General features: G+C 43.7%; 12 protein-coding genes and 7 long non-coding RNA genes across 38 annotated transcripts in view; 9 read left to right on the top strand and 10 right to left on the bottom strand.

Moving 5' to 3' along the window:
• Window positions 1–19557: 19557 nt before the first annotated feature.
• On the top strand, window positions 19558–24082 carry LOC143831087 (uncharacterized). Of its 2 annotated transcripts, none has more exons than XR_013228702.1 (3): window positions 19558–19711; window positions 22388–22456; window positions 23549–24082. It is a non-coding gene; the product is annotated as an uncharacterized LOC143831087 (long non-coding RNA). The 2 variants fall into 2 exon arrangements; XR_013228701.1 differs by having other exon boundaries at window positions 22284–22456.
• Window positions 24083–39077: 14995 nt separating this feature from the next.
• Window positions 39078–42100, bottom strand: LOC143831858 (uncharacterized). The gene is made up of 3 exons (XR_013228990.1): window positions 41984–42100; window positions 41313–41412; window positions 39078–39312 (listed from the first exon to the last, which is right to left on the bottom strand). It is a non-coding gene; the product is annotated as an uncharacterized LOC143831858 (long non-coding RNA).
• A 72-nt stretch (window positions 42101–42172) lies between these two features.
• Window positions 42173–62856, top strand: CFAP100 (cilia and flagella associated protein 100). Its single transcript, XM_077325362.1, has 16 exons — window positions 42173–42393; window positions 43634–43789; window positions 44361–44444; window positions 47687–47793; window positions 48918–49110; window positions 50065–50132; window positions 51398–51561; window positions 52245–52325; window positions 54847–55031; window positions 56391–56568; window positions 57322–57388; window positions 58530–58681; window positions 59559–59694; window positions 59921–60123; window positions 61478–61571; window positions 62314–62856. Exons 2-16 carry the CDS (start codon window positions 43723–43725, stop codon window positions 62425–62427), a joined length of 1893 nt encoding a protein of 630 aa, XP_077181477.1. The 5' UTR covers window positions 42173–42393; window positions 43634–43722; the 3' UTR covers window positions 62428–62856.
• A 44-nt stretch (window positions 62857–62900) lies between these two features.
• Window positions 62901–86488, bottom strand: ZXDC (ZXD family zinc finger C). 2 transcript variants are annotated; one of them, XM_077325359.1, is made up of 10 exons: window positions 84973–86488; window positions 81422–81574; window positions 80642–80720; window positions 80172–80302; window positions 78191–78361; window positions 74412–75097; window positions 73593–73677; window positions 69104–69255; window positions 66604–66705; window positions 62901–65758 (listed from the first exon to the last, which is right to left on the bottom strand). In XM_077325359.1, exons 1-10 carry the CDS (start codon window positions 86303–86305, stop codon window positions 65672–65674), a joined length of 2979 nt encoding a protein of 992 aa, XP_077181474.1. In that variant the 5' UTR covers window positions 86306–86488; the 3' UTR covers window positions 62901–65671. The 2 variants fall into 2 exon arrangements, 1 of the variants encoding a protein (XP_077181474.1); XR_013228989.1 differs by lacking the exons at window positions 62901–65758; window positions 66604–66705 and having other exon boundaries at window positions 69182–69255; window positions 74263–75097.
• Window positions 86489–91685: 5197 nt separating this feature from the next.
• On the bottom strand, window positions 91686–153793 carry UROC1 (urocanate hydratase 1). Its single transcript, XM_077325361.1, has 20 exons — window positions 153505–153793; window positions 144210–144340; window positions 142102–142195; window positions 141071–141130; window positions 136252–136380; window positions 133976–134037; window positions 133505–133571; window positions 131844–131987; window positions 129781–129869; window positions 127347–127409; window positions 126947–127126; window positions 121089–121186; window positions 119157–119229; window positions 118031–118152; window positions 112438–112508; window positions 110587–110685; window positions 107428–107527; window positions 105804–105885; window positions 92830–92929; window positions 91686–92042 (listed from the first exon to the last, which is right to left on the bottom strand). The coding sequence occupies exons 1-20, from the start codon at window positions 153628–153630 to the stop codon at window positions 91896–91898; spliced, it is 2037 nt and encodes a 678-aa protein (XP_077181476.1). The 5' UTR covers window positions 153631–153793; the 3' UTR covers window positions 91686–91895.
• A 599-nt stretch (window positions 153794–154392) lies between these two features.
• On the top strand, window positions 154393–224134 carry LOC143831851 (netrin-4-like). 3 transcript variants are annotated; one of them, XM_077325356.1, is made up of 10 exons: window positions 154393–154543; window positions 166154–166686; window positions 183000–183263; window positions 200721–200847; window positions 203672–203860; window positions 209560–209773; window positions 211563–211699; window positions 213876–213944; window positions 215325–215495; window positions 222228–224134. In XM_077325356.1, exons 2-10 carry the CDS (start codon window positions 166381–166383, stop codon window positions 222362–222364), a joined length of 1614 nt encoding a protein of 537 aa, XP_077181471.1. In that variant the 5' UTR covers window positions 154393–154543; window positions 166154–166380; the 3' UTR covers window positions 222365–224134. The 3 variants fall into 3 exon arrangements, 2 of the variants coding, with proteins under 2 accessions (XP_077181471.1, XP_077181470.1); XR_013228988.1 differs by lacking the exon at window positions 154393–154543 and adding an exon at window positions 156877–157121 and having other exon boundaries at window positions 213881–213944; window positions 222228–222367; XM_077325355.1 differs by lacking the exon at window positions 154393–154543 and adding an exon at window positions 156877–157121.
• Window positions 224135–228832: 4698 nt separating this feature from the next.
• On the bottom strand, window positions 228833–242540 carry CHCHD4 (coiled-coil-helix-coiled-coil-helix domain containing 4). Its single transcript, XM_077325358.1, has 3 exons — window positions 242369–242540; window positions 235656–235754; window positions 228833–229931 (listed from the first exon to the last, which is right to left on the bottom strand). Exons 1-3 carry the CDS (start codon window positions 242388–242390, stop codon window positions 229645–229647), a joined length of 408 nt encoding a protein of 135 aa, XP_077181473.1. The 5' UTR covers window positions 242391–242540; the 3' UTR covers window positions 228833–229644.
• Window positions 242541–242694: 154 nt separating this feature from the next.
• Window positions 242695–259431, top strand: TMEM43 (transmembrane protein 43). Its single transcript, XM_077325357.1, has 12 exons — window positions 242695–243085; window positions 245297–245446; window positions 247451–247585; window positions 248810–248904; window positions 249769–249818; window positions 251116–251185; window positions 251508–251578; window positions 251773–251894; window positions 252717–252791; window positions 252889–252990; window positions 255216–255333; window positions 257309–259431. Exons 1-12 carry the CDS (start codon window positions 243074–243076, stop codon window positions 257509–257511), a joined length of 1203 nt encoding a protein of 400 aa, XP_077181472.1. The 5' UTR covers window positions 242695–243073; the 3' UTR covers window positions 257512–259431.
• A 1632-nt stretch (window positions 259432–261063) lies between these two features.
• On the bottom strand, window positions 261064–284322 carry XPC (XPC complex subunit, DNA damage recognition and repair factor). The gene is made up of 16 exons (XM_077325354.1): window positions 283950–284322; window positions 279743–279917; window positions 278856–278971; window positions 277793–277910; window positions 276631–276715; window positions 275130–275287; window positions 274775–274892; window positions 273268–273357; window positions 271297–272235; window positions 269725–269885; window positions 269160–269241; window positions 267282–267416; window positions 266335–266504; window positions 264231–264324; window positions 263095–263184; window positions 261064–262496 (listed from the first exon to the last, which is right to left on the bottom strand). Exons 1-16 carry the CDS (start codon window positions 284065–284067, stop codon window positions 262284–262286), a joined length of 2862 nt encoding a protein of 953 aa, XP_077181469.1. The 5' UTR covers window positions 284068–284322; the 3' UTR covers window positions 261064–262283.
• A 1509-nt stretch (window positions 284323–285831) lies between these two features.
• On the top strand, window positions 285832–290596 carry LSM3 (LSM3 homolog, U6 small nuclear RNA and mRNA degradation associated). The gene is made up of 4 exons (XM_077325353.1): window positions 285832–285982; window positions 288415–288525; window positions 289805–289900; window positions 290233–290596. Exons 1-4 carry the CDS (start codon window positions 285962–285964, stop codon window positions 290311–290313), a joined length of 309 nt encoding a protein of 102 aa, XP_077181468.1. The 5' UTR covers window positions 285832–285961; the 3' UTR covers window positions 290314–290596.
• Window positions 290597–383953: 93357 nt separating this feature from the next.
• LOC143831848 (uncharacterized) lies at window positions 383954–395062 on the bottom strand. The gene is made up of 2 exons (XR_013228987.1): window positions 394872–395062; window positions 383954–384208 (listed from the first exon to the last, which is right to left on the bottom strand). It is a non-coding gene; the product is annotated as an uncharacterized LOC143831848 (long non-coding RNA).
• On the top strand, window positions 391527–394835 carry LOC143833777 (uncharacterized). The gene is made up of 5 exons (XM_077330008.1): window positions 391527–391536; window positions 393079–393301; window positions 393454–393575; window positions 394314–394433; window positions 394645–394835. Exons 1-5 carry the CDS (start codon window positions 391527–391529, stop codon window positions 394833–394835), a joined length of 666 nt encoding a protein of 221 aa, XP_077186123.1.
• A 108718-nt stretch (window positions 395063–503780) lies between the features above and the next one.
• On the bottom strand, window positions 503781–506564 carry LOC143831086 (uncharacterized). Its single transcript, XR_013228700.1, has 2 exons — window positions 506521–506564; window positions 503781–503979 (listed from the first exon to the last, which is right to left on the bottom strand). It is a non-coding gene; the product is annotated as an uncharacterized LOC143831086 (long non-coding RNA).
• Window positions 506565–532702: 26138 nt separating this feature from the next.
• SLC6A6 (solute carrier family 6 member 6) lies at window positions 532703–591284 on the top strand. Of its 7 annotated transcripts, XM_077325345.1 has the most exons (17): window positions 533484–533692; window positions 533874–533949; window positions 543359–543394; window positions 547633–547698; window positions 563422–563661; window positions 564104–564238; window positions 566364–566598; window positions 570062–570194; window positions 572854–572988; window positions 574264–574367; window positions 574482–574606; window positions 577960–578072; window positions 580920–581057; window positions 582275–582377; window positions 583212–583312; window positions 584302–584472; window positions 585697–591284. In XM_077325345.1, exons 1-17 carry the CDS (start codon window positions 533501–533503, stop codon window positions 585835–585837), a joined length of 2244 nt encoding a protein of 747 aa, XP_077181460.1. In that variant the 5' UTR covers window positions 533484–533500; the 3' UTR covers window positions 585838–591284. The 7 variants fall into 7 exon arrangements, with proteins under 7 accessions (XP_077181462.1, XP_077181466.1, XP_077181467.1 ...); XM_077325347.1 differs by lacking the exons at window positions 533484–533692; window positions 533874–533949 and adding an exon at window positions 532703–532881; XM_077325346.1 differs by lacking the exon at window positions 533874–533949 and having other exon boundaries at window positions 533539–533692.
• Window positions 591285–599479: 8195 nt separating this feature from the next.
• Window positions 599480–1095845, bottom strand: GRIP2 (glutamate receptor interacting protein 2). 9 transcript variants are annotated; one of them, XM_077325337.1, is made up of 24 exons: window positions 847083–847507; window positions 696902–696982; window positions 689190–689325; window positions 688193–688338; window positions 685716–685802; window positions 685386–685461; window positions 682877–683022; window positions 662387–662534; window positions 660748–660917; window positions 659125–659253; window positions 657825–657977; window positions 654199–654385; window positions 643401–643546; window positions 640384–640464; window positions 622199–622262; window positions 621058–621203; window positions 620549–620693; window positions 616557–616696; window positions 615469–615645; window positions 611574–611727; window positions 607481–607601; window positions 605774–606013; window positions 603970–604116; window positions 599480–601781 (listed from the first exon to the last, which is right to left on the bottom strand). In XM_077325337.1, the coding sequence occupies exons 1-24, from the start codon at window positions 847240–847242 to the stop codon at window positions 601584–601586; spliced, it is 3378 nt and encodes a 1125-aa protein (XP_077181452.1). In that variant the 5' UTR covers window positions 847243–847507; the 3' UTR covers window positions 599480–601583. The 9 variants fall into 9 exon arrangements, with proteins under 9 accessions (XP_077181452.1, XP_077181456.1, XP_077181458.1 ...); XM_077325341.1 differs by lacking the exon at window positions 847083–847507 and adding an exon at window positions 1095491–1095845 and having other exon boundaries at window positions 599481–601781; window positions 611574–611730; XM_077325343.1 differs by lacking the exon at window positions 847083–847507 and adding an exon at window positions 862744–862771 and having other exon boundaries at window positions 599481–601781; window positions 611574–611730.
• Window positions 896048–920757, bottom strand: LOC143831844 (uncharacterized). 2 transcript variants are annotated; one of them, XR_013228985.1, is made up of 3 exons: window positions 920631–920757; window positions 920446–920538; window positions 896048–896315 (listed from the first exon to the last, which is right to left on the bottom strand). It is a non-coding gene; the product is annotated as an uncharacterized LOC143831844 (long non-coding RNA). The 2 variants fall into 2 exon arrangements; XR_013228984.1 differs by having other exon boundaries at window positions 920446–920750.
• LOC143831846 (uncharacterized) lies at window positions 905753–921499 on the top strand. Its single transcript, XR_013228986.1, has 3 exons — window positions 905753–905918; window positions 917265–917395; window positions 921115–921499. It is a non-coding gene; the product is annotated as an uncharacterized LOC143831846 (long non-coding RNA).
• A 14579-nt stretch (window positions 1095846–1110424) lies between the features above and the next one.
• Window positions 1110425–1110612, bottom strand: LOC143831085 (putative ribosomal protein eL39-like 5). The gene is made up of 2 exons (XM_077324210.1): window positions 1110493–1110612; window positions 1110425–1110460 (listed from the first exon to the last, which is right to left on the bottom strand). Exons 1-2 carry the CDS (start codon window positions 1110610–1110612, stop codon window positions 1110425–1110427), a joined length of 156 nt encoding a protein of 51 aa, XP_077180325.1.
• Window positions 1110613–1115839: 5227 nt separating this feature from the next.
• Window positions 1115840–1125631, top strand: part of LOC143831842 (uncharacterized) — a 10547-nt gene continuing 755 nt past the window's right edge. The window contains exons 1-2 of the long non-coding RNA XR_013228983.1: window positions 1115840–1117235; window positions 1121924–1122090. This is a non-coding gene — a long non-coding RNA (uncharacterized LOC143831842). The remainder of the gene's footprint in view (window positions 1117236–1121923; window positions 1122091–1125631) is intronic.

Genomic DNA, 1125631 nt, shown 5'->3' with positions numbered 1-1125631 from the left:
CTTGCTGTGGCCCCTGTGAAAGGGTTGTTCGACCCCCAAAGGGGTCCGAACCCCCAGGCTGAGCACCACTGCACTCTCTCCTCTAAATTCCTAATTTCAGGGTATTTTCACGCCCACTAAACATCTTGCCTTCAATCCACTTTCAATGCAATTTGCAACTGGATTTCATTGTGTGAAATGGTCAATCCCACTTGCAAACATTCACTGAAGTGATTGAAACTGCATTGTTTTGCATGTGTGAAAGCTCCCCAAGTCTGCTCTTGCCCTTTGTGGAGATGTAAGGGGTACAACTAAGTTTTCACACAGCCACTGGGTCGGGATTAAGAAACTCTTCTTTGCTGTTTTTGCAGGGCTCCACTCCCGCCAACCTGCTGAACTCCTGGGTTGCAGGGAAATACTAAAGATGGGATTCAAATTATCGAAATGAAGAGGATAAAATGGAGGTGAGGGGAACTACCTAAAGTTACTTAAGTAGGTATTGAGTGGTGAGGTTGGGTGTAAATAAAGTAACTACACTGGCTCATTTTTGTTGCTTATTCAAGAGCAACTGGGCCGAGCATGCCCTGATACACTGCAGAGCGGGTGTCTCCCCCACCTCAGGCACTGCTGAACAATGCTTTGAAATGCTTCTGCTTGGAAATGATGCAAGAGGCACCCAAGGTTAACTCAGACTTTGTGATTCCAAGCAAACTGAGCTGCTGCCTGCCTGAAAGCATTCCACTGGCAAAGGAAGAATGCATGACCAAAAGGTAGAAATGTAGAACACAGTGTCTGCTTTTTGAATTAAAGGGAGGGGGGGGGGCTTGCAGACACATGGTGCAGAACTCATGAAGTCAGGCTTCATTTGTTGTTTTGTTATTTGTTTAGGCAGAGCTTTTTAGAGATTTGGGTCCCGATCAGCTAAAAGTAATCCTGACTTGCGGCTACTGTTTCTATGTACGCTTACCCTGGAATAGATCTCATTCAGCTCCATAGCATTTATTTTCAACTAAGGACACAAGGAATTGGGATGGCATGTCCCACGGAAAGCAGGTGTCTGAAGCAATTGGTGGCCATGTGGGGAGGCTGATTTACAGTTGCACCCCAACTTTCTTGTGCTTTACCAGCACACATTATCGCTTTGGTGATCGACTGGAGAGCCCTAATATAATTTTTTAAATGTTAAATTATATTTTTGTTTACATAAATACATTGTTTCTTTAAACAATATTTGTTCCACTTCCACCATATGAAGTGGCTTACCAATAGGGAAACCTGTCCCCAGATGGGACCTGGGGATCCCCTCAAATGACAGCTCATCGCCAGAGATAGATCAGCTCCCCTGGAGAAAATGGCTACTTCACGTGCTGTCCAGCCTCCAAATCCTGCAGAGCTGCTCCCAACAGCTTGTCTGTGACAAGGAACAGTAGGGGATGGCCCCAGCCCTCCCTTCCTCTTTTCTCATGCTCATCTGCTTGCCTGCATGCTTGGATCCCTATCACATGGGGTAGCTGTTTCAGTTTGGTGTCATGGTTAAGAGTGGTGGCCTGTAATCGGGAGAACTGGATTTGATTCCCCACTCCTCTTCCATGTGCAGCCAGATGGGTGTAGTCACAGTTGGGCTAGTCACAGTTCTCTCAGAGCTCTCTCAGCCCTATCTGCCTCACAAGGTGACTGTTGTAGGAAGAGGAAGTGAAGGCAATTGTTAGCTGCTTTGATACTCCTTCAGGTAGAAAAAAGCAGGATATAAAACCTAATTTTCTTCCTCCTGCCTGCCTTCCTGCCAGTCAGCAGTGGCTCTAGGACTGTCAAGTTCTGCCCCCTCCCCTTGCAGGGAATGGGGTTAGGGATGCCAGCCCCAGGTTGGGAAACCCTTGAAGATTTGTGGGATGAGCCTCGGAAGGACAGGGGCGTGAGCAGGACACAATGCCAGAGTCTACCCTCCAAAGCATTCCTTTTTTTGTAGTCTGGAGATTAGATTCCAGGGGATACCCAGGTTCCCCCTGGAGGCTGGCGTCCTTGAGCAATTCTGGTTCTCTCTCTTCCCCCCCCCCCCACCTACCAGCTTATGGGGCAGATCCTGTTTCTCTTTTGGTTGCCACTCTCTGCCAGAAGAGGGTCTGCTTTCCTGACATCCACAGGATATAGAAAGCAGGCTAGCCATCAAAGGTCCCCTCGCCCCCTGCCTTCTGTGAACTTGCTAAATGGCTACAAAGACAAACAGGACTGACAGAACTTGAAAACTTGAAGGTCTGAGCAGCTGAATAATGCCCCCAGAAGGACGATACTGGCCTCGCCAAGAAATGCCAGAGGGCCCGGCAGCCTGTGGGGCAAGGGCTTTGATGGCATAAACTCCACTTCTTCACCCCCTACCCCCAAGTTTATGCCCCAAGGCTTTTGACGATAGACAACAGCCTTGCTATGCTAAGGTTTATACTGAACCAGAGATAGTATATCAGGGCTCAGGATAAGATAGTATCAGAATCACACAGAGCTGGAAGAGATCACCAAGGGCCATCCAGTCCAGCCCTTCTCAGGGACTTAAAAATCACACATTCCTGACTTGCGCTCATTCAATCTCCTCCTAAAAACGTCCAACAAAGGAGATACCACCTCACTCTGAGGCAGCATATCTCATCTACAAACAGCCGTCAGCATCAGAAGATGCTTTCCAATATTTAAGTGGAAGCTCTTTTCCCATAATTTTAATCCATTGCTCCTAGTCTTTGTCTCTAAGGCAACTGTAAACAAGTTGGCCCCCTCTTCAACATGCTTACCTTTTGCATAAAGACAGCTATCCTATCACCCCTTGACCCCCTCTTCTCCAAGCGACACACCCCAAGATCTCTCAACCCTTCCTTGTAAGGCAGGGATTCCAACCCCTGAACCATCCTAGTTGCCATATAGTATAGTAAAGTACAGTATAGTATAACAGTGCTTAACAGGCACACAGGAATTCTTGGGGCCTTTTCGCACAGGGATCTTTGTTGCAAATTGTTTGCGGAATGAAAAATCGCCATTTAAAATAGTGGAATTCGTCGTTATGCATACCTGCCTTTGTAGTGGAATCAGTTGCGGTTTTTAGCGTTTCCCACTGGCTTCCGGTCTCGGCAGAAATCGCTAAAAAGGAAGCGCTATTGCCAAGCTCGTCCCGCCCCTGGCCGTCAAGCAGCCAATGGGCAGCCGTTAGCATGCTCCCAAACAGCCCCTTTCCCTTTAAGAAAGGTTTTTAAAAAAAAAAAACGACCCATAGCAATGAATCTAGGTAGATTCGTTGCTACGGAGAGACCCATCCAGCTGCCTAATGTGAGCTGTCGTTTGATTGTATGATCATTTGCACGCTGCCTCGAGTGATAAAAAAAAAATCCCCCCCCCTCTCACGGGCACGATTTTCGGCTGAATTTATTTGTAAAAAATAAAGGGACTTTATTTCAGCAAACGGGCTTTTCAGTTGTTTGTGCTTAGTGACTAAAGGTGAAGGACTGAAGCCAGGGAAGCCTCTAAACAGAAAGAGGCTCGCCGGTGCGTTTATCCCCGCTCGCTCGGAGAAAAAAAAATGGCGATCGCTTCGCCGGAAGTTTGGAGGAGAGAGCCAGGGGGAGGGACTTTGAAGAACCAGCAACAATGGTAACGCACAGATCTTTAGCGCTACTGTTGCAGATTGGTTGCAGGAGTGTATCGCTATCCGGAGGGTGAATCCACTTTTCTGGATTCCCCTGAAAGCGCCACAACGAAGCGCTTTTTGCTGATTGGTTTCAGGATTGTTGCAGATTGTCTACGACGTCGTGGGTTATGTCAAATTAGTAGCGTTTCCAAATAGCAACCATTCTGCTACTTTGAAGCCGTGCGAAATGGCCCTTGATATTTTATAACCATTATGTAAAAGAAACTCATGTATCACTTATGACAACAATAGACCATTATGGGAGTGTTTTCATATGTCATTGAGCTGAGAAGTTTGCACACTGAGTAGTTCTTCCATAGGTTCTGAAAGGAACAGATCATTTATGTGGTGTCCCTGAGCCTCACATATGTTGCAAAAAACGCAGCAGGTTGAGAAAGCAACATTTGCCACCTACAGGGCATATGCACCAGATCCAAGTGTCACATCTCCACTGCGTTAGGGGCAATGTTGAGTCACAGTCATCTTGCATCCCACCGTCCCTGTTTAGAGTCTGTCCAGAGATTCTTCTTCTTCTTGCTGCTAGAAATTCAAAATGTGAAGCAGCTTGCGGAGTCTGCATATCCAGCAAATTACATTTGCTGATTCACTTCTTATGAGTGACTCATACTGCAAAAGGACATAACCCCCAAGTCACAAGTTCAGCGGTGAGTGCGCGTGTGCGTGGCTTATTTGGCAAGGTCTTTTCTTTCGGCAAGCCCCATGTAATTTCCCATTTCCCCCTTCTCCCTCATGAATACTCATGATCACAACTTGCAGTTCTCTCCCGCCAGAATCAATCCTGTCTTCTTTTCACAAAGGCCCACTGCAGCTAGACCTGTCTCTGGTTTTAGATTTTCAGGCTAATGAGACAGCTATTTGCTTTTGATTCTGCCCACGCCTCATGGAGGCAAACTTCTCTTTGAACTGTGAAAATTCTAAGTTCCTAATGGGGGATCTAGTCTGGCCCTCAGCTCTTTCAGAGTCATATGTATTAAGTCAGTGGTCCTGAACCTTTTTGAGCCTGTGCACACATTTGAAATTTGAACATGACACGGTGGGCACAAGCAACAAAATGGCTGCCACAGGAGCACGGTTGCCCGGGCCCCCTTACCACTGGCCGGGTATGGACGGATAATGTTGACAGACCCAAGCTGGGAAATTCGTGGGGTACACTGGCACAGAGTACAAAAGTAGGCATTTCTTGGGGGGGGGGGACTGATCTCTGGAGATATGTAAAACCAGAGGATTGCCCAGGTCCCTTCTGAAGGCTCACATCCCTACACAGGAGGTAGAGCCAGCCATGTAATGGTTGCCACAGCTTAACTTCAGTAATGCAGTATAGATCCTTGTGCTGTGATGGCAGCTGCTGCCAAAGCAACAATTTAAAAAAATCTGCCCAGACAATCACATCTCCAGTACTCAGTCAGAAACCTTGCTGGGCAGAAGTCCTAGCAGGGCCCACCCATTTCCTGCAAATACTTGGTGGGCTCCAGAAAAGGTGTCAGTGGGTGCCACATCAGCCACATGCGCTGTGTTGGAAATGCCTCTATGACATTGGCAATTTAAGTGGCATATAAATAACAGGAGTTCGATGAAGTAAAGTTTTTCTAGAACATCTTGCTAGCCGTTGCGCAATCAACTGTTTAGCATTGGACTAACTCCAGAATCATATTTTTATTCCATCCTTTTTCTGTGAAATCTGTCTGGAGCAGGTCCTCTGGAGAGGCGACATAGAAGATGTCTAAGAAGCCTAAGAAACCCAGGAAAGGATCCATGATTGTCCAGTTCTCTAACAACAAACCTGTGAGGGAAGTTAGGCTAAGTGGCTGATTCAAGGCTAAGTGGCGGGCCATGTCTTCCAAGTCCTCTCCTAGCACTATGAACTGGCTGTCACAATGGGGCTTTTTGCACGGCTTCAAAATCGCACAATGGTTGCTAATTGGAAACGCTATTGATTTGCCTTAACGCACGACGTCGTAGACAATCTGCAACACTCCTGAAACCAATCAGCAAAAAGCGCTTCGTTGTAGCGCTTTCAGGGGAATCCCAAAAAGTGGATTCACCCTCCGGAAAGCGCTACACTCTTGCAAACAATCTGTAACACTAGCGATAAAGACCTGTGCGTTAACATTGTTGCGGTTTCTTCAAAGTCCCTCCTCCTGAGCCTGTCCTCCAAACTTCCGGTGAAGCGATCGCCATTTTTTTTTCTCCGAGCGAGCGGGGATAAACGCACCAGCGAGCCTCTTTCAGTTTAGAGGCTTCCCTGGCTTCAGTCCCTCCCCTTCAGTCACTAAGCACACACATTTAACACAGTCATTCAGCCGAAAATCGGCCCGTGAGAGGGGGGGAGGGGGGATTTTTTTTTTCCACTCCGAGGCAGCGTGGCCACGATCAAATGACAGCTCAAACAGAGGCTTCCCCGGCTTCAGTCCCTCCCCTTCAGTCACTAAGCACACACATTTAACACAGTCATTCAGCCGATAATCGGGCCCGTGAGAGGGGGGGAGTGGGAATTTTTTTCTTTTCACTCGAGGCAGCGTGGCCACGATCATACGATCAAACGACAGCTCAAACACATTAGGCAGCTGGATGGGTCTCTCCGTTGCAACGAATCTACACAGATTCGTTACAATGGGTGTTTTTTTTTTAAAAAAAAAACCTTTCTTAAAGGGAAAGGGGCTGTTTGGGAGCATGCTAACGGCTGCCCATTGGCTGCTTGACGGCCAGGGGCGGGACGAGCTCGGCAATAGCGCTTCCTTTCTAGCGATTTCTGCTGAGACCGGAAGCCTGTGGGAAACGCTACAAAACTTTTCCACTACAAAGGCAGGTATGCATAACGATGAATTCCACTATTTTAAATGGCGATTTTTCATTCAGTGACCAATTTGCAACAAAGATCCCGGTGCGTAAAGCCCCAATGTCTCCACCACATAATGCTTCATGTCCATGAAAAAGGCTGGGGTGGGTGGGTAAGAGGAGTTATTCCACAGCTAGGCCCACCCACCATTAGGACTGCCAATTTTAGATCCATAGTGGATCTTGTGGGTCAATGAACCTTCTGTGAAGATTCAAGGGGGTAGCAGGTTACAATGGATGAGTGATAGGGTTTTGAGTGTCCTGCATAGTGCAGGGTATTGGACTGGATGACCCAGGAGATACCTTCCAACTCTATTATTCCATGATGCTGGGAGATGCACGATTCTGCCTCTTCTAACTAGACCCTCAGCTCTCAAAACAATTGATTGGCCAATAAAAATCAAACCAATAGTAACTTAGTAGAACAATAATAGTAGAATAAAAGCAAGGGAATAAGGAGAGCTCATGGGTGAAGAGAAAACCCTTGTCCTTCTTTGTCTCCTGTCCCTCCCCCCCCCCCATTCACTTTGGCTCTCTCACCGTCTTGCTAGTTTCTACTTTCCCATCCCACCTCCTTCCAGCTCTCCTTTGTCTTATTTCATAGCCTCTCCTGCCTCGCCTTAACTCTTAGGCTTGTTTGTTTTTTTGCCTTTTGGAGAGGGAGATGTATTTTTTCCCCAGCAATGTCTCCACATGTTCAGATTTATTATTTTAACTTGACAATGGTTGCTGTGGGATTATTTATCAAGAATTTAGGGAACGCTCCTAAACTCTTCAGCAAGTGCAGAACAACCTGTCCAAATCATAAGGGGCGTAAGAGTGTTGCTGAGATGCTGAGATCTCACAATGTAGTTACATAAAATCTAATTTGGCATTCTTTCTGCTAAAGTTGCAATGCATGCACTTGTATAAGCAACATCCCTGTGTGTCTTTTAACCCACCACACCCTTGTTTGTTTGAGGGGGAACCTTCAGATATATTTATTGCAAGCCAGAAGTTCCTTTGGTATTGCAGAAACATCCTCCATTGAAGAGCAGTTCAATAGTGCAGATATTTTGTTTATCTGAGGCCACCATAAAAAAATTAGATGGATTACTCTATGAAGTGAAACACACAGATGAATCGTGTATTAGTGGTCTTCCACATTGGTTATCAGCCCCAAGTTCAATGCTTTGGGAATACCACCTCCTCCCCTTGCACTGATTCTTTTTAAAAAATTAATAAATTACCAATGCCATGTTGGCCCAGGGGAGGAGGAGATGGCCATTTCTGGGGGATTGGGACAGGAAATCTGTGGGGAAATCTGTCATGTGGGGGCCCACCACTGTGCAGCTGCACAAGCAACAGGGAAACTACAAAAATCCCATTGCTGTATGGAACACAACTTGCTTGGGAAATCACAGTCAGAATTGTGGCTAAAAACTGATCTGGAATGATAGTTCTTTATTAAAAGTATCAGTTCCGAGTGGTGTTTCACAAGGAAGACCTTGGGTAAGAAACTGATTTGGTAAGCAACTGCACCAGGGGCATGTCACTGCCCTTTTGAATGATTTATATGAGCACCTTCAACCGCTGCATAGGACAGCGGACCGCACGATCATTTTTATCTGTATAAAACTTGAAACAATTTATTAAACCAATGGAAAAAAAACATAAGAATAAAACAGATTGCTTGCATGAAATCCATAAAACAGAGTCCAAACAATCTATTTCTGGAAAGGAAATGGAGAAATGGAAGAAGGAGCACACACAAACATTACAGTCAGCCAAATGCCTAGGTTAAGAATTTGATTTTATTTATTGACCTCAACTGAGAACGGAAGGCACCCAGCCAGAAGCTGAGTGGAAGGTGTTTCAAAGATATGGGAGGGAGGGAGAGAGAGAGCCCTGTCTTTATTTATCTTCTACCTCATTTTGGAGGGATGGGAGCCAAGCTTCCAAAGGAGTGTCTTGGCAGATGATCTGAACTGACAGGAGGCCACATACAGGAGTTCAGAGGTAGTGTACCCTCTGAACATCAGCTTCTTGGGGGCAACAGAAAGGGAAGGCTTTGTCCTTTGTAGAATAATGGGCTCTTAGGGTATCTGGCTGGCTACTCTAAGAAACAACTTGTTGGTGGTGGTGGTTGTTGCCATCAAGTCACAGCTAACTTATGGCTACCTTGTTGAGTTCTCAAGGCAAGAGATATTCAAAGGTAGTTTGCCATTGCCTGCCTCTGCCTCAACATCCTGGTATTCCTTGTCTGTCTCCCATCCAAATGCTAGCCAGAAGCAACCCTAGGAGTCATTTATTTATTTGGGATATTTTTATGCCACCTCTCCAGAGAACTGAATCCAGGTGGCTTAGACATCACATGGGACAACATTACTTCTGCACCTGGACTGATCTGACACTGGTCAAGACAGCAAGAGGGTAAGCGGCTTTGGGACTTACCAAAACCTTCAAATATCTCCTTTTAGTTAAGCCACGAATTTGTAATTCGAGAGATACCGCCTTCCCATTCAACTCTGAAATAACAAAAATAATTTTCTCATTGGCTTTGATCATCTAAAGATTACCAAATCCTCTGCAAGCAAAGTCATTCTCCCCATATGAGACCTGATGATTGATTTGAAACTTCTACTGCCTGATCAGTTGCTGCAATGTCCTTCCAATCTGTGTACATAGACATCCATTTTTTGAATTAAAAAAGCTGGACCATAAGGAAGGCTGAGCGTCAAAGAATTGAGGCTTTTGAACTCTGGTGCTGGAGAAGACTCTAGCAAGTCCCTTGGACTGCGAGGCGAACAAACCGGTCAGTCCTAGAGGAGATCAGTCCTGACTGCTCCTTAGAAGGCCAGATCCTGAAGATGAAACTCAAATACTTTGGCCACCTCATGAGAAGGAAGGACTCCCTGGAGAAGAGCCTAATGCTGGGAGCGATTGAGGGCAAAAGAAGAAGGGGAAGACAGAGAATGAGGTGGCTGGATGGAGTCACTTGAAGCAGTTGGTGCGAGCTTAAATGGACTCCGGGGAATGGTAGAAGACAGGAAGGCCTGGAGGATCATTGTCCATGGGGTCACGATGGGTAGGACAAGACTTCACAACTAACAACAACAACAAAATATACTTTAATCAAGAAGGCTAGATACCATGGCTTCAACAGTTGCTAGAGAAAATGTTCTCTGTGCTCATGTCCCATATACAGCTGTGTGGTTCAAGGAGCTGTCTGACAACAGATGCATTTAGGGTGGTTCATACCCCAGCAAACATATTCTAGAATGGTAGAGGACAGGAAGGCCTGGAGGATCATTGTCCATGGGGTCACGATGGGTCAGACAAGACTTCACACCTAACAACAACAACTGCCCAAACAGTTGCTGCAATGTCCTTCCAATCTGTGTACATAGATATCCGTTTTTTGAATTAAAAAGAATGAAGGGAGGGAGGGCAGCATACCTCTTCATTTTCCACTTTTTTTTACAATTTATTTAGGATAAATGGCTTTGTTCAGCTTTATACTCCGTATGCCCAACTGGCTGCACAAAACCTCTGTTGACATGGCATAATCCTCCCCATTTACACCGTCACTGCCATTGTACAACATTTATCCAGCTGCCTCCTAGAATAAACTCTATGTGGCCCATTTTCATTTAGCATACTGACATAGATTTCCAGCCGAAGAGCATGGACAACCAATGAAAGCGTTTCTAGTTGGTTTCTGCGTAGGCAGCCAGGCTGTTTTGACCACATTACTTTGCAGTCCTTGAAACAGGAGCAGATAAGAACTCCAAGTCCTCTTAATGCTCCTGGACTATTGACACAAAGAATGTGTTTATCCTCCGCTGCTGAATCGCAGTACAACGTAGAAACATCGGCAGCAGTCCATGGGCCCATCATTCACTTGGCTTCCCAAGGTCACTAGAGTGACATGGCTATTCTGTTTTCACTTTATGCCCGTTGTGTAATTTGGCTATAAATTAATTAACAAAGTTTGGGAGGAGCATCGATCATTCCATGCTGGGAAAGAAACACATTCACTGACATTCCTTAAACTTACTAAAACATATGGCAAACTGATAGAGTATTTTCCAGTTAGCAGTATTTTACTCTCTGTGCTTGTTTAGTACTGGTCACAAAATCAAGACAATTTTTTTGTAATATAATTTGAGGAGAGGGCCACTGATTGTGATAAATCAGGGAGGTGGAGATAGCATGGGAATGGAATGCATAGGAATATAATTGATCATCCAGTTACCGTGAATGGGTCTTTCTCTAGGATTTGTTGGAAATAGTATGATGGGACTCAGGAACTTGACCAAAAGAAATCAGTGGTGTGCATCCTATCATAAGCTGGAAGAACAAGGAGATTCTACCAGCCATGCAAAGTCTTCCACATCACTGCCTACCTGTTTTGTTTTTTGTTTTTATCCAGAGATGCCAGGGACTGAATCAAGGAGCTTCTACAAAGCAGATATTCTACTACTTACTCTGAGAAAGCAAGGGCCGTCCAAAATAGCACAATGGTTACTAATTGAAATCACTACAGTTTTGCCGTTATGCACAACGTCGTTGACAATCTGCAACACTCCTGAAACCGATCCGCAAAAAGCGCTTCGTTGTAGCGCTTTCAGGGAAATCCCAAAAAGTGGATTCACCCTCCGGAAAGCGCTACACTCCTGCAACCAATCTGCAACACTAGCGGGAAAGTTTTGTGCATTACCATTGTTGCGGTTTCTGCAAAGTCCCTCCCCCTGGCTCTCTCCTCTGATCTTCCGGCGAAGCGATCGCCATTTTTTTTTCTCCGAGCGAGCAGAGATCAACGCACCGGCAAGCCTTCGTTTACCCAGTGAGGCTTCCCCGGCTGCAGTCCCTCTGTTTAAAGTCACTAAGCACAAGCAACACAGAAGCCCGTTTGCTGGTTTATTTTCCCTTTATTTTTCACACTGTTTTCGGCCGAAAATCGCGCCCGTGAGGGGAGGGGGGCGTTTCACTTGGGGGGAGCATGGCAACGATGAAACGGCAGCTCAAACACCACCTGCTAGCTGGATGGGTCTCTCCATTGCAACGAATCAACGCAGATACGTTGCAACGTGTGTGTGTTTTTTTTAACCTTCCTTAAAGGGAAAGGGACTGTTTGGGAGCATGATAACGGCCGCCCATTGGCTGCTTGACGGCCAGGGACAGGACGAGCTTGGCAATAGTGCTTCCTGGCTAGCGATTTTTGCCGAGACCGGAACCCTGTGGGAAACGATAGAAACGCAACTGGATTCCACTACAAAGGCAGGTATGCATAACGACGAATTCCACTATTTAAAATGGCGATTTTTCGTCCAGCAAACAATTTGCAACATGGATCCCGGTGTGGAATGGCCCCAAGAGTCATCCCAGGGTGCAAGGGAAGAAGCTGCTTCTGATATTGACTGACAGGATCGAATGGCTGGATCTAAGCTTGATAGCCTGTTTCTACTGCAGGGCGAAATTTTTACCCCATGGTTGCCGTGACTCAGAAGAAGAACAGCAGCCAAAGCAGAAGAGGCAAGAAGACCTTGAGGACTGGACACTTTGAAACAACATCTGCCCACCAGCTGTGTGTACGCTGCTCATTTGTGTTGAGTTGTTTTTAGAATGTTGTAAGTTGCTTTTGAAGACCATGTATGGTGGGGAAGCACTGTAAACAATCTTTTAAAATAATAAATACACATGCTTTGCCACTGAGTCATGGATTCTTCTGGAGTGCTGCATGGAAGGTAGAACATATGTAAAGACAAAGGACCAGGGAGAAGATGAAGGGGAAAAACAGGACCATGTGGAAAGAATGTCCCTCCAAACAAAAGAAGGCTCCCTTTGTAGGTAGCATTGCCCAGCTGCTGATGCATTGCTGAGCAAGAATTAAGAAGGGGGGATATTTAGAAAACATATTGCATGTGAGACCACTATACAGGACTAGATCACATTGGGTAGACTATTAGGTAAACCATACAGTCGTAATGCAAGGTTCTGCCCAGTTCTGCACCAGCATGGAATAGGAGGTTGGGCTGCCAGATCCAGGTTGGGAAGATTTGGGGATGGAGTCTCAGGAGGACAGGGACCTCAGTGGGGCACAGTGCCATAGAACCCACCCTCCAAATCATCTAGGTTTCCCAAGGGAACTGATCTCTGTAATCTGGAGATGAAATATAGTTCTGGGAGATCCTCACGTCCCACCTGGAAGCTGGCATCCCTAGTAGACCAGCAGTTCCCATAGTGTACTTTAAAGTTGCCATAAACTGCCATGGCATATACTCTGGCAAGGCTAGACCCCACCTCTTCTGCACATGCCATGACAATCTTTGAATGCTCAGCCCTACTCAAGAAACAGTGGTATCATTCTACTTGGGTCTGATTCCATGGAATTTGGGAGGCACCTACTAAATTATCTACTAAATTTACTGCGAAATTATCAAATTACAATTTCCAGGATTCTTTGGGAGTGGACATGACAGCTATACAACCTCATGTCGTAAGACGAATATGCTCCTCATTTATTGTTGTTGTTGTTGTTGTTATTTCGATTTATTTCCCGCTACTCCCAAATGGCTCATGGCGGGTTACAGTGTCATTCAAGAAAGATGGTGAACCACTGAAATTATGAAAGTTATAAAAATGATTTAAAAGGAAGGCTGTATATACAAAGGTGGGAGGTGGGAGTTCATTCGAACTAAACAAAAAGATTAACAGGGACACTTCTTGATTATGTTAAAAAAGTTTCAAAGAAGTGAGAGAATATTTGCCGCCCTAAAGATTGGGCATGTGTAGATTTAATTGGGAAGTACAGGATAAATGTTTTCTAGGTGTAAATCTGAAACAGCCACATGGTTCAGTACTAGGAAGCAAATGATGCAGCTCCAAGTTTGACAGCATCCCCTGGGCCAGTTGTTCAACCGTTCTTTTTCTTCTAGTACATTGTTGACCATTCTGCCAGGTGGCAGCTGCTGCTCACACCCCTTTATTGTGCCTGCACCAATATGACTAGGGAATCATGCCCATCAAGGCATACTAGCAATAGAGCTCTGGGTAGCCTCTTTGCCCCCTGCAAAGTGCTCTTCTCCCTCTGGAGTCCCAGTCCAGGGTTAGCCAGCATCTGTCACAATGTAGGGAGCAGTTTAGACTGGAAACACGAGGCTAGGCAAACTAGGCCTACTGCTGTACCAAGCCTCATTCCCTGTTTCTGCTCCAAGCAGCACTGAGAGTAAAATAAAATAAGAATGGTGGCAGTCTGGCAATCCTGTTGTACATAGAGTGTAATGTGTGAACTGGGCTATGGAGCATCCTGGTTTAGCCTCTTTATTTATAGGCAAGAGACAAACCACACTTCGTTAAACCACCCTATGGAGACATCGCACATGTCAGAACCAGACATTTTATGGTGAGGTGGTATGAGTACATGAGAGGAGGGGGCTATAGTTGCTAGGTCACCATCATTCTGCATCCTAAGACTCATTGGGTGGGGTCTGGTGATGTTATGGGTACAGGTCTAGTGATGGAACGGTGTGGGAACTGGTGATGTCAAACTGAGCTGCAGCAGGCATGTGCTCATGATATCTGTGTGTAGAAACCACCTTGTGGCTCTAGAGAGATGAGCTATTTCCATGCGTGTTAAGTGCCATCAATTCACTTCTGACTTACGACAACCCTATATGAATTAATGACCTCCAAAATGTCTCATTGTTAACAGCCTTTCCCAGATCTTGCACGCTGAGGGTTGTGACTTCCTTGACTGAGTCTTCTCATAATGTGATCAAAGTATAATAGCGTCATTAGTTTCTTGGGAGCGTTCAGGCTTGCTTTGATCTAGGACCCACTTCTCTGTCTTTTGGGTAGTCCACAAAATTCATAAAACTTTCCTCCAATACCACATTCTGAATTAATCAACTTTCATCCTGTCCTTCATTGTTTTACTTTCACAACCGTACATAGTAATGAGGAATCTGGCGTTAATTATCTTGATCTTGGGTGTCAGCAACACATCCCTATACTTAAGAATCTCTTTTTGCTTGCTGTCCTCCCCAGTTATGCACAATTCCCAGCTTGGGAGAATGGCTGTCAGCATGTGCCCAAAGGGTATATTCATAGGCTCCATCCCTGGCAGCCAATCTCAGTCATGAGAAGCAGTGAAGAGGGAATTTAACTGGAGGCAGACTGAGCTTGCATGGCCACAGAGAACCTTCTACTGATCCCGAAGCCCTAAGCACTATGGCTGCTAATTCTAGGCTAAGAAATTCCTGGAGATTTGGGATAGTGGAGCCTGACAACCCTACTAATCACTGGTTCCATTTTCATCAGAAAGCTCTTGTTGTGAGACTGTTCCTGGCTTTCTTTTGAATGAAATGCCCAGATGTTCTTTCAGGATGTCAACAGAGGCCCTCTGCTGGCTGAGAACGAGATGGTGAGACAAATGCACACAACCCTTAACTTGGGTTGTTTGACTCGTCTTCACTCTGGCTGTCACCAGCCAACAGTTTGGGTGACCATTAATGGACCATGAGAGGAGGGAAGAACCTCTTGGAACAATAGTGCTAGAGGTCCAGGCTTTCAGGTGTTCTTAGAAATGGTTGCTGGTGTATTTGATGACTGTCTCACCTTGCATCAGTGTCTTCTTCACAACACTACAGACAGCAAGAGAGAGGCAAACCCTGCGGAGAGGACTAACACTGTGGTGAGCTACCACACTTGAAATAATACAAATAATCTGTGGTACCTTAGGATACTTTAAGGACTGATACATATTTTAGTGTAGCTTAGCTTTCATGCATTAGCAGCAGGGACTAAGGAACTTAAAATGCAGGAAATAAAAGGGGAAAGGCAATTAAATAAAATCAAAATGTAATCAAGAAAAAGACTAGTCCCAATTGCAGTTATTGGCAGCCAACAAAATGGCCTCCCATTTATGAAAGCTGAAGCACTTGTCAGCCTTTCAGGTACCACAGGGCTTGTGTTGTTATGTTTGCTGCAACAGATTCACATGGCTGTTCCCTGTGGAATGAAATAGCTTAGCATGCCCCAGTCATTCCTGCTTGCCAAGGTCTTAGCCCTGCTACCTGTTACCAGGCTTCAACACAGCAACCTGTCCCTGGTAAAGCACCCCAACCTGCCCTTGTGTTGTCACGGTGTTGCGCTCAGGCAAGACATTGGCGTGCCTTGAATTTGGGGTTACCAGCTATGGCGTGAGGCATTCCTGGAGATTTGGGGGTAGAGCTAAGGAAGTGCAGGGTTTGGGGAGGGGAATGATCTCAAAGGGGTATAATGCCATGGGGTCCCTCCCAAAGTAGCCATTTTTCTCCAAGGGAACTGGTGTCGTTGCCTAGAGATCTGCAGGCCCTAATTGGATGTTGATTATCCTAGCTGAGTTGCCATTCTTCAGTCCACCCCCACTCAAGAACCTATTTAGTTGAAGCTGGACAAAGCATGAAAATATGAATTCAGTAATGGTAATGACTGTACATGATTTACTTCCTCCCCATTGCCACCTGTTCAGAAAGTATAGCGCTATTCTAATCAAAGGCTCAGTCTTCAAAATCTATTTAAATCAATAGGCTTAGAAGGATGTAGCTCTTCTGATGATTGCCCTGTAAATGTTACTGAAAGTACTTGAGGTTCAGCTATTTACTAATAGTTTAGGCACTCAGCTCCAGTGAGACTACATCGTGCATTAACCAGCCTTTGAAACTGGCTATTGATGGTTTCCTAGCATATGCCACCTCATAAGCTAATGTAGGAATGAATATTATAGATAGGGACATATAGCAGGAGGAAGGGAGGGTTTCTGCATGTGCCTTTCCCATAGTGATCCTGTAGATCCTACTAGTGACAAAGGTAGGATTGCTTTAGGATGCTTTAGGATGTTTAGGGCTGATCCTGCATTGAGCAGGGGGTTGGACTAGATGGCCTGTATGGCCCCTTCCAACTCTATGATTCTATGATTCTATGATTGCCAGCTTCCTGTCTGTGAGCATGGGATCACTTCTCTCAGCTTTCATAGCCCACTTCTACTCAGTTGGATGGCAGGAGGAAATGCCCAGTTAACATTCCTGGTGTGGATACATCACCTCTGGTACAACCAGAAGTGACATCATCACTCCAGGTGACACTCTTAACTTTCACCCCAAGTTCTATGGTTGAGCCACAGCATTTGGGACAAATGCTATTGCATCGCCCTTCACAATGCAATGACATCATTTTCTGGATGGTGCTGGAAGTGGGATCATGTGCTCCATGGATATCAGATGCCCATCCTACAGTGCAGAAGTTTCCACCTCTCCCATCTCCCATAGATGTTACTCGTACGCAAACGTCCCTGTTTACATCTGTGAAACTTCAGGCCTATTTTTGGAGCAGCTGGCACACAGGGCTCATTTCATGTAGGCCCCTCACATGGTAACTATTTGAAGGCCAGGCAGATTAGGGAAGACTCTCCTGCCCTACTCCTAGGTGCTAATAAAAGCCATTCAAATAGGTTGCAGAGAGTGAGAGACTGAATTCGAAGGACCTGAGAATGATAGGGGGTGGGATTTAATTGACCTGGAGTCTGGACAAGACAGTCAATTCCTTTGTATAACAAACTGTGTGCCAGGCATATTAATAAATGGCAAGCCAGGAGAACGGCCAGCGTGCCGCGAGAAACAGATGTTCAGTGATTAAGTGCTTCTGCATAGAGGCTGCCATCTGAGTCTCTGTGTGATCTGGCTTTGGCACCTGCTGATTGGCCTCCACCAGGAATTGCAAATGTTGCTATGTCTCTGCCATGTGTCCAGTAGGGCTGGATTATGCAGTTCCTCCTTGGCCTGAAAGAAGGCACCCCCGGAACATTGATTCCTGCACTCAGACTGGGGTAGTCCTCTGAGTGGTTGGCTCATCTTATTCACAAACATTTTAGAAGTAAACCTTTTGGCTGTAACAGTGAAATGTGCCTGCCACTTTCATTTAGAGAAAATGTGTGCCATGGGCCAGATTGACTGATATTTGGGAATTACTGGCATGCTGTAAATCCCCTTTGGTTTAGGCTCAGCTCAACAATATGGTACCACATTTATCCTAAAAACAACTAAACAAATACACCATTAATGTCAAAAGGATTGTTTTCAGTGCTACCCTATGTTGTGTAGATGAAACAATGTATTTATAGACATTGGCTGCAACAATTAAGCACTGCTGCCCACTAGCCAAAGCACTGTAATGGTTAGAGTGTCAGATTAGGATCTAGGGGCCCCAGGTTCAGAGCTCTACCCTGCTGTGGAAGCTTTGGACCAGTAACACACTCTTAACCAAACTTATTTCACAGGGTAGTTTTGAGGCTAAAATGGAGTAGAAAAGGACATTGAAAGCCATTCTAAGTCCTTGTTGATATGATAGGTATGTATCAGGGACCCCCAACTTGTTTTTAGCCTGTGGACACCTTTCAACTTCTGACACAGCATAGTGGTTGCTCCCGCAGCAGGTGAAACCAGCCATAAAATGACTGCCACAGATTACCTTCACTCACACAGTGAAGATACTTGTGCCATGGCAGCAGGCACTGCCAACGTAATAATTAAAAAGAAATCAATAGCCCATCAGAAGCTTTGCTAGACAAAAGCTTCACCTGTCTCTCCTTTCTAAAAACACTTGGTGTGCACCAGGAAAGGTGTCAGCAGACTCTATTAGGGATGGGAACCAAATCATGGTTTGTGAACCGAGGTTTCTGGCGGGTCAATAAGTATAAATGTTCCATGAACTTATAAGCTGTTGGTGAAGATTCTTGCAGGATGGTGAATTGACCCATTTCTATACAGACTGTCTTCCTTCAAACAAACTACAAAGGGATAGAATTCTCCAGCCTTGGAAACAGTGTTGTCCATTTCAAATTAGCTTGGATTTGTGACTCTGTGCTTTAAGATCAGTCCTTTTGCTTGCAATTAGTCAGCCTGCAATGCCAGTGGCACTGGGTTCTGCTGGGCACACTGTACATTGTACTGGTTCTGTTGGGATTGCAAAATTTCCCCTCTCCATGCTTTGATTGTGATTCAGCTGGCGTTACTAAAAATGGCACTGGGTCCTGCTGGGTACTAGTGTATTGCACTGGTTCTGCTGGGCTTCCAAGTCATCTTGCTTGGACTGTGATTCTGTGCTTGATACCAGTCCTGTTGAGCTGACATAGCTACATTGGCTCTGGTTTCTGCCAGCTGGGCACTCTTTGATCGCACTGGTACTAGTGGGTACTCTGTACATTGTACTGGTTCTGCTGGCCAGTCAACGTTGCCCCCATGCTTAGATCATGATTGAGCTGGCTTTGCCACATTGACACTGGGTTATCCTGGGCACTAGTTCATTAAACTGGCTCTATTGGGCTTGCAACAATTCCCCCGCCACTGCCCCTTCAGTGTCTGATGCAGAGATTCTCCAATTTGACCTTAGTCCTGTTGGGTTTGCACTGCCAGAATGAAACTGGTTCTTCTGGGCTTGCAAAAATGTCTCCCCTTCAGTTTCTACTACAAAGATTCTTTGTTCTGTTGAGCTTCTAAAACCCTTGCTTTTTCTTTTTCTTTTCTTTTTTTGCTCTTTTTTCTTCCATTGGAAGCAATAGAGAATGGGGAGCACCTTCTTTGGAGGTTGTAACTCTGACTGTGTAAATCCAGTTCTCAGTAAAGTTGGAGGGCAGGTAGAGAAAACTCAGCTAGAGATCCCCTGTGAGTTTGGTGTCTCTAGCATCCAGTGGGATTCGACTATATCACAAATCTCAAAACTGAACCAGTTCATCTAGTTCTTAAAAGTGTGTGGCTATTAATGGCTTGTGAACTGGGCAGACCATGAACTGAAATAAACTACATTTTCCGAGCTTGTGCCCATCCCTAGGCTCCTTCAGATAATTGGATACCTGCATCAGCCACAATAACATTCCCTTTGAAGTGATTTCCAGCTTGGTATTGACCGCAGGTTGTTTGACCTCTACTGCAGAACAAATCCACAAGGGGCAGCCAGTAGCAAAAGTTGATCTTCCTCTGGCAAAGCAATCTGAGCCGCATGTGTTGCCATGTAGTAAGCTATTAACCACGGTGCCTGAATCCAACTGTCGTTATATGATTTCTTTCATGACTCAGGCAGCTATCAGACCTTACCTCTGCCAGTGTTGAAACGATGTATGGGGAGGAGATTGCAGGCTTTGACGTCATTCCAGCAGAATGATACTCCGCTGTTTGTCCAGAATGGGACTTGCAGGTAGGTCTTTTGAAAAAGGAAGATGTTACACAACAGCCAAAGAATAGACTGACTGGAAAGACTATTGATCATACCCCCCCTTTCCCTCCCCTCTTTTTTAGCTCAAAAAGAGCTCTGTAGTTATGACTGCTTGCCTTTTTCCATGGGGTCTGCCTGCCAAAGAAATCTAAATGTCACTTCTTATTAAGGCTCAAAAGTATAATACTGTGCAACTGGAAGAAGAGAGGAAAGTCAATTAGCCTTGGCAATGCCTTGCACAAAGATGCAATCTTCCGTATTCAGTGTTTGTCTTGGAAGAGTGCATCATGCCAAATTTTGAAAGTCTTACGAGCAGAGAGCATAAGTGTGCAGAGATCTGAGGCATGGATGCTGAGTGCCTTTGATTCCTGTTGGAAGAATGATGCATACTCCCTCTGCAGAAAGGGACAGTGTCAGACGGGATGAGGTTGATTCATGATTTTTTTTTACAAACTGCTAAGAGATCCATGAGTTTCAGCAGAACTGTTGTTTGCCATCAGTGTCATATGTGACATGTTCCTTCCTGTAGGTGGTTTTGTGTATTGCACTGCTGCATTGTATGACTAGCATGAAGTAGATTTGGGTCCCACAAAATCTCCTTTCTTTGTAATCTGAACAATGTTACCACATGGAAGAGGCCAAAAAATGCAGTTCTAAATGGGCACAGGATTCCTTTTGATCTTCTTTGTCTGTAAAATGATTTTGTTTTGGAGGCAAGAGGCAGCTGGGCTTACATTCCGGATGCAAAATGGGGTGTGAACCATACCCTGTGGATTATATTGATATAACTCCGGTGCTCACATACAGCAAGCTGTGTGGTGTAATCCCACACATACAGAGGTGCACATATGAAGTTTCCCAGAATATACTGTCAAGGAGGTTAAGAGGGGACATGATGGCTGTCTTGTCACTTAGAGGAGGGCCGGGAGCACTTCCTCTTGGCAGCAGAGGACAGGACCTGCAGTAATGGCTTTAAACTACATGGAGAACTATATTAGCTAGATATCCGGGGATGGGAGAATTTACAGTCAGAGTAGTTCAGCAGTGGAATTGGCTGCCTAAGGAGGTGGTGAGTTGCCCCTCACTGGCTGTCTTCAAGCAGTGGCTGGACAGATACTTATCCTGGATGCTCTAGGCCAGGGGTAGTCAAACTGTGGTCCTCCAGATGTCCATGGACTACAATTCCCATGAGGAATAGTAGTCCATGAGGACCACAGGTTGACTACCCCTGCTCTAGGCTAGGAGTTTCCTAAGTGGGCAATATGCCCACCCTGGAGACACAGGAAGGATCCAGGAGAGTAGTTAGCAATTTTGTGGAAGTAGGGGGGCAGCAGTCTGACCTTTCCTCCTGCAGCTGCATTTTCCTAGCAAGAGATGTTCCAAGGTGTCTTGCCATTGCCTGCCTCTGGGTAGTGGTGACCCTGGACTTCCTTGCTGGTCTCCCATCCCAGTGCTGATCAGGGCCAACCTTGTTTACCTTCCTGAAGAAAATGACAGCTTCAGAAGGTGGGCTGGGTGGAATCATATTCCTGCTGAGCTCCTTTCCCTCTTCAGACTCTGTCCTTCCCAGGCTCCACCCCAGATTACCAGGGATTTCTTAACCCATGGTTGGCAACCCTTCCCAAAAGTCGGCATCTTTGGAAGGCTGGAAAAGCCTTCTCCTGCTTGCTCCTGGCCATAGGATTTCCCATGGCTTGCTTGCCTGCCTGACTGCCTGCCTGACTGCCTGCCTCTCCCTCTCCCTCTCCCTCCCTCTCTCCTCTCTCTCCATCTGCCTTTCTCCCTAATAAGGACCCAAAGTGGGTTTTACAAAGTACTTTTGCAAAGAACATATATTTTTCCAGACTAAATTATGGCCAATGCACAACCACCAAAAAAGAAGTGTAAGCAATACACTGGAGCCCATTCCGCACAAGTTAAATGTAGCAGGAGTGTAGCAAATTGCAAACGCTACTAATTTGCAGTTATGCACGACGTCGCACACAATCTCCCACACTCCTGAAACAGACCCGTGAAAAGCGCTTCGTTGTAGCGCTTCCAGGGAAATTGCCAAAAGTGGATTCACCCTCTGGAAAGCGCTACACTCTTGCAAACAATCTGCAACAGTATCAAAAAAGTTCTGTGCGTTACCATTGTTGCGGTTTCAGCAAAGTCCCTCCCCCTGGCTCTTTCCTCTGAACTTCCGGTGAAGCGATCGCCATTTTTTTTTCTCGGAGCAAGCGGGGAGCAACAAGCCGGCGAGCCTTCATTCACTCAGCGAGGCTTCTCCGGCTGCAGTCCCCCCACAGAGTTGCTTTAAAGCTCCCCTAAGTCCCCAAGCACAACACAGCCCCGTTTGCAAGTTCCCTTTATTTTCGGCCAAAAATCGTGCCGGTGCACGGGGGGGGATTTTTTTGGGGGGGAGCGTGGCAATGATGAATCAGCAGCTCACACGCCAGCTGCCAGCTAGATGGGTCTCTACGTTAGGAGGAAGCAAGGAATCAAGGAATCAAGGCATAATCGTTGCAACGTGTGTTTTTCTTTTTCTTTTTCTTTTTTTTAACTGTGCTTAAAGGGAAAGGGGCTTTTCGGGAGCATGATAACGGCCGCCCATTGGCTGCTCGTTTGATTGACGGCCAGGGGCAGGACAAAGCGTGGAAAAAATCGCTTCTTTTCTAGTGCTTTTTAGCGAGACCGGAAACCTGTGGGAAACGATTGAAACGCTACTGGATTCCACTACAAAGGCAGGTATGCATTACGCCGAATTCCTTCTATTTTAAATTCCGTTATTTTTTTTCTGGAAGCAATTTGCCACATTGATCCTTGTGCGGAATGGGCCTGTGTTTTGAATTTGCAATTGACCTAACACCAGGAAACAGGGGTGTGTTCATATATGTGTGGGAGGGGGCACTAGGGATGTGGCCTGGGAGCCAAGAGGGTGGCAGCTCAAAACAGTTTGGGAACCACCACTTTAGGCTGACCCTGCATTGAGCAGGGGGTTGGACTAGATGGCCAGGATGGCCCCTTCAAACTCTATGATTCTATAACATGCCAGATGGGATGGCCACATCAAACGGAGAGGTGAAAGTTTTATGCCACCCTAAGCTTATAGGAGGAAGAGTGATATTAAAAAGGCTCTGAATAAATAAATTTAGGCAAACTGGGCCATAAAAAAAAAGGAAAGCTGACCAAATTACAGGGCTGTAGACCTGGATTTCCTCTCTTCAAACTGTCTGCATCATCATTGCATGTGACATTTCAGAGAACTGGAGAAGCAAAACTAAAAACAAATGTATCTCATGTAGGGACTGTAAAATGTGTCACTACATTATTATCTTACCCTTGCTCAAGGGAGATCAGGGCAACATGTATGAGTCACTTTTTCTCCATTTTGTCTTCAGAAAATCCCTGTTAGGTAAGTAATCCATGAAAATATGGCTAGGCCAAGCTCCCCCAGTGAGCCTCCTGAGTGACCAGAGGAAAGAATGGCCTCTTCTGCTCATGCACCCTGAAGAAGAAGAAGAAGAAGAAGAGTTGGTTCTTATATGCTGCTTTTCTCTATCCGAAAGAGGCTCAAAGCGGCTTATAGTCACCTTCCCTTTCCCCACGATAGACACCCTGTGAGGTAGGTGAAGCTGAGAGAGTCCTGATATCACTGCTCAGTCAAAACAGCTTTTTCAATGCCTTGGCAAGCCCAAGGTCCTCTATCTGGCTGCATGTGGAGGAAGAGCAGGGAATCAAACCTAGCTCACCAGATTAAAGGTCAGTGCTCCTAACCACTACACCAAGCGTGCACTGCATTGTTTCTTGTGTTGATTTCCTGGCTTTCTGTTGTCATAGAATTCACATCAGAGTGTGCTATGGTTCCCAGGAAGACTCAAGACCTGGCAAGACCCAGATGGCTTCGCTTCAGCAAGGTTGCCATATCGTTTGTCCTTCATCTACACCAGATGCTTCTTAAGGTCTAGAGCACAACATTATCATCAGCTCATATGTAACCATCCACTTCAAGCTGTTGTTTAAACAGCACAGCTGCAAGAGCTTGTAAACAGACAATTCTTGGTTGAAGAAGATGGATATATAGGATTAGGCACCCAATGACATGACAAAAGGAAAGATAAAAATAAAGATGAAAGCATCTCGAGCTAAACACATATTGGTTAAGTACATAACTTATATAAATTGACCCAGCATCCTGTCTCACACTGTGGCCAATCAGTTGATCCCAACAACAGAGCAGAGAGGCCTGGTGTTTTCTCCTGACACTGGTACTCAGAGGTTTTCTGCCTTTGAATGGGGAGGATTTTGGGGTAACTGAGTATATATTCTCTAGTGAACAGTTTTGTCAGAAAATAATTTATGAATAAAGAGGAGGAGGAGCCTCTGTATGGCATCTTTTCTCCGTAGAACTTTCAATAAACCATTCTAGAGCCTTCCCCCCATCTTTGTTGAGCCTGTGGGCACTTTGGGACTTTTAAGAACAGACAGTGCATGCCACCACAAAATGGCTGCCAAGGGGGATGGAACCAAGGGCAAAATGGCTGCCATTGAGGCAGCTGTTTCAGAATGGCCTTAGGTGCAATCATGTTCCAATGCATGGAGAAATGTTCAGATTGGCTCTTTGCTTTAGGAAAGAAGCATGTTTACTAGAAGGCATTCGGAGGCACAACACTGGGCATCACTGAATCATTCACACACAAAGATGACACCACCCAGGTGTACTCTTCTTACTATATTGACATGGATTCGATACCAAGCCGTTAGACTAAGCTTTCATTTAAATGTCAGGAGAATATAAGGAACCTGGCCAGTGTTCAGTTGTGCAAGGGCAAACACAAACACTGTGGAGCTTCAAAAGTCAATAGACCAGACTCCCTTTTCCAAGGACTCATGTTCTGAGACTGTCCTGGGGAACCTATATATGATACTACCAGTGTTATCTTAAAGACATTTTCCTGGGATTAAGGAATTATTTATTTTAAAAATGGGGCTTACTTCTGAATATACTTGCTTAGGGATTGCACTGTTAATGGAGGGGGGAGTCATTACTTTCGTACTAGAAGCATTCTCTTGCAGCCCTGAGAAACACCTCGGTCTTTAAGGATGTTCTGGTTCCATCTACATAGCTCCGGGTCCACAGAAGGCACATCCTGTTCTGTTTACAGACCTAACATACTCCAGAGCATGGGAAAGAAAGCCCTTGGTGATGTCTTCTTTAATACAATACATTTGGGAAAGCACAGCATTTGGACTTCTGCCCAGAGTTTTTCACGAGTTTGAAAGAAGCTAAATTGACCACTTTACAAATAACATGGTGTGCAGAAGAACACTTGAAAAGGGTTTTCCTAGAGGTTTCTTTTGCCAGGCGCAAAGTGTATTGCAGATACTTTCCAGTGTGCTCACTCTCTGATGCATTCTGCTTAATATAGTCCCGCAGTGGTGGCAAAATGTTTTCTTCTCACACTTGATTCAACAGAAGCTGAGAGACAAAGAGCCCAAGAACTGTTTGGCTGTTGTTACAGCAGCTGGCACCTGTGCGGCTTTCCTTACCCTTAATCTTTGTCCAGCAAAGGAACTGAAGATATGCAAGCTTCTCCTTTTTCAGGTCTTTGGAGTAGATTTTCCTAAACAGCTTGTTTCCAAGTGCGTTCTAGTCCTTTCCCCAGTCCTGCTGAATCCAAATGTTAACAGGATCGGAAGTATTTATAAATTCATTATGTGGCTGACTCAGAGCCTTTTCCTTGATTCAGTCCCTGGCAGCCTTTTCTTACTGTGCCATTCGATTGTTCCCGTCTGCAGGTTAGCAGATTGGAAGGTATATTTTATTTCAACCGCAACCACTTTTACCTTTCTGAATAGTCATTTCACCTTGTTTGCCATTCCAACTTGAATCTCAGTGATATCCATAAGACAAAACAAGCAGAACCTCTCTTATACAAGGAAGTATTGGCAACGTACAAGGCCAAGATTAAAAACAAACAATTATCCAGATTAAAATGAAAACCCAGTCAACTGTTCTCTAAACTAATCATCTTTGCCTTATAAAGGAAAGTTTAAGTTTAAATTCCTGCAGGCACAAAATCCCTATACAACCACAGGATATGCTAATATGGGGGGGGGGGGAGGATGTGCAACCATAATGTATGGTAAGGGGCTTTAATTGTATTTTCTCCATCTAACCCTGATGTAAGAAATAAGGAGCATGGGGAAGGGATTACTTAAAATGAAAATTTTAATTAAAGTAAGACCAAGTTGAAGACATAATTGGGTTAAGATTGTCAGCAAGATATTTGGTCCAGAGAAATTAAGCAGCAGGAAATCATCTTGTTACAGGCAGAAGGAACCATGAAATCACAAAAAGGGAACCAGGCTGGAAAGCTAACAGTAGCAACCAGCTTGGGTAGCAATTATTCATCTTATCATTACCAAGGGCATTGACCTGCTGAACAAATTGTGGATAGGGAAACTCAGGCAGAGCAACCTCAAATGCAATATTGACACAAGAGGTCTTTCTGCTGAAAAACAATCTCCAGGATCTGCTGACATCCTGGTTCATGGAACTCGGTGCTTCCAGGCAGGTGTGGCCTTGGAGCACTCCAACGATTGGTTATGGCCTTGGATCCTTCCAACTGATTGCTGGCTGGCACCCGATCAACTACATCTGCGACTTGGAGGTCCTCTGCCAACGGGGCAAGACCCCTTTTCTTGGCCGCTGAAGTTGCCCAATGACCAGAACCCCATCTTCCTCAAAGAACAAACAAATCCAATTTGGTAGGCTCCCGAGTCTCTAATGGCAGCTTGGACTTCAGGAAAGAGTAGAGAAGTTTTCTTCTGCACTAAGCATGAAAATCAACTTGCAGCTAGAGCTGATTTTAAAAAGTTGGCATCCCTGAAGATTGCTCAGAGATAGATGATTCCTGAAAAAGGAACGTACATAATCTTAAAGGGGGGGAGCAGCTTGCGTCATCCCTGAAATGGCAAGAATCCATTTCCCAAAGGTGTGACAGAGCAGATGCCAATATTTCCCCAGCCTTCTGTTTTAATGCACAAACCTGTTGTCCCCGAGGTATGCTTACTCTAGATTTCCAAGTTTTGTAAATATGGTTCCAGAAGGATACCAGGAAAAAACAGAATGCCTGCACAGGCTAATGGGGAAATTACAGTGAATACTAAGCTTTCCTATGGTTCCACATACCTTCATATCACTTCATGTGTGTGTGTATGTGGAGGGGATAGAATTCCCTTGACTGGCACCAAGAGGAAACAACTTAAAGGACGCAGAAAGCAAAGCAAGATTTCTTCTTTAGTTCTACTAGTTCTGTAGGAGAATAGACTGACATCACTTGGGAAATTGTCCCCTAAAGCAGTGGTCCCCAACCTTTTTATCACTGGGGACTGGTCAACGCTTGACAATTTTACTGAGGCCCGGGGGGGGCAGTCTTTTGCCAAGGGCCGTCACCGCCGCCTGAGCCCCTGCTCTGCTTGTTTTCCTTCCGGCACCCCTGACTTCCCGCAGCCCACTGGAGGGCGCTGCCAGCAGCAGCTGTGCAGTGCCATGCCAAGGGGGAGCCCGAGCCATGGTGGCCGCTGGAAAGCACCAAAGGTGAGCAGCCGCCAAGGCAGCAGCTGAGGAGGAGGACGAGGAGCCATGGCCCGGTACCAACTGATCCACGGACCAGTCCCAGTCCCCGGGTTGGGGACAGCTGCCCTAAAGGAGCTTTTCAAATGATAAAGATGCCTGCTTCTCACTGCCTGACTCACACATGTTAGGCTGTGGGGCAAAATACTTATTTTCACATTTAAAGGCAGTTGAGGGTGTGTCCCCCCCCTTTTTTTAATTGGGACTCTGGTGTCAGAGGAGAGAGGCTTAATCCTCCCCTCCTACTCACACAGTCTTTTCCATAAAAACTGCTTGCCAGTATTGCTGCTAATCACAGTGGGGTGGGAAAGATGGGAACCATACAGGCTCTTGTCTACTTTTTTCCTCTAGTGCAGCTAATGAGTAAGGGAACTAGTGCAAGGAGAAGAGGTTAAGCTTCAGCTTTGTGGTTCTTGGAGTACATCTGGGTTTCCCTGGGCCCACTGCAGGTCAGGAAAACAGTGCAAGGTGGAAAGACTGGAGCTCCTTTCCCCTGTTTGCCATGGTCCCAGTCCAGCTCAGGCACCATGCATGCCAGAAAAGACATGACTTGACCATAGCTCAAGTCTGACTGGAAGACAGTATAGGTACCACTGGAAATTCTCAAATAAATCTTGTACCATGTACTATACATGTAGAATAACCGTATATGGACTTACAGAGGGCAGCAGAAATCATTGAGGGAAGAAATGGCCCCTTCTTGTTGCAGCAAGAAACAAGCTAATGAAAACAACTTCTGTGAGCCAAACTAGATGATATGGCATCCACAGGTATTCCCTCTGCCATTTTACTCCTAGAATTCCCCCCTTTACAAAGGCCACACAAGGGCTCTGTCTTCCTCAGGACTCTGGCCCAGGAAGGAGGGTCTCCTGTCTTTCCCCCTCCCAGCACCATTTTCAACAGTCAAGCATGGGGCATCTGAATTCCTGAAAATGGCATTGGAGCCCTTTCTCTCTCTGCACTATAGCCCTGAGCAGGATTGGAGCCCTGCAAAATTTGTAAAGTTTAACAAAAAACAGCGATAAAACAAGAGCATCATCTCCTGCATTCTGAACACCGCCTGTACGTCTAAGAAAGCCATCAGGAAAGTGATATAAATGGCTGCGGCCAGCTCACATTATCATCTGGCCAGCTCAGAGGATAAAGCTTTTCTACAGCTGCTGAATGACAACACTTTGACATTCTGTAGTCTCCGTGTTTGGCAAAAGTTTCCATCCCATATTCGCCTGGTTTGGTAGAATGAAAGTGCTCTAAGTATCCATCCAGCTAGGACAATCAAGCATTGCAGAGTCGTGCTGTTAAGGGGCACTCTCTTATTTCTCTTTACCCAGGGCCTTTCCGCACAAGGACCAATGTTGCCAATTGGTCCCACAAAGCGGAAACGCTATTTTTAAAAGTGCAATCCCGGCATTACACATACCTGCTTTTTTAGTGGAATACAGTAGCGTTTCATTAGTTTCCCACAGGTTTCCGGTCTCGCAAAAATCACTAGACAGGAAGCGATTTTTTCTGTGCTTTGTCCCGCCCCTGGCCGTCAATCAAATGAACAGCCAATGGGCAGTTGTCATCGTGCTCCAGGAAAGCCCCTTTCCCTTTAAGAAAAGTTAAAAAAAAAACACGTTGCAACAAATACGCGTTTATTCGTTGCAATGGAGGGACCCATCTAGCTGGCAGCTGGCGTATGAGCTGGCGATTCATCGTTACCACGCTCCCCCAAGTGAAAAGAAAAATCCCCCAGTTTCTCCTGGAAACATTCTGTTTCTTTCCCTCTTATTAGGAATTAGGACTCTGCTTTGACTCAATTCCATTTTGATCAAAGGAGACGTGCAAGGACAGGGAAGGAGACACTACAAAATTTCAAAGTTTTATTCTGGTGATGCTCAGAGGCGAGTAATGTCTTCCCAGACCTTCTTACTTCTCATGCTAGAGCACTCTATGATGGGTACCATTTAAAAAAAAAACCCTCTGCATGGACTAAACAGTGCGTAGAGGTGCAACAGAATTCTACAAAGAGAAACCAACAAGAAATTAATAAGAAATTCCTCTTTTGAAAGAGGAAAAAAGAGAATAAGAGGTATTAATTGCCATATCTTCAGAAAGTAGTTTGTGAAATCAGAATTTCCACTCCCCATAACAGCAGCATTGTAGATTTTTCAACCGAATTCTCACTTTAATTTCCAAGCAACATGGCTGAAAAAAGCAAACACCAGAGTGTTCTCTTGAACAGGTCTCTTAATTCACTCAAGGCATTGTCGCTCCTCATAAGCCGTCCCCTGAAGTTTTTGAGCCCATGGCTCTGCTACATTTCATCCCAATAAATACATTTATTGATATAAAATTATGGCCATGCCCATATACAGAATGTGCATTGACGATGACTCCTAGAAGACAGTCATGACAAAGAGTTTTGTCTCTGCTTATCACTGTGCTCATGTGGCTTATGATTCATTAGCTTGTCACAGCAAGGAAAAGCGAAAGCCAAAGAGGCAGAGAAACTTCCACTGCCATCACAAACCATGTTCCATCCTTGTAAGCCCACTGACTTCCAGGGACACAGAGGGGTGTTTAAGGATGGCACTGATAGGCTGACAGACATTAACAACCAACAAGAATAGGGTGGAATAGGGTTTAGAATGACAAACTTTTGCTTTTGCCCTCTCGGGTGGGGCTGGCAGATGGAATGAGGATAGGCAGAGTCAAGACACAGCTCAGGTGGGCTGGAACAGAGCCAGGTAGGACTGCCAACGGGCCTGAAGGGATTTCCCCCCCCCCTTTAACAGACACTATTTGCCAGGTGATGCTATTTACCACCATGCTGTTGCCTCATTAAGCCTTTATTAAGGAAATAGGACATTTTTCATCAGGACTCTTGGCAGCCCTAAAGCCTAGATGCAAGCTGGAGCCTTTCAGACCAAATGCTGAGTTACACAATCCTGCAAGTTGGACCCATAAATATTATCAGTGGATTTGTGGAGACTCAAATGGGTAGTGGTTAGAGTTTCAGGCTAGGATACGGGAGGCCCAGTTTCAAATCCCTACTCTGCCACTGTGCTCACTGGGAGACCTTGGGCCAGTCACCTACTCTCTGCCTCACCAGGGGTGTTGTGGGGATAAAGTGGAGGAACAGGAGAATGCTGGGAGTCGTTTTGAGTCTCCATTGAGGAGAAAGGTGGGATATAAAGGAGGTTACACTTATTTTCCCTACTGTGGTGCATGACAGTGGGGGATAAGTGGGGAAATTAAAACTGGAGAAGAAATCCCACTCTCTTCCAATGTCAGTCCCGATCCCCGACTAGAACTACTAATGGGGGTGGGGACAGTGGCTTCTCAGTTCTCCTGGATAAACTGGGGTTGCTGAAGGTGTATGAACTTAGGTCAAATCATAGTCAATTTATGGTGGCCCCTGGGTAGAATGTAGGGAGGGTTTATGCACCTTACCCCTTTCTGCCAAACGCAGCCGCGTATCGGCCCCTGTCTGGTTCTGGAATTTACAGTAAGTGAATTCTTCAAGGCGCCATGTTGCTCCACCCACCAGCATGGGGCTTTCAAGGCAAGTGAGAACCAGGTTTGCCCTTGACTTTCTCTTCAGCATGTGCCTTGGAAGTCTCCCTGATCCTGCTTTGCTTCCAAGATCTGAAGAGATGGAGCTGTATCATGCTGTCTTTCCTCCCTACAGATGTGTAACCCAGGTATGGAAAGAAGGGCAAGTTCAAGGCTTCCAGTGGAGGTGAACCTATGGCATGTGTGCCAGAGGTGGCACCCAGAGCTCTCTCTGTGGGCACATACAGTGTTGTCCCAGCACAGAGTTCACCGAGTCAGCCTGCACAAGGTCCCGCTTCCTGGTGCCCAGAGAATGGGAAGGATTCTTCCCACATGTTTCTTGGCCCAGGAAGCAATTTGCTAGTATGGGTCACTGAGCTGGGCTGGCATCTTCAAACATTGGCGGGATGAGGAAGGCTGCGCCAAATGGAGCTCAGGAAGAGCAGAGCCAGGCAAGACTCCACCAGAGACGTCACATAACACTGCCCGCCTGCATGCCCACCTGGCCTCACTGCCTCCCCTCAACAGAGTGAAGTGAAGAAGGAAGAGAGGGAAGGGAAAGGTGCGCTAAAAAGGGGGGGGGAACAAAACCTCAGTATTCAGGTTAAATTGCCGTGTTGGCACTTTGCAATAAATAAGTGGGTCTGGGGTTGCAGTTTGGGCACTTGGGCTCTAGAAGGTCTGCCATCAGTGGCTTAGGGCCTCCTTTCTTAAGGCCCCCCTCCCACTCACACACCTTGGCTTAAGCAAAGTGGTACTCCACACTCTCAAGCTTGTTTCCTTTCCAAAACTAAAGGTCCAGAAGTACTTTTTTTTTCCTTGTTGAAGCTGATTCAACTACAGTTCCTCAGAAGCAGGTCTCTAGTGGGAAGGCTGCAGGGCCTCCCTCCTCACCATCCGAGAGAGGAAAGCAGCTTCAGTTCAAAGACAGATTGTCTGGGGATGGACTTCCTCTAGAATGAGTGATTCCCATAAAGGGAAGAGCCTGCACCAGACAAAACTTCCTTAGCTGAGGCTAGGGTTGCCAGCTTTGGGTTAGGAAATACCTGGAGACTTTGTGGGTAGAGCTGGGAGTGGGCTGGGAGTGATTTGGGGCAGGGAGGAACTTCAGTGCAGTATAATGCTATGGAGCCCACCCTCCAAAACAGCCATTTTCTCCAGGGGAACTTATCTTTGTTACCTGGAGATGAGCTGTAAAACTGGGGGATCTTCAGGTCCCACCTGGAGACTGGCATCCTTACATACAGTCACCTAAGTAGCCATTTTTCCAAGATGAGCTGTAATTCCAGGGGATTCCCAGCTCCCACTGGAGGCTGACATTCCTAGTTGTGGCCTTTCACCAATCTAGCCCTTGGCGAAACAAAAGACTAGACCTCAAGCTCCACAGCCTACCCAGTTGTTTTTTCTTCCAGACACTCCTCTCAATGTACAAATTAAGCAGTTTCGTTGCTCCACCCAACAGCACATCTCCCCAGAGCTCTACAGATGGTCCTAAGAAACTGCTAACGGCCATGGCCAAATCTGAAGAGGGCAAGTGGAATATGCATTTATTGATTCTAACAGGAGAGCTCGTCCCCTGTTTGCTTCCTTCGTCAACTCCATAGCTCACTGACTTTGGAACATTATTCAGAGGGGCTCTGTCCTGCACAATCCGTGGGTTTGCCCGTGTTTGGCCTTATTTTTCTTTTCTCCTGTACTAATAAATATTTTCAAAAAACTTTTGACAACAAATAACTATTATTTCAAAGGAAACCGCTAGAACAGCTAAATTTAGGAACCCACGACATTGGGATTTTAATTAGTTTTGTTTAATAAACCAGTGAGTTGTACCCATATATGGTTCCTCGTGCAGCATTTTGCACACTATTCCAAATGTGTGATGATCTGATGGAGGCCTGTAACTCATCAACTTTCGTTCCTTGTGGAATAACAGGAAGTGTTTGTTGCAAGTCCCTAGCCATGACTCCTCCCATCATTATTTCTTGACAGATCCTGCCATATATGATCTAAAGCCCTTTGAGACTTGCTCCACTCGTCCCATATGTGCTTGTAAAACTGGAGCTTTTGATATTCCTTTACCAATATTCCAAGTCATCTGGTCAGTAATTTACATCAGGGGTAGTCAACCTGTGGTCCTCCAGATGTTCATGGACTACAATTCCCATGAGCCCCTGCCAGCAAATGCTGGCAGGGGCTCATGGGAATTGTAGTCCATGAACATCTGGAGGACCACAGGTTGACTACCCCTGATTTACATATTTGACAGTAGTTGCTGCTCTAGGAGAATGTGCCTCCTGTAGGCATTTCTTTTTTGATCACTTAAGCCATTCAAACAGCCCTTCATCTTCTCTGTCTGTGTAACTGTGGCTGAAGCTTCACTTCAAGTTGTAGGAAGACTTTTTCTGCAAAACCAGACACCTGAAAGATTAAGGAAGCACATGGTCGCAGAGGGAGGAGGGGTTTCTGAAGCACAGCTAAGAGGAGGAGTTTGTTTGTGGTTGTTGTTTGGGTTTTTTTGTATTTTGCAGGGAAGGGGGTATTCTTCACCTTCCCTATCTATGTTTCCTCCAACTTCCAGGAAGAAAATGATTACTTCCATTGCAAATAGCAGAGAGATGTTCTGGTGATAAACTGGGCCAGATGTTCCAACCCAACCCCCATTTTTGACACTACATCTTCTGTGATCACCCTGAAACTGTTGGCCAATTTTGAGATTTCTAGCTTGGTTTTTTTTAATGAGCTATGACGGACACAGGCAGACAGATCCTTTTAGGAGTATAATTTACTTTATTTGTACCCCACTCTTCCCTCTGATGGTGATCCAAAGTAGCTCACCACTTCTTCCTCTTCTCCACTTTATCTTCACAACAACCATCGGAAAAAGTGAAATAGGGTAGGTTGGAGAGAATGCATGGCTCCAAGTCACCCAGCAACTTTCCATGGCAGACCTGGGTTCCATGATCATCTGGAAGCTGGTGGCCAATTTTGAAGTTCCTAGCATGATTTTCTGATGAGTTATGTCTGCCACAGACAGATAACCTTTAATGCCTTTGCAAATAGCCTGGGGGATGTCCTGGGCCATTCCACACAAGGACCAATGTTCCCAATTGTTCACAGAATGCAGAAACGCTATATTAAATAGTGGAATTTTGTCATTCCGCATACCTTTATTTTTAGTGGAATATAGAAGTCCCAGTAGCGTTTCATTCATTCCCCACAGGTTTCCAGTCTTGCTGGAATTGCAACAAAGGAAGTTATTTTTTTCTGTGCTTCTTCCCACCCCGTCCGTCAATCAAATGGAACAGCCAATGGGCTGTTGTGTTCATGCTCCCGAAAAGCCCCTTTCCCTTTAAGAACTGGGGGTTTTTTAACCAAACACAACCGTTGCAATGAATATGCGTTCAATCGTTGCATCAGAAAGACCTTTTTGCTGGCATAGGAGCTGGCGATGAATCGTTTACACGCTCCTCAAGTAGAGAAAAAAAAATCCCCCCCATGAGTGCGATTTGTGGCCGAAATTACGGGCAGTGACGAACAGGGGGCTGTGTTGTGCTTGGGAGCTTAGGGAGCTTTGTTTTACTTTAAATCACTTCTGTGGAGGGACTTTAGCCAGTGAAGCCTCGCTCGTTCGTTGCTTTTGCAAGTCTAAGGGGAAAAAATGGCGATAGCTTCTTCGGAAGTTCGGGGGAAGAGTGGGGGAAGGACTTTCTTTCTACCGCTACATTGAGAACGCACATGTATTTCGCTGGTTTGTTGCACCTTGTGTGCAGAAGTGTAGTGGTTTTTTCAGGGGGAATCCACTTTTCCCGATTTCCCGAAAAGCGCTACAAAGCGATTTTTGCGGGAGTGTTGCAGGAGTGTTGCAGATTGTGTGCGACGTCATGCGGAACGTTGAATTTGTAGTGTTAACCAAAGGAAAGACTTCTGCTACATTTAAGTCATGCGGAATGGCCCCTAGAGTTAATCTGGGCCAAAATGCTCTGGATCCCTTTCATTTTTAACTCTGTAAATACCGTCATCTGAAGTAGATGGCCAATTCTGAGACTCCTGGCTTTGTTTTCTGATGGGTTATGCCAGTCACAGACACAGGTGGACACACAAGACAGACACATCCTTTTATTACAGATTAATTTCCCTCTAGGTTAGCTATACATTGTCAAAAAAAGTGCTGTTTTAAACATTCTAAGAGACATGGTTTGTCAGGGCCAGTCCTGGTTTAGGGGTACCTGTCCACAATAAACCATTGTTCAGATTTTGTCCCTTTTTTGGCCTTTTTAAAAATGTGTTCACGTGAGCTGTAAGCATTCACATTATTCTGGATTCATAAGTTAATTCTAAGGAGAAAGATACGTTGGCTGTTGTGAGTTTTCTAGGCTGTGATCTGGTAATTTTAATCCCTCACACGCACTCCACACTTTGGCATGGAGTGATTCCCAGCTCGCTGTGTCCTATCGCTGAAAATGGCAGCCATAGTTACTGGCGAAACATCAGGGACTAAAATTACCAGACCACTGCTCCAAAGGCTGGCCATGAAAGCCTTTGACAATTCCAAAATATGTTGCATTTGTACCTCATGTACATGAACAGTAAAATCCCCATTCAGTGTCGAGTTGCAACTGTTGAAGTATATTTTGAATTATAGAAACCCTATTATAGGACAAATTATGGCTTTTGAATGTATTTTGCAGCAAAAGAAAGCTTGTCCTTTAAATCACTGAAGGGCAGGGCATATCATAGTAAAGTACGGATGCCTATCGCCAGGCGGGATGTCTCCAGCTGACAGAGATCAGTTCCCCAGGAGAAAATAACTGCTTTGGAGGATGGACACCATAGCATTATACTCTGTTGAGGTCCCCAAATCCTGCCCACTCCCTGCTTCACCCCCAAAGTCTCCAGGTATTTCCCCACCCAGAACTGGCAACCCTACAGCAAAGAAATACAGGGGAAGAACCCAAGCTGACAACCTGTAATGGGAGAGCAGGCTCAGTGTGAGAACAGATGCATTAGAAATGCATTCCTCTTTTCATCTCCTGTATGCCAGTGGCTATGTCATCAAAGGCCAATCAAACAACAGAAATACAATACAAATGATATGACTGAGAAGGCTAAAAGTCACCTCCCCAAATCCCCCATCCCCCTGCTACTTAGACAACACAGAATTGCCTAGTTAGGAACGGAAGACCCCGATCGCACACACACAGAGCGGAATGGCCACATTGAGCAAAAACTCCCACCAAAATTTAACCGCAATGTTAGACGACCTCCTGTGGCAGATTTTGGCAGTGCAGCAGTACAGCAGATGAATTAGGCCTGTTCCCTGCATGACACTTCTCCTCCGATCTTTTCAGAACACGCAAGGAAGCCTCTGTAGCTACATTTCTCTTCCCAGCAATCCAGCTGCAGGCTGAGATAATGTCCTGGGCATAATTTCCTGAGATTCTGACCTCTAGGGGAATACTAAGAGGAATGATGGATGCTGAGCTTTTATGTGTGTCATTAATTCACTTACAGTGTTTTCCCTGCTTCTATATGGGCCATGATAAAGACTGGCTGACTGACACATAGATTGCTGTGTAATGGAGGGGAGGGGGAGATAATTGTTTTGTAAATATGGTGGATTACTTGTGTCACATTTTAATCAGGCAGTGATGTTTCTAAGGGTGTTTCCACACAGGGGTTTAGCCCTAGGTTCAGAAAGAGGGGGGATTCCTGCTTTACCACAGGATTATGGTGCATTGGTGCACCCCTTGAGTTTTCTCCTGCCTTTTCCCTAATCTCTTCCCAGCCTGCTATGTGGCAAAGTTTTCAGAAAGATTGCAGCAGGGCCTGGCTAGCTGCTGAGTGAGTGGGGAAGTGTGGATTTTTCCATCTACCATCCCTAAGCCATTTGATCCTGCCCTCAAATAAGGTTGCCAGCTCCAGGTTGGGAAATGCTTGAAGATTTGGGGGGTGGAGCTTGAGGGGGTGGAGTTTGGGAGGGGAGGGACAGGGTATAGCACCGTAGAGTCCACCTTCCAGTGACCCTTGTCTCCATCACCTGAAGATCAGTTGCAATAGTAGATCTCCAACTACCGCCTGGAAGCTGGCAATCCTATTCTCACAACAGTCACGTTTATTTCTCCTTGCTGAATCTGAGGGGGGAGGCTTTTTGGTTGGTTTGTTTTTTTAATTAGCCATTGAATATCATTATAGCAGTACAACAATCAGCATATCAGGATCCCTGAATCCTCAGCGTTCTTTTTTTCCATTCTCAGGATTAATTTTTATTTATTTTTTAAAGGTAAGCCTCCATTGTAAGGGGAGAGGCATATCTTTGCAACAAAAGAGGCTAGAAACTTACTTAAAACAATTAAAATAAGGGAATTGAGAGAACCTGCTATGGAGATGGTTGTGTTATTGCTTTTTTTCCTAACACTGGATAAACCCTTGTGGCCTGGGAGGGGGAGAGATGGACACTGCTAGAGGACAGGAGCACAGAAATAGTTGCAAAACCTGCTGTGTGGAAGCCCCATTGCCACTGCATTGTATCTGTAGCCGCAGCACACACAAGGAAACGACACAAGCCTGTTTCCATGTGGAAGAAACAATATAATCAGTTCACTTAGCTAGAGTTGCCAGCTAGTAGTTGGCACCTGGTAGGAAACTAGGGGGCAGGGACATGGGGGACCATCACTGCAGTGGCATGGCATCACTACTGGGGTAAAGCCAGAAGTGACATAATTGTGTGAATCCTAGAGCATCATGCCAACATAATTACATCACTTCCCCCCTGCCCCCAACCTTGCAGGTCTTTTGCTTCCAACTATATTCTGCAGATGTGTTTTCTGTTTTTAAAAGAAAGCCTTTTTTGGGGGGGGGAAGCAATGTGGGTTTCCCATGTGATTTGATTCTGTACTTAGAATTGCCAATAGCCTGAAGGGAAAAGTGTTTTGCTCTTTTAATAGAGGTGTAATGTGTGTAGTTTTCATGACATCAAAGTAAATGATGTCTCCTGATAAATAAAACCTCATGAGTTTCTATTAAGGAGGCAGGACATTCCACTCCCCCCCCTAAAATTGTTGATTACCCTGTACAAGTTCAATGTACAAATCTCAAGAACTACAGGAAAATATGTCTAACTATTCAATTGACCTGATTGAGAGCCATCATGGTGTAGAGATTAAGAGCAGCGGCCTCTAATCTGGAGAACTAGATTTCCCACTCTTCCACATGCAGCAGCTGGGTGACCTTGGGCTAGTCATAATCCTGACAGAGCTGTTCTCACAGATCAGTCCTGTCAGAACTATCTCCACCTTACCTACCTCACAGGGCGCCTGCTGTGGGGAAAGGAAAGGTATTTGTAAGGACACCTTTGGGTAGTGGAAAGCAGGGCATAAAGCAATCAGCTCTTCTTCTTCATGAAAGAGGCATGAGTACCTAGACAGTTTCATGTGGAACAGAGTGAAATAAAATGGAGCACCCAGAATGCTCCGAGAACAAACAATTGCTTGAGATGATGTCCTCATTCAACATTAACGTTCTCTTTTCCAAAGCAGGACGAATGTTTACAGCAGACATGAACAGGAGTGTTCACACACATGTGTCCATGACATGTGCTTTGGCTTTGCTGTGTGTGCCCTTGTGCATTTGTTGACTGGGAGATGAAGACAAGAACTGAGCAACATTGGATCTGAAGTGATTTGGAGTGTTAGATCTGCACCTTTCTCACCATGGGAAGACCAGGCCTAAGGAGCCTTCCTTTAAAAAAGCTACTTAGGTAGAAGAAAGCTGAAGGAGGCCTTTACCTTTGCTCAGGGGGACTGCAGGATTCAAGAGAATGCATTTTTAAATGTAACATGAACAGGATAAAATGTCCTATGAAAATGAACAGCAGCCTCAGAGAACTGCAAGAAAACTTTTTTTTTGGTACTGGAAAGTGATTGAAAGGCTCCCTATGACAAAGTGACGTGCTCTTGGATGCATCTATTTACTTCTCCACAATGAACACCATGGGATTTGTGTGCGGTCTATGCAGATGTGTGGGTTTTTTTTTTTAACGTTTCACAATCAGCCCCTTTTCTTTTTGTGTTTGTTTCATTCAATAATTTCACAGGGTGCTGGCTACAGCATCCAAATAATCTGCAATTACAGGAAAAAGATGTCTGTGCGACTACTAAATAGTATAGTGGTTAAAAAAACTCACACACACAATTTGTGTCACTTATAGCAAAAAGAGTTTCTTCAGAAAGCACAAAACAAAACCATCTGGATTGCAGTTGGCACAGGAAAGAAACATGTTGTTTTGAGAAACAAAGTTGACAGACTCCTCAACACAAAGATGGAAGACGGAGCTGAGAGTCAACAACTAGAAGGGGAGATGGGGATGACATAGCTGTTTCCTTGCAACTTGGAACTCTCCCTCCTTACGATCTCCTGCAAGCATTTACTGGAAGGACAAAACAGTTTGAATTATGGGGTCAGTCATGGACACTCCTAGTGCAATGTCTTGATTACAGTTGCCTAGGCTCAACGGGACTCCTATTCGAATTTCTGCTCAGTCATGAACTTCCCTGATGTTCAGCCACTCTCTCAGTCTAACCTACCTCTCAGGGTTTTTGTGTCTGCTCTTTTGCTTCATCTTCACACAACTCCAAACTTCTTAGAGGTAAGATAAATATATGTGTATGTGACAAATTTCTAGATTATGGGCACAAAGGCTATTTTGGACAACATCTACCAGGAATTTCTCTTGCACCATTGTTACGAAGGTGTTGTCATAACTTTCAGTTCTTCCCACATTGAGCAACTGATGCTGAAGTTGGTGATGGATCTGTTTCCTGCTTTGAAGTGTAACATCATAAGAACTTGTTAATAGTTTTGTAGGAGCAGGTCAACCTTCCGTTTTCAGCCAGACATCTTAGGGAGCTCCCAACCAGGTCATGGCTTCCCCTGTTATTTGTCCTCCAGCATCTACAGGCAGACGTCCACGAACTTCCAAACACAGATGGCTATCATGTTAAAACATGGAATGCATGAAGGTGTGTCTTTTTTATTAGGAATCTACAGCTACATTGGGTGACTTGGAGTTGTTCTGTTATGAAATATAGAGAAACACCTCCCAAATTTCACTTTTATTGTTGGGCTGCCCAAATGTTCAGCTTCCCAGATTAAAGTGAAGGGCTTTGGATCATCACTGGGTAGAGCTGCTTGCAAGGTTTACTCCTCTGAAAACTCATTGGTGGCACTAGGAAGCAAGCCTAAGCCTGTCCAGTCTGAAGTAAATCCAATTTTATTCTATAGGACCTACTCCCCAGGAAAATGTCTTCAGGGTTGCAGACACTGGGTTGAGCAAGGAGAGTATGGTTTGCTTTGCTTCTGGATGCTCTGCGATTAACTGAATGTAAAAATGGTATCTTTATCATTCATGGCATTGTACCCTCACAGGCTCCACTGCACATCCCCCTAATCTCCAGGAGTTTCTCATTCTGTGTCTCTATTCAGTGTGTGTGTGTGTGGGGGGGGTGTTCATTGTGAATTAACTGAAGTTCAGCCATCTTGCATAGTAAAAGATCTCTGTGCTCCGACACCTCCAACTGTCTTGCGATGCTCAGCCCCAATGAAATCCACTTGACCTGAACCAGGGCCAGAGCCTTCTCTGTCCTGGCCCCAACTAGGTGGAATGAGCTCCCAGAGGAACTAAAACAGTTCTGCTCCTCCACCAGGCATTTGGTTGAGGTCAACCAGAACTAAACAACGTCTAGTGGGCCCCTGAACCTCCCCTCCCTTGAACCCGTAAGACAGATATGATCAACCATGGGCCTGTTAGAATGTTATTTCTGTTTGTTGTTATTATTACTATCTTTCATTCATTCTAATCACTGAGTTTGATGATTTTTCTGTTTAGTTCTATGTGAACTGCCCTGAGCCTTAGGGGAGGGCAGTATAGAAATGTAATAAATAAATAAATAAATAAATATCCTCACCTTCTGACTACAAGGACTCAGAGATCCCCATTTCTATTGTATCTGATGAAGGATGTTTTGACTCAACCTATTAGAATCAGAACTTAGTTGAGACCATTAACAGGTATTTTTAGAATATTTGAAATTGATTATTTTATGGGGAATGATTTGTGAATATATATAATATTTACATACAATGAGATATTTAATTTTATATATTAAAAATAGTGGAATATCTCCTATACTTCTGCACTTCCTTTGATAAAGCCAATTGTGAAACATCAGGAAGGGGAGTTATACTTTGGAGTTGTATTCTGTGCCCAGGTCTCTTCAATGGCTGAATGAAACATAACAAAGAAAGATACAGTTTTGTACAAGATTGTCTGTAATGTGAAACAAAACTTTTTTGCTTGCAATACATAACAATTGTGCGTATTAATTGCTATCTGGCCTTGAAAAACAATGGTCCCCTTATGTATATTACCTTTTTTTTTTGCCTGTTGTTTTCCCATCCTTTGTGATGTTTGCAGAATCTCCAGAGTCTCAGGCAGAGGTCTTCTGCATCACCTATTTCTGGCCAGATCCTTTAAACGGAGACATCATTGTGACTTGAACCCAGGACCTTCTACACATCAAACATTATTTATCTATCATATGGCATGTGTATAGTCTAGCTGGGAGATCCTAGGACTGTCTGGCAGACAAGCAAGAGATATTTGGAGGTGGTTTGCCATTGCCTGCCTCCATGTCATGACCCCAGTGTTCCTTGGAGGTCTCCCATCCAAATGCTAGCCAGAGTTGACCCTGCTTAGCTGATGAAATCTGACCATATTGGGCTAGCCTGAGGTCAGGGCTCTACTAATCAGATGCTCTACCACTGAGCCACAGTCCCTCCCTAACTGTGCATCCTTTCCAAGGACTGCATTGCAAATTAACTGAGATACATTCTAAAAGCTCAACCTGAAAGCTTACTCAGGTAGTCATTATTATTTACTAATTCCAGATGGATACGCATCTTCTGCAGCAAAATAAAACCAAAGTCCTGTGGCACTTTTAAAGATCCACAAAATGCATTCCATCACAGGTGTTTATGGGCACATCTAGACTAAGGCGGGCTCTGTACTTCTAATTAGTTATGATTATCTCGATGCTTGCCCTTCCTGATGCCTGACATGCAGCTTATGGGAACCACATTTGCACCGGAGTCCCTTTTGCCACCACAGTCGTCCTGAAGGATTCACGCAGGCCTTCGGCCCTCTATGACGCCACCGTCGCCGGGCAACAGGAAAGAATGGTTTCCCGGGCAACGTACACAAGGGTGAAGATTAGAACAATGGACGAGGCGGAACTCCCAGACGCCAGAGAGGGTCTCCCGTCGCGAAGCACCGCGCGCCTTCATCGACCAAAGAGGCTCTCAAGCGAGGAGTGCTGCTTGCAGCTCCATGAGGCACTTCACTGGGGGGGAGGGGGGGCGTGAGAAGACGGCGCTAATAATGGTCATGATTGGACTTTGTTTTCCTTCTCTGAAACGACCCGGTTTTTTCAGTCGGAAGAGATAATTCAGGGTGAGCAATACACTTCGCTTGATCTTATGCAGGGGTCTGAGAGGCGCCTGTTGTTTGAAAGCAAAAAAAATCTACCAAGCCAATATTGTAGTGGGAAAGAAAGCCTGTGATAATGGGTAAAAAATATAGCCGGATGGATTTATTCCGTGGAAGCGTTCTGGCCTCCTCGCCTCCATCCAGCCACAAATATTTATTTGGGGGGGGGGGGTTGTTGAGCAGCCAGCTGTCAGTGGGCAAAGTTTCCCTTCCAAAATATTTACATCTACGGTAATTCAGCTGCCTCTCAAATTCCCGTCATGGGGTTTATAAATATTTTCAGTGCTTTCTCAGCCCAATGACTGTTTCCCCCCCTCTTTGACAGATGATTTATATATTTGTGCTTTTTAGGACAACGTCCTCATTCAAAGTGTTGATATCTGATATGCTTTCTCCCCTGTGTGATCTTCCTCCACTCTCACAGCTTTCTTGGCATTTAAGTAATTACGGATTAGCTGAAAAATCCTGTGCTGTGATGTGCACAAGTGGGTTTTACTTCAGGAAGAAAAGTGTCCCATAAATTCTGGCTTTGCTTACAGTTTGAGCATTAGGAATCTCAGCAGAACTAATCACCTATCTGAAGGCTGAGATTTCTGTGGTTGTATGAGGAAGTATGCAGGCTTTTGGATCATACAACAATCATCACCCTGTTTGGAAGAATTGATACATTTTTAATTTAAATTAGACATTTTATAGTTAGGATTGCACTGCTCATTCATAAGCAAAAGAGAAGAACTGTTCCAACAAATGAGCCCAGGTGCTCAGACATCTTAAAAAACAGCAGCTCCTTCCTTCCTTCCTTCCTTCCTTCCTTCCTTCCTTCCTTCCTTCCTTCCTTCCTTCCTTCCTTCCTTCCTTCCTTCCTTCCTTCCTTCCTTCCATTTTTTCACAACAACCCTGTAAGTTGGACAGCTAAGAGATGGTGACCCAAGGAAACCCAGTGAGCTTCATGACAGAGTGAGGATCTGAACCCAGGTCTCTCCAGTCCAAAACTAATCACTAAACCCCTCTCTCACTTGCTAAGAATTAGCTACACTTCTATCTACTAAATACTTTAAAATCAAAACATGTTTAACGAGTGATAACCACTGTACAGTGTCTCTTTACATTAGGGAAACTTTTTCTATCAAATATCTAAGTAGCTAAGCAGAGATCCATCTGTCTGTCCACTCAAAATAAAGTCTGCTTTCTGCATATTCCCTAGGAAGTGAAACAGCAGATACTGAAAACTACAGAAGCCAACGACCTGTGTAAACCTAACGCTGTCTTTTGGTAGGCCAAAACACTATCACCATGTCTGCAGTCTCTTTTGGACCGTCAGCTATGACTCTAGATCCAAATACCTCGGAGCAAGCTTCCAGTAAGGCTTTTTCTTCCCTAACATTTGAATAATGTGTTTGGCATTTTTTTGTTATAGAATTCACACCTGAATATGGGGTCAACTTCTGGACAGATCTGTCTGGCATGTGGCATCTGCAGGAGGTTTGTTGAACAAATGTTGCAGTCAAGCAGCCAGATCTGCTGACACTGGATTTCCCAAACAGTCTGTTTCTGAATCCCCGCAGGAAATCCGTGCAAAACTGCAAGATGGCCTCATCCATATTGCCTAAAGTTCATCACAAATTTTGGCCAGTTTGTGGTGGTTTCTCATGAACAGAAAGCAGAGGTCTACCCCTGCTTTCTGCTCTTCATATAAAACAGCTGAGCAGCAGGAAGCTCTCTACCACTCAGCTATTTGGTAAAATGTCTCAGAGCCATTTAAACCACTGCTTTCTGCTCCTCCATGGGGAACAGAAAGCAAAGGTTCACACTTTAAATGGCTCAAAACCAATAGAATCCCTACCCTCCCTACCCCCCCCCCCCCACACACAGAGTTCGCAACTGTAGATATATGGATGACTAAGACCTGCATTTGATCTTTATTTGACCAGGGGGAAGGTCTTCATCTCGGCAAATAGTAGATGTGTTTACGATTCCTTCCGCGAAGTCTGGGTCTGTAATGGACACAAAATCAGGTAAGACACACTTTCTATATTTTTATGGTTCTCTCAGGTCCATTCCGCACATCTGCCTATGTTGTTGGATGTCCACGGCAGCCCGAACCGCTACAATTTGTACTGGAATTTTGACATTTCACACAGTGTAAATTGTAGCGCAATATTCATGCACCCGTAGCACTTTTTTTGTAAAGTACATGTTTCCGGTCTTGCAGGAATTGCAAACAGGGTGCTCTAAATTTGTGACACTTCTGCCTGCCTCAGCCCATCAAACTGAAGAGACAATCAAACAGATTGTCCTCGTGGCTCCAAAATGCCATTTCCCCTTAAATTTCGTTTTTTAAAAATCCGAAAAAACACGGGCAATGAATATGTGTTAATTCATTGCTTCTTTGCTTCACACAGAACTGTATTTCTTTGTAATCTTGCCCTCCCCCCAAAAATGGCTTTCTACACAAGGCTAAACCAGGGGGAAGATATTCATTGGAGATGGAAAAAAGCATGTTGAGGGGGTTTTCACAGTTCCTCCATCCACGCTAATTAATACATCCTGCTGGTGGACATGCATGTAATTGTTGACACGCGCCTCCAAGAAAAAAAATAACATACAATGCATGTTAGTACAGGCAGGGCAATATTTGGGCACACGGTAAGCAAGGGACTCTGTGACATTATGATGCTCACTTTGAAAGTTTAAAACCTTGTCGAATGAAAAGCGTGCTCATTTGTTCGTTGCTTTATACGGTTTGTAGAGGAAAAACGGCTTTCCCGTCTCCTGGAAGCTTGGGGGTGGGAGCAAAGGAGGGACCTTCTTCCTAACGCTATTTTGAGAACACACGTGTCTTTTGCTGATGTGTTACAGGTTGTTCTCAGGAGTCAAGTGCTTTTTTTTAGGGGGAATCCATTTTTACGCTTCCCCCCCCAAAGTGCTATAAAAAAGAGAATGTTGCAGGAGTGTTGCTGGAGTGCTGCGGTTTGTGTATGATGTCATGCAGAATGTTAAAAATGTAGGGCCTTTTCACATGGGGATCTTTGTTGCAAATTGGTCACTGAAGGAAAAATCGCCATTTAAAATAGTGGAATTCGTCGTTATGCATACCTGGCTTTGTAGTGGAATCAGTTGCGTTTTTTAGCGTTTCCCACAGGCTTCCGGTCTCGGCAGAAATCGCTAGAAAGGAAGCGCTATTGCCAAGCTCGTCCCGCCCCTGGCCGTCAAGCAGCCAATGGGCAGCCGTTAGCATGCTCCCAAACAGCCCCTTTCCCTTTAAGAAAGCTTTAAAAAAAAAAAAAAAAACAGACCCATTGCAACGAATCTGTGTAGATTCGTTGCAACGGAGAGACCCATACAGCTGCCTGGTGTGTTTGAGCTGTCGTTTGATCGTTGCCACGCTCCCCCCGAGTGAAAAAAAAAATCCCCCCCCCTCTCACGGGCCCGATTTTCGGCTGAATTAATGTGTAAAAATTAATGGGAAAATACATCAGCAAACGGGCTTTTCTGTGGTTTGTGCTTAGTGACTAAAGGTGAAGGACTGAAGCCAGGGAAGCCTCTAAACAGAAAGAGGCTCGCTGGTGCGTTTATCCCCGCTCGCTCGGAGAAAAAAAAATGGCGATCGCTTCGCCGGAAGTTTGGAGGACAGGCTCAGGAGGAGGGACTTTGAAGAAACCGCAACAATGTTAACGCACAGGTCTTTTTCGCTAGTGTTGCAGATTGGTTGCAGGACTGTATCGCTTTCCGGAGGGTGAATCCACTTTTTGGGATTCCCCTGAAAGCGCTACAACGAAGCGCTTTTTGCGGGTCGGTTTCAGGAGTGTTGCAGATTGTCTACGACATCGTGCGTTATTCCAAATTAGTAGCGTTTTCAATTAGTAACCATTGTGCTATTTTGAAGCCGTGCGAAATGGCCCTCAGTATTTACAAAGTGTTACAATTCAGCTACATTTAAGTTGTGCAGAATGGACCACAGTCTCTTCCACAGATGCAACTTGCACCTAGTCTTTAATCCATTTCCCTGGTAGCTTCACGAGGAGCTATCTCAGGCACAGGAATCGTCTGGGGAGAGAAAATGGCCCTGGGACACACCCAACCAATTGGCCCTTGCAGTTCTACATGCCTGTTCTGCAGGGCTTCTCCACACAGCAGTCCCAGAAAAAGACATCATTGCTTCCTCCTTCACACTGTCAGCAGTAGAGGAGACTGTGGGTGAACTGATGCTGATAGCTGTTGCTATTTGAGCCAAGTGGCCTTGGAGGCATTGGTAGAGACGATGGGCCTTGGCTGTGTCTATGCTTGGCCAACAGTAGCCCTCTAAGTCAGCAGTCCACCAGGACATTTTCCTGTAAGTCTAATGTCCTGCCTGCCTCTGTCCAGGGTATTAATGCAACAGGGGGAGAAACAGCCCAGTTCTGTGGTTCAGATTCTATGCTATTTGAAATGGTTTGCTGTATATATATTCCTTGTCTTCACTCTGTCTTGGCCGTATAGCCCAGGGGTAGTCAACCTGTGGTCCTCCAGATGTCCATGCCAATTCGCTGGTGGTGGCTCATGGGAATTGTAGTCCATGGATATCTGGAGGACCACAGGTTGACTACCCCTGCTATAGCCTATAGTCAATTTAGCCATACAGAACTGCCGTTGACCTGGTCATCATCTGATTACTCCAAAGTAGCAAATCCCCTCCCCTTACATTATTCTGAAACAAACCTGCCCAAACAAGTGTATACCCAATTGGTCTACCTAAGTCAGTATTCTCTAATCTGTCTCATAAAAGTTCTCCAGGGCCTTCTCAGTTGAGGTCTCTCACATCACCTGATCTTTTTAAACTGGAGTGAACCTGAGACCTTCTGCATGCAAAGCAAGTGTTTCACCATTGCTTCATCACTTGATACTTTTGTAAGCAGTTGTAGTCTTAAAAACTACTTATTAAAACTCTCCTGCATGATTAACTGAGCTTGTATTTTCAGTCAGTCAAAAGGTTTTTAATGGATGGGGGAACTAACTCCCTAATCAACTGGCAGTGCAATCCTATGAAGAGTCATTCCAGTCTGAAATGAAGGTGTTCAAACTGGAGTGATGTCATCTATAATTAAAGCAGGATCTTTCAGGTGCTGGTAGGACATGGGTCTACTCTGACAAATAAGGGCATGTGAACTGAGACCAGAACATAGTCCGTTGTTGTAACTGTTCCTGTATCTTTGCAGTGGTTTTTTGTTTGGCTTTTTCTATAACGATATCCTGCTAATTACACTGTGTTGTTTTGCAGAAACACCAAGTGGTATAGAAATGGCGTTGGATAAAAACCCTTTCAAAATCCCTTCGGACGTAGATATCTTCTTATTGAGAGACAAACAGAAGGAAAAGGCGAGATTGGTATGAACAAATCATCATAAGAGACTTGCAAAAACAAAACAAACCCAAGGATGACAAGTCATTGGGATGACTGTGGGTTGGATCCCAAATCTGATTTACACATTTAAGTTCTAAAACTATTCCCTGGTGTCTGTGGGAAAACGATGGTATCCCAACTAATCTGCAATGTCTTTATTACTATGGTCATAGACCAGCACAAATCTTAACAAAATTCCACTCCACCACAATAAGTAAAAAAAATCCTTAAAGATTAACCCCATGCATAATTCAGTGGGAGGTACATATTCCAGGGGAGTCCATCTTGAATTAGACACTAGATATAAATAATAATAATTGTTAATTCTTTAATATCTGGATGTAAGATTTAAGCCACCTCTGTCTGGCAGATTTTGCAAGCAGCCACTCAGAACTTCACAGTATATGCTGATGCCAGTCTGTAAGTAACATAACAACATACCATAGTTTCGATTCCCCCTGATCCAAGGCCTGTCTGCCTTGGGAACCTTTTTATATCGCCTCTCCAAATCACTGCAGGAAGTGCTTGGCATCTAGCAAGAGAAAAAGCCTTCCTATGACTGGAAATCTCCAGTTTGGAGAGATAAGCAGCCGGGGAAGTGACATAACTTGAGTTTTCTGTGGACAGGAAAGCTGGTGTCCTCTCTAAATCTGCTTGCCTCTGAGTGTCCTTCACCCTTTGCAGTAGAGCTTGTTTTGCCTGCTTGTACCCCATGGGGAAGGCACTGGCAAACCACCCTGTATTGAGTCTGCCATGAGAACGCTAGAGGGCGTCACCCCAAGGGTCAGACATGACCCAGTGCTTGCACAAGGGATACCTTTACCTTTACCCCATTTCCAAGACTGTGCAGGGGAAAAGCCCAGGCAAGCCAACTTGGTCCTTTAGCCACATATATTAATAGCTGTCTCAGAGGACCAAGGGAGTTAAGCCTTGAGGATAGAGCTTTAGCAAGAGGTTAATGGAGGCTAGACACAACCTGGCCTCAATTTGAACCATGCCTGCCCCCAAATGTTGCTACTGGCTTTGTTCAAAAGTCACAAGAGACTTTGATCAAGACCCTCCAATGAGGTTGTATACATTTTGGCCTTTCCCACTGCATTGCCTCTAGGAACGAGAGAGAAGGAAAATGCTGAAAGTGCATGAGAAAATGACCTGCTCCACTATGATGGGTGCAAAACAATCTGGGTTCAAGAGACAAATCCAGAAGGAAGAGGAAGCCGAAGACAGAGAGTTCGCTGCAGAAGCTGAACGTCTGAAAGCCCTTCGGGAAAGCATCTCCTGGAAGATAGCTGTCACTAAAGGTAGAGATCTTTTTGCAAATCCCCAAATCAAGTCCCACAAAGAGGGACCAAAATTCAGGAGCTGAATACAGCCCTTGTGGGGAATAAGCTAATAGCTGCTGCGGGGGCGGGGGGTGGATTTTATTTGGCAAATAGTATGGGAGTAGAAAGGTTTAACAGGTTTAGCAATCCCAATCCACCATCATCTGCAAAAGGAGCTGATTTTAAATAAAATTGGAGATGTTGAGAGGGTTGGTGTTGCTGCTGACCTCTGATTTCTTGCCTGCTTTGGGGGCAAGACTGTCTCCCAGTATGCTAATGAATGCCAATACTCCTGGAAAGCAGCCCCTCCCATGGACCTGGCCACCCTTCATGCCTCCCAAGTCACACGTGAAAATTTTGGTCCTAAAAATAGCTCTCCAGACAAGTCAAGTGTCTTTATGTAGATACTTATGATAGCGTACCCATGATGGACACATCTCCAGCATGTATTCAGTTTGTACCTCGTTCCTGATGGCTGCCAGACTAGTGTATAACATGAGGTTCAGTTCTGATTGTGGGCTTCCTAGAGGCAGCTACTGGGCCACTGTGTGAACCGAATGCTGGATTAGATGGGCCTTTGGTCTAATCTAGCCTGGCTCTTTGTAAGATTTGTTTGTGGCGAATGGTATAAAATGAATCTTGCCATTGGCTGTCAGAAACCACTGAGAGTGGGGAAGAAGGAGCAGCCTAAAAGTCTGAATGGCCCCATAAGTTCCAAATGCCCTCCAGGATTTCACAGAAGGGCCTCTGTTAAGCATCTTACTCAGGTAGCCAGTTGAGTCCTAATTGCAGTTTCCTTTCATTATCTCAGTGAATCAAGGATGATTTATAAAAGCCCGTTGAACAAAATGCCTCTCCGCTTCTTATCACTGCTTTTTCTTGGTGATCCGTTCTGCTTCGTGCTTATAAAACTTTGCCTCTCTCTTAACCTAGACCAGGTGGTAGAAAGAGAAACCATGTACGACTACATCAACCAGAAACGGCAAATGTTCCTGCTGCAGGTATTTCACTTCCCTTTCAGGTGGCTTACCCTGGTGTTTGAGCTTCTTGGTTTTAAGAGAAATGGGTTGATTCCCGTGGCCAGTTTCAGTTAACAGTGGTACTGACAGTCTCATACCAGAGGATGCATCCTTGAGCTAGAGCAGCCTTTTTCGACCTTTTGGCCATGGAGGTACTGCAGAAATATTTGTCAGGCTTTGAGGTACCAGAAAGTGATGTAAGCTGGCCACCGCCACCCCCCACCCCCCCGGAAGTGAAAGAAGCCTCAGGTAGCAAAGGTTTAAATGGATGGATCCCCTCCCCTCCCCACCCCCTCCAGGCATATAATTGGCCACTTTGGGAGGGGGTGGGTCCACCTGCCCAAATAAGGGTAGAACTGTGTTTTTTTTTAATATTAAATTTTTTCTTTCACAAGGGGGGAGGGCTTTCCCCAGCCTCCATTTTGAAAGCACCACACTGTGGTACCATTGAGGGGCCTTTGCAGTGCTGTATGGTACCTCAGTACAATGGCTGGGAAAGTGCCACTGTTTGCAAGAGAGACCTGCAGAATACAACCCAGTGTGGCCTGTCCACTGATTCCAAAAGGCCAGTGAGATTATTATGGTGGATTGAAGTTTGGTATTGGACATGTTCCAGACCCAGAGTCCTGTTCAGCCATTACAGTCACTGAGTGACTGGGGAAAGTCACTTTGTTATGAGGAGGCATGAGGGAAACATCAAGCCCAGGTACCTAGAAGTGACATACAAAAGCTGGCAAATGACTCAACTAGCTGATCACCTGCATGGATATTTTGCCAAAGAAGGAGTATTTTTATGTGTGGCTCCCTGTTTGCATTCTGAGAGGCCTGTACATCATCATTTTCCTGAATATTTGAACCCTGCCTGTTAGTAACACACTGCCTTCAAGATTCTCAGACTGGTGTATGTATTTGCCCCCTTTCTATTTTATCATCACAGCAGTTCCATGAGGCAGACCAAGCTGATTGGCCAAGGTCGCCCACGTATCTTCATGGCTGAGCAGGGAAAGGAACTTTAGCAGGGAAAGGAACACATTTGAATGGAATGCTGAAGACTTGTAGGGATTTGTTCTGGTGTTGTCATACATGTCCTGTACAACTCTGAGCAAAAGAAATTGCAATATTCTTGCTTTCCATTTCTCTTCCTCCAAACATTAGAAGAGTTGTTTGATGTTTAGGATTCTCCATTTTGATTGCAAACCAAGATGGTTGTGTTAGTCAACAGACTTGTCCCCCGTCTTGAATTTCAGTATGCTGTAACTGTAAAGAAAGATGAAATTCAAAAGTTAGAGAAGCTGGCCGTGGAAGAGGAAGCCAAGTTGGAAAAGGCTGAAGAAGACCTAGAGAAGGATGCTGCCATATTTGACGAGTTCCTGAAGGAGAATGACAGAAATTCTGCACAAGCCCTGAAAATGTAACACTTCCAGTTGGCCACTGGACTTTGGCATTAGTGGAAATGTCGACTGGTGGGAAACAACAAACAAATCTATCTTGCCTTCTGATTCCTTAAGGGGTTTTGTTTACACAGCCCATGTTTATATATATATATATCCATTTTATGACTGTCGAGGAGATGGGATCAGGGAAGGGATCAGAAATGTGTGGGCCATAAAGATTGCTCATTATTATGGGAATAAGCAGGTTAGGGTAAGAGTATGCAACTGGCCCAAGGTCACAAACAAGCTTCCATGGCAGGGTGAGGACTCAGCCTTAGGTCTCCCAGATGCTAGACCATAACACCACACTGGTTCTGTGTCCCACCTATTGTCTACCAGTACCCAGTTTCAGTCCTTGACATCTTCTGTGAAAGGATATTGAGTAGTAAATGTTGGACAAAACCTTTCTCTGCCTTCAACCCTGGAGAGGCAGTGGGCTGAGTGTAAGTCAGTTTCACACATCCCTATATCCGAAAGCTGGGCAACAGGTGTGAAACAGCTTCAAGAACTAGATCACATTTGCCCTAGTATCTTTGTGGAAAGATCTCACTGAGAACCATGCCTCAGTCCCATAGCTCCTTCTCTCCCATGTCTGTACAACTGACATGCTCAATACTATTGCAGTAATTTTAGTTACCCATTCTTATGCTTTCTTCTGCAGTGCTGAGAAAGAAACAAAAGCCAAGTTGGAGAAAATACTTGAGATCCGAGAACTGACAGCCCAAATGATGAATATCCAAAGGTAGCAATTGCTTGGAAAATATTGCAGCTGGAGATAACGTTCATAACTTTAATGGTATTTAGTTTTATCCCTGCTTGTGTAAGGTAAAGGTATCCCCTGTGCAAGCACCGAGTCATGTCTGACCCTTGGGGTGACACCGTCTAGCGTTTTCATGGCAGACTCAATACGGGGTGGTTTGCCAGTGCCTTCCCCAGTCATTACCGTTTACCCCCCAGAAAGCTGGGTACTCATTTTACCGACCTCGGAAGGATGGAAGGCTGAGTCAACATTGAGCCGGCTGCTGGGATTGAACTCCCAGCCTCATGGGCAAAGCTTTCAGACGGCTGCCTTACCACTCTGCGCCACAAGAGGCTCTTCTCCCTGCTTGTGTACCCATGAGTATTTATTTATTTATTTATTTATTTTTGCATTTTTAGACCACCACTCCCAGAAACGCCAGCTCATGGTGGATTGCATGAATGTAAAATCCCATAAAACAATAAGATCCCAATAAAACCCAAGATGGCAGTAAAAGTACAACAGCAGGATGAAACTATTCATCTACATAGTGCATGATTCATTCATGTTTTTAGGATCCCACAGCAGAACTATAATGTTCTGCACATGAACTTTTCCTGGGTGGATTGCTGGGACTACATCACAAAAAAATTAACAGTTGCACCAGTCACAGAAGATAAAAAAAATAGGGCCAGGGCCGATGGTGCAAAACCAGGTACAAATATTTTATCACTCAGTTAAATTTAAAAAAAAAATTCTGGCCAGAATACAGTAAAGTTCTCCCAGTGATTCTCCTGATGAAACCTCTTGGTGAAACATGTAGGAAATTTTGGCAAAGTTAACTAATAAAATATTGTACCTGATTGCACCATTGACTGTGGCTGTATTTTTAATCTCCCAGGACTACAGCACATCAGTGTGCTGTATTGACTCCCTGTGATTCTCCTGGATTTGATTGTTACCTCTAAAGCTCCTAATGGGTTAATTGGACAAGAGGGGGCCTCCAATGGAATGTCTTGTGCTGGCCTGTGGTACCTTTTAATGGTTTTCCATCTGTATCATATCTGCAGAGGCATGGGAAGAAAAATAAAAGAGCTGGCAACCGGATTTCCAGCCATTATATAGAAATATCCCACATAATGGCTGTAGCGACAGCTGGCGAGTCTGGGCATCACCTGCTGCATTGCCTCCACTGCTGCCTCCTCCACCCATCTGTGTTCTCCTGAGGCCGAGGCTGGGCTTGGAGGGAAGGCAACGGTGGCGCGGTGAACGGGGCTGGGCTCGGGGGCTCGCAAGCCACTGCCACGTGCTCTTCCAGGCTGCCCCCGCTCTCCTGAGGGTGGGGGCAGCCTTGGAGGACAAGCAGTGGCAGCGGTTGGCAAAGCCCAGAGCCCAGCACCCTTTGCTGCTACTGCTTGTCCTCCGAGGCCACCACACTCTCCTGAGGGCGTGGGCAGTTTTGGAGGGCAGGCAGCAGCAGCACGGCAAACAGGGCTAGGCTTTGAGCCTTGTCAGCTGCCACTTGTTCTTCAAGGTTGCCCACACTCTCCTGAAGGCAGGAGTGGCCTTGGAGGACAAGCGGTGGCAGCGCGGCGAACTGGGCTCGGTTCTGAGTCTTGCCAGCTGCAGCTGCTGCCGCCGCTTGTTCTACAAGGCCGTCCGCTCTATCCATTTACTGGCGCAGTCCCTGGGGGTGGGCTATGGTCGTCATGTCCGTAGTTGCATCTGTTTGAGGGACTGCACCAGTAGATGTTTCCACATCAATTATATGGCTGATGTTTACCTGGAAGACTCCCTGACAACTCCAAGCCTCAATAGCATTGCAACGGTGGTCAAAATGCCTAGTGAGTGTTTGGGACCAAAGGAGGTGTCCTTTGTGGGGTCAAAACAGATACCAGCCCATGTTTAAATAATGGGCTCTCCATTAGAATCAGGACCGTGGTGTGATGAGGGGGCTGCATTTTTCCTCTGTAGAGTTTTTCTCCACTGGAGATGTCCCTTTGAGTTCCTGTTCAGCCAACTGGGGAAAACAGACTGTGGTGTCTTCAGAAGGCAGGAACACCCATTCCAGGGAAAGGAAGGATTCCAGGGGAAAGAGCTGAGTATTCTGCACTGTTGTGCTGATTCAAGAGCAGGCCTCAAGGGCTGACCTTTTGGAGTGTTTCAAAGAAACATACTGGACTTCCATTTAATGAGCTGGCAGAACTGGACCACAGCATTGCACTCCTTTGCTCTTTTGGCAGGGGCAAAACCAGAGAAGAGTGGTGCATTTCAGAAGCTGGCAGTTTGTCTGCACTGGGAGCACACTGGGACCTCACACTGTTGGGCTTGATAGTTGGGTGGGTCATCATACAAAATGTCCAGTGCGCTTCCAGTGCAGACAAACTGCCAGCTTCTGAAATGCACCACCCCTTTCTCTGGCTTTGCCCCTGCCAAAAGACCCAAATACAAAATTTAAACATTGACTGTGTTTATCATTAGTGGTCTCTGTGTCATGTATTTATCCAGTCCATTTACCTCCTAGTGAAATCGCTAGATTTGAAGACACTTTACAAGAATACATGATGTTCAAGGACTTCCTGTTCCAGCTGTCCCCAAAAGAGTGGCAAGACAGCTATGAAAGAAAGCGGCAGAAGGAAAAAATACTGAAAGTTATTCCGGATCCCAAAGAGGAAAAAGGCCTCCAGTCAGTACCCAGCATAAGCCGTGGTAAGAGGTCCAGCAAAAGACAGCCTACCCTATGGAACCCAGGAGTTGGTATTTAAAGCGATGCTGCCTCTAAACCTGAATGTCCCATTCAGCTCTCATGTGAGGGAGTGGTTAGAGATGTGAAGCATTCGGGGGGGGGGGGGAGAACGGGACACTTGGAGATAGGGACACTGTTTTTGTGCTTCCCCACCCCCCCTTGGGACTTTTTCATTTTTCAATGGAAACAAATAAAGAATTTGCAGGAACACAGGGGGGGAAAACCTGGATGAAATATTTTTTTCCCTTTTAGGATGAATAAAATGTTTCTTTAGGCAAAGTATATTACACTGAATGTGTACTGCGTGAAAAAGTCTGATGAGCTGTTTTTCTTTTTCCAACTGAACTATTGGGGAATTTGAAGGGGCCATGAAAAAATGACTCTCTTTTTACTATAGAGGTTTCCTGTACAATTTCAAGAATTGTGTTTTGTCTTAAAAGTAAATAATTTTATCAACAGGTAATGTGCTATAATGTATTAAATGATAATACATTATTAAAGAAGTCAGTGTTAAAAAGTTTAGCTTAATAACCAAGCAGCCGTACCTATTGTGACTCTATGAGGGTGTTTCCATCCAAATAAGACACTATCTTTTAACTACAGAATTTGATTTCTGACTTCAACATTTTTTTCCCTGCCTCTTGGCAAAATCTGAAGCTACATCTCAGATGCTGGCATATTATCAAGGATTAGGTAAACTTGAAAATTTCCTTATAGGAAATGAAGGTATTTGTACTCTTAAATTATATGAGTATGCCAAAAAGTGCAATGTCCTGACTAAATTATAAGTAATGTATTTTATGTTATTCAATCCATATTATTCAATCAATAAAAGAAGTTTAGGTTAGATAGACAAGTATTACATACATTTGAACACCCCCCCCCCCGAATCCACTTTTTCCCCAGAAAAAATGTTTTTTTCTCCATGGCTCCAACATTTCTAAACATTTATAGCTCTAACAGTTGATAACTTTATCAATCTGTGAATTTGTTGAAGCCCTTTTAAAGCTATTCCCACATCTCCGTATGTTGTCTAAGCCAGCAAACATTTTGCTATGTGAATTAGGTGTTGTGTGAAGAAATGCTGTTCTTTGTTTTAAACAGTTTAGGTGACCACCCCAAATTCTAGTGTTTTGCAAGAGGAAGGAAAAAAATAAACCCTATTTTCCCCACTCCATGCAAAACGCAGTAAACATCCCTCACATTCACTCTCTTCACTTTGGTTATCTTTTTTTCTGAATTAAAAAATCCCATGTATGTGTGTGTGTTTATATATATATAATTTATTTATTTATTTATCAAAAATTCTTTTTTGTGTCCAGGACGGGATCACCAAAGCAAAATCAAACAAAGAGCCCTACGTTCCAGTTTGGACATGAATCCACCACCAGACCAAAGCTGTTCTAGGAGTCCAAGTGTAACTATACCAAGAAAAGACTCGGTCAGACTAAGCCGGGCATTTTCTCGGCAAAACTTAAAATCCCAGCATAGCAGAAAAGTGTAAGTGTCAGGAGTGGGGGAGTCTGTCACTTTTACATAACCGTCTGTCAGACAAAGATTGACCTTATCTCAGCTTGTAAATGAAGGGCCACACTTTACCTTTCTCAGCTTTGAACAAATGAAATCAATCAAAGGGGGCAATCTGTAGCATGGCCACTGCAAACTAGCAGAGTGCCTTACCATGCATATGACTCCTGTGGAAGCCTTATCTACTAGGGTTACCAGCCTCTAGGTGGTAGCTGGAGATCTCCTGGGTTTAGAACTCATCTCACCTGGAGAATATCGATGCTTTGGGAGATGCACTGTATGGCATTGAAGACCCTCTCCTCCCCAAACCCTCAACTCCTCCGGCTCCACCGCCAATATCTCGAGGTATTTCTCAACCTGGAGCTAGCAGCCCTACTTAGTAGGAAGATGAAAGAGACAGAGAGAGAGCTGGCTTATGGTGACCCTGCAGGGTTTTCTAGCCCAGAGGTATTTTACCATTGCCTGACTCTCAGTAGCAACCCCTGGCACGTCTTGATAATCTCCCATCCAAATACCGACCAAGGCCAACCCCACTTAACTTCTAAGATCTAATGGGATGAAATTAGCCTGGGCTACTGTGTACAACCATGTACTAGCAGAGAATGCTGTTTGCCTCCAGCAAATCACTGGGCAACAAATAAAACAAAATAATGACCACATTGTCCAGTGCATAAATTATAAGCCATTGTTTTGTGTTAGAATTTAACCCGAGACTAATCTCTACAGGAGTACTCAAAATACTTCAGCAGAAGAAAAGGAAAATGTATCCCTGTCGGATGAGGAAGATGATGAGGTCAGTAACCTTGAATCAAATGTCTTCTGAATATTACTTTGGATTTGATACTGTCGCTTGAGCATCTCCATTTAATGAGGCTTGTGCAGAAGTGACTTGGGACCAGTGTTATTGATTCGGCACTCCAAGCAAGTCTAAACTAGTTAACTACATTTTTCTGTCCTTTCTGTACACATATTTTAGCTGGGATTAATTTTCTCCATAAGGGTACTGTGCAAGTCTCCCAAGGATTTACAGAGTAGGAAATGCTGATGTCTAGGAGATAATATGCTTGGTGAAACAGAACTGTTTGTACCTTTTAAAAATTAGGAATGAGCCAATATGTCCAATTTCATTTCTTATGTTTTTGTCAACTGTTTCCATTCTCTGCTTCCTGCAGTTGTTTTTGTAGATTCTTTGGAATTGTGCAATTTGTTGGAATTGTATGGCTCTTATACACAACTTGTATGTATGTCCAAGAGAGAATGCACAACAATCATATCAAAGATACTGCAGGTCTTTATGATAATAGCTCAGCTCTGTTATTTGCACCTTTCCACTGAATGTGATCTTGGAGCAACGGGTACTGACTGATCCAGGGGTGGAAGCCTGCTTTTTACCATCCAGTTCATACACGGAACTCTGTAAGACGGAGAATCCCTGCTATTGACAATAACATCCGTGTTCTGACTTTGCTACTCTTTTTGTGAAGTTTTTCCCAGGTTAAATGAAATCTTTTGAGACTATGCACAGTGTAAACACAAGACTGTTTCATCATAGAAACTGCACTTGATTCTATGTAACATTTGTCAGAGAATACAATACAACAGATGGGTTCATTGCATCAGCACTATTCTGCCTCATGTGTTTTTGGTGGTTGTTTTTGTGTGTTGTGTGTGTGAAGTATGTATGTTTGCTGGGCAGGGAGCAATTATGAGCAGTTGACCACGCTTCTAGTGCTAAGCAAGTATTGTGGCTGCAACCAGAGAAGTGAGTGTCTCTATGGCAGGCCAGTTTTCTGTCCAATTTTTCCCACTCCCTTGCCAGTTCAGTGCTCTGTCAGCCATCCACAAGCATAAGAACCCATCTTTCCTGCCCTGCATGTTCTCTGCTGAGGATAAGCAGAAAAATAACTCTTAGGTGTTGATATATTCTTTTGCAGCAACCTGAGATATATTTTACTGATCCACACCAGTTGTTACATCTTTTCACTGAGCTTGAGGAACAGAATTTGTCTCTAATTCAGAATTCACAAGAGACAGAGGAAACTCTAGATGAACTTCGGCATACTTTGGCTACCACTCGCAATAAAATGTAAGTGATTAACACTGCAGTGCTAAAGAGACCTACACACTTCTAAGCCCACTGACTTCGATGGACTTAAAACGCGGTCACTCTGCTAAGAACTATACAGTAAAGGATGCTGAATCACAACTTCTAAATATTATGGATTGCCAAAACAAACAGCCCCCATTGCTAGCACTACCGTGCATGGGAAGGAAGAATATTTTTAGTTCAATATGTAATGTAATTTATGGAGAGCCAGCATGGTATAGTGGTTAAGAGCAGTGGCTTCTAATCTGGCGAGCCAGGTTTGATTTCCTTCTCCTCCATACGCAGCCAAGTGGGTGCCCTTGGGCTTGTCACAACCTTGATAGAAGGTTGACAGAACCTTGTTCTGACCAAACAGTCCTGTCAGAGCCTCTCTTAGCCTCATCTACCTCACAGGGTGTCTGTTGTGGGGGAAGGAAAGGGAAGGAGATTGTAAGCCTCTTTGATACTACTCTGGGCAATTGTAAGCCTCTTTGAGACTTCCTCCTCTGGAGTATAAAAACCAACTATTATTATCATCATCAATAGAGAGGTTATGGTGCTGTTATTGTAAGAGTATTCCATTGTCATATTGATCATAGCAAACTGAAAAAATATTTGAACTTTTTTTTAACGTGTCACTGTGATGAGATCCATATAGCATTTTCACCTTGTGAACGGTCCGTCTTGCATTAGGCTTGCGATCTTGCACATGTTCTCCAAGTATACATGATCCTGTATGTCTTTGTCACAAAAAACTAAAGTAAGGGACCACCTGGATGAACTTGCATGTGAAACCTGACAGTGATAGCATAACATTCCTACATGGCGAGAAAAGCCTTCCCAACCCTTTTAAAAATTCCGATTTCTTGTTGAATAGGGACAAGGAGATTGAGCAGCTAAAGCAACTTGCGATCACGCTGCAAGCCAACATTGTTAAAGAGGAAGAGACAGCGGCAGACCTAGAACTCAAAGCACGAGTCTTTTCCTTTGGAGAATACAAAGCAGAGGTTCAGGTGCGCAAGTTGAAGCCATCATTGAAGAGGAAACACTGGCCAGGATAAGGCACCTGTGTGGCTTCCAGATAAATGTCTAGCAATTGCCACTAACACCAGTGTCACACTTTCCCAGGAAGTATCTTCTACATTTTGCAAAAATGGCTGTGAATACCAGCTAGATGCAAACATGAATTTCGGGACTTTTTGTCAGGGCTTGGGGATTAATGCTGTTTGTTGCCTACAGGACAAAATGCTGGTGAGCTTGCATCGAAAGGTGCTGGAAGTCTATCGACGCTGTATCGGAGAAAATGAGGCAAACCTTGGAACCCTACAGATGCTGACGGTTATAGAGCACCAACTGGATGACTTGCTAGAGTGTCTCGAAAGAATACCTCCAGCAAGAATAGAACAAGCTGAGAAAGCCAAAGAAAAAGAACGAAGGATCAGGTAAGACAGAAATCTTGTTCAGAATACCTGATGCTTTCCAGTTAAGAGTTGACACATCTTGTAAGTGTTGAAATGCCACCATTCCAACAGTATAGAGAAGGTTCCATGGTGGATTACTGCCTGCACAAAGGCCAATGCACAAAAGGCTGAAAGTTGTGAAGTTTCAATCCTGGTGGATGACCTGCATCAAAAAATGCATAAGGGAAGCGCAACTCTGTTAATTCTCCTGGACTTCTCAGCAGCTTTTGATACCATCAATCATGGTATCCTTTCTGGACTGTCTTTTTGAAATCTAGAAGGGACCATTTTGTGGTAGTTATGGTCCTGTCTCACATGCAGATATCAAAGTATAGTTCTGGGGGACTGCTTGGCTCATCCTCCGGCCCGTAGGGACCCTCAAGGCTCCATCTTGCCACCCCCATGCTTTTTAACATCTACAGCAGCCTTTTCCAACCTTCTGACCATGGAGGAGCCCGGGAAGTTATGTCAGCAGGCCACATCTTCCTGCCATGCTCCTGGAAGTGACATCACTACTCAGGTTAACAGGCAGGCTCAAGGAGGAAAGGGTGGGGAGAGACAGGTGGTTTAAGATGGGAATGGGCATGCAGACTCCACCACCACCACCACCCCGGAGCAGAAACCACAAGAGAACTTAATTATGCTTAGGAGGGGGGAGGGGAGCAATGGAAGTGGCCAATTCTCTAAATTGTAGCTGAGCCCACTAAGGTAGGAGGGAAAGGCCATAGATCCCTTGCAGTTTTCTCGTGGATCCCCAGGTTGGGAATCCCTGATCTACACACTGCAACTGATTTGTGCTCAGTTGCCACCAACATGTGGATGATGCTAAGTTCTATCTAGCACTTTCAGTGTGTCCCAAGAAGAGAGAAATTTGAGAACTGAGCAGTTGGAAGCAGTTTTGGGATGGATGAGGACTAGCAACCTGAAACTTAATCTCAACAAAATACGATGAAATAGGCAGCTGGTGGGGTGGTTTGATCCAGACACTGGGATGTCTCCTGCTCTGGAGAGGATTGTACCTTTCCTAAACGAGCAGAGCCATAGCTTACAGGTCCTGCTGGACCTCAGCCTCTTTTGGATAAACAGGTGACGGCAGGATCCAGGGACACATTTCACCAACATTCCCTTCCTAGGCAAAAATAATTCTTGTCACTGTGGTGCATGCCCTAGTAACATCTACCTGAAAGTACTACAATGTATTGCATTCACAGGGACTCTCTGGCTTCCCTCTTAGCGATCCCCTACAGGTACAAGAGGCCTCTCTGAACCCTTGCCATTGAACTCATAGATCTAGTTGACACACCTGTCTCTAAATGTACTGCTTGCATTTTGACAGGATGAGAGAAGAAAAGATCAGACAGCAGAGACAGCTGCAGGAGGAGAGGCTGCAACGAGCACTGGCAAGAGCACAAGCTGAAGTTAAGAGAAAGGTAAACCCAGTAACCGTTGGTGTTGCGCACGGGATTGCAGAACTTTTACTTAGTTTAAGTGAACAGCGGCTAGACAGAGAGAGAAAGGTTTGATTCCATGTATCGTTTAAATGTGTAAGATGTCTGTGCTTTGGGTTGTCACAACATGAGAATATTTTCCCACGAATAACATAAAAATCATGGAACGGTCTTATAAAAGAACAGCAGGAATGGTGGACGGAAGAGACAGTTCTACACAGGTGTGATCCGCAAATAATCAAGTGTGTGGCTGTGGTGAGCCAAAGTGGGCAGCTTTTGCAGCTGCTCGCAAATCTTTTCCGTTACAGCGGCCAAGGGCATATGCTGAGCAACTTCCCGTTTTGGTGAAGCAGCAGCAGCAGCATGTTAGGGTCATCCTCTCTTCCCTGCTATAGCAGCTCGCTCTTTGGAAAGCCCAAAAGTGACAGACATCTTACTACTCCAGTGAGCCTTCCCCTCAGCTTCAGGATCTTGCTTTCACCATCAGTGGCTCGTCCTGCAGTCAAAGAGCCAGTTAATTTAGAAGGAGGCTCCTGAGGCAAGGGACTCCTGCAGTTGCTGTCTCGACTTTCATAGCTATACTTCTGCATCCATTTCAAAAGATCAGCTTCTTTAAAAGAATAGTAGCTTCCAGTTTTTAAAAAATGGTTTCAGCTACCAGCATTTGCATATTACGCATCAAATATTATCAGATCTTGGGCCTACTTGTCCTGTGTCTTTTCAGACTGGCAGAAGATTGGTGTTCCGCTCTGAACCCCCAGCCTTCAAGGAGAAGGAAGATGAGGATCTAGGACTGATTGACAAGGAAAAGGAAGAACTGCTGTACTACTTTAGTTAGTGACTTGACAGACGACTCTGACGTTTTGCAGTGAGCAATGTAGCATGTAGGGATAGCATGGGCTGCTTAGGAGATCTGGGTTTGGGTTTTTTAGTCACTTACATTAAATCAATTTTTCAAGGTAACAAAATCTAATTTTCCTTTTGTTAGTCACCCAACTTATCCAACTCAAAACCAGAAGAGTCCCCATTTCAGCACTGCTTTAAGCTTCAACTTAAGCCCCTTTTCATAAACAAAATAATAAAAACAATATTAGGAAGTTCACAAGAAAAAACTTAGCTCCAAATCAGATGGTTTAGATCCAGCACTGAATTCTACAAGTGTTAAAACAAAAAGTGAGAAAGTATTTAGGGATTTAAGCACTTCATCAGAACTTTAAACTTCAAAACTTCCAAGTGTTTAAGAACTTCTTTTGTTGCCGTAAACATACTGCATAGAAATACAACATCAACAAAAACTCTGCTAAAATGGAGAACAGAATATCAGTTTTTATTATTTCTTTCAGCATTTTTAAGTGTCCACTGCCAGCAATGGACTTTGCTGGAATAAATTTGATGCTAGCTTACCCTCAAGCCATTAGAAATTTACAAAGCCAAGTAAAGAAACTTGTTAGAAGTACACCCTTACAAACCCCATAAAAACACTGACTTTAAAAAAAAGAAACAGGAGCACCACTTTAGATGGGTCCAGTTCATAATTTTACCCAGCCAATGATCCTCCCCTCATAGCAGAATGAGGATCTACCCCCAAGCATCAAGGGTAATATTGTTGGGTCTGTACTCCATGAGTACATCCAAAGAGAATCATTCTTCCCTCTCAAAATGGTGGGAGAACAGAATATTGTGTGGGTTAGGCCTAGGCACATACACAGGCCTCATCATGGTGTGCCAGCTTCACACTGAAGCTACCTCTGATACTTGTCAACAGTGCATCACCACCAAGACTGCTTACTGGCTGGGTAAGTATGTGAACCATTCCACCAAGTTAAGAGCCTGAGGTGACAGTTTCAGGGGATAACATGTCCCCAACTATTCTTTCAATGCTATAGTGTCTTTAAAAAAAGAAGATTCACACTGTTTTAGTTTCTCTTGAACATGAGTAATCTTTTTAAAAGGCTTTAGAGATTACCAGTATCTTCATCCTTCTGGCATTAAAAGTCTCAGAAACATGAAAAATAATTTATGCACAAATTGCATATTGAAATATAGGAACAGTTCCAGCCACTGGTCAAACAGCATACACCAGCAATGCAAAAGCCAGTTAATCAAGATTACATTTTTTAAAAAATACAGAAAATCAGAATCTGAAGTGAGTTAAATCTGTAAAATATTTTCAATCTGAAAGAACTGTGTTGTCCTGGAAATGGGCAAAAGGCACAGGAATTAATTGCCACATTTTTAAAACAAGTGATGGGTAAAACTTGCCCGGACCCCCAAATTTGTAACAGGTGCAAAGATCTATTCTCCAAAGCAATAAATATTAATACTTTTAAATTTCCTTCAAAGCCCATCCTGGCCTACTCATCTTCCCAACCAAGTGTTTGAGTCCAAGACTAGACCAAATCATCTCTCCTCCAGGTCGTAGGAATGATAGATTTCCTTCCAACTCTAGTAAGAGTTCCCTGCGGCCATCACTGTATTCTACAAACCTACGCGGAAGCCCTGTCATTAACCTCTTTTCGTTGTATCTGTCCGTAAGTAAATTTGGATGGAAGAAGTGAAGAGGCAGCAAACAGGGTAATCATATTCTGAACTGTGCCCAAACTTGGCAAGCATTTGAGCCAGTGCATAAGACAATGAAGCAGACGATCAGTCTTTGAAAGTTTTTTTCCCAGACTATCATCATTGCTTTTCCTTACACATTAGCAAATAATATATGACAATTTAGGATAATAAAGTAACCATCTGTAGGGCCTATCGCTTTGTATAAAATTGAGATATGCAGCCTCGGTGTGAATAAAAATCCATAGACACACCAAAATCCATGCTCTAATGACACTCTATATATAATTTTAGTCATCAGTGCACATCATGAATGTTATGTTCCAGTCTTAAATCTATGCTGTTGAATGATTACTTTACAGTCCTATGATTAAGTGGATTTGCTTAGTCTGCACTTTTTGTAAAAAGGAAGCTTCCCATTGTTAAAAACACTCTTCCCTGCTCAAACAAGAATCAATTTACCCACATATAACACACAGAAGACACTATCTGGAAGCTCTGCATGTCTCAGCAACTTTCTTAATGGTAAGCAAGTCAGGGTCCAAACATGCACTCTTACTCCCAAGGAAATTCCACTGAATTCAAGCAAAACTTCTGAATAAACCTGCATGGATTCAGGCTGTATGTAATTAAGAAGTGGCAGCTTCATATGTATTGGCAATACTGTTTTGTATGACTGTAAACGTAATTGAAAAGGTAAGAATTACCTTTAAAAAAGTCTCCTGCCCTCCTGCCTCAGGAATGCAGCTGCAAGGATGGTGGGCTTGAGGGAGCTGGCATGTTTCTTTGGGGGTGGGTCATGGGAGAAAGAGGAGTGTGAAGGCCCAGGAGGGAGCATGGCAACTGACGGGCTAAGAGAGCCAGCAGGTTTCTTTGGGAGTGGTTTGTGGAGGTGAAAGGAGGACGGAGACTCAGGACAGGCTCAAGAGTGCCAGAGGTTTCTTTGGGAGCAGGGGGTGGGCACAAGACTCCTGCCCCCACTTCCATAGTGCACTTCTGCTGCACAGGTTTACTGTGCATGTGTGGCTGAAGGTGTTTTTCACATCAAAAAGCAGCTTGTGGAAAGCAAGCAGTCTTCCTCCATTTTAGTTTTATATTCAGCTTGGGATATCAATCACCACTTGCTTGTATCAATACAGAGAAAAACAGCCAAGCGCAACTGTTCATTAGTATTTCAATATTACATTAATTATCTCTGAGTATATCCATTCTAGTATACCTCAATCCAAGGAGCTATTTCAAAACATTTACGGCATAACCCAAATAAGAGCTCACACACAGTTAAACACCTTTTTTCTGACCATTAGACAGAACATATCAAGATTTTCAAGAGCCTTATCAAATAAAATTTACTGAACAGGTTATGGCATTGTACTGTGACCATCAAGCAAACCACAAGGTGGTACTGATGATTGTGTGCTCCCTTTTTTCACTTTTCCTTTTAAAAGCAGGGACGTACTCTTCTGTTCTCAAGACCAACACTGCACTTTTTGAACAGCTCAATGTACCAGTCCCAGAGACTATCATTCCAGGTCTTGCAGATTAATTGTGCTTCCTGTAAACTGAGAATTATCTGAACCGGCATCCTCTTCATTGGAATTGTGGGGCTCCTGTTCAAAGCAAGCGAAAAACAATTAGCACAAGACTTTCACAGCAGATCTTTAACTTTGCACACAAAAAAATAAGTTCTCTGATAAGCACCTACCGGAAATTTCAACTGCCCCCAAAATATCCAAAATTATGAGGACTGAAAATGACATATATTTTAAAAAATCTAAATCAATCTGTAAAGCTCTCCCTTTGCCAGTTCTGTTGGCCAATCCTCAGCTGTCCTGCAGGGCCCCACTAGTAGGTTTCCCAAGACTTCAGAATGGGAAGAGGATTGATTCACCTGGCTCTTTCTCCATTCCAAGACAGCAGGTCTTCCGGAGCTGCGCCCTTCTTTCCTCCTCAACTTCTGACAGGAACCCATTTTAAAGAGGCTGCTTAGTTCCACCCATCCCCACCTGTGAATCCTCACCTCCACAACTACATCTGGTCTTATTCCTGGGAAGTAGCAATTACCTTCTCCTTCCTCTTTCCTAATGCAAAGCTGCCAGCCTTCCCCTTGTCCTCCAACCAACCCTCCCACTGACTGTTTCCTAGGTCTGGCTAAAATATGCCAGCAGCCTTTAGGGCCTGTCCCTGCTTTCCCCAGGTCTCAATATCTGGGCTGCTGCTGGGTCCAGGTGTCTCTATGTCTGCTGGTGCTGAGATCTTGTCAAGACTGCCTGAGGATTGGCATCAACTGGCACGAGCTGTGGAGGCAGCCTTATTTAGTGGCGGAGTCCAGCACTGCCCCTCGACACAATAAAAAAGACACCTTAAGGCAAACATGTATTAACTGACTAATTTTTAAAGCCAAACAACCAACATTTCTTTTGATGTCCAGCTTTGCAACATGAATGAGCTATACCTGAAGGATATGAACAGGCAAGTCCACTGTCAGCTGAGAATGGGAAGAGGAGGACTGAGAGCTTAGCTGGAATGGAAGATCTCCCTCTCCTGGGGAATCATCCTAAAGAGAAAAAAAATCAAGAGAATGTGGCTGAAGATGGTAATAAATATTTATTTTATTTATAGCCTGGCACTCCCAAGCAAGCTGACCTGTGATGGTTAACAGAGTAAAAATCCCCCACAATAAAACCCCAATAAAACAAGAAAATTATTCCTCCCTGGCAGCAAAATCTAACCTTCCTCCCCTGTACTCAGCAGGCTTCCCAATGCCCCATGCCTCAGGGAACAGATGGTAGGGGAGTGGGCTGATGATCCAGCCAATTCGGGGGGAGGGGAGTGGTAGATCTAACTGCCCTATCCTCAACCAAAGACCTGGTAGAAGAGCTCCATTTTGCAAGTCCTGCAGAACTGAAAAGACCCTTGTCCAGGTCCCACAAGCCAGGATTCACCCAATAAATTCTCATTCACAGCATGAAGGGCCCTTCAGGGGGCGTGGGGGGGACAGACAGGTATATGGGACCCAGACCGCATATAACCTTGATGGTAAATACCATAACCTTGACTTTGATCCAGGCCGAAACTGGTAACCAATGTAGTTGGCTGGATGTGGGCCCTCCAAGATGGCTTTGTGAGGACCTTAGCAGCTGCATTCTGCACCAGCTGCAATTTCCAGGTCAAGGACAAGGGAAAGCCCACAGAGAATGAGTTGCAGAAATCAATCCTGGGGGTGACCATTGCGTGAATTACCATGGCCTAGTGATCTGAGAACAGAAAGGGCGCTAGTAGCCATTCCTGACAAAGATGGAAAAATGGTAGGTGGGCTATTCTGGTGACTTGGGCCTCCATCAATAGGGAGATTTCCAGAATCATACCGAAATTCCAGGTTGTGGGAGAGATGTTAAAATGCATCCTGGTCAGAGTAGGCAGCCATGCTTGAGTATCAGGAGACTCTGTTCTAACCATGTAGCCACAGCTTCCAAACATTTGGCGAATGAATTGGAGTGGGGGAGTCTGGGTGGCCATCCATTAGGAGATAGAGCTGGGTGTCATCTGCATATTTGTGAACGCCCAGCCCAAAGCTCCAGAACAGCTGGGCCAGAGAGTGTATAAAGATGTTAAACAATGTGGGGGAGAGGACCACCCCCTGTGCAATTCCACAGGGGAGTTAAAAGGGAAGAGACAGCTCTTCCCCCACAGCAACCCTCTTGTGTTTGGTTCTGGAGAAAGGAGATCAGCCACTGAAGGACTCTCATGCATATCCCAGCCTTTGCGAGGTGGCAGCCTAACATCAAATGCAGCCGACAGATATAAAATCATGAGGATAAGCCCAGTCACCCCATCCTGCTGGCACCAGAGATCATCTGTCACAGCAGCCAGTACCATCTCCGTGCCATGGTCAGGACAGAAGCCCAACTGGTATGGATCAAGCACCAAAGCTTCCTCCAAGAATGCCAGGAGCTGGTCCTCAGCAGCCCTTTCAACCACCTTGCTCAGAAACTTAAGATATGAGACTGAGTGGTAGTTTGCCCGGTTGAAAAACATACAGGTAGATAGAAGTAATAATAGTTTTCAAATGGTTTACTCTGCTGTGGGCATTATCCTCTAGAATAGCGGTCCCCAACCTTTATAAGGTTGAGGACTGCCTCCAGGGGTGGCGAAGAGCCGGCGGCCCGGGCGCCGCGTGTGCACGTTAGCGCCCCCTGGTGGTGAAAACATGCATGTGTGGAGCTGCTGTGCATGTACATTTTCACCAACAGCCACGCCTGCCTCTCCCCCCCCCCCCCTCACAGCAGAAAACTAGCCGGGCCGCAAGTGAAGCGGCCCGTTGAGCTTCTCTCTGCTTGGGGGGGGGGCAGGCGTGGCGGCCTGAGGACCAGGGGTTGATGATCCCCGCTCTAGAAGATGCTACATAAAACTCCAAAAAGCATAATGAAAAGCTGATGAAAGGAACTCCGACACTTGCAAGTGTACAGCCTGAATCTCTTGTCAGTCTCTATGGCGCTAGTGTACAGCCTGAATCTCTTGTCAGTCTCTATGGCGCTAGTGTACAGCCTGAATCTCTTGTCAGTCTCTATGGCGCTACTGCACTCAAATCTAAGTAGAAAAAGCGACTGTCCTTAGGGGAAAAAAACACACAATTATGTGTAATGTAATTCTAATATCCTTCCATGCAGATCCTCTAATGGAATAGTATTTCCATATGCAGAAAAAGACCTGCTGCCACCCCCCACCCCTCACAAAACAAAACTTGGGGAACTTTGGTGGGCTGCATCAGGAAAGGAAAGCAAAAGGATCCTGCTGCATGAAGTCTGCAGATGATACACAGCACTGTTTCATGTCAGCAGAATGTGAGTTCAGCAGAACAGGTCCACACAGAATAACATACCATGATAAACAGTGAGTATCATCCATTTCTTTTTTAAAAAAGACTTTTTTCCTGTGAGATACTGAATTCTTACCTGAAGCAGCTGAATCTGACCATACTGTGAGCCAGCTGATGAATCTCTTACTGGCAGGCCACCATTTGGCAAAACACTGTTACATAACCGGGTCCCATGGCTTGAGCTGATTTTATCTCCTTTGCTTTTTCTTATGCCAGAGGTAGGGGATCCTGAAATACAATTGATGTATGTGTAGTACAAAGCCAAGTGGCTAAGAAAATGGTAGCTGGGTAGCTGTACTTCTAAATAATACAATGGAGAAGAGAAACACCTCTGAACAGGACAACAAATATTTCTATCTAAAAAACCACAAACGTGGTATATTTAAATCTATCATGAGGTGTGATCAAAGTGATGTCTCATGTTATAAAAATTCTGGAGCTGAATGGTCAAAAGCTCTATCCTTACTGATTTTGTAATCAGTCCGAGCACCCTGCCCTACACATCTTATAGAAGAGAGTGAATATACAATACCACATTATCAAGATTATTTAAGTCCCAAATTCAAACACTTAGCCATAATTCTATGAAATATTTGGGCATATATAAAAAGTGACAAGCGACAGCTGCTGAGTTTATGGACTACATCAATCAGTTACACTGAAATAAACCTCTAATTAGATTTAGAAAATTATTTAGAAATTACAAATTTTGAAGCAATTGATATTTAATATGGATGTAGGTGTAAGAAAATATAGTGGCGAAAAAACACATTTTCCTTAAAAATAAATAGCTTTTCAGCACGTCTCCTTCCTTTTCACAATTGAAGAAGAAGAAGAAGAGTTGGTTCTTATATGCCACTTTTCCCTACCCGAAGGAGACTCAAAGCAGCTTACAGTCGCCTTCCCATTCCTCTCCCCACAACAGACACCCTGTGGGGTAGGTGAGGCTGAGAGAGCCCTGATATTCCTGCTCAGTCAGAACAGTTTTATCAGTGCCGTGGAGAGCCCAAAGTCACCCAGCTGGTTGCATGTGGGGGAGTGCAGAATAAAACCCGGCATGCCAGACTAGATGTCCACACTCCTAACCACTACACCAAACTGGCTCTCTCTACACCAAACTGGCTCAATTACCTACCACTTAAGGAAAAAATGAATTACTCATGACGCAATACTTCCAAGATCTAAATGTACTTCACTGTTTTAACAACATATGTACGTTATATATAACTTAAGCACATGAAACGACATTATAATTTATATTTTATGGAAGTATAAAACAACACTGTCACATTTTATGGAACTATAGAAGATAGAAGATGGATGTTTGACTCTTATCCAAACTATTATAATAAATATACTGAATAATAATGATGGAGAAGCAAGCATCCTAATTTGAGTTTCTGACCAACAGGAACATTAAAAAAAATTAAGAGCTGAAAATAGGAACACCAATTTCATTGTAATGTTAAAGAATGTTTTATTAGCCATACTTAGAAACAGGTTCTTTCTCATAAAGTCAACATTACCCAGATAAAAACAAAAGAGAAAAACCCTGCAAAACGTGTTTATCACAGGCAACAATTCCTCTTTCAACACATTCCAATTCTTTTTTTAAAAGGAAAAATGACAGTGTTTGCATGTAGGCTAATAAATGACAGCACGTCTGTAAATCTGGTCATAAACTTATGAAGTTCACATACAGCCCTTCATTCATCACTTCATTATTGACAGTAAAGAAAAAAAACCTAGTAAAGGTCACATCAGCCTATTTAGTAAAATATCACTGCATCATCAAGTAAGAGCTGCTAAACAGCTTTCAATTCAGGTTTTTAAAAAATACAGAACTCAAAATGCATTTTCACTAAAGGGCACAGAAATGGAGCAGCTACTAAAGCATAGCAGCCAAAGGCTGAACTATGAACCAAGACACCTCTGCTACAGAATTCAGATCAGCCATGAGCCTGGCTTAAACAAACTACCACCCTCTACTAGTAGTCATACATTTTTTCTTAACTTCTAAAACTAAGGACTTTGAATGTAAAACTAAGTGAAGACAACTCATGATTCTGTCTCATCTACAATCAATTTTTCATGCACATACAGAAACCTATTCAAGCTCCCACTGTGGAGGCAAACTGTATGCTTTCCTACTAGTATACATACACACAAAAGATAGCTAAGATAAAGTAGAAATGTAAAGGAAACTTAGAATCGCAGTTCAATTTTGCCCTTTTCTCTCCTTCTGCACAGACATAAAATTATCAAATATTAATTTAAAAAATGTAGCTAGGCCTGGGTTGTAAGGTAAATTATAATTACTATTCTCTATATAAGCATATAGTTTAGAAGGAAAAGAATAGCAATCTCTGCCTAATTGATCTTGAAACTGTTCTGGAAATTCCAGAATGCAACAGCTCATGTTCTCACCAGGACTTGATGGAGAGTACATATAATACCTATGCTCTCCCAGCTGCACTGGCTCCAGATCAGAGACCAAATCAAGTTCAAGGTTTTAATTCTTACTTTCAAAGCCATAAATGGTCTGGGACCTTTGTATCTACAGGACTGCCTTTTCTCTTACGTAAACCGAACAGCACTGAGATCAAGTAATCAAAATCTGCTCAGGATCCCTGGCCCCAAAGAGGTGAAACCAGCCTCGACCAGGGCCAAGGACTTTTCAGGCCTGGCCCCAGCCTGGTGGAATGCTCTTCCTGCTGAAATCAGGGCCCACCGGGACTAAACAGGGTGTGTAAGACAGAGCTGTTCTACCAGCCCTACAGGTGAGCCTAGGAAATAATAAACAGTTGCTGGCCTCCCTGCCTGTGAACCAATCCAACCACCAACACTGACCAGCCCCCCTTAGTAAGCCTTTTAATCGGAAGAGAAGCTGGCTTTTTACTTAATTTTAAAACTTAAATTTAAATTTATTAATGATGTTATGTAATTTATTTTTCTGCTTATTGTTTTAAATTTGATGTTACCCACCCTGAGCCAACCAGGGAAGAGTGGAATCTGTAACATAAATAAAACGGGAAAGAGGTGGTGGGAGGAGCTGGGACTCATCATATACCTGATTGGCCATCCATCCAACGAACAGTCAATCAGGTAGGCTGTCCCACTCCTGACTGCATCCCCTTCTAGTGCCAGCCCACTCTATTCAACTGACTGATAAGTAAGGCAGCCAGCGAGCAGAAGCCAGGAGGGATGAGGGCCTGGGGCCATGCTCAGTGTCCTCCAGAAGGTTGCCCAGCTGGCAACCAGGGCCTGGGAGGGAAGGGAAGCCTCACTGGCATGTGGGGGGGGCAGGGAAGGCTGTGAATCCTGCCAGCTCTCCCCCCCCCCCGAAAAGGCCCCCTGCAGCTGCTCCAGGCCTTGGCGAGCCTGCCCAGGTTGGGGGAGAGAGAAGTCTAGCACCTGTTGTATTTTTTGTTTTTACAATGGGCTTTTCTGCTAGTATAAAAATAAGACAATTATATTATTACTAGCTTCAAAGCCCGTTCATAAGTTCATAAGAACAGGCTTTGAAAGGGTCCTCCCCGTGAGCTTCCTGACTGCTTCCCAGGCCACCGGGAAGCGCTGAGGGCGAGAGGGGGTGGGGGAAAGGGAGCGCCTCCTCTATGAGGCCCCAGGCGTGCTTGCCAGTCCCCTGGGAAGTGCTCCCTCTCCCGCATGCCCCCATGCGGCCGGATGACTTTCCAGCGGCCTGGCAAGCACACCCAGGATCTCTGCGAGGCCCCAGGCGTGCTTTCAAGGGCTTTGGGAAACGCTCCCTCACGGCCACATTGGTTCCTGGGGGCCTGTGCGAGCCCCTGGGTGTGCTTTCCAGGCCTTTGGGAAGCGCTCCCCCCCCCCTGGTGGCCGGGCCTCTCCTCTGGGGCCTTGCAAGTGGAGCCGTAGAGTCACAGACGTGCCTGGCTCTAACAGCCAGGCATGTCTGTGAGGCAAGGGGTGAGGGCTTGGTGAGGGAGGGCAGGAGCTGTAGGGGCAGGGCCAATCAGGATGCAGCTGGAGAGGCCAGACCGTTCGTCCCCCAAGGCTTTTTCACAATTATTAAGAGGCACCAAATGGATAAGATTAGCTTGAACACGATCCTTTATATTTCATCCAGTCATGGATACCAAAAAACATTTTTCTAAGCAGTAAGGAAAGGTTCCATTTGCCAAGAATATCCAAGAAAATCTATTGTACAGATTCTTCACCAATGTATATTTTCTTCTACAAGAAACATTCTTGAGTCTTCATACATTCTAACTACATACCTTGAACGTATGTGCTTGCATGTGTGCATGCGTATGTGCAGAGGGCTGCAGTGACACACTCTATCCCAACCACCAAGCATTAATCCGAAAGCGGACTGAATGCGAACTCTGAAAAGGAGGGCTCATAATAAGAGGCAGAATTTAAAGTTATGACATTCATGCTGCCTATGAACATGTGTAGGGAGTGGGCAGGTCTTGCTCCCCATGTGCATTCATTGCATTTGCTCAGAATGTGTGCATGTTCTCCTGATCTTCACACATCTTATATCACAGGGAAAACTGTTTCAGCAGAGATCATTTACTCACCTATATCGCTCCTGTTTCCTTTCTGTTTTCTCTTCTTGGCAAGCTGAATGGCTCTATAATCAGTTCTTGCAGACCCACCACTCTCCTAATGAGAGAAGAAGGTTTATGCGTGTCACCAGAACGAGGGAGACTATGTTTTAACATTAGGCTTCTATTCACAAAACATATGCTTTTCCAAACAACACTCTGCACTTTCCATCAAAATCCGCAGTCTAGAATTTAATAGACTATGTAAACTCAAGGCAACTGTTTTGGATTTAAAATACTGATATCCCACCTTTCAACTCAGGGAACTTGAGGCAAGGCAAGCGAAATACTTAATCCTATATTTCCAAATCCATCACACAACTGTTTCCTGCCACTCCCACTATTTAATCCTACTTTGGCTCAGAGGAACTCTATTTCAATGTTAACATCAAAGCCATTCAAACAATTGTGTGCGACATAAAATGAGAGTTCATTTGCCAGAGCATTTTCCTTCTTGTTCCACAGGCAGTGCATCTTTTTCCTCATTGGGCCCACGTAGTTACAGGTTCTTACAAGCTGAGGAGAGATGTACCTGAAGTAAACCCCAGCTGGGAAAATATTTGTACTCTCTCATTCAAATAAGGTGAACAGCGTTTAACTGGATTCAGTCATTTTACAGGCAACTGCAAATTATGCCACTTACATTGTACAAAACACACGGCGACTTCATTCAGGGCAGACATTCCATAAACCCATTTGATTTGGTAGAAAGGATGGCTCATACACGGCAACATAATATCCTCAAAGCTAAGATACTAATGAAAACTAGAGTTACTGAGAGTTACTGCATACCAGAAAAGAGCTGCCAGTCACCATGCTCAGATCAGTTTCTTTCTGCGCACTGTAACTTCCTGGAGGGTTGGAGAACACAAACTGAGTCACCACTTTACTGCCTTCTTGCTGTCCCACAACATCCAGGCTAGGAAGCAAAGTCTGTTCCGCTTTACTTGGAGACAGTAGTTCAGGGGCATTGTTTCCACCAAGGTTGCTGGAAGGGGTTAACGTGGCTGTGTCTACAGAGAGGTTATTGCTAGAGGTCAAGCCATGAAGATCCTGATTGGAACTCTTGTTGGACAAAGATGCCAGTGAGCCTAAGGCCTCTGCATTTACGGTCTGTACATCATCCAGATTTAAAGTGCTTTGCTGTAAAACGGTGGTATTGGTTCCCAAGAGAAGAGAGCTATCCAGGCCGTGTGGAATGTCACTGCTAGCCACCAAAATCAGCGGATCAACTGAATGACCAAGAGAATTGCCGCCAACAGAAAGGTTGCCTCCAAGGGTGGAGCCCACAGAAGCAACGTCTATAGTAAGAATTCCAGAGTTTATCAGAGCCATATCAGTCGAAATTCCAGAACTGTTCCCAGATACCCCAGAAAAGAGGGACACAAGATCTATATTGCTGAGGTCACTCTGTCCTGAATTGGTGAGTTCACTGCTAGGCGTCAGGGAACTGATAGTTTCCATTTGATTTAAGAGATCTGAAAGAAATATTTGGAATACTTTAAAACATGAACACCAGAGGACTTGAAGAAAAATGCCAACAATACATTTGTCCTGCAGGTTGATTAGTAATCCACTCCCCCAACAAAGTATAGTCAACCTCTTTCTTACTACCTCCCAAGTCACAGGTAATATTTTGCTATTGTTTCAGGGCATTTGCATTTCCTGACATTTCCTTGGTGAGAATAAACTTTTTTACATATCCCACCCTTCCTGTGCTCAGGACAGGTAACAATACAATAATATAACAGTAAAATCATAAATTCTAAGTGTCATTTCCATGTCCCCAAACAAATCTACAATCAGATGGAGGGAGGGGTCAAAGTTTCTGGAAGGATATTTCTCAGGTCCCATCAGCAGGACCAACACTTTTTGTTGGTCTTTCCGGGCCCTGACCATATGGCTGGTAGAACAGCTCTGTTTTACAGGCCCTGCAGAAATTATTTGTCCCGCAGGACCCTGATATCTTCTGGCAGAGTGTTCCAATAGACTGGGGACAAGGCCAAAAAGGCCCTGGCCCTGGTTGAGGCCAATTTCACTTCCTTTGGACCAGGGATCCTAAGCACATCTTGATCTGCAGATCTTAACATTCTTGGGGTGGGGGAGGTATAAGGAAACATATGGTTCTGTACATGTCATCCCAGATAATTTAGGGCTTTCAAGGTTAGCACCAACATCTTGAACCTGATCCTGTCTCCAATCTGGAGTCAAGGCAGCTTGGCAAGCACCGGTGTCATGTGTGCCCTCCACTGGGTCCCTGTGAGGACCCATGCTGCTGCATTTTGGACCATTTGGAGTTTCTGGAGCAGTCTCACGGAAAGCCCTGCATAGAGCAAGTTGTAGAAATCTAATCCAGAGATGCTTGTTGCGTGGCCTGAGGCTGAGATAGGTGGTCAGCTGTTTCGCTTGGTGTACATGGAAAAATGCCAAGCGAACAACATTTGTGATATGCACTTTCACCCAGTATCATGCTCAAGCCCTTGACAGAAGGCACCAGCATCAGCTGGGCTCCATCAATGCTTGGAGATGTATCACCTGTCTCTGCCTTGACTGGATTCAACTGCAGCCAACTCTGCTTAAGCCAATCCACCATGGCCTTCAGGAATTTGGCCAGATGGTCTGGGGGTGTTGATAGATGGCCATCCACTTAATAGCTGGATGTCATCAGCATACTTGTGACAATCCAGTCTGAAACTCCGGATCAACTGGGCAGGGGGGTGCATGTAGATGTTGGATAACACTGGGAAGAGTATCACTCCATGGGACCCCACAGTTGATGGCCCTTTGCTGGGAAACACCCCTATTGTCACCCACTGTTCCTGACCTTGGAGAAATGACTGCAGCCATGCCTTGAATCCCTACGCTGACTACAAGCTGGATCAAGATTTCATGACTGACCATATCAAATACTGCTGTTAGATCTATTAGGAATCAGCATCACCAGCCAGCCTAGATCCAGTTTTCTACAGAGACCGTCTATTAGGGCAACCAGAGCTGTCTACACCCCATTGCCAAACCGGAAACTGGACCAGAATGTGACAGCTACTGACATTTCTTCCAAGAGCCCCTGTAACTATGACCGCTCGTTCAATCACTTTACCAAGAACACTAAGAAACCAGGCAGTAACTGGCTAAGTCAGAAGGATATGGCCTTTGCTTTTTCAATGCTGGCCTATCCACCACCTCTTTTAGACTCTCCACGAACCTATCTGAGTCCAGGGATAGGTTGATAATATGCTGGAGAGGGATCCAAATTTCCTCACTGCTAGCTTTCACCAGCCATGAGGGACATGAATTTAGAGGACATGTAGTTGGTTGAACAGCTGCTAGGGCCTTGTCCACTTGAGATGGCCAAGGCCCACCTCCTATGCAATCCAGTGGTGTGCTGCTCAAAACTATTCTCTTATGTGAAATGTTTTGTTTCATACAGAATAGAAAATACATCAGACTGGTGTCACATCTCCCCAGGGCTGGAATGGGCACCAAATAAACCAGGAGCTCTCCTTGAAGACAACCCTCAAACTACTGTTGATTCAGAATGTGTCAGGCCACTGTCAGGGACTAGCTGCCACGAATATATGTTTCCCATTTTGAAACAACTACATTGGTTGCAAGTCTATTTCAGATTTCAACTCAAAGTACTGGTTATGATCTTTAGAGCCCTTCATAATCTGGGATTCATATATTTGAAGGATCACCTCTTTCTATATGTCCTGGTGCATCAGCTACAGATGTCAGGCAGTTAAAGTGGCCCATCTGGCATCGACCAAAGCCCAGGCCTTTTTTATCATGGCTCTGGCTCTGTTAAACAGGCTCCCTGAAAAGATGATGGGGACCCAGTCCTTGGAGATCATCAGGAGGCACTGCATGACCTGTCTGTTTGCCAGGGCTCTTGAGGGGCTTTCAATAACAAGCATCTTTAAGGGGGGTAAGGGAGAGAGATTTGGAGTTTGCTGTTTTATTTTTTATTTGACACTCAAAATATTTTAACTATTATTGTAAGCTTCCTTGAGCCACAAGGAAAGGTAGGATATATATGTTTTAATAAACAAATCTGACCTGACCCTATAGAATGGCAATTCAAATATTCCTGCAGCTACATGGAACTTTCAGTACAATGCACCTATATCAGGCCTAAAAGATACAGAGAGGTGTGAAGCCTAAGAACACTCAGATTATGTCTATAAATGCCTGAGTTAACGGTCAGATTGTCCTGTAAGTTAGAGAAAGAAGATTATATTGAATTTATTCTCTAAAAAGATACAAACTCCTCCCTAGAATGCATCAAGGATTTAGGAGAAAAAAGAGAAATGCAACTTCTAAGTAAAAAAAAAATGTCTTCTAAAACATGTTTTAGGATACAATGCTACGTACCCTTCACCACCAAGTATAATGCAATTTCCAAATTAAAAACACATAGGACTGAACAACACATTTCCATATCAGAAGACACTAATAGTTTTCAAAACACTGGGATTCAGATATTAGAACTTTCTTGCAATGATTCATTACACAGATAACAGATACATTTAAATAACTATAGATATATTTTAAAACTCCACAGATAATACCTGCACTGAAGTTGTGTTGTTTGACCATATGCGTTTTCATGCTATGTTTGGAAGTAAACAGTTTATTACAGCTAGATACAGGGCAGCGGGTCTTCAATGAGTCCACATCCTGAAGGTGCTTTTTGGAGTGAATGTACAGGCTACTGCGTGCCGAGAATTTTGCACAGCAACCTAAAATAAGAGATGTAAGTTTAGAGGCAACTGTTTTCTTAATTTATAGTCCATTACATTTTATTTGCAGCCATTGAAAATTACATCCTACTAAGTTCAACTGAGCCAGGATAGCTAGAGATCAGTGATGTGAGCGTTTCAGAAAAATGGAAAATTTACATTAGAATTAGAACGTTTTCCAGAATATTATACAATTCCCTCAAAAAAGTATGGACTGAGCACTATTCACTTTGACTCACATGCACTAAATACCAGAGTTGGGCACAAAGCAATACACGAGCCAAAATTCCATACAAACCTGACCCAGCTCACAGCCCTCATATCAATGTTCAGAGAAGGTGCCTTCCTTGAACATTTATCAGACTTTTGTTCAGTTTGGCTGTTAAGTAAACCTCACAGCTTTGAAGCAGAGGGCTGCCAGCCATGTCACTCTTCCTGGGCAATCCAGTTAAATTTGGGGCATTTCTGGTTCAGTTCAAAGGCCACCCCAAAGTGCAATGTTTAGGTTTGTGCCCATCCCTAGTTAATACATTTAAAACATATACCATTTTAATTTCATGCCCTAAAACCTGGTGGAAATTTCAATATGCTTAACATGGCCACTGAGGGGGGGGGAGTTCATCATGACCATATATATGGAAATAAAAGGTAAAGGTATCTCCTGTGCAAGCACCGGGTCATGTCTGACCCTTGGGGTGACGCCCTCTAGCGTTTTCATGGCAGACTCAATACTGGGTGGTTTTGCCAGTGCCTTCCCCAGTCATTACCGTTTACCCCCAGCAAGCTCGGTACTCATTTTACCGACCTCAGAAGGATGGAAGGCTAAGTCAACCTTGAGCCAGCTGCTGGGATTGAACTCCCAACCTCATGGACCAACAGCTTCAGACAGCATTTCTGCTGCCTTACCACTCTGTGCCACAAGAGGCTCTATATATGGAAATATCACCCAATAAATGTTTAACAAATTTAAAATATATAATAAAAAAAAATGAACTCCCACCCATTTGGGAAAGCCTTCCAGGGTTTTCACAAAACCCTGGTTGAAAAAGCCTGATCTAGTTGCTCCACTAAAGGCTATGTCCAGACACTCCTGATTTTATTTGTATTCAACCAAAGCAGTCATGATCATTGCTGGATCTTCTATTTAAACAAGGGACCACAAGGACAACTATCGGTGAATATCCAGTTTATGGTGGAGCTTGCCTTCCAAGAAAATAGTCTTTCAAAGCCTGAAAAGTAACCCTGAAAAACAGGCAACTAATCTTCAACAAACAAGTACCAATGGAGCATTGCTAGAAAGCTTCCTATTATGCCGGTTAAAATGGAATGAGGGAAGTGGGCACCCGCCTTCAGTGCATGTGACACATTGGGTGGGAATCCCACGCATGCGCCAGCTCCGAAAGAGGTAGCCCCCCCCCCCCCACCCTAGAGCTAGAAAGAAAATGTCTGCAGCCAACCTGTGCAGTGGGGCTGCACAAGAAGACAAATGCCCTGAACTTGCAGGCAGCTAAGGACCAAACTGGACCCGACAGCAATATAACTCAGACCAGGTTGCACCAAGTTTTTACAAGAGAAGGGTTGGGCAACTTCTAAACACATTATGAACTGAAAGGAAGCTAAATCCTTCAACTTTCACTTTACAGCAGAAAACAGCTTAAAAATATCTTTCCTTGGTGAGATCTACCCCGGTTACAGATCAAAAGATTTTCATTCCATCCACCTCCCCTTTCCCTGATCCTGATACATAGGTCTGCCACCATCACATCTACTTTGGTTCCCAAGATCATAGGATCATAAGTTCATGGAATACCTTCTACTGGACACTCAAATGGCTTTGTGCCAAGATGGGTGATGCTATGGCCTTTCAAGTGTTCTGCTCTCGTGAAGGACTTTCCACAGCCTTCTACAGAACATGTAAATCGCCTGTCATCTTCATGTTTCCTACAGAAGAAAATCAAATCAATTTTATATTAATATATCAAGCACCAACAGCACAATCTAGTGAAATTAAATGAATGGTACTGATAAACTGACATTATATGTACTCAATTTACCTCAAGGTATATTTACAAAAGCATCAGATAGTATTTAGAATCACTGTATTTCTTTTTTAACTGATAAGACGCTTGCCCATATATTAATTGCATTCACCCTTTCCTCCCCCCACTGTCAAAATTCAGACTGCAAAATCTATTTGTTCAGCCAGATACAATGTTCATGCTATAATTATTTATGATTGTTATGTGCAAAACATCAATAAAACTCAATCAAGAACTTTACCTTTTGTGTCTTAATAGCTTGGACATGCTGGTGAAAGACCAGCCACAACCTTCAAAATCACAAATGAAAGGCCTTTCTCCTATAACAAAAAAACCAACACCACAATAATTTACCATACTTTATCAAATGAAAAACGGAAAACATATGCTCTCACCAGTCTTCCAGAATAATTTAGGGTTTGTAGCCCTGATGTTTCAATTAGATGATAACTGCATTTCATGGCAATCATTGATAGTTTTATTAACCTGCTTTAAGACTCTCTTCTATAACAAGGAATCAACAAACTATGGAAGGCAAGCTGTCACACAGGATGTTTATCTATTACCCCTTCTGCCAGCATCACCTCTCTGAGAGTTAACACTAAATACAGCTTCCTTGGCTCATCTCTGACAAGACTGAAAACTACTTGGATCAGCTGAATTACAGACTGCAAGACTATTTAAAGAATATCACACAAATGAATTTACACATGATATTCCCAAATCTAGAGAGAGAAATTAATAAAACTGAACACAGAACTCTTTGTGGCATTCAACACCTAGCCTTCATTAATGCCATAATTTGTCCAAATTGTGAACAACTAGGGTAAATCAAGGACAATATGGACTCAATTTGAACAGGGGAATGGGCACTCAATGCAGCAAATTCTGTGTGCATGGATTTCAGCTGACATGATTTGGGTTTCCTTAAGTGTCTAATCATCAGATCCCCATTTAATTCAACAAAAATATTTTATAAAGCAATTACTTGCCAACAGTAACCAATGACCAAGCTTCACACCTGTGTGACTTCTCATGTGGATTTTCAGTCGGCAGGCTTTGTCATACTGCTTGCTACATCCTGGGAAGGAGCAAGAGAACAGTTCTTGTTCTCTAAAGTGGACTCGATTATGGGAAAATAATGCACTCACGGTTATGAAAGTCCTCTCACAACCTGGAGAAAGAGGGAACAAGCAAACTGGATCTTAGGGAACAGCAGAAGAAACAACACAACTGAGATTTCCACAACACTCTTGAAAAGCTACTCGTGATGATGACATTTTTAAGACAACCGAGAACTAATTGTTTCTGGATAATGTTTGGTCCCAATATTACAATATATACTGCTTTAAATCACTATCTGCTGTAGTAACCTGTACTACTACATAGCAATTTCCTTTTTTTCAAAGCATGTACACAGGCTTCCTGGACTGCAGGCTTCCTAATTAGCTTGCTAGTCTTTATTTTCTCACTGCAGTGATGGATACATTTATCTCATCAGGAATATTTAAATGAAGTGAAAAAAATCGGTGGCTGTAACCTTAAAATATGCCACAAAGGCATAATACATGTGTTTTTAAAAGTTTGGGGATATGACTATGGCATTAAATCTCCAATTCTACATGGTGAGGACAGATAGCAAAAGAAAAACAATTGTGCTCTGGCTTTTTGCTTCCTTCAGAAATCAGAGCAATCATTTGTGGGGGGGGGGGGGGAGTTTTATTAGACAGACCCAATGTGGATGCCTGGGAAAGTAGAAGGCTAAGAGTGCAATCCTGTGTTGAAATTAATGGCCTTCGACCACAGTTAATTGCTCAAGGTTCTGCACTGTAATGTAGAAGATCTACAGCATTATCTTATCCAATCTCTGAAGATAGAATATATAACATACTAGCTTAAAAGCGTCCCTGGCCCTTGGCCAGACTGATTAAGGTGGCTTTGGGCCGTAGCTCGCAGCTGGATCAAGTCAGGCAGGGTCTGGCCAGCTCGTTAGCAGGCCCTTCACCATGACCCTTTGCCCAGGGCCCTCTCCTCTTACTTGCTGCTGGCTCCAGGCACTGAGGTGCGTCGGAGAGCAAAGAGGCTAGAGTCCAGGGATGGAGGGCGGGAGCTGTAGGGGCAGGCCGGACACGTCCCCCCCCCCAAGCTGTTTCACAAATATATAGAGGAACCATGGATAAGGATGATATCTGAATGCTGTCAAGTCACAGTCAATTTATGGCAACCCCTCATGGGTTTTCAAGGCAAGAGATGAGCAGAGGTTGTTTTCCACTGCCTTCTTCTGAATACCAACCCTGATCTTTCTTGGTGATTTCCAGTCCAAATGGCCAACTCTATCTAACTCCCAAGCTCCCAAGCTCGAGAGAGGCTCATGCTACTTAGGGTTGCTACAAAATACCACATACATTTCCTTCAATAGTATAAAAATATTTTTATAACTATTACTACAGGTGTTAGTGTTGGGCTTAAATTTGAGAAGCTTAGATTCCATCCACAAAGCTCAACAGCCTTTGAATCTCTTCATTGTCACCGAAACCTTGCACCCTGAACTCAGAAGGAAAAAAAATGTATTTTCGTGAACAATACAGCGAGCTCTGGCATTTACTACACTAAAACACACTTAAAGGGGATCACATGCAATCATCCACATGTGGGTTTTCATGCAGTCTGTATTTTATCACTTCATTTAAATCATTTGTCTTTTTATACTTATAAACCTGCTTCCTACACAGATGTGCTTCCAAGTTAGGAAACAGTTACTTGACATGATCCTAAAAATAATGTTCATGAACATATTGCTTTTTGACACTCAGGAGTGACAGATGAAAAACCATTATTAAATTAAATGTATCTTCCAGTCTGCTTACTTCAGTGGAGTAAGAAAGATACAACTTGGCTTAGAAGTGCACTGTTAAGTTCTTTCAACTGATTAGCTCTTGTTAGCATTACTACTATAACAATATAAGTTTCTCGATCATATTACAGATAAAGGAAATTTTTAAAAAGTTTCTATGCCCACACACATTTTACAATGTAAAACAGGAAGCAGCCAGATATAATTATTGAATCTAGACCAGCTCTGCTGAGATTTGTTTGAGTTTTTTATTTATTATTTCATTTCTATTGTATCTTTCTCTCCAATGGGGATCCAGAGCTGGATCAGTCTAGGCTGGGTTTACTGGCCAAAGTCACCAACGGAACATGCATGATAAAGTGGAGATTCAAACCAAAGTCTTCCAGTAACCACTAGGACCCATTATGCACGGGGGTTTTAGCGCACATTCGGGGTGGAATGGCGGCGACTAAAATCACGGATAACGCACGGAGCCGGCTGCAACCGGCTGCAGCTTCGGTGCATGCCGCCGAAAAAGCCGCGTCAGTGAAACGCGGAAGAAAGCGCAGCTTCCAGGTGAGTGGGGCGCAACCAGAAGCGGCGCCCGGATCGGCGCGTGCATAATCGGTTACTCTGGGTTTTGCCGCCGTCGCACCCCGCCCCGTGTATAACCGGTATGCGTCGCGTCTTCCCCCTCCGCGTTTTCCATGTGACCCGAAATCGCCGTTTCGGCGGCCGTGCATAATGGGCCTAGTTCATTCCAAGCCAGCATCCTTCCCACAAATTCCCACCTTCCCTCCCTGCCTTCTGTGGCTGCATAATGTAGAACTAATATAATTACAACTGTCAGAGAAGCATTGGGGAGGCCCAGGCTTGAATCCCCCCCCCCCCCAGTCAAGGAGCCCATCAGGTGACCTCGAGTCATTCACCCTGAGGAATTGTTCACACAACCCACTCTTCCTACTCACTCAGCCTTCAGGATTTTTTGGGAAGTCGTGCCAAGCTCTTCACTGTACACCTGCTGCATTTTTCATGGTTTTAGAAATCTTAATGCGTATCTAAGCAACTGCTTCTCTATGCATCAAGCGCTGGGCACATACAAGACCCACTGCCAGTTGTCAAAAGGTATTTAAAGGAAATTGTACCCCCAGCTCTTTTGGATCCTCTGCCTTTGGCATCCCCCTGGGGTTTGCACTGGCCCTGTCCTGGAAAAGGAATTCACAACGGCCCAAGGAGTCATGGGAAGCAGAGAAAGAAGACCTGACAGGAGGGCTTTCAGCAACACTGCAGCCTTCAGGTCAGCACACCACCCCAGCTAGCAGATCAATGAGTGCTTATCCTCATGTTATGGTGGCCAATCTGGTCAATAACCTGAGGAGGACAGATCTCTGAAGACAGGGCTCCTGCAGCCACACTCCCAGCAAAAGCAGAACCTCCTCAAGAATGTGTATTGCAGTCACACAGTAAATGAAAAAGTTTCCATCGGCATATCTCATCTTTCAGGGAACACTGTTGTTACAGAGACCCACATCTATCCCTCAGAAGTTAATTAAAGCATTTCTGTATTTTGTAATGCTGCCGTACAACCTTATGAGGGCTAGCAATGCATACACTCCACAGCCCTGGTCTACTCTGGGGCAGAAGGCAGAGAGGCCTTATCACGCCTCCATTGCCAAGCCTGGCGAAGGCGGCCTGCGGGCCGAGCGGCAGGCCCTGAGGCGTCGCCTTGCGCCCCTTACCTGGATACTCGCACCGGTAAGGCCGGTCGGGCTCCACGTGGCTCCGCCGCTGATGCGCCCCGAGGCGGGCGGCGCTGGGGAAGCGCTGCCCGCAGACCTCGCACTTGTGCGCCGCCTCCTGCTCGTGGGCTCGGCCGTGCGCCCGCAGGTTGTAGATGGTGGTGAAGCGCTTGGCGCAGCCGGGCGCGGGGCAGGCGAAAGGCCGCAGCTTGTCGTGCGAGTGCAGGTGGCGCCGCAGCTTGTAGGCGGTGGCGAAGGCCCAAGCGCAGCCGGGCACCGGGCAGCAAAAGGGGCGCGCCGACCGGCCCGAGCCCGCAGACGCCTCCACTTCGCCCCCGCCGCCATTCTGGGCCGCCGCCGCTGCCGCCGCGCTGGTGCCGTGTGCCGACAGGCGGTGCAGCCGCAGCAGCTGCTTGCGGGAGAAGGTCTCTGCGCAGCGGGGCTCCGGGCACGAGTAGGCGGCGGCGGCGGCGGGGGAGCGAGAGTGGCCGCCCCCTGCGGCGGGAGGCGCGGAGGGCTCTGCGGCCGCGCTGGGGGGCTGGGCCGGCGCGGGGCCGCCGAGGCTGAGAAGGCCGTTCTCGAAGCGCACCAGCAGGCTCTGGTTGTTGAAGGTGAGCGTGCCCGAGAAGGACGAGCCGCCGCCGCCGCCGCCCGACTCCTCCTGCGGGGGCTTCTGCTGCCGCCCGCCCGCCTCCCGAGGGCCCGGCAAGGGCGCCTCGCTTCCCCCTCGGCCGCCGCCGCCGCCGCCGCCCGGGTCCCTCTCTGGCGGCTGCTGCTGCTGCGACGGCGGTGGCGGCGGGGGGTCCGGCGGGGGTCCGCCCGGGAGCCCCCCGGAGGCCCCGCCCCGCACCAGGTTGAGCACCAGCAGCAGAGCGTCGCTGTCCTGCGCCGCCGCCGCCGCCGGGCCTCCTGCTGCGCCGCCGGGCTGAAGGGCTGCGGAGGGCCGCGGGGGCGGCGGCGGCGCCCCTGGGGGCTGGGCAGCAGCAGGAGGCGGCGGCGGCAATGGCGGCTTCTCCCCCTCGAGCAGCAGCAGCACCGGGAATGTCACGTCCAGGCCTCCTCCTGCTGCTGCTGGTGCTGCTGCCGCCGCGGCCGAGTCCCGCCGCTGAGGAGACCGGCGAGCGGGCCCGGGGAGGGAAGAGGCCGAGGAGGGGGCGCCGGCGCTGACAACGACGCTGCCGCCATGTTGCTGGGTGCCAGGCTCGGGCCGGGCCGCCTCCACCGCGGCAAGCAGCCCCTGCGTTTCCATCTTGGGGGTCCCTGTAGCAGCGGCTGAAACCGGAGCCGCGGGGCGGAGTCGCCTGGGCAAAAGAGGAAACCCGGCGTGAATCATGAGGAGCCGGAGCTGCCAAGGCCCGCTGGAAAACCCGGCGGGAGGAAAGGCGAGAGACAGAGCGGGAGAAGGACGGTCGCTGAGAAGATGGCTTTCCAGGAGCGGAGTCCAGAAGAGGGAAATCCCGAAGGATTCCGGGAGGGTGCGGAGAAACAGGAGGCCTGGCCTCTTTAAAGAGCGAGTCAAAAGTCTCAGGCCCAGCGGAAACTTTAGTAGGCCACAACCTATGCGACGCAGGAAGTACACGCCGTGCGACTTTGACCCTCCTGATTCGAACGAGAGGGTGTAAAAGCCGGAACAGGAACAAAGAGCCCAGAAGGGTCATTGAATGTGAGGTGTTAAGGACACTCCAGAGGAGTATTTTAGAAATGGAAATAAATCTATCGGTAGATTGACCCACTCTATTTTAGCAGCAAGAGATTAGAAATAACACACGGAGACAGGAATCAAGAGCCAGGTGACCTGCCTTTGCCTTTAACGTGCACAGTAATGCGCAAAGAGTAGGATTGTATGCGGAATGGCTCCACCGCAAGCCCCTTAAGCCCCACCGCCAGTTGCATACGTTTCTAATTCACAGTGTGCGTGCTTAACATTAAATATTAAATGTTCCTTGTTGTTGATGTTGTTCTGGATATTGTTGATGCAGTTAATAAATTCACATGGCCTGTGTTTTATTGTTTTTCCTGATCCCTGTGGACTGCCTGGAGCCGCAAGGGAGGGCAGTATCAAAATGTAATAAACAGACTAACCTAAAAGTGAGCCCTATTGAGTTACTTCCAAAGAATTCCAGCATGTGGTACCTTAAAGGAAAGCAAATTTTCATTGTACCGTTTGTGGACTAGAGCCTACTCCTTCAGAAGTATATTCAGCTCTATGAAAACTTATACTGCAGTAATTTCTTTTTTAGTCTACAGTGCCACTTGGCTCTTGCTTATTTTTACTTCTCACAGTAATGTTCTAACATGCTGTTGTTTTGCCCTGTGAGGAAAGAAATGTTGTGAGGATAATGTCAGTCATGAAACCTTTTGGTGTATCCATAGGGGATAATATGTGGATATTAAAGTATTTCTGGCATTGTTTGGGAGTGCCTTCCCCTCACCACAGAATAACTACAGAAGTACATACTGGATTAAGGAGTGGGCTTCCTAGCAATCAGGAGTTTATGACCAAGCTACCCAAATCTGGTCTGGACCTCAACCTGCAGTATTAGCATTCTAAACGTGGCAGAAATTATTTGAACGTAGTCTCTGCCCTAAAAATAACTATCAGAATGCAGCAAATATGTGGAAACCTTCTAGAAAATGTTATTTTTCTCTCCAGTCTTTAGAACAACTAACTGGCTTTAGGCTTTACATTTAAAATCTTATAAAATGATCTGCTTTGATCTAGATGTATTAAAAGTAACTCTCTTTTTGTTGTATTATTCTATCCTACTAACAGGAGGAGGTGCTATACTACCTCACAAAACATTGTGAAGTAATATTACACTGTTGTATGACTTTTTGTTGAATTCTTCTATAATGTGATTGTTCAAAAAGGAACAAAGAGTTTGCCCTCCTTAAAATAATGCTGTATGATTACTTCAGTGTACAAAATTTTAGGTCTATCATCCTAAATACTACTACCATGCTATCTGATTTATCTCCACCCGCAAGTGATATCCTACCAAGCTGACTCCTCCACTAGATTCTATGTGCCCTCTCTCCCAGATCATTTTATATCACCCCTTAGGTAATTGGGACTACAAGGAGTCACAACCCTGCTCTTTTCTGTCAACAGCTTCTCTGAGGTTGCAGCCTACTTCTTGAGAAATGCAAGTTTGTGGACTGCTACAGACCTGTTACCCAAAATGCATGCTATTATTTCTATCCCCACCCTCTTCGCTCACACAGATATTTTACCTTCTCCCTTTTCTGTTTGGTATTATGGATGACCTTGGGCCAGTCACAGTTCTCTCAGAGCTCTCTCGGGCTCACCTATCTCACAGGGTGTCTGTTGTGGGAAGAGGAAGAGTAGGCAATTGCTTTAAGACTCCTAAGAACCAGCTCTTCTTCTTCATCTTCATCATCATCATGGCAGCAGCATTCCTTAGGCTCTCCCCGCTGTTTCACCTCCATGACCCTTCTTCTTCTTCAAAACAGTGGGAGAAACCAAAGGATTTTACAAGCCCTTTGGCTCAGGTTGAAGCCTCAGCTACTGCATTGAGGGTTGTGTGACTTGGCTGTTCTTTTTCCAGACAGAACAGTTCAGACTAACCACAGTGTGTACACAGTGGATTTTTTTCACATTATACAGACATTCTCAGTACAGTATTTAGATAGACGAAAGGACACATCTACAAATGTGAGAACCTACCATCAGTTGTCATGCTGTGATGGAAGAAGTTGGCATGCATCTGAGAAAGAGCTCATATCCTTGAACAGAAAGTTTCTCCATTACTTGAGACTCCCTTTTGTGGTGGTGGTGGGGTACCGTTCTGTCACTACAGCCTACTGTGTATTCTTTCTTACAGCCAGGATCTTCTCAGAGTTTTGCCATAGTGAACATGGTCTTCAAGCTGCTCATTAATTGTTCACCAGCCCAGTAGCATAATTATTGGTTAACTGTTAAGGGGAGGAGGGACAGGAATGTTGACCACAGTCCACAGATGTTTCACAATATTGTTTGGACTTGGATTACAATTGATGGGTTTGTCTCCTACGGACCTGCCACATCTGAGTGACGTCAGAGTCTATGATGAAGAGTGGAAAAATTTCTTAACTGAATGCTTTCTCAGTGGCAGTCAGTTTCTATGACCAGCCTTCTGATGGCCTGTAATGTTTTTGATCTCTCATTTGGAAGAACATCCATTGTTCCTCCTCTTTATATTTGTGAAACAGCCCTGGAGGTGGAGAGAGTCCGGCTGTCCAAGATGAAATAGGGCCAATCAGAGTGTGGCCAGCAAAGCTGGCCGCACTCTGATTGGCCCTCCCCCTCTAGCTAGCCTGCGAGCAGCGGTGGTGCCAAAGCCTCCATTCTTCCCCAGGAGGTTACAGCGTGCAGTCAGAACCTACGGAGACGACCCAGCTGGCTCCCTTCCTGGGCTTACCTACTGGCCTGCCAGACTCTGAAGGGTGGCAGTGGAGGTCGGGCATATGACATGAAGCGGTAGAGTGAATGCTGCAGCTCGGCTATTGTTGGGAGCCAGATAGAGCATGCATATTGCTCCCATTCTACAGTCACCTCACTGGCTGCCCATGAGTTACTGGACTCAATTGCCTATCACATACAAAGCGCTTAATGGCCTTGGGTTTAATTATTTGTGAGACCACCATTCCACTACACACCACTATGATGGCTTCATTCACCTGAGCAAGGTCTTCTACAGATGCAAACAGGCAGAATCAACAACTCATCATACTGTGGCCTCCAGTTTAAGGAATGGCCTGGCTGAGGAGATCAGGCTTCCATTCTCCTGGATTTCTGCAAACTATGCAAAAACTTAATTATTCAGGAGGGCAGGCAACACGGTTGAACTGTACTAAATGATTCACAAAGTTACTTAGAGGTGCTATACCGCTATGTTTAGTTTGCTGAAACCATGTAATTTTTGCATCATTTATTGTAATGTCAATGCATGCCTTGTTTTTCCTAACATGTAGCTTAGTAAATATCCCATCCTGCCTTTTGTATTGCATTGCATTGCATTATATAATCTATCTTCATTCTGGGAAAGGCTGAGTATAAATAATGTACTGAGTTTGTACAGCCAGAAAAAGTAGGAAAAACAGCATTCAATATCTACCTAGAGGAAAACTGATGGACGAGCCTCATTCCCCTGTGATTTCTTTTTAATTTCACGTGCCTCTATTTTACAACATGATAAACATACAAGTTGATTTATACCCTACTAAAACAGTGGATCTGTCATTATATAGTGCTGTTCAATTAAGGTAAATAGTTTCTTTCATATGTTCTGCACTCCATGGGTGATCTACCAATAAACTATTTTTACATACACACACCCCATATCATTTTCATGTACTTGTTGATCTTTCATACTGAATTACCCTATTTCTGAATTTAGCATACTATTTTATACAGTTGCCTTTGTTGATATTATTTTAATATTCCTGGTCATGTTAGCCATAAACATGTTTACTCAATAAGCTGTAAAATCTATATTTGATTTGGTTAAAAAATACCTGTTACTGAGAACAGGGAGTCCTCAGTCTTCATTGCAGAATTAGCTTTGACTAGCCAATGAGGTATGATTCATTGATAGCTTACTTTGAACTGCATTCCACTGGCACAAAACCATAATGGAACAAAAACCCTTGCAAAGAATTCAAGATTTGGCAGAAAGCAAGACTGAAAAAGAGCAGAATGTCATCTAGTTCAATCCCCTGTGCAGCAGAACAAATCCTCCACAACATTTCTTACTCACAGAGTAACTTCTTGGAATTAATTGGATAAAAATGTAGTTGTATGAGAAAGTTGTAATTCTAAAGAGTCAGCTGTGCTAGAATGCTAAAACAAAAATAAAGTGGAATCTTGTAGTACCTTGAGGGCTGACAAAATTTTATTCCAACAAAAGATTTTATAGACTGGAATATACTTTTTCTAATAGAATGCATAACCATCTGATAATCTACATAATTTTTCCTGTGGTAAATCCATAGGCTCCTATTTACCCAATATCTGCCAGAGACAAGGCCAAATTTCAAGCCTTATAATTTACCAGAGGCTAGTATTTTTACCTTTAGGTTAAAGCTGTTAGGCTGTTCCCCAGGCAGATCCCCAGGCCAAGAGCCACAGGCCAGTTTGTTGTAGTGGTTAGGAGTGCGGACTTCTAATCTGGCATGCCAGGTTCGATTCAGCACTCCCCCACATGCAACCAGCTGGGTGACCTTGGGCTCGGCAGGGCACTGATAAAGCTTTTCTGACCGGGCAGTGATATCAGCACTCTCTTAGCCTCACCCACCCCACAGGGTGTCTGTTGTGGGGAGAGGAATGGGAAGGCGACTGTAAGCTGCTTTGAGCCTCCTTCGGGTGGGGGAAAGTGGCATATAAGAACCAACTCTTCTTCTTCTTCTAAGTGCCCTTCAGCTCAGGTTTCTGGCAAGGAGGAGCCTTTGTGTTTTTAGGGTCACAGCCCAGCACTGGGTGGGGCTTGCAGTTCTTTTGCTGTATTCCACTCCCAGCATACTCTTCCTCAATCAGCCACAAACAAGCACTACATTGAAACAATTCTCAAGCAGGCTACAAAGCACCCGCTTACCCACAAATACTGTCCTCACACTCTTAAAGCTTTCTGAATTGGTAGACAAAAGTGTGAGCATGTTCAGCATTTTTGCTCTGCCACTCAAGCTCAATAAAATCATTTATTTTGCTCTGCCACTCAAGCTCAATAAAAGTATTTATTATCATGTTCTTGGAAAGACTAACATCAATGTTGAATACATTGTAGATAAATTTCCCTAATGAGAGAAAAAAAGAAAACAGATTCCTTTAAGGCAGTCTGAAATTATATCACCCCCCCCCCCAACTAATGCTTTTTGGCAGAAAGAGGGCAAAATTTAAAACATGGTGCAATGGCTAAATAAGAAATTTAATGAAAAATTAACAGGGCTTGTTTTAGGATGTCATCATCCACCACCTTATGTGGAAGGGTCACCTTCAATTTTTTGTCCTTCTCCATAGCTTGGCAGATGGTTTCATATGCATTGTCATTGCCTGACCAGCACCGTCTAGCAACCTGTCCATATGAGCAAAAAAAGAAGAAAGAAAAATGAGCAAATGTATATGTTTGCATTCCACCCCCCTCCCCCTTTCCCAGCTATATAACAATGATTTTAGGGAAACAAATCTAACTAAATGGATTGTTCTGTTCTCAGTATCTAGGCCTTCCATTTTAGAACTTTAAAAAAAATCAAACATTTTAAAGTGAAACAAGCAACCCAGAAAGAAATAACAGGTTACATGAACTTGTATGATTTCAAGATTAGGGGGTGCTTTGGAAGAAAATCACCTCTTCTGTGTTATAGAACTGGTAGTACAGAACACATACAATTATGGGATTTGTAGTCTGACAGGCATCCAGTAAATTCAATATTCAGAAATTCGGTTGACTGGGAATGCCATGGGCAAAAAATCCTATTAGTGTATATTCTGAATTGGCAAAACCTGGAGTTCTGGAGGTGGGTGGATTGAATGATACAATTATAGTTCCTATCAAGTGTGAGTGGAGAGGTATAAATGCAAGGTTTCCAATCCACCCCACATATACAATAAAAAGTCCCTTCCTCCTCCCCTTCAAAGCCCTGGGAATCAGTAGACCCTTAAGTACAGCATTATGTATGGCATGGGGTTAAGTGGGAACCTGTACTAGAAGGAAAGATCAGTTTTAAAAAATCCCCAATTTTCCAATGGCAGAATTGCCTTCCATACACAGAAAACATGGAATTTTACAATGCTTGCAATTGGGCATCCATCCATCCATCCAACAATATTTTAAGATAAGCAGAGAGAGTAGATTTGCTTACTCCATTGGAAACATCCCAGCTTAGCATCATTTTAGCACATTCTTCTGCCTGTGTTGAGCCATCCAGAACAAGGCCAAATCCTCCATTTATCACTTCTCCCCTTTAAAGTAAAACAAAAAAATTGCATTCCTAACTTTCACTTGAAATGAATCAGAGGCCATCACCGTCTCATCATATGCAAACTTGGGGAAAAGGAAGATATACATTTTAAAACTGTAGTAATTAGGTATGACTAATCCATAGTCACTTTATTTAAAAGACAGGCAATTAACAATTTATAATAAGTGTGTACAGATGGAATTTTACTAATTACAACCTGAACTGATCAACATCCCATGCAGAGATATAGTAACCTGACCTTAATCTGATCAAAGGTATTTCCAACATTTGGGAGCAATTGAAAGCCTCCTGATCTGACAGTTACAATGTAATTCTGAGCCATGCCATTGTGCAGGTAGGGTTAAGGCTTTGTCTGTACCCATTAGAAAATGGTTAGAGGGATAAAGACACATGCCACCATCTTTTCTTGATAAACAGACAACCTGTAGGCTTGCAAGGAAAATAATAGCTGTAATAGCTGGCAAGCAGATAGCAAAAGAAGGAAGCAGAAACTCAGTGATAGGAATCCAGCTGCCTTGCAAACAGCCAGGTGAGGCAGTGGCAGACACTAATGCTTGCCTCACCAGTGGAACACATTCCAACACGCTCTTCCTCACAATCTCTTACATTATGAAATGTAAGAGATTGTGAGGAAGAAAGAAAGATCAGATAATGTGTCAGATAATTTCTCGGAAAACTGCTGATTCAGAACTTGAGATTTCTTAATGTTTGCAATTTCACTGTGTGTGTATGGGGGGGGGGGGACAACAACACATAATTAGCCCTGGTGGGGCAAGTGTCAGGCATGTCCTCCTATTTATGTGTAAATAAAGAGAGGATGAGCTGAGGAAAATGACTCATGCAGAAATGTCAGGGTGTCTGTTGTGTGGAGAGGAAGGGAAAAGTGAAATGCGAAGTATAAACAAACAGCTCCTCTTCCTCCTCCTCCTCCTCCCCCTCCTCCTGCCAGCTCTCCAAAGGAGTTTCATTGCCTGTAGATCAGGAAAACCTTCCCCCATATGCCTGAAATTTGGGATGGAACCTTTTAGAATTGTAACCCGTTTGGATGGAGGGGCAGAAAGCTGCACCAAAAAAAAAAAAATCCATTTGAACCTCACGGAAGTGGCTAGTGAACTGGCAGCAAGGTTCAGTTCTGACATTGATGCAGCTTTTCAAAGAATTCAACTCGAAGTCCAACTAATTCTCTTTTACATATCCCATATTTATGCCAGAACCCTAGCGTGGGATAAGGAGCCACCCACTTTCACTTTCCCACACTGCCATGCCAGCAACCTCAGATCTCAGCCAAGGGCCGATGCCAGTGACTGAGCCTACTGTAATTCTCCTGAGTACAAGATGCTCCAGAAAGCACTTGCTTAAACAAATAATGTAAATGCCAGCATGCCTGATGATTAAGTGGCTCAAGTGACTGGGGCTCTTAAAGGTCAGGCTCTGGTTATTTAAGTTTATTACACGGCAGCTTGGAATTCGGTTGCATTGGAATCTTAATTGACACTCCAGATTATACATCACTGGATCAAGGGAGAGCATGATTAAAAAAAAAGAAAAAGACCACATATTTTCCATGGGACTGTTACTCTAAATATGTAGCTTGGGATTGGAAGGTTCTGTTTTCACACTGTCTTTTTGTCAAATCCCAGAGACATAGCCATGCTAAACTGTGCCTCCCTTCCCCATTTTATCTTTGGGGCAGGTTAAAATGAGAGAGAAGGAACTGTCAGAAGGGCACCCAGCAAGCTCTGTGGTAGAGTGGAGGACTGATTGGATGGTAGTCTGACACTCTTAAAGTCCACTTAGTCTCAGAAACAAGGCATGAAGATGATGGTCTACTTGTTGCCGAAGTGTAAATATGCAAAGGATCACAGTACTGGCCGCTTATTGAGAACTGAAACAACTTTAAAGAGAGTCCTAGCAGTCGAAATATTCTTCTTCATCTGAAGGCAAACAGGGAGGAAGTCTACTCAAAGGAAGTCTCTAACCGAGCCAATCAGCACCCAGGAGTAGATTATTTGAAAAATATCTGGAAGTTCCAGAGCCTGGTCTAAATATGCTAACTTCAGATCTCCTCCAATGCCCCCTGAGGATATTCTTCATATATGCTGTTGAATCATGTATACCTCAGATTTTGAATATTCCAACAGCACTAGAGTTGCCAGGTCCTCCCTGTGCACTGGTGGGGGGGGGGCAGATAAGGTGGCCGGATTCAGGCTTATAAATGCATGGAGATTTGTGTAAGAAGCCTGGGGAGGACCAGGACCTCAGTGGGTCTCTTGGAGCGGGTTGAAGACCAAACAGGAGGACCTTGAACTGGTAGTGAAGGTTCCCAAAGCTGAATCTGAGGAACCATCTGTGCTCAGGGAAAATGGGCATGTGCCTCAGTCAAGTCCAGAGAAGTTAGAAATTCTCCTGGGTGGAGGACCTCAACAACGGACCTCAGCATTTTCAACCAGAAACAATGACATTTTATGAGCCTGTTGACAAACTTCAGATCTAGGATTATCCTACGATCCCTGTTTCTTTTGGGCATGGTAAATGCCATGATCCTGTTCCTCTAATGGGACTGGTTCTATAACCTGTATGTATGTCAGATGATCTATGGCTTATAGTGTCCTTTGGAGTTTTGTCATACCTTTTGGCATCAGGTAGGTAATGATCTGGTGGAATATGCCAGAATCTTGTATCCTTGACAAGCCACTTCATGAGCCCAGGAGTCTACTTATGGGGTGCACCAGGTCTCCTTGAAGGTCAGTCATTCCTACTACCGGAATGTGTTGTGAGTTATATATTATGTTATATAATTATATAATAATTATGGCATTTTAAACCTGTCCTTCCATATTTCTCAGGGTGGGCAACAACACTATAAAAACATCATGCAATCCTCATAAAACATTAAAACTTTTTATTCAACTAATGCCCCTGATTAAAATTCCAGACAGGGAGTATTAAGCGTCAGGAGCTGGTTTTTCCAACACTTCCCTCCTCCCCAGCAATAAGGTCAACATCTTTGTTGGGTGTTATTTTGGGCCCCAACCATAAGCCTGGTAGAATAACTCCTTTTTACAAGCCCTGCAGAACTGGACAAGGTTCTGTAAGGCCCTGATCTTCCTTGGGAGCGCATTCCATCAGACTAGGTCCAGAGCCAAAAATCCCTGGCCTAAGCCAAAGCAAGTTTCACCTAGGGATCCTGAGCAGAATTTGATCTGAAGATCTTAATGCTCATGGGGGAATATAAAGGAAAAGATGGTTCCATAGGTACACCAGCCCCAGACCGTTTAGAGCAAAATCCCACTGACCTGACCAGTTATCACCCGGTTTCGCACTTAGCATTCCTGCTATGCTGAACTTCCTGGACTTGATTGTCGGGTGGGCTATGCAGTTTCTCAGATTACTAACTGGGGGACTTCAGGGTCCACACAGAGATAACTGACTCCTCACAGAGTTTGGACCTGGTGTCAGCCATGGCAGCACTAGGACTCTTCCAATTTGTTGCTGGTTCCAGTCTCAAGCAAGCTATATCCTGGATTTGATCTTTGGAATAAGGATGTCAGCCTGGTCCAATCAACTAGGGTGCCATGGTTGGACCACTACAACCAGAAGGCTTGGATTGAATCATAGATTATCAGAATCACGCAGAGCGAGAAAAGCCCAGAGTGGGCCAGCCAGCCCAGCTTCCACTCTATAAAAAACACCCTATGAAAAAGAGGAGGAGAGGACACGCAGTAATGGGTTTAAACTTCAAGTACAACGATATAGGCTAGATATCAGGAAAAAAAATTCACAGTCAGAGTAGTTCAGCAGTGGAATAGGCTGCCTAAGGAGGTGGTTACACACTTTTCTTGGATGTTTTAGGATGCTTAGGGCTGATCCTGCGTTGAGCAGGGGGTTGGACTAGATGGCCTGTATGGCCCCTTCCAACTCTATGATTCTATGATTCTATGATTGACATACCGCTCCCCTCCCTGTTTAGGCAGAGAGCAGATTTAATTTTCATACATCTAGACTTATGAACCCAATTGGATTCTGTAATGCTCTGGGACTTGAAACCCCCGGCAGATCAGTTGATGAACTGGTGGAGGATTTGCATGCCTGACTCTCAGAAGCCTTTGGTGAGATTACTCAAGAGTATGCCTTGGGGGTTTGATATCTCTGTCAGCTCCATCAGTACATGCTGGGGTAGATCTCTGGAATCTTGAGGTGAATCTGCCTCTCTAAACATTGACATATTCTGATACCAGGATCCTCTTCTAACCTCAGACCTAAATCTGGGAAGAAAGTGCTGTATATGAAAAGACTGTCCCCATTTTTCTGACCTGATAGGCCTACACAAGGCTTTTTTCTCATCCCTCTCAAGGTAATCCTCAAATAATGTATTGCCTTGAATGGGATATTTATTTATTTATTTATTGGCTTTATATACTGCAGATCCCAGCTGGGACCACGGCAGTTTACAAGGATAAAAGAATAAAATGCAATAAACCCCCAAAATTCCCCTTAATAATAAAAATTATTAATACCAAGGTAGCAGGTAAAAACAACTATCTATCTATTTCCCCTTGTTCAGTATAATATGCTGTAATAATGGTCTTCAAATGGTAGTCAGTCCTCCAGGCACACAACCAAACCAGGTGTCTGGCCACAGTAGTGGAGGCCAGGACCCTAGCCACAAAAATAATTGTCTCCAATGTGGCATCTGCCTTGTAGGAGGATGCCTTCATCAGCTTGTTGGTGCCCTCTACCCACCTATGATCATTTTCCAGAATTAATTGTAGCAATTTACAACACCAAGCTATAGCTGCCCTAGAAACCACCAGTGCTGTGGTTGAGGCTTGTATTGGCATGGTCAATGCCTCATGGGTGTTGTGCAGCTCAGACTCTGACTTTTTGTCCATAGTGTCTCTGCAAGTACCTTTGCCATCCTCTAACACAGTGGTCCCCAACCTTTTATCACCGGGGACCGGTCAACGCTTGACAATTCTACTGAGGCCAGGGGGGGTAGTCTTTTGCCAAGGGACGTCACTGCCACCGCCTGAGCCCCTGCTCCACTTGCTTTCCCACCGGCACCACTTTCCCGCTGCCCGCTGCCCGCTGGGGGGCACTGCCAGCAGCAGCTATGCAATGCCACACCGAGGGGGAGCCCTAGCCATGGCGGCCACTGGAGAGCACCAAAGGTGAGCTGGCAGCAGAGTAGCCGGGCAGCCCCTGAGGCAGCAGCCGGGAAGGAGGACGAGGAGGAGCCGCGACCCGGTACCGACTGATCAACGAACCGGTACCGGTCTCCGGACTGGGGGTTGGGGACCACTGCTCTAACACCAGACCTGATGACTATTGCACTCATGGGAGCATCAACTAGAGTAACCTGCAGCATAGGTTTTGCATAAAGTGTACATCTTTCTAATAAGGAAAAGAAATTGCTTGGTCAAAGAATTCTGGCATGGGAAAATTATGTTGTGCAAAGTCATTTTTTTTTAGGGGGGGGAATTCCCCATTCCCCTTGAAACAAAAATATTTATAAGGTTCCAAGTTGGTAGCTCCAAGCAGCTAAGACTATTGAGATCTAGGACGGCAACTGTCTTGCACAACAAAAATTGATAATCCTCATTATTAAAGAATCACTTTTCTGTGGAAGCTTCCATTTCTTCCTCTTCTGTAATAAATCCCCCTTCCTCCCTCTCCCTGTGATTCTCTTCCACATCAAAAGAATTCGACCTCCTTGGGCATTCCCTCTTTTGTGCAGCCTTTGTTGGTCAACAAAACTGAGAGGGTAGACAGGAATAAGTGCCCAAATCATCCTGTCTATGCAGGGAAGGAGAGAGGGGGTATTTACAAGACAATGTCTCAAAGGGAGAGTCTCCTTGTCTCCAAAGGGAAGAAACTTTCTCCTTTACAGCCTGACTCATATACATGAAAAATTCAGGAGATAAATTAGATGGACTGCTGTTTTCAGCTACATTCCTGCCACATGCCCCTGAGGCTTGATCCGATTGGAAGAAGAACATAGCTGATCTGGGATGGCATATTGCCAATCCCCAATATGGCCACTGCCCTCTTGAGAGCCCCCCACAAGCCCTCCTGGATCAGCTTGGGCTCCTTTTATGCCTTTTTCATGGGCACAGCCAAGAGGAGCTTTTGAGAACTCTTTTCACTCAGTGGCTGGGACAGCCCAGTTGGACTGCTATTGGCTGCTCTCACCATGTTTCTGAGCTCTCCTGGCTCCTCTGGGACTGAAGAGGCAAGTGTCTGCTCATCAGAGGAGAAAGCATCTTCACGCTGTTTATGGCCATAACCAATGCTTCAGCCAAAGCCAGAATTCCTAAAATGGCCATGGTGACAGAGCGAGAGCCAGTGATCATCGCTATGGTCTCTCCTGCTGCTCTTTGATCAAAGCGCAGACAGACAACCAGAAGGATGCAGTAGGGAAGAAGGTTCAGCAAAAGATAAGAATAAGAGTAGAAAAAAAGAAATGGCTGAAATATAAAGGTAAAACAGGAAGAAGACTGAAGACAGGTGCTTCCTACCATGGGAGGAAGGAAGTGAACAATTTGTCCTGCCTCCATTACCAAGGGCTGGGAAACACCCACCAGTATGTCCTGCTGGATCAGAGGAAGAACCAGGGGATCCCCAGGTCCCACCTGGAGGCTAGCAGCCCTAAACAGTACTTTGCTCTCAGCACCTATATCCAGAAATACTGCTGTTGAATATGAGGTTTTCATTATGTTACTGAATGGTGGACAGACCTAACTAATATTACCAGGAAAATATTTTTATGAATCATGTAAGTATTTTCAGCTGGGCCAGCTTGATAGTAATGAAAGTTAAGTCTTAGAAGAACCTTGTAACTAAATAAGACATTTGAAATTCATCCCTTTCATTTCTCAAGTTCCATCTCTTAATTCTACATGCCATTTGATTCTCAAACAGAATCAGTGACTGCATTTTTCATTCTAAAGTCAGATCTAGAGTTAGGACATATTTTGATAACTACACCAACAAATCCAAAGCCAGTGAGATCCAGTTTTGCCTTCCCCAAGACACCTAAAAGCAATCATAAATTAAATCTACAGTTAGTCAGGTTTGTTCAGTTGAACTTTCCAACAAGTCTTCTCACTTTTATAGGAAAGCGCACTGCCCTCATTAGCACTGGGTCATATATTCAGATAATTAAAGAAACATGTGGCATTTTGACCTTAGCTACCTCCTATAATTTCCAGATGTCTCCATGCAAGGTGATCAAAGAACTCCAGGCCCCTTTTGCAATCAAGACATCACACTGTTGACTGTGTACTTCACTCAGTAAATTGACTCTGTCTGTTTGTTGCTACAAGTCACTTTGGCCTCCTGCTAATAAACAGGACTTGAGAATGAAGTTGTAACAGTGGTCATCCCTAATGTTACTGTAACTCCAAATAACAGCAAAAGTGACACAAGTTCATACAAGCAAATAACTACATAGACAAGATCATTTCTTCGATCACTGGAAAGGTGAATTTTTCCCAAATCCTTAACAAAATAAAAGGTTTCTAGAGAAAATCTGAATGATAAAATCCAAGTAAACACATCACTGGTCATATAAGTAACAGTGCTATCATTTTCTGTATAGCACATGTGTGAACTTACAAATACCAGAAGTTCAACTGAGGGATGGGTATTAGTAAACAGAAAAACTGAAAGTTAAAAGCATGTTTGTTTGGGGACATTTTAGGGATTGGATGCGTCTGATCTCCATAAATCACGAACTCTAGCATACCCTTATCCCTTCTCATTTGCACTGCAGTCAGTCCAGATGGGAGACCTAGAAATGTAAGTAGTAATTTATGCACTTACAAGTTAGTAGAAAACAGCAATTAAAACATATGAGATATCCTATGTAATATGCCTCTAATTGAAGAGCCTCTTGTGGTGCAGGGTGGTAAGGCAGAGACATGCTGTCTGAAGCACTTACCATGAGGCTGGGGATTCGATCCCAGCAGCCAGCTCAAGGTTGACTTAGCCTTCCATCCTTCCGAGGTCAGTAAAATGAGTACCCAGCTTGGGGGGGGGGGGGGTAAAATGGTAATGACTGGGGAAGGCACTGGCAAACCATCCTGTATTGAGTCTGCCATGAAAATGCTAGAGGGCGTCACCCCAAGGGTTAGACATGACTCGGTGCTGGCACAGGGGATACCTTTACCTTTTATGCCTCTAATGACTTAGCTAAAACATTAAGAACTTCTCCCATGATCTAGTGTCTTTAGGCAGAACTAGGCATGTTGCAAACAAGCTCCACTGCAAACCAAACAATGCTTTGAACCATCTTTGTGGGAGCAATATCAGCTATGTACTTCCTTTGTAATTGAAGCATTTTTGCTTTGAGCCTCCAAAGCAAAGCTGGGTTCTTCTGTTTTCATTTCACTCCATCAGGAAGAGCAGCATACATGTAGGTACCCCATGATATCTTCACAACAACCATAAGAAACTAACTGGGCTTGCTGAAAATAGTTTGCAATGATCATTCTCAACCTGCACAACTAAATCAAGCGCAGCAGAGTGGCCTGAAGAATCCATTGCACAGTCAGGTACTGCAGTGATGAGACAAAATAAAAGAGGGCCTCTTCCTGAACTAAACGCTAGAAGGCTCTCATGCCCTAAGAATTGTTGGAGGTTTAGTGCCCAATTAAAAGAGATTTGTTTAATCAAGTTCCTATTTTGCTGCTTTAAAAAAATGCCAGAGCTAATTGGAGATGGTGGGGGTGGGGTGGGGGAAGGATGGCTGGCACTTGACCTGTTTTGCATCAGGAATCTGTTGCTGCATTTTAGTAGAAGAGCCCCTTATATTGGGGTCTGAAGGTCACAGTTTTTAAATGTAGCTTGAAGGGCATCTAAATACATTCCATCCACTGACATTCTGAGTGCATGCACAAACAACATGGTGCTGGGTGTAGGATATTTTTTTTAAATCTCATTTTACTCTTGTTTAGAAAACTGAGTCTTTCAAATCATGCTATGGTCACTTACCATAATACATTTGAGTCTTTAAAAGCATTTCGATATTAATGAAAGAGAATCATACAACATTGGATTTCAGTCAAGGAAATAATTTTACAAACTCCAGCAAAGCCCCTTTAAACCACACAATAAATTGTCTGAGTTTCCCAGAAGTAGCTAAGGCCAAAGAAAACCCCATGGGTCAGAAAGGCTTTTCTGAATTATCATTCTTTTATTTTTTGTGATTCATGTGTACCTACAACCCACACATCCGCATCAAGGCTGTGCTTCTGTTGCAAGAACATCAGCTTCCCTAAGCAATTTATTTCTCTTGTTTTGGGGTTTGATTAGAATCATAGAGTTGGAAATGACTGCCAGGGTCACCTAGACCAGTGGTCCGCAAGCTTTTGGCTGCTGCGGACCGCTGCTCTGTAGTGGGGGGAGAGGGCGGCCCGGGGGCCCGCACACGCACAGCAGCCCCAGCACAAACGCGCGTGTGCGGACTGCCGCGCACACGCGTTTGCGCCCAGCAGGGGCGCAAACGCGCGTGCACGGCAGTCCACGCATGCGTGTTTGTGCCACCGCCATGCCGGCGGCTGCGGCTCCCCCTCCTGGCCCCTCCGGGCCACCAGCAAATCGGCCGCTAAAGCAGCCAATTAGCTTGCGGCTCGGCAAGCTTCTCTTCCCTCCCCTCCCGAAACAAGAAGCTTGCCGGGCAGCGAGCTAATCGGCCGCTTCTCGCTTTGGGGGGGAGGGAAGAAGGAGCCGCGGCCCGGCGCCAAGGCCTTCACGGCCCGACACCGGGCCGCAGCCCGCAGGTTGGGGACCACTGACCTAGACCACCCCCTACAGAATGCAGGAAACTCACAACTACCTGCTCACCCACATTGACCCCAATTCCATGTCCAGATGATGGCCCCCACCCAAAAAAAAACACACCAGAATCCTTGGTCAGTCTGGCCTGGAGGAAATTCCCCTCCTGACTCCAAAGTGGCAATTGACATTTCCCTGGACATGCAAGAAAGGGCCACAAGATCCAATCACTGCTTGTACACCTACTATCATCATGATCATCATTATTATTAGATGATCATTAGATAATAATAATGATCATCATTATTATTACTATTATAATTTATTGCATTTATGGGCCACCCTTCCCTGATGGCTCAGGATATGGTTTTGTGATATAACTAGTGATAAGCAATACAACCCCCATTCTTCCATACTGAATTCTGAATCTGTTCTTTCAAAGGAAAATTCTTCAGTGGCTGAGTTTCCACATGTTCTACCAAACTACACAGCAGGCCAGGATCACTCATCTAGCAGTATTTTAAGTGGAAAATGCGAACAAGACTATCTCACACTTCCCACATTCCTCTGGAGTGTTCATACTGTGTTTTATTGTAATTATTAGGAGGGTATGGGCTCCCATTCTGTTGCACTAGAGGATCATCTAAGTAGATTGCTTGTGCTAAGTGAGCACAGTAGTGCTCCCTCATCAGTTTTACCATCCATCTCTTGGGGAACGTCACATGATTGTCATTGACAAGGATTTGCAGACATGTGTGTGTACACCTCGTCAGATACTATATGCATGCACATCAATGCTCATACCCAGAAGTAAAACTTTGTTGGTCTTAAAGTTACCAGTGAACTTGGACTTTGTTCTGCTGCTTCACACCAACACAGCTACCCACCTGATAGGATTTGCAGAGTTGCTGGACAAAGGCAATGTATGGTTCCTTTACTGTACAATTGGCAAGCAAGGAAAGGAAGGGAGAAGGAGAGTTGTTTTTTATACACCACTTTTCACTACCTGAAAGAATACCAAAGTGGCTCACAGCCCCCTTCCCTTCCTCTCCCAACAGCAGACACCCTCTGGGGTAGGTGGGCCTGAGAGAGCTCTGACAGGACTGACTGATCTGAATAGCTCTATCAGGATTGTGACTAGCCCAAGGCCACCCAGCTGGCAGCAAGTGAAGGAGGAGTAGGGAATCAAACCCGACTCTCCAAATTAGAAGATGCTGCTCTTAACCACAGCACCAAGCTAGTTCTGGTACCACGTGGGCCAGTTTTCCTGTGTGCCCATTGGTTTTCCCTGTGTAAAGACTGCAACATCTTTGTTGAGCCCAGGATCCCTCACATCACTCATCACTAATTACATCACAAGCTATATCCAACAGATGATTTACACCAATGGAATGTCATGGGGCTGTTAATAGGGCCCCGGGAGATCAGTCTGACAGGGACTTCCCAGTCTTTCAGTTTGGTAAAGTGGAACGTGACAGGAAATATTAGATGAGACTGGCCCTCAAAACTTCCACGCTAGACTTAGCATTCTCTCTTGGGGCAGGCAGCAATGCTCTGTCAATCCATCCATCGCACTCTCCCTCAGCAATTCAATGCTATTAGTAAGCCATGCGAAAGTGAGCAGTAGTGGAAAATCCATAAAAATACAGTCTGGCTGAAAATCATTAACATGAGGTATGACCATGAATATACATCCCTTGTTCTGAAAAACATTCAAGATTGTCCTGAATAGCTGTTGCTGTTTACATAGCAAGTCATCAGTTGTGCCCCTGCACCTTAGTAGTGAAAATAGGTGGAAATGAACCAGCAATAAGTTCCTCCATAGTCACCAGTGAATTTAGTTTGAGCCAGCAACACTTGTAGTCTGCTTTCAGTATGGCGTGCATCCTGGCACCACATGTGCACCTCTTCGCCCAATTCATTGAATATCCACATGAGCAATGAAGATGGGTCTTGAACTGGAAACAGGCACTGCAACCCTTACCTGATTATGGCACAAGGAAATTGGCCATTAATTCCAAGCACGTTTATGTGGGACAACACCCCCCACAGTGAGGAAAGTGTGAAACAAGCTCTGGAATTCCCCATGCAAACATACTTGTCAAGACTTTCTCTGGTACCCTACAATCATTGCCACTTAGCAGAGATGTTCCCAGTACTGAGTATTCCCAGGCATGACATGTAATTGTTTTCTAGCGTGTAACACCCAGTTATATGACAACTTGGAAAATGATCCCTGATAAACTCTTCTTAGGTCAGAATGCTTTAAAAGATTCTCTACGTGTATAATCAGCATTCAGCAGACTGTGCTTACTCTGACTGAATTGCTGGCTGAGGTGATGGGAAATTATGAGGACAACAGAGTATTTTGGTGGCAATTCCAAATCTGTGGAACCCCCCTGCCTTTATCTGTCTGCTTGGCATCCTCTCTGATGGCTTTTAACTACTTACTTAGCTTCTAACTGATGCTGTTGTATGGGCACTAGGTTTTATTTTGTTTTTTAAATGTGAATTTCAGAATTGTTTTCTTTCATGGTGATATTGTTTTAAACAAGAACTAAGGTCAAAAAGCCAATTGATGGTTTAATTTAAAAATTAGATGCTTTTGCCGTGCACGTGGAAAAGTTGTTTCATGTTAACAACTTAGTTTGAAACTCCTCTATTTTGATTGCTTCTTGCAAAAGATTTAAACAGTAGCTGTGGTTTTCAATCAGATTCCAGAGCTTAAAGCTCTCTTCTGTTCTCGTGTGCTTGGTAGGTGGGAAGAGTCAATTTCCAAACATAGCTCTAGTATTATGGGTGTGTACAAAGCAGATGAAACAAAGCAACTTCAACCAAGTTCTACTGCACTCAGATGTCAACCTTATACGTTGGGGGACAACCCTTCAAAGACAGCCTCTTTTCCTAGGTACTCATTGAAAAGGCTCAGAAATGCTAAGCTATGAAACAAGTTGAAGGAAGTTCATTTATCATGGTTCTGTGCTGCTGCATTACGCAACCTGGCTTTCTTCACCTCTTTTCCTCACCCGGTTTTCACCAGACAATATCCTATTATTTCAAAGTCAAGTTCTCCTTACCAGCCAACACCACCACCATTGTGTAAGGCAACCCAGGTAGCACCTCTCAATGCATCTCCTACAAAATTCTGAACAGCCATATCTGTAGGGGAGGAAAAGAAATAAACAGCTGATGAACATGAATTTTTAGGGTCTTTTAGAAAGAAAGAAAAAACCTTGGAAACTGTACCTTATTGAAAATCTGGTCAATTAAAGTTGAACTACCTGATTATTGCTCAACATTTTTGTTCTAGAAAATTAAGAATCCTCCAAATCCAGGTAGTGGCTGGGATTATAACTGGTCTCTAGGCAACAAAAATAAATTCACCTAGAGATAGCGGCTGCTTTGGAAGACTGACTCTATGGTATTATACCCCACTGAAGTCCCTCCCCTCTGCCTGCCCTCCTTATGCTCCACTTCCAAAATCGCATGGTATTTCTCAACCGAAAGCTGGCAACCCTATAGAACAGGGATTTCCAACCAGGGTGGGAACCAGTTTTTGGACTAGCTCTGGAAGATTAAATCTGGCTTAATGGGATGATTTCCACTAGGAACTGTTGAAAACATTGTTACTCATTTATTCCCCTAATGTGTGCAATTTGCATCTGTGATTTACTAGTGCTAGTATAATTCCCAAGTCTAGTGCTTTGCCTTTATCTGCTTTCTTTCCTTGCTTTCTTTCAGTATGTCTACATTCACATTAAAGATGCAATTTGCTCCCTGCTCTCTGTCTTTAACCTCTCCACAATTTCTCCCAGAATATTGTTTCCAAGATTGGGTGCAAGCACAGATGTTGATCCCTTGCCCTGGGGTTAAAAGATGTACATGTCAAGGCCATGGCCATATAGGCCCTTCTGTCACTTGGTAACAGGCATCATACACAGTAATTCTTTCCACTGTGGAAAAACTGCAGGATAAGAATGCCTTCTTATTCAATAAACTAGCTTCAAAGCCCATTCCTAAGAACGGGCCTTGAAAGGGTCCCCTGCCCTGGCTCCTGGCCAGGCAGCTTAAGGTGGCTTTGGGCTGCAGCTCACAGCCGGATCTAGTGGGGCATGTGGGGCAGGACAGCTTGTTAGCAGGCCCAGGACAGAGCTCCTTAGCAGACAGTCAGCAGGCCGGGAGGCCCTCATTAGCAGGCCCTCCACCACGATCCTTTGCCCAGGGTCCTCTCCCCTTACCTGCTGCTGGCTCCAGGCACTGAGGTGCATCTGAAAGCAAAGAGGCTAGAGTCCAGGGACAGAGGGCAGGAGTTGCAGGGGCAGGGGCAATCAGCAAAGCTGGCTGCACACTGATTGGCCCTATTCCAACTTGGACAGCCGGACACATTCCACTCCCCAGGCTGTTTCACAAATATATAGAGGAACCATGGATAAGGATGAATGCATACAATGTTTAGTTGAATATAGGGTTGCCATTCTCCAGGACACATCTGGAGAACCCATCAGTATCAGAGTTGATCTCCAAACAACTAAGATCAGTTCCCCTGGCTGCTTTGGAGGTGAACGCTGTGGTGTTGTACCCTCCTGAAGTCTCTTCCCTTCCCAAACCCTGCCCTCCTCAGACGCCATCCCCCAAATCTCCAGGTATTTCCTAATCCAGAGCTGACAACCCTAATTTAATATATTGAGCATATCAACTAACCTGCACAAAGTGCGGATCCGTCATAGATATTTGATGTCTCCCTGTATGGACTGTCTGTCCCACTTACATCATGGTGATCTCGACTAAGGACAACAGGCCCCTGTTTTGTTTAAAGGAGAAAAGATTGGAATTTTTCATGTGAAGAATATGCCAAATAATGGTAAAGTTTTCATTAACCACTTGAGTTTATATTAATTAAAATAAAATAAAATATTAAAATAATGATATGGTCCCTCAATAAAGGCAGGTCCATTTCTATGTAGTGTGGGATAAATTATGATGGGAAGTGCTGGCAGTGTGCATGATTGAGCAGAATATAAAGAGTGTCCTGCAGGGGGTGTCAGAAGCGATGCATATTTAGCATAGTTAGATCAAGAACTTCCTGATATCTTTCACATTATCTCCTCTAATGTCCTGGTCCAATAGGACTTTTCCTGCTTTTGAGCATACTTCCTCCCTACTTGTTTCCAGTGAAACCAACAGAAGAATGACTGCAGACAACAGAGCAGTTAGTTAGGTCTCTTCTCTCCTATTTTTATTTTCTGGTGATCTGCTCCTCATTCCCTTTTTAAAACTCTGCCAACAGGAAATAGATGCTGAAGTGCTAGTAAAGAGGGGGGGGGGGCTATATTCACAGACCTCCCAACCCATTATCACATATCATTTGCCCTTGAGCTGATAGGAGATAGAGTTTGATCCTGTTTTGTGCTTCTCGCAAAGCCTGCGGTCTATTTGTATCCACTACAAGGATGGCAGTGGCCAAAACAAGATTTGGATAACATTTTAAAAAGAGACACAGTATACACCACAGGGTATGGGAGTTTGACCTTGCACTTCAGAGCCCCAGAGAGTTTTCCTTTCTTAGGCTATGATTGTTTCATAAAACTATTTTATAATTACGGGCTCTTTGAGAGCTCCAAAAAAGATCAATGGCATTTAAAATACAACAGTAAACATTGTCAGAGTAACATAAACCAGACACAGGTCAGTCAAGGCTTCCTAGATTGAGTCTTTATGATTATTCTGCCACAGTACTGAAAGATGCCTGGCGTTGAATCTTTGTTTGGACTGAATATACTTAGGCCAATTGCTGACCTCATAGCCACTAATTCCAAGGTATATCATAGCTTTGGTAACAACTTGCACTGGAAAACCCATCTACTCCAAAGTCAGTATGGAGGGTGGCACTAGAGCATGCTCCAGGGCCACATTGGATACTTGGGTCACCATATGCTATTCTCCTTTCTGAAGGTGTAGAGCTGAAGCTTGAGCCCCTGGCTTTACTGTTTCCAGGCTCAAAGGCTGGAGCCTGAAATGCAGCAGGCAGGCATTATTAGCCTGTTGACCAAGCAATGCAGAAGGCCAGGCATTTATACCAGGACTAGCTTATGCAGAGGCTTTCCATTGCCTATCAGTCACAGGATGTTGAACACTCCTGTTCCTTTCTGTATCAAAATGGAGTTCAAAGGATTGCATTCAACCCAGACAAAGTGTTGCCCAGCCTGTAGGGTGGGACCCTAGATTTGTAGACCAGCCCTCCCTAAAGGCTGTCTGTGCCTTTTCCATTGCTCTCTTTAATTAATTAATTATTTTTTCTGTTTATGTGCTATCCTTTCCTTGGGGGCTCTGGGTTGCTCACATCATAATGATAACATTACATAATAAAAAAGTATATAAACCCCAATTTATTTAATTAAAATTAATAATTTAAAAACAACAGTTTCAAAAAGGGCCACCTTCTTCTCCTTAGAGCAGGCTTTCTCAACCAGGGTTTCATGATGGCCCTGGAAGGGTTTCCCCAATGGGTGGGAGTTAATTAATTTTTCATATCTTTTTAAATTTGTCAAACATTTATTGGGTCATGTTGTCCCCCCCCCCCAAATGGCCAGTGATGGGCCTGGAGAAAGTAGAAGAGAAGAGGCCCCGGGTGGGCATGTACACAGCTATGCTTCCCAACCATTTTCTGCACGATCGCACCACTTCTGGGGTTTCTCAACCCCTGAAGAATATTTCAGGGGTTTCTCAATGGTAAAAAAGTTGAGAAAGAAGGGTACATAGAGTGCCTTAGAAAGAAGGGTACATGGAGTGCAACTTTACTGGTCGATAGGTGGTGGTTTTTGGTGTCAACTATGGGGGCCAGACAGTTGATGATGTTTCTTTGTATTATGGAAACCAAGATCTGACCCTGGAAAAAAATTTCTTCAATACATTAGCTTGTGTCTCCCCCCCCCCCCCAATCCATTGCATATACAAGTTGGTCAAGTATAATGTGTTCTGATGGTTACTAGAGTGAGTTTCTTAGAATCTAAAGAGGGAGTAATGGAGAAAGAGAGGATGGTCAAAGGCTGGAATGTAACCTCCATATGCAAACACTGTGTATATTAGAATGCCACTTGCTTAGGGTTCTTAGTGGGGGAAGATGTATCTTTTGTGCAATCAATGTCTATTTGTTTCTCCAAAATGCATGTTCAGCCATTGTAGATGCCAAACCAGATGAATGCCAAGGTCATTTTTGACTATGGACCAGCCCTGGATGCGTCACCACACCAAATAAATTGGGACTTGTGGGTGACCATACAAAGAAAATAGGAAACAGTGGACCCAGACCATATCCACCCATTAGATGAAATGGTACAAGTTTCCTAATTCATGCCCAGGAATCTCCAATACAGGAAGCTGTTAACTACGATGGCTTCCCAGTGTTTGTGCCTAAAGCAGAAAAAGCACTTTTGTGACTCTCCTTGAGGATTACAAAGGAAGCATACCCATGAATGAAAATGTGTGAAAACACTACAATTCATGAGTCCAGATGGGAATAGGGAAAAAAACACAGTAGGGTTCAGGAATCTTATAAAATGCCACAACTACAAAGGCTCAGCACAATATGTAGTTATTGTCAAAGCTGAGCTCATTTTAAATTACTACGCTTGTTAATTTATTACAGATTTATTGACTTCAAACAATTTGTATTTTATATGAAAAGTTTTTGCCCCTTTTTCTCCACCTGAATTCTGGCAATATGATATTAATATTCCCAGTACGTGGCCAGACCCCACTGCTCTTTTTCTTCCAGACCAATCTGAAACAAAAAAGATTAGGTTACATTGAGTAAATATATATATATATTATATATATATATCAGAGAGAGAGAGACTGTACCTTAATCTTTCCTTCAGCAATGCCTTGGTTAATAGCTCTCGCAATAGCTACACGGCCATTTTGATCAGAATATAAAATCCTGGCTTGGGAACCTACAACCTAGAAAGTAGAAATATTGCCACAATAAAATATTTTGGCTTATCTCTATGGTCCAGACATGGCCAGAGCTAAATCTGTCTTCTTTAGCTAAAATAAGCAAGGATATCGAATTCATAGCTACCTACTGTCAGGACTAAAGCATTTTAGTTTCCGTTGGATTATTTTGCTATCTATACTTATACAATAAAACTAATGAATCTGTGATTAGCTGGCACAAGCCAGTGTACCAACAGCTTGAGACCCATGATCCAATACTAAGTTTCCTGGAAGTATTAATAGAAACTGGAAAGGAACTATGATTGCAAAGAATGCTAAATGTCCGTAATGCTTTTCTGTCCCTCTGTCCTCCGCTTCCTTCTCTCCTTCTAGGGTTGCCAATCTCCAAGTAGTACCTCGAGTTCCCCAGGAATCACAACACATCTCCCAGGTACAGGGATCAGTTCCCCTTAAGGCGCCATTTCCAGGTTGGGATATTCCTGGAGGGTTGGGGGGTGGATCCTTGGGGGCAGGGGGTTGAGGTGGGAATTTACATCAACAGGATATATTGCTGTAGAGTCGATCCTTCATTTTCTTACAGGTGAACTAATCTCTGTCATCTGGAGAGCAGTTGTAATCCTGGGTGATTTTCATCCCCCTCATGGAAGCTGGCAACAAGGGATGCCAGACCTCAGGTGGGACATGAAGATCCCCTAGAATTACATGTAATCTCCAGACTGAAGAGATCAGTTCCCCTGGGGGAAATGGCTGCTTTGGAGGGTAGTCTCCATAGCATTATACTCCAACTGAGGTCCTTCCCCGCACCAAATACCACCCACTCCTGGCTCCACCACCAAAGTCTCCAGGTAATTCCTAACCCAAAGCTTTCAACCTTATTGGCAACCCTAGTTCCCCTCGAGGAAATGATGCTTTAGAGCAGTGGTAGTCAACCTGTGGTCCTCCAGATGTTCATGGACTACAATTCCCATGAGCCCCTTCCAGCAAACGCTAGCAAAGGCTCTTGGGAATTGTAGTCTATGAACATCTGGAGAACCACAGGTTGATTATCCCTGCTTTAGAGGGTGCATCCCCCCCCCGGGGTCCCCCCTCCTCAAACCCCAAAATCTCCACCTCCCCTAAAGCTTCAGGAATTTCCTAAACTGGAGTTGGCAACCCTATCTCTTTCTCACCACCCCAAAGCCAAATGATCTGCTCCCTATCTTCAGCTGTCCCCCTTCCCCAGCAGCCTGTGCCTAGGAAAACTGGCACAGTAGTTTGGTGCTGACTTTTCTCTGGCTTCCATTGTTGGTATTATTTATCTGGCAGCAATGGCTTCTATGCACGGAAGGAAACAGTGTACTATTTGTAAAACTGTCTCTAGCCGCTAGATTAATGGATTGTTAAATAAAGATTTCCAATGTTACATTTTATTCAATGGAGGCTCTGTTTTTTTTAGAGTTTCAATTAAGGTCCATTAGAAAGGAATCAAAGTTATTTATGATCCACAATTACAGAAGTAATAACAGACAGCTTCTTAAAATTATACATTTTGGAGGAGCAGCTGTAGAGAACTGTTTATAACAACATGAAGTGACATAAAAAAAAATTAATTTGATAAGCAAGCTGTCATTACAAACCAGAGGCAAAATCAAATTTGGGGCCTGAAATTCTCATTGTTAAAGACAAACTAGGATTAAGGGACTCCGTAGTACCCATATCTAGATTTGGAAGGTATATTCTTTAGCTCAGAATCTCAAAGCTTCATTGTACACGTACCAAATTATGCCTCCTGGCTTCTTCAATCCAGCGGATGTTATCACGGTATTGCTGCTTCACAGAGTCATTCACTATGAAAGAAATGAAGCAAAGAAATAGCTCATAAAATTATTACAGCACACATTAGTTATGTAACAGCTCCATAGCCAGCATGCAAATCAGCTTGGAGACATTCATAAAAAGGAGATAGAGATGCACACCTCTAAGATGACCCCACTGGTGTTAAAGAGGTAGGAGAATATGTACTAGGGGCCAAGCCCATTGCATTCAGGAATACAACAGGTGCTAGATTAGGAGGGTGGAATGGAAGAACTCTGTGGATGGCCTCCCCCCTCACCCCAGGACCTGGAAAAGCTGCAGGCAGCTGTTAGGGAACTCACCGGCAGGGGCAGCTCTCACGCAGAAGGGATTTGCAGCCTCCAAGCCTCAGAGGGTAGTGGAAGGAGGAGGGGGTGGTCAGGGTTGGTGGATAGAAGGCGATTGGCTGACTACTGGACAGACAGGCAAGCCGGTTGGAGCAGGAGGCACTAAGGAGTGGGACAGCTGCCCTGAGTGGGTGTTAAGCATTGAGTGGCCATGAGACCCACTTCTCTTCCAGGGCCTTACCAGAAATATTAAGTGGAGCAGATATGATCTATTGCCTTGTTACCAGGCATATACATAAATAAAATCCCATGGGAAGAAGAAAGGATAGAGTGTTCATGACCAGGTATAACCTCCTTCTAAAAAGGCCTGTACAGTTTATGTAGGTGCCTGTGCTCAGTAAAGAGACATTACTTCGTGCCTTCTCAGCATGATACTTTTCAAAATAGGGTTTGACAGCAAGATGTTTTAAATTACACACTAACAAACTGTCAAGACTGAAACTTCTGCTTCCTTGGATAACTATCTTATATTACAAACTTTTGTAGAAATATCATCTGTAAGTATAGAAATAGACAGATCAAAAAGAAATTAAACAGGGGGGGTGTATAATGTAATAGAGGAAATGTCATAGAAAACAGCCAGGGAATCGTCAGACAAGAAATGGCCAAGGGAATTCCTGACTTGAACCTCTCTTCAACTTGGTGTCACTCCATAATCCCAAACATTTCTTACCAGTCACCTTCATCAGTCTATTGTGACTTGTTTATAAGCATGAATGGTATAGAACTGGAATGAAATCTCACCAGTTTTCTTCCTCTCCAAAACTTTGAAATTTGGGGAAATTTGCGCCAAATATGATACTTTGGTAATCATATTCTAAAATCAATCTGAGAGTACAATCCACAATTAACCTGTTTAGTCTGAATGATGATAGAATAAAACTAATTACCTTATTTTGCAAGTAAGTTAAGTGTGCATTGCTACTGTATATCCTATGACAACTATTGATTTCTACATACTGGATACTGTGAAATAATGGACCCTGTTGTAAAATCCACCACTTGTGCCATTGTATTCTAGAAGCTTGCAAGCAGCCCCCCCCCCCCAAATCTTGTGGCTTCTTCCTCCCAGGTAGAATTACTGCTGTTTGTTTTTGTTTTTTTTTCCTTTGGGGAGGTTGGGAAGCCCTTCTTGAATAACTAGATTTCATTTGTCTTTCTTTTACTTAAAAAATATGTTGTCACTTCACCCATGAAAATATTCCTTCTCTCAGGCAATGTTGGTGCCCTCAGCTATTTGCTGACTTTTAGCTAGCTTTTAGAAGATACTAACAGTACATTGTGATCTCACATTATCTCTGACAGCAAGGAAGTTGACTCCCTAGCAGTAAAGTTATTATTTTTATTTGCTATTGTATTTTTACATCATTTTGACAACATCTCCAAATTCAAGGAGAGAAGGGATCACATTCTTCACTTAGTTGACATTGTTTCATTCCCATTAAGCCCTAATCTAGTCAAGCAATCATTTTGCAGAACATACTCAGCTTCTTGAGGAGCAATCTCATGTCGCCTTAACAAACAAATGGTACAACTCTTCTTACTTCTTCCTAACATGGAGGGGCAGCGCTAAAGAAAACACCATCTAAGGGCCAGTTCATACACGTATATATGTATTTTGAACACATGAAGCTGCTTCATTGGTCTGTCAAGGCCAGTACTGTCTACACTAGTTGGCAGTAACCCTCCAAGGTCTCATGTAGAGATTGATCATGTCACTTGCTGCCTGTTCCTTTTAAAAAAAATTGGAGATGCTGAGGACTTAACCTGGACCCTTCTGCATGAAAAGTAGATGCTATACTATGGAGCCACAGCCCCTCCAGGAATCAATTAATTAAAAGCCAGTTTGGTGTAGTGGTTAGGAGTGTGGACTTCTAATCTGGCATGTCGGGTTCGATTCTGCGCTCCCCCACATGCAACCAGCTGGGTGACCTTGGGCTCGCCACGGCACTGATAAAACTGCTCTGACTGAGCAGTGATATCAGGGCTCTCTCAGCCTCACCCACCCCACAGGGTGTCTGTTGTGGGGAGAAGAATGGGAAGGCGACTGTAAGCTGCTTTGAGCCTCCTTTGGTTAGGGAAAAGTGGCATATAAGAACCAACTCTTCTTCTCCTTCATGATTTACCACTTGATGATTTCTAGCAGAATATGAGATCTGTCCAAACAGAAAAGACTTACATTTGAGATGGTGCAGAGAGGTATAAAATTGATGCATGTGGAAATTTATCCACACATGAGTCTCTCACTTGACAGTGTGGTCAGGTAATGAACGTACATGCCAAAGTTAGATATAGGCTTTAGCATTCATTTTCAAGCTCTGGTTATATAAAGCTTACCCTTTATTATCCTCAGAAATTATGGTGAGTGGTAGAACTGCATCATTGACAAATGCCCCAAATTCAAATAACTGAAATTTTGCTTTGGTCATTGTAGTAACTATACACACAAGCCCCCAAAACCTCCAGCAGCCCAACAAAAGAGCACCTGCAGCCCCATATCTCATGGCCAGCTCAATCCATGAGTCAGTACAGGTAAAACATATAAATCCAGTCCTGTGCCTTGATTATGAAAATCGCACAGCACATATTTAGAAGAAGAAGAGTTGGTTCTTATATGCCACTTTTCTCTACCTGAAGGAGTCTCAAAGCAGCTTACAATCGCCTTCCCATTCCTCTCCTCACAACAGAAACCCTGTGAGGCAGGTGAGGCTGAGAGAGCCCTGGTGAGCCCAAGGTCACCCAGCTGCTTGCATGTGGGGGAGCACAGAATCAAACCCAGCTCACCAGATTAGACATCCATGCTCCTAACCATTACATCAATCTTGACAATCTCTGGGAAGCTATTTTATGAAGATTTAAATATAGGATTGTGGCTCAAGCTCGCATAGCTGAACTACAAGCAGAACATTAAATAGCAAAGAGGTCAAAGAGGATTCCCTAAAAGGTTCGTTTTAATAGGCATCTTTCCCAGTTTTCATTTCTTTCTGAATTCCTCTCTCTAGAGTTCTGCCAAGCACAACAGCAAATCCAATAATAAGAGCTGCCACCAAATCTGCTTCAGTTGGCTGGATTTTAAAATGCCATTTTATTTATACATGCATACAATTCCTATGGCCATTTGCTTGTGAGACATATATCCTCCTAGCCTTACCATGCCTTAAAATATTGTGGCATGTATCCCTTTGAATGGTGGGAAACACAAGTTAATTATTTCTTGGGCTGGATGTCATACCCTCGGGGAGAATGAGGGGCTCCTACTCATCACAGTGTTTTTGCCGTGGACCACTGTGGTCTTCAGGCCAGATACAATCATTTTAGTGCCAAGCTGTTCCCCAACTGCGTAAATTGAAAGCAATCAGAAGCTTTCTGATGTTTAATACCGAAGGCAATAAAGTTTGGGGCGTCACTAATAATATGTTCATGCCTATGCTCTCAACAAAGCCAGAACTGGAAGTCTTGCCAGCCCCCCACAGAAGACCAGCATTCTTTTGCAATCAAGCCAATCAATAGATGTTCACATTCGATTTTTAACAAGCAGAAAAATGATAAAAGCTCGAGTGGAGAAACTGCTGTTCAGCCTTAAGCTATGACAGCATGAAGTCTATGAAGTGTATTTCCAGTATACATTTCAGAATATGATATTAACAGTGCAGTCTTAAGGACTTTTAGACCTTTTTAAATGCATTGAAGTCAATGGGCTTAGAAGGGTGTGATTCGGTTTAGGATTGCAATGTATATTATTCCACCCACTCTTCCAAGGAATGCAGGACAGTGTATATAGCTCTTTATACATATTATCCTTACAAGAATTCTGTGAGTTAGACCATACTTCATAGTTGATTTGGTATCTGAACACAGATCTCCCCACACCAAATCCATTACTCTATCCACCATACTTCATTGTTCTTTAATTGAACTAATCAAGCCCTTTCCAAGAAGCAGATGTTGCAGTTAGACATTCCAGGGATCTCACAGATACACAGGGCAGGTAGGTCTAGTGCAGGCTTTCTCAACCAAGGTTCAATGAAAGCCAGGGTTTCTTGACGGCCCTGGAAGGGATTCCCAAATGGGTGACACTTAATTTTTAAAATATATTTTTTTAAATTTGTTAGACGTTTAATGGGTGATATGATTATATATGGTCATATCAACCTCCACTCCTCCCAAAATGGCAAATGTTGGGCCTGAAGGGGATGCGAAGGGGAGGGGCCGGGCCCCTGGTGGACATGGACTCAGCTATGCTTCCCAATCGTATTCTGCAGGATTGCGCCATATCTGGGGTTTCCCGAAGCCTGACGAATGTTTCAGGCGTTTCTCAACACTAAAATGTTGAGAAAGGTTGGTCTAGTGAGTAGACATAATGCCAAGGATGTGAAATCTCAAAATAGAAGGCTGGAAAATTTACTTCATGCAGAGTCAGCCAGAATAAACAAGGATTTGATTATCAGTGTCTCATTTGTGAGACACAATGATCTGCAAGTATCTCAGAATTATCCATGACCAGGAGTACTGGCAACAGTTCATCCGGGGCTATCAACAGGGTGTGACCAAAAGATGCTCCACCCTGACCTGATTCACCTCATCTAACAATTGTTTTAAAGAGAGACTTTAAATTTATGACATGAAAACCTCTACTAAAAATAAAAAGGTTTTAAACAATAGATGACCTAAGGCCTGTCACATTCCCTCAGCCTAACTTACCTCAGAGTATTATTGTAAGGATAACATGGGGATAACTGTACACTGCCCTGAGCTCCCTGGAAGAAGAGATGGATGAACGGACTTACCAATATCATTTTTAGTATGTTTTTGTCCTGAAAATACAACCCTTCTTCACCTATGATGAGTGTAAATATGCCAGGGTATGAAGCAAGTATGATGTGAGTATTTAAACAAAATGTTCTTTAGAAATAGGCAGAAGCTTCTGGAAATTATTGGTTATATTCAGCTTCCAAGGTTCTGACTTTAATGATCTTTAAATACTAAAATGTACATAGACTCTTGAATTTGGCAGCAGGGCTACAGATGCTCCTTATGGGGGAATCCTGGGTTTTCCATCCTTTCCTTTAGAACCTCACTTGGAAATACAGCCACCCCACCCCTCCCCAGCAAGGAAGGTTAGCTTGTCCCTGTATTCACATAATGTTTGGATGTGAAACATGCCCCACCTTCTTGAAGCACTGCATCTTCAAGCACCGATTTGGCAACATCATCAGTGACTGCCAAATCTTCTGGATTGCCCGAGGTACAAACCCACCGAAATGGGCCAAATCCCAAAGAAAAAATGTCACTGGGAAGAGAATATGCTTAATGATTAGAAGATAGTTCAAATTCCTACCATATTTATCCTGGCAGTTAGCAATGCTTTTCTTTCATTAACTGAAGATGGAAGAATTTCAAACATTTCAAACAAACTAATCCAAACACAAGACTCTTTGGACCTTTGTTTTAGAATTTAAACAAGACTTTGCAAACAGGCATAAGCCATGGTGCATGTATAATCATAACCCACACCTGCCGTGAAAATGTCCTGAAAGAAAACCAAGAGTTTAATCAAAGCAGGGTATTTTCTGATTCAATTGCAGGCACCCACAGTTGGCATCTAGTTTTGGTCCCAGGCTGACTGGAAACAGACTGCCAATTCCACCCTGCTCTCCTTTGCCTTTAGGCAAATGGATCATGATCTCTCACTCACTACCTCTGCTCTCAAGAAGCAGACACAAGAGACAGGTGGGAGAAGCCAGGTGTGTGAATCTGGAATGCATTCCAGAGGGCTTTGCACCAAAACAAAAATTTCTGGGACAGATGCTTGCTTTATGTGCTATCCAGTGTTTGGAGTCTTGCCCAGGTGACTTTTGTGCCATTTCAGAAGACTCTTTGGGGATGTTAACATGATTGTCAGGTATTTTATGCCTAACTGGAATTCACTGGTCTATCTTCTTGGAAATGCCTCAAACAGTTGTGGAATAGCCCATATATACACAGTTGGCCCATTGTGTTTCACCTCTCATGGCCAATTCGCCTGCTACAGTGAAGAATCTACTACATAATGAACAGGCATTCACTTAAGCATCTTAAATGGAAGCCTGTTCATTATGTAGTCAATTCTCAGGAGAATCTGAGCACATGTGGAGAAATGGAAGTGACTTGAAAAAAGTCTCTTCAGATGTGGCTGCTCATTCAGTAGCTCCCTCTTTCCTCTTCCACTTCCCTTCCAAGGCGCAGATACATCAGTGTCTTATTTTTTACGGCAACAGTTGCTGTCCCATGCTCCATTTCCCCCTGCCTGCTTACCCCATAATGTGTTGAACATACGATGGATATCGGAATTCTCCTTTGTTGGCTCCTTCTTTCCCAACATCAGCGCCTTCAAAAGAACTCTGGTTATTTAGATAGAATTCAATCTATGTGCAATAAATTCATCTGGGAGAATAAATTAAATCTAGGATTCATAATCAGGTATCATAACAGACATGGGCCAATGATAAATTGGTTGCCATTAAGATTATGAGCCATTACTATGTCACAAGACGGATGGCACTCCCTGGTTGGTTTAGGAGACACCAAGCCAAAGTAGTCTGGGAACCTGAACAACATGGAATAAATTGCCCCCGAAATAATTGGATTTGGAAGAACAAATTGGGCTGATCCTAGAACCAATGTTAATACAGCAATGTTAACTATGTTGTGGGACTGTGGGGTTGCAGTCCTCCTCTTGTATATTGGTTTTACACCATACTGACTTCATAGATGCTTGTAGAATGAGTAACTTTAAGGTATGGATCAATTTGGAACCATAAAAACCCAACTTGAAACAGTTAGGAGCTTCAAAGGTTGAATATCTATATTATTGTTAAAATTATACTACTTTTATTGTGCACAATTAAAAAAAACAACTTTAGGAATTAAAAACATATATCTAGCCCTTAGGCTATTACAAACCAGTATGCTATGAGCTATGTATACCAATAGACAGATGCGTTCTGGCCCTTGTAGTGCCTTCTTCAAACACACACCAATTCTTAACACATATAAAATATGTACAGCAGCCAATAAAAGCTCCAAAGGAAGAGCTGTAAAGTATCAGAGTCACTTAATGAAAGATGATGTCTAGTTATCAGTCATTAGCTCTCTTCCAAAGGCTGCCCAAAATTTTCATGTATTGCAATGAGTTTTCCTTCATTATGCTGTTGTTATAGGCCACATGGGAGTTTTACTCAGGCCAATTCCGCACAAAGGGGAATGTCGCTAAGTCTGAGTGCTATTGAAAAGCGCTGCAGGCAAAAGCGGCAGGTCGCGGTAACGCACACAGCCCTTTCTATCAGAAAAAGGATCTCCCACTAGCGCTGTTCTCCTAACGCACAAGTTTCCGGTCTCACTGAAATCGCAACAGAGGAGGCGATATTTTTTCATGCTTCCTCCCACCCCTGGCCGTCAATCAATTAGAACAGCCAATTAACTGTTGTGTTCATGTTTACCTTTAAGAACTCTTTTTTAAAAACTCAAAAACACCAGTAGCAACGCATATTTGTTACTTCCATGTATCAGAGAGATCTTTTCTGCTGGCGTAGGAGCTGGCGCTTAATCGTTTGCAGGCTCTTAAAGGGAAAAAAAATCTCCCCCCCCCCCCGCTATTCCTGGCTGAAATTATGGGCAGTGTCGAAGGCGGGTGGAGGGGTGGGCTGTATTGTGCTTGGAAACTGTACAGACACTTGCTTGTGGAGTGATTTCAGCCAAAGAAGCAACGCTTATTCGTTGCTTTTGCTGGTTTAAGGGGGGGGGAATGGCTATTGCGCAGGTGCAAGAGATTAGGAAGCGCAGGTGCGAGAGATTAGGGAGGAACATTCTTTCTATCACTACATTGTGAAAGCACATGTATTTTCCGGATGTGTTGCAGGTTGTTCTCAAGAGTCTAGTGTTTTTTTTAGGGGGTTAAAAAGCGCTACAACGAAGCGATTTTTGTGGGAGTGTTGCAGGAGTGTTGCTGGTTGTGTACGACATCGTGAATAATGAGAAATATATAGCATTACATAATGGCAACACTTCGGCTACATTAACACTGTGTGGAATGGACCTCACTTCTTTCTTCCACAGAAAACAACCTACCTTCTGTATAGGAATTTTGTGAATATGAAGCATCCCTTGTACAGAAGTGGATTTTCTGTGGTTCCCAACCAAATGCAAATCTTGTCTTGTTTATGCCCCAGATCAAAGTTATCTACTCACCGGCTCTTTGAGCTTCTAGAAGAAAAGCATTGCCATAATCCCAAAAAAACATTCCTTGATCAGACAGTTTGTTGATAGCAGCCACTTGTCTTCTCAGACTAAAGACAAAAAGCCACATAATAAAATTCCAACACCACCTTGTCCATTTACATGCAGTAAAAAGTGATATGATCACTAACACATCCAGCATATCCTTAAATTTGAGATATTAGGATGATGTGAGAAGGAAGTAGTTTGAACACAGAAAGATCTTGGAGGGATGATTTCAAATTAGAGCTGAGACAAATTCTAAACTTTTTGGGTATTAAAAAGAGGCTTGGAGGGAAGATTCCCAAAAGATTCTCCAAAGCTTCTTTCCCTCATATTTGTTGATAGATTGGTTGTTTGCTACTTTGCCTGAAAGACAGAAAGCTAATTCAGAATGCCTTTCCTCTTTTCATAATAAGTTAAAAACCTATTGAATAAATATTGCCTTTACTCAGAATTAGCTTTCTGTCAGTGACACAATCATGTAGCCAACTATGCTTGGATATGTGGTAACATCACATCATCCCTGATTTGGATGGCCCAGGTTACTCTGTTCTCTTCAGATTTCAGAAGCTAAGCACTCCAGGGCTGCAACACAGAAGCAGCAAACAACCTTTGAATGTCTCTTGCTTTGAAGAGCCAATGGGGTCACCATAATTCAGCTGCGACTTTCTACTACCACCATGTTGCCTGCCCCAAGACCCATGTCTTTTTGAAATCTGAGATCTCCTGGCATTCCGAAGTGAGAGGCACCAATGAAATATATACAGTATTTGCTGGCGTATAAGACTACTTTCCCCCCCTGAAAAACATGCCTCCAAGTGGGGGGTCGTCCTATACGCCGGGTGCACTTCAGTTGGGATAAACATAGCTGCCCATAGTACTGTAATGTAATGTAACACTCTATATTTTGAGTGGAAATGTTGGGGGGTCATCTTATACGCCGGCAAATACAGTACATGTCGATATCAAGGCAAGGTCTCTCAGTTTAAACAGGCATTTCTCCACACACTTTCAAAAGGAAGTTGTTTGCCTGCATGCTGCAGTACAGCATTAATCAAGGGCCTTCTGTGTGACCTTCCAAAGGTCCTCACATCTATAGTCATGACCCAGGCTTGCATTATAATAACTGGTTCTCAGAATCTCCTTCACAATACAGACTCCCCTAGTAATTCAATCATGAACCTAGGAAAGCCATCCGCTCATCCCTGGCCATGGTCATTATGTTGGAGTCACACCTTCCTTCTTTGCCAAACAGACCCATATCCTGGTCCCCAGTGCATTATCATGGTATTTTTTGCTAAAGCACTCCTTTATAATAGAAGGTTTAGATTGTCCTATGATAGCTCAGATCTGGACTCTTACACCAATGAGATTTTAGTTCCTAAAATAGCACCAATCACAGTGCACCCCAAATTCATCCACTATATTCTTCACTATATTTCATTATGGTCCCACCCAGGGGAATCATAGTTATTGTTCCTTCTTTGGGAAACCTGCAGAATTTCACCCATGGTTTTATCTCAAGCCAGACAACTCTATCACATGCCTTCCAGTATCTTTAAGACACACATAATCACTTCAAGTATATTTTTTAGTGGCTACAGCACCTAACTTTAGCCTCAGGGCATAAATCTTGCTATGTATGTATGTATGTATGTATGTATGTATGTATGTATGTATGTATGTATGTATGTATGCATGTATGCATGTATGCATGTTCAAACTTTTATACCGCCCCTCACGACAAATTGTCTTGGAGCGGTTTACACATTAAAACTAATAAAATACAGCATTAAAACCCATAAAGCCCCAATTATACAAAAACTAAAAATAATATCAACAGGAAGATTTGAAGAAATAATGTTGGCATAAAAAGAAGCTCCCAATACAATTTCTGCCTTAATGCCAGATGCTGTGGAAGGGGGGGGGTGTACGTGAGGACGATTTAAATGTGTGTCAGAAACTGTCGCCTTCCTTCTGCACTTCCAACCACCAAATCAAAAATTCCCCCAAAGGGAAGTGGTCTTTGCAGGGGGAAACCCTGTTTCAGCTTAGCTTTGGTTCAAATCATTGTTCAGGATGTACTGAAACATTGCAGGATAGTCCTGATTTCTGCTGGCAGTGGCATCATGCATCTCTTCTTCATCCTCTTTCCTATGTAATATTTAGTAACACTAATAGAGGGAGGGAAGGTGGCATGATATAGATCAGTCTCATTGGATCAAAAGAAGCTAGGCAGCATTGGTACTAGGATGGGTACTAGGATCAAGAAAGAGTCTGCAGAGGAAGGCAATGGCAAACTACCTCGGCTTCTCACTTGCTTCAAAAGACCCTTGCTAGGGTTGCCAATGCCATGGAGTAACTGAGACTTGACAGCACTTTACAGACCTACACTCAGTGCATTATGTGACCCTCCCCATGGAATTGCGACTTCCCCATTCATAGCTCTTGCTTGCAGGGGTTGAAAAACTTGCAACACAGTGAGACCCTATGGTGCATTTTGTATTAATGAACATTACCAGGGTTGGGGAACAGCAGAGGAGATGCAGGGCTGCTGCCTTCACCGGAAGCTCTGTTTGTGCACTAATGTCTAGTTCAGGCTTCAGTAAGGAAACATTGTGGGGATGTCCTTGGGCTGTCCCTCAAGCTAACTCCTACATTGTTGTTGTGATGAGATGAACATATCATATACACTGTGTGGATGGGAAAGAAATATCATAAATAAGTGAGTATCTATTCTATTTCGCTTCCCAAGCCAAAGCCGCAAGTGACTCTCTGAAACTCGAAACGGCCATGAACCATTTATTTTTAAAACCCTCTCAGATAGCGTAGGGAGTATGAATTCACTTTTCAAAAGTGTGTGGGAAGGAGCTGAGACTTTGCCCTTCAGTGGCCTCCCTGCAGTCCAACACTAAATAAGCCTCATTTGCCCAGCTGGACTCTGATACCGGAACTGAACCAAGTTGAGTGAAGAATACCTGGACCTCCCTAGGAAAGTCCAGCTGCCCTCAGTCACCCTCACAGCCTTTTGTTCTTTAACCCAGACTCTTCCCCTACACGTTATACAAGATTGGGGGAGGCGGAAGTCTTACTGCTGCCATCACACTAGTCTGAGCATAGAGTACCAATTGTTAGGAGCAGACTCCCCGACCATTGTTTCTGAAACAGGGACCTAACAGGAACCAGCAGCAGGAAGAGAACTATTACCGCCAATCTATGCAGCCTAATTCTTTAATTCCTAGTTCCGGCGATTATGGAATGGAGAAGTGAACAACTGGCTATGGCTCAAAATCAATACAGCCGGGTCGCTTAACATTTGCAGTGTTCTGAGAAGTAAAGCCTCACAGCCATTTGCGGATTTGGTTTTAAAACAGAAACTGAAGAAATCTGTGACTTTTCTGTTCCATCCTTCAGCAAAGAGATATTTTTGCTTCCAACTGCAGGACTCCTTTTTTTTCTTTCCCTTTGTCCACAAAGGCTTGCATACAATTAAGAATGACTTCTATTTGCCTCCTACTTTTGGGATGAACTCCAGTTCTTTCTATCAAAACACCCAAACCACTCTGCAGTTTAACTACTTTGACCCCTTTCCAATTCGCTTGCCTTCACAAATATAATATGAGCATATAATTTTTAGGTAGAACGTTTTCTTGCAGTGACTCCTTAGCATCTGATCAATCTGCATTGGTGTTGTGGTTAAGTCACAGAATATTCTGTATTGACAAGTAGCTTAAGTGCATTTGCCAGATGTGTGAGTTAGGCTGACACTATCAAGACTCAAGGGCAGAGTCTGCACTTACTTTCTTTATTCCATTGTCAATCCTGTTGAATTCAGATCGCTTTGAACTCGATTCTTCCTCTCCCCCCCCTCCCCATTGAAACAGGAAAGACTTCTGCATGTGGTTAGGGTAGTTCAGAAGGGGGGGGGGGAGCCAAGCCTCTTTTTTTCTTTTCTTGAAGGGGGGAGAGGAGCCAAGCAGGGAGCCTTTTTCTTGGAGGGGTGGGGGAGAGGATCAAAAAAGGCAGAAGAGGGAGGAAAAATCCAGGACCGACAGAAATTGAGAGAAATTAGGGGCTTCTCCTTTAAGGCAAGCATGTCACATGACCAGGTGTGGCCTATCAGAGGTTCTCTACCACGGAGCTTTCTTTCCCAAATGGATATTGAGGATTAAAAGCAGTCTGAGATATCGCACAATAAAGGTAGGGTCACTCCGGATCAATCCTTCTTGCTGCAGAAGGAAAATTAAAATCGCCCAAAATCCAAACGGAAATCGCATTCTGTGTAGAGGGCAGGGACTGAATCAATCTGGGGTTGGAATAAAAGCTCCGCGCAGTTTACACCTAGGTTTTCAAATGCACATCATCATAACATATATTTGTTATATATCAGCCTAACAAATGACTTTTCTGTTTCTCACTGTCTGATGCATTCGAAACAGATAACCCACAGCCCATCATTGCTAATTTAGTCTAGTAAAGTTGTGGGTTGTCCTTTTGTTATGAAATGGGATTAGTGGGACTGGGGCAGATGGTACATACTGACATTGACTTTGATCATGATGTGGTATGTCCAGGACAGGCAGTACACCTACCATATGCTTGGACACTGCTGTTTTTCCACATTCTATGAGTCCCTGTTTCATCACCTTCCACCACTTGCTTTTCATCTACTAACTCAGTAATCCTTATTGCATGCTATTTTGGAAATAGCATTTGCATTTCTTTTGAAATACCACAACACTGTATTCTAAGGATTAAAGGCAAGAAACCAGGAAGAATGACACTGGAGAAGATGAAGAGTGCAGCCTTTGGGCTATTATGCTACAATTTATTTCTTTGCCAGCTAGTTGCAGCCGGTTTATGGTGGCCCTGCAGGATTTTCAAGACAAGAGATTTTCAGAGGTGGTTTGTCATTGCCTGCCTTTGAACAGTGATCTTGGACTCTCTTGATGGTCTCTCATACAAATGCTAAGCAGGGTCAAGCTCTGACAAGAACAGGCTAGCCTGGCGTATTCAGGTCAAGGCACATTTTTTTACTTAAGTAATATTATCAAACATCAGATTTGAGTGGAATGCATGCACATCAGAGTTTTCTTGCCACTCTATGTAGAGGCAGTGGCGCAGTGATGGAGATTGTGCTCTGCAATTGAAAGGGGCAGGCAGCAGGTGATACAAAAGACCTCTGCCTAAGAGATCCTGGAGAGCAACTGCTATAGAAGCCAATATTGATCTTGACAGACCAAAACTCTGACTCAGTATAAGGCAGATTTCATGTCTCTTTGTCAGGCTTTCTCAACCAGGGTTTTGTGAAACACTGGGGTTTCTTGATGGCCCTGGAAGGGTTTCCTGAATAGGTGGGAGTTCATTCATTCTGTATATATTTTTTACATTTGTTAAAAATTTACCAGGTGCTGTGATCATATATGGTCATGTCAACCTGCTCCCCCCTACCAATGGTCAATGATGGACTTGGAGGTGAGGGAAAGGGGAGGGGCCCTAGGTGGGCGTGTACTCAACTATGCTTCCCAACTATGTTCGGCATGATTGTACCACTTCTCAAAGCCTGAAGAATGTTTCACGGGTTTCTCAGCAGTAAAAAAGTTTAGAAAGGCTGGTCTATGTTGCAGAGATATTACTTCAGTCTGCATTCATCATAACATAGTGTAGGTGTTGATTTTATTAATCTCATTCCCAAATCCTAACCCTGCCTCGCTCTTCAATTTAAAAAAATTGCAGTAGACACCTGATTTCAATGAGGTCAACCAAAATGAAGTATCATTCAGCCAACAAATGTTTTGCAACAAAACAAATGAAAATTACTTTAGTACCTTTCTTGCACAAGGACTTTGAATTCCTCTGTATTGTTGGCCATGAGCTGGTTAGCTTCTTTAAAGTTCAGCTGTACTGGGTAGTAACCTCCCTTGAATGGATTGTGGCAAGATGTCTGGTCAGATCCCAAATCAACCAACAGATCTCCGGTCTTATTGAATTCAGCAACAAGTCTCTCCCTGCCCATAGGGAAACAGGAAGTAGACAACTATAGGTCAGTTACCTTGATTTTGATCTGGGAAAGGGTTATAAACAAGAGTAGATGAAGGAACATTAATTGAAGAACCCTTCAACCTTTGCTGATCAGATTGATAAGTCACAGGACAGTATCAGTGTTTTTTAAAAATAATAATTATCAAGAAGATCACAGTTATCAGTGACTTACCATCAATTACTTACCAAAGATCTACCACATTCCCATGATATCCCAAGCTAAGAGCCATTTTATTCTTCTTGGCTTTTCTGTGTAGAAGTAACAAGAAACTGGATTTAAAAAATTAGTAGTATTAGCTTGAGTCTCTTTTGGTACAGAGTGGTAAGGCAGCAGACATGCAGTCTGAAAGCTCTGCCCATGAGGCTGGGAGTTCGATCCCAGCAGCCGGCTCAAGGTTGACTCCGCCTTCCATCCTTCCAAGGTCAGTAAAATGAGTACCCAGCTTGCTGGGGGGTAAACGGTAATGACTGGGGAAGGCACTGGCAAACCACCCCGTATTGAGTCTGCCATGAAAACACTAGAGGGTGTCACCCCAAGGGTCAGACATGACTCAGTGCTTGCACAGGGGATACCTTTACCTTTACCTTTAGTATTAGCAGATGAGAAAATTTTTGCTTGGAGTATTGGTTTGATGAACTGTTTCAGCTGCTGATAATATCTATACATGACATCACTGTAACATCACAGCCCGCAAGCGATAAGCTTTGAACCTTTCCTGACAACTTCTAATCCTTTCCTCATTTTTTTAATGTTCAAGTCTTGTAATCTCCTCAACCTCTGACCTCTCAGCCTGCCTCTCTTGAGGTCATTGGCTGATCTTCTCTGACGCCATAGTAAAGTATTCAAGCATAAGTGCAGAGAGTGTCTCTGTTTCGGTTAACATTGATGCAGCAGTCTGCTTATACCCTTCACATCAGCATAGTCAAGGAACTCTTAAAATTCCAATTTAAAAAAATTAACAGCAATTTTATTTATTTATTTGATTTTGATATCACTCTCCCAGTGACCTGGCTCAAGGAGTTGTACAATATCATACACACATATATACACAGAGAGCAATAGAGTTAAAATATTTTAAATTAAATTTAAAAAATTAAAATTAAAACAGTTTAAAATGAATAACAGCATTCAAGTTTAAGAGGTCTACATCAGCAGCCCCATTTCCAGGACATCTTCTGGATTCATCCAAGCCAGACTATGTTTTAGATGGTGGATAGGCAGCTAGATGGCTACGTTAGGGCCCAATAGATGTTACATATCATGAACCCCAACCAAAAGCCTGGTGGAAGAGTGGTGCCTTGCAAGCCCTGCAGAATTGTGCTTGCTCTGGCAGAGCCCAGATGTATTCTCAGAACTCATTCCACCAGGTGGGAGCTAGGACAGAAAATGTTCTGGCCCTGGTTAAGGCCAAATGTATCTCCTTGGGGCCAGAGATCACCAGCAGTTTGGTGAAGCAGAGTGTAATGTTCTTCAGGGGATATAGATAGAGAGGCAGCCCATCAGATACACAGGATCCAGACCATGAATGGCCTTAAGGGTAAGACTCAAACTTGATCCAGAATTCAGCTGGGAGTCAATACAACTGCTAGAGCACAGATCAAATCTGCGTCCTCTGGGGTTAATAAACAAACCTCTCAAGATATCATGGGTTTTGGTATAAAATTACACAGACAGACAATTCTTGCTATCTATGTTATGTTTTTATTTAAAATGGTAGTAGATGTTTAGGCTGACCTGTGCTAAAATCTGAAGCCAAAGTATTCATTCACTTCTGTATAGACAAGTGCTGTACACTAGGGGGAAAGTAGCTGATAATGTGAGTCTTTGTTGCATAGATCCAAGTACTTTTCAAATATCACTGGAATACTATTCTAAAAGAATCATATCTGCCTAGGGTTGCCAGGTCCCCTCTGGAGGAGGGAGAGATAGGGTTGCCAGATCCAGTTGGGAAACTCCTGGGGATTTGGGCAAGTAGCCTGAGGAGGACAGGAACCTCAGTGGGGTACAATACCATACAGCCCCCCCCCCCGATTACAAAGCAGCCATTTTCTCTAGAAGAACTGATCTCTGTAGTCTGGTGATAAATTGTCATTCCAGGGGATCCCCACATTCCACTTGGAGGCTAGAAGTTATAGGCAGCCACAGGAATTGGTTACAACAACATCAGTGAAACAAAAGACACTGTGGCATGACTGGCAAAAGACAACACATAACGCAACAGACTGGATCCATACAATGCAGGCTGCCATACCGCTTGGAAGCTAACATTTTTATCTGTGCTGATGTAATATGCTGTGAAAAAGTAAATGTGAAACAAGGTATTTAAATACTGGAGCCTTGTCGTATACTGGAATAAAAGAAGACAATGTTTATATGCATCCTTAAAAAAAAAATTGGTTCGTTTCTGCCAGTCATGCCACAGTGTCTTTTGTTTCACTGATGTTGTTGTATCCACCTGAAGGCTGGCATCCCTCCTTATGAACTGGATGAACATGGTGTAAAATCTGATGCCTACATTTGGTTATAATCCTCCACATTGCAGAAAAGGCCCCCAAAGCAATTTTGTGGGCTTTGGAATTAATTAGTGAAAAACTGAAAAGTAGTTTTCTTGATTAGTACCTGAGACGAGCAATGCAGTGATCCAGGCTGTCAGTGATTTCCATCAGCCATCCTTGCTTGTAACGTTTTAAGAGTGCCGCTTCATCAACCTGAATGATTGCATAAAAAATTCAGCAACTGAAAAATGTTTTGCTCTTTCTAGAAATAGCTGGTTAGTGATGTGTCTGCAAACTGCTGTGTAGATCTTCTAGCTTGGAACAGGCCACTCACAGCTACTGATCTCAGCTTTAGCTTGTGTCATAGATGTTATATGTTTGTTTTTGACAGGAAGCAGAGAGTTGGTATCCTTTAAACCCCTGAAATAGTCTTCAGGCTTTGAGTAACCCTGGAAGTGATGCCAGCTGGCCACGCCTCCCCGCCATGCTTCTAGAAGTCACATTTACAGCGTGCATGGTGTCACTAATAAAATAAAATACTTGTTAAATAATAAGTCAGTTTCATTTTTGTGCGTACAGTACCTTGCCTGAGCAGCACAAGGAAGCATTTCCTCTCAGCTATCAAAAAGCCCATTATGCAAAGCAGCAATTCTCCTCAGTGGAAATGATCTGTCTGATTTGGAGATCACCTATAACTTTGGGCTGCTTTGGAGGGTAGACTCTGTGGCACTGGACACAGTCCTCTCCTGCTTGAATATCTTAATCCCTTTACTTGCAACAGCCTTCCTCCAACCATTTTCTGCCAGTGGGGCTCTAAGAAGAAATTCAGAGGAGGGGGGAAGAAATGGGAGGACCAATGGGGGGAGTGCAGCAGATTCAGCTCTTCCCTCCCCTTCCTTTTCCATTGTGTGTGAGTTCAACAAGGCTATTGCAGTTCAGACAGATGAGCAGAAAGCCACTCTGTTCTCCCAGGTTAGTTAATTATGCAGAAGTGAAAATATTTCATAGTGAAAATGTTTCATAGGAAGTATGCAGGTATTCCATCGATTCCTTACAGGTTTTGATGCAAGATCTCTGCACAGTAAAAACACATTGGTTACAGGATTGCGAGACCTCAGGTCCAATACTCCATTTATGCATCTCACGGTGCATAAATGCAGTATACCTCTGTCTCAGCTCCTAAGAAGAAATTTAAGGTACTATACAAATGTGATTAAATAAGTAACAAATATCACACATTTATACTAGTTATGACCAGAGCAATCCTCTTGAGGAAACCAGGTATCAGGTCTGTTGAATCTGCTCTGCATCTTTGTCATTCACTGAAGCCACTGGCTGTGAACTTGAAACTCTTTGGGCAATTCCGCACCAGTGGTGTCATTCCAGGCTGCCGCCGGTATAGTGCTGCAGAGCTGCATGCTCCGCAGCATATGGAGTCCCCACGGGAGACACATTTCAGTACCAAATCATCTCCGGCATAGAAATATGTCCTGCGGGGGACAATTTCAGTGGGACACCCAGTGTCTTGCTGAAAGAAGGCCCCCCAGGAAACACAGTAATGGCAAGTAGGTTCCATTATGCGGGGGTGGGGGGCACATGGATTAGTCCTGGTCCACATAGATGTCATCCCGGCCTTTACCGCTCATGTGGAATCGGCCTATCCTTGCAACACATCTATAATGTGATAATTTTACTGTAGCATCAAAGTTGAAGACATCTTATGCTAATTTTCAACTATGATAGAGAACACCTGATAAACCATTGAAAAACCAAGGTCCCCTACACTTATTTTTTGAGATATTCAGGTGCTCTTAGATACTACCAGCAATGCATAAAGCAGTTACAAGGACATGTTGCCAGAGGCTTTGATATTCCAGGACCGGAATTCAGAGAAGGAGAACCAATGGGGGAAAGGGATTGCTAATAAAGCCTGAATTCGCCCTAGAAGTTTAAAAAACTAAACAGAGGCTATCATCATACTTTGTTCATATCATGCTAGGAAAAAGTTGAAGGCAGTAGGGAAAGATACCTAGAATGAGGCGGATTGACTCAATGAGTCTTTTTGTAAGATCTGTTGTTGACAGACTGTCTTGGAGGTCATGAATTCATAGGGTTGCTGTAAGTTGGAAGTGACTTGGTAACACAACACACATACAAGCAAAGTAATACAACATAAGCAGTTTTTACCTCAGCGATAATTCCCACACAGCCAGCAATGACTGCAGCCTTTGCTTGAGCTCCACTCATTCCTCCAAGGCCTGATGTGACAAACACTTTCCCAGCCAGGTTCTCGACTCCTAAGTAGCGACGGCCTGCATTGAGCACTGTTAGCTAGAGCACACCGCACAAAAAGGTAGTTACCAATCCCTTTCCCATACTCTTCCAATAACAACACACTTGTAACATCTGCATTTGAAATGATTGCAGTGCAAAAGTCATCACATAATGCTTTTAGTGAGATTTCAAGGACCGCTGGGTTTCTGGATTTGTGGCCAATTAGGTGGCTTTTACAATCAGGGAGTTTCTGCAGCAGGGGTGCTCAGCCTTTTGAGCCCCTGGGCTGCTTTGGAATTTTTTTTGGAATTTTTTTGGAATTCTGACAGAGGGCAGTTGGTGCAATTACAAAATGGCCGCCTCAAGAAATGCAGCCAACCACCAAATGCCAGGGAATGAGGTCACACATAGTACGAATAGTAACCAACATTTCATGCAGAAGTTCTGCTTAACAGATACCCTTTAAAATGAAAACATTGTTTTCAAAGTATTTTCTTGCATTCACAGTTTGCTTTCAGTCACATAGTGTCAATCCTTGTTCTGTAGCGCTGGCGAAGTAGTTTTCTTGAGTCTACACAATGAAGCATATCTTCAGTGGCTTATTAGTAGTCCTGCTGGGCAAAAATCCTCACCTGCTCCCTTTCCTGTACCAGGAAAGGTGTTGGAGGACAGTAGGGTACCTAAGGTCAGCACACTGGGGATCCCTGTTCTACAGTACTTGTTTACCAGAACTCCTCCTTTTTTTATTCAACACACAGATTGTATATCAAAAAGCAACTTCAGAATCCCTGAAAGGAGTCTGGAAGTAGTTTTCCTAATGCACTCACCACCAGTTCTATATATATGGCTGAAATCTACCTTCTCCAAGGAAGATTCTGCCTTTTTGTGTTCCCCTTCCCCAGCTGTATTAAGCAGAGTCCATCAGCTGCTAGACCAAGCAGGGTATTTGGCCTTAATCTGGGAGTCCCATCCCTATATCTTGTTGTGAGGATGCAACTGAGAAGAGAAAGCTGTAAACTGCTTTTGGTCACCACTAGGGGGGAAAGACTGGGAGAGGGATATAAATGTGGTAAATAAAGAGAAGGTTGCCCATGCATGTTTCTGCATGGCCAGCGGGATCTCATTTAAAGGAAGCTTCAATATGTGCAAGGTCAGCACATCAAGGACCCACTGCACCATTGGACAGTGCAGTTGATGTTAGTGACACACAGATGTTAATAACATTTACAGATGACATTGGTCATTCCAATTACATCCACAGGATGGAGAAACACAGCAGAATTGCCTACCACAGGGAGGCTGCCTGAGACAAGGAAAGGAATCTAGTACATCATTCACAGACAGAAAACACTCTCCTGCGTGACTGTGGGATTTGGACTCATGGAAGCCTTTGATTATTTAATAAATCCCACTATAAAGGTAGCTCACTTGCAGGATACAGATTGGAAATTGCTGGTTTAGTGGGTCAGATCTGCAGCTTGAAAAGCATAGCTGAAAGCTGCATTTTTAATCAGAAATGGACAGAGGCTCCTTTTGTACAAACAATAGATGCTGCTGGAAGGTGCCGTACTCACCACAGTTCCATGGACTATTCCCTGCGGTCCAATGTAGCAGTAGCTCCCTGCAGTCATCTGTCCATACCTGTCAATGACAGCGGGTGCAACACACTTTTCTCAGGCAACTCTGTATAATACTGTATGAAAACACCAACTTTCTACTACATTAGCTTAGCAGTGCAAAATTCCCTATTTAATTGTATGCTTTGGCACATTTCTATAACCATATGTATATCTTTCTCACCACAGAGCCACTCCTACCCATACCCTGAGAAAGGTTTCCGCACTTACATAACCTGTCCAAAAATGTCAGACTTCTGAAGGCAAATCAATCCTTGCAAATTAATTTTAAAAGTAACTCAGCTTTGACAATGGGTATTTTCAGTTATACAAGTTGAGCTTTTCCAATTGCAAGGGACTGTTGGCTGAAATTCAGTCCATGTTCGCAGGCCTGAGAAGCTTACTGAAGAATTATCCAAGAAAACTTACATTGTAACCCCCATTGCAAACAGTTTCTCGTATTCATCTCTGGAGGAATAGTTAGGAATGACCTGCACAAAGAAAAAGTAAAATAAAAGCAGTGAGGAGATGCTGTAGAAAAAGAAAGGAGAAAGATCTGCTTTAGTATAGATTCCCTTTCCACACACACCATGAAGCTATATCTAGGCAACCTTGCTCGTATTTACATTGTGAGAGAGCCCAAGGGAAGAGTGAGTAAGATCAAGCACTATATGTATGAATTACATGAAACATAGTGTGGCCCTGTTTTATTCCTGATGCTCCAAGAATGCTAGACTCTAATGGCCAGATAATTGTAATAATATGTCTCTCTATTTTCTCAAGCAATAAGCAAATTATGACAGAAAGAAGATAAGGGTTTCTTTGGCTCAAGAACATGAAGAATGATGGGTGAAGTCATGATCAGTTACAACTAGGAAGTCAGCAGTATGACTCAGTGGCTAAAAGAGAATTATAGATGCACTGGGGAACCAATATGGCACTAAAATATCCAAAATAGACTTATATAGAGTCTTCTATCTTGAGTAATTCTTTATTCTTTATAATTTCACACAAGTCCCGACGCGTTTCGCCTTACAGCTTTTTCAAGGGACAATCTTTTTTATATTTAAGGACCAACTTCAACTTTATAAAGGAATCACTTGACAGAGTATAAGGTGTCTGGAGCGTCACAAGGTACGTTTAGCTATTGTTAGTATGACCTTATACTCTGTCCAGAGATTCCTTTATAACGTTGAAGTTGGCCCTTAAATATAAAAACCATTGTCCCTTGAAAAAGCTGTAAGGCGAAACACGTCAGGACTTGTGTGAAATTATAAAGAATTACTCAAGATTACTCAAGAATTACTCAAGGGCCGCAGTTTGATACCCCTGCTCTATATGTCCATTTTGGATATTTTATTCCATATTGGTTCCCAGTGTATCTATATTTCTCTATATTTGTTTCTTCACTGGGACCCACCCCTCCCATTACTTTATTTTTTTTTTTGGTGGCTAAAAGGTCAAATGGGATTTTGGGCTGTATCAAATGAGGATCGTGTCCAGATCACTGGAAGTGATGGTACTGCTGTACTCTGCTCTGGTTCGGCCTCACTTGGAGTACTGTGTTCAGTTTTGGGCACCCCAGTTGAAGAGGGATGTAGAAAAACTGGAGCATGTCCAGAAGAGGGCAACAAAGAAGGTGAGGGGTTTGGAGACCCAGGTTGGGGGAACTTGAAATGACATCACACCATATGCAACCCTGGATTTATTTATTTTTTTAATTCTTCAACCACTTGTCAGAGCAATAGGCCACAAGGGCGGGGCACCTCCCATCACTGCAGGAAGTCTGGCAACCCAAGTAGGATTATTTTTCCGCCGTATTGGGGGTTTTTTGGGTGTATTATTCTGTGTGGTTTTAATGGGGTTTTTTAGTGGGGTTATTATTGTGGTGCTTTTTGTATTGTAACCCACCACAAGCTGGTACGCCAAAAGTAGTGAGTAAGAAATATAATAATTATTAATAATAATAAGAAGAAGAAGTTACAACTCCAGATAATAGAGATCAGTTCCACTAAAAAAAATGGCTGATTTGGAGGGTAGACTGTATGGCACTGTACCCCACTGAGGCCTCTTCTCCTTCATGAACCCTGACCTCCCTAGGCTCTACTTTCAAATCTCCAGGAATGTCCCGACCCAGAGTTGGCAACCTAATGATCAATGTTTTTCTCTCATATCAAACGCTGATGCACATTAGTTCAACATGTTAGCAACTGCATCTATCCATTACAATGAGAATTCTGTAGGCAAATAAGAGTATCAGCCAAGTGTTACTACACCAAAACAGGGAACAACCCAAAGAAATCTGAAACAGGGACAGGACCAAGGGGGGACTGGGAGGCTAAGACAGCCCTGGAGGCAGCTGAGCCAAGTGACCTCTGCAATGATTGCTCTACCACCAAGCATGCTTGGCACCCTTTCTAACTGTTTCTACAACCCAGGCCTGGGCCAAGTAGCCCATACAATACAGGAGAAAGGAAACTGATATGGGAAATACCATACCGCTGTATAATTTTGAGGAGTGTGCGTGTGTGTGAGTGAGTAAGTGAGGACACTGTTTTCTGTGTATTTAATGACAAAGGATCACAGGAAAGGCAAAGAGCTATAAACAAGCCATATAAGATCTATGTGCCATGTATGCCAGTAAACCGTTACAGAAATGACAACTGATAACAAACAAAAGATGGAAAGACGATTGTGGCGTTTACCATGCCATTGGTGATGACTAATCGAGGAGCATTCTTATGGCTAGGGAAGAGTCCCAAGGGATGTCCACTGTACATGACTAATGTCTGCTCTTCCGTCATCTCAGATAAATAGTGCATCACCAACCAGAACTGAAGGAGAAAGAAGAGTTACTCAAAGGAGTCTCAAGGTGGCTTACATTCGCCTTCACTTTCCCCACAACAGGCACCCTGTGAGGTAGGTGAGGCTGAGAGAGCCCTGATATTCCTGCTCAGTCAGAACAGCTTCATCAGTACTGTGGCGAGTCCAAGGTGACCCAGCTGGCTGCTTGTAAGGGAGTGGAGAATCAAACCTGGCTCGCCAGATTAGAAGTCTGCACTCCTAACCACTACACCAAATTCAACTTGGCCATATTTATCATAGGTTTTTAAGGGGCAAATTAGAAATGAAGGCACTGGGCCTATATATAATGGAAACAGTCTGCAATAAAATTCTTGCATAAGAGGAGGAAGGAATTTAAAATAAAAAATTAAAATGCTTTCCCCTCAAAATGGCTACTGTTTGTCCTTTTGAATATTTTAAATGTTTTCCCTGAGCTGAAAAAACATAAGTGCAAATGCAAATTTAAATATGGGAAGCTTGAATTTGTTACATGAAAACATTTACATTCAGATATAGAGGGCAGCAGGACAAAAGAGTAATTATTGTTCACAATACTAATAAATAAATGATACTATAATTGGTGGTGGAAAGGTCATTTGGGAGTAGTGCTGTGTTAAATCCTGATGAAGTTTGAGTTCTGCTGCTTCAAAGCAAATTCTGACTCATCAAAGATTACATTTTGTGAACCTTTAAGTTGCTACTGGATTCTTGTTCAGTTTTTGTGCAACAGACTAACATGGGCACCCCTTTGGAATTATTGTCAAGTATCTGGTTTCACTGAAAGCTACCAGGGTCTGCATGGGCCCTCCACTCTGACATAATCTGCCTTCAGAACCCACCCAGCCAACCCGAAAGCGAGATGAATTATTCTCTTGAGCACTTCCATACAGTCTGATTATTTCTACATGTTTTCTCTTATTAGATTTATAAATTGTGCTTTAAAAAGCATGACTATATCCCAGCCTCCTTCGATGTTGATTTAGAAATTAAAGAACCCAGCTTACCTTCCTGTTTTCTGGAATCATTGGAATCCCTGGCTAATGTGTCTATATTTTTATGCTTTTAGTTATTTTATTTATTGACAAAATTTATCTCCCACTTTTCTGCTCTCACAAGGGCAACCACGGCAGCAAAGAATTTCAAATATGCACGATAAAATCATATTTTAAAACCCTTGAAATCACTCCTTCACCCAAAACACGCATCATTAAACATGAAAAGTTAAAATATTTACAAAGACATAAAGACAGAAATTAAAACATTAGTCAGGAAAGAAGGATTACCGAGGAAATGCCAAAGGAAACAAAAAAAAGCCTTCACTGGGGCCGTTTACGCACTGGAGGTTTCATGCCGGGCTGCAGGCTAGAGTTTTAGTCATGGCAGGTTGCCCCACCTCTTCCTGCACCCACATGGGGGAGCATTTGGCCTGGTGCTCCTTATCCGCCCCCGATTTGTGCTCCTGCACAGGAGCTGGGGCAGTGAAGTTCCCAGTGCATAAATGGTCTGGCTGGTAAAAAAAATGGCAACAGAAGGGAGGGACAGACAAATCTCTCTAAGTAGAGAGTTCCAAAGTTTTGGTGCCACAACCAAGAAGGTCCTTTCCCTGACTGCCACCCAACTCATCTCAGAAGGCAGGGGAACTTGAAGGAGGGTTCCTGAAGATGAACAGTGGTTCACCAGGTTCATAGGGAGAAGGTATATGGCTTGTGTTACCAGTAACAGTGTAGTAATGTGTATTTGAGAAATGTCTGGTTTCAGTTTGTGAATCAGTAACCCCAAATTGTGGAATTTTTAAAATCATGGCTAAAGGTAACCATTATGTCCCACCTACCCACCCACCCACCCCAAAAATAATGCATGCATACTTTGGCACTGCAAGCATGACATGCAGCTTGTTTCGCATAATTGGTAACACCCACTAATGTTGAGAACTATCAGGTTGTACCATAAAAAGAAATGCCATACAACAATCTATGTTTACTTCAGGGCTAATAAGCTTTTGGGCTTCTTATTAAGAAATGCCAATGAGATAGTATAAAGCACCACCGTTTTGTTGCTTTAAAGATGTTCTCAGCCTTTTGTAAAACTGGAAGGGAAATCTATCTGTCAGGACAAACACAAACCGATGCCCTTCAGTAACACTCTTGGAAGAAAGGAAGGATCAGTGCAGATAAGACACACCAGAAATAACATTTGGAGTCAGAACTCTGATACAACAAAACTGGTTTAAAAAAAAAATACAGTCTCTTTTTTTTTTCACGACACATAATGCCCAGAACAAACTGTCCTAGTCACAACCAAATGAAAATCATTCCTCTAGTTGCTATTCTTAAGTGTCCGGTGACAAAGAAGTATTGTTCGTTCTGCTGTGAAAATCCTAGTAGATACCAGAGTCATATCTAAACTGGACAAGACTCCTGGAGCAAAGGAACAGATAACATGTTTCCAAATGTTGTGTTGTGTGTTGCGGCACAATACATGCCCTGAAGAAAGCTAGGCGCTAGGTACAAAAAGCTCGTTCTTAACGTACTTTTCGGAAGTACAATGGCTAATTCAAAAAAGAAAGACGATAGGGCTCCATTCTAGCATGAAACTTGGGACTGCTGCCTCCTACGCTCAGATTAGTAGAGGGCAACTGTTTTTTTTTAAATAGTGAGCAAAGTGCACCTGCTGAGATACATACCTATATTCACTATGACCATCAGTCTATCTGTTCTAAAGATGAACTCGATCCACGCCCATAGCGGGTATTTGGCAGAGTTTAAATATGCAAGGATGTACAAAGCATCAAGCTACTTAAAAAAATAAAATAGTTTTATTTAGAAGAGAAACGTTTTTTGAAGAGAGGAGACAGAGGTATAACTGCCTAACTGTTCTGATTTGTATTCATTCTATCTGTTCTGAAGACAAGCTGGGGGTACGTGTGCTTGAAGGAGCAGGAAGTCTCCAGTTGAGCGAATCAGGACATAAGAAGAGATGATTTGAAAAATATAAGGAAGTTCCTAATCTAACTCTCTCTTCAGATGCTCCTATAAATCACGCACACTACAGACCTTGCATATTCCAACAGATGTAACCATAAAAGTGTGTGAGATATTTTAAAAAATCTGCCTTCAAAAACCAAAATAAGTGAAAGAATCCATGTGAAAAGTACTATACAACTTTGCTGCCACATGCACTCCAATAATACAATCACCCGACCTAACATCACCTACACCAGGGGTAGTCAAACTGCGGTCCTCCAGATGTCCATGGACTACAGTTCCCATGAGCCCCTGCCAGCAAACGATGACAGGGGCTCATGGGATTTGTAATCCATGGACATCTGGAGGCCGCAGTTTGACTACCCCTGACCTACACCATCAAAGGCTTATTCATTTGTTCGTCTTCTAACATTGTATTTGCCATTAAATGCCAACAATGCCCCTTTGTTCTCTACATATGACAAACAGGTCAAACTCTCTGCCAAAGAATTAATGGACACAAGTCTGACATCAAAAATCACAGGACTGAAAAACCTGTAGGGGAACACTTCAACCTTCCAGGACATTCAATATGGGACCTCAAAGTAGCTGTTTTATTGCAAAGGAACTTCAAGATCAGACTAGAAAGGGAGACTGCAGAAATGCAAGTTATTACAATACTCAAAACAATGGCATACCCCGGACTCAACAAGGACATAGGTTTTTTTTTATCTCACCGTACATGCTAACCTCATTCAACTCTTATATCCACATTCCTTACAATCCTCTCTTCTTTTTAATTTATTTTATTTGGGACTATAATGTGATCTTAGTAATATGTAATGTAATTTTGAATTTAACTCTCTGGTCTCAGAACAAGATAACTTGCTAGCACAGCTTGTCACTTGCAGCAATGCTTCCATGCTTGGGTGGAGACAGATGGAGACAGATGGGGCCAGCAACTAGTCTCTTTTAATCATTTCTTTTCACAACTGGGAAGTGTCTGCCATTAATTACTAGCACTGACAGTTTTATTTCTCCAGTGTTTTGTGAACTACAACTGAACTCAAAAGGACTAATTAGCTGTTTTAGCAAAGAATTATCATATTATGACATAGTTTACTAATTTGCCACAATTTACTTTTGCCTTATATCTCTACACTTATGATAGTTGTTCATTTAGCCTGAGGAACAGTGCATGCACTCAAAAGCTCACTCCTTGAATAAATCTTTGTTGGTCTTTAAAATGCTATTGGACTCTATTTCTGTTGTGCTACTTCAGACCAACATGGCTACCCACTTGAATTCTTACTGTCTTGTGGTTATTGACTCAATTATAACTGACAATCCAGACAGTGTTGGCTGGCTACAAAATGAAGAGGTGTTCTTAAGATTTCCTTCTCCTTCCCCAACAGAACATGAATGGATAAGCCATTCATAACTGCCTCAAGAGAATCTGCCAGCCAGCCACAGGATGTCAGGAAGTAGTTTAGATTGAAAATAAATAAGGCAAGAAAATTTTTATGGAGAAGTAGAAACTTTTGCTGAAGATGACACACTTCTGAGCAGCAAGATCCTCTGAGGAAGATAGGTTTTATGGTTAAAATAGTGCTATATTAAGTGCTCTGTGGAGTATTCCTTTTCATCTCACTGCAGAAACGTAAACCTTCAGTATCACAGACAGGACAATACTATGTAATTTGTATTAGCACCATACCTGTGCCCAGTTGCTGAAGACTTGTCCATTTCCTCCATAAGTTACAAGTTCTTGGGGAAACTGCAGAAAGCACATTTGTAATTATATTTAAAGTAGTGTCTGCCATTTCAGAACAGCACCCTAGTAGTTATCCCAATACATTTAATTAAATTCTAACAAATCCAGGATATAATTCGCCCCCCTCAAATGTAGCTATATGATTTTGGCCATCAAATTACAGCAACCCCATAGAATTGTCAAGGCAAAGGATGTTCAAAGGTGCCTCTAGTGGCCTCCTATCAACGTACTAACTAGGGCAGACCCTGCATAGGTTTCAACATCAGGTTAGCCAGCTATATATATTGTGTACTCTTGGAACTTCCACTCATGCAGTGCGGAATTCTGTGATTTTTCAGAATGCAGCCCCCTCCCACATTTATTATTTATTAATTTATTAATTTATTCTATTTATATACCGCCCTCCCCGAAGGCTCAGTTCTTAAAGGTCCCTTAACTATCAGCCGTGGTTATTTGGTGATACAGGGTACTATGGCAGACAGGGAGAGGCAGTAAATATCCCTTCTACGAGCAGAATAGATTTCATGGATGTTAGGATCCAATCCATAAGAGTATGCCTGGTGGTACTTCCTTCTACAAAGCTATGCTAGCATTAACACAACTAGTGGTACACATACTTACAAACTACAACAGGGTAGCTCTAAAGATATATATTTAAGTGATTGCTCTTAAGCAATATATGGAATTTTTGGTTTGGTTAAGGGGTGGCTAGAAGTCACAGACCCCTGATACCCTATTGTTTTCATCCCTATTGGCTCAGCCATCTATAGGCCCCAGTACTTATTTTGAAGTGACATACTAATATTTTGCCAATCCTTTGTCATTCAAATTAGTAGTCAAAATTTAGACCCTCTCTCCATTTCGGAATAATCAAAAAGAAACTGAAATATACTAACTCATAAAAATATATTAACTGCACTGACATCAAGATCAGGTTTCTTTCCAGAACTAAGTTTTCATTGAAGTTTCATTACCTGGGCCACTGCCGGATCAAGATTATTCATGATCATGTGCATTATTGCAGCAGCCTGCATCACTTTGCAAGGATATTCCTGGATGGGATAAGCTCTGAAATGTAAAAAGTAGGGAGGCATAGAACGAAATAAGAGTTATGGAGATTTTAAAAAGTTAGATCTGAATCACGAGATCAGAAATCAGTTTTCATCTGGTATTTTAAGTCATCTCGGAATTTGCAGTTTTTTAGGAATGTACACAAAGTGCTTTTGAAGCACTGCTGTCAGAATTCTTTGGGCTAGATCTGATGCTCCACTGCCAGCAGAGTTTCCATTGGCAGAAGAGAGCTCCCCTCCCCATTGTCGTTTCCCCACAACTGCCCAAAGCACCCTCCATGAGCTTTAAATGGTAAATTGTGCTGTAAAGTTACAACACACTCACGGTGACCCTCTGCCTCATGGGGCTTTCAAGGCAAGCAATGCGCAGAGGTGGTTTGCCACTGCCGTCTACATAACAACGCTGGCCTTCTGTGGTCGTTTCCCATAAAAGTTCCAGCTGTAGCTGAGCCTGCTTATCTTGCATGCTCTGATAAGATCGAAGCTAGGCTGGACTGAGCTATTAGGGCTAGGTTTTAGGGTCCCCCAAGAACAGGGCTGGGATCTGCAGTAGGAAGGAGAATCAGGGAAAACCACCTCCCTCTGCTGGCAGAAGTGAGCTTCTGCCAGCAGCAGCAATATACGATTGTTCCATTCCCACTGCATAAAACAATGAAATTCAAAATAATGTCTCTGTGGTCCAGCACTGGAAAATGTGTAGCATCAGCTGTATTTATCAATTTCATTGTTCCTCATTTGTGTGTGGGGGAGCCTCTTTGTTATAGATTATGAATGGCCATATGGAAACTCCACCATAAAACCAGGCCAGCCAGCAACAATACTCGGATATCTATTGACTAACTTTAGATTGTACAACTGAACTGTTAGTTGAATAGTTTAGTAGACGGTCTCTTCTCCGCTGACACAGATCCTTAACTACGCTCATTAGGATGAAAGAAAACGTGCAGTCTGCCAGGCTAGGAAGCCATTTTAATTTTTCTAACATACAAATATGCAATATTATTCCTGTTTAGGGATTCAACCATACAATTTTTAAAAAAATGTTCTATAGAGGCAACAGCACAAGCTAATAAAACACTTTTGGATGCTTTAAAATTATTTGGCAATTTTCTGAAGATTTAAGCATCCAACATACACCATCGTTTTTAAATGATTCTTAATAAGTTTTCTTGACAAGACTTCTTCATCAACCGATTTATCCAATAAGGATAGCATGGTTCATTGAAGTTCTTATATACAGTAAATAAAAATTAACAGGCTTCACATGCACAGTTATAATATCCTAAACAAAATATCAAATGACCAACTCAAGGGATACATTTCATTTTCAAAGGCCTTCCTCAGTGGTAGTATGTAACATTGTTTAAAAACACACATCCAGAAAATTACCAGTATAAGTAAATCCTGACCAGGTGACGTTATCTCATATTGTGTGGTTTGATGTTATCTCGTATTGTGTGGTTTGATGTTACCATGGATCCTTTCACATGGTAACTGAACTCATACATAATGCATCTATTGAGACTATGCTCTGCATACAATTTCAAATGTTTCTGGAAGTGTGTGCCATCAATCAGCAAATAAATTTCAATAGCCCTTTATGTATGCTGCTAAATTTATAAAACATATTTCATATGATACAAAAAAAATTATTAACTGTAACTGTAACTTGATCCCTGTAGCATTCTTGGTATATTTTGAGCTGTTCCCCCTTGTTTCTTTTCACTGAAGTTCTTACCAGAGGTGTGATGGTTTAATTATCTCACCAGGGGTGAACTGGCCATTAAGGCCACCAGAGATGGTCTGGGCTGATAGCCTAGGGGAGTACCTCCCCACTGTGCTTGCCTGGCTTTGTTTTCCCAGGCCTGCATGCCTGAATGATGGCACTTGTACTCTTCCTTGCTTAGTTTAGCTATAGCTGCATCTCCACAATCCTTGTTGAGATTTTGGTACACATCCTGAACCAAAGCGGAGTGAATTTCATTTTTCACTGGCACCTCTTGGGATCTCACCTCATCTCAATTTGGGGACAGAACCTGTACATGTAGATGTGTCCATAGTGCCTCAGCTCATCAGCAAATTCTGGCGCCAGCACAGGATGCAAGTCTGGTGGGAAGTAACGAAGGGAGTTCTTCAAAGCCAGCTGCCATGTTTCAGAAAAAAGGGATCAAGAGTAACTTAAAGGTGACTAAGTAGGTGGTTATCACAGAGAATTAAACACATGGGATTTATCAAATTCAGTGGGAAATGTGCCCAGATCCTAAAAATATATTCAAGGACATTGACTTTGGTTGCCATGAGATTCCAGCAAACAAGGTAGAATAGCATTTTGGATGATATCTCTTTAATCCTAATGTTTATGTAAACAAGAAAATACCCTGGCATAGCTTGTGCTGTGCCCATTCCTTTGAAGAGACAAAGCTAGCAAGCAGATTAGCAGTAGTTCACTGATCCGTAGACATATTCCGTCTTAATTCCATCATGTAGGGTTACCAGTCACACCCTCCCCCCTCCTCCCCCCCCCCCCACGGCTATCAGCAGGAGATGGGATTACCAGATCCAGGTTGGGAAACTTCTGGAGATTTGTAGATGGAACCAATTCTAAAATTGTATGATGTAGTAGTTAAAAGCAATGGACTTTAATCTAGTAAGGATGGAAACATCAGAGGGGTATAGTGCCATAGAGTCCACTCTCTGAAGCATCCATCTTCTCAGTGAGACTGTCCTCTGTGATCTAGAGGATCTGTAATTGCAGGGGGCCACCATCACACAAAGCTCAAAATATTACCCGGTTAGAAGAAATCCCCCAAACCAGGTTTATAGAAATGTTGCAAATTTGAATAGGTACAAAACATGCAGTGCATATTTGGTAGTCTTTGGGGGGCAATCATACAAAACACAGTGCAAAGGAAAACAGCATTCTATGCTCAAATATTTCAAATGAGCTACAATGTTTGAAACAGAATTTAGTAGGCCTGTACAATGTTTTTGCTTCTTGGATGGTCACCAGAAGTGAAGATTACAGTGCCCCACCCAAAAAACAACAACACATGAGCTGTTCTTGCGTAGGATGTGCTGTCAGAAATCTGTTTATTTAAGAATTGTCTGCTTCACTTTCTTGAAATAGCTGCTTTACAAGTGGATTTTTTTTTTGCCGAGGAAAAAGAAAAGTGGGTTTTTATACCCTGACTTTTTTACCCTAAGGAGTCTCAGAGCAGCTTACAATCACCTTCTCTTCCTCTCCCCACAGTAGGTACCTTGTGAAGTCGATGGGGCTGAAAGAGTTCTGAAAGAACTGTGACTGACCCAAGGCCATGCAGCAGGCTTCATGCGGAGGAGCAGGAAATAAAACCAGCTTCTCTAGATTAAAGTCCATTGCTTTTAACTACTACATCATACAATCATACAATCATAGAGTTGGCAGGGATTCCCCAGGGTCATCTAGTCCAACCCCCTGCACAATTCATGAAATTCACAACTACCTGCCCACCCACAGTGACCCACAATTCCATGCTCAGATGACACCCCTCCCCCAAACAAAAAAGAATCCATAGCCAGTCTGGCCTGGAGGAAATTTGCCTCTGACCCTAAAGTGGTGATAGGCATCTCCCTGGGCAAGAATGGCCACAAGGGCCAAGCTCAGACACAATCCCTTCTGCCCAGCCACTTACAATCTGCCTAAATTTACAGAATCAGCATTTCTGTTAGATGATTATCTAGCCTCTGCTTAAAATCTTCCAAGGAAGGAGAATTCTTTTGAATTAATGGTTCGACCCTCTGGAGCAACAGAAAACAGTTCTGCTACATCCTCTCCTCTATGTGGCAGCCCTTCAAGTACTTGAAGATGGTTATCATATCATCTTTTAGTCGTCTTCTCTCCAAGCTAAACAGATCAAGCTCTCTCAACCTTTCCTCATGCATCTTGGTGCCAAGGCCCTTACCATTTTTCCTGCTTTCCTCTGGATGCACTGCAGTTTGTCAACATCCTTCAATTGTGGTGTCCCAAACTGAACACAGTTTTTTTTGACTGAGATCTACCCAGAGCACACTAAAGCAGTACCATCACCTCCCGCCGTCTTGACACTATACTTCTTTTGATACAGCCCAAAACCTCATTTGCCTTAAGTTACCGAGTCACACTGCTGCCTCATATTCAGTGTATGGTCTACTAAGACCCTAGATCCTTTTCACACATATTAGACAGGTCTCCCCCATCCTATAATGATGGGAGAGTGTTCTTAATCAGTATGCCACACTGGCTTTCTAGCTATGGCACAGTTATAGTCTCTGGATTCTGTTAACTTCTTTTGTAAGGGTCTAATGTGTGTAGATGGTCTTTTTTAGTGGCAGGAGGCTTATAAACATATGCAACAGCTGCATGCCTTAGCTGGCAAGAGTTTACCACTGATACCTACCCTTTTGCCCCTTGGCCTGCTAGGCTTTACTACTGGGAATGTCATGCAGGATAGCTGAGCTTGTAGAATCCATAGTTGTGAGGGGATCACTAAACACTCCTGCTAGGTCCGCACAACCCCCCCCCCCACTTTTCATCTTTCAATGACCAGTGCAGCCTTCAGATGTTCTCTGAACCCTCCAAAGTTAGCAAAATCTTTAAAATCTCTTTCAAAAGAAATAGAATAACTACAGCGGGAAAATGACCATCTCAAATTCAAGGGCAGAGACCAACTTTTTATCAACTACCCACCTTCCCACAGTATTCTGCACATGTCAAAAGGTTGGAATGTTTTAAATAGCTAAGCTCACGACATCAGTGACAGTAAGATTACTCTGAGGGATGTTTTTTGGGTGGGTATTTATATTTCTTCAGCAGGCAGATCAGACTTTCCCTCCCATCCTCCTCAGTCAGCTCATGTAATTGCTATTAATTCTAAAAAAAGATATGGGATATGAAGCAAGGCAAAAGTAACCCTATACACTGCTGAGTTGTTCACTTCTCATGTTTGTTCCTTACTCCTCAAGCAATGCATGCTATGAGATGTGTGGGAGCAACCCACTCGGGTGGAGTGAAAATAGGACTCTACAGCAGAGCCTCCTCTCCTCAGACGTTGCTTCCTGGGCATTCTTGAGACCTGTCCCTAAAAATATCATTATGCCTCTGGTTTGACAGAGTGGGCCTTTTTGCACGGGGATCTTTGTTGCAAATTGGTCACTGAATGAAAAATCGCCATTTAAAATAGTGGAATTCGTCGTTATGCATACCTGCCTTTGTAGTGGAATCAGTTGCGTTTTTTAGCGTTTCCCACAGGCTTCCGGTCTCGGCAGAAATCGCTAGAAAGGAAGCGCTATTGCCAAGCTCGTCCCGCCCCTGGCCATCAAGCAGCCAATGGGCAGCTGTTAGCATGCTCCCAAACAGCCCCTTTCCCTTTAAGGAAGGTTTTTTTTTTAAAAAAAAAAAAACAGACCCATTGTAACGAATCTGGGTAGATTCGTCGCAACGGAGAGACCCATCCAGCTGCCTGGGGTGTTTGAGCTGTCGTTTGATCGTTTGATCGTTAACACGCTGCCTCAGAGTGAAAAAAAAAATCCCCCCCCCTCTCACGGGCCCGATTTTCGGCTTAATGGAATGTGTGAAATGTGTGTGCTTAGCCGAAACAGTGTGAAACAGCCGAAACAGTGTGAAAAATAAAGGGAAAATACATCAGCAAACGGGCTTCTGCGGGCTTCTTGTGCTTAGTGACTGTAAACAGCTCTGAGGAGGGACTGCAGCCTGGGAAGCCTCACTGGCTAAACGGAGGCTCGCCGGTGCGTTGATCTCCACTCGCTTGGGAAAAAAAAAATGGCGATCGCTTCGCCGGAAGTTTGGAGGACAGGCTCAGGAGGAGGGACTTTGAAGAAACCGCAACAATGGGAACGCACAGGTCTTTTTTGCTACTGTTGCAGATTGGTTGCAGGAGTGTATCGCTTTCCGGAGGGTGAATCCACTTTTTGGGATTCCCCTAAAAGCGCTACAACGAAGCGCTTTTTGCTGATTGGTTTCAGGAGTGTTGCAGATTGTCTACGACGTCGTGCGTTAAGGCAAATTAGTAGCGTTTTCAATTAGCAACCATTGTGCGATTTTGAAGCCGTGCAAAAAGCCCCTGGTATCCCTGGTGGCCTCTTCATGAAAGAAATACTAAACATGTCCCTACCAAAAAATGGCTTACATGATTTGCATTCCCAATAAGTATTTGGGAAAGGAAGTCACAAGTCACTTTGTGCAAAGAACTGAGAAATCACTTGTCCATTCAGGTAGTTTCACACCTTTTTGTGTTGCTCAGAAAATCCTTTTCCACATTTAGCACAAAGTGGAATTGAAATGGGGTGCCACATAGCATTTAGTAAACTGCTATATTATCCTCCAAAATCCACTCCCGACAGGCAGGTTGGTACTATAAGTCTTGCAGGAAAAGTCCTGCTTTCCCCTACAGCTTCTCTTTTGTTCCCCTTTGATCGATTATGCATGGGCAGGAAGGCCGGGCTGGCAGTGACAGAGCAGTGGGGCTAATCCCTGTATACACACGATGTCACTGCCATCCTGGCCCCCTTCTGGCCCTGGCCCAAATCAGGGCCTCAGACGGCCCAGGGTAAGGGAATGCAGATTCTTCCACATTCCCTGTCTTACAGTGGAGGCCAGTACAGGCCCAGCCAGGGCAGGCTTGTGCTTAAGAGAACACCACACTCACAGTGAGCCATTTAAATCAAACTGCTGATGAGCAGGGAGCTCCCTGCTCATCAGCTGTTTGGTTTAAAGGTGGGAAAGTATTTCACGCCCTGCTTTCTTCTCTGTGCCACGTTTCACCAGGAGCAGAACCATAAACCGCAAACCAAAATGCAAAAAAATGTGTTTCATGCCAATCCCTAGAGCTTAATATATTCATTTATTTTTTCGATATCCTACATTTCCTCCAAGGTGTTCAGAATGGCACAATCATATTTTTCCCCCTCATACCAACCCCATGTGGTAGAATTGGCTGAGAAAGATTAATTGTACCAAGATTAACCAGTAAGCTTCAAGGCATATGGGAATTCAAACCCATGCCTCCTGGCTCTTATTCTCACACTAACCAATATATACTGTTTCACAGCTAGAGATGATATATTTTAAAGGTTTTCCAGAAGATTCAGCAACAAGGCTTTTCTTAGCAATCAAGTGGCACAAGCATCATTTTAGTACTCTGTGTGCTATCATGTGGGGAGACATGCAACAAACACAGTTTGCTTCTACAAATATCCTTGCCTTTGTTTTTCACCAGCTAGAAGCAGAAACTGAAAGTCAATGGGTGGTGGCAAAATCACAGGGGAGAATAAGTGGGATTGGGATTAAACTGTCTGCTGATTTCTCACCTAGGAAGTCTTCTCTCATAAAACAGGATGGTACTCCAGAAGATAAAGTTTGGATACACATGTTTACCAAAGGTAATGTGTGATTCCACCCTTAGCATTAAAAATTAATTTTAAAAAAACATTTAAGAAGTTAAATTTGAAAACAGTTCACAAAGTGGCACAGGTAGTATTGAAGACTCTTATGAATACTGAGGCTTTTCTCCAAAAACAACAACATTCTCATCCATCTTTCTCCTAAAGGGGATATAGTGTTCAGAAAAATAATGTGTTGGAAAGGATGTGTCTGTGTATTTATAAAACATGTAACACTGGAGTTCCCTAATAATTAGAGTAGATTTGTTCAAACTATCTTCAAGAAAAGAAGCTTGTCTAGCTTCTTCATGGCTGCTCTACCCAGTGTTAATCTCTGTCTGATTTCTTGGGTGTAGTCTCCCTTTTGGTTTGATTATGGAGCTAAGGAACATACAATTCTAAACAATTTCAATTTCTTCATCATCAATCTTAAATTTATGGGATTAAACTCAACACATATGTTAAATTACTGGGGGCTTTCTGCAACTAACTAACCTAGCTACCGCTTTATAATATACCAATTTAGAGGGTGGGAGATGTCATATTTGGGTTAGATAGCAGATGAGCAAGATACTTTGGAAAAGGAGGAGAATGTTATTGTTTCATGCCTCCGAGCAACTAAAGCACTTGGATGCAAAATCCAGGAAATATAAGGAAAATGCCTTACAGCTATGATTTTTATCCAAGAAGATTAAGCAGGGAATGTAAGAAATAACTGTACAGCTCTTTAGAAGACCCCAGAGAACAAGGATGAATCTCTCATAAAGTATTTGCTTTATTGCCAGAAAACAGAGGCACATGAAAACAAGTCATGGGGATACTTTCAGCTTACTGCATATATAAATTCGAGAATGAGGTGCTGCAAATGTTAGTTTATGTAAACTGGTATTGTTCACTTAGCAAAAGGCAGGCTTAGTAACATATTACTATGATTATGATGATGCCTATAATAATAATAGTAAACACCCCCAAGGCTTGTCATAATAACTCATTACATTGAACAGGAGTATACAAGGAAAATATCTGGTATGTATGTTTCATTTGTAGGGTTGCCAACTGCCTTGAAGAAAAGGTCCTAGCCCTTTAAGGAAGGCTTCATGGAATGTTATTTCCCCTGTGCCATGAAAAGCTTCAACAGCCCATTTCCACATATTACAAGGACAGGACACTTTTTCTCCAGGCTTTTTGGCACCCCTGGTCCCTTAGCTTGAAATCAGGAAATCTTGTATGTGAATATTGGACTCCCTAGACAAAAATGCTATTATTATTTACATACACACCCTCCAAAAACAGGGAAGGTTCATCTTTAAAACGTGCTTTTGAAGATGAAACTAACTTTATTATCCAATAGCTTAATCCTAAAAGAATGCTACATCTCCAAATAAACATTTATAGTGGCATATATGAACCCTGGCAATTTCAGTAACTATTGACCATTCTCAAACGTTCTGTCCTTGAGAAAGGAGACTGAGTGGGTGATGGCTGGACAACTTCAAGCATTCCTGGTTGAAAGATTGTTTGGACCCTTTCTAATCTCATTTCAGACCTGGTAATGGAGCTGAAACAGCCTTGATCACCCTGGTGGGTGACCTGTACCAGATAATGTATCGAGGGAGTTCAACTTTGTTGATTCTCCTAGACTTTTCAGTTGCTGTTGATACCATCAGCCATGATATCTTTTGGGGCTGCTCTTCTGGACTGAGATTGGGTTCTACAGTGGTTCTAGTTCTACTTGGAGGGTCAGTTTCAGAAGGTGGTCCTGGGGGGACTTTTGCTCTGACCTTTGACCCGTAGTGTCCCACAACGTTCCATGTCAGTCTGTTGTGTTTTTTAATACCTACATGAAACTGCTGAATGAGGTCATGCAGAGATGGATGAAACTGGAAAGTGGTTGACATTCAGTTCTATCTCACACTTCTGGGTAATCTCAGGGAGGCTGCAGAAACCCTGACCTGGTTCTTGGAGGCAGTTGTAGAGTAGAAGTGGGCTAATAAACTAAAACTTGATTCCCACAAGATAGAAGTGCTACTGGTGAGTGGCATGTATTCTGACCCATTTTAGATGGGGTTGCCCTCTCTTAGAGGAACATGTATGTAGACTGGGCACACTCTTGGACGTAGGCCTACTGCTGGATAAGCACATGCCAGCTATGGTCAGGAATGCTTTTTTCCAACTTCAACTGGTTATACAGCTGCACCCTTATCTCATCAGAAAAAATCTGGCCACTGTGGTGCATGCCCTGATTACATCTAGATTGGATCACTGTAATGCTCTCTCCATGGGGCTGCCCTTGTGAAGTGTTTGGAAATTTCAACTGGTATAAAATGCTGTGTCCCTGGCATAGGTCATCAGGACCATATCACTCCAGTCTTGGCTCATCTACACTGGCTACCAATTTATTTCTGGGCACAATTCAAGGTGCCAGAAGAAAAGAATGCAATGTAAGCCAATCTGGGTCATTTGGGGGAAAAGCACAGTTTAAAGAAAGTGAATAAATAAATGAATGTAGAAGGTTTGGGGAGAAACTAGCTGGGTTAAGGGGTTTTAAATGTAGGAAGAGCCTTGACCCTGATGCTGCTGTTTGCTTTTTTCAAACCTTCTAAAGGTACATCTCACACACTCCAAATTAGGAAAAGAAATCTGCCACCCACACACAAAGCAAACTGCAAAAGGTTGAGGAGCAACCAGTCTAGACAGGCGGATAGCCCTATTGTTCTATAGTAGAAGGATAATATTTAAGACTTGTAGCACCATAGACACCCAACAAGATTTCCATTTGAACTTTGACTCTTGAAAGCTTGTACCCTGGAAATCTTGTTGATTGTTAATGTGCTACTGAACTTGAATATTGCTCTAAATAAATAACCTGTTCTTATCATAATCCATAAGAAAATAAACACATTTGGATGCTTTGACTTTGACTTCCAATAGTGGTCCTTTTATAAAATGATACTGTCGGGGTTTCTCCGACTTCGCCGCTCCTACCCGGGGACTCACCAACGAGAAGCGTATCACCTGGACCTTTATCCAACCCTGCAGAGCCGTGTCTAGGGGAGTCCTTGGCGGGGGGAATCCCCAACGAGGAGCAGTGTTTACACTTGGGGGACCGGAGAGGAGTGAGGAGCGGTCTTGGCCGGGCAAGGAGCTGCCCAAGATTGAAACGACGGATGCAAGACGCCGGAGCTTCTCCTTTGAGGGTTCGGTGGGCGGGGGATGCGAGGGAGGAGAGCTACTTAATGGGAGAGGTTGGCGTCAGTGAGGAGGTGGGGTTCGGGATAGTGCAAGAAACTATCACGAGCCTGGGAGTTTCAGCCCGGGTTTCCTGGTGGACTCCATTCTGAGACGTCGACTATCTGCCTCAAGTGCTATTCCGACCTGCCTTCCCGTCTGCCGACACCGTGGCGGAGCAAAGAAGAGGAGCGGACCCCTTGAACCCTGACAGATACGAATGCAACTATTCTTTTATAAAATATATATGCAAGAACAATAAACACACTCAGAAAGTTAGAATATAAAAAATGCACATAAATTCCTTCGGATTTGGGATTTTTCAAGGACCATGACCTGTCTGAGATGAACATATGAGGTTCTTATAAACCTAGAAATAGATCTCTAATAATAATCACGAGTTCATATTAATTACAAATTGCAAATTTGGTCATTACCAAGATATTCTTATCCTTTAATATTTAGACAAAGGATTATGCTATGGTTTTTGGAAATAAGGCTGTGAAGAATGATTGGCTAGATACAGGTTCAATGGTTTTTCATGTTGCAAAAATATGGTTTTATTTTCTATCATTTAGAAAGTGCTGTAGGGCACTGGAAGTTGACATTTTTCCTAGTTTTGATGGATAGGAGGCTGTGGAAAAGGGGTGTAAACTTTCTTACCTTTTCTTCATGCTCTGTGAGGTTGGGAGTCCTCACCGGAGCATGGGGAATTCCAATCTTTCGGCCTCTGTTCTTGGGGAGAGCATGCAGAGGAAGCCCACTGCAAATTTCTTTCAGGCTGGACATGTCTTGTGTGAAAAATTTAGTGCAGAAGGACCACTCTAAAGAGAATTCCTGCTTGCAACGATGAGAAGTAAGCAGAAAATGTAGATGGTCGCTGGAGAGTTCTAGAGGATCGACAATGACTGCAGTGCAGCCCAAACAAAGCTGTCTAGTTTTCGTACAGGTGCTTGTCATTCTCTTAGTTCCATCCAATTCCATTGGTTCTTCCAGCCTCCTCCTCCTAAACAATCATTCACAGGTCTGTTTACTCTCTGGTTGTTCTTTGCACATGCTGTTGCCCTATGACAGTGAAGCAAGCGTAGTCCATTCCTGTGCTTTGTGCATTACCACTACCACAAACAACTGTCTTATTTTAACCCAACACAAAACCTGGATACTTTAACAAGAATTTGAATTGAGACATTATAGTCTTTGATCCTTTTATGTTTGAGCCACCTACGCAAATATTCAGATGTGTTCATATGTGGAGCTACAATCAGCTTTGAGCCTCTCCATATTATTTATGGAACTGACACAAATTGGGGGAAAGAGGTATAACAGCAATTTGAGCTTCACTTGTGAAAACATCCTGACAGTTGTTGGTATGAAAGAGAGTTGTTTGTCATGTAAATAAGCATCCTGGCTTTTATTCCTGTCACAAATGGATTAAAGTAACTGGATAACCCTCAGTGTTTATCTGCATCCAATGCTTTTTTTGACATTCTTTGGACATGAATGATGCAATCAGCCTTTATGACTTTGTTGGGCTATGCATTCTGGAACTCTTCATAGCCTCTCTGGACATACCCACCACGGGCAAACATGCCATCTGACTAAGAGCACTGCAGAGATAGAAATTATTGCCCATCTCCAGTAGAGAGGGAGGAGTCCTGGTGCTCCTCAGCCTGGTTTCTGTAAAAGGGAAAGGAGGATTCAGGTAGGTAGCCACAGAACAAAGTTTGAGTCCAGTGGTACCTTTAAGACCAACTAAGTTTTATTCAAGGTATGAGCTTTTGGGTACATAGCACACCCTCCTCAGATACAATGAAATGGAAGTTACCAGTCCATACATAAAGGTAGAGGGTAAGTAGTAAACTAGCATACAGCAAAATGAAGATGTTTAACAGGTTTCAGAGATCAAAGAGGAATAACAAGCTTATGGTTACCATAGTTTGGATTTAACATATTTTGCGAACCGTCATGAGACGGTTAGACCAGAAGTGGCGGTCTATAAATCAAACAAACAAACAAATTCCAGGGGGAAACAGAATGAAGGAAATTGGAGGATGATGGGCAGATGTGTCCTTAAATGTGGAATGTTGACAGTAATTAACTGAAATCCTGCCATTACACTCTATCCATCTCCTCTCAGACATGGAGGTGACCTTACAGCCTCCTCTTTGAAGTGGTCTGATTGGCTGTGCAGCATTATCTCCCCTGTCCCCAGACCAGAGAAATACATACCAGTCTACCACTCCAGATTACATTACTTTCTACTATTCCTTACGGTACAATCTACTATTCTAATGTATTATTCCAAATAAGAAATGAAATAAAAGGGAATGCATGGTCCTTTTGGGACACTGGCGAGAATACACATGCAAGGCCTGAATGAGGTTAGCATATGTCATGAGATAAGAAACCAATATCTCAATTAAGTCCTGGGGATTCCATTGTTCTTAGTATTGTAATAACTTGCAATTCAGCACTTTTCCTTTCTAGCCTGTTCCTGAAATTCCTTTGCAATAAAGCAACTACTTTGAGGCCACCCAGGAAATGTTTAGGAAGTCTGAAGTGTTCTCCTAGGGGTTTCTCGGTCTTATGCTTCTTTATGTCAAATTCCAAATACCATTCCACTCCAAGGAATGGAAGAAGACAAGAAGGCCTGGAGGTCATGATGGGTCGGACATGACTTCGCATCTAAGAACAACGTCAAATTTGTGTCCGTTTATCCTTTGACATACAGTATGACCTGTTTGCTCTATGTAGAGAACTGAAGGCCATTGTCGGCATTCAACAGCATACACAAGGTTAGAAGAGGAGCCACTGAATAAGCCTGAGATGGTGTAGTAGTTGATGCTGTTGGTCCAGCATCCTCTGGGTGTATGTGGCAGCCAAGCTGCCATCTGGGTTTCTTGCAAGCTCTGGCCCCAAGCAACAACAAATCCAAGCCAGGGGGGTTGTGGAAATGGTGGAAAGTGGAACCCCTCCCTCTGCCCCGCCCCCGCAATATAAACAGTGGGAAGAAGACCACATGTTATCCCAATCCCTTCTGCGTCCAGACAGGGCCGGGAAGGAGGGTAGCAGGAAAGACGTGATGGGGGTAGGTCGCCGCGGAGCAATGCTGCGGGGCACAGAAGGCCCCTCCCGCCTCTAAGCCATCCCTTCGGGCTAAGGAACCGCTGGTGATTGGAAGGGATGGCGAGCACCCCAACGAGCCCGTGCTCGCCCCGAGCCGCTTCTCAACGCGACCCCCGCGACACCGATTCCCCGATAGGCGGCGGCCGCTTGGGCCGAAAGTGACAGCAGCGGGGGAAGGCGCGGGCTTGAACAGCAGCCGCCCTCCTCGGCGGGACGCTGTGAAGGAGGAGGAGGAGGAGGGGGGGCAGCACGCGGCAGCCGAGGCCCCCCGTCGTCCTTCTCCTGACCCCCGCCCTCCCCGTCCGAAAGGGAAGACGCGAGTGCGCTGGTGTGTGTGTGCATGTGTGTGCGGAGAGCCACAACAAAGGCGGCGTCGCACCCCTCCCCTCCCCTCCCCTCCCCTCCCCTCCGCCCCGTTTTGCCCTCCCGTCAGCAGCCTTCCGCCAGCAGCGACTGGCGAGTGGGGGCGAAGCGACGGGGGAAGCCAGTCCTCCCCCCCCCCTCCCCCGTGTCCCGGGCGGCGCAGGCAGGGCACTGGCAAGGTGGCCCTCTGCGGAGAGCGCCGCGCGGCTGCAGGCTGCCTCTGGCGAGGAAGAGGCGAGCGCGAGAGAGCGAGCGCGAGCGGGAGAGCAGCCGGACAGCGAGCCAGCCAGCCGGCCGGCGTTGCTTGGGCTTGGCTCGCCTTCCCTCGCCCGCTCCTCCCCGGCCGGCCGGCGGGGCCAGACATGTGAACTTCCCCTACTCTCCCGAGGGCCACGCGGGGCGACGGGGCTTCCACCTCCCGGCAGGCTCCGGGCTTCGGCCAGGCTCAGGCGCCTGCCACGCAGGGAAACGGGCGAGCGGCTCCGCGAAGGAAAGCGCTGAGAGAGAGAGGGAGGGAGGGAGGAGGGAGGGAGAGGGGGGGCGGCGGCGAAGGGTTGGAAAAGCGCAGCCTGAGACGGCCGCCGTCATCCCGGCGCTAGAAGGCAGCGCGACCATGTGGGCTCCGGCGCGGTAGGAGCAGGCGTCGTCTGCACTCTGCGGCCGCTCCGCGCGCGCGCTGGCTGCCCTACCTCGCGGGAAAGAAATGGATTTCCTCGCCGGAGTCGTGCCGCAGAAAAGCATTACGCTGATCGTCTTGCTGGAGTACGTCCTTTGGGGGCAGCCCGGAGCAGGTAAGCGGCATTTAAAAAATAAATACATAAAAATTATAATAAAATAAACCATATTGCTCGTCGATGTTGCCAAGACCTCGATGCAGCTTTTTAAAATCCCTTCATGGGTTCGGAGGAGGAGGAGGATTTTAACAAGTTTGTTTCGGCTTTCATTTCGGGTTCCAGCGACCCTGCTGCTGAGGCCAGAGACAGGGTCGTTACTGTAGGGCATCCCTCTTTCGTCGGGGCAGGACCCTTACTCCCGTTTTAAAGACAGCTGACGCCTGGGGCTGAACTGGGTTTTGAAGGGAGCAAACATGGGCGATTGCTTTGAGCCTTGGTGGATGAAAACATAGTCCTGCCATAGAGAGTTTCAAACCTCAGACTTGGCATGTGGGAAGGAAGCTCCTTTGGAAATGTGTCAGTGCTTGATAGCTGGGTTTCACATTCTCTGGACAGATGGTCATTCGGTGCATGCCCTGGTGTCACTCCTGAAAGCTTGTGCTCCATGCCTTGTACATTGTCAGGGCTAGATAAAGGGAAGGACCATAGGAGCAATCCAACAGAACCTTCAGCTCAGTAATTTGTAGACGAGTCCTTGTGGGGCAGTGGTTAGGGTGGCAGTCAAGGATTGGGGAGACCTGCTTTCAAATCCCCAAGTGTCATGAGACTGCTCTTCAAGTCAGGGGGCTTCACCTGCCCTCAGGGTTGTTGTGAGGGTCAATGAAGGGTAGGGGAAACTGTGAGCCCTGCCCCAAGCCCAGGATCAGAATGCACCAAGCAAGTCACTGTCCCCTGCCTTCCTTCAAGGAGCTCAGGGCAGCAGCATTCCTTGGGCTCTCCCCACTGTTTCAGCTCCATGACCCCTCTAAGAGGTAGATGAGGAGGAGAGCTGGCCAAAGGCTGCCCAGGAGGCTTCATGCTTTGGAGGGATTTAAACCCAAGTTTCCCGGGTCAGAGTCCAGCACTATAACCACACCGGTTTTCACACTGTGTGACCCAAGTGCAAAAATCTCTCTCCTCGTAAGTGGCTGTTTCTCAGGAAGAACCTTCCTATCCTCTGATGATCCGTTCCGTGGTACATCCTTCTAGAACTACTAGCTGCCCTGGACTGAGAAGGGTGCAGCTCTGCTTAGGATGTCCATGTGTCGTACAGAGAGCAGGATCTGTCTCTACCCCCCCCCCCCCCAGGGTGCTGCTGGCTCTAGTCTAAGCATTCCCTCAGGCGCCCTTCCAGAGCCAACAGGTGGCTGTGCTGCTGCCTTCCTGCACCTCCCCGACTAGCTTGTAGTGCCCGTATCAGCTAAATTAAGGCAGGATGCACATAGCGGTGGGTTGTTCAAAGTGATGCAAGAGATGCCATGCAGATAAAGTGAAGCCCCACTAATGAGATCATGGCCATTGTTCTTCTCGCTAGTGGGCACAAAAGCCGATGACATGGAATGGGCTGGTCATTATGCAATTAAGTCGTGAAATCCAAACTGCCAATTGGTTATCTAATGTTGGGAACAAAAATAGCAGCAGGAGCAGGAGAGGGGCTGTGGATTATTCGGCTTATGAATACTTTGCATTTTATGATCAGTTAAAAGCTGTACTGCCAATGAACCTGGCAGCATCTTTTTGAAAAGTTGTTTTTAATACAAATATTGACAAGATTGACAGAGGGCAGGCTCCATCGAAAGGTCTTTTCTTCCTGTCTCATGCAGGAAGGGAGCACCTCTTCCAAGGTGTCATCCTTTATGAGCATCCTCTGAAGGAATGCTTTATTCGTGTACGGATCGGGGCACTTTTGTTTATTTCATTGACTGATCAAATAAAATCCATCTAAATTAGCCTACGTCTCGGCCTGAATGTGCCATCAAGTAAGGTTGGAATAACAACGGCAGAGTTTGGACTTGGTAGAATGGGCAAACTAGGGTTGCCAACCTCCAGCTGGGGCCTGGAGGTCGCCTACAGCTACAACTGATCTTCAGACAACAGAGAACAGTTCTCCTAGAGAAAATGGCCACTGTGGAAGGCAGACTCTTATGGCATTATATTTGCTCTCTCATCCCCAAACCCTGCCCTTCTCCGGTTCCATCCCCAAATTTCCAGGCGTTTACAGACCTATTGCTGAGAACCCCAAGTGAATCATCAGTCTGCTTGTGGTTAGTGGGACTGGGAGCAATCCTGTGGAGGTCTACATAGAAGTCAATCTCATGTTTACAATGGGGATTCCTTAGGAGAGTGCTCCATCAGATTAAAAAAAAATCCCGGTTTCATATCAAAGAGAGAAGATGAAGCCCACCCTTGGTGTAGCGGTTAAGAGTGGTGGCTTCGAATCTGGTGCGCCAGTTTGATTTCCTGTTCCTCCACATGCAGCCAGATGGGTGACCTTGGGCTCATCACTGCTCTGATAGTGCTGTTCTCACAGAGCCATGACATCAGGGCTTTCTCAGCCCCACCTGCCTCACAGGGTGCCTGTTGTTGGGAGAGAAAGAGAAGGAGTTTGTAAGCCGCTCCTTCCGATAGTGAAAAGTGGGGTATAAAAACCAACTCTTCTTCTTCTTCTTCTTCTTCTTCTTCTTCTTCTTCTTCTTCTTCTTCTTCTTCTTCTTCTTCTTCTTCTTCTTCTTCTTCTTCTTCTTCTTCTTCTTCTTCTTCTTCTTCTTCTTCTTCTTCTTCTTCTTCTTCTTTTTTGCAGGGTATTGTTTTATGCAGGATGAATATTCCAAACTTGTAGAGTACTGGCCATTCTATCAAGGCTGCATGTGTGAAACAGACCTAATATTTCTATTTAACATTATTACAACCCTAATTCAATAGAAAAGAAAAAGATAGACCACTGCCCCAGAGAGCTGATATTTTTTTGGCAGTGAAAGACACAATAGGAACAGACAAGGACAGCCAGTGGTGAATGTGAGCAAGAGCAGTTGAGCATGTGAAACTGCATGTGCATCAACCCATTGGTCAGTATTGTCTGCTCTAACTGTTGTCAACTCTCCAGCATCTCAGGCAGAAGTCTCCCCCATCACCTACTACCTTTTAACTGGCAGATGTCTGGGATTGTCTGCTTGCCACGCAGATGCTCTTATCAATGAGCCATGGTCTCACCCCACCCAATAAGATTTTGCCATGATAGCAAAAAGCATTTAATCCCCAGAAAAAATTTTTAAAACATAACCCTGACCAAAATCTATGGCATTAATTTGCTTTGTTTATACTGTGACACTAATGACATATTACATTTCCCCCTTGTGATCGTGTATGCAAATTGTGAGTTCAATGATCACTTAATCCCAGGCATATGTTGGCCTGTTTTGGATTGGGACCACATAGGATAGCCAACTCTCGCTTGGAATATACCTGGAGATTTGGGGGCGGAGGCTGGGGTTTAGGGAAAGGAGAGACTATAGTGGGGTATAATGACATACATTCCACCCTACAAAGCAGCCATTTTCTCTAGGGATGTAGATGTAGATGAAGATTGGTAGCCATGCCTGTAGCTATAGAAAAGAGCAAGAATTTGTTAGTCATTTCTCATGTTCAGTTTTGAAGAAGAAGAGTTGGTTCTACATGCTGCTTTTCTCTACCTGAAGGCATCTCAAAGTGGCTTACACTTGCCTTCCCTTTCCTCTCCCCACAACAGACACCCTGTGAGAGAGCCCTGATATCACTCCTCGGTCAGAATAGCTTTATCAGTGCTGTGGTGAGCCCAAGGTCACCCAGCTGGCTGCATGTGGGGAAGCGCAGAATCAAACCTGGCTCTCTAGATTAGAAGTCCGCACTCCTAACCACTACACTAAGCTGGCTTTGTAGGACTGATGTTCTCATTTTTATCTTTTGTTCATGGAATGGAGACAGAAGTCACACCTCCTCTTTAAGGTAAGGTAGTCCCGATGGAGATGGTATCCCGAACAAAACAAAAAGTGAATCTAGTCATGTGATCTTTGTTGAAGAGCTGAACGGATAAAAATCCGCTAGTTTTGTATCCCTTGAAGAAGGAACATGCAGTATCTTCATCCTGTTTGTAGTACATAGTAATAGAAGCCTATCAACAGAATCTTATGCATGTGTACTCAGAAGTATGTTCAATGGGGTTTACTCCCAGGCAAGTGTGCATAGATCGCTGCAATGTCAGAGAAGGCTAAGGGGCAATAGCTCAATCTGCATATATTCTTTATGCATGATAATCTATTACACCTGAGAGCTGAAATGCTTGTCCAAAGTGAGCTCTGTAGTTTCGAACCTTATCCAAAAGATGGTGCTGTTACGGTATAGAGCAGGGGTGAGTGGAAGACTGAGAGTGATCCACCACTGGCTGGTTTCCGGTGGACCCCCAGCACTTTTTTTTTGTAAAAAAAAGTTGGATTCATTGGACCTCAGTCATGGCCAGCAAGGCACTTCTAATGTTAAGTACAAATTCATCCTTGAAATCATTTAACACAGATTCATTATGCTTATCCTGAGCATGCACTTTTGCTTTGTGAATGCATTGCATTTGGTGAGCCGTGAGGGTCCGAGTGAAAAAAGAACCAGACTATATAAAAATGCTAAACTGCCTGCACAGGCATGCAAGATCTTTCTCTCCATTTCCCAGTGATTCAGTTTTTCATTATGTTATCATGTAGTATGAAAGACACTTGGAAATAAAGACAAACTGTAAAACAAAACAAGTCACTTGGGAGCACAAAGAACAATGAAACACCCAGGACTTAACAGGGATATTGGTTTCTTATCTCACTACATATGCTAATCTTAGTCATTCCTTACATCTGTATTCTAATAAAGAAGGTTGATGCTTTCTCTTTTATTTTATTTCTTATTTGGAATAGTAGACTGGAATAGTGATTGTTATATAATGTAATGAATAGTAGAATGTCATGTAATTTGGAATGTATTTTTCTGGATTGGAGACAGAACAGGCATAAGCACTAAACAGCAAATCACCCCACCTTAAGGAAGAGGATGTTGTTAGTTACCTCCATGCCTGAGGGGAGATGGATGGAGTACAACCACAGGGTCTCAGTTAATCACTCTCACATTCCACAATTAAGAAGGGTACATTTACGCCTCACTCTCCAATTTTGATATATTTATTTCCTGTACTGTTTCCCCCTGGAATTAAACTCAAACAAACCGTGACCCTATAAACTAAGCTTATTTCAGTTTGGTTCTTGCATCTGTTAAACAACCTTTATTATGCTTAAACTAATTTCCTGTTCACCCTCTACCTAAATGTATGAAATGATAACTTACATTTCAGTGTATTTGAAGACGCATGTGTGCACATGAACGCTTATACCTTGAATAAAACTTTGTTGGTCTAAAAGGTGCCACTGGACTCAAATTTGGTTCTGTAGCTTTGGAGCACAGATGAGGACTAGATGGTCAGTGATGTGGAACATTTGATGGTTTGATTGTGAACCCACCTTTGGAGTTACAAAGAGCACTGTGCTCTCTGCCTAGCTCAACTCAGTAGTTTGGTGAACTCACTTGTCTGGTGTATGGCTCTAAAGAGCTTAACATAAAGAGCTTTTCATAAGACTGCGGTTAACATTCAGTGCCCACTTGAGATCATCTGACATTAGCTGCTACCCATCCGAGAGGCTGTCCAACTGTGCAGCTCACTCCAAATGGAATGGCTCCATCATCAGCTGCTCCAGCCATTTGCCAGCCTTCCTCTGACAAATGGCTGAGCAGCTCCCCTGGGATAGTTGGAGTAAATACATAAATAGTTAAATGGCATAGATGATTGGACCCCGCCATCCATCAAGAGAGCCAGCCCTAATCAACCTCAATGACATGCAGGCCCCTGGGGACAGGCAAGGGAGAGTGCACTCAAATCTTGATTGTTTGGCCTTGTATGAATTATTCAAAGAGCCCCTTTTGGCATTCAGGGTGAGTCCCTGGCTGCTGAACTGTTCTGTCCCTTGGAGGCCCACTGCTATAACCCCAACTGTTTCAAGGGATAACTGAGTGATGGATGGGCTGCCTTATCGGGAGACCAAGCAATCTTCAGAACATTGATTTCTTCCAACATGAAGCTCTTAATCAACGGCAGATCCTGATCTATCCCTTCCCTCCCCCTCTCCTCTGCTCATTTGCTCCACTTTGCTTTTCCTAATGACACAGCAGTTCAGACAGGAACTGTTTATTGATGTTGCTGCATTAGCAGGCACAGCAGATAACCCTCCTTGTCATCATTGAGTAGAAAGCCAACTGTGTTCTCCCCCTACTTTGGGTGTGCCACCAAATGCTGTTTAGGAAATTCAACAAAATGCTTTGGGAAGGATGGGAAGATCTGCCTTCATCTTCTGCCAGTCCTGCATCTAAGGATTCGTTGGGCTAGTTCAGCTAATTCACTAAAGTGACCTGTACAAAAGGTTTTCTAGAAGCTCTTGGGCTGGAGCCAAGGGTGCCCTTCTGCACGTGGAAAGTGTTTTCCACTCATGGCAGAGCACTGCCTGATAAAAGTGAAACTAAATCCAAGAGTGTTCTTCTGCTTGTACAAGCTGAAACAACTAACTTGGCGCAGGAATGGCCCTGCATGAACTTTCCTATAGCATAGATTCAAGTCGGTAGCCGTGTTGGTCTGAAGCAGCACAACAAAGCAAAATCAGAGTCCAGTGGCACCTTTAAGACCAACAAAGATTTATTCAAGGACTGAGCTTTCGAGTGCTTGCGCCCTGAATAAATCTTTGTTGGTCTTAAAGGTGCCACTGGACTCTGATTTTGTTTTGTTGTTTTCTCTAGCATGTGTAGAAGTGTTTGCAGAACAGAACCTTGTGACTTTTTAACTTCCTCTTGCAGCTTTTAAATATCCAAACCACTGACATTTTAGTGACATTTTAGATCCAAACCCTATGACAAGACAGTCCAAGACAGTTCAGAATTGATTGATGTGTCCTAAATTTTGACCCTTTCTGGAAAAAAAAACATAGAACCATAACACTAAGAGATGGGTTATCTAAGTGTAGCCATTTTCTCTGTAGAATGTTGTCCTGTACTGAAATATCCTGGACAAAGTCCTACCAAAACCTTGTGAGTAGCCATCAAAAGGGACATTCCACAATCTCCATCAGCAAACTGAGAAACTGCGTTCATACTTACACAGCTTTCCTGAATATTTAGCCTTAAATGTCTAGAATTTGTAAGATATATATTGAAAGAAGCCTGTACAGTAACTGAACAAAAGCAAGAAGAACATGGCCTATGTCTGAAGGACCTAAATGGCATGGCTTCCATCTTGCAGATCAAGTCTGAGGCTATAATCAACATCTAGGCAGAACACGGAGCAAGAGAGAAATATACTTAGGAATTGAAATATATCAGAAAATAAATCTAGAAACAAAAGGAAAGGTAGTTTTATGCTGCCACCTATTGTAACTGTTTATTGGGGATTTTATGAATTTTATTGTGATTTTATTGTTATATTGTGAACTGCCACGGGACAGCTATGCTGAGAGTGGTGGTATAAGATTTGAAGTATAAACAAACAAACAAATAGTTTAATTAAAACAATGCAAGAGTTGTCCAGATTCCGGAAACAGAAGTAAGAGGATAATGGAGCCGGTTGAATTAGATCACCCAGCTATTGACTTCCCCCTGCAGGGGCTGAACTGAACAAACATCCCAGCCAACTAGTTATAGTAATGAGAAAGCTTTGAGTTGTTATGAGCTTAATAGGTAACAAAGGCATGGAGGCTTTTACCTGTTTTCAGTATCATCATCAGGGCTTATTTTGGCTCTTTGCTGTTTCAGAATCCATTGCAAATATAGCAAGAATTTTCTGGTGTTAGAGAGTTTGCGATTCTCTGGGTTGCCATCCAGAGAATACAGATCAGTCTCCCCTGGAGAAGACTGCTGATATGGAGGGTGGAGTCTATGGCATTATAACTGGTTGAGCTCCATCCCCAAAATCTACCTTCTTCATGCTTCACTTCCAAAATACTCAAGAATTTCCCAAGTTGGCAACCCTACTCAGATTCTGGTTTTCTGTCAGGCTGAGTTCCAGAGTTCAGGTACCATTTAGCATATGAAACTCCACTAATCAAAGCTGATGCATACAACATGAAAGATGGCTTTAAGTTGTTCCTCTCCTTAGAAGCTGCTTCTTGTGCACCCAGTGACTTACCATACAGATCATACCAATATTATCCTCACTGTACCAAACCTTTTTTGTTTTATGGCCGCTATAAATGATGCTCAGTATGTAACTGGATTAGTATATTGATTTGGTATCATATATTCAGCTTCCAAGGTGACAAGTTCCATCCATCCATCCATCCTCCCCAAAGCAGCTCCCAAGACAAGAGCTATAAAATACAGAAGAAGGGAAGGGGAAAAACTTCTAAATTCAGCCTCCTCAACCCTTCTATCCCCAGAAGATCTCCTGCCAGCTCTAGGTCTACACCATCAGTTTTAGAGAATTTAACATTAGTTTTCAAGGGCCTCTTGTGGTGCAGAGTGGTAAGGCAGCCGTCTGACAGCTTTGCCCATGAGGCTGGGAGTTCGATCCCAGCAGCCTGCTCAAGGTTGACTCAGCCTTCCATCCTTCTGAGGTCGGTAAAATGAGTACCCAGCTTGCTGGGGGGTAAACGGTAATGACTGGGGAAGGCACGGGCAAACCACCCCGTATTGAGTCTGCCATGAAAACGCTAGAGGGCGTCACCCCAAGGGTCAGACATGACTCGGTGCTTGCACAGGGGATACCTTTACCTTTAACATTTGTTTTCAGTGGTCTGAGTAGCAAAAAGGAACTGAGCACAAGAATGGCATGAAGATTGTAGTTCAGTGTTTAGTAGGGATGCAGGTACATTTGCCAGCTTCAGGGAAGGGAATTGCTGGGGATTTGGGAAGTTGGAATTTTGGGAGGAGAGGGAGCTATCAGGAATGTGAGGTTATAGATTCCATCTTCCAAAGCTGGTGTTTTCTCAAAAGCAACTGATCTCTGTGGCTTGGAGATCAGTCTTATTGCCAGCCCCTACCCGGACACTAATTGGGGAGAGTGATACATAGCTCTGTAGGTCACTAATTCTGCATAATTTTATGTCCTTATGTTCTCATTGTAGATTCAGCCAGGCTCCGAGCTTTCCGTTGTGATGGACACTCCTGCAATCCTCCTGTGGGGAACCTAGCAACAGGCAGGACACCGGTCACACTAACCACCTGTGGGCAGAATAGCACCGAACTGTACTGTTTTTACCCAGACCACACCCTCCTCCAGCATGGATGCGGACAGCCCACATGCACCAAGTGTAACGCCAACCAGCCCGATAACTCTCACCGCCCTCGTGATATGACTGATGATTTCTTTCTCAACCCTGCCTCTTGGTGGCAGTCTGCACAAGGGGTACACAGGGAAGAAATCAGGCTGGATTTTGAAACTGAGTTCTACCTGACCCATGTCATAGTGGTATTCAAATCACCTCGCCCAGCAGCCATGGTGCTGGAGAGATCCCACGACTTTGGGAAAACATGGAGGCCTTACAAATATTTTTCTGTCAACTGTACAGCCACTTTTGGGCTCCCTGATGATACCACCGAGGAAGCTTCCATGTGTACGTCCAGGTACTCAGATGGGGTACCTTGCACCAGAGGAGAGGTAAGTGATGGAATATGTGGAATGTTTAAATAGCTGCCTAAAAATATGCAGAGCAAAGTCTGAGATGGCTTAAAGAGAGACAGAAGCTAATCCAGTTGCAGCTACGGGCAATGAGTCACCCATAACAACTGGTAGCCCTACATAAGCAGCTGTTTATTAAGACTGTGAACATGCAACAGATTTGTGGCAGCACACAGACATTATCTGGGGCTGGAAGAAATAGATGGGTTACATTTAAATTAGGGCTGTGCCCCCTTTTTATTCCAGTATGACATGCCCCTAGGGTTGCTAGGTCCTCCCTGGCTACCAGTGTGGGGTGGGGTAGCGTTGCCAGCTAGTGATGAATTTTGGGTAGTTTGTTGTTTGTGAAGTGATGCTCTGAAACTGAAGAACTTCTACCGATGTTCATGAATTTGATGCTGTTTGTGTTGCTTCACTTAAACCATTTGGAGCAGGAAGCAGAGGTTTTCAAACAGCTGTGCGGCAGGGAACACTGCTCAGCTGTCTGGTTAAAATGAGCCTGACCTGTTCCCTTCACCCAACGCCCCTATGAATAACGAGTGGGCAAAGTGGGGGTCCACAATAGGAGGAGGGTTTGGGTGAAAGTCTCCCCTCCCCGCTCCACTAGTGGAAGAAATGGTTAGGAGCTTAAAACATGGGTATTATTTTAAGTTACTCTCTTTTTAAATGGAGAATGAGAGATTCAAATACGTTGTGTTATAGAGTGAGTTTTGTTGGTGAAGACAATGCAGGGACCGATATTCATGATAGGTTTCAAAAGCTTGTTTTCTTTGCTACCAACAGAAGTTGTTCCAATAAAAGCCTTCCTCTGGTCTGCTTTATGAAGCAATTCAGTCACATAATGTGGTCTGGCCACCGTTTTACTTTGGCCTACATTGTTCCAATCCGATGCCAGATATGACAAGAAATGGTTGAAGTACATCCGTACTGAGCCTGAGGTCTCCAATTGGATAGAAACAGGGGTATTTAAAATTGTCTGCATGTGTGCTGAAGATTTTGTGAGATTAGAAGTATGGTTTTTAATAAAGCAGAGCATCCGGAAATGAAAACAGAAATCCCTCTTAGCAGAGGGGAAAGTTTAGATCAATAGAAAGTTGTAGGTTGAAACATTTCAAAGTAGCAGGGACTTCTGATCAGAATACTTTTATGGTGTTTATTTTACCTTTTTGTTAATTTCCCCTTTTTGAGTAGAGGCACAAGGTTAAACAATCAAAAACCCATTGTTTTATCTGTATGACAGATAACACCAACAAAGTGCTGGAGTGAGCCCATTACTAGAATTCACTGAGGGGAAGACGAATTGTGTAGGTGTGAAAAAAGTAACCTGTTGCTATGGTTATGAGTTAAATGTGCCTTGCTGGGGATCTATTATCCAACCCATCTTGAACCTGGAGGTGAAGGCACCATGTGCTTTTTTAAAAATGCACATATATGTAGATTTTCTTATGTTTTCCCTAAAAGCTTAATGCAGGCCAAATTCAAATCCAATTGAGCTCCAGGTGCCATGGATGTCACAGGCTTGATATACAGTCTGAATTTCTCTGGTGGCTCCATCTTTAAACCGCCCGCAGCGCCGTGGGCACCACGGACTAAATAAAAGGCTAAGGGGTTCGAGGGCGGGATGTGTCCGTGATGAGGAAGGGTCCGCAGTTGCTCCCTTAGGCGCTGGCCTGGCGCACCTCCGATGCGTCAGGCCACCCGCAAGGGAGCCCCTGGCAGCCGCGCGAAGCGTGGCTGCTGGGGGCTCCCTGCCTGGCGGCCTGACGCAGCGAGAGGCGCAAAGCGCCTCTCGCCGCATCAGACCACCGGGCCAGGGACTCCCTGCCCGGCCCGGTGGCCTGACGCGGCGAGAGGCGCGAAGCACCTCTCGCCGCGACAGGCCGCCGCCCCAACGAGCCCCCCGCAGTTGCGCGGAGCGTGGCTGCCAGGACCTCCCCACTACAAGCCTGCCCGATGGAGCGGCCTGCGCGCCTGGCCAACGGCCCGCCGGACCAACAGGTAAGCTGCCGCAGCCCTCCTCTCTCCTTTCCCCTTCCCCCTTATCACCTTTCAAGGCCCATTTTTAGAAATGGGCTTTGAAACTAGTCTACCATAAAAGCACACGGATGGGATCCTTTGGTAGCTGTCATTCCAGACAGTCCTGCAAGCAGGGGTCCTGCTTAATGTTAAATGTGTTTTGTGTGCATGCAATGCAACATACATAGCAAGACCTAGCCATGCAAATATCCTTCCCCAGCAAAGGGTCCTGGATGGAGGTGAGAAATTTGAACATGATTAGAATAGTCAGAACCTATATGTGGGAAGGCCATTGCTGTACTCTTTAGTAACTGCTCAATAAAAAGTTCAGAAGAAAATCCTCTTCCCATCACTGCAGCAAAACAGGTGAGCTTTCTTCAAGTCTAAGTGTGGTTGAACCCCGAGTCGAGTCTGCAAAATGATCACAGATAGACAATACAAAAAGAATGAGTGGGCAGATAGTTTGTAGGAAGATGGGACTGAATAGACTGTCCACCCACCACCTTTCTCCAAAAAAATCTGACAGCCTGAACTGAGGTACTAGCTATTGTTAAGAAAGAATATGATGGGTCTGGGGAACACATCAGGGAGCCAGCCACACATATAACTGTGTAACTCTGTCCTAGAAAAAATCTGGATTTAAGAGGGAAACCTAATATGAGAGGCAGAAGGAAAGAGACAGAGGCTTGAGCAGGGGGGTGGATTAGATGGCCTGTATGACCCTTTCCAAGAGCCTCTTGTGGCGCAGGGTGGTAAGGCAGCAGACATGCTGTCTGAAGCTCTGACCATGAGGCTGGGAGTTCAATCCCAGCAGCCGGCTCAAGGTTGACTCAGCCTTCCATCCTTCTGAGGTTGGTAAAATGAGTACCCAGCTTGCTGGGGGGTAAAACGGTAATAACTGGGAAAGGGAATTGCAAACCACCCTGTATTGAGTCTGCCAAGAAAACGCTAGAGGGCGTCACCCCAAGGATCAGGCATGACTCAGTGCTTGCACAGGGGATACCTTATGGCCCCTCCCAACCTTTCTGTGATTCTATGAGATGGGGAGGCTCAGATAATGCAGATCCATGTGGTTGCCATATCCATGTGGTGGTCCCTGAATATCTTCAGAGGTCACAACATGAAGCCTGAGCAGGACCCTTCACTAGGTGGGCCTAAGAGATCTCCCTGGAGATCGTTTCCCCTGGAGAAAATGACTCCCTTGGAAGGTGGACTGTATGGTATTGTTCTGTGCCAATGTTCCTTCCCTCCCTAAACCCAGTCCTCTTCAGGCTCTACCCCAAATCTTCAGATATTTCCCAACCCATACCTGGCAACCCTACAGGCAACATCAAGGGACAGGCATTGTCCAAAAGAGGGAATGAGCAGATAGGAAGAATGCAGAGATGCACTTTGTCTTTCAACTCATGGCCACAAAAAGACTGAGGCCAATGCTGGGGGAGCAGCTTCAGTCACGCCTCTGCTTGGAGAAAGTGTCTCAGTGGCAGAGCATCTGCTTTGCATGCAGAAGCTCCCAGGTTCAGTCCATAGTCGCTCCTCTTAAAAGAACAGCTGAATATTTTGTACCCTGCTTTTCACTACCGGGAAGAGTCTCAGAGCAGCCTACCCTTCCTCTCCCCACAACAGAGGCAGGGGAGGCTGAGAAGGCTCTGAGAAAACTGTGTCTGGGCCAAGGTCACCCAGCTGGCTTCATGTGGAGGAGGAGCGGGGAATCAAACCCAATTCTCCAGATTAGAGGATCAGTTGTGAAAGGTTGCTAAGTAAGATCCTGTAGCGCTGCCACCAGTCAGAGTAGATGGTATTTGTTAAACCAGCTGCCTTGCTCAGTGTAAGGCAGCTTCATGTATTCATGCACATGTGCCCTGCCTGGACTCTTCATGGATAACAGTCATTCACATTAATACAGTTATACGCCCCCCTCCCCCAGCTGTTCTGTTCATAATACTCATGACTTGGCATATTCCTGCTGTTTAAGACAGGGGAAGGAAAGGTGGCAACCTCATGGGCTCCTGTTGGCTGACAGGGCCCTGCAGTCTGCCAATCTGCTGGGGCGACCATTGCAAAAAGGGGAATTATCACAATCCTTTTGCTATTCCTACTTCCAGCTGGAAAAGATCGGCGAAGGGATTAGTCACTCCTAAAGGCAAGTGCCCAAGTGTTATGACTAGGGCTGTCTGTTCAGCATTTCACTGAACTTGAGCTGCAGAGGAGAGAAAACGCAGAGGCAAGCATGGGGGAAACCAATTAACCCCAGCAGAATAAACATGCAGACAGCGCGACCAGGTTCGGTTTCCCCAGAGGAAAGGCAAGGGGAACAGGGCTTTATGGCAGAGCAGGGAGAGTCGAATGGGAACTAGATCGAGAGGCTCTTTTCCCATCGCTACTATATAAAACAGTTCTGTTCGGAACAGCATTTAAATCAGCCGCGTCAGCGTGCTTGATTTTTTTTTTTTTTGGCAACTTGTAAACTAGCCAGGAATAGGCACTGTTTTTTTAAGCATTATTTCTGCACTTCCTGGCATCAGTTACTGAATAGATTTCTCATCCCTGCATCATTATATAAATGCTGGCAAAGCTCCTGATTTTGGTGTGTTTGTTTTTTTTCTGTCAAATCTAAATGATAAAGACAGTTCCTATCAGAGGTAGTGAATGTGCTGGGTGTGCTGCTTTTATTAAGAACTTGCAGCATGTGTTTGTTTACTTTTAAAATATTGTTTTTCCTTTAGAAAACTGACTATCTGAAAAGTAACTCCTCCAGTCAGGCCCAGAGACTGCTATTTTCAGTGCTGCCATGACATCAAACATCCCTACATCATTCAGTGGACACAGATGCACTCTGTGGCTTTTTAGCAGCCCCTCTTAGTATAAGGTGCAAAAGAGCACTGGTCGAATGGAAGTACCCAAAATAGAAAAATTTGACTGGCTGGCTACCAAAAAAGTAATTTGTTTTTGTTTTTAATTGTTCCAATTTATTGAAAAAATGTATAATTTCATTCAATAATTAATATTCAATAGATATTATTTTCATATCTGTGATGTTATAGGCATGGAAACATAAATCATGAAGGTCTCTTAACTGCTCTGTGGCTGTGAGGCTGGTTTTCACAGCCATAGAACAGTTAAGAGACCTCCATGAAATGCTGAGCCTGAAGGACTGTTTATATGAAATACCTGATGATATTGAGACACGACTCATATAAAAATAAAACCACTGAGGAAGAAGGAAACATTGAAAACGGGCTATGGAGAAAAAATAGTGTTTATCCGGAACCCGTCTTGGTTTGATATTGTGTTTATCTGGAACCCATCTTGGGTTGATATTTTTTTTAAATAAATTGGAATAATTATAACAAAAACAGATTACTTTTTTGATAGCCAACTGGTCGAATTTCTCTAAGTATAAGGGACTGATATGCTTTCCTCCTTTTTCATCAGAACTCATGCTAGGTAAATCTATCAGAGGCCATGAGTGCTCTTACTACTTCAAGGCTCTCCTCTGTGTGTGTGTGTGTGTGTGTGAAATCATCGTAATGGTTCAGAATCCCAGTAATCAGACTTCCATGCCCCATGAACACTTGAAACTGCCTTATACTGATTTGGTCCATAATAGTGAATATTGTCATCTCAGACTAGCAGCAGCTCTCCAAGGTCTCAGGCAGGTAGCCTGGCTTGAGACAGGTCGGGGCTGCTTGCAATGTTAGATCTCATGGTGGCATTCAACATAGTTTTTGGCTTGCCACCTTGCTGACATGGGGATGTGGGGGCAAACTTTTCAGTGGCTGGTCTCCTTTCGCCAAGATCACAAACAGAGTGTTGTGATGGGATAGAATCATCACTGTGAACTCCCTTGCGGAATGCCAGAGTGCAGTTCTTTCCCCAGCTTTATTTAACTTGTTTATGCACCCATTTGCACTGGGATGTCTTCAATATGTCGATGACACCCAGCTCTACCTCCTGATGAACGGCCAGCCAGATTCACCTCCAAAGTCATTCACCAGATGTCTGGATGCAGTAGCCAGATGGATCAATCAAAGATAGCTGTGTAGTAAAGGACCAGGTGAGGCAGTGCACATGGATGGTGCACAGCTTAAGGTTGTGTGCAAAGCCAGGAATATGGGTGTGATCTTTGCAGCCCTGCTTACAGTGGAGGTGAGGATCATGAGTAGCATGGCTGGCATTTTTCCATGCTTGTCAAGCCAAACGGCTAGCATCCTACCTGGCCCCAGAGCACCCAGTCACAATCATCCATGTCACCTCTAGTTTGGACTTCTGTAACTCACTCTACATGGGTCTGCCCTTATCTTTGATCCAGAAACTGTAACTTGCCCAGAATGCAGCTGCCAGGGTCCTCACAGGAACATCCTGGGTGAGCCCATATTTAGCCAGTGTTCCGGCAGCTGCACTGACTTATAAATGGAATAAACCTGGGGTCTGGCATCCCTAACTTCAGCCCACTAGTCATAGAATCATAGATTTGGAAGGGGCCATACAGACCATCTAGTCCAACCCCCTGCTCAACGCAGGATTAGCCCTAAGCATCCTAAAGCATCCAAGAAAAGTGTGTATCCAACCTTTGCTTGAAGACTGCCAGTGAGGGGGAGCTCACCACCTCCTTAAGCAGCCTATTCCACTGCTGAACTACTCTGACTGTGATATCTTTTCCTGATATCTAGCCTATATCATTGTACTTGAAGTTTAAACCCATTACTGCGTGTCCTCTCCTCTGCAGCCAACAGAAACAGCATCCTGCCCTCCTCCAAGTGACAACCTTTCAAATACTTAAAGAGGGCTATCATGTCCCCTCTCAACCTCCTTTTCTCCAGGCTGAACATTCCCAAGTCCCTCAACCTATCTTCATAGGGCTTGGTCCCTTGGCCCCAGATCATCTTCGTCGCTCTCCTCTGTACCCTTTCAATTTTATCTACGTCCTTCTTGAAGTGAGGCCTCCAGAACTGCACACAGTACTCCAAGTGTGGTCTGACCAGTGCCGTATACAATGGGACTATGACATTTTGTGATTTTGATGTGATGCCTCTGTTGATACAGCCCAAAATTGCATTTGCCTTTTTTACCGCTGCATCACACTGCCTGCTCATGTTTAGTTTACAATCCACAAGTACCCCAAGGTCTCGTTCACACACAGTGTTACCTAGAAGCGTATCCCCCATCCAGTAGGCATGCTTTTCATTTTTCTGACCCAGATGCAGAACTTTACACTTATCTTTATTAAATTGCATCTTGTTCTCATTTGCCTATTTTTCCATTGTGTTCAGATCTCGTTGAACTCTGTCTCTATCTTCCGGAGTATTTGCCAGTCCTCCCAATTTGGTGTCATCTGCAAACTTGATGAGTAGTCCCTCCACCCCCTCATCTAGATCATTAATAAATATGTTTAAAAGTACCGGGCCAAGCACCGAGCCATGAGGTACCCCGCTACTCACCTCTCTCCAGTCTGATGAAACACCATTGACAACAACTCTTTGAGTGCGGTTGCCTTCACATGCTCCCTTCCCTTCCAGCATTCTCGTCCATGGTATGACACTCATCATGTCTCTGAGTTTATTAAAGTTTGCCCTACGAAAATCCAACATCCGCGTCTGGCTACAAGCTTCCTTGGCTCCCCATCTCAAAAGGAATTCTATGAGGACATGGTCACTTCCCCCTAGGGTCCCCACCTCCTTCACCTCATCCACCAACTCTTGCTTGTTGGTCAGTATTAAGTCCAGTATGGCTGAACCTCTTGTGGGTTCATCTACCATTTGATAAATGAAATTGTCAGCCAGGCAGGTCAGAAAGTTGCATGACTAAGGATGCTTTGCAGAGTTTGTTTCCCAGCACACATCTGGGAAATTGAAGTCACCCATGATGACAAGGTCCTGCCGCTTGGATATTTTCTCAAGCTGCTCACAAAGTGCAGCATCCACATGCTCTCATTGGTCAGGCGGTCGGTAGCAGACACCAACCACCACACTGTTTGTTTTCCCCTCGTTTATTTTCACCCAGATGCTTTCCACTGTAGATATGCTCTCCTTCACTAGAATTTCCTGACAGGTAAGCCCTTTCCTCACATACAGTGCCACTCCTCCACCTCTTCGATCTATTCTGTTTTTTTCTGAACAGTTCATATCCATCCACCATTACATTCCAGTCATGAGAATCATTCCACCAAGTTTCTGTGATGCCTACTAGATCATACCTTTCCATCAGCATGAGAAGTTCCAGCTCTTCCTTTTTATTGCCCATGCTTCGGGTGTTAGTATAAAGACATCTGAATCCTTTTACTTTTGGTTCCCTATGAGCTGGCCTTGCCGGTTGGGCTGCCTTCGATCGTTTTCCTTCCATACACTCCCTATGTTGATCATCTCCTTCCCCTAGTGGCTTTAGTTTAAAGCTCTCCTGATGAATCTCCCCAGGTTCCTGCCAAACACATTCTTCCCCAGTTTCGATAAGTGCAGTCCATCAGATGCTAGTAGGCCTTCCTCAAGAAAGCCTATCCCATGGTCCCAGAAACCAAATCTCTCCTGCCGGCACCAACTACGCAGCCAGTGATTCACCTCCATTATCCTCCTCTCCCGACGCATTCCTCTTCCCTTGACAGGCAAGATTGAAGAGAATACCACTTGTGCCCCCATTTGCTTGAGCTTCCTCCCCAGATCTTGATAGTCTTTTTTAATAGGAGCGATGGTATTCAGGGACATGTCATCCAAGGACAAGGCTGAGAACTGCACTGCCTGTCTTTGTTTTAGGTCTGCATCCTCACCAGTCTGCTCACCTCCCTGCTGGTCTGGCAGCAGCAGGTACACGCAGGGGATAGCAAAGCCAAGCATCAAGTTGCCCACCTCTGCCCTGTGGAGGCATTTTTGCCAGAGTGCTCCAGTGAGGGGGCAGTGAGTATAGGCACTAGGTCCCCTGACTCTGCCCAGCAGCAGGGGTACAGGAGAGGCAGCTCCCCAGGGGAGGGCATGAACTCACTGGGATTTCTCACTGTGGCCTTCATGGCCAGTCCACTCCTGTTCCTCTCTTTGTTCTTATCATTTTTATTGACTTAATAGTACAATTTAATTTGTGGGATTTCTGTTTTGTTGGCTGCTTAGAACATGGTAAAGCTGGAGAGGTAACATATACATTTACTAAATAAATAAGGCAGAATACAAACAACTTGTCTAGCAGCCTCTCTCTACTTCTGCAGAATGTTTCCCCCTCCCCCCTCCCCATTTGTTTGATATGCCCGTCACATCTTAAGGACAGACTGCGGAAGACAGACTGTGTCTTCCGCACAAAGATATCCTGCCAAGGGAGGTCATGCATATGAAATGATCTGAATCCATGACTCACTTATCCTCCTTGAGTATGTGGGTTTGAATTCCTGATAACAGGAGCTGTTGTTGTGACTGCATCTTTTCACATCTACTCCAGACAGGTTATAACAATAGAATTATCTGTGTGATGGTGGTGAATCAAAACAGGAACCCATAAATGGCAGGAAATCAAAACTCTGAGACATGGTCTCTGCACTGAAGACAAGGCTGGAGATAAAATACTCATGAGCTGGAGCTGAAGAGAAAAACACCCCCTTCTTGATGGTTATCAGCATTAGTTTACCCACAGCTCTGAAACACTCCTAAGCCCCTTGTTATTACCAGGCAGGGCAGGCAGGGACCATAATGTTCTATGTAAATGTTCCAAAAATGTTTTATGTAAACCGCCCAGAGCCGTAGGGAAGGGCGGTATAAAAATATAAATAAATAAATAAATAATACTATATGTTATTATAATTTACAGCTGAATGGTTGCAACCATTAGCACTTAGGAGATAAGAATGGGATTCCTAACTAAATCATGGGCTTAGCATCATTTTGAATTATATGAGCCTGAGAGCTTCCGCATAGATTCGGAGGGTGTTTCCCATCTGTTACCCTGGGCTTGTAGGCAGTCAATCACACTGAGGTTTGACAGTGCAAGTCCTGAGAGAATAGAACCTGTGCTATGATTGCCAGATAGCATCCTTGAAATATTGCATTTCCTATCCTTATCCATGGCTCCTCTATATATTTGTGAAAAAGCCTGGGGGGGTACAATGTGTCCGGCTGCCCAAGTTGGTATAGGGCTGATCAGGAACACTGGCTGCACTCTAATTGGCCTAGCCCCTACAGTTCCTGCCCTCCCTCTCTCAGCCATGCCAGAGAGCGACACACAGAGCACTGCCAGACCGAACACAAGCCCTCATTCCCTCCTATACCTCCTGCTGGAAGGGAGGCAGAGAGAGACACAGAGAGAGCTGCCCCAACCTGCTGACCAGCCCGCTACCCTCCTAAGAAGGGGCCCTAATTACTTGGTATCGCATGTGCTGCCATGGAGAGAAAGACAGAGAGAGAGCTGCCCCAAACTGCACACCAGCCCTGCTTCCCTCCTAAGAACGAGCCCTAATTACCTGCTATGCCTCCTGCTGCGAGGCACTGGAAGAGACAGGCAGCAAGAGGGAGAGAGGGACACACACAGAGAGATCTACACCTCCCGGTGTCCCCTGGGTTCTAGTGCCCATTGCATTCCTGATTGCAATGGGCTTTCTTGCTTGTCTTTTATAATTTCCTTTGGCCATCCCTCCTGCCTTGTCTCCTAGGAAGCCAAAATGCAGGCTAAGATTCCATGCAGATTTTGTGTGGGTCCTATAGACTGCAACCTTCTTGCCTCCATCCTCAAACGCTGTCCAAGATGTTGCCCTTGGGGGGCAGAGAACTGTCTCCCTGGCTCTCTTAGGAGGTCAACATGACAAGCAGAAACACTAAATGAAGGCCACAGACACAAGACAAGGGAAGGCTTGAAAGCATTTATAATTAAAACAGCTGAGGCAGAACTCAGAGGCTCTCAGGGATGGAAAATGAGTCTGTTCTGTGCCCGAGAGAAACAGCAATGTGGGGAAGGCACCAATACCACTCAGGAGTCAGGCACAACTTGGCCTAGCTGCCATTGGCACATGGGCAATGCCTCCCAGATCCTTGCCACTGATAGCTTTGCCCATAAGGATTTCTGAGACGCTGACAAAACCTCTCGGGCTCGGCCTCTTGGATTCATGGTCCTGCTGGGCAGGTCCAAGAATGCCCTGAGAGGAGAGCATCAGCAGTGGGGTACAGCTTGTCCTCGTGGCATGAGGAAAAATGTGGGTTATGCCTCTAATTCTTCTGATAACCCCATTGGCATCAGTCCTAGTCAAACCCCAGCAGTGCTAGTGACACAGTTGAGGCTCTCCCTGGGAGGTGGTGATGGGAGGCCTTGTTAGAATAGCAAACTACCCTGAACCAGTCCTGGGTGGAAAGAGCAAAGATCAGCGAGATGTAATGTTTTTAGCAAGCAATGTTTATGTCTTCAATTTAGAATAGATTCTTGTGGTTGGTCATTGCAGCTTTGGTAGCAGCATCAGTCTTTTGCATTAAAAGAGACCTGGCATAATGGTTCCATCCAGTCTTGTCACCGAGCTTAAATCTCTTATGCAGAAATAAGCCATGAATAAATCATGGAAGCACATCTCTGTGTGAGAGGCAGTAGGTTCATAAAAGGATGACCCAAACCCTTTGGGACAGGGCCATGCCATTAGCTTGGTGGCTGATGGGCAGATTGCTGATGGCTCATGGGGACCTTTGAGATGTTAAGCAAATTGCTAAATATTTACAAAACAATAACCCTACTGGGAGGATTGGCAATTTCCTTAACTGTCTGAAAAGCCAGGCAGACTCCAGACCAGAATTGATCACTTTCAAGGTGTTCTTTCCATAGTAAAATGCTGTCTAGCTTGATTAGAAAGTGTCCACCTCTAACATGTCAATTAATTTACATGCTGCTAGTTATTTATATTGCTTTTACATTAAAATATCCAAATAGAACTCAAGAAAGGTATTTCCAAATAGTGTTTGAATTAATCCACATGAAAGCTACACTAGCTGGTGGTCAGAGTTTCAGCACTTGCCACATTTGCTTCAGTTTTTAGCACACCTAAACAACACATCTTTTTCTTGTAACCATTCTTACTTACACCACATATCTGGATAGGCATGAGATTAAAATCATTACATCCCTCAATATGTGCTTCAGGTTCAAAATACACAAGACTATGGGACAATGGTTTGCCACCTTTTTACTATTCAAGAGCCAAACAACATCAAAATTAAGAGGAACAGATCATCAATGAAACAGTCACAATAAGAAAGGCTATTTGCATAATGAAAATATAGGACTTTGCATTAGTGATTATCAGCATGTAGATTAATAACTCATAATGTTTCTGCAGGTTAAATATCTACTGTTGTTTATTGGGAAGTAGTGCAGGTGAGATCTCACAATAAGTAATGCACACAGGAATACCCTGTGTGATTGTTTTTGTGAACTGGCATAAATTTGCAAGTGTTTCTACATACATCACTTGGTCACCTCTATCATTTCCCTTTGTGTATAAAGCATCTCTAAGAAACCTTTTAGTCTTAGAGCAATATTTGTCTGCTATTCCCTCCATATATTGGTTATTCTAACATCCCAGTATCCCTTCCAAGTATACTTTAACTTAAATAAACCATTTTTTAAAGCCATATCTGTGTTGAGCCCCATTGTGCTATAAAGCCATAGGCTGAAGACTGGTTCTCCCTGGGTATGTGCTGTCAAGTCACTTCTGATTTATAACCATCCTATGAATTTATGACCTGTTCATAGTTTGCAAACAGAATGGTCTACAGTCACAAATTTCTGCAAACTTTTAAAGCAGTTCATGGTGGTTCTTGGATGAAGCAGAAAGCAGGGACTTAAAGATACTCGCAGTCCATTTTATGGGGAACAGAAAACCCCCTGTTTTCTGTTCCCCATAAAAATGGCAAAAATAGCAGCTTCAGACTGTTTTGAGCAATCCCTTTAAAGTTTAAAGAGACTGTACAAGACAGCCTGAAAAACAGTGGGGTGGTGCTCCTACCATTCAGCTGTTTTGGGCTATCTTGTGCAGTCTCTTTAAATTTTAAAGGACAGGAGAAGACAGATTAAAAAACAGCAGCTATTTTTCAGGCTGTTTTGGGCCTTTACATTTTTTAATTTTAATTTTAAAGGGTCTTTCCAAGACAGCACGGAACAGCTGAGTGGTGAGGAATAAGCTGCTTCCCCCTGCTCAGCATTTTTTAAAAATTTTCTGCAAACCATATTGAAAGGGTCCTTTTCAGTGGGGTTTGCAGGGCCATGGACCACCAGCTAGTTCAGTTCATGAACAAACTGCCTGATTCAGTTTGGTTTGTGGTTTGACTATGAATCACAAACTGAACCACATTTTCCCAGTTTGTGCCTGTCCCTAGCCTTCATCTACCCCCTTTTAGTTGCACATAGAGATCTTGTAAGTTTGTGGCAATCAAAACATTAAAGAAAAAAAGTGAAATTTGTGCACAAGTTCTCTGTGCTAAAATTAAAATATCAGCCTAGGGAAGAAAATTTGTAACTCTGGGGTTTTGTACTTTGGAATGAGAAATCTGGGTCTCAAATATTTTATTCCATTGGTTTTTGACTTGAGGTTTAATTTCAGTGTTTCTCTGCTAACAGTGGAATGGTGCTATCTGAGCTGCGTAAGCTGGCCCTTTAGCCTTTGTTGCCATTAACCAAGCTCAGGCAGGCACGTGGACTGAGTAAACTTGGTCACTGGCCTTTAATTCTGTCCATAGAAAGAATGCTGGGCACCTGTGCTACACAGAATGAGCTATTTGCACATGGTTCCATTCCTCAGGGGAATGCGGACAGCTGGCCGGAAAGGGCCTGTGTTGTTTTCTCATGCTTTCATTGATCAGGGAATGTGTAAAGCACCTGCACTGGTTACACAGACCGGGCAATGTGCCTGCTGCTCCCAGGAAGAAGGGATATCTCTGATTTGAACCTGGAGCCATGTGCAAGTCGTTGTCCCCCTAGGAAGATTGAGCGAAGCTGGAAAAAGAGCAAGCAGCAGCAGCAGAATGGCACGAAGAGCAAGCAGCAGCAGCAGAATGGCACGAAAGTCGCTGCTGGCTCTCATCAGCAGTCCTTTGTCAAGTACAGACGCTTTCATGGCTCCTGAGCCTGGCAGCTGATTTCCATTATTTTTATAGGCTTTATCTTGCATGTGCTGCTAGCGTCAAATAGAGTTAATGATCAGGTTCCCAAACCTCCACCAGCTCATTCCCAGTCCTTGTAAGAAATGGAGAAAACATCTATTTTTATTAGTTAAATGCATATGCTCACAAAAATAGTAAGAGGCCCACAAGCTAATTTTTTCCCTGAAATCCCCCTCCTTTTCATTTTTACTCATGTCATTTTAGAATGGGGCGGGGTGGTAAGAGAAATGTGCATAGAACCTTTTCCACAACGTCTAGCACCATGTTACGGTTTTATGTTTCAGAAGTTGCAAGGAAGAAAAAACACAATTGCTAAGCATAGCACTTCTTCCGCAAATAAGATCCTCCAATTCTTAGTGGGTTTGAGATCTCAGCTTAATAACAGGAATCCTAAGGGGAACTTGAGGTGAGCCATAAGTATTCCTTACAGCCAGTGGCTGAAGTAACAGATATCACCCCTCACCCCTCAGTGTAAAGGGAGAGGAGGAGAAAAGCACTAATGGGCTAAATTTTGATAATATTTGGTCAAACCGAAAAGTAAGGACACATCCTTAAAGGTAAAGGTATCCCCTGTGCAAGCACCGGGTCATGTCTGACCCTTGGGGTGACGCCCTCTAGCGTTTTCATGGCAGACTCAATACGGGGTGGTTTGCCAGTGCCTTCCCCAATCATTACTGTTTACCCCCCAGCAAGCTGGGTACTCTTTTTACTGACCTCGGAAGAATGGAAGGCTGAGTCAACCTTGAGCCGGCTGCTGGGATCGAACTCCCAGCCTCAAGAGCAGAACTTTCAGACTGCATGTCTGCTGCCTTACCACTTTGCGCCACAAGAGGATCTTCTAAGGACACATCCTTACTTTGGTCAAACAGAAAAGTAAGGACACATCCTTATAGGCCAATACTGAATGCAGAACAGACCTGAACTACTGCAATGATCCTTTGTCCTAGGTTTTCTCTGATTAATGTTTGTGAAGCCCAATCCTGGAGATTCAGCCTAATATTGCCTAGCCCAACTCATCTGAGTCCAATAGATACTATCCAGAATAGAGTTGAGAACTCTGGACTGGGAAATACCTGGAAATACGTTAGTGGAGCAGGGAGACTGACCTGAGGTCAGCTGACCATAAAGGAGGCCTGGTGATGAGAAAAGGTTGACTCAGGCTAGCAAGGTGAAGGAGCCTGGACTGTGGTCACCTGGTGGAGATACCAGGCTGGCAAGTTGCAGGGCTGATAGCCTTGGAAGAAAGGGCAGTCTCAGGTACGGTAACCATGGGACCTGCCAAGCTGTAACAAAACCAAAATCAAATCCTAGAATCATGGAGATGGAAGGTATCTCCAGGGTCATCTAAACCAACCCCCTGCACAGTGCAGGAAACTCACAATTACTTGCCCACCCACAGTGACCCCAACTCCATGATCAGATGATGCCCCCCTAAAAAAAAACAAAAAACGAATCCCTGGCTAGGTGTATGCTGCAGCAAGCAAGACTCCTCGGGTGGCGTATTATCGATAAAGATAACTTTTGTGGAACAACTCATAACATTAGACATTGTGTGAAGAAGACTTCAAAACGGAGACCCACTCTGGAAACTCTGTCTTTCATAAGATTTATCGGAATAAAAGGAAGAAGACATTTTACACAAGTTTCTCTTCAGGAACTTTATGTTGATGTTTAGAGCCAACACAGGTTCTTGTTCTGGTTGCTTGCTCCACTGTGTTCTCCAGTATCTTTTGCTACATACAAGTAGGGTTGCCGAGCATGACCTGCCGTCATGTGGCAGTTTCTTTCCCCAAGCAAGAGAAGGAACACAAACTTTGCAGCACTCTCTGAACAGGTGAACTTGGGAGAGGAAGGTGTGTTCTTGGCAGCTGTTATGTGATGAGAGCTGTCAACTGCTTCTTTGTTATTGTACATGAGCACTACATTATTAGAGATTTAAACTAGTTTAGCAGTCTTTCCTTTTCCACAAGCAAATCCTAGGAATTGTAGTTCTATGAGAGATCTGTTTTAGGAATTCACAGTATCCTTCTGAGTACAGTTTTCAGGATTCTCTGGGAAAACCCATGGCAGCTATAAATCCAACTGAACTTTTTGGCGTTGCTATTGGTCTTATATATGAGTGGTTGGGTCATGCTATGTGCATATATTTTCTTTTTTTCTCTTGGCTTTCAGGTGATCTTTCGTGCCTTAACTCCTGCTAACAAGATCGAAGACCCATACAGTCCTGAAGCGCAAGACCTACTGAAACTTACCAACTTGCGACTCCTCTTATTAAAGAGACAAGAGTGTCCATGCCAAGGCTCAGGACTGCAGGAGAAACCACACAGATTTGCCCACTATGCCATCTATGATCTAATTGTCCGGGGCAGCTGTTTTTGCAATGGCCATGCAGAAGAATGTCAACATGCCAATGGGACCAGGGCCATAGATAGCATGGTGAGTATTACTGCAATGCCTCCTTCTGCTACCCAGTGCTTTCCCAATAGTTTTCGTAACATTGCGGTTAAACTTATATAGTCCAGGAGCCCTTGAATGGCATCACAGTCAGTCCATTTAAGTGATAAAACAAAAACTGGTTGAGCCTTCTTTAATTATAACCGAGGCTTTGTTCATAGGATACCAGACTAATAGTGCTGTTGTAGAAAAACTGCTTTGGTTGAAACTCCATGTCATACCGGTGACACATGGAAATGGAAATCATATGGATTTGCCAGATAAAATAGTGAGTACCTTTCATTTCTCTCATCACCACTGCCTCTGGAACCACTACCACTGGTTGGGTATAAACATAAATTAGTGGGGTGACATTACATTCAAAAATGTTGGAGAGTTGGAAAAAGTCATATTTTCCGTACTTTTTGTGCCTTCCCAAAGAGTTTAAGATTGCAATCTACTTGGGATAATAATTTTACCTGTTTTAACCATTGTTTGTGTGTGTGTGTGAATTAGGGCCTGTGTTCCTGTGTGAGAATAGTTAGGAAATAGGTTGTCGTCTTCTTTCCCTGTGTATCAGTGTTTCTTTAAGGCTGAAAGCTTTGTGTTTAAAAATAGACAGCCACTTAAAATACTTGTTAAAATTGAAATGTCTGACCAGATTAATGCCTTTTGAGATTAGGCAGGTGGCAATCTGGGAAATGGCCTTTTCGTTCAGGAACTCTCTCCTTATGGAGATTTGTGTGTCCTCTTCTGTTTCCATCTTCTACCAGTAGACAGAGACTTTTTATGTCATTTGGCATTCCCTCAAAAATCTTTCCTTCCTATTCAACATTTTTATATTGGGCATGCATTTTAACTCAGCCTTGTAACTGTTTTAAAGATAGGTCTTTGGGATGGGGGCTGATTTTAGTGGTTTTAAAATATAATTTTATCATGTGTGCTTTAAATTGTTAGTTGCCTTGGTGGCCTTTGTAAGGAGAGCAAGGTGGGATTCAGATTTTATAACTAAATAATAATAATAGCAGTAGTAGTGATAATATTGACTGTGAGTTTAAAAAAATATATTTAGCATTTAATATCAACAATCTACTGGGTTGCAGGTCTAACGCAATTACTTTCTTTTAAAATGAAAGCAGGAGAGTTAAATCCTCGCCTGATTAACAGTTGCCCTCAGTTCTTCTAACCTTATTTTTGCTTCTAGAGAAATGCCAGATTTGTAAGGCGCCTGGGAATTAGTCATTTTTTCAGATAAGCCGGGAACAAGTTTTATAATTACATCTAAAACAAAATGACAGAATGAGGGCATATTGACAAAGGTCATGTGGATTTTGTGATTTACATTTGCCTACATGTACAAAGCCATAAGGATCATTGTGCTGGATCCAAACTAAATTAGCAAATCCCACAGGTTCCTACTTCCCACTGCAGTCTCCCCTTCTGCCACACTTTAGGCTCCCGTCTCCCACAGGAGCAGCGTTTTGTATAGACCAGTGGGCTGTAATAGGAAGGGGCAGCAGGAAAATCCTGTTCTGCCGATAGGGAGTTTAGTCTTGATCCAGTCCTGCTTTATAACGGGTCAGATTTAAGTCAGTACAGTTTGCTCTGACCAATAGCAGCTCTTCAGAATCACAGGTGGAGAAAGATGTTTTCTAACACTTGTTACCTTGAGTCTCTTAACTGCAGATATCCGAAACCAAAGCTGGGACCTTTTGCGGGTAAACTGTGTGTTCCGTCATGGCTTATCACCTATGTTTTTTGAAATGTGTGACTCTACTTTTCAAACTGAGAAGAGCATCTCTGGGAACTAAAGGCGGAGCTAGAGCACCCAAATCATTCCCTGAGGTTTTACATGCCTGGCAATGATATTAGAAGCCAGTTATCTGGGCCCTGGAAGATAAAAGTGAGACAAACCAAGAATGTATGACAAGGGTTTGTGCCAGAACCTTGGAGAGAGAATGGGAAAGAAAACCATACAATTCCTAATAAAGATAACATAGTGAAAGTAATGATAAACAAAGCTTGTTTTTCAGGGGTATTTAGAAAGGTGTGCTCCAAGTTCAGATTCCAAAGCAAAGTTCAAACTTTCTGTCCAGAAGCCGCAACTTCACTTAGCAGCTGAACTCAGCCAAGTTTCTTAAGGTTATTTGGCTCTTTAAAGAAATCTACAAGCCTAATCAGTTTGAAATGCTTTAAACTTGGCATCGCCTGGCATTAAAAAGTCAAGGACTCCTTTCACAACTAATTTTATGTCCCTCTAGATATTTGTAATGTTGGCTCTTTTTCTGCCAGAACGGGTATTTCTGTCTTCCATTTTTTATGTGTGTGGCTTACAGCACATTATTGTAAAATCTTAAAGTTTCGTAAGTAAAATTCCCCCCCCCCAGCTGTGGTATAAAGCAGAGCCCCAAATCTCCTAGCAACAAAAGATGTTGTTACACCCCACCCATTGCAAATATGGATCCACTTAAGGAATGAGTCGTAAGAGGAAAGCAAACTGCTAAATCTACTAGTGGTAAAGACTTATAAGATGAATAATGTGTTAAATTAATACAGCTGGTAGAAGAATAAACACTCTGCCCACCAAAAAGAAAAAAATATATTATGCCCCACACAGTTGGCTTGCTTTTTGTATACCATTACTGTATTTCTCTCTTTACATATTTTCCATTAATTGTAGTGAAAAAGGATTTGTTATGCCACAAAATGACCTCATGCAGCATAAGATTAAATAGTTTGTTTAACTAAAATTAACTAAATTCACAAATTGCTTACATCCTAGGAGACAATGGGAAGAATGCATCCCGGAATGTGTATCAACAAAAAATTATATTTCAATAAGAAAGAATGTAATGGAACTGCAGCCTCAGAGCAATTTACAGAGAAATATCATATAAATAATAAAAATCTTCACATTTAAACAATACAGAACACAAATCAGAAGCAATAATGTCAGCTGCCTCTAACTTTTTCACGTGTACAGCCAGCATCATAATATTATTACCGCCATGAATTGTAAACTGTATGGATTATGGTTTTAACAGGTTTTTAATGGGGATTGTATTTTATGTGGGCTTATTATGCAACCCGCCATGAGACAGCTTGCCATGGAAGGTGGGGTGTAAGTCAAATAATAATAATAATAATAATAATAATAATAATAATAATAATAGGTCAGATTCTGTATATATACAAATTGCATATAAGAAATTAAGAATAAAGTATGAATTTGGCAGCATTCACCTTAGTAGAAGGTTTCAAGAGGGCTAAGATGGTATAGATGAGGGAATCGCACATAAGCCTTTGATTTGTGAGTGGGTCACACCCATCTTGATTGCCTTCAGTAAATATTTAAATACCATCCTCACATTCATCATTTGTAGCAGGGGTAGCCAGCTGGTGATCTGCAAATCCATCTCCTAAGGGAATGTTAACTGGCAACTGAAACCCTACCAAAGTTTAATCAAGGAACTGTATGATTTTGTTGAAAAAGATTGTACTGTGTCTAGGATTGTCAGGCCTCCCACTATAGTGGAAGGATTCCTGCTGGCAGTCTACGTTTGGGAGAAAAAAATACCATTTCCACACTAGAGGCCAAGTTCCCAGTGCGGAACAGTCAGAGAGATCTATGTTGCTACATCACTTCCAGGGGAACCCCATATAGTCAAAGCTATTCCCAGAGTTACCCTACATCACTTGGAATCATAGAATCATATTTCCCCTGGAAGTGATATTGGCAATGTTGCGCAATACACATCCATTTCCTTGCCCCAGTAGTTCCCAGACTCAGCCTGGCAATCCTCCTGTAATCACAAGCAGACAAGACACTGTTTGCATTTGGAAGATACAGAACTCCCACTGCATGTGTAGTGAGTTCTCATGTTATTCCCAACTGACACAAATACTTTGTAATGTGTCGTCAGAGCTTAAATTGGAAGCTCTCTGACCATTATAACAAGAGACTTCCAGCATACAGTATATACTCGCAAATAAGCCGAGTTTTTCAGCCCTTTTTAAAGCTGAAAAAGTCCCCCTCGGCTTAAATGTGGCTATTAAAAAAAGGCTGCCAAACAAGACTGGAGGGCGGGGGTGGGAGACAAGTATACTTAACTGAAGAAGCAGATGCAGGAAGAAGCAGAGACGCAGCAAGCCCAGGAGGGACAGTGGGAGGGGAGGGAAGAGCAGTCTCCGCCTCCCCCCCTCACTGCCTTATGGAGGCTAGCACGAGGCTAGCAGGTGCTGCTGTTGCAGGAAGCTCTGAAGCCTCTGTCTCAGAGGGAGATCAGAGAGCAGAAGGAGAAAACGCCCCTAGAGGAAGGAATGGAAAGTGGAGGAAACAGAACACCTGGCTAAGAAGAAGGGAATTGGATAAGAAAAAGGATTGGATATAAAAAGGCAAGAGGGGTCAGAGGGAAAGAGGGAGGAGAAAGGGAAAGAAGGAGGAGGAGGATAGGAAGAAAAGGGAAAAAAAAGATCCTGCCCAAAAGGGAAGGGGAAAAGCCACTATCCAAATACCAGTCTCGGCTTATATGCAAGTCAATAAGGTTTTCCAGCATTTTGTGGTGAAATTAGGTGCCCCAACTTATATGCGGGTCGGCTTATATGTGAGTATATACGGTAATTGTTTTGGGATAGATTTCGAGTTGCAGGCCACTAAGGGTTGTTATGTACACATTACTGTAGATTGTCAGAGCAGTAAGCCACCATTTTGTTAGGCTTCCAGAGACTGCCAAAGTGGTTCCCTGCCCCAACTTTGTTCACTAAAGTATTTAAATAAAAAATGTTTTCAAATCTTTAGGCTTCCCAACCCAATCTCTCTCTCTCTCTCTCTCTCTCTCTCTCTCTCTCTCTCTCTCTCGATCTCATGTCAAATTTATTCTGTGCTTACATTTTGTTTGCATTTAGCCTCTCTGTCAATAAAACCATTTTCTTTCTTTCTTTCTTTCTTTCTTTCTTTCTTTCTTTCTTTCTTTCTTTCTTTCTTTCTTTCTTTCTTTCTTTCTTTCTTTCTTTCTTTCTTTTTGGCACTAGGGATACTGCCATTTGCCTCAACTCCAATACCCCTTTCAAGTCAATACTGGCAGGGAACTAAACTTCATGCAACTTCTTTAAAACTCCCCACACTACACATCATAATTTAATTTTTTATTGAAAAATCTGAGAGTAGTGATAGTTTCATGTCACTTGTCAAAAAACTTAAAATTTAAAATGCAAGGGAAATCAAGCTTCTACACTGATGGGGTGGAGTATGGTGGAAGATGGAAGATGCTGAGTGGGTAGAATGATCTTGATATGGGTGGGGGAATAACCTTTGAGGAGCAGCAAAAGGGCAGAGGAGAAATCCAAGGGAATATGATCGCTTTTAAATTACCTTCAGCTTGTAAGTGAAACAAGGGGGAAATTGGCACAAAAGTACTCTTAGAAAACCCAGGGAAATAGCAACTAGAAAGCAAACTGATAACTGAAAAGAAGGAAATCAATGCAAAATTACAAAGAAAACCCAATGGACATGTATAATGAAAGCAAGGAAGAACAACCATGCATAGTAGGGTAAATGTTTTATTATCTAATTTATACAACATCAAGTTTCAGAAAGTACAAGTCATTTCCCAATTGTAGCACACAGCTACATTAGACTCCTAAATTAGACACTCCTACATTAGACACAACTAAATTAGACTCCATTTGTTGCTACCTACATTATCCTTCTCCTCTGACATTTTAAAATATTGTGTTTCTGTATCTGTTAAGTGCTACCATATCACTGTTAAAACAGAGATGGAGAAACCTAAGGAAGTAGTGCTGAAAGATGATGCAAAGGATAAAGTGAAACACTGGCAAGGAATAAGAGCAACTAACAAGAGGCAGCTTTCCTGTTTTATGTTTTTTCCCATTAGATCAGTTTTCTATCCCCTTATGGTTAAAATTAGGATCAAGTCAATGCTAAATTGCCTCAGTTGGTATTTGTTTTTGCCAACTGTAAACATATTCATTTCACATGATCTTGTTTTATGCCATTTTTGTCATTGTCCTCTTCTCTTCCTTAGCTTAATTTGCTCATTTTGCCAAATTGTCTTTATCATTGCGACCCACATGATTTTGTGGATGATTTCATCACAGCACTCAAAAGGGTTAAATAAGTGAGATCAAGTAAGAACAAAAGCAAAGAAGGGGAAAAGAAGCAAAAGCAGCCTTGGGGAACAAGAAGACCATGAGCAGCATCTAAACACGGTGAATCTTAGGCAAAGCACTTTTTTGATAATTTGCTTGACTGTACCCCTTGTCAAACAAATATTCCAGTAGATTTTCAGTGCTACCCTGTTTAAAATACTATTGTTAGTTATCAGTTCCTTAAACAGATCTTAATCTGTATCCAAATTAGATCCCCTGTTCACATAAACTGAAGTTCACGTGTTAATATTGTGATGACTGCACCAGAGTCCTGCTGGGTTCAGCCAGTGGTGCAACTAGTCAAGCATTCTGTTTATGACAGTGTCTGACCAGATGTCCCTGTAAGACTTTACAAGCAAGGTTCAGAAAAAAAAGTCCCTCTGGTTGTTTTCTGCCTATCATCCGGTGTCCAGAGGTCCTCTGCCTCTGAACGTGTAAATTCTACATAGCCATCATGGCTAATAGCAGGTGCTGGGCTATGAATGTGTCTAGTTCTTTGTTAAAGCTATCTAAGCTAGAGGCCATCACTATGTCTTGCAGCAGTTAATTTCATATGTTAAATATACATTATCTGGAAAAGCAGTACTGAATATGGGTGACCTCCTCAGCTTCACCAATTCGCTCTGACTACATTCTCAGCACCATAAAATACTCCCACATATCCTCTGTTGTTCATATATTATAGGTTAGGCAGTAGTCATGTTGCAGGGATATATGCTTGGTTCTGTTCAACATTTTTTTTAAACAACCATACATGTGGCTGTGTACACTTAGGACTCTTCCATTGAAGTCAGTGGGCTTAGAAGAGTGTAGCTCTGTTTAGGATTGCAGTGGCAGCTATAGAATGCACATATTGTTCTGTTTAGCAGTTCGCAACACAGCTGTATCTTAGTCCAGGGATAAATTGGCATTTTAACTTACGGGATAATTTTCCATGGACTACCTCCCTAGAGAACAACTGCGGGCCAGGATCAAGCAGAGACAAGCCGTAGTCTCTCTGCCAATGATTCAGAAGTCACTAGGCTCAGACTCCTAGTCAGCAATGGCAGGAGGTATCAGTTCACATATTGCCCTTTCATGTACTGCTTCCAGCTGGGGGGAAGAAGCAGTGGGTGAGCCCAGCGTTGGCCCCATCTGAACTATGTAGTCCTGATGAGCTTGTTTGTAGCATAGCAGAAGCCACTCAGCTTGGCTTGCTCAGGGGCCGTTTTCACTCCCCTGTCTGTTCCTGGCTAAACCCTCTTCTGCTTGACATGTGAATTATTCTACTTATCCAGAAACGCTTTTTAAAAATTGCAAAACGTTGTGCAGGTTTGGGTGAGTTGTGTCCTAAGTGTGGCCCTTGGCTTGGCCTCAGCAGACAGCAACCACAGCCCCAGCAGACAGCAACCACAGCAGACAGCAAACCAGCGAACAGAGAGTATCTAAGGACATCGCCTCAGCATTCCTTCACCTCGTTTGTTTGAATAATTCCTATCTTGACCCTCAGCCTGAAAGTTCTGAGGACAGTTCACAGTGTAATAAAATATGGACACACGTTTATTAAAACTCTACTCAGATGCACATCAAATAAAATATTATACACGAATGGGAGAGCTAGAAATAATAAATTAAAATATGGGGAAACAATTCCCATAGTCCATATCAAAACTACAGATGCCAGCAAGTGGGACCTGAGGAACTCTCAAAATTACAGTTCATCTCCAGACTACACAGATCAATCTCCTTGGAGAAAATGAATGCTTTGGAGAGTGGGTCTTATGGCATTATAGCCCACTAAAGGCCCTGTCCTCCTCAGGCTCCATCCCCAAATCTCCAGAAGTTTCCTGTCCTGGAACTGGCAACCCTATACCTCCATCCCCTTTGGTGGCTGAGGGGACCTGGCAACCATAGTAAGAACACATACACTACATAGCTAAACTATACACTACATAGTTAAACAAGAAGAACTGGTAGGATACCACAGGGTAATTGAATAGGTTTGATTTGTAAAAACTAAGAGTGAGAAATATTAAGTAGGTCTACTCCTAATCCTCCTCAGTTCTATTCAGTAGAACTGACTCCCAGAAAATTGTTTTTAGGATGGCACTGTTAGCTGCCAAAACAGCAACAAATAAACTAAAAGAATTGATCATATTTCAGCATGTATGTAAAGATCAGATTTTCTTCTCATCCTGCTCAGTTCAGCTTCCCCCTCACTATCACCTTCCCCCGGGCCACCTGCTTCTTCTGTTCCATGCCTCTGCTTCCTTTTTCTTTTATATACCTCAACCTCCCCCCCCCCTCCGTCCCGCTTTTAAAAAAGACTCTTTTCAGTTGTCAAAATAAAGGGTGACTTTGACCCAGGACTTTTGCTGGTAGCTAGTCACTTGGAGAGTGCGCCCTCCCCCTCATATAGCATGTCAGTCTGTGGTGGAAGACAGAAACTGTTTTTCTCATCCCCAGTCGTCTTCTCAGTGCCTTGTCCTGATTCTGCAGCAGAATTTTATCTCTTTGAGAATGCATAGACAGACAAAGGCATTAGACGTGACATTTTCTAAGATGGAAATGTAAATAAATCAGCATATTGTTTTTGCTGGTTGCGGCTTCAGGTATCTTGTTCTCAAATGGTCATTTGTGGAAGCAGCAGAGGAAATTGAGGCTAGCTGTCATGTGGAAACTGGCCTGGGATCACTTTTCATTGTTTCATCTAGAAATACTTTCCTGCTGTTCCCTCTGATCATTTACCATCCAGCCGAGTTACTTTACACATTATCTGATCTAAGCTGAGCCAGTACTTCTTGTGACCTCCAAATACCATCAGAGGTACTTGTAATGAGCTATTCACAGAACGAGCTTTCTTGGGAGAAAAGTGAGGATATTTATGCCAGTTAGCTAACTAACGTCAGAAATATTCAATGGACGCTCACAGCAGCTCGGAGAACAACTTGGGCTAGTTTCTAGGGTTGGGAGAGGGAGGATGGAAGAGTTTTCCCTCACAAACCTTTGTCCAAGCTATATTACATACCTATAACACTGTCCAGGCAGACTTTATTGGGGGGAAGGGAGAGGAGAGAGAGAGGTGTGCCAGCCATTTTCCTTCTGCAGAGCATTCTGCTGTTTTCTTCCATGGGAACCCATATTCATGTATATTCTTGTAATCATGCATCTGGAATATATTGATAACAATAACCTGCTAGCCACATACTACACGGAAGAGAAGGAGTCGCTCCTATAGTTGTGGTTCCTAATCCACAGAGGACTTGCATTATATGAACAAGGATGGCAGGAGGTTCTGACTACTAAAGTTAGGTCAGTTACCAAGGGGCACCTGTGAAATTAACAGTGTGAAACGATGAGTTTGCTCATGAAGTGCCTATAGTCTAGTCATCAGAGAAGAATGCACTCCAGTCTGCTATCTTCTTCGTGTTGTGATTGCAAGGGTCCTTTCTCTTGGCACTTCTAAGGCATCCCCCCCCCCCCCCAAGTACATTCATAGCCCACAGGATCCTATCTAGAAGCTGCCCTCAGGCAGTACCCTGAAAAGAATGGCAACAGCGGGGTCAGGAAGGGTGAAACATCTAGAGGAAAACAAAATATCTACTGTGGTTCTCTGGTTAGGGGCCAGATGCCAAGCAGAATGCTCAGGACAGGGATACCAGCCAGTGGCCTGAGGCAAGGCATGTGAGGGGCGGCTGGAGGATTTATAGTGAACAAGAAGGCCAAGCTGAAAACCAGTTCTGAAGAAACTGAGTTATACACACCAACAATAAAACAAAATTTATTTTCCAGAGAAGATATATGCTTGGAAAGCCCTGGAATAATGGCTGTTTAAGGATTACTCTGCTTTAATCTGCAGAACTGACAATGGAGGATATGCAGGGCACTAAATATAACACTATATTCTTCCTAATGATCCAAAAATGTCTGTCCACACAGGCAATATTCTACTATATTTATTTATTTGGATTTTTATACCACCCATTCTTTACAGCTCTGGGCGGTAAAGAAAAATATGACTGCTCTTCAGCAAATGTTCCATTTCTCCCTGCAATTTCCTTTTTGTTCCTTTGTTTTACAGCCTAATGAATTACTTCCTGCCCTCTCCACAGCCTGCTGGCATTCATATATCAATTGTGAATCCTCAGTTAATCACTTTATTTTTTTATTTTGTAGACAAAGCCGCTGCTAATACTTTTAAATTATCATGTGCTTGTAAGGGCACTATAGGAGTCAGCGTGGTGTAGTGGTTAAGAGCAGCAGCTTCTAATCTGGTTTAATCTCCCACGCCTCCACATGCAGGCAGCTGGGTGACCCTGGACTAACAGTCCTGAGAGAGCTGTTCTCACAGAGCAGTTTCTCTCAGAGCTCTCTCAGTCCCGCCTACCTCACAGGTGTCTGATGCAAGGAGAGGAAAGGAAGGCAATTGTGAGCCGCTTTGAGACTCCTTCAGGCAGTGAAAAGCGGGGTATAAAAACCAGCACTTCTAATAATAATGATAATAAAAAGTAAGACTGGCTTTGCCTGGAAATTAAGTAGGAGCATGTAAAAGTAAGGAATACATAAGAATACAAGGGACATGTGGAAAGAGACTTATTTGGTGGTTTAACAGCTTGGCTACTGGGGTGTTTTTCTTTCCTTTGTTAATCACTCAGCTGTGCCTTTCTGCTACTTTCATCTCTTATGAAAAATCAGCACTAATCCTGCCAGCAGAGTTCTTTGATTGGAAACACTTGTAAAGGCATTTTAGGCTAGTAAAGTGGCTTAATTGGCCTGATCATTCCCTCAAAGGAACTTTTTGCTATTAAATACTTTTTAAAAACCCACTGATCAGCTTCATTTGAAGCAATCAAAGACTTTTTAAAAGATGAGAATTCTTTTAGTGTTGATCTGGTTTTCCTTCATCACCACTGGAGGACTTATATTCTAATAGCAAAATTGAGATACTTTTAGGTACTTAAATCCAGTGACTGGATCTGTGAATGGGCAAAACAGATCTTTCTACAACCCCCCCAAAAATGCCAGATTTGTAGAAAAATGTGGGGGGGGGGAAACATTAGATGGTTTAAACAAATGTGAAAATGATAAAAGTATTGCCTGTAGCTTTAAGCAATAGACTCCCTAAGTGACTGTCGCTAGGTAACCACCATATTCTAGGGGCCATTCTGCACAGCATTAATGTTGCTGAAGTGTTACCATTGTGTAACGCTATTTATTTTTCGTTATTCACGACGTCGTACACAATCTGCAACACTCCTGCAACATTCCCACAAAAATCGCTTTGTTGTAGCAATTTTCGGTGAATCCACAAAAGTGGATTGCCCCTAAAAAAGACCGCTAGACTCTTGAGAACAACCTGCAACACATCCGGAAAAGACATGTGTGTTCTCAGTATAGTGGTAGAAAGTATGTCCCTCCCTAATCTCTCGCACCTGAGCTTCTGGTGTTGCAATTGCCATTCCCCCCCCCCCTTAAACCGGCAAAAGCAACGAATAAGCGATATTTCTTTGGCTGAAATCCCTCCACAAGCAATTGTAAGGTTTCCAAGCACAATACAGCCCCCCGTTCAACACTGCCCGTAATTTCAGCCAGAAATTGCACTGGGGGGAGGGATTTTTTTTTTTACTTTCAGAGCATGTAAACGAATAAGCGCCAGCTCCTAAGCCAGCGAAAAAGGTCTTTCTGACACATCGAATGAACGAATATGCGTTGCTACTGGTGTTTTCATGTTTTTAAAAAACAGTTTTTAAAGGGAAGCATGGACACAACAGGTCATTGGCTGCTCTGTTTGATTGACGGCCAGGGGTGGGAGGAAGCACAGAAAAATATCGCCTCCTTTGTTGCGATTTCGGCAAGACCGGAAACTTGTGCGTTATGAGAACAGCGCTAGTGGAAGAGCCTTTTTTCGATAGAACCAGCTGTGTGCATTACCGAGATGCAAAAGTGGCAAACTTTTGCTTGCAGTGCTTTTCAATAGCGTTCAGATTTAGCAACATTGCCTGTTGTGTGGAATGGCCCTAGGTTTGACTCTATCTGTAAGGCAAGAGGAGGGGACAAAGTGTTTCCAAGGCCTATTTTGATCTTTGAGGGTGTAGTCATTGGAGCCAAGCATGGCTGTGATCTTTTCGCACCAAGAATCCGGTCTCGCACAGCATCCGGTCATGGGGCTAATTTACACTTTCGGACAACATTGGTACTGGTCCGGGGTGGTCCCAGGCTGGCGTTATGCAGGTCCTCGTATGCCCCGTGGATCTGTGTTCCCTTTCCGCAGGACAAATGAGAGCCTGTATCATGCCAGGCCTGGGACCACCCCAGACTGGCACTGACGTTGTCTGAAAGCGGAAATTAGCCCCATGACTGGATGAGCTTTGCTGTGCTGGACTCTCTGTGTGGAAACAGTCTTGGATTGCCTGCTCCAGCTGTGAAATTTGTGGAGTTGGAGGAGGTCATGGTTTGGGGAGTAGAGAGGCCTCGACCAAATATAAAGCCACAGAGTTCAATCTCCAAAGTAGCCATTTTCTCCAGGGAGACAGATCTCTGTTGTGTGGAGGTCAGTTGTAATTCCGGAGTCTTCCTGGTCCTACTTGGAGTTTGGCAACCTCACAATACCCACCAGTTGATACTACCTAACTTGGATGATTCCAGTAGGCCTGGCTGCTCTCTGGTGGACCTCATATTGTCAGACACCATGAGAGAGGAAATGTGTTTTGTCTCATCATAGACCTAAGCGGGAACCATTTAGAATGGAGTGTGATCTTCTCTGTTGTTGTTATTGTTGTTAGGTGCGAAGTCGTGTCCGACCCATCGCGACCTCATGGACAATGATCCTCCAGGCCTTCCTGTCCTCTACCTTCCTGTCCTCTACCATTCCCCGGAGTCCATTTAAGTTCACACCCACTGCTTCAGTGATTCCATCCAGCCACCTCATTCTCTGTCGTCCCCTTCTTCTTTTGCCCTCAAAGTAGATCTTCTCTACTTTGGGCTGTTCTATGTTATCAAAGCCTCCTCCTGGGTTTTGTCATTGTCATGCTACAGTATGGTGTTGGGCCAGTGAAATACATTGCTGGGACTGGCTTTTGTATAAAGTAATACTTAAAGTCCTGACTTGTCTGAGCTCAACATATCTTCAGGAGTGATCCCCCACATAACAATCAGCCAGGAGAGCCCTCTGAGACCTGTGAGTATTCAGAGTGCAGCTTTCTCAAGTGATGGTACTATAGCCATGACATAACTCCCATAACTCCCACATGTGTGACAGCTTGGTATAATTCCAGCATCTTTCCAAAACATTTTAGTCGACTTGGTCTTTTACAATGTTGTGGGTTCCCCCTCCCCCCCATTAGCCTTCTTTGGGGCTGTTTTAGCTGTCATCACTGGAATCCAGTGATTCGAAGAGCTACCCTATGTCGCTTCTGGGTTTTCTCCAGAAGTGACGTAGTGGCACATACAATGCCATGCCCCACCTTCCAGTCTCCTAACTCCTGAAGAGCACACCAGTTGCCAGGATCAGCCCTAGCTGCATGTATGCAGATTAGCCTGATTGGCTAACATGACAAAATTATCTGAGGATTCCTATGGAGTCTTTGAGGCATTATCAGAAAGAAATATAAGCTTCAAGTTTCAGTTTAAAATAGGAGGGGGGCAATTTTTGCCAGTTTCCCCTTCCTGCTGCAGGCTGTCACTTTGTCCACTGACCCACGGAAGCATGATCTCAGCGGGCACAAAGGCTGTGATGGGAGGGGAAAGGGAGGCAAAATCAAACATGATTCTGCTCACAGTGTTTAGGATACATTCCAATACATTCTAGCAAGGTATCCTCTGTATTGGATGACGTATGCTTGTAGTAGTCCATGCAGATTTTCTGATAGCCATCATAAATATTTTAAAATTGTAAATCCCATGTATCTGGTATGTTTGCCATCCTTCCCAATTTTTAAATCATCTATGAAGCTGCTGAATTTTGTTCTGGATTTCTACAGCCTATTTATTAATGAATGTAGTGCAATAGGTCTGTTTCCACGTACTTGTTACAGGAGAAACACAGTAATGTCGTTTATGTGGTTCTTATGTTTACTGTTCAAACTCATGCATTCAACCTCAAATGTTTTCCTTCGGAATTCACCAGAATGTTCCTAAAATTCCACAGGGTTCGGTATTCAGAGTTTATCCTTGTTATATGCTAATCCTCCCTCCCCCTTCTATTCCTGTTTTATCATATCCATTTTTCCCAACCTCTGTTGTTGATAATTTCTTTAGAGAGGTTTTTACACACTGAAATACAAAAGCCACAGCCAATCAGTTGTTCTTCTGTTTCTCCTCTTGATCCTCTTAAGTTCTGATCATATTTACGATTCTGAACACAGACAAGTTTCTTATATGATCCTCTAGACAACCTGTATAATGTGTTCTGTACCCTGTATTCCCCCAGAGGCTGCCAGAGCTGAGAGCAGAGAAGCAGCAAAAGAAATGCATACCCTGAAGTCTGTGCTCAGTCTTCCGTGAGGAGGCAGCCAACCGCTCTGGGCACAGCAAATCTGCCAGCTGGCTGCGGAGGAGCAATGGCATCAGCTACAGCCTGTCCCCATATCTGATCTGACAGGATTAGGAATGAGGGGAGAGAGGGACAAATTGCTGCAGTGAGCCAGTGACGGCTGAGGACAGGAGCGTGAAGAAACAAACTCTCGCTCCCCTTTTAAATTCACTTCTCAACAGCTCACCTTACCTGCGGTGATGTGTACAGGGACACAGTAGCATTGACTTGTCAGGAAGCATTGTGGAGAACTATCACTGGAATTAGTAGCAAGATTAAGGAGATTTAGGGTAGATCCATGTCCTAGTCAGAAACGGAATCTCAGGCTCCATTTTTGTATGGCATGCAGAGAGAAAGAAGGGCAGCCATACAACCGCAACACTTGGCCCGCACAAGACAGGAGGAAAGGCTCTTTTAGAGATGACAACTCTGGCTTAGGAAATGCCTGGAGATCTGGAGGCAGTGCCCGGGAAAATGCAGCATTTTGAGAGGGGGAGTGCAGCAGGGATGCAATACCACTGAGTCTACCCTCTGAGGCTGCCATGTCCTCCAGAGGAATTGATCTCTGTCGCGTGGAGATAAATTGTAATGCTGTGAGAATTCCAGTCAGCAAACTACTCGATGCTGCTTGTTCTGCTAATGCTCATCTGCTTATGCTTATCTGATCACTCTGGGCGGCAGAGCCAGAATTGATGAATGTGCTTCTTATAGCATTTGGTGAGAAAGACTCCGTTTAGAATTTTTATTTATTTTTATTCATTTTCTTTCAAATCTTGCAGCTACTCACTAATGACATTGCTAGAAAGAACAATATACACCAATTATTTTAAAATGGATCGTTGTAGGGATGCCAGCCGCCAGGTGGGACCTGGGGATCCCTTGGAATTACAGCTCATCTCCGGACTACAGAAAACTCTTCCCCTGGAGAATATGGATGCTTTGGAGGGTAGACTCTAAGGCTGAGATCTCTGTCCTCCCCCAGCTCCATCCACAAATCTCCAGGAGTTGATCTGGCAACCCTACTCCCCATCACTTGACTGTGCTCAGGGGGGACCTGACAATCCCAAATTATTGCTACTTCCTCCTGTACAGGCATATCCCTGGCCATGTGACCAAGCCAAAATACTGTGCAAATAACACAAGAGGACAGAGAGTTAGGTAATGGTCCAGGCCTTTTCTCCAAAGTAGCCCTCACTTTGTTTGTTTTAATGAGGAAACCCTTCAGAGGAATGAGATTTGGACCAGAAATGGCAGCTGCTAACCTAGGGCTCCCAAACCCACAGTGGGCTTGGGCAATCCCCAGTGACCGCTACCCACAGATCCTAGTGCCACTGCCACACCGAGAGAAGGAGGAGGGATTGAAGAATGGGGAAGAAAGCATCCTTGGGTACTTATGGGAATTTGATACAGGAAGTAAAAAGGGTAGTTTCATAAATTGATGCCTATTCTGTAGTTTTACCAGTGGTCCGCAACCTTTTTTGTGTTGCGGACCACTGCCAAGGGGTGGGGGGAGAGGGCAACCTGGGCCCCTGCGCATGCGTGGCAGCCCCGTGCAAATGCGCATGTGAGGACCTGCTGCGCATCCGTGTTTGTGCCCGGCAGGGCCGCAAACGTGCACACACAGCAGTTTTGCACATGCACAATGTGCCTGCCTGCTGCGCATGCGTGTTTGCGCGCCCAGCGGGGTCGCAAACACGCATGCACGGCAGTTCTGCGCATGTGCATCTGCACTGCCGGCGTACTGGCAGCTACGCTTCCCTTCCCCCCCTCCCCCCGCAGCAAGAAGCTTGCCGGGCCGCAAGCTTATCAGCCGTTTCGGCGGCTCATTTGCTCACGGCCTGGCGAGCTTTTTGCTGTGGGGGGGGGGCGGCGGGGAGAGCGAGCCTTTGGCCCAGGGGTTGGGGACGACTGGTTTTCCAGCGGAGTTTCCGGTGATTCATAGGGCTACCCATGCCACTTCCTGTATCAACTTCCAATGAGAACATGATGAGGCTTTAGATTTTTTCAAGACAAAAATTCTCCTGCAATACTGTGCTCCCTGTGCACCACCTACCCGCAGTTGCCAGGCATTGCTTAGCAACCTTGCGCTAACCCCTAGATGTAGGTGGACTTTGATTTGTCTGAGTATTAAAGTTGTGGCTATGGAATGCACAGGTAGTATAGCAGCTAGAATGCAGTGTGGTGGGGAGAGTGTTCAGTATATGCTCGTGGAAGCCTTTGCTTGTTATTAATCTCACCAAGTGACCTCACTTGTGCCTCACCTACCTCAGAGAGTTATTGTGAGGGAAAATGGAGGACTGTTTTAAACTCCTTGGAGAAAAGTATTACCTGTTACATTAAAAAATGAATCAATTGGTGCTCCTTTGTACTGCCATGCTACATTTATAAGTGCCTACAGGAAACTCTTGATAATGCTGTGTACACATATTGACCCTCTCCCCATGAGGGCAGGGAGTTCGTCAGCCTCAGCAGCATAATGAAGCCCTCAAAAGTCAACTGTTAACTTTCATTCTTGGCACACCCAAGACATTTTGTGACATGTATCCTCTTCAAATACAGCTATGATTTCACCAGACCACACGTTAATAACAGCCCAAGGTAGTCGTGGCACTTAAGCCACACTCATTTTGTGGTGAACAGTGGCCTGTGACTTTTCAAATGCCTTTGACATGTTGAAGGAATACCCTTGGAAAAAGCAGCCACAGGACTCCCTTCATTTGGAGTTCTCCCGTCCTTTTAGTGCTTCTAGTTGCTTGAATGTGTTTTCCTTGTCTTGGCAGGTCCATGGGAAGTGTGTGTGCAGACACAACACTGCAGGAAACCATTGTGAGAGGTGTGCGCCATTGTACAATGACCAGCCATGGGAGTCGGGAGATGGAAAAACGGGGGCATCGAATGAATGCAGAAGTATGTGGGTCTGGTGAAGGGGGGGTAGAGATGGTGGGTTGTAGAATAATCCATCATTCCTCATGTTGGCACAGTCTGCTTGCAGCCAATTCAATTTGTGATAGATTTACGATGCTGTAGCAGCAGATGGGGAGTGGATTAAGTCACTGTCTGTCTGTCTGTCTGCATAATATTTCAAATTCAACTGTCCTACTTGACTCGTTGCAAGGATTCACAAAGAGCAAAACAGGCCTTCAAAGAGATTTCCCCCTTTATTCCTGCCATTGTCCCCAAAAGCTTTAATATGCTGTAAAAGTGTGGGTGGGATGGGGGGCAATTCACGCAATGGGATTTTAAAAGTCTTCCAAGTCTTCAGCAGATGCTTGGGCTGCCAACTCTGGGCTCAGAAATAGCTATGGAGATTTGAGGGAGCAGCTGGGAAAGTGTGGTCTAGGGAGGAAAGGGACCTTGGTCGAGTATTATGCCGTGAAGTCTATCTTCCAAATGAGTCACTTGCTCTAGGAAAAGGGAAATAAATATTTTAAACGAATAAGTATATAGTCTGGAGATCAGTTGTAATCCTGGGAGCTCTCCAGCTTCCACCTGTTTGGTGTAGTGGTTAGGAGTGTGGACTTCTAATCTGGAAAGCCGCTCCCCCACATGCAGCCAGCTGGGTGACCTTGGGCCACCACAGCACTAATAAAGCTGTTCTGACTGAGCAGTGATATCAGGGCTCTCTCAGCCTCATCTACTTCACAGGGTGCCTGTTGTGGGGAGAGGAAAGGGAAGGCAAATGTAAGCTGCTTTGAGACTCCTTCGGGTAGAGAGAACCAACTTTCTTCTTCTGGAGGTTACAGAGAAAGCAACCTGTCAGTAGTTGCAACAAGGAAATAGGTAGAGAAACTGACAGACTGGCTTGGAAGAAGTGTGAAGAAGAAGCATCTTTAGCTCAATGATGCCAAAACGTTGGCCACCTAAAAGGCATGTTTTCAGAGCTTCCCTCAGTGGCTTAACTATAATTATGACATTTTGATATTCTAGTTAAGCCACTGAGGAAAGCGCTACATTTTGGCATTGTGAACTAACTTGAATTAAAAACGTTTCTTCTTCTCACTTCTTTGTAGCCAGTCTGTCCATTTCCCCTCCTGGAGGTTGGCAAACCTAGCAGACACCAGTCTTGATCATGTTTTCCTCTAATGTTTTGTATGTTTTGAAACCTCTTGGTAAGATTCATATGATTTCCTCTGTATTGGGGGAAAATATTAATTCAGACCATGTATGCTTGTGGATGTTAAACAGATATAATATTTGGTAAGAAGAAACTGGAGTAAAGCAAAAAGTTCAGCCTCAGGAACAGTGTCCTAATGACTTCTCTGTAGAGCTCTGTGATGTGCATAGTCCAAATTCTAACCCCGGGGATCCTTTTGTTTTAGAACTATGGAGCAATTAGTGACCTGGATGGAGATGTGCCTGTTGCTGCCCACTTTTATTTACAAAAGCATGGAGTCGCTATTCCAAAGAGGTTCCAGTTTAAACTAGTTGGTTAAAAAAAAGAAAAGAAAAAAGGATTGAACAACCCAGGACCCTTCAGGCCAAATGCAGCCCCAAAGGCATTTTTAACATCCTTGTTCTCTTCTTGGAAGGCAGGCAGGCAGGCAGGCAGGCAGGCAGGGAGGGAGGGAGGCAGGGGAAGGAAGGAAGGAAGGAAGGAAGGAAGGAAGGAAGGAAGGAAGGAAGGAAGGAAGGAAGGAAGGAAGGAAGGAAGGAAGGAAGGAAGGAAGGATCTATCATGCCTTTACTATGTTAAAAAACAACAACAACAGGAGACTTCTCTTATTAATCTGGAGTCACATTTTCTTAATTATCTGCACAAAGGAGGCAAGTGAAACTCCTACAATGCAATGAGTGTTTTTGCATTTCTTTTTTCAAATGTCATCATTTCTTGGGGTGCCAGATTTCTCACCATTAAATAGTTCCAGAATGTAATACACCCAAGACTAAACAAAGCAGGCTCACTTCTGGTGGCTTCTCCGTGCAAATTCAGGCAGTCTCTTTTGTGCAGATAAGTATGAAATGGTGGGTAGCAGTTATATTGCCATCAAGATCCCACCATTGTTGAATTGTTGGTCTGGATATTTACAGTGAATAAGCATTACTTGTTACTCATCTTTTCAGTGCTTCCTTTAAATGACTGAGAAATGAGAAAGAGCCAGAGTTCAGCAGCACCTTAAAGACAAACAACATTTGTGGCGGGGTATGAGCTTTTGTGAGTCATTGTTCGCTTCTTCATACCATGAATGAGTAAGCAGTGGCTCATGAAAGTTCATATCCTGCCCAAATGTGGTTAGTCTTTAAGGTACTACTGGGCTCTTGCTCTTTCCTGTTGCTTCAGACAGACGAACATAGCTACTCATCTCTATCTACTAAATGGGAGGATGCATTTATTTCAGTATTTATATATCACTTTTCTCCCCAAAGCAGCTTACAACAGAAACAACCCCCCCCCACACACACACACACATTAACAAGACCAGTACACAGCAAACACCCACACAAAAATGAACAGGTACATCTCAGACTGGTCCTGGACTCATTAGCTGGCTTGTCTGAATACACAGGCTGCTTGCTAGCCATGGGTAAGAGCCCGAAGGCCTAAAATAGGAAGGAGAACATCAGTCCTCAGCAGAGATGTTTCCCAGCTGGCAAAAACATTCCTCCATTTAATTATTTCCCTCCTTCCCTAAGGTTAAATAAATCCATGACAAAAAGAAATGTTAATAACACTTAAATCCGATTTGCCTGTACTGACATGTTCATTGTTCTTCTTCCTGCCTCGCCCCCACAGAGTGCCGATGCCACAATCATGCCAATAGCTGCCATTTTGACCAGAGGGTCTGGCTGGCATCAGGAAAGCAGAGTGGAGGTGTCTGTGACAACTGCAAACACAACACTGAGGGCGACCGATGTCAGAGGTGCAAGGCCGGTTACTACAGAGACAGAGGAAAGCCCATGTCTTCCCCAGAGGTCTGCAAGCGTAAGTTGTTTTTTTCCCACTGTAATACGTAATAAGGCAGTGGAGCATACACAGGAAATAAAATATATCCTTTCAAAGTTTCTTTATAAATATACTGGTTGCCTTTCACAACTTAAAATCAGCATTCCAGGCAACATCTTATCCTAGTAGGGATACCAACACCAGGCTGGGAAATTCCTGGAGGTTTCAGGGTGGACCCTGGGGAGGGAAGATTTCAGGATGGGAGGGACCTTGGGGGGGGGGTAAAATGGTATAAAGTCTACCCTCCAAAGTAGCAATTTTCTCCAGGGGAACTGGTCTCTGTAGTCTGGAGATCAGTTGTAATTGTGGAAGATCTCCAGGCCCCATCTGAAGGTTGGCAACCCTAAATCCAAGTTAATTGGTCCCTGTCTTCTACGTATTATGTTCTTCATAATGTACCTATTCTTCTCAAAGAGCAAGCTCTGAAGTCAGAAATCTTTTACTTCAAGGTTGCCACGACAGAAAGCAATATTCAGAGTTGATTAGTAAGGCCTGGATCCCCGTGATGTCATTAGTTCCTTGAAATTCCCAAATATGCTTTGTATTAATTTTTTTAAGACAAATTAATAAGGCAACAAATGAACAAGTCAGTGCATGAACGTTGCAAAACAATCCCCTTTTGTCAGGCCTTTGCCAATCACATTCTTAGATTTTATCAGAAGGGCAGTGGAAAAATTTTTAATGAGAAACTTATATTGGCTGTTTAATGTACTGTATTTGTATGATTTTACCTGTGGCACAGAGTGGTAAGGCAGCAGACATGCAGTCTGAAAGCTCTGCCCATGAGGCTGGGAGTTCGATCCCAGCAGCCGGCTCAAGGTTGACTCAGCCTTCCATCCTTCCGAGGTCGCTAAAATGAGTACCCAGCTTGCTGGGGGGTAAACGGTAATGACTGGGGAAGGCACTGGCAAACCACCCCATATTGAGTCTGCCATGAAAATGCTAGAGGGCGTCACCCCAAGGGTCAGACATGACCCGGTGTTTGCACAGGGGGATACCTTTACCTTTTGAATAAAGAGGGATACAATTTTTAACAGATTTATAACTGAAAATACATTCTGAAAATTAGGCTGCTCACCAGAATCATGGGGAAAGACTAGACTGGTAGTTTAGGATACATGTATGTCATTTCTGTTGTGAAGTAGTGTTCCGGGATTACCAGTTCTGGGTTGAAATTCCTGAGAGGAGGTCTTTGGGGGTGGTGGTGGTTAGGAATGAGGCCTGGGGAGGGATCTCAGTGACTATAATGCATTAGGGCCCATCTTCCAAAGGACTCATTTTCACCAGGGAAACTGTTCTTTGTAACCTTGAGTCCCGTTGTGATTCCAGGGTATCTCTAGCTACCACCTTGAGACTGGCAACCCTATAAATGTGCTCCTTTCCCTATTATATCTGTCTTCACCCTACTATTTCTTTATCTGGATAATTGTCCTTCTTCTAGTGTTGTGCTGCTGTTGCTTCGAGATGCCTGATCAAAATTCCTCTGAACTCAGGTTACACGTGCTTTTCTTGCTACCATAACTGAGCTCCTGACAGTTTAAACTGCCCGTTCACAGCCCTTCCTCTGCTTCTGTTCTTTTGTGTTTGCCTTTCCTGAATGCTAATGCTGGCTCAGCCCCCCTACCCCCCTGCTCACCAACTTTTAACCTTTCCCGAAAGCAGACTGAATGAGGAGCTGCCTTGCTAACCCATTGGGGTCCCCCACCATGTTGCATGACACCTAAGGATTTCTCTTGTGATTTTTCTTCTATTCCGAGAAGTCTTGGTGAAAGCGTAGCTTTGTAAAAGGCACTGTTCCAGAAGATTAAGTTTCAAGTAGAGTGGCTGAAAGGTTCTGTGCCCAAGTTCTGTAGTCTGACAGGAAAGCCAAGGTTCGGTAACCAACATGATGTATTATTAGACACTCACTGAAGGAGGAAACCTTAGAGAAGAACAAAGTGAAACTTTTTGAAAAATCAACCTGTGCAAATCGTAGGATAGTCTACTGGGGTGAAACTGGATCTCTGTTCTCTTCAGTGCTCACCTTCCTCTCAGTTCATTATGCCCAAGCATTCTCTTCAAACTTCACATGAATGAATGTTGAAGTGAGATTTTCGCAAGAATATTTGCTGAATATTTATCATCTGTTTTTTATATTTGGACAAGATTTTATTTTAATCTCCGATGGCCGATGTGTAGTGGTATTTCATTCCAGTGCAGGAACCTAATTATACATTTGTGGCAGAAAACATACAGGTATACAAAATGTGTGAACGGCATCAAAGAAGTGTTTGCTTCTTGTAGTAACAGAATATCTCTATATACATATCAGAACTTTTACTAATTCCTAGCATACTGATGTATTTTTGCTACTTCAAATTGTATTATATGATTCCATTAGCACAAAAGCAAAAATGCTCTTACCCTTTCTAGCTGATGGCCACATCTCATGATTGCACCGTAGGACAAAAAAAATGTGGCTTTGCCCTTTGAAAATGCAGAGTGAGGACCTTAGTGCTCTCTAAATGTCTCTGAAGCACAGTGCAGACAGAAGAAAGATAGTTCTCCTTCCCAACTCATCTTTTGTCTGATCTCATTGTCTAATAATCAGGCATTTTAGTTGACCACAAGGGTCAGCCAAGCATGTGAAACAGAATGCCGAACTTGACGCAGAACACCTCATAAAGTCTTACGGTGCTTCTTGTAATCAATTGTTTTACTTTCCAATATGCTACGAAGGGAGCAGATGTGTGCACTGACAGATTTAAAAGAGGGTAAATGGTAGCAAGTTGCTAGGCCCGTTTGAGCCCTGAGGATGGCTTCTGGTCCTACCCAATCTGACTCTGCAGGTTTGTTTGGCTTGTCCATAGCCTGCCCTAGATCATCCCAGATTCCTCCTCAGTATCTTAGGTCAATGGTGTGCTGAGCAAAGGAAGGAAGTGGAGGTCTGGATCCCAGTACAAAGAGTAACAGCAAATCTTTATATCTTTTCAGGACTGCTTCTTGCCAGACAGCTCCAGTCTTCTTTAGCTTTTTGTGCCCTGTTGAGACTTGCCATTTCCTTCTTTTTCCTTGGCATACACCTTCCTACACTGAACACAGTCTCTGTCAAATCAGATAGACAGGATTTGCATCCTAAGATACCCTTGACTGTTCCTTAATTGGCACCAAAGCACTAGCTCTTCAATTGTGCCCCCATCCTATCCTGCAGGTCGTGAGCTAAAGATCTGAGAATTGAGATGTGGCAGTAATTGATATACAGAGATTATTTGGCTAAGTAGACAGCCCTGTTAGTCTGTCTGTAGCAGTAGAAAAGAGCAAGAGTCCAGTAGCACCATAAAGACTACCAAAACTCGAGTTAGGGTATGAGCTTTCGTGTGTCACTGCTCACTTCTTCAGATACTTGACGAAGAAGCTTTGTGCTAAATATGCACTTGTTTTTGATGCTGGAAAATACCAAAGAGGAAAATAACAAATTTGTCACAGTGAATTGCACAGATGTTTGTGGAATGAGCAATTTGGTTCTCAGCTCTACTGTGAGAAGGAAAGAAGGAATTTTTTTTTTTTTGGAGGGGCGGGGGATCAAAAATTCTTCCTGTCTCTTCAGTGGGCACTAGGTTAGGGGAAAACAGCAAATGCAAAAGCTGAATGAAATATTTTATTAATCCCTAGAGAAAGCTTGCTTTAAGAGTGCTCTTCCATCCAGAGCAAAGTCTCTCTGTTAAGCTGCAACAGGCCCTCGGGCTCCCAAGAAGAAAAGAGAACTGGACGCTGCTCGGACTCAGAAGGAATCTCTCAGCATTAGTCATAATAATCGAGCACATTCCCTCTTAATCACCAGTCAGGGGGGAGGGAATGTGTTGTATAACAATTTGAAGCTAGCCAAGGTCCTCTTTGCCGACTTCCTGTGCACAGGCGTTCCTATAAAACATGAGAATTCTTACTAAGAAATGTAACGTGTAACTATGAGATGGCCTGCAATTTCTTATAATCTGTCAGATTGCTTATCTCTGGTCTTTTTTGCACTTGTTTGGTTCTAATGGCCTGAGGCTGAATGACAGCCAGACTGCACATGCATTTTTTTGGGGGTGGCTGCAGTCCAATGCACAGTTAGGTTGCTTAACTTCCACTGACTTCAGTGAGATTTAAGCAGCCTAACTGCAGGGTACAGTGGCAGCTGAGTACCTTCCAGTTCAGCCAATTCAGGTCATGTCACAGAACTGACATGGGAAAAAGAGGTAGAGTTGATTGTCAGGGAAAGGTCTCTAGAGGCCAGATCTACCCCTACTGAAAATAAAGGCCTTTGAACGTTTGAAGAGCAGATGTGCTCCTGAACAGCAGAGGGTGCTCTAAAACAATGGGCAGTAGACCCATTCTCCAAATTTGAAGGCCAGGTTTATCTCCTATTAAAACTAATGTCCCTTTAAAGTTTAAAGAGGGATTACGTTTAATGGCCAGGTGGCAGCCAGCCAAGCTACTCCCCCTTCCCCATTCCCAGCAGGCAGCAGGAGTGGAGAGAGAAAAAGTAGAGCTGCCCTGACCTTGGAAGTCTGCAGGACCATTAGTTTCAATGGGAGATAGACCTTGTCTCTGAATTTGGAGCCCAGGCCTACCACTCATTGAAAATCATTACTCTTTCAGTACACCTCGTGCTCACTTTGGATTTGCTGCATGCAAAGCAAGTGATTTACCATTGGACTATAGTGTCTTCCCCAAACTTACTGATACCTCTCTTGATCATTTGGGGCTGCTCTAGAAAACTGTCAAGGCAATCCTATGCAATCCTATGCAGCCAGATGAAACCCATTGAAATAAAGGGTTTAGATGAGAATAACTCTCTATAGAGTCTCTTGTGGCGCAGAGTGGTAAGGCAGCTGTCTGAAAACTTTGCCCATAAGGCTGGGAGTTCGATCCCAGCAGCCGGCTCAAGGTTGACTCAGCCTTCCATCCTTCCGAGGTCGGTAAAATGAGTACCCAGCTTGCTGGGGGGTAAACGGTAATGACTGGGGAAGGCACTGGCAAACCACCCCATATTGAGTCTGCCATGAAAACGCTGGAGGGCATCACCCCAAGGGTCAGACATGACTCGGTGCTTGCACAGGGGATACCTTTACCTTTACCTTTAACTCTCTATAGCAGGGGTAGCCAAACTGTAGAGCCAGCTTAAGAGCGGCAGTTTCTGTGCTGGTGAGCCAGGTTTGATAGCCCTATTCCTCCACTTGCAACCAGCTGGGTGACCTTGGGCTCGCCATGGCACTGATAAAGCTGTTCTGACTGAGCAGTAATATCAGGGCTCTCTCAGCCTCACCCACCTCACAGGGTGTCTGTTGTGGGGAGAGCAAAGGGAAGGCGATTGTAAGCTGCTTTGAGACTCCTTTGGGTAGAGAGAAGTGGCATATAAGAACCAACTCTTCTTCTCTCCAGATGTCCATGAACTACAATTCCCATAAGCCCCGGCCAGCATGGGAATGATAGTCCATGGACATCTGGAGAGCCACAGTTTGGCCACTCCTGCCTATAGGAATGGATAGCAGGCTTAATCGCTCCACTAAGAATCTTTTAAAAGGCTGGTTAGTATGTTTCATATTGCACATTATATATTCTGCATTTAAGAATTAATTGTTTGGCTGCAGAATTTCTGTTTATGTAGATGACCGTGGAATTACAATCTCGATTGCATCCTAAACCTTCTCATACAGCTTGCTCCTGCCAACCAGTGGGCTCAGTGAACACAGCCTTCAACCAGAGCTGGAGATGCCACCCAAAGACAGGCTTCTGCTTCTGCAAGCCAGGTGTTGCAGGGCCTAAATGTGACAGGTGTCTCATGGGATACTGGGGCTTTGGAAAAAATGGCTGCCAACCTTGCGACTGTGCCAGGGACTGTGACAAGAACACTGGAGAGTGTCTTGAGAGGTATGTAAATTCTCTTACTATAAAAAGGTTGGCTTTTAAATCTAATTGAAAGAAGAGTCAGGACTGATTCATATGATATTCATATCATATGCCTGGAATCCCATGCTGCAAACTCAGTTTTCATGAAGGCCTTATCAATGCACGGGTCACAAATGTGGCTTGCCAGGCATTTTGCCATCTGCAACAGACAAAGCTACTAGTGCCCTATCTGGCCTCAGAAGACCCAGCTATGGTGATTCACGTGATAGTCACTCCCAGAGTAGATTTCTGTAACACTCTACATGGGATTGCCCTTGGCCTTGATCCTGAGATTATAGCTGGCACAAAGTGTAGTGGCACAGGTCTTCACAAGGATCCCATGGGGGGCACATATTTAACCTGCCCTCCAACCACTGCATTGGTTGCCAGTAGAATTCCGGATCAGGTTCAAGGTTCTGACCTTTAAGGCCCTATGTGATCTGGACCCTGTGTATCTGAGGTACTGCCTCTGCCAATAAGTTCTCCAGAGGGCAAACACCAATATACTGGTGATCCCTAGTCTTTTCTGTCTGGACTCCAGCCTGGTGGAATGGGCTGCTGCTGAGATCTAGGCCTTGATGGAGCTGTCAAAGTACTGCAGCGTCTGTGAAACAGCCCTTTTTCATCAGGCCTACGGTTGAGGCCAGGGCTGTCTGAAGCTTTTTGGGCCTCCCTCCATTCTCCTCTCTCTTGGCTCCCCCTGTTTTTTCATTTTTTATCTAATGTCATTTCCAGTCTGGGATAGCTAGCAGAGGGTACGAAGCGGATGGGGGCGGAGATGGGGTCTTAAACTATATTTTATTGTAAGTTCGTTACTGTAATAGATTTTATTGGCTGTGTTCTTGTTGTGAGCCACCCCAAGCCCATATGGAGAGGGGCGGTATAGAAATGAAACATTCAGTTCCATTCTATTTAGATTGGGATGCATGGCACATTGGGAACTGTATAAACCTTTCCTCATGCCTTTTCCCTCAACCAGAAATGGCCCCAGGTGCCACTGCGTGCCCGGCTGAGGAAACTTTAGTGTAGCTCACTGGGCAAACAGCAGATCTCTGGTGCCATTTCAGGTCGGGAAAAGGTGGAGATGGAGGAGGAAGCAGCTTCATCTCCACGTGTGTCATGATACCAGTCAGAGCTGCGACAGTGCATACCCGGGAATTAAGTTCCCAATAAGGAACTCAGAGAACGTGTCTGTGGATCGTCCGCATGGAGGAAATATGGTGTTTGTACAAGGAATTTACCCTCATAGAATCATCAAGTTTATCATAAAATTCCTGCTAGGAACTTCATCCATGTTCTAGAATTGCTGCATAAACTGCTGTTGTGAATGACTGTTAAAGATATTTCTTGCCATGTTTCAGCGTTGTGAGGATCAAGAGGTAGACTTGTTTGTTACAGCAGATAAAGTAATAGGTGAAGTAGATTCAATATACACAATTGCACATCCCAAGGTTGCCAAAAAGTTTAGAATTGCTGCTGATTTATATGGTGCTTATCCTCAAACACTGTAAATGGATATAAGTTTTAAGAAAAGCTCCTTCCTCCTCTGGATAAAGACTCCATTGTCTTCAATTAGAGACAGCAAATGCTGCTGATGTTCTGGACAGGATGACCCTCTGGGTTTTTTCCAATCTATCGAATTGTGTATTTCTGTATAACAGTCAGTGAGCAAATGGCAATGACAAATGTTCAGTGTTTAGGCTGCCGCTGGTTATCATCACATCCTATAATCTACACATTGTTTCTGCTTTCTCCTTCCCCCTCTTCTCAGTTATGACAATCAGCATTTTTTTGACGTTCCCATTGGTGGGAGAATCCCTGACCTCATCCAAACCCAGATTAATGAAAGCGAGGACGAATGGCAATGGAATGACCACGTGCAGGGGTTTTCTGCATTAAGACATCCAGGTATGAAGTGGTGTTCTAGCTGGCAAGCGTCTTTTTTCACAGCTGATCTACACGTTTTAGAAATATGGTTTCCTGTGCTTGAGCGCTGAATATGCTTGCTATCATAACATCCTGGAAAATCTAGAATCCCAAGCAGTCAGACTTAAGAACTGAATGGACTAAGTGAGCTTGGTGTAGTGGTTAGGAGTGCAGACTTCTAATTAGGGTTGGGCATTCCAATGCCCGCGCCTCCCCTCCCTCCCCTGGCACGGCACTGGCTGCGTCGGAAGTGACCGGCTGCTTTGGGTGCCGAAGCACCCAACCCTACTTCTAATCTGGAGAGCCAGATTTGATTCTGCATTCCCCACATGCAACCAGCTGGGTGACCTTGGGCTCACCACGGCACTGATAAAGCTGTTCTGACCAAGCAGTGATATCAGGGCTCTCTCAGCCTCACCCACCCCACAGGGTGTCTGTTGTGGGGAGAGGAAAGGGAAGGTGACTGTAAGCTGCTTTGAGACTCCTTCGGCAAGAGAAAAGCAGCATATATGAACCAACTCTTCGTCTTAGTGTAGCAGAATGTCTACACATCATTACAGTTATGTGGCCCTTATGTCATACAGTAAATAGGGAAGTACAGTGCAGTACAATATACATTTTAAAAGATCCCATACTTTTGGCATATAATCTTTAAACAGCCCCGTGGCGCAGAGCGCCACGGACTGAATAAAGCAGTAAGGGCACTGTGGGAGGAGTTAGGGCGGGGCCCTGTCTGGGATAAAAACTCGGAGGGGCCAATCAGGATCCACGAAGCGGCTCCTGATTGGCCCCTCCGAGTGTCCATCCCGCCCCAAGCAGCCAATTCGCGGGGCTCAACATCGGCTGCTTCACCCGCCAAGACAGCCACGGGTAAGGGGTGAGCCGCGCCGCCTTCTCCCGGCCGGCGGAGCAGCCGGGAGAAGGCTCGGGAGAGCCTCGGGTGGGGGGTGGGCCTTGCAGCCTTCTCCCGGCCGGCGGAGCGCCCTCGCCGCGTCGCAGATGCGGTGAGGCCGCTCCGCCGGCCGGGAAAAGGCTTGGGAGAGCCTCGGGTGGGGGGTGGGGGGTGGGCCTGCTCTCAGGCCATCTAGGGCCCATTTCATTACAAAGTGAAATGGGCTTTAGATCTAGTGTCAACATAAGTTGTAGTAGCAAAACGCCCATTGCCAGAATCTTTTGTTCTTCAAACTATACCTCCACAGTGATGTATTTTGTTTCAACAAATTTCAAATCAACATTGACTTCAAGCTTAATTTTCAATTAATCACGTTTACATAGATCTTCAGGCGACAATTTCATTATGGTTGTAATACTGAGCTGATATTTGTCTCATTAATGTCTCTTCAACTCAGGAGTGTCATAAGGTATAAAAGAATAAAATATTCTTGCAACAGACCTCTTCTTACTACAATGTATTATGTTGATGTTATGTGCCAACAGGACAGAATTGTTTTTGATTTATATTGCCCTTTTGTTATAAGTCTGTGACCACTCAAGAATATATATGGATGGTAACTATTTCTTTCATGAACCCATTACCCAGCTCACAGGGAGACTAAGACAGCCCACCAGAAGAGGCATAGGAGATATTCTGAATCATTCAAAAAAGGCCTGTCTCTCTCTCTCACACACACACACACACACACACACACACACACACACACAAACGTAATAGTGTAGTGCATAGAAAATTGCCAGATTCTGCACATGGAAAGGAAATCAATCAAATTGTGGAGAGTGAATTTAATGTATTGTGATTTATTCTGTTACATGACTTGACCTTTTTAAAATCAAATTTGATATTTTGAAAGAACAGCAGGCATTCCTGGGTACAAGTTGACAGAGAATAGACGTATGCCCATAGTACAATGATGAGTTCTGCTAAGTTAAATTACAACCTTCATATGTTTAATTTACTCACATTTCTAAATAGTACCTAGCAAAATAATTGAGGTAAACATGCTTGGGACCAAATTGCTAGTTTTCCTAAGTGTAGAATCCCCTTAATGTTTTTTGGATTTATTTTATGACATTTTATTGTTTTATATCAAGCCATTTAGAACATTGATATGGAACAATTTTACATTAAAATAATTTGATTTCCCTCCGCTCTTCTCTTTCATAACTCCTTTGACATATTGGCTCACGATTCCCTGCCTAGAAAAGTGTGTATGCAAAGAAAGAATTCTAGGAAGTGTCACCAATTTCTGCCAGATGAAATATGCATATGGTGAGTGATGTGAGCTACCTTCTCTTATTTAGATGGGAGAGACTACGGAAGCACTAGAACCTCTTTCCTGTTGCTTTTGCCTTCCCCAAATCAAACTCTGAACCTCGGAAGTTCAAACTGCACACTCTGCCATCAGTCAAGATTGTGTGACATAAAGCCATATTGAAAGTTCTCCAGGCTTCTCTTGACCCACACATTCTCATACCTCCATCATGTGATAGTGACTCATCCACTGGCTAGCTATTTTATTGCTAAGGCTCCCAGGGCCATCAGCTGGCCCACACGGTTGATGGCTTTATTTTATGACCTCTATATATAATAATCAAGGCAATAATCCAGTCGGTGCTAACAGGTTAGGTACATTTTAAATTTAGTTCTTTGTTAACTTCCATATTTTGTATATGTGTTTTTATATGTCTATGTCAGGGTGAATTGTCCATCTCTTCGAAGCCATATAATTGTGATTACAATTATTGTTAATATTGCTCTTCCATATGACATCACCATATGCTGCTCCATGAGTGGGTACTGCAGCCCAAGCAACCCAATCTATTTTACATATCTCTCTATCTTCATCTAGCCTGCTCTGAGTAAGTTATATATTATTCTGAAGCAGTCTCCTGTGCAGGTAGCTTGCAGGCCCAGTCCTGCTTAGCTTCATCCTAAGACTTTGGACCATTCTGATTCCCTGGCTGGTAAAATCTAATCCATGTGGCTATGAGCCATGTAGCCACGACATAAAATATTCCAATAGAAATTGTGAAGCTTTGCTTATCTCACATTCATTCCAAATGTAAAGTTTTATTCCAAACAGTTAACTGTTGAAGACCTTTGAACATTTTAGCAAGAAGGATGATGGTCAGAACTAGATTTCATACTGACCACCACCACCCACAACAAAATGACTTGGGATGCCTTTAGCCACAGTGTGATGTGCAGAAATCAATGACTGAAGCTTTTCACAGGATTTAAGCAATGATCTCTGCAATATTAAGCTGCTGTTAATAGAACATGAACAAGAACTAGTAGAGAAGTTGCAACCCTCAATAAAACAAATGTGATATATGAAAAGAAATTATGATGTACAGGAGAACATGAATGAAAGCTAATAGGAAGGGGCCACACATATATATCAGTGCCCCACTCCTTTTTGGAAGTCTCCTCATTATCACGAGGGATAATAAGGCTGACTTTTTAAGAATTAAAAGCTAAAATGGCCAAAAATCCAAATTCTGTGATATGTGTCTTAAGACAAACATCCCTGCTAATATGATATCTCTTGTCCCTGATAGTGGTGCTTCTCTGGTCTGCCTGTTAACACAATAACTCAGTGGCTATTTGGGTGAAATTAACACTGTTTACATTTTTGCTTTCTGACAGTTATAAAAGCAAAGGTCCTCTCAGCTCATGACAAAGGAACTCACGCTGAAGTTATAGTAAAAGTGAAGAAGGTTCTCAAGTCAGACAAAGTGAAAATCACTCGGAGTAACAGGAGCATCTATCCAGAGTCTTGGACTAACAGGGGCTGCACATGCCCTATTCTTAATCCTGGTAAGGACTTTGAGTTTATGACATTGTCTGTGAGGAAGATTGGTGCTTCGGCAGAGTTCTTGCCAAAATCCTGAGATGAACAGGTTCATCCGGTGCTTTGCAACATACTGTCCCTGCATGAAAAATCCATGGGCCCAACCTGGTTTCTCCAGCACAAGAAGAATACCATGTGGAGGACCTCCTCATAGGACATAGTGTAATTGGGTCCTCCTCATCTCACACTGTTACAGTTGTAAGGTGTGATCAGAAGGCAGAGGATTCAGCAAACTAAGTACTCCAGCTTGGGTTTCCAGAAGCAAGGTAGGATATATATATACAATAAATAAGTACTATGGAGTGTGCTGCTTCTGTTCTGGACATGATAAATGTGCCCAGTCGGTTCTGGCAAGCTGAGGGCACTCCTGCACCTCACTAACATGCACCCCGTGGGTTCTTGTGCACAGACTGCTCCCAGACTGAAAGCCAGCAGAGTGTAACAGTTAGCATACTGGATTTAGATGAGGGAAATCCCGGTTCACATCACTGTCTCACAGCCTAAACAACCAGAAGGTACCATGTCCAGTCATTGGCAAATCCAGTTACACAGGTGACCAAACTGTGGCTCTCCAGATGTCCACGAGCCTCTGCTCATGGGAATTGTAGTCCATGGACATCTGGAGAGCCACAGTTTAGCCACCCCTGAGTTACAGAAGCACAGGTAAGAGCTGCTGGCAGTCGATGTTGGTAATATAAAGCTGGAGGGAACAGTACCTGAGCTGCAATAATCCAAAGCAGCTGTGACAGCACGTTTCAGAGGCTGAGAGCAACAGGCCGCTGATGCATATAAATGCAGCACAGGAAATCCCGGATCAAAGAACGGATTGAAAACTCCACCTCGGAAAGCGAGTCCTCCGGCTCACAAGGGCATCCGCATAGTGCACGAAATCAATGGATGGACTCTGTCCCACTGGGTCTGCAGGGTTGTCCATACAGTACATCTTTTAGTTAGTAACGGCTCTAGTTTGTTGTTTCAAGCGACAGGCTGGAGCCCTTCTGACAAGTGGATCTACTCATGATGAGCAAGCACTCCAAAGATGGCTGCTTCACACAATGCTTCCATTGTCTCTGGGGTGGTGTAAATTGCAAACTCACAGGAGGAGGGATAGCTTTCCCCTCTGTCTCACAGGGCAGGGGGGGGGAGGCTCTTAATGTTTGCGTGGGTCCCCCTGTCACAAGTGGGTTCACGTTTGTCCCATGTCAGGTCAGTGTGAGATAATGTTAGAAATAACTAGCCATGTTAAAACAATGTATGATTTGCTTCAGATGACTGGTTGGGCTCTGTAGCATAACCATCAGCACAGAGGCAGAGTATTTTTGCACTGTTTCTTCCAGTTGAACTGCTGTGCTTGGAAATTGGATGCACCATGTTCTTCAAACCAAAGCCTGGGAACATTCTTTGGACCGTGTCTTCTCTCTAAAGTCAAAGTAACCAGAGAATGCAATGGCTTACTTTTGTGGGCCATTAGGTTACAGTGAACGGGGTTACACCTCCAAAGTTAACACCTGTCCTGCCCCCCTTCCCTTGATCCATTACTACCAGGTAAATTGCCTTGTGGTTTTTAAATCCTGTGACTAAATTACTCATCCACACTGGCTGAGGGGGGAGCAGGGGCATGCATCATTATCAGGGGAAATGCTTCCTCTGATAATTCTGCCCTGTTATGTTCTTTGAAATTCCTGTTCTAAATTTTCCATTTGCACTGAGCCCCATTGAATAAGTCTGTCAGATTCCCACCGCCCCCACTCTCAGAGACTGAGAGTGGCACCCATGATCCCGCAGCCCCTGTATTTTATTCTCACAGTGACCTGTGTTAGGTGGCTCAGGCTGAGTGAGTAGCCCAGGGATGCCTAGTGAACTTCATGGCTGAATAGAATTCAATGCAGTCTCTAAAGGTATCTGTAGAAATAACGGGGTGGGGTGGAAAAGCTGAGGCCATTAATTGCAGCTGTAGATCTAGGACCTTCAAGGATGGGCTGTGGCTCAATGGAAAAGAAAGTCCCATGTTCAGACCTTGGCAACTCTGGTTAAAATCAGCAGTAGCTGATGTGAACGACTTCAACCTGAGACTTTGGACAGCTGCTGCCAGTCTGTGTAGACTGACTATGATGGACTTAGAGGTTTGAGTCAGTAAAGTCAGCTTCATGTATGTTTGAAATTAGAACAACCGTGTAGATGGGGAAGGCAGCATGAAAATGGGTGTGTGGTATAAAAATATAATAAATAAATACAATAGATGGTCATGCCTGGGTCGTCTTAGACTGACACTCTAACCCAGGAGTAGTCAAACTGCGGCCCTCCAGATGTCCATGGACTACAATTCCCATGAGCCCCTGCCAGCGTTGTGCCTGGGCTGACTGTGCATTTGCACCAACCACCTCACTTCTCTGTGTAGCTCTTCCCTGTGTTTCAGCAACACTGCACACCAGACTTTATTTTTATTATAATTTAGCACCACTCCCTAATTAGGCTCAGTACATAAAGCAATTTAAATCTCCATATAAGTATAAATTCAGATAAAACCATAAACAGTGAAAGCAATAAAACTGTAACCCTAAGCGCCCCATTAGTGCCTCCTAGGCCTTGTTCTTATCTCTTTCACATGTATACTCCCATCTATGGCAGTAAACACTGGGTGGAGGGAGGGGGTCCCATTTGATGTATTGGTTTTCTCTGGCCTCAACTATGTCTAGTGAAATAGTGCTGTTTTGCAGGCCCTGCAGAACTTTGGCAGTTCCCTCAGGGCCTGGATTTCCACTTGGGAGCATACTCCGTCAGGCTGGGGCCAGGACTGAAAAGGCCCTGGCTCTGGTCAAGGCCAGAGGCACTTCTTTTGGGGCAGAGACCAGCAACATATTAGTGTTCGATGATCTTAGTGTTCTCCTGGGGGTATTTAGGGATAGGTGGTGCTTCAGGTATGCAGGGTCCAGACCCCACAACGCTTTAAAGGTCAGAACCAGTACTTTGAATTTTATCTGGAATTCAACTGGTAGCCAGTGCAGCTACTGGAGGAAAGGTGGAACATTGGCCCTCCACAGTGTCCTAGCAAGGGCCTACACTGCTGCATTTTGCACCAGCTGTCACTTCTTGGCCAAGGCCAAGGGCAGGCCTACGTAGAGTTGGTCCTTGAGCATGGATCACAGTGACAAGGTTTTCTGGAGTCAGATAGGGTGCTAGCAGCTTTGCCTGGTGCTGATGGAGAAAAGCCTAATGGGCTATGCCTCCATGGTAAGGGAGATATCAAAGATCACCCCCAGGTTTTTGATGGATTTTGAAGTTATCAGTTGTACCCTGTCAAGGCAGGGGAGATGCGCTTCATCTTCCGGGCACATCCTTCTCACCCACAGGACCTCTGTCTTTTCAGAGTTTAATTTCAGGTAGCTCTGCTGGAGCCATTCCACTTCTGCCTCCAAACACCTGGCCAGTGAATCTGGGGGAGCAACTGTTCCTCCCTGCTGGCTACCCTCTGTCCTTGACTTTGGAGGAAAGAGACCAGCCACTGTAAGGCTGATCCCAGTATCCCCATGTCAATGAGGTGGCTAGCTAAGAGCTGATGGTTCATTACATCAAATACATCTATGAGATCTAGCAACATAACCAGCACTGACCTACTTCAGTCCAGCTGCCTCTGCAGGACATCTGCCAGAGGGACCAAGGCCGTCTCCATCCCATGGTCAGGTCGGAAGTCAGACTGGAATGGGTCCAGAACTGATATTTCCTCCCTGAATGCTTGCAGTATGTCCATGGCCACCCGTTCTTCATTCAGTCTGTCTTTCAGTAACTGTCTTCCTATTTACACAAAAGTACTGATCCCACAACTTTGTGGGCTGAACCCAAGTAAGATTTGATAGAGTGCTGGACTTGTATTGGCAAGTTGGTGCATGAGTTTGTGCCTCTAAATTCACATTATGCCATATTGCCTGTAGTACATATGCAGCCCCTCCGTGTATATTAAATGGGCAAATAGATGCTCCACAGATTCATTCTGGTTGGTAAAATGCTACCAAAGGCCACTTTCCATGTTTTCCCTTGTTCAGATCGAAATTCAGCCCGTAAGAGCCTGAGAACTGAGGATGGAACCACTGGACCTCAGTGTAACTTGTAATATTAAGCCCCTGTTATTAGCTTTACAGTTGAGCAGGAATTTGAACCCCAGTCTTTCAGGGTCGAGCCCAGCAGTATTCACTGCATCAACCTGACCTAGTGACATGGATCAGAGACCTGTGAGACACTGCAAAATTTAGCAACTCACATGACATGCTTCCCAAAGCATTAATCTAATTTGGGTACATACCCCATTCTCTCTCTTTCTGGCAGTCTGCAGAATAGTGCTTCCTGTCCCTTTGTGTTCAGCAAGAGGAAAGGTGTCTTTGGGAAAGGACAAGGAAATAATCCACACTCGCCTCTGCTAGTCCAGTCTGGCTCTGCAGTTGACAGTGCTTTCTGCTGTGCGCAGCAGTCTGGCTCCCGGCCCAACCGTCTCTGTGGCATTGTACTGTATGTTCTTCTCTGGCTGGTGACAGGAAGTTCATATCTAATCTCATGGCCTTACAGTTTAATCATAAAACTAAATTTATGGTGTGGTGCCATGGAATTACTACACGGATTTCTTTTTCTTTTTAAGGCTTGCCTGCTTTCTGTGCAAATAATAAAAAGACAGAAACGTAGAAATAAGCCAAAATAGCCTCCTACCTGCTAAGCCCTATGGGGGAAATAGGGCTGGAAAGACCATCAACTGACTGGACAAGAAACTCAAAGACTGTCTATTAGATTCACCAAGTTACAAGATTACCCTCTTGTCTTGCATTATTTACAGAATATCACACTACGATATGAAGCAAAACAGGAATATGCTTATGGGCAGGCAGGCATAGTTGCATTGGGGGTATCCATGCACTCATCCCTGGTTTACTTGGCTACACTAGAGCAATGTTCCTGAGCCCAGGGGCTTTCCCAGAGAGAATGAAAGAGGCTATGATCAGATTGGGAGTGGACCAATCCCACCATCCCAACTACTGCCCAGTCTCGCATCTGCTGTTTCTGGGCAAGGTGGTTGAATGGGTGGTTGCAGGCCAGTTACAGAGTTTCCTGGAAGAGAGCATGCCCCATTGCCTGGTATGTAGCTTGCTAGAATCCCCATATAGAACTGCACAGAAAATCAATGATGAAAACAAAGTTGCACTTACCTGTAACTGCTGTTCATCGAGTATCGTCTGTGCAGGCAAACATATCCTCCCTCCTTACTATGAGCATGTGATTCCTGGGCAGGAAAAAGTTTCCTGGCTTTGCCAATGATAGGTCTGCTCATGCGTAGTCCCTGTGTGTGCAACAGGTAAGTGCAGCTTTGTTTTACGAAGGCAGGTAGGAGGGAGTCTCTCTCCCACCCTCCAGATGAGCCCCATTTAAGGTGCCTCTTGCACCTGGAGGATAATTTTTCTAATCTGACAAGGACAGGGATTGCTTCTCCTGGGGCTGCCTGCACTTGAAATGATTCCTATTGTGCATGAGGGGTGGCATAATGTGCATTGTTATACCAGGAAGAATACAAGACTGGCGCATGTTAAAGTTAACAGTCATCTTTCCTCCTTTATGTAGCACACACAGATTAAGCTGGCCCTTTTAGGCAGTTCATTATCTAACTGGAATGCAAAATATTTGTGAAATAATTGTGCTTATTTTGATCTTTATCAAAAAATACTCTGGGAATACTTTAGGATTTGACAGATTTTTATATAATCTTGTATATATGAATATTTCATTTGGAAACTAACCCCCCCCCCAAATGAATCTTTGGTGTTTATATAGAATTCCTGTCTCCCTTTAAAATGGAAATATATAACAACAAATCAATCAGGCATTTACATGGTCTTAAACATAAGAGTGGCTAAATTAAATGTAGAACATTGAGGAAGAACAAGAAGCTATAGGTATTGGCACCTGCAATTTACTACCAGAATGAAAACTGCAAACTTGGGAGTGATGTAATAAAAAAACATCTTTTGGGGTGGGAGGCACATTTGTAAAATGCACAAGCATGGATCCAATGGAGATTTCCTATGGGAAGGAGAATTTCCACCACTAAATCACTTCCTCCCCTCTCCTCTGCTGCTGCAGGTGAAAATGCCCCCCCTCACCCCCGGGCCTGTGCTCTTGGGAGTTCTGTACCCCAGCAGCAGCATTCCAGGGAGCAATTTGGGCTGGAAGGAGGAAAGTCACATTTCACAGCCTGTGGATATGCTTCAGTAGCTCTAAGCTGGTACATTCCTCCCAGAGTGCCAAATTTTCAACCAGCCTCTGCAATACCTAGAGACCCAAGCAAGGGAAAACTGGGAAAACGTCCACTAGAAATCCAGTAAATCAATCAGACGCAACACGGCAGTGTCAACTGAAAAATATAAAGAGTATTTCTACATGTTTATTCAATAGAATGCTCTCCCAAGAAAGAGTTTTTAGGATTGCACTGATATCCCCATGTACCTTTAAGTTGCCCAACCATTCATTTGAATTCGCTCTTTTCTTAGAGCTTGTGTGCTCTATATACCTCTTCGCACTGCTGAAAGTTTTTGAATGCATAGCTTGTATTGTGAAAGATGGATGTTCTTTGTATTAAAGGTTGCAACGTAGGCTGTGGGGTTTTGAAGGATGAAGACTACTTAATATTTTCTTCTAACACTTGTGTTTTTTTTTTAAATCAGGTATAGACTACTTGATAGCCGGACAGGAGGACGCAAGGACAAACAAACTCCTAGTGAACATGAACAGCCTGGTGAAGCCCTGGAAAGCTCACTGGGGGAAGCTGGTGGCAGACATACTTCGGACTGGATGCAAATAGCCTCTCACTTCACAGTGAGAGTCACGAACTTCACACCTTAGTAACATTGCAGTGAACGGCCTAGTTAGTTCTCTTCTTGTCATTCAGTACATTCCTAGCTGTTGGCTTTCAAAGCAGACTCACCTTTCTCTCTCCCAATATGTTCAGGAAAGAACCTATCCCATAACTTAGGCCTTCTGTGACTCCAAGGACAGTTCCTCCCTCCCCTCCCTCAACACTTGTAGGGTTGTGGCTTGTCTCCCTAGATATCCAATACTCCATTATCCATGTCCAGAAACAAAAATCACAAGCCACGATATGTGTGGACATTTCAAAGAATCAACCTCACATTATTACATAGGATTGCTGCACTGAGCATTCATGTCTACAGGGTCATTTTCCAATGTGGCTGAAAAGGAGCAGTGACTTAGTAGAGCTTGCAACCTGCAGTGGACTAAAAGATTGCTCTGTCACAGGACTACTACTTAATGTGCGATCCCTTTCTATTTCATACTCAACAAGCAATGTATGGGTAGAGCAAGTGTTTGGGTTCCAGTATGTTTGTGCCCTCTTTACACCAGAGTTCTGATGCTGAAGTTTGTAATTTACAAGAGAAGCATCCTAAAGGGGAGACCAGGAGGGGCACCATGATGCATCTTCCAGGGCCACTGCTGGGTCAGGGTGTGAGCAGCATCTGATTCTGCAATAAGGAATCTCCATTGGCTTCTCCTTTCCTCCTCGTTAGCTGGATATGGAAAGGAGCTGACTAGGATCCCGGGGATCATGTACTTGTCAGCTAAAAGACAATTTTATGATAGAGATCCATTGGCTTGCCTCCTGTGGATTTCCATCCTCTCCAAGCTCATTCCTTCTGCCACTATATCTGATTTTAAGACTAAGTCCACCTACTGTCACCAAGCGCTTCCTGTGAGCTTGTTGTCCCTTTGATATCCAATATATTAAGCCATTTCCCACAAGACTGCCGTTGTTCAATTTTATGTGCTGATCCCTTTTGTTGTTAAGGCAGAACACAGCAGCAACTCAGCATTCTGCATACATACAGGAAAAAACCTGTTTATTTGCTTGGAACAATGTGGCAAACTGGATTGATGGAAACATTTGCTACCTTTAGGGATAGCCACAACGTGACCAGTCCTTTCGAAGTTCATACCTGATTCAGTTATCAGATTCTTCCATGCTCTTTTCCTGTAAAGATATTCATCACCACTTCTGTGGTTGCAGTAATTTGCTGCTGCGGCTTATACTTAAGGACTACTGTTGTCCAGGGTCCTGAAGATCCCAACAGTATTCACCTTGGAGAAGCACAACTTGTCCCTTTGCTTTCCCCCCCTCCTGCAGCGTTAACCAACGAGCAGGCATTCAACACCCACAAAGCTCCCCCAAGTACTGTACTTCCTGAGCAATCTGGATGAAGGAAAGCGAGAAGAGCTCCTTAGCACATCTGTGGTTAAACATATTTCTGTGGCCTGTGATGAAGAAAGCCTACAGCTGTATGAACAGGACATGGTCATTTACCAGAAGAGACTTGGGAGCTTCTCAGTACAATCCTAGTCAAGAATTCCTGCTGTTTCTTCCCCCCCCCCCGCCCACACACACACAAAATACTGCCAGCCTTGTTCTTCCCCTTGCCCAGTCTTCCTCTGCAAAACTGCCTGCCGTTTTCTTTTTTTAAATCAAGGTTATCTGTGTATATTTAATATATATGTGTAAGACCATCTTTTAAAAGCAAATGGGCATAAAATGATTAAAAACTGCTTTGAGCAGGAGAAAGTGGTTGTGACATCACAGCTATTCTAGCAAGTCAAGGCTTGTGCGTAGCCAAGTTCACGTACAAACACAAAATCCCTACCACCAAAATACAGATAAGGTGATTGATCTGTGCTAACGATGCATTTTTACAGTGACTTGAATGCAGCACTTGAATGGCACCACGAAGCAATAGAAATCTTCAGTCTTCCTTGAATGAGGATGGAAGCCTGCCCCTCGGTGCAAGACAAAGACTGGGATTCCAGAGCTTTGACCAAGTCACATTATAAACATTATCCAGACGCACTGTTAGATGGAAGTCTCCTATTTATAGGCACCACATTATTTGATCTAGAGCCTATGAAGGCTGCTTTGAATACCATTGAGTTGTAAAATAAATGAATTTACTCTCCTAAAATCATGGAAGAGAAGAAGGGGCTAGGCTTTGCCTTCAGAGTTATTAAAAACATGACTAACACTTCAGTGTGCAACAGGCCTAGTTCTGTGGTACACTATTGGCCTTTCCTTTCAGATGATCTGAGTAGGTGCTCATGAGTACTCATTGTTAGTCAAGTGGGATGCACTGTGATGATACGCTGTATTGTAAACTCTACAAGTATATTGTCTGAATGTAGCAAACTTGCTCCTCCTTTCTTCTGACCAGGAGTGTTCAGTCCCATAGAGAGCTACGTTAGCTAAACCTTGCTAAAGCCGAGGCTGGCCATTCATAAAAGCCATTATTGGAAGTTCCCCTTTTGTGGATTATACAGTCGACTGATGCTATATTTTGGATCACCAACAAGAGAAACGACAACACTTCCTATATAAGCAGGAATATTTGTGCTCTGTAGGTAACAACAGAAGAGTGGGGACTTGCTGGGTCAAACACTATCCACTTTTGTAAATCGCTCAAACATGCTAAAATACTATCAGCCATGTTTTTGTACTCTTATTTTAAAAGTAAACTAAGATATTGATAACTGTTGTTTCAGTTGCTTTTTGGATGCCATCTCACTCTCATAAGAGGAAATGATAGATATATAACACCTCTGCAAATATGAAATGTACAACTACGGGGTTACATATACTCAGGATACATCCCATCTAAATAAATGCCATTGATGGTTTAATACATGTTCAATACAAGGCAAATAACCCCAGCAACATACAAGAAGAAATATGAATCAATATAACACACATCCATTTGCTGAAGATTTTGTGCAACACCTAATGCTTTCCTTCCTGTCCCCAAAACTGGTTGTGAAAGATCTTGGGCAAATGGAAATGCAAATAGGGATATGTTTGACTTGGTACACATGGAAATTTTGTCCTAAGGTCCCACAGTACTGATGAAGCTTCTTCTTTCTATATCTGTCCCATCACTTCCTGGGCCTGCAGTCATAACCCCCGCCCAAATGGTAGGCTACAGGCCAGCCTAAGTAGAGTTATACCCTTCTGAGCCCATTGACTACAATTAGGATTGCATTCTCACACATTCAGATACACGGCTAACTGTAGCAGTATTTAATTTGCAGAACTCTTGGGTAATTGGATTTTGTGTTGGTTCATTATGTCATGGTGCTCTTATAACATTTAAAGGCTAGAAGAAGCATACTGGATAAACCCATACCACTGCTGTAACATATGAAGATGTCCATTAGAGCCCAGATTCTGCAAATATTGTCTGTTCCACTTAATATTTCTGGTAAGGCCTTGCAGGAGGAGCACATCTCAGGGCAGCTGTCCCGCCCGAGTGCCTCTTCCTCCAACTGGCTTGCCTGTCTGTCCAGAGGCCAGCCAATCACCTTCTGCTCCTACCCGACCACTCCCTCCTCCTTCCACTTTCCTCTGAGGCTCAGAGGCTGCTTATCCCTGCCGCATGAGAGCTGTCCCTGCCGGTGAGTTCACTAACAGCTGCCTGCAGCCTTTCTAGGTCCTGAGGGGAGGGGAGGCCATCTTCTACTCCAGCCCCCTAAGCTAGTACCCGTTGTATTCCTGAATGCAATGGGTTTGGCCCCTAGTATATAATATTATATGAATTATATAATCCTCACTATAATAGCAAGACAAAAAGAGGTGATTATCACACAAAGGAAAAAACCCAACAAAACAGTATCACACCACACAGGCAGCTGCCCTTTCAAGAGGTGCTTCATACAGTAAGTTGTCCTCAATAACCCTCAAATGGTGCTTGAGGTAAAATCCATTCTTAACAAGTAGTTTGTTTTTGATATGGTCAGTCAGGACTCCATGCACATGGCTCATCTGCTTAGGTGCCAATGCTTCATTACTTCATTACTTTAGACAGCTGTTTTGTTGACCATTGTCCACAGACTAGGAAGCCTTCTAAGAGTGTTTGGTAGGAATATGCTCAAAAAATGGCTGCCATCCATCCCAAGAGTGAACTGATAGCCAGATGGATAATGAAAAGCTAATGGAAGACGTCAGATGACTTGAAAAAAGATGGCCTGGAAGAAGGAAAACATGAGGCTTACCTACAACAGTACATTATAACTCCAAATCCCTGTGCAGCCAGCTGAAGAGTTGAGTGCTGACATTACTGACTGCTGAAGTTCATAAGTATCATTGTAAAAATACATTTATTTTAAGGGATACCAGTCAGCGCCAAGGTAAAGTGCTTATGTTTGATGTCAGAGACAATAGGTGTTAGTTCAGCTTGACTTCAGAGCATGCCAGTATCAAGGGTCAAATAGCAACAAAAGCAGAATGCCATTAATACATAAATCAACCCAAACTGAACATACCAGTTTTTAAATGTCATCTACCTCCCAGGACTGACTAACTTTCTAAAATGTCACCCTCCCCTTAAAAAAAACAAAAAACGTACAAGATATTAACCAAGTTCTCAAATTGGTATAAGTTTAAACCAGGCTTTCTCAACTAGGGTTTTGTGAAACCCTGTGGTTTCTTGATGGCCCTGGAAGGGTTTCTCAAATGGGTGGGAGTTAATTTTTATATATTTAAAAAAAATGTTAAACATTTATCAGGTAATATATGGTCATGTCAACTTACTCACTCCTCCCAAAATGGCAAATGATGGACCTGGAGGGGGCAGGAACGAAGAGGCCCTAAGTGGGCAAGTACATAGCCATGCTTCCCAAGTATATTCTGCACGATCACACCACTTCTGGGATTTCTCAAAGGTAAAAAAACTGACAAAGTCTGGTTTAGACACTTCTATGGGTTGTTACGTAGCTAGGAACAGAACAGGCTCCCGCGTTTATTTTCTATTATTCAGCAGGTAGGATTTCAACTTTGAAGTAGGGTTAACCTCCAACTATGAAGTGTTGTTGCATTTTGATTGGAGCTAAGGTTACGTGACAAAAAGCAACATGGGCCTGTAAGACTGGATTTTAATACCATGGGCCCTCTCTGGGGTGATCTTGAACCATGTCAATTTTGGCCATCCTTTCTGGTAAAACACGAACACATTTCACACATTGAACGTACTGATTAACACTGTAAACAGTGCAGGAGAGTTAGCAACTGTTTACTCTTTTTCTTAAAAGAACTCAAATAGCAACACTTGATTAACTCACAAGACACAGGTCAATAATGCAGTTTCTACAAACTGACCTAAGAGCACCTATAGTAAAAGTTTCCAAAAAGTTTCCAAAAAGTTTCCAAAAAGATGAATCAACTGTATCAAGGGTGGGATCATCTATAACACACAACTTAATAAAGTCTCTTTCCCAGATATCCATAGCCATCTGATCATTTGGGACATTTCGGGGATTTAGAACAATGCCTATCAGCCTTCTTTTAGCCTCTGATACTAGCTGTTGTCTGGAAAAAAATAGATATGTTTTCAGTAGAATGTAGCCAAGCCAAATTTACTTCGGCATATTTTAGATCGTACCTGTTTTCCAGTGTCATTTTGCTACAGATTTACATTCCCAAGATAGTTTAATTGTCAAGCCTGGAAAGAGAAACCTACATCAGAGCATCAGCACGAAAGCTAAATGTAAGAAAAGTCCCCCAAGCAGCAAGGAGAAATTTGTCATGGAATAGAATGCCCCCATATTTCTAGAATGGTTCAAGTCACACTGCAGATGTCGGCCCCATAGTTTCCTACAGGGCAAAAAGAAGTCTACAGAAACAAAAACAAGAAGACACATCTTGTTGCAGGGACTAGCTTCATGGACAGGAAGTAGTCCAGGGGATCTCAAATGTGGCCCTCGCCAACACCTTTTCTGGTGTTTTTAGGAAGTCAGTAGGGTCAGGTAAGGCTTTTGTCAAGCTAGGCTTCTGATTGGCTGTGCAGTTTTTAAAAATCATTGCTTTGCTGACAGCAGCCACCACCACAGCATGAGGGTCTACACATGATACTGAAATTAAGCTATGGCAATAACTTTGTGGCTGGCTCCGCCTACCACAGCAGTCATTTTGTTGCTACAGCCATCATGCCATGTGAGAATTCCAAGTGTTCCACGGGCTCAAAAAGGTCGAGGACTCCTGATGTATTCAATTATCTCACCCAATGCTCCATTTACACACATTAATCCAAGCACTACAGGTTTCTGAAGGGTAAACGCAGCTATTTTGTGATGAGCTGATCAGGGGGGACACCCATTTCTTCTCAAGACAATCAGCACATGCATGTGTGTGGGTGGGTATTTTTAACTGAAGAAGAAATTTAACTACAGTACCATCTCATACCATGCAGCACATCATCTATCATTAATAAGAGGACACAAGGACTTCTGTGCAAGGCTGAAAGAGTTTACTTTTTAATGTATACTCAGTCACAGTATTTACTTAAGAGGCTGTTACTCCAGGTAACATTATAGATTTCCTATCAGGCTGTTGGGAGATGGGATTCCAAGGAATCCTACAAGCCAGGAACACTAAAAGACACAGTGGTCAGCATTTTCTTGTCAATTTGGTTACATCAGGAGCTGATAGATAACACATTGTTAAAAAATCTGAATGCCTCCAAAAGTATATTAATTTTCTTTTACTAGGAATCAGTAGTTTATGCAAACTGCATTCGGCAATAAAGCATAGAGACTGCTTGACTGAAAACATCACTCATACTCAACAGCGTCTGCTTCTGGCGATCTTTTAAAAAAGCATTTAACCCCATTTTTAGTACAGAACACACCCCAAAGTGTAAATTACTGAAATTTAATGAAATCAAACATTGATCCTATATCCTTAGCAACAGATTCTCTTCCCCTTTTCCTCATTTATTGTAAGATGTCTCTACTGAGTTGCAAGAGGAGCATGAATGGAGTAGAAAGTAATGCTTGAATTAGTGGTTTGACTATGGGCAGGCACACTTAGCCTCTCTACAGCATTTACCCAGCGAGACCATTGGACTGACTTTGTTCTCTGCTTCCGTAAGTTATTTCACAATAAAAGGTGCAGAGCAGAGGTGAAGGGCATTCCTCAAAGAATCAGGAGGAAAGTGGGGTGAGAAAGGAAGAGTGGAGGGGAAGAGAAGGTGATTTGCATAAGTTCATGTCTCTTTTTGATTATGGAAGGGAGACCACAGCCCCCATACAGCTTCATTAGCTAGTTCCCTCCTCCACTTTGGCTATAGGAGTAGTTTCTAAATCTTTGTTCGTCTTTTCTCCTTCTTCCTCATCGTCTTCCTCTTGAGGATAGAGATCAGGATACCTCTGCATGCACTCCTGCATTGCACGAAACTGGTCCACACAATCCGACCCCTTTATGTCTTCCTTGCTATAATGGAAGCAGGAAAAAGCGGACTTGAATTGTTCCCCACAAGGGCCACTAGCCATTCCACCCAAACAAGGACAATTCCAGTTGATATCTCCATTGGGCAATATCAAACCTAAGGAGGGAAAAAGAGAAGCCGGTGAATTAACAGCAGATAGCGGGGATGTTAAAAGAGTTGTTAAATATGTTTAAATACATTTATCCCATCTGCATGACTGAGCTATCTTCCTGTAAATTTGACATTTACGTCAGCCTTTCTCAATCTTTTCGCTTTTGAGAAACCACTGAAACATTATTCAGGCTTTGAGAAAACCTGGAAGTGATGCCAGCAGGCCACCCCTCCCTGACACACACCCCAGAAGTCACATGTCACCAGAAGTGACATCACCCAGACACTCCCGCTGGATGTGACATCATGCTCGGTCACCCCCAGCCCCCTCCTCCGCCTACTCTGCTGGGCTGGGAAATGCCTCCACCACTCCGTCGTCCCACCCAATGCCAGGCTGCTGGCCTCCCTGGCCTTGGCATTTGCCTGCCTATCTCTCACTCAATCGGCAGAACCCTTCCAGGGCTGCCAAGAAACCCAGGTTTTCATGAAACCCCTGCTGATAAAATCCAACACAGACTGGAAGGTTTATTTTGATTTAAAAAAAAACACTGATGAAATTAAAAGGCTGCTGACACCACTTACACCAAGATTTCTTCATATGCTAGATATCTCAGAATTAAATCTGAAGACCAAGAGAAATCTAAGACATACGGTTATGATATGTTGGGTCAGGTGACCAGATCATGTTTAAATCTCTCCCATGTTTATGCAATTCAGATGCACACCTACTTGCAGGAAGGAAATGGCCACGCAAAAATTAACTATGCCTAAGAGCAAACTGGGGAAGGCACTGGCAAACCAGCCCGTATTGAGTCTGCCATGAAAACGCTAGAGCGCGTCACCCCAAGGGTCAGACATGACCCGGTGCTTGCACAGGGGGATACCTTTACCTTTAAGAGCAAACTACAAGCAGGCGTCTTGCAAAATGTGGCCTTTGACTGCTCACAGCTGGGGAAACTTTTGTAAACTGGAAGATTGCAGCTAATATACTATCGAGAAGAAGACATCAAGGTAGGAGTACAGGGATGATAAATTTTCTTGGCTTAGTTGCAAGAACGAAGAATACAGCAAAAGCTAAGAGGTGATCCTCCATATTATTTTTGGCTGTAACTTGGGCGTTTCAGAGGACCGTATGCTGCCTGCAAATTAAGGGCAGATTCAAGTGGGTAGCCCTGTTGGTCTGAAGCAGCAGAATGAATTTAGAGTACCTTTCTAAATTCTGGGTACCTTTCAGACCAACACAGTTTTATTCAAGGTGTGAGCTTTCATTTGCAAAATAAGGACTATTTTATAAACACCTGATACAGAACCCAGAAGAACAAGTTGGGATTGTTGGTTTCCACTGCCAGGCTCTCACGGTAACTGCCACTGATTAAATCCATTCTCAAAAGACCTATTTTTAAATGGGATCAGGTGCTGAAGGCAAGTGCAAACTTCAAATACAGCTGTCCAAGTGTGCAAATGCTGCCCCCTAGAGATGAAAGCCAAATGCAGTTTTCAGACTGATTTCGGACAAGCCACTGACCAAATTAAAACTACTAGTACAAACTACTTCAAATCAAACTACCTGGATGACAGCACAAAAACAATCTTACATAGAATACAGCAGTAGCTTCGAGTAGAAATTGCCTCTCTTGACATCTTCAGCTGATTTTAGCATTGCTGGAGGTCAATGACCTGGATGGCCTAGGCTAGTCTGATCTTGTCGGATATCAGAAGCTAAGGAATGCCAGGGTTGCTGTGCTGAGGCAGGCAATGGCAAAACGCCCCTGAAAGTTTCCTTCCTTGAAAACCATACGGGGTTGCCATACATCGGATGTGACTTGATGGCACTTCCCATACTCACCACCACCACCTCGTTTATCCTGGTCTTAATTTTAAGCATGCTTGTATATCTAGCACAAACTTTACAAATCAAATGCTCCATAGTGCTTGCAACACAAGCCTCCTCTGTAAATCAGCTGACACAGGCATCTGCAAAGGCAAGAGGATGGTCTCCTCTGTTAAGCAAGGCAGCCAAAAGTGTGGAAACAGAGTGGGGGGAAAAGAGGATACAGCCACATGCTTTCTCCCAGTTTCACCAAGGTACCCCTGAAGCCTCCTTTGGAGAGAGCTGGGAAGGGGCTGACATTTACAACTGCACACAAAGCTGCCTTGTATTATTGTTCCATCGAAACTAGCAGTGTTTCACCAAGCGGCAGGGGCTCATCAAGGCCTGAAGCATATGTCCCCCCAGGCCTACCTGCAATCCTTTTAACTGAGTTGAACCTGGTCCTTCTGCATCCACGGTGTCCTATGGTCCCCACTTTTGTCAGCTGGGTCTAGAAAGTGCTTAAGTTTTTGCCATGAATAAGGAGTCATGGGAAAGGGAGGCCGTAATACTGTGCCATAGCCAATGATGCATATGGGGCTGCAATAAAAGAATCATACTGCAACTACATAGAATCGCATAGTCAGAAGGGGCCTTACAGGCCATCTAGTCCAACCCCCAGCTCAAGGCAGGATCAGTCTAAGGCATCCAGGATAAGTAGCTGACCTGCCGCAGCTCAAAGACTGTCAGTGACGGGGAGCTCACCACCTCCTTAGGCAGTCGATTCCACTGCTAAACTATTTTGAGAATTTTTCCCCCTGATATCTAACTGATACCATTTTACATGTAGTTTAAACTCATTACTGCAGGTCCTATCCTCTGCCATCAATAGGAACCTCTCCTTGCCTAAGTAACAAACTTTCAAATACTTAAAGACAACAATCATGTCCCTTCTCGACCTCCTCTTCTCTAGGCTGAACATTTCCAAGACCCTCAGCATTTCCTCATAGGGCTTGGTCCCCAGGTCTCAGATTATCCTTGTTGCTCTCCTCTGAACTCTCTCAATTTTGTCCACATTATTTTTGAAGTGAGGCTTCCAGAGCTGCAAACAGTACTCCAGGTATACAGTGGGACTATGACATCTTGTGATTTCGGTGTGATGCCTCTGTTGATACAGCCCAAGATTTATTTACCACTGCATTACACTGTCTTCTCATACTTAGTTTACAGTCAACAAATACCCCAAGATCTCATTCTGCTACTCAAAAGTCAAGAATACAAACATTCTTAAAGAAATGTTCACATGGCAATACCTACTCATGCTCTTTAATCCAGTGGTCCTCAACCTTTTTATCACCGGGGACCGGTCAACGATTGTCAATTTTACTGAGGCCCGGGGGGGGGGGTAGTCTTTTGCCAAGAGACGTCGCTGCCACCTGAGTCCCTGCTACACTTGCTTTCCCGCCAGCACCCCTGACTTCCTGCCGCCTGCTGGGGGGTGCTGCCAGCAGCAGCTGCACAGTGCCACGCCGAGGGGGAGCCCCAGCCATGGCAGCCGCCGGAGAGCACCAAAGGTGAGCTGGCGGCAGAGTGGCAGGGCAGCCCACGAAGCAGCAGCCAGGGAGGAGGACAAGGAGGAGTTGCAGACCAGTACCAACTGATCCACGGACTGGTACCGGTTTCCAGACCAGTGGTTGGGGACCACTGCTTTAATCTGCACCACAGCAAGGGTACACAATGAATAGCAAAACATCAGCAGTATTGCCATTGCCTAGTCAGATGGGAATAGCCAAACCAATCCATTTTCTTAGTCCTAAGAACTTCCTCTCGCAACTAAACAGTTCCTTCTTGACAAACTAGCACTCTATAGTTTTAGAGCCAAAAGAGTTTGCAGCAATCTATGACTTTTTGCGCTCGGCCCAAAACTGCAGTTCAGATTGCTTATCTTGAATAGTTCTAATGAACTAAATGAAAATCTTTTAGAGCAGTAAAATTTAGAAGTCATAATTTTTTAAGGTTACTCTGCTCTGTTTTCTCTCACATGCACACAGAATATAGTTTAAGACCAACACAGTTTAATTCTGGGTATAAACTTCCTAAAGAAGTGTGAATGCACACAAAAGTTTATGGCTAAAATAAAACTTTGTTAAAGGTGAAACTGGACAAACTTGGTTCTGCTGCATCAGACAGACATGGCAACCCACCTGAATCTATGCATAAAGAATGTTCTGGGGGTCTGCCATCACCCAGCAACAAAATGTTAGGAGTCTTGGGGAAAGTGTCTGCAGAAAGAAGAACCAGTCCTGTTCCAGAAAGTCTGCAAATGGCCAGATACATCCTGCTATTCAGCTTGGTTTTAACATTGCCCAATGACTATTAAAGGCACGGTTACCTGTAATCATAATACTGGCACTCTTTTTTGTAACTGATGTTTGGAACTAGGAGAGACCACATCCTCACTAGATACAGGATGGTCCAGTTTATGCTCATAGTAAAGAGAACAGAAGGGTATGCATGATTAAGGCGCCATCTCTCCTCATTGTATTTAAGGGATACAGAAAGAGGGAGAAGTCATGTCCAAATACTCTCAGGGTCACTCACAAATGTTGTAATTTACAACAGTCAAAGTATTATGAATTACACAAAAGAATTTCCTAGAAAAACAAGTAAATTGGTGAGGCTGAAACTGGCATTCTGATTTCCAAGTATCAAAAACATGTAATGATTATTACTATTCTCAGCAAGTCCACCAAAAAAAAGGCATGTTCAACGTGACCCTAGACATTACCCAGGAGACCCATAGGTGGTGGGAGGCTCCTAACCCCATTTTTCCAAACAAACCTACTGCTACAAAATTCTCCTGGGCCACGGTAGAACAACCGGACCCCAGTCAGCCACTTTTCAGCTGCCATCACACACAAAAGCTGCAAGCTGATCTCCTAATGGAGGTCATAGAGCAACAGCTGTTCAGGGCCTAGTCTGCACACATAGGATAATGCACTTTCAATGTGCTTTGGCAGCTGGATTTTCTTGTGCAGAACAGGATAATCTACTTCTAAAGTGCATTATCTATTGTGTGCAGAATAGGCCCAGGAAGGGCTCGTGGGATAGTGAGAAAAACTCAGTTTTGGAATGTGAGTGTGCTTTTTCCCTCTTTTTAGAACAAAAAGGTAGTGGGATTTTAAATTAACAAAACCACTATTGACCATTGCTTAGCTCAAGTCTGACAGGGTGAGCATATTCCTCTGCCTAACGTGACAAAAAGACATCAACATTTCTAGCAGACTGACAATATTCACTGCTGCTACTTTCCTTATTTGCTCTACTTAGGCTAGAGTATAGCCTTCCTTAACACCAACACATATTAACCTTGTATGTATTAAAATCTGCATTCCTTGTGGGGGGGGGGGACTGTTTTCTGTGAACAGAATTTTGCAGTCAGTAAACACAACAAACAAGCTGTTAGAAATCACCTGTCACCCAATCACAGACTGATCATGGGGCCATCTGCTTTTTGAGTATTTTCAATGTAAGTAAGTCTTATTCAAACAACCAGACTGGTCAAATATGTGGCAAACAGACAAAAATGTCTGTGCCATTTGTGAGTTCTGAAGGTTGAACAAAGTCACCAGCTTCACCAGACTAATTTATGTTGATCAGGCCACAGGGGTATACAAGCAACGTACTAATACATACTGGCAGGGCAAGAGTAGTAGTATTTTAGTTTAAGATTTATTATTTTTACAGAATTGTTCCCTGAGCCTTTTTTGGAGAGGGGCAGACTAGAAATCCAAGGAATAAGTAAAAAAAAATATTTAAACAAAAACACATATGTAGCTTCCACCCCAAATCTTTTGACTTCAATGATGCAGGAAACCAAATGTGCATTGAGACATCTGTGAGTCTCAAAAATTACTGACCTTGATCCTCATAAGGGTCATTGGGATCATCTGCTACCAGTTCAGCATTACTTGGCGTCTCATGATCCTCTTTGGTCACAAATATAATTTTGTCCTTTCCTAAAGTGGAAAAAAAGAGAGAAAGTTCAGAGGCGTATTAGGTGCAGATAAAAGAGGCTGTTCAAAATCGTTGCCTAGCACAAGCCTTTGAACTTATTCAGGGCTTGAAAGGAATGCATCTGTTTTTGGATGGAGATGTTCAATCAAAGCCGTGTATTGGCCTGGGCATAATGTTTGGCTAATGTGAACCAGAAAGCCTTCCAGAAATTAAAGACCAATGTTCTCTTTTCCAAACCTTTGATCAAGAACTGCAAGGAAAGACAGAAAAGCAGCCTGTGTTTATTCCGAAGAAAGCGATGATTGAGGCGAGGCAGACTGTTGCCCACAGATGCATGAAAAGATGCTATGAAGGAGTCAAGAGATCAATTCCTCTCATTAGTCGACAAAAAGAGGGAAAAAATAGTAATGAGCTGAAGATGACAACAAGGCAATTGAACTTCTATTGTGAATCAATTTGCTTTGATTATGCAGGGAGGAATCCCAGCATGCCAAAGATGGTCACATGATACTGCTGCCCTGGGATGACCTTGCAAATGAGACTGTCCCAGAACAAATTCTACAATCTCTCCCCAGAACTTTGAAAAGATGCAGCAGCATTTTGAAGGAAAGTTTTCCCTGAAGTGCTGACTAACCCAAAATAATCCATATGGGACACAGGAAACTGAACCCTAAGCAGCCTCCATGTTTTCAACTCAACCACTTCAGAGCAGCTGTGCCATAACTGATTCACGCTATTTTGATCGCATCTACAAAAGAGAGCTGATTTCAGAGAAAGAAATGCCTAAAAGAAAAACAGGAGGGTGATACAACTTTCTCAACGTTAACCAGGCTTGTAAAGCCTTACACAGATAATATTCAGTTTAAAATTGTATCCATTAATTTATGATACCAACAAAGTTACGGTTCAGTCTATTCACTACTTCAGCATTAGCTCTTGCCCGCAATATAGGGATGATGCGACCTCATCTTATAGAGCAGGGGTAGTCAAACTGCGGCCCTCCAGATGTCCATGGACTACAATTCCCAGGAGCCCCCTGCCAGCGAACGCTGGCAGGGGGCTCCTGGGAATTGTAGTCCATGGACATCTGGAGGGCCGCAGTTTGACTACCCCTGTTATAGAGCCTTTTCTAAAGACTGAGATAGAAGAGTTGGTTTTTATGCCCTACTTTTCAGTGCCTGAAGGTGTCTCAAAGCGGCTTACAATGGCCTTCCCTCCCTCTCCCCACAGCAGACACTCTGTTAGGTAAATGGGGCTGAGAGAGCTCTGAAAGAATTGATCTGTGAGAACAGCTCTAACAGAGCTGTGGATAGCCCAAGGTCACCCATCAGGCTGCATGTATAGTAGCAGGGAATCAAACTCAACTTATCCAGATTAGAGGCCACCACTCTTAATCACTATACCAAGCCAGCTCTGAAGAATTTTGCTATATAAATGTGATTTATTGTAAGCATATGGAAAATGTAATCCACACGTGTTGTGAGACTGAAACATATGTGGTAAACGTTTCCAACTTCTGTAACATTTATAGAGTAAGCTGAAGAAGAGTACATTCTGTCTACCCATCTACATTTTTATCCTGCCTACCCTCCAAGTGATGTTCATAGTTTTTTCCCCAGACACATGTCACCCTCACAACAACCCTGTGAGGTAGGTTGGGCCAAGATAGGGAAGTTCACTGGCCCCAGGACAGCTGATCAGCTTCAGGGTGACTAGAAGCCAGGTCTCTCAGATTCAAGCCAGACACTCTACCCATTACACCACACTGACTCTCAGCCAGATATGATCCTGTTACTACTCATTGGTTCCCCTCATTGTTGGTTTATAGAACAGGCTTAGGAAACTAAAGGATATAACCTGTTTCAGGCCTAACCTGGATAGCCTAGTCTAACTTGATTTTGTCAGATCTTGGAAGCTAAGCAGGGTCAAATCTGGCTAGAATTTGGCTGGAAGACCTCCGAGGAATACCAGGGTCACGACACAGAGGCAGGCAATGAAAACCACTTCTGGACATTATTGCACTGAAAACACTACAGGGTAAGGTGACCAGATTTTAACATTGGTAAAGCGGGACACCATTGACCTGGCGGGGTTCTTGATTAAAAATTTGGTCTATATGGAGCAAACAAATATTTTCACAGATTACACAGAACGCAAAAATAATATTGTAATATATATTTTTTACTTTCAGCATAAGTACAATTTGCCAGGTGCCCCCAGATGTCCCTCCAAAAGTGGGACAATCTGGTTACCTTACTACAGTGTTGCCCTAAGTCAGTGGTCCCCAACCTTTTTATCACCGGGGACCGGTCAACACTTGACAATTTTACTGAGGCCCGGGGGGGGGGTAGTCTTTTGCCGAGGAACGTCGCCACTGCCTCCTGAGCTCCTGCTCCACTTGCTTTCCCACCAGCACCCCTGACTTTCCGCTGCCCACTGGGCGGTGCTACCAGCAGCAGCTGCGCAGTGCCATGCTGAGGGGGAGCCCCAGCCATGGTGGCCACTGGAGAGCACCAAAGGTAAGCCTGCAGCAGAGTGGCAGGGCAGCCCCCGAGGCAGCAGCTGGGGAGGAGGATGAGGAGGAGCTGCAGACTGGTACCGACTTATCTACGGACCGGTACCAGTCCCCGGACCGGGGGTTGGGGAATGCTGCCCTAAGCCAGCTGTGACTTGACTGGTATTTTCCACTACCAATCTGATTCAAACAGTATAGAAAGGGGCGCTATCTCTTCTACCTAAACTATTTTTGTTTGAGAGGATCTGTATAGATCAAAAGACCAAAGATTAAATTTCTGTTCTCTAAAGGAGTGGCCCCCAACCTTTTTCGGGCTGGGGACCAGTCCGTGGGGGGGGGGGAGGCCCGGGTGCTTGCAGGGGCAAACGCGGAGCTGCCGCGCAAAAGCGCCTGTGCGGAGCTGCCATGCCAGCGCGTTTGTGCTCCCCCCCCCCCGCAGCGTGGCACTCATTACGCTGGAGCGATCGGCCAATGGTCCGCTGCCCAGGGGTTGGCAACCCCTGCTCTAAAGCTTGCAATGTGTTTCTTTTGTCTTGTAAATAAAGATAGGACCAACTTTTAACAAACATGGATTAAAATTTGATAGAGCCTTCAGGAAACAGAAAGAGAACTGGGGCCAGCAAGATGTCCATCCCTGTTCCATGGCACTGTGAATACAACTCATCAAACTGTTATAGACTACATATGCTCACAGAAAGGAAACAAGTTCACTGTTAGTGTCAGGAATTCTCGGCTTTCAAATTCCTTGACCCATCAATTCTCCCTGAAAATATAAGCACCACTGAAGCAAAGTCAAGCAATTTTGGCCAAGGGTCCTATTAACAAATTTAGGAAATATGTAAAAGCAGGTGCATTTTGATGCAATAAAATAATAATTCATGAAAGCCAGCATGTTGTAGTGGTTAAGAGTGGTGGCCTCTAATTGGAGAATTGGGTTTGATTCCTCACTCCTCCTCCACTGCAGTCAGCTAGGTGACCTTGGAATAGACACAGTTTCTCTCAGAGCTCTCTCAGCCCCACCTACCTCAAAGGGTGTCTGTTGTGGGGAGAGGAAGGGAAAGGCGTTTGTAAGCTGCTTTGGGACTCCTTTTGGTAGTGAAAAAAGGGGTCGAAGAAGAGGAAGAAGAGTGGGTTCTTATATGCCGCTTTTCCCTACCCGAAGGAGGCTCAAAGCGGCTTACAGTCGCCTTCCCATTCTTCTCCCCACAACAGACACCCTATGGGGTGGGTGAGGCTGAGAGAGCCCTGATATCACTGCTCGGTCAGAACAGTTTTATCAGTGCTGTGGCGAGCCCAAGGTCACCCAGCTGGCTGCATGTGGGGGAGGGCAGAATCGAACCGGGTTCGCCAGATTAGAAGTCCGCATTCCTAACCACTAGAGCCTCTTGTGGCGCAGAGTGGTAAGGCAGCCGTCTGAAAGCTTTGCCCATGAGGCTGGGAGTTCGATCCCAGCAGCCAGCTCAAGGTTGACTCAGCCTTCCATCCTTCTGAGGTTGGTAAAATGAGTACCCAGCTTGCTGGGGGGTAAACGGTAATGACTGGGGAAGGCACTGGCAAACCACCCCGTATTGAGTCTGCCATGAAAACGCTGGAGGGCGTCACCCCAAGGGTCAGACATGACTCGGTGCTTGCACAGGGGATACCTTTACCTTTACCTTATTCCTAACCACTACACCAAACTGGCTCTCTAGGTATAGAGTATAGAGTATAAAAACAGTTTCTCTTCTTCTCTCATCTAACAGCAAAGTGTGCCATTCATCTACAAATATCTAAATCTATGGATCATGGCAACATCATCATGAAACAGATTTTCCTGTAAACCCCCCCCCCCCAGATTTGTAGAATTTGAAATCTTAAAAAAAATACATTGAGGGGTTTAAATTCCTCCCCCCACCCCAATCCCCCACGAGCGCAGAAAACACATATCTTTATTAGTCAGAGCTGGTGACAGCAGACTCTGGAAGCTGCTCTGGGCCTGGTGACAGTGGATGCTGGGAAGCATTCTGGACCCAACTCTCAGACACTACTGCCACTGCAGCAGAGTTAAAAATTGGTAGTGGGGCCTGGAAATGGTATTCCCATGTCTGGCAGCCCCCCTACTTGTTAAATCATATTTGTTAGTTTAAAAATAAATGCTCCTTTGCTTATAAAAGTTTATGTCTCAAACAGTCCCCTCCCCCCCGAAAACATTAGCTTAAGCCAGGGGTAGTCAAACTGCGGCCCTCCAGATGTCCATGGACTACAATTCCCAGGAGCCCCTGCCAGCGTTCGCTGGCAGGGGCTCCTGGGAATTGTAGTCCATGGACATCTGGAGGGCCGCAGTTTGAGAACCCCTGGCTTAAGCCTTTAATAGTGCAATTCTAAACAGAGCTGCAGTACACAGCCTTTGAAGAGGGTGATTCTGCTCAGGGCTGTATTTTAAGAAACTTAAATTGAACCTAACATTATAGTAAACAGCTTTCACTTAAAGCTTCTTTACAGAAAGCACTACCATTTTATTACTAAGACATAATCACTACTCATGTTTATCTAGTATTACAGACTTTGTTCTCAGTAGCACCTTAAGCATCCTCTATTAAATTACACACCTTGCAATTCATGCTTCCCCATAAAGGAGGATACCATTTGATCCATTAAGCATTACCCGGGGATCCGTTAAGGACTGCACAAACTTGATAACTAGTGCTAGTAAATGCTACCAGTTCATTCACTTTATTTTGCAAGGGTGGAGAAGAGGAAGGACTGAATTAGCCTCCTCTGTAGCAGGACAGCGACTGATAAAGACCGCAGCATCTTATTGCCCATAATACTACATTAGATAAACCAGAAAAATATGGTGTCTGCTGAGGTTCAAGCCTTCTTAGGAGGTGTTTTATGGAATGGTCTCAAGGGCAGGAGAAAGTCCCAATATTGCAAAAAGCTCTCTCAAGCCAAGCTTTTCATATATATTTGGGTCCACTCAAAAGAGAACATCACCATCATCACGTAGTATAATGGGTGATGCTTTCTTTTTTAAGATTCACACTTGTACTTCCGTGGTCTCAGATCTTAGCAGCCTTTAATGATATACTGGTGTTTTAATTAAATTACCCAAGGATATAAGACACCCAAGTTCAATCCTTTACTAACAATGAAGTCAGGCATAAAACTGCTTGCTCCATAAGTGCCATGTAGCATGTGAGGCCTTTGTAAGCCTAACCTACTTCTAGAGCAGAAATAAAATGTAGTAACAGTACAATATAACACACTACCCCATTCATGTCCTTAGAACAAATTTTTAGTATATGCTGGGCTGTAACAGATTGACCTTAAGGGAATCAGAAGCCAAGATCAAGAATTCACAAGCCCCAACTACCACTGGTAAATCATCTCCTCTTTGCCTGAGTTTTTGGTGTCTTCAGGAAATGCTGGAAGAATTTCTAAAATTCAAATTGTTTTTTGACAACCAAATGTGGGTCAATTTTTTAAAATACCCAATTCATTTAGCAAATTTGGGAGGGGTATATTTCAGAGCCAAAAGGGTGCACATTATATTACCTTCTTGAAAAAAAACAGAGGGAATTATGGCAGGGTCAGGTGCAGATGGGAAGCAGCTCTCCTGTTTTATTGACTTCATTCTAATATTTCCATTGCTCTAAAAAGGGGCATAACTGGGAAACGTGCTGTGCGAGATTCACAAATGACTTGTGACCTGGCCCACCTCTGGAATGGGACAAAAAGAAACGACGCGCCATTCTTTTTATCTCATCTAAAGGGCCAGTATGGATGGATCAAGCCGGGAGAGACGCTGTATTCGTATCCGTATTTTATTTCTATACAGCCACTGGCCCCGATATTCAAACTATAAAAACAAGTTTATGAGACGTATTTATTTTGACAGGGCCAAAAAAAGGGGCTAATGCAGGATGAAACCTTTCGCGCCCCCCCCCCCTTCCAGACCAGGCGGCCTCTCCGTTGCCCCGTCCTGCCCCCTCTCCTCAAGCCCCCCGAGGTTTAGCCGGCGGGGTCAGGCGCAGCAGCCTCCGCGTGCAGCAAGACCGAGGTCTGCGACTGGTCCGCCGCCGCCTCCTCCCCGCCCCCCTCTTGCGCGTGCCCCGGTACCTTCTTGCCTGCAGTAGGACATTGCGGGGCGACCACCGAGCGCCTTATTCCCTCCACGACGCCGCGTGGCCCGAGCAACGACCCGTCGCCTTTCCCCCACTCACGAGCCGCCGCCGAAAGCCCGCGCACGCGCTCGGCCTCCAGGTGCCCTCGCGGCGCCCTCTCACCCTCGCGGCGCGGGAAGGACCTCCAGGAAGCGGCCGCCCTCACACCGCCTGATGGCTCCGCCCCGCGTCCCGCCCCTACAGGCTCACGGGCACATGGCGCACAGCCACCCAGGCAGCCTTGAGCGCCCTTCCAGTCTTGTAACGGGGACTGACAAAAAAGCAACGGTAACCCGGAGCTCCTGAAGCCGCTATTCGTGAACGGACTACATATCCCATCGGGCGTTGCGTAGAGCAGCCTCCTTTCCCGACATGCTCTTGTTACAGGGTCGCCGCTGCTCCGCCTTTGACGCAAACCAATGATGCTCCCAGCAAGGCTTTGCGAGAGGCCGCGTTAGCCGCCCTGTTTGCAGACTACATCTCCCAGCATGCTCCGAAGAAGCTCTGCCCAGCCTTGTGCAGGGATTAACCCCTGCTGGGTGGGTGTGGTGGCAAAGCGTCTGCCTCCTCCCTGGGAGTTCTGTTGCAGCCGCCCTTCTCTTTCTGGGACTAGAAACCTCATCGAGGAACGCAGGCGAACTTGCGGGCTCAGAAAGTCGCAATGTCTCGAAACGTAAGTGCGCTTCTTTCCCCGTGGGTGGCGAGGAGCTCTGCGGTGCTGCCAAGTCCCTGTACTAGCGCGCGAAAGTTTATGCTAGAATGAAAGCTCCTTGGACCTCATGATGCCACAGGCAGCATCTTTTTGCAACGACAGACGAGCGCCGCTCCTGCTATGGAATTCGTTCCTAAGAGCGGCCTCTTTCCTCCCTCCCGCCTGTGGTCCCTTAAGCGGAAGAAGAAGACAATGACACTAGAGTAGAAGTTGCAGCTGCGGCATGCAAAGGCGATCGTCTTTATCTGTGCTGCTGGGGTGGTGTAGAAGTAGACAGTGGGCTAGGACCCGTGACACCTGGTGCAGATGTCCGGTCAGTTACAGAAATGCTTGCCAGGTCTGCCTGGTCTCTGGTGGGGGATGGGGGGGGGGGTTAGGGATGCCAGGTCTGGGTTGGAAAATTCCTAGACATTTGGCCACGGAGCCTGGACTGGACAAGGACCTTATTGCCATCTTTCTGTTTTCTGGAGATGAGCTATAATTCCAAGGGATCCCCAGGTCCCACCAGGAGGCTGGCATCCCTAGTTACAGGATTCAAAAAGTGACTACTGTGCAACATTGTTGTGAGAATTACAATGGAAGTGGCTACCATCTATGCTGCCCAGAGTTCCTTGGAGAAACAACCAGTTAAAATGTGATTAAAAGATGCATAGTAGTGTTCGGTTGTATGGGACTAGTTAGTTTCTAAGTAGAAACATCTTCTGAGGTTACTGCTGTCCCAGATATGTGTGAATAAACTGAGAAGATGGCACGCATCACTCTATTATTAGAGATGAATCCTGCCAAGTCAGTTCATTTTATATCTTTAGTAAACTGTTGCCTTGGAGAGGTTGTATACCACAAACTAATGCATGTGATTGTTTGCTTCTGCTCCCTTTGGAAAGAACATGTTTGTGTTTTGTTTCAGCACATTTTCATGTATGATGGGTAAAAGTAGGTTGCTTAAGCACAGTACAAATGTGTGGCCTGCCTGGGCTACAGTATGTATTCAGTTTGAAAGGAACTGGGCTTCCACTTTCTCTCCTGTAATAACACTTGTGTCAAAACAAAGGGTGTGAAAAGAAGCCTAATGGCAGTTCAGTGATGTGGGTGAAGATGCCTTTTCCAATGTGTTTTTTCTTTCCTTGAATGATTCTTATTGATTAATTATTTATATTTGCATACTGCCCTCCCTTTGGGCTCAGGGCGGTTTACATTATGACTCTCATAACAATACAGTACAGTGAAACATTCAAGTATAGCAACTTATTTAACAGTGAAAAACTTGTATCAACAGTGCAATAAACAATAGTACCCAATAAATAACAGTTTGGTCTGACTGCACAGTGACTGTTTTGTGCAGTTTATGGGGCTGATGGCTGGAGGCTTATTCAACTGTCTTGACAAAATGCCTGGTGAAAGAGCTCCTTTTTGCAGGCCCTGTGGAATTGTTTTAATTCCAACAGTACTACGATGACCATAGCTAACATCCCAAATAAGATCTTCTGGGAAAGCATAAGAAGTTTGGGGTGGAGACACCTCTGTCTACATATGTTTGGCAGAAAAAGGCAGACTGAATTGCCAGTAGTCTTAATTTAATGCATTCACAGTGCAATCCTAAACAGGACTGCTGTAGTTACAAGAGTATAATGGGGTTCAAGATTAGAATGTCAGTCCTGCTTAACCCAAACTGTAAATGTATTACTAGATTGGTGCCAAGATGTTCTCTTGTTACTTTTTTGGAGAAACTCTTGTCTATGGGTTTCTTAACATCAAGATCCTGCTTCCCCAGGGAAACGTATATATCAATGCAGTTGGCTCCACAGCCTGTTGCCATGGACAACTGTAGAAAATATTTTGAGTAGACACACCCTTTGGTGTGCTCAAATGTAGACACAGCGCATAGTGTCTGTGCCTTTTCTTAAGGTGGCTTTGTACATCTGTAATCTGTAACTGAATATATTTTGAGAAGTAGCTTCAGTGGATGGTGTGGGGGTGTCTTGCTGAATGTAAAATTGCCCATTCAGTACTTCTTACATTTAGCTTTTTTGAAATGGTGTTAAATTACTGTAAGTAGAAATTGATGTAAGCCTCCCTCAGCCCTCGGGGAAGGGTGGCATATACATTTGCTAAATAAATAATGAAAGAATGAAATCCATGACTATTCCATTTCTTCTTGTTTTTCTGTAACAGTTCTCTGACATGGGCAACAAGAAGGAACATGTTAAAATCACGAGTGAGCGGAAGCCGGGGTTTCTGGAACGCCTCAGTGAGACGTCTGGGGGGATGCTCATTGGGCTTGCCACTTTTGCAATGTCTTTCTACATTCTGTTTACCAATGAGGTAAGCATATGGGGATAGCTGTACAAGGATAGTCTGGTATTTTTTCATATGTACTGGGGGTATCAAAAAGAAGGCCTTGGGATCTTCTCAGGCCATTTGGCATTTCCATTACTGTTCACAGAATTCATATCCCATTCCATCCAGTGCACTCATTTTCAGGACCAAGAGGCCAGAAATGGCAGGCTGGCATTTTCCCTCCACTGTTGGAACAGCCCTACCTTGTTGTTTACTTGTCTTGCATGTTAAAAGGCAAGCTTGCGGCCAGTAAGTGATTGTCTAATTTGTGATGGATTTTGATTTTAATAGTATAACACAATTATTGAGCATCGAGGAGCAATAAAGGGAGATACTTCTTGTACAAAATATTTGTGCATGCTGTTTCCTGAATGGTTTGGTAATTCCCCTCCAAACGTTGGCATTGCAATACTAAGGAGAACTGAATGCTCCTGAGTCCGCCAGGCCTTGCGGTTCCATAAATAGTAACTGTCTTTAGGAGACTGCCAGCAAGACTAAGTAATATCCACCTATATGACTAAGTCTCCTGGGACATCTCTTGTGCCCTGAATCTCTAGTGCAGGGAATCTTGGTGCTAGAAAGCAGAACTGACTGTCCTTAGGTTAATAGAGTCCAAATTGTTTCCAGTCACTCTGTTCTGTTCAACGTCATGTAGTGGTTAAAGACCAGCATCAAAGAGAATTAGATTTGATTCCCCCCTCCTCCACATGCAGCCAGATGGGTGACCTTCAGACCATCACACATCTCTTATAGCTATTCTTGCAGAGCAGTCCTCTTACAACTGTTTCAGCCCCACCTACCTCACAGGGTGTTTGTTGTGGGGACTGATAGGGAAGGCAATTGTAAGCAGCTTTGTGATCCCTTCGGGTACTGAAAAGTAGAGCAGGGGTAGTCAACCTGTGGTCTTCCAGATGTTCACAGACTACAATTCTCATGAGCCCCTGCCAGCAAACGCTGGCAGGTGCTCATGGGAATTGTAGTCCGTGGACATCTGGAAGACCACAGGTTGAAGACCCCTGAAATAGAGTATAAAAAACAGATCTTCTTCCACTTCTACTAAAATAGGGGGGCTTATCTGTTGAGCAGATGAATCATCCTCAGGGTTATGCACTGATGCCTGCAGATAATTTAACCAACTTCTGCAAGCACAGTCTATAATTCATTCCTTAAAATACATTCAGCTGTGAGCCTATGAAAGCATGATAAGCATGACAGCCAGTGCCCTGGAGAAAGAAGAAAGAGTTGGTTCTTATACACCAATTTCACTACCCAAAGCAGCTTACAATCGCCCTTCCTTTCCCCACAACAGACACCTTGTGAAGTAGATGAGGCTGAGAGGGCTCTGACAGGACTGTTCTGTGAGAACAGCACTATCAGGGCTGTGACTAATGTCACTCAGCTGGCTGCATGTGGAGGAGTGGGGAATCAAACCCATCTTGCCAGATTAGAAGCCACCATTCCTAACCACTGCATTTTACAGCCCTCAGTGGTTGCTTCTGCTTGTGCTTGGCACTCACCTCTGGACTCTGAACTTAGCCCCGCCATGTTCTTAACTTACTTATGTCCAAGCAAAGATAGTGGTACTATTGGTCATTGAGCTGGAATACATAGGAGTTTAAAGAGGATGGGATTTGAGGATATAAATTCTGTCTGGCTGCAGTGAACAACCATGATCAAACCCAGACAAATGCCTGTATCCTCTGATTCGTTCCTCAAAAACATTTAATTGCAAAACTGCTCCCATGCACCAAATCATTATTTTGCAGAGCACCTGCTTTTACCAGCAAAATTAGACGATTTGTGACTGTGAGTCCAAGCAGAAGTAGATTTCACTGCAGTTAAAAGTCTTTCTCTGGTGGGAGCCTCTGTTGGTACAGCGAGATCCTGCTCATTCGTTTTCAGTGCAGTGTTTCATTGGGTTTGTGTTTTCTTACCCATGTACTCTTTTTCTTCTCCTTGCCCCATTTCTCCTCATTTAATGATCCGTAGGGCCGAGCTTTGAAGACGGCCACCTCTCTGGATGAGGGGCTTTCTCTGGTGGTCCCACTTGATGACATCCAGAGTGTCTTACAAGAGAATGACCACAAACTCGTGCACCTGTCAGGCACCCTTAGAACCTCAAAGGTAAACAACATGGCTTCATTAGAGAACATTTTGAAAATTACCATGACAGACAAAAAAAATGTTTTGATGCCGTGGTTCATGGTAGATGCAGACACCCCCCCCCCCCAAAGGCTTATGTTTTCTGATTTCATCCCAGCTGCTTATGCATGTTTGTGAATTTTCATCTGCAAGCTGCATCCAAAAGTTAACACACAGTTAACTTTTGGAATTGGCAGTTAACTACAGAGTTGTTTATCATGGCCTATTGCTGAATTCCCACAGCTACAGTATAGCATGGGGTCATTGAGTTGCACTTTGCAAATTTACAGTGCCTCTGTAAGATGCTTTATGATAGGAATCCAGAGGTTATTTGCACAAACTTAAGCCTCAGTTTTCTGGAAGTCATGCTGTTTGACTTAGAATCTTTCTCTTTTAATCTGACTGTAGCTATAGGTCGGTACATCTTTGGAGGTGCTCCTTATTACCGCTTCAGGTGGAGAGTCTTGGGCTGTCAGAGAAGTCAAGCCATGATTGAGCAGCATGAAAGTTCTTATCCAAAGGCCTTTCAAGTCCACAATGTCACGGTGTTATTCCAGCAAAATAATTGCCTTGATACCTGACCATACTGTTATGGCACCATCAGGATCCCTGATATTTCAGTAATAGAATCAGCCCCCTTGTTGTTAATCAGGATTTTGATTACTGGACAGACTAAGAAATGGTCTCAAGAGTTGCCTTTACAAGCAAGGGCGATGAGGAGTGAGAGCATGGCAGAGATGCTATACTTTTTGGTGTATTGTTACCCTGCTTTTGCCAGTGGTTCTTGGAAGGGATTGGATGGAACAAATTATGATAAGGGTGGTTGTGGCTGTTTACTTTGGATACCAGCCCTAGCTAGGACTCCAGCTGGCTTGCATTTCTAAGCACGGTCCTTTGTTCATGTGGTCCGTAACTGCTGGCCACCCAAACAGATTTCTGCACCAAAAGGATCTAGCTGTAGGTTGTCTATTGCTGATCTGATTGTGTTCAATCTTTATAATTTGGTATTATTGTTTTGTTGTTATGGGAAAATGTAAAAATAAATGGTGTACGTTAAAATATGTAGAGTAGTATCATTATGGCTGACATCTAACAAAGATGTAAGGATACACCACGGATATAAAGAGCTTCTTTCTTTCAGTGTATTTGTGGAAGTCCTATGATACAGAACCTCCTGCTGATGTAAATTTCTGTTACATTTCCTAGCCTTTGTATGATCCCAGCTATGGGCTTTCCATCCGGGCTGTCAAACTTAAACGCCATGTGGAAATGTATCAATGGGTAGAATATGAAGAATCCAAGTAAGCGGCACTCTTACGAATGTTCATTTTGCCATTAAGTATGTTGTATGAGAGAGTTTTGATATCAGTGACATAGATATTCAGAGACGGTTCCTGTATTCTTCAGTATGCAGCAGTGCTGTGCCCTTGGGATGTGGCTATAACAATGATTTGATGTAGTCTTTTTTTCTATAACTGGTGTCTCAAAGTTATAAAAGAACAAGTGAACACACAGCTGTGAGTCACTTGTTTATAGCTGGCTCCAGGAGTGGAAAGTCTGAGCAACTCGGAGCTTGGGAGTGGGGGGAGGCAGCAATCCTTTATGCCTTGTGTCTAGACCTGCAGCTACTCCTGCAACTTTGTCTTGTGTGAGCAATATGCCCAAATGGGTTACAGCCAAGTGGCATAAATCCTGGCATCTTGCCTTCATGTCTGTGTCACACCAGATTTCAGGCTGTCTTACTGAATACTCCACTCAAAAGTAAAGCAGTCAGTGCAGATTTGAGAGTGGTCAAAATTCAAGAAGTATTTCCATTATTTTTCCTCTTTTCTGTCCCCTCTTTGTCTCTTGTATTCGTCAGCTCTTCTCATTTGGTTTCTTTGCCTGCCGCCTCCTTGACACTGCTTTCCACTGAGTCTTGACAACACCACACACTCGACAGCACTACACACCCTAGTGTAAAGTTCCCAGGGCCCTTCCGTCAAAACAGAGCTTTCCGCCACCTCACAGAAGCAGCAAAGAGTTCGGTTAGCTAAATGTTCATGTTAGCCTTAGCTAATATTTGGCCTAATATGCAGAAAAATACAAAGTTGTGTGGACTATCATGGACTTCTCACAGGACGTAGTTCAGTGCATGTTCTGTCCTTTCTTCTTCCTGCCTACAGGGATTATGAAGAGAATGGTGAGCTCAAGAAAGAGACAAGATACTCATACAGTAAGTAAAAGAGCACTGAAATCTTTCGGCTACGGTTGTCAGTGTGAGCTGTTTGATTTCAGGAGCTCCTCTTACAAACACTCCTTGCATCTCTATGGGCAGTTGTTGAGGCTAGTAATGGTGAGAGTTGCATCAATTGAGTTTTTGCCCCCATGCAGGTGTTAGGAGGCACAGAATCTTCTGCTCTGTGAATTTAGAATCGCTTTGGAGCGTTTATTACTCATGTCTGTACTTTTTGCAAGAAGCTCAGGATGAACTGTGTGAGATTCTCAGTGGGATTTGGAAGGGCACAGAATCTTGTTGAACCCTCCATCAAGCAGACTGGTGTCTACCTGAGTAGTGTGCAAGTTACACTGTGGCTTCCTGGTGTCATTATTCAAAGAGCATGGTGGAAAAGACTCTGCTGTTTCAGAAAATAAGAGAGTATTTATGGGGGTTCGGGTATTGGTCTGAAGCAGCAGAATGAAGTTTGAGTCCAGTGGCACCTTTAAGACAAACAAGAGTTTTATTCAAAGTGTGCATATACATTTCTTCAGATACAACAAAATGGAAGTTACCAGTCCATACATATAGGTAGATACTGAGCAGTAAAATAACATACAGCATAATGAAGATGTTTAACAGATTTTCAGGGATAAAATTGGAATGACAAGCTTAGTTTATATCATTAACATATGTAACCAAAGTCTCAGTTAATTATTCTCAGCATTCTACAATTAAGGATACATCTCCTCATCAATCTTCATTTTTATTTCCTTCACTGTGTTTTCTCCCCAGAATTAAACCCAAGCAAATGGCAACCATATGAATTAAACCTATTATTCTGGTTTGGTCCTTGAAACTCTGTTAAACAGCTTCATTATGCTGTATACTAATTTACTGCTCACCCTCTCTACCTATATGTATGAACTGGTAACTTCCATTTCATTGTATCTGAGGAAGTGTATGTGCACAACAAAAGCTTATATCGTGAATAAAACTTTGTTCTTAAAGATGTGACTGGACTCAAACTTTGTTGTGGAGGTTCAGATATTCTGTTTCCCTTCACAATATGGGGAAGATCCTTTATTATTTGATTCGTATTGGCTTGTTCTTCTACCTCATCCTCAATGATAATATCTTGTTTTGCTCCTACCCTTATAAACCTCTCCTTTGGGTTCTGTTGTAATGGATATTTCTTCAGCATACAAGTGATTGTGGTCCTGTGTATGTTACATAACCTGTGGAACCTGAAAATGACTTAGAACTAGAGTTTCAGTTTTTTCTTTTTTGATATATATCACTTGTTTCCTGTTAGATACTGAATGGAAATCAGAAGTTGTAAACAGCAGAAATTTTGATCGAGAAATTGGCCATAAAAACCCCAGGTAAATCTTATGTGTTGGAATGAACTTCTTCCTGATCCGTTCTTCTGACTCTGCATTTTATGAGTTGTTTCCCAGAATTCTTTTTCAATTGACTGAATCTTTCACTGCATTTGACTTTGCTAACTATTCTGGAATAAGGTTAAGTAAGGTTATTCCAGAATAAGGTTAGGAAGAATTTTTGAAACTCACAGCAGGTGCATATATGTAGGCTTCCTTGCTGGAAATGTCTAAAAAGAGAGAAGCCTTAATTACCTTTGATTCTCTTTCTGCCTTTAGGTTTACCATGCTGGAATTCATCTTACTGTTTCTTTTGTCCTTGTAGTGCCATGGCTGTAGAATCTTTCACTGCAGTTGCTCCTGATGTCCAAGTGGGCAGATTTTTTCTTTCCAAAGGTAAGGTGTTTCTTTGGGTGGGATGGTTTAGGATTACTCCACAGCTGGGGAATCTTATAAGAACTTTGTTTTCCACTTTCACTGAGCCTTTTCAAAGCTGATAGTACGTAAAACCCAGATTGTCTGGATGAGCTCCTGTAGTTAAGTGTCTTGTGCTGGGCATAGAACATAGTTAATGCTTTGTTCCTTCCTAGGCCTCATTGATAAGATCGATAACTTCAAACAGATGAGCTTGACAAAACTGGAAGATCCACATGCTGATGTGATCCGCTCTGGAGATTACTTCTTTCACAGTGAGAATCCTCGACGCCCAGAAGTAAGTAGCCCCTGGCAAAAAACAATAAGCCCTCTGTCTTTCTTAGCTAGTTAAGTTGATCAGGTTGTGTCCTTTTTAAACTGGACTGTTTACTCCTGAACTGTTAAGAGTCACCTAAAGGAAAATCCAGTAAGTACTTTTCCATCAAAAGCCTCACCTGCTTAATTCTGTGTGTTGTACTGCTCTTAAAAGCTCAGGAGCAGGGCAAGTAAGCAGGTGGAGACTGTGAGATACCCCTCATGTCCCATTATATGGAAACAGAGTGTCACACTGAACTAGGTCCGTGTGTCTTCTTCTTTCCCTTTCTTTGTCATGCTAGCAGTCTTCATATACCATTGCGTTAAAAGCAACTGAGAAACATGTATGTTTCCTTTTCATGTAGTGGGTGGTCGTTTTGAACAGCAATGAGGGAAGAACAGAAGGACTGTGTTCCATAGCTCTTTTTTGTTGAAGGATCATGTGATCCTGCTTATATCTAAAATGACAGTCATGGGTGTGTTGACTAACTTTGACTTGAAAGTTAGTCAAAGTTTTTGTTCAGTAATGTACTCCTCAGATGGTTCAGCTCAGTTTGAGTTCATCTGTAAAATGGGGACAATAATGGTCTGGTAAAGAATATCAGCAGAGATTCCTGGACAGATGTAAGACTCCACAGCTTGCAAGGTCTGAAGAGATCTCATTCCAAATTTCAGAGGGTCCCCTGAGAGTCTCTCTTGATATAGGAATAGCATCAACGTGGAGAATACAGGAATCCTGCATGCAAAACCACCACTGGGCAGTTTCTGTTGCTATCTGCTTTAACTTTTCCCCTCCCTTTTTCAGGTTGGAGACCTTCGTGTTTCCTTCTTTTATTCTGGTTTGAGTGGCGACTCCTCCCACTTGGGTCCAGCAGACACGGTAAATCTACTTCTCTCTAAAGCAATAATGCTCCACAGTTTACAATGTGTGAGTCTCCAGCTTTGTGTTAATCTTGTCAATTGGGGTTGATTTTTAGGTGACAATAATTGCTAAGCAACGAGGGGACCACTTGGTTTCATACAAAACCAAATCTGGCGAAGCTTTGGAGATTCTTTATCCTGATGAGCTTTCTGCTGAGGTAAGAGTTAGTGAGTAAACTAGAGGAGACTAGTGAAAGAATAGTCTTATCTAAATAGGCAGATAAAAGGTACTATGGATAAATTAATTTTGTTTCCTCCCATCCTCCTAGGAAAACTCCCTTTTGTTACTGGAAAGCAGAGTACATTGTAAGCATAGGTCACCTCATGCACCTATATTGTATAGCGGTACCAGTCCATAATTCATCCCCATGCCCCACTTCTAGATAGCCCTCCCTCCCCTGACCTGGATAGGTCCAGGCAAGCCTTGATCTTGTTAGATCTCGGAAGCTAAGCAAGGCCAACCCTGGCTGGTATTAGGATGAGAGACCTTCAAGGATTTGGATGGTAGTTCCTCCAAGGTCATGGCGCAGAGGCAAGCAATGGCAAACCATCTCCAAACATCCCTTGCTTGGCTGCCAGAAAATGCTTGGATCTCCTGGCTGCAAAACACACACAGCATACGATAAATCAGTAATCCTTCCTTACTCTCTCTCTTTTTCATTTCTGTCTTGCTCTCCTTGGTCCTCTGTGCCACACTTCTTCTCCTAGACTACTTCAGTGAACCAGGAAATACAGTAGCCATAACCGCTCTCATGACATCTGATCTTTAAAAAGGGATAGGGTTAATAAACTGACAACCTTATTAGTGGGTTGAATCATCCCATGCCAGCAAATACAGAGCTAGTATTGAAGAGCATTAGTCTTTTCTTTGACTTCAGGCATAACCACCATTTCATTGAACTGGAAGCATGTGTTGGGAGTTCTTTCTGCATCATACGAATTACTTACAGCATGGGTAGTCAACCTGTGGTCCTCCAGATGTTCATGGTCTACAATTCTCATGAGCCCCTGCCAGCAAATGCTGGCAGGGGCTCATGGGAATTGTAGTCCATGAACATCTGGAGGACCACAGGTTGACTACCCCTGACTTACAGCACGTAAATTACTTCTCCAGCATTTCTCACAATTCAATAAAAACAATAATTATTATTACTATTCAAATTGCAGAGAATCAGATCAGTCTCCTGCTGTGGCAGATTACCAGAAACTGATTCCGCCTTTCCCCCCTCTGTGACAAAGGGCTTGTGTATTTATTTTTAGGCTAAAGAAATAGTAAAGTAGAACTTAACTAGAGTGAGTTATATAAATGTCTGTGACTTTCTGACTGTGTAGTTTTGTTATGTGTAAGTGTTCTGTCAGTTTTCCACACTCCCGATAGCTCTTATCTGTTGACTCATCTCTTCCCTCCCCCCAGATTGTTTCCCACAGTGTTGAAGGTCATACTTTCCACTCGGTCCACAGAACAAGCAAGAAATAGCTGCCCTGCCCTGACTAAATCCCACCCTATTTCTGATGTGTGCCTGGGCTCTGAGGAACAGCTGGGTGGGAGTGTCTGCAAATGCTTGGGCAGCCCCAGTCAGTCCCTGGCAGGTTGATTCCACAAAGGGATTATCTCGTGCCTTGCTCCAAAGGAGCTGTGACATAATTAAGCAACACAAGTCAATTTAATGGAATGTTGGGTTGCAGTATGTGACAGAGGCAGGCAAAGTAATGCAGCTATTCTATTGTTAACCTTTTACAATATCGGTTTTGAAGCTCATGAGATTCCTGTAAACCAGCCCTTTTGATTTAGAGACTAGTCCTAACTTGTTTGCGGCTGTAATTTGTGTAGGTGTATTAACTTGGTCTGTTGGAAAGATCTTTTCATTTAGGCTAGCCCAAGTGTCACAAAATTTTGGCATTCCTTAGAACTCTTCATCAGTGTGTTCAGTACAAAAATGGTTCATGCATCCAGCGCAGCTGTTACAGAGTGGGATTAACGTGGAGATTCTGCATGGGCAAGTCAGTCCTCTGAGCTGGCTCTTCCAGCTGACATCATTATTCAGCTACTGCAGTGTTCCCTAATTCAGTGCCTGCTTTGTGGCTGCTTCCTTCATTCCTCAAGAAAAAGCCAGTTATGGCTTTCTTCCACCTTGCTGGAACAGGAGATCCAGGGGGCATCACCTTAGCTCCTGCAGGAAGCACCTGTTCATGAGCAGCTGTGTTCTTCACAGGAGGATGCTTGGCACCGGGGCCTGTGACAGCCTTTCTGTTAAGGAGGTAGCTATTTATAAATATGCCCCCCCCCCATTTGAGGCCATTGCTGCATATACAGGTAGATATACAGATAAGTTGAATGTGTTTGGGACCGCGAGGTGTATGATCAGATGTGCTCACATTTTAGGAGGTGTTCCAGAAGGAGCATGCGAGTAACAGCATGAAGACTTGGGGCCTACGTGGGGCTGGCTGGCTAGCTATGTTTGTAGGCATCAACCTTATGATGAGAATTTTTTACACCCTGGGTAAGTTTGCTGATAGCAGCCTCATTTTGTTTTATAATTTTCAAATCAGTTCTCATATTTTGTGGCTGATTCTGAGGAGTCAGGGAACAGCTTTTTAAGGCATGGAGGACTAGAATGAAGGTAGGTATAGAAATGCTTTAACACAGAATTGAGGTTACATAGTGGTCCTACAAGTTAAGAAAATGTACAACGTGCAAAACTCATACATTCAATAAAAGCCAGAATCTTGTAGCATGCTCTATGAAGTAGAATAAAACATGCTTAGTCCTGCACTGTTGTCCCTTTGAGACCTTAAGTTGAAGCATTTAAGTTTCACAAAGTCCCTCTTTGTTAAATGGGTGACTGATGCTTCCTGTCAGCTCCATTTCCAAACTTACTGGGAATTATTTTAATTGTATTTGTATCCTGCCTTTCCTCCAAGGAACTTAGTATGTGGTAAAGGTAAAGGTAAAGGTAACCCCTGTGCAAGCACCGAGTCATGTCTGACCCTTGGGGTGACGCCCTCTAGCGTTTTCATGGCAGACTCAATACGGGGTGGTTTGCCAGTGCCTTCCCCAGTCATGACTGTTTACCCCCCAGCAGCAAGCTGGGTACTCATTTTACCGACCTCGGAAGGATGGAAGGCTGAGTCAACCTTGAGCCGGCTGCTGGGATCGAACTCCCAACCTCATGGGCAAAGCTTTCAGGCGGCTGCCTTACCACTCTGCGCCACAAGAGGCTCTCTTAGTATGTGGTATGTGGCATTTTTCTGTTTTGTTCTACTAAGCACAGAGAGATGGTAATTAATCCAAGGTAATCTTTATGGCTGAGTGAAGATGGGAATCCTAGTCCTGTATTGTGACCGCTGTACCACACTGGCTCTTCAGTGCTCAAATCAGTGTCTGACAGAGTAGGAAAGGTCTGAGCATTGGCTGATGTAATGTAAGAACGTGGAGAAGGACTATAATAAAATAAGTGGCTGTCAGGTTGGATTTTAAGCGTTAACTCCTTTCCTCCCAACAGACCTTATTGCCTATTCCATCTCCTAGAATTGTGAAAATTTCAATTCATGGGTCTTTTCAGAAACAGACAGGGTTTGTTGTTGTTTTTAAAATGGGATTTCCATGAAGTTACAAAGTCATCTTTTCTGTTGGCCTTCAGGAAGTCCTACAAGGCAGTTATACAGAAAAACATTTTGTTAGAATTTAATGAGTGTTGGAGCTTGGACATGTGTGTCTGTCTGCTGTTTAATGTCCTGTGCGTGTTTAATGTCCTGTGCGTTAAACATTACAATGTTTAAATAAGTGTGTTAATGTGCACACTTCATATGTATATGCCTCTTTGGAATGTGTTTTGTGTAAGGTACCTTGAGCCTCTTTCAAGGAATATAAAAGTGAGATGTACATACTGAAAATGTGTTGTCCTGCACTTCGCTAACTAGCAGGCAGTGGTTGAATTTGCTGTTGGTCTCAGCCACGGGGGGCGCCCACCTCATGGGCAGTGCCTGTGGCTTGGATCCCACTGCTCGATTCCCCTGCTTATTGTCCCTATGCTGTAAATCAGGGGTAGTCAACCTGTGGTCCTCCAGATGTTCATGGAGTACAATTCCCATGAGGTCCTACCAGGAAATGCTGGCAGGGGCTCATGGGAATTGTAGTTCATGGACATCTGGAGGACCACAAGTTGACTATACCCCTGCTGTAGATCATACAGCTATCCACTGCACTGGTGAGGAAATGGCACATTCTGGCCTTGGCCACCACCTGTGCTCCTGCCCATGGTCAGGAGCTCACCAGGATTCTCTACCAGCTCCCGGGCTGTGGGAGAGCAGGCATAGGGTTCCCATTTGGCTAATTTGCATGCTTGGATAACCAATCACCTCAGTTTCCTATCAGTGCTGGTTAACAAGACAGCTTTCCCTGTATTTTGACTGCGATTGTTGATTTGACACAACCTCACTGATGCTTCCTATCTTATTTTTTTCTCTCTGTTACAGTGGATTGGTTTCCAGTAGTCCGGGAGCTGGTTAACATTGGCCTGAAAGCCTTTGCCTTCTGCTTGGCCACTTCTTTATCCCTGCTAACAATTTCCGTGGGGTGGTTCTTCTACCGGCCACTCTGGGCGATCCTGATTGGGCTGCTGGCCGTGGTTCCCATTGTGATTGCAAGGTCCCGGGTTCCTCCCAAGAAGCAGCAGTAGCAGAGTGAGGAACGTGCCTCCTCTTCGCGCCTCAATCTGTTTGGAACGGTTCCATATCCAGAGCATCTACCCAGCTTGAAGCCATTATCACTGTCCATTCTGCGTGTTTAAAACCCAAACTTGACTGTGCTGCACAGACAATACCAAAGATTCTATAATGGAACTAGATGCATAAATATTTGTACAGTTTGTGTAATCAAGTGAGAAGGGCTTGTTTTTATACCATGTTGATGAAATTTCAGCTGTGACCGTATTTGAGCACATAAACTGCTGCATTTCAGTGGCAGTATCTTTAAAAGTATCTGCCAGTCTTCATAAGAGGATGGGTGGAGCGTAGCCTTGATGGGCACTAGGAGAGCTTTCAGATCAGTGTGTGTGTGGTTTTTATATTAATCTGAATTTGTGTGCTTTGTCTTCTTTACTGCCCACTGCTTGTCTTTTCTAAAAATATATCCAACCCTGCATTTTCTTTTTTTTTTCTTGATATTTTTGTCATAGTCCCTTTTTATTTCTGTCTGGCTTGTGCCTTTACATTTAAAACCTTCAGTATTGTAAAGGTTACCCTGTGGCATTGTCAGGTTGCTTAAAGGCACGGTGTTTGTTTGCTGTTGCCCCTGAGCTGTAATACCTATGGAGATTCTAAGCAAATAAGGGTTTTGCCTATTTAAGGTGCCTTTGAGGGTGGGGAGGATTTCAGATGTTAATTTAACTTTATTGGATGTGTTTCTGTAATAATCATCTTAACAGCCTGGTGAGGAGACTTCCCAGACCATCAATGTTGGTTAGCAGGACAGCATGTAAATCACTAAAAGCAATAAATTACATGGAATGTTTCTGTGTAGACAGGGCTACCAGCCTGTCCATCTACCACAGTCCAGAGGAGCTGAGAGCAGCAGACATAACTGTTCCCCTCTACCATTTGATCTTCACAAGAACCTTCTGAGATTACGCTGAGGGTATAGACTCAAGTCAGTAGCATCTTAGAGACCAGCAAATGTTCAAGGGTCAAAGCTCCTTTTGTCAGATACAAGTAGCATGTGTGACTTGCCCTGGGTCGCCTTATGAGCTTCATGGCAGTGTAGGGATTTGACCCTAGATTGTCCTGGCCCAACAATTTAATCCCTATTCCATAGTTTTGATCCACTATATTTTTAAAGGTAAGCTAAGCTAATTCTAAGGTAGAAGAAGAGCTGGGGTTTTGTACCCACTTTTTACCACACTAAGATGTCTCAAAGCAGTTTGCAATCCACTACCCTTCCTCCCCCCCCCCCCCAACAGACACTCTTGTGAGGCTGAGAGAGCTCTGAGAGAACTGTGCCTGGCCCACAGTCACCCAGCTGGCTGCAGATGGAGAAGCAGAGACTCAACCCTGATTCTCCACATTAGAGGCTGCTTATCATTCCCATTACCCCAAACTGGCTTTCAGTTCTTCTAATGTTCTTACAGCTATTGTTAATGTGATATGTTCTTCCAAACTATGATAGGTTAACATCTTAGTAATGGCTAACCAAACTGGGCCAGCATCAGGTACAATTTAAGGTTCTGTGAACTCAACTGTATGCTATACAACTGGGGCCCCTCCTCCAGCCAACGCTATACCATTCTGTGTCCCTATACCCTGTGTTCGTTGACTGTAGTTTGGAAAGGATTGGGGATTATGCTGCCTTTTGCAAGTTTTTTTTTAATGGTATTAGGGGATCTGTGTTTGGTTTTGTTGGGGTTTTAATCTGTTTTTGTGTAACTCCCCACATGTCTATGGAGAGTGGTGGGACATAAATCGAAAATATGTGACTTTTCATGCTTAAAGTGAAAAATGTTCCTTCATATTTGTGTATTTCAGCAGTCACTTTTGGAACTCCTGTTTCTATTAATGGAAGCACCAAACGTCTGTATTTTATGAATAAAGTGTCATTAATGATGGTGGGTTTTCCCCAGAGCTACTGTTGATACCAGTTCAGCCATTATCTCTCCTATTTTATTGTCTTAACTATTGTCCCTGAAGGAGGAGTTTTCAGGGTATCAGTCCCATTCCATCTCTTGAAACTGAGACAGTGCTCAGGTAGGAAGGATGGGCAGACTTAGAACTTTTGAGTAACATATCAGTGGAAAGGCATTCCCAAATCTTTACTTATGAGCTTTGGTTCCTAATACACAAATGCCCTTCCTTACCTTGTACAGTGCCAGCATCAGCATGGATCCTGTGGCATTGTTCCCCCATATGCTTCTCTCTGGCTCCTGTGGAGGCTTGCCTTTGCTGTACCACTCCCTTCCTCTGACACTTGTGTTTCTGCGTGCACATGTCAAATCATCTTCATGGAGGCCTCCTGCAGCTGGAAGTGTCAGCAACATCAGGAGTGAGCACTGCAGCAACCTAAAGCTCCACAAGTGGCTGGAGAAGCATGAAGCAACCAATGTTGGAGGATCCAAGGCACGATGTTCCCAGAAACTGGAAGGTTTGTAGCCTGCATGAAAAGGGATTGCAGTAATTTATGTGATATAGGGTTTAATAGGTATTGTGTTTTCCCATCAAAATTAAGTTTTCATGGAAATACTGGACATTAAAGAGCTGGTCACAACAGCCAGTCAAAATAATCCACCAAGTTGCATTCTCCCCCTGTAACTTGGTTTCGTATGCATTTATAGGATTTAAAGTACAAGTATTTCACAGGGATGTTAGGGAGATTTATTTGATTAGTGCTGATGAACCATTATGCACTCTTGTGTGTCCTAGCTGGAAGAAGCATCTTTTGAAGAATAATTGGTTTTTATACTGTGTAGGTCTCAAAGCGCCTTCCCTCCCTCTCCCCACAACAGGCACCCTGTGAGGTCTGTGGGGCTGAGCGAACTCTGATATTACTGCTCTGCAATAACAGCACTATCAAGGCTGTGATGAGCCCAAGGTCACCCAGCTGGTTGTATGTGGGGAAGCAGGAATCAAACCCGAAGCTGCTGCTCTTAAGCACTACACCAAGCTGGCCGGGTAGCCTAACCCAGAATGCTTTTTTGGGCGGGGGGTGGGGGGGTGTGGAGAGGCTTCATGACTTATTTCAACCATATATCAGCAACCACTACCTACAGCAGAGTTTAATAATTAGTTACACAAGTACATTTGATTTCATGGACACTGTGGTCCTTTGGCTGCCAGTTATGTTGAGATTGTAGAGAGAATAGTGTAGTCTAAGCTGCTGATTGAGCCTCTTGTGGCGCAGAGTGGTAAGGCAGCCGTCTGACAGCTTTGCCCATGAGGCTGGGAGTTCAATCCCAGCAGCCGGCTCAAGGTTGACTCAGCCTTCCATCCTTCCGAGGTCGGTAAAATGAGTACCCAGCTTGCTGGGGGGGTAAACGGTAATGACTGGGGAAGGCACTGGCAAACCACCCCGTATTGAGTCTGCCAAGAAAACGCTAGAGGGCGTCACCCCAAGGGTCAGACATGACTCGGTGCTTGCACAGGGGATACCTTTACCTTTACCTTTTAAGCTGCTGAAGTCCTCTGACTATGCATTTGTAGCATTCATTCAACAATTACTATGAATGGAAAGAACTGGATGCGCGTATATCTTAGAGAGTTTATTTCCCCCTCAAGGATTGAATATAAAAATAATTTTGGACATATTTAAAGTGCTAAAAGCTAACTGCAATCAGGTCCAAGTAATTGGATGTTTAAAAAAAATACAGGAACTACACTGTGTACTTAAATCTTGTGTAATGGTACAATTTGAATATTTCTGCAATAAAAGTACATCTAAATCAAGGCAGTCTGAACACAAGTATTTATATAATTTTCATGATGTGTGTAAAGGCAGAATGTAAGCATATGTGCAAGAAAATCCTATTTAGGTTGTATTAACTCATAGTGCTTGGAATATGAATCAGAAGAGCTTAACTAAAGCTATCACCATAACCCCGTAACAATTTGTGAGGATACCAAGGAGAAAATCATCACCAGAAAAACATTCTCCAACATCAAGTTTTCCAGTGGCCCCATAGTAACATTAGGAAAAGTCCCCTGTGTTGCGGGTGCATGATTCATTGAGAAGTGCTCCTATGCAAGCCCTGCCGAAATAAACAGGATCTGTACAAGGACACAATGGTGTTCTAAAGCTGCCATTTTATTTCAATGGACCCGGTGTAGAACAACATCCTAATGGATCATGCCTTAATTGTGCAAGCAGTCTACACCCTGAACTCACCAAGAATTCTTGCCCATTTGCAAATTCAAAATTTCACTTCCACTACCTTCAAGCTAATTGTGACATCTTTGGGGCTCTTCTCCAGCTGCTTTGGAACAAACCAAAGCAAAAGATGAGCGCAGCAACTGATTCCAAAATAAGAAATTACAAGGAAGTTCAATGGAAAAAGGAGGTCTGCAAGGATTCCTCATGAAAGACTGGTGGTTTCTAATAAACCAATATTTTTGTTGTTGTTGTTGTCAAGTCACTCTGTCACATAACCCCACAAATTAAAGTGGAAGACCTAAAGCTCTTAAAAGATGAGAATAGAACTTGTGACTCAAAGCCTTTCAACATCATTCCTATTTGGAACTACACTGTGTAGAAAAATGTCCATTTTGTGGCCTAGATGGAAGTTTTTGCTCCCTGAAGTATCGCAAATATTGCTCTATGTATATATTGACACAAGTCCAAGTCTCCAGTTTGCAGTCAATATAAAAATGGAATTTGTTAAGTTTCCGATTACAGGCTGGTTTGAGAGATGCCACGGATGTTTTCCCTTGGCAATATGGGTTTCAGCAAAGGCCCAGTATCAACTCCTGGTCACAGCTTCTCAAATGGGAACAAATGCTTTGCTTCTCCTTTCTTCTCCCTCTGACTCTTTCGGTTTCTTTTTTCTCCTCCACTCTGTTTCTCCACTTGCCGATTTTGAGGCCAAGCAACAGCCATATCCCCAGCGAGGGTCTCTGAGCTCGGTCCTTCTTCATCAGAGGAGAACCCCGTCTCCCTTCCCATCGTGCCGTCTGCTGCCTCATTCTGGAAGAGTTGAAAGATTTAACTAAGACTGGGAAAATTCCCTTTTGGAACAGCAAATCATTCATTCATTCATTCAATCAATCAATTTGTATATCACCCTCCCCAAAGGCTCGGGGCAGTTCACATAAAACAGAACAGAAACAATACAGATAACTTAGATTAACAATAATGAATGAAGTGAAACAACAAGCAATATGGAACCATAGAAAAAATTAAACATTAAAGTAACTCCTGACAGCTCAGTGGGTTGGGTGGAATTATGGTGGGTGCCATAGGCTCAGGGAAGGCCCGTGGGAAGCAGTGGTTCAGGTCGACCTCAGCCAAATCAGCTGACTGATCAGTATGGCAAACGGCACACGAAACAACACTTAGCAAATGTTTTCCATCTAAGGGAGCTGCAGCATCACAAGATGGCCTTTGCTGAAATATAGAAGAAGGGAACTGCACACAGATTTTAGGGAAAGGACAGGACTCTGTTCCAGTTCAAAAACAGTTTACACATGCTCACGCTCTTTATTCAGGAGTCAAATGTAGCTTTTCATACAATTCTGAATAATCTCAGCAGTGACAACATTCAAGCAAGAGAAAGAGCTCAGACCTTAGTGGAGTAGCGTCTCTTCAGTCTCTCTCGGATCAGAACTCCTTTCACCAGCAGTTTCCAGTTCCCCAACACTCTCTTCTCCCGCTTCTGTGTTTACAATTCACCCAAGATTAGGAAGTGGAAGGCACAATTTTTTAAAAAACCTGTAGGCGTTATATCTTAGAACAACACTAAAGGAAAAAAACTAGTTGTCCAAATCATGATTAAACTCTTTGCTGGGGCCGTAACTTACTATGCATTGTGTTGAACTGAACTGATCTTGACAAGAGGGATTCCAATTGCAAAAGTAAGGCATCCCTAATGTTAAATTCACCCCCAAATTCACAACCAGGTGATAACCCAAGCACACAAACATTTAGGAACCATCTGAGTAGAGGTTATTATTAGAAACTCAGGGCAAAGCATGGGTGCAGGTGGGGCAGGAGGGCTCGCAGGGCAACTTGCGGGCCCCCCCACCGTAGCGTCCCCGCCGGCTCCTCTCCCCCCCTGGATGTGGCTGCCCCGGCACGGCGACAGGAGCAGGCTGGGCGCGTCTCTTTGCCTGATCTTTGCAAAGGCTTTTCGGGCACCTCCCTCCACCCCAGGCTCAGTGCGGCAAAAGGAGCAGGCCTGGCACATCTCGCCGCGGCGATGCATTTCCCCCCTCCGCCCCCTCCCAAGGTCCTGGCTTTGGCGTGGCCAGAAGAGCTCTTCTGGGCGTGTCGAAGCCTTCCCGCCACTCCCCACCCTGCCCAAGGTCCCGGCCTCGTCGGCGGGAAAGAAACAAGACCACCGCATCGAAGACACTCCTTGCCCGGCGCCGAAGCCTCTTGCCCCGGCCCACTCAGTGCGGAGTCCAGGACGGGCCATGTGGCCAATGGGGAGCTGCGCAGTGACACTCAGACGGGCCAATCAGGAGCCGCAAAGTTTTTATCACGGACTTGCCCCCGCCCCTTTCTCCTCCCACCTAGCCCTTACTGTTTTATTTTTAACTGCTCCACAGGAGCGGTTTAGAGATGGTAAAAACACTTTATTGTTCACCAGATGCATGATTAAGGAACAACCTTGCTCACTAATGCTCTCCAGGTCTATCAATGCCCGTTCAATTCTCTGAAAGGGGAGAACAGATGGACTCTCACAAGTATCTTTCTTACCTCCTTTTCTTTCTTTTCCCTCTCTGCTTCTTCATTCTCCCAGGCAGCAACAAGCACCTCTCTGTATTCTTCACAGATTATGTAGCCTTCGGTACTGGGGAGGAGAACATACTAATCAAGCCACCCACATATTGTTTGTGTGTTGATTCAACAGATTAACAGTACTTCCATGGGAAGGTTCATTATGACATGATCAGACATCTTGGGCCCCCCGACTGTGCTGGAAACCAACAAGGCTGGTGAGAAACACCAACAGAGTTCTGTCTTTGGGCAGTGGCAACTGGCACCCGGTTCCCTTCACAGAATGCAGAGACTGTGTTGCTGAGACAAGCTCCTGAGCTAGCACCAGAAACAGCATAGTGAAGTGGACAGGGTGTTGGCCTAGCTGCAAGACACGTGCTCAGCTCTCTGCTTGGCCCTGAAACTCACTGGACAGCCCTGGGCCCAGTCACTTCCCCTCAACCTCACCTAATTCCTCTTAGCCTCACATAACCCACACGTGATTTGCTTAATTCATTTGAGGGCAGGGGGGAGCAGAATACAAATGAGACAGAAAAACGGGCATCCCTGTTGCCATAGCTGCTTATATTAGGCTTCCTGGACAGTTTTTCTTTGTACTTGGGTGACATTATTCCTCCGTCCACTCAGTGATTTCAGAATCACTTACCTTTGCTTCACCTGTGTTTTCTCTCCTGTTTCTTGAGCATCGCAAAGAGGGGAAGGGACGCATATGAATGCTGGACAAGGTACTTCTGATGCTTCATGCCCATATCTGAGGGACTGCTTCTCTGAATATGTTCCCCAGAGAGCTCTTTGATCAAGCACTGTGAATCAGCTAAGGATTCCTGGCTCTAAGGAAATCTGCCTGGCCTCAACCAAAGCCAGGGCCAAAAAGGCCCTGGCTCCTTCCTGGTGGAATGAGCTCCCAAGAGCGATCAGGGCCCTGTGGGAACTCTCTGAGTTTCACAGGGCCTGCAAGATGGAGCTCCTCTCCCGGGCTTATGTGTGAGGCCAGCTGGATAACAACACTAGATCTAAATCTCAGGCCTCCCCTCCTCCCCTTGCTTCCTCCAATTTAACACCTATTGGCTACAAGTCATTACTGTCTGTTGATGCAACAATAATTGTAGTTTTAAAATGGTTTGTTAATTGTACCAAGTTATTTGATTTTATATCGTGTAAGCCACCCCAAGGTAGTACTACTGGGAGGGGCAGTATAAAAATCCTCAAATAAGCAAACATACATTGTGGGGAGATGGGAGGGATTATTCTGTGAAAACCACAGTACTAAGAAGGGAAATCAGCATGCATCCCACATGAGCAATATTTCATTCCATATGCCAATTTTGGAACTAGCTACATCTCTTGAGGAATCTTGAATAATCCAGCCTGATTTCTGCTGCCTGAATATCATGGAAAAGGGGGAAAAATAAAGCAGGATGGGGAACTCGACATCAGCCAGAATTGTATATTGTTGTTATGTTCATCTTAAAGGTAAAGGTATCCCCTGTGCAAGCACTGGGTCATGTCTGACCCTTGGGGTGATGCCCTCCAGCATTCTCATGGCAGACTCAATACGGGGTGGTTTGCCAGTGCCTTCCCCAGTCATTACTGTTTACCCCCCAGCAAGCTGGGTACTCATTTTACCGACCTCGGAAGGATGGAAGGCTGAATCAACCTTGAGCCGGCTGCTGGAATCGAACTCCCAACCTCATGGGCAGACAGCTTCAGACAGCATGTCGCTGCCTTACCACTCTGCGCCACAAGAGGCTTTTTATGTTCATCTTACTTCATTTAAATACAGCACTTGTCTTCCCAGTGAGGGCCCAGAGTAGCTCACAACCTTCTTCCCTTCTGCATTTTATCCTTGCAAAAAAAACTATGATGTAGGCAAGAGGGAGAGAGTCTACCAGGACCATACCCAGAAAGTTTCTAAGGAAAGCAGGGATACCCACTCTGTCCTGGAAGACAGCCAGACAACCTTCAGCCAATCACACCTTCTCAGCCTACCTATATCTAAGACACATTCTCCACTGATGAAACAGGCCCCACACATGACCCCACTGGAGACTGAACAAGACCAGAAAGCAGGACTGTGACGTACACTGCGTGTGAATAGCCACCATGAAAATCAAATCCAGTAACAGCCGGAACACAATCAATGTCCAGTTTGCGGGCCACTCGGTGAAGGTTGGGAAGCTTTAACTGCACACAGCCTACAGGCAACATGCTGGGCTGGAAAAGATACACGTTTCCAAATTCATTCCGAGGAACCTGAAAGGAAGAAAAAAGGAAGAGTGAAACACGTCAGAAGGACCGAAACGAATATTTTAAAACAGAAATTGCCTCTTGCTGAGATGACCACTGCTGTCTAAAACTATAAAATTTAGAGGAAAACCTCCCGCAGACTGAGTATCCATGAGCTCACAGGAACAAAAAGCATTAGATGAAATTCTATATGTTGTGCTTAAAAGGCTGTAGCTGTATAAGAATACTTATTAAAATAATATTATTAACCTGCATTTTCACTATCTTGTCAGATTTGAAAATCATACTGGAAGATACTGGTGGAACGCCATACTTGTAACAACCTATTATTGGCTGTAAAGGGCAATCCACAAACAGCTTTAACCAACTCTGGCCCAGTTCAACATTCCACAAAAGCCGCTGAAGCTTTCACAAGTATAGAGGTCCTTGATTCCCCATCAGTTCTAATCACCACTTTTATTGGCAGGAGCAGGGAATGGGAAAGAGCTAAGTCCTCTCGATCCATTCTTTTGCTTTTGAAAGGTGGAAATTTAAGTGCACGTGCCCTATCCACAGCCAACACGAGGATGTATGTCCACCTTTCTGGAGAAATTCAGAACAGGTTACAGCCTGACTTGCTGAGCCAACACTTTTTGTTAGGACAAGATGCACGTGGAAGGCTGTATGAGCAGTACCATCAAAATTATTATGTCACACAAGTCAGCAGGCGGATATAGTAGTGCAGATGTTAAAGTTTAGATTATCAAAGCCTCACCATCAGATCTGACCTGTTCTCCAGCTTACCCTTCCATCTACCGCCACAGGGGGCTGATAAACTTCCGTCTGCCAGAGACCAAAGAGTGCCAAGTCCTTTTTCTCCCGGTTTGCAGGTTCCATCATTCGTGCCTTCCTGGCCTGGTTAGAGTAGCCTATGACCATCTGTGCAAACAAGACAGGTGAATGCTGCACACATCACAGGCACTCCTTCCAGTGGGGATGGGGCCAAAACAGCAGGTTTGCTTAGATATGTTTTAGACCAAACTGCGTGCAGTCAGGTATCTATCTGAACAAACAGAAAGAGGCGCTATTCCTCCCATTGCGAGAACAGTTCTTTGCATGGGGCAGTACTTCATTAAGATCTCTTCAGACTGAAAGGGACTTCCAGGGATCAGGAGGGAGAGATGCAGATGTTGGGGAACTCAAGTCTAAGCTAGGATGGGAGAATGAAACACAAAGTAATTTCTGGCTTGTCTAAGAGGAGACAATCACTAGAGTGGAAAAGCTACCAGAAGAGGTTGAAAAGAGTTGATAATGAAAAACAGAAGCTTAAACCAGGCCTGGTAAGGGCATGGAAACATCCAAAAGGAGAAATATGAGCAAAACGAGAGAGAGGGAAAACAACAGAGTAAAGAAGGGAGGAAAGAGGGTGATGCTTGGAAAGGAGCAAATTGGGTAGAAGCCGAGAAAGGATAATAAACCATTGCCTTCATTGACTCGATGGGCAGCAGCTGTGAAGAAGGCAAACTCCATGCTTGGAAAGACTGGGAAAAGGACTGGAAGTCAAACCGACAATATTGTAAAGCTGTCGTATAGAGCTACTGTGTGGCCTCATCTGGAGAACTTTGTGCAATTCTGGTCATTGTATCTCAGAAAGGATAATAGATGATGATGTGTGTATGGGCGGGAGAGAGAACTGAAGAGGACAACTAAGCCTGCCTTCTAGGAAAGGTGCTCTGGCCCATATTCTCAACCAGGGTTTTCTGAAACCCTGGGGTTTCTTGATGGCCCTGGAAGGGTTTCCTGAATAGGTGGGAGTTAATTAATTTTTCGTATATTTCTTAAATTTGTTAAACATTTATAGGGCGATATGACCATATAGGGTCATGTCGACCTACCCCCTCAAAATGACCAGTGATGGGCCTGGAGGATGTGGGAAGGGGAGGGGCCCTGGGTGGGCGTGTACACAGCTATGCTTTTCAACCATATCTTGCATGATCGTGCAACTCTCGGGGTTTCTTAAAGCCTGGAGAATATTTCAGGGGTTTTTCAACAGTAAAAAAGTTGAGACAGGATAGAGAGAGTAGACAGAGAACTTTCCCCCCCTCTCCCAGGATACTAGAACTTGGGGGCATTCAATAAAGTTGATAGGCAGTAGATTCAGGGTGGACAAAAGTACCACTTTATTTAATGAGTGGATTAAAATGTGGAATGTTTTGCTAAATGTTGAAACTAAGGCCACTGGTAAAGATGGTTTCTATAGGGGGATTAGACAGATTCATGGAAGATAGGTCCGTCAATAGCTACTAGCCATGAACTTCCATATGTAGAGACAATACACCCTGGAATTACAGCACAAAGAAGCAGGATCAGAGGAAGACTGTGGCCTCCATGCCCTATTTCCAGAGCAACTGGTTGGCCAGTGTGTAAAACAGGGTGTTGGTCTATATGGACCACTGGTCTGCTCCAACAGGGCTCTCATGTTTCTATGACTGAATGATTCTATCTACTCTAATCCTGGTCACCTTAAATGGAAGGAACTCGCCAACGCAGCCCTCCAGGGTTATTAGGATACATGTCTTTCCCACTCTGGTTACCCTCTGGACAGGTTCCATCTCAGGTGAACAGTCTTGTGCATGCATACTTTAGCAACTCCTTCTGAAAGTTGCTATTCACTTCCCATACCTTATATGGCACTTCCCCAAGCCTCACTACTCGAGCTTGCTTCAGCCATGTGTCCTTGGAGTGCAGTGTGTGGACACAGTCCCTGAAAAAAATCCAAGTAAGACAGCATCCTTTCCCAATGCAAAAGCTGTATGCACAATGACTCTGGTTATTATTCTGTATTAACACTAAAAAGAGAGAACAGAACAGTGCTAATGCAACCCACATTCTAAAAAAAAAAAAAGACAGTTCTGCTGTCAGTACAAATTAAACAACTTTGCAAATGGTTATAATTTTGCATTATATATTCTGCTTCTCATGCATAAAGCCAATGAACAATGTGGGCTAATAAAGGCCTATGCTCCCCCTCCCCACAAAAACAATAAATTCTTTTGAAATTTTACCAGGCATTGTCCACACATGTTCAAAAGTGTTCTTCACAGCCATAAGAGCTAGAAAGCCTCTTATAAAAAATGAAAGCTGAGATTCTCAAGATGCTGGATTCAGTCCTCTGTAACAAATACAGCATTTCCATGGTCTTTACACAGAAAGTACTGATCCTATACACACCTGAGGGACGTCTCACCTGGAGTACACAGCCTCCCCTCGGCAGTATCCAAGCACAGCAGCAGATTCAGGGTAGATGGCTTCATATTTGAGGAGATGCCTCTGTAAGGCATAAAGTGGGTGATTCTTGTATTCACCAATGGCTTTCGGGAGGGGTTGGTCTTGAAGCTGAGCTAGAAACTGTGAGAACCATACTGTCAATGGCACACTTCAGAGTTTATACCCCACAAATATGTTCATTCTGCAGCAGTTGGGAGACTATGGACAGCAAACTCCTGTATGTTCATCATTTGATCACGTGATGATCTATAGGTGTGGATGAGCCATCACAGGTTAACACCACAAATGGATGTTTCATATCACCTGACACCATCTCAGAAGAAATATGTTCTTGTGGAGTTCAGTTCACAAATTCAGCTGTGAGTCAAGGGCTGAATAAAATAAGTGAAAAGACAGCAGCAGAACACACTCCTGCATGAATCAGGTCTCAGACACTCTATATACAAGGAGAGTTAAAAAAAGGCAACTATTCCTGATACAGTCAGGATATAATATGAACCGAGGGCATCCCTGAAAGCAATTTTTAGTATTAGGGCTCAACTAGCTCAGTCGCTTTTGCAAGGTCTTTATTATAGATATCTCGTTCCTAATCTATAGGGATGGGTAGCGGCCCTAATTGTCCAGATAAGCTCGATCTAGTCAGAGCTCAGAAGATCAACAGCCCTCAGTAATTGGATGACAGCTCACCATCAAACACTGTGGCTGTTATGCAGAGGAAGGCAATAGCAGAAGACCTCTGCTCATCTCTTGCCTGGAAAACCCCATGAGGTAGAACTTGAAGGGGTTGCTGTGAGTCACCTGTGACTTGACATCATGTTTGACTTATAGGGATCACGGAATCAAAACAATCTAGCTCACTGTATCCAATGAATGGATGGCTCATCTATCATCAGCCACAATTGCTAAATGGAATTTCCAGGCTCAGAGGTATAGAAGTTTCTGTGCCTTCAGGCCTTGGTTATGGCTTATCTGCTTAGTCCCTATTGGAAACCAGAGGGTAAAAAAGAGACTTTGCCCGATTCAGCAGAGGCCTGCCAGAGGAATACAGTACCTACTAGGCCAGGTCACTTTCATCACTAAAATACTCCACGAACAAACTCTGCAACGGGTTTTTTTGGTGAAAAATAAAATTTCACTGGACGGTGAGTCGCCCAATTATTCCTTTCCCTCCAAGCAACTCCGGCACAACTGATCACTGATCTACTCAGCATATAACTTGTAACATAATCGAATCCAAATGCAAACTACTAATTTAGTAGGCATGCCTAATGTGGTATTTACTACCCTCTGGGCCACGCTTGTAGATTGAAGAGTCTGCTATCTTTTAGTCACTCCCTAAAGCCATTTCATGAAACCCACCCCACTAAAATCTAGCCTGCACCTCAGACCTCTGCATTCCATTTTCCCATTCCCCCTCCCCTTATTTTCTTTTCAAGAATATTTAAATATTAAGGGGAGCACCAAGCCAATTTGGAACCCTTTTCAGTCACGCAGAATTAAAAAAAACCTTTACCAATTCCATAGTACTTACCTCCTTTTCTTCTTTCTTCTCCCTTTCCACAAATGGGCTTCTGTATGGTTCCAGACTGTCATTCCACCACTGGGCATCCACACGGCTTTTCCTGGTTGAAGTCATCCATGCTGGATCATATCTTTGTGTCACGTCCTTTACACACCCATCATTGTCAAAGCCAACAATATAGCACACCGGCTTGGTGGCATATCTGAAGCACAGTGAAGGCTGGCCAACTGTGCCATGAACACAGTTCACATCCACCCACTTGCCTTCTCGTTCCACGAAAACCTCCACCCATTCATCTGTGCCTCGCTGGATAACTGGCTCCTGGCTTCCTTCTTCTTCATCACTACTAGAAATTATTTTGTTCCTTTTCCTTGGGTTTGAAGAACTGGAAAGCGGGGTTTTCCTCAACAAAAGCTCAGCGTTGTCTGAATCCTTGGGTTCTTTCAGCACTGATGGTGCATGTTTCCTTCTATTGTTAAGTGCTGCTCTTGCTTTAGGTGTGCCCACTGAGGGCCTGTGCTTCCTATCAGTAGTTTCAAAATCATCATCAGAGATGCTGCTGTCATCTTGATCATCTTCCGAAGCGTGGAATTCAGAATCACTGCCCTCATCACTTCTACTCTCCTCTTTGTAAGACACTTTTGAGGCTACTCTTCGTTGGCGGTCATTTTTGGGCTTCCCCAACCCTTCCCTTCCCTTTGAGTTATTTTCACCATCACCAGTTTCCATTTCTTTCTGAGAACCTCTCAGTACCTTAGATCTACTTATTTTCCTCTTGGCTTCAGGGGAATTTGGTTTCCTGTTCTTTGATGCAATCTCCTCTTGGCCTGCTCTTTGCTTGTTCTTTAGTTGTGGGCATTTTTTGGGTGTAACTCTAGGCTTTTTGGCAGAACTATCCAATTCCTCCGAGACTAAATTGACAGAACGCTTCTTGGTCGGGGGCTTTAACTGAAATAAAGAAAAGGAGGTTTCTGTGGACTGTAAGACAATGAAGGAAACTTAAACTCTTTACAATATTAGGCCAACATCTTGAAAGATAGCTACTAAGTCAATAGTACTATGTTCTGAAGTATCTGGTCTGTACATTTATTGTTTGGCTCTGTTCAGAATCACACAAAGCCACAGTTTGATTAAACTAACTATGGTTAGTGTGATTGCGGAATTCAGAAAGACAAATGCATTAGAATCCAGTGAATCAGGATCCATCAAACATTTCTGATGAAAGGGATTTCTGTCAGAGGAGAAGAAGAAGAACAAGAAGAGTTGGTTCTTATATGCCGCTTTTCCCTACCCGAAGGAGGTTCAAAGTGGCTTACAGTCGCCTTCCCATTCCTCTCCAAATAGCAGACACCCTGTAAGGTGGGTGAGGCTGAGAGAGCCCTGATATCACTGCTCAGTCAGAACAGTTTTATCATTGCCGTGGCGAGCCCAAGGTCACCCAGCTGGTTGCATGTGGGGGAGCGCAGAATCGAACCTGGCATGCCAGATTAGAAGTCCGCACTCCTAACCACTACACCAAACTGGCTCTAACAGCTTTCTCATCTGCCTCCTCACACTGTAGCCTAAAACAGGGGTAGTCAACCTGTGGTCCTCCAGATGTTCATGAACTACAATTCCCATGAGCCCCTGCCAGCAAACACTGGCAGGGGCTCATGGGAATTGTAGTCCATGGACATCTGGAGGACCACAGGTTGACTACCCCTGGCCTAAAATACTACTCCTCGGAGACACAGGGTTTCCCAGGAACAGCATAATGGAGGAGCCAGGGGCCTGTAGCAGGAGGAGGGAATTAGTGAGAATCACCCTTCCCCTTCCATTGGTGGAAACTCTTTCATGGATCCCAGCCAAGCTTTGAATCTGACTTGATGAAACAAAGACAAGCAAACAAAAATAGGATTTTGGGGGGGGGGGGATGAGAAATCTGAACGCATGTCTGCCCAAAGAGATCTCACTACCAGGTGCTTTAATGTTCCATCTTACCTTCCCTGCTGGTTCTTTCAAAGGAATGGGTTGTAAAGACAAGACAAGCCGACACAGAAGCTGCAAGGACCGCAGGATGAGCATGAATATCTATTTAAAACACAAACATAAATGTTCTGTTTTGGCACATCGTGATCCCCCATATGTAAAGGCATTTCCCTACTTCCCCAGTGACCTCAGGACAAGTTATTTCCAGGCCCAATGGAATGCAAAGCAATGAAAATGGCACTTCCCCTATAGCAGATGTGCCACAGCTCAGATATTGGCACAGCCCAGACATTGCACACAGTTTCTGTGGCTGCTGCCACTTGCATGGCTGCTCCAGGGCTGTTGGGATTCCATACAAAAGCTTCTGCCTCAAAGGCTTTTCTAGCAGCAAGCTTTTGCCCATCAGAAGGTGCTACTCTGCAAATGGCTAAGATCTATAGCTGCCAGGCATTCTTTGTGGTGACCCTCACTTTCTGAAACGATTAAAAACCAGCTGGGTGCAGCGGTTAAGAGCAGTGGCCTTAATCTGGATCACTGGGTTTGATTCCCCACTCCTCCTCCACAGGCAGTCAGCTGGGTGACCTTGGGCCAATCACAGAGCTCTCTCAGCCTCATCTACTTCACAGGATGTCTGCTGTGGAGAGAGGAAGGGTAGGCGATTGTAAGCCACTTTGACACTCCTTCAGGTAGTAAAAAACAGGTTACAAAAAGCAGCTATACATACAAGGAATCCAGGAAGAAGCCGCAGTATTGCCACTCTACGAACTATGGAAAACAGAATTGTCTGGAAGGAATTTTTGTCATCAAGGCTCCAGTATACTGCTTTGACCTGAAAAGCTGGCTCAATCTCATCAGATATCAAACACCAAGAAGGGTTGGCCCTGTTTAGTATGTGGATGGGGGACCACCAAGGAATATCATGGTCACTATGCAAAGGCAGGTTATGGCAAATAACTTCTGAAATTCTCTTGCCTAGAAAACCATATGGAGTTGCCATAAGTTGGCTGTGACTCAAAAGCAATTTTCACCACCATCATGGTACAATGGAATGATTCAGGAAGCAGCTTTGAGAAAGAATAGGGCAGTAACTAACCCTTTGTGTATGGCATGAGTGTGCTATTATCCTGTTCTTATGGCATCATTTGCTAATTTGTAACTCCATTTTTTGCATGACTTGTTTATCATATCTGATAGGACTCGGGGCAGCAAAACTAAAGATACTTTTTGCATTGCTTATTAGACCACTCAAACTGCATTGTCTGGCACCATGCCATCTGTCTCGAGTCTCAGAAGAAAAAATAAATCTTTTAATGACCTCTGGAGTTAGCAGAAATCGGTGTGACTTACATGGTATGCTAGAGACATGACTGGAGGAGCCACATGGGTGGAAAACCTTACAAGAGAACAGCCGTAGAGGTGGCAGCGAGCATCCACTTGGGGGTTCACGAAAAAGTTCTCTCTTATTTCAAAAACTCTGCATTCACAGAAAACTTTTGTTCTTAAAAGTCTTGTCACTCACATGGACCAACTCTTCATCATCTCGCGCTGCATAGACAGCAAACCGCCGTTCCAAGGTGGACTGCCAACTTTCTTCGTCAGTGGAGAGCTCACTGTTGACTGTAAAGGTTGCTACAAACCTTGAAGAACAAAACCATGCTTTATTTTGTTTCTACTCTTCTGCCAGCTTCTTCATACTGCACCCTCCTTTTTTAGGGGACTTATGCTCTCCCAGTCTTACCCAATCTTACAATTAACATTTTTTTAAAAGGATAGAAAGCTTACACTTAGATGGCTACGCACATGGAAAGAAATATTTCTACTTTGTCTCACTGAAGACAGAACCCAAATAGATGATCATGGAGAGAGATTCTTACCATTTCACAAGGTTTGACAGATACAAGCGGTCTACACGATCGGTAGGCACTTTGGTGAAGTGAGCAGGGATAATGGAAAGGCCAATCGCTTGGAGATCTGGCTGACTGCAGATTCTGTTCCGATAGAAACCATTTGCTAACAAGCACAGTAAGTGCACCTGTTGGATAAAGGTCCCCAATAGAGAAAGCAGCAAATTAGGGAAAAGAGGCAATATAAAAATCCAAAAAGTAATAATAATATATAAATGTTTAGGTTAATGATGCTGCTCTGAGTGTGGAAATCAAAAAGGGCACTCCCAAATTGCACCAAATTTGTTCTAGGAACCCAACACATCAATCACTCCTTCCCACTCCACTACCTATATTTGTCAAACCTCAGTGTATATTATCAGTGTATTTTCATTGTTGGAAGATACTAAATCTGTAGCGTGCATGACTGAACAGAATAGGAAGGATCTCCTACAGGGGCGTCGGAGGGGATATATAGCAATCATATTTAGATTGGAAACTTCTTGATGTTTTTGAAACACTCTCCTCCTATGCCCTGATTTGCTCAGTGGGAGACTTCCTGCTCCTCTGAGTCACTTCCTCCCTGCTTGCCTCCAGAACAGAATAAATTGAATCAGGACAACAGATCAGTTAGATCTCTCTTTCATTACAATATGGCTTCTAAATAAAGCTATTTTATTCTTTAAGCTTCCTGTTGCTGCACCCCTCTTTTCCTATTTAAACTCTGCCAACATCCATGAGGCAGGAACAGTGACTATTAAAAGCAAGCCCTGCCCTGTCATCATCCCAAGTCTGTGGAATGATTTTTGTATTGAAATTAGATGTTTTCCCGTCTCTCTTTCCTTGTAAACGGACCTTAGTTAGGGTTGGAATTCATTGTTAATTGAATTGACCATAATGTACTAGCAATCATTCCTTGTATTTGGACCCTTTTTGGTTTACCAGTTAAAGTTACTGTTTTTTAAAAAAGAATCTCACCTGCACAAAAAATTACATTTCAGTTTACTAGGGTTCTCTTCCTCGGAATAACATAATTGATATTTCAGGTGGTAATTCTGTAAGTTAAAACTGCAAGAAAATGTCCTAAGAGACAGAATAAGGTAACAGAATCCCAATCCTGTTCCCTGTAATTTGCTTTCCCCAACTACATTCCTATGGTGTAGTGGTTAGAGTAGGGGTGGGCAAACCGTGCCCTTCCAGATGTCCATGGACAACAATTCCCATGAGCCCCTGCCAGCGAATGGGAATTGTAGTCCATGGACATATGGAGGACCACAGTTTGCCCACCTCTGGGTTAGAGTGTGGAATTATGATCGGAACTACACAGATCCGAATCTTCACTCTGCCATGGAAGCTCATCAGATGACCTTAGGCCAGCCACATACTCTCAAAGTCTACCTATCTCCCAAGAATAAACTGGAGATGGGGAGAAGGTTGTTGCAAGCCTTCTAGGGTCCAAATGTAAAAATAAAATGACTCAAATCAGTCTTACCTTGTGCATATCTTCATGAACTTCTTTGTTGAAGCGCTTCATCATCCTTCGGAGATATGTCTCAAACTCAGCTTGCCTTTTCTCTCTGCCAGATGAAAAATGCAGAACAGTCAAGTCAGAACTCATGGCCAGGAAGATGGAAGAGCAGATTCTTTGCATTATAATTTGCACATAGCTTGGTACAGCACTCGGCAGCTAGACTCAGACATTGCTTCAAACCAAGATGAAACACAAACCCAGCTTGTTTCTGGACTTCCATACACATGCCATGCTCCTTCCCTTCTTGCATGGAGTGCAGGGAAGGAATTAACTTTAACTTCCCAAGATTTACAAGGGTAACGGTAAAGGTATCCCCTGTGCAAGCACCGAGTCATGTCTGACTCTTGGGGTGACACCCTCTAACGTTTTCATGGCAGACTCAATACGGGGTGGTTTGACAGTGCCTTCCCCAGTCATTACCGTTTACCCCCCAGCAAGCTGGGTACTCATTTTACCGACCTCGGAAGGATGGAAGGCTGAGTCAACCTTGAGCCGGCTGCTGGGATTGAACTCCCAGCCGCATTGGCAGACAGCTTCAGACAGCATTTCTGCTGCCTTACCACTCTGCACCACAAGAGGCTCTTTTACAAGGGTAGGCATGGAGTTAAATGGAATAGATTCTTAAGTTGGGAAAAACAGTGGGGGTTGCGTCCTATGAATGGGTTCAGTATGTGCTAGTGTATGCTGCAGTGTGTGCTTCCTCTTCTACTAAAACTTCCATTTGCCCAAGACCAATGGTTTTCAATGGGCCCTTGAGCAAATAGACATTTTAGAGGAAGTGGAAACACCCTGCAATACAGATTATCTAGTACACAAGGAACTCTTGCATAGTCCAAACCAAACCTTACGTTCACATGTTATGGGTACCAGGAGTCTGCTTTAAACCAGAACTATTCCATCACCTTTCCGTGAGGAGGCAAGGTAAATGGAGGAATATGCACGGAAGGCAGCAGCAAGCTGGACTTGTGTACACTGAGGCTTGATGTGATACTGAGCTGGAGTCACCATGTACTATTGGTAGCTGTGTAAATGCTGGCCTCCTTTGGGTTTGCTGACCCACATGGGAGAGAAGGAAAAGCTAACCACAGATCTCTGAATACAGAGCTCCCCAACCTCAGCTTACCTTCTCTCTCTTTTCTTTGCTTGTTCTGGTGTTTCAATCTCTATCTCAACCATTTTGTTGGGCAGGGCTGGCAATGGAGAAATGTCTTTCAGAATCTCGATCTCAGGCTCACGAAGTTCTGGAAATTGAAGAGTCCATCTCAACTGTGTTGTTCAGATGATGTCCAGTAAGCTACCAAGCATTTCAGTTCTAATGCACAGCTGATTACCTATCTTATTAGGCACTTTTTTAAAGGCATACTTTTCCAAATTGTGAAGAAATCACATAAAGAGGAGGAGGAGAAGGAGAACAGTTGGTTCTTATATGCTACTTTTCTCTACCCGAAGGAGTCTCAAAGTGGCTTTGAGACTTTCATCTCCTCACAACAGACACCCTGTGAGGTAGGTCAGGCTGAGGGAGCCCTGATATTACTGCGCAGTCAGAACAGCTTTATCAGTGCTGTGGCGAGCCCAAGGTCACCCAGCTGGCTGCATGTGGGGGAGTGCAGAATCGAACCCAGCTCGCCAGATTAGAAGTCCGCACTCCTAACCACTAAACCAAACTGAAAGTTACGAATGCTTCAGTTTCACAGAAAAGATACATGCTCTCTCAACCGGCTTTAGGGACTTTGCCAAACACAGATTTTGTCTGTTAAATGGGTGGGACATGCAGTCTTGGTCTGTTCATTCCAACTGTACTGCTGCATATTAATACCACTTTAATAATGGCATCACAACATCAGGCACCCAGTTAACAGCTATGCAAAGCAATACAAGGCTTTTTAAGAAAGAGGATGGCTAGAAGAAGGCTGATATTTGAAGGAGGACTATCCCTGTTTGATACTAGGCAACTCTCACATTTAGGTACTGTGTTTTCCTTAGGGGGGAACTCCAGTTATCATACACAAAGGAAGAGGCTATGCTATTTTGTTTCACATGATTTAAACTTATCCAAAGTTGATATAAAATTAACAAGAAACTATATTAGAAACCATGAAGCCAGAAGAATTCGGCACAAGAACAAGCCCAAAGAATGATTAATCTAGGTAGAAATTAGTTTTACAACACCAAAGGAAAAGGACTACCTTCCACATCTTCCCACTCATCTTCACTTTCCTCTTCTTCCTCATCCTCTCTCTTTTTGATGGCAGATTCTCTTTTTGCAGATGCTTCTTTCTGTAGATGACTGCTCGGCAAACCACTATAAAGGGTGAAAGAAATATGTAGCTAACTAGAAAACCCCAGCCCAGAAGAAGTTGCATGAGCATGTCATTTTCCCTTCACCCACTTATTTTGTCTCTCCCTTCCCTGGAGGCCTCCATAGCATCTCCTTTTCCTGCTTCCTTCCCACCTAACCTACATTTATCTGTCCCCCATTTTCAACTATATTTACTTCACTTACACCCTACCTTCCTCCATAACAAGGACCAAAAACACATTCACATCACTCTATCCTCCATTTTATTCTCACAACAACCCTATGACATAGGTTAGGCTGAGAGTGCATGACTGGCTCAAAGGAAGCTTCCACAGTAGAGGGGATTTGAACCTGGGTCTCTCAGATCCTCATCTAAAACTCTAAGCATTGTGCCACACAGTCTATCATGGGGTAGCTGCAAGTTGCCAAGTGGTTGCTGCCAGGTCTGGCCCTGATGAGTCTTCCATCAAAAGCAGGAATGCTCCCGGAAAGGGTTCTGCCTCTGCAGACTGGCAATAATGTTGTGGTTGCCTAGCAACAACCACCATACTAAGGGTGTTTCTTTCTTAAAGCTATAAGTGCGGTTTGTAGCATACTGAAGGGGTTTAAACCTCCCCACTTTTGGGACGATTTCACATTAGTTCAGCAAACCTAGATATTTTTTTCCAGTTTGTAGAAAGATCTGTCTTGCTTATTCATGGCTCCAGTCTTCAGAGTGAAGTGTTCTCAGATAAGGCTATATTGAGAATTGGATATACTGATAAATCCATTCACCTGCATTTTCCCTCTTTATCTTCTACATCTATATTATTCCCTGTTTTTGCTTTTGACTTTGTTGTCGTCTTCCTTGAATTTCTGCCGGGTGGCTGGTAGACGTTCGTCTCACAAGCTCTCTCCTTTTTTTCAGATGAAGACTTGATCTTCTTTGTTTTTTTCTGCTGAAAATCATCTGATGGAATCAGAAACAAAAACAAATATGTCTTTGGAAAAGCAATTCCTGTTTAATTTATAATTAAATCACAGTCCAGGTTATCAGAAGTCCAAACAAACCAGTAACTTCTATGAACATTCAAAACCAAATGTATTGTATTATTAGCTCCAAATTGCACCAGTCATTACAATATCTTTTGTGCTGGTGTTGAGATCGATCTGGTGGCTAACAACATCGTTCCGTGGTCTGACCACCATACCCTGACCACCATACCCTGACCACCATACCCGTGGTCTGACCACCATACCCTGAAGGCTCGCCTACGGATGCCACCCCTCCCCTGTTTGGGTGACGGACGCATTTTAGTCCGCCCACGGAGACTTATGGAATCCGAAGGATTCCTGAATGCTCTGCGGGACCCGATGCCCTCCGGTGTCTCGTTGGAGGCCTTGGTGGAGGACTGGCAGTCCCGCCTGTTGGCCGCCATTGACGAGATAGCTCCTGAGCGCCCTCTCCGCCCTCGCCTCAAGCAGGCCCCGTGGTTTACCGCGGAGCTTCGGGAGAGGAAGAGGGAGGTGAGACGGCTAGAGCGAGTGTGGCGGAAGACCCGCGACGAAGCTACAAGAACATCTCATCGCACGCTTATGAGGGTGTATGAGATGGCGGTGAAAGCGGCAAAGTGTGACTACTTTGCTGCGGAAATCGCGTCCGCTAGCTCTCGCCCAGCCCAATTATTTAGGATAGTTCGGACCCTTACTGCCCTCGAAGGAGGGCATCAAAATAGTAGTCAATTGGAACTAGGCTGCGAGGCTTTTGCGAGCTATTTTGCGGATAAGATCTTGTCGCTCCGTCGTGACCTTACTGCCACAGTTGATACAGTTCGTGAACTAGAAGCTCCGTGGCCGTTACGGGGGATCAGGTTTGATGGCTTCAGGCGGCTCTCTTTATCCGAAGTGGACAAATTGCTAGGGTCGGTGAGGGCGACCACTTGCCCCCTTGATCCCTGTCCGTCGTGGTTGCTTAAGATCAGCGACCCACGGATAGGTGTTCCCCTGAGGGAGATTATAAACCTCTCCCTTACATCGGGAGAATTCCCTCAGCGGCTCAAGGAGGCAGTGGTTCGCCCTCTTCTGAAAAAACCATCGCTGAATCCGCGGGACCCCGCCAGCTACCGCCCGGTATCGCATCTTGCATTCCTGGGCAAGGTGGTTGAGAGGGCCGCCGCGGACCAGCTCCTAGCATTTTTGGAGGAAACTTCGGCCCTTGATCCATACCAGTCTGGCTTCCGTCCTGGCCATGGGGTGGAGACTGTGCTGGTCGCCCTGACAGATGATCTCCGGCGCCAGCTGGACCGGGGCGGGTCGGCCATTCTCGTGCTATTAGACCTGTCAGCCGCATTTGATGTGGTTGACCACGAGCTCTTGGTTCACCGCCTCGCTGATACTGGGATTGGAAGGGTGGCTCTTAAATGGCTATCCTCCTTTCTAGAGAACAGATCACAGAGGGTCGCTGTGGGGGAGGAGTTATCCGACTCCTTTGCACTCCCATGTGGGGTGCCACAGGGAGCGGTGCTCTCCCCCACGTTATTTAATATCTATATGCGTCCCCTGGCTCAGCTGGTACGGAGTTATGGGCTTGGGTGTCACCAGTACGCTGATGATACCCAGCTCTATCTCTTGATGGATGGCCGGCCAGATCTCCCCCCAGAAAAATTCGCCAGTTGTTTGGAAGCAGTGGCTGGATGGATCGGGAAGAGCCGCCTGAGACTCAACCCCTCCAAGACGGAGGTCCTTTGGCTAGGCCGAAGGGAGCAGGAACAGGAAGCGCGTCTTCCCTGCCTGGACGGGGTACAATTGTCATCTGTGCCCCAAGCCAGGAATTTGGGAGTGATTCTGGATGCCTCACTTTCCATGGAGGCCCAGGTCACTAAGGTAGCCCGGACGGCGTTTCTCCATCTACGCCAAGCTCGGCTACTAGCGCCCTACCTGCCCCCGGAACACCTGGCCACTGTGATCCATGCAACGGTTACTTCTAGATTAGACTTCTGTAACTCGCTCTACGCGGGCCTACCCTTGTCTCTAACCCGGAAGTTACAGCTGGTACAGAATGCAGCTGCACGGGTCCTCACTAAATCATCTTGGAGGTCCCATGTTCAGCCTCTGCTGAAGCAGCTGCACTGGTTGCCAGTTTGTTTCCGGATCAGGTTCAAGGTTTTGGTACTAACCTTTAAGACTATACGCGGCTTGGGTCCTGCATACTTGAGGGACCGCCTATCTCCTTATGCCCCCCGCAGGGCACTTCGCTCTGCGGGTAAGAATCTGCTGATGATCCCAGGACCCCGGGAGGCACGCCTGGCCTCGACAAGGGCCAGGGCCTTTTCGGTCCTGGCCCCTACCTGGTGGAATGAGCTCCCTGAAGAGCTGCGGGCCCTGTCGGAGCTCTCTGAGTTCCGCAGAGCCTGCAAAACGGAGCTCTTCCGCCAGGCGTTTGTCTAAGGCCGGGTGATGGCCCGGGGCTAAGATCGGACCCCTCTCCCCGGAGGGGGGAGACCAGTACTAAACTGACCTGGTTCCCCAGAGTGTTCCATCCTATGCCCAATTATCCTCCGTTCCCTTCTGCTCATCCAGTGGGCCTGTACGGGAATAGTTTTAATCGCCATCATTGTGACTTAGTCATTGTTTTAATGGGGTTTTAATGGGGAATTTTAATGATTAATATATTGTATTGTATTAAAATGTTGTGAACCGCCGCGAGCCGGTTTCCGAGAGCGGCGGTCATACAAATCAAATAAATAATAATAATAATAATAATCTTTTGATTTCATTATAAAGACATTCGCAAAAGCCTATTTCAGTATACAATGTATGCAATTGTAATTGTAATTCCATCGATACAAACTTCAGAGAAAGCCCCACTGGACACATCAGGGCTCATTTCTAGCTGAACATGCACAGGATCAGTACATACATACATATCTTCTACATAAGAATAACACCCATGCAGGACCTGACTTGTGGTCCTAGGAGCTGGCAAATACTTGGAGGTGTGGGGAGGGACTTTAGTGGGGTATACTGCCATAGAGTCCGCCTTCCAAAGATGCCATTTTTTCATGGTGAAGTTATCTCTGTCACCTGGAGATCATAGAGTTGGAAGGCAGCTCCAGGATCATCTAGCCCAACCCACCCCAGAATGCGGAAAATGTACAACTACAACTATAGACCAATTGCAATCCTAGGAGATCTCCAGTCACCACCTGGAAACGGGCTACTCTAAGCACACTTAGTCTAGTACAGAACATTGTATCACACAGTGGCTAACCAGCTGCCCCAAAAGTTAACTAACAGTCGACTGAGTGCAAGACCTTCACTGATGTTGCCCTCTAGCCCTGGTCTTCAGAAGTTCCCCTTAGTCACCATGGGGAATAGCAAATGATGGACCTTGAACATCTATTTCCTTTCAAACGACATTTACACTAGCACCATCACTGCATTGCAACAGATTCTGCTATTTAATTATTATCAGAACAACGTGTGGGGCACAGTTAAGTTTGTTAATATCTAGTTTTATTATTTGAAGAATCCAAGTAACAACAGTAGCCACTGCAAAGTGTTCCTAACTATCTTCCTCAAAGTCAAAGAAAGCAATCCTAAAGATATCTATCTATGGCCCAGGGAAAGCAAGGCCTGAAGCACTGAGACCCAGCTAAGCAACACTTCATTGTGAAAACAGTGAGAAGAGGTCTTTAATTTTTTTTAAGAACATTAAGAGTACAAAAAGTCAGAACATCATGGTAAGACAAATGCAACTGCATTATGCAAGTGAGAAGAACAAGACTTTATCTAAAAGGAGCCCACGTTACTATTATAGGCTGCTTTTGCAGCAACCTTCCAGTTTGTGTCTGGCAGGTGAAATGATTCAAAATTAAGTCTCCTTCCCTCCCTCCCGGGAGGAGTCCCAAAGAGGCTGTCCCAAAGGACAGCTCCTGCTGGACTCGGCGCCGCTTAGCTGCCTGCCCCTCGTGCAAGCGCCGGGAGTCGCGGCGCCGCTCACCGTCTTGCTCCTGCCTGGGGGGTGCCGGCGCCGAGGCGGCCTCCGCAGCCCTCCCGCGGACTTTCCTGCGCGGCGCCTCCAGCGGCGGCGGCGGGCCCGCCTTGCGCTTTCTGCCCATGCCCCAGAGGCGGCGCGGGAGTTGCCGCCACACAAAGGGAGCCACGCGGAGGCGCCCCAAGGCCACCGGCTCGCCCAGGCGGGGCTGGATCGGGACAGGGCCGCGCCTAGACGCCCGCCTGGCTCCACGCAGGATGCCGGCCGGCCGGTCACACGTGCCCCCTCCCCAGCCGCAGACCCGGGCCCCCGCGGGACGTCAAGCAAGGGGGCCGGGCCTCGCAGGCAGCGCCGTCGCGCTTCTCCCCTCGCTCGCTCCTCCTCCTCCCTCCTGACGTCCCTTCCGTGCCGGCTCGGCGAGACACGTGCGGCAGGCTGGAGCGAAGAGGGCGGCGATGCGAATCAAGAGGAGGCCTTCGCGCGTCTGGACAACAAACTCGCCTCGTCTGGCAAGCAAACATCTCAGTGCACACGGCGGGGCTAGAACCCGCGTGGCCGCCAATCCACGCAAACTCATGCTCGACTCCTAGTCGCAAGGCGCATCTTGAGCTGCCCTTCTCTTGCTTCTGCCATTTTCAGCATGTCTTCTCGAAAGGAAGAGGGCTTGCACTCGAAAGCTCCCGCCTTGAATAAATCTTTGTTGGCCTTAAAGGTGCCACTTCAGACCAACACGGCTACTCATTTGAATCTATCCTTCTCGAAAGGAAGGCCTGCAGAGTTCAGTAAGACGAACTCCCTGGTAAGGGTCAGCCCAGTGGCACCGTTAAACCCAACAGAGCTTAATTCGGAGCGTAAGCTTTCGCGTGCACACGCGCACTTCCACAGCTACACTCCTGACTTTATCCCCAGCAAGTATGGGGTTAGGAGGGCTGATCTTTTCAGAAGCCAGTTGAAAGCGCCTCGACCAGCGCATTTCACAGGAGCTGGAGATCTGCTTCACCGACTCTGCGGTAACACGTTTTGAACAAATCACGGATCACTGCAGACGCATATATTATTGTAGCATAAAATTGTACGGGTTAGAGAGCCGATTTCAGAAGCAGCTTCATTTCCTACTACAGGTAATTCCGAGTATCACCGATCGTGCGCGTGCTTATCCGCAGGATTAACCTTCGCTGCTCTTCCAAGTGCCACTGGACTCCGACTCTGTCCGGTCGCTTCAGACCAGAGGGTAGTCAAACTGCGGCCCTCCAGATGTCCATGGACTACAATTCCCAGAAGCCCCTGCCAGCATTCGCTGGCAGGGGCTTCTGGGAATTGTAGTCCATGGACATCTGGAGGGCCGCAGTTTGACTACCCCTGCTTCAGACCAATGAATCTAACTTAGTACCACATCGAAAGCGGTTAAGAGCTGAAATGGGAATAAAGCCCTATCCTTTTATGTGAGTTGTCTTGTTGGTGGGTAAACATACACGATTTAGGGATGTTAAATGCACACGCGACTGCATGCGCCCAGGGCTTGGATGCGACTGCAATAGCCACTCACTTTAGTAAACGAACTAGCGCATAATCTTCATAGCACCTCGCCCAGCTTCCCGCTAGATCAGGGGTAGTCAAACTGCGGCCCCTGCGCTAGAGCATACGTATGGATCTACCTCACACGCTAAACCATTCGTGAGAGGGGACATCACCGTAATGCACTGATGGTCAGATGAAACTTGACAGACCAGTTTGCATTTGATCCGCGAGATGCTTCGTGTATGCATGAACGCGCCGCCGGGTGGCTATGCGAAGGAGAGGATTTTCAGTTGTGCAACCGCTAAACCGGAGCAGCTTCATTACTATTATTAGATCAGCAAGCAGCTGCTCCACGAGCAACCGACCACAGGCTCCGCCTTGTAACCACCGATTACAGCTCGACTCCTCCGCCCGGGGTTGCTCGCGGTCTCCTCATCTGCGCACGCGCCGCCGCCGGAGCATAAAATCTCGCGAGGAATAAGTGAGGTCCGGTTTGAAAAATGGCGGACGAAGTGGACCAGGTAAATAGGGTGGGCGAGGTCGCTTGTGTCGGAGCGGCGGCACGGAGCTTGGTTTTCAGGGGTCTGAACGTGCAACGGGGTTGCTTTTTTCTCATTGGATTCAATATTAAGTGTCTTGGAACAACGCGATCGGTGCTTTGGCTGGAAGGGAGGATACGCCTCTGCCAGCCCCGCGCCTCTTCCTTGTGGTTTAAGATCTGGTGTAATGGTCGCGGTGCGGAGTTAGGTTCTGGGTTCAAATACACAAGTGGGCGTGAAGCTTGGCGAGTGATCTTGAGTCAGTCTCACGCTGTCAGCATACCCTGCTCTGCAAGGTGATTGTGATGCTGTAATGCGATGGGATGAGTGCTGTAAGCTATCCTGAGTCGCTGTGAAACAGTTAGATTAAAAAGGACTATGTGTGTATATATATATATATATATATATATATATATATATATATATATATATATATATATATATATATATATATATATATATATATATATATATATATATATATATATATATATATATATATATATATATATATATATATATATATATACACGTATGTGTATGTATGTATATATATATGTGTGTGTGTGTGTGTGTAACATGCCAGGAATCCTGATGAATGGTCATTAACTTATGCTTGTATCCATGCTTTCTCCCATGGTTGTCAGTTATGTGTTTAGACTATGTAATTATTAATATTCAGTGTTGCAATCTTCAACTTTTTCAGTAAAACACTCTGTGGCGTGTAAGTTTTCAGGAACTGAAAGATCTCACATTTGAATAGTGCATCTCTTTAGAAGCTCCCATATACTTAAAAAAAAATTCTGTTATCATTTATACTCCTCTTTTTCCCCAGTGGCTAACCCAAAGTGACATATAGCCTCCCTCCTTGCTTTTATTACCACAATTCAGTAAGATAGGGGAGGCTGAGAATGTGTGACTGGCCCAAAGTCACCCAGTGAGTTTCATTGGCGGCGGGAGGATTTGAATCTGTGTACCCCAGTTGCTAAGAGCCTCTTGTGGCACAGGGTGGTAAGGAGGCCGACATGCTGTATGAAGCTCTGACCACGAGGCTGGGAGTTCGATCCCAGCAACCAACTCAAGGTTGACTCAGCCTTCCATCCTTCAGAGGTCGGTAAAATGAGTACCCAGCTTGCTGTGGGGTAAAACAGTAATAACTGGGGAAGGGAATGGCAAACCACCTTGTATTGAAAACGCTAGAGGGTGTCACCCCAAGAATCAGACATGACTAGGTGCTTGCACAAGGGATACCTTTACCCCAGTTGCTAATCTGGATTCTTTGACTATATTGTTTTACTACTAGACAAGACAGGCTTTATCTTGGGCCACTTTATAAATCACTGGTTGCATGGATTTGGAGGTCTGTCTAGAGCAAGGATTCCCAACCAGGAGTCTGTGGAAACTCTAGCGGAGGTCCATGGCCTTTCTCCTCCTGCCTTAATGGACTTGGCCACAAACTAGGGAACTGGCTGCCCGCTGCCCAGAGGGCTTGGTGCGTAGGCCATGGGTGTAAAAATCAAAGGGGGAGAATTGGTTGTGGCATGATATAGGGAAAGATTCTGGGCTGTCTTCTCAGCTCCGGCCCTTCTTTCCATCCTACATAAGGCAGAGTCACCGTAGTCATAAAGGCGGGTAAGAAATCGGAAGGAAGGCAATGGATTTGGGTGGTTATGTCACTTCCAAGGGCATGGCAGGGGAGGCATGGCCACCTTACATCACTTCAGAGGATTCTGAAAATTTACTTCAGGGGCTCCTAAACAGTCATAAGGTTGAAAAAGGCTGGTCTTAAATGACCTATTTTTACAAAAATTCTCCATCTCTAGAGCAGACTTTTAAAATGAATTATTGGGTGTGGAGAAACCAAGGTAGTTAATCCATTATCTATGTGGAACACTCTCAGTCTTATTTTTATTCTATTTTTATTTATTGGTAGATTGTTAGATTTATAGAACTCTATTTTCGGCTGAGCCAACTCATGGCAATTTACATAAAATATAAAACATATAAAACCACCAATACAGTTTACAACATGCCTCCAGTGTACAAATGAGAGACTCTTCAAAATTAGATTCAGTAGACTGCAACATTTTGAACATTCAGCTGAAACTTAATTTAACATTGTCAGGCTGAGGATTGCCCCGTGATGTAACCCGTGGGCATGTCTGATAGGAGGGGAGGTTCTGGGGGGCCCGGTAGGTGTTAACAGCTCATTGTCCCCAACCAAAAGCTTGGCAGAAGAGCTCTGTTTTGCAGGCCATGCAGAATTGTGCTAGCTACAGCATGGCCCAGATCTCCTCATTCCACCAAGTGGGGGGCAGGACAGAGACATTTCATCAGAGCTCAGCATTTATGCTGATGATGGTGACCATTTCCCTTATCATAAAGGTATTGCTTTGTACTCTTTTCTTTTATAGCAACAAACTACCAATACTGTGGAAGAACCTTTGGATCTCATCAGACTCAGTCTTGATGAGCGAATATATGTGAAAATGAGGAATGACAGAGAACTTCGAGGCAGGTTACATGTAAGTAAAACTGTATACGGATGCTGGAAAATACAGTGGATCAGTATAACATGCCCTGAGACATCATAGTGAGGGGTGGTACATAAATTAAATTAATAAATACAAATAAAATAAGATTTTTCTGCTCTGCCCGCTATAAAAAGGTGGCTTAGGTAACAGAATTCATACAGATGCTTCTAGAACAAAAGCTACGGTTTCTAAAATACAGTGAAGCTAACTGTCTAGTTACTTGAAACCCTCTTGGGGCATTCACTGTGCACTCCATTTGCCTGGAAAAATGCAATGTGCAGTCCATTACAATAGTCGTCTCAATTGTCCTGTGGTGTGGATCCAGGTAACCAGAAATTGTGCTTTCCAAAGCTGCTTTTATAGATAGTGGTGGCGGGGAATTACTGATTCATTAAAGGAATATTTTCTTACCCGCTTAAGAGTAGGTGTAGCCTTGATTCACATTGGGCCCTGCCACTGTTAATGTGTTCTGCCAGGCCTATGGTTGAGGCTAGGAAATAAGAACAATAGATGCTGGCCTCCCCACCTGGAAAGTCTATTTGAAAGTCCATCCATCATCATAATAATAGAAACTAGAATCCAACAATGGAGGTTATATGTCCCTTAAAAAGTAGTACAATGTTGCTGAAGGCCAACAAAATTTCTCTGAAACAAAAGGTTTGGGTAGGGTTGTGGGCAGCGGCATCCGAAATGGCCGTTCCAGGCTAACGCATCCAGGGGGGGAGGTGCAAATGCATGTGCGTAACTCAGGCGTGGAAGCCAGTGCATAACTTGGCACCACGCCTGCCTGAGTGCGCTGAGTTATGCACCGGCACCCGTGCCTTCCCTCCCCCCCACCAGGTGGCGCTGGCTGCATTGGCCTGGAATGGCTGATTTGGACACCGCTGTATACAAACCCTAGGAGGGTATGATAATCTTTCTTTGAAATGGTGAATCTAGAAATAGTGTGGTTTGAGATGTGGTATCACCAAAGGGCTGAAGATGTTAAATGAGGCGTCATGAACAGGGGAAATGTTTCAAAATGGAATTTTTCTGTCTGCCACTTGTAGACTCCTTAAACGTGGTTATAAAAATCCACTCTTCAAGCACAGGGCCATTCCCACAATTGTTAAGCAATCCCATATTTTTCCAAGAGTGGGGGGAAATATGCTGGGGAAAGAATATCACAGAGCAACTGGAGATTCTGGACCTATAGAGTTAAGAATACAGTGTTACCGTTGGCTCTAACCATGGCAATCGTTGTAATTTTAAACTGCTTGTGCTTCTACAGGCTTACGACCAGCACTTAAATATGATTCTGGGCGATGTTGAAGAGACCGTGACAACAATAGAAATCGATGAAGAAACCTATGAAGAGATTTATAAAGTAAGAACTTTACATTTTTAAAAATGTTTTTAATAGTGCAAATGCTGTTTCAGAAGCACAGTGTTTTTATAATTTAAGTTCTATCCTTGTCCTCCTTGTTACAGATCCTTTTAGTGGCTTAATGCTGGGTAAAAGCAGGCCAGTTATAGTCAGTGAGAGGTACAGTGTGTCATTGTATAATGAAAACAGTTGCTATATTTAAGATCTTTCATTTTGGATTGATCTCCACTGAATCGTGTGCGTTTAGAATTGCACTGCTGGAATGCAGCTGCGTTGACCTTTATACTTGCTCCTCTCCGTTGATAAGTCTGTGCATTGTTTTTCTTCCCTAGTCTACCAAGCGGAATATCCCAATGCTGTTTGTCAGAGGAGATGGAGTTGTACTCGTTGCTCCTCCTCTGAGGGTTGGTTGAAACAATGAAAATGTATCCCTGGCAAAGTGGCAGGCCACAGGACACGGACTTCTGCTGTTCAAATGTTAAGATTCGGCACTTCTTGAACAGAAGACTACTTGGGTTCAACATTATGTTGTCAAAGCACCATTTCATTTTGCAAAAAAAAAAATATGACGTGAATTTATTGGATTAATTTTACCCCCTAACGGTCTCTTGAACTAAATCAGTGGATTTAACCTATTGAGTTACATTTGTGGCAGTTGCGTTTTTGTTTAAATAAATCTCTAGTTTGCTTAGTTAATGTGTGCTTAGTGTGAAAAATGATTTACAGTCTCGGTTCAGTGTGTGCTGTATTTATTTCATAGAACTGCTCAAGGTGGTTCAGAATGTAAAACATGACCAAATCATTAAAAGGGCATGAACAAACCACAGAAAACCAGCCACAGAATTAAAATGATACAACATTTGGCAACCTAAAAGGATCCTCATTTAAAAGAAAGCTTCCTAGTCAAGAAGCCAAGATCAAATGTAAAACCTCAAATCCCCTTAATTAAGCCTATATCAAAAGAGATGTGGGTTGCAACAAGGGGCAGAGCCAAATATAATGCCTTTCTCCTCCCATTGCAAAACAGCTGAATGGTAACCATGCTAAATATATGAAACTGTCTTGTGCAGACTCAACCCTGGTCTCTGACTGAGGCTTTTTATCCCTTCCCAGCCTGAATAAATCCCTCCTGTCTGCACTGAATTAGATTTCCATTTTTATTTTGAGCGCTTTAAATTTTCCCTCTGCAACATGCATGATTGATCTGCGGTGACCCTACCTTTCCCTCGTGATATCTAGAAGTAGATATAAGCTGTGATATTTGAAAAACACCAGTATAAATGCTCTGTGCCTACAACATCTAGCAAAGCAGTCTTCCCTGCTTGGCCAGGGTATCAGTTCAAAGACTTCCTGGTTCCCGGTTGCAAGGCTTCCCTCCCTGTTTTAAAGTGGCCTGCGCTCCAGAAGCCCACACTTCTCTCAGAGATTTGCCTCATTCTCTGAGCGGCTGCTGCTGGCTCGGGAGTCAAAAGAGAAGAAATAAATGCCAGCTGGACTTCACCTGACCCCCACCGCCCACTAGTTCCGGAAAGGTAATTTAGCTTTGTGACCAGCATTTCCTTCCCCTCCCCCCTCTTCCCCAATCAAGTGCAGAAGGCTTTGTGTTTCAATTCAGGGGTAGGGGAGGAGAAAGACCCAGGTTCAAATTGATCTGCATTCAGCAGTATCGACAACGAGAAAAACAAGTAAATGCAGAATCAGTCCAGGTCAGTATTATTTGTACTCTGGGAGCAGCCACTGGAAGTACAGCAGGCCTGAAGAGAGGGTGTGGATGGGCTTCTTCCCTTGAACACTTCCCCTCTTGGAACAGGACTCCCTGGACTCTTAAGGCTAGATCAAAGCTTCCTGCTTTGCATAAGAAGTACATGGCAACAGTTGGGCATGCTTGAAGGAAGAATGGATTTGTGGTGGTACAAGGAGTTAGGAAGATCTGTCCCCAAAATCCCACAATTCATTTCTTTTTAGGAAATTTGGAGTCGATTTAAAATCAGTTTCATTTTTGATCAAAAATAAACAAAGAGGAGGACCAGGAAGGGATGTTCTCACAAGACTCTCAAGATTTCTGTCTGGTGATGCTCAGAGGGAGGCAGGCAAACCCAAACCTTTCTACCTTCCTGCTAAAGAACTCTGTGATTATAGTTTTTTTAAAGAAATTCTGTAAGGCTTGAAGTTACACATGGGTGAATAGAGAAACTACAAGGAGAAATTCTTCTTGTAAAATAATAAGATTTATTTATTTTTATATATTTCTGCACTGCCCTCCCTTGTAGCTCAGGGCAGTTTTCATCACAAATTCGCAGTTCACAACTCCATCCAATTTTGGTACAGCAAAAATCGAGTCCAATCGCCCCTTTAAGACCAACAAAACTTTAGTCAAGGCATGAGCTTTCAAGTGCATGCACTCTTCCTCAGATAAAATGGAACAAGAATCATAAGTATACAGATATAAGGCAAAAGTAACTTGTGGCAAATTAGTAAACTATGTCATAATATCCAAATTAAGCCATATTTTGCCATATAACTTGCTAAAACAGCTAATCAATCCTTTTGAGTTCAGTTGCAGTGTACCAAAGCATTGGAGAAATAAAACTGTCCATGTTAGTAATTAATAGCAGACACTTTTCTAGTTGTGAAAAGAAATCATTAGTTGCTCGTCTCCACTCAAGCAACTAGCCTCTTTTAATTATTTCTTTTCACATCTGGGAAAGGTAGTTGAAAGGACTGCAGGAGATCAGCTCCTCTTGTACTTGGAGGAAACTTTGGTACTCAATCCATACCAGTCGGGATTCCATCCTGGCAGTTTTGGGGTGGCAGATAACAAAATCCAATACAAAACCAAATGCATTTTTAAAAATTAGTTAAAAGAAAGACAACCTCAGTCAGTAAAACCTGGGAACAGGTGAATTAAAGGAGCTTACACCCCAGGCTTGGATGGAGGGGTAGGGGGACAATTCAGATGTCCGTGAGTACTGGCCTTAATCCTATGCCATGTGTAAGAATACCATTTGGAATTTTGACGGCTCCAAGGGGGCCCGGATCTCTGCTGGCAACTCATTCCACTGGACTGGAGCCAGGGCCTGGTGCGCATCTCTGGGGCCGGGGATCTCCTTTCATTTGTATGAGGGCAGCTGGTTTCCAGCCCTGCCTTCTGGTGGTCCTGCATGCCTTCTGGAAAGCTTGGCAGGGGCTGGGTAGCCAGGCTCTAAACAAAAAGAGTTATTTGCCCCCTCTGTCTTGTGGTGCTGTTCAAGTATTTTCTGCTTGAGAGTTTAGCCTTCCCTGATCCATTTCCCACAGAAATCTAGCCCTCCAAATTATTAACCTTTCCTATGAGTATGGCCTAATATCGTTTTGCAAGAGTCTCCACATCTCTCTTAAAGCCTTCACTTTCCACTAGGTGGTGCTGCGTGCATGAAAGACTTTTGGCATGGCTTGCCTGATAGTTATCAGTAATGTAACAATCCATAGGAAAAGGCCAAGTATTCCATAAAATTAAGCCATTTGTTTCAAATAAGAGGCTGCTGTAATCTGCAGCCCTGAGTGGGCAGTTGCCACATGAATAGCAGTGCTCTACAGAACAAAATGTTCTCAATCACTTTGTAAATATCAGTGGCATTCTTTGGAGCAGGATAATGGTTGGCTATATTTATTGTCTGGTAGAAGCCTTGTTAAATAATATGCTTCCTGCATTAACCTTTTTTTTGATAGTCCCAGTTGCCCAAGAATGCCTGGGGGAAGGTGAATGGGAGGGGGAGAGGCAAGAACAAGAATGGAATAAGAGGCTCCCCCTAAGTGGCCGTGGTTTAATGCAGAGACTGGTGCATATTAAACGCTGCAGGTCACAATACTGACTCATAGGGGAAAGACGAATTCTTTTAGGATTGGCTAAAACAGGGCTATAGTGAGTGAGATTTGGAATTCAGTACTCTCAATCAGGCATGGATGTTCAGTGCAAAGAATACAGAAGTGCTTGCGGGCAAAATGGAAACACTGCAGATGCATACTCAGTAGGAGTCTGCCTGTCCAGTGGATATGCATTCCCCCAGTAGCTCTCAAGAGGTCTGAACGGTGGGCTTTTATTCTCAAAGGCAGAGAAGTTTTGCCTCTGTTCTAGCTGTACAATTTGATGTCTCTTCTACATCCAGCACCACCTAATTAAACGCGGTCCATAAATACCAATGCAAAGCATAGACTTGGGTTTTTCTGTATCTCCAAGTGCCCTTTTGCCCTTCTCCCTGCCACCTCTCTTGTCTTGCCACTGAACACCGAGCCTTATGGAAGAATTCGGGGGGGGGGGGGGCTGGATGCTACCTTGTTTTTACACTTCAGTTGGTTTCAGTAAAAGGCACAGCTGACACATTTGTACATACTGACTGTAGGCCTAACCATGCTCCGGAGGTTTGATAGAACTTAGTGGGATTTAAGTTAGAATTATATGCACGCATATGAGGAAGTGAAAGGCCAAACCTTATGTTTGTACAGGAAGATGACAATCTGTTGTACAATATATTGCCTTGGGGCTGTTGAACCAAGGAAAGGGACACTTTAGCCCAAATCACCAACTGGGGAACTAAGAGTTAGTTAGGGTCTGTACTTGCTTTTCTTCTAGAGAAGGGAAGCTCTTTCTGACTTGCCATCTTAATCTATTCTTTCTTCTTGTTCCTTTCCCCTTCTGCTTTGTGTAAGCCTGTGTCTCTTCTTACCACTTCCTGTAAGCTGTCTTCCTCCTCCCCAATCAGTCTGTTTGGCAGAGGAAATACTTTTATAGACTTTTCTTTTTACTAGCATCTTGATAAAGACGTACAGGATCTCTTGATCTTCTAGGTGTGCCAAGACCTCTCTTTCTCAGAAACGGCTAATAAATCAGGGGAAAACATGGTATGAGGATACCACGTGTGGTTGGAGAAGGGAGGAGAATGGTGCCCCCTGAGCCAGAGGCAGGTCAGTTGGGGAATTCAGCAAAAGGTCACACTTGGAAAACAACTAGCTAGACCATTAAAAAAAAATCTTGCCTAAAGTAGGCTGGAAGAGTTCATAAAATACAAAATGTTCCAGAATGGCCTCAGACCTTAGGCTTGGCTTGCTGCGTTCTCCTAGTCCTTGTTTTGGTCTTTCCATTCTCTTTCCACCCCCACCCCATATGGGGAGGGGCTGGCCCTGCCAATGGCATTCTTGTACTGCCCACAAACTGTGAGGGCTGCTCCGCTAATTGCAGCAAGCTATTGTCCTTAGGAGCTCATTAAAAAGAAGCCAGCTGTGTTGCTTTACCTGTTGCTACATCAGACATCTGTTTGCAGAGCAGTGGCTAAGTGCTGGAGTGTGCTGGCTGCTAAGAAATGTGGTCTCCCATAGGATATCAAAATCCTAAATAAAGAATGCACCTTATTATGCCTTGGGTTGGCTCCAGCCCATTTGAACCAGCTGCTGCAGCTGCTTTTGTCTGTAAGGAACGAATTTCACTGTGCAAAGGAAGGCAGAATTGCAGCCATCTGATGAGGAATAGAGATTCTAATGCAGTGAACAAAGGATTGGAGTTAATCTCCTTGACTTTTCTCCCCCTATTTTAGCCAGAAGTTATTATAGTTTGTGGGCTGTGTACATTAGGTATCGCAATTGGTACAGTCCGTGCTGCTCCTTGCACCCTGCTGCTTGAAAGCAAAGGGCATCATTAAACACATTGTCTTCAGGCATCAGTAAACACATTGACAAATATCTGCATGCTGATAGAATTTCCAGCAGTATTGCAGTAATCTCAAACACAGAATGAAATGGATCAGCGGGCACAGTCTCTCAGGAAAGCTGCAATGAACCTGATTCTGAAGCAGGTAGACTAACATGGCTTCTCGATCCACTGCAGCAGCAGAAAAGAGCAAGAGACCGGCAGCACCTAAACAACTAACAAAATTTGTGGCAGGATAAGAGCTTTTGTGAGTCATGTCTCAGTACTTCAGATACAGCTAGAATGTGAGTCCATCTGCCCTATATTTTGGAGGGTGCAGTGATTTCAGATGCCAAAAGACATTAGCAGGTGCATGGCAATAGCTGGTGTGATATGCAGTGGGGTAGTCGGCATGGAGGAAATGAGACAGGTAACCTAGGAGTTTCAGAGGGAGATGAACGAAGCTCAGCACAGCACATCCTCCTAGACTAAACTGACACCTAAATTTCCTGTCTCACTGCCAGTGCTGATTTCCCCCTACCTACTACCCTTCTGCATTGGAGCAAGGTTTGAGCCCAGTGCAACCTTTAAGACCTTTACTCAAAGCTTTACTCAAGATAATAGGGGCCAAGCCCATTGCATTCAGGAATACAACGGGCGTTAGATTGGAGGGGTGGGGTGGAAGAAATTTGTGGGTGTCCCCACCTCCCAGCTGGAAAGGCTACAGGCAACTGTTATGGAACTCATCAGCATGGGCAGCTCTCATGCAGCAGGGATTTGCAAGCCTCGGAGGGAAGTGGAAGGAGAAGGGGGTGGTCAGGGGCTGCCAGGGGTGGGGGAAGGAATGCGCTGAACAGACAGGCAAGCCAGTTGGAGGAGGAGGCAGTTAGAGGTGGGACAGGGGTGTTAAGCGCTGAGTGGCACTTAAGCCATGAGACCACGGCTTATTCTGCATTGAATGATTTTTCCTGCATTGATTCTTACCGATCGCAGTTCGATTTGGGCCCGGACATAGTGAGTGTTCTGCAACAAACAGTTTCCCCGAACCAAAACAGCCTTCAGTTGCTTTTGCCATCTGCATATGGGTGGGCTCCCCCACCCGACTGTAGTGCTTCTCGATCACACCACCCCTCCTCCAGTTTGTGGTGGGCTGCCAGGAAATTTAGCGCCCACCCCACCACTTTAAAGCAACCTTGCGCTTATGCCTCCCCCTCCTCCCCATGCATAGCAACATGTAAGGGCCCCAGGACAGAGTGAGCCTTTGAAATGCATGGCTGAGGCCAAAGGTGTCTGTGGGGGGGGGGGGATTTGCAAGTGCCGCTGAGCTGGAGTTCGGAGGAGAGGTCACCAGAAAACTGAGTTTCCATTTAGACAAAGATATATTATGCCTCAAGCCCCTTAAATAATTTTTTTAAAGAAAAGGCTCCGTAAAATGAATGTTCAGATTAGTGAGCAGAGAGCGGAGAGTAGCATAAAACAGTGAATAATGGAATGATATTAGTCTCTCAATAATCCCAAGCAAAGGATCCAAAAGACAGCCCTTTCCTTTTGAGTCCACGACTTGACCAATCAGCAAGAGACGATTGTGCTACGTCAGCATTGTAAACACGTTTACAGCACTGCAAAAAAGTGGTGGGGAGCGGGGAGTGCCGGTTAATCTGAAGCCACAGACATCTACCCTTTCATCTATTGGGCTTCTGGAGCGCTTTAGTTGGATATCCCAGAAAATAAGTGCTCCCTAATATTCCGGTGAAAAGGTAGGGTCAATGCGAGTCGAGGCATGGAGGTGGCAGATGGAAATTTTCCATCGACCAAAATCAAAGTGGAAATCGATTTCAGTTCAGATGGGAGGAGTTTAATCGATCTGGGATTTCAATAAAAGTTTCGTGCAGATTCAAGCCAGCTCCTCCTCCAAGCTGTTACGGAAATATATTATTTGGAACAGATAAGCATTAGATACAATGAAACCCCCCTGCGTGTCACACCGAATCCAATCACATCTGCTATTGTCATTTGCTTGTTAACGTCATTTGGCATCTGAAATCTCCCACAAATATTGTCAGCCTTTAAGGTGCTACTGGGCTCTTGCTCTTTTCTACTGATTCCAAAGGAGATGGTGAAGAATGCTGTCGTCTCATTGATTCACCTGGAGACGTGCTGTGAAGTCCCGTGCACCGTTTGCGGTAAAGACTTGTGAGACTATAAAAGGACAGATTGTGCATCTGTAAAAGGATAAATGCACATGCCTGTGATGCTAAACATCACAATATTCAGAAGTCAGTGGAATATTCTACTGGAGCCTTGATCTCAAAGCTACTATCCTTCACCAAAAGAATGTAAAAGGAAGACTGCAACAAGAAATGGCTGAATTGGAATCTACCCATACAATTTTTCTCCCTGGGACTGAAGACCTTTGTGTCATTTGTGACCGCTACTCCCCAAAGAGATCTGAAGTGTCTTTGTAGTAATTAGCATTTATTTGCAAGTGTTAAGCAGGTAGGGGCTGCAGAGGCAGGCACATGGGGATCTAGGTTTGAATCCCTACCCTGTCATAGAAGTCTGCAGAGTGACTTTAACTCTGGCCCCCTCTCAGCTCTTGAATTTGCTGAACAATACAGACTGAATTATGATGAATATAAGTTTACTCGGATATTTTTGTATGTTAGACTCCTTGAATTTCTGAGATAAACCTTTATTGTATTGACAGGGCCCTCCTTAAATTTCTCAGAAGCCCTGACAAAGCATGTTCTAGCCTCAGCAGAAATCCGCATTTAGATTATTGAGAGGCAATCTTTGCTTCTTCCAAAGCATTGGTTAGAAAGGCCCTCAGGAGGCCATGTTTACAAAAATCAATTAACCCTCAGAAACCTCAGTCAGATAGAAAGCAGATGCTATTAATCCCAGCAATGTGTCTAAATACCCTGGCATTGGGTGCGCTAAAGCACAATCCTAAACAGTGTTAGGCCCATTGAAGTCGATGGGATTCGAAAGATGTAACTAGATTTTGGATTGCACCACTTGAAGTGTGGAAGGGAACAGAAGAATACAGAAACAATTTGCACTTGATCACTACTTCCCCCTTGTCGGTTTTACCTCGGCCTTGTCCTTAACCAGCATTCCTGTAGAATATAAAAATAGCCTTATTGTACCAGTTCATTCTGAGGGATGCAGTTTGGAATACTGTACAGCAGGGGTAGTCAACCTGTGGTCCTCCAGATGTTCATGGACTACAATTCCCATGAGCCCCTGACAGCGTTTGCTGGCAGGGGCTCATGGGAATTGTAGTCCATGAACATCTGGAGGACCACAGGTTGACTACCCCTGCTGTACAGGGAACAAGTAACCCTTGTTTAAATGCACAAACTGCCTTGGTGCATTAACTCTATAATCGTCTTGACAACTTTGCAAGGTAGGTTGGCATTATTCCCATACTGCAACAACTTCAGGCGAGAGGAATTAGTTCCTCTGGAGAAAATGGCTGCTTGGGAGAGCGCACCCTATGGCATTATACCCACCTAGGTCCTTCCCATCCACAAACTCTCCCCTATCCAGGCTCCACCTCCAAATCTCCCAAGAATTTCCCACACCAGTTAACTACCCTATAGATGGAGTTTCTATTCTCAGCCAGCATGTTTATAGCTACTCTGGAGGCCAGGAAAGGTCCAAAAAGAACTGTGAAAATAATGGGATTTTAAAAAGAAGAGGCTGTAAAGTACCATGCTAATGAAAAGGGCCGGTTCAAACAATCCTTAGTGTAGCATTCCCACCTCCCAGTGTTTTGTGGCATCAGCTTCTTGCTTTGTTTGCTTCTTCCTGATCCCAATCTACAATTCTTCCTTATATTCATCCCTTTTCAAGTCCCTGTCTTTTCTTTGCCACCTTTTGCTCCCTCCATGCTGTTGGAATATGCAAGATCTGCCGTGTGCATCATTCAACAGCATCTGAAGAATATCCTACAAGGGGACATCAAGGGAGATGTCTGGTGAGCATATTTAGATTAGGAACTTGCTGGTATACTTCAAATAATTTCCTTGGTCCTGATTGGTTGAATCGGAGACTTCCTCTTTCTTTGAGTACACTTCCTCCCTCAGGTTAAACAGTGAGGACTCTCTTTCTCTACAAAGCTGTTTCACTTCTCATTTAAGTTATTTATTCTTTAAAGCAGCCAGGGCTGTGCCCCTTTGCATATTGAAAAACTGCCTACACATATTCCCTCTTTTTCTACCCTTGTCCTTGCTTTTAGCCCCTCCCTTTTCCTTGGCTCTCTTTGGAGCCTTCCAGTCCTTAACCCCAACCTTTCTTCAGCCTGTTTTAAGGCCAACAAAAACCGGTGAGAGGGTACCGTGATGGAGTCGAGATTAGAGGAGAGGGCAGAGCCCAGCTGTCATCACCACTCTGGCAAGGTCCAGGCATGAGCTTAAGGGGTTTAAGGATGGCCTCCCTTCACTCCCAGTTAGTCTGCCTTAGGTTTGCCTGAAATGATTTTACCTCAACTGCTTCCAGCTGCAACAAGACGGAACACTGAGGAAAGAGAAATGAAAGTAAACACAACTGGAATGCTGGAAGAGACAGGAGGGGGGAGAGAAGAGGGATGAAGGATTTCCTCTCCCCTAATCTCAGTCTTTTGAAATCCAGGCCATGCTCCTAGCACTGTTAACATTCAGCTTCCCTCTCTATTACAGATATCCTACAAATAAATCCAATCTTCATAGGCTTACAGATTCCCTAATATTGGCTCCAAATGGACCCCCTCCCTCAAAGTCTCAGATGGCACCTCTACAATTTATTTTGGTCTGGGAAGTATTTGAGGGCATGAGCCATTACATGATTGATTGAATCTTGACCTCCTATGAAAACTGAAATATTCCATTTTCCTTCCTTAAACATTTTGTTTAATTGAAATTTCATTGTAAAAGTGTATTTATGGGAGAAAGTTATAGTAATGCCTCTTGAATGGTAGTCATTCTACGATGGGGTCCTTTATCCTTTCTCAACATTTCAAGTGTGACTGAAGGCTTAATTTTTATTTGAATCCCTCCACTAATTCATCGCTAAATAGTTGTTTTTAGAATTTTACACAGGCGACATTTTTCTGCATGGCAGCACTTCATCCATTAGATGGCGATATTGCACATAAAGTTGTCCAATAAGCTTGGCTCTTGGATTCAGAGGTAACTTCACCAGCAAGAATGGCTTGAAACTCGGGATGCCAGGGCCTGAGGATCCCCTGGAATTACAGCTGGCCTCCAAACAACAGACATCAGTCCCTCCCAGAGAAAACGGGGGCTTTGGAGTGTGGACTCCTTGACATTGTACCCCACTGAGTTCCCTGTCCTTCCCAGGCTCCACTCTCATATATCCAGGAATTTCCCAACCTGGATCTGTCAGCCATCACTCATCAGTGGCAAGGGGTGGGACCTGGCAACCCTACTTGGAATGCAGAAGGAGACTCACAAGGTCTTGGGTTGTGTCTGCTGTAATCTTCCAATGGAATTCACTTTGGCTTGTGCAGGATGTGAGTGAGAGCCAACTTCAACTGCCTTGTGAAATCCTCTGTGGCATCTTGTGGGGCACTTTGTTATAGGGGCATGTGTAATGTTCCATAGCCTCCCACACATGAACACAACAGAGAGCTGCTCCTGCTGCTATGAGCCTCAGGGTCTAGAATTTGCAGTTGACTGTTCCACCTTCACCTTGTCTTGTGATAAAGCTTTTTGGCTGCTGTTGAGTTGTTTGTTAGAGTGAGCTGATGCTTCATCCATGAGAACCACGGGCTAGAAGTGGCTTCCTTAAATGAGACGTCCATCAGAACTGGGGGGGGGGGGAATGAAACTCCCTCCAGTTCAGGATTACCAGTTCCCTGGTGGTGGTGGATGGGGTAGGATTGCCAGATCTCAGTCGGGAAACTTCTGGATATTTGGGGGCGAAGTCTGGTGAGGACAGGCACTTCAGTGGGGTATCATGCCAAAAAGCTAACCCTTCAAAGCACACATGTTCTCCAGGGGAACTGATCTCTGGAGTCAAGCTGTATTTGCAGGGGATCCCCAGGTCCCACCTGGAGCTTGGCCATCCCTATTCCAGCTGAGGGGAGGGTACAGTGACATGTATGGAACAAGAAACAGGTTAATTTTGGAAGGACATAGAGTTCTGATTCACATGGTTTGGGTCTAGGTTCTCACTCTGTGTAACATGTGAATTGTGGGATTCTTCTTCATTCCCAAATCCATGGTGACCACTTCAGGTCATGGTGCCCAATGGACCAAAGTTTGGGAAAATACTGTGGGGGGGGGGTGAGGCAGATGGAGCCCCCTTATCCATGTGCACCACAGTTCCAATCTTAATTAGGTACTGTACATGAGGGAATTGAAAAGAATCCCCAGGTCACATCTGTTTGTCCCCCAGGGCAAGGACCCAGGCCCCAACTTGTGTTCTCCATATAATCGGCCATATAAGTTGGGATCCAGGGTATCTGACTAAAGATCTGCTGTACTATCTTTTTGCCTCCACTCATGCTCTCCTTGTTTATATGAATATAAAGTAAATATTGCAAAGACAGTATAAATCTTCAGTGTTAAGGAAGCCAGAGCCAGATAGCACTGGCCCTGAAGCTACTGTTTTTGCAAGCTGATGGGTAGTAGTTTCCATGGCAGGTGGCCAGAACTTGGCCTAATTTATAGGTTCGTTTTGTTATGACTAGTCACTTGGTAGCTACAAAAATGCAGCTCTGCCCACACACATACCATGAGACTGATCCCTCACCCCTGAGATGCAGGTTCAGGACAGCAATTGTTCAAGGAGCTGCAATTCCAGGACAAAGAGCATGCACAACACATGCAAGTGTTGCTGTCCATGTGCTAGCGCCACAGCCTACTGCGTTGCGTAGTTTAGAAAAGAAGGAGAGCAGCGGGCTTTTTATACACCACTTTTCACTTTCAAAGGAATGTGGCTTATAAACACCTTTCCCTTCCCTTCCCCACAACAGAGGTAGGTGAGGCTGAAAGAGCTCTAGGAGAACTGCTCTGTGAGAACAGCTCTAAAAGAAGTGTGACTAGCCCAAGGTCACCCAGCTGGCTGCATGTGGCAGAGAAGTGGAGAATCAAACCGGAGTTCACCACTCCTAACCACTCCATCACACTGGCTGCCTTACTCAGGAAACCGGAGTCACATACAAAGAGGAAGGAGCGCTTTTCAGCAAGCATAACAGGTGACTGAACATCACATTCAAGAGCCTACTTCTTGCTGTCATTACAGGAATTAGTCAGCTAGTCACTCTGGTTTGCATCAAGGCATTGAAGAAGTTGCTCTACATGCAAGTGATTCCCTCCTTTGATCTGCTCCGGATGCTTTGGAGTTTATAATATTGTCAATAAACTTACACCCTGTACCTCTTGGATTTCTAATACTGCTTAAATTACTTTCCAACAAGGAGAAGTTTAGGTATGGTTGGAAGGCCATTGATAGGTATGCTTGTTGAAGCCAAGCCGGTCTGTATCTGGTCAGTGCCTGGATGGGAGACTTCCTTCTACGTAAAGTGCCTTGAGTTCCATAAAGAAAGATGAAAAGGAGACAAAATTAAGGCCCACCTGGATCTCCCCCCCCCTACCCCGTCCCCACCTTTTTGGGAGATGTGTTTTTCATCTGTAGAATGCGCTAGGCGTGCACAGACACATCCATTCCAGAGTTGGCACCACTGCATGAGTGCCTTCTGATTGGATTCTCCCCTCCCCCTTATTTGTCTTTCCACTCACGGTGGTTTCAATTAATAAGGAGGTTTCAGAATGGTTGATGGGGAAGAGCCCTGCGGTTGCTGGCCGCCTCTGGCAGGAGGCAATGACGGAACAAACACTTTCCAGTAATTATGTTTTTGGCACTCTAACCTCACATTACCAGGAGTGCAGCAGTGCATGATTACCTTACAGTAAAATGACCATCCTTCATATGACAAGGTGTGCAGTTTCAAGCTTTGGTACACACTGCTGGAAACCCAGATTCATTGGGAGGACATGTGTATACTTGAAGCCTGAAAATATGCCAGTTGCTCTTCACACAGGACAAGTGCAGGAGCTGGGAGGACTACAGGTAGTTTACTTTTCCTACCTATTACATTGGTCAGAGCACTGGAAAGGCAGGCAGGGAAAGTTGAATGCTGATTGTTTTCCCCTTGCAAATGCACCTGATTTCAAGTCATGAGTGAACCTCATTATTTTACTGCTGAGATATCCCTGAAACATTTTTCAGGCTTTGAGAAACCCCAGAACCATGCAGAATATGATTGGGAAGCATAGCTGTGGACACACCCACCTGGGGCCTTCCCACCCCGCCCAGGCCCATAATTCGCCATTGGGGCAGATCAACATGACAATATATATAGTTATATCACCTGACAAGAGTTTAACACATTTAAACAATATAAAAATATTAATTAACTCCCCCCCCCCATTTGGGAAAGCCTTCCGGAGCCATGAAGAAACCCCAGGGTTTCACGAAACCTTGGTTGAAAAACCTGGACTACGCAATAGAAAGATGAGCAGTTGGGATTCCATATTCACATATTAAGTGTTCTCAGTAGCTAGTCACTGTCCTTTAGCTTTTGATGCCCCCATGCAGATCTCACTGTTATGTCTAAAACAGGAATAATAATCATGCAAGACTCTCATGCTTGTTGCAAGAGCTGAAGACAGAAGAATCACTCCAACCTCCCTTTCCAAAAGGTGTTTGCACAAGTCCTTCTTTACTCCAGATGATGGGCTCCTTGTAGCCCCAGCCTTTAGGCATGGGGAAGGCTTCTACAATCTTTGTATATTTGGTCTGTAAAAGGTGGGATCTGGCTACACTTTCAGAAGAAAAGTACGTGCAATCCTCCTGGGACCTTAACATTTCGGAATGTGAGAAAAATGACATATTAGACAAACAAACCCTTCTCTGCAAGCAGAAAAGTGCTAAGGGTTTCATCCAGTAATCTGCCAATGGAAGGTGCCGATGGTCCTGTATGTTTTCTGCCTCCCCCCCGCGGCTTCATTCAACTGCAAGAAGGTCGATTCCCACTTCTCAGGACCTGCATGGGCAACTGATATCTACAAGGGTTTGGGGGCTTCAGTGTGGAGGAGGAAGAGGATGAACTTGCTCTTCCTTCCTCTTCCATCAATAGAGTTTCAGTAATGGGAGAGGAGAAGGGAGGGTAGGGTGATTTTGCTCCTTTCCCTCTCCTTCACTTAGCCCTCTGATTGTTGTGGCTGTTAGTTCATGTGGTTCCTGTGCGCCTGAGAATCAGCTTCCTGGCATCAGAAAGGACTGGTGGAAGGAAGAGAATGCAGCAAAAGCTTCCAGTCCTTATGGCCATGATCACTGAACTCTATAAGCTGAACGCTCTGGAGTGGACCCTGTGGTAGGTTTCCACAGGTCAGCTTGTTGTGGGGTAGGAACTGATCGTGCACTTCCCACACCTGAAGCAGTCCCATCTTAGGAGGAGGAGGCAAGAGAATTTTCTGCTTATCTCAGTGGGCCCTTAAAGCCCTCTTCTGTCTGTGGCATTCCCCTTCCTGGATAGGTTGTCCCTATCAATAAGCAAACTTTATATCTTGAGACTGCATGTGAATTTTTCAGAGAGATCCTGGAAGGCAAACAATAAAGTGTCTACCATGAACTGGACAAAAATTCACAACCTTTGAACTTTAGAGAGCAGATGGATTCATGCTCTTTCAGACTCCATCTCTAATTATTGTCACTCGTGATCTACATGGGTAGATAAGCACAACTGTTGAATGTTATGGTAAAATGATCTTGGTCTTTTTAAAAACAAAAACCTCCATTCTTCTGCCAGCTCCTGCAGGCCTAATCTCTTTGTTCCTATGTTCAGCCTTGATTGCCGGTTTCTAACCAGCCACAAAACAATGTTCTCCTTAATTTGACATCTATCGTTGCCCTTCAGAACTCGTCTGAACTTTGAATGCACCTGTAAAGGAGCCGCTGGCCTGGGTTGCTGCTGGTAACAGCACAGATGGAGCCAAGGAGACACCAATGGGGGGAAAAAATCAAAATCAAAGGCTCTGTTGCAGAGAGTGTTTGTCATTTTCTTCAATTGGTGGTGGTGGGGGGGGGTTTGCAGGGCTATCACTGCTGCAGTTTCTTCTGTAAATTCCCTTCTCAAAACACCACAAGAATAAAAAATTCCAAAGTGTGCAACTGTAACATAAAAGATGTGAGTTTATTTCCTTGGTGTAATTTAGGTTGCAAGCTTGTTCTCAAGGATTCTGTCTGCAAGAGGAACCAATACAGCTAAACCATCACTCACATACTTCCTGCACTCCTTTCACCTCTCTGCTTCCCTTGCGCAGGAGCATCATTGAAGGCTTTGGGCTTCAGGAAGCTTTGAAACCTGGGAACTGAAGGCAGGAGCCCAGATGAACTGGAGTTCGTTTACTCCCCTCAAAGCAGGGGATTTTCTGAAAATTGGTCTCATTCCACTTTCATTGTTTGATTTTATTTATTATATGTATTTATCACCAATCCCAGCCAACTGGCTTGAGGCTATTTACAAAAATAAGATAAAACTCCCTCTCCCAACCCATCCCACCCTGCCTGTCTCCCCTTCTGTCTTCAGTGGGCCATGGGACCCCATAATATATAGGAGGGATACTTGGAGGAGGGACCTCATGATGTTCTGCCACCCAGCCTCAACCAAACACCTGATAGAAGAGTACCATTTTACAGGCCCTGAAAAACTGCAGAAGCTCCTGCAGGGCCCTCAGCTCTTCATTCCACCAGGTGGGGGCCAGGACCAAGAAGCTCTTGGCCCTGGTTGAGGCCAGGGATCTCCAACCAGTTAGAATTCTCAGAGAGCAAGGCTCTGAGAGTGGCATAGAGAGTAGGAAGGTCTGAGAAACCTGGTGTGGCACTGAGAAGTGGTCAATGCCATAAGCAGTTTGGAGTACTTTCGGAGTTGTCTGTAACCATGGGTTCCACCAAATATTCAAGAACTCAGATCCTGGCTAGATAACTTTAGAACTGAAAGTGTGTGTGTGTGTGTGTGTATGTGTGTGTGTGTGAGAGAGAGAGAGAGAAGGATGTTGTTATTCCAGGAAATGTAATAATGTATGTGTTGATAAAGAAACCAAATAACCCTAACCTGTTGAAATCAGGTGCTTATGCACTTGTAGAGTAGCTGAGCTCATGGGAACAAACCAGGGGCAAAGGTATATGACCTATGAGATCCACTAGAACAGTGGTCCCCAACCTGCGGGCCGCGGCCCGGCGCCGGGCCGCAAAGGCCATGGCGCCGGGCCGCGGCTCCCTCTCCCCGCCCCCCCCCCCGCAGTAAAAAACTTCCCAGGCCGCAAGCTTGCGGCCCGGGAAGCTTCTTACTGCGGGGAGGGCGGGGAGAGGGAATCAGGGCCGGGCCGCGCCCGCGCGGCCCGCTGGTGCGGCCCGATCCACGGGTGCGGCCCGCGGGCGCGGCCGGGCGCGGCTTGTGGGCGTGGCCCGCGCGGTCCCTGCGGGCGCGGCCCAATGCCCTGCCGGTCCCCAGCCTAATAAAGGTTGGGGACCACTGCACTAGAACATATCACGATGTCATATATTTTCATTATTTATGTACAAGTCATTAATAGTTAGACTCTCCAAACTAAACCACAGGAAATTTTCTCTCCAGGCCACAAGGAAAAAATGGTACTCCTAGTAACTACCAGCCCTTAGTTCTGCAATGTTCAGTTCAAGAAATTGATCTTGCTTAGTGTCCTTATATGGAGAAAACCAACCAGCCAACAATAAAAGATATTTCCCTCTAAGACTATGTCATTTCAGCCTATGAGGTAGGTTAGGGTGGGAGATAGTGACTTGCCCATATATATTAATTCCAATTGTCATTTTCATCTTTTTAACACCTGCAAAGCCTGCTCATTATTGATGCAACTATTGTTCAATCTCTCATCATTTTCCACAATGGCTAATTTCCTGCTCTTCCCTCAAGCCTGTTTCTTCTCTTTTCAGTCTTCAATTTGACTAATTTCTTCTGCTTTGAGTTGACCAATTTCATTCTGTTTTTACTATTCCCAATGCTGGTTCCCTCTTTGCTGCTCCTGTCTGAGTTAGACACCCCCATTGACTTTTAAATACAGGCATCATGTAATTCACTGCAAAATGACTGCTATGGGAAGCAGGAGCAATCAACAAATGGCAGCAGTGAAGGTCAGTTACAAAAGGTTGGAAGTCCCCAAGCCAGACATCCTCCTATAATGGGAACGGGTATTTCCGAAGGAGCACTCCCTGCAGACTAAACAGTGATGCTTTCTGCTCTGGGGAGCACCTCTTGCTTCAGCGAGATGGCGGAAAGTTGGGACAGGCCCTTTGATTTGGGGAGGAGTTATTTGGAAAAGGCTCAAATGGGTATCAGGCAGATCAATGGGCATCAGGCATAATTTGGCTGACTTTGACAGGGTAGATTCAGGGTAAATAAAATGAAGTACTACACACAACACAGAATTACTTTATGGTGCTGCTCGCTGCCACAGGATGGAATGACTGCTACTTTAGATAGTTCAAAACAAGGGATTTGGGTGTGGAGGGGTATATGTATTATGGTGGCCAGGTCCCTCGTGGCCATTGGGGGGGGGCATGTGGATAGAGCTGTCAGATCCAGGCTGGGAAACTGGAGATTTGGGGATGGAGCCTGAGGAGGACAGGGAACTCAGTAGGGTATAGTGCTGTAGAGTCCACCCCCCAAAGCATCTTTTTTCTTGGGGGGGGATTATCTCTGCAGTCTGGAGATGAGCTGCAATTCCAAGGAATCCCCAGGTCCTTCCTGGAGGCTGCATCAATATAGTATAGCTTGACTGGATCAGGTCTTGGAAGCTAAGCAGTGTCACTGCTTGGGTGGGGGACCACCAAGGAAGACTTTGTGAAGGAAGTCAATGGCAAACATTCTGTGCCTAATCACTTGGCCTGAAAACCCTATGGGGCTGGTGTGAGTTAATCAGCTGCAACTTGACAGCACTCCACACAAACACACCACCGTGGGTTTAGACAAATTCATGGGGCATAGAGCTGTCCGCTGTCATGGCTAAAATGTTTTGTGATAACAGTTGTTGGGGAACAACAATTGCGGATGGCCTTGGCTTCTAGGCTTTGGTTATAGGCTTTTTGGAGGTAAGCATCAGCTTAACCACTGTGGGAAACTCGATGCTGCAGAACTCCTTTTACATCCTTATAATGCAGTATGCCTGGATGCATGTTATTGCACAGAGAATGAGATAGCTCTGGGAGTGAGCCGTTTTAAGATAAACAGGAAGTTATTTTGACTACATGAAGGCAATCACGTACGCTGGATGCGGGCCCCTTGCAGATCTTGCTGTTTAGGTACATGGCAGCCTCTTCCACTGCCACCATCACTGAGTGTGGCTCAATCAAAGATTTTATGGCTGGAACGACACTGGAAACAGTAAGCGATCGAAGGGAATGAGAATCCCAGCCTTTTGGAGGTGGCATCCAGCACAAGCCTAATCTCCAGCTAGATAAAACGAGTGGACTTTGTCTATTGACAGCTTGAACTTAAGCCAACGGGGCTTAAGTGGCAAGGGCACTGCTCCGACAGTCAAGAGACCTGAACATGCGAGCAGCCTTGCTGCCAAGTGCACATGACCTTGATTGTTTCTTTACCATCTGAACTGAAGTTACCATCTTATCATCAAAAGCCACATTGTTATTATTGACTCTGAATACTGGACATGCTCCAAAAGCGTAGCCATATTAGATGGTAGCAGCAAAGAGATTACAAAAAGGCTGGTGCAGTCACAAAGGTAGCTCTTACCATTGTGAAAAGAAAGAAAGAAAGAAAGAAAGAAAGAAAGAAAGAAAGAAAGAAAGAAAGAAAGAAAGAAAGAAAGAAAGAAAGAAAGAAAGAAATCTGGCAAGTGCTTCTGCTGTCCATTTGCCTCCCCTCCTTGACCTCAGCCAGGTTCAAGTAAAATAACAGCAGCAGCACCTGTCATAGATGTTACTGCTAACTAGGACTCCCGGACTCCTGGGCTCATTCCTCATGTGTAGGATCATGTGTAGGATAATGCACAGCTGGATTTTCCTGTGCAGAACAGGAAAATCAATTTCTAAAGGTCATTAATTAATGTGTGCAGTATGGGCCCTGTTTAACCAGGAGCTGACAAATGGGATTGGGATCCTGGTGAAATTAGAACTGTGGTTAGAGTGACTAGCAATCCAGCTGGATAGTAGTATTTCCCTTAATTGCAGCTAAAGTAGGGAAGCGATTCAGTTTTAGGTTCCAGCTTTGTGTTAGGAAATGCCTGGAGGCTTTGGGGGTAGAGCCAGGAGTGGGTGGGATTTGGGGCAGGGCAGGATCTCAGTGGAGTCTACTGCTATGGATACCCTCCAAAGCAGCCATTTTCTCCAGGGGAACTGGTCTCTGTTGCCTGGAGATGAGCTATAAAACTGTGGGATCCCCAGGTCCCACCTGAGGACTGGCATCCCAATTAATCATTCCAGAGAAAGAGAAGAGGGTATCAGGAACGTGCATGTACCTCTGGGGGTGCCTCCTATTAGCTGCAGTTAACAGGAAGCCCAAACTTCTGAGTTGGATGGAAAGTAACTGGAACTTTTATAGGCCAATATCTTTAAACCGCTCCGTGGTATTAAATAAAAGAGTAAGGGGTAAGTGGGAGGAGAGTGGGCGGGCGCTGTCCAGGATAAAAACTCGGAGGAGCGAATCAGGAGCCGCAAAGCGTGGCCAATGGGGAGGCACGTGAAGCCCGAGCCGCCGACTCTCCACTCTCCCGAGGCGGCCATTGTTGCCTCACCGCCCGCAGCACCGTGAGTTAGCCATGAGCACCCGCATGGCCGCCGCAGAGGAGCCTCCCCACACGCCGCTGGGCTGAGGGAAACCTCCTTTCCCTCTGCCCGGCGACACCCCTTCCCCACCCTCTGAGCTCAGCCCTACCCCCCTCCACCTCGCCAAACGCCTCTCTGCCCCCCGCCAACGAGCACTTCCCACCCCGGCCCGCATGTCACTTCCCGGACCCCCAAGCCTTCTCCCGGCTCCAATTTACCATTTGCCCCTTCGGCCACTTCCCCGCTGCTTTCGTCGCCTCCCTGCCACCGTCACGCCACCAGGGCCGCCTGCCCACATGGCCCTGCTATTCCCTCAGCAGCCTCGCCGCTGCCGCTGTTGCCCCCGGCCACACTGATCGCCACAAGCTGGGGCCGCACCCGTAACCAACAAAGAGCTGCCCTTCGCTTTGCTCCTGTTGCCCCCGCGCCGATGGCTACAGGGTGGGGCTGTGCCCACGAACAATGCAGACCCCTCCACTATGGCTCGATGCAGTTGCCCACGGGCCCTGGCCGCTCAAACAGTGCTGAGCCGGGCCGCCGCCTCTGCCATGCCTCCATGCCATCGCGCCCGGGCCCTGGCCGTGTTGATGGCTACAGGCCAGGGCCACGCCCGCGAAAGCCACAGACCCAGACCACCACCACCGCCACGCCTCGCTGATGTCACCTTCTTCTTGCAGCCATCGCCCTGCCGCACGCCCCGATCCTCCGGCCTGCACCCGCACCCTTGGCCTACAGGTGCTAGCGCCTGCTGTATTCTAAGGACAGCGGGCTTTATTTCTAGTATATATATAAAATAAATACCTAGCTAGATGCATAAAGGGAACTATAGCAAGTAAACTCTAAATGTACATGGTATGAGATGAGGGATCAGGGATAAAGAATGAAATGGTGGATATGCTAATAGCTATCACTACAGTTGCCATGCTTCACTTAGGAAAATTCCTGGAGATTCCGAGACAATATCTGGGGAAGAAAAAGTCTGGGGATGGGAGGGGAGAGGAAGGGAAGGGAGGGAGATCAGCGAGGATATGATACCACTCTTGGATTTAAATTTCTCCTATACCAGTCTTTGGGCTATCATGAAATCTGACTTTGGAAATTTCCTCCAGGGCAAATGACCTCTGTAGTGAGGAGATCAACTATAATTACAGGAGAATTCTAGGCCTCACCTTCATGTTTAGGGAAGCTAGCCCCTAGGTGGAACCTGGGAAAACTCTCAAATTATGGCTTATCACTAGACTACAGAGATCAGTTCCCCCAGGGATAATGAATTTGATTGTACCTTACTGAGGTCTCTGTCTTCCCCAGGCCCCAGTCTTAAATCACTAAGAGTTTCCCAAACCCGAAGCTGGAAACCTTACCCTCTACTCTTTTGCCTATGGCCAAGGGGGACTTGGCCATCCTAGAGGCCGGTGAGCTTCATGGCACCCTATGAGGACCAAATTAAAAAAACAAAACCAAAATGCTGAGCTCTTTCATGGAACCGAAGCACTTTTATTATCTTCATTCAGGCCCCTGGGCCTTTCACGCTTTGCCAACAACTACAACTAATCAAATAGTGGAGTTCTGATGATTTGGCCTGAAGTTCTTGAGATAACAGTGTAACTATGAACCCAAGAGTACCTTTTTGGGTCAACAAGAACAGGAAAAACTATGGACCCGAGGTCAAAGAATGGAGGTCAGTTAATTCAATCTCAACTGGTTGAAGCCAACATGTAAAGGCAATAAAACCTTGGCCTATTCTGTTGTTTTGCCACAGACTTTATGGCAGACACCTTGTTTTGCTCCTAGCCATGTGTTTGCTCTCATTAAACTATGATTAGAACTCCACAGAGAGACGATTGCCTTGCAAGCATACCCTGGAGAAGGAAGCACAGTGGGCAAGGAAAGTTTTCAGCATGCCACCACCGACCGAGAGGGGCCATGTGTGTGGCATGTTTAAGCCCTGACATCTCTCTGTGCAATGACTATGTAGTGGTTAAGGGTTAAGGTGAAAGACCTCTGCTTGTAACCCTGGAGCACACTTTCTCAACCAGGGGTTTGTGAAACCCTGGGGGTGTTGATAACAATAAACAGAGTTATACCTTTTGATGCCCCTTAACTTCAACAGCCCTCTAAGGGCTCTGCTTGGGATATATTGTTAGATTGCCAAACCAATCATGGTTTCAGTGCTGCGCTTGTAGTGATCTGCATTGGCAGTATTCCCATCAGTCCACTGAAGGTTGGTGGAGAGCTCTGCTCAGCTGCAACACCACAGTGCACAAAGTGTGCGCAGACGGGATCCTCCTTTTTGGTAGCTAGTAGTTAGTTACACCATGCTTCTTTTTCTTCTCAGTTGCCCTTTGACCATGGCAACAAGGTATTTCAGTGTGCTCTGCTACACAGGTGGCTTCTGAACATACCCTAAAGGCAATACAGGCTTCTAGGGACATTGACTGCACCTGGCATATAGGCTGTTCAGGTTTCTGAAAGATCGGCACAAAGTGACACAAGAGATTCCCTTTCCAATGCTCCATTGCTTCGCCCATTAAATTGAATACTCAGGGGATGATGTAGAACAGCTTAAGATCTCATTAACTAACATGTGCATCTGCATAATTTCATCTTGAAAGTTTCCTGTATTAAGTATGTGATCAGTGCCAGTCCCTCAGTGGTCATTATCACAGCTCTGATGTCAATATAGGTAGCTGAGTCATTCATGCGTGCATCTTAAAAGATCTTGATCGTAACTTCATGGTCCTGGGAAACTGCAAAAGGCACACTTTGGGTTGGATCCAGCCAGTTTTTTCCACTTCATCTTACGCAATCTACCTCTATAGTGCTTATTACTGTGCCCATCCTGCATGGCTTTTATAGGTGCAGGTCCCATGATTCTCAGCATAGGCTTTTTAGGTTGTCAAAGAAGCTCGCCTTCATTTTTCAACAGCAAAAAGATCACGGGACTCAACCACGTTAATGGAAATAGACTGAATCCCATAATATGAGTCTGGAAAAGTGGGGGGCAGAAAGTGTTTTACAGCTCAATTATTGGCATTTTAAAGAATTGCCTTAAAATCATCAGCTGCCGTGTTCACTCACAAATTTTAGCTTTCAAAAGGCAATGGGGTCAAATCCAAAGATTCCGTTCCACTAATGGCAGTTCCTGTCTTCAGTCCACGGGGATTTTTTACTGAATAAAACATTTTTATTTCTTCAAAAACGCTTTTTTTGCAGATGAATTAGGCAATATTGCTTTGAAAAATCGCATAACCTTCATTTGCACAGATGTAAAAAAATGGATTTGTGACCTTAACAATTCCCCCATTTCCACTAACTCAACCCATTTACAAGCAAAGGCTACACTCCTAAGAACCTTTTCCTGGGAGTGAAAGCCCAATTGAATAAAATAAGACTTACTTCTGAGTAAAACTTCTTAGGATTTCTCCTACTGGGTTGACTATTAAGGTTATATGGTAATGTAAACTATCAACATTTCTATGAATGGCTTAATATATGAAAGGGAGAAATTAATATTAAATCTGAGACTTTCTAAACAAATCGTTTAATAATTAAAGATACATTTTTTTCTAGAAGAGGAAGCATCCTGTGATGCCCTCTATTAATTAATTAATTAAAATCTTTATCATTTCCCTTTTTTCGTGGGTCAAGGCTAGGGAAGCCAGTCCCCAAGTGGGAAATGGGGATACCCCAGATTTACAGCTCATCTTTGGGCAACAGAGATCAGTTCCTCTGGAGAACATGGCTGCTTTGGAGGATGGACTCTATAACATTGTGCTACATTGAGGCCCTTCCCCATTCCAAAGCCCACCCAGTCCACGTTCCACCCCCACAGTCTTCAGGTATTTCCCAACCCAGACCTGGCAAATGTCGCTCGCAATATTGTCCTTTTGTACATTTCCCTTGCCTATTACTGCAAGGCTAGAAGTACACATTATGAAAAGAACACAGGAATACTTCAAGGCAAATGTAGTAGCCCTTCTTCTGCCCACATCTTGCATCCCCCTCACATTCTACTCATACTGTGAATCCATATGTAAACCCACCTGAGGGAAAAGGGTTTGGGGGAAGCATTTGCAGGGGGAGGGACACACCAATTTGTACCCATCCTTCCCAAGTACTAATTCTCTACTACAAATGCTCCTTATGTCCTGTGTCCCTTCAGCAGATGAACATTTTAGTACACACATTTCCAGCCACCATGGGGCAGATTTGTTCTCAAGCAGTAAACATATGGGCTATGAAAAGCAGATATATTTCTGCTAGATGTACAGAGAAATGCATTTACTATTGAATCCGTAGATTCAATAAAGACATGGACACTTTAGCTCCAAACAACCAATACTTTACTAAAACCAGACAACACTGAACACTGACACTGGGGAACTCATATACATGTTTGAGACTCCTGCCAAGACGCATGATTAGTCCTTAACAGAGGCCACTGATAGGTCCATAAGCCTGTCCGCTGATTGGTTAGAATCCCTTACAAAAAGTACAGGATCCCAGTCATTGCTCTGAGCTCAAAGCTTCAGGGTGTCTACCGACACAACATTTACCTTTCATATTTAGAGCTTTACTGTGAGCAGTAACTGCTATGGCTGTCAGAAGTACAGTTCCCACATTTTGAGATTTCTGGTACAGCATAGTAGTTACAGCAAAACCAAAATGGAGACTTATTGTACCTTAAAGGCCAACAGATTGATTAACCCTTAAGCTTTTGTGTATGACATGCATCAGATACATGGTATGCGTTATAATACTGAAACAGCTATAATCTAAATTCAGGCAGGAAAGAGAGGTGCACAACATACTATAAAAAGGCCAAAGGGCGAGCCACCTTAGGGTGTAACTTCTCTTTTTTATGGTGAACTAGTGCTTATGCTGGGAGCGATTGAGGGCAAAAGAAGAAGGGGACGATAGAGAATGAGGTGGCTGGATGGAGTCACTGAAGCAGTCAGTGCAAACTTAAATGGACTCGGGGGAATGGTATAGGACAGGAAGGCCTGGAGGATCATTGTCCATGGGGTCACGATGGGTCGGAAATGGCTTTGCACCTAACAACAACAAGTACTTATGCTGTCTACCTTTCAAAAGATACTATTTAGTTCTGTCCATGGATTTTTCACTAATCAAGGAAGTAATTGACGGTATCCAGATGTTCCTTTCTCACTTACCAAAGTGGTTGGAGCATTAGCAGGATCCTCTCCAGTGCAGTTGACAAATACAAATGAAAGAGCAGCTTATCAATTTGTTTTCTTACTTGCCTTGAAGTTCATTTTTGTTTGTAACTTGAGATTTCAGGGCAGGACGGGATAGAAACCTGAATTAATCTGCTCTCTTTGTCTCCTTGCCAGATGCTAATCATGGTTTGCATGCCACAGAGAGAGCATAAGAGCCTCCCTTGTTTCCTTATCACAGGAATATTTGCTTGATTGCATTTCTGTCTCGCTATGCATGGAAGGTTAGGGGCTTTTCCCTCCTGAATGTATGTGGTTAGAATAAGATCTGGGAGACTCCCATTCTGTGAGAAGCTCGTTGGGTGACCTTAGAGCTACTTGCGTTTACTCGCTCTTTCTCTACCTACTTTACAAGGTTGATACAAGGATAAAATGGGGAAGGAAGAACCACATTGATAGAGGCTCTGAGTGAGGGGAAAAGCAGCTGGGGAGAATTTAAATGGAGAAATGACTAGCATGGAGAGAGCTAAGTACCCTGTCCCTTGGCCACTCCTTTCCTCGAACGCTAGTCTGCTGGTGATACATTATTTTTTTTTAATACCACCTATGCTTCATGGGATCTCCAGGTATTTTCCAACCTAAAGCTGGCAACCCTTGAACAGAGCCCAAATTCCTAACACCAACTGAGCCTTTTGGTAGCTAGGACTGTCACAAAGACAACATGAGGTGATGCTCTGTCTGGTTTCCCCCACACAGGGCGCTGAAGTAGCTCTTTTGCACCCAACCAGCCTGAGGAGGTAGTGGGTTGTGGATGTGTGTTAAGTGCCGTCAAGTCACTTCTGAATGATGGTGACTCTGTAAATGAATGACCTCCAAAGCATACAGACATTGACAGCCTTGCTCAGGTGGTACAATGAGATAATCTTCCCTAGGATGCCTTGAAGGAATTGTGGGACCTGTAGTTATATCACGCCGCAGTGTTAATGGTTAAGACAGCAATTACCAATGGCATGGAAGTAAAGCATTATTGACGTGTTTATCACTTGCAGTTAATTGGAAACCCACTCCCTGCTTGTCTCAGCACTTGCCCTAGGCCGCTGCTCGTGAAGCTTGCCGCATCACCTTGTTCCTGTAAGCCTGCCCTTGGGAATGTTCTTGCCTCCCAATTATTTCAATGGGATGAAGTGGCAGGGCCGACTTCTCACCTGCCCATCAATTCAAAGATGGGCCTTCATTTGAATAATGAAACCATCCATATTTCATGCTGATGATTGCCCACCAACTTGAAACAAGAGGCTGGAAAAAGAGGTAAGGTGTCACTCCAAAGTCAAGGGCTCATTTTCTTTGATTTAGCAAGGCACCCAACACGTTTGTTTTTTTTATGGCTTTTTGCCAGTTTGAGGTCAGGTGCAGAAAAGGGCCAGAGTGGTAAGGCAGCTGACATGCTGTCTGAAGCTCTGACCATGAGGTTGGGAGTTTGATCCCAGCAGCCGGCTCAAGGTTGACTCAGCCTTCCATCCTTCCGAGATCGGTAAAATGAGTACCCAGCTTGCTGGGGGGTAAAATGGTAATGACTGGGGAAGGCACTGGCAAGGCCACCCTATATTGAGTCTGTCATGAAAACGCTGGAGGGCGTCACCCCAAGAGTCAGACATGACTCAGTGCTTGCACAGGGGATACCTTTACCTTACCAACACATTTGTGTTTTTTTTAATGGCTTTTTGAAATTTGAGGTCAGGTACAGAAAAGAGCCAGCATTCAAGTGGGAAAGAGAGACAATATTTGCAGTGTTCAGCTTGAGTCAGTCAAAGGACATTCAGAGAGAAGTACTGATGAAATGAAGCCAGCGCTGAAAGAACCAAAGATGGCTGCTGAACATGGCAGCACCGTGACACATCTGCTAATTTTTATTACAACTTACCCCGTGTCTTAAATGTTTCCCACGTCTGCATTACTGGCTGCTGGTAGTGAAGGAACCAGACAGTATTAAGGACAGCAAAGTTCTGACATTGTGCAAGAATGCCATCAAGGCTGGGGGCTGCGGGAAGGCTGCTGGGCCACTAATCCCCCTCACCACAGCATCAGAAAGAATGTGTCTGAAGTCCCATTGAGAACTTAGCTCTTGCCTTGCTCTGCCCCTGCTTGTGTCTTGGGAGACGAGCCTCTGCTTGCACATCAACATGTGCAGCAAGGAGTAGGACAAGGTGGAGCAGGGGCAGACTTGGAAAAGAGTATGCCAGAGAAGGAGTCCCCCTCCCACCTTCAAAATGCCAACACAGCCCTCATGACTTCATAGAGAACATTGTGATCTCAGGCTCTCTGCACCATCTGTTTTTCCTTCTCCCTTTCTTTTTCTTCTTCTTCCCAAAACACTCAATTGGATATGCCTTCAGGAGCCTTCGGAGAGCTTATTTTTCTGAAACAGGCACCCACCAGGAGCAGCTGGAGGGGTACACGAATCAGGGAAAGATATGCCTCATTCCTATCAGATAAAGCCAGGAAACTGAAGGTAACTGGCACGAAGCAACACGTTTTGAGAGAGCTCTGGCAATGGCCTGCTTATTCTGTCTCCCTGTTCCTCTTCCCGTCCGATTTGTCCGCCTTCCTACTCAAACATTCTGGCCATTCCTCTCTGCCCAGGGGAGCCTCATGAATGAGGATCATTGTCACAGCCCATGCAATGGAATTACTTCATTGGTAGGAGCTGCTGAGCCTGTGACAAAACCGAGAAGACCTAAAGCTCATACTAGGGAAGGTTTCTAAGGAAGGGATAACATGGCTGCCAATTTTTGCTCTCACCACATGCAATGTCTTCATATTTCTTCAGAAAGGTACCTATATTTCTGTTTATTCTGAGGTATCAAAAGGGAACAACAGCAAATGCTATTCAAATGGACCCCCTGGGTAGTTCACACTTGAATCTGGCCCAAGAATCTGCCTTTGGCTCTCCCAGCCAGCAGATAAACACATTGAAACCAGAAATGGCAGCGGAACGATGCTCTTTCTCACTAATGCTCAAATGCAGCCAAGAAGAAAATATTACCTGTCCCTTGGGAGAGGGCTGCTAGGTAAATTTGCCATGCATACCATTCTTGTCATGTGCTCCCCACTTCCCTGAAGGGATAGTCCAGAGGTAGGGCAGTAAATCCAGGGAGCTAGTCTAGAATCCAGGTGGTTAGTCTCTGCTAGAGATTTATTATGCCTTTAAAAATATTTCTAATTTTAAAATTAATTTATTATCACAAACAGTAAAATGAAATATAAAATGCAAATACATAAAATGCGTAACCATCCCTTTCCCCTTTACAACCAAGGACACAGACACCCTTTATCAGCATAGGGCAATTACAGTGTTAATTCAGTATACTCTATTCTATTTCTAGTTCCATTCTCTGTATAGCCCCTGAGCATAGGAGGTCTAATCAGAATGTGCCTTTCTGGGGTGCTGCTTAATTTAACAAGGGTTTATTGACTGGTTGATTGTATGGTATATATAGTACACACAGGAGGCCCTAGTATCATCTGGCAGCCAAGCAAAATATGCTGGAAGGTGGTCTGCCATTACCTGACCCCCCCCCAATGTCCTCTAGTATTCCTTGGAGGAAATACTAGGCAGGGTCAACCCAGCTTAGCTTCCGATATCTGATGAAATTGGGCTTGCCTAGGCTATCCAGGAGCCTCTTGTGGCGCAGAGTGGTAAGGCAGCAGACATGCAGTCTGAAAGCTCTGCCCATGAGGCTCGGAGTTCAATCCCAGCAGCCGGCTCAAGGTTGACTCAGCCTTCCATCCTTCTGAGGTCAGTAAAATGAGTACCCAGCTTGCTGGGGGGTAAATGGTAATGACTGGGGAAGGCACTGGCAAACCACCCCATATTGAGTCTGCCATGAAAACACTTGAGGGCTTCACCCCAAGGGTCAGACATGACTCAGTACTTGCACAGGGGATACCTTTACCTTTAGGCTATTCAGGTCAGGGCACAAGGTTATAGATCTCCTTTATTTTCAATCTTGCAATTTAGGAGTTGCAATTCAGTTGCTTTGCAAAGACCAACCTGCAGTAATCATGTGTAAAGCGACAAAGCTTCCATCTTTGGACTTGTCAAAGTTATTTTCTATTGCCCCAGAGGGTCGGACCAGAACCTATGGGATGAAATTAATTCAAAAGAATTTTTGGCTTAACATCTAGAAGAAGTTCATGACAGAGCAGTTCCTCAGTGGAACAGGCTTCCTCAGGAGGTGGTGGGCTTTCCTTCTTTTGGAAGTCTTTAAGCAGTTTTTAAGCATCTGACAGAAATGCTGATTTTGTGAACTTAGGCAGATTGTGAGTTGGTGGGCAGAAGGGACTGTGTCTGACCTTGGCTCCTATGGCTGATTGCCACTTTGGGGTCAGAAGGCGAATTTCCTCCAGACCAAACTGACCAGGGATTCTGGGGTCCATTCTGCACAAGTTTAATATAGCGATAGTCTTACCTTTCGTAGTCGCTTAAAAAAAAATTATGCACGATGTTGTGCACAATCTGCCAATTCCTCGCCAAGCTCCCGCTACATCGTTCCATTTGTAGCGGGAGCTGGGAAATCCAGAAAAGTGGTAAAGGTAAAGGTATCCCCTGTGCAAGCACCGAGTCATATCTGACCCTTGGGGTGACGCCCTCTAGCGTTTTCTTGGCAGACTCAATACAGGGTGGTTTGCCAGTGCCTTCCCCAGTCATTACCGTTTACCCCCCAGCAAGCTGGGTACTCATTTTACCGACCTCGGAAGGATGGAAGGCTGAGTCAACCTTGAGCCGGCTGCTGGGATCAAACTCCCAGCCTCATGGGCAAAGCTTTCAGATGGCTGCCTTACCACTCTGCGCCACAAGAGGCTCTTCCAGAAAAGTGGATTACCCGCCAAAAAAGCATGTGCCTGCTGCAAGCAAACAGCAGCACACCTGCCAAGGACATGTGCGTTGTAAAAACAGCGCTAGTTGCCCTCCAACTCACCACAACTTCGGTCCCGCCTCCTTCCGGGAGACAGGACTGCCTGATTTTTTTTTTTAAACGGAGGCAACACAGAGGCAGCTTGCTGTAGTGATCTTGTTGAAAAACCACTACCCCTTTCATAGTGGCTGAAAGTATTCCCCTCCAAATGTCCTGTGCTTGAACTGTGATTAAATTTTTTTTGTTTTACCTTTAACACATGTGTAAACGCATAAGCACAGGCACGATCACTAGCATACATAGGGCTTGAAGAGCCCTATGCACATTTGAAGCCTCGCTTATGCGTTTATACGTGTAAATTTAATTCTTTAAAATAAAAGAAAGGGTTAAGTTGAAGGCTCCAGAATGTCCCAGCATTTGATTGGTTTGTCAGCCTGATTGACAGAAGAAGGTGGAATGAATCGCTACACAAAACAGGTGCCTTGCTCTACCCACCGGCCAAACCGGAAGCTGAAGACTAGCGGGGGGGGGGGGGAGGCTGTGTGCAAAACAAAGGTGGGACGCTTTTTTTTTAACACTAACCCATTCAGTGGGAATCACGCTAGTTGGAGCTGAGTGCGGAATTGCCCTGAGTTTTTGTGGGCGAGGAACATCATTTGGACATGGAATAGGAGTCACTGTGGGTGGGCAGTTGATTGTGAGTTCCTGCATTGTGCAGGGGGTTGGACTAGATGACCCTGGAAGTCCCTTCCAACTCAATGATTCTATGACTATTTCTTCGGTCACTCAGACTTACATGCACCCAACCCATTTTTTTAAAACAGCTTTCCCAAGGTCCAATAAGGAAATAATCAAATAGTTCTCAAGAAGCCTCTTGTAACCTTCACTTCCCAGGGTAAACACATCAACCTCAGCTGAAAAAGGAGTAGTTAGGCAGAAATCTGTGATTTCGTGGGGACTCTTGCCTTTGCAGGCCACGGGAGCCAAGAAAAGTCCCTTCTCCAGCACACAGTGCTTTAATTTCTCCTCCTCCCATTGGCACATGCTTCCCGTAAGACATGAGGCACTGTCACAGCAAGAGCTTGGACATTCCCCATTGGCCTTGAGATGACTCAGTGTCTGATTCAGTGCTTGCTGGCTCTTGATGCAGGACTTTGGACCCTTCTGCTCAACAGCCAAATCTCAGGGCTGATTCTCTATGACCATTTCAGATGATGGCCGCTGCAGGAATACTAGCTTGCACTGGCTTTTAGCTGCTTCAGTCCTGTTGTGAGCCAACTGATATGGTTGTTATTATTATTTATTGAATTTCTGTATCACCCTCCCATTTGGCTCAGTGTGATTTACATACAGTTAAAATTAACAATAAATTAAAACCAATAAAACAAAGAAAACATTCACAGACTAAAACATAGTAAAAACATAAGTAATCAGCAGCATTTCAGTCATAGTCATAGCAGCCTCCAGATTATTCACTGCCTGTAAATCTCCGAACTGGGTGTCTCTCTATGGAGGTGTTTTTGTAGAGGAAGGCCATAGATGTTAATAAGTCATTGAGTCATTGGCCCCAACCATAGAGCTCTGTCTTGCAGGCCCTGCAGAAGTGTGACAGTTCCAATAGGGCCTGGATCTCCTCCGGATGCTCATTCAACCAAGTAGGGGAAATGACTGAAAGGATCTGGACCTTGATTGAGACTAGACATATGCCCCTGAGGCCAGGCCAGGGACTGCCAACCAGTTGGAATTCGCAGAGCAAAGTGCTCTTTGGGGGACATAGGCAGAAAGGTGTTTCCCTAGGTACACCACACCCAGACCACAAATGCCCTTTTAAGTACCAGAACCTTAAAACTGTTCCAGAATTCAATTGGAAGTCAGTGTAGCTGCCAAAGTACAAGTTGAATATGGGTCCTCCAAGGTATTCTTGTGAGGATCCAGGCAGCTGCATTCTGAACCAACTGCTATTTCCAGATCAGGGTTAAGGGAAGGCCCATGTAGAGTGAGTTACAGAAGTCCAATCTAGAGGTGACACTTGCATGAAACACCATGGCTAGGTGTTCTGGGGCCAAATATGGAACTAGTAGCCTGGCTTGGTGATGAAAAACCATCAGCCATACTACGCTCTTGATCTGCACCTCCATGGTAAGGGAGGTGTTGAAGATCACACCCAGCTTCCTGCCTGAGTGTGCAAGTATAAGCTGCACCCTCTCCAGGCTGTGTAATTACACTTCCTCATATGGCCCTTTCCTACCCAGCCACAGGACCTCTGTCTTTGAAGGGCTGAGTTTCATGAGACTCTCCTTAATCTATCCTGTTATTGCTATGGTAGTGACCATACATTTAATTCTGATCATCAGCCAGGCGAGGCTATAATCTTCAAAACTATAAAAATAATTATTTGAAAGACCCCAGCAATACAGGGTGCCGGAGAGCACCTCTTTCACTATAGTGAAAGTTTGGCTGCTAAATTGATTTACATGTTAGAAAAAGAATTGGAACTTAGTTGTGTCAAGAAGCTGGGCCCTTTCAGCAGTTGGTGGTTCAAGTCAAACAATGGTTCAGGCTGATGCTTAGTTAAACATCATGGGAGTTCCTGTTTCTGAGAACTTAGGTCTAGCTGATTATAGCTTCCAAGAGTCAGATAAGGGAGATGGAAGGAAAGGAAGGTGCCAGGTGGACCACTAGGCCTAGCAGATTCAAGGCCATGAGAATCCAGGAGGATATAGTCCATCTCATTAGTGCCTGAGCATATGGCTGGGAAGTGCTTGCTTAATTCAGTGTTTCTCAACCAGGGCTACACATAACCCCAGGGTTACTCCAGAGCAGCTACACAAGTTCCGGGGTGGTGGTTAATTTTTAATTAACTCTGACTCTGGGGTACTTCTTGTTTCAGTGTGGGTCATAGTGACTGGAACCCTTGTTTTGGACTTCGAATTTTGAAACCATATTGGACTCGGTTGGGTAACATCTGGCTCTTGAACAAATGAGCTTAATTTAGTTTTATAGCCTTGTCATTTTTATCCTTAGTGTTCACTTTTCTTTTATTGTATAGTCTTGCACAATTTTGTAATCAATCATTTTACTTATATTTTATGCTTTGGGGCTTCAATGTGAATCCAGGACTTTAGCCCTTATTGGCTACGGCTACCAGAGTAACAGTTTCTTCGAACTTGCATAAGCATCCTACCTTGCAAGAGGGGCTTTCTTATTCTTAGGCCCAGAAGTGCTAGAGGCTTGGCTTTTGGTTGCTAGCTGGCTGGGTAGTAAAAGGGCTGGTAACAGTGATACCCTGCCTGGAGTATAAGGACTCGCATTTCAGCCTTCTGGGTTCTTTCTTGCCCGACCTGCCCGCTAAATGGGACCTTGGCATCGGTCCTTTGACAAGGTGGTTGTAGCCGGAAGTGGGGTCACACAACTGCGACAGGTGAAGTATGGTCTGCTAGAATGCCCCCCCCCCTTCTAGAAAATACTTGCAACCAAAACCTAGCACCCCAAACAAGGGAAAGGGAGCAGAAACCTCTCCCCAGCTATGCTAACATTATAGCTGTACGGAGTTTTCACATAACGTAACATTTAAAGCTGAAATCTGCTCTCTCAAGTACTATAATCCATTCTGCTACCTCAGTATTCTGCCATTTCATTTTCCTGCATATATTAGCTGGAGAGCAAAGAGTTGCAACAACTCTGCCCCCCCCCCCCCAACATTCCCGCACTGCATTAATAGTTTGGTCAACTGCAGTTACAAAATTACCTGCCGTTACAAAAGCCGGGCTACTGGGAGCAATGCCATGCAAAAATATGTGGCCTTTCCATAGGCATCTGCAGACGCACGCAGCCATTTACACCAGACCACTGGAATTCCCTGGGGTCTGGTCACCACACGTCTTTGGGAATATATGAAGCTGCCTCATACTAAGTCAGACTAATGATCCATCAAGGTCAGTACTGTCTACTCTGGCAGCAATTATCATGTTTCTCAGCTAGAGAGATCTCTTACATCATCTACTACCTGATCCTTTGAACGGGAGAAGTCTGGAATTAAATTCTGAACACAAAGGAAACATTGAGCTACAGACCTTTATCTCACTCTCAGCACTTCCATGTGCTACATCCACTCTTTGGCACACATACACAACCATGGTGAATCAGCTGTGAAGCTAGAAGAAGAGTTGGGTTTTATACCCTGTTTTTCATAAGCATCTCAAAGCAGCTTACAATTGCCTTCCCTTCCTTTCCCCACAAGAAACCCTGTGAGATAGGTGAAGCTGAGAGAGCTCTGAGAGACATTGCTTTGTGAGAACAGCTTTATCAGCGCTGTGGCAAACCCAAGGTCACCCTGTTGGCTGCACATGGAGGAACGAGGAATCAAACCCAGTTTGCCAGATTCGAAGCTGCCACTATTTTATGTTGTAATCCGCCACGAGCCTTTTGGGAGTGGCGAGCTAGAAATCTAATAACAACCACCACCACCACCACCACCACCACACCAAGCCAGGTTTTCCTGCAGCTGTCACAGGCTGAAGTGGTTGTCAAACTAGGCTTTCTGAGTATAGGAAAGAAATGTGATGTCCTCAAAATCTTACTTAACATACCGACACAAGGCTTCACAGGTTAAACTTCAGATTATAAACCAGTGACGGCACATGGAGAACCATCCATCTCCTTGGTGCCAGCTGCCAAGCATGCAGCTACCCACTCGACAGATGGTTCCTGGGAGGGGAGAGGGACTGCTTGTGAAGCATATAAGCTGTGCTTTTAAGAAGATCGGGATGGAAACTTTATGTAACCGTGTAGGTTGACTGGAGCTCTTCCGCTCCCTGTGTCAGCCAGAAATGAGAGAGGGAATCTGTAAGATGCCAATCTGTTGCTGTTTGGAAGAGAAAAGCTCACAAGTATTAGTTCAGCTAGAACACAGTATTATGGGATGACGGTTGCCCTGGTAACTGAAATTTCCTGAAGGCTCACGGCAAGGACATACTGCTGCTGGTGTTTGTCAGAGAACTACCAGCACCTACCAAGGAACAGAACAGTCTCAGGGACTGTGCTGGGAAGGATGCTCAACCCAGGTAGGTTATAAAATTAAAAGGAAAGATTGCTTGTTAGACTGCTTTCACTTGGTGGTGGGTTGGCACAGCAATAAATTATAGCAGTTGCAGGGAATGTGTTTCTTCTTGGCTTTTCTGCCCAGACTCTTGAGAAAGAGACTTCTTGCTTTCTTCCCATCTGTATAGTATTGATTGGGGTATCAGGAGACAATAGACTATCACTGCCTCTGCAGGAATATGTCCCCCCCCTCCCTAGGCAATCATCTCCTTGACCTGGGTGGCCCAGGGTCAGGGTCAGCTCTGGTCAGTATCTGCAGAAGAGACCACCGAGGAAGAAAAGGGTCATGACACAGAGGCAGGCAATAGAAACTGTCTCCAAACATCCCTTGCCTTTGAAAACCCTATAGGGTCACCGTAAATTGGTGGTAACTTGACATCACTCATTCCTGATATCTAGTTGATATTGTTCTCCATGTAGCTTAAACTGGGGTCCTCTCCTCTGCTGCCAACAGGAACCTCTCCCTGCCCTCCTCTGACATATTTTCAAAGACAGCAATCATGAAAGCTGCCTTGAGATTATTGTTAGAGAGGGACGGCCTAGAAATAAATACATAAATATATAAATAATCTCCATCATCATGGCTTAATCTCTGCTATGAAATGCTAGGCCAAATAAGGAACTCGGAAGGTGTCTGGGAGAGTCAGCATAGATACTGGAATACTGATATAATATGTTCTTGGCAGCCTGCTAATATCAGGGGGGGGGGGGTAGACAACTGCATTCTGCATCAGCTGATCCCTACACATGGTTGCCAAGGGAAACGTCACATACAGCACGTTATGGCAATCTAGCCTCAAGGTTCCAAAGATATGAATGAAGGTTGCTAGCCTCAGTCCGACAAAAAGGGCTCCTGCCTTCTCCTTAAATTAGTCAGAATAGTAACCTGAGTTCCCTGGTGCTGCAATGCACCCAGGTACTTCCAGAGGCTATAAGTTGTCCTGACCAAAGGCAGCTGAAGTCTGTCAGTCTGAAAATGCTTATCAAGTCTCACATCCTGGTTTCAAGGCCTAAAAAACTACCACTATTTCAATCATTTATGAGATCAGTGCCTCCATGGTTCTACCATACCAGCCACTGGGTGAGAAAGAAGACCTCCAGGACAAGATGAAAAGAAGAGACCTGAGTGTTATTAATTCAATCATTATACTATTTTCTGCGACTTCGCAGAATCCTGTCCAAAAGCGCCTCAGCATGCTGAAAAGGAGCCAGAACAAAATGGAACTTTGTAGCGAGTGCGGTGAAATTCCCTGCACCCTAAAATCCCATTGATATTCTTCAACATGGGTTTGTACTGTGTCTATGAACTGCAACCCATCCACAAGAGAAGAAGTGCTCTGGTCCTCAAACGCCTAGCTTAGTTATGCAACAAGTTGTGACTAGAGTAAGACAAGTTTTACCATCTGACCATCTTCTGCTTGATTGTTACACCTAGAACCCACATTGGGAAAGTAAAAAGTTGACACAATATTTCTTCCTCATGGATGAAGAAAATTGTGAGTGCCCCCAGAGCGGGATGGAGTCCCAGAGAGAGATCACAAATTCTCCATACACAAGGAATAACCCATTTAGCTCATTCTCTTGTATTGACTCTTGGGTTTTTCTGTATGCAAGCCACAGAGAACTAAACTTCAACCTAAGGAGTCCATCTTCCCCATATGTCAAGGGAAGAAGTCTCAGTTCTGCACATGATGGCAATGGGTAACTTTTAAATACTGCAACTTCAAGAATTACTAGCCTCTCCTTATTTAACATAGTTTAGGATAAGTATAGAGTTTCACATGTTTTAACTGCTTCTTTTTATCCTTGCTCGGCCCGATGTTCATATAAACCATGTGTACTCTTTTTCATTGTTTCATAAACTTTTTAATATTTTGAATGCCCAAAGCCTGATCTTGGTACCCAAACCTAGTTGATTCCGTTTTTGAAAGAGCAGAAATGGGGAGGGGCAGCAACTGAGCTCACCATTCCTTGAACACAATAGCTCAAAAGTTTGGGCTGTCCCCCATGCTAGCTAGGATTTCAAAAGCAGGAGATGGAGCAACACAGCTACAGAATGATAGGTGTACAAGTGGTAGATAGACGGCAACACAAGTACAGAGTGCTCCATGTGCAAATCCATCTAGCAGGGTATACTTTTTCAGGTTTGTTGGTGGCAGTCGTTAATACCCAGACAGAAGATGATACCTTTGGGGCCCCACCAGGCAGTTACCTACAACAGGGGTAGTCAACCTGTGGTCCTCCAGATGTCCATGGACTACAATTCCCATGAGCCCCTGACAGCGTTTGCTGGCAGGGGCTCATGGGAATTGTAGTCCTTGGGCATCTGGAGGACCACAGGTTGACTACCCCTGACCTAGAATGCTGTGGGGGCTTCCCCAACCTTCCAAACTGAAAAGGATCAGGACTCTTCCTTCACATCCTGCTGCAAGAAAGATTCTGAGGGCGTATGACAAATCATCTCACGCTAATGTCTTCTGGAACTTTCCTGCCACAAATGAGAAGGACCAGGGAAACAGCCCCATAAATGCTTACCATAGACACCAACAACTCATAATCAGTGGGATCCAAAATTGAAAAAAAGTCTGTCGAATCAACAAGCTCCTGTTTATTCCACTTATCTCTAGGTAAAGTTCATCAACCAAGGCTACAAGTGGGGACTCATTTCATAGATAGGGTGAAAGCCAGATCGGCAGGCCTCCAGAGATCAGATATTTTTCAAGGGTGCCTGAAGTTGTAAAGCAGCCAGTTTCTTAGAAAGAAAAATTGGACCATAGGTTAGAGAAAAAATTATTGCCAGCAGGGACTCGGCATTGCATTTATTTTGCTTCTTTGAGCTGGAATGGATTGGTCATTGATTTGAGGCTCATCTTCTTCGCTCCTTTGAAATTTAATGGATCACCCAGCTGGTAAAGAACCCTTCTTCTCTTCGGTGACTTCCACCAGCCAGCATGAGCATGCATTTAACTGGCAAGTGGTAGCATGCTTACCCTGAAACATTCCTCCTGCTTTTGAGCAATACCCGCTGAAATTGATCCAAGACGCAATGACTAGACTGATCCATGACTGTTTGTTTAAACGGACACCTGCTGCCTCTTGTCAAACCAAAGATGAACCATGTCATCCCTGTAGCAATCTCCTTCCTGTAGGCAGGCCAAGATCCTCAGAGACAGCACTGAATGCTCATCAGAGCCACCAACAGCAAATGCCAAGGCAGCCAGAATGAAGGTTCCTCATGGTAGCCACTGCTGATATAATTCTCAGCATTGCAGCCATCAGCAGTCCGGAATAAAATGTGGAAGTCAATTGTTGCAAGCAGTCATGGGATAAAACATAATGCACATGCCAGCCTTCCTTTAAGTATTCCTTTAATGGCCATTGCTTTTAAACTTTAGTGTTCTACAAAACATGAGTAATCCTAATGCATTCAGGAGGTGCCTGAACTTCTGCTGAACCTTGCATGCTTTTCAGCTGAGACAGTTACTTTCAGCTATGGATTTCAGTTCTCTGAAGGTCAATTGATACCGCTGAAATCTAATACAGATCGGGGAGGAGATTTTTAGGGAAATTACAGTACAAGACTGACCTCCTCAAGGGATTCTCAAATGTCCTTACATTTTTCCTGGAGCCAACACCCTCCTTCTGACGAAAACAAGAGGCCCTTGCAATCTTTGGACTTCCCTCCCATTGCACTCAGCTGCCGAACTACCTCTGTCTACTGTTCTTTTAAAAGTTCAGGAAATTTCAAGCGCCTTAGAAATGCCACTCACTTCACCCGCAACAGCTGATTGCCAGTCACCTGATTTAATGTGCTGCCATTTGCTGTAACGTTAGATGGCCAAGCAGTTGGCTGTGGAGAGGAGGGAAGGGAAAACACGGGGACATGAGTCAAGCTTGACAGCTGCTTGGCAGTGAGAAAGCTGGAATGTGATGTGAGGATTTCAAGATATTTCACAGCAAGTAGTCAGTGCAGGGGAAAGGGGAAAGCTTGTGGTGTAGTGGTAGTAGCTCTGTTTTGCACACAGAAGGTCCCTGGTTCAATCCCCAGCATTTCTGGTCAACTGATTTGGCTAGCAGTTCACATGAAAGGCATGGAAAAGTAGACGGTACGGGCCTTGATAGACCATTGGTTTGATTCAGTACTTATACTATTTTAGTTATTTTATTTGTATCCCTGCTCGCTCCTCAGTGAGGACCCAAGGTCCTCACTTATATCATTCTTATCATTCTCCTCCATTTCATCATCCCATGTGTAACTCCTGCTTTTCATCCATGGCTGCTTCCAGCCTGACCTTTCTGACCCTAGGAGAACTGAGAGGCCACTTTAGGATACCCTCTGGGAATGTATGGCAATGTAGACACAAATGTGTTTACAAGCAGAAAGCTAGATTACATGAACATCTATTACAAATAAATGATGACCTTACTGGGACCCCATGATCCGCTCCACTGGTTCTTTGTCCCAGGGGTGAGAGCTTCATCTGCAAACACCCTATGAGACACTCTCCTGAAATGAACTGTGCTTTCACATGGGTGGAGTTTTCCCTTAAAGTGAAAGGTCACTGGAACAACATCTCAGCATGCATCTTAGGCAATGGGATTGTGCCAAAGTGACCAAATGCCACCTCTTTGTCTATGTCACAGGGAGAAGTCATAAATTAGGCATGTTCCTTCTGAAAGTCAGAGGCATAGGAAATATGGTGGAACCAACCTGTTCTTGCAATAAAGTCATAAACTGTTATACTCAAGTGTGGCCTTCTGTTCTCTGTATAAATGCCGAATATATTTACTTGCATTTCCAGTTTCAGCTGGTCCGAAGGCCTTGTGACTTGTGAATTTGTTCTTGAGATTGCTTGGCTGAACTCATCCCACAACAAACCTGGTGAACTTTCTTATTTTCATAGGCCTGTTTAATTTTAACAACTCCTACTGTAGACGGTATCCTGATAGACTGAAATCTTTCCCCTCCTCTCCCAGACATTGATGTCCACACTCACATACCCCTCCGTGCTTAGAGTTCTGTCTGACATGGGATTCATTACAAACCATGGTACAAATAGAATAACAGGAAGCATTATTCCTGTCATCAGCATGAGACCGAATCAGACAACATCAAGCAAAAAGGAAACTGGGAGTTCTCTGTGGTTTACAAGCCAGGTTGGGCTCTCCCTTGTTTAAAACACTGATCACCAGTTACTTAATGGCTGGCAGTTGATTGAGGGATTTAAAATGATTTTAGACTCTGGTCTTTTCTAGTTTGATTGTTTTAATTATATTTTAGACACATGGCTTAAAAACCTTCAGGAACCTTTTTCCACACTGAAAGGTCTACCGGCTTCTGCTGAAGAACCCCTGGGTGATACTGAAGTTTCTGATCTTTTCAGGGGTCACCCCTGGCCTGGTTCAAACAATGCTCAGCTTTGCATATGAGATGGCATGGGAAAGGGGCAACTGTTAACTTCCTGCCACACAGTGCAATGATTCCACCTCCAGTTCTACCAGCTGTTAGCAGAATTTATATATGCAAAGGAGGAGCAAAGCACCGGCTACTTAAAGTAGCGATCCCCAACCTGTGGGCCGCAGACCACATGTGGTCCTTCGACTAATTGGAGGTGGGCCCCGAAGACGCCTTCTCCCCCCCCCAGCCCTTTACTTCATCCCCCCCAGCCCTTTACAACACACTTCATTTTTGTGGTGTGTATGTATCTTATTTTGGGGGGATGTTTAAACATTACCATAGCGATCAGAGAACGCTAGGGCAGTGGTTGAGAGTAGAGGAGTAAACTACCCCCCCCCCCCCCACCGGGCCTCAGTAAAAGGCGTTGAGTGGTCCCCGGTGATAAAAAGGTTGGGGAAGTCTTAAAGAACAGAATAGTTTATTTAAGACGAGAAACAACTATGTAAAGAAGAGAGGAAATTGTCCCAACAGTCCAACTAATGTTCTAGGGCAGTGGTCCCCAACCTTTTTATCATCGGGGACCACTCAATGTCTGACAGTTTTACTGAGGGGGGTAGTTTACTCCTCTACTCTCAACCACTGCCCTAACGCTCTCTGATCGCTATGGTAATGTTTAAACATCCCTTCAAAATAAGATACAGACACGCCACAACAATGAACATAAGGAACATTTTATTTTCATGGAAATTTTAACTCATGACAATGACAAATCAATGGGAACCCTGAGCTTGTTTCTCTGCAACGAGATAGTCCCATCTGGGAGTGATGGGAGACAATGACACCCGAAGTGTGTTGTAAAGGTCTGGGGGGGATGAAGTAAAGGGCTGGGGGGGGAGAAGGCGTCCTTCGCGGCCCACCTCAAATTAGTCAAAGGACCACATGTGGTCTGCGGCCCACAGGTTGGGGATTGCTATTCTAGGGGCAATCGGGAGCAGGAAGTTGTAGTTGTGAGTTCCTGCATTGTGCTGTGGGTTGGACTAAATGACCCTGGAGGTTCCTTCCAACTCTATGATTCTAAGTCTCCAATTGAGCCAATCAGGACATAGGAGATTATTTGAAAAATAACAGGAAGTTTCTGTCTAAACATGCTAGTTACACATGTCCTCCAATGCCCTCTGTAGGACATTCTTCTTAAGCTGTTCAGTCTTATGCACACTACAGATTTTGCATATTCCAACACCAGCTACTTGCATAGTAGCAGTTGTTGTTAGTTGCAAAGTCGTGTCCGACCCATCGCGAGCCCATGGACAATGATCCTCCAGGCCTTCCTGTCCTCTACCATTCCAAAATAGGATTTTGTCCCAATTTGGACCAACTATGGGAACAGTACTGGAGGTGAACCTCTATGCCTTGGTGGAAAAGTACACTCTCACTATTTCCCTGGTTCCCACTGCACAAAGGACTGGATATCATTTAAACCAGCCCCTAGCCCAATAAACTTCCAAAGAATCACAGGGTTCCCAGAACATACTTTGCAAAGTGATCATTTGAATGCTTTATAGTGTCTGCCTTGAGCATATTTCTGGACATTGGGGTACCAGTCAAGTAGAAAGTCAACTGAATGGAGAGCAATATGAAAAAGCCATACTGATGGCCTGGAGGTAAAGAAAATAATTGCAATCTTCTGATTGATCATACAGTTATTAGGGATTGGCTATCATTATACATCTTGGTCTGTCCTGGTTTTATCACTGAGAACACCCTGAAATAGTCTTTGGGCTTCAAGAAACCCCAGAAGTGGGATCTCCAGGTCCCAGCCAGAGTCTGGCATCCCTGCCCCTATCCCTGCCTTCAAGTGGGACCTGGAGAACCCCCGAATAAAAGCTCTGCTCTAAACTGCAGAGATCAATTCCCCTGGAGGAAAGGACTGCTGGGGATGGGGGCAGAGGGCTGTGTTGCCCTCTCCTCTACACACAGAGGGAGCACAGAAGACAAATGCATTCCTCTCTTCTCAAATTGCAAACCTTATTAACCATACAATCATCTCCTGAGTGTCTCCCTCCTTGGATTGCTCTGAGGAGCTATTGGCTAGAAGGTCAAAATTTAAAGGAAAAGAATCCCCTAACAGTCCATGAGCAAGTCAAAAAAAGACAACCCTCCTGCAACAGCTTCTTCTGCCTGTGCTCTAGCTACATCTCTTTAAGGCAATGGCAATTTATACAGCTTAGTGTAGTGGTTAAGAGCAGCGACTTCTAATGTGACAAGCTGGATTTGATTTGATGCTGGGTGACCTTGGCCTAGTCACAGTTCTGTAAGAAACTGTTCTCACCAAGCAGTTTCTCTCAGATTGAAAACTGCAAACCTCACATGACTTATTCAGGAGTAAACATCCCCAAGGCAGAAGTTTTCCAGGCCACCCTGAGTCCCAGAGGGCCACAGTAGGGGACCATTTCTGGGGCTTCTGCAGCTCTTCCCTTCAGAAGGCATGCAGAGGCTGCCCCAGGAGGCACATCACTCCCTTCCATGTCCTCTGAGTTGAAAGAGGCCAAGGCTACTTACTGGCAGCAGGACATGCTCTGGGACTGCCTCCTACCCAGCAAACTTCTGAAACTGGCAAGAAGTTGGAGACAGAAAGCTGGCCTCTTTATTAGCCCTTCCTGGCTGAGGGCTCCCTCCTGATTTGAGCTAAACTACCAAGGCAGGCCATTTCTTGCTTAGGGCCATCTCTTATTTCCTATTGGGAGAATATTTCAGGGGTGGGGGATCATGTAGGGAGTGAGTTGTCTGTGTGCAATTTGAGCTGATTGGCCCTCATTGGCAGAGTGCTCCCCCCTCCCTCTCTCGGTGGCACACCCTCAGGGAGATTCAAGCGGGTAGTGAGCTGTCAATTTGGGCTTTATTATGTTTACTGATGATTGTGATGGAATCAGCCATGGATTATGGGTTCGTGGCAGAGAAATGATGTTTGGAGATAGGTTGTACTTTGTTACAGTGAAGACAGACACAGTGATTTGCTAAATAAATTCTGAAACAACATTTGAAACTGCGCAAAGAACAGCAGGTGGTGCCAAATCTCACTTCTCACAAGGATCTGTTCCTAGATTCAGGTAGGTAACCCTGTTGGTCTGAAATGGCAGAACAATGAAATGGAAATTATCAGACCATATATAGTCCAAATTATTATGGACCAAATTATATCTTTAGTATAATTTACTGCCCACCTTCTACCTATATGTATGGCCTGGTAGTTCCCATTTCATTGTATATGACCGAGTATGCATGGACACAAAAGCTTATACCTTGAAAAAATCAAGGTGCCACTGGACTCCAACTTTGTTAAGCATCTGTTCAGCAATTGGTTCAGCATATCTAAGACTGATCTAAGTGAAATTTATCTTATCGGCGACAACTCATTAAAGGAGTTAGACACACAAACGTGTTGAAACATCTCCCTGAATTCTTTTGTTATAATGCAGCCCTGTCATTTTATAAGAATGTACCCCCTCCCAAAATGTTCTGATTAAAATATTGCTCAGAAATTCAAAAGTGGGGGAACTTTCCTGAGTTTGGGCATTCTGTAGGATGCTGGCCAAAGTACGGGCAGTGGTGGATCCTGCCAATATGCAGGGTGGCACCTGGAGTAGGGCAAAGTTGCGGCAGAATATTGGAGGAGAGACAACCCTGAGTGTCCAAGGCCATGAAGGACTTTGTCTGTGGTGGCCAGTATCATGAACATTGCAAGATACCTAAATGGCAGTCAATGACTGCAGGGTGGGTGTGGTATGCATGTACCACCTGGTCCCTGTTAATGACTGAGTTTCAGCATTTCCACTAACTGGAGTTTCCAATGTGATTTTCAGGGGAGACCTATATAGAATGCATTATAATAGTCTAGATCTAGCATTAATGTGGTATGGATCCAGATGGCAGGTTGGGGGTCATTTTCCAAGCTAAACAAAGTTGGAAGAAAGTTTTGTTTTTGTTTTTTTGCATCTGAATCTACATTAACTTGACAGTATGCACCTTCCATTGTTGGCCTCCTGGTCTATCCCATCCCCCCTCAATTAAGCGATCTATCCATAGACTGCTGGGCTGTCTTTGTTAATTGAGTATTTTTCTAGTTTTTAATAATGTTATTGATATTTGCTTTTGTCCACTGTTGTCAGCAGTCCTGATTCCATTGAAAAGTGGGATGGCCAGCCCATAAATCAAATGCATAAATAAATAAATTTTTAAAAGTGCACTGAACATTTGGAGACTTAGCTCATGATGAGCAGAGTGGCAATCAGAGTCCTTTCAGTGACCTTCCATGTCATATGATCACGTGAATCAGTATTCTTGCCAGTTAAAAGACCTTAGGTAGCACTGCTAGGAAAGGCCTTGAAAAGCCCCTGCCATTTACAACACGTACATACAGCAGCCTTATACCAAAACTTAGACCACTATGTCATAGTTTTCTTAAATAGGGGTCTTTTGCATCATTTGCTACTTGAACCTTTAACTGGAGGGGCTGGAGATAGAACCTGAGGCCTTCCAGTTCCACAACTTAGTATACAGGGCTTATCAGACCAGTGGTGTGATACAGTATACAGTACTTTAAAATATTTTGTTATCAGCACCTCCTGGCTTCTAGCTCAATATTAGCACAGTGCACCAAAAAGTTCTCCTATTGAAATGCAAGGCAGCTATATGATAGAGATGTCATGGTCAAGGCTGAAATCACTTTCAGAGCACTGTTTCTTAATTGGCTTCCCAGCTTTTTGATGTCTTCCTAGCAGTCATCAGTGTGATCTGGTGATTAGAATGTTGGTCTGATCATGGGAAGATTCAAATGCCCACTCACTGGGAAAACTTGGATCGGTCACACTCTCTTAGCCTAACCTCCTTCAGCGTGGTTGTAACAATAATAAAATGGCAAAGAACCATGAATATCACTCTGGGAGTAAGGTCAGGATAAAAAATGTAAATTGTCTTCTTCTTGGACAGGTTAAAAACAGACAGAATCCAAAGGCATCCAAAAGAAAAACCACATTCATTGTCTTGGCCCATTCTAGCTATTCTCCTTATGATCTTCCCAATAGGTACCAACATTTGCAAATGCTAGCGGTAAAATGTTTTGGGACAAGAAATATTTGAATTCTTGATGTCTTGGTGTTAAACTTTTATTTTCAATTATATTAATCTTTTACAGAGTTATGCCCTGAATGTTTGATCAAAGCCTGTGTTCAAAATAGATTGCAATAAAACTTTCTTAGAATGTGTTAAATAAACATTAAAATTGTTGTCACTGGTTCAGAAATACTTTAGTGCTGGTTGTCACAAAATCCTCCTTAAGAGTGGTCAACTTATTTTTAGCTCTGTTGTTCTCTCAACGGGAACCTCATTTGGATTCTGTTCATCGCTTTGGATAGAGGGATCAAACCAGCATCCTGTTTCCTGTGGCAACCAACCAGATACTTGTGGGGAGCCCACAAGCCTGGCTTGCCTGCCTTCCCCTGATCCTCAGCCTCTGAACTTGGAGGCTCCATTCAGCCATCATGGCTAATAGCCGCTGATAGATCCATCCTTCAACAATGGTATCTGATTACCTTTTAAAGTAATCTAGTGTCTGACATATCTTGGAGCACAGAATTGCAAACATTATGTGTTGCGTCAAGAAGGAATTTCTTTTTCCATGTCCTATTTTTCCATTCTGATTTTGGAAAAAGAGAAAACATATCCAAGTTTTTAAAAGTGCAAGTGTCCTTTAAGAAAAAGGCCTTTAAAAGGATGTTTTGCTGAAGGCATTCTATTGTTTTATATATAGACACAGCAAGTGGACCATGCAATTACAAATTTTTACTTAGTTGATGTGAGATATTGCAATGTCTGAAGTACAATAGAACCCAAAGTAGTATAATATAGCTGATCTCCAGATGCATTTGATTCTGACTCAGATGAATATACAGCTTCCAGCGTGCTATGCCTATCTCCTCTGTGCTCAAAAGCAGGAGCATTAATATATGACTTCAATCTCATCTCTACCTTTAAGAGAATTCCATACCTTTCATAAGTTCAACTTGGGAAACTTATTTTTTTTTAAATCTCCCTGTTCTCTTCATGAAAAGAAAACCAAAATCTCTAAAGTTTCCATATCTCTTGAAATCCCACTTTGCAGGATTGGAGAGTTCTCACAATAAGTTCTTTCGGTTAATTTTGTCATTGAGGAAATACATTAGATGAGAAATGACATCTATGTATGGAAAAAAAATCTACTCTTTGTTCTGGATTTCATGTCTATAAAACAAGAATTCAGCATGAAAAGTAATTGTCTTGAATGGAAGAAGGTATTTCCGTTTCTTTGTTCGATAAACATTAAGAATCTTAAGAATATATGTTAAGAAATTAAAGTACTTGTTCCTTTGGCTAGTGACAGTTGGCATAGAAGTATGCATTCCAGGAATGTCATACAGACAAATAATGGACAATTGGTTTCCTATATTATCTGGTCCATCCCAGAGATGTTAGATATGTGGTGGGGGTAAGACTATGCTTCCACATGTTTCAAGGGCCACCATCTCCCATGTGCAAATGCCCACTAGACTGAGGGCATTGTTGGATGGTACATAACCACAGCAACCTGAATGGAGGAAGTCTGTGCCTAGTCAATAGTTAGACGGGAGACCTCCTGGGATTCCTATGTAAACTGGCTCATATTCCATGAGGGAAGAAAAATCACCTAGAAATAATATATTCCATACATTGGGAAATATACATGTAGCCATCATGATGTGTAAATTTCCACATGGATCAGTTTCAGGTTGCTGACTACTGTCCCAATCCAAATCAGATTCCTATATGACTGAGCAAGGCAGAATTCCCATTACAAAATGTCGGTGATCCAAAGTTTTCATGGCAACCATGATGTCATTGCAATCTCTATGTCGGCCCCTTAGCTCCCAGCTAAGAGTTGGTTGCAGGAAGGCAACCAACATTTCCAGTTCAAATTTTGGGACGTTTGGAGGGTTAAATTATTTGAATGCTGTTGTTGTTGTTTTTTTTTAATGAACTCCATAGACAGCCAAACCCAACAATGAACAGGAAACCCAACAGGATACACTCATGATGCTAAAAGAAAAGGGGAAGGGGAAGGGGTGGATGGGTGGATGGGTGGACGGATACATTCATGGTAAAATCCACAAGGCTGACTGAAGCCAGGAAGTGTGTCCCAGCCAGATGGACCAAGTGGGAAAAACCTCTTTGTGAGGTGCACCAGCTAGGGACACTCCCCCTCCCCAGCTTCTTCAAGCCATGCCTGATTGGCCAGACCTTGGGGCCAGAAAGCCTGTCCAGCTGCAGAGGCCTCCCCACCCATTAGCCTGCCGTGCTGCTAGGCCCCACTGGTCCAAAACAGTCACATCACCCTCCCACCACTCCCACAGGTCCACAGACAGGGGCCAAGGAAAGTCTGGGTTGTTAATATGTGACAACATAATCCTTGAGACTGGAACCCAAAAACAATTCACAAAGTGGCAGGAGTGTAAGGAAGAAGTGTCATTCGTATTTGTACAGAATTTTGGCAGAATTTTGGATTATTTTGATTTACACCCCATCCGGTCTCAAGGGCATCAATCTCAGAACTAGAGACGGCGGGAGAAGAAAAATGCTTCCCTGTGAAACTGTCCTCTCGTGGCTCCTGTTCTTCTTAACCCACACTTGTGTTTACTGCATTATGAAGATTGGCAAAGAACAATTTGTATGATCTGTCTCCAAGGCTGATACAAGATGTTTGCTTTAATCCAAAGGAATCCAAACACAGGACAACACTGGAGCCTAGAAACACAAAGTTTTGCCCATTCCGGCCTCAGAAATAAAAAACAAAGAATGCAGACAATGCCTGCACAAGGACAGCCAAAACCTCCCTGTTTGTATTAAACCAGCTTTTGCTGTCAGCAGCTTGGAAATTTATTAAAATCTCTGGGTCTCAGAAAGTAAATGGACCTGCCAAATACCTACAGCTACAGTCAAGGATGCCACAAGCCATGTCATTTGGGTACAAGGCACACTGGTGTTGTGTCAGGCCTTACATTTCTAGGAACATTCTGCTACCATGGTGTGAGGTTTAGGAATCCTGACAGGATGGGATGAACTATTGTAATATTTAGATCAGGAGTGGTCAAACTGCAGCCCTCCAGATGTCCATGGACTACAATTCCCATGAACCCCTGCCAGAATGCTGGCAGGTACTCATGGGAATTGTAGTCCATGGACATCTGGAGGGCCGTAGTTTGACCACCCCTGATTTAGATCATAACATCAGCCATAACATCAGGTGGTCCACCTGTATATCGGAAGGCTGGGTCCAGAGGCTAGGTGATCCTCATGCATATCACACTCAGATGTATTTTAATAAAATTTAAAAAAAAAATTTAATTTTATTTATGTTATTCATATTCTGCCATTCTCATAGGGACCCAAGGTGGATTACACAGAGTGAGCCAGGCCAATCAACAAAATTGGTCACTCAGCAACCAATGCATTAGGATGTGAGAGGTTTGGAACCACCAGAAAGAACTGAAGCATAGCTTAAATAATAATATGACACATAGAAGCAGTACAGAAATTACATGATAGGAATCTACTTACTTAAGTAGAGACCATAAGTCCTAATCATTTATCCAAAAGTTTGTGAAAACATTGTGTACTGTGCAGCCTTATTACCTGTGTGGTTTTGCCTAGTTTGTGGAAGGCCAGGAGAACGGGAGTTCTTGTGACCTCCTTTGGGGGAAAGCACATTTATGGGAAAGTTGTTGAGAGTAATTTAACCACTCTGTCACCCAGTGACCATTATGGATCATCAGACCTATTGGAAAGAGACAAAAGTAAAGAGAAATATCAGTTCTGGTCTCTATGTCCACTTCTTTAACTGAGATGGCTCTCCAAATATATCCTCGACATTATGCTGAAAACAATTTATTCTCGAGACTGGAGGCATTTTTGGATGACAAAGATTCTTAATGACCCAAATGCAAAATGAAGACGTTGAATAAAAATATAGAATTAATTTTGGAAAACTGGAACATAAATTCAGTCATATAAAGAAATCAAACATAGAACAGCATCCTGTGGCAGGTCTTGTCCTAATTTAAGTGGTAAATACCAAAATACAGTACTTGAATGTAAGAATCACAAATCTAGAGTATAATAGCATTTCTTCTCTAAAAAGTATTATTAGAGATGATGTAAACATTACCTTTGCCATACATAGAGGCAAATTTCCCACTAGAGGCAATGATTTCTGAGAATACAATGAGGCAAGAGCCCTGTGTTTTGATTCGTGAAAGACAGACTTGATTTCCACAGCCCCATTCACATATTACAGTGGACACACATACCTCCTGTCTGTACATATATACGTCTGTTTATAAGAGAAAGCAAGTGAAAGTTCACTTTACAAACGAAATCAGAAACCAGTGCCTCAATGAATGTGGGGTTTGTATCACATGTTCAGCTGCACATGTGTTGATGGTAACAAATAGAAGAAGAAAAGCTGGGGTTTATGTACCTCACTTTTTACTATCTGAAGGAGTTTCATATTAGCTTACAGTCTCCTACCCTTCCTCTGAGGGAGGAGAAGTTGAGAGAGCTCTGAGAGAACTGTGTATGACCCAATATAACCCAGGTGCCTGCACATGGAGGAGTGGGGAATCAAACATAGTTCTCCAGATTAGAGGTCACCACTCTTAACCACTATACCAAACTGGTTTATGAGTGATACTCTATGTAACAGGGAACAATCAAATTACACAGTGAAGGGACTGTATATGAATTGACTGTAATTTATCTACAGGGTCATACGATAGACAAGTAGAAATGACAGGAAAGTCAGTGGAAGTGAAGAAATGCTCACAAGAACATAAAAAGAGGTTTTTTATTTTCTGCTACTGTTTTATTGTGATTTTATCTCTGATGTAAACAGCCGCAAGCCGACTGGCCCGGGAGTGGTGGGTAACAAAGCTTATCCTTATCCATTGTTCCTCTTAATATTTGTGAAACAACCCTGGGGGTAGAGAGTGTCCTGGCTGTCCGAGTTGGAATAGGGCCAATCAGGGTGCGACCAGCAAAGCTGGCCACACCCTGATCGGCCCTGTACCTACAGCTCCCACCCTCCCTCCCTGGACACTAGCCCTTTTGCTCTCAGAGCTGCAGGAGCCAGCATGTGAGAGAGAGACACAGATACACAGAGAGCCCTGCCAAACTGCAAACCAGCCCTGATTACCTGCTATGGCTCCTGCTGAGGGAGAGAGAGAGAGAGAGAGAGAGAGAGAGAGAGAGAGAGAGAGAGAGAGAGAAGAACTGCACCTGCCGGTGTCCCCTGCGGCCTAGTGCCCATTGCATTCCTGGTTGCAATGGGCTCTTTTTGCTAGTCTTATCCATTTGGTGTCTCTATATAATTGTGAAACAGCCTTGGGGGACGAACGGTCTGGCCTCTGCAAGGCTAATCAGGGTGCAGCCAGCTGCACCCTGATTGGCCCTGCCCCTACAGCTCCTGCCCTCCCTGTCCGAGTTGGAATAGGGCCAATCAGGGTGCAGCCACCTGCACCCTGATTGACCCTGGCCCTACAGCTCCCGCCCTCCCTTACCCAGCCCTCACCCCTTGCCTCACAGATGTGCCTGTCTGTTACAGCCTGTGAGTCTCCGCACTCCCTTGCCCCAGGTAAGAGGCTGCAGGGGGAGGGGGCCTGGGATGGCTTCTCCCCAGGAGAAGAAGCACACCTGCGGCCTCGCAGAGGCTGCCAGTGTGCTTCCAGGCACAGGGGAAAGCCGCGTGGCTGTGGGGGAGCCAGGATTGCTTTCCGGGGAGAAAGCCACGAATGGGCTTTGAACCTAGTAATAAAATAAAATAAGTTCCTTGGTGGATGGCCAGCAGGAGGCCACCCACACCTACTGTGTAATCTTGTTTACTACCATCCCCTGGCGCATCTACGAATCAGAGGTAATCTCCCTGTAAATCTAAACATGGACCCTGTCTCAAGTTTTCTGCAAATGAAAGTTTGCACAAGTGGTAAGGGGAGGGGGTGATATGAGAGAAAAGAGAGTAGATTTTTACACCCAACTTTTCTCTGTAAGTCTCAAAGTGCCTAACAATTTCCTCCCCACAACAGACACCCTGTGAAGTAGGTGAGGCTGAGTAGGTTTTGAGAGAACTGTGCCTGGCCCAATGTTACCCAGCTGGGTGCATATGGAAAAGTCGGGAGTCAAACTCGGTTCTTCAGCTTAGAGCCCAACCCACTGCAACACACCATAGTTACCATTCTTCCTGCTGTCGCTTGTTGAGGCCTATTGAAATCTTACCCATAGAAGTGGCTACACGGTATGTAGGTCAATGGGTATCCACACTGGGTCAGGACCACACCCCTTTCCAGAAATGGCAAACCTGAGTAGGCTCCAAGTCATTCCCATTTAATGCAGCAATCCCTTAACTTCTCCTGAGCCTTTTAAAAAAACCAATTTGCTTTAGTAATGAGTGCTATAAGTTAAAAAGAAGATGAGCTGGTTTCTATTCCCCACTTTTTACCTACCCTTCCTCTCCTCACAACAGACACCCTGTAGGATTGGTGAGGCTGAGAGAGCTCTGAGAATTGTGACTAGCTCAAGGTCACCAGGTGGCTGCATGAGGAGGAGGAGGAGTGGGGAGTCAAATGTCACTTTCCAGATTACAGGCTGCTGCTCTTAACCTACACCAAGATGGCTCTGAGGAAGGTGCTCTGAGTCCTTTGGATTTGTCCAAAATCCAGGATGGGGCTAAGGACAGGAAGTGAATGGGATAAACTAGGCAATCACAACATCTGAATGAGTAATTGAGCTATCCAGGAAGAAGAATCTCCCCTTCCACTATCTTCCAGGCCAAAGTTCCCTTCTAAAAAGCAACAAGGGGCTTCATGCAAAATTAGAAAGGACTGGAAAGGACCAAAAACTATTTCAGAATCAGAAGGCATCTCAACTTTTGAGAGCTGCAGCCACAAGATTTATACTAAACTATCAGTTTCAAGCCACTGGATCCTCAGGTCTAGTTTAGAAATGAATCTTGAAAGCCTGGGCGCTTTTTTCCCTTTTATCAGAGAGTGAATGAGCACAATCTGCCTATTTATAGTTCAGTGCCTAGAGAGAGGCACATTATAAATCAGTTTTGGCCTCATGGATGACAGGAACTCTATAAAATGTCAATCCATTTTATTTACTATGTGCCACCACCAGCTGGGCCTAGAAATCTATGTCAAAGAGGAGGTTCCTCCTCTGTGCTTGGATCAAAGAGAGATGCTATGCTATAAATATGATGGCACATTTTCACATTTGTCATTACAAATGCAGAATGGCTGTCAGGATGTAAGAATGTTTGCTTGGGCTGTGTCCCAGTGACATAACCAGCGCCTGTTACAGCTCCAGTGTTACTGTTGATATTACAGTCACAAACATGAAGGTTTGTGTACTGAAATGCTGTTTCCTCCTCCCTCAGTTACAGAGCTGAACGCGCCATTCTGAAACTGAAGAAGAAGGTTTTATATTTACCAGAAGAACGACAGAAGGACTTTGCCAAAAAACAACCAGCTGCCTTCTACCCCTCACAGGAGTGACCTACAGGATCAAGAACCAGACCTAAGGCTACTTGCAAAGCGTCTGGCATTAATATAGACTGGGTCACAGCTCAGGCAGAGTCCTAGGGATCATGTTTTGCAAATAGGCCAACAGCAGCCAGTGTCGTGCGGTCGTTAGCATGTTGGATTATGGTTGGGGAAACCCAGGTTCAAATCCATACACAGCTGTGAGGATCACTGGGTGCAAGGTTGTCATGAGGATACAAGAGAGGACAGGAGGAGACCCATGTATGGTATGCCGAACTCCTTGGAGGGACAGCAGGATAGTAAATAGTGATGAAGAAGAAGAAGAAGAAGAAGAAGAAGAAGAAGAAGAAGAAGAAGAGTTGGTTCTTATATGCTGCTTTTCCCTACCCGAAGGAGGCTCAAAGCGGCTTACAGTCGCCTTCCCATTCCTCTCCCCACAACAGATACCCTGTGGGGTGGGTGAGGCTGAGGGAGCCCTGATATCACTGCTCAGTCAGAACAGCTTTATCAGTGCCGTGGCGAGCCCAAGGTCACCCAGCTGGTTGCATGTGGGGGAGCGCAGAATCGAACCTGGCATGCCAGATTACAAGTCCGCACTCCTAACCACTACACCAAACCACTACACCAAACTGAAGAATTACTTGCAGCCGCCATGGATGCCTGAGAGGAGCAGGTGACAGGAAGGCATGCTGGAGGAGGAGCCCAGGCAGCATGCATGTTGGTAAGGAGGCATTGGCCCTGGGTGCCTTAAACAGGTTCCATGTCCCAGGGACCCAGCCTCCGGCACCTGACCTGTTGCTGAATACCTTCCCTCCCACCCACCCTGTCATGTTGGCTAATTGTTTTTGTCTGATTGGCCACTGTAAAAAATGTATTTGCATTATATTTCAACACAGCTGGTGGTTTTGGCATGGGATGGAGTCTGTTTGGGTGGAGTTTGGTCTGTGTATCGGACTCCCCAGGTTAGTGGATGCCTTATGAAGTGGCAGGTGTGTGAGTGGGGCCAACCTGGCAAGGAGGCATGGCTTTTATTGCCACATAACCCAGGGTGGGATCAAGGGAGTTGGGCGCCTCTCCTTGGCACCCCAGGGTTTATGGTGTCAGATCGCCTGGAGTGGGGCCAAGGGAAGTGTGTGCTTCCTCTTGGCACTCCATGTGAACACTTCCCTACAGTGGGGTGGGCCCCAGGACACTGTTGCTGTCCAGGTTCTTGTGGTCAACTGACTGCTAGTCAGACTGCCTCTCCCATACTGTGTCAACACTCCTGCAGAGTAATAATAAAGCTGTGTCCTTGTTTAAGCCAATGGCAATGTGTGCATGTCTTCCTTGAGCCCGTTGCCCTCCTGCAAGTCAATGTAAAATGTAAAATCTCTAATTTTATTGCCAGCTCTACAGCTAAACAGTCCCAGGTTGCAGCACTGCAAAAGGCTACGGGTATCCCCAGACTTTAGGAGCCGGTAGGCACAATTGGAATTCTGACACAGGGTGATGGGCACAACCACAAAGTGCCTCAGGAGGAATGCCAGCAACAAAATGGCTGCCACAGGATGCTGAGCCAACCACAAAATGTCAGGGAGTGAGGTTATGTGTAACTCCTAATATTCAGGCAGAAGCTCTGTTTAACAGGATGCCTTTTAAAATGAACATGTTCTTTAAAAGTATTTTCTTACATACACACAACTTATCTTCCATCACGAAGTGAAGATACTTGTGCTGCAATGGCAGCTGCTGCTGTAGCAGTTTTTAAAAATCTACACATCCAATCAGATCTTTAATAGCCCACCAGAAACTGTGCTGGGCAAAAGCCTGGCCCACTTTCTAAAAACACTTGGAAGGTGCTAGGCAACGTGTCAGCAGGTCCCATTTTGGCCATGAGCACCACATTGACCGTTTATGCACTGGAGGTTTCATGCTGGGTTGCAGGCTGGAGTTTTATTCGTGGCAGGTGGCTAAAGGGGACTAAAGTACAATAGCAGCCCACAGTATCTGTAAAACTCTCCCCCAACACCACATTGCAAATAAATCAACTTTCTTCCTGTTAGCTTTTCTCACTGCCAGCTTTCACACCCATACATAGTACCGGGGAATACCACAGTATGCATTACCTTGATCTTGGTTACCAGTGTCATTCCCTTATCCGTATCTTTTCTGACACTTGCATAGATGACTTTAAAAGAGGTCTGGACTGATTCACAGAGTAGAAGTACATCAACAGTTACTAGTCATGGTGAGAAAAGGGAACTTCCATGTCCAGTGGGAGCAAACCTCTGAATGACCACACTAGGAGGCAGCCTCAGGGGAAGACTTTGGCCTCTATGCCTAATCTGTTGGCAGGGCAACTGTCTAGGTAGTGTGTGAAACTGATATCTGGGGAAGATGGATCACTGGTTTGATCTGGGAGGGATTGTCTTTCTGGCCCTTGGCACCTCACTGTCTATGGAGGTGCAAGTCTTGAAGGTAGCCCACCAGGCGTTTTATCATCATCAGGCGAGGCTACTTGCGCTCTACCTGTCTTCTGAGCACCTGGACACGGTGATCGATATAACAATCACCTCCAGGATTGACTTCTGTAATTCGCTCTATGCCAGCCTGCCCTTGTCCCTGACCCGGAAATTGCAGCTGGTGCAATATGCGGCTGCTAGGGTCCTCACTGGAACACCTTGGTGTGCCCATATCCAGCCAGTGCTGAGGCAGCTGCAATAGTTACCAGTTGTGGCCCATCATCTGGTTCAAGGGTTTGGTTTTGACCACACAGGAGTAATCTCACATCTATGAACAAGGCTCTAAATTATTACCTTTGCTGTACACAAACTCCATGTATGCAAGAAACTCACAATCTTTGGTGGGATAAAAGCCCTGGGTAGGAATTCATTCCAAGCAGCAGCCTTCGTTTGGGGAAACAGAAAGGCACACGCCTGGACCATAAGACTCCAGACATCTCAAGCAATGAGGAAATTCCTCCCTCCCCTGGGACTGTACAAAGCTTGAAAACAGTTTCTCCGGTGGATCCGTTTCCAGGCTCCTGTTCTTGAGAAGGGAGGGATGGGATCAACTCTGATGGGAACACTTTAGAAAGTTAAAAATAAATTGCACCTGTTGTTAAAAAGTGACTGGAAGATACCGCTGCTTCACTGGGATGCTTTTTTGGCCTCATGGACTTCTGACCAGAGTTTCTCCCCCAGGCCCCCTTGCTGCGTTCTGCGTCTGCCAAGGTGGGAGCTGTCCCAAACAAATTGCTGAAAGTTTGACCCCTCCACAAATCCAGTGACATTAGCCTTGGCATGTGAGAAGTTGACAAGTACACAGAGTCCAACTAAAAGTACAAGAGGGCTTAGTGGAGCTGTTTGATGCCTCCTAATCCAGAAGAAAGTGGGATTACATTATTAAAAGCGACAGCGCAGGAGAAGCCGGCCTGCCTGTTTCCTCTTGCTTGCAGGCTCCTCCAACTGAGGCAAGGGCAGACTGTACTTCACGGGGGTCATAACTCTGATGCAGTGGGGGGTTCTGATCCATCACGACTGAGATCATGAGAGATATGGAACATGCTGCCTCTGCGACCACCATCAAGTAATGAGGAAACATTCTGAAGTTTAAAGGATGTTTTTGTTTTGATCTAAGAACAGACGTCTCCTTGTGATCTATCTGCAGACGTCTCCTTGTGCTGGAAGAAATTGTGACCGTTAGCAGAAAACCGCCGTAGGACCTAACATAATACATTTAGTCACTAAACAAATAAAATAAGCAAGCACAGTGGGACTTCAGTGGTACAACAGCAGAGAGGTCAAACTTTAAAGAAAACAGAAACTTTAAAAACTGGGCACTGGTGTGGCATGAGAGTGTTATATTAGAGGCGCCCCCTCCCATGACGCCCCCCATTTTAGATAGCATTCCTAATGACTGCATCCTTGCTAGCTGGAGAAAGAATAGTGCCCTGGAAAAGCAGTGCTCCTAAAGGAGGAAGCCTGGATTTGTACAGATGAAGAAAACCACACGTTTCTTATGCTTTGACTAAGGTTTCTATTATTACATTCCATCTACAATGTCCACATTAAGAACAGCTGAGAATGGTTTCCATGGGTGGCACATGCAGCGGAGTGGATCAAGCGTCAAATTAAGATCTCGGAGGCCTCGGTTAGAATGCCTGCTCTGCTATGGAAGTTGGCTGGGTGACCTTGGGCCTGTCATTCTCTCTCAGACTAACCTAATTGACAGGGGATAAAATGGAGGAGAGGAGAAAGATGTAGGCTGCTTTGGGTCCCCATTACAGAGAAAGGTGGGTATCAGTGAGGGAAATAAGTCAACAAATAAATATGCAAATGGAAACTTCCAATGCTATAAGTTTTGAGCCCCAACCACTAACAGTGATTCTCTCTCACTTTCACTGAATTGAGCTCTTGGGATTTTGAGGAGTGCTGGTGGTATAAAGCCAGAAGCATGGGAAGCAATACCAATGGATGGGGAACACAATGTGGCTGTTAGGTTTTGTACATTCACAGCTGCCGCATATGTAGATTGCATTGCCTATAATTGCATTTGTCTGCCATGGAAACAGGTAGGCGATTCGTTGGACAAGAATGGGATGTGACTCGGCAGAGACTGCAAGCCGAGAATGCTTTGTCAGTGTGTGTCGGGGCCGCATTTCTGCATTCATCCTCGGAGTCAGGTGGGAACCGGTCGTGACCTCGTGGCCTCGTTTGATTGACTCCCGCTGCCTCGATCCACCTGCCATGCTATCCCCGGAGATTTCTAAATGAATTATGAAGGTGAGACACAAGCAAGCCCCATCTCTATGTGAAGACAGTCATTTGTGCTACTTTTGCCCCATCGGACATGTGTGCAAGCCAAAGAATTAAAAGGAGCTCACTGCAATGCGATTGACTTTATAGTGAACTCTGCACAGCAGCATTCAGTTAATCACCCCCAACACTTCCTGCTCTTCATGTCCTCCTGATGATTATGAATCCCTTTTCAATAGCCACTTAGAACTAAATGCTGCATTTTTGTCTGCTGACTTAACAATGGGGTGGATCTCACCCCTATGCTAGGGCAAAATTTATTTATTTAAGAAAATATATATAACCCACTTTTTCTTCTTTTTCAGAAGAAGAAGAGTTGGTTCTTATATGCTGCTTTTCTCTACCCAAAGGAAGCTCAAAGCGGGTTACAGTCACCTTCCCTTTCCTCTCCCCACAACATACACCCTGTGTGGTAGGTGAGGCTGGGAGAGCTCTGATATCACTGCTCGGTCAGAACAGCTTTTTCAGTGCCATGGCGAGCCCAAGGTCACCCAGCTGGTTGATGTGGGGGAGCGGGGAATCAAACCCGGCATGCCAGATTAGAAGTCCACACTCCTAACCACTACACCAAGCTGGGCTCTCTTCAGGCCCAGGTCTGAAGCCTTCCTCCTATCTAAGGAGTTTTCCTCCACATCAAGCAGTTCTTCCATTAGAAGAAGAGCTTCTTACATTGAAGGACATCTTCTTAGGCTGGAGGAAGGCTACTTGGAAGATGGTAGTCCACTTCAAGACTGTCTAGAGCAGGGGCTCATGGGAATTGTAGTCTATGGACATCTGGAGGGCCACAGTTTGACTACCCCTGGTCTAGGGTTACAGGACTGGTCCACACAACATATTTCCTCCTAATACTGGCCAGCCATAGCCAGCTAATTAGGACTGCAGTTTCCAGACCAGGCCTGAGCATCAGTCCCTCCCTTTTTATTTACAGTTTTAATTAATCAGTCCATTATGACCATAGCTGGCCATTATCTCTTTACAGATCTGAGGGAGCAGAGCTCAGTGGACACACACCAGGCACAGATTGACGGGTTTCCCCACTAATAGTCTTATGCTTTGGCCTCTCCAGGAGACAATTTGAGCTCATGGCTTCCGGCATTCTGTATCCGATTTATAATTTGTGATCTCCTCATAAAATACCCGTTGCACCCAGCAGGTCTCCTCTTGGTGAACTGCTTTCGACACAGCTCTCTTAAGGAGTGTAAGACAGATATCTGCTCTTAATACTGCTATGGCTGTCCTGCTTCCTTCCTGATGTTAAAAAAAGGATACAGAGGGCTCAGCTAATACTCCCATCTCTCTATCCAATTTAAGAAGAGGACTTAATGACCCACTTTTATTACTTATCAGCTACTCACAGGCTGGATCTGAAAACTGTGTCAGATCCTGCTATCGGTTTGTGTTTGGGGGGGGGGGGGAGGGGATCAAAACAAGGACATGAATGCAAACAGCATCTCTTTCCTGTATTCCATTCCATAATCCAGGATTCATACAGAAATGTCTTTGCTGCCATCACAGATTCTCTTCTGTTTATTCCTGTTGCAAAGTCATTCACTCTGTGCTGTATTTCAGTAGTTCCATTCATCTGAAGATCACCCACGTATTAAGTTTAACCACCTTAGGGTTTTGCAAGTTGTTTTAAAATGTTAGAACATGAGAGAGAGAGAGTTTTGTACCCTGCTTTTTACTCTCCAAAGGAGTCTCAGAGCAGCTTACGATTGCCTACCCTTCCTCTCCCCACAACAGCCACCCTGTGAAGTAGGTGAGACTGAGAGAGCTCTGAGAGAACTGTGACTGGCCCAAGGTCACCATGCTGGCTGCATGTGGAACTGGAGTGGGGAATCAAACCCGGTTCTCCAGATTAGAGGCCATCGCTCTTAACCACTACACCAAGCCGGTTCAATCTATAATGTGCTCTTGTGACAAGGAAGCAATGCAAATTCTTTGCAGGATTGTCAGTACTGGCAAAACCTGAATTTAGCACCATCCTTTTCAGCTGTGATTCAGAGCCCAGTTTGCCTCGTCTTACAGGCACACTGGGAAAGCGGGTTAAGGGGATCTGTGCAGTATCTCTAACATGCTGCAGCAGCAATAAGAATGCTTCAACGCTGGATACTCAATTCAGTCCCCCTTATCCATATTTATTGCCTCCTCCTCAAATGGTGTTGGACAGTTCTTGGTTGGCAAAACAAACTGGAGCCTTTATGCAGTGAGTGCCTACTCACCCCCATCCCACAAGGGCTTCAACATAAACAGAATATTCAGTTGAGATTCATGTTCATAGCGTGTGAGTTAAGTGAAGTCTGATCTGAGTCTTATAGTCATTCTGGGACTGTGTTACTTCGGACTGCATTTGGGTAATCACATGACTCAGTGTTTCCTACGCATCAGAGACTTCCAGACTATGAAAGCTAATGCCTCCAGGCAGGTCTACATGTTGACTTATGTCATCCTATGTTTTACTATGCAGCCACTGGGGCCACTTTTTCTAAGACAGAATGGCACGTGGGGAGGCGCTCTTTCACTTTCCGTCACTGCCATTTTCCCATTGGGGAATACCACCGCTGGACTACTTTTACTCCATGGGGAAAACATAGCAACCCATGGGCTTTCCCCAGTGAGGATAAATATGACCTGGGAGTGCTGGAGAGGAGTGGATTAAATCATCCTTCTCATCAAAACAGCTGGCCAGTAACCCCACAATTAATATGTTTGATCTGCATAAAATAGCAATTTGCTATTGGTCACCTGGAATCAGGGAACTTGAATATGGCAACCTTGCATGCATGATGGTCAATCTACTTGATTGTACAATTGCTGAATGGCACAACAAACATACATGAGCTGGCCCTCAAACATACTTTAGTGTTAGGTGAACCTCTGGAATCATGGTTATTTCCAAATTTCTGAGGACACAAATAAAATGCCAATGCATACAATTTGTGTAGCCTGTGTGGTCCTGGATCACATGTGTGATTGCTGCAGGGTTGGATCTCCAAGAGGGGTTGGAGAATTATCCATGATCTCCAACCAAGATCAGTTTTCTCAGAGGAAATGGCTGCTTTGGTGAGATTATATGCATTATATTCTGCTAGGTTTCTTCCCTCCCCAAACTTCACCCTCCCCAAACTCCACCCTAAATCTTCAGGAATTTCCCAATCTGGAGTTGGCTACTCTAGTTTAAGATAAAGGCAGGGAGACATCTCACAGCATGGGAAAGACTACAGGCTGCAGGTCAGAATAGGAAGGCAAGCGGCTTGCAATATTTGACCCTTATTTGCAGACCCTAGTGCTAGATTTTTGGACAGATGACTTTCAGATACTAACAATCTGTTATTGATAAAATGGTCACACTTTTCTCCTTCTTACAGAGTCTTTAATTACCTGTGATGTATCACACTTTTCTTTGGCTGCAAAAAAGATAAGGGCCAAATTAGTTGAGAGTAAACAAGGCACTAATTAAACTCCCTCTGTAATGTGCTCTTGTAACTATTCTCCTTGTCCTCTTTTGAACAATATTTTATTTGTATGGAAATAATTTTATTTTAAATTTATATATGTGTGTGTGTGTGATAATGTGTGGTTATAATCATAAATGTTTGGAATGGAAAGCTGCAATGGTTTATGACCACATGGAATAAACTTTTGACTGACTGACAATTTGCAAGACACCCTGCAGAATAGCTGTATGGCTTCAATGTGCCATGCTGAGTACTGACGGACAACCCTTTAGAATCTAGGCTGAGGCCAAGAGTGAGCTTGGTAACAGGAATAAGATCCAGACTTTGTTGTTGGCACATAATATAATTGAAGTATTTTCCCAGCAGACTGGGAAGTTAAAATGTATGAAACAACAGGAGCCTTACATCCAACCGTTGCCATGTAGGAAAAATTCATCATCTTGCATGATCCCAAATGGGCAATGTAAAGGCTGGCCCACAAGGTTCCCAGACCCACAGATGGACTTCCACTTTGGAATAATATCTGTTAATGTAGCCTTTGTTTATGGAATCTCAGCTTCTGTGAATTATACTTGTGAAACTGGGACTGCAGAGTTACGTACCAACAGATCATCAGTTCCTGGAAAGAGAATTCCAGAGTACTATATTTAAACTGTTCTCTGGGTTATTTTTAAAGTGTACTTTAAAAAAAAAACACAGTTCAAGTCAGTTTCTGAAATACTTTCTCATCTTGGCTAGATGTGTCTTCTGTTATGAATAAAGCATATTAAGATTTGTTCTTGAGTGCAGGCTACATTTGACACTCACATTTTTTTCCACTGTAGATCTTGCTGAATTCTGGTTGATTTGAACCCATATCTACAGCCTTCCTTTTTCCTGATTTTAAACATGACTCCCTTTAGCATTTGCATTGTCCCAATTTTTAGGCTTCTTCCCGCTTGATGTGGGGGAGGGTGGAAGCTCCAGCTGGTATTAAAGGAGCACAAGGCTGGAGAGTGCTTTATTTCCTGCCTTTTGACTCCCCAATCTACAGCCAGAGCAAGTCAGGGAAGGGGCTAGTGGAGCATGAGGCTGCTTCTTTATCTTTCTTTTCCTGCAGGAGCGGGGGGGGGGGGGGAGTAGCAGCCTCACAGAGAATGTGGAGGAGAAAGTAAATTCTGGAAGCAAATCTCTGCTCATAGAAGTGTGGGCTTTTGGAGCGCAGTCACTTTAAAACAGATCCCAAAATGAGGGCAAAAATAAGTCTTGTGAGGGAATGGCAACTGGGAACCAGGCAGTCTTTGAACTGATACCCTGACCAATCAGTGACAGACTGCTTCACTACATCATCATTGGAGGTACAGGGCAGGTAGTTAATTTAGCAAAATGCAGAGGTCTACACTTAATGCTGGGGCTTTCGGAGCGGTTTGCTCAAATGTGGTGAGTTATATCCACCCCTGGATATTGCAGGGGAAAGATAGTGTCACAGTGGATCAATCATAGATGTTGCAGAGGGAAAATTTAAAGCAATAAATATCAAAATGGAAATCAAATGGGTAGAAGACTTTCTTTAATTTGGGGCCACTAGGGATAAAGAGCCCAGTACAGATTCATCCCAGTGCCCACACTTACATCTTCAAGTATTTAAAAGGGTGCCATATAGAGGATGGCAGGTGACAATAGATGAGCGATAGGGATGTAAATGTCCTGCATAGTGCAGGGGGTTAGACAAGATGACCCATGATGTCCCTTCCAACTCTATTATTCTATGATTCCTTTCTGGAGGCTGAAAGAGCCCTAATATTACTGCTTGGTCAGAACAGCTTTATCAGTGCTGTGGCGAGCCCATGGTCACCCAGCTGGTAGCATGTGGGGGAGCATGGAATCAAACCCGGCTCACCAGATTAGAAGTCCGCATTCCTAACCACTACACCTAACTGGCTCAAGAGTCTCAAAGTAGCTTACAATCGCCTGCACTTTCTGTCCCCACAACAGACACCCTGGGAGGTAGGTGAGGCTGAGAAAGCTCTGAGAGAACTGACTGGCTCAAGGTCACCCAGTTGGATACATGTCAAGGAGTAGGGATTCAAACCTGGTTCTCCAGAGTAGAGGCCGCTGTTCTTTACACCATGCTGGCTCTTAAGATCAGTACTGTCTACTCAGACTGGCAGTGGCTTTCCAGGGTCTCAGGCTGAGGTCTTTCACATCATCTTCTACCTGATCCTTTAAATAGCCAAGGTAGGGATTGAACCTGCATACCGAGCAGCTGCTTTGCCATTGAGCCACAGCTCCTCCCCAAGTCCCATTGTATTCAATGGGGCTTACTCCCATGTAAGAGTTTTTATAACTGTAGTCCTTTTGTAATTCCTTCTCCCTGGCAAATCTGTTCACACATGTTCAGTTTCTTCTCTATATTTAAAAACATTACCAACAAGGCAGTCACACAGCTTCTTGTGCATGCTGCAACACATAGAAAAGAATGCTGTGATCAGCATAAACTCAGTTGTTTACCTTCGTGGCTCAATGTGGGCAGACCAAATGAAGGAATCGGATCCCATATGGGTACTGTATGGTTTCCTCCACAAGGCTCAGGGAAAGGACCTTTTCTGTCAAGAAAAATGGCTTGGTGGAAGGTTAAGCCTACCCTAGAACCACAATCCCGATCTGGTTCCCAACAACTGCTTTGAACGACAATTAAAAATAACTACCAGGGAAAGTAATTCATGGATCTCGTGGCATCTTGTGTAATTTAGTCTGGAGTAAGCCTAGAAAGGAGCTACGTGAAAATCAACCCGAAATATCTTTGGTACTCAGCAGTTGCTCCACTTGCAAGAGCATCTTCATTTGAAGACAATGCATTCTCTCTATAAATACTGCTATGGCTATCACATGCATATTTATTTGTTTCACGATTTCTATACCAACCCTCTCAGTTAACCATCTTGGGGCGATTTACGAAGTATAAAATGCAATAAACCATGATTCATCAGTAAGACCAGATTAAGAGTTACAAAAAAACACACTTTAACACCATTACAGCAATCCTGAACTGCTGAATTCCTGAACTCCTGAGCCTATTAGAAGGATGGAGAGAAAAAGAGGGCAGGGGGGAGGCCCAGGATTTGTTGCAGTTGTTATCTAGCTGTATATCTGTATGTGTTGCTAGCCTCTGGAGAATGTATTCAGAGAGGCGGTCCCTCAGATATGTCATACGTCATGCCTGCTCACCACACTTTGATCCCAGTCTCAATCACCTGTTGTTGTGCGACCCTAGGTCAGTCACCATCTTTCAGCCTAATGCCCTTCACAATGGAGCTGAGAATGTATCAGATGGGATAACCTCTAGTTGGCCAGCCTGAGCTCCTGGAAGAAACTAGCAAACAAATAATGCCCTGTGATAGCAACCAGTTGGTCATGTTCCATACTCTTAAAGTTCCTTCATCTGGATGGGCAGATTCTTCCATCTTAGCTCTGACATTCTAAAACACTGTACTTCTAGTAACAGCAGTGTCAGCTCTTCTTCTTCCCTAGAAGGTTTAAGGATTGGCAGCATCACAGATAGCTGAACATTGGAAGGATAAACAGAAAAGGTCATGCAGATGCAAGGAAGCAGCTGTCCTGGCTGCTTTTATTTTTCTGGCATACACATGTTCTTGTAATGTCTTCTGCCTCCTGCAAAATCAGAGAGTTGCATAGAAGATAAACTGGCCCATCAATGGCAATTTCATTATTTCTCTCCCTTAGCCAGCCTCCGTTTTGGCCCCAAATCAGCTGTAAACATGGATCAGTACTTAAGCTGGGCAGTGCTTTTTTGGTTTAAAAAAAAAACCTCTCCCATGTAAGGGATTTTTGGCTGTGCTCATTCTTTCCTTAACTATTCAGATCATGAGATATGAGTAGTGCCCGTTAACACAACCATTTTAAACATAGTAACAATAACAATAATGCATTTGCCTCATTCATCATCATCATCATCATCATCATCATCATCATATTTATTCCCTACCACTCCCGCAGACCGGCTCGTGGCGGGTTACAATGTCCAGTAAAAATCCCATTAAAAACCCCATTAAAATGGACACAAAACATACAAGAACAGGCAACATGGCAAAGGGCCTTAAAGGTTAAAACAAAAACCTTGAACCAGATCTGGACAGCAACTGGAAACCAGTGCAGCTGCCTCAGCACTGGCTGGACATGGGCCATCCACAGTGTTCCGGTGAGGACCCTATCAGCTGCATTTCATACCAGCTGGAGGCTCGAGATCAGGGACAAGGGTAGGCCCCTGTAGAGCGAGTTACAGAAATCTATTCTGGAGGTGACTGTCGCATTGATCACTGTGGCCAGATGTTCAGGGTACAGTGCTAGTAGCCAAGCTTGGCGAAGATGGGAAAATGCCTGGCTTTTTGATTTGTGCCTCCATGGTTAGCAAGGCATCAATCATCAAACCCAAGTTCCTGCCTGGGACATGGTTGTAGGTTGCGTCCCTGCCAGGGTGGGTAAACGTGCTTCCTGGCCTATCCTCCTACCTCATAGCCACAGGGCCTCCATCTTGGCCATTCAGTCACTGCTTCCAAACATCTGTCAGTTGGTTCCAGGGGGAGTCCAGGTGGCTGTCCACAAGGAGATAGAGCTGAGTGTCATCTGCATATTGATGACCGCCCAGCCCAAAACTCCATATCAGCTGGGCCAGAGAGTGCATAAATATGCTGAATAGCATGGGGGAGAGAACCATACCCACAAGGGAGTCTATAGGTGTGTGAGAACTCTTCCCCCACAGACTGATATGGATCAAGAGCTGAGATTTCCTCCAAGAATGCCAGGAGCTGGTCCGCCATAGCCCTTTCAACTGCGTTACCGAGGAATGCTAAATGCAAAACCAGGTGGGAGCTGGCCAGATCCCGCAAGTCCAGCGCTTGTTTCTTAAGGAGAGTTCGAACCACTGCCCCCTTCAGGGAACTCACCTGTACTCAGGGATAGGTTGATAATATCCCTGAGCTGGCCTCCTATCTGCTGGCCACCCCCTTTGAGGAGCCAAGATGGACAGGTATCAAGGTGGCAGGATGTCACCCTAACCAATCCTAGCAACTTGTCCACTTTGGATAAAGAGAGCCGTCTGAAGCCATCAAATGTCATCTCCAAAGGCGGCCAATGGACCTCCAGTTTATTTACTGTATTAACCATGGTGGGAAGGTTGCAGCAGATAGCTTGCTAATGCCTCACAGCCAAGCACCAATTCACTAAAATTTTGGCACCCCTCCTTGAGGGCAGTAAGATCGAAACCATCTTCCTTAAGCATGTAACTTAAGGAGAACATGATTCTGCCCTCTTGAATGCTCTCTTGTTGAGACCCAAATTAAAGTATTTGCCAGGGAGCATCCAAAATGGAGGGTGCCAGTGGCAGTATGGGAGTGCAAGACAGCAAGTAGGCTTGTATAGTTATGACTAAGTAGGGCCATTCCCAAGGCCAGAACTGGCCAAGCCACTCCAGCAGCGATTGTGTGGGGTGGCACAATGTGGAAGGTGCTGATGTTTCACAGGAGACTCCCAGAGTGGGCCTAGGAGGCAACCAGCATATCTTCCTTGAGGTAAACAAAAATGCCCTGAACTGCTCCCAGTCATTGCCTCTATACATTTTAAAAGAGATGCTTATGAGCACGGCTGCTGTCCATTAAACATTTAAGATGGTAATCTGAATTCGATTAGTGTGCTCTTTGAATGGCAGGAAAGACCATTGTGAGCTATTACTGTCCTGTCATTCCAGCATGGGCTGTTCTTAGAGATGCATCCTTGCATAGTAAAAACATGACACCGACATACAGCCTTCATTTTTAATTGTTGCATTTCTGCGGCTGAAAACATATTTGTGTATAACTACAGAATAATAGTAAGGAAAAGTCATCATGTGGTGATATTCTGCAGTCAGAAATTCGCATTCAGGTCTAATTTCCAATGCCTTTCATAGAAAGGATCAATTTAAAATTAGAAAAAACAAATTGAATCCCCATTCAATCTATAGGCTCTTAATATGGGATAATTAAAACGATTCTTCTGTCAGACAATAGCTGTGATGGATTGCAATGATTATCTGGTGATCATTTCACATTTAAATTGTTCACTAAGGTGAAGACTGTCAGGTTGGAAAAACTACATCCATCCTAGATTAAAGGATATAATGCTTTATGCCAACCACACATTCTGGAGACAAGCATCTCACATTAGTTTTCTCCCCATTTTGAATTCACATATACATGCAGAACCTGCTCCACTCCTATCTAGTGTACTTCAGTTCCCTGTCCAACCATTGATATTTCATTCATAAATATGTAGCATTCTGCACAACATTTTGATCTCATTTCTTAAGGTGAGAGAACATCCATCTTGTTTAGCGCTGGGAGAGTTTTAGAAGAATTCTGATGCAAGCAGCAGAATAAATTGAGAGACTCTGGAAAGTAGGCAGTGAGAAAAATCTTGGAGACATGGTGGAACAGAGAGACTGTTTCTGCATGGAGGTGCAAGCCTCGTGCTGCCTCCTGCTTGCTAACACATGATGGTAAGCTGCGCATTTGCACGCCTCCTTACGAGAGACCCCTCCCTCATTTCCCCTCTGCCTCATAGTGGCTTTTTGCCTCCCAACGAGGCTGCAAGGGGAAACAAGCCAAACTTCTCCTCCTTGCTCCTTGGCTTGTCAATCACAGCAAGCCACCAGCACAGTTGTTCTATCATAGAGTGAAACTCCCCCCCCCCGAGCCCTGAAATTAATTTTTTTAAAGAGGCATTACTGCATAGCAATGCAGTAATGCCACAACACAGAAGCATTTTCAATAAAAATCAATACTTCTGTGTTGCTATGGAGAAACTCCAGAACAATACAGAATTCCCCCTGTTTTTGGGATGCATGGTGTTTTTATGTCTGGGTAGATTTGTGAGAGGCTGGAAATGGTAACTGGACCCCAAAGAGTGATCTTGTGTAAACAGTGGGCTTAAAAACAAAGCGCACAGATGCCTGGTTGATCGGGAGAGGGCTACTTCATCATGCGCCTCCCCCTTTCTCTGTCCATTCCCCATTGCCAGAAAACACAAATAGGACTGTGTTTTGCTTGCTTGATCCCAAAAAGTCTGTAGACACTTTACAGAAGATTTTATTTTACCTTTGAAAAAGTAACATTGCAGTCCCACAGCAATGCAGACCATGCCATTTTTTTAAATTCTTGGAGCAGGAAATGGAGAGGGCAGGGCAGGTGTGAGGGCAGAACAATGTTACAGAATCTATCGCACCTTTCCCTCTCCATATGGGCTTGCCCCTGGTTGCTCCCTGATGAGAAGCGCAATAGGAAGTGGCAAATCCAGTTCTGGTGATTTCCCTCATTTTGAGGCAAATCCAGCCAAAATTTGAGCCAGACCCAGAAGAGCCTCAGGATGCAGACGACATCATGTCGATGGGCTCTAAATCCACCAGCAACCAGAGGCTGTCCAGAGGCAGATTCCTTGTGTGGAAATGGTCTGAGACTATGATGACCAGCTAGGGTTTCCAGGTCGATTGGTACTGTGGACTTGTTCCAGGAGAGGGGCGGAATGATGCAAAGTGTTGATTCTGACATTACCCAAAAGTGATGCTGGTATGTTTGGAACACCAGAGGGGTGATGCTCTGGCTTTGGGGCAAAATTCTATGGTAGAATTAGCATATAACCTTTGGGTTTTGCCGAAAAACAAGAACGTTGCTTCCTCGGTGACTCCAACGTACTGATATCACTTCCAGGTGATGTCAGCATGTCATGTTAATTTGTAGCATTCTTCCAGTTTGTGAGGAATTGGAGAGAGTTGGGGAGAGCATGGTGCATTTGGAAAGCAGGGTACCACTACCTAAAGCAGGGGACCTGGCAGCTCAGGATGAGGAAATTACTGGTTGCCAACTCTGGGTTCAGAAATTCCTGGAGCTTGGGGAGATGGATTGTAGAAAGGGTGGGGTTTGGGGAGAAGAAGGCCTCAGTGAAGTGCACTGTCCTACTTCCACCCTCCAAAGCAGTTATTTTCTCCAGGGGAACTGATCTTTCTCACCTGTAAAAGGCTAGGGCATGCAGCAAGGCCTGGAAGGCCTGAACCTCCCAGCACCACTGGACAGACTAGTCAGTCTGGCCCAGGCACAGTAGCATGGAGCGAGGAGTTTCTGGATCATGCCTTGGACCCTGGTTTAATTATGCTAAAGAAGAGAGTTTCATTTAACTTGGGCCTTATTCTGAAGTTTACTTTGCGTAATGGGGAATTCAGCATTGAGTGGAGGCTTCTGCCATATGTCACCAACTTCTGTAGTCCTGGGGAGAAACAATGGAGATAGTCACTGGAAAGAGGAAAGTCTTTAATGGCTTCCATAATTGAATGTTCTCAAAACCTGAGAATTAGGTTTATTACTTTTTCTCCCTTGGTGAGGAACAGAGCAATCAGGCTAAAGTTCATTCTGTGCAAATCTGACAGTTGCTTTAATGGTTCCCCGAAGGACATACAAGGTTACTGTCAATCTCTTTGTTCTCATGTCTTCTACCCAGCCATCCTGAGCAGCCAGAGATCCACACAGGAATCCCTAATGCCGAGAAGAGTCTTCCTTTAATGTTGCCAGCTCTGAGTTGGAAGCTGATTACACCTACAGTATGGCAAGACCAAGTACTTGTCTCTGCTGCCCCCCCCCCAGGCCTTTTCAAGTCCTGGAATGTACCCCCGTGTCTGTTTCAGCACTGAAATATTGCAAGGGGTGGAAAAAAGAAGAGTTGGTTTTTATATCCCATATTTCACTTCCCAAAGGAGTCTCAAAGCAGCTTATAATCACCTTCCCTTCTTTTCCCCACCACAGACATCTCATGATCTCATGAGGTAGGTGGGGCTGAGAGAGCTTTAAGAGAAACTGCTGTGTGAGAACAGTTCTAACATATCTGTGACTAGCCCAAGGTCACTCAGCTGGCTGCATGCGGAGAAGTGGGGAATGAATTCCAGCTTCCCAGATTAGAGGCTGTCGCTCTTAACCACTATACCGCACTCGTTCTCCAGAGCTTTGTCCTCCCACACTGAAGGCCCAATCAGAACTGGACCCTTGTAGCATTTCTAAATTGTTCCTGTTAGGCTGCCTAGGTAGACTGTTGACATGAGAGCATATTTAATCCAATTGACTTAAAAAAAATTGTTCAAGGAGCTACACAGTTTGATCCAAAGAGCATCCAGGATGATGGTGGTGATTTAATCATTTTTATCCTGCCTTTCAACAAAGCAGATCACAATCGATGTAGAAACTGCTTAAAATCACACAAAATGCCAAATAGCAAATATGAACTGTGAGTGGTTAACAGCTGGGATTGGATTGAACCAAGAAAACTTTAAAACGTTTGAAAAGCTTGAAGCAAGCAGAACTAGCAAAACCCAAAGGACTTATCTAAAGTAATCTAGATCAGCAGTCTCCAACCTTTCTGTGGTCGGGGACCACCTCCGGGGGTGGAGGAGAGCCAACGGCCCAGGCGCCACGCTCGGGTGGCAGCTGCACGCAAACGTGCATGCATAATTGCCATGCATGCACGTTTTCGCCAGCAGGGGCGCAAACACACATGCACAACGTTTGCGTCGCCGGCGTGCCAGCGGCCGCTCCTGCCTCTTCCCCTCCCACTTGCAGTGAGAAGCTAGCCAGGCTGCGAGCAAAGCGGCCGCTTCGCTCGTGGCCTGGTGAGCTTCTCACTGCGGGGGTGGGGGGTGGGGAGGCACTAACCAACACTAAACCAACATAGCACTGAAGTGCTACAGCAGTACTCCACAATGGAGTCAAGGTTTCTGAGTGGCGCACTACAGCACTGAAATGCTATAGCGGCACCATTTAGAACATTCAAACAACTCTGAGGAAGATCACATGGCAAAAAAGAGTGTTGGGGAGGCACCATGGGCATTTTAAACAGCACACCTCAGAAGTAAAACAAGGAGGTGAACACCAGAAGAAAGCAGTTTCCCTCAAAAGCGACTCAGCCTCACTTTGCTAACCCGATAAAAATGGGTTTGTATGAATGGAGAAATTCTACTAGCAGCCAGTTACTAAAACTGGTCTGCCTGAAATGATCAGGGACAAAATCTGTTAGCAACCAGTTACTAAAATGGAACACAAAGGCAATTTGAAAATGGCCAATGACTGGCCTAAGATCACCCACTGAGTTTCCATGGCACTGGGCATTCAAAGCTGGGTCTTCCAGATCTTAGATCTACACTGGGCAATTTTGAAGTCTCTTATTACCTATTCCTCCCTTCCAGGTGGTAACCTGCTCTAAATTCAATCAAATTAAATACAAATCAAAAGTAACTAATAATTGACTGTGTGCCTGTCAAAACACTGAAGTGGGAACAGGAAAGTCAGTGAAATGTCTTATCCATCACTCAAAGATACAAGGAAGTCAAGAGGGTTTCTATTTGATTTCTTATTACTACAGGTTAAGACCAAAAGCTCATGCTCTGTTTCTGAACTTTCCCCTAGCTTTTGTTTCCTCATATCTAGGGTCTGACTCGGCTTTTTATGAAATGCTTAGTACAGATCCTATTACATAGCAATGCAATGATAAAATGAGAGAGACGAGCACAGCTGCCCAGTCCCGCAGCAATGACTGGCCCCTTCTAGCCCCAGATGCACAGCTCATTAAAGGAAAAGCTAAACTGCTGACGAACAGCAACCATGAGAACTTGAGATGTGCCATACCCCTTTCTGCTGAACATATCACAATTACCGAACTCTGACACACCCCCGCAAGCTGTCTCAAATTCCGACTGTTAACATTATTTTGGAATCTATATCACACCACTCTGCAGATGCTTCAGCTGATATTCCGTCAGGGACAAGTTTTTCAAAAGCGGAGTGACTTCCAAATTGTCCTTTCCATTCCTAGAAGAGACAGCTTTCCAAGAAACCTGTGCAGTTATTTGTTTATCAGGCTCCCTGGATGCAGCAGCTACATCAGAGGGCTCCTTGAATCTATCTTCTTTTTCTTTTAGGAATTGCAAAACACAGATGACCCTGAAATAGAATGTTGGTGATGACTAACAAGGCTTTGAAAACACAGACATTCCCAAGGGGAACGGGAAGATTAGTCCTGAGGGGAAAGGGGTGATAAGAAAGGAAAGGGAGCTCATTCAGAATGGCTGATCACACAAAATACCAATGCAGAGGGAGAGCAGCATAGCAGTCTGTTCCCAAATGAGAATGTTAAATAACTTGCAGGATTACAATTTCTAGAAAATTCACTGTGCCCAAAGATATTACTGGCTAGCAGTTGTTATATGTTTATCATGTGATGTAAAGAATAGAGCCTCTTGTGGTGCAGAGTGGTAAGCAGCAGAAATGCTGTCTGAAGCGATGTCCATTAGGTTGGGAGTTTGATCGCAGCAGCCGGCTCAAGGTTAACTCAGCCTTCCATCCTTCCGAGGTCGGTAAAATGAGTACCCAGCTTGCAGGGGGGTAAAACGGTAATGACTGGGGAAGGCACTGGCAAGGCCACCCTGTACTGAGTCTGCCATGAAAATGCTGGAGGGCGTCACCCCAAGGGTCAGACATGACTTGGTGCTTGCACAGGGGATACCTTTATCTTTAAAGAATAGAGACCACCAGAAATCCAAGAAAGTCCACAAGATTTCATTTTGGTTTTGAATGTTGAAAGGTCTCAATGAAACTTCCATTTTGTCGGTGGGGACTCATAGGCCTCTTAAATACTGATGTGTTCCTTTACTTTGACCATGCATTCCCATTGGGTGGATTTCTTCACTTCTGCATGCCAAGTCACGTTCACTTCACAGGTTCATTGGGCTTTCTTTTTCCTTCTGCTTGAATTTTACTCCCTTCAGAATTTACTTCGTTTCCCATTTGCTGTGTCTTTTTTTTTTTTGAGGGGGGGGTTGTTTTGTTTTTACAGTACTGTTATGGTAATTTTCCTTCTTGCTTTGCTCCCAATGCAAAAATAATTCAAAAGCATAACAATTCTGTTGGATTTTCTTCCCCTCCTGGGAGGCCACTCTTCCACCATCCAAATTGTGCAGCATGGTGGCTTCCCACACCTGCCATGCCGTAGCCCACAGAAGTGTGGTCAACTTGGGGCCTCTGAAAAGGGGGTTCTGTTGCATGGGACTGGGTGGCAGCTCTGCCATTCCTCAGTGGTCTCCATCTAAGTACTGGCCAAGGTTGATCCCGCTTAGCTTTCAAGTTCCAATTAGCCTGGGCCATCTAGCTCAGATATAATATCTGATATTACAAGAGCCATAACTTGGATCTCCAGACAAGAAGAAAACAAAACTGTGCTTCTTTATTTCAGTGCTCAGATACGTCCATGACCTCTGGGTCTTGAAGAGTACTGGTGGCATTAGAAAGATTCCCAAAGGGTTTATTTACAGATTCTTTTAATGTCATTTCAGATTGAGCTCACATCTCTAGTGCTATATCCTCATGGCCATCATCGCCTTCATTTCAAATGCTGCACATTTTCATTCTCACTACTTAGTGGGCACATTTTGACTACAAGGTACAGAGTCTAAATTATCAGTTAATTATATGGTGGAATGAAGATTTGAACCCAGATTCCCTTCATTCAGGTCTGGTCTGCTTTACTGCCCTGATAACAGTACTGCATGAATTTCCACCCCCATTTTACAGCTATTCATATGGTGGATAATTTGCATGGTCTGTAGAAAAACTAAGTGGGCAGCTGTAATGCCTGAATATTTCTTGAATCTATGCACACCGGTAGACTTTTTTGCTGTAGAGTAATTCTGTACAGTGGATAGCAACCGTGTCCATGCAGGGTTTTGGAATCTCTAATTAGTCCAAAACTTTTCCGCTCCCCCCCCCTTTCTCCTGCCTCCCACCTTAAACATACCTCACCTTGCATTCAGCAAGCAGTCCTTACAATGTGCCGTTTGTTATCCAAAATAAACACTATGTGCTGCTTTGGTTCCAACAAAAGGTCGACTGGATTTGATCCAGCACTCAAGAATGACCCTGGAATAGCCACTAATTGTGCCGAGGCCAGCGGCATTCACAGTCACGATGCTTCAAGAAGAATGGACCCAACAGACGGGCTGTTTTGAACAGTTTCCCTTTTTATTCATAGCATGCCCATCATTGTGAAGAGCACTGCACCAAGTAAACATCCTCATCTGTGCCGTGGGAGATGAAACAGAGAGATAGCGTATTGACATTCTGCCTCGTGCCATTAGAACAAAAGGGCTTCTAAACGGCAGGGATAAAACTGAAGCAGAACAGAACTGGCTACCGCTACACAAGTGCTGGCTCCAAGTCACTGCAAAGTGCTCAGGCAATGCCTTTTCTTGGAAAGAGTCACAAGCTTTCAAGTTGCGCAGGAGTCCTCAAACTGAATGAACGGGGAAGTTCAGAATCTGTTTTACTGGCCCAAGTGAAAACTTGAACTGCACACAAATCTTCCCTTCATTCACACGAATGAAAGTCCCCTCTCTGTGACACGTGCTGAGGTATACAATGCATGACGTGGGTGAATTGCAGCTGGAGTTTCATAGGGAAAGAACTATATCCACGTAAGCCAGGCCAGGCAGGGTCTAAGGTCTCTCAATTATGGGGTGGTGCTAGTGGTATATTTTTCACAGTGTACCTGCCAATGGAGTTACAAGGGTTGAGAAGGAAGCTGTTGACCTTCCTAGCTAGTTGAAGAAATGCAATTATGTCAGATGCTTGTCATCTAAACTCATGCTGAACAAGGTCATGCCCATGGTATCAACACCCTCTGTACACCACTACATACTTGCCACAGAATTCTTCACGCAGCCATTGTTGAAATACCTCCCAGCAGACAAATATAGCAAAGGGTACACAGAGAAGGAGAGGCAAAATTATTTTAAACTCTTATCTTTGAAACTGCAGCCCTATCTGGTTGTCTACGTCCTGAAGCCACTTCAAGCCTGATTCTCTTCAATGTCAGAACCGAGTTCTTCTGGCCCAGCAAATGCCATTGAACAATTCACACCTCAGCAACAAAAACGATTGTTCAGCAAACAGCAGCATCACCTGATGCTGTTTTGTATCGAAAAGCTAAAAGTACACTGTGGAACAACCAACTAGAAAACACCACGCTGGGTGGATAGTCACATTAAATCTTTCCTCTAGTTTGTTTGCTCATCTGTGGAACCTGTTTCGGTTCTGTTTTGGCTTCTTGTTCAAACACGTTCAGGAGGTGAGGCTGTACAAACACAACTTGCATTGTTTCTATAGAAATGTTCCGTGTGTGCAAGCATCAAGGAGCCCATGACAGCCACTTCATCAAAGCAATATGAAATCCCATCGCATGGTAGCTGGTGCCACTGCTACGCGCTGCTTCCTCACTCTGGTGGAAGACTTTCACTGTGCCTCTTGTTCTTGGACGTTTGCAGCCCCATGGGGAAAATCCATCTGAACGAGGAGTCTCCTATAGCACCAGCTGCATCCTTACAGGTCTAAATAAATAAAGGTCTAATATTATCTGTCTGCCTGTTTATCTAGATCAATCAATAAGTTGACAGATAGCACTGGTCCTTTATTGCAGTTAATAAGGCATGAATAGTAGACTGAGTGAGCCAATGTGGGATCTGGTTTCGATCTGGTTTCAGTCTGGTTCCAAGTTTCAATCCCCACTCTGCCATGAAGCTTACTGGTTGATCCTGGGTCATTCATTGTTTCTCAGTCCACCCAACCTTACAGGGTTGTTGTGTGCACAAAGTAGGGAAATGTGCATAAAATAAGGAACAATGCCTTGAGTTCTTTGAAGGAAGGGCACAAATATTAGATAGCTCATATTGCTATCTAATAGCATAGATTTGTATTTGGACCTTTGGGTTGGAAAGGTATTTGATGGACAAATACAAGCTGCCACTATTGTGGATTATTTGAATTCTTCTTTATTTTTGGACAGGCATTAGTAACACTGATGGAATATATAACTTAAAAATAGTCCTGAATACATGGCATGGCTGAAACCATGAAAACTTTTGTTTGGCTTGGCTACTGCTTTGCTGTTCATGAAATAAACAAATCTATCACACCCAATAATTGATTTTGCACCCTGACAATGGAACCGAAATCTCCATATTAGTTATGGAAATCTGAAAGACTGAGATGTGGGCAGTCTTCTCCAAGTCTAATTTCAACCAGAGTGCATGGATTTAAATCCATTTAATCTCTTTGATGACTGTGGAGATGAATTGGTTTAAATCCAAGTTCCTCATCTTAACTGGATTGAAGGTTAACCAGGAAGAAACAGATGTGTTGGCAAAAATCTCATCTGAATATTCTGTTTATAGGCATTATACACTACTCAGCGTCATTACCAAATGACAAAGGTAAGTGCCACTGTTAACACTAACTTGAATTTTCAGAACCTACTCATGTGAATAAAGGAGTATGCGTTGCTTGAAAAAGTTATAGCTTGTGCTGATTTATTAATGAATGTAGATGCTTTTTGCCGTTTCACGTAGACTATATCCAGTCGTTTGACCTTTGGCATTTAATAAAATAATCATTGCATAGCATTTACGCAGCATTTTTTTAAAGTTCAAGGTGATTGACACTCATTATCTTTTTGTAATCCTCAGACAAACTCTAGAAGTGAGGTCAGCAATGGCATTATTATCTCTGTTATCTCTCTTATTGCCCAAGAGGAAGGGCTGAGGGAAAGTGGCTGCTCCCACAGGGACTCAGATTTCCATTTGGGTCTCATGGTGGCTGTCAGTCCAAAGGCCTCCACACAGGGCAATTAATTCTGTTATTTCATCTCCAACCCACCATTACCTCACCCTACCCCTTGCCTCCATCAGGCTTTTTTTTGCTGGTTCTTTTCCATTGATCTTTTGTATTTGACCCCCGCCGTCACTCTGTAGCAACATACCTAAAATCAATCTTTTTTTTTTTAATTGGCAGAAGCCAGCTAATGCTGGTAGTATGGAAACGGCAGGTGTGAGAGCAAATGGCACTAGATGTGAAGGGAGAGGCACCTACACCTTCCCTTCCATAATTTCCCCAGGCTTTCTTCTATGCCCCAGCTTTTGGGGTTATGATCTTCTAGAGAACTGCAGAGTGGAGCTAGGTAAAGCCCAAAAGGAGAGTGACCACATGACCGTGGTGTACAGAAGAACCACTGCCTTCCGGGAGTCCCGCTTCAGATGGCAGCTGAGCTAACCTTCTGTGCTTTCATAGCAGAGGTGAACATCAAAGCAGGGGTCAGGATCTAGAGTTCAGCTTATAAATCACTGTACTCCAATAATGACACTAGTGACTACATTTCCCTCCTCCGTGGACATCAAAATGGCACCAGTGGTTTTTGAAAAAAACAGCATAAAAACCAAAGGCAGAAGAAAATTTGAGAGCTTCCTCCACCATAAATAGCAAGTTGATATATGTGATATATTCTTTTTATTATTTCTTTATAGGATTGTCAGTTCCAGGTTGAGGCTAGAGATCTCTTGGTATTACAACTCATCTCCCAATGACAGAGCTCTGTTCCCCTCAAGGAACAGGCTGCCTTGGAGGGTGTAGTCTATGGCATTATACCACACTGAAATTCTCCCCCTGCCCTCCCCAGGCTTCACCCCCCCAGAATTCCAGCTGTTTTTCAACCCATAGCTGGCAACCCTATTCCTTTAGGTTGCTTAAGTACTTATAAAGAACGGGGGGGGGAGGGGGGGAGTATGTGCCAAGTAGAGTGTACCATGGCTACAATTCAATGTGTTTTGGGAATAATAGCATTTGATTAATGGTGTTCAGTATGGTGGAAGGAAAAATAATTAGAAAATGTTTTGTAAGCACCCCATGAATATAATCTGCGGCCAGAACATTTCAAACAGCCTGTCAGCATCAGCTATGTCAGAAGATGACTCATGTGCTGATGAGATAAAGGGAAGATGAGATACATTGCCAGAATTAAATTATCGTCAGTCTCTTCAATACATATCATTTTCACAGTGGAATTGCTCAGGATTTGGATCTGTTTGCCTATCACATTTTTATCTCACCTTTCCTTCAGGAAGCTCAGGCTGGCACACAAATTTCTCCTCCATTTCACCCTCACAACAACCTACTGAATTGGGTTAGATGGGGGCCATTTTCAAACTGCTGTTGAGTAGCCATTTGAGTAGCCAGTTGCTAATGTGTTTTTTTCTGTGATTTCAAACTGACCCATTTTAGTTACCAGCTGCTAGCGGAATTTATTTACCTGTTCATACATACTCGTGTGTGTCAGGTTAGCAAAGTGTGGTTGAGACATTTTTGACGGAAACAACCTTCTTCCATTTCAACCCCTTGGTTGAACTTCTGAATCACTGTGGTGTGCACTTCCTATGCTACTGCTTCCCCCCACACACACACACACCTTTTTTTACCATATGATCTTCATCAGAGTTTTTTTAAACATTCTAATTTGAGCATTATAGCTCTAAACAGGTCAGAAATATGGTAATGCTTGGACCCCTTTTAACCTTTGTCCCATCCCACAATACACAGCGAGAAAGAGACTTGGGTTATTCCAATAAGACTACCACCCTGTAAGCATATTTTTCAGAACATAAAGTAAACCTGGAATGTGTGGCTGAAATGTGGGTAAGGGAACACAAAACTGTTGTCCCCACTAGGATACTCAGTCCTCCATTAGTCCTAGATGACCGGTTGGGGTGGGAGGGGTTGTTATGTTGGTTTGGGAGTTGTCATTAATTATTGGTTGGCTAGATACCAATACCCCCCCAAGATCGATGTTTGGAGGCAGTGATTTGATGGCTCCGGCAGAGTTGCCTAAAGCTGAGTCCCTCAAAGATGGCTCCCCTGTGGCTAGGGGAGAAAGGACCAGAAGAGGAAACACACCTACCCTGTCTTGATGGAGTGCAGCTAACAACCTTGCCCGCTATCAGGAATTTGGGAGTGATCTTTGATGCCTCCCTGTCTATGGAGACTCAGGTCATGAAAGTAGCACACCAGGTATTTTACCAGCTCTACCAAGTGAAGCTGCTAGTGCCCCATCTGGCCCTGGAAGACCTAGCCACAGTGATCCATGCAACAGTCTCCACCAAACTAGATTACTGTAACTCAGTCTACATGGGCCTACCCTTGGCTTTGATCCAGAAGTTACAAGTGGTATAAAATGCAGTTGCATGGGTCCTTACAGGGACCCCTTGGAGGGCACATATTCAACCTGCCTTATGCACTGGTTACCGGTGGAGTTCTGGATCAAGTTCAAGGTGCTGGTGTTAACCTTCAAGGCCTTATGTGGTCTGGGCCTTGCATACCTGCAGGTCTGTCTTTCCCAGTATACCCCCAGACAAGCATTACACTCTGCTAATGCCAACCTGCTGGAGATCCTCGGCCCCAGAGAAATATGACTAGCCTCAACCAGAGCATGGCAGAATGAATTGCCAGTAGAACTAACAAAGTTCCACAGGGCCTCTAAGATGGCAGAAAGAACAACTTCAGGCTTTCTTCCCTGATTCCCCCTTTTCCATGCCCCTCCCATTTTCTCCCATCTCCCACACTGTCTCCCCAATGCCCATGGAATTCCATCATGCATGCAGATAAGACAATGAGAAAGGCAGGAGGGCTGTGGAAGTAGTTAATTGGTATATTAAGCATTTTTTAATATTTTAAGATGGTCTTAATGTATTTTGTGTTGTGAGCTGCCATGAGCCCTTTTGCAGGGAGGGGCAGCCTAGAAACCAAAATATAAATGCATAAATACATAAACCAGAGTAGCACTTCAGTGCTATAGCGGCACCATTGAGATGCCTTGACTCCATTAATCTCCATTAAAACAAAAGGGTGGTTTATGGCTAACAGCATATGGGGAAGTGAGAGCCTTTGATCACTAGTAACAGGCAGTTTGGTCTCTCCTTGTCTTTTTGTAAACTACCCTAAATTCCAGGGGATTGATTGGCTGTTTTGACAAAGGATTATCATTGGCTGTATTTGGTTGTGACACAGACTACTGATGTAACATAAATGATTTTTGCTATACATTCCCTGTCATGTAAGGAGATCAAGTGCTTGCACTTGAAAGCTCACGCCCTGAGTAAATCTTTGTTGGTCTTAAAGGTGCTGCTGGACTCTGATTTTATTATATAACACCTTGTTCTTCAGTCAGGTATGAGATAGTGTCTAGGATTATCAGTCAGACATGAGTCTGCAAGTTCAATTATGAAGCGTGCAAGTTCTGATTCTGGTCAAGACTATCTAACGTGGTAAGAACAACACATGAACACACAAAGCTGCCTTACACAGTTTCATCATAATGTACTCAGACTGAAGTGGATTTCCAGGGTTTCTGGTGGAGGTCTTTCGTATGACCTACTGCCTGATCCTTTTACTTGGAGATGGCAGAAACTGAAACTGGGAACCTCTGCACACTAAGCAGATGCTCCAACACTGATATATATTCCCTCCCATGGAACTTATGCTTTCCCGACATGCCACTTCCTTGATCTGTGAGTGCTGTTTACCTCACTAGGGGAAGCTCTGTGTACCCAATTTTGTGGTACTGGTAACCCTATCTTATCTGAGTCTGGTCATTCTTGCCTAGGAACTGAGTTATCAGTGGGGAACTTGCAAGCACTTGTGAATCATGTGGACTCAGAGAGGACCGGGGGTGGGGGCACTGCTCTGTGGTAGAACATCTACTTGACAAGATCCCAGATCCAATCTCCAGCTAAAAGGAACAGGTGGTAGGAGATGTGAAAGACCTCTGCTCTGCCTGAGACCCGTGAGAGCATCAAATAGTATCAAAATGTATACTGAACTTGTTAAATAGATGGTAACCACTGCCAGGATCTTATATGCATCAAGACAGAAAAAAGAATCTTACCAGATCTTGCAGAGTGATTCAATAAATTGATTGCATATGGGTCAATGGCAAAACTTATGTATTTGATGCAAAACAGATCAATAGCAGATTTTAATGGAAAATGAAGCCCAATATTAGACTATATTGATGGATACAATTAGACAGAAAGAAATGCTTGATCTATATGAGGTATATGTATATGGAAATACAGCGTTTTATGGGGGGAAACAATAGGTACACTGGAATAATTTATAACATATTGTGACTTATCAGCTTAATATTCATAGTTCTGTAAATGAAACATGTAGTGTCGTCTTTTCTGTACTCTGTATTCTTTTCTTAATCAATATCCTTTTTAGCAACAACAATAAAAGACACTGAGAGCCACTGCCTGTTTGAGTAGGGAATACTTACTAACTTTGATGGACCAAGGTCTGATATGGCATAAGACACCTTCATACAGTCAGCATGTAGTTAGAGCCAAGTGACTTTTTGAACCCAGGTATCCCTTGTGCAATGGCCCTCTTGTGGCGCAGGGTGGTAAGGCAGCCAACATGCTGTCTGAAGCTCTGACCATGAGGCTGGGAGTTCACTCCTAGCAGCCGGATCAAGGTTGACTCAGCCTTCCATCCTTCCGAGGTTGGTAAAATGAGTACCCAGCTTGCTGGGGAGTAAAACGGTAATGACTGGGGAAGGGAATGGCAAACCACCCAGTATAGAGTCTGCCAAGAAAACGCTAGAGGGCATCAGACATGACTCGGTGCTTGAACAGGGGATACCTTTACCTTTACCTTATCCATTGTGCAATACTCTAATCACTACTCCAAATAAGAGCAATCAAGAGGAGGGAAGCTTGTAGCAGGCAACCCATTCTTGGGCCTTCCAAATGATTGTTTTACTATATAATAAATTTGCAGTTGTTGCAGAGAAACCAAATACATGTGTTGCTGGGCATTTGTATTATCCCCACCAATTAAGTACAAAAATCGGGGAATACGGAGGGGGGGGAGAGAGCGAGAGAGCTTGTTAATTGTATTTTGGAATGCAATAGGTCTTTTTTCTACAGACTAATGCTGAGGAAAAGGGCAGCTGGTATTTTGACACTCACCATGAAGGATCTACACCTGGAACCTATAGGGCTAAATCTGTCCTCTGAGGATTACTAGTTGGCCCCTCTAGCTGACATGCCAGAGGAAATGAGTATATAGTGTAACAGATACGTCTGGCAATGGAGTCTTCATGTGGTGCAGTTCACAGGTCTCCAATATTGCTGAATCTGCAGGCACTTTTGGAATTTGGAACCAGAACAGTGGACACCTTCCTAAAATGGCTGCCAGAGGGGGAGGGCCAATCACAAAACATTTGAGGCTCTAAGCCAGAGGTAGTCAAACTGCGGCCAGCATTCGTTGGCCGGGGCTCCTGGGAATTGTAGTCCATGGACATCTGGAGGGCCACAGTTTGACTACCCCTGCTCTAAGCCATCATTCTACTATGATGGAGGCAGTTGCAACCAACTAGATGCTTTCTGCAGATCCAAAAGTGATGCCTCCTGGGATGTTCTGCAGTAACTCGGGATTTTATTTTTAAAGAGACAGATTGGCTTTCAATTTCCATGGGAAAGGGAAGGTTTATTCCCTGTGTGACTACCAAATCCATAGACATAAGAAAGTCTGTTTCCATGGCCAAGCTGAGGGCCTGCATATGTGATGTGCCTGGCTGGGCTGTGCACTTTGCCAGTCAGTCAGTGGGTAGGGAGCAATCCAATACTTCGCGTTCTGTTTAATTAAATTTAGAGTCCAGGACTCAAAATGTCTTTGACTGCCATTTACCCCACTAGGGGAAGCTTTGTGTACCCAGCAGGAGACATCCCAGCAGTCACCCTGGGGCCCAAAGGCATCACACTGAGAGTCCCTGATCTTAGCAAGCCTCCTATATTCCTTTATCAAAGGAGGTCTCCTATACAACAGACTGCTGACCAGTAGCAGCAGAGAGTCTACAAAATCCCAAGAATTTGGCCTTCTGCTGAGTTAGTGACTTCAGCACAGCTCCATTTAGCCCTAGCAAATGGTATTTTTCCACTGTCTTTTCCTCCCTTCATTGTTACAAAGTGGGTTACTTTAATCTCATCCAAAGCTTTCCGTCGTCATCAGCTCTCCCCTGGGGCTTTGACTGTTAGGCCAATCCTTTTTTACACTCGCTGGCTCTCAAGTTTACCATTTCAGCGAAGCAGAACACTGGTGTTAGTTTTCTCACTGGGACTGAGTGGGCGCTCCCGTCAATCATGGGAGCCCGCTGACATCACACCTCTTAGCAGGCTGCCAAGTCATTCGCTTGCACACAGTAACTTTCCTTTCGTCAACAACGGTGGTTGCCAAAAAGAGTGAGAGAGGGGAAAAAACACCCAAGTGCTCGAACTGAAGGAGGCAAGAACAAAAATGGCAGCAATTGCACAACCCGGATTTTGACAAGTCACCAAACTCATTCTCTTGTGTGGCAATTTGGTATCTGAAGATGTATGCATGGACACGAAAGCTTACGCCTTGAATAAAACTTTGTTGGTCTCAAAACTGTCATTGGACTCGAATTTTGTTCTATTGTCTTCCGCAAGAAGCATAAAGAACCCTTCTCTCATTAGCACCCAAAACGACAGCCATGTTCTTTGGTTGTAGCAAAAATAAAGAGCAGCCAAGAGGCACTTGAAAGAGTAACATGTACTTTTGTCAAATGCATGGCAGTAGGGCCTCAGTGGTGGTGGTGGTGGGAGGGGCCATCAAGTTGCAGCTGAGAGGCGCCCCCATACGGTTTTCAAGGCAAGAGTCATTCAGAGGTGGTTTGCCATTGCCTGCCTGCATCCCATACCCCTGCTGTTCCCTGGAGGTCCCTCACCCAAATACTAACAACCAGTGACTCTAGAGAGCTGATGAGCAAAGGAGAGCTGATGAGAGCAAGCTATCCTGGGCCATTCAAGTCCTTACTATACAGCTGTTAATATGAGGGTGGATTAACAGAAGGGAATAAAGGCTATGATATTGTGTTTATTTACAATCCTAAAGGTTGCATTCCTAAGAGCACTTTCCTTGGAGCAGGGAGCACTGAATAAAATGGGACATTTCCAAGAGGCTGCATTCATGATTGCTCTCAAAGTGGCTTACAAAAATACTAAACAAACAGAGAAAGCAAACATCACAATAGCACGTACTGGTCTAGCCCTGGTTCGGCTAACCTGGCTCACTCAGGGCCACTGGCAGCTAGCCACAGGCTTAGCCCCACGAACCTTGGCTCATGGCAAAGGCTTGCACCTCTGGCTAACTACCTGAAACAGAGAAAGAAGGGAAGCTCAGTCCGGACCTCATTCAACAGCCATACACAGGCCCTCAACCATAAATATTTTGTCTTGTGCTTTGTTCTTTGCAGGAAGTTAAGAAAAAGACAGGAATACAATGTAAGATCATTACGTACTATTCAGATATAACAAGGAAAGAACAGGGACCATTCACTATTAAGGTAGGAATGTTTGTAGTTCCCTCCCCCCCTCCTCCAGGTTTGCTAGTCTAAATAGCAGCAGATATGGCTGGGGAAATCCAGCTCTTGCCATTGTAAAATGAAGTCTGTACTTTTCTTAATTCCATTTTATTTCCTGTATTTCATGGCCCATTGACCCCAGTAGAGATCTAAAACCACTGACATTGTTCTCCTCACCTCCATTGTTATCAGTGCCTCTGTGAGGTAAGTGGCGCTGAGAATGTGTGACTGTCCCAAGGTCACCCAGCAAGCTTCCAAGACATAGTAGAGATTTGAACCTGGGTCTCCCAGATCTTAATCCAACACTGTAACCTGGGGGCCCAAACATTTTGAGCACCTTTGGAATTCTGACACAGTATGGTGGGCAAAGTCACAAAATGGCTATCACAAAATGGCTGCCTCCCAAGGTGGAGCCAGCCACAAAAAAAAAAAAAATGGCTGCTGCGGTTTACCCTCAATCACACAGTGAAGATCTGTATTGCAGTGCCAGCTGCTGTCCATACAATGCTTTTGAAGATTTACACAGCCATTTAAATCTCCAGTGGCAAGTCAGAAAGAAGCCTCACTGGACAGAAGCCCCCCTTGGCCCTGACTACTTTTAAAAAGACCTGGCAGATGCCAGAAAAGGGGTCAGTGGGCACCATATTGGAGACTCTGATCTAATCACTACATCAGACTGGTCATGGCCCTTTAACCCTTCTGTCCTTCCCCCTATAAACTCATATACAAACGCCTGCCTAATAAGGATCTATTGCATGCATTTGAATAACATATAGGCTGATTCTGCACTTACTTAGTTTTTTCCATTGTGGATCCTGCTGAATTCAGATTGATTTGAACTCGGATCTTCCTCTATCCCCCTCAAATTGAAACAGAAAGTGTTATGCACTCAGTTGGGGAAGCTCAGAACAGGGTGGGGAAACCAAGCACAGCAGGAGACTCTTTCTTTCTTTTCTTGAATGGGTGGTGGGGGGAGAGGATTGGAGACATGAGATCTCTTCCTATGAGGTCCCTTCCAATTCTATGATTCTATAATTCTACAGCAGAGGAAGGGGAGAAATCAAGAGGCAAATGTCTGCTGAGAGAAGTTAGGGCTTCTGGAGCGCAGTCACATTAAGACAAGCCTTGCAACCAGGAAGCAGGAAATCTTTGAACTGACACCCTGGCCAATCAGGGAAGACTGCTTTGCTGTACGGCACAAAGGGAGTTAATTCAAAAAAAGCAAAAATCTGCACACTTACTGATGCTAGGTTTTCAAATATCGATGGCTATATCCTCCTCTGGAAAGGTAGGGTCACTCTGGAACAATCATGCATGTTGCAGAGGAAAATTTAAAGCACCCCAAATCAAAATGGAAGTCGAATTCAGTGTAGACAGGAGGGCTTCATTCGAACTGGGACTGGGTAAAAAGCCCGGTGCAGTTTACATGATGATCATTCTGACAGATGATTCTGGCCTACTGGCTCAAAAATCTGCCAATAGTGTCCAAAGTGTTTCAGATGAAATCATCAGTTGAGTTAGGTGGCATAAAGTGTGATGTGATTAGATGGGATCAAAGTGCTAGGAGGAACAGTTGCAAGCCCATATTCCAGGGGGGTTTTGGTGCTGTGTACAGAAGAAAAATGATTGTGTGTGAAAATTATTTTCACACACAAAGAAAAAAGAAATGTGACCATCCAGATTGACTGCTGTGACATTCCTCTTTAAAAGATGGTTAGCGTTCTGTAGACATTGTATACATTTATAATGGAGGTAAAGAGACATAGCTTCCCTTGTCTCTTATTTGAGGGGGGCAAAACAGTTTAAAGTGGATTGTTGATGTCGAGCCACAAGTGGTGGAACCACATTATATAAAACAGTGTGTGTGTGTTTAAATGGGAGGACCTGTGGCTCAGAGGCAGAGCATCTGATTTGCCTGCAGAACATCCCTGAAACTCCAGTCAAAAGGATCAGTAGCAAGTGATATGGAAGTTCTCTACCTGAAACCCTGGAGAACTACTGGTCTGACTCAGTATGTTTAAGGTATATTATTCAGTGTCTTCATATACACCATTTTAACCCAGTTACCATGATGGATTTTGATAGAATTCTGGAATCTGTGAAGACCACCCCTGGTGAACTGAAGTCTTGTCAGTCCTGACAGATGAAATCGTGTAAGGACCATGTTAATGAGACCTTGATGTCTATCATAAATTACTCAGCAACTCAGGGTGCCTTCTCTTGACCCCTCAAAGAGGCAGTTATCCATCCACTAGTTTAAAAACCATCCCCACAGAAAAATAATGTGTCCAATTATCATCCAATCTCTAATCTGACATTTTTAGGCAAACTGAGTGACAGAGCAATTTCAAATTTTTGGTAGTTTTAATTGCATTGTTTATTGGTTGTACTATCCTGGTGATTGTATTGATGTGCACAGTGAATTCCACCTTGAGTATCAATACGAAACTTCCTTTTAGAATAAGGTGACCAGATATTTGGCCCTGCAAGGCAGGATGCGCCGCCGCCATGGCGGCAGCGGCAGGCAGGCCCACCCTCCCTCCTCCTCCCTCTTCCTCCTTCCCCCCAACCCTTAGAAGGGCAGCAGTGGAGCGATGGCGGCGGCAGCAGGGGGCCCTCCTTCCTCCCTCCCTCTCTCTCTCCCCCCTCCCCAACTGGCCTTAGGGCGGCGGTGGCTCAGGTCAAGGGAAGACTCAAGGCCCGGTCCTGGAGGAGGCAGAGAGGCCCAGAGGAAAAGGCCACCTGGAGAAAAGGCGGCCACAGAGCTGGCTGGGAGGGCCCCCCCCCATGGAGCCCGGGCGCCTGTGCGGGGGCCTCCTGAGGCCAGGTGCCTGCGCGGGGGCCTCCTGAGCCCATGCTGTCTAGTGGGCTGCCTGCCGCGCAAGCAAAAAGATATATATATATATAAATGTAAAATTAAATAAAAATATGTAAATGCCGTGGGACATTTTGAAAACGTCATGGGACACAGGGCAAATGCCCCAAATGCCCCACCAAAGGCGAGATAGATGGTCAGCTTATTTTAGAAGGCAGCCATGTTGGTAGGGATGCCAGGTGGGAACTGGGGTTCCCTCTCTGTTACAGCTCATCTCTAGGTGACAGAGATCGGTTTCTCTGGAGAAAATGGGTGAACTCCCCAGCTGCATGTTCCACTGAGGTCCTGCCCTGTCCCAAACCCCAACCACTCTCAGCTCTACCCCACAAATCACCAGGTATATCCAAACCCAGATCTAGCAACCTTACATGTTGGTCTGCATAGAACAGCTAGATTTGAGTCCTGTAGCACCTGAGATCAACAATATTTTTCAGAGGATGAACTCTGAAAGTCAAAAGCTCCCTTTATCACATACCAGATGCCTTAAGACAGGAAGTATCCTAGGGAGAACATTTTTGCTCACAATGATGACATGGGAGGAAAAGCAGAAGCCCCTCCTCCCAGTGTGGCCTGCAGTAGAGCAGAATCAGACCCCTATCCTATGCATCAGTGGTCCCCAACTTTTTTATCACCGGGGACCACTCAACGCTTGACAATTTTACTGAGGCCCACTGCCCTAACGCTCTCTGACTGGTCGCTATGGTAATGTTTAAACATCCCTTCAAAATAAGATACAGACACGCCACAACAATGAACATAAGGAACATTTTATTTTCATGGAAATTTTAACTCATGACAATGACAAATCAATGGGAACCCTGAGCTTGTTTCTCTGCAATGAGATAGTCCCATGTGCACTTACTGGATCGTGGATGAAGTAAAGGGCCGGGGGGGGGGAGGCGTCCTTCGCGGCCCACCTCCAGTTAGTCGACGGACCACATGTGGTCTGCGGCCCACAGGTTGGGGATCGCTACTATGCATGACTTCCAGCTGGGCCGTGAGACCCACAGCCCAACTTGCATCACACGCCTGCTACGGTGGGAATGGCCAAACTGTAGCTCTCCAAATGTCCAGGGACTACAATTACCATGAGCCCTTGCCAGCATGAACTCATGGTAATTGTAGTCCTTGGACATCCGGAGCATCACAGTTTGGCCACCCCTGTGCTTGGGTAGGTGGGGGGGGGTATGGCAGAAGAGAAAATTATCTCCTGTGCTAGACTGTTTTCTGCGACATGGAATCCTGACTGGGCATTGAGCTCATTCACTCAAACCACATGCCGTAAGAAACACGTGTACAGACCACAGACATGCCTAGTCTGATTTTAGATTGTAGCCGGCATGTCTCATGCTTTTTCATGGCTATGAGGATCATTTAGTCTTTCGAGGCATTAAATAAGTTTCAAGGAGGGTCAAGGGAAAAAGGAATATCTTTCTGAGCTTTCATCTGGCTGACGTTTTGCCAGGGCCAGGAATAGAATTCTGGAGCCCTGATTCCTAGACGCTGTCTCTCCCACACAAAGGGCCCTGCTTTGGAGGCCGCAGCAACAAAACAAACAACAAAGCCAGAAAGGGAGGATCTGACTTCATTGCTTCTGGAGCCAGTTGCCTATTATTTTTCTCTGCTTTTTAACCTCTGCCCTATTTAGGACTTAGATCATCCTTAGGCAATTGAAACCCTTTCCATGTATTCTAACATTGTTTGAAATGGATTCATGTGGGTAGCTGTTCTGATTTGAAGCAAAAGGACAAAGTTTGAGTCCAGTGATACCTCGAAGACAAATACAGCTTGATTAGACCCAGAATAAAACTTTGTTAGTCTTAAAAGTACAACTGGACTCAAGCTAGTTTGGACCCTGCTGCTTAAAACAGCCACTCTAATTCCAGTAGCCTACCCATTTGATTTCCCTTTTTTGTGTTTTCTTAACAAAACTATTAATAATAACTTTCTTCATTTGTAGTGGAAGAATAAAACAACACAAGCAAGTTTTATGTCTGAGACCTACTGAAGTAGAACAACAATTTTTATAACTTAACGTATACTTTTGTTAATGCGTTTTATTATAAAGGCTGTGGTATAAATGCTCTTAACTGTACATTCACAGGCCCTTCTAGGCAAAGAGCTATCTACTTGTTCACCCTCATGTGCCCTCTTCTGTTCTGGCCAATGGTTGCCAACCTCCAAGTGGGGCCTGGAGTTCTCCCAGGATTACAACTGATTTTCAGACAAAAAAGATTGGTTCCCTTGGAGAAAATGGCTGCTTCGGAGAGTGGGCCCTATGGCATCATGCCCCTCTAAGGTCCCTCCCCTCCTCAAACTCTGCCTCCTCAGGCATCACTTTCAAAGCACCAGGATCTTTCCTAACCTGGAGTTGGCAATCATAGGCTGATGTGATCTTTTATGGTGACTGGTCCCTCAGTAGCTGCACAAGGATGCTGGTTCTTGACACTGGCTCTGGAAAGGGAAGGAATATGAGCAAACTGGCACCTGAATGGGGAAAGAGGTGCTGTTGGAACTGAACGTCTGAGAGAGCTGAGGGAAATCAACTACGGGTGTAAAAGGAGGCAGTCAGTGTGATCTTTTCCGCACGGATGCTGCCAAGACATGATGCTCCCTGGTTTTGAATCCGAGCCCAGATGCTGCGATGTTTCTCACTTCCTCACTGGAGTCTCTGTCTTGTCTTTCCCCGGCTTGTTCTGGGTTTTTTCTTCCTAATGAGTTTTCACTTCCTGACGCCCTGCTAATGATAAGACCCAGGCCTATTCCACACAAATGATATATAGTGAAATCCTTAGCTTTGCAAACACCATATTATTGGTGCTTTGCATGACATCGTCCTCATCTAGCAATCCAGGAGCAAACCAGCAACTAAAACCTCAATTTTAAAGCGCTAGTGGGAGAATCGCATAAACTGGATTCCCCCAACTATTTAGCACAAGCGGGAGGAGAGTAAACAGCAAGCCACACGCCAAGTGAATGTGTTGAGCCAAATTAACACTAGCTGCGGCTCCAGAGCCTATCCCCGTCCCTGCCTTCCTCTCCTTCTCCTGGGGATGGGGCTTCTTCTTTTTTTGGTACAAACTGTCTGGAGCAATGAATACGTGTACAAACACCTTGACAGGGAAGGGAAAAAATCTTTGCCCCACATTTGCAAAAAAACCATGCCTCTTCCCCCCCACCCCCCAAAAAAATCAGGAAACAGATCATTTTTAAAAAGCTTCAAGGCTGGCCATAAAAACAAACCTATGTGTCTATGAACTGGTTACCAAATCACAACCAAGAAGCACGACATGAACCAAACCAGTGGGCAATTGATCATACCTCATTGTAGTTTCATACATATCTGGAGAACGTGTATGTGTAACAAATGGGTACATCAAAGATGTTCCTTTTATTAGACGAGGAATTCATAGCCGTCTCATGGGTAAACAATTTATTTATACACACACACACACACACACACACACACACACAAACGCAGCGCCTCTTGTGGTGCAGGGTGGTAAGGAAACAACATGCTGTCTGAAGCTCTGACCATGAGGCTGGGAGTTTGATCCCAGCAGCTGGCTCAAGGTTGACTCAACCTTCCATCCTTCCTTCCGAGGTTGGTAAAATGAGTACCCAGCTTGCTGGGGGGTAAAACGGTCATGCCTGGGGAAGGGAATTGCAAACCACCCTGTATTAAGTCTGCCAAGAAAATGCTAGAGGGTGTCAGACATGACTCGGTGCTTGCACAGGGGATACCTTTTACCTTTATATATACGGAACTTTTCCAGTTCCTCAGTGCCTGCAAAACAGAGCTGGTTGAGGCCAGGGTGGCCCTCCCTGAAGCAGCCAGGTCATTGGCCAACCCCTGCAGTGTCCTCTGAGTCACTGCATCGAAGCCTGTGAAGCACAGGGTGGGTTATTTATCACCGCTATGTGTGGGTTTAAACTGATTTTATTATTTTAAGGGTTTTTATTATGGGAATTATATGTTGTTACCTGTCACAAGCTACTTTGTGGGAATGGTGGGCAAAAGACTACACCCCCCCCCCCCGAGGCCCCAGTAAAAGTTTCAAGTGTTGACCGGTCCCCGGTGATAAAAAGGTTGGGGACCACTGCTCTACTTGATTTGGAGTGGGTCACCATTGCCAATCAGCCAGACTGTCCAGCCTTCCCATGACTAAATGAGGAAGGCTGAGAGAATTGAGCTGCAACCCCTCCTCCCGTTGCTGCCTTCTGGCCTCAGCTGATGTTGCTCCAAAGTGCAGAGCAGAGCAGAGCATGCTGGAAAATAAAATCAGGAAGGAAAGTGGGACTTCCAATCACAATACACATCATTTCTCCATACAGGTGATTCAGGAGCACTTTGCCCATGCACATTGAACAGGCAGTTATTCTATTCATGTTAATAACTATTATAAAGCACTTGGGGGTGGGGGAAGACAGGGGGGAAAGTTGGAATTGGCACTGGTGTCATCAGTCATCTCCAATGATGGAAATGCACATGATAGGCTCACAGCATATCCCAGCCATTCCTGGCACAGCAAATGGGGCATTCCCATTCAGCCTTTCATCCAGCCATTTGCCAGTCCTATATTTGCTTCACTTCATAACCAAACCAATTTCTATCTGCCTCAGAAAATTCCCTGGTCTTGGAACATACACTGGATCCTGGTGCCAGAATGTCACATGTGCAGTAGGTCCCTCTGAGCAGTATCCAAGGTCATCCATGATCCCCTCCCAAGATAGTTGGTGCATGGTTGCATGGGACCCTGTTGGGAAAAGGGGAAGTATCCTGGCTTATTAGGACAAGTTGCAAAGTACCCTGCACTGCTCATGCTCCAGGCAACTTTGCAACCTTTGACTGGGTGTTTCACCAGCATTCATTAAACATCTAAAGGAAACAAAAGGTCCTTCTAAACTGGGCTTCCATTGGCCTCTGAGAGATCTTGAAAGTGTATTTGATTATGTGAAGCCTGGATAAAAGAAGGATGAGTAGGTAGTCATTATCATACTGTTTATTCTCCTGGTTCCCCTGCAGGACTTTGAAAGCTATATTTAGGGTTCACTCGGCATTATGAGGCTGACAGAGAATCTTTCAGGACCACCCATGTGATATATTGATATCACTTGACTTTCCCCAAGATTCAGACAAGTGACATTGAAGGAATTAGAAGCCAATAGTTGGCTAGGCTGCTCTAGGTAACATCATCTGTGTATCTGTACAGCAGACGGAGGTGATGGGTAGACAACATCTTAATGCTTGCTTCTGGCATATTTTACCTTAAAACGCGAACGTTGTAAAGAGTTTGAAACTGAGGAGGGGTAGTGGTCACCACCACAAAAATGGTTGGTCTGGAGGTGGTTACAATCATAAAATGGCTGTGGTGGAGCAAGGCCAATCACAGGAGTCCATGCCAAGTGTTGTTTTGCAGCAGATGCATGAGGGAGGCGGAGATAACTGGGGGTCAATTATTTTCCTTGGAGAAGAAATGACGTGCAGCTTCAGTTTTCCAACAAAAGGGAGACTTTGCTCTTTGTGTGGCCACAGGGGGGATTTCCAAGCCTGAGGGTACACGGCTGTGACATATCTGTCTGCAACGTGTGCAGCACCTTACTGGGATCTGCTAGGCAGCAGCCTGCAGCCTCATGTTTTTCCCCCTGTCCCATTCAAGACCCTTATCCCTGACTTACAAAACAAACGGGTGCCAGGAAGTTCATCAGTGAGTGCCATAATGCCCTCTGGGAATCATATTCAGAAATTATTGCTCTAAACTCGCTAGGGCTTGAGCAAGCTAATTCACACACACCCCTCTTTCCTTTTGCCAACTTGCAGTTTCTCTCAACATTTTATGCCTCCTAGAGTAGACTCAGTTCTCATTAGAATATTCATGTGGGGGTGAAGGAAGGAGTAATTTCCTTTTGGCTAATTTAATGTCCAGATTACAGTTTAATTCAGTGACCACATTACAGTTTAATTTGCAGATCGATTCCGCACAACGAATTTGCCTCCTGGACAGCCTCTCGTAGCTCTCGGGTTTTAGTGCTGCTTCCAGGTGACGTCGGCAGCAATCTGAGGCTTGGTGCGAGCTTTCGTCAGATTTGATCTCCGATGAGGGAAAATGCCAAAGCACGATTTCCCCCTCCTTGTCGTGCATCAAATCAGGGAGCGACCAGGGGCAAGCCTGTGAGGAGGGAGAAACGCACTACAGTCTCTGCAGCATTTCGCTCACCCTCACACCCATCTGCCCCTCTCCACTTCTGGATCGAGTATCTTAAAAAAAAAATGGCATGGTCTACATTGTTGTGGGACCACAAAGCTACTTGCCCTCCATAAAAATAAAAAGTTCTCTTCATTGTCCTTGGCAGTTTTGTGATCAGGCAGCCAAGACACATTTCTCTTTGTGTTTTCTGGCAGTTGGGTTTTAACGGGGAAAGAGGGTGGCATCTATCTATATACCTACCTTCCTACCCACCAACCTCTCTCTCTCTCTCTCTCTCTCTCTGTCCGCCCAACCACCTGCCTGCCTATCTACCTATCTATATCTATGTACCTACCTACCTACCCATCTATCTATCTTAATCTATCTACCTACCAATCCAGCTACCTACCGATCTAGCTACCTACCTACCAACCTACCTACCTACCTACCCATCTATCAATCTTTATCTACCTACCTATCTATATCTACCTATTTATATCTACCTACCTACCTATTTACCTACCTATCTATTTACCTACCCTAACTATCTACCTACCTACCTACCTACATATCTATATCTAGATAGCTAGCTACATACCTACCTATGCATCTATCTACCTGCCTACCTATTTATCTACCTACACATCTACCTACCTGATTACCCACCTTTCTATCTGCCTGCCTATCTAGCTACTTATATATCTACATACCTACCTACTTACATACATCTATATTTATATCTAACTATCTAGCTAGCTAGCTATCTGCCTATCTATATCTACCTACATACCTACATACCTGTCTGTCTGTTGGTCCTTCTGCCTTCCTATCTATCTATCTATCTATCTATCTATCTATCTATCTATCTATCTATCTATCTATACCTACCTACCTACCTACCTACCTACCTACCTACCTAAATATTTATATCTACCTACCTTCCTAACTAATTACCTATCAATATCTATCTACCTACCTAACTATAACTATCTTTCTACCTACCTATCTATACCTGCCTACCTACCTACCTATCTACCTACCTATATCTACTTACCTTCTTATCTACCTACCTACCTGTCTGTCTGCCTGCCTGCCTGTCTGTCTGACTAACTATCTACAATCTATATGTATCTACCTACCTACCTACCTATCTATCTTAATCTACCTACCTACCTAACTAGCTAGCTACATACCTACCTACCTATCTACCTATCTATCTACCTACATACCCACCTGTTTATGGGCCTGCCTGCCTTCCTAGCTATCTCTATCCGTCTGCACACCCACCTGCCTGTCTATCTACCTAACTATATCTATATACCTACCTACCTACCCATCTATCTATCTTAATCTATCTACCTACCGATCTAGCTACCTACCTACCAACCTATTTACCTACCTGTATGCTTGCCTGCTTACATGCTTGCCTGCCTGCCTATCTGTCTGTCTGCCTGTCTGCCTGCCTGCCTGCCTGCCTATCTACCTATCTATATCTATCTACCTACCAACCTACCCTTCTATCTTAATCTACCTACCTACCTACCTACTTACATACCTATCTATATCTATATACCTAACTATCTAGCTACCTACCTACCCATCTATCTACCTACCCTAAGTATCTACCTACCTACATATCTATATCTACCTACATACCTACCTACCTGTGCATCTACCTGTCTACCTGCCTGTTTGCCTGCCTGCCTGCCTGAATACCTACCTACCTATATTTCTACCTAACTACCTATCTATCTATCTTCCTACCTATCTACATAACTATCTACAATTCTACCTACCCACCTACCTACCTACTTGTCTACCTACCTATCTACCTACCTACATATTTATATCTATCTACCTACCTATCTATATCTACCTATTTATATCTACCTAACCATCTATATCAACCTACCTACCTACGTACCAGTCTGTCTATTTACCTGTCTGTCTATTTACCTACCCTACCTACCTACCGACCGACCTATATCTACCTACCCACCTGTCTATCTGCCTGCTTATCTAGCTACCTATACATCTACCTACCTACCTACCTACCTATTTACCTGCCTGCCTGCCTGCCTGCCTGCCTACTTATTTGTCTGTCTGCCTGTCCGCCTGTCTGCCTGCCTATCTACCTATCTATATCTACCTACCTACTTACCCATCTATCTTAATCTATCTACCTACCTAACTACTTACATACCTATCTATATCTATATACCTAAATAGCTAGCTAGCTAGCTACCTACCTACCCTAAGTATCTACCTACCTACCTACATATCTATATCTACCCACATACCTACCTACCTGTGCATCTACCTGTCTACCTGCCTGTTTGCCGGCCTGCCTACCTACCTACCTATATTTCTACCTAACTACCTATCTATCTTCCTACCTATCTACATACCTACCTACAATTCTACCTACCCACCTACCTACCTACGTGTCTACCTACCTATCTACCTACCTACATATTTATATCTACCTACCTACCTATCTATATCTACCTACCTACCTACTTATATACCTACCTGTCTGTCTATTTACCTGTCTGTCTATTTACCTACCCTACCTACCTAACTACTGACCTATATCTACCTACCCACCTGTCTATCTGCCTGCCTATCTAGCTACCTATATATCTACCTACGTACCTACCTATCTACCTACCTACCCACATATATTCATACCAACCTACATACCTATCTAAATCTACCTACCTACCTACCAACTAACCTACCTACCTACCTACCTCTGCATCTATCTGTCTATCTATTAAGCTATCTATATATATCTACCTACCTACATAACTACCTATCTATCTTAATTTATCTACCTACCTATATAGCTAGCTAACTACATGCCTACAACCTATCTATCTACCTATCTATACCTACCTACCTACCTACCTACCTTAATCTATGTACCCATCTATATACTTATCCATCTACCTATCTCTTTCTGTCCACCCAACCGCCTGCCTGCCTATCTGCCTATCTATATCTATCTACTTACCTACCTACCCATCTATCTATCTTAATCTATCTACCTACCCATTTAGCTACCTATCAATCTAGCTACCTACCAAGCAACCTATTCACCTGCCTGCCTGCTTGCCTGCCTGCCTGCCTGCCTGCCTACCTGTCTGTCTGTCTGTCTGCCTGCCTGCCTGCCTGCCTGCCTGCCTGCCTGTCTGTCTGTCTGTCTGTCTGTCTGTCTATCTACCTACCTACCTACCTACCTACATATCTATATCTGCCTATCTAGCTACCTATACATCTACATACCAACCTACAAACTTACATACATCAATATTTATATCTAGCTAGCTACCTACCTGCCTATCTATTTATCTACCTACCTACCTACATACCAACCTACATACCTATCTATATCTACCTACATACCTACGTACCTGTCTGTCTGTCGGTCTTTTTGCCTACCTACCTACCTACCTACCTACCTACCTACCTAATTATTTATATCTACCTACCTTCCTACCTAATTAGCTATCTATATCTATCAACCTACCTATCTATATCTGTCTTTCTACCTACCTACCTGCCTGCCTACCTTCTTATCTACCTACCTACCTGTCTGTCTACCTGCCAGTCTGTCTGACTATCTACCTATCTATATCTATCTACCTACCTACCTATCAAGCTAGCTACCTACCTACCTACCTTAATCTATGTACCCATCTATATACTTATCCATCTACCTATCTCTTTCTGTCCACCCAACCGCCTGCCTGCCTATCTGCCTATCTATATCTATCTACTTACCTACCTACCCATCTATCTATCTTAATCTATCTACCTACCCATTTAGCTACCTATCAATCTAGCTACCTACCAAGCAACCTATTCACCTGCCTGCCTGCTTGCCTGCCTGCCTGCCTGCCTACCTGTCTGTCTGTCTGTCTGCCTGCCTGCCTGCCTGCCTGCCTGCCTGCCTGCCTGTCTGTCTGTCTGTCTGTCTGTCTATCTACCTACCTACCTACCTACCTACCTACATATCTATATCTGCCTATCTAGCTACCTATACATCTACATACCAACCTACAAACTTACATACATCAATATTTATATCTAGCTAGCTACCTACCTGCCTATCTATTTATCTACCTACCTACCTACATACCAACCTACATACCTATCTATATCTACCTACATACCTACGTACCTGTCTGTCTGTCGGTCTTTTTGCCTACCTACCTACCTACCTACCTACCTACCTACCTAATTATTTATATCTACCTACCTTCCTACCTAATTAGCTATCTATATCTATCAACCTACCTATCTATATCTGTCTTTCTACCTACCTACCTGCCTGCCTACCTTCTTATCTACCTACCTACCTGTCTGTCTACCTGCCAGTCTGTCTGACTATCTACCTATCTATATCTATCTACCTACCTACCTATCAAGCTAGCTACCTACCTACCTACCTATCTCCCTATCGATCTACCTACATACCTAACTATTTATGGGCCTGCCTGCCTGTCTGTCTATCTCTGTCCATCCGCCCACCCACCCGCCTGCCTGCCTATCTACCTAACTATATCTATCTACCTACCTACCCATCTATCTATCTTAATCTATCTACCCACCTACCTACTTACATACCTATCTATATCTATATACCTATCTAGATAGCTACCTACCTACCTATCTACCAACCTTAAGTATCTACCTACCAACCTACATATCTATATCTACCTACCTGTGCATCTACCTGTCTACCTCCCTGTTTGCCTGCCTACCTACCTACCTATATTTCTACCTAACTATCTACCATCCTACCTATCTACATACCTGCCTACAAATCTACCTACCTACCTACCTACTTATCTACCTACCTATCTACCTACCTACATATTTAAAACTATCTACCTACCTATATCTACATATTTATATTTAGCTACCTACCTACTTACCTACCTACCTGTCTATCTGCCTGCCTATGTAGCTACCTATATATCTACCTACCTACCTACCTACCTACCTACATACATACATACATACCAACCTACATACCTATCTATATCTATCTATATGCCTACGTACCTGTCTGTCTGTCGGTCTTTCTGCCTGCCTACCTGCCTACCTACCTACCTACCTACCTACTAACCTACCTATCTACCTTCCTATGCATCTATCTGTCTGTCTGTCTGCCTGCCTGGCTGCCTATCTATTAACCTATCTATATATAACTACCTACATACATACCTACCTATCAATTAATCTACCTACATACCTAGCTAGCTAACTACATGCCTACAGCCTATCTACCTATCCATCTACCTACCTACCTACCTTAATCTATGTACCCATCTATATACTTATCCATCTACCTATCTCTGTCCGTCCGCCCAACCGCCTGCCTGCCTATCTACCTATCTATACCTACCAACCTACCCATCTATCTATCTTAATCTATCTACCTACCAATCTAGCTACCTACCGATCTAACTACCTACCTACCAACCTATTTACCTGCCTGCCTACCTGCCTGCCTGCCTATCTATCTGTCTGTCTGCCTGCCTATCTACCTATCCATATCTATCTACCTACCTACCTACCCATCTATCTATCTTAATCTAGCTACCTATCTAGCTACATACCTACTTACATACCTATCTATATCTATATACCTAACTTTCTAGCTAGCTATCTTCCGGCCTATCAATCTATCTACCTACCTACATACCAACCTACATACCTATCTATATCTACCTACATACCTACGAACCTATCTGTCTGTCTGTCTACCTGCCTATCTATTTATCTACCTTCCTACCTACCTACCTATATCAACGTACCTATCTACCTACCTACTAATCTATCTATCTATCTATCTATCTATCTATCTATCTATCTATCTATCTATCTATCTACTTACCTATCTGCCTACCTACCTATCTACCTACGAGCTATCTACCTACCTACATATCTATATCTGTCTATCTACCTACCTATCTATATCTACGTATTTTTATCTACCTATCTATATCTATCCACCTTCTTACCTATCTATTTACCTACCCTAACTATCTACCTACCTACATACCTACCTATCTCTACCTACCTACTTACCTACCTACCTACCTACTACCTATCTACCTACGAATCTATCTACTACCTATCTACCTACTTACCTACTTACCTATCTATCTACCTACCTACTTACATACCAACCTACATACCTACTTATCTATATCTACCTACATACCTACGAACCTATCTGTCTGTCTGTCGACCTGCCTATCTATTTATCTACCTTCCTACCTACCTACCTATATCTACGTACCTATCTACCTACCTACTAATCTATCTATCTACCTATCTATCTATTTATCTATCTACCTACCTACCTATACATCTATATCTACCTACCTACTTACCTATCTGCCTACCTACCTATCTACCTACGACCTATCTACCTACCTACATATCTATATCTGTCTATCTACCTACGTATTTATATCTACCTATCTATATCTTTCTACCTTCCTATCTATTTACCTACCCTAACTATCTACCTACCTACATACCTACCTATATCTACCTACCTACTTACCTACCTACCTACTACCTAACTACCTACGAATCTATCTACTACCTACTTACCTACTTACCTACTTACCTACTTACCTACTTACCTACTTACCTACTTACCTACTTACCTACTTACCTACTTACCTACTTACCTATCTATCTATCTATCTATCTATCTATCTATCTATCTATCTATCTATCTATCTATCTATCTATCTATCTATCTATCTATCTATCCATCCGTACCTACCAACCAACCTACATATATCTACCTACCTACCTACCTATCTGTCTATCTATCTACTTACCTATCTTCTGCCTATATCTATCTACCTTCCTACCTATCTATTTACCTGCCCTAACTACCTACCTACCTCCCTATCTATCTATCCTAAAAAATTATTAGCACTTTATAATTTTTCCTAAAACTATGGATTTTACTGTCTATTTAAAGGATCACTTCTAATTGGGCACCCGAAGAAGAACGCAGCAATTCCCCCAGGAAACAATCTCTAAAAAACCAACTAGCCACCCAGGGCACTACCCCAACAGTGGCAATCAACAAAAAGTGGCCCTGCAAGGCCTTAACAGCAAAACCAAACTATGAACAACTACAAAAGTGGCAACTGAGCAAAACTGGGGGAAAAAACACCAAAGTAATCAAATGATCCCGCCCCCAAACAACCAGCAACAATAACACCCCACAAACTTTTAAACAGTAAACCAAGAACAGTAAATGAAAAACAGTAAACCAAGAACAAAAATGAAACTAAAAAAAAAAACACACAATAATAAATGGAACAAATTTCCCACCCCTCACCCCCCAGGCCCCCACCCAGAGAAACCCAAAGGTACCCAACAAAAAAATTTTTGGAAAAGGGGGAAGGAAAGTTATCTATCTATCTACCTAATACCTACCTATCTACCTACCTATATCTACCTGTCTGTCTGTCTGTCTTCTGTCTACCTACCTACCTGCCTGCCTATCTAACTACCTAACCTACATATTTATATATCTATCTACCTAGCTATCTAGCTAGCTAGCCACCTATCTACATACCTACCTGTGCATCTACCTGTCTAACTACCTGCCTGCCTGCCTACCTACCTATATTTCTACCTACCTATCTATCTACCTTCGTACCTACCCACGTATCTACCTACCTACCCAACTATCTAACTACATACCTACCTACCTACAAATCTACCTACCCACCTACCTACCTACTTATCTACCTACCTACCTACCTACCTACCTATCTACTTGTCTGTCTGTCTGCCTACATATCTACATATCTACCTATATACCTACGTACGTAGCTACCTACCTACCCACCTATCTACCTACCGACCGACCTATCTAGCTATCTACCTACCTACCAATCTACCTACCCACCTACCTACCTACTTATCTACCTACCTACTTATCTATCTATCTGTCTGTCTGTCTGCCTGCCTGCCTGCCTGCCTACCTACCTACCTATATTTCTACCTATCTACCTATCTACCTATCTACCTATCTATCTATCTATCTATCTATCTATCTATCTATCTATCTATCTATCTATCTATCTATCTGCCTGCCTGCCTGCCTGCCTGCCTGCCTGCCTGCTTGCCTGCTTGCCTGCCTGCCTGCCTATCTATCTATCTATCTATCTATCTATCTATCTATCTATCTATCTATCTATCTATCTATCTATCTATCTATCTATCTATCTATATCTACCTACCTACTTACTTATCTGCCGACCTACTTAACTACCTACTACCTATCTACCTACCTAGATATCTATATCTATCTATCTACCTACCTATCTATATCTACCTATTTATACCTACCTACCTACCTAACTATATCTATCTACCTTCCTACCTATTTACCTACCCTAACTATCTACCTATGAGCCTCTTGTGGCGCAGAGTGGTAAGGCAGCTGTCTGAAAGCTTTGCCCATGAGGCTGGGAGTTCAATCCCAGCAGCCGGCTCAAGGTTGACTCAGCCTTCCATCCTTCCGAGGTCGGTAAAATGAGTACCCAGCTTGCTGGGGGGTAAATGGTAATGACTGGGGAAGGCACTGGCAAACCACCCCGTATTGAGTCTGCCATGAAAACGCTAGAGGGCGTCACCCCAAGGGTCAGACATGACTCGGTGCTTGCACAGGGGATACCTTTACCTTTTTTAACTATCTACCTACCTACATACCTACCTATATCTACCTACCTACCTACCTACCTATCTATATCTACCTACTTACTTACATGCATCTATATTTATATCTAACTATCTAGCTAGCTACCTACCTGCCTATCTATATCTACCTACATACCTACGTACCTGTCTGTCTGTCAGTCTTTCTGCCTGCTTATCTACCTACCTACTTATCTTTATCAATATCTATCTACCTATCTACCTACCTATGTACCTATCTATCTACCTATGTACCTATCTACCTACCTTCCTACCTACCTATATCTATCTATCTATCTATCTATCTGTCTGTCTGTCTGTCTGCCCACATATCAATCTACCTACCTAGTTACCTACCTACCTATACCTACCTACCTATCTATTTATCTATCTTCCTACCTACCTTCCTACCTATATCAATCTACCTACCTACCTACTACCTACCTCCCTACCTACCTATATCTGCCTGCCTGCCTGCCTGCCTTCCTTCCTTCCATCATCTATCTATCTATCTATCTATCTATCTATCTATCTATCTATCTATCTATCTATCTATCTATCTATCTATCTATCTATCTATCTATCGTAAGTATCTACCTACCTACCTACATATCTATATCTACCTACCTACTTACTTATCTGCCGACCTACTTAACTACCTACTACCTATCTACCTACCTAGATATCTATATCTATCTATCTACCTACCTATCTATATCTACCTATTTATACCTACCTACCTACCTAACTATATCTATCTACCTTCCTACCTATTTACCTACCCTAACTATCTACCTACCTACATACCTACCTATATCTACCTACCTACCTACCTACCTATCTATATCTACCTACTTACTTACATACATCTATATTTATATCTAACTATCTAGCTAGCTACCTACCTGCCTATCTATATCTACCTACATACCTACATACCTGTCTGTCTATCAGTCTTTCTGCCTGCCTATCTACCTACCTACTTATCTTTATCTATATCTATCTACCTATCTACCTACCTATGTACCTATCTATCTACCTATGTACCTATCTACCTACCTTCCTACCTACCTATATCTATCTATCTATCTATCTATCTATCTATCTGTCTGTCTGTCTGTCTGTCTGTCTGTCTGTCTGTCTGTCTGTCTGCCCACATATCAATATACCTACCTAGTTACCTACCTACCTATACCTACCTACCTACCTATTTATCTATCTATCTATCTTCCTACCTCCTACCTATATCAATCTACCTACCTACCTACTACCTACCTCCCTACCTACCTATATCTGCCTGCCTGCCTGCCTGCCTGCCTGCCTTCCTTCCTTCCATCATCTATCTATCTATCTATCTATCTATCTATCTATCTATCTATCTATCTATCTATCTATCTATCTATCTATCTATCTATCTATCTATCTATCTATCTATCTATCTATCTATCTATCTACCTACCTACTTACCTGCCTGCCTGCCTGCCTGCCTGCCTATGCATCTATCTGTCTGTCTGTCGGTCTGTCTGCCTGCCTACCTATCTATATCTTAGCTTACATCACACTGCCTGCTCATGTTTAGCTTACATCACACTGCCTGCCTGCCTGCCTGCCTGCCTGCCTGCCTGCCTGCCTGCCTGCCTGTCTGTCTGTCTATCTATATCTATCTACCTACCTTCCTACCTACCTATATCTATCTATCTATCTATCTATCTATCTATCTATCATCTATCTATCTATCTATCTATCTATCTATCTATCTATCTATCTATCTATCTATCTATCTATCTATCTATCTACCTACCTATCTATCTATCTATCTATCTATCTATCCCTTTCAGGTGCCATTCCCACCTTGTAGGTTTGTAAACATGGATCTGTACATATTTTTGTTTACCAAGGACACTAAGTTGAGCCCCCATCGGCTCAGGATAAGGACCAGAGTGACCAAGAAAGAAGCAGAATTTGTCACATGACCTGATCAAGACTGCTGATGCTCAAAAGGATTCTTTGTCTTGCTCGTTATGAGGTCATTCCAGTTTCTTTGACTGGAGCTTGGCAGTATTACAAAGGCTAAACCTCTGTGACCTCCCAGTGACTTCTGTTTTAGGTACTAGGGAAACTGTGGAGGGAAACTCCTGCCATGGCAACACCAACCATCAAGAGTTCTAGAACTGGAATGGGCTTGAACTGGAGGTCGGGTTCATTTGGAAATTCCACTTAGGAGTCTGTGTCATATAAGCATTTTTGCCTCTGGAACAAGATGATTTTGCATTTTATAGAGAATCTTCTTCCCACGTCACTGGACAACGGCCAAGACTAAGAGATATAAATCAGAAATTAATTGCCCAGGTGTCCCTGTTTGTTTTCCACCAGGGCTTTCCACCTGTCTTTACATATTTGTTGGCTTACCGGTAGAAGTGTTATCCATATATTTTGTATGGAAATAACACCATTAAGCAAGTTACAATCAAAAAAAGGAATAATAAAGATCCACCTTGTATTGAGTGCAAACACTGGTCCACCTGTCCTTACCATTCTGATACATGATATTTCTTCAGGATGCTAAACAGAGGTCTTTCTTAGTTAACTGGTGATAACCACGATAACGCAAATACTTTGGCCACCTCATGAGAAGGAAGGACTCCCTGGAGAAGAGCCTAATGCTGGGAGTGATCGAGGGCAAAAGAAGGAGACGACAGAGAATGAGGTGGCTGGATGGAGTCACTGAAGCAGTAGGTGCAAACTTAAATGGACTCCGGGGAATAGTAGAGGACAGGAAGGCCTGGAGGATCATTGTCCATGGGGTCGCGATGGGTCGGATATGACTTCGCACCTAACAACAGCAACAATAATAACAACAACAACAGCAACCACCACCAGGATAGAACCCAGAACCTTGTAATCACTATATGATAAGCCTCTTCCTATGGCTAGGTGTAAGACATTGCAAATGATGTTACTGATTTCTGAATCACAGATATGAATAATGGAAGAAACCAAAGGACTTAGCAACCATTGTGGAGACTTTGCAGTATTTTCTATAGCAAATTGGCTGCACATAAAAGACAGTAACAAACCACAATGTTTCAAATGGGAGAATCATTTCCCCTTTTTCCGTTTCCTTTCTGACTGTTGTTTGTAACAGAATGCAGACTGTTAGGAGGCAGGTAGCCATGTTGGTCTGAAGCAGCAGCACAAAGTCAGAGTCCAGTGGCAACAAAGCCTTATTCAAGGGATAAACTTTCATGAGCAAGAACACTTGGAATCATAGAACCGTAGAGCTGGAAGGGGCCAGACAGGCTATCTAGGCCAACTCCCTGCTCTATGCAGGATCAACCTGAAGATCCAGGATGTCTGTCCAGCCACTGCTTGAAGAGCACCTGGGAGGGGAAGCTCAACAACTCCTTAGGCAGCCTATTCCAATGCTGAACTACTCTGACTGTGTGTGTGTGTGTGGGGGGGGGGGAATCTTGATATTTAGCAAGTACCATTCTACACATAGTTCAAACTGTGTGTCTTATTCTCTGCTGCCAACAGGAACTGCTCCCTGCCCTCCTCTAAGTGACAACCTTTCAAAGCAAACAATCACATCCCCTCTCAGCCTCCTCTGAATCTGACAAAATATGTGTGCACGTGAAAACCTATGCCTTGAATTAAACTTTCTTTTTCATAAAGGTGCCTTAAAGGTCTTAGGTACCTCAAACTTTGTTAATCTGAACAGGGTGAATAAGAAGACAGGTGTGATGAAATCCCACAGGGTTAAATTTTGTTGTTTGGTTGTGTATATATATTTATGTACAATCTGGGAGTGGGTCTTAGTGTTGAGATTCAGTGTTGTGGTTAAGAATGGTGGCCTCTAATCTGGAGAACTGGGTTATGAAGGCCTCACTTCATAAAGAACGTGAACAAAATTGAGAGAGTTCAGAGGAGAGTGAATGATCCAGGGCCTGGGGACCAAGCCCTGTGAGGAAAGGCTGAGGGACATAGGAATGTTCAGCCTGTAGAACAGGAGGTTGAGAGGAGACAGGATGTGAAAGGTTGTCACTTAGAGGAGGGCAGGGAAAGGTTCCTGTTGACAGCAGAGGATAGGACCTGAAGTAATGGCTAGATATCAGGAAAAAAATTCATAGAGTAATTCAGCAGTGGAATGGACTGCCTATGGAAGTGGTGAGTTCCCCCTCACTGGCAGTCTTCAAGCAGTAGCTGGACAGATACTTACCCTGGATGCTTTAGGACAGGGGTAGTCAACCTGTGGTCCTCCAGATGTTTATGAACTACAATTCCCATGAGCCCCTGCCAGAAAACGCTGGCAGGGGCTCATGGGAATTGTAGTCCGTGGACATCCGGAGAACCACAGATTGACTACCCCTGCTTTAGGATGTCATCAATATGCAGATGCCACCCAGCTCTTCCTCCTGACGGATGGCCCCCATGGTTCTCCCCCAGAAGCAATAGCCAGCTGTCTGGAAGCAGTGACGAGGTGGCTCAAGCAAAGTAGTCTGAAGCTCTGCCTTTTAAAGACGAAGGTCCTATGGCTGGGCGGGAAGGGTCCAAGTGAGGAAGTGTGCTTGCCCAACCTGGATGGGGTACAGCTATCAGTGGCTCACTCTGCCAGGAACTGGGCATGATACTCGATGCCTCCCTCTCTATGGAGGCACAGGTCTCAAGAGTAGTGTGGCTGGCTTTCTACCATCTACGCCAAGCCAAACTACTAGTGCCCTACTTGGCCTGGAACACCAAGCCACAGTGATTCATGCAACGTTCACCTCTAGGCTGGATTTCTGCAACTCGCTCTATGCAAGTGTACCTTTAACCTTAACTACAGCTGGTCCAGAATGCTTTGGCCAGGGTCCTCACAGGAACATCATGGGGCCCACTCTCCAACAACTGCACTGGCTCCCAGTTGAATTCCAGATCAGATTTAAGGTTTTGGTAATCACCTTTAAGGCCATATGCGGTCTGGGCCCAGTGTACCTGAGGGATCACCTCACTGTCTATAACCCCCCAAAAAAGCTCTACAGTTCCCCACTTCCAACTGGCTGGTGATCCCTGGCTCCAAAGAAGCATGTATAACCTCCTCAACCGCAGCCAGATCCTTCTCTGTCCTGTCCCCCACCTGGTGGAATGAGCTCCCAGAAGAGATCAGGGCCCTGCTGGAGCTAGCACAGTTCTGTAGGGTCTGCAAAATGGAGCTCTTCTGCCAGGTGTTTGGTTGTGGTTGACCAAACAGACACTCTCTACCTGACCCCCTCTGAACTGACCAGCCATAGGATAGTTAACAAGTTAATGTTGTTCAACCAGTTACTGTACCTAATGGAACCACTGTTATTACTGACGCTACTGTAACCACTGTTGTTTATTTGATGTGGTTATTATGTTATGCTGTACTTGTTCCATGTTCTCTCACATTCTATGTAAGCTGCCCTGAGCCACAAGGGAGGGTGGTAGAAGATGACAGACAGACAGATACTGCATTGAGCAACGGGGTTGGACTAGACAGCCTATATGGCCCCTATGGTTCTATGATTCTATAAACCTGCGAATTCTCAGTGAAGATATGGTGGTAAACCTGTCTACCAAATAATTTTGTTTATCATTATTGATCTTTCCACCTGATGCCTGAGGCTCATTTGTATCTCATTGCAAAAACATAATTTGCTTTTCTTAAGCACTGCAACTGATCTTGTGGTTGCCACACCTGCTACTGAAGTAATCTAAGCCTGACTGAGAGATAGCAGTAAACTCAGTGAAATTTGTTATCACACTGATTGCATTCACTATGCCCTTGAGATACCTGACTGATCTTCTTTCTATGTTCCATTTAGTTTTACTCGGTCTGTAAATCAGTAACCAGTCGGATTTCCAAGAAAAGACTATATACCTGTTTATGTAGAAATGTTACGAGACCTGAAAGTGTCTGTGGGCTAATTGTAAAGAGAAAAAATTATCCTTTCACTCAAAATCCTTGCATAAATTACAAATGTGTTCTATTCGTAATATTTAAAAGTTTTCCCATTAATGATGACAACCCATGCAGGAAGTAGAATAAGAATTAGGAATTAAGGGATTTATAATTAGGAATGCTTGAACACCCACTGGTTTGACTTTTGTTCTGCTGGGGAGTTCAGGTGCTCATTATCAGCTGCATCCTGTTTCAGGATGCCAGTCCTTTCAGTACTCAAAGGAAACAAACATCTTTTTTTTCTTCTTCCCACAACAGGAACCCTGTGAGGGAGGTGAGGCTGAGAGAGAGCTCTAACTGAACTGTTCTGCACCAACAACTGTGACTGGCCCAAGATCACCCAGCTGGTCGCATGTAGAGAAGTGGGTAATCAAACTGCTTTAGGATGGTTAGGGCTGATCCTGCGTTGAGCAGGGGGTTGGACTAGATGGCCTATATGGCCCCTTCCAACTCTATGATTCTATGATTCTATGATTCTAACCCGACTCTTCAGATTAGAGGGCACAGCTCTTAACCACTCCATCACGCTGGAGGATAATAAATATATTAGGGGACTAGCCCCTCTTAATTTCATATGACCCCTTGTGTAACTCTGGCATAGCCTTTTGGTAAGAGTCCTTCCTCTCATGCCATCGGAAAAACTGTTAGGATCCAATTGATTGTGTCTAGCAATTCTAAGGCATTCAACCCCCAAAAGGAGGGCAACAGTCTCAACTAATACATGCCTTGAAGCCCTACCTCAATTTCCTGCAAATATTTCCAAGGGGAAAACAGCATACACCACAGTGCGTTATATAGCCTGAAGTACAAGAGAGATCTCGGTGAACTTTAATTTGCATCTCCACAACATAATGCTCCATTTGCAATTTGCTGTCCACACCTGCTTGCAAAGCCTCTCGGGGGGCGGGGGGAGGCAAAGTCTTGTGACTGTGATAATAGTTAGTGTGCACACATAACTCAAGACACCGTGCTATGCTGTACAGTGAAACTCAAGCTGCATTTTCAAGCGAGGCAAGGTGGCTGATTCTGCCCCCTTCCCCTGCACAGTGCAGAGATCAGTCCCGTTGGAGAAAATGGCTACTTTGGGGGGTGGACTCCATAGCAATTATACTGCACTGAGGTCCCTGCCCACCCCAAATCCTGCTCTCTCCCAAGGTCTACCCCCAAAGTCTTCAGGTATTTCCCAACCCAGAGCTGGCAACCCAATTTAAAGCCTTTATCCCACTTCTCCTGGAGAAGATGGTAGCTTTGGAAGGTGGGCTGCATGGCATTATGCCCTACCAAGGTCCTTCTCCTCCCTACAGCCCACTCTCCCAGGCTCCACCCTCCAATCTCCTATTATTTCTGATCCTGCAGCTGACAATCCTATGCCTCAAACATTACTGCTACTGGAGGAAGCAGGATCCGGATGGAGTTGGCAACCTCCAGGAGGGGCCTGGAAATCTCCTAGAACTACCACTTGACTCCAGGCTATAGCTAACGGCTCCCTTGGACAAAATGGCTGCTTTGGAGGGTGGACTCTATAACGCTATCCCCCACTGAGATCCAGCTTTTTCCCTAACCCCACACTTCCCTGACTTGCCCCCACCCTTGGAAAAAAATCTCCAGGAATTTTGCAACCTGGAGTTAGAAACCTTACATCTAGAAGAAACTGTGCCTTAAGAGATCTGCTCCGATTAGTGGAGCTAAGAGTGGGTGAGATTTGGGGTGGGTTGCAAGGGGCCTCAGTGCAGTATAACACTGTGGAGTCCACCTTCTAAAGCAGCCCCTTTCTCCAGGGGGACTGCTCTCTGTCGCCTGGGAATGCTATAATCCCAGGGGATCCCTGGGTCCCATCTGGGGCCTGGTACCCCTCCCTTTGACAAATGAAGAAGGGAGACATCAAGGAAGTGCCAAAGGCTACGCACTAAGCCTGTGCCCGAGTTCAAAAGAAACAAACAATCATCTGTTTCTTATCCTTTGCTCTTGCCGCTCCCTCTGGGAGCGTTGTGTCTTGGGCAAAGCAGTATAATCAAATAAGAGGCACAGTGCAATCATTAACCAACATTAGTTGACCTTTGATATCATTCTATCTAGACACTATTCTTGCTTGCTTCAGGCCTGGTGGATTCTCCTCTCTCTTCTCTTTCTTCCTCCTCCCTCCCTCCCTCCCTCCTGTTATCTTTGCCCAGAGCACTTTGCAAGGCTTGATGTCTTGCATTCCTTGGCACCAACTTAAGCTGGTTTTGTAACACATTCTGGGCACAATCCAGCAGAAGTTAGTGATAAATTTGCACTCCGAGCTGAGGGTAAAACCTCTTGAACCCAGTGGAATTTACCGGCCTGTCAGCATGCATAGGACTGGGCTATGATCCTCGTCGAAATCAATGGCCCATTAATAAGTCATGATGGCATTATCTGCTGCCACTTTCAATGGGAGTTTGTCAAGGCGGGCTTTGCTGGATTGTGCCTATTTTTCTCAATTGCTCTGACCACACTGGTATTTTTCAGTGGTATGTAGACGTACATAACTTGCGTAGGGTTGCAGTCTGTGTGTCTCCCTCTTGGTTTTCTTGAGGCCAACAACAACATCTTTCTATTTTGGACTGTAAAGGAGACAAATAATTTGGCAAATAGGGCAGAGGAAACCCACATCAAGGCCAGCATCAGGCAACCTGACAGTGCAGTCCTAGGCAGGGTTAGCCCAATATAAGCCCATAGATTTCAGTTGTTTTACACCGGAATTGCAAATCATCAAGGTGGGCGGCCTTGTTTTGAGCACAAGAATATTTCGCCTTGGATCTGTAATAGGTGATATAGTGGTTAGAAGTGCAGACTTATAATCTGGCGAGCCAGGTTTGATTCCGCGCTCCCCCACATGCAGCCAGCTGGGTGACCCTGGGCTCACCACAGCACTGATAAAGCTGTTCTGACCAAGCAGTGATTTCAGGGCTCTCTCAGCCCTACTTACCTCACAGGGTGTCTGTTGTGGGGAGAGGAAAGGGAAGGTGAATGTAAACCACTTTGAGACTCCTTCGCATAGAGAAAAGCATTTAAGAACCAACTCTTCTTCTTCATAATGGAATAATCAGATCTAGCACTTAGAGCAAATCCTCATGACTTGATGAACTTTCTGATCAAAGTTCCTTGTAACATTTGATCACATTTGACTTTTTAGGCATCCATCTAGTTCAGCATTCTATTTTCTACATTGGCAAACCAGGTGTTTTTGAGAAACCAACAAACAGCACAAAGGGTGAAGCCGCCACCACTATGAACCCCAAGCAAGTGGCAGCATGACATAGACAGCCTTTGCTTACAGAGGTTCGATTCTAGCCTTGGACTATCCTCTCGTTATCTATTACTGCCTTTAATCTCCTTTAGGATTCTAAAAAACTCACCCTAGTAACCACCAGGACACATTTTACTTGATCAAAGTGAACATGCAGTGAAGAAATATATATATTTATATATATAACTCATGCATTTCCCTCGTGACTAAAACAAGCATCAGATGGGAAGTGGGAGGAGTCTAGTCAGATGATGTAAACAGCACCAGAGCTCATCTCTGAATCCTTGCTAGCTTGTCAGCATACTCCTGGCACTGTTGTGTACCATCGCATTTTGAAATGTTTCCCACATGGATCTAACCCAGGATGCATTCGAGCCCAACTGAAGCAGAATAATTCCCTCTATTCAGCCCTGCTGCATTAAAAACCATGTTGCCTAATCCGTTTTATCTGAGTACATTTCTTCTGGCTCAGTCTTTTCAATTTACTCCTAATGGGTTCTATTAATGATTTGGATGGCCGTAAAAGGTTAGGCCAACTAAATTCATACACAGCAGAAACATATTAGAAGCTGTTGCAAATAACTAATCGGCAAGGACTGTTAATACAAATGGAATGGGGAGGCATGGTGCCAGTCCAGGCACTAAGAGGAAGCAAGCCAATTGGACTGCTAAGAAGTGAAGAGCTAGGCTCTCAGGGTGTTTTGGTGCCTGAGTAAGAACCACCTGTTGGCAGAGTTTAAATCTGCAGAGATGCAAAGCACCAAACTGCCTAAAAGAACCAAACAGTTACTGTAAGAAGAGAAACAAAATCTGTGTAAAAAGAGGAGAGGAGAGAGATTCCTAACTGTCTGTCTGTTGTCTGCAGTCATTCTGTCTGATCTGGAGGCAAGCAGGGAGGAAGTGGCCTCAAGGGACCAGGAAGACTTCAATTTAGCCAATTAAGCCACTGGGGGAGAATATTTGAAAATAATCAGAAAGCTAACTATACTAAATACACATCTCCTCCAGTGTCCCCTGCAGGGCACTCTTCATTTTCTGTTCAGTCATGCACACTGCAGATATTGCATAATTCAGCACCCCAAATATGTTGCAACAGGAGCTCCCTCTCTTAAGCCAGCTTACTGGGTGTTATTTCGGTGCAGCTCTGTGGGAGGCAGTTGCTGGGTGCTGCTACAGCAGTGGTGAAGCCAGACTTCTTGCAAGAAGAAGCATCCCCGTTGCAGTGTATGGAACAGTTCTGCAAGCAGTGTGGCTGTAGTACTGTACTTTAAAAATATACCTTCTGTTTCACTGCAGTGTCCTGGCTGTTCTACACTTGGTGGCTGAAGTTAGCAGCAGTGAGCTCTAGGGCTGGTTGGTTATAAGGAGCTATGGCTCACTAATTACCCCTGAAGCCTCTTATTTTGTTTAGTTAAAGTAAAGGTAAAGGTATCCCCTGTGCAAGCACCGAGTCATGTCTGACCCTTGGGGTGACGCCCTCTAGCGTTTTCATGGTAGACTCAATACAGGGTGGTTTGCCATTCCCTTCCCCAGTCATTACCATTTTCCCCCCAGCAAGCTGGGTTCTCATATTACCGACCTCGGAAGGATGGAAGGCTGAGTCAACCTTGAGCCAGCTGCTGGGATTGAACTCCCAGCCTCATGGGCAGAGCTTTCAGACTGCATGTCTGCTGCATTACCACTCTGCACCACAAGAGGTTCTTGTGTTAAGAGACTTTAAATTATCATTAGGAGAGGGGCCATGAAACGCCTCCTTCACTGCCTTCTAAGATCTTGGGAAGCTCCAGGCTGTACAATAGGAGAGCTAGCAGAAGGAGGGAGCTGCACAGTAGGCCTACAGCCCCTTCTCAGTAGGCTGATAGAGCTACTTGCAGTCTTTGCCATCATGTGAAACAGATTCAAGTCCAGTAGCAGTTTAGAGACCAAGATTTCCAGGGTGTACTTTTTCAAAACCCTGACCTGGATAGCCCAGGCTAGCCCATTCTTGTCAGATCTTGGAAGCTAAGCGGGGTCAGCCCTTGCTAGTATTTGGACTTCTCCAAGGAATATCAGGGTCATGAGGTGGAGGCAGGCAATGGCAAACCACCTTCATCCATCTCTTATCTTGAAAGCCCTTCAATAACTGACGAAGAGAGCAGTGACCCTTGAAAGCTTATACCCTGGAAAACTCTCAATAAGCAGACTCCCTGTTCAAGAAAGTAATGAACAGAGTGCAAGGTGCTTCCTTGCTAGAACTAAAAGGCAAGCCTGCAAGCATAACTTTTAAGTGTTCCCTGGCCCTTCCTCCCAATGCAAAAGTTAAGTGGCCCTTCCTCCCAATGCAAAAATAGGCACACTGAACATAATAGTATGCAATGAAAGTATACTAACATTTCAGGGTAGGGAAGGAATCATGAGAACAGGTAAGCAGACAACAGGTGAACAGGGTCTTAGCAGTTGGTCTCTAAGATGCTACCAGAATTGAATCTTGCTCAATTGAATCCAGCTCAACACCTGGAACTGTGTGAAATAAGATGCTGGACCAGATGGACCCCTGGTTTGATAAAGCAGGGCTTTTCTTTACATGGTGTACCCTTAAGAATTTTGTAGAAGAGGGCATTTGGAAATGTGAGGTATCCCACAGAGGTAAGGAAAGCTATGTCTGCTGAAATTTCCTCTTTTACATAGCAGTTAAAGGTACAGAAACCCCGCTTACCCAAAGGAATTGGTGGCAAAGCCACCGTACAGAATGTTTTTGGTGCTCTGCTAGACTGGAAACTCTTTGCCTTCATCCCTGTTATGCAGGCTAACCAAATGGGTTATTATGGCTGTTGTTTTGCCAACATTCTCAGACAATTCTTGTTTAGTTAGCTGCTATCAGCTCTTTGAAGTCAGGGGTGTCCTGAGGTAGGAAGAATGTTCCAGCCTGTGCATATGTCTTGTTAATGATTCAGGATCATTAAATACATTTTCATGGCTTGATATTTTTTCACATCATGCTGCTCTAGTCTGATTAAATGAATTAACTGATGGCACAGTCACAAATCTCCCACAGGCACCTGCTCCCCCTTGCTGTTTTTGAAATAAGTAAAGTTCCATTACGATGCTGAGAAATTTTCGAAGGCATTTGCACATTTGAATAGTGGCAAGGGGCATTGGCCACCTGTAAGACTAAGACCAAGTTTAGCTAGGTAGAGAGCCCAGGACATGCGTACATTAAAGATATACACTGGTTTTATACTAGCAGGCAATTGTTGAGGCATCCCTGAAAGAATCCTGGGAATTGTAGTTTGGTTAGGTGCTGAGAATTCTGCTCAAAGATCTGTCCCCTGTAACAAAATGGCAATTCTTTTGGGAAGAGAAAACTAGCCTTCCATTGTAAATCTGTAATGTACCTATGCACTAACCTCACGAATGTTGGGAAAATGTTGAGCTGTGGCTGCTGCAACATGAGAGCTTTGAGTGTTTCATTGCCATGTCCAGGCTCTGGTTGACCCTGAATTAATTTCAAGATCCTGGACATTTGAAAAGAACATAATGACAAGTTACTGAATCTCTGTTTCTGAGCAATTTTACACTCTAAGTGTACAGCACAAACAGCCAACACCAAACTTATGAAATGACATCCTGCAAAAGCTTCTTTACTATTATCCAGATAGGATCATATTCAACGGACTGGACCATGACAACATTTCCCCTCTTACTCCAAAATCCTTTGGTATGTTTGCTTGCTTCCCTCTCCATTTTGTCTACTTTCTTGATATTTTCCTTTTCATGCCATTTTCCTTATTACTTTTGACATACCCTGAATAACTACCTCTTTTTTATTTGGTATTTTCCATTATTCAATTTTCCTTTCATATTTTGGCAGAAAGATATTTCTGTTCACGCATCTGATGACGTGGGCTCTAGCTTATCAAAGCTCACCATTTAATAAATGTGTTAATCATTTATTGTTTTTAATGCTACCAAAGCGCTCTTTCTCTCTGTATGTGTGTGGTAAGGATTAGAACTACAGATCCATACTAGATGGGAGAACCCAAACACAGGAAAATATTGCTGGACATCTAATAAATAGGGAGCCACTTGAATATTCTGGCTTAGGCCAAACTCATCAGAGCTTGGACGTTAAGCAGGGTCAGCCAAATTTCATACTTGGAGGGGAGGCCACCAAGAAAGACTGGGGTAATACTCCATGGAAGTAGTGACCATGAGTTGGTTGTATGTTCTTCTAAATGGATAGGGAAATGTCAAAGAATTGGACAACTGGAGATGAAGAAAGTAAACTACTAAACATATTGATAAAGTAAGAAGGCATATTGGTTGGGTGAATAGTAACAAGCTAACAAATGGTCTAAAAGTAAAGTCCCCCAAAAGCCAAATGCCACCATCCATAGGATATATTTATGAATACAAACTCAGTGAAACAGAGCAGACCACAAGCTTACAAATTCCCCAGAACTCTTAATGAAAATAGAAGTTATAAAATACAAGAGGAAAAGGGCAGATCTTCTGGATACAAAATATCTTATTTATTTATTTATTTTTTTGCTGTGTAACGTCTTGCCTGACAAAGAGTTCCAGGGAATTCAAAAGTTTGTTGTACAGTGTTATGTGTCATTGGGTGACTCTTAATAAAGATACCACATGGATGCTATTTAGCAGTTGGCCCTGAAAACATCAACAGTCAGCTAAGAAACATGTCCACACTTTTAGACAAATGCACAGTCTTCCCCACCTCTTGTGAATGATACAAAAATGGGAGAAATTCTGATTTACCAGCTTCCTATGCCAAAGTAACCATTTTGCAAATGGACTTTTCTTCGTTAAGCTCCAGACAGTATGAAAGGCAGGGCTGACCTGACCTGACTGTCACTTGTCAAACCAAATGAGGGAATGGAAAAATTGACTTTGATTCTGTTCATTCAGAGGCACTGCATCTGAAGAAGTTTCTGAAAATTAATGCTGGAATAAAAATGTGTTTGTCTTTAAGGTGCCTGTTTATTTTTATTCCAACAGAGCAAAGCTGGAGTGCCTTTCCAGCTTTGAAGCTGATACTCTGAGCATGCATTAACAGCTAAAGGCAATGGCACTCAAGAAAAAGAAATGACACCTGCCAAGGTGTGATGAGGCTTACCTAGCATTAACACCCATTCGTAAGATTCTTCAAGTGGGCTGTGAGTTGGGAAGAAAGGAGAGGGGAGTACTAGGAAAAGACAGTGTGAGGTGCCTATGACACCTTTGTCATAGGGAGGTTGTCAGGTCAGGTCAGGTCATGTGCAGGGTCTTTAAGGTGACTGTTGGGATCCGACAGAAAAAGAAAAAGAATGCTTAGGAAACTCACAATTAACATTGCACTGGTTCTTTAACACTTGCACTAGTTCTTTGTTAGTAAAAGGACTGCCATGATATTCCTTTTGCTCTCTGCCTTACAAGGTATCAATGAGTCTCATTTAGTCCTGGGCAGAGTCTGCACTTACTTTTTTATTTCATTGTCAATCCTGTTGAATTCAGATCGCTTTGAACTCGGGTCTTCCTCTCTCCCCTCTCCCCATTGAAACAGGAAAGTCTTCTGCACGTGGTTAGGGAGGCTCAGAAGAGGGGGGGAGGCAAATGGAGACTCTTTCTCCTTTTCTTGAAGGAGGGAGAGGATCCAAGAAGTCAGAGGAGGGAGGAAAAAATCCTTTCTTTTCTTGAAAGGGGGGGGGGACGGGGACGAAGAAGGCACAAAAAAAAAATCCAAGGCCGACAGAAGTTGAGAGAAATTAGGGGCTTCTCCTTTGAGGCAGGCTTGTCACATGACCACCTGTAGCCAATCACGGGTCCTCTACCACGGAGGAGAGCCCCGATTCAAAACAATGCGATTTTCTGAATATATTCAGGATTAGCAGCAGTCTGAGATATCGCTCAATAAAGATAGGGTCACTCCGGATCAATCCTTCTTGCTGCAGAAGGAAAATTAAAATCGCCCAAAATCCAAACGGAAATCGCATTCTGTGTAGAGGGCAGGGACTGAATCGATCTGGGGTTGGAATAAAAGCTCCGTGCAGTTTACACCCTGGAGAGACACCTGACTACCTGCTGTTTTTTTATATTTACAAAGGGAGAATGTCAATTGGTATCTCTCTTGTCTACCTCCTGGCAGTTACTGGTGAAATCTGAAAATCTATTTTTCTCTCAGCCCCATCAGATCCTATTAGCCGGCAGCACTTTTTGTTGTTGTAGATTTGGGTCTTCATCAACAATACCCTGAATAGTTTTCTTTCTCTTCCTCTTCCCACTTGTTCATCTCTACAGAATATACAGCCAAATTTAAAAAAATATCCCAGAACTGCAAAAAAAACAAAAACAAAACAAAACCCTGAACACTAGTTTGTGATCTGAATAAGATTTAGATGGACTTATATGGAATTCACATAGTAGAGTCACAACATCCATTAGAATAAAATAACATTTATATTTGATACACATCATAAACATCACATTGGCTGTATTGACACCATAGATATAAATGTACAAATATTAACGTTTTCCCTGTTAGATGGTTCTCCTGTAACACTACAAATGTTTAATGTAGCAGCCATGCAGCCATGAAAAACATCTGTGGACTAGTCACAAAGCTAAACTGATTGGGGATTTGCTCCTCTCTCAGTCTTTAAGAGAGATTCAGCTGTAGGAGGTGTTGAAATCTAGGCAGCTAATCAGAACCCACAGAGTCTATGAAGTTTGGACAGAACAGAATGGTTGAATGAACAGATGTATGAGCTCTTGTACATTTTAATAGGATTTCAAATTTTATTTTACCTTTAGGGTTTTGTTTTATGTCAGTTTTCTCAGTTTTCAGCAGAATTTTTCCATTCCCTGTCCAAGATGCAGGAAGAGGGAAAAAGAGAAAGAAAGACCTTTGTGCAAATAGTGGGATCTGGAAATATGCTAAACCCCCATATCACATGTTCATAGACCTTTAGTGATTCAGGAAGCAATGAGAAGGTAGATTCTTCACCATGTTGGAAGCTACAAGATATGGAAACAGATGTTGCAAGCTGTGGGGATCTCTCTAGGTTTTGGCAGACTTTTCGTACTTTATTTGCAATGCAGAATTGGAATGCACAGGTCCTGGGGCAGTTTGGAGATTATTCCAATCCAGCGGGTGTACTATGTTCATGCTGGGATTGCAGAAGGGGTAGCCTATCCACAGGGCTTCTCCATAGGCTTTCTACTGAACTACCATCAAATGTTTTCTTTCTACTTCCTTCTCGGCCTCTAGGACCTTTGCCTCACAGGAACCTCCATACCAGGCTGCCCCCTTATGTTTGAGCCGAGGCCGGTTGCCCCACCTCTTCTTGATCCCGCATGGGAGAGCATTTGGCTTGTTGCTCCTCTTCTACCCTGGATTTGTGTTCCTGTGTGGCAGCCAGGGCTGCGAGGTTTTGCCACACTGAGGAGCAGCAGGGGCCTTTTGGTTTGTTTAAGAATGTGATATTGAGCACCAACGCAATACCACATTCTTAAACAAACAAAAATGCCCAAGGAGGCAGTTTTTTAGTGCCTCCAGCGCACTGTACCTGGGCGAGGGGGGGGGAGGAGCTGGGCCAAGACTCTTCCCTTCCAGACAGTCCTGGCCCGACATAAGCCCCATTGACACCTGGGGCAAAAAAGGGAACTTGGATATATCCACATTCCCTTGCCACACGGCAGACAAGGGCCTGAGTTGGGCCAGGCCTGGGACAGTGCTGACGTTATGTGGAAACAGGAATTTACCCTGTGACCGGACTAGCAGTGAGTTGGGGCAAGTTCCTGGTACAGAAGAGGTAAAATGTATGTATTTATTTATACTTGTGTTTATCAACCGCCATTCCCGGACTCAGCTGGCTTGTGGTGATTTACAGTAAAATCCATTGGTTTACAATGAAATCCATTGATCCTTCAAGTCAATGACTTGCTGTGTGCAGAGGAAAAATAGTTCCATTTCATTAGATAGGCAGACTGTTATGAAATATCATCTATAAAATAATATTTCACATGAGAAACTATCAGCTCTCCTTCAAGTACGTATGTACCCCCCCCAAATTCCAGAAGGCAGAGTATTCTGTGAGATTTGTGAAGGCAGTTTCCCCCTACTTTATTTGTCATAAAGTGAGTAATAGTCTTTCCTATACTCCTCCCTGGGCTCTGTGCAGTCCAATGTGTGTTGGAATTCCGTGCAGGAAAAGGTGAAAGAGGAAGAACGAGGACCCTTGGACCACCAAAAAAATACCCATGTTGCGGATCGGAGACCCTGCACAGACACAGAAACCATAGGGAATAGGGGGAATGCAGTAAGGAGGAAAATTGGTTGAGACTGAGTGAAAAGTCTGGCTAGATCCAATCCAGTGCTTCTTTTCTCTGAACTCTAACATTGCCTTCCCTTCTTTATCAAACTTGAGAGTGTTATGCTTTTGTGTGTGAGTGTCCAGCAAGTCACAGAAGGTTTTCAAGGTAAGAGGTGGTTTCTCATTGCCTGGCTCTGCGTAGTTATCCTCAGAGGGCTGTCATGTAAGTACCAGTCAGGGCCAACCCTGCTGAGCTACCAGGATCTGATGGGACTGGGCTAGCCAAATATTCAGAGATGTCTTTCAGTGCTGGTTTCTTCTTAATACTCTCCACCCCCCCCCCCCCCGGTCTGGTTTGTTTTGTTTATTTAGCACTCTTCTGAACATGACTGGATTGGAATGGTGAGCCATGGCTTCACGGTCTACCTACGGTTTAGGGACAAGTGCAAACTACAGATTTTACTTCCCTGTACAGAAGATCAGCCTGAGTGTCTCCTCAGTGGTTGCAGTTCCAGAAACAGGAAATAATAAGGTGACCAGATTGTCCCACTTTTGGAGGGACATCTGGGGGTACCTGGCAGATTGTACTTATGTTGAAATTTAAAAATATATATTACAATACTATTTTTGCGTTCTATGTGTTCTATGAAACTTTTTGTTGCTCCATATAGACCAAAATTTTAATCAAGAACACCCCCCCACACACACACCCAATGGTGTCCCGCTTTACCAATGTTAAGATCTGGCCACCTTAGGAAATAACCCTCCAAAAATCCCAGAGAGATTAACTTGATTCCATTTTATTTTCACTCTTTTCCATCGGATTTGCTTCTGAAAACAGACGATCTTCCTGGCAGAGCTCAGAGTCTATAGCAGAAGCACAAAGATTACGCGTCTAAAGCACTGCTGAAGCAGAGTCATGAATAAGCATATGAGCTGGCATCAGGGATATTCAAATAGTGCCTCAACTATGAACTCAGTAAATGGCTGTAGGGAAATCATTTCCCCAGAGCCCCACTATTGCTCACGCTCACCTGAAATAGGAGGACAATAATATTGTCCCATTTCACATACTTAACAAAATCAAAGATTTTCTTAAAAATAGTATTTTTTATGAGTTCAAGTCCCATTATGATTAATACTACGCATTGCATTTGGCCTTTTGAAGTCATACAGTAAATAGGTGTGGAATACTCCGAGGATATGTTTATTAGATGCATATCCCGCCTTGGTTCCATGATGGAGCTTCCAGGTGATCCAGGCACTGACCAGACACAGATCCACTTACCTTTAGCAGAGTTAAAGCATGGTGTGCCTTGAGATCATACCTGACAGCTCCAGTGACCTTAGCTGTGGGTCAACTGGGGCAGTTAACCCACTGATGCTAGACGAAAACCCTTTTTGCTAGCATGGGAACACTGACACCTAACTCCAGATGCAGTGAGGACTGGAGGCTGGGGCAGTTGGCTCTGCTGTGCAGCCAGCTAGGCACCTGTCCCTCGTACGCCACGCTGCCTACTTGCATCTGCCTATTATGTCTGGGATTGCCATAAGAAGGCAAGCAGGGAGCTGAACACTACCTGAGAGTCCCACTTGGTACAAGAGAGGACTGGTTTGCTTGGTTGGTGTTGGAATATGCAAGATCTGCAGTGTGCATGATTGAACTGAATATGAAGTGCAGCCTGCAGGGGGCATCAGAGGAGATGTGTATTTAGCATAGTTAGACTTGGCACTTCCTGATATTTTCCCACTACTCTCTTCCTATGTCTTGATTGGCTCATTTGGAGACTTCCTGCTCCTTTGAGCACCCTCTTCCTCCCTGCTTGCCTAAAGGGCAGACAGAATGCACAACAGAACAGAGCAGTTAGACTAGGACTAATTCTCTCCTCTTTCTATACAAAGTTGTTTTTCTTCATAATAAAACTATCTTATAACTTATAAGCAGCCAGGTACGCCACCCCTCTCTTGCATACTTAAACTCTGCCAGTAGTTGGATCCTGCCGCTGCAGTAGCAATTGCCTCAGCCCTCCTGGTGCAGACTCCTTCCTGTGCCGGATTTTATTTTTCTGCCAACATCTTTATGGGACTGCTTGATTCTACATACAAAACCGGTCTTGTGTTGCTGCTCTCAAAGAGGTAGGGAGACTTGGTGGGAGGAGAGGCAGCAAGGACGTCACGTTGTCCTTCTCACTCACAACACAGCCCTTGGCCTCATCATTGTCCCTTCCTCTTAGCACTGCTCACTGCCTGCCACTAACAGACCACTGCAGGGAAGCAACCAAATCTGTGGGTAGGTAGTGGGGGGTCTCCGGGCCACATGCTTTCGGTTGGCCCTCTAGCACTGCCTTGCCCACTGCCTTTCCATGTTGCCATGAACTAACTTACTGAGTTGTTGGAGGAGGGGAGGAGCCAGCTTGGTGCAGTGGTTAAGACTCGTGGCTTCTCATCTGGAGAGCTGGGTTTGATTCCTCACTCTTCCACATGCAGCCAGTTGAGTGACCTTTGGGCCAGGCATAGTTCTCTTAGAACTCTCTCACCCCTAACGTTCTCACAGGGTATCTGTTGTGGGAAGAGGAAGGGAAGGGATTGTAAGCTGCTTTGAGACTCCTTTGGTTAGTGAAAGGCAGGATATAAAAACCAACTCTTCCTCCTCCCATAAGCTTCTTGGAGGGAAGGCAGGAGAACAGGGTAGTGTGGTGTGGGGCATATTTTTATTTATTTACTTAACTTATTTATTTAATGTGCCACTCTGGGCTATCAAGATGGTTGAACACATCCCCTGCAATGTCACTAATGAGCCATCTGCTATGAACAAATTTTTCGGGGGTTGTTGACTGCTTATTGTCGAATGGGTCTATCACTACGGGCTTGTGACATGCTTGGTGGGGTCCAAAAGCAAAACCATGTCATATCTTTTATAGTGACCAAACAATATAGCCCCCCCCCAACTCCCAGTGTGCAAGCTGTCAAGTTCTCCAGAATTTTCCATCAGACTAATCAGTAGGATTCGAAACCTGTGACTAGAGCACACTAAGGTTCTTCCACAGATGCTGTTAGGAGATGTAGGAGGAGCTGTCAAGAATAGGCAGGAGTGTTTGTGTGTGTGTGTGTGTGTGTGTGTGTGTGTGTGTGAGTGAGAGAGAGAGAGAGAGAGGAGAAATACAGCACGGTTGAGTGACACAGAGTGGGAAGCAGAGACAAATCCCAGAGGGGAAGTTGTGTTAGACAGAAACAGCTGTTTGTTGGCTGAACCATCTGGGTACAGAATCTGATGTGGGTGAACATATTTGCTGGCCTGCAGGAGTGCCTGTTTTCTTCCACTTTTGAACTTTCTACCATTTGGAGATTTGGGGAGCGTGCAACAGAAGAGGTGAAGGAATATGTCAACAAAGTGTAGACACATGAAAGGAAAAGCAGGCACAAAAGCTGGATTTTTCTGGTGCTACTCTTTCTCCGGTCCATTTGTAAACAGCAGAGGAATCGCATTCCAGGTCTCAACAGTAAACACTAAACTGACTTGCATCCAGAGAGTGAGGCTACATTTCCAACGTCTCTAAGCAACCTTGGAATACAACGTTACAAAGGGCTGTGGCTTTGATCGCAAATTTTTCCATTTCAGCTATTTCCCTCTAGTATTGTTTATTGACATTGTCCACTCTATTTCCAGGGTTTTCCACCCCACCCTTGGTTTGACCAAGAACTCTGTGCCGCAGGTAATCAATGAAGAAAGCTATCCTGTGTGCATAGCTATCCTGTGTGCATCTTGGTTTTAGTTGCCCTGAAGCAAATCTACATTCTTTAGGGCTTATATACACAAACCATGGGTGGCAATTGTAGCTAGTGGTGTGTGTAAGGCAGAAAATGTGGAAATTTAAAAGAAGAAAGTTTCATACTCTTGTTGAGGGGGGACCTGGGCTATTTAATTTGAGGCTTCTCAGTGATATGATGGGGCACTCTGTACATGCCCCTATTGTTTTATTATTTTAAATATATGGGAATGGCGAAATGCAGAAAGGTCAAAGGCTAAAGGGCCCCCAACCCCCCAGCATTAATAGCACTCTCTCACATTGCCTGACCCTCCGTTACAAGCATAAGCTCTCTTACTTCATTCTCACAGTTCATTTCAGCCTTAAAGTATTAGCAAATGGCTCTAGCTGGCTTGATTTTTAGTAATAGTCCTGGGTACCCAACTAACCCTCTGTGGCTTCTGACTCCGGGAAGATAACAGTGGATTCTACATCTGCTGGCTATCTTGAATGACTCTGAATTTTAATCCTATAAAGGCAACAGATCTTGGGTTGTCTGTCTGTGTTTGTGTGTGAGTGTGTGTTTTTTTGGGGGGGTGTCCATCAAGTTCCAGCTGGCCTATGACTTCACAGCAAGAGACAGCAAGTTTGCCACTGCCTGCCTCTGTGGAACAGCCCTGGAATTCCATGGTGATCTCCCAACCAAACACTGAACTGGGGCCATGCCATTTATTCAGAGATGAAAAACTTACTGGGTGAACAGATGCAAGGGAGACTGGGGTTCCTATGCCTCTATTGGCATTAGAGCTGTATGAGAAATAAATTTCATGACCCCAGCAACCCTTAGAGATATTTCCAAGATCATAGTCTGAGCTCCTTTGGAAGAACAGCAGCAGTAATTTAAAGATTTTTCGGGGGAATCTGCCATAAATCTAGTCTACAAGCTATGCTTTCCTTGCTCTATCCATATCATTTCCTTGGTATATTATTGGTGTGATGAACTGCACTTTTTAAAAGCTTAGAAGTGTGATACAAACTATTGAAGGGAGCCTTGAGAGACTGGTTGTTCCAAGGGATCTGATTTAGTTAGCATCAGCTGAGCAGAGAAAGATTTCTGAACTGGATGCTGGGGAGAATTCAGTCTGATTTCATTCCTAGCTGAAAAGGGATGAGTACTGACAGTTTCAGAATTCAGTCCCAACTGAGAACAGTTTGACACACACAGGACATCTGGGAAAAGCTGGCAAGGATGAATGGGTAGTTAAATGGAGACTCCCATTCCAGCCAAGAAAAGGATAGATATTTTAGTGAGAGAAGAATTTCCCAATGCAGTCAAACAGGGAGTTAGTGCTGAAAAGTGCAGAGATCCCTGGTCTGCTGTAATTAGAAACCTATTTCCAGCCTTTTAGAAACCAAAAGAGTTAGAGCAGGGGTAGTCAAACTGCGGCCCTCCAGATGTCCATGGACTACAATTCCCAGGAGCCCCCTGCCAGCATTCACTGGCAGGGGGCTCCTGGGAATTGTAGTCCATGGACATCTGGAGGGCCGCAGTTTGACTACCCCTGAGTTAGAGAATGCTCAAAGACAGCATGCTGGAGTGTTTGAAAAACATTGGAACAAAAACCTCTCAACGTGAAGATTATAAGTAACTGTGAATAGCTTAAGAGACTCTCATCAGCTTGAAATATAAGAACTAAAGTCTATGCATGTACTGGTATTAATGTTGTTTTTACTGTTTTATTGTGAGCCGCCTCGGGCTGGCAGTTGCCGGGAGGGGCAGGATACAAATCCTTATAAATGGTTCCTCTATATATTTGTGAAACAGCCAGGGGGGTGGAATGTGTCCAGCTGTCTGAGTTGCAATAGGGCCAGTCAGGGTACAGCCAGCAACACTGGCTGCACCCTGATTAGCACTTCCCCTACAGCTCCCGCCCTCCCTCCCTGGATGCTGGCCACATTCCTCTCAGCTGCGCCAGAGACAGAGAGACACAAAGAGACCAGCCAGACTGAACATGAGCCCTCATTCCCTCCTATTGCTCCTGCTGCGAGGGAGGCAGAGAGAGGCAGAGAGAGAGCTGCCCCAAGCTGCTGACCAGCCCTGCTTCCCTCCTAAGAATGAGCCCTAATTACCTGCTATGGCTCCTGCTGCAATGGAGCGAGAGACACAGAGAGAGCCGCCCTTGCTGCGATGGAGGGAGACAGAGACAGAGACACACCAGCCCTGCTTCCCTCCTACAAACCAGCCCTCATTACCTGCTATGCCTCCTGCTGCGAGGCACACCAAGAGACAGGCAGTGAGAGAGAGCAGCCAGGCTGCAATGGGCTTTCTTGCTAGTGTAAAAATAAAAAAATTAAAAAATATATTATGTGCACCAGACTTTCAGGTGGCCCAAGTGGAAGCCAAGCCCTCATTGGACAGCTCCAGAGTTAATGATTCTCCTGCCCACCATCAAGGCAAACCAGAACATAATAATGTCAGGATTATTTCCCAGCAGCACCCTGACAAAGGGGCACAGGCATTAGCACTATTGTGATCAAAGTAGATGGAACTATAACAATATTGTAATCAAAAAACAATAAAGAGAAATTGGCACTTGACATCTTGCTTTTCTTTGCCACTCTGGTATGGGATTATGACAATTTCTCGGCATTAAGACAGAAATTGCGGTATATTCAGGGGGTTGTAGTTTTTCATACTTAGAACATTCATTGGGATGGCAGCTGCATCCTGTTCACAGACAATTGATACTTGGTCTATATACTGATCATCTTCCCAAATCCATCCCATATATAAGAACCTGAGTAGATTTTATCCTTCAAGCTGCACCCATGCTAGCCCCATTCAGTGCTGATGCAATTGTTCTCCATCTCCATACAATGCGTGCCAGTGTAGGGGTGTGTCAGCCTTGCAAACAGAGAATATATTTTCCCCATTTTATTTCAGGTTAGGACAGAGCAAGAGAGAGCAATACTCATCCAAGAATGAAATAAAAGACATCTTTAAGACAGCAACATTTCATGGAATGGCAGGGCGTGGGAGTTGCCAGCTCCTCACTCAGGGATTATTACAGCTTTGATTACAATAGCAACAGAGATTCAGAAGCATTTGATGGGCCTACTGTTGCATCACTGTACAGCCTCATCTGCACGATGATGTTGATCTGTGCCCAACAGAACTGGCAGGATGCATCCTTTGATTGAATGGGGATGTGCACTCATATCAAAGGCCACCAGTTGCTCATTTGCAATTGTTGCTAGATCACAGCCTTTTTTCAGTGTATGAAAGCTCTGAGTGATGCTCCAGCTACTCTACCTCTGGCCATTCCTCCTGTAATCATCTTGTTGACTTTCCCCTGCATTTGTGGGGCAAAATTAGACTTGTAGAATACAGCACTCGGGGACAGAGTAAGGGAAGCAAGACAGGTGATGGACCAGGGCAGCAGTAATAGCTTTACTCTGTGTCCTGGTACCTTTAAAGATGCTGCCTTCAAGCAACAGCCTGGCGACCCTATGAAGCTTCACAAAGAAAAAAGTACCCTTGTGTTGCTACAGACTAACATGCTTTAAAACAGAAAAAAATGCCTATGTGAACAACCCTGGCCTAAAGTTATGCAATGGGAAAACAGTAAGCCATTAGTCTAATAAAATAATTTAAATAAGAACACTAGCTTCTAGGTTCCTTAGGTATTTGCAGCCACATACGTTCCATACGTCTCATAATGCCAATAAATAGCAATATATAGCAATAAACCTAGAGCATTTAGCTCTAAGAGAACACATTAATGGGGGTTGGGGCAGATTGGCCATTATGACCAGTAAGTAAAATCCAGGTAGGCTGGAGGAACCACCTGGGCCTAGCCAGCTTGGAGAGTTGCAACACCAGCTCCCCCCAGCCTGGCCCCAGGGAGCTTTATTACCTGCTCACCCTGTGAGTAGTACCACCTGCTCACTCAACCCCAGAGAGCATCAGTACCAGCTTGCCTGCCAAGTTGTGTCATCCATAGGATCATAGAATCCTCTAGAGTTGTAAAGGGCCATACAGGCCATCTAGTCCAACCCCCAGCTCAATGCAGCATCAACCTAAAGCATCCAGGATCAGTCAACTGGTCCAGGCCCCACAAATGGTGCTGCCCACTTGCCCAAACCAGGTCTGCTGCTTGTTTCTGTCTGCTCATGGCTCCCCCAGCCTGGTCTTGGAAACTGTGCTGTCAGCTACACTCATTGAGTTGAGCCACCTGCTCAGCCAGCCTGGCTCAGGAAAGTTGTATTGCTCACTCACCCAGTGAGTTCTGTGGCGTGCTCATGTTAGGGTTCCTGGTTCTGGGTTGAGACATACACCGGCGGGGGGAGGGGTTACCTGGAGTGGGCAGGGTTTGGGGAGGGGAAGGACTTCAGCAGCATACACTCCATGCAGTCCATTCTCCAAAGCAGCCATTTCCTCCAGGGAAACAGATCTATATTGTCTGGGGGTCAGTTATAATAGCAGGAGATCTCTAGGCCACACCTGGAGGTTGGCTGCCCTTGCTCACTGCTCCCCTCTGAATGGCACTGCCCACTTTCCCGGTGCTCTGGCCATCAGGGGTGTGTGGCAGGGGAGGGGGTAGGGCCATTTCCAGATCCATTTGGTTCTCCCAGTCTAGCCCTGACATTTACCAGTTGTGCTTTACCTTGACTACATTTTTAGCAGTGAGCTTTTGGAGAATTTGTTTAACTGTTTTGCAGCCTTGCAAGTCAGAAAAGACACACACACCACTTTCAGCAGCAGCCAGTTGCTGCAGCTCTTTAAATGATGTAAGTTGAGCAAGGTAAAAACAAACAAAAATATCTGAGCAAGAATGAGGGTTTTGTTGTTTATTACCCCATTTCATGTTTTGCACTGGGACTTTAATTTTTTTTAAATCTCTGTATCTCCTTCTTAAACATAAGGATGCCTTAGATTGTTTCTGCTACTCCCACTAAATGATAGCATTATTTCATTGAGGGTAAAGGTATCCAGATCGCATACAACCAATTCCAGTAGTAACTGTAGCTGTTTATTGAGTTGAAAGCCTGTTCAGGAAAGAACTAGAAGAGATCCAAGTCTCTATTTCAGGGGTAGTCAAACTGCGGCCCTCCAGATGTCCATGGACTACAATTCCCAGGAGCCCCCTACCAGCAAATGCTGGCAGGGGGCTCCTGGGAATTGTAGTCCATGGACATCTGGAGGGCCGCAATTTGACTACCCCTCTATTTGATATACTAAATGGTTAGGAAGGTCTGAGTGTCATGTACTAGATTCCCATATCAGATTCATATGTTGCAATTCTCTCGTCCAAATATATTCAAACATATTAATAGCCACGACAGGATCAACCACCCATCCGTATCCTATTAATTGTATCCTCTCCCAGCAAAAACTAATGCAAGCTATCAAATGACATTCCAGCAAAGTCCAAAGATTAATTGGCTGTTGAGCTTATACTGTACTGAACCCAGTTATCAATAGTTTGGGATCTTTCCTGGGGGGGGGGGGTGCTACCAAAATTGCACTTACACATGGCCTGTGACACGTGTATTAAGCCATGGAGAACTAGCAGAGGGAGGTAACTTAGCGTTAAAGGATCAAATGCCAGTGTTTATGAGGTAATTGAACCCTTAAGAACTCAAGGCAGACAGCGTTGGTAAGTTATAAAAATAGTAATAGTCTTTAATAGAAAGAAAATAATAAAGGCATAAATATAATCTAACATACCTATCAAACAGTCATATAGAGAAGAATCAGAGTGGGAAAAGAAGGTACTGTCTAATTACCGTTCCTGTAGAGAGTCAGAGATCAGTGACACGAGCAGCGTGACAGGAGGTTCCAATGGATCCAGGGTTGGAAAGCACTCAGAGAGGCTGTGTACAGCCATGGTTTATATAGGGTTTTTGGGGAGGGGACTACGTGATGTAGTTTAGGTGAGCACATGACGGAATTTTCCAGGATGTTGGGCAATGCCCTGGCCAGGTCGGGAGATGGCCATTGATGGGCTTAGACAAAGGTGTTAATGGGGCTAAGAAAAGGGAACCATCATGTCTCAATACTCCTAGCTTCAGGGTTTGGGGAAGAGATTTCCCATGGCAAAGGGGCCAAGTAGTAGTCACATGAAAGAGAAAGAGGTTTGCCTAAGAGCCCCTGGGCAAACAGGTCTTAGACGGTCCACTAAATCAGCAATACAATGGGGTGGTGGGGGTTATGAGGAGAGCAATATTGAGTCATGGGGTACCTGTGTCAGGCAGAGACTGCCCTTCTGAACCTGTGGCTGAGAGCAAGCTCTTTAAGATGGAGTCTGACCTGGCCTGGCAGTCTTTAACAGTGTCATGGCTTTGGCTTAAGCCTAGACTATAGAGTGGTTCCACTGGTTGTAGAAGACAGTTGGTGAGGCAGGGGTCCTGCCATGCATAACACGGGTTCCACAGGGCACAATTCTATATCCTGTGCTTTTTGATATGTGCTTTAGGATGCTTAGGGCTGATCTTGCGTAGAGCAGGGGGTTGGATTAGATGGCCTGTATGGCCCCTTCCAACTCTATGATTCTATGATTCTATGACGCAATGGCAGACACCCCCACAGACACACACACACTTCCCCACTCCAAAATAAAGTGTTATTCCCTCACAAACCAAGCAGCCCTTGCTGTATAAGATAAAGCAGACTGTCCCACCCTGAAACTGAAAGACTTCTTGGCTTTACTCAGCCTTGGAACATTTTGGAAAGTTGTGAGACCCGACTTTTCTTAAAACCTTTGTCAGAGTGGCAGAGAGGCTTTATTAACAACTGATAAACAATAGATGTTTTTATAAAGAGAAAAAGGCTAATTTGAATGAGGAGAATTGGCTTTTAAAAACTGTTCTTTGTTAACAGGCCTTGAGTGGGTTTTTTAAAAAGCTTTTCTTAGTTCTTAAATTTTTTACCACTGTGAGGTTGTAGACACTGTGTTTATCCAAAACAGGTCTGTTTATTTTTCTTTGTGAGTTCCCTGAAATCACTCAGTTTCTCAAAAACAGATACCTTATGCTAGTACCTCTACTTTCTCTTCCTGGAAGCGCCAGTTTCCCCTTGACTTCTGAAGAGACTGAAGCAAGCTTACTCTCACACATATCTAAGGAAATCCACACACCTTTCCCCCTTTTCAATGGTCAGAGTTCCAGCCTCTCCTTGGAAGAATTCTCCCATCTCCTTTTTGCCTGAATTAAAAATTTCAACTGCCCGCCCAAATTCCCATTGGCAAAATATCTGTCCCAGTTCTCCAGACACTGGGCCTTTCCACACGTCATATAGTGAAATGCTTACCTGGTGAAGATGCTACATTTTTGGCACTCCACATGACGTCACCAACATTCATCGTCCAAGCAGCAAACTACTAGGTACATCCTCCATTTTAAAGCGCTAGCTGGGAAATCGCTTAAAGTGGATTCCCCAACCTAAAAAGCGCCAACTAGAGGAAAGCAACCAGTAGGCCACCAGCAAAAGAAATGTGTGGAGGTGAAGAAGTGCTTTTTCCACCTCCAATGTCCCACTCTCACAGCTGCCTCCCTCTACCTTCTCCCAGGGGCAGTTTTTTTTTTTTTAAAGCAAACTGTCTGGAGCAACGGATAGGTGTTCAATCATGCAGGCAAAGCAAACAAAATTTTTCCTGCAATTTAAGCACAAAGCATGCCTCTCTAAAGCCCCCCTCCCCCCAAAAATCAGGAGGCTTGTGCAAAGGCCCAATTCGGCCACTTTAGCTGCAGGCCCCATTTAAGTCAATAACTCCATTGACTAAAATGGGAATTTCGGCTTTTCTGCCTTTCCTGGAGTCTGGAGGAGTGGGGGCTTGCTATTATGCTATTGATTATTTTATTCGCTAAATGTAATCTGCTTTGAAATCCAGTAAGAAAGGTGGACTATAAATAATATTAATTAATTAATAGGAGGCCTTTAGTCCAACGTATACTTTGATATCACAATTCTTATTTAGAAGTGCCCATAAAATGGAGGGAGGGAGGGAGATCAGCATAAATGCCTGAAGCTGTATATCCATTACTTTCTATACCTTGCCCAGAATTATTTTAGGAAGAGTATGCATGATAACTCAGGGGAAAATGCCCAATGTATGATTTAGTTTGAGATCTCTTTAGTAAGCCTTTGTGTTGTGATCAAATTCCTTGACCACAATATAATCCAGAATAGAGATAGAGATGCCAAATAACTGTTCAGTCGCAAATGGACTGGATAAATTATTTTAATTTAAGTAATTGCTTTGGGAAAAAAATTCTGAGTCTAACCAATCTTGCTTTCTGTTCATACTTCTGCCAAAATAATAATAATAATAAATTGAACTTTGGCACACAGCGTAGAGATCGATGTAAGCATCCTTGTTTAGCCAGAGTTTGATTTTTCCTGCATAGCTGGAGTGTTGACATATCTATTACTCACAAAATGTATTATGATGCTGACATATTTCTTCTTCACAGGCACTGCAGCTCCCTAGGTTGATATTCAGGTATTAAAAGAGTACAGGGGGTTCAAAATTACTGTGGCTTGGTTATCCTAAAGGAGGATGTAATTGGTTTTACAAACTTCTTTTTCTTACTTTTTCATCTTATAGATACTAATGTTCTGACTACACAAGAAACCAAAACTGGCATAGAGGCATAGGGTATATATATATATATATATAAAAATTGTTTAACAGCCACCGATATTTGTTGCTAATATGAACTTTGAACGAGAGTGGCCAGCAGAACTGGGGGGAAATGTCCTGCTTCTTGGTTTCATATGTGGACATGATGCTTTTCATGCCATTAAACCTCTGTTATAGGAGAAGGGCTTTTCCCCCCTCCAGGGGTCTGACAACTTTAGCCATGGCATACTGACATCCAGGTGTGTGGCACAGTGGGTAAAAAGTGGCAGCTGTAGGGATGCCAGGTCCTCTCTGGCCACTGGATGGGAACAATTGCTGGATCCAGGTTGAAAAATTCCTGGGGGTTTTGGGATGGAGCCTGAGGAGGACAGGGACCTCAGTGAGGCACAATGTCATAGAGCTGTCATAGAGTCCACCCTCTAAAGGTACCATTTTCGCCAGAGGAACTGATCAGTGTAGCTTAGAGATGAGCTAATCTCTGGAGGCTGGCATTGCCAGGCAGTTTAGGGAAGGAATGGACAGGAGTACTTTAACTTCTTTGGAAAGGGGCCATGGTTGAAGGGCAGGACATCACTTTGGCATGCAGAAGGTTCCAGACATGTCCAGTGAAAAGGATCAGGTACTGGGTGATGTGAAGGACCCCTGCCCGAGACCCTCAGCTACTCAGAGCAGACCATACCGACTTCGAGAGACCAAGAGTTTTATTCAGCATATAAGGAACCTTCATATGTCTCTGCGATTGCACTCCCGGTGCTTTTGGGGCTCCTTCCCTGGCTTTGCCCTGCTTGCACTCTCTCCAGCCTCAGCCAGCCTCAGAAGGGCAGGAGTCTCCCATCCCAGAATATGCTTCCTGGATTACCTTGCCACCTCCAGGTGTCTTCTGCCTCCTGTCATCTGAACACCTTCCTTCTCTTCCTCCGCCAGCTTCACAGGCTCTCCTTTATCCCCTTCTCCAATCTCCAGTCTCAGCCTCTGCCCTTCCTGCTTTTCCCCATCCAGTTCCCTTGAAGGAAAGCTTTCTTACTCTGAGAGAACTGGGCTCCCCTGCCCCTCAGGTCGCCAGTGTTCCACACATAACTAATACAGGTAAGCAGCTTCAGGCAGGCTAATAAAACTTCATGGCTGAGTAGCACTATGTACTCCGTTGCTCTTCTCAATGACTTTTTCTTCTCTGTCACACCTACACTGGTGGCTTCCTCATGAGTTGGCTTTTCCTTGTTACTTTTCAAACAACATTCATCGTAGTGACCACTTCACCTCTACATTCAGGATCATCATCCACAGCCTCTAATTGTGGCTTCTTTTCATTATCCCCCTATATATTTTTTCTATGGCACATCTTGGCTAGATGGCCTTGTTTCCAACATGCCCAGTGGGGCATGACTGACTATCCTCTTTCCCTCCACATCCTTTAGAGGTGCACCTCTGTTCCCTTGGCACCTGCTTTAGAGCTATCATGGCTTTGGACAGAGTCAGCATAATGGCTGAAGTCCATGGGCCTCTTCGAATGGCTCAGAAGTCCCCTGTAGATCTAAAGTATGCTGTGTTGGCAACTCCATCTAGAGCTTTTTTACAGTCTCAGTGGGGTTCTGTCAGGAAGCATCTCAGAATCCTCTGATCATTGATGGCACAACCCACCCTTATCCCTCAACATGGAAAAATTCAGGGCCATTTCGCACGGCTTCAAAGTAGCACAATGGTTGCTATTTGGAAACGCTACTAATTTGCCATAACCCACGACGTCGTAGACAATCTGCAACAATCCTGAAACCAATCAGCAAAAAGTGCTTCGTTGTAGCGCTTTCAGGGGAATCCAGAAAAGTGGATTCACCCTCTGGATAGCGATACACTCCTGCAACCAATCTGCAACAGTAGCGCTAAAGACCTGTGCGTTACCATTGTTGCTGGTTCTTCAAAGTCCCTCCCCCTGGCTCTCTCTTCCAAACTTCCGGCGAAGCGATCGCCATTTTTTTTTCTCCGAGCGAGCGGGGATAAACGCACCGGCGAGCCTCTTTCTGTTTAGAGGCTTCCCTGGCTTCAGTCCTTCACCTTTAGTCACTAAGCACAAACCACTGAAAAGCCCGTTTGCTGAAATAAAGTCCCTTTATTTTTTACAAATAAATTCAGCCGAAAATCGGGCCCGTGAGAGGGGGGGGGATTTTTTTTTATCACTCGAGGCAGCGTGCAAACGATCATACAATCAAACGACAGCTCACATTAGGCAGCTGGATGGGTCTCTCCGTAGCAACGAATCTACCTAGATTCGTTGCTATGGGTCGTTTTTTTTTTTTTTAAACCTTTCTTAAAGGGAAAGGGGCTGTTTGGGAGCATGCTAACGGCTGCCCATTGGCTGCTTGACGGCCAGGGGCGGGACAAGCTTGGCAATAGCGCTTCCTTTCTAGCGATTTCTGCCGAGACCGGAAGCCTGTGGGAAACGCTAAAAAACGCAACTGATTCCACTACAAAGGCAGGTATGCATAACGACGAATTCCACTATTTTAAATGGCGATTTTTCATTCCGCAAACAATTTGCAACAAAGATCCCTGTGCGAAAAGGCCCTCAGTGTTTCCAAAAGTACAGCGTGGATGCTGTGGTTCTACTGCAAAACGACCTATTGGCTTTCCAGATGGACATGAAAAACTGTGGACACGTTGTACAGTCTCTGCTGTTTTGGGGTCGTGATGACTGGAGACTCTTACAATCAGCCCCTCAAAAAACTTGGGGCTGTGCTTTTGATGTGCTACCACATTTCTAAGTAAGCTATGAACTTTTGCTCCACAAGGACTCGTGATGGAGAACAATACACTTTTAAAATCTTTTAGTAATGTCATTAGCAAGGACGTCCTGGGAGAACCTTTCTTCATACTGGAGCCCTTCATCCTGGTCAGCACCCAGCATCAGGGTGCCATAGGCAGCCACTCCACACTTCTGTTTCTGCAAGGTGGAGAAGGGGGCAAAGCTGCTGCAGCTAGTTTATCTTCATTATCAGTGTAAAACCTGGAGTGAAGGTTATAGAGCTGATTTATTTGAACCATGGCACACAAAGCCTCATAAAAGTATCCATTTGGAAAACAGGCTGAATTAACCCCACCTTCCTCGGGAGCCTGCCTAGTCCAGCGGCTTCACAAAAGGTATTTGCCACTCAGCCACTAGGTGACAACAAACAGGAATCTCTGTTACACCCGCTGTGACCGTTTTGCCAAGCTCTTTGCAGGTAAAAATCTCTCAAATGCATTCCTACTTGTTCTCTATATTAGCTGTAGCAGTTTCAACTGGTGCCAGTATGCCAACTTGTTCCATCATTTGGGATACTTTTCAATTTATTCCATCTGAGGATGTGGGCAGGATTCTGGGAGGTCTGAGAGGTGGAGCTGAAGGAGGGTGACCCCATCTCATGGTCAGACCACTATGCCCTGAAGACTCGGCTCGGGATACCACTCCCTTCCTGCATAGGCAGCGGGTGTATTTTAGCCTGCCTGTGAAGACTTATGGATCTGATTGGATTCCTAAATACTCTGCAGGACCTGATGCCTTCCAGCAACTCGTTGGCAGCACTAGTGGAAGACTGACAGTCCCAGCTGGCTGTCGCCATGGATGAGGTCACTCCTCAGCTCCCTCTCCACCCTCACCTCAAGCAGGCTCCATGGTATACCACAGAGCTTTGGGAGAGGAAGTGAGATGGCTACAGCAAGCATGGAGGAAGACTTGCAACAAAGCTGCAAGAACATCGTATTGCATGCTTACAAAGGCGTATTAGATGGTGGTGAAGGTGGCTAAACGTGCTCTCACTCATCCCAATTATTTAGGGTAGTTAAATTACTTACTGCCCTCAAGGAGGGGCATCAGAAACTTAGTCAGTTGGAACTAGGCTGTGAAGCATTAGTGAGCTTTTTCGTGGATAAAGTCTTGTTGCTCTACCACGACCTTCCTGCCACATTTAATACAGAAAGGTCTCAGGGGGATATGTTTAATGGCTTCAGGCAGCTCTCAAGTACCAAAGTGGACAGGTTGCTATGTTTAGTAAGGGCAACCACTTGTCCCCTTGATCCCTGTCCATCTTGACTTCTCAAAATGAGTGACCAATGAAGAGGAAGCCCTCTAAAGGTTTCTCCTTTTCATTTGGAGAGTTCTCATAGGAGGTGCTGGTGGTTAGTCTTTTGCTCAAAAAACCATCGCTGGATCCCAGCCAGCTACTGCCCAATCTTGCATCTTGCATTTCTGGACAAAGTGGTAGAAAGGGCCACTATGAACCAGTTCATGGCATGCCTGGAGGAGACTTTGACACTCAACCCATACCAGTCAGGCTTCTGTCCTGGCCATGGGGTGGAAACGGTGATGGTCGCCTTGGTGGATGATCTCCAGTGCCAGCTGGATTGCAGTGGTTTGATCTGTCAGCTGCTTTTGATGTGGTCAGCCATGAGTTTTTAGCCCACCCCCTCACCAGGGCTGAGAACTGGGGGACAGCCATTCAGTGGCTGCACTCCTTTCCTTGGAACTGAACACAGAGGGTGGCACTGGGGGAGGAGTTATCATGCCCCTTTCAGCTATTTTGTGAAGTTCTGCAGGGGGCGATACTCCCTCCCCCCCTTTGTTTAACATCGTTATGTATCCTCTGTCCCAGCTGGTCCAGAGTTATGGGTTGTCACCAATATGCGGATGACACCCAGTTCTATCTCCCAGACTCCCCACCCCACCCTGGATACATTCGCCAGATGTTGGAAAGCCATTGCTGGATGGTTGGAGCAGAGTCATCTGAAACTTAACCCCTCCAAGATGGAGGTCCTGTGGCTGTACAGGAAGGCGGCACTGTTTGAAATGACCATAACACTTAAGCAATGAATCATTAATGGGAGGAAATCTGCTATATGAAACCACCATTCCTGTATCACTTTACCTGAAAACAGGCCAACAAGAAATAACATTTGGATTAGAATGGCAATGTGAAAGTCTTCAGTGTTCCTCAGTGAGCTTCCATGGCAGACTGAGGATTCAAACCTGGTTCCCCCCAGATCATAATCAAGTATTGTAACTACTACATATTACTGTCTCTCTGATGAGAAGGTCTCTCAAATATTTATTTGTTTACTTCTACTAGAGGCCTAAATTGCTCTTGTGGTTTGTTCTGTGTCAGTGCTTCTTCAGTCTAACTCTTGGAGTTTAAATACAGCAGCATACAAGGTTCTCCTCTTTTCTGTTGTCTCCTCAGAACTTTGTTAAATTCAGAATGATTGAACCACTGAGTATTGTGATCAAGTAGAGATTTGAATTTGGGTCTCTCTGGTTCTTGTTCAGCAGTTTTAGCTACTACCCTCCCCTGGCTGCTGTGCTATTAGTTTATCATGTCTCCTGCTCCTACCCTTCCTATCCCACCATACCAAAGCTCAGAGATATCCCACAATGAATACTGAAGTCTATGCATTTTTTTCCAGCTGGTGCTAAATAAAGAGAAGGCTGATGTTTCAGGACCAGCATGTCCTAGCCATCCTTGCCAGATTGCAGTCTAGCTCACTCAGGCAGTGTTGCTGTGCTTACGGCAGTGGGTTGTGTCAGACGCCACAGCTGATGAAACCCAAGCATTTGTTCAACAAGTGAGGGGCAGTTGACACAAGAGCCTGGTACTCATCAAGTTCAGTTTCAAGGGCTGCGGTGTAAATCTGGCCAGCTTTAATTGCACTGTCCTTGAGTATAAAAATAGCCCCCATGTCATCTCCTTCCCTGTGAATTTTCCCTTCCATCTCCAGCAACTCTGAAATGAAAGAGTAGGTGACTTTTAAAGGAGGTGCCTGAAACTTTACATTCTGCCTTACTCAGCTTTCGTGTGTTAACAGGTCAGTTGGATGCAACTTTCTGCTGGTTGCAGCTCCATCAGCATTTTAATGGTGGAACAACATTGGATATATTTACATGGCAAAATTATATCTATTTGATGTGTAAGTCCTGATTTCCTCAAAGAATTCTGAGGAGTGTAGTTGAGGTAAAGCTTAGAATTTTATGCTTCAGATCTCTGCTCACCGCCCCCCCCCCCCGGAACTAAGTTCCCAGAATTCTGTGGGGGAAAGGGCGTTAAAAACTAGTTCTTCCCACAGCCCCACCCCACTTCTGACAGATGGGAGGAAAAAGAAAATACTCCCAATTAGGGTTGCCAGGACCGTTGGGGGATGAGGGATGCACTTACCAGGAACAGGGAGGAATGCTGAACATTCATGTGAAGTGCCTACGTGACCTAGGCACATTGGGGATGTCAGGGGGAGGAGGGGTGATACTCACCTTTTGAACAAAAACTCTATGGTAGAATTAGCTTCTAACCACATTGCCCCAAAACCAGAGCCCCAAGTGTATCTGCGTCACCTCCAGATCACTTAGGTTCTCAACCTTCCTAATGCCGCAACCCTTTAATACAGATCCTAATGTTGTGGTAACCCCAAACCATAAAATGATGCAAGTGTTCTTTCACAGAAATTAAACCGAAACTGACGAATGGCATGAAGATCCATTGTTCATGATTGTATATCAGTTGTTTTTTTCTTCTGGGGTTTCTCAGTTCAGGTCTGCCTCTTGTCCCACCATGCCGATCTCGCTCTTTTCTGCTGCTCCAGACAGACGAATGCTCTATCTCAATCTACCCCGCAATGCTGTTGTGTGTATAGTGCCCTCCTTGGCCAAGCTGCTTGACCTGCCACAACCCCAGTGAAAGGGTCATTCGATCCCCAAAGACATCTCAACCTCCAGATTGAGAACCACTGCCCCACAAGATTACCAGTGTCACCTTCAGAAACATTGAATGATTCTATTGAAGTCAATTCAGCATTGTTGTTTATATCCACTACTATATCTAAGAACATGAGCCTCTTGTGGCGCAGAGTGGTAAGGCAGCTGTCTGAAAGCTTTGCCCATGAGGTTGGGAGTTCGATCCCAGCAGCCGGCTCAAGGTTGACTCAGCCTTCCATCCTTCCGAGGTCGGTAAAATGAGTACCCAGCTTGCTGGGGGGTAAATGGTAATGACTGGGGAAGGCACTGGCAAACCACCCCGCATTGAGTCTGCCATGAAAACGCTAGAGGGCGTCACCCCAAGGGTCAGACATGACTCGGTGCTTGCACAGGGGATACCTTTACCTTTACCTTTTTATATCTAAGAACAACATATTATGCCCAAAGAGTCTTTTTATATAGTTAATTTTTCAGTGCTTACCACTGGAAGCATTGCTTTGTTTTAGAAATTACTTCAAATTTGTTTGTTTGTTTTTGTTTTGTTTCTGCAACAGCTATGCAAGGTACATAACCTTACAGAGAAAATTGGGGTTATTGAGGGCCTCAAGCAATTCATGGCAAGAGGTTCTGTTTCCTCAAAATTCATCTGGTTATGCTGTTTCTCATCAAGGTAATTAGAAAAACAGTGTAACTTTGGACTGAGGCAGTCCTAGCCAATAGGCAATGGGGACAGCTGCATCAGGCAACATACTGGGCATCCCTGATGACTAACCCTTGTATGCCCCCTGATATGAGAGGCAGAAGAAAAGACCATGTTTCCACCTCCACTCATAGACTTGGCAGCTAACTCCAGTGTCTGAGGATTGAGCAGATGGTTTCCAATGGATGATGCCCACCTGCTTTGCACAGGGTACAGGCCCTTTCTTGGCTCTGGCAGATTTTACACACACATAGACACACATGTTTTCAGTGAACATAACTTGCAATGCCAAGCTTGTTCTACACTTATTTTTTTCCCCACTGTAAATATTGCTGAATTCTGGTCTATTTTGAACCCATATCTACAGCCTTCCTTTTTCCTGATTTTAAACACATCGCCCTTCTGCATTTGCATTGTCCCCAATTTTGGGTCTCCTTCCCGCTTGATTGAGGGGGAAGGGGTTGGGTGAAGCTCCAGCCAGCATTAAAGGAGCACAAGGCTGGAGAGTGCTTTATTTCCTGCCTTTTGACTCCCATTGACACAGCCAGAACAAGCCGGAGGAGGGGCAAGTGGAGCATGAGGCTGCTTGTTTATCTTTCTTATCCTGCAGGATGGGGGGGGGGGAGGCAGCAGCTTCACAGAGAATGAGGAGGGGAAAGTAAATCTAAGAGGCAAATCTTTGCTTATAGAAGTGTGGTCTTTAGGAGTGCAGTCTCTTTAAAACAGATACCAAAATAAGGGCAAATATAAGTCTTGCAAGGGAATGGCAACCGGAAACCAGACAGTCTTTGAACTGATGCCCTGACCAGTCAGTGATAGACTGCTTCACTACATCAGTGTTGGAGGCACAGGGCAGGAAGTTAATATGGCAAAATGCAGAGATCTACACTTAATACTGGGGCTTTGGGAGCGGTTTCCTCAAATATAGTGACTTATATCAGCTCCTGGATATCGTGGGGGAAAGGTAGTGTCACCGTGGATCAATCATAGACATTACAGAGGGAAAATTTAAAGCACTAAATATCCGAATGGAAATTGAATAACGTGTATATGACTTTCTTTAATTCAGGGTCACCATGAATAAAAAGCCCAGTGCAGACTCACCCCTAGTGTCAGTGGGTTCTACTGTGCATTTTTTATATTCAGTATGTCCCCCCATATTATGAGATAATGTGTCTCTTTCCCATTTTTCACAGTGGCCCATAGCAGAGCAAAGAATTCCGTAGTATGCAACAATATGGAAAACAGAGCTTCACAGCTGCTTGTCAGTTTTGAAAAAGTATGGCCAGTTTCGCCCTTGGCCTGCGACCCATCCTGTTCCCTTTCACTCAGCGAACTAAAATGCATGCACAGAACCTGAGCCATGAGGATTTAAATGGAAAGCACTTGCTGGACACAACGGCACAGATACAATAAGGTGATTGTGTGATTTAAAAAAAAACAAAACTTTGGATGCCACCCCCAACACGACACAAGTGATGCTCCACCCGATTTTAAATTGTAGCTGCAGAATAAATCCAAAGTCAAGATTAAATGCTTACTGCTCTGGAAATCTGCAGTAAGATGTGTGTGCTAGATAGGCCTTTATCTAATTACTAGTAAATAAGCCCGGTGTACTGGAAATACAGCGGGCGCTAGCGGCTGTCAGACCCTTCCTGGGGCGCCTGGCAGCCTTCCCCCCCGCCCCTCCCCCTGCAGCGCGTTGCGCCTCCCAATTCGTCAGTCCGGCGGCAAGGGACCAAATACGAGCCGCGTTTGGGCCCTATGATTATCGGACTGCGCCCTCCGATTATCAGTCCGGGGGAAGGGGCCTATCAGCACCCTTCCTCATCCCGGACAGGGCCTGCCCTCGGGGCCCTTACTGCTTTATTTAATCCGCTTCACTAGGAGCGGTTAAAGATGGAGGTGAGGCAGGTAATAATAATTCCTGTGAAACAGCATCTGGCCCAAGGACCATGAGTTTCATGGCTAAAGATGAGTCCCAGCAGTACTCACTTTATTTACCAACATCGCACTAAGCTTGAAAAATTAATTCACCATTTATTCACCAATTTACTGTTTCACAAAGCTGGTGATCCTGTAACAATATACTCCATAGGCTGCATTTCCTGAAGAAGTACACAGTGTTTCTCTTAAACTTTTTGTATATGCCTGTGGATGAACTTTTCAAATATATTTTGACTCAGTGAGTAGTTTCCCACATTTATTTTCTCATTATGCCCAGAGATTGCTTCAGGGAACAGGCCACTTAATAACAGACTCACATTGTCTCAAACAACATATTCAATCCAAATTATGTGATACTGGAGCACTGCAATAAATTTCATTCCCCAGGTATCCTGTTAATTATTTTGTGTATATCTCTACTCCTCTGCTGAAGCTGATACCTTTATAAATGCACTTGAAAAATTGCCCCCCCCCATTTGTGGATAAAATCTCCTCACAACTATTCCCAAAACTAGACTTTCACCTCTTCTATATTAACAATTAATAACATTCATTAACTTTTAAAGAAAGGTTGTATTCATTTCCCTGCCTGGCTATATTCCAGACATCAGCATGCAAACATGAGAGAGAGAGAGAGAGAGAGAGAGAGAGAGAGAGAGAGAGAGAGAGAGGACTATCTCTACTAAAAGCATCAGACAAACTTTTTCCTGTTTTAAAAGTATTGATATTTGAAATGGTTACTTAGTACCTTCTTAACTGGTATCATAACACCTTTATTAGGATTTGTCAGAAAGCAGAGAGATAGTTTTCAAGTTCTACAGAACTTTTCCTCAGGTCTCAATGTGGAAAAGTTTTTGAGAAAAGTTTTAAGATGGTGATTCTGGAAGGTGTGATATTGCTAATATAAAGACTACCACCTTACCTCCTGAAAATGGGGAGAGCATAGGATTGATTAAAATGTTATGTTAGTGATCCATGATTCAGCCTCTCAAAACTTACTTAATTTTCAAAAACAACTCTGTGGTGAGGGCGGAGAAGATAGTGTGAAGGCTATCCATGGGTCCTTTATCCCTTTCCCCTATACAGCTTTCCGAACACAATCTGTCCTGGAGACCCAGTAAATAAAAAAGACCTATATAATATGTTTCTCTGCCTAGGTTTAGGGGGAAGGAGACATTCACAAGGAAGTGATGTTGCATCCTTCATAATTGACAGATCATACTTGTTAATGGTTCAGCATTTTCTTGGAGAAGAGTGACAAGTGGAGTGTCCCAGGGATCTGTCCTGAGGCCTGTGTTGTTCAACATATTTATAAATTATTTGGATGATTTATAGGGGTACTTATTAAATTTGCAGATGATACTAAACTGGGACCGGTAGCAAACATAACCAAAGACAGAATCAGAATACAGGATGATCTTGATAGGCTCAAGAAATGGGCTAAACTGAATAAAATAAAGTTCAATAGGGACAAGTGTAAAGTTCTGCATTTAGGTAGGAAAAACCAAATACACCAATATAGGATGTGGGAGACTTGTCTTGGCAGTAGCAAGTGTGAAAATCTAGGAGTCTTAGCAGACCACACATTGAACATGAGTCAACAGTGTGACTCGGTGGCTAAAAAGGCAAATGGGATTTTGGGCTGTATCAAATGGAGTATCGTGTCCAGATCACCGGAGGTGATGGTACTGTTTTACTCTGCTCTGGTTCAGCCTCACTTGGAGTACTGTGTTCAGTTTTGGGCACCCCAGTGGAAGACGGATTTAGACAAACTGAACAAGCTTCCTCGGGAGGTGGTGGATTCTCCATCTTTGGAAATTTTTAAACAGTGGCTAGATTGCCATCTGACAGAGAGGCTGATTCTGTGAAGGCTTAAGGGGGTGGCAGGTTACAGTGGATGAGCGTTAGGGTTGTGAGTGTCCTGCATAGTGCAGGGGGTTGGACTAGATGGCCCATGAGATCCCATCCAACTCTATTATTCTATGTTTCTATGATTCTATGATTTGCAGATGATCTAATCTGGATCCAGCCGGATATGTAATTCAGCCCTTGACATTGAAAATAAATTCTTTTTGGAGTTCAAGTATAATTCTTACTTTGTTTCAGAAAGCCAAGGCAGTAAAACTGGGTTTTGTTTGTACTGTGAACATACTCTTTATATACAAAAGGGCTTTGCAATTCTTCTGTTATTTGGCTTGAAAAGAATGTTCTCATGGAACCAGGAATGTAATCTGAATGATTTTAATAAATATATAACATTGATTTTCCCCCTTGTCTTTGCTTTAGTCATGGGAGAAGTTATAGCATTGGGGAGGTCTGTGCAAGAACCAGATTGATATAAAGACTAGGAGGGGGCTCTTAAATCTTTTTTTGGTTTTTCAAAAGCTGACAGATACATCTACGTTGTAATGTCAACAGAGAGAAAACAGTAATGGATATATAGTCAGCATTGCATGATCACAATGAAAACAATAGGGTTATTTATTCTACTTGAGAAATCCCTAAGTTGCCAAAATGTGAGTTACCTTGACCCTAGTTTGACATTTCAGCATATTTTTCATTTACTTTTGACAAAGCTTTTTTTAAAAAAAAGCTTTATCAGACCAACCCTGACAGCCAACTGAAAACAATCATTCCAGGGAGAGGCATAAACTGTTTCACAATTCATGATGCTAGGCATATATATGAATGGCTTGGGGGACAGCCAAAACCTTCTAGCATAATTTGAGATTAAAACAAGCGACAATGGCATGTTCCACATATCTAAGGATCAGAGAATAGGAATCATAACCTATTGTAAGACAACCATCCTAAACAGAGTCCCACCACTCTGAGGGACAAAATAGATAATACTGTGCCCCCATGGGGATCATTTTATGTCACTTTAAAAAAAAATCAAAAACTTATATATCATTAAAAAAAAACTTTTGAAAAGAATATTTAAAAATGCCACAGGGGACCAATTCTGATGAGAACCCTGGGAGAGAGGAATCTAGGACTTCTCCCCTGCCGTTTTGAGGAAAAGCTGTTGCCACAGGACAACCGGATATGCAAAGAGGTAGTAAGGATAAAATGGGAAAGGGAGAGCTATGCATTTCTCCCTGGGCCATTCCGCACTTGTCCAAAATAGCACAATGGTTATAAATTGAAATCACTACAGTTTTGCCATTATGCACAACGTCGTTGACAATCTGCAACACTCCTGAAACCGATTCGCAAAAAGCGCTTCGTTGTAGCGCTTTCAGGGAAATCCCAAAAAGTGGATTCACCCTCCAGAAAGCGCTACACTCTTGCAACCAATCAGCAACACTAGCGAAAAAGTTCTATGCATTACCATTGTTGCGGTTTCTGCAAAGTCCCGCCCCCTAGCTCTCTCCTCTGATCTTCCGGCGAAGCGATCACCATTTTTTTTTCTCCGAGCAAGCGGAGATCAATGCACCGGCAAGCCTTCGTTTACCCAGCAAGGCTTCCCTGGCTGCAGAGCTGTTTTAAGTCACCAAGCACGAAGCAACACACAGCCCCGTTTGCTGGTTTATTTTCCCTTTATTTTTTACTGTATTTTCGGCTAAAAATTGCGCCCGTGCCGGGGTGGGGTGGGGGTTATTTTTTTTTTCACTCGGGGAGAGCGTGGCAACGATGAAACGGCAACTCAAACACCACCTGCTACCTAGATGGGTCTCTCCGTTGCAACGAATCAACGCAGATTCTTTGCAATGTGTGTGTTTTTTTTAACTTCCTTAAAGGGAAAGGGGCTTTTTGGGATCATGATAACAGCCGCCCATTGGCTGCTTGACGGCCAGGGGCGGTACAAGCTCAGCAATATCGCTTCCTGGCTAGCGATTTTTGCCAAGACCAGAAACCTGTGGGAAATGATAGAAACGCAACTGGATTCCACTACAAAGCCGGGTATGCATAACGACGAATTCCACTATTTAAAATGGTGTTTTTCGTCCCGCAACCAATTTGCCACATAGATCCTGGTGCGGAATGGCCCCCTGAGTTCCTTGGAACACATGTGTTGGAAAGGTGGTTCTGTGCTGCTTTCTGAACTCTCTATTTTCCTGTAGAAAGAAACTCATCCACCACATTCATAAAAATAAACAATGCTCTCTTGTAGACTGGAAACTTTTCAATTTGAGACATTGATAGATGTGTCCATGGTGCTGCACCCCAGCCTGAGTATGGCAGACTGTCTTTCACTCCTTTTATCCAGTAAAACTCAAATTGGCAATATGTTTGCCCTGAGAATGATGGACCAAAGGAGACGGCGAGAAATGAAATGCAGGGGATGAATTCAAAAACCAACATACCTGATCATACCGATAGGATGCGTTTCCTACTCAGAAATGCTGCATTTTTATGCGGCTGCTACACTGGATGCGTCATGACAGCTAATTTTGTTCCTGTCTTCTTCCCCGTTTCCAGGACTGGACAATGTTTACATTTTATGGGTTAAGGAAAATTAAGTTTGGGTTCCTGACTGCATAATGGCTTTCAGTCCCAGTTACTTAAATAATGTATGCACAAAGTGGTACATTTTGTATGCAAAGCATTCCATGCATATTAAAAGAATTATTCACAACTTCACTGGTTCCCCCACATTTGCTGCTTTTAAAATGTATTAAAAGAAGAAAAGAAGTGCTCAGTATACAATGGAAACATCCACACCACTCCTGAATCATCATTATTATTTTTTAAATGCCTCTTGAAAAATTCTGCACCTGCATGATAATGTGCCCATAGTGTGCAAATACACTGTGACTATTTAGAGTGAATGAAGGAAGTGCAATGATTTGTAGCTACATGTGCTGTAGGCACAGGTGGAATACACACGAGGTCAGGTATAGGTCAGTGGCCTTGTTCTTGTCCTTCATTTTGTCAGGTGGTAGCTGTGATGGATGCCTGATGCCTCCCAGTCTGAACACTGCTGTTGGAATGTAATGTCTATTAATATAAAATGGCATGATCACATGTAGGAGAGAGTTTGGCCTGCAGTACAATTTTCTTGAAAATATTTTTTAAGCATATCATCAACACTGTAGACTCTAAGCAACAAGGGATTTTCACTGGGATGTTTCCATTGTGATCTTGTGTTTTCCACAATTATTCAGACACATTTTAGGCCTATCAAACACTCTCAAGTACGTTTGTTTCAAATGACTGTCAGTAGTGGAAGCACCACTGCTACCACTTAAGGCTCAGAAAGGTTGAAAAGCAGATAACACAGTTTGGACATATCTTTGGCATTTGAATGAATAGGGACATTCTCATTTCGGATGTTCCAGCTTCCGGCTTCCGTGCATCATTTTGTACAGTTCAGCTAATTAAAGTGTGTGAGTAACAGTGGCTGATTTTACACGAAGAGAATTTTATATGAAGGTCATGTTGCCAGTATGAGTGTTGGCAAGTTCTAGGAGTGCGCAGCTGGATATTACAGGCCAATAGCATGCCTAATACTTCCACTATCACATCAGCAATATCTGATAACCCAGCAATTGCTGGTTCTATTTCCAGTCCTGCTAACATCAAGTTCACATTGGGAAGACAGTGGCTAGGGGAGAGGGAGAACTCCCCAGATGGTGCGCAGCATGTGGGAGAGCAACAGCAGCAATATCAACATCACAGTACTGACACACATGGCCAGTGTGACAGAAATAGTGTGATTGTGCTGCTCCAATACACTTTTTCTTTTGGGAAAAAAATTGCAGTTTGGGCTGTACTGAAAGGCAGTCACCCCCTTCCCTTACATTTCCAAGTCGAAAATATTAACACTGGGAATACATAGGAATACACAAGGAATACATAGAAGACATATCATGTTACTTTATAATTGCACTGTTCTGTAATAAACATTTCCCCAAAATTAGAACACGGAACAGGGTTTCACTTACCTGTAACCATTGTTCATTGTGGTCTTGTGTACAGACACACATTGGGACTGCGCAATTGCAGGCCAGCCACAGAAGTCTTTTCTACCTGAAGCTCTATAGCAGGGGTAGTCAACCTGTGGTCCTCCAGATGTTAATGGACTACAATTCCCATGAGCCCCTGCCAGCAAATTCTGGCAGGGGCTCATGGGAATTGTAGTTCATAGACATCTGGAGGACCATAGGTTGACTACCCCTGCTCTATAGGGAGTGTTACCATCCCATCATAGCGCACGTGCCTGCAGTTTCCCGCTGGAACACACACGTGATGCGGGCAGAGCACCCCCTCATCCCTCAGTTCCAAACCGCCAAAGAGAGCCTAGGTCAGAACACCTCTGCCAAGACCCCAAGACACAGACTCACAGTGGGGTTGGAGGGAGGGAATGTGCACACAAGACTTCAATGAACAATGGTTACATGTAAGTGAAACCCCATTTTCATTATCAGTCTTGTAGTGCAGCCCCACATTGGGACCTTCTTGAGCTAATATCTGAGCATGGCGGGGTAAGCTCTTAGGAGAACAAGGACTGTAGCACCACTCTTCCAAACTCTGAGTCTCTCCTATCTTGGAGCTTAATGGCATAATGCTTCGTGAAAGTCTCTTCTCTTGCCTGGGTCACTGCACAACAGCTGTCCTTCAGAGGAACTTTAAGATGGAAAGCAGCTGACGAACCCATCGCTCAAAGGGAGTGCGCTCAAACTGCAACAGGGCAAAGAACCATCACGACCAAATAGCAGATACCATCCACCTGGAGATAGTGCTGGAAGAAGCCTTGTTTCCCTTATTGGTGCCCCAATAGCAGACAAATAAAGAATTTGACGTCCTAAATTCCTTTGTCCTGTGCAATTAATATGATAATGCCCTTCTAACATCTAGAGAATGCAAAGACCTCTCAGAATCTGAGGGAAGAAAATTGGCAAGTGACAAGTCTTGGACAAATGAAAGCTGGAAACTACCTTAGGAAGAAGCTGCGAATCAGGGTGAAGGATTACCTTCGTCAGGAAGAATTGGAGAAAGGGATGGTCAGCTCTAATAGTGCTAAGCTCCCCCACCCATCTAGCAGACATAATAGAGACTAGAAAGGCTGTCTTCATAGAAAGCAAATCCAGGCAGACCATACTTAGATGCTCAAAGGGGGAAAGCATGGCAGATAGAACCAATGACAAAGAGCATTGGGGGTCAATTTCGGAGAAGGGGGAAACAACCCTTGAAGGGGTCAGGTATGGCTTCTGGAAATTTACTTGAAGACCCAGGTTTAAACAGAGGGTCAAAGTAACAGCAACCTGTGAATTCAGCAGATCTGTTGATGGGACCTCCATGAGCCAATCATCTAAATAGGGAAATATCACCATCCCTTGGGTACGGAGGTATGAAACCACCACTGCCATGCATTTTGTGAACACTTTTGGCACTGTGGCAAAGCCATAAGGGAGCACGGTATATTTGAAGATTTGGGATCCTTTCTGAAAACATAAGAAGTGTCTATCCTTGGTATGGATAAAAATGTGAAAATAAGCATCCTTGAGATCAAGGACCACAAACAATCCCCACGTGTGAGAAATTCAATAACTGAAAGCAGGGAGACCATTCAAAATGTGAAACAGCTAAACAATTATTGAGATCCCTCAAATCCAAAATTGGACAGTAACTACTGTCTTTTTTATCCACTAGGAAGAAATGGGAGTAGAAACCAAACTGGAGGGGACCATCCGGTACTTCCTCAATAGCTCCCTTCTTCAACAGTTCTACAACTTGTAGATCCAACTCAGGAAATGCATTAACGCGTGCCTTGGAACCAATAAGGCATGTAGTAATAGAGGATAATCCATGCACACTTGTCACAGATAACTGTGATCTGATACAGATAGGGGTATAAGAGATTTTTAAGCTCTGCAGATTCTCTAGTTTTTCAGTCCATCATGAAGGAGGCATCACTTTCAGCAACTATAAATACAAATAATTTATCAAGAATAAACCTGACCACAATATTTCCTCCACTATAACAGGCTAGATTGTTTGAACATGTGAGAATCAGTGTCATCCCATAGTAAGGATTTGGGAAACTTTTGTCTTTCTCTGTGTTTTACATGTTATAAAAATGTGATTTCTGGAGTGACACATAGTTAAACCCAAAAAAAACCCTTCCCTGAGACTAGTAAGTATACCTGAGTTGGATTCCAAACAGATCTGCTTAGCATTTCTGTCATAGTCTATTCTAGCACCTTGGAGGTGCTGCTTCCAACCAAGCTGCAATTCATTCCTCTTTCATTCTCCACTTCATTCTCCACCATGGGAATATCAAATTATATTCTAGATGCACTACTCAACCTGTTCTTCTAGACAGCAGAATTAAAACTTCTAACTATACAGATAATCCTACCTTTTAAAGAGCCCTGAAGTTAAGTCCACAAGCACATGAAGCTGTCTGGACCAATGGGCCAATGGACCAGGCAGCAGATTTCCAGGGTCTTATGTAGCAGTCTTTCTCACCACTTACTACTGAATGCTTCTAACTGGAGATGCCTGGGGTTGAACCAAGACCTTCTGCATGCAAAGCAGAGGATCTACTACTGAGCCATAGCTCCTGCTCATAGTATGTTAATAGTTACTACTCCACAATAATTGTTCTTGGCATTCATCCCCTTGACTTTTACATAGGCAAATTTTGGGAGCGGCATTTTGCTTTTGCAGAATTTATCACACACACCCCCCCCCCCGTAAACTTGATTTCAGAGGCATGATTCACTAGCCAGGCAGCTGGTGACAGGAAAGGCAGCTGAATTTCCACTGCTCCGAGATTCCCTGGTTTCGCATTTCTGTTCTTAGACAAGCAGCAACACATTAACTACCCTGTAAGCTACAAGTAATCTGTGACGTAAGAATTAAGCTTATTATTTATTAGCAAATGACAGTCACTGTTTCATGTTAAAAGTCTGGAGTGAAATAAAATCAAAGTCTTAATCTCCATTTTAAAAGCTTTACGCCCAAAAAAAAGAGAGTCTCTCTCCCCCCTCCAAAAAAAAAAGAAGAAAAAAAATGTACAAGCACACAGCTGCTATATACATTATATAATGCTTGTCAGTACACAGGGCAGAGGGACAGTTCCAAGTTATCTCCTTTGGCCTTGCTTCCATCTGTGTACATATTAATTTAACTTGATTGTAAAACAAGGATTACAGTCTCAATCAGCTGATTGGCACCTTCTCCGTCATGATGAGTTCAATGATTTTAATAAGTGCCAGAGCAAGGGCTGCAGAAATGCATGTTTAATTTTTCTGCATCGTAGACTCTTTTTGTAACCTTAGGCAAATCATTTTTCCTCAGATCCACTTAGCCATCTGCGAAACAAAAATAAAGGCAGCCTATTTCCCAGCATTTATCTTGTGATCACCCTCACAAAACCTCCTATGAAACAGATCACCGATCTTTTCCACTGGTGAGGAAAAGAGACGAGTTCAGTAACTGATAGAAATGGTCCAGAAAACAGAGTAGCGTGTCTCCTACTGTAGGCTGGATGAAGTTTCTACAGCCTCAGGAACCTTCTTCCAAATTAAATGGCTCTTCCATTGGAGACTGAACTGTTTAAGTTGGAATACAACTCCTTAGGTGTCAAACTTTGCTCAATGAAAAAGTAGGATACATGGCTCTGTGTTTTGGACCACTGGGGTCAAATCACAGTGGTAGAGTACATGTGCTGGATGATCGATGTCCCATGTAGACAGTTCCTCCTGACACCTTAGACAACTGCCGTCAATTGGAAGCTATTGGTTCTGAATGAGATGATTGGGGTGATAAACTAGTATTTTTGAGTCAGTTGCAATGCAGATATTTGGGCAAGACTCACATAACCTCCAATATTTAGCATTCATTTAAAATTAGCTGTTAACCCTGACTTCTATTAATCTAATTCTTTTTCTAAAAGCCATTTATGACCTATCACAACATTATTTGGCAAGGAATTCATTTCATTAGCTGAATTATTTCATTGAGTGTTCTTTTATATAAACCCTGAATCTGTAGTTAATCTATTTTATTGGTTGGCTTCATATCCTAGTGTTTTTAAAGGAACTGGGGTCCCCCCCCCCTTACCAAATCTCCAGGAAAAATCATTTTGAAATTTCCAAACAGAAATTTCCCTAAATTCTTGAAAACTGACACAGACACAGTCCAAACCTTAAAGTTGGTGTCTGGGCTTCGAAATACAATATACATCCTCAGTGTTGTAAACATCCACTTTTAGATGAGGCCAATAATCTAGGATAGCTGGCAGCCAAACACCCAGCAATATGGACAACCATCAGGCAATCAGAAAGAAAAGAGGTACTTTTCCTATTAAATAGGTGAATTTGGAGGTTATATGGCTGCACTGCCAGTGATAGGATGGGAGAGTTAAACAAAAACAAACACACCTGTGTGCTAAAAGGGAACATCTACATTCTGGGACTCAGCTTTATTGTGGCATGCGGGCATTAGTTCTTGACCTCGGTGATGCCTCTTAGCGTATTAATTCAAAGATCGCCTTTTATACAGCCGAAAGCACATGGCCAGCTTTTCAGGCTAATCTGGCCTGTAATAAGATTTGCATTGTGGAACGAAGGATCGGACATTCCAGACAAGCTAGAGTAGTTCACTGAAGCAGAGGCACTGGCTACCCAGTACGTAAGGCCCAGGTCACCACTGCAAATAGGAACTGTTTCAAAAGAGGCTAAGCTGTCATGACTGCTTCCAAAGGGTTCTAGAAACTGTAGTCTGAAGAAAGAGCTGAACAGCCTTTTTTACTTGGTGGGAATCTAAAGCAGTTCCCGGCATCATTCTGCCTTCTTCCATTTTATCCTCACAAGTGAAGTGGGGTAGCCTGAGCAAGAATGACTGGCCCATCATCCCCCGACACTCCCACCCCCTGCTGGAGTAGAGATTCAAGCCAGTTCTCTCCCAGAGCCTGATCCAGCCTTGTAGCCACCCTGAAACTCTCACATTAAGTTGGCTCTTAAGCTTCGTGATCCCTGAGCCTTTCTAGGAAATATTTATCTGACCTATCTTTTGTGTCTCTTGCTACTATTAGTGCTTTGCTTCTATTTTGGTTTGGATGACTTCACATTATATTCAACTTGACATCTAAAAGTGAGCTATTGCTTTCTCTCTCACGTGAGCCCAGGGCAGCATATATTACCCCTTCCTCCTCCTCCTCCATATTGTTCTCCAAAGAACATCACATACAATAGGCTCCGTTGACTCAGACTACTCATCCATATTGTCTATCATCCGCTTTCATACCATGTTCAATGAGTGAACATAGAAAAGCAAAATTAGGACACAGCGGCCAAGCCTCCACCCCCTGCCTTGTTGTCTCCTACCACTGTTACTCATGGGTTTACTGCTTCACAACACTTGTGACCTAAATTAAACTAAGACAGAAAAACTTGCCCAAGGTCACTCAGTGAGCTTCAGGGCAGTGCTCACACATGGAGCTCCCCAGTGTGAGTCTAAACCTCTGTACCATGCTAGCTCACCCTTTTTGACCCTGCCATATATTTTGCCTTTTGCCACACGTCTGTTGCTTCCATCCTTGTCTGGGCAGCGTGTGGGCACTGTTGAAGTATCTCTCCATGACTGTTGGGTGTCAGCAGCATAAACATGGATTTTGTGGGGGTGTCAGTTGATGAGGCTACATTATCATCTCTTGAAAGTGGTGTTGTTTTCTTAGAGTACATAGGATCTCAGTTGTATTTTGCTGGTACAAGTGGGGACATACAAGACACTTGCAGGAATGGTGCATCTCAATTCTTTACTTAGTTCCCTCTCTCCTTCCCTCAAAGAATTCCTCCTCTTTCTCCCCACTGCCTTTCTCTGACAAGCTACCCTTTTATCCCACTTCCCTTATCTGTCAACTCACCCCCTCACCCTTTTGCCCCACCCCTTCACCATCAATCTCCTCCTCCCCTTCCCTATCAACTTAGCTCCACCCTCTTTCTTTCTGCTGTTACTGCCCATCCCCACAAACACCAAAGTTGGAGGCCAAGAGCCAAGCAGTTCCTGAATTCTGAAGCTCCCCCATGCCCCGCTCATAACACTGGCCTTGGACACTGACCAAAAGCTGCACAGCTCCCAACGTCTGAGTTTTCCCCCAACAATGTACTTGGAGGTTGAAAGTGGTGCAGCTCCTGATCTCTGAGGTTTCTTTGCCTCCCCCCCCCTCCATCAGCTCCTGTACTCTGTGATCTACTGACACAGTAAGGGGACATAAAGTGTTTCTTTGTTTTTTAAATATATTTTTATTGTAAAACATAAAAATCTTTTGGGGGGGATAAAAATCCCCAATGTTTTTTTTTTAACATTTCTGATTTTCTGTAAACATGGGGAGGTGCCCAACTTTACAGAGCAATCTATATAGCATTGGTGTGGCCCCAATACACAGATGTAGGTATCCACCAATGAATGCCACACATTGCTATCAGATATATAAAATGGTGGTTATCAGCATACTAGGACTCTTGGACTGCCTTAACTATGGATTCATTTTGTTTTTAAAAATATCTATTCCATTGCTATTTGTCTGGCAATTTGTCTGGCAATGAAAAGGGTTGGTCTGGCTATTGCACTCAAAAATTCAAATTAGAGTCTATTAAAGCCAGTCCTAGTTGTTAAATGGTTTTATTTAACATACTCTGGTTCTCTGGTTTATTTAACATACTCTGGTTTAACATGCTCTGGTTCCAATCGAGCACTTGGCTGAAAGAGCTCCAAAATGAGATGTGCTCTTTCTTCCTCTTATTTGATCAATTTAGCATCATCTCTCTTGTTCTCTTTTTGTTTCCATCCTTTGCTTTCGCCCTGTACTTCCAACCAAGCTGCAAAGTTTTGCCTCTTTTCAAAGATCCCCAAACACTGTCTAAGGTGGCTGCCTTTCCTCCTGGAATGTATGCAGCCTAATCTCCTTTTGGCAGCAACCAGAGTCAGATGCTTGACCCTCACATGGACGCTGAGTCTCTCTAATATGAGATTATACCCAAACAACTCACGTGCTAATAGAAGTCAAAGACGCAAGGACAGCGGAAACCGAGACTGGGGAGAGGGGGAGAAACTTTCACCTTCTACCATTGTCTTTATTTTTTTAAACCCTCTGATGTCTTCAACTGTGTACAGATTCTGACTTTCACTGTACATAGATATATAAGACATTTTTTTGTTCTTTGTAGGAAAGCAAACACTTATCCAGACAAATCAGAAAGCTGCTAGCCCTTCAAAACAATGCTGTCGCTTTGAGCCTTTCCTCTACCAGCATTTCCTAGATTTCTCTCTCCTTGCCTTGTGATTCTCAAACAGTGTGTTAGGAAAGCCTTATGTGGCTTTCTGGGCTACTAGTAGTGTGAAGGTGGGATTCTGGGCTGCCTGTTTCAGGATTACATCAAAGCACTATCCATGGCCTATTACACACAGGTACATTCCCTCATGTCCATTGGGTTTTCTGTTTCATTCTGTGTATGTTTGTGGGAGAGGCTGAAGCTCCATCTCCACAATGGCAGTCAGAATTTCGCCCACATGTATCCAGGAGTCAAAGAACTCCCATTGCATGTCTGACACAGAGACCTGAGGGTGCATTGCACGAACTCACCCTGAAAGTAGACTAGATTCAATTATTGTGTTTTAAACATAAAGTTAAATACTTTGGCCACCTCATGAGAAGGAAGGACTCCCTGGAGAAGAGCCTAATGCTGGGAGAGATTGAGGGCAAAAGAAGAAAGGGACGACAGAGAATGAGGTGGCTGGATGGAGTCACTGAAGCAGTTGGTGCAAACTTAAATGGACTCCGGGGAATGGTAGAGGACAGGAAGGCCTGGAGGATCATTGTCCATGGGGTCGAGATGGGTCGGACATGACTTCGCACCTAACAACAACAACAAACCTAAAGTAACAATAATTAGATTCTCTGTAAGTGTGTATAGAAAGACAGACAAAGAAAAAGGGGCCATCAAAGTGGCAGCTGACTTATGGTGACCCATAGTTGTTTCAAGGCAAGAGACAGTCATAGGTGATTTGCCGCTGCTTGCCTCTGCATAGCAACCCTGTAGCCCTTGGTGGTCTCCTATCCAAATACTAACAAGGGCCAACCCTTCTCAGCCAAACCAAAAACACAGGCAGCCACTCTAAGTTCCATAAAAACATATTGTTCCCTCATTATTCACTTTCTTTCTTGGCCAGATTCTTTCTTGTATTTTGAGAGGCCATTTCCACCTGAATAAAAAGAATGTCGAAAGTATTCATGTCCTGCAAGGGCCTATTTAGCTGCTTTGGAAGACGCATTAGGAAAGCAGACGGAAGAAGCCGCTTGTGGTCAGAGGCAAAGGAGAGAACATGGGAAAGGGAATACAACTATGCAAGCTATTCCAAACATCAACATCTTACAGCAGCTACTGCTTAATCTTGCCGGGAAATGGAATGAAAAACAATTTGGAGGGAGGTTTGGAACACTGGAGTGAATGCCTGGTATCCCCCAAGCTGTAAGTGGCCTAGGCTTGAGAAGCAGGACTTCCTGCTTCCTCCATTAGCTCTCTGATCCCCCCCCACACACACACACACCTTCACCCAGTGCTCTTGGGTCTCAAGGGATCCTCGGCCAGGATGGGGGAGGCACAAAGTGAAGGTCTGCAGAAGCAAGGGGAATCAACAAAGTTGCCCTCAAGGCTTTATGAGGTACGAATTATTTGCTTTCTAAGGTCCACATGGCAGTTCATAGCTGTTGGGGAAACAGAGGAGTTACGTTTGGCTTTCTTTTGCACAAGACAAATTGTGTGTGTGCAAGGGGGGGGGGAGAGATCACAAAGTCCAGGCCGTCTCAGGGAAGCTGGATCATAAAACAGACATGAAAACAACTCTGAAAGGTAGATTGGATTTAGAGCTCATTTACAGTATTTGCTGGCGCATAAGACTACTTTCCCCCCCTGAAAAACATGCCTCCAAGTGGGGGGGTCGTCCTATACGCCGGGTGCACTTCAGCTGGGATAGACATAGCTGCCCATAGTGGCCTCCCGATACCCACCCACCTCATTCTACATTTCATCCAATATCACGCGGTATCCAGCGTGGCCGCAGTGGGTCATTAGCGTGGCTGCGGCAAGCATCAGCAGCAAGACAGGGGAGCCAGCCTTTTCTGCGTGACTGGCCAGTTCTGCTTGGCAGGAAGCAGTGGCACTCCGGCCCACCCCTTGTTTACACAGAGCTCGCACATGCGCACTTGCACACTAGTGCCAGTCACAGGGAGATGCAGCTGCGGATGCGCTGCGGCCATACAATGGTGACAATGACAGGTACTGCAATTTAATGTAACAAACTCTATATTTTGAGTGGAAATGTTGGGGGGTCGTCTTATACGCCCAGTCGTCTTATACGCCAGCGAATACGGTACTTCACTGGAGGGGTTGATTTCAGTTTAAGCTGGACTGCACATCACCTCCTCCCAGCTTTGTAAGTTAGGGACATTGTGCAACATTGTGGCTATACTGTCTCCTGAGTCCTGATTCTCTTTTGAGAATCATGCCAAGTAAGAGGGCATGAGATCAGAATTTTCTGTCTGCAGTATAATTAACATTTGAGAAAATCTTATTGTTAAGCATAAAGTCTGGCATACAGCAGATTTATACACTGTGAAGTCTTTGTGTCCTCATCTGTCCAGTCAAATAGATGTGGTCTCCACGTTTTGCACTTGGAACTTCATTCCCAGCTAAGTGTGGATGAAGGATGCCAATCCCCAGGAATTATAGCTCATCTCCAGGTGACAGAGATCAGCTCCCCTGGAGAAAATGGCTGCCTTGGAGGGTGGACTGCATAGCATTATTCTCCACTGTGGCCCCTCTCCCACCCTGCCCCAAATCCTGCCAACTCCTGACTCCACCCTCAAAGTCTACAGATATTTCCCAACCCAGAGCTGGCAACCCTAATGTGGGCCCTGTTCAGATCAGGACTGCAGCATAAGAACATTGGAAGAGCCACGTGGATCAGACTAATGATCCATCTAGTCCAGCATCCTGTCTCGCAGAGCAGTCAACCAATTCCTCTGGAGGGTCAACAACAAAGGGGCCTTAAGCCTCCTTTGGTGTCATTTTCCTGATCTGAAGTAGATCAGGAAATTCCAAAGAGCTTCAGTTTGCCCTACTGGGAAACATATGTGGGCTATAACCCACCATCCCTATGTAGTCCATCAGTCAATACAGTTTTCCCCAGCAGGCACATGGCATCTCCCTGAAACTTTTTCAGGATAGAAAATTGTGCAGGGTGGTTGGCTTGAGCTCTGTGTCACTGCATGCCACCATTCTGATTGAGCCAGGCCTGTGTGTGCCTTGGGATTAATGGCTGAACACAAAACAGCCAGAGTACAACACCCGGGTGGACCTGTGGGAGGCATGCTGTCTGTGCAAAACGTGAATTGGCCAACAAACTAAAGCAATCAAACGCTGATTTAGTGCTTTTATGTTCACCACCTAGGGGGCCCTACTTCAGTGGAAAGGAGATATAGAACTGTTTTGAATGAATGAATGAATGAATGAATCAATCAATCAATCAATCAATAAATCAATGAATCAGTGAATCAATGAAACAAAAGGACATGGTTGGAGGCATATTGGCTATACTCCTGTTTGCTGATTTGTTGCATTAAAGCACAGAGGCCTTCTCTACACTACTGCTCTTTCATGACCATCAGTGGAATGGTGTCATGGAAAAGCTACCCTCACCCCCCAAAGTCCAAAATCATTCCTTGATGTTTTGTATCACAATGGTGACTGAAGAACAGCCATGACAAATAACCATACAGTTTTTTTTATTCCAGACCACACACCTATCTCTACATGCAAACTCTTTCTGGCTGCAATGTAGTTGTCGAACAGTGCCTGGCAACTGGTGGGAAGGTTGGGGAGGGGGAGTCAGAATTCTAGGAGCAAAATGTTAAAAGAAAAATAAAGCTTCGTCCAACTAAGCGGTACCTTGTACCTGGAGAGTTCCTGGCGATTTCTATAGCTACCTGGAAGTGAGAACGGGCAGTTCTAGGAATTGCCAGAAACTCTGTGGTCAGAACTTCCTGTAAGTAGATGAGGCCTTGTTTTTATTTTTTATTTTTGTCTCTAGGATGATCAGTATGTCCCCTTCAGCTCCAGTTTCCACCTGTGGATCAGGCCAGCATTGGTGGGCAATGGCCACGATTACCTGGAGGTTTCCTGCCATAAACAGAGAAATAGGAACCGTATTTGGAAGGGACATCATTATGCAGAATGACAGAATTTTCTGATTGGAAGGGGGAGAGTTTATCTGCCACACTTCCCCACCACCACGCTTTCTCCAAGGAGCATAAGGCAGTACATATACTTTGCCCCACCTCCATTTTACTCTCACAACAGTTCACTGAAGTTTAGATAGCAACTAGCCTAAGGTCATCTAGGAAGCTTCATGGCTGATTGGGAATCTGAACTCAATCCTAGGCTGACTTTCTAATCATTACACCACTCTAGGAGTGATCTTACTTATAAGGCATGGCTTTGCTGAACTCTATGTTACTGATCCTAGCTCAGTCCAGTAAGTTATTGCTGTTCTGGGATGCTCCAAAGTACAACCTGTGTGAGCTCATGCCTTTCATTGGCCCATCTGCTGTTGGTCAAACAGCAGAGATGTTTTCAAACCTGAAGCTCTGGTCATTTGGTTTACAGTTCTCTGAAACTGGAACAGCCGTAGGTAATAAAAGTTAATTCCCTGTCCCAAACATGGTATTTTATGTTGAAGTATATAAATAAGCCACTCCTAGCAACTCCTTTGAGGGAGTGGATGTGCTGAGGTAGCAATCATCCCATTAAATCTCACAACAACTTTGGGAAATCAATGATATTGCCCATTTTATAGATGGGGAACTAAGGGCAAAGTGCTTTAGTGTGTACCTTGCTACAATTCAGATCAAGCTGACCTGGAAACCATTGGTTCACAAACAACGCTTGTATTCATTTCAAGTAAAGCAAGTAGCCCTACTGTTCTTCACCCTTGGTAAACATGTGGTAATATTGACCTAGGAAACAGAAAGCCTGTGTGAAATTGACATGAAAGGTAAGTCTGTACACATAACTGTACCTGTAAACAAAGTCTTATGACATGGGTCTGTCCCAGTCATTGGAGAGTAATTAAGCTCCTCATGAAGCTAACTAGGTGTCCCTGGACCAGTCAGTCTTACTGTGCAGAATTACTGCAACCATAAGGGGAAGGAGAGGTACCTATATGCACCACCCTGAAGGAGGAAGGCAAAATAATGTCATAGAGAGATACATCTAAAGTATGATATTGGGTGATTTAGAGAGGTGCACACTACATTTGCCAATTCTAGGTTGAAAAATTCCTGAAAATCTTGGGTTAGACCCTGGGGATGGCTGGTTTGGGAAGGAAGGGACCTCAGCAGAATATAATCCCACAGAGCCCACCCTCCAAAGTAGCCTTTTGTCCTGGAGAACTGATCTGAGTTCTGAAGATCAGTTATAATTTCAGGTGATCTCTAGGTTTTACTTGGAGGTTTGTAACTAAAGTTGACAGTCCTCCCTGAGGGGCAGGGTTTCTTTTACCCCTGAATCTCATTTTTAATCATCACTAGGCCAATGGTATGACATCACTTCCAAGGAAAAAATGGAAGTAGTGCCAAACCCCTCTAGGAATAGCTGAAAACTCTGTGGCTTACCATAGAGTTTCCAGTGATTCCTAGAAAGGTGTGATATTATTTGGGGTTTTTCTCAAGCTCCTGCCCTTTGGTCTCTTGCTGGTTGCCTGACTGGGCCTGGCAGCCCAATTACCCTGGTGCTCAAATGGGAATGCTGTGCCTACCACCCCAACCAGCACAGCTCAGTTCCTGAAATCATCCTCCCCCAACTGTATTCCAATGCCAGATGCATGCCTAATTGGGATAACAGTACTTGGGGAAGGACTTCAAAAGAAAACAGAACCTGAGGGGAACTTTCTGTTTCACCCACTTTCTTTCCCACATTGGTACTTTAAATATCATTCTCTCCAACCCCAGAGATCTTCTTCAGACATGACTGAAGCAGGCCTGAGCTTAAAAGACATGGATCTAATGTGTCATATGTAGTTCGGCCCTAAGTAGTAACAGCAACAAAGTCTTAGTTGCAGCAACAATAGCTGCATGTTTTATCACATACAGCATCAAACAGTGGATTGTGTGTGTGAAATTTATGTGTATTACATTCTTGGAAAACCAAAAAGGGAACCGAAACCCAACCTGAAATGAAGTCAGGAATCCAAAAGTTGAGCTGCAAAACAATATTAAAAATCAATACAAATATTTATTAAACAAAGTCCACCAATAATATATTAAAAACAACGTAAAGACAACACATATCTAACTGCACATGATAGAACAGACCAAATGCATTTCAACCCACAGGAGTCTTCCTCAGTGTTCAATATATTATGTGAAATGCTCTCTTGTATAAGTTCAAAATCTCAAGGCTTGCTGGGTGGCAAAGAAAAATCTGTTTGGTCCAAACCAAAGTATCTGGTTTGGAGCCCACCTTCTAAAATATGTCTTATCTGAGGCCACCACTCTCAGCTTTTGCCTAACTCTACATCAAGAGTGCATTTCCATGTGTGTCAGAAAAAGGGAGAGTTTTTTGCACCATCTTTACAATGGAGGTACTTCATGCAATGTGCCCATTTGATAAGCCATGGAATTATTTTGTTTAGATTGTTTTGTTCTGGTCATTAAACATCTTGTTATGTTAGCAAGTCAATTACTCCATGGTGTTGGTTTTTTCTCTTAAATCAGCCCCAAAGTAGAATATCTGTAAACCACTCCTGTGGAGTGGTAAAAATAAAACAGTAAGGAGAAAAGGGCAGGCGAGTCTATGATAAAAACTCAGAGGGGCCAATCGGGAGCCACGAAGAGGCTCCCAATTAGCCCGTCCGAGTGTCTGTCCGGGGCCAAGTGGCCAATTGGGAGCCGCGTGCAGTGCAGCTCCCCATTGGCCACTTGGCCCGTCCTGGACTCGGAGGTGAGGGGGCCGGGGGAAGAGGCTTCGCTGCTGGGAAAGGAATAGGGCTGCCTCATCTTTGATGTGGTGGCCCTGTTCCTTTCCCACGGCTGAAGCTGAGACCTTGGCTGGGGGTGGGTGGGGGAAAGGCTTTGATGCACCAAGAAGAGCAGGCCCGCCACGCCTCCACTGCGGCGGGCCTGCTCCTTTCACCGTGCCAAAGCCAGGACCTCAGGTCCCACGCTGAAGCCAGGCCTGCTGCTTTCACTGCGCCAAAGCTGGGACCTCGGGGTTAGGGGAGGGGGAAAGGGGGCAGCAGGGACGACGTGGTGGAGGGGCCTGCCAGGAGCTCTGCAAGCCTGCTGGGCCCACCGGCGCCCATGCTAGCCCCCATTGTATTCCTAAATACAATGGGCTTTACATCTAGTAGGTAAATAAATCTGTGGAATGAATGGAGTTTCAGCTGACTGGAGCTATCCATTAGGATCGTATATGCCCCATTTTGAAAGGACGGCATTGGACCTTGGTATGTGTCCAAACTCAGTTCTAAGTGCCAGTGCTAACTAAACCATCTGGGATCTGTCAATTTGCACACCACCTATGTTCTTCAACTGAGTCACATGCACATGGAACAAGTAGTTCCCCAAGCTTCATGGGAAACCTGTAGGGGTTGTACAGTTATTAAAGATTCTTTCCCTTCTGAACCATTTTGTTTTTTCATCTTTGGTTTGTTGTTTGTTCTGTTAACCCTAGCCCTGGTAGGATTTTACTGAATCTTTCTCAACTAAATCAATAAATGTCAAGTGGTATAAATCATGAAATGTCAAGCAGTATACCTGTGTGGGGAGGTGTTTGTGTGAACCAGCACTTAATATGTGAAGTGAATGTCCATAAAGAAGGTGAACCCATTTGGCTTCAGCAGGAATCCTATTTAGAACAACCAATTGACTTAGCTTTGATTTCATCCTTGCAGCTGGACATCAAAGGCAGCCTTTGATAGAAATTCTGCAGCAATCTGGACAATCTTTTCTGATTGCCTAAGCTGCATTTGATGAATCACATTACTTACCTCCTGGGATGCTTTATTGATGCATTATTCTTTTGGTCAAGCATTAAAAATAGATGAATGTGGTGGAAAAAGAGTCCCAGAAGGATTGTATTTGTAAGTGTAGGCAAAAGGGGCAAAGGAAGTTTTCCATAAATTTGGGTATGCTAAATTCTGTTGCAAACGCAAGGAGGAAAGCAAGGCCAATGGAAGAGGATAGATTAGAGGTCGGACAGCAGAATGATTGAATACTCAGGTCTCTGGGGACCATTTCTTTCACACAGGTTTGTTTGTTTGTTTTTATTTTGAGTAGAATCAAAGAATCCTAGAGTTGGGAGGGACCATGCAGGCTATCTAGTCCAACCCCCTGCTCAATGCAGGATCACCTGAAGCATCCAGGATAAGTATCTGTCCAGCCACTGCTTCAAGACTGCCAATGAGGCAGAGTACCTTAGGTCAGTGGTCCCCAATCCCCAGTCTGGAGACCGGGACCAGTCCGTAAATCAGTCGGTACTGGGCCGCAGATCCTCCTCGTCCTCCTCCCTGGCTGCTGCCTTGGGGGCTGCCCTGCCACTCTGCCACCGGCTCACCTTTGGTGCTCTCCAGCGGCCGCCATGGCTGGGGCTCCCCCTCGGGCCTCAGTAAAATTGTCAAGCATTGACCGGTCCCCCGTGATAAAAAGGTTGGGGACCACTGCCTTAGGCAGCAGCTGAACTACTCTGAAATTACTGTTCTACATGTAGTTTGAAGCCATTCCTGTGGGTCCTATCCTCTGTTGCCAACAGGAACCACTCCCTGCCCTCCTCTGACAACCCTTCAAATACTTAAAAACAGCAATCATGTCCCCTCTGAACCTCCTCTTCTCCAGACTGAACTTTCCAAGTCCGTCAGGCTTTCATCATAGGGCTTGGGCCCCTGGCCCCAGATCATTCTCGCCACTCTCCTCTGAACCCTCTCAATGTTGTCCACGTCATTTTTGAAGTGAGGTCTCCAGAACTGCACAGAGTACTCCAGGTGGGGTCTGACCAATGCAGTATAAAGCGGGTCTATAACATCTTGTGATTTTGATTTGCATTCACCTTTTTTACCACCGTATCACACTGTCTGCTCATATTTAGCTAACAGTCCACAAGTACCCCAAGATCTCATTCACACACACGGCTACACAGAAATGTATTTTCCATCCTGTATGCCTGCTTCTCATTTTTGGGGCCCAGATGTAGAACTTTGCACTTCCCCTTATTGAATTGCATCTTGTTCTCATTTGCCCGCTTTCCTAGCAACTATAGAAACACAGGAGCTTCCTTCCAATGCGAACTTACAAGAAACTGCATTCGGTATCAAATTCCAGGCTCTAGAGTGAGCTATGCATGCAGATGGAATAAATAAATTCTGCTTTAATATTTCCTTACAAATCCGTCAGTTCCTCCCGCAGCCCTAATATACGGAATGTGTCTAACTTATTTGCAACATCAAGTCATGGTAAAATAGATTTAAAAATAAAGATACTCTAGTGTCCTTTGGCAGTCATAAAATGTGTTACTGGAAGCAGGCGGGGAGTTCATTTTATGAACCGCTTGTGGAATGCAAGTGTGGTTTAGAGACGGCAGACCCTTTGAAATGCCCTATCTAGACACGGGATGTCCTCTAAGGAGCTATGACCTTTAGCTCACAGCCTTTAATCAACTCTTGCTGTCCTCAGGGACTGACCCCCCCCCCAACACATGCATTTTGCAGACTGCAATCTTAATCTCATTAGCTATATATAAGGGGCTGTGTATGGGAATGTGATATCTGAATTGGTTGCCAGGGATACCATTTGAACCAAACATCCCTGGGCTCCCCAGCTTGGCAAGGAACATAATTTCTGAGTCAGCCCTGAACAAAACAGTTTCACATTTGTAAGGAATTAAGGCTGTGCAGAGCATGCACTGCAGTTAGTCAAACCGATGTTATCGGGATCTTTCAGCCAACTGTACACAGAGAGGATTTTTGGACCAGGTTCCCAGCTTGATAAGATTTTAAGATAGTTGTAGACTTCACAGCCCTCATGTGAATTGGAAGCAGCTGTGCCTGATCCATAACAGCTTAATTTGCCTTTTCAAACTTCATCCAGTTCACCTGTTTTACTTACCGGTTGCTGTCTTCTGTGCAGCCAGCCAGTGGGAGGGCTCAACTGTTCCATTAGAAGAAGAAGAAGAAGAGTTGGTTCTTATATGCCGCTTTTCCCTACCCGAAGGAGGCTCAAAGCGGCTTACAGTTGCCTTCCCATTCCTCTCCCCACAACAGACACCCTGTGGGGTGGGTGAGGCTGAGAGAGCCCTGATATCACTGCCCGGTCAGAACAGTTTTATCAGTGCCGTGGCGAGCCCAAGGTCACCCAGCTGGTTGCATGTGGGGGAGCGCAGAATCGAACCCGGCATGCGAGATTAGAAGTCCGCACTCCTAACCACTACACCAAACTGGCTCTAGGAAAGCTGCCGTGGTTAGGCCAGGAATGCATTGCGAGGAATCGGCCAAGCATGGATCCAGATAGCTAGGTCTTCCAAAACTTGTTGCCACAGGGACTCATGAGATCATGTTCTAGAGATGTGCCCGGTAAAGCAAGGGTAGTCAACCTGTGGTCCACCAGATGTTCATGGACTACAATTCCCATGAGCCCCTGCCAGCATTTGCTGGCAGGGGCTCAGAGGAATTGTAGTCCATGAACATCTGGAGGACCACAGGTTGACTACCCCTGCTGTAAAGGACTTAACTAGACTTGAGGATACAGCACTTCACAACCAACAGACTTCAGGTTGTTGGCCCTTGAATTAGGAGCCCTGTCAGCTTCTCCCAGCAGTCCTGTATTCTGCAAATAGTTGCAGCACAATCCTAGACAGATTTATTCAAAAGGAATTCCTACCAAATTCAATAGGATTGACTCCCAAGTAAGGATGTGCAGGATCACAGCATTAGAACAGAGACAAGACAACACGCTATATTTATTACTTAACATTATTACTTAGGTCTTAACTTTTCAGGCTGTGGATGAGGAAAGCAAATATTTTGTTTCTTTACTGCCTCCAGGCATACCCCCTTTTCTCAACAATGGGAACCCAAAGTGGCTTACAACATCCTCCCCTTCTCAATTTTACCTTTATATCAAGGTTAGGCTGAAAGTGTGTGATCATTCCAAGCTCACTCAGCAGGCTTTCATGCTCATTTAATAATGAACAATGTGTCACCTGGGAATTTCAACACAGAACAGCCACGTTTAACTTCAAAAGATGCAACTTCTCAAAGAGGATGGGATTTAGAGTTGCCAGATCTCTCCTGACTACCAGGGGAGGGGGAGGGGGTTGGGTTACCAAATCTAAGCTGAGAGACTACTGGGGATCTGGGATGGAACCAGGGGAGGACAGAGACCTCAGTGGGGCACAATGCCATACAGCCCAGCCTCCAAAGGATCCGTTTCCTCCAGGAGAACTGATCTCTGTAATCTGGAGATGAATTGTAATTCCAGGGGCTCTCCAGATTCCTACAGGAGCATCCCAAATGGGAACAGTTGAAAGCCAACCGCAAAGAAGAATCCAGAAAGTCAAATCTTTTAAGAATGCTTGGAGATTATTTTTTAAAAATCCAGTAGTAGAAAGTCAGCTAGAATGTGTAGCACTGATGAGGAGGAGTCAAAAAAAGCAGCCGGCCTGGATAATGAGTAGAATCAAGGAAGCCATAAACAGCAAGAAGGCTTTAGAAAGTGGAAATGTAGACCAGGCAGGGAAATATTTGTCAGAAGAAATGAAAGAGAGAGCTGAATAAGTCTATAAGAGAGCCCACAGTCTGCGCATACCAGCTTTCAGGCCATCCTGGTTCACCACCCATCCTTGAGGTAGCAATGCTAGTCTCTCAGGCCAGTATGGTCTTCTGCATGGTCAGTTCTCTGACATTGGTAAAGGGATGTTTAGTAGAAAGGGGCAAAAAGGTGCTTGCATTTTCGAGAGGGGAGAGATTTCCCATTTCTGTGCTACAATACTAAAACTGGAATACAGGCTGCTATTACACATCCCAGTCTCCTACACTCAGGTGCATTTTGCTTCCTCATCCACAGAAACAGTAGGGAAAAAATGGTCTCAGAATGGTACACAGGCGTCATGTTTCTCCCCTACAAGGCACATTTCTACTTTGACTCATTCATTGATGCAAGAGGATATTGTTTACCAGAACAAAGGTTTCAAAGCGTGATTTTGTTTCTGATTTTCCTAATGGTATAGGAGTCTTTCATAAGACTATCACATTTTTCTCCTGCCTTTCTGCCAAGAAACTCCAGGCAAGATGCATGGTTCTCCCCTAACACTATTCTGTGAAATAGGTCAAGACAAAGATCTGGCCCAAGGCCTCCCTAAGTGCTCCAGAGAGGATCTGCATCTGAGCATAATCACAATAAGAGCTTTATGGTGTATATTTCTGTTTTCCTTTGTGTATGCCAATAAAGGTCTTCTGATTCTAATTTGCACCAGGTTCTCACTGGTCCCAGCTTCCTCACTCTGACCACTTCACCACACAGGTTCTCATATGGTCTCTAATGCCATAAACACATAATTCAGATTTCATTTATAAATTCTGCATGACCCTTCTGCACAGTGCGCCACGACCTTACTGATGTTGTCCTTCGAAGCTCACTGGGGGAGGAGGTGCGGTCGCTTTAGTTTCCTTTCCACAGTTGGAGGTCCAGTTGTGTTTTGATGACACATAGTAAGGGTCATATGTTAATGTGCTAAATGGAGACCTACCACATGGAAAAAATTCTAACCAGGCTACACTGACAGGAAAGAACACATTACAATGTTAGCAGATGCACTCCAGAGCAACTGGAAGTCAGACATCAAAGATCCCCTTGGCTGTATAATTATATCTGACAATTTTTGGAAGAAGTTTGGCAAAAAGGACAGGGAAGCCAGAATATTATGTATTAACACACACTCACATAAAAGAGAACATGCATAGGCTAGATAATTCGATTTTTTTTCAGGTCTCTTTTCAACAAAAAGCAAGGGTTCACATAAGCATAATGATGGTGTGAAGTCGAAGGTGAGTTGTAGCTCATTGACTTGGGCCTCTTCTGCATGATGGAAAAGCTGATGAAAACTCACTAAATACATCGTTGTTTTTCTGATCTCTGCACAGAAGAGTTAATTTACTCCACAAAACTGATTTTGCTCTGCATGGTGAACTGCCTCTTTGGTGCTTTAAGTGTCATTTAAGCGTTGTTTCTGAAAGATGCTTTTCACCGATTCATTTCACTCCTGCCTGCCTGAGATGACCTATTAGCCATGCAGAGAAGTTCTTTAGTTATGCAGATTAGTGACTGCATTAGGGAACAAAGCGGAGTTGATAAAACTACAGGGGGTAAGGCTATGAATTGTTTCATGCAGAGAGCATTGCAATGTAGTTTTTCAAAAGACTATATTCAATGCAGAACAACAATTGTAATATAATAAAGCGGTCTAAACTGGGGGGCTTTTCGCACTGGGATCTTTGTAGCAAATTGGTTGCTGAATGAAAAATCGCCATTTAAAATAGTGGAATTCATCGTTATGCATACCTGCCTTTGTAGTGGAATCCAGTTGCGTTTTGTAGCGTTTCCCACAGGCTTCCGGTCTCGGCAAAAATCGCTAGAAAGGGAGCGCTCTTGCCAAGCTTGTCCCGCCCCTGGCCGTCAAGCAGCCAATGGGCAGCCGTTAGCATGCTCCCAAACAGCCCCTTTCCCTTTTAGAAAGTTTTTTTTAAAAAAAAAACCAGACCCATTGCAACGAATCTGTGTTGATTCGTTGCAACGGAGAGACCCATCCAGCTGCGTGGTGTGTTTGAGCTGTCATTTATTCGTTGCCACGCTCCCTCCGAGTGAAAACCCCCCCCTCTCACGGGCCCGATTTTCGGCTGAATGAATGTGTAAAAAATAAAGGGAAAATACATCAGCAAACGGGCTTCTCTTGTTTGTGCTTAGTGACTGAAGGGAAGGGACTGAAGCTGGGGAAGCCTCTAAACAGAGGCTCGCTGGTGCGTTTATCCCCGCTCGCTCGGAGAAAAAAAAAATGGCGATCCCTTCGCCGGAAGATCAGAGGAGAGAACCAGGGGGAGGGACTTTGTAGAAACCGCAACAATGTTAACACACAGGTCTTTTTCGCTAGTGTTGCAGATTGGTTTCAGGAGTGTATCGCTTTCCGGAGGGTGAATCCACTTTTGGGGATTTCCCTGAAAGCGCTACAAGGAAGCACTTTTTGCAGATCGTTTTCAGGTGTGTGGCAGATTGTCAACGACGTTGTGCATAACGGCAAATCAGTAGCGTTTTCAATTGGCAACCATTGTGCGATTTTGAAGGCGTGCGAAAAGCCCCTGGTTGTTTTTAAAACTGTTTTATTTGGTTCCATGCAGAATACCTCTTGGAGTAGGACAACAAATCCTGTTTGAGCATGAAGTTCCCAAATTGAGACAAGCCACATTCTCAGAGCCTTACCCATCTTCCAGGGTCATTCCAAAGGTAGAATAAGATAGTTCCTGTGCTCCTTGAAAGATACACAATAAATTAAATTTTATCTGCCAAAGATAGGCTCAAATCTCTACTCAGAGACAGCTGAACTTAAGCCAACTATTTTATTTCAGCCTAACCTAATGGAGAGGATTATTGTGAGGATACAATGGAGAGGGGGATGTAATGTTCAGATATCCATTCCATGTTTTATATTAGTTCCAGGATACTAGAATTGGGAATAGTTCCAGTCAAGGTTTTACATGCTTCTAAGACAAACTAGCTAAAAGAACTGTTCTGAAGGACTCTAGTAGCCCTTGTTCTTTCATTCATTTTTCTGAAATAAAGTAGAGTTGCTAGGCCCCTGCTGGAGGCAGAGGATCACCCCACCCCCACTAACAGGCACCTGGCCGGCAGGAGTATTTACCAGGAGGAGGAGGGAGGCCCAGGTTATTTCACTGGCAATCTGGAGACATCACTTCCAGCATGTACCAGAAGTGATATAGAAACATAGAATCATAGAGTTGGAAGGGATCTCCGGGGTCACCTAGTCCAACCCCCCTGCACAATGCAGGAACTCACAACTACCTGCTTACCCACAGTGGCACCAATTTCATGCCCAAGTGGTCCCCCCACCAAAAATCTCCAGAATCCAGCCTGGTCTGGAGGAAATTCACCTACCATCCCACAGTGGCAATCAGCAATTCCCTGGGTATCCAAGGAAAGGTCACAAAAGACAAACACTGGCACATCCCTTCCTGCCCACCCATTCACAATCTGCCTAAGTTAATAAAATCAGCATTTCTGTCAGATCACTATCTAGCCTCTGCTTAAAAGCTTCCAAAGGAGAATCCATTACCTCACAATGAAGCCTGTTCCACTGAGGAGCCACTCTAACTGTCAGGAGGTTCTTCCAGATGTTTAGCTGAAAATTATTTGAATTAATTTCTCAGTCCTTCAAGTATTGATGTTGTCACAGTGATGTGTTGGAACTTGGGCAAAAACTATGATAGAGCCCTTTTTTACCAGAGTTTGTTGTTGTTGTCAGCCATTTGGTTGTGTCTGACTCTTGGTGATCCCATGGTACAGTTGTCATCATGCTCCCCAATCCCGCACCACCACCTTCAGCGGTGCAATGTTCTGGCCAGTGTCCATTTTGATTGCATCTAAGGACCATGTTCTTTGTCGGCCTGGTTTCCTTTTTCCTCTGACCAATTCTAGCATAATTGCTTTCTCCACTGAGCTGGATCGCTTGATATGGCCAAAGTAAGTGAGACAGAGTTTTGTGATGTTGCCTACCAATATCAGACTTTATGCACTGTAGTATTTCCTTGTTTGTGACTTTTGCTGTCTATGGATCCCTCAGAAGCCTTCTCCAACTCCAGAGTTCTAATGAATCAATTCTTCTCTTGTCCAATTTTTTAATCATCCAACGTTTACAGCCATAAGTGGCTATTGGAAATATGATAGATCAAACTAATCTACGTTTGGTAGTCAGGCTTATGTCCTTGCTTTTCCATATTCAGTTCAAGCTCATCATTGCTGAGAAAGTGACCCAGAGCAATTTGACATTTTATTCGCCACTCAATTTGTGACCCAAGAAAAATGAATTCTTGAAAGCATTCAATCTCTTCACTATCAATTGTTATTGTGACATGTCTGTTTTTGCAGTGGTCATTATATTTGTCCTTTTAGTGTTTAAGAAAATGCCACATTTCTTACTTACTTCATTGACCTTTGAAATCAGCTGTTCTAGGTCTTCCTTAGTTACCATAGCATGTTTGCCCAAATGCCAGAGCATTGTCATGACAAAACAGCATGATGGCATCATTTCCAGTAAACACCAGAAGTGATGTCACTATGTCAGTGGTAAGTCACCCACTCTAACCTTCTCCTGTTGCCAGGAAGGACCTGGCAACCCTAGAATAAAGTTACTATATGTTTATTAAAGAAACCTTCAGCATTTTCCTGGATGATTGCAGCATCTTACCAGAAGAATGATGTAGGTCTCCCTGAGCCTGTTGGGGGAGGGTGGTAGAGCTGCCAAAATCCAGATGGTGGCTGGAGATCTCCTGGGATCACAACTGATCTCCAGGCAATAGAGATCATCTGGAGAAAATGGCAACTTTGGAAGGTGGAGTCGATGGCATTATACCCTGCTGAAGACCCTCCCTCCCCTCACTAAGCACTGCCCCTTCTCATGCTCCACCCCCAAAATCTCCAGGTTTTTCTCAGCTCATAGCTGGAGAGTGGACTTAGAAGGGAGACTTAAAAAGGAATAGTATAGATCACTAGGAAAGCTTTTCTTCCCAATTAAATGGATAAAGACATCCATGCAAATGCTATGAGTACAGTAACTAATTGCTACTAGGATGTTCTCTGTTGTGTCTGTAGACCTGTGGGGGACCGAGCTTGAGGTCTGAGGCTGGATCAGAGCTTACAGTGACCAATGCACAGCTAGATCCCTTCTGCTGGATCTAGTCAGTTTAAATTGAAACTGACCAATAGCATGCACTGTCGGGAAGATCCATTGTTTGCTTGCATATATAAGCTGGGTTTTTTCAGGGGTTGTTGGTTCAGTTCAGTACTTCTTGTACCATGCTTGGGTCTTAATAAAGAGCTCAAATCACTTCCAGTGTCTGTATCCACTTCTGAACCCACAGATTTAACATTCTCTGTGACACTTCTTCCCACAGTTAAGAAGCAATGCGAACTATTCCATCAGCACTGTCCTACAGGGGATGTTGTATGAGTAGTAGAGAAAAGTGTCCTCATGAGCTCTTTTTTCTCCTTTTCAAAACAGCCAAAAGCCATGTATGAACTACAGAATGGTCCAGTATGCTACACTGGGTCGTTTTTCTCTCTCTTAAGCCTTCTAGCAAAGTCATGTGAGCAGCCAAGCATCTCCTCATCCCATAAGTCAAATGAGAACACTTGGATGAAAATAGCTGAATCTTCTTGAGGAGAAAACTCTGCAGACAAACTGCAAGAATTGCTCAAGCATCCTCTTTGGAATTAGGGTTTCAGTATACAAGAAGAAGAAAAACTGGTAAGTAAGGAGGCACATAATTTTGTTCCTTTCTTTGTTCTGGGCCTTTTTCTTTTAAAACAGCGGTGATTGATATATGGTTATCCAATTCACTATTTAAGCAATTTAGTTTTGATTTCAATGGGAAGTACTTCCCAATTCTAAGTCCCATTGCATTATATCCCATTGGGATGGAATTCTCTAGAAGTGAGCCCCTCAGCCCAAGTGGTCTTTTGTGTCAAAAATCAGACAAACAGGGAAAGTCTTCTCACTGACATAGGAAGGTATTTTGCAGCTCTTAAAAGCTCGTGGGCACAGAATCCTATCCAATGCCCGTGAGTAGCCCCAACAAGGGGATTTTTAAAAAATCACAGAGAGAGGTCATTTAGGGCTAGGCAAAGATAATAGTTAAAAGGTTTATAGTTTCTACAGAGTAAGGGGGGACAAAATGGGAGTTAGAAGAGGCATGCAGAGATTATGCTAGACATCACCTCATAAAATTGAGGAGTAATACAGCAATATATAAGACTTTTGTGGCTTGTTTGTCCATCCAATTGCATCCTATATGAACTTTTTTAACCCAATGCCAAAATGTAAATACCAGTTTATGACTCTGAGGATCAGATGCAAGTGTTGTTTAGACTTTGATGGAGAAACTGAATCTCACATGTAAAGAAGGGCCAAAAAACAGAGGTTGGATGTGTTTTATCTGAAGACAAAAGAAAAAAGATGTCCATTAAAAAAAATGTTTCAGAAGTTGCCAGAATGAACCATTTCTCACTAATACTCTTTACAGTAAATTTTCGATGGTGCAAGTTACCTAAAGAAGCAGTTCATTTTTGGAGCATTCCAATTAAAGACCTATCAAGCATCTATCATGTGTGGTTGAGACATACAATACCCTACTTTAGGACAGGCTGAGTTTCTATTTTTAATACCAATGACATACCATGGGATGGGGAACCCACTGAACACCACAACCAAACACTTAGGCCTCTTATAAAAGACACAGTTCTCCTATGGAAGCCCCCTCAAAATATACCAGATAGCTTATAGATCCACTCGGAATTAAGTCCATTCTAATTTTAGCAGTAGTTGCATTGATGTTAACAGAATACATGCTGTGTGAGTGCAAGGACAGGATATGCCCCAAGGTTATGATTGCGGGAGCATAGCGTGTATCTGCCCAAACGCAGGATCAGCCCAAAGCATCCTAAAGCATTCAATCCCAGCAGCCGGCTCAAGGTTGACTCAGCCTTCCATCCTTCCGAGGCCGGTAAAATGAGTGCCCAGTTTGCTGGGGGGTAAAACGGTAATGACTGGGGAAGGGAATGGCAAACCACCCTGTATTGAGTCTGCCAAGAAAATGCAAGAGGGTGTCACCCCAAGGGTCAGACATGACTTGGTGCTTGCACGGGATACCTTTATCTTTACCTAATTCTTTTTAACTCTTATGGTCAAGCAGAGATGGTTGCACAAGGGGCAAAAAGGAAGTTGTTTTCAAGGGACAAAACAGCAAATAATTTTGTTCGGTTATATCAGATGCAGCTATACATTTGGGGTTTGTTTTGCTGTTCATCATTCCAAGCCCGGTGGCTAGTTTACCCATTAAGCAGGCTTTGAGTTAGCATTATGTTTCCTTCAGTAGCTGACTGCTTGGTTTAACCCATTCAGATTTTCATTAACAATATTATCCAGTGATTACAAGTCTGCAATTTATGCAATCTAAAATCAATTTGTGCAATCTGAAATAAAAATTATGAACCATAAAGTCGCATAATGCACAACTGCTATAATGCTCAATTGAATTAAATTGGCATAGTAGGATTTGGCACTTAGATTTTGAATCTGTTCTCAGGAGAGCTTACCTTCAGGATCATTAGCATCACATTAGCACAATATTGCAATTGTCTGTTTGTTCAGTGGTCTCCAGTCGAAACCCAACTAATCTTTCTTTTAAGATGCAAGGTATCCTGTCTTCAGCATTAAAATATAATAAGCGGGTTAGTCCTTTAGGCAGAGAAAAGGGGGGATGGCCTTAGTAAATCCCATGTGATTGTATATTCTAGTTCATATGGTACTCTGAACAATATATATATACCCACAAATATACTAAGTATTGTAGAAGTCAGAACCAGCTGTCATAATCTGTTGTATGCTGGGAATCACAGACATAAGTGGTTATGTAACTGCAGATTACGGTCAGCAGAGAACACTGTAATAATCTTGGGGTATAACACACTTAATATTTTTCACCAAAATCAGTTTGCTGACCCTTTTAAATCCTCCTTTCTTAAAATGGTCCCATTTATTTAGGTGATCTGATACTGAAGGGTTTTTTGGGGGGGGAGGGTGTTGCACACTATAGTAGACCATAGTAAACAATTACGCATTTGAAAAAGTTTCAACAACAAATGCTTAAGTGATACTTCCTTAGTTGTACTGAATGTTCATTGGTAGGCTATGGCCAGCTGCAATGTTACCTGACTGCCACTCTGGCACATGCTGCTCGTAAGGCCTCGTGGGAATTGTAGTACACTGACATGGAGACTTGAATAAGAAATTTCTGTGGGGGAATGCCAGCACTACCACTTTTCTCCTTCTGAGGCATATTGTTCCTTTTAGAGAGAGGATTGAAATGCCTTTGAAGGAATTAATAAATGAATTTCTGCTGATGTAATGTTATAATAGCAGAGGTGGGAGGGGCCATGACAAACAAGGGGCACCCCAAGCTCCCATTGGTGGATGATGGACTACAAACAAAGGAGCTTTCCATTCACCCACTGGTATATGATAGTACAGGAGAGAAGAGAAAAAAACATGGTGACATTTATGCATGCAAAAAAAGGAGGTGTCCCTGGAACCAGTGTAAAGGGAAAAAAACGTAGCAAAGCAAGTTTACACTACTGTGAGGAAACAATGCAGAAAATGTGTGTCCGCTTCCATGAGGGGTAAATGTCATGCAAAATCAAAAATACAGTGGTGGGGCTTGCATGGTGGAAATGGTGCCACATGCAGAAATCAGGCAGAGAGCCAGCTGGGTGTATTGGTTAGGAGTGTGGACTTCTAATCTGGCAAGCCGAGTTTGATTCTGTGCTCCCCCACATGCAGCCAGCTGGGTGACCTTTGACTGATAAAGCTGTTCTGACTTAGCAGTAATATCAGGGCTCTCTCACAGAGTGTCTGTTGTGGGGAGAGGAAAGGGAAGGAGACTGTAAGCCGCTTTGAGACTCCCTTGGGTAGAGAAAAGCGGCGTATAAGAACCAACTCTTCTTCAAAATGACATGATTCTTTTGCAGAGCATTTGCAAGGTCCCCCCCCCGTGCATAATACCCCCTTGTCCAATTTATGCACAAGGGGGAAGTTCATCTTAGACCATGTAAATACATTCTTTAGAATTTAAGACCAGGAGAAGAGGAGAAGACACCTAGAACAGACATTATGAAAAATATATACAATAGGCTAGTAATGCAAAAATTAAAATGGAAAAAATTACATCATCACCATTGAGTAGGTACTAACTTGCTGGTTGTTCCTGGTCCCAGAGAAGCACGCCTGGCCTCAACCAGGGCCAGCGCCTTTTCAATCCCTGCTCCCACCTGGTGGAATGAGGGTTTTATTGGACTATTTGTAACCCGCCACGAGCTGGTTCCAGGAGTGGCGGGAAATAAAAATCTAAGTAATAATAATAGTCACAGAAGGGAAAAAAGACTGGCAACTTGTCTTCCCCCCTCCCTTTTTTTCCAGGGCTAATTGCTCCCAGAGGAGATTTCACTCAGAAAAACAATGAAGAGTGAAAGGATTAACATCCCTGCCTCCCCAATAAAAAGAGCCTGATCCATATCGGTGGCTCCAGGAGCTACCTTAAAAAAAAATTAAACATCTGGTGATACAGTAGAAGACCTTCAGTGTTTGGTATAGTTGCTCCTTAACTTAGACTGGTATGAGTTTAATTACAAATAGTGGTCTTCTATTAACCATAGAAAAATAAAATAGATAACAGATCGTGTAAGAGAGATTATCTAGACATGAAGACATTTTTAAAATTGTCAAACATTTTGGAACATACACACTCATTATATTGTCTTATTTGGGTGCGCTGACTGAGTGTTGACAAAGGTATGAACTAGAAACCTACAGTGTACTTCACATAATCCAAGACCTTGGAGGAATACCTGGAAACACAATGCATGTACCTCTTTCCCTTGAAATGCATGGAGTGTACCTCAAAGCAGTTAAAGTATTTCTATATAATCTACAGAGCTTCAGTATGGTCATGGCATTTTGTGCTTAGTATGGCTTGAAATTCAAATATTTTGGCCACCTCATGAGAAAGAAGGACTCCCTGGAGAAGAGCCTAATGCTGGGAGCGATTGAGGGCAAAAGAAGAAGGGGACGACAGAGGTAGCTGGATGGAGTCAAAGAAGTAGTGGGGGCAAACTTAAATGGACTCCTGGGAATAGTAGAGAACAGGAAGGCCTGTCCATGGGGTCATGATGGGTTGGACACGACTTCGCAACTAACAACAACAACATGGCTTGAAAAGCATCTACTTGTGCACATGTACACATCAGCCTTGGGCAGGCTAACAGACATTGCCTTTTAGCTTGATTCAAACCTTACCACAAAGATATTTCTTCAGGCTTCAGTTAGAGTTCTCATGCAAGTTTTACCTTGACCTATGGAATACTTCCTCCTTGTTTGTGAGAACAAATGTAACCTAAAAGGAGCGAAGACAGCACCTACTGACCTTTCACTGTCTACTAGAATAGTTGAATCAAGAATTAAAATATAGTCAAATGCAAGAAGCCACCCTTTGAAGTGATTCTCTGGATAAGCGCTGGGTAATTTCTCCCAGTCGTCATTCAAGTCTTCGTTCACACAATCCTTCAAAGGATCACACAATGTGATAGGTCGAAAGCTGTGGTGCACATTCCCATCTTCATGTCTTCTTTGTGGCTGGTGCAGGGACCAGGAGATATCTCTGCTCCGTGATGCCAAGAGCAATGTTTTTGTTCAACTTCTCTTAGTGAGTTTCATGCTTTCAGATTGGCAGAACATTCTGTTTTTCCATCCAAAAGAACAAAACAAAAAACAATGGCGTGTTATGGGGGCTTGGAGCACAGCAAGAAGGACTCATTAACTACAATAAAGGGCACTTCATTTGCTGACATGATTATTATTTTTTTGTCCAGACAAAACCATGTTTGCACAGATACTTGCATACTATAATGCTGAGCATTTACGTACTGACGTTCATTTTATGACCCCCTCCAAATTGGAAGCAGAAATAGAACCGCTGATGAGTTGCCATAAATGGGATGCTGCAGAATAAAAAGATTTAGCAGGTGCTGCTGCATTGTGATGGAAGAAACCTCTGAAGGCCCAAATTTGGGTCCAGTGTTTTCAATCCTAGAGGTTAAACTAGAAAACTAGAAGGTATTGAATACTGTGTTGTGTGATTGCTGTCTGGGAATGGGTCTGTCTGAGTGACCTTAAAGTGCCCAAATGTTAACAAAACATTAATATTCCTTTCAAAGAACCCGTATATACTCACATATAAGCCGACCTGCATATAAGCCGAGGCACCTAATTTTACCACAAAATCTGGGTAAATTTATTGACTCACATATAAGCCGAGGGTGGGAAATGCTCGATCATCACAGGCTCTCCCATCCAGCCTCCCCCCCCCAACAAATACAGAAAAGTCAAGAGGGTGAATAGCTGCTGGTTTTTGCACCCCACTATTCACTAACTAAAGGAGTCTCAAAGTGGCTTACAATCGCCTTCCCTTCCTCTCTTGATGCCAGACACCCTGAGAGAGCACTGACAGAACTGCTCTGTGAGAACAGCTCAGAATAACCAAGAAGTGCCCCCCAGGCCAGCAAACCAGAGCAGAACAACAGTATCCAAAGTTGGCAGCCTACTACAACAGCTACCAAACTGGGAGAATGGACTACTCTAACTATAACTGCAGTGCCCCCCCCCCCACAGAACAAAACACTGAAATAAAGAACTCTAAAACTGAACACTGAAAGAAAAAACTATAAAAATCAAATTTTAAAAGAAACACAACCCCAAGAAAAAAAGGCAAACAATGCAGCCCCTCAGGTAAAAGAAGAAACACTAGGAGAAAGAAACAGTAAATCCCAAAGCACCCCCAAAACCCATCCCACCCACAGAAACCAAAAGAATAGTTTGGAAGAAGTGATTAAGAAGAGGAAGACGTGAGGCAAAAGGAAAAAAAAGATCAGAGTCCCTCACTCAAACCGTTGATGCCCTACAAGCTGCCGGAGCAAGCTCAGCTTGCAGTACACATTTGCAAAAGGCAATGCAATGATTGGCTGGCTGGAGCAGGCTTTTATTTCAGTCACCATATATACCTGATTATAAGCCGAGGAGGGCTTTTTCAGTGTGAAAAAGGCGCTGAAAAACTAGGTTTATACGTGAATATATAGGGTAAATGAGAAGCAGAAACAATTTTCCATTGTGTTCTTCTGTACAATGGTCTGCAATGCAAGTACCAATCCTACTTATATTCTGAGATCTGTCAAAACCAAGCTATACTTTGCCACCTGCCCTCCATAGGAGTACTTTTGAGAATTGGTGGTGGCAGTGACAGAGAGAATGTGTGAAACAGGTGATCGTGTTGATAGCCAGCAACAATTTCTGGGATTGTGGTGACTAGAAATAGCATTCAATGGTTTTTGAGAATCATTGATTCCAATGGGAATGTTCATTACATACTTTAAACTAGCGATCCCCAAACTGTGGGCCGCAGACCACATGTGGTCCTTCGACTAATTGGAGGTGGGCCATGAAGGACGCCTTCTCCCCCCCCCCCGGCCCTTTACAACACACTTTGGGTGTCATTGTCTCCCATCACTCCCAGATGGGACTATCTCGTTGCAGAGAAACAAGCTCAGGGTTCCCATTGATTTGTCATTGTCATGAGTTAAAATTTCTATGAAAATAAAATGTTGCTTATGTTCATTGTTGTGGCATGTCTGTATCTTATTTTGAAGGGATGTTTAAACATTACCATAGCGATCAGAGAGCGTTAGAGCAGTGGTTGAGAGTAGAGGAGTAAACTACCCCCCCCCCACCGGGCCTCAGTAAAATTGTCAAGAGTTGAGTGGTCCCCAGTGATAAAAAGGTTGGGGACCACTGCTTTAAACTATCTTCCACTGAAATTAGTTGGATGTAAGAGCACACAAGGGGCCTCAGAGGCATATCATGTCACCAAGCCCACCCTTCACGGCTGCCATTGTCACCTGGGCCTATTCTGCACACAATAGATTATGCACTTTCAATTTTCTGTTCCGCACATTATCCTATGTGTGCAGAATGGGCCCAGGTGAACTAATTCCTGTAGTATGGAATACCATTGTAATTCTGTGGCATCCCCAGGTTCTACCTAGAGCTTGGCAACTGTACCACACTGTGAGCTTGGTTATTGAATTATGGCCATGGGAAATTTGGGGCAGGGTAGACAGGGAGCAAAACAAGTAAAGCAAAATAAAACCACTCATTATATTGTCATGTTTGTTTCTTTTAAAACTCAATATGTAGATAAGAAAATAGACCCATTTTGTAGGACAGATCAATAAAGCACAGCACATACACTCTACTGTCATCTTACATCCTTTTTGAAACAGTAAAATATTGATTTAAGAACATGTTGGAGAAGCCATGTTGGATCAGGCCAATGGCCCATGCTCTCCAACACTCTATGTCTTACAGAGAGGCACAAACTCACATGCTCTCGTGAGATCCACCAGCAGGGCCAGTACTCAAAAGCCTTCCCATTGTTCCCCTCCAAGCACCAAAAATACAGGGCGTCACTGCCCCAGACATAGTGTTCCATCTATACTTTGTGACTAACAGATAGATGGACTTCTTCATCAATGATGCGCACTCCACAGCATTAGGAATGATGCGTTTTAGGAAAAAAGAAGTCCAAGCATGAGTTACTTTTAGAATCATAGAATCATGGAGTTGGAAGGGGCCATACAGGCCATCTAGTCCAACCCCCTGCTCAACGCAGGATCAGCCCAAAGCATCCTAAAGCAATTATCTTTGAGAGTACTCAAAGAACTTTCCAGAGAACTTGCACAGCCCTTGTCCATCATCTTCAGAACCTCTTTAAGGACTGGAGATGTCCCGGAGGACTGGAAGAGAGCAGACGTTATTCCGATCTTCAAAAAAGGGAGGAAGGATGACCCGGGAAACTACAGACCAGTGAGTCTGACCTCTGTTGTGGGGAAGATAATGGAGCAGATATTAAAGGAAGCGATCTGCAAACATCTGGAGGACAATTTGGTGATCCAAGGAAGTCAGCATGGATTTGTCTCCAACAGGTCCTGCCAGACCAACCTTGACCAAGTAACAGGTTTGCTGGATCGGGGAAATTCGGTTGATGTCATTTACTTGGATTTTAGTAAAGCTTTTGACAAGGTTCCCCATGATGTTATGATGGATAAGTTGAAGGACTGCAATCTGGATTTTCAGATCGTTAGGTGGATAGGGAATTGGTTAGAGAACTGCACTCAAAGAGTTGTCAATGGTGTTTCATCAGACTGGAGAGAGGTGAGTAGCGGGGTACCTCAGGGCTCGGTGCTCGGCCCTGTACTTTTTAACATATTTATTAACTAGTAATCAAGCCCGCTGCAGCTAAATGCAGCGGGCGCTAGGTACTTACTGTGGGTGGGTGTCTTTCCTCGGTCGGCGGCGCTTGGTCGGCAGCGGCGGCCTGGTCGGCGGCTTGGTCGGCGGCGGCGGCGGCAGCTGCGGGCTTCTTTCGGCGGCGGCAGCCTGACGCGGCGAGAGGCGCTTCGTCAGGCCGCCAGGCAGGGAACCCCCGGCAGCCACGCTTCGCGCCTGCCGATTGGTCCCTCCGATTGTCTATTGTGAGGAAGGGTCCAATCCGGACCCTTCCTCATCACGGACAAAGCCCACCTCAAGGCCCCTTAACCATTTATTTAGTCCGTGGCGCCCGCACGCCACGGGCGGTTTAAAGATGATCTAGATGAGGGGGTGGAGGGACTACTCATCAGGTTTGCAGATGACACCAAATTGGGAGGACTGGCAAATACTCCAGAAGATAGAGACAGAGTTCAACGAGATCTGAACACAATGGGAAAATGGGCAAATGAGAACAAGATGCAATTTAATAAAGATAAATGTAAAGTTCTGCATCTGGGTCAGAAAAATGAAAAGCATGCCTACTGGATGGGGGATATGCTTCTAGGTAACACTGTGTGTGAACGAGACCTTGGGGTACTTGTGGATTGTAAACTAAACATGAGCAGGCAGTGTGATGCAGCGGTAAAAAAGGCAAATGCCATTTTGGGCTGTATCAACAGAGGCATCACATCAAAATCACAAGATGTCATAGTCCCATTGTATACGGCACTGGTCAGACCACACCTGGAGTACTGTGTGCAGTTCTGGAGGCCTCACTTCAAGAAGGACGTAGATAAAATTGAAAGGGTACAGAGGAGAGCGACGAAGATGATCTGGGGCCAAAGGACCAAGCCCTATGAAGATAGGTTGAGGGACTTGGGAATGTTCAGCCTGGAGAAAAGGAGGTTGAGAGGGGACATGATAGCCCTCTTTAAGTATTTGAAAGGTTGTCACTTGGAGGAGGGCAGGATGCTGTTTCTGTTGGCTGCAGAGGAGAGGACACGCAGTAATGGGTTTAAACTTCAAGTACAATGATATAGGCTAGATATCAGGAAAAAAATTTTCACAGTCAGAGTAGTTCAGCAGTGGAATAGGCTGCCTAAGGAGGTGGTGAGCTCCCCCTCACTGGCAGTCTTCAAGCAAAGGTTGGATACACACTTTTCTTGGATGCTTTAGGATGCTTAGGGCTGATCCTGTGTTGAGCAGGGTGTTGGACTAGATGGCCTGTATGGCCCCTTCCAACTCTATGATTCTATGATTCTATGATTCTATGGTTCACTAGGTGATGTTTCTCACCTAGCATAGCAGAGAAGTGCTCCTGGGAACTTCACTGCCCTGACTCCCATGCAGGAGCACAAATCCAGGGAGGACAAAGTGCACGGGCCAAATGCTTCCCTGTATGGGAGCAGAAAGAGATGGGACAACCTGCCCCAGCTCAAACTCCAGCCTACAGCCCGGCGCAGAACCTCAGTGCAGAAATGGTTTGACATGGGTTATTTCCACTGTGTATATTTATTTAAACATGGGGTTATCTCTGGGTCCTGTTTATATTCTGCACACGTGCCTACCTGCAGAATTAAATTAAGAAGGTGGTGGCATTGCTGAAGCTCAGGGCGTGTCCAGTTGTTTGAACTGATATTTGTGCTCTGAATAATGCTTTCAGTACAAGCCCTTAGAATTACTGCTTGCCATGCACTTTTCTTCAAAGGCGTTTGTCATAAAGTGTGAGATACGTTCTGGTCTTTTCATCCTAGAAAGACAATACAGCACTATGATTTACTCTGCAGTCCTCGTCAGAGTTACACCTAAGCCCTTAGCCCATTGAAGCTAAACCACAGAATTCAGGCAGCCACAATTATTCATAGGCCTTGACAGCCAGGCATTCTTTCTGGTTGCTATTGACTTCTCTCCCTCCCCTGAGTCTTCTAGCACACACAAACATTCAGGGGAGGAGCTGGACCAGTCTTTTACAGAATTGTGGGCTTTACGAGAAGAAGAGTTGGTTTTTATACCCTTCTTTTTATTACCTGAAGACAACTCAAATCAGTTTAGGATCTTCTTGCCTTCCTCTCCCCACAACAGACACCCCATAAAGCAGGTGAGGCTGAGAGAGCTCTGAGAGAGCTCTGTTGAGAAACCACTGAAACATTCTTCAGGCTTCAAGAAACCCCAGAAGTGGCATGATGCATAGCTGTGTACATGCCCACCTGTGGCCCCTGCCCTCCAGGCCTATCATTGGGCAATTTAGGGGGCGGGTGGGTCAGTAGAACAATATTGCTTCATAAATGTTTAACACTACCCCTGCTCTTAAATTCTGCTCTCACCAAATAGTCTTGTGGGCCCAAAGAGGGTCTTGCAAGGCCCACAGGATAATGCCTTTCTTGTGTCATGCGGCCCAACAGGTTAAGAGCCAACTGCACAATTATTTATTCCAGGAGAGCACATGGAAAGGATCTGGCTGTCAGGGAACACTCACTCAGGCCCAGAGGAAAGAAGATGAGGACTAGCTGGGAGGGGGAGGCAGAAAAGGTTGGGAAAAGGAAGGGGAATGGCTTGAGAGGGAAGGCTTGGTTTACAAGGAGGCTCTTGCAAAGGCCTGGGAGGTTTTGGACAGGAAGCTGGTGGCTTTATACCTTAGCTTTACATTCTGGGACAGGGAGTCAGGGCAAGTTGCCCTCTCCCATCCCATATCTGAGGCCCATGAAGGGTGACAAGATGGCAGAAGGTTGTTGTGACCTATGAATGTCTCTCTAATGTGTACATTAAGATATCTTTGCTTCTTTTTTTCTTCTTATGCAGGACCTTCCTCTTCATTTGTCAGTCTGTTTCCACTAGGAGTTTCAGATGTTCTCTTAAGTGTGAAGCCTTTACTTACACACACAGCTAATTTGTAGGTAGGGGTTGCCAACTCTTGGATGGCAACTGAAGTCCTCCTGAAATTACAACCAATCTCCAGACTACAGTGATCAGTTGGTCCCCTCCCCAACTCCTGCCCTCCTAATGCCAATATGTTGGAATGGGCCTGGAGTTTATTGGGTGAACAGATGAGACGAACATCTTTGAAAGAAACCATCCAGCAAACAAGCACTTGTAATTCTGTTGAGCCGGAGCCCAGGGCCAGGAATGACAACAGGAAGGGAGCTCCTGCGCTGCCTATGGAGATATTAGCGCCTTTCCCCATTGAAATACTGTACCCTTCTCTAGAGAATTCAACAACCTCTTGCTACTGCACAGTAGTTTGAGCTGAAAGCTCCCAGGAGCAATATTTGGCCACAGGGATTCCCTCCCAATCTCTTGCTTCTTCTCCTGCCAAGGGAATGAACTGCAGTGAAACATTTTTGCAGCCTGATCCTATAGAGATCCCCAAGGCCCCAGTGTCTGCTATAAAGAACCGAGCTGGCTGTATCTGACAGGACAGAAGACAAGACTGTCTTTATTTTCTCATGCTTCAAGACAGATCCTTTGTGAAAGGGCTATTTGAAGTCAGGAGAAAGGGGGGAGTATTAAACTTTCTCACTCCACACAGACACCCTGTGACTGCCATTTATCAAATCATTCTCTCTTCATTGCCAAATTCAAAGTCCTCTGCACTGTCCTCATCCTCCTTGACACAGTTGATCACTTAGTCCGATTTGACTTTCATCACATCCCCAAGCTCTATTACTCTTCTCTGACTAGGATCTGTCATTTCCTGTAGTTGGCTTTCCTGCCCTGTGCTTTGTCCTTCAGGGGTAGTCAACCTGTGGTCCTCCAGATGTTCATGGACTACAATTCCTATGAGCCCCTGCCAGCATTTGCTGGCAGGGGCTCATGGGGATTGTAGTCCATGAACATCTGGAGGACCACAGGTTGACGACCCCTGCTTAAATCACAGGAACACATGCAGCTGCCTTACTGAATCAGAGAAACTCAGAAGCTTATACACCTGAAATATCATGGGTCTTTAAAGTGCACCAAGATGCAAATCTTCTATTGAAGAACAAAATAGCTACCTACCTGAAAAAAAACTGATGGTGGCAATAATTCCTGATCTGACTTCCAGATTGAATGTATGTGAAGCTTTTGAAGTCTCATGTCGGTCAATAAGTTCAACAATGACATCTTACTGTGCCCAGGCAATGTGAGTCACAGTAGTAATGTATTTCATTCCGGTCATGACCTTGCTATAGTGGCAAAGGTCAGGATAACTGTAAATGCGACTAGCATTCCCTACAGGCTGCCTTCAAGGTTGGTCTTCTGCAACCATCAATGAAGGATGAATACAGATCCAGACACTATTGTCCACGTACTATAGAAAAATAGACTATTTTACCTTTTTTAAAAATAGAAAACCCAAAGGAATCTCAAAGCGGTTTACAATCACCTACCCTTCCTCTGCTCACAACAAACAGCTGTGAGGTAGGTGTGGCTGAGAGAGTTCTGAGAGAACTGTAACTGGCCCACGGTCACCTCCACATGTGGAGGAGAGGGGAATTGAATCAGATGTTCAACCACTGAGTCACAGTCCCTCCCCAGAGGTCATTTTGTAGCTGGTTATTTCTTTCAGGATGTAATTACTTTGACAAGCTGACCCTGAGCCAGAGGATTTGTACTGAGCCCTTTTTTAGCTACTGTATCTACAGAGAAAATCTGTCCATAGACCAGGGTAGGACTTCCAAACAAGTAACCTCTGTAATTTCTTCTCCTCTTACTTATGTCCAAAATCTCTGTACTGCTTCTCCAGGGAACCTCCCTGAGACAGTGTGAAAAATAAAACGCTAAAAGTTGTTAAATAAAACTCAGCACTAACAACCCAGCCACAGTACAAACCGTAAACCATTAAGCAGCTTAAAATGAATAGCAGCTTCAAGCGAAAAACACTCCATAAAAATGATGCTACAAGATCAATTCCTTAATTAAAATTCTGGATGAAAATCAACTTTTTGGCTTGGTGCCTAAAAGAGAGTAACACAGACGGCCTCATGGGGAAGGGCAGTCCACAGGCAAGGTGCCACATAAGTTTGCCAGCCTCCAGGTAGGGCCTGAAGGTCTCTCAGAATTAAATCTCCAGGGATTTACCAGTTTAAGGTTGACAACCCCAATTTACCATTCAAAAGTGAGACCGCTAGCGTGAGTGTGGAGATAACTCATGACGAAGTGGCAAGAGCATCTTATTGCTCGCTTATGAGGTCATATGAGATGGTGGTGAAGGTGGATAAATGTAAATTTTTGCTGCTAAGATTGCTTCCATAAGCTCTCGCCCGGCACAATAATTTAGGGTAGTTTGATCTCACTGCCCTCGAGAAGGGATGCCAAAATAATAGTAAATTAGATTTGAGCTGTTAGGCATTAGTGAGCTCTTTTGTGGATAAAGTCTTCTTGCTCCACCAAGATCTTCCTGCTATGTTTGATACAGAACTCAAACAGGGGGCTCTGTGGCTGTCGGGGGGGGGGGATATTGTTTGATGGGTTCAGCGGCTCTCTTTAACCAAATTGGACAAGCTGCTGGGGTCAGTGAGGGTGACCACTTGCCACCTGGACCCCTGTCCATCATGGTTGCTCAAATCGGGTGACCACCGGATAGGGGGACCCTTGAGGGACATTGTCAACCTCTCCCTGACATCAGGAGAGTTTTCTGAAGATCTTAAGGAAGCAGTGAAAAAAACATTGCTGGATCCGTGTGACCCTGCCAGCTACCACCTTACCTTGTGTGTTGTGTTTCTGGGAATGGTGGTTGAGAGGGTTGCTATGGACCAGCTCCTGGCATTCTTGGAAGAGAATTTGGCTCTCAATCCATACCAGTCTGGCTTCCATCCTGGCCATGGATGAACTCCAGCCCCAGCTAGATTGAGGTGGTTCAGCTATCTTGCTTTTAGATCAGTCACATCTGACTTGGTTAACCATGAGTTGTTAGCCCACTTCCTCGCCGGAACTGGGATTAGGGGGACAGCCTTGCAGTGGCTGGTCTCCTTTCTCCAAAACCGGACACAGAGGGTTGCAGTGTGGGAAGGGTTGTCTGGCCCCTTTGTACTCCCTTGTGAGGTGCCACAGGAGGCAATACTCTCCCCCACACTTTTTAACTTCTATATGAGCCCACTGGCACAGCTGATCCAGGGATTTGGACTGGGTTGCCATCAGTATGCGGATGATACCCAGCTCTACCTCCTGATGGATGGATGGACAGACTCCCCCCCCCCCCCCCCCGGGGAAACATTCACCAGTTGTTTGGAAGCAGTGTCTGGATGGCTCGGGAAGAGTCGCCTGAAACTCAGTCCTTCCAAGACAGAGGTCCTATGGCTGGGTAGAAGGGAACAGGATCAGGAAGCATGCCTCCCAAGCACTTTTTAAGTGGGGGTGCTGCTGCTGTGGTGCTCAAGCCTCCACCCAAGGCAGCAGCTCGGGCTGCACAGCGATGGCTCATGTGGTTCAGCTCGGGCGGCACGGCTTGGGCAGCCCTGTTTAAGAAGTGCTCAGGGAGTGAGAAGGAGGGCAGGAGTCCAAGGCGAGTGGGGAAGGGAAGGGCTGAGCAGCAGGTGGGCGGACCAATGGGGTGGGGGGAGGAGCAGAAAGGACAGGGGTATGACACACAGGAGGAGGAAGGGGAGGAGGCAGCAAGGGGGCAGCTGCTTGGGTGGCAGAGGGCCACTAGAGAGAACTAGAGAGACCACCAGAGAGAGCCTTAATGGCGGCTGAACTACTGCAGGGGTGGGAATCTGCCTCCCTCGCTGTGTCCTCCACTGGACAGCCAGGTTTGGGTTTTTTTCTGTGTGTGTCCTTTACCTTCTGTAGCAACGCATATGCATAGCAACAAGTACATATTGCCACACATACGTTTCAATTAAAATAGATGAATGTGGTGGACAAAGAGTCCCAGCAAGATTGTATTTGTAAGCGTAGGTGAAAGGGGCAAAGGAAGCTTCACAAAAATTTGGGTATGTTAAATTTTGTTGCAAACAAAAGAAGGGAGTCAGACAGCAGAATGAATGAATGGGGACCATTCAGGGTCTCTGGAGACCATTTTTTTCATACAGTTTTGTTTAATTATTATTTTGAGTAGAATCAAAGAATCCTAGACTTGTGAAGGGCCATACAAGTCATCTAGTCCAGTGGTCCCCAACCTTTTTATCACTGGGGACCAGTCAACGCTTGACAATTTTACTGAGGCCCGGGAGGGGGGGGAATCTTTTGCCGAGGGACGTCGCCGCTGCCGCCTGACCCCCTGCTCCACTTGTTTTCCTGCTGGTGCCCCTGACTTCTCACTGCCCGCTGGGGGGCACTGCCAGCAGCACGGGGAGCCCCAGCCATGTCAGCCGCTGGAGAGCACCAAAGGCAGAGTGGCAGGGCAGCCCCTGAGGCAGCAGCCAGGGACCAGGACGAGGAGGAGCCACGGCCCGGTACCGAGTGATCCACGGATCGGTACTGGTCACCAGACCAGGCGTTGGCGACCACTGATCTATTCCAACCCACTGCTCAATGCAGGATCAGCCTGAAGCATCTAGGATAAGTATCTATCCAGCCACTGCTTAAAGACTAAGGGGAACCCTTTAGGCAGCAGCTTCCATTGCTGAACTGCTCTGAAAATTTGTTCCTGATATCTAGCCAGTATTGTTCTACATGTAGCTTAAAGCCATTACTGCAGGTCCTATCCTCTGCAGCCAACAGGAACCACTTCCTGCCCTCCTCTAAGTAACATCATAAAGACAGCAATCATGCCCCCTCTCAACCTCCTCTTCTCCAGACTGAACATTCCCAAGGCCCTCAGCCTTTCCTCATAGGGCTTGGTCCCCTCAGATGACTTTTGTTGCTCTCCACTGTACCCTCTCAACTTTGTCCATGTCCTTTTTGAACTGGGGTCTCCAGAACTGCACACAGTACTTCAGGTGCAGTCTAGCCAAAATGGTATACAGGGGGATTATGACATCTTGAGATGTTGATGTGATGTCTCTGTTGCTACAGCCCGAGACTGCATTTGCCTTCTTTATATGATGCATATGCCTGCATCATACTGTCTGCTTACAGTCCATAAGTACCCCAAGATCATGTTCGTACAAACTGCTATCCAGAAGTATATCTCCCATCCAGTATGCCTGCTTCTCATTTTTGTGACTCAGTTCTATAAGTCTACACTTCTTCTTATTGAATTGCATCTTGTTCTCATTTTCCCACTTTTCTAGCATGTCCAGTTCTCGTTGAACTCTATCACTATCTTCTTGGGTGTTCACTACCCCTTCCAATTTAGTGTCATCTGAAAATTTAATGAGTAGCCCCTCCACCCCCTCATCCAGATTACTGATAAAAATGTTGAAAAGTACCGGACTCAGTACCAAGCCCTGTGGCACCCCACTGCTCACCTCCCTCCAACCTGATGAAATACCACTGACAACTACTCTTTGGGTGCAGTTTTCTAATCAGTCTATCCACTTATGATGACCCTATAAATTAATGACCTCCAAAACATGCTATTCTTGACAGCCTTGCTCAGGTCTTGCAAACAAAGGGCTGTGGCTTCCTTGACTGAGTCATTCCAACTCATGTTGGGTCTTCCTCTTTTATAGCTGCCTTCAATGTTTCCTAGCTTCATTGTCGTTTCCAGTGACTCTTGTCTTCTCATCATGTGATCAAAGTACAATAGCCTCAGTGTAGCATATAGGAAATGTTTGAACTCAATCTGATCTAGAACCATCTCTTTTTCTCTTTGTCATCTACAGTGCACAAGAATTCCATTTGAACTGTGATGTTGGAGGAGAGTTTTGCAGATACTGGCTCATTCTACACACATTGCATAATGCACTTTCAGTGTGCTTTTGTAGCTGGATTCCCAACCCTGGTGATGTGGGGGTGAGGAGCACACCTAGGTGGGGTTTACATCTGGCGGAGCATGTGCCCAGGCACTTTCTGGAAATTGCAGTGCTAGTTGGGCAGTGGCGCAGCCACATGTCCTCACTTGGTCAGAGTCTCAAGCTGTCCCCAGAAGGTTCATGCAGCTGCATTAAGTGCTGCTCCAGCCAGCCAGTGAGAGGGGTGGGTAGCTTTGCTCCTGGGCTGGGCACTACTGGGGCCCAGGGGCCATCAGGCACATGTGGCTGCTGCAGAAGACTGCAGTGATGCCCGCGAAGGGTGTTGTCTGGGCAGGAGGCATGGGGTTTATTTACAAACTGGGGGCATGGTGTACATGGCCTGCTCCCTCCCTCCCTCCCTCCCTCCCTGGTGAGCACTAATGGCTGGCCCGGGTCACCAAGTGAGCAACTGTGTCCTCCTCCTGCAGATCTGCCCAAGTGCCATGGCCAGATCACTGCAGAACAGGAGTTGCACTGAGTCAACCATTGATGTGACCAGAAGACCAGGCTTCACTCTGGGTAGGATGGTGGCCAGTGGCGTTCCCATCAAGCGGTGCCCAGGGAATGTGCTATGGCTGCCATATCCTAGATCCGCTGTTGCTGAAAGTGTTTTTGGAAAGTGCTTTCCAAAATGGCCATTTTATTCAGAAGTGAAATAAATGGGTGAAATAAGTAAATAATTAATACATAAGTGATTTCTGTAGTTTGGAGACCAGTTGTAATTTCAGGAGCTCTCCAGCTCCCACCTGGAGGCTGGCAACCCTACTTAGGTGACAAGCCTTTGTGGACACCCATGCTTTCCTCTGTAACATTCATCATGCCTCCTTTATGCAAAAAAACAGTGGCACGTGTATAGTTCAAGGACTCCATGAGCAAATGTTGCATGAAAATCAGAAACAAAAGGGAGAAATTAGCCACAGGCTAAATGTTTTCTATGTTACGCTGTACTTTTCCTCACAAGGAAGAGCAGATACCACAGTGATTCAGATGGATGTTGGGTGATTCACGCAAATTACAACAGGCGTTGCAATGGAATTTTACAAACTTTCTTTAGGAACCCTGTGAACTTGTCAAGATGAGAATGCAAATATCTTCCGCTTCCTTATTTTGGCACAGCCAAACCAAAATCAAGCCATGGCTTGCAAAGATTTGCAGTAGCTTTCACCATTTATCTTTGCAATTATATGCACCATTTAAAAGGCAGTGCAGATTGGAGAATCATTATGTGCATACTTCTTAATGGAAAATTAATTTTGTTTGGAAACCTCATTACTATCTTGGCTGTGCGTTTTTTTGGTTTTTTTTTTTAGTTCAGCTATGTTAGCATGTCTTTCACTTCATCTTCTTTCATGCCAGAGTTTGTTGTTTTCTCCAAAGAAAACTCTCCCTCCCTTTTCTTGAGGTCACTTGTTTTGCCCTGGGTTATTCAAAAACTTGGGCCAGGCCCAAAGGAGGTTGAACCCACATGGTTCAACACTATTTGGATATGAATCATTCTGACAGCAGGCCGCAGTAATGGAGAAATCCCTCTATTACATAACGCGGGGCCAGTTCAGCTTTGTTTTTTGTCAGTCAGTAGCACAATCCCGCCCAAATCAGGCACTACAAAATATCTTTGGGAGAAAATTAAGGGTATGTTTACAGTACTTTCTCAGTTAGATCAACCCCTGGACTTGTGACAAGAAAAACCATCAGGAATTGTAGATTTGGAGTCCCGAGGGGGGGGATGATAAAATACAGTGTGCAAATGCATATATGCCATGATTACGATGTAATCGGTGATAATAAGTTCATACTTTAAAGACAAGGAAGTGCCACAAAGCTAGAAGGGATGTAACCGAGATGTTGTTCCTCAACAGAGTTGCTGATAGTTTCCCCTTTTTGGTAAAGACCATGATTTCTGAGTCATCTGATTATGAAACAGTCCAAAGGAGAAAAAAAATAACAGGAACATTTTGTTCCTGTTTGGTACATCTATCAGGAAATGCTTATATTTCCACAATTATTAAAACAGAAAACTGCAGGGCCAGATTGATCATTGAGCAGTGACAGGGGATAGAACACATCCAGGATCCTAGTTCTCGAGAGCTCTTGGGGTTTTGTGTGTGTGTTTTCCCCCATTTGCCATTATTTTTCAACACTACCTTAACCCAGGCAAAATACACATCTTATGGTCTTTAGGGAAAGAGAAGTTCATACAGGAAATGTGAGTGGACGTACCCAGGAGACTGAGGTAGTAAAACAGGCTGCAGCTATACAGACTACAAGGTGGTGAATTCCAATTTGGAATGCTGGTTTTGTTTTTAAAGGGAAAAAGTGTTATGCAAACACAACATTAGCACTGCAGGGCAAAAGCTGGTAGTGAGTTTTCAACACTGTGAACATTCTGAAATGGAATCCCGCACCTTCCGTCTTCAGTCATTGCTACCACCTTGGCATTCGGCCACCTTGTTCCCTCCGTATTCTCCTGCAAGTGTAGATCAGGACTTAGTAGCTTTGTGAAAAGGGAAAGTTTCCCAGAGGTTTTGCTTTATACCTTACTAAACTTCAAATTCAGTTTATTACAAGCTTTACCTTAATAGCAGATTGGAGACCAAGTCTCCAGTGTCCACATTAAGACCCCCCATTTGGGGCACCAGTAGCCAGCATGGTGTAGTGGTCAAGAGCAGCAGACTCTTCATCTGGGTTTGATTCCCCACTCCTTGACATGCAGCCAGCTGGGTGACCTTGGCCTAGTCACAGTTTTCTTAGAGCTGCTCTTGCAGAACAGCTTTCTCAAAGCTTTCTCCGCCCCACCCTACATCACAAGGTGTCTGTTGTGGGGAGAAGAGTAGGCAATTGTAAGTCTCTTTGAGATGCCTTCAGGTAGTGAAAAGCAGGGTACAAAACCCCAGCTCTTCTCTCTGTATTGTGGATAAACATACCTCAGAGTATCAAATAGGTAACAGACCCATAACAGATTCTGTTGGTATTGAAACTACCCACAGTTTACCTAGATGACAGCCAAGTTAGCTGAGCTGGTCTTGATATTTTGTTGAATTCTTATTTGGGATATTGTCTGGAGTCAGCATGTTTTGGCATTTCCTGAGTCCCATGGTCTGGTTGAAGATCGGCCATCATAGGGAGATGCCAAGACAATCTGCAGCCTGGAGAAAGAAGGCAGGGTATAAGAAAGCCACACATCTGGCTACTTCCTTCAGGCCTCCCACCCACCAGATGGGATATGCCGCTTCTTTCAGACCTGCCCCGGCATTCTTCAAAGACAAAAGAACAAGAGCGCCGTTCTATACTTGGAGGAGAGAAGAAATCTGCAACGGAGGGACTCCTGGACACTCCATGCCTAAAGCCCTGGGAAACCTGCAGCTGACTTTGTGTCTCAGAGACCCATTGTGTTTCAACGACCTCATCATGCACGCTGGAACAAAATGCCTTATGGTAGACTTAAATTTTCTTTTCGACATACACTCACGACACCAATGTTAGGATTGCCATATCACTGTTGCCCTGGAAGGGATGGCAAATTGCCAGGAACAGCTCCCCTGATCTTCCCCACATCTGTGGATCTATCCCAGATAACAGACTGCACATACGTTACTCCCCGCCTGGGCTGGCTGTCATCAGACCAAGCTAAACAGGGATGGCCCTTGTTGTCCTTGGATGAGAGACCCCCGAGAAAGTCCAAGACTGAAATACAGAGGCAGGCCATGGCAAACCACCTCTGATAGCCTCTGGGCTTGAAAGCCTGACAGAGTCACCATAAGGTGGCTGCAACCTGACAGCCCTTCCCAGCTCTATCACACATGTCATAAGACACAATTTGGACTTGATGTTTGGGAACTGCGATTTAGTTATTAAGGTTATTAACAAACTGCAGATTCTCTTAAAACTAGCCCAATTATGTAAGCTGGGTTTCAACTTGGTGTGGTGTAGTGGTTAAGAGTGGTGGCCTCTAATCTGGAGAGCCAGGTTTGATTCCCCACTCCTCCACACGCAGCCAACTGGGTGACCTTGGGCTAGTCATAGTCCTGTTCTCACAGAGCAGTCCTTCTGAGAGCCCTCTCGGCCTCACTTACCTCACAGGGTGTCTGGGGGGGCTCCTTTAGGCAGTGAAAAGGTGGTATAAAACCAACTCTTCTTCTTCTTCTTCTTCACCTTTCTGATACTGTTTCAGTACAACGAGGCAGGACACCAGGAGCAGAGGAGAGTGACGTGGGAAAAGGGAGACAGCGAATGGGCAGGAAATGAGAGTGACAGAGAGGCACTAATCTTGCCCTAAAGACAATAAGTTTAATTTCAGTGCACAGCATTTCTGTTAATCTTTACCCAGCTGGGGAATACTCTCTGGATATTATATAAATATGGAGCACCAACATTTCCCTGCCTTGCCTCCTGTGCCTGTTCTACAAGTGAGAAAATTAATTGTAAACACCTATAAAATAGAGGCACATTTTCCTAACTGTATCGATTTGAAATTTAGAGTCCAGCAGCACCTTTAAGACCAACAAAGTTTTATTCAAGGTATGGGCTTTTGTGTGCATACACGCTTCCTCCGATACAATGTCGATGTATCAGAGGAAGTGTGCATGCACATGAAAGCTCACACCTTGAATAAAATGTTGTAGGTCTTAAAGGCGCTGCTGGACTCTAAATTTGATCTAGTGCTTCAGACCAACACGGCTACCCACTTGAATTTGGGTAGGAAATACAATGTTAGAGCCAGAAATGTGTTTCCTACTGAAAACAAAGAAAACAAATAAACAGCAAAAAAGTAACAGCCATGATTGGGGGATAACAAACAGTACCCGCAGAACAAAACCTTTGTGCATATTCCTTCTAAAGGACATCTAAATCAAACATGCGTCTTTGGGCAGTCATGGATCCCTGCTCTACTTGTGTTTCTGAAGCAGGAGCGGAGAAATTGGATTGCTTTGCCCTTAGAGCAGGGGTAGTCAACCTGTGGTCCTCCAGATGTTCGTGGACTACAATTCCCATGAGCCCCTGCCAGCAAATGCTGGCAGGGGCTCATGGGAATTGTAGTCCATGAACATCTGGAGGACCACAGGTTGACTACCCCTGCCTTAGAGAATGTTGAGGCCAGCTAGATACCCGAAGGCATTTCCCTTCACTCCATGATCTATGAAGAAGCGGGCTAACGTTGACTCCTGTCACAGGTGTGCTTTGAGACCACTTGACCAGCACAGGAGTATGTGATCGAAGGAGGGCTTGGGTCATGGAATGAGGGAGGCTGGCTGGTATCACATTATATGTCTGCTCTCTCCTTCTGAGAAGCTCCAAGTGGATTCCAAGCCGTGCAGCTGAGATGCTTCGCTTGAATTGTAAGGAGAGACTCTGCTGGTAACTGACAAGTGCATTCTTGTGACTCCTCCCAAGATTTGTTCTGCAAGATGTTAAAGGCTGGGAATGGAATGTACCGGCTACAATACCTATGACAGAATAACACCACCAACCCCCCCCCCCTCAATGCTATTGCACTGCTGCCAATTTGTTTGACTGTGGTATTAATCAGATGCCCGTCCTTTCCTTCCTAATTCATAGGTTGGTGTGCAGTCTTGCTTTCTAAAACTCTGGAGCTGCACACTGCATGGCTGTGCGCATGTGTTGCCATACATTCTTTTCTGCCCCCCACCCACGGGACACAGTGAGTGTATGCTGCTGAGCATTCCCTTCTGGAAAGAATCCTGTTTTCAACAAGGCATGCATGCGTACAGTGATTCCGAAGCATGCATCATGCTCCCCTTTGACTGAGAAATGCTTTTCTTGGGGGGGAGGGGGGAAGTATAAAATAAATCATATCAAAATAGGGTAACAGCAATTAAAATCCCAAGAACACTTCATTTTCATGCTGACTTTCAATTGCCTTGGGGGAGGGGAGAAACAAGTCAGGGGGATGAAATTCTGGCTTGGCCACTGAAACGCCGGCAAATGGGCTGGCAGCCTTATGCATAAAAATTGTCCCTATACATAAACACTCACAGAGGTGCAATCATCCCATCACTTCCCTCAAATTATGGCATGAAGTGTAGGAAATGATTATATAAACGGCATTCAATTTATATTCGCCGTTGCCTTGAAGCTCTGCCCTTTCGAATGATGCTTTGGTTACCATAGCAACCCATGCACTTGAAGAGGAGAAGGAAGAGGGAAGATAGAAGTGCACCAAAAAAATAATGAAAAGAAGACATATATGTGTGAAACACAAAACCCATTTTGTCCCATATTCTCCTACTAGAATTGGCCTGAAGCTGGCGACACAGTGAGCTTGGCCTCAGAATGGCCCGTGGCTTCATTTCAATATTCCCAAGTACATTATCTTGAATAAGAAGAGGTCATCTCACAGTCAAGCATCACCAATAACACTTGCCCAATATCACCTATAATTGTGTATGGACACATGGAACAAACACACTTTAACTGAAACATATAAACAACAAATGCACCAGCTGTCAGTGCTTCCAAGATGCCTGGTCCTTTGCTTGCAGTTCGTTATCAGGAGTTTTCAAGACAAATAAGGAAGAGGGAAATTCAGAAGCAGAAGTTGCATCTTGAAAAAAAATCAAATTCCATACTGCCAAGGTTTTCTTTTTTAAAAATGCACCAGTATTTGAATGTTTGATACTAGTAAATATACTGCTTTGATGGCATCACAGATTCGCATAGCAAGATGAATCATCAAGATGCTGTCTGTAGAGGCTATTTATTTATTTATTTTCTTTATACCTTTCATTTATACCCCCCTCCCTCCCATGACCTGGATAGCCAGGCTAGCGTGATCTTGTCAGATCTCAGAAACCCAGCAGAGTTGGCTCTGGCTACTATTTGGGTGGAGACCACCAAAAGTCCATGGTTGCTAATGCTATGCAGAGACAGGCAATGGCAAACCACGGTGGAATATCTCTTGCCTTGAAAACTCTATGGGATTCCCGTCAGGCGGCTACGCCTTGATGGGACAAGGAGCAAATTGTACCACTGGCCAGTATGATACAGAAACTTGAGCACCAGACGTAGACTGTGGAGACCTGAGTTCATATCTCCATTCAAGCAGGATCTTTCAGCCAATCACTGCTTCTTATCCCAAGCTATCACACAGGACTATTATGAGACTAAAAATAAGATACCTTCTTTTTATGGTAGCTGTGTCAGCCTGTAGTAGAAGAGCAAGATTTGAGTCCAGTAGCATCTTAGAGACCAACAGGATCTCCAGGGTGTAAGCTTTTGAGAATCAAAGCTCCCTTTGTCAGACATCAGAAGGGAGCTTTGAATTTTGAAAGCTTGTCCTCTGGAAACCTTGGGAATCTCTAAGAAGCTAGTGGACTTGAACTGAGCTCTTCTGTGTATGGTATGCTGAGCTCCTTAGTGAAAAGGCAAGTTAAAACTTAGAAATCGTATGAATGCCTGCTGAGACCGCGAGTCAATGCAGCCAATCTTTTTGGTCAGTTTCCACAAAGCCATTGTCCCACTCTATGCCCTTCGATAAAAGTCCCCCTTCCCCCTACATACCCACACTCACCTTGTGATGATGGCATTGCCTCTAAGCCACTGAACGGCAAACTGGCAGTAAAACTGGAAACAGAAAGGGAGCCAGGAGGCCTAACCCTGACTCTGCTGTTGCCAGCGGTGTTAGCCTTTCAGCTCCTGCCCAGATATACCACAAACTCCTCTTTAGTGCCTTCTAGGCTAGCCACTGATCCTGTGCATGAGTATTTATTTCTTTGGGGAATCTGTAGGCTGCCTCTCCAGACCTGCTCAAGGTGGCTGACAACAATAAAACAAACCCAGCCCACAATAAAAACAAGAAGAACAAATTGTTAACAGTAAAAATGTAATAAGACAAGTCAGGAAATAATAAGAAAAAAACATGCCCATAAAACGATCACCAAAAGGAAGCCCATAAAACAGAGCAGTCTTAACACAATATTAATAAAAACAGTCCTTAAGGCTAGAAGGAGCCCATAAAACAGCTAAAAAGAATGGAACACCACCTGTGGTCAAGAAAAATATATTTTGGAAAAGAAAGTCAGTATCAAGTGAGCCTCAAGAGGGAGGGGATTCTGAGGGAGAGATATGCAAATAGTATGTAAACATTGTACCCAAAATGCCCTCTTCTGTTAAAAATAAACAGGGCAGCACAACAAGTAAGAAGAGGCAATGTCCCAATGCCACCCCCCGCCCCCAAATATAATCCTTTAGCAAATATATAACTTTTCATAATTAAGAATAGGTCACAGATGGGACTGTTTTCCTGTAAGAAACTTTGAAATGAATCATTGTGTGTAAATAACTCAGCTCATGCCTTGCTTCTCTGACTGTTCCCCAGAATATCTGGTATTTGTGACTCAGCGTGCCATCAGTTCTGTTATACACAGTGAAAAAAATGTCTTTTGATTTGGTCTAATTATAGAGGTAGAAAAGGACAGTGGTAGTGATGGGCAATTGATCTGTCCCATATTGCATGGGCTTCCTGAAAACGTGAGGGTGGAAAGTGCTGTCGTGTCCCAGTCCACTAATGGCAAATCTATAGGATTTTTCAAGGCAAGAGATGAACAGAGGAAGTTTGGCATTGCTAGCCTCTGTGTAGTGATCCAGGGCCCATTTCACACACATAGTATAATGCTCTTTCAATGTGCTTTGGCAGCTGGGTTTTCCTGTGCAGAACAGGAAAATCTACTTCTAAAGTGCATTATCTATTGTGTGCAGAATAGACCCTGGACTCCATTGTGGTCTCTCATTCAAGTGCTAACCAGGGCTGATCCTGCTTAAGTGCCTGAGATTAGACGAGATGGGGTCAGCCTCAGCCATCCTGAAAATATAAGCTCCCTTAATTAGAAGGGCCTCAAGGACAGAGTCAACAACTGCTTTTGATATCTTTCTTTCTTTCTTTCTTTCTTTCTTTCTTTCTTTCTTTCTTTCTTTCTTTCTTTCTTTCTTTCTTTCTTTCTCTGCAAGTCAACATCTATCTTGACATCATTGCAAAACAGCCCCTATCTATGAGTCACGCACAGAATGCACTTGTTATTGCTGAGTTATTTCATAAGCTGTCTGTATAAGATAAACATTGTACCTTGTTCACTTTCACTTCCTCTGCACCTCCCTGCAATTTGGTCTCATGGAAATACCCACCTCTCAAAGCTTCTGAAACTTTTCAGCCACAATGTGCATGGCTTTTAGCCATTTAAAAAGGAATAAAATGAAAAGCCCACAAATGCACTGCATGCTGATTGCATAATAGTTGCACATTAAGAAAAGCACCAGGCCAGTCATGTATTATTAACGTGTATGTCAAATGTCTTGATTACCTCTTTTTAGGCCCAAGGCTAGACCTTATAGCATGTGAAATGGCATCATTAAACATTTATATAGCACATTTATTATGCAGAACAAGTGGGGGACCCACGAGGACTCTTTCTGGCCCCTTGGTAGCCCCTGTTGCCTCCCCCCATTCTCTGGTTCCTTTCTTTTTCTCCCTCCCACCCAGCCCCATAATTCACTGGTCATGGGTCAGCCAGGACTCAGCAATGTTGAGTTCTCCTCAGAGGAGGAAGCCAAAGGTAGAAAAAGCTGAAAAACAAGAGGAGGAGGTCCAAGCATGCCAAGACTTACTGCTGAGAGCTTGTACAAAGTCACCTCCACCATCCCCCGACTGTGGACTAGGAGATGAAAACCAGCTGGCTGTTTTCAGCCCTCCAGGATCACCTACACCATTAGAGAGGTGAAGGCACAGACTTAGAGCTGAGTTGCAGGCTAGAAGGAGAAGTGTTTGCCTTATGGCTAGACATCAGCTAACTGCTGATAGTGAGTTGTTGCAGGATTAAATCTGAGCAGCTGGCATTGAACTATAAAACCTCTTGAGGGATGTTGTGGGGTATGGATGCAGTGACACTGACCCTTATGCATGGCGGCCACTTCAGCGGGTGGGCGCCGTGCTGTTGCGGCGGGGCATGATGCCCCGCCATTTCCCGTGAACGCACAGGGGCGGGGCATGCGGGGCTGCCCCGGCATAGCGGACACACATGCGCTTTGCTCTGGGGCCAGCAGGATAAGTGGCAGCAGTGGGGGGGAGGTAGGGAGGGGCCGGGGGGAGTGGGGGGCGGAGCCTGCAGTGGTGTGCGGTGTCCCTACAGGGACACCATAGGTTGGGGATGGGCGGGCCGAAAGGCAATTATGCACAGCGCCAGCCTGCTCCAGCCCCTGCAGGTGCCCGCAGTACCAGGAAGCTGCGCAAGTTCCCGCATTTTCATAACGTGGACCTTCCGTGGCCCTGGGCTGGGCCATGCCCGCGCTCGCGGTGGGGGCTTGCACAATTGGGGATTTTCCCCAATGCCCTGCTGCTGCCAGTGTGGACCTTCTGGCCCATACATTTCTGGTCACTGCCTTACTTGCATTGTGAGAATCTTGGCTTCTCAGACTGGACATTTGTACTTGTCTGATCTCTGGAATCCTGACTGAAATAACTTTGTCTCCTATCTCCTCTCTTGGCTTTGATTATTTGGAAGAATAATTAAGATTTCTGCAATCTGTTACCCATGTCTGACCAGACCATTATATAATGTATATTTGTCTCCTCATTCTTTAGTTTTACTTCCTTCTCTTGCAAAGGGGATTTCTTACTCATCCACCTACCAACCTTTTCTGTTCCATTCTCCCCTCTCCAGCTTTAACACCATATTTTCCCTTTCTCTGCTCCTTTCTCTACCACCTTTTATGAACAGAGATGGAAACCTCAAGCAATATTGTTGGGATTGTCTAGCACCCCCAAATGGCCACCAAATTTTCCCAGTGTTGTCTGGCAAGACCCTAATAGGCATTCATGTCTTAAAATCACTGACCTGAACTCTATTATTTTGGGGTTTAACCCTCTAATTTATTTTTTGCTTAGATTTCAGAAAAGATCCCCCTTGTATGTTTTGGACCCCATTCTGTGCCATTTTTTTTTTTATCCACACTAGAGTCCAGGTCAGACAAGATGATTTATGAGCCTTATTCCAATAACCTTCACAACAATATTATGGAGTAGATCCTTACCGCCGTTTTATAGCTGTAGGTTCAAAGATAGTGATTTGCACATGACTGCTCACTTACAGCCAAGCACGGAGTTAGATCTTAATCATCAAGAGCAACAAGTGCAAAGAGACCCAGCTTGGTGTAGTGGTTAAGAGCGGTGGCCTCTAATCTGGAGAACTAGGTTTGATTCCCCACTCCTCCACACGCAGCCAGCTGGGTTACCTTGGGACAGTTCTTAGGACTGTTCTTGCAGAGCAGTTTTCTTAGTACTGTCTCAGCCCCACCTACCAGACAGAGAGTCTGTTGTGGGGAGAGGAAAGGAATTTTTTTTAGTGGTACTCCTTCAGAGATTGAAAACCAGGGTATAACAACCAGCTCTTCTTTTTCTTCCCCTTCCCCTTCTCCTCCTCCTACTCCTCCTCCTCCTCCTCCTTCCTCTTTTATTGCTGCAGACATAGAACCATTTGGGTTCAAAGTCCCAAAGAAACCCATTACATTAAAATGAGTGCACTAAGTTCGGAGAGTGCCACTATCTGAAAGTAAATTTATATATGGAAAGGCCTGGCAGCATACATTTCAGGCAGCATGCCTGCAGTGCTGATTCACAAGTGAATCTCTTTCTTGACTACATACTCTATCTTGCCTTCTATACAGACCCATTTGCATTGGCCACTATTGTTATTCTCAATGCTGATGTCAACTCAGTTTGCAACAGTGATTTTTTAGAAAAGCAAAATCTATAGGAAAGGCAATGAAAATAAATTGGCCACTATCCTGTGGGGCAGGCACATTTGGAATAACGCATACAGTTCTTAGATATAAAACAATATTGTGTAGCTAGAAAAGATACAAACAAAATGATGGGAGAATGTTGCACCTTTTAAACAGGGAACATTATTTATTTGTTTGTTTGTTTTGTTTGTTTGTTTATATGTATATATCACCCTCCCTCAAAGGCTCAGGGCGGTTTTCAGGGAACAGGAAACAGGTACAGATAACATGATGTAACACATGTGACAACAGCAATAACAGTACAGCAACAATAACCCCAGCATGATAACAGCAATAATAATATGATAGAATTGCAAAGGAGCCTCAGCTCAATTCTTACTGGGACCCTCTAGCATTTTCATGGCAGACTCAATACAGGGTGGTTTGCCAGTGCCTTCCCCAGTCATTACCATTTACCCCCCCCCCCCAGCAAGCTGGGTACTCATTTTACCAACCTCGGAAGGATGGAAGGCTGAGTCAACCTTGAGCCGGCTGCTGGGGTTGAACTCCCAGCCTCATGGGCAGAGCTTTCAGACTGCATGTCTGCCGCCTTACCACTCTGCGTCACAAGAGGCTCTTAGGCAGATTAGTGGCGGTCATAATAGGATGGGGGGGGGGCTGAGGGCCAATGGGAAGTGATGGTCCGAGTCAACCTCAACCAAATGACTGGTGGAGGAGCTCCCTTTTGCAGGCCCTGCAGAACTGTTTGGGTTCTGTCAGGGCCCTGATCTCCTCTGGGAGCTCATTCCACCAGGTGGAATGGAGAAATCTCTGACTCTGGTTGAGGTCAAGCGGGCTTCTTTGGGGCCAGGGACCACCAGGAGGTTGGAGGTAGTAGAGTGCAAGGCTCTTTGAGGGGTGTAGGCAGAGAGGCGATCCCTCAGGTATTCTGGGCCCAGACCATGTATGGCCTTAAAGATGATAACCAAAACCTTAAGCCTGATCCGGAATTCAACTGGGAGCCAGCACAGCTGCTGAAGGATGGGCTGGATGTGGAACCTCCTTGGTGTTGCTGTGAGGACCCTGGCAGCTGCGTTCTGGACCAATTGCAGTTTCCGGATCAAGGATAAGGGTAGGCCAGCATACAGCGAGTTACAGAAGTCCAGCCTAGAGGTGATCGTCGCGTGAATCACTGTGGCTAGGTGTTCCAGGGCCAAGTAGGGTGCTAGTCGTTTGGCTTGGCGAAGGTGGTAAAATGCCAGCCATGCTACCATCGTGATCTGAGCCTCCATAGAGAAGGAGGTGTCAAGTATCACTCCCAAGTTTCTGGCGGAGTGGGCCACTGTTAGCTGCACTCCATCCAGATTGGGTAGGCGTGCTTCCTCGCTTGGAACTTTCCTGCCCAGCCACAGGACCTCTGTCTTTGAAGGGTTGAGCTTCAGATGACTCTGCTTGAGCCACCCTGTCACCACCTCCAGGCAGGGCGGCCATCCATCAGGAGGAAGAGCTGGGTGTCATCAGCATATTGGTGACAACCCAGCCCAAACTTCCGCACCAGTTGGGCAAGAGGGCACATAAAGATGTTAAATAGAGTTGGAAAGAGAATTGTCCCTTGTGGGACTCCACAAGACAGTTGGTGACGGCTTGATGAGCTCTCTCCTAATGCTACCCTTTGTCCGCGATTCCGGAGAAAGGAGATCAGCCATTGAAGGAGATCAGCCATCTGATCCTGGCATCGGCGAGGCGGTGAGCTAAAAGCTCATGATCTACTGTATTGAACGCTGCTGAGAGATCTAATAATATAAGCAGCGCTGACCCGCCCCGGTCCAGCTGGCGACGGAGGACATCCATCAGGGTGACTAGCACTGTCTCTACCCCATGGCCAGGCCAGAAACCAGACTGGGATGGGTCTAGGACCGAAGCTTCTTCCAAGTATGCTGACAATTGGTCCATGACTGCTTTTTATAGAGTTGTATGTATGCTGCTGGAGGATCATTGTCCATGGGGTCGCGATGGGTCGGACACGACTTCGCACATAACAACAACAACAACATGTATGCTGCAGAGCAAGTGGATAGAACATCCATTTTCTGCCTCTTTCATCAGACTACAACTTGGCTATCCAATGAAGCTAATGAGTTGTGGATTCGAAACAGGTTTCACGGAAGGGATGGATGGCCATTAACCAGCTTAAGCAGTTGCTCTGATCCATACTGTTATACAAAGAGGAGACTGACATTTGGTTGATCTCCTCAAAGATGGGATGAAGGACAATGGACGCTAAAGGTCAAGTACCAGGAATGTGAGTCACACCCACCATTGGAAGGGCGGAAACTTTTTCTGCCAGTCTAAATTGGCAGATAATCTCTCAGCACTTTTGGATGTATTCTTTTGGATCTCTGTAATGGTTTTCAATTGTTGTAAGCAACCCAGGGTGAAAAACACAATAAATGTCAGATTGAAGAGCTAAAACAAAGGCAGGGCAGGGTTTTGTACAGCTTTTTAGTGCTTTCTTCCTCTTGGAAAAGGTGGGGCTGCACAGAACTCTTGCTATTGTCCCAGAGCTCCATACACAGGAAGCCCTCATCCCACAACTGGCCATTCTAATGCGTACAAGAAGAATGTCTTTTCTGGAATGACGCCTTATCCTACATTTGTGATATTTTTAGCCAGTTTAATGATGGTTCTTATTAATCAGATAATTAAAAATTACTTAGAGCTGTGGCTTTCAATCTCTGGTGCTCCAAGAAATTCTTTACACATTAAATGGTCAGGCTGAGAAGCCCTGGCTGATCTGCCTTGAAACCCTTCTTGGTTATAAAGAACTTGGGGAGATTTTCTAGTTAGAACACTCAGGTCATGCACGGTGTTGGACGGGCCCATGGGAGTGTCATCATTGTGCCGTTTAAATGGAGAGAGTGTGCTTTAGAGTACACTTAACATTACCCTGAGGCAGTACATTGCTGGAGGTAATTGTTAATGCTGGGAAAGCTCTCTTTCAAGGATACTTATCTGCCATTGCTGATCTCGTCACTAAAGAACATCTAATAAGGTTTAAGAGAACCAACAGTTTATAAGCTACCCTGTTAGGCGATGAATAAAACCTGATCTTAGAAGTGCAACCAGAAAATAAAACAATTTGCTATTAGCGATGCAGAGTTCATATGTTCATTTTGGAAGACTTTCAAAATTAAAGGCAGCTTGGTGTAGTGGTTAGGAGTGGCAGTTTCTAATCTGGCCAGCTGGGGTTGATTCCCCACTCCTCCTCCACATGCAGCCAGCTGGGTGACTTTGGGCTCCCCACGGCACCGATAGAGCTGTTCTGACCGAGCAGTAATAGCAGGGCACTCTCAGCCTCACCCAACTCACAGGGTGTCTGTTGTGGGGAGAGGAAAGTGAAGGTGAATGTAGAAGAAGAAGAGTTGGTTCTTATATGCTGTTTTTCTCTACCCGAAAGAGTCTCAAAGTGGCTTACAATCGCCTTTCCTCTCCCTACAACAGATACCCTGTGTGGTAGGTGAGGCTGAGAGAGCCCTGATATTCCAGCTCGGTCAGAACACCTTTTATCAGTGCTGTGATGTGACGAGTTCAAGGTCACCCAGCTGGTTGTATGCAGGGGAGCGCAGAATCAAACCCGGCTTGCCAGATTAGAAGTCTGCACTCCCCCTACACGAAGGAGCCACTTTGAGACTCCTTCTGGTAGAGAAAAGCAGCATATAAGAACCAACTCTTCTAAAGCCAGGGGCATGGGAACTGGATTTGGACCTGAAATTGTGGCATTTTAGATGTCTTCAAAATCCTCCCCCTTGGGGGAGGGGTCATTTTTCAGTGGCACAGCATCTATTTGGCACTTATGTTCCCAGGTTCAATGCCAGGCATCTCCAGTTTACAAAGGATGATGTACTACCTGAGAGCCTGGTGTACTGCTGCCAGCCTGAGCAGGCAATACTGATGGAGCAATGGTCTGATTCAATACAAAGCAACTTTCATCTGTTCATGTGTCCACTTGAATATCAATGAAAACAAATCTAGCTGACACATTGAAGCAAATGAAGCAGCACAAGAAATAAAAACATGATTTCACCAATTGCTTTGGAAGAACAATATTAGGTATATAGGCTCTGCATACACCTGAAAGGGAAACAGGTCATAGTAAATCCAGAGAAAAGTATAATCCTAGAATCCCAGGCAAATCCTAACCACTTTCACATTTTTCCACCCTGTGATCACATGTGAAAACCTATTCATCAGTCTGAGTGGCAATATGATGATGATGACAATGTAAATATCATAATACTTATTAGTTATCTTTACCACTGGCTCTTAAATAAAGTTGAAATGGCCATCTGGGTGGCTCTGTCTGGGTCTCAGGTCTGCTGCCCGTGTCTGTCCAGCCCTAGGACAGCACAGGCAGCGGGCCAATCCGGAAGTGCCCAGCAAAGCTGGGCACCTCCGGATTGGGATGGCCCCTAGAGCACCCGCCTCCCCCAGGCATGTGGGACCGCTCACACAGCCTCGCTGCCACATGGCTCCTGGCTGCCGAGAGCTGCACTTGCTTGACTCGCCTACTTGCAGGGCAGCCCTCCGCCCGCCCACCATGGAGCCACCCGCACCCACTCACCCCGCTTCCTACCGGCCTGCCCACAACCGGCCTGCTCCCTGCCGATGTTCCCATCACCTGCAGTAGGTCCCCCCCTTCGCCCGCTCTACCTGCAACTGCTCTCTAGCGCCCATTTTTCACTTTCCATAAATCCTGTAGAATTCAGTATATGGTCAAGCTAAAAGAATGTGGAAATGCATATTTCTCTCCATGCATAACTACATCACAAACAAACTGGTTTAATAGGCAGTTCTTCTTATTCAGGGAAACAATCCCCAGATTCTTTGAGAGAAGGCATAGCAATAAAACTGGTATAAAATTCAAAATAGGCTTGTTGTGCAGATTTGCCTTAAATGTCTCTAAGGATTCAATGCAAGATTATTTCCTTCTCAGTTTTATCTGCTTTACTGCAGAAGTCCCCATTGTGCTGATTGCTATAACAACAAACCAACCAGAGCTGAATAGCATTTCAATATCAAAATGTAAATATAGTCATAGGTAGGGCAAAGATATTATTTCCAGAGTGGAGTTCTTACAGAATACACAGTTGTCAGGCAATTGTATTTTTAGTGGAATCTAATGAGAACAAAATAATAGGCGGTGTGATCTCTGGCAGAAGCAAATATGATGGCCATGGGATACCATGTACTTGGACTTAGCAAAAAACAAAATGCCAAATCACATTCTGCATATTCATTGACCTGCACATTCGTAGAGATAACCTGTGAATAAGCAGCACAATTCTTGCAAGTGTTCTGCAGCCTATAACTCATTTGTTTCTACACCACTGTACCTAGGGTTGCCTGCTCTGGGTCTGGAAATAATTGGAAATTGGGGGGTGGAACCTGAGTAGGATGATGTTTGGGGAGGGGAGGGACTTCAGTGGGGTATAATGCCATGGAGTCCACCTTCCAAAGCAGCCATTTCCCCCAGTTGAACTGATTTCTGTTGCCGGGAGATCAGTTGTAATCCCAAGAGAAGTGGATAGCCCTAGCTATGCCCAAGGTGTGGTTTCAAGATCACACCGTAAACCAGGATAATCTTGTGACCACCTAACACAGATTTCTGGAATAAAACAGCAGTCTATTGACACACTGAAGACTAGCAAAATTTCTTCCAGCATAAACTTTTGTACATCAGAGCTCACTTCATGAGATGCATGATTTGCAAAAGCTTAACACCAATAATTTTTTTGTTAATCTTTAAGATTAGTCATTTTTTACAGGTTGACTTGAAAGCTAAAGATGGAAATCTGTTCCTGGCAGTTTATCACCACATGATTAAGATGAGTAGTCTCCTGCTTGCTTCTTCCATCCAGAATCCTCCGACAGAGATACCTGTTTTCACTAAAAATTTCTGCTCTCCCTTTTATTCCTCCTCTGCACATGGTAGAACATTCCAGGAGATTCTAGTAATTTTTACTGTTAGATACTTTAGGTTTTCTTTATTGTGAGGGGACACTCAGCAATCCCACTAGGAGAGCCAAAACTTCACATCTAATGTTATCTTCCCTGAATAGTGAGGTTCCATCTAAAGCCGGCCTAGAACAACTGGTTTCATAGCAGCTGGTTCTACCTAAATAGACAGATTTAAGCTATTATTCTTTAAAACAAAAGTGAGAAAGATCGTCTGTGTGTTAAGGAACCATTTCACCACAGCCTCACCCCCCCCCCCCAACTCCATAGTGTAATAGTGCTGTAAAGTGTCATCAGTACCTTTGAGAAGGAGTGGCTATTTCAGTCTCCACCTTCTTCTCAGAATGGCATCACTACCTGAAGTGAACTAAATTTTGCGACTCCCAGCCTTTATCCTAAAGCAGGCATTATAACACACAACAGTACAGTAAGTGCTGAACTAGCCCTGATCTCTGAACAGCAACTTCCCTATTACCACTCTCTTCTTGTAATGAACATTTGCAAGCTTGTGCAGTTTAGGGTGCACAATCAGTTCACATAAGGTCATGGTGGTGTTCTGCAAACCTGGCCAGTGCCCTGTGGCATGTGCTCACAAACATGCACAGAATTCCTCATATCATCATATTGAGAGTTCTCTTGAGGGAGACAGTTTGAAAACTACTGTTTTAGGATGAGACCTAAACAACCACCATTCTCTCCATCTGGCTTTTACACATTTCAAAAATAAACTCATTTCAACCAACTGAGGTCAATGGCTGCAAATCCATGGCCTTCCAGCCCCTTCACTCTCTCTCTCTCTAGCAGCCAGCAAGACACTCACACAAAACATGTGCGTTACCGAAGTGGCCAAAGCAGCAAGATCTCAAGCTCCAGTGCCCACCCTTGAGCCCGCCTTCCTCTCTCTTAACCTGGAATGGGGCTTTCTTTTTTAAAAATGCCTGGAGCAATGAATAGACACACAATCGCCCAGGCAGAGCACAAAATAAACTTTTCTTCACCAGTTTGCCCATAAAGTATGCCTCTTCCCTACAAAAAACAAACAAACAAATCTCCCAAAATATATATTTTTTAACTTCAAGGCTTTGGATTGCGACAGGGATTCAAGTACAAGGAGCCCTATGCATCCGTGAATAAACACATATGCGTTTAAATGAATAAGTTTCATTTTTAAATAATTAGTGGGCATCATGGTCCCTTTAAAAGAGTAAGAAAGGTGATTGACCGCCTGTCTTGATTGACAGGCGGAAGAGAGGAGTCTGTCTAGTGCATTCCCCTCTTCCACCATTTCAAGCAGGTGTGCAAAATGGCTGGAAGTGCTACACAGCAGCAGAGGAGCCAGCAGATGAGGAATTCGGGGAGGCGTGTGGGGGGGTTAGCTTTACGCCATTGCGCTGGCGTAAGGCTTTTTTTTCCTGAGCGGAATGGCCCTCAGTTTAGACTAGGGGTCGTCAAACTGCGGCCCTCCAGATGTCCATGGACTACAATCCCCAGGAGCCCCTGCCAGCATTCGCTGGCAGGGGCTCCTGGGAATTGTAGTCCATGGACATCTGGAGGGCCGCAGTTTGACAACCCCTGGTTTAGACCATAAAGAATGTATTTATTCTTCCAGTCACCAGGAATATCATTAGGTAAATGTCCCACTATTGTTCATGGAAATTACTGACCTCCTGTTGAAGCAAAGAACAAGCTGGAGCCAAGCCATAACAATTAAGAAACTAACAGTGCCATCCTAAACAGAATTACACCCATCTAAGCCCATTGACTTCAATGGATTTAGAAGGGGTTAACACTGTTTTGGATGTCTCTGCAAATGACTGGTTGTGTTTCCATGTATTGTTCAGTTCTTTGTATCCAGTACCGAATCCAAGCATCCCACTTAAAATGAGATCCTTTTTTAACAGAACATACCAGCTGGTAAGTGTTTGAACTATTTACCAAAAATAATATCTATTTAGGAAACCATCTGCAAAATGGTTAAATATTTTTCAAATGTAGTTGTCAATCACATGCCAATGGCCTTCTGAGAGATTTGGTCTCACCATGTTCTTCTACTATTGGCTACCTTTGGTTAGGCTAATCTGTGTCTGTGTCCCTTGACTCAAAGATGTTGGCGCAGTAGGGAATGGAACAAGCCAAGACTTTGTAGATCTACATCTGACTCCTGTAGGAATCATGTCTGTGACCTTGTAGTAAAATATGTTTTTTAATGCATAAAGTCCTAGGTTCAACTCCTGACATTGTTAGGCAAGAAACATAGCCGAGCAAGTGTTAGGAAAACTGTCGCTCAGTCTTAGAACCTGGATATCTGCTGTCAGAGCAGGTAATACTAACCCTGATGTATCAATAGTCTGATGGTATAAGGCAATTTGGGCTTGTCCCCTGTACTCCACACCCAGGGGCAAATTCCTTGCCAAGTTACTACCAAACTCACACCCCACTTCTGATTTTGATAAAGTCACCTATCTGTTATCCGATGTCGACCCCTATATTTCATATAGGGTGGCACTTTTCGCTCTGGCCACCAGGAAGATCCAAGCCAAAGCTTTTTTACAGGTGTCCCCACCTTGATACTCCGGGTTTTTTTTTCTTAACTTTAACTCAGTAGCCCTCGTCTACAATTTTATGTATTGTGAATAAAACACAATATTGGAGAAATATTGTTTTATTCATATTTGTACCATATTGTTTTTAATTATGTTTTGTAATGGCCTTTGGCTATACACAATAAATGTTATCATATCGTATTGTATAAGGCAATTTCATATGTTGTTCCTTTCCTTAGTTACCACACCACAATGCTGGCTGTTTCCAAGTTTAAATTCCCTTCCCTTCCTTGCTGGAAAATCTTTCCATATAGCCAATATTCTTGAGCAACATTTGCCAAACAATTCATTTGCACTTAAATTTGTCAGACTTAAACATTATACCATAAACCATTTAACAAAGTTTGAGTCCAGTGGCACCTTTAAGACTAACCAAGTTTAATTCTGTGTCTAAGCTTTTATGTGCATGCATACCTCTTCATATACCCAGAATTTAACTTTGTTGGCCTGAAAGATACCACTGGACTCAGACTTCGTTCTTTTGTTTGAGACCACCACTAAGTTGAGGATATATCCTGCAGTTTGTGATAGCTTTTGGGCCTGCACAGTCACTGAACTTTTTTGGTCACAGACAGTATGCATCCCACAGACACATAGTTACCTCATTAACGTCTCTATGCCTGTGCACCACTAAAGTGACTGACAATGGATGAGGGGGTAAAAACTACAGTTCCCATGAAGCAGTGCAAGAATGTACATGCAAGATTTTTTCTATAGGCGGACAATTTGCTTGCTTGTGCTATGAACCTCCACCGAGCCATGTAGCCATAAGAATTACAGGGAGACACCTCACATCTGTAAGTTACTGTGACCTGTTAATGTTTGTGTACAAAAGAATGCAGTAAATAGCAGATGGGAATGCTGTGGTGGCAGCAGAAAGGAAGCCATGGGAAAGCTATATGAGAATGCACATGTACAATCATCTTTTTTGCTGTTGCACACATGCAGACTATTTAAACACAGACAGTTTGAGCAACATTTGACTACATGAAATGCAGACTGCAAATGGATCACAAACAGGAAATGTGATCAAGAGTCTCTGACCTGAGAAAATAATATCAATTTGGGATCACAACGTTAATTGGTTTTTCCCATTGTTGATCCTGCTGAATTCAGATTGATTTGAACCCAGGTTTTCCTCCTTCCTATCCCCTTCCTATCCATTCAGCACTTAACTGAGGAAGCTCAGAGTGGGGAGGGGAGTGGCAGTTGAAAAACTACTTGTTTATTTTTCTTTTGCTGAACAGTGGAGGGGGGTTGGGTGAAATCCAGCCAGCATTAAAGGAGGAGAAGAAGAAGAGTTGGTTCTTATATGCCACATTTCTCTAGCCAAAGGAGTCTCAAAGAGCCTTACATTCGCCTTCCCTTTCCTCTCCCCACAACAGACACCCTTTGAGGTGGGTGAGGCTGGGAGAGCCCTGATATTCCTGCTCGGTAAGAACAGCTTTATCAGTGCTGTGGCGAGCCCAAGATCAACCAGCTGGCTGCATGTGGGGGAGCAGGGAATCAAACCCGGTTCACCAGATTAGAAATCCATGTTCCTAGCCACTATACTAAGCTGGGTCTCTAAGAGTACTTTATGTCTTGACTTTTGACTCCAAACCATAACAAGCCAGGGAGGAGCCAAGTGCAGGATGTGGCTGATTGTTTCTCTCTTTTCCTGAATGAGGCACCAACAGCCTTACAGAGAATGAGGCAAATCTCTGCTTGAGCGCAGTCACTTTAAAACGGCAAAAATACGCAATGGGAGGGAAGTCTTGCAACTGGGAACCTGGAAGTCTTTGAACTGTTGCCCTGACCAATCAGGGAAGACTGCTGTGCTACATCAGCATTGCAGGCACCAGGGCGGAAATTAATCTGGCAAAACACAGAACATTTACACTTATACTGGGGGCTTCAAATATAATGATGTATATCTACTCCTGGATATTGCGGGGGAAAGGTACGGTCACCACGGATCAATCATGGATGTTGCAGAAGGAAAATTTAAAGCACCCAAAATCAAAATGGAAATCTAATACAGTGCAGAGGGGAGGGGTTTATTTGGGCTGGGAGAGGATAAAAAGCAAAGTGCAGATTTGATGCAGGAGTGACACATGGTGTCTGTATATGTGCATGTGTGTGTGTGGGGGGGATCTTCTGATTACTGAGTCCTGCTGGGCTGTGTGCTACTATTTTATTATTACAATTTTTTCAGTTTAGCCCTATCAAATTCAGTTTTGCTGTTCTGTTCAACAAATGCTTCCCCTCTTGGCACTTACAGATAATGAGTGGGTCGATACACACATTTGTGTCTACACAAACTCACTGATTTCAGCAGGATTTGTATATACCAGATTGTAGCAAATTACTCCATGTTTTCTTTGTAACATGGTAAATCAATAGCTATACCACGTAAGCTGTGACATAATTAATGAAGGTTGAACATTAAGCACTTGCTTCCCTTTTGGTCAGCCATTGAATGTTTTTCATGATATGTCCTTCAGTCCTAAAACAACTTAGGCCTCACTTCAGTACTTTAGCCAAAGGACTGGATTGGCATGTGAAAAAAGGAAATAATTCAATTATGAAAGGTAGAGGTAATTGAAGTTAAACACACATACATCCTGCCACCATTTCTGTTCGTTTATTAAAGGTGGGGATCTAAGGCAAACTAAAAGTGTAGCTTGCTCATGGTCCCTCACATGTTCTTTGAGAATAAATACTAGCCATGGTTCCTTGGCTAATGTCCAACATGGGCAATTATGAAGTACACTTCCTCACTTATACTTCCCTGTAGTTTCAATTAGTCAAATTGCTTTCATGCTCTGTGGGGTACTAGTACTGGTCTCATTAAACAGCTTTAGCTTTTCCCCTCCTAGGAAACTCTGCCTTTTCTTGGTGTCGTCAAATACACACACGCTTAACTAAGTGGAAGCTAGAGTCTCCGACGCTGTAAATTAACATTGTTTTCATTGAGTTAATGGACCAAGACCAATTTGCCTCACTGGGGATCTTGACCAAAAGCCTGGAAGCTAATTGTTTCCTATATTAAAGCTGCTATGAATGGCAATTAATTATATACGATTATTATTGCTATTCATTCAGAAACTTCAAGTCTGAGTTCCAAACAACGAGGTGTCTGATGCTGACCTTTTTATACAGAAAAAACAAACAAACTTTGACTAGTTGGCTATCCTAATTTCTCTTTTATTTTGATGAATGTGAATATATTATTCTAGTTGAATAAAATATTAAGTATATTTTAATAGATATTTGCATCATATCTGTATGTTGAAAATAAGCATGAAAATAACCAGAACGGGTTCCGGATATGTACAAAATTTCAATTCCCCATTTTCAATTATTTCTTCATCAGTGGAATAATCTACAAAATAATCATTACAGCATTATTAATAATTAAAAGGTATACAATAATACATTAAGTGTGCAGTAGAATTTCCACCTACTTTTAAACAGAGTTCATTTCAATTTACTTCCATTATTTCTGTGAGAAAAGTATAAAATATAAGCACAGGATGAACTTATCCTTAAAATATGAACTTAAAATATAAGCACAGGATGAACTGGTGATTACAGTAACAATAAACTATATTACAATGTAAAAAATATTATAAAACAATACAATGTATCTTATCATACACAATGTCCCAAAGGCTCTCAGTTTCAAAGAGGCTTTTTTTTACTGCTCTTTGGCAAGAAAAACCCCATTACTCCCCCTTACATTGAGGTTTTTAACAGTAGCGCTAAAGGACAGGTGCAGCCAAAGTTGACCTAATTAAAGATACAGTCTCATAAGTGGCACGAAAGGTCCCAAGTAGTATTTAAACCGTTTGGAAACAAATCGTTCAAATGGAAATTATCCTGTTGAAACAGCAATTTATTTATGTCAGTTCTGTAATTAGCACCCAAGGTCCTCCGGATCATGTTTCTTTTACTCCAAGTAGCCTTACCACGGGACATCTTGCGCTCACAGCTTTAAGCAGGATAGATGTTCTAGGATATGGATCTTAAAGGGTTGTCATACCCATGTAAATCAAATCACATGGACATAAAATAATATAGATTACACATTTTGTAACACAGTTTATAAATAGAATAAATGGAATAGACAGAGATGGATCCCAAAGCCCATGTAGAAGGCCACAAGAAAATATCGAATCCAAAGAATGACCAAAATGCAACACAGTTATGGCACATGCCACCAACTGGCCATTTAACCTACCTTTGGATATACTGTGGGAAATGTACACATGTCAGAATTGGGGAACAGTCTTATCTTGCTCAGTCTCAGCACTTGGTAAAGTCCTGTTTTGAAATCTAAGATGCCAGTTCTTGCAGTTCCCAAGACTATGTCTTCATTATAAGCTAAATGCTTCTGATCCTTCCCTAGATGTGCATGGTCTTCGTCTAAAAAACCACACATCCTTTGTCTCAGAAAGAAGTGTCTATTCACAATGTGAGTAGAAATTTTGCTATAACTTTAAAATACTCTTGGATATTGGTATATAAGTCACTTCAATTGACCAGTGCTGGATCAACTGTACTGTGGGTCAACTTTCTGGCCTTTCCTTTGCATTAATGGTATTCTAGAATTCTGACATGTTTATTCTACATGGAAAGCTCCATTGATAGAGTTAGTCAAGAATTAAGTAACTATCAGTGTTATTTATTTATTTATTTATTTATTTATTTATTTATTTATTTATTTATTTATTTATTTATTTATTTATTTAGATATTTATACCGCCCTTCCCTACGACTCTGGGAGGTGTACATAAAACATTTTGGAGCATTTACATAGAACACTATCAAAATCAATATAACAGTATAACAATAACAACAACATACCAACTGGAACAATTAGAACAGCACTTCGACAATAACTTTGACACTCTCTCAGCAGGTTCGATCTCTCAGTCTGGAGAGGGGCTGTAGATATTATGGGTCAGTTGGCCCCACCAAATGCCTGGTGGAAGAGCTCCTTTTTGCAGGCCCTGTGGAATTGTGGAAGTTCCGGCAGGGCCCTGATCTCTTCAGGGAGCTCATTCCACCAGGTGGGGGATGGGACTGAAAAGGCCCTGGCCCTTGTTGAAGTCCGACATGCCTCTTTAGGGCCAGGGATCCGTAGCCAGTTGGAGGTGGCGGAGCGTAGAGCTCTTCTAGGGGTGTAAGCAGGGAGGGGGATCTCTCAGATACACTGGGCCCAGACCGCGTATGGCCTTAAAGGTGATTATCAAAACCTTAAGCTTAATCCGGAATTGAACTGGGAGCTAGCTGAGTTCTTGGAGTACCGGCCGGATATGAAATCTCCATGATGTCTTAGTGAGAATCCTGGTTGCGGTGTTTTGCACCAGTTGTAGTTTCTGGATCAAGGATAAGGGTAGGCCTGCGTAGAGCGAGTTGCAGAAGTCCATCGCATGGATCACTGTAGCTAGGTGTTTTGGTTCCAGGTAGGGCGCTAGTAGTTTGGCTTGGCGGAGGTGGTAAAATGCTAGCCATGCTACCTTTGTGACCTGGGCTTCCATTGTAAGGGAAGCATCCAGGATCACACCCAGGTTCCTGGCGGAGTGAGCTGCACACTGTTGCTAGGAGCTGCACACCGTCCATGGTGGGCAGGCGCGCTTCCTCTCGACATGGAATTTTACTCTAGTTAAATACATAAAGAAGCAGACTTCCGATATTCAATCCCATTGCCAACAGAAAGATTTTTCACAAAATGGGTGACACTGGCCCTCTTTGAAATCCTAGCAGCAGTAGCAATGTTTTATGCCATCTGGAGCCTATGCGGAATCTTATTAGGGAAGACAGCCAATACAGAATTACAATAATCAGATCTCATAGTAATAGAAATAAAAATAACCCCCTTTTCAGAAACTCGGGAAGAAAACATGACTGTTTTACTCACATTAGTTATTGACCTGGTCCAACATGCAGCCCAGTAAAGCAGGGGAATTCTGAAGTGATAGAACAGACTTTCCATTTCAAACTGGAAGTACGTGTGTTTAATACCTTCAGTTTCTTCTGTATCTAGAAACATGGAACAGCAAGGGTTCGAACCTTTCTCCCTGATGTGCTAGATCTTTTGTTGCAGAGAGTTCTTGGATATGGGAAAGTATTGGGAAGATGGCCTCCTCCACCTGCAGTCTAAAGTGCTGTAGTCATTTCATATTTTACCACCCCATTCAGCTAAATGCACATACTGTACCTTCGTTTTGTCAGCTGAAATTTCATGAGAACAATTGCATGCAACTTGATGGATAGGGCTGCCAGAGGTAAATTTGATCTGAATCTAAGTGTATAGACAGACATAGCATTCTAAGGGAGGTCACACAGCTGATTCTTCACCTACGGTGTGAGCACAAGTCCATTGGGCAGATATGCAGCCGACATGAGAACTCTGGATAAACTGTGTGCCTGGAGTTTCATGCTGGGAACCCAGTTCTCAGGGATAGGGGGACCCAATTTAGATCAGGACTGCAGTATGTGCAGCAAAACAGTGGCTTCTTTTCCTCTAGGTTATTATTCCAAACTGAAACATTTCCAGGGAGCCTCCCTTTGCCCAGCTGAAAAATCTTACATGAACTGATAGCTACATTTCGCCACTAGGGCAAATAGTACTTCCCAAATCCGTAGGTCAAGAAAATGATAGGTGGGGCTAAGCACTCTTTCCGCAGGTGCCATGTTCTCATTCTAAATTGGGTCCCCAAGCACCTGAAAACTGAACTCCCAGCATGGAACTCCCAGGTGCATATCGGTGGACAGTCCATATGTCAACTGTGTAATGCGTAGATCAGGCCCTTGAAGTCATATTCTGGGTTGGTAGATTGCTTCTCACATCCATGAAATGTGTCATTCCATACCAGAGTTGTCCCCCCCCCCCACCTCCCCCATTCAAATGAAAATATAACCTATGTGCATGTGCGCATGTTTTCTAAACGTGTCCTAGGACAAAAAAAAAATTGAAGGGTCGCTGCAATACTAGAAAATCTCTTCTACTGTTAGAGGTCAGACTCCTCAATTTAAGGGGCAGTTTGCCCCAAAACGCCCTTCATTAATGATGCCTATGTCCTGCTATTATAATGCTCTGCTATTTCATTTTTGTGCTAGAAATATACAAAAATGGGCCAGACAGCAATGTCTGCAGTCACGTAGAAAGGGATGTACTGCTTTCCAGGAGATGCTTGGATTTCTCAGGTGACATCATCCTTAGTCCATAGAGATACTCGGCTGCAAGCTTTTCTCTCCCCCTGTCTAGAGACAATACCTATTTGCAGATCAATGACACACCTAAGAACTGTTACTAATCTCATCACCCTCTAAGTGCTCTTTCCTTCCCCCCATGCCCGAGGAACTCCAATAGCCCTTATTTACTCATCTACCACAGGTGCACTCACTTTCTGTCCTATTTATTTATTTGTTTGTTTGTTTGTTTATTATATTTATATACTGCCCTTCCCAGAGGCTCAGGGCGGTTTACATAAAATGTATAAACAATAAATGAAACAATCTATAACATATAAATAACCTTAACAATAATACTAATAACTAATAATTGTAACAGTGCAACAGTGCAAATAGGTCCAGAGTGCACTGATGGAGGATCATCAAGACCCCATTCACTCTTTACTTAACTTGGCCATTGTAATCGTGCCTTTGTTTGCTTTCCTGGGAGATTCCTCATGGGTCCATTACAGGTATTATCTCTGTCCTGGGAAAACTCCAGAACCTTGCCCTGTGCTTTGTCCACTCTGGAGGAGAACACTACCTATCTTCTAGATTTCTTTATTTTGTACCAACAATACAATCAAGTCAATTGTGTAAGTGGGTAGAGAGCCCAACAAATAGCCCGACAAGTCTGGCTATTTAAGGCACAGGCTGGAACTTCTCAGTGTGTGTGTATGTTCCAACACTGCCCCGTTGCTATGGAGAAACACCAGAATGATACAGCATCCCCCCCCTCCTTTTTGGCATTTTTTTGGGGGGGAGGGATTTGTGGTTTTTTGGACTTTATGTCTGTGTGGATTTCTGAGATGCTGAACATGGTTACTGGAGTTCAAAAAGTCATGTTTGGTAAATGGTTGGCTTAAAAACAAAGTGCTCAGTCCTCTGTATGATCGGGAGAAGGATGCTTGATCACCCACCCCCCACTTTCCCAGCTCATTTCCCACCTCCAGAAAACACAAACAGGACTGTTTTTGCCTGCCTGTGTTGTCGGAAGGCTGGACATGGAAACTGAAGCCCAAAAAGACATTTTTGGTAAATGGTTGGCTTTTTAAAAAAGCGTTCAGACCCCCATATGATTGGGTGAAGGCTGCTTGATCATGCACCCACCCTCTTTTGCAGCTCATTTTCCACCTCCAGAAAACAGAAATGAGGCTGTGTTTTGCCTGCCCAATCCCAAGAAGACCATGATCACTTTGCAGAAGATTTTATTTTACTTTTGTCAACGTAGCTTTGCAATCATGCTGAAACACAGACTACGCCATTTTTAAAAAATTACTTGGAGCAGGAAATGGAGAAGGGAGGGTGGACAGCTTCGGGATGCAGGCGACATCATGTAGAGGGAGCTCTAAAACTCACCAGTAACCAGAGGCTGTCCAGGAGCAGAATCGTTGTGTGGAAACGGTCCTTGATTAGTCTTCCTTCAAAAGCCAATACAGGCTTGGAAATAGCCTTACCCATCCCTCTGCCTTTTCCTTACAGAAACCAAAGCTTGAAGGTCGTTAGTACTGTTAATAGCAACCTCCATCACTGCAAAGTCCATGTACTGCTTCTATTATTTAGGAATTTTAACCCATTGTTTTTTGGGTTGTTTTTAAATTCAGATTTTTCTGCAGGTTTGTAGAAGGCTGTCTTATTTATTCACAGCTCCAGTCTCTAGTTTTTAGATTAAGCCATGTTGAGAATTAGATATGTCATTAAAAAAAAAAATCAAACATAGACAGAGTATATCTGATTCATCAGCTACCTGGATAAAAATATCTTTGATTTTTATCTCTGACAGAATCCATTTATTTCTCCTACTCTTAGGTTATCTGGGACTTGTATAGAGCTAATTTGTGTGTTTCCTGTGTAGGTACAATAGTTGCCACAATCTCGTTGGCTAAACCCATAAAGATTTAACTAACAATCTGCTCCTGATCCCTCAGTGGTTGTGTGAGAAGGAGCCATTGAAATGTACCTTGGAAGATAACAGCAAAAGGTTTACTTAGGGATGTGGGAGAACCAACATTGGAGATAAACCTTTTCATCCTAATGGAAAGAACAAACAAGGAAACTAATCTCTCTGCCCCCTCCTAAATATTAGCTTGGGTCTATAATCCATAAAGTGATCAGCACTCTTAGCTTCTAATTGATTCCAATATTTATTGTGGGTGCTTTTATTCTTACTAGGTAAGTCCCAATTGTGTAAGAGTCAATTGTGCCTGTTAAAGATGCTGTATGCTCGGCATTTTCACGTTCGAGTTTGCTCCTGTTTCTAAGAGCTAGAGAGACCGAGCATTTACGTCTCTTCTTATTTATACATTGCTTTAAAAATATCAAGACATCACCAAGGTAACCACTAGCATCATTTTCAGTGCTTCACTTTGCAGCTTGACATATGCTACCATTGACAAACCACTTATTCAGAACAGCTCAACTGGAGCCTGCAAGGCTACATACAGATGATTATTTCTGTGGAGAAAAGCCAGTTACTACAGGACAAGAAACTCCTGGAGATGTGGGGGTGAAGCTTGGGGAAGGCAGGGCTTGAGGAGAAGAACCTCAGCTCTGGATAAGGCCATACAGTCCACTCTCCAAAGCAGTCATTTCCCCCAGGGGAACATCTCCGTAGTCTGGAGATCTCCTAAATTCTGGAAATCTCCAAGTATGTCCTGGAGGCCGGCAGCTCTACAGTTTCTACAGTTCCTAACTGCAGTGTACTGTTGAAGATTTGCCCACTTCTGCCCTTGAGAATTGGGCCAAAGGTACCAAAAGCAAGATAAAATAAAAAAAACAAACACTACTTGTTATTAGGACCAATCAAGGATCACTGCTGAGGTCCCCCACTTCCCCAAACTCTACCATCCCCAGCCCCTGCTCCCAAATCCCCAGGAATTTCCCAAGTGGAAGTTGGCAAACCTACTAGGGGTCTCAAAAGCTGGAAGTGGACTGAGCCGCTCTGGACCTCTGAAAGGGCCTCTTTCCATACAGAGCTTTTTGTCTGGTTTTGTGACCAAACAGTAGAAGGTTATTCTGGACAATCCACATGATAACATTCTCTAATAGGGTTCCAGCCAATTGTTCACCATCCTTAGTGTGCTCTTCACTCAATCTGCTTTGCTAAGATCTTTCTGGGAAGGATTGTATTCAAAGTGGGGTCATATAAAAACAAGAAACTCAATTTCTGAAACCCCCTGCCCATATCTACACCGTTTTACCTCCCTACCCTTGGACTACCCATTATTCCCTCCCCCACCCCCCACCCCCCACACACACGCCATTTCCTTCCCTCATGACCACATACTCCTTTGCCACCAGAGGGCTTAAACTGGACTATTTTAAAGGGGGGGGGGATACTGGTATCATAAAGGAACTGTCGTTTCTGTAAAAGCCTGCAAAAGTCCCAGCGGTGGATGTACCACATGTATGAGGAAACAATTTCTGTAAAGCCAGGATTCTTCACAGAAAGGATAGGGATACTTCCTGCTTCCCTCCCTGGCTCGTTAGTAAATGGAGCCAAGGACCAATGTGACAGCTCTAAACCATTCTAGGCACTGCCCATAGCCTCATCTGGGATAGACTGGATATGGACTGGAGAAGTGGCGGTAGATCTTGAAACGATAGTTTAAATATTTTACTTTAAATGTTTCTATGCTGTCTTTCCACCTTGTTCAGTCTCCAAGGTGGCAAGCGTTAAAACATTTTGAACTTGAAACAAAAATACATATAATGTATTTAACACAATTAAACAACACACAAACACACATCGACTCATAAAACAAACACACAAACAGGGAGACAAAGTTTGAGGCGAGCGGCACCAACAAAGTTTTATTCAAGGAATACGTTTCTGGGTGCATGCACTCTTCCTCGGAGAGAGGGCTCTGAAGATGACCAGAGTGACTGGGCAAGTTCACGCGATCCATTTTGAAATGAATCTTGGGATGCTGAATAGGGATTCCAGACGGCATTCTGGCTTTTGGGCAAAGCTCTATGGTAAAGTTAATTCTAGAGGCCTTATACAAAGCTGAGATCCTTTGCACTTATTTCTGGCTTCTTCCCTCCCTGCTCCCAGTAAGTTCACCTCCATCCCCCACTGGCTGGCCTTAATGCTGGCTGCCCAGATCTAGTGCCTTTGGTACACAGTGTTCAAAAGGAAGAGAAGCAGCACTTGCTTTGCAGCATATCTGCAGAATACTTTTGCCTTGAATACAATTTGCAATTAGTGCAAGTCTGCTCAGACTGATCAGGCCTGCTCTGTTGTTTTCATGCTGTGGCTCCTTCTGTTCTCCAGTCATACTTTGCCATCGAATCTCTTGGTGACTGAGGAGTCTGAGCAAAGCAAGCTCATCTTACACAGAGCGCTTTGCATCTTGTGAAGTTTGGTGCACAGACCCTAAAATCAGTTCCCCTGGCTTAACAGGTAGTTCAGTCCCAGGGCTGCAAGCAACAATCCAGAATGCCCCACTGAAAATGGTTGCCTTGGCCATTATAGACTGAGCTCTGGGGAAGCACTGAAGTGAAGTGTGCCTTAGGAAGGGATATAACAGAGATGTGAAAGCAGCCCAAATGTTATAAATAGCAGGAAACACCGAACAGTGCAGCAATAAAATCCACGTGGAAATAAGAAACCCTTGTGGCTATGACTCCACTCCCCCTCCAGCCTGTTCTTATTTTCCAAAGTATGAGAGATCATCTGATTGTTGTTTAGTAATGCACAGCCCAAAAGTTAAGGTTGGGAGAATTATGCAATGCACTTAGCTGTCTGTTGGTATTTTTTCTCTTGATGTCCTGCCACAGACATTCAACTGTTCTACACCGCTGCCAAATCAACAGTTTGTAAAGGAGGTGGCAGGAGGGAGGAAAAGGGAGAGCTTCGTGCAGATTTGAAATCATTAGTCATCAACTTTTATTTTTCATCATGTTCCTGATCCTGACATTCTTACCAATGGCTCTTGGAATATACCAGCCGTTTGGGTTTATTCTGCCACTGGTAGGACTGCCAAGGGTGTTTCTAATCACTCGTCGTAACCTAGGGAGACAAAACGGTCAATAAATAGAATCAATTAAAAACATGGAACTTTCCCCTCAGATTAGGGCAGGGAAACCAACCTCCAGGTGGGACCTCGGGATCCCCTGGAATGACAGCTCATCTCCCCTCTATACCATTGTAGAAGAAGAAGAAGAGTTGGTTCTTATATGCCGCTTTTCCCTACCCGAAGGAGGCTCAAAGCAGCTTACAGTCGCCTTCCCTTTCCTCTCCCCACAACAGACACCCTGTGGGGTGGGTGAGGCTGAGAGAGCCCTGATATTACTGCTTGGTCAGAACAGTTTTAATCAGTGCCCTGGCGAGCCCAAGGTCACCCAGCTGGCTGCATGTGGGAGAGTGCAGAATCGAACCCGGCATGCCAGATTAGAAGTCCACACTCCTAACCACTACACCAAGCTGTACTCTCCTGAGGTCCCTGTTCTGCCCAGGCTCCATCCCCAAATCTCCAGTTTTCCTACCAAGAACTGGCAACCCTACCCCATCCCCCCCCCAGGGTGGGGCTACAGAGTACCTGGCAACCCTAGTTTAGGGCAATAATACTTAGAATGTGCATAGTCCTTGAGAATGTTCATAGTGCTCCAAATACATTACTATTACAAGAACCCTGTATGTTATGTCAGTATTACAGATGGGGAGGGTTGGGCAGCACCACAAATTAGTTTATCATACAGGTAACATTTGAAATGAGAATATCTATCGTTCACAGCTAACATCACAGACTATGAAACATAACTGGTTCCTGGCCACTTCCAGTAAAAGTAAGGTAGAACAAGGATGTTATCACCACAAACAGGGTTTCCCTGATCCGACAACTTAGTCCATCGGCTGCTGCTTCCAGGAGGTGGTTAAGTGAGGGAAATGATGACGCTCCCCCTTGCATTTCTTTTACTGGTTGTTACAAGGAAGCAAATGAGGGAGACTTACAGAGACTTACAGGCGTCCCATGTAGTGTTTGGCTGAGTCGCTTCACAGTGATAGTAGCCTGGCCCTAAGAGGTAGTATTGTTAGGCCACACCATGGCAGGAGGAACTCCATCAAGTGCAAAGCTCCAGTTCTGAATCATCTTTGTACTTTAGAAACTAATGCATGAAATATTGTAGCATAATACATGTTTCACTCAGTGGTCATAGAATCCTCGAGTTGGAAGGAGCTAGGCAGGCTATATAGTCCAACCCCCTGTTCAATACAGGATCAGCCTCAGGTTATCCGTCCAGCTGCTGCTTAATGAAGTAGACACAAAAAAGAAAGTGCGCAATAAATCACAGTAAAAAATCAAGGTCACAAGGAACCCATGTAGGCAGCAGGAACAGGAATCCTTATGGCACATGAGTGAACAAAATAGCTTTAATCGTCAGCTTCCTCAAAAATAGAAGTCAAAGCAGAAGTCAAACTTGCATCAGTTACATGAATCCTTACTCAGTGACAACAATCAGGCTTACAAGAATTCAACAACCGAACAATGGGCCCATTTTTTTAAAATGGCGCTAACCCTATTTTGTTCGCTCATCTGTTTTGAAGATTTATGTTCCTGCTACCTACACAGGTTCCTTGTGATCCTCACTTTTTACTGTGATTTGCTGCGTAAAGACTGCCAGCCCTTTCATTGAGTTTCCCATGTTTGTTTCAAAGGCCAAGTTAAAATGCACTTCATTTTCTTGGTCAATCTGCTGTTCTTTTTGTGGGGTTGTTTGTTTTTTTTGCATCCTCCTTTTATTACTAAATTTTAATTCTGTGCTGGCATTTCATGTTTTGTTTTAAACATATTATTAAATCCGTGGGTTCAGTGAAGACATGGACACTTCAGCCCCAAACAAGCAACACTTTACTAGAATCAGAATACACTGAACACAGATGAGCGCAACTGAGGAACTTATATACTTGCTTGAGACTCCATCCAAACATGTGATTGGCCTTCAAAGGGAGCCCGTGATAGGCCCATAAGTCTATTTGCTAATTGGACAGAATCCTGGAGCTGGTGAATCCCTGACAAGAGTTCAGGATGCCAGTCTTTGCTCTAAGCTTGAGGTTTCTGAATGTCCACATACCCAACATCTATCTTAATAGGTTGGGGAATTTAAAGAGAATATTTAAATCATATCTTTTCTACTGCCTACTTGTATAGTCCTTCTCTTCCTCTTTTTGTTTTACTGCCATAGGCTGTTTCCACGTGGGGTGAAAAATGTGCCCCCACAATGGCAGCAGCCAACATGGCAAAAACAGGCAAGAATGGGATTGATGTGCCCCATTCCCATGCTGCTTGATCGAGCACTGCCTCCATCCCTCCTGTTATGCCAGCATTTTGTCCTCAACAGCGGTAACTGCCTTTAAGGCCCTGCCTGCCTGCCTGCCTGCCTGCCTGCCTGCCTGCCTGCCTGCCTGCCTTCCTTCCTTCCTTCCTTCCTCCCTCCCTCCCTCCCTCCCTCCCTCCCTCCCTTCCTTCCTTCCTCCCTTCCTTCCTTCCTTCCTTCCATCGATACAGTATGGTTCAGTAAAAAAAAAGAATTCTCTGAAGGGTCAAAAGTGGTGGTGAGGGAGCTCAGCTGAGCTCAGCCATTTTAGAAGTTAGCTCCGCCTCCCCTCCCTGTGGTGACTGCAGAAAACCGGCCAGATGTATATTTCACCTGTGGCCACCACAGAGTTTCCAGTTTATACTGGGTGGGGGGGGGGCTTTCTAGAGTTGGGGATGGGGTAGAAATGGGAGCCATAAAAATTGCATCCTGATTACGCAGGATTTCACCTTGATGCTTGCCCTTTACTGGAGGCCTTATCAATGCAGGGAACAATTCATCTTTGGAAACAACATCTTTCTTTCTTTCTTTCTTTCTTTCTTTCTTTCTTTCTTCTTTCTTTCTTTCTTTCTTTCTTTCTTTCTTTCTTTCTTTCTTTCTTTCTTTCTTTCTTTCTTTCTTTCTTTCTTTCTTTCTTTCTTGTCTAAATACTCCAGACTGTTGACCAGTTCAATATAGCTCACCAGTCGTTTCTAAAACAGGAGACAGACATAGAAGTCGAAATGCCATTCTCACCGAACATTTCAAAACTAAGCGTGGTGTTTTAAAATACACATGCCCATTTGAGCTTTTTGCACAGCTCCATGGATGCCAGTGGAGTGGTGCCAACCTGTGCCTGCTAAAGTTTTGCCCTTAATGTCAGAGCCAGAGGATTAAGTGGCATTAATGGCAGAGCTGGGACTGGAATCCAGGAATTACAGAAGCTCAGGTCACTAGACCGCTTCCCTCAGCTTTACTAAAAGACCTACATACTGAGGAAAAGGTCCCAATCTATCCGATTTAGGTTCAAATCTGTTGGCTTTACAAAACTATGTTTGTTTGTTTTTTGGTCTTCCTACCCCCATATAATTTGCCGCACAGCGTGTTATTTGTTAATGAACATGGCTGTTTGTGTATAAACCAAAGGACTGGTGCGTCTTTCCTCACCCAATCCTCTTAAAGAACACTGTGGTGCTGGAGTCATATGAATCAATTCTTATCGTGATGCAAATGGCAACAAAGGTTTAAGAAGAGTTGGTAAGAATAAGCACCAACTAGCAGTAGAGGAAATGCTGGAAACAAAGCCGCAGGCAGAAAGCTCTTTGCCCCGCCAGCAAAACGGCAAGTAATTCTTAATGCATAAAAGGACTCTGCTTGTGTGTTTTGAGCTGAGCAGGCCTGGTAACCTGCATTTAGGCTGCCCTTTGTGGCCCTTCTGCATGACTCGCTCCTCTGGTATTGCCTCCTTACATGTCTAGAACAGCAATTCGTGAAGAAACACAACAGGTGGGCTCTGCTGAAGGTGAGCAATTCCTTATTGCATGAACTTTAAGGGTGTTTGAACAAGGTGCGTCTCCAATTTTAATTCACAGCAAAGGGCATTTCAAATAGAAGAAGCCTGTGACATGCTGTTCCACTTGAAATTATGAAAATGTAAAATGTGACTGTTGTAAATATAATGCTTATCTTGCAGCTTCTCCCAGGATAAGCCTGGATGCCAGCTACATTTATCAGTGTTCTCCTTGTGGTGCCCTCCAATTTGCAAGGGCGGAAAGGGACAAATATCCCACATAATAACAAATCCAGGCTTGCTGCCTTTGTGTTTTTAGATTTTTAGACTTTTACGAGATATATTTACTTTTATTGTTCTGTATTTTCCTCTTATCTGTTTTGTCATGCTCTGTGACTTTGTTTTAACCTGTTGTCATGTATTGGTTTTATATCCAAGACCTTTGATCATACGGGCTAAATAATAAAGGAAAGGTTTGCTGCCTTATAATGTGAGGAACAACCTTCAGTTTTATTGATATTATTATGCACTTACTTCTCTACAATTCCTGACTTTGGCTAAGTGCATACATAAGTGGAGTTCCCTAGCTCAGGCTTGAAAACGGTGCCACATGTCCTTTGCTTGATACGCTAGCTGTTTATCCGAGATGTTCAGTAAACTGTGGCGAGAACCTATAGATCAAAAAGTGTTGTGGTAAATGAATAATAAACAAATAATATGACGAGAGCATTTGATCCATGGATTGTATTCTCAACCAGTTAATGTGAACAGAATATTTTAACTTAAATTGTAACAAATAGAAAAAAAGAAGGTGCTAAAAGTGGCCACTGGGCAAAGTGGACTTCATATTTCTGTTCTAGAACACCTTTTGAAAATGTCCACATACCCAACATCTGAATGTGGCAGAATCCTTGGTTTACATGCTTCCTAATCAACAAATTGAAAAATCCAGTTATTCCTGCAACAACTATGTAGAGGTTTTTTTGGGGGGTGGGGTATAGAATATACATAGATGAACACCTGGACTTGCCTTACATTGACCTGGGTCCATTAAGGTCTGTATTGTCTGCTGAGACTGGCACTGGCTTTCCAGGGCCTCAGGAAAAGGTCTTTCCTCATCACCTGCAACTTGATCCTTTCCTTTGGAGATGCCAGAGATTAAATCTGAGACCTTCTGCATGGCCGGCAGATGTTCTGCCACTGAGCCACTTCCCCTCCCCTTAAAATGGTCCAAGTTCTTCTAATAGCCAGAGTAGGGAAACAGAGACTTTAAATAAGTGAATGAGAAGCTGGAAACCAGCATAGCTTTCCTTTCTGGACTAGGGCTTGAAAATAAAGTTCTGTAACAAAAGCAGTTCTATGTCATTGCTTAGCAGTTATCTCATTCGAAAAAGACTTGGTGCCGCAGTGCCTCAGCTTCTTATAGACTTGTGCTGGGATAACAGATGTCTAATACATATCAGGCTGTGTCTCGGTGTGTGCTGCTTGCTTGCAGTTGGTTTCCATATGCTGGTTGTTGTAGTGCTAGGGTCGGTAACCAGCACAATGGGCCAGAGCCAACACCACAAGTTCATACGGACCAAGGTGGCTGGTGAGAGTTATTTTCTTGCGTAAATAGTAGCAGTAATTCAAAACCCCAAGGACAGGAAGTGACTTTTAAACAGGCATTTTCATTTTACCTAACTGGGACGGTCCAGGCTAGCCTGATTTTGTCAAATTTTGGAAGCTGAGCAGGGTCAACCACATGGATGGGAGGGTGTCAAGGCAGGCGAAGGTTGCTACGCAGAAGGATGCCATGGCAAGCCACCTCTTTGTGTCTCTTGCCTTAAAAACCTTATGGGACTGCCGGCTGCAACTTGACAGCACTTCCCACCACCCCTTTCAGTTGAGTGGCTTTCCTCTCCCACTACAGCCAGTTCTCACAGTAACATCAGGAAGCACCTTCATCTTAGCATCGGGAGTGTGTGTCCTGAATCCAAACTCTGACTCGGCTACAGAGCTTATTATGAGGCATACAAATAGAAAGAATAAATAAATAAATAATTGTGCATTCTTCCTGAACCCCATCATGGACATGTAATCACGGACATGTGATCAATACATTAATGTTGTATAGAATCCTCATATAAAAACCATTGACCACTGGAATTGACAGTGCCAATGATAACCCAAGTATGAAAAGGAGAAAGAGCTGACAGAATTCAGAGCCTAGGGAAGGCGAGGCCATAAACTTTGGAATGGTGTCCATATATTTAGAGCATTTGCAAACACACCTAAAAATGCCCGTCCACTTTGGGAAGCAGATTAAACATCTACAGTATCTTATCCTGTTCCTGCATGCCCTATGTTGAAGAGATTTGCAATTAACAGAGTGAATCCACTCTGCAGAAGTAATAGATTTACCGGAATCAGATGGCGATGCCAGTGAAAGAAAATACTTCTCTCATTATATCATAAACAATAAACAATTCTCCCCTTTCTTGTGTCAACATGCGACTGAATTATCCCCTTCAAGTCATGCGTTCAATTTATCTTTCATTAAGAACCACACTGATTTTGAAGCACAATGAGAGAATGGGTATGTACTTGCCTGCTTGGTTAATAAACTATACAAGACAAAAGCGTATGCGCGCACACACTCACACACGGACCTTAATCTGCTATTAAAATACACACATGGATCATTGTTTGCTGAAGCCAACAGAGTGCAAGGTTGGAATAGGTGGATAAACATTCTTGGCGCCCAAGCACCCAGAGGGGACTGAGCAAACTGGAAGGCTCGGTTGACACCTTGCAGAGGAGAAAGTGAGAGGGCAGCTTGAGCTGCTCTCTGATTCTGCAGCACAAGCCAGACTGAGGCTTTTTGCACAGGAGATGATTATTCTGACACACTCTATGGGGGAGGCAGAATGTTAGTGGGAGGAGCAGATGTTCTGTTTCCTTATCAGTGCAGTATGGTAATTGGCAGTTTTCTTTAATCTGTGAAAGGCTAACCTCAGCAGTCCTTAAGCCTGGGTTGTGGAGCTCCCATCTCTCTCATACACATTTCAGACTCTGTCTTGCTTGGAGGAGAGAGTATCAGACAAACAGCCTACCTCTAATCTGATGCTTCTGTAAACTTGGAAACCGAGCATTGGGGATAGCCAAACTCTGAATTATGTGGATGCCGTTCCTGTTGTTCTTCTGCAGCATCAGATTAGTAATTCCCTTCCCTGGTCTGTGTACCATGGTTCATCCAATGTATGTCATTTTGTAGTGTTGGGAATCAATGGCACACATTGTATTGGCTTGTTTGTTTCTAGCAAGCTGGAGCTTGGCTTCAGCCATGGGTCTTCAAGATTTAATAGTGACCTGAACAACAGCACTGAAGCTTGTGACATCTGACTTAATACCAAAGATGAAAGTAAGCATATGAGAAGAACTTTTCTCTCCATGTAGCACAGCCTTTTCAGATTCAGGATGAAGGGAAAGGATGTGCAGTTGAGAAGGCTTGGCTTACAGCTGGAGTACTGACTGTTTTCTGCAGAAATTGAACACTGCATTGCATTATATCAGAGGTAGGGAGAAGGGCATACTAGAAGATTTTTCCTTGGATATGGCTTCTCATCAAGTTTAGAAAGGAAAGAAGTCTGTCAGTGGTCTTTGTCTGGACCCTTTTCAATCAAAAAAGGTACCTCTTGGGCGGGGAATCATAAAATTGGAAGTGACCTCCAGGGTCTTCTACTCCAAGTTTAGTATGCTAAAATTGGAATACTCCTGTACGGATCTATTCTTCTTAGTTCGGGAGAGTTGGTTGTAACTCAGCCCTCCTCTTATATCAGGTTTGTGTTGCTTGGAATAAACCATGAGTACTATAAACATTCACTGTCATTCATGGCACACAGATCAGCTGTTACCATTAGAGGCTGCCTGTAACCGATCTGTAGAAAGAATTCAGGGACTTTGAGTTTACTGTATATTTACACGTGTTCTTAATGAAGCAATATAGAATGCTTCTACACTACCCAGTTAATCTCAAGTTGCTGCCTTGGGGAACTATATTTTGGGTGTCAAAGTGGCATAAAAATGTTTTAAATAAATAAAAATGAACACTTTTTTCAGTTTTAAATGAGGATTCAGATGATGATGTTGGCAAACCACTGCATTTGTATTTTCCTCTTATCCAGTCATCATTTCCAAATCTGATTCATGAAATTTTATTTTAAAACCCCATAAAATTTAATATTAAGAGTGCCGGATTGTCCAGTGTGGACTTAGTTCTTATGGCTACCATCTCTTTCTATTTTCTTTCTGGTTCCAGCCTGATGCATTACTTTTTGTTCTCTCACACACCTGGTCACGAACTGATTAGGATCAGATTGTGTTTGTGTGTGCTAAGTACTGCTTTCACTTTTATTTTGATTACTGTTGCGGCATTAGTACAAAATTATGCCATGTAAATGTATCCCCAGGCAAAAGAAAAAGAAGCCCAGCTTCTTCAACGACCCCCTGTAATAAAGACATGGCATGCAGCCACATGCTCAAAATCAGACAGGCATGCAAGCAAGCACACTTCCTATGAAGCATCTAGAGGCTCATGCACTACTGATTTTGCCATTCCTCTCTGCTTGCTGCCTCTTCTTCCTTCCTGTTATAGACAGACCATGTGAAGAGAGGCTCTCAGTCCAAGACTCAGAAGGCAGCCACTGTGTGGCTTTACCTGTTCAAGATGGTGGTGGAGAATGGTGGCAAAAGCTTCCCTCTCCTGGTTGATCCCTTGTGAAGTGGTTCCGTGACCACTCAAGGGATTTTGTTTAGTCTGTCCTATTGAATCATTCTGGACCTTCAAACAGCCTTTAATGTGAATAACCACAAGCATTATCATGTGTTGTGTCTACAAATACCACTGGCTGTTTGGGGGATCCCAGCATTGTAGAGTTGTTACTTTAGTTTTGTTTTCAGTCGACAGAATCTCTTTGCCTCCAAACAGCTTCACAGCAGGCTAAAATCAACTGGGGCAGTGTCCCCCATGCATGCATCTCCAGGCTAGAAAGACCTCGCCCTGCTGATAATGCTGCTATTTAAATGGACTGGGCAAAGAGCAGTCAGTGGAAATGTGCAATGACTGGATACAAAGGATGGAGAGACCAGGGCTGCTAAAGCCAAGGGGATTGGAACCATCAGGGCAAGGAATCCACGTATGGGAGGTGGCAGCTGGGATTTGAGGTGGTATAGGGAGTCTCTGTGAAGCTTAACATCTACTGTGAAGCTTAACATCCAAAATGCCCCAGCCAAAATGCCCATAAATCAACTGGGCAGAGTTGAAGTCTACCAAGATCAGACAACAGTTGAAACATGGTTTAAATGTTTTTAATAAGTTTTGTTAAATTTTAATGAGAATAATTTTTACTTTTACTGTAGTGTAAATTTGTTTTATTCATGTTGTTCACTGCCCTGAGCTGCTTGCAGGAGAATGGTATGCAGATTTAATTAATAATAAAAACAATAAGATGGGGCCAGGAAAACAAGACAAGTGAAGTCATAAAGGGATAATATGTCATGACTTGCACAAGGTGGCCCAACTGTGGCTCTCCAGATGGACTACAATTCGCATGAGCCCCTGGAGAGCTACAGACAGTGAGGCTGAGGGCACTAGGCACAATGATTTGGACATGAAACAGGATTCAACACCTTACTTATCTGGGGGCCTGTGCTGGACCACTTTCAGTGACTCACCATTTCTCAGCTTCAGCCCCATAACTTCACAATGGGAATAATAACAAACAATAGACATTTTAAAAACTGCTTCAGCAGATATCAAAATACTGTGGAGCAGGCTAACAGTGGTGCTTCCAAACTCTAACAAGAGCACCAAGTGAGGGACTCTCAGCAATTATGCACCAGCGATCAGGTAAAATCAGAACTCTTCTGACATGAATTTATCTGATACCTATGTAATAAAACCTCTGTTAAATCCCTGGCTGAACTACCTGTATATACATGTTTCCTTTGAACACCCTGCTGAATCAATATTGCCCAGCAACCTACGGCTCTTCTGTTGTTTAGTCTGTCAACACAGGCATGTTTTCAGTAGTGACCAGGTGCTTTTCTCAGTAGCACAAGCTTTTGTCAATACTTTCTCAGCAGCACTCAAGACAACCACCCTTCCCATTAGTATTACTTAACATGAATCTTACAATGGTCCTCCAATGTCACATGGCAGAATTTGACACCTAGAAACACTCCTGGGGTAAAATTTTCCAATAACACTTTTGAGAGCTGACAGTATTAAAAAAAAAAAAAAAAAAAACCTAGCCATATCAGCAGTAGGTTTTAGGAAGCCTGAACAAATTTGCTGGAGGGAAGTTGGCTTAAAAGCAGCCTGTAACCTCTGAGGAATTTCTATCCTACATATCTGTAAAAGTGTCCATGGCATTCACTTGGTAGTCGATACAGTAGGGGGAAGGCAAGCCGATTTATTGGACAAAAAGCTCTGCTGTTCTGTTCTCGGAGGGAGGGGGAAATATTATGCAAAGAAAAAAAATCCATATCTGTAAAAATGACTTTGGGCACATTCCACTGAGGAAGAGCCTCTTTTGTACGTATACTAGGGAAATTAATGGGAGCTGTGTCAAAGGAATGAGAGTACAGAGTGTGGATGGATTGATATAAGACCATAACAGCCCTGCTGGATCAGATCAGTTGTCTGTCTAGTCCTGCATCCTGTCTCACACAGTGGCCAACTAGTTGTCCTGGAGGACCAACAGAGTGTAGAAGCCAAGCCCTCTCCTCAATATCCAGCACTGGTATTCAGATTTGTATGGATTCTGAATACAAAGGTAACCTTTAGTCACCGTGGCATAGATGGACCTATCCACCATGAATCTGTCTAATCCCTTTTTACCCTTCAATGGGGCTTGCAAAAAAGTTCTCAGTGGAATGCATCTTTTAGCAGATTGAAGTTTGGAAACTGCACAATGTTAATGTTTCACCCTTTTTGCTGTACCCATGATCTTCATTGGGGAGCTCTGTGGCTATTCCATGTTGTTGCATCTCATGAAGCCACCAGACAGTTTTTTAAAAGTGATCCTGTGCACTCTTCAAATTTTGTTTAGTAGCTGATGTGAGGGTTCGACCTCCCCCCTCTTAATGCTGCAAATCTGTTAAAAGGCACCGGGGCTTTCCAAACAATTTATTATTCAACACTCAATAAAGTGGTTGGATTCATCCTTTTAGTTGCCAGAAGAAATCTCAAGATCCATTTAAATCTCTGGGAATTTTGCCATCAACTCCTGCTATATACCATGTGAAGTTTAAAAACTGTGGGGCAAGAAGACCTGCGGCATGACAGAGATTCTGTCAGGTTTATTGTGGTATGAGCTTTAATAAGTCTACATGGCTCAAAAACCAAGACAGTTTCACTATTAGAAAAAATTAAGGGAGTGCCAGTACAGTGAATAAGGGGCAAGGAATGGGACTCATGAAGAAAAAAGGGATATCTCTAACATTCTTTCAACTTGATTTGCATGAGATATGTGCTAAATTTAGAATAAAGAGAACCCAGTTTATTTCCATTGGCATGTGTTATCTTTGGGAGAGAACTGTCCTTATGCCAATGGCCAATTCCTTCTTTGCTTTCTAAACTCTGGGGATAAAATTCTACAGCTCTTGAATTTCTCCTCCAGTCTAGAACTTCAGTAGCAACTTTAACAGAAGGCTAAAAAACGGTAGGAGGGTTTTCTTCTTAAGCTCAGGGTATTTAGTGTGAACCTGGGTTCCAACTGATAATGGACCACACTAACACTGACAATTGTTTAGGATAGATGTTGCTTTGACCAAATAGTGGTCTGTTGTCATGCCTACAAAGCAACATTCTGTAGGACCGTTTCATCCTGGTTTAAAATCTGGTTTGTTACAAAAAAGAAAGTCTTCATTTTTCATGTTGTGCATCAGGGGAAGAAGTACTGAACCTACAATGTTCTTGGTTAATTCTTATATCATGAATAATTCAGTTTGTGTATGATTATTATTATTATTTTATTATTTATTTACATTTATATACCGCCCTCCCTGAAGGCTCAGGGCGGTTTACATAGAACTGAGAGCTATACAAAGAACCATATGTATAATAACTGTAACATTAATAATACTAACTGATAACAGGGTAACAGAACAACATTAAACAGTAATAATACAACAGGTCCAGCAGCAGAATCCCTTGATGGATTTCTGGGAGTGGGGAGTGGGGGGGGGACAGGGGCTCTGTAGATGTTGTTGGTTGTGCCTGGTCTCAACCAAATGTCTGGTGGAAGAGCTCCCTTTTATATTCTCTGTCTTGTTTTATTATAAAACTAGTATCAAAGCCCATTTAAAAAATGGGCTTTGAAAGAGGCGGCAGCAGGAGGGTGTGAGAGGGTGACCGCTGTTCTGTTTGGTCCACAAAGCCCCCACCTCGGCTCCCTCCCAGAAGGAATGTACCTGCAGGCCACAAAGCCCTGACACTGCCTCTCTCCTTGTGGGTGACAATGAGGGAGGGTGGGAGCTGGAGGGGGAAGGCCAATCAGGGTGGACCTGAACCGGCAGGGCCCCAGACAATCTCCTCCCAGGAGGCTGTTTTCCAAATATAAGGGAGTGAAATAGTGTTAAGGATGCATTTTAAATATTTTAATTTTTCTAGTTTTTGAAGCCTACCTTTTATGGTCAATGGAGACAAATACAATTATCAACTTATCTGTGTACAAGTCGACATCATTTATTTTGAGCTGGAGGGATATAAGGGTGAAACCCACTCAATGGCAAAATTTTAATTTATTTAAAGGAATCAGCTGTGTACTTTTCTTAATTTATGCCTATAAACAAGGAATCACAGTACAAGTCATGCTTCCAGGGCAGATAGCAATTAACATACTAGTCTAGGGTTCATTATTGCTTGGTAGAACAGCTGGTTTCCCTCCTCTTCCCCCACAGTCTTAGATACATTCCAAGTGATGCTATAGTGAACCTCCCCCCCCCCCCAGTAAAATGTAGGAATGTGGTATACTGATATAACAGTAAACTTGCCAAGAACCAATTAAAAAGTAATTGTTCTAGCTTGTTGAGTGTACAGAATCCATAAATTAAAAGGCACCACATTTATTCTGGATTAATTGCCTGCTGTTTCTGGCAATTCATTTTTGAACACAAATATGCTGGAAAAGAGTCCAGCTCCTTTTCCTTTTTTAATGGACCGCCACAGCCATGAAAGAATCATAAATAAAGGCCTCATAAAAACACAAAGAGGAGTTATAATATTGGCAGAAATGTGCAGTTAGCATATCCAGTCATTAATTTGAGTGCTGGAAGTGTACTCCAGATCCAAAAAGGAGTCATATGAATACATGAAGCTGCTTTATATCAAAGTAGACCATTGGTCCATCTAGCTCAGTATTGCCTATTCTGGCTTGCAGCAGCAATTTGGGTCTCAATCCAAGAACGCTGTTTTCTAACACCAGCTACCTGAGCCTTTTTAGCTGGAGATGCCAGAGATTGATTTTAGGAATATTTCCCTTGTGTCTTAATGAATGACTGCGCCATCCCTGCTCCATTTATTGAATTTATGTGGGAATTGTGTTTTCTGGATTCCATTATGCTACAAAATTTAAGAAAACAGCCCAATATGTTTTGCTAGCCCTTTAATTATATTTCAAATTCTTCTTGTGCTAGGAGCTTTGCACCTTGTGTTGTTGCCTAATCAAAATCCTCTTTATGGCTATACTTCATAGCCTCACTTTCAATTATACTGGTCATCAAGTCATGCTATTCATTTATTTTATAATACAGCTGCATTAGTATTAGCAGTGAGGTACTGGAGATTTTAGGACTACAGTGTTTTAAGTGGTCGCACCAGTGAAGAATCCGACTTTTAAAAAGATTGCATTTGGACTAAATGAGTGAAAGCGGATATGAATCACAAAAGCAAATACTGTGCTAGAAGTTACAATGAAGTGAGAATTATTTGACAACAGGGCTCTCATTAGTTCATAACTAGAAGTGGTAGGGTGAGCCAACAGGCCAAATGATATGTCCTGGAATCTGAAGCAACCACCACAGGTACCTTTTGCATCACGAAATTCCAAGATAGCATATTGTGCCAAACCCAACACTCAGGAAACACCTGGCCGCTGGCCTAGCCTCACTGGAGAAACAATTCAAGTGGTTGCAATGTTTTTAGCAGTGCAAATTCTGTATATTTAATCAATATCCTGACTTCCAACCCAATAAGTCCACGGTGATTTACAATAATAAAATAATTAATTTAGAGCCCCCTGGAATGAACCAATATTTGTATTTTAAATGTAAAAAATTAGATATGTAATTTGTAATTACATATGTAATATGTAAAAAAAACAGAATTGTTTTATATATACTGTGTTTCAGCCATTCCATTCAAGGCAGTTTACAGATCAAAACAGCTGCCCATAATACAACATACGACACATAAGGAAAAGCAGTTTGAAAGGGAAGGAAAACAAGCATGAATTCTCAGATAACTGACTGGTTTCCTAAAGAAAAGACTGAATTATCACTGCAGGCAGTTCCAGCAGAGAAGGACCCAAAGGGCAGTTGATGCAGGCCCAAATTGGTAGCCTTGGTGTCTCACTTCCTTTAAGACAACCTGATACTACAAGGTTCGGACATCTTCTGAAACTGAGATAGCCAATGCTGAAGAAACTTCTCTTGAATCCTAGTGATTAACTAGGAGGGCACTTCACAGGCCTCACAGGAGACTGCATTCCACAGATGGGGAGCTACAGCCAAGACGTTTTAGTTTGGTACTTACACTGCTTCTGTTAAGGCAAGCATCTCAAGCTGACCCTCCCCTAAATGATATTATGTTCAAAGGGAGCAGGATTAGTATTTGTTTCAAGATAAATGATTCACCTCATCTGAATCACACACACAGCACACACATATACACATTAAAGTAGTCTATCAGCAGTCTTCAGGGATTGCCAATTCTGGGTGGGGAAATACCTGGAGATATGGGGGGTGGGCTCGAGGGAGGGCACCTCAGCAGGGTGCAATGCCATAAAGTCCACCATCCAAAGTGGCCACGTCCTCCAGGGGAATTGATCTCTGTTGTCTGTAATAGCAGGAGATCTCCAGGTTCAACCTGTAGGTTGGCAAGTGTAGGCCTTCATAATTTGTCCACTTTAGAAGGGAGGACATTTACAGCTGTGTTGTTGGATACCCTGAAATAATCAAATGTACCCTGAGATAAACCAATAACTTCCCAGAAAAAAGTGAGTTTATGTCTGTCTTTCCCTTGACAGGGAATGAAAAAACCTATCTAGGTGGGCGGGTATTTTGGCAGTATAATAAGCTGACTGTTGTAAGAGATATATTTCTGGTTTTGGCTTTAGTGACTTTGCTGTGGTTGATGATGGGTGACAGTTGGAAGTATCCAGTTGATATGTGGCTTTTTATTATAACGGCTAAGGTTTGGGGCTTGTTCTGTTATTTTATTGTTAACGTAGTCTATCCACATTGAGCACACAGAGAAAGGTGATGTAGGTAAATAGATGCCCATGCCAGAAGTAAAATAGAAAAGGGTGGGGGGAGGAGCTGGAACCATTGGCCCAATATTCTCAACACGTTTTCAAATAAGGGACTTCTACTGCTTGGAAGTTAGGACATTTTAAAATGTCATTTGACAAAATGGTGCGTATTTTTAATTCATCCAACCCTCATGCTCCTCTAGAAAAACCTTTCATTGTACAGAAACCAAGGGAGGACAGCTGAGTCACGTGGTTCTTTTTCCTGTTATAAAATCCTCCTTCCCCACGTGTGAATGCCTCTTGCTTTAGGCCAACATGATTTGTATTGTAATCCAGAAGGAAGAGATGAATGGTATGACCTTGTATTCCTTGAAAATGCAAGGCAATTAGGATAAGCAGGGTGTGATTCAGCGAAAAGTATTAACGAAGGCCTGGTGTTATTGTTAAAAAGCAAAACAAAAACCAAACCCTTTTCTCATCATGTACACCTCTGAACTGCAGGTGTTGCAGATGTAGCAGAAATGCACACAGGCCTTCTGCAGGCAACTAGAAATTCATTTAAAGCAAGTAACAGTAAAATATTCAACTAAAAACACAACAGTTAGATAGAAAGCACCGAATAAAAAATAAATTCACACTAGAGTTTATCCAGTTTTTATGGAAATGCATTTTCTTTAAAAGATTTCTCAGGATGTATTAGCCATGGGCACTGTAATGCCAGTTCCCTCTTGCATGGTTCTAAGGTGAAGAAACGCCTTCCTTCTAATTGGTAGCAGAGTAGAGTGCCTTTTCCAAGATGCTTCCTCTGTTCAACATCACTTAATGCAAGGGAGGAGAGGATAGCTATTACCTTTCTTCTCTGCATGAAACAGCAAAGAAAAATAGCAGCCATTTAATCCATACCGATCCAGTCATCTGGCCTTTACTAGACAACAACCATATTGTCTTTGCCAGCAGTTTATATGTATGAATATTTTGGAGCTGCCTTATGTCAACAATATGTCTAGATCAATATTGTCTGCTCTAATTGGCAGCTGTTTAGCAGGGTCCACCCGAGGACCTGTTAGTCATCATTCAAATACAAATATTTTATCTGTTTCAGTAGTTAAAGCAGCAGCAAAATTCATTCTCACTTGAATGCTTGCATAACTAGAACTGTTTATTAATGTATTTAACAATAATCCCATACAGAGGACACCACTGAAAGGGCCTTATTTCTTGAAGGTAGGGGCACCAGCTTCTGATAACGATTTCAAAGAAAGTGTGCCCTCCTACGCAAGTTGGCATCCTCTACTCACAAATGATGGGAAATATTTCCCATCTGTTTTCTTGTGTCCCCAGCAGCACAGTCCATGTGTGCCAAAATGCTTTGGAAAAATAATTCCACTGGTCCCTAAGTAGGCAGGACATAGTTATTACCTTCATTTTAATTATGAAAGATACATTTATATGGTTCTCTCTTGTAGCTTCCCATCTATTAAAGTCAACACAGAACTAGACTTGTAAATGAATCCTACATGAATAGCAGGAAAACAGAGGACAGATATAAAAAATATCAAGCGAGCTAGCTAGAAAATAATTGATGTTACCATAATTGATGTTACTGAATGTTACTGAATGCCAGCCAAAGATCCATGAGAATCAGCAGGGGCACAGTCTCCATGTTACTCCACCAGAAGAGACAACCAAGGCTATTTCTATATGATATACAAGCCTGAATCCAGATTGAAATAGGTCTAGAAATTCCTCCAAGACCATAAATTGTGTAGATTCATATATAAGCTCATTTCATGTTTATTTCTATAAAATGGTCAGAAATCAAGATTAATGTTTACTAGTAACTACAAAATTAAATGGATTCAACTAATGAGGTATTTGAAACATATTTAATTGCAGGTGGTCTCAAATATTTGAAGTAACATGCTCATGGGGAGGATTTTTTAGGACTGTGGGTTACCAGCGTAACATGACCCACATATTGTCATCCTCCAGGACTGTTTTGAGTGGCTTTGTTTAATAAAATAGGGATTAACAGTGCCCAATTTATGTCATGTAGGAATGATAATTATTATGACTTTATTATGACTTTAGTCTGTTCCAGGTAATGTTTACATGCTCCTGATACCAAAACGCCTCTGTTTCCTCTTATACACTTGGTGTCCAAAAACAGTCTGATTATTTTTTACTTTTGCTGGCTGGTTCGGTAAAACAAAAAGAGACATGAACTAAAACATAGAGTCAGATTCTACACAAGGGAAGTGAGGCAAGATAGTTCTGCTTATTTGCAGAATGCAAGAGGAAACCTTCTGGGCACAATACCTTGGTCTTCACCAAAGTCAGAGCTCACTTAAATGGCGAGGCTTAGAATAGAAATTAAGAGATCAAGGCCTGATTAGGATCTGAGAGACCCAAGTTCAAAGTCCAGCTCTGCAATGGATGCCTGCTGGGTAACCTTTGGATAGTCATACTCTTTCAGCATAATCTAAGTCAAGGGGACAAAAGGCAGAAATATGTATTTTGCTGTTTCTCCACTGAGGTGAAAAGTGGGATAAAAATAAAGCAAATTATACAATAAAGGTTTAAAAATCACTTGTGTAGTGATCCTGCAATTATCAGTGTCCCCTAGCAGTGAATGTAGTTACCCCAAGTGCAAGAGAAAGCTGGACCTACTAAGTTCCTAGGTGTCCTAATGATTTTATCTTTACTTTTTCTTTGCTAGCAGATCTAAAAACAGCACATTTCATTGTTTTGATTCCACCGAGAAAGCTAGACTATAAATGTAAACACATTGATAGTTACAGCTACATATATGGCTGACCAAAGCACTGCTGATTTGGCATGTCCTGGAAGAACCAGTTCTTCTGAAGGATAAAACTTACTTTCTGGAAAATGCATTTGCTCCTCAGCACTCTTCATATCAACTTGTTTTTTTTTCTGTGTACTTGTCAAGTTTGTTGTGGGGATATATTAAATTTAGTTTCGTTTTTAAAAAATAGTTGACTCATTTCCGTTGTGGTGCAACATTGCCTTTCAGACACACTTTCTACCCCTTTCAAATTCATGTGCACTTACATATAATATGAACATCAGTATATGTCTCTAGGAACTTTAATTTCCCCCTTCCCCTTAAAACCCTGTTGTTCTGCATTCCCTATTCTTCAGGGGATGGGAAGGTTTCCCAGACTGGTTTTCTTTGAAAGAGAGACCACTGGACACTTATGCTGTTTTGCTAATATTTCCTGTTCCTAAAGCTTATTAGCCAAAAAGGTCAGTATTTGCTCTATCTATAGATATACATGCAGGACACAGGTGGAGTCAGAGGCATTATTACAAGAGATCTACTACTTCACACTAGATCCCAAGACAGATCCCTACACGCCAAAATCTTTCAGTTCACAACTGTATCAGCTTGCCAGATTCCTTTCTTTCCCCTCATACACATCTCCATTCAGCCAAAAGGTCAACTTCTTCATACTCTGCTGAGTGCTTCAAAGGTGCCATCAGTGGACCAACTTTGGACAATTAGCCTCTATGAAGGAGGCATCTGTGCCATGTAAGGAACATCAATATCAACTTTCTTTTGTCCTAGAACTTCTTGTAAGTTCTTGAAGCCAAGGAGGAGGAGCTGCAAGATGTCCTGTTAAAACAGCAAGGAGAAGCTGCAGGTATTAGTGTTGCCAGGTCATCCATGGCCACCAGTGGGGAATGAGATGTACAGTTGCCAGATCCAGGTTGGGAAAGTCCTGGAGATTTGGGATTGGAGCCAGGGAGGACAGGAACCTCAGTGAGGTACTATGCCACAGAGACCACCTGTCACAACATCCATTTTCTACAGTGGAACTGAACTCTGTAGTCTGGAAATGAGCTGTAGTTCCAGGGGAACACCAGGTCCTACCTGGAGGCCAGCATCCCTAGCAAGTAGTCACAACGGCCCACAGAAAAATCCAAAAACAAAATCCATGTAATAAATACCTTTTTATTAACACCAACCCAGATGATCAAAACCTCATGGCATTTAGGATTTATTAACTGAGCATGAAAGGGAAGGAGAGGGGCAGAATTTCAAACAGTGATGAATATGTCTCATGTGTGTAGGGAAATCTTACCCTCTTCCAGGGAAGTGAATTCTAAATGTGCTTGGACTGTAGTCACTCAATACTTAATGAAATTTGAGAGCATTCAGTTTATATATATACACATACACACACACACACAAATATATATGTGTTGTATCACTGAGTTTGTGTTCTGTCATTGAGTCCCCTGGTCATCCCTGGCTCTTTTCCTTCCACGCAATGTCTTAAATCCATTATTATTGGTTGCTCTCCTACTATCCTTCCTCCTTCATCCCTGAAACTCGCAGCAACATTAGACTCTCACGATCATACAGTGGGGCAGCGCAGGTGATGAGGGAAGGACTTACCCAAGGACATCACTGAGCAGGAATTTGAACTTGAGAAATTTCCTCAGCCACATCCCACTGCATCAGGCCTGGGAGTGGCTGTAGGGGGAGACGGGGCGTTATTTTGGTGTCCACTTGGCCGGCAAGCAGCGGTGCCATCCGAAGGAGGCTCGGGAACCCTGGTTCAGGGCGTCCACGGGGGCCGGAAAGGGGTGTGCGCGCGGGTGTGCAGGCGGCAGGCTTTGCATTTACAGCCTCCATCGGCGCATAGAGGTCGCTCATGCCAGACTCTAAAACTGCTTCACGGCACGGCTGAAGGTAAGCCATGAGGCTGCGAGCAAACGTGGAGCCGAGCAGCTACGCTCCCCACAGCGCCATGATTGGCTGCCCAGCGCGGGCTACGGCAAACGCAGGTTTGGCTGCGGAACGTGTGAAAAGGGCTGCCGGCGCTTCCTGCTGCTGGGAGCCTTTGTGAGAAGTGGGGGGGGGGGGCGGTAGAGAAAGAAAGCCATGTCTGCGACCAAAGCGCTTCGCCCCCCTTCCCTCACCTGGGCAGTATTCGCGGGGGGGGGGGTGTCTCAGGCCGTCGTCTCCGGCCACGCGCCCCAGAGGGCCTCCCGCCCCCACCCCGCTTCCTTGGCCTCTGCGGGCCACGCGCAGCTTCCCCGTCTCCCAGCCCCCGCCGCCCAGCAGCCTCCCCGCATGGCCGGCAGCCCCTCCCTGCGTCGCCGAGGCCCGCGGGCCGCCTGCCAGGCGAGGCTGCCTCGTTCCCGCTCCCCGTGTGTGTGTGTGTGTGTGTGACTCGGAGGGAGGGAGGGAGGCCGCCCGCCGCCGCCGCCGCCTGAGCCGTGGCCCCTCCCTTCCCCCCGCCGACCCCTCCCCTTTCCCCTCCCCCCGCCAAACAAGAGGCCGAGCTGGTGTTTTTCCACTCAGCAGGATGGGTGATGCTCAATGCTCCCTCATTAGACAACAGACACGAGAGGTCAGGAAGAAAGCGCTTATAAATTACCGTTTCCTCCCTCGCCGCCCGCTTAGTCGCCTCGCCGCTCTCCCCGGGACACGTAGGACAGAGCCCACGACGGCTAAGAAGCTGGACAGCTACCTGGCCGGGGACGAGCAGCTGCTGCAGGTACCCCCGGCTGCCTTTCCTGGGGTGGAGGGGGAGAAGGAGGCGAGGGGGGCGGCGGGCAGGAGCCCTGCCGCCAGCTACCTCGCACGCGTTTTCCGCGCTCCCTTCGAGCATTTAGGAACAAAGGAGGCAGGCAGGCAGGCAGGCACGCATATGGATCTCCTCTCCCTTGGCATTGCAGAAGACAAGGACCCGCAAGTCTAAAGCAAGGCGACACGGATTCTTCTGGTTTCTCTGGTGGCGGCCTCTCGGGCAAGGTGGGAAGGAGGAAAGCCTGTTTCCAGGGGCTTCTTGGGCCAGGTTTCTTCCCAGGTGGAGTACCCCCCCTTCCTCCGGGGTCCTTTCTTTCCTCAGAGATTTGCCTTTGTTCGTTTGCCATTTACCTTGGGCCACAATTTTAGAGAGCAAGGCAGGGCTGCTTTTGTGTGCCACCTTTTTTTATTTTTTTTTGCAAAAAAGAAAATTAATCCTCTGTGCCTACACCTTTCTTGCTACAATGTACAGTTGGCTCAGCTATAATTTATACCTCTTTCGTTCCTCGTCCCCTGACACCTTGTGTTAACTTTTAAATTAGAGATATCAGCTAAGTGGTGTGGTCATAATTTCCGTCTGATTTAGTACATTTTGTTCTTTTGTGTGTGAGCATGTGCTCTGCACACACACGCACATGCAATAGGCTGATAAATAATTTTTTGAAGATGTGGTTCCCTCTTCAGAATTACTTAGAAAGCACTAGCTCATTGCTGTGCAGCTGTTGCCAGTCCTTCTCTGTGCCGATAGCCCTCTTGCAAACCCCTTCATTCATAAAGGGGGGGAGGGAGAGAAATGGAAAGAAATTGGGATACTTTCAGAAACTTTGCTGCCAAGAACTGAATCTCAGGAACACTTCAGTGTCAAGGAAGTGATTCTGAATCTGCAAGTCTGTTACTGGAATCAGAAGCCAACGGTAAGGTAATGAATATTCATCTGTGTGCGACCATTGAACGAAAGGTGCTTAGACTTTTTGATACACCACCATCTAAATTTCCATATAAGAACAAAAAGAGGAAGCCACTTTGCATGCATGTAAAGGATCAGCTGATAGCTGGTTGAGGACATTGTATTCTCAGTATATACTATCTCATAAAGCCGAGAATGAAGTTGTTACCCATGAAACCTCTGTTTTGGACAAGTTATATTAATGCTGAAATCAGATGCTCAGGATTATGTTTTTCATCATATCACAATCTAATCATGCACAACTGGATGTAAGGCCCATATATTTCCAACAACACATTTCCTGGTAGGCATGCTTAGGATTTATGTCTTTAGAATTTTGAAGATAACATGGTACAGTGTTCTGTGAAATAAAGAGGCAGGTGTAATAGCGAAAAAAGAGCTACCTTCTTTTGGAATCTTGAATCTCCCTATGACTTTTGCCAAGGTGGGGGGAAAGGAGTGTGAGAGAGATTTTTATTTTTCCCCAGCTGATGATTTTTTAACTGTATCGGAAAATGTATTAGGAAAGTGTGCCTGAAAATGTCTGTTGTGCTTAATGCGCTATTTTTGTAACCACTGTAGTTTCTTGTGCTTTGACCTGGATGGCCCAAGGTAGCCTGATCTCATCAAATCTCAGAAGCTAAGCAGGGTTGACATTGGTTAGTACTTCAATGGGAGATCACTAAGAACAGGGGTAGTCAACCTGTGGTCCTCCAGATGTCCATGGACCTAAATTCCCACGAGCCCCTGCCAGCATTTGCTGGCAGGGGCTCATGGGAATTGTAGTCCATGGACATCTGGAGGACCACAGATTGACTACCCCTTACTAAGGAGGTCTAGGCTGTGTGTGCAGAACCAAAAAATGGCAAACCACCTCTCAATGGTCCTTCCCTTGAAAATGCCATAAGGGGTAGCCATAAGTTGGCTGCAACTTGATGGCATTTTCCACCACCATACTTGCTTGTTCCTGGGCAGCAAATAGTCTCATGTGTTGGTCTGGCAAAATGTGAAATAGCTATGTTTCAAGAGCCATGAAATCAGCAGCCTAATCTGGAACTTTGATGAATTACTGCTAGATAAGATTTAACCACTAAAAAAAATTAATCCAAAAATTTCTTTATTAAAGATGTGTGGTCATGAATGGATAATGTCGAGATAGTCAGTCTGGGCCAGACCTCTTTGTCCTTAGCAAATGCAGTTTTTGTATTTAGGTTTGTGTGGAATTTGGAGAGGGGGGGGTTCACTAAAATGGCAGAATTGGGCTTCAAAGGAACATGATGGAAATTTTTCTGAGTGATGTTGCTTGGAAGGTGATCTTCTGTAGAAGGAAAAGAGAATGGATTTTAGTTTGTATATGAGATGAGCTGGTCATCTATTGTAATACAATGTTATTTGTTTATGGCAGATTTCGAGAGTGAATTTAAGAGTACAGAGAGGAATAAATCTGCATTTAGCTGCATTGGTCCTGCTTTTCTCTCAGTTTCCATTTTAGATTGTTCGTTCATTTTCTCTGGCTTGTGCAGTTTTACTCATGGTTCCATTTTGCTCCTCAAGCTTTTATCGAGAGACTATTGCCCCCCTCTCCTTCTGTACCCCCCCCCCAAGGTCTTGAGTGTTAATTCGTTCATTTTTCTTTCTCCTTTGATTCCATACTAGTCTCTAAACCGAGAGGGGTATTTTTGCTGGCCAACAAAATTATATCTGACAAATAACATCCCATCCTGTGGGGGCGCCATGTGGAATGAGATTAATATAGGACTTCTTTAAATACACTTTGTGGAGAGAAGAAACAGAAAGGAGACGTTTTTCACTTGTTGCTTGGCCACGGATTATATTGGTGGTATCTTCCCATGTGGCAATTTAGATAAAGCAGGCTTCAGAGAGCTTCTTATTGCACTGGGTGTAACTGCATGCTGATCTTGGATATGATCTACAGAATATTAAGGCTTATGCCTGTGTAGAGCATTGGGAAGTTAACAGATATCTAGAAGTTTACTTCTGTGAGCTGATCATAAAATGCGCTGCTTTGGTTTTATTTATTATTGTTTTATTTCTATCCTGCCCTTCCCCTGAAGCTTAGGGCAAGTTATAACATGCCAAATATGCATAACTTAAATACACAATTTAAAATTCCACAAAAATACAAATACAAAAGTTTGAGATATCAGTTTACTTAAAAATATTTATAGATTTGGGGCAGATTTTAGTAAAGCTGGAGCATCTTTGCTAAAGCTGATTTATGCCTGGAGTAGGCCTAAGAGTGAAATGTGATATTATCTGGTTATTAAACACCATTTCCCTGCAATGATGAGATATATTTAGAATTACTTATCCACATTTCCCTTTCCTTTATAGTAGAAGGAGAATGGACTAGGGCAGAAGAGACTAATAACTAATTGAGAGAATGGTGCATACAGGAAAAATGTATGACTGGAATATTAAAAATAGAGGAATGAGACATAAGATCCTTTTTTCTTTTTTGCTTCAGTAAGGCTCTGATAAGAGACTTTTGTATAAGTCACTCTGGGGCTTATTCAGTGACTGCTTGCCAAATCATTAGTGGCATCTCAATTATGGCCCATTGATGTCAGGAAAGCTCAGGGTCAAACTACAGGTCACGGGAAATCTCTGACTGGATCTCCCAGGTTTGTGTTGTTGTTGTTGTTATGAAATGCAGAAGGACAGGGCTGCCGGCATGATCAGAGAGACTGCATAACCCTTTATCCTGTTCCATTTACCCAACCCAGATTGCTCCCCAATCTGCATTTTGCTTTATGTAGTGGAGGGGGCTGGGCACTGTTTTGATTCTATCTCCTGCATAGCCTGTAAATGTCCCCCTTGGGATACCTCCTAAAATTTCCTTCCTTTCCGCTGGGGCACAAGAAACTACAACTAGAAGGCTTTTGCTGGGCAAAGTCAATGTGTTAGAAAAAGAAGGTTAAGAATACTAAAGGAGAAATGGCACAGGCAATGAGAATTTGTAGCGCTCCTGGAGATTTCTGTTATTTTTTCTTTAATTATTTCTTCTCCTATCCTTGGCTCAGACAACTGGAGGCAATATCCCTCTACACCTAGGCATTGCTTCCCAACCATATTCCGCACCAGGGGTAGTCAAACTGCGGCCCTCCGGATGTCCATGGACTACAATTCCCAGGAGCCCCTGCTAGCAAACGCTGGCAGAGGCTCCTAGGAATTGTAGTCCATGGACATCTGGAGGGCTGCAGTTTGACTAACCATGACGATCACCCCACTTCTGGGGTTTCTCAAAGCATGAAGAATGTTTCAGTGGGTTCTCAACGGTAAGAAAGTTGAGAAAGTCTGGTCTACTTGCCTGAGGTTCCTATGCTGTTTTTCTGAAACATTATAGATATATTCTTATGTTTGATTTTATTTGTACTCATGGAGTACCATAATCTAGGTAATGGGAGCTAGAACAAGTTAAGGTGTGGTGGCGTGGTTGCTGTATAATCCCCTGTTGGGGCCATGACTTCACTCTGCTGCTTTAACATGTCTGACCATTTTCCTGTATGGATCAACTGGATTGCCTGGTGAACCTTCACCCCAGCACCACACCCACTAATCCTTGGGTTAGAAAGCTGTGCTTGTCAGTTCCAATAGAATGAGTGCATATATTTTTCTTCTGCTTGTGAAAGTAAGTGAAAGTAATTGATCAACAGGAAAATGTTTTTAAAATGCTGGTACAGACAGAGTTTGTATTGCTTTTGCACCCTAAGGAGAAAAATGGCTATGAAATACCTAGTGATATAAATCTAGGCTCAAGTTTGTATATAGCATATTAAGCAGTAAATTTAGGTTGTTCGCCAGAACATTATGGTGCTGAAAATGTCTACAGTTGTTTTGGAAAATGCCTGCAAATGAATAAGGAAATGCTACACTGTTGTACGGAAATGGATCAAAACATACTCGTTGTTTGTCATGGTGGACTGCTATGTGGAATATTGTGGATTGCAACTGCTTTGCTGCCCATGTGACTTGACTTTTGAGGTTGTGGAATAAGATTGCTTTATCTCCTTCACTGACTGACCTGGCAGATTTGTTGAAATGAGGGATTAAGCATGCAGCATGCAGAGCCAAATGCTGTGTGATGTGTGCCCAGGGTCTTTTCTACAGGTAACAACTCAAGTTAATGTAGTTCATATGCTACACGTGTCCATATATAATGTTTCAGATGTCTGCAAGTTCATGCAAGAGCATCTATCTCCTTTTTGTTTCCAAAATGCTTCAGTAGCAGAGGCCATTATTTTAGAGAGTCCTTCAAATGCCTTCTTCTCCCCTTAGGAAAACTTCCCTTCTGAACCGCTTAACCGGCACGGGCAAAAAGTTGAAAAGAAGAGAGAAAGGCAAATGACTCAGTTTTTTTTTGGGGGGGGGGGAATGTAACCTTTCAGCTAGAGAGCGGTATCCAAATTCTAGAGACCTATTCCCCTCATAACTGCATAGAGCAGGAGGACCAGCTTCCTCTACATAAAGGGGCAGGGGAATTAAAGTGCTTTTTTTGGCATCAGTGGCATATGCATGTGCGCACACACACACACACTCTCATCTCACACTTCTTGGAAAAGCATCAAGAAAATATGAAAAGGGGGAATGATGTAACAGCTGCTGATGTCACAATTACCTTTGTTGTTTTTTCCCTAACTACCATTGTAAGAGGGGTGGGCTGAATGGAACAGAAGGTGGTGCTGGTGCATGAAGTGAGAATTGAAGCGAGACAGTGGAAAGGTGAGATTTCTAAGATAGAGAGCATAATGGAATGGCAGGAGCTACTAGTGTCAGAATCAGAAGTTTTTTTTAGCACCTTTAGTCTCTTTATATCCATTTTCTATTCGTTTAGCTTTTTGGAGGGATGCAGGGTCATGAACTGAAGCCTTATTTTCTTTAGAAACTTATTTTCATAATTTCAGTGGGAACTGTACAATGACTTAGTATTTTAGTACTTTATCTTACTAGTCACCCTATATTGATTAACCTGTGAGTTGTGCAAAACTTCTCATTATCATAGCTAAGCAGTGGTTCAGATACAAATCTCACATCTACAAACTTCCGCACCATTGACGATTCAGACACAGGAAATGAATATGAAAGGGACTTAAAAATTCTAGTGACTAGCCTACAGAAACAAAGTTTACAATAGCTTGCCTTTGTTTTGCTTTCCCCTGCAGTTATTCACCAGTTCTTTTGCAACTAGATAACTCTAGGTAATCATTAATTAAATGATCCTTGGGTGCCAAAACTTCATAAAATGTTATTAAAGTTGGCTTAGATCATGAAGTAATACATCCATCACCACAACACTACACACTTCGGTGAACATCTCCTGATACTTTGTTCTGGATAATTCCATTCTTGCTCTCTTCCCCACCCCTCTCAGCTGTACTTTTAAAATCAAATCTACTTGAATAATCTCCTCCAGTAATTACTGAACATTTTGCCTGGAGGCCAGTTTAAGGCTTCTCACATGGAAAGTAAACCACCTGTCTTTATTCACCGCCTCTCCCTTTCTCAGCATCCATGCAGAATTGGCTTGACTTCATTTAGGAATATTGTTTTATAGTTACAATCGGGAATGTGAGATTGTTTTATAGAAGCAGCTTACTACAAGACAATCAGTTGATTTGCAGAAGTAGTGTGCAAACGCCATCAGTAATGATTCAAGGGTCCATTACCTCACCACACATTAACCAATATCTGCTGTTCAGGGCCATTTCACAGATTATTATTATTCTTGTTCTAGCTATGCCTGTGTGCTGATATTTGGAATTGGCCAGAGCTCCCCAATATATGTGCACCTGATAGTAAAAACGCTATTTACCACTTGTGTTATACTTTAATTTGTGCTCACAAGATGAAATAACAAATGTGCCATGCCTATTAGCATATTGGGCATGTTAATGGTAGATGCTTCTACCCTTAGTACATCCTGCTGATTGGGCCTTGTTGAATGATTGAAGGTATTCTGTCTTTCCAAACATTTTAAATCTTAATGCATTTTTAATTAGTACTCTGGTGTCAGGAATCAAAAAAACTGAATAGGAAAATTTGGAGAAATCATCAGAGAAGTGGTACTTATTCTAGATATATTTAAAACTAAATCTTGGTGCAATCCTAAAAACACTTGCCTGGGAGTAAACTCCATTAAACAGACCCAAGTTACATTCTGAATAGATCTACTTAGAATTGTTCTCTATAGTTTATGAAAATTGCCTTATTTTTGTCCTTGACTTTTTGGTTTTGTTTGTGTCATAGCATTTGCCTGTTTATTTCAGCAGAAGTGAATGCTTTGTGTTCATAATTGATCAGCCATACTATAACATAATAATTTCCTATATATCTCTGCTGTCCTTTGATGTTTAGGAATATTCTCTGGCGTAAACTGATATAAACTTTATAGGTTTCATAAAGACTTGAACATTTAATAATTCAGCTAAAAGAGTGAGTTTCCTTAGATTTTGAATATACTGAATGTATTTTCAGTTATGAATGCTGCTTTCATACTGAGTTTTATTTCTTTTATTATGCCACCTTTTTGCCCAAATTGCTGCCAGAATTATTTTGTTGCCATCATTACGCCTTCAGGAGACTGAATCTTAGCAAAGGGTTTGTAGGAGCTGTTTTGATTTTGTAGGACCATGTATATGTCATGCATTCTCCTCCACCTAACAGTCCTTTCCAATCTTGAGAGATTTTATTTCCAGAGTCATGGGGTTCCTATGGACTAATGGATCAGTGGGCTGTAGGGAGTAAGGGGAAAGGTGACAAAAGTACTCCCTGTCTCCTCAGTCAGCAGTGCTACACTGATGGAAAAGACAGAAAGGACAACTTTGTCCCCATTGCCATTATAGCCCCCTGAACCATATGGGTGTTAGTCCACATGGGTACCCCAACCCTAGGAATAAACTTTTTCCAGTGTTGGATAAGCCTGTTAGAGGAAGGCGGAATGAATGAAAGATACAAAACTATCAGGGCCTTCTGTTGATGTATCACAGGGTCTAATCTATATCCCACAGTAGCCAATAAGAGTACCTTGATGGAAGAAGAATATCAAGAAAGTTTATGCCAAGATGCATTTTCAGGTGCCCAATGTAAGCAGAGTGATATTTGATTCCTTCATGCACCTGGCCTCTCCCTTTTCTCCCACTTTGCAGAGAACATGATTATTTACTTTCTCCCTCTGATTTGAGGTGGATTGCAAATTATAGAAAACAGTTCAATTGGATAGCACAAGACATCCAGTAAGCTACAGTAGTGCTAGGATTACAGGATTAGAGAACAATGCAAACAAAAAACTGTTTTAAGGCACAGTAAAGGTGTGGTAGCTTAAAACTTACCCATGAAGTATGAATACAGGCATTCGGTTTAACTGGAGTTGATTCCCACACCCCAAACGTTCGGATGCTTAACTAGGGATTAATCCTTCTTTAGGAAGTGGAAAGGCAACCAACTCTGGTTAAGGCACATGTCCATATTTGTATATCATGGATAAGCATAGATATTCTTAAACCACCATTCCTTTATCACACTGTGCACAAGAACAGTGGAGGAAAGAGGGAGGAGCCAGGCATACATTTGAAGCCAGATCTATGCACATTTTTGTTAAAATGATGTCTCAGTACAACCACAGTGTTCAAGGATCCATGGAACGAGAAGCCACGCCCATCACGTGGGCTGTACCTCTTCCAACTTGGGGAGAGGGAACTACATTTTGTGATCCTTCCCCCCAATATTAAAAATTTCAACAAATTAAGAGTAGCTCACCAGGAAGAAAAGTTCTAGCCTTTTCCATACTGATAGCATTTAACTTATAAAGGTAAAGGTATCCCCTGTGCAAGTAACAGGTCATGTCAGACCCTTCCCAAGTGAAAGAACTCACTCACAGTCAGGAAGGGAGAGCAGTGGAAGGGGCCGCTTCACTAACTTGTGGCTGAGTCCATTAAATCAGGAGGGAAACAGCCACGGACCCCCGGAGTCCATGGACCCCTAGTTGGGAATCCCTGATCTAGTAGAATGGTGGGAGGGGAGGGGAAATCATTCCCTCCCCTTCAATCTGCTCTATCACCTCTGAACTCTGCCATCTCATTACTATTTCATTGCTGCATGTAAAGGACTTTGGCTGTAAGTTAGTCACATCTACAACTTCAGTCTGGCCCTTTGCCAAGAACTGATTCAGCAATCCTTCCTGCCTTCCTCTGTCCTCCCACAGCTCTGGCAGGCTAGAAGGAAACCACCAACGAATTTGGCCCACAAGCTCCTTTATCTGTGGGACAAAAGAAGCTAGTTTGCAGCCTTCCATGATCAAAGTACTAGAGCAGGGCTGGTAGAAAACGGTGATCCTAAGCAAAGATTCATGAACCATAAACAAAGACTCTGGAAGGTGATTAAGGTAGGATGGTGTGGGAACTCAAGTTTGTTACATTGCTTTCCTTTGAGGCAGTTTGAGGTGAAAGTGGCATGTTACAGTGAAGATTTAAATGGAAAATAAGAAGAAAAACAGTCGCCTGTTAACAGAATCCAAACTATTTTCCAGTGTCCTGATTTTTAAAATGTTCACACCCTACATTTTTCTGGCCCCATTATGTTCATATCATTATTTTCTTTCCCAGTGTCTTCTTTTTTTGTTTTGTTTTTGTTTATTTTATTTTATTTTATTTTTTTCTTTTTCTGAAACAGGAAGAGAAAATCCATTCTGGAGAGACTCTTCTTCATGTAAGTGTCATTTATGTTTGTTAATGAAATAAGTGAAATATTAGCAGTGCAGCTCAGATGTTCACAATTTATATGTTCAGTGATGGATTATTAAAAAGAAGATAAGTACCAGTTGCTCTTTATTTATTAAAAAGGGGGTGAGAATGAATAACTTTTAAAAATTGTCTATGACCACAGAACAAACCAGTGTAAGACAACAACATAGAATGTATAAGATTCCCTTTCTGCTCTGCCAAGATATGCTTTTTAAAATCTTGGATTCTGCTACGTAATCCAAGTTACTATGTGCAAAATTGGTTTTGGTTGTGTATGTACGTGTGTGGCCTCAATTATTGCTTAGATATTACAGGCTTTTTTAGTGGTTTCTTGCATTACACATTAACAATCTTGAAGACATGAAGCGTAAACATTTACAAGCCCCGAACTCTAACAGACCTCACTGAAAACCCTACATCCTAGGGCAGTTTGAGGTTGACAGACTCTCCATGCAGAAGAAATAGCAAGCCTCTAGCTGAGGTTGTAAGAGAGAACTGATTTGAGCAGCTGTCATTGGCTAATGTTGCAGATGTTTTGAAACCATTTGTAACACTGTACTAAATGTTCCCCCTACACACACCGCATGAGTGTGGTACTTAGGCCAAATGGAATATCATGTTGTGCTAAACATTTGTATACACTGCTCATGGATTTGGCTTGCTTATAAATAGGGGCGGGTTCCAAAGAGGTACTTAAGTCAAAGTACTTGGGCACGTTGGCGGGATCTTTAACCTTAAAAGCAAAAATGGATCCCTTTGCCATATCAGTGAGTCTTTTTGAGTCTCCCCCATCAATTTCAAAGTGTTTGATCATGCAGTATGCAGGGCTGCTGTTCGGAAAACATATTCAAGGATATCTTGAAAACATGGAATCCTTTTTTGGAATGTAGCCCCATTTTAATCTGTAAACTACAGTTGAGCATTTGATAAGGCTTCTTTATAGAATATTGTTCGCATACAAGCCTTGGAGTGGGATATTACTGCATTCTTTGTGGTATGGATTTCATTTTGCATAATTTTCTTTGTGTGCATTCTGTCTTGTGGAATGGTAACCCCAGGAACATTTGCATCAAGCAACTTTTTCATAAATTAATATGCTTTTCATTTTAAGATAACACCCAGTGAACTATAGTGCTGCATTATTCTTGCATAATAACAATTGATTAATGCATAGCAAAAACCCTATGTAATAACTTTTCCCCTTTTTGCTATTGTTGGGCTGAATTGTTAGTTGAGCTTTTAGAATAAAAGCAGCTTGTGCAGCATACCCTGCATAGGTGATTATTTCTGTGTTAAGTACAGTAATTTCTACAATAAATTATTTCTGCTTTTCCTTTAAGCCATGTCCTTATTTTTGTGCCTTAAGCTAGCAGTGTGTTCAGATGTAGAGAAATGTTGGTGTGGACATAAAATATTGTGATAGAGGACGAGATGAAGGAGAAGGGAGGAAAGAGGCTATCCTGTCCCACCGCACCATTTGCCATGGTCCTTTCCTATATACATCTCAAACATGTTGTTTGAGTACATATAGATGATCAAGGAGTTCTCCCCCCATTCAGCTTCATCCCCTGGAGGTATGGGTGTATCTTCCCTACCAGGCTGATGCTTTATCTGGGATATTTCAGATACTATGGCAGTGAATTCATTTGTATGCTGTCTTATAAAAAGCAGAAAAGAACCAACGTTCAGTGCATGGCCAGTGTCTATGTACATATACAATAATAATATATATACACAATAAAAGGCAGCATGTAGTTTTCTGCTGATTTGCCAGAGGCAACACACATACATAGTGACTCGTTTATTGTTCTCACCGTCACCTCTTGACTTAGGATCTTCCTAGCTGGTTTGACTTACCTTAGTTGTGCCAGTGGTGACCAAGTGGGTGAGAACTGAGAGCATAGGAGTAATATGAAACAATTCTTCATTAGAGTGGGTAAGAAATGGGGAACAGAGAGGCCCATTGACCTGGACCATCAGCTCATTTGCATCGTTGTCTGCAGGGTACGTGGAAAAAAAGTTTCTTCCCAGCCCTGAATTTATGGAAGGAAAACCAGCAACCCGTCATCTAACTGCACAGTTATCCCAGGATGAATGAAAATGAACTTGCTGTTCCATTGTAGTATGCAAGACAGGATGAAAGCTCTCACATAGCCATCTTCACACAAATTGCTACTACTGGTCCATGGAAGAGTGAACCTGGCCCTGTTCTCCCTGCCAGACTAGTCTTATTCATGTGAGCTCTCTGGCAGCATTAGTGGCTAGATGAAGAACTTTGTGGGGAAGGGCTCTTTCTCCATTTCTCTACCCAGATCCTCCTGCCTCCTGGATAGGGTCAACGATATTATATGGAAAGTTGAGTATATCTCTGTGCAAGCAATATTTCTTCTCCAGTCCTACACATGAACCTGTGATGCTACCTTATACTGAGTCTGACCTTTGGTCTTCCAAGGCCACTATTCAGTATTGCCCTCTCTAACTGACAGTGGCTCTCCAGGATCCTGGGTGGAAGGCTTTCACAGCACATATTACCTGATCCTTTTTAAATTGGAGATGCCAGGTCATGAACTCTGGACCATCTTCATGCCCTTATCCCGGGTGTGACATAGTCATACCGGGACCTAGGGTGATTGGTTTTGAATCCCCTATTCAGCCATGGAAGCCCACCAAGTGACTTTTGGCCCATCACAGTCTCTCAGCTTAACCTACCCTCACAAGGGTGGTGTTGTGGGAATTAAGTGAAGGACGGAGAAACAATGTGAAAAGGAACTTTGAGTTCCAACCAGATACAAAGTTAGATGCTTTACTACTGAAATATAGCCCCTCCATAAGCCCAGTTTCCGTCCAACAGAATTCAGGCCATAGTCTCTCTGTTTGTCCTGATAACTTTGAATTTCAGTAGAGCAGCAGTGCCAGGAGTCTCTAGAGGAGACTTGGAAGGGTAGGTCTTCTCAACAAAAGATGTCTGGGTATGATAAGCAGAAGGGATGTTTGGATCCATGCCAATGTAGTTGTGCCCTGCCTCTGTGCCCCAATTGTATATTTGATTTATTCCAGCAATTCCCTGTCCAGCAGTAAAAGAAAGCAGCTTATTTCTGTGCATGGAACTCCTTGGTTGTATGGGGCTAGGATTCATCACTGGGAGGGGGCAAGATGTTAGAAGGAGACAAAAATTGCTGTCTTTCTCCTCTCCCACCATGATACCTTTTCACAGGCCCACGTGAAAAAGGGGATGGGATACAGCAAAGAAATGTAGCAGAAAAATGTACAAAAAGGTCTACTCTTGTACATGTGCATAGCACACAGGTACAACCTGTGGACTCCATGTAATACATACAGTGTGGGTCTGTACTGCCTGCTTTGGCATGTAGCAAATTTGAAATGCCGGTGCTTCTTTTTCTTGCATCTGCACATAACAGAAGAAGGCTCACCTTTGATGTATACATCTCTTTCTGTTCATAATATCTTTGTATGGCTTATTGCTTTGGCTCCTTTTGACTTGTAGAGCATGAATTTTTTAATAGGAGCTAAGTGAACTCCAGGGAGTTACACATAATGACTTGTTTAAAATGCTTGTCTAAAATGGTCCAAATAATTTTTGGAACGATATCTGATTCTTAGTTTAATATTTTAAAAAATCAGAACTTATTAAAATAAAAAATCCTCTCTGGCAAAGTTAATTTGTAAGCGCAGTATATAAAATACAGGCTTGGATCCAGTAGTAATTTAATGGGTTTCTGTCAGCAGAGCAGGACTTCCTTTCCTTACCCTACCCCTGCTGCAGCCCCAAATGATACTTCAAATGTTTTTTCCGGAGGATGGGTGGGATACCCCTCCCCCAGGAATAGCATGGAGTCTACAGCAAGAAGGGGGGATTGGCAAAAATGACTCTCCCATGTGTTTGTGGGCATCCTCTGCTGGATCCAAGCTACAAATGCTTCCAAGACAGTTATGCCCAAGCATTGAGTTGGATGGTTAAAACAGAAATGAATTCTCAAACAGAATTCAGGATTGTGACACCATATGTAGCAAAGCATGTGAGATATTATGAAGTTGGTTGTTTCTTAGTATGGAAGTCGTTATAGAAAGAAGTAGACTGCTCTTTCCCTCGCCACCTCATTTGTAAAAGTAATGCTAAGAAGGCATCATCTTACTGTGATCATTTTGCGACAAATACTACCATCATTCATTACTTTCTATCAGTGCCTCACCCTATGGAGGAACCAGCGCTGCCCATCCGCATTGAGGAGGGGACAGACGTTCCAACGGGTGAGTGCAGATAAGATAGATGCTTGTGAAAGGGGTGGGTGGGGTCGTGTTGGTACACGGAGCATGATGGCTCTTTTGTGTTTATCCATGTCACCACATATTCTGTTGTTACCAGGAAGCATTCTATATATTTGTCTAGATTTATATTGCTGTTCTTTTTTTTCCCTGAAAGTTGCTGTTTTGGCAGTGTCATTTCTTAGTTTATCAATGGAAAAATGTATGGCATGGGCTGTCACACACCACTCTTCTGTTTATTGCAGACTTATCAGTACATCCAGAGTTGCCAGCTCTCATCATTTTATTGCCATTCTAATAAATATAGGGATTCCTGTCTGTCCTGATGGCAGAGAATGGTGTGGTCCAAAGAATGTTAAGCATGCATATGACTTCTAAGTCTCAATGGATTGCTCCCTGTATTCTATAAATGATTCTGGACAAGTATATAACATTTTTCTTACCTTATTTTTAAGAAGTTTACCTGTTGTACTAGTGTCAGTTTAGACATTTCAATTTGTCATAAGGGCCGTTTACTGGTGAAGATACACTCACACTCCTTTACTAACTGCTTTTATTGCAGCAATTGGGATTCTTAACTAGAATCACACCTCAGTTAAGAAATCTAGTTATTATGAAAGAATAAATATCTTTGGATGACATGTCTAATTGAAATTAGATTGAAGATGCCACCCCATGAGGAGAATCATTAGGGAGAGTGTCTGAGACTAAGTATTAGCCAGGTTCATGCCTTTCAAAAATTAACAGATTCGTTCATGTAAGCTAACACATACCCTACCATCTCTTCAGGGACGTTAATTTTCTGTCATAATGGATATTAAGGCGTAAAATCTATGGACGAACAGTGTAGGATTAAGTTATTGCAGCTGCCACAGAATAAAATAAGTATAAAGCACTAGAAATAAGCAAAGTACAGGTTAAAATTTGAAGACCTCCCCCCCAGCCCACAACTGGTATTTGGAACTTACTGCTATTCAGCCAGCAGAATGACTTTCTATGAGGCACCTAGCATAAGCAGTACATAAAACCTACACCTTCTGTTAGTAGAATGTGAGCTGGCATGCTGTCTTTTTGGAAAATCCCCTATGGTGGGGGTGGGGGTGGGGGCAGATGAAAACTGGAGCTATTTGGGCAGTGCAGTCACCCCAGTCTCTGCCACAACATTACTGTATTTGGCAAGTTGACATTTAAGAAGTCTACTGCAATGTGAGCAAGAAATAGGTTTTGATATCCTGAAAAGCCTTCCTTCCTTGCTTCCTCCCTCCCGAAACATTTCCATCTTGAAGTGCCAGTCATTCCAGTATCTTGGGATAATGAAAGTGATACAGAGATGACCTGACCTTTAATTTGACTTCAGTGCCTTGGGGTTAATTCCCCTCATCTGTTATTTATTACCTGTTACCACTGTGAATTGCAGAAATTCCACCCTGGGATGCCCAGGGGCGGGATATAAATTGAATAATAAATAACATAAATTAATGACGGTATGGAAAACAATCAAACTCCAAAATTTCTGAAAAGAACTAAATAATCCTAACAGTCAAAAGATGTGGATCCAAGAGCAGGCACAGGGTGGCTCTTGAACTCTGGTGCATGTACATGTGGCCATGTATATATTCATATCCATAAAAAAACTATTCTTTGCCAAGGCCACCCAGATCCTGTGTAAATAAAATACAGTTCTGCAATCTCACTATTTTAAGCAGACATATAAATTATTTTTCTGTTTTAGAAAAGGTTTACTACTTTGAATATTTCATGTTCTTACTTTAGTCAAGCATAGAGGCCCCTGAAGTCTCATGCCTAGCTACTGAAGCCTCATTCCACAGATACTGGAAATCTTGGTCAGCCACTTCTCTGGCTTCTGAGATTTCACCAGGCATTTCCTGCACACTTCCAAATACTACTTTTAAAGATAACAGCTGTGATCTTTATGGATCTTTGTTGAATATTCTCTTAAACATTTTGTGACTGAAAAGCATATTTCAAAAAGAATTACTGAGTATTTCAGTTCTCATACAGAATTTGTTAAATTAATAGACTGGTTTGTCTTCCATCATGGAACTCAGGGTGGCATTCTTGGGGGGCCAGTGTTCCCAGGAGGTCTCCTGTTCAATCACTGACCAGACCAAGACCTCCTTAACGTCAACAAGGCAGATTCCACACCGGCGGAAAAGGCCGAGAGGGCAGTCATATGGAAGTGGGGCAAATCCTTGCTTCTAGATGATGTTGCCGCCAGGGTTGGCACGGATCAGACCCCAGAAGCCCTGGGCTATGGGAACATGGATCCTTCTGAGTTCACTTAGCCCACTGTGGCGGCCTACAGGGACTGTCCTGCGGCAGGCCCGTGTGGACAGGAAAGAGCTGGGCTTTCTAGGCCCGGCTTCTCCCTATCCTATGGTGGCCCAGTGGGGGCAAGAAATGCCCTGGTCGGTCAGCTTTGCGGTGTTCTGCTGCACTGAGGGGCAGACAGAGACATTCGTTTTTATGTTGCAGGAAGTGGGATTGTCTGCAAAATAACCCCCCTGCAACCCCCCCCCCCATCATGTGGTAGAACTAATCCATGCTGCTTTGTTTTGCCGGGGCGACACATTTCAGTGCTTGAGCAGATTCCGTCCGCACTGAAGTGTATCCCCTGTGTGGACGCATACTGCTGCGGAGCATGCATTGGCAGCAGCCCAGTGTAGCCGCTGCAGATTTGGCCCAATAATGCTGGAACCTTCTACATACTTAAATAATTCTGACTGATTTCTCTGTGACTGGAGACAGCTTATTTTCCAGAAGCTTTGAGAATATATAACCATATTTAAAAGTGGAAGGATGAGATCCTAACTTCATCAGTACTACTGTGGAAATTCTACATTTAGGGGAAAATAATAAACATCATTAGATGGAATAAAGGTGAGAGCTAGCAAAACCTGTACTTTCTTATGGCATTAACTGGATTTTCATTTTAAAAATGCCTTTGGACAATTCTATTTTTATATATGGGAGTAGTTTTTAAGAAGGTTTTGTTTTTAAAGACAAAATTTAAAATCACCTGGATGTGTCATTGGCTTAATAAAAGAAAGAATTTTTTAATGTTTCCCACTGTAATGATAAAATATGTTTTCTCAACATTTTATCTTGGTTTCATGTGTGAATTCATAGAATTTTGTAGTGTGCTTTTCCAAGTGCATCTCGGGAAGTGTTTCTTTTGTCCTTTTGCTTTTATTGTTTTAATGTGTATTTCTTTTCACTAACCTTCACTTTCTTTCATCCATACTGTTTAACTCTTATGCAGTCCTTTATTGTTCTTTTATTTTGTTTTTTATTCTAGATTAGATTTATGTTCTTGGTTTGTTTTAAAATCGGGGCTAGCTTCACTGAAATCAGATAAGATTGTTGCCAGAGTGAGGATTTATTGTACATTTTTATTGGACCCACTTTTAACTTCCTTGAAAGCAGGGAAAATTCACATAGACTTATAAACTGCCAGGATTTACAGGAAACTATTTGCTATCTTCAGCCTTAGCAGTGGGGCCTTTTTTCCCAATCCTGCAAGTATATTCATTTTTTTTGTAGTGGTATCCTTTAAAGTCTGATTTGTTATCATGACAGACTTAACTCACAGGCCTATATTTTAATAAATAAAATGGCAGACATTTTCCCACCTGGCCAAAATTTCATTCTCTGACAGACACCAGACAGAGGAATAGGACAAGAAATCCAAAACATAATTTTTAATGTGGCAAAGATTGAACAGCAATAATTATAGCATATAAGTATTAATTTTGTTAAGATTCTAAATTTGTTCTATAAAATTAACAAAAAGTTAGATGAAGAAACACAAATATAAAAATAGAATCTGAATTGTAATGTGAAAATCAGCTAAAACTAATCAGACTGGAAAAAAACTGTCAAAATCTTCTTTCCTTCTTTCCTTCCTTCCTTCTTTCCTTCCGCAGAAGTTTAATAATAGCCATAGCAAGAACAGACAGCACTAACTGTCATCTGCTATGACATTTAGAAGACTGTTTTCATGGAACTCTGGGGTTCTTATCCCTCATACTGGAATTGATTCTGTGTTTATTTAAAAGGAACTTATATTTTAGAGCTGGGGTAGTCAACCTGTGGTCCTCCAGATGTCCATGGACTACAATTCCCATGAGCCCCTGCCAGTGTTTGCTGGCAGGGGCTCATGAGAATTGTAGTCCATGAACATCTGGAAGACCACAGATTGACTTCCCCTGCTTTAGAGAGTTTTGTTGGTTATGGTTCAAAATATAGGATAAATTATTTTTTGCATATGGTGTGCACATTTGCACAGGATGTTTTACAGAAGTCGGCTATGTGTATGGTTTCCTTAAAGAAGTAAAATGCTTACTTTGAGAACTACTTGATTGTCCTGTTAGTAAACAGAAGAACATTGTTTAAAAAGCCTGTTATTTCTTATATATGTAACAACCAGTTGTCAAAGATTTGTTGTCATGCTGTGCTGAACATATTTTTCTGAAGTAAAGATTTAGAATCACATGGTCTTCAGGAAAAGGATGTTTTTTGTGTAGGGTGGTTGGGAATTATATAGAAGTACTAGCCGTCAAGCCCGCTGCAGTCTAAAATGCAGCAGGTGGTAGCGATATAAGGGGGGACGGGAGGCAGGCCGCCAGAGGCATAGAGAGGCCTCCCGCCCCCTTGCCTACCTCCCGGACCCAAAAGCAGTGGGGCGGATGCGCGTCGGCATCGTTGCTGGCGGATGTGGTGTGGGCTGTGGGAGGCTGCCGTCCTACCTGGTAGGTAGTGTTTAGTGGTTCCTCTCTGAGCCCTCTGTGGGCAGTGGCTCTGGCAGACCATGCATGGTGTGAAGTTGCACCGGCAAACCTCCCTGGGCAGTGCTGCCGCCTCAGGGCTGTGCTGGCGGCCATGGCATGCTTGCTGCCGCCGCTGCCTCCTCCTCTTCTGTGGGTGATACAATTGGGTTGTCCACGATGGCACGGCTGCCTTTGGCAGCCCTTGCACAGGCAGCCCCTCCTTACCGCAGCAGCTTGCTGCTCTGCTCCGCCACCGCCCAGGTCCAGTGGTGGACCATGGCAGACACATTGGCTCCAAGAGCCAGGCACGCCTGCGGGCAGAGCAGCGAGCAGCTGGCCACAAGGAGAAGGGAGAGGACTTCTTGAGAAGTTGTTGGTGGTCACATCTCCCCAGCCATCCCAAAAGGCTCTCTTGCAAATTCTGTTAGCCAAACAGGAGCAGATATTATTAGAATTTATATTTCAGAAGTTACAGAGGATAGTCCAAAATGTCGGACAGGCACTGAGGTATAAGAAAGATTTCTTTCATTCCAGGCTGTTCCACATGCTGCCATTTCACCAGGGGCATGTAGATGTGGGGGAAAGCAAAAAAAAATGACAAATGATAGGGGTTTTTTTGGCCTATTTCTTTCTGTTATTTTCCATTCAGAACAGAATAAACACACCATTGTGAGTTTCCTTGTTGGCAGGCTGAAGTAATTTTTTTGCCATCAGATGGGTAGCCCGATTTGAGCTCAGCAGGGTCAGCCTTGCTCTCAGTATTTGGATAGGAAACCATCAAGAAATACCAGGATCTCAAATCAAAGGCAGGCCATGGCAAATCACTTCTGTTCATCTCTGGCTTTAAGAACCCCACCGGGGTTCACCTTAAGTCAGCTATGACTTAACAACAAGAAAGAGAAGGATTCTCTGTAGAAATATCCTGGTCCTTTTCTTATTTATTAATTATATTTATTATTATATTTATATATACTGCCCTCCCTTGCAGCTCAGGGTGGTTTATATAGAACATGGAAAATATTGGAATAACTATAGTACAATTCAGCAACACATCAAATAGAACAACAGTAGCAACTGTTATTTCAACAACATTCCAATAATTAGTGGTAACAATATTAACCTGTTAACTGTGATCCTATAGGCTGGTCATTTTGGATTCAGTTCATGGGAGTGGTTTTGGGGGGTCCCAATAGATGTTGGTTTGGTCGACCTCAACCAAATGCTCAGTGGAAGAGCTGCATTTTACAGGCCCTGTGTAATTTTGCTAACTCCAGCAGGGCCCTGATCTTTTCTGGGAGCTCATTCTGCCACGTGGGGGCCAGAACAGAGAAAGCTTTGGCCCCGGTTGTGGTCAGCTGTAATTCTCTTACTCCATGCATTTCCTGCACTTTGGTAACCGCTATAGGGCTTCATTTCCTGTTTGAAACACAGCAATTATCTTTTTCTGTTCATTTTTCCCTTTAGTATACATCCCCAATAGAAAAGTTCTGGTTTAAGGAAATAAACCAGATTTGCCAGATTTCATAAAGATTTCATAAAGATTATCGTATTTAAACCTAATTAATACAGCGACTCCACATATTGGTTCTTTTTCAAATCAACAATCCTATCCTGAACCTTTATTGTAAAAAACCTTTGACCCATGTTAACTTTATATTGATATTATTACTGACTTTTGTGAAATTAGAAGTAGTAGATCTTGACTATAACTGTGCCAGAACCATATTCCACTGAAGTCCAGTAGTGCCCAACCGGATTTTTTTTGTAATTCTCTAGGATCTCAAGTGTTTCTTATCCCTTCTGCTAGAGATGCCAAGAATTGCCTTAGAACCTTGAAAATGCAAAATTTAATTCTATATTTATTTATAAATGTGTTTATATCTTGCCCTTCTCCGTGAATGGGCTCGAGGAGGTTTACAAAACATCAATAAAAACATCAAAACATCAATAAAGCACCAATAAAACCATAACCAAAACTAAGAACAACTTCCCTACAATCATCCCCATTCACTCTCGCCAGTCATTCATTGGTAAAATTACCTGCTTTGGGGGAGGAGCACAAGATGGAAAAAAGGAAATAAAAAGAAGGAAAGAAAGCCATAGGCCTGGTGGAAGACTGCCATTTTGCGGGCCCTGCAGAGCTATGACAGCTACGTCAAGACCTGGGCCTTAGCTGGTAACTCATTAATCAGGTTGGAGCTCAGATCGAAAAAGCCCTGGCTCTAGTCGAGGCCAGGTGGACCTCCCTAGGGCCAAGGATCACCAACATGTTTAACAAACTGTCTCTCTTCATTGATTACTTCTGAATGGTGGGATGTATTATGCAACATCCCCCGAGGCACTTCCTAAACTTTCCCATCAATCACTTTTCCCTTGAACCCTACAATTAATCTTTAGGTCAAAACTTGTGCTGTACTACTCTGTAAAAGGCTGTATTTTCTGTTAACATATCTGGTTATTTTATTATTGATGTAGCAGAATCCCAGTTGTAGTGCAGCTGTATGCTGATCATTCCCTAGAAATGCTCTTGTTCATAAGACTCAGTTTACAAAATATTAACAAAGCCAACAACTTGCTGGAGCAGATTTATTCTTTTTGCTCCAGAGAGCAGGGTGAGAACTGACAGGGGGAAATGACAAGGAAGTAGATGTCAACTACATATTAGGAGAAAATTCCAAATGGTAAAGTATTACTCAACAGTGAAACAGATTGCTTCAGGAAATGGTGGAATTTCTCTAGAAGTCTAAGCTAACTCTTGGGATGCTGTAGTTGCACATTCTTACAAGTAGCAGAGGATTGAACGGCATAATTTGTAATGCCCCTTCCAACCCTAATATTTTAAATCTCTTACATTTCTCTGTGTGTATTCTGGGGGAAAGCTCTCTTGTTAGTTCCCCCAGCTTTATCAGATGTCAAGGATTGGCCTGGGCAGTAAAGGAAATTAGTGTCCTGTGTCATATCTGATATGTTCAAAGCAAAACAGTATGGAGGTTTATGGTTTTCAGATCTACTTTTTTCCTGATTTAATTAGTCCAAGAGAAGCAGAGGGTTGATCTTGGGACATTTCCCTCTGCTGTGTCAGGGTAATAAAAGAATTCTCAGTGATCTCAAATGCCATGACATCAAGGCAGGGCATAGGTTGCCCTTGAATCAGATGAGAAAGTGGTAAGAAGAACAAAACAAATTGTCCCTCACAGAAAAAAGACAGTGGGAGGATGGAATGTAGTGAGTTGAAATGACACAGAAGAAGTGGGCTCCTTCTTGAATCAGAGTTCTTTCTAGCAACTTACTCTGCCCCCTGCATAATTTTATAAATTGCTGTAATGCCCTGTAGTCCGCTTGTTTTTTTTCTAAATGGAAAATTCCGGGCTCTTAACCTTTCCTCATAAGAAAGCTGCTCCAACCCTTTAATCATCTTGGTTGCCTACTTCTTGGTCCCAACCATGACAAGTGAATTCAAGATGATGCATAAAGTTATGTGAAGTAATCTGATAAATAGACAGTACCTGCCTTTATCCTTTTTATTATGAAATGAAAAGCTATGTTTCAGTTGATGCAAATATGGCCTTCTCAAGTTGTGTCAAGAATTGCATGGATGCACAGGGAAAAGATAGCATGGTTTTGTTAATCCTGGTATTAGTGTGTCTTTACATAAAGGCATGAATTGACATAAGCAACATTTGCAGTAAAACTCAAATGAACCTATTTGTACTTGCAATGTCATCAGTTCACTTCATATCATAGAATCATAGAGTTGGAAGGGGCCATACAGGCCATCTAGTCCAACCCCCTGCTCAACGCAGGATCTACTTATGATGAAGTTTAAATGGGCAAAGGCTAGCTTGCTTTAAATAGTGGCCTGAAAAGAAAAATATATTCAGAAAAATAAAAGTCTGTACAAAATGATACGACATAATCTGATAAGAAGATACATTAAGATAAACAAGGAAGGAAAAACGAGAGAACTTTTAAAATAGTAACAACCACAAGATATAACCACTATTTATTAAGCTTCAGAAAATGCAAGGGTGTGGGATTTGTATTTGTAAACATATATAAAATGTAAGCATTCATATGATTTGCTTCAAGCTATGGCTTCTGTGCTGGAGCAGCCCTGTGGATCCATTAGCACTGCTCTGTTTGGACCTCAAAGGCATCTAGGTGCCCAACGATTGTTCAGTGTTTCCACCTGGTGATGCACCAGTCTCCTGACACTTGGAGAGCAGTTTATATTTCTTTTGTACATGGTTACCCACTGATCATTTTAGTAATTACCCGCCAAGACGGCCAGTACTAACAGCTTCCCTCCCCACTAGCTAAGGTTCTTCCTAGTGCCTACATCTCCCACTATCTAGCACAGCATTTCACAGCTTTTTTACCATTGAGAAACTCCTAAAGCATTCTTCAGGCTTTGAGAAACCCCAGCAGTGGCATGATCATGAGGAATATTGCTGGGAAACATAGGTAAAGGTATCCCCTGTGCAAGCACTGGGTCATGTCTGACCCTTGGGGTGACACCCTCTAGCGTTTTCATGGCAGACTCAATACGGGGTGGTTTGCCATTCCCTTCCCCAGTCATTACCGTTTTATCCCCCAGCAAGCTGGGTACTCATTTTACCGACCTCTGAAGGATGGAAGGCTGAGTCAACCTTGAGCCGGCTGCTGGGATCGAACTCCCAACCTCATGGACAGACAGCTTCAGACAGCATTTCTGCCGCTTACTACTCTGCGCCACAAGAGGCTCTTGGGAAACATAGACAATAGACAAAAAGATATTTCTTTGATTCCTATAATTATTCAGGAGGCCCAGTAAGTTCTTAGGGGGTCTCACTGAGATTTTCTCCTGTACAAGATTTGCATTGACTTTCAGTTAAAGTCAAAAACTGTTCCATAACATAATTTAGTGGACACTACTGACCAATACTGTCAATAATTTTCCTAGTGTTTGGAAATAAAATCTTTCTTTCTTTATACTTGAGAGAGGAGAATGATGGCTGGGGGAAATCATGACTGTAAATTCTGTATATATGTGCAAATGTATAACCATGCAATCCTAAAGGCGTAGGTTACCCCTGTCCTCTTACAATATCTGAAAATGTGCTGTTATTATTTATGTGTACAATTTGGTTGCCAGACATAATGCCAGACACATATAATATAGAAAATCCTGGTTAAATGGTCTGAATTTGGTGGGACTGACAGAATCCCAGAGGCAGAGTGACAGTACTTGAAGCATTGGTCTGGAGCAGGGGTAGCCAAACGGTGACTCCCCAAATGTCCTTGGACTACAATTACCATGAACCCCTGCCAGCAGGGACATCTGGAGAGCCATAGTTTTGTCACCCCCTGGTCTGGAGAAAGTTCCCTTTTATTTTTGTATGCCTTTGGCTGCATTTGTACTTGCCTTGTGCTATAAATGGCAGCTTTGGCTCACTGCTCATCCATCTACTGGGCCAAGCCCTTGTTTCCTGAAAATAAGTCAGACATAAGTCTCCCAGAAGTTGGCATGGAATAGAATGACTTGTTTTAGGCTTTATGGGTGCAAGTTATATTTAAACGTATTGTGGTTGTCTTTGGGAGACATTGTTCCCTATTAACTGGTATTGTTATAATGGCTGTAGTTGTAACCCACAAAATAACTTCCAAATTTATGCTGATGGTTATCTTTTACATGGCATTGTCGCTCCAGTCAGTGGAATAAAAGAGCAGGAAATTAAACACAAACCCCATTAATACTCAGGACAATGCCTTTCTTTAAACAAACACTGTTTCCCTGGAATTCCCCTCAATACTGTGATACCTCAAGCTTCCTCCTTTTCCTAAGAGATTGTGGGTTGGACTATAGGATAAAGTTCAATAAAAGATAGTACTTAAGGGACTCGTTTATATATGTTAGAATCATGATACTGTTCAATGCAAATATTATGAGAGTGGCCCGTACCCTGAGCTATACAAGCACCGCTACAAACAATGGAGACCTCAGAATCTGGCACTTGAAGGCTACATGACTTCAAAGCCAAGTTAATCATATCAAGAAATAACACAACTAGCTCATGTTTGTTATTACTCTGTATCTCTGCTTTTAGCTGTTTCTGTGATGTCTGAAATCATTTGCTCACTAACAAATTAAAAGCTTTCCCATGGATACTTCCAGACAATCTGGTCATTTTTTCTCCCTTCTAAGGCCAATCTAGGCCCCATATTTCACAAAGCAGAAGCATTCAGAAGATCTGAAATCAGTTTGATTTTAAATCCAGTATTTTTCAACAAGGTTCACTTTATCCAGACAATGACAATTTTCTGATTTTTTCTTTTCTCCATTGTTTAAAGCTAGGGAAACATGGAATGAAGTCACCTTCAGGTGCCTTTGCCCAACTAAAGGGTTTTCGGATTTTGGCTTTATAAAAAAATACCCTCCTGAACAATTCCATTTACATTCTGTAGCATGATAGGTGTGAGAACTTTATGCTAGCAGAGCAAGAAGTTCTGTAGATAGCTGCCATATTGTTTTAGCATATACTTGCTAAGAGACCAGCAGGACACTTCTCCAGTCTACAAATTGCTAGCTTGACAACATATGCTGCTGAGAAGGCCAGCCTTAAACAAGAGTGCAAAACTCTGTGTTTGAGCCAATTCTATTAAGCCAGCACAATTTCTCTGATGTGCCGACATAACTTCTGGGTGACTGGACATTGGTAAGCTCCTGGAAAGCATCCCCTTATCCCCTGCTCTCAGCGCAGATGGACCTGGCAACCTACAAGCAGATTAACAAAGGTCTATAACCAAGAGTACAAAAATTACAGGTGATTTGGACACATAAAACCTCTATTCTTAAGAACGTAAAATATTTTGCCAGTTCTGTTCTTCTTGATCACCCTTGTCTTATGAATGTTTCTGATGTGGCTAGAGCCAGGATCTATGGTACTTCAGTTTTCTTTGGTTCAAGAATGAATCTGAGAGTCCAGCTATGGTGATGTGTGAAAGTGACTTTTGGGAAGATCCATTGGACACAAGAAGCTTATGCTCTCTGTTTTTCATCTACACCCAGTTTTGTGAAACCCTGGGGTTTCTTGATGGCCCTGGAAGGGTTTCCTGTATGGGTAAAGGTAAAGGTATCCCCTGTGCAAGCACCGGGTCATGTCTGACCCTTGGGGTGACGCCCTCTAGCATTTTCATGGCAGACTCAATAGGGGTGGTTTGCCAGTGCCTTCCCCAGTCATTACCGTTTACCCCCCGACCTCGGAAGGATGGAAGGCTGAGTCAACCTTGAGCCGGCTGCTGAGGTTGAACTCCCAGCCTCATGGGCAGAACTTTTAGACTGCATGTCTGCTGCCTTACCACTTTGCGCCACAAGAGGCTCTTAAGGATCTTAAGAGGCTCCTGTATGGGTAGGAGTTAATTTTTAAGATGCTTCTTAAATTGGTTAAATATTTATTGGGTGATATGACCATATATATAGTCATGTCATCCTGCCTTTCGAATGGGCCTGGAGGGGATAGGAAGGGGCCCCAAGTGGGCGGGTACACAGCTATGCTTCCCAACCATATTCTACACAATTGCACCACTACTGGGGTTTCTCAAAGCCTGAAGGTTTCAGGGGTTTCTCAACAGTAAAAAAGTTGAGAAAGGCTGATCTACATTGATACAGCTGTCACTAACATTACTTATCAAATGTAACTCAGCTTGCCAACTAACTTCAGAAAAAAATATAACATAATAAACCAATAGCTTTGAAGCTAAATAGAATAATTGTTGTGTATTCACGCTGTTGTCTGGCATGCAAGACTTATTTCACATGTAGGTTTTCTTCAGGTAAATTATGAAAGTTTTGCATTAAATAATCTCAACTGTAATGCTCCCCTTTGCTTGCAAATCAGGAATAGGGCACTTAGGCAGGTTCCTGCTCTTAGGTTCACTTAGCAGAGACATGTTAGTTCAAAACAGCATCCATTTCCTTTTCCTTTAACAATACCACTCTTTTGGCCATAGCCGTAAGCTTAAACATCCATTATTAAGACAAGGAGATAGAGGGATGGAAGCATTTGGTTTGAGAACAAAGGAGCTCAGGCAATGTATAATTCTGACAAACAGGAGCAAGGACTCCTCCCCATGGGACTAAACCAACAAATACAAATATCGGGAGAGACAGGCTGTTCCATTGTAATGTATACAATAAATACACCACCCCAATAAAGATTTTTTAGAATGTCATTGAAAGTGAATATACATTTCTCTTTACACCTTAAAAAATGTTGTTTGTATCTTATGCTGAAACTGCTTTTCAGATGTTTAACTAAAACACAAATTTAAGCAGTCATTGTAATGGAAGACATTTTATCTGCATGGATACATTGATGCATATCTTTATTGTTCCTCTGGGGATTCCTACAAAGCTAATGTCAATCCAAAGATCAGGGCACTACAACACAAACTAACTCTGTTTATGGATCACAAAGGACCAAGTTAAATCTTGCGTCCAGTAGAATAAAACTATTCTTAGTAATTTGATACCCATGTATACATTAACAGGAGGGAAATTTTGCAGATAGAAATAATGTAGACTTGTACAAGCCCAGTGAAAATTTAGTACTTTGTCATTTAATTTATCACTTAAAGGTAGAAGGGGTTAATGTATTCTTAATGTATCCCAGATACTGGGTTTTACTGTCATGTATCTGCAAGATTAGGCATGTATGTACCAGTTAAATCATTTTCTTCTGCTATATGATAGGCTGTTCCATACATGCAAACCCTTACAGAATCATCCAGCAAATTAGCAAAATAATTGAGACCCACTGGGTGTTTACACACAACCTGATATATGATCACTCTTTCCTTGGGAATATTCAGTATCCCAAGTAGATGAGAAAGTCAGTTTATTGCTCTGTCTCTAAATATGCAACACCTTAATCCTTGGGAGTAAGCATAATTCAAGTGACCTCTGTGTACCTCGGTCTCAGTAATATGTTATTTTGGCATTCCGGTACAAATTATCTTTCCTCCTCAGATATTCTGTCTACCTACCATAGATTCCATGTTGGGATTACTAAATGTAGCCCTCTGGTATATGTAAGATTTCCTGGATGGATCTTGTCTGAGTGTTTTGTCTTACACTGATTTCTATGTAAAAAGTTTGATTTACCCATGTGGACTGGTAGACATTGCAGTAATGAGACCAGGTAACCTAGGGTTTAATTTGCTTTGGGGTTTACTCAGAGCCAAGTCTTCAATGGCAATTTCACTGGCTACTGCTATAGCAAAGAATGTGTATCAGAATCTATATTGAAATACAAGTGTGTTACTGAAGTGGTAATGGAGTGAGGCGGGGGTATATGTCAGAACTCAAGTGAATAGAAAAGCTTATACAGGAGGTTTTTAAAATTAGCAACAAGATAAAATAGATGGAGAGGGGAAAAAAGAGCATTGTTTCATATCCTTCTCAATAGGATAAATCACTGTTTAAGAAAATTTTGCTTTTAGTAGAAGCACCATGATAACTCTTTGTAATGTCATAATATTCTAGGCAATGTAAGATTTTGGGAAAGAATTGCAGGCATAGACCAGATATTAAAAATGAGGACAGAGCAAGGGGAGATGACTAAGTGTCTGGAGACAGATTTCTGTAGTGCTCAGCTCCCAGTCTAAATGGTGGAGCTGCATTGTTGTAAAACTCAGAACAAAGAGTCATAGAGAAATTTTCTGGAAGAACCAACTATGAGTTCTTAATCTTCACGTAATTTTACAGAACGCCTGAAAATCTGAAAATAAAAATGACCTTCAAGGGTATGGTTCTAAACTAACATTTTTTCAATGGCTTTCTGAACTCTCCCCCACCCCCATTTCCCTCAACTGTTCCTGAGAGAACGGGCATCCTAGGAACAGGATTTTGGAGGGCATTTGGGGCTGCTACAGAAGGGGGAAAATCATGCAACTTGGGGAGAAATCCTTACATCTGCAGAAATGCTGGTCTGGTTCTAAGTCAAGGCCCTGCATAGAGCTTGTTCTAGATATTCATCTTCCTTGGACACAAGCTTGGCCTTCCCCAATTATACATCCCCATCTCATTCCCTCAATATGCACTGCTTCTTTCTTCCTTTTCCAAGAACCTCTGCTACTTCTTCTCCAATCACTTCCCTCTTAACACATGCCTTTGGGACTTTCGTAGTTCCCTAGCTCTTTAAACCAACTATCATTTTCCCACTCTTACCAGAGAGAGAGAGAGAGAGAGAGATTCTTCTAAAGGAAGGTTAAAAATAAGCATGATGCAGCCAGGTGCCTAATGAGTCAGTAAGGTCCAATGTCCTTTTCTTCCAAGGATTGCCTGAAAGCTGCTGCTGGGAGAAGGTTGTCTGCCAACTACTTAGCATCCTCCATAAGCCTTGCTGGAGACAAATGACCCAGCTGTTCAGTGAATAAGACAGAAAAAGATTCTGAGGATTTCCCATCCTTACTGTTTCAGAAAAAAGTAGAGAGCTTTTTGTTTACTAGTTTATTGTCTTTAACACTCTTTAAGAATGCCCAAATTGTAGACATGCTGCCCATTTTCCAACGTTTCAGTTTATTGCTGAAGCAAACGCTGATGTTAGTACAATGGATGAAGATCTTTTGGCTGCCTTTCCAAGGAGTTCAGAAACCTGGAGAGCTAGAATCATATTCTGGAAAGATCCTTCATAGGTGTCAAGACGCATCTGTATAATTTGCACCCATTTGTTAGAGTCAGATAGTACTGAATCTTTCCTGTATGCATATATATTTTAAGCCAACTTAAAAGAGTGTATGATCCTGAAGGAAACAGGGTTTATTATCTGGTTTGCATTCTTATGTATCAAAGTAGTTCATGAGCACAGGTATCTGTCGAATATGGGCGACCAAGTGAAAACTGTTCCTAAAACCTACATTGTGATTTCCTTCCTTTTAGAAAGCAAAAATATGGCAACAAAGGAGAAGCTTCAGTGTTTGAAAGATTTCCACAAGGATATTCTCAAGCCTTCTCCTGGCAAAAGCCCTGGGACTCGGCCTGAGGATGAGGCGGAGGGGAAGCCACCGCAGCGTGAGAAGTGGGCAAGCAAGATTGACTTCCTCTTGTCCGTGGCTGGAGGATTTATCGGTTTGGGCAACGTGTGGCGATTTCCGTATCTCTGCTATAAAAATGGCGGAGGTAAGTGCCATTGCTCCTTCCAGAATTTTTTGCTGCTCGTGTTCCTTTAATTTTGAATGTACATGCCAAAATACTAGGTAGTTTTATAGGTATTACTTCCAAAGTAGAATACAAGTTGTTTGTAGGTGGGGATGTTTCTAAAGAGGAGCGAGAAAAGGTTTGCAAAGCAACTTAAGTGCTAATAAAATAGTAACAAAAAGATGTTCTTTGTTTTTAAAAGGGAATGTTTGGTTTGTATTCATGAAAGGCAACCCCATTTTCTCTACAGAGACTTTATTCTATAAAGGGGGATTAATCTTTGTACACAAATAGTTTCAGGAATGCTGACGGAAGGGCACAGGAAAGAATTCTCACTAATCTTTATCAGTATGAGCTGCTGGGCTGGTGTTTTATTTCATTGAGTCACAGAGCTTCTCTAATCACCCTTGTGTTTTCTCTACAGGTGCATTTCTCATACCTTATTTCATTTTTCTTTTCGGGGGAGGTCTTCCTGTGTTTTTTTTGGAGGTGGCACTAGGACAGTATACCTCCGAAGGAGGAATTACATGCTGGGAAAAGATCTGCCCTATTTTCACCGGTAAGTTTTTGCCTTTACGTATCATTGTGGACATCTGCCTATATAAAGGTCAGCTCTCAATATTCTATCACATCCCAATATGATGAAGACACTGAGCCCAGGAGGGGACTATGCAGAGGAGAAGGAGGACCTCTGAGCAACATGATTCTCAGTGGCTAGAGTCAACAGCGTGAGCTTATTCCTCAGCCTAGTTGTGTCTCCAGTATCCACCTTTACTTTTTCCCTTCCAATTTAATGGGTATTACCCAGCCCTATAGGGAAGAATTAAGTGGTGACTTTGGGGACTATGTTACATCAATAGGCAAAGGATGCTGTCAGCCTGGGTTAGGAATCCCACCGTAGAGTACAAGTGTCAAAGAATTGCATTGTTTAAAAAAATGATTTTGGAGTTTTTTATGGAACCTAAAGACTTAAGTTTGTAATACTGTAGGGTGGCCCAAAGATACTTTCTTTCATCCTCATCATTCAGTGCTGTGATCTCCCTCTACTCCTGTACTCAGTAAAATATTTAACAATGTGAATTGGCTTTTATTTAGGATATTTTTATTTCAGTGGAAATCAATCATGCCTTTATATGCTTCAATGAACAGTGATGAGATACCTCATTTTAATAAGTAATTTTAAAAAATCAACTAATATTCCTAAACACATCATTGTAATTATTTTATGCATTTTTATATATTTTTTGAAAAAGCTGTATAAGATCCTGATCCAGTATTTACCTTCTGGTTGAGTTTCACCCTTCAATACAAAAGGAGATGCTTAGAGTATCTTCTCCCTTGAGATCCAGGAGGACATCTCAATTGGTGTTTTCCTACCACTTCAATAGGGAGGCAGGACTTAAATTTTACTTCCTGTCCTGTGCCGTGGAGTGACACTCAGGGAGTGACAGGGCTGACGAACCTCTCCCGCTAGTTGGTATAGTTGGTATAAACTGTTCTGACCGAGCAGTGATATCAGCGCTTTCTCAGCCTCACCCACCCCACAGGGTGTCTGTTGTGGGGAGAGGAATGGGAAGGCGACTGTAAGCCGCTTTGAGCCTCCTTCGGGTAGGGAAAAGCGGCATATAAGAACCAACTCTTCTTCTTCTTCTTCTTCTTCTTCTTCTTCTTCTTCTTCTTCTTCTTCTATATTTTGACTAGTAAGACAGAAAGTTTAGCTGTTTGATTATTTAAAACTAACAGTTAAATAGTAGAGTTAATATATTTTAAAAGTGTTGATTTATGATGAAGTATGATGATACTTTGGGCTGAACACTTGCTGCAAAGAACTGCTGCGACCCAAGTTCACAAAATGGTTGTTGAAAAACTGGAGCATATATAGCTTGCTGAAATTGTAAGCTGTGTCTTTCAAAATACTTGAATGCACCCTCTGCTGAAAACAGTAGCACTTATTTCCAAGTAACTAAAGGGCTAAGATTGTGGAAGATAGTTAAATATTTATAGGAGGATTTAAATACCTCATTAGGTACTTTCAGGCTGTTTTGAGCACTGGGAAATATGGTCATATCTATCAATGACTTTGTTTGAAAAACCAAGGATGGGTTATTTTTGTTTTAGCATTATAGAGGTTTAGTTATAGTAGGCATCAGTTTTCGGCAAAAAAAGATGACTACATGAATAACAGCTTTCACTCTGCTGACCATACCCATTTGCCTTATTGCCTCCTTATTATATCTGACACAAACTTGTTACCTTTTCACTGAGAATATTATTATTACCAATCCTCCAGTTACTGGCTGCTGTGTGTAATAGTTGACTAGAGTCAAAGGCTTAACATTTTTGTTAGCAGCCTTTTAAACCATCATAAGAATGCACCATCTAATACATAGATTTGAACAAAGGTCAAGCAGGTGCTTCCTGGAAAGTCATCAGTAGGGCTTGATGTGGTGAAAGTGGTAGGAAAGTTCTACTTCCCGGCCTCTGTTTTGAGCCCTGCACACCAGAGGCACATTGCGATTTATTTTCACCTAGTCGCCAACTTCCAGTTGATGGCTGAAGGTCTGGGATTACAATTGATCACCTGGTCTCATGTTCTTCTGTAACAAAGATTGTTTTACTTATGTGTATTATTTCATACATGTCTCCCCCCCCTTTTTTTTTCTCTGTCTCTCTCTTATAAACAGGAATAGGTTATGCTTCCATCGTGATTGTTTCACTTTTGAATGTGTATTACATCGTCATCCTGGCCTGGGGACTGTATTATCTGTTCCACTCTTTTACAAGTGTCCTGCCCTGGTCTCACTGTAACCAGAAGTGGAACACGGAATCCTGTGTGGACGACACTCTCAGAAGAAACAAAACACTTTGGCTGGCTATGAATGTTACCAACTTCACATCTCCTGTCACAGAGTTTTGGGAGTAAGCAAGTTGAATTCTTAGTGGGTGCAATGCTCTATATAAGGGGCATGGAGCATAGATTAGCACTACAATCCTAAATAGAGGAGGTTAATCTGCTGCAGCTGCCAATACAATTTAGTGGCAATGGAGCTTCCATGGGGCAGGGTACCTGTTGCTCTGCCTTCTCTTCTTCAGCAGTTGCCATCCTTTCCTCCCCTGGGCCAAGGGTTCTCCTCCCCCCCCCATTTTTATTTTCAGGTTTAAAAATATAATTGAATAGTTGCATTGATATAATGTTATGACAGTCTGTGTACCAGGCTCTCTAAATTCCTAGCATTCCTTTTTGGGGGAAAGTCTATAGCCCCTTTTGTTGCAGAGATATGTCTTCCTCCTTATATCTGCTTAATGAAAAACCATAGAGACTAACTTTCTTAAAATGAAAATTTGAAATTCAGAGAACCTGGCACAAAGATAAATCAATCTAATAGTATTGAGTTCCCGATTTTAAAAGCCCTCTGGTGGTAGGGAGATGAAATGTCAGCCTTGGGGGAAGAGGCAGGGATAATGGTTGCCACTTGGTCAGGAAAATCCCAATCCACATGACCACTGTCTAGGCTTTACTGCGGTCTTCCCAAACCTTTGTAACAAAGCAGGTTTGCGAATACATCATGATACTGAGGGAAGCACTAAAAAAAAAATCTCTTTTTAACAGCATCAGACAAATAAGGCATATTGAAATGCCCAGAATTATATCCTTCTAAGACCATTGACTTCAGTGAATTTAGAAAGATGTAACACTGTTTTGGATTGCAGTGTAAAACTGCAACCCTTATTGCAACTATAACAGTAAGTATGACAATATAACCTATAGGTATCTGAGTTAATATTTTTTCTTTAAATCTGATGGATTATCAGGAAAAGAATTTCCCTACTGCCCCACATAGGCACAAACAGATTCATAGGCAACATTTCATAAGTTCTAATTCAGTTTTGTTGAATTAAGGACATATAACAGGGTTGAAAAAATACTAGATATCCTTTCCCAATTATGTTAAGCAAAAATTACTTAATTGCTTGGCTTTCCCATTTGCTTAAATTAGGATTTTGGCACCATTAAGAGATTCTGTGTTAGGAAATATATAGGAATTGCTGGATGTCAGTAGTTCTGTCAGCAGAAACCAATCCTGGTTTATGTGTGACATTTACCTCCAGCATGGCTGGATTTATTTTATTCATTTAAGTAGGATCTTGGCTGTCTGGCCTTTGGGCTGAATTGTTTGAGTAGAATTCCTTGGAATTATATCATAATTTGCTGATGACTGTGATAGATGAGAAAGTGAAGTTTATACTGTAAAGCTGGTAGATGCGGCATTTGGAGTAGACTAAATCATTGCTCAACGTGTGAAAATAAGCTGTCTTTGCAATGGCTGACCCAATACAGGAGGACGAAGAGAAAGATTTGAATACTTATGACACTGAAAGAACTGCATTAATGAAAATGCATACATTTATGAACAATTTTCAGTGGCCTATAAATATACACATTAACTGATCAAGGAAAGCCTCAGAACTAGCCAAAATGTTACAGAGCTCATTTAACAAGCATGGGATGGTGCTCCTTACCTTGCTAGGATATAAACGTTATCATACGTTAACCCACTTGAAATTTTTTTAAAGGTGTAGGTAGTCATGTTGGTCAATAGCAAAAAGTCTAAAATCAAACGCCATGTAATACCTTTTATTAAGACTTACCAACTTGATCAGGGTGGATGCTCAAAAGCAGCGGGGGAGGGGGGGATTCTGTCCATGATCTTCAAATCCCTTTTCTGAATATAGGGTAGAATGTTCAGCTGACTTCAGTGGACACAAAGTGTGGTTTTGTAAGAGGTTGCACCATGGGGTAATGGAGTGCAGTTCATTGCTTTGCATTCCCTGAAGTCAGCTGAGCATGTGTTCTGACAAAGCGGTGGGGATCGTGATCTGGATGATCTTTTTGCCCTCACCACCCACCTCTGTGGAAATTTACCCTGATGAAGAATTTTGGAGAACTCTATACGTTTTCGCACTATGTTGTGTTACTTTGAAGCCTGTTGCTTTTGGATTTCACTTGAAACTGGGTGTTTTATGTAGGGTGTATCAATAGATATCTCGGAAGATGATAGACATGATTGGCTTTATTGAAATATTTACCTCCACATGCTGAGTGACATTCTCTTCCTAGTAATACTACTGATTATGCATTGGAGGCTGTCATTATAGCTTATTTGAGTTAATGGCCTGTGCAAATCTCATGCTTGTTTGAGCAGTCACTGAGGATAAGCAACTCTGGCTTTATTTCCAGCGACTTACCCTTTGGGATCACATCACATGCTTCAATTCTGTAGTTATAAAGGTTGGCCTTTTGTAGTATCTTTTTGCAGATGTCGTATGAAAGGGCAAGAAGCAGGAGATAATTAACAAGTAAACAAGGGCTTTCATTGTTCTGGAAAGCTTAAAAGCACTTAGGAATCAGGAGACCTGGTTCATCTAAAATTCAGGGAGCCTCCCCTTGTGTTTTGGACATAAAAATCTACAGAAAGCAGAATGAAACTGAATAAAACGTGCTTTAGGCTCACATGCTATTGAAAGTAGTCATAAATTTGGGAATATAAATGTCTTATGAGTGTATTATGAGCCTTGCTGTTTCAAACACCTCTTCATCTTGGTTGAAATGGGATATCCAAACAAGAGTTGTGCAACTTCCCCAGTTCTATGTTTTGTTTGCCTTCTGAAGTCAGTGACAAAGCTGACGATTCCATGATCATGTTTCTGGGCTCTGCAGAGTTATGATAGCAACAGTTCTATATACAGTTCCCTTCTGTATGCAGGTTTGCAGTGCACTTCTGAGCATGTTTACTCAGAAGTAAGCCCCATTGAGTTTGTTGGAATTTAGCCTAGTGATTGTGCAGTCTTTATGTTTTTAAATAAAGTGAATTTATTTGCATAAACTTAATAGGGGTTTGCTTATATCCTGAAAGAATATCTAAAGAGAAAAGTATTCATGCAAACACACACTTGAAATTAGTTATCAACAGAAGAAGTAATAAGTTCTGAAGGGATACTCACAATTTAGTTGCCTTATACAAATCACTTACTTTGGTAGTGTCTTGGAATAATTTCATTAACTTTAGAAGGAATCTCTTAACTAGATCCCAGTCCCAAACTGCAGCATACATTAAAATGAAGTCAAAATTCACACTTATTATAGGACAGAACTCACTATCCTTTACTGACATTTTGGTAATTTATTTAAAATTCTTGTTCCTTGCCTTATCTTTTATTATAGGACAGTTTAGGATAAGTTATACATGCCACTCATTTGGGTATTTAAAATTCTTGTTCCTTGCCTTATCTTTTCAAATGCAAGTGGCTACAAAATAGCAAAAGCTGCAAGAACACAAACCTCATGATAGTTTCATTGCACCCTTGTGTTTCTTGTTTTAAGGCACAATGTCTTGAGCTTGTCTCCAGGAATTGATGATATCGGTGTTGTCAAGTGGGACCTGGCTCTCTGTCTCCTCCTTATCTGGGTGATATGTTTCTTCTGCATTTGGAAAGGTGTCAAGTCCACTGGGAAGGTGAGTGTTCTCTGCCTGTCTCCTTGTCATTATGATCATGTTTAAATGTCATCTCTGACTGGAACTAAAAGGTAGATTCATTATTTTAAAAGGAATCTATTCCTTACTGAAATATGTCGATGAATCACTATGATATGCTTTATTAGCTGAGGCAAAAGGGCCAAGCTATAATGGTTATGAGGTGTTGAGTCAACTTCTTCAGGTGCCTAAATTCAAACAAAATTTGAGGTCTAAAATTACAGAATTATTTTCCTGGCCAGGTTATGTCCCTGTTGTTGTTTTGACTTTCCAGCCTATTCCTTATTCATCCAAGCATTGAGAACATGTTGCTTTTTGAAGTTTCCTCTTCAGCTAAGTGCACTGAAAACTCAAGAGTTCAAGAATTCATGAACATTGGGTTTTTGTAATTTAAATGTGTTTCCAAACTCAAAGTTTCAAGATCCCATATTCCATCCCTTGCAATTATTTTAATTGTAGAGTGATCTTCTTTGTTTTTTTGCATTTTTAATACAGTAAGTACAGAGATTGGGGGTGTAGGGAAAATTATAAACTACCTTAGAGAATGCTCTAAGACATAATTCCCCTTGCCCACAGGGGTGAAAACAGCATGGAAAGACTGATGTAGTTACATGTGTTGCATTTAGAGACTGGGCTGTCTGCTGGAGTCATTATGGTACAGTCGCCTTTGATATCTGCCTGCTAATCTCCTGAGATTCACTTAAAAGGCAAGAAGATGCATCTCAGGAGCTTTCAGCTGGCTAAACCAATTTCACAAAAACAAAACTCTATTAAACAAAGCAGCAGAGCTGTAATTACCAGGTGGCATGTTGTGACCCTATTAAGAGAAGAAAAGAAAAGCTAATCAGGATTTCACATGTTGATATGTGGTAGGCAGGCCTGTTAAACTCTTGGGGCAAACACAGCCAGAAGCAGACAAGGGGCTCCTGCTGGGAGCCTTCCTCATACACGGCCCGTCTAAACATTGCAGTTTACATGTATTTCCTACTCAGTTGTTCATTCTTCTAGTGCAGGTGTGGCCACACTGGTTCACCAGATGTTTATGAACTACAGTTCCCATGAGCCCCTGCCAGCATGCTCATGGGAATTGTAGTCCATGGACATCTGAAGAGCCACAGTTTGGCCATCCCCACTGTAGTGTGACTATTTTTCTACACTTTCAGATGTTCAGCTTAGGATATATATCCCAGGGTATATTCAGAAGAGTGTAGCAGCAGTCTGGTGGCCTATTTGGGTTCTCCAAAGTGGTCCGAGAGTTAGTAGATTCTTGTGCCACCTTCAACAAGTACTTTTTGGCAAAAATGTAGCAGCATGAAGGCAATCGTGCTTTGGCTCCTTCAGAGAATTCCATTCCAGGTGGATTCCAGTGAGCTGTTGTTGTGCATCCATAGTGAACGGGTCCATGTTTAACCAAGTTGTTTGAAGTGGCCCATTGAACTATGGATATTGACAAAAATGAAAGGGAATGTGAAGGTGTACATAAATCCTTTTGGAAATATGCTTAATTTTTTGGTGAAATCAAACCAAATCGTTCTTCATTTGGAAATATTCCTTTGATAATATTTACTGCATAGAAGACATCTACAGCTCAGAAAGGGGAAAGGAAGGAAGATCTTGATCACTCAACCTTCACTTGCTTCTGTGTGTGTAGTTTCTATATATTTGAGTCTGCTGCATGCTTCCTTAGCTTGTTCTGCATGCATTTGCATAATAGGAATGGAATAAGTTAGTTTGTTGGCTTGAGTCAACAGTGCAGCAAGTTGCTGTCAAAGAGTTTAATAAAGACTCAGCTCTCCATGCTGAGATTTCCCCTCTACTACCTTTAGAAATCTTCATTGAGAAGGTGTATAAGGAAGAATGATTTTTATAAAACAGTGCATTTGCATTTGCCAGAAAAAATGTCAATGGAAAAAATACATAAGGTGAATGTGTGTGTGTGTGAGAGAGAGAGAGAGAGAGAGAGGAAAAAACAAGAATCGTCCCTAGCACTGAGCTTAGAAGAAAAGTCCTTTGCCTTATCCTTAGTGGCAGATAATCCATTTCCTGTTGCTTGATGCACTTTATGGCTTGATGCACTTAAGTTCTGGTTTAGGGAACCATGAAAGCTTTAGGCTTTCTGCAGGGCCTGCAAAACGGAGCTCTTCTGTCAGGTCTATGGTTGAGGCCAGTGCTGGCAGAAGATCAAACGGGGCTCCCCCCTGGAAGATATGCTCCTATTTCGGTCCATCTATTGGTGTGGCTGGTTGTCACACCCCTCCGCTAGCCGTCCCAGCTGTTAGTGGGGGCTAAGGTGGTTTGTTATTGTTTCCGCTATATGGTTTTGTATTGTTGTAATTTTATGGGGTTTTTAATGAGGGTTTTAAATTGGGGATTATACTATTGTACTGAATTTCGTATGTAACTCAGCATGAGCCGGCGTGTTTGAGAGTGGTGGGCAATAAATCAAACAATCATAATACTATTCAAGTGAACTGTCCAAGACAAGGGCAAACAGAAGAGGGGACAATTAAATAGGAGCTATTCCAATCATGACCTGAAATTTCAGATGTATATAAATTAATATATTTGAATCCCTGGGCATCTTATTAGTAAAAGTGATAATTCACCATTTTATTTTTGGGTTTTTAAAAATTATTCCTAGGTTGTCTACGTGACAGCAACATTCCCTTTCATCATGCTTTTCGTACTGTTAATCCGTGGTGTCACCTTACCTGGAGCCGCAGAGGGCATCAAGTTTTATCTTTATCCCGACATGACTCGATTAGCTGATCCTCAGGTGGGTTGTTAGGCCTTGAAAGTGGTGATACTTTCTTCCCATGTTTTAGAAGTGGAAAGTAAGATTATGGCACAGTAGATCTCCCTACTTAGCTTGAGCAATCAAAAGCTAAACTTTGGATGACTTCCACCACTCTCCCCTCCCTCGCTATATCGTTTCGAAAGGTTATTATTGTTAATATATGTTAATGCATTTTTCCATGTATGTATATCTTTTTATATTAAAAGGATTCTGAGGCTTGTAGACTCTGTCCAAATATAGCATCTCAGCTTTTTTTGTTGGTATTAGACTGGACAAGGCAAGGGAGTTAATTTTTGCTTCAGTCTAGTTCTGAAAGACAACAAAATTGTGGAGCGGCAAACAGAACGGTAAGAAGCAATTGTGAGTATTTGCAACTGATTGCAACTGTGTTGTATGGATGCTTCTGGGACAGGTAGTTGAGGACAAATGCCATTCACCCAAGTGCCTGGAAGACACCTATGACAAGATGGGAGAGTCTAGTGCTTTGTTTTTCCTTCCTGTGGTACCTGCTGCATCAGTAAGGCTGTCTTAAGCTCTTCACAAATGATATGACAGCACATTTTTTTTGTCAGCCACAACCTCCAATCCCTGGCAGTGGGTGAATACTGACAGATGAAAAACGGAAATGCAAATGAATCTCTTTTAAATAAATATTGTTGATCCGTTCAGTAAAGGAGAAGACAATGCAAGACAGAAGAACCATGCCCACTGGATACGATCCACCCAGAACACTTTCATACCAACCCTGAAGGAAGGGAAATAACACAAGGGGATGCTCAAAAGCTACTGCTTCTTTGCCTTTCAAAAGATCGAGGCAGTTTTCTGCCCACGTAAACATATGTGGCTCTAATGACCAGGGGCAAGAAACAAATAGAGGGGTAGTATAAGTATTGTGTTGCCTGCTCCTTTAAAACGTTTGACTTCTCAGGAAATTGCTATTACTGTATTTTTGCTGCTGGTGATGATATTCGGAACTGGGCAGTATATATATGCTGTGTGTGTATATGCTGTGTGTGTATAATGCTGTTACTTTCAAGTCAGTCATGTTTTTATGCACTTTTCCCATCTAAATGTTGTGAGTTATTGAAGGAAGTGATTGAAACAAAAGGGGGACATGCTTAGCCAATATGCCTGTCAGTGTGTTTCTGTTGTTTTTCTTGAAGAGACACTCTTTCTTAGAGGTGGGAAGATGCTTGTAGGCTGCATAGTATCGGAAATGCCATTTTACAATGGAGGTTTTCTTCTTTTCTTTAGGTTTGGATAGATGCCGGGACACAAATCTTCTTCTCCTATGCAATCTGCTTAGGTGCAATGACTTCCTTGGGGAGCTACAACAAATACAAATACAACTGCTATAGGCAAGTTTCCTTCCATAGGGGTTTAGTGTGTTAGCTAAATAAATGATGTGTAGGGAACCATGGATTCAAATTTTTTCTGTAATTAACTTCCTCCATGACATATGTGTGACTTAGGGACTGTATGCTGCTGGGATGCCTGAACAGTGGTACCAGTTTTGTGTCTGGCTTCGCAATTTTTTCCGTCCTGGGCTTCATGGCACAAGAGCAAGGGGTGGACATTGCTGAGGTGGCAGAGTCAGGTACGATGGTTTCGGTGGCAGTGATGGTGGGCACTGCCACCCAGTGTGTGAGCAAAGTACTACAAACAATCAACCACAGAGAGAGAGAGAGATTTTTTTAAAAAAACAACAACACCTTTCTGTAAACAAAGTCTAATTTATTTCAAACAGCATAACAAGTTAAATTTTTTTTATTTTTCAAAATCAGTTAAAATGCAAACTAGATTTTCCTAGAAATGAAACGAGAAATGTGTATACATCTTATAAAACTAAAACCTCCTAAGACTGCAGTTTATTCTCTATTGGTTTTGATCCTAATAGACAGGTTTATGGGATCTCCACAGGCCCACCATGTTTGTATATGGATGGAAACTATGCTAGAAAAAAGGTCTGGATTTTTTAGTGGCACTTCTCGCATTTCATTGTGAAGCCATAATGGAATGTATATGATCTGGAACAAGCCCATATAGAATTTGGGGTGGGGTGGGGTGGGGGGGAGTAGAGAGATCTGTTTTCCTGCCAGTCCATGCACAATGCACATCTGCCCACTGGCCCCTCTTTGTATGAGCAGTGCTGTGAGCATGTGCTCAGAACTGTTCGATACACCTTTCCATGGGAAGATCAGAATGGATATAGGACTGCATTTCTAAGTTATTGCGTGTTTTGTTAAATAGTCCGGAGCTACTGAAAAAATCCAAACCGAACCAAAATATCTCTCTTAATTTTGTTACCTTTGATCAAAACATGCAAATCCTCTTGGACTTCCCTTGTAGCACTTGAGCAAGTGAGGCACTCCTAGGCTGTTATGCCTTTGAAGCTCAGACACCCTAAGCCAGAGGCTTACCTTACATCATCCGATACCTCAGGCAGTGTATTGAAGTCTAGAGGCCATTGATTAGACTGGCAGCAGGTTGAACAAGTGATGGCTGTAGTTGGAAAAAAGAATCCTTGGGGATCCCAAATGGACACGTTACATTAGTCCCTCTGAATGCCTACACGAGAAAGTCTAGGCCAGCTTTAGAAAGGGAAGAAACGGTGAATTGGCCCCAAGTGTAAAACCCCAGAAAGCCTTTAAGAGCATCCACCTAGACTTGCAGACACAGGCTAATGAGGGCACTACAGGGACAGCTCTTTTGCTCTGTGATTTCCATACCATTTTGTCAGAGAGATTCCTTTTTCTTCCTCTGATGCCATTTCAGTAGTGGCACAGCATTCCTGTGGAGTTTTTTCATTTCTCCTTCAGTTATTTTAATAACCAAATCCAGCACTCTTCTTCTAGGCAGAGGAAGAAAAAAGAAAGTGGGAGTGTGATGTGTAACATCTCTAAATCTGTTGGCATATAAACCTGTATATTTGATCTCCAGTCTATTTTTTTCTTATAAAATCCTGGCCATAAGCCAGCACGGAGGTAGACTTAAGTGTTGATTTTCAGTTGGTCTAAGTAAGGTTATCTGGTGCTAGGTTGTGGCTTCACTATCCCCAAGTCTTCAAGTCGGCTATCATTTTGAAGCCCATTTCTTTGAAAAAGTGACTGGCAACCTGACCCTAGCCACATTTACTCAGAAGTAAGTGCCACGTGGTCCACAGACTTTCAGGGGTCTGTGGCTAGGGTACTAGCCTAAGGTACATTGTGAATGAACAGACAATTAAATAACAAGATAATTGATCATAGTGAGTTGCATGCAAGAAGACTTGCTAGAAGTTGGGCTTACCTGACAGATGAGCCAAATGTTCTCACTTCTGTGCAGCTGTAATGTAGGAGAGTCCTTTCAGAGCAGCTGGAAATGTGTGCAGATCTAAAAGCCCACTGGCAGGCTTTAGCAGGGAGTTGCAAAACTGAATTTAGACCTTCCCCTATTTCCCATCTTAAGGAACTGAATGATTGGAGTTTTTCTTCTTAAAAAGGGCTCCACCTGCCAATCTTCAGCAGTTTGATTGTGAAGGGGAATTGCTAGTACAGAACCCATTCGAACATGAGGTTTCTCATGCAGCTAGGGATATACATTGGATGCACACTTACATGAGTGTAACATTAACTGAATTATGCCCCATTGCCCCAATCCACAGAAAGTTCTTTGTGCTCATCCCCCTGAAATCTGTTGGATGGGATGGTAATGAACAACTTGCATCATGTTAATGTTACTGGGACATAAGCCCAATTTTTTTCCCTGTGAGTTGAAGCCCAAGGGTTTATGGGGCATTAGCTTCTTTTTTCTTCCCTTGTATCTTGGTTAAATGTGAAAGAAAATGGAAGGGAGTAACAGCACCAGCAGTGAGTGAGGAGCTTTGATCCTTGACAAGAATTCTCCTGCTGTACTTTGTGACAGAAGATACGCTTCCAGTAGAGGGGAAAATGGTGTTTTAATCTGACTTTCAGAGATTTGAACACTAATGGTCTTTCTTTTTTAAACAAAGTTTGCATGAAAACTTTTGATTCAGTGTTTTCTCACCATTTTCAAAACAACCCAAATTCAAAATTAAATAACATTTTGCAGCTTCTCAGTCTTTATAATGTTTCCATCAGTTCTACCACCTGGTAAAGTGACACTGAAAATAAAATGAGAAATCTCATTGTGATGCAGTGAATGTTTTGTACCATAAAACTGAGCATAGTTTTGACTTCCAGGTGGCTTGTCCACAAAGATAACACAGAGTAATTCACCCTTGACTTTGCTGTTACTAATTATAGTAGGAGGTACGTTAGCCTTGTTTCATTTAGAAGAAATATTTTCTTAATTAAAGGAACAGAATACAATTTCTGCAGCAGTTGTTAAGTGTAGCGGGAAACATCAGAGAATAGCATATGGATTTATTGTAGCCGTAATGGACACTAAACCAATAACACAACATGGCTGCCAGTTACATCACTGGATAAGACCTAACAGTTATGCAGATAATCAGTTGTTGCTTTAGAAAGGAAACCAGTAAGTCAGTTCATTCGCTATTTTATGCAAACACTGTTCTGTTGCTGAGTGCCAACCCAGAAGCAGAAGGCCTTGTTTATGTTTTGCTTTGTCCAAAGATTTCAGGAACTGGCCCCTGCCTTAATTGCATGTCACATGCCAGGTGCCCCTCGCCCATCATAGCTTGTTTGTGAATGACACATGCATGATTTGGCATGCAATGGATAAGCAATGGCTTTTTTGGATTTAAGGACTGCAGTTCCTGTTGGAGCCATGCATGCTTCTATGTCAGATAAAAGGATCTCAATGAATTCCGTCGTGGAATCTTCAGTTGGGCCTGGGTTTATCTGAATGGAACCAGGCATCCCTAGTGGGGGGGGGGGAGGTGGGGTCTTGCCTTCAAGAGTAGCTGGTTACTTACTGTCTCTTCTCCCTTTCCCCCTTTCCTTTCTTCTCTCTTTATCCCTCTAGGTCCAGGACTGGCCTTTATTGCCTACCCGAAAGCTGTGAGCATGATGCCACTGCCAACTTTTTGGGCTATTCTTTTTTTTATTATGCTTCTTTTGCTTGGCCTGGATAGCCAGGTGAGTCACCACATTAATGCACAGTGATGGAAAACCTGTATTTGCATGTTAAATTGCTTCTCTTGCATTTTTTAAATTCTGAATCCATCATGTCATAGATGGAGCAGGAATGGATTTTGTATCTCTCTGGGCTTAATAAATTAACAAATTTTAAGAATATATTAAAATCAATTAACTCCCACCCATTCGGGAAACCCTTCCAGGGCTATCAAGAAACCCCAGGGTTTCACAAAACCCTGGTTGAGAAAGCCTGGTCTAGATAGACCTCTGGCCTGATCCAGCAGGACTCTTCTTACGTTGTTTATAAACCTTATATCCACACAACCCTGCACACAGATGGCATGCAGTTTGACCCAAGTAATGTGGGCTTAAATTTGCAGGGAGTGCGAGGGAAGATTAGGCCTGCAATATTGTTTATGATTAACCAAGAAGCTTTGATAGGTGCCAGTAACTATCAACAGTTTTACACTATATGATATATTGCCTGGGTGATTTACTAATTAAGACACTTTTTGGCTTGTTTTCTGAGTGACTAAGCATCTTTATCAAGGGCACAAGAAGTTCTAGCACTTTTGAAAAAAACAGCTTTCTGAAACCAGTGGATAGACTGATTTGGTATAGCTGGACTCATTTAACTATACAATTCATACGGTTATTGTTACTCTCTGGGAAAATGGAAGGTTTGGGTTTTTTCCACAAGGCCTCTTCTTTGCACTGCACAAAGAAACCTGTTAATAATTTCTAGACAATTGCTAGTTGCACAGATGTACTGGGGATTTAAGGGGCATTTCTTTGAGGTTAAGATTTTAAATTAACAAGCTCCCATTTATTCTTTGCTAAAGTAGCTTTAACGTCAAATAAATCTACTTGACAGGGGCAAACTGTTTACTGAATTTAGAACCTCTCATATGAGCAGAGCTTAGTGGAGTTTCCCCCTCTGGTTGCTACTCACTTGATCTCTTAAATTGTCAAAGCATTCCATTTGTTCTAAATGGCTCTTTAGTGCTTAATCTTTGAACTCCAGTGAGTGACTTTTAATCACTTCCAAATTGAATGTTAAAACATGCTCAACATTTGGTCCTGCAACCAAGTGCTTATGTAAATTGAGGGTTGCCTAGTAATTTTAAGTCATTTCTCACTGTGTCGAATAATTAAAACTAATTGGAGCACTTAATGTTTTGTTTGCTTTTGGAGTGCTGTCAAGCAGGATTTTGGAATGCTAGAGCAGCTTAGGAACAAGTTGGACCAACTGTTAACATTGCAACAGAAATTACCCAGGCGTTTATATAAGGATGTAGGTTACAAAAGGCGTTTGACACTGTCTTTTCTGAGTAAAGCACAAAGAACTAGTGGCTCCTTGACAGAAAGAGACGTATGGTGTCTATGTGTATATTACATTATAGGAAGATGAGAAGAAGAGTGTATGGGGTTTCGAACATTGCTAGCGAATGGGGCCAGTTTGAAAATACTTGTCCATCACAAGGTCTCCCAACAGAGGATTGCCTGCAGGGGCTTCTTTTGCTTTGAGGAGGACGGGGTTTATATGTAACTTGCCTTTGGTGAGCGATTGCTGAATAAGAACCATCAGGGAAGTAGCCCAGCTGGTCTTTTCCAGCAAAAGCAACAAAAACAGCACGTCTGCTGAACACTTTGTGTTCTAATATAGGAAGACTCATTAAATTATTGAGGGCGGGCATAATCTGTGGATCAGCTCAGGCTACTCTCCCTGAACTGAAGCAAGCACCACTCTAAGGAAGTAGTTTTGTGTGCTTTACAAACCACCCACCATGAAGTTATGTGAAGAGTTGGATTTGGCCCCATAAGGCCTTGCACGGTTGTTTATTGCAAATCATTAATAAAGCTCTTGCTCACAGCTTTCTTGAATTCTAATGTTACATTGTAAGCCAGGTTGGCATTATGACTGCCTTGCAGTCACTTCATAAACGTCATTGAACAACAGTTGCAATTAGGGAAAGAATCTGAAAGGTGACCTTAGTCTAGGCCTCGTTCTTTAATACGGCCATACAAGTCCTTTACTTTCCTACTATTGTGGCTGATTCACAATTAGTATCATATTTGGTGTTTGCTTACATTGGCATCTATTAAATTAATTCAGGAACAAACTGGGCAATACATTTTTGTGTTTCTCTAGCCTATTTTGGCAGTTTACAGCAAAAATAATTGGCCTTACAAGGACACACACGCACACCCCAAGAAATTTTGGCCTGTATTGAGCCTCTCACCTAGATTTACACAACTGTTAAAGAAATGGTTGTTTCTAATTTAAATAACAAAAAAGAGAGATTTCCTGTGAATCCAAAGAAAAACTTAAAAATGCATCACTAATCTGGCCCCTTGGTCAAACCATCAGATCATTTTTTCTTTAACCACAGGCTGTGCTGTTATGGGTTGCAGACAGACTAAGATTCTTCCTCTGCTTACTGGGGGAGGGGCAAGATGCTTCTCTGTGTAAAGTGCTTGTTTATGGGAAGATAGTCCTGCTCCTTCTCTCTTCTCTCTCTTCACTGTAAATACCTGGTGGGCTGCATGTGTCCCTCAATTCCCTGTCTATATTTCCAGTTTTGGTGGGCCCCTTTCTACAAACTCAAATAACTTGACAGAGTACAGAAGGAGGAGTAGACCAGGATGTAAAATGTTTGCACGGATGAAATCATGGCTCAAAACTGAACTAAGATGAAATCTTCTCTGACCCTGCTTTCAAGGGGTGCTTTTTGAAAGGCGACTGTGTGGATTTTACTCCTGTGCTAGAATTGCTGGTGCTGGTTGTAAAAGAATGAAGCGTTTGTGCATTTGTTCAGTGCATTTCCTTTTCTTCTTCCCTTCTAGTTTGTTGAAGTTGAAGGACAGATCACATCATTAGTTGATCTGTACCCATCCTTCCTAAGGAAGGGTTACCGACGGGAAATCTTCATTGCTATAGTGTGCTTCCTCAGCTATCTTCTGGGACTAACTATGGTGACTGAAGTAAGTAAGACTGTGACAGAAACAGCTTCACTTTGCTGCGTTTTGCAATGTGAATCCATGCCACAAAAACAGGAGGCAGAGCCCAAAAGAGAAACAATGTTCCATAAGGATACGTTCTGTAAGACAATTTTGTTTGGCAACTCTTGATCCAGATTTCAATTCCAAAATATTGAAATTCTGCTAGTTTAGTGTATGTTAACTCAAGTTCAGTATTATTAGTGTCCCCTTTGATGCTTTCCTCCAGTGCACATTCATATAAAAATTATATTTGATTTTATTATACAAGAAATTGCCTTGACTTTTGTGGCCTATGTTAGCCCAATCTCATCAGAACTTGGAAGCTAAGCAGGGTCAGCTCTGGTTAGAATTTTAATGGGAGACACCCAGAGTTGCTACACAAAGGCAGGCAATGACATCCTTTGCTTCAGTTGTGACTTGATAGCATTTTCCACCATGTACAAGAAGTTGGGCTCAATTCCACTTCTTACTGCAGCTCTTCTCTCACATGGCTTTTGGCCATGAAGGTCCCATGGCCCTTTTGGTGGTCAAAAGGGACTCTGCCCTCTCTTTCCCACCAGATGAAGAACTGGTTGGATCCAGCTTTAATTACAAAAAAAAAATGAGACAAAGTTAAGGCACGTGGGACATTATTGCCAGAGTGTAATCTATCATATTGAATTTAGAGGCCATTAGGGAAGCTAGAAGGCTCTGGAAACTTTGAAAAGTCATTACTGTGCATGAAAGAGAGATGGTAGGCTGAGGGAAAAATATTGGTCCATGCATTAGGAAGTTGTTTAGTGAACTGTACTTGCATATATAAGTCTCATAGTTATTTATGTTAAATACCAATTCTTATTTCTAAAAATGCCCATCCTGAAATATCATCCTACGGGAAGGAAGTGCTTCAGTGTTTCAGTAAATTACACTAAGTGGCTTAATTTTGGTCAATCATGATTTCTTTCAAAATGCCTTCTGTATTAAAGGCAAACTTGAGTGCAGATTTTTGAAAAGACCACAGTATGCAACTCCAAGAGCTGACTGGCACTTAATGCTTGTGGATGGGTAATCTGCAGAGTGAGTCATAGATATGAAGGAGAGTGATGAAGGTTAGCTTGCTTTCTGCACTTTTTGGGGGTGGGTGGGTTTGGTAGTGTATTAATAGTACTCTGTGTGTGTGTGTGTGTGTGTGTGTGTTTCACAGTGTTCCTCTTTTGCAGGGTGGCATGTATGTGTTTCAACTCTTTGACTACTATGCAGCTAGTGGTGTATGCCTCTTGTGGGTTGCATTCTTTGAATGCATTGCTGTAGCCTGGGTTTACGGTAAGTAAGGTTATCAGTTATAATCTGATGCCATTCCTTGCAGGAAAGAGAAAGGCTGTTGCAGAACAATGCCAAAGCCACTAGGTAGCCTGGGAGGTGGGAGGCTAGATAGGAGAGACAAAAAAAGAAGAAAATGGCAGCATGCAAAGCAATTAGAATCCTACAGCCATTAGTAGGGTTGTTATCCTATTCTGCATTTCTGGAATTTAACCAGCAACATCACATCTCTTGGGACATGCTCTGCCTTGGCCTAAGATGGAGAGAGTTCACCACCATGCACAGTATGCCAGAGCTCTACTCCAGCTCAAATACACTGAGTTTCTGCTCTTTAATCTTCTGGGATTGGGTCACGGATTTGGAGGTTTGGCAGAGGCTCAGTTCCTGAAACTTGGTGGTATCAGAGAGGGAACATATTCTCCATGGCTGAGCTAAACCAATGCAGAACTTGGGAGGATTGGATGGCATGTTCACGGGAATGCACATTCTGGTGGGAGGGCAGTGTAGCTTTCCCTCTGGCCATTGGCGTGATCTCATAGCCAGTGAATTGCTCCATGAGATCAATACGTGGTCTCTGATTGACTGGCTTATATAGTAAAAGAGCAAAGAGGAGTCCTGTAAATGTTAAAATGTGCAGCAGCTGGTCAGAGGAACAACAGTTTTGAACACAAAAAAGGGTGTCTCTCCCCCCCCCCCCGTGTGATTGTTTTGTATCATTCAAAACCACACTTCAGATATTCAGTGCTGCTCTTGTTACAGGCCCTTCAGCCCCTGAAGGGAAGGAGGAATCTTTTATTGAGACTAACAAATCTGACTTATACTGTGTTTGAATTTTAGGCGCTGATAATATTTACGATGCCATCGAAGATATGATTGGTTATAGGCCTGGTCCATGGATGAAATGGAGCTGGATGATCATTACACCAGTTCTTTGCATGGTGGGTGTTGAAGTATTAATGTCTCTGTAGAAGTCATAAATTAATATTCATGTATATAAATTCATTTTCTACATTGGATCAGTGAAGGACTGTAAGGCAGCAGCATTGTAGGGATGCACTAGAATTGCACAGTTATTCAACGTTTAGAATCCAAAACATTCCTATAAGGTAGAAAGCAAGCAAGAATGTCTCAAAGCCTCCTTATTGGAAGATACAAAATCCAAAGGGAAAACCTTTTTGCACTTTAAAAAAAATTACAGGTTTATTGTGGCAGAGGTTTTTGTAGGCCGCACTCTATGAGTCAGTCTCAAGCCTTCAAGAATCTTATGGTGGGATAAATCTGCTAGACATTAAGACTCCTTTTGTTGATGGCAGGGTGTGCTGGTTATTACACTTATGCAGCATAGTGTTGCCTGAAGAAGAGGTAATAGTTATTACTTAAATGATAAAAATACTGCTCAGTTTGAAAAACAAATGAAAACAAGAATCAGGTACACAGCAGCTAAAACACAGAGGAGTTCCCCCCCCCCCAGGTTTAAAATCATTATATCAGAGTTCCTACACATCAAAGGCCCCTTTATCACACTTCACAGCTTTTTGTGTGCACATAGAAAGTCACGGTGCTGTCATTGGGATGAGGGGAAAAAACACCCTTGGCTCTTACTAGAATTACCATAAATGTAGCTGTTTGATCTGGGAAAGGAGCCTCAATCATACTGCCCACTGTGTCATGATGCTCTCTGCGTGACCTTGTACCCTGGCAGTCAAGGAGAGGACCATATACACTGCCCTGAACGGTAATAAAGACAAGTGGAGTAGAAGTGTAATAGACAATATGTCCTACTGTCAGCTAATTATTTTCAGTGTGTGTGTATAAGTGATAGATTAACATTGATGACATTGCTCACTCATACCACAAACACTGTCAGACTATAGTTCTTGTAACGTATCTTGAATCTGACATTTGTATTTTTGGTCTCTTTCCCCAGGGATGCTTTATCTTTTCTTTGGCCAAGTATACACCATTGACCTACAACAAGGTGTACATATATCCTGATTGGGCAATTGGCCTAGGCTGGGGTCTTGCTCTCTCTTCTATGATCTGCATCCCTCTTGTTATGGTCATCCGTATAATACAGTCAGATGGGTCTCTCATTGAGGTAAGTTTTTTGTTTTAAAGAAAATTCACAAGGATAGGGAACAGTGAAAAATAAACTTTGGCAAATGGTCATTTTCCATGCAGCTGTTATTTGTACTTTATTGCAGTCAAGGGAATTCAGCATGGTAGGGATATCAGAGTTCCAAAGGAACACCAGTAAATTAGAGAAATTGATTTCCATTTATTTATTATTTCAATTTATATCCCACCGCTATCAGGAATCATCTCACAGCAGGTTACAGTTATAAAAGATAAAACCCTACAAAGATTAAAAGTTAAAAAGTTAAAAATCCCAACCATAAACTGGCAAAGAAAAAGGAAGAAGAAAAAAACAAAGAGAAAATACCCATCCCCCCCCCCAGCTCAGGGAAAGCCTGGGGGTGCCCAACCATTACAGTACAGATTGTAGCTGTTCTTAGGTGTGGCAGATCCCCTAGATCACCTGTGCCCTCGCCTCAACCAAAGATCTGGCAGAAGAGCTCCATCTTTCAGGCCGTGCAGTACTGAGACAGTTCCAGCAGGGCCCTCAGCTCTTCTGGGGGCTCATTCCACCAGGTTGGGGTCAGGACCAAAAAGGCACTGGACCTGGTTGAGGCCAGAGAACCTCATGTGGGCCAGGAACCACCAACAAATCAGTACCCACAGAGTACAAGGCCCTGCGGGAGACTGAAGGCAATAGGTGGTCCCCCAGGCCATTAAGGGTCTTAAAGGTTAAAACCTTGAACAGTTGCAGCAACCGGGCTGCAACTGGCAACCAATGCAGGTGCCTCAGCGCAGGCTGGATATGGGCCCCCCCAAGGTGTTCCTGTAAGGACCCTAGCAGCTGCATTTTGCACCAGCTACAATTTCTGGGTCAAGGACAAGGGAAGGCCTACATAGAGAGTGTTACATGAGTCAATCCTAGAGGTGACCATAGCCTGGATTACCATGGCCAGGTGTTCTGGGGACAGGTAGGGCACTAGTTATCTTGCCTGGCGAAGATGGAAGAACGCCAGAAGGGCTACTCTTGTGACCTGCGCCTCCATTGAAAGGCACATGTGAAGGATCACACCCTGCCACTTCTGAGTCACCTTGGAAGTCATGTCATTGAATGAGGATGACAATTGTACCCCCCCCCGTAAGTTCCTCCTTCTGTGGCCTGTGATTTGCAAGTGTGCCCATAGAAGCACATCCCAGTTGTCTGAAGGCCTCCTCTTCTAACCTTCTTCCCTCCTTTTCTTCATAGCGGGTGAAAGCTGTCGCTGCCCCACGCGAAGTGAACCGATGGGCCAGGGAATCGGAAAGTGCTGTCCCATTCTATCCTGCCGCCGTGGCCAACGGGGGACTGATCAAGCCAACTCATATCATCGTGGAGACTATGATGTGAGCTCTCTCTATGAGAGGAAGACACCTGCTTTAAAACTGCCGTTTACTAACCATAGAATCTCTCATAGGACCAGGTTTACAGAGCTTTATATTTGCACTAGGTTTATTTTTATTTCTCACAGAGAAAGTTATTTTTTGTGTGTTTTTGGTTTTTATTTTTTAATATTTTGTAAAGTAAATCACAGCAAATGCCTCTCACTCTATTTAGAGGCAGAGTTTTCATATCAAATTAGGCACATTACAGGATTACTAGTCCCCCGTCCCCCCCATATAACATATCTAACTCCTATTCATCATTTCTGGCCACTTACGTTGATTTCCTTGCCAGCAACATACACAGGCGCACACACACACAAAGGAAAAAAAATGCATCTACAAATCTCAAATATCTTTAGGTGCTGGTATGGTTGGGAACAGGGTAAAGGTTTTAAAAGCAAATCTTTCAGTGAAGGGATTTGCTTTTTAAAAAAGATCGATAGCATGCATATGTCATTTTAAGAAACTGGTTTTCAAAGGTGTAGCATTATCCTCTTGTGGTGGGGAGACTTACAACAAGCAAAGGGTTCATGCATTTAGGCTTGTTGTGGTCCATGTCAGACTATACGTGTGTGTGTGTGTGTGTGGAATTGGAAAAGCAGCAATATAGGGTGTAAGGTGGGAGCAGTTATGAACCAAGGGAACAATTCAAGTGACAGCCATTTCTGAGTATAGCACATGTGTGAACTGTCTGTACAAGGCTAAGAGGCAGAATCATTCATGCTTTGGAGGCATATTTTCCCATTACTTCTCTGGGCCACTTTCTAGATCACACAAGTACTTTCCCAAGTCAGCCCTGTGCCTAACAATTGATCCCTGGAAGGGTTACGTGCATCAGTCTCTGAGAAACACAATCATACAGCGGAGTTGCTTCAAAAAAATGTTGGAAGACAAATGTTTCTCTGAAAAGCACCTGTATGTCTGGTTGCTTTCTGTGTTATGTTTTTAGACATGGGAGTGACTTGACAGATAACTCATGGCGGCATCGTGTCATGTGGAAAGTGACCCGCTTTTCATAGGCTCCTTGCTGTACTCAAGACAAACTGGTATTGACTTGAATTTTTTTAGAACACTAGAATGGTGTCAAAGAGCACATAAAAATGTTGAATTTACAAAGAAATGCTGCAAAAGTGCTGTGCAATTCTAAGTTGCTTAAAAGTCCCAAATTTGCCAAAATTTGTTGTTGTCAGGAAATGCAAAGGATTGTTGGGCACTGTGACGATACCAGCCAGGCCAGGTTGCTAATTTCCCAATGAGAACGCTGCTGGAACTGTTGCAGAGGAAGCTTTTGTAGCAAGGCAGATTCAGAAGAAAAGAGATGGTAGTAGCTCTTAAGTCGTGATCTTTAGAAGAGGAGACAGCACAAGGAGATGGACTGAGCTTCAGAGACGTTTTAGTTTGGATAAAAGTGCAGAAGTGCTTGAACAGGATTTCTATAGGTAAATTATATATTTAGAATGTTCCCACTTAACTCAGAAATAAGGATTTGTTTCTAGTAAACTCACCTCAAATTTTGCCAAGCCTGGGTTTTGTTTCTTTCTTTTGATTATCCTCGCATTCTGTGCTGGATAATGTTCTAATCCCTTCTGTATGGGCATTTTTCTTGGGAGGTGTCTCCTTCTGAGTGAGTATTGGTACTAACTATAATATTGGAAGTATTAGAATAAGCCAGAATTAGCTGTTTCCACTTATATATATATATATAAATAAATAATCTATTTCCAGTTTAGTCTGTCAGTGACAGACGTTATAGTATAAACTGGAGCCTAGCCAGTATTTAAACATTCCTAAACGCATACAAAAAAAACCCCAGCCACAGCACATTGGCTATGCACTAGCTTACTAAGTCATGTCATTTTTTAAAAAATATATATAATGGAAGGGACAGCTTCAAAATAAGGACCAAAGCATAGCGGCTCCAACTGTCTTGTTCAGCGGAGGTTTCCGTAGTTGGAGACTGCAGTTTGTTGCACGTTAGAGAGCTGCGCTTTCGGCAATGCAAGTAGGTGAGATCAGGGTGCTCTTGCTTTCCAGTGACCGTTCTACTATGAGATCTAGAATTCCAACACTGCCAGGGGGTAGCAGAGGATCATGTGGCATCCTCGACAAACCCCAGCCCAGTGGAAATTGTTGCCTGTCTTCAAGCCGAAAAACCTGTGAATATGTTAATCAGGAAAAGCAAGGCAGCTGAGAATAAGTTACCATTTCCCTTAATTTCTGCTAAGGCACCGGGGGTACCTAGAGGCTTCCAACTTAATTCAGTGAAATTTAGGTCACATGCTTAATCTTTCATTCATTTGATCTGGGACTAAGAGCTCATTGGGGAGTTAGAAAGAAAGTGAGGAACATCCTGCTTCTCTCAACTTGCCTAGTGCATGTTGCAGTGGTTTGTTAACAGTAATGAAAGGTGTTCAGAGTTTCCAAAGCAGCCAATGCACCAGGTAAACAAGCATGTCAACCAGGGTATGCTTTGAGAGGAACAAACCAGAAAATCTCAGCACTGTACTCGGAAAGTTCCAAGTAAGGCAGAGAAGACCCCATCCCCATATGGATAAGCTGTGCCATTAGAATCAGTTTGCTTCCATGTCAAGCGTGAAGAGGTTATTTATGCATGCACACCTTAAAAGATACTCTGGCTGTTTAGGCTTGACTGCAAAAGTAAAGCTTGGATTTGGGGGAAGAAGTTGTAAAATTGCCATGTAACACAACCAGATTCAGTCCCAGGTTTCTGTTCTGAGCACATTTTCCCATCACACAGTTTCTGGATAGTAGAATGTGGTAAATCTGAATGTCAGTAACAGATTCTGCCAAATTAAAGAGGAAGGGGTAGGGGTGGTAGGGAAACATTGTAAACAACTGTTTGTATTTTCTACTTATTTATGATTGTAAAAAAATCTGATTTTTTTTTTCTAAATTACTTTGTAGAACTTTGTGGCCTATTTTATCTGTCATTTGTAACTGAGAAGTTAAATATTCAGTATTGTGACTGTTGGTGAACTGGTTTGGATACTGGGGGTACGGGTGGGAGGGTGGAAGAGACTAAATGTTTATTCGAAGGAACACTTTCATTTTCCACAAACGATGATGCGGGGAGAGAGAGCACCTTTAATGCTTTGTGGGTTTCCTTCACTGGTTGGGCTGCAATCCAGAACTAGCAAGGCATACAGCCTCATCTACAATTAAAACCAGCAGAATATGCACTTGTTTGCAGAGCACTTGCAAGAGTTTTTCGAAACATGCATTCTGCTCTTAAGGAAATCTTTCTGACTGTCAACATTCATTCCTATTCTAATTGGACGGTAGCAATAATTTCATAACCAATGGTGTATATTCTACTCTTTCTACGAAGTAAATGTGCTGTGTTTATGCCTACTACTTACATCCTGTCCCAGGTCTCTGTATTTGGATTCTGGTCCACAAGGCAGAATAAGAATTGGAGCACAAACATTATTAAGTCCCAGCTGAACACTTGAATGTTTTGCTACTGGAGCAGCAACTGATGGGCAGCTTTTGTGAGGCGGGCCAGGGGCAGGTGGGGAGGGGGGGGTGAGGAGTAGCCGGAGGTCAGGCAAAGCAGTAGTGCTTTCAGCAGAAGGAAACCTGTGGTGAATGAGCACAGTAACTAGCACAACAGAGAGGGCAGCATTGCATAGAAACGAAGGACACAGCAGCCTGCTTAAAGAGAGATAGTGATATTCTACAATTTGACCCTAGCCATCATTTTTTGGAAGAAAATTGCATTGAATTCAGTTGGGGTTTTTTGGTTCATGTCAATTCAGTTGGGGTTTTTTGGTACATGCCCACACATCTCATTGATCTTCACTTAAAGGAGTAAGAAATATTTCTACTTTCTTTAAACTGTCAATCATCTGACAGGATACTGAGCGGAGGTCTACCTTGCTTTGCCGAGGAAGACTTCAGCTTGAAAGCATTTAGTTTATAATCTCCTCCTCTCTTTACTATTGCATGCCGTCATTTCTCCAATCTTGTGGTTGCTGCCAACGAAGGACTTCATGCAAATCCAAGGTGATTTCCATGTCGCCTTGAGTAAAGGGTGTAGGCTCAGAACTGTACAGAGAAGAACAAACTTTTCATAATGGTAGCACTCCAAGAGAGGGAGAAGTCTGCATTTGTGTAGCTCTTAAAAATAGTAATCAAGACCCAGAATCAAACTAGGTTTTCTTTGCTAGAGGAGAAGAGTATAAAGTAAAGCACCTCTTTCCAGGCAAGGCAAGGCGGTTCCTTTTCAGAGAAGAAATTGATGCCACCAAATTGATGTTCCAAGTGGGAACCAAAGTCAGGCAGAAGTCCCTGGCCAGGCCACCTTACTAGCACATAATGGGCCAACTCTTCCACCATCAATTGCTGAAAACTCCCTGGTCTGCTCACCACTGAGGCTCAGCCTTCCCTCAGGTAGAACTCAGGTTTTCATTTAGGATTATTGATACCACTTCAATCAAGAAAGCTTTGGAAGTCACCAGGGCATGACCATCAGGATCCTGTACTAAACTATTGAAACCTAGAATGCAGACCATATATAGGTATGCTAATGGCTTGGCAGGAAGAATGCTGCAGAAGAGTAAGCCTGGCCAGCAACTAGTTTTGCCTGCTGTGCTCTCTGTTAAGTAGGACCCGATAAGATAGTTTTAAAACGGGGGGGGGGGGGGAGAGAGAAGCCGCCCACCTGATTGGTTCCCAAAAGGCTGACTAATAGTAACAGGGAAGCAGTGCAGAAGCTGACATTTCGATGCTGACTCTAGTAGCGTGTTTGTGTACCTTGTTTTAAATAAGGAGAAGGCAGGTTGGAGGATGAGGGTAAGAGAACAAAACAGCAGGCTGAGAGTGTTAATGAATGTCTCCCCCTCTATCCCCCCGGCAGTCTGTGCAGTGCTCTGGTAACCTGTGTTATTGTAATAGAATGTTTGCTGCTGCTGTATTACTGCTGTTGCAATGTTGAAAAGAAGGCCTCTCCAGGGGCTTCACGGTTATAAGTAGTGCAGACAGACCTCTTTATTCTGCTGAAAATATGGGTGAACATTTTTAAATTATTGCTTAAATTCACACTCGTGACTACAGTCTGTAGTAAATAGGTGCGTGGATTTGAGAGGACGTGAGATGGTCCTCCTTTTAAATAAATTTTTAAAGTAATTTTTAAAAAGACATTTTAGACCTGTTGTCCTTTGTCATCATTATTGTTCCAATAAGGAATATTTGTATAGGATTAAAAATTTGGAATGTACCCTTGAAAATTAGGTTTTTTTGTGTGTAAACAGTAAATGTTTGTATTTTGCAGTTTTATCTGTTTTGCTTTTTAGAAAAAGAAAATGTACATTGATATTTTAAAGTCATTTTTTTGCTTTTTTAGATGAGTTTGTAATCATCACAAACAAAAATAAAATCCTTTCCTCTACAGTATGGGCTGTTTTTCATTCCTGAGAGTCATAAGAGATACATGATTTAAGAAACAGCTGTTTTAGGATATATAAGTAAAGCTGGACCACCTCTTATTTTATGGATGTTACTACTTCACTGACATTCATAAAACATAGAGCAGATTTGAGTAGTATCCCTCATTTTGTAGAGCACTAGGTGGGGTCAGACAAAGGTTCCATCTAGTCCAGCATCCTGTTTTGCACAGTGGCCAACTGCCCGTCAACATCAGGTCTGTTCTGGGAAAAGAAGAATAAGTTGATCCATAATTTTATCAATGTATGCCTATCCTCATCTCCCACCCCCATCCCAGTCATCCTTTCTGTTCAACTTTTTGTTGCAAAGAAGGTACTGTCTTGTGACCTTCTGGTGCCCTTCACTTTTTCCAGTTCTGTGATATCAGCCTTGATTCCAGATAATTTACGAACAATATACATCACCTCTGGGGACACCATTGCTTACATCCATTGTGAAAATACCCATGTATCCCTGCCCTCTACTTCTAGTTTAACCAGTTGTTAGTCCACATGATAACTTGGCCTGGTCCTATGACTATTACGTTTACTCACATATCAAAAACATTTTGCAAATTCTTAATGTGTGCCAGCTTAACTTTATCCACATGCTTATTAACACTACTGAAACATAACAAAAGCTTGGACAGGGCAGGACTTCCGAAAAATCAGTCTGGAGCAGACTTTCTCAACTTTTTTACCATTGAGAACCCCCTGTCACATTCTTCAGGCTTTGAGAAACCCCAGTAGAGTGAACGTGCAGAATATGGTTGGGAAGCATAGCTATGAACATGCCCACTTGGTGTCCCTCCCCTTCCCACTCCCTCCAGGCCCACCATTGGCTATTTGGGGAATTGGGGGAGCGGTCAATGTGACCATATATCCTTCCAGGGGCATCAAGAAAACCCAAATTTCATGAAACCCTGGTTGAGAAAGCCTGGTCTAGTCTGCATTAGGCTATTTTCACATCCAGAAAAACGTTGCTTTGCCTTTGCAGGCATCCCTTGTTCATGAAAGGTCACTGCTCATTCTACCGGGCATCTTCCACAGCTTTTCTCCAAAGAAACCTGCAGAGCTGCTGCTACATGGTCATCAGCTTCCATGTTTATGAAGCACTACTCTTTAGACATAAATTCCAAACATGAATCAACAGTGGGAAAAACAGTCCTTTCAAACTTACTAACCTGTGAGTGACACACTCTTTGCCTGGATAAACGAGTTTGCGATACTCCCAGTGTAGGATTGAGCAGATGACTCAAAGATGAAAAAAGGCTTGTATGTTTGCACAGCTTGTGTTTATCAAGAGGCTTTTGAGCAGGCACAGTAGTCTCCCTTCTGTGAGCTCACAGTGATTTTTTTAAAATTGATGACTTTAAAGTGATTACAGAAAAATGAGGGAATGGGTTGATCTCCAGCCCAAACCATGTGGTAGTTTTGGCGGGAAAGCTCAGTCTCATAGCTTGGAGGGTCAAAATTCAGAAGGCTCTGGAAGACAAGTTTTGAAACATTTTCTTGGATGCTGGCCTGCTCCTGGACAGTCCAGTGTGTGCCTGTAAGGAGGAATCTTGATGAATGTTACAGGATCCTTCGGAATTGTAGCTCATCTCCAGGCGACAGAGACCAGTTCCCCTGGAGAAAACGTCTTGGGAGGGTGGACCGCATAGCAGTATACTCCACTGAGGGCCCTCTGTGCCCCAAATCCTGCCCATTCACGGCCCCACCACCAAAATCTCCAGTATTTCCCAACCCAGAGCTGGCAACCCTATACAGGTAAGTGCAACCCTATTAAGCACACTTGGTCTCTTCTACACAACCCTCTAAAAGAAGTCATTAGAAAGTAATTAAATCACTCAAAACATTTTACCCCAGGACACTCCCTTTATCAAGTACTTTAGTCAACCATGTCAAAGTCTGCTGAGAGGTCCAGTTATAATACTAGCAAAGTGGCATAACCCTCATCGGCCTTTATTTCCTGACCCAAAGCTGGCAACTCTTCTGCTGCCTGGCAATGATATGGGGTGAACTTTGTGTGGGGGTTATAACAAATCAGTTCCTCTAATCCAGGTCAGTGTTTCAGATTGCTCTAGTCCAGGACTCAGCACAGGTCCAGTGTAGAGCTTCACTGAGACCCTTATATATTCAAAAGGTGTGTGTGTGTGTGTGTGGGGGGGAGACAGAGCAGTTATCTCCGAATTCAGTCCCATCTACAAGAGCCAGTTTGGTGTAGTGGATTTCTTATCTGGCGAGCCATGCTTGATTCCCCACTCCCCCACATGCAGCCAGCTGGGTGACCTTTGGTTCACCACAACACTGATAAAGCTGTTCTGACCGAGCAGGAATATCAGGGCTCCCTCAGCCTCACCCATCTCACAGGGTGTCTGTTGTGGGGAGAGGAAAGGGAAGGTGACTGTAAGCCACTTTAAGACCCTTTCAGGTAGAGAAAACTTCCTCTTCCTCACAAGGTGTGTGTTGAGGGGAGAGGAAGGCTAATAAGAGAACAACTAACACAATATGGGAATTACCCACCTCCCCCCCCCCACACACACATTTTATCCTCACAGCTACCTTTGGAGGCAAGTTAGGCTGAAAGGCAAAGCTCAGTATCACTGCATGCACTTTGTTGCTGAGGGAAGATTTGAACCCTCCAGCTACCCAAACCCATTGAATATGTCACCTGTCCTCTCACACAATATTTTTCTTGGTTTCCTTTCATAGCTTTTTATATACAAGAGGCATTTTGTAGCTAATGGTTGCCATAACCATTTTGTTACACAAAGTAAACGGTAGAGCAGGTATATCAATCCAACCCTTTTATGAACAGTGACCCTCTCAAAGGAGAGCAATTTACCTTGGCTGGATGCTGAATCCACATTTGCCACATATTGTTGACAAGCACTTTTGCAGTTCATAGAAAAACCTCAGATCTGCCTTTAAAAAGAGACAGAATTGGCTACCAGGTGCCAAACCTCTAATGGTCTTTGTTTTGCTAAAAATTCATACCGAGGAGAGAGTCCAAAGATCACAGATAAGAGTTGCCTGATGGAATATAGTCTTCCCTGCTGAACATTAATCAGAAGAAGGAAGGTAGGGAGAATAAAAAAGACTTTCTGTGTGCACACATGGCTTTGGTGCATATACGCACATAATTTTTGTAGTTTCTGCTTTTACTGGCCTTTATGTTACTGAATCTGAGCAATTAATCCCATAGCTATAGCAAGATTAGATATCTTTACTTCAGCATTTTGGGTTATTTCACTTTTATCCATTCCTATGAGGATTCTGTCACATGTCCAGCAGTGGCAGTTATAACTACTGGGGTATTTCAAAGGATGTCTATCATGGCAAAGATGCTTCCAATACCATTTTTGGTAAGGGAATGTGGTAGCGCCCCCTATAGGAGCTAAACTAGAAACGACTTTCTGTGGCTGGCCTGCGTTTGAGCAGTCCCAGTGTGGGGCTGCACCACAAGACACAAGACAATGAACACTCATAACTGAAGACCTTGCTTAAGCTAGGTGCCATACCACCAATCTTCCTACTCTGGTTGAAACTCCTGTGGTTAATTCTTTCCAAAGCTGGTGTGAGGAGGTACAGAGAGAGATTGGGAGAGAGAGAGATCAAATGAACAAACAGTTCTATTCCCTGAACTTCTACAACACAGTCTGAGAGTTCAGAAATCTTTTGTTTAGGAAAGAATTCTAGAAAGCAAAGAGGGATGTGGACAGAAAAATAATTCTCCAGGCAGCTTTCTGCCCTCTTGGGAATCTCTTCTCCATTCTCTCGTTTTTAATGCCTGCTTAGCAGAAACAGAGGAAAAACACCTGGCAGCTTTCTGTTCCCTCAATGGGTTTGATGCACAGAGATCGGGGGCCCTCCTATAGATGCAGCGGTAGCAAATTCTATCTGTGCCCTCTTCCTCTCCCCCCCTCCTTAGATATTTAGGGTACTGTTAGCGTTGGGATGAGTTTAAATTGAATGAATGAATGATGAATGAATGAATGAATGAATGAATGAATTGAATAGAGATGACTCTCTGGATATCCCTCCTGTTCACCTAAAGAATTCACACAGATACATAATTTATGGTGAAAAAACTAAACAAGATGTGCCAGTGTCTTTGCTCTGGAGGTGGAAAACATAAAAATGATCAGGGAAAGCCAAAGGACATTGTGACAGACCCACACAGACAGGACCCTAAAGGGAGCTATAGAGGATCTAGGAGTCCCCGGTGGGAGAGGGCATTCCTGAAGGAGCAGGTCGGAGTGGCCTTGGAGGGCTCTAGGGGGGAGAATTCCAAAAAGGGCAGTTAGAGTTAGGGAGTGAGAATTAGGAAGTTAGAAAGAGAGAGAGACTTGGTATTGGGAAGAGGTCTGAGGAGGAGGCTTGGTGGAAGAGAGAGAATTAGGAGAGCCTCTGGGACAATCAAGGTAATATTTCTCACAAAGGCCGGGGGGGGGGCATGGTGGCCTCAGCACTCACAGGCAATACAGGCTACTCATAGGCTTAAGGAGAGCCCAAGACTCTGACAGAACAGACGGTTGAATCTGAAAGCTTATATATAGTTCTTAGTGAAACAAGCGTACAGTGTGATTTATATGCATTAGATCAGCAGTCCGCAACCTTTTTCTTGTTGCAGCTTGCCACCAAGGGATAGGGAGAGAGGGCGACCCGGGGGCGCCGCGCATGCGCGGCAGCCCTATGCAAATGCGCATGTGCGGGGGCGCAAACGTGCATGCGTGGCAGCTCTGCGCATGCATGTTTGCGCCCAGCGGCGTGCTGGTGGCCACGCTTCACTCTCCCTGCCCCCCCGATTTGTGGCCAATTTGCTTGCGGCCTGGCAAGCTTCTCACTGCGGGGGGGGGAGCAGGGAGAGGGAGCCGCGGCCCGTTGCCGATGCTGTCACGGACCGGCACCGGGCCGCAGACCAGGGGTTGATGACCCCCGTATTATTTATATGACATAACTGCCTATAACAAGATCTATGAACTTATTTCTAAACCTTTATGTTCAACAGTTTAATATGCTCAAGAGTCACAACAGTTCCCTTCTTCCCAGAGACAACAGCACCCAGGGATGGGAAAGAATCGCTCTCAATTATACTGAGAAAATATCTTTCCTAAATAGAGAGAATGTTACAGATGTCAAAAGTTATTTACCGTATATACTCGCATATAAGCCGAGGCACCTAATTTTACCACAAAATCTGGGCAAACTTATTGACTCGCATATAAGCCGAGGGTGGGAAATGCAGCAGCTACTGGTAAATTTACAGGGTTGCCTAAGTGCTTAATCCATGCTCCATCATCACAGGCTCTTCCATCCAGCCTCTGCCTCCCCCAACAAATACAGAAAAGTCAAGAGGATGAATAGCTGCTGGTTTTTGCACCCCACTTTTCACTAACCAAAGGAGTCTCAAAGCAGGTTACAATTGCCTTCCCTTCCTCTCTTGATGCCAGACACCCTGAGAGAGGACTGACAGAACTGCTCTGTGAGAACAACTCTGGCAGGAGAACCAAACAGTGCCCCCCAGGCCAGCAAACCAGAGCAGAACAACAGTACCCGAAGTTGGCAACCTACTACAAGTACAACAGCTACCAAACAGGGAGAATGGACTACTCTAACTACAGCTATTGTGCCCCCCCCAGAACATAACACTGAAAGAACTGTAAAACTGAACACTGAAAGAACTGTAAAAATCAACTTTTAAAAGAAACACAACCCCAAGAAGAAAAGGCAAACAATGCCGCCCCTCAAAAGAAGAAAGAAACACTAGGAGAAAGATACAGTAAATCCCAAAGCACCCCCAAAACTTACCCCACCCACAGAAACCAAAAGAAAAGTTTGGAAGAAGTGATTAGGAAAAGAAGGGGGGGGGGAAGATCAGAGTCCCTCAGTCTAACCATTGATGTCCTACAAGCTGCCAGAGCAAGCTCAGCTGCCAGAGCAAGAAGGCAATGCTACGATTGGCTGGCTGGGAGCAACAAGCTCAGCTTTCAAAACCTTTGCAGAAGGCAATGCTACGATTGGCTGGCTGGGAGCAGGCCATTATTTCAATTATCTATATACCTGCGCATAAGCCGAGGAGGGCTTTTTCAGTGTGAAATACTGTGCTGAAAAAACTCAGTTTATAAGTGTGCGTGTACACGAATGCTCATGATAATTACTGATCAAAGGGAATAAGATTAGCAATAGTGGCATCCCCCCTCTTCCTTCTGTCTAAAGAACATTACTTTGTGATGGAAGATGAAAGGCTAGTTAGAAAAACTTTTGCCTACCATGAATTGCAGTTTTAAGGGGTCAGCAGCACAAAATTGTAATTTGTTTTTACACAAATCTCTACATTTTACCACATACCCAGACAACACAATGTGCTCACAACTTTGGCCCTCATGCCATCTGAATAGGATGGTAAAATATTCAGGATGCAGGAAACTCACAACTACCTGCCCACCCACAATTACCCCAATTCCAAGCCCAGATAACCCCCTCCCCCCAAAAAAAGAACAGCATCCCTGGCCAAAGTGGTGATTGGCATTACCCTAGGAATGCAAGAAAGAGCCACAAGAGCCAAGTTCAGGCAAAATCCCTTCTTTCTTCCCACCCACTTACAATCTTTCTAAATTCACAGAATCAGCATTTCTAGCTTCTGCTTAAAACTTTCAAAGAAGGAGAGCCTACCACCTCCCAAGGAAGTCTGTTCTAATGAGGAACTGCTCTGTCAGGAGTAGGGTTGGGCGCTTCAGCCTCTGAAGTGGCCATTCATGCCTAAAGCAGCCGGCACTTATGCTTCCCCTCCCGCCCTATGGCACTGGCTGCTTTGGGCGTGAACAGCCGCTTAGTCTGGAACTTCATCCAGGTGTTTACCCAAAAATTATTTTGAATTAATTTCATCCCATTGGTTCTGGCCTGACCCTCTGGGAAAACAGACACCAAGTCTGCTCCATCCTCTTCAGGGGTAGTCAACCTGTGGTCCTCCAGATGTTCATGGACTACAATTCCCATGAGCCCCTGTCAGCCTTTGCTGGCAGGGGCTCATGGGAATTGTAGTCCATGGACATCTGGAGGACCACAGGTTGACTACCCCTGCTCTATGTGACAAGCCTCCAAGCTCTTGAAGATGGCTGCCATATCACCTCTTAGTTGTCTTCTCTCGAGGCTAAACAGACCAAGCTCCCCCAGCCTTTCCTCATATGTCTTGGTCCCCAAACCCCTCACCATTTTTGTTGCCCTCCTCTGGATGCGCTCCAGTTTATCTACATCCTTGTTCAATTGAGTTGCCTGAAACTGAACACAGAACTCTTAAGTGAGGTCTAACCAGATTAGAGCACAGCGATACCATCACCTCCCGTATTCTGGACACTATGCTGCTTTTGATACAGCCCCAAATCCCATTTGTCTTTTTAGACACTGTGTCATACTGCTGACTCATGTTCAGTGTATGGACTACTATGATCCCTAGATTCTTGTTGCGCATACTACTGCCAAGACAGGTCTCTGTAATGAAGCACTTGCTTTTTCTACCTAAATGCAGAAGCACCTTACCAAAACTTGTGGCAGGGTATGAGCTTTCGTGAGTCACTTCTCACTTCCTCAAATATCTGAAGTGACTAATGAAATCTCATATCATGCCACAAACCTGTTCCAATTCTTATCTATTGCTGCAGACAGACTTTAAGGTGCTACTGGACTTTTGCTCTAGTTTATCAGATAGTTCTGCAGTGCAGGCAAAGAAATATGCATCGCTCATGCACACTCTCATTGGCAAAGTGGGTTTGTGTAGCTCTGAGCCACAGTAAAAAAACACAATAATTTCCATTTAGTAATGCCATCTTGTTCAAGCTGAATATTTGCAATGGAATTTCCAACGGCACTTAAGAATACATATCATGCTGCAATATGAAGCACTAAAGAATGCTCATTAAGTTCAATTGGACTAGATTCCTAGGACCATTAAAATCAATGGCGTCCTTGAAGCATGCTTCCTTTGACTAGATTACTCCTCAGTAACCATTTGGGTCCTGTGGCATCTCAAACCGGATTCTAGGACATGTTTCTGATATCTGTCAGATAGAAATATGGCCTTAGGCAGCAGCGATCGAAAAGCAAGCAGATGCAGACCATACAGACACACAGTTTAGATTCAAGCTTTGGCAGAACGCAAGACATCTGTTTCATTTATTTTTATTTAATTAAAAAAATCAAAGGAATTGCAATACCATTTAAATACATAGATTTACAAATATGTCCAAAACAGGACTAAAATATTCTTTGAATATTGTGCTTTCATAGATACATAAGAAAATCCGCATATAAAAATACTTTACAAGGAATACACTCTAATATATAGATAAAAATACACATTTAAGTAATGCATTTCATTTTCATATCATTCAAAATGCATAGGAAGGGATACAAGGACCAATTTTTTTTTAAAGCCTTATTAAAAGTCTTCATTAAAAACCTATTCGAAGCCACGTTCGAGCTTCTGCCGTTTTGAGAATATTGCATATAAAACCCCCTTTTCTGCTCAACTGCCAATGCTCTGCAGTTTTCTTTTTATGGCACGTTATCTAGGTTATGGCAGCAATGGTATGGAATATTGCATACGTTGCAAAGAGAATGGCTACAACTAGAGACAGCCCCTTGGGACTCCATGCACATCTTGAGGGATCTTCTTGGCCCAAGAAGTGTAAGGGGGAGTGGGGAAGTAGACACAATCACAGCTTGGCCTGGGAACTGCTCTTGGCTTAGCCTTAATTGAACAGAGAAGGTTTCTAACCTGTACCAAAACATGGCTCCTTAAGATGCATCACACTGTACAAAAAAAGGAAAGAAAAACCCTGTACTGAGTGAGTACAAAGGAACAGAGGTCACGTCCTCAGATCAAGAAAGTACTCAGATTCCCAAGCAGGGTCCATCAGAAATCACTGCAGTAAAGTACTGTTCCACATACATACCGTGGCACAGGCAACTGTCCTGGCCAGAAAAAGATTTGCAAGACAATCTTCTGCCATGAAGCAAGACATAAACAGGAAGAGATCACAGCCTCACTTTCATTCAAACCCTTTTGCTGCAGGCAGATCATTCAACTGCATGTGAATTCACACCCATTTATCACTTCCCAGGGGAAAGGTTGGAGGAGGAAGATGCAGGGAACGGGGCACAGGGTCACAAAGTGTGCTTACTGGCCACAGCGAAGGTAACAACTGAGAACAGGGCTGATGCTTGGAGTGGCTACAAGAGTGTCAAACCTCATCATCATCATGTGATAAAAACGTGTACTTCCATGGAGGGCACACGGGGGGACACAATATCGATCGAGCACAGGATGTCTTTCATGCCAACAGTGACAAGGGGGTACAAGGCTTACTTATGTCCATCCACAAGGAACAGATTAGGGGCACAGTGTGTGCACAGGACGGACCTGGTGGCCCTGGGCAGCTATTCACCAATATGCTGTGTTCTATATCAAGTGCCTTCTAAAAAAATGTAGGAAAGAAACTATGTCTTTAGCCATACAGTGGCACAGGTGCTTCAGTTTTGTCCCAAAGATCAAGTGCGTGAAGTGGAGGGAGAGATTTTTAAGTGTCAGAATGCTGACAATCGGCTTATGTTTATTTATTTTTTAACTGAAACCATAGGAAGTGAAATCTGCTCTTGGTTTTAAGGAAAATTCATTGTTGCACCGTGAGAAAGTGATGGTGACAGAGTGAATTTGGAGAAGGTATTCAAGGTTCTTGCAATTGTTTAAGAAAAGGCCATGGGAGAGTGCAGGGGGGTCTTTCACAGAAACAAGGGGGTTATTTTAAAATTCTACTGTACATGATTCAACAAAGCAAACGACAACAACAAAAATAGCACCATGTGTCCAAGCCCTTCAGATTGGGGCAAAGAGATGGCCCATTTCCTATTAGCCCATGCACTGGAGAAGCTCTGGCAGACCACAAGTGATGGACTGGAGAAAGATGTTCTCCCGACAGGTGAGATGCACTGGATGCTGCATTCTGTGGCCAGCAGCACATTCCATCATTTGCATTAGCCAAAGGCAAAGTTCTTCACTGGAACATCAAGGCCAAGCCTGATAGGCTTCAAGACATGGCTAGCTGGATACCCACTTCATCATGGCAAGTTACGCTACAAAGAGTAACCACAAATACTAGTGCAAAAGAAAAACAGAAAACTGGAAAAAAACCCAAAACAAACAAAGCACGAGACATCCAGAAGCTCCTTCGTAGAGCCTCAAGAACAGCTGACAACAAGGCCTCATTCAGAGTGTCTGCATGTTGGCCTTGACCTCCACACCAACAGATGACTGGCCAGACAGATTTCCATGGTCATCTAACCGGGCATTGGCAGCAAAGGCTAGGGGGTTTCGGCTGATTACTAGGTCCAGTTTGTCTCCCGCCTCAGATATCAGAGGAACAGCCAAACAGCAATCAAAGTCTCTCGTTCGGATGCGATTGACCTGAAGGGATGGATGGAAAATTTATATTTTTGGGGGGGAGGAGACAGAGTCAACTGGAACTAATTAAACAATGGTGCCATTTTCCTTTACCAACTTGGAATGCAAGACAAAAGATAGCCTGTCATAGACTGCAATTCTGGATCCTATTACATGACACCATACAGTTATATACAATTATACATTGCATATATGTTACAATTGTTTTGGCTTTTGCATATCATATTTAAGGGTGGAATACTTCATTTCTTGAAACCATTTTTCTTTTTCTTATAACCAGTAAAGCTGTAGCCACCCTATTAACCCCAAACTGGCTATAATTCTGCTTGTCAGCCAGGAAGCAGTACAGATTTCTAAGGAATTGGGAGTTGGGGTGGGACAGACATCTCATGGCTTGTCATTTGCGCTGCCTAATAGATGCATTTTGTTCTATTGATTGCTCTGATCTACACTGTAGAATCCACCTTGAGCCAAGGTAAGAAAGGTGCTCTGCAAAGTAAACAAATCCTTGCCGTAGGATAAATGGTGCGGAATGCAGACTTGGTGAATGAGGCCATCTCAGTTGGCAGGTTAGATCTCAGTTCTGTTGAGAATAAGTCAATACGTAGAAAAAATGTTCAGAAGTAGCAAAGACTGGAGATTTCTTTGTCTATTTCACCATCCAACCTTCCAAGCAAGATAGTTTCAGGACAGTCCCTTTATTTTTGCAAGATGTAAAAAACAAAGAGGACATTCCAAGAAAATGGCATGCTTGCAATCAAGTCAGAAGCCTCACGTAATCTTTTTTGGGGGTATTCCCAACCCCACTTCCCTGAAGAATCAAAGGCTATTATAATGCCACTTCTTCGGCACCCAGATCAGGATTACCACTTACTTAATCCGAATGAATTTATTTCCCTTTATCATTTGGAAATATGTGAACAATTGCCCACAGCTCAATACTTTCTCCTACACTGCTTGAACAGAAGCCATGCGATGGTCAATTTTACCAGCTTCAAGTACGGCAAGAAAAGAGTGTACGTATTTCAACTAAATAATTGACTACAATTAGGGGTGTCTCACGTGCCTCTCTCTCTTGCCTCCCCCTTGGACTTCGTATTTGGGGGAATACTGACGCTTGCACAGGCGGGGACAGTGCCAGCATCCAGCAGCAGTGTGGCTGACAGCCTAATTAATTTTGGGGGTGGGAGGGGGGGAATTTCTTTCTTTTTGCTGGCCTTTTACTAGAGGCTGGGAAAGAATGAGTGCGCAGCTAGTCAGCTGGCTATGAACTGAAACAAGCACAGACAAAGCTTCCCGAAGTGTAGCCAGACTTTCTGTTGCAGACCCTCCATGTGTGGATTGTCACACAGCCAATGAAGCTTTGTAAATGCTGAAAAGCAAAGAGAAATTGAAGGGGAATTCCAATACTTCTCTCTAACATAATAAAAATGATTGCTGTTCAGGAGTGGGAAGTTTGGATTTTTCACCTGTGAAATCGTAGAACTGAGAATGCATGCCAAAGGGGACAGCTGAAGGTGCCAACCATACAGGGATTAATTGTGCTTGGGTGTGTGTCAGTGTAAGGTTTTATACCTCCTTCCATATCCTTAATCTCTTGACAGCTTAAACCCTTGATGGCTCAACAGATGCTTACCCTAGATGCTTTAGGCTGCTCCTGCATTGAGCAGAGGGGTTGACTCAATGGCCTATCTGGCCCCTTCCAGCTCTATGATTCTATTAATACATTGGGCTGAATCGAACACTATGTTTCCATAGGAGTAGGCACACCTTTATCATCTCCACCCTCCCACCAGCACAGATGCTAGAAATTGCCCTTGAAATCCCGCTCCTGGAGGAAAGGGACCCCCCCATCCCACCCCAGGAACAGGGATTCTTTTGGGCTGCCCTCCGGGGAATGGTAGAGGACAGGAAGGCCTGGAGGATCATTGTCCATGGGGTCGCGATGGGTCGGACACGACTTCGCACATAACAACAGGAAGAGAGAATTGAGAAAGTTGCAATCTATAGGCAGAAATCCTTGAGCCCACAGAAATGTGGCAATGGATCTACCCCATTATCTTATGATACTGCCATAGCTTACTCAAAAGCTAATCCAGGCCTTGTTGGTAAATAGTGCATGATACTATACATTGCTAAAATACATCCATTCCAATTACTTAAAACTATTCCCACCGCTTGCATCAATTACCTGAAGGACTCTGTCATAAGGCTTGAGGCCACACTGGTCGGCTGGCCCTTCTGGACGGATCATGTTAATGTAGACGCCTTTTTCTAGCAAGCCATCTGAGACGCTGAACCCAAAGTCTTCTGTCTCTGGATCCTTGTAGATAGTCATCTACAAGAAAAGACAAGTCTAATGCATTCCAGCCGATAGAAAGTAAGGGGAAAATGTGACATGAAGCTTTATGATACGATAAAGTTCATCTCATTGTGAAGTTCTTTTTACTGACTTTGGGCAAAGTGGTAATTTTAGGGGGGGGGGTGACAACATGTGGTACAGGGAATAAAGTGTCAAGTGAGGACTAGAGGGAAACCTATTTCATTGCTTTAAGAGCACCAGGCTCAGTTTCCCTATGTTTATTAACACAGTAAAGTGATCCCAAGACAGTTTTTTTCTTCTTCTTGGTGATCACATGGCAGTTATTCTTTATGAATGTGTTCTCACAGCTGTTCTTTCTGGCAAAAAGTTTGAACTTCACTATATCCCCCAAAGGTTAACAACAAATGCTACCAACTGGAGACACATTCATATGTTCTATGCAACAAAGAGGAAGCAAAAATTAAAAGTGACTGTGGTAACCAGACATTAAGCCAAGTATGCCCATGAGCACGGATTCCCTAGCTAGCTGCACGCATACAAAAATAAATTTAAAAAATTAATCCAGTTCTTCAGACTCACGAACACATGAAGCTGCCTTACACTGAATCAGATCATTGGACCATCAGTGTTGCCTACACAGACTGGGTTTCACCTCCCGCCTGGTCCTCTTAACAGGAGTCGCGGGGGATTATATCTGGGACCTTCTGCATACAAAGCAGAGGCTCTTCTCCTGAGTCACAGACCTTTGTAAGAAGGTAGCGGTTTTAGTCAGCATGTTTACAATTAAGCTTCTCTTTAAAAATAGTGTGAAAGCAGATATCTAATCTTAAAGAAACTATCAGAGACTGCTGTATCACATTCCAGAGCAAACTCGCTGTGAAATGCCTTCAGCACTGTTTTGAGATCCGTTTGTTTTACAATTTCTGTAGTCCAAACCCAATTCATTACTTATTGGATGGCTCATCCTGTGGATTGTACATATTTTACATTATGTAATCTGCCTTGAGTCACAGCAGCAGCAGCTCATTTTTAACTCCCACAATACTAGCACTTGGAGGCATCCAATTAAGTTGGTGGGCAACTGATCCAGGACAGAAGGTGGCCATGAGCATAGAGGGCCTCAAAAGGAGGTTAAGCAGATTCATGGATGAAGGGCCATCAATGGCTACTAGGTATGCTCAACCTCCATATGCAGAGGCAAGAAACCTCTGAAATCCAGTACTAGGAGGCAACATCAAGGGAAAGCCTTAGCCTTTGTGCCCTGGTTGTTGGGTCTCCAGAACAACTGTTTGGCCGCTGTATGAAACAGAATGTTGGACCAGATGGATGACTAGTCTGACCCAACTGGGCTCTTATGAAGTTCTTTCAGTCCCCAGACACTTTGTTGGAGAGGCTAGTGCTACAGTAAGCATTCCTATGTACCTGGGATATTGGATTATTTATTATTTATTTATTATATTTATATATACCGTTCTCCCAGAGGCTCATACCTCTTTACTCTTAGTCACAATTAAATAGTTTTGATAACTGTGTCACCTTTGTATTTGTATTAAATCAAGCATCTCAGCAAGCAGCCGCTGTTAGCCATCTGAGGATGCATTTGGAACAAAATTCACTTTCTCATGTTAGAAATTACCTACAGCCTATAAAGGAACCCATTCTTAATGCATACCTTGTGCAGTTCAAGAGGAGTGGGAGACATGATTTCCTGAATCTCTTCCTTAACCATCTTGATTTCCAAATTCCTCTCATTTTTCTTGGTAGGAGTGACATTGTTGTGGCCCTGCCCTTCCCCTGAGCTCTTGGAATTCCCTTTCCTTGATGGGCTCAATCCTGACTGGTTCACAGAGTTCACGAGCAATTTGCCCCCATCAAGACCCAGATTATGCACACTCCCAGTCATGATGGACGCCTGCAGGAAAAATGAAATAAAATCAAATTAGCAATGTGAACTCTGTGAAGAAGCAGAGCTTGTGAGGTCCAGCTTTAGGAGAAGGCAGGTTTCAAATCTCCTGCCCTGTAGTATTGAGCATGCTTAAAAAACGGTGGATATTGCATCTCTCTTAGTAACGTTTCCCCCCTCAACTTCCAAGAAGTTGGAAAGACCAGCAGAGAAAGTTAGAAATAGAAGTATCAATACACCTGTTTACTACAAATGATGACCTGCCATTTGGCTTGGGGTTGGTGCTGCAGGATTGTATCTGGGTAGATGAGAAATGTCAGCCTTCACAAGGATTTACTACACCTTCCTTCTTCTTTTTTAAATGGCACAAGATCTCTTTTGCAAAGGCAGTCTTTGGGTTTTTCTGATCAAGGAGAATTGTGTGGGAGGAGACTTTATTTTATCGTTTCTCTCCCCTTGTTGCTTTTTACTGGAAAAAGTCACATCTAAGATGCTTTTTTTCTCATATTAAGTGCCACCCAGTTGCCTCCAACTTATGGCAACCTTATGGATGAATGACCTTCAAAACATCCTATCATTAACAGGTCTTGCAAACTGAAAGCTGTTGCTTCCTTTACTGAGTCTTTCCATCTCATGTTTGGCCCTCCCATTTTCCTGCTTACTTCAACTCTTCCCAGCATGATTGTCTTTTCCAGTGACCAACATGTTCTGTGTACTGGTATCCTTTATCCAGTAGGAGTAAAAACAACTAGTGGATCAGTTTCTCCATTAGAAAAAAATGGCACGGGAAGAAAGACTTAATCTTCCTTCTTCCTTGCCCCTTTTACTGTTCTCCTCTATTGCACTTGTAAAAGCTGAGGTATTTGGTAACATGCCCATCAGGGTGGCTCAAGCATTGGAAATGTAAGCAGCACCCTCTGGCTTGAAAGAGGCTTAAACTGGGATTGTATGCGTACAAGCGACACCAGCTCCTAAAACCCTGGATTTAATGGACAGAGGCTGATTTGAGAGCAGTGGGCCTGATTTGCCAACATGCTCATTTTTGCATCCTTGTACTGTCTTGCTCAACTTGGATGTGAGTCTCCCCGCCAAAGAAAAATGGCATAAAGGAACCATAGACTTTTATGCCACAGGACTTTCTTACATCCACTCTTCCTGCTGCAGGCCCTCGTACCACCTAGTCGGCTGCTCCTGAGGGCCAGGGGCCTCCTGGGAAAAACAAAGGCTGCAGCTCCAAGACAAAATGCAGGACTGCCCCCTGCCATCCACTTGTCCAAGAGCAAGGTTGGAAACTGGAAGAGCAATCCCAGCACTCTGAACAACTTGGGGAAATAAAAGAATTTGAGATCATCTGTTCACCCTACCATTGCTCTCTGCCCTATCCCCAACTGGAGAGTTTCAGCTCAAAAAACATAAAGGGGGAGAGAACTTTTTAGATGTGGCCACAGCAGTTGAGCTTCCAAGTGCTAAATTTACCTCAATCTCCCTCAAAAGTTCAGACTGGCCGCAAGTTTCCAGGTCTTCCAAAGCTTCTCCAAAAACACGCCAAAAATTATCCTCATGTGCGGTCTCAAGGCCATTTTGGCGGTTGGGATATCTGTTGTAACGTAGGAACCAAAGATTGTCAGCACTCCTCTGCAGCGGGATGGAAGCCGCAAGGCTACAGCAAGTGGCTCGCCAGTAAAAGCAGAGACTTGGCAGAGTCTTCATATACAAAAGCAAACAATGTGAACTTTTTCAGGCAAGAGAGTCCAAATACAAAACCTCCATGCACTTTTACTAACAGGGCAAAAGTCCTTCAAAAGGAAGAATTAAACTGGTGTAGTACATGTCAAGTTCAAAAGGGTAAATAAAAAAGTGCCTGTAGGAAGATTGTAGGTTTAGGAAGACGTTTTGGTGAAATAGAGAAAAGAAAAAAAAGGATGCATTATGGGTAAACCAGGAGCCTCAGAGACTGTTAGTACAAAGGCGGATGGGACAGAGTTCAGATCTGAGACACAGAACACCTGAGAAAAGAGAAAAACACAGAGGGTAACAGACATGGTGAGAAAATGATAAATACATCAGGTCTCTGTGGGAGTAAATGTAAAAAAGATGTATATAAAATGATTTTTCCCTAGACTCAACCACCAATTCAACTTTGTACATGATCATACCCAGAAGACTTAACAAGACCTGTCAGCTGACCAGACACTTTTCTCCTTCAGCATCTAATCTCTTGTTATGTTTTTGGTACATCCATCGCCTTTCCCTTTATATGATGTAGGAAAATACCTCTGTACAGAAAGGGATTCAGGGTTGCCTATTGGCTAATCACCACCTCCGCCCAGCGTTGGAAACCCGCAGTCCAAAAGCTGGTCCAGTGTTTTCATCTACATAATTGGAACAAGCAACTGAACCTATGATAGGTATGCAGGCAGAGGCTTGGTTTTCAACAGCCGAGGTCACTTAGGCTGGAAACTAATGGTGTCCCTCATCTGAGCTGTGACCCTGAATGTGCCTCTTACCTTAACTTCCATATAAGCGATGTCAATAATTCCTGTGGGGAAGAGTCATGCACTGCATTTGTGGACACGCTTTCAGGGAGGAAAAAGCCTCCTTTCCCCCTGAATACTGGTGGACTGAACCCCTCAGACAGTGAAACCAGAGTTGTGAACTCTGTTTCTGCAAATATAGCCCAGACTTGTATTGTGCAAGTTCATACTCATGTATCAAGACTAGGGTTGTGCGTAGCAGTGTCCGAATCGGCCTGGAATAGCCGATTCGGACGCTGCCATGTAAAACCCTGACACAGAATGGCAGCATTGACTTCCCAAGCACATGGAAAAGTCACTATAGTGGACAAACTGGCTTCAGTCATCGCTCCTCTGCACCTTAAAGGGAAAACAGGGATTGAAGGTGAACCAAAGTCATATGAAATGGTTTGGAAATTCATGCCAAGGAGATGATTGCTGCTTTAATGGGTCAACACTACAGAGAACTGTGACACAAACACAAGGGATGCTGAATTGAGGTGTGAATGTGTGTGTTTTAGTTCCTTTTGCTGGTTTGCTTTCCTTTTTATTATCTCATCCAAGTTCTCCCTGGGCCTCGTTCTCCGGATGGGTGCAGTACTGAGGCAGAGCCACTGAGACATAAGCAAACCACTGAGTTAAGGAAGCCGCAGGAAGACGGGTATCCCCTAGTATGCAATCTAGGCAGCAAATCGCAGGTAAAAGATTGTTCCAGAGAACCTAATACAGTTGTTACTCTTTTGTGCTTCAACATATAGCTTGGCAGGAATCTATCATTTGGATTCATGCTTAATACTTGGTGGACAAAATAGTTGGTGGGACGTGGGCAAAAAACAGCCAATGATTGGTCCATTAGGATAGCAGCAACCTTTTGCTTTAACCTTTATCCAGACTGCCTTAAGTTATGAAGAACTGACAAAGTTACTCTGAAGAGTTCTGATTAATTCAAAAGATTTTGACACACTTGAGATGTACGCCTCCCTGTAAGAAGCCACAGTTATTTTTATACCTCATGTTGAACCACCCAAGTACACTACACCTCCAAATGACTGTGGCTTCTTACGTGTAAATGTACATCCCAAGTAGCGTTCCCAAGTATCTATTAGCACTTTTAGCAACAAAAGATTGCCTATTAATCAAGATCAAATGTGAGCCACAAATGAAAAACGTTACATGCCTCCAATTAATTTACCTCAATTATTAAAAGAGTGTCCCCAAGCTAATTAAACCAGTATCTGGATAATCAAAAAGCCAAATACCAGCTTCAAAATGTTAATGGTATTTTAGCTTCTTTTAAAACAAAAAACAAAAAAACCCATAAGACAACAGACCAACATCTACCCAATGACATTCTAGTTGTGCAAAACTGCTTTCTTCAGTTTACAGGCCCAATTCTTTTCTCAAAACACTTATTCAAGCATTATTTTGTTCGGTTCAGTCTAGACAGATCTGAATGTTTTCAGAATGTCTTTGCTTTATCACTGGTTAAATTAATATCTATTCATAGCACTATTTGGGGACTGAAATGTTGAAATAATGTTTTAACCTCTTTCAGAGAAAGATACATTAAAATCATTTAGAGGGCAGCTGTGCTGCTATGCAGTGGAAGAACTAGATCTGAGTCTAGTAGTACTGCAAAGACCAACACAATTTCCAGGATATGAGCTTTTGATGATATGACAGTTTAAACCCCCTTATCTGAAAAATGGAGCTTTGAATTCAAAAGCTCATAGCCCCCAAATCCTGTTGGTTTCCAAGCTGCTACTGGACTCGAATCTAGTCTAGCTTTTATAATAAAACCAGTTTGCCATTCAATCATGCTGGGTATCCATGTTAGTCTGTCTGCAGCAGTGGAAAAGAGCAAGAACCCAGCAGCCCCTGAAAGACTCACAACATTTGTGGCAAGCCTCTTGGACCCTTGCTCTTTTCTAGTGGCAAACAGGTTATTTGTCAAGCACTGAGGCTTTCAATAGTGCCTAACCATCTCTTCCCATAAGGATTGCCAAGCATCACTCAGAGATACCAGTATTTATATTTGGCATTCGGAAGAGCCTCACAATCAGCTGGGTAACCATGTCTGTCTGCCACATTAGAGAAGAGCAACAAGGATACAGTAATTTGGAGAAAGAACAGAGCAGTTAATACAATAGCCAGCAATTCTTGTGCACTCATGAAAACCTGATATTTTCAATTAAAATGTAGGGTTTTAAAAAATAATTCCAGTGGAATAACCAGATTCCTAATTAATTGTCAGATGCTTTCACTGAATTAATGTATCCATGAAGATAATCCTCTAAAGCGGTGGTCCCCAACCACTGGGCCGCGGCCCGGAAGGCCCTGGCACCGGGCCGCAGCTCCCTGCTTCCGCAGGGCCGTGCCGGGCTGCGCATGCGCATTTGCGCCATGTGCGACCGCAACCGCGCATGTGAGGGTGGGTTGCGCATGCGCGTTTGTGCCATGCCAAGGGGGAGCCTGCTGGGGGGGCGCTGCCAACAACAGCTGTACAGTGCCATGCCAAGGGGGAGCCCCAGCCATGGTGACTGCTGGAGAGCACCAAAGGTGAGCTGGCAGGCCAGCCCCCAAGGCAGCAACTGTGGAGGAGGATGAGGAGGAGCCACGGCCCGGTACCAACTGATCTACGGACCGGTACCGGTCCCTGGACCGGGGGTTGGGGAGCACTGCTCTAAAGATCAGCTTTGAGATGAAGAGTTGTGATATTTTGTGTAGCCTTTTACAGTCAAATATACAAGGTGGTATGTCAGTAGCACCCCATGTCAACATTATGCATCCATAAGCCTTAACAGTTATTTGTATTAAATGTAGCTGATTTTCCTGAGTGGTCACAGCTGCTATCTAATAACTATTAGAGGGGAAACAACACTAGCAGCCTTCCCCATTCCCAGTCAAGACCCAGTACCACGTGTAGATATGCACTCTTGTCAAATACATTTATGCACCACATTTTTAAAATGAAAAGAATTATTCCAAGTATCTTCTGACCAACATAAATGGACATTTGCTACCACCTTCCTCCATCATTTAGTGTCCTAACGTACCTGCTGGGCTTCTCCCAGTCCTCCTCACTGAAAGGGCCATCCATAAACGGGTAACTCTTCCTGGGATCCCCAGGAGGGGTGCTGCTCTTCTGTCTGCTGGATCTCCACTCATGCGGATGAAGAGCAATACCAACAGCCTGAGGTATGTAAGTACCTACTGCGATATGACGAAGGGGAGACAGATAGACAGGAAGGATTGTGTTTCTTTTAAAGAAAACGTGGCTAATACTGTTATTGGTAAAAATAAATTATGATCACATCAATAGAAATGGAAACCCAAGCTTCCTGTGTAAAGTTTTATAGTTACTACATTAAAGTATTTTAAATTGTTGGTCACCTGGAGGTTCCCCAGTCTTCAAAAAGTGGGGAGAACAGAAAAAGGAATATGTTAAAATAGTCCCATCTGTTTAATATTATTTCCCCTTGGCTTGATTAGTAAGACTATGTATTTATTTATTATATGGCATATTTATTTATTTATTATATTTATATAACACCTTCCCTGAAGGCTCAGGGAGGTTTACATAAAACAAGAATGATACAGATAATTCAATATTTATAACACTGACTAGGGGCCAAGCCTGTTGTATTCAGGAATACAATGGGTGCTAGATTGGGGGGGAAGGGGGGGAAGAACTCTGTGGATGGCTTCCCCCTCGCCCCCAGGACCAGGCAGCTGTTAGGGAACTCACTGGCAGGGCAGCTCTCACGCAGCCGGGATCTGCAACCTCCGAGCTGCAGAGGGAAGTGAAAGGAGGAGGGGGTAGTCAGGGATGGGGGATGGAAGGCAATTGGCTGGCCACTGGAGAGACAGGCAAGCCTATTGGAGGAAGTGGCAGTCAGGAGCATGACAGCCTCCCTGAGTGGGTGTTAAGCGCTGAGTGGCACTTGAGCCATAAGACATGCTCCTCCTCCAAGCCCTTACCAGAAATATATTATGTGGAACAGATAATACAATCGTAACAGTAGGTAACATAGTGGAACAGTAAATAATGGGGAGAACATTAAGTCAACTAACGCATACTAATGACCCTGTGGACTGGACAGATTGGCATTGGTTACCATAGAGGGAGGCTTGGAAGCAAGCGGGAAGTAGTTGGTTCAGGTCAACCTCAAATGTCTGGTGGAGGAGCTCCTTTTTGCGGGCCTTGTGGAGCTTTCAAGTTCCGTCAGGGCCCTGATCTCCTCTAGGAGCTTGTTCCACCATGTGGGGGCCAGGATGGAGAAAGCTCTGGCTCTGGTTGAGTTCAAGCAAGCTTCCCTGAGGCCAGGGAACATCAGGTAGTCGGAGGTAGTGGACCACAAGGCTCTTTGACGGGTGTAGGCAGAGAGGAGATCCCTCAAGTACACTGGGCCCAGACGATTTATGGCCTTAAAGGTGATAAACAGAACCTTAAGCCTGATCCAGAATTTGATCGGAAGCCAGTGCTGCTGCTGGAGGATGGGTTGAATGTGGAACCTCATATGTAGTGGAGCCAAGAGATCCAAGGACTGTCTCTCAGTTAGGCAAGGAACATTTGGAGGTAGTTTGCCATTTCCTGCCTCCACATCATGACCCCTAGTATTGGAAGTCTCCTATGCAAATATTACTCAGGGTTAGCCCTGCTTAGCTTCTGAGATCTGAAGGGATTGGGCCTGCTTGGACTATCCAGGTCAGAAATAAACCTAAGTTCTGTAAAGATTCATCAGCGGTTGAAAGACTGACTTCTTAGAGTTGAACGAGAGCTGAACATGCTGGAAAAGTAGGCATATGAGAACAAGATGCAATTCGATAAGAAGTGCAGAGTTCTACATCTGGGTCACAAAAATGAGAGGTATGCATACTGGATGGGAGATACACTTCTGGGTAACAGCGTGTGTGAAGGAGATCTTGAAATACTTGTGGACTGTAAGCTAAGTATGAGCAGACAGTGTGATGTGGCTGCAAAGAAGGCAATCTTGGGCTCGATCAGCAGAGGCATCCCATCAAAATCAGAAGGTATCATAGTCATTGGTCAGACTGCACCTGGAGTATTGTGTGCAGTTCTGGAGACCTCATTTTAAAAAGAATGTGGACAAAATTGAGAGGGTGTAAAGGAGAGCAACGAGAATGATATCAGGACTGGCGACCAAGCCCTATGAGGAAAGGCTGAGGGACGTGGGAATGTTCAGTCTGGAGATGAGTAGGTTGAGAGGGGACATGATGGCTGTCTTTAAGTATCTGAAGGTTGTCACTTAGAGGAGGGCAAGGAAAGATTCCTGTTGGAATGGGTTTAAACTATATGTAGAACAGTACCAGCTAGGTATCAGGATTTTTTTCCCGTAGAGTAGTTCAGCAGTGGAATAGGCTTCCTTAGGAGATGGCGAGCTCCCCCTCAGCAGTGGCTGGACAGGTATTTCTAATGGATGCTTTAGGCTTTAGGCTGACCCTGCATTGAGCAGGGGGTTGGACTAGATGGCTTGTATGACCCCTTTCCAACTCTATGATTCTCTGGATCCCTTCTGAATCCATTGAAGTCAATTAGGATTATGCTGAGAATCACCCCTTGTCTTGCATACTGTCCAGGTTGAAAAGATGTAGTACTGTGACCTTCAGAAATGTGCACAGTTAGCCGGGGAAGAAGAGCAGATTTAGAAAGAGCGAATAAGTGAGAGATACCTTCACAAATTGGCTGAATTTCTTTGGATTCAATATGTGATATTAAAATGCAACTGGCCAGGTGTCTGGAAGCAGAGGTGCTTGAAGCCGAGCCCTTCAAAGATGGAGGTTCTGTGGCTGGGTAAGAAGGGGCCAGTGGAGGAAGCATGCTTGCTCAGCCTGGATGGCATGCAGCTTATTGCTGCACAGACCATCAGGAATCTGGGGGTGATAATTGGCACCTCCTTCTCTATGGAAGCACAAGTCAGCAAAATTGCTCCAGAGGTGTTTTTCCATTTATGCCAGGACAGGCTACTAGTGTTCCCTACCTGGCTCCAGATCACTTAGCCACAGTCATCTATACAATGGTCACCTCCAGGCTGCACTTCTGTAACTCACTCTACACGGGCCTTCTCCTGTTCCTACTCTAGAAATTACAGCAGGTCCAAAATGCAACTGCCGAATCTTCACTAGAACACCGTGGAGGGTTCATGTTACCCTGTTCTCGGGCAGCTGCATTGGTTCCCAGTGGAGGACCAGTTAGGTTCAAGGAGCTAGTTTTGACTAGAGTTGTGCACTTTGGTGTTCGAAGTAGCCGTTCCAGTCCAGAGCAGCCAGCGCCGTAGAGGGGGGGGGAAGAGTGGCGCCAGCATACCAGTCAGTGCATGCATGCAGGTGCAAGGTTGCGCACCACCACTAGCGCCTCCCCTCCCCTCCCCCCTTCGCTACTGGCTGCTTCGGCCTGAAATGGCTGCTTCGAATGCCGAAATGCACAACCCTAGTTTTGACCTTCAAGGCCATTCGTAAACTAGGCATGGTATACCTGAGGGATTGCCTCTCTGTTTATGTTCCCCAAAGAGTGTTATGCTCAGCAGTTGCAACAGGCTGGTGCTCCCTGCCCCCCAAGAGGTGAGTCTGGCCTCAACCAGGGCCAGGGCTTTCTCAGTTCTGGTCCCTACCTTATGGAACAAGCTCCCAGAGGAGACATGGTCCCTGTTGGAGTTACCCAATTCTGCAGGGAAAAAGGGAGCCAACAGGCATTTGGTTGAGGCAGGACAGCCAGTAACATCTAAGCCCCCAACCCAACACTCTCCCCTGTGACTCTTAGATTTGGCAATCAGTACGGGAATGGCCTAGAAGCAAGGGATACCATTGTTGTTTTAGGTAGCTTAATAGATTTTGGTTTTAAATTATGTTGATTTTAAACTGATATACACCGCTCCAAGATGGCTGGGCCGAGAGGGGCAGTCTTACAAATCTAAGTATAAATAAACTCACCTTGGCTTCCATAACCAGCGTCAATGCCAGAGCCATCCCAGGATTCCATTGCACTGTCTACGCTGGGAATTGTAGTGGAATAAATCTCAGAGAGCTTGCTGGTTTTCTGAGAATCCGTCAGGTCATCTTCTGGGTCACTCACTTCATTCATACTTGCAGACTTTTTGGGGTAAATTCCTGGAACCAAAAGACAAATGCACAATGAGTACAAAATGGCACTTTGCACTTTATGACCAAAGCAGGATCACATGAAAGTGCTCATTCTGAATTTGGACAGGTCTTAATTTAAGGGCAGAGAAAACAATTCTACATGTGGAGAAATCATGCAGTCACAGTATTAGGATAATCCTAAGTGTAAGGGCTTTCACTGAAACCAGTTAAGACTTATTTTCTGAGGAAAGGTTTTCAGATTTCAGGTCAGGGTAACTTCACAGCTTCAGATCTTGAGCCACAGTGTTTTACTGCCAAGCTATCTGGCAGTGAAGGAATGCCTAATATATATCTCCAATTGGCTTTTTTTTTAGCGATGTAACACTGCATCAAAGTAGAAGTGATTGAACAGTACTAAAGGAGAAAAATACCATGTGTGGAAGAGAATTTGCCTCGATTGACAGTTCTGAAGATACTTTTTACATTTTAGGGTTCAAAGAATTCTTTCTTTATAAAGGAAGCTGACAGCTCAAAACATGGAGTCAGCATCGCAAAACTGAATTTCAACTGTGTACTTGAGATTACACTTGCTGATCCATACTGAAAGCCCACAATGAAACAATCATGATTTCCTATTAGTAACTTTGTGAATCTATATAATATTGCCAGTAAAAGAAACAAATCAGACATTGTAGAAAGGAGACACACTCATTCTTCATTAGGTTGTTTTGTTCTTGATGGTAAAACAATAAAGATTCTCCCAGTCATCTTTTATTAGTCTGCATGGATCACCCCAGGCATATGTGTAATGTTTCCTGTTTGCGCTGCACCCTGGAAATCACATTTCTCCTGCTACAATGATCCATCCTCATTTCAGTTTTCTGGCCATCATATAAGGATGTTAGAAAAAAGGGAGACGAAAAAGACAGAGAACTTACTTTCAGTTTGTTTCTTGATCTTCAGCGTTACCGTCTCTCCAGCCATTTGGAGAAGATGAATGGCTTCGCTCAGTGGCTTCCCCTTAAGGCTTACATTATTAATAGCTAATATCCGGTCTCCTACATGTATGGCTCCAGTTCTGAAGAGCAAGGAAAGAGAATTGCAGCTGTTGGGCATGGCCATAAATTTTATTGAAAAGTCAGGGGCCAACTGAAACATGCCTGTTCCAGTAATCCTTAGAGAGATCCACATTCCATTAATTTATACATACCACTGTGATCATTATGATCAGTAGGGGGGAAAAGATATCAAAACAAGTCTATTTATCCCATGAATGCAACTGCCTCAACTAAAATTTAAAGTCACATTATCAGTAAAATGTAATAAATGCATGAAAGCTTAGGTTGCTATTCTACAATGATCATTCTGTTTGATTTTCAGTGGAGCAAATATTCATATGGCTACAAACTCTTTCATCCCAATCTCTACTATACAGGAACTGTATTGAACAAGTTATTTTCTAACTGAATGCTACAATGAAAGAATACTTTCTGCAACTATAATTTGAGCAAGCTTAATTTGTTCTCCATTAGTAATACAAAAATTATCTTCATCAATCAGATAACATATAATACAATGGGAACTGCACAAGCAATACTCCTCAGCACAGTATATTCTAAGTTTGATACAGCTTAAGACATTCATCCATCTTAGTACACTTAGTACACATTTGGTCCAGCTGAGTATACTGACTCAGAATTTACCAGGTAATCACAATGGACTGAGAAACTGACCCCTAGAGGGCTGAACAATATGGTCATAATAAGAAATTTCAGAGCAGCAAAAACAAGCAAGCGGAAGGAGACTTCAAGACTAAGTTTAAACAAAAAAAATCTAGCATACATTTTCCAGGATACAGGCTGTTCTTCAGATGCATGCGGTGGAATATAACTACTCTGCTTGATCACATTTGCATTTTTATCATGTTGCCACAAGCTGCACTGTTTGCATCTCATGGTCTTTTGACATTACCTTGTAATTTCTTTCTCCGTAACCATGGGTGCACATGCACGCACGCACGCACGCACACACACACACACACACACACACACACAATCAAATGGAAACCCACATGATATAGTGGATTGTAGTCAACAAAAATTTGGGCTTGAACAAATAATTCTTAATAGGTCAAATGACTCCTGCTCGTATTCTCAAGTATAAAAGGCTGATCTCACGGAACATATATACCTGAGGCTGATATTCCAGTGGTGGATCGCTGTGTCTCCCTTTCAACTACAAACACATTCCTGTGTTTTATTTTTTTGGATGCTAACATTTGTGATATTAAGAAGTGTTTCTTAGTTGAGTGACTGGAGGTATCTTCAACAGGAAAAAGCCATAGCCAGCTCGGGGGAATACACAGCTCGTTTGCTGTAGCCACTGAGACCACAGAAAAGAGGTTAATTCTGACACTCTAGCAACAAGGCATGACAGAATTTTCAAGATTTGTCCTTTAAAAGTATTTTTTTTTTCCATCAGAGCAGTCTCTTCATTGAATCCTACTTCCTTTCATGGGGAAGTGATTTTTGCTTGCAGTTCCCACAGACAAAAGAAAATAATCTCCTTTCAGCTAAACAAAAGCTTTGCATGCTGCCATATAATCAATGTGCAAAATCTGTTGGCAATTCATTTGTTCAGCTTCTATGGATGTGGAGTTTTGTTTTGTGTGTGCGTGTGTGTGTTTGGTTAACATGGTGATTTCCCTAGCAATCCACTAGAGGTCAGTAAGATGCCAGTAAAACACCAAAACATCATAATGGATTCAAAAATGGCAAGTTAACTTTCATCAGTGAATTATTGCAATGTTCTTCATATTAAGGAAAGATCCCAGATTATAGTTTGGAATCAATTCCTGGCAGAAAGGTTGTGACACCAGCTTGGTGTAGTGGTTAGGAGTGTGTACTTCTAATCTGGCAAGCTGGGTTTGATTCCCAGCTCCCCCACATGCAGCCAGCTGGGTGACCTTGGGCTTGCCACAGCACTGATAAAACTGTTCTGACCGAGCAGTGATATCAGGGCTCTCTCAGCCTCACCTACCTCACTGGGTGTCTGTTGTGGGGAGAGGGAAGGGAAGGTGAATGTAAACTGCTTTGAGACACCTTTGGGTAGAGAAAAGCGGCATATAAGAACCAACTCTTCTTCTTCTATATAAAATTCCAGGAGTAGATTTCTTTCTTAGCCAACACAGCAAAATGCTGTGTCTTTCTGATCCCTGACAAACTCCAGCGAGTACAGTACCATCCTAGCCATTTCCCCCCCCTCTTAAGACCAATAATTTTTCATGTGCTTCCATTCTGTCTCTCTCACCAATGAGATAAATTATTGATACACAGATGGAAATAGGATTTCCTTCCTCTTCCCATTACAACATTGTTACATAAATGATGTTTGCATGGATGTTGCTGATAACCTTGCATGACAAAAAGAGACTGTTATGAATGGAGATCTAAAACAAAAGAATTTAATACTCTACTCCTGCAAAACCCTACCAATGGACCCTCAGATCTTAGGGTATTACTGCCCCCTTTAGGCAAACAACCTAGAAACTTAATCTAGAAAATAAATCCAAAACAAGTTAAAGAAATATGAATGTATGGTCTTGATCCCCCCCCTTTCCCCTTAGCTTAATCTATTAAAGCCAAATGATATACATCAGGAGTATAAGCAGTGCTTATACAGGTCAATTTGGACTGGTTGCTCATATGCATAATTAACAAGAGGAAACACCAATATATCAACATATATGAGCACAGGAAATATATCATGTCAGGGAGAACGGTTTACTAGAATCCAACAATAAATACAGTGGTTGGGCTCTTGAGAGTGCAGCAGTGAGCATGTCTCTTTGCAGGGACTGGATTGTGTAATTAATTGGCTTGTCAAGAGAATTCAGCCCCAGGATGCTGAAAATCCTTATCCATTGTTGTTCCTCTATATATTTGTGAAACAGCCTGGGAGGTGGGGGACTTGTCCGGCTGGCCAAGTTGGAATAGGGCCAATCAAGGTGCCATCCTAATTGCCCCTGCCCCTGCAGCTCCCACCCTCCATCCCTGGACTCTAGCCTCTTCGCTCTCAGATGTGCCTCAGTGCCTGGAGCCAGCAGCAGGTAAGGGGAAAGGGCCCTGGGCAAAGGGTTGTGGTCGAGGGCTTGCTAACGAGGGCGTCTTGGCCTGCTAGGCTGGGCCTGCTCATGAAGGCCTCCCAGACGGCTGACTGCCTGTTAAGGAGCTCTGTCCTGGGCCTCCTAATGAGTTGCCCAGCCCCCGCTCGCCCCACTTGATCCGGCTGTGCGCTGCAGCCCAAAGCCACCTTAAGCCGTCTGTCCGGGGGCAAGGGGAGGGGACCCTTTCAAGGCCCATTCTTAGGAACGGGCTTTGAAGCTAGTCTCTCTATAATTTCCAATGGAATGGTGTACATCATGGCAATTTCTCTGCCAGATACTTGAGATGTAGACCAAACTATACATAATTCAAGCATTACCATAGGTCTCCCACTGGCAACAGGCATAAACAAAATCCAGTTCATGTCCCATACAGCACTCACAAAAGCAGGAGACAGAGGCTGCAGCTCTGTCCCATTAAAGCAGGGGCCTATCTCAAGAGACTTACAGCCTGTCAAAACTGGCCTAGATGGGCCAATGTTCTGATTTGGTGTGGGGCAGTTTCATATTCAACATCAGGGAGAAGAATCACATCCCTCCCATAAAGAATACAATATTATATTTCGAGATTTAACAAAATGTGACTTCCCTTCAATTCGAGATTACTTCCAACAAACAAAAACCTGTGTCTGTGTGTACCTGCTTAATCAAAGGGCTTATACGGAAAACCTCTTAAGCAGCTGCGATTCATTTCTACCTGACACAGGAAACCTGTTTGATGGCTTATGCTCGTAGTGCTGCTGCCACAGGACCCAGCTGCCATCTCACCTTTCTGCCAGCCCTCGTTTTGTCAGGCCTGATATGACGATTGGATCAAAAGGTTCCTCTGTCCCTGAAATTGTTATCCCCAAGGGCCCACCATATCTCTTCAGTTCCACTGTGTAGATGATGGCACCTGTAGTTTCCTGTTCATCTGTTTGGGGATAGGAGGAGAAGAAGAATATTGGTGTGGAGGAGGGAAATACAGAAATGCTCCAACCCTAAGTGAGAACTCAAAAGTATCTGCCAGCAAAATAGTTCCTGCTTTTGAATAAAAGTACAAGAACAACTTTTCTGGATTAAACCGAATGGCCCATATATTTTAACATTTTCTCTTCCACAGAGGCCAAAGAAGATATTCTGTGAGTCTGCACATCAATGGAGGCACACATGCACGCACATCCCCCCACAAATACATACTAATGAAAGTGAATCATGGTTCCTCGTTTGTCCCTGCAACTCTATCAATACTTCTAAGAAACATTCTCGTCAACAGGCAGCTGGATTCAGATTTATACCAGAATTGTCCTCGTCCTTCCTGATCTTCAGTTTTACCAGCTCTTCACACTGCTTTAAAATCTGTACCGCATCCTCCATTGAGCAGTTGTCGAGACGGATATTGTCAATGGCTAACAGCTTGTCCCCAGGCTCTAAGGTGCCAGTTCTGTGTACAGAGGTATAAAAAGAGCACACTTCTGTTTACAGCACATTCCAGAGAGATAAAGGGTTTCTCCCACTTCTTTTCCAAGACTGTCAGTATCTCACCTCCTCAACACAAGAGAATCTTTTCTAGTATAATATTTGAAAATCAAGTGTGGGAAAATGTTTTTACATAAACTCTCTACACACTGAAATAACCAAAGACCAGCTTGAGAATTCTGTTCCTTTTTGAAAGGTATTCTCCAACTGGTGAAAAATTCAATGCTTTTCAATATTTTGTAATGCGTATCCCCAACAGTTTAGAAAATCCTGCCTTTCCACATTATCTTACAGCCTGAAATCCGAAGCAAAGGTAAAGGGTGACAATTGCAGCTCCATTGCTCTCCGTATAAAATGCAGAGCTAGGCCAAACCACATCTGTGCATAGTTTTATTAACAGCAGACTGCTCTACCCACCTGTAGTATATTATAAGGGAATATCATGAAATATTGGCTAGCAGAGACCCAGCCAGACAGCAAACCCTCTTAAGACTGGCATGTTCGATGGCTACATAATAGAATATTAATGACAGAAGCACTCATAGTGAAATCCAGTGAGCCTATGTTAAGGGGGAGAGAGACAAGTCCTGAAAGTTAGCATCCTTTTCAGTGTAAGAGTGGAGGGGAAAGTTATCCTGCTCAAGCCCCTGAGGATTGAGTAAAACAAGGGGAACCCCCCCAGCAATTCTTCATGCCCCCCCACTTGTAAACTCTACTATATCTAACACTGCAGGTAAAAGGTCATGATCAAATGTATGCAGTATTTTTGCTATACACTATCATGTACAGAAGAAAAGGATGCAAAAAGGCATGAAAATCAAAACAATTGGAAAATATTGGGGGTTGTCTCACAGGATTGGTTTCCAAAGGCTCAGCCACAAAGGTGGATCTTGTGTCCCTACAAGCTGTGCAGTGGGGCAGAGGTTAAACTTTTCTAATGAAGAAGAGAGCTGTACTCACCTGTGTGCCACACTCCCCTTCTTGATATCAGAGATGATTAAAGCCTCCCCAGGTTTTCTACTCGCTGTTTCAAAAAGAGGCATGCAGTCAAAGCTCAGCTCAGGAAGCTACAAGTCCACAGAGCATTCTTCAGCAGAGGTCATTTAAATATGCCCTTGCATTAAAATGTAATGATTTATATTGAGGAGCACCAGTACTTCACCAGATTGAAGTACAGGCACTACAGAACGGCATCCAAGAACAAAGCTTTGCATTTTGTACAAAAGAACTGATATAGGGGAGGGGGAATTAAGTTTGGGCTTTTGAGGAATATATCTTGTGGGCAGGGAATCTTCTTTAAAATCAAGAATCACACACACGACTTGCATTTTGATGTGAAACAAATAAAGGTTAGAAATGGTGCAACAATACTGTATTTCTCCATAGGTTTTAGCTTTGTTTGGGACAAAAACACAAACAAAAAACCAGCATATTTCAGACCTTCTGATCCTTTTTTCCTAGAGCTCCACATTTTCTATAGCACCGAGGACTCTGATTCCAGGTAGAGGCAACAGATGGAAAAAGGGCTTCAATTGCCGCAAGTGCTTCTACTATAGTTTTGCCCCAAACCAGAATGTCACCCTCCCCAACATCTACAACATGCCTGTCACTTCTGGGTCATGTAGGCACACTGGATTAATTTCTGGCATTCCTCCCTTTTTTGGGGAGTGGGGTGGGATTAGCTTTTACCATAAAGTTTTGCCTCAAAACCAGAGTGTCGCTCCCCAACATTCACTTCTGAGTCGTGTAGGCATGTCGTATTCTTCCTCGTGGGTAATTCCCCTCACTGGCCAGCTGGCCGGCAGCAGAAAGGTGAGGGCAGCAGGAGACCCCCTCTTCCCCCATGTGTGTGTGTGTGTCTGGCATCCTTTTTTTTTTTTTTTTTTTTTTTTTTTTTATAGAAAGTTTTTATTTTATTTTCCAGAGTTGAAAACAGTGAGATACATGCAATCTACATTGTTAATACAGAAAAGGAGAGCTATACTCTTCATTTGATACACTTGGTTCCCCATTTTTAATCCCTTTTGTAAATAGTTCAGGTAAGGGCCCCATTATTCTTGTAAGGCCTCTTAGTGTCAGTTTGGCTATCTTGGTAAGATCAGCTAGTTTATTCACCCAGTCTTCTGTCGAGGGTAGTTCTTACGTTTTCCATTTCTTGGCCAATTCTAGTTTTGTTGCCGTCGTCGCATAGTAGAAGAAGCTCTGTATGTGGGTTAGGAAGCGCTGTGGAAAAACATTTTGGTTCCCTGTTTCAATCTTACAAACCCTCTTCTCTCCATTTAAGATTATAGACTGGCTACAATATTATGGACTTTTACCCAAAGCTTATAGACTTTTTATAGACTTTTTCACGTTTGCACCACATTTAAAAAGAGAAGTCTACTTTGTTACCATCATTTCAACATTTGTTTGCATAGTTTCTGATAGTTTTAACAATCATAAACAGTTTATACTTAACATAGTCCTAGAGCCCTCCACATTTTCACTAGAAAAAGGGAAAAAAGAGAAAAAAAATACTTCGTTGTACGGAAAGAAGGGAAACAAATATATATAAGTATACATTGTTGATACCAGAAATAATAAAATGGAGTCTTCATTAATTAATAGAAAATATTTTTCGTTAGTTATATATACACCTCCTCAGCTAGAAACCTTCTTTTAGTTATGCTTTAAATTTAGGCTGAAAGTCACTACATAGATATGCTAGATAATTCAAATTCAGCTATCATAGGAAATCTAAAACCCCACACTATAATGTAAGCCCATTCCATTAGGTGTCTCCTTTTAGTTATGCTTTGATTTTGGGCTGGTAGCCGCTGCGAAATTAGGTTTAATAATACAAATTCAGCTTACTTAAAAGATCTTAGACCCCAGATTAACTTCTTAACTAGTTATATTGCCTATATGGCTACATAAAGGAGGTAAAGGAGGAAAGGAATTTCGACCACTGTGTTGCATTTCCATTCCCCAAGCTTCTTAGGGAGGTCTCATTTCGAGGCTTATTACGTCTTGTGACTCCCGTTGACTGATGTTCTGTCCCATTGGTCTTTGGCTGGGAAAGTATAGTTGTAGTCTTTCCCTCGGAGTATACATCGATAAATCTTGAAGCAGTTGTACCTCCTGGACTCCAATATCAGTACAGATGTTTTTCCATGATGCTCCTTTCAATCGATTGCTTTCACCGCAGATCCATATGTCTTTCTTGAGTATTGTTGCTTTGTAGTGGCTGTATATCTTCTCAGGCAGGGTGTCCTTATCTGAGCTGCAAGACTCTGACATCCCCTTTTCTATCTCCATAATTTCAGATTCCTCTTCTGCTGGTAATTTTCCATCTTGTTTCTTCGTATTCTGTCGTATTCTTCCTCGTGGGTAATTCCCCTCACTGGCCAGCTGGCCGGCAGCAGAAAGGTGAGGGCAGCAGGACACCCCCTCTTCCCCCATGTGTGTGTGTGTGTCTGGCATCCTTAATAGGTAACTTTGGTCAAAGCAATCTCTCTCAGCCTAACCTGCCTCACAGGGTTGTCTGAGAATAAAATAGAGAAATGGAGCCAAGCACAATACTCTGTTTCTTGAAGGATAAAAATGCACTACAACTAATCAATGCACTTGCCATTTTCGACTGCTTCTACTGCAAAATGAGTGAAAAGGACAGTCTTTATGTTTCGGGCACAGAACAAGACACTGTACTCTAAGAAGGAAAGAACAAAAATACCAAGAGCATGGATACATATCAGGCTGGAAGAATTTCACTTAATTTACTGTCTCATAGTCAGACCTGGCATCTGGTAGACGGAGATATTTAGTCTGCTTAAAACCCATCTCAAACCCATCTGTATAAAGCTTTTGAAAACTGGGCAATTTAAAACATATCAAGGGAGCTAGTAAGAATCTATTCCAAAAGATTCTCAAGAACCGCCTAATGCTACCTGAACAAATTCATCTCGATTAGATAATGTAAAAGCATAGCCAGTCAATATCCACACAGTTCAACCGTCCCTAATTACATCCTGGGTAAACAAAGGCAGAAGCAGACAGAAATGGTGAACTCCATTGTCAAGGCAAAATATTCCATCTACATTCATCACTCAGTTTACAGCATAAGTAGATGAGACGTTAGAACAGCGGTGGGTCAAACTGTGGAACTCCAGATGTGCATGGACTACAATTACCATGAGTCCCTGCTAGCATGGACATCTAGAGAGTCACAGTTTGGCCACCCTTGCATTAGAGATTGGCTCGCCCATCTTTTTGAACCTTTTTAAAGATCAACTGGAGAAAGAAATTGTAGCAGAATCATTCACAGGCAGGGTGGCTGGTGGTGGTGACATCGAAGTCTTTTCCCCCCTCTGCGCTATTTCCTGACGTCAGTTCCCTAGGGTGCTATCTGACCTAACATAGAAAGCCTATTAATAGTCATTTAAAAAGACGGTTGCCTGGTCACTGATTTCTAACGCCTTGAGTAGTTTTGTCCTTAGACATGTGGTATGGCAATTGGGGTGAGCAGACAAAACATTCAACCACTGAGCAGCACAGAGAATTAAATATGATAGAGATGGCTTTTAACTCAATTTAATGTGGGTGATTAGACGCATTTCCTTTTCAAACACATGGAAATGCTGGACGGGAAAGGATGTGGCTTTCACTTCCCTGCTTTATAGCAATGGTATTCACTTGGTGGCTCAGGGAATAAAACGCTTAATATATAATTTTTTTGCTGTCAAGTCACAACTGAATTATGGTGATCCGGTAGGGTTTTGCAAGGCATGAGAAGCTCAGAAGTGGTTTGCCACTGCCTGCCCTCTATGCATAGACCTTGATATTCCTAGGTGGTCTCCCATCCAAATACTAACCAGAGCTGACTCTGTTCAGCTTCTGATATCTGATGAGATCAGGTTAGCCTGAACTGTGCACACAAGGACATTACCAGATTACGTCTATCATTTGTGAACCATAGTCAGACCTTGTGTATCTGGAGCAAGGAGAAGGCTCTATCTGCTCTAGTGAGCCAGCATGGTTAAAGAGAAGCAACCTCTAATCTGGAGAACTGGGTTTGATGCTCCACTCCTCCACATGAAGTCAGCTCGGTGACGTTGGACCAGTCACAGTTCTCAGATCAGTTCTCTTAGAGCTCTCTCAGCTCCACCTGCCTCACAAGACTGCAAGGAAAGAAAAGGTGTTTGTAAGCCACTTTGGAACTCCTTTAGTAGTGGAAAGTGGGTGTATAAAACCCAGCTCTTCTCTTCTTCTTCTTCCTTGTTCCTAAGCATGAGGCAAGGCAGCAAAAGTGAGATGATGAAATTTCCAAGGCATGTGGTACAGAACTGGTTGTGGAGATGGAGAAGTCAATATAGTACCACCTCATTGAGGCTGGCTTGGTCTTTTCCTGGGTGGCTGCCACGGTGGTAAATTCACTCTCTCTTTTCTGCAGCCAGTTTGCTCTCCTCCTGGCAGTTGCCTGGGTGCTAAGAGAGTTTATGGTGCCTGGAAAGAGCATGAGGGCTTGCTGCGAAGGGCAGGTGTCCCTGGCATGCAGCTCACAGCTCAGGAAACATCACAGTTCTCTTCTCTTTCTGTGCTGGGTTGTGTATCAAGATGGAAGCCACTGGCAAACCACAATGGCTTTTATCATTTTCCTGGAACACAGAGCGGGGAACCTTGCAGATGAATGCACAGAAGAGCCACGAGTGCCATATAAAATAGCGACATGGGGCTCCCAAGCCACTGAGTGAGAGTCCCTGTTTCAAAGAGAAGCTATTACTTTATTTTGGCAGCCCTGCTGTAGATTTTATTCCTCCCAGATATTGGTATTTAAGGTCAGATAAGCAAATATTCATTTGCAACTCAATGATGTTAGTTCATTACGCAGAGACTTCATCTAAACAAGAGTCAACAGACCACCAGCCTCTAATTAGAACTTATATCTTTTGCTAAAATTAACCCAGTATATCAATGAATACATATAACATTTTGAATACTTGTTTTAACCCAATACACATAACTATGGAATGCATGGATCTCTGCAAATTCAGCTTGCATCATAATCACCAGTCGCAAATATCCCAAAGATGGATCAGTGACCAGCTAAGGAGATGGCTGGGCCATTTGTCAGAGTTCACTGAGCTGCTGCAGGATGGCATGCATGCCTCATTGCCTTAAACAAGCTGGAGATCCCAAACTAGCTTCCACTTCAGGTTTCTCTGTTCCTGCAAAGGGAAACTCCATTCCCCTCCCAAGGCACGGTTTATTACATTTTTAATGCAATTCTCTTCGTTCGTGATACTTGGGGGGGGGGGGGAGAGAATCAACATCAGTTAGGGCATTGCTTCCCCTCCATATCTCCCCTTTCCATAATACTGTTTGAAGGGTTTCTAAATATGATTAGGTTTTTTTTTCAAGGTGGTGTACTACCAACTTTTATTTATTTTCTATATATAAAGAATAGACAGGAAAGAAAGAAGAACAAACTGAATACAAGTTACATAGTTGTTGCCTCACTGATCTAATACATCAATTAACTATCTGCTTAAACAGTTTGTATAGTAACACCATATGGCTATGGCACAGTGCTGGGAAGCAAACAAAAGCACATGTGCCTGAATGAAACATCCTCCTAAACGATGGGAACAACAAACTAATCGTGCATACCAAGTACACACAGGATAACCAGTGCTGCTAATGTCCAACTGGACAAAGATTTACAGTGGCTGTGACCACTTCATCCTTTCAATGACAAATAACTGGTGGAAAGCGGCACAGAAAGAGCCCACACCGGAGCCTCCCTAGTGCTACTGGATGTAGCCCAAACCCTTTCCCCTTTGCTTTTAGATTAGTGGACACCCAGATTAGTACACCCAGGGTATTCACTTAAAGTCTTCCTCCTGCATCCAGAATAACTTAGTTTACCAGGATGCTGGGTTGGCCTCCTACATGATGCCTGGAGATCAACCCAACGCCATGGCTAGTGACTGCACAGCGACCAACCAATTCACAAAGGCTCTGAGACATCTGCTGCACCAGCCAAGTAATTTCCTGAGTAGTTCAGCACAAATGCTCCCCATGGAATATAGTACATTTGTCTGATGAGCTCATTTGCAGTGAAGTTCATGGCAAAACCAACAACTGCCCATCCATAAGCAGTCTCTGTTGTGGCTCCCACCTTATGAAATAGCCTGATGAGGTTAGGAAGTCTCCCACTCCCCTGGCTTTCTGCAAACTATGCAAAACTGAATTATTCAAGAGGGCTTTTTTTACACAGGCAACAGCAATGAAAGTGTTCAGAAAGATGCTTCATAAAGGGACAGAGGCTGTGGACTATGTGATACTATGTTCTGTCTGTTGCTGTAGGAATGCTCCTGCTGTGTTATTCCTGCTTTGTTCAACCTGTCAAGTTTAAATGCTTATGTTCTGTTTAAGATTTTTTTTTCTTAAATCAACTTTAAGATTTCTGTAATTGAAAACCTGTTAGACTGTTCATTTGATGTCCCATCCTGTTGGCTGTATTTGACTAAGCATTGTGTAAGAAAGGTGGAGGGGAGAGCGGTGAGCAAACAGACAAACACATGCCTGTCCTTTACAACCGACGTCACCCTCTCCATTTTCAAGCCCTGTCCCACATGTTGATGCATCTACATAGGGATAAGGAGGCAGTAGTTGGATAAAATGACATTTCCTACATTCTCAACAAGAAGAAAATCCTGGGGGTATGTAGGAAAACTGTAGAATTTTTACCAAGATAATGTGCTCCAGTCCCCACAGGGATCTACGTGTGCATAAGTGTGCTGTCAGCAAGAAGAAATGCACAGAGATACGAACCCATGAAATGGCAGGAGATGGCACTCAGGCTGAAGAAAACAAATGTTAATTTGGATGTGACCCTGAACATTTAGTAGTTATATTTGTTTCCTGGAAGAGCTGACCCAGTTCTGCAGGGCCTGTAAAACTCTTCTACTAGGCATTTGGTTGGGGTCGAAGAACTCTTGCAATAATAACACCAGAGCATCGCTGGGCTCTCTCCATAAGAATATAATACCCCCCCCCCAATCAACATCTGATAATTAAGATCTGGAATCCATATCAGAATTATCTCAACAGCATCAAAAACCACCAAGTGATAGATAGTTTTAATAGGTTTAAACGTTATATTAATGTTGAATGTTTTATTGTTTTTATGCACTACATCTGTTTTATTGTAATGTTGTAAACCGTCCTGTGTTGACTATGCCAGGAGGGGCAGTGAATAAATCAGACAAATAAATAGACAAGTAAAATGGAAGATTTGTTTCAGTTACACGTTTCCTTCACAGTGGTTCAAAAGTGGGGCAGTCCTGAGACTCTTGGGATTCAACATTCTCCGCATGGGTACAGTCACAAGTCTTGTGACTGCACTAGAGGGACATGCTCTCCCGACTGCCCCAGTCCAGTCTGAAAGCAGTCAGATGGAAAGAAACTACCTCTCCCCAACAAAAACTAATATCGCACACCAAGTCAAACCACCGGTGTCTGTTCTCAAAGATGGCAAAAAAACATAACAAAACAAACAAACCCAGAACCACCAGAACAAAACCTAACAGGAACTAACTGCATCAGCAGGGTGAAGTCTAGAGCCATCCCTATCTTACTGAGGACTCACTCAGTCTCGGAGGCCTGCATCCATGTCAGGAACCAAGCGGTTGAGACCCAGCAGATTCGCACAACAGACATCACTCTTAGGCTTCTGGGTGAAGCTTTAATTAGAAGTCTTTATTTTGAGGAATCGGGGCATAGATCAGCACTTTGCAAACAGCTCAGAGACAGGAATCTTGACAGAGACGTTAGGGAAGGGGGTTACATAGCTTATATACCTTGAGGGAAGAGTGGAGGGGCACAAGGGCTGCTTTTGGCGGGAACACCGATTCACACAGAAAGGGTATTACAGTTTCCTCTGATCTACAATGTGCCAGAACAACCCAACCGGCCGTCTGGTATTTAGTCTGAGATCCCAGCAAGGCCATCCTTGCCAGAGGTGATAAGGGAGGAAACGCGGGAAGATGCTTTGAAATGCAAGAGGGGAATGGGAGGGGCACTGTCGAGCGGGCCCAGGAAGGTGCCACAACTTAGCAGGAGATCCAGGAGCACAAAGGAATGAGGTGAACATCAAAGGGGCGGAAACTACGGGTCAGGAAACGGGTTCAGGACACTCTGCTCCCCCCAGGGCTCCCCCCTACCCACCCCCGAGGCTAAGGGATTTGGGACTCGGTTTGGAAGGGTATACTTCACGGAGGTGTTTTACCAGCACTGTAGTGTACACGTCCTCCGTGTCTATCCATGAAGCAAGAGGCAATGCTTCTGAGGACACTGGTACCTGCTGAGGACACTGAACAAAGCAGTCTGAAGGAAGGAACCAGAGGAACACCTACAATCCCAAAAGGGCTGAAAATGCTTCCTCAGCTTGGCATCCTTTTTCTTGAATGGTAAAACCTTTGTCTTATCCTGGTTTTCAATTATATATTTGGCACTCCTTCTCCAAAAAGCAGACACCCTTTAAACAGCACACCAGCCTCTCAGGCCTGGGTGGAGGTATTCACTTCCCAATTACAAAGTCAAATGTTCCTTCTCGCTACCACATTGTAGGCCATAACTCCGGCAGCAGGCTGGATGAAATCCAGGGATGCATCTGCAGAAAAAACAGCCATTTGCGCAATCTTTTAAAACTCATCCTTCAATTCTTTGGGAATTCCATTTTCTGCACCAGACAGCTTGGAAGCCCAGATAAAAATTGCCTGAGCAAAACTAGCAGAGGAAGTTTTGAGGGCTATGGAAGCAGCCTCAGTTTGTTTTGAAGCGCCTGTTCAATACTCCTATCACAAAGATCTTCGGCCTACCATTGTCCTCCACAGGAAGAGCAGAGGTGGAACAATGGCTAGTGACTGGCTCATTCAGTAGTGGCAGCTTAAAACACTGAGCCACCTCTGGAAACATAGAATAATATTGGCTTATAATTGGAAGAATGGACTTAGGCCTAGCTGGACTCTCCCATTCAGCCTGCACTGTCTTATTGAAAATAGAAGGAAAAGGCATCCCCAGGACATAAGAACCGTCTTTTTAGGAAAGGCTCTAACAGACCCTGCTGGTAAAATCAGGTCCTGGACCTCAGCCAGAAAAAATAGTAGCCACTCCCCACTATCGCATACCACAAGGCCCCAATCTTACTGGGCTCTGATGGCTGACCAGGCAGCTGGCACCGCGTCTACCAATAAACAAGAAATGGTGGGAGACTCAGCATGGCTTGGAGGGCACAGGTGCTCCAGTAACAACAGGTCACTCAGACTCACTGACTGAGAGAAAGAGGTGGGGGTGATCAAGCCCAAAGACTGGAATGTTCCTGCAGCCAAAGAGACTGACTGTCTCTGCCTCCAAGACTGCCCTACCTCCACAGCTGCAATCAGATCTGGGTTTTTTTTGGGGGGGGGGGAGATCTGTGTCCTGCTGTTCAAGCAGCAGGGCTAAAGACTGCGGCTATCAGAAGAACACCTCCCCCTAGAGGAGTCACAAGATTTGTGACCCTGTCCATGAGGAAGAGGAGCTGAATCCCAGGAGTCAGGACTGCCCTGGAGAATAAGATGAATATTATAATATTATTATTATATTAATGCTTGGAGTGATTGAGGGCAAAAGAAGAAGGGGACGGCAGAGAATGAGGTGGATGGATGGAGTCACTGAAGCAGTGGGTATGAACTTAAATGGACTCCGAGGAATGGTAGAGAACAGGAAGGCCTGGAGGATCATTGTCGGACACCTAACAACAATTATTATATTATTTTCAAAAACAGGGCCAAGAAATCATACATTACTGCCAAGATAGTTAAGGAAAATACAACAAGCATCTGCTATGGAGTTGGTGATCCACGACAATCCACTCAGAAATACCAGACTCACGAGGCTAAGAAGTCCCAAGTGAAACATCACCTCACTGGGCACCATAGGTCACAGAATCTGATGTTATTAAGTGAGCCAGATGGCCACTGTGGTGGACTAGGTAAAACTATTATACAGAGTTCCAGTATATGCAAATAGTGAGTGGGAGGAAAGGGCACTATTAGAACTTGTGAACGTAAGTCCAATTGCTGTTCTCCGTTAGCTATTGCTCCAGCTGCCCCCCTCCCATCTCCAAATGCTTAGCTAAACTAACACCACATGAGAGGTGCATGTTGGGATGACATTTATCAAGCAAACATAGGCCTGTATGTTGCATAGACCAATCCACCTTACTACTCTAAGAAGAGAAAAGAGCACATAGGAAGATACTATCTCAGTATAAATTAAAAGACTTTATTTAAGGGAATAGTCTGAATTACACTTTCCCAAGAAGCTTAATGATGTTTAATTTAGTTGTAGTGATTTACATCCAAAACCCTATTTGGCATGCTGATAACTGAAGAGTTTCCAAATCTAGTTTCACCAAAACTAGTAACAACTTAATTGGCTTGAACAATTAACATGCATTTCAAAACAAATCTTATTATTAGTTTTAAACAAGGCACAATATTTGTAGAAATTTTTCATTAAAACTAATTCAATACAACTCTATTGCAGACTGCTCAGTGACATTTCTCCTCAAACACAAACTAATTCAGAGGAGCTGAAGATGGCTCAGTAGTCAATTAGTATTAATATAACCCCATTAGTACTTATTAGCCAAATTAAATTCTCACATGCAAGCTACTGTCCCTTCTCTTCACTCAGGGATTTCCAGCTGGGTTTACTTAACTCAAGTCCAGAAACATACATCAGTTTGCTTTGTTTTTAGCACACCAAGTCATTTTACAATCTTAAGCCCAATTATCTTACACCAGGAAATTATCTGTTTGTCTTTATAATTTAATTTATATACCGCCCCAATCAGCCTTGCCATCTTGGGGTAGTTAGCAGCAGATTCATAATCCTATCATCTTTAACCGCTCCTGCGGAGCGGATTAAATAAAAGGGTAAGGGCTCCTGGGGAGGAGTTAGGGCGGGCCCTGTCCGGGATAAAAACTCAGAGGAGCGAATCAGGAGCTGCAAAGTGGCTCCTGATTCGCCCCTCCGAGTGGCACTCAGGGGCTAAGTGGCCAATGGGGAGCCACGCAAAGCGCGGCTCCCCATTGGCCGCTTGGCCTGGCCTCGCCTCAGCCACCAGGGGACTCGCCGCACAGACGGAGAAGACCTCCGAGGCGGTGAGTCCTCCTGGCCTCCACACCTCCCCATTGGAAAAGGAGCAGGAAGGCAAAGGCTTCTGCGGCCCTGGGGATGGCGCTGGGCCACAGAAACCTTTTGGAGTCAGTGCAGCTGTCACATGTGGGCTCCCCATGGTATTCATGTGAAAATCTGGGTAGATGCATTCTGGACCAGCTGTAGTTTCCAAAGCAGGGTCAAGAGAAGGCCTGTGTAAAATAAGTTGCAGTTATCAAGCCTGGAGTTGACCATTGTGTGTATCCCAGTGGCTAGGTGTTTGGGGCCAGATAGGGCACTAGTAGCTTTGCTTGGTAAAGATGGGGAAATGCCAGCTGTGCCACCTTCGTAACTTGAGCCTTCATTGTTAAGGAGGCATTAAAAATCATTTCCAGGTTCCTGGTTAAAGGTGCAGCAGCGAGTTGTACTCTGTCAAGCCTGGGAAGGCATGCTTCCTAGTCTGGTCATTTTTTCCACCAGCTAGAAAACCTCAATCTTTGAAGGGTTCAGTTTCAGGTGGCTTGCTATAAACCATTCAGTCACTGCTTCCAAACACTGGGCCAATGAACTTGGAGGGGTGTCTGGCTGATCATCCATCAGGAGACAGAGCTGGGTGTCATATACATATTGGTGGCACCCAAGCCCAAAGCTCTGGACTAGCTCAGTGAGAGGGCGCATAAGGATATGAAGTGATGTTGGAGGGAGAATCACCCCTTGCAGAACTCCACAAGGGAGTTGGTGATGGAGTGATTAGTCTTCCCTGATAGTGACCCTCTGTCCTCAATCATGGAGAAAGGAGGTCACCCTTCATCACTCAATGAAGGGCAGTCACCCAATGAAGGGCAGTCCCCTGAATCCCCATGTTGATATGGTGGCAAAGGAAACTTGTGATCAACCACATCAAATGCTGCCATGAGAGCAGCGCTGACCTACCTTGGTCCAGCTATCACTGGAGATCATCTGTCAGGGCAACCAGAACCGTCTCCACCCCATGGCTAGGGCAGAAACATGACTGGAATGGATCCAGAACCGATGCTTCATCTAGGAATGCTAGCAGTTAGTCTGCAGCATAATGCAACTGACTCAAATTGTCTACCAACAATTTACTGCCTAGAGGCCCCTGAAGGAATACCTGCATGCCAACTGCCAGCCTCCACCCTTCTTTGGGCTCCACTTTAAAATAGTGTGTCTATGTGATGGAGTCTGTGATATAGAGAACCACTACCAGCATCCCAAATTATAAAGTATTTATAAAAAGATAATGTTTACAAGCATACTTTTAGCACAGCGCTAGACTGAGCAAGGGATTCCAAAAGAACTGGGGGGGGGGGAAATGCAAATCCTCCTGTTCCACTCACTTTATGTGCCCTATCAGGTGTTAAAATATAGGTTAGGTTCTTTTTGCTTAAGAAGTTACAGATCCAAGTTTCCCTTAAAGGTGGCTTAAGCTATCCTGGCTACTGCATCATCAAAATAGATGCCTCCCTCAGACCTCAGTTAAGAAATCAGTCTCCTCTGATGGAACCCAGGTCAAAGAGGCCTCCTCCTTGTTGCAAGGGGTTTTAATTACTTTAGTATCTCCATTAAGAGCCTCTTGTGGCACAGAGTGGTAAGGCAGCAGTCATGCAGTCTGAAAGCTCTGCCCATGAGGCTGGGAGTTCAATCCCAGCAGCCGGCTCAAGGTTGACTCAGCCTTCCATCCTTCCGAGGTCGGTAAAATGAGTACCCAGCTTGCTGGGGGGCAAACGGTAATGACTGGGGAAGGCACTGGCAAACCACCCCGTATTGAGTCTGCCATGAAAACGCTAGAGGGCGTCACCCCAAGGGTCAGACATGACCCGGTGCTTGACCCCAAGCCAGGTCAAAGAGGCACTTCCTGGGCATCTCCGGAAATTCCTTCCTGGAGATTATTCCTCTAGGCTGTCTAGTTTACAAGTCCTCCAGCCTGTACAAGTGTGGCTCCATGAGCGCCTGCACAGAAGCCATGAAGTTGAAGCAAAGATTTCTTAACTTGCCCGCAATTAACATTTGTCTTTATTTGCATGTTCTTAAATTCACTTTAGAAAAACATTCTTAAATTCTAGCATTATTACAAAGAAATATTATATACCTTAGGAACAGAAATGTAAATGTTTCTTAAATCACGCTAAGAAATTCTTGTAGACCTATAGTCTGTGTACGTACTGACTTTACCTCAGAAATTTCAACCCCTGATTTTATCTGACCCTTCCCCTCTATATTAAATATAATATTTTGTTATTTTAAATTTCAAAACACCCAAATGCCATTTAAGTTTTGAAATTCAAAGCAGCTGCTAATCCTTCCCTCAGGTTCCTGGGCTGAACCAATAGCTGAAATATTGTTCTGTGACGGAGTGGGACAACCAGAGTTCTTCACATTACTAGGGCAGCTCTGCCAGTCAAGGGAAAGAAAATGGAGGGGAAATCTTGCCTGTGATGGAGGGAAGTGGATAGGGATGTCACAGATACATGACTTAGTTGGGGAAATTATTCCCCTCAGAGGAATTCAGGCACATATCTCATATGCGCCAGTGACTTTCCTAGTTAAAAAACTCCTTCCTCTGTTGATTGAGACAAAGCAACCATTGGGACATGTGTAATTAAACTAAGCCTAATAATGCTATAAAACTTAATTTCATAAAAGAAGTGCTTAGGAGGGAGAAGGTGTGAAGAAACTACCCAAAGAAAGAAAATAATCTAAGTATAGCCGAGTGAAGGAGATGCAGACAAATGAACTGATGAACAGGGGAGAAATCCATTTCAGATGTGAATTACAAAAGAGTAGCAGTCAGCATAAATACCTGGACTACTAGAATACTTTTGAAGAATCCATTAACTTTGAAGAGAAACCATACATTAAATGTGCTTGCAGTTGAATATGCACATCCAGCTATATTTTCCAAATCCGAGACCAAGGTACTACTGGCTGGCTCATATAGCCATTTTCAAATGGGAAAGTCACAAATATTTTATTTATTTATTAGATTTTTATATCGTCCTCCAATATGGCTCAGGGCAGTTCACATAAAACGTAGTTAAGTTCACATAATACATAGTTAAATTCCATCTCCCCCATCGATTTCCATGGGTTGAACTTATCTTATGATGTTCAGTTCTTTATTTATATCCCACTTTTCTCCACAATGAGGCCTCCCAAAAAGCTTACCTCAGTCTCTTGTCCTCCATTTTATCCTCCCAACCAACCTGTGAGGAAAATGGGTTTCCATGATCCTAGTCTGACACTTTAACCACCATACTCTTTATCATATTGGCTCTTTATCATGTCCAGGTAGATACATTTTTCCAGCATATTCTAAGGCACATAAATTAATGAAATTATTCTCTGAATTTGCAAAACGGTTAACTAAAACATATGGCTAACGAATCCCAGTTGTCTGACAGCACCTCCTGATTACATGACTGATAGGAATTTGATATCACCTTAACTAACTATCACTCTATCTCCATACCTATCAGTAGAGTACCAAATGGGTCCACCCTGAAACAAGGTGGGTTTAAAAAAAGAAGAAAAAGATCCAAACACTACAGAGTCCAGCAAACTCTGAATGCTCTTTTGTCTTTCAGAAGACATAGAATGTCAAAGGAAGAAAGGAATTAAAAATGAAAACGTAGGGGACACAATTGGATTGATACTGCTCCTAGCAGCTTATAATATCATGGAGGGAGAGATTAGGGGTCCATGAATATACCATCACCCTCGTATTCTAGAATTCTATAAAACTTTAAGGGCTCTAACCACTTTATAGATAAGAACCATGAAAGAATTCATTAGAATAAGAAGGGCAGCACATCATAAGGAACTGCATATACAGGCCTACAAACACTTAAAGCTAGAAAGGAGGCAAATATCCTAAAAGCTTATGTACCCAATGGGGGGACTCAACAATACATGTTCTCGTACAGCTCTCAAAAAAATCTGACAGAAAGTTTAAAGAGCAAAGAGATAACACAAGCTATAAAATAGAACTGAGTCTTCTTATTGTGCTCTTGTTATTGAGCATTTGATCGATCACACCACATTCTCACACTTGTCTCCAGTAACATAAGAACCAGACATTCAAATGATAATGGGAAAATCTGTAAGAAATCACAGCTCACTCATAAAAGGACTACCAGGCTGCCTGAAGCTTGTGAGTACACATGTTGCTACCCCACACTTTGCTACCCCTCCTCCCTCTTTTGATTGATGGCGAATATAGACATTACTTTTTGATGCGGTGAAGTCAGCACAAGGTGACTTTACTTCATCAGTTTCACACTTCTGAATGCACCTTCCAGATGGTGACAGCTGTATTTAATGTGTCAGAGAGCTTGTTACTTCTCAAGCATTTCCACAGAGGTCATCAATAACTGTCACAGAGTGGGAGGAAGGGGAGGATATTCATAAGTGTGGCTCCGTGTATGTGCCAGAAAAATTCAATTTTTATAATCTGCATAAATTTAGTAATTAATCACGTTTCATATAATTTCTTTTAGTTTGCATAATTGACCCTGCAATTTGTACTACTTTGCATAATTGATTCTTGTTTTGTTCCTTGTGGAGATGGGCAAGGATCTAAACAGATCATCCCTAAAGGCCTGCCCTTGACAAATAGAAATTCCCCCCAGTCCTCCAAACTGATTTAACATATCCTGCCTTACCACTGTGCAACCTACATGGTAGCTAAACATAAGAGTGAAAATATAATCTGGGAAAAGAGCAATGCACATAAACACGCACATTAATATAACCAGATCCAAATAAATAAGTAAAAAATATACAGCAGAAAACATTTCAAGCTATTTGCCATTACAAACTTTTTCAAATAAAATGATTTGTCTGCTACTGAAATTAACCACAAATGGGAGTCAACTGAATCCTCCAGGGAAGCTACTCCAAAACTTGGGCTTAGTGCCAAGACAGTTCTATGCCTAAAGTGGGACGACACAGAGGTTGGCCTCAACAAATACATAGGATCATGTGGGGACAGCTGTTCCGTCTCATGTCTTCTCTATGATTCCTTTTCTTTGCCCATTCTAGAACACTGTCATTTGTGTTGCAGTTCTAAGATTGCTGGGACATTTAGTTTTCCCAGGGTGCTTGGCTAATCCCAGTATCTGGAATGCAAACACACTTGAGAAACCAGGAAGAACAAGAGGCTGTGGAGAGACACAGAGGCAGAGTGTTCAATCCGGACTAAGTTTTCTTCTTGCACAAGACATTCCTGCCTTTCCCCTTCCTGATCTCTCTGAAATGTTGTAGCAAAGGGGGAACCTCAGGAAAGCATGAGAGGCAAACTGAACCTCTGTAGCAAGATAAGGAAATCAGTGGCCACCATCTCATTCCTTCTGCTAGTGGAACATTCGGTCTGGATCCAACCTAGAGAGACATTGCTTTCCTATTCTCCCGCCACCAGTAACTGAGCCCCCTCTGGAGCCACTAGGGGTACATGAATTGGGGCTAGCAACTACAAGTGATTTTTGAACTGAGCAAAAGAATAATTTTTGTCCTCATTTTTTGCTCTTCATTGCCCATCCCAATTATAATGCAAGCATGGTGGGAGTCCACCCATCACTAGCTTTATCACAACGAAAGCAGATGTACATATTGGCCTTGAGCTGCTATAAAATTCAAATGCTTTACAAAATTACACCGTACAGAGTGAATTTAAGTATCTATTTAAAAAATCCCCCAAATTGTGCCTGAGTACATAGTCCCTCTCAAGCAGCACTGTGAGAAGCTATTTCAACAAATAATTAAGAGCAGTGTATAAATTTAACCAGCTATCATCCTCCTGAGGCTAAAAGAGGCATATGCATGTATAACATTTTTAAATGTCAGTTATTGACTCCACTCAAACACACCACATTATCCTGCTGCAACTATTCAACACATACACTAAGAAAGGAAATGTTTAAATTTTTTAAAGACTTGCTCTGTGATCAAAAAGGCAGGTCCACACTGGACAAATTGCAATCATTTATCATTTTATCTCTGCCATGTACTTTGAGATTGTTATCTCAATCATATTCACAAAGGCCCTATGAGGTCAGTCCATTTTATAGGCAGTAAATGAGACAGTGATATGGTTATGGCTGTTGAATGGAAAGTTATTCTCTCTTAAGCATTTTTATGAATACTCCTCAAGAATCTGAAGGTTGGTGGGGGGGGGGGGAGTCCACTCAGTATGGCCAGGAGATGTTTGATGTAGCTCTTAATCTAATCTGACAGTATATGGATTGGTTGAAGGAGATGCACTGGGTGAAAACCAAATTGAATGACTGGACATACAAAAATTACATCTCATGGGAGATCCAACTCACAAAAAAAACCAAGGTCTAATTGTTTTTCTGTTAGCACTCTATATGGAGAATCTACTCTCTGTATCTAGTCATCTACTGTAGCAGTTAAGTGGCAACCTCTAATCTGGAGAACCAAGTTTGATTCTCCACTGCTCTACGTGTAGTAAACTGGGTGACCTTGGGCCAGTCCCAAATCTCTTAGAGCTGTTCTCTCAGAGCAGTTCGGTTTAAAGCTCTATTGGAGCACTATATTTATGAGCAGACTATCATTTATGAGTAGACTATCTGATGTCTCTGGTTAGAGACCTTCCTGAAAAAGATGAAAAATGACCTTTAATTTTGAAAAACTTTCAGAACCTTTGATTTATTTTGAAATACAATTGAGTTATCATTTAGAGCCAAGGCTATTAATTGACCCTGGGAGTACAATGCCATCTGCCTAATTCTCCCCTTGTCTAAACCAATCCTGAAAGAAATGGAACAGCAATCCTGATCTCCTCAGTTTAAGAAGTTTCAATGTGATTTATCCAGTAAGTATTAGGTGCAAATAGTATCTCTAACCCATCTTCTTCCATTGTGTAGAAAAGTGTAAACTACGCCACCTTGCTTAGTAACTATAACTTGAACAATACTTACAGCTGATGGTAATTCCAAGCTCCACACCTCGTTTCTTGGGCAGCTTCACATGAAAGGTACCACTGCTAGGAATGACAGATTCTATAGAACAAAATAAGCCAAAGAGATAAATTCTGTCACTGAAATGGTTGGAGATAGTTTTGGTAGGCTGTTGAGGCACTTCCCACTTGTGGAGTCATCTTAAGTAGGTATACACAGAGCATAGGGCATTTATACATTAGAGCAGTGGTCCGCAACCTTTCTAAGGCTGTGGACCGGTGGGGGGGGATGGCAATCTGGCGAAACCGCTGCGCATGCGCGTTTGCACCATGCGCGTTTGCACCATGTGCGGCTGCAAACGCGCATGGGTGGCACTTCTGCGCATGCACAAAACTGCCGTGCGTGTGCGTTTGCGGCCGCGCATGCGTTTGTGCCGGCGGTCCTGCTTCCCTCTCTCCCCCTCCCACAAAAAGAAACTTGCCGGGCTGCAAACTAATTGGCCGCTTTGGCAGCCGATTTGCTTGTGGCCTGGGAAGTTTCTCACTGCGGGGGGGGGGGAGTGGCGGGGAGAGGGAGCCGCAGCCCGACACCGGGCCGAGGCCTGGTGGTTGGGGACCACCGCATTAGATCAGGAACTATAACTCAGTGGTACATGTTTTGCATGTAGGAGATCCCAGATACAGTCCCCAGCTGAAAGGAGCAGGTGAGTCAAAGACACCCACCTATGATTCCAAATGGCTTGTCAAAGGACATGGTACTGACCTTGGTGAACCAGTGGTATGAATCAGTATGAGGCAGCTTCATTTCTGTTTTTAGAAATGTTTGCTTAGGAGGTTATAATATTTATGTGCCTCTTACTACATGCATTGGCTTGATTTGTGCAGTTCTATGTTTAACATGGCACAATCCTAATGGTTGTTGACACTAAGACCCACCACAAACACTAAGACCCTCCATCTCAGCCAATACGTATTCTCCAAAGAAATGACCTCAGAAATGGTTCTTGGCAACTCCCCACATGGAGATTGTATTAAATGAAGCTGCATCTAGTTCCCATTTGCAATTGATGAAGACAGACAGACATTCTATATGAAACAGAAGCGTTTGGCACACATTTCGGCTCTGAAAATTTTTTAAAAACCAACAACTTCAGATTGCAGTAAAAGTGAGTTCATAGCATTTGCACCATTCTGAAATGAAAATATTATGTCTGCCTTTACCCTAAAGCACAGGTACAAAAGGACACCACAGTTCACTTTCAAAGTTTAATTAACCAAACCATCCTCCTTATTAGGGAACTGTATATATATTCTTCTAATACAATGACTACGAGTATTAGTTAATCCTAATTCATATCTAAAATTATAACTGACATCTCTCTGCACTTTGTGTGCCATATGGAACATTAGCTTCAAAAATAGTACAGTGTACTTTATGCCCAGAAATAAACCAGTGCAGATAAACAGTGATCCCCTTTGCAAACAAGAGGATTTATTAAAGTACTAGGTTCAAAGCCCATTTCTAAGAACAGGCTTTGAAAGGGTCCCCCTCCCGTGGCCCCCAGCCAGGCCGTTTAAGGTAGCTTTGGGCCGCAGCTTGCAGCCAGATCAAGTGGGGCGGGCGGGGGATGTCCAGCTTGTTAGTAGGGCCAGGACAGAGCTCCTTAGCAGGCAGTCAGCAAGCCAGGAGGCCATCATTAGCAGGCCCTGCTTAGCAGACCAAGAGGCCCTCTTTAGAAGGCCTAAGCCTAGCAGGCCCTCAACCACCACCCATTGCCCAGGGACCTCTCCCCTTACCAACTGCTGGCTCCAGGCACTGGCTCCAGGCACCGAGGTGTGTCTGAGAGCAAAGAGGCTAGAGGCTAGGGACAGAGGGTGAGAGCTGCAGGGGCAAGGCCAATCAGGATGCAGCCAGCAAAGCTGATTGGCCCTATTCCAACTTGGACAGCTGGACACGTTCCACCCCCAGGCTGTTTCACAAATATATAGAGGAACCATGGATAAGGATGTAGTTAATGGCAATTCTAAAACAAAGAATAATGTTTTAATGGGAACACTAAACTTAGCTACATACTAATTTCCCCTTAAAGCCTAACCATATTCATTTTTTCTGTGATAAGAAATCACAGATCTAAAATTAATTATTTGGTCATAAAACCATGAGGGGGGATGGTGGCTGACAACTGTTAGGAGGTGGGCAAGGGAGAAGGCCCTTGACAAGTTACATGGGCAAGGCCAATTTCCAGATTAAAGCTTCATAATAAAATGGATGCATACCATGTTATTTGCAGATGGGACTTTATGGCTTCCCAAGCTAAACACAATCAACATGACTGGTATTGCTATGCACTCTTATGCCTTTTTTTTGCTGCAGCACTAGGATGAAGCAAGGCATACATTATCATGCCATATTCTGGAGATGCTTTGCGGCAGAAGTTGTAACTTTAATACCAATCACAAGTATCCCAAAAGAGTATACAAGAACATGTTTCATACTCAAGTTACTGATCTAAGTAGCTGAATATAGGTAACTCTTGATCAATGACAGCTCTACAAGTTCTCAGATAAAATGTTTCCCAAACTTGCTGTCTAAAATATCAGGGGTTCTGACACCTGATATGTCCCCGATCATCAAGCTACTAAGCATATACCCTACTCCTGAGTTTCAGTCCTTCTCCCATTAGACTTCCATGACTATTGAAGTTTATTGAAGTTTTAAACTATGTTGCCGTATATGTGTACATTGCAGTGAGACTAGATAGCTGAGAAAAGCCGCTGATTCTGTTTTTGGAAGTATGTATTCACCAAGAACTAAGAACATGACCTCATTCATGTTTATGGAATGCCAAATAACTGAAAATGATCTGTCCTCTGCTCCTCCATGCTGCTATAACTCTACAGATTTAATGAATTGAGTGAAACCAAGAATTACCTTAGGGGAGGGGTGCATAGCTCAATGGTCTGACTCAGTATAAGGCAGATTCATGTGTGTTCAATGGAAAGTAAATTTGGGACAACAAGGAAAAATTATTTCCTTACCTGCCACATCAAATTCAATCTCCAGCACAACCTTGTTAGTAAGGGCTGCATCCCGCAAGAGCTGGTTGGCTTCTTCCATTGTCCCATCTTCTGTTGCAATACTATTGATGGAAAGTACTCTGTCTCCAACTTGTAGAAGGCCACACCTATGGAGTCCAGAATGGAAGGAAGGGAAGAGGAACAGTCAAGAAAGAAAGATGCCGCAAAAAAACATGACATTTCAAAGAAGATAGGTACACTGATGTCAGATGAACAACACAGAAATTCAGTGGACTTTGGTAAGATATGCAGCACAGAGAAATTATCCACATGGAAGATATGCTGATGGCAGTTCTTGATATGCTACCATAGCTTTCTTAAAGTTAGTATTGATTTTTAATGAAATCATCCACAAAAAGCTATGTTGATTTATAACAAAGGTCAAAATTTCATAAAAATAGGAAACTGATCATTGCCCGTTTTGAAATCATGCTCAATACGACAAGAGTCACATTAAGCTAGCCAAAGCCACCTGCAGCCAGATTTATGACACTAAAAATTACAAACTCCTCTGATTAATACATAGGTAATACAGAAGCTATCACTCAATGGGTTCAAGCTTAGTGTTTCAGCAAATTGCATAATCATTGATCCCTTGTAATTTCCTCTTCTTGAGCCAAAATACACATGCAGGGGTAGAACGGTAAGTTAAGATGGTCTTTGGACAAGCCAAGCTGAGTAACCCTATGGAGCTAGATGCCAATAACAAATTCACCTATTACCTTATTTGCAAACTGGAGGCCACCAGGAGACAACTAATGAACTGACAATAACAACAACAATAATAATTTTATTTTTAGAGCCCACCCTTCCCAGTTGGCTCAGGACAGGTAACAGCTGAAAAAGAGATGGTCAATATAGTTTAGGAGAGGGGGAAGATTTTTCTCAACCCAACGGAGCTTCTTGTACAGTTATTCAGTCAGCATCTCTGCTGCTGAAGAGACCAAGCCAAGTGGCCCCTGGAGCAGTGGTCCCCAACCTGCGGGCCGCGGCCCGGCGCCGGGCCGCAAAGGCCATGGCGCCGGGCCGCGGCTCCCTCTCCCCGCCCCCCCCCCGCAGTAAAAAACTTCCCAGGCCGCAAGCTTGCGGCCCGGGAAGCTACTTACTGCGGGAGGGCGGGCAGGGAATCAGGGCCGGGCCGCGCCCGTGCAGGCCGCGCCCGCTCGGCCCGATCCGCGGGCACGGCCCGAGCCGTGGGTGGGGCACGCGGGCGCGGCCGGGCGCGGCTCGTGGGTGCGGCCCGCGGGCGCGGCCGGGCGCGGCTCGCGGGTGCGGCCCGATCCGTGGGCGCGGCCGGGCGCGGCCCGCGGGTGCGGCCCGAAGCATGGGCGTGGCCCACGCGGGCGCGGTCCCTGCGGGCGCGACCCGATGCCCTGCCGGTCCCCAGCCTAATAAAGGTTGGGGACCACTGCCCTGGAGCACTGGTACAATTGTTGAAGCTTGGCTATGTTTACACTTGGCCAATAGCGATCATTCAGGCTAGAATCCCATCAGGAAATTTCCCTGTATAGGTATATCTCCCACCCAGTATGCATGCTTCTCATTTTTGTGACCCAGATGAGAAACTCTGCACTTCTCATTTAATTACATCTTGTTTGTATTTGCCTACTTTCCCAGCATGTTCAGATCTCATTGAACTCTATCTTCTGAGGTGTTCACTATTCCTCCTAATTTGGTGTCATCTGCAAATTTAATGAGCGGTCCCTCCACCCCCTCCTGATCATTGCTAAAAATGTTGAAAAGTACCGGACCCAGTACAAGTCCCTGCGGTACCCCCACTGCTCACCTCCCTCCAATCTGATGAAACCACTGACAACTACTCTTTGGGTGTGATTTTCTAACCAGTTCCCTATTTACCTAACCCACCAAAAATCCAGTCTATAGTCCCTCTAGATTGCCCACTAGAACATCATGGGGAACCTTGTCAAAAGCCTCACTGAAATCCAGGTAAACAGCATCATCTGAGTTTCCATGATCTAGAAAGCCCATCACTCAGTCAAGTAAGTCACTTCATAGGCAAGTAAGAAAAAGTCTCAGCAAGAGTTTTATGTTTTCTTCCAAAGTTTTATACTTGCCTTGACTAGATAGTTTTATAACCTTGAGTCACAAGCATTTTATCTATCATTTTAGTGGAATGAACAGAGTTAACAGAATGCTTCACCATCCAGGTTTATAAAATTTTGTGAAGTGAAATTATAATTGGCTGCTGCCTGCTGAAGATAGGTGCCACGGTCAACTTAAAAAAAGATTCAACACACTGTAGCATGATGAATGAGGCCAGTATAAAATATTGTGGCTGCTGTACTGGGCTAGGTTTGGAAAGCCTTTTCTCTGTACAGAAAATATGGAATTTTGTTTTTTCACAACTATATGAACAACTATATGAGCATGCCTGTTTGGAAGTTCTGTGTAAATCCCAGTGGAATGGATGTGCAATTCAGTCAATGAACTGGGAGAGGACCATCAACAAGATTGCTCCCTGATGCCTTCTCATCTCCTGTCTGAAACCAGCTCTCTAGTACACACCAGAGCTGCGAAAATGGAAACAGGAGCTGAGACAGCTAGAACAAATCTGGTGGAAAACTTATGATGAACCATCAAGAACATCTTATAAGACACTTACGAATGCTTATGAGATGGCAGCAAAAGACACTAAGATGGAATTATATGTGGCTGCCATTGCCTCCATGAGCTCGCAATCAGCACAATTATTTAAAACAACAATTAGATCACTGACATCTGTTGGATTGTCCCAAAATAAATTGGATATTAGCGGTGAGGCTTTTGTGAGCTATTTCATGGACAAAATCTTGCTGCCAGGACCTTTCCACCAGGTTTGATGCAGAATGTGAACTAAAGATCCCTCAACCATCTCAGAGACCTATTTTGGACCACTTCAGTCTTCTCTCCTAGGCTGAAATGGACAAGGCCCTGGCAGTTGTCCAGCCAACCACTTGTCCTCTTGACTTGTGTCCCACATGGGTAGTTAAGGCGATTAAGTTAAGGTGATTTTAAGCTGTCTTGAGACTTCTTTGAGTAGTGAAATGCTGGATATAAAAAACATTTTTTCTTCATTTTTGGCATGTTTTTACCATGTTTGTTCCATTATCTTAACACAGCCCGCGGCACCATGGGCGCCATGGACTAAATAAAGCCATAAGGGCTTTGTGGGAGGAGTTAGGGCGGGCTCTGTCCGGGATAAGGAAGGGTGCCGATTGGCCCCTTCCTCTGGACAGACCATCGGCCGGGCTAATTGGCAGGCGCTTTGCGCCTGCCGATTGGCCCGGCCGATTCCTGCAGTTGCTCTCTTGCCGGCGGCCTGACACGGCGAGAGGCGCAAAGCACCTCTCGCCGCGTCAGGCTGCCGCCCGAGAGAGCCCCTGCCGTCAGACCGCCGCCTGGGGGAGGCCCCGCCGCCCGAGGGAGCCCCTGCCATCAGGCCGCCGCCCAAGAAGCACCCACCAGCCGCGGTCACCAAGAGGCACGAACCGCCTCCCACGCCTTGGCCCACCGACCACGGAACCCCCGCAATACTGTTAGTATCTAGCACCCGCTGTATTGGTCATACAGCGGGCTTGTTTACTAGTTATATTGTTCTACCTTTATTGTTATTGTTCAATTTATCATATTATCTGTACTGTTTTTCTCCAGTTCCATGTAAACCGCCCTGAGCCTCAGGGGAGGGTGATATATAAATATAATAATAGTAAATAAATAATAATTTATAATCTATTTGCAATTAACATTAAACATTAAATGTAAAACACTGAAATATTCCCAAAGATTAGAGACATGTCAAGCTTTTTTTCACTGAAAGTAATAAGATAGACATTTTCCACGGGAAAATTCAACTCTACCAGACTGAGCTACTGAACTGACTCTGATATATTCAAGTGGGTTGACATGTTGGTCTGAAGTAGCACAACAATAGCACCTTTAAGACCAACAAAGATTTATTCAAGGTGTGAGCTTTCGAGTGCATGCACTCTTCCTCAGACTCTGATAGAGTTCACTTGACTAAGAAGCTTTGCCACAGACCATGATGCTCTTGGACTACTTATATGGTCACTAACTCTGAAAAGAACCTGTTTTACATTTTGAACGAACTGCCCTCTGGCAATTCTAACTTTGATGGTCTACACACTGCCTGTCTCCCCAGTGGAGACTTAAAGTGGCTTACACCGTTTCCCTCTCCCCCATTTTATTTTCACAACTCCGTGAGGTGCTTAGATTAAGTTTTGAAGCATCTTGCAATGATGGTTTTCATGCTCTTGGAGGCGACCCTCAATGCCAACCCTTCGTTATGTTTTTCCTATAGAATCATCAAATGATCACCATCATCTTGATCACATACATTTGGCTCAGCTGTAAAGAACAGTGGGCAATACTATGAAAATTAAATCACATCACCAATTTGGATAAGTGACTGACCTCTCTTTGCAACTTAGTAGTTACACAAGGGACAAGTAGTGTGCATTCAACAGATAACCTCAACAGATAACCTACTAGAGCTGGCTACCTGAAAATGGGTTCCACGTGTTTATCATCCCATCATCAGAGAGACATCACAGGCCATCTGCCCTAGTTTTTTAACTACATGAATATCATAGTTATCAGTGAATGACTCTGGATCAAACTATTTGTGCAGATGTATTCCACTCCCTGGCTACAGTTACTTGTACATCACAAATCCCGTCCCTTTTCCAACACAAATGATAAGGCAGCTGGGAAGGGTGGTTTGGGAACAAATGGCAAAAAGAGAAAGCTTTAAGCAGCACCCTCCCCAGATATTCTGCCTCTCAGATTTGCAGCCAACGGAGTCTGATTTTCACTGAAAGCAAAATGCCACGGGAAAAATGCATGGCTGTGTATCACACCAAGTTTGGCCCTCATTTGGAAGTTGGCATGGAGACAGATACTTTTAAGCAGCTTCCAGCTGGAACAGAGTCCTCAATGTACCTTTTGCTTCAACAGGCCAGTCAGAACTGGACACCAGATGGGATACAAATTAATTTCTACAGATACTGAATAGAAGATATTAAGTACCTTCTCTGTGCTAAATTAGCTCTCCAAACACAGCCTGATACGAAGCATTGACCTGAATCAAAATGTCCTTCAGGGGATAGGAATCAAATGGCCTCTCCTCTATTTGGACTCTCACTGTAGCAGTGCTCTGGTTATCTCTGGACTACTTACCCTCACTCAGTTTATACTGTGCCACACCATATTCAATCTGAGGAGATGAACTGCGGACACAAGTTAGCAATTATGATGATGTTACTGGATTAGTATGGAAATCTTATCCTGAGTTGGAGTAAAATCTACTTTCAGGGAACACTTGGCACCACTGCTGAACCAAGAGCAACTCTTTAAGCTAATTTCAGGAAGTCTAAGCACAGCATTGGGGAACCAAAAAAAAAAAAAAAAAAAACAGGATGTAACCAATCCATAAAAAGGCAGCTCTTCAAGCAACCTGAAACTGTACAAAGTTCTGAGGCCTTAGATAAGTGGTAGAACATCAGGGATGTCAGCCTCCAGGTGGGACATGGAGACCCCTCTAGAATTACAGTTCATCTCCAGACTACAGAGAGCAGTTCCCCTGGAGAAAATGGATGCTTTGGAGTATGGATTGTATGACATTGTACCCCACTGGAGTCCCTCCCTTTCCCAAGCTCCATCCCCAAATCTCCAGGAGTTTCCCAATCTGTATTGGGCAATCCTATGTCCCTATCCCCTGCTGATGAACTGGCAACCCTACAGAACATATGATTTCCATTTGCACAAGACTCCAGTAGACAACCCTGCAGTTGGTAAAGATTGGGATAGGGGGATGCAAATTCAGTCATCAAAGAGAGAACCCCTCCCATCCTGGCAAGAGTGATCCATACCAACTCTCCTGAGCTTGAAATGTTCACAAAAATCACTCTTCAAGCTTGGTTGTGGCAGCAACCCCTACCTGCCTCTGCATCTCTAAGTCCCAGGTCTCACTGGCATCACGTGTATTCTGGAGACCCTCATAGGTCATCAGGATATAGATGGAATTTCAGTTCTCTGTTTGACCTTTGACATGGGGAAGTTGGGAGGATACAGGAGCACCTCATAACTTAATATGAAGTCAGTTATATCTGGCTGTCAAACCTCACCAAACATTTTGAGAAGCCCAAAAGCAACAATTATATGATTCAGTATAAAGGCAGATTTCTATGTTCTCATCTAAAAGGGGGAGGAGAAATGGTGTCCAGCTCTGAATGAAAGGAGAATTGGCATCCTGCTACCAAGACACACACCTCAAATCAAGTGTTTTCTCAGCAATGCATAATAAAACAGTCCTAATCAGGACATTCTTCAGGTGGTTTGACAGAAATTCTTTAAAACATGGGCACAGAAATATTACAAAACTGTTTTCTTTCCTTCTGTACTTTCATACAGCACTGTTGATCCCTCTCTACCTTACAGCAAAAATGTTTTGCTGTGTGATCTAACAGTCTGCGACTGCTTGACTGGCTCTTAAGAATTTGCTCCATAAAAAAGAGGGACATAACTGTCCTGGAGGCACCCAAGTAGATGCATTATACTGATCATTCACCAAATATGTTCTGACATCATGGATCCAGATCAGAGCTGCTCTGCGATGGCGGTGGGTGGGTTATAGTTAATATACACTAACTTTTTTGTATGCTAGTTTTATAGCATTTGGAAAAGGCACCAGTGAAGATTACTTAAATTATACTGATGACCTTTGCCTGATGCTTTGTCTGTTCTAGTTAATTAAGAGGAATTAAATACAGTGTCCATATTCTGACTAGCTGAGAAGAATTTAGAGCAACTTTAGGGGAGAAAGAAACACAGAGATACATTTTCATCTCTTAGACTGTTTAACCTAATAAAAAAGACTCTTTTTTGTATTCAAAATGGCTGCCTTGGTTCATATACATTTCACTGGCCTCATGCTGACCACCTACCATGCATGAATAAGTGACTGCCAGAACAGCCTCCCGCACATGTGCACAGAACTGGGTCAACAGATTTGTTTCCAGAGGCACAAATGTGTGCAATGATTGTATGAATAATGACATCAGCTCTGAAGAAGACAGCACTGAAGAGGAAGAGGAAGACAGTAAATAGGCTTCTGGGATTCTGCCTCCCGGAAATGGAACACCACAACAGCAAACCCTGAGGCACCAAAATATGGATAAATGCATATTGCTTTTGCCCCTGCTTATTCACCAGAGATCATACAAAATCCAGACTGAGGTTATCACAAGGAAAAGAAAACAAGAATTCTTTGGGAAATCCCAAATTATGGCCCCGACTGTTTGTGGTGTCAAACTATGGACCTATAAAATCATTCCAGAGTAATTGGGGAGCAAATGTAATTATTGTACTGTTGTACTTTTATACTTAAGTTAACCAGTGTTTATTAATGCAAGCTAACTATTTCATTCGCATAAAAAATCTACACTTGTAGAATGTGTAAAGACCTTTCATTAAAAAGAACAAGGCAGCCCCTTCCCACAATGATAGGGTAGTGATAACACATTCCTGAAATTATTATTATTTGAGTATCAGGTTACTGGAAATTGACTATGATTTTGCGTATTAGTTTGCTTTTAACTCTCCATTATATATTCTACTGTCCACTGAAAGAGAACGATAAATCTATATGCCTACTTCTGACACTTAGCCGCCTGTAAATGGGAAGAACAGTCAGCACTAGGCTGTTCTCTGGAATGTGGTTCAGATAAGTTTTAACACTGAACCCAAGGCACCATATAGATATCTTGAAATATAGGGGTCGCCTTGACAAATCCTTCTGGATACCTCCAGCACCTTGGGAAGGAGGAAGATGGAAGAATGTGCTCTGTATAATGTAAACTTGGGGGGTGAGTGCTGACCAAGTGACCCCAGGCCTCATTACAGGCTCTAGGACCAGCCTGGAGACTTCGGGAGTAGTCCTGGAGATGACACTGAAGGAGTGGAATTATTGTATTTACCCAGGCATCTGAGCCATCCACCCTATGAGGTAGATGTATAAAACCCTATATAACCTTTTATACGGGGCACAGGAGCTTTGGACACTTAGACCCCCTGTGATTTTTTTTCTTTTTGCTTCAGCTAAAAAAAAAACAACTCATAAAAAGGTTTTCCAGTCTGGCGTGTTTTTGGGTTATGTCACGCTAGGCACAAATGGACTCCAGGGCCATCAACAAGAACCCACAGCCTCCCAAGGTTACAAAAAGAAAGATTCTGAATGGTTCTGTCAGGGGGAAAATAAAGAATGAATAGATTAAGATTACCTTGCTGAATATATACGTAAAACCTCAATGATGGAAGAAGTCAAAAGCCATGCATGTAATCCCTCATTCTTCACCTTCTCCAAAGCAGGATCTTACATACATGTACATCTACACTCATAACATGCACACATCCTCTCTGAGAAAGAGGATGTACACAAAAATGAATCCAATTTATGATTGGGGCCAAATGCAAGAATGAAAATGAAGGGGAAAAAGATGGTGGCTTTGGGAAGCCCTCTATGCTTGCAGTTACAAGCAAGCAGCAAAACCAGAAGATTGATTGAGCATCTGGCGAGCCGTCATGCATGGCCAGTGGGGTGATTTCATTGCAGTGCATCACAAACAGTGCAGTCCCCAACAGGAGCTACCATGATTCTCTCGTGGAACATACATAAAAAGAACACAGTGAAGCATGGAACAGACTGTGGAGGGTAAGCCCAAGTTTCTCCCTGACACTGTATTCTATCCAGGTACAGCCAAGCCCAACAACAGTGCAGACTATTCCCCACAATCAACGCGAATGGGATTAATAGCAAAGTGAGTCCTGCTGGGTTGGTATTTCAGAGGAAAAATGACGTGCATGACTCACTAGCATCAGGCAAGCCCATGCAATGCAGTAGAAAACTTTGCTCTTGCTTTTGGCTTGGCAAGAGCACAAGACAAATTGGACTGTTTCCAAGCCCCCTGGGTTTGCAAGCTTTGATAATGCCCAATGCATTTATTATTATTATTTTTCTTTTAAAAAACCCTGGCAACTTCACAGTACATGTAGCTCACGTCTGCCAAATTTACAGGGAACAAATACAGCAATACTTGGATGAATTCAAGTTCAAATAAAAGAAAAGGGGCCTGAGCATTTAGTCACCCTCTTCTATCTAGGGAAAGTCTGTGAAAAGACAGCATTTTCATCAATATCTCTGCCCCCATTCTCTTTTTCTGCCCTCGACTGAATTTTAATATTACGGAAACTAAAAATTTCAGACATATCCTGAATTTACTAAGATCCTTATACCATCTGATCAATTTGATTCTCTTTGCTGTTGAGAGGAAGCAAATCTTGAACAGCGATTATGGGGTATGGTATGTTTGGCTTGCGCTCAGAAGAATAAATTAGACTACATTAAAAGGTTGCCTGCAAGTTTTGCAGCAAATGGGTGCACTAGTGAAAATTCATGAGAGGGAGGACAAAACACTCTGAAGATGGAGGCCATGGAGTGGGACAGTTTGCAGGAAGCCAGAAATGCAACGTTTTGCTTCAGACCAATCACATCAGCATTTGTAACTGTTTAATGGGGCAGACAGCATCAGATTTGAACAGTGGAGATCTTGGGCTACTCTGTTTTTTTCTCTTAACAGTTTCTTGTGAGGCTTAAAAAGTGGGGTGCTGAAGTAGAAACTTGTACACTGCCCTGAGTTCCACAGAAGAGAAATGGCAAAAAATGTAATAAAAGCATAAAATAGTACCCATTTCTGTATGAACAAGAGTCACGCTTGTACACACACAGATAACTAACTTATTCTTTGTAACAAAATGCCACCCTTCACTGGCTACCGGTGAAACCACCTCCATCAGCACCCCGTCATATCTTCCAAGGAGCAAATAGGAAAATCTTTAAGAGCAATATCCCCTTACTTATCACCCAACATGATGGCCTTGTCATTAATTATTCATAATCAAAGTGCACTGTGATGCCTCTTCTAAAATGCTACCGGCTGCTCCACAGAAGATGCAAGCCCTTTGTTCTCATGGAGACAGTGGATATTGTCTCAGAAGGAAGGCAACCTTTCTGGTGCAACAGCAGAGTGGTAAGCATTTAGGCCACAAACGAGTGCCGTTTGGGTTCCCCATTGACCGTTTATGCACTGGGCACTTCACTGCCCCAGCTCTCATGCAGGAGTACAAATCGGGGGCAGATGAGGTGCACTGGGCCAAATGCTCCTTCTTGTGGGTACAGGAAGAGGTGGGGAAACCTGCCACAACTAAAACTCCAGCCTGCAGCCCAGCATGAAACCTCCAGTGCGTAAACGGTCATATTGCTGACCAGCCAAAAAGATTATAGTGTGATTTAAATGGGCTTTGATCACTTCTTTCATGGTATGATACTTTGGAATGGTGAAATCTAAAACCACAATACTCCTTGCTAACACACAAGCTGAAAAATTATGTGGTACAACCTGGCACAGCAACATAGCAAGTGGTGTTAAATGCCACACAAAGAAGTGTTGATGAATGTTTTCATTGTTTCATTTCCCCTGGTGAATATTTTACAGCAGGCACGAGATTTCTATTAGGAGTAGTAAGGAATACTCCCCTTGATGAATGCTGGAGCTCCAAGTCACAAACAATTAGAATCCAGAGGAAGGTAATAAAAAAGTGACCTCTCTGTGTGGGAGACACCTCTATTAACTAAAGGAAATGCCATCATCATCATCATTTGAAACTCAAGGGCAAGGTCTCTAACCTTTCTGCTGGGCTGTCAGGCTCAATAAATCGGATGAGGGGGGGAGAAGAGAGTGTTTCTGTAGCAAAGATCCCCCCCTGAAGCTGTAGTCCAAAGCCATTCAAGGGATCTCCTCTTAGAATCACCTCTGTTGTTTCTGTATGAACAATCTGCCCACCTGGACCCACTGTGCTGGACGCCAGTGACACTGAAACAAGAGACACACTCAAGTTAGCAATACAGTTCTCTGGAGCATCTGCAGATACATAGGTAGCAGCACTCTCTTCCTACCCCAAAGCTATCTGCAAGTATAAACTTGCTACTCTTTCAGCAAAATGTCTCTCTTAAGCACTGCCTTCGGCAGAGCTTGAGACATTAATAAGACTCAATGACAGATACCAGAATGGCTCCACACTGCGCAAGTCAGAATTTGCATCAACCATCGTATACATGATCCACCCCACAAAACAGGATGACCATCCATCATTTTTGCTTTCGTTTGACGTACACCATCATCTACTGAAATAAAAGTCTTCATTACAGTACTGTGCAACATCTATACTGGGCACATGGGCACAGGGACAATTTGAAGGCTCAAAGGCAGGGAAAGCAGATAAGTTATTGTGGTGTTTACACTGCTGCATGGATAATCCGGTCAAGAGGAGAAGAGAAGCCTGAAGGGAGAAAAAGCTAAGCCCTACATATGTAAATAACCCACCATACGAGTAAACAGGTGAATGACCTTGGGCTTGTACCTAAGATAACTATTCTATGAGGGAGGGTACAGCTGGAAGTGCATGCCTCTTTCCCACTATACATTTAAGGCTTTGTCTTGGTTCAGACACAGGGTTAGAACGTTCCTTCCACTGCAGAAGACCGATGTCTATGAAATGCTGCACTTAGGGGGCAGTGGACCCACAGGAACAGAATGAGGGGAATTCTGCAGAGCAAGAAAGGAGAAATTGGTAGAAACTACCCATTTAGTCTAGATGCAACCCAATATGCAAAGCCACAATCCTTGAAGCAGCCTCAAGCTCATTTGCACCATCCTCTTCCTTTTGGCTAGTACAAGTCAGTTAGTTGTTTCTTGCAGACCACCATAGTTAAACAGGCAAGTTCAGGCGTGCACTTTCTCTACAGGGCAGAGCTCCAAACTTCGAACAAACACTGGTTTGCAATTCTGTTTTGCAGGGGGACAGATCACACAAATAAGGCCTCAGTCTGTATGGGACCAGCTTGCATCATGCCTCTAGCACTCTTCAGGAGGATGTAACTTGCCACTGAGGTTTGGTGATAAGTGATGATGTCATGTGGTTTTCAAGGCAAGAGTTATTAAGAGGAGGTCTGCCTTTGCCTGCTTCTGCAGCATGACCCTGGATTTAATTGGTGGCCTCCCACCGAAGCACTAGACTATGGCTGACCCTGCTTAGCTTCTGCGAAATGATGAGATCAAGCTAGGTGAGCTCATATCCTCACACCCTTTTCAGCTTGGATCCTATACCTCAGTGGTCCCCAACCTTTTTATCACCGGGGACCGGTCAATGCTTGACAATTTTACTGAGGCCCGGGGGGGGGGGTAGTCTTTTGCCGAGGGACGTTGCCGCTGCCTGAGCCCCTGCTCCGCTTGCTTTCCTGCTGACTTTCCACCGCCTGCTGGGAGGTGCTGCTAGCAGCAGCTGTGCAGTGCCACATCGAGGGGGAGCCCCAGCCATGGTAGCCGCTGGAGAGCACCAAAGGTGAGCCGGTGGCAGAGTGGCAGGGCAGCCCCCGAGGCAGCAGCCAGGGAGAACGAGGAGGAGCCACGGACCGGTACCGGTCTCCGGACTAGGGGTTGGGGACCACTGCTATACCTTACTTCTGCTTGCACAACACTGTCCTATTATCATTGTTGTTGTTATTTAATTTATGTACCACCCACCCTAGCAACTCAGGGTGGCAAACAACAAGAGTTCATTAACAACAATAAAACATATACATTAATAAAAACATTATTAATAAACACATAAAAATTAAGACTACAAACATCCTGGTGCAACCATGCAATTTCATTCAGAAATAAAATTGTCAGAAGTAATTCTCTTTGGGGGGCTATCCAGGGGAAGCGCCAATTGCTGTTACAGGATCACTGGCCCCAACCAAAAGCTTGGTGGAAGAGCACGTTTTCCAGGCCCTGAACTGAGTCTGTTCCGACAGGGCCCTGATCTCCTCCAGGAGCTCATGCCACGAAATGGGGGCCAGGACTGAAACTAAAGCAGATTTCTTGATAATAATTAAGGAAAGGGCACACAAACCCTACAAATCCTGGCATGTCAGGATCTTCGCTACAGTGTCAGCCTGTCCGTCATCTGATCCCAAGTGGCAGAGATTTGGTTTTCTCCCAGTTGCCATTTTTACCTTCCCCTCCCTCTTCCGGCACATGCAGCTGGACACATAAAGACTGTTCTGCCCTAGGAATATTCAATTGCTTGCCAAACTGGAGGGGATAGTCTCTTTTTTCCCAGTAGAAATACAAGACTTTCCACTGTAAAGCTGTGCTCCTACTGATTCACTAGAAGGCCTCTCAGGAAGAATCCAGGTGTATCTTTTAAAAGGATCTAATGTGGATTTTAAGAGCCTCTTGTGGCGCAGAGTGGTAAGGCAGCCGTCTGACAGCTTTGCCCATGAGGCTGGGAGTTCAATCCCAGCAGCCGGCTCAAGGTTGACTCAGCCTTCCATCCTTCTGAGGTCGGTAAAATGAGTACCCAGCTTGCTTGCTGGGGGGTAAACGGTAATGACTGGGGAAGGCACTGGCAAACCACCCCGTATTGAGTCTGCCATGAAAACGCTAGAGGGCGTCACCCCAAGGGTCAGACATGACTCGGTGCTTGCACAGGGGATACCTTTACCTTTACCTTTAATGTGGATTTTGTCTCGTAGGATTAATTAAGTGCCTTTCCTCCTCTTGAGCAACTTAATCTCTGCCTTCATATCGAACACTGATTTCCTGTTCAGATCCTGCCTACCCCACCCCATCCCAGTGCTCCTGGCAAGCAATGAAGTTTGAAAAGCCGCTTGTGCATTTCTACATTTAAAAGACCATTCAGCACCTTATTTTACCTTACTGTCTAAGAAACCCAATTTGTATATTCCAAACCAAAAAGGGCGGTCCGGGAGAAGGTGGTTTCATGGTGTCACAAGCCAGCTTCTGCTGAAGACAGAACCACTTCTCTTGGAGGCTGACCCTGAAGAATAGTTTGTACCATTAGATCCATTCCTCAATAGACGGTACAGTTTTCAATGGTTCAGAAAACTCCAATTGCAAATGACTGCTAAACACCAATGTGGTGTGGATGCAGTGAGAGTGCTTTCAGAATGGACTGATGCTTGTTCCTCATTAGGGAAACATTAGATGAGGTGGGGAAGAAAAGGTGACTGCCTTACTAGTGTTTCTTGGGGATTGAAGGTGGGAGGGGACACTAAAGATCCAGGCAGTGAATCACAGAGGACAGTGGAAAAAAAGACAGATATTCATTCTCCCTTTGTGGTCCAGCAATAAAAGCCATTAAGTGAGACGGAAATGTAAAGGACATACTAAATAGTCTACTGAAGCAGCCACAAGCACAGCAGCCCTCCCTGCTCTCCCTCTTTGAAATGCCCGTTCCTCTTACGTGAACTTTTGTGCTCCTTCTTCCTCTGTCTTCTCCTCAGCATGGTGGCCCGTGGGCTCATGGTGTGGTTGCTCCGAGGTAGAGTATTGGAATTCTGGCACGCAAACCCTGACGTGTTCATTGTGGGAGATGAAAAATTGGCAGCTACAAGGGCTGGACAGCACAAAACAGCCAGAGTCAGAGTCGAAAGGTCAGAACGAACCCATCTGGCTGGTTTTGCTAACACCAACTTTTAACCCGATTTAACATGCTCCAATGCTCCTGACTCCTAATCAGCTCGTATATACCACAGAGTTGCCTGAGAGCATACAGAGAGGAGAAGTTATTTCCTCCTCCCCAAACAATGTTAAGAATTGTTATTAGGAACTTTTCCTTCATGCAGAACACTGGCACCACAACTGACCTCTGGGACAGTGAGCTTGGCATGCTTCACATTATCAGAGCATATCATTTCCTGTACACCTCTTAGCCTTCAGATTATAAATCTGTGAAAATCATTCAAGGAAGAATTTGAGATCTGTATGGCTACTACTGCACATATTCACTGTGCCTGTGGCACCATACAGAATACAGCAGTGATGCAGTCTGTATCCATAAAGATGGTAATCTATATTCAGTGACTGGAGCTGGGATGAGGGAAGAAGAGACGGATTTCCACAGCTACTGAGAATGAATTAGAGCACAATGGGCCTGCTGGAGGAGCAACTAAAGCAGGACTGGGACAACAGAGAAAAAGATAACAGGTTTTATTGTCTGATTTTGTGGCTAAACCTTTGAGCTGCTGGGGGGGGGGGCTGAAAAGGTTTTTGCCTGCGTATGTTGAGCCACGGTTCTGCTAATTCCTCCCTCCTATTCAAAGCCCCCTCCCCTCTGACTGGGCCTGAGTTCCACTTGTGGAGCAGTCTGCAAACTCCCCAGAAATAAACTCAGGAGGGTGCAACTGGTTAACTGCAATGGGAGGGGAAAGTGAGAAAGACCTACTCCACAAAGTCCATGGATGGTTGGGATAAACCCCAATTAATTTAAAATAGTTTTTCAGGGTGGGAAACAACTCTACATGAAGATATACTTTTTACTAATTCATAAACCTTTCTTTAAAAAAGGCTCAATAAACATAATTATGGAAATACGGCAGCAGCTCAGGCTAGCCACCCACCCCTGTAAAGTGTACTGATTCTTCCCTTTCTCTGATACTTGGACCTCAACTAGTTGAAAGTCTGGCTGTGTGCCCTTTGCCAGCTCCAAATATGGAAGTGCAGATCAAAAGAGAAGGAAAAAGATATTAAGGTTCCTTCCTTACATTTGCAATAATCTTGGCTAGAAGTCTGGTTCCAGGTGGGTGTCTTGCAATGCCCTGGATGATGAGTGTGGCAGTAGCTGCTGACACAAGGATCCCAACAATGGTGGTGGTCACTCTTTTGCACTTTGACTGTGTCCAGCATTATGCAGGAAATAATGCAAGCAGAAGCCAGAGGGAAAGACATAAGCATACAGAATACACAAAGCAAGCCTTCTGGTTATCCTCTACTGGAAGATCATTACAAAACCACTCTCACAAGTCGCATCGGCAGTATACATCAGCCCGCATCAATTCTGCCAGTGTGGTACAGCAGTTAAGAGCAGCTGCTTCTAATCTGGAGAGCTGGGTTTGATTACCCACCCCTCCACATGCAGCCAGCTGGGTGACCTTGAGTTCCTCACAGACCTAATAGTGCTGTTCTAACCAAGCAGTCCTGTCAGAGCTCTCTCAGCCTCACCTACCTCACAGGGTGCCTGTGGCGGGGAGAGGAAAGGAAGGCGATTATAAGCTACTTTGAGACTCTTTCAGGCAGTGAAAAGCACGGTATAAAAACCAACTCTTCTTCTTTTAGCTATGCAGTAGTGGTAACATACTAAAATGGGCATGGGATTAATCTGTTTCCCCTTCCAGCAAGAAAAGCATATAAACATGGGAATGATTACTACCAGGGGCCATTTAAATGGCACAAATGTTTGAAGCTTTCCTCCTTTTCCCCTCCTGCAGATTAGAAACTGTGTTCAGCTGCAAAAAAGTCCCTGTTAAAGCCAGAGATGAGAGAGGCCAGAGACATAGTTGCAAACAGCTGACTCATATTGCTATAAATTGACCATGGAAGTTTCGGATATGCTGGGCAGCAGACAAAGGGAATGTGTTGCAGATATTTAAGTCATCCACAGGAATATTTTTAAGGTTACAGGTATCCAGGGCAGTCATTTGTCATGGGGGTGCCCCCGAAATGACAAAGAGCTCTCCTTCCATATTATCTGGCACTGTATGTGCAACCAGCATTTTAAACTGTATTAGAAGGCTCAATTTGTGGAGTGTATCTCATCCGTGAAGGATGGCTATTGGTCTGTGCAAGGTTAAAAGGACCTGAGTTCAATTCATAATTAAAAGAAACTTTGTACTGTTGGATAAAAAGAAGAGCCTTGCCCGAGAATTGTGTTGAAAGTGTTATGTCTGATTTTAAATAGCCATACTGAGTATCTATATCTAATAGACATGGGTGACTCGCATGCAATCAAAAATATATGCAATAGGATTACTCACAATAAGAGGGCTATTGTTCAATCGTACTTAGGTTTCTGGAAATTATTTTACCTCATCTATCATGCTACGCCGTTGTCTCAATGAAACTCCTCAGATACTAACAAGGGCTCTAGTATGGTTTTGCAAGGCCTATATAGCAGGGGTAGTCAAACTGCGGCCCTCCAGATATCCATGGACTACAATTCCCATGAGCCCCTGCCAGCGAACGCTGGCAGGAGCTCATGGGAATTGTAGTTCATGGACATCTGGAGGGCCGCGGTTTGACTACCCCTGGCCTATAGTATAGCTATTATGCATCAGCATCCCAGAGGAAGAAGCAATGCTTTGTATTTTACAGCTAGTCTTGGTCCATACCTGTGTCTGGAGGCTTGAGAGGGAGTCTGCTCTGGTGAGCAGGTAGTATCTCCAACTTTACATTTTCTGAGGTTGCAGCTAAAAGCTGGGTAGCCTCTAACAACGAACAGTGTTCTGTGCTGGTGCCATCAATGGAAAGGATGTGATCGCCCACATGCAAAGCCCCACATCTGCAGAAGAAACACAGAAACAGAGGAGTCACTTCTGGCAATCACAACAGCAATTCAAAACCCAGCAAATTTCCTCTCACGTGCAGCTTAACCAAGTTATTGTGACATTCTGCTATATCATACCTTCCAACCATACCTTTAGCCAGGTATTTCCAAGTCTTGTCCTAGGTGTTTAACTACCCAGAGAATGGGCTGGGTTTTCATTTTTAAAAGTTGGTTGATCCTCCTCTCCTAAAGTTCATCAGAATTCCCAAAAATTACCAATGTAGTGACTGGGATTTTCAGGGCAACAACATACCACCCAATCTGTGGCGTCTACAGAACACTGAAAATATCCTACTGCTAAAGCACAGAATGTCTACATTCTGAACTACTGTGCATTTATAGCACTCAAAAGAATACACACTCATAGTCCATAAAGGGTCCACTGTGGCAAACAATTTGAGAAGGGAAGAAAACAGCAGAAAAACCAAGTAGCTACTTACCCTTTAAGCAACAGGTTATCCTTCCTCATCAGCCAGCATCTCAAAATAGACATCTGCGGTCTCTCCAAATTAACGTTTAAATTTATGCTCATACTGCATATTCCATTGGGCCTAATTAATCTCTGCCAAACCAAATCCAGTTATCTTGGATCACATGGTCACTTAAATTCACTAGCAGGAACGCTGTCAGATGGTCTTGATTGTAAAACTACCAATACCAAGCAATAGTTTTAAATTCCTGGGTCACACATTTCTACCTGCAAAAAGACCTTCCACATTGCCCATAAAAGAACCCCTGACAAGGGCCCCTGAACTTGATGGAGGATTCTGGGCCATATATTTAGTTTACATAGGAAAGTGGTCTGGCCTTCTGGACTCTGTGTGCATCCAAAAGCATGCTCTGGCATGCCCTCCTTGCTACACATTGCATGTGAACATTGGTTCTAAAGGGCTCCAATGACTCCAATGCACCAAAGCATATGTGTTCTAATTTTATAGTAATGGTTTCTATCCTGCATCTCCCAAAATCTGTCTGGGGTCGCTAACAGCATCAAACATTAAATACAATTTTGAATTAGAAAATCCATTCAAATAATTTAAAATCCAAATCCACAATAAAATCTATTCACAGTATTAGTCACAGTAACATCACCTGTGGTATAAAGTCAGGGTACAAAAGCAACCAGTGTAACAGTAGGGCAAGAACACACAAAGGATAAGATATTCAATTAAATCCAAAATTGAATAAGAACACATCTCGAACTGGCACTAAATGCAAGTTTCACAAATTTGTCAATAATAAGAAGGCCCTGAAGAAGGATTAGCCACAATATTCCTTGCACAATATCACCTTGTATCTGTAAAAATACCATGTGGTAGCAAACTCCCCCCCCCCCATTTTAAATGTGGGAACACGTATTTTAAATGTGGGAAACAAAGAACTGACATAACAATGGGAAAAGGCAAGGCAGTTCAGCTTCATACCTGTCCACCACACTGGCTGGCTTGATCTTGTCAATAACTATGACTTGCTTATTACGATGAGTGCTGGTTGCCAGTGTGATTCCTAGTGCAGAACCTGGAGTCTTGGCTATCTCTACCAGCAAAGGGCCAGAAGCATTGGCAACAGTGTCTAAAACACAAAACAAACAATTTATGATGTTTTCCAAACATGGCACAAGACCAGAAAAGGCTATCAATGGCTACAGCATAGCTAGCTCCGACTTGGTCATACAATCCTTGACACATGCGGCCTCACACACCTTTACAGAAGTTCCCACTTCCACCATACATTGAACATGAGTCAGCAGTGTGACTCAGTCACCCAAGACAAATGGGATTTTGGGCTGTATCAAATGGAGTATCGTGTCCAGATCATGGGAGGTGATGGTACCGCTTTACTCTGCTCTGATTCGGCTTCACTTGGAGTACTTTGGGCACCCCAATTGAAGAGGGATGTTGACAAACTGGAACGTGTCCAGAGGAGGGCAACAAAGATGGTGAGGGGTTTGGAGACCAAGACATGTGAAGAAAGGTTGGGGAAGCTTGGTCTGTTTAGCCTAGAGAGGAGGTGACTGAGAGGGGATCTGACAACCATCTTCAAGTATTTAAAAGGGTGCCGTATGGAGGATGGAGCAGAACTGTTCTCTCTTGCCCCAGAGTGACAGACCAGAATGAATGAGATGAAATTAATTCAAAATAAATTCCGCCTAAACATCCGGAAGAAGTTCCTGACAGTTAGAGCGATTTATCAGTGGAACAGAATTCCTCGGGAGGTGGTGGGTTCTCCATCTTTGGAAATTTTTAAACAGAGGCTGAATAGCCATCTGACAGAGAGGCTGATTCTGTGAAAGAAAAGGGGTGGCAGGTTACAGTAGATGAATGATTGGGATGTGAGTGTCCTGCATAATGAAGGGGGTTGAACTAGATGACCCATGAGGTCCCTTACAATTCTATTATTCTACTAGCTTCAAAGCCCATTCCTAAGTACGGGCCTTGAAAGGCTTCCCTCCCCTGGCCCCTGGCCAGACTGCTTAAGGTGGCTTTGGGTGGCAGCTCGCAGCCAGATCAAGTGGGGTGGGTGGGGGCCAGGCAGCTCATTAGCAGGGTCGACAGAGCTCCTTAGCAGTCAGGTAGTCAGCACCTTAGCAGTCGTTAATGAGCAGTCAGCAGGCCCGGATGCCCTTGTCAGCAGGCCCAGCCTAGCAGGCCAAGAGGCCTTCGTTAGCAAGGCCTCCACCACGACCCTTTACCCAGGGCCTCTCCCCTTACCTGCTGCTGGCTCTAGGCACTGAGGTGTGTCTAAGAGCAACGAGGCTAGAGTCCAGGGATGGAGGGCAGGAGCTGCAGGGGCAGGGGTAATCAGGGCAAAGCTGGCTGCACCCTGATTGGCCCTATTCCAACTTGGACAGCCAGACATGTCCCACCCCCTAGGCTGTTTCATAAATATATAGAGGAACAACAATGGAGAAGGATGATTCTATGTATATGCTTGCAGAGTTCAGAAAATTCCAAAGAAGAAGCATTCAAGGTTCAGGCCTAAGGGTATAAGCAGCACAAAGTAGAAGCTCTCTGGTTTCTCTAACTTCACCCATAAAGCAAAAGTACAAAGAAGAAAATTCCAGCTGATATCACTGTATTTACATTCATTCATATCATATTCACAAATGTAGGCTAAAAGCAAAAACATTAAAAAAATGCTCTGTAAACTTATTTAAGATTTTATCATAAATCTTAACATTATTTCTTTCTCTTTATAAATTATTATCTAGGTACCCTACTCTTCAGTCCCCCCCCTCCAAACAAAGGTCCCAATTAAGTATTTCTTAAATCCATGAAATCTGAACAGACCAGAGAGAGCAAATGCCACTCACAAAACCTCAGATTTGAACTACTCAGCTGTTCATATTTAGCACAGCTGTCTCATGTTGGGATGCAAAGCAGATACAAAGGTTGCAGAACTGCTGCTCAGTGTTTGTCTAGTGTGGAAGTGTGCCAGCAGGACAAAGTAACAATTCATTCTAGGAAATAGATATTTCCTTCTAAAAACTACAGAGGATGTTAAATTGGCCCAAAAAACAAAATCTGAAACCAGGAGAGATAATAGTCTTTAGACTGCATACAGTTGGGAGAGCTTCCATTCTGCTTCACATACGAAAGAACAACAATCATAACTTTAAAGAGTCTTAAGCTTAGTATGAGGGCCAGTGGTTCCAGTACCCACAATCCATATGGGGGATGAGGTGGGCAGCTCCCTTCCTGCCTTGGCCAAAGAAGAACCATTGCTTTGCTGCCTAAACATAGCAAGAGGCAGGTGTGGCGCTTTTCCTCACTACACAAGAGTTCTTTTCACAGGAGGTAAAAAGGAAACTTGACTGGTAGTTAGGACACTTAACATCTTGACTTTCAAAAGAATGGCATAGCCTGCTGAGAAAAATCATGAGGAGAGAAAAAAAAATTGCCCTGACAATATGACTCTCAGAGGGTATGTGGGACACATACCTGCTCTGGAGCTACCAGGTCAGGGCCCCCTCCCTCACAAACACACATGCATATAAACACACACGCAGACACCCTGCCCTTCCCCCCTTATCTGTTTGTTTCCCTGTTTGCTTCCCCCATGCACACACACACACGGACTTCCTCCCCCCCCCCCGTTTCCCACTTTACCTGTAGGTTTTCCAACCTCCCTCTCTCCCTGCTCCCAAGCAAACGCACACAAAAACACACACATACTCTCTTCCCCTCCCCCTCCAGATTATGTGTTCCTCTGCTGTTGCCTCGGCCTCCGCGGGTTGCACAGTGGCTGCCTAGGCCCCCAGGGCCGCTGCAAAGACCTGGGTGGTGGGGCAGCTGCTGCCTCGGCCCCCATGGGTCCCACAGTGGCTGCCTAGGCTCCCGGGGCCTATGCAGTCACTGTGACTGCCTGGGGGGCGGGGCAGCCACTGCGGGTCATGCAATTACCATCTGACTACTTTTAAACTATATTTGGGAGCTCCTTTCCCCTAATTGTAAGCCTTTACTATAAAGTTCTCATATTCACATGGTCAATGGTTAGATATCCCACTCCCCCAATACCTCTGCGGGTAGCTTTTTCCCTCACTAAAGAAGTAATGACTGCCAGGGAATTACACAGCTTTAAGGTTGACAATGAAGAAATTCAAATTTTCTACTCTTTGGCTCCATCATCAACTAAAAGGGAGACTGCACACAAGAAATCAGAAGGAGACTGAAGCTGGGAAATGTAAAGCTGTATCACTGGTGACTAAGCTCAAGTTATTTCATATCAAAGTATTCCCCATTACTATGTATGGGTGTGAAAGTTGAACAAAGAAAGTAGACTCCTTTGAAATGAGGTGTTGGAGAAAAAAATTTCAGATATTGTGGACTGTCAGAAAGACAAGTAATTGGGTTCTTAATTGAATCAAGCCAGAACTCATCATAGAAGCTAAAATGACTACACTGAAGCTTTCGTAATTTGTTCACATTATGAGAAGACAAGAGTTACTGGAAAAGAAAATAATGCTAGGAAAAGTTGAAAAGTCCAAAGGATTTCCTAGCATTATTGTCTTTCCCAGTAACTCTTGTCTTAAGTCTAGTAACTCTTGATTAAGTCTAAAGGACTGACTCAATCAAGGAAGCCACGACCCACCATTTGCAAGATCTGAGAATGCCTGTTAACATCAAGACATTCTGGAGGACATTAATTCATAGGCTTACCTGAAGTCAGAAATGATTTGACAGCATTTAACACATACAAAGACATAGTGGTATAGTGGTTAAGAGTGATGGCCTCTAATATAAAGAGCTGGCTATAATTACCCACACCCCTACATGCAGCCAGCTGAGTGACCTTGGGCCAGTCTCAGTTCTATCAGAGCTCTCTCAGATCCACCTAACTCACAGGGCCTCTGTTGTTGGGAGAGGAAAGGAAGGCAATTGTAAGTCACTTTGAGAATCTTTCTGGTAGTGAAAAGTGGGGTATAAAAAAAGCTCTTCTTAATCAGAGCCATAGACAAATCCAGCTCTACCCTCTGGTGAAACCTGTTGTACATCCTTTCAATGTAGAGGTTAGACCAATTCAGTTCCCTTGCTTGAAGCTATGTTGCCTTGAGGTATTATTCACCACCAGTGAATGGGAGGGAGAAGAGAGGCGACACATGAATATTACACCAAGCTTTGTTTGAACCTCAGCTTAGCTTTTTGCTATGTCTGAATGCATACCTGATGATCCTATTGTCACTGGTGACAAGAAATACAATTACTTCTTCCTCCTGCCTGTACTTCTTCCCAACTGAAAAAGACTCTTCAGACAAATAATGCTATACCACTAACAAAGAAATGCAGGTGCAGCCTTGTTTGAAAAAAAGGTAATGGAACCTTTAGTAATGGTTCATCACCTCACACTCTATTTCTTTCAGTTGGTTGAGGCCTCTCCCTCCCCCTCCCCCGTGCATACCTCTCCAGTTCAGTTTTCATACCTGCTATCTATCTTGCAACAGCCCTGACCTGGATAGCCCAGGGCAGAGTCTGCACTTACTTTGATTATTCCATTGTCAATCCTGTTGAATTCAGATCGCTTTGAACTCGGATCTTCCTCTCCCCCCCCCACATTGAAACAGGAAAGTCTTCTGCATGTGATTAGGGTAGTTCAGAAGAGGGGGGGGACCAAGCCTCTTTCTTTCATTTCTTGAAGGGTGGGGGAAGAGGAGCCAAGCAGGGAGCGCCTCTTTCTTTTCTTGGGGGGGGGGGGAGATGATCGAAAAAGGCAGAGAAGGGAGAAAAATCCAGGACCGACAGAAGTTGAGAGAAATTAGGGGCTTCTCCTTTAAGGGAAGTTTGTCACATGACCACCTGTGGCCAATCACGGGTACTCTACCACGGAGGAGAGCCCAGATTCAAAACAGCCTTTAAATATTGAGCATTAAAAGCACTCTAAGATATCACACAATAAAGGTAGGGTCACTCTGGATCAATCCTTCTTGCTGCAGAAGGAAAATTTAAATTGCCCTAAAACCAAATGGAAATCGTATTCTGTGTAGAGGGCAGGGATTGAATTGATCTGGGGTTGGAATAAAAGCTCAGTGCAGTTTACACCCAGGATAGCCTCACCTTGTCATATCTCAAAAGCTAAACAAAGTCAGTCTTGGTCAGTGTTTGGATGGGAGGTCACCAAGTAATACCAGGGTCAAAATTTAGAGGTAGGCAAGGGCAAACCAATCCTGAAGGCCTCTTGCCAAGAGATCCTTATGGGGTCACCATAAGCTGGCTGTGACTTGACAGCAAAAAGAAAAAAGCATGCAACACCACCACTGTTCCACTGCTTAGGGATGCTTTCCCTCCCTAGCACTGGCCCAGAGCTATAGCACTAGTTTAACTCTTCACATGTTACGTGTAGCTCTTTTCTCGGCAACCCAATACCTCTGGGACTTGCTTAAAGGATAATTTTGCTTTAAATTGTCAAGTAAATAAAAAGGCACATCAGCCTCATCAGAAATGTAAGTTTCTTTTCAAAAGCAACAGGGAATATTAAAAAAACAACAACACCTGTCTCTGGAAAGTCATTAAAGAAATATACACAACAAACTCAAAGGGCATCATATGCTTTCCTTTCTACCAGCCAGGACATCCAGACTGCTTAGCAATGCTCATGGCATGTAAAGCAATACTGCCAGGAGCCAAGCGTCTCAGACACCACATGCTGCTGACATCAGGTAATGTGATAATACCCCAAAAGATTTATCCAACTTTCAACAGGAACGAAACTGACAATTTGGGGAGCTGGGGAATGAGGCTGAATGTATTCTTTTCCAGGGGCAAGCTTGTGTTGATTCTAATAGTGAATGACGTTCCACTTCTGAAGACACAGATTAAAAAATCAACCTGGATATTTTTGACTGGGGATAAGACATCTGCTTTTGAGTTGCATGCGTCTCCAGGACAGCAGAGCAGCCCAAGGAACAGTCATAGAAGGAGTTTGCAAACAAAAAATGAGGGAAGCTCCAATATGACCCCAATATGCTTGAATAAATCCACGTATTCCACAGCAAAGAATATACTGACAATGAACGTACCATCAGGAGGCTGCAGCCAACCACAGCTCTCTGAGTGTATCTATATTGTAAATGAAAATTATAAACACACTAGGCTTCAAAGTCCACTCCTCCCCCACATGGGGACCCCTGCCCGCCGCCCCCGCCGCTGAGTTCCCGGCTTCTCTGAGGGCCTTGGAGCAGGCCCACCATGTCGGCGACATGCCGGGCCTGCTCTGAGGCCTGCAGGGAAGCCTCTCCTGCCCACCCTCCCACTCCGAGGGGCTGGCTTCCCTGCGAGCCTTGGAGCCTTCCGATTGGCCCCTCACCCAGACTGGCTCTGCCCCTTTCTCCACCCACTTAGGGCTTAGCAAATTATGAAGACCGTTGCTCCCAGCAGTCACAGATTGTTTCCACATTTGCAGGTTTTAAAGGTACATCTAAAATTGTAATGTGGCTGCAAAAGGAACTACTCCATCCCCAGAATCTCAAGTATATATAGGACTAGCAAGAAAGCCCATTGCAACCAGGAATGCAATGGGTGCTAGGACCCAGGGGACACCAGGAGGTGCTTTTTTTTTCTGCTGCGTGGAGCTGTGAAAGGCTCCTACAGGGTTTTTTTTTCCTGCTGCTTGGAGCTGGGAAAGGCTCCTACAGGGTTTTGTTTTCTGCTGCTTGGATCTGCGAAAGGCTCCTACAGGGTTTTTTTTTCTGCTGCTTGGAGCTGTGAAAGGCTCCTGCAGGGTTTTTTTTTTCTGCTAGCTCTCGTGGGCTTGGAGCTCCTACAGGGGTTTTTTTTCGTGGGCTTGGAGCTCTCGTGGGCTTGGAGCTCCTACAGGGGTTTTTTTTCCTGCTGCTTGGAGCTGGGAAAGCCTCCTTCAGGGTTTTGTTTTCTGCTGCTTGGAGCTGTGAAAGGCTCCTGCAGGGTTTTTTTTTCTGCTGCTTGGAGCTGCGAAAGGCTCCTGCAGGGTTTTTTTTTCCTGCTGCTTGGAGCTGTGAAAGGCTCCTACAGGGGTTTTTTTTTCTGCTGCTTGGAGCTGCGAAAGGCTCCTACAGGGTTTTTTTTTCTGCTGCTTGGAGCTGTGAAAGGCTCCTACAGGGTTTTTTTTTTTTTCTGCTGCCTCTCGTGGGCGCGGCGGCTTGGAGCTCCTACAGGGGTTTTTTTTTCTGCTGCTTGGATCTGCGAAAGGCTCCTACAGGGTTTTTTTTTTTCTGCTGCCTCTCGTCGGCGCGGCGGCTTGGAGCTCCTACAGGGGTTTTTTTTTCTGCTGCCTCTCGTCGCGCTTGCGGCGAAAGGCTCCTCCGGGGGTGTTTCTTTTTTTTCTGCAGCTTCTCGGCGGCTGGAGTCTTGTGTTGTGTTTGCGGCGGGGGCTTCCTTGGGGCCGGCCTGACGCGGTGAGAGACGCTTCGCGCCTCTCACCACGTCAGGCCGGGAGCAACTGCGAGCCGCGCTGAGCGCGGCTCGCAGTTGCTGGGGCTGGGAATCGGAGGGACCAATCGGCAGGCGCTTCGCGCCTGCCAATTGGTCCCTCCGATTGTCTGTCGTGAGGAAGGGTCCAATTCGGACCCTTCCTCATCACGGACAGAGCCCTCCTCAAGGCCCCTTAACCATTTATTTAGTCCGTGGCGCCCGCGGCGCCACGGGCGGTGTACAGATGGGGGAGACTTGTATTAGCACTGGCATGTGTAAAAAGGGCTCTTAGTAAACCATACACTGAACATGAGTCAGCAGTTTGACTTGGTGGCTAAAAAGGCAAATGGGATTTTAGGCGGCATTAAAAGAAGTATTGTGTCCGGATCATGCGAGGTGATGGTATCACTTTACTCTGCTCTGGTTTGGCCTCACTTGGAGTACTGTGTTCTGTTTTGGGCACCACAAATGAAGAAAGATGTAGAGAAACTAGAGCATGTCCAGAGGAGGGCTATGAAGATGGTGAGGTGTTTGGAGACCAAGACATATGAGGAAAGGATGAGGGAGCTTGGTGGGTTTAGCCTGGAAAGAAGACGACTAAGAGGTGATACAATAACCAACTACTTGAAAGGGCTGTCATATAGAAGATGGAGCAGAGTTGTTTTCTGTTACCCCAGAGGATCGGACCAGAACCAATGGGTTGAAATTAATTCAAAGGAATTTTTGGCTAAACATCCAGAAGAAGTTCCTGACAATTAGAGCAGTTCCTCGGTGGAACAGGCTTCCTTGGGAGGTGGTGGGTTCTCTTTCTTTGGAAGTTTTTAAGCAGAGACTAGATAGTCATCGGATAGAAATGCAGACTGTATGAACTTATGCAGATTGTGAGTTGGTGGTCAAGACGGGATGTGCCAGTATTTGTCTCTTGTGGCCCTTCCTTGCATACCCAGGGAACTGCTAATTGCTGCTGTAGGATGGTAGGTGAATTCACCCCACAATGGGAGAACTTCTTGAAAATGGCTTTTGAGGCCATCCTCGAGAACATGTGGCTGTTTGAGACTTCGACTATACTTCATGGCAGCGAAAAAGGAACTGAGGGTAAGGGGGATGCGCCGTCTCTAGTCATGTGTATGTTCCGGCAGGAAGTTGCACGCATGCACACTGTGTCGAGGGGCAGTGCCCCCTATAGGAGCTAAGCTAGAAAATACTTTCTGTGGCTGGCTTGTGCTTGTGCAGTCCCAATGTGGGGCCGCACTACAAGACGGATAATGAAGGTGAATTTCCTCTAGGCCAGGCTGGAATCTGGATATTGGGGGGGGGGGGGGGATCATTTGGGCGTGAAATTAGGGTCACTGTGGGTAGGCAGGTAGTTGTGAGTTCCTGCATTGTGCAGGGAATTGGACTAGATTACCCTAATTTGATATGATTCTATGTACTAAAGGGTTCATTTCAACAGCCTGATAAATATGAAAATTCACTGCAACACTGAAGGAATGTCCTGCAGATCAAATAATGTGGCAATCCAGTTTACAGCGCATGGACCAATTGTGGGAATGCTATGCACTTGACATCATTTTTGCAATGATTTATAATCATTTAGCCTCCCACCATTAAAAAGTGGAACAAACATGGCATGTAATCAGGAAAGCTGAATTTGTTTCTTGTTGTGAGATGCTGGAAGTATATCTGAGCATTTTAATCTGATCTAACCACCAACTTTGGGAGAATCTTCTACATTCCTTCGTAACAGCACAGTTCTTTCTCAACCCATCCTTAAACATTCCAGTTAAAGCAAACCACAGCATTAGCCACCCATCCTTTGTGCTTTGGGTCATCTACATGTGAGATGTTCACAGTTTGTCCAGAGAACAGAATTTAAGATGAAGGTTGATTTTTATACCATGCTTTTCTCTAACCTAAGAAGTCTAAAAGCTGCTTGCAATCTCCTTCCCTTCCCTTCCCCTCCCCAAACGAGGCATCTTGTGAGGCAGGTGGGGCCAAGAGAGTTCAGAGAGAAATGTGGCTGGCCCAAGGTCACCCAGCAGGCTTCATGTGATGGAGTGGGGAATCAGGAAGAAAATTTCTGTGACTTCAGGAAAAGACTCTGTGACCCAACCTGACCTGGTCGGTGGGTGAATAGGGGAAAGATAGGTGATAAATCTCCTGGAAGCAAGGAAGGACTCTTTTAGGTACTGAGTCAATCAGAGTAGACAGAACTATTAAGTGAGCTCTGGAGAAGGTATCCATTAGCCATGTGGTCATATTGTATAACTGAAGTTCAAGGTAATGGAAACTCTGTAGAGACTTGTAATTTCCTAAACTAAGGAGCCTGTCCTATATTCAAAGATCTGATAGGCAAGTATATAGAAAGGAACAGAGAAATTACACTTTACTCATTTATTTATATCCCTTGCTCAATCTGGTGTTGAGCTAAAATTATGCTTTTCAACATTTTCTTCTTAAAACATATCTTATAACTTTTGACACTGGCAAGGGTTTTCTTTACCATATGGATCTCCACCATCTTGGACATGCTATTTTAAAAGGAGTGCCAGGGGAAAGGCCAGGAGTGGGCAAGCAGCTATTCCTCCAGAGGTGCACAAGGCAAGGCCTCAGAACTTGGAAGAGAAGCTGACCCTGACCCTTCAAGCAGGCAATTCATTATAAAGGTCAGGAGTAGCAGCAGATTGCCCAAGAGAGAAAGAAAATCCTCTCCAGGTGTTTGGAAATCCTCAGAGGGCAGTGTGGAACCACTGGCCAATTACAAAAGGAAACCCAGATTGAATAATAGTAGGCTGCCTCTGGCTGTCACAAACAATTTAGCAACCAAGATTAATTTCAAACCAGTTTCTACACATTCAAGTCACCATCTATTTGTGAATGCTAAGCATTCCTTCCCTTGGATACGTTATATAAGGTAATTCAGTCAGTAACAAATATTATTCTTATTCAAGATGTATTCTTACTATTCACACCCTGCTTCTCAGATATGACTTCAGACAGAATACCACAAGGCTGTGCATCCTTCGTATTCAATTGAGTTGCTCTCCCTGAATGGTTTAGGACAGCCAGCTGCCAGGCCTCACTTCTTGAGGACCAAAGTAGATGTGATGGCTGCAGATTTGTGTGTTTAAACCCAGATCTGATGCAATCAATTACAAAGTAAAGGACAGATGCCCAGCTTAGGAGCAAAGAAGGGAGGAAGGACGAAAGGAGCAGAGCCCTCCTTACTCCTGCATTCTTCATCCTAGAGGGCTCTTTTATCAACCAGGGACTCTTTCTGGTATGGTAATCCTAGGGCAGATGCATGGAAAAGTAAGCCTCCTCACCTTTTCACTCCTTAAATCAGACCATCACATCCATTGCTTTATATGTAACTGCAGTAGACCCAAGGGCCTTAATAAAGGACCCAGATCATGCTTTTGCACTGCAAGTGGATTATCCCACCACTACCTTCTTCTGACAAAGTGATCTTTGCAGATCTTTGACAAGCTGCAGGATTCTCCATCTGCAAAATGTTGATATGCACCTTTCTCAGTGAAGTACAGAAAGGATTAAACACATATGTTTTCAGATCAAAGCTTCACTTTACTCATCAGTTACTTCAGTTACTTTAATTCTCAGCCTATCTCCCGGAAAAGCTATTTTATTCCATTTGGATTAGGCGTTAGCAGTTGAGTGGCTCGAAAAATATGTGCTGAATTCATGCTTAGAGAGAGGTTGACCCAGGGGAACAGTGAGAGAGGAGCAAGTGCGTATACATTGAATTCTTGGAAGAGAGGGAGAAAAACCTCACTTTAAAACTGCAGATCATGAACCCACTTAAGCCTCATACCAGACATCATGTCAGTTTTGGCCATCAGCTCTATACCAAGCTACAGAGCTTAAACTTCTCCAAGATCTCTGTTCAACTGATAACATGAATTACTAGTAAGGGCCATAGCTTTTCTTCACTAAGAATAGCTTCTTAGCAGTTCCCCCCACCCCTGTCCCATTCAGAACAGAATCAGGACCTTTTTGCTATAACGAAAGCATGGAAAGTAGACACATCTTGCCCCAACATTACCTCCTACAGTAAATTCATGGCAGAAAAAAAAATGTCACAGGCTGACACAGAGAAGCAAATAGAAATGTGCCTACGAGGCAGAAAAGCACACAGATATTCACTCTGATATATTTCACTTCCGTAAGCCAAGCTACATCAGCATCAAGCAACTGCATGCAGCCAACATGAATCAGACCTGGGCCTGAAAGTCTATTCTTATGCCTGTTATCTGCAATCATCTTTTGATCATTTCTATCGATTCACATCTAATTTTCCCTGCAGTGCTCCTTATTTTTTCAGCTCCAGGTGTGCTATGCAAATAACACCCTTGGTTCTGTTGCAAAGGAGGTATGGAGAATCAGGGCACCTTTGGCCAAAGGAATATATATGGAACACATTCTGAACTCTGAAAAAAGGCAACCTGGATTCTGCAAGCATAAATCCAGGGTTTAGGGACCAGATTCTTACATTTTCTTAGTAATTTACACAGGGATTGGTACTAATTAGCCTAGAATATTTCTATCCCACTTCTCAAAAAAATTTCAAGGCAGCTAATAATAAATACTACAATTGGTTTGGAATGATTAAAACTGATAACACTCCAGAAATAAAATCCTCAGCAAAAATATAACAGTAACAGTCAAGATAGGAGCATAAAAGAGTTACAATTACAAACACAGGGCATGCCATAAAGAGAAACAATCCTACACACACTTATCTGGCTATAAGCCCCATTAACATAACTAAAACATAAAGCATGCCCGGTTCTGCACAGGAATAGGCAAAAACAATGGAACACAAACTCCCAACAGAAAATGCCCATGTAGCTCTCCCAAACCCCAGTCTCTTAAGAGCTTAGATAGATGTGATTTCTAAGTTTTAGGCCTGCCATATTCAGGTTGCTAATGGGGAAACAGATGGATCTAATATTTCCCTGTATTGGGGATGCCCCATCCCCACCTCCCCTCTCTTCATACAAAAGACTACATCTTAAAGTTCAAGCAGTTTAAGCTATTACTCTGAACTGCTGGTTTCCTATTGGAAGGATGGGGGGGATATCACGATGCTGATTCTTTTCTAGTTGTACCTGAGCACTCCGTGGGAGCTTTGAGCACTGAAGATTGAACCTAAGAAGGCAAATATTGTACTATTTCATCTTCCCTCCCAGTTGGTGACAAACCTTTTTTTCCTAAAACAATTAGAAGATTAAAAAATTAGCAATTGCTTAGACTCATGTTTTATGTGCCTTTTAGATCCATGGGCAAAATAAATATTTTATAGCTTAATGAGCTGTCCATGTTGTGTCACAAGAAAATTTGATACAACTTACTCCATGGGTGAACAACTTAGTGTGAATAAGGTTGTTATCCATGTTTTTTTTAATGTTTCTTAACATAGATATCTTACTTCCCCCCTTCATTTCACTATGTGTATGATCAAGTTTTATGTATTTTTTTTGTTAAGTTAATGGAGTGCTCACTTTGGATTACACCACTGAGGAAGGCCAGGTGCTGAAACACATTTGGTAATAATGCTTGAATATGGAGGGAGTATGCACTTTTAAACCTGAAATTTTGTAAGTGGACATTGGTCTTTATATTGGGATTAGGTACTGATATGCTGAATGTATTACCAAATTACATATGATATTTTGTACATTTATACTACATGCATAGTCATATTTTACTTTCTTTCTTCCAACCGTTTCGGTTACCTTGAGTGTCAGACTAAACATGTTGCATTTCTTTCTTTCTTTTGGCTGTCAAGAGGGCTTTCAAAGCAAGAGATATTCAGAGGTGGGGTTTGCACTTGCCTGCTTTTGCTTAGGGACCCCGGACTTCTTTGGTGGTCTCCTTTCCAAACAATGACAGGGCCAACCTGCTTAGCTTTCATGATCTGAGGAGACTGGGCTACCTGGGCTGTACAGGTCAGGACATTTCATTAGCTTCAAGTTAATCAGTAGGATATTACAATCACTCCATGAAATGTTTAGAACTGTTGAATTCCCCCCCATACACACACACACACACTGAAGATCTTCCCAGCTCTAGTCTTGCGTGACATAGTACTGAAAAGCTTTCCCAGCCCTTCTGCACATAGCCCCTCAATCTTCTGAAATGTGGTGCCATTTGATTTCCTGACCTAGTAGTAACCTAGAAAATAATTAGTAACACTGGTCCTCCTTGGCTCCAGAGCTCAAATATGTCAAACTAGCTGACAGGTTTAAAGGAGGGAGGGGGGAAAGGGATTTCAAAAATAGCCAGTCCAGTCTGTTCTCCCGCCCCCCGCATTAAATTCAGCAACAGTTCACTGAGCTTCTGAAGCTTAACAGCCTAAAACTCATCTTTTGGGACACCCTGCTCAGTATTCACCACCACTACGAACCATTCTAAATTGCTGGACAAAAACTACACATCTCCCACACGAGGCTTGTGAAATTCAAAGGCTCTAATAACTTTAGTGCCTGAAAACATTTTACACTGCTGGCCTTTGATCTTCCACAGCAGCAGCCCACAGATACATACAACCCAAACAGGGTTCTTCCTTCCATTCTATCCTGGAGAGGACACCACTTCCTTGGCTGCCGTCTCCTATAGTATAGTCTGCTTTGACTTTCCTCGTGAGTATTTCTGTGATCAACGTTCTCCAAAGTGTCCTAATCTCTGGTTGGTAAATGTGCAATGGATGAGCCAGGAGCTCTTTTTGGTTTTCAAATGCGGCTCTGTTAGCTAGACCTCTGAAGTACAGAGAAGCTTTGAATACGTGTACTCCAAAGTTCCTCACAAGCAGATAAGTATTAGGAACATTACTCAATACTTCAATTCCTCTTCCAAGGAGTCATAGAATCATAGAATAATACAGTTGGAAGGGACCTCATGGGTCATCTAGTCCAGTGGTCCCCAACTTTTTTCAGGTCAGGGACCCGGGGGGGGGGGGGGATGGCGCTTGCCGGCGGGCGCAAATGCACAGGTGCAGAGCTGCCGCGCCTGCGTATTTGTTCCTGCGCCTCCCTCCCCCCTGCCACGTCCCGGTACCGAGGGCTCCACAGCCCGGTACCGGGCTGCCGCCCAGGGGTTGGAAAACACCCCTAGCACTATGCAGGACACTCACATCCCAATCGCTCATCCACTGTAACCTGCCACCCCCTTGAGCCTTACAAAATCAGCCTCTCCGTCAGATGGCTATCCAGCCTCTGTTTAAAAATTTCCAGGAAGATGTGAATTTTTCTCAGGGCTTAAATAACTATGCAACATTCTTTTTCCCAGGTAAGTCTCCAGGTACAGTTGAGAGACATGGTCTGGGAATTCAGTGCTACTCAGGTGGACAGAAGGACAGTGAAACTCGGGACCACAGCATGCCAAAAAAGAGGGCTTGTTTCCTCCCCAAACTGGGGCTCAAGTAGGCATGCCAGACACCCCTCCCCCCACTGGGGCCTGAGGATCCCCCACTTCAGGGGTTCAAAATGGGGGAAATTCCCTCTAGGACTTATCCCCCATCTGAAACTTGTGGAGCCACCATTTGTGGCTCTGTCACAGATGCTGCCTGCTGTCATCGTGCCCACTCTCCCCATCTGAAAGTTGTGGTGCCGTATTGCAGAAGCTGCATGCCAACAGCGGCTCCCCAAGTTTTGGGTGGAATGAGAATGGGCATGACAGCAGATGGCAGTGGACCCGCAAATGGAGGCTCCATGAGGATTTTAGGTGGGGAAGCAGATGCTGTGGGCAGTGGAGCCACAAACTAAGGCTCTGCAAGTTTTGTATGTGTGTGTGAGAGAGGCAGGCACATGTGGCACCCAGTCTGGTTTTTGGATAAAGCTCTACCATAGAGTTTTACACAAAAGTTAAAGCACCACCCCTGACTTCTTCACTGTCACTTTTGTGTGACATCAGCGAGTTCCCAAACCATGCCCCCAAATCCCCCCACTGCCAGCCCGATCCCACCTGGCTAAACTAGACTCAGAGCTATTTGTCCTACTGGGTAAGAAACCTAATAGGTAAAAGCTTTCTTTCCTAATGAAATCTCCCTGGTTAAACAAAGGCTCCTTGAACCCCTCTACCCTTACACCATAATCCCAATTAGAATCAGGCTCCACCATACCTGGGAATCAAGATCCCAACACAGTGCTCCTGGATCATACCTGTCCAATGCTCCAAGTAGAGTCAGACACTCAAGATATTGATGTACACAAAGTATGTTTATAAGCAGTAGGAGAATCATAGATGACATGCTGGAAAGGCTTCACGTGCACAAGAGGAAAGAAACAGGTGGCAAAACCCTTGCTAGTAGCATTCAGGATGTCACCACCTTCTATTGTTTGCTATGGCCAGGACTGTAAAAGGGTGAAGACAAATTGACCCAGGGAAGCATATGCTGCTCCAGAGGGCACAAGAAAGCCCTCCCTGGCCCCACCCTGCCAATTTCTGCCTATTCTCTGTCATACTTTGCCCCAGTGTTGTCTTTATCTCCTACCCATCCTGTTCAGACAAATGCACACCTTCTCTGATCCATCAGTATCTTCTGTTAGGGCTCATTTATTTTTTATACTGACCTCTGCCCCTCTCACTTTGAAAGCAGACCTTGGCAAAGCTTTTGGGTTTGAATTACACAAGTGTTCAAGTTTAGTGAAGTTCCAAGTTCCTAATGAACTCCTTTGGCAGTAAGCTAGGCAGAAGGCTATGCAAGAAATATCCCTGCTAAATCACCATAATAGTCTAACTAGTCCAGGAGTGTCCAAACTGTGGCTCTCCAGAGGTCCATGGATTACAATTACTCTGATCTAGTCCAACATTCTGTCTCTTGCTGTGGTCACACATCCTGGAAAGCTCATAAGCAGTGGCAAAGAAACCCAGACCAACCACTGTGTGATTCTTCTTCAGGAATTGGTATGCAGAGATATGCTACCTTGGGATGTTCCATTTGGCATAAAGGCTAACAGCTATTTGTAAACCTATCCCTGCATGAGCTCAACTAATCCTCTTTACAAGCTAAATATGCTAGTGTCCTAGCAGAGAGTTCTACACGTTACTTAGGCATCGTGTGAAAAAGTACTTTCTGCTCAGGATATGCAAAAGAATGATGATTCAATCTACTAAGAATACAAAGCATCCAAGTATTTTTACATACATTTAGAACTAGGATTTGAATGAAGGCAAACAGATTAACAGACAAGGACACAATACAAGGACCAACCAAAGGGTGCGCAGAACTTGGCACTGTAACCTTTCTTCGATTTTTAGACTGGCAGGTTATATGATCTTTCCCTTACCACAGACTGATTGTGCTGTAAGAGGAAATGACTCTCTCCTATTTTTCATTACAATATTTTCATTACAGTATTCAATATCATTTACACACAATGTGACAATGTAGCTCTGCTTCACAATGTATTCAAGTTAAGCCATTTGACTCTGTTGTATATGAAAGGTTTGATTGCTCATTCTTCTGTGACAGAAAGGTCTGTTCTGTTGGAAATGTATGTATCTCTGCTGCTTGATCTCCTGTTACCAAGGCAAGCTTTTTTTAAAAACCGAAGCTGAATTCATCACCTAGAGCCAACTCTAGGTCTATTAACCTTCCACTAATATTCTACAGCTTTCCTGGACAACATGGTTCATTGTCTCACTATTTGCAAAGGAATGGCTCTATCCTGAACAGTTACACTAGGATATTTGCCTGCAAAACCATCAAGTAGCTTTTCACTTATGTAGACCCTTTGAATTAATGACCTAAAAATGTCATAAAAACATACAAGAAGCCACGTTGGATTAGCCCAATGGTCAACCCAGCACAACACTGGGTCACCCAGTGGCTAAAACCCAGGTGCCATCAGGAGGCTCACAAAGGTTAGGGATAAAACTACATAAATAAATAAAGGAAAATATTTTTAAATTATTATCAGAGATCAAAGTGTCTAAAAACATAAAGAGGATCTCATTATTTATCGGTCACACGCAAATGATCTCAGTGCGTACACCACTAATGCCCACAAGCTCAGACCTAATGTGTTTTGATCATACTGATCTTCCTCAGAGGTCAATATACAGATACACACAGTTATACAGAACTCCACCCCCTCCAGTTTTCAACACGGGGGCATATACTTCTTTAATCTGTTCCAGCTGGTTGTCTGATCCTGCAATATATTCATATTGATTGTCATGTGCCAGGCAGAATTCTCAGCCAGCAAATATTTCTGTTCCTCCCTTGGGAACTGGAAAATAGTGCTATGTTTCTCTGTGAAAAGGTCCAAAATTTATTAAATCGCTATCGTGTTGCCTTGCCTATTTAACTTGTATGCGGAGCACATCATGAGAAAGGCGGGGTTAGATGAGTCACAAATTGGGATCAAGATTGCAGGGAGAAATATCGACAACCTCAGATATGCAGATGATACCACTCTAATGGCAGAAAGTGAAGAGGAACTAAAGAGCCTGTTGATGCGGGTGAAGGAGGAGAGTGCAAAAGTTGGCTTGAAACTCAACATCAAGAACACAAAGATCATGGCATCCGTCCCTCTCAAATCCTGGCAAATAGATGGGGAAGAAATGGAGGTAGTGACAGATTTTATTTTCCGGGGCTCCAAGATCACTGCAGATGGGGACTGCAGCAAAAAAATGAAAAGACGCTTGCTCCTGGGGAGGAAAGCTATGGCAAATCTAGACAGCATCCTAAAAAGCAGAGACATCACCGTGCCAACAAAAGCGCGTCTAGTCAAGGCTATGGCATTCCCAGTTGCAATGTATGGCTGTGAAAGTTGGACCATAAGGAAGGCCGAGCGTCAAAGAATTGAGGCTTTTGAACTCTGGTGCTGGAGAAGACTCTTGTGAGTCCCTTGGACTGCAAAGCGAACAAACCGGTCAGTCCTAGAGGAGATCAGCCCTGACTGCTCCTTAGAAGGCCAGATCCTGAAGATGAAACTCAAATACTTTGGCCACCTCATGAGAAGGAAGGACTCCCTGGAGCAGAGCCTAATGCTGGGAGTGATTGAGGGCAAAAGAAGAAGGGGACGACAGAGAATGAGGTGGCTGGATGGAGTCACTGAAGCAGTCGGTGCAAACTTAAATGGACTCTGGGGAATGGTACAGGACAGGAAGGCCTGGAGGATCATTGTCCATGGGGTCGCGATGGGTTGGACACGACTTTACACCTAACAACAACAACAATCATGTCACCTCACACTCATTGTTTCTCCAAGCCCTAATCACTTTAACCTTTCTTGATAGGGAAGGTATTCCACCCTCTTAATAATTTTAATTGTCCTTTTCTGCCCTTTTTCCAATGCTATAATATCTTTTTGAGGTGCAGTGACCAGAACTATATGCAGTATTCCAAATGAGTCCGCATCATAGATTTATATCCTCTGGAGTGCTCCACAGACCTCCCTGGTTCTCATCACCTGAAACAATTAACTGTTATTTGCAAACAGCCACTTCACTGCTTAGAATCATAGAATAATAGAGTTGGAAGGGACATCATGGGTCATCTAGTCCAACCCCCTGCACTATGCAGGACATTTAAATCCCTATCGCTCATCTACTGTAACCTGCCACTCCCTTGAGCCTTCGCAGAATCAGCCTCTCCGTCAGATGGCTATTCAGCCTCTGTTTAAAAATTTCCAAAGATGGAAAACCCACCACCTCCTGAGGAAGCCTGTTCCACTGAGAAACTGCTCTAACTGTCAGGAACTTCTTCCTGATGTTTAGATGGAATTTCTTTTGAATTAATTTCATCTGATTGGTTCTGGTCCGTCTCTCCGGGGCAAGAGAGAACAACTCTGCTTCATCCTCTATATGGCACCCTTTTAAATACCTGAAGATGGTTATCAGATCCCCCTCTCGGTCGTCTCCTCTCTAGGCTAAACAGACCAAAGTCCCCCAACCTTTCTTCATACGTCTTGGTCTCCAAACCTCTCACCATCTTTCTTGGCTTCCTCTGGACACACTCCAGTTTGTCTGCATCCCCCTTCAACTGGGGTGCCCAAAACTGAGCACAGTACTCCAAGTGAGGCCGAACCAGAGCAGAGTACAGCGGTACCATCACCTCCCAACTCGGGATCACTAATGACAAGTTAAAAAGCACCAGACCTAGAACTGAACCCTGCGGTTCCCAACTGCTTACCACCTTCCTTTGTGACTATTGCCCATTTATACATGCTCCCTGTTTCCTGTTAATTAACCAGTTTTTAATCCACAGGAAGACTTGTCATCTTCTCCCATGACTCCTGAATTTACTTGGATGATGAACTTTATCAAAAGCTTTCTGGATGTCTAAGTAAACAACATCTACAAGGTCACCCTTGTCCACCCGCCCCCCTAAAGAACTAAAAGGTTAGTGAGATAAAATCTTCCCTTACAGAATCCAGGCTGATTCTTCTTCAATAACTTTTTGTCTACTAATTTTATCTTTAATTTTATCATTAACAGATTGCTCAATCAATCCAGCTCATGTCAGGCCTTCCTCTTTTCCAGTTGACTTCCAACCTTTCCTAGCATTATTGTCTTTTTCCAGTGACTCTTGAAAATGTGACCCAAGTATGATATCCTTGCTTGAGTCGTTTTAAGCTTTTTGATAGAGTTCAGGATTGATTTGATCTGTTTGTGTGAAGTGCCATCATGTCATTCCAACTTGTGAACCTGAGGGTCATAGCCTCCTTGACTGAGTCCATTGGATCTTTCTCTTTTCCTGCTGCTTGCAACTTTTCCTAGCATTACTCCCCCCCCCGCAAAAAAAAATAAATTCCAACAGTGTCTTCTCATCATGTGACCAAAATATGACATCCTCTGTTTGTGCCTAATTCCTCACTAGTAGCTTGTTGAAACAGCATTCTGGCAGCATTGATAAATATTCTGAATTCTAGAATATATACACATACAGGTCATAGCTTTTCACAAATACTTTTTTTACTTTACACTTACGTAGCTTTATATGGTTCTATTTATTTCTTCCTAAGATTCAGGTTTCTCGGGAAATACCATACAAAGCTCTCTTACCCATGATGGTGACATCATACTCAATCTGGAAGAGAGCCTCTTGGTTGCACTGGCGTAGGATGTTCAGAGCATCAGCATGACTGACACCGTGGAGGGTGATCCCATCAACGCTTAACAGCCTGTCCCCAACTTTCAGAGACCCTTCCCTGCAAAAAAACAAGGCAAACATAAAACTTGAACCTATTCCTAGAAAACTATTTTCAGCATTCATAAGCCCCAGACTCAGAAACACAGCTACTTTTAATAGGCATGGTTGTTGCTATCTTTGTGGTTGCTCCCATGTTGGCTCCAAGGATATAAGTAAGATGGCTCACATGATACAACTTCCTGGTACATTTACAAAGTGTCCAAAGAATGCCTGCTCCATTGAGATGTATGCCACTTGTATATTACATAAAATATACTGTTAAGCCAAACTATGTGGGGCACAAATGGATTTCTTTGCCAATCCTCAACCAGATGATAGTTGGCAGTTGCAGTACCCCCAGGTCTTCCCAGATAATTCTTCTGCTTGGGATTCAGTTCTAGTTTCATACTGAGCTGCAGGATGGAGACAGTACCAGTTGATTTAGTCTATGCTCTCTATTTGGATGGACAAGAGCTGTTCCACTTTTTTGTTCTTATTTCATTTCTCATTAAACTTTGGTATTATGGGCCATGCCATGCCATTGAGGTGTTTGGACACAGAAATGGGAATTAAGGGATGTGCTTTGGATTGGTTTAATCAAAGTAGGACTTGTCTTGTGGGGTATTGTAGGCTCAGTCTTATCACCCATGTAATTCAATAACTCTGTAAAGCCCTAAAAGAGAATTCAGAGATTTATTGCTTCAGTTTCTACATGGCTAGTAGCTACTGAGACCTATCATCCTCGGATCTGCTAATCCTCTTTTAAGGCCATCCATGCCTGTGGCCATTGCTACATTCTCTAGCAGTGAATTACACATTTTAATTATTCATTAAGAAGTATTTCCTTTTGTCCATCCTGAATCTACTACCCATCAGCTTCCTTGGATGCTCTTGACTTTTGGTATTTTGGGAGAGGGAAAAAAGTTCTCTCTACCTGTGCATAATTTTATAAGCCTATATCATATTTCCCTTTAGTCATCTCTTTTCTAACAATGAGGCCAAGACTCTTCAGCCTTTCCTCACATGAAAAGTGCACCAGCACCCTGACCACCTCTTTGTCCTCCTCGGTTCATTTTCCAGTTCTGCAATGTCCTTTTTGAAGAAGGGTAAACTAGAGCTGCACACAATATCTCAAACCAGGTCCACCAAAACAGGCCACACAAGGCCATTATTATTTTCAATTCCTTTCCTAATAATTCCCAATGTAAAGTTCGAAAGGTTGATTACAAAGTAAATAATTAAATAAATATGTACCAGGAGAGGGGAGGATGCAGCCACAGCTGCAGTAGTAATTACACCTGTAGGTGTAAAAATGAAACAGGAGTACATAAAAGTGTATAACTGTGCACACGGTGTAGCCTACCACAGCAGAAGTCTTTGACTGATACAGCAAACGTTCTACAAAGTTTTATAAAGTGGCCTACATGTGTACTTTCCAACAAAGTTTGAGTCCAGTGGCATTTTTAAGACCATCAAAAATTTATTCAAGGTATAACCATTCATGTGAATGCACACTTCTTCAGATAAAAAGAAGGGACTGAAGAACAGTGCACACACATGGAAGCTTATACCTTGAATACAAAGGTGTTGGTCTTAATGGTGCCACTCGACTCAAATGTTGTTCTGTTGCTCCAGACCAACATGGCTACACACCTGAATTGATCTACATATACTTTGAGTATTGTATACAGTTGCATGAGTTTGCTGTTAGCAAGAACATTAAGAAGGGATCTTACAATAAATCAGTATGAACTCAGTCAGAGGGTACAAACAGATAACTGAATACTTCAAGAGCTGATTTTTAAGTTACTAATGGATTTGAAATGTCAATATTTTTGATTTGGCTTAAAAAAACCTCTCCTCTGTCTCTTGGGAGAATTGAATTCAAGTGATCACATGCAAACTATACAGGCATGCTAAGTAAAAACTACAGCCAAATGTCAACCTTAATAACACATTTGGGGTATAAACATGCTAGAGTTTTATGCTCTTATGTTGTTCCTTTAGAGATGGAGACTTGCAAAAAATAGGGAAGCAGTCAATCTGAAAACCCTATCCTCCGCAATCTACCCCTACAGGATTCTACAAGTTCTCAGGGGCATAGTTTCTTCTTTTCCCTCTTCTGAAAGTTGTTCCCAACTTTCTGGGCCTACTAGAACATACTCTATATTAATCATGTCCTTTGTGAGCTGTTTTGTTAATACACAAAATCATTTTGTTTTGCATATCTGGCCAGTCCAAGGAGTATTTTTAGAAACCCCTAACTTGGAAAAAAAAGTTTCCTTGCTTTCACAGTCATGACAGAAACCAGCCATTTCACTATTAGCAAGAGTAATTTGTTCAAGCTCCATCACAAAGTGTGTAGTTTGATGCAAATGTTACCTGTCTGCTGGGCCACCTGGCCTAACATAGGTCAAAACTAATGGTCTGGATTTGTGCCATTCTTCATGGGCTCCTCCTGTAATGAAATGACAAAAGTTGTGAAATGCACAAACGTTTTACTACACAAACATATGAAGCAGTTTTTGAAAACCTGTCAAAAGATTTCAACAAACACAGAAAATAAAGCAAGCAGTTAATGAGGATTGCATTGCATCTGTATGAGCCTTGAGGCTAATTCCCATGCACTGCCCATCACTATTTCTTTCCCTGACTTACAAAAGCTGACCTAGTGACATGGTTACCATCATCATGGGCAGAAAGAACACTGACCTCGGAGCACAAATCCAAAACTGTTGCCTTCTTTGTACAGCGTCACTTCAATGGTCTTTGGAATAATGCCAGCACTGGTTTCTGGAGCTATAAATAAGAAGGACATGGAGATGAATTACCTCTCTGAAATACCACTTTTTTTCCTTTTGAATTGTGGCCTTTATAGAGGTTGCCTTATTGTTCACACAAATCTTGTAATATGAAAGGATTTTTACTTAGAGGAACACAATAGTTGTCTTAAACATCAAAGTCAATTAAATAATTGCATTAAAAGAATCAATGTTCTAGATTGTATGAATACAGACCGGAGACACTCATCATATCATCATACTAAGAAATATTTCCCTTTCTCAACAAGTTTCAAAGCAGACTCTAGCTTTGCTGTTACAATTTCAAACAAATTCTCAGATTTTTGGTCTTTTCTTGTTTCTCATCTTGCCACGTGTGAAGGGTGATTGTGTAGTGTTGGTCTATGTCTTATTTATTTCCTAAATAAAGTATACACCTTATTATTAAGCAGTATTTTTTGTCTCCCATGGATTCCTTGTATAATGCTGCAAACAGATTTCGCTACTTATCCCTTGTGCATAGCTAAATTCCCCAAATTTTGATCAGAGCATAAGGGGTACTTAAGCACTTCACTTAATATTCTGACTGCAGAAGAATACAATCTTCACTGCTAGAAGAACAGTTCTGTCTACATTTTGATTGAGATCATTGTTAAATTTTAAAAGAAATTTGTTCATTCTTAATTTAATACTTTGCTAAACCACATTTTGATCAAATGCTGTTTATCTGTGACTTCCAAATGTAGATGAGCCAACAAATCAGACGTTGTCAGCTGGTGTTGAACTTAGGGTTCAAACAAGGGTCTATACCTGGTTTGTTAATCATACATATTACTAACTAATGCCATTCAATTCCTGAACAGCAGTTTGCTGGCAGAGGTTAATGGCAATCGTAGTCCATGGACATTTAGAGAGCCACAATTTGGCCACCTCCGGATGGAGAAAATGTGTTCTGTCCTGGTATAGATGGAAAAGAGGTAACAAGCAAACAAACCAGAGGTTTGGGGAAGGTCTGTGGCTCAATGGCAGAGTATATGTTTTGCATACAGGAGGTTCCAGGTTCAATCTCCAGCCTCTCCCATGGAAAGGATTAGATAGTCAATGACGTGGAAGACCTCAGCCTTAGATCCTGGAGAGCTGATTCCATTCTGTGAAGGCTATATTGACCCTGACACACCAGTGGCTTGATGGTGTGAAGCTGTTTCATGTGTAAGCCAGAATTCGTTACTTATCTGGGATACCTATGCCCATAGCTCAGGTTTTCCTCTGTAGCCAAGTCTTCTGCAAGTCTGCTTTTACGTAACAGAAAAACATCAACATTTTACATTTGCTTAGTAACTTGTTGCAATCTTTCATCACCCAAATTAAATTTACTCTTTAGGATATTTTTAAGAAGTGTCAAAAACACACTTCACAGCTTTGATTAGAAAAACAAAATTGTATTTGAACGTGAGAAGTTTAGGCAAGCTGTCAGCTCCTGCCACAGTATTTGAATAGCAGGAACTCACGTTTCAGTCTGTGGGTTAAGAACAGTGTCTGCAATTTTGTGAACAGCTGAGAATCTTATCTATTCTTCTGTTGAAATATCCCAAGGTGCAAATAGCAACAATTTACTAGCTCCGCCTGCCTGGGCTTACAAAATCTCAAGAACTATCAAATATTTACAAGCAACAGCATCCAGCATGGATGAAACAAAAAGAATCCCACACAATACAAAAGCATTCACACCCATATCCTCAAGCTATGGTGACAGCGAGGAGGTTGAGATGGGCACATGACCTGTGTTAAATCAGCATCCATAGGTAAAAGACATAGAGGTTGAGCCCCTTTGAGAGCCATGCGTCATTAAAGCAAAATTCAATTTGGCTGAAAGGGTGCATTTGAGCTTCTAAGTTATGTTTTTCACAACAGGACATACTGCCAAAATGGGGGAGAGAGCTGATGAGTTACTGGATAGCAGAGCACAGGAGTTGCTGCTTGATCATCATAAGGTAAGGGAGATCTAATCAGGCCATTTCAGGGCAGCACACAACAACACGCACCCATCACATTGAGTAAAAATTGTTCCCTCTGGAAACCATCCTGTAACAGTCACCATCCATACAACTGTGCAAAGAATACTATGCTTCCCCTATGGAGAAGGGGAAAAGATCAAGCAAGCAGAGAGGAGACAACTCAGCAAAAGAGTTCATGTTTTGCAAGCAAATGGCCCAGACAGCTTTACTTAAAGGCACTTGGACAGAAAAGCAGGCATGGAAAACCCTCATGCCTGTGACCTTGGAGAAACCACTGCCTGTCAGTGCTCAAAATAATCAATAAAAGCACATTTCATATATTCAAGGGAAAGGGAAGCTATCTCCTTGAAGCATGATCGAATTGTGACACAGTATTAAAAATGGAAGGACTAACCAGCAGGGGGGAGCTCATATTCTACCTCCAGTACCACTCTTTCTCCCACGTTCTTCAAGAGGCTTATGATTTCATCATGTCGCAGTTTGGTCAAGTTAATCCCATTCACTGACTTTATGTAGTCGCCGACATTTAGCTGATCGCTTCTGTAACATACAAAACAAAATCTCTATTAAAATTCCCACCAGATATTTCATACCTATGCGTAGATCCTTTCTAGCTAACTACCTGATATCTCTACTAATGATCTGCAATAATGACAAACAGTCTTATTTAATGCGACACCATATCCCACATTCACCATCGCCTTCTTCAGCCTACCCACTAAACAGTGTCAACTCCATGTGCAAATAAATAGATGGAGGGGGAAGATAGGGGAAAGGAACATAGCATTTTTAAATGAATACTTCTAAGATTTACATGTTGTGATCTCTTAGCTGGCAAGGCTGATAGCAGTGTTCAAAAACCACTCCAAGAATAAGGTTCTAAAAACATAATTTTGCAGCCACTGCTTTGATCACAGCAAACAGACCAGAGTGGAATGCCAAGGCCATGCCTTCTCAGCAATTCATTTGCAACTTGGCAAGCTCCATATCAGGAGCCTCTTGTGGCGCAGAGTGGTAAGGCAGCCGTCTGAAAACTTTGCCCATAAGGCTGGGAGTTCAATCCCAGCAGCCGGCTCAAGGTTGACTCAGCCTTCCATCCTTCCGAGGTCGGTAAAATGAGTACCCAGCTTGCTGGGGGGTAAACGGTCATGACTGGGGAAGGCACTGGCAAACCACCCCGTATTGAGTCTGCCATGAAAACGCTGGAGGGCGTCACCCCAAGGGTCAGACATGACTCGGTGCTTGCACAGGGGATACCTTTACCTTTACCTTTAAGCTCCATATCAACTATCCGATCCAACTCAAGGGTTTAAAAAATTAGGAGAAGCCCCTGCTTATCGTTAGCAAGCCCTTTTCTCAGAATGTTGTACTTTCCACTGAAGTTGTCTTACCTTGCCGCCAGCCCTCCTGGTCTCAGATTGGAGACTCTTGGCTTCCCGTCTTTATCTGTGCCCCCAGATATAGTTAATCCAAGGGTGCTGCCTTCCTTTTTGATCAACTCCACAATGGTGACTCCTCTGAATTCCTCTGGGGAGACAAAAAAGAAGTTGAGAACAGAGTTCAGTTCACTAGGCAGTGTTAGACTCTCCTCTCCAGCAGTCAAGACAACTGTCAGTCTAGCTGAAAAAATAACAGGCAATAATGTTTATGATGAAAAGTTGGTAGCATTGCAAGGACAAAATCTTTGGTATAACCCCCCACCCCCTACCCCCATGTCAGTGAGTATGAAGAAGAGTTGGGGAAACAGGAAAAAAACAGAGAAAATGACTCAATCATTAGAACAACCCTCATGATGACAAACCAGAACAACTCCAAATGGCTATTAGCTGTGACACAGGTGTGGAAAAAAGTGTTCTTTAATCATTCAGTGTGGAGCTTCAGGAGGGATGTTTGGGCAGTTTGACAGGAAGATCAGATAAATAACGGAGAAAAGCGTTCCTGGACTGCACATAAAATACTAGATGTCAGATAAAGATTGAGCCTAACCTTTGTGATAGATCTTCCATATATAGAATTTTTGTTTCTGTGGGGCAGCACTCCATCATGCAGTCCGTGCTTCAGACTTAAGTGGCACTGCCCAATGCAGACATAATTGCTCTCTGGTCCCTGATCACTGGGAGATTCTCTCCCCCCCATGTTACATGATCTTTCCTTACTCACATCATTACAGGCATGAATTGCCTCCTGCTCTTTAATGCCACAGATAGTCACGGAATGGCCTTATTTGTATAGTACATTTTATGCCATCCTCCCACCAAAACACTCAGAGTGTCATAAAGTGTTCTTCCCGTCTCTGTTTTGTCCCCCAAGCAACCCTGTGAAATAGGCTAGGCTTGATTCAAATACTATATCCAACCTTCGCACACGATCACCATTTTATTTTTTGGAAACTCATACATGTGCTAAAGCTCTCAGTCGGACCTTGAAGACTTAAGAGGTCTCCAAGATTGGCAATTTTTAAATTATATTTTATTTATATATTGCCCTCCCCGAAGGCTCAGGGCAGTTCACATGAAACATAGGGAACAAGAACAGTACATCAGACTCAAAAGCTAATGAATGGATAACAATAATAGTAACAATAAACTGTGAGGATAACAATTCTAACAAATACCAATCTAATAGACCCATGGTTGGTCAGTTCAAGCGTGTGGGTTCATGGGAGTGAGGTCTGGGGCTTGCTGGATTTTGTTAATTTTGGTTGACCTCAACCAAATGCCTCAATCAAATTTAGGAAGCATATAAAGCAGAAGGGAATAAAAAAATCAAATGGGAAAAGAAGCTTTTAAATATGACCTGAATCCCAGACAAAGTCCTGACAAAGTGGTGATATGAAGTGGTCCACCTCAGAATGAGTCATGTTGTATCAGGGAACCTTTTAGGTAGTAGGCTACAAAGCCCTCCAGTGATTCCCTCAGAAGGCCCACTACCCTTACGCTGAGAGTGGGGTTTGTTTGTTTGTTTGTTTATTTATTTATTATGTTTATATACCAACTTCCCTGAAGGCTCAGGGTGGTTTACATCAACAGGAACAGGTTGCCAGCTCCAAGCTGGGAAATTTCTGGAAGTTTGTGGGAGAGTTTGGGAAGAGTGGAGTTTGGGAAGGCTTTGCAGCATGGATGCAGAGCCGTAGCACACAGTCTGTCCTCCAAAATTTCCATTTACTTCAGTGAAAACAAACTCTGGTCCCACTCTTCAACTTTGAGTGCTCTGGAAAGAAACTGTGAAGCCAATGCTGCTCCAGCTGGTCATGCTGTGGTCCTGTGCCACCGTGGACATTTGGAGGTGCAAGGGTTGGCACGCTCACTGTTGGCCTGACCAGGAACCCCCTGGAGAAGGGGACTGCAGCCCAGAGGCATTCATGCCATAGCCAGTTAGCCTGTGGGGTGCCTGGAATCTGGACATTCCTTTGAAAATGCCTGACCAGCCCCAAACACTCAGGAAGATATGTGCCTGACAGACTACAGAAGTTCATCTTTTTGAGAGTGAATGAAGGACAGTAGCTGAGGGAATCAGGAAGCCTGTGTTTCAATGAGCTTAGTCTCCCCAGGGAAATCTCTCTCAGATTCTGGCCCTTATACCTGGACAGCAAAAAACTTGTAACCTATCATACATGGCTGTTGTAAGGACCGTTATGTGACGGTGTTAGGATACTTAGAAGTATTTTTGACAGTTAATGGCAGTATTCATATAGACATTTTTTATTCAACTCAAAGAGAATAATCTCAAGCAATCTCCAATTTGGGACCAAGTCCATAGAGAAATTTCAGACTGAATTTAATTTATGACAGAGTTATCAAGGAAACTTGATATGCCCTGCTTGATGTTAGGTTAGTAATATTATTATGTCATTACGTTTATATCATCTCCTTCTTTCTGTCTTCAAAGTCAAGGCAGCATTCATAGGAGTCATGCCTTCCAAGGAGGTCTCCCATCCAGCCACTGAATAGACCCAAACCTACTAAGGGTTAGCAAGGATACTGTTTATTTAGCCTGTACATTTTTATTCTGCTCTTCCCTTCAAGGAGCTCAGGGTTCTTCCTTCTTCTATTTCATCTTCACAAACACCACCCTATAAACTAGGCTATCCCAAAAGAAACATTAACTCGTCCAAGACCAGTCAGTCAGCTTCATGGCAGCTTGGGTCTTCCAGACCCCAATCTAACCACTATACCATACTGCATCACTCTGTCACATTGGTACCAAACTACTGTTCTTCAAAAGGTAACCTTCACTTTCTTCATGGCTGTGGCTAGAACCTCACACGCACATATCCAAGGTTATAAATTTACTCCACTCTAACATAATTCAAGATCCTACCTACAGTAATTGTTAACACCTTCTTTTTTTTTAAGTGTGCTATACAGCATTAAAACAATTGGCCTGAATGTTGAACTTAGAATGCTTTGATTTGCATAATGCCGCAATAGCAAAGGAACATGTGTCATGGTTTCAGGTTTCATTGTGATAATTGATAAGGCAGTTCTTGTAAAAGTGCTCATATACTCCTACAGGAGTAGGGAATAATGTGCTGATGAAAGAGCTGGTTTGGAAGGCATTCATTCATTCATCACGTTGCCCCTGTTTATCACAGCGACAATATCTCCTATTTTCCTAATGCTCTCGTTAAAATATCAAACTGCTTTAATTAATGGCCAAGTACAGTAACGTTGGCTTTCAGTTTATTCATCTAGGATCTCAGTGAGTGCCAGGAATCTTCCCACCACCCCCTGCTGCTTGAAATGGAATAGCACCTGGCATGATCTTTGCATTTTTCAAGAAGAAATTTGGAAGAAGTGACAAATCAACTCTGATAGTGCCACAGTAAAAAGGTTATTAGCTTTTTTAGTGGGTGTTAACAATTGGTTTCTAAAAATTGCTTCACAAAATCACGCTAGCCCAAATCCATCATGGGCGAGGCTTAAATAGAAAATCTGTTCAGAATTCTCTCAGAACATCTGATCGACATGTACTTTTATATGTTTAAGATATTTATAGGCTCTTTTTCCTAGCCAACTCATAGCAATTTAGTTAATCATGATGCATTTACAAACAATAGTTTTATAAAGCACACACACAGAGTAACACCTTCAGGAATCTAAACTAGGCAAGTGTGTGTTAGAAAAGTCTTACAGAGTTTCCAAAAACCTAACAAGGAGATAACTGCATAGTTTCAGGAGCTATATATAAAGAGCTTCTCACTATTATCCTAAGCTGCCAGAGGGCAGAATAATGAACATGACCCATTGACAAGACCTTGGTTGATTAAAGGTGTTCCAAAGCAAGAAACTTGAAGTTACCCGTTAGGGTTGCCAGGTCCCCCCTTGCCACAAGTGGGGGATGGGGGTAGGGTTGCCAGATTCAAGTTGGGAAACTCCTGGAGATTTGGGGGTGCATCTGGGGGTGCAGGGACCACAGTGGAGTGCAATGCTATAGAATTCACATTCCAAAGCAGCCATTTTCTCAGGGCAACTGTTCTCTGTAGTCTAGTCTTGAGCTGAAATTCCAGGGGATCCCCAGGTCCCACCTAGAGGCTGGCACCCCAATACCAGCTTGTGGAGGGCTTTTAAAGGTCAACACCAACACCTTGAATTGGGCCAGTGAAAGCACTACTGGCAACAATTCTCATCTGCTTCTCAGGGGACAAAGTCAGGTCTGAGACAACCCATAACCAATTAGGAAGTGCTATCTCTCAGAGACAAACTAATTTCCTCCAAGCTGCCGGCAATCCCTACAAGCATCATATGTACAAGGAAGAGAAGGCCAAGGCACTCCTGCAGTGTCTATAAATCCTCTCAGTGTGTGACAACATCCATCACTACTAGCCTACAGGAAACCTCATGGTAACAAACCATAAGCCATTTCTCAAATATCCAATTTGCCTTCTAAACATGGACGCTTTTTCCCCTTTTTAACATAAGCAAGAGGATTATGACAGTCAATCATGGCTGAGAGCTAATTATCCTGGACAATGTCAAAGAGCCCAGGAAAAATGAAAGCTTTTAAAAATAAAATAAAATAATAGCATTGAGGGTAGGGTGGGATCCACATAGTACCAGGTGGTAGATCTTTCTACAATACATGACAGAACTTTTTACAATACTATTTCCTAAGACACAGGTAATCTCAAGACACAACGGCGTTCAGTCCCATAGTGCTACGCACCATCCTGAACCATTTGGTGATACACAAAGATTCATTGCCTTACCCTCAGCTCCAGATTATTTATGAAGTATATTAAAAGAGAAAACACAGGATGGCAATAAATGAATAGTTTCCAGAGTTGATGGAGGTAAACAGCCAGTTCCCCCAAGGATTGGTGCTGGTACCCACCAATGCTATTTAAAGTAGTTACCAATCCATACGTCATCTCAGAATTGTTACGTTTACTCAGAACCTTTGGTGAAGAAACACTTTTAGAAAGCCCAAGTACACAGTGCCTATTGAGTCACCTCTGTACAAAGACAGATGTCTGAACTTTCCGGTGTCCTCCTAGGATCCTTTTCTTAAACATTGGAATGATGCTGGTTATTTTACAGTCGTCTGACACAGAGGCTGACATTAATAACAAATTACATATCTTTGTTAGAAGGTCAGCAATGTATTTTTTACCTCATTAAGAATTCTTGGGGGCTTATCATCTGGATCAGGCATATTTGTAAATATTTAATTTCTCAATAAGCCCTAAAGGTGCTACTTTGGATACCACTCTATAAAGTTTGGCTCAGATGTCTACCTAGCTTCTTCCACGCTGTTCAAAGAAACAAATATTCAGTGTATCTGTAATCTCCCTAGCACTCTACAATAATCTTCTATCATCATAATTGAACGGTCCAGTGTTAGCTGGTTTTCTGCTTCGGATTTCTTTAAAGAAGTGACTAATCCTAATGCTTCCAGTAAGGTGCTTCTCAAATTCCTTCTTTTTGTTTGATTTAGAGCACTTCATTATTTTGCCACAGTTTATACTCTCTCAAATTTCCCTCCACTATTTCAGCCAGTGTGGTATAGTGACTTAAGAGTGGCAGACACTAATCTGGAGAACTGGGTTTGATTCTCCACTCCTCCACATGCAGCAGCTGGGTGACCTTGGGCTGGTTGTCACAGCACTGATAAAGCTGTTCTGACTGAGCAGTAATATCAAGGCTCTCTCAGCCTCACCCACCTCACAGGTGTCTGTTGGGGGGAGAGGAAGGGAAAGATGTTTGTAAACTGCTTTGGAACTCCTTTGGGTAGAGAAAAGCAGGGCATACCCCCCTGCTTTTCTTCTTCTAAAGCAATCAAACCCCACTCCCCCATGTGCAGATAGCTCACAGTACTCTCACAGCTCTCTCAGCCACACCTACCTCATAGGGTGTATGTTGTGGGGAGAGGAAGGGTAGGTAATAATAAAATGATTTGAGATTCCTTTGGGTAGTAAAAGGCATGGTATAAAAACCAACTCTTCTTCTACAATTGCCTTCCTCGATTCTATTTGTTAACCATGCCAGCCCCTTCATGGCATCATTTCTATCCTTCCTAGTCAGCGGTAGACATTCTAGCTAAGCTTGTATTGTTGTGGTTTTAAATAATCTCTAAATATGCTGAAGAGATCTGACTGCAGCTTCCTTTTATATTAATCCCCACATCTTTGGGAAACAGCCTCTTTTAAAGTTAAACCAGACTGCACTGGACTTTTGAGGCAATTCCAAATTTGCTAGCCACATCAAACATAAACAAAGCACCCTCGGACTTAGGTATGTAGCAGTGTTCTTGAAACAAAGTTGAAATGAGGTTACAGCCTTCCTTATGCAAAAACAAAAATGCTTTTGGCAATTTGAGACAGCTGAACTTTAACTGCCAATATGACTAAGGGATAATGATATAGAAATTCATTGATAATAAGCCAGAATTTCATTTTAGATATGCCATAGACCCACACGGGCCACCCACACCTAGAAAGCAAGAAAGCTCTTTGGTTATGTTGCGTTATCATAGAATCTTAGAGTTGGAAGGGGCCCTATATTCGGCTTGTCTCATTTGGAAGGCTCTTGATATAAGGATAGAATCCTTAAAGAGAAAGCATAGGCACAAATTTCATTGGCTGGCCTCCCTACAAGAAGACAGTGGGAAATAGGGCATTTAACTTGCTGGGACAGTTTCCAGTAGGCCCTGTCCTGAAGGGCTGCTGTTGATCACAACCAAGCCCTGTTGCTACTGGTCTGGCTCAGCTTGGATATGACCGGGAATAACAACGGAAGAGACCGTTTAAACCCATTCTCAGTGGTTGGGTCTAAACTGCATGCCTCCTGAGCCATTTTATATCAGCTCGTTCCATTTCTATTAGCAGACATGCAAAACTTAAGGACAGCTTTCAGACGCAGCATAAGTTTAATGTTAACATATGGCACTGATTATCAGGTGCTGGGTATAAAATGTCTATTTCAATCATGTTCTGATTGTCAGACTTTGAGAAACATGGAGAGATAGAGAAAGCAAGAGGCTGTGGCTCATTAATGAATATCTGCTTTACGTGCAAGAAGTCCCAGGTTCAATCCCTGGCATTTTCAGTTTTAAAAGATCAGACAGCAGAGAATGCAAAAGATTTCTGTGTGAAATGCTGGAGAGCTAACGTGTGTCAGAACAGTCAGTACAGAACCTGACAGACCAGTGGGTTGGATCCCTCAAGCTGTGCTCCCTGTGTCTGCCAACTCCCAGATATGTGGCACTGCCATCTAAGTCCAAGGTGGAATTCACTGGTGGTATTAGAACCTCTGAAGTTTGCCCCGAATTGACTTGTGGACAGGGTGGTAGCAAAGGATCTTGAGATTATCCTTGTGACAATGCATTTCCCAACCCAGAGCTGGCAATCCTATGTATGGTGCAGGCAAATATGAACACAATCATGGAGAGAGCTGGTGAGCAGGCTGAGAAAGTCCACACTGGAAGGTGGGTGGCAAGAGAAGAGTGAATGGGGGGCCTGATGGTAGACAGAGAAGCCCTTGGACTTCCCAGGACTCCCTACGACCTCCTCTGGGGATGCACATCGAATTAATCAAACTGGTTCCATATTCAGAACAACTGGAATATCAAATACACGTGGGGAAAAAAGCATTCTTGCACTTACCTGGAATACTTTGTCTTCTTGAAACTAGTGCAGTGTCCAGTCCTCCTGGGTCTTTGCTCCCTTTTGAATAAGGGCCATCATCTACAGGGAAAAGAAAAACAGAGAGCAAGAGGACATTAACCCAAAAGGATGTTTAAAAAATATATTTCGGCTTAACATTTCCTGAAAGCTTCCTTGTACAATCTTTTTTTTCCCTTTGGAATTTGTGCGCAGAATAATATTGCCACAGAGATGGTGGGTAAAAACTAGGTTCCAGTGGTGGCTTCTTCACCACATCTGCAGCAATACTTAGGGCAGGGCTTGACAAACCCCAATGACCAGGGCATCATGACACCCAATAGGGCTATTACTATTTTCACCCATGGTCTTATCACAGTGTCTCCCAAGGATATTTACTAGAAATATAACACTTATTCATCATTTCACATCAGAATATTAAACTGTTCAGCAATGGCGGACACATTTATTTCTTAGCCATTCTGTACCGGATCCAATTTTCAACTGAAAGACGCATTTTAAAGCAATAATGAAATCACAAGGAACAGAGAAGATTAGGTTAGGGCTACAGGATAGCTCTTTATGGTGGTAATGACAACCAGGGATACCCCATGTGTATTTAAAACATTTTTTGTCGCAGCTTGTCTAAATTTACAAGAAACTGTAGAGCTCAGAATTCGGTTTTGTAGCCACAAATAATTATATAATACGGTCATTCAAATACAAAGCAGTAAAGGCTGAACAATAAGCCTGGCTCTACAGCTGAGGAAAATTAACCAAGGCCAGCTTTAAGGGGTCTTAATGAACATATTGGTCTTATGATATAGCAGGACACCCCACCCCTGTTCCACATTCAGGCAGAATCAAAGCTCTTTGCAATGCTATATGAGCCACTGCAGACTATAGCGGAGGCATGGCAGGGAAAGTGCCATTTTCAGTAGCATTCTTCTGGAAAGGGCAATGTGAGTACCAGTTTATGCCAGAGTGACTTGCAGATTTATCCCTATGTGCAAGGGAATCGGAAGCCGCAGTGAGTTAAAATGATAAAAAGCCCATGGATCATCAGTGGCCCTTTCTTTGCCTCAGGGGCATGCATAAGGGACATGGGAAACAGTAGGAAGCCTATTGAATAATGGAGATCCAAGACACCTGCTTTCACCAGTCTCCCTTTACACTGGGCTTTCTGAGACCTTGTCAGCAGGAGAGGGCAAGCAACAACTCACCGTTAGATCAAATAAGCAGCTACAAGTGCAGTTTGCAATCAGGGATGATAACACAGCAAGCAGTGGAACTGCACTAAGCCCTAACACTGGATATGGGAAACTGCCATAAGCCCAAGATCCATACTACTTCTCCAGCCCCATGACCCTTTCCAGGAGAAGAGCCAGTGACTACCCAATTTGATTTATTTTCAAGGAGATTACCTTTTAAGGGAGATTTTAAAAACTCAGAGCACCATTTTGACTGTGGCTAGATTTAAGATGTGTTGCCTGGAAGCTTTGGGGGTAGAGCTGGAAGACGGCGAGATGGGACCTCAATGGAGTATAATGCTATGGAGTCCACCCTCCAAAGCCGCCATTTTCTCCAGGGGAACCAATCTCCGTCATCTGGAGATGAGCTGTAATTTGAGAGGACCCCCAGGTCCCACCAGGGGACTGACATCCTTAGATTAACACATGTCAACCATTGTTTGATCATGGTTAGGCTTACAATGTGATGCACATACGTTAACCAATGCAACGAAGACGTTAACCTAATTAGCCATCTGCCTCTCATTACAGTCCCCCACAATCAACAAAATGTCCTTTTGGTAATGCCAGATGAGCCACACAAAAAAACAACAACCTCAGCTGCTAAACTAGTCCATATAACAAAGTACTGTCTCTTTTGACTAGCAGTTTCTGCCCAAGTCATCAGGCAAAGAATATCCTTTAAATTGTGATTGCAAGAATCCACCCGACTAGCAGAACAGTTGTAGAGAACTGGACTATACCACATCGCCAGCATACCAATTCAAAAGCCAGCAATGCTCAAAAATGTAATCCTGGCAAGATTTCCATTCTCCAAAGTAGCTCATCTTGAAGAGATTACAGGCCCCATTGTTCTACCTACCAAATTACTGTTTAATTACAACAACTAGCTCTGTGCTTCTGAATACAAAATAATTCACAACTTATATTTTAGAGCACTAGAATTGATCAAGAATAATGGAAATATAAGCAGACAACTTTTAGTTCAAACAGGCAGACGGACTGGAAACATGTTGAGACTCCCTAAGTGTTCAGTTGAGTTCATCAAAACAATTCAGAGTTCCAGAAATTATGGGCTCAAAGATAATTCAAAGAGAATACAGAATCTTTGGCTTACAGGTACTATCGAGCTCCAGAGGTAATGTGGCCAGTTACAAGCATGGTGTAGCGGTGGGCTCTAATCTAGAGAACCATGTTTGCTTCACCACTCCGCCTTCACATGCAGCCAGGTGGGTGACCTTGGGTCATTCAGTTCTCTCATAAAGTGACTGGTGTGGGAGGGAAAGGGAAGCCACTTTGAGACTTAGAGGAAAGCAGGGTATAAAAATCTACTGTTCTTCTTCTGCAAGCCAAGATAAGGGGGGGGGGGGTTCTTTTAAAAGAAACAAATGATACAGAATTTCACTATGGATCAAATCAACACACCATCCAGTCATTGGAGCAACAGAGCTCTAATTCTAGAAGCAAAGGTTGGCTGTCCTGAGGAGCCACGGATGCCAGCTCAGCTCAGCGGTTACAGAAAAACAATCAGCCATCTGCCTCTCATTAAAAGCACCTTTGCAGCCCCACACCAATCACCAAAATGTCAAAACATCCTTTTGGTAATGCCAGGACTTAGTTGAATGCAACCCCCTCAAAATCAGCAAGTCCTCTCTTGAGATGCACCACACACACACACACACACACACACACAAAAACAAGCTCAGCAGCTAAGCTAGTATCTTAAAATCCTGCCCTCGGCAAATTTGCCTATTGCCACCAAGAGCCTGGGCAGACAGCTGAATGGCCTGAGTCAGCAACAGGAAATCTATGCTGGCTATTTGCAATTAGCCATTCAAGGAGGATGCCGGTCATCAAACTCCTCTGGCATTACACGCTGACAGTTCAGATGGCAAACAATTAGCACCAAGACTTCCCTTTCTCCACCTCAGACTCTTCTCCCTTAAGGATGCTTAAGTGTTTGTTTTTGCTCATTAGCTGACTGAAATGTTTGAGCAGTCAAGGAAGGTGCTTGTTGAAGTGTGAACTGGCATTTGCTTGCATTCATTTTCCTGCTGCTCCTTTTGTTCATGTTTGGCTAGCTTCCCGCTTTGTCAATCAAGTTTATTTTATGAGAGATTTCTTTTAACGCCCTGTCCACGATGGAGGCCTTTGGACCGTATGTTCAGCCATATCCAATCTTATTGCATAGCCTCTCGTGTTGACCACAGTCAAAGGAGCTTCACTGGAAACAGCTGTTCCGCTTTACAACTACTGGAATTGAATCTGGGAGTTCTACTCTATGCAGGAACCTTGGTGGGTAACTTCGAGTCACTCTCTGCCTAACCTACCTCTCAGAATTGTTTCAAGGATAAAATAGAGGAGGGCAGAATGAAGCAAGCTGCTCTGCTTCCCCATCATGGAGAAAGATTGGGTATAAGTTAAGTAAATAAAAATATATTCTTTTCTAGTCAGTCATGTTCTGTCCTATTTGTCCAGATCAGAGAATCCACTTGGTATTTCACCATCTGCTGAAGTAGGGCATTTCCGCACAGTGGTCAAAATGGTGAGACGCCTGCAACCTGCGATATCATGATATTAAATTACGCTATTCCTCCCCTCCACACTTCAAAACCTTCCTGCTGTGTCTTCCCCTTCACACATGCTGCACAAACAGCAAACAAGAGATTGAAGCACTCTTTCACTCACCACTCCTTGGCCTGTCAATCAATGAGGCCAACCAATTGGTGGTTTGTTGGTCTCGCCCCCCCCACTTTTTTTTACTTGAGACTTACATGTTGCAATGCATATTCAGTTCTATGAAAATGCATTGCTACATTATTTAAAGCTCCCCCCCCAAAAAAAAAACAGCCAGCAAGCTGAGGGCACAGTGAGGGAGGCAGATTCTCCCCTCCCATCATTTAAACTGGCCGAACGGCTCCCGGGGAGCTCCCAGACACACACCCCAATCAATCCGGGCAAATTAATTGGGGGTGGTTCACACACACACCCCATCAACCCGTCACCCCCACCATGCCTCCTTCCCTGAACAGTAAATAGAGGGGGGAGGACAAGAGTGAGGGTGGGACATTGATAGGCTGACTATTGCACGTTTCACCCTCCATACATTCCTTCTGCTAGTTGCTTCTTGGTTGTCTGCTGGTGGATTGCGCTTTTTAGGTTGGTGAATCAACTTTTTGGGATTCCCGAAGTTGTGCTTTAAAATGGAGGATGTAGCAAGCTGGCTGCTGCCCAGATGCTGGATGTATGCGACATCATGTGGAGTGGCCAGAATATGCCGCCTACATTCGGCAAACATTACACTATATTTATTGCATGCAGAAATGCCCTCAGTATCTCCCCACAGGGAGTTTCCATTTGCTTTGCTTATGCTTAAAGCACATGTAAGAAGTGTGTCCCTGAAGCTTCTCCAGTGCCAGTTATTCTGAATATTCTCCATCCAGTGTATTATAATCTACTTATGTCAACATAGGTGTTTGACAGAAAACTCCTTTGCCATTTTTTTTTTAAAAGATATATAACCTATAATATTATTACCTCTAATATTATAGATATAATTACACAGAGGCCATTTCTATGCAATAAAAAACACTATGACAGATCGGATAAGATCCAGTGTACTCCCTTTCAGCTTTTTACACATGAAATTAAGAGGGGAAGAAATAAGTTATACTGTTAATAATATTAAACCACAAAACACAATAAAAACCTGACTGACCTCAGGGTATATAGCAGGGCCTCAAAAATAAGAAAGAATAGTGATTCAGAAAAATTTATCAAAAGCTGTAAACATAGGGGGAAAGTTTATATATTTTATAATTTAAGCGTAATAAGAAGACCACTGCAAAAATTCCAGAACACTATATTGTGTTCGTTGGAGAAATACAAGCAGCTCTCCATATCTCGACAGCATTCGCACCTACCAAAGCTGCAACAGTCCATCACTGTGACTCGCAGCAGCTTAAAATAAAACAATAAACTAGTCCTGCCACATACATTAACAACTTAAAAAAAAAACTAAACAGAAAACTCCCAATCCTTCCAAATCCACCATGATGAATATGAAAACACAAGCAATCATAATTATACAGAGATAATTGAATTTGGAGTGTTTCAACACACATGAAATGAGAAATGGCACCTTTTCATCCATTCTGCCTACCAAATCTGAGGCTTTGAGTTCCAATTATGAGGGGTGTGTTTTGATGGCACTCATGGGATTTTATTTCAGTTTTACACCTCAGTTTAGTTTCTCATACATCTATACATCCTCCTGTTGAAATGGCAGGGGTAGGTTTTTAATCTTTCCCTTAGCCTGCACTGAATTTGTGGCATTGCAGCTATCTGTCCATGAAATTTTCAGAATTTGCAGACGGGAGTGGGGAAGGAGGACAGTATGGGTAAGAAGTAGGGTTCCCAACCTCCAGATGGAACCTGGAGATCTTCTGACAACAAGTTCCCTGGAGAAGGTGACTGCTTTAGAGGCTGGCCTTTATGGTATGTAGCCTACTGAGATCTTTCTCCACCTCCCCTAGCTCTTACTGAAAACTCTCTTAAGTATTTCCGACTCATTTCTGTTGATGGAATAACTTCCTTCATTTCGTCTCATTGCTGCTCTATGGGGAAAAAGGTCCATTAGGAACTCCATTTGGGGGGTAACTGTGAGCTAAAATGGGTTGTCAGGAAGCCATACAATGGAAATTCTTCCATTGCATATATGCTCTGTGAGACTGGAAGTTATTTTCAAGGTCTATAGATGCAGTGGGAAGGGGGGGTGTCCAGGCGTGAGAGGACTGAAGCTTTATCAGGAAGCCATGGGCTAAAACAGAGTGTTTTGGACAAGTTCTGAGCTTTAATTCCTCTACAGTTAAAATCCGGGCAGAGTGAACTAAATCAGAAAGACTATAAAGCAGAGTGCTATGTAAATAGTCAACAAAAACAAAAGCTGCACCACTTCATTTCAATCTTTTTTTACAAGAGCAAAAATAACATTATGTAATAAAAAGTCAGAGGAGAAAGCACTCAGACAGAAAGTGGCCATTTATGAGAAGAACCACTGAGATTAAAAAACAACACAAAACCCAACACATATAGCAATTCATTTCCCTCATTGAGGAGATACTGCCAGGATCTATCCAAAAGAAAAACTGGAAGCATGAAGGTGCAATGGGCAAACCAGATAGCACTTGATTCCATAAGTAAGTAAAATTAACTAGTTTGCTGTCTTCTCTTTGCACATGCTGCCATCTTTCCCATTCTACAGTGTCAATATCCTCTTTGCAAATAACTCATTACAAATGGCTCTGGCTTCCAAAAGTTGCAGAACACAGTTAACTCTCGGTCGTTGCTTGACTTGTGCCAAGATTTCACTGCAGGTAGCTGCTACAAGAAGAAAAAAATAAAACAAAACACAACCCAGCAGAAGCATCGTTAAGTGGTTGCAAAAGAGGAGCAGTAGGGGCTACTAACTGCAACCTCTCACATTATGAGCGGTCAAGGGACCATAAAGTCTAACCTGGATCAGATTAACTAAACATAATTTGTTAAATCCTTGTCGGCAATGTCATAGATATCATAAATATTTACCACCACTTGCTTTCCAATTTTTCCTGTGCCTTGCCTCTTTTTGCTTTCTCACCAGGACTGTCAATTATTTTACATTTTAAAGGAATGTGGGGCAGTTTGGAAAGATGACCCAAAGAAAGTTTAACAACATTAACAACCTGTTTAAAGGCAGGAGGAACAAAGACAAATGGTTTTATGAAGTTTCCCCCCATCCAATTGGGAGCTTTTTAGCTCTCCTGCTTTCAATTTAGTGATCTAACTAGCTTTGAAATATACACAGAGAAATGGTCCAACAGCTAACTTATGATTCTTGTTTAAGCACTTTTATATTGAATCCATCAAGGTTTAAATATTTTCTGCCTGCAGCAACAGGTTCAAGACTCATATCTTAAGAGCTTCAACTGTTGCTGAATTAAAATCTTTATTTTCCAGCAGTTTTCATACAGAATTCATATCAAAAGGTACCCAGTTCCAATACAAAAAAGGGTGAATTCAGTCACAAAATGAAGAGATGCAGTGCGCCACTGAATATTACAGAATCACAGAAATGTTTCAACCCATTATCTTTACTATTACGTAATCTACATCACCTGATCTTGCGTACTCCAAAGAAAATTGTCTATGAATACCACTTGCTGTGAGATAGCTGGAAAAAATTGAGCACAGACCTGATCAGTGCTTTGACAGATCACAGGAAGCCCATTTAAAGTGCTTTCAGCTTTCCAAGATATAAACAAAACCCTTACCCTATCTTATTAGAACCTCCTACTCCATTTTGCCTGGTTCAGGTCTGCCTTTTATTTATCAGCTGTTCAGCACAGTACTGAAATACTCTAGTGGCAGGAAGAGACTGGATCCAATGGAGTAAATACAGCAATTCCCAATCCGATGTTAAGCAAATCCTTTGCTTGGTGTATCAAGCCCTAAATCCAAAATGTGGTATAACAATTTCCCGTAACTTCCCTTTATCTGTTTCTTTGGCTGGACAACTCCTTTTCTTCTTTGTTTTTCTGTGTCTCACCTTTTTTGCCTTTTGAACTTGTCCATTTGGTTTTCATGGCAAAGATACTGGAGTGGTTTGCCATTTCCTTCTCCAGTGGTTTGCCATTTCCTTCAACCTTAGATATGCAGATGATACCACTCTAATGGCAGAAAGTGAAGAGGAACTAAAAAGCCTGTTGGTGCGGGTGAAGGAGGAGAGTGCAAAAGTTGGCTTGAAACTCAACATCAAGAAAACGAAGATCATGGCACCCGGCCCTCTCAATTCCTGGCAAATAGATGGGGAAGAAATGGAGATAGTGACATTTCTTTTCCTGGGCTCCAAGATCACTGCAGATGGGGACTGCAGCAAAGAAATTAAAAGACGCTTGCTCCTGGGGAGGAAAGCTATGGCAAATCTAGACAGCATCCTAAAAAGCAGAGACATCACCCTACCAACAAAAGTGCGTTTAGTCAAGGCTATGGTATTCCCAGTTGCAATGTATGGCTGCGAAAGTTGGGCCATAAGGAAGGCTGAGCATCAAAGAATTGAGGCTTTTGAACTCTGGTGCTGGAGAAGACTCTTGCGAGTCTCTTGCACTGCAAGGCGAACAAACTGGTCAGTCCTAGAGGAGATCAGCCCTGACTGCTCCTTAGAAGGCCAGATCCTGAAGATGACTCAAATACTTTGGCCACCTCATGAGAAGGAAGGACTCCCTGAAGAAGAGCCTAATGCTGGGAGCGATCGAGGGCAAAAGAAGAAGGGGACGACAGAGAATGAGGTGGCTGGATGGAGTAACTGAAGCAATAGGTGCAAACTTAAATGGACTCCGGGGAATGGTAGAGGACAGGAAGGCCTGGAGAATCATTGTCCATGGGGTCGCGATGGGTCGGACCCGACTTCGCACCTAACAACAACAACAACACCTTTTTTGGTTAAATGTATTTAGATATATCCTAATCCAATCTGGGGAACTCACCTTTGTTTGTGTATGTCAGATTATGGAGCAAGAGAGGATGATAGTAATTTTAAAAAAAACCCTGCTTTATTTGACTTTTGTTGGGGAAAGGGTCAAGTCAGAATCTGAGGGAGACCTAAATTGGCAGATAAAGGCAACAAGAAGGAAGTAATTTTGTACAACTATAAACAACAGCTAGTTTGCCACAGTAAAGTAGCTGTTTGTTTCTATAGACAGGTCTTTAAAACTGTGGGGAATGATCACTTGGCAGACACTGCTTACATTAACAAAATCAGCTTCTTTGCCTCTTACTTAAGTATGTGGAGGCAGGACCATTCACACAGGTTCCATTTTTCCTTTTTAAAGAATTGACAGGGATCATCCCCCTTTACTAGGAGCTATTTCCCTCAGAGAAGGACTACTTGTCCCACTTCCCTGTTTCAGGATCCTCTTTTATCCTGTGCTTAACTGCCCTTCTTAACTGATCTAACTGCAACTCTCAACTGCCACTTGCAACCGTAGAATTCCACTTGAACCTCAAGGTTCTGAGACCGGTTTAAAACAACCATCCACTATCTATTACGCAAGGTTATCAAAGAACTCAATTATAAGTAGTAACTTTGTAGTAGTAACTAGAACATTGAATGTCTATCTCCTAAGGTGAAGCCTTGAGGGACAGGCTTCTCTCACATCTCTCACAATACAGCAGGAAAGCGGGAAGCAACCCAACATGCCTACTTTTGCCTATTGAGGGAAGAAACCGTCTGTCACATTTACTTATCAGACCAACAATTGTGAAGGAATAAGCTCTTTTAGGGATGACACTAACTTGGCATTTCCTTATCTATTAAAATGCCATTTCAGAAGTTGCCAATAAAAAGCTGCAGTCAGATTTGTCTGAAACCTGAATTTATTACCAACAGTACCAAGCCAGATAAACAGGCAAATCCATTAATCCTAGTGGGATCCGAAAAAGTAGTAAAATGTATCTTTCTAAAAATTTCCATATGATTGTTTACCAAAAAAAAAGAAAAACTCTTTTAGAAAAACTGCACATTGTTGCTAGAAAATAAATGCTGAAGCTGTGGCAAGACAGTGTGTTTCCAAAGGAACACATTTATTGCCATGTTACACTTTGTGGCAAGAAAAGCTTTTATTTTTATCTCCTTTAAGAAAAAGAAACACAAACTGTTATAATTGAACATGATTCTAGTTACCCTTACCACCTCCGTTTTAAAATGAAGCTCATATTAATCTGCCACTCAGATTTATTATTTTTAAATTATACAAGCTGATAAGAATGTGGGCAAGAAAGAAAATTATCTTCTGCAAGTAGGTACAAATGATGCAAGCTCCTTAAGATTTTAGTTCTACAAAATACATTTCAAATACATTTCTAACTAGAAAACAGTTTCAACCAGTATTGAAATTTGATGTAAAGTACCTCTTAACTTCTGGAATTGAGGGTTGGCTATTGCTGAACATTTCTAGGGATAGAGAGAAGGAGTGATGTGCAGATTCTCCTTTCCTGCTGCAAAACTTCAGTTTTACACACACACACACAATATTCCGGGGTGTCCCCTGCCTCCCAAGAGCACCATTTAAGGAAGCATTTTGGGCTACAGAAGGAGAGGCAAGAAAGTTGTATTCTCCCGACTGAAACCCATTCATCTGTGACAGGTGTCAAACCCAAGGACTGGTATATGCCCCAAATTAATTCCCAGTTTGCTATTAAATTCACTGGTAATCCAGGGCTTGTCACTATTTCAACACAGCCTACCTCAAAAACATTATCTTTCTATACTATAAAACATGAAGGGTACTTCCCACATCGTGCCAGCCATTGATTGGTCCTGGGGTGGAGGGCACCCCCCCCCCGGGAGCCAATAAAAAGGCTGGCATGTCGTGAGAAGTGCCAGTCACTTTTGGAGGGCCCTCCCTACCAGGTCTAATCAGAAGGCTGGGATGCCGCTGCCAATGTGCTCGCCTTCTGATTAGCCCCCCACAGCTAAACAGGTGGCTGGCATGCTTCCAACACTATGCCTATTTTCTATCAGCTACTGTGCCCTTGAAGATGGCCATCTGTCTTTCACCCCAGCCCTGCTACCCATGGGCTCCTCTAGGCCTCTGGTGAGCGCCATTGCCTCAGCTCTCTGCTGGAAGGAAGCACAGATGAGCTGCAAGGGTGGCAGAGATAATCAGTATTTCAAAAACAAAATGCAAAGGGACAGACAGAATGCAATGAATGCCTTAACTCAGTCCAGTGAGTCAAGGGTTCCTTCAGGCAGTCCAAGGACATTAGCAGAAAGAGCAGGCCACGGGTTGTGTCTACAACCCAGGCCTCCCAGCCTCAAGTTAACATAGGCAGCAGCATCTCAGTCGTCACTATGTGATGACTCCCAATCTTCTGCAGTCAGCAACTGTCTAGCTAACATGGTGTGGTGCCTTTTAGACTGGAGTTCTCTTCCAGCACATAGCTGGCATTGCTTAAATGGCTCAGGGGAGCCAGGAGGGCTGACAAGGCAGGAAGATGCAGCTGGAGGATGGGCAGAGGAATGAGGAGCTCCTACAACAAGAGGGCTATCACACCCTCTTGCATTTTTCACTGAGAAAACTTAGGACAAGTTTCTGATGTAACAATTCTCTCAAATCAGTATTGCTGGCAGAATTAACTCAAGAGTTTTTCAATCTAGCTATGAAAATGGATAAGGAGGTAAGGACATATGCAAAAAGGCAGGTCTTATGCAAACAAACTAAAATGCAGCAAAGTTATGGATTTTTTTACAGATCATAGCATGAAGAAAAAATAGTAATTAAATAATATACTGTAGATGCTAAGGTCTTTCCATTACATAGATGTGAAAAAAGAGTCAGTGAGGCATAGTAGTTAAAGTATGACTAGCATCTGCAAAATTGTGGTTCAGTTACCCCATTCTATCATGGGAGGTCACTGGATGTCCTGGAAATAGTTAACTCTCTCAACCAAAACCTACCTTGCAAAGTTGTGGTTGAAAGAAGCAGCTAGTGATGAACTCATCAGAGGAAAGGTAGGATATCCATGGTTCCTCTATATATTTGTGAAACAGCCTGGGGGTGGAACGTGTCTGACTGTCCAAGTTGGAATAGGGCCAATCAGGGTGCAGCCTGCTTTGCTCTCCTCTTTGCTCTCAGATGTGCCTCAGTGTCTGGAGCCAGCAGCAGGTAAGGGGAGAGGGCCCTGGGAAAAGGGTTGTGGTGGAGGGCCTGCTAATGAGGGCCTCTTGATCTGCTAGGCTGGGCCTGCTAACGAGGGCCTGCTAACGAGCTGGCCAGCCTCCACCCGGCCCAATTGATCCGGTCCGAAGCCACCTTAAACTGCCTGGCTGGGGGCCAGAGGAGGGTACCCTTTCACGGCCCATACTTAGGAATGGGCTTTGCAGCTAGTATAAATATAAAGAGGCATATATGAAGAAGAAGAGTAGGTTCTTATATGCTGCTTTTCTCTACCAGAAGGAGTCTCAAAGTGGCTTACAGTCGCCTTCCCTTTCCTCTACCCACACAGACACCCTGTGAGGTAGGTGAGGCTGAGAGAGCCCTGATATTACTGCTTGAGCAGAACAGCTTTATCACCGCTGTGAAGAGCCCAAGGTCACAAAGCTGGCTGCATATGGAGGAGGAGCGGGGAATCAAACCTGGCTTGCGAGATTAGAAGTCCGCACTCCTAACCACTACACCAAGATGGCTAATCCTGGGTTATCTTTTTAAAGAGGATGTTTTAAATGCACAAATATTTACTTTCAATCATTTCCTCAAAACAATTCTTCCAGCTATATCAGTTAATCTGCAACATCTTAGTAGTATCACCTCTATTTTTCACCCCTGGACAAAAGAAAAAAAAATTAAGAGTACTACTGATGTTGCAGAATCTCAAGATGGATACACCTCAATGTTAAGAATAAGCATATTAATCTATACTTCCCAAATTAGAGACACGAGTGGAGACTTTATATGGAATTTGCTCATAAACCCGCTGCAACAGTGGTCCTGTCTATTAATTCTCTGCTTATTAAATAACACAATGATAAAAGAAACCAGGTGGAGAGAAACCGAGTGTTTTTTATCCATGACTGTACATCTGGAGACATTTCAAGCTTCGCTGGGCTGTCACCATCTCCAAAGCAGGATGGTACACAAGCGTCACATACGCAGCTATATTCAGCAGCCGCCTTCGTGTTCAAAGCTCAGACAGGTGTTTATCAGTTCCATTCTCCAACTGGAAGCTGGCCAGACCTGACTGGTGCCTTGACCAAAAAAAAATATCCCTCTTTCTAGAAAAGCTTTTCAAAAACTGGACTTGCTCAAGCTAAAATGTGTGAAGTGGTTTGCAACATGAAAATGAGGAAGTTAATATCAGGGCAGTTCAGGGAATAAGGCCCCGAATCCTGCATTAACAAAGCTGCCGCCTTTTACTTTAGATAACCATGTTTTAAAAAAATCAGCAGAAGGAAGCAAGCCTTTGGATTTGTATTATACACTGAAAATTTGAGGGAGCTGACAGCACCTGATTATTTGGGTACCTGCTGCAGAAATGTACTGCTGTTTTGGGTCTATGAAAGTTTGTCTTTTTGAAAAACAACCCTGTAAAAGGACAATTCAGTTTGGCATCAGGGTCAGTTTCACACATGAGTTAACATCCGACCCACATCCTGTCACTACAACTAACTGCAAAACACTCGTCCCTAGGAGGTCTGTGAAATCTACCTAAACGGGTCAGACACAGTTCACAATGAGAGTACTGCTAACCCAGGTTGGCAAGGAGATGATTTCAAGTTCTAGGACTGCATCTGCAGTCCAAACAGCTTGAGCAGCATGTTTGCTCAGCTAAAAATCTGTGGATCATTGAGCAAAGGGCCATGCAACACCCCGCTGCCCTGAGAATACATACAGTAGCCATGCAGCATCATATGCAAGGACAATGCCTAAAGCAAGCATTAGAACTGCGGCTGAATGCAGCCAGAGTACCAAATCCATTTCCCTGTACAATCTGCCAATAGCATCCATGGATTTTCTCCACACACACTTGTGAAAATGAGGATGGATACAGGGTACCCTCAAAAATTCCTGGCACAAAACATGTCCCTTCTCTTATTTATTAAAACATTTATACCCTGCTTTTCCTCATGGTCAAAGGTGGCTCCTGATAACACATAAGGGATTATAGACATTTTTATTCCCACCAGTAGCAAGAAACAATGTGAGCCAGAGATGCGGAAACAGGACAAAAACAGCAAAACTATGTCTGACTGATGCTATGAAGTGGGTGGATGGGCCTGGAAATGCTGCTTTAGCAACAGCAGCTTAATTAGTTATTTATCAGCATATTTCTATCATGTCCTCTTCCAATGAGGTCAAAGGAAGTGCACATGGCTCTCCACAACATTTTGTCTCACACAACAACCCTATGAGCCAGATCAGACTGGAAGAAGGTGACCAGCCTAAATTCAGCCAGTGAACTACATAGTTGAATGGGGATATGATCCCTGACCTTAGTGCCCCGTTTTACAATATTTGTACTGTCCTTCACATTTTGTTTGGTTTTCACAGAGAAATATGTTTGAGTCAACCGTACAGCATTCCCTATTTACCAGACAGCTCACCAAGTTTTTCATCTATTTTGTTCTGGAGAGCTGGTCAGCACCTTTCTCACTTCACATAATCCAAGCTACTTCCCAGCTCTGTCCAAATTTCCCCAAGAGACACTAGTGCAAACACATCTAGTCTGATGTTTGAGAGCCACTCTGTTTGCCATTGCTCTTTTAATCAGTGAAGTTACTGAAAACTTTCCAAGATTTCTTGTAAAACTTCAGTAGGCATTAAACTTTCACCGCAGTCCTCATACCATAGCACACATAGCACGTATCCAAGATTTCCTTATGCCATTGCTCTAATGCAGTTATCTACTTTCCCCCCAACTCTTCTGAGGCATGCAAGTTTCATAACCACTTGCTGCTTTATTCATGAGAAGGGAACCTGTAAGGTGCACGACAGCTTAATGTTTAGCTAAGAGCTCCATTCTTTGTGCATCGAAACTGCTTTTGTGAGTTTTTCAGAAAAGAAAATTGACTTCCAAGCACATTTAGATTTGATAGAGCCTTATGAGCAGCCATTTGTAATAATGAATTATACAAGAACTCAGGAAATCAGGAGAACTTGGTTACTGAAGGGCATAACATTGTTAAGTTGGGAAAGGGAGCAGAAGTCAATCATTCTCTTTCCTATGCACATGAACCTTAAGCATATAAAAGGCAGACCTAAAAAAAAAAAAACCTCTCGCTTTAGTGTGAATGTTCAGTAGCAGATCAAATGTAACTTGTTTACTCTGACAAAGCAGGGGAATCTGGAGACATGGGCAGCTGAAAGTCTGCACTACCTCACCATGTATGAACACATGAAGCTGCCTTGTACTGATCAGAGCCTTGATCCATCAAAGTCAGTATTGCTTACTTAGAATGGTAGTGCTTCCCAGGGTCTCAAACAGAGGTCTTTCACGTCACCTATTGCCTGGTTCTTTTTAATTTGGGATGACAGAGATTGAACCTGAGACCTCACAATGGTCCAGAAGGGTCCAAGATGTCAAAGGAATAGTACAAAGAACAACTGTTGGTAAAAGCAAGTGGAGAACTTCAATGGGGGGGAAAGGGGAAGTTTTACAAGTGAACAACTAAGGATGAAAGTAATCATAATAAATGAGCATGTCTGTCTGCCCTTCCGTGGCCTCCTGGGGGCCAGGGAGAGTGGGACAGACTGTGTGGAGCATTGGTGGGTAGCACTTGGTGACCCCCCCCCCAAGGCCAGGAGGCAAGCTAGAAGGGCGGGGAGCAGGGCGTGCATGTGGTTTGGTGTGGTGGAGTGAGGCTGGATGGCCGTGTCCAGCCCCTGGCCTCACCTGGCAGCAGCTCATCCTCCTCAGGCTGAAAAGCTTTTGGACGACGTGGCAGTCCTCTTAATGGCCCTCACTGGTGGAAGGCCATCACCCTATTGGTGGGACATATCCCACTGAAGGCCAATCAAAGCTTCCCTAGTGCTTCCTGATAGCACACCAGATCTCCCAAGGACCAATCAGAGGGCTGGCATGTTGTGGGAAGCATCCTTCACATTTTATGTGGTATGATGATGATTGTTATGTCACTTTGGAGAAACTTGTAGATGAAAATTAGGTTGAAAATGTAACAACTACATAAATAGTTCTCAGACAAACTGTAGTAAATTGTCAGTTGGAGTTCACAGAAGTTTTTAATGTAAAACAAACATGTAAACTGGATGACCTTTTTTAAACAGCTGCAAGAAATTGAGAATAGATTAGTAACTGACAGGAGTAGGTGCTAGGGAATTTTTACTCTGGCAGCACAAGGAGGGAAATAGAAAGATGGGTCAGTGCCATAAATTCAGGTACATTCTATGCAATATCTTTCAAATTCAAGTATCATCATTTGAATTGGTTCATATATACTAGTGTTGCCCATCCCCAGGAGGTGGCTGTAGATTTTGAGGGATTACAACTGATCTCCAGCCAAGAGTCCACTTAGTGAAAATGGCAATAAAGTCCACTTTCCAAAATGGCAGTCCTTTCCTTCCCCAAATCCTGCTCTTCTCAGGCTCCAAACCCCAAATCTCCAGGTATTTCTCAATCCGAAGCTGTGTACTGACTTATTTTGGTTTCAAATCCATTCACACATTTCCTGTGCTGTACCAATTAAAATAAGCAAGTGAGAGGTGGAGGTTTGGAGAAGATGGATGTGGTAAGTTCACTTCAGTGGTGGTGGGGGGTCCTTGCTTTCTATATATTGGAAAGACAATAGAGTGTGCATGCAAATACACATCCTGTGAAGATTAGAGGCTGGGATTTCTTTTTAACAATTAAAACTATTCTGCTGTCAGATTCATATCCTAGAACACTGAATGCTACTACAAGTTATAGCCATTACAGAATATAACATTTGAAGTCTATTATGGCATTGAAGTCCCAGCAGCCCTGAGCAGACTCACTTATCTAATCAACATATCTGGTAGAATGCACAATGCATTTTTATCTAACAGTTATTAAGTTCTACACAAAACAAATTTTGGGAAGGAAAAAAATAGACAGGAAGGAAAATTAATTACCTTATAAGAAGAGGCCTGACAATAGTTTCTATAAAGTTTAGTGGAAGAAGGGAGGATTGCTGATTTTTCAGATCTCTCCCCATCTGCTTCAATTTGCATCTTTTTGTTAGGTTCTTAGAAACTATGACAAGTACAAATAAGAAAAACTAAGACTAATCAGGATTGTCACTAGCTTAGACTGGGGGGGGGGTCGGTTTCTAATGTGGTATCTGTTGGCACCATGGAATCTACAAACACCTTTTCTGGTATCCACAAAGTATTTTTAGGAAGTTGATGTGGCCAGGTTGGGCTTGTTCCCAGCAAGGCTTCTGACTGACTTCTATATATTTATTTTATATTTTGATTTTTATACTGTCACTCTTCCTGTGGTCTCATAGCGGTTTACAAAACGGTGGTCACAAAACGGTAAAAATACAGTAAAGCCCCATAAGAACACCCCTTACAGCAAGAACAGATGGCAAACTAAACTTATCCGTACTAGTAACCGCCCCCTTCCCCCGTTCTCCCAAAAGGCCGAGCCTTCTTCCTCTGGGAGCGAGATCTAAAGGCATCGAGAGGGGATTCTCTGATGGAAACACCGGGACTCCACTCTGGCCTCAACCATATACCTGGTGGAAGAGCTCCGTCTTGCAGCCCCTGCAAAAAGTTGACAATTCCAGCAGGGCCCTCAGCTCCTCCGAAAGCTCATCCTACCAGGTTGGGGCCTAGAGATCTGATTGGCTGTGCAGATGTTTCAAATTGTTGCTTTGGCAGCAGCTGCCATCACAACACAAGACTCTCCACTGTGTGATTGAAGTTAAGTTGTGACAATGATTTTGTCCCTGTCTATCTCCCATGGCAGCCATTTTGTTGCTGTGCCTACCATGCCATGTAAGAATTCCAAATGGGTCCACAGGTTCAAGAAGTTTGGGGACCCCTGGCTTAGACACTCTTCTGTATCTTGACAACTGTTTTTGCTGACGTATACCCAGGGCAGGGTGAAACAAAGGAATGAATTTGTGAGAATTACACATTTTGAGGGAAATATCAGATTCTGTATTAGTTTGGTCAGTGTGGGAGCACAGCTTCAGTAGAGAAAAGCCATAGAATTGTGGCAGCAGTGCTTATTCTATTCTGTATGTTTCATGTATACTCCCACACAGTTGATTTAAGAAACTGAAAATGGCAGGTCCAAAATCTTCTTCAAAGGAATTCAAAAAGCTTTCTGCTCAGTTACTGCTAGGTCATTTCATTCTTACTCTAGCCAGCTGATATGTTTTTTGACCCTCCTAGGAAAACATAATTTTGGCCCTGCCTTGGGCCCTAGGAAGCTTGGGAGAAAGGCAGGCTTATAATCTGAACACCGCCCGCGGACTAAATAATGCCGTAAGGGCTGGGGGGGGAGGAGTTAGGGCGGGCCGTGTCCGAGATGACGAAGCGTGCTGATTGGCCCCTCCTCCGGACTGACAATCGGAGGGCCCAATCGCGCCTGCTGGCTCGCAATTGGTCCCTTGCCGCCGGACTGACGAATCGGGAGGCACGAAACGGAGGGGGGGGTGACCATGCAACAATGCCACACATTGCAAAGAATGGAAACATCAATATACTGCTTATTTCCCCCATCTTTAAAGCTGTGTGATATACCTAAGCACGCAGATAAAGAATACTAACATTTTATTCTACTTTTAAAAGATAGGGGGAAGAGATCATAAGTTGGATCCAGGATGAGGACTATGCAAGACTTTCTTAGGTCCATCCTAACTATTTCTGACTGTGAAAATTTTGTTAATGGGGTCAAAGGACCCCCACAAAGTAAAAGCTATGCTGGTCAGGAAGCTGCAATGGAGAATGGAAAGAGGATGAAACCACTCCTTACTTCCTCTTATACGACAAGCCCCGCTAATGGAAGAGGCAGGAGGGAGTAACTGTGCCCCCATCCTCTCTCTTCTGCAGCCTACTCATCCACATAGCTATGTGGATGCAATACAATGACAGGAATAAAATGCTCCAGAACTGGAGATGACAACCATAGGTGATCACCTTCCACAGACTGATCCTACCCTGTGTGTGGAAACTGAAACTGTCTAGGCCTGATCATCACCTGGCACACTTATTCTATCTGTTATCTACAAAGAGACATTACAGCTGAAATTGGCATTCACATGTAAAACCCCAATAAATGTAGTCTCTTGTGTAATTCAGGAATCTATTGCCTGATTATGGCACTCACATATTTTTGATATGTAATCCTTTAAATGAATCCCACAAATGAATGTCTAGTGCAGCATTTTCCAATCTTTTGACCATGGAAGAGCCCCTGAAATAATTTTTCAGGGCCCCAGAAGTGATGTTAGCAGGCAGTGCCTTCTTGCCACGCCCCAGAAGTGACATGTCACTGGAAGTGACATCAACACCCACATTAACAGGCAGACTTGAGGTGTACGGGGAGGGGGGGTCATGACAGGAGGTAATTTAAAGTGGCAATAGACGTGCATGCCCCACCCACTCCCCGGCACAGAAACCATGAGAGAGCTCACTCATGTTTGAGGCAGGGAAGGGGAGCAAGTTCCCTAGCTTGTGGCTGAGTCCATTAAGGCAGAAGGGGAAAGGCTGCAGACACCTGGTTGGAAATCCCTGTCTGGTAGGAGAGGCACACCCACTGGATAGATTAGGAAGAAAATATCTAAACTGTAACAATAAAGAAGTCTGAGAAGCTCTCGCCCCTTCCATCAATTTAATCTTGCCATTCTCAGGCTGTTCATCATTAATGCAATAGATGCCTAATGCATAGGATGGATGTAAGCACAGATTCAGAAAAGAATGACTTATCTAAAGAAAGACTGCAAAAAAATCAGTTACAATAAAAATCTGACTGAAATGCAACTTATCCAACTGGAGCAACACTAATATTGTGAAAAATGACCAAGAATAAAAACATTTCACTGGGGAATCTCTTTCTAGATACTGTACTGCTAGAGCTATTAATCAGCACACAGGTAGATGTAAACCACAGAGAGAAAAGTAGCCATTTGTTTTTATTTGATCCTGGGCTTTGAGAGAAAACATTCATTTATCTCACCACTTTATATAATGCATTCAGACCTACTTGCATTTAGCATTTGAATCCAGCATGTTCAAACTTGTAACTTTGCTTGCATATAACCCTGCCTAGGCACTACATTTTTCATTACAGGCAGTTCTCCATGTTCCCCATTTTCAGAAGTGAGATGACGGTCTACAAGGGGCAGACCTTCTCAATGACCTTTCCATTTCCTTTTCACTTAGCACCAAGCAACGAGTTCTATTTGTTTCAGACTGCTTACCCCTGCTTTATTCCCAGGTCAATTGGATGCAGGGGATACTGTTGGCCTAAGTTAGTTTTTTAGCCATTGTTTCATTGGGTTCTGAGTTGTTTATACTGATCTTGATGCTTACTTAGAATATTTCTAAATCTTGATACTATTTAGAGTATTTCCACACCCCACTCAAAATCTGGCCAAGGTGGCTAACTGGAGGAACAAAACAATATCAATAATTACAATAATGAATCTTGTCAGATCTCAGAAGCTAGGTAAAGTTGGCCCAGTTCAGTAGCTGGATGGGTCACCACCAAAGAATGCCAGGGTTGTTACACAGAGGAAAGCAATGTCAAACCACCTCTCAATATCTCCTGCCTTGAAAACCCTAAGGAAATGCCATAGGTCAGCGGCAACTTGACCACAAGCAATAAATGAATAAAATGAATTCCAAAACACTGCAAGAACATAAAACACAATAATCTATTAACAAAATAAAAACACATGTTAAAAAACACAGACTTAAAAATGCAGCCAAATCCACCCAAACAATGTACCTTTCATTAAATGCTCTCTGAAATACAATCGTCTTGCACGTCTTCCTAAGTGAAGGTACCCTCCACAACCACTTTGGTAGGTCATTCCAAAGGACTGGACTACAAGAACAGTCTGGAACTAAATTTTTGTTTTACAGACAATCCTAAGAGGGGATACCACAAAGAAGATGGCTGTCTGAAGAATGTAGCTGGCATGAACAAGCATAGCAGGGGAAAGCAGGCTGAAACATAATGAGAGCCCTAGGTCACAAAGGGCTTTGAGGGTAATTACTAGCAAACAGGTCGCTACTTCATCAGAGGCAGCACTGGAATTCTACCTTCTAAGTGGGGATGCTTGAACTCACTGCCTCATAATCATCAGGTGTGAATATGTCATTGATTTACTGACTCATCATTGGAATTTGCTGCAGAGATGGAGTGGCTACACAACAGCACTTACACATGCTCAACTTTCAGGCATGCATATCGTCTCTTACATCCTGATGCCACTACTCTGAACAGACACACTGATTTTCTCTGCAATTACCCTTATTCTATCCCCCCAAATAAATTCCTTTAAAAATTGATTCTACCTTTTTTTTCTCATTAATGATTTCTGACTATAACTTGCCATCTTGGTTTTATTGTTTGGAACTTAGCTGTTTTGATAAAAAAAACCTCTGCAGAACTGTTACAACTACTCACAAAACCAGGAGACTAAGAAAATGGGGTTTAAGGTGGATTGGGAGGTCAAACCACCACTAGATAGATCCCACCCACAGCCCCATATTCCTTGGTTGGAATAAGAGGACAGGAGAACAACCCTCCAACGAATAGGTTATACCACTTAGTTAGCCGTCTCTCGGTTCTTAAATTTTGTTTTCACACAAAATACTAGGAAACCTTGCCAATTAAAGTTGCACACTGCAAGTCTATGCATGCTTACTTGAAAACAATTCTCAAAACTTTAGGAATGACTCTAATAATAGCCTCAGGAAGCAGAATAAGAATGTGGACCTTCTTCCTGGAATAAAAGAGAACTTGCAACCCAGCATTTGTTTATTTACAAGACTTTTATCCTGCCTTTTAGCCCTTGCATGGGCCACCAAGCTAACTAACAATTTAAAACACATATAATCAAAACACATTTTTAAACTATTAATATCAATCCCCCAACACACAGCAAAACAAAAACAGCTAAAATACATCCAAAGACATAAAAGCAATAAAATTATTCTCAAGAAAAACTTGGGAGCGAGCCCAATACAATCTCTATAAGTAGAACAAACATGGAGTCCTTCCTGCAAGCAAGCCCACTGAAGGGGACTTGCATTGAAGTAGACTTGCATGGGGCATGGATGGCCAAAACAACACTCAAAAGCATTAATTTCAAATCCAGGGATCATGATTCTAGTCTGGGCGCTGTCAGCCCAGACCCTGACAATTGAGAATGCAGTCCTATGCCAATTTATTCAGAAATATCCATTTTATTCAATGAGTCTTACGGCTACAAAGGAGGATCGTACCTCATTCTACTTTCACACACTGTGTTTTACCCATTCCATTGATTTTCATGATCCGTTCCTAGTTTTATGTGCAATAGAGAGAGCAGGTCCACTGTCCTCGGCTGCAAGTTTGCAAGGAAATAGAAGCGGTTTACTACATCATGAATTAATCCAGAGTGGCTCCCTTTGGTTGTGGTAAATTCACCTGGTGAACTCATTCATGGGAAGATGCAAGGCATCCCTAGTTTCCAGAGGCTGACCCCAGACATGCCTTTGTATCAACTGCATTTTCCAAGACATGTTCAAAGGCAGCCCCCCTTTCAGGACAATAAGTTCAACCTAGTTGTTAGAACTGTATAGATCAGCATGGCTAGATTGGCTCAGTTGACGTACGGGGTGACTGTATAAGCTAAATGCTATTGAAAGAAGGCCCTCTGAATAATAATAATAATAATAATAATAATAATAATAATAATAATAATAATAATAATAATAATAATAATAATAATAATAATAATACCAATGGCCTAATTTATCCATCAACAAGGCCAGGTCTAAGAGCTCCCCCATCTGTTCACTTGTTCTCTTGAAGAGCTTAACCTCATCCAAATATAGTTAAAAGTCATTTGTCCAACAGAGTATATAATATAGTCCATATTACGAGGCAGGGGCAGCTGATATTCATAAAACTCCTAGCTGATGAAACTAGAAACACTGAAGGGAAAAGAGCTGCTTCTCATATGTAGCAGAATACCTTTTGTTTTATTCCAGTAGCACTTCTGAATATAAATGTGCTACTGGCATAATATAGTTCTCCCAAGAGAATTCATAGAAATTTTACTTTCTGTTGAGACTTGCTTATGCGCTGCGAGAGTTTAACTAAGCATGGCGAACCAATCTGAAAGAAACAAAGATTAACTCTTGAATAAGATAGAGATTAAATTATCCTGCTGAAATCTTCCACTTGCTGTATCGTTTACCAGAACAAGCTTTTTACAGCTCACAGCAGCTTGACAAGGACGCTTGCTAGCCCTGTGTGTCTGTCAACACCCTATTTATTAATGACCTCCAAACGTTCTATTGTGTTACCAGCCTTGTACCGGCCTCACAAATTGAGGGCCCTGGCTTCTTTGATTGCCTCAATCCATCTTATGTTGGGTCTTCCTCTTTTCCTGCTGCTTTCAACTTTTCCTAACCTTATTTTCTTTTCCATTGACTCTTGTCTTATCAAAGTACAACGGACTCAGTGGAGTCATTCTCTTTTCTGCAGAGTTCAGGCTCAATTTAATGTGGAACCCACTTTTTTGTCTTTTTGGCAGTCCACTATCTGTAAAACTCTCCTCCAACACACATTCCAGAGGAATCAGCTTTCTTCACTGTCCTGTTAGACCTATCAGTATCAGTATATCTAATTTGCAGCGTGGTCCCATCCAGAAAAAAACAGCTCTTCCTATAAACCTGAGAAAATCTAGAAGTGAACCCTAACTCTCCCAAATGATAAAGGAGTGCATGTAAACTTTAAGAAACAGATGTTCTCAGTAGTCATAGCTAAGCAATCACATCTATAGTTCCTGCCAGTAAAAGGGAGGGGGCATCACCCTTTCCAAGGCTGTTTTGGCCTTTAGGAGAAGACACAATCAAGGCAATCCCAGAAGCAACCACACTATTTGCATGATTCACCCAGGCCCAGCTGCTTGCTACTATTCAACATCAGCCACCCCAGGAAAGTCAGTGTAGAGTAGTGTAGTGTAAGGTGACCAGATTTTAACATTGGTAAAGTGGGACACCATTGACTGGGGGGGGGGGTTCTTGATTAAAAATTTGGTCTATATGGAGCAACAAAAAGTTTCATAAGAACGCATAGAACGCAAAATTAGTATTGTGATTAGTATTATAATATATATATATATATATATATAAATTTCAACATAAGTACAATTTGCCAGGTACCCCCAGATGTCCCTCCAAAAGTGGGACAACCTGGTCATCTTGGTGTAGTGATCAGTTTTTCAGATTCGGATCTGGGAGACCAAGGTTCAAATCTCCATTGTGCTGTGGAAGCTCACTGGAAGATCTTGGAGCAGTCACTATCTCAGCCTAGAGATTCAAGTGGGTAGCCATGTTGGTCTAAAGCAGCACAACAAAACAAAATCAGAGTCCAGTGGCACCTTTAAGAACAACAAAGATTTATTCAAGGTGTGAGCTTTCCAGTCTGAGGAAGAGAGCTTGCATTCAATAAATCTTTGTTGGTCTTAAAGGTGCCACTGGACTCTGATTTTGTTTTGTTGTATCTCAGCCTAATTTACCTCAGAGGATTACAGGGAGGATAAAATGGCGGCAAGGACAATGCTGTAAGCTTTGGCCCCCACTAGAAGAAAAACAGCATATAAATTAAGTAAATAATCAATATATGAGCCTTTTGTGGCGCACAGTGGTAAGGTAGCAGACATGCAGTTTGAAAGCTCTGCCCATGAGGCTGGGAGTTCAATACCAGCAGCCGGCTCAAGGTTGACTCAGCCTTCCATCCTTCCGAGGTCGGTAAAATAAGTACCCAGCTTGCTGGGGGGTAAACGGTAATGACTGGGGAATGCACTGGCAAACCACCCTATATTGAGTCTGCCATGAAAACGCTAGAGGGCGTCACCCCAAGGGTCAGACATGACTCAGTGCTTGCACAGGGGATACCTGTACCTTAGCAGCAGATATAAGGTTGGTTGGTTAGTGAGTAGAAGGAAAAGGAAACAGGGACTAGTGAGGATACAGAGACTGGCAGGAAGAATGAAAGGGAGAACAATGTGCAGAGAGATACAGGGGAAAGTGAGGCACCTGATATTAGTCCTGGTGCCTCAGCAAGCACAGTGCTATTTGGTCAGATTTCCCAGAGAGAGGTTGACAAGGAGAGAGGAGGAGGGAAAAGGTGATGTGATGTGTGTGTGTGTGAGGGGGAATGAACATAGGTTGGCTGGTGAGTGGGAAGGAGAGAAGGAAACAAAAAAAAGAGATTGTCTATGGAGGCTTTCAGGAAAGCGGAAATAGTGGAAGAGAAGAAAATGCAAACACAAGTCATTGCAGGTCACCAGAAAGGCAAAGGGGGAAAGTTGTATTGGAAATCAGTTACTTGATAACATTGTGTCTGAAGGCAGCCAGTACCTAATTGTGTCAGTGTTTGTCTCTTGTGGCCCTTCCTTGCATACCCAGGGCACTGCTGATTGCCACTGTGGGTATGGTAGATGAATTTCCTCCATGACAAGCTGGATTCTGGAGATTTTTGGTGTGGGGGATCACTTGGGCATGAAATTGGGGTTTATGTGGATTGTGCAGGGCTTGGACTATATGACCCTGGAGGTACCTTCCAACTCTATGATTCTATGATTGTTCACTGGCCATCAAGTCAATTTGATATAAAAAGTTAACTACATAATACCACAGTTGCAGTCTTGAGTATATTAATTAATTCTATTCAGTTATACATATTTCAGAATGGCTAACTTGTGGGCTTGTTGTCACATGCATGTTTGCCACTTGGAACCTTACTAATTTAGAATTTACAACTAAATTTACAACTAATTTACAACTAATTTAGAATTTACAACTAAATAGGAATAACCCAAGAGACGACTCTACACATGGACATCACCAGACGGTCAACACAGAAATCAGATTGACTATGTGCTCTGCAGCCAAAGATGGAAAAGTTCTATCCAGTCAATAAAAACAAGACCAGGAGCTGATTGTGGCTCAGATCATGAGCTTCTTGTTGCAAAATTTAGGCTTAAATTGAAGAAAGTAGGGAAAAGCACTAGGCCACTCAGGTATGAACTAAATCATATCCCCGACGAATACACAGTAGAGGTGACAAATAGATTTAAGGAATTAGATCTGATAGACAGAGTACCTGAAGAACTATGGACGGAGGTTCGCAACATTGTACAAGAGGTAGCAACTAAAACCATCCCAAAGAAAAAGAAATGCAAGAAATCAAAATGGCTGTCGGAGGAAGCTTTACAAATAGCTAAGGAGAGAAGGGAAGTGAAAGGCAAGGGAGAAAGAGAAAGATACACCCAATTGAATGCAGAATTCCAGAGAAAAGCTAGAAGAGATAAGAATTCCTTCTTAAATGAACAGTGCAAACAAATAGAAGAAAACAATAGAATGGGGAGGACCAGAGATCTTTTCAAGAAAATTGGAGATATGAAGAGAACGTTTCATGCAAAGTTGGGTATGATAAGGGACCAAAATGGTAGGGACCTCACAGAAGCAGAAGACATTAAACAAAGGTGGCAAAATTATACAGAACAACTATACAAGAGCGAGCTTAACATACCTGATGACCACAGTGGGGTAGTTACTGACCTGGAGCCAGACATCCTGGAATGTGAAGTCAAATGGGCCTTAGGAAGTCTGAGCAACAATAAAGCTAGTGGTGGTGACAGCATTCCAGTTGAACTATTCAAAATCTTAAAGGACGATGCAGTAAAAGTGCTACACTCAATATGCCAGCAAATTTGGAAAACTCAACAATGGCCACAGGATTGGAAAAGGTCAGTTTACATTCCAATCCCAAAGAAGGGCAATGCCAAAGAATGTTCAAACTACCGCACCATTGCACTAATTTCTCATGCTAGCAAAGTTATGCTCAAAATCCTACAAGCTAGGCTCCAGCAATATGTGGACCGAGAACTTCCAGAGGCAGGATTTCGAAGAGGCAGAGGAACTAGAGATCAAATTGCCAACATACGCTGGATCATGGAGAAAGCTAGGGAGTACCAGAAGAATGTCTACTTCTGCTTCATTGACTATGCTAAAGCCTTTGATTGTGTGGAGCACAACAAATTGTGGCAAGTTCTTAAAGAGATGGGAATACCAGAGCATCTTATTTGTCTCTTGAGAAATTTATATGCAGGTCAAGAAGCAACAGTGAGAACTGAACATGGAATCACTGACTGGTTCAAAATTGAGAAAGGAGTTCGGCAAGGCTGTATACTGTCGCCTTGCCTATTTAACTTGTATGCAGAGTACATCATGAGAAATGCGGGATTAGAGGAGTCACAAATTGGGATCAAGATTGCAGGGAGAAATATCAACAACCTCAGATATGCAGATGATACCACTCTAATGGCAGAAAGTGAAGAGGAACTAAAGAGCCTGTTGATGCGGGTGAAGGAGGAGAGTGCAAAAGTTGGCTTGAAACTCAACATCAAGAAAACAAAGATCATGGCATCCAGCCCGCTCAATTCCTGGCAAATAGATGGGGAAGAAATGGAGATAGTGACAGATTTTATTTTCCTGGGCTCCAAGATCACTGCAGATGGGGACTGCAGCAAAGAAATTAAAAGACGCTTGCTCCTGGGGAGGAAAGCTATGGCAAATCTAGACAGCATCCTAAAAAGCAGAGACATCACCCTGCCAACAAAAGTGCGTTTAGTCAAGGCTATGGTCTTCCCAGTTGCAATGTATGGCTGCGAAAGTTGGACCATAAGGAAGGCCGAGCGTGAAAGAATTGAGGCTTTTGAACTCTGGTGCTGGAGAAGACTCTTGCGAGTCCCTTGGACTGCAAGGCGAACAAACCGGTCAGTCCTAGAGGAGATCAACCCTGACTGCTCTTTAGAAGGCCAGATCCTGAAGATGAAACTCAAATACTTTGGCCACCTCATGAGAAGGAAGGACTCCCTGGAGAAGAGCCTAATGCTGGGAGCGATCGAGGGCAAAAGAAGAAGGGGACGACAGAGAATGAGGTGGCTGGATGGAGTCACTGAAGCAGTCGGTGCAAACTTAAATGGACTCTGGGGAATGGTAGAGGACAGGAAGGCCTGGAGGATCATTGTCCATGGGGTCGCGATGGGTCGGACACGACTTCGCACATAACAACAACAACAAGGAATAGCCCCTGGACATGCAAAGTCGGGGGTGGGGAGAACCTCTGTGATCCCTATTTCATTTTTTCCCTACAGAAATCTGAATGCAGAGGAGGGAAAATTTGTATTATTTTCTGCACTTTTGATGTGCTTTTGTGGTTTCTAATGCACGCTGAATGTGCATTATCCAATATATGCAGAATGGGCCTGTATTTCTTCTACAGCGGGCTTAATTTCTAGTAACAATATAAAACCGAACCCTAACAGCATACAGGATTATGGTTTCCATTATGACCCCCAAAAAAGTCCCTCCTCATCCTCCGGGCCATCGGTCTTGGTGCAGATGACATGAAATTAGGTTGGCAACTAAGTTGATAGACTTCTCCCGATATGGTCTAACACCACAGGAGCGGGTGGGGGGGGGGGGGAACCTGATCACATACCCTGTGGCTTTCCACTCAGCCTCAACCAAAAGCCTGGTGGGAGAGCTCTGTTTTCCAGGCCCTGCAGAACTCAGAGTGCTCTGACAGGGCCCTCAGCTCGTCCAGGAGCTCATTCCACCAGGTAAGGGCCAGGACCCTTTCATGGTTTTAAAATTTCTCAATATTCTACATCTCAAATATCCTCCCCATCTAAAGTGATGTGAAAATTCTATGGCAAGCATTAATATATGAATGTGCTGTTCAGAAAGTGCTGAAGGTCACTATGACTCTAAGACATAAAAATATTTTGCTTGTATTCACAGTGATGGACGATACCAAAATAATTTGAACTGGTCCATACGTACCCTTCTAGTTGACAAAATTTCATCGCAATTTGAGATTGAGACAAGAGGGCTGAACTACATATTACTCCACTGCTCAACACTGATGGACTCTAAGGCAACCGGCAACACAAAGAAATCAGGTACATGATTTGCTCCAGCTTGATGTAGTGTGGTGTAGTGGAGACCCAGCTTAGTATAGTGGTTAGGAGTGCTGACTTCTAATCTGGCGAGCCAGGTTTGATTCCGTGCTCTCCCACATGCAACCAGATCGCACATGCAACCTTGGGCTTGCCACAGCACTGATAAAGTTGCTCTGACCGAGCAGTAATATCAGGGCTCTCTCAGCCTCACTTCCCTCGCAGGGTGTCTATTGTGGGGAGAGGAAAGGAAAGGTGAATGTAAGCCACTCTGAGACTCCTTTAACTCTCCTTTGGATAGAGTTAGGTAAAGGTAAAGGTATCCCCTGTGCAAGCACTGGGTCATGTCTGATCTTTGGGGTGATGCCCTCTAGCGTTTTCATGGCAGATTCAAAACAGGGTGGTTTGCCAGTGCCTTCCCCAGTCATTACCGTTTATTATTATTATTATTATTATTATATTTATATTTATACCCCGCCTCCCCCCGAAGGCTCGAGGCGGCTACCCCCCAGCAAGCTGGGTACTCATTTTACCGACCTCGGAAGGATGGAAGGCTGAGTCAACCTTGAGCCGGCTGCTGGGATCGAACTCCCAACCTCATGGGCAGACAGCTTCAGACAGCATGTCGCTGCCTTACCACTCTGCGCCACAAGAGGCTCTTCTGGGTAGTGTTAAAGCAATGTAAAAATCAACATTTCTTGAAGCAGTTATAGCATATAGTGCTGTACAGTCTTGGCTAGGCTGGGGAAGTCATCTGAATGTAAGAAATAGTCCAACAGAGTTAGAGGACCCTGGGACTTGGGGGTGAAGGCTCAACTAAGCAGTATAACTTTATAGGACCTGAGAGTACTGGCCCAGTTGAAAGCAAAAAACGAGTTTGGAATGCTGCCCCAGATAAATTTGTTTGAATACTATTTTAGTCACTGCTCTTAAAACAGATTATTTAAATCCTTCACTACTGCCCATCCTGTCCAGTCAAATTAACCACTAACTTAATCTAACATATTTATGTAAAGCTAAAATAGCTGCTGTTCATAGTTTTCCATTTATGTCTCATTGTTGGAACTTAAAGTTTGAAGGTTCAGCTGAATAATTTTAACATTTTGAATAAATCCAAATTTCATAATTCTAGATGAGCTGTATTCCTGTACATCTTATTTAACATGTCTACATAGATCCATAGCTGCTAACAAAAAGCAACCATGATCTATTAAGTGATTACATAAATAAGCCAGAGCCCACCTCAATTCAAGCGGCATTTCTGCACATTAGTAAAAATAGTGTTCAGCCAGCTGAATGGCAAAACGCTAAATTTTATCTTGCTTCCCAACTCCTCATCACCTTTTTGCTGTCTCACCTTTGTCTGCTGCCATTTTGCGTATGTCACCCTGCACAACTGCTGCTGGAAATGGTGGAAGAGAACAACGCACCTTATACACATTGCACTTCAGCCTGTCAATCAATTCAGGCAACCAGTCCCCTTCCTCCATTGACTAAAATGGAAATGTTGGCTTTTCCGCCTTTCCGCCTGGGGTCTTGGGGGGGGGGGGTGAGGTACAGCCTTCAAAATTTCAGGGAAACTTTAGGAGGCTCCCCTCCAAATTTCAGAATGAGATGTTCAGCTCAACCTACAGCTGTGTTGGAGGGGCATTTAAAAAAAAACCCTTGCTCAGCGACTCTGTCCTTGAGCCATCGGATGGATAGAGTCAGACGAACATGTGCTTCTGTATTGCCCCATTTATGATACCATCAGATGTAACTTTATTCAGCCAATTTTGAACACCCACCCAAGATCTTCCCCAAAGGAGAAAGTCAAGGTGCTGCTTCAAGATGAAGACAGGCAAATAACTTTCTGCACAGCTAAATTTTGTACCGCCGCCATGAAATTGCAGACTATGTATGTGGACCAGAAAATTTCTCTCTGATCCAATTTCGAAAGTACGAAGAGCCATTTGTCACTGGCAACTTAAACTATGTTTTAAATATTGAATGTAAAATCTTAAAGTTTGTATGTTGTCAGATCTTTTTAAAATTTTGTAGTACTATTAGTATATTTTCTCTTTTTAAATTGTCTTAGTTTTTAATTGCCTGTATTTTAATTGTGGGCTGAATGACCTTAAATAAATGTTGATATCAGAATGATTGGTCCAAGGGATCCACTTCTAGGGGTTCCCAAAGAGGGTGCCCCCATCCCTCCATTATATCCTAAGGCAGTGGTCCCCAACCTTTTTATCACTGGGGACCACTCAACGCCAGGGACCACTCAACGCCTTTTACTGAGGCACGGTGGGGGGGGGGTAGTTTACTCCTCTATTCTCAACCACTGCCCTAATGCTCTCTGATCACTATGGTAATGTTTAAACATCCCTTCAAAATAAGATACAGACACGCCACAACAATGAACATAAGGAACATTTTATTTTCATGGAAATTTTAACTCATGACAATGACAAATCAATGGGAACCCTGAGCTGGTTTCTCTGCAACGAGATCTGGGAGTGATGGGAGACAATGACACCTGAAGTGTGTTGTAAGGGGCCGGGGGGGGGGGGATGAAGTAAAGGGCCGGGGGGGAGAAGGCGTCCTTTGGGGCCCACCTCCAATTAGTCGAAGGACCACATGTGGTCCGCGGCCTACAGGTTGGGGATCGCTATCCTAAGGGACGGACTCTCCATTGGATATAATGGAGGGATGGGGGCACCCTCTTCGGGAGCACCTAGAAGTGGACCCTTTGGACCAATCATTCTGAAAGTTGGAGGCGAGTCAGGGAAGAGGCTCCCGGAGCTACCCTGAAAATTTGGAGGCTGTAACTTAACCCCCCACACCCCAGGCCCTGGAAAAGGCAGAAAAGCCAAAATTCCCATTATAGCCCTTTCTTTTGAGAATACTGTGGCTTGGGCCTTCTGTTGTTGCTGCAGGTTGGCCAAACTGTGGCTCTTCGGATGTCTACAGACTTCAATTCCAGTGCGCCCCTTGCTAGCATGTGCTGGCAAGGGCTCATAGAGTTGTAGTCCGTGGACATCTAGAAACAATGATGGTGATGGTGCTTCAAGTATTTGAACCCAGGTCATGAAAAGTTTCAAAGGTGAGCATCAGTATGTTAAATTGGACCCAAAAACAGGCAGCCAATGAAGAGACTTAAGAACGAATGTAATTCAGTCCCAATGGATGGTCTCTGATGACAGGCTACTACATTTTACATTACCTGAAGTTCCTCAGTCTTCAAGGGCACCCCCGTTGAATATTTCAGCAATGTTGCCTGATGGTTACCATAACATTGATCAGTTTTGGCAGACCAGATGACTAAAGAAACTGGGTTAACTTCCAAATTAAATGCAGCTGTAAAAAATAAATTTGCACTCTAATATTTACCTATTGTTCTAAAAACAGACCTGGATCTCTTAGGACTCCAAGCCTTTTAACGCAGTCTGATGAAATTTGCATCTTATCAATAGTGAGGAAAACCACCCTGTACAATGCAGATATCTTACCAGCCAGCACCATCTTATCTGGATTCAGTTAATTCTCCCTCAGTCATTTCACTACCATGTTGAGGCACTGGCTCAACACAGAGGTACCTTGTCTCTGACAATTTAGGCAAGGTGACATAGAACAGAGGGCAATCAGCCTATTGATGTCATCCCATTCTGAGTGGATATATGTATTTGTTCAGGGGTCTCACAGATATCGAATAGCAGGGAGGAAAAAACTGAAAAAAAAAACTGAAAAAAGCCCTCAGGGGCTTTTTGCACGCCTTCAAAATCGCACAATGGTTACTAATTGAAAACGCTATTGATTTGCCATAACGCACGACGTCGCCGACAATCTGCCACACACCTGAAACCAATCTGCAAAAAGCGCTTCCTTGTAGCGCTTTCAGGGAAATCCCCAAAAGTGGATTCACCCTCCGGAAAGCGATACACTCCTGCAACCAATCTGCAACAGTAGTGAAAAAGACCTGTGCGTTAACATTGTTGCGGTTTCTACAAAGTCCCTCCCCCTGGCTGTCTTCTCTGATCTTCCAGCGAAGCGATCGCCATTTTTTTTTCTCCGAGCGAGCGGGGATAAACGCACCAGCGAGCCTCTTCTGTTTATAGGCTTTCCTGGCTTCAGTCCTTCCCCTTTAGTCACTAAGCACAAACCACAGAAAAGCCCGTTTGCTGAAATAAAGTCCCTTTATTTTTTACACATTAATTCAGCCGAAAATCGGGCCCGCGAGAGGGGGGGGGTTTCACTCAGAGGAAGGGTGGCAACGATCAAACGATCAAACGACAGCTCAAACACACCAGGCAGCTGGATGGGTCTCTCCGTTGCAACGAATCTACACAGATTCGTTGCTATGGGTGTGTTTTTTATATTAAAAAAAACCTTTCTTAAAGGGAAAGGGGCTGTTTGGGAGCATGCTAACGGCTGCCCATTGGCTGCTTGACGGCCAGGGGCGGGACGAGCTTGGCAATAGCGCTTCCTTTCTAGCGATTTCTGCCGAGACCGGAAGCTTGTGGGAAACGCTACAAAACGCAACTGGATTCCACTACAAAGGCAGGTATGCATAACGACGAATTCCACTACTTTAAATGGCGATTTTTCATTCAGTGACCAATTTGCAACAAAGATCCCGGTGCGTAAAGCCCCTGAACCTAGGTGGACCAGTCCTTTGACTTGAAATTGAAAAGCTCGAGGATCTAATTCTGCATCTCTTATTATCCTTTTAAGTACAGCTTGCTATAAAGAACCTGTATCATTTTAATATTGTTCTGCTTCAATCAACCTGAAGAGCTGTCATATAGAAGACAGCAGAGTTGTTTTCTGTTGACCCAGAGGGTCGGACCAGAACTAATGGGTTGAAATTAATTCAAAATTATTTTTGGCTAAACATCCGGAAGAAGTTCCTGACAGTTAGTGTGGTTCCTCAGTAGAACAGGTTTTCTTGGGAGGTGGTGGGTTCTTTGGAAATTTTTAAGGAGAGGCCAGATAGTCATCTGACAGAAATGCTCATTTTATGAACTTAGGCAGATTGTGAGTGGGTGGGCAGGAAGGGATGTGCTAAGTGCTTGTCTCTTGTGGCCCTTCCTTGCATACCCAGGGAATTGCTGATCACCACTGTGGAGTGGTAGGTGAATTTCCTCTAGGCCATGCTGTATTCTGGAGATTTTTGGTAGGGGGGATCACAAGCATGAAATTGGGGTCACAATGGGTAGGCAGGTATTTCTGAGTTCCTGCATTGTGCAAGGGGTTGGACTGGATGACCCTGGAGATCCCTTCCAACTCTGATTCTATGAACCTTTTCTTCAAGGTGTTCTATATGATATGGTCCACAGTGTCACACACAGTCAAATAGGACTGCCAGACTCCATAGTGGGGAGGTCAGTGAGGGAACAACATTTTATTTCTGGAGGGAAAAATTTACGTCAGTGGAAAATTGTGAAAGGGTCCGTCATTGCCACTCTCTCTCCAGCCTGGTCTAAAGGCTGACTGAAGGAATCATGGACGCATTTTAACAGGAAGATACATTTTAATAAATATTCCCCATTAACAATAATCCACTCCATTTTTAAAAACGAAGCAGCAGTGTTATTTCCCATGCTAAAGAAGAAGCAGGTACAAATAGTGCACACTGACAACAAATATGTAAAATAATTTGACAGTGTCAGATCCATTATGGCGAAGATTAATGGATCCATGCAAAGATATAAAAGCCAGGGCAAGACTGAAAGTAGGCACTAGTCTGATATTATTCGAAATTAAAATCGATGGAGACATACAAATGGGGAGAGTTAGAACACAAGGCACACACCTGGAAAGAAGCTGAATTTTAAACTATTCTGATCACTTACAGATATGAAACAGAAATAATGACATTATTAAGGAATGCTATGTCATCCCAATCTCATGCACATCTTCTTGGAAGTGTCATTGACAGAAATTTCTTCTGAGCAAGACACACACACATACTTTTTAAATATTTTCATTATTTTAATATTTACAACCTTGGAAACCCTGAATTGGGTTGAAAGGCAGCCTAAAAACATTTTACAGCAATAATGAAATATAATTGTAACAGAGATCCCATCTTCAACAGTATTTACTGCATTCATAACAGTAACAGTCATACCCACCTACGGGCCAGTTAAAAATACGTCAGTCCAAATGCTGGGAAGCCAGCTCAGCCTCAGCAAAAGCATAGCAACTGTGCATCAAAAATACTTTGAATCTTCTTTGCCTTCCATCTTTGGGCTCCGACTTTGTTTAGTATCTCCATCTACCAGTCATTCTGGTAGCGAGTGTGGTATAGTGGTTAAGAGCAAGAGCTTCTAATCTGGCAAGCTGGGTTTGATTCCCCCCTCCCCAACATGCAGCCAGCTGGGTGACCTTGAGCCAGTCACAGTTCTTTTACAGCTGTTCTGACCAAGCAGTAATATCAGGGCTCTCTCAGCCTCACCTACCTCACAAGGGGTCTTATGTGGGGAGAGGAAAGGGAAGCTGATTGTAAGCCACTTTGAGCCGCCTTGGTGGAGAAAAGCAGCATATAAAAAAACCAACTCTTCTCCTCCAACCTATCTGCAATTTAGTTGGATTAGGTTCTATGAGTGATCATGATACCAGACCTAACTCCAATTTCCCTCCATCTTGGATTCTGCAATCTCTGCTTTGGAACATTTAAGACTCTTAGAATGATACGATTTGTGGGGTTAAACTATTGTTTCTATCCATCATGCAGCTGTTAAAGGAAGTAGAAATAGTTTTAAAGAGTTCTATTTATCTGTCTGTCTAATTAATTTGACTTATATAGCACCTCTCACACCCCTTCAGGTGTGTAGAAGCTACCACTTGCCTAAGTGAACTGGCAATGTGTTGGTAGATCTCTGTACCAGAGATGGTGCACATGAACTACTTTGAAAGGCAGACTTTGTCTATGAGGAATACGTGTGGAGGACTAAGGAGGCTCTACCACGCTATACAGAATGGTTGAGCTCTTACAGACTTTCATTGTACATGCAAAGCTCTGCTCAATCTCTTTTAAATCACATGAGCACTTAATTCCCATAAAGATTATTCTCTTACCAGTGTTCAGTTAAGTAGCAATATTTCAAGTAATAAATACTGATTTGTGTGAGCAGGATTATGCATCCAAGCAAAAAAAAAAACGTTATTAGGAAATGCAAAGACAAGTCCCAGATGTTAGCACTTCAGAACTGATAGAAACATATGTAGGTTTCAGCACGGAAATCATCCACTGCACAACGATCCGTGGATTCATGGCGGATCCTTTCAACCCAGCAGAGCCAAAGATGGTGTCAACAGCTCTTTAAATACTGAATGTATCCTTGCCGTTAATAGAAGAAAAGGAGGTAATACATCTGCATGTACTTTGCAAGGCCTTGAGGAGCAGGGGGGAATACGAGGGTATAGTACAGCCAAAGAGAAGGAGAAAAACAACAACTCCTTCCCATTTAGAGACTATATGTCACTGATGAGAAAGTCACATGTGGGAAATGATAGCGCTAGAACTCCTATCTCCATCCTCTGAATAGAACAACAGCACAAGCTATCCACCAGGTACCATGAGAGGCACTTGAAAAACCCATAAACTGAATTGCAACTCCAGCTGCCATTATGTCTGATACAGACTGTCACCCCCAAAATGCATAGAGTTTGCTTACACCAGCAGACAATAATGGCTGAACTAACCCTGTTCACCTCCAAAACCCAAGAAGTCCATTCTGCCTTCTCACTGGTTGCTGTAGCTGAAATCTGTTCACCCCATTCTTGGAGTTAATTCCAAAATAGGAAGAAGCAATGAATACTGGATTTTAGACTTCACCCCATCCTGAACCATTTCAGATCAGATTCTTGACTACCCAGCATATTTCTTAATCTGGATTAAATTTCAGAACAGATTCAGGCTGGATTGTCTATCACTAGTTAACTCCCAACAGGAAAGTCACATTGCTATGAGTGCAGAACGCAGGATGAAGTGATACCTGATCTATGTACAGGGAGCTCTGCAATGGTTACTAGGTTTCTATAGATACAGGTTCATTATGAGATAATAAAAAAACCTAAAACCAATTTCTTTCCCTCTACTTCATTGTCCCATCTAATTTCACTAAACAGTACAATCTCATTTACTGAAATGGTCTCACGGACAACCAAATGGATAGCCAATTTCAATTCCTTTCATTTGGTTACACTAGCCTGGGGCAGATATACACGACAAAATTTTAAAAGATTTGAAACCAGTCAGGGTTTCTGAAATATACCCTTAGAATTGTAGGGCATTTTTGGTGGGGTGCTAATAATAGTGTTAAAACCCTTAAGCAGAGATAGAGTCTTTTAATTGGGAGTGTAGGAGATACATATGTTTAAAACTAGTTTTAATCGGTATCATAAATATGCCCTTAGTACATCATGAAAAACTGTGAAATAGAGGGCTGTAGGAGTAAGGCAGGTTTCTATTTGGGTATATATTTTGCTATTTGAATTTTGGATCTTTATTCCCACAAAAGGGAAATGAAAAAAGGTCTAAAAATGTCAGCGCCTTAGCTTTCCTATATAACTTATCTCTAAAAGTCTCCAATAATGTGTCATTATGTATCAGGCTCTCACCAGATACGCTGACCAGCAGGCAATAACACAACAGATAACTCACAGATTTCCCCAAGCCCATAGCAGCATTTCCACAGGAAATTTAAAAAGTTTGTCTACGGTTTTCAGAAGTTCACCCACAACTAATGCCTCTATTTTGGACCATTCCAACTTGACCATCTTTAGCATACAAGATCATTTCTGTGTGCTGATCAGAACGCCTGCATCTGGAAACTACTCTGCTAAGCCTGAAGATGTTCATGGCATACAGACCTTCAGCCATTTTCTGTGGCACAAGAGATTATGTATTGACCAGGAACGAACTAAAATCCGCTGGCAAAGCTGCTTTCATGATGATATGCTATCAGTGCATGACAGCACACACTGACACTCGCAAACATGTACAGCTGCCTTCTCTGTGAATCTACACACAGCTGAAAACACCCCAGAAATGTCATGCAAACCTCAGTGATACATATCAATGGGAAGTCAATGTCCAAAGGACCCTAAAGAAAAAGATCAAGGCATTCCAAAAATAACTGTGCCAGAAGCAGTACTAGATTAAACATCATAGAGGTCCTTGCAAATTGTTGCTGTTGGAGGACACAAAGCTATCCCTTTCCCTACCCAGTACCTTGGCACCTACCTACCAGTGGCTGCCTCCTATTCCAGGTACTTGCTGCCTCACCAGCCACTGGAAAGGGAATCTTTGCTTGATTTTATTAAAACCATTTATATTCCACTTTGAGCACAGAAGTGTCAAGGGTGAAATAAACAAATACAGATCACATATATTAGCAACAAAGATGAAACCAAGCAAATATCTATACTGACACCAGTTATTCTCTTGAGGTCAAATCTATCCAACCATACTAGCATCCATATGACTTACTGCAAAAGGTCACTGGAATGTGAAAGTTTTTATGGTCCACCTTAGAAGCCAAAAAGGGAAGGTACCAATTCTGCCTCATGGAGGGAACGGCATTTTGCAGTCTCAGCGTTGCCATCACAGGTTGTTAATGTGCCTCTTATTGTGCACCCATCCTATTACCTTAGTGTTTGGGTAGGTTCATGCTACAGGCAGCAGTTTATTAGGTCCCTCCATCCCAAACCACTTGGGTCAAAACTAGCAAATCGAATAAGAAGAGGAGCTGGTCTTTTGTACCCTGCTTTTTACAACCTGGAAGAGTCTCAAAGCAGCTTACAATTGCCCTCCCTTCCCCCAAAAGAGGCCTTTGAGGGGAGACTGAGAGAATTTTGAGAGAACTGTGACTGGCTGACGGTCATCCAGCTGGCTGCATGTGGAGGAGGAGTGGGGAATCCAACCCGGTTGTCCAGATTAAGGGCTGACATTTTTAACCACTGCACCAGGCTGGCTCCTCCTGGAAATGAATAGGAAGCCAATAGGAATAGGGTAGCCAAGTTTTTATCTATAGTAATGTCCCATAGGGTAAAGAAGTAAACATAACTGGCTTCATCTTGTTGTATTTGCTCCCTTGCCTTTTGTAACTTCCCTCACAGTTTTTTAGACTTTTATTACAGAACCGATTGTATATTTTATATTGTGAGTGCCATTAAAGGTTTTGTATTGTATTGTGAATAGGAAGCTCAAGGAGTTGGAACCCAATTGATATCATGTGGACAAAGTGGCTAGAGATAAATAGTAGAGTAATTTTATTCTTCTCCACCAATATATGGATGCAATACAGTTATATTGTTCTAAACCCATTTGGTTAAAAGTGTGTTAAGTCTGTTTAGACTGCACCGAAAGCTGTGTAAGAATTCTGTTTATAAACTGTGGCCACATTTTGGGCTACGTGAAGTTTCAAAAACTACTCTAATCTGGACCTTGTCTGCGTTTTGCAGCTCAAATGGCCTCATTCTTAACAATCCTTTGTACTGTGAGTGGCATATAAAGCCAACTCTTCGGAGCATTAGGATGCTCATTTTTATGCCCACCTTTGGGCAGGTCAAACAGTAATGTATGCAGGTCACACAGCAGTCTTGGGACCTATATTAAGAATGAGTTCAACACAATGCAAATGAGGGGAGGGCAACCCAGTCAATGGTAGGCACAGCAGGGCTCTTTAATCATTTTAAAAAAAAAACACTTGCCTACACCATCCCTGGTTTATAATGTGTGATGTCAAATAAATCTACTGAAAATCTAATTGCCTATTAAAACAGCAGCACTGCTGGAGCTGGGAATTAACAACAATAATGCAATATTTACAAGGAAGCAGAAATCCAGTGGACTACTCTGCTATAGCTTAAGAAGTTTGTGGCATACAGATCTTCAACCACTCACTCCGCCAGAAATTTGGGCATGACACCTCCCTCTCCATGGAGGCGCTGATCATGAGAGTAGCGTGGCTGGCATTCTGTCACCAGCACCAAGCCAAACTACTAGTGCCCTACTTTGCCCAAGAATACCTGATCACAATGATCCATGCAACGGGCACCTCTAGACTGGATTTCTGCAACTCGCTCCATTCAAGCCTACCGTTATCCCTTATCTATTTATTTAGATTTTTATACCGCCCTTCCATACGGCTCTGGGCAATTTACATAAAACCTTGTAGAACATTTACTTCTTTAATCCGCTCCCATGGATAAAAGAGTAAGGGGAGGAGTTAGGGTGGGCTCTGTCCGGGATAAAAACTCAGAGGAGCAAATCAGGAGCCGCGAAGTGGCTCCTGATTCACTCCTCCGAGTGGCACCCCAGGGCCAAGTGTCCAATTGTGCCCTATTGGACACTTGGCCCGTCTCCCGAATGCCGCACCACAGACTCCACTCTTCACGAGCCGTCATCCTCCCCAGATGGAAGCCAGGGAGGAGGCTTGCCCCACTTCCCTGGGCTCGGGGGAAAACGCTTTCCCTCCGCCTAGCCACTGCCCTTCTCCGCAAACACACCTCCATGGCGCCCTACCCCGCCAGCCGGCAGCCGCCACCCGAGCCCTTCCCACCCCCACCCCAAGCGTCCCTCCCCGGCTGCCCACGTCCGCGCCCTTCCCACCCTCATAACCCCACCAGTCCCGGAATTGTCCGCTGCCGCGCCGACGACAGACCTTCGCCCGAGCCCTTCCCACCCCCACCCCAAGCGTCCGTCCCCGGCCACCCATGTCCTCGCCCTTCTCACCCCCAAAACCCCACTCACATGCTCCCGCTTGGCTGGCTCCGGAATTGCCCACTGCCGCGCTGACAACCTTCGGCCCACGCTTCCTCGAGACTTCGCCGCCGCCGCAAATTGCGCCCACACAAGATGGCGCCACAGACGACGACGACGGCTCCGACCCGCTCCCCCGCCAGCGGCCTGCCAACGCCTCCAACGGCCAAGACAACATGCCGCCGCTGCAACGAGAACTGCCGCGGAGCTGCTGCCGTGGAGCAGCGAGACCGCCGGCAGCGGCCCGCCGATGCCTCCGATGGCCCTTGCAAAATGGTGCTGCTGCCCTGGGGACCACTGCAGAGCTGCTGCCCACACGGTGCCACGCCCAACCATGGCACACTGACCTCAACTGCCTGACCTCCCGCTGCCCACCTTGGATCCTTGACGCTGCCAGCCGCCCGAGCCCCGGTGAGTCTCCACAATGGGAAGGGCGCCGCGTGCCGACAGCCACCCCCCCCCCAAGCCAGGGCCCGTCCATCAGCCGCCCGCCCCTAACTTCACCCCCAGCTAGAGCCTGCTGTATTTTTTCCATAGAGGGCTTAATTCCTAGTAGAACATATAACAGATAAGAATAATGATATAAGATGCAAACCAGAACAGCATTTCAATAAAACAATAACACTGACAATCCCTAGATAGAACAAAACAAAATCAGAGTCCACCGGCACCTTTAAGACCAACAAACATTTATTCAAGGTGTGAGCTGAGACTAGTCTGAGGAAGAGTGCTTGCACTCAAAAGTTCACGCCTTGAATAAATCATTGTTGGTCTTAAAGGTGCCACTGGACTCTGATTTTGTTCTGTTGTGCTGCTTCAGACCAACATGGTTTCCCACTTGAATAAATTCCTAGGTAGGTTCAGCCTCTCAGTCTGGGGGGGGGAGGGGAGCAGGGGGGCCCGTAGATGTTTTGAGTAGGTCAGCCTCAAGCAAATGCCTGGTGGAGGAGATCCCTTTTGCAGGCCCTGCGGAATTGTGGAAGTTCAGCCAGGGCCATGACCTCTTCAGAGAGCTCTTTCCACCAGGTGAGGGCCAGGACTGAAAAGGCTCTGGCCCTTGTTGAGGTCCAATTTACCCCTGACTGGGGGGCATCTATTCCCCCCAGTCCCTAAAAAAGAAAAAAACCCTGATAAGGACTGAAAATGTTTCAGAAGGAACAGAATGATGAGAGCAAGTTTGCTAGGCCTCCTACCCTCCAGGCCCTTGGCAGGAGGTGGGGAAATAGGGTTGCCAGATCCAGGTTGAAAGACTCCTGGAGATTTGGAGATGGAGCCTAGGGGAGACTGAGGCCCCAGTTGGGTACAACACCATGGAGTCCATCCCCCATTTTCTCCAGAGGATCTGATCTCTGTGGACTGGAGATTAGGTATAATTCTGGGTGATCCCCAGTCCCACTTGGAAGCTGGCATCTCTAGTTGGATTAGCTGTCAATGGAAAGGGGTGGGGGAAGGACAGGGATCAGTTTTCTGCTCAAGAAAGAGAGGCTGGACTAAATGAATTCTTGGTCTGATCCATCAAACTACTTCTAATGGGTCAGACCTTGCTGAAAAGATCCATGTGCACAAGGGTGGAGATTTCTGATTTCCTCCTCAGAAGTATGGCCCCCGGCTGCAGCATGCTTACAGGTTCAAAAGAGAGAAACTTGTTACAACTTCGACATCCAATTTTTTAACAATCAGACAGTCCCATGACTAATCAAACAAGACTTTTACTCATTTCATGTAACTTGAGCCTCTCTCTCTCGGCTTCACTTGGAGACAAGGACAGTAGTTAACATGGGTGAGGTAGGAAGAGGCAGAATACCTGTTGTGATGGGAATGACAAGGTTTATTCCCCCCTTGCCCGCATCTTTTCATGAACTCGTGAGTTAAGTAGCACATCAATTACAAGGCATGATTAAGTGTGTTCCGGGCTTTACATCCTGACAAGGAAAATCACTGCCACGAGTCCATTTCAGCAACCAAAATATGCAAGGCAAATTAACAGTGATTAAAAAAAATTACATTTCTGCCTTTCATGGTTCCCAGGTGTGGGGGGCCAATTTGCGACACAGCAATTTTCATTTCTTTCTTTCTAAAAGCCCACATCTGCCAAATACGTTGGCATCCACTGAAGCTAGAAAATGAATTTCCCTGTGCAGCAAGTTCTTCCAGGGTGAATTGAGTGAAGGGCGGGCTCATAATTGTACATTTCTGGTGGGGTTTTTTTTTGTTTTTTTCTTAAATCTGGGGAGATATTTTTATCTGCATCACCAGCTGAAAACGGCTGGAAAAGATACTTTGTAAAAGCCTTCATTCCCAAGCATGTAATTATCAAGTCCTTCAACAAATATATTATATACATAAAATCACTCTTCCCCCCCCCCATGCATGTGTTCTCTCATTTTCTTGCATACACTCACACACACACACAGAGCGTTAGTGAAAAAAGCTTTATTTTAATAACAGCAAATAAAAAGGGATTGGGGGGTGATCACAGGCAGGAAATCAGAGCACTCCTGGATACATGCTGTTTCTGCTGATATGGCAGTGCAAGTGAAGGACAGTAGTTGCCCAACCACAGAAGACATGATTCCAGGTCTCCCAGACCAAAGGGCAAGAATTCTTCTGCTTAGTCGGGATGAAAATTCTTTCATAGATGTCCTGCCTGTTCTCTCCTCCCCAACCCCAATGGCCAAGTGCAAGACTGATGTCTCCAAATCTGTCTTCAGTTTGGTGAAGGAAGAAAGCTCAGACGGTACATGATGCTGTGGATCACTCCCATGACTTTTACTCATCTCATGTAACTTGAGCTCTCTCTCTCTCTCTCTCTCTCTCCCTCTCTCGCAAAACAACTTGTAGACAAGGACAGTAGTTAACATGGGTGAGGTAGGAAGAAGCTACCCTCTAAAGCTGTCATTTCCTCCAAGGTGATTGATCTCTGCAGTCTGGGGACCACCTATCATGCCAGGAGCACAACAGGCCCCACCTGGAGGGTGGCATCATTATGCCAGACACAGTATCTGTGGATCAGTGGTGCTGTCCAAATCACCTGGGAGACCCAGGGTTAAGTTCCCAGCCTGCCATGGAAACTCGGTCCAGTTACACACAGCCAAACCTACCTCACAGCATGGTTGTGAGGTTAACATGAAGGGGAGGGAAATGATGTAAACTACTTTGAGTCCCCATTGGGGAGACATGCAGGGTATAAATAAAGTAAATACATTACAAAGGGAGTCACTATGCTCAGGACTGGACTTCAGAGGTCCATAATTTCTACATTCCATCTTCTGACTCTATAGGGTTGCCAGGCTTAGCAGGGCAACCAGCAGGAAATGGGAGGGGAATATATGGAGGGCAGCAAAATCAGGACATCACTTCTGGGGGGAAACCTGACCTAAGCAACAGTTTTCCCTAGGACCGTTTATGCACTGGAGGTTTCATGCCAGGCTGCAGGCTGGAGTTTTAGTCATGGCAGGCTGCCCCACCTCTTCCTGCACCCACATGGGGGAGCATTTGGCCCAGTGCACTTCATCCACCCCCCCCCCCCGATTTGTGCTCCTGCACAGGAGCTGGGGCAATAAAGTTCCCAGTTGCTGATGGCCTGTTGTTTATTTTTCTCCAGGGGCCTGGCAACCCTAAGTATAGCAATAACAACATTTATATATAGCAAAATTTCCACTCTGACATTCTCCCATGGATGCATTTTGTTCTAATATGTGAGAAAGGGTTGCCAAGTTTTAATAAAACTTCCTTGCATACTTTGTTTCCCTTCCCACATTCGCATGGCATACCATGTTTTACAACTACAAATGTCTGGGATAGGTAAGTTATGCTTTTTCCAATATTGTGCTAAAACACCTGTTGCTGTAAATAAGTTCTTAATCAAGATCTTAAACCCTGAATTCAGGTGTTTAGGAAGAATCTCTGCAAGTGCAATTTCAGAATGGCAGGGCATCTTTTATCTTGTTATTTCTTCCACACTATTGAATATGATAAGCAATACATTTCTACCATTGGGTTAACCCTAACCCTATGGCTTTCTTTGCCTACACTGGCACAAAAAGAAGCAGGTTCTTACCTGCATCTCATCTATGCTGTGGCATCTGGTCCTTACTTATTGAGACCAAAAAATAATCTGTATGTGCGACATCCTCCATGACTGCGGATTTGGATATTGCTTTCCTTTTACACTGTGAAGAAATTGCTATCACAACCTGAGCCATGAGGCTGTCTGAAAGAAGCTCCAAACAGAATATAAAGTGGGCTTCCTCGAAAACATGAGGGTGACTAGAAGCCATTTCATGAGGCCCAATACATCAGAAAGCCAATTAAGCATACCCATCATACTTTTGTAAAATCAACATCTGAAGAGAACAGTTGCATCCTTCCAGACTGGCCATCCAACTGTACTGCTTAACTAAGCAACTGCTAGAAATATGAGTTAATGTCTATGAAGAAACAGGTGGTGATAAACCTCAAGGTTGGCCTTGGGAAAGCCCATTCTTCATTTCATTCGTTACTGGTTATCAGCATTATCCCTCTTTCAGAGCCATGTGCTTTCATATGCCAGCTTTACAGAGAAAATAATCCAATGCAAATCAAGGAATCCATACAAATTATCACAAAAATCAGAAATGTGTTTCACCTACAAAGTTATTCATGACTTTCCCCAAGATAAATGCTGTAATAACAAAGCATATTTATTTAGATACTCATGCCTGGTTATCATTGGCCCTTCTTATACAAACAAGTAACAAAGCAGCATGTCTTCATCACCAAAGCAGTTCAGGCAAAGAGACAAAGTTTAGAGAAGCTAAAGTATACCTTCTCATGAGAAAGACACCCTTTCCTTCCCAAAATGGAAGGCACAAAGGATTGAGGATGACTAACGGAACCATCTTTTAAAGGGCTGCTGTTCTGTAATTAGTAGCACCACCCTATTTCTATACAGTGTCAACAGGGCTAGCGACAGTGGCCTTTGTACAGCATCTCCAAAGACAACTGGCTTAGTCGACGGCACACGAGGCATCTGAAAGCAGTCTGATGACGAAGACCTTTAAAACACTCTTTAGGTAAGAAGGGACAGAAACAAATCACTTAGCCAAATCATTCAAAGATAAAAATAGTTGTCTTTTCAAATAAACCTAAAAACACTGGTAGCGCCTAAATGTTACTTGTATTGAACAAGTTCAGTTATATACAGTATTTGCTGGCGTATAAGACTACTTGTGGTGCAGAGTGGTAAGGCAGCCGTCTGAAAGCTTTGCCCATGAGGCTGGGAGTTCAATCCCAGCAGCCGGCTCAAGGTTGACTCAGCCTTCCATCCTTCCGAGGTCGGTGAAATGAGTACCCAGCTTGCTGGGGGGTAAACGGTCATGACTGGGAAAGGCACTGGCAAACCACCCCGTATTGAGTCTGCCAAGAAAACGCTGGAGGGCGTCACCCCAAGGGTCAGACATGACTCGGTGCTTGCACAGGGGATACCTTTACCTTTACCTTTAAGACTACTTTTCCCCCCTGAAAAACATGCCTCCAAGTGGGGGGGTCGTCCTATATGCCGGGTGCACTTCAGTACTGTAATGTAATGTAACAAACTCTATATTTAGAGTGGAAATGTTGGGGGGTCGTCTTATATGCCCAGTTATCTTATACGCCGGCAAATACGGTAAATATCTAGGTGTCATATTTCAAGCTTCAGGCTTTATGAACTCTCAGGTAGCCCATATTGCTCTGAATGCGCAAAAAGGTACAGGTGCTATACTAAAATTCTACTGGAACAAAGGTGGTAGGAATGTCCCAGCAGCTCTTAAAATATACAAGCCTAAGCCCCTGGTACTAATGTTATATGGGGCATCACTGACAATCACCAGCAATACAATTTGCCTGGAGACAGTGCAAACCAAATTTTTGAGAAATCTTCTGCAGCTCCCCAAAATTGTCTCTAATGCTGCACTGCATGTGTTTGACCATGGCTGAAGCAAGTTTACGGTCAGCTACAATACTGTACTGGCTGAAGCTGATCTTTTGTCCCAGGGGTCTATCCTATTTAATATTATTTGACTTGTTTATTGCATCATGGGTACAGAGTAAGATGACCAGATTTTAACATTGGTAAAGCGGGGCACCATTGACCGGGGGTGGGGGTGGGGGGGGGTCTTGATTTAAAATTTGGTCTATATGGAGCAACAAAAAGTTTCATAGAATGCAAAAATAGTATTGTAATATATATATTTTAATTTCAACATAAGTACAATTTGCCAGGTACCCCCAGATGTCCCTCCAAAAGTGGGACAATCTGGTCACCTTAATACAGAGCAGCCTATCAACAGGAAGTTAGGATTTTATGGTCTATCCCAACAATTTCTGCTCTCTTTGGGTTTTAACCGTGCCAAAGAATTGGTAAAGTTAAGAATACAGGAGGTAGAAAGACAGCATGATTTGAATAGAATCATTAATCCACTGCATGACATCTCTCTTCTAAATAGATTATCTTTTATGCCTTATCTTTCTAATATAGATAACTCTGAATTTAGAAGGGCATTTACATTATTGCACTACAATGCTCTCCCTTCAGCATGGGTAGAAGGAAAATATAATAAGCTTCCACCCCAAGAACGTACTTGCATTGAGAACACCAAACGTGATTTTTGATTGCTGTATTTACAACCAATTGCATCAGGAATTGCTGTATTCCATCTTCACTGACTTCAAGACAAGCCAAATTAAAGAAACTCCTTTCAGATAAGAATGTATTCTATATTATTGCCAAATATGTAAGATTAGCAACTAAATGTAGAAGTGCCTGGCTGACTATGTCCAAGGGTTAGGATGGATATATTGAATAAATGAAGTATTTTGGAATTTTTAATCAATCTTAAGTTTTGCATTTTGTACTATACACTGACTGAAATAAATGTATCTGTATCTGGCATTTGAATAAATCACTTAGCCATCATGAAACAAAACTCAAAGACTTACCTAGCCCTGACATTCCCCATTCCCTGTAGAACAAGCATGCCCAACTCTTCTGAGCCTTCACCCAGCATTGCATTAGCTTTTAGCATGATTTGTGAAGCTCTCCAGGCTTTCCCCTTTGCTCCAACTTCAAGGAGAGGCAGAGCAACAGTTGGAGGCAGAGCTATTAAATATTTTATATACAGCCATTACACAGAAATGTCACCAGCCTTCACACGTGTTATCCCTGCGAGGTACGGAAAAAGGTGAGCTAAAGTCCATTTGAAGTCCATGTGTTCCCCATGTGAACCTTCAACAGATGTGTTCTGGAAGTTCTAATCGGGGAACCCTTCTTTGCCCACTGGGCTGGTGTAATATGTAACTGATAGCCTCATGTTATATTATTAATGAGGCAACTTGTGGTTCTCCAGGGCTATTTTGGATCAAAAAAAGGTATGGGGGGGAGCTTAGCCCCACCCCCTCTGCAACCCAAAATGACCATTCACACTTGGGAATTAAGTTCCCAGTGGGGAATTCCAGGCACACATCTGCTCCTGGGTCATTGTTAGGGTCACATATCTACCTCATGGGCTTTGTAACATATTAATCAATCCTCAAAGAGGCTTTAATAAGTAATGAGGTTGCTTCCACATGGGGATTTTTCTGTCACCATGCAGAACCAGCCAGCACTATTGTTTATCAAAGACATGTCCACCTTGTCTTATGATAACGCCTGTGAGCCATGAAGGAAATAACTGGATCCCTCAATCTCTGAGGGAGCAATTGATGATTAGAATGTCAGCCTAGATTTAATGTTCAAATGTCCACTCAGCCATTAACCTGTCTTGAACCACAATAAGGGGTGGGGTATAAATGTTTTACTAAAATAATAATGCAAATTTGAGACACTCTCTCTTAGCCTAACATACAGCACAGAGTCCTTTCTCTACGCCTAGTATAAACTTGTAAGGTGTTTAAACATTCAGTGAACTTCAAGAATCATAATTTATTTTCTTTTGGAAATGACAAATAGTTTGGGAACAATATTAACCACTGCTGCACATTAACTAGAATTAAACATTTGCATTTTTAGTACTCCCACATCATTTTTATGTCAGTCCAAATAAAACTTGTCCATATGTGTCAAATCACTTATACACTTGAAGCGCAGATAAATCTCATAGGGTTCCATTTCATACATTCTCAAAAAGTAAGTGTAATTTCATAAAAACGCTCAGATTAACTGTTCGGGGAGGAAAGCAAAACGTTTAGATTTGGGAGTGGAAGTGATCAGAGACACCATTTTGGTAAATCCAGTGAAAGTTATGTTAAAAAAAGGAATAAGTGAGAAGGGTTTAATGTTGGCTAATGGGGCACACAGACATCTTGTGGTAGTGGCACGTTCAAAGCTACAGTATCAAGATGATTTTCACTCAGTGGAATCCTCAAATTAATATAAAACCGGCTTCTACAAAAAAACAAAACAAAACTCTGGACCGTTTAACATGATAATCAGTTGGAGGCAGCTGACACAAAGGCAGAATAGAAGGTTACAGTAGAGTTCACGATAGATCACATGACTCTCATAATCACTAAACGAATAAAGCCTAGTTTATACATGTAGAGACCTGAGGCGGCCTGTATCGTAGAGGTTGGGGCAGCAGGTTCCTCTCTGTTAAAAAAACGCAGCAAGTAAAGAAAGAGGTTATGTCCCTGCTATACTCATTTTCTATTCCTTTGGTGTTTCTGTGAAAGAACATTCAGAACCTACCATTGGCAGAATTGCCATAATGCATTCTACTGTCTCATTTTCCTGCATGAGTGAATCAGGCCACAGAGTCAGGAACGGAGCCATGGACAGTCCTGCACAAACCCACAATTTCTAAGTCTCAGGATACACCTCTCAGGTCACTCTATGTGTGCAGCTGGAATCCTGTGCTTAAAAAGCAGCCAGTGTTGTACACTCCCATCTCACATCTGTGCCTGGCGAGAGTTCCAGGGAATGGGGGCAAACAACCCTACACAATTTACTAGGATAGGTCATCTCATACCATGGCATAAACCAGGGGTAGTCAAACTGCATCCCTCCAGATGTCCATGGACTACAATTCCCATGAGCCCCTGCCAGCATTTGCTGGCAGGGGCTCATGGGAATTGTAGTCCATGGACATCTGGAGGGACGCAGTTTGGCTACCCCTGGCATAAACCCTCAAGTTCTGACATACGGATCAGCAACTGAAGGACCTCGGGATCAAATCTGACTCACGGGAAGTATGGAATTCAGCCCTCAGTTATCAATCCAGAGGCAAAAAGAAGCATGGAGGGCGTGGCAACAGATTTGCTGGCTCCACAGACAAAGCTCTACCTTTCTGCTCCTCTGAACCAGGCCACAAGCAACACTAGTCAGTGAGCAGGATAATAACATTGTTGTGACTTAAAATAATATCACCTGCCTTACTATATTTCAAAGCAATTCACAACACATTCCAAAAGTCCCAGGATGCGATATACGTGTTAACAGCAGCCAGCATAAAACAGGTTCGTTTCTCTAGAAATAAGGGCGTTTTTAAAAGTTAAACATCTATCTATCTCTCCATGCAGACAATAAAACCAGGATGGGCTTCCAGTATTCACGATGGTCCTGGCAACTAGCAAAGCAAAGTGATATCTGTATTAGGCTCAACACTGGCAACAAAAATAATTCCACATTACAGCGAAAGTCCGAAATTCAGTGGACGCTGTTGGGAAGATGTGAATGGCCAACAGTCCAAGATGGAATTTTGGGTCATTCACAAAATGAAAGGAACATCAATTAACATGGACGGACACCTCAATGTGATGACCAGCGTTCACTGGTATATATCCCAACAGTGACGAAAAACGTATGTTCAGATATTCACAAACAAAACTGTGCCAGAGCGGAAGTTTAGACTAAGCATCTTCACATTTTGCTCAAAGTAGAGTCTGTGGAGCTGTACAGTTTCGCTACTTAATAACAGGCTTATCTGAGAAACAAAGACAGACCAAGCACCTTAATAACTGTTATAAAAGCCACACTGCACAGTGTTTTCAGACATCTCGTAAAAAGCACTTGCTTTCTTTCTTCATTGATTCATTTTTATCTAGATGGTCAAAGGAACTTGCAAGGGAAGCAGTTTCTGTATGACAGTAGGTAACCAGCCTAAACATCATTAACCACTTAAAGCAATCTGCTGGCACAATCTACTATGGCAAATATGCCTGCACCATGCTTTGATAAAATAGCTTTCAGATGGCAGCAGAGATAGAGTGTCTGCAAAATCAATTGCAAGGTCTGCTAACATTTGTTTCATTTTCTTCATCTAGATCAGAGAGCCAGTTTGAAAATAAACCATCCTTCCCAGATTTGCGATACCCCCCCCCCATTTCCCCCAGAGTGAAAGTTTTCAGTAGGGAAGTGGGCAAAGCCGGAAAAAAGAAAAACCGCCTTAGAAAATGAAGAAAGCGGCAAAATTTAGTGCAACTGCATTTTATTGTCCACCACCTTCTTCTTCCAAGCATTTTACAATCAGATTTCCTGGGATAGCTGCTCAGCCTCCAAAATCCATCACGTTTTTAAAATGGCCATTAACCCTTATTTCTGGGATCGAAAGGACAGAAATAAAAGCAGCTTTTTGAAAATAAACCACAGGAGTGCCATTTGTCAAGGCCACAAACAAACTTTATGGCTTGTGTGTAAAAGGGACACCATAAAGCCATTCCTGATGTGTGCACCAGCTCCATAGAAGTGCATGGCCATAATATTTAGTGTGTGAAAGAGTCTCTATTAAAGAGGCAATTTTCTAGCACAGGAAAGTCAGTGATGCGTTGCAGCAGGTTAGGCTGAAAAACCATCACTGGAAGCAGCCCTTGACATCAAGATTCTGAGTTGGCAATCTGTCTATATTTAGCATGCTCATTTACTATGCTCTCTCACACATAACACCATGCTCTCTCGCTCTCTCTCCTTTCAGTGAAAATCCAGCCTTATAGTAAGAGGAGAAATACAACCGGCACCCAGCTACATTTCAAAGCCTCCATAAAACATGTAAGCTGTAAAAAACAAACCAAAAAAAAGGGACTTCGAAGAGAGCTCCGTACAGAACGGCATAGTTTCCAAGGTTACAAAGTCAAATTCCTTATAGGCAAAGAGAGCAACGGGGCTCGTCCAAAGCCGCCTGTTATCAACGCGTGGAAGTCGCACCACTATAAAAAGATTAACTCTTGCCTTTCAGTTAAGATCAGGCTTGGCATTTGTGAATACAGTTTTAAGAATCAAATTGCCTTTTTAAAACAATCTCTGATGAAATTAACCCGGGGGGAGAGAGCAGCACTCACCGAAATCTGACTGCAAATCCTTTTTCAGTCCGCAAAGCATGGTGTCTCCCGTGATCTACCGGAGCACTGAGCCAATCTGCGAGGCGCCCCTTGCTCGACTTCGCCTTGCCTGGCCCGGGAGTCACATTACAGCAGTCCGTCGCTCCCTGTGGAGCGCGAGGGTCCCCCTGCCCAAAGGATACGCTCCGCCACTTAAAGGGAACAAAGTCCTATTGACACACCTGACAAATGCGCCAGTCGAGTCCCGAAATGGAACCGGGAAGACTCAAATCAGGATCTCGGGAAGATCCAATGAAAAAAATCAAAACAAAGCCGCTTTTTACAAAGAAAGAAATCCAGCCAGAGAGCGACCGCCCTGCCTTGCCACGAGGCGCAAAACAGCACGAGAGTTGAAACCGAGCTGGCAGCCCAGGGGCAGAGCGGCACGCGGGCTCCCCTGCCCACCCGGCAGCGCCCGCCTAGCGGGGACTCCGCGCCCGGCGAGGATTCCAACTTCGACCACGTTGCGCGAGAGCAGCAGCAGCAGCAGCAGCAGCAGCCATGAGCCGAGCGCGTCTGCCCGGCGGAGCCTTTTGTTGCTCCGGCCCACGAATGCAGCGCAGTCCCCGGGGGAGGCGGGCGCTAAACCCGGGGGTCGCTTCCCCAGTTCGGTCTCGCCGCACGCGCCGCGCAGCGATAAACGCACCCGGCCCCAGAGCGCCCAAGTTGCAGCAACATTTCGGGGGGCCACGAGGAGGCGGCGGCGGCGGCGAGGAGCGCTGCAGTGTTGCTGCCGCTTTGACACTCGTCCCTCCCCCCCACCCCCCTGACTGCGCGGCCTCCCGCACCTTTCAAGGCAATGTCAGCAAGCCGCTGCCGCCTGCGCGTTCGCCCCCCGCCCTCAGCGCAGGCACAGGAGCAGAAGGCTGCAGCTCCACACACTGCCTGGCCGGCTGACTCGCGTGAACTCTCCTCGGCACGGCCAACTGGCCCCCGCCGCACAAGTTCACACTGCCCAGTCCCCGCTCTGGCAAAGACACAGGGTTTGAGCCACTGCAGGCAACGGGCGGCGGGATGGATACACTATAGAAAGGGGGGAGGGCGGAGTAAGATAAGGAAGGCTGGCCCGGTAGCCAAACAATAGGTGTCCCGGGCAATTATAATTAAACCAACCGTTTACGTTATGGGAGGGGCGGGTCCTTTAATCATGACTGAATCCCTTCCCTCAAAAATGCCGTTGTGGTCAAAGGATGCTTTGAGCAGCACCTTAAGTACCAGAGAGAGTTTCAATAATGCCAGCAATGGCACAGGTGCCTGAGGTGGCAAGGGTGGGTTTAAAGACCACCACCCACGGCAGCTCATTAGCTCATTCTTGGAAGCCCCTCCTCCAGGACCTGTGTAGGGGCTGGTTTCCATCTTGGAAGTCGAACAGGGAGAGAAAGAAGGGGAGAAGTTATGTTCATTTGCCTCCCATTATATATATATATAAAAAGATTGTCAATCCATGTTTCCAGTTCTCAGGCATTATCTTCCCACTGTATGACAGAAAAGCCAGCTAGCACTTACTGGTTTCCCCTTCCCACCCCTATTTTTGCACGCTGACACTGCAGAATGACTGCCATGTAACTGGTCTGAAGGGAAGCACATCTTGTGCTCTAAGCACGCAGTTATCACATTCAGGTGGACTACAACTAGCAGCAAGGAGGCACCAAAGGCCAGGCAATGCTCAAGGAAGGTGCCAAACCAAGGTAAGAAATATAGGAAACCCTTCATGATGGCCTCATTTCCCCACACTTTGGATGCTGGACAAGATTTGGCCCAAGTGTAGTGCTTAGGAGTCATGCATTTCCACAAGTTAGGCACTAATTTAACTCCTATTAAAATTCAGAATTCAGAATGCTTTGCTTTGGTTATCTTCTGGCACGCAGCAGATGAACATTGCCTTCTCCAAAGCATCCATCCTGGTTTCCCTTAAAATTGCTCTGAGGAGATATATCCAGACAGATGACCAAGAGCTGGGCAAAGTTACAGTCTTGATTGCTTTTAAGATCAGTGTATCTGGACCTTCACCATAATCTCCAAGCACTTTCCATTCCTATGTACTGTCTCATTCTAGAATTTCAAGCTTGAGTTTTCAAACAGCCTGTTCATAATTTTAACAATTATGTCCATAGTTTTACATGTGCACTAATCAGTTATGTGCAGTGTGTTTTAAAGAGATACAGGGACAGCTTGGAAAAGGATAATCAAAGAGCTTGGTTACATGTTTCTAATAAAGTTAGCAAGGTACTGAAGGTGAATGCTGCTGCAGAATAGGTACAATGGTGCAAATTGCACATTAGCCTTAAGGAAAGGCAAACTGTAAGAAGGATGGGAGGGAAAGCAGCAACTGACACTGAGAACAGGAGAATTTGGTCCTGATGAAACATGGGACATTTATTTAATGAAGCAGAATGGAAGAAAAAACCCTAGTGCTGAACGGGATTCAGTATTATAAGGGATCATAAGAAGTGATATGGATTCTCCACTCTTTCATACATTTGTTAATATTAGGAAAAGTAACCAGCATGCTTATTACTCACAGTGTGCTCTGTTCTCTGTGAAGGTCATTGGACTGCGGTGAGCAGGATTTGCCGGGGCTAACTATTCTGTTCACGCTATGCCACCAAAGACTTTTTTAGATTATTATTTGACAATGTGTGGACATTGCAAAACATCACCCAAGATACAAGCATAGAAAGGGCTCACTTCAGAGCAACATCTTCCCCATAGAACTGTGACACAAGTTTACCTTTGAACCAACTCACTCACTTTGGGTTAGACCCTTCTAAGCCCCCTAAAGTGAGCAAATCAACAACCAAAGCACATACAGTACAATTTTACCCTGTCATTTGTTATTAAGGAGGGGGGGGGCACCACCATGGTAATCTTTTGATAGACTTAATTAGCTGGAGATTGCAATTAGAATCCCTTCATACAGCACAGCATTCTCCAAGGAGGATAATTGTGAGAGTTTTGGAAATTCTTCAGAAAAAATGGATATATTTGGAAACTACTAATTTGGAGTGGGCACACTGTACTGTTGCAAATGACAATGAAGTTGATTGTATTAACAGTGGATTCCTTTACAAAGAATCTTGCCCCCTTCCCAAGAAGCCTGAAGAACACATGAAGAAATCTGAATACTCTACCTCTATTGAAAACAGATCAGATTTCCTCCACCCCATCAGATTGAAGATGCAGGTATCAAAAACATACCATATATCAAGCTAATTCATCAATGCATTCCCCTAAAGCAAAGAACATCTTTTAAAATACGTGCATGAGATAGGAACATGACGATTGTTCTTTGTCTGCAATATACTCTTTGTGAAGTCAGCATCTGTCCAATGTAACATAGAAACTAATTATCTGTGGAAAGATAGAAACTTACCCAAAAGTACTCAGGAAAGCCAGGCACAGACAATACAGAAAGTTCCAGATGGCCAGCTGTGCTTGTTTGCAGCAGTAAAATATCCACTGGTGTCTCAATGACTAGCAGTTTATTGTTCACTCCATGCACCTGAGGAAGTGAGCTCTGACTTACAAGCCTTGTGCTTCAATAAACTGTTAGTCACTTATTCTCTGTGGGGGGCTGTCTTGTGGATGAGCCTTTCCCAAATATCTTAGAGCAGCCATCCCCAACCCCCGGTCCAGGGACCGGGACCGGTCCGTAGATCAATCGGAACTGGGCCGCAGCTCCTCCTCGTCCTCCGTCCCGGCTGCTTCCTCAGGGGCTGCTCTGCCACTCTGCTGCCAGCTCACCTTTGGTGCTCTCTGGCGGCCACCATGGCCGGGGCTCCCCCTCAACATGGCACTGCACATCTGCTGCTGGCAGCGCCCCCCAGCGGGCGGCGGGAAGTCTGGGGCGCCGGTGGGAAAGCAAGAGGAACAGGGGCTCAGGCGGAGGCAACGTCCCTCGGCAAAAGACTACCCTCCCGCGGGCCTCAGTAAAATTGTCAAGCATTGACTGGTCCCCATTGATAAAAAGGTTGGGGACCCACATACCACACCCTCTCTACTTGTATTCATATTGTGCAGGGTTGCCAAATCTTCAAGTGCCTGAATGGGCACTTCCTTCACGTGTTTGCATCCAACAGATGAATTGGGTTGCATGGAGGCTTGGTGCAGGGCTAACAACACTCATGCCCACACTCCATCCCCCATACAGTGATTCAGTATCTGGAGGGTTCATCTGCACAGGGCTCAGACCTGAACAGAGACAAGTTATTTTCCTCCTATCAGTGTTCATGCCAAAAGTGATAGCAGGCAAAATCTTTCTGATGGTTCACATTTTCTCATTTTGAATGGCTACCTTTGATCGTTTTGGGGAATGATCTTGGGTTTTTTCAATGTTAAAAGATAATATTCAAGATATAAGATTTCAATTAGAGCCTCTTGTGGTGCAGAGTGGTAAGGCAGCAGACGTGCAGTCTGAAAGCTCTGCCCATGAGGCTGGGAGTTAAATCCCAACAGCCGGCTCAAGGTCAATTCAGCCTTCCATCCTTCCGAGGTCGGTAAAATGAGTACCCAGCTTGCTGTGGGGTAAACGGTAATGACTGGGGAAGGCACTGGCAAACCACCCCGTATTGAGTCTGCCATGAAAACACTAGAGGGCGTCACCCTAAGGGTCAGACATGACCCGGTGCTTGCCCAGGGGATACCTTTATCTTACCTTTAAGGTTTCAAAAGAGAAACTGTACTTTGGTTCACAGTTTAAGGATACAGGACACTTTGCTTGTAAAGCGGATACAAATTCTTGGCATCTTTAGTAATGATGACTGTAGGGGAAAAGCTGGGAAGATTCTGAAGAGTCACAGGCTGCATTATAGTCTTTGTTACCTGAGTACAATGATCCTGTCCTTGGGCTAGAAGCATTTGGCCATTACCTTTGTTCAACTATAAATATTAAGCCAAAACTCTGCAGGAAGGACAAATGCATGAGAAAAAGACAGGGGGCTTAGAAGGGTGTAACTTTGCCTAGGAAGATATGGTGTGTGTCTGTATCAGCCATGGGTAGGCCAGAATTCCAAAACCTCTTTTCCCCAACACAACACTCTTGAGGTTTTAACACCAGATTTTAATTGTGTCTTTGCCCCCAATGCCATGCATACAATTGTTATTCTCCCCCCCCCCATATTTTCCCCAAAGTCTTTTGGTGACTTTGTCAAGATAAGCAGAAGCAATCAATTGATAGTTTCATTTGTTTGAAGCAGTTTAAATGTGTGCCTGATGGCTTTGCTGCCACAATGGACTCACCAGGCAAGAAATTCCAAGCACAGCCAGGGCTTTCTCATCTTTGATTATGGAAAATCTTGTCATTTTGAGATATTTTGGGGGGGGGTTTAGTATTCTACTTCACACAGTATTGCATTTCACACAACAATGGAATCCTGAGTCATATGTTAGCAGGATCACATCCATCATCTATTTAAGATGGTTGTTTAAAATTGCAAGCCTTTAAGTTCCATGGAAACTCTAGTTCCATGGGACAATTATGGGTGCAATGTCCCACTAGCAACTATGTAACAATATTAGACCTGCACATTTAGTAGAGTATTTCTACAGACTGACTGCCGGATCCTGCCCTGCTTCAGAACCCATCCCAGCTACTTGGGGGCCATTGATCTGTGCCCTCCAATATTGTCCGTGATGCTTGGAGGGAAATGGAAAAGGCTTGCACATGCCCACAACCACCTCAGATTGCAGCTGAAATTAACAGATTCTAAAATGCACAAGATGATCATTTAAGAAAAGATGTTTCTTTCAAGATCGGGGCCCCCAAATGCAGCGCCATGGGATTTTGCTGGGTATCCTTCCATGAATATGGGATTCCACTAGACATTCTTAAGAGCTAATTCATCTTCAGTAATTGGCATGGCAAGATAAATGGACCTTTCCAACAAGCAATTATAACCCTTACTTCAGAGACAGATGCCGCCAGAGCACAAAAGAGGGAAGAGTATTCTTGGGAATTCTTCTTTTTAGCCCTACTCTTTCCATTAACATCCTGCTTCTTTAGAATTGGAATTCAATGAAAGTTACCGCACATGTTGAACTATGCAACGTTTTAGTGCTCAACCATATTCATCTGTGGCCACAAACAACAGCAACACTGGCAATACCTGCTATAGGAGGCTATGTTTAGAAGGACCAGCAAAAAAAGGGTTTGGATTGACGGGAGGGGGGGGTGTTAAAGCGACTTTCCATCTGACACCATCCTCTTGGTACTTTCCTGGCTCATTCATTTCCCATGTTTAGCAACCCTACCTAATGCAATGAGGATGCATGTCAAGTTAACAAGCAGACTTTCAGCAGTTTGAGAACGCAAGTGGAAGATTGGAGGTTTTAGAAGCACCAGAAGACTTCCGATATTGTCAGATGGAGTCTTTACTAAGGACTTGAGACCTGCCAGAAAATGTGGAAATATCTTTTAAGGTGATCTTTCCCCCCTTGCTAAATTATTTAAGCATTGTGAAATGAAGATGAACAGGAAGAAGAGTTAGTTTTCAGGTTTCCGAATGGTGTGGGGGAGGAGGAAATACATGCAGTGTGGATGGCCAGGAGCAGAAGACTGGCAACACCTGACACTATCATACAGAAAACGGAGAGCTGTCCTGCTTTTAATCTATTGTGGCTGTTCTCCTTCCTACCTACTCTTCCTCCTATACCACAATGGCTGCACTCATGCTGTTCTGGTACTGTAAAGATCAAGTGACTGGCTAAAAGGCATGGACCAATATAGCTACTTTGGATTACCTGGATTTTCAAAGCAGATAAAAAGATTTAAAGTAGTTATGTTGGTCAATTATGAAGTATTCACAAACTAGCTTACATTTGTAATGAACATTTTGGGGGGTGCCTTTATCCAACTTGTTTAGAATTCCCATCATGCCAGAGGTGCAACTGTCCACTTGATACTAATTGCACCTTTTTACAATCAAGTTAGCTCCTGGCCTTTAAAGACATTCTTTTGCATTAACAGGAAAGCAAGCTATCCTCCAACCCAGTGGTCCCCAACCCCCGGTCCGGGGACCGTAGATCGTTCGGTACCGGGCCGCGGCTCCTCCTCGTCCTCCTCCTCGGGGGCTGCCCTGTCACTCTGCCACCGGCTCACCTTTGATGCTCTCCAGCGGCCGCCATGGCTGGGGCTCCCCCTCGGCGTGGCACTGCACAGCTGCTACAGGCAGTGCCCCCCAGTGGGTAGCATGAAGTCAGGGGCACTGGCGAGAAAGCAAGTGGAGCATGGGCTCAGGCGGCGGCAATGTCTCTCGGCAAAAGACTACCCCCCTCCCGGGCCTCAGTAAAATTGTCAAGCGTTGACTGGTCCCCGGTGATAAAAAGATTGGGGACCACTGCTCCAACCCTTTAAAAACATCCAATGATGTACAATTAAAATGAGGAATAAATATGGGAACAGTGGATGGAAGTGTCCATTTGCTGCTCTACTGGTTAGCGTTAGGCTACACAGAGCTGAACGTTGTTTGAGGGACCCAAATTCAAATCTCCAGTTAGCCACAAAAGCTCAGGGTGACTGACTCAGGTTTTCAGGTTTGTTGCCACTAATATCTGACAGGAGACATGTGGCCTTTACATAGAGGGCCTTCTCAATATAGGTGTCAGGTGATGTCTTTGCATTTTACCCAGGACTTCAGGTGCTTGGGTATTCCTTCTCCAGACTTGATAATTTCCGGTTTGACCTACTGACGGTTAATGACATTCTCGGCTGCTGATCTGATAAATATGATGACTTTGACCATGCATTTTATTTTTGACTCATGTGCCACCATTCCAAGAATTTGGTAAAATGTCAATATACTTTTAAAACTGCTGTTTCAGACTGTTTTTACTGTTTCTTTACACACGTATTCTATTAGCAGTAGAGACTCACAGAAGGGAGAAGGCAACTTCTGCCAGTTCTCCCTTGACTATAGACTTTCACCCCATGATGTCGCATACAGCCTACTGAACAGCTGGAACAAAATTTCAGGGTTGGAGGAATGACAGAGACTGGAATGGGAGAGAGATGGCTGTCAGTTCTGGGTTGGGAAACACCTGAATATTTTGGGGGTCGAGCCAGAAGAGCAGGGGTAGTCAAACTGTAGCCCTCCAGATGTCCCATGAGCCCCTGCCAGCAAATGGACATCTGGAGAGCCGCAGTTTGACTACCCCTGCTGAAGAGGATAGGCTTTGGGGAGGGGAGGGACCCCAGTAGGGTTTAACGCCACAGGGTCCACCCTCCAAAGCAGCCATTTTCTCCACTGATCCCCATCACCTGAAGGTCAGTGGAAATCCCAGGAGATCTCCAGCCACTACCTGGAGGCTGGCAACCCTGGGAAGAGAGGTGGCAGGAAAGTCATTACGATTTTTTATTTTGGAAACTGCCTCAGGAGTAGTGCACACAGAGGCAGCCTAAAAGCCTTTTATATGAGAGACTTGAAACGAAGGAACAGTCTTGCAAGAGATGAAATAATGTTTTCATCCACCCTACGTTGACAGCCATTGTTGGAAGAGATTATTAGTGTGTTTGCTGAAATGTAACTATCACAGTACAACAGTTCCAGAGAGTGCCATAAGAAAGTCCCTTTCAAGGATTCTCCTGGCTCTGCCATCTTCGCTGGGACACAATGCCAAGCTGAAAAGGGAAAAAACGAACTGAGGAGGTCATCCTTCTTAATAGGTGTCGCACAGTTTCCTTTGAATGAGTAACCGTGTAACAATGCATTAACGAGAAATGAAACACCATGTTAACACTAATTTGCATAGCATTAAAACCATGATGCTTTGCTTCCCTGTTCTCCTTTGAAAGTCTCCTGACCTGCATACGAATCAAGATGAAAATTTAATTGCCGGGGTATTCAGCAGAAGCGGTGCGTTTCTGCTTAATAAGACTTTGCTTTTTTAACGCTAACGCATCACACACCTTTCCTCCAAGGTGCTGTAGAGGAACTACTTCACATGCAAACGTCTCTTCCCAGGGCTTCATTTTTAATAAGCGTTGCAACAGGATACAACTTAAAAGCCCCTCTCGCAAAAGAAGAAATATAAATTAAACTATGTATTATGATAAAAGCCAGCAATAACCTGGTCCTAATCAAGCAGCAATATTCAAGGAATTCAGAGAGCTTCTGTGACACGTCTGTGTTGCTTCGGATGCTTCCGTGGGAGGACCACATTTACTTAACAGAAGAGAACTTGGTTAGTTTTTTAGTAGGAAAACTCCACGGGGAGAGGAGAGGCTAATGGAAAAGATTAATCTTTTTTCAAGCTTTTCTTTGCTTGTGTTGATTGGCACCCCTTTGTCACCATTAGTCAACATTATGCAGCCGTCCTTAATGGGGGATCTTTTATCACATTGATAGCACCCAGCATATTACAACATGAGATGGCGATTTTATTTCAGAACAGCAACTATATCATCAGGACGGTGGGCACACAGAGGCAATGCCCCTACAGATTTATGCATCTCGTGCCTCCTCCATGAATTGTTACCTTTCATCTTTAAAAAATCTATACCTTTTCATTGAGAGGTACAAAATAAGAGGTGGAAGTGGCTTTTATCCCAACTGTCTGGAGAAGTTCATATTGTTAGTCACATGTACCTCAGTTGTTTAACCCCCTACCTGACCAAATTCATTCTCCCTTGCTTCCTCTAATCATCTTTTTTCTCCCTGGGCCCTTTGTTTCTTCCTTGTTTCTGCCCTCTTTAATGTCTCTGGTGACGTGGGCTGAACAGTAGGTAGAAGAATGGGAGTAAGACTATTTGGAGATTCGGTGCCCATATTTGCAGTGGGAAACTTGCCTCAGGAGTAGGTAGGACTCTGGAAGGGTGGGCATGAGCAGAAAAATGCATATCCAATTTCACTCAGCCTGGATATCTGGTTTTAATCTTCAACTGGAAGAGGCCAGGAGTTCAACAGCAGCTGTTCATTGGTGATAAAAAAGGTATTTCGCACATGACTGTGTGACAGAATGAAGAACTCTGAGCATGTGCAAAATGCCTTTTCTCACCAATGAACAGCTACTGTCAAAGTGGTCTCACTTTCCCCAGATTCTGGGAAAAGACAAGTTTAAATGCCAGAACCACTCACTGCAGAAAAAGCTGTAATTTACTACAGAAAGGCAAAGAACTGAGTGAGAGTAGTTATACTTTGACGCCAAAGTCTTTGAGGGTCTAAATCAGCCTTTTTCAACCTTTTGACCATGGAGGAGCCCCTGAAATAATTTTTCAGAGTTTGAGGAGCCCCAGAAGTGATGTCAGCTGGCCATGTCCCCAGCCACACCCCTGGAAGTGACATCACTACCTGCACCTTTAACCCTTCCTCCCTGCCTTTATTACTGTTATGGCAGTTCTGTCTCATGGAGGCCAGAAAGAAAAGTAGAAGCTGAGAAGACAGCCCAGACCCCCCACTATCACACCACTTCAGAGCTCCCATGGACCCCCTTCAGAAGTCCTGCAGACACTCAGGGGTCCACAGACTCCAGTTCGGAATCCATGGTCTAAATAGAAGAAGAAGAAGAAGAAGAGTTGGTTCTTATATGCCGCTTTTCCCTACCTGAAGGAGGCTCAAAGCGGCTTACAGTTGCCTTCCCGTTCCTCTCCCACAAATAAATCTGTGCCAAACCTGCATGTGTACAAAGTGGTCACTCCCCTCTCCCTATATCTCCCCACATCTCCCCAGCTAGTACTAGCAGCTAATTTCTAGGCTGGAGGGAGACAGACAAATAAGTGAAGAATCTTTCATTTTTGTATACCAGTTACGGGGCAAAAGAAGCATTTGCAGCAGCAGTCCTCCAATCTGATCCACTTAATAGATGAGGATAACACATAAGAATGCCTGTTATTAGTGTAATGTCTAGTTTGGCTGTAGGTAAATGATGTTTTTGTATGATTAAAATAAAGCATCACGGAGAGATTTGTTTGCAGTTGGTATTAGCAGAAGCAGTCAGATTTTGCCATTGTGTTTTTAGGGTGAGAAAAAGCAATTGTAAAATGGCAATTGAACTGAACATGCCTAGTAAAGGCTAGCTATCAAATGGAAGCAAGCCGGCTGTAAAATGAAAGCAATATATTCGGCCAAGGAAATGCAAAGTACACAAGTATGGGAGTTTTATATCAATATATTTCCAGCCGAAATGCTTTAATTGAAAACAACTAATCTTCTGGTAGGTTGGTGAAGGGTTTACTAGCCCACTGCTCTCTGTTTGCTTGGGTATTTATGCAGTGTTCTGTGGATGGAGAACAGCCTTATATAAGCGTCCGCAGACTTACCAATAAGGTGCAGCACTCTAATGGGATCTCTTTCTAAGACATAACACTGTTGCTGTAAACTGAAGTTTCAGCTCCCCTTTCAAATGAGACAAAGGGAGATCAAAGTCCTATAAAATGACTTATCCCTTCCAGACTTCAAGCTTGCCCCACTGAAGTTTCTTTACCCACTCCAACAATAGAGACCTGTGCCCCTGAAAGATTTCTTAACGACATGCTCTTTTCCCAGTGAATAAAAAAGGGGGCTAACAGAGATGCTGTCTCTACAAACATGGGATGCAGTGACATAACAGCTTGCTGAAATCACAGGGAGTGAAAGGCCAGGGGACAATTATTAGGAAGCAGCTCTAATTCACCCCATAGAAGTGTGTAAAAAAAAAAAAACTTGAGAAGACAGGATGGTGAGAAAGTGCCATCAGAAGAAAGCACGTTTACCCATCCTGGATGGAGTGCAGCTTATGGTTGTATCTAACGCCAGGAATTTAGGGATGATCTTTGATGCCTCCTTTCTATGGAGGCTCAGGTCAGAAAAGTAGCCCAAGCGGCATTTACTTGTCCCCAGATCACCTAGCCACTGTGATCCATGCAACGGTTACTTCCAGATTAGGCTTCTGTAACTCACTCCACGCAGGCTTGAGCGTATCCCTGACCTGGAAATTGCAACTGGTCCAAAATGCGGCTGCTAGGGTCCTCACAAGGTAATTCTGGAGGGTCCGTATCTAGCCTGTGCTGAGGCAGCTGCATTGGTTACCACTTATCTTCCAGATTAGATTTAAGGTTTTGGTTCTTAACTTTAAGGCCATCCGTGGCCTGAGTTCATCTTATCTGAGGGACCGCTTGTCTCCTTATACTCCCTGTAGAGCTCTTTGCTCTATGAGTTTGAATCTGTTGGTTGTTCCCAGCCCCCGGGAGGCACACCTGGCCTTGACCAGGGGCAAGGCCTTTTCAGTCCTGGCCCCAACCAGATGGAATGAAGAACTGAGGGCCCTCCCTGCTTAGACCTTCTGCCAGACATCTAGGGAGTAGTACCTTGTAGGGTTGTGGATTTTTGCTGTTTTTTAATACTGAGTGTATTTTACTGTCTTTCCTGTTTTTTTATACTGAACGTATTTTTGCTGTTTTTTTTATACTGGGTGTAAACCGCCACAGGAACAGTGGTTAACAAAAAACTAATCTAAATGAATAAAAAAATTAACAAAACTTCCCAGTGAGTCTTAAAGGTGCCACTGGACTCAAACAATTTTCTGCTGCTTCAGCCCAACTACACACTCGAATCCAACTGAATGTCCATCCGCAACGCACGCCCCATGGCAACCTTGCAGCATGATATTACAGTAAAAACATGATTGGCCTTAAATCTTTTCTTATTTCACTTCATCCTGCTATCTGATACGCCTCTGAAAAGGCACCAAACCATGCTTATTTTCTTCATTTATAGTCTCCTCATTGACACACGAGACCGATCACAAAAACAAGAAGAAATAAAACGAGGACCTTTGGTGTCAGCTGGCAGGGAATGAGAACCAAACAGCACAGCTTTCTGAATGCTCAAATTGAAATGCAAGTATTCACAAACTGCTTTTGTCTACACTTACAAAAGCAATTGTGGCAAAATTGGATTTGACCTAGTTTCTAAGATGTTGCAACAAGTTAAGGAAACAATATCTGTCAAGCAGCCTTGAGGTCACAGTGTCACAATACCCAGCTCGCAGGTTTTTACTGGAAAGCTTGAACTGCACCCAAGACATAAAACTAGTGAAAGAATCCTGTCATTTCCATTAAGAAAAAGATTCCATCATGCAGTGTCTGGTAGTGAGAGAGAAGACATTTTCCTTTCCTTTGCATGAAAGTGCCTTTCACCTACTCACAAAGTCCCTGGAGTAACAGGCAAAGAAGAAAGGCTACATTCAACATAAAGACTTGCTGGGATGAAACGTACCCAATAGCTTTCAATACTGTTTTGAAATATGCAAAAACAGTAATGACTCAATACACAAAAAGAACCGATCAGGGTCTTAATTTTTTCCCTGGGGAAAAAACCCCTTACGCCACCACACAATTACAATTGCAGTATTTTCAAGACACGGCTGCAAGCCCATCACCTCCTAAGCCATCTCCGCAAGCAATAAGTACCCGAGCCTCTGCTTATTTTCTTCCGTAATTATCCACATGACCTGTGAGGAGCACTATGGAGCTGCACATTTCAAAGGAACGGACACTTCCAGTGCATATAAAAAAGAAGATACAGCTTGTTACGCTTTCAAAGTCTGTTCACGCCTTCACAAAATGCACAGTGTGATCATGCTTTCCCTGAGCAGGCAGACTAGAAGGCCTACCCACCAATGGGATTTTTCAGTGCTTTTCAACATTTTCCAGTTTTTCTATTGTTGTTTTTCTCCCCATGAATCCTCAGGGTGAGGGGAAATTTCCATCACACTTTCCTGGAGCCTTCACATCTTTACCCTTGATAGCTACTATGTGATGCTGGTTGGAAGAATGGACTGTACAATGTCCCTTCTGAGTCTCAAGGGAGAGCAGCAGAGAGTAGGTAAAGGGCTAGACAGGGTTGCTCCCTCATCTTTCCTTTGTCCACTCACGCCTCTCTCCTTTTGTTACCCAGAATGCTACTCTCAGGCGTTCCTTCCACTCAGTTCCCTTCTCTCGTTCTCACTCTTCCTCTGTCCACCAGGTGGTAGTTGGAGATCTCCTGAGACTACAACTGATCTCCAGGCAACAAGAGATCAGTTCACCTGGAAAAAATTGCCATTTTGGAAGTTGGCCGCTATGCATCATTCCCCATTGCAGTCCTTCCTGAAGTCCTTCCTAAACCCTGCCCTCCTTAGGCTCTACCCCCTCAGAATCTCCAGGTATTTCCCAACTCAGAGCTAGTGACCCTGCATATCATCTGCAGTCTCCCTCCATCCTGGTTTAGCTAGAAGCCTTTCCTATCTAGTATAGTGCTCTTACAATAAAGTACTTTTATTTCTTTTCTAAGTACCAAGCCTCTTTGTGAACTGATTCCTGAAGCAGCCAGACTCTAGAATTCCGCTGTGTAGAGACTCAACGCCGCTTTCAGCGTTATGCCTTGCTAACAGTGGACAGCATTAGCAAGACAACAATTAAGAATTTTGATGTCCTACTTCCGTCAGACACCACAGTAGGTAAAGAACAACAATATGCTGCCACATGAATTTGATAGTTCCCAAGTATCTCATTTCAGGAAGAATATCCCAAGGGCTAAGTTTTCCTGTGACGATGAACAGGTTCACAGAATAATGTGCATGTGTAAAATGACTAGTGATAGGTCATATTTCCTTCAGTGAGTAGTGTTGTTCTCAGAGATCACCTTTCCATATTTTCTCTCATTCCAATAGACTTAGGGGCTTTTCGCACGCCTTCAAAATCGCACAATGGTTGCCAATTGAAAACGCTACTGATTTGCCGTTATGCACAACGTCGTTGACAATCTGCCACACACCTGAAACCGATCTACAAAAAGCGCTTCCTTGTAGCGCTTTCAGGGAAATCCCCAAAAGTGGATTCACCCTCCGGAAAGCGATACACTCCTGCAACCAATCTGCAACACTAGCGAAAAAGACCTGTGCGTTAACATTGTTGCGGTTTCTACAAAGTCCCTCCCCCTGGCTCTCTCCTCTGATCTTCCGGCGAAGCGATCGCCATTTTTTTTTCTCCGAGCGAGCGGGGATAAACGCACCAGCGAGCCTCTTTCTGTTTAGAGGCTTCCCCGGCTTCAGTCCCTCCCCAGAGTCACTAAGCACAAACAACAGAAAAGCCCGTTTGCTGATGTATTTTCCCTTTATTTTTTACACATTCATTCAGCCGAAAATCGGGCCCGTGAGAGGGGGGGGGGATTTTTTTTTTTTCACTCGGAGGGAGCGTGGCAACGATCAAACGACAGCTCAAACACACCAGGCAGCTGGATGGGTCTCTCCGTTGCAACGAATCAACACAGATTCGTTGCAATGGGTCTGTTTTTTTTTTAAACTTTCTTAAAGGGAAAGGGGCTGTTTGGGAGCATGCTAACGGCTGCCCATTGGCTGCTTGACGGCCAGGGGCGGGACGAGCTTGGCAATAGTGCTTCCTTTCTAGCGATTTTTGCCGAGACCGGAAGCCTGTGGGAAACGCTACAAAACGCAACTGGATTCCACTACAAAGGCAGGTATGCATAACAACGAATTTCACTATTTTAAATGGCGATTTTTCATTCAGCAACCAATTTGCTACAAAGATCCCGGTGCGGAAAGCCCCTTAGGGTTTCCACATGTCCCACCTCCCATGCGTTTTTGGAACTACAGTTATTACTCTGGTGCCAGCTAGTGAACAGAAGAGTGACAACTGTTGGAACACACAACATTGAGTGTACAAAAGTAGTGCGCTCCTACAGGGACAAGCAAAGGATCTGCTAAACAGCTTTTTCAGTTGGCCCAAAATGCAATTCTCAAACTGACTTCCTTCTTCATGTACACCCTTCTTCTTCCTCTAACATACAGCTTGAGTAAGGATGCCATTTGGCCTCTTACACCTAAGCTCCAAGCCCAATGAAGCAAAAATAGGGTTTGGGAAACCATTTCATGATGAGATATTGTGAGCAATTCTAACTAGTCAACTGGAAGTTATGTTGTTTCCCAAGTCCATACCCCTGAAATATTCCTGCTGGTTGCCAGAGCTCAGCAACTTCTTAGTAATGTAACTAAATAAATAGTTTTGTAAAGGGCGATATTGCAGTTACAGAGAATATAGAGGGCCATTCCACACAACTTAGATGTAGCCAAAGTCTTACCTTACGCTATTAATTTAACATTCCGCATGACCTTGTAAACAAACCGCAAAACTCCCGCAACAATCAAATGTTATAGCGCTTAGGGAGAAATCCAGAAAAGTGGATTCCCCCTGAAAAAAACGCTACACTTCTCAGCACAAGCTGCAACACATGAGCGAAAGACATGTGCGTTCTCAAAATAGCAGCAGAAAGAATGTCCCCCCCTAGCTCTTGCCCCTGAGCTTCCGGAGACACGATTGCCATTCCCCCCCCTTAAACCGGTGAAAGCAATGAATAAGCGAGGCTTCTTTGGCTGAAGTCCCTCCACAGAAGTTCTTAACAGTAAAACAAAGCTCCCTTCTGCAATTGTCTTTAAAGTTTCCGAACACAATACAGCCCGCTATTCGACACTGCCCGTAATTTCGGCCAGAAATTGCACCCATTGGGGGGGATTTTTTTTTTTAACTTGAAGAGCATGTATACGATTAAGCACCAGCTCCCACGCCAGCAAAAATGGTCTTTTTGAGACATTGAATGAACAAATATTCGTTGCTACTGGTGTTTTGGGGTTTTTAAAAAACAGTTTTTAAAGGGAAAGGGGCTTTTCAGGAGCACAAACACAACAGTTCATTGGCTGTTCTGTTTGATTGACAGCCAGGGGCGGGAAGAAGCATGAAAAAATATAGCCTCCTTTGTTGCGATTCTGGCAAGACCTGTGGGGAACAAATAGACTGCTATTGGGACTTCAGTATTCCACTAGAATTGAAGGTGTGTAGAATGACAAAATTCCACTATTAAATATAGCCTTTCTGCATACCGCAAACATTTAGCAACATTGGTCATTGTGTGGAATGGCCCAGAGAATAAAAAGGCAAGAAGTGGGGGAAAGGTCAAGTTCAGGTAGTCTCTTAGTAAGTTCTCCAGTTCTTATACAAATAAAAATTCCTGTACATCTAGTACTACAGGTTAAAATGGAGACACAGGGAAAGAACTCTAAAATGTGGTATACCTTATGAATACTTCATAGAATAAAGTTCATGGAACTTTAGGTCATGGTCTTCATTTTACCTAAAATAACACAGAATAGCCCTCCAATGGTAACACCACACTTGGTTGTCACGTATTATTCTCCTCTCTCAGCAGTATGTATCTATACTGCTTCAACAGATATGACTCCACCTATCTCAGGAATCAGAATTCACGAACATGGTAAAAATTAGGTTCAAGTAGATAGCCAGGTTGGTCTGAAGCAGCAGAACAAATGTTGAGTACTGTGGCACCTTTAAGACCAACCAAGTTTTATTTCAGTAGGAATACCTTGAATAAAACTTTGTTGGTCTTAAAGATGCCAGTGGACTCAAACTGTGTTATGGTAAAAAAAAATAGTTACAGTTTCAAGGAGGGTGGAAGGGAATTTAGGTTTTGGGGTAAGGTAGGAGATTTCAGTGGAGACTGAGCTCTGCATTCTGTGGTTACACAGAAGCTATATTTGTTTTAAGAGTGAGAGAAACCCAATTTATTGTATGCCATGGGGCAGGTTGCACCATAATACGCTTTACGTTTCTCTTACATGAGAGACAAGTTGTTACATCTGCCCAGTTTGGCAAATTCCAACTGCTTCATGACTAGTCCTTTCTGTGTCATGTTCAGTCCAACAATGCATCCAATTGCTCCGTCCTCTTTACAGCTTCTAAATCAGCAAGCCAAACCATGATGTGTAGCTTATCTGTGGTGATGCTGTACTTCTCCACTAGTAAGGATGCCAAATGGATGCCAGTGGAGATCCAGGCCCTGATGCAGCTGCCAAAGTTCTGCAGGGCCTGTGAAACACTGCTCTTCTGCCAAGATCATGGTTGAGGTCAGGCTGTTCTAGAAGTACTATAGGCCTCCCTCCTCTCCTGCCCATCCCCTCCCCCATATGAGGCTCCCCTGTATAGGCGACATTTTTACCACTACCACGATTACTGAATTTGCTAACCATACTGTGGCGGCTATGGAACAAGTGTTTTTATGGTTTTGTAGTTTTTTATGGTTTTGTAGTTTTTTTTAAAGTGTATATTATTATTGGAAAGTGCCCATCACTGGGGAGGGGTGATCTATACATTAAATTATAAATGAAATAATGCTTTGCTCCATAGGTGCATCTTTAATATGTACCTTTACCCAACTTCACTGAGGAATCAAAAATCAGGAAATGTGAGACAGGTAAAAAGAGGAATACAAGGACCCACACACATTATCAGCATAGGTGAACACAAACTTTTGCTACTAGTCTGAGGAAGTGTGCATGCACACAAAAAAGCTCATGCCTTGGAATAAGTCTTTGTTGCTGTAGCTCTCCATTAGTACAGCAATTTAAGATTGGGGGGGGGGGAGGGAACCTACATCACACAGCAGGCTCTCTTCTTGACCAGAAAGACTCCAGCTTGGAAGCATTGCCGGAGTCAGATAACTGGGAGGCATGGCTAAGTTACCATGGCAACACAATGCAAATGTAATGCAAGTGTTTACGCAGCACAGCTGATTTATGTCTGTCCAGCTGAAGAACTCAGGAATGCTTCCCAGTGACTTACTCCAAAGGGTGGCAGACATTCAGGGCCTACTGCCCGCCCATCACTCTGGCTCCTGCTCTTTACCCACCACAGAGATCTTTAAAGTTTCATGACCTCGATAAATCTCAAATGCCTCACTATTGATTCAGCCACTCAGCATAGCCTTCGTCAACTTTTGAGCTGTCATCACTCAGCGTTCTTGGATTCCTAGGGCTTTGGAGGCATCTAAACTGCTCAGCACTTGTGTCCCCAAATGTCTCCATCATGTGTGGAGTTTTTTTTTAATGCAGAAGTCCCAACATGGCTTTTTTGAAACACAGATTTTAAAGTATCAATACAGAATATCCTGCAACAATCTAAATCCACACATTATGGGACTTCACCCAGTCACTATAGAAACACATTGTTGGAGCTCTCATAACCATCACTGGAGAGGCTTCAAGACAAATAAAAGGTTTTTCTTGTGTGCCATCAGGACATTTGTCCCTGGAGCAGACAAATGGATGTTCTACACATAGGACTCCTGCTGAATGAGCATAAATAAGCATAGTAATCATCTTTCACAAAGCCACCTAATTTGGGGGAGTTTCTACTATCCCGACCCTTTTGTTTGCAAACAGTCCCAAAGGGGATTTATGGGGGCAGACCTATGAGGAAGCAACCCAATGCACTAAAAGTACACATATTTCTTTCATGGGTCAAACTGCACATCTTTTTTTTTTTGGCCAGCCAGCAGACAGAAAGGCACAGACTAGAATCCCAAAATCAAACATACATCTATCTTGGACTTGAAACTACCTACTTTAAACCTAATGCACATTTGACAATATTGTGCTACTCCACTTCCTCTGCTCCCTCTCAATTTACACATGATCTTAAGTGGTAAGCTCTTAAAATTGTCTGATTTCTGTGTGCAAATCTCTTTGCAAACAACCTTCCAACAAGTATACAGAAAACCCAGGGTAAGGATGCCCACTATTCAAATGAGCTTGCTGTATCCAACAAATCAGAAACACAACCATGTCCTAGGCTGAAGGTGATATTGGTTTCTACCTCTTTTTTTGGAGGAGGAAGTGAGGGCAACATAGCTGGCAGCCAGCTAGCTGTAGCTTAGGGTTGCCAGCTCTGGGTTGGGAAATACCTAGAGATTTGTGGGGTGGAGCTTGGGAAGGGCATAATTTATCAAGGGCAATCTTCAAGGCAAGCAGTAATTGGACAAATGCTTATCATGGATGCTTAAGCTGATCCTGCACTGAGCAAGGGGTTGGACTAGATGGCCTGCATGTGAACTGGAAGGAGTCTACCTCAGCTGGGTATCATGGCATAGAGTCAACCATCCTAAGCAGCCATTTTCTCCAGGGAACTGATCTTGGTCATCCAAAGATCAACTGTAACAGCAGAAAATCTCCAGGTGCCTCCTGGCAGCTCTTCCATCTGCGAGAGGCTTGGATTCTTTTTTTTTTTGCAGATATTTAGATATTTGGCACAGCCAGAGGCATGAGCCAACGGGAGCTCAGATGGTGGCTTGCAGCCTAGGGCCTCTGTTAGGCAGCTGTGTCAAATAAGAACTGCCCCCCAGGACTTGTTTGTTTAATTGTACTATCTGTTTAAATCATTTATATTTGGGTATCTGTGTGAGTTACTGCGAATCCTTCTGAGGAGAAAAGGCTGTGTGCAAATTTCGTTGATAAAATGCAGCGCTGTCAGCGACTCGCTCCCAGCTGCCTAGCAAGCTGCACAGCAATGTTTTGTAGCCCCCCACAGCTCATCCCGGTTGGCTGGCAAGCGGCTGGTTCTGCGAGACCTGTTCCTTTCGACCGGCTGATGTCTATTGCAAGCCCCAGGGTAGGAAGAGGATGAACAAGCTGTTGCCAGGTTTTGCTTCCAGACTTGGACGAAAAGGAGGAGTAGAGGAAGGAGACACGAGAGCATAACAAAGGGAAAAACTTTGGCCCTTTTGTCAGCTAGCCAGACACTAGTGGACACAGCCTTAAACCAGGAGGGCTGGGTTTTCTGTCCTCATTGTATGAGGTAATTTAAAAAGTAGGGCACAAAGAATATAACAGTAGCTAGGAAATACAATCTGGGTACAACTAGGCTATACAACAATAATGTATTGAAATATATTATTCCTCGCAGTAGTCAGCTTGATGTTCTTTATTACAAAATGCCAATTTTTTAATATTCTATCATCCATTTACATAATGTATAACAGTTCCATCGTGTATATGACAAGCAGCTGGTTTCAAATATGTTCTTCCTCAGACACAATATTTCCATACAAAGAAGGCTTTACTCTTCAATTGATCCTCATAGTATCGGGGAAATTTAAGTCACCAGGACAAAACACCCAGAAAATAACTTAAATAAGTACTTTTTTTCAAAGCCATATTAAAATATAGAGACAAATGATATTTACCATTTATTCTGTGTAAATAGAAATTTATCATGTGACAATCTTTCTGAACTCTTGAGAAATGATAATTCCAGAGAAGTATCTATGCTAGTCTGAAGTTGCTCTAAAATCCATTAGCACCTTAAAGCCTTACCAAGATTTATTTCAGAAGGTGTTTTTTAAAAAAAAAAACTCATGCTGAAATAAGTTTTATTAGTATTTAAGGTACTTCCAGACTTCTGTGTAATCTTGAAAACTGATATGCTTGGTAGCACACAAAATTAAGGTATATTGATTGGTAATAAATGCTTCTGGTTTAACTAATTCTTCAAAACTATTTTGGATGTCCTCAGAAGAAGAACAGCTATTTTTTATACTCTGCTTTTAACTGCCTGAAGGAGTCTCAAAGCAGCTTACAATCACCTTCCCTTTCCTCTCCCCACAACAGACACCCTGTGGGGTAGGTGAGGCTGAGAGAGTTCAAATGGCAAACAGTTACATAGTGACCGCTTCAACACATCTAGTGATCGATCTTCATGTAGGTGGGGGGCAAGGCCTCCAATCCTTACCATGCACATCTACAAAAAGAGTTGGTGTGAAGGAACGGGCCAAAGATTGAAGGTTTGGCCTAGCAAGCCACAGTACAGACACAGCTGCCCTCTTAAAACAAACTCTTTGTGGTAACTAAAACCTGTTGAGTCTGTATGGATATAAGAACTTGGGAGTCTTTCATTAGGATTTGCCTATGGCTGTTTTAGGAAAATGTAACTACAGCAGGAAAATGTAACTACAGCAGATGTGATTAGCACATCCCTGTTAAAGAAAGAGAAAGCAAATGGAATGTACCTTCACACCACTCAGGAGTTATTTCCCTGGAGTGGGAAACCAGGGCTTTCATTCCTGTTCCTGGTTAGAGCTATGTGTGCCATCAAGTCACAGCTGCCTTATGTGATCCCAAAGGGTTTTCAAGGCAAGAGAAGTGAAGAGGTAGTTTTGCCATTGCCTGGCTCTGCCTTTCAACCCTGGACTACAGCTTTAGAGATAAGGACTAGGAGCAAGTGTTTCAAATTACAGGAAAGGAGGTTCCACTTAAATATGAGAAAACACTTTCTGATGGTGAGGGTTGCTCGTAGATGGAACATGTTGCCTTGGAGGGTGGTGGAGTCTCCTTCATTGGAAGTTTTTAGGAGGAGATTGAATGAGCGCAAGTCAGGAGTGGGGCTGGACTGGATGGCCCTTTGTGGTCTCTTCTGGCTCTGTGATTCAGACATCCAAGCACTAACCAGGGCTGACCCTGCTTAGCTTCTGACATCCGATGAGATCACGCTAACTTGATCTATCCAGGACTGGGCAGTTAAAACTCTGAACTCTCACTTTATCACATTCCTCTGCTTCTATTTTCAGACCTCTGGATTATAAAATGCATTAATACCTTTTATTAAACCAGGAAATCCAGATTTGTTTAACTTCTGCTTAATTTCATGCCTTCCCCTCCTTGGGAAAGGTATTGGGTAGTGTGCCCAGAAACGTCTTAGCTTCCTTCTCCACCTGCTCACCACCGATTCTTCCCCAAAGACAAGTGCTTAATTTGAGCTTAAACAGAGCAGGTTCCTCCACTGCACTTCCTTCAGCTTCAAAGAGACACACTGAAAGCTTCTGAAGGGAAAGGAAAGTTTGACAGCTCACAGGGCTTTCCCCTCCTTGCCCCCCATTAAATGTTTCAGCTCCACAAAGGATTCCCTCCACAGGAGAGTGGAGAACCATAAAGCAGGTTATACTTTAGAGAGCCAAAGTAAGAAGGGTTAGCAGAGAGAGAGAGCATGGGGGGAACAGAGGAGACAGCTGATTAACAGACTTGCATTTATGACAGTTTAATAATGGAGCTGTCACAATAGGAGAGATTTACTAATTGCATAGTCGTTTCCTTTCAGGTTCCCATCACATTACCATTTAAATCCCTAGGCAACGATTTCCAAACACCTCTTTAAAGAGGGGGAGGAAAAAGCACCTACATTCTTTATTCGGCTAAATATGATTTTTCAGTCCGGACTGCATGTAAGTAGAAGGACATCGAGTCCTCCTTCCCTGTTTAAAAGAAAGAGTGGGGGGGGGGAGAGTGTCACAGGGTCATCGAGAGAATCCCACCACATAATGATGTCAATTCTAAATCTAGCTAATGAGAGGTGGGGGTGGAGAGAGAATGGACTTCAGGCTGGCTTGTTCAAAGCCTCTGCTGATATATAAGGACATGGATGCACAGTCCAGCGCCATGGAAACCAGGGGAGGGAGACCCAAATGACATGCTAGGACATGTCATCAATTCTGGTGCATGCATTCAGGCTTTGTCCACATGGTCTTTTCAATGCACTGTGGTTGGGCTACAAAACCCTGATCTTGCACTTTGGGAGAGATCTGGTTCACCACTGTGGTGGGGATGCCATACTGCTTCATTGGCTGGGCTTTATCCAGAATTTGGACATCCAGCTACCTATTTTGGCAGGTGGCTGGCTGGAATCCTGAGCTTCCACTAAAAAGAATAAGTCTTGAGTTTATAGGGACTTGTCAGCAAAATACGAGTACAGTTTGACTGACAAGTACAGGAAGCTCAAGGAAGTGCTAGAATTGCCCAGGGCTCGGAGCTGCTTCTTGAGAGGCCTGCCTTAGCTGAGGCCCTGCAGCAGCAACTGGTAGTTCAGATGTGTTATGGTCTGCTTCTAAGGCTTTAAACCAGCTTCTAAAACGAGATAATTCCAAGGCAAAGTATTTAATGCCTTCTTGTGAATTTCCAAACAACAGTGATGCAGTCTATTTACTTCATTTATACCCCAACATTATCCCCAATGGGGACCCAAGGCAGCTTACCTCATTCACCTCTCCTCCATTTTATCCTCACAACAACCCTGTGAGGTAAGTTAGTCTGGTCCAAGGTCACCAAGAGAGCTTCTTCTGCAGAGGAGAAATCTGGATCTCCTAGCTCCTAGTTCAACACTTGAACCACTCTACTATGATGACTCTCAGTAATGGCAATCTTTTATATTTTTAACTGCTACTTTCAGCAGCCCCTTTCCCCAGCTTTATCTGTAAGGCCAAGAAATGCAGAAAAACCAAGCAACCTTTACATTTCCAAAACTGGAATGCAACTTTAAATGTTGCACTAATGAGGGAAAATCAGCCAAATTGGGTAAGATTACCTAGAGCGGGGGTCATCAAGCCCCAGTCCATGGCCCGGTCCTGGCCGCGAGAGGCTCGGCAGCGGGTTGCGGCTTCCTCTTCCCATGCCTCCCTGCAGCGAGTAGCTTGCCAGGCCGCGAGCAAATCAGCCGCTGCAGTGGCCCGTCAGGCGCAAACGTGCACGTGCGGCAGGTCCATGCATGCACATTTGCGCAGGGCTGTTGTGCATGCACGGGGCCTCGGGTCGCCCTCTCCCCCCACCTCTTGGCAATGGCTGCGGACCGCTGACCTAGATGATGGAGGAGATATAATTACTGCAGGTCTTCAAGGACCTTTGGAAGATTTGAGACAATTTGATTAACTGTAAATAAAGTTGACTGGTTTATAATTATTTTCTTTGCACACAGTCCAGATTCAAAGGGGGGCAGGGAGAGAGCAGGATTCAATAACCCTGTAAAAGCTCACAAAATGTTTATGGTCTGGACAGCAGGACTCTGCCTTCTTGTTCTATATTGGCAATGATCTACCATGATACACTCCACAGAAATATCATTTCTGTTACTTAATGATCTTCCCTATATGGATTTTAAACATGTGCTTTGATTGGACACGTTAAGAAAAATCACATTTCTTTGCTGCAGAACTGGAGAGGGGCAGATTCCCTGCTAACAGAAAGCTATTACAGCTCTTCTTGGGGTTCAGTTAAGTGCTTATGATTATACATTTCATCCTACATTTTGTAAACAATGTAATGGTTTGAACAGAAAAAAGCTTAAGATTCAATGTACGAATATGTTTCTGGGAGATTTTCAGGATGTCTATGGCTGCAGTACTATGCACACTTATTTGGAAGTAAGCACCACTGAAATCAATAGGATTTACTTCTGAATAAATAAGGACTGAAATATAAGGCTGCGATCCTAGGCTATTCTGCACTTACTTTGTTTATTCCATTGTGGATCCTGCTGAATCCAAATCGATTTGACTAGAACAACTTCCCATTCCTTCTAATGAAGCTAAGTTCTAATGCTAAGAAGTATGTTTGATATTTAAGGGGTGCATTTGATATTTAACTGCCGAGGGTTTTTAACACAGCAGAAAAACAAATGATAATCTCCTGTGTAGGAACCTTTACTTACATGTTAACCACATGTTACTAGAGCAATACATTCAGAGACCATAGAACAAAGGGCTTTGCTCCATCTTTCTCTTTCCTAGACAAGCTTTGATGTTGTATCAGAAGAGAGCCTGGGCAGATCCTGGTATGAGTGAAGGATCAGGCATTGTTATTAACAGGAAAGGGTTCAAAACAACTGTTAGATATTGCAACAATTGATGTTTGATCCACATCATTAGCAAATGATAATAATGTGCCAATGATGTTATCTATGCGAGGGAGAATATGATAACCCTCCACTGTGGTAAACAGGATGCTATCCCAGAAATACTACTGGTTCAGCAGGCCTCTTGTGTTTTGTACCAAAATCTTAGAACTCTGCAAAATTTGATACAGTGGGAATAAGGGTATAGCTGGAAGGCACACGATACAGCTACTTTACTGAAGCTAAGCAGACAGAAGTCTGTCCTGTGTCCGGATGAGAGACTTACTGGAAATTCCCTTTGGGATTTCTATCAATTTCTGCATTGAGCAGCAGGCCCCTTAACACTTATGGTTCTATGAAATCCCTGAGTACCATTACTGGAGAGCCAGGACAAGCCAACAGACAAACCAAATGAACTCTATGAAGTTCCTCAATATCTACACATACTTTCCAGCCTACCAGTATCAAACAAGGCCTCTTATCTGTCTCCTTGGTTACTGAGCATGAGGAGTCTCTTCTCTCCCCCCTTAAACGTACATTAATTGGTTCTGGCAAATTTAACAGTCCTATTCTCTTTTTGCACTTAAAAAGAATGCAGCACAATTTAGAAGACAGTGTTGTTCAAAAGCTGTCTGTTCAAACGAGGAGGGGATTTAGATAAGCATTGCAATGTGAACAGGTAAGAATATGAAGCATTGTAATTAACATCTGTCCATTGTCTCCATATGCATTTTTTTAAAATCCCTAACTCAACAGGAGAAATGGAGATATTTAGCCATCATCGGCCTTCTTATAGCAATGGATTAATATTTCAACTTTAAACAGGTATGATTACTCAAAAGCTATTATACTCTGCTTTCCTGGTCTCCCAACTCCTCCGTTTTAATAGATTAGCATCCAGGTGATCAAAAATGGAATAATTACTGCAAGGCAAGAAGGTTAATGGCAAGATAAATCCACTGTTGCCTCATTAGAAGAAGGAATCTGAAATGTTCATCTGTTTATTATGTCTGATTAGCACAGATACACTAGAGACCAATTTGACAGACTGACAGCTAGACTGGGTTTTGCACAGTTCTCAGCAAGGATTACCTACAATAAGCAACCAATAGCTGTGCAATGGAAATGGAACCATGGCAGTAGTCACAGGCAGGTTATTCAGCTGAATTGTGGGCAAGTCTATTAAGCCAATTTAACCCTGTCAATGAAATTCTGGGAGACAGCGCTTTGTTTAAAAAATCAGCTTAGTCAGCGTGTTCTCACATTATTTCTTCTGAGCCATGATAAAAGTCTTCAGCTATCCCAGATAGTCAGGATAAGTAGTTCGGCTGCTTATTGCTACCTTGGTTCAAAGGTAATACAAACCCTAAGCTGAATCAAGAAGCCACCCTGTCTAGGCCACATCTGTCAACATGAAGACAAGCTAAGAGGGGGAAAATGTACTTTGCAGCCAAGTCAACAGACTTCTGAAAATTAAAATAGAACAAAGTTTGAGTCCAATGGCATCTTTAAAGCCAACAAAGTTTTATTGAACATGGAAGCTTTCTTGGGCATAGCACACTTTATCAGAGTTACAAGACCACACATACAAACAGCGAGTGGATCCTAGCATCCTGCATAATGAAGATGTTTACCAGATACAAGGGCCTAACAGAAACAACAAGCTAAGCTTATAGGGTCATCATTTGTTTGGGTTCAACTTGTTGGGGGAGGGATATAGGAAAGAAAATAAAAATGTCAAGATTAAAGAGGGAGTATGGGAGTCCTGAACCTAAAATTTTACTACCATGCAGCTGCCTTCACCTGGATGGGAGATTGGATCAGCAACCCAGAAAAGAGGGAAACTGAAAAAGCCAGGCTTACATGAGGCCTACACAACATGCCCTGGCCCCAGGGCAAGGAAAAAAGCGGTGAGAGATACACACACAGTGAGATGTCCTCTGATTAAAATTTGGAGAAGATATCAGGAAAGAATCAGTCCAGGAACATCCCAATTCATATCACTTGTGGAGGCATTCATGGACCAAGCACAAATTCACAAAATAGGCACACTGAGGTACCAAAATCTGGTAACCCCAGAGGGAGCTCTTAAAGAACATGCACAGCTTGCCAAAGAAAATAAACATCTAGATTGAAACTAACACAGGCAGTTAGTTTCAAGAATGAAGGCGGATCTACGATCCTATACTGAATTTGAAACTTAAATTAAAATAAACAAGCCACATCTCCTAAGCCAGATACACAGATGCTTATTGAAGATAAGGTAAAGAACTGCATGATTAAATGGATGCAGAATTTGGGCATACAATTCAGTATGCAGAATGGGAGCAATCATGGTCTAAAGCTAACTAAATCCCAACATCTAAGAGAGGGCTGGTATAAAATGTGGTATATCACACCAAAAAACAAGAAAAATCTCCCCCCCCCCAAAAAAAAACCAGATGGCAAATGTTGGAGATGCAAGAAAAAAAAAGAAAAAAAAACCCTATTGGATCACATGTGGTGGACCTGTGAAGTCATTCAAAAATTCCGGATCAAAGTTCACTCTGAGATGCAGAACATAATGGAATACAAATTCCCAATGCTTGCTAAATCTATGTTACTGTGCTTCATGCCATCAAAAATGCCAAAACATTTAAGAGAATTGTTCTTTTACACAACAGCAGTGGCAAGACTGGTAATAGCACACAGATGGAAACAACCGTTGATGCCCAAAACAGAGATGTGGATGAGCAAGATGTAGAAGATCTTGTCTCAACAGCCAAACTAACAAGCCTGCTTCACAGGGAATCTCCAGACAATTTTCAGCAACAATGGGAATGCTTTTGGGCTTGTAAACAGAGACAATCTCACACTGTGATGGAAAAGGCATAAACTTCAGAAAGAGGTGTTAGGACCGAATGTATACAATTGAAACTTTTTACAAGTACCTACCCTCCTTGGCTTTCCCTATTTTCTCTTTATCTTGTATTAATAAACTAGAAAATAAGCCCGCTGTAGAAGTGTCAGGGTTTGAGGGGTCCGCTCCTCTTCTTTGCTCCGCCACGGTGTCGGGAGACGGGAAGGCAGGTCGGAATAGCACTTGAGGCAGATAGTCGACGTCTCAGAATGGAGTCCACCGGGAAACCCAGGCTGAAACTCCCGGGTTCGTGATAGTTTCTTGCACTATCCCGAACCCCCCCTCCTCACTGACGCCGACCTCTCCCATTAAGTAGCTTTCCTCCCTCGCATCCCCCGCCCACCGAACCCTTAAAGGAGAAGCTCCGGCGTCTTGCATCCGTCATTTCAATCTTGGGCGGCTCCTTGCCCGGCCAAGACCGCTCCTCACTCCTCCCCGGTCCTCCAAGCGCAAACACTGCTCCTCGTTGAGGACTCCCCCCGCCGAGGACTTCCCCAGACCCGACTCTGCAGGGTTGGATAAAGGTCCAGGTGATACGCCTCTCGTTGGTGAGTCCCCGGGTAGGAGCGGCGAAGTCGGAGAAACCCCGACAAGAAGAAAGACAGCGGGCCCTAGCAGATGGGGAGGCAGACTGTGGGAAAGGAAGGAAGAAGAGGAAAGAAGGAATGGGAGGGAGAAAAAAGGGCAAGGGGTGGTTGAAGGGATGGGTAGAAGGGAGAAAGAAAGGAAGTAAAGGAGAGAGACTGGAAGCAAGTGAGAGGGAGAGACAGAGAGACAGGAAGGAGATGGAGAAATAGAGGAAGTCAGGAAGTAAGAAGGAAGAAAGGAAGGCAGGCAGAGAGGTAGGTGAAAGGGGAGGGGACAGGGGGGTGAAGGTTGGGGGGGGAACCTCGGGGGGGTGAATCGGGAGGGGGAGGTGGGGAGGAAAGAGGGGGTAGAGAGGAGTGTGTGCGTGGGTGTATGGGGTGGGAAGAGGAAGTCAGGAAGTAAGAAGGAAGAAAGGAAGGCAGGCTGAGAGGTACGTGAAAGGGGAAGGGAAAGGGGGGTGTGAAGGTTGGGGGGAATCGCAGGGGGTAATCACGAGGGGCAAATCCGGAGGGGGAGGTGGCGAGGGAAGAAGAGGGTAGAGAGGAGTGTATGCGTGGATGTGTGGGGTGGGGGAAGGGGTGGCAGAGTGCAGTGGGTGGGTGGCTGTGTGTGTGCGTGTCTGTGGTCGCTATGAAGCAGTGGCGGGGCGATGGGGGGGCGGCCAGTGGGGTTTGTGTGTGTGTGTGCATGTCTGTGGTCACTGGGAAGCGGCGGCGGGGTGGGGGAGTGGCCAGGGGGTTTTGTGTGTGTGTATGCGTGTCTGTGGTCGCTGGGAAGCGGCGGCGGGGTGATAGGGGGACGGCCAGGGGGGTGAGGCTGTGTGTGTGTGTGTCTGGGTGCCGTGAATGGCCATTGGGAAAGGACCCCAGGCGGGAAAGGAGCAGGGACACATGTATGCGACGCGGCGTCTGTGATCCTTTTGCGAGGGGAAGCCAGCGGAAGTACTCACCGTCGGGGAAGGCTGCTTCTCCTTGTGTGCGGTGAGTCCCCGGCTGGACAAGGCGAGGCTGGGCCAAGCAGCCAATGGGGAGCAGCCAATGGGGAGTGACACTCCCTTCTACCCATCCCTTCAACCACCCCTTGCCCTTTTTTCTCCCTCCCATACCTCCTTTCCTCTTCTTCCTTCCTTTACTACAGTCTGGAGTGACACTTGGAGGGCCCAATAAGGAGCCACTTTGCGGCTCCTGATTGGGCCCTCCAAGTTTTTATCCCGGACAGAGCCCGCCCTTTCTCCTCCCCCTTAGGGCTTACTCTTTTATTTATTCTGCTCTGCAGGAGCGGTTAAAGATGAATGAACAAACTAATTATAAAAAAATTAAAACTAATAAAATGAGCTAGGTGAACGAACAAATAAAAGCGAACCACTTACTAACTCTATTGTGGCTAATTTATTTTATTACATATACTCCTAAGGAGATGGGCACAAAACCACCCTCGAGCGGTATGGCAGAAGAGCTGGCCAGCTTGATTTCCTGAATGAACCAGATCTGGCTTGTCTCTCTTTCTCTTTTCATTTAGAACACCAGAGGCTATTTCCTGCGGCAAGGAATGAACAAGGAGGCAAACAGACCCAGAAAAGACTATAGCAGTCCCATGATCCATGTGGATGAAAAGATCTTCTAGCAATCTTCCTCAAAGAGGGAAAGAAGAATGAAAAAATATGTGTATCCAGTTCAGGCAGCTTATAAAAGGACTAGACGTGGAATAATCCTCTCTTAACAGGCCAAGGTAGAAATATATCCTGTTAATAACATTATAATGGTAGAGGTACCCAAAGAATCTAGTATCCAGGAAGACAACAGGAATTAATGGAGAATTAAAATCTTAGAAAATAGCTACATATCATTATAGGCAACAGAAGACCTATTCTATCTTGTGTTGTTAATGACTTTAAGCAAGAAATATGCTTGAGACCGTTCTTACAGTGGTGCTCTTAGTTCTTTGAGACTAGAAGTGTCATTCATTTCCCCTTCATACACAAGACCACCCAAGAATTCATAACAGATCACATTTCCACTCCTGGCAAGTAAGCTGTAGCAAGCTATGTAAAGCAGTGATCCCCCCCCTTCCCCACCTCATTTGGACTCACACACACCCAAGGACAGTATTTACTTGCTGTATGCTTATATTTTATTTATGATATATGTATATCCTACCTTTCTCCTTCGATAAGTACTCGAAGCAGCCTTCTAAGATTAATTGCAATGAAACATAACGTCAGTTAAAACACACATATAATGACGCCAGCTAAAAAGCAACGGCTAACTGTAAAAACAAAAATGGGAGCACCACAAAATGGAGGACACGCAATGTCAAAGTGTTCAAAGAATAAAGAGACCAGCCCGTATTCAGGATGCAAAGCATGGAGACGAGAGGTGAAAAGGCTGTGTCTCTCAAGTCCACCAGCATCACGGGCAACAAGGTGTTCATGAAGCAGGACACCACCAGGCAAAGGTGGGCAGGATCACAGGAAACTGCAAATCTTACATTTGGGGGCAGGGGAGAAGAGCGCAGTTTACCCACAACTGGTTGCACACCAGTTCTACCGTGAGCCATATTTCCAGTCCACAGCTCTTCTGTAGTGTTTGCCCACAGCTAGCTCTTCAGTGGTTCCAGGCATTAGATCAAAGCTTCTCCAATGTGATGGAAACAATAGATCAAGGCTTCTGGAATGTGATGGAAAGGAAAGGCAGAGGCATTAATGGCATTGCACTCCACGCATTCGTCTCATGAAGACGTTACGGGAGACGAGACTTACAGCCCCCTTAATGACAAGGAGGGTAAATTGCAATCTCTCATCATTACCTTCCATGATTGGCTTCTCAGAGTCACTGCAAAACATATTTCCCTGTCTTTCTTAGAGGTACAGACAGAATGGCAGTGTGATCAATATCAAAGGCAGATCCAGAGGTTCAGCAAAACCACATACACATGTGCAACCTAACCTTCCACTTCAGTTCCTTGGGAAGCCACCAAGCACATGACACAGCCTCCCTCCAATGAACCTCCCTTTAGATCCTCACAGCCAAAGGCCTACGCATCAAGAGGCCTACTTTCATTTTAGACAGAACAGGAAATAAGCCTTTCTGGGTTTCAGAAGTCATATCCATTTGCCCAGTCCCTTATAACGCACAGTGTTAATGTCAATGGCAGAGCCACCTCAGCACAGGTGACTTCAGTGAATTTAAAAGGCTTAGGCTGGCACTGTTCATTGACCAAGACTTTAATCTTCACTTCAAATATGATTGCAACTGCGCCGTTATCTTTTGGTTCATGCTCTATGCTGTCTGGCAGAGACATATTCTCACCTTTTATCAAGAGGCCACGTTGTCTCCCACTGTTATTCCTCTGTTCTTGCACTTTTGAGCTCTATGCTGCACAACTCTTTTCTAACCGACGTTTGTATTTCCAGTTTTGAAATATAGCATGGTCTCCTTTCCTTCCATTTTACTAGTTGGTAAAAAAATAGTATTTTCTACTACTAACCTGCAGCTCTGCAGGGCCATCCATGATGCTGAATCAGAACAATTGATTGCTGTTTTCTCAGTGGGGTTTAAATGTTAAGAGATAATGCCCACTGTCCACCCTAAAAAATGAGAAGTTGCAACACACACACATAGGCATGCCATTGCAGTTAACTGGAAAAAGCACTAAATGATAAAAATGGCAGGTGTAAAAGTGTGAACTGGAACACTGGAACACATTTGGATTGGAAAATTCACGTAGGAAACATTCCAAGGACCCTCCCCCCCCCAAAAAAAAACACAAAGCCTGTAAAACAATAATGATTTTTGTTTATAACCTGGCCTTCCCCCAAGGGCTCAGGATGGTAACAACAAGCATAGTAAACAATAAAATCACAATGCAGTCATTGTATATCCATAGTATTAAAATCAGAAATTAATTTACATTCCGGTTTAAAACAAATTCATTCTGAACACTGCCTCCTTTCCTTTGACAAGAGGGTGCTGTAAATGTGAATTTAACAATTTGGTGATAGTTTAGCTGATGTTTTGATAACATGCATTATGTTATCATGTTTTGATAATGCATTTTGAAGCAAAATGTATTGCCTTATGAACAGGACTTTCTCTTCTTCAGAAAGCACTAGCATCACTCATTCTAATCTACATTCTGGAGGGAAGTGGGAAAGATAGATCATACGAATGACTGAATGCAAACTGTACTATTTTATTTACTTTAAAAGGCTTTACTTTGCTTTTTGGCTTACTGACCCAAAAAGGTTAAAGTAAAATGTGTTCAAATGGGTTGCCATGCTGGCCTGAAGTAGAAGAATAAAGTTTGAGTTCAATGGCACCTTTAATACCAACAAATTTTTATTCAAGATGTAAGCTTTTGTGTGCACAGCACACTTCATCAGACACAGTAAAATAGGAGTTAAAAGACTACATATATAAGCAGAGAGTGGGTCATGGATTAGTTCACAGCATAATGAAGATGTTTTCCAGATAGAGGGGTCTTACAGAAACAAGAAACTAAGTTTCTCAGGCCATCTTTTGTTTGATTCAACTCTGGGAGAGAAACATAGTAAAGGAAATAAGAATGTCAATTTAAGAATTAAAGGACAGATGCAAACCCAATTGTGAGACCTGGGAGTAATTAAAAGAAAACCTGTCTCCACCCAAGCATGGAGGCATCCCCACAAGTGACTGACATGTAGAGTTCTGTCCTTAGACCTAAGAATTAAATTTCAATATCCCATTCTAAATTACATTATGTTCTACCATCCATTACATTACATTACAGTCCACTATTCAATTCTATTATCCCAAATTAAATAAAACAAAATGAAGAGGATGTATACCTTCTGGGGAATTGTTAGGAAATTATGGCCCATTCTGCACCCAAGGGTTAATGCACTTTCAATGCAACTTAGGAGTAGATGTTCCTGTTCTGCACAAGAAAATCTAGCCGCAAAAGCAAACTGAAAGTGCATTATCCTCCATGTGCAGAATGAGTCTATATGTAAGATCTAGATGAAGTTAACCTATGTAGTGAGATAAGAAACCAATATCCCTATTGAGCCCAGGTGATTCCATTGTTTTGAGTGTTGTAATAACTCGTAACTCAGCCATTTCTCTTTCCAATCTGTTCTTGAAGTTCCTTGGTAATAAAACAGCTACTTTGAAGCCCCTCACTGAAAGTCCTGGAAGGTTGAAATGTTCTCCTATGGGTGTCTCAGTTTTGTGATTCTTGATGTCTGATTATAGCCATTTATACTTTGGCAGGGGGGTTGACCCATTTGTCCTACGTAGAGAACAGGAGGGCATTGTTGGCATTTAATGGCATATACAGTGTCAGAAGGTGAACATGTGACTAAATTGATGTTGTTAGGCCCAGTGATTGTGTTGTTTGAGCATATGTGGCAGCAAAGTTGGCTTCTGAGTTTGGTGAAAGCTCTGGCCCATGTTCAAATTAGATTCACGTGAGAAACCGCATTGGTCCAAATTAGATGTTGTACCATTGTGGGAGAGGAGTTGTTTGTGCCTGGGGGGGGGGGCGGTTCCTGCGCACAAGAAAAGGTACTGCCCCCGTACTTGAGAAAGAGAACTGTCATTTTACAGAAGAGGTTGTAAATAACTGATGATGCAATTAACTGTTTTGAGCTGAGAGCTGTGTGTAGCCACTAGTGGTATTCTGTTATTGTTATCTTATTTTTCATCACAAGAAGAGAGCCAGCATGGTATAGCCGTTAAAGTGCTGGACTTAGACCTGGGAGACCCACACGGCCATGGAAGTTGGCTGGGCGACTGTGGGCCAGTCACACACTCTCAGCCTAATCTAGCTTACAGGTTGTTATAAGGATAAGGGGGGGGGCAATGTAAACTACTCTGAATCCCCAATGGGGAGACAGGCAGGGGTAAAAATGAATGTAATAATAATAATAATAATAATAATAATAATAATAATAATAATAATAATAATAATAATAATAATCAAGGCAAGCTGGACGTGGTCAAACAAGAAATGACAAGACTGAACATCGACATTTTAGGAATCAGTGAACTAAAATGGACAGGAATGGGTGAATTTAATTCAGATGACCATCAGATATACTACTGTGGACAAGAATCTCGCAGAAGAAATGGAGTAGCCTTCATAATCAATAAGAGAGTAGGAAAAGCAGTCTTGGGATACAATCCCCAAAATGACAGAATGATCTCAGTTCGAATCCAAGGCAAACCATTCAACATCACAGTGATCCAGGTCTATGCCCCAACCACTGCTGCTGAAGAGGATGAAGTTGATCAGTTCTATGAAGCCCTACAACACCTTCTAGAAGCAACGCCAAAAAATGATGTGCTTATCATCATGGGGGATTGGAATGCTAAAGTAGGAAACCAAAAGATAACCGGGATAACAGGCAAGTTTGGCCTTGGAGTACAAAATGAAGCAGGGCACAGGCTGGTAGAATTTTGTCAAGAGAATACAATGGTCATAGCAAACACTCTTTTCCAACAACCCAAGAGACGACTCTACACATGGACATCACCAGATGGTCAACACAGAAATCAGATTGACTATGTGCTCTGCAGCCAAAGATGGAAAAGTTCTATCCAGTCAATAAAAACAAGACCAGGAGCTGATTGTAGTTCAGATCATAAGCTTCTTGTTGCAAAATTTAGGCTTAAATTGAAGAAAGTAGGGAAAAGCACTAGGCCACTCAGGTATGAACTAAATCATATCCCCGAAGAATACACAGTAGAGGTGACAAATAGATTTAAGGAATTAGATCTGATAGACAGAGTGCCTGAAGAACTATGGACGGAGGTTCGCAACATTGTACAAGAGGTAGCAACTAAAACCATCCCAAAGAAAAAGAAATACAAGAAATCAAAATGGCTGTCTGAGGAAGCTTTACAAATAGCTAAGGAGAGAAGGGAAGTGAAAGGCAAGGGAGAAAGAGAAAGATACACCCAACTGAATGCAGAATTCCAGAAAAAAGCTAGAAGAGATAAGAATGCCTTCTTAAATGAACAGTGCAAACAAATAGAAGAAAACAATAGAATGGGGGGGACCAGAGATATTTTCAAGAATATTGGAGATATGAAGAGAATGTTTCATGCAAAGTTGGGTATGATAAGGGACCAAAATGGTAGGGACCTCACAGAAGCAGAAGAGATTAAACAAAGATGGCAAAATTATACAGAACAACTATACAAGAGCGAGCTTAACATCCCTGATGACCACAGTGGGGTAGTTACTGACCTGGAGCCAGACATCCTGGAATGTGAAGTCAAATGGGCCTTAGGAAGTCTGAGCAACAATAAAGCTAGTGGTGGTGACAGCATTCCAGTTGAACTATTCAAAATCTTAAAGGACGATGCAGTAAAAGTGCTACACTCAATATGCCAGCAAATTTGGAAAACTCAACAATGGCTACAAGATTGGAAAAGGTCAGTTTACATTCCAATCCCAAAGAAGGGCAATACCAAAGAATGTTCAAACTACCGCACCATTGCACTCATTTCTCATGCTAGCAAAGTTATGCTCAAAATCCTACAAGCTAGGCTCCAGCAATATGTGGACCGAGAACTTCCAGACGTACAGGCAGGATTTCGAAGAGGCAGAGGAACTAGAGATCAAATTGCCAACATACGCTGGATCATGGAGAAAGCTAGGGAGTACCAGAAGAACATATACTTCTGCTTCATTGACTATGCTAAAGCCTTTGATTGTGTGGAGCACAACAAATTGTGGCAAGTTCTTAAAGAGATGGGAATACCAGAGGATCTTATTTGTCTCTTGAGAAATTTATATGCAGGTCAAGAAGCAACAGTGAGAACTGAACATAGAATCACTGACTGGTTCAAAATTGAGAAAGGAGTTCGGCAAGGCTGTATACTGTCGCCTTGCCTATTTAACTTGTATGCGGAGCACATCATAAGAAATGCGGGATTAGAGGAGTCACAAATTGGGATCAAGATTGCAGGGAGAAATATCAACAACCTCAGATATGCAGATGATACCACTCTAATGGCAGAAAGTGAAGAGGAACTAAAGAGCCTGTTGATGCAGGTGAAGGAGGAGAGTGCAAAAGTTGGCTTGAAACTCAACATCAAGAAAACAAAGATCATGGCATCCGGCCCTCTCAATTCCTGGCAAATAGATGGGGAAGAAATGGAGATAGTGACAGATTTTATTTTCCTGGGCTCCAAGATCACTGCAGATGGGGACTGCAGCAAAGAAATTAAAAGACGCTTGCTCCTGGGGAGGAAAGCTATGGCAAATCTAGACAGCATCCTAAAAAGCAGAGACATCACCTTGCCAACAAAAGTGCGTTTAGTCAAGGCTATGGTATTCCCAGTTGCAATGTATGGCTGCGAAAGTTGGACCATAAGGAAGGCCGAGCGTCAAAGAATTGAGGCTTTTGAACTCTGGTGCTGGAGAAGACTCTTGCGAGTCCCTTGGACTGCAAGGCGAACAAACCGGTCAGTCCTAGAGGAGATCAGCCCTGACTGCTCTTTAGAAGGCCAGATCCTGAAGATGAAACTCAAATACTCCCTGGAGAAGAGCCTAATGCTGGGAGCGATCGAGGGCAAAAGAAGAAGGGGACGACAGAGAATGAGGTGGCTGGATGGAGTCACCGAAGCAGTAGGTGCAAGCTTAAATGGACTCCGGGGAATGGTAGAGGACAGGAAGGCCTGGAGGATCATTGTCCATGGGGTCGCGATGGGTCGGACACGACTTCGCACATAACAACAACAACAACAACAACAACAACAACAACAACAACAATAATAATACCAACACAAGTTTGGCTATTCAGATCACCTGCCTACCAGCAAGTGCACATTTTTCATTGCTGCCATAGTTAAGTGAAGGGGGAGATGTGTGGAGAGAAGCTGTGTTGCTCAAGAGACAAATTCAGTTCCCTCATTTGAGAAATGGCCTATTACATGTTATTCAGGTGTACTGCATATTGCATCCTTTTTATATAGAAGAAACACTGACAAACTGTGTTCTAAGTACAAGGCAGGGCTAAGAAGCTCTTTCCTTTCAGCTTCATATTTTGTGCCCCATTTGCGGCAGGAGGCTGTCAGCCAATTCATTCTATACTGGGATGCTTGGCATATTGCAGCCACATCATACTGTGAAGTTCCATGAAAGGATGTCATGACAGTAAAGCCACAGACAGGCTGCTGTCGAAACTTGTCAGCCGACCTGGATATGCTTCATATCCCCACACACAAATTTAATTGACTTCTTTTTAGAATTTAGAATTTCTCTCTGTGGCTAGTGTAATCTAGCATCTCTGCTTCTGCTTAAACGGAGCAGGAGACGCATATGAAACAAAAAGAAGGAAAAGCAAGAGCCGCAGGTACTAAGGTCAGCTGTATCGCAAGTGAATTTCTCAAAGCAGCTGAAGCGGTAGCTTGACATTTTGTGTATAGTTAGAAAAGAATATTTGTATGCACTACATAGTCAACGCACAAGCCAAGATTACTTTTAGACTCTTACTGCATGCAACAGTGATGCAAAATGTTTGCATTTAGTTTTTCTGCTTCCTTTTAGAATCTGCTCCTTGAAGCTGCCATTTTCTCTAGAGGAGTACATCTCTTTAGTGTCCAGATCTTTGGTAATTCCCAGAGAACTCTTGGCCTCACTGGGGGATTAGCAACACTTGGCACCAAAGTTCACCAAATGGGACACAACTGATATTTTGGAAACCTCACAAACTGATTCAAGCTCTGCTGTGATCATTTCTGAGAAACTTTGTGGGTAGAGACAGAAGAAGCTATGATAGTTCTGCCCTCTAGTGACTAGAATGGCTTTAAAAGTACAGGAACGTCTCATACTAGAGAGGTTGCCTATCCCCAGGCCGACAAGACTTCAGGAGGCCCAAAACAGCTAATGTTAGAACAGAAAACTGAAAATGTACCTTGGGCATGTGAATTTTAATTAGAAATATATGCAAAAAACATATTCCTCTCCAGGGGATACATGAATTACAAGCAGGCATAGAAGATTGCCTGCTACCTGCCTGCAGTTCTTACCCATGAGGGGCAAATGGGAAGGAAAAGTGCTGTTGCACCATCTCTTCTCACACAAACCTTGAAGTGATATCCCAACAATAGTGTGATGCTTTTAGGACTGACCTCAGACTGCACAGTAAAACCACTGTGGGTGAGAGGAGGAACCCTAGAATGTTATGCCAACCTGGTGATACTACCTCCAGGTTTGTGCCAGAAGTGGCAGTGTGCTGTTGATGAAATGCCATCCCCCCTAATCCTGCCCACTCCTGATTGCCTGCCAATGGCAAGCAATGGCTGGTGACCTTAAGCCAACTATTTAAAAACAAAACAGCTAAACAGGGTTACACCTTTAAAATTGATTTTCTTAAAATTGTTTAACTGAGTAAACTAGCCAGCTTGCTGGGAGGTTGTATACAAATCCAATCAATTAAGTTGCATAACCAGCTGTACCTTGTTTTGTTTAGTATTTCTGTAGCAGCTGTTTTCCTAACCGTAAGTACCAAATGCCGTAGTCAGGCCACCACCATAGTATCTGTTTAGAGTTGTCAAATGTCCAATAGGGCCAAGAAATCTCCTGCCCCTGGTGGCCATTTCCCACTAGTACTCCAGCAGCTGGTGGGAACAAATAAGCAATAAAAGTCACAATCACTATCCTCACTTCCAGGTCTTTCAGGAAGTGACATCATTTCCATGTTTTCTCCTGAAGTGATGTCACTTTGTTGCCCCCTTCCAATGCTGCTGCCTATCTAAGTTCCTACTAGTTGGCCTGGCAACCCTATTTCTGTGCATGAAGCCTAATGAAGTACAGACTGAACTTGGTTGTAATGAGTACTCATTTAATAATACAATCTTTCTACCACTTTAAGCCTTGGAATAGTATATACAACAGAATCAAGGGTAGTATTTTGTATGATGATACATTTCAAGCATAGAGTTTGACTATCATTGTTTTCAACATAATATTTTGATTTTGTGAGACCCCAACAGGTAACTAGAATCTGTCATATATAGCTGTATATTGTCTGAATCTGCAAAAAATGCACAAATTGCTTTTAAAGGATTCAGCATTCTGGATGGGGGTTAATCCTCAGTGGTTTAGTTACCCATTAAACTCAGGATCCTACTAAATTCCCCAAGGATGGCCAGAAGCCACAAGCCTGCAGTTTATTTTTCCTTGGCTTTTACACACTTGTAGCTGTTAGAATAAACCATGCAGCCTTGGGAAAACATCCTATTTACCTGTGTTCTCCTCTGAAGAATGTGATATTTCTCATGGGAGAAATTCAATTCTGGGATTAGGGGAATGAAATCAAAACTAATAAAGAACCAGAAGATTTTACATTGATTACCATCTGAGTCAAAACAATGAAGCTCTCTGAACTGCTATTTCATTACCTCTCATTCTCTTCCTCCCCACCATAAAGAATTAACATTAATTTCACATTTGTTCACATCCCTAGCCATAATCACAAATTAAAAAATCTGTTTTCCTCTACTAATTTTATCTATGAAATAAACTCTATTTATAGTCTCCATATTTTCCTGGCACTGCAGTTCACCACAAACCACTAGAGAGCAGTATATCCCTTCAGCTGGAAGACTATTAGCCTGTGGAAAGTATTAAAATGGCTAATGTCATTATACTGGAGATTAAATTTAAGCCCACACACAGTCATGCTGTAGTATCATCAGGATTGTTAAAGGAAAAGGAGCAGCTGAGGAGAATAGACTGAAAGGGAGAATGCACACACATGCTCAAGAGCCTTTGGGTACACATTATACACATGAGGTGAGGTGAAAGAGTTTGACCGAAGCAGCCATCTCCTACCAGCTCAAATAGGTCACTGGGTAAAATCTCAAATTCAAGAAAGAATTTTCAGAGAAAACCAAGCGAAAGGAACAATGAGGCATCAAAAGAAGCACACAGGGCTTCACATTGTTCAACAAGACATTATAAGAAAAGGCAGAAATTGCCAGTCAAATAGGTTTGTCTAAGATGTGGACAGTTTACTTCAACATCCTAATTTTTTTATCCAGATAGCCGCTGGCCCTCAAGTCTGTGGTAGCAGAAGCTAATTTGTTTTGCTAGCAAGCTCATTCTCTAACAACTAGCATAATTGCCAGTGAGTGTTTACAAATGTGACACCCAACAGCAGGAAATATGTCATGCTAATATTTCCATGGTTAAGAAGCCAGAAATTCTCATTTGTAAACTGGAGATATGGATAAATGAAACTATGTGATCGGCCATACGGTCTCTTGTTCCACCTTTGAGGACAAAAAAGGGAGATTTCCTCCCTCATTATGCCCCAAACCCTACACACCTTGTTTTCTCTCCATTATCCATGCCTCATAAACACCCCATTGTTTCTAGCAAAGAGTCCTCTTACGACTCTCTAAGATGGTACAAAGACCATAGACAGAGCAAAACAATTAAGATTGGATGTTAGGGACAATAAAACTCTGTTAAGGAGAAATGAATGTTAGTTATTCTTTAACATGGAAAAATTGTGTCATTGGTTAGCCAGCAAAGGAGAACACAGTCTGTTTTCAGGAAGGGAATCTGAAGAACTGAGCCAATTTGAAGTGACTAGAGATGAAGTTAATTTCCCTATTTGGGAAAATAAAAACGGATAGAGCTCCAGGTCCTGATGATATACACCCAAGAGTTCTTAAGGAACTTAGATATGCTATACAGGATGGGAGATCAACTAAATTTAGCTGCTAAACCAGAAGACTGGATCGTAGCAAATGTGACACTAATTTTTAAAAAGGGATCCAGAGGGAACCAGGAAATTACAGGCCAGTCAGTTTTATGTCTGTCCTAGGAACATTAGTAGAAACTATAATCAAAGATAATTGTTAGATACATTGAGGGACAAAGTCTGCTGAGGAAAAATCAGTATGGCTTCTACAATTGGAAGTTCTGCTTCACAAACCTTTTGGAGTCCTTTAAGAAAGTGAACTGGAAAAGTACAGAGGAAGAAACCAAGATTAAGGGGTTGGAGCACCTTCCCTATGAGGAAATTTTATTTCAGAATAAAATGGGGTTTTAATCTAGTATAATAATAAAACACTAAAACCCATATGACAACAAACCCTATCAGCTTGCTGAAGACTACAAATACAATACAACAATAAAACAGCATAGCATAGATTTATGGAGGATAAGTTTATCAATGGCTATGAACTATGGGGACTGGGGAACCTCCACATTGACAGGTACTAATCCTCTGGATTCCAGTAGGCAACCTCAGGGGAAGGCCTTGGCCTCTATGGCTTTGATTGACCCTCCACTTTGTAAAACGGGATGCTGGACTGGATGGATCACTGCTCAGATCCAGCAGGACTCTTCTTGCATTGCTATGTTATTTTCTTAAACATGTATACTTACCAAACTATATAGTATGTGCATTGTCTAATACAATATTATCATGTTATAGACTTCAAGTGATATCCAAATTATAATTTATTAATATTTTGATCCAATTTCTCTTCATTTTTTTAAATACCTGCCTACCTGCTGCCTTGGCCCTTTAAATATAGAATAAAATAGCTTCATAAATCATCACTGTCTCAGGCTGTCAAACTTAATAAGTGTTGACAAATGTAGCCTTCTATCTAATTAATTTTGCCAGGAAAGAGGAAGAAATTAAGACTGTCCAAACCACTGAAGATTTAACATAATTCCCCGCCCTTTCTTCCCTTGGCCCAGGAAATCTCCCACCCCAAGGCATAATTAGATTCTGAATAGATTTTTTTGACTGCCTTTTCCGTCCAAGAACTGTCCATTTCGATAGCATTCATTAACCAAGCTTGAAGCGGGGGGGGGGGGGGTGCTTTAAATGGTAGCACTGATGTTTTTTTCATATTCCCATATGATCCAGCATATTACCTCTTAAACTGAGAACTGGTTGCATAAAACCTAACCTATTTCTGCAGTTCCATATCATTCTGGCTGCCTACTATAATATAGAATCTATATTACTTTCAACTGATCTCCCACTACAAGTTGTGTTTGTGTGGGAACTAGAGGCAAAGCCCGTTGCACCCAGGAATACAGCAGGTGCTGGCACCTACACCTGCACTGTGACCTTCCTGGGTTCTGCCTCATCCCCCACCCCCGCTCCCTGCTCAATCATGAGATCCAGTGTGGTGAAGTGGTTAAAGAGTAGCAGACTCTAATCCCAGGAGCTGGGTTTCCTCCATATGCAGCAGCTGGGTTGCCAGCTTCCTGGTGGGGGTTTTGAACCTTCAGGAAGATGAAAGAGAGAGAAAGAAACAGAGAAAGAAAGAGGGGGGAGGGACAGAAGGCATCAGTTCTCCAGGAGAAAACACCTGCTTTGGAGGGGCACTGGCCGTCTTACCCCCACCCCTCATATAACAGTGTCTACACAGGTCCCCACCTTTCATCCAACCCCACATCTTCCAAAGGCTGGGCCAGGCAGGGAAGGCCACAGGTGGGCTGCCTCTTTCCCATCGCTTCTCCCACATCTCTCAAAGGCCAGGCTGGGTGGAGAATGCCACTGGGGGGGGGGGCTGCCACTTTCCCATCCATCCCCACATCTCTCAATGACGTTGCTCAGGGAAGACCATAGGGGATTGGCTGCATCCCTCCTACATATCCCCATCTTCCAAAGGGCAGGGAACGCAAGGAAGGCTGTGTGTGTGGGGGGTGCCTCCTTCCCACCAACCCTCACATCTCCCAAAGGCTGGGCCAGGCATGGAAGGTCGTAGGGGGCTGCCTCCTTTCACCCCCTCCCTCACATTTTCCAAAGACCAAGCTTGGTGGGAAAGGCTACAGGGTGGGTGGGTTGCCTCTTTCCCATCTCCCAAAGGGCAGGCTGAGCAGGAAAGGCCATGGGAAATGGACTGCCTTCTTACCACCCACATCTCCGAAAGGCTAGGCCAGGCCATGAAGGGAAGGCTGTGGGGGTGGGTAAGTGGGCTGCCTCATTCCAGCCCCCCACAATTCCCAAAGGCCAGGTCAGCCAGGGAAGGTTGAGGGAGGTCTGCCTCCTTGTCTTGTCAACCCACCTGTCTCACCTGAGCCAATTAAGCAATGCCAGCTATGTGCTGGAAGAGAGCTCCAGTCTAAAAGGCACCACACCATGTTAGCAAGACAGTTGCTGACTGTAGAAGTCTGTGAGTCATCACGGCGTGAGGACTGAGAGGCTGCTGACAGCCTATATTAACTTGATGCTGGGAGGCCTGGGTTGTGGAACTGCTCCTCCTGCTAATGCCCTTGGACTGTCTGAACTAACCCCTGACCAACTGCACTGAAGACATTCACTGCATTCTGTCTGTCCCTTCTGTTTTTGAAATATTCTCTCTGCCTTCTTGGCAGCTCATTTGTGTTTCCTTCCAGCAGAGAGCTGAAACCTGAGACCAACAAAGGAGGCAAAGAAAACAGTTGGCTTCCCTCCCTTGCCTGTTAGTCAACTCACAGCTCTTCCTCTCTCTTGGTACTACGAATTGCAGTTCCTCCTTATTCTCAATTCCTTCACCTCGCCTGGAAGAACAATGCCTTTTCCTTCTGAGGCAGATACTTCCTTTACTACACAGCTATCAGGAGACCATTTCCTGATAATTAGCTTTGTTCCTAAAGGTGAAATGAATAGTACAGTTCTTTTGTGAAACCCAGCACCATTACCATCAGATGTCTCTACAAGCCAGACTATGCAAGAACCCATTAAGAGTTTGCACACTACTGCTGCTCTGTATTCTTGGGATCACCCAAGATTAGTTCTTCAGAAACTCTCAACCCCCGTCCTTGGTCAGCTTCTTCAAGCAGGATTGTCAACCAGACCACATGCTAACAGAGGTTTAATTAATGGAACTGGGGAGCTGAAGGCTTTCATGGCGTAAAGTTCAACATCACCTGGCAGCTGCATACAGCTCAAAACGATATTAATGGGACAGCTGGATGAACCAGCTTAAAAGCTGGCAACAAAGCTGCATATGGCTTAAGTGAGATTTCCTCTCCAGTGGGGGAATTATGGCATAGGTGATAACAGCTTCACATGTCCTATCAACTTGTCTAAGCGATTTACAGGCCCAACTAGCCTAGGCTCCTGAGGAGAAAGGAGAGTTGCAACAACTGCCCACAGTTGTCTCATTTTATTCTAAGCACACAGCAATAAAAAGCAGGGAACAACTAGTGTTATTAATTCCTCTTTACACAGCTTCTCCCTGAAATTCAACAATCTGCCTCTTTTCGTCTTTTATAGGAATTCGGAGCCAGTTTATAATCAATTCCATTTTGATCAAAAAGAAATTCAGAGAGGAAGGGGGAAAGGGAGATTCTGCAAAATTTCAGGATTTCCCGCTGTCAATGCTCAGAGGCAGGAGATGTCTTGACAAACCTGCCAGTTCTGCTTGCGTACCAGCCTGTGGAGTAACAAAACACTTCTGAGGGCTGAAGTTGGAAAAGGGAGCATTGATTTCTGTACAAAGAGAATGGAAAAAGAACTAGAGCATTCAATGCCTATATTTGAAAATGTGAATTTTGGAGAAAGAAATATCACATCCCATATAACCATGCTAGCACGTTCACTGCCAGGAGAAAAATGCCCTATGCCTTTAATACAAACTTAATAGAATAAAGACTCAATAACAGGTGCTGTTATTTACCTCCGTACCATGAAAAGCTTAAACCAGGGGTCCACATTGTGGCATCTGTGGGTGCCATGATGCCTGCTGACACTTCTTCTGTAGCCCACCGAGTGTTTTTAGAAAGTACCCATCAGCCTTCGGATTGGCCACTGGCGATTGTGCTGCTCCTTAAAAAGATACTGCCGCAGCAGTTCCTGCTGCACTACAAGGAACGTCACTGCATGACTGAATGTACAGTGTGTGTGTATGTAAGGAATTTATTTTTCAACAACAGGCTGATTTTAAGAGGCATCTTGTTAAACAGAGCTTCTAACTGAGATCAGCTACTATTAGAGTTATGTATCAACTCATTGCCTGAGGTACTGTGGTTGGCTCTACCTCTTGTGGCAGCCATTTTGTGGTTTCACCCACCTTCCTATGTTAGAATTCCAAAGTTGCCTGCAAGCTCAAAAGCTTGCACATGTATATTCATTAAGCCTCTATGCAATGGACAGAGTATTTCCCTCCAGGCCGACTGGCATACCTAAATTTCTGGAAATCAAGGTCTAGGGGTGGAGCCTGGGAACGGCAGGGTTTAGGGAAAGGAAGAGCCTCTGCAGCATACAGTGCCATAGTATTCATCCTCCTAATAATCCCGAAACAGTTCTTCAAAGGAGCTGGTGAATAACGACACAGCTTCCTAATGCCCTGAAAGCAGAAAGCTATGGAGACACTCCATGGGGCGAGGGGACCTAAACACACCTTAAATCTGTTCTGTAGCTTATGCTCCACATTATCTTTTTTTTAAGATAGGAAACTGACTTGCCAGATTTAGCAAACCTTTGCACTCAGTCAGGAGATGCACACTGCAATTCTAGGCAGAGCTATTCCCATCTAAACGCTTGGGCTTCAGTGAGCTTAGAAAAGAGGAACTCTGCATAGGATCACACTGGCAGGCAGGACACAGATAAAGAAATGTCTGCAACACTACCTTACTGTCTTTAAATATGTATTTTTAGATAATTGTGTGTCCCTGGAAGTATCCGTGATATTAAAGCAAAAGATGGCATATTCTCTGCCTGATTTAAAAGAAATATAATTCTGAATTTTAAAAAATAACAACATAAGAAAACAGACGCGATCTCCACCCATACATATAGCAGAATACCCCCATTTTATGCTGCTATAGGAGAAGCATGCAGCCTGCAATCCTAATTTCTTTAATACTGACAATTGCAACTTTTCACCCTAGTTCTTTCTAACAATAGTTTTAGAAGTCACAATCACACCCTAAGCCACCTTGCAGGCCTAGCAGTGCCTTGGAATTTTCCAGAAATGTTGCATTAGCTCAGCAGTAACGCACCCAGATGAGAAAATCATGGAGTGCATTAATTTTGTAAGTAAGTATGTAGTATGTACCCTCCCCCCCATAACAGCACATTCAAATGACAGGTATAATAATTTTCCCCCTCGAATGAGAAGCAATCCCTCATTTTTATCGTTAAAGTTGATGGATTGCTTATCGCTAAGAAATCATCAGGAGCAGAAAATGAAAGAGACCCTTTTAAAGTCATCAGAGGCACTTCCAATACATAGACATTTCACCCAAGTTCTTCCGAGCCACATGCAGAACACAAAATGATTGCAAACAAAGCAGAAAGACTCTGCAAATACACAGAGTCCACCAAGGACCTAATATGTCACAAGAGCTCATGCCAAGTAGGTTGCCAACTTTTCCTACTCATCTTGTTTCTATGGTTGAATAGTGAAGCATGCAGAAAGAAAGGAAGCTATCCTGTATCCCTTATCCCCACAGCTATCCTTTATCCCTTATTCCTGCACTGCATCACCTAGTGCAAGGTAGTCAACCTGTGGTCCTCCAGATGTCCATGGACTACAATTCCCATGAGCCCCTGCCAGCAAACGCTGGCAGGGGCTCATGGGAATTGTAGTCCATGGACATCTGGAGGACCACAGGTTTACTACCCCTGACCTAGTGTGAGAAAAAAGACTGAGAGCAATGACCAGTTTAAGTGTCAAACAGTCCTAGGCATCTAGCCCATGTTCTGTTTGTTCTTCCTTGCGCATCTTGGCTTTGATTACAGTTTTCAACAGCTGTAGCCTCAAACCACTAAGCACAAAGATATCAGCTGCGGGTCACTAATCACTACTACTCTGGATCTTGCTGAGACGGATCAGATTGTTGCTACAACCAACAGTTCAGCCTCCAGTCCTGAGAACATGGTCACTTTAACAGTTCTGTCAATTTTCTTTCAACCTAGTGACTCCAGAGGGAGTACTGCATTCTTAAATACTGCCAGGAACAGAGCCTGGGGCCAGTGTCCAACTAGTGCTACCGTTTTAACGTATGCAGTGCACAAGGTGCACCTGGAAGCAATTTTCTGAAGAGCACCATCGAGTGAGACCAATTGTTATCACACGCAACATGTCATACCTTATGCAGTTACTACTTAGAACCATTTGTATATACTTATAGCCACTATGAAGCCTTGTTGTGAATACCAAAACACATTTTTCCCCACAAGCTAAACAAGCTAGGAACCACTATTTTTATCACATACCTACCCCTTTCTTGAACCTGCAGCAGTATTCCTTTCATTCATGGACCATGTTCCATTACATACCAGACAATGAACTGAGATTTAGCTAAAACCCTTCAGATTTCCAAGCTAGAAAAACTGCAGCTCCACTGGATTTCTGCTGCTAAAAGGAATAAAGTACTTTCTTAGAATCCCTTGTATCACTAATGCAAAACGTTTAAATCTCAATCCCTTTTTGCCAAAAGAGCTTTAAGAAGCCATTTTCACAGACACCCCACCTCCCCTTTATGCTTCCTCCTCAGCTAGGCTCTCACAAAGCATACACACCCCGAAAAAGAAGGACCACATCATCATTCATTTTCAACTAACTCAATTAACATACCATACCAGTCAATCGAATGTGAGTTGTTGCACTTAAATAATACCTCTACACAATCAAGAACATATCACCACGTTACCTGCATTCCTCTAGCAGGTACCAGTGGTGCAGCTTAGAAGCAACCCTCAGACAAATCCTGAGGGGGCCTCCAGTTCAAGGTGACTAATTAAGCCCCCAGACAAAGGAAAGGGCCAATCAAGACTGCAATTACCTCGGAGTGCCCTCCACCGGAGGAAGCTCTGCAAGAAGTGCATGCTCTTTTTTTTCAGTCCCAGAGGAGGAAGCAACATTAGCCTGACCTGATCACGCTCTACTTCACACCACTTGGTCACTTCAGCATCTGTCCAGCTCTGATGAAGAGCATCTGGTCCGATCAGCTTATCATTGATATGAGAACCAGAAGCGTTACCCCCCCCTTCACTCTCTAACTCCCCAACGAAGCAATTAGCATGAATAATTACAGCTCTGATGATAATACCCAACCAAGTTTGAGCAAGAAGGGGGAAAGCTGTAATTAACTCTTTCTTAGGGATCAGTTAAGAAGTTCAGGAAATATCATAGATCAACTTAACTGCTTCTGGGGATGTTTCCCTAATTCTAAGAAAACAAAGTCTACAAATAGGTTGCATACATGAAACATGTCATTTTGACCATCTGACAGGCTGAATTTCACATGGTAATTACCAAATGCTGACTCAGTAGGCTTGGAAAAGGGAGGGGTGGGTGTGGAACAGCTTATGCAAAAACAGTTATTACATTGTACATTATCAACAGTTCAGCATCTAGGAAGACAAATCATATCGTTCAGCCTCAAAGTAGGAATTCATGAGACCAATTTAATGGAAGAATTTGCGTAGAGTTTTTCCCTTCAGAACTGAACAGAGCCAATTTTGCAAAAGTTTCAAGATGTGTTCATATTGCAGACCCTATGGCATTCTGGAACAAGCAAGTAATATGTTGCAATTTGAATGCCCCTTGAATCACTGGCAATGCAGGCTCAGCATCAAGTTAATTACTCTCTTTTTATTTTTAAATGTTTGTCTGCAATAATTAGCCACATGGCAAGGATTTGGAATGGGGGGGGGGTTATAATTTGAAAGTAAACATTTTGGATTTTTGATTTTTTTTACCATTAGCTGTTACTACAATGTAGCTGTTACTACAATGTACTACAAAGCCACATTACAAAACACAGAAGATGCAGTACATATCATGGACATTATCAGATTGGGGTAAGGTGACTAGATCTTGACGGAGGTAAAGCGAGACACTGGGGACAGCAGTGGCCCTCCCTCTCTCCCACCAACTGGGCGAAAAGAGTGTCCCTCGCATTCTTCTCTGCAAGGGGGCTGCCCCTAACGATGCAACCCCCTTTCCCCCAGGCCCAGAGAAGGCAGTGGCCTTGCAACGGAGCTGAGCGAAAGCTGCAAGCCAGGCTCCCCTTGCGCCCCACCATCAGCCCTCCGACTGCTTCCCAGTCCGGGGAGGGAGCTCCTTCATTCCTCCTGCCCCCCGCCGCCCCTGCTCCCCTGGTAGCCTGACCTGGCCTTGGCTGACTGCTCGTCGCTGCTGCTCCTGCCACCGCTGCTCCCGTCGCCACCTCCTCTTCCAGCCGCCCCAGCACTAGTGCCAGCCCACGGCTTGAGACCAGGCTGAGGAAGCGGGACTTTTAAGGACCAGTACAGAACACAGGGCAATGTCCTCAAAGGTGTGAGTGTCCCACGGAAGTTGGGATGGATGGGCAGCTTAGATTGGGGGGAACTACGATGAGAGATTCAGACTGAACAGTACAAATGGGGCAGCGGAGTTCTTAGGTACAGGAAACACAGATGGATTACAAGAAGAACTTAGCTAACAAATCTAGATCCCACTACCATCATGCATATGGAGAATGAGCAAAAAGTTATTAAAGTTTTTAGACCACAGAACTCCAACCCTTAGTTCAATAGCATATCATACTGTTATTTAAAATAGTTTAACCTGGCTTTCACTCAAAACTATAACTAAGTAGCAACATACCTATGAGCAGAACTGATATTATTATTGTCTTCTCTCCAGACCCTGTTATAAAACATATCAATATATACCAACTTCATCCTTTAAAATGAGATAATTACAGAGCCTCAAAGAACAGACACTTCTTGGGCTTCACATAAACAGAACCCTTGAGCTACACAGAATCACATTTAACCGATCTTCACCTTTTGTCCTTTTAAAGCCTTTCAACATCTGGATGATCAGATGACTAGTACTGATTAGAACTAGATGGTTATTACTTCTTACAGGTACATAGACAAAGGAATTTCAGCATCTGTTTTGTCATGCAGAGGTGAGAGAAGATGCTCCTACCAAAATGATCATGATGTTAGCCATTCAGTCGAGTCCGACTCATGGCGATCCTATGGCTCACCTGTTGTCACAATGTTAGAGCTTGCACCACTTCTCTTGGTTTTGTAACATTCTGGCCAGTGTCCATTTTGACCGTATCTAACCATCACATTCTGTGTCGGCCTGGTTTCCTTTTATCTCTGACCAATCCTAACATAATTGCTTTCCCCGTTGAGTTGGATTGTACAATATGGCCAAAGTAAGAGAGCTGGAGTTTTGTGATTTTGCCTACCAGTGATATATTGAGCTTTTAGCTATCCTGGGGCAATGAACACCAGTTTGTACTTACATTGACAGTAAAACAGTAAAATTACATTAATAATCAAACAATAGTAACAAACTTTAAAAACAGTAAATTAAAATAGATGTCAGCATCAGCAATTAATTATTTGCACTGATGGCTAGGTGTGCTAGCATGGATGTCAACAGAAGGTAAAAATTGGAGGAGATGGATGGGAGGGAGGCCCAGTTGTTTGTTATGTGTGTGTGTGTGTATAGTAACTCTGCTTATAAATGCATTGTAAATCTATTCATATCTATAGTTGTTGTATTTCTTGCTAATATTGTAAAACCATGAAGCCTTTTTACAGAAGCAGAAGAAAAATAAATTGTGCTTTAAACTACTGGCCAAATATATCTGATTAACTGGAGCCATATATCTTAATCCCCCCCATTCATTACTTGAAAAAAGACTAAATCTTTTATAACTCCCTGAGTATTAAAACATTAATTACTATGCAACAAAGTCTTTCAATATGTCTTAATTTTATTTATGAAGTCGACATATTCAGGGCATCCTACAACATAATAAACTGAATAGAAATGCAATAAAATATTTAGATATTAATTTGAGTAATTTCAGATTTCCCCCCCAAGGAGGTCTTCAGGATCTTGCTGTGGCACAGAACTAAATCTCAGACTCATTTCGTTAATTTTCTTTTCTAATCTAGTCAGAGCCATAAAAGCAACTGAAATTGAGATGAATCCCTGCAAATGATTCCCCAAAGGAACCCAGGGTGATATATGCAGACCCTTTCCCCTTATTTTTCCCAGTCCTAAACCATTTTATTATCATAGCAGAATGGGGATTTGAACCTATATCACCTGTCCCTAGCCACTTGTACCATGCAGTTTACTCACACTGAAATATTTTCACTAGCTAATGGTTCCCTTCCAGTTATTGTTTGTGTTGTTTGGCAGCCATAAGTCTGAAGCGACTTCAGAATGGTTCAAGGTCTTGTACACAGGATGCTACTAGTATTAATTAGGGTATCCAGAGGCAAGGATCGCTGGGCTCCTGTTGTGTAGAAGAGGGAAAGCTCCTCCTGCCAAATATGCTTCTCTGTGATGGCAGACCAAACAGGGGCGCTGTCCTTCTTCAGCTCCGCTTCTCTGTCTTCAGCTGCACTTCAATGCCCCTCAGGACATTCAGGTCCACCAACGTGGAGAAAAATAACCCCTCTTTAATATAGGCTTAATGTTTGAAAACTGGCAACTGAAGGTTTTCCTGGCATGGAGCTAAATAACGTCATCTGGGAAATCACATCCCATTAAGCTTCTATTAAAGGGGCAGGATATTTTTGGTTTGGCTTGTTGCACTCCCCCACCCCTCCTTTCTCACATGGAGAGTTCCAGTTACAAACTAACTCCTGACAGACTAACTCAGGGGTAAGTCAAACTGCGGCCCTCCAGATGTCCATGGACTACAATTCCCATGAGCCCCTGCCAGAGTTCACTGGCAGGGGCTCATGGGAATTGTAGTCCGTGGACTTCTGGGGGGCTGCAGTTTGACTACCCCTGGACTCCTGACTAACGTTTCCGTATCTCACAAAGGAGGCTTTGACTCTCCACAGCCTACACTCTGAAAATCTTGTTGATCTCTAAGGACCTGCTGGACTTGAATCCAGCTGACTCTGGCTCCAGCTACTTGCAATGTGTGAATTCTAATGCATGGTGTTCGAACCTGGAATACTCTTCCACCAGACACAAAATGAGACATTTCTTAATGTAAAAAGTCCCAAACTGTTTATTAGAACCACAGATGGTACATCAGGCCACTTCACAAAAGATGACCATTGCTAAGAACAAGTTGCTAAGCCAAGCCTGTGGTTTGTATAGGTCACCACCCTTCCCCCAACAAATGCACATTCTGCCCGCCAGGCTTTTAACTACAAAGGAAAGTTAGAACAAAGTGGGTTCAGACCATTTTGTTCCAGTCGTAACATACAGACCTACAAAGATAGCACCGTGGAGGACAGAGATGGTTACTACATGACGCATAGGTTAGCTGAAGTTCGTTTAATCCAGTTTTAAATTCACTCCCAGTTTGTAGGGGTAGAGAGAAACTGCCTATAGGAAACCCATTACACTTATATATCATTCTAACTTGGAGTTTCCCTACAAGAAGGGATGTATATGCCAGTACAGCACCAAACCTGATCTGTGTAAATCCTGGTTCAAAGCCATTAAAAGTGACATCTCAGTTCAGCTATTGTGCTAGAATCTCATCTTGGCTTGTGTCACAGTAACCCCGTTTTCATTCTCATCCCTTCTAGAGCTTGCCAGCTCCATCTTTTACCTCAGGGTGCACATTATTTGGAAAATGCAGTGCACATTCATACTCTCTCTGTAAACATCTTCATTCATTCTGAAGAAACACCCTGTGATGTGACACACATCTTTTGGAGAATGGCATCCCTCAAGTGTCTGTGTAGTCTTCAGGGCCTCAGGAGCTGAAGCCTTTATAAAAATTTCCACTGAAGCACAGTCCTAGAGGTCAAACAGTGCCCCTACAATGAATCTGACAGGAATGAGTTAGCTAGAGAAAAGCAGAAGAAAGATAACCCAAGGGGGAAACACTGGCTCACGGACATAACACAAAGCAGGCAAAGGGAGGAATGGAGCAGAGAAAGAATTTCAGCAGCAAAGGGCAGCAATAACCCTGGACAAAAAGCCTAAAGACCCAGTGATCTGAATCAAAGATGCGAGGATACTATTTTATTAATAGTGATTGTTCAGCAATCATCACGTGCAGGGAGGAAAAATCTCAGGAGAGAGCACAGTTGCTGCCTTGGCAAAACCCTGTCCAGATTCAGGGAAACACAAAGCATATCCTGCTGCTATGATCCAATACAGTTCAATAAGCAAAGTAATGACCTGATATAAAGATCAAATTTCAAAAACCAACAAAGTATTCTTGGGGGGATAAATTAGCTGTTGCAAAGCACATGGTACATTGAAAATTCAGGTGATGAATGAGCCTTTGTCTGCTTACATTGTAGTGATACAGAGAGAGGAAAAGGGGGATGGGTGGTGAGGGGTATCCCTGCCCCCAGCTTGCTGTCCTCTAGCACTTCACCCCAATTGCCTTCTAGGATGACTTGAACACTTTTGCTTACTGGGCTCAGCACTACACCCCATTCATGAGCAGCTTGCCAGCTGACCAATGAGACAGCCTTTATGTGGGGACCTGGTTTTCCCTGTCTTTCCCCCCAGCATGGTGGAAAAAGTTGCATATAAGACGTTTATGCATGCTTCACCTTATGCATAGGGTACCCTATTCCAAAACTGCTTTCTACCCCTAGTGGGAAGAATCAAATCCCTTTAGCATAGAGACTAGGTAAGTAAGTGTATGGCTTAGCCTTAGGACTGGTTCTTTCAGAAATATGGTTTTACTATTCCAGCCAACATCATACAGTACCATCTCCATTTATACTGAAATTGCTCTTATGAAGGATAGACTGGGAAGGAAAAGGAGAAAGAGGGCCTTACCCCTCAGCCCGCCCTGGCTCCACTTGCTCACTTGAGGGAGAGCAAAAGCACCAGCAGGAATAAAGGAGGAGGTCCCTTGGCATCTTCCTTGGTTGCCCACACAACCCACTCTGTCATAATCTGATCAGGCTGACTGGTGCCTTTCATGCATGCTCTTCAGCTGGGCTGTCCTGGGCCAGGTGGTGTGTGTTTGGGTGCCCATGTGTACAGGCCTTAATGGCCAGCCCATCCCAACCCTTATTCAGTCAGACATCCTCATGCCTCCTACAGAAACATCAGTGCAATTCAGCTTCATGCTGTGTTATTGATTGCAACACATGAAGCTGACTTATACGACTGTAGATGACCATCAGTCTATCTAGGGCGGCCTTCTTGTCTGTTCTGAATGGTAGTGGCTCCCCAGGATCTCAGATCTCTACTTTCCACATCACTGACTATCTGATCCTTTTAATTAGAGATGCCAGGGATTCAGTCATGGGACTTTTGCATGCAAACCAGGTGCTCTACCAATAAGCCATGTCCCTTCCCCTAAGTTGTATAGGTCCCAGATCTCCATTGGAAGAACCTACCACATCTTTAGGATCAGTTTTAGGCTGATCCTGCATTGAGCAGGGGGTGGATTGATGGCTCGTATGGCTCCTTCCAGCTGTATGACTCTGTGATCCTGACCCTGTCTGAACCTGACAAGGAAGGAGGCAGTCCCTCCCAGGATGCCCACCTGTTGAGGTGGATGGCCTTTGATTGACATTCAAGATGATATAGCTGAACTCCAAATTACTTGAATCGCTTGAAGCCCACAGATCTGACTAATCCAATGCCCCCAAAAGAGTACAATTTTAAATGACTCCTTTTCTATTATGCTTTAAAACACTAAAAGCATTTTCACCCAATTATTCTGAACTATAGGCAACCACAATCTTAGATGCATGCAGAAAGACAGAACAACAAAGCATCAACACCCACAAACGTGGAAGTAGCTGCAAGGAAAAGATCACAACTGTGTGAGCTGAAAAGCGGTTGGGGGAAAGAAAAAAACACCTCAAGCAGCAAATAGCCAGGGCGGGTTAGGTGACAAGACTGACTTTTGAAATAAGGCCTCCTATCTGTCCAATTGTCCTCTAGCTTGTGATGTCTAGGCAGCTGAAAGCTGGGCAGTATTTAAACACTCAGTGTCATTGAACGGCTAACCAAGATGACATGGGCTGACAGACAATTCTCCGGCACTCGCCCCAAACTTTGCTGAGTGCACCACTTGGAGCTGGTAGGACACTCCCCCATGTTTGATGGAAGAGGGGAGAGTAAATCCAGAGGACAGCATCGCTTTTGTGGATAAAGCAAGAGAAGGACACTGAGATTAGAGTGTGCCACCTCTTTTAAAAGCCTACTTTCAGAGGCTGATGCATTGCTTTTCACTACAAAGAGCTCAAGGGAAAACATAAAGAACTGTAAAGCCCAGAAGGAATGGGGACTGCTATTATACCTCAGCAATGAGGGACAAGGAGTAAATAATTAATCACAACAGCGACTGGAGTTGACGTTGGATCAAAGTGCATGAAAGATGGGTGAAATTCTCCCTCCTCCATCAACTCCTACCTCTTTTATACACTGAAATCTTCATTTAAATAGTATAGCTCTCTAGAGTCCAGGAGATAAAGGGTAAAATTTTTAAGAAGCTCTGCATATGTATCCATATATGTATTATGCCGGTTTAAGATTTCCATTACTTAAAACTTCTGCTGACAGAACCAGTAGATACTTTTCATTCTCTGGGGTTTTTGCTCAGATCCTTCATGCATCATAGCTTAGGCTGGTGGTATATAAACATGGGAGCTTAGAGCTTAGGTAGCCAGACTGTGGGTCTCCAGATGTCCATGGACTACAATTCCCATGAGCCCCTGCCTGCACAGGAGTTGTAGTCCATGGACATCTGGAGACCCTCAGTCTGGTCACCTTTGGCTTAGAGGCTCTTCTCCTTGGCTTAGACAGGTCTCTTCTCCTGGGCTTAGACCTGCTCTGTCCTAATTTCCCTTACATTTTTATTGTGGAATTATAATGCAGAAGTTGTTAACACAAGTAGACAGTTTTGTTTTGATTACTCTTGTGAATTTTAGAAGCATGTCACTTTTAAGGCTCACTACATTTTCTCAGTATGAGCAATGCCAGGTGTGGTGATTTACGACAACATATCAGGGTGAATTTATATGAGGTAGTGAATTATAAAAAGGTATCTTCAAAAATGTTTATTGCTCCCCAAAGTCACATTGGCTCCACTATGTAACTTCCTCCCCCCAACAGTTGTAAGAGACAATCATTCACACTTGATATGAATAAAGCCCCAAAGAGCAAGAAATCACCTGATCAGAGGTATAGCGAACATCACAATGCTCTTGAAATACCAATCTTATAGTAAATATCACCTATCCCAGCAAGCCACACCTACCAGATTAAGCCATTTCAGCTGCAAAACCAGCCCTGGCAAGAAGTCAGATCAAGTGGTGACTAACTGATAGATTTCCAGAATCAAAGTGCAAACAAACTGGAGTTGCTACTTTTTGGACGGACAAGCTGCTTCAATCAGATATCCTTGGTCTACATAGCTAAAAGAGATCAGCATAAGAGTAACATGGGTGTCTTACATAAAATATCTATTAAAACAAGTATAGCTGTCTTATATAAAATATCTCTCTTTCCACTTGTATGTTTGATCTGTTTTGCTATTCTACCCCCATGACCAAATGGAATAAGCAAGAAGAGGGGGTGAAGACTCTAATTAGAGAGAATACAGAGAGTGTCTGAGAGACAGAGAAGATGAGGTTTCTCTCTTTTGAGAAATCTCTATATATTATTTGAAGGCTCCTAACACTGACCATTTCCGCATGGAGGTGTTAAATTCATGCCGTCTCCTGCTTGCAAACAGGAGGTTGGAAGCCGCACATTTGCAAGTTTCCTGATAGGAGACCCCTCCCATGTTTTCCCTCTGCCTCATCATGGCTTTTTGCCTCCCGACAAAGTGGCAAGGGAAAACAAAGTGAACTTCTCCCGCCCCCTACTCCTCAGCTTGTCAATCACTGCAAGCCACCAATCCCAGCACAGTAGTTGTTTAGGGGACTCAAACTTCCTTCCCTCCTGAGCTCCAAAATTAATTTTTTAAAAAATAGCACGTCCACATTGCTATGCAGTGACACCGCAACCAAAGAGCATTAAAAAAAAATTAACATGGAGAAATGCCACAACAATAAAGCAACCCCCCTTTCTGGGATTTGTGGTGTTTTGGTCTCTGTTTATGTTCAGGTAGATTTGTAAGAGGCTGTCCAGGATAACTGGACCCAGATGAGTGATTTTGCATGAACAATGAGGCTTTAAAAAGAGGAGCATGGACACCTAACTTTGTTCATTTGTTTATTTGTTTATTTATTTATTTATTATATTTATACGCTGTCCTCCCCGGAGGCTCAGGGCTTATCAGGAGAGGGCTGCTTCACCCCCCTCTTTTCTCCGTTAAAACCCAAGTGGCAGAAAACACAAACGGGGATGTGTCTTGGCTGCCTGATGCCAAAACAGATGAGGACAATCAACATAACATTTTATTTTAACTTGGGGAATGTAGCTTTGCAGTCCCGTAGCAATGAGGACTGCACCATTTAAAAAAAAAATCTTGTGAGCAGGAAATGGAGAGGGGAGGATGGATGCAAGGGCAGGACAATGCTAGTGCGACTGTCATGTGTTTCTCCCTCCACGTGGGCTTGCCCTTGGTTGCTCCCCAATGTGAAGCATGATAGGGAGTTGCAAATCCAATTTGGGCGATTTCCCTCATCCAGAGGCAAATCTGACCAAAACTCATGCCATCCCCTGCACAGGTTGCTTTCAATGTCATGTGGAAGCAGTACTAAAACTTGCCAGCAGCTAGATGCTGTCCACGGGCACATTCCTCGTGCAGAAATGGTCTGTGTTTTGGGAAAGCCTAATAGGTAACAGGGGCTGGGGGGGCATATAGTCCCCACCTTATGTAAAATTTGTTCTTTGCAGAATATAAATTGAGGTGATGGTCAAATCAAGTCAAGCTGAGGTTTGAATGGATGCCCAAGCTGGTGGCAAAACTAAGTGTTGAAAGAGTTATGAAGGGACATGTTCATCTAGAAGATTACAAGCCAACTCCTGTCTTGAGAACCCTTCCTTTAAGGGAAAGACAGACTGTGAAGCTTGTGTGCTGCTAAGACAGTCTATTCTTTAGACTTCAAAGACCATTGTTGCTAAACTGTTTTGTGTTCTGTTTGTCTGTATAAGGCAAAAGAATGTAAAATATTGTTTTCTTCAATTTGCAACTTTTATTCCAAGGCTGCCCCGTGGAATCCAGAAAAGCTAGAGGTTATACTATACCATCTAACTGGGTGATCAAGAAATGGCTGTGTGAATGTGCTCTTTGACTGCCACCAAGGAACTACTTAGGTTCTCAGCCTTGATTCTCCATATAATCACTGCTGGATCCATCTACCTCCTTTCAGTCCTGTTAACAGCGCTGCAGAAAAATTAAAATTTCATAGGACAACATTCTTTTGCTCTGCCTCATCTCAAGATCACTTTTCGGGTCATCTATGAGCCTATTTAGTAATGAGTATAGCGACAAGTAAGGCAAAGCAAAGCCTCAAAAGGGTCAAAACATAAAATACTTCTACAGTAGCCTGGAGAACACACATGATGATCAGTCATTTTCTGGCATACCACAAAGCTCATCCATTTTTATGACCCACTATTCACAGAAGTCATGTGAAGTCTTGATTTCACCAGCTCAAAAGAAGAACTGTCTTTTACAACTAGGTTACATTTCAAACATAGCCAAATCACCTCTTAATATGATTTTAACCCATTATTCTTGAGACTTGCAGCCCTAGCCCTTGATCTTGACAGACCTGAAGTAGATGCTACCAAAATCAAAGGGAATAATCTCCCAGAAAATGTATGAAGGATTGTGGTGTTAATCTACAACATGAATGCTACACAAATGTAGGGTGGTTCCCCCCATCCATAAACATCCACCTCCCCCGAATATCGAAAGGAGGTCATGTCCCTGGTGGCAAGTAATTTACATTGCAAACTCCCCCGCTTCTCCGACTTACTTTCAAGTCCCCCAATCTGTTTGCATAATTGGGGCTTCTGAGAGAGGAAAAGAAAGAGAGAGAGAGTCTGCATATTTGTGCCATATCCCTCCTAAACCTTCACACAGCTGGCAGTCTGGAAAACTCCAGTAAGCAGGGGTTCAACTGAAGTGGAAATAGTTTCTCTTTGAAAACAGGGAATTAAAAGTCCAAAACAGATTCAGTGCAGCTAAATTAATCCCCAAAGTGCCAGAAAGTAACTGCAAACCTCCGCCTAAATAACAGCCAATGGAATGTGTGGTAAATAGCATTTGATGTGCCGGTGCTAGGGGACAGAGGAAGAAAAGGCAGTTCATGCAAACTGGAAGCATACTGCTGCCCCAAGGTAATAGGAGAGGCTTGGATATAAATGCATTCTTTGCAAACATCCTGGAATTTCAAATAACATCATACCACCACCACCACTATCACCTCTCATCCTGTGAAGAAATGCAAGGGAGAAGTGACTCCCTTATCTGTTTTAACCTTAATACGTTGTAAGGTACATTGAGACCTGACCTAGATAGGGCAGGCTAGCTCATTCTCAGAAGATAAACAGGGTTTTTTCTGGTCAGTGTTTGAACGGGAAACGACCAAGGAAACCTAGAATTGCTGCACAAAGCCAGGCTGAACATCCCTTGCCTTGATAACCCTACACAATCACATAAATTGGCAGCAACTTGACACCCCCCCCCCAAAAAAAAAGTAGCACTGAGTTCTGTAAAGGGTGCTAATCAATGTTTTAAGCAAAGGTTGTTATTGTTATGAATTGGCACAGTCAATCATTTGACTGGTAGATGGTTTTCTGCAATTCAAGATTCAGCAAACGTCTTGGGAGTTGTCAATGATAATTTTGCAGGATTCTTGGTATTCCAAGCAACTGTGTTTTCTGGAGCTCAGCTAGTGTTATTTGCTCAATGCCCAGATTGTCCAGGTGTTTCTTGAGACTTCTAGGCACTGTTCCAAGGGCTGCAATGGCATGATGGACATCCGTTTGCCCCAAAAGGACTCTAACTCTATTTGTAGGTCTTTGTATTTCATAATTTTCTCCTGTTCTTTCTTTTCTATTCTGCTGCATACTGGGATTGCAGTGTCAATGATCTAAACCATATTTTGTTGCTATCAGGGGCGTTATATTCTAGATATTTACCTGTTTGTAACTGGAAGTCCCAAAGAATCTTTGTTTCATCTTTCTCCATGATCTTGTCTGGTTCATACTCCCATGAATTTCTTGCTGATAAGCCACACTTCTTGCAAAGATTCCAGTGATACATAGCTGCAACTCTATCACAACATTTTTTTAGTCAGCTTGACCAATTTTACTGCAGGTACTGACCATGTAATCAATTGTTCCATCCTTTGTTTTACAAAATTAACATTTATTCTTATCACTGATCTTCTCTTAGCTTTCATACTATTCATTTCAAGTGCTGTGTACATGCCCTCCTGGGGGCATTCCCCCTTCCCACCCCAAAGGCTCATCACTGGACACTGGGTGAGGGGTCAACATGACCATATATGGTCATATCACCTGGAAAATGTTTAGCAAATTTTAAAAATATAATAAAATTAATTAACTCTCACCCACTCAGGAAACCCTTCCAGGTCTGTCAAGAAACCCCAGGGTTTCCCAAAACCCTGACCTATAATGAGTCCTAACATTTCTTTCTTCAAGTGTTCATTTTGGATCCAGTTCCAGGTTGTTGTTGTTGTTATTAATGCACTGCTATCCATGTTTAGATCACTTCCAAAGAGATCTTTCTCTTAACACAGTTATATATTGACCTCGCGTGCATTCCCTACTAAAATGGCACTACAGTGCTATCTTCATGACTTTATGACTTAAATCACTTATGGAGAAGATGACTGAAGGCATGAGTCTCCATAAAATTCTCCCAGGATTAAAGCCTCTTAAAGTCCTTTCTCTTCCACTTCTTTTCTGGCCATTAAGAGATGAAGACTGACAATCTCACACAAGGGCCCAAAGGTGGAAAAGGGAGAATTCAACAATAATGTTCACAGTTAAGCACCAATATAACAAGCAGCTGGATTCCAAACACAAGCAGTTACTGCTATGCCTGCTGGTTATACCATTTGTACTCCAAACAAGGTTGTTAAGAGTCGAGGCAAGGATCAGTCTCATGTCCCTATATCTGTGGCTCAAAATAAATCTCAGAGCCCATGGGTTTCTTCCTCTAATTCCCCAAGTCCTCTTCCAATATAGTTGGTGTAAAACCACCAAGACCAAGCTTGCAAGCCTGGGTTTCTACCCAGATGATTTACTCAGACTGGGTGAAGATCAGGCAAAGTGAGTTCTCAGACAAAAAATACAAGACACTGAAAGACAAATGGACTTAGCAAACACTCCAGCATTTCTCTCATCATCACTCACGAGATACATATTAAATCCAGCAGTCTATCCCTCATCAATTGACATCAACATATATAGGAGAGCACTAACATTATCAAGATATTTGGCCATGCCCATAGTACTTCTGGAGGGCAAATATAAAAGAATACCAGTCTCAGAAAGATTGTGCACTTGTCCACTAATGGAGGTGAAATCTATGGAACACATCTTCTTTCATTGCCCCCTGTATATCACAGCTTGTAGCAAGCTTATCCACTCCATTTTAGAAGGGAGGTTATGCCAAACAGAAGTGGATTGGACCAAACAGCTTTTCATGGGGGACGAGTCTCAAGTCTCTCTACAGCGAGATTTTGTGCCTGCGCGATTCAAGCCCATCGGAAGGACCAATTTTATTCTCTACACCCCCAACATATTTTCTATGTCTCATTTTTATATCCTGGTCTGTGTTGTGACTGCAAAAGTTAAAACAAACAATTTGTACACACACTCAGGCACTCTGAAACTGAGGCTACATGCTGAGGCTAAATGTTCTTAGAACTAGAAGGTGATTTGGAGTCTTCTATGTCAAATCCTTTAATATGGCTCAGATTGCCTTAACCTTGGCATGCTTCAGCTGTGTTGTCACATATAGACAAGAGAGAAGAGATGAAAATGTGGCAGCCTTTCAAGGTATTCTTACTGGTGAAACAGCAACTCTAATTCCCTTCAGAGGTTTATTTTATGCATCTTTACTTAGAAGTGATCCTCACTGTGTTCCACGGGATTTACTCCTAAATAAAGATTCTTCTTGAATATTAAACCAAAGAGTAGTAGTTTGGAGAAATTAGCTGGAGTATAAGGGTTTAAGCCCTGACCCAGATAGCCCAGGCTAGCTCACTCTTGTCAGATCTCAGAAACTAAACAGGGTTGGTCCTGTATTTGGGTGGCAGACCACCAAAAAAGAATGGGGCTGTTACGTGGGGGCAGGCAGTGGCAAACCAGCTGTGCTCATCTCTTGCCTTGAAAGCTCCATGAGGTGGAACTTCAAGTCAGTTGTGACTTGATGGCACACTTTACCTTACTTATCTGTTAAGTGTGGGTCTCCTCGGCTACACCAAGATCTATCCAAGTGTGATCTTCCCAAGGAGACCCACAGGATTTCTTTTCTTGTTGATTTCTGCAGATTATTCAAGGCAGCCCTTCTCAGGAGAGTTACTGGTGATTAATTACAAGAGTGCAGAGTTGTGATAACCTTTCATGATTAATGCTATTTTTATAACTGAGTATTAATAGTTAACCTCAAGGGGGGGGGGTGTCCTCAGTGGTGGTGCATCTGTTTGCATGCAAAAGGTCCCAAATTAAATCTCTGGCTCTCCACTTAAAAGGACCAAGAAGTGGGAAATGTGGAAACATTCCACCTGACCCCTGGAAATTGACTGCTGATCACAGTAGACCATACTGGCCTTGAAACATCAGTCATTTGACTTTGACTTATACTATAAGGTAGTTTCCTGCATGCTTCAAATATCTGGAGGGGCAGAGTATAACTTTAAAAAAATTTATTGGGAGAAATAGTATTTTGCTTTGCAAATGAAAACATGAATATAACATTCATTTTTAAATCTGCAATATTCTGCAATTTTCTCATGTTTATGGATGCTTAAAATTATCAACTTTAGATCAAAGTAATGAAAAAGCATCTGCTTTTCCCCTCCCTTCAGGAATCAATTCCCTCCCTCCCCACACACACACGCTAAAATAAACCCTGTTTAATTCCACGGAAAAGTTTCAGAGCAGTCTAAGTGGCACACCTCCCATTGAATGAACTAAATTCTGGAAGAGGCATAAACACTGGGGCTGAAAATCCAAGAAAACTGGCTTCTCCAAAACCAGAAGTCACAAATAGATTCCCATAAACTATATTACATTTCATCACGGGATCATAAAACTTTGCCTTGCTTGCCTGCAAGAACTGTGCTCTGCCATTGTGGGAAGGGGCGGCAACATTTTAACAAATAACTTCCCCATGTTGTGACTCATTGTGAATCAATAACGTAGAAGTGAAGAGACCCACCTAGAAGGTCCACAGTACCCAGTCCCTACTGAAATAGACCCAGGTAAGTTTTTGGAAAATGTCCCTGAGGAAAACCCGTCAGACCAAAGACTTCAGAGTCTTCAGGTGAAGACTGGGACTACTACCACCATCCAAGGAACAGCAGGCCTGCTTGTGAAGCTACAGGTCAAGGATGACTGATGTCTTTATAGGTAGACAAAGGAAGGGACAGCATGGAGGGCAACTATGGTTCTCTTATATAAACTGAAAATGATGGGCTCAGAGTAAGCAAAAATATGAACCCAGGGAAAGGAAAATTGTCTCTGTGTGATTATTACTTATACAATTTCTATGCCACCCTTCCCTGAGAATGAGAGATTGCAATGCATTTGCAGAAGGACACTCCTGAACCTGCCCACTATGTCCTGATTGAAAAGCTGCCAATGAAAGACTTGTGCCTCATTACCTCTTCCTACTCATCTGTTCTCATTAATATGACAGGGTTTCCTTTCCTTTTCTCAACTGCTAGTACCATTGATCGACATGAGCCAAACAGCCCTCTGTTAGAAAACAGCCCTCCCCTCACAATGGAAACCGAAAGCCTTGGAGAATGCCTATTGGGTTTTTAAGGAATTGAGAACACTCTGCGTATGTCGCTCAAAGAAATGCTGATTTCTATGGTATTCCAAAAGTTGCTGGCTTTTCATAATTAATCCATGAAACAAAGTAAGCACACAAAAAAAAGAAGTAGGTTAAAAATAACCCTCGGGTTCATTTGTGAAATCAAAACCAAGAAAGTTCAGCATTTAATGCTAAAACTGTGAACTGAGATGAAATCCAATTAAAGGCTCACATGTGGGACGCAAGGTTTTGAAATGTGGTCACAGATATAGGCAACACAACATGACACACAGAGGAAGGATTTAAAAGGTGCAATCGATGAAGCATGCAACGTGCAAAGCCTAAATGAGACTCCAGTCTTCCCTTCGGTACGCTTTCCTTACTCAAATACAGGGGAGCTCAATATATAAGATCTTTTTGAAGGAAAGTTAACTTAAAGTTATTGCCAGTAAGCTGGCAATAACCACTGAACAAAATTAGAAAATTAGAGGCCAAAATCCAAATCTGAATGTTGCTGGTTAGGAAATTGCTCAAAAAATATAAGCAGTTTCCGCACAAGGAATGTGCGGTGACATAACCACTGAATTTTGGCAGCTTATTGGGGCCCCTCCAAATGACATCGCCAGCCTCCCGAGGCTGTTTCATGATGCAGCCATTTTTAAGGCACAATATGGTAAATCCAGGAAAGTGGATTTACCACTCCCCATTGTGTGTCCCAGAGGTGAACAAGCAGCGAGCGACCAGAGATAAGACCTGGTCTTATGGAGGGGGAAATGTGCAAGAGTCTCTTGAGCATTGTCCTGCCTTCGCTGCTTGCTCACCTCTCCTGGCCACCTGTTGATTAGGTGGTGCAGTCTGAGCAGCTTGGGCGGCAAGGCAGCAGCAGCTCAGGTGGTGCAGTTCAGGCTCACTGGAGGGAAAGGGCGCTCCCCCCCCACTGACCTTTCCCTTTCCCAAACAGAGGCAGCAGGTAGCTGGAGGCAGGCTGGCTCCCTGGCTGGGATCTTTCTGCAGCACATACACACCCCTGTACAGGACTGGCCTCCTTTCTCTGCCGAGCATGTGTCCCTGCCTCGGAGCCCAGCCCCAGCCGACATCTTTTAAGGATTGGGGGGGGGAGGTGCCAGCAGCATCGAGCAACTCTCTGGCTCAGTTCCTTTTGTAGACCCCTTGAAATGCAGCTCGGGTGGGGAAGGAAAGGACAGAGTAGCAGGAGGGCAGACCAGCAGGGTGTGGGGGAGAGAAGAGGAGCAGAAGGGATTGACAGGCCAAGGAGCAGTGAGTAAAAGACTGCATTGCTCTCTATTGTGCTTTTTTCACCACTAGTGAGGAGGGGAAAAGGTGAGACAGGGAGGCAGAGTGTGGAGGGGAGAAATAGTGCAATGTACTATCTCCCCCATCTTAGTACAACATTCTAACTACCGTACATCACTGGCTCACAGACATTGACTTGGCTACTTATTGGTGCTCAGAAGGGAAGATGAAGAGATGAAGAATCCCCCTTCCCCCTGGTAGCAACCATGGGAGGAGATATGTGCTTCCTGTCCTCTTCAGTAACCAACACCATTTAGTCCAGACACCAGTGGCAATTAGAGTTCAAATACATCTAATTTTACACCCCTAGCTATGTATGCCACAACATTTGAAGAGTTTACAGATGTTCATAGTGTACTGAGTGTTTAGAAGCTGCGTTCACAGTAATAATTCTCAGTTTCCCTTAGTATGTCCTATGGAAGTGATTTCCAATTCTTTAGTACAACAATCAAGGCAAACCTTTCTATGAAAGGTGTGGAAAAGTAGGGCAGTGTTTGCTTAGATCAAATGATTGCTTGTTTACAACTGTGGCAAAGCTACTAACTACTACTAGAGCTGTGGCATTAATTAGCCAATATCCCTAAATTTAAACAACTCTTTAAATTCTATGCTTTTTCCTTTGACTTACACCAACTACTTCCTTGCCAGATTGCAAAAAAACCAAAATAAAGTCTCCTGGGTTTAGCCAGTGGTTACTCAGGTCTCCATTAACTGAATAATCATTCTGGAAGTCAAGTTCAGTCCTACAGTCCACAGAAGTTGAAGCACTTGCTATTTCTTTTCCTGTGTTCAAATACCAGCTTTTATAACTGAATGTTCATAACACAGAGACCCCAAAACATAGGGAACAATAGAACAGATATAGGCTTTCACAGCACAGATACTATTCTTAAGCACATGGCCATTTACCACTGCTGAGAAGTCTCCACTGCTACCTTCTAAACATCTTCTTCTGTTTATAAATCTAAACACAACCACCTGTTTGAAGATGTGGGTTAAGATTCAGACTTTAGTGTGACTACAGAGAAACTGCCTCCTTGTTTCAGCAGCCTTTTTCTTCTTAGACTTTAGTCTGGATACATCTGCATAGATCCTCTGAAACTTACTCCCTATGAGTAGAAAGATTGTGGTAACCTGGAAATGTTGGACTTCTTTGCTATGGTGAACTGGCCAGAGGACCACCACTTTGATCAGGGTGGTATCACAAGCAGGACCAGGCTAGCTCTGTAAATGGTCTCAGGAAGCTTACTCAGGAAGCTTACTTTGGAGAAGGGAGGTTGTTGTGGCAGACAGCTATCTCTACTGCTTTCTCATATCCTCCATGCTCCCAAGGAAACTGCAGAAGTGAATTCTTCATTCCTCTTCGTTCCTTGTTTTCTTGCCCTCAAGTCACAGCTGACTTATGTCAACCCTGCAGGGTTTTCAAGGCCGGAGGCATTCAAAGGTGGCTTGCCATTGCCTGCTTCTGCGTAGTGACCCTGGTATTGCTTGTCAGCTTCCAATCCAAATACTAATTAGAGCTGACCCTACTTCCTAGACTTGTTGAGATCAGGCTATCCAGATTAAAGCAATAATGAAACAGGGATCTCACCTTCTTCCTTAAGTATCCTTAAACATTTTATTTATTTATCATACTTATATACCGCCCTCCCCGGAGGCTCATAGTGTGGGTATCCTTATGTACCCATTAGGGAACACATATGTGGAATGAGAAAGGAAAGAACTTTCCTGTCTATTACTTTCTATTACTAGGGCCACAAGAGTCACTAGGAGTAAGCCCCATGGAAAAGACCAGGAGTAGACCTGCTTAGGGTTGCTCTCAAAATACCTGATGCCATACATCCAATCAACATTTCCTTATATTAAATTATATATCAGATATCCAGAAGCACATTCATTTGGTAAAGAGCATCCTCCACTACTGTGGACACAAACACAGCCAGGACTCTGTGAAGGAGACAGATCACTCTGTGCCTATGGGGTCCCTTTCCTGTTACCTCTAAATATAAGCCACCCACAGGGTTGCCATCTACTAAAAATGTCTCTGCATTTCCTTTCACTTCCACACAGAGAAGATTATGACGAACAAAGAGCTTCCTCCCTCCTTCCCTACAAGCAATACCCCTGTGTATGCCCTATCTCACACAGCAATGTTCACACCTGCAGAGGTCACTAACAGATTCAGCACAGAAACTTCAACCATATAAGAGGGATGGAGGTCTTTCAGTAGCTTAACTGATTGATTAGTTCTTGATGTTCTAGAGTGGTGGGTCTTAAGGAAACGGGAACTCTCCAGAAGTAATGCTGAACTACGGGCTGTTTCTATGCCAATAAGCCCAGTACTCTCATTTATTCAGAATCAGTTAATGACCTCTACTTTGCCAGACCCCAGTTTGGTATCATATTCAGAAAATGATGGTTTGTGCTGCTTCTGCAAATGTATTGCAAAACTGTTTGAGAGCTTGGTTTTGGGAAGTAGTAGGACTCTGTAATTCCAATTCCAAACCATGGTTTGGCCTCAAGTGGAAGTCCTTCAATGACACTCAGAGTTCCTTCAAAACAATGTCAAACTATGATTTGCTGTTAATGTAGAACTGCTTCTAGTCCCAACTGATAGGAATGAGAAATGCACTTGCATCTCCCTAACAGCTGTTAAGAGCCAGCTTGGTGTAGTGGTTAGGGGTGCAGATTTCTAATCTGGCGAGATGGGTTTGATTCCCTTCTCTTCCTCCACATGCAACCAGCTTGGTAACCTTGGGTTTGCTCAGGGCTCTCTCAGCCTCACCTCCCTCACTGGGTGTCTTGTGGGGAGAAGAAAGAGAAGGCAACTGAAAGCTGCTTGAGAACTGTCATTCTGGTATGATTGGCTACAATCACTGTTAAGGATTTCCTTGGTAAGTATTTTGGTATTTTTAAATCAGCATGAAGAAAGCTCTACTTTTTTAAACCAAGGGGTTAGTGATTCATCAGCTCCTGCTGAGCTAACCCAGATCTCTTCACACATGCTGCTGAAAGCCTGTTGGCTTGGCTCACTTCTCAATTTGCATTCATTTAAGCTCAGAGCTAATAATAATTTAGAGATTCAGTCTTATGCTATTATCTGCTTCACTTAAGCAATGTGATTACAAAAAAAAATTGCAATAGCATGCAGGGTGCTTTAGATAAGGTAAAAATCAAAATTCAGACAAGATCACATGGGAAGATTTGACCTCCCATACCAGTAATCACCTGTACCCAGGAGTAATATAAGTGGACTGAAATTAGCATGGGCCATGAACATGTCACACATTGATCCCTATAATTCCTGTTTACCTCTGTCATTAAGGCCATTATGGTTATCACAAATCCTATGTCGAGGGGGGGAAATGGAAACCTTCCTTAAGAAGTGGTCCAAAGGGATGACATCTTCCCTTTGTCATAGAAATACTTTGGCAACTTTTGTCTTGTGGTATCTTGTAGTCTGCATGTTTTTAAAGACTACTGGAAACTCTTAATTAGCATTGTAGACTGCAGAAAATAAATGCCCTGGGGGCATTTTTACATAAAGGAATTATTTAAAGGTTTCTGACAAAATTAATTTTTATGAGAGGGCTTATTTAAGCAAAATGCACGAACTTCTGAGTTGCCCTAAGTAACCGTTACATCTATGCTATGCCCAAGGCCCGCCTTTCTGTTTGCCTCAGTTGAAAAAGTCTGTTTGGGCCTTCAGCCATATTGCTGATCTTCCTGGCTTCCCCCAGAACAACTAGACCTGAGGCTGGCAGCTCAGAATTATTAGCATCATAACAGGCACAGCACAAGGGAGGAAAGTTTGACGGTAAAGACTGCATTCTGAATACTTATAGTGGGGGGAAATCACCAGAACAAAAACACTGTAATCACAGTGATTAAATTTTCAGGATTTTAAAAATACCCTTGGTAGTGTTAGAATGATTGGTAGTCTGGAAGAGAAGATGAGGAATTGCTTTCTGAGAATAGATTCATGTGGATTGCTGTGTTGGTCTGAAGCAGCAGAACAAAGTCTGAATCCAGCAGTACCTTTAAGACCAAGAAAGTTTTATTCAAGATATAAGCTTTCATGTGTAAGATAAGCACACAAAAGCTTATGCCTTGAATAAAACTTTGTTGGTCTTAAAGGTGGCACTGGACTCAGACTTAGTTCTGCTGCTTTCTGAAAAGTAACACCAAACTCTGTCACAAGGAGACCATGGTCCATTTTCATAGTTACTAGGAAGTAAGGATGTGCATTTGGGTATTACCAGTTAGAACATAGTATCTGAAAAATACTCTACTAGTTTCTGGAACGATATCTGGTGTATGTTTGTGTGTGTGGTTTTTTCATGTAGATAATCAGGTTCCAAAAAAACCCAGAAATATCTGGGAATATTCAAGGTTGGCATTTTGAGGATCCCAGGTCTGTTTTTTTCCTTCAGTTTTACAGATTTGTTTGGGCTTGCAACAGGGTTCCTGGCTTAAGTTGGTTTTCCTTGGTTCTTTGTTTTGTTCTTTGTTTTGACATTGGTTGTTGTGGGTGGCAGGTAGTTCTGCTGGTATTCTATGTTTGACCTTGTTCTGTTGGGCTTATTGGTTCTGCTTACATTTGGAAGCTTTTAGCCAGTGGGTGCTCTGATGTGTTTGACTATTGGCTTCTTGGTCCTAGAGAAAGCATGGGTTTTTCCTTACAGGAAACAACAGAGACAAGTAAAGGGAACCTTATTCAGAGGTTCTCTGGATTGAATCTTCTTGATCCAATTTGCTAGAAACTTGGGTGAATCCTTAATGGACAGGCAGGACAAGTTGTTTTGCAACTGTGGTGTTATTTGCTTGACAAATATCTACTTCAGCCCCCCCCCCCCCCCCGAATTATCCCCAGGGAATCATGGACTTGAAAAAATTCAGAATTCTGAGAAAAGCTCAAATTTGAAATAGTATCAAAGACCAGAATAATCCAGAATACAGGTACTGAAGTGCTTCCTGAAATACAAATCCACAAAACTCCATTTTGTTTTCAAGCGCACTTCCCTACAAGGACAGTTAGAGGGAAGAATTTGTTTTGCATGAACTGCCCATAAACTGAAGTAGGAAGTCAAACTGAACACACATTAGACTAGGCCTTCAGTTTTAAATCCATTTCTTCTACTTTCTGTCTTATAGAAGAACGACAATCAGAAGTGACATAGCCTAGACTAAACGGCACTTTAAGCTGTCACTTCTAAAAATGCCCTGTCTGGGTATCCAAGGCAGAGAAGGAAGTCTGTCATTGACAGAAAGGGAGAAAAAACTAAGCTAACAGGAAGATTGAGGAATATTTACAATTTTTAAAAGTGCTTAGAATACTTTCAAAGCCAAAGCTTCCTCTCAGATATACCGACAAGGAACTACATGATAGAGATAAGAAGAGTTGGTTTTTATACCCCATTTTTCAGTAATCAAAGGAGTCTTAAAGCGGCTTACAATTGCCTTCCCTTCCTCTCCCTACAACAGACACTCTGTATGCTGGTGGCACTGACAGCTATAATAGAACTGCTCTGTAAGAACTGCTCTGAGGTCACCCAGCTGGCTCCATGTGGAGGAGTACGGGATCAAACCCAGCTCACCAGTTTAGAAGCCACAACTCTTAAACATTACAACCCCAATGTAGCCTCTTCCTGCCCAGGATACGCAGATTCAGATCCCCACTTGCCATGGAATTTTGTTGGTGACCATGGGCTAGTTGCTTTCTCAGTCTAGCATACCCCCCACAGGGTTGTTGTGAGGATAAAAGTGGGATGGGAGAGAATCATGCACACCACCCTGAATTCTTTGGAGGAATGGTGAAGTAAACAAATACTTAAATATTCTGCTTTGGGGGAAGAGCCCTGGTTTCTGTGCTTATACTGTAGTGTAGCCCATACATCCCTCCAAAACAATTCCAAAGCATATTCAAGAATTATGAGGGCTCACACTCCCAGGGAAGTAAAGCTCATACTCTCTCCCTCAGGAGGTTGCTGGACACACAGGCTGAAACTAGTTATGCTAGACAGAATCCGTTCCTCTCCAAGATCTGAACTGGCAGGTAGCCTCTTATTGATTTGAGCTGCCAACTGCTGCCAGGGAAATGCTTGGAGATCTGAGGACTATGCTTGAGGCCCAGGAGGGAGCCATAAAGTTCACACTTCCAAGTGGCCATTTCCTCCGGAGGAACAGTTCTTCACAGAATGGCAATCTGCTGCAATTCCAGAGAATAAATTAGGGTTGTCAGGTTCCCCCCGGCCACCAGAGGGGATGGACGGACAAGGCTGCCAGATCCAGGGACCTCAGTGGGGTACAATGCCATGGGGTACAATGCCACACTCCCAAGCTGATTTCTGTAGTCTGGAGAGGAGCTGTAATTCCAGGGGGTCCCAGATCCCACCTGAAGGCTGGCATAACTAGGAGAATTCTAGGCCTCCCCTGAAGGCTGGTGAACCTACTGTTTGGCTGAAGCTATGAGAAGCACCTCTTATTCTTGAAATAAGACATTTGTGAACATGTCTTGTAAGAGATGCCACATGCCAAAGGAGTAACATTTTATACAGAGGTTACAGGTAAAACATACAAGCAATCACTTCCCTTAGACACACCCAACTGTAATTTTCAATTTATCATGTGTAACAATGGGTGGCCCCAGATGTGGATTTCTGCCAGGTGTGGATCCGGTAGGGCTCAAGCATGCAATGTGATGTGAATGTGCATGCAAATGGTGCTGGCTGTGAACATGGAAACCTAAATCCACGCTAAATATCATTTACTCCTGAGGCTCTCTCTTGTTGGATCAGAGAGAGTGGGTTGGCTCCAACCAGCTTTCCCCTTGGTAGGAAAGGGAGGAGGAAGGCCCTTTTGACCACCCAAAAAAGGCTATGATGGGTATTATGGGATTATCAGGGATCAAAGCTGCATGGAACAGGGGCTATAATCAGGCAGAGAATTGGGACAGAGTGAAAAAGCTGGCTGGATCCAACCCACTGCTTGCAAAGTGTATGGCTTTGTTCACCTATATGTACTTTGATCTTTCTTCCTCTTTGCACAGATTCAACTCTTTGAAGCATAGTCTGATGGGGTTGTTATGTGTTGTTTTGCATGTCAACTGACAGATGCCTCTTCTGGGCTTATACCTCTCTAGAGATGCAAAAAGACAGGGTTTTTGAAATGATGTAAAATAAGAAGACTTATGGATCAGGAAATAAAACGTTTTATGGAGAAGACATATGGATAGAATACATATGGATCAGAAAACAACTTTATTCTTCCTCGGAGTTAATAATCCATTGCTAGCAATGCATTAATGAAACATTACATTTTGAAAGAAAAGAGTGTCTAAAAGAAGATCGTAATGGCCATTTTTGCAAGTTTTTAATTTTATTATATGGTTTCCAAATATGCAGAAATTGTACAGCACATGCACTTTCCCTTCTTTCCTCCCTTCATTTCATTTGAAAACCAATTTCAGCCCAATTTAATCCTTGATCAAAGTGTAAAATTTAGCCGTGGATTAGTAATTTCTATATTTAACTCAACTCTGTGTCAGGGATGTCAGGCAAACTCAGGCAAACACTCTCGGAGAACGTGAATTCAAGTGGGTTGTCATATTGGTCTGAAGCAGCAGCACAAAGTCTGACTGAGTCCAGTGGCACCTTTAAGACCAACCAAGTTCTATTCCTTGAATAAAACTTTGTTGGTCTTAAAGGTGCCACTGGACTCAGACTGCATTCTGATAATGTGGAAATTCTTTTAAGCCCTAGAATGGGCTTGCACATTTTATCAGGAGAAAATTGTGGGGATGCTCTGCCTCAGGGATAGCCCATCTGCCATGAAGAAGAAATTCCCTGCATCTTCAGTTAAAAGGATGAAGTAACTGTTCAATGGGGGGGGGGGGGGACTCAACCTGAGACCCCAGCAAACCACTGCCAGCCAGAGTAGACAATACTGCCCTGACTCAGTATAAGGCAGCTGCATGCGTTCTTTTGTCTTCACAGATTTTTATGTGCACCATGCTGCCAAAACTACTGATGTAAATACATGTTTTTGTCATCTCTGGAAATCAACTTATCAACACCAGACTACTGAAAAGCAGTTGATTCCCATATGTACAGTATTAGTGGGTATGCTGTTGGAATTAAAGGCAACCAAGTAGGTTCGGTAGCTCTCAGAATCAGACCCCTTGATATGGTCGCCAATCTCCAGGCAGGGCCTGGAGATCTTCTGAAATTATGACAGATCCTCAGATCAGTTCCCCTGAAGGAAATGGCAGCCTTAGAGGGTGGTCTCTATGGCATCACAGCTCTGCTGAGCTTCCTCCTTCTCCAAACTGCTGCTTCCCCAGGCTCTACCCCAACCACAACATCTCCAGGAATGTCTCAGCCAGTGTGGTGTAGTGGTTAAGACTGGTGGACACTAATCTGGAGAACTGGGTTTGATTCCCGGCTCTTTCACATGCTGCCAGCTGGGTGGTTTTGGAAATGTTAGAACTCTGTAATTGCCACCTACCTCATCGTGTGTCCATTGTGGGGAGAGAAAGGGGACGGTGTTGGTGAGCCACTTAGAGACTCCTTTGGGTAGTGAAAAGCAGGGTATAACAAATCAGCTTTTTCCCCCTGCTGCTGCTGCTGCTGCTGCTCCTCCTCCTCAGAAATAAGCCCTTTCATCTGGGATTTTCTAGAACCTGAGCCAATCTCTGTGCCACATCAAATCTTCTCTTAGCTTAGCCCCTCCCCTCATGCAGCATTAAATGCCTGTGAAAGTTGGAGGAGAGTGGGAAAAGCTAGAGAAGAAGGGGCTAGAATATGATGTGAAACAATAAAGTTTAACCTGAGGCAGATTAAATTTGTACAGGCTGCCTTGCATTCACCTCAGAACACAGCCGGCCTCCATCCTGGGGGAGGCGGGAGGGCACAAGGTCCATCTGCACCTGAGCCCTGGCAACTCTCACTTTAGCAAAGAAGCTACATGGCAGCTGAGTCAGACCTCATGTAGACACAATGATCTCAGGTCCTCTTTATCCCACTTGAAGTGTTGAGCCCGTGGGTCTCTTGAATGAATTCTGAGCAGATAAGCTGTATCAGAACTCGGCATCAGGCACGAAGATTGGTTCTAAATGAGGGAAAGAAACTAAGCATGTACAGTTCAGGAAATCAATAACACCCACCTACATTAAGTCCCCGGTTCTTATTATTCCATAAGAGTGTGTGTGTGTGTGTGTGTTTAAAGCTTCCCGTGGCTTTGTAAAAGTCAGGCTGAGTTTATCAATATGCAACCAATATGCCTGGCTTTTGGGATCACAGGAAAGACTTTGCGGGACTAAGGATGTCCAATTTGTACATTTAAAATTTTTATTTTATTAGAGGATCTATTGGAAAGGGCTCCCCCTCCCTCCTTCGTTTTTAACAGTCCCCGACTCTGCTGATCTGACAACCCATCTCAGAAAGGAACCAAATGAACAGGGCTATCACTGCAGTGAAAAGTTCTGAGATCAGTCCCCCTGCGCTTGGACTTAGCAGATCTGCAACCAGAATGGCATCTCTGGGCCAATGAAATTTGATTCGGGGTTTTCCCCTAGCACGATGTAGTAGGTGATAGGAAGCAAATTGTCTTGACTTTTACCAGAAATTATTTCCCATTGTTAATAGTGTTCAGCCCTTGTCAAAGATTTATCCTATAGTTACTGGGAGCACCTCAATAGATCCATTGCACACCCACAGATGTACGCATACCCATGTGCCTCTTTGAACACCAGCCTTCCAAGGAAACAGCTGCCAAACAACTGCAAGCACTGAGTAATGTTGTGAAAGTAACGACATACAAAATTGTCTCCGTCCACACAAAGTACAAACAATCCCCCCCCCCTGGAAAATTTTAAGTGGAGATGCATGAGATTCCCATTTTATTTCACAGCACAGCTATATTTGGCAGAAACAAAGCCTTCACATCCCTTCCCCTAGCTAAAACAATACTATAAGAGTGGTGGAGAAACTAGGCTTCTGTGCTCCCAAAACACATTCTATGCAAAAGACTCAGAATGCATGCGGCAACCTAGTTTCTTAGGGCATGGCTACAGGAAAAGTAAGAGGGGGGCACTCCAAATCCTTTTGCTGCCTCGCTTGCCCTAACCTCCAGTCCCACAGTACCTTTGTTCCGGCGCTTCACCACCCCTAGTCGGCACTTCAGGGACACGGCAAACATCTCCCCCGGTCGCTGTCCTTCCAGTGCCTGGCTCACATGGCTCTGTACAGCTTCTCTCTCAACACCTCTGCCTGACTCTGTGAGGGGCTGCCGGCTTTAAATTAATTTATGATTACTGTGAAATGGAGCTGTGCTTCATGTTCGGGCAAAAGGAGAGAGACGGAGAGAGGGGGGGAAGAGGGAAGAAAAGAGGAGGAGGGAAAGGGGGGGGAGACCCAGATTCAGCACAGTCCCATCTGAAGAAAAAAAAAATCCTGGGTTGCATTTTGTTATTTGTACCATCCAGTCCACATGATAGTGGAATCACTAATCTTATAATACTATCTTTTTTAGCACACATATCATCTCTAGCATTCTGAGAATCCTATCCATTAACATACTAATTAGCAACGGTAGAGATATTTTTATCAGTGTCTCCCTATAAAAATAAACCTTCCAGAGGCTCATTAGCAAAAAGGAGCTCTCGGTTTCACAGCAAACAAGGCAACAGAATGTTTACGGGGCCCAAAGTCAACTTGGAGTCTGTGCTGGTAGAGGCAGATGATGCCAGAAACAATGAAATGACATACCCCGTGGGGTTCAGCAGGGGGAGGGGGAGGAGGTAACAAATGACAACCCTATTCATTGGGTGATGGTTTTTAAGCACTTGCTTAAACTGAAAGGTTTTAGCATCCCTGAATGTGATCAGGATAATGCTGCAGGGGGAACTGACTTCATACATGGAACACTGCCACTGAGATCATCTTTCTATGGTTGAACTAGAAACAATGGTGATATATTTAACAGGGTTTTCTGGAGTGATATTATTTTTATTTTATTTTATTTTTAGCCCACCACTCCCAATAAGGATCATGTTTAAGGATCATGTTTAGAAGGACAAGGAAGCAGTCTCTATGACGCACGGGATTTAAGATCCGTATAGGACACATTGTGAGAATGATTTGTTGATTTATAAAAATGGCCTACCTCTATCTCTGCTCAAAGCAGCTAACAATAAAAGACAAGGAAATAGTTGACAACCAGTAGCAGCAGATGAAAAAAAATCAGAGAATCATTACTCAGTTTTTCACCCCTGTCAAGCTACAGCTGACCTATGGCAACCCCATATGGTTTTTAAAGCAAGAGATGTTCAGAGGTGGTTTGCCATTGCCTCTCTCTGTATCATGATCCTGGGATTCTTTGGGGGTCTCCCATCCAAACCACGGCCAACCCTGTTTAGCTTCCCGGATTGGAGGAGACTGGGCTAGTCTTGGCTATCCAGACCAGGGCTCATCACCCAATACACTACAGAGGCACTCATTCCCTTGAAATGTGCTTCTGTTAAGAGACTGCAGCATCTTACAAACCAAAATATGGTCAAAGACTCAAAAGCTTCAAAAAATGGCTTGCTGAAATAATATGGCGCTTTGCAGTCAAGGGAATCTAAGCAGGGTAGATGTTCTGAATAGACCATTCCAAAGGGTGAGTGATTGTAATAAAAGTATTGAGATTCTTTCAGACAGGTGTCCCTAAAAGAAGCCCACTTTGAAAGAGGGTGAGGAACCAATCTAGGCAGAGAGGAAGGTTGTCTTGTTGTATGTGGGCCCCAGGTTCTGAAAGGCTTTAGAAGAACCTTGAACTAAGCATGGAAATGTGCAGGAAATGTAGGTATTGCAAGACTGGCAGCCTATGTGGACACTGCCTAACATCCATACAAAAGCAAGTCTCCAAGGCTTTATATTTGATCACGTGGTAGATGCAGCTATCACTTGCCTGCTTAAAATGTGCAAAACTACTATCAAAATAATTAGTTCTTATCTCAACGATGAACTGGCTGCAGTTCTCAACTTTTTTTTACCATTGAGAAACCCCTGAAATATTCTTCAGGCTCTGAGAAACCTCAGAAATGGCGTAATCGTGCAGATTATGGTTGGGAAGTATAGCTGTGTACACACCCACCCAGAACCCCTTCCCTTCCCACCCCCTCCAGGCCCTTTATTCCATTTTGGGAGGGGAGGAAGTGGGCTGACGTGAGCATATATAGTCAAATCACATTTTAACATTAAAAATTAATTAACTCCCATTCATTTGGGAAACCCTTCCAGGGCTGTCAAGAAACTCCAGGGTTTCGTGAAACCCTGGTTGAGAAAGCCTGAGCTAAAGGGGGGAAAGTAAGTAATGTACCTATAAAATGTTGCTCTTTCTGTGACAGGCCTGTGCTCCCTTTAAGCCAGAGGATACTATCTTGTGATAGATGCACTCAGCATGTGATTGTACCTAAGGCAGCTAAGATGAAGCAGGATTCCTCTTCGAAGTTGGAACGGAATCTTGATCCCACTTTACATGGACAGACAACAATAATACTGCTGGTCACAGTCCCGGGGGCTTGTTTCAGCTTGACACCGCATTCAAATCTGCAAAGCCAGTTTGATTAGAGACCATGACAGGACACAAATAATGAACATGTGTACCATAGGCCGTGACAGCTCTCTGAAAAACTATTGTCTGCACAAAGTCTCAGTACCGGGGCAATGGAAAACAGATGGATGGCATTGGTCTGCAACCTCAGTGGCTTCCGTGATTGATTCATTCTACAAAGTCAATTGATCCTTCAGCGTTTCCCTCAACTGTTCGCTGCGCTACTTTATATACAATTGGGGGGGGGGAGCAACGCTGCCTGGCAGAACGTGGCGTAAAGCCTTCCCGGGCAGATGGCAGAAGCTGACATTGCCAGATGGCTACGGCTGAATTGTTTGCAGTCCTGTGTGTGAATGTGTGAGCGTTAAGTTGCCAAAGTTATGCAGACTGAGCCCGACATAGAAATCTAAGCTTAGCGCCGCACTTGTAACATAACTCTGTGCATCGATGATAAATATGGATTAGAGTTTTCTCCCATGGTCATTAAAAGAACGCATATTGCACATTTTGTTTTTTTTTAAAAAGCCTTAGAATGTATTCTGAATGTATTCTGTAGTAACACCAATCAATCCTATTTAAAGACTACAGAACTCCCAAGCAGCGAGTTATTTAAAAACAATAAGGGAACTAAAAATCATATATAAGATCAGAGAAGAGGCAGTGTTCAATTTTTTAAATGGCAAGAGGCTACTCTACAGGCCTGCTTTACTGTACAGTTTGCCCTCCTTTCTTCCCCAAACACTCCCTCCATTGTGCTTCCACAAAGTATCCTTCAGTGTAGCAAGAATCACACTGGAAAGCCCACTACTGCATACATCACCTCAGGGGTAGCACTGCAAAATGGGGCACTGAAAAAGCTCCTTATCACATACACCTAACATTGCCAGGGATACCAAGGGATGACATGAAGATGCGGCATGTGTTTGGCCAGGTATTTTGGATGGGGATTTCCAAAAACTGTATCCAGTGTATGGATTACCCTTTCACAGAAACGCTTATCTGCTGCCACCACATGGGTGCGTTATCCGCTTGAAGTCAAACTGCAGTCCTATGCAGGTGACATTATTCAGGGAGAATATATATGAGGAGGGGAAAGAGATTGAGGCCATGCATTTTGGCCCTACTCATGACCTGTTCATAGAACCTGCATGTATATACAGACTCACCCTTCAGTCTTCATGAATACATTGTCTGCAAAGGGCTAAAGGCTAATTCAAAGAGGTATTTTTGTTAATTTGTTGATGACGAAGGGAATCCAAACAGAGGAACCATTAATACTGCCTGATTTAGTAGCAAGAGGGGGAAAGGATTCCTAGGTCAAAATGCAAGAAGTGATGGTTCCTGTTTTTCAAAATGGCAGGCTACCTGGTGCATGTAGTTAAGCCAAGCAGCAAGGCTTATTACAGCACTGAGTCCTCTCATAGATAACCACTCTGTTCCTACAGTTGATCAGCTCTCTGCTAGGAACATGGGTTGATGGACTGAGGGATAATTGCACAGCAAAGGACAAGTCTAGATGATGTCAGTTCTGTGGTTCCAGGATTCAGTGACCATTTGGCCCGCATCTATATATATATATATATTTTTTTCCGCATTTGTCTCACTGAAGGACCCCCTTGAATGCACATCATGAGCCCTATGCAACACACGAATCTCACTACTCCTATTTTTAGATTTGAAATGTGATACGGATTGCGCAGAAATCTTGTGCTGGCCTCTTGCAAGGGAAAGTATCCCCCTGGCTACATTTAGCTGCTAAATAGAAGCTTTTGTTATTGCTTCTGACTTGTTTGCGATGAGATAGCTCTGTGAGGAATATAAATCCCAAATTATGAAAGGCGGAAGTCAGATATTTCAGCCGTTAGATTATCTCAATGAACACTGATAAGGGGCTTCATTAAGCCTCTATGAAGTAAGATATCTTTGTAGAAACAGGAAAGGATGAAACCAGATTGGGAATTTTCTTGAAAATTAGCAGGAAATGAAATTCACAGAAGCACGGGGAATACCTCTATGATAGCTGTCAAGGTGAATTACACTGACAATAGTCCAACCTTGCTTAATGGTTTTGTTTCAGAATGGCCTTTTCTAATCAGGTGGTCACACAAACTCAAGTACACTGGACATTTTATGAAGTTCTTTGTGAAACAGTCTTACCACCACAAAAATATTTTTTCCTTTTGTTTTATCAGAACAGATCTAAATTACTCCAGTCACTATCCTAGATACTAGTTTCCAGACCTTAGGAACTACCTTCAACGGAAACTTGTAATATTAAATTTTTCCCATGTGTCATTTCCCCCTTCTCTCACTTCCTCGTATTTGTAAAAAAACAAAAACAAAAGCAAAATTAAAAGGTGGTCTGCTGTGCATCAAGTGTACATCTCCAAGATCAATTCCTTGAGATCAATGGATCTTGTTGGGTTCCAGGCAGAACTTGGAGATTTGGAGAGCTTCCTTAGGAGGCTCCTGCAGCTACTTGGAATGATGGGCTGGATGGGGCCATAAACAGAGTTGCTTCCTAGCATTCTATTCCAAGCTCTGTGAGTCCCCCAGCTTTTTTTGGTTTACCAGGGAGCTGGGTGACATGAAGTGGGCTGAAAGATGACTAGAGTAATCTTGGCAGAAGACTCAGGATGAATCAGACGGAGCATGTCATAAAGCCCATTTGCATATGAGGTGGCGGTGAGGGCAGTGAAGAAGACGTTTTCCTCTGCCACCAATGCATCAGCAGAATCTCATCAAGCTCAATTGTTCACCATCGTTTTTGACTTGATAATCCTGTGGGCAATGAAAATTTGGCCCCCAGCTGTGATGTTCTGCAAGGTTCTTTGCTGATAGAATCCCTCTCTCATCCATTCCAACTTGGAGGCCAAGCTGGGTGAAGAGCCAGTACCTGAGGTGTCACAGACACCCACTTGTCTGTTTGTTATTAATAGCTTCAGATTGATCTTGCCTATGCATGCTGACATAGTCCTTGGCAATATGAGGGCCACCACTTGTGCTCCTGCTTTTAAAATTTTCCTGGGGAAAGGTAGTGGGGCTGTTGAAACTCTCGGTGGTCTTTGATACAGTTGACCTCTCCATTCTTATCCACCGGGTTGAATATGAAGATGGTATTAAGGACATATCCTTTCAGTTGTTTTGCTTTTTTCTGTCTGATTGGGCTCAAAGAGACTCCATCAAAATGCAGAATCAACTGGGTGGAATTTATCTGTTGAGGTTCCACAGGATTCTCTTCTCTTACCCATGCTCAATATATATATGAGGCCACTGAGTGAGACTGTCCATAGCTTTGAGGTTTGGTATAATGTAACCCTCTCCTTTATACTTTGATTGTGCTATTGATTATATCTCTCACTTATCATAATATCTGTGAATGATTCCCCTTAATATTCCCCTATGAATTATATGCATGGTCTTTTGGATTAAGGCCACAATCCTTAACACAATTATTCAAGAATAAAGATTTATTAAAATCAATAGTATTTTCTGCCTAAGCAAGCATGCTTAAGTTTATTGCTTCCCTGTTACTACAATGTTATCTTTTAATTGCATTTTAAAAGACTATACAGAATGAAATGCATACATTTCATTCAGCTCTGGAACATGACATCACATTTCAGGAAAACCCAGAAGTGATGTCATGTCACTCTAGGTATTGCTAGAAACTCTATGGATTTATCATAGAGTTTGCAGTGATTTGTAAAGCAAGGGGACATCATTTCTGGTTCTCCCTCATGATGGCAGAAATCAGTGCCATGTTCCCACTCCTCTATCTCCCACTGGATACTGGCAACCTAAGATGGCATGCAGGGAGAAAGAACTTAAGCCTTTTTTCCTACACTTTTTTTTCAAACCAGAAAAAAACCAGCCATTTTTTTCCAACCAGAAGGAGTTGCTATTTGTCTGATTAGGAAAACACTCATGTACCTCACCAGTAAACATAGGTTTTCCCAGGGGCTATTTAAATCTTTGGTGGGGGGACAGGACATGAACTGAGGCTTAATACCCTTAATGACCCTCAGAATTAAGTTCCATCACAGAATTCCCATCATATGAGTGGCAACAGGCTCTGTGGTAGGCACAAGGACTGGCCCTACGTTTGATGTGCCCTAAGATATGGTCAGAATATGAGTACCCTGAGGGAAAGGAAGGGAATCTGAATTGCTCAAGCTCCCTGCTGTGAATCCAGACAGTGATTCCCCTGCTCTTTAACATATTTTCTAGGTGCTGCATAATATCATATATACACTCCCTCAGCATAACAATATTTGGGGGAAAATCATTGTCACAGACAACATCACAGAGCAACATAATAGTTGGCCATTGTCTTTCTACATTGTTTTTGATACATGCTATTTTGGCCTAGCCATCGTTATGTCTTTTTCCGGTTCAGGATCACCAGACTCTGTCTTTCCATTGCTGTTTATTTTTCTACTTCAAGAAGACATCATTGTTCCCACTAATCTCTCACTTTTGCTTTTCCTGTGGCGGTTATTCTACCCATCAAAGGAGGCCTCTTCCCCATACAGTGAATTCAATGTGCTCCCGAGCTCCTGCTGCTTACAAATCCTTAGTTAAATAAAGAGCTGCCTATGTATGCATAAGGACACAGAGCAGCTATCGAATGAAAGGGATTTTTTTTTTTAAGATTGGTAGCAAGATCCATTTCTATTTCTCAAGTTTGGTATTTGAAATGTTTCCAGTGAGGTGGAGGAAATTAAATAATGATGAAAAGATGAAGCTCCACATTCATTGCAGTTAAGAAAGGAATTCAATGAGTTTATAATCAATATCAAGCAACACATATTGAACATTGTTATTTGGACACTTGTCTTCATTTCATACACAAATGAAAATGAACTGAATAGAATTCTTTGGGGAGTATCCTTAAATTATGTAATTTTTCTGAAGCCCATTTTTAACCCTCTGTTACTACAAAGAGTCCTTTAATTTTTCCATCTACTACGTATCTCTCTCAGGGCTATAACTCTTCCATCTCTTCCCCTCCCATCAAATGGGTCAAGGCACAGGCCTTGGCAAAGTTTAAATATACAAGGTAAAGCAGAGCACCAAGCTACTTAAAAGAATAAAATAGTTTTATTAAGAAGAGAGAAACAACTTTGTATAGAAAAAGAAAATACAGAGTCCTAATAGTCTTACTTACTGTTTTTCTGGAGGTAATCATTCACTCTGTTGTGAACGCAAGCAGGGAGGAAGGAGCAGGAAGTCAACTGAGCTTATCCGAATGCTGGAGAGTCTATTTGAAAAATAACAGGAGGTTCCTAACCTAACTATGCTAAATACACATCTCCTCTGATGCCCCCTGCAGGATATTCTTCTCATGCTGTTTGGATAATGCAAACTGCAGCACTTGCATATTCCAATTGTCTGGACATTTTGAGAGAGAGAGAGAGAGAGAGAGAGAGAGAGAGAGAGAGCACAGATAAATATGTACTCCCAGTTTGGGATGCTATGTTATTATGCACTAGTAATGGAATGTTAGTTTCTGATTTCAAAACATCATTCCAAAGCATTGTGGTAAATGTTCAAAAGCAGGGATGCAACAATCTTCCATTTTGCAGGCTTTTTCATGTGTAATCCTCACCACCACTGAAGTGTTACATCCTGCATCCAGCACTAACAGGCACTGGGATCCAGGGAACATGGGTCCATCCAAATATAACAAATGTTATAAACTGCCACAGTAGGTCACATTTCTCACGAAGAAGCAGCTATGTTGTCATCCTATGACTATGTGAAGCTGCCAGATGGGCTAGATAGAAGACTGGGCCAGATAGCTCAGTATTGTCAATACACTCCAATGCCTTGTGCAGAGCCTTTAAATGAAGGTGTCAGGGATCAGGCCTTAAACAACTCTCTGCACAGAGGGCTGAACCTGTGGAAGGGAGATAGGCCTTAAGTGTTCTGGCCTTGCCCTCTGCCTCCGCATGATTGCTAGCTTCAGAATCAGAATCAGAGGGTATCTATAGGGCATCAGCCCCAGAACGATTCATTAAGAGGGCAGGAGAAGTATGGCCCTTATGCAACTTGCAATCTGAGGAAAGGGGGATTATAAGGCGGCAAGCAGGCGTGGGAATTCAGCTTGAAAAATGGACGTTATTATGCTGAGAAAGTGGCAAATGCCAGTGCTGCTTTTTGTTAATAATTAAATGGTACAGGATGTTTGCTCAATCCACAAATCCACGTACGAGGCTCAACCGCTCTTTGCAGGGAACAGCTGAGCCTCCTGAAGCAAGAAATCGAACGAGCCTTATCTTCATGTGCATTATTGCCGCCTGCGTTCCCTGCCAATTTATTTTGGAAAGGCTAGGAAACAGGCCTTCTTTTACCCTACTGGAAATAAATGACTTCCCAGTCTGTGGTCATGCCGCCTCCATGTATTACTCTTAACCACCTCCTGTTTGTATTTTCACCTCCAGACTATATTAATAGAGCCTTATGTTAGTAAATGTATGCCAGAGGAAGAGAGCCAAAGGCTGAAAGACATTTACCTCACAAGCAGGTGTTCACTAGCCTACCTCACTCACACACATGGCCGCACATACTATATGCCCCGAGAGGACAAGTTATTATTATTATTATTATTATTATTATTATTATTATTATTATTATTATTATTATTATTATTATTATTATATTTATATTTATACCCCGCCTCCCCCCGAAGGCTCGAGGCGGCTTACATAAACCCGTCCCCTAAAACCATAAAATGACAATAAAAACCAATGATTTACAATAATTGTAACAGCGAAGTTAAATGTTATTATAGATTATTCTATTATTTATTGAGCATTATTGAAACTTAAGATAAAATAACATGGAAATAATGCTAAACCCAAACTGTTCAATCCATTATTGCAACAGTGATGGAGGAAAAGAGAGCGCCACCCCATGCTGATTCAAAGTAACTATGGCATTTAATTTCCCCCAGAAATTTGCTGTATCTCTTAAGCTGCCAAGGCTGCTCTTTTGGATTTCTTTGCTAGGAATTAAGCATCCAAGTATATGAAAGTTCTGTACTTTTTCAGAAATATGAATGGCATCTTCTCCCATCCATGAATTAATGCTCGTTTAGCACAGCACCCAAAGCACTGAAGGAAGACCAGGGGCAGTCCTTGCTTGTATGATCTGTCTTGGATCCTACAGAATGCTTCCACTGACAGAAATTAATTCTGCTAGATGAGTAAATATTCCTTACCTCTCCGTTATAATGTGTCAAAAATGCCCCTTCCCCAGACATTATGAAATATCTGCAGCATGAAAGGGGGATCAGCCAAAATCTCCCCTTTTTGTTAGCGGAAATCCTCTGTAGGATCCAACCCACTGTATCAAAGAAGTTTTGCTATCTTGGAAGAAGAAGGAATTTTTTCCCTCACTTACACTATGCATAAAGCATAACTTTTTAAATGGCGCCAATCCTAGTAACTAATTGCCGTGCACAGAATTGCCTAGAATGATAGATTATACCATCTAGTTTTAATACCAAACAAAGAGGGAACAATTTTGCACTGATAAATCTTACACAAGTTGAGTATGCTTTGTGCACTGAGGCACACAATAGCCAGAGGCAATATTTATGAGTCTGGTTAAATCCAAAGAACTGTGCATGGAGTTTCAAACACTGAACATCTTTCATGCCCCTCCCGGTCCTCTGCATCCTGCTGGGTCCCCCCAGCTTATCCCAAGGACTGGTTTGGACCACTCTACAAGTAGTAAAAGCCATATGCTGGGAGTAGAAGAAGCAGCAGCAGGATTCGGAAACACTACCCAGTTGCTGGCATTATCTGTGTTTGTAAATATTTGTTTGTTCATTAGCCAAAGTGGCTAATATCATTTAGACCAGCCTTTCTCAACTTTTTTACCATTGAGAAACCCGTGAAACATACTTCAGACTTCAAGAAACCCCAGAAGTGGTACGATCATGCAGAATATGGTTAGGAAGCATAGTTATGTAAATGACCACCCAGGACCCCTTTCCTTCCCACATCCTCCAGACCCATCATTGGTCATTGATGGGGTGGGGGTTGGGTCAAGATGACCATTTAAATATAAATATAAAATATAAATATATGGACATTTCACCCGACAAAATTCACCAAATTTTAAAAATCTATTAATAATTAATTAACTCTCACCCATTCAGGAAACTCTTCCAGGGTAGTCAAGAAACCCCAAGTTTCATGAAACCCTCATTGAGAAAGCCTGATATAGACTCCCCTTTTTAAAAAAGGGAATTCATGGATATTTACAGAATGGTTCAAATCAGCGGTTCTCAACCACTGGTTCACTGAAAACACAGATGGCTCTTGAGAATGTTGCCACAGTTGTTAGGAGATATGACTAGTAAAAAATAAAAGTACAACTCATGTCTTCAAGGCACCCTAATTTGGATCTTGGCCTCCCCAGCATTTGCTGATCTCCTAGAAGCATCCTCTTTAATTGCTGGACCTTTTACTGCTAGACTGGAAGCCATATTATATCATACTTTCTGCCTTCATTTGCTTTCTTAAAACCTGAACCCTCATTTCTGGGGCCTGTATACTTTTCTAGAGATGTTAATAATGGATCAAAGCTTTGTTGTTGTTTAAGACTGCTTGTGGTTTTGACTTGTGTCCTACCTGTGCGTGTCCCATTACCAAATAACCCCACTTGAAAGAAAATGGAGGGGAAGGGGAGCCTTCCTGAGCTCCTCAGGGAGGCTACTCCATAAGGCGAGGCTGAGCACCAGAGAATGCACATGTGGAGGCAATGGTTCATTTTGCCCACTTGCAGGGAGGCAAAGCAGCCCATTTGTTTGCAGATTTTTTGAATGGTTTGGACCAGCCCTCATCTTGTGCAAATCAGCCCCACATACTTTTAGCAGGGGGTTTCAAGAGCATTCCTGAGGCCTGGTGCCCTTTCCAGTACGGATGATGGGAGGAGGGGTGAGCTTCATTATCTTGCAGGCATCGTGCGCCATTCTTCAATGAGAAAATCCAGTGCCACACAATACATACTCTGCACACTTGAAAACATGCCCTCTTCTGCCTGGTGATGTAAATGGGCAAGGAGGATGGAGAAAGAAAAGCCTTAAGTGTCCTTAAGTACCCTGCCACATTGCTTCTAAGAACACATTTAAACTGCTTGAGATATTAGTGAAGCTCTTCTCTACTCCCTGCAGTGAACTAACGCAAGCAATTGCTTCCATGTCTTAAGTGGAAAATCATTTTTATAATAAAATCTCCCTTGGCAAGCCACTATTATGCTATTGCGTGTGTATGTTATTCATTGAGGTTTATAACCTTGGCTCAGGGTGAAGTGTTTGTTTTTGTAGCATGTTAGCATGTTTTATGAAGTGTCTATTAGGTATCTGAACATTTCAGGGGCATCTGGAGGATACTTTGAGATGTGGTTTGATCCAGCTAAGAATTAAAATGGGTTTTGCAAGGAAGGAAGATTCTTCTGGACTGAGAATGCATACTAGTAGATGGACATGAAGACAAACATGACACTTCTGTAAGTCAGGGGATTACTGGGAATCCTTCCAGTAGGGAGCAATAGTGTCAGACTGCAAAACTTCAGGGGTAGATAAAATGCTTTCTGCTCAGCTAGCCCTAGATTGAAGAAGGATAGTGGCTCATGCTGTTGCCCCAACTACTTTAAATCCAGATTTATAAAATCCTAAACCTGAATGCGAAGGTGTGGGGGTGTTTTCAATTCCTCCCCTTTTTATTGTATGGATCTGGAATTTAAGACATCAATCAGAGCGGTTATCACATCAAAACATAATGCATCAAGATACAACTTCCAGAAAAAAACATAAAGAACTTTTGCCACCTTACCTGATACCAACATCTGGTCGGGTCCATAGACTACTTAGAAGGAACTGAGAATGCACAATATGATAGACAGCTATCTAGCCGGATCACATTGTATGTTGGGCTACACTTGCTTGAACATTTGGAGGCCTGGTGGTGTTGGAGAAGAATATTGTAGAAGACCACTCCCAAAAATGCTGAAAGGGCAAAGGATAAGGGAAAGGCTAAACTGTTATCCTCAATTTGCAGATGGAATATTGAGTCTCAGAGACATTAAAGGATTGAATTTCTTGCTAATCGGCACTCCATTGCTTCTGGTCTGGCTGCACCAGTTTTGTGCAGCAGAAAGATCTAAGCCTGAAGGGATTTGTTCAAGTCCACACAGTAAATTTGTAGCATAGTTTTCAACTCTGAGGAAGTGTATTAACTGAAAAACCTTCCTGTGCAGCTACTCTACAGTCATTTCTATGTGCTATTTATTTCCATATATAAAGGATTAATTCTGAGTATGCTAAGTGGTGGCTGCAGATTCCAGAGCCCTATTCTGAATTCTACGGTTTCTCAGAGTAGAATTAGATAGCTAGCAACCTGGTGAATGTTCTCTGCAGCATTACCAAGTCAATAACGCGATGTTCATAGACTGCCTCAAGATGATAGCCAGAACATTACAAAAATGGAAAGCAAATCATTTATGGATGTGGATTTCAAGAATACTCAATAGAGTTTTATATGTCATGATTTTTATGCCTGTAGCTATTGCTGGCTTTTGAGGGCTGTCTCTTTGGTTGCAAAATTGCTCTCACTGTAGCCCATATCTCGATTCCCCTAAGGTAGAGGAACACAAAAGAGATCCCATGTATGTATGTATGTATGTATGTATGTATGTATGTATGTATGTATGTATGTATGTATGTATTCATTCATTCATTCATTCATTCATTCATTCATTCATACAAAAATACATGCTTCTTTTCACAAAATTCAAAAATGGCAGCAAAACAGAAGAAATAAAATATCAATAATAATTATAATAAAGAACTAAAACAAAGAATACTATTTATATTGGGGATTCTTGGAATGAAGAGTAGCAATAAAATAACATGTCAAAAGACCAAGGGATCCATCCTTCAGTCTCTTTCCGCTGGTGTTAAAGCACTTGTCTTTTTGAGGATAAAATACTGTAGGATAACAAAGTCCTTCCACTCTATAGGGTACAAGCAGCAATGTTAATGAAAATACTATAATGGGCCTATTATGCACGGCCACTGAAACGGCGGCATGGAGAACGTGGAGGAGGAAGAAGTGAAGCAAACCGCTTACACACGGGACAGAACGCAATGGCGGCAAAACCTAGAGTATCCGATTATACACGCGGCTACTCTGGAGTCTCTTCTGGTTGCGCCCTGGTCCCGGGAAGTTCCACTTCTTCCACATCTCACTAACGCCGCTTTTTCGGCAGCATACGTTGACTCTGCACCCGGTTGCCATCTGCAGCGTGCATAATTGGTGATTTTAGCCACCACCATTCCTGAATGCGGACCTTCCACTCCGTGCATAATCGGCCATGGAGAGTATTTATACAGCAACATCTGCATCTTAGAATGGTCAACCAGCTGGGTGACCTTGGGCTCGCCACGGCACTGATAAAACTGTTCTGACCGGGCAGTGATATCAGGGCTCTCTCAGCCTCACCCACCCCACAGGGTGTCTGTTGTGGGGAGAGGAAAGGGAAGGCGACTGTAAGCCGCTTTGAGCCTCCTTCGGGTAGGGAAAAGCGGCATATAAGAACCAACTCTTCTTCTTCTTCTTCTTCTTCTATACTTGCTCATAAACTTTGTATAACTGTATCTCTTTCCTGTTCAGATGCTATCAGCATCCAAGATGGTAATTAACTTTCAGAATCTCTCACCTTTCCAGCATGTGCTAGCTGATTTTTCTTGGAAGCGACAACAGCTATAGACATAGAAGACAAGTAGTCTCAGGAGGAACTGTAAATAACCTAATGCTATAACACCTCACGAGAGAGCTCTAAGATATCTGGCCTTTTGAAAGAGAAGCAGGATTAAAGGAAATGTTTCTTCCTTCTACTGGCCACCACTGGGGAAATCATTATGAATGAACAAAAAAGCCAACTTTTTCTGGTTCAGTAGGTTCCATGACACAAACACATAAATTCAAAAGACCTCTCACTAGGGCATTCTAAAGAAAACTATTACTACATACATGAATTGCCACACAGTGTACATTTTGGTCTGTTTTCCTGTCCTGTAATTTCCCTCTCACCCTGACCAGCCGCTCTACTGACTAGGCTGCCTTCATCTTTTCCACCTGCAAGTTCTTTCTAGAACTTAGTCCTGGGCCAAAAGTATTTCCATCAAAGGGAAGAAGTAGCATCACAAGGCATCCCTCTCTTCAATGAGGGCTCTGAAAACATTTATCTTTCCGTAATCATTACCCCAACTCAAAATTCAGGTTGCCAGAACTGATTGGTTAGATAATACTCTGGTTCCATCACATTGCTACCCATCCCCCAATAAGCCAGTATTGATAATGAAATGAATTCAGGAAACATCCCTGTAGTGATTCTTACCCTGGTGACATCACATATAGCATCATAATGATGTCACTACATGACCCCTCAAATAAACATGGTATAGAGGTATCTGGCTTTGACAGCATCTTAACCACATCATCTGCATAACTTCTCATTTTGAACTCATGAGGTCCTATGTGGAGTCCTTCAGGGAGGGTACTGCCACCCACAACTGCTATAACTTGTGCATATTATAGTTTGTCTGTTCTGACAAAGGGGTATAAAACAAGAACTGGTGCACAAAGTTACAGTTGTTGAAAAAGGCCCATAGCAAGGATGAATGCTAAAAACAGAAAGTTCTGGCTGTTGGATGGCTAAGCTGGTCACATGAGATAAAAGGATGCCCTCATACAGTCTCCAGGTGCAGACAAAACTTCATATGGTCTATCCAGGAACCATCCCCTCTCCCCCAATTCGGAGCTGCACTGCACAGATAAAAGTGAAAGATTTAGGAGCCAGTTCTGTCTTGCAGCTCAACCATAAAACATGCCTGGTTTGACCCGGTCTTATATCCCAGGGGTGGCTATGAACATTGGGATATGGTCACTAGAGACTTCTAGTTGGCCTTTCTCAGAAACAAGATTTGGAAGGACTGAGGAAACATTAAAATCTCTTGCTGCAGTGAAATGAGGAAAATACAATTATATTCCCAGGATAATTTCCTCAGTACTTTGAGAGAGTGCTGTTATCTGCTCTGCCTCTGTCTGAGGAATCTGAGGGCAGACTTCCTAGAGAGATCTGTGGCTGACAACTACATTGCTTCAGAGCTCTCTAAGAGACCTCCTCTATCTGGAATAGACCACCAGTATCCTTCTATGCCACCTCTTGCGGCCGCGGGGGCAGAAAAGTAGACATATATTGAAGCATTGTAATATTTTCAGCTCCTCCCAAATCCACAGATCCATTACATCAACAAAACTCCAGTTTTGGAGGACAGGCATAAACTCTCATTTGATCTAAGAAAATCAGAAATACTGGATGATAGAACACAATAGAAGAAGAAGAAGAAGAAGAAGAAGAAGAAGAAGAAGAAGAAGAAGAAGAAGAAGAAGAAGAAGAAGAAGAAGAAGAAGAAAAGTTGGTTCTTATATGTCGCTTTTCTCTACCCGAAGGAGGCTCAAAAGTGGCTTACTGTCGCCTTCCCTTTCTCTCTCCACAACAGACACCCTGTGAGGTGGGTGAGGCTGAGAGAGCCCTGATATCACTGCCCAGTCAGAACAGTTTCATCAGTGCCATGGCAAGCCCAAGGTCACCCAGCTGGCTGGATGTGGGGGAGTGCAGAATCGAACTACTACACCAAACTGGCTCTCCAGTTTGCCCACTACCTTCTGCTGTGTCAGACACTGGTCTACCAAGGTCAGTATTGTTTACTCTGACAACAGTTCTCCAGGGTCTTGAGTAGAGGTCTTTCACATTACCTATTATCTGATCCTTTCAACAGGAGATGCCAGAGACTGACTCTATGTTGTTCCACTTGGAAAGCAGATACTCCACCATGGTGCCAAAGTCCCTCTTCAACTGGAGAACCGCAGACCAATAGAAAAGGCAGTTGTGAATCTTCAGGAAAAGGTACTCCAATTTGGGAAAACGGTTGCCATTTTGCAAACCACTATGAGAACTTATGATGGAAAAGGCAACCAATGGCATTCATGTTATTATGTAAAGGTCATGGCAGTTGACTACTTATGGATGATTATTTACAGAATGATACACATGATTTTAAGTGGGCAAGGTACAGGAAAAAGAAATCTATCTTTTCTCCAGTTGTGATTTATAGCTTGAAGCAAAGCCATCAGAGCAAAGCTATCAACTTTCCAGTGATCAGCCACAACAGAAAAAGACAAATGTGATATAAACAGAGGGAAGAACCATAGCAGGGCACTAAATCACCTGTCAAAATTTAAAGCATTGCTAGAGAAAAAAAGAGAAGGAAACCTAAGTAGATATAAATTCCATTGAGAAATGAGATTAAGAGGCATTGTTCAAAAATTGCTCATTTGCCTTGGGGGCTTTGTCATAGCATATTTTCTAATATCTAGCTTCTTATTCGTCTGCAGCAGTGTGTGTGTAAAGTGCCGAGAAGCTCCAGCCGATTTATGGCAACCTCGTAGGGTTTTCATGGCAAGAGACTTAACCGAGGTGCTTTGCCAATGTCTTCTTCTATGCAGCAACCCTAGAGTTCCTCGGTTGTCTCCCATCTGAATACTAACCAGGGCTGACCTTGCTTAGCTTTCAAGATCTAATGAGACTGAGCTATCCTGGGCCAACCAGTATCAGTAGTACTAAAATATGGTCTGGGTATAGGGAGAAGGAGCAATGGGGGGTGCATTTGTATGGCTTGTATTCCTTGACCATTTTCCCAGTTATTCTACTCTTCACCGATACCTTCAAGAACAATCCTGCCTGAGCATCAGAAGCCACAACTTCTTTATAGAGCTCTGTCTCCTAATAGTTCACCTCACACACCAATTCCATCATAAAAAGAGTCAATTCAGGAGAGAAGCCCTACATTTATTTATGTAATTAAAAACATTTTTATGCTGCCTTTCTACCCAGTCAGGTGCCAATATCACAGATGTACTTGATTTAAAAGGCATATACCCTGTCTCTGATGCCATAAAATGGCCTGTAACAATAAGATTTCTAGAATGGAAAGACAATACAACGGCCACATAAAAGGAAAAAAGAGAGAAGTCACACACAAGAGCTCATACCCTACCACAAATGTTAGTCTTTAAAGTGCTACTGGTCATTAACTCTCTTCTTCTGCTACTGACAGTCTAACATGGCTACCCATCTTGAGATATAGCAATAACGTTTTGCTAAACCATCCTATTTTTGCACATTAACTATAACCTTCATGAAAGGTGAACTAGAGGAAATGGATCTGACCTTCTTGAGAACTATTTAATCTAAATGTTAGTCATTCAATTACATTGTTGGTTCCCAGGCATTGGTCCTGAAGAAACAATATGAAGTCAGAGAACCTCAAAGACCCAGCATTTATGAAAATGCTGTGCTAATCTTCTGAAAACACTATCCAACTGTATATGCTATTTTTAAGGTACTATTTAAATGCTTGCAAACTATCTGCCAGGCAGATGTGGAAAAGACACCTCCATTATGCAAACAATGGGGAAATGCTGTCTTATCTTTTCACACCACCAGGCCTTCGGGCTGTAAAAGTATGGTTTTGCATTGATTTACATGTTTTCATGATTTGGTTGGCTACAATAACTGTTCCATGAATGTGAAGGTATGGATGCTCCAGTTTTATTCCCATTTTCTGCAGCAGCTGTCTTCACACTATTTCAGCTTCATCATTTTCACAATCTGGAAGGCAGCACAGAGTATGAGAGTACTTCTTTGCCTTTTTAATAATAAAAATGCCTTCATGACCTCACCAAAGTTCTACTGCAAGAAAAACCATACACAGAGTTGACCCACTGCCTTTGTATCTCCTTAAAACACCATTGTCAAAGGTACCAAGGTTAAATGAGAAGAAAGGCTACTTTCTAACGAATGTTCATACCTCAAGAGCCAAACAGAAACTTTATTAGGTCTTCAGTTTTGTTTGCCTGAGTTATTTCTCATTAGGATTGAAAGCCTAGTGCAAGCCAGGACACTGGAAGCCCTTTATTTATTTATATTTCAATTTTTATTCTACCACTTCCAAAAAGGCTTGTGGCGGTTCACAACTCAACTGACAGAATCAAGTATCAGGGAATGTACCATGGACAGGTTTAAAATGGTTCCTCGTGGACTAGATTCAAAGGATTGACATGGGAGACCAGCTATCTTCCTTGTGGGAGTTCTTATGGGGTTCAACATGGCAGACTTTTATTCCCCATGTTATTTAACCTCTCTGTAAAGCTTTTAGGATAAAAAATTAATAGTTTATAACTGAACATCATCAATATGCTGATGACACCCAGATCTATATTTCTCTATTCAAATTGTCTGCTGATAAAAGTAGTGATTTTCAGCCAACCTATGAATGCTGTGGTTAACTGAATCAGAATCCAGACAAGAAGAGAGTGATGCTGGTTGGGGGCAGAGATTTTGAAGGACACTGAGATTTCTACTCTTGATGGGATTCAGCTGAATCTTGATGACTTGGTTAAGAGCCTATGAATCATACTGGATTAAGCATTGTTGTTGGAGACACAGGTAACAAACAAGCACTATCTTCCAACTCAGGCTATCTTAAAAGATAGTCCCCTACCTTGACAGAACCAATCTGGTCAGTTGGATGTAGGGAGGTAGCAGATCGGGGTGGGTGAGCTTTATATTACCCAGTTACTCTGGACTGCCTCTATACTATCACCTGATGTCCCAGGTCAGGGGGATTATTAGTATGTATCTCAGCTTGAACTGCTTCTGGTTCTCTTTTCTAACCAGCAGCCATGGTGGGCAGGATTTGTGCCACATATTGCCCGACATTATCCAAGCATTCAGCAAACATGTGGTTAATTCTCTTTTGCATTTTATTCTCTCTGTGCTTCTGTTTTTCTATAAAATGAGGCCAACCTTATTGCCCAGTCTGAAAACTGATAATGTACAATATAAGTTTGATAAGGTGCTAAGGCCATAAATAAAAGCCAAAGTTAATTATGTAGATAAAGACTGAAAGAGGAAGATGTGTAAGAATCCCTGCATTATACCAAAATAAGCACTGTATACAATATCAGGAGCACTTGCAATTTCCTTTGTATTGTGTCTGTGGTTAAAATTGGTATGAGCGTCTAATTCTAATTTCCTTGCTGCACTGAATAAGGAAAAGCATTAGGGAGCCTTGTTTCTCAGCCTTCCTGATTCTTCGGCTGGAAACAAAAAGATGTAGTGACATACAGAATCAGGAGAAGGTGGAGGGGAGGGGAAGGGGGAGGCTGATTGTTTAAAGGAAGACCTAAACCTCCACCTCTCAGAAAAGCTAACAGAATTACAATCTTCTTAAAAACAACATAATAAAAACAGCATTAAAAGCATTTAGAAAGCAGCCATTCCACAGCTCAGAGATTTACTCAAACAAGCAGAACTTAACATATCTTTCTAAAAGGAAGGCTCAAAGGCAGCATTGTCACTTCTGCACATTAGTGTGCATAAGTACAGGATTAATCATTACAGTCCTAGAGGATTCTGGATTCAGGAAAGCAGAAGACAGAGAGAAAGAGAGAGAGAGAGAGAGAGAGAGATACACAATGCCATAGCACTGGTGTTTAAGGTAACCTGTCTCCCTCCACCCATCTCTTTCTAGCCATCCTTGACTTCCTGGTTTTCCTCACTATGTGATGAGAGATGAGTAGCCCACAAAGCACTTAATAAATAATAAATTATATATACATTTAAAATGGTGCCATTTCCCCAGAAGATTCTTGTTCTCTCACATATATGCCCATCCCCCCGCCCAAGATGCGAAGATACACAGCTGCCAAATTTTAGCTCCTTAAAGGGACATTCTACAACAGCCCTGAAACTACATCCTGACACCAAGTTATGTATATATCCATGAGGCAGCTTCTTACATTTCTGGCTGGACAATGTAGCTGAGTAGTTCTCCAACTATGGGTGGGGACCTGAAGGTGGCTTTCTCTGGTAGGTCATGAAACCAGGATGGAGGAGGCATTTGAGGAGGCATTGAAGCATTTGATGGGCTTGATGGCAAATTTGGGTTTGCTGCAACATAATGTGTGAAATAGCCATGAAATATAGCTTGTTGCTCAATAATTCTATATATTTAGAAATATTTTTAAAAGACTTAAAAAAAAAGAAATGTATATTTGTTCAGTGTTAAGCAGCACTCCTTTACAAACTGGTCCTGAAAGTAGCATAAGGGTAGAATTGGGTCCTATTTCAAAGAGTCTGAGAACCACTGTTGTGGTTTTCACCCAAATACTTTGGCATTCCCTAAAGAAGACAAGATGGCAGATAATGCAAGCTGCACTGGCCCTCATTCAGCCTCTGAAATGGGGATGTGGCTGCAGGAGCTGGCCTGTCCTCAGCCGTTAGTCAGTTAAAGCCTTGTGATCCTTTTCAGAGAGTTTATGCAAGCAAGAGTACAAACAGCTTTGAGCCCAAAATACATCACTGGTGAACACAGAGCAGCATGAGAACCAACTAAGTTCAGAGTAGTTCAACAGTGGAATCGGCTGCCTAAGGGAGTGGTGAGCTCCCCCTCACAGGTGATCTTTAAGCAGTGGCTGGACAGGTACTTATCCTGGATGCTTTAGGCCGATCCTGCAATGAGCAGGGGGTTGGACATACATGGCTTGTATGGCCCCTTCCAACTCTAGGATTCTAAAGTGAATATCCATTGTGGTTAAGCCCCAGCAGAATTTTCATTGAGTCAGCTTGAATAAGGGGCTGAGTATGTTTGCTAAAGACACTAACCTTGTTGCCATATTCGCATTTCATGCAGATACCTTTTGTGGCTTTTCCCCAGTGCTCTCCACTGACATCACATGGTGTCAGTTTACAGGTCTATTAAAAGCACTGGTTCCCTAATTTTCAGACTCATTCCTACGCGCAACCACCTGGGTTAGTGCACCCGAGAAGGCGAAAGATGCCATTATTTCAATGAACGTCAGTACAGCAACTTGACGGATCCAAAACAGCAAATGGCATCCTACGATTCTGTCAGTGTGTCTTGGCGTTGTTATGTAATTTCATGTGATAGCAACAGCGAGGGCTGCTTTGGGAAGAACAAAGTGCCGAGGAGGGTGCCGTTCAAATGCCTCAAACAGACAATTTTCATCAGCAATGAAAAAGAAATGAGACGCACACGAGAAGCTTCCATCCAGCCCCAATTCCAGCCAACGTAAGATTCATATTTAAAGTATAAATGCCTCACATTAAGCAGAAGCATTACGCAAACATACCCCTATCTCAAGTTTAAGCATCATCTGCACATGGGTTTAGAAATCTTAACAAAAAAACACCGTCGCCATCTCTGCCTGCCATGAGATTCTAGACAGCTAGCAAGTTCATTAATACAAATATTCCTTACCCCCACCACAGAGATGCAGATTGCACAAGCCCATTTGCTCACAGGATCCCTGGTTTTCCAGCTCCTCCTCCTCCTCCTCCTCCACTCCAAGTCCCTCTTTCCATCGCCTCCTTCTTGAGGACTTTTTAACGATCTGGAAGACCTTGGTAACTTTCTTCATTTGTCCACACCACCGCAGAGAGAAAGAGAAAGCACAAGATCTACAAAATCTTCTGGGTTCCTACATTCTAGCAATCTCGGTTCCTTAAAAAAAAAAGGAATGGCATTAAGACTATTTAAGAGAGGGGGGAAAGCCTAGTCATTTCACTGACACCCACGAGCGTAGGCATAGCTGTAAGAAAAGGTAACAGAAATTCTTTCCCCCACTCAATGGAAGCCTGTGGTGAGAAAGAAAGAAAGGGGAAAAAAAGCACAAGGCACAAAACCACAGGCTGCTGTGGTGCTCTTAAAAGTGCAAGCGCATAGAGCTCTTGACTGGGAACTTGTGAGAGCAAACAACTCAGAAGGGCAGCAAGCTCATTTTACAAGGTTTCCAGTGTCTGTTTTCAACACTGTATACATTCTGGCAGATTTCAAATGCTCTGCGGGCATAAAGAGTCAGCGCTGGCATATAAGGAGCAGTGACTCTTCCCAACACAAGAAGGCTCACTGGAAGGATTAACAATAGCCAGCACAGACTGCAAAATATCAGCTGATATGCAGATGAAAGGTGCCCATGTAGTCTCCTGTTCCCCACTATTCACACCTTACTAATTTTGTAACCTCAGTTAACTCTCAGTTATCATGTTGTGGCCTATGACTCAATTAGCCCTTTGGAAGCAAATTGCCTACTGAGAAATGTCACCTCAGGTTTGCCAGGATTTGTGAAGCTGCAAAACCAATTAATGGGGAAAGCCATCTGCAAACAATTGGTTCGTTTCAAAGACTACCAAAAGACACGGAATGGTAACAGTTAGGCACATCACAAAACCACTTTTTTAGGTGCACAAGGGGGCGGCGGGAGAATGCGCCCTGCAAACACAGTCAGAATTCCACAACCACTTTTAGCCTGACTCTGAGCTAAGGCAGTGCTTGAAGGGACTGGGATAAGGTTGAAACACTAATGTGAAATGACTCATTGTCCTCTCACACTCATGTTGCACTCCTGCAGCATTGGTGGCATGGCAAATGCACGTCATTGACACTCATAGGTATGGGGTCATAAGTGACAGTAGTCCCCTTGCACTGTCAAGGTGAGGGTGTGCATCACCAGCTATAATCATCATATTGGGATTTTTTTTAATGGTGGGAGCAGGGCAAGCACCATCTAGGAGGCAGGTGAAGTAGAAATCAATGTTTTTAATCCATCAAATTGGGAAAAATTGTTCAAGATGGACAGCTATGTCAGTCCGTCTGCAGCAGCAGAAAAGAGCAAGAGTCTAGTAACACCTTAACATTTCTGGCAGGTGTGAACTTTTGTTGAGTCACTGCTTCAGATACAGCTAGAATGGGGGGGGGGGATATGGTTGGTCTTTAAGGTGTCACCAGACTTCTGTTTATTCAAGAGACATGTGTTACTCTAGTATTTCTATCTCCTTGCGTGCTCTCAAGTTCAGCATTCAGATCCTGCCCCAAATCCAAAGCTGCCTCTGATTGGTGATAGCCAAGTCGGTAGGTGTAGATACCACCACCTCTTCCTAAAGAGAGACATATTCCATGGGGCTTGGGTCATTTTTCATTTTCTGCATTCACCACGTAGCAGAGTAGCAGACAGCTTCCTGGTGGAACAACAGCTTAAGTGGTCCCTCTATCTCCAAGTGTCATGGTGTGTCTTCTGGTTTGCCATACTATGTATGTCTCTGCATTCTGGTACTCCACTGGGGACATGGAAGGTGCCCTTGTTGCTCTTCTATATGACATCAAATGAGCTTATGGGAACAAGAGTGGGAAGTAGTACCTGGAGTGGTGCCGAGTGAAAATCAAGGCAGAGAGAAGAATTTCTTGGAGAACTGACTCTGCCCTGCTTCCCAAGCATAGGACTGAATTTTTGGTTTGCAGGTGCAGGGCAGCCCTTGAACTATTAAAGCTTAAGACAAAGGTCACAGGATCAAGTGCCGAACAAAACCACGTGATCCTGAAGCACCAAAAAGCATCCACTTCTTGGCCGTTGTGGCTGTATGTAGAGTCACCAGTTCGGGCCTGGGAAATACTGGGAGATTGTGGAGGTGGAGTCTGGGGAGGGCAGGGTGTGGGGAGGGGATATAATATTATGCTATAGAGTTCACCTTCCAAAGTGGCCATTTTCTTCAGGGGAATTAATCTCTGTAGCCTGGCAACTAGTTGTAATTTCAGTAGATCTCAAGCCAAATCTAGAGACTGACAACCTTAGCTGTAGACAAAAGATCTTTTATAATTGTGCAGAAAAGAGAATTTCAGCAAGTGCCATTAATCTTTTTCCTGTATGAAAAGCTGTTATGACAGCCTCCCCACCCATCCACTTCTCTCCCTCAGAGGCAAGATTTCCTCTGTTTTTCTTTCCCTTCTGTCACTGAGAGCCTAGTTGTCTGTTTTCTTCTTTCCTGGACAATTCTGTCTATTCCACTCTGTTGCAGTATAATATTTTGACTGTTTGCTCAGCCCAGGAACCTGATGGATGGAATGGGAGCCTTCATTAACTAACACAACTGAAATTGTACTTAAGAAGATTTTAATTAAATTAATTAATTAAATTAATTAAATTAAATTAATTAAATATTTTATTTGACATACAGAGGGAAAGCCCAGGTGAAAACAGGGGTAAAATTACTGAGGTAACTCAATAAAGGTAACTATGAGGTAAAATCAGTACATGCACAGACTTTGGTTCTTATATAGAAGGCTAATGACAGTTCTTAAACTATTCACAGTAACTTAAAATATTTGTTGAGAGGGTTTTGTTCCAATGTATTCCTAACCACTTTAGTGAACTTTCTTTAGTATTCTCTGATTCTTTTGATTTCTAGAAGGATGGTACCCTCTTTCCACACCAGACCAGAGATCTCTGCACTCTTCAGAACTTACTCCCTGTTTGATTGGGTAGGGAAATTCTCTTCTCATTAGATCTATCCCCTTAACAAGGAAATACTACAGTGCATAAAGCCTGATCTATCACTGGTAGGCAAAATCACAAAACTCCGGCTCACTTACTTTGGCCCTATCATGCGATCCAACTCAATGGAGAAAGCAATTAAGCTAGGATTGGTCAGTGGAAAACGGAAACAAGGCTGACAAAGAACACAGTGGTTTATTACAATGAAATGGACACTGGGCTAAACAATATACAACTAAAAGAAGCAGTGCACGATCAGAAATCGTGGCAGCAGTTGTGCCGTAGGATCGCCAAGAGTTGGACTCAACTGAATGGTTAACATCACATCACCCCCTTAATTTATTTATTTTGAAATTTATACCCTGCCTCTTCCAGCAGGTTGGCTCAGGGTGGCTTCCATCATTTTAAAATCACATAGAAAGCTATGTATACAATTCATTTATAAATATCATTAAATTAAAATATTAAAACCATTAACATCTTTAAAATCCAACATACTAGCTGATTTGCCATCAGATATTATTGCCTTTGATTTCTCATTTTTTTAGGGGTTACAGCCATATAGAGAGAGCCCATTGATGTTTTAATTCAAATCGTCATGAGAAAAGAGATCGGCCACTGAAGGGGTATTCCCTGTATGCAGCAGCATCAAGGCAGTGAGTAAGAAGCTTGTGATCTGTCACATTGAACACTGCCATGAAATCTAGCTAACCAACCTCTGTCCAGTTGTTATTGGAAGTAATTCATTAGGGCAACCAATGCCATCTTGACCCCATGGACAGGATAGAAGCCAGACTGAAATGGGTCAAAGACTGAAGTTCCTCTAGGTAAGCCAAAAGTTTGTCTATGGCTGCCCTTTCAATTACCTTCCCTAGGAATGCCAGATGTGAAAAGGGGTGGTAGCTGTCTGGGTTCCAAGGCTCCTGAGTTTTATTTTGTTTTTTAGTAGGAGTCAGATCACTGCCTCTGTTAGCCTCTTTGAGAATTCTCCAGAAGATAGGGCCAGGTTAATAATCTCCCACACAGGGTCTCATCACTTGTTTTGAGCAATCAAGAAGAACAGGGGCCTAATGGGCAAGTGGTCAGCTTCACTGAGATTAGCAACCTATCCACTTTGGTCTGCCCAAATGGGAGTCTTCACCTTCTTCCCAAACGTCTTTGCCAACTTCCCCCCAGTTCTCTATCTTTGTTAAACTGCTCTCAGCTAAAGTTGAAATCAGACTCAACTTAGTCAAGATAGAAATCTGACTCATTCTCTCCTCAGCATGCAGCTCTCAAGTCTTTCTCTGCTCAGCTTATGCAAATTGATGCTTGGAACAGCCTATCTCTCAGAAGTTCTGAGAATAATCAACCCTGCACAGTCCTTCAGCTGTTTTTACAGCAGTACTAAGCTTTTAAAAAGTACAATACAGTACATCACAGTTGTCCTTGTCCAAATTCTGTTTCTACACAATGATTCAGAGCCACCTTTCTGTTTGTACTGATATATTGATTGATTTTTTTTTTGGCCAGTGGCAATAATCCTTCATAAATTCCTCATCAACAAGATTTATGAGTACAATTTCATTTTATTTTGATGGTTAATTCTAACACTAGCACTGCAGTTGTGTCTACATAATTAGCAATGAAGCTAATAATGCCAAGCCAGTGTAATAGTCATTTTATCAGCTTCCGGCTTCATTAGTTAGAGCTGACACAATCAATTCATGTTACCATGAGCAGGGCCTAATCAGTAACAATATTTTTCTTGTATAATAAAAGCTGGCCCAGGGAGCTGCAGGGTAACAGGTATTTCCTTGCCAATGAGCAACATAAAGGAATGCCTGAAGGGCCATTTTTATTCCTAATAACATTATTGTCATGCTAGAATGATCACAATCCAATTCAAAAGAAACTCTGCATACCCTGGAGATATAGCATCTGAAGATGAAAACCCTTTGGCTCTACCCAGCTAAGTCTCCAAGACTGGTAGGACGCCTTCCAGAGACTGTCCTGTCTCTGTAAGACTCCCTCTGCTTCCTGTAAGGATGACCAGTCTGATAACCAACACAGGAAATTAGGATGACACCAGTTCACAGCTCCGCCCTGACCTTGTTGGGCAACCTTCATTGTGAGATCACATGTAATCCAGTTAGAGTTCTGTTAGGCTATCTTAATATGTTAGAAACAATAAGGAGCTTATAAGGAATTTGCTAATAGCAGCTACAATTTGAGTAGCAGAATATTGGAAGCAGAAGGTACTACTAATTATGGAGGAATAGCTCTGTGTAAAATATGTACCTGGAGAAAACAGTTTATAGACAAAGCTGGAATCTTAAACAACTTATTCAGGATATTTTGTATAATAAAATTCGTTATAATAAAATACGTTATCTTTTTATTGTCCTAAAAGGTAAAGGTATCCCCTGTGCAAGCACTGGGTCATGTCTGACCCTTGGGGTGACACCCTCTAGCGTTTTCATGGCAGACTCAATACAGGGTTGTTTGCCAGTGCCTTCCCCAGTCATTACCATTTACCCCCCCTCCCCCAGCAAGCTGGGTACTCATTTTACCGACCGCGAAAGGATGGAAGGCCGAGTCAACTTTGAGCCGGCTGCTGGGATTGAACTTCCAGCCTCATGGGCAGAGCTTTCAGACTGCATGTCTGCTGTCTTACCACTCTGCTCCACAAGAGGCTTTTTATGGTCCTAGATCGTTAAAATCCATAAATGTTTAAGGAAGAGATACATTTTGGGCAATAAGGATATGCTGTATATTGTATGACTATTATACATAGAACAACATTAGTATTATACTATTATGACAGTAAATTTAAAACATTTCAAAAGATGTGTCATCTGGGCATGAAATTGGGGTCACTGTTGGAGCCAAGGTAGTTATGTTTCATGAATTGTGCAGGGGATTGGACTAGGTGACCCTGGAGACCCCTTTCAGCGCCATGATTCTGATTCTGTAACCTGTAGCCAATACCCAGCTCCTTTCAGTGTCTCACGCCCATCAGTCCTTGCCTTTCAAGCAAAGCCTTCATTGTTGCTATAGGGATGGCTAAGCTATGATGCTGAGTATCCTGCTAAATGATGTCACAACCATTGTCAGACATACATAAGGCTTGCCCACAGTGGTTGCTGTGCAGTCTGCAAAGACCTGCTCGGTGGCATAAACCTTGCTGATATGGCTTATGATAACCTCTACCTTTGGATGTTACTGGTGCCTCTTATGGGGCTAGCAGGAGCTCAAGGGCCATGCCCTACCTCATGGCACTGCAGTTTGGAAATCCTCAACTGCAGCAGGATCACCTGGATTCCACCAAATTCCTCTTCCCAAGCCAGGAGTTGATCCTCATCCTTTCATGTACTTGGACTTTACCAGATATGTGATTTCCTCTATTGGAAAAGAAGCGTGGGGGGCTTATCCTTGGACTGAATACTTGGTTCTCAAGGACAACAGCTTGACGAGGCTTCAAAACTCGTCTCTGGAAGGCTTGCTCTCGCTTACCTACCTGGACTTCTCATACAATAAAATACAAATTATCAACGGGAATGCATTTGAGGCTGTCCCATTCCTGCAGATTATAAACCTCAGTGGCAACATCATTGAACAGATCACTGAGGGAACATTCCGGGCCTGGCATGGCATGCAGTTTTTGCTCAAGGTGGATCTCAGCCACAATCCCCTGGCGGTCATTCAGGATTCCTTTTTTTACAGGCTGCTCGCGCTGAAGGTCCTAAACCTTGACGCCACTGAAGTGACGACTGGGATACTGGAGAACCTGCTGCAGACCTCTCTGCAGTTGAGGGCGCTCGTCTTGCCCCAAAAGCTGTCCTGCTGTATTTGCCGGATTAAGGAGGACATTGATGCTTTGGGTGACATTATCAAGTTGGAGTGCACAGGGTCATGTGATAAAAATGTAACTCTGTGTGAAAAAGAAGAGCCTCTGGTGCAAGAAATCACGAAGGCATTAGAAATGAGAAAACTGAATGGCAGCAACCTGCTTAACATTTTGCCTGAGAAGGCCATGCACGACCATGCCATGCCAGAGAGAACTGAACCAACTCTCTGGTTTTGGCCCAGAACTACTCCAGCTTAGTTGCCAATTTTAACCTGTTAAATTTGGTCAAGCAGTTAATGCAGAAGAAGGCAGATGAGCCTTTGGACGTAAACTGGGCAGACAAAAGTGAGTTAAAAAAACTTATTTCTCACCAGTCTGCTGCAAGTAGCGCTGAAAGAACGAATTGTTGAACTCAACAAGGTCAGTACAGTGGCAACTGTCCAAAATGAGCAGTCTGACCATGTTTTACGGAAGCCAACAAATGAGGCCTGGAAAAGGTCTGCAGATAGCAGGAGGAAACTAGCGGGAGGCCCAGAAGCTCAGTGCACCCTTCCGTTTCTTCAATCCCGCCAAGCAGCTCTTCCGTCCCCTTGGAAATGCTCAGACTAATGTTCTAGAGCCCAAAGCCTCCATGGTAGTAGACAGTGAAAACAGTGACTTGACTAACCTCCCTAATGGTGCAAACTCTGTGGTAGTACTGAAGAAGGTACTTGGGTCTCAGATATTGACAAAGGAAGAGCTGCTGAAACCGCTCCTACAGGGAACTAAACATGTTGCAGGAGAAATCTCGGCAGGTGACTCAGAACCCTCCTTGAATGAGCCCTCACCTCAGGGGACTTCTGTCTCTCCCCCTTCGGGCTTCTTGCCACGTCAAGATGCCAACATTCAGGGTGAGGGTGAAGTCTTTGAAAATGAGCTGAATGAGAAGTTGACTGACCTAATCCCAAACACATCTGTGAGGAAACTCATCTCTCACATGGTCTGCATCCTGAAAATAGATTGCACGTCACCCACACTCCAGGTGGCTTGTGCGAAACTCATCACTGAAACAGACCTCCTCATGAAACTCTTTAGTGAACATGTCAATGAAACCTCCTCCCTATGGAATATTTGGCCCTCCCTAGATGCAGCTGATATGATCACAGCAAGCACACCAAAACTGGAGAAGCCTTCAGCCAGGCTAGCAAATGAGGGGATTCCAGCATACGGATATGGAAACAAGCTGCTCTTGGCTATTTCAGTGACCACCATCATTCTGATTATCGTTGCTGTTATCTGCCTAATTGAGGCCGGGTCTCAGTGTTCTGCAGCCAAGGAGAAGAGCTTTCTGAGCAAAGAAAAGAAACCCCTGCCAGATGAAGAACTTCCCAGAACACCCTCTCCTTTGAGGGATAAGCCTCTTTGGCTCAAAGATACGTATTATAATCCGGATAAAGTAAAGAATAATACACTGGACAAACTGCATGATGAAGAATCCTTCAAGGAAGTGGATCTGACCAGCTCGAACACGGGAACCCCACCGTTACGAAAGCCCAGTGTTGAAAAAATATTATCTGAACCAATGCTGGAACAACGGATTTCCACTGTTACTCCACCTCCATCACCAGCAGAACTTGCTCCTCCTCCTGCTCCTCCTCCTCCTCCACCACCACCACCACCACCACCTGCTCCTGAACCACCACCACTACCACCACCAACACCTTCTACTCCTTCTGATAAGTCCATTGAGAAAAAGAGTTCAGAAACAACAGAGGCCATCAGTCCAAAAGCAGCATCTTCAGCAACAGATGGAGACATAGAGAGCTCTGCTGAGAAATCGGAGAACCCCCCTTCAACAGAAGTTATGAGTGAAGGACCAGAAAGTGGAGAGGGGGATGGTGAAGGTGAAGGTGAAGAAGATGAAGAAGAGAGTGACTGATCTCTCTCAAATTATGAATATTTACATAATCTGTAATAAAGTTTTAGCGTTGCTTCTATTAAACATGTGATTCAAAACACAACTCTGGCATAAAGTGTTTGGATTGGGTTTGACCATTAATAATTCCACTGTAATATTTTTAAGTGCCCTAACCTCCATAGCCCAGGTTACTTGATTCTGTCAGATTTTGTGAAGCTTGCAATTTAAGGATGAGAATATGAAAAGATCATGGTTAATGGGTAGGAGGAACAGGAACAAAGGATATGAAAACACCCAAGTAATACCATTAAGATAAGGGAAAGAGCGGCAATACATGGTGCTCCTGAATCTTCCTCTGCAGTTTGAAATAGCACAGTCCAATATACCGTCTCAGCATCCTTCTGCTTCATCCTCCTGCATGGATTTACTTATGTACTTCATTACATATCATGGAGTGGGGAATGATGAAGGTGAAGGTGAAGGTCTTGGGCAACCTCCAGCAAGCCTGCTGCTGTCAGCCACTGCAACAGAAGGGCCAATTCTGGCCTATTTTACAGGTTTATTGTAAAGATTATAATATGGCTTAGGTTAGGGCTGTCAAACTCCTGGCAATTTGGCAGTTAAGCCTGGGGAGTGGAGGGAACTCAGTAGGGTACAATTTCATAGAATCTACCCTTCATCAGAGCCATTTGCTCCAAGTGAACTGATCTCTGGCCTGGCGATCGGCTGTAATTCTGGGAGGTCTCCAGGGCCTGCCTCTAGGCCAGATCCAGATTGGAGGAAGGCATTGGCAAAGGTAAATTTTCCTCTCTCTCCTTACAGCATATGTAAAGCTCTGAGAACTTTCTAAAGCAGAATGTAAACAGACAGGCAAGACTTAGCTATCAGGAACACCAAATATCCATTTGATTAATTGCACATATTGGTTCTTCAGAATCTCACCTGTTTGCCGAAATTACAGTAGGCAGTAACTGATGGTGAGCAGTATCCTACCGCAGTATCCTAAGGGCCCTTCCTCCAAATATTTTTTTTTGTTGGAACCAGGCCACATTAGAATTAGGGGGAAAGTCCTTAGGGTGGAGAATGGCTTCAGACATAGCTTAGTGGAAGAGTAGAATACAGAGCAGCAGTATTAGTGGTAATATATGGAAATAAATGCACCTGCCTTGTAGTTTATAAAATAGAGAGGCAATATCTACCCCTTTCACCCCCAAGGACTCTTGGTTCCCAAGCAGATTTGCTTTCCTAAACTGATTGTGATTGTTCGTGGGCCATTAATCCACAGCATGAATTCATGTCTCTGGGTATTCTGGAGGCCGGCCGGCCTCCTCCAAACAGATCCCCCGCAATGCAATTAGCACTGCTGTTTTCCTCCTTTAGGTGTATGATTCATGCTCAGTTTGCTGCCGCTAATTCCACTGACATCAATATAAAAATGTCGTAGGTCCGTAACAAAAGCTTGTGTAATGGAAGGGTTTGAAGTAGCAGACAATTCCCCAGCCTCGGTAAAGAATGCAAGACTCTAGATTTTTTTCCCCTTGCTATTTATCTCATTGAGATATTCAGGTGGATTCAAAAGGAGGGGGATTCTCCATGCAGTTGCTGTAATGAGGCTCCCGCCTTAGACGCGCTGGATATGCAAGATCTTGCCTCAGTACATAATTTGAGTAGGCAGCCCTCTCTTTGCTCAGTTTCATTCAGTTGATTACAATGAAGTCCTTTTCATTAGATAGCTTACTTTTCTGGTTCTCCACATCCTATTTCAAAGTTGCAGCCTTCATTCCCAGTAAGTAAAGTGAAGTTGGTGGATTTTGAGGGTCCCTCAGCTATATCAGTAGCCTAAGGCAACATCTAAAAGTATTTGGGTGATCACAAGTTTGAAAAAAATGTGTCTTTTAAGAGAATATTAATTACATGAGGGGAAAAAAGACTTGGATAATGAGAAATCTTGAGTCTGGAGAATCGGTGTTCTGTTGCAATCAATTTTCTGGAAAATTTTGCCCATAAGCATGGTGCAGTGCAAAGAGTGTTGGACTTTAACCCAGGGAGCTGGGTTTGATTTTCCACTCCTTCAGATGAAGCCAGGTGGGAGACTTTGGGCCACAGTTCTGTCAGAACACTCTCTCGGCCCCTCTTGCCTCACAAGGTGCCTGTTGTGGGGAGAGATTGTAAGCTGCTTTGAGATTCCTTAAGGTAGAGAAAAGAGGAGTATAAAAGGCAACTCTTCTTCAAATCTCCACCATCACATCAGATTTGTGAACCATATTACAAGGTTCCTTTTAAAAGAGTGAACCACCCACAGTTCACATTACTCTTAATTTAACTTGTTTATTTTGAGGTTAAGTGATAAGGGAATGGCAATGACACAATGGCCATTATGTGAGTCAGTAGATTGTAGGGTAGCCTTTTGCCTGACAGGGCAAAAAGCTAACAACTAGAGAGAACTAATTACTATTCTCTCAACAAAAATTAGACCTCCCTCCTGTCCTCGTAACAGAAGTTCCAAAGTACAGAAAGGCTTTGGCTCTATACTAACATAGATGCTAGAAGGTCAACACATTTTAGGGTGTGACACTTAGTACCCTTGATTTCAATACCAACTTTGTAAAAGTGGATCTATGAAGGTCAGTGAAAAAGTATTGCTACGAAATCATAGAAACCTTCACTAAACAATGATATCAAACTGTGAAGCTATTGTTTCTTGACATATCCACCATCTAGGTCTATACCCTTCTGATGGCACTGTTTCCATCTCTCTAACCATTCCCTGAAGAATTCTGTGCTCTTTGATTTACACCACATCAAAACACCAGTTTTTGCATCCTCGAGGGACTCCAATTGTGTTTCTTTTAAATGTTCTTTGAGCTTTGGGAACAAAAAGAAGTCTGAAGGAACAAGATCAGGGCTGTAGGGTGGACGGGGTAAAGTTTCCCAGCAAAATTCTCATAGGACAGCCCTCGCTACCCTTGAAGAATGAGCAAGTGCATTGATATGATAGGGAAAAAAATTCTTGGTGCAATGTTCTTGGCCTTTTTCTCACCAATGCAATTTTTTTTTCAATTTTCTGAACATTTCTTCATAATAAGACCCCATGATCATCCGGTGTCCTTCGTGAAAATTGTTTTGTTTGGAATATGAACTGGAACCCTAGTATAGTAGCAATACTTTTTGACTTATCTCATATATCCACAAAATCAGTGATGGTTGACAAGTTTTGAGAGAAATTCCACTAGCACATGCCAGATGTCTTTAATCTCCACATATTTCCTTTCATACATGAATCTTTCATGTTTTCATTAATAACAGTAACCAAGCTGCCAGCTCCTAGTTACTGCTTCAGCATACTTACTGAGATCTCTCCTTTAGCAGAGAACAGACAGAAAATAAACAGAAGTTGCCCATAAAACCTATCAGAAAGAAAGACCATTAGCATTCTTTCCTTATAAGTTGTCTCTATTCCAATCTTTATGGGAAAAGGACCAAAAAGACCATCAGAGCTAATGATTTGCTGCCAAGTAAGATCTCCCAATCGTTCCCACACAGAAGGCCCCACATCATAGTGTAGACAATCTATATAAAAAAAACTTTGGGGCAAACAGCTACAGATGACTCAATCAAACAATGGCATGAATTCAATCAAACCTGCCTCTCTCATGCATCTATTTTCTTTACTTTTCTGTTAGCAAAAGGCATAGTGACCTTTATTACAAGTAAGCCCAATGGGAACTCAGCTCCTTATAAGACTAGCCCTGTTTGCCAGAAAAATATGAAGTATAAAGCCATAAAATCAATACTTGGCCTATTACAGTTCCTACAGTTCCCTCTTCCCTAGAGAACATTGTTTGATTAACCTTTTCTGCCCAAGTCTGTCTGCAGCAAATAAACATTTTTAACTCATTTACAATCACCTTGGGTACAATATCACTGGAGATGGAAAAGGTCCCCTTTAATTAGCAATACATATACATGACAAAGTCCTGTAGAAACCCTTTCTATTTCAGTATTGATTCCAAAGGTAAGGGCATGTATTCACCCTTTGCACAGATGTGCATGACTGTTGCTCATACCTAGTATGCAGAAGAAAAAAGGGCCATGGTAAATAGATGTCATATCTACTGGTTTATTCATTTTTTAAAAATCTCAGTGAAAAGAGTGCCAGGCCTTATTTCATTTTTGGTATTTCTGTTCAGTCTCATGAGCTGTTCTAATTCCCCTCTTATTTTCAATATCAGAAAAAAGTCTAGAAAATCCTAGGTTGTTATTTTTATCTTTCCAAGACATTGTTAGTTAGGAACTGCAAAATAATAAAGCAGTAAGTTAAAAAAAAAGGAGAATACAATGGGCCAAAGGATTTTTTGAACACGAATGCAAGATAAATACAACAGATAAAACAACTATGTAAAACAGTTTCTGCTGCAAAAGGCTACCTATGACCATTTATGCACTGGGAACTTCACTGCCCCAGCTCCCGTGCAGGAGCACAAATCAGGGGCAGATGATGTGCACCAGGCCAAATGTTCCCCTGTGTGAGTGCAGGAAGAGGTTGGGCAACTGCCACGACTAAAACTCCAGCTTGCAACCCAGCATGAAACCTCCAGGGTGTAAATGGTCTATGAGGGCCACTGACAATATTACTAAAAACACTTTGGCAAATAATAATGGGCAGGATTGAATGGAGGGTTTTGGTAGATTTCCATTCATGGAAAATCAGGGTTGGATTAAGGCCAGTTGATGCTATAAGCTTAGCCCAGCAAATTGGAGAGCCAGTTTGGTGTAGTGGTTAGGAGTGCGGACTTCTAATCTGGCATGCCGGGTTTGATTCTGCGCTCCCCCACATGCAGCCAGCTGGGTGACCTTGGGCTCGCCATGGCACTGATAAAACTATTTTGACCGAACAGTGATATCAGGGCTCTCTCAGCCTCACCCACCCCACAGGGAGTCTGTTGTGGGGAGAGGAATGGGAAGGCGACTGTAAGCCGCTTTGAGCCTCCTTCGGGTAGGGAAAAGCGGCATATAAGAACCAACTCTTCTTCTTCAAAGGTGCCTCTCAGCCCTCCCATTGTTTAACTGATAAAATATTAAGGCTCAATAAGAAATTGAGGGAAATCTGGGACTGTAGTGGGAAGCAGAAAGTGAGAAAGCCTTTAACTAAGGAACAGACAATTTAAGATGTCTCAACACGAGTTTGGGTGGTAGAGATCAACACTAATCTGATGTCATCTAATATATTGATTTTATATTGATTTTCACAGCTCCTTGGATGTGCACAGGCCTGGACACTTGTCCCTCCTGGCCCCCTTCTCAGTGCTAGCAGCTTCACTGCCTATTATTTCTTATGAATAGCCATAACAGAAGGAATGACTGAGAAGAATATTTCATCTTCAAGGTAGACTTCATTCCATGAGACGAAATAAATCTGATATCTGATGATGACATCTTCACACTATACTTTGATACTTAGTGACTTACCATGCCAAAGAAATTTTTTTTAGCAATGCAGATTTAGTTGAACACAGTAGACTATTACCAAAAATTCAATTTATGTTGAGTGTGGCAGTGAAAGAGTTATGGGTATGATAACTAGGGGAGTACTTAGTGGTGCCCTCCTTCCCTTACAGCCCTAAACCTGTGCTTATTTTACTCAATGGTTAATCCAGAGCTGTAGAACATAACTTTCTCAACTCCCGCCCCACACTGCAGGCCCAAATGTCTCCCAAACAACATTTTAGGGAGCATTCGGGACTGCAGGGCAGGGGTGAGAAAGTCACACTTCCTTGGCAGAAATTGTGCCATTCTTAGAAGGTCTCCACTGGATCTCATTCCAGTGTTTTCATCAAAAGGATTAAAGTCCAGGCTGTGACAGAGCCCTGGTTCCGAGAGCATGTCACACACAGCCAAGGCCACATAATTTTTAAAAAACCACCATTCACATAAACTCATGCTAATGCACTGTTAAATTAAACATGTTGCCAATATGTAGCAAAGAATTTAAAAAACTAATAAGGTCATGATCTGCATTAGAGGCAACTTTACCTATTTTTTAAATTTCTCTCAATACCAAACTGCACTACGTGCTAACTGGAATTACATCTATCAAAAGGTTTTTTTTAAACTCTGTTTTTATTACATTTCAGACTCTTTTGTACCGGAACACTTTGGGAAATAGTATGGGAGATTAGAATACCCTCCCCCAGAGGCCAGCCAGCTAAGGTGTACAACACAGTGGTTGCTTCCATACAGAGTTTGTGCTCTGACCCCCTGCCCCCATGCAGAATTTTACATTCTGCATTATGTTCTTGTGCAGTAATCTGTTTTTTGCATTTTGCCCAGCCATGTTTTCCAACCCTGGGGAATTGGCCATGTGGGGGAGCAACCTTGATTTAATAGTGAAAGACTGGCATCAGCACTAGTTAACTATTCTAAAGGTTCTCAGGGGAATCCCAGATTTGCAGGAAAATAATTTTATCTTAATTAAAATAATTAAGGAGGTAGTGCCCCCACCCCCAGTTAATATGGACACAAAACACAAAGTACTGGAGTTTAGGCTTCATTTTGGATTGTAATTCTATTATGCAAAATCTGTGGGGATATCATTAGCTGGTAAGAGGGGGAGAAATAGGATTTCCTCTCCATAGTTCCTCATAGATCTCCCAAGGGTCCTTTTAAAATATTGCCCATTTTCTGCTATAACAGCCTGAGTGATTACAATATTGGTGTTTTGGAATAACCTAATCACCATATTCACTGACAACCACAGTAGCAACCACCGTCTTCAGTTTCCCTAAAATAAAAGAGAACTTTAGTGGAGAAGAAAAGAAGAATTCCTATAAAAAGAAGTATTGTGGGGAAAACCCCAAAGAGTACTTACAACAAAAAAGCATATATCGAAAATATCCTTAATTTACAAAGTGTTTGGCACAGCCTTGCAGAGATTTTTCTCCTTTGTGCTCATCAAATGTTCCAAAATTATCTCTTCACATCCCACCTTCCTGTAGAGTTATGTTTTCCAGCTGGCTTTTCACTTCCCATTAATTACCAGACAGCCTGATTGCTGAAGCCCACGTCTCGCAGCTGGGGTATTGCCGGCGTATCTCAGTAAAGCACTGTGTGGCTATTAATGTTCTTGAGAGAGAACATGGGGAAATGAATGTAGCAGTTTAGTACAACTGATCAGAAACTCCTCTCTCCGAGTTGAGAGTGGAAGGGATTTTTTTAATGCCAAGGAAAAGATGAGGTTGCAAAACAAGAACACACACCTTCAAGCTTTCAGATTATGACTTCCACAGCATCTTTTTTTCCTTCCCTTCAAAAAGACTAGCAAAGCATCAACTATCTTATTAAATGAAGAAAGCGAAGATAAAGCAACTGGAATGAAACATGCTCTAATTTCAGCCAGTATAGCACCTCACTTAGTAGGATTACTGGCTCTAGGTTGGGAAATACCAGGATACTTTGGGGGTGGAGCCGGGAGAGCCCAGAATTTGGGGTAGCGAGAGACCTCAGTGGAGTATCATACTATGAAGTCTGCCCTTCCAAGCAGCCATTTTCTCTAGAGCAGTGGTCCCCAACCCCTTGTCCGGGGACCGGGACCGGGACCGGTCCATGGATCAGTTGGTACCAGACCGCGGCTCCTCATCATCCTGCTCCCTGGCTGCTGCCTCGGGGGCTGCCCTGCTACTCTGCCGCCGGCTTACCTTTGGTGCTCTCCAGCGGCTGCCATGGCTGGAGCTCCCCCTCGGCATGGCACTGCGCAGCTGCTACTGGCAGTGCCCCCAGCAGGAAGCAGGAAGTCAGGGGCACTGGCGGGAAAGCAAGCGGAGGAGGGGCTCAGGCAGCGGTGACGTCCCTTGGCAAAAGACTACCCCCTCCCCCCAGGCCTCAGTAAAATTGTCAAGCGTTGACTGGTCCCCAGTGATAAAAAGGCTGGGGACCACTGCTCTAGAGGAACTGATCTCTGTCACCTGGATTTGAGCTGCAAAACCAGGAGATCCCCAGGAATGGCATTCCTATCACTTAGCAATGTGCGAGATGTAGTCTGACATGAAGCAAGAATATTAGTTAAAACCAGCTTCCTTCTTAAAGCTTCCTTTAAAAAAAATTGGGTTCTGTATCTCTTAGGATATCTTTAAACAGCCCCGTGGCACGGAGCGCCACGGACTGAATAAAGCAGTAAAGGTAGTGTGGGAGGAGTTAGGGCGGGCCCTGTCCGGGATAAAAACTTGGAGGGGACAATCAGTAGCCGCGAAGCAGCTCCTGATTGGCCCCTCCGAATGTCTATCCCGCCCCAAGCAGCCAATGGGGAGCCGCGCAAAGCGCGGCTCCCCATTGGCTGCTTCACCTGCCCAGACAGCCACGGGTGAGGGGTGGGCTGTGCCGCCTTCTCCTGGCCGGCAGAGCGGCCTCGCCGCGTCTGCGATGCGGCGAGGTTGCTCCGCCGGCCGGGAGAAGGCTCAAGAGAGCCACGGGTGGGGGGGTGGGCTTGCTCTCAGGCCATCTAGGGCCCATTTCATTTCAAAGTGAAATGGGCTTTAGATCTAGTATAACAATAATACTCAAATAATATAAATTATTACCATTTTAATCAAAATTGATAGAAGGCCCAATTAAAAATGAAATTCGAGACCCTTAAAGCTATGGAGGGAATCCAGCATGCAGTCACGCATGCTGAAGTTCCCCATTGCTAGATGGATTTCCATGGGTCTATTCAGTCATGGAATGTGAGGTTCAGGGGGAAAAAATACTCCACATAAAGAGGCAGTGCACTGCAGTCTCCGACTTTGCTCACCAGGTGATCTTGGGCTAGGGCTGCCAAGTCCTCAGTAGGCCCAAACTTGACCTTTACAGCAAGACACCTGATGGTGTCACACAACGGGAGCATTGATGGTAGTACTTCCACATGCCATGTGGTTAGACACAGTGACATGGCTTTGAAGAGAAGGCTTATTCACCCTACAAAGAGATTGCATGGAAATTAACTGTCCACGAAGTATAAAACATGGGTGAGTTGTTAGTGTCAGTTGATTGCCTCCCATCTTCAGTTGTCTAATTCAGTAGTAATCAAAAGCAGCCAAGGCTTCCAGTCAGAGCAAGCAATACTGACGCTGAATTGTCAGACTCACTACAGGCAGCTTCATGTGGTCGTGTGAAACTGGTAGAGTTTCTGGATACTATTCAATGGGACAAAACACTATGATCATACCAATTATGTAATTCTTACTATGTAATAATTATTACATTCCACAAAAAGTCTACTTTACCCTCATGCCTTCTTCATCACCTTGCTGCTGCTAAAAAAGCAACAGAAATCAGCTTCAGTATGCTTATTATTATTATTATTATTATTATTATTATTATTATTATTATTATTATTATTATTATTATTATTATTATTATTTCCTGCCACTCCCTACAGGCTCGTGGCGGGTTACAGTAGTCTTAAAATCCCCCATTACACTCGCACTAAAAGACTTTAAAAATACCCAACATGTGGAAAATGCCACTCTCCCCCTACCCAAACAAGGGCATTAGGGGATGGAGGGTAATGGTGTATACTTCAGACCTCATGGGGGGCAATCATCTTCCTCACCAGTCCTAGCCTCAACCATAGGCCTGGCAGAATAGCTCCATTTTACAGGCCCTGCGGAATGTTGACAGCTCCCGCAGGGCCCGTAGCTCACCCGGGAGCTCATTCCACCAGGTAGGGGCCAGGACAGAGAAAGCCCTGGCCCTGGTTGAGGCTAGGCGCGCTTCTCTGGGCCCGGGAACACCCAATAGATTTCATAAGGCCCTGCGGGGTACATAGGGCGAAAGGCGGTCCCTCAGGTGTATGGGTAAAGCCTTGAAGGTTAAAACCAAAACCTTGAACCGGATCCGGACAGCAATTGGCAACCAATGCACCTGCCTCAGCACAGGCTGGATGTGGGCCCTACAAGGTGTGCCAGTGTCCCTTGCAGCTGCATTTTGCACTAGCTGAAGTTTCCAGATCAAAGACAAGGGCAGGCCCGCGTAGAATGAGTTACAGAAATCTAATCTGGAGGTGACTGTTGCATGGATCATTGTGGCCAAGTGGTCAGAGGACAGGTAGGGCGCTAGTAGCCAAGCCTGACAAATGGAAAAATGCCTGGCCTGCTACTCTCTTGACCTGCACCTCCATAGTCAGGGAGGCATCGATGGTCACCCCCAAATTCCTGGCTTGGGACACGATGGTAAGTTGCGCTCCTGCCAAGGTGCGTAAATGCGCTTCCTTTGAAAAGTTGTCTCAGAAGGCCAGAAATGTGAAATTGTCTGATTTTCTATTGATGGCAATTTGCTATTCAACAGTCTCCTTTCTGCAGTTCTAACTTCTCACTTTTGCTCCCATTATTACAGAAAACTGCCTTATACAGAGTCAGACCATTAGTATCTCAGAGTCAGTGTTCTGTACTCAGGCTGGTAGCAGCTCTCCAGGGTTTCTGACAGTGGTTCATGGAAGAGCATCTACTTGGCATGCATAGTCCTAGCTTCAAACCACAGCATCTCCACTTAAAAAGACCAAGCAGTAGGTGATATGAAAGACGTTTGTCGGAGGTACTAGAGATAAAAGCAATAATGTTAGATGTCTGCAATAATACAATCATATGTAAATCGAAAATTCTAAGTCCTGTTTATTGTCCAGTCCTTGGAAGCCAAAAGAGAAACACTCTATAATGCATGCTGAACATGATTCCTGTATAATAGAACCTGTTTCATAACTTTCTTCAGCAGCATTAATCAACTATCAGGATGTAAGCTCTCAATGGCACCTGGCTCTCAGTGGCTTGTGTGTCATCTCTTCACTGAGCAACCGCAGAAGGTGTTTTTCTAGTATCTACTGATCTTCCATATTTGGCATGCATAGAGTCCCAGGTTCAAACCACAGTATCTCCACGTAAAAAGACCAGGCAATAGGTGATGTGACAGACTTTTACCTGAGGCACTGGAGAGTCATTGCCAGTATGAACAGCTGAGGCTGATCTTGGCAGACCAATGATAAGGCAGTGTAAGTCAGCTTCATATATCTGATCATTTAAACTAGCGATGCCAGGGACTGAACTGGAGACCTTCTGCACACAAAGCACCAATGCTCTACCTCTTAATCTTTTTCTCAGATGCTCTGGTGGCATGGTGAATCTTACACAGGCCTTGTTCAATATAGCCACAGGGTAAAGTGAATGTCCATCACATTGTATCACCCAAGATTGGTCTTTAATTGCTGAGCATGTGGACGTTTTTGACAGTGGGCTCACAAAGTCCCCTTGAGATGTGCCATTTGGGACTGGCTATAGTGATTGACTTGAACTTTGTTAGCTTTCTTCACCTGTTTACTATAGCAAATGGCAATTGCGCTAAAAGCAGCAGGGAGACTGAAACTGCAGGAATTAACCAGCCACTTGAGATGAAATCCCAGCTCTGTTGAATTTAATGTCAGATCTCGCATTGACCTTCGTGAGGACATGCAATCAGCATTGCAGCAAAATATTGTCAGCGCACAGCTTCCATATACTCCTAAGTATTGAGACTATGATCCTGCCTGAATGCATTCACAGCTAATGAACCTGGGAAAGGGATGGAGCAGAAGCTTAAGGGAAAGAGAATTTTACTGGGCTCAAATGGAAATTGCAAGGGGTTTTTTATTTTGTTTTAAGTGACTCTGATTATTTTAAATGCGGTGGCACAGAGACTGCACCAGGTAACTCCTAGAAAATCCCTGTGCTACTTCTATAGATTGCTGTCAGACAGAAAAACAGAAAAAAATCCTTCCTAGGGTTGACCTAGCGGTGATGGAGGACAGTCTTGATGAGGATGTTTTCTGCATTTTTGTTTTACTACACGGGGCTGCTCATCTGACTGAAGGAAAAAAAAACACTGGAGAGGGATTCTACTCCTCCACTCTAAATAAATGCCTCAAGCTGGGGGGGGGGGGATAAGCATAGCATCTACCCACAGCTAACCCTCTTGTGGTACCATTCCCCCAATCAAATCAGCAGACCCACAAAATTGTTTTGGAGTGAATAAAAACTATAGGAGAACCTGCTCCCCATCTAGTTTGGCTCAAGGGAATGTCAGTCAGCAGAGGAGACAGAGTAACTTGTGAAACCTCTGTTCTAGACAATGTTGTAGAAGTTTTAATAATGGTGGCTTGTTACATAGCCGTGGAATAACGTTGTCTTTGGGAACAGCCCGAGCAGTATCATATGGCAGAGTTACACACGGGAAACACATCTTTCCATATGAAAATATGTACCATATTCTTCTTAAAACATCCTGTGCATAACTTCTGAAAGTGCAAGAGGAGATGCAGCTGTTGTGCTCCCCAACACATGACTCTACTTTCCCCGCATCTTAGGGCTCTGATTTTAGCCTACAGCAGACAGAGCAAGAAGAGAGGCAAAACAGCTGCTGGGGGATAGAATGACTAGAGCAGTAAAGACAGGTGCTGTTAGGAACGGGCAGAAGGCATATCAATTGCATGCTTTCCAAGAACATTAACAGATATCAGCAGGATCTCCGGGTTAAGAAGTAGAGATCTCATATGGGGAAAGAGTGTGCTTCAGGCAGGGCAACTTTTAAAAGCATCTTCTGTAGCTTGTAGCCCACCATACTAAACTCACCTCCATCATGCTGTATGGCCTGCCAGGGGCTTGTCAAACCATTCTCATTCCATTTTTGTAGCTCCAGGCAGGCACCAAATTCAGAAGACTTCTCAGCCCTAGATGGGCCAGCGCATATGGCTAGTGGTTGAAGAATGGCTAAGATAATAAGGGAAGTCTGTACCACCCTTGGGTGGTTCAACTTCTGGCAAATGGCAGCTCTCATCGAAAAGAATAGTTTCCCAGTCTCACATTCAATTTAGAAGGCTTGGGCATTCATTTCAGTGGGAGTCTCAGAGGAGAACTTAACGGGTAAGTAAGAGTTGGCGAACAGTCATCACACATGCAGCTGAGGTATGCATTCACTGCTTTATTTGGCACAATGTTGCAACTGATGTATGGTGACCCCAGAGGGTTTTCCAGGCAAGAGGCATTCAGAGGGGGTTTGCCACTGCCTGTCTCTGCACGGCGGTCGTGGTATTCCTTGGCTGTCTCCCATCCAAATACTGAGCAGGCCCAAAGTTGCCTAGCTTCTGAGATCTGACAAGATTGAGCTCAGTGACCATTCACTCATGCACCTGAGTCACCCCAAACCACCGATGACCACTTGGGGGAACAATGGATGGCACTGACAACACCCAAACTTTGTGGTCGGCTGTAGTCATCCCCGAAATGTTGGTTAACTCGGGTTACTCTCGACTCCAAAGACAAAATTGCAGCTTTTCAGACAAGGGTGACATCAAATGAATATTTAATATCTTTGCATACCCACATGTGAAATATTTAAGTAACAAGGCCTGTCGGAGAAAGTGGAAGCCATAACTAATTGCGTCTCTGGGGTCTTGCAAAGCACAAGGTTCAAACAAATGCCTCTGATACTTTAAGCCTGTGATTATTCCCTGATTACAGCATCCCCAGGAATTGGGTCACTGCCAAGGAGAAGGCTCCCGCCACCATAGCCAGCTATGTGCAGAGGGCGCATCGCGTTCCTCTTTCATTAGCCGTGTAACAATTACAGGAGTGACACATAACTCTCAGAGCAGCCAGTAGGAAGGAAAAAGGCTTTCATCATGCCCTGTCCTCCCCCTCCCTCCCCACCGTTAATGATTTATAATCATTCACAGAAAAGGAAAGAACATATAGAAATAATAACAGGAACCGCATGAAAAGAATTTGCAAACTTGCTTCTTTTCCTCTGCAAAGCCCTCTCCGTGTGATAGGAACACAGCAACGCAGGGCTTTCTGCAACTCCTACACAGCCTGCCTCTCTGCCATCACTTTTCCCCTTTCCACACAGCCCCCTTATTCCAAGAGCTCCTCTCCCTTCCTGCTTCCCAATCCCCACGGAAAAAGACAAATGTCCTCCATCTTAGGAGTCTGGATATGATATGTTTATCAGACTATTTCTCCAGGGAGCACCCAGCAGAGTCCTTCTTACAGCAACCTGGCCACACAGGTTGGGGAGTGAAGAAAGAGAGAGCAGCCCAGGGTGATTCAGTGTCAAGCAGGGATGCGAAGGTAGAACTCTCAGATCACAGTCCAACTCTGACCACTACAGCATGTGTGTGTGTGTGCATGTGTGTAAAGTGCTGCCAAATCACAACTGACTTGTGTCAACCCCATATGTTTTTCAAGGCAAGAGACGTTGCCTGCCTCCACATCACAACCATGGTATTCCTTGGTGGTCTTAGCTGCTTCAATGCGGGGAAATCAAGCTAGCCTAGCACCATACTAAGCTCGCCTCCGTCATGCCTGACGGCCTGCCAGGTGCTTGACAAACCATTCTCATTCCATTTTTGTAGCTCCAGACATGCCCCAAACCCAGAAGGCTTCTGAGCCTCTGACAGACCAGCACACATGGCTAGTGCCCCAGGAACAGTTAAGATAATAAGGGAAGTCACAGTCCAGCATAGTAGCACCCATCAGCCTTGGGGAGCAGAAGTGCTGAATTCCAAAAAGTGCTTCTGTGGTGGCGTCAGTCACATTATCTGTCATATGGCAAATAATAATTCCAGTTTTCTTGAAAAGAAGTCTGTAAATTCCTATGTGTGTTAAGCACTTTGGGTTCAGGTGCAGTCCTTCTTTTGTTTCATTTGACATTAGAATACCAGAGTGTACTGTCAAGTAGGCATGTGCAATTTGATTTGGATAGTCCAAAAAGTACCCGAATCAATGTTAATTCAGATACTTTTTGGACTTCTTCAGTCCAAATCAAACTTCCCACTCAATTAAATTGCCTGAATCAGCAATGGCTGAATTGTCAAACCACAATTCAGGTGCTATTGGCCGTGGGGAGATGAGAAAGTTTAAAAGGTCCAAAAGTTTCCTTTTCCATCTATTCTGTGGTCTGGGGGGCGGGGGTCAAAGGTTTGTGGTAAAGGCACCAAATTTGCAGTGTAACTGTGGGAGTCTCTCTTCAAAAGAACTCCCAAGTTTCAAAGATATTGGACCAGGGGGTCCAATTCTACAACCAAGCAAATAAGCCCCCCCCCCTTTGACCTCCACTGTTTCCAATGGTAAGGGAAAAAATTCTCTGTTCTTGCCTTATCACTGGAAACAATGGAGCTTGGATGGGATTACCCCCCCCCCCCGGTCCAATATTTTGAAACTTTGAGATCCTTTTGAGGAGAGGCCACCACAGTTACACTGCAAATTTGGTGCCTCTACCGCAAACTCCCCTCCCACCCAGACCATGGAATAAATTGAAAAGGAAAACTCCAGTTGATTTTAATGGTGCCATTGACTTTTATAGTGCTGAATCACTTCGGATGTGGCCAAATCCAAGCCAGGGAGGGTTGCTTCAGGTGCTTCGGATCTGGCCTGCATTGATTCAGACTGACATCCAAACAGTCTGAATTGTATTTATTTTTTTTTGCACATGCGTATTGCCAAATTGCCTCAGCATTTAATTCGCGTCATACGTTCTATCTTATGCATCGACTGCTCCACCCCATCAGCTAATCTAAAAATCAGACAACTGCATGTATAAAGTTAAAGCCATACTCTATGGATTGATGGATTTTCACATCTGCTAAGTATCATTTTATATTGGTCCCCAAACAAGGACACATAAATTGCATTGAGCGGGGGGTCGGACTTGATGGCCTGTATGCCCCCTTCCAACTCTATGATTCTATGAAAAGTGATAAATCTGCATCAAAGCGGATTGCACACAGTGCAAAGGAAGCAGCTTGCAGCTCACTCAGGAATAAGGTATTGTTTCATATTTTAAAAACTGGCTTTCAGAGTAGTTAGACGTGGGCAAGGGGAAATACATTCTGGGCTGTTACTAAAATAAATACAGAGATTGAAGGAAACCAACGAGATTTTACAGAGTCCTGCTGTGAAAACAATATAAATGGCTTCACTCCTTTTTTGCCTACCTAGTTATTATTTGTAGATTATCCTGTTTCCTGAATAAGTTTCAATTTTACATGGGGAGGGGAGCTCTACCAAGCATGAGCAACAGCAAAAAAAAAATCCACATTCTTTGACCAAAAAGCTCTCAGATATTCTCATGGACAGGAAGCAATGTTATGTGCAAATATCATTTTCCCTACAGTACAATAGCCTGAAATACAAACAGATTTAAGAGGGGAGGGGAAGGTAAAGTCCTTTTCTCCTTGCAACTAGTGCTCTCCTATAACTAGATGAAGAACTTTTGACTTGACTCAGTACAGTGCTGAGTTATGCTTGTAACATCTGGCACATCCATAAGGTTTCCAGTTGCAAACAACCTAAACTTATCTGGCCACAATTGTCTATAAGGATCACCAGCATGACATCCAACAGTATGTTTCAAGGCACCCACTAATTTGCTTCTCAAAACATCTCTTCCCCAAAACAAAAAGTCCAGGAGGCATCACATTTATGTCCACAGAAAGCAACCATTTGGAAACAAATGTCTCTATCATAGAAGGATGCTTGACTTGGAATTACCTTACTTCCTGATGTTGTAGAATTAGACTTAGCCTTTATTGCAGCCATTTTACGATGGGTCCCACCCGTGGCAGCCATTTTGTTGTGTGTTCTAAAAGAGCCTATAGGTTCAATAAGGCTGACAGACTACAGTGGCAGCTGTCAACTCTCCAGTACATACTGGAGAGTTAAGGAAGATGTCCCCTGTTTACCATCACTATATCTTTTGACAGCTTCTAACTACCTTTTCCTCAACACATGCTAGAGGCTCTAAATTATTTCATGCAATTTCAGGCCGTGGAAATGAAATTAATATTTGCTGTGCATGTTACGTTAAGGTTTGAGCAGGTAACAGTTGTGTTCTTTCCCCACAAATGATAGATGTCATACAGTGAGGGGGAGCCACCTTGCTTCTCGTTAATAAAGGGATGTTCCAACTTACTGATTATATAGAATTCTTAATCAGGCAAAATGGAGAGACCTCTAAATGTGTCAAGGGACCTGGTAACCAAGAGAACTATTTGTTGCTCTTAGTACAAATAAAGAGTACAAACAACACAGGCTACTAAAAACCCCTGCAGTAGTTAGAGTACCATACTAGCTCTGCCTAGGGTACTTCCTGGGAAGACAAAATGGAAGATGGAAGAACCATTGATGCCACCCTGGAAATAAGCACAGGACAAAACTCTTAAAGAATGAGACAGGCAGGTAACATCTGAAGAGAAATCTTCCTCGAAACAACATAGCATGTGGCATGTTTAAGTAGAGCGGTGTGACAATTTCAACCCTAATCCAAGTCATTTGCTGTTGTTGGTTCTCTCTCTCCCACCCCCCTACCCCACCCCCAAATAATTGATCTCAAAGACATCTGCATGCAGGGGATCGTCGTTTGTGACAGATCTGCAGAGCTGGGTGCAACAATGGAACCGTCCAAGATGTTTCAATTAGTCAAGAGAAGCATTGGAGAGGAAAATATTAAAGCCATAGGGGGCACAGATTAATCAGAAATGTTATGCTATAGTAGCAGCAGGTTCTTTCAGCCCATACGTGACAAAGTCATTATGAAAACTGGTGACTGTTTTTTGTTGGGAAAAAAGTATTTTCAAGTGCACTGGTTACATTATTTATGGTTATGCTATCCCTCTGCATGGGTTCTGCATGAAGGGTGCTTAACAAAGCAGAAATTAGGGCATCCTTTGAACAGCTATTGTAGACACCATTGTGTGTGCCTGTGCCTGAGGACTAGGAAGTTGTAGTCTCTGCCTCCATCTGCCCAAATGACAATAACCAACATACAGTGGCAACAGCTACAAAGAAGGCTGAGAGTCTGATTTGACACACATCTGTATTGTTCCTTTTGAGGAGAGGGCAAAACTGCCAAACTGTGCAGGGAAAACAGGATGAGAGTCTTTAAACATATATAAGAAGAAAAACTTGGGATCTACCTGCAGCCTCAGGCTTAGTTATTCTTGGGAAATATAGGCCAGTTGGCTCCCCCGGCTTTCTTCCTTGAGAGTTCCAAGAGCTAATTCAGTCATTTAATTAATGCATTCTTTACACATCAAAGCAAAACAGTCTGGGTTTATCTTGAGAGAAGGGATGGAAAAATGTTCTAAAAGTTAAAAGGCCCAGTGGGAGAAAACAGATGAAATCCTATTCCTAGGTATGTGATTTGGATGTCCACTTTAGATAATGGTTGAAGGGAAGGTCAGTTCTATGGTTTGCTCATTTGTGACCATATTTAAACCCCAACTGGTACCCCTAGCAGTTACAACATTCTTCTTGCATTCTGTTTTAACTTCCTAACAACAACCTTCTTGGGTAGGAAAGGCTAAGAGAGCAGCTGGCCAAGGTCACCCAGCAATCATACACTGCACAGTGGGGATTTGAACCTAGGCCTCCTGTATCTTAATCGGATGCTCTAACCACTACACTACACTGGCTCAGCCTCTGAATTCTCATTAGTGGCTAGAGAAGGGTTTCTTGACAGTCCGGAAAGGTTTCACCAGTTGAGTGGGAGTTAATTAATGTGTAATATATTTTAAATTTAAAAAAATATATCGGGTGATATGGTTATGTCAGCTCCCTCCAACATGGCCAATGATGGGCCTGGAGGGGGTGGAAAGGGGAGCAGCCTGTATCATAAGAAGATCGCCTGGTCTCGACCAGGGCCAGAGCATTCTCTGTCCTGGCCCCCACCTGGTGGAACGAGCTCCCAGAGGAGATCAGGGCCCTGACAGGACTAAAACAGTTCCGCAGGGCCTGCAAATGGGAGGTCTTCCACCAGGCATTTGGCTGAGGCCAGGCCAACCAACCAACATCTGCAGGGCCTCTGCCCCTCCCCTCCCCCCAGAAACCCGCTAAGACTCCTGGACCTGTTCTAGTTACCACTGTTTATGTTATGATACACTGTTATGTTATACTGTTAACCGGTTTATCAATTAATAATATTAATGTTATTATATGTATGGTTTCATGTATAGTTTCAGTTATATGTAAACCGCTCTGAGCCTTCGGGGAGGGCGGTATAAAAATATGAATAAAAATATATAAATAAAAATAAATATCCTTGCCGGCTGAGGCTCATTGTACATGGTAACAACTGGAGTCCAGATTAGTAAGTACTCTCATTTTAACTTAACTGCATTGGAGGTGGTGGCAGGGGGTACCAAAGCAGTGGATTCCTGCCCCAGCTCTGTTCCCAGCCCAGATCTATTGTGCCCAGAAAGGCCACAGCTGACAAAGCAATCTAAGCTGTTAAAAGGCACCCTTGTCTACATCTGCCACCTGTTTATCCAGCAAGGAGATTAGTTCCAAGAACATCCCCAGGAGGATTTGTTTCTTCATGGAAAGTGCCATCCCATTCAGAACGGGTGACATCTTAAATCCTGGTCCACTCCCCAGTAGCATGTCTGTCTGGGATTAAGCTTCAATTTATTGGCCTGCATCCAGCCCAAACTGCCTCCAGGCACTGGTTCAGAGTTTCTATAGCTCCCTTGGGGTCCACTGGAAACACACAATAGACTTGAGTATCATCTGCATATCCATGGCAGGCCAACCCAAATCTCCAAATGATTTCACCCAACAGTTTCATGTTGATATTGGAACCTTTTCAGACTCCACAGGCCAAAGGACAATTGGCTGAGCAGCAGTCCCACAAAACCACCTTCTGAAACCTACCCACCAGGCAGAACCAGAATAGGGCTTCCAACTCCATATTAGGAAATGTCCTGGATATATTTGGGGAGGAGCCTCAAGAAAGTAGGGTTTAGGAAATGGAGGGAGCTCAGCAGAGTATAACGGCACATATAACGGCATCCTACAAAGCAGACATTTCTTCCAGGGGACCTGATCTCTCAAATCCAAGGATCTGTTGTAATTCAGGGAGATTTGCAAGCCTAGTACCGAACAAGTGACATTGTCTTGCTATTAATCTTTTTTTGGTTCCTAAATCCTAGACCAGAACCACTGCAGAATAGGCCTCCCAATCCCAGCCCACACAGGCAGTCCAGAACAATGCCATAATTGATTGTACGGAAAGCCAAACTGAGAAGTCCATGAGAATCAATACAAACATACTCTCTCTGCCCATCACTTAACTTAAGCCATCTGCCAATGTGATCAAGGGTGTTTCAGGCTCAAAAACCCAGACTGGAAGGAATCTAAACAACTTGCTTCAGTCAGGAAATCTTGGAATTTTTGATTTAATACCCGTGCTCAGGAGACTGGTTGATAATTACTCACTGGCACGGGCAGCTCTCATGCGACAGGGATCTGCAGCCTCTGAGCCTCAGAGGGAAGTAGGAGGAAGAGGGGGTGGTCAGGAGTGAGGGACAGAAGGTGACTGGCTGGCCACTGGACAGACAGGCAAGCTGGTTGGAAGAGGAGGCACTCAGGGCTGGACAGCCGCCCTGAGTGGGTGTTAAGCGCTGAGTGGCACTTAAGCCATGAGACATGCTCCTCCTACAAGGCCTTACCCGAAATATATAGTGGAACACATTATTATTGGGGGTTCTAGGATAAAATAAACATAATGGGAACAAAGAGGGTATTGATTTTAGGACTCCAAAATTAAATATTTTGAAGGAAATTGAAAACAAAAAAGAACAAAATGAATTAAAAAAAAATTAAATGATGTCATAATGCAGTTCTGTGAAGCGCTGGTGTTGATTTTTTTCTGTTGCTTCCTTCTCCCAGTGGGCAGGAGGCCCCGGCTAGATCGTTGAACTGACAGTTGAGTGAGAAAGGGCATTTTACACTGTCAGGGAAGCATTTTTGGAACAACAACACTTTGGAAAGAAGCAATTAAGCATCACCCTTCAAGTCTGACATTTGGCATCTGCTGAAGCGTCTGCTGAGACCTCCTGTGTTCCTAGTTAATACTCAGAGCATAAAACGATTCAGCCACTAGCTGAGAGGTTCTTGGAGCAACAAGTGCATGATGAACTACTGGGGGAAGAGACTTTGTAATGTAGAAAGGTAGCATTTCCTTTATTGGATTGCTTTAAAAAAAAATTATGTTCAGTATGTGACCAACTGCTTGCTTCTTGTGATCTCTCTTGCCCAGGAAGGTGTGGATGATGGCCTTTGGGAAGCAGCCTCCCGCCCCACCAGTATTCCAACTTGTTGTCTTCTCCTAACCCTGACAGACTGCACATGACGATGGTGGCTGCACATTCAGCCTTAGGAAATGCTGATGACAAACAGAAATGCCAGGGGATGGGGAGGGGGGTGAGAATGATGGTGTTGACATATTACAACAATTTCACACAAGTAGCTTCTCACCAAAGGGCACCAAGTTGTCCCAAGTTGTCCCAATTCTCATAGACAGAGAGCTGCTTTGAATATGAAGTGACTGTAAAACAGACAGGAATTTGGAGACTAGCCTGAAGCCAGACAGCTGAAGGTTGTGTGATAACAGTGTGTACTTACTCACTGTGTATACATCCATCTTTTTGTCCTACTATCATATGTAGTAATGATTTTTGAAGCACAGCAGTACCTCACAGGAACTGTTTACAAGAGACAGTACACAGACCTGGGTGCAGATCGTGGATTACAATCCCTCCACAGTCTTGTTTTTCAGCATTCTGAAAAAGCATTCCCTGTCTACAGCCTAGTACACCAGACTGAGAGTCAGAATGGCTAGAACATTGAGCTAGAATCTTGGAGAGATGCAGGTTCAAATCTCTACTCTGACCTGGAAGCTTGCTGGGTGGCCCTGGGCCAGCCACGCATTCTCAACCAAACCTACTTCACTGGGAGACTGTGAGGATAAAATGTAAGAGAGGAGAACAATGTAAGAGGCCTTGGGATTTCACTGGGCGAACATGGGTGGGAATTAAATACATATGTAAATAAATAAATGGTGCTGCTGTTACATAGAAGATCCCAGAACTTCTACCATCCTACCACAAAGTCAGAGCTCGATTAAAGAATTGCAGTGTCAGAGAGTACTAAAGTTTTCCATCTATCAAAAGAGGACTTCAGGCTGGGAGGATTTGCCAAACTGCAGTGCATCTGGATGTAGCCACTTCAGGAAGGAGCCTCTGGTAAGTATCAAGAAGCAACAGATAGATGAAGAAATTTGTGGTTGAACTCAGTAGAGATCAGAAGTTTATTCTCCAGGATCCCTTTACTGGAATATCTGGAAAATTGGGGGACAGCTCACACAAAGAAATAATGACAACAGGAACATCTGCTTGAAGCAATATGCAAGGGTGGTTAGGAGGGAAATGGAACGGGGTGAGTAGGAATTGCTAAATCTTGCTTCAAATCTTTCTTCACACACTCAGATGAAAGTAACTGATCTTGAGCAGATGTGGCCAACTCAGAAGAAGAGAGAGTTGCAGCAAGATAGTGTACCTGATCCATTGACTGATTCAGTAGAATCCACACAATGCACTATGGCACAAGGGAACTAGTTGTGGAATCAGATCCTAACCCATGAAACCTCACTTGCTGAGTCAGTGCCCCATCTCAGATAATAGCAACTGGTTCATTAGAAGGAGGGTTGTGCGATTCGGCTGCTTTGGCGGCCGTTCCCTCCGGGCCTGCGTGGTTGCTCCCGCTGTCACGCCACTGCCGGCACCGCCCTCCCTCCCCCCTGTGGCGCGGCGCTGGCTGCGCCTGGAGGGAACGGCCGCCGAAGCGGCCGAATCACACAACCCTAGAACAAACATTACAGGCACTTTGCTCCTTCGCTGGTTTTGCTCTCGCATATTCAAAGAAGCATGAGGTCTAGAATCTTTTTAGTCTGTCAATCAACAATACAATTCAATACAAAACCTTTAATGGTATTCACGATATAAAACAATATGCAAATCGGTTCTGTAATACAAGTCTAAAAACTGTGAGGAAAGTTACAGCAGGCGAGGGGGCAGCAAATACAAAAAGATGAAGCCAGTGACGTTTACTTCTTTACCCTGTGGCTACCCGTTCAGTGGTCTCCAAGCAATTATCAATAAGCAGCAATTCAAGAGCCCTGCCATCTGAGACATTAGGGAAGGGTAGAAGTGGGGAGATCAAGTCAGAACGTTTGTTGTTATACAACTCACATTGCAGAATGGTATGGCAAACTGAGTCTGGTTCTGTATGGCAATACCTGCAAATTCTTTCATTGCGGGGAATTCTCTTATACCTGCCTTCAACCATTGCAGAAGGAAATACGTTTAGTCTGGCTAACATAAACGCTCTGCGGTTTGAAGGTATTATAAGGTTGGAAAAATAATGTGCCATAGTGTTTGGGGTATAGGATAGACCAAAAGCTCGTGGGGAGCACAGTCCCCCTGCACCAGCATAAATTATCTGGAGATCAATATCCTGGATTCTTCTTTGGATAGTTTGAAAAATAGGATCCTCTCCAAAGTTAGCTAAAGAATCAAGGTCAATGCCTATGGATTTAATTTTAGAGACAATGGCCTGAGACCATTTCAAAGTATAATGGTCAGATGGAAGAAGTGCAAGGAGACTATTTGGCGGAGGACTAAAGAAAAGATGGAGCCAGTATTTTATGGATAAAATCCAATCACATGATTCAATAGTGTGTAGACCCAGCTCGGCACATAAAGTCAAATAGGTTACCGAATTCGGTAAGCCTAAAATTCTGTGGTAATAGTCTGTCAATCAAAGCTGCATCAAGGGCTACATGCAGATAGGTTGCCAAATCCCCCTGGCCACTGGCAGGTATAGGGGTTTGGGTTACCAGCTCCAGGTTGGGAAAATACTGGAGATTTGGGATGGAGTCCAAGAAGGACAAGGACCAAAGTGGGGTACAATGCCATAGAGTTCACCCTCAAACACATCCATTTTTCCAGAGAAACGGATTTCTGTTCTTGGGAGATGAGCTGTAAGTCTACGCGATCCCCAGGCTCCACCTGGAGGCTGGCATCCCTATCCCTACTTGCAGATATGTCAGTAAGTGAGCCAGCTACCAAACATGTTACTTGAATGTCATTTCATCTGATTTTGGTACCACTGAGTTCTGCTACTTGCATCCTGAAAAGAACATGGGCAAGACTACCAAAATGGTTTCTAGCATGTGCAAAAAGAACAATAAAGGAGACAAACTTTGAGCACGGCACAGTTTGCCCTGCAAGCCAACAACAAGCTCGCCTCCAGCCTAACTGAAAGTTTTTCCTTTTAATTTTTTTTCTAGTGAAATGTGTTATTCAATTTACATACACCCAGCTAATGCAATTAAAAATAAACTCCAGTGCAGACCTCCAGGGATAGCTAGAAAAGCCTTTTTATCTTCAGTCAAAAATTTACATTGCTTGAGAAAAAAACATGTTTATGATGGAAGAAGCCCCAGCTCAAGGCTGAGGCAGTCTCTTAAACTCCTTAGAGCTCTGCAGCTGGAAAACAGATCCTGTGATGGGCGCCCCAGGAAACTGACTACTAGGCCCATGTCGTTCGATTCACCAAGCCCCTTCCAGTTTGAAAACTCAGAGAACCATATTTCCCCCAAGCTACTATAGAGAAAACTTTGCTGTGTTTCCAGCTACCTTTACCTCTTAATTCACCCAAGAATCTGAGGACAATAGCAGCATTGTATATACTGAATGATCGTAGAAGCGTTAGATATCTAGAAGAAAATTACGACAACTGGGCTACAAATGTCTATCTCTGTAGATTTTATCTTGCTTGTTCTCTAAAGTGCTCAGCAAGGCACATATGATTCTTCCAGTCCATTTTACTTTCATCACCACCATCACCACCTGAAATATATGGTGGCCAGCCTCCAAGTGGGGCATGGAGATCTCCTGAAATTACAACTAATGTCCGGACTATAGAAATCAAAGTGGCTTATATTCATAGAATCATAGAATCATAGAATCATAGAGTTGGAAGGGGCCCTACAGGCCATCTAGTCCAACCCCCTGCTCAACGCAGGATCAGCCCTAAGCATCCTAAAGCATCCAAGAAAAGTGTGTATTTGCTTGAAGACTGCCAATGAGGGGGAGCTCACCACCTCCTTAGGCAGCCTATTCCACTACTGATCTACTCTGACTGTGAAATGTTTTTTCCTGATATCTAGCCTATATCATTGTACTTGTAGTTTAAACCCTTCCTTTCACTACAACAGACACCCTGTGAGATAGGTGAGGCTGAGGGAACTCTGAAAGAACTGTGACTGCCCAAGGTCACCCAGCTGGCTGCATGTAGAGAAGTGGAAAGCCAAACTCATTTTTCAAGGTTAGAGACTCCTGCTCTTAATCACTACACCAAGACAGCTCTCTAATGAGTGAAAAGCTTCGTAGTACAGGCTCAAAACTCCACCTTCTCCAGCTTATCCTTCCATCAACCCTTTCAACAGTGACTGGTTTTTGTTCCACTCCCACCCACCTGCCACATTTGCTGCTTTCCCCTCCTGGCTCTCCTCCCTCTCAGACCCTCATCCCTACCCTCCTCTTTCCTTATATATTTAAAATGTGTCAAATGGCTTAAAGAAAGAGAATAGTTATCTACAACAAAGAAAGCTATGGTAAACCAAACCAAATATAACATATGAAAAGGAAAACAAATGAAAATTACTAAATTGGCCTATCTCTGAAATCTGAACCAAATTAATAGTGGATTGTAGTCTGTGTGATCAAACAAAATGGAAACCCTGTGTGGGTGGGAGCATTTGCACGTGCGCACATGTATGACCGTTTATGCACTGGAGGTTTCATGCTGGACTGCAAGCTGGAGTTTTAGTTGTGGCACGTTGCCTCACCTCTTCCTGCACCCACATGGGGGAGCATTTGGTCTGGTGCGCCTCATCTGCCCCTGATTTTTGCTCCTGCACGAGAGCTGGGCCAGTAAAGTTCCCAGTGCATAAATGGTCTATGAGAGAAAACCAGTGAAGAGTTCCTGATTGGTCCCACTGTCACCTATTATACATGGAGCAGCCACACCAGGTTGCTGCCATTCCGTTGCAGCGGGGCAAAAAGCCCTACTATTCCCCACGTGTGCATGGGGCAGGGGCTCCCCTGACTCACGCTGGCTGCTCTCACGCAATGGCCAGAAGCGCCGGGATGGCGCACACAATGCAGGGGTGGAAGCATTGAGAGTGCTCCACATCTGCGGCAGCAGAGGGGATCGGGGACATGGAGCCCCCGCTGCACGATGTTGGGAAGCGGCATACTGCTTTCCCACCATGTTGGAGGTGGGGGACACCCCTGTCAGAACTAGCAGGGTGACAGGCATCCCTGCAGGAATGCTGTAGGTCGGGGGGGGGGGAGCTGAGCTCCTCTGATTATGCACTGGGCTAGCCCAACCTAGCCCTTGCCTGTGCCCTTGGCAGACCCAGGAACGCGGAAGAATCCATGTTTCCTTAACACAGGTCTTCCAAGGGCCTAGGTAGGGCCAGGGATGGGACGGCAGCGACATTGAGCATAATTGGGGATTTTCCCCAAAGCCCTGTCGCTGCCATCTTGGGCATTCCAGCCCGTACATAATCGGTCTGTGTGAACAATAATGCATATAATCATGGCAGATAATATGCAGAGCTGGCAATCAAATCTGTAACTTTTCACAATATTTTTCATTCTAAGTATCCAACATTCAGATATAACTTTAACAGTTTCAGCATAGATTTATTATGTCAGGTGGCCATTCAGCAAGCCTGCTACAGCTATTTTTGAGACTGAGTCTATGGAAGAGATATGCTCTCTTGGTATTCATTTAAAAAAAAAACAACAACTGCAAAATAGCATTGGCTTCAGATGGCCTATGAGGTACTGGCAGAAAATACGATGCAGTAATTGCATTTTCTTAATTTGAAAAATATATTATTATTATTATTTTTAAAAATTGCTTTTTTTACATGGAAGCCATTAAAATGGCTGTTCTACAATTGAAATATGAAAAGGCAGCCAAATTAACTAGTGATGGAACCATCGTGACCAAGATAGTTTTGAGACCTGCTGAAATGCCGTGAGCATGCTAAGCAACAGCAAGAAGAAGAAAACACCAACACACACAAAAACAGAGTATAAAGGCAGCTCATTAATAGCCCCCAAAAGGAGTATTAAACAACAGAAATAACAGCCTTGCAAATAATCCATGCTGGTGGCTAAACTCTAATGAGGCTAGATGTGGAGTGTGAAGCCATAAGCCATGCTTAGATCATGTTATCTTTCTTTCCATCTTTCCCCTCAGCCCCCTTCTGAATCGCCTTCCGCCTCAGTTTGTGTTCTGCAAGAAAAAAAGTCAAGATTTACAAGAGATTGTGTTTCCAAAACACTCCTAATTGCTTGCTTGCTTGCTGCTCAAGGCCATATTTTTCTTCCTGGGGAACAGTTGAGTTTTTGCTTGGATATGGCAAAGTCTGATAGTCAAAGCTGATATGAGTAGTTTGGCATGGGGGAGATCCCAAAAATCTCTAGTGAGGAGGTTCACGTGTATAGCAATATCCATTGTATCCACTATTTAAAAAAAACCCAAAAACCTCTAGAACAAACAGCAACCCCTATGATAAAGCCACAAGATAGGTGAGAAGGGAACAGCATGCAAAACCTCCAAGGGTAATTGTATAAACTCTCAAAGTGGAGTCAAAGGGCTGACATGTGTAAGAGAAACCAGGGAAATGCTTCACCGTGAACTAGATCCCTCATGCTATCTATATCTTAATATACTGCAGGGGTGGCCAGACTATGGCTCTCCAGATGTCCATGAACTACAATTCCCATGAGCCCCTGCCAGCACTGTCCATGATATCTGGAGAGCTACAGTTTGGCCACCATTCTTAGGTACTCACAGCAACACTGCCCGCCTCACTCTCTCCTCCAGAGTCCAAACTACAGTTTCTTCATAGAACAACCTTTCTCAACCTTTTTACCATTGAGAAACCCCTGAAACATTCTTTAGATTTCAAGAAACCCCAGAAGTGATGTCAGAAAGCTACACCTCCCTACCTCACTCCCAGAAGTGACATCACACAGACACTCCAAGCAGCCTACTCTGCTGGGCTGGGAATAGGGCTGGGGCAGGCATTGGCTGCTCTGTTGCCCCCTGCCACACCCACGCACCCCCTCAATGCAATTAAGTTACAAGGAGAGCACTTACCTCTCTGACCATATGGTCATATCACCCCATAATTTTTTTTAAGTATATTAAAAATTCATGAATGCCCACCCAATCAGGGAAACCCTAACAGGGCATGGAGAAACCCCAGGTTTCCATGGAACCCCTGTTGTGAAAGCCTGTCAGAGAAAGATAGACAGCTGCCCTCCCTTCACCTGAGGGCAGAGCTCTCTCATGTCCTGGTGGGTCCTTTGACAGAGCCATTTCCTAAAAATTCAGAGCCACTGAGGTAATAGTTACACTTGGTAAGAAACTTTACCATTCCTTTTGCCATAGGATCTGGCTCCCTGCAAGGCAGACAACTTTAAGGCAAGCCAACTGACCCACAGTAACCATAATCCAAGTCAGCACCTATAGCAACACAAAAGCACAGAGGCCCAAAGTCATCCATGTGTCACATTAGTTCTAAGAGGACGGCTGCACCAAAGTCTATGAGTTTTCTTTTTCCTCTTTGAGGCTCCCACACTAATCTTCGCACATTTTCTTACCTACCCTGCTTTCTCGGTCTCTCAGGAATATGGGATCAGTCTTTTTAAAAACAACATCAGATTATACAATTCCATCAAGGCAGACAGATACTTTTTAATAAATCCAGCCTGTTTTCAAGAGCTGCCTGTTTTTTGTTTTGTTTTTTGGTTGATGTTTTTTACTGCTCGCCTGCTAGAAACACAATTCCATTCTAATCTTTAAAACTGTGTGCAAAGATCAAATGAGAATATTGCCCAGAGGGGGGGGGGGAAATAGGGCAGATCTGTTTGTCAGACCTATTAAACTGCTTGATTCACTTAACAACACAGGACTGTGGTCTGAGTCAGGATATTTTCCCCCAGCAGCATTTATTTCACTCACAGTTCAGTGATATTAATAGTAAAGAAGAATCTTGCCTCATGTGGCCAAAAGTGACCAAAGGGGAACCATTCCAATAAGACTTGTCCAAGAAAGTCCTGTGCTATCAATTAACATAAACGCATCCAGCTCTCTGATTCTTCTCTTCTGCTGGGGACGTGTTTGAGTGTGTAATGCCTCTAGGTTTGATAGGAACTGGCTATAACCGTGATATAAGTGTCATTCCAGATGCCCCTGTCTCAATCAACCTAAGTGGTGGTTACAAGTGCCTGTCAGATGTCCCTACTGATTATCTGATGCCATCTGGTAAATTAGCTTTGTTAAATCAACTTGGGAATTGTACAGAACATCCACCCCTGTGATTTCAGGAAGCAGTGGAGCAGAACATGAATATTCCAGCTGGCTTGAAGGAAATGAGTGAATAATGGATCTGATACCCCTGCTATACCAAGCCTATCCTTCCCCGTCCACCTGCTCCCTTGTTAGTGCCTCTTGCATTTCTGAAGGCCTAACTGGACAGTAATGTGACACTTTACTTTTCAGTCACCCAATCAGGACAGGTTTTAAATGGAAAGTTTTTAAAAGAAGGATCATATGAACCCAACACAAGGTCAAACTGCTAATCTTCAAGGAGCAGATTGTTAAAAATCAGTTTATTTAAATATGCACACCTTCTGGGTTTGCAGGCACAGACAATGCCAGTGGTTTTTTTTTTTATATTACTTTTATTTTGTCACCACTTGGAGTGGGGGTGGGCAATAAAGGCTCCTGGCAGAAAACCAGGCAGCCCTGTCTCTGGAGGAGGTATTTAAACTTCCGTGAGATAGAATGTGGAAAGGACTATCCCGTGAACATAGAAGCTTAAAGGAAGCAAGAGAGATGAATTTTCCACTTAATGAAATAGAAAGCGAACACCGCTCAATATTAGAGATGATACCATATTTTGAAAGCTGGCTGATGTGATTAGATTATGCCAATTCTGATTTAATTTCCCTTTGTGGAAATTAACTCTACAAGTGTTTGTTTTCATATCAGTTTCCTTTCTCATATAAATAATTTTCAAGTGTTATTTGTAGATTTGTGGTATATAAATGGCATAAAATGGAGCACAGATGAAATTGAGTGGTGTGTGCATATAAATGGCATCATAGAAAGAAACAAGCACTAAGCAAGTGTTGTTGACCAAAGTGAGGCAAGCCATAATGGATGGTAATGGACGTATGAAATAAAAAAGAAATTAAAATAGCGTTAATGGGTACATATTTTTCAGATACACTAGAGGTGTGGGCCAAAAGGCCTTGTGGGAGTTAGGCCAGCGGAACTGGCACCGACCTAGATTTGTTTTATTTATTTACTAGCTGCAAAGCCCAATCATAAGAACAGGCTTTGAAAGGGCCCCCCAAAGCCCCCCAAGGCCCCCGCGGATCATCGCAGAGCAGCCAAGTCCTGGGGGCCGGCAAGCGCTCCGGGCAGCTCTGTGAGGTGGCGGGGGTGCTTGCTGCGCCGTAAGGAAGTAGTGGTGACTTCAGGGCAGCAGGCGCACTTGCCGAGGCACGGGGGAAGGCCTGGATGCCCCCCCAGCCCAAAGTCAGTGGCGCTACCCCGCATCCCGGCAAGCATGCTCGGGGCCTGCACGAGGCGGCGAGCACGATCGCCGGGCTGTGGGGAAGGCCTGGCTTGGGCCCCCCCACCCAGAAGTCAGCGCCGGTTCCCCGCAACCCGGCAAGCACGCACGGGGCCTCCGTGGGGGAAGGGAAGGCCTGGCTTGGCCCCCTTACCCCGAAGTTGGCAGCTGTTCCTTGTACGCGGCCACTGGCTGGACAGCTGGAGGCAGCGAAGCCACTGCCAAGAGGCAGTGGCGCAGCCTTGGGCCGAGGTGGGCACATCAGCGTGGCCAAGTGGGCAGCAAGAGGCACCCAGGTGAGTGGACTGGGGAGACTGGGGAGGACCGGGGAGGCAGCAATGGTGGGGCAGAAGGCCATTTGGGAGAGGTGCGGCAGCCTCAGCAGTGACGGGCTGGGGGCATGGGCGGCAGCCAGCAGCAGGCAGTCTGGATGGAGGGTTCCTCATTGTCGTGGCAGCCAGTGGGGAAGGGCCTCAGCGAGGAGGAGCGGGTGCGGCAGGCTCCAGGGGCTATCCTAATCCGGATGTGCCCACCTTCACTGGGTGTGTCTGGATTGGCCCACTGACCAGGACACCACCTGGACACCACCAGGACAGAGTGGCCCTTTGCCACCCGGACAGGGCAGCCTATGTGGCTGTTTCCAAAATATTAGAGTCACCAGTGGTAAGGATAATTAGGTTTATAGGGCCGTCCTTCTCAGCCCAGCTATCTCAGGGTGGTGTACAACAGCTTAAAACAACAAAATTAAAACTGAAACCAATTCACACATTTAAAACACTATTAGCATCCCTTGCTTCTGAGCCTTTCCACTTCATCCTCTCACATTGCTCTCCCATATTATAAGCCAGGTCCAGATGTTATGAGTGAGAATGTTTCGAGGAAGGAGGAAGGTTCTTGATATTCTGGTGACCCAGCCACTACCAAATGTCTGGTGGAAGACTCCATTTTGTGGAACTGGTTGAGTTCCATCAGGGACTGTGTCTCCATTCTACCACGTAGGGACCAGGACCAAAAAGACTCTGGCCCTCATCTTGGGCAAGAAACTACCAGCCTGTTGGAACCAGCAGAAGGTAATGCTCTTCAGGGGACATATTTGGAGAGGCAGTCCCTCAGGTAAGCTGGGCCTGGACTGTGAATGGCCTTTAAGGTCAAAATCACCTTGAACCTAATCTGGTACTCTACTGGGAGCCAATGCAGCTGCCTAAGCACAGGGTATATATGAGCCCTCTACAGTGTTCTAGTGAGGACTCTGGCAGCTGCATTCTGGACCAGCTGTAATTTCCAGAGTAGGGGCAAGGGCAGGCCCTCACAGAGTAAGTTACAGAAGTCTAATCTGGGGGTGACCACTGCATGCTTGATTATGACTGAGTGATCTGGGGCCTGGAAACACACTAGTAGCCTAGCTAGGCATGGATCAAAAATGATAACTTGAGCCTCCATAACACATCACCTTGAAAGTGTGCCAAATATCTGTTAGCTTTGACTGTCTTGGTTTGTGTCTTCTGCTGTGTGTGTATTTTAAGTATACGCCATTTTGTGTCCCTGGCATGTTCACAGGATAGTCTTTTCCACATTCTGTCCTACAGAAGTTTAAGTACCTCCTCCAGAGACAGGGCTGCCCGATTTCTTGCCAGGAGCCTTTACTGCCCACCACCACTCCAAGTGGTGACAAAATAAAACTAATATATTTTTTAAAACATTGGCATTGTTTGTGGTTGTGTAATGACATCACTTCTTGGGAAAACCCAGAAGAGACATCAGGTAGTGTGAGCAACTTCCAGAAAGTCTATGGTAGAGTTCCCAGTGGTTTCTAGAACTATTCACTTTCAGTGTCAACATTTCTACCACCACCTTTCCCAGCCCAATCCCTTCCTTCTCCACTCTTCATTAGGCTCCGCATCCACCCAGTTCACAGGACAACAGAGGCTCCTAGGCTGCTTGGGGAAGAAGCAGGATGGCCTGGTGCCTGGTGTGACTTCCCCTGCACAGTCTCTTTGCCCGTCAGGCCTTCTTTTCCATAAGAGAGGGAGGAATAGTAGGAGATTGTCCCCTACTTTTCTGCTGCGGAGCTCTTCTTCTGCTGGCTCTCCACATATGGCCTCTTCTCCTGCAAGCTTCTCCACTGCTGCTGCCAGACTCCATGCCCATCCTGCTTGTTGCCTGCCTGCACCCAAGACGACTCCCCCTGTCACCTGGCCTGCCATCACTTGGCCCACCCCATCCCACATCCACAAAGGAGAGATGGAGAAAGTGGCTCCCCACTCAGCTCACATGGGAATGGTAGCCAGGATCCTTTTCCCCACCTGACTCGGGCACAGCAGACTGCACCGCACCCTGCTTTGTATGTGCCCAGGTCCATGTCCACTCCATGTGGCAGTTCAACTCATGGTGCACCCACATCCCTGCATGCATGCCCCAACCTGCCTCCTCCTCTCTCTTTCTCTGGCTGAGTGGGGCCAATCAACACACAAAGCTCAGGATGACATTCTAGCGTTGCAAACTCTGTGGTAGCCACTGCAGACTTCTCTGGGCCCTACCATGCAGCTACAGCCTCAGTAGGTAGGAGGGCTTGGGAGAGTCTCCAAAAAAGGTTCCAGGAGGAAGTCAGTGTGTACTATCACAAAAACAGTTCTGTTTTTTCCCATAGGCCAAGGAAGGAGCGATAAAGAACAGAGGGGAAATGCTGTTATGGGTGGCACTTCTCGTTCATATTCTCTCCCCCTAGCCTGAAGTATGCATCTAAAAAGGTAGTACATGAATAGAAAGCCTCGAAAGTGGCCAAGTCTGAGCCACCCTCCCACCACTTCAACATAATGAGACTTTAAATAGCTTATTACTTTCCACAATTGGGGTAACAAAAGTATAAATGCTATAATAATTTACCACTTCATACCCTTATCATTGGTATAATTGCCATAAAGATGGTTATATCCTGTCCCTTTGGGTAAAAATCTCATGACTTGTTTGTACATCAACATTATGGCCTTCTGACTTTTATTCTGCACTTTGTGCTCTGCCTATTATTTCTATGTCTGCATTATCCTCTGGGTATAGTTATCTTGAGAGAATCATCTATGCACCTAGTTATATTCTCCTAAGGGTATAGTTATACTGCCAGCGATATTTAAATTTTCTTCCCCCATTATAGTTATACTCCGGGTGCAGGTATACAAGAGAGTCAATGCAAATAAGGTTGCTCCAGCAATACTTTACATAGCCAAATGTATACAATCATGCTATTACCAGAAATAACTCTATGTCTGCCAACTTTAATTCCAGTCCAGTCTGGGCAGGAGGAGCAATCGGTTTTGTATAGTGGTTAATGGTGGCTTCTAATCTGGAGAGCCAGGTTTGATTCCTCATTCCTCAACATGCAACTAGCTGGGTGACCTTGGGCTCATCATAATTCTGTCCTGTCAGAGCTCTCTCAGCCCCACCTACCTTCACAGGGTGTGTGTTGTGTGGAGAGGAAGAGAAAATGGTTGTAATCCACTTTGAGACTCCTTTGGGTAGTGAAAAGCAGAGTATAAAACCAACTCTTCTTCAGTCAGAGTAGGAGACTTCAACATATCTTCCCTTCAGAAGATGACACCTATGCAGGTTGATTTTCAGAGTTCCACTTTATTCCACAGTTTTCCCATGCAGAGGAGCTGCTCCATAACCTGCAAGCAGCTGTCTGGTTCCCTCACCTGCTGTGCTCTATCAGGCCTCTGTTTATGCCACTGCCTTTTAGTCCCTCCAGCTCCTGATCAAGGTTGCCCTTAAACCAACTTCTAGGTTTTGTCTCTCACCTGGAAAGCAGAGGAGAGTTTCAGGTCATTGTCACCCTTTTCCCCTTTGCCACCCTAAGGAAACATTAGCTCCTCCTTTTCAGGGACAACCCTGATCCACCCTGAGGCTTCGGGGAGGGCAGTATATAAATATAATAAATAAACAAACTTTTTTGTTGAATCTCTGCCTATTTTGTGGCTCTTATGAGGAAGGAAGGAAGGAAGGAAGGAAGGAAGGAAGGAAGGAAGGAAGGAAGGAAGGAAGGAAGGAAGGAAGGAAGGAAGGAAGGAAGGAAGGAAGGAAGGAAGGAAGGAAGGAAGGAAGGAAGGAAGGAAGGAAAGTTTAATGAGTCTAGTTCAATGCCATTCTACAATGTTTGCCATCAGAATAATTTTGCTTGAAAAAGAAGGGATACATCTTTCTGTACACCTGAAAAAGCCCCAGAGGTGCATAAATATCTGAAATCTAAATGGCAGACATCTAGGTTCCATTCCTTTCTCTACTACTAGCAAGCTTGACATCAGCCAAGGCATTAATCTGTCTGTGTGATGTTTTTTTTCCACATTTAAAGTAGGGGTGATAGCATTGTCTGAGTAGCATGAGTAGAGTTTGGTCACTGTGGGAAGATTAGCCACAATAATGCATGAAACAAGTAGAGTTTAAAAGTGTCCCCCTGCCCATGTCTGGTTTCTGGTCGAAATTGCTTGTGATGCAGAGGTGTTATCTAGTGAATGACTGAAGCATCCCTTAAGCTGCCAAGTTTGTGCTGACTCTGGCAGATGGGAGACACTGGCAGTTTGGCAGACACAGCAATTCTAATAATAATAATAATAATAGTGCATTGTGAATGCTATAGGGAGGAAAAAACTGGGTCATTGTATCATATAATGAGGGAAAACTGGGGTGGCTATAGTGTTGTGACCGAGAAGAATGTGTTTTTTATTTTCAAGAGTATTCTAAAATATGGAGGCATTTTCTATAAATTCACCAGTAAATCCTAAAGTATGCTAGAGAATTGATACCAGAATTAGACAAAAAAAAAACTCCACACAATGACTTGTGAGGCATTAATAACTAAATATGTAGAATGTCAATTTAAATAAATTGACAGAGCAACCCTGCGTGCGGGAAAGGGAAAAAAGAATAGGGAGCTGACTGACCCCTACACTGGAATAATATATGCTGGTATAAGGAGCGTTTATACTAGCGGAGGGGATAAGCAGCATTGTGCAGCACACTTGCACTGGTGCAGGTGCACTGCAGCTGTGTGTCAGCAAGGTGATGGAGCAGACTCCTCTGCTAGCAGAAATGTGGGTGTGTCAGGGGACATGGCACCAGACAATTGGTTCCCAAAGCTTTTCCAGCATGGGAACACCCCAAGAACAGATGCATTTGTGCCAGCAAAAATGTTGGTGCAGGCCTTTAGTGGCCATGGTAACTCCCAATTCACTCCCCACCACTCAGCTGTAACCACGTCCTTAGGAACCCAAGCCATTCAGGATCCCTATACCACTTCTGCCCATCCTCAGGATTCAATGACAGCCCACCCTGCCCTGCCCTAGAAATGATTCCAAGAGGTCACCCCACAACTCTCACCTTGGTGACTTAGAACTAGTACATATGCACCTTAGTGATGGACAAAACACATATAGAATAACTAGCAACTCTGGGTGAGCACTTGTGGGAAAGTCACCACCATAAGCAATGTCCACACTCTGTGACTGATCTCTGCCAGATTTCAGACTTCACAGGTATAGCAGCTCACCCACCCGGATCCCAAGGGGCAGTCACACACAAGCAGGTAATCAAGGAATCCTTTCCCCAACCCCCATTCCCCCCTTGGCCAACAACAGTGGCATCAATCCACAATGGACAGTGTCTTCCATTCCTGAACCTGGCAGCAGAGGGGGGCACATGGACCCCATGCAACAGGCAGTTCAGTGCATTGGGAGCCACCCAAGGCATCTGTTGGTAGAGGGGCTGAAGATGGTGCCACCAGGCTGCATGCCCTGCCCACTGGCAGTGCTCCCTCTGCACAAAATGCACCAGAGGGTGGGGAGCCAATTCAATCTTAGTGCCAAATGATTCCACCTGATAGCCAAACTGTTCCTTTGCCAGTGCCAACGGTCCTGATGCTGCTGAGAAAGGGTGACTTGTACAGGATATTTGACGGGATGTGGATGGCCTGGATTCAGCCACCTGTCAAGTCCTCCTTGGCAATGGAATTCCAGATGGGGCACCCATGACTGTTAAATACCCTACAAGCTGCCAGCAATGAACATTGTCAGCTCCTGTGGCCCACCCCTCTCTGAACCCTGCCAGTGATGGATGCTTGACTTGGCCTCCTTGAATCAAGAATCCCAGTGATCCTGGCTGCCCTATCATACCACCTTCAGCTCACAACAACTCTGGAATGGAATGTTGCAGCAGAATCACCATGGCAGAAGTTGGCACCTCTTTCCCCTTCTGGCTGCCATGTAACAATCCACCACAGCAGAAGTTGGCTCTGCCCATGATTTAATGGATTCATAAGTCAGATATAGAATTGATGGAATTCATTGATATCAGCTGTGTCTACAATAGGGATCCTGATCAATTTCTATTGAATGGTCACTCTATTTATCTTCATATATATCTTTGGTTTTTCCATAGAAATGCTGCAGGCTGTGCCTTCTCATTTTATTAATCATACAGCTCATAATATTTTCTTTTTACCAAGTTCATTCTGCAATGAAGTATGCCCTTCACGTACCTGATGAAAAGGGCTTTAATCCCACAGAATAATCAATTACCTCAATGCAAATGATGGTTTTAAAAGGGTGTCAGTCTGTTTAGGTTTGCACAGTTAATGTAAAACTTTAGGATACCCCCAAACCCCCTTTTTCTTTCTTTTAAAATAATTAATTATTACATGCCTTTGTTCTTCACATGGCAGAAGTCCAGGACGTAAGCAAGAGGTCAGGACCATGGACAGAGACCAGCTGCAGGGAAGTGTGAGGCGGACTTGAGCAGCTAAACTTAGGAACGATTTGCTGCCCTAACAAGCTGACTATGAGAACCCTTGTGTGTACCTCATTGTGTGTGTCGCCATGCATGAGTGTTGTGTGGTGATGGCACAGGGTGGTATGGGAAGCCGGAGAACTTCTTTAGAAGAATAACTTCTAAGGAAGTTGAATGCAAGGGGACTGTGATGCATCCAATTATACTTATTTCTCGGAGTCATGTCACTTTTTACTTTGCTCCAAGAAGTTACTTCTTTTAAAAATCTGGAGTCTCACGGCATTATTTTTGGAAGTACTTGTTCAATGAAAAATATACAAGTAGAGCACAATCCATGGCACTCTGTATGGCTTTGTCTCTTCCAAACAAAATCTGTTTCATCACATGCATGCACACATACAAACATACTCAAATATATCTCATCCAGCCCATACTCTCAGCTGGGTGGAACCACCTCCAAGCTCTTATGATACTTAACAAAGCCTTCAGAGAAGATTCCTTAACAATTAACAGCTACTGAAAAAAATCCATCCATCCATTTGGAGTCATCAGTATAACAAAGGAATGGTCAGCCAGCAGTTGCTATGTTAGAACAATGCTCCTTTTATCACACAAGCCAACACTTGATTTTGACAGTATGTTTCCTTTACATTTTGGAAATATATTTGGTAAATCAAGTTCTGGATTTTCCAATCAAACGTATACAGACCTAATTTCCCAACAACTGAAGGCACTTATGTGAACGGAACTGAAATGTTCCTCTCTCTCATAGCATTCAATTAGACTCTCCAAAATGTTGATCCTGAGAAACAGCAAATCTTAAAGAACGGCATCAGGGGTAAATTGGGTCTGTAGCAGGAAAGGAGATTTAGTGGGAATTGCAGTAATTCCTTCCACTAGTGGAAAATTGAGGTTGAAGCTAACCCATAGAAACTGCAAATGTAACCTGGAATTCAAATTGAAGCAGAGTACTCATATATTCTGTTTTGCCTGTTTTTTTTTAAATCTCAGTTTCATGTTATAGAAAATTTTTGAACAGAAACAAATAATTAAAATATGATTCTATTATGGAAACTGAGTATTTTAACCATCTGTTTACGTAGCCCAAAGGTTCTCAACCTTCCTAATGCCGTGACCCTTTAATACAGATCCTCACATTGTAGTGACCCCCAACCATAAAATTATGCAAGGGTTCTTTCACAGATATTAAACCAAAACTGATCAATGGCGTGAAGATCCATTATTCATGATTGTGACCCTTGTGAAAGTGTTGTTCAACCCCCAGTGGGGTCCCAACTCCCAGGTTGAGAACCACTGGGCTAGCACAGCCATTATTAGCTTTCCAAAATTCTTTCCTGCTGGAAGGAAGCTGGATCAGAAATAAAAGCACAGTAGAGTCATAGAATAACATGAGCACAGGCTTGGATCTTCAGCTATCCCCCTTTCCACTGTGGGGACAATCCTCCACTGGAAATCTTTCAGTGCAGCTAGCTCCTTCCACTCATACAACATCAGTGAGCTGAAAAGTGACTACCACCAGAGGATGGATTCTAGATGGATTCATGGAATATTGATTTTCATTAATTACTCTTATGTATAAGCAAAATCACTTTATGATCAGTGTAAACCTCAAGATCAATATCTGTTTCTTTTGTTCTAGTGACAAAACTCATTGTTTTCTATGTCTGTTCTTGAATAAGTACAATGGAGAACTAGTACATGATATCACACCTTAGTAATGGGTTAAGAAACTTCCAAATGTCAATGTTTTAACATTTTCTTATCGGTATATACAATTTTTGGTACTGCTGTTGTCCGTTCATTTCTTTGCCTAGATCTATGTGTCATGGCCATTAACACCTCCAGCGCATTCCTTTCCTAGCAGTATTTCTGATTTGGCAAAATCTATGAGAATCTTTTGCCTTTTGGATCTGTCCATAGAGTTTCAAAGTTGGACCATAAGGAAGGCCGAGCATCAAAGAATTGAGGCTTTTGAACTCTGGTGATGGAGAAGACTCTTGCGAGTCCCTTGGACTGCAAGGCGAAAAAAACGGTCAGTCCTAGAGGAGATCAACCCTGACTGCTCTTTAGAAGGCCAGATCCTGAAGATGAAACTCAAATACTTTGGCCACCTCATGAGAAGGAAGGACTCCCTGGAGTAGAGCCTAATGCTGGGAGTGATTGAGGGCAAAAGAAGAAGGGGACAACAGAGAATGAGGTGGCTGGATGGAGTCACTGAAGCAGTGGGTATGAACTTAAATGGACTCCGGGGAATGGCAGAGGACAGGAAGGCCTGGAGGATCATTATCCATGGGGTCGCGATGGGTCAGACACGACTTCGCACCTAACAACAACAATAACAACAACAATGAGAATCTTTACAACTGCTAAGTAAGTTAACGCGTAATCATTTGGAATTCTAATTTGTACTTTCCCCCATAATAGAAACTAAAACCAGAATTTGACAGGTGGAACAGATTACACCTTCACAGACAAATCAGAAAATCATTTGTTCTCTAACAGTCTATGTCAATACAAAAGGAGATAAAGGATTTTTATTTTTAAGCATTCAGTTTCTCCTTACTGGCTCCCCTCCCCCCTTTTGTAAAGGTAGTTTCAGCCATTATTTTGTGGGAAACACTACTGAATTGAAGTCACCATCTTTCCAGCACCGAAACAGCCCTAGAAGTAATGAATGACTCCTGTTGTTATTAGCAAAACAGGGTATCACTCAATCTGACAAAATAATGTATGAGTTCTCTACAGATAGGCACTGTGCAGAAGGAGTCTTAGGTTTCAAGTCAATTTCACAGTGGATTATTAAAGGGCATGTGTTTTATTTGTTAAGGAAATTCTTTATTGCTCAATTGACATATAGCTGTTTACCTGTTTGGTCAACCAATTTATTTTGTAATGTTCCCCCCACACACACCTTTACATAAAATCATGTTTATTTCAAAACTTCAGGTATTGTTGAGGTGTAGGGAACATCTTTGTTATCTAAAATGGCACATGTCCTGGAACGTCACTGAGCAACATTTCCAGACTTCCATCCTAAGTAGTGTCTTCTTCTTCCTACTTAAGTGACTCTTCCTCCAAGACCTACAAGGATGTGTGGGGAAGAAAGCACAGTGATTAGAAAAAGAGGATCTAGGCAGCCGCACCATGATATAACAACATCCTAACAAACTAGGGTTTAAAACCTCAGCCCAAACTCAGTGTTGACATCTTGTTGCCACCCTCAGAAGAGATGCCAGATCCCCCTCGCCACTTTATGGGGATTGATAGTATGGCTGTTGCCATATCCATGTTAGGAGACTACTGGAAGAGTGTAGCCTGGGGAGGGCAGAGCCTCAGTGGGGTACAAATCTCCAGAGTCAACCCCCCAAAGAAATCTATTTTCTCCACAGGAATTGATCCCTGTAGTCTCATAATGAGCTGTAATCTGAGGCATGACCAGGTCTCATCTAGAGGCCAAAATCCCTACACAGGACACGTCCACAACTTTCCTGAGATTAGCTATTTTTCTATCTGAAACATGCCATAGTATGATTGAAAGAACTGCAAAATAGAGGGTAGGGGGATTTCTGTTCAAAATTGAAGCATTCCCAAGTTTGCAGAAAAAGCTGATATCTGAGGGAAAATAATATATCCTGGAATGAAAACTCCCCAACTGACACAAACAAGATCTGTAGCTTTAAGAATGCCCACTAGATTCTGTGGCAGTTGGGGTTTGCTTAGCAACCATAAGAGTATTGCCAAGCATTCCAAGTCTTGATTTCAAGAAAGCAAAGTGATAAGGACGGGAGCAGGAATACACCAAGAGGTTGAAACAATTGTCCTGTCGCCTGATGGAGGAAGACTTGCCAATGACAAGCCCAGTAGCAACTAGTGGAAAACCACAGCCAATGTCATTTAGCCTGGCTTGGCAGGGGTGTCTGTGGTGCCCTTAGGCCTGACCAGCTGACAACACGAGCAGTCACACAACTGGGACGGGCTCTGAGCTGACAGCCAGCCCACAACATAGCTAGACTATTCCTGGGGAGATAGTGAAAATTAGGAAAGGGGAGAGGGAAGAGCTGAAAAGAAAAAAAACTAAAGGTAGGTTGAGTACTAGGCGGAAACAAAAATAAATAAATAAAAAGGAAAGAGCCTGTTGAAGGCCTCTATGTTTATTAATTTGTGAATTGTATAGGTTTAATAATGGTTTTGTTGTATTTTTAAAATACGGTGAGCTGCCTTCAGTTCCACAAGGAAGAAGACAGCTAACAACTGTCTTAAATAAAATAATAAGAATCAGCGAAATATTTAGAAACAAAAAGTAGCAGGAAAAGAGGGGAAGAGTGGAAAATGCATAATGGGTAGTACATATATCAACACATAGCAATTAAAACAGAAATGACATGAGATGTGTGATATGGTTGTTTCTATCAGTTTTTCACTTAGGGTAACAAAATAAGAGGCCTTTTAAGGGTAATCAAAATTGGTATCTCCACCATTTTGGGATCCAGTTTGGGATACCAATTTTGGTTTGGGAAATATACGGAGATTTTGTGATTGAAGCCTCTGGATGGTGAGGTTTGTTGACAGTGCTAAGAACAACATGTGTTCGGGAATAACAGCCCAATATTTTAAAATTTTTGAAAAATGAAGAACTGTGGGCGTCACCATATAATGATCTTAAGTTCAGTGGCAGCTATTATATTCTAAATAGTGATAACATTCAGTAACAAGGTAGGATCACATATATTTTCAATATGTTGAAAGAAACCACACAGCAACATCATCTGAATTCCCCAGCTGTTAGTTCTGGTCCATAAGAAACTGATGTGTGAATCCTGGACTGGACTGGGGTGGAGCTAGATGGTACACTTATGATTTGTCTTTTCAATAAAATAGAATTTACTTTTCAAGTATTGAACTTTATCTTTCAAGTATTGAACTTTATCTGCTTGCACTAAACTGAGGCTACATGTAAGAGGTTTTCTCTCAATATAGGATTTCTAACAGAAGAAAGTTAATAAAAGCATTCTAGATGCTATAAGGGCCAGAAAAAGGCTTTTCACGTAGCCTAAATTCAGTTGGTGGCAATTTCCAATAGGTGGGTTTTTGTGCTTTATTGGTTTGGAATCCTTAGCTGGGTACAGGACAGACAACCCACCAGGGAGTGCAGTAAACAAGGGTTTTAAAATATTCTGTAAATCCCCAGAGGGAATCCCTCATCTCAATCAAACCCATTGCAAATACACACACCTCCAATCCCCTTGTCCCAATATCCTCAGTCATCCATACACTTTAGCATAATCTTTACACCTTTGAAACAATTGCTCAAATCCCAACCAAGAATTAACATCAAGCTTATCAACAGAAAGCATTTCTTCAGAGCTATAAAAGCATCTCTGCCAAATATTTGTGGGTTTGGACAAAAAAAAAAGAAAGAGAAAACCCAAGCCATGATAATTTATGAAATGTCTACACTTTTATTGACTCCTTCAGAACCCCTTATAAAGAAAACCACAATAGATTGTCACAAGTGCTCAGGAAATACTCAGGCTTGAGTGTCTGAGAAAGATAACTTGCTGGCTAATTAACTAGAGGTTTTTAAACAAACCTGACCCTTTTCTACTCAAGAATTTTTGTTCTCCTGAAAGGAGCTTGCTAGAATCCAGCTGTAGTCTCTTGAGAAGGCTCCAGGGGGGGGGGGAATCCTTTTAGGAAAGCCTTTTAAAGAATTGCTACAGAACTCAGGTGCTAATGTTGCTTCACCCTTCAGGTGATGCGGTGGTCTGCTATCCACAGAGAAGCAGCTTTGACCTCATCCCACACATACAACTGAACCCACTAAGTATTTTTCTCCACATAATTCAATAGCTACCATTGATTTGTATGGGGGGGAGTAAAGGGTTTGTACCGAAGGAAAGGAGAGCCATAAAAGGGGGAGGAAAACCAGAGGGAATATGGGGAAATAGACAGCTAGTATCAGAGGGGAAAAGAAGAGGCTGAGGTCAATATGCAAGGAGACATTTTCTTCACACCTCTGCCCCCACGCTGTCTTTGAGCACCGCCATGTTTTATTCACCCCTCCCTGCCCCACTCACTCTGCCACCACGGCCTCATTTTCGTCACCCCTCCCTGCCCCACTTACTCTGCTGCTTCCACCTCATTTTCTTTACACCTTCTGCCCCAGTTGCTCTGCTGCCACCGCCACTGCCTCACCTCAGTTTCTTTGTACCTCCCTCCCCCACTCACTCTGCCACTGCCACCACCTCGTTCTCTTCACACCTCCCTGCCTGCTTTCCCTCACCACCAGGACTCCAGGCCTGCTGCACTCACTTTGGTCACCCTGGGCTCTCCATTTCCCCTCACCTTCTGCTCGCTCTGTGCGGGGGTGGAACGTACAGACGTCACATCCATCAACATAGCCATTTTTGAGACCATACTAGAAGATGCTTCCATATCAACAATAAGACATCTTGGAGGTCATTAATTAAAGGGGTTGCAGTAAGTCAGAAGCAATTTGACAGCACTTAGCACACACATAATGTTGATATCTTTGTGGGAACGCAATCAGGTGGATCTCTGGGTTTTAAAAACAAAAATTTTTTATTCTGTGTATATTTTAAAATGTTTTATTGAGAAATACTGACATTGTTTTTTTTTTTTTTTTTTTTTTTTTTTTTTATAATAATTTTATTGTTTATTATTATATAAAGCATTTACAGAGAAGTTGTAAGGAGAAAACAACCAGTTGATATGGTTTGCCATCTCTTTTAACATAGGTATTTAGTTCTCATCACATATTATTCCTAGTCTAGAAGTTTTTACCATATTTCTTAGCCAAGTGATTGTTAATACATATGAGATCTGTTATAGGAATACATTCTGTTATTATCTTAAATGATATTAGGTCAATCTCCTTCATAAGTTGGCCCTAACCCAAGAATTACTGCTGTTGTCTTGTTAATGCCTATAAAATATGGTTTGTCATCCTCTTTTGGCATACATATTAACATACATATTCAATTCCCATCGCATATTAATCCTGATCTAGGAGTTATTACCATCTTTCTTAACAAAGTAGTAGTTGATACATAGGAAGGTATAATCTATTATAAGGATATATTCTATTACTGTCTTAAGTAATATAAAGTCAGTTCCCTTCATATATTGGACCTGTCCTAAAGATTGCTACTGCTTTTTTTTTTTTTTTTTCTCACAAGAAGCCAGGAGAATACTCCATTGTTCAGCTCATCTTTCAGGTGGTCGCAGAAAATGAAATTGTATTTTTTTCCATAGTAGAGTGTTTCTGATTGTCCTTCTGTCAGGGCCAGAGAAATCTCTTGCTTGATTCTTGCTTGTAATCGCCTTTGAGGGGGCTCTGAAACCTTTGTCAATCTGGATCTCTTCCTCTGGTCGCACAGAAATATCTCCTGATAGCTTCCTAGTTGCTGTCGCTTTTGAATAGACTCTTTTTATTTTGCTGATCCAAGTCATTTCCTGCTCTGAATAGACTTCCAGGTTTTTGGTACTTTCCTTCCATGAATCTGTTTTCCCGGGTTCTTTAAAGATACTTTGGGTTTTTACATCTCTGGCACTCTCTCCCTCCTGAAGTTTCACTTGATTTACTGTTGGCTGAGCTGCGTCATCAGCTGGTCTCTCCGGATCTTGGGCTCTATCCAAAAACTCCCCCTTAGTCCCACGAATTTCCTTTTCCAGCTTATTGATTGCTTTCAGTATCTCTGAGTTTCCTTTGCATAACAAATGGAAAAGCTGTGCCTTTGATAATTCTTCCATAGTTCTAGGCAATCACAAACTATAAACAGAAAGTCTCGTGAGGTCTCGCGGGAGCACGAGCGATCCCAAATTATCAGTTTGTCGATCTCCGTATCAAGTCAAATTCTCCCACTGAACGTTCACCCATAAATCTTCAAAGCACTCTCTTTGTTTGGTTAATGGGTGTAATTAGCTGGGAGTCTCTCACTCGGGGAAAGAAGGAATTCGCTTGTAAATTGGTTGAGGGAGGGGGAGGGAAGAGCTTGTGAGAGGAGAGAGAGAAAAGCCAGAAAGCTTTCAATTCTTACTGTTGTAGGTTCCAGCTTCTGTCAACTTCTGCTCCTATTGATCTGGTAAATGATGGTCTGGGAAGAATGTGAGGTCGGCTGGTCGTTTCAAGCTTGTAAAGTTGTTTGCGACAAAGACGCCATCTTGACCTTGAGCTCAAGCCGCTATTAATCCAAGGAGGTCTTGCTTCTCCCTACGGATCTGTAGGACCCTCAGGTCACCGTTCCCGGTTCCTGGGGCGACCGGTGAACAGATTTGCGTATCTGTTCAGGTCAGCCAGGTGCATAAGCACCTGACCCTCGGCATGGCTTAAGAGCTGAACTGAAGTCCAGCTTTCCCTATGGCGCCATCTTGAGGTCTCATCGAGAAATACTGACATTGTTGTCCAATTACAGATCCACTACAGGCTATAGTTTTCAAAGCTGCAGCCTGAGCATGGGTGCAGCGAGGCAGATCCTAAGTTCTCTACAGTATGTCCAGGCTCACAGTGTAAAGCTGCATGGCCTGCTGGGATCCTTTGCCATAACGTATCAGCAGTAATTGGCTGGCAGCAATGAACTGCATAGGAAATACTACATGACTCAAGACTACAGGATCCTTACACTCCAAGGCAGCACCACCAATCCTTCAGGACCCAACTTCCTACAAATGCCTTTATGGGCATCTGAGAGGCCCTCAAAGATGAAAGAAAAGGCAATTTTCACCATGTCTGGTTGTTTTCTCAAGTGGCATGTGCAATTCTGTCTGGAGTCAGTTCAAAAATCTGGCTTCAGAGGGTAGCCGTGTTGGTCTGCAGTAGAATTATTAGATATCAGTCCAGTAGTACCTTAGAGAACAAACTTCATTTAGGGTTGCACAGGGTATGGAGTCTTCCTGGTTCCAGATTCAAATCTTCCTTGAAATACAGGCCTCTTGGAGGTCCTCTGAATAGGAACGTGGCACAAGAATCATTCTTTGGACTAGACATCACTGTGTGTCCTCTTGCAGGAGACAGTCTCCGAAGTGTAGGGATATGTCATTTGGCATGGTCCAAACATTATTTGGGGACATATCATTGCCCCAGTGTCTATCTGATTGTTCTGGGGACACCTACATTGCAGCAGCTGGCACAAGCACCAGGAAACAGCATAGAATATAATCATATAAGTGGAAAGGACCCTCTAGTCCAACCCTCTGGTTAATGCAGGATCAGCCCAAAGCATCCAGGATAAGTATCTGTCCAGCTGTTGCTTGAAGACTTCCACTGAGGAAAAGCTCAACACTATGCAGACAAATCCACTGCTGAACTACTCTGACTGTGAAACAATTCAAATACGTATTGTATTGGAATTGAATATATATACACACACACACACAGACACACACACATACATACAGAAAGAGAGAGAGAGAGAGGAGAGAGAGAGAGAGAGAGAGAGAGAGAGACTCTTGTGGCGCAGGGTGGTAAGGCAGCCGACATGCTGTCTAAAGCACTGTATTGAGTCTGCCAAGAAAATGCTAGAGGGCGTCACCCCAAGGGTCAGACATGACTAGGAGGACAGGGGGAAAGATTTGTTTTTAGCTTTCAATAGACCTCTGATGAACCTAATGGGGTTCCCCCCCCTTTTTTTTTTTTACAATGCTATTCCCCACATTTCTCATGTTTTCCTCCTAATAATCCTTGCATCCATGTTCATTTGGTCTTACTTGCATGACATCATGCTACCAAATCTGCATTATAACACCACCCCATTCACTGGTTGATCTCTGATTCAGTGGGATCACTCTTGTAACTAATCCAGGCAAGAAGGAGCAGAAACAACCTCCAGAAAAAGAGATGCTGAAGAGGGGAAAAACAAGAGCACCATCTGTTTCCTGGGGGAAACAACAGCATCAAACAGGATTTTTGTAAAATAAAAAGAAACCCTGAGTATTTACATAAATATTCTGGGGAGAAGCCCAGGCTTCTCAAAATCTGAAGACTGAAATTCTGGATACACTCGTTTTTCTGCAGCTGTTTGCCATTTATAGATTCTTATGAATATGTTCCAGCAATATCCACAAAAGTCTTCATTGTTATCTTTCAATATGGTATATCATCATGATCCCTTTGCCATGAATATTCTTTGAACATCACTCACTCATCTTTTTCATCCTGCCATCATTGCTTAGCAGTCACATCAAATGCTTCTTGGAAAACAGGTTAGTGAGGAGTATGGTGAACATGTGGGAACAGTCAACAAACAACACAACTATAGCACATTTGGCTGAATGGGAATACATTGACAAAACATCAGTTTGGTTATGTGAATTAGCCCTGCAGGTTGGCCTAGGTTGCTCATCAGGTAAAGCAGGGATTGTGAAGACTGAGAAGACTGTGTGACAGCTCAGACATCTCTTCTGCAGAACAACTTCGTTGCTCAGTTACAGGGAGACCCCTGACAAGCTAAGAAGCCAAATTGTCAGTGGAACTGCTGCTCTGCCGCGCTTAACAAACACATTCAGTTCAAACAAGTGTTTGTTTGTTGCAAAAGAGGAAATCTGTGTTGTTTATCATAATGGTTTTGTTAAACCACATTTAGAACATTAGGGCATTGTTTACTCAGCAACTTATGACCCTACAGTGGCTCAGATGACAGGTAGGCAGAGGAAGAAAGGAAGAGCGTAGGGAGGAGAGAAAGGAGATGCAACAACAGTTATTTTCCTGACGCTTCTTGGACAGGAACTTATGAAGGCTTACCGCTCATCCGTCAAAGCAAACCTCAAACACAACCATAGGGCAGTACAAACAAATATCTACAGAGGATGGAAGTCTGGAAGTTGTCCAAGTAAGACTCCACACTGATTCAGCCACAGACTATTTACTTTGAGATATGTTGACAGTTCACCATTACTGCATATCTCAGAGCCCTCAGGTGACAACCTCAGTGGGTATCAATCACCAAAAATGATTGATTTCATTTCCGGGGGCTGGCCAGGGTTCACTGCTAGACCACATATCTGGCTATTGCCAATCGATATAAACACTTAGCTCAGTGCACCAATAGGTTGGCTTCTTACAGCAGTTTCATATGTTCATTAGAACTTTATGAGTTTACTTAGATAAGAATATAACTCAAAATTGGCAGTTGTTGGGCAACCCCCTTGTTCCCACACTTCCTCATGTCAAAATGCAACAATTACAGAATTAATAGAGAATGCCATGGGAAACACCACTGTTTTTTCACAGTTGTTTTTGTATAAGCATCATGTTTTTCTGGGAATGATTCGTGTATATTTGCTTCTTAGGAACTGCTGTACTTAGTCAGATGGAGGCATAAAATTCCCCGGATTTTTATAATTTCTAGAATACTACGTTAGTATTCTTTGGTGATAATTCAACCAAGATCTGTTATGGACCTAGCTGGCAGGCCAAATTTTGGTTTATCTGATGAACTATTAAGTTGATTGTTCTCTCCATAAGATTTTTCCTTTCAGTGTCCAAACTTACCCCTGGCTCATAGCTGAAATGATCTAACTTGGAGATTACCAGAAAACACATTCAGAAGCCAGTAGCCCAAATATGTTTGAGGAAATACAGAAGTTCTATTTCAATTCATTTTCAATCCACAAACATACCACTCAGACAGCAGCTGCTTTCTAATATGTCTGCTCTGTGTTGTATACACAGGCTAAAAAATGGACCTCATGATCAAAACACTCTTGATATAAATTATGAGCAATATGCCATGTATAGTCTGCATTCAGATTCCATCATTTGCTCACCAGTTCTCACCCCAAAAGATGTCAAAGTTTAGAGACCAAGTTTGTGGGAGCTGAGTGGGATTACAGTTATGTGGTAGGACTGCAGGGCTGGCCCATTTTTTTTTTTGACCCCCTAGACAAATTATAACTTTGTTACTCATCACCCCTATTCAACAAGAAGCTGAAAATGAATGCTTTACTTACTGGTCATTCAAATGCTGGGGGAAAATAGCTCTTCAAAAGCTCTCTATGTTGAATCATGGTAGCTACAGAAGACAGTCAACAGATATGGAGAGTCCAGAAGCCAGATAATGCCAACCTTTCCTTCAGGCTCTCATTGCAGCATGGATTATCTGGAAGCAACAGAGCCAGCCTGTTGATTGGGGAGATGGGATCTGTACATTCCCCACAGCACTAGTGAATGTGGCAGCCATAGGGGAGATATGATAAATGGGTCCAGAGCAGTTTTGCAAGAGCCTGATGAATCACAAAGTGTATTACTTTCTTTTACACCCTGACTTCCTTCCATTGTGCCTCTCTAGGCAGCAGACATTATATTGCAAGTGCGAGTCCTCCTTGGACACACTCAGTCCTCCATCCCTTCTCTTGAGGATATCATCAAGAGTAGAGCTTGAACGTTTACTCACCAATGCTGTGACTAGGAGTGGGGGGGGGGCTAAGGAGAGGCAGGAGTAGACGGAATGCTGTTGCCGCTGTTGCCATGGCCCTGCTTAACTCAGCGCTTCTTATGTGCCATGGCTGCTTCCTCTCACCAGCTTCAGCAACGATTGTTCAGGAAGTTTCAGCCCTACCCCATGCCACTCTCCCACCTGGCCTCTTGGGTGGTGCTGACAGAGCAGGGATGATGGAGATAGAGCACTTGGGCTGAGCCAGGAGGAGGAGGGAAAAGAAGGATGGCAAGTAAGAGGTGGCTTTCCTTTGGTCTTTGGGACAAAGGGACACGGAGGCTCCTCTCACCTTTTAGGATCCTTTCAACATCTGGCATCCTAGGAGATTACCTAGGTCTGCTTAGTGGTTGGACCAGCCCGCAAGACAGCCCTGGTCATAGTATCTAATTTGCCATATATATTTATCTAGCAGTGAAGCCTACTTTAAGGCTACTCAAAGGAAAGACAGAAACTCATGAAGACTTAATTCATAGGCAAGTTAATCCTTAATGAGTTTCTATCACCCTCCCACAAAACATACAAAGATGCACACACAAACACACACACAAAGAGAACCTCCCAGCCAAATTGTCTCTGGGGTCCAAACTGACTTCTCTTTTTACTGTATGCTAAAACTGTTTGGAAAAATTGCATTTGGCCTAGCGTTCCTTTAGTGAGGGATTTATTTTGAATGGTTTTCTATTTGGGACTAAATGCCTCATTAAAACCCACTCCTTCAGGCCACAGTTTTAATTAGCTTTTGGCTGGATAAGGGTGATAAATGACCACTCAGAACTTTGTCCTGATAAGAAGAATTGTACAGCAGCTTGGCCTCCCACAGCTCCCATAGGTGGAAAAGAGCCAGGCATTACTAAATTCAGACGAGGCCGTTTACTGAGGATCTGTTACTATGCTTGTTAGTCAATAAACATGAGGTGCAGAGCCCACTTAGCCACAACTGGTTCCAAAGAGCACTAAATATAAAGTATAAGGTATGCTCTAAATATTCGCATTCTGCTTATGTAAGCAACCAACTTATATAGTGCATGTCCCACAACATACAGAATCTCTTTCCAGTCCTCCTTTCTCTCTCCCCAGGCACCAGTTTTTCATCTTTCAGATCAATTGTTGAAGTGCACTTCTTCCTCCCACCCCCACCCCCTTCAACTAACCAATTTTGTAACTCAGCCAAAAGTTCACATCCATCCTTCCAAAGACATCGCAAACTTTTACCTTTTTTTAATTACTGGTGAAGATGAAAATAGGTAACTTTCAGCTGACTTTGCACTATGTAAATAGAAAGAGGAACACTTATGAATAAGTCATGCCTCAGGTAAGCAGAAAGGTTTTGAGCATAACCACATACACACACACACACACACACACACACACCCCCTGCAGATTAACCGATCGGTTCTATTCAAGGTGCTTCCAGCCTTTAATTTAAATCAACACAACTTGCTGTGATATTGTGACACTCTGCTGCGCTGCTTTGTCATGTACCATCAATCAACTGCTTCTGTGTACGCAGATATCAATGTACTATAAGAGTGCACCTCTATGAATATCATTAGAGGGGGGGAAATAGAAACAGAAACAAAATATCGAGCAAATGACCACTTTGGGAATTGGACTTGCAGGAGACTCTGATCAGAAGGCTGCTGGCTGCTTCACTCTGTACTATCTCTACCAAATATGGTTGCCATCTTGGCTGAAGACAGCAGAAGGGACAACAGTAGCATTGAGGTACCACACCACTACTGCCTTGAGCTCCATTTCAGGGCTCAGGTATAGATATAATGTGGATCCTGTTCTATTGGTCCATGCAGTGCCTCTTCTCATCCAATACTATCATGTCCATTTGGGTAAAAGACTATGACTATGACTATGGGTCAGTACATCTTGGGATATTACCTCCGATGAGACAACTGCCCTGAGACTATGGGGCACCTTTGCCAAATCATTGACTTTAGTGGAGGATAGGTCTATCAATGGCTATTCATTGCTCCGAAACAGCATGACAGGAACAAACAATAGAGATGGGTTCTCTTCCTCTCTCATGCCCAGGTTGAGTTTTTTTTTTCAAGGGAATTTTTGTTGGCTATTTTGGGAAGCGAAAGTACTGGATTGGATAGACTGTATTTTATGCTTCCTGCAGCAAACCTCAAAGTGGGGCACAACCTGGGGCTAATATGCATGTACCAATTTTCACTGCAGTCAGTTCAGCAAGCCTTTTAAAACATCCTTTTCTAAAACATTTTAAAAACATTCCCCTTTATGCATGTGTTCTGATACTGCATTGTGGTTTCCCCCCACAATTATGCATTTGAAAAAGTTCTGATGGTAACTCTGGGAGGGGGAACTTCCTTCATTGTGCTGCAATGTCACCTAGCCGCCACTCTGGCGCATGCTGACAGCAAGGCCTCATGGGAATTGTAATTCATGGACATGGAGACCTAACAAGAAATTTCTGCCCAGACACACAGACATTTGAATGCCAAAACTACCAGGATGGACAACAGCAGACCATAGGTTCCCATGGCTACCAGGATGGACAACAGCAGACCATAGGTTCCCATGCACACTTAAAGCCCCCTCCAAACCATCCCTTCCTCTGTGTAGTTTTTTAAAATTACTGGCAAGCCCATAACGGGAACCTCTGCTTCCTCATTCCTCTGCAAGATGGAACTGGCATTTCAGGCAGCTGCTGAGCCTATGCAGGGCAGCACTTTGCCAGCCTGATAAACTGTCAAACAACAGCCTCCCCCCACCATGGTCACTGATCATAGGTAGTCTGACACTGTAAATAATTACTTGTGTGATAAATTTCTACAAAGAAACTAGTTTTGTAGTATCAGGAGTATTTGGGGTCAGCTGTAGCAGAAAATGCCAGCATACCAGAGCAGCACTCCTTGGGCTATTATGTAATTAAGCAATAAAGTTGGCTTGGTTGCCAAGCGTACTCGGAAGCAAAAGCGTATACACATGATTGCTGACACTGAGGCAGCAGAACATCAACAGCAGGCAACTTGAGCTTCCATTGGTGGATGAGGAACTGAGAGCAGAAAAGAGACTGTCATAAGGACTCAGGGGAGGAGACCAAAAACACACTAATGTTTATATATCAAAGAAAGAGCGTCCCCAGTACCGTCACACAAGAAAAGTTGTTGCAAAGCTTGTTTTAGATACTGTGCTGATAAAATGCAGTTGACACTATGAAGAGGGGCTGCCATGCATAAAATAACACAATGGGTTTTGCATAGCGAAAATATTTCTATGTACAGAAATAAAAACATCTTTTTGAGCAGTCTTTTTGTGAGGTTTCCTGCCATGCATAATACACCCTGCATTGGTGTCCCTTAGGATGGCAAGGAGCTGCAATAAGGGAAGAAGTACTCAAAAATGAACTTTTTAACTCAGGCTTTTACCTATGGGTTTTTAAAATCTTTCTAGCTCTTTTACAGTCTGCTTCTAGTCTGAGTCTGATTTATAGATACTTTATACTGTTGTTATGTCCATGACTTGTTTTTAATGTCTTATTTTGTTTTTATACTAATGCTTAATGGTTATGCTATGGTGGCATTTTACTTGTATGCAGCCTTGAGCAATAAGAGACAACCTAAGCATTACTGAAATAAAAAAAATTAAGTAACGGTTTTAAAAATACTCTCATGGCCAGGATCAGATATGAATTAAAGCACGTTTCTGCTCTGTACTGTGTGAAATTCTTGGTTAATGTATACCTGGTCATGCAAAGAAAATGATACAATATAAAAACAGGGATTAAAGACTAGGTTATATTCTACAAATCAGTTTACAGGCAAGTGTATGTGTCATGAATCCCGATTCATGCCATCTAAGTTTCATTTCTTACATGCCTTCAGATCTCACCAGCCGGCCCTAGCCAAGGCCATAAAGCAATAAACCTATCGGCTAGTTCCCAGCCTCCCTTCCTTTCCCAGCAGGAGAGGCTCCATATGAATTTATGAATCTTACTGTAATTGTCCTTGCGGAGACAACTTGAAGTCTCAACAAAGTGCCAACTGCTTGATAAGATTCCGGGCCATCTGGTCGCTTGGGAATCAACCTACCTCTGCTATTCCCTCGCTCTCCTGCCAAAATGCCTATGCACCCCTCCCTTATTTGGTGGGCTCTATAACTGCCCTGAGTATCCTTTTGTACTTTGTTATTATCAAGATCTTTGCTTAGGAAGATCTTGGCTTGCTTCAGCGTTCTGTAGACTCTGCCTAATAAAGCTCTCTTAAATGTTCAACTGGCTGTTGGATTTCGGATGTGCCTTTATCTCGGACTCTGCAGGCTGGGCTCAGCCTGATTCCTGACAGTATGTACTCTATTTTCACTAAGCATACAAGAGAAAAATCTTTTGCATTATCCTCTTAATTTGTAAATTAACACATCATAAGCTTTGAATCTCTCTCTCTCTTTGTGTCTGTCTGTCTATTGAGAGAGAGTGAGACAGAGATCATTGATCTGACACTGCAGCGGTCTTTTGATGCTCTCCAGTAACAATTCTTTTTTACTAATTTTTGAGCAATCAAATGAGCAAACACACAACATTTAATAAAATGATCGAGCAGCCATAATTCTCCCAAACAACTAATGAGAATGTAGGTTCTCTAGGACTAATAGGATTGCAGCATTCTTAAAAGCAAAATGTAAATGTTACTGAGATAGTAACTTCTAAACATGCTTGACTGCATTCCAGAAGCAATATTGTTTTGTATCTAGGTGTCATAAATGGACATACTGCATTGCCGCACAGCCTCTTACCTCCAAATGGCTTCAGTTTTTCAAAATTTAGCTCATGCTAACAAAGTTTTCTGATCCAGTACCCAAGCGAAACAAATATTAGTTACAGGAGAGTAGCTGTCTTCCAGCATTCCCTGCAATATGTTTATCAACCAAGAACATGGACTCATTATGAGTAAATAGTATTGCATTTTTCATACAATAAGAAAGAGGGTGGACAGAAAAGGTGTGTCCCCCTTCCTTAGTCGTGTCATAAAAAGCCTGCCTTCCATCTATTTATTACTAGAGCATTTTGCATGCACACTCTGAAATGTTGTGGCCTGGCTAATAAACCCTAGAAATGATACTGCCATGAAAAATGTCTCTTAGACCATTTATGCACTGGGAACTTCACTGCCCCAGCTCCTGTGCAGGAGCAAAAATCGGGGGCAGATGAGGCGCACCAGGCCAAAAGCTTCCCCGTGTGGGTGCAGGAAGAGGTTGGGCAACCTGCCATGACTAAAACTCCAGCCCGCAGCTCAGCATGAAACCTCCAGTACATAAATGGTCTTACAGAGAATTCTTTGTAGTCTTCTATAGAACTGTAATCCCCAGGTTTTTCTGGAGAAAGGCATATACTACCCACATTCTGGTCAGTAAGAGCTGGGGTTGAGTGTCCTTCCCACCTCCCATTCAACAAATTCTTCCATTGCATTCTTGCATGTAAATTTGTACAAATTAGATGTTTTTAGAAATCTGGTATAGAGCCAAACATATGCCAGCCAGTATAAGTACCCTTTCCTAATCAGGGAGGAGGGAAACACTCTCCTTTCTTTTTTCTTTTCTTTTCTTTTCTTGGTATGGTGTTGCACATTGTGTTAAATTTTATGTTATGCTTTCCATATGAAATTTTGTTTAATGCCCTCCTTAAAAAGATTCAGCCCTCAAGACATGAATTAAAAAAAGCCAAAATATCAGGATTCTTACTCAACAATTTTTGTGATGAAACTTACCTATCAACAATCTTCACTACAGTAAAAGAATTATGGCAAGTTTATCAAACAAGAAAAAAGATCTTTCTTCAAAACAAACCTTTCATTACACACCCCAAATGAAAGCTGAGAAACCGTTTTAACTCTACACCAGATGTTTGTGAAACTTATATTCTTGTGGTTGCATGTTACATTATTTTTTTACAACAATCAGCCTAAGATATCAAACCAGATTTAGCTGGGGGGGGGATGAAAAAGGATAAGTGATGTCATGTGGATGCTCCCCACAACAATGCCACTAAAAGGATGATGTTAGCCATTCAGTCATGTCCAACTCTTGGCGATTCTCTGGCTCAACTTGTTTTAGTTACATATTACTCTGATCAGTGCCCATTTTGATCACGTCTAACCACAGTGCTCTTTGCCAACCTTGTTTTCTTTTACTACTAACAAATCTTAGCACAGTTATTTTTTCCAGTTTTGTGATTTTGCCTTCCAGTATTTCCTTCTTTGTGAATATTGTTGTCCATGGAATCTGCAGAAACCTTCTCCAGCACCAGAGTTCAAATGAATCAATTCTCTTGTCTGATTTTTTTCATCATCTAACTTTCACAGCCACAAGTGGCTATTGGAAATATGACAGATCAAACTGATCTGCATTTAGTAATCTGGCTTATGCCCTTGCTTTTCCATGCTCAATTCAAGTTTATCATTGCTGAGCAACCCAAAGCAATTTGACATTTTATTTCCATAGTACAATCACCATTCTGGTCAATCTGTGATCCAAGAAAAATGAATCACTGAACACATTCAGTCTCTTCACCATCAATTGTTATTGTGATTTGTCTGTTTGTGGTGGGTATTATTTTAGTCTTTTTAATGTTTAAGAAATCATCTTGATTTCTTCACTGATTTTTGTAATCAGCTGTTCTAGGCCTTCCTTAGTTTCTGACAGGAGGGCAGTGTGATCAGCAAACTGGAGATTATTTATATTCCATCCTCCAGTCTTAATTCCAGTGTTTGATTCTTCGAGTTCAATATCTCTCATAATGATCTCAGCATAACAGGAAGAGGGAAAGAATACAACCGTGGCACACTCTTTTCATTGCTCTGAACATGTCAGCGTCACCAGGTGGTGACACTGGCTTCTTGGCTTGCATAGAGTGACTGCATTCAATGGCTTCTTGGCTTGCATAGAGTGACTGCATCAGTTTGGTTAAATGCACTGGCAACCTCAAATGCTGTTGGGCTTTCCACAATTTATTGTGATCTACACAATCAAAAGCTTGTTGCTAACAAAGCAGATGTAGACATCCTTCTGATGTTCCTGTTCCAAAATCCAGTGCAGTTTTGCTATGTGGTCAAGAGTGCCATACCCTTGTTGAAAGCTGGCTTGAACACCTGGTAGTTCCCTTTCAGTGGTTGGTGCTATGCATTTTTGTATGATTTTAAGTAGGATTTTACTTGCATGAGAGATGAGGGCAACTGTGTGGAAATTGGAAAAGTTTTTTGAGTCACCCTTTTTTGGTAATGGGATGAAGACAGATTGTTTCCACTCCTCTGACCAGTTATTAGTTTCCCAGATTTTCGAGCACAAAGCTGCCATGGTTTTGATTGGTACACATCTTAGCAGTTCCACAGGTATGTTGCCAATGCCTGGGGCCTTGTTTGGCAGTTGACTCTAAGCCCATTCAGCTTCATCCTCAAGAATGGCCAGTTCAAGTTCTTATTATCATTTTGAGGAGAGTGAAATCCCTTCCTACATCCAAAGAATTTTTCTGTGTATTCCCGCCATCAGTTCTTGATGCTCCGTTGTTCAGTCAGTTCCTTCCCTTGCTTATCTTTGATGATGCTTTTGCAAGCTAAAAGGAATCCAAGGCAAAGCCAAACCTCTATGCAAAAACAGCCTGTTTTGTTCTATGTTATTTTTCAAACAAATCATACGAAGGCATCTACTTTTATAGATGTGTATAATTCTTTATGACAGTACATCCTTGATCACATAAAGTTTATAGTGCCATAGCTCTCAAAATATAAGTCAGGTGTCCTTCATGAGACACAAGTAATTCTCAGAACAAATCTTTCTCCGGCTCCCCTCTTACAGAGATGTGTCTTAATTGGATCAGGGATAACTTGCCCACCTAACTTCTTGTTCTATGGATTCATGAAAATTCTAATTCTCATATGAGGTTTGTTTCCTACATGGACTCATACACATTCTGTGGGCCTTGTGACCATGCTGCCTCCCTCATTTTCCCTCTATCCTCACTACTGAAATGAGACTGCTATTTTTAGTTGACCACTCTTATGATTTCTCTGTCAAACTGTGGAGTCCAACCACCACAGATTAACTCTGAAACTGTATACATGATACCTTATGCTGGGATGAAACTGGAGAATCACAAATCCTGCAACTTACCCAAGAGAAATGACTTGATGTATAGCCAGTGTAGATGCAGAAATGTTAAATTAAAATGATCTCAAGATCCTCAACAAATGCCAGGAATAAAGACATATTCCAGACACTTCACAATGTTCATTAAGAACTCTTCCCTAGTCAAAAAAGAACCTTGATTCTCCTATGAGGCCAGGATTCACAGATATATTAGCTTTGGAGTAACAGTAAGTTTCTCCTATATGTGGCTTTTCAAGAGAGACGTCTTGCTAGAGGGTGTTAAGTAATAATTTCAGTGCTATTCTATGATAAATGCCTTCTACATAATTGCTCTTGTCCTCCACTCATCCTAATTTTTAACTTCTCTGCCCTCATCGCCTTATGCAATTGTACTTAGTCACTTTCCTTCCCTCAGTATCCTAGTCTAAAACATCATTCCTAGTCCTAAAATATCATGGGCTAGTGGTTCAAAAACTCTTCTCTTATTTCATTTTTTAACATGGAAAATTACCAAAGCTCTTCTGTTTTTCTTCCAATTTCTACCATTGAATAACAACAACAAAGCCTTTATTGGTGTAACAGAAGGAAAGAATAAACAGAAATAAAATATAGTACAAACATGGTGTAAACCAGGTTTGCAAAACAAAACAATTACAGACAATCAAGTTCGATTACATAAGTTGTAGCATTCATCAGTTCCAAGTTGGCAACTAACATCTGGACTAAGATCAGTGCAATCACATGCATTTTAGCAGGATCCTTCTCATTCAGGGTTATCCCAATGCAGTGTTTACTGTCTAGATGGATAATATTAGCCTTGCATAAGGATACTCTCCAAGCTGGACGACACCTCTCAAAGTGAGGGCAGTCTAAGATTAAATGATCCAGTGTATCTGGAGTGGGGCACCCATGTAGGCACAGCCTTTGGGAAACAGGGATCTAATTAAATCTGCCTTTCATTAAATTAGAAGGAAAGATGTACATTCTGGCTAGTAAAAAAGCTCTTATTGAAAGTGAATTGTCTAATGCGCAAATATAAGGATGTATTTCTCTATAGTCTGTTGTTATTCCCAGGGTCTTTGGCGAACACAAACCAACTGCTGCAGATCTCAAAAATTGAATTTCCAGATCCTCCAGTCTATGGATAACCTGCAGTAATAATGATTTCTCATCATGTCCAATCAGAAATGATAGGTCTAATCCCATTGTTGCTATTTTCTGTTGGACTGATGCTGACCAGTTGGACACAAAGGGATCTTCCAGTAGATTAGAAGCCAGACTCCCCTGGCAGTTCTTAAAATACAACCCAAGCCAGTACTAAAAAGTTTCCACGCTCTTGTTGCAATCTGGTACTGACCAAGTTTTGCAACCAGGGTTTTACTGCCTACACAATTAGGCACTCCGAGAAGTAACCAAAAGAAACAGGCTTGTAATTTTTCAAGATCTCCATTTGCTGCCTCAATCCACACTGGGACCCCATACAGGCGGTGAGGCAATATTTTGGATTTGAGCACTTTCATTACAGCTGGTAGATTCCTATTACCTTTGCAATGAAAGAATTTAGATAGCAGTGCCAGCTAACTTTTAATAGATTTTGTGACAGACCTCCTATGCTTTTTCCAGTTGTTGTAGGAAGAGGTTATGCCTATCATTGAATATATAGAGGTAGAGCCAATAATCAGCCAATGGTGCTTCACGAGAAAGATCATTATTTGTTTTCACCAGCAGTAGTGTACCAAGGAGGAGGCTGTGGTACACCATAGGTGCAACTTGGGGAAATTAGCTGGAGGGCCCTTAATGTTCCATCAAAGCCAAACATCTTTCATTTTATTTTTAGAATGCAGTTGTGGCTGCAGCTATTAGGGGTGGGGGGAGGTCTGAGCATAGTAAAAAGCATTCTAAAATGGTTAGACTTCCCTTTCACCAAGACTGATGCAAATTTAAAAGATTGTATATCTAAGCTAGCACACTGGTAGCATCTACAGTAATTGCCAGACTGCAGGTCATTTTCTTCCATAGTCTACCCTTTCTGTCTTCCTTTCCTTGCACCCACCTCAGCCAGATTTTGCAAAGCAGCAGTTAGGGTGTTGCAGGAAGATAAAATAACTTTTCTGTCTCTCAATTTCTCTCCCCCTTTCCGCTACTTTTCTCATTCATTTCTGTCTTCCTTCACTTAATTTTTCTATGTCCCCCCTCCTTATTTTTATTTCTTGGTCTCAAGACCTTCTCATTCCTATCCTGCTTGGTGACAGATTGTATTTAAGAGCAGCATCATAGTAATTTTTTAAAAATATTATGAACAGAAGGCACTGGGTTTGCTGGACAGTATACATTGTACTGGTTCTGCTAGACTTCCACCACCCCCTCCCCCTTGCTTAGACTGTGATTTAGCACTTGACATCAGTCCTGTTGAGCTGCCTTGCCACAATGGCACTGGGTTCTTCTGGGCACCCTATGATTGCACTGGTTCTGCTGGGCTTGAAAAATATGCCCTCCCTTACATATCTACCATAGAGATTCTTTGGTTTAACTTTAGTTCTTTAGAAACAAGGGAGGATTTGGACACCTTCTTGGAGAGGGGTAGTGTGTTTTACAACATGACGCGTGTGATCACTATTTTGTGATTCTTTGGCTAGTGTTAGTAAAAGTTAGCAGAAAGGCAGACTCCTAGCTCTCAAAAATGCCTTGTATATGTTTCGGATGGTCTGCTCTTAGGCTTCAAAATGGAGAACACAAGCCCTTCCAAATGCCTGCTTGGAACTCTAGTAAGGGATTTTTTTGGGCTGTTTTTTTTTTTTTTGGCTGTCAAGTCACAGCTGACTTATGGCAACCCCACTGGGTTTTCAAGGCAAGAGACATTCGGAGGTGATTTGCCTTTGCCCGTCTCGAAGATGCTAGGGACACCACTGTTCACTGGAGCCTTGTTACTCCTGGTTGGGAGGAAACTATGAAATGCTAAAGCAAAAACAGGGAACCAGTAATCTCGCCACACCCTCGTTCAGGCTCCTGTTCTATTCACATGAGCTCATGCAAAAACTGAGGCAGATTTGACTTCATACTGATCAGGTGTAAAGGCAGCCTAAAATGTTTTAAATAGATAAACTCACTATTGTGTTTATGATGACTCTGATTCAAACATCAAATAAAAGATACCCTGTGCCACTCCAGATGTTAAGAGGTGGTCAGATGTTGTATATAGTAACTACTTCTTGATTGTGTAAACATGTGTTGAACTACACATCTTTGTTTTTACTTTGCCATTCCAGGAGGGAGTTTGAATTTTTGATTGGGGAGATGGGATTATCAGAAAAATACAGGTTATCCCTCAGGATTAAAGCAATGCTTGGTTATTAGAGGATGCATTTCCAGTGAATTGAAATATAGCGAAAGCACAAATTAGCTCATCTTTCTCCTTTTTCTTTTCAAATGTTCAGCCATTTCACTGTTTTGCTTGTTTCAACAGAAAATGGCAACCTGTTCTATTTCAGCATACTGCAGATTGAGACATTTCAATTCTCAAGTTGATTGAACATGAAAACTAATTCCAAGACACTATGAATGAAAACGCTGCCTTCCAAACAGCTCAAAGACAAGGTCAAGTAGTCAAGTGTGTGTGTATAGTTAGAGGGGCAGAAGAAGGAGCAACTTTGCTTTAGAGATTTCCTGCTGCAGATGTTTGTCAGATTGGCTTTTAACTATAAAAAGTAATGGGTTTTTAAGAAGAGAAAAAAGCAAAGATGTTTATTACGTACTGGGAAAACATATCTATGCATTGTTGCCTCCAAATTTTGGAGAAAGCTGAACCACAGAAAATTTTGATTATATTCTGATTCAAATTCATCAGTATTCTTATTTGAGTTTCAGTTCAGGCACCCACAGTACTATCCTATGCAGAGATATAGCATTCCAGGCTCACAGACGCCAATGGCCTGAAAAACATAGAACTCTGCCTACAACTGCACTGTGGCTTCTAGTTTGATACCACTAGAAGATTCTCGCTACACTCTGCAGGAATCAAAGCCTGAGAGTTAGTCTTATCCACTAAGGCAACTTTAAAAATATATATATATTGAGTTAAGGCTCACTGATTTAAAACCCCCCACAAGTGCAGCTTTGTGGTTCAAAATAATTCCTTGCTGTTGTTATTATATTACACTTCATCCCCTCCTCCCTCTAGTGCTGGATGGGGTATGTCCTGCCCTCAGTATTTAAAAAAAAAAAGCACAATATATAGTAAGTAGGGCCAGCCATTATCAGTGGCATATTTGCAGCTGGGCACTATCACACATCAGTCAAACGGCTAATAACACTGGGCTGGAACTCAATGTTAAGCATGAACCAAAGATAAGGATATCAGCCTTAATACAAAGTGCCGGCTAGTCAACGCCATTGTCTTCCCCATAACAAGCTATGGATGCGAAAGCTGGACCCTGAAGTAGGAAGACAGGAGGAGCCTAAACGCTTTCGAATTACGGTGCTGGAGACGAATGCTGTGAATATCATGGACAGCCAAAGTTACCAACAAGATAGTTTTAGAGAGGTGCAAACCAACTATGTTGTTAGAAGGGAAGATATTTGGCTAAAGCTCACTTACTTTGGATGCATCATGCGATCAAACTTGTTGGAGAAATCATTAATGCTCGGCATGGTCAGCGGCAAAAGGAAATGTGGTCACCTAAGGATCCACTGGCTCAATGCGATCAAAGCCAATACAGGGATGACCATGAACCAACTGAAGGAGGCAGTAATTGACAGAGACATGTGGCAAAAACATCCTATAGAATTGCCAAGGCTTAGACACGACTGAACAGATAACATCATCATCACTAACATCATGCCTATGCTTTACACCAGTGGTCCCCAACCACCGGGCTCCCTCTCCCCGCCCCCCCCCCCCCGCAGTGAGAAACTTCCAAGGCCGCAAGCAAATCGGACACCAAACCAGCCGATTAGCTTGTGGCCCGGCAAGCTTCTTACTGTGGGGGGGGGGGAGAGGGAAGCGCAGCCACCGGCGCAAACGTGCATGTGCGGCAGGTCTGCGCATGCGTATTTGCAGCCACACATGGCACAAACGTGCATGCGCGGACATGCTGCGCATGCGTGTTTGCGTATGGGCTGCCGCACATGCGCGGCACCCGGATCGCCCTCCCCCCACCGGTCTGCAACCTGAAAAAGGTTCCGGACCACTGCTTTACACGGTCAAGAGCCAAAAAAAGGCTCGCCATGCTCAAAGGGCCTCCAGAATCTTGGCAGCCCTAGCTCATGGCAGTATGCAACAGCATGTCGTCCTCCAGCGTTATTCTCATCATATCTTGCAATGTAGGATAGATGTAGGATAGACAGAGAATGATTGGCCCAAAGTCACCCAATAAGTTTAATGGCCTTAATCTATTCAAAGTCCTTGAGCAGGTGTAGTGTCTCAGATCAGATACTGATGGGTGAGCCTAGTTATCTTAATCCTTTTCAGTTTGGATGTCTACATGATCTTGGTCATTTGGGTACATGACATGCCAGAACTGAACAGGCAGAGCACATCTCTATTGGTTCTGCTGTATCTCTCAGCAGCCCGGTGTGACAGACTGCACTTTTTAAAAGCTTAGAAGTCCTGTATAAGCAGAGTAAGGGACTGTGAAGGGTTAATTCTTCACAGAAAGAGAGAGCCTTGTGTAACCTGCTGCTCCAAGAGATCTGATTGGTTAGCATTAGCTGATCAGAGAAAGACTTCTAAACTGGATGCTGAGAAGGAGTCAGTCTGATTTCAGCCCTAGCTGAGGTGAGTAATTACAGATTTGGAATTCAGTCCTGATTGAAAGCAGTTTAACACAGACAGGAGAACTGGGGAAAGTTGGAAAGGATGAGAGGGAAAAGGGAAAGGGATAGATCATCTAGTAAGAGGACTATTTCCCTACCCAGTCAAATGGGGAGTTAGCTCTAAAGAGTGCAGATATCCCATGTCCAGATAGAAACTGCCTTTGAAGACCATAAGAATTAGTTACAAACTCAAAACAAGTACTCGTGTTTCAAGAGTAGGGGTTTGGTTACTGGAAAGAATGCACCAGCCTTCTGGAAACCAAAAAACTCAGAAAATACTATAGAAATGGTGATAGGGTGTTTGGAAAACACTTCAACAACTCTGCTGGCTTCCAGTTGAATTCCAGATCAGTCAAGGTTTTGGTAATCACCTTAAAGGACGTATGCAGTCTGGGTCCAGTGTACCTGAGGGATGCTCTCTCTGCCTATATTCCCAGAAGAGCCCTACATTCCACCACCGCCAACCGGCTGGTTATCCCTGGCCCCAAAGAAGCACACCAGACCTCAACCAGGGCCAGAGCCTTCTTGGTCCTAACCCCCACCTGGTAGAATGAGTTCCCTTAAGAGATCAGGGCCATTCCTGAACTACCACAATTCTGAAAGGCCTGTAAAAGTGAGCACCATTGAAGTAATATAAGGGGGCTCCCTTTCCTTCCCTCGGGGTTCCCGGGTTGAACAAACAGCCAAATTATTATACTGTGACAGGAAGGGACAGCCAGAAGTCTTCAGGAAAGAGAAAACAGATAACCAGGGTGGTTCAATCACAGAAAGGGGAAACAAATGGAGGGAAAGCCATGCCTCTGAGGGAGGGAAGTGTATGGGCGCCATCATACCTTCAAAATCATCCCATCAGCCTAGGACTCAACCTGGAATGGATGGCAAGGACAGGATTGAGGATCGCACAGTTCTGGTGATTCTGGTCCTTCCTGGAAGGCATGATTAGAAGATGATGCTGGGAGACGTGTTCTGCTGTATCCCACCGTGTCTCTCATGCTATTTAACACTGACATAAAATTACCGAGTGAGATCTGGTCTTCAGTAATTGCCATGCGCAGATGTTGCTTTTCCATCTGTTCCAACTGTAGCTGTTATGCTTTGATAGTACTTGAGCTCAGCAAGAGACTGGATGGGAGCCTGATGAATCTGGTGAAGACATTTTTTTTTCATTGTTTGCCAAAGAACGAACACCACAAAGCTTTAATTCCCTATTTTCCCTGAGGAGCTCAGTTGAGAAAATGAAGTCTCTAATCTAAAAAAATAACGTAAGATTTATATGTATGTGTACATTTTTTAAAGGCTGCATTCCTCAACTGTATAGATAAAAGCACAATATCATTAAAAGTTATTCTGTTAGGAGTCTACCTGCTTTTCCCCACAGACAAACTGTACTGTGGAATTTACACCAGGTATTTTAGCATTACAGCCATTATTTGTTACTATTACTAATCTAAATTGCGGCTGTTTTATTCCTGGAAAATTTCTCTCTCCGTGTTGTTGCTCAGGGCTTTTACGCCATCTGCTGAGACCTACAGTCCGTGCAAGTAACATTCAAACTGGATCAACAGTGGGAGCACTAGAGACTCCAGGAATCTGTGAACCATGAGAGAAAGAAACAGTGGGATTCAGAAGGCAGGTCACAGCAGAATCCCATCGCCAAGGCAACAAACTAAGGTCTCGGGTCTGCCTCGTGCTGAAATCCACTCCAGCCTGTGTTCATCTGGCAAGTTTCTCACCACTAACGCTCACACATTATACATGGCGATGGAACCTCTGGGGCTGGTCCCTAAGATTCTCTCCCTTTAAGACTCCTGCACAACAAGAGAGTGTGGATCTCCACAGCCAGGCTGGCCAACATTTTTACTGTACCCTTGAAAAGCAGCTTGACATACAGCAATTGAGTAGCTAAGGCTTTCCTCATTATTTTATACTAGAAATTAAGCCCACTTCTCCCCAAATGCAGCGGGCGCTAGTGGTGTGTTTGGCTGGAGGGGCAGAAGGAAGGGAAGAAGAGAGTGAGAAATAGAGAGAAAGAAAGGAAGAAAGGGAGGGAGGGAGAGAGAAAGAGATGAAGCGAGAGGGAATGGAAGTAAAGTTGAGAGGGAGGAAGGAGGGAATGGATGACAAAGGGTCCATTGGGAGGCAGGAAGCAGCATGGGAGTGGACAACGTGGGGCGTGTAAGTGGCATCGGAGGTCAGCATAGGGGGGTGGCTTGGGAGCTGGGGGGGAGAAGGCGGAGGTGAGCTGGGAGGGCTCGGGAGTGTTGGGGGAAAACGGGTGGTGGAAAGCGGCGTCGGAGGTGTGGTCAGCTGGGGAGGGCTTTGCATGGAGTGAGAATGCCACGGCGATTGTGTATGGGGAGGCGTTTGGAGGGGGGGAGAGTGGGTGGCAGGCAGCGGCGGTCCGTGTAGATGGGGAGGGGTGTGAAGGGGGGGTGAGAATCGGGAGGTGAGCGGGGATGGGGAGGGCTTGTAAGGGGGGGAGGACGTTGCGGAAAGCAGCAGCGGTGGAGCCGAGTCGGCAGCAGGCAGGGAACTTGCCTTGTCGGGTCACAGGCGAATAGGGGCAGCATTGGAGGCGGCCACCCCGGGCCGCATTGGATGGAACAGCGGCAGGGCAATGATGTGGCTGGGTGTCCAGCAGCCTCTCAGTGGTGGGCTGGAGGCGCAGGCGGGCTGTGTTGGGGGGTGGGTGGATCTGGAGGCGGGCGGGTGGGGAAGCCTTTGTGACCGCAGCCCGTCGGCGGTTTTGTGGGGTAGTCTGTGGGGAACTCTCAGTGGCGCATGGGAGAGGAGGGCGGGCTGCGAGGTGCATTGGCGTGGAAGCGTGGCGGGCAGGTGAAGGGAGGCTGTGGCTAGTGGTGGGCATTTGGGGAGGCATCCGGGCAGGAAAGCTGCTTGGCGGGCTGCAGGCGAAGTCGTGGCACGGCGGGCCCAGCGGGCTGGGCGCCACATGGGAGTGCAGGGGGGTCGGGCAGCGACGTTCCTCGGTAGCGGTGAGGCTCACAATGGCGGGCAGCAGCCAAAGGCAGGCTCCGGTGGAGGGTGGGCAGTCGGGGAGGCGAGCTGTCAAGTGGAGGGCCCAATCGGCTGGTGCAAAGCCCATGGCGGGGGAATCTCCGATTGTCAGTTCGGGGGCAAGACCCCAATCGGTGGGCTTCCTCATCACGGACCAACTCCTCCCACACAGGGCTTACTCCTTTATTTGTACCATGGAGTGGCTACAGATGGTGGGGTAGGGAACCTTCATTGGACATGGTGCAGTGGCATGCCCTACCCAAGAGCTGGAGAACCTAACGTTTCTTTATATGGCAAGCCACATGGACTCAATGAGGCATCTGGAACTCTCATAAGATGCACAATGTCTACAGGTGCCTGGGAATTAGGAGGGAAGGAATATGATCTTTCTCTTAGGTGATGTGGCATGAAGCAGGGGGTCACATTTGGAGACTTTTACTGAGTTGCCAATGCAGACAGCTCTTAAAAGACTGAGGAACTAGGTGGTGAAAACAACTCACAAGTTCCTGCAAATTCTACTTTGATTTTTCATTCTGATATACAGATCACATGTGTTTGGGGCAGGCAGTTAGATATCAGCCAAGTCTGAGGGCAGTGCACGTGGAACGCAAAAGATGAGTTAGGCTGCCTCTGCCTCCCTGTCTCACGTCCTTCCCTACTCCAGAGTCCAGACTCCCCGCTGCACTGGGAGACCATCACACCATAGTTGTGATCACACCATCACTGGCAGTCTTCAAGCAAAGGTTGGATGCACACTTTTCTTGGATGCCTTAGGATGCTTAGGGCTGATCCTGCGTTGAGCAGGGGGTTGGACTAGATGGCCTGTATGGCCCCTTCCAACTCTATGATTCTATGATTCTATGATAGTTCTTAGAACAGCCAATGAGACAACAATGGGAGCAAAAACAGTGAAAACAGTATTCTAAAATGTTTTATTAGGCTTCAATATGATTTTGCTGTATGCACATATTGTATGCTGCCCTGAGCCAGCTTGGTGGGGTCCGGCAGTCTAAAAGTTAAAATAAAAAACATTCTGTCACTGAAGGAGATACATTCAGGGTACTAGATCTTTTCTTTCTAGAGGAGACTTTTGTTACTAAGTGTGCTATCATGGTATTGTACTGGTCCAATTTAGGACTTACTCCCAATAATATTTTTTTCCTTGCATTTCTAAAAGATAGGCAGTGCTTCTGTAATATCCGAGGGGTCAGGTGGAAGTAGGAGCCATACATGAGGTTATTCCCCCGCCATGGGCTTCTGTACATTTCACAGGTACAAGACAAGCAAGGGGAGATGAAAGCATGAAAGAGAAGTAAAGCATTACTTTGTCTGTATGAAAGATAAAATAAAATACTTCCCAGAGAGAATTGCCCGCTGACCTATCTCCACACAGCCGCCATCTTGGATCCACCCTCCAGGGTTCAGCAAGGGGAGATTTTTCCAGCATGCAGAAGTTAGTGAGGAAAGTTCCCCCCGCCATGCATTTAGGAAAGGAATATAAGCTTTCCTCCCTCCCCCATACAGCATTGGCTATTGCAGACCCCCATTTCCCAAAGGAATGTTCTTCAGAATTTATATAATTTGCAATCAGATTTCCAGTATTTCAAAAAAGGCCTTTTCAGAAACACACTTTTCAAATGCAAACCGGGGAGAAAATGTAAATGTCAGTGCAAAACGTAATCCGTAATGAACACAGAGGATATTTTCACCCTCAGGACACTCTGGCTGAGCAAAGCAAAACTATTTCCAGCCTTCGCCAGTGATTCATAGCAGTCAACCAATCAACTTCTTCCATTTGCCACCATTCAAAGCCTTTCTATTCTACCGTATCTGCAGCTCACACTTGGGAACGGAACAAATCACCCCTACAGAAGAGGGGTTTGGTAATCAAGTTACTTTTGATTTCTTTAAAAAAAACAAAACAAAAACATGAATGTCAGCAATGATTTTCCCCCTCCTTTGGCACCAGATTCATTATTGATGTGTAGCCATTATTTAAGTAATGGATTTCTTTACAGCGTATCCAGATGGCCTCTCATGACAAAATGCAGGTGCCTCTTGCCTTTCTAGTGCTACTGATTTTTCAAACCTTAAATGACTGGCACTTCCAGGCTAAAGTTCATAGTCATTCAGTAATCATACTGTTTTTGTCGGAAGGTTTATAATCCGGCAAGCAAGATGTTCAAGAGGCTTAGAGGAGCAAAAAGCTGCTGACAGCACGGCGTGTAAAGAGGCAGCCACAAACGGCATCTTAAAAAGGTCTGTAATCAACAAGATGCACATGGAACCAGCAGTCAGATTAAATGAGCACGCTTTTCTAAAGTGATCTGAAGTGTCACAACGGAGGCATGGAAATGAGGCAGACAAATAAAAGCCCCTTTGAAAAGGAGAGAGAGAGAGAGAGAGAGATTTATGTTAGGATTTGATTCAAGTTGCCCATCAGGAAGGCACCTATAATAATAAATGCTTCAGAAAAATCAAATTGTTAATTTCCTGAGCCTTTTGACATCTTTTAATCTGGGGCCTCAGGAATAACAGGCCATATATCACCACACCAGCAAGTTAGCTGAATAAGTTTTGGGTTCAAAAAACATTATTAGCCTACTCGCTGATCTGCAAATATCTTTGCCAGTCATTATGGCAAATTGAGAGAGAAAGATGCAGGGACAGAGAGGGGGGGGGAGAAGGAATGGGAGGGAGATGCAGTAATTCATCTCTCATTTATGGGCTCCTAGAGATAGTCCATAAATGGTCAGAGGGAAGTAGTTGGTTGTGAACGTGAATACCACCATTCCTACCCCATACGCAAATATTATCTCTTCCCTGTGTAAACTATCAGAAGTGTGATCATAAAAAGCCACCAAGAATCACCAATAGGGGCCATTGTCGCCATTGGGGAAGAACGCCAGAGAAGACCTGGCTGATGGGAGGGAACTCCCAGCCCCGGCATCCCCTGGTTGGTAGCGGGACAGTGCGGGATGGGTGGGGCTGAGCCAGGCTCCCCTTCTTAAGGGATGTTATGATGGATGCAGCTCACCCTTTCCCCTCCAAGGCACCCAAAGACGTTAATAAAAGGCTGTGGCCAATATTTCAAGCCAAAAAGAATTAGTGTCCAGTGTCTTCATTAGGTGGTCAGTATCCCCCTGCAAAGCAACTGGAGAAGCAATATGGGAGATATAGGCAAGGACGAGGCAGGAGACCTTGCTAGGAAACTTTATTCTATTGCCAAACCTTTGTGAAGGCTTTATCTGGTTGCCCCATTTGGGACTAAAATGGCAATATTTTTTCAATCCAGATTGTTACAAGCCACCAAGGGGCAACTTATCAGATCCTCCAGGTAGGTTCTGAACAAAAGGCCTTTAAAATCTCTGACAAAATCTAGAATCCAAGTGGTCAACAATACAAAAACATTACTCTTTGGTAAATATATATATTGTATATTCCTTTATAATGCATTATTGCTAGATAGCCTTTCTGTGTTATTATCCACCCCTTCTTGTGAAAAAACAATGGCCTACAAAAATGTATATATGCATTAGGAAAACAAATCAGACAACAGCTATTAGTATTATTATTCTGCATATGTTTACCACACAGTTTCCCCGGTTTTTAGTGTGAACTCTACCTTCCAAGCTCTCATCTCACTGATTGCCACTTCTTTGGCAGGCAAGGAAGACAAAGCTCAAACTTAGCTGTATGTACGTCAGGAGAAAAGTATTTGTGACTACACTTGCTGCAAAGAATCAACATTCCAGACACTCCAGAGGCTGTTTGGTTACTATTCCATTATGAAGTGTGCATTTTCTTCTTACAACGTAGGCATGATTACTCTAACCTGATAAATTCTGGAGGACAAAGTAATTAAGTGGAGACTGATTTCTCTGATCTGCAATGCAATGACCTTCTCCTATTTCCCCTAGGGCTGCAGGTTCAGAATACTCTAAAGCTGCGGAGCTTGGGAAGAAGAAGCCAGGAGAGTTCCCCCATCCTTGATGGTACAGAAGATTCAGAACACCCCAAGCCCAGAATGTACTTAGAAAGAGGCAGGGGGAAAGTGCATAACAGAGATGACAGACAGATGCAGGTTGTTCAATCTGAATCTCTCAGGCCCATTCCGCATGGGCAGAAAAGGCTGAGAGAGCGCTCCTATGGAAAGCAGAACTAATCCCCACTTCCACATGACACAGCCGCCGGGCAGGCTCCCTCCCGGGCCAGCCGTGGATCTGGGTCTCATTTGCCCCAGGCTAAGGAATGCAAGAGAATCCCGTGTTCTCTTAGCCCACTGTGGGGGCCAATGGGGCCTGTCCTGTGGCAGGACCATGTGAACAGGGAACAGCCAGGCCTTCCAGACCCAGACCCTCCCCATCCTATGAGGGCCCAGAGGGTGCAAAACATGTTCCAGTCGGCTTCGCAGCACTTTGCCATGCTGCAGGACAGACCATTTGCGAATGAATACCATCAGGTAGCCAAGTCCACATGGCTACATGAAACTGCCTTAGTCCATCACAATCAGTATTGCTTACTCAGACTGGCAGTATGTCTCCAGGATCTCGGGCAGAGGTCTTTCACACCCCCTCATGCCTGGTCCTTTTAACTGGAGATGCTGGGGATTGAACATGGGACTTTCTGCATGCCAAGCAGATATTCTACCACTGAGCCACAGCCCCTCCCCAAAATGCTATTTAATAATACCACCCATTTCAGCTATTCACTTCCATGGCACATGCTAACCTACTCCAATTCATGCCAGTTTGCTGTTTGTTATATTGGTGCAGCAGCATCACCACAAAGAGAAATGTTTACCTTTCCATTTGATCCTTAGTATTCTAAAACTTTTTTTTCACATTCAGATTGAAGTAGTTTGATTTTAAATCACAGCTGTCATGGGCAGCCCCATAGCAATCACTATGCAATTCCAGGAAAGTAGCAAAGAAAGAAGTACATTGCTAAACATTTTTTGACAAGCTGCAGAGGATTAATGCAATCACCACTCACAGCATGTCTTTAGCTGTCTGGCAGGGACCTCTTCACTCACTGCACATCCTAAAGGTGACATGTGGAAAGTTTACATGGCCAGGCCAACTGCTTAACATGAAACTGAATTTCAAAAATTTACAAGAATCCAGGGGGAAACAACATTTTCTATTTTCCATGTTTATTTATATTGTATTTTGTAAGCCTCTTTGCCCTGCCCTAAAGACAAATGTGGGGTAAAAATATGTAAATATGTAAATAACATAGGGACAAATATAGGTATTGTTCTCAAACAAGAACACAGTTCATCTTGACTTTCAAACGCATGAACTTACATGACACTTGTGGTTTCTAATACTGTTCTGTAGCATTCATATTTTACAAGTGTATCCTGCCAAAAATGTGAAGTAGACATAAAAAGTAGATGGCAAGTCCTTGGTGAACTTTTCTAACCATACGTTAAACAAGGGGGAGGGGGATGTTTCTTCTTGTGTGACATGAATTGAATTGATGCAACTTCCAACTACATCATGTTCCGGTTTCACAGTCCTTCACATCTGAATTGAAGACTATTTCAAATACCTATATTTTAGGCTTGAAGCAACTCCACATATATTTTCTTCAGGAAGAACCTTTGCAGACAAACACTGATAAAACAGAACATCTTACTAATCCAAGCATGAGGTCATGTATACCTGACTTTTTGCAGCAAAGAACAAAACAAAACCCTCTTCACTTGACAAACACACATTCTGACAGATGTGGCCTGATACAAAGATGCCATATTTAGTTCAACTGCCTTTTAAATTACCTTTTGATTCATAGTCCAGTAGCACCTTTAAGACCAACAAGGATTTATTCAGGGCGTGAGCTTTCGAGTGCAAGCACTCTTCGTCAGACTAAGGAAGAGTGCTTGCACTCGAAAGCTCATGCCCTGAATAAATCTTTGTTGGTCTTAAAGCTGCTACTGGACTCTGATTTTATTGTGCTACTTCAGACCAACACGGCTACCCATTTGAATCTTGATTCATATCAGTGTTTTTCACAGAATATGACATTTGCATACTTTTTTTTCATACTAAGCATGACAATATTTAATTACTTGCCTCTTATGAATCAACAATATCATTACCCACATTTTGAGAGATCGTGGGAACTGAAGTTAAGTGAGCTCAAGAAGAAAGACTATTCCACCAGCAAAAATTAAAAGGAGAATCCAGATTTTTCAAATAGTACTAATCCTCTGCTCACACCCTCAGTTCCTTGGCAAAATCTTTGCATACAGCCTTCTGTCTCATGGACATTAGGGACTTGCACTGACTCTACATTGTCCCTTCACATGCCATAGCGCCATTCAAATTATACCCTAAAGCGATGAAGCAAAATAACAAATTTGAGGATTCAAACAAGATGCCAGTTTAATTTAGAACACTTATATCTAGTACTGGACATACTTTTCTCCAGGGCTAGATTTTGAACAACTGAGAAACAAATTTTTCATATTTTTACATAAAATCCTTGATTTGCTATTTGGGATCGAGAATATGCATCCTAAGGTCCATGGAGCTCTTTCTTGATTGCCTGTAGAACAGCCCAACTACATGGCAAGATAATACATAAGAAGAAAAGTAGTAATGCCTCAGAAATACAAATGGCAGAAAATTCTAGTATGGCTTGTTACACTATGGTGTAGTTGGTTTGAGGAGTTCATCGGCATATCCTTGAGCATTTAGCTAATACTACTGCTCCATATCAATATCTGTAGTCATTCTATTGTTAGTTGCCTGCCATAAGGAATGAGATCATATACTTCTTAGTAAACCATGCACTGAACATGAGTCAGTGGCTAAAAAGGCAAATGGAATTTTGGGTTGTATTAAAAGAATTACAGTGTCTAGATCAGGGGTAGTCAAACTGTGGCCCTCCAGATGTCCATGGACTACAATTCTCAGGAGCCCCTGCCAGCATTTGCTGGCAGGGGCTCCTGGGAATTGTAGTCCATGGACATCTGGAGGGCCGCAGTTTGGCTACCCCTGGTCTAGATCATGCGAAGTGATGTTACCACTTTACTCCACTCTGGTAAGACCTCACTTGGAGTACTGTGTTGAGTATTGGGCACCACAGTTGAATAAAGATGTAGAGAAACTGAAGCATGTCCAGAGGAGGGCAACAAAGATGGTGAGGGATTTGGAGACCAAGTCGTATGAGGAAAGGTTGAGGGACCTTGGTCTGTTTAGCCTGCAGAGAAGAGGACTAAGAAGTGATATGATAACCATCTTCAGCACTTGAAGGGCTGTCTTATAGAGGATGGAGCACAGTTGTTTTCTGTTGACCCAGAATCAATGGGTTGAAATTAATTCAAAAGAATTTGCAGCTAAACATCTGGAAGAAGTTCCTGACAGTTCGAGCAATTCCTCAGTGGAACAGGCTTTTTTGGAAGGTGGTGATTGCTGTTGAGCTTTTGTGGAATGGCATCACAAACCAATTGATTTTATACACACACATCCATCCATCGGATATCTCTACTCAAACAATCCCTGAGTTTACACACAGTGTCTGCTCATGCTGAATATCAAAAGTTACTTCAGCCCATTTTCTCATATGTTACAGGACATGCCCAGATTGTCCTTCAAAAACCTTCTTTCAAACAGAGAATTGCAGGGTTTGAATCCGCGCTCCCCCACATACAACCACCTGGGTGACCTTGGGCTCGCCATAGCACTGATAAAGCTGTTCTTACCTAGCAGTAATATCAGGGCGCTCTCAGCCTCACGGGGTGAAGAAAGGGAAGCTGCTTTGAGACTCCTTTGGGTAGAGAAAGGCTGCATATAAGAACCAACTCTTCTTCCTCTTGTTCTTCTTCTTCTTATGCATATTTCTATTGCATTTCTACTGTCTAGTCCTTCTGTCATCTGTTTTCTTTTTTTTGCTATCTGATTTATCAAATGCCTTCACTGTCATTCTTTCTTTCATGACTTAGGACATCTTCATCACCGCCTGCTGAGAATGTTCCCTCGGGATCTCATACCAAGTGTCCAACTGTTATTTGTAATAGCACTGCTGCAAATGTTGGCTGACCAAGCCTTTTCTAGGTTAACGGTGCAGAATAGATAACTAACATTTTGTCATTGGGCAACAGTAGTTAGAGGTAGCCCTGGGACAGCTTTGTTAAATATCTGTTAAAGGAGGAGAGGCTTCAGCTGAAGGGAGGGAGAAAGGAGTGTTTGTGTTTGTGGACAGGAAGAAAAACAAAGAGCAAACTGATCAGGCCATACCGATCCATTTAAAACTTTCTGTACTTAAACATGCTGATGCTTTACAAATGAAAAGAATGTAATGGCCCCATTGACAGTTCAGTTAAAAAGGACAGGCCGGTTTGCAAAACAAAGGAAACCAAAACATTGGAAAATACCAGCTCATTCACAATTTTTGGAAATAGAAAGGATTTATATATATACCCATACACACACGCGGGCACACACGGGCACACACATTTAAATGTCTTGAAACATATGCCTACCAAAAAGTGACAATAAAAATATGAGAAACAAAACCTCTATTAATGTAAATGAATCATTTTAATTTGTATTTTTTGGGAAAGCGCTCAGGAAAGGATGAGGCAGCACTCTTCAAACATTACAGAACCACAAAAGGACTAAAAATGTAAATGCCCATACATTTGTTTTATTAGCATTCAGTTTGCTGGTGTGCAACAGCCAGATGTTAATTGGAAAAGAAAGCTGACAGCATTCGTAGCACTATGAGCTCCCTATAGATGTCTGCAAATATGGCTGAAGACAGTCTCATAACGGCAGATGTTTTGATTTATGGGTTTGGAAATTTGGGGAGCTTGCAGCGCTGTAATAGAGTTCGTTGTAAGACACGCTTTTAAGCAGCCGCTCTTCCAAACTAAATTATTTTTGTGTTGCTACATTCATTAGCACCGGACAGTGAATTAGAACTCACTTATCTACGCAGCGAATACACTGTCTGATTTTAAGGCATATGGAGCAGAGCTAGCTTCTTACTGCAGGCAATGAACATAGCCTAAATTTTACAATGTGAGGCTTGAAAGGCCAGGGAATTAGAAAATGCAATTTCATTTGTTTCTGATGCTCCTCGGTTACATAGGAAAGAATTCTGGTCAGCATAGCCACATGAAGTGAATTTCTGCCTTTATTTGCCCAGTCCTATAAAATTCAGTGGGCAGGATAGTCCTCCAAAAATCCACATGAGATGAGAGATGCTAAGCATCATCTGGCTGGTGTTAAAATTGGGTCAGACCTTTGCAGGTGTCAGCATAGATTAGAGGCTTGCTAACGTAAAATGCAAACTTTCCTCTAGGGCTCAATCACAATGAATTAAATCATCAATCCTAAATACAGACAGAAGAAATCCACACCTTGACATATCCACTCATCTATAACCTGAGCATGAATCTGAAGCCAGACATATCTGTTCAAATCTGCCAATACAGAACATTCATTATCAGAGATCACAAGAGGTATCTCATCTTGTTATGTGTCCTGCAACGTTTGGGCTTAGTTTGTCGGTACACTATGTTTTCCCATTTATTACCTTCTAATAATTATTGCTAAGAATAACGGAATCTACATTGTAGGGAAGTCTATTCAAAAGAATAGGGTAACGTTTCAAAAGAATAGGGTAATGTGCTTTCTTCTCAGTAGTAGATTGGTTCTAGGAGACCGCTTTAGAACAAGCCACCCACAAAGTTACCAATCTAAGAGAGCACTTAGATGCCAACAGTTTGCCAACAATCTATTACTGATAAAAATAGATCCATACTGCATCTCACTATCAGTCATGGTTTACTGTCCAAATGTTGGGATTCCCCACCCCCTCTCCTCATCCATAACACAGAACCTTGTACTTACAAATACTTTGGAAATTCTCCTCTGAAACTCCCTGCATCTATTTGGAGTTCTGACTCACCTGCTCTTGTTTCCAGCAATGAACCAATTAAGAACCACCTCTTCTTTCCATTTCCTAATTTGTACAGAGAGCTGTGCATGTGCTATTTTCCATACCTTTCCCATCTCATGTATTTTAGACCAGTGTGGTGTAGTGGCAAAGAGCCCTGTGGAGGGCATAAGGACACAAGCAGTCCCCCAGGTAGGCTGCTGTTCTAGAATTTCAGAAATTCTGCTACTTACACCAGAATTAATTCTTCCAGTTCAGTTATACCCTGCCTCCTAAACAATGCAGTGTTACATATTTTGTAAAATACCAGAAGCATGAGGGCCTTCTTCGTCTTCTCAGATAAGCCATTACAAAAGGAGGGTGCCACAGCTGAGACTGCACATGCATGGACACGTATCATGGAGACTTGCTTCATGAAACACAATTAGAGCTGTCATTAAAGTTGGCAACGAACAAATCCAATATAATAATAATAACAACAACAATAAAAACAACAACAACGCCAGGCTGAGAGATTCCTGGAGATTTGGGGGTAGAGTCTGGGATGAGAAGGACCTCTGCCATATGCAATGCCATACAGTGTACCCTACAAAGCTGCTGTTTTCTACAGGGGAACAGATCTCTGCAGTCTGCAGATCAATCATAATTCTGAGAGATCTGTTAGTTTGCCTGGAGGTTGGCAACCTTTATATAATCCATGCCTGGCACTGTAACTGGTGTTGTTTACCGTGGTATCCTATAATTGGAATAATCATCACAGTGTAGCTATTTTATTTATGTAGGCTATACCCTATTTTCAACTCCCCAGAATCATTCCAGCTTAGAACTGGGATCTGAATGATTAAGGGCTTCCTAATCTCTTGCACCAGTGTTTATTTTGCTACAAAATCAGTTGCCTTTTCTGAGTTTCCTCTTTCAAGTAGATAGCACTGTCTGACACTCCTGTACTATAATTAAAAGCAGGCACCTGAACACTTGGCTACTGAACAATGTGATAATAAAGCACTTCCAGAGACAGGAGTACACTCTCTAAAGAAGTACAGGCGATAATCCAATGTACACCAATTTGATTTTCTTGAGAGAGAAAACTGGGGTATAAATGTAGTGAAATGAATGAAAGGAGAAAAGGACCTCTATGCCATGGTTTAAAATCTATATTTAAGGCAAAGTCCTGGCCTTTTAAATACAGGGACTACAGCCTATGGTCTAGAACAGGGGTAGTCAACCTGTGGTCCTCCAGATGATCATGAACTACAATTCCCATGAGCCCCTGCCAGCAAATGCTGTCAGGGGCTCATGGGAATTGTAGTCCATGGACATCTGGAGGACCACAGGTTGACTACCCCTGGTCTAGAACTTTCATTTTAACAAGACAATGGATGATATCTCAGTGCAAGTAAGAAACAGCAGCAGTGCTGGCTGGGCAGGCAAAAAACCCAAAGAAAATATTTAACTCCCATTGCACTTGAAACACCAAGTCCTTTCAAGAGAAAAACTGGTTCACAGATACAAAAAGCAGTTGGATTTGTTCAGCCATTTGAGAGACTACAATCTTGTACCTTATGTATATTTCACAATCTCTTATCAAGTTAAGACACTATAATAGCTCAAAGAGCTCAGAATGAGACACTGGCATAGTCCAATTGCAATTTTCCCTTGAGTAATCAAAAATACTACTGTATCTACAAAGCTATTGCTGTTTTCCCTTGTGCTGATTGACCCCTTTTGTTGTTTCTTTCATACAACAGTACTCCTCCTCGGGTGTTTGGACCAAGGCCTATTCTGTCAACACACACTGCTTCCTCTACTATGCATTTCATGGGTCACAATGACAGGTGAGATCCATAAAACCCTTCTAATAAGACCATTTCCACATTAGGAGACAAACCTTGTTTTAGTCCCGCTTTGAATTTCCTTTGGATGCTGCAAGTTGACTCTAGCCTGTCTACATTTGGGCTTCCTCCCCTCATTTTCCAGGCTGAAATTCGTGATATGTTTTCCGCCCTGAGTATGGCCCATTATGCACGGCCGCCGAAACGGCGATTTCGGGTCACATGGAAAACGCGGAGGGGGAAGACGCGACGCATACCGGTTATACACGGGGCGGGGCGCGACGGCGGCAAAACCCAGAGTAACCGATTATGCACGCGCCGATCCGGGCGCCACTTCTGGTTGCGCCCCGCTCACCCGGAAGCTGCGCTTTCTTCCGCGTTTCACTGACGCGGCTTTTTCGGCGGCATGCACCGAAGCTGCAGCCGGTTGCAGCCAGCTCCATGCATTATCCGTGATTTTAGTCGCCGCCATTCCACCCCGAATGTGCGCTAAAACCCCCGTGCATAATGGGTCTATGACAAAGAAAGCCTCCCATCGTGTTTTGCTTCCTTCCCCTTTTCAAAAAAATGTCATTTTTTTGCAAAATGGTGCCTGCTTGTACCTTTATTTTATTGTGCACTTAATCTCACCATTCCACACCTTTGATCACTTCCCCTCTTCCCCCCCAAAGTGTCTTGAATGTAATTTTTTTAATAACCCCCCCCCCCGTATTATAATGCAGCTTTGCAAGACTATTTTTAAAATATAGAAACAGTGTTGTTTTTAACACTGTTTTTAAAAAGGCAGATTTTTTGGAATGGAGGGAGGGGATGGAAGAGAGGATGGGGACAAGGAAAGAAGCATGCCCAAATGACTCAAAATGGCGGGGGCGGAGAAAAACCTGAATGCTGCATTGCCGTATTGGGAAGTATATTCTATCTTGACTGATGAAATCACTGTATCTAGGAATGTCCAAAACACATGATAAATCAGATGGCAATATGAGACTGTGCCTGGAAAGGCTGATTTTAATGCAGAAATGGACAGAAAAATTGGCCTATTTAAAATGCAGGTTTGAAAGATATTACTAGTGCAGAAATGGTCTAAGACTTATTTCCTGAATCTCAGTTCCTGGACAATGTAATGTTGTGGTATTCTCTGTCTAAACTCTCTTAAGTGTAACTGTGGACACAACCTGACTGTCCCCCATCCTCTCCAATAATTCACCTGGCAAAAGGGCATACAACTGCACATTCACCAGTCCTTACCAACACAAAGAGGATGGGGAAACCCAGCATGAGGCAACATAACAGCACAAGGTAATTTCCACAGAGTACCACAGACAGAGCTTATTTATTTATTATTTGTTTGTTTGTCACATTTTTAGGCCACTGCTCCCAGCTCATGGCAGGTAACAACACCTAAAATAAGAATAAAAACAGTAACTCTAAAAACCTCACACCCTTGCCAGAAGCAAATATGATTGCAATTCTGGATGACAACCTGGTCACCAAACTTTAATATAGTATCCCATTTGACCTTAAATTTTGCATTCTGCTTGGCCTTGGCACAAAAGGATCCTGTAGTGTATAGCTCTGTATTTTTGATGTTTCACAGTATACTTGACAACCCAAGTGACACTGTTGAAAGAACCAAGGAAAGCGTACTAGATTAGCTGACAGTAAATTAAAATTTCAGTAGTCAATGCTGGGTTTTAGCCAAGTAATAACAATATATTAAGCCAGGTTAATGGAGTTATATACAAATAAATTTAAGAGTCTACCACTATCAGTTTTTCAGGCTTTGCAACAGAATGCACAGAATCTACTTGAACACTTTGTGTATGTGGGGGAGGGGTGTACCTACTAATCTCAAAACTATTTATTGTGTGTGTGTGTGTGTGTGTGTGTGCGTGTATGTATATGTATATGTATATGTATATGTATATGTATATGTATATGTATATATTTAGTCTTGAGCATTTAATGCCATGCCTTTCACCTAAAGAAGAAAACAGGTGCCCTCTACAGTATGGCATAAAAGCAATAGCCTCCAGAAGAAATTCCACAGCAATTTTTGCCCATTGCAGGCAACACAGAAAAGGAACCTTACAACATCTTAAAACTCTAACAGATTTATGGCAGCATCAACTTTTGTGGATGAGAGCCTACTTCATCAGAGGGATAAAGTATATCTTCTGTTGTCAAAAGTTGTTTCATAAAAGAAGTAATGTTGCCCAGGGATTTGTATTGAAAAAGTTGAAACCTAATGCTCAAAGTTTAAATGTGGTCTAGGACATAAGTACTAGAAATCCTAAAGTGGTGTTCAGGATCTTTATCTTTTATCATTTTATATTGACTGCATTTTGTGTTTGTTCAGGTGACTAAATTTGAGGTGGAAAAGGTATCTCAAGGTGACATTATGCCAATAAACAGATAATAAAAACCTCATTAAAGTTACCTGATTCTGAAAAAGTGCTAAGCATTAAGGGTTTTTGGAAGACAGGAATACATTATTACCTCCTGGATCCACAAAACTTCTTTATTTTATGAAGAAGAACAGTCACATTATGGTGACATGTCCAGCTCAAAAAACAGCAGGGTGTAATTTGTACCTAGACTTAGGTACATCTTCCATTTTTTATGTCAGGCTTATAATTCAAGCCTGAGGGAGTGGAGGGTGGAGAAAAAAACAGATCTGGGTCTGGGTGGGGTATAGAAGGATGTAAAATTATTAGTATGTTAAATAACCGCTATATAATATAAATACCTAATTCTCAACATGTCCAAATCAGTGGATACTTAAATCTGGAGACTGGCAGTATAGACAGATAAGGTGTATCTTTCTACAAACTTGAAAAACATTCTTGGGTTGCAGACAATCTGGAAAAAAAAACAGTCAGTAAACAGAAATGATGGATGGATGGATGGATGGATGGATGGATGGATGGATAGATGGATAGATGGATAGATGGATAGATGGATAGATGGATAGATGGATAGATGGATAGATGGATAGATGGATAGATGGATAGATAGATAGATAGATAGATAGATAGATAGATAGATAGATAGATAGATAGATAGATATTAAAACTTCCCGAAATAATAGAAGCAGCGCTAAGAAATGGATGTCCTCAGTGGCCATTGTTAGGCAACCACAGTATTACCAGCCTTCAATCCTTGATTTCTGACAGTAAAAGGTACCTGAGTATTATGCCATCTAGCTAGACTACATAAGAAGGTTTCTCCTGAATGTGCTTCCAAGTGCAAGACCAGACCAGAAGGACTGAACTCTTAAGTGACAATAAAATAATTACAGTTTATTTATTCATTTGTACCCCTCCCTTCTCCCCAGCAGGGACCCAAAGTAGTTTATATTGTTCTCCTCTTCTCTGTTTTCCCTCACAACAAACCTGTGAAGTAGGTTAGGGTGAGAGTGTATGGCTGTCCCAAAATCACCCAGTAAGCTTCCATGGCAAAGTGAGGATTTGATCCTGGATTTCCCAGATCATATTTCAGCACCTTAACCATTATACCATGCTGGCTGTTATGCTGTCAGGACAATGAAATTAGTAGAAGTCAAGAGGGAAATATATATTGCCACTTCACATGACTTTCCTAATTGATCTGGCACATCCTTCATGCCAACACACTCAACATCACAGGCCATGAAACCTGGTTTTTCACTCCTTGGCACACAAAGGCAAAATACAGCTTTGGGACTGGAAGGTGATGCAAAAATACGGCTTTGATGACCGTGTGTCTAATTGGCAATATAAGGGCAGGCAGTGATATGAAATGTCAGCAAAGCTGCTCTTTATTACCAGGGGCTTGCTATAAAAATCAATAGCAATTGGGTAGGACTAAAAATGTACCGATCTTGCTGGCAAGGCTAAACAAAATGGAATGTTAAAATCACATATCTCACGGAGCATGGTCAAACAAAGATTTTGGTTACAGAGCTATATGTTTCAGAGGGAAAATCTTTGGACACAAACTTAAGCTAAGGATTAAATAGCCAGAAAATCTCATGCAAATTCCTTGCTTTAATTAAAGGAGAACATCAGTGAAGAAAATTTCTCATTCCAGTTAGAGAACAAAATGCTCCCAAACTCCACAATTTTCCCAGGGCTCCAACCCCCCCCCCCCTGTCATTAGTCAATCCAAGTTTGATCTTCCAAGATCGTCCATGGAAGTTTCTAAATACAGGACATCTGCTCATCTCTACTTAAGAAAAAAGACAGCCACTTTAAATGCAAATAGTAGCCATTCCACACCAGGACCAATGTTGCCAATTGTTCACAGAATGCAGAAACGCTATATTAAATAGTGGAATTTCATCATTCCGCATACTTTTTTTTTTAGTGGAATATAGAAGTCCCAGTAGTGTTTCATTCATTCCCCACAGGTTTCCAGTCTCGCTGGAATTGCAACAAAGGAAGTTGATTTTTTTCTGCGCTTCTTCCTGCCCCTGGCCGTCAATCAAATGGAACAGCCAATGGGCTGTTGTGTTCATGCTCCTGAAAAGCCCCTTTCCCTTTAAGAACGTTTATTTTAAAAAAACAAACACACCCATTGCAACGAATCTGTATTTAATTGTTGCATCAGAAAGACTTTTTGCTGGCATAGGAGCAGGCAATTAATCGTTTATATGCTCCTCAAGTAGGAAAAAAAAATCCCCCTCCCCACAGGCGTGATTTGTGGGCGAAATTACAGGCAGTGCTGAACAGGGGGCTGTGTTGTGCTCATTTTTCTTCGGTGCCACTAATGTATCTAGTTACACAACTCAGCAAAGTTACAAAACCTAGCAGTACTTGTTAATCAGAGATGACTGAGTTGACCATACACAGCATGAAGAAGGATCCTATTTCACATCACCTTCATTGTTCTAATTTAAAAAATGACTTATCTCTAGCCTAAATTCCCTGCTAGTAACATGAGAATAAGGCCTATTTCATATATGACTGTGTATGTAGAAACCAATTTTCACATTCAGATGTCATATGGCATGGTTTATGAACAGTGTGTTTAAGAAAGTGCCCCTGGGGAAGGGCAAGATATAAATGTAAAAATAAATTTAATTAAAAAAACGTTTTTGCGGCTTCTTGTCAGCAAATTTTACAACACTGAGGTCTAGTAAGGCAGTGGTTCACTTAGATCCAGTATGGCAGTGTTTCCAAAACTTTTGGGACCCAAAAGTGGGGTATGAAGCCTCTGAGAGCTTCCCTCCCTAATGCCATACCTGTCCTTTCCATTGCTCTTTGTTATTTTGAGAACCAGGATCTGATCCTCAAAACAGTATCTTCTATGTCATACATTAGTTGTTTACTTCCTTGCATACACATGTTGATCAAGTAAAATGTATTGTAATTGTTACTAGAGTCTTAGAATCTTAAGGGGGGATTCAGAAAGTAATGGAGAAGGAAAGAGTGGAATCTAACATCCATATGTGAAGACTGTACATTCCAACTTGCCTGGGGTTCACTCTGTGTGGGGGGGGGGGGGCGCCGCACAGTTTGTGCAATGTCTGTTGATTTGTAAAGAGCATCTGGTTAGCTATTGTAGAAAATGGAATGCTGAACTAGATGGGTGCCAAGGAAATAGTTTGCCTAAGACACCGAAAGAAAACCTTCGGTCAGACTTAGATGAGTCACCATACTAAGTAAATTGGAACGTATGGGTCACCACACCCAAAAGTCTGGGAACCCCTGCAGTAAGGGAACTCTTGTGAAACTCAATAGACATTCAGCTGGCAATCATGTTCACCCAGTTCTCTGCACCCAATTAGATTCAATACAAAGCAGAAAACTGTGGTCCCAGCTCAGCACTTTGTGAATCTGCAAACAGACGAATGAAGCTTGGACAGCTATAAGAGTGTGTTATGCTTAGGATGCTTTTAGGAAACTCACCACATGGTTCAGCCTCAGAGCAGTGTCTAAACAGGTTTAGATGCTTCAGAGCAACAGTCAAGAGGCAACACACCACAGTTCTCAAACCTTATTTGTGATAAGAAGGATGATGTTTGGTATTACATAACATAACAGAATGAAAAGGCAGTGATGGGAGCAGAAAACATCATTCAGCGCTTCAGCTCCCCGAGTTCTTCAGCTCAAGAGTCAAAGCAATTACTTCCACTGTTTCAGAAACCTTTGCTCTCCTCCATTGCTGTGTCAGATAGTATTACTTTAATTGTACCTAACTTTGCCCTTGGAAATGGAGCGCGCTTCCCTGGGAAGGTAAACAATCCACTATTGTTTCCTCATTTTGCCCAATTTAAGTTCTTACCATTCCAAAATAGTTTCATGACCAGATAGGCTCTCAAAAAGAACATGGTTCACCACAGCAACCCCAGGCCATCAATCCAAATTAAATACATTCAATAATGGCTTTGTCAGAAGGCCCACAGGGGAGAAATCTTAATTATCGGAATGTTAAATTTTAAAAACAAACACTCGCTTTCAACTGTACAAAGCCATGGGCAACAACCTTTAGTTAATCCCCATATGTATCAGTCTGGCCATTATAGATCCCTTTAACTCTGCTCTTCACCACACAGCATTCAAAACTGGAAATGCACAAAAGGCCTGAAATTCAGCAGCCTAGACTTGACAGGGAAGGTGCTTCGCCATGATCTACTTTAGCTTTTCTCAACTTTTTAACTGTTGAGAACCCCCTGAAACATTCTTCAGGTTTCGAGAAACCCCAGAAGAGGCACAATCATGCAGAATATGGTTGGGAAGCACATGCCCACCTAGGGCCCTTCCCCTTCCCACCTCCTCCAGCCCCAATCATTGGGTTTTTTGGAGGGGACAGGTCAACATGACCATATGGTCATATCACCTGATAAAAGTTTAGCAAATTTTAAAAATCTATTAGAAATTAATTAACTCTCACTCGTTTGGAGAAACCTTCCAGGGCCATCAAGAAACCCCAGGATTTCATGAAACCCTAGTTGAGAAAGCCTCATCTACTGTGATTCTTTCTTACCAGGTACCTGATCACGCTTGTATTCCTTTTCAGTATTTAATTACTAGACTTTTATACTGCCCTCCCAGCAAGCCTCCCTTGCCCAAGCTGAAGGCAGAGGTAATCTTCCATGTGGTGTGGGAGCTCCCAAAGGTCAACTGGGAATGGCTTGAACAACAAATGGCTGCCTTGTCCATTTAACAGAGTCTTAACAGGGTATTATTTATCATGTGATGTGATGTGATATCTCTTTCCACACATTCAGTCCCTATTAAAGAGACAAGCCATTTTCCTCCAAGCCAGGTGGCAAGTAGAGCGGTTTCTTAGTGGAACAGGCTTCCTCGGGAGGTGGTGGGTTCTCCATCTTTGGAAATTTTTAAACAGAGGCTGGATAGCCATCTGATGGAAAGGCTGATTCTGTGAAGGTTCAAGGGGGTGGCAGGTTACAGTGGATAAGCGATAGGGACGTGAGTGTTTTGCATAGTGCAGGGGATTGTACTAGATGACCCAGGAGGTCCCTTCCAACTCTATTATTCATTGATTCCATGATTCTAAGTACACCAGTAGGCTCAGAGCAGTTAACCACAGAAATTAAAAACAGATCAAGGTAATTGAACATTAAGCTAAAAACATTAGAATCATTTACTCCCCACCCCTCCACACAATGCAGACAGCTTCTGCATAGGATTGCAAGCTCTGGGCTAGGAAATTCCTGGAAATCTGGGAATGGAGTCTAGGGAGGGTAGGCTTTGGAGAGGGGAGAGACATCAGTGGGGTATAACACCAGACTCTAAAACAGCCATTTTTTTCCCAGGGGAACTGAGCCCTGCAAACCCTGTAAACTGGAGAAGAGCTTTAATTCCAGATTTCCAGGACCTACCCAGAGGCTAGCAACACTCGGGGAGTTTGCAATTTAATCAGCCAACAAGTGCAATAATGAATCCAGAATGAATGACAGCCAGCATGGCATAGTGGCTGGACTAGGATTTGGAAAACTCAGGTTCAAATCCCTACTCTTCAATGGAAGCTCTCTGGGTGACCTTGGGCCAGTCACCAACCTTCAGCCTAACCTATCTAACAGAGTTGTGGTGAGGATAAGACAGAGGAGAGGAGGGTGAAATAAGCAGCTTTAGGTTCTCACTGGGGACAAAGCTGGGATATAAACAAAAGAAAGAGTGAAACTACTAACAGATGGCCTTCTGGAATAGCCGGATTTTACAAGGCTCCTAAGATGATGGGCTATTCAGAAGACATTACTATGCTGAATTAAGTTCCTCACCTGTACCAAAAGAAGGGGTTCCTCAGAACCATAATTTTACCACATCTGGTTGGTCACCATAGGAAAGAAGGTGCTGGATGAGATGGACCATTGCTATAATCCAGTAGGGCTCTTCCTTTGAGGGCCTTAGACTGAATCCCAGTTAATCCTGAAAAACCCATACACTCATGTGGCTACTTTGATCCTTGGTCTTTCATGTTCAGTATGTCTGCTCCATGGCTCTCCCATCACTCAAAAGGGAGACTATGATCAAGAAATCAGAAAGAGATTGAGAATTGGAAGGACAGCCATATAGAAGCTGGAAAAGATTCTTGAGCATCAGGTTGTGCCCCTGGCAACCAAGATGAAATCAATTCATGCTCCAGTATTCCCCATTACTGTGTATGTGTTGTTAAAGTTGGACAATGAAGAAAGCTGACATGAAGAAAGCAGATTCACTGAAAATATGGTGTTGGAGGAGTGTCTTATGGATATCATGGGCTGCCAAAAAGACAAAGAAGTAGGTTCTAGATCAAATCATGCCTGGACTCTCCCTAGAAGCTAAAATGACTCAACTGAGGCTATTGTACCTTGGCCACATTATAAGACAAGACAAACTGGAAAAGACACTCGCGCCAGGAAAAGGTTAAAGACAGCAGGGCAAATAATAGGAAACTACAAACAATAGGAAAAAATTACTATCCCCAAGATTCCAGCTGAACCCATTTACTACTGCTATGAAAGCTGAACAAAGAGCTAAGCTTTAGAGCCCATTCACAGAGAAAAGGGAACAAACCTGAAATGAAATGGTTATGTGAGGCTTTCTTCATCCCTCCCTCCTTTCTCTCAGCACATAGTGCCGGCTTTTGGCCCAAGGTACATCCCACCGCTGTTCTTGGGAGCTCCCAAATTGAGTTTCTCAATGAACCCTTGCATCATGATTTATTTCATTTGGGAAGTGTCACAGATAGTGAACTAAACTGCCTCGCTGTCGCTGGGACTTCTCTGCCTCTGGTAGCAGCCTGTGCCAAGGGGAGATTACTACTGAAGCGCAGGCAAAGAGAGGATTTTGTATTGTGAAAAAAAACCAGATTTACTTGGGGGTTAATAATGAACAAACTTACAACCCGAAAAGTAAAAAAAAGAAAGATTCACAACCCAGCTAAAATCTTACGAAGAAATCACATTGCCAGATGAAAGATTTCTGCTCTCAGAAATCCCAGCCAAAGTCACTCTGGGGCTATACACAGACTGGCTTGGTGGCATCAATTCAATAATACTAAATTCTGCACGGCGAATGAGGGTTTTTTTCTGCCTTTTTAAACAGAATTCCTGGCTGCAGATCTATAAAGCAAAGAGGGACAGCTTTACGACTCATCTCTGCCACACAGGCTCCATGCAGGCTTTTTAAGGCCACATTTTTTGAAAACCTACAGGTGCATAGCCACACAGTCCATCTCTGCAGGCAACAATTCAGCTTAGTGTTCAGCTCCAGTAACTCTGCATATACTTCCCCATATATTTGCAGCAGCGTATGCCGGCATGTCAGGAAGCTTCCTTGTTCTCCTTTGCGGGGCTAATTTTGGGGGGAGAAACTGATGCCCTCCATACTTCAGGATCACACAAACTATTGGTGCATATGTAGATGCAATACTCAGCCAATCTGTGTCTTCCTCTCCCCATTTCTGCAGACGGCGCTGTCACTTCAAACATCTATTTAAAAATCCACCCAAATCTCTGAATGGATACTCTTTTAACAGCTGGGCTCTCACACAGGGCCATTAAAGCTAACAGTCAGTATGATGTTTTTCATATTACCAAATCCTATCTATCCACTATCAGAACTTGTATTAGAACCACATTCCATTCAAAAATGTGTTTTCAGAGTTTTTACATTCATGTTTGCAACCAAGAACATTATTTTAAATGAAAACACGTAATTGTTCAGCATTCAAAAATCCTTTTAGTTCCTATTTCTTTATCTCTGATAACTGGAACATGAGAACATAAAAAGATCCCTGGTGGATCAGATCAGTGGTCCATTTAGTCTACCATCCTGCCTTACACAGTGGTTAACTCATGGTCAACCTCTGGATGGCCAACAACAGGGCACAGAAGTTGAGGCCTTCCCCTGGCACCCGGGATTCAGAGGTTAGTGCCAGCTTGGTGTAGTGGTTAAAAGCAATGGCCTCTAATTTGGAGAACCGTGTTTGATTCCCCACTCCTCCACCACATGCAACCAGTTGGATGACCTTGTGCCTCGTCTACATCATAGGGTGTCTGTTATGGAGAGATCAAGGAAAGGTGCTTGTAAACCACTTTGAGGTGTCTTACTCCTTAGTAAGAAGCAGGGAACAAAAACTCAGCTCTTCTGAATGTGGAAGTTCCCCTCAGCCACCATGGCTCATATCCACTGATAGACCTATCCTCCGGGCATCTATCGACTCCTCTATTAAAGCTGTTTATTTCTGTGGTCATCACTATATCTGTGTAAAGTAGCATTTCCTTTTGTCCATTCTGAATCTACTGTCCATCAACTTCATTGGATGCCCTCAAATTCTAGAATTTTGGGAGAGGGAAGCAAAGTTCTCTTTGTCAATTCTCTCTACCCCATGCATAATTTTATAAGGCTCTTATAATGTACCTCCTTTGTATGTTTTCTGGTTCTGTGTCCTTTTTGAGGGAAAATGTTATGCATTACTGTATTGCCAACTAAGGCTAACAACACCGATTTCCTTTGGCCTGCAATATCTGTATCTAATGCAAAGCAATCCAACCACCTTACTGTGTTGAGAGTGCCAGTCTGGAACTGATGAAATGCAGAAACTCTTTGTAGCCTTGGGTCAGACTTCCTTGACCTAACACACCTGTTGTGAGAATAAAATGAAACAGGAAAAAAACTTGTATGTCTCCCTGAGTTCCCTGAAGTAAGGGCAAAAAAATGTAATAAATAAATATGGAGTGTTGGATGACAATATTTACTTCCTTACAGAACTGTCAGAAGAATTATTGAGATAGTGTATAGGTATTACTCTGAATTAACTAAGTACTTTATGCCAATAAAGGTTATCTGAATCTGAACTATGTGCTATCATTGGTCATTATAGAATTTTAAATGGATTATACCCAGATGGATCTTTCCTGACATTTGACTATTAGTATTTTATGTTATTTAAACGATTCTGTTCTTTTCTGAGGTACAGCAGATATCTTAGAATTAATGAAACAACATGCAGAAGACAAGGTGGGAGTTTAAAAGGTTGTTCTTTATGTTACAATTCTGCTTTTCAGTCCTCTTGCAAGCTGATACTGGATCAACTTCAGCTGCTATGTAAGAAGGAATCAGGGGGAAACACTCCCATTCATAAGCAAATGCAGGAACTGAACTTCTGTCTACTCAGAAGTTCAGTTCCTATGTTTTCTTATGAATGGGGGTGATTTCTCCTGATTCCCCCCTTACATGGCGGCTCACTGAGCCCCCCTCCCAATTTGTGTCCTTAGGAGTCAGCACAGTGAAGGTCTACAGTGGGAGATGAGAAATGACAGAAATTGCCAATTGAGAAAAGTCCCATCTCTGTAATTGAATACTGACCATAGGGAACAGTAAGCAGGCATAGGATAGCTTTCTTAACTGCCTTCCCCAGCCTAATGTTCAATCAGTAGATTAAGGTCAGAAGAAGAAAGAAAAGGAGGAAGACTACTAGTTGGAACTACTAGAGTTACCATGAGGTATTTGTGAGTGCATTTCCATCTAGCCCTCTGCACCTACAAATAATGTTAACCAGGGCCACCTCTCTTGACAGACTCATAGCTCTTCTATACAACTACAGCACCCAAGAGGCATGGGAGATGTTTCTACATGGCTGCTTCTTAGGAACATCTAAGCAATTACATGGTTTGTGCAACCAACTCTGCATGCATTTCACCTGCTACAGGGAAGCCAGTTTCTATACTCCCTAGGGACATTCTGTTCTCCAGCAGCATTTGGATTAGTCATATGATGCAGCCTTACAATGAATCAGATCCACTCGTCCAACTTCTGAGAACTGTCAATAACTCTCTGCATCCAGTAATGAAATGGAGATGTTGACTGCTTGGGGGTTGAACTGCAGGCTTTAAATATGCAAAGCATAGACTTACAACAGAGATGGTGGTCGCATTCTCATTTATGGAGTATGTGCACCCAGGCACAGAGAAGCAACAAGTGTGCAGCACTAGTCTCTTACAAATCATATGCATTTAATGGCACGTACAATTGTCGTAAACCTTTTACCCTATCTTAATTAAAATTGGACAGCCAGATAAATGTCCTTTAGGAGACAGATCTGATCCATGGTCTGCCAGTCAGCTCTCCCTGACCTGAAATATAAATCAGTCCTAGTGATTGGACTTTGATGGAAATGAGAAATGGCGGCTTCAATTAAGCAATGTGAAACGGGTTTAAGCTAGAATTAGACAAAGGGAACTCTGTCACCAGAATGATGCAGAAGATGAAAGTGCAAGAAATGCTGCCACCTGACAAGTTGTGTTATTTTTCTGCCAACTACTACAGTAGTTGGGCTTCTTGCATTGCCTGGCTCCACCTAAAAAGATCACTCACAGAACTATCGACAATGCTTGCCACATTCTCTCCCCTTGGCTAACAGTACAGATAGCCAAGTTAGGAACATATTTCTTTGAAAGCAGTTAGGCTTGGCCTTCAGCATAGCTAGATGCTTTCCGAATGAGTATTTAACAGATCTTTTCTTCCTAACACAGCCCAAAAAGTGAATGAGTGAATGGCTAAGACATACTCTAGTCTCAAGAATGGCCACAACAAATCTGAATGTGATTGCCACTGTCCAGACCAGAGTTGGCCAAACAGTGGCTCTCCAGATATCCATGAACTACAATTAGCAGCATGGCAGGGGCTCATGGTAATTGTAGTCCATAGACATTTGGAGAGCCACAGTTTGACCACCCCTGGTCTAGAAGAAACAGAACAGTAGGTTCACCCACGTTAGCACCTGCTGCCTCTCTACACAAACCTAGAGCATGCATTCCAGCAGCAGAAGTCTTCCTTCCAAGCAAACATCCTCCACTGTTAACACAAATCAGCACAATAGCAATAGTCAGTCTATACAAACACAGCACAGCTGTCACTTCAGAACGGTACAGGCTGTTTTAAAGAGAATTACCCTCAGCGTACAGCAGAATGCCAATACAGACAGGTGAACTTCCTTTGGAAGGGGAATCTAAAGTCACAGCACTGCTGTTAAGAAGGTCTATCTCTCATAGCTCCCCACAGCATTTATGGAAGCACATAAAAAGAGTCCCCATAGGTTACTTCAGTGCTGCTACAGGTCTGCTACAGTGCTGGTATTTAAGGCTTCAGTGGCCAGCTTTGTCAGTTTGTCCAGGAACAACTGGTGATTAAAATAGGTGGAACAACGTAAAAGTAACACACTCTTGGTGGCCTTTGTCCATCAATAACCTGGCATCTATATTCTGGACCACATGCAGTTTCCAAACGTCCTTGAAGGGTAACTCAAGTTACCCAAGTTACAGTAGAAAGCAACAGCACCACCATTAAGGCATAAGTAATCATGGCATATTTCCATGCTTTGGTAGGGACACAGCTGGCCAAACAATCAAAACTTGTTAAAGCACTCTCTATTCAGAAAATGTCAACTAAATCCACCAGAGAATGTCAACTAAATCATCCAGGAAGACCTGAAGTTGTTCTGCTTCACCATCTTGTCCAAAGAGAGTCATAATTATATTTGTTAGCGTGGTTTTGAAAAAGAAATGGACAGCTGCTCACCTGCTTTAATGCCTGAGGAAAGGCATCCTGAATCAGTTATCAATTTTTGATGGGCATCAGAGTCTCAATGATGTGATCCTTCTAACTCAACAGCAGGAGAAGTCAAGAGAGGGAAATCACATCAATAGTTTCTCAGAAACTCTCATTTTGAGCTGCCACAAAAAATTCCAGTGATGCTGTCATTTGGACTTCTAAAGTTCCATAGGATGTTCCTGAGCAGATGTATAACTGTAAGTCTTCATGGGCAGACCATATTAAGTACCACCCCTTTCCCTTGCAGTGTGGGTGCAAGGAGACAGTGGCATGAGTGAATGTGGCACCAGCACAGGCTGAACCACCAGTCCCCAAACCAGACCTCTGTCCTGGCTCAGCAAAAAACTTAGGTCTAAAGTATATCTTTTGTTATGCATGGGACCATCCCAACCTTTGACACACAGTGTCTAAAAAGGCTACAAAATCCTGTACAATCAACATCAATCCCCCCTTTCCCCTCTCAGCAACCCAGAATGGAATACCATTTTATTCTTCACTGATTTGTTGTTGCCCATTATTAATGAAGAAGCAGGGGCACTTTATCAGTACAGCCTTCACCTTGCTTTCCTGTCATTGCCTGAAGAGCAGCATTTATAACAAAGCCAGCTTTAACTAATCAAGGATGGGTAAGGGTTGTGCACATTTACCATAGGCTTCCCCTTTCTAAGAATTCTGTTCATAGGAACAACCAGAGCCATCTATATATAATCTATTTGCAAATTGGTTGCATTGGTTTCCTGATAAGAGCCTAGATGTAACAGTTTGCAGACAACTGGAAAATTCCACGGGAGAGCTTTTGTAAATGTGCCAGTGGGAGAGTCACATACTTTGTTTTTGCCATTATCACTGCCAGCTCTAGAATGGTTCTAGCTCATGCTTGGTCAGATATAGGCAGATGGTGCCATAGCAGTCTTATGGCACGATGCACTAGTGTTCCTGAACTGGCCCCGTGGAGAAGAATAGAAAGTACACAAGACATTTACATGGTGTAATGTTTTCAGAAAACAAAGGTAGCTGAGAGAATAACTATACTTTCAGAGGATAATCTTTTAAGAGTCAGAGCTCACTTTGTGAGATTCAAATCTAGATTTTCTACAGAAGACCAATACAGCTACCCTCTGAATTGATCTCCAGAAAATGAGTATTACAACAATAGCGCTGAAGCCTTAAGTATTAGGAGATGTATGATGGTGGAAACTTTACTGTGGACTGGAGCCTACTTTGACAGGGGGAAGGGGGCTCTAATCCACTAATGCTTTTGCTACAATCACGCTGTTAGCCTTTAAAGTGCTGCTAGAGACTAATAGTCTTTTGTTTAAATGCTTTGGACATGATACTATGTTTTCCACTGCCAGCCACAAAGACCAAACACTGTACATAAACCCAAAGCTGCATGGCATTCTTGCTGGGGCAAACATATTTCTGGGATATATTACGGATTATTTACAAGGCACCATATTTCAGAATAAGGGGGACACAGGCACATCCTGCCCCCCCATTGCATTCTAATACAGAACAGTTAGATCCAAATCAAATTGCATCTCAGAGACCAACAGCTCTCTTCATCAAACTCTGATGAAGGGAGCTTTGATGCTTGAAAACTCCTACCCTGGAAACCTTGTTTGCCTCTATTACTCAACCCAAATCTAACTGTTCGACTGCAGACAAACATGGCTACCCTCTGGAACAATCTGAGATAGATAATATTTTTGATATATGCCACTCACACAAGGGGAGAGGAAAGGGAAGACAATTGTAAGCCACTTTGAGACTCCTTCTGGTAGAGAAAAGCAGCATATATGTACCAACTTTTCTTCTTTTCAAGCATTTGACCATGGAGGAACTCTTAAAATAATTTTTCAGGATTCATGGAGCCTCGGAACGAATGTTAGCTGGCCGTGTCTCCTTGCTACACCCTGGAAGTGACATCTCCACCCGCGTTAACAGGTAGGGTCAAAGAGGACTGAGGGGGAGAGCAAAAGGAGTTGGTTTAAGGTAGAAATAGATGTGCATCCCTTGAGAGACCTCATTTATGCTCAGTAGGGGTGAGGGGGAGCAATGAAAGTGGCCAGTTCCCTAGCTTGCGGCTGAGTCTATTAAGGAAGGAGGAGAAAGGCCATGGACCCCCTCCAGAGCTCCCACAGACCCCTGGTTGGAATCCCTGCCTAGTCACTACACAACACTGGCTCTGGCACCAAAAGTCAAACTGAAATTAGTCTATAGGACTAATTAAATTATTGGGGTCCAACTACGAGTTACATGCAAATGTATGTGTTCAAACGTCAACGTTGTTATTTCTAAGCAACTGGAAAAGCAGATGCAGGCAGAGGAAATTTGCAGCAGAGAAGCAGCAGGGAGAGAGAGAGAGAGAAGTGCCCCCTTCCCTCCCTGCTGTTTCTTCAAAATTAATCACCCCTCTTCCAAACTGTAGTGCATCTGTAGTGGGCTTGTCACAAATTTAATTAAGATTGCAGCCAACACAATGGAATACCCTAAAGGCAGCACCAACGAGTTTAGGTTCAGTGTGAATGGAGAAGCAAAAGTGATGAACAGAAGCTATTGAGGAAAAATCAGCTTGGATTCTGTCAGGGAAGGTCTTGCCTACCAACATGTTAGAATTCTTTGAGGGGCTGGACAAATATTTATTTATTATATTTCTATACCACCCTCCCTTCAGGGTCAAGGTGGTTTACATATAACAAAGAGAACGTACATATAACAAAGAAGAAGTAATGATGCATAAATTCGGGCAAACAGTAGTGACAGTGGTTTTAACTGGCGATAACAGTGTGTATAATATCTAGTCAACTTGCTAACAATGCAGAAATGATCCCACGGGTAGACCAGTGCAGGATTCAGTATATGAACAGGGGTTCTCTGGGGGCCCAGTAGACACTGTTCTTTCGGTTGGCCTCAACCCAATGCCTGTGGACAAGGGTGACCCTGTAGGTGCTGCTTACCCTGGACTTTCAGAAAGCTTTTTCAAAAAGTTCTTCATCAGAGGCTCCTAAGTAAACTCGGTGGTCACAGGATAAGAGGACAAGTCCTCTTGTGGATTAAAAACTGTTTAATTAACAGGAAGTGGGGAGTGAGTATAAATGGGCAGTTTTCACAGTGGAGAGTGGAAAGCAGTGAGTACTGCAGGGCTCAGTACTCGGTCCAGCAGTTAAATGAAGTGAAGTTTGTGGATGACGCTAACTTGTTCAGGGTGGTGAGAACCAGGGAGGATTGCGAGGTGCTCCAGAGGGATCTGCTGGGACTGAGTGAGTGGGCAACAACATGGCAACTGTGGTTCAATACAAGCAAGAGAAAAGTAATGTCCATTGGAGCCAAAAATCCTAACTATAAATATACATTGTTGGGTTCCAAACTGGCAGAGACTGACCAGAAGAGAGATCTTGGACTCATGATAGTTAACTCACTGAAAATGTCAACTCTGTGTGCAACGGCAATGAAAAAGGCAAATGCTATGCTGGGGATTATTAGAAAGGGAATACTGCATATTGTTCTGATCACTGCACCTCAAAAAACAAGTTACAGCATTGGGAAAAGTGCAGAAAAGGGAAACAGTGATTAAGGGGATGGAACTTTTTCCATATGAAAAAAGGTTTAAAGGTTAGGGCTATTTTGCTTGGAGAAATGACAACTGGGGGGTGACATAATACAGGTTTACAAAATTATGCATGGGGTAATGAAAGAAGTGTTTTTCTCCCCTTGTCACAATACAAGAGCTAATGGGCACTCAACGAAATTAATGAGCAGTAGGTTTAGAGCAGATAAAAGGAAGTACTTCTTTACCCAAAGACAATTAACAATTGGAATTCACTGCCACATGAAGTAGTAGTGGCTATAAACATAGACAGCTTCAAGAGGGGGTTGGATAAACATTTGGAGCAGAGGTCCATCAGTGGCTATTAACCATTATGTATAGATGGAAACCTATGTTTGGAACAGCAACCCTCTGTATCCCTGGTGCTTGGGGGCCACAGGTAGGGCTTCTGGAGTTCTGGCCATGATGGTAGACCTCCTGATGGCACTTGGGTTTTGGCACAGAGTGTTGGACTGGATGGGTCACTGGCCTGAGCCAACATGGCTTCTCTTATGTTATTAAATCACTAAAAGGAACAGGGGTCTGGCTTTGAGAAAAGCCAGAGGTGAGTCAGTAGTCAAAGGCCAGAGAAGACAAGAAGCAATAATGTTCCTCCATATCATTTGTGTTCCTTGCTGCTGGGCAGGTTCTGTGCGCTGCCAGCAAAGGTTGGATCCACGTCCTCGGCAATCTCTACATAATAAGTCAGTGCAGGCCAGTGTTATCCCTGGGTCATCGGTTTCTGCCCAATTCAAACAATGTCTGACTGCCTGACTCAGCTGCTCCTGCCTCTCCTTATGATGTGCCTGAATGCAGCTGTACATTGATCCTTCCCTTATTCACTGAAGGATAAGCAAAGCCCTTCCAAACTGTCATGCCAATATGCCGACTGGAATGCAGCAAAACCATTTCGGAAGCAGAGCTCAGCAACCTATAAATCTGCTTCTCATAAATTTTCCCCCACAACCTGATCCTAACTGTCAGTCTGGCTGCATTAACTCCATGTCACCCACTGGCCCTGTCAGAAGCAAAGCAGCACAAAGCCAGTACAGTTAAAATGGCAGCCTTGAAGACAGCACCATACCTAAGGGGCACAGATTAACCAAGATCTAAGCAGAGGATTTAGTTATACATCGTAATGCTGATTCCTCTAATAAGAATAGGCAGCTCCAGCCTATAATTATACTGCAGTAAACAGCTAAACAGTGTGAGCTGGGACTCTGCCACGTTGGCATCTAAATGAGAGTCAGATATGACTCTACCAGTACATTACTAGAATGAAATGAGGCAGCACAATATATCTGTATCATGCTTCAATCAACTCTTTCTGGCAGGAATTGAAGGTGACCCATAACCCCTGGGACTTTCTCTACCTCAGCCTCTTGGATAAGTCCAATGACAAGCCCACTGATAAAAATGGACGTTTCCACTTAGCAGCAAACTTAGGTCCCAGTGTGCCAACTATGGTTCTCAGGCTGCCACTCATCTGATTGGCTGTTCCCTCATTTAAAGTAGCCTGCTAGGTATCAACCTGAGCATCGCAGTTCCCATCTTGTGGAAGAAGTGAGGTTAGGGAGGTGCCATCTCTAGACTTTTTCAGGAGGTGCTACCACAGGTTTTTCTATGGGATATAAACTATGAGCATTTTCACTTGGGATTAGCAAGTTTTCTTGAACCACAAGGAGAGGTGCAACAGAAATATTTTAATTCAAAAATATAAATTAATAAAGGGAGGAGAATGCTTGATCACTGGTACCACAATGACTTCACTTTTAAAAAATTATTGAGGACATTTTTAAAAAAGATTAAAACTTGCAATACTAAGAGAAAGAGAAAAGATGTACTATAACAAATATATGTAAAGTTACAAACGCATCACCTGCTTTACAGTTATAACCAATCCTCCCCCCCTTTTTGTTCTCTGAATCCTCTTTATAAGCAAAAACAAAACTCACCAGAACTACAAATCATCAGGTTTCTTTTTAATTTTCCTGCAAAAAGTCCATAAGGAGATCTCCGGTTAGTAATAAAGGTAGATACTCTATTTTCTTTAATCAAAAAAGTACGTTTATCTATCTCTGCAAATGTCATTTTCTTTACCAACCAGGTGCTGCAATGAGTTCTCAAGCATCCAGCTGTGTTGCCCACAGCACTCAAGCTTCTCCTGTTATAACTTCACAGGTTGTGCTAATATGGGCAGCTCTCCTAAAAATGCATCTCACCAGAAATGGGAGTGAAATGACAGAAACAACAGAAAATGGGATGGGAAAGTATGCCTGTGATTTTGCATCACCTCTCTTAGAGTACCATCTACTTGCAGCTATGGACGGCATGTTTAAATGGAATTTAGATATCGGTGCTTACCTGCAACAATCTGCGCACAGATTACAGAGTTCCAGTGTTCCTCTCCACGATGGACAGAAGGAAAAACTGTCACTCAGCTTTCATTCCTGAGCCTATGGGAGTGCTACTCCAACATCCAACTACCTTTCAGAGGGGGACTAGTACGCTGGAGGGAAGCACAGCAGGTGAGTGTTCAGATTTGCCTCAGGGAGAGGGCAATGATAGTTTGGCATCAGCAGAAGAGCAGATCATTTAAAGGCTAGCTCTTACTGGTAGCATGGACAGGTGAGGACAGAGAACTTGGTTGTTAGGCTTATCTCTGGTGATGAGCAGACCTTGTACCCTTTAGTCTTATTCTTGGGTAGGCTGAGGTGGATGGAATCCTGGGTATATGAAAGGAAGCAACCTAGTGGCTAGACTTTTTGTACCTGAAATCATTAAAGAGAATTCAAACCACACTCTGAAGCCATCACTAGCTTAAAATTATGTGCCTCGTTTCACCTATACTATCTGGAGAACAGTGCTGCTGATTTTTCTTTAAAGACAACCTGTACAGAAATAGTATTTATTATTTGCATGCCAAACTTGCCTCAGTGATCTCCATGTTTTTCCTGCTCACTACAAAACTTACGACATAGCAGCAAACTCCAAAGTCAATATACCTTGCAACTGAGGGAAAGGTTTACAGATGAAAACAAACACAGTTCCCCAAAATTGTTGGAGGCTGTGGGGGTCCTCTTGGATTCAAGAAACGGCCTGTCACTCTCCGTTCTTTTAGACTGTTCTTACCCCCAGAAGGATGTGCAAAGGAACAGTTGTATGGGCCAAGGGGCCAGAGTCACATAGGAAAAAAGGAGTGAAATGGCTTTCACAAGGACAACTCTACTGAAAGCAGAGACCGATTTCATCCCCTTGAAAGGTGGTCCCCAACCTTTTTATCACTGGGGACTGGTCAAGACGTGATAATTTTATTGAGGCTCAGGGGGTAGTCTTTTGCCGAGGGACGTCACACCTGCTTGAGCCCCTGCTCCGCTTGCTTTCCCACTGGCGCCCCTGACTTCCTGCTGCCCACTGGGGGGCACTACCAGGGGGAGCCCTAGCCATGGCGGCCTCCAGAGAGCACTAAAGATGAGCCGGCAGCAGAGTGGCAGGGCAGCCCCCGAGGCATCAGCCGGGGAGGAGGACGAGGAGGGGCCGTGGCCCGGTACCGACTGATCTACGGACCAGCACCGGTCCCTGGACCGGGGGTTGGGGACCACTGCCCTTGACCATTCTCACTCCAGCCTCCGACCCATACAGCTAGTCTCCTGCACAGCTTGTATAACTCTAGAAACAGTCTTTCTGGGGGGTCAGAAGGGACTGAAGGAACCAGAGAAATAGAGAAAAACTGTCATGGGCCTTCCATTTATGAAAGCCAGCATTTTCTGAAAAACAGATTATGACACTTTAATCAAAAGCACTAGATTTTGCAATATATATTTAAAAAGTGAACAAACTTGCATTGATTCCAAGACTCAGCAACATTAATAGATTAAGTGAAACATTAATAGATTATTGGCCAGATATGCCACTTCCAGAGAATGTAGCACAAAGCTGCTGCTTGCTTTAAATGGCTAAACTCAAGTCCTATCAATAATAATTTATGTCGCTTTTTAGTAGACCAGGTACACTATGTTAATTTCTTCATTCATTCCTGCGGGAGCTTGGCAAATGAGCCATTAAGCAGAAAGGAAAGAAACAGCAGCTCAAGGGCCTGTATAGTTTCTTCGTGATCAAGGAAAAAATAGAACTCATATCTCTAAGGTTGAAATATGACCTTTGTCTACCTGAATACTCTGTCACACATAGTTGGCCTCTCCAGTATACATACCTAGGCAATCACCTAGAAGCCAGTCTGTCCCAGAGTTAGAGGGGTACCAACCAGCCTTCCCACAACATTGTGGGATTGGGAGTGGTGGGTGGCACTCCATCATGGCACTCAAGCAACAGGTGAGACCGTCTTCCATGGCCTAATCCAGAGCAAGATCATAAAGCATTACACCATGGCAAGCAGCTGCATCGCACAGATGTGCCCAGGTGGTGGTGGGGTCTTCCTCCTCATTGTTGCATCCAGGATTGGTGGTGGGACTGCTGCAAGCCATAGCCCCCCTGGGGATGGCTTCCTGTGGCACTGGAGGAAATCAAATAGGAAGACAGAAACCTTTAGACTGGCCTTGCTGCCAGAATATTATCAGATGTATGGAGCAACTTAGTGGTTAAAAGAGTCAGCTTCAAAGTCTTTGGTTCAACTGTAGGTTGAGCCATGAGCTCATGAAAGGCATGTAGGCTTTCCATTTCCCCCCTGAAAGTGGGAATGTCCCATCCCCAGTTCCTGTTGCCTACCATCATTCCCGCGGCGGATGGAAGGAGAGGAAAAAATCAAAGTTTTACCACCAAGTATTCAACAATTCCTAAAGAGGCTTGCTGCTGGTTTCCCCCAGTAATTATTTAATGATGATACTCAACTATACCCCACCATGTCTCTGGCCCCTCCCTGCACTCTCACTATTGACTGGCAATCCTACAGGAAAGCCACTATTTTATTTGGCTCTAGCTCTACCTGTATTATATCGATGGGATGTCTCTCATCATTTTCCTCATTCTAGTATACCAAAGTATTGCTTGGTTAACCAGTTTTCCATATTTATTAAAATAACTGTTATTCTATTTTCCTCCAGCTATAAACTTGCTCAAAGTGGCCAACACAATCCATAAAGCAATCAATACAAAAAAAGCCAAGTACAGTTTTTAAAAAATGATTAAGCCAACCAGATCTCATTTGTGACAAGCCATCACAATAATGAAACAGCAGTATAAATCAGAGAATATCCAAAGGGGGTGCCTGACACCCAAATGCCAAAAGTAGAGGCACCAAACAAGTTGTCACACGGTAGATCAAAATTTGTCAACCCCTTCTTCAATGGCAGCTAATTCAGAATAATGAAAAAGATCTTTGGTTACTTCCTCCCTACCCCTGGAATCTTATCAAGTTTTTCCCAGTCCTAGAAATAGAACATGACCATAGTGAAGTACCAGAAATGAAGCTCTAAGGCAGGCTTTCTCAACCAGGGTTTCATTAAACCCTGGGGTTTCTTGATGGACCTGGAAGGGTTTCCTGAATGGGTGGGAGTTAATTAATTTTAAAAATATTTTTAAAATGTGTTAAATGTCTATTGGTTGATATGACCATATATGGTCATGCCAACCCACCCACCTCCTGGCAAACTGGCTTGGAGGGGGTGGGAAGGAGAGGAGCCCCAGATTGGCGTGTTTCTTCTTCTTCTTCTTCTTCTTCTTCTTCTTCTTCTTCTTCTTCTTCTTCTTCTTCTTCTTCTGCTTCTGCTTCCCAACCCTGTTCTGCAAGATTGCACCACTGCTAGGGTTTCTTGAAGCCCCAAGAATGTTTCAGGGGGTTCTCAACAGTAAAAAAGTTGAGAAAAGCTACTCTAAAGTAATCTGCACAGATACAAATCCTGTGAAATAATGCCTTTTAAAAAAAGTCTTTTCCTGAACCTCTGCAGTAGGCCAATGAGCTACCAGTAGCTCACAAGCTACCCACTAGAAATCCCTGGGTAGAGAATTCCCAAGATGTGAAGCCACATTAAAAAAGACCAATTTTTGGCCTCTACTCAGCAGAAGGTAGGAAAAGAACCTCTTAGGTGCATGAATGCATAGCATTCATTTAGAAGCAAAAATATATTCAGGTATACTAGGCACATTCAAGCAATTTCAAATTGTATTTTGAATTTAAAAAGCAACTCTATGCTGTAAACTTGCTCCTTTCATGAGAGTGCAATCTGTAATTGGTTATGCTGGCCTGAATAACATCAGCTGAGTTTGTCTAAATGGAGCTTCAGTTTAGCTCTCATTAACTCTGTTTCAGCTTCTGTTCATCCTGTCTATCATAAAACTGTACTGAGAAGAAAAGGAGATAAACAGTTGAATATCATCTGTATAACTTGTGGCACCTCACCCCAATCCTCAAGCAACTTCAACCAGCGGTTTATTGACATGAAAAGAGAATCTGTAGAACCCATCACATAATTACCAGGGATCAGGCTTAAATTCCCTATCTCTTCCCCGACCTCTAGATAGGAATGGAGTGATTGGAGTATGGTGCCACCAACTACCAATACAGATAGGCATCCCAGCAGTATATCGTGAACACTCACTGACAGATTCAGGAGAACCCACAAGACAATACGCCATAGGCAATGTCACCTCCAAACCCTGGACAAAATCTGGATGGGAATGGGTCCAGAAAACCAGCCTAATCTAGAAGCACTTGGAGTTATTCCACTTAATCTCTGATACATTTGCAAGCCTTATTAACAAATACCTTGGTTAAATAACATCTCTCATTTCCAAGTTTCAACACAACCCAGAAGTGGCAATGTTCTGGCATTTGTTGAAAATGCCATGGTTTAACCATAGAGCTTTAGGTGAATGCCAGAGCATTGCTCCTGTATGATAATGACACTTCTATGTTGTGCCAGCAGTGACATCACCACATTGCCATCAGGGGTGACTCCCCCCATTCCTCCTCCACTGGCCCTCCAAGTGGAGGCTGGGAAAGAAGACTGCTGGTGGGACGTCTCCTGCTGTTCCAGGAGATACGGCAGCACTACAGAATCACAGGGTTGGGAGGGACCTACAGGGTCATCTAGTCCAACCATAGTTACTACATGCATTTAGCATGCCACCTCAATAATCCACCTGCAGAGTGTCATTGTCCTTTTAACCCGTCAATTAGGTTTGCATTATACTCCCATAGAAGAGGCTTTATGTGTCTTCCACCAGTGAGCTCTGATTCTAAACGATCTAGCCATCTGTAATGGTTTCTCCTAGAAAGTGTTAGTACCAGCATGGTGTAGTGGTTACGGGTGGTGGACTCTAATCTGGAGAGCCAGGTTTGATTCCCCGCTACTCCACATGCAGCCAGCTGGGAGGCCCATCACAGTTCACTCACTCTCTCTTCCTCACCTACCTCACAGGGTGTATGTTGTGGGGAGAGGAAGCATAGGCAATTGTAAGATACTTTGAGATATCCTCAGAAAGTAAAAAATGGGGTACGAAAATCAACTCTTCTTCAATTTTTTATTCAGTTTAATATTTATTAACTTTTCTCATCTGACAGAGCTCTCTTTCCTCTCCATTTTATCTTCTGAACAACTTCCACTTTTTATTCTATACTTGAGCTAAAGGAGCTGTGGGGCAGGAGGAGGTTTCTAAGCATGGAAATGTGTGGCAAGGAATCACCCGCACCAACAGTTGACACGGTGGAGGGTGGGCTGGAGGCTGACATGATCGCCCTCCTGCGCTTATGCAGCACACACAGCGTAAAGAGGCAGGTGGGACACACAATGCCTATAAAGGCGTCCTGCACGTGGGTCCCAGCCTTTTCACCTGGCACACCACAGTGCAGTTTCCCTCTTTCCCACCCTAGGTGATATGTAAACAGCCTCCAGGCAGTGTCTGTGGTGGATGTTTCATGGTTAATATTTCATTACAACTGTGGGTTTTGCATGGGATGAAGCCTGTTGGCAGGGAATCTGGAGGGTGATTGGACTCCCTGAGGTGGTATATAAATGAGCACTGTTTATCTGGCTGGGAGGCCAGGGGCTCATTGCCATCTGGGCTGGGGGACAGCCAAAGCAGGTGGGTGCCTGGTGGCTCCCCCCACATAGGTTGTCTCCTATAGGGCAGACTTCAGTAGGCAAGGGGATCTGCTCTCCCACCTGGGAATGGTGAGGATCCCCAGGGCGCCTCTGGAAGCCGTAGGTTTTGGTGCAGTCCACTGACTGCTAGGTCAGGCTCCATCTCCCATGCTGTGCCAACCCTCCCGTGGGGAGGTAATAAAGCTTTGACCCTGTTTCTACTCAATAACTGTCTGTCACCTCTTATTACAGCCCAAAATGCCCTCCTACAAGTCAATGGCACTGGTGGGGGAGAAGGATAAATCCTTTCTGCTCAAGCACCACATAGGGACCCTCTGCAGCAGTCATTTATGGTCAAATTTCACATCTGGAGTTTTGCTCTTGGAACTCTAGTGTAGTGTCTATTTCTGGGGAGCCCTTTTGCTTGAGTGCAAGGATACAAACGATCTTAAACATTTGCAGTCGCATTTCTGGCCAGGCCTTTCCACAACATCTTCTGTCCTGTTTTTGCATTCCTTGCAGCACATCTCCTGAGCTCCAAAGCCGGTACGGATATAAACACATATATTCAGATTTGATGCTATTACAACGGCAGCGTGAAAGCTTTTATGGCATTAAACCTGCCCTGATGATCTCTTTATGGTTTTATGGACTGCATTCACTCTAATGAAAGGATGCCAAGGCTACGTTATCAGGGTAATTCACATTTCCCCTCGCTTTTGTGAACACTGCATACAGATCGCGAATGCTGATGCTGTACTCCATAGAAAGGGCCTTTCTTCCCTTTTAAAGTGTAGGTATAACTTTGCAGATTTGGGATGCCTGTCTCTAGTTGAATACTTGACTGGAGTGGAGAAGAAAGGAAAATGGGACAGCAGTCGTGGGCCCACAATGGGGAATGGAAGGTCTTGGTCCAGTGCTGATACCTTCATTGTAAAAAGAAGAAGAGTAGAAAGAACAGAGGAACAATGAGGGAAGGAACTTGCCTCCTTTAAACGTACTTAGTGAGCATTGTTACAGATTACATTTTGTCTTCAGGCTATCTAGCAGATAGCCTATCTAACTCTAGTCCTATCAATAATAATTTATGTCTCTTTTTAGTAGACAAGGAAGGTACAATTTATTAATTACTTTGTTCATTCTAATGCAAATGGAAGGCCAACTGGAAGGATGGAGGAACAACCAAATTTCCTTCACTTGAACAGATTTAATTTTTCTTTGAAGCATACCAGAAACAAAGGCCAAGCAAATTTGACACTTCCAAAGGAAAATTTCCTTTCCTCCTTTAAGTAGCCAATTAACTTGTCTTCGTTTTGGTGAATGGGAATTTCTATTCTTGTTCGATTTAACGCTTTGCAGCTCTGCGCTTATGAATGACTGACTTGTTTTTTCTTCATCTTCTTTATAATAATAATGGTTGGCACACAAAAATAGAAATTACAAAGAAGAAGAGCTAATTTTTGTATCCTGTTTCTTACTACCCGAGGGAGGCTCAAAGTGTCTTACTATTGCCTACCCTGCCTCTCCCCGCAACAGATACTCTGTGAGTTAGGTGAGGCTGAGAGAGGCCAAAGTTATAAATCTCTCATTCCATTTTTATTGGATATATCAATCAATCAACTTCTCGGCAACCAGACCAGGGTCCCAGGTAGGAAAAATGGGAGGAACTTACCTGGGACCCAATTCTGGTTGCCGAGAAGTTGATTGATTGATATATCCAATAAAAATGGAATGAGAGATTTATAACTTTGGCCTTCTGATTTCAACTTTGGACTAACTACTGGTACAGAGATTTGGGCTGGAGTGCCATCAATATGCTGACAACACCCAGCTCTTATCTCCTAATGGACGGCCACCTGTATTCACCCCCAGAAATGTTTACCGGTTGTTTGGAGCAGTGATGGTCTAGATCAGGGGTAGTCAAACTGCGGCCCTCCAGATGTCCTTGGACTACAATTCCCAGGAGCCCCCTGCCAGCGAATGCTGGCAGGGGGCTCCTGGGAATTGTAGTCCATGGACATCTGGAGGGCCGCAGTTTGACTACCCCTGGTCTAGATCAAGCAGAGCCATCTGAAACTCAACTTCTCTAAGACGGAGATCCTTTGGTTTAGTAAGAAAGGACCAGGAGAGGAACTGTGCTTGTCTTGCCTAGACTGTGTACAGCTTATAGCTGCACCATCAGCTAAGAAATTAGGAGTGATTCTTGATTCCTCCCTGTCCATGGAGGCTCAGACCACTAGAGTAGCTCAGTTGGCTTTCTAGCACCTCTGCCAGGCCAAGCCACAGTGATCCACATATGGTCACCTCCATGTTAGACTTCTGTAGCTTACTCTATGTGAGCCTGCCTGTGTCCTTGACTTGGAAACTACAACTGGTCCATAATGCTGCAGCTCGTAGCCTCACAAGAACATCTTGGAGGCCCATCTTCAGCCTGTTGTTAGGCAACTACACGGGCCCCAAGGCATATTCCAGATCAAGTTCAAGGTTTTGGTTTTGACCTTCAAGGCCATATGCAGTCTTGGCCCAGCATACTTGAGGGACCACTTAGCTGACTAAGCCCCTCAAAGAGCGCTCCTCTCAACCCAGCCATAGGGAAGTATGTCTAGCCTCAACCAGGCCCAGTGCCTTTCCGGAAAAGCTGCAGAACCTACAGCAGCTTTCTCAGTTTTGTAGAGCCTGCAAAACAGAGCTCTTCCAACAGGCTTTTGGTTAGGGCCAGTGAGCAACAGAAATGGACACCATCATATGGGGCCCTCCTTAAAGTAACCCACTCCCAAGTGGGAGATGGGGTGTAGAAACCAAGACCCACAGCTGGGGCGATTATGAGATTTTAAACTGTTTTAACTTATTTTAGTTTAAATTAAATATGGCCGTGAACCATCACAAGTTTGTAACTCTGAAAGGAGTGATATATGAACGTAATAATAAATAAAATAAATAAAAACTGAAATTTTGCAGAACCTCCCTTCCTGCCTTTTTTCTCTTTGAATCTGTCTTTTGCTCAAAAAGGGATGGACTTAAAACAGAGTCCAAATTCCTAAAAAGAGAAGAAGCAGATTTCAGGGTAAAAGGGCATTAAAAGGATTTCTTTTAACAATGCTACCTCTAACTTCCCATACAGTAGGGTTTATTTTAAAAGTGTGATATTTTGCTGCTGATGTCTCAAAGCAGAAAACATTTCTGGGTTGTAATTAAATTTCAACAAAAAAAAATAGAATTTATATCCCAAACCAGAAGTCTGCAAAGCACTTCTACACATCATCTCAGTAACTTTTAGTAGACTTATGGCAGGTCAGCCAGTGTTGTTAACACAATAGAGTAGGTGTTCAGAAGACCCAGAAACACCAGCTTGACTAATACCTCCCATTGAGTTCAGTACAGAGAAATCTGAAGCAGCAGGTTGGATACCATGACCTGTTCTGCAAGCAAGATATCTCTTTTACGTCATGAGAGAGCCCCTTCTCACAGACGAAAGCATCTCAACTAGTGGAAAATCCCCTTGAAAAAGTGCCTAGAGGAATTACTTCTTAGAATTGGCTATTAGAAGGCAAAATCCCAAGGTTTTTTTAAAAAAAAGTACATCAAATTGCACCAAATCGGTCTTCTGCATTTTCAGTGCCTATAAGCATTAAGTAATCTTACATAACGTCTCTCTCTTGTGCAATTCTAGATAAGGGTAGTAACTTTTCCAAAGCTGCAGAGATAACAAGTGAAAATGTAAACCCTTGATGTAGCATATTGTACTGACATATGGAATCTTCCAAGATTGGTTATACTTCTCCATTTCTCTGCTGTTGAAATGGATGCAATAACATCTAGGGGCCAAGAACTATAAAAACATCATAAAAGCAGGCTTGGATCAAGGCCAACAGAGGCTTCGCTCCAGACTAGCATTTCCACCTGCAGAAGATGACTTTCTTGCCATCTATAGCAGTGTTAAATGTCCCTCACCCCCAAATCTGGTTTCTGAGGGACAAGGAAACCCCAGGAACAAAATTTCAGAAGGCACTTGAGGCTTCCATGCTGGGGGGAGGCAGGAAAATCACACAGTCCACGTAGAAAACCCTGCACACACAAAACCAGTCTGGATCAATGCCAGAAAATGTCATAAAGCAGAGAATGACGAAAGGCAACAGAAGGATATCTACATAAAAGCACATAATAATGATGTAAAAATCCTATTGTACTTAAGTTGACCGTTATATAGCCGTCATGTAAATTTTTTGTAACAATTCATATCCAAATTTGTTTATTATCCTCATCCTCAGTCGTTTTTTTTTTAACTTTTGTAGCATGAGTGTTATGCTAGTTCATTCTTTTAGATTGTAAACTGCCATGAATGGATTAGTAGAAAGGTGATATACAAATGTAGTCAATGTGAAAATACATAAACTTTACAGGCTGTCTTTCATTGAATTGCAGGATGTGGCTGTTTAGCCTGACTTAATCTCTGTCTCTCTCAGCACCACTCTTTAGGATTACCTGAGGGTCTACTAAGTGTAGCTGGCTCCAATAAACAGAAGCATTTTTATCTGCCAAAGAAAAATACCCACTTTTGTTTATAGGTCCAGGCAGGCTATTGGGAACAATTCTGGCTTTGTGGTGCTATTCTAGCTAGATTCCTGGAAGTAAGCCATTAGGAAAGCCTTGGGGTCCTGAATTACACATTTCTGATTTCCCCCGGGAGAGTTGTTTATTTCTCACAGCTTGTTGTTCGATCAAAACTTTTATTTTCCATGTTGTTCTGGTTCAGTTAAGCTGGACACATTCTCAAGCGACGGATCGATACAGGAGCAGCTGCTTACAGTGCAATCACTCAGTCCTCAGAGTCATCCAGCCCTGTGCCCCAGTTGGTCCACTTGGGCACAGAAGCTTATGAGATGGAGCATGCAGTGCTCAGAATATTCTCTCGTTGTGCTCACCAGACCAGTAAGCTCACGCAGGAATGTTTGCCTTCCTGAGTGTTACAATAGTGACTGTACTCTCAGTTAAATCAAATGTTTTGAGAAACAAGACAGATGGACTCCTAGGACAAGGTGCAGCTCTTTCACCAGTCTTCCTTCTTGACCATACTATCTAATTTATGTATTTGAAAGCTTGAAAGGTTGCCACTTGGGAGAGTGCAAGGAAAGGTGCCTGTTGGTAACAGAGGATAGGACCTGCAGTAATGGGTTTAAACTACATGTGGAATAATAATACCGAAAAAAAATTCACAGAGTAGATCAGCAGTGGAATTAGCTGCCTAAGGAAGTGGTGAACTCCTCTTCACGGGTGGTCTTCAAGCAGCAGCTGGTCAGATACTTATCCTAAATGTTTTAGGCTGATCCTGCGTTGAGCAGAGGGTTGGACTACATGGCCTGTATGGCCTCTTCCAACTCTATTATTCTGTTATTCTATTTCCACATGGTGGAGCACACCACATACATATTGCTTGATCTCCCACTTTTTGATATAAATATAGTATTTTGTCTCCTGCCTTCTGCATACAAATCTACTTCTTTGGTTTGATCCCAGTACATTTGCATTACTAATGTTCTTAACAGCTCAGGATTATCTGCTGTTCAACATGATGAAAATGGAATGCCTCTTGCTTCCACTCTATTTTCCCCTTCTACCATTTGCCATCCTAAAGAATCTCTGCTGTTTTTTCAGTTTAAAAATTTAGTTCCTTGCTTTAGAGCCAGCTTGGTGTAGTGGTTAAGAGCAGCGGCTTCTAATCTGAAGAAATCGTTTTGATTCTCCTCTCTTCCACATGCAGCCAGCTGGGTGACCTTGGGCCAGTCACAATTCTCTAGGAGTTCTCTCAGCTCCACCTACCTCATAAGGTGTCTATTGTAGCGAGAGGAAAGCTAGCGAGAGGAAAGGATTGTAAACCTCTTTGAGACTCCTTGGGTAGTAAAAGTGGGGTACAAAAAAAAGCTCTTCTTCTTACTTCCTCTGCCAAACATCCAAATTATTGCTGGTTCTTCTGTCTCTTCCAAGTTTCACCCTCTTCTCTCTATATCATATTTCTCCTTGGTACCTTTCAGGCACACCACTGGAGACAGCCTCCTGCCGTGCTATTCCTCACTGTTATCAGCTCTGGATTTTTCTGCTAAAACCCCACCTTTCAACCCAATCAACTAATATGGTTTCTTATGAAGCCAATTTGCCCAGGGCTACTTGGTTTACAAGTAAGAGCAAAATGGTCTTAGATATTAGAGCAATTTCTGGCTGTTTTCCAAATCAAACATCATTATTCTACTTCATGCTTAGCAGTAAGAGAAGGAATTGAGAACTGAACAGACTCAAATCCCATCTCTCTTTTCCCCCAAAAAATGATCTAATATACTCCAGAGCTGAGCATTCACAAAGAAAATAGGGTCTGGGTCTACATCCTGGTGAGCTTTGTTTCCAATTAAACTCTGGCCTTGATCCAAATCCTACTGAGATAAAAGGGTTTATCTGGATCAGGCCTTGTATTAGTTTTACATCTTGGTTCTCCCTCGGGACAGATTAATGCTGGTTTTAACCATCCGTAGTCTATGAATGAAACGGAACACACTTCAATAGCATGGCAAGAATCCCTCTTTGATGAGAGTAGAGCCTTAGCTTGTTTTATCTCTGTGAGTCATACTATAAATTCCCAGCTACCAAAAAGAACAAAGCAATTATGGGTGGCCAAGACCACCAAGATACAAATATTAGCTTTCTCAAATACCATCTCAGCCCCAAATCTTCACAGGTTTCTGATTAGAGTTTTCAAAAGCTATTAAAATGTCATCCTGTTTATCTGTCTGGTTGTCCTTCTGGGTGAAACATCTTAAGAGTTCACGGATCTGATCTGTGGCTGCTGACACACTCATGTATTCATCATACAATTAAATGCTGGAAATCCCTCAGAGTGCGTGGGGAATCTGTTGCCATGCAACTGAACTGAGAGTCCTTTGCCTGAGGGACACAGGACTAAAGATCAAGTTAAGGCCTCTGTTAAAAATGTTAGGCCTCTGATTGTAGAGTTTGTCTTTTATCCACTGGTGCTCATGAGAGTTGTTGGATTTTTGTGTGTGTGAATACTGTCTGCCACAGGATTATTTGCCATTTCATGACGTATAAATTTAGAACACCAGTAGCTGAAAGTAGGGTTGTCAGTTCTGGGTTGGGAAAGACCTGGAGATTTTGGGAATGGAGGGTGGGGGTTGGGGACGGGAAAAGACTTCAATGCCATACAATGCTATACGGTCCAACTTCCAAAGTGGCCATTTTCACCAGATTAATTGATCTCTCTCACCTGAAGATGAGATGTAATTCTGGGTGATTTCCAGCCACCACATGGAGGTAGGCTACTCAAGTCAGAAATGATGACTGGTGGAGGAGGAGGAGGAGGAGTTGGTTTTTGTACCTGTTTTCTTTTTACTGGAGGGTGTCTCAAAGAGTCTTACAATCTCCTTCCCTTCTTCTTCCAACAACAGGCAACCTGTGAAGTAGTGGGGGGGGGGGCTGAGAGAGCTCTGCCAGGACTCCTCTGGGAGAAGAGCACTCTCAAAGCTGTGATGAGTCCAAGGTCACCCAGCTGGTTGCATGTGGAGGAATGGGGAATCACACCTGGCTGGCCAGATAAGAAGCTGCCGCTCCTGACCACTACACCAACAACTAATAACTAGTATTGGCAAGAGTTTCATTTAAAACAAAGAGAAGGTATATGTAGAACATTTTTACAGCTCACGGTGATGGACCATAGAAAAAGCTCTTATTGAAATTAGAATTCTGAAATATTTCCGCATGTGATAGATTATATAGGATTCAGATGCAAAGTACAGATTATTTAGTTTGGTCAAAGACCAACTTAGAAGTAACTACAATAGTAACTACAATAACTCCAATGATGCATAGAAAGTTACCTAAATTATATTATAACTGGAATCAAAGCCCATTGTAGCTGATACTACGGGCACTAGCAGGGGGGGGGGGGTAAGCAGGAAATAGCAAAGAGAGAGGGAGATTGAAAGGAAGAGAGTGATTCAGATAGAGAGAGCTTGGCATTGGGAAGAGTAAGGGGAGGTGTTGTCCAGTCTGTAAGGGCATGAGGTTGAATATGTGCGTTGTATAGGGAGTTGTGGTGGCATGGTGGCAAATAAGGGTATGGGTGTGGAGATATGGGTGTCAAGAACCTGTGGTGTGGAATGTTCGTTGATTGTGGGAGAGGACTGACCTTTGGGAATTTTGGCATAGTGGTTACAGAGGAGCTTTCCAGAGCTATGTGAAGAGAAAATCAGACTGGAGACTCTTGTTAGGGGGAGATTACATGGCAACCAATTCCTCCCAGTTCTGTGGCCCTGCTCCTTCTGTCTCCATTTTTTTTTACTGTTGATATAATGTTATATGCCCACATGCTTCTTTTAGGGTTGCCCCTTAGAAGAAGAAGAGATGGTTTTTGTACCCTGCTGTTTACTACCAAAAGGAGTCACAAAGCAGTTTACAAATACCTTTTCCCTTTATCTCCCCACAATAGACAACCTGTTAGGGATGTGGGGCTATGAGAGGTCTGAGAGAACCAGGAATGGCCCACAGTCACCCAGCAGGCCTCAGGTGGCTCTAAGCAGTTTAAAATCGCCTTCCCTTCCTATCCCCATAATAGGCACACTGTGAGGGAGGTGGGGATGAGAGCTCTGAGAGAACCGGGAATGGCCCACAGTCGAGCCTGAGAAGGCTGTTCTCGAAGCGCACCAGCAGGCTCTGTTTGTTGATGGTGTGCATGCCTGAGAAGGATGAGCATCACCCAAGTCCTCCTGTGGGGGCTTCTGCTGGCACCCGCCCACCTCTCAAGGGCCCAACAAGGGTGCCTGGCTTCCCCCCAGCTGTCGCCGCCTCCACACCACCTCGAACATTGTTGTACATACACACCCACACACCCACATATGGGTGCCCACCACCCCTGCCATTGGAGTCAGTGTTACAGCAGTTGAGAACCGCTGCAGTCGATTAATTAACTGCAATAAAAGCTGCACAAGATCTGGCTACTTTTCATGGTTGCATGTTCATGAAAAATATTCTCCAAGGGAGGATTCATTTCTGTGACTGCTGTTTGTCTTAACAGCCTGTTTTCAAAACCTTTTGCAGATTCTAGACTTTGGGGAGCTGTGGGCAGAGTATGCCCAGGGCCTCCCTCCATTCTTCTGCATACCACCGGACCCCTCTATGAAACTTCCCTTCCCACTCACATATCTACATGCCTATGCAATCTCGCCCCACCTCCCCCCACCATGACCCCTATCACCACTTGGACTCACAGATGCCTGGACCCTCTACATCAGGGGTAGACAAACTGCGGCCCTCCAGATGTCCACAGACTGTGACTACCCCTGCTCAGTCCCTGACAATGCATCTGGGAACACAGATGGTGGGAGCCTTGCAAGCAAGCTAGTAGGAGGGAAGTGGGCGGCCAGCAGCTGATCATAATTGGCAGCGGGCCCTCTTGGGAGCTCTAAGCCCTGGCAGCTGCTCCTCCTCAGGGGACACTGCCAACAGCCCTGCCCACCACACTTTTCTAGCAGTATCCTCAACACAGAAAACTTTTCCTGAAGGTAGAAAGCTTGAAAGCCACCATGACCATGAATACAGGGCATACTGCAGTACATTTCTTGCAAGTCTCTCAAATTCCTGACACGTCCTTAATAGACAGACACTTCATATATTTCCTAAGGGGGGGGGGGGGGAGAACCTTCAATTTACCTGTGGCAGAGTCATCAGCAGAGAACATTCACTAGGAGATATCAGACTGCAGCATATTGTCTGTGCTTCTTTAAAGAATTACGGCTTTCCATGGGGAAAGCTAACGTATCCTGCTATGCCACGATGGCTAGATTACTCTTAAATGGTGGGGACTGTATTACTAATGTGATTGTGTGTGTGTGTGTGTTTAAAATGCATTAATATTTAAATGTCTGTTAGCCTTGTCAGCCTCAGATGTAAGTCAGTCAGTACAGCAAAGATTCTGAAACAAAATTCAGTAAGGAGTGACAGAAAGATGAGATTATTTGTATAGTACAAATTTCAGTTTTTAATTTAGTCAAGCCCATGTTCTTTCAGAAGTTTTACACAGTAGGGACCACAAGGAAGGCCGAGCATCAAAGAATTGAGGCTTTTGAACTCTGGTGCTGGAGAAGACTCTTGCGAGTCTCTTGGACTGCAAGGCGAACAAACCGGTCAGTCCTAGAGGAGATCAGCCCTGACTGCTCTTTAGAAGGCCAGATCCTGAAGATGAAACTCAAATACTTTGGCCACCTCATGAGAAGGAAGGACTCCCTGGAGAAGAGCCTAATGCTGGGAGCGATTGAGGGCAAAAGAAGAAGGGGCCGACAGAGAATGAAGTGGCTGGATGGAGTCACTGAAGCAGTAGGTGAGAACTTAAATGGACTCCGGGGAATGGTAGAGGACAGGAAGGCCTGGAGGATCATTGTCCATGGGGTCGCGATGGGTCGGACACGACTTCGCACCTAACAACACAGTAGGGAAGGGGAGCTGCTGTCATCTTAGGACAAGTTTACATGTATTCTCATCTCATTTTCCGGTTAGGCCTTGTAATTCTGCTCTTCAGTGGTATCATGCTTTAAGCAGGCTATCAGAAATTAGTATGCAGCACATACTGTTGCATGTATATATGGAGAGCTGGTGTTCAGTAGTGCCTAACAGAGTGAACTGCACTCTGAATAAAATGAATAAAAAGTTGCCTGTTTACTAAGTCAGGACAGGGATCCAGTATTATCTAATGCATTATTATCTACTCTGACTGGCAGAAGGTCTTGTGCACAGAAAGGTCTTCCCCAAGACTTTCTACTTTAGCAGGAGATGCCAAGAATTCAAAGGAAGAAACTATTGTCTGCTGGACCAAGGCTGCCCCACAGAGTTACAGCCTCTTTTCCACCAGGTGTTGCTAGATTTAAAACTCACCTCGGGCATGAATGCACTCACCCTCTGCCAATACACTCTCTCAGTCAACTTATACAAGTCAAATACTAATGATTTATCCCCATGATCTGGAGACAAATAAGTGGACAAGATAATCTGGTCCACTTAATATTTCTGGAAAGGCCTAAGAGGAGGAGCTGGTCTCATGGCTTAAGTGCCACTCAGTGCTTAACACCCACTCAGGGCGGTTGTCCCACCCCTGAGTGCCTCCTCGTCCAACTGGCTTGCCTGTCTATCCAGTGGCCAGCCAATTGCCTTCCATCCCCTACCCCGACCACCCCCTCCTCCTTCCACTTCCCTCCAAGGCTCGGAGACTGCAGATCCCTGCCATGTGAGAGGTGCTCCTCCTGATGAGTTCCCTGTAGCCTTTCCAGGACCTGGGGGGAGAGAGATGCCATCCACAGAGTTCTTCCACCCACCCCCAATCTAGTGCCTGTTATATTCCTGAATGCAATGGGCTTTGCCCCTAGGACAATGTATATAGAACATCTTGAACAGTCTAAGGTTCTATGCAGACATTATCTCTGGGAAAGTATTTGGGGGAGGGCCCATGGCTCAGTGGTATAGCATCTGCTTGGCATGCAGAAGGTCCAGATTCAATCCCCTGCACCTCCCACTTGAAAAGGCCCAGGGAGGCGGTGATGTGAAAGACCTCCACCTGAGATCCTGGTGAGCTGCTGCCAGTCTGAGTAAATAATACTGAGTAAGGTGTGATTCAGTAGAAGGGAGTTTTGTATGTCCATGTGTATCTTGCTTCCTAGGTGCCACAGACCCGGCCATATTGATCCAGTGCTTATCAAGGTTTCCAGTTTGAACCAGCAATGGAGTATGCTGAAGCACCTCATTCATGAGTATTGTGGGGTTCAAATACAATGGAACAGCATCTAGAACAGGACCAGAATGCAACTTTTTAAAATTCCATCAAAGTCAATGGGCTTAAACGGATGTAACTCTACTTAGGTTGGCACAGTAAAGCATCCTACCCATAGGGCAAATGCAATCATTAGGTGAATTAACCCAAGAAAACCAAGAGGGGGAGTGCTGTCCTATGGACTCCCAGTGCCAGCTTTCCAGTCTGCTTGGGATGGGCCTAAATTGAACAACCTTATCTACCAAATTAGGCTCTCACAACAAAAATCAAGAACTAAATAAGTACTTAGTTTCAATGTGCTGAGAATCCAATAGTTTCCATTGACTTTACGGACAGCAGTTGTGTGCTCAGCACTTTGAAAAACTGGTCCATTTATTTTCCTGCCAAGCATTGATTTAGGGGCCTAGGGTCAAGCAGCAGATATCTATATATTCATCTATAACTAATGCTATCATTATCTATCCATATAATCTATAGTGTTTTTGGATTAAAAGGTGCAGTAAACTAACTTTTGCATTCACATTGGAATCAAGTGATAGCATCTACAGTGTTCATGATATATCCTACATTTTTACATAGATTGAAAGTGAACATTCACATGAATAGCCATCAGAATGCCTGGATATACTTCAAACTGGAAACATGCCTTTCAGCTGCACATTCCAAGTATGAAGAATATCTGACCAGTCAGAAATTAATTCCTATTTCCTTCTTGTTTGAGGTATTAAATGTTCTTTGTTAATGAGCTGGATGTTCAGCAATTTGTCAACCAGCCATCAGCTGGTCCTTCCAGCCAAACACCTGCAGATATTTGAGGAGACTAAATTAGACTGAATTGGGTCCATCACTATTCTACTGAGAAATGCTGCTACTTAATGCCAAATTTGGTAAGTTTGTCTGTTGTTCTATGATTATTTGAAGCACCAAAATCATGGGCAATTGAAACACGAAATAAGGGGGGGTTAAAGGAAGCATTTTTGCTGTATACTCAAAAGCCAGATTAGGAAATTACATAGATCTCCCCTTTGTTTTTAGCTTGTAAATAATAAGTAGTCCTAGGCTACCATAGGGCTCCAATTAGCTGGTTTCTCAGCCATCCATTCACTGACAGGAAGAGGGAAGAAGGGAGGCCCAGAAGATTTTTGTTTGTTTTTTTACTTGTACCAGCCTCAGTCAGAAGCCCTGTGGAATAGTACCCTTTTACAGGCCCTGCAGAATTTAAGTAGCTCTGTCAGGGCTTAGATCTCAAAAGCAAAGATAAGGCTCAGTTATAAGGCCTTTTATAAAGGCCAGTTATAAAGTCTTTTATTCCAAAGACTCCTTCTTGCAGTTTTTTCAAATGTAATTTCAAATGGAGATATACAAATGGAGCCTTCCAGAATGAGGTCCTAGGTCTTACTCTCATTTTCAATGTTAAGCACCTTTGTCAGTGGCACTCTTCAAAAATACTATCATGTCATTAACGTAGTAATCAATTGATGGGCACTTACCACCCAGAAAAAAATCTTATAATATCAATTCAGCCAACAGCTCCCAAATTCCCATGGGGAACCTGTGTAGAAATATTCCCATCAAAACATTTCCACACAGGTTCTCCATGAAAAGAGAGTAAGATCCAGGACTTCGTTCTGGAAGACTTTGGAATAAAAGTATTTTTCAGTCTTATAACCGAGCCTTATCTTGGTTTTTCTCTTTGTGTGTTCAATTGGTTTTCTTCTTTAGGGCTTAGATCTCCGCTGGCAACAGATTCTACCAGGCTGAATCCAAAAACGAAAATGCCCTGGCTCTGGTTGACGTCAGCCGTACTTCTTTCAGGCCAGGAACCACCACCATGTGGATTGATGGTCAACTCATACTGGAGAGAGGTGAGTAGCAGGGTACCTCAGGGCTCGGTGCTCGGCCCGGTACTTTTTAACATATTTATTAATGATCTAGATGCGGGGGTGGAGGGACTACTCATCAAGTTTGCAGATGACACCAAATTGGGAGGACTGGCAAATACTCCGGAAGATAGAGACAGAGTTCAACGAGATCTGAACACAATGGAAAAACGGGCAAATAAGAACAAGAAGCAATTTAATAAAGATAAATGTAAAGTTCTGCATCTGGGTCAGAAAAATGAAAAGCATGCCTACTGGATGGGGGATATACTTCTAGGTAAAACTGTGTGTGAACGAGACCTTGGGGTACTTGTGGATTGTAAGCTAAACATGAACGGGCAGTGTGATGCAGCGGTAAAAAAGGCGAATGCCATTTTGGGCTGTATCAACAGGGGCATCACATCAAAATCACAAGATGTCATAGTCCCATTGTATACGGCACTGGTCAGACCATACCTGGAGTACTGTGTACAGTTCTGGAGGCCTCACTTCAAGAAGGACATAGATAAAATTGAAAGGGTACAGAGGAGAGCGACGAAGATGATCTGGGGCCAAGGGACCAAGCCCTATGAAGATAGGTTGAGGGACTTGGGAATGTTCAGCCTGGAGAAAAGGAGGTTGAGAGGGGACATGATAGCCCTCTTTAAGTATTTGAAAGGTTGTCACTTGGAGGAGAGCAGGATGCTGTTTCTGTTGGCTGCAGAGGAGAGGACACACAGTAATGGGTTTAACCACAAGTACAACGATATAGGCTAGATATCAGGAAAAAATTCTTCACAGTCAGAGCAGTTCAGCAGTGGAATAGGCTGCCTAAGGAGGTTGTGAGCTGGCAGTCTCACTGGCAGTCTTCAAGCAAAGGTTGGATACATACTTTTCTTGGATGCTTTAGGATGCTTAGGGCTGATCCTGCGTTGAGCAGGGAGTTGGACAAGATGGCCTGTATGGCCCCTTCCAACTCTATGATTCTATGATTCTATGATTGTAGAAGATTGTAACATTCTTCTGGGGCATATTGGGAAGGATGGTCCCTCAGATATGCAGGACCCAGACCACGTAAGGCCTTAAAGGTTAGAATCAAGACCTTAAACTTGATCTGGAATTCTACTTGCAATTAATGCAGCTGCTTAAGGACGGGTCAAATGTGGGCCCTCCATTGTGCCCTGGTAAGGACCCATGCAGCTGTATTTTCTACCAGCTGCAGTTTTCGGGTCAAGGTTAAGGGAAGACCCTCATAGAAAGAGTTACAATAATCTAACCTAGAAGTGACCATCATGTGGATCACTATGGCTAGGTTTTTCAGGGATCTGATAGGGTGCTAGTAGCTTCACCTGGCGAAGATGGAAAAGTATCTGATGTGCTATCTTCATGATCTATGCCTCCCTTGCAAGATCACCCCAAATTCCTGATGGCACACAATATTGTTTATTTATTTATTGAATTTCTATACCGCTCTCCCATAATGCTTATTTGTATTCTGTCAAGCCAGGGGAGATACCCTTCCTCTTCCAGGTTTTCAAGACAAGAGACATCCGTAAGTGCTTTGCCATTGTCTGTCTCTGTTTTACAACCCTGCTAATCCCTTGATGGTCTCTCATCCAAATACCAACCAGAGTCAACCCTACTTCTGAAATTTGACACGATTGGGCTAGCAGGCTACACTGTTTGTGTTCTGATACTACTACTCAGGTTCATTGTGGACAGGGAGTGAGCTGTCTGATGCATTCAACCTTGAATGCAGTGTCAGACAAGCTTGTCTGCTGGCTCCTTATCTATTTAATTAATACTTAAACGATCCGTCAAACCATGTTGATCAATCCTGTCATTCTCCTTGTCTAATACACCATAGTATTCCTATTCTGCCATATGCAGAAGATGCAGTCGTGTTATCCCTCATTCACATTGGTTTACAGAGATCTTTCAAGCTTTGTTTTACGAAGAAGGTTTGATAGTAAACTGCCAGAAGTCCAAGGCAGTGATTTTGAATTTTAAAAATAATCCTAAAATATAACATTGACTTTTAAGGGGGATGAATTATGACAAATCAAAAAAAATTCTTATCTCAAATCTTATTTGTGGCTTATTTAAACTGGGCTCCATGTTGAAAAGCTGTGAGAAACAAAATCAAACCCTGTATTGGGGGTATTTTGAGTTTCTTTCAAGCAAAGGGAAAGAAATATGTACCATGCATGCATGTCTTTCTCAACCACCACTCCCTTACAGTAGGCTTGTGGCGATTCACAACAAGGTCCACAAGGACCATTACAATAAAATCACATAGAACACAAGCAACAATAACCAGCAACAATAATGGTGGAAGACCTAAAATATTTCCTCCCCCCCACACACACATCCAATGACAACAGGCCTCAGAAGTCCACAGAAAAAGCTGTGGTGTTGCTGGAATGGCTTGGAGTACTGAATCTGGTCAGCCATCATTGAAGGCTAGGACATGGGACTGGCATTTAATCTGCACTTAAAGTTACCTTTCTGCATCAACTGCTATTTGGCCTTACTGAAGTAAGATTCTTACAAATCATCATGGCTTAGGATTGGTTTTATCACCGAATCTAGATATTACAATTTTAAAAAGGACTGATTATAATATTTGTTTTTTGTTCTTGACAAATTTGGCCTTCCCTGTTCTTTGGAATACTTCCGTCTAATTTTCTTCCCTCCTGTGTTTGCCATCTAATCTCACCAAGTCTACTCAGGGCTTTTACTCTAGAATGAATGCTCATTCAATGGTGGTTATGAGAGACTGCTTTTTGCATCTTCCCTACTCTGACAGAACATGCTCTTGTTCCTTCAGCAAAACAGATTCAATCTCTCATATTTTATTGGAATGCCTTCTATATTCTAATCTAAAATGCAATTTCATTCTACCTTGACTAGTGACTTTCAGTGTTTTTAACTGAAACTAGGTGGTCACTTTCCTAGTCTCAGATCAAAAGGCTAATATAACCTTGGACATTGCAACAAATTTTTATTCCGCTTGACTTTTGGGAAACAAAGAGAGATTATAAATGAAATGTCAGATTGTTACATTGCTCAAGGTATTGAGTTATAGAGCCTTCATTGGACAAAGGAAAGGAAAGACACCTAGTCATCAATGCAATAGGACTATAATTACAGAAGATAATGCAGGGAGGGAGAAAAGTCTATAAATTATGACACACCATAAAAATGTAGAAAGTGGATTACAAAAGTAGAAGACAAGGCAGCAAAAATCAAGGTCATACAATAAAGTCTACATTCCTGTTCCTTTTAGAAAAGCACCGTCGTGACCCGTTCCATTATACAACAGCCCTATCCCCTGCATTACATAATTTGCAGAATGGCAGAAAGGTGGGGGCCTTCCTGACCTCCTCAGGCAGATGATGCAGGGCCTGCCAGAGAGAAAGTTTTGGTCTGGCCTGCTGTTCTTAGTCATGGGCAGGGATGCACTCTCATGATGTGTACAAAAAAAAACACACTTTCTTTTCTTTACTGCCACATATTTTTTCTTATTTCAAATTTTATCCTTCCTGAAACTCAGATGGCAAAATTTACGATACACATCGCATATGGTACTGCAGTTTGTGGCACTCTGTCTCTTGTATTTGCAACTCTTTTCTTGTAGAAGACTAAGGTGTTGACATTTCACATTTCATAAATATGCCAAGTTATACCCTTTTATATGCTGTTATAAATGATGCATTTTATATTTAGGTTTGTTGGGAAATTAATTTTTTTGCTGGGAACCCCCCATCCCTTTTCCCCATGGCTTCAATGTTTCTGGAATTTTTACATCTCTACCAGCCGCCACTTCTCAGAATAAAGAAAAAGGCAAAGATTCAACATTTAATAGATAAGGGACTTATTGCAATTGTAAGACTTTCTCTGGAAGTCAGCACTTTTGAACAAAATTCTTCCAAACACAATTGCTTTGGGTTGTTCCTAAGAATGGAAACACACAGAGATGAACAATTCGATGTAACTTTTCAAAATCCATTTCTACTTATGAGTATAATGTAGAGATGGGAAAGGAATAGGGCATACTCTTTAAGTATTTGAAAGGTTGTCACTTGGAGGAGGGCAGGATGCTGTTCCCATTGGCTGCAGAGAAAAGGACACACAGTAATGGGTTTAAACTACAAGTACAACAATATAGGCTAGATATCAGGAAAAAAATTTCAGAGTAGTTCAGCAGTGGAATAGGCTGCCTAAGGAGGTGGTGAGCTCCCCCTCACTGGCAGTCTTCAAGCAAAGGTTGGATACACACTTTTCTTGGATGCTTTAGGATGCTTTGGGCTGATCCTGTGTTGAGCAGGGGGTTGGACTAGATGGCCTGTATGGCCCCTTCCAACTCTATGATTCTATCCCAATAGCTCCAAAAATATCTCTCCACATTCAAGCCTTTAAATGATTTGAGCAAATGTGATGCCACGATGGTAGATTGTGAGAGATCGCTTGTGAAATGTTTTTCATGTGGAAAGGAAGGGCACTAGGCCACCTGGCCTTATTGTCTTATACACATATAATTGCTTTTGCAGGCACTGAGCATGAGAACGAGGGATATGCCCAGCACATAAGAGCATCCTGTACTGGCTCATCAATTCTCCTCACTGCTCAAAAGGGAGGAGAAAAGAAGATCAGTACACATGCTGCACACAGGGCATTATTTATTTAGCTACCAGGTTATGCATGATATATTATTTATATAACATGCATATTTATCAGAAAGAGAAGAAATAAATTGCCCAGTGTCAACTTCAGCTAGCCTACACCAAGCCTTCCCATTTTCCGCTCACCCGGAATAATCTTGGTGTGTCCAGAATACCTGTCCTGTGCTACTCTTAAACTACTCAGAATGCCTCTCTTTTGCTAAACTCATACCGCCCCTTCAAAACACCTAGGAAAATTGCCATACAATTGCAGTATGTTATTGGCTAGCTCTATATTATTTCAATTTCTCGGCAGCTGGGAGGCAATTTTGTCAGGTTTTTTCCCCCTGTATGTTAATGTGCTGGCTGTAATTTCTTCAGATTTAAATTGGTGCTATTTCTTTGTATTAATTTTCTATGCACCATATTTTATATCACGCTTTTAAAAATTGTTCCATAAGGCATAGAGTAAAATAAAACATGCAATATGCCTCATGACCACCTGCAATTCTGGCGTATCCCAGTTCTGGGAACTGTCTGAAATTATCCAGCACACAGATACCTTAATCTATTGCATCCTTTACTAAGTGGTAGAAAAGAAATCAGACTGGAGAGTATGAAGCTTTAATACATCATTGCATTCTGGAAAATCTGTGGTATTACCATGATGGACAAGTCTCTACTTCACTGACCACAATTCATTTACCATAAGCAATGAAGGCTTCCCTGGGATTATGTTTGCACAGTAGATTCTTAGCGTACTAAAGAAGCAACATCAATAGAAAGCTTCAAGGAAACCCAAAGGACAGAGGATAATTTATGCACATTAAGCAACATGGAGAACATGCATTGTCACAAAATTGCATCCTTGATTCAGAAAATGTTGGTTGACCAGTGAGATGCCGGCAAGGAAGTATCGTAGGTGCAAGCAGGAAGAGGCTTCAATGGGATGGTGAATCCAGAATGTGAAAGTTCTACCTCCTGGCTGCTACCATCAGAATTATTTAAACCTGGAGTCCCCAACATTGTGCCCTGACCTGACAAGTGTTTAGAAACCGGGAAGAGTGAGGTGGAGCTTTTTCTTAGCAGGGCTTCAGATTGGCCAATGGAGATCTGACTGGCTGTGCAGATTTTTTAATGTAGAGATGGGAAAGGAATAGGACATCCCAACAGCTCCAAAAATATCTCCCCATATTCAAGTCTTTAAATATTTTGAGCAAATATATATATTAAACAGCTTTTGCCTGAAATTAATATTAGAGTTGTTTATCATGCCACTCCCTGACATTTTGTGGTTGGCTTCACTTCCTGCAGCAGACTTTTTGTAGTGGCACCCACCACCTGTGCCAGATGTTCAAAGCTGCCTGTAGAATGAAATAGGTTGGGGACTCCTGCATTAAACTTTGTACTACAACCATAACAATAGGAAGTTCATTCCCCCTCCCCACAAAAGATTTTAAGAATTAAACTGCTTGCCGCTCCTAGTCCTTATAAATGTCATACGGGAATTATAAGGGGATTTCTGCACCCTTAAAAATAGCTAAATGCTTACCTTTCATTGTCATTATATTCCAGCCTCTCCATATGATGTCGCCAACATACAGCATCTGGGCAGTAACCGGGTGGCTACATCTTCCATTTTAAAACGCTAGTTGGTGAATCCCAAAACGTGGATTCACCAACCTATGCAGTGCTACCTAATGGAGAACAACCAACAAGCAACCAGTGGAGGGAAGTTATGGAGGCTAAAATGTGTGAAAGGCACCTGCCTCGTCCCGTCCTTGATTCTGCCCCCCTCTCATGGGGATGTGAATGTCTTTTTTAAAATATCTGAAATCCTGGAGCAACAAATAGGCAGAAAAGCATGCAGGCAAGGCCAGAAATATTTTTTTCCAATGTTGTAGCACAAAGCATGCTTCTCTAAAGCTCCTCCCCCCATAAAAATTGAGAACAAAATTAATTTTTTTAAATTATCAAGACTCGTGATTCAGTAAGGGGTAGCGTTCAAAAAGCACTATGCATCTATTAGTTGCATAGGCATAGCAATGGAAAAGTATGCATTAAAAAATATTAGTGGGCATCACGGGACCTTTAAAACATGGGGAAAGGGGATTGGCTGCCTGGCTTGATTGACAGGTGGAAGAGACTCGTGTATAAACCATGTTGCTCTCTTCCGCCATTTCAAGCAGGTGATGTGAAGGGTGAGAGGCACAAAAAGGCGGCAGACAAGAGTGAGACATCAAAAAGGTGAGAAGAGGACAGGAGGCACGATTATATTTAGTGTTACACCATTCAGCAAGCATAATGCTATTTTTACCAATGTGTGGAAATGCCCTAACTATTGTCCTCCTACTGGGCATGTCTCTTATGTTATCTCACTTCTTACTCATTTAACTAACCTTACGTAGGATTTGGGCTTCCCATAAGTTTCCACACATTGTGTTTGGAAGGGCTTAGAGAGCATCTTGGTCGGTTCTAGCATGAGGCCACTGAATATGAATATACTGAGTAACAGAAATGACCAAATATTGTTGCTGATACTTTGTGGTGAATGGATACCAAAGACAAGGACCACACTGCCTGTGGCCAGCTCTGTGTGCTGTAGTTTTGAAAATTTACGCAGCTTCTACTCTACTGAGGGGTGGCTGAACTGTCACCTTCCTCTTCTCTCTTCTCTTATATTGATGGTTTATCACAATAGCCAGACAGATCCTTTCCTCTTCCTTCTGTGTTGCCATGAACTGGGCACTTTCATGCTCCTCACACGTCTGTCCAATCAGAATCAGTCCATACTTTAGTTATTTGCTAGGTAGTGCTTCTGGTTCTGTTATAGGATTGTGTGACACTGTGAAATTATCAAACGCTCTCTTTTTATAAGCTGGTAACTTTGTTTTAACATGGCAGACGGAACACATTTCCAAGCAGAACTGCTTTCAAATAAATTTTCCAACATCAATGCTACAGACGCCACATAAGGGCTCTATAATTACATCAAGACTACTATTGCATTCTGAGAGCCAATCAAAATGTACAGAATCTGCACCATTACTCCTGTGTTCAATCCGTAACATGAACTGTCCTAGGAAAGAAATAGAAAAGGCCTTCATTACTTGCATCTAGCACGGCCTTTTTCAACCCTTTGCGTGTGGATGAGCCCCTGAGATAAATCATCAGGCTCCAAGCCCCCCCTGAAGTGATGTCAGTTGGCCATACCTCCCTGTCCCTTGGATGTGACATGTCACCAGAAGTGACATCACCACTGGCATACTTCACCCTCCTTTCACTCCCCCTCACCTTTACTAATATGGCAGCTCTGCCTGATGTAGGCTGGAAGGAAGCTGAGAAGACAGCCCAGACCCCCATACCATACTACAACCAACTCCCCCACTTTGATTTTTACACCCATGGCCTACCCACCAAGCCCTCTGAAAAGAGGAAGCCCATTCCTTATCTTGTAGCCAAACCCATTAAGGTAGGAGGGAAAGATTGTGGACCCCCTCTGAAGCTCCTACAGACCCCAAGGGCTCCACGGACCCTTGGTGGGAAATCCCTGGAGTAGAGTCTTTGGAATCACGTGAGAGGAGGAGGCAGAAATACATGTTAGAAAAGATGAAAGGACCATATAATGTCCTGTTTGCATACAACCTGGGCATCTGATACAAAGCCTGAGTCCTGGGCTACCTTGATTTCCAAGCAATACAGCAACTATACATGTGACAACACTATGTGGGGTCATCTGCTGAAAGCCACGGTAAATAAGGATCATTCATTGTGAATTTGAACTTGAAAATTCAATGCAGGTAATGTAATAACACAACTGATCAATTCTTTGCCTAGTTAGCCTGGAGTGAAAGTAATAGTCACCTGAAATTCTCATATCAATGTGTTTCCTATTATTTTAGGCAAGTGCTTTTCCAATTGCGATTCAAGGAACCCTGGGGACCTTCAAATTGCAACAACAGTTCCTCAAGAGAAGCTCAATAATGTTAGAGAACCTGTCCTTGAAAAGATAGCTTATACCATTAGTGCCAGTTTTTACTGTTTAATGTACAAGTATATACTGTTCAATTGAAAGAGGTGGAATTAATAAATTTCCTGAATAAATAAATATAGCAAGGTGAAGCTGGCATTCTATGGGGACAAAATGTGAACCCTTGAACCTTCTACAGACTTCTCAGCTGTGAATCAGACATTCTGGGCAACTGAGCCGGTCCAGAAAGAGTTCCCTTGATGGTACAAAATTTAAAAACTAGAGCCTTAGTATTGTGGATGAATGCTTGGTTCCTGAGGTTCAGCTACTAAAATTCTAGAGGTTAAATTAAATGTTGTTGGGCTCCACATTTCTACACGAATAATCTAGAGAACCAGGTTTGATTCCCTCATTCCTCCACACACTGCCAGCTGGGTGACCTTGGGTCATCCACAGTTCTCTCAGAGCTCTCTCAGCCTCATCTACCTCACTGGGTGTCTGTTGTGGGGAGAGGAAGGGTAGGCGATAAGCCACTTTGAGACTCCTTTGGGTAGTAAAAAGTGGGGTACAAAAAACAGCTCTTCTTCTTCTTTTGAATCCTGCATTATGGACAAAGACATATGTCACTGAGAACAAAAAGAAGTTTTCACTTACAATGTTCAATCACAGACTACTTGATCAATTTCAGCATATGAGTTCCACTGAGTAAAACCCTAGCCTTCGCTCTTCACAAAATCTTATAGCACAGGCTGCTATTGACAGCTCCATCATCATTCGCAATACAGCATGACAGAAATCATTGACTACTTGGAAATCATCATTTAAAAAAAAATCAAAAGGGAAAGGAAGGATGAAAAACCTAAAGAGAAAACACAGAGTGGAGTCTTTCTTTGATGGACGATCATTTTAAAAGGTTCTACACTAAACTGCCTCAAATAATACAAGAAGCCAATATTGCTTTCATTAAAAAAAATCAAAGTGATAGTCTAATTTTACAGAGGAAATTATTTATTGAATCCTGGGGAAAGGGATGAACATGTTGGATATTGTGCAAGAGGAGCTGGGAGGGAAAGGATTAAGGGAATTCTTGGGTACATGTGGGAGATGGCCCCAGCCCTCTGAGAGCGTGGTGTAGTGGTTAGGAGCACGGACCTCTAATCTGGCGAGCCGGGTTTGATTCCCTGCTCCTCCCCCACATGCAGCCAGCTGGGTGACCTTGGGCCCGACACAGCACTGAAAAAGGGAAGGCGATTGTAAGCCATTCTGAGACTCCTGGGAAAGAAAAGTGTCATACAAATTCCAACTCTTCTTCTTCTTCATTGGTTAGATGTTTTGCCTCTTTGTCCTTTGCTTGCTTATGCCCTCAGAATGCTCTTCACTCAGCAAATTCCAACTTGCTGGTGATTCCTGGCCCCAATTTCTTCTGAGCAGCTCTCAAAACAGCATTCTATAAGAGTTCTGCACTTCTTTCCTCCACAGTTTCTTATTTTAAAAAAATACAGAACAGACTGGGCAGCTGTAAATCTGTCTGAAAGTAGATTGGACAGGGTCAGGCTTACTCTCTCTCCTCCTACTACTCCAGTTCTTTTTCAGCCCTAAAATTACCTTTCCCAAATTGCTTTTTCATTTTCTGAGCAAGAGATACAGGATTCTTGTAGAGGGGTGACCATAGAAATCTAAATACTAAATAAACAAATAAACTCTCCAGGAATTATAACTGATCTCCAGACTACAGAAATCACTTCCTCTGGAGAAAAATGACAGCTTCAGAGGACAAATTCTACAGTATACCACAGATTCTAGATGAAATGTCTCTCCCCCCCCCCCCCAATTCCTACTTCACATGCACCTCCCCCAAATCTCACAAGAATTTCCCAGCCCAGAACAGGCAACCCTGGATTCTGATGATCAGTGATGCTTCCTATGCTTCCCTCGCCTCAGCAACCCCATCAAACCTCATGGAAGGTGAATCCTAGAGTCACAGGACACATGCAGTCAGAGGACTGCAATGTAGAGAAGGAACAAAAATATTCTTCCTGCCAATTTTGCCCTCTGCTGTCTCATCAGAGAGTGTAGCCTCTTCCCACACCCCATGAGGCTATTCATTCGCAGAGCTGTAAACTCAAGGATCAGCTTGAGGACAGGACATAGGGAGGGAGGGAAATGCAGTCAAAGTTTTGGCATCTAAAGATGACTACATCCAGCCCTGCATCTGTCAGCAGTCAGTAGCCAATATGCTAGGGACCGAGATCCTGCTTGTTACTCTGCAACGTCTCTGTGTCTGGAGTGCAAACTTCCAGGAGGCATTTGCCCGGCAATTGTTGGAAAAAAGAATGCTGACCTAAGCACGACAGTTCTTTTCCTAATTTTTATTTGTTCATTAAATTTATACACCACTCCTCTCCCTATTGGGAATCCGGACAGTTAGCAGCATATAAAATAAACCAGTTAAAAAAATACAAAGATTTAATAAATAATCTTTAAAATATAAAATGAGTACAAATCTTTCCCCATTAAAATCTATCTGCTATCAAGCAGGATAGGAAGTCAGGATGGCAAAGACACTGTTGAAGCATTCCAGCAGCCTGGTGGATCACCCAAAGGCTGCCTGAAAAAGAGCAGCCTTGCATGCCCTGGGGAACCCAGGGAGTTCCTGTAAAGCAGGGGTAGTCAACCTGTGGTCCTCCAGATGTCCATGGGCTACAATTCCCATGAGCGCCTGCCAGCAAACACTGACAGGGGCTCATGGGAATTGTAGTCCATTGACATCTGGAGGACCACAGGTTGACTGCCCCTGCTGTAAAGCACACACCTCTTCAGGAAGCTGGTTCCACAAAAAGAGGCCACTACTGAGAAGACCCTTGCTTTTCTTGACACAAAGCAGACTGTTTGTGGACCAGTGGCCTTCAATAAACGCAGAGATGAAGACTGGAGAAGATGGGAAGAATCATGGTGGGAGAGGTGGTCCTGCAGGCATGAGGGTCCTAGGCCATTTAGGGTTTTAAAGGTAAGTGTCTCCACTTTGAATTGATATCAGAAGTTAATTGGGAGCCTGTGCAGCTGCCAGGGGAGAGGTGCTGTGCTCAGCAGGAAACTCCTGTCAGCAATCCAGCAGCTGTGCTCTGGGGGCCACTCGCAGTTTCCAAAGCATCTTCAAAGGTACCCCTGTGTAGAGCACCTAACAGTAGTCCAGTCTCAAGGCAACTGTTGAGTAAATTATCATGGCAAAGTCCTCCTGAGACAGATTGGGACCCAGTTGACAGTTCTGGCACAGATGGTAAAATGCAATCTTTGTCACCAACGGCACATGTTTCTCCATGGAGAGCAAAAACTCAAGCCCAAATTTTTGACAGAGTTGACCATAGAAACACAGACCCCCATCAAACATTGGTAGAAATGGCTACCTCAGTGGTTTGGGGTTTACCAGCCACATAATCTCTGTCATAGATAAATGTCACTTCAACCAACTCTTGTCTAGCCATCCCACCACTGCATCCAGGCAGAGGCCAAGACTGGAATTCCAGCTACTGCTAGAGCAGTAGTGTTATTCTGCCTGCATCAAAGTGTAAACAGAAATTATCAGCCAGAGTGACCAAAGATGTCTCAGTCCTGAACCCTGGTTGAAAGCCAGTCTGGAAGGGATGGAAAGAGGGTCCTACCAGTGATGCTAATGTTCAAGCCTGTAGAGCTGACCATTATAGACTGCCTTCTCATTCCTTTTTCATACTTCCTGAAAGATGTGTATCACTATTTCCGAGACGGTTTTTAACTCTGCAAGGTTAACCAGAAAACAAATTGCACCCTAGTCATTTGAAGGAAGGCTGTGCATGGTATAAGATGTATGCTCTGAAAAAATCCCATGTTACATTGTCTCTTCTAATCTGGCAAGCCAGGTTTGATTCCCCGCTCCCCCACATGCAGCCAGCTGGGGGATCTTGGGCTGACCACAGCACTGATGAAGCTGTTCTGACCAAGCAGGAATATCAGGGCTCTCTCAGCCTCACCCACCTCACAGGGTGTCTGTTGTAGGGAGGGCGATTGTAAGCCACTTTCCAATAGTATTGACCTTGCTTAGCTTCTGAGGTCTGATGAGATTAAGCTACCATTCCACATCTCCCACTGGTGATTTTAATGGAAAGCTAATCACTCCTGCCCAAGAGTCCGTCATCAGGATTTCGAGCTGATAGTTTAGGTTTGGCAGAATGCTCTGCTGAAAGAATTAGTGGGAAGCCACCAGGCAAGTCTCTACAGAGGAAGGCAGTAGCAAACCACCTCTGAGGTCATCATAAGTCGGCTACAAACTGACTACGCTTTACATGCCCACACAGACGCAATTGTTAATATCTTGATATTCCTCCCCCACACACACACACACACATCTAGCACCTGCATTCCAGGAGTGAGCTGATATCCCCTATCTACTTATCCATCATATATAGCTCTAACGTCTTTCAAACAGAGTTACTTTATTACTCTTCTCTTGGTCTCCTGAAAGATAAAACCAAATCAAGTCCCTCACACTGCTAGATTCTTGTGATTATGGTTGTTGTTCTTATATAGGGCTCAAAATAAAAAGCAATAGTGTCACATGCAATCAGCACTTGTTTAATTTTTTTCAAAAAATCCTGTTCCCTACGTCTCCTGCTCTTTTCTTTCCAAGCTTAATATACGTAGTCTCAACATGTTTGGCTTCTTCAAATGTGGAAGTTCTAGCCCATGACAAACAATTTTCTCACTACCTTTTCTTTTTCTCTTCTTTTTTTTTAGGGGGTGGAGAGAAGAAATTGGCAAAAAAGTCCTGTCTGCATTTCAAAGGGGTTTCCAAAGATGATTACAGCATATGCCCACTGACCCCCTTGGAGCATGTGTGATCTTACTGGAAAACAAGCTCCCCACTGTGTTCCAGTGATTCACAATTTCAGACTGGCAGTTTTACAGGCTGAAGGGAAGGTACAATGCTACACATTCTAGGGGCTGAAGGTTATACAATAGAAAGGTAATCAAGGCGGTACATTTTATTTTCTTGCCATTAAGTAGATCTAAGAAGTAGCCACAAAACAAATGAGCCAACATTTTTAAAGGCTTTTAAACTGGATACTCTCCAATCAGGTTCACATTCACTTTGTGAGGTAATTTGGGCAGTCTACAGATAAACATAATTGACCGTATTTTCTTTTCAGTGAAGGCAGAAGAGGAAAAGAAGACAGCTTAACAAATTTCTGTGTGATTTTTTGTGATAGCACCTGAATGTGAGAAATAAAAAAAAGGATCTTTTTAAAATAGTTTTGACTAAAGAGCTTCTAGATTAGTTTTATTTTTTTTCATTTATAATCTAATTTATTTCTATTTATGATCTAATTTATATGCCACCTTTCCTCGGAAGTTCAGAGTGGATTACCCTACAAAAAAAACGTAGTTGAATTTGAAAATTTAACAATAAAACATTTAAAAACCTAAAACATTTAAAACCCTAGGAGCATCATTTCTATTTCAGTTTGGGGGAAGGGAGGGGATAACGTGCTACAGTTGTTCATTTTATGGCGTACAGATGGTAGCCTTTCTATATATGTATATGTTGTGTGTTTGTAGGAAGGCTAGCCATTGGTGGGATTATGTAGGTCTCAACCATAGTCCCAGTGGAATAATTCCATCTTGCCTGCCCTGCGGAAGAGCATTCCACCAGGCCGATGCCAGGGCTGAAAGGGCTTTGCATGAGGCCACTTTAATTTCTCTGGGACTGGGGATCTTCAGCAGGTTTTGTATGCCAGATCATAGACTTCTCTGAGGGGCATAGAGAAGGAGGCATTCTCGCAGGTACAAAGTTCCCAGACCATTTAGTTTTTTTTCAAAAAGCATCTATACCCACATCCAGTACCTTTTCGGTTTTCTTATAACCGTTTGGAACTGATCTGATCTGAACGAAAGCCATCTACTGTGATCTGCCTGGGGAATGGGTCACTTCCATGCAGCTCTGGGCCTTGTAGCTAACGGTCCTCTCAATTAATCCCATTAGAGGTTTCTATAGCCTCCTCAGACAAGCGCAAAACATTCAGAGCTAAATTCAATAAACACAAACACTTTTCATGACTGAAAAGAAGATAAATGCATTTTATTCACAGACCATAGATCCATTAGCAGTAATCATGAGCAGCATGGGACAATCTCTGTCATTTCATATATTTCATGAGACCCAGTGTGGTGTCATGTTTAAGAGTGGCAGACTCTGCTATGGAGAACTGGATTTGATTCCCTGCTCTTCCTATACTTAAATCCTGGTGGTTGACCTTGGGCCAGTCACAGAACTCACTCAGTCCCACCTACCTCACAATGTCCCGGTTGTGGGGAGAGGAAGGGTAGACGATTATAAGTTGCTTTGAGGCTCTTGAGGGTAGAGAAAAGTGGGTTATAAAACACAACAATGCTAATTCTTCATATCTGTTTACAAATATACACTTCCCAAGGGATTCAAGGGGCATCTTCCCAGATCATGCAATGTGCTAATAATGCGAACTGGCACTTCCAGAGAGGGGTGACAGTGCGGCAATAAGCCAGGTTGTTCTGATTACAACAGCTTAAAACACGACCTCCAAAATTAAAAGGGGTGTTTGTGCATATGCAGGCTTTGACTAGTCTCTGCTGGAAGTGTCACAGAAACTGGCAAAAAAGTTTCACCTGAAACCACATTGAGAGGTAAGAAAAGAATGTCTACAGCAAACAATAACAGAGTTACAACATTGCCCCTAGCCCTCTGGAGAGCTATTCCTATTGTTTTCAGCCACTGGTTTTCAGCTAGTGGTCTGGGTAACCCCAGGGTTCTTAGAAGCTTGGTGGCATTCCTCAGTGAGGAGAACAACAGTCCTAAGAACACCTTCCTGGGAGGAAGTCTCATTGGGAGAAGGAATGGAATTTATTTCTGAATAGAACTGTTCAGGATTGCTCTCAAGCTTACTTAATCTAAGAGATGCTGCCAATATACAAATGGTGGTGGTCACACATTCTAGCAATTGATGCTCAATAGTCCAATTACGGTCCATTGAGTTTAAATCCTGAAACAAACCCATAAATGTTCTGTTGAAGGGCTGTATGGAAGATACTCAAGAGATCTTTGGCAGGCAAGTTGAAATTAGAAGGGGGGGAGGCAAAAGGTCAAAAGAAACCATTCCTTTAAACTCTTTTCATTTTCATTAGGAAAATAGTTCCCGAAGTTAATATCTAATTTTGCTAAGAGCTATGATGTTTAATTTTTTCCCAATGGCCATTGGACTAATATCATTGGAGCATCTCCTAATGATTATTGTTTCTACATGCACGCCATTCTTAAATGTCAGGTGACAGACCAACTGGAAATTAAATGAGGAATTAAGCAGCATACCAAAGGTCCACCAAAGAGTGATGGGAGCATGAAATCCAACCCAGAATCCCCAAGTTCAAGCACTTACGTAATCACAAGGTCCTGGTTCTCACTACTAAATGTCCTTTTTTCCCCATTTAACAAATATAACAAGTAGAGCACCAGTTATACCAGTAATTTAAAACCGACAGTCTGCGTGACTGCAATTCAAACAAGTCAAAGACAAAATAAATAGGCAAGAAATAATTGGCACAAACCATTCTATTGGAAGCAGGGGGGAAAACAGAGAAGATGGGTTTAGAGAAATGTGTAAGCACTGAAGCAATCATTGCAACACTGGCAGAGAAAGAGAAAAGTTGTGGTGCATGTGGTTCGATGAGCCCTTTTCAAACAAGCCTTAAGGCCCTACTCCTTGACCCAGGCCAAGCTGAGATCATGCCATTGGTGTAGTTAAAAGTATCCAATATAACTCGTAAATCACAGGGTGGAGCGGCCTTGCTTCAGACAGGACATTCATTCTGCCTACTGAGCTATGTTCAGATCTGAAACACAGAATAATGTCAGGAGCATGAGCACCAGTTTAAATCAGTTCTTCAGAGCACACTGCTACAAACAGGCATACAGAGAACACACAAAACAGGCAATTTAAAGCACAGGCAGCACTTTCTTTGATTACAAGAGCATGATGTGGGCAATACAACATCTGACTGTTCAGTTACCTGTCCCGGTATATCTTGGGCTCAAGCCAAATTCTGCATCACTGTTATCGCCACCTTGATTATTTCACACCTTCAAAAACAGTCAACAGAAAACAAATACTAACACCTAACCAAAAAAAAATCCTCACCCTAAAATATATTCATACACTTTTCTTCTCTGTAGCGCTCCTACAAGGTCCATCAGGTACCCATCTGCTTCTTTTTATCAGTGGATATGTGCTTCAACTCTACAGCCATCCTAGGGAACAGAGGAGGCTCTTAAATTGCTCCAAGCATGAATGAAGCCTTTCATCTCAAATGCAGCCCTTGGATCAGATGGCCCAGAGGACTCAGTCAAAGCTGCCAAGAATGTTACGAGCACTCCAGCCATTGCTTATGTGCTGCTTAGGCCAATCGTCACTCTCTGGTCATTGTTTATACTCCACCTTCGGTTCTACAGATTGTGTTCCCTAGCTATTAACTCCTTGACCCATTGCTTGTGTTTGAACCAATAACCATAGAGCGCATTTGTCATGGCCTTGACATGGTGCTGGGAGGTGTTTGTTCCATAACAACCAGTCAGACCTGTATTCTGGAAGGCTTTGTAAAAGAATAGCAAGAGTGTTCTTTCCAGAAGATCTTAAAACACACAGTTACGTAAGTAAAGCTGATCGCTAATGATTCTGAAAAAAGACTGGGCTCATTTGAGACATGGATCAAGATTGCTTTAAGGTGAATACTTTGTGCTCTTTTCTCATGCATTACCCCAAGCTTTCCCAGGGAAAATATAAAGCAAATAATGAAATTGGATGGCCATGTTTTGCAGACAATTAACTGTCTGCTTCAGGAACTTGTTCAATGCTTGCTTCAAACAACAACAATAAAACTCCTAAATGAATGCAATCAGAGCCAGTTCACCCCAATGAAACCCTAGTTTGGAAGATCATCAAAGACCATGAACTACGAGCCTCTTACATAAGCCTACAGCAAAGGGCACAATGGCTTCAGGTGATTGGTAGATTCAGGAGCAAGAAATCCAAAAAACACACTAATTTATTTAAATAGCCTGGAGAAGACGGGGAGAAAGCAGCACAATCCAGACATTAATATTTTCAGTCTTATAAAGTAAGCATGCCATTTAAAACAAAAACCAAAAACCAAAAAAAACATGCATTCCCTACATAACATACTTGCTCTCCTTGCTGGATTTAACTTTATTGTTGCTGGATTTAACTTTATTAACTTTCCAGAGCAGATTTAACTGGTAGTGGTTCTCTTGGACTAGCAGTGGGGATGAACATCTTTGTTACTGGTTGGATATCCAAGCACTGTAGAATTTCCAAAGCAGGATTTCCCTACCTCCCCCTCCCATTGCAACCCAGTTAGCTCCCCCCAGTGAGAAGTGGGACTTGACAAAATTGTCACCCTCTAATAGGAAGACTTAAGTCTTCAGAATTATATGATTAGATCACAGGAATTACTACGTTTATTTTCATGTTTTTTAAATTCCCATTCTTCTAGTGATTGCATATGATGCACTGCCATGTATGAATCTAGAAACATTCTACAGGAGTTGTTTCTTGCTTAGAAAAGCCCTTTGAGTGAATGCTCCCTACATACCAGCATCCTCAGCTTCTTTGGGGTGGGGTGGGGTAGAGAGTCATGGGCAGCTGGCAAACAGGGACCAGCAGAATCAATTATGGGACACATGAAGCTGTTCACACTAAGTCAGATCATGATTAACAATGGCTTTCCAGGACTGCAGGCACTGGATCTTTCTTAGAGACCCTTTGAATTGGAGGTTCTAAGGACTGAACTTGGGAGCTTGAGTTGAACTTGTGACCTTGAGTGTGTGAAGCATATGATCTAACACTAAACTAGGCCATGCTCATTCTTGGCTGGAAGTAGAAAATAAAAGAGCTGCACCAGTCATAGAAGACTTTTTTCTTGGTTGGGCCAGCTATATGCAAGAGGTTGGAAGTGACTAGCAGATTTCAAATAAGTGTAAAATATACATTTTGAAACAGTTTCCCTCAAAACTGTGCCATGGTGAAATAGTTTTCCTGCAGAAGATCATAGGCTTATAATCTCCATGCTATTTTAAGCCCTACCACTTCTCACTACACAAAAAACAAAGACCTTTGGAAAGATCTACATCAGTGGTTCTCAACCTGGAGATCGGGACCCTTTGGGGGGGATCAAACAACCCTTTCACAGGGGTCACGGCAGGGTAAGCAGCTTGGCCAGGCGGGGGGGGGGGCATCAACAGCCTTGTGGGGTAGATCGAGATAGAGCGTTCGTCTGTCTGGAGCAGCAGAAAAGAGCAAGATCGGCATGGTGGGACAAGAGGCAGAACTGAACTGAGAAACCACAGGAAAAAAAAAACTAATTTATATACAATCATGAACAATGGATCTTCATGCCACTCCTCAGTTTTGGTTTAATTTCTGTGAACACATGCATAATTTTATGGTTGGGGGTCACCACCACATGAGGAACTGTATTAAAGGGTTGCGGCATTAGGAAGGTTGAGAACTACTGATCTACATCCATTGAGCCAACAATAATACCTACTCTGAATGCTGAGATTGCAAACATTCTATTAGGATTGCCAACCTCCCAGTGAGGCCCAAAGATCGCCTAGAATTACAGCTGATCTCCAGACTGCAGAGATTGTTTCCCTGGATGAAATGACTACTATGGAGGTTGGTCTCAATGACTTTATACCCTAATGAAATCCCTCACCTAGCCAAACTCTGCCCTCGCAAGGCTCCACACCCAAATTTCCAGGAACTTCCCAAACAAGAGTTAGCAACCATAATAGGCATAATGGACTTAACTCTTTACTTTCACTCTACACATCAACCCATCTAATAAGGTATGCATGTATTTCTAGGTTAGAGGGAGCGATATGCAGGCAGATGTAACTCCCGAATCTTGCATTTCAGTAATTAACGCAGTGATGATTAAACAAGATTTTCCTCCTATATATGTTGGAATCCCATTCCACAGTCTTGAGAGATGAATACAGGCACAGCAAGACTTGCCTAAAATATAGGCATCATCATCAGATAATTATAAACAGATCACAAATCTCTTTCCCCAGAGGGCTGATGGTAGGACACAGAACAGATGTGGCAGTTTTATAAAGTACTTTTTTGCTTTTTAAGTTCATAGCTCTATGCTCCTACACAAACAATAATGTCTCACAACGTGAATACATAGTTATTCTTTCACAACATGAATGCATAGTTCAATTAAGGTATTAACCAGACAGTGTTCTTTGCCACACTGATCTCTGGTACTGCCACCTGCCAAATGAAGAAAAAACAAAGACAAGTTGGTCAAGGAAAGCCAAATGACAAGAAGATGACTAACCAAAAGGTGTGCCAATAAAGAAATAAAATGTATTCCAATCTTGTGTGGATGTCAATAATTAAGTCTAAAGCGGAGGCAAGTCAAAATAGAGTTCTGGATTCTACTCAAGTGACTTGTCCCTTGTACATACACAGATTATGAATTAACAAAGCTGTTCTATCAAATTCTTTATGCTGTCTCATATTCTAAAAAGACCATAGGTTCATGTTGTAAACATATGATTGCAACGAAAATCTTTTATGTATATCATCCATTTACAATGGATTGTAACAAAAATCTTTTTTGTAGATCCTTTTGTAGATCAAAAAATAATTTTTTGAAAATGGGAGTAGAATCTGGAAACCCGTTTTGACTTGCCTCCGCTTTTGACATGCCAAATGAAAGCACAACTCTTCTCAAACAGTTTCATTTTGGGAATTCAGGATTGCAGGTTTTTCTTTGACACATTGTCATTCACCCAAGTCTTTATTGACTCCTATATCACCTGAATCAGTGCTGTCATTCATGAGATTGGGCCTTTCTGTTTGCAAAGTGCAAAACGTATTTAATCCGATCGGACAGGTACCTCATATGGCCACTGGGGTTGCGGAATTTACCTAGCTGGGTTTAGGTCACAAGCAGTCACCTCTTCAGCTTTAGTACTGCTCCCTCCACCCCCAGCAGCATAAGAGCCCTCTACCATTACAGGTTCCACCAGAGATCTTTAGTGATATGCCAGCTGGGTCCTTGTGGAAAGTAAACCAAAACCTATTTCTCTTGTTCGAGTCTCCTTAGACTCCTTAGACTAAGAACCCCAGGCGTTTCCTGATCACCCACTACAAAGTATGCTTGATGTAAGGGATCCAAATACACTGTATAAAATGATTATACAAACTTACTTGGACCAATTCTTAACAACTGTGCTCTTTACTATGGTGTATAGTTTGTAGTAAACTGGATCCTACTGTGTAATCTTGCATCATTTTATGTGTCATGTTAACTTCTATCCTTGGCTTCAATTCAATTTTTTAGATTTCTGGTTGGTTCTGTAGCCCAAATACTATTTCATTGTTTTAATAAACAATGTCCCACCTTACTGAATTAATTGACTTCCAACGTGATTTTCACCTTGAGTCCCAATGAGAATTGTGGACTATAAATAAGTAAATAATATAAATAATTCTCCATATCCCCTCTTTTTTTACCTTGATATCAACAACTCAATAACTTTGAATTCATAAGAATAAAAGAAATAATAAGTTGTAATTAAAGTCTGAGGTTACAAAAACAAAAGCTGTTAACGTTAACAATAGTGGTCAGAAGGAAAATAAAAGCATTGTTTTCTATAATTGTTCTATAAGCGGCTGACAATGGATGAGCAATAGGGATGTGAGTGTCCTGCATAGCGCAGGGGGTTGGACTAGATGACCCATGAGGTCCCTTCCAATTCTATGATTCTAAAGTTACCTGAATAGGAAACTGAATTAAGGCTATGCAAAATGATTTTAAATTGCCAGATTTCAGTTTCATCTTTTCATGCCTATTTCCCGTAGATCTTCTCATAAAGCCATTTCCTCTTCAGCCAAGTCCTACCTTAGTATCTCTATTTCCCAGCTATTCCTAAAAATCTCAAGTCCAAATACTGCATTTAATTTTTTTCCGCTTTCCTATGCTTGGCGGACTATAACCCCCAAGGACCCTAAGACTGCCCAGTAGGAATAAATTAGTGATTCTTGGCCCAAAAGAAGTACATCTGGTCTCAACCAGGGCTGGGGTCTTTTCTGTCCTGGCCCCAACATGGTGGAATGAGCTTCCGGAAGAGCTGAGGGTCCTGACAGAACTGGGCAATTTCCGCAGGGCTTGTAAGATGGAGCTCTTCCGCCAGGCATCGGGCATCAGATGACTTGATTAAACATTGTCCAGGCTCCCTATATACCCCTCCTCCGAAAAACCTAAACGCTCTCACTGATCTGTCGACACAGCTACTTGATTGTTGATTGATTGATTTTAGATGATTTTATATGTTAATAATTGTTTATAACATTTATTGTATAACTTTTATGTTTAAAATGTAAGTATGCCAGGAGGGGCAGGATATAAATTTTAAAAATACATACAAATAAAAGTGCGAAGTCCAAATACAAAATTCAAATTGGAATTTCACTGTTGTCATCATTTCATCTAAGATTACAAGAAGTGTTCCAGAGCAGTGCATTTTATTGTAAGTCAGCTCTAGTTCACGACAGTAAGCCTTGGGATACACAGACATTGGCAACGCCCCATACTGTGGTAATACAGAATCCATTATGCAAAGAATCCTTTAGGAAAGGTAGCCACACTCCTTGGTTGCCAAGACAGTACATTATCTATCATGTCTCTTTCAAGCAACAGTGACATCTAGTGGGTCAAGATTAAATGAACATTCTCTGGTCTCCACTTTCTCAGAACTGATCTGTATACAAGGATGCGCACACATTTTATTTTAATCTAAAAATAAAGATGCTGACAGACAGTCTTGTACTTTCATAATTAAAACAGCTCCAGGAAAACTATTTCATTAAACTGCCGCTAAATTACACTTAGGCCAGCTGCAAATGGGTAAGCTGTCTACCATCTTTAGGAAGGCAAAGCATAGTCTCTCCTGGAGGTTTCTCACTTCACAATCTATTACTTCCCTTCAACAGCAAACAACCAACACAGATGATCCAATATGAAATGGAAACTAGCGGCTACAGCCAGCATCTTACAACACAGGAAGCCAAGGAGAGGTACTCTCAACCCATCTAGGCGTGCTTCTCCTGGATGGTCCTGAGAGGTATTATCCAAGAGAAGACTGAATCACCCATGTGAATCAGTATGTGGCCCATAGAAATGTAAAAACAGCTTCAGGCAAGAAGCCCTATTCCCATATCATTTTCCCATGAACAGTTTTGCAAATGGTTTATATTTTCCACCAGTTGCTCATGGGAATTGTAGTCCATGGACATCTGGCGGGCCGCAGTTTGACTACCCCTGGCCTACAGCTTTTATGCAGTTCATGCAGGTGCTTTTTACCTGGTACCAGAAGTGACAGCAAGTAGGAAAAGAGTGGCTGGTTGGAGAGGACACCACTGGGTGAAACAGTTCACACAAGTCAGCTTTTGACTGTCTACAAAATGATAATTACAAAAGGAGGATGCGTAAAACAAAGATTACCAAACTCATTTTGTACTCAAGCAGCACTTCATACATTCACAATGAAACTGTGGGGGCTGTTAAGTTGTCCTGCTGAAGTTGCACCTATATTAGTTTTACTTTTAGCTGCCTCCCCCAACCCTGAAGTATCCACATTCAGTAGTTGCATCACGATGACCTACAGGCTTAATGGGAAGATAGTATTTACCTCTGGCTTCTGTGGGTCTTGCTTCCCTTCAAAAATTGTGTTCAAATGGATCTGTACAGAGGATTCTTACTCAGCTATGAAAAGGCTGTCCTTGTACAACAATCCAATAATTGGTTGCCAACCTACAGAAACAGCTTTTTATAAGTTTGCCCCTGCTCTCGGTGACATTTCTGTCATGGTCAGGAAGTTCTTCAGAATTCCCGACCTCCAATTAATTACAGCATTTTCCCTCCTCCGCTTGGGCAACAGATTTTTCCTCACACAATGCACTTCATAGGAGAAAAACAGAAAACAACTGGGGGGGCTTTCTAGTCCTTGAGACACTACTGTGCTTGCGCTAGTTTATCTCATAGCCTTTGAATGAGCCTGCTGGATTCTACAAAAAGGGTAATGAATGAGTGGAGGGCGGGATGGAGGAGTCCTCAATATTCAACTGTGGTCACAAGAGGCAAAGGAGGCAATCAAAACCCTGGAGAGTGATCTGTGTAACAGTTTTAAAATGGCCCAAAATATGAAACATTATCTTTAAACCGCCCGTGGCGCCACGGGCGCCACGGACTAAATAAAAGGTTAAGCTGTTCTGAGGTGGGATGTGTCCGTGATGAGGAAGGGTCCAAATTGGACCCTTCCTCAGGACAGACAATCGGAGGGACCAATCGGCAGGCGCTTTGCGCCTGCCAAATGGTCCCTCTGATTCCCAGCCCTAGCAACTGCGAGCCGCGCACAGCGCGGCTCGCAGTTGCTCCCGGCCTGACGCGGCGAGAGGGAGCCTCCGGCACTCGCGCACAGCACGGCTGCCGGGGGCTCCCTGCCCCGCACCCTGACGCGGTGAGAGGCGCAAAGTGTCTCTCGCCGCGTCAGGGCGCCGCCCCAGGGAGCCCCCAGCAGTCGTGCGGAGCGCGGCTGCCGGGGACTCTCTGCCCCGCGGCCTGAATGCTAGTCCGAGGGAACCCCCGGCAGTCGCCCCGTCGGCCCACGACCAGCACGGAGGTCGCCCACTTGCAGCGGCTGAACACAGCTCTCGGGAGTTGGGGATAACTAATCCCCTGCGGCCCCCGTGGAAGTCTCCTGATTCCGAGCAGACGCGCCGGCCGGGAAGGACCGCTCTCCACTGCCGTCCTTCGCCTCGCTTCGCCAGGACCCTCAGGAGACGCCGCCAACGACAGAGCAGTACTCTAGCCGCTCGCCAGCCGCTCACCGAAAGACCAAGACTCCAGCCACTCGCCAGCCGAAAAGGCAGTCCCCCCCCCATACCCACTCTCACTCCTGGGGGCTGCTAGAGCCCATTGCATTTTTGCGTGCAATGGGCTTTTTGGATAGTATTATATATATTGATAATAACCGCCACAATTTTGCTGGTAAAGGTAAAGGTATCCCCTGTGCAAGCACCAGGTCATGTCTGACCCTTGGGGTGACGCCCTCTAGCGTTTTCATGGCAGACTCAATACGGGGTGGTTTGCCAGTGCCTTCCCCAGTCATTACCATTTACCCCCCAGCAAGCTGGGTACTCATTTTACCGACCTCGGAAGGATGGAAGGCTGAGTCAACCTCGAGCCGGCTGCTGGGATTGAACTCCCAGTCTCATGGGCAAAGTTTTCAGATAGCTGCCTTACCACTCTGCGCCACAAGAGGCTCTTAATTTTGCTGTTAAGGTAAAGGTAAAGGTAGCCCCTGTGCAAGCACCGAGTCATGTCTGACCCTTGGGGTGATGCCCTCCAGCGTTTTCATGGCAGACTCAATACGGGGTGGTTTGCCAGTGCCTTCCCCAGTCATGACCGTTTACCCCCCAGCAAGCTGGATAAGGAGTAACAAGGGAGGGGGGGCTGAGAAGGTTGGACAATTGACTCCTTGCCTGGATTCAGAGCCTTGAACTTGTTAGGGGAGGATAGGTTAGCTTAATAGTCCTTTCATTAGGAGGTTGTCAACATGCAGCAGCTTAGCCAATTTTAGTGGGGAGTACATACTCCAATATATGTACACACGCGCACGCACATAGTTATGTTATGCTTTTGTTTAAATTGTCAAAAATGTTTTTAAAATCTTGTATAAATTATGGAAACTGGTACATTCATTAGATTATCTGTAATGTTAGGCTGTATTGAAATGTTTTTTGTAAAGCATGGCATTAAAAAAAACCCATCAGTTGCAGCTATGTCTTTGCTTTCAGTTGGATGGATTTTTTTTTCATGTATCCTCTGTGTGAATATTTGGTTCTAAGCTGCTTGCAGTACCATTCGCTACCCCCAGAACTAACACAGTCAGCCAAGACCCGTCAAATCCCAAGAACAGGAGGAGGATCCAGGATCCTGGGTACAAAAATCAGTTGAGGTCACACCAATCACACTGGGAAAGAGCCTCAAGACCCCACTCCTCTCTAAACATGGACTACTTTGAGAGCCAGCTTGGTGTAGTGGTAAAGAGTAGCAGCTGCAGCTTCTACTCCAGGGATTCCCAACCACGGGTCCGTGGACCCCTAGGGGTGTGCAGGAGCTCCGGAGGGGATCCGCGGCTTCTCCTTTCCTATCTTAATGGACTTGGCCATAAGCTGAGGAATGGGCTGCCTCTGCCCAGACCACCTGGTGGGTAAGTCATGAATGTAAAAATCAAAGTGGGGGGGGGGGGGTTGGTTGTGGCATGGTATGGGTGTCCTAGCTTTCTTCTCAGCTCCTCCCTTTCCTTCCAACCTACATGAGGCAGAGCTGCCATAGCAGTAAAGGTGGGGGAGGGAGTGAAAGGAGGGTGAAGTGTGCGGGTGGTGATGTCACTTCTGGTGACAGGTCACTTCCAAGGGGCATGGCAAGGAGGCATGGTCAGCTGACATCACTTATGGGGATCCTTGAAGCCTGAAAATTTATTTCAGGGGCTCTTCCACAGACAAAAGGTTGAAAAAGGCTGCTGTACTCTGACGAACCAGGCATGATTCCCCAGTTTTCCTCCACATGCAGCCAGCTGAGTGACCTTGGACCAGTCACAGTTCTCCGAGCTCTCTCACAACATCACCTATTCCACAGGGTGTCTGTTGTGGGGAGAGGAAGGACAGGAGATGGGTAGCAAAAAGTGGAGTACAAAAATCCAGCTCTTCTACAGTAGCCAAAAATGGTTGGGGCCACTAGTCAGTTCTCTCTTTAAATATACAAGGGACAATAATTTACTGAGTGAACAGATGGGACAGACAGCTAAGAGATCTTGAAGGTAAGAGTGAAATGGCTGGGGGGGGGGGTGATTCCATACTGGAGCCATTCAAAATAGCTTCATGTATGGATCTATATGTAAATATTTATTGCAAAGAATCTGCAGAGAGACATAACATAAAAACAGCAATATAAAGTATTATTGAGGTGGATGTTACTGTTCATTTCCTAGCTGAAGCAGAATTACTAAGAAAGGCTCAAATTTTAAAGCTAGAAATCCTTGTAATTCTGTGCCATAGAGAATTTCCATGGAAATGAGAAAAGAACTGGAGAACAATGGATGGATGAAGCATGTATGAATTTAGGGTAATTATGCTAAATTTCATTAGCGTAGAATCACCTTGGGTAGTTTTCTTTTTTAAGCTAGCAGGGAAACCCTGCTGGTGAAAACATGATGGGAAGAGCGGCTTCGTGAGATGGCAGGATTGGCTTATTTAGACAAGACTCAGATGATTTTTTATTTTGTTTTAAAATATGTGTTGCTTATTTAAAGTGTCTTGGAATGAGCTTTTGGTGACATTTCCCAATGAATATCTATCTATCTATCTATCTATCTATCTATCTATCTATCTATCTATCTATCTATCTATCTATCTATCTATCTATCTATCTATCTATCTATCTATCTATCTATCTAATCTATCTAATCTATCTAATCTATCTATCTATCTATCTATCTGCCACCCTCCCTGAGAGCTGTTCTTGTTAAATTAATTGTTGCCAACATTCCTGGGATTTTGTTATTTTAAAACTGGCGTGTAAATTCAGACATTCTCACATACAGAGGAAAATGCAGTTCTGACTTTGAGCACAGACTGAATCTTTTAGTCCTTTCCAAGATACCAGAGTCAATAACTATTATTTATTTATTTATTTATTTATTTATTTATTTATTAAATTTTTAGCCCACCGCTACCACGAAGGCTCTTGGCGGGTTACAATATACATAAAATCTACAATAGAAATTACCCCTAAAACACTATAAAAACAACATAAACCAACAGAGAACCTGGAGGAAGAGTTCCATCTTACAGCAGCCAAAAAACAGCTAAAAAGTCCCACCCACTATCACCTCTGTTATGGACAGCGGGATGCCGATCTTATTCCACCAAAAAGGTAACCCAGGAGGGGGGTCGATCTTCCTTAGCGCACCAGCCTCAACCATAGGCCTGGTGGAAGAGCTCCATCTTGCAGGCCCTGCGGAACGCCGAAAGATCCCACAGGGCCCATAGATCTTCTGGTAGCTCATTTCACCGGGATCGAAAAGGCCTTGGTCATGGTTGAGGCCAGACGCGCTTCCCGGGGGCCGGTTATGACCAATAAATTCAAACCCGCAGAGTGTAGAAATTTGCGGGGGGGGGGCATATTAGTCTCTCGCATGTGACAGACCTTTCCTGAATGTTTATGAATCTGTACTGAAGATCTTCCTTCTTAGACCCTCACTTTTCATAAAACTCTGTCCTCTAGTACTTTGACAAAACTAGTGGTTCAAGGGCTTGCAGTTGGGAACCATTTCAGCCCTTTATAAATCTGGGGATATGGCAGATGAAATCATATTAGAGGATGTGCTTATATTAAATATTTCAATTTATTTAGAGACAAATGTTAAGAGTTTCCTGAGGCAGAGAATGACTCATCTGGAAGAGATGCTGACCCACCCAGGGACATGAAATCAAATCCGAGAAGGGAGATAGTGTAGTAAATACTCAGAAAGGCCACAGACCCTTTTAAACTTCAAGGTTTTTTTTAAAGTGGAAGAAACTCTTAAGCTAGCAAGTCAGTTACCGGATGAATGGCTCTGGAATGTTGGTGATATGAAATTTAATTGAGAAGATACTGGATGTTCAGATAAATATCCCGGACCTAATAAAATGCTTCAAGCTCCTGTTTTCAGGTCATATTTCTGCAAATATGATGAGTATGAAGACACTTGAGGAAATGGTCCTATGTTTTACCGAAGTTCTAAATAACGCACGCAGCTGCGACTGAAGATTTTAGAAATGTCTGGTGGATACATGCAGGGATCATGATGGAATGTGCTTGCATAACAACCATGGCTGCAGATATTTTCTGAACATTTCATGCAAGCCTAAAAGCCAGGACTGCTTTACTCCGGGCTTTCAAAGCACCATATGGCAACCACTACATTTAGCTTTGGGAGGCATATCCATACCAAAGATCAGCTTAACAGTCATTCCAAGACAGATATTTCAGTATTTCTAATAATTCATTATAGTCCCCCAAGTCTTCTTTGGGACTGAGCCACCACAAGAAAACAGAAATTCTCTCCCCTGGAAATTTATTTAGACCCTTCTCTTCTGGTTATTGTAAGTGGGTTAGTACTTACAGGTTTTAGATGGGTTTTGGACATGTTTCCAATTCACGTATAGGTCAATCTTTAGTTTGGCCACTTAATACATGGAACTGCCTCATATTGAATCAGATCATAGGTCTGTCAGTGTCATTAGCATCTATACTGCCTGGTAGGTAGAAAACTTTCACACCCACCTGATAGTTTGAACTGGAGATACCAGGGGTTGAACTTGCAAACAAAGCAGATATTGTCACCAAGCAACAACCCCTCCTGAGAAGGACATATTCAACTTATTCCCCAACCCACATTCTGAAGTAACAGAGTTACTGTTACTAAAGTAACCGAGTTCAGATAATTTATTACATCATCTTCTGAAGCTGCAGAATAAGGCTCCAAGTAGGCAATATGGCATCCCTGAATCTACCTGGGGGATGCACCACCATTTTGTAAGAGGGAATTTCTTTTTAAGAGCATCACAGTGGCCCAGTTCTGGTTAGGACCACTGCAGCATGGTGGAGTGACAGGTTCTGGCTTTCCCCACAACTTGATTTTTCTGACTTGAAATGATGCCATGGGGTATTATTTGCCCCTATGGCTCCCATAACTGTTATGGATCTGAAAATTGTACAGGGAGAAAGCAGTACCCCCATCATGATGTTTCCAACCAGAATTGGGTCCCTTCACAGTACTGTTAAAAGGAACTCCACAGTGGGGAATGTGCCACCTCCAATAAAAGGTGGCATGTCCCTGGAGCAGACCTGAAGACCTAATTTGTCCCCAAGCCTGAAGTGTTAAGTGCATTGAATGAATCCGTTCTGTGTTGTATTTGTTACAGTGTCTGACCACTAAACCATAGCTGTTGAGTAATAACTATTCCTTCCAATAGAATAGAACAGTCAGATGTAAAGTAGCAAGTGAAAGGGAGGGAACCTGCAGGATAAATTATCTCTGAATTAAAGAAGAATTCAAAATTTTGTTTTGACCTTCAACATTTCTGTCGTGATTTTGCTTCTCCATTGTGTGAATTAAACCAGGGGATTTTCATTTTCATGTTATGCTGTATTTCCTTGTGCTGAACCTTTCCCCATTAAAACATACCTTTCCCCATTAAACGTTTCCCCATTAAAACATAAAACATTCCCCAACATGATTTGGAACATCAATAAATCATCATTATACATTTCAGGTATTAATGGTGTTCTTTATATGCATAAAGACTGTGTCAACGGTACACAAAACTGCACGCCTTTTGAACACAATATAAACAAAATGACAAAGCCAACAGCAAAAACCAAAGAACCAAGCCCACTGGCAAAAAAATAAAAACATGAAAAAACTAATAAAAAGAACTTACTCCTGCATAGATTCTCACAGACCCATACTGAGGACATACGTCACTTCTGACAGCACTGCTGATATTTGCCTCTTTTCAGCATTCAGGCCCAATAAAAGCCTTGACAAAGGAGTTTTGATTTCATTGTTGCTATTACAAAACTCCCAAGGAAGCTAAATCAAACATAATTTAGATTCTTCACAACCCCTCACTGAGTAATGGCTATATTTTACCTGTGGAACGTCATACAGTGTTGACGCTCTGCTACTGGCTCCCTATTTCTGTTTTCATTGGGGCCAAGCCGGAATCACAATGCTAAATCTTATCAATTGCCCTTGCTGCCAAGAATGCACAATATAATCCTCTGGTTCATTACAAGATAAGATCACCGGCCGCATTGCTTGAGATCCATCAGGATTTCTTTAACAGCAGCACCAATTCCTCGGTGCCATATTGTTATCTTGCCTTTCCTCCCCACCTCATCTACTTCTTTAGATTTCCTCGAAAACCAATATAGTTGGAGGATTATCCATTTCTGGCATGAGCAGAGTGATTATGATGGAAGGCTCTTCCAAGGCTTGCTTGTGGGTGTTGTACAGAAAAATGCGTATGTGGTATTGACATAAACTCCTGGGAAATATTTTTTTTTAATGCAATTGGTCATGATGCACATGCCCCACCGGGAGGGGCCATAAACTTCATCCAGGATGCAAGCTACATTCAAGTAACAAACCTAAAGGCAAGGAACAGAATAGCACAGATAACTAATACACACAATTCCTTTTATTGATAGAATTCCACAGTTAGGGATTATCATGGAAGTGCCCACAGGAATCGGTTATCTGTCTATCACACAATTCAGCAGTGATGGAAATGGTCAAAGAAATAATTTCAGTGATCATATGATGGGCGGAAGCCGATGATAGTTCTTACTTTTCTTTCCCCCACAATCTGCTATCGTCTATATTGCACTTTGAAATAGGAACTGTGGAGCATTAGCCACAGTGTTCAACTGTTACAGGGAGACCTGGGTTCAAATCCAATTGGCCATGTGGATCAGTTGGGTAACACTTTATCATGCGCCGTTGCACAAACTACCTGAGTTCTCATCAGGGCAAAATCAACTACTTTAAATTCCTTGAAGGAAGGGCATGACATGGGGTAATGTTTTAGAATATCATGCAAGTGGATTTAGCAAAACAAGCCTAGATTACGCATAGCACACCATGATTCCCACATTCCCACTCTTTGTCTTGAAACCAACTGGTGAACAGATCAAGAAGCATTTGCACTTTGGGGGCTCTGATTTCCCCCTAGGGTTTCTGGAAGACTGTAACCACTAGAGAGAAATTTTGTTTTTTAACAAACACATGTATGCGTGCATGCAAATACATGAATGCAATTCCAGGACTCCAAGTTTTCACCATCCTGGAAAAGCATTGTCATCAGTGGGCTCACCTCTTGCCCAATGTGGGGAGGACAGAGCATGGGCGTTCACTGAAGGCTGGGAATGGACTGGGTCTTCATGTCCCCCCAAGCAATACACAGGGTTTGAGGTACAATCAACCCTATGTAATGATCAAGGGTACTCTTGCCATCTCCTATCACATAAGGGAATTAATTTGTTGCCTGCACTGGCCACTTGGCACCCTTCTCAATGCCTGCATATGTTGTGCTTTCCTTGTCCTCCACCTTCCAATTCCTCTGCAAGACTGCCTTTAAATATCTTCCCAATAGTTGCAGTTGTCTAGGATACCCAGGAAGCGGCCCCTCTCTAGCACCACCTCCACCAACCCAATGTCAAGCCCTCCCTGCTTAGGGCTGCACCTCCAACCATCAGTCAGCTGCAACCACTATGATAGCTCTCAGGCCAGACATGTCCTATTCTTGTGGTGCCACCACTATGATGCCCTCAACTCCACTGGCAACCCCAGTGGGCATCTTTGCCTGCCACAAGCACATCTATGTGTTCTAACATAGAAAGAAACATAACAGGGAGGGGGCTTAAAAGCTTATTTTCAAGGGTTTTTAAAAGCGTTCCAGCACTCCAAGGGCTATTTTGGCAGGCTTACTATGGTTTTCTTGTCATTTTTAAGCTGCAGAAAAGCAAAACTGCTATTTCCAGACTTTTGAAAAAAATGGTTAAGAGCATTCTCTCTTTGCTCCTCAGGTTCCACAAAGTTCCACAGAGTTTGATAGAAGATAGATCATCAGGACAAAACCCTACAAGAGAGAATGAAACGCAATGAGGATGGATCTTGGGAAATCCGCTTGTCCCTAAGGATGCTGCAAACATGACAGAAAGGAGAAAGGAGAGTAAGCAGCCATAAGCTATGAAGGGAATCACCTTCCTCCCTTATTTCTGTCTGTAAACCCTTCCCCACATGCGGGACATGACTGCAGCTGTTCCAGTCACCAGGCTTTCTTGTTCATTTTGACAATATTCTAGGGCAAACATTACCTTCAAATAATCACTACCTTCAAATACTTCCCAGAAAGAACAACATGAAGAGCCTCCTGGGTATAATGCCAGCTGATTTGCCTCTTTACATTAATTTTGCTTGGCCAAGAATAAAAGGGTGGGTGAGAGGGGGCTTATAATGTGTGCAGAGGATTTCAACCAAATCTCTGCCCCTTGCAGAGAGATTTTGCAGTTGCTTACTGTACCAAGTCAGACACACACAGCCACAGAGCCTCTGGCAAAATCCAGGAAAAGCTTGTCCTGATTTCCAAATGTCATCAGCAAGAAGATTGTTTGCATTTGTATTTTGGATCAACCAGAACAAGGGCTTTGAAAAAAAAATCAAATCACAAGACAGGCTACTTCCCACCCATTCATTGTAAACTATAAGGAACAGGCAAACATTCTACATGCTTGAGATTTGGTAGAAGCTGATCATTAACATACATATGTATGCTAATCATATATCAGTGTTTCTAAACATACTAGCAATGCAGAACTTTCCACTGTGAGAAGACAAAGACAGCTATTACCAAAGTATGCTGCTGCCCTGGTATGACTTGAAATAATCTGGGGGCCAATGTATTATTCTGTTGAACAATGTATTACTGTGTTGGGAGATACTCAAATATTAAACTCAACTTCACATTGGTTCCAGAGCATCTATAGGCCCTAGTTATTGAATTAGGCATGCACAGCAGCCTTTGGACATACTTGAACTGAAGGAAAAGCAGTCCAGGTCTACAGGCCCAACCAGATGTTACAAAAATAAATTTCATTTCACTTTCTTGTTTCACTGGATTTCCTAGAAGTTTCCCCACACGTATTAAGCTGTCTTATACTGAATCAGCCCCTTGGTCCATCAAAGTCAGTTTAGTCTACTGAGGCAGGCAGTGGCTCTTCAGGGTCTCAGTCTTTCCCATTGCCTGGTCCATTAACTGGAGATGCCAGGGACTGAACCTGGGACATTCTGCATCCCAAGCAGATGCTCTACCACTGAGTCACTGCCCTTCACTCATCTATTAATAAACTGTGATTTTACCGTTGACCAGACTTGCATCTGTATGACCACAAATATGCAATTCTGTTTTATATAAGGCACATGCTAATGCCCCACTGTCTCCAGGATAATGTCTCCCCAGTAGCTCTCTCCACGTGCTCTCAGTTGTCTGAGCTCCCACAGGGAAGCCCATTGTAACAAGAAAAGATTTTTCAGTTATGTGAGGAGCAAACGTAAAGTAAAGGAGGCAATAGGCCCACTGTTGGGTGCAGATGGACAAGCTCTAACGGAAGACTGCAGAGAAAGCAGAAAGGCTTAGTGCCTATTTTACATCTGTTTTTTCCCACAGGTCAAAGGTTTTAGGCACATCTAGAGATGGCCATAGCCAAAGGACAGTGTCTGGGTGGCAGGTTAACATGGATAGAGAGGTTGTCGAGAGGCATTTAGCTGCACTGGATGAGTTCAAATCCCCTGGTCCGGATGAAATGCACCCGAGAGTACTCAAAGAACTTTCCAGAGAACTTGCACAGCCCTTGTCCATCATCTTCGGAACCTCTTTAAGGACTGGAGATGTTCCGGAGGACTGGAAGAGAGCAAATGTTATTCCGATCTTCAAAAAAGGGAGGAAGGATGACCCGGGAAACTACAGACCAGTGAGTCTGACCTCTGTTGTGGGGAAGATAATGGCGCAGATATTAAAGGGAGCGATCTTCAAACATCTGGAGGACAATTTGGTGATCCAAGGAAGTCAGCATGGATTTGTCTCCAACAGGTCCTGCCAGACCAACCTGGTTTCCTTTTTTGACCAAGTAACAGGTTTGCTGGATCGGGGAAATTCGGTTGATGTCATTTACTTGGATTTTAGTAAAGCTTTTGACAAGGTTCCCCATGATGTTCTGATGGATAAATTGAAGGACTGCAATCTGGATTTTCAGATAGTCAGGTGGATAGGGAATTGGTTAGAGAATCGCACTCAAAGAGTTGTTGTCAATGGTGTTTCATCAGACTGGAGAGAGGTGAGTAGCGGGGTACCTCAGGGCTCGTTGCTTGGCCCGGTACTTTTTAACATATTTATTAATGATATAGATGAGGGGGTGGAGGGACTACTCATCAAGTTTGCAGATGACACCAAATTGGGAGAACTGGCAAATACTCCGGAAGATAGAGACAGAGTTCAACGAGATCTGAACACAATGGAAAAATGGGCAAATGAGAACAAGATGCAATTTAATAAAGATAAGTGTAAAGTTCTGCATCTGGGTCAGAAAAATGAAAAGCATGCCTACTGGATGGGGGATACGCTTCTAGGTAACACTGTGTGTGAACGAGACCTTGGGGTACTTGTGGATTGTAAACTAAACATGAGCAGGCAGTGTGATGCAGCGGTAAAAAAAGGCAAATGCCATTTTGGGCTGTATCAACAGAGGCATCACATCAAAATCACAAGATGTCATAGTCCCATTGTATACGGCACTGGTCAGACCACACTTGGAGTACTGTGTGCAGTTCTGGAGGCCTCACTTCAAGAAGGACGTCGATAAAATTGAAAGGGTACAGAGGAGAGCGACGAGGATGATCTGGGGCCAAGGGACCAAGCCCTATGAAGATAGGTTGAGGGACTTGGGAATGTTCAGCCTGGAGAAAAGGAGGTTGAGAGGGGACATGATAGCCCTCTTTAAGTATTTGAAAGGTTGTCACTTGGAGGAGGGCAGGATGCTGTTTCTGTTGGCTGCAGAGGAGAGGACACGCAGTAATGGGTTTAAACTTCAAGTACAACAATATAGGCTAGATATCAAGAAAAAAATTTTCACAGTCAGAGTAGTTCAGCAGTGGAATAGGCTGCCTAAGGAGGTGGTGAGCTCCCCCTCATTGGCAGTCTTCAAGCAAAGGTTGGATACACACTTTTCTTGGATGCTTTAGGATGCTTAGGGCTAATCCTGCGTTGAGCAGGGGGTTGGACTAGATGGCCTGTATGGCCCCTTCCAACTCTATGATTCTATGATAATCTACTGGAGCTTTTACATATCATCAAACAAAGAGCAGTGTTTCCCCCTGATACTTCTGCTGAGTCAGAATGAGATTAGCACTAGTTGAGGACTGACTGAACCATTCCAAGTTCAAGAGAAGGAGTTGCTACCTCATTTATTTTGCTGAGGAAATGGATTGTGTCACCTCTCCAGAGATCATCTGTAGTGGGCTCAAAAACTCAAAACAGCTTAACAAAAGGATAATGAATGTAAAAAGGATCAATGTTAAAGTAAGCAATCAAATAAACCAATCACAAACATCAAACAATATTCAATAGCTGCCTTTCATTTCCTACCCTGATGCGCAAATGAGGGCTTATTGAGCAATTAAAAATCATTACTGCCAATCAATGGAATCTGGGCAAACAGCTGAATCTCAAAAATGGAGCGTCCCTCCATCCAAGATCTGCCCTTCTCTTCAAGAGAAGTTGATGTAGGAGGAGTTGGTTCTTATATGCTGATTTTTTCTACCAGCAGGAGTCTCAAAGTGGCTTACAATCCCCTTCCCTTTCCTCTCCCCATAACAGACACCCTTTGAGGGAGGTGAGGCTGAGAGAGCCATGATATTACTACTTGGTGAGATGAGGGCTGTGATTAGCCCAAGGTCACCCAGCTGGCTTCATGTGGAAGAGAAGGGAATGAAACCCAGCTTGTTAGATTAGAAGCTGCCGCTCTTTACCATATTTAAAGTTATTTATTTAAAACTGTTATTAGCCACCTTTCTACTTTGAAGCACATAAAATGATTTACAATGTAATTTTAAAAGTTCTAAAATCCATAAAAGACAACATTTTGAAATCTTAATTAGCACTGCCAATAAATAACAACTATATTAGTATAATGCAGTCCTAAACAAAACTGTCTTCAGCTATCTCCCAAAGATGGGAACTGAGGGGGCCAGCTTGAGGACCTTGTTCAATAATTAGGGAGCTGCCAATGTAAATGCCCCTTTTTTGTGACCACCAGACAACATTTTTCAATTGATGGAATAGAAGGAAGGGCCTCTCCCTGTGATTTTAATGGTCTGGCAAAGATGTTTGGAAGAAGACAATTTTTTAGCTATCTGACTCCCAAACATACAGAGCTTTAAAGGATAAAAACAGCACCATGAATTGAGTTCAAGAGCAGACTGGTAGCTGAGTGATAGCTGCAGTCACATGCTCCCAGTAGTTGGCCCCAACTGGATGTAGTTGCAACATTCTGCACTAGCTAGTCATATAAACCAGTGATCCCCAACCTTTTAATTACCTGGGACTGGTCAACGCTTGACAATTTTACTGAGGCCCGGGGGGGGGGGTAGTCTTTTGCCGAGGGACGTTGCCACCGCTGCCTGAGCCCCTGCTCCACTTGCTTTCCCGCTGGCGCCCCTGACTTCCCACCGCCCGCTGGGGGGAACTGCCAACAGCAGCTACGTAGTGCCATGCCGAGAGGGAGCCCCAGCCATGGCGGTCGCCAGAGAGCACCAAAGGTGAGCCGATGGCAGAATGGCAGGGCAGCCCCCAAAGCAGCAGTCGGGGAGGAGGACGAGGAGGAGCTGCGGCCTAGTATCGATTGATCTATGGACCGGTCCCGGTCCCCGGAACGGGGGTTGGGGACCACTGATATAGACCACATGAATGGCAAATATGGATCCTCCAGAATTTCCTCATGGGATGCCCTTCCATGTAGGAAAGGGTGTGAAATAAGTGTTCAAGGAGTCATATTATTTTTACAAGTATGCAGAGGATACACAGACTGGACACCTCCAACAAATCAATGGTTCCCAGTCCATACCCACCAATATGTATAATGTGTCACTTGTTCAGTAACCCAGATTCCAGCCAGTGGTTCCTGGAGGTCTGGAGCTTTTGCACCTTTAAGTTATTAGTTTAGCCTTATTTTAAACACCAAGAGAAGTTTCTGCACTTCCTTCTGGGTTATCCCAGGATATCAATCTGCTGCTGCGCTCAGAGTGGTAAGATTTATTCATGTAACATCCAAGTTCTGTTTTCTTTACTGCCAAACATCAGCATTTAGAGGGGTTATTCTAGCCAGTCCCATCATAATCAATCATAACAGTAGGCTATTTAGCACAGCCAGGAATACCAGATTGCAGCCTCAACAGCAGACACACATTTCTCTTGTTTTGTTACACTTGAAGAAGAAAGTCACTGAACTCATCTTAAGGTATGGCATGCAAAGAAGGAAAGTGATTAATAAAATTGTAAACATAAAGAGCTACTGCTGGCTTGTCAGTTGGATCAAGGTGGTGGTGGTGGGATTTGGTGGGTCCTTTATTTTGTTTTCTTTGTCATTGCTCTGATTCATTGATCACCCAAACAAATCTGGAATAAAAGTGTAAGGGGAATTCTCTCCAGAAGGCATCCTTGCCTGTTTTTGAGTTCCCTGTTGTACTTCAACCAAATTAAAAGGGAAGATTCAGCTACAATGCTTTAAAGGGGGGTTTCAATGTGAATTTCCCTCTTCTATCTTTACAAACAGTCAAGACACCATGTAGCCTTTTCTCTAGCCTTTGTCAACGATCCCTGAGAAAAGCTGAACAATGAATCCCTGGCCTTTTAACTCCCAGCCATCATATTACCAATTGTTTGGCAGCTTGACCCTCAAATCTAGAAAGAGGAGCTGCAAGACACAGATTGCTCCAAAGCTCCTATTGGCCTCTCACAGGTTTGGCCATTCAGCTGCTGGGTAAATGAAGGCCACTGAGCATGCCCAAGGCATAGTTGGAGCCTTTGAGAGACCTGAGAGAGGTGGTCAAAAAGAACCTACCAGCTCTGGCCCCCACAGAGAGTGGAATAGAACTAGGAGAGAGGATATGGAATGGGGTGATGCTTACCCTTTGCCCCTCTCCATCTAAGGAGAAGGTTGGACTCTGGGTCTAGGATATGATGGCCACAGTCCAGGGACTGACTTTGTTCTGAGCAAGGGAGAAGCAAGTTCTTTTGCCAGTCCTCCAAACCTCTGCCTGTTAAAGCAGCAATATATAAACAAACAAGCACAAGCCGATATTTCCAGCTTAAGCAGAACAATGGCCACAGATCTCCACCTGACATGCAAGGAATGGCAACTGGAAAACCTCAAAACCATATCTGTACAAATTCCCAGGACTCTCCCATTCCTCTAATCTTCTGGATGACCGCAACCTGGGCTGATTCTGCACTTGCTTTGTTTTTTCCATTGTCGAACCTGCTGAATTCAGATCTATTTGAACCCGGGTCTTCCCCCCCCCCCCCCCCAATTGAAACAGAAAGTGTTCTGCACTTGATTGGGGAAGATCAGAGTGGGGAGGGGAGCCAAGAACAGCAGGAGGCTCTTTCTTTATTTTACTGAGGGGGGGGGAGGATTGCTCTAGAGCAGCTGTCCCCAACCTTTTTCGGGCTGGGGACTGGGGGGAAGAGGGAGGCGCTGGCCCAAACCAGCATTCGCGCCTTCCTCCCCCACCCCTCCACGGTGCTCGCCGCAGTGGGAGCACACTGCTGGGGGGTGAGGTGCAGGCGCAGCAGGTCAATAGTAGCACCATTTCCAGTTGATACTGCATGAATCAAGGGCAAAAATACTGTTTTCCTTTCAATATTGCCGCCGGAGTCGGGCGACTTCGCCTCACTCTCGATTAGCCAATGCCGTTTGTACCCCCTTCACGCTCCCCGCCTGGGACTCATCGAAGCTGCTGGCTGGCTCGCTGCTGCTGCTGCTCCAAGGGGACTAATCCTTGGAAACAGAAATGCCTTAAATTAGTCAACAGCTATTTATATGATGCTGTTCCTCTGTTAAAAGCAGCTTACACAGCTAAACAGTTGCTGAATTGTATCGTTCCAAGAAAGAAGAGTTAAACAGCTTCCGATATTCTTTCTTTCTATAAGCAGCCTGCCAAAATTAACTGCCAAATGACCATGAAAAAAAGATACAGCCCGCAATAAAGATATTTCAGACAATTGCTCATCAGGCTTCGTTGTGAAGGAACAATCTTAAAATTCACTGTCAACCTTTAAACAAAGAGAAACTCTTACAAATTTTTTAGACTGTGATGTTGAGATTTAAGAACTGCACGCTCATTGGTAGGGCTGCCGAGAGCCACTGTGAGCCTCCGAGCAAAAATTTCACCTGCCCCCCCCCCCCCCCAATGACCCTGACACACATAAATATCATAACAAAACAAATCACTTGGCTTTCTGTGACTGTGGGCAGAATAATAATTGTTACCTGGGAATAAGTCCTATTGAACTAAGTGAAACATCAGTCTCAAACAGTACCAAAGACTTTAAACATATTTTGAGTAAACCAAAACAAAACAAAAAATAGATTCCTGGGATGCTTAATGGAGGAAAGAACATTGGGGAGATGTGAAAAGTCAATTTGATCATCCAGGGATAGGAGGCAAGTTTCCAGATCAGCCTTTCTCAACCTTTTTACCATTGGGAAACCCCTGAAACATTCTTCAGGCTTCAAGAAACCCCAGAAGTGGCATGATCATGCCCACCCAGGGCCCCTCCCCTTCCCATCCCCTCCAGGCCCATCACAGGCCATTTAGGGAGGGGGGAAATGGGTCAACATGATGACATATGGTCATATCACCTGATGAATGTTTAACTTTTTTTTACAAAAAATAACTCCCACCCATTTGAAGAAACCTTTCCAGGGCTGTTAACAAATCCCAGCGTTTCATGAATCTCTGGTTGAGAAAGCCTTCTCCAGACAGTGTTCTCTTCCTTCATGTACACTAACTTTATAAAGCTATTCTAGCTACCAGAACTTAAAATCCAACTAGCTCCACCTGTCCCTGCGAACTCCACCCCACCTCACCCCTCCTCTCCTGCTGCTGTCTTCTTTAAGAGAGCAGGAAAGCAGGGAGCAGACTGGGCAACTGAGTGCATGCAGGCTACCTGATAAACACAATGACTTTTTTGTTCTGGCATCCATAGGGCATTTCTCATGGAACATGACATTCACCAGTAGACTGACATCAAGAAACAGCAATAGTTTTTCTAGGGGCTGCTTTTCATTTATACACTTATTTATTTAGAATAAAATTTTATGCCAACTCTCCAAGGAAGGTGCCCAAGGCAGTTTATTTTTAAAAAAAAACAAACAAACATAACATTAACAGTTATTAATTCCAAACCAGAATGTTTTTGAAAAACCAAGAATATAGCAACCTGTTAGCAGCAGACTGGGTTCACCACAGAAATGTGTCCCCCATGGGGCCACAGAACACAGCGGACCAGGTCCATCATGGAACTGTGTCCTGTGTGGGGACATAGAAAGTTGAGGAGCACAACACACTGGCAGCAGCCAGAAGCAGCTGCTGCCATACAGAACTGACCTGATTTTAACAGCTTTCATTTCAAAGGAAGTGATGCTTAGAATCAAAGCATGTTTCTTTTTTCCTACACAGTATGAAACGGTAACTTCCTTTTATTTATATGGGCCACAGCATTAACTTGAACTAACTCCTGTACATAATGTGAAGTTTTGACTACATTTTAATTCCAGGCTTTCTTAAAGAACAGACACAAATCTGATCAGGGCAATTTGAAATATTCCACTTTCCAAAGAGTATGTAGGTCTGCCTTAAGAATTATTTGCACCTTCTAAAATGGTACACAATAAATCACAAGTATCTTTCTTGCACGATTTATCATGCATTAAAAATGTAATGTCAACCCCACTTTCCCACCACATTCTTTATCCCTTTTTTAAAAAGTATCTACCACTTTAGGACTGCAAGTCTTGGGCAGGGTAGCCAACATTATTTTCTTATCTCATATCAAATGCCTGAATATCTTTATTTCCATGATGCAGATAGCAAGGCGTAGTTTATTGCTCAAGGGCACGCAACAAAGACAACAGCAGAGATTTAAATCTGTGCTTTTCCCAATAAATCCAACATAGATGTCCTTAACCCAAAATGGCTTGTAACCAAGAACCGGAAAATCAAAGTGCTCTGAGAAATAACAAATGATGACTTTGACGCTCAAGATTATTGTGTGTGTTTATGTGTTTCAACAACTAATGTGATTTTCCATTTTTTAATTCGACTTTCGATTTGTTCAGCTATTCCTGACACAGGAGCGCATGGTCTGGGAGACAACTAGGGCCATTCCACACGACCTAAATGTAGCAGAAGTCTTACCTTTGGTAAACGCTACAAATTCAATGTTCCACATGACGTCGCACACAGTCTGCAACACTCCTGCAACACTCACGCAGAAAGCGCTTTGTTGTAGCGCTTTTTGGGAAATCGGGAAAAGTGGATTCCCCCTGAAAATATCACTACACTTCTGCGCACAAGCTGCAACAAACCAGCGAAAGACATTTGCGTTCTCAATGTAGCGGTAGAAAGAAAATCCCTCTCTCGCTCTGGCCCCGGACTTCCAGAGAAGCGATCACCATTTTTTTCCCCCTTAGACCTGCAAAAGCAAAGAACGAGCAAGGCTTCACTGGCTAAGGTCCCTCCACAGAAGTGATTTAAAGTAAAACAAACCTCCCTAAATTACCAAGCACAACACAGCCCCCTTTCGGCACTGCCTGTAATTTCGGCCACAAATCGCGCCTGTGGGGGGGGTTCTACTTGAGGAGTGTGTAAACGATTAATCACCAACTCCTATGCCAGCAAAAAGGTCTTTCTGATGCAACGATTGAATGCATATTCCTTGCAACAGGTGTGTTTGGTTTAAAAAAAAACAGTTCTTAAAGGGAAAGGGGCTTTTCGGGAGCATGAACACAACAGCCCATTGGTTGTTCCGTTTGATTGACAGCCAGGGGTGGGAAGAAGCGCAGAAAAAAATCACTTCCTTTGTTGTGATTCCAGCGAGACCGGAAACCTGTGAGGAATGAATGAAACGCTACTGGGACTTCTATATTACACTAAAAAAAAAAAAGGCATGCGGAATGACAAAATTCCACTATTTAATATAGCATTTCTGCATTCTCTGAACAATTGGCAACATTGGTCCTTGTGCGGAATGGCCCCCAGTTTCATGACCAGCTGACACTGCAATGACTAATATGGAAGCTTTCAAAGCATTCTGTGTTTCTCGGGGCAGCGTCCCTTGAGCCAACTATCATTCCACACCAATTGAACTTGTTATGCATTCCCTGCTTCTGAGCAAATCCCCAGGATGTCTGCTTATTGCACGTGTGGTAACACCTAAGTGATCTGCAATGTATCTAGAGCAGCATCAGTCCCGAATTACACCAATAAACTTTCTGTTTTCTCGGGGATATTATCTCCTAGGACAGTTCAACCCATGATTTCACCAGCTGGGGCTACTGAGCTAGATGCAGCAAATAGGTATAAACATAGGTGAGGGGTAAACTAACGCAAAAAGCAAAACTTATCCAAAGGGAAAAACTCTGGCTTCTATAAGCTCTTGGAAGCTTTCCTTCATGTAGCTGCTCTACATTCCATTAAAAAGAAACCACCACAGATATCATTTGCCACTAAGAGGATTGAAAGTACAATATTTATTTAAATTATTGAAAATATGTATATCTTGATTCCCTCCTAATTAACTGGACTTAAAGCGAGTTAGAGCTGCCAAACTGCAGCTGAGACTAGAGATCTCCTGGATATACAGTCTCCAAATTATAGAGATGAGTTCTCCTGGAGAAAATGGATCCTGTGGAGGGTGGGCTCTATGGCATTGAACCCTGCTAAGATCTATTCCTTCCCCAAACCCTGGCCTCCACAGACTTCACTTCCAAAGAACCAGTATGGAGTAGTAGTTATTTGATTCCCCACTCTTCCTCATCCAGCCAGCTGGTTGACCCTGGGCTCACTGCAGCCCTGATAGGGCTGTTCTCACAGAGCAGTCTTGTCGAAAGCTCTCTCAGCCTAACCTACCTCACAGGTTGTCTGTTGTGGGGAGATGAAGGAAAGGTTATAGTAAGCCACTTTGGGACTCCTTCGGGCAGTGAAAAGCAGGGTATAGAAACCAGCTCTTCTTCTTCTTCAAAATCTCCAGGAATTTCCAAATATGCAGTTGGCAACTCAACTACAAGTCAAAATGGGTGAGGAGGAAGAGGTTGCTTTGATACAGAATGGAAGACTATTCCTGGCAGGACTGCATTAGACCACAATCAACACAGGAACAAGGGACAAACCGGAGGAGCAGACCACATGAGCCGCCTAAGGTCATCAGATGCCATCAGTTTGCCACAAGTTGGTCTTCCATTTGCTTGTCTTTCGTCACCTCACCATGCCCTATAGTGCTAGCAGAAGCTGTAGGAGAGCCGTATTACACTGAGGAAGCGTTAAGGCCCTTCTCTACAATAATACGAAACAGGTTAAACAAAGGATCCAAAACATGTCCATTTTCCTCATCAGCATTCTATCTTCCTTCTCGCTTCCTTTTCCAGCTCAGTGCAACCTGTTTGCTGCATCCTGTTACATTCACCACCATTAAGCAGCTGCACAACATTTGTCCTGGGTGCACAGCTTAATGCTTCATGTTGTCTGCAGAAAAGTGAGTATCTTGCCTTTAAAGACACACAAAACAATTTGGAGTAGCTCCTCCACAGCAGTTGTTTTTTCTCAACTACAAAACACGTCTTTATAACTGAAAAATGCTGAAGATTTGGTTTGGGAAAAGTGAGTTGCTTCTCACCATCCCATGATCTCATTACAGTTTAGTTTTGCTGCATTAAGAAGACCGACCAAGTTTCATGAGCATTCTTCTGCCGGGGGATTCACATATTTCAGCTAGTGGGAGTTTGGACAGATTGCCCATAGAGCCACAGAAAAGTCCCTTGTAATTCAAAATGCATCAGCCAGACCTTCTGAAAATACAAGTTTAAACAATCTAAAGCAGTCCATGCATATTCTTCAAGCCTCTTGACATTTATTTTATCTCATCTCTCTCTATAATATGCCTCTGCGGGAAATGTCAAGTTGTCTAACTCAAATTTTATTAAAGACAACTAAACATATCAGCATGATATGTTTGGCCACCGGCCCTCTGAAAGAACTGTAATTTCAATTGCTCATTCAAGTCTGACCTCTCTTCAGTTATATTTTGTAGAGTGGGATGGTTGACTATGTGTCTGAAACTCAACAACCCACATGTGCACACACATACACACACACAAGGCAAACAGCTGTCTTTGTGCTTTCACAGTGGAATTGTTTGAGGGAGTTTACTACAAATGATGTTTAGAGGCCATTCAGATTTTTCAAAACTTCAGAAGCTGTCGTATCAATGGTTGCATATAATATATGTTCAGTTTAGGATTGCCATATGTTTGGTGGCATATGTAGGGTGCCCACCAGCACCCTAGGAGCCAAAGGGAGGGAAAAACAACAGCAACATATCACTTCTTGGGAAAACCCACAAGTGATATACCTCTCTAGGAATCAACAGAAATGCTATGGTAAAATCATAGAGGTTTTTTTGTGATTCCTAGGAAGGACTAACATATCATGTTGCTAACAGCTGCCTGCCTGATGTCCTCCCACTGGTTGCCAGACTGGGCCTGTAATCCCTACTTTTGTTTTATACTGATGTGCCCAGACAAATGGGGCTGGCAAAATTCTCAACATGACATCCCCATTTGTGCCTTCCAAAAGGAGGTTGTCCATGGGTACAGCTCAACCCACTATTTCCCGTGACATTTGGAGTGTACTGAATTGCAGTGGGGGAGGGAGAAGAATGGAAGATTGAGGTCCCCACTCATCTCCAAAGCCAGGAGCAAAGAAGTGTCTCAGAAAGACCTAAGAAGCAGTGAGGTGCTTCCCTGTTGTTTAAGCCTCTCCGAGATCAAGACACCTCGGCCTTTTCTCAGAATGTTTCCCTGGGAAGGTAGAAGAAATGTTGGACCTCTTCCCTGTCCCCTCAACATACTAAAGAAAGTTAACAGGATTATTATTATTATTATTATTATTATTATTATTATTATTATTATTATTATTATTATTATTATTATTATTATTATTATTCACAGAATTATTGCCATTACAATCAATGCCTATTTTTGTGTCACTGGTGTAAAAATGTCATGAAAGAAACCAATCAAGAAAACCTACACTGAAGTGAAAAGGGTTTATGTATATCTCCCTCATTTGCATGATATTCAAGCATCTTTTGTAGGGTCCCCATCCAGGCCTCAATCCATGCCAAACACGCTTGGCTTCAACTACAGCACTGGAAACTTCCTTACCCATTTCACACGGCCTCTTTCCTAGCAGGGTTTGCTGAGGCAGGCCTCATCAACTTCAAAATGTTGGCTGCAAAGAGATACAACAGATGGCTGGATGTTTGCATAGCAGACCAGAGACACAAAAGAAGGGAATACACTCCCAGGAGATCTGCATGTCTCAAATTTTACCTTACAAGTAAATGAAAGATAATGATGGGACTGAAAATGTCAGAAATTCTTTCCACATAAAACTTCTAGCCTTTCTGTTGCTGGCTTTATTTCTTCTTTTACCCGTTATTTACTTGATAAATGTATCACAAGAACAAAAATCTTCTTTCAGAACTACTGTTTCCCAAGTAATAAAGCAAAGGGCTGAACATGAGCTTCAGCACCATACAACAAGAGACAGCAAACCACAGTCCAGCATGATGGTATGCAAGAAAGCACACTGTGGTGCTCAGAGCCAAAGACTACCAAGAATCTCAGACACATCTTGATTTCCCCATCTCTGAACAGCAAGAGGAAGCTGTTCCATTGATAAGATGACTCCTTAAACTGTCCATGTTTAGAACTGCATTATTCCCCCTTTCAACACATGTTGTCTTTGTTGGCATTAAAAGTAGGAGAAAGGAAACAAATAAACAAGCAGAGAATCTGACAGGCATGTTTTGGAGGGGAAACAGTTGGCCAGCTGGTGTTTGCAAATATTCTCCACGCAATACAGAGCTAGAATGAAACAGTAATTATCTTGATTATTTTGCAGCCTGGCAGCATTCATCTGTTGGTCACACCAATGAATGAATGGGATTGAAGTTTAAAAAAAAAAACCCACCCTGCTAGTATTAAGCAAAGATAAACAAATCCACGGGCATCATGGACAGAATGTAAACGTTTCGGAAGGATCTGCAGGGCAGGGGGAAGATACAGAAGGTGAGATTACTTGTGACCAAAAAAAGTCAGAAAGTACTCTTATTTGCATTCACTGATTATTAAAGTGCGGGAGCAAATCAACAGAGAGTCACTTCCAACAATATGCTGGGACTGACTTGTGCCTAAGAACCAACCCAGGTGACAGGCCTACTCGCAAGAGCAGCACAATGTAGAAACAGTGAACTAATACAAGTTCTCATTCCTCTTTTAGGAAAATACATTTTTCCTTCTCACTGGAGATAAGCCAGTAGTTTCTGTTTGCTGTCCCCACTTTACACTCTGTTCAAGAATAAACTCGTTGCATCATTTGGCTTTTCCCTCGTGCAGCTGCTCAGAAAACTATTACAAGCAGCTCTCACTATCTTTTTGGTGGTCTTGATTTAAATTTCAAATGTTTCTGCTTCCTCTAATAAAGATAACAAGAGATCAATTCCACTCCCATGGTGTTGGATTCAGCCAACTTTTTCCATTCAGTTCTCCCTAATTTTCCTCCTGACTGCAACCCTCGTCCCACATGGTTCTTGTCCAAGCAAATTCCATGACCTCAGTCATGGCCATTTTAGTTTTGCAAGTGAGGGTGCCCCCCTTCCTTTTTCATCAGTATAAAAGCTGCATGGATACAACCCATGGAGTATTATTAGTGCCTCCCAAAAAAGGCCTACAGAGGAATTAGAAAGGAGCAAAACAACCAGCTGAGAATTTATTTAACTACTTTTATTTACAAGCATCCTATTTGGACTGGCTAATAATCTTCCATAATATAGGATGAATATTCAGGGCTTATGAACCTATCTGTTACAACTCCAGAAAACCACTACATTTGTAGAATTAAACCATAAATATAAATAAAACTATTAAAATGTCTTGCAAGGCAAGCATTTATACATATTTATGAAACACATGATGAAGAACCAGCCTGCATAATAACACAACTAGAGCCTGAAGGATAAGACCACTGGTCCATTTAATCCAGCATACAGCAGCCAACCAGGTGCCCTGGAAAGCAAAAAAAACCCCCAAAAACCAGAGGCCAAGGCCCTACCTTGCTGCTACCTCCCAGAACTGATATTCAGAGGTTTCCTGAGTCAGTATATGAAGCCTCCAGCAATGGTTACTAGACACTGATGTATCACTCCTCCATGAAGAGATCAGTTCTCTCAGAGAAAATGGCTGTTCTGGAGGGTAGATTATATGGAGGACGCAGAAGAGGAGGAGAAGTTATTTTTATACACTGCTTTTCACTGTCCAAAGTGGCTTATAATCGCCTTCTCTTTCTCTCCTCACAGTAACCCTGTGTTGTAGGTGGGGTTGAGAGACCTCTAAGAGAACTGTGACTAACCCAAGGTCACCCAGCTTCATGTGGAAGAGTGGGGAATCAGACCCTGTTCTCCAGATTACAGTCTGCCATTCATAACCACTAGACGATGCTGACTCTCTCCAAGGCAGCAGTTCTCAACCTCTCTAACGTGGCAACCCCAGCTTTGGCATTGGCAGCACACACAGGCACACAACAGTCGGGGCAGCGTGGAGGCGGCCATTGCCTTGGTTCCTCTATCGCTGGCCATCCACCACTGCAGCCTGCCACCTGCTGCCGCTTCCGGTTGCCATCACCTTCCCCTGAAGGTACAGGCCGAGCCCACTTGGGGAAGCCCCTCCCCCCCCCCAGAGAAAGCCAGGACGGACCCAGGAATTTCCCAGCCTGAAGTTGGAAACCCAATGGGTGAAGGAGAAAATCAGAATTCATCCTTTTCTTTGTTATCATACATTCAGTCAACATTATCATCCAGTTTTTAATTGAGACCCCAAAACCTCCTTCAGTGTCAGTCACAACCAGATCATGGATGACTACCCTTGCTCTACAGCATCTAGATTCATGCTTGTTCTCACACAACCACCAGAGAGGTGCCAAAGCAGTCCTTTTGCTGGAACTATGTTGGTAAGCTTTCCAGCTACAGTTTCTGCCAGAGATCTCAGTTATGGAGATTTATGGGCCAAGAACACGTTTCCACATCTAATCAGCTCTTAATAATACAAGGGCATTGTGGCATTTTTTCACTTAAATAAGAGACAGAAGTTAACAGCAAGGAGAAGCACAGCATTTATTCAAATAAAAATAAACTTGATGTTATATATTATACAATGTCAGCATGATGTATGGTGAGTCAAAGTAATCACAGAGGGTTTTTTGGGGGGGGAGGAAAACTATGATTCATTCAAAGTCAATGGCCTTTCCCCAATTTGTTCTGCTTTTCAATATGGTGAATCTCTAAATACAAAGTGATCACTCAAATTTTTTTTTACATGAAGTCTACAAAAGGTTCTGCATCACCTTCAGGTTCAGCTACTGCCAGGAAGCTGACATATAAGATTTAAAGAAACCTTTATTTAAAAACTTATTTCTAGTATATTACAAAGGTCAATGTTTTAAAACTGTATGTGATAGGATGTGTAGCAGACCAATTACCAATAGCCATTTAGCAAATAATATAAATTACTTTCAGGGGGCATAAAAATCAAATAGGGGAGAAAATGTTGCACTAGAAAATCTGAGAGTATTTCCTGTAGATAGATTTGCACATCTTTGTTGTTGTTATGTGCGAAGTTGTGTCCGACCCATCGCGACCCCATGGACAATGATCCTCCAGGCCTTCCTGTCCTCTACCATTCCCCAGAGTCCATTTAAGTTTGCACCTACTGCTTCAGTGACTCCATCCAGCCACCTCATTCTCTGTTGTTCCCTTCTTCTTTTGCCCTCAATCGCTCCCAGCATTAGGCTCTTCTCCAGGGAGTCCTTCCTTCTCATGAGGTGGCCAAAGTATTTGAGTTTCATCTTCAGGATCTGGCCTTCTAAAGAGCAGTCAGGGCTGATCTCCTCTAGGACTGACCGATTTGTTCGCCTTGCAGTCCAAGGGACTCGCAAGAGTCTTCTCCAGCACCAGAGTTCAAAAGCCTCAATTCTTTGATGCTCGGCCTTCCTTATGGTCCAACTTTCGCAGCCATACATTGCAACTGGGAATACCATAGCCTTGACTAAACGCACTTTTGTTGGCAGGGTGATGTCTCTGCTTTTTAGGATGCTGTCTAGATTTGCCATAGCTTTCCTCCCCAGGAGCAAGCGTCTTTTAATTTCTTTGCTGCAGTCCCCATCTGCAGTGATCTTGGAGCCCAGGAAAATAAAATCTGTCACTATCTCCATTTCTTCCCCATCTATTTGCCAGGAATTGAGAGGGCCGGATGCCATGATCTTTGTTTTCTTGATGTTGAGTTTCAAGCCAACTTTTGCACTCTCCTCCTTCACCCGCATCAACAGGCTCTTTAGTTCCTCTTCACTTTCTGCCATTAGAGTGGTATCATCTAGCCCTCCATATCTGCATTGCGCTTAGAGGCCCCACCTAGTTGCCAGGTCTCCCACCCTGCTTATACTAGCTAACACAGGGACAATCAGCACATGAGAGCCAGCTTGGAGTAGTGGTTAGGAATATGGACTTCTAATCTGGCCAGCTGGGTTTGATTCCCTTCTCTTCCTCCACATGCATCCAGCTGGGTGACCTTGGTTTTCGCCACAGCACTGATAAAGCTGTTCTGACCTAGCAGTGATATCAGGGCTCTCTCAGCCTCACCCACCTCACAGGGTGTCTGTTGTGGGGAGAGGAAAAGGGAAGGCGATTGTAAGCTGCTTTGAGACTCCTTTGAGTAGAGAAAAGCGGCATATAAGAACCAACTCTTCTTAATCTTCAGTTCCAAGTTATCATGGTGAAGGAACTGTAAACTCACCCACTGTCACTTTATTGCTCATTGAGTAGCAAGACCAAATGGGTGTGGGGCGCTTACAGACCTCAGTTTTAGAGTGTTCAAATTATAAGATAGTTAAATATATACAAAAGTTAAAAGTACACAATGGTCTACTCAAGTATCAGGCTGAGCAAGGATACAAAGAAAAGAAGAAACTACGCAGCCCTCTTAGTGCTTATCCCAAATGATGTTTACCAAGGATAAGCTATCACTTCTTGAAGCTGCAGCATTTAAAAGTTATTATCATTATTCAGGTTGGAACTTCTCCCCATTTTCCACCATTACATGGAGTGGATGGAAGTCTCTTGGCAAAGTTAATCCTTCACCCTCCCTGGCCAAAGAGTCCTTCCCTGAGACCTGATAATTTATAACCCACCTCAGGAAGAAAAACGTACTGTCTAGCCATTTGACAGCCCAAGTCTCTGGCCTTTCCAGTGGGACATTCTAACATGGTATAAGGAGCAACCCTCTTGTTCTACTTTGGACAGAAAAGTTTTCATTTGTAAGCACTAAAGTGCTGGGAGCTTGGGGGACAGATGAATCATTCTGTACTTTTCCTCTCTGCAAGCTATAGATTTACTGAGAAGCCCCTGAAACATGGTTACAATATAAACCCAATTTCAGAAAAGCAAATGTGATCTCTATGGTGGAGGGTGTTTCTCCACATCCTGCCAAACAGTAATGAGAATTTATTACATTTCTATACCTAACTAGACATCTTTTAAAGTAGGAGAATGTTGAACACTACCCTGGGAAAGGAATTTTATGCAAATACAAAACGTTTCAGTAAGAACTTCAGCAACACTGTGACTCTGTTAAATAGGTTTAAGAAGCAGAGACAAAATGGTGGCTACTTTCTACTAGTAATTGGTAATTACAATTACCTTTAGTAATTACAATTATTGATTTTTATGGGTTTTATTGTGTTTTTATTCTTTTATTATGTGAACTGCCGTGAGCCCTATTGGGAATGGCGGGATATAAATTTAAATAATAAATAAACAAACAAACAATAACTGTTGGGAAACTAAATGAGAATTCTGGTCAAAAACAGATAGGAAACAGATGACAAAACCAAGGCCTCACAATCACTGAGTAATTTGCAAGAAGGCAAGGGAATGAGGATAAAACTCATGATAAAACTTTAATACATGTATCATTAGTGAAATTGTAAACAACCTGGAGAAAAAATGTTCTGCCTTTTAACAGTCTTAATAGGATGTTATAAAAAGCTTCAGTGGCCTGCTCCCACACATTAAGCCTCCCTTAAAGGGACAATTTCCCCCTCCAGCTTGTTGGCAAAAAATTGTAAGACAAATAGCTCTAATCTTTAAATGGGTTTTTAAAAATCCCGATTAGTCTTTAAATAAGGGGATTAATGGGTTTAGGGATGGGGGGGGGAGGCTTGAGAGATTCCATGATTGTTTGTATTATGATAGATTAAACCTCATTTGAATAATTAAGCTTATGGCCATTATATTTTGAGGTTAATAAGAATCAATAGGGTAATGAATTGGAGCGTTGGTTGATTCTGTCTCCCAGAAAGGTTTCCTTGAACCTTCCCCAAGATGGTAGTTATGTATTTAAGGATTTATATGCCACTTTTCTCCCCAATGATGAACCAAGCCAGTTTACGTACAAAAATATGGTTTTAATCAAACAAACAGGAGAAGGAAAAGGGGCATCCAACTATGGGACAGGTCTTTCAGTTTCTCTGTGCCACCAGTTCTTCTCCCAGTTCCAGGCTACAAATCTCAAGTTGAGAGCAGACAGCCCCTTAACTCCCATATCTGAGACAGCTCTGGTTTAAAGATAGAATGGGTGTTAAAAAGGGGTAGGAAGTTGCGCCACACGTTCTTGCTGCTCTTCCAATTCCCTCACTGCACCAGTTATCGCTTTATTTGTACTTTTAGGAAGTAGGGTTTTAACCTTGGCAACTATATTCAACATACGTTAAACTGTTTTGTTTCTTTTCTGTTGTCTAACTCTGTATTGCAATAATTTTCTCACCTGATCAATGCTGGGTTTGTTTGAATGATTTCATGAATAGGTTCTGTACCTGTTTCTCAGTCACTGGACAACAAAACTTTTCTGCCTGACTTAACAAACCACTGTCCAAGTCTGCTCTCCAGTTCTTGACCTGAACAGCTGGATGTTGGCAAAATAAATGGCATCCAGACCACAGTGACCTTTGGGTATATAACCCAGCAGTTCCAGACAACAAGTGTTCTCTCCGACATATAGTTTTCTATGTCTAGAGTTATTAAACAAACAGGTACATTCTGTTCTGCGATTCTTGCCTGTAGCCTGAAGCAGAGATGTGCACAAACCTTAGCATGAGCCTGGAAATCGCATGGAAAAAAAAACAGTTTGGTGGTTGCGCTCTAATGTTCATGCAGCCATGCCCCCCACCCCCAGCGCGTGAGCCCATATGGGTCTTTTCTCCTTTCAAGGGCTCAGCAGTTTATGGGGGGGGGGTTAGCTTTTTTGCTCATGTCTCTCGCACGGCAGAAACATTGATGTTCCAGGAAGAGGGGTTGGGGGTGTTCTCCTGTGACTATGGAAACTTTAATCATACCCCTCTTTCCAGGCATCTGCACTAACCAATAGGATTCCTCCCATTCTTGCCTTTGGGATCAGCAAGCCATACATGCTTCCAGTGGTCACGTACAATTGCATTTCATTCTTCGTTCTAGCTTGGAGCACAGGGCAAGCGAGAGAAATATAGAACAAACGAAGGTAGGAGAGAAATCTGATGGATAAATAGTGGGTCTTGTGGAGGGGGGAGAGAGAGGATGACTACCTTCTGAACTACCAGCTGGAGGTGTTTACCTGGTGTTGTTCAGCTGCCATTCCAAGACAGGCGGAACCCCCCTTTCCCTGACAAGTCTGTTCTTAATTTCAAAAGAATTGTTTGTTTCTTCGTGTTGCATGAAGCCTATTTTTGTTTGTTTGTTTTTGGCCCTACTCTTAGGGCATTTGGGGAGGGGGGGACATAAGATTTCCTTTCTTTTTTACTTGAAGCAGGAGTTGCTTGCTGAGTTTGCTGAAAAACTCTCAAAAACCATAGTCTCCTTTGTTTCCCTGGGGTTGTTTTTGAAAGATACTTCCCCCCCCCTGCTCACCCTCATGTTGGGGGTTGGCTGAGATTTCACCCTTCTTGGTTTTAGGGCTTTCAGTTGCTGGAAATCCTCCCAAATCAATAGCTGTTCTCTGTTTTTTTCCTGGGACATTCCTAAGAGAGTCCCTGTTCAGATTTAAAAGTCACACGCTGACTCCAGACACATCTTGGAGTTAGTTTTGGGGGTATTCAGTGGAGGGTCCTGATTGGGTCTGGACACTGTCATGATTGAAAAGGCATGTGTCAACAATACAACAAGTCCACCACGTTCCTCTAACTCCCAGTATGCCTGCCCAGAGGTCTACTAAGCCCATTTCACTCTTGGCAAACCTACCCAGAAGCCTACCAAGTCCATCTCTCTCCTGCTATACCTATTAAGAAGTCCACCAAGCCCATCTCTCTCCCAGTTCATCAATCCAATCCACTAAGACAATCTAGATCTCAGTATACCTACCCATACATCTACCCAGCTCTTGATCAAAGAATGGTACACTCCTATTGGCAAGGGTCATTCTCATCCACCAGGCACATGGCTTATGAAGGAACATACATTTGGTAGTTAGGGAGAATGGGGTATTTAACCAAAGGAAATGCTGGGGACAAAAATCACAGCATGATCCTTCCCTCCTCAAAGCCAAAAAACCCTCTCCATTCCCTCAAGGAACCAGCCTTCTATGAACAGAAACAAGTTCCTTTGAGCCACAAGGGGAGGGTGATATATAAGCAAACAAACAAACAAATAAAATTCTTGCCAAACCGACTGTGTCCTTTTCATTGTTACCCATTCTGAGCCAACAAGGAATGGAGGGCTATAAAAAGAAAGTTATTATTGTTATTCTTGCCCTCATCTTCTGCCATGGTATACTTTTCTCCTGGATAAAACGCCTATTGACCACAAAGTCGACCATGCCTATCTATCTCTGATCATACCAACCCTGAAGTTATATCTCCCAGCATCCCTACCTAGTTGGCTACCAAGCTCATCTTTCTCCCAATGCACCTGGCCAGAAGGCCACCCACCAATCTGGAGTCACTAAAAGGTTAGTGACTTGTCATAAATTAATCTGGAAATTATAACTAGGGATGGGCCAGTTTGGGCAGAAACGTGGCCCAATTCAAAGTCCCTGAACCGAAGATCAGCGAAGGCACCTTCCACAAACATTTAGTGGACTTTTGTCTTGTTCATTTTGGCAGTCTGGCCAGTTAAACCTAAGAGCTGAGCATCATGGATTCCCAGCTGACCCATTAAGTTAAAATGGCTGCAAACCATTTCAGCAGTCAATTTTGCTTCCTCCCACTTAGAGGTGTAGGGGGGGGAGTGAAACAGGCCAGGGTGATGGCTACCAAGGATTTTATAAAATCCTGGCCAGGTGCTGGTATCAGGTTGCAGCAACCAACTCAGTTCTTTCAGACAACCAAAGCCAGTGGAGGTGGTGGGACAAAGTTGGTTCCAATCCAAAGTTCAGGCAAGCATGGTAAGCTGGTCCAAGAAGTCAAAGTTTTCAGGCAGGAAGGTTTCAGCATATCGCTTATGTTGCATCCACACCCCCACAGCATCCCTTGAGAGGTTTTAACTGCCAGATGCTGAGACTCAGTTCTGCAAAAACTCATCATCACTCTCAGCAGGTAGCTGACATCTAGCTATAAGGTGAGTGCTTCTCATTTTAGCTTGAAGCTCTGCTCTAATGCTGCAGGTGATCCTGAAGGACTGGAAACTGTAGCTGGCTTTGATCTGTTGAATCAGAACTGGGGGTGGTGGAGGTGATTCTGTACAAGCTCACTGCTGTAAGTCTTGGCATGCTTGTGCCTCCTCCTCTTGTTTGTCAGCTTCTGCTGCTTCTGATCTGGCATTGCTGGCCCCTTCCTCCTCTGAGGAACTTCACTGAGTCATGGCCTGACCTGCTGTTAAGGCTGAATTGACTGCCAGCCATTTAAATATAACACAGGCGATCCACTTGTCAGCTGTTAGGTTCAAAAGGCTGTAAGCCAGTAAACCCATCCATTTTGCTCCCTCCCCACTTCAAAGAGAAATGGATGGGTTAAATGGCTGGCAGCCATATAACTCTTCCTGAGCAATCTCCCCACTTTCTCCTGGTCATGACAAGCCAGTCCAGAGGAAGAATTGACTGGTTTGGGGTTCAGTTCAGAATATTTAGGTCTGTGCCTGTCCCCAATTACAACACATTAAACCATTTCTGAGAATACATATGAAAAAAAAACCCAGAAATCAGTCAATGTGTGGCTGCCTGTAAATATATGAAGAAAGAATACAAAAAGCTCAATTACAATTGAGCTGTCCCTTTGGAGTCAGTCTGTTTATGTGATCACTTAATTGTCTCTTCTAATTGTCACACTGCTATTTTCCTTGGCAGAGAGACCTCTGATGCATGACCTTTATGGTATGCAAAACCTCATCACCCTCTTGTGTTTTGCTTACTATCATCTCTTTTTTCCCAATGCCAAGCATCCACGCTTCAAATGCCTACTGAACAACAAGGGTCCAAGCGTAACCATAGCTAGTCTTCCAAAAACTCCAGATTTGCAATCAGGTCTATGAAAATTAGATCAATACTAATGTCCATAATTTATTCCATAACAGTACAGCGGGAGAAGTGGAAGAGTCCCAATATGTGTCTGCTTTGCTACAAGAGTCCATACTTGTAGCAAGCAGCCTCAAGAATGAATGGCACATACAGAGAAATCTCATTTTGCACTGCTTTCAGGCCATGGCACAGAAATCCCAAATAACATAACCGTGCCACATGCAGATAGCATCTGTAATAAGCATAAAAGCTTTCTTAGGAAACATGGCAACTCCAAAGCACAGTGAACCAAAAGGGAACGCTTCCCACCCCGCAACTGCAGATTGCTATGAATGGAGTTGATGGCAACTGACTGAAAGGGAGGCAGCGACTCTCACGGCCCATGAAATTGCAGGCTGCCATCAAAAGCTATTTCCTCCAATTCACAGGACTCCCTCCTTTAACAACAGGCCTAGAAAAAGGCTGAGGCATCTGTCAAACCCAGATGGCTCTCGCTGGAAATGGCTGCATATATATGAATGTTCATGACAGACGGAGGAACAGAGAACTGGAGGGGGGAGGAGCTTCCCCCACCCGAAAAGAAGGAGGCATACTCGAAGCACTGAGGAGCCCAACTGGCCCCAGCTGTATGCGATTCCACAGGCCCAGGCACAGAATTTTTGAAAGGAGGGCAGTTTGCAGTATATCCCAGAAGCTTCATGGAACCTCTTCATTAGCTCTTTATGACCTTTTCTTGAATTATTAACCTCTTTTTCTGTTATTTTTCTAACTTGTACCATTGCTAATAGGTTTCAACAAGTAGCTTTTTGTATTATTCCTTTATTTAACCTTTGGGGTTAACCCCCGCCCCGCCCCGCCCCCCCAAAAAATCCTTGTGCACGGCCTTGGATGGAGGGTAGCTGAAGTTTACATTCATTTATCGATGATGTTAATCCTTAAGGAAAATGGAAGAGAGAACACGATTCAGTGTCAAAATCGTGCAGAAGGCCCTGTGGTCTCTGGTTAAAGATCTTAGATTGCAGCTGGGACTTTAAGGATCTGCAGCCAGCTGACAGACAATACTGAGCTAGATATATCAGTGGTCAATCTCAGCAAAAGGCAGCTTCATGTGTTCTACTTAATTCATAGTGTTAGATTTGTATGCTAGCAGAGCTGGCCTTCAGTACCTGCAGGAGTTTCAGAAACTGGGGCAGCTCATAATGGTGCTTTTCTCACACTTTTACTTTTAAGTGGCAATGCCAGCTTGGATCAGAAACTTTCTGTAGGCAGCCCACACTCTCTAATACTGAGCTATGGCTTCCTGCCAGGCCTCAGTCAGGAGGACAAAGTATTTGAGCCCCAAGCTCAGCGGCACGAAGCAAAGAAGAACATCAGTTCCAAAATAATAATGGCACCAAATGTTGTAATTAAACTTTGATAATATTCTATTCCTGTAATGGCACAAGAGAGGCTTTTGAAAGTTCAAAAACACGCAAAATGTATTAACTTGGAGGGGGAACGGTCAGGGAGAATCAGCTTAGGGTTTATGAAAATCCTCAGCAAAAACTGAGGTAACTTTGAAATCATACCACATCGAGTTAATATGTTGCCGAACTGTTTTTACTTTTCAGCACGGTCTTTGAAAGGCTGATGAGAATCCTTCTCGGGATCACTCTTTTATGAATTCTTCCTTTTCACTGGCAGGGATTACTTCTCTTAACCAAAGGCAATTTCCCTTTTCGGCTTGAATGGAGATCACCAATCTACTCATTCCTTCTTTGCCTCCTTCCCAGTCCTCAACCAGTGCTAAACTCTCTCTTCTTCAAATGCTTTTGCACCTGGGGCAAGCAGGTGAACAGCATTTGGTGATAAAGTGGCTGGCGGCAGGACCTCCACAGAGAAACATCCACCTGCAAACCACCCCTCCTCCCCGGTGCCCAATGGCCTGCCCCACTAGGGGCAGCAGCAAAGAAGCCAGCCACCTTGAGCCATAAGTCCCTTGGCTCGTCCCCACCATTGGGAAGGTAAGATGGAGGACTGGTGACCATCAGGGGGTAGACCACACTGATGGCAGAGGCAAGACCATGGAGATGTGCACTGGGTGGCTGTCAAGCATCACTCCATCCGACATGAGTAGTCGCAGCACTCAGTCTTGGGTCCACAGTGTTGGGGAGTCAGGATGCTCACAGACAGCATGTGCACTGCTGAGCCATCCTCCACCTACTGGTGCCAGAGTCACTGGGTGCAGACCGATCAGTGCATATGGTGACTTGACGGGGACCAGTGTGCCCTCCTCAAGTATGGCTCCTGGAGCATGAGCCTAAGCCACCATACCCTAAATACACCATTGAATGCCAGCTCCCAGACTCCCATAATTCCATTTGAAATGCCTAGTTCTCAGACTCTATGAGGCATTAACCCTTGATAGTCCATCACAGCTGCATGATCAAGAGTTAGGAGGCACATCTTGACAGTTTCAGCACTGTTTAGAACAGGGGGGTCTTCAAACTTTCAAGGAGTGGGAGTCACTGAGCTGGAAGTCACATGATGCCCTTATCATTTATTTTATTTATTTATTTAGATTTATATACCGCCCTCCCCGAAGGCTCATCCTATCATGTGATAGGATGAGGGAGAGACAGGATCTCATCGATGTCAAGGCCAGACAAAGAACAAGAGATGCACAGAGCACAGGCAAAGCATCAGAAAGAGCACCATAGTGAGGAATAAGCCAATGGGTAGCCATTTTGGTCTGAAGCACCAGAACAAAGTTTGAGTCCAGTGGCACAACCAAGTTTTATTCACAGTATAAATTTTCATGTGCGTACACACTTCTTGGAGATTAATGGGCAGATTTATTCTTAATGCTTAGAGCATTCCACAACTAAGAATAATCTCTTCTATAGAAGAAGGGTGCCATATAGAGGGTGCCATATAGAAGATGGAGCGGAGTTGTTCTCTCTTGCCCCAGCGGGACAGACCAGAACCAATGGGATGAAATTAATTCAAAAGAAATTCTGTCTAAACATCAGGAAGAAATTCCTGACAGAGCGGTTTCACAGTGAAACAGACTTCCTCAGGAGGTGGTGAGTTCTCCATCTTTGGAAATTTTTAAACAGAGGCTAGATAGCCATCTGACAGAGAGGCTGATCCTGTGAAGGCAAAGGGGTAGCAGGTTACAGTAGATGAGTGATTGGGATGTCAGTGTCCTGCTTAGTGCAGGGGATTGGACTAGATGACCCATGAGGTTCATAGAACCCAATTGTTTGTCTTCATTCAAATGCTAATTGACCTGGCTAAGAGACAATGAATGGTCAGGTACTCTCCTCTTCCTACACAGGTATCAGAAATTTGGAGGTTTGAAATACTAGAGAGTCTCCCAGGAAGATTACTGTGGACCCTTGAGGAACTGTTTCTCTGACCTGGCTAGACCTGGTTCAGTGGATGGAGAACCTCAGTTAATACATCTCCTGGGAGCCAGGAGGGAGGTCTATTTTGCTGCAGTTGTGAGTGTATCTGCCCATTAATCTCCAATCTTGACATATATATTTCCTTCACTATGCCTCTCCCCCGCTCCCAAAAATTATTCCAAACAAATGGTATCTTTCTGAGAGCAGTGGTATACAAGTTTAAATATAAATAAAAATATAAACAAAAATAAACTCAGCTTATTATTTCTCTTTTATTTCTGTTTGGGCTTGGATTCTGTTAAACATCTTCATTATGTTGTATGTTAATTTACTGACCACCCTCTACATATATGTAATGCTTGAGGAAATTCTCTTTCAGTTTATTTGAAGAAGCATACATGCATACAACAACTTATATCAAAGAGTAAAAAAACAAAACAGAAATTACTAATTGCAGTAGAAATGTTCTTATCTGGCATTCATGAGGGGAATGAGGCTTGCTGGAAAATCATATGTGCTAGATATTAAACTGTTCTGCTCCACCCTCTATCCAGAGAAATCTAGAGCAACTGGAACCCAACACATTGGGAATGACATGACATCAGCCACTCCATGTTTGCTGGGACCCTTCCCCTTCCACCCAAGCCACAGAGCCATCCTACAAAACAGGTATGCAAGCAGGCCAGTTGCCCAGGACCCCTCCAGCACAGCTGGCTCCTTGACCACTCAAAACAGGTTGAGGGGGAAGGAGACACCGAAGGATGATGTCAGCCAGTAGTACCAGCTGTCTGAAAACCACCAGTGTCCAAAGGCATCATGCTGGCTTGCTGGCTGGCTAGGTGGGGCATATGAGCTTGAAGTTACACAAATATAGAAGCTGAAAGGAAAAGCTTGTTCCTTGGACAATGCTAGTTAATTGGATGATGAAATCCCAGATAACAAAGCTTTTACTCTGTGAGCTCAGAGCACTTCTGCCTTTTTGCTCCAAGGGAAATGGGCTGTGCAAGTCCAAGATCGTAAACCAACTTTTGTGTATCTGCATGAATGGTTAATTAAGCAACAACATGGGATGGCTGAGGACACCTCGGACCCAAGATGTATAACTATTTTCCAAGTTAGGAAAAGTGCATTTCCCCATTTCTCCGGTTATGAAAAGTATGAAATGTTCAGAAAATGTTAGTTCTTTCACTCCAAACATAAAATGCCACATGCTTTAAAAATGGAGGGAGAAAAACCTTCAATAGCTGCAACCCTAATCACAGGGCTTGCAAGAATAGATTGCCTTTCACAAAGTATATGTTTATTATCTGAGTCTTGAATTCAACAACTATTTATGAGTTAGCTTCACATTTGGTGCAATTTAGGTTGGTCTTCTAGACACATGAGGGGGTGGGGGAGAGCAGAGGGGCTACATTCAGTCCATCCATACATTTTAGAAGCATACAGATCGCACGCAGGCTTATCTGTAAACAAAATATAACACTGCCCCTCAAAATAAATAAATATAAGAATGAAAGGGAAAGCAAAAGACAGCCAACTCTATTTTCAAAAATGCAATTTCCTTGTGCTGCATATTCGTCTGTTATTGTGTCTCTTCGAGATATTAACCTCACAATTCCCACTGAAGCATTGAAAACAATTATCATGCTGGCAATGGGGCTTTCAACCAAGAAGAAAAGTGCATTAAAAGAGGAAACAAATGCTCAGTTGTGAGTAACAGCTTCTGGTTTCACTAGCCCGCGATATTCCCTTAAATGAAAATGTCATCATTAATATGAGAAGGGACATTATGGATACGTGAGGGCTGTTGATGTGTTGCATCTCTGTGGGGTGGGGCCTACAAAGCACTCCCAAGGAATCAGTAAGGGCAGCCTCAAGGCGTTGAGCACAAAACAAAACAGAATTAAGTGTGTTACTTTTCCTCATAGGAGAGAACGACAACAGTCCCCTTGTATGGGAGGAACTGAACAGCTGAACCTGATATATATAGAATCAGATCCTTGGCCCATCAAAGTCAGTACTGACTACTCAGGGTAGTCAAACTGCGGCCCTCCAGATGTCCATGGACTACAATTCCCATGAGCCCCTGCCAGCAAATGCTGGCAGGGGCTCATGGGAATTGTAGTCCATGGACATCAGGAGGGCCACAGTTTGACTACCTCTGACTCAGACTGACAGCAGCTCTCCAGTGCCTCAGACAGAGCTCTTCATCACTCCCTACTCATTCCCCCCTTTTAGCTGGAGGTACCAGAGATTGCACCTGGGACCTTCTGCATGCCAAGCAGATGTTCTTCTTGGGAGGACAACTTGTTCCCAACCAGGCATTCCACCTGAGAGGACAACCTGCTCCCATGATCCCAGCATAGGAATGCAGCCTGTTCCTTTTGCACAGCCCATGCCAGATAATGCTACAACACCATGTTATTTTGTGAAACAGCTTAGAAGGAAAACACAAAATTACATTGTGTTTTAGCATATAAAGACAACAGCAGGAACAAGAGAAGAATACAGATGGCTTGGATCCAGCAAGGTGCACCACAAAAGGCTTAAACACAGGAGGCAGATTCAGCAAACTCTGCCATTACTTCTCAATCTGCTTTTACCAGCAGTCACCACCAAAAACAGCAATGCACAATGTGCATCACTGTTGCAAGGAGTCATGTCCTCAAGTCCTTAGCTAAAGTGAAAGACTGCAAGGCTATCACAGGAAGTGGGAGGGAGCACACAAGTTTTAGAAAGTAGCAGGACTGAGATAATGACTGATTGGAACCCTTGTCTGTCCTGAGTCGACTTGCAAGCTGGCTGCTCCCAGGGAAACAGGGGACAGTTTAGCAATGCTAATAAAAGGAATGGAGGCTGAATGTGGCAGCTGAATTCACTCTTAATGGCCCCTTGAAAGCTTTCATGCTGTCAGGCACTCTACCAGTTTGCTTGCAATGTCACCATAAATTAGTGGGATCTGGATTTTGTAAAAAGATCACCAGGTCAACAGCCAAAACTACCTAATTTGCTTTCTGAAGGCAGCCAGAAATAGAAGGATTCTTCGGAAACATCCCCACCCCAACAAAATCAGTGGTTAACTAGGGGGAATAAAGGATAGAGCTCCTTTGCCGTTAATAGGCACAGAGAAACCAGAATGCTGGTAGGCAATCCCCCCCCCCCCCCCGGCTACGTATTTGATAATACAAATGCACAGATACTAGAAGGCAAATTTCTGAGCTTTGGCATACAACCTGATGTCCACTTAGGGAAGTGAAATTCTGTTTTATACAGTGGTCAAACAGCTGCCTTGGAGGATGAATGAAGAGGGTGATGCAGCCACCCAATAAGCATAGATCGCACAGCTTCCATATAAAACAGAATGCAGGACTAGGTGGGCTTCTGGTCTAATTCAGCAGGACTCTTGTTCTTATAGCAATAGAATCTTTTCTGTTTTATCACTGACTTTGCTTATAGCTGTTTCACCACTGCGGTTCATCTGCTTCTATGCTAACCTCAGCCATATGAGTTTTCATTTTTTTTAAAACCCAGTTCCCTTAGTGGGAGAAATGGTGGAGGCATTCCTGCTTTCTACTGGCCCTGTGCATTGAAAAGCAGCCCACACAGGCAAACTCAATCAGCAAGCCTTCCTGTCATGCTACCTCCATGTGAAGAAAAGCATCATCCCCTTCTTTTCTGTGGGTCGGATAAAGGCCCAGGAAACAGGCCAGTGAGAATGGCTCAGATTCTTAGGCAGCAAGACTTAAGGCTGGGGACCACCTGCAGCGGTGGAGGGAGAGGGCGGCCCAGGCACCGCACATGCGTGTTTGTGGGGCGCCACTGCGCATGCGTATCTGCACCCACCAACGGGGCGCAAACGCATGCGGCTGCACCGCACATTCACGTTTGCACCCACGGGCGTGCCGGCGGCTGCGCCTGCCTCTTTCCTCCCGCAGCTTGAAGCTCGTCGGGCCGCTTCTCGCTGCGGGGGGGGGGGAGGCAGGCCCAGCTGCCGACGGCCCAGTGCCGAGGGTTTTGCATCCTGGTACCAGGCCACGGCCCGGGGTTGATGATCACCGCTCTAGAGTAACTAGATGGCCGATGTGTGAGGCAGGATGCAAAACTTGATGGACCGCTAGTCTGATCCAGCAGAGTTCTTATGTTATGTTCATATGCTTGAGAAAGGAAATTTTCTCACCTCTCCCATTCACTGCAGCCTTCCATACTCCTTCTATACTGGGCTCCTATGTGTCAGTATACAGAAATAACATGGTGTGGTACCACCAGGAGGGAAGAAAGGGCAAAAACTGCCCTCCCTTCTACCGCCAATGGATGTATCATCCTATCAGAGATAATGCTGTTGTGCCAATGGTATGGCATGGCACTATAGGACCCAAGACACTGCTGGCAATTGTGATAGAATCTCCTTTCAGCTTTCCATGAAGGTGAGTCTTCTGGATTTATCTAAGATTGCCTTCCTAAAATTGAACATGGACACTGGTACCACAGCTTACAACAAACCCAGATGCCAACTTTGCTGCCACATACACAATCACTGGACCTAACATCACCTACACCATCAAAAGCTTATTCACATGCTCATCTTCTAACATTTTATATGCCATTAAATGCCCTCTGTTCTCTACATAGGACAAGCAGGTCAAATCCTCTGCCAAAGAATAAATGGACACAAGTTTGACATCAAAACTCACAGGACTGAGAAACCTGTAGGAGACACTTCAACCTTCCAAGACATTCAATAAGGGACCTCATAGAAGCTGTTTTATTACAAAGAAATTTCAAGAACAGACTAGAAAGGGAGTTTGCAGTGATGCAAGTTATTACAACACTCAAAACAATGGAATCCCCAGGGCTCAACAAGGATATTAGTTTCTTATCTCACTACATGTGCTAAGTTCATTCAACTCTTATATCCACATTCCTTACAATCCCCTCTTCCTCTTATTTTACTTGGGACAATGAGACTAATGTGATGTAAGTAAGTATGTAATGCAATTTAAACTCGAATTCTTTGGTCTCAGGACAGGATAACAAACTCAGCACACCTTGTCACTTGTGGGGATGCCTCCAAGCTTGGGTGGAGACAGATGGGGCTAGCAACGTCTCTTTTAATTACTTCTTTTCACAGCTGGGAAAGTGTCTGCCATTAATCACTAACATTAACAGTTGTATTCCCCCAATGTTTTTGTGAATGACAACTGAACCCAAAGGACTGATTTGCTTTTCTAGCAAGGGACTATAGTACTGCATATTTAGGATGTTGTGACACTGTTTACTAATTTACTTTTTCCTTATATCCGTACTTTTATTATTCCTGTTCCATTGTCTGAGGAAGTGTGCATGCACACAAAAGCTCACACCTTGAATAAATCTTTGTTGGTCGTAAAGGTGTCGTTGGACTCAAATTTTGTCATGCTACTTCAAACCAACATGGCTATCCTCTTGAATCTGCCTTCCTCCTCGTGTTTCCTGGTAAATAAAGAGATAGCTTTTGTGATTTCTATCGATGGGATGAGGCAACAGGCCCTTCACAAGTGTTCTCTTCCCTCTAGGATTAACGGCAGCCATGCACAATGGATCATTAGTCAGTGCGACAAGTCCCAACAAGGTTTTGGTAGCCTGCCACCCCTGATAAATCTCTATGATGTTTCATTGTCTCCCACCGGCACAGTCTGTCACTGAGCCGGTGATGAGTAGCTGGAATCTTTCACTCCATCTTGCTGATTACAGAACAAGATAATGGCGAAGAGATCATTTTAACTGCTTTGCTAAGACCAGTGTTGCTCCTAAGGGCTGTTCTACTGCAGTCTCAGGGTTCAGTCAACATGAATTGCAGAGCTGCTATTAAGCAGGCATGTCCAAAACATGCCACTGAAAGAATTCCCTTGTGTACTTGCCTTCCCCAGTCTTCAGAACAGATTTGTAACACACGTGTCTCAAGAGCAGTTCTCTGCTGTAATTTTGATAGATTCCATGAACATATTAGTTTCATCCAGAGATCTCCCCCAAGCTTCTTGCACTTCTGTTGTTCACTTCAAACAAGGCAAAACTGTGGGTGAATGGATTTGGAGGCATAACCCCCAAACCCAGAAAACTGAAAACAATGTATCCTCAGGAGTTTTGGTTTTCAACTGCATTATTGAATTACTGTGTCTCCCTTCTCGCTTACTCCTTTGACACCATGATAATGCCTCTGTCTCAGCAAACCCATTTTCTTGGTAATAAAATTCATGACCCTGCCTTTCCAAGACTACATCCTATCAGGAATGCAAAAACATTGCAAAAATCAGCACATTTCACAACAGCCCTGGTCTTAAATAGTGATGGGAAAACTCAGTTCAAATATAGCAATTCTAAGCAAATAGGAGAACTCTTGGATAAGAAATCTGCCCCCCCCCCACGAAGGCTTTAAATGCTTCCTTGAACCTTCATAATATAAAGTGCCATATTTATGGTTAGTGTTAGCAGATGGCAAAATGGAATGTGTTCTTATGAATATCATCCTGGTGGTCCAATCCATGCCTCATGTCACAAAGCAATCCCTGATGTTGATGGGCCACATGTTCAAGAGCACATTCTACAACCTTCTGTCCCATCGCAGCAGAGGGGGAAGAAAAAGTTCTTGCTGGGTTCAATCATGTTGGGGGCAGAGTACGCAGTGTCCAGCCTGCTAGGCATCAAACTGAGAACATACCCGAGAGACCCAACACACACTAAGCAGATCACCAATCAAAGCAGAGGCTAATTTTAGCCTTCTTAGGCCCCTTACAAAACAGGAACAAACCCTTAAAACAGGGGTAGTCAACCTGTGGTCCTCCAGATGTCCATGGACTACAATTCCCATGAGCCCCTGCCAGCATTTGCTGGCAGAGGCTCATGGGAATTGTAGTCCATGGACATCTGGAGGACCACAGGTTGACTACCCCTGCCTTAAAGAGTCTAGAACAACTGTCTGTATAACCCTTCCCACCCATCTGTCATCCACTCAAGCTTGAAAGCTCACAAAAACCTGGAGTCCACATTTGTTTCCATTTACAGACATTAACATTCAAAGTTATACATTTTAGTAGTGCCTTATTTTCTTCCCTTAGGCAGATGGCAGCTCGGCTTGGCTTAAATATCAGGCTGCCTACAAGAGAAAGTTCAGTCAAGTAAACAGAATGGTTAGTGAACGGTTGAGAAGAGTCAATTCTTAGGTTGCCAGGCTTCGGGGATCACCCTTTGGAATGCAGATGGCCGCCAAAGATGCTGCAAGAACTAGAAACGATGCTGAGCCAATGGTTGCAGAATAGACATAGCACTATAGGCAGCGATGGTGTTATCCTTGTAATGATGGCAGAAATGACTTTGAAATAAACTGGGGGAATGGGGCATTCGAAGCTGCAAGATTGGAATAAACTTAGCTAGTGATTTTAGTGAAACCTCTGCATTCCTCCCTCTTTCAGCAGTCGGTTAGTATAAATGGCCTGGAAATGGAATTTTTGGGTCTCTCTTCTGAAACTTTCACCCCAGTGCCCTCCACTGTTAAAGCAGGTTTGACAACAGATTCATCAATTAGCTCATAGCACAGCAATTTGGGAGAGGTTTTACTTTAACATCTGAATTGGAATTTTTTTTTAATGAAGGGTAGGAAAGAACTCACAGTCAATTAGGACCCACAGTTAACAAAAAATGGTAGAGTTATCAACTGAACAAAATGGAAAATTGTCCGATCAATTCCTATATCTTTTATCAGCTTGATCCACAGAAGTAGGCAGATATGACAAGCACAGGTACCAGGGGGATAAAACTCAGCAGTTTAGCTGACTAGGCAGGAGGTGAACTCAGAACCGTAACAGCCAGATGAGAGAGATAAAGGAGATCCCATCACATTTCCATACACCCAAGGGAGGAGAGGTGAGTGATGAAGATCAAGAAGGCCAGTAGACGTTGACCTCATTTCAATATTTCATTTAAGCTGCTGCAATACTCACAATTAAAAAGCTGAGAGAGAAGACTCACTCAAATGTGCCAAATATTTCTAAAATCACACCACTTGCGCTTGGGTCCAGGGACTTCAAACACGCTGTCGCTTGGCTGCCAAATTAATATGCCCTGCACACAGTCCCTCTAAACCAAGAAGTGAAAAATTCTATTAGCTAATCTAATTCAACCTGTTCTGTCTGAATTTCATTAGCTGCAACTGCACTGGTGACTCACTAACAAGCCTCTGCTGCATTGGGAACCTGCCCATCTTCTCTTACCAGCCTCCAAACCTGAAGCAGGCAGCTTCAAATGCCCTAATTAGTCACTGCACCTGCAAATGAACTATACCCGCACTAAAACAGCAATGGGAACTCAAGCTGCCGCACAGCAATCTCCCTAGGAGAAACATTGAATCCAGGATTTCATGACAGGGTCCTTTTCTGCACATGTGTTCTTTACTACTAAGGACCACAGGGGCACTAACAGAGATTAAGGTTGCACTAACAGAGATTAAGCACTAACAGAGATTAAGGTTGTCTACAGTTTGCCTCACCACCCATATTTTGTTGGATATTGAAGCTCTACATGCAAGAGGATACAGGAGGGAAGGGCTTAAGAGAATTCTCTCATTGGGGATCATTTGGCAGTTGGCTCCACCCTCTTCTCATTGGTTAGATGTTGAGCCTCTTTGGCTCTTGTTTGCCCCCTGCTTTATCCTAGATAGGACCTGTTCTTCTGTCGCTTATCTGGGCTTAGAGCTGTAGCTAGTTAATATGTTTGAAGTTAATCCATTCATTATAAGTTCAATGTACCTACATGAATAAGTCATGAAAGATGTGCTTCTATTTTTCTAAGTAAAATTTCTTTCTCTTGTTACCAATGGAGTCAGATCATCATTATAATTTGTTTGAACAAATTTTCCCCTTAACTAGGAAACATAAAGCATCAGGGATACCATGAAAAGCTTCTGTGCTTTGAAGGCAAATTATTTGTTATATAGTTAACAAAACATATTTAAGCCAACAATTAGCTCTTTTTAACCTTTCTTCAGGCTTTGAGCATTTAGTAGGAGGAAATCAAGTCATTCATTGCTCAGGAATGTTTGTTAATTTGCTAAGCAGAAGTAAATTTAAAATTGCCTGCTGAGTAGCACAGAGGCTGAGTAGAAAAAATAATAATAAAAGAACCAGATAACTGCCTACCCATCAAGGGAGTAGGAGGCAGGAGGTAAACAACTGATGAGCAAGAAGAGTGACCTGGTTTAAACCACCTGCTAATGTAGTTTCAGAATAAATTCCACAAGATGTAGCCACTGATTTAGGGTTGCCATCTCGTCTGGAGAAAAACAGCCATAGTGTGTAGAACTGGACAGTTGCAAACTAGTGCTTTCACACACACTAAATAACAATTTTTCAATCCACTTCGCAACTGGATTTTACTGTGCAAAATGGCAGAATCCACTTTCAAACAATTGCTGAAGTGGGTTGAAACTTATTTAGCATGTATGAAAGCACGAGACTTCACTGGGTAAGGACCATCCTTTTAAAGGAACAAGACATTTTCTTTCTACAGGCAGTTGGCAACTCTACACAGATCTGTGGCTAAAAATATTTGGCCGCTATCGGGTCTCGAAGGAAAACGTCATAAAAAACTTGTAACATCAGACCTGATGTGTGAAATTCATGTATAGCATGCCAAAATTGCTCAGAAATGTAGAACAAATGTATGGAATTTCACATGTAGGAATGTATCCAGCATACCTAGCCACCACCATAGCCATCCTTGCCTCATTAATATTGTAACTTCCATGTGGTGGTAGAACCTCTGAATCATACATGTCTCATGAAGTAGGAGAGAGGCAGGATCTCAGAAGTCATGTGACTGGAGAGATGGCCAGTGCGATGCAACACTTCTGTTCATTACTCTCTCTTACCCTACGCTATCCAACGCTTGAGACTTTTTGAATGATACAATAAGGTGGAAGAAGGGCAGGACAAAAATGTAACATCCTCAGGAAGAGGAAAGTGAACAGGGGTCCATAAATGGACATCAGCCTGTGGGCAGAATGGCAGCAGAATGGGGAGAAGGAGCAGGTTTTTATACTCTCCTTTTCTCTACCGTGAGGAATCTCAAAACATCTTAACAATCACTTCCCCTTCCTTTCCCCTCAACAGTCACCTGGTGGGATAGGTGGGGCTAAGAGCATTATTGGAGACCTGTGACTGGTCCAAGTTCACCCAGCAGGCTTCATGTATCAGAATCAGAAGACTTTTATCGGTATATGCAGGCTTCATGTAGTGGTGTGAAGAATCCAGCCTGGTTCTCAGAGCCCACTGCTCTAAGCACAGACCAGGCAGTGGATTAAGGGAGTAATTAAAAGAGGTGTGATAAGATCACCTAACATTTCTAACATTTAGGAGAAACCCAGCATGGATTGGCATTGTGTTGTTGGGGAAGAGAGATTTAACTCTTCCTTTCTAAATCACTGTTCAGACAGGCACAAACTATCAAACAGGTGTTTCTTTCCCCTACCACTATTAATAATTGAGGCAATGAACTCGGGATACATCTACACAATTACATCAAGTTGACAACCTTCCATGTTTCCACTTAAAATAACCCCACAGAGGAATCCACTGCTCTATATCTGAATTATGTTAGTTCAATGCCTTGTTTGTTTTACGTTTATTACTATTCTTGGCTGTTTGTTTTAATATGTGGAAACAGCTAGCTAAATTACTACATAAAGCCACCTGAACTACTGAAGTCTAGTATACATTCACCAACACTCCCAAGAAAAAAAGCGAAATCTTCCCAACTTGTCATGCACAGAATGACCCTACAGAGATCAGGGCCCTTTCCTGTGCATCGGGCTATTTCTGTTCTAGATAATATAATCTTTGAGAGCTCCATGCTATTTTAGTTTTTTAGTCATTGTTAGGAGACAGAGAGAGCATTTTGTACTGCAAACTAATAGAGAACCATAATTGTGAGTGCACCTGAGGTATAACATGATCGGCTTCCGCTTTGTCAAGAAGAGGTTCAGGTGCCTTTTGGAAGGAAAGTCAATGACAATCCCCCACCCGCACCGCACAAGCCAATTTGGGCTGTGTTCAGTAGATGCATAAATCCCGTTTGGTTGAGCAGCAGCCGGCAAAACAGCACAGCTCGGTGCAGGGAATACTGTGCGGCAGCAACATCCACATCCTATTGCACTGGGAGAGAACAAAGGTTTCATTCCTCCTCTTTCTCTTATCCCAGGCAAGCTCTCCCGTACAGGTCTTTGGCCTGTTGACAATTTTTGGTGGAGACATGAAACATAAAGGCAACTTGTGTGCACCTGCAAACAGATAAATCATACAGGTATACACATCAGGGAGCTGGGATTGGTCCTGGCCTCCTGCCAAGTATACACTTGGTGGCCTCATTTGGTTTGCTACCTTGTCAACAGATAAATCACCCTCTAGCTCACACTCCCTGGGTTCAGCATAAAGCTTCAGAAGCAAATGCCAGTGTGAGTATGAATCTACCTAAGTGATTCTGAAATATTTCCCCACCTTAACCCACCTTGTCCTCCCGCAGCTTTAACCTAGGACAATGTCTTAGCATGTCTCTGTTCATTACAAAAACAACCGTTAGTTCACACAAGTAATTTAAGAGCTGCCATCTGATGAAAGTCTCAGGAATTGCACCACTGTGCTTTCTACCCCACCCAAAGACATTGACTGGCCAGAGTCAGGGTACAGTTCCATAAATTTTCCTTGTCAGCTCTCTGACTGCCTCCCACTCTGGCTAGAGACAGATCTTATTTTTTTTTCATGGGGGCAATTTCCCCCCACGTTGTGCTCATTCATTTTACTATCACTCTTTTCAAAAACCAGCCACTCCTATTTCAAAAGCGATGATGTGAGAAGTTAAAAAAATAAGTGGTCCACACGGCACAATAGTTCTATCATAAAGGTAAAGGTAAAGGTATCCCCTGTGCAAGCACCGAGTCATGTCTGACCCTTGGGGTGACGCCCTCTAGCGTTTTCTTGGCAGACTCAATACGGGGTGGTTTACCACTGCCTTCCCCAGTCATTACCGTTTACTCCCCAGCAAGCTGGGTACTCATTTTACCGACCTCGGAAGGATGGAAGGCTGAGTCAACCTTGAGCCGGCTGCTGGGATTGAACTCCCAGCCTCGTGGGCAGAGCTTCAGACTGCATATCTGCTGCCTTACCACTCTGTGCCACAAGAGGCTCTTTGTTCTATCATACCCCTCCTAAATCTTTTGCCAGCCTTTGATGGTTCCAGGAAAAGAATATGTAAGGGAACATGAAAAGAGAAGCATTTGGTACCGGTTACAACACTGTTTCTACTAGTTCTGCGTCTAGCAAAAATTCTGGGTTTTAAGTATTTAGTCATTGCATATTTGGATATGCAGGTGCCTTATACTGAGTCAGTCTTATCAAGGTCAGTATGGTTTCTTTTGCTGGCAGGAGCTCTCCAAGGTGCCAGGTGGAGGTCATTCACATCACCCATTGTAACCTGATCCTTTAAACAGGAGATGAACTTGGCACTTTCTGCATGCAGAACAGATGCTCTACCACCTCGCTTCAGCCCTTCCCAGGTGGCTTTGTTCAACTCCAGAGTATACTAGCCCAAAACCTGCTTTTCTCAATTAAAGGTAAGCTTCTCCAGGTTACACATCCCATTCAAAACCACATAAGAGAGTCAGAGCTTAGTAGTGCCATCTCAGCCAAAAAAACAAACACCTAAACTTTTAGGCAAGATTAGGTGGGAATCTGCAGGTGATGAACTCGGGTAACCCCAAGAAAGACAGATTTCCTTGCCTCTATTGTAGGACCAGCTGGTTTAACTTAGCCATATCAATTCAATTCAGTTTAGATAACAATGGTTTCCCAATGCAGACAGGAGCCCTTTGATCTACAAAAGCACTTCTGGCTGAATCTACTTGAATTGTTCATATACTGTAGCAAAGTCACATTAGTATTGATTTCAGAATTACCTTTGAATCACAAGGACCTGCAATAAAGTTAACTTCATGAATTTCAAGTACTCCTGTGACTTCAACTATCGATCAAGTGCTATGATGGAAACATTAAATCCTGAAAACACCACAACAGTGATTATCATATGGCTGCTACTGTGTTCTAACCCTCTTATATTCAACCCATTCTCATGCTGAGCATTCTGGGGGTTGTAGTTCTCAAGCAGCAATTCCTCTAAAATAATTCAAGTGGGAACTCTAGATTGGTAACAAGGTAAGGTTCATAGCAACCAACAACAAATATGCAATGAGCAAAAAAATATTACTCTTGCCCTTTCCAGGAACCTAGATGTTTGGATGGCATATCCCAGTCATGTTTACATCATGCCCAGGAGATTTCTGAGAACAGGAGGTCTCAAGAGAATCTTCCTGGAGATCTAAAAATATTCTGCAAACATTTGCAGGCAACCATTCCCTCCTCCTCCCTAAGACCCAGAAACACTTGTGTAAAATTCACTCCTGTAATTATGCCTTCAAATGGACATTATTATTATGTATTATTATTACTTATTGTATGGCATGTGCGTAATGCACTGCAAACAAGAAGAAATCTCTGTGAGAAATCCAGAAATCCAGTGGTAGTTATATTTTCAAATACTTCTTGTACACTTGTTCTGATTTTAAAACCATAATAACTGAGTGATAGATGGTGACTGGCTCAAACAGATGACCTTTGAATAACAATTTTGGACCACTTTGAGAACAAACAAACATTTCTACTTCATTTTAATGAAAAAAACCTTCATGCTATACAGATATCTAACCTGCCACCATAAATGCTACTGCCTGTTAGCGAAGAAGCTACCATTTGCTCTTTGCTTTGTACCTATTAAAGCCTCCATTAGAATGATCCAGCAGCCTTCAGTTCAAATCCTCTATTTCCTCTCCTTCCCTATCTAATAGGGTCTTTCTGAAAAGATGGAACTATTCATGTCTCACGCCTATTTATCATTCTGGAGGTGACTCAGAACTAGATTTGACTTCAGACAGAAAGATTAGATACCCAAAGTCTTCTAGCACTTGGTGTGCGCAAGTAATTATCTTAATTCATTGGGAGCAAGAAGCCCACTGTCGGTTCTAGATGAAACCACAAGGCTTGTTAAAGTCTCATTACATTGTATGCAAATCTTGTAAAGCTCTTCCTGGCAACCTGTCTCTCTTGGCAAAGCTGGCGCAAACTAGTTAGCTTTGTTTGATCTGCCCAATGGACCTGCGCGTAAATCTCACCGCTGTGAATACTGAATACCTGGCTCTGAAATACCTATACAACTAATTTAAAAGGCAGGGTGCTCCAAAGGCAGCTCTTAGGTTTCCTGTTTTAACCGACAGCAAAAACATCAAATCAAACACAGCCTGTGATGATTACATGGCAATGATACCTTTATTTCCTGGCAGAGGCTCTGTAACTAACAGCTGTCTGACTGGCAAGAACTCAACAGGTGCAACTCTACCAACTGCTGTATTACCATACCAAAGTGTACCTGCCAAACAGCCATCAAGTACCACATAAAGGCACCTCTTCTGGCAAACAGCAAGTGCATGTCATGCAACAGCATCCATGAAAGGCCTTCTCCATGACCCACATTTCAGACAAACAATGGCACAGGGATAACCGCACCAAAAGAAGGATGCTTCCTCTTTCCTGGTAGGCAATCTTCACGCTTCAGCTGGAAAAGGCAGGCCATGCTTGATGACATGCAATACAATTTCACATATGCATCTTGTGAAACAAGACCCACTTTTTGCAAGGGTGGGTTAAAAATATAATTGACAGACTGTATGTGGTGGGGCTTACTCTCTCGTGCCTGTGGCTAGATTTGCAATGCAAAGCATCTAAAATACTTATGCTGACTTTTACTATCTGTTGCTGGACCTTAGGAATTTAAAATATATTTGGACAAACCTCAAAGGCCATGATAGCAATGGAACAGCCCCACATATGTGAAGGGAGGCGCCTTCTACTTATAGGAATGAGTCACTCCTCACACCCAGAGGACATTTGACTGATTCTTAGCCTTGGGCATTTCTGGAACCCCTTTAAACGTATTTGTTCTCCCATGTATTTTGTTCATTCTTGTTTCAAAACAGATTTCATCTGTATTACTACAACCTTGTGGGGTTTTTTTTACCAATTTAAGAGACTAATGGAGAGAAAGAGCTGACTGTGTTTATGGTGCCAGCAGGTTATCCTCTGGGACCAGAGGATAGGTTTTCTAGAAAAAGGCCTACTAACACAAGATGGACTTCATTTATCCAAGCTGGAGAAGAATGGATTTGGCAGGATCTTGGGGAATTTAATCAGGAGAGTTTTAAACTGAAACCCAATGGGAAAGAGATGTCCAACATAGAGATTCTAATGTAAGAGAGAAAATAGCAGTTGTCCACCTGAGGTAAAAAAGGTAAAGGTAAAGGTATCTCCTGTGCAAGCACCGAGTCATGTCTGACCCTTGGGGTGATGCCCTCTACCGTTTTAAAATGCCCACCTGAAGAGGCCAGGTCAAATGGAACCAAGAGTAAAAGGCTTCTGGTGCCTATACACCAATGCCCAAAGCATGGACAGGGAAGCTCACTATAGCAAGAAAAGCTTTTTCACATATGTGAAGAGCAAATGCAAGGTAAATGAAGCAATATGTCCACTGTGGGGTGAAGATGGAGACAGAGGACAGAGACAAAGCAGAAAGGCTCAATACCAATTTTGCCTCTGTTTTTCCACGGAAGAATATGGACACATCTAGGGATGGTAGTAGGCAAGATATCATGTCTGGGTGGTGGGTTGACATGGAAAGTGAGGTGGTCAAGAGACACCTGGTTGCACTGGATGAGTTCCAATCCCCTGGGCCAGATGGTGAGCACCCAAGAGTGCTCAAAGGACTTTCTGGAAAACTTGTGGAACTTTGTCTATCAACTTTAGGACCTCTTAGAGGATTGGAAAGGTGCTAGAAGACTGGACAAGAGCAAATGGATTTCAGTAAGACTTTTGACAAGGTTCCCCTTAATGTTCTGATGGGTAAACTGGAGGACTGTAGACTAGACTTTCATATGGTTAGGTTAGTAGGGAGCTGATTAGAAAATTGCACCCAAGAGTAGTTGTCAATGGTATTTCATCAGATTGGAGGGAGGTAAGCAGTGAGGTGTCACAGGCCTCAATACTGCATCCAGTAGTTTTCAACTTTTTGATCAATGATCTAGATCATGGGTGAAGGGACTGCTCATTATATTTGCAGATGACACCAAATTGGGAGGTGTAGCAGTGAACACCCCAAATGATAGAGTTCAACGAGATATGAACATGCTAGAAATGTGGGCAAATCAAGATGCAATTCAGTACAGAGAAGTGCAGAGTTCTACCTCTGGGTCACAAAAATGAGAAGCATGCATATTGGATGGGAGATACACTCCTGGATAACAGTGTATGTGAATGAAATCTTGGTATAGCTGTGGACTGTAAGCTAAATATGAACAGACAGTCTGATGCAGCTATGAAGAAGGCAAATGCAGTCTTGGGATATATCAACAGAGGAATCATACCAAAATCACAGGATGTCATAGTCCTGCTGTATACTGCATTGGTCAGAGACCACATCTGGAGTCCTGTGTGCAGTTCTAGAGGTCTCACTTCAAAAAGGATATGGAGAAAACTGAGAGGGTACAGAGAAGAATGACAAGGATGATCCAGGCCTGGGGACCAAGCCCTATGAGGAAAGCTTGAGGGACTTGGGAAAGTTCAGCCTGGAGAACAGGAAGCATCTGAATGGTTGTCAGAGGAGGGAAGGGAGCAGTTTCTGTTGGCAGCAGAGGATAGGTCCCACAGTCATGGCTTTAAACTATGTGTAGAACAGCATCAGTTAGATATCAGGGGGAAAATTCACAGGAAATATTATTCACAATCAGAGCAATTCAGCAATGGAATTGACTGCCTAAGGGAGTGCTGAGCTCCCCCTCACTGGTAGTCTTTAAGCAGAGGCTGGACAGATGCTTATCATGGATGCTTTATGCTCATCCTGCATTGAGAAAGGAGTTGGACTAGATGGCCTATATAGAAATTTCCCATATCCTTCAGCTCACCAATACTGTGGTTCAAGAGACCACCAGGAACACAGCAGGACATGGCAGGAAGTTCCACAGTGGAGGTGGGAGGGATTAGCAAAAGAGCACATCTGTCAGTGAAAAACAGGTGTTAGATACAATTCTCATATATTTTACCTGTAATTCACCATGAGAATGAAAGAATATGTGGAGTTCAAATATACAGACTTAGCAATGCACATTCTCTAGCCCACTGCTGACAAAATGACACATGCTGGAATCCATTCACACAGAATGGAAGTGGGCATGCGCATGCTGGCTTGTGTGTTGAGTCTATGCCCATACAAAGGCCCCATGATCAGGAATGATGCTTTTGCAGATTCTCCAATGCCTGTAGAAAGTTAGCACCGTTCCTATGCATGTACATTTTGTGTTCACAAGCTGGAGACAGCACATGGGGGGGGGGAGACACAGTACACTTATGCCCACTCTCCCTCTCTATTTATTGATTTCAATACCTGTATTGCCATCTCTAGAGGCCATACATGTTTAGTGTATAAGTAATATACATGTTTGCTGGCTTAAGAAGCCAGAGGAAGTATACATATGTGTGATGAAAACATGTTGTGTACTTAGGATTGTCCAGAACGGTTGCATAATTAATATGGTGCCAGGCCAGGTTTTGTGTTTCTCGCTGCAAAAAAGTAGTGAGAATAGAAAGGAATTTTAACAGCTGTGCTTGTCATTGCTTTGCTAAACCCATTAACTGAGTCATTTTGCAGAAGCCAACAGGCCAATTAAAAACCACAGATCTCATGGGCTGATGGTCTACAGATTCCCAGTCTTATTAGGCTTCTTCACAACATTCTTTATTCATACTTGGGACTTTGTGTGGGCACAATAAGTCTAGTAAAAGAGATAATTCTCGTAAAGAACAGCTAGTTTAAGTTTATTGTAAGGCTCAGGGAAATTTACGATGTCCTTAAAACTAAATAAGTTCAAAACATATAAACTGTCAATTATCAGAACAAAGGAGCTTATAAAGCTTGAAGACTAACACATATACCCCACCTTCCATCTTAGGTAAATACTAGCCAATGCAGAGGATATATGATGACCACAAACACACCTCTGGCCCTCTTTCCAGACCACAGATATGATCAATCTCTCAGACTTCCTTGTCCTTGGAAGTGGCAGACCACAGAAATGCAATAGGATAGAAAAGGCTGAAACATGATGATGACATATGTATCTGGATCACTGGTAAATGACAGGGGAGATTTCAGAAATTTGCTGGGTGGAAGAGGAGCTGGCCTCAGAACACGCCCTGCTCCCATTAAGTTGCTCTAGCCTAGATCAATTTGGAGGGCAGGTGGGGGGAGCCAGGCTCCGTGCACCATCTGGAGGGGGCTGTGGGAAGCTTGAACACCCCCCCATGTCCTCCAAACTGAAAGAGGCCAGGGTCATGCTCTGAGGCCAGCTCTTCTTCCACACAGCAAACTTCAGAAACTGTAAAGGTAAAGGTATCCCCTGTGCAATCACTGAGTCATGTCTGGCCCTCTAGCGTTTTCATGGCAGACTCAACACTGGTTTGCCAGTGACTTCCCCAGTCATTACCGTTTACCTCCCAGCAAGCTGGGTACTCATTTTACCGACCTTGGAAGGATGGAAGGCTGAGTCAACCTTGAGCCGGCTGCTAGGATTGAACTCCCAGCCTCATGGGCAGACAGCTTCAGACAGCATGACTGCTGCCTTAACACTCTGCGCCACAAGAGGCTCAAGAAACTGTAGGGTATGACTAATTTAACCAGTAACTTACCATGTTTTCATAGCCACATGGTGCCAGAGACAGCCATGCTAATATGTGAATTTGCACTGCTTTATGGAGATTGGGTTAATTCTGTTAACTGTGGCGACTACTGAGGACGGGTGTTGCTTGGTTTTCAATCTCCTTGCTTTGGGGCCTTTCAACTTTCCTATCCGTCTCTGCCTCAATTCTTCACTTAATGGAGTTTCCTTGGCTATTTGATACTCTTCAAATTTGATTACTTTTATTACTAGCTCTGGTCAACTTTATAACTTTTCCTTTAACTTTCCTTTAATCTTGTATCATCCTGATCATATGACATGACAGAATTTATACATTTTAGAATTCTCCAGGCCCTCATTCCTTTATAAACTAGTTTTTAAAAAGGCATAAATATCCCTTTCAAAGAAAATAAAATCCCCAGAAAATGTGGCTCCAGACTGCCTCTAATGATCCGGTCTCCTTCATTCCCTAGCTTTGGCCTTGACAAGACAGTGACAAGGTTCCCAAGACCTAGCAAGGGATTCAAACAAGCAACCAGGGCCAGCACTGCCCTCCCAACTTTTAAAGCTAAGCAGCATCTGTATCTCCTTTCCTCTCTCTTGTCTTGTCTTCCCATCACCTACCCTCCCCAAGTAACTGCATTCTCCAGAGAGGGGAGTGGCAGATGCTAGTTGATCAGTTCTGCGACCTATGTGAGGAGTGAAATTAAAAGCCAGAGGCATCAAGTACAATAGAGGTAAGACATCCTTCATGGCTAAATTTTTGCCTGGAGGTTAAATGGCTATTCTGCGGATTCTAATTTCACTTCAGAAATGGGGGAAATCTGCAGGAAAGACTCTCAACCTTTCTGCTCCCAGTCTGCCAGGACTGTGCAAGGCGCAAGATGCCCTTTAACGTTAACAACAGAATTATTATAGCTTCTTGGCTTTAGGACACAGAACTCCACACTACATTAATCTGCACACTCTCTCTAGACCTCTGCATCAATGACAAATGTATAGTTATCCTAGGAACAGTCTAGATGTAAGGCTTGAAGGGTGGGGGTGGAATTCCTGTCTTGAACACCAAGGAAAGAGGGGATATAAATATTTTAATAAATGAACAAACAAAAAAATGTTTCCTAAGCCTGATTCATAATGAACAATCAATTTGGCCTTTCCACCAAATCCTTTGTATGTTCCAGTAGTGACCACAGATAACTTCTGGATACCAAAGTCAGCCAAAACATGTGGACTCCTGGTAACATCAGTAGATGGAGGGCAGGGAGAAGAAAACTTAAGTACAGCTGAGAAAGTAAATGTTTTATAAAGAGTTGTGCAGCACAGAGTCCCCTGGTAACTACGGCTTCCACAAAGTCTACACAGTACCTTGCAGCAGTTATGGAAGGATACAGCTGCAGAGAAAAGACACTAAAAATGTTATACTCCTGTTTCCCGAAGAACAAAGCTGCAATCAGCAGCATCATAAATGCGTGAGGGAGAAAATAAGATATTTACCTTCAGAAAAAAAAATTAAGATGTTGTCTTTAAGAAGATATTATTAGTGAGAGATCAGAGCAATTTTTTTGATCAACGACAGAGTACTGTGACTAAGTACATTTCATAGTCTACCAAGCATCAAAATAGGAAAATGCCTCCTGCACAGAGCTTCTACAGCAAGGGACTGTAAAGCAGAAAGACTTTACACTTAATGGAATGAAAATTGCATCTAAAGCTCAATTGCTTTTGCATGCTTGCTTGCTCCTTGCTTGTCTGTGTGTTTGTGTGTGTGTCTGTATATAAGTGCATACATTTGGCTGCCTGATTATCTCCCGCCCAGTTGGGATTCTTTCATGGGGCTTTGCTGATCCTTGAAATATTGGCAGCCAAACAAATCACAGCAATCCTTGAACCATCCCTAACACTTTGGCCACAAAAAGTACAAACCTAATCCTCAAGAAACACTATTTCTCACAGAAAAAAACAGTCTGTTAACCAAGCAGGGGAGAGATGAAGTTTCTGATAAAAGCATGGTTCCATTTAATTATCTATAGGCCAGGGTTAAAGACAAGTTCCTTGTCTTGGACCACTTGTTCCTTACTGTGGGCATAGGGTCTAGCAGTGGTCCTGGATAAACACTTAAACATTCTTATGATGTGCACTTCCTTGTGTACTCTAACTCTAGTCATTCAGAATGCATTTCGAGGTTAAGCCGTTGCATGTTCCAGCACACAGGACTGTGGTTAGGTAATGTGTCCCAAGGGTGTGTCACGCACGCATTTTACAATCACTTAATGACTATCATTATTAGTAGTAATAATTAGCTCTATAATTCTAATGTTTTTGAAACCCCTTAAAAGATCAATCCTTAAAAGTATCCTGTAAAATTACCATTTTACAGACAGAAACCCTGTTATGAATGAGATGGTGGCTATGGGAGATCCTCAGTTGGATCTCCCCATGTATTTTTATAATGTAGAGCACCTCTCCCTCTCCCCTACAGTTTGGATCAGTTTGGATCTGTGCTCCAAAAATTACCTCTTCTTACTTGTTATTAGCCTCACCTGAGACACAAGCCAAGTATAATATGACTTGTATCCCTACCACCATAGAGTCCCCAATTTAAACCAGGAAAATGGCACATGGAAAGGACTGAATGCTCTTTTGTCTATCACAACCTCATATGGTTGCCAGCCTCCAAGTAAGGCCTGGAGACCTTCCAGAATCATGGCTATATCAATACCACAGAGATCAGCTTCCCTGGAGCAAATAGTTGCTTTAGAGGTAGGACTCCATGGCATTATACCCAGTTTGGTATACCCTACCACCCCCCAAGCCCTGCCCTTTCCAGGTTCTACTATCAGGAATTTCTCCAGGAATTTTCTAACACAGAATTGGCAACTCTACAACCCGATCTGAACCACTCTCCCCGCAGCTACTTTTTAAGGTTACAAAATATGTTCTCCCCCTTAATGTTTAGACCTAAGAAAGAGTGCTGATTTCTCAAATTTCACATACTAAGTGCACTAGCCTTTGAAAGCTAGATCAGGACTGCAATCCAGGTGAACAGTCTTGATGGATTTTTCCTGGTGGGTCAGGATTGCTGTCCAATTATCATTTTGCTTTTAAGCCAAGAATCAACTCCACTGGCTTGAGCAAATATTCAGCACCCATCTCCAGTGTTCAAGTAATACACATTCACTTCCCCACCATACCATTTTAGGCCATTCCTCCCCATATATATGCTAATAAAAGCCCCTTGTCAGCCAGTGGGTTATTGTTTCCCTCATCCCTGGCCTTTTTGCTTTCCTAAAGCTTTTACCTGCCTTGGTTTACTGAAGCTCTTGCTTCCTTTTGATAGCTTCTCTGAGTCCAGCTCTTATGAAATGCAGGGGCCACCTAGAGTTAACCACCAATTTTTAAAGTATTTGTATTACTCTTGCAATTATTGCAAGTTACAGAGATGCAAATGATAACAGGAAGTAACTATCAATATATATTAATTATCTTACTTACCTCCATGTCAGATCTCAGAAGGTAAGCAAGGTCAGCCCTGGTTAGTATTTGGATGGGAGGCCACCAAGGAAGCCAGGTTTGCTACTCAGAGGCAGGCAATGCTTTGAATGCTTCTTGCTTGAAAACCTTACAACAGCCTTGCTCAACTTTTTTACTTTTGAGAAACCTCTGAAACATTCTTCAGGCTTCAAGAAACTCCAGAAGTGGTGCGATTGTGCAGAATACGGTTGAGAAACATAGCTGTGAACACACTCACCTGGGGCCCCTTCCCTTCCCCACCCTTCCAAACCCATCATCATTGGCTGTATATATGGAAAGGACTGAATGCTCTTTTGTCTATCACAACCTCATATGGTTGCCAGCCTCCAAGTGAGGCCTGGAGATCTTCCAGAATAACTCCCATTCATTTGGGAAACCTTCCAGGGCCATCAAGAAACCCCTGGGTTTTGTGAGTGGAGAAAGCGTGCCCTACAGAGTTGCTATAAGCCAGCTGCGATTTGACAGAACTTTCCACCACCAGTTCCCATGCATCTTGTGGGTGTTCTCCTCTTCCTGTGACCCTTTTCAAACCTGCCTTCCTGAAATGCTTTGGGAAAGACCACAGAAAAGCCAGCATGGAACTCATACCGCTACGAAATCTGAATCTTCCAGCTCCCACCCAAATCAAAGCCATTTACCATACAGCACCCAATTCCCACCTGCCAACTGATGCCAATCATCTCTATCCCAGGATGATGTTACTTCAGTGTGGCAGCAGATGCTAGCAAGAATAAATAGGGTTAGATCATCAGCAGATGAGGGAGTGGGTGAATCATGGAAAGCACTGAGTGCTGAGCGTATCAGAATGGATAACACTGCAATCACCAGGAACAGTGCACAAGATCAACAGACATTGTGAACATCTCTCAAAGTTTGGAACTAAAAATCCGTCTCAGACATCTGAACAGCAATCATTCAATAGCAACAGGAAGGTGGGGAGGGGACTAGATGGCAGACAGGCTGAAGAGAAGTTTCTCTGTGCCATTAATGATATGTTTATCTAGGCTCTCCTCCAAGTAGCTCAAGGTAACATACCCCCTTCTTCCATTACTATGACAAAAACCCTCTGAGGAAGGCTAGGCTGCTGACTTTGCTAACTTGGTGGCTGACCAAGCTACACATTACATTTTATTTTTTATTTTATTATGCTACTTCCTATCCCTTTATCCATAGGATTTGGAAAAAAGGAAATAAAAATAAATCAATACATCATTGACCATAACAGGTATTTTAAAACGCATGCATGAAATTTAGCAACACTTTCCAACCAGTCTATATCGCTAGAAAACAATAATTTCAAGATGAAGAGGTGGTTTTTATACCCCATTTTTACTGCCCAAAGGAGTCTCAAAGTGGCTTACAATCGCCTTCCCTTCCCTACCCTCTGGAGCCAAGAGAGCCCTGACAGCATTACCTGGACTGTGACTAGCCCATGGTCACCCAGCTGGCTGCATGTGAAGGAACAGGGAACCAAACCTGGCTTACCAGATCAGAAGCCTCTGCTTTTAACCACTACACCATGCCGGCTCTGACATTTGACACTGGCTGCAATAGGGACATACAGTTAGGGAAGCCCCTCCTCCCAATACAACTCAGTTCATAAACTCAGAACCATAGCATACAAGGAGAAGGGGCTTTTGCCTTTCCCACATGCCTTTTGTCCAGCCCAAATTTGCCCTGGTGAGGACAATATTTGCCCTGCTGGTGGTTGCACATGTATTGATGGGCTATATGAGCAGCTGCCAAAGGGCCAAATAGTATTCCTAGGGTTGGTTTGGGTCAAGAAAACAACATGGGAAAGAAAGCAGGAGCTATTCTCTTCCCACATTGTGGACCTTGCCCACAGGGAACTCACAGCTGACGTCTGCAAAATCATGTGGTGATCATGTGCCAAACATAACATATACAGACCAGATTTGAATCCAGGTTTACCAAACATTATACTCTTATCACTCCCCCATCTTGTGCTCGCAGGGACTTGAACAGGAAGACAAAGCAGACAAATGACAGGCTTGCTGTTGCCCCCACCAGAAGACTTCCCCTCAAAACTGGAATATATACTCTGCCGCAATCTGCATGCTTGGGGAACACATTTCCCAGAATGTTTTCTCCCCCATTAAGTTCCACTTGCATGCAGGTGTTTCACTTCCCTTCAAGCCATTCTCTACCTGGCTCCAACACAATCCATCCAGGCCTGGCTTGTCTCCTAGCCTTTCTTTTCCAACAGCAGACATGTGCCAATGACTCCCTGATTTTGACAATTCGTTCAGACATCTAGGTTTTTCCTAGCAGCCTTCAGACATTTGGCTGCTGTGATCAGCTGTTCTGGCCTGACCCTAATTTTCTTCACTAATTCAGTCATGCCCTAGAAAATCTGTTCCTGGCATCTGCCCTTCATCCTTTCAGGTGAACCATGAAGCCAAGAACCTTTTATTTTATCTTATTATTTTGCACTGTCCAACTATTCAGCCAGACTGGCCTCTAGAACTGGCACTTTCAGGGGCTTTTTGTTTTGCCTTGAAGGGATGCACTTATTTTAGCATGGGATGATGCACTAAGAGTAACCATGTTCATTCTCCATACGGCAGTCATATTCAATCATGTATTTACATTCATACTTTTAGGTGAGTAGCTGTGTTGGTCTGAAGAAGCAGAACAAAGTTTGAGTCCAGTAGCACCTTTAAGACCAACTAAGTTTTATTCAAGGTATAAGCTTTCATGAACAGGCACACAGATGTCTGACAAACTATGCATGCACATGAAAGCTCATACCTTGAATAAAACTTTGTGGGTCTCAAAGGTGCTACCGGACTCAAACTTTGTTCTAGTGCATTCGTAGTGCATCTATAGGGCCTGCAACTCAATGTTACAGCATGACAAAGTGTCAGATTGAACCTTTGTAACTAATTAATTTGACACACCTCTCCCTAAGTAATCTTGGAGGAGGGGCTACATTATGCACTTTATGCCTCTGCTCTTCTGTGTGGCTTACTTTGGTGAAGCCATTTATTTATTTATTTGATCTTTAGCCCGCCACTCTCAAGCAACTCGAGGTGGCTTACATAAAACATAAAAACCATTAAAACCCTTACCCCATAAAAGCCACATCACCTCAGCAAACAAGACAGCTAAATATATATATATTTTCCCCTACCCACAGCCAACCCCCAGGGGAGGTCAGTGAGGTGGGGGGCTGAGGGGGGGGGTCGATCTTAATCTGGGCCTCAACCAAAGAACTGGTGGAACAACTCCCTTTTGCAGGCCCTGCGAAACTTTGAAGTTTTTCTGCGCCTAGTCACTGTCGGGATACAAGCACGATATATGTTTAGAGGCCCCTAACTGACCTCAGCTGACTTCTGGCTTTGCTTCTTGGCTGGCCTGCTACAACTCCACTGGCTCTAAACGTATCCATTAGCTCACAATATTTCCTACACTTCCTTGCACATTGCTCCTCCCAGGACTGCCTGCAGGATGGAAGGCTGAGTCAACCTTGAGCCGGCTGCTGGGATCGAACTGCCAGCCTCATGGGCAGAGCTTTCAGGCTGCATGTCTGCTGCTTTACCACTCCTCTGTTAAAGAGACAGGACATTTATTTTCTAGGCAGCTGGCAACTCTACCTGGACCCTAAGGACTCATTCTTAGCACCTGATTGGCTAAGACAGGACCAATGGGGTTGATGGTAAGGACAATAGTGCCTTGCCATCAAAGCTCTCCAACGAGGCTCGCAACTGAGATGGGGCTATTCCCTAACCAACCTTCTCCCCTGTAAATGTAATAAGAAAACCAGTGCAACAGTGCCTGAACTGCTACTGTGCTCCAGCCCAGACAAGGCCTAACCTAGTATTGTATTAAAACTGTAAGCAGCTAATCTTCCCATCATTTGGTATGTATTTCTTCTTTCTTTAGTGCCCTGGGGCTCAATCCTTATGAAAGCCAAACACATGCATAGCAGGACCAACCCACAGAGTGTGGTTTTAATCTCTGTGTGTTTTTACATTCATTTATTTGGCAGCATTTTAGCAGCTCGTCTGCAGATGGCACTTTTTATCTCTGAGAAAATATTCCCATAAAAAGTGAAGGGAACTTGTTAGAAAGAATGCAAACAGAGCGTGAAACTGTCATCAGAGACTATTAATGTCTCCTTAATGCATGAACTGAACTGGAAACCTATCGGAGAAGAAAGGGGGCAGGGGCATAACTCCAGGCGTGCAACCGCCTCTCCCTGCCCTCTCTGCTGTCCCACAGCAAATAAGGCTGATGTCCAATAAACGTCCTTGGTCCCCAGTTTAATACCACCGAGAATACCCAATTACACTAGAAGGAGCAGTAGAAAACAACAGCCTTCGTTTCTATTTCAGCTTCAATTCCATTTACAAATGAAGGAATCTCTGTGAACACAGGATTTCACGTGGAATCAAGGCAGCTGTACTGGCGATCTGTCCCCAAATTTCAACGTCTCAGAGCTCCTGTACACATTTGCTTCCAAGAGCTCAGAGTCTGTGCCCATAAGAACTCTCAGGACTGTAATGTTCACAGGAAATTATGTGCTTCCAGGGGTTATCTTGTTCTAGGCTTCAAAACAGGGAATACTTCATGAATATAATGTTCTTCATTGTATATGTAGAGCATTTCCCAACACTGAAGAGGCTAATGACATCCCCATGCATACAGAATCCATATGGACAGTAGACACCTACTGCTGAATTCTGGAACATTCCTATTTATGTGCTACTCCTTAGATTATATACCCAAAGTTCCTGATTGCCTCTACACAGCTAAAACCATAACTTCAGCACTGATTAAAGAAAATTCAATGGAGCAGTGATCTCCAATGTGGTACCTGTGGGGCACCCAATATTGCCTGATGCCCAATTCATTCTTCCCCAGAGGCAATACTGACTTTCCTTTACCTCACTGGGGCTAAAGTTACTTCAGAATAGCTTAGAAAGCACTTCTTTCAGAACAAGCTGCCTCCATCTCAGGAAGACACTTAGCCTGAAATAGCCATATGCCCATGTCAGCCATTTTGTTCTAAAAATTCCAGAAGTGCTCATAGCATGGGGGCCTCTGCCTCATAAATAAGCAATGTCAATCACCAACTTGTCTCTAATACAGAAAAAATGTATCCAATCAGTCCATGAATGGAAGTTTTCTCATTTTTCTCTCCATTCCCTGACAGATGATTCCCGGGGCTGTAGGGTCTTATGCAGAGAAACAGCTAGTGGGTCTTGGTCTGGAGTGAGATGGGTTATGGGAATGAAATCAACCCTTTTCTTCTGTGGGGCTATTGGCAACATTAGAGTTTTATCCCATCAATCAAACATGGGGGGGGGGGAAATGTCAAAATGGAAAATGCTGAATGTGGAAAATTTTGAGAATTTTATGTGTCTCCGCTTTTGTTTCAGCTCTGTTTGCTCACAATTTCTATGGAGAGGGTTGTTGCCAACATGCTCATTCAGCATCATTTCCAAGCTGCTTTTGATCATCCGTATAAGAGCCTCTTGTGGCGCAGAGTGGTAAGGCAGCGATATGCTGTCTGAAGCTGTCTGCCCATGAGGCTGGGAGTTCAATCCCAGCAGCCAGCTCAAGGTCGACTCAGCCTTCCAACCTTCCGAGGTCGGTAAAATGAGTACCCAGCTTGCTGCTGGGGAGTAAAATGGCAATGACTGGGGAAGGCACTGGCAAGGCCACCCCATATTGAGTCTGCCATGAAAACGCTAGGGGGCGTCACCCCAAGGGTCAGACATGACCCGGTGCTTGCACAGGGGATACCTTTACCTTTACCTATAAAAGTAGGAAATCTTTTCTAGGCAGCCACAAGGCAAAAGTTTACTCTACTTTTCTATGTTGTCAACTATCATGCTATCTTCTCCCTCATTCCTGTGATTCCTTTTCTTATCCACTCCATCTTTGTCATGTTTATCTCAGCTAGCTCAGCTCCAATTTCTTATTGACTCTGGAAAAGCCATGCAAGTGGCTTTTCTGGACAGCCCATTCCTGGACAGCCACATTCTTCACACACGGAAGTTTCTGGTTGGACCAAGCACTTTGTTGCCTGCAGGTCATGTGGTACTTGAGACTTAGACATATTGCTTGGTTAGCTCTTCTCCCTCCAAAATGCTGCTAGCTAGCTTCTGTGAAGAGGCTCCTGAGGCAATAAGGAACCAACTGTCAAGGGAATGGGAAGCCATGATAGATGTCCTGGTCTTCGGATCTTCGTGCTCATCTGGGTGGGGAAATGGCAAGTGGTTTGGACCTCAACATCACACAGCTTGGAGGCAAAGGATTCTACGGCAACTATTGACAGACAGGAGCATGTGGGGAAAGTTCTCCCAGAGAGATGCTGCTCAGTAGGGCTAGGGACAGGAGCAGCAGCAGCAAAGTCCCATTTCCTCTTACTAATTTCTTATTTTTATTTGCAGTTCTTTCTCTTTTGAAAAATAAGTGCTGGTGCAGCTCAAGGAGCTTCAGCCAACTCCTGTTCCATAAAGGAAACTGACTGACTGAATGGGAGGAAGAAATCCTCTCCCTTAGGAGGAAGTTGCTACTGTGTCCTTGCGTTCTGCCATCCAGGAAAGTATCTTCCCAGTCATCCTGATACAGATTGAGACTTGTCCTCTTTTACATTCTGCTTTCCCCTCCAAAACTGTAGTGTGGGGGGGAAAAAACCCCATAGGAATCTGCCCTTTTCATGTATTTTCTGTAGCTGGACTTGCTTCTTCTTCTTTGTCATATACAATTAGTTTTTATCCGTGACCTGCAAAATGCTTGCCCGACAGTGCTCACGACGCAATTGACATTTCTCATTTTGATCCCGGCGCTCAGAGTACGCTTGCTCTAGGTCATGATTTTGGAAAGCAGTCCCCCGCTACACAGCAGCGGGCTGAGTGAATCAGGGAAAGCACCACTGATATTTTATTAGGATGATTAAAAGCATTGTGGTTTGGCGAGCATTAAATAACTTACCCCAAATTAACTCTCAGCTCTGTGAGCATGTGTAATTCTAATTGGGAGCTTTCAGCACTGTGAAATTTTCAACACAAAAGGGAACACACACAGTTCTCAGATAATGAACCGCAAGCTTTTCATGGACAATTTTTGCAAGAAAATCTTGTTGTGTATCTTCTACATACAGCAGTAATTTCAGCAGAATCAACACACTGTTTTCTGCCACACTCTGCATTGCACACAAACAATGAGGTAACAGTATAAGGTGAAATGTTTGGAATGAGTTATCCAAAGCATATATATGTTGAATAGGGTTGCCAACTTTGGGGTTTATCAATTCAGAAAAATTTGAAGGCTATTTGATGGAGTGATGATACCCATATTAGGAGGCTATTCCTGGGGCTGGTCCTAGGATGGGAAGCTCATCTTCCTTGTTTTCTCCTTCCCAATAGAGCCTTCTGAAACCTCCATAAGTCAAAAGTCACTAGATGTAGAAAGGAGAGGGAATAGAATAAAATCACTTTCCATTTCCACTGCTACCAACTAGGTGTTTTCCACCAGCAGAAGCCCCACTAGAGGAAGAGGGTGATAATATCCAGGGAACGGTGATTTTGCCCAGTTGCTGTGTTTTGTTGCTCCCTTCCCAGGCACACTGGCTTTTTTGTTCATGGGAATTTACCAACCTCTGGGAATGCTTTTATCGTGATAGAGCAGCCTTTCTCAACATTTTTACAGTTGAGAAACCCCTGAAGCATTCTTCAGGCTCCAAGAAACACTAGAAGTGGCACAATCATACAGAATACAGTTGGGAAGCATAGCTGTGTACATGCCCACCCGTGGTCGTTCCCTTATCCACCCCCTACAGGCCCATCATTGGCCATTGTGGAAGGGGGCAAGATATGGTCATAAAATGCAATAAATATTTAACAAAAAATTTAAAATATATTAAAAATTAATTCTCACACATTTGGAAAACCCTTCCAGGGCTGCCAAGAAACCTCAAAGTTTCACAAAACCCTGGTTGAGAAAGCCTGTGACAGAGAAAGCAGGGTAAGAACTGCTTCCCTAAATGTTTTTATTCTCATGGTTTGTAGGATTGTCAGTTTCCATAGGAAAAAAACTGGTCCAATGAGTCAGTGTGCAGTATCTTTACTTACTACACCAAGTTTTAAGGTCAAAACTAGGAAGTTCAGAGTATTATCCCAGCACAATAGAAATGTGACAGGTTCATATACTTCTCCTGTGACTTCTATTTAATGGAATAGCTTTCCTGAAGTTGTTAGAAAGTTGTCGCAGTTCTGCAAGCTGTAGATGATAGAATTATTCAGGAGAGATTTAGATGCTGTCACCTAATTCTTGGTTAGTTTTTTATGCATTTTAAATTATATATTGTTTTTATTATGAATATAACATGCCTTGACTCTGATTTTAGAGAAAGGTAGGCTAAGAATGTTCCTAAGAAATAAAAATATATTACCTTCCTAAATATAGCCAAACTAGATGTGACAATATATGAATGCAGTTAGCAGCTCCAGGAGCCAACTGATATCACAGAACAGCAATCAGGGAGATATCATCCTCTCTTCCTATGAGGCACAGAACAAACCTGGGTCAGGCACCAGACCATTGCTATCTAGAAAGGACAGCGGATTCATGGATCTCATACACATCACATCCAGTTTGGCTCCGAGAGACCCTGTGTACAGAAGCCTCAGACCACTCCTAATAGCCTCCAATCCTGACACACTTTACAGATACGAGTCCCAGCACCCACACAACTATCACGACAGTCTTGCTTGATCAAGAGGGACTTCCTATCCAAATACATTCCTCAGAGAGCACTCCACTCTGCCAGAACCAACCAGCTGAGGATCCCTGGCCCAAAGAAGTACATCTAGCATCAACCTGGGCCTGGGACTTCTCAGCCCTGGCCCCCACCTGGTGGAACAAGCTCCCCAAGAAGCTCTCCAAGTAAGCTCCTAATGGAGCTTACTAAGTTCTACAGGGCCTGCAAGAAGGAGCTCTTCCGCCAGGCTTATAATTGAAGCCAGTCAGGAAATTCTCCAAAACAACTAATCCAGCCTCCCTTTTTTCTCTCCCCCCTCCCTCCCACCCATATCGCCCACCACCTCCTCATCTTTCTAATTTTGCAGGAAATTTTTCCATCATCAGTGCTGAGAATCCACATTTTATTAACAATCTTTAAATTTTTAAATGGTTCTAATGTGTTAATTGCTTTTATTTTTTTGTTACCTAATTTATAATGTAATGTGGGTTTTGAATCTCCTGTTAACTGCCTCAAGACGGCAAGATCAAGAGGGGCAGTATACAAATTAAATTATAAATAAGAACTTCCACTATCTAACAGAACAAGGCAGGTGAACAGCAGGCAGCATCTTGATTATTCCCTTTTACAAGGAAACGCAAGATGCCACCCAAATGTGAACTGACATGAGCACAAACAGTTCTCTTCTTGGCAGGAATTGGGAGGGGGAAGGTAAAAGTTAGAAGGAAAGTGTAATGGTGTACCTCCACATGGGGTGTCTGAGGGCAGTGTTACTTGTTAGGGTTTAGTTCATGCTCATTTTTAATGACTTCTTTCTTTTCCAAATAGAGCTAACATGGCTGGATTTCTTGCCAAAGGGTTATAGGGGTTTGTTTACACTTTAATCCTCGGCTGTATTTGGGTTAAAGGATGGCTTTATTCACTGGGGAAATGGCAGGAGGAGGAAGACTAGAGCCACTCTCCAGAGCCATTTCCCCCCCACCCAAAAAAGTTGATCCGGCAGCTGTATTAAGAAAAGAAAAATCCTTTTTAAAATGCTGACAGAGCTAAACCTAAAGGATAAATCTGACCTTATAGAGAAGCTAACCAACCCCGTGAAGACCACTTGCCCCATTATGGGAAGCCAGCTACGGACACGGAAAAGCGAAGAGCCATCCCCACTGGAACTTAACAATAGCCAAATGTGTTTCTGCATTCCCTTGGCTCCTTGTTTTGAATTAGCAAAATACTGTGCATCTTGGAAACATGAACGCCACAAGGCCAGTGAGAAGCTGCAACAGGATCGCTCTTTCCTCATTAAGCCTTCCTTATGTCATCTTGAAAACACAACTGAACTGTTCCAAATTAAAGAACAAATACATCATTTAACATTCTATTAATAATGTTGACTATATTATCTTTAACACCTTCATTGCTCCTGGCTTCAGGAGGCACATAAAGCGGGTGGCCCTACCCTTTTGGCATATGAACACACATAAAGATTTACATTCCAGGAAAGGAGGAGAGAGCAATAAATGTTCTCCTTATAAGGACCATCTAAAATGCTGGCATCCCAATGGCATTCGTAAAGATTTATAAATACACTGCACACAGTTCAGCTGCCCACTTAGTACTTAAAACTTTTTTTTAATTGTAACTGTCAGCCTAGAGTTTTAACACTCACCTCCAGTGCTTGGTGAATGAAGAACAGGATCCCTCGTGGCATTTAAAATGACACAGAGAAGAGACTCAAGTGGCCCTTGAGAGCAAACACTGTGTCCTTATAATAGACACATTTTCCAAATCAGCATCTGAACACTCATGCCTATAGACACAGACCTGCAGATTGACAACTGGTTTAATAATACCTTTTTATACACTGCTATAAAGTGCCTTTATGATCCCGTTTCTGCCAGGGATGAAGCCAGCTTGATTTTTCTGATCTTACAACAGCCATTATTGTTGCTGAGCGATTATGGGTTAGCCATAAAATACCAGGTGGGTGGGGGAGGGGGAGCCATTGTTTCCAATGAGAGCCATCTGCATGGTCTAGCAGCAAAGAATCTGTTCATGGGGAATGAAATTATGACTGGGGTAAAGCTGCAAGAGACTTGTCCCAGATTTGGGTGGAGGGAGATAAGGCATGCCACACTACATGCCATTCTAGTACATAGATAAGTTCACAATGCGGACCCTGCTACTGTTTTCCGTCTACCAGTACAGCCACACATGGCTGATCCTGCCACTCATCTTGATGTAACAGTTTCACTACCCAAAGCAGTCCTAAAATAGCTTAAAAACATCCTTCCCTTCCTCTCCCCACAACAGGTAAGCTGTGAGATAGGTGGGGCTGACAGAGCTCTAATAGAACTGCTCTGCAGGAACCGCCTTATGAAAATTGTGACTAGCTCAAGGTCACCCAGGTGTATGCATATGGAGGAGTGGGGAATCAAACCCAGTTGTGGACTCCAAATTAGAGTCCACAGTTCTTTAACCACAGCACCACACCAGCTCTTAAATAGGACTTCATGCAAGGTATATTTATGCTTTCTTACCTGCTGTATGTATGCAACCAGAAGGCGGTCTGCTAAGATGGCAATAGAAGCAGGAAAAGCATAGATCTGCTAGCCCAACAGCACAAATGCAGCATGAAAAATGTGAATTCTGGACATTCTCCCAAAACGGCATTACGGGGCCCACCCAAGTGCTCAGTTGCTCTACCTGGCCAAGACCCCAAGGCAATAGTGATCCTATACTGAACATCCTCCAACAGATGAAAAGACATTTTTATCCACACCAGGCACAGAGTTATTAGCTAAAGTCAGTTTTCCCCTGACCCATACACATACTCTCAAATTTCTGGTCCATGGTATATTAGGACGCTTGGTATGGGGCTGTCTGGCAAAATTCAATTTTAGTGTATGGCTCCCATCTTATTTTCATTTGAGCCAGTGAGAGAGTTATTACCAGTACAGGGGTGGGATTGAGCCTAGAATGAATATATTTTATTTCCTAATTCTTAGGCCCACAACTCACTTTTTAAATTTGGGGTGGGGGGGGGAGACTAAAGATATCTGTCTTATTTATCATTACAGGTATTTTAAGCTACAAACAATGTTGTGTGAAGGATAGCTTGGTTGCTGCATTTAGCAGCTCCATTTTTCAGCCCTATCAACATTACTGCAAATGGATCCTGCCCAGGAATAGTGGGAGACAACATCACAGGGGGAAGAATCAAAAATGAGCTGTTAACTGTTCCATCTGGTGTCATACATCAGTTCATAGGATGAAGAACTGAAATGAGAGGGTTGATCATCTTTCAGTGGAAAAAAGTCAAGATAGAAATGGTAGAGAGGCTCTAAAATACTGATCAGAGAACCACCCTGGTCTGGCTTTATGCGAACTGTAGTTAACCTGGAAAATTACAAGTGCTAGAATACTGTCATCAATTCTTCTCAGTTTGGGAACTCTTCTACTACAAAAAGCCCAGGAAGGACTCACATGTGTATCTTTTACTACAGTATATAATCATAAAGGGACTGATCTCCATCTTGAGTAAAAATAATCTGCACTTATTGCACTATCCATGAAAGACAGGGGTGCAATCTTGGGGGTCCATTTCAGATCATAAGTTCAATGGAAAGCAGAATTGCACCTCTAAGGCCTGTGCTCTACCATAGGCTGCATGAGGTGGCAGAACCATGTACAATACCACTTCCAGCCTAGGGTTGCCAACTCCAGTCTGGGAAATTTCTGGAGAGTCGGAATAGAACATACAGAGGGGCGATTTGGGGAGAGATTTGAGTCTGCCTCTGAAGCTGCCCTTTGCTCCAGGGAAACTGCTGGTGGAAAGTAGAAATTAGGTGTAATTCTGGGGGACCTCCAGGGCCCAGCTGGAGGATGGCAAAAATACAAGTTGCGGATGAAGAATCTAGTATGAACGATCTCCTACAATAAAAATAGAAACTGTCCCAAAAATACAAAAGCAGAAGGTCTTTCAGTACTAGTAACTATAAGAACTAACGGTCTTGTTGGCCCTTTCTCTGTTGTGTCAGTGTTCTTACTCACAATGAGATCTATTTACAAGGTAGAACCCTACAAAGCAAGATGACCCTTCCTGACGTTTGGAGTGGTACGGTCCGATTCACCATCTCAGGGCTCTATTCCCAATCACTCATTCTTCACCATGTGCAGATCCAGCCTAACTCATGGAATAAAAGTGCAATGAAGGTTAAGGATCTGGTGTTTGGGCCTTTGTAATCTCCACCCCCTTTTTTTTAAGCATCATGATGAGGACTAAAAATCCATCCCGTTTTTCAAGATGTAAACTAGCCACCTGCAGGGTTTGGGAATGAGTTTTTATTTCTCCTGCAGTTTTACATTCCATTCCCAGCTAAATTAAACTGCTGTGGCACTATCTGTTGTCTTCCGCGGCATGATCCATTATTTTTGGTTGCTGCAAGATGCCAGACAAACTGAGTCTCAAAACTGAGGTAGCAGAACAAATCTTTCTGGGGGATTTCTCTGACGTCCTCACCCCCACAAGAAGCTGGAAGATGAACAGCCATAGCTGCATTATAACACAAAGGGCAAAGACTTTACACATCAGAAATGTGGCAAAAAGTGGATTCACAATAGTGGCTTCCAGGGAAAATGTTCTGCAAGAAAACCTTTCTGCTCTTCTTGCTGAGTGCTCTTCGACACTTCAAACACTTCAATATGCTTCTACCCAGAATTCCTGGGCACAAGGGGTGATCAGAGAGCTTTGGTGTGGCACCCTACACCAGGCCCCTCCTGGAAATGTTTCCAAACACTTCAGGCAAAGGTTAACATCCCTGCCAAAAACACAGCTACCTAATATTTACATAGCACTTCTGATCTGCAAAGTATTTAGCTTTGCAACTTACAAACTGTGCTCATGCAGAAACAGCTCTTTCCCACCTTCCCTCACCCTATAGCCCCCTCATGACTCCCCAAACTGTATGCTGGGGGGAGGGGTCAGGGGACCGTGATGGAAAGAATGTGTCACAAGGCACAGGTGGGCTGCAGTGAGCAGAGATTGTCAGGCAAAATTATCCTTCCTCTCTGCCCTGCAAGCAGAAGAAATTGGGGGTGCAAATTCTCTGGTAATACAAGCATGCAATAGTAAATTGCCTTATATTCCCTAGATTCCTCTACCTCCCCACATACCATGAGGCACTTTAGCCCCAGCACTGTTTCTTTTTTCAGGGGTCACAGTGGCTATGTGTGGGGTCGAGGTAGTTAAGATGTGTAAGGCCTGACTTACTGGATGCAAGTCTGTAGGATTCAATTCTTAGTCTCTAACACATCTGCCTAAATAACAAGTTAATTTTGGAGGTCACTTCTATTAAATAGTGGGTTCAATGAAGACTCAACACTGCTTTTTTTCAAAACACAGCTCTTTTACGGAAAACCATCAAATGAACACAGAACAACCAACAACATGAACTTATATACATTTGGAGGTTCTTGCCAAAGCCTGTGATTGGCCCTAAGTAGAACCCTCTGATAGGTCCATTAAAGTGGCCAATGGCAGGCTAGTTCCTGCATGATAACAAATAGTCTTTTAAGAGTCAACAATATCAGGTCCCAACTCCAAGTTCCTAGTTTACACAACTATTGCCATTTAGTGAAGCTGAGAGATACCCACTTAGCTTTTAGTGACATTGATCTAAATTCCAAAAATGAGGCACTTCTGATAAGGCCACACAATGAGACAGCAAACCCTGTCCACAGACGCACACCTCAGCCATTTCGATGACAGAGCAACAAAGATTTTTGGGCTATTCTACAAAGACTACAACATGAGTGACAAGTTTATGTGTATGGGTTATTCTCAAAAAGAAAAAAAAATACAAGACATGAGCTATATGGCCAGGCTGCATGTTTAATCCTAGACGTAATAAAGTTCCATGAGCATTTAAATGCCACCAAAAAATCAGACAGCCCATCCAGGTAGCTATCTAACACGTCCATGACCACTTACTTAAATAGTCATTCTTACTATTACTTAAATAGTCACCCAATGATCTACCCTAGCCATTCAACTCTACCCTAAGTTTCCCTGAGTCCTGTAAATGTTTTTTGACTGTATTTCTATCCTTCAAAGAAACTAAAGGGAAAGGAGCTTCAGTGGTCCTGTCCCTCTGTTACACTATAATGTCACTTAATGATTTCTGAGCCAACAAGATTGATGAAGATCTACATTACTGTTACAAATAGTACAAATACAGAAAACACAAGGCTGTTAGAGAAATCTGAAAGTGGGTAGGCTTGCACTGACCATTTTCTGAACTGATCTGAATGAGTGACCAGCAGGTCTTGAAGCTGGCGCTTGCCACTGTGCAAATGAGAAATTACTTAGCTTCCATGGCCAAAACGAGGTCAATACTCCAATAAAGGAGTCAAAGGGCAGGACACATGGGGTGGGTGTAAAATAATAAATGAAATGTCACCCTAGGTCAAGACACATTTTCGATACATAAACCAAATAACCCTGTCAGTTATTTCAAGGGTACATTCTTAGATATTTTGTGCATGACCAGTATTGATGTATCTGCCAATCACATCAGATTCCTGCTCTTCCTTCAAGGAACGATATGCAGTATTTAAAATGAGGCCACACCATAGAGCTGTATGAGGTATTACAATATCAGCCACTTTATTCTCAATCCCTTTCCTAATAATCCCTAACAAGCCACCGTGTGGGAGTGGCAGAATATAAATCAAAATGTATACCAACAAACACAGAGATTATGTTTTCTTCTACGTCTCATCAAGTCCAGAGACCACGAATTTATAAACTTGGGATTTTTTGTCCCAATGTACATTACTTCACCCTTACCAACATTGAATGTTGCAGACAGAGCTGAGAACAGAAGGGGGCTGAAAAGCAGGCTGGGTCAGAAGAAATTCAGGCATGCAGATCCTTCTCTATCAAATCAAGCTGTTTTGGGGCTTTCCCATATAGCAAAATCATGACAATGTCCCTTGTATACTGCCTATTGAAGGCTTTACAGAAGTTTAAGTGTTAGAATGAAATGTAGCAAAGGAACACTTGACATGTCTGATTGCCCGATTATCCCTATGCATACTTAAGTATCATAACAGGATCAATATGCTCATTTTGTCCATTATGAACTTGAATTGAGAATATATTTAGCCTTCAGAACTCCATCCAACAGGGATGTGTGAGAGAGAGACAGAGACTGTGTGAGAGAGAATGCGTGTATGCGAGTGTGCAATTGAACTGGGTACCTTTGGGGCTTTCTCCCAAGTCCTGATCCTTGTTTGCCAGCGTATCCCACTCAGCTAGAGTGGACCCTCAGGGAAAAGAAGAGTTGGTTCTTATATGCCGCTTTTCTCTACCCTAAGGAGGCTCAAAGCGTCTTACAGTCGCCTTCCCATTCCTCTCCCCACAACAGACAGCCTGTGAGGTGGGTGAGGCTGAGAGAGCCCTGATATCACTGCTCGGTCAGAACAGTTTTATCAGTGCCATAGCAAGCCCAAGGTCATCTCGCTGGCTGCATGTAGGGCAAGCAGGGAATCAGACCCAGCTCACCAGATTAGAAGTTAGTATTCCTAACCACTACGCCAAACTGGCTCTCAGTTGCCTAATGGGGATTAGTAGAGAGATGGGGGAATTGATGGAAATCAGCACAGCCCTATATATGAGTGCGGCCACTTTCTCCCCCCAAAAGCAAAGATGTTGACCCCCCAAGTCTGTTTCATACACTGCACACAGCAAATCCTTATTTGCTATATGCTACTGTGTATATTCAACACAGAGCCATAACCAATCCATGTATCTCAAGAGGAAGAGCTAGTAACTGTTGTACACCCCATCAGAACAGATTTTTTTTGAAGCAGCAGCATTTGAATTTCACAAATAATTAAATAAATTCTCAGACCACTCATTTGTCATTCCCTACATTTTGGGCCTCTTGTGGCGCAGAGTGGTAAGGCTGCAACATGCTGTTGGAAGCTGTCTGCCCATGAGGTTGGGAGTTCAATCCCAGCAGCCGGCTCAAGGTTGACTCAGCCTTCCATCCTTCCGAGGTCAGTAAAATGAGTACCCAGCTTGCTGGGGGGTAAACGGTAATGACTGGGGAAGGCACTGGCAAACCACCCCATATTGAGTCTGCCATGAAAACGCTAGAGGGTGTCACCCCAAGGGTCAGACATGACCCGGTGCTTGCACAGGGGATACCTTTACCTTTACCTTTTTACATTTTGGGTAAGAGCCTCTTGTGGTGCAGAGTGGTAAGGCAGCGAAAATGCTGTCTGAAGCTGTCTGTCCATGAGGTTGGGAGTTCAATCCCAGCAGCCGGCTCAAGGTTGACTCAGCCTTCCATCCTTCCAAGGTTGGTAAAATGAGTACCCAGCTTGCTGGGGGGTAAACGGTAATGACTGGGGAAGGCACTGGCAAACCACCCCGTACTGAGTCTGCCATGAAAACGCTAGAGGGCGTCACCCCAAGGGTCAGGCATGACCCGGTACTTGCACAGGGGATACCTTTACCTTTACATTTTGGGTACATGGGTACATTGGGATAACTGCATTTTCATCATACATCTCTTACATTTCTTGAATAACAAAACATGCACACTTCTTCAGATCCAGAAAATGTACACCTTGAATAAAACTTTGTGGGTCCTAAAGGTGGCATTGAACTCAAACTTATTATTATTATTATTATAGTTATTTCCCGCCTCTCCCGACAGGCTCGAGGCGGGTCACAACAACTAATCCCATTAAAATTCCCATTAAAACATCAATCTACTAACATGGCGGCTAAAAATCCCATCCCTCCCCCAATTATTAAAGAGGTGAAGAGGAAAGGATAGGGGGGTAGCGTACACTCCCCTATGGTAGCTTCAGACCAACACAGCTACCCACCTAGATCTAACATGATACTTGATCATTATTAACATTCAGGAAAACCTTTGGGCCACTTACTGGCAAAGTCTGAAATTGTTTAGCTTAGGGTCTAGATCAGTCTTTTTCAACCTTTTGACAATGTAGGTGCTCCTGAAATAAATTTCAGGCTTTGAGGACCTCCCCCCCCCCCCGAAGTGATGCCAGCTGGCCATACCTCCCTGCCACACTCCTTGGAGGTGACATGCCACCAGAAGTGACATCATCACTCACACCCTTCATATTCCTTTAGCTTCCTCACCCTACCTTTACTACTACTACAGTGGCTTGACCTCATGTAGGCCAAAAAGAAGGTCAGGAACAGAGAAGACAGCTGGACCTCCCATACCACAACTTACTCCTCCCCTTTGATTTTTACATCCATGGCCTACCCTCAAGCCCTCTGTGTGGAGGTGGTCTGTTCCCTATTATATCCAAGTCCATTCAGGCAGGAGAGGAAAGGCCATGGACCCCCTCCAGAGCTCCTGCAGACCCAAGGTTGGAAATCACTTTTCTATGAGTGCATTAATTAGATGGATACGCTTTACCCCCATTTTGCAGTCCTTAAAAAGGACAGTCTGGGCAATGAAGATTATCATGCAGCTCCAGCACTGACCCACTAGCTCAGCCAACTCAGTTTCTCTGACAACCTATTTCCCACCTTCCCTGCTGTCTCTAATGGGCTGGCACCACATCTGCTAACTCAGGCCTGGCAGATCAATAGGCAGGACCGGCATGGATCAATTTTTAAAGGGAATAACACTCCTTTCCCTTGCTTCAGTAAACAGCTTCATGCATACCATTTGCATTTGCTGCCAAAATTCTAAAAGATCCATTGAGAATACACTAATCAATTTTTATTTCTCATTAAGCTGATGCTCGCAGCATACGGAAGGAAATAGGCACAGAAGGTAACTTATCACATTAGGACTTTGGGAAACCGCGATGGAGGGGAGAGAAGAGTCAGGGGATCCTATCAGTCATGGGGATGTGCCAAAGCAGGCCAATAAATCCAGACTGACAGATTTCACTAGTCACGGTCATTCATTTCTTCTACGTGCCTACGCCACTTACTGGGGACACAACTTCAACACAACAAGCCTGATAAATGGGGCAGCAAAACCACCTGCAAGAAACTACTTGGAATTCAGTTACTCAGGTCTTTATGCTATAAAACGTATGCCATAAAATTCCATTTGAAACAGAAAAGTTATTATTTTTTTAATCTACTTATCTGTGTAACTCTTAAAACAGGAAAGGAGACAGGTTTCTTTTTAACATCATTTACTTGTGTATCTCTTTGGCCCATTATGCACGGAGTGGAAGGTCCACATTCGGGGTGGAATGGCGGCGGCTAAAATCACCAATTATGCACGCTGCAGGCAGCAACCGGGCGCAGAGTCAACGTATGCCGCCGAAAAATGAGATGCGGAAGAAAGTGGAGCTTCCCGGGACCAGGGCGCAACCAGAAGGGGCTCCGGAGTAGCCGCATGCATAATCGGATACTCTGGGTTTTGCCGCCATTGCGTTCCTTCCCGTGCATAAGCGGTTTGCTTCACTTCTTCCTCCTCCACGTTCTCTATGCCGCCGTTTCAGCGGCCGTGCATAATAGGCCTTGGTAATGTTTCTATCTTGCCCTTCCTTCCAAAAGGTCAGACGCAACAACCTTGGTAGGCTACAACAAGAACCAGTGATCTGTTCAAGAGCTCATGGTGAGAAAATGAGCAGGGATTTAAACCTGGACTTTCCACATGCAAAACAGCAGCCGTATTGCAAACAGCACTGGCTATCTGAAAGGAAACATATGGCACTTCTAAAAATGTAACACGGAAATCATGATAAAACCACAAAACCCTTTCAGTCCTTGGTCAGTAAAAATAATAAATTAAATTCTAAACAAAAAAATGTCAAGGGCACATTTGGGTTTTGGCAAGTGACACAGGGTAATGATTTGCATTTCTTTCCTTGCCACAAAAATCCCAATAGACAAGCTTAGAGTCACTTTCTCTCTGACCCCGTACAATCTTGGCAGTCAAATGAAATGTCTCATTGAAAGTATTTTTGTGACAGGCCTTTTCTATCAGTCTTGCCTCCTATGAGTTTGTTTTAAGCTACATACCTTCCACTCAGTTACCAAATGTTCTTATGCTCATCACCAGCAACAAACCTAACCATTGAGTGCACTCTCCTCTCACAGAGGTAGAGCTAAACCACTCTGCCATAGACAGAACTACCCATCCAAACGTCTGCTCTTTTGCTGAGGCAGATCTGTCACCTATTGTGCTTCCCCCCCCACCCCAGATTTCATCCCCCTTCTGAAAAGGGACTGGATGCAGTGGAGATTTGGGAGTGAGAGGATGCTTCAAGAGTAATTATAGTGTCTAATTGAACATCATTGGCCAGAAATATGAATTCCAAAATGCCTTGAAATACATGCTGGTTTAGTTAGTTTTAAAGAACGTGATATATTTTCCTAACAATTTACAGTATAATCCTCAACCTTCTTAATCTGCTGAAAGCAATGCGTTTAAAAGCATGCAGCTCTGCTTGCACTGCTAATGTGCATTTCCTTCTGGAAGGCAGGAAAATGTTAAGACAGTATTCTTTTGTACAGCTTGGTAGGAAATTAATAGTAACAACATTTTTTTACATTTCCAGAAGTCAATGCATTTAACACACACTGTACTTCTTATGTTAGCCAGCATGATTGTTCCCATATTGCAGAAAGCAGGGGTGAAGCTAAGAAAGACTGACTTGCTTAAGGTCACAAGGTGAGTCAGGGTTACATCCACAATACTCATTCTCTTAGCCACGAGACCAACCTTTCTCAGCCCTGAAACATTCTTCAGGCTTCAAGAAACCCCCAAAGTAGCACTATCATGCAGAATATTGATGAGAAGCATAGCTGTGTATACACCCATGTGGGGCCCCTCCCTTTCCCACCCGCTCCAAGCCCATGATTGGCCATGGGGTGGTGGTGTTTCAACATGTTCATATATGGTTAATATCATCCGATAAATATTTAACACATTTTAAAAATATATTTTAAATTAATTAACTCCCACTCAATCGGGAAACCCTTCCTGGGCCATCAGAAACCCTAGGGTTTCACGAAACCCTGGTGGAAAAAGCTTGCACTAGACTATACCAGCCACAGGTAAACACATCAGATCTTAGTATCTGAATTTTCCAATAGATACGCTATTAAGGTTCTAAGGTCTACATTATACCAAACAGGCATAAATACTAAGATGTCAGCAAGCCCAGCATTCTAGGAAGTGTCTAGTAATTTATAACCTTATTTGGTCTCCTGGAGAACTGGCCAATATTTAAAATACAGCTCCATCCAAGCAACCCAACATAAAGAGTTCATAAACACACTGAAAGATAACAATCGTAAAAAAATGTGAAAACATAAATTACAGATCCATAACAGGAGGTTTAAGACACTGTTCTACTTGGACCAGAAGTGAAGCCATAAATAAGTGAGAGGCACTCCTGGAGGCTACCCTCTTTCTGGATTCCACCTTGCAGAATAAACTCTCATTTACACAGAGACTAGGACAGAATGGTTTACTTAATTCAAGGCAAAGGATACCATAGAATAGATCTATTGGAATAAACAATATTAATTCCTAACTGGATTTTTATAAGCATACAAACACTCTAATTTAAGGATACAACAGCAGAGTACAGGAATACCTTAACAGTTATATGGGAAATGAATATGGCCAGTCTAAGTCTTGGAAAGCTGTTTCTTTTCTGGAATTTTTAAACTCCAGATAAAATCCTGATATAGTAGCTCATAGGTAAGGACTGTTTCGCACCAAACAGTTAATAGCTAACACTACCCAGCATTTTTAATTGCAGTTAGGGGACACAACAAAATGTACACAGATTTAGTATATCAACAGCGAAAGGCATCAGTCTGGATTTATTGGCCTGTTTTGAAACTGAAGGGAGGAACTCTCATGGTAAGAACAATGTCTGGAACATAGAACAGTATTAATATTCCCATGTTGCAGGTGAGGACTGAGAGAAAACATAACAGGAGCCCTACTGGATCAGCCCAATGGTCCTTCCAGTCCAGCAACCAGTTCTCTACAGTGGCCCTGAAAGGCTCAACAGCATGGGCACATAGGTCAAATCCTTTCAATGTTGTTGGTCCAGCAACTAGGATTCAGTGATATCCTGCCACCAAGTATGGAGGGTCGACTTTGCCATTATGGAAAACAGACATTAAATGTGCCTTACTTAGTTGACCACCATGACTACATGTGGCAGTGAATTCTATTGGCTTTTCTGCATGCAATAAATATAGTAGAATGCTTACCTTGTGAAGATGCTATATTCTGGACACTCTGCATGACGTCACCAACCTCCCGTGTTTGGTCAGCAAACTGCTCACTACATCCACTATTTTTAAGTACTAGTTGGAGAATCGCATAAAGTGGATTCACCACTTCACCAACAGCAATTGCTGGAAGTTCATCTGTCAATCAACCATGCCAGGAGGGGATTGGCTGGCCAAAGTGATTGACGCTGGTAGGCAGGCCAAAGCACAACAAGACTAAAGCGAGAAAAGCTCAGGCCAGAAACATACAAGACAGCTTGAGAAGTATGGAGTGCCAGTGAGTCACGATTATTTCTCACACTTTGCAATACAGCAGGCTTCACGCTACAATGCCAAATGTGCAGAGAAGTCCTATAAGTTAATTATGCATTGTGTGAAAATATATTTCTTTTGTCTGTTATGAATAGGACCACCACCTGTCACCAACTGTGGCAGAGGATGATTTGAACAAAGGTCCTCCTGAATCACAGCTCTTTCCTTTTACTTCTTTCCAGCACTTTCTCCCAAGTGACCAGCAAACTGTTGTTGCTGTTTTTTTAAATTAAAAACTCATTTTAAAAAAGATCAAGAGGTTGGATCCAGCCACTTTTTTCACTCTCACGAAATTCCTCTCCATCACACGTGGCTTTTGTACATACAAATCCCATGATTCTCAGCATAACCTTCTAGGGTGGCCCAAGAGGTTACTGCCTTCCATTTCCACAAACAGAAAACTAGTTGGATCCAACTGTGATGGACAGCACTTAGAAAATAAGGCTCTAAGTTCTGAAACAGTGACAGTCAGTGAGGTGTTAAAAATCCTCACTAGACAGGTAGATCTGATGTGACAGGCTCTAAGTCCTATGACTGGCCAATCACAGCTGAGTGGGAATTGATATTGGCTGTGGGCTAGACAAAACAGAGTGACTGGGTAGGACAGTGAGCTTCATTTTAGAGGGAAAATGTAATGCAGTGTGGGGAAGGGTGTGTACAGTTATGTTATACTAACCCAAGGGAGGTTTTGTAGTAATATTATGTTCACTCCAAAAACTGTAACAGCTGTGCAGGATAATAAAAGGCTATGTTCATGGCATTATTCTCCCCAACCCATATTTAATAATTAAAGAATGCAAAGATTAGGTCTGATATCATTACATTGTGATTGCAGCAGACATCTCGAGGTCATATCTATCTTATCTAACTGTCAAGGTAAACAACTAAATTGTCCATAATTTTCCAGATTGAAAAGTTTCTGCCTTGACACAAAGCAGACCTGAGGCACCAGAAATCAGGATGACCAGAAAAAATGATGACATTCTCTGAAAGATGAAAACTATTCCAGAGAATGAAGTCCAATGTGGATAGCAATAATGTAAAACCAAACAGAGATGGTTGTTGCTGTGGTATGTGACTGGATAACACAACGGCCCCAAGAAATCAATTAGTGCAAAGGGACCAAGACTAAAGTAATGCTAATTTACATAAGCAATATCAGGTCCAAATGAGTTGTTACTACTTGGGAAAGAAGCCTCTAAGGACATTTCAAACAGTTCATTGAAAATATCAACCTGGTTTTCTGCAACTGTCAAAAACATTGCTCTTTTCCATGCAGATCCAAGAGGATTTCAGCCACCTGGCAGTGGCAAATTGGATATTACGATCCAGTTTAATTAACCCAACCAGAATTGAGCCAAGACTATAATACAAGCACTCTGTGATCCAGATCCAGATCCAGTTAACATAACTGGAATCTCCAGCATATTTTAGTGACTTCTGTATGCCATCATTATGGTTGGATGAAGGCCATGGTATTGCAAGCCAACTTTTCTGGCAAGTGGCTGGGGACTGAATATAGTGTACTGCACCCTTGGTTTAGGTTTTCAGACATACAAAGCTGGAGTTTCTTTCCTTGATAACTCTTGAAACAGCTGAATTAAACCCTAACAACACAGGGAATACAAGCAGTGCACAGCGACTTCAGCCATAGTAGAAGCCAGGGTGATTGTCCAATTCTCCTTGTTCTTAGACTCAGGAATAGTGTTAGAACCAGGACACAGTTCTGAAGCCGTGTATTCCAGCTGAACAATCCCACGGTAATCAATGGATCTGAAATAATTTTAACATTTTGGAGAGTCAGAGTACCTTAAGAAGAATGGAAATTTAATTCTGGGTATAAACTATCATGTGCATGCACACAAAACCAACTCAAACTTTGTTTCTATTGCTTCAGGCCAACCCAGCTACCTACCAGAAACTATCTTAATCAGCATGGGGTTTGTTTGTTTTTTGTCCAACTCTCAAACTGGACTTGGGGAGATGGGGGTGAGATAAGGGTGAGGTTGGTACAACTGGAAGAATTCTGGGTAGTGGTGCCTCATGAAAAAAAGGCATGGTGAAAGAGGAGGCCAGCAGCTTCAAAGGGGAAGGAAAAGGAGAAGAACCTCTGAATATGTCACATGGAGGAACAATGCTCAAGGCATCCTCTACCAAAGAAGATGACTCTTCAGCATGTTCTCCTGCTGTGTACATATAACTGGCCACAGCTGCTCTCAGCAGTGATGTTTATGGCAGTTAGCATCTGAGATGGCAGATGGAGTGGCAAAAAAAAGGAGGGGAAGCAAAACAAAACAAACCCAGTCCAAGTTGCTTTTCTGCATAGAGAGATACTCTTCTTGTCCTTTAATTATTTAAAAGCCATTAAAAGGCTGCTGTTTGTTGATGTTTTGTCAATGTCTGTGTTATAACCATGCAGCACATGGTCCCTGGCAAACATCACATCACATTCTTCATAAAGAAGTACAGCAGTTAGCTGCCTGTGTTAAGATCATCTCTGTGAGAAAAGCATCTGGAGTTTTGGCCACCAGGGAAGACTGCAGACATGCAAAACATATTCAGAAGGTCATTTGTCTCAAACATTTTTCACACCAGATAGGAGTTTCTATAGCTATGCAACAAGACAATGCACATGTACCTCACGGTTGGTTGAAGTGAATTTAGCAGAACTACAAGATCTGGTTATATCATGCTGGGTACCTTTCTTAGTATGTTTGGCATGAAACCAAACTAAGGCTCAATTTGGCCTCATAAAAGACAAAAAGGTTAAGGACAATTCATACCTTTTGTGACAGTTGTTTGAAGTCTTCATCACATGATGGTTCTCCACATGATGGTTTACTCATTAAGAGCAATCATTATGTATTAATGGAAAGAACACTTGCTTGTGACATAGTCATCTGAATGGATAGTTAACTGGCAGTGAAGCATCACAAAGTGGTCCCCCCAAAATAGTGTTTACATTCCATACAGGCAGTAGATATCAATAAGACAAGATGAGGAGGATAAGATGGCAACCACAAGGATGCCATATATATGCTCCAAATCATTCTGGCTAGTACTGGCCTAGAAAACTAACATTGTAAGCAGACCTACTAAACAAGATGACAATTAGTGCACAGCCTCCCCGAGAAAGCGGTTTTTGCAGCTCCAGAGATAAACTGTGCTAAACATTTGGAAGCAACAATATGAGAGAAGAGCAATAGAGCAAGGTTGGAAACATCTCACCAGCTGAAGGCGGTCTAAGCAGAGCTTCTGTTCCTCCAGGTGTTTAGCCTGGGCATGGCCCAAGATTCATATGTCTCACAGCCTGTAGCCCTGAATGAGCCAGTTATTGAAACCAGCACCAGGCCAGGATATTGCAATTTTTTATTATTATTAATGTATTAATTAATCTCATATCCCACCACTTTCCAAAGACTTGCGACAGCTTTAAAAAAAACCTATAAAAATCCCCATATAAAACCCTTTGTATCCAGGGGCCCTTAGACCCCCTGCAACCACAAAGATTGGCAGCCGAAAAATTCCCTATCCTCCGAGCAGACCTTCCCAGAGGTGGGAATGTAATACAACAAAGCCTAAGGAGGATCCGTGATGTTCCTAGCACTGGCATTGGCCTCAACCAAAGACCTGACGGAACAGCTCTGTTTTATAGGCGCTGTGTGTGATTGAGGTTGTCCATTTGTTTACATTATATATTTGCATTTATTTTGTAAGCCACGTTGAATTCTCCAAATGGTATGGTCTGTTCCCTTTGAAGCCCCCTATCACAGGCCACAGGAACATATCCTGAGGCCTACAATTAAAAGTTGGAATTGCAACAACACACAGTTCTGATACTCCAAGACAAGGTGGTGTTTCAGACCCACAGTTAATGTTATATATGGATTCAGATACACACAACCAAATGTTCAGGACCCTAGGATGTCCGTGTTTCATAGAATCAGACTCTTGTGACTTTGACCAAAGGCAAGGTGCAGCAAGGCTTATATATATAATTTATAAAAGCTGAAAGGTAAAATTATTTGTCTTTGATCTTCACCCATTTTTTTTCCAGCAACCACTACTGATTTCTGTATTATGCAGTTCAAACAGCCATTGTCTTTCATTCTGGTTTTGTAGAGAAAGCACCTTGAATGATTTGTTCCCATTTGTTAGGATAAATATTAGCAGTAGGATATATTTTTTCTTCAAGCCTGCTTTCAATAATTGACCTGAAATGTTATTTGAAAAGTAAACACAGAAGCCTTAGGATGGATTCTTACCCTCATTTTTGTATGTTAAAAGTCATCAGGCATTGACTTTTTCAGTGGATTTGTACGTATACAGGCTTGGTCTTGAAAATGATTCAATATGTGCCCATTCCATGACTCACTGTCAATTGGGTTTTTAAAGATCATCCGAATAGAGAGAATTTAATTAAATGTTGCTCTAAAAACATGTTGAGGATAAACATTTTATCAGCATAAGAGAATAATAAACAGGTAATCTTGGCCAAATGTTTACCGGTTAATTCACATATTATTAGGCAGACAATTTTGATATTAATCAAGAAAAGCATTGATAAGCTATTTATACTAAATTATTATAGTGGATTGAAATAACTACGCAACCATTTTTATCATGGAATTTTGTAAGGAGAACGAGAAAAGTAGGGGGATGATGGGTAGAATTATAAACAACTATAAGACCTACAAGAATTCTCCACTGTGCCCCACACTACCCTGGCCCACACAGATTCTGCAGTGCATCTGTGAAAAACTGCATGGATTGACAGTATCACTGGAGGCTTCCATGCATGAGAGAGGAAACCTGTTCTAATCTCCTTGTTTTACAGTCTAGGATGAGACAGGATAGTCTTCATGTCCCAGAACACAGTTCCTGCTAAATATTTCTGCTTTCTCATGTGCTTTAAATAATCAGGGAAATACCCTATCACAAGACTCATTTAATAGTATTACTTCTCGTTATGAACAAAAAATTAGGGTTCCCATATCCTAGAGATTACATAATCTTTGCCTCAAAGAACAGATGCACAAAACAACAAAACTGTTGTGAATTCTCAAAATCCATTCCCTAAGGTTAGATTCCAACTCCACCAAAACCCACAAATGAAGCAACACCACAGCAAAAACATAACCTAGTCCTAGATCATCAATTCTCTGCACAACTGAACTGTCCAGTGACTAACTTTAAAAGATGGCAGCATCCATAAGTTAAGTACATATGGAGAATACCTGTTAGTGAAGTTAGTCAAAAACACACCAAGGTTAGCATACATATACAGCTGTATGGAAGGGACTAAAAATTCCTTACTTTGTGCTAACAAAGTATGATAGAAAATGTATTATTTAATAGGATAACCCTTAACCATATGAAGAATGCATGAGAGAAAATGTTTTGCAGCTTGAGACAGAGGGTTATGTGTATCTTCAAAATATTATCTTTACTGGCTGCTAGCCTGAAAACAGCCATCAACCTGCAGGGCAAGTGACATCTACTTAACTCATGGATTTAATCACAGCCCAATCCATAAAAGGTCCCTTGAACTTCACAGAGTGCACCATGGTCCCCTTCAACTTACATCTGGTGTGTTCGGAAAGAAGAATACCTGGAGCGAAAAGTGTTGGAGCAGAGCGTGCTTCACTGAATGAATTCCCTAGTGGAAGGCAACATGTTAAATACTGTCACAGGAATCAGTGAATTTTACTTGAGCAGAAGACAGCTCTGGCTACAGATCCAAAGCTGGTAATTACGGGCTGCCAAAAACATCTAATGTTAATGAAAGAAAAAGTCAGGCAAGTGGGAATCATCATAAAACCTGCAATTTGAAGATGTTACATTTATCCAATTTGAGCATCATCACCTTCAGAAAGCAGGAGGAGGGAGTTGGAGATAAGTTCACAGCTCCCTTTCACAAAGTGGGATGATGGGAGAAATATTATGATTTTCTGAATTCTTAAAGAGAAAACTTCATCTTTCTTCCTTCCCATGAAACATATCTACGGGAATATCAAAAAAGTAATTGGACACAATTCAAGCTCTCTGAACAATCTGTTTTAGTATACCTTGTGAATCAGCTGAATCAAGCACTGCTGAGAAGGAAGCTCATCAATCTATACAAGGACCAGCACATTAGTGTAAAGCACAGTCCCTCCAGGAATTTCTCATCACAACCCTCCGGCAAAATCAAAGGAAGTTCTCATCTCACACATCCTGGCAGAAATCCAGAGTAACATTTCTTTCTTCTGCAAAGTCCATATCTGATTTCCACAGCCATAACTGAAATAATAGTACTACACTGATTTAGTTTAAAGGATGGTTTCGACAGGAGTCTGTGAAAGAGACTGCTACCCCAGCACTCGTGTTGCTCCTTTCTCCAAGTCCTGGAGTACAGCTGCAGGAATAAAGGGGACAACTTCACTCATGCCTCTCCAGAAGACTGCAAGTTCCTCTTGGAACTTGAGTACAACTCTGAAGGGAATGTCTCCTACCATGATGGCAGTTTCGGACCCAGGTGGCAGTGATAATGAAAGGTAAGGTCTAGTATAAACCATGCCAGCTGCCTCCTTTCCTGCCATGCCAACTCCCCCTGCCAGTTTGGTGGCTTGAATGAGGCTGCTTATGGCAGAAGTCTCATGGTGAGCATAATAATCTCGACTTCTGAGAACTACAATGCATGATAGATTGTTGAGAGCCCACTTGCAACCCATGCATTCCCGTTTTCACCTTCCATGTAGCAACGAACAGTAACTTTTAGGACTTAGCAACAAAAAGATACAAGTCAGTAACAGTTCTTGTGTTTGAGGGGGAGTGGATAGCTGTAGAATAGAAAGAAGGTTCTCCATACCTGCCTGTAACAGCTGCTCAAACTAATGGATGCTACATTTATATCGAGACATATACATAGATTCCACTGAGAATTGAGCATTAAAATGGACCCATGAACATTTGGAGCATTAACTACTTTATGAGCAAGTTAAGTCAGAGGTTTTAATCATTGTGTCTAAAAGATAGTATGCTTTTAAAAAAATCTAACATCTTTCTCTTCCTAGTCATTCCCTTATTCCATTTTCTTTCATTTTAACAGAAACCCTATTCCTTGTTCATCACAATTTTGCTACCTTTCCCAATGCACAGCATATTTTTACAGTCCTCAGAAGCATTCAGACCTCAAGGGAAATAACCCAGCACCATACAGAGCAGCACTTCAAGCACATGTAAACTGAACCCTGGTTTAAGCAGTGAAATCCACTGAAATCTCCTTGGGGATTTGGCTTGAAATCTCCTTGGGGATACATCGGTGTTATTCCTCAATTTTGCTGAGACTCCAGCTTGAAATAATTCACCATTTGTGTGACAGCAATTAACGGGGTGCTCTAACTCTCCTGTCTTAAGCACAGATAATACTAACTCTTAAAACATATGAATAAAATAATTGAGGTCCCAAAAATCCCTACTGTGTCCCTGTATTTCACCAAATGAAGATCAGTAACATTTCCATTCATATAAATATGAATGACACTAAAGAGAGGCCAAGTCTTTATTTTGTCATATTTACGAAAGCATTTAGCATTTATATAGCCTTCTGGGAATGTTCAAAATGCTCAATATATATTAGTAAACATCACAATAACCATGTAAGGTAATATTATTGTGGTCTTACTGCAGATATGGGTTTGAGAAAACATGCATAGTAAGTTCCTGAGAAAGATCAGATTTGAATTTCTTGATTCATTATTCTCTTTTCTAGTCACTAAGCTATTAAATGCCGTATCCTTTTGGAATGCATTCTGAACAGCAACTTCCAAACATGTATGCCTGGAACACTCACAGTCTTCAAAACCCAGCAGTACATTTTTTGTGTGTGTGCAAATATTCAATACACACTGGGGGAAATGGCATGGGTTAAATGGCTTAAACAGACGTTAACGCTAGGAACAAATCCTCATTTATGCTTCTACACATCAACATTTTAACAGAAAGCAAAGGGGAGGGAGGCAGAGTGAGAACACCAGACTCTGGGCGACTGTCCTATCAGTCTGATGAATGAATATTTTCCTTGAAGTATTACTGCCTGTGACTTGAAAGCCATTCTAATTCTACACTCTACATTGCAGGAGTCGCTGGAGATCAGAACCTCGGTTTTAACATTTTGTTTTAAAAGCAGTGGCCTGTATAATTAGCATTAGCAACAAACAGCAGCCCATAAATTCTTATGCACCATCTAAGCCATCCCTTCCCAGGCAAAGCTGACATGTGCTGTCCAAAATTCAGGGTTGGGATTTAGGGAATTATGACATGACAAGGTATACACAAGCAGCCTTAAATTCATGCAGCTTTCAATCACATATTGCAGGACCTTTCCGGAAAAGCAATCTATGTGGGAACAGAGTCTTTGCTGAGAAAAGGTGCTGCTCTGGTTTCATACACTGGAATGCCTTATCAGGCAATCAGAGCCAAGGAATTCTGCAAAGTGAAACTCCAAAGCAATGAGTGCTAAAGACTTCACAGCCATAAACCGTTGCTAGTAATGCAATAATTCCTTAACTGTAGCGAGATTGCAGTCCTAAACACACACCATTCTAAGTTCCTGGGTGTCAACGGGTTTGAGAACGGTCTCACTGTTCTTAGGATTACACTGTCAATCAGCTCTTTGCATCAGTGGGAGTTGGAAACATAGCCCCAATCTTAATAACTGTTTTCAGAGGAAATGTCTGAAGAATTACACTAGACAGTAGTGACAAATAATACAGCTTTAGACTTAATAGATCAATTACAAATTAACAGGTCACCAGAGTCATACAGCAATCACCTGAGAATTTTTAAAGAACTCTAATGTGAAGCTGCTGTTCTGTTAACAAAAATGCGCCACTTTATTAAATTCATCTGTCTCAAACTGCTGAACAGCTGTTGATTTTTTTTTAAGGAACTGAGGAGTAATCCAAGTAGACCAGTCAGCCTAACTACTCTCCCAAGAAAACTGGTACACAATACACTAGTAAAATTAAACACAGAGAAGAACAGGTCTTGCTAAGGACAAATCAGCATGGCTTCTATAAAAGGTTGTCGTGCCTTGCAAACCTTTTAGAATGTTTTCAGGGTATCACTGAATCACAGAGCAAGTAGACAGGGGTTGTCTGCTATATATTACATATTGGATACTATAACTACCCTTAGCAACATTTGAGGCTTTCCTCTGGTCTGATGAGCCTGCCTCTTCCATTGAGCTACTCCTATCAAAGGATGGCCTCTTAGGCTGGAATTACACCTCAGAATTTGTTGAAAAGGGCCTATGGATCTGGAATTCCTCTAATCACCAAAAGCTCCAGAATAAACTAGAAAGCTGAGGAATAAAAGAAGAAGGTGTCTTACAGATTTGTAACTCATCAGCAGACTGGAAGCAGAGTGCTAAATATTTTTGCAATGGAATGTAGGGGGTTCCTCCCAATGTGACTACAGCTATTTAACATACTCAGGAGATAAACACTGTGGCAGCCTTTTCATAGACTGTGAAGTACCCCAAAAGGATCTGACGAAACTGACTAAATGGTAAATGAGGTTCCAGCAGCCCAATCCTATACAAAGTTACTTCAGTTCAAGACCTGGAATCAATAGGTTTACAGCAGAGTAAACTTTACAAAGAATTGACACCGATAACCAACAAAAGAAGCTCCCATATACAAGGGTGAAAAAGCTACATTCCTTTCTGTGAATTCTTAGAAAAGGGACAAAAAATAGAAAATGTTGTATAAATCTACAGTGCTACAGCATTTAGAAACCTATATACAGGTTTGATTGCCCCACTTCAAAAAAGGGGAATAAAGTATAAGAAAAACACAAAACAGTAATTAAAATGACATAGTTTGTATATGTGTGTTCTTTTGTGTATGTGCTTGCAGATCAAGTGTGGACATGTGAGGTTAAGTGTTTAGGGCTTAGTGTTGTGTATTTAGAAAAAAAGATGTCCCTCAAAAGAATATTTTGAGTAATATTTAGTAGCATGGAAAGAGCACCTAAGGAGATTTGTTTTGCCTTACATGTGGGAAGGTGGTTACCCAAAGAAACAGAGAGCAGCAGTGGGTTCAGCATGGGCTTCCTCATAAACCACATAACTTAAGAAGTCTCAGTAAAATGAAGATGCCTTTGAACAGGCTTTAGAAAAATACATCACTTCAAATGCTGGGGCTTTGTGGAGAATTGATGTCTTCAAGCCCTACTTGTAGGCTTTCCACAGGCATATGAGCAGTTGGAAAAAAAGATCCCGGACTAGACAGATCTTTGTTTTGATTTACCTAGATTCTACATGTTCCTACCCGAAACCTGTAGCAGGATTTGGACAAGAGCCAAATGGTATTTACAGTGGAATCTCATGTAGAGTTACCCCAGTCCAACTCCACGGAAGTCAACTGAGTTAGTCTCTACATAAGATTGCACAGTTAACATATGGGAGCAGCCTAAGCAGGCCCCTTTTATTTAATGACACTTCCTCCCAGGAAAATATTTTGAGGAATGGGTATGGGTATGATCTATGATTGAACTTCTCCCACTTGAAATCACTAGAACTGGGAAGTGTTCTGTTTCAAGTTACCCCATCAATTTGAAGACTGATGCATTAAGAATCTTCACCTTCCATCTATGTTTGTTTATTTTATATACCACCCTCCTCCAAGGCTCAGGGCAGTTTACATGAAATGGGAACAATACAATTAACTCAGTTTGTAGTAATGTGGTAACAACAGTAACAATAACAATATAATGATAATAATAAACACTGTAGAACAATAGAATACTAGAACATTGATTAACTTGTACTGAGGCCCAGTGGTGTGGGCCTATCTGTAATGATTGTTGGAGGAAGCTTGGGGGGCCAGTGGGAAGTGGTGATTCGGATCGACCTTAACCAAATGCCCGGTGGAGGAGCTAATAGTGCAAACCTATGGAAAGTTACATACTTTGCAAAATCCATTGTCTTCAGGGAACTTAGAAGAATTTAACTCATAAGTGTGTAACTCTGTTTAGGATTCCACTATAGTTGTTACATTTCTACATGTGTGCAACCATATCCATGGTGCCATAAAAGAACCAGGCATATATAACCTCCTTCAGCTTCTCTTTGGATTCATTTGCTTTCTCAGATTCCATGCCCACCACACAGAAACACATTCAGCGCCCCCACTTGCAGAAATCTTGCCACAAAAGTTAACTGTGATCACGAGAAATGAGCTATCTTCATTAAATGTTCTCTATATAGCCCCTATGTTGAGATATGTTACAATTTATTTTAATCAGCAGATTAATTGATTGGCTGGTGAAAAGCAAGCCTGTTAATTATTGGCTGACAGGCGTTAACAGTAATGTGGTACTTCATAGCATCCAGCTGAGACTTCAGGGTAATGGATAAAAAGATCTCATTAAAGTTCATGAATAAACTAGTGGCCCTATTAACCAAATCAGTTAAGCCAAAATTTTGTTTCATTGGCTAAATGGGGCTAACACAGCTTAAATCCAGATTTACCCATTTAACAGTCAGTTGGATTGTAATGATTTACCTGTAATGATTATGTGGAATATTAGTAGTAGTTTAGGTTTAATCCTATAGTTAGGTTTAATCCATAGTTTAAGCTATGGCAAATCTAGACAGCATCCTAAAAAGCAGAGACATCACCCTGCCAACAAAAGTGCGTTTAGTCAAGGCTATGGTCTTCCCAGTTGCAATGTATGGCTGCGAGAGTTGGACCATAAGGAAGGCCGAGCGTCAAAGAATTGAGGCTTTTGAACTCTGGTGCTGGAGAAGACTCTTGCGAGTCCCTTGGACTGCAAAGCGAACAAACCGGTCAGTCCTAGAGGAGATCAACCCTGACTGCTCTTTAGAAGGCCAGATCCTGAAGATGAAACTCAAATACTTTGGCCACCTCATGAGAAGGAAGGACTCCCTGGAGAAGAGCCTAATGCTGGGAGCGATCGAGGGTAAAAGAAGAAGGGGACGACAGAGAATGAGGTGGCTGGATGGAGTCACTGAAGCAGTAGGTGCAAACTTAAATGGACTCCGGGGAATGGTAGAGGACAGGAAGGCCTGGAGGATCATTGTCCATGGGGTCGCGATGGGTCGGACACGACTTCGCACATAACAACAACAACAAGGTTTAATCCTAGAATATTAGTAGTTTAGGTTAATCCTGTAAATATATGCAGGATTATTTAACCTACATCTATTTAGCTACAATGGACTTTGTGTTATATTCTACACTGCCCTGAGCTGGCTCACTGGGTAGGGTGGTATAGGAGTTAAAATAAATAAATAAATAAATAAACAAACAAACAAACAAACAAACAAACAAACAAACAAACAAACAAACAAACAAACAAATAAATAAATAAATAAATAAATTCCATTTTTTAATATCTTCCATTTCTACAAGGTACTGACACAATCTGTTGGATTGCCAGTAACCAGACAAAGCACTGCCAGTAACCAGACTAGGTCTTCTCTTCCTCCAACCACTAAAGTTCCTGAAATTGCACAGTAGGGGTGGGCCAAAGGATACTCAAGAATACTGTGGGGAGAAAAAAAAACCCAGAATCCACAATGGGAAAGAGACATTGGCTAGAACTGCCCTTTCTTCCTTGACCAATGGAAGTGCCATTCCACTGGCATCAGAGCCATCACACTAGCACAACAGCACTTTTGGATCCAACCCATTACATTGATCACCCAGGCAGGCAGTGCTAGCCATCCCCAGATACACATTTGCCTGGGCAAACATCCCTCAGCAATCAAGAATATGCTTAACAGCATGAAAATGGTTGACGATATCCCCAGTCATCCAGTTAACCACTCTATTGCCCCAGCCAATGTACACAGTATGACTTGGTCCTGTACTTCCCAAAATTAAAATCAGAGGTAAGCAGCCAATCCCAGTTTTTTAAAAGATGCAACACTTTCCATGCAGAGGATTTTACTGTACACTCCCATCTGCCACACCTGAAGCAAATTCTTTTGAAAATGTGAAGTATTTCCTGGTGTGACTATCAGTAAGATTTTCCACTAGTAAAAAATGAAGAAGCAGCTTCCCTTTGATAACAAGGCTCTGCCAGTAGTCATGGGACTGGCATGGACAAAGATCACATGGGACAAGGGTGGTAAGAAGGATCCATTCTTATGAATGAGTGAGATTGAGTAGAAAAACTGGCTGCATTCAACCCACTGATTTCAATGGTTTGCTTCCTTTCATGACAAGTGATTAAACAAGCACAGGAATAGCCACCCACCACCACAAGACATATCAGGGATGATACACCCAGCCAAGAAATATAATGGACTCCTTTTTATATCTGCATAAAAACTAGACCCTCTGTGTTTGAAACATATGCAGGATGTAAGATCCTTCTTAAACAAAAAAATGCAACATTATTTCTCCTTAAATTCTCTGTTCTTCTGATTCTCTCTGTGTGCCATGGCTTATGCAGCAAAAAAAATGTTAATGGTATCATCTATTAAAGACTTTGCAGCATCCTTTCATCTTAAAAACCAAAACACAGAATAAACAGTTTCCTTCTCTGGACTTCCACCAGCGTAAACCTACCAATGGAAACCTCTGCCCACAACTCTGACCGTCAGCCTAATGATGCAGCCAATAAAATTCCATTGTACACTCCTACAGCTGTTTCCTAGGTAACCATCACAGAGCCATATAAACTGGAGAGATGCAGAGGAAAGAAAGGAACAATGCAGCAGTATCCCCATCCCACAAAATCTCTACTTTTGAAGAACAGTTTTAACTTGCTCCCCCCCCCCTTTCCTCTCCAGCTGATTCATGCAGAGAAAGTTATTCACAAAGTTGAGGTGTTGCATTCACCTGTTCATATAATCGCTGGCAGGGAATGGCACAGCACAGTAAATTCTGAAATCCAGCCAAACAATTGCCATGATGTCAGCCAGGAGTGCTAAATTTGCTGGTGCGTAACCCAAGGCGTATACCATTTGACATGTGCCCTTATGCTATTCTGCAGAAACAGTGGACTCAACATAACCCAGGCTTGGATCCTAAGTCTTGCTTTCAATTAAAAGAGCTACCCCCACAATTGATGCAGCAGAAGCAGGGCTTAGAATCCATCATAATCATTTACACAATAATATCTGGCATATTCTGTGCCAGTGCGTACAATGGGGGCGGATGACATCTATGTAAGTTGCTGGAAGTTCATGTAGGCAAGGAGCTAAATCCACTAACCTGACAGTGAGAGCACACCTGTTTTAATCTTGCTTGCTCCCTAAATCCTCTAGGTCAGGTTGACTACCCCTGCTCTAGGTGGCCTTAGAGAAGCCAGGAATCAGTCCCTCTACTATTAACAATCTGGAGGCTGGATAACATTTTTTAAAATTATCTTGAGCATTTTATAAATAGAGAAAGTGGGTGAGTGAGAAGTGGTGTCAAGTTGCTTCTGTTCTGACCCTATGAATTAATGACCTTCCTATGGTTGACCACCATTCTCAGGTCTTGGGTCATGGCTTCCTTGACTGAATCAACCAATCTCATGTTGAGTCTTCCACTTTTCTTAGCACTATTGTCTTTTCTGGCGACTCTTCTCATAATGTGACAAAAATATGATAGCTTCACTTTAGGCATTTCAACTTCTCTCTAGAGTTCAGGCTTGATTTGATCTAGAACTTTCTTTGTCTTTTTGGCAATTAATGATATCCAGAAAACTTTCCTCAAACACTAGATTTCAAAGGAATCAATTTTATACAACTGCTAAGTATTATCTTGGGAGCTGAATCACACACAACACTAAGATGCAGCTCCTGGAATCTTCCCTGGACAATTTGTGTAGCTGATGCCTTTCATAAAGAAGGGGACCGGCCAGGAACAGGAAGGGGGGTGGGGTGGAATCAGCCAAAAAACGTGGAAATTTTCATTAAGCTCCAAACCTACAGATGTGGTGGGGAGTATTCTACAAAAGCAAATAAACTCAGGTTGGGTCAATCTACCTTCATGCATGTAAATACATGTACATTTCTATGCCCAAAAGTGGACTGGTGAGTCTTACAGCTCTAAGACATGGATGGCTGAACTAAACATGCCCCATTTGCTCTATATGCTACAGCAACAGGCAGAAACAACTGGCTCAGATGCAAAGAAAACCGAAAAATGAGAGTATAGGTAGAGCTGGTCTTAACAAAAAAAAACTGCGCAAAGCTGTGCTGAGATCACAAGATGCTATTATACCAGGCAAAATGGGGAAAGTGTTTTCTGGAGGCCAGATGAACTGTACACTACAATATTGGCAGGGGCCATTTCTGTTCTCCCAGTGGAAGAACATAGTCTCAGCCTGCAAGATATCAAAGTAGTATTGCTTAGTGCTCTTTTTGTCTTCTTTTTCTAAGGAAAAGGAAGTCATTTCAGAAGCTGAGACACAGAATTTTTGCCCCAGATATGCAGTGCATCAACTTTGACCAAACCAATTCCTTTTGTCTTTTAACTTCAGATTATTACTATGGGCCCCCAAAATCTTTTGACTCTATAGGCTACACATATTTCTCCAAAGCGTTCTTTGGAAAGTAGGATGATGTTATCAGGAGAAACAAAGAGAACCCTGTCAGGATAGCCTTGCCTTCTCCACATGGCAATTTTATTTTATCACGAAGCAGGCAGTCAGCTCAGAACCACTAGACCAAAGTTTCAATGACATGGCGAAAGCTCATTCCATAAGAGTATCACAATCTGAGGCTCCCATTTGAGAAATACCCGCAATGTCTTGTGCAGATGTGGGCATCTGGAATCAACAGGCTGTAAGTCTAAATAAGAAACACCCAGTACTTTATCAGGTGGTGGAAGAATGACCCTTCTGGTTCCACTTTCCAGAGTGCAGCTCAGCGGCGTATCGGAGATCCAAATGAATTATTAAGGTCTTTTATTTCTGGATACATTAAGAAGCTGCGCATTGCAACCCATACACAAGCCACATGTCACCGATGGAGGGTAGCAAAGGATAGTGGTATCCAATGAAGTTGCTAACCAAATTTTTAGAGGAAAATGTGGTCAATGTTTGGCAACAAGTCATGAAAATGTGATTTGAGCAGAAATACAAACTAGAAAAGTAACACTTTAATACAATCGGCGGTTCAGCCCTGTCAACATCCCTGTAGAAACATATCACCTGAACCGTCCCCCCCTGAGAACTGGCTTTCCACAGTGTTACATCCAGACAGCAAGAACAAGTTTAGCACTGCAAAGGAGTTAAGCAGCTTACATCAAAGCAGAAGCACTTCTGCTCTGCTTTTGAAGAAGTCATTCAAATCTCTACTCAAAACACCTGGGCTGTGTACGGCATCAAGTGGCTTTTCAAACACACAATGCCTACCAAGCCTCAAAACCACGGAGGAAATCGGACTCGAAGTCATCCATTTATTCCTCCAAAGCATGGATCCTTCCTAACCTCACCCATGCAGTACACAGAGAAGGGGCAAGCTCAGGCTTTGTGGGCAGCTACCAGCCAGAAGTGGAGCAACCTCTGCTGACAATCATTCTTGGCCCCCTTCAATAAGGCAGCAATTTTAGCGGCAAAAAAGGGGGAACATAAAACGACACCGGTCTGAGCCACTGGCTGTCCCATCACAAATGAGACAGAGCCAAAGTGCTTAAGTTAGAACTGGCCCCCAAAGCCCAAAGACTTATGCACTTCTCCTCTCCTTCGCACCAACAGTCCTAAAAATGCCAAGCCAACCGCAAAGTCCTTAAACGTTCTGCCACCTGGTGGGACATTTCCTCAAACTTTTACGAGCCGGAGGCAGTGCACTCATTCCACGTCCCCCTCTGCAGCACATGCGGCTGGCGTCCTGAGCCCGACTGACGAGCCTTGCGGGACCCACCAGGCCCTTTGACGTGAACCTGAATCGACCTCTGAAGCGAATCACCGCAGAGCACGACGGCCTGCGAGAACGTCCAACACAAAGCTCCTGTTGGCCGCCAAAACTCAATCCCCTCCCAAGCGAAATGGGGTTTGGTTCGCAGGAGGCCGCCCCAAAGCGGGCACGGAGACATGCCAGGTCCTTGCCCACCTCCTGGACCGCCTCCGGTGTACTGGGCTTTTGTTTGGGGGGTTGTTTTGTTTGTTTGTTTGGCCAACAGGGAACCATCCGGCTGGCCACGCTGACTTCCCCTTGCCCGATGCCATCCAACCCGCTGGAAATGCAGCGGCTCGCAAACCAAAGAGGGACAGTCATTCACGCAGCGCGACTCGGCAGGGGCCGCAGCCTGCATTTCCAAGCACGCCCCCAGGGACAGACGGGAAACAGACCAATGCCGAAATCCCCCCCCCCCTCGTTCTGTGCAAAACACACTTTTCTGAATGCCGGGCGATGCGATGCCAGGCTTTGCCCCCGAGGGCTTTTGCAGGCGACCTTACCTTCCTCCTGCATCCTCTGCAAACACAGGGTCAGGTTCTTCCTCCAGCCTGGCATCCCGGCACCGGGTCAGCCGCTGCAGCCGAGACTGTCAACCGCCGTGGGGAGGACGCGTGCCTCCTCCGCGAGGCTCGCCCCGAGTCCCGCCGCGCCAAAAGTGTGAGCGGCTCCGGCGACCCCCGAGCTGGCGACGGAGGCTTGGCGAGACTAGGCATGGATGTGTGCGGCGTGCTCCATCGGTGTTTTGGACCGGCAGGCAGCCGCGGGAGGCGGGGAGGGGAGGGGAGGAGGGCTGGCCGAGGCGGCGGCGCGGGCTGGCTGGGTGGGTGAGCGGGCTCCGTAAATAAGGCGGGCGGTGCGCGACGTGGGGATCTCCCGGTCTGTTGCGCGGGACCGGGGGGCGGCGGCGGCAGCTGCAGTTCCCAGTCGGGGGGGGGGGGGGGCTCGTCGTCCTAAGTCGCAGGCGACGCCAGGGAAGGGGGAGGAGGAGGCGGCGGCGGAGCGGGGTTCACGCGGGCGACTCCAGGTTTCCGAGGCAGAGAGCGAGCCGCGGGCCGGCCAGGCTCTGCAATCGCGGCTGGGTGGGCGGCCCACCTCGCTGGCTGCACGCCCCCGGCCAGCCTTCGCCTTTCACGCCCGCCGGCTCCGGCTGCACGCAGCGCCCTTGTGGCATCGCCGAGCCCGGGAAGAGGGCAGCCTGCAGGCGCCGCGCGGGTGGCGGCGAGTATTGTTGGGGTCTGAAGCGGAAGCTCGGCCTCCCGCAGCACGTGTGAGCGCGTGAGGGAGTCTCAGGTGCGAGCGGGAAGGCCGGGGAGTTGGGCGCCGACATACACAAAACCTTTGCGAGTGGACGTCTCCTGGGAAGCGCATGGAAGGTGGTCTGGTTGAAGATAATCTGTGGTGGTGTTGGTAGGAAAGAGGATTTCCCTTTGATGGGGGGGGGGGGGGTAGTCTCACTTCCAGGGAGCTGAGCTGCCTTTTCTTCATCGTGTGTTTGGGCAGGATGGGGAGGGGGATCTCAGCACATTGGCCACATAGTCTGACTGCAAGACCACCTGTCACGAGAAGAAACTGGCACTTTGTTCGTGTTGTTGTGTATCCCCCCCCCATCACCCATCACCCCACCCCCCAGGGGGGAAAAAACAGGAGGGTAGGAGGAGGAGGAGGGGGGGGAGTAACATGCGTTGTTGAGCCATGCACTTTTGGCAAAGAGGAATGCAAAAACCAACTTGCACAGTGCAGACTTGAACATGATTCCCCAGAAGTAAGTTCCTCTGAGTTCAGCAGGGCTGGTTTCTAGTACAAAGCCAAGCAGATTGAAATACCTGTGTAACAGATAGCACTAAAAGACACATGCATGTCCTGCCTCTTGGCACCATGTGCTATCTGGACTCCATTGGACTGCGGAGGTGTGCTGCGGACCTGCCAAATTTACCACTTGTCTATTCTGTTGCTTTTTTCCCTTGGAGTGCAGGTACATGTGCTCTGGTGGGATGACAACTAGAGGGACACCTGGTACCTGTCCTTGGTACATCCCTGTACCTATTTTGCCTTTGGGGATGCCTTACATGAAGAGTGTGGTTGGATTTCAGTCCCTTCTATAAAAATCAAAAGCCTTGTCATTCGAAACAAACACAAGTCAGTGTGCAAGTTTTTAATTTCTCATCATGACTTCTTCAAGACTTCATGAATGTTAGAAAAGAGAAGGGGAGAAAAGATTAGAAACCCAGTTCTAAAATTGTGTATGTCTTGGACCAAGGCAGCCACCTGCAGCCTCTTTCTTGCATCATCTGCAGCTCTATGCATACTCACCTGGAGGTAAGTCTCCACTGACACAATGGCACTTCCTTGGGAGCAAAGATGCTTAGAATCTGCCAGCCTCTCAGTTGTCCCTGGTGTATTTCAATGTCTGTGTGTGCATGTACATGAGTGCTAAGGTATCACACAGTGTATAGCCTGCCATTTCACATGCTTCAGACTGGGTAGCATATTGGTTGTACAGCATATAAAACAATTAGTATATTCTTAGCCTAAAGTCATGTAACCAGATGAAGGTTGTGACTCATTTTCCTACACAACTCCCTGTTTCCCTTCCATCGTTGTCCACAACTGCCTCAATGTATTTGGGTAACTAAGGGCAGCCAGATAAATTATGAGATTAGACATTCTGGGAAATATTTTTCTGTGTGTCCATGAAACCTGTCTCAGTCAGCTTTCCAGCACATCCTGCTTCCAAACAGACCCAGTGCAAAAACGGGTTATTGTACAGTAAATTAATATAACATTTTGCAGAAGCATGATAATGTTCTGGAAAAATGCCTCTTCTGTGCATGAGTGCTAAATATTAACATGCCTTTTTACTGCCTTCCTTCATCCACAATGAACTCAACATAAAACCACCAGTACAAAAATAGACCACTGTCATAATGCAGCCGGAGGTATATACTAAACAGTCAGAATGAGCTTCGAATCAGCAATACTTCCTTTAAAAAGTGGCAGAAATCAATCAAAGAATACCATCCTCAAGATCTGGGCCTCATGTGCAAAGCCGTTTTGTTGGAACAACAACAGAAACTGGTGTACCTTTTTAAAAGGCTTCCTTTTCTTCATGTGGTATGCAACATGTCTGTACTTTCCGACTAATTAACTGGATGACCAAGAACTGCAAGTGTTGCTTCTATGATCTAGAGCAGGGGTAGTCAAACTGCGGCCCTCCAGATGTCCATGGACTACAATTCCCATGAGCACCTGCCAGTGTTTGCTGGCAGGGGCTCATGGGAATTGTAGTCCATGGACACCTGGAGGGCCGCAGTTTGACTACCTCTGATCTAGAGAGAGAGGGAGAGAAGGAGGAAGCTCAGTTCAAGTGGCTGGCTTAGTTTTAAGCAAATAAACATTTCTCTTCTATAACTGGGAGCCTGAAGTGAAACAGTCTATAAACAGAAGTGAAGCACGCATCATTGGTTTTGATGGTCCAAGCTGAAAGGAACAGACACTGTTGTGGGAAGGATACAACATAATCAGAATTCTCTTCTCTGACTTTATAAGGCATTGGATTTCCTTGACCCCTGGCACATGTAAATCACAGCCTTGAAGTTTACTGTCTTTAGGGTGACAAACACACCTCCTCATGTGTTCATACCCATTTGTTTGAATACAGTGGCAGAACGAGGCCATGGTTTTATATTTTGCATTTGTACAATGGCTCATAAATAGTTAAGAATTTCTGTCTGCTGAAACAAAAATACCTCACTGATTTCATATTATTCTGCCAAAGCCTTAAAAACAGGGTTAACAAAGAAAGCATTTATTGTGCTTGCCACAACGTTCATGTTTTTAATTTCCTGGGGGCAAAATTCCTTAGCCTTGATTGGCAGGTCTTTCAGTATTTCACCGGGTCTTTATTAACAGACTAGTAGGCCTCAGTATGGATCTCTTTCCATTGAAGCAGTGATTGCAATGTGTGTAGTGACAGATAACCTTTGCAGGGTTATAGACCAAACTCTTCTTATGGCAGCACAAAGAATTCAGAACATTTTTGGCCTGGTTTCTTTGAAGAGCCCTCTCACTCCCCTTCATCATGGAACAGCAGGAACATTACGGGTCTTGGATAATGAACAGTTATGTTACACGACTATCTTGAAGAGGGATTATGGGACACTGAAGACACTACATCCCCATATCCTCCCAGATGCAAAGTGACAAGCTGGATGATTCCATCCTCCTTTTCTACAACTAGGTTGGCAACCAGGGGAAAGAGACTGGTCTATTCTTCCTTATGTATACATCTCTAATTTAGATATTACTCTATACCATGCTGCACTTATGTTACCAATCAAGTAAGCCAAATTTAACATTTTCCCACTGTTATTTCCATGGTTGTCATTTTTTGATGTGTAAACATCTTTTCAAAGACTACACATATAGAACCCCTACTGTTTAGTTTTAGCTAATTTGTTATCCTGCATAAAACAGTATTTAAGTATATATGTTTTCATTTATTATTGAACTTACAGAACAATCAAGAGAGATACTTGGTTTCCAATCCTGATTCAAGCCTGTTAATGTCATTTATGTGGGGGGGGGGGGGCAGTTCAGTCACTTGATAAGGAATCTCAAAGAAATACACCTGGCTAAACAGAGCCACAAAAAAGGGCCTTTGTCATTTGCCTGGTTATTCATTGGTCATCAGAAACTAGGGTAGATGACACAGTTATCTAACCAAGCAGAATAATCCTTAAATTCTGTAGATACAGAAAGCAGTACCACAGAAGCCATTATGAGAGGCTCAGGGCTCACTCACACGGCCACTGCAGCCACATTTCATAATCCCACGACGAATTCAGCCATGCTTCCATAGGTCGATTTGATCATGGTGAAATGGTTAAGCCAGGTCACCATGGAATGGATAAAAGTCATGGGTGGCCTCAACTGACCGAAATAAATCATACCCCATGACTATTTTTGTTTATTAGTTTTTGGTATCCTTTATTCCCCAGCAGGTTCAGTGTAATAAAACTTTTTAAAGCATTTTTTTAAGTTCCCCCTAAACTAGCTCCTCAGAATCTCCCCAAAGAGTTGTATGATTATGTGCAGTAAAGCTCTATTCTGTCACTGAAGCTTCTCTCATAGCTTTTCAGGTCCAGCCTTGTTTTGCCATTGGGCTCGTCAAGTTCACCTTCATTTTAGTTTCCTATACAACAGTTTTGTAATTAAAAAAAATTATTTTGTGCATTTTTATCAAGTCCTACCTCCAGGAAACTGGGGGGGGGGGTGTACATTATTCTCCCCTATTCCATCTTATCCTCAAAACAACCTGTGAGATAGGCTGGGCTGACAGAGAGTGACTGGACCATGGTTTGCTGCCTCTGACTCGTGCAGGCTTCATAAGGACGTTGCTTATGCTTAGCCCCTTCAGTAAATAAAGGAATAATGATGCACCAGCTACTATAAGCTCTAGATCAGTGGTCTCCAACCTTTTTAACACCAGGGACTGGTCAACGCTTGACAAATTTACTGAAGCCCGGAGGGGGGGTAGTCTTTTGCCAAGGGATGTATCCACCATTGCCTGAGCCCCTGCTCCGCTTGCTTTCCCGCCGGCATCCCTGACTTCCCGCCACCCGCTGGGGGGGTGCTGCCAGCAGCATCTGCCCAGTGCCACACCAAGGGGGAGCCCCAGCCATGGCGGCCACTGGAGAGCACCAAAGGTGAGCTGGCGACAGAGTGTCAGGGCAGCCCCTGAGGCAGCAGCCAAAGAGGGCGATGAGGAGGAGCTGCAGCCCGGTACCGACTGATCCACAGACCAGTACCAGTCTCCGGATCGGAGGTTGGGGACCACTGCTGTAGATGATAGTTTCTGGACAGGAATCTCATAAGTTCTTGTGGCACATCATTAACATCCTAATAGTTCGGTGTAATAATAGTTTTGAGGCAGGTTCTAAGAAGAGTTATTGCCTAACTTCTATATGGGGTTGAAATTTGGGGCTGACAGCCCAGTCATGAGTTTGAAGATAACACAGAACTCGTTTTTAAGGAGAATTTTGACTGCCTTGAGGCACACCAGCTGCCTTGCTGTGGGCCAAAGCTGGTTTTCAGGACTCATGACTATTAACTATTGGAGTAAACACCATCTGGTCATCTCTCAAGGAGGTGTTTTACCCAGCAGCAGGAAGGTACTGTCTAGATTAGCGATCCCCAACCTGTGGGCCGCGGACCACATGTGGTCCTTCGACTAATTGGAGGTGGGCCCTGAAGGATGCCTTCCCCACCCCCCGGCCCTTAAGTTCATCCCCCCGGCCCTTTACAACACACTTCGGGTGTCATTGTCTCCCATCACTCCCAGATGGGACTATCTTGTTGCAGAGAAACCAGCTCAGGGTTCCCATTGATTTGTCATTGTCATGAGTTGAAATTTCCATGAAAATAAAATGTTCCTTATGTTCATTGTTGTGGCGTGTCTGTATCTTACTTTGAAGGGATGTTTATACATTACCATAGCGATCAGAGAGCGTTAGGGCAGTGGTTGAGAGTAGAGAAGTAAACTACCCCTCCCACCGGGCCTCAGTAAAAGGCGTTGAGTGGTCCCCGGTGATAAAAAGGTTGGGGACCACTGGTCTAGATTGCTGGTTATCAGTTCTCCTTCCCCATCTGATATCAGCACGAGGGTTTAGCCTTGATTTAAACTGCTCAAATAGGATCACACGGGGGCTTTTTATTAGTATCACCTTCCATACATTTGGAGAAGTCTTTAATGCCATCAGATTTCAAACAGTGCAATTGCCATGTTAGCCAGCTGCTATCTGCAAAAACCAGTCTCCCGCCAAGCCTGGAGCTCCAGGACTAGAGATCTGCCTCTACTACATCCTGTTTCGCTGCCCTTACTTGGCCACCTGGTCTAAGTTTCTTAAAGCCATTTTAGCCAGATTCACACACAGTGGTACATAAATTAACCTATCTTCTATCTGATGTTACCTTGATGGTATCTTTATACACACTGACTTCTAAAAAAATCTGTGTGACATTTTTGTTTAGTGTTAAATGCTCTGCAATTTATGCTGTGCTTTTGCTCTGAGTTTTATTTTCCTTTTATTGCTGTTTTATTTATTACTGCTTGGGCAGCCTTTGGCCATATACAATAAATTCTGCCTACCTATCTTTTGTATCATAGAAATCTCATATGTTTGTAGCTGCACTGGTGCAGAGGGAGCTCATTTTGTGTGAGAGATTATCTTGTTAGCCTGCATTGCCTCCCTTTTTTGCCAGCCAGGTCTCTGTCTCTTTCACAGCTGTACAACTGGCAGGTGGGAGTTTCCTGGCAGGCCTATGGGGAAAGCATCCCCTGGTGAATTTTTATTGGCACTCATCCTCAGGGAGGAGTGCTTCAGGTGGGGAATTAGTTCTGTGTCAGTCTTTTCCTCCACTTCGCCAAAGAATTCAAGGCAATTTACTACATGAAGAATAATAAAGATAAGAGAATGGGAAGTTATCTACTCACAGAAGTAATGATTAAACATAATTAAAAACAGCCCTTATTCACCAACTGAAACCAGAAGAGAAGTTCTGCAAAACCCACACAGGAATGAAGCTCTGAAATTCCTTATCAGTTTTAATATTGTTTTATTTGAAGCCTCTTGATGAGGCATAAATCTTAAAGTTGCTACAATACCTGGAAGACTTTAATGCAGACAGGTCGGAACTACTTGCCACCTGATCTGGATAGCCCGGGCAAGCCCGATCCCATCAGATCTCAGAAGCTAAGCAGGGTTGACCCTGACCAGCACTTGGAAGGGCAACCTCCAAGGAATGCCAGGGTTGTGACACAGGAGCAGGCAATGACAGACCACCTCCGAACACCTCTTGCCTGGCTGCCAGACAATCTTAGGATCTACATTTCACACATGCTGTATGATAAGAAGAAGAGTTGGTTCTTAGATGCCGCTTTTCTCTACCCGAAGGAGTCTCAAAGTAGCTTACAGTCGCCTTCCCTTTCCTCTCCCCACAACAGACACCCTGTGAGGTAGGTGAGGCTGAGAGAGCCCTGATAGTTTTATCAGTGCCGTGGTGAGCCCAAGGTCACCCAGCTGGCTGCATGTGGGGGAGTGCAGAAGCGAACCGGGCATGCCAGATTAGAAGTCTGCACTCCTAACTACTACACCAAACTCCTAACCACTACACCAAAATAAACAGAACTACTTGCTGAAAATGTATCAAATAGTTAAAGAAGCTGTACTAAATCTGATGAGTTAGCTAGTTCTGATCTAAGGTCTTGCAGAGACTGGGTGGCTTGGTAAGACCTTAGATTCCAGCCATTTAGTGGTGCTTTAGTAAAGTGGTTGTCATTAGCTTGCACACAGCTCTTGCATGTGTAGAGGAGCTGAACTGTAGTCTGCACTGATCTAGCAAGGTCCACTCCACCACTTCCAGAACATTTACCCTTATTTACTTACTTCATGTATAGGCTGCCTTTCTTACTGAGACTCAGGATGGATTATAGAATTTGAAGGCAGTGTTTAAAAGGCTAGTATATACAAATATCCAATAAAAGAAGAAGAAGAAGAGTTGGTTCTTATATGCCGCTTTTCCCAACCCGAAGGAGGCTCAAAGCGGCTTACATTCACCTTCCCATTCCTCTCCCCACAACAGACACCCTGTGAGGTGGGTGAGGCGGAGAGAGCACTGATATCACTGCCCGGTCAGAACAGTTTAATCAGTGCTGTGACTAGCCCAAGGTCACCCAGCGGGCTGCATGTGGGGGAGTGCAGAATCGAACCTGGAATGCCAGATTAGAAGTCCGCACTCCTAACCACTACACCAAACTGGCTCTCAGGATTACAAAACTAAAGAATCACGAGGTGAAACAGTAGAATAATGTAATCATAGATTTGAAAACCCTCCTTAACATTTTTCACAGGCATCAAAACGACAACCCTTTACAAATAATTTGAGTAGAAAATTAAAATGAAGGAGAACTCAACTAAAGTACGGGGATTTTTTTTTTTTTCACATTCAATGGGGAGGAGGATCTCTTGCATCACGTCCTAAGTGGTGGCATGGTTAGCTACGCCATTAAAACTCACCACTTATTTATCTTATGACCTCTTCAGAGAGGATGAAATGATGTATGTTTGGAGTTCTAAAAAAGTATTGAAGTCTATCAGGTCCTATCACCCTTTGCCTGACAGAAGTCAAAATTACAGACACAAACAAGATAAAGTGCAATCCTATCTAGAGTTAATCTAGTCCTTTGAAAATAATTGGCTTGCAGTAAAATACCGGTATAAAATTTAACTCCAAAGAATATTAGAGCATTCTGGGGTTTATTTTACTTCTTCTGTTTTGTGTGAGTTTTCAGGAAGGAAGGGAGGAAGGAAGGAAGGCTTGGGTACCACATTAAGTTTCTAGGTTCTGGGTGGTCCCTATTGTTAGATGTATAATATCACTGGTATAGCTGCTAAACTGCTATGGTTTAGTGGTTTAGATTTCTGATTCAATATGCAGTAACAGTGGAAAAAAAGGCAAACTCCATGCTGAGAATTATTAGGCAACAGCCACTGTTATAATGCATAAAGCAGCCTCATTTGAAATACTGTTAGCCATTCCAGTGACTATATCTCAAAAAAGACAATGCAGAAGTGAGAAAAACTACAGGAGAGGGCAACCAAGATGGTTAGGGAGTTTGAGCACCTTTCCTATGAGGAATGAGACTTTTCAGTCTAGGGGGAAAAAAGGCTACGAGGAGGCATGATAAGGTTTATAAAATTATGCATGGGGCAGAGAAAGTGGATAGAGGGAGCTTTTCCCCCTGAGCCATAATATTAGAATATGGGGCACCCAATAAAATTGTTGAGAAATACATTCAGAATGAATACCTCTCTACTTAATAAGCCATTAAGCTGTGGAGGTAGTAATGGCCACAAACATAAAGGCCATACGCGGTCTGGGCCCAGTGTACCTGAGGGATCGCCTCTCTGCTTACAACCTCCAAAGAGCCTTACGTTCTAGCAATTCCAATTCCTGGTGATTCCTGGCTCATTGAGCCTCTATCAGGGCCAGAGCTTTCTCCATCGTGGCCTCCACCTGGTGGAATGAGCTCCCAGAGGAAATCAGGGCCCTGACGGAACTTGAAGAGTTCCACAGGGCCTGCAAAAGGGAGCTCCTCCACCAGGCATTTGGTTGAGGTCGACTTGAACCACCACTTCCCAAGGGCCCTCCCCCTGAGCCTCCCTCCTATGGCAGCCACCATAACTCCGCCCATCCCACTGGGCTATCAGTAGGAGTTACTTTAAGGTTTAATTTTTCTACAGTTCCATGTTGCTTGTTGTTTCACTTCATTACTGTTAATCTAAGTTATCTGTATTGTTTCTGTTCTGTTTTATGTGAACCGCCCTGAGCCTTCAGGGAAGGTGGTATACAAATATAAATGAATGAATGAATGAATGAATTGCTTTAAATGGAATTAGATTCATGAGAAAAGATCCATCAATGCCCATGTTGACTGAAGGTGTCCAGGGCAACTAGCTGGCCATTGTGTGAAACATGATGCTGAACCAGATGAACCACTGGTCTGATTAAGTATATTTTTGTGTTCTATTGAAATTCAGCTCACGTAAAGATCATCTAATCAGCTCAGCAAACAGTAAAGAATTGCATGCCTTAACGGCTTTGTTCATGCCAGTATTGTGGATGGGCATTCTGCTGATAACTCAGTTTAATTTGAAGATCATTCCTGTGTTCCTCATTTTGAGTGGTCTGCAGGGAATCTCATGGCCTTGTCATGCATCAGGGACAAAACACAGCATGTGGACACTGGCCATACCCTGCCATAATTGGTGTCAACACAGCATTCCCCTTGGCACAATAGGGATTCTGCACTTAGATTGCTAACCAGATACAGAACCTAGATTGCACTACAACTGAGCTAGCAATTTACATTGATTTGTGCATAGTTGGAGTGTATAATCTGCCAAGAAATACTATAAACACAAGGGTTTTTTAAAAAATGGACATACGATATGCTCAGCAGCAACATCTCTACACATCTTTTAATGTAGACATCAATACAAATTACTGCTGTTTGTTGGGGGATGGGAGGTCAGATGTTGAGCCTCTTTCTATTGCAACCAGAAATATTGTTTTGAATGTCTGGTGTGCTTCTGTTGTATCATTCAGTTACTTACTTCTGAGCAAGATACAGAGTGGATGCCTATATCAGTCCTGTGGGACGAGGAAGTGTCTCGCTTTTGAATTTTGCTGAGAGCCCAGAATAGTGACTACTACAAGAGCCAGTTCAGAGGAAGAGTGCCAACCCAATTATCCACTCTACCACATCTGTCTCTGAAAGGGACAGACAAAGAAAATGAAGATCACTGATTTCTTCCATGACATGCTCATTAACTCTCAGAATCCCACAGGACCTGCAAAAGGGAGCTCCTCCACCATGCATTCGACTGAGGTCAATCCGACCTATAAACATCCGGGGGTCCCCCCACAATTCATACCTTCCATAACCTGAATGTTCTGATCTCCCTAGGGGTTCTGTTAGTTCTATCGAAATGGTTCAACGAGTTAATTATGGTAACCTGTTAAACTTATATTCACTGTTAGAATTGTTATTGATATATTGTTGTGATTGTTATTAATGTATGACGTTCTATATATCCTACAATGTTCCCATGTAATCTGCCCTGGGCCGTACAGGAGGTTGGTATAAAAATCTAAGAAAATAAACAAACAAATAAATAAGGATTGCCACATTCTCCATGGCTACTGGCAGGAGATCGGGGGGGGGGGGGGTAGGGTTGCCGGATCCCAATTGGGAAACTCCTGGTGATTTAGGGCTTGAACCTGAGGAGGAAAGGAACCTCAGTGGGTACAATGACATAGAGTCCACCCTCCAAAGCAACCCTTTTCTCCAGGGGAACTGATTTCTGTAGTTTGGAGATGAGGTGTAATTCTAGGGGGACCCCAATTCCTGCCTGGGGGCCAGCATCCCTAAGCTCACTGCAAGCTTTCTTACATTAAATTTGTCTCAGAGGCCCTAGAGGAAACAGGTTGCTACTGCAACCTTCAGGTTGGATTAAGGGACTGTAAAATTTAAATAGGTCTGTCTTTGAAGCTAAGCCTGGATAGGGACAAGGGTGAACTGCACCAATGCTTTATAGAGAGTTAGAGTTGGAAGGCGTCATACAGGCCATCTAGTCCTACCCCCTGCTCAATGCGGGATCAGCCTAAAGCCTCTAGGATAAGGATCAGTCCAGCCGCTGCCTGAAGACTGTCAAGGAGGGGGAGCTCACCGCTTTTTTAGGCAGTCGATTCCTCTGCTGAACTACTCTGGCCCCAAACCAAGATTTTCCTGCACTCCTTCATGCCCCCTCCCACCTATATATATGCATTGCTGCTTCTGGCTATCTGTCATTTTGGCACCAGCCTAACCTCTTTATTCATTCGCAAGTGATGAATATTGAGAAAAGCCAACAGTGGCCCTGGATCACAATTAAACTACACCAGGAGCTGCCATATCGCTAGCTATTTTAGTTCAGTATGTTACCATTTCTATTGCAAATAAGTTATGCTATTCTATACTTAGGCTTTTCTTTGCGATAAGGAACATTCCATGACTTCAGCTATAAAGAAGAGCTGGGTTATTGTACCCCACTTTTTACTACCAGAAGGAGTCTCAAAGCAGCTTACAGTCACCTACCCTTCCTCTCCCCACAACAGACATCCTGTGAGGTAGGTGGGGCTCAGAGAGCTCTGAGAGAAACTGTGACTGACCCAAGATCACTCAGCTGGCTGCATGTGGAGGAAGTGTGGAAAATCAAACCTGGGTCTTCATATTAGGGGCCTCCACTGTTAACCACTACACCATCCTGTTTCTCAAAACATGAGTCATAACACGGGCCATTTCAATAGTGGACAACTGTCAGTCAAACAAATGCAGATCATGATAAGCTTCAGTATAGAGGAGAAGAAGAAGTTGTTGTTGATGAAAATAATCATAACTGTTATGATTATTAGTGCTTATGGAAGCAACACTTGTCAAAATACATAATCTCAAAATCAAACTCATTCCAGTTGAATGGGGGGGGGGAGCTGACATGAAATGATTTGATTAACCTGAGCTGTGATCCTGAATACATTGTCTAAAAGTCTTTCACGTGTAATTAAAAATGCATTCATTACAGGGTTCCCAGCAGTTGTATGAAAGGTTCTGAGACAGATGGTACATATCTCAGATTACCAACATCTAGTTTTCTGTACTTTTATGGATTTCTCAGGCATTCTGAACACTGGTGAAGGAAACTTCCAGAAAAAACAGAGTGTCTAGTGTTGTGTCACATGCTTTGTCACTTAACACAATGAGCCAGCTTGGTGTAGTGGTTAAGAGCTGCGGCCTCTAATCTGGCAGGACTGGGTATGATTCCCCACTCCTCTTCCACATGCTGCCAGCTGGGTGACCTTTGGCCAGTCACAGTTCCCTCAGAACTCTCTCAGCCTTACCTACCTCACAGGGTGTCTGTTGTGAGGAGAGGAAGGGTAGCTTATTATAAGCTCCTTTGAAGAAGAAGAGTTGGTTCTTATATGCCGCTTTTCCCTACCTGAAGGAGTCTCAAAGTGGCTTACATTTGCCTTCCCTTCCCTCTCCCCACAACAGACACCTTGTGAGGTAGGTGAGGCTGGAGAGCTCTGATATTACTGCTTGGTCAGAAAGGCTTTATCAGTGCTGTGGTGAGCCCAAAGTCACCCATTTGGCTGCATGTGAAAGAGGAGTGGAAAATCAAATCCGGCTCGCCAGATTAGAAGTCCGTACTCCTAACCACTACATCAAGCTGGCTCCATACTTCTTCTTAAGATACACAATTGGAAGCACAGATCCTTCTAACAAGAGCCACTGAGATAGGTTTGAGTGGAGAACTACCTGCAGCAAAATGATGCAAATGAGGACAGTATCAATATATGTCTAGAAAAGGCAATGTCAGTGAGTGCAGTATCACACACTACAGGGTGGCAAGTTGCACCTGTCAATTTTTTTCACCCCATGCACTTCTATTTAGCACCTCTGTCTGAATCCGGCTCTGCTAAAATTCAGTTTCTCCTGAAACTCTGAAATCTGCGGCAAAGCTCCCACAAGGTTCAACCTAATTTATGTAAGCAGTTGATGGGGCCAATAGAACCCAATCCTAGGTTCCTATAATATTATGTTGGCATTTCTAAACTTGGAAAAACAACACATCTAGGATCATATTGTGGGGTATCTGCTACTGGGAATGCAATTTCTCTGTGCTCCCGTACCGAAGAGCATATCTATTTTGAAGCAGACCCACTGGAAGGAAAAGCTTATTTTTTAATCTCATTTCCTTCTTGTGACTTTTAAAAATTAGCACGGTATAACATTTTAGTGTATTCAAGGCATCCCACCTATGGCATCATATTGTAACAGTTACTACAGCAAAGCTACAAAGTAGGCCAGTATTATTGCCATAGTCATAGTTTCTCCATGTCCAGGTTCAGGGGGGTAACCAGGAGAGAAGCAAAGCACATAGAGAAAACACAGTCCAGGGATCAAAGCACAGGTAGCCCAAGGGTCAAAACCAGTACAGCAAATTCAAAAGACAAAAGCCGGAAAGTCAGACACACAAAGGTTCACCACACTGCCAGGCTAATGTCAGGGACAGTCCAATTGTTAACAAGCTGTTTCCACATTGGTGCTCTCTTTTCTGGGTGCTTTTATCAGGAGTCATTCAAGGACTGGTGTGACTCACCAGTGGCTGAGCAGCCTACAGGCTGTCAGCCCTGGTTTTGTAGGGACTCAGACTCACAGGCAGAGGTTGACCGGTGCACAACCACACGGCTCCTGTGCCTCCCTCCAGAGCTCTTGAAATGCGTTCTCCGGTATTCCAAGGGATCTGGCCCTCCTGGTGAGAGGGCACAGCTCTGCTTCAGCTTCAGATCCTGGTTGAGAGTATAGCAGAATGTCTTTGGCCTGAGACTCCTTCTTTGCACCCTACCTTGTCTGGCAAATCTTCCTGCAGCACTTGGGGCCAGGGTCAGCTTCCTTCATCTCTTCCTCATCCGAGCTGTTGGCAGGCAGACCCACAACATTCAGGCCGTGCTGAGAACAAGCTTGCCTGAGGCCCACTATTGAGCTCCTGGCAGAGACGGCATTTGAACCAGGGACCTCCTGGTTTATAGCATACTGGGCAATCCTAAACAGAGTTACACCCTTTTAAGCCCATGAAGTCAGTGGGCTGAGAATATAATCCCCCCCCCCATTATTCAGTTTTAATTCTTCCACAAAACCCCTTGAGGAACTAAAGGTTTACAAAAGAAAATATGCACAACATGAGTCAGCTTTGAAAACAGGGCTGTGGCAGGTTGGTAGCAAAGGGCCATCTGAGGTCTTGATGCAGGACAAGATGGGCCCCAAGGGCTTCTCTTTACAGGCCTAGTTTGGTCTTTCTCCAGTGCCTGGAGCCAGGCATGAAACCTCCAGTGTATAAACGGTCTTAGCGTTGCATTTGATCTCATTGCCAGTTATCATGCAGATCCATGGTGGAATCAGCCGGTTCTGTTTTTGCTTCTTAGCAAGAAACTGTTTGAACTTGAACGTTTTGTGGGAGGGCATGGCAAAGACCTGACAACTGATCATCACAATGTCACAGCAGAAGAGAGAAGAGTATAATTTGATTGCTCTGTCTTTTCACCATTACACCATGAAACTTTCTGAGTTCCCACTCTATACAAATGACAGTCCAGAGTGAACTCATGCCCCATTCAAAGGAAGTCCAGTTCATATAATATCATATGTCTCTGAAATCATTCCAATGAGAAGCCATAAGTCCTTTTCTTTCTTAAGTGCAGTAGTTTCAGGAAACATTGATAGTGGTTAACTGCTAAACAGCTGTTCCACCTTCTGGATTACTTCTTTATTCCTCAGGTTATCACTAGCAAGCTGCAGCACACCTTAAATTGGGAACTGAGGTATGTAACTGAAATCAAGATGAAGCTAGCACACCATGCGCTTTCTCTAACACAGTAGCATTTGGAACAGGATCGCTTTCAAGTTCCACTGCAGCTACTGCATATCGATTTCTGACCTGCGGATGGAAACGCTGTCTTGTAACTCAATCTACTGGGGTGACTGACCAAGTTTGGTGTGACCCTGAATAGTCTCTCATTCCAAGTCATCAGTAAAGCATTGGGAGTTCCAGTGGGTGGCCACAATTGCTTCATGCCACTAACATTCGTTTGGAATTATATGACAGAAAAGACAGTAGAAGACAACAGCTGTTCCTCCATTCATTCTGAATGGATTAATTTTGAGTTCCTCTCTTGGCAGTTGGGGTCTTAGTCCTGGGTCTTCCACAGACACAATATAATTGTCTTACACAGCTAAGTCAGCTCAGATTTATTTAGCCGCACGTAGTGAAACCCTTTCTAGGACCAGGACAACATTTTACAAACTTGAAGATGGTTTGGAACATGGGAGGTCAAATGCAGAGATTTGCATGAAAATACTTGATGCATGCCCTACAACACCTTTGGGACAGTTTGCCAAATCGATAGGAAAGCAGCAGGCCTCTTGATTAGATGAAGTGCGGCCTCATACTATCAGTATGGAGGGAAAGTGGCATGGTCTAGCCTGATCTCATCAGACCTCAAAAGCTAAGCAGGGTCATTACTTGAAAAGGAAACCACAAAGGAAGATTCTGCACTGGAAAGCAATGGCAAACCACATCCATTTCTCACTTGAAAGCCCTTGCTGCGGTTGCCATACGTCAGCTGCAAACTGACAGCCCTTTATGCACGCACAGCGTTATCCGTTAAACGTTCGATGCGAAAACACTGAGACGTTCAGAGCCAATGTAGTGTTTTAAAGAGGGCAGCTATGCTAGTTTGCTGCCGCTAAAATAACAAGAGTCTCATGGTATCTTAAAAACTAGCAGATTTATCTAACAGATGTCATAAGTTTTCGTGAGCCAGAATCCACTGTCAGATGCTGAAAATTCGGGTCAGATTGTAGGAGGACAGATTCAGATCTCCATCCGGCCATGATGCCTATTGGGTAACCTTGGACGGGTCGCTCTCAACCAACTCTAGTTTGTGTTGGCAGAGTTTCAACATGCAGAGAGAGTGAAGCATCAGGCTGCTTAAAGAATAAAACAATTTTTATTTAGAATAGAAACAACTGTGTAGAAAGAGGAGAAGAGAGACCTAAGTATCTGTTAGCTGTTGTCATTCTTCTGTTAAATTGCTGTACTGGAAGTAACAGGAAGAAAGTGTGTTCAAAAAGCATTTGAGCCAATCAGGACACTGGAGATAATTTGAAAATCATCAGGAAGTTCCTATCCTATCAATGCTAAATATATATTTCCTTTGATGCCCCCTGCAGGATACCATTTATATTGTGGTTAATTATACACACTGCAGATCTTGCATATCTCAACACTTTGCAGGGCTGTTGTGCTATATACACTGCCCTAAGCTTCTTGGAAGAACAGCAAGGATAAACAGTAGATACATTCACTGTACATGCCCTCTGTTTTATGGTTCTGGTAAATCTGGGGGCAAAAATGGGAGGAAACAGAAGTATATTTATATATTCATCTTATCTCAGTCCTGCCCCCTTCCATTCTCCTCTGGCAGAATTGTGGCATTTTCCACACATTTCAAGTATCTTTGCAAGTGCAGATTTTTTTTTCAAATGTAATGGTGACATTTGGGATTGATCCGTAACCTTGAGAGGTGTGCGCAGTGTGTGATATGAGCAAGTCCTGCCATGCCAAGCATGAGTACAGTCTAGCTCTGGGGACTTCATTAAATCCAGTGACGTGTATGAAACACTTTTGCACTTGCCAAAATTGATATTGACTTATGAATGAATTGCGTGCTGGTCTACAGAGTTCTCAGTTCCAAAAATAAAATAATTTGTTTCCTAATTGTGAGGTAGATATTAACTGTGGTTACTCAGATAGTTGTCTCCAGCTGTTTGAACAAGACTAGATTTTTAAAAAAATTAGAGACTTGTTCAGCATCAGCTTTTTTAAAATAATGGATCCTTTGTGATACATTAAATGTGTCCAAAAGTGTGTGTTCTGTTTGATTCACTGCTGAGGGTTCATAAGCTGTAGTCACTTCTGTACTTGCTATTCATTTACAAAAATCTGTATGACATTTTTCTGTCTCAAGGGAAATTCAGGGTTGCTTATAAAGAATAAAAGCCAACCACAGCGAATTTCACAAATGCAATAAAAATGGAACAAAACTGCAGCATTCCAACATAAATAATGAGAAGACTGCAGTGCCAAAACAAACAAAATCATCAAATGTCCACATAAAAGACAGCATCAGGCAGGTATCCACACAGCAGGGCATCTCATAAGTGGATCACAACCGCAGAAATGGCCATTTAACAGTTCATTTACTTTACCTTATGGGTTAGGCCAGTTGTCAGTCATCTGCTGAGGGTTGGAAATACTTTCATTCTGAGTTTAGCACCTAATCTGCCCATTAAGCAGTTCACTCAGAGCCTGCAATCTCTTCTTGTCACTCACACCGATTTGCAGAAGCATCATCAGAAGGCAATATTTGCAGTTCTGTCCTGCCTCACCACGAATTTGAATTAACAACCAACCTATCCCTGTGGGCAGGGCTGCCAACCTCTAGGTGGGGCTTGGAGTTCTCCCATAATTACAGCTGCTCTCCTGATTACATAAATTAGTTTCTCTGGATAAAATGTCAGGTTTGGAGGGTGGCTTTCTATCTCGATGAGATCCTTCCCCTCCCCAGGTTCCACCCCCAAAACCTGCAGAAATGTCCCAACCCAGATTTGGCAACCCTGTTTGTGAGCCTGGCCATTCCTGTTTCATGTGCAAGATCCCAGGCCTGTAGCCTTCTCCGCATTTTGGGGTTCTCCATTTTTAATGCACAGTTTATGGCATTCTGAAGATAAAACAGTGGATCGGTCTATTGCTTGCAATACGGTATACCAATTAGGCTACAGAAGCAGAACTATGTTATTGTTAATAAGCTGTATGTTGTGCTAAAAGATCACCGCCCCACTGAGCAGCATGAATGGCTTATCTCTAACAATAGTCTTTCACTGCCCTCTGCTGAAAGAATATCAATTCCAAGTTGGAACAGGGAACCCATATTGCAGGAGAAAGGAATCCATATGCCAGGATTCCCAGGAATTCTATGTGGTATTTCATCACTTCTAGTTCCTATGGCCAAGGTATGCAGGCTCCCTCCACCATTACTGCCTGGGACCAGGATACGCTGCACAGGATAACTCCTATGCTTCTGACTGTGCACTCGTAAAACAGCCAGCATTCAATGGACTTGTAGCAGTGCTTTTGCAGCGGCTTGGCTTGCAGAATTAAGGAGGTGCTTCCTATTGCTTACCAAGGCCAGAGATGTGTGTGAGTTGCTTCCTTAATCCCTGCCGGTTGGCCTGCTCTTGAGAGAACAGGAACAATATCAGTCATAGATTGCCAACCTCCAGGTCATGGTTGCCGATCCCCCATTATAACAACTCATCTCCAGATGACAGAGATCAATTCATCTTGAAAAATGGGTATAATGTTAAAGGTTCTTTAATATTATACCCAACTAGGGGCAAAGCCCGTTGTAGCCAGGAATACAATAGGCACTAGAATGCACACCTGCACGGAGGCCTTCCTGAGGGCTGGGTACGTGGCAAAAGTGTAAATCATGAGAGGGAGGGAGGGAGGCTGTCCTGGGTCCCATGGGGCTGGTGGGCAGCTGTTATTCCTTCTCCTGCCCCCCCCCCAAACTATTGAGGTCCTGCCTACAAACCTCAAGGAAACCTCTCTCCTGCAAACCTTGAGTGCAAGGAACTCTGTGGCACTGTGCCGAGAGGTTGAGGGATGCCAATCTCCAGGTGGGACCTGCAGATTTGCTGGAATTGCGGGTCCTTTCCAGGCTACAGAGATCAGTCCCCCTGGAGAAAGGAGCTATGTGAGAAGTGGAACTCGGTGGCCTTGGATCCCAAGGAGGTGCAAGGATGCCAGGCTCCAGGAGGGAAACAAAGAGAAATGCTGCGGGACAGTAAATGCTAATAACAATAAACATAAAATAATTCATAAACTTGTCACAACGTCTTCCTTCAATGAAAATATTTGATAGCAGAATTTGCTTGAAGAACTGAAAAGCTTTCAGTCTATTATCAAAGTAAATCAAGAACAGTGACATGTTAACATCGAACATAAAAACATTGGTTGGAAAAGAATTTACACTGGGTTTCTGAATTACTGCCTCTATTTCAGCCTTTCTCAACATTTTTACCACTGAGAAACCCCTTCTGCAATCATGCAGAACGCGGTTCAGAAGCATAGCAGTGAGAGCCAGTTTGGTGTAGTGGTTAGGAGTGCGGACTTGTAATCTGGCATGCCAGGTTTGATTCTGCACTCCCCCACATGCAGCCAGCTGGGTGACCTTGGGCTCACCGCAGCACTGATAAAACTGTTCTGACCGGGCAGTGATATCAGGGCTCTCTCAGCCTCACCCACTCCACAGGGTGTCTGTTGTGGGGAGAGGAATGGGAAGGCGACTGTAAGCCGCTTTGAGCCTCCTTCGGGTAGGGAAAAGCGGCATATAAGAACCAACTCTTCTTCTTCTTCTACATGCCCACCTAGGGCCCATACCCTTTCCCACCCCCTCTAAGCCCATCATTGGCCATTGGGGGGGGGGAGGTCAATGGTCATGTCACCCAAGCAATGTGTAACAAATTCTAATATATCTGTTCCACTATATATTTCTGGTAAGGCATTGGAGGAGGAGCGTGTCTCATGTCTTAAGAGCCACTCAGCACTTAATACCCCCCTCCTCCTTCCACTTCCCTCTGAGGCTGCAGATCCCTGCTGCATGAGAGCTACCCCTGCCTGTGAGTTCCATAACAGCTGCCTGCAGCTTTTCCAGGTCCTGGGGGAGGCCATCAGCAGAGTTCTTCCACTCCCCCAACCTAGTACTCATTGTATTCCTGAATGCATCAGACGTGGCCTCTAGTGTTTGTGTGTGTGTACATACACACACACACACACACACACAGAAATACCTCCCAGCCATTCAGGAAACCCTTCAGGGTTTCACAATTCCTGGTGGAGAAAGCCTGCTCTATGTGCTTCTTCAGCTACATTCAGTGCCATGGGACCTGAGGATCTCCTGGACTGACAGTCCCTCTCCAGGATGTAGAGGTCAGTTCCCTGGAGAAAAGGGATGCTAGGGAGAGGGTGTCTCTGTTGCCTTGTGCCCCAGGGAGGCTCAGGGATGCCAGCTTTCAGGTGGAACATGAGGATCCCCTAGAATGGCAGTCACTCTCAACATTGCAGAGATTGCCCCCCCCCCACCTTCTGGGGAGAAATGGGCTGCTTGGGAGAGTGGGGAGGAGAGCCAGGTTGGCTTGGCTGCAACACAGCAATGAAACAGGCTTCTGCCCTCCCCTCCCCCGCATCTCCGAGGAGGAGGAGCTCGTGGAAAGGACTCGCCAGCGCGCGCTTTCTAAGGAGGGCACAGGGCAAAGCTCCCTGTAGCCTGCCCCCTCCAAGGAGCAGGCGGGCAACCCCCCCTGTGGCTGGCCCTGGGGCCCAGAGCGGCTGAGCAGGCTGGAGATGGAAGGCCAGGCGGGGCGCGGGAGGCTTGCGCACAAACCGCGCGCTGGAGCGCCCTGCAGCTGGAGGCCCGGGAATAGTGGGGGCAGGCAGGGAGGCGTGGGTGGGAAGCCGAGCCCTGGCTTGAGAAACGGAGGGCCGCTGGGGGGTGGCTTCCCCAAAGACCGGGAAACTGCGGAGACAGGGGGAGAGCCGCGGGCGGGCAGGCTGCTCCGGCGTGTGCCTCCGCCCGAGAGGAGGGTATGTACGACTGCCGGCTTCCCGGACACCGAAGAAGGCCGTGAAGGTGGCTCCGCTCTCCCACCCACCCCGCCAGAGCTGCTCAATCAATGGGGCCTGCTCTGCTTCTTCCCCACTCTACACTGGAGCTCCTAACTGGCGCTGACTGCCCCCTCCCCGCCGCCGCCGCTCCAACTTCTACACCGGAACTTCTAACTGGGGCCGGCCCGCCTGCCCCTATTCACTGGAGCCGGCTTCTCTTCTACCGGGCAAGTTCTTATAGCTGGCAGGAAGTTGGGGGTGGAGAGCTGACTCCTTATCAGCCCTTCCTAGCCAAGGGCAAAATCCCCATAGGGGCTACACTTCAAGGGCGGGCCATTCCTGGACAAGGGCCAATCAGGTAATGAGTGACCTGTTGCTTCTGAAAATATATGGTTTGGTGATTGGGGGTGATGAATGCCCCCCACTCTATTCCTGCCCTCCTCAGATTCCATTCCCTAAATCTCCATGTATTTCCCACCTCAGAACTGAGACTATCCTAAGTCAAAGGGAGCTTTCCTGCAGAATAATGCCATTTCAAGCCACTGCAGTGACTGTTTGTAAATGAATTGTGCCATTTCACACAGCGAAATCCAGTTGCAAAGTGGATTGAAAGTGCATTATTTGGTATGTGTTAAAATGCCCCAAATGTATCAATGCACTTTATAGGTTGGCCACCTGCCATAATATCGCCTATGCCCCTCTCTGGAGTGTATGATTTATCATGCATTAAAATGAGGAGCGAAACTGTTAACATTTGAACATGCAGATACAGGTGATACTGCCGACATAAGCAGGAAATGTTCCCTGCAAAAGTAGCTTGAGGCTGCTCCTTCATCTTCCCCTGCTCCCTCTCCTGTGATCTGATATACTTTTGAACAGGTCCTTGGCAGTCATCATCTAATGCTCCATGGGGAGTTCAGGATCATCATTATAAAGCCTCTCCCATCCAGTGGCAGACAATAAAGGAAGGTTGCTAAGCAGCCACAGGCAGTTAACCCCTAAGCATCTGGACATGGTTTATTCTTGAATGATCCTATATATATATATGTAAAATCTGTATCTGCACCATAAATAAAGCTGAAGAGCGATGGTGGGAGGAGTTGGAACTTATCATCTACCTTATTGGGCCCCCCTGGGGAGTTACTTGCCCCAGAGCACCAATCAGGCAGGGGATGGTCCACTCCTAACTGCCTCCCCCTCTGCCTTCCAGCCGCATGAAGAGGTGGCAGTCAGGTAAGGTGGCCCCAGCCTGAGCAGCCCTCGCCAGGCCTCAGTGGGGCTGTCTGGGTGGGTAGCAGGGAGGCAAGGGACACCCACTTGACTCGCCCCAACCCTAACCAGCCTTGCCATGGCCTGGCAAGGCTTCAGTGGGGCTGGCCAGGTGAGTTGGTGGGTGAGGCAGGGAGCGCCCACCTAAGCTCACTCCCACCCTGACTAGCCTCGCTGCAGCCTGGCAAGGCCTCGGGGGGGGGGGGGGCGGGCTGGCCAGGAGAGAGGTGAGAGTGCCTACCTGAGCTTGCTCCCGCCCTGACCAGCCTCACCACAGCCTAACAAGGCTTCAGTGAGGCTGGCTGGATGTGGGAGGTGGGGAGTACCCACCCAAGCTCGCACCCTCCAGACCTGCCTTACTGCAGCCTGGTGCAGGCTAGATCCCATTGTATTTTTAGTACAACGGGCTTTCCTGCTAGTCTATAAAATAAGACTTGGACGTCAGGGCTTTGTTATCTCAAAGGTACACTACCTAATGATCTTGAAATGGCACTATATCTGCTAATTGTGGTATGGTTATGTATTGCAGCATACTGGAAACAAATTCCAACAATCGCAGAATAGCTGTAGAGAATATTGAAGGCAGCATACTTGACTAAACTCACATATTATATACACTGTTCTGGAAGTTCCTTTTTCTGTATGGGTAAATTTCTTGAATGATAGACTTTATTAAATTCCAGAATAAAAAACATAAATATGGTATTTGACCCCATGTTTTCTCTGAAGCACAGCGATTCTGTTGTGATACCAGCATCTTTACTAAGATATATAAAACTAAATTATTGTGAAAGACAAGGAAATCCACCTCAGTATGCTACCACCACTACCATAACCTATGAATGCTTTTCACCTCACCCTTATTTCTGCTTGTGCACTTAAGTTTATTTTTTCCTTTTATGGATTATTATTGTGTTAGTTCCTCTTGTTCCAGGTATATTGATCACATGAATCTGCCTTCAAGGTCAGCATTAAGTACTTTGACTAGTAGCAGCTCTTCAGGGTCTCTGGCTGAGGTGTTTCACATCACCTACTACCTAATCTTTTCAGCCAAAGAAGCTGCGAGTTGAACCTGTGACCTTCTGCACACAAAGCATATCGCTCTACCTCGGGCCAGCCTCTGAGCTGAGCTGAGCTGGATTACCTCCCAGTATATTTCTAGCCTGCCTTGTTTCTCTGTGGTTCTTCCTTCCTGAGGCAATAAATTTCGATAAGCAGTAATCTAAGCCCCTGCACATGCTGGGAAAACAATGGCACGACGCTAGAACAGTGAGGATGCTGCTTTAGCTGTCCTTGAGCTTCAGCTTAATCAAGTCACACATGGTGCCAGTAAGGGATGAATTCTAGTAACAAGCCAAGTGTGGATGAGAGGCATGGGTGTTTGTTCAAGCTGGCATAGCTTGCTTTGGGAATACTAGATGATCCTATCAGTATTTCTCTCTCAAAGCTTTTAAAGCTCCCAATAGGTGTGTGTGAGGAGGCAATCCTTCCCCACACACCCTTCCCCACAAAAACCATTAAAGAAGCATAAGCATTGACTTACTGAAACAGGATCAAAATCCTTGCACTCATTGGCATAAACTCACAGGGTATTATTCTTTACTTAGTATTGAATTACATAACTTACCGATGCTTCTGTTTTGCTGCTAGAGATTATAGACTCTTTTATACCCATAATGCACTTTCAATCCACTTTTAAAGAACTTTGCAACAGGATTTTACTGTATAAAATGGCAAAATCCACTTGCAAACAGTTGCTGAAGTGGATCGAAACTGCGTTATTTAGCACGTGAGAAAGCACCCAATGTTAAAACTTTTCACCTTTTCACATGGACAGCTTGATGTACCTTTTAAGCAACCTAGAGAAGGAGCATGGGTGATGAGCTTTTAATTAGCAGCATTCCTTGCAAAGGAGGTGCATAAAATATAGGACAGGGTTTATCCAACCATACAAAATCAGCTACAGCTCTGAATTCCTTCTGAGTATCCAACAATAGGGCTGATGGCAGTGGAAGATTTCCACATATGCTAGAGTCCTTGCGCAAGTGGAAGCACACTGAGAAGACTGTGCCAGAAGCTTGCACTGTATTACGATTATTGTATTCCCAACTTGCATTTATATTGGCACAAAACATTGTGCAAGAAAATATTAGGATCGACAGACTTTGCAGTATTTGTGCAACCGGAACTGTGTTAAGCGTGGTGACATTTCTGTTCAGTCTTCACTGGACCCATCTCATGGAGCTGGAGCTTGTAGGAAAGGTAAGGGGGAGATGATTACTTATTACTTCCAGAGTTTTACACATGTATGTATTCTACCCACCTTCACTCTTAGGAATTGTTCATGGGCAGCAGATATGCTGAGACCTCATCAGCAACATCCAAACCTACCTTCACTAAGATACTTGTGTTTTATTTTTGGGTCCAGCAGCAGTTCTTTTGATTCCTTAGGTTTGCCAGTCAGGTAACTGATGATCACGTTTGACTACTGGGTCACTACTGGAATGTGTCTTTAAAAGGAGATTACGTTGGGATGTACGTGCTGCTATTTTAACCTGCACAGTTAGCAACATTATTTCTTCTTCTTTTCCTTTGAACTTTTCTGGTAGGATCCCCTACAGACCACCTTTAGTTTTGCATATATTGAAGGTGTACAGTACCTCCATGACTGATAAGGTCTTGGTAAATTTCATCTCATGTTCCTGAGCTCAGAGTACACCGATACACTGAGGACCTCAAGGCAAAGTCCAGACTTAAGGTCTTGGCAATCACCTTTAGGTCCATATACAATCTTGGCCTAGTGTACCTGAGGGACTACCACACTGTCTATATTGCCCTAGGAGCTTTACGCTCTGCCAATTCCATCTAGCTGGTGACCCCCAGCCCCAAAGAAGCACATCTGACCTCAACCAGGGACAGATCTTTCTCTGTCCTGGCCCCCACCTAGTGGAATGAGCTTCCAGACAACAGGGGTCTGCCAGAGCTAGTGCAATTCCACAGGGCCTGCAAACTGGAGCTTTTCCACCAGGCTTTTTGGCTGAGGTAAGTGAACCTGCTACCAACCAGTGCTCAGAGGCCCCTCCCACTACCAACTGCACTCATTGAAGAAAAACTGAATCCACAGTGCAGTAAAACAGTCCCATTGTTGAATGTTAAATTGAAGTGACAAAGCCAAGTTCTATACTATACAGCATTATGAAAGTTCCAATGTAAACTGCCCTGAGCCGCAAGGGAGGGTGGTATATAAATATTGTAAAATGACCAACAAACAGGTTGTCTAATGCTCGGCTGAGCTGCTTGCCACTTACAGACAACCTGCGGATCAGACTATCCATGAGACTGAATGTCTTGAAGGTAGGGATTAAAGGTAGAAGGTCTGCCAATATTGGAGAGCAAACAGAATGTTAAACTCATACATTTTATCTCAACAATGAATTTAACAAAAGGAAACACAATTAGCCAAGAGATGATAAAACCTTAGAGCACATTAGAAGCCTTAATGAACAGCCCCCCATCTTGATGGAGAAAATAACTGCAAATCAGGGACGGAAAAAACTGTGTAAAATCATCAGTGTTAAATTTCGCTTTCCATTACTGAATAAATAATATCTAATTCTTTTTTTCCTCACTAGCACCAAATTGCGATCCAGGGTTATGCATGTTATCTTGGAAGGTGGTCCTGCGTTTTCAATCAGGATTTTTGTTGATAAGCAGATGTGACTAGGTCCATAGCGTCAGTCATTTCTGACATGGTCACTCTATTCTAAACTCTTTCAGTCAGGAGAACCTGATGGAACATAATAAGTCAGATGCTACAAACGGCCCATGCAAGGTGCTTGCCGGACAAGAAAGAGAAAGACAAGGGGACATTAATCATGGACTGCATGGCACGGTGACCACAAGAACACATGAGTCACAGCTGCACTATGAGCACTTTCCTGGGAGTAAGCCTCACAGAATAAAAATGAATGAGTCATAGCTGCACTATGAGCACTTTCCTGAGAGTAAGCCTCACAGAATAAAGTGGTAATTACTTCTGAATAAAACTGCTTAAAATGGCTTTCCTTGAAAATATTGTGGGGGTAAAAACACGTCCCCGCACTCCTGCCCTAGCAATGTATAGGATTTAATTTTCACTTGCTTCTACGTATTCCTGCATAGCAAATAACACTTTAGAAATAAATTCCATGTTGTATTTTCCACTTCCGTTTTAAAATCCCTAGAAGAATAATTATGTGGTCTAACAACGGAACCACCTTATCTAATAATTTCTATAACAACTTCAATGTTTGCATTCCAACATTTCATGCATAGATCACTGATCCTTCCAGAAATGATAAAGTTGCTTCCTGTACTATCCCCACTTATTATAAGCCTGACTTAACTTGTAGATATTTTTCATTGTAGAAAAAGTTAGATCCAGTCAAATGCTTCTGCCAATGTCAAACCGCCCTGAACCGCAAGGGAGTACGGTATAGAAATGTAACAAAATAAAATAAATGTTTTTGAGCTCCAGTTCCAATTTTGTAATAATTCATCTCAAACACAAAATAATTTCACAAACAGTTTTCCTGGCATGCATGATTTTGTGCCATCATCTGATACTGATGGGCACAAATAGCTGAGTTTCAGTGTTAACAGACAAGAAAACAACCTCTGCGCCCAAATGAAAATCAACCCCTTGAGGCAAAATTTCATCAAAAAGACAATTGGGCTATAAACAATTTTGTTCTAATACTGTGAGACATTTCCAGTTAGAATAAACAGAGATCTGAAGAGCTGAACAGTAGAATCATATCACAACCGCTATACGTATTCAGTAGATGTTTAATAGAACAGTATTTCTTTTCATTATGAGTTGGTGCCGAAACTTAACTGCCAAATACACCTATTTTTGCTGGCATAGCACCATCATTAATTCAGAGCAGGTTCTCCAACTTTGATACAGCATTTGTGGTTGAGAATAGTGTAATCTGGTTAGCAACTATTTTGAGTAGGGCCAGAGTCGAAGACCGACAGGCGAAGGCTTCACCTCTATTGTCCAAAATGTTTCTCAATGTCCCATTTTGTTATATAGCCCAGAACTGATGTATGGGCCTTGATCATACTAGGGACCAATTAAGCTGGGCAAGTCATGTGATTTCTTTTCATATAATAAATTAGGTCAGGGAGGGGGGGTTAGAAGGAATCTGTCTGGGAGCCCTGTCACAGTTACTGCCCCATCCACCTCATTTCACCTCTGAGTTGGCAACTGGTGAGATGAGAAAGACTTTGAGGGCCAAATTTGCCTGGGGTTCATTCAAAGATGACCACTCTTTTATCATTTATTTTTAATTTTAATATGTCGGTGTCACTTTTCCAGCCGAACAGGAAAGGCAGTGAACATTCAAACATTTCAACATTAAAACCTCAAGACATGTTAGTACTTTGAGGGGGGGATATTTCTTGGGAGTGTGTTACCAGGCACTGTGAACCGACACTTTGGGCTTCCTTGATGCCATTCTATAATCCCCAGTCTGCACTTAGCATGCACAAGCCATTTGGTATCCTCCTCCTCCTCCTCTCAGATATAGGCCTCTTTCACAGGTAACAGTAATGGGGAAAGGCTGGGCACAGTTTGCCCCCTTTCTCTAACAGGGGACAAGGAGAGAAATAGCGTCAAAACTGAAAATAATGACTGCAAAAAAAAAGTTTCAGCCACTGCAGTCATTTCAAGGCTTACCTCCATCCTGCATTGTTTGGCGACAGAAGGCGAAGCAGTTCTTCCAGCGTGACATGTTGGCTCTGGAGAGACGAAGAGCTGTGAGCTGTCAGCCTTCTGAAAGGGTTCGCAGACATGCAGCTGAAACTGTAATCCACCTTGCTTTAGAGGGCCGGCCAGTTCTACTTAGGCCCTTCAGGCATCTCAGTAAATGCTTGCAAAGCCAAAAAAAATCCTGCTTTGGTTTACAGTATGTGAACATTTCCTAACAAAATATCAGTCAGGACCTAATTTTGCTGTCAAGATGGAGCAATTTCCCATGTCCACAGTAACAAGAAGGAGGTGGCTGGGAACAGAAAAACGAGAGAAAGATGGAAGGACCAATTTATAAGACTGTAGTGTTCCTTCAAGAACAGGCTTACCTTACATCCACAGAGCAGCTGAATAATAATAAAATAATACGGCTTATGGTTACATAATACATTATACATAATACATACTGCCATGCATATTTTAGCGGTCTGTTCATTTCATACAGTTATATGGAAAATCGCAACATGATTTTGGCATTTTTAACTGGTATTTTGTCAAGCAAAAAGGAGGCGGAAAGGACATTTGTTTCAAAACACATCAGCCATGAAAGAAAAAGTTTCCTAAGGGATGTGCGTGGTAAGATGTTGGGGGGGGGGGGGAAGAAGCTTCAGGAAAATATGCGCCAGTCTGACCAAGTTTGAGTTGTGTCATTTAAATATATACAGAAGCATGTTGTCTTGCATCAAGTCAACCTTTTGTTTCTACAACCATATTAATTGGGTTGTGTGATTCTACATACACTTCTGCAATATAAACTCCATTGAAAGCAATAGAGCAAAATTGAGTTATATTAGCTTCATCAGTATCAGAATGTATCCCACTGGGGGGAGGTTTGACTAGATCACCCATGAGGTCCCTTCCAGCTCTGTATTTCTATGTTTCTATGTGCGGTGTTTTGTTAAAAGGCCATTGCTTTCTAGCTGCATGAACAGCTTCATATTCCATACAAAACATGCACGTGTGTGGTTTGCAAAATGATTTACAGTTCTATATAAAAGCTATATAAGTGACTGGAAATATGACATATATTCTAATCTGATACACTTATGTTAAGCAAGTGCACATTGTACAAAATAAGTGCTTGGTAATGAAGTAGTTCCTAATAAAATGGAATCTCTTGGGGCTAAATCGTCTCATTTCAATTCTGCCCTATTGAGGTTGTGAAATATAGCATATGCCTTTTGCTTCTAAATTCAGCTGCAAAGAACACAGAAGGCTGCCTTCATAGCTGCTGATCCAGTGAATGGTTTCCTACTAACAGGTTCTCAACCAGAATGTTTTTTTTAACAGAGGGATTGTGATTTATATTTTGAAGAAAGAGAGGAAGAGACCAGGCTACTTTGCCCTAATCATAAACTCAAAGTAGCAAATTCTCTTGCACAGATGTCACTCACTGCATTTCTGTTAAATAAATTTCTCCCCTAGATCTTGTTAGGCATTGCTTATATCCTCAAAGTCTATTGGCTCAAAAGCATCAAATAAAAATTCAGAACCCTATGCACTGTCAGAATCCTGTACTGCAATTGTTTTTTATAATTATAATTATTATGCTGAAAGTTGGCCCAACGGCTGCTGAAACTTGCAAAATGAGATTTGTATGATAGACTCAAAGCCGTCCTTTCCTCCTAAACTTCACTGGTGCTCCCCCCCTCCCCGGTTTGCCGTTCTATTCTTTATGAAATAAGTCAACC

Source organism: Paroedura picta, chromosome 3 (assembly GCF_049243985.1).
Source record: "Paroedura picta isolate Pp20150507F chromosome 3, Ppicta_v3.0, whole genome shotgun sequence".
In the NCBI taxonomy this organism is placed as follows: Eukaryota; Metazoa; Chordata; class Lepidosauria; order Squamata; family Gekkonidae; genus Paroedura; species Paroedura picta.
This window is presented reverse-complemented; position numbering and strand designations above follow the sequence as displayed.

Excerpts from the sequence above, each read along its gene's own strand:
- CFAP100 (XM_077325362.1), top strand. The coding sequence starts at position 43,723 with ATGTCTGCAGTCTCTTTTGGACCGTCAGCTATGACTCTAGATCCAAAT. Across the intron at positions 50,133-51,397 it reads GGCAAATGTTCCTGCTGCAG|TATGCTGTAACTGTAAAGAA; the intron begins GTATTTCACTTC and ends CTTGAATTTCAG. Across the intron at positions 52,326-54,846 it reads CAAATGATGAATATCCAAAG|TGAAATCGCTAGATTTGAAG; the intron begins GTAGCAATTGCT and ends TTTACCTCCTAG.
- ZXDC (XM_077325359.1), bottom strand. The coding sequence starts at position 86,305 with ATGATTCACGCCGGGTTTCCTCTTTTGCCCAGGCGACTCCGCCCCGCG. Across the intron at positions 81,575-84,972 it reads TTACCGGTGCGAGTATCCAG|GTTGTGAGAGGACTTTCATA; the intron begins GTAAGGGGCGCA and ends CTCTTTCTCCAG. Across the intron at positions 73,678-74,411 it reads TGACTGGCAGCTCTTTTCTG|GAGAGTGGTGGGTCTGCAAG; the intron begins GTATGCAGTAAC and ends TTCTCTCATTAG.
- UROC1 (XM_077325361.1), bottom strand. The coding sequence starts at position 153,630 with ATGTCCAGCCTGAAAGAAATTTGCAGTGGGCTTCCTCTGCATGCTCTC. Across the intron at positions 144,341-153,504 it reads TCACAGAGCATGAAGAAAAG|CTGGCTTTGAAGAACTCCCT; the intron begins GTAAGAAAGTTT and ends GAAACATGGCAG. Across the intron at positions 92,043-92,829 it reads GCTGGGATGTTTCCAATGGA|GTTGCTAGACGGTGCTGGTC; the intron begins GTAAGCAAATCT and ends TCATATGGACAG.
- LOC143831851 (XM_077325355.1), top strand. The coding sequence starts at position 157,034 with ATGGATTTCCTCGCCGGAGTCGTGCCGCAGAAAAGCATTACGCTGATC. Across the intron at positions 166,687-182,999 it reads TACCTTGCACCAGAGGAGAG|GTGATCTTTCGTGCCTTAAC; the intron begins GTAAGTGATGGA and ends CTTGGCTTTCAG. Across the intron at positions 200,848-203,671 it reads GGCATCGAATGAATGCAGAA|AGTGCCGATGCCACAATCAT; the intron begins GTATGTGGGTCT and ends TCGCCCCCACAG.
- CHCHD4 (XM_077325358.1), bottom strand. The coding sequence starts at position 242,390 with ATGTCCTACTGCAGGCAAGAAG. Across the intron at positions 235,755-242,368 it reads GTCCTACTGCAGGCAAGAAG|GAAAGGACAAAATTATATTT; the intron begins GTACCGGGGCAC and ends TTTCCACTTTAG. Across the intron at positions 229,932-235,655 it reads TGACCCTTATGAGGATCAAG|GTTTGATATTGCCCAATGGA; the intron begins GTCAGTAATTTT and ends TTCCCTCCTTAG.
- TMEM43 (XM_077325357.1), top strand. Across the intron at positions 252,792-252,888 it reads ACTTGGGTCCAGCAGACACG|GTGACAATAATTGCTAAGCA; the intron begins GTAAATCTACTT and ends GTTGATTTTTAG. Across the intron at positions 252,991-255,215 it reads CTGATGAGCTTTCTGCTGAG|GAGGTGTTCCAGAAGGAGCA; the intron begins GTAAGAGTTAGT and ends CTCACATTTTAG.
- XPC (XM_077325354.1), bottom strand. The coding sequence starts at position 284,067 with ATGGGCAGAAAGCGCAAGGCGGGCCCGCCGCCGCCGCTGGAGGCGCCG. Across the intron at positions 267,417-269,159 it reads TTGGGGAAGTGCCATATAAG|ATGGTCATAGGCTACTCTAA; the intron begins GTATGGGAAGTG and ends TTGTTTGCACAG. Across the intron at positions 262,497-263,094 it reads AGAGACGCTACTCCACTAAG|AATGAGGCAGCAGACGGCAC; the intron begins GTCTGAGCTCTT and ends CAACTCTTCCAG.
- LSM3 (XM_077325353.1), top strand. The coding sequence starts at position 285,962 with ATGGCGGACGAAGTGGACCAG. Across the intron at positions 288,526-289,804 it reads AACTTCGAGGCAGGTTACAT|GCTTACGACCAGCACTTAAA; the intron begins GTAAGTAAAACT and ends GTGCTTCTACAG. Across the intron at positions 289,901-290,232 it reads CCTATGAAGAGATTTATAAA|TCTACCAAGCGGAATATCCC; the intron begins GTAAGAACTTTA and ends TTTCTTCCCTAG.
- LOC143833777 (XM_077330008.1), top strand. Across the intron at positions 393,302-393,453 it reads TCTGTCTGTCTGTCTGTCTG|GCCTGCCTTCCTTCCTTCCA; the intron begins CCCACATATCAA and ends GCCTGCCTGCCT. Across the intron at positions 393,576-394,313 it reads ATCTATCGTAAGTATCTACC|CATCTATCTATCTATCTATC; the intron begins TACCTACCTACA and ends CCTTCCTTCCAT.
- SLC6A6 (XM_077325345.1), top strand. The coding sequence starts at position 533,501 with ATGGGTGATGCTCAATGCTCCCTCATTAGACAACAGACACGAGAGGTC. Across the intron at positions 572,989-574,263 it reads CTCGATTAGCTGATCCTCAG|GTTTGGATAGATGCCGGGAC; the intron begins GTGGGTTGTTAG and ends TCTTTTCTTTAG. Across the intron at positions 584,473-585,696 it reads CAGATGGGTCTCTCATTGAG|CGGGTGAAAGCTGTCGCTGC; the intron begins GTAAGTTTTTTG and ends TTTTCTTCATAG.
- GRIP2 (XM_077325334.1), bottom strand. The coding sequence starts at position 847,242 with ATGAAGAAAGTTACCAAGGTCTTCCAGATCGTTAAAAAGTCCTCAAGA. Across the intron at positions 654,386-657,824 it reads GAAGGAGCACAAAAGTTCAC|TGTCACTGGCGTCCAGCACA; the intron begins GTAAGAGGAACG and ends CTCTTGTTTCAG. Across the intron at positions 611,731-615,468 it reads CGCTGGTTATGGAAGCCAAG|TAGGTACTTACATACCTCAG; the intron begins GTGAGTTTATTT and ends GTCATATCGCAG.
- LOC143831085 (XM_077324210.1), bottom strand. The coding sequence starts at position 1,110,612 with ATGCCCTCCCACAAAACGTTCAAGTTCAAACAGTTTCTTGCTAAGAAG. Across the intron at positions 1,110,461-1,110,492 it reads AGATCAAATGCAACGCTAAG|TCCAGGCACTGGAGAAAGAC; the intron begins ACCGTTTATACA and ends TTCATGCCTGGC.